The sequence below is a fragment of the Anopheles funestus genome, chromosome 3RL (genome assembly GCF_943734845.2).
Source record: "Anopheles funestus chromosome 3RL, idAnoFuneDA-416_04, whole genome shotgun sequence".
Taxonomy (NCBI): Eukaryota; Metazoa; Arthropoda; class Insecta; order Diptera; family Culicidae; genus Anopheles; species Anopheles funestus.
The window spans coordinates 2,891,102-4,032,067 of NC_064599.1; the positions used below are offsets into that span (position 1 = coordinate 2,891,102).

The following is a 1,140,966-nucleotide window of genomic DNA, read 5'->3' on the forward strand; positions in this document are numbered from 1 at the left end:
AAAAATCTTTAAAAACATCCTCTCTCCCTCATCGGTGAATTTGAGCAACAAAATCAGGTAAAACGTACAACCATTGAATCCAGATTTATGTCATACCCGATGAAGTCAAATATTTTACGATGATTTGCTTATGCATTTATGCTTCACATGCTTCAGTTGCTCCACCTGCACTGTTTATGTGTGTATTGGTGTGATTATGTGACTGAATGCGCCAGTTTGGGGCCTACGGATTTCTTCCCAGTTGGGAAAGTCATATTTTCTTGCTCTTAAATCCGATTCAATGTTTTCCTATATTTTTTCCCCTAACAGCCAAAATCCCTTCCTGTTGATACAATTTCCACACACAAATACATGCGCAATGTTGCTAGTTTATAAAATATTTTAAACGAACCAAACAGGGACGGAAGTCGAAGACGTTAAATCATTGGACATATACACACCATGAAGGCCGCCAGTTGCAGTTTGTTTTGCTGTACACAGACAATCGAAAGGACGAGGGTAACATCAACCGGCCACACTACCAAATCTTTTAAAACCTTAAGAAATCGCTCTATAAAATGGTGACGCCAATTTTTGCAAAACCAATGCAACCAACTTCTATCGACTACGTAGTTTTTAGTCGGCGGACTTACTTGACATTCAATTCCCTTTTTTCCCCCTTCTAGCAAACGGTGACCCCGCTTTCCCACACACACACACGCGCGCGTGTGTTCAAACACGCGAGCCGCACACATACTTATTCCGCGTGCCACCGAACCGTACCCGTACCGGTTGGCATAAATCAACTTTATTAGATTCGCCCCATGAATAACGAGCGAAAAAATCGAATTTAGAACCTGAGATTTTTAAAACAAACTTTTTCACTGCCATCATCGTTACGAGTTTTGTACACCGTGGTCCTTTCCTGCACTCCCTTGGACCCGAGCATTCGTTGTTGAATTATGATAAATCGAATTTGGGCAGGGAAATGGCACGTTGTAGATATTGTGTGAGCACCAAACAAAACACCAAACGGATGATACTATTTCGATCGTTCAACCGTTTCGCTTAAGCGATTTACACGCATTGATAAATCGGTAAACATGGGAGGAAGATCGTTTTTTTCTTTGTTGGTTGATTTTATTTGGAAAACTGTAGCTTAAGCATCATTTTTAAAATGGTAGCATAAAAGGGGAAGGGAAATGATGCAGGAAGGAAACTAAACAATGAAATTGAATAACACAATTAACACAGTCGATTCGCTTGTAATTCGTTTTGGGAACCATTACCATATATGCTAAAGGTAACACAATTTAAAACATTACTCAGCAACACTCATTCTTACCAACAGATTGTAGTACAAATTCCTTTAAAAGCTCTTTTTTTCAAACAATTTAAAAGAAAAAAATATATACCGACGGAAAACCGTCCATATACTAATAAAACACCGGGCGCCTCCTTTATAAAATACTACAAAGGAGGCGCCCGGTGTTTTACTAATATCGATCACGATCTCCATCCAGAAAGATGATAAATAAAATTACCATTTGAGAATTAGGTATCGGATGCACTTAACCACTAATGTGTCTCTATGCCGCATATTCTGCCTCGCACCTGTCACAGGAAATAAATAACCATTTATTTACTTGACACATGCAATAGTAAACCAAGCACGTCCCTAGACGTAAATGAGCGTTCGTTTCAATTTTCTGCTAAATTTGACAAAACCACCAAAAAAAAGGGATAAAAGTAGTACCGAAAAAAGAAAAAGAGAAACCGGATGCAACCGGTAGGAAAACACCATTCCCACCGAACCATCCAACCCAGGGCTGTCATCTTTTTATCGTCCACTCGCTTCATACAACACACGCTCGCTCATCAGTTCAGCCTCGGTTGGCCGGCAACAGTAGCGCGTCGAACGAATTTATTTACGAAACCATCCTGACTAGTTAGTTTGTCGACTTAAGCTACTGTCAACAGTAGTGCCGGCCACTACTTTCTGCTGCTGCTGGTGCTCCAGTCCCTTGGTGCGAGATGTAAACCGCCCTTTTAGTCCCTTCGCATAATACTATCGATGGTGAAATTGCTCGACTTTAAGCCACCAACTTTCGTGCCTAGTACGAACCGTTCCGTCACTGCAACCGGCGATTCAACTTTCGGACTTTCGCGCTGATGGACGGACGGTTGGCGTAGATTGTTTGCACTGGGACCCTTCGTAACACCCGGCATGCTGGGACCGGTTCTTGCTGCGGATGATGTGTATGCCGACGGTGCGAAGGTACAGATCGCACCGGTCGCTGCTGCCGGTAACGGAAGTGTCGGTTTCGTTGCGCTTTCAGGTGTACACAAACCATCACAGAAGGCAGTAAATCCCGTTTGATCCGGAGTGACCGTTCGGAACATTTCGCCCGAGTTGGAACTTTGCCCATCGGGGCTGGTGGCGTTGGTAGCGGTGGTCGTGATGGGGCTATTGGTGTACGCAAATGGTGACGTTAGCTCACAGCCCCTCACACGCAAACTGCTCAATTCGCCGAGCAGAAAAGCATCGAGCGAGTGAGCCGTAAAGCGTACCGACTCGGGGAACGGTTGTTGGTTCAAGCAATTATCACTTTTCCTGCTTCGTGTGCGTTGCACTGAAGGATGACGGTTGCCGGCAGGATTTAATGCGTTAAGTTCATTTTCGTACTCCCCTTCGGAAAGTGTCCCGTTCGATGGGTGTTCGGAGAATTCTTCGTTAGCCTCATCGGTGTCACCGGAGGGAGTCTTTTCGTCATCGTAGCGCTTGATGGGACATCCTGAAGGAGTCCAACTGCCGCTCGGTTTGCCACCGTCCGGAGCATTCTTATCGGCTAATGAAGTTGCGTCGAGGGAAGATGTAGCATCCTGCCCTACCAGCCCGGACAGTAGCCCGGACGATGATGATGCCCCGTGGCCATAGGCCGGATGGTGATGGTAGCAACCGGAACCAAGCAAAAGTACACTCGGATCCGCCAGTTCGGACGGTGGTTGTATCAAATCATTTCGCACTATCAGATGATGAAGATCAGCGCTGCCCTCGGTTCGTCTAGTACCGGCGACGGTTCCGTGTGGCAGGTGCGGAACCGTTGACGTACTCATAAAATCTCCCGCCGACGGTCCGCTCGGTGGAAAGGCCAAAGCAAATGGAGAACCCTGTGTGAATGAAAAAGAAAAGGAATGGGCGAATTGTAAATAGAAAACCGCGGGAATGCATACGATAAGCATCGGCATTTTGTTGGAAAGGACGTTTTTACCAGCATCAATGAATGTCTCCATCTTAGTCACGGATTTGTTTTTTTTTTTTGCTTCTAGTTGTTAGAACGTCTACTTTTTTTTTGGTTTGTTCTTTGTGTTATCTACCACATCCTGCTGTCCCACCAGCTGCCTTACCTGAAAGTGGCCGTTCAGGATCAATTTGGCGTTGCGCTGTCGGCGTGTACGTCGGCGCCGGTAATTGCCCTGCTCAAACATATCGTTTGCCGATGGGTCTAGCATCCAGTAGCTGCCTTTCCCACCAGCACCTGTACTACCTCCTGCTCCACTAACATCACCGCTAGACGATGTATCGTCCATCGGCTGATTCTTACCACCGGTACCAGTCTTATCCCGCGGCACCTTGATAAAACAGTCGTTCAGTGAGAGATTGTGCCGGATGGAGTTTTGCCAGCCCTGTCGATTTTCGCGATAGTACGGAAAGCTGAAATAATGCGTGGAAATGAAAATGTACCAACCACAACATGTGAGTGAAAGGTTGTCTCATTTACGTGGGTTTAATTGGTTGTTTAACTAATGCGAAGAAAATTACCTCAAGCTTCATTCTACATCTTCATATGCATACAGTTGTATGTCATCAAATTATCAAGCAAAAATTTAATTATTTTTAAGAAGTATTAATAATTGATTTAAATACATCAATGGACAAAATGCTATATCAATTTAAATGCATTTTAATTGCTTCATTTGCTCCTTCTTAGTGTGGAAAACAATCTTTTAACGATCGATTTTTTGTTCAACAACAAATTGTTTAAAAACCAAGTAAGACTTGATATGGAAGGCAAATAAAAATATGAATATTTTTAATTTTGTCTTTTGTGTTAATTTTCAAAAAAGAATAACTTCAATCAAGCATGGATTTTTTTTACTTTACTAAAATTTTTATGATGACAGTTTTTCACCGTCTTGTTACTATTTTCTTTTATTGTAATTAAAAGTATATAACTGTATTTCACATTGTTTTTACCATTTTTGCTTTATTTATTTATTATTTATTTATTATTTTTAAATTAAAAAAAAACATAATAACAACAAATAGGAGATTAAATAAAAAAAATCACAGCAATAAATATTCACTTACTTGTCCATAATGTACTTGTAGATACCACTGAGCGTTAATCGCTGATTAGGAGCACTGCTGATCGCCATAGCAATAAGTGCGATATAGGAAAAGGGTGGCTTTTCCGGACGATGAACGGATTTTAGAAACGAAAACGGTAATGACCAATTGTTCAGTCCAAAGTACGAATTACCGAGCGAAACCGCACTATGCTCAGGATGCTGCAGGTACCGTGCACCATGCTGACTGAACAGTGCCAAATCGTGATTTAAACTTTGTATCTGCTGTATAGCAGCCGCATACGAGCTGTATGGAAGCATCACGCCGGTTTGTTATTATATTTTGTATCCGAAAATTAATAGGGGCTTTTTCGAAATTTGTGAGCACAATGTTTTTGCAATTTCCACACACTTCGTACAAACACTACAATAAACAGTACGCACTAACACTATCAGAAAAGGATTCACACAACTGGGCAAACACTCCAGTACACTTCCGAAAACGATCTTCACACACAATGGCACCACTTTACACGATCGCTGTACGAAGCGTCTTTCTCAAGATCACACAAGCGACTAAAATCCTTCCGCTCTGTAACCGCACAACGAGAGTTTCCTCAACACCATTGAACGTCTGGTCGGTTCGCGCATCGTTAACAGTGACTTACGCCCCTTGTGAAGACGAATGACGACGATTCCAAACAACGCCGCACAGCATGGCGCAAAATTCCCACCCGCCCCAGCCGACAACGAGCGGCACACGATCTATTTATTTTATGCAAAACAGAAACAACTACTTTCATCTTTCATAAACACACCAGCGAGCGGTTTTTCGCTTGAGAAAGGATCTACCTTCCTCGCCGGGGGAGAGGGAAAGCCAACCCTCAGTTCCACGGCTTCCCTAACGAAACGCCACCTTTACCCCATTATTTATGCTTTACACTACATCGAAAGTCGTAAAAGCATGCAGCAGTGCAGTGGTGCGCGTAGAAGAGGAATGAAAATTTTGTACCGTTTTTATTGCCACCGTTTTGTTTGCATGCTCGATCTTCACTGTAGATCGGCGATGCCTCTCTTTCTGATCTTCTGCGTTTGTTCCATCCTTCCTCGGAACATCATCCTATACGATCGTCATTTGCGCAAACGGAACAGCGTAGGGCGCTTGCGCACGTTCTGCGCAACTGACGTTTATTACGGAGGCGGACGCGACCCGCGGTTTATGACTTCCCTTTTTGGCCCGATTGCCGCCACGGATCACGGATCATCACGTATTGGCTCCGCCCATCTATTTATTTAGAATGCACGGCTACAAAACGGTGATGCTGCGTCTTGCGGACGATTCTTTGCTCCAGAATGTGTGTGTGTGTTTGATTCTGTTTTTTTTCTTCCCTATATTCCCAAGGTAGGAGGGCAACTGTTTGCCTTTAACCGATCTATGATTTGTGACCAATTGGAAGGGATTAAAAATGGTGCCACTTTTGGAACGGAAGCCAAAATTTGGTTTCGATATGTTTTTATAAGAATTAGTAGATTAATTTATCATCTCGAACGTAGTGCGTGTTTGCTTTAAAAATTGTACCTACAAGGGGAAGCAAATCTGTTTCACATTAGCTTGTAAAAAAATATGTTCCAGATTTTTTATTTCTATTTTTTTCATGTTGAAGAAATCCAAGAAAACATGGGTATAGAATACATACTTCGTTTTAACACTTTTCAGCCCCAGTATTATTGGAAATCTACTCAATATTTTCATGAAACAAAGAATTTTCAAAACCAAACTTTTCCAATTACATACCACCCCTAAAAGGCATATTTACCGACATTATTATGTTCGTTATAAAAATAATTTATGAAAGTTTAATTTGGAAATCACAACATGAAAGTTAAGGAATTATTAGAAATTTTATAAGAAAACTAATTAAATAATATAAATAATCCATATGAAGTAATTAGATTTAAGTTTAAACTCATAAATTTAAAACAATTTTCCACAATTTTCTTTTTTTTTTCTTTTTTCTTCAAGATTTTGTTTTCAACTTTTTCAAAGAACTGATTCAAACTTGTTTTATTATAGAAAATTTACAAGATTTACCATGATTTTGCTTTATAACTTAAGTATTCCTTCAAGGAAAAGTCCTTCTTGTTTGAATCGATTCCTGCTTTCTATTTTCTATTTTCACGTTTGAAGTTACCAGTTGCAAATTTTCACCTTGCAAACATCCGCAGCAAAGCATCGGTATTGACCGTGTTTGGCACCGTTGTTTACTCAACAATGGCAGCACCACCGTAGACGCAGCGCCGCCAATAATCTTTCATCCTCCCGGTCAGCCTTGAAGTCAATCGATCAGCCGGAACATCCGGCCATCATTCGGTCATCTACATTCTTTAACACCTTTCCGAACAGCCGAAAGCATCAATACAAACTGGCAAAACCCGCACTCATTAGCAATCGCTCGGGAGGGGAAAAAAACATACAGTACCGGGCGTAAAGGGAAAACCAAAGTTTTCCTTTTTAGTGCCGTACCGCAAGGCAGTCTTTTAATCTTTGAAGCCACTTTAAAACCGAAACTGTACTGGAAATAAACAAAACATCCATCATAATAAACACCTGTACACACCAGAGTTTTGCTTCAATCGGTTAGGCGTTTGTGTGCGTTGTACTGATTGGTTGTTTGAAAGAGAGAGAGAAAGAAAAAGTACATTAAAACATTATTTTCCTCGAATTATGTCTTTTCCAAAAGTTCTAAAGGAATCACTCACAAACACTCTGAAATGGTGATAAAGTACTCCCATACTCCCCAGTCAAGATCAATAGCCATTCTGTTGCTGCCAAATTTTAACAACCAAACAAATGACGCCGCATTAACCCACGAAAATGTCTAATTTGTTGAAAAGCAAATTGAGGTTAAGAAGAAAATCCTTATTCCTTTGATCGTTGCGTTAAGTAACAAAGAGAAGCTACCGTTTGTAATACATGCGCCTCGTACTAATTGCTTATATGTTGGAAAATGCATCACAGTTCCGTTCCGTTTTTCCAACTCTGATTACTTTTTATGCACATCAAAATAGCCTTTTACGACATCCTTCGCTGTCAACGCCATGGCTAAAGATTTTAAAACCAACCTTACCCTTGTACTGAAGCGTACCGTATTTATTGCTGTTGTTCCAGGCGATGTCTTACAGTCGGGCTAATCTTTTCCGCCGCACCAACGGAAGAGTTCTGTCGCTTTTCCCTGCATTTTCATCCGGGGTTTTTTCTGTCTCCTTTCTCTCTTCTTGTTGCAGTATTTTATCTTCGCTACTTTATGGCTTTCTCCAGAAAAATGCTGGATGCTTGGTGTCGTGGTGCAACCGGGTCCCGTTTATGATATATTATTTGTTTATGAACTGTCCCCGTTACCGGGCTCGTTCGGCGCAGGGACACAATTTGTAACTTTGGCAACATGCGACACAACGACCCGTACGAGAGGTCCCTCACATTCATGGTTTATCTTGTGCTGTTTTACATTCTTTTTTTTTGTCTATTTTTTTTTTTCTTCAAGTTTCATTGTTGGTGGCTGCGGTTCGTTCCGGTGTCGTTGTGCTTTACGCTTTCGATGGTATTATGTTTTATGATTTTGCCAGGCTTAATGCTCTTGCACATGCATGTTGCATGATTCTTCCGTTGGCGGGGAGAAAGAAATTTTCATATTCTTTTTTTGTGTGAAGCGGTACAACAGTCTGAAGTATTACAACCGAGCAAGTCAAAGATGTAAAAAATATATGTAAATGTTCAAGAATTCAAAACAAATCACAAGTAGATTATATAAAGTGCTAGATAATAACAAAATGATGCTCTATAAAGGAATATAATACAAATTTTTAAATATAGCAAAATAATTATTAATCGATAGTGGTTGGAAGTTCCATATTTTTAATAAAAGTTTGATAAGTTTGTTTAGGAATTCAAAAGAATTATCCAACAATCATATAAAACTATTACAAAGTAATCAAAACTCAAACAAAAACACCTGTAACAGCCAGCTTGACAAAAAAACAACACGAATCTTTCAGTTAGAAAACAAAGTGAAAATCACTCCCATCAGCCATCGTTATGTTTGTCCACCCTTTAGCAAACGGTTAGAATAAATCGAAAACGCTCGTGCCTCGAACGAAGGTTTGCAACTTTGATTTCCAGTCAATTCGTTCCTTTGCCTTCACTTTCAACGTCACCATTTCCGGGAGAAAGCCGAAGGAAAAACAAAAAAAAAGGGAAAATCCCATCAGCCCTGTGCTGTGAACTGTGGAGCGGAATTTTATGATTGTTTTGCTAGCGGCTTTAAATTTTCCCATCCCATTCCGATGCACCGATGGTAAAGTTGCAACTGCACCCGCTCCGATCGCTCTCTCTCTCTCTCTCTCTCTCTCGATGATGCAGCCAAAAATTCAGTGCAATGTTATTTCAGCCCGACTTCGTTCGTTTGGCCGTTTCTTTCTTTCTTTCTCGCTTTTCTTCGACACTTTACAACGTTCTGCGCCACTCGCTAACAAACGCGGTTCTTTACCGGTTTACTGGACGGATTGTACCGTCGAGCACGTGACATTTATGGGTCTTTCTTTCCACCACTCCCCCCTGGTATCTCCGTGCCATTTTTGGGAAGGATTTCTGGGTGCAACTCTGCTACATTTTTGATGTCACACCACGGCAGACCGATCCTGGAAGTGGGGTTTTTGGTTTTGGTAGTGATGCGAAACAAACGAAAAAGGAAAATATTTTATATTTGAGCTACACAAACATTAGTCTCTTCCTTTCCGGACACCGGTCGATTTGGTTTATTCTTTCTGCTCCGCAAACTCCGCAGCCATGGTTGTGATGGAGTAACAAATTAGTGTCGCTATTTGTTTTCTTTATGTTTGCATAATTGACGTTAATACAGTGTTCGAAGGAAAGTCGTTGAGTGTGAGAGCAATTTGGATAAATACGGATCGGTGAAAATCTTCGGTAAGCGGTTTACTTTTTTTATTAGCAGATCAACGAGAAGAAAAGAGGATTGGTTGGACAAATATATCAAGAAATCTAAAATATCTTCCTTTTTAGTAAATATTTTCTAAAAATTAAAGAACATAATATGTATGTTCAATAACAAACCCGTGTTCAACTTTTGTTATCCATTCTCTTTCTTCTCTTAATACTGTGTTAATTTAAAAACGATGTTTTTATATTTTATTTAAACTTTTTTTTTAATGTTGAATATTAACTGTCTTCTGACGAATAATTGTAATTGGTTCTTTTGTTTTGTGTTTGTAATTATTTCGTTTATATTAATGTTTATATATTTGTTCTTGAAAAGAGTTTGTCTAAACTGGATCGTAGTGAAACATATGAACTAGTGTTGGGTAAATCTGATTTACAATCATGAATCTGAATAAATCGTTGAATTAATTGCATGACTCTGAATATCTATGCGAATCCTCATGGAATCATGAGCCCTAATGGTTTCAGGACAGACCGATGGTTTATGTAGCCCATCCGGATCGACAGAAAGCCAGAAATGACTCCCCTCCGTAAATCAATCCCCTCCCCAAGAACACAATCTATTGGCAATGAATCACTGGAGATTCATGAATCCTTGAGGATTCATTTGAAAACTTGAGAATTCTCTATTATTTTTGGAATTTGCTTATGATTTAAATGACTCTTCATTGAAAGTTCATAAGAATGACTCTTTTCGAAAGATTATATAAGCACAAGACTAATATGAAGCCCATAGAAATGTCACACAAGCGAAGAAATATGGTACCATTCGTTAATTTTATTAACAAATCAGTTTTTATTTTAAGAAAATAAATACTTCCATTAATCGGCTGCTGCTTCTCTACAGCATCCAACTCGTCTAAAGTATATCCAAACAAGGAATGTCTATTTATTTATTGACTCACCCATGTATCGCACGAACCGTAGTGAAAATATTTATCTGTCCACCCGTCCAAAATTGGACACGTACATCTGTGTGCCACACACACAAAACACGCACGGTTGAAAAACAATCCCGTACCATCAAATCCCCATAACAATTGCCCACTGGATTGCACTCGTTTGCGTTCAGTTTAGTGCTCTTTTCTCGATCCCGTCCAGGAAACAAAGGCGAGAACAGGAATGTATTTGGCTCGGCACGACACATTACTATTTGTTTTGATTTGTCCTCCTAAATGAGCGGAAAAAAGGCCCGTTTTCTGAATGACGACTCTCTCCCATCCCTTTTTAAAGCCACCCATTGACGTGTTTCCCTTTGAAAAATGCCTTTGCTTCAACCAGACATTGTGAACGGGTACGAATCAAACGTGCCCCTTTTTGACTGTGGTGATCTTGCATTTGCTGCTTCCAAACCTCAAACGTTCCACACACGCAAGTCAGAAGCCACCCGGGACGACATTCTTGAACGGACGATTTCGGTGACAAATGGAGTTCGTTCACATTCGGTACCGGTGTGGCCGGTCGTTTCCTACCAGAAAAATGCCTACCCATCAGTAGGGGTTTCGTAGTGCCGTCGTTGCAAACCATCTCGTGATCGTCATTCACTGCAATTTTTAGTACACTAGAATCGGTATTTTTTTTGTTCCTTCTGGGTGTGTATGAACGTTCGTCGGTTTTACGAAAATATGTAACAGGGGCTTTAGGAGCGCTTTTAATAGAATAAATACTCGAAAAATTATGCATCCGTAAGTTAAGACAAAAAGAAACTCAATAAACAACGAAAGTGGAGTTTTTGATTAAAAAAATAGTTCACATAGTAACACATATACCCTACTATTATCAGATCTTTTTCTTTATTATTCTGAAGCACTTTTTTTCATTTTTTCCATAACAATTTTATCTGCCTGAAACAAGAAAACTATTTCCACCACAAAAATAACATTCCATTCTCGTCACTCGTTTGTTTGTGCCAGTCACAGCCAACTCCCAGTTCGTGGTTCACGATGAAAGTGTTGATACATTATCGCTGGAGCGGTTCTTAGCGACATGCCGGAATTTGGCTCCAGCTAAAAGATTAATAGCGCTACTCTGCTGGCACGGGATGTTTGAAAAACAAAAACACACATACAAAAAACCAAAAAAATGTATTGCATGATCCCCCTCCATGGTATGTCCGTGGATTTTTAGCAATATTTAACACCTAAAACTCGTACTAGCTGGTATCGTGGTGTGGTCGGCCCTATTGCAAAAAAGCAAGTGACAGGTTTTGTCGTTGCGACTGTTCCGGTGGTTTGAATGTTATTCCGCATGGAAATGTACCGTACCGTCTAGGGGTCACAGTATTTCTGTCGCTCAATGCTGGCGGTGAGGTTAAGCGATGGTGAATAGCGATCGGTCTATGGCTCATTCATACAGTATTTTTAGAAATTAATATATTGCACTTATGTACAGTGGTATGAATCACGCACATTATGGCATTATAAAGTTTTACTGTTTTTAATTGCAATAAGAATCAGCAGCAGAGTTATTGACCTTGAACGCTTAAATGTTTATTGAATGGATAGTAATACAGTAATTATATACAACTTCAAATTGTATTTTGCCTTTGTGGATCATATAAAGCAATGTTCCTCAATCTATTTCCAGGAAACTTGATTTATGGTTGAATTCTTCTACCTACAGCTGCAACCGATCTTCAAAGAGTTCTATTTGCTCACCTTTATCTCACCCTTATCTCGTAACGTATTTTGATGGAGCCATTTGTGATCGTATGTGGAGCCTATAATACGTACGATTTCACCTTACAATGACCATTCTACATTTAATACATTTTACAAAGTTAAGATCATGCTATACTAAGAAAATTCTTCTAATCCTTGTACATCGTCACCGTCAACTTATACTCTGTTTTCCAGGTTTCATAGTCAGAGTCTGCAGCAGTAGTACTTCGTCTTCGTCTCAATAATCCTTGTTCAATGTTCAAGGCCTTGCGATTTAGCCGACTATTTCCCTTCACGATTTGGTGAGTATTCTGGGATAGATTTACCAAATTCCACAGTCTAAGGTCCTTCTTGTGCTGTGGGCAAATAACATCCTCGTTTCATTCATATCGAATCCTTATAATCTGACAATGCATGAAAGAGAAAAGCCTCACCGGATCTCATGTACCCAATTTTTTCCTCCAAGATTTCTTCTGTTTGTTTTCTTTTTCCTGTCGATCTTACGTGTCTACTACGTGTTTATTACGATCAACTTTTAGGTTATCTTCTTCCGTGACACATATTGAGAGTGAAAACTCTTCGTGCAAAAGATGATTTACTATGGAGAGTTAAAGGCACGTCGTAGAACATATTGAAGAAGCCAGTTTAGTAGATCAAGTGAAACAGAACCAGATAGCTTAATGAAAACCAATATAATGGCCTCATGTAAATTATGTGATTATCGGTCAATTTAATCCTCGATAAATTCAAACGGATTTTGAAACCCCTTTCGGACAAATGCCATACTTCCTCGTCCATCTCATTTAATTAACCAAACCGATTCTGATGACTACACGACCACACTGTATTGACACGTCATCAACGGTTCTTCCACGCTCCTAACCCCTTTTTGAAACGCATCTAATACACAAGCGCACAACTCATTCTACTCTATGTTTCAACTCCCCAATCTCCCTGTTGATCAGCCTTCCGGGGTCAGCACACAATGTGCGACTCCATATTGTTCGCACGTTTCAAACGAATGCATATTGTAGCAAACGTTTACTCGAATGGGGCGGCTTAATGAAACCGATTTTTCTCTTGCCGCAGCATCAAAATCATCATCAGCAACAACAACAACAACAACAACAACAACAGAAAAAAAAAACACACCACACACCCTTGCGGACATTTCGGGAACGGAAACGGACAGTTAAAATCGGTTAAATCGATTGTTTGTGTGTTTTCCAATTTCAACCATTTGGTTCAATTTTTTACCTCCAATTTTATTGACTTCGATTTGGGTGGTTTCGTGCCAGGCTTCGACAGCCTGTCGTCCACTGTTACATGGTTTACATGTTGATACATTTCGGTTTTCTTTTTCCCGAAGAGAAATAAAACATTTTCCCAACTGGGGCACAATGAGCTCCCATCGTTCCCTTTGGCGGGTGTGGGTATTGAACTATTATTTTCTGTTATTTTCATCGTCTGACAGTGCATCCAACGGCTTTATTAGCTGCGTTTCCTCACCAGAAACATCCAAACCTGCCATCGTTTGGAATAGTATGATGACGATCGATATCGATCCGATCGCCTCGTTACCACAGGCGTAAACGGTTCGGTACGAGTTAAAAGAACGTGCCGCAAAATTCCATGACGGAAGGCTGATTTTTCTCTCTATTTATTTGATCGATTGTTTGTTTGTTTTGAATTTTACACCATTTTGGTTGGTGGTGAAGATCGGTGGTCATCGGTTTCTGGTAAGCGATAAAACTAGGCCCCCCAGGGGTCGCCTAGCATCGCACCAAGCGAGATGGAGTCAGAAGACGATCCGTGAACTAATGGAAGGTGGGAAGAAGAAGGGACGTCGAGTCGAAACAGCTAAAAAAAAGGATCAAGGTAAGGATTTTATTCTGGAGGAAACAGCTCTGTGTGAAAACGGCCCACCGTTGCTTAACGTAATGACCGGGTTTTTGGTTGTTTCCGAATATTTCGCCGATGCTTAATACTCACACGTGCATTTTTATGGCACCCACAAACGATCGTAAAATGTGTACCACACACTTTGATCTTTTCGTAACGCACGTATTATATTTGTTCTCCATGTTATGGTTTACATTTCCAACCGATCTCGGTTCCGTCGATCTTTCTCGTGCTCTTGGTTTGGGAAAGGTTGTTCATCCGCAAGCGCTACGTGGTACGATCGTTAACCATCAAAGTGGAGTAACAATAAGCGAAACATGCATAGTTGTCATGCAAGCGTTTGTTAAATAAAATGTCATCTAAAAAAAATAAAACTCTTAAAATATATTATTTTAATAACGCAAAATATAATATAATATAATTAAAAATCTCATTATAATAAGTCTACCAGTCTCGAGATAAATTCGAGAAAAGGATTATTTTGCAATACTCCTAAAGGTATGCAATCCGTATTTAAAACTCTCCTCTTTTACATCGTTTTGTAACGCAGAGTTTAGCGCAGTTAGTTTCATTAATGTTGTTTTTTAAAAGGTTTTATTACAAATTAACTAGCTTAGAAATGTTTATCCCATTTTTAACATCGTATTTGTGGTTTAAAATTGTGCTCAAGCTTATTTTTCGGAACAAAAATAACAAAATATGTTTGTTGTGAAATTATGAACGTTAATCAAACCGATTACTAGCGATGCGTGTTACTTTCCAATCAGCTTTTTTTTTATTATCATTTAAACGAGCGTTATAAATATTTCAATTTCCAATAAATATCGATTGAGTACATTAAACCATACCGTCCGATCACGCTGTACCGGAAACCGGAACGAACGGTCTTAATGTGTAGTAAAAATTGCGCTACAACAGCTCCCACAACCGTTCATAAAAAACCATTAGCCAGTTTCATGGCTTCATCAAAGATCAATCATGTTTATGCTCGTACCATCATCACAGGCCTAAGTTGTCACCGTTTTGTCTCACGGCATCGGTACCAAATCGATTGCGCTTAAAATGTCCCTTCCCTTTGTCGCACCAAGACGCAAGATTAACACGCCCAAAAGTATGGGCGTCGACTTAAACGGTTAATTGACATATTTTGACGTCAGCATCTTAAGAAGTCGTAAACAGGGCTTCAAGTACGGGAAACACCCGTCGCCTAGATTTTTGGTTGCTGCGTTCCAGTGCATGTGCGAAGGGAAAGGCTGAGGAAAAACCCATCAAACAAGATGCCCTTTAGAGCTAGGCGTGCGTTCCGAACGATCCCAACGGCAGAGCCGGCCGTCGTCCCCCGGGGCCTACGATGCGATTTCTGAGAAGTGATTTGTAAACAGATCACATTTTTCCCATACCGCCAGAGATTTTGGTCAGCGTACTGGATTTAGTAGCGGCTAAAAAAGATGCCGACGGGATTTTTAAATGTTAACGTCTCCTTGCCGTCTGGCGGAGTTTTAGAAGAATGAGGAGATAAAGAATAAAGCACACACAAATATCTTCTGTACATAAATATTGCAAAAGAAAATTGGTGTGTTTGCATATAATTAGTTACCTTTTCTCATGTTAATCAATCACAAGATCTTGGAGGAATTCGTTTAAGTGCATTCATCTCCACCACAACACAACATGATCGCCGAATCTTTCTACAATCTTTGATGATCGTTCAACAACATAGAGTCTTCCAATTCTGATGTCCCACCAATTAACCGGTGATCTGGTGTCATGTACACTTGAAGTGAGTAAATTCTCAAGACATTTTCCTCGAAATCGTACACAATTCTGCTAGTCGCCTTCACAACTGTCTCCCAAAACCCAACGATTGAAATCGATCGTTAAGAGATCGTGTATGGTTTGTTACATTTTTATTGCCCTCATTTACATCCGATCCAATCGTTTCCTTCACGATCTTGATCGACATCTCAGCCTATCCAGAGCACTATGCGTCACACGAGAACCAGAAACAGGTTCAATCCGCATCGAACATTTTGTGCCCTGAACAACAGAAGGCAATGTGGCCCATTTTCCTTGCGGTACCGGGAACTCTATCCCGAGAAAATGGTTTGCCTCCGGGCTCGTAAAATCTCGTGTCGGCGAGTATCGCGTTAGGGAAATGATTTAACTACTTCTCGGGAAATTTTTGGTGTTTTTAAATACCACCCAAAAATCGGGGAACTCACAATTACTTAAATGGTACCGGTTCTCCAGAGATTCCTGGTTTTTCCGCTTTTCCCGAAACAAACCCGTCCTACTGGTGCCCTTGAATCGGTCCAAATAAACATACACACACACGGTATTCGGTCCAAGGCAAATGTGTAAAGGATCCCACTGCCAGCATCCAGCAAGCGCGTACCAGTCATCAACAATTTCCTTTTCCCGTTTTGATGACGGATGTCCCACCGGCAGCACCGCCGGAGACAGTTTTATAGGTGAAAGTAATGTCATTTTTCGGGATTTTATTACCGGCCGCCGAATACCTCAAATGCACGGTGCGCGCTGCCTAATGCGTTGCCTGTGCGGTAGTAAAATTACTCACGGGTAATTTGAGTGTGTGTCCCGCAAAGCGCACTTCAGCGACACATCCTCCTCCCGGCCCATCACGTTGGCAAGCAATGTCCAATGTTTTTAGGCGTGAGTGATTGAACCTTCCTCGAGCCTTTTGTAGTAGTATGTTTTGGTTTCGAGGCAATGATTCTCACTACAGTCCTTAAAACTGGGAAAACACACATAACAGCGCACCCTTCGCACGATCCTTTCGGAGTTCGTTTGAGTTTGAGGCACCACGGGCTAGAGGGTGGAGGATTGTAAGCAAACAAATCATAACTAATATTTATTATTATTTTTATCATTGCCGTAAACATAAAGACATACTGTACAGAATTAATAGTATCTGATACCATCTTTATGTCAGCGTGTACGAGAAGCTGTCCCCATTCAATTCTTTTAGTTACGTTAACATAATTTTATAGAAACAATTTTACCATAATACTACCCGACCTGATCCTGATTTATCTACTATAAAAAATAACTCTTTTGTAAGTAGTAATCATTTAAAAAATTAAATTCAGTATACGCTTTTTAAAACACCATAACTTTTAAGCTTCTTTCATCCGATCAATCCACCTGCTGTTAGACAGACATTTAGACAGATTAATCTACCCAAAATATCTCTCATACTGCGTCTCTGGCTCATACTTGCCACGGGCGCATCAAATAAAACGGTACCAAACAAAATATTCACACTCGGCGGCGCCGGTGATTATTTTTTCAACAAATCACAAAGCAATGAAAAATAAATAACTAGGTAGAATTTTGGGTAGCCTTAAAAACACGACACGACAAACCAGAAGATGTTTTGATAGCAAACGATCTTCTCGTTAGCGTTTGTCGTGCTGATGTGACACGATCGCAGATTGTTTTATTACTAGTGTGAGAGACGTTCTTCCGTTATTGTAACACCAATTCAATATTCGTCTGATTCTGTTATAATGTGAATAATTATAACAGACTTTATAACAGAATAATTATTAAACTTTTCCCTGCAAATTAAGTAATCTTTTGTATAAATTTGCATTTGCTTACAACTATTTGTGACTTAATCTAGGATACAAAATTACATTGTTCGGAGATTTTTCCTTCTCGGAAGACACCATATCACGGGTGTAATAGGATCAATAAAGCGAGTACTGTAACAAACTTACAAAACAATTCCTTATACTTCTTCCAGCTTAACGCTAGGTGAACGACGAGATACTAATTATATTGGCTGTCGTTCGAGAACTCAGGGAAAATGAAAAACTGTCCGCAAACTGTGCCACATGAGTTAGTGAAGTAGAAAAAAATGGTGGACGAGGAACACGTGGAGATCGGTAAAAACACCACAAACCGAATCGTACAGCTGAAGGATATGATATCGCAGAGATCAGTATCATAGCAATAGAGTTGATTTTCCCAGAGTAAATTTGTATGACTCTCGCCAAGACTGCAGGAAAGCATGATTTCCATTTCCATACCATATTGTTGGGAAACAGATTGCAGAGAGAATAGAGAGTGGCCAGGTTCGAGCGCCACACTCTGGCAGTAGCGATGGAATGAGGAATAAGAACAACGGATTAAACGAATAAACATGAATCCTACACTAATGTCGTTGGATGCAGATCATCAATATAAAATGATTGATTCATATTTTCTTTCGAATGTACTAACTTATTTGGTAAATTTCAAAATTAGTCGTTATTTCATAAAATTTTTCAAGTCTGCCTACAACCACTAGGCACTTCAGTTGCCGAGAGCGAAATTTGAGGCGAAAAGCTCTGTTTATATTTAATCTTGACGTTTCTCCGTTTCTACTTTTTCTTGTTGTTTTGAAACCTGCTGTCAAAGCACGAAATTTTACGTACTTTTGCACGTCGCAAATCGTGCAATGGCCCGCTGTAAAAAGTGAACCATTTTGCCAGTAAAAGCAACACAGTTACAAAATATACGGGGCAGCTGTAAATAGAGAAAGGAACACTTTTCTTACCACACACGATTGTGCAAGCGGACTATGGCCAGCTGTTTCCAGTACCCTGTTCGTGTACATTCGTTTTTTCACCAGAATTTTGTCCACATTATCAACCTGTCGCAATCATCAAGCTTCTCTACAGTTATTCGCTACAGTGACCGTGAACTAGCACGGGACCGAGACGTTCACCTTTCTATGCTAACAGTTTGAACGGTTTGTTTTACCTTAAACCCCGTAATTTGTGAAACAATCGGTAAAGTATTGAACAGTAAGCTTTCCCCGTCGGTTTGCCATCGTTCTGCCCCCGATGGATTCCACATCGAGTGATGCCGGTAAGGAAGATGACGATGAAAGTTCGTCCTCCTCAACGAGCGAATCGGAAACAACCTCACCGAAGCGTTCAGAGTTGGATGATTTCCGCGCTAAATGGCAGCAGGAACTGAAGAGGGAACAGCCCACAACCAATGCACCGGTTGCGGCCGTTGTCCCGAACGGGGAAAAAGATTTCGTAGAGCATCAGGCCCGTACGCTCTTCCAGGAAGGATCGGATCTCGAACGAAAGGGTAAAGTGTTCGAAGCCATGCGCCTCTATCGCCGTGCCACGCAGCTCGTGCCGGACATCGAGTTCCGGGTGTACGATAAAAAGCATATAAAACCGCAGGAAGATAATAGCGATACGAATGCAAGAATCGTCGATGGACTGATGGAACGCATGATGGAGGCGAACATAGACGAAGACGAGGAAAATCTGGAAAACGTTGATCTTGCTTTACGCTTCCAAACACTGATGGCCCGATCGGGGAAACTGTTCGAACGTGCCAGCGGCGACCGGAAGCTTATTGTGACGGCGGCTCACTTTTCGGACCTACCGATGGAACTTATCCTGTACATTCTGCGCTGGGTTGTGTCGAACGATTTGGACCTGAAGTCGCTCGAATGTTTTGCATCCGTTTGCCGGGGGTTCTATCTGCTTGCGAGAGATCCGGAAATTTGGCGCCATGCCTGCATGAGGTACTTTTTCTTTACCACATTTACTACGTATTTGTTTGTTGCTAATGTACGGTAAGGTTATTTTTAGAATTTGGGGCGTAAACTTGGGTGTGCTGAAGGGAACACCCTACAGTTCCTGGCGCGAGATGTACATTAACAGACCGCGAATACTTTTCCACGGATGCTACATCAGCCGGACCAGCTATCTGCGTTCGGGTGAGAACAGCTTCCAGGATCAGTTCTATCGTCCAATCCAGCTGGTGGAATACTATCGATACTTTCGTTTCTTCGCGGACGGTAAGGTCCTAATGCTAACAACGGCTGACGAACCACAACAATGTGTCGTTAAACTGAAGCCACGATGCCCCACACAGAATGAAATACTGCGTGGACACTATCGGTATGTTGAAGAAAAAATCCTTCCGAATCCGTTGAATGCTTTTCATGATAGTTTTCGATTTTTTTTTAAGATTGCATGACGACGTCGTAATCGTAGTCATTCAACGTAACCGTCCACCGGCGTCCGCACAAATGCAGCGTCCGGGTCGTAAAGTGCGTGATATTGAGCCGGAATATGGACAGCAAACGTTCCTAATGGAGCTGCAGATCGTAAGCACCGCCAAACGGCCATTCAGCCAGCTGCACTGGAAACAGTACACGATGGTGCAGCAGCGTAACAACCAGGAGAAAACGACCCAGTTCGATCTAACCACCACCAAGTATCCACCGTTGTACTTTTCGCGCGTCAAGAGCTACCATCAGGAATCGGAAGGACCATTGAAGTAAACATCCCATAGCGGACGCTCCTTGCGCATGGAGCATAAACAAATGCAGCAAACACACACCTTACACAAGCAGAGAGAGAGAGAGAGTAGTGGTTTATTTTTTGCATATTTTTTTACCTGTAGCTAGTAGTATGGAAACAATCGTTACTAATTTTAATCACTTCAAGCGAAATCAGTTAGTATCGCTAACTGCTGAAACTAAGATGAAAAAAGAACAACAACATAACAGAATTTAATCGGTGTCGGAGCAGTGAAGCTGTGAAATGCATCCTAAATGATGAATAAATCAGTGTTATAAAAGTTGTCTGCTGTGAAAAAAAACGATGTACCTATGTTTATAACAAAAGATCCTTCTGTCGTGCCGATCTTCTCTATGGAAAACCAGGTATGTTTTATTTAAGTTTTCTTTTTAATTTATTAGAAGCGTGTTATAAGTAGGAAAAAATATGTTTTAAAATTGCCATGGAATAATGCGCAAGTGTTTTGCGGTACGTTGTTCGAATTTAGCTCCCTTTCAAGCCGTTACATTTGATCGATTTTGTTCAATTTGGCTAATTTCTCATGTGCTACACATACACAGAAAGCCTTTTTTGTATAACTAAAACTTTTGTCAAACAGTGTGGTATTAGAATTCCAATTGCAAACACTTTGCTAACCAGCTTTCACCCGCAGCCCGCCCGATCCGTGAATCACGGACAAATACTGACCTTTCGTTCGTTCGTTACCGCCCTTACAAAATGGTATGGCTTGTTCGCTTCACCGTAGCACGTGTTAGGCGGATGGATTATTCTTCATCAGTTGTATATCCGCCGCCATCATGTCAGCGATCAGTTCAAGGAATGTTACTTTCGGCGACCAGCCCAGCTGTGTCTTTGCTTTAGAAGCATCGCCCAGCAGCAGATCAACTTCCGTTGGGCGGAAAAACTTTGGATTGATACGCACCCGTACCGTGTCGGTACCCTTTTCAACACCAACCTCATCTACACCCGTCCCTCGCCACTCTATGTCCCGACCGATGTACTGAAACGACTTTTCGACAAATTCTCGCACCGAGTGCGTTTCACCCGTCGCAATTACAAAGTCTTCCGGTTTGTCCTGCTGCATCATAAGCCACATCGCTTCGACGTAATCTTTCGCGTGGCCCCAGTCACGCTTCGAGTCGAGATTACCCAGCTCCAGATACTCTTGCTGGCCGAGCGAAATCTTTGCCACCGAGCGGGTAATTTTGCGCGTTACAAAATTTTCTCCCCGGCGCGGTGACTCGTGGTTAAAGAGAATCCCGTTGCAGGCGAACATATCGTACGCTTCCCGATAGTTTATCACAATCCAGTATCCGTACATCTTCGCACAGGCGTACGGTGAGCGTGGATAGAACGGAGTCTTTTCGTTCTGTGGTGTCTCGGCCACCTTTCCGTACAGCTCCGACGTGGATGCTTGGTAGAAGCGGACAGTCTTTTCCTGCCCGACGGTACGGATGGCATCTAGCAAACGTAGTGTCCCGACAGCATCTACCTCCGCCGTATATTCGCTCAAATCGAACGATATCTTGACGTGGCTTTGGGCGGCCAGATTGTAGATTTCAGACGGACGCACCTGTGCAATGATCTTCACTAGAGCGCTACTGTCGGTCATATCGCCGTAGTGTAGCTTCATTTTTCCCTCTCTGTGAGTGCGTGGATCCGCATACAGATGCTCGATGCGCGAAGTGTTGAATGTACTGGCCCGTCTGATAATGCCATGCACTTCATATCCCTTATCCAACAGAAACTCGGCTAAATACGATCCATCCTGTGGTGTGACAAAGAGTGCAGGAAAGTAAACCATAGTGTATTGCCACTAGCAATGCGATAGCATTGTGAAGACCTCATCATAATCACTCACTTGACCCGTAATGCCTGTTATCAGTGCCACTTTTCTATCGCCGGTGGGATTCGTCACCGCAGTTTCGCCCTCCATGCTTGTGTTCTAATATATCGTAATGCAACCACTTGCGTACTTTTGTATAAAATGCAATCGATACTTTCTGCTATGGATATTCAAACGTTACAAATTAATTTAATATTCGCAGTTACTTAAATGCGAACAAAAACCGGCTTTTGGGCACTTTTTTCGTCGGATCGCTGTGTGACGTGTATTTACATTTGTTTCGTTTGTTTTGATATCAGATACCACGGTGGGATTTCTATGCAACAGCAGCATTGACAGCACATACCCAAACAACAAACGTATAACGATATTTTAAACCGTTCCGATTGGCATGCAATGCAAATTAATGAGCTGATTCAACACGAAATTAAGCTTATTTCGATGCAAAATATACTTTCAATCGTTTTAAGTAAGTAACAATGTTGTTTGTGCTTTACTGGTGCTTTCATGCAGTAGTAACTATAGTAAAATACACTTAATCTTTACTCTGCCAACCGTTAGTTTTAATTCAAATGTGTCACATTTCATTTGCTTTCGGTCGTACCCAATTTATTGCTTGTTTGGCCAGCTGTTTGTTCTACTATTTTCTTTTAATTTAATTTCTATTTTCTATTTGTTTTTGTGACATTATCAAAAATAATCCCTTTCGCTTTCCACTGACTTCAAAATATTTCGAGTATAAAAACGACTACTATAAATGCCACCAACGTTCGTACGATTGAACATTCTCGGGAATGTTCGGGCTACTTCGGCTTACGCGTTTACACGTACGAGAGTTGTGAATTGTACGCTTCCGCGAAATCTTTTCATTCTCTTGATTTGTGCCCTCCGAACGGTTAAGGCCATCGATCGCGCGCTCCGCCGGTTTTCACAGTTGCTAGCGTCACCAGACCAGTTCATCGAAAATGTCGAAGAAGGCTGATCCCTACGCATTCGCCAAGGATTTCCTGGCTGGTGGTATTTCCGCCGCTGTCTCGAAAACGGCTGTGGCACCGATCGAACGTGTCAAGCTGCTGCTTCAGGTGCAGGCTGCTTCCAAGCAGATCAGCGCCGACAAGCAGTACAAGGGTGAGTATTCAAAGTCTGCCAGTTCCGGTGAAGAAAGAGCGAGCAAGTGTGTGTGTATGTGCCTACGTGCGTGCGTGTGTAGTTGTGCCAATTCTCACAGCCCATCACCCGGTCCCCGGCCGATGATGTGTTTGAACTAAAATGTGGTTTTATTGCTGGGAAAAAACGTGTATCCGGGGAACTTGGACGAAAGCGAAATTTGAATGACTGACGTTGAAGAAAATAAATTGCAGGTGGTTGATTGCAAATAGGCAAAAGATGAATGTATGCGAAAATATCAGACAGTAGAGCGATAGAAGAGCGCAATTATCGCTGTGTGCGCATTCTCCGTCGCCATATTGAATTTTTCCCCTAAACTCGTGCTCATCACTTATGGGCTGGGGCACCCGTGGTTCGCTACAAAAGTCCTCCGTATATGATAAGTAATGATGTGAATAAGATAAACCTTGAGCTATATTTCCCTACATGCCTAAAACCCTGCATCATTCTAATCATATTCACGGTCAAATTTGATGGTCCGTCATAGCACATTAGCACGCTTCACGTGATACAAATTTGTTGGTTATGTAACAGATCACAAGTTACCCTGGAAATATTCTAGAAGAATTACCGTGCCTAACCCGCGAGATTAGGACGTGAAGGCGCGTGGTTTTTTTTCCTTCATACACACACACACACTGTTGCTCAGCTGTTTGGTCGAAAAGATTGCATAACATATCAAAGGTGACATGATTAACGTTTTTGTCTGCTCTGTTCTATTTCCTTCCATTCCAAACATATCTCTTCCCACCCACAGGTATAGTCGATTGCTTCGTTCGTATCCCGAAGGAGCAGGGAATCGGTGCCTTCTGGCGCGGTAATTTGGCCAACGTTATCCGGTACTTCCCGACCCAGGCCCTAAATTTCGCGTTCAAGGATGTGTACAAACAGGTTTTCCTCGGTGGAGTGGACAAGAACACCCAGTTCTGGCGCTACTTCCTCGGTAACCTGGGTTCCGGTGGTGCGGCCGGTGCAACTTCGCTCTGCTTCGTCTACCCGCTAGATTTCGCCCGTACCCGTCTCGGTGCTGATGTCGGCCGTGGTGCCGGAGAGCGTGAATTCAACGGTCTGCTCGACTGCCTGAAGAAGACCGTCAAGTCCGATGGTATCATCGGCTTGTACCGTGGATTCAACGTTTCCGTACAGGGTATCATTATCTATCGTGCAGCCTACTTCGGTTGCTTCGATACTGCCAAGGGAATGCTGCCGGATCCGAAGAACACCTCGATCTTCGTCTCCTGGGCCATCGCACAGGTAAGTGGCGTTAAATCCTTTCGTACGGTGAAAGATGCCGTTCGGTTACATAACCATTTGTTCCATCGATCGAAATGACGACCTGTTCTGGGCTATGCTCGGAACGGACGAACAAATACTGGGGCTTCGCAGTTAGAGAACACATGGCACGTTTGTTTGTTCGTGACTTAGGATGCCGTTGTTTGGACAATTAACGCTTAGAGACTATGAGGTTTTTAAAATTCCCCCGGGGTATGTTAGAGTGTGAAGCAGGAAGTGTAGCCGGGGGGGTAAGCAAAATGTGCTCATTCCAGGGTTTTGTGTCCTCTACTCACTATCAGATTGTTTTGAGTTGTGGCCATTGGCTCGGATTTGATTGATAAGAGTGAGCATAGTAATAGTACAGCGTGGTGTGATTTGCTACTTCACAACACGCTGCTTTTCTTTGACAAATGTCGTACGCTATGAAAATTGTTGATTTGACATTGAAAATTCCCCCCGCAAGTAAGCTGTGTAGTTGCTTGTGTAGCAGAATTCGCAACAAAAGGTTTTGCTGATACCGTGGTAAATGGGACACTCTCCGCCAATGTGCCCCAATTACGTAAATGTAAAAGAAGATCTAATGAAAAACCTTCCTATTTTGTGAACGTTTTATGTTTCGGTTTGTTCTGATCGATGGTAGTTGTGTAACAGCGATTGTGGGGTGGACAAAGGTGGAAAAAAAGAAGTGTCACTGTCAAACGGTCAAGAGAAGAACCGATTATTGAGTGGCGCGCAGGTCATGACGCAAGTGTCAAAACTACCTCAAGCAAACCACCAAGAACATGTTATGAGTTCTTTTTTTGGAGAAGGAATTGTTTTAAAATTCGATGGTCTGTAGATGCACACAGCTACGGTAATGACACCAGCCGTAGGGTTGCCTAAACTGTTTTACAATACGTTCCATTTTACTTGCATAACAACAATGTCCTTCTGGCATAGAGAAGAGATGGATTGGGTTTGTTGGTTATACAATCCTGTCTCAAAACATACGCATATTTAGGCAACAGTAGCAACGTCACAGGGTCTCCTCGTGCTCGTCTCATATTGTCAGTTTATATTTAGAGTGAAATCCATTTTTCCTCTCCCAGCTTTTTCTACTTAACCTTTAGTGAAGGAAAATGCGCTTTTCTGTATTTCTGGCTTGTTTTCTTCAGACTGACGCGCGCTCCGTTCATTATAAGGTGGGAATGGATATGATTGTGAACTGACACACATTGGTGTGTACGGGTACACACCGATGGTTGAAACGGTATGTGCTACACACTTCTCGTTGCCCAAGGTCGGATCAATTGATGGAGAAAATCGACGTCAACTAGAGAGCAACTGATGTGCACTTCGCAAAGGTTTACTGATAGCCAGCTCTGCCGTTGTTTTAGTCTACTTTTAGACTTCTTTTGAGAATTCATTTTATCTTTACCACAGCAACATCGTCGTTTGCGTGCATTGCATACTGCGTTAGCGCCAACTATCTGCACCTATTGCTTCCCAAGATCAAGACCCTACAACCTCAAACAATGCTCTACAACCCAAAGGTGGTGTCCTCTGTGGCACATTTCTGACACGAACCGCGAACGCGCGACACATAGTACTCAGAGTTGAGTGAAAGATTTCGAAATATTTGCCCTTTCTTCGTTCACCACCACGGATTCAGCTTCAAGAGGATTTTTATTTTACTTTCTTTAAACCGTTGAAAGAGAAGTAAACTCTACGTCACTGCTGTAGAGCGGATATTTATAGGCTAGAGAGAAATCCCCCTTCTGCTTGAATGCATGAAGCAAATCAAGCAAAATCGATCCGCGTATTCACTACAAGGTTTTATACGATTGTTTTTGAAACGGTGATCCGTGAGAGAACCGTTCCTTAAAGGTGTAGTAATTTTGATAAAGTCACTTTACTGCCTACCTACCAGATAATTGTAATTTTATGAAGAAATTCGTTGATAACAGTGAATCAGCCTTTTCCGGTGTTGCTTTGCGTTAGTAATTATGTAACGCAGACCTTCCTTTTACAGTACGCCCCTAGTGACGTAACGTTCCGTTTTGTCCAGAGTATGAAGGCTATCCTTGAAAATGAATGGGAATCGATAATTCCCTTACATGTGTGTTTGGTAGCGCTTTATGTATAGCGTGAATCTGCCTGATAAAAGCAACGTTTCACTTGAATAGAGGAAATAAGATCGTTTTTGATCACTTAGGAAACGGCCATCATACTACAGCAATCACATGATACGTATGAATGATCATGCTCTGGTTTCTGTCGCAATTTCTTTTCTTCTTTTTTTTTGCTGTATCGCCGCGTTCCATCATCTCTAACTGGTTCCACAATTTGTTATCACTTATCAGCTGCAGACCCAGCTCTCAACCAGTGTGCGATAGCCTTGAAAAAGTAAGCGCAAAACGCGAAGATAGCAACGCGTGGCAATAATCACTACGGTAAACACAACGTGACAGAAAACTTACGGGGGAAGAACGAAAAACTGAAATCCACCGTAGACATGTGATTCGTGTGTACCGTAGAAATGTAGGAAGTGTGTGATAACATAAAATGCTACAATGAAAATCCCCTCAAAGCGTTACTGGAGGCCGAAATGGGTTTCTAATAGTGGTGCCTTGAAATCGATTCATGTTCAATGGCATCATTAAGGCTAATGTTTGCCACCAGTTACTAAAGGTCGTATGATGATCGTATGGAAATGATGTTGTTTTGTAACATAAATTTAACGAGTTTAAGCATAATTCATACAATTTCTCTTTCTTTTTCTTCTCCCTTTTCAACGCACAGGTGGTGACGACAGCTTCCGGTATTATTTCGTATCCATTCGACACCGTCAGACGACGCATGATGATGCAGTCTGGCCGTGCCAAGTCGGAGATCATGTACAAGAACACGCTCGACTGCTGGGTCAAGATCGGCAAACAGGAAGGTTCCGGTGCGTTCTTCAAGGGCGCCTTCTCGAACGTCCTGCGTGGTACTGGTGGCGCTCTGGTGCTCGTATTCTACGACGAGGTTAAGGCCCTGTTGGGTTAAGTAGGAAACGCCCTAGTGTATTTAGTTATGTCCAGCAGCAACAAAACAACAACAACAACAAAATCAACAACACTTACCCCGGAGCGTGTGTAGTTGAAGGATTTAACGCCTTTAATGAGCATGGTGCCGCGGAGGTGTGGGGTAGCGCATAGCAAGACAAATTCACCATCTGTCATCTCTCTCTTTTTCGATGTACGTCTGCTGTATTACCTTAATGTTCCGAACAACTGACAATTGGGTATCGTTTGCGCTTTTACGAAAAAAAACGAGTGGAGCATTAATGCTCCTACTCCAGAGGGAAGGAAGCAGGCAGTCCTATGCAATATGTTGCATTTTCTAGACTAGAGAAAACGTTGTATTATCACCACCACCAACCTGCTGCTGCCTCCAGCGGAGCGAGTACTTCTGGACGACGAGCGCACGTGAAATGAAATGCGCAAAAGGTACCAGAGAAAAAAAAGATCGCGATTGCTAAAAATAGATTCGAAATATGACATGGTTAAAACAAAAAATAAAACTAGGTATTTATTTTAAATTCGACGTACATGGGAAACCCATCAAATTGAGAACCTTTCCAGCAGCCGGTCGTCCATGATTTGCCAGCGTTTAAGGATCACATATGGGGAGTCACCCTTAAATAGATCATGTTGATCGGATGCTTTCCAAGTAAGAGTATCAACAATTTACCAGCTATCTTGCGGCAGGTCCGATGCCGGTGTCGCACGCCAGATCTGGTGAAAATCCTATCCGAATCAATACTAACAGTAAAGTAAGTAGTAATATTAATTCTAGATCTTACTTGAACATGTAAGATTTGTTTCTTTAAATATAATCTTGGAAAAAGCGGGTAAGTACTAACTCTTCATAACTTTGGCCTAGCAACCTACTTTTTGGCGTACGGTGAAAAATTGAGTGGCTAAGGTCTTCGATTCGTATCCCATTCCGTCAGGTCAAGGTTTTAAGGTACAGTACACTGATTTTCGACCTGGACTTCATGTATCTCTCTCTTCTTGGCTTTTAACGACCTTACAGGTCGCGCCGGCCATTTCTGGCTAAGTAGATTTATTTTTAGTCTGTAGCCGGTTAGTCAATCCTTGCTACGGAGGGACGGTCTGGATGGGATTTGAACCAGGTCCGGCACCGTTTATCACATACACTGCACCACCGGGCCGCCAAGACTTCATGTATAGGATGTTCAATTTAATGAAATGGATTAAAACAACAGGGACAAGGGTTACTCCGGAGGCACTGTACATCCGTACATACAGTTCAAATGATGACACGAACTCGTCTTAACGGCCTGGTACGCTGCAGAATATGATGAACGTGGACCGTACTGGCGCCGGAAAAATATCAACGCGAATTAGGTTTGTCATAGGGGTGCCATTCAACAATCCTCTATCATTTCGCATTCCGATACCTTTGCAACTGTGCAATTAGCACCGATGAGGTAACGGAGAACGTACTCCTTCAAAGACCATCTGGACCGAAAATGTTATGGCAAACGACAAAGCAGATCATGGAATTAGGTTACACTCTATGTGCATGATAATAAAACAATCAGTATTAAATGGAATCAACAGGAAGGATATCTGCATTATGTGTTTCGGATTGAAGAAGCGATCGTTGTAGAAGCAGGCTATAGGCATGTGAGAAAAGCTATCAATTGATTAACAATATGAAACGAGTAATCTTTCAAGATTCATCCAATTTTTCATCAATTAGGTGGTTGTTAACTATTTTGAACATTCACCTAAATACTATATTGGAATAAGGATGTTCTTTTCAGAAAACTTAAAACAGTGGAAATGTACTGAATTAATTTTAAATTTGAAATACAGGGTGATCCTTGTTTTAAACAACATCTTCTCTGAACAGTTCAGTTCTGTTTTTACTCGAACTGGTGAAAATCTGTAAAAAAAAGATTGAAAATAGATTGAATCTGACTCTACGATAGACAAATAGACAAAATAAATAAATAATTACCTATTGCAGCAAAAGAAACAGCGGAAATGAAAACAATACCAAAATTCGGTTGTACTAAATTTGTGTACTAAAATAATCATGGTTTCAAAACATTCGATCCAAGTAACCGTGTTTAGTACAAATCAAGTATTTTCTTGTCTTTTCGTTCATGCTCACGCGCCTGTAGGACGCGCTGGCTCATTTTCAAGACATTCGATTGTTGATTGCTGTTCAAGATGGAAGATGCTGCGCGACTGGAAGCGAAACAAATTATCTCCCAATACATGGTAAATAGCCGATTGAAAAAAAACCTCTAGAATCAAGAATATAACAGAGTTTTCTGGATTACTTTTAGTCAAGTGATTCGGCTTCTTTGCTGAGTGATGCATCGTTCAGTGAGCGCGAACATTTGGCGGATCTGCATAAACAGATTGAGCTGAGAAAAGCGTACCGCGATGGTTTGCGTAGTTTGAATTTGGGTAAGATTGTTTGCCACAGCGTAATGGCGTGAAGTATATTGAAACAGCTTTTTTCGCCTTGTATGGATAATTTTTAGGATTGTACGCACTCAAGCAAGGTATGTGTCGACATGGAAGCGACGCCTTCGAAGAGCAACTCGCCAAAGATTACCACTCCACCATTCGTGAGCTGGTAGAGAAGCAACGGGAAGCATCGCACGGATTGCAGCACCTTTGCAACGAATACACGTTGCTAGGCAATTCACGGCAGGCTCTGATTGAACAGGCAGAGTTGCAGAAGCTGCAAACGGTGGTGCGTCTTCAGGAACAGGTACGTGTGAAGCTCTCTAACACGCGCGTAGTGAAACAGTGGGATCGTGACAAAGCCACCTTAATGTCGGAACAGAAGGAGATGTTAAAGCTGGACGATATCGGCAAAGAAATTATGCAAAAGCGTCAACTAATGCTCGACCGAAAGCATGGCGAGATAGCAAGCATATTGATATGCATCGGTGAAGGTGTGGAAAAGGCAGAAGAGCTACGGATAAAGTTGGCCGAAGTCACTAAGCAGCAACGTGATGAGCTGCACGACGATCAGTCCAGTGATGCGGATCTGCGATCGGAAGATGCAAAAAAGGATGCCGGGGCTGGTGAAGCCGAAAGGGATACTAACACCGCGCCAATGTTTGATTCAATCGATTGGAACCTTGGTAGCGTTAGTATGGACCTGCGGTTGGATCTCAACTTCAAGAATCCGAACGATTTTCCGGACATCTTAACGCATCTCAGTACCATTAATACTAACAAGTATCACCTTAAAGATGGTAAACAACACAGCGCTGGAAAGGGTGACAAACAGAACATGCGAAAGGCTGATGAACGCAAAATTTTCTCTCAAAAGAGTAACAAGCAAACGTTTGGTAAAACTTCGTCTTCCGACTATGCACTTGATGACGCCACTGCCTCCAAGAAATCAAAAATGAATGATTCAACGGAAAAAGTGTACGTGCAGGTGGTTGCTAATGGAAATGAAAATGCAAAGGCTGACAATAATCGTGAAAAATATTCACAACGCATTATTGTGGGAACACCGAAACCATTGCAGAAGCAAAGTAACGAAAATATGACCAACATACAGCATAAAGTATCGCGCAAAAAAGCATCCATGTCGACTCAACAGGAAACATCGTCGAATCAAGGTCCGGCCTTAGAAAGGAAACCCGTTCCAGTTGCAGGAATTGGTCCACAAGATATGAAAAAGATACAAGAAGTGGACACCGGTTCAACTCAAACCCGTTGCCGTACTCCGGCAAACAAATCAACCGGAAACAGCGTCGGTGCTCCGTCGAGCAATCCATCGAAAAGTAAGCGAGAGCCGCAGTCTGTCACTCAACAGCAGCAACAACAACGTGTGCAGCAAGAAAAAAAGGTTGCAGCACAGCAGAAACAAGCGGAACCGCAAAAAAGGACTCGTTCCATAAAAATGCTTTCTCCCATATGCACGACAAATCAATCAAAGCCGGTACAGAAACCCTCCACTGACGTTAATGTTCCAACGCCTATGGATTTGGAATCGGCCGGTATCCAGGATGTCGAATCATCGACTTGCAACAACGATTCACTGGACTTTGGCATGCAAAGTGGTAGCAGTGAGTTTGATCTGAACTTTTCCGACGATCTCCGGCCGGATCCGGGAGCGAACGAGCCGGACGATCTGGACTTTCTCTCCGTGAATCCTGGACGGGTTACAAGAAGTAAGGGACAGAAGAAGAAAGCTAACAACAGTGCTAAAAGCATTGGTAGTGGAGACGATATGGACACGTTTGATTTCACCTTCGGGGGTTCGAACTCTAGCGAGAGTTTGGAGCAGCCAGAAGATTTGTTTTAATCATTTTATTCCATATAATTGCATTTCATTATTTAAATTTCATTGACTAATTTCACATTACATCTACATATACCTAGATGGTATAGCAGATAATCCTTATCGATACTTTCATTCATGTTTTTGTCCATTAAATTGCAAATAAATGTTTCGCGGTTCGTAGAAACAAAATGAAATGTTTTATTTTCAGACAACGTTTTTAAAAAACGTTTACGGAAGTTACTAATGCTAGTAAATGCACTTTAGCTTGGCTTGGAATTTTCTTTTTCGCTTCCCTCAACCATCGCATGGCAGCGTCCAGTTTTCTGTTCGTATGTACTTGGTACAGTCCTGTTCAGATCGCTTGTTCTCCTCTGTCACTGGTACTCCTTGTTCAGTGCACGCCCGATCACCATACGGCGAATTTCCGACGTTCCTGCCCCAATTTCGTACAGCTTACAGTCGCGCATGATGCGTCCGGTCGGATAGTCATTGATGTATCCATTACCGCCGAGTATTTGGATGGCGTCCAGCGCGACTTGGGTCGCTTTCTCAGCGCAATACAGAATCACTCCTGCACAGTCCTTCGGGTTAGCCTTGCCTTGATCGCAGGCACGAGCTACGGAGTATAGATACGCGCGGCACGCATTCATCGTCGTGTACATGTCGGCCATCTTGCCCTGTAGCAGCTGGAACTCGCCAATGCGTGTATTAAATTGCTTGCGCGTGTGCGCATACTCAAACGCTACATCGCATGCAGCCTGCATGAGTCCGACCGGGCCGGCAGCCAACACGAGACGCTCCAGATCCAACCCCGACATCAGCACGTACACACCCTTATTCAGGCCGCCTAGAATGTTAGCCGCCGGTACCTTCGCATCTTCGAAAATCAGCTCACCAGTTGGGCTACCGCGGATGCCAAGCTTGTCCAGTTTGGGACCTTGCGTAAAACCGGCTGTTGCACGCTCCACGATGAAGGCGGTAATACCATGCTGTGGTTTCGCATTCATATCCGTTTTTGCATAGATGATGTATGTGTCCGCGATAGGTCCGTTGGTGATCCAGAATTTGCTACCATTCAGCACGTAATAGTCACCCTGCTTATCGGCACGCAACTTCATCGACACGACGTCACTGCCCGCACCTGCCTCGGACATGGCCAACGCACCCATATGTTCACCGCTGCATAACTTGGGAAGGTACCGTGCCTTCTGCTCGTCCGTACCATTGCGATGGATTTGATTGACGCATAGGTTCGAGTGAGCACCGTACGATAACGATATCGAACCCGATGCGCGCGATATTTCTTCGTTAACGATACAGTGGTCAAGGTAGGACCCACCGAGTCCGCCGTATTCTGGTTTCACCGTCACACCGAGCACTCCGAGTTCTCCCAGTTTGCGCCAAAAGCTTCGAACTTCCCTAAAACGTGATAAAACTTAGTTAAGTAAGGTTCGTCAATAACATGAGATGAGATGAATCTAGTAGGCTGTTAACCAAAGTAGGAGAAGGATACATGTTCCTGCATGTTCAACAACTAATAACTAAGCAGGCGCACTTAGCATTATTTTAAATTAACTTAATTTAACGGTTCATCTCCGATCGAATAAGCAATTCTATTCATGTTACGCAATACTGTTCTTGCGTGCGTGCTACAGCTTCGAAACCGGCTTGCTGCTGGAATCTTACTTGAACTCATTCTGCTTGTCGATCTCCTGTGCAAAAGGGGCCAATTCTTTCTGCGCAAAGTTGAACACAGTCTGGCGCAGCTGTGGATAGATGATAAACAAAACATACGTTCAAATCTATTCATCCACACGGTACGATTGTGACACGCCGCACAATTACCTGCTGCTGATCTTCAGTCAATCCGAACAGATACTCATCGATCGGATAGTGTTGCATGGAGCGGGCAGGCTGGACGAAAGAACCACCCCAGAACTGTTGACTTGGTGTCCGGGTTCGGGACAGAAACTTGGCCACAGTTGTCAGGTTGCGTATTGCTGACATGTTGCCCTTTCTGATCTGTTCTTACGGTGGGCTAAGGGTTCGTATCAAACGGCGTAACACACTAATACACACACGCACGTTACACTGAAGGGGTGAGAACCGCGTGTTGTGTTCCGTGGAACCGTAGGAAGAAACAGATCAGATGAAATTGATAACGGGAGCAGGCAAAAGGTAGTTGGCACTGGTTTCAATGACGCAGCAAGGCCGATAATGGACCAACGGAGATACGCGCCCGCGACCAGATGATCCAATTCGCTTTCGTTCGTTCGAAACGCCTGCAACAAGTGTACTGAGCAGCCGTTTCTTCACGGTGGGGGCTTTTCGCAATTCGTCGATGTAGACACGCACACATCGCGATGTTTCTCGCGGGTCATTGCGTATTGATAGCGGGAAGTGCCTGCTCCCCAAATGCCTGGAGAGGCGTAAATACGCAAATTTAGAGCTTGGAAGGGGTAGTACAAAGAGCAATTCTTCACTCGTTTTGGAGGCTTGGCCTGGGCTAGACCATAAATTGAACAAAGTGCATAATACAAGGTCATATGATCAACATTTTTAAAATGCATTTATTTGTAATCGGTTTCCCATTTCCTTAAAAATCGTATGAAAAATTAAATTTTCAATGACCAACAGCGGATTTTGTGCAAAAGCAACGCAAATCCGTCTGTTTTCAAAACAAAGCATACAAACTGGCAACACTGGTTGTACTGTCAAATTCCACCATCAGCAATGTTTTGACAGAATTAAAACAAGCAACAACAAATGTTCTGTAGATGAATAGTTGTGCATTCCGGTTGTTGGCTGCATTTGGAGTAGAATATTGTCTTTAATTCGTACTTATCACCTACTAGTGCAATGAATGGTAACATAATGGTGAAATGTGAACCGATCACGGAAGAGTCGGAACTGTTCAGCAGTCTCGTTGCAGATGGGAACGATGATTTACAGCAGCAAAAAACGCAGCAACAGTACCATCAACAAGAACTACGTTTGCTGTGCATGTACAAGCTAAAGGTGGCCGAAGAAACAGTGGATCTACTGGAAGGTATGTAAGCAAATGGTACATTTCATGTAACAATATCCAGCCAGATTGTTGACTGTCTATCCGTCCATTACAGCGCAACAGATAAACATTGAATGTTTGCATAAAATGCGCATCGAAGATGTGGACGTCCTTTTCGATGGCAAGCCCCTCGGTTGGAAGATTCTATTTCGGGAAGCTTTTCTTGAGTGGCGTGAAGAGATAGGCCTCCCGTGTAAAAGTATCAAAACACTGTGTTATCGCAAACGTCCCAATGAATCGTATGATTCGCTGGTGGAAAACTCACTGAAGGACCACCAATCATCGGCCCAGCACTGGGATGATTGTTATACAACTTCGTCACAGCTGTTGAATGAAAAAGAAGTGCCGACGCAGCATGAAAACGGTACATTGGTCTATCGAGCGTACCGGTGGCCTATGACACCGAACACGTTAAAGGATGTGCTGCAAAGCACACCCATTGGACGGTCTATCCTCTCGATGGGATGCCTCGGTGCATTGGGGAAATCGTTACAATACCAGCTGACGGCTATCATTATTGACTATCATATGGCATATGAGACGAAGATTACTACTCCGCAGCTGGAAAACTATGCGTACTGTATAACCACTCTGTTACCTCACGAGAATGTGGTACATATTTTTTGCACAATATAACAAATCGTACAGTTTTAAAATGAAAATAACGCTTTTTTGTCTTTACAGCCAACCTACCACATTCCTCGAGGTCCCAGCAGACGTAATCCGGGTGGTTCGCTTTATTCTCGTTTTATCAATCAGAAAATTAGTAAAAAGGCGCTTGCGATCGGGAATTCAATTGCGGCATCATAAGACTTGACGCCACATCAACCGGAATTTCCTTAGCATTTACGCTTTTCGACGAGGATGTACAGAGCATTTGTGACTATTGCTGTTTTTTACCAAAGCATGATCGTTGTGTTATGAATAGGATTAATTACCACCTTTAGCTAAGCCTCTATATGTGTGCCTGTGATGCGGGCGATCTCAGTTAGGTTGAAGATTTAATGTTATGGCATAGCGAATAAGTATGTGTTTTGTTTCTTCAAAGGTACTTTCCAAACATTTTTAGCGAATAATGCCTTAATGTTAACTTCTAGATAATTGCTTCAACTGCTGCCAGTCTGCTCTAATAAGTGTCTTGAATGTACAGTCAAAAACAAGACATGGTGCAGTCGAATACAAGGTAGTAAGCTGTAGCGTACGCAATTAGGACACATAGGGACTTCCATGAGCATTACGTTCAATGTTTCTCTAACCCAAAATGACAAAAATATTTAACTGAAATATAGCAATCTGTAAAGTAACTTTGAGTTTTTCCCCTTGGACTCGCTAGATTCGTATCGACTGTTTTTCGAATCATTGTTTAATATCGCTAAATTCTCGCCACATTCCCTCGCACGTGTCGCAGGCGCTTAACATTAGCTCACCTGACGTTTGGTGTGGTAAACAAACAAAACACACACACATACACACACTGACAGCTGTTTCTACAAGAGTTTGTGTTCGGTTTGGGTCGCGAGAAGCGAATATCCGTAGACCAATTTGCGGCGCAACATTGTACAATAAAACTGACATTCGTCTCTAATTGCAGTAATAATTATGCCATCGTTTGATGGCCTATTTAAGCAATGGATAATGTTTGTTAGAAGATGCTGTGATACTTGAACGACGCCGACAAGTTGATCGTTGTGTGAAGAAAAGAAGGACATGTTCGGTGTGTTTACCTTCACGAAGAATCACGCTTAATGTTACTCGAAGGCTACTCGATAAGCTATACTGCACTCTGATAAGATAAGGTGCCCGATCGATTCCTACCAGACTACGGACTCTGGCGGGCCTCTCTGCAAGCGGCAAAGATTAGATACGTTCGTGCTGTAATCGGATTAGGACGGGAACAGGCTTGGGAGCGCCAGGCCCAAAGTTAGCCAGAGTGCCAATCAACGCTTTGGTGAAGATATAAGGAACATCATCGAGTGAACTTTGTACCCCAATCGTTATATTGCAGAAAGCAAACGTAATCGATCTCAGCAACTCGTTGGAATGGCTTCCGGTGGAATGAAGAAGTTCGGAGACCTGGTTGGCTCCATTGACGAGGGAACGAGTTCGGCACGATTTCTGCTCTTCCGTGCCGAAACGGCCGAAGTGGTTTGCTTCCATCAGAAAGAGCTGCGTCTAATCTGCCCGCAGGAGGGTTGGGTAGAGCAGGATCCGCACGAAATTCTATATGTTGTGTACGAGTGCATCGAGCGCACGTTGGAAAAGCTGATCGAACTCGGTGGAAACCCGCAGAACGATATTGTAGCCATCGGCGTAACGAACCAGCGCGAAACCACCATCGTTTGGGATCGGACGACCGGTGAACCGTTATATAATGCGATCGTTTGGCAGGATATGCGAACGTCCTCCACGGTCGATCAGTTGCTCGAGACGGTTCCGAATAAAACGAAAAACAAAAACTACCTCAAACCACTCTGCGGGTTGCCGCTGTCGCCGTATTTTTCTGCCGTCAAGCTACGCTGGTTGATCGACAACGTGCCGAAGGTAAAGGCCGCTATTCGTAGTGGCAACTGTTTGTTCGGTACAGTCGATACCTGGCTGATATGGAATTTAACCGGCGGTTCGGATGGGGGTGCACACGTTACGGATGTTTCGAACGCATCGCGCACAATGCTGATGAACATCGAGACGCTAAAGTACGATAAAACACTAATGAAGTTTTTCGACGTGCCGGCGGAAATTCTACCCGAAATACGATCAAGCTCCGAAGTGTACGGGCTGGTAAAGTTTAATCCGCTCAAAAACATCCCACTGGCAGGCTGTTTGGGCGATCAGCAATCGGCCCTAGTGGGGCAGGAATGTTTAACGCGTGGACGAGCAAAGGCAACGTACGGAACGGGTTGCTTTCTGCTGTACAACACCGGTACGGCTATGATCGATTCGAACCACGGGCTTATCTCAACTGTCGCCTATCAGATGGGCCCGGATGCGTTGCCAGTGTACGCACTCGAGGGTTCGGTTGCTGTTGCCGGTGCTGCCCTTGGTTGGTTGCGTGACAATCTGAACCTGATCGGGGGTGCTTCGGAATCGGAATCAGCCGCACTGGAAGTGGAAAACAATGGGGACGTTTACTTTGTCCCGGCGTTCAGTGGATTATACGCGCCGTACTGGGATCCGGAAGCACGGGGTGTCATCTGTGGTATCACCGAAGATACACAGCGCGGACACATTGTCCGTGCGGCGCTGGAAGCTGTCTGTTTTCAGGTACGGGACATTCTCGACGCGATGAATAATGATAGTGGAACGCCACTGCAAAAGCTAAAGGTGGACGGTGGCATGACAGCAAATGCTACCATGATGCAATGGCAAGCGGATTTGATCGGGCTGGATGTACTAAAGCCAAAGTTTGTCGAGACAACTGCACTGGTACGAAAGTGTGTGTGGAACATAACTGTGGACGGTGTGTATTGATGTTTTCTTTTCTCTAGGGTGCTGCAATGGTTGCGGGTCGTGCTGTGGGCAAATGGGATATCGAAAACGTGAGTGTGGAAAGCGACAGTACCGTCTTCAAGCCGGAGATCAGCGAGAACGAACGGGATGTACGTTATAAACGGTGGAAGATGGCCATCGAACGAGCAGTTGGATGGGATAAGTGTCCATAAAGCAATGGGCGGGCACAGGTTGTTGTTTGAAACATTGAAATGTTAGTTCGAAGTAAAGAATGATAACAAGGTAAATGGTAGATTTTTGTTACACATTACGATACTTTACGGGACGATTATAAAAGCCGCGATAAGGTAGAGGGTAGTTATGTGATAGCGTTTAATGTTCTTTTCCTACGTATATAAGATCAATCGCGATATAAAAAAATAAAGCAATATAACAAAAATGCTCAAGTGCCAACAACAACCCACAGCTGTGTAGTGTCGTATAATCGGATGCGGAGTATACACATAGGCTAGATGCTTGTTTCTTTTTAAAGGCTTATTATCTTATTTATTCTCGCTTGGTATAAAAAAGGTAAAACTGTATATATGCGTTGAAATTAGGATAATGCTCGCACAACTGTACGCACGAACCGGAGGGAAAGGGGAACTTTATTTTGGTAGTGATTAAGCGCATAAAATTTATATATAATAACGTAACGTAATAATCGATATTCAGGATATTAGTTCAATGAGTAGGAGTATAAGAAAACAGGACCGTAAACAATTCGCATAAATAAGAGGAGTCGTGAATAATAAAGCGCTTCGTGTGTTAATCGGTAACGAAATCAAAACCACTGGAACGCGCACGATTCGCCAAATGGAGATACTGTGTTAGTTCAATTTATATACATTCCTAAAGCGCCAACGGTACTATGAGTAACATGGTGATCACACATCGAGAGGAGAACAGTTCCGCGTAAGGGTATACATGAACGTTGTTGTAAAGTTAAACAAATTAAATCAAAAGTCGAGGTAAACTGTCGTTCCTTTAAAGAGCACCACCACAAAACGGGTTAACGGCAACATAGACACACATGCAGGGACAAGACTTGGGAAAAAACGCAAGCACAAAACAGCAGATTCCGATTCGGGTGACTAAATCGATTTCCTATTCATGAGAAGTATTCGTGTGAAAAGCCGAAGTTCTTTTTTTGTTGTTACGAACTTGTAGTATTACGGATCTACTTTCCGTGCTCTACGTCGTGAAGCCGTAATCGGAGATGAGACAAGGAACAAACTGATGGTAGACGAAGGGGAAAGGGGGCGCAGGAATGGAACTGGGCGCCCAAATTTACCTCTACCTATTCTACTGCGGTTCCTCCGGTCCCAGTAGGCCGATATCGTCCCCATTGGGCAGGCCTCCGATGGCACCTTCCTCGCCGTCAAGCAGTGCGTCGGGTCGCAGAAACGGTTCTGCGTCTGGTTCGTGCGATATTTCAAAGTGCCGCTGAGGAAGCGGATTCCCGGCTGCGGAAGATTGTTTCACAAGAAAGGACGTCAGTATGGGGGTTTTGTGTCAAATGGCTTGTGCCAAAAGTAACTCACCCGAATCGAGTTCCAGCGCTGGATCAGCGGTCGCTTCCGCTAGATTCGTGACCGATTTAGACTTAACACACTGGAAGTCTACGTGACGACTCTTGGCTTCCTCTTTCTCCCATGACATATGGATAAAGGGCCGCTGCAAGTAATTGTAGATCACTTCCATACGACCGCTAGGGCGGCGTTTGATTTTTTCCTTGTACGTCGGGTAGCCCTCGATGCCGAGCCGAATCTTTTTGAGCCCCCGATCTTTCAGCACCTGTTTGGCGACGTCACGGTTTTCGATGTACTTAAAGAACCGATACATGGCCGTATTTGCGACCGTTTGGCAGTCTTCCTCGCCCATCTGCGGTGGGTACTCGGCGTCCCAATCGATAATGTCATCTGGAAAGCAGTGAATTTACATGAATTTCCACTATTCGATTGCATAAAATAATGTCCCCGTCTACCTACCCTCGGACAGGACCACAATGTGACATTCGCGATGACCTTGTCGTGCGGCATCCACCATCAACGGTAGGATTAGCTGCTCCAGGAACGCCTCGAACTGGATGCTGGCACCCTCATTGGACAGCTCGTGCAACAGACCGCGCAGATTCTGGCAGCGGATTGTGTTGGCGTTAAACGGGATGAGCAGGTAGTCGCATGCTTCCCGCAGCTCCTGTACAGAGACAGTCGGCGGACAGCGGACCACCCCAGACAGATAGTACTCAAGGATGGCCCGGAACACGGTGCGCGATATACCTTCGGCCACCTCGTACTCGCCTCGCTCGTTCGGATGGGTAAATTCAAATCCTGTGCTAAACATTCGTCCCAGCATGGTTTCTGGTTGGGCCGTTAGCATCGAGACATTCACTGAAAACGTCGTGTTGTCCACGATCAGTGTGATGCGTTCGTTTTCTGCCAGTTTCTTTCCTGCAGCAACCTTCGCACTGTCCGTTGTGTTCTGCTGAGCTTGATGCTGCTGCTGTTGCTGCTGCATGAGTCTATTGTTTCTGCAAAGCACGGTACACAAATTTTCATGAACGAATGAAATCCCACTGTATAGTTAGATACGCTAATAAGTAACATCAACACCCTGCAGTTAAAGCCTACTGACCACCAGAAAAGGTACTCACTTCATCGTGAAGCACACGAGAAACAACGTTTTCATTATCCGAGACGCGTGCTGACTAAGAAAAGTAGCCACAGGAGCAAGACGATTGGAGCAAATGCAACCGCCAGTATGGGTAACCATGGCTGCGGCGGAGACGAGACGTGCAACGAGTGTCTGTGCAGTTAGCAGACAGAAATTTGCAACAACAACAAAAAAAGAAAAAGATATAAACCAGACCAAACCCTGACCTAGCACACAAAGAAACCCAGTCTCCCAGTAAACTACTACCGCGACTGCGATGCTGGGCGCGCACAGTGATGATGCCTGACGACTACATCTTCACGGGATGGCGAGGGAAGCTGATCGTTCCCGGATAGAGGTGGGAGAGTGGGAAAAAGCCACAAGGGTAGAACAGTCGTCGTCTGGACGGTCTGCGTCTGTGTCAACTCAGCGGATAACATACCTATCGAAACCCTATCTCGTTGCTCTTTTCGCGCAATGCCAGCATCGAACACCAATCGCAACACATGCATCCCATAATGCAACACGAACGATGGTGTGCATAGATGGGTCACTCACACACAGACATACCGCTGTGTGGCAAGGAGAGCCACACGCTTGCTTTTGTCCTTTGTAATGCGTTTTTTTGTGTGTTCTAGTTAATTCAGTTGCTCCATCTCGCCCTAGGACGTTGGCGGTCTCTTTCAGTTGGCCAAGGACTACTTGGTGTTTCATTTGTAATAACCCCAGTCAAGCAGATTCGCGATGCTGGGTGTTGTCCTAGGGTATGGGCACAAACGCCACCCGGATACCATATGAACATGTCGCTTACCTGGCACGGTTCTTCATCATCTTCCTTCGACGATCGTCTGTTTCGGTGGTGTCCTCCGTGTTGCTGCTGCTGTGTGAGCTGTCGTAGCTGTCGTTCTTGCTGATTGCACCACCGGAGGCACTACTTCCGCTACCAGATCCGGCCCCAGCCGCACCGTCCCGCTGCTGTGCGTGTGCGCCAGCTGCTGCCGTACCTTGTTTGCGTTGCAGTTGCAGCTCCATCGCGAAGCGCTTCAACAGTTCACACGCCCGTCCAAAGTATCGATGACAAATTATATGTAACCTATCCACGACGGCGTTGGTGGGGAGGCCCCCTGAATTGTGCCTTATTTTGCCCACGCCAACACCGAGCGTATCGTACTGTCGCTAGCACCAAGCAACCTTTGGAATGTTGGGTGTGCTGGTTTTGCTCTTCTGCTTCTTTAGCTTCTGCTGATCTTTGCGTTCGTCCTGCGTCGCTTGCTGACTAGCTAACGAATTCTGCCACCTCCCTGCTACCACCTACGAGGAACAAACATCTACCGGAAGGGGATCGTAGCAACGTAGCTCGGCAAGGAATCCACTGATTATCCGCTTACGAAATTAGTACACGCTCACCCAAAGATCGAATTGAACCCCTAACGTCCCTAAATTAGAGCTAATTACTGGACAGAATAGGCAGGATACTTAAAAAAAACCCACAATTTTCTTCTTCCACCACCATCAGGAGACTTTTGCTTCTTTTGTTTGACTGAATGTTTTCTCAACCCTTTCCTAGAGAACGTAGGGTGTTTGACGTTTCGAACAAAACGAACACGGAGAAGGGAGGGGGTATCAGTGTCGAAAAACAATGAATTTCACTTTTTGAAAATTCGTTCGATAAATTGTTTTATTACCTAGGTAGTACTAATAATGTAAACAGTACATGAAATGCACTTTTGAATATTGAATCCACACAACTAGGTATGGTAGAAAATCGTTTATCCTTTTCAAATAAACGGCTAGAAACTTCGTTGAATGTCCTTGAAAAATGTTTAGATAAACCCAGTCAACTGATATCAAATAATTTGATACATTTTCTAACAAAATTTCCCAAAAAAAATTAAAATATCCACATACAATTGTTGGCGATGCATTTTTGCATCAAAAAGGGATGCAGAAAAAGGGCTTGTTCGGCGCACACGTGTCAAAACCAGACTGACATTAGTGACAAGTTTCCCTCTCTCGCTCGTGAGCCGTTTCTCTCGTTTCTGCCAAAGTGAATGTTTCGATTGGAAAAGAAAAACTCCGCGAGAGTAAACGGGGAATGAAAATTTCAGCCCGTGTACGCTGGAAACTGTGCAATAAATGGTGAAAAATCACCGTTCCACATGCAAACGTGCGTGCATTCGCTTCGATAGAGCGCTTCGTGTGTCTGTGACAATTGAACGAAGCATTCGGCAAACGGCGGTACCGTGCAGCGATTGTCTACGACCGTGAAAAGGGGCTCGAAATCCGAAGCACTGCGACGCAAGGAAAAGTAACATCACACAACAGCAGAACGGCGGAAGCTCGAGGAAGCTGGTGGCGTTCAGGGTTGTTTTGAAATGCAACAACAGCATTGCAAGCGACACTTACCAGCGTTATCCAACACACAGTAGTTATCAGCAACAACACCATGCACACAGCAAAGCGATGGAGATATTTCACACATGAAAACTCTGCGCCTTTCGAACTGCACCTGGAAGGATACGAAAACAACCAAATCCCACTCGCTCTCACGGAGGAGGTCTTCTGTAGATCTTAAATATGGTTGGCGTGGCAGTCCGAGGTTAAGGCAGCACACTAATGTCGTATGCGATGAGAACGGTGCATTTATCAAAAATGAGTTTTTTCAGCTCTGGAGTCGGGTAGACGGGCGAAAAAGATGCATGACCAGCCTATAAGCACAGTGCCGTTCTTATTTCTTATATTGTGCGTTACGATACGATGATCATCATTTAATATCCACAAACTGTGCACACCAGGATTCCCTGCTGTATGGGAATTAAGAAAACTATCGCGCGAAGGGGTAACCGATTTAGAGATCAAAACCGTTGCGAACCACGAACGCTTATAGACCAGCTCAACTAAATAACAGAGTAACAGTTAAAACATCCTCAATGGCACCGAACTACTGACATGTCCGCTCGGCGGTAATACATGTGACGAAATACGTTCATTACTTTTGGGTAATCTAAAACAAAGTGTTTGTGTTAGTTTTGGGCGGATTCCTGCAGGCCTGCAGTAAGCGTAGGAATAACTTATTTTTTATCTCTGCATCTGCGGACCTTAGTGAAAATTACCTCGCGAATACGTAAATGGTTGCTGATGTGATTCCGTGAACTATATACAGTAGCAAACTATTGATCGTACGATCACAACAGTAGCAGGATAACGGCTAGTGGCTGTACGGACAAAACATTGCACAAAGACTCGATTAACTGAGAGCAATACATGAACTGCAATACACACTATTCATGCGAATGGTTTATCTACATAGGTACGTATAAAAGCTGGAAATAGGGTAACATAATATTCGCTATTTAACATCACATTTTTAAAACCTATCTTTTCAACAGTTCCTTCAAATTGATTGTTTCGTACATTCATTTCCGAATCATGCAACGGACAATGTTCAATTTGCTCATGTTAACGGCCTTCCAGTGTTGCTTTTTATATCTTCTTATGTTCTAATGCTATTTTAAGTATGAAATTAACTACCTAACATTACAATAGCTATTAATCGTTAGAACAGTGTTTCGCGTTTATTTTGCATCCGTCTTCAAGCATCTTTTGCGGTGCGCATGTTTCTCAGCTTATTTCCACCTTGCTTGCATTGTTATGGAAATATCGATTAGAATTCTTCTATACCGTAAACATATTTATTAAACTACCAATCTAAATATCTTCCTACAACAACAAGCGATTAAAGGGGTATCAGTTTCAGTTACTTTACTTGTTTGTTCGCTGTATTTAATACTGTAATGAGTTAGTACTGTACTATGAGTATTGTGAGTTTAATACTGTAATGAATCACCCTTATCATATGCCTGTAAGCATAAGCGAGATAAACTTCCTACAATCAATAGTGAAAATATATATTAAAATGAGAATTATTGAAATATCCTGCGAGGTAAACAAACCAAAGTTTATCAGAAGTGAACTGTCAATGCGTTTGGCAGCAGGCAAACGCAGAGTTTGAAGTTTTTTCACGCGAAGGTTGCCATACCTGGCAACACTGATTTTCCTTGACAGTTGGCGCTTTGAAGAAAAAAAAAGAATGGAAAATTATAATGGCGGCTGTGTCTGTGCCGTGTAAATTTTTCGGATTAAAACGCGTTTAAATCGCACCGAATCGAAAATGGTAGGTACGAAAAGGTGTGCCAGTGCGTTGGTTATTGATGGGTGTTGGATGCAAAAGCGCATCTAATGTGTGTGGAGTGCATTTTAGTGAAAACAATGGCGGTCCAGTCACAATTTGTTGTTTACTCTTTTACGACGGAGCCACACCACAGTATTGGAGGACAGATGATGATGTTGATGATCATGATGATGATTGGTGGTGTATAGTGCAAACTCTTTCTTCGCGAAGAGATGTAATGTAAATTTTTAAAAGCATTCGATGCATTTGGTTGCGGAATTGCAAATTGTAAGCGTATTCGTACAGTCTTCAAAAAACCCCTTTCATGATCATCGCCTCGTCAACATAGCCATAGCCTGGCCTTCCTCTGTACACACCAACAACAATACCATCATCAGCAACAGCAGCACCAGCAACAGAGAGCATTCGATGGGTCAGGTGAAGTTTACATGGTAGCGCGGTGCATTCCGAAATGGCCGACAGGTTTAATGTTGGTGTGAATGCAACATCAAGGAAGAAATAATGGTTTAAAGATCCGTGCAAGGATTTTTCTGTACATCGTTGGGATTTTTCTACTGCTACAGTCATGAGCCAGGAGGAAAGAGTAGTAGTACCATCGTCCCTAGTGAATTCTCTCAACATCGTTCACGTTCTCTCTTTCTCGCACTCCCATGCTTCCTGCGTTTGTCATTAAGCCTTAGCGAGTGGTGTACGTTTGTGTATATGTGTGTGTGTGATCAATTTCTGCGGAGTTAAAAGCGATTGGTAAAGAGATTTCTGAGTGCGCCTAGAGTGAAGAGAAATAAGGGAAAATAGCAAATATTTTGCCCGATATTTTGTTGTTGCGTGAAATATAGAGCAGATAAAAACCGAATCACGGTGCAGGCATCTTTGACGGGAGTCATGTAAGAAAAGTTGTAGGGGAAAAAAGGCATTAATAGTAAACATCTCTAATGACGACATGATGATGACGGTCGTGTGCGCGAGTGTACATTTGTGTGCGTGTGTGGTTGCACGATTGTTGAATGGTTGAAAAAAGGAAGGAAAAGGAAGGAAGGAGAGAGGATGGTTTGTCAATGATATTTGCGGGTGTGTGCGCGGGTGTTGAGCCATCTTCCTTTCGTCCGATGATCAACCAACAAATAATAGCAGCAACACAAACCTAAGGCAAAGGGGGGGTGGGGAAAAGCGAAACAATGAACGATGGCAAAAAAGTGCGTCAACCAAAATATTTAACGGGCACGGCTATTTCTCTTTCCATTTGCATTTGTCAAAATAAAATTAAAACATCACTTGCCGTACACCCCCCCCCCCCCCCAAAATGGGAAAGTAGAGAGAATCTTCAATGGAATGGGAGAAGGGTGGCAGAAAAAAATGCATCCCTGCATCGATGGGGATGCACAAATGGTGAAGATGGCTGCTACTACGTCTTCTTTTCAATCAGTGGCAGTCAAAAAATGTACGTCCACTCTATTCCTGTCGCATAAGAACGGGAGACAGAAAAGAAAATTGTGTGTGAGATGAGGAAAAGCAGCAAACAAGAAAAAAAGGCTAACCATCCTCATCGGTGTCTTGTTGGTTGTGCTGAGATGTTTTTTTAAAAAAAAGGGCGGTAGATGAAGAAAGTGCACGGTGGTGTGTCTAGTGTCGTGGAAAAGTCGGGCAAATGATGTGGGAATTGGTATTCGATGAAGACGAATAGTCTTGCGGGGGGGTGGAGGGATGGTTGGGTGGTATTGGAAGTGCGCGATAGAGAGGGAGCGCGTAAGCGAGAGAACAAAAGGGAAAGAGTGAAGTATCCGATTTGATTGTGATTAATGCGTCGCTCTGGATAAGCGAGAGAGCGCGAACGAATAATAGCAGCGCCTTCTGTGAGAAGATGCAGGAAGCAGGGCAGCGTGAATGTGTGCGTGTGCATGTGCTCCTCCTGCACGGGCGCTTGTGTTGGTGTAAAGGGAAGCGTGTGTACACAGTATCAGGCGCGCGCGCGCGCGTGCACACACCTGAGCGTGAATGTGTGAAAGAGAGTGACTCGTTTGAATAGGAAAAGGATGCGATATGCGTGCCCGTAGAAGAAGAGTGAGCAAAAGAAATGGAAGTTATAAGCCACTGTGTGACAGAAAGAGGCAGAGCAGCAAATGAAGAAAAAAAACATAACACAGTAAACGGTGGCGTACATGTGTGTGTGTGTGTGCGTTCGTGTAAAATTTCAGTGAAAAGTATTCATTTACAAGAAATCATTCAATCAATGAAAAATATGCAATCATCGATTGATGTAAATTGTGTTGTTTTCATGATGTGTCGGATGTGGCGGAAACAAAATAAGCGCTGGGTGTTTTGTCACAGATGAAAGTATGCAAAAGTGTGTGATGCTGTGCGGTACGCAGCGCTTGGCATGTGTCGGTGTGCGTTGATATCGGTAGAAGAGTTTGATGATAATATGCTATAGTAATATGAAAGGCAAGAAGGTTCCGAGAAGGTGCGTGAATATTATAAAACGGAATCATTCTTGCCGAGGGCAACACTATTCGCATCTTCCTGTGCGGGAGAATCATGGAGAGAGAGAGAGAGCGCGCGCGCGAGATTGTTCATTTCTCTCTCTTTAGTGAGTGTGTGAATGCTGTTGCTACGCGGGATGTGGGAATATGCGGAGTGTACCGTGGATAAATTGTGACGATGACGATGATGCTGACTGTCTCCGCTTGATGCTGCTTGCTGTTGCTGTTGATGGTCATCCTTCGTTGGTGTCTTCTCTATCCTGTTGTTTTCTGCAGCTTCTTGTGTGTTCTTCTTTGTTGTTTTACCACAAATGACAACTGTGTGTGCTATACCAAACAATAAACCATTCAAGCCCAACTCTTCAGTGTTGTAGCAATATGTTGCAGAGTGTTGCCAAATGTATGGCACATTTCTCTGGGCAGCATTTTCATGTTTTGCAAACCAATCTTTCATTCTAAAATATGTAAGATTCTTTATGCATCTTAGGCATACAAGTACAGTACTCGCATCAAACAGATTTCCCGCGAGTTAGAAGAGAGCCCTTACTGCATCTACAAATAAAAATCACATGTGCTAGAGAAAAAGCGATACATCAAGTAGGCGAGAGTGAGAGAATACGCCGCGGTTGATTTTCATTTACGATTTCTCTTCCTTTACACCCGTTCTCGATCATCCGGTTGAAATTCGGAATGGGTTTTACGCGCGAGAGGGTGTGCGCGAGGTAACGGCGCGGCGGTGAATAGCAAGACGACACGCGAGGTCGGTTCTTCACACAGAGTCGTCATTCGCGGGCCACCCCATCAACACACTCACACGTGCACGCGCATCCATCCGCAAGCATCCGTGCACATAAGCGCGAGGTGGTGCGACGCGTGTGCATGCTAACGAAGCACACAACACATCGCACAATCTACAATCCACAGACCGCATCGTTCGGATGAAGAAGAGAAAAAAACGTAGCGAATGTGGTCCACAAACTCTTTCCTGCACAAGGTGCATAAAGATGCGCGTGCACTGTTCAAAGCGTCCCGATTACTCGGCTCAATCAAAGCGATCAATCGTATGCAAAACATCGTCCCAGTTTAGACAGCTGCTGAGCAGCAACACGCAACCCATCGGCGGTATCGGTGCTATAACTTGCAGGACAAATGTTGGAAATGCTGTGACCATCTGTGCCGAACCGTTGCTGATACTGTGGACACTTTCGTTGAGGAATTCCGTATGGTTCGAAATTCTTCAGCTCAATGTTGAAGCATTCATACGAAGGCGTAGAAATGGTAATACCATCTAGAGGCTCTGAAATGAATCTTGGGACATATGGCCTAAGTCGCCGGTCTCGGAAATCTTTGAGGCTTGGGAACGTAAGCCCAATACGGTGGAGTATTAGTATTAGGGGAAGGCCCAGGAAGCTGAATTCCTCTGTAGTATCACTCAAGCGCCTCGCAGAGTGAAGAAGAAGAAGACGAAGACGAAATGAATCTTCTCTTCATAGCAGTTTTGACCTTCCAGTAAAGGAATTCACACCCTACAACCATTACAGTCAGTCGTCTAATCCCTTTTTGCTTAAGGATAAACTTGAAACCACGACATGCAGAGTTGATTTAACACGTTGATCGCCACGGTACATGTTCAGTGAATTGCCCGTCAGGCCACCGAATCACTCTTTGAACCGATTGCATTTCCTTTTGCATTTTTTCCCCCTTTAGCGCCTTTAGATATGACCGTTGGTCGCCTTTAGATATGACTCCTTATAATGTGTTCCGGAAGAAATGTAAAAAGTTCTTGGGTTATTGTTATGGATAGGATTGGTAAAAGTAATTACAGTTACAAATGATCAAGAAAATAATTAAAAATGCCGCTTAACAGATAAGAGATATTATTCAGCAATCTCCATTTCGTCGATAATATGTCCATGAGGCTTAAGAAGTGCATCAATATACCGTTTTATTGTGGCACTTTTCAAACGCAAATATGTCTGAAATTGCTTGGATGCGCTGACAATCTTGAAGATGCAGACCCCATGGAATCTGCATGCAGTATGTCTTATAAAATTCATGCAAGGATTTGTCTTCTTATTTGGCACTATCGGGGTTTCCTGATTTAAATATCTGCCCATATTGTAATACTGTAAATCGCCGATTATCCGGGTACCTTTAATCCGGCTGTCCCATTATCCGTGCAGCTCGGAAATGACAGTTCCGAAGGCGAATTGACATATTAAATGCAAAATTCGAAAAAAAAACACAGATTTACGTTGCAACTTATAAATAAGAAAATAATCATACTGCCTTTTTTAAAAAAAGTCCAATTATTACACACTAAACACTAATAGTTATCAATAAAAAGAGTTGTGCCTATTATCCGTGGTATTCGCTTATCCGGCTAGGGTTGAGTCCCCGTAAGCACGGATAATCGGCGTTCCACTGTAGTTAACTAATTCTAGACTAAGCCAGCTCTTTTTTTCATAACACTTTGATTAGGATGAGTGTGCCTATGTTCACTTTCATTCAAGCACAGAGACTGAAGTTACTATTGGCTGTGTTTTCTTTATTACTAATTCAGCAGATGCATCACGAATTAGTACAGCGCCACCTAACAAACGACGAGATAAATTCCGTCATAGGGACCGAGCTGTGAGCACAAGTCGAACAAGTGCTTGTTGCAGCATGTTAGAAAACGGTCAGAAACGGCAAAGGGTAAACCGGAACGCCACACCACACACACTTCTCGCCCGGATCTATCGTCCTTCAAGCCGAATACGATCAAAGCAGATCGTTTGGCGGTTGGCGCGTAGAACGCAGATCGATCCGACAAAACAAAGCAACACTCAACAATCGTGTGTGGGTTGATGCGTATATGCTCAGACACGCACAACACACGCACACACCGATCTTGCGCACCGCTAATCATTCACTACAACACTGATTTTGATGCTGTCGTCGTCGTCGTCGTCTGCACAGTGCATCGAAGGGGTTTTCTGACGTACTTAAGCGCCGCGGCGAACGAGATGGCATGTGTGTGTGTGTAATGGTAGTGACACAGCGTCACACGTCGGGCAAGAGGGTATAAGTTGTTGTTGCGTTTTGTTGTTGTTGCCGGAAAGAGGGAGCGAAAAATGCGCTGATCCAATATGATCAACCCGTTGCCGCTCAATCGGATCCGTTCAAGTCGCTCTTTGCGATCGTGCGATCGTGACGAAGATCGCTCGCTATGGTAAAGACAAAAGCGCAACCCCTAGCATATATGTAGGGTGGTGGTGGGAGAACACCCAAGGCTAAGGCGATGTCACGGACGGAGTGGACAAATGTAGAATTAGGAAGGTGAATGAACAACCCTAGCAGAAGAATGGAGGATAATGCTTCTTCTTCTTCTTCTTGGCTTAAAGACCTTACAGGTCACGCCGGCCATTTCTGGCTTACTAGACTTATTTTACCACGTAGCCGGATAGTCAGTCCTTGCTACGGGGGAACGGTCCGGATGGGATTTAAACCCGGTCCGGCCGTGTGGACTGGCGCCGTTTATCACTTGCACCACCGGACCGCCCCCGAACCTGTTACTCGTTCGGTATCCAACGGATCGCCAATCTTTAACCTGTGGTCGATAGATGGCACCAATGGCTACATTTTCTTCTTGGACGGCCATGCCCTCAGATGTCTGTGCCAGAAGTTATTCGAGGAACCAAGTTCCATACCCTGTTTGAGAAAACGTAAAATTTTCCTCATTTTTGAGCAATTTAGCAAAATTTTTAAATGTGATATATTTTAATGGGAATTTGTTGCAATAAGATTCTTTTCACTTAAATAGGGCTTTAAAATAAAAAATCAGAAAAAAATAAAAAAAATATTTTCAAGTCGAAAATTTCATAAGGCTTACCCCTTACGTTTTTTTTGGGAAATTTTGCAAAAAAAATGAAATTGATTTATTTTAATGCCAATTGGTTGCAATGAGTTTCTTTTCACTCAAATAACGCTTTAAATAAAAAAAAGAGTGAAAAATAATAAAAAATTCAAAAAATTCAAAAAAATAAAAATTTCCTAAGGCTCATTTTTGAACCAAGTTTTGCCTATAACTCTGTCGGTATCCAACGGATCGCCAATCTTTGCTTGTGGTCGATAGATGGCACCAATGGCTACATTTTCTTCTTGGACGGCCATGCCCTCAGATGTCTGTGCCAGAAGTTATTCGAGGAACCAAATTCCATACCCTGTTGGAGAAAACGTAAAATGTTCCTCATTTTTGCACCAAGTTTTGCCTATATCTCGGTTGGTATCCAACGGATCGCCAATCTTTAACCTGTGGTTGATAGGATAATGGATAGACACATGGATAGATAATGGATAAGAGGATAATGCTGCTGGACACATTTTTTCAACGTTAACAATGTTTATGGTTAATTGAAACAGAAAAACAATTCTTCATATTTCACAAGATGAATGATTGGAGGTATTCGGTTAAAAAAAAAATAAACAAATTGTTAAATGTGTAGTTGAAAAAAGACACACTTTGAAACAGCAAAAGATTTTAACGAACTGAACCAATCAGCAATTTTATGTTAAACCGCTAAAAAAGGGATCCTTGTTTTGTCATGGCATTACCACCCAAGAAGTTCACCCCGGGTATGGAAGAAAGAAAATTGCCATAAATTTAAAAATGGCTTATTTTCCCACAGGTTGAAACAGCTCTCGCTAGGGTCTATCAGTCCAAGAATCGAACGGGACTTTGCTACGGTTGGTCTGTGATCGATCCGTGCGCATATGGCGTATTTTATGTTTGATTATTTTTTAACAGTTAGAGTTGCTTACATTCGCTTGTAACGCACCCAATCGCTTTCCCATCCTTCCCTCTCTGTCTCTCTCTCTTTCTCTTGGTGGTCACTTTTCGACAACTGTCCAGGTTGGGAAGCAATGATGCCCATTGTGCAGGGAAAAGGCCCTACTAAAACACGATAGCATAAAAGCGTTGTGCTGTAAAGGGGTTGGTGGGTGATGGGAGCAGCGGATTCTCGCCGTTAGCAACTGGGAAGCAGAAAGGCCTACAAGAACGTATTCCCTCGTCCCCAAAAAAAAACCGGACGCAGCCTATGTTTTGGTAGAATAGTAGCTCCATTGCCTTAAAAATGTGCGTAGAGCATTATTGGAGAAGAATCATTCGTCTTGGGAGGTTGTTGTTTTTTACCCTATATCATGAGAGCCACGAGAAGAGCAAGAATGCATGGCCAGCATAGAAGCGAAAGAGAAAAGGGAACGCAAAAAAGGAGAGAGTGAGAAATGGAGAATATTGTTAAGTAAAGGGCTAAAGTAGTAAACGGAAGCAAGAGCGAGATAAAGCACCACAAATGGGCGATTGCATGTTGCGTTTGTTGCTCTCCCGTTTAGAATGATCGATAGATGGGAGAAAGCAGGAACGCGTAATGACAACAGAGCGAATGACAGAAAGAGCGAGAGCGTAGTAAAACAAATCCTACATATTTGCTTTCCCTGTTCTTTTGCTGTGTGTGTGCGTGCGTCCATCTCTTTTCGTTCGCATATGCTTGTGTTGAAATTCCTTCATCACGTTTGTTTCGCACAAATTCTACTAAAGCAGCATGTACGCTAGGGGTGGAGGGGAAATGGAAGGGATGAAGTGTGAAGAGAAACCGCACGAATGATGCTAATGATGATATTGATGATCGGTGCTTGTTGGTGGTAGTAGTCGTGTCGCAAGGTGCCGCACACGAGAGCACAAAGTTGTCAATTATCAACACATGTGAGAGAGAGAGACAAGTGAGCAGACATTCGGATGGCTTTTCGGTAAAAGGATACCTCCTGTGCCACAGGAAAGATATGCTGAATGTGTGTGTGTGTGTGTGTGTGTGGGGGCCACAGTGAGAGGTGTCGATAGGTATTCGCTTGCGTGCGTGGAGGCGCGGATCGACCAATGTGGGGTCGAAACAGGGAGCAAAAATTCCCTTTCGTTTCCGGTTTCCGCTCTGAGAAAAGACTCTGCGAAACACCTTTTTCCCTTCTGGTGTTGGTGCTACTAGTGGTACTTATGTTCGATGCTACACTTGGGGGGAGGAGATATTGTGTGGTCTACGGATGTTGGACGGATGAGAACGTTTTTTCACCCCCCCAACGGATGGTGGAGGAACGTTACCGGATAGCTTGCGGATAGTACTCGAAATATGCGGAAACGTGAAGAATGAGAGAAAGTGTCGAGTTCTACGAAGGAAGTAAATGTCGTCATCTTGGGGGTACTATCAAACCACGGCGACCACATTGATGTATGTTTCCTCAAATGAACGCAAAAAAATACACAAATAAAGCACCCTAGGAAGGAACAACACTTGGGCCCTGATCTCGAACCACCCCAGGAAGGGAACACCTGAGCAGTGACCTGGTTTTTCTTCAGCATCTATAACCCCTAATTCTGAAAGGAAATGAGAACGGAAGCCAATCACTAAATGGGCAACATCCGACACTCAGCCGTTTTTGCTGCATTATGGGGCAGTGGTTGAAATATTTCTTTGATTCCGTTGTCTAGACAACGTTCTTGCACCGAATAATAGCAGCTCAGTTGTTTTGTGATGATCATTAGTAAACGATCATCGCTGGCAAGCACACACACACGATATTTGTGCGTTTAGTGTTGTGCTGTAGCATTTTGCAAGTAATTTACAACCCCCGAAGCTGTGGACTCTCAGGGATCAGGTATAGCAATTCCGTTACACTACCGTCATATTGCTGGTTCGAGTCGTTTGTCGAGGCAGATAATGCTGGTAGAAGGTGGAGCGATTTGTGTGGCGGCGCTGCGCATGTGTGCGGCCAGTGAGGAATGGGGTGAATGCGCAAGGAAGAAAATTCAATGATAAAACGAGCGAAAACTGGTTTACTAGAGCCGATTTTCCCTCCTAAAAATCAGTTAGAAGAAAAACCTGTTTACAGCAGAGAAAAGGTTTAATCGTAAAGATAATCATTGCAAGGCACGAAAATCATCTGTCTTTGGCTTACGAGGAATTTTCATGATGCGATTATGCGTAATTTTATCTTTAACATGTGATAAAACATTTATACCTGCACACATACATACATTTGCACATGAATCATCTCTCCTATTGATTGTACAGGAATGCGACAGTGAAATGCGTTAAAATATTCCAATAATAACCTTTTTTCGGGATGACAGTCAATTGCAGTTATTAATTTGTTATCATATTCAATCATCCAATTTCAATCATCGGATCAAACTATAGTGTATTAATGAAGGACGTTTTTCTTTCTCATTTTAGGTCGTGTTTTCGTCATACAACTAATATTGAGCAACTGTTTTGTGTGTGTGTGTACATGAAGCCACCGAGAAACGTGAACACAGCAGCCTGTGCTAAAACGATGCGTTCCTTCCGAGAAAGCGAGAGAGAAAGGAGAACAATGTGCATAAACATAAACAGAAAAGCGGCAACCGAGTCAAACAATCATACACCTGTGTCGGTGTAAACGCTAAAACCTGTAGTGTATCTAACCTGAAGGAAGATAATCGAAGTTGTCGAGAACGGCAAAGGATAACAGTTGCGATATCCACTTAGGCCGTTTGCAAAATTAGCGAACGCTCTAAAAAAAACAAAACAGAGGACATATCGTGCAAAAAAAAAGCGAAACATTGAACAATACAGATATAGCGATCATACTAAAAGTTTACTTCAAGACACTTTCAACGCAACGCTTCACAACACTCGGTCCCGCACACGGGTTCCCTGTCACAATCACTGCAAGCTTTCCATCGCTTTGGACTAACCGCAGCTGTTGGACAGTGGATGCGTGTGGTGTGTGTCCGCGGACCTAGTGGTACCTAAGTGAGTGTGTGCCGTGCGGTTTCGTATATATTCCGTTTCGTCCTTTGCTTGGGTCCTTTTGACCTTACTATATGTGCGAGTGGCGCAGTGCAAGTGGTCGCGGTGGTGATGGTCATGTTGACGTTAGTGCACCCATACGATACCATTGTTTGCACTTGTATGTAAGCGCAACGGGACACCGCAAAACCGATCGCGCAAGTTTGCGCTAATCGTGGGCAAAACACTGGCAAATCAACTTCCCCCACCCCCAGGCGAAAAATGTCTCAAAAGAGTCAGAAGCGCACCAACCGGGGCGAGAACGATGGGCCGCCACCGATCAAGAAGCGCAAAGGGCGGCCCCCGGTCTCGTCATCCGGCATGGAGGACGAAAAGGATTCACCCGCATCGAACGGTGGGCCCGCAAGTTCGAGCGTTGGCTCGAGCGTAGGAGGAGGCCCGACGACACCGACGAAAAATTGGCAACCCCGTTCCGTAATCGACTGTAAAATGTCCAGTATTTACAACCGCACCGCGCCCGAGGCACCAGCAGAACTGTTCAGGTAAGACACGAACGTGAGATGTCGGGGGGTTTTTTTTATGTTTGTTTGAATCGACCGTTTGTAAACCGAGCTTTCTAATCACTTTTGCAGGAAAGACCTTATCAGTGCCATGAAGCTGCCCGACTCGGAACCGCTAGCGGCGGACGAGTACTGGGTTATAGCCGACCAATGGAAGCAGGAATGGGAACGAGGTGTGCAGGTGCCCGTGAATCCCGATTCGCTGCCCGAACCGTCCGTTGCGACGCTGCAAGAAAGTTATTTCAAGAAGCGGCATGATTTCAAGCTGTAAGAATCGATGTCCACATCTTAGACTGTCCCTCGTAACAGTGACACTCACCATCACGCTGTAAACCTTTTTACCTTTCTAGACCGAAAAACAAATACATTCGGATAACGAAGGATGAAAACTTTACCCATGACCAGCACTATCTCTCCAATACGCCCGCAATCGCGGAGAACGTGTGCTACTACGATCTGGACCAGTTCGATGCGGCCTGGCTGAAGGTGCTGAATGGGGAACGTAACCTGGCCGGTTTGGTGCCGGTTACCGACGAGCAGTTCGAGCGCGTTGTAGAAGAGCTAGAGGTACAGCTGGATTTGATGGTTCGCGTTTGCTAGTGGCCACCCTTGTGCTAACGAACGAATATTTTTCTTGCGTTTTTCTTTTGCACACTTGCCTTCGCGCATCGCTTTAGGGACGCTGTTTGGATAAGATCCAGGCAATCATGAAAACAGAGGAAGGGCTCGGAATTGAGTACGACGAGAACGTCATTTGCGATGTATGCCGCTCGCCAGACTCAGAGGAAGCGAATGAAATGGTGTTCTGTGATAACTGCAATATTTGCGTACACCAAGCGTGTTATGGAATAACGAATATACCATCTGGTAAGTGAAAGGAAAGAGAACACGTATTTATATAATTTCCTGTGCTCGCGTTAAATAACGTAATACCTAAATAAGTCATTGAAAACATTCCCAAGTAACTGAAAAATGACTTTCTTTTGCTCGTTTTTGCTTAGGTCAATGGTTATGTAGGACATGCTCGATGGGTCAGAAGCCGAAATGCGTACTGTGTCCAAACATGGGCGGTGCGATGAAGTCGACACGTTCGGGACAAAAGTGGGCACACGTATCGTGCGCCCTCTGGATACCGGAAGTGAGCATCGGTTCGGTTGATCGTATGGAACCGATCACAAAGATCTCCAACATCCCCTCCAGTCGCTGGGCGCTCGTGTGCGCCCTGTGTCGGGAGCGCGTTGGCGCCTGCATTCAGTGTTCGGTTAAGACGTGTAAAACAGCGTACCACGTGACATGTGCGTTTCAGCACGGGCTTGAAATGCGCGCCATAATCGAAGATGAGAATGCGGAGGATGGCGTGAAGTTGCGATCGTATTGTCAGAAGCATGGAGAGAACAAGGGCAAACGTGATAATAGCAGAAACAACACGAAGAACAATGCCGGTGGTGCCGGTGCAACGGCATCGGGCGCGAGCGATGATGAGGCGGGCAATACAGCGCCGGGAACAAACACCACAACCAGCACCACGGCGGGGGGCGATATGAAGCGGCGGAAGCGGAAAGATATGACGTCGGAGGAAAGGAATCTGGCGCGTGCGGCTAGACAGCAGGAGATTGAAGCCGAGTTCGATAAGCATGTGAGCGTGAAGGACATCAGCTGCCACCTGCTGGATGTGGACCAGGAAGGTATCTACCATATCTACAACTATTGGATACTGAAGCGGAAGGCGGGCCACAACCGACCGTTGCTGCCGCCCAAAACGGATGAGGTCGATCCGAACGCACAAAATCAGGAGCAGGCGGAGATCGAGAAGATGAAAACATTCGTTCACTTGCGGCAAGATTTGGAGCGAGTGCGTAATCTCTGTTACATGGTGAGCAGGCGGGAGAAGCTGAGCCGTTCGTTCTTTCGGATGCGCGAACAAACGTTCAACAAGCAGGTGGCCGCCCTTACCGCGTTCCGGAACGGTGGTGCTGGTGACGTTACGAACCATCAGCGAAATAGCGGGGGTTCCGCCATGTCCCAGATTGACCCAGCGATGCTCGATGCGATTCTGCATGCGAACCATGGCCCTACGATATATGATAGACTTTACTCGTGTAATTCCGTTAGTAGTACAATGCCGAGTCTGGACGAAATGGTGGAGTGCATCATTTCTGGTGTAAATAGTAGCAATAGCGGTATTAGCAGCGGCAGCAAGGATGCTGCCAGTGCCAGTGGGAAGAAACCGACAGTGGCGTCGTCGGTTGCCGGTGCTAGTGCAACCGTTGGTCATAACGGCAGTGCGGGTAGCGGTAGCAGTAGCAGTAGTAGTAGTGGCAGCTATAGCAGTGGTAGCAGCAGTGGTAGCAGCAGCGGTAGCAGCAGCAGTAGCAGCAGCAGTAGTAGCAGCAGCAGCAGTAGTGTTGCAGCGGCAACCAACAAGCAAACATCAAAGGTGGTCAGCAAGAAGGAACAGTTGAGCCATGACATGCCCGGCAAAAAGCTGTCCGGCGATGTGAACGGTGTGCGACAACAGCAGCCAGCAGGAGCCGGTAGCAACCAGCGAACCAAAAACCAGCTGACGGCCAAGCGACAACAACAGCCCCCGTACATCAATGGAACAGCTGGGCGTCGAAGTACGAGCAACAGCTCGGCTTCTGACATGGAGCACGACGATGACGACACGTTGGGAGTGGACAAAACGAACATCAAGAAGAAACCCCGTCAAACGAAAGTCGTGGAACGCAAGCGACGGAAAGCAGCGAGCTCGGTCATTGGAACCGCCGGTACGATTACGTCTTCGGCTGAAAAATCGAGCATCAGAAGTATCGATGACAGTTCAAGCGACGAGGAGATGCCAGAATCACGATTACGACCGTCTGGTTCTAGTGAACGAACCGCCTCATCGAAAGCTGCAAGAAGTGGTAGTGCTGTGGAAAAAATGTCCGCTGCCACTCTCGGGAGTGGTCGCACAACAGCGGCGGGTCAACCGAAGAAGGACTTCCGCAATCAATCGCTGCGGCAAATGGAGCGCGAGCTGGCCGACGATCGGCGTGCGAGGCATTCGACCGACGATGACGATTCGAATGACAGCGATGAGCTAATGCACATACGACCCGGAAGCGGTGGCACCGTCGGTCGTGCTGGTACTACGACAGGTACGAGCAATGCGATCGGTGGCAACGGGACAAGCGCTCGGGGGAAGAAAATTCCCGACATCTATTCCGATAGCGATAGCACGGACAGGGATAAGACGGATCACACTGCTAGTGACTCGCAGCAGCATCCATTCCGCACGAAGGCGGCTATGAAGGAATTTAATCTGCAGCAGGAAGCGGACCGATTGAAACAGAAATCTCCTACGAAAGCGGGCCGATCGAGCGCTGCTACAACGGCTAGTTCCACCGCAACATTGCCAGGTGTTACACCGATAACATTGCCTGTGGCTACACCAACTTCTGCACTTCCCGGGGCAAAGGTGTCGTCAACGAAGTTGGCAGCATCCGCACAAAACGCTGGATCCATTCAACCCGACGTGCATCAAACTTCCAGTTCCAAACGAACGGGTATGAGCGCAGCAGAACAATCACTGTTGGCCCCATCCAGCAAGGTTGTGGGGACGAATCGAACGGGCAGCAGTAGTACCAAAGAGGGCCATACCGCTAGCACGAAGAAGAAGCAAGCTCAACAACTAGCGGATAAACATACGGATGTTAGTAATGTCAATGCTACCAGTGCGACGAGCAATTCTAGCAGATCGGTTACGTCAGCTAACAGCAGTACGGTCAGTACGGTGACATCCTCGAAAAAGATGGAATTTTTGGCCGACTTCATGGTTGTACCGCAGCGCGAAGCAGCTAAGAAGGCGGCAGAGAACATGATGAAAACTAGCAGCGGAACTGTAGGTGGTGCTGCGGTCGTCAATTCTGGGTCTGTTGGCCTGTCTACGTCGACTTCCATCGTAGGTGTTGGTAGCTCAAACACCCCGACATCTGCTAGTGGGGCTCTCATAAGCGCCGGAGTTGCTGCGAGCCGAAAACAGCAACCACAGCTGGATCGTGAAGCTGGTAACAGTAGCAGTAGTAGTAGTAGTACCAGCAACAGCAGTAGTGAAGGCAATAGCATTGGCAGTGTATTGGCAGGCAGCACAAGCAGTGGCATCAGTACGGGCAGCAGTACCAAGCTGGATATTGAAGCTGACCTTGCGCCACCGGATCTCGGCACGAACAGCAGTAACGGAAACAATCAGCAAAAATCTTCCATCGCAAGCAATACTAGTAGTAGCGTTGTTGTCGGTAGCAATCGCAATCGAAAGGAGACGGAACCGAAAATTCCCGCTGCAAGTGCTAGTGGGAAAACGACAAAGCGTTCCGCCGGTTCAAATGTTACAAACAGCAAGGGCGGCAAGCAGAAAGATTCGGTCGAGACTGTGTCATCGAAAGTGGATGCAAAATTGTCGTCCACTGCAGCGCGTAACAAATCCAAAGAACGGCCTACGGTGGCCGATAAGCCGCCTAGCGGAACTACGGGCTCGGCAGTTCGGACTACGACGTCAAACAAAGAACAGCAACGGGCGAAAGATCGCCTTAACGATGATGCGTCTCCTGTAACTGTATCGGCGGACAAAACGGTAGTGGAGAAGACAAAGCTGTCGAAAGAACAGAAGCAGAAGCGAGAAACGCAACCCGAGATCTTTGCATATGTACCACAGCGCCAAGCTGCTAAGAAGGCTGCAGAACACATCAAAAGCGGTCTCGGAAAGCCGTCTGGGGCAGACCAAACAGCTGTTGTTCCGGATGAGAAGGCATCCATGGTTGCGAGTGCTCCAGTGCCGCCATCTAAAGCAAGTGCTGGTGCGAAAGTGGCGAATAAAGGAAAAGAAGATCGTAAATCGCATGCTACCGCTGGCTCCAGCTCATCCAACAGTTCCAGCTCATCCGGTGGCAGTAGTTCATCCTCCAGCTCTAGCTCGAGTAGTTCTGGGTCGGAAAGCGAAGAAGAAGATGAGGTTCAGGCAGCGAATGCGGCGGGCAAGAAATCGGCGTCCACTAGCGGAGGCAATCGTACCAAGGCTGCTAATAATTCCGCCACGCCCCCAGCCAAAGCAAAGCAACAGCAAGCACAACGCACGGCCAGGCAGGATGTGTTGCCCTTTCTTGACAAGGGTCCAGCACGATCCGTGTCCGAGTCGTCGAGTTCGTCTTCCTCGTCATCCTCATCGGGTTCCTCCTCGGACAGCGATAGCGAATCGAGCAGCAGTAACCAGAGCAGTCACGATGAAGCGAACGATACTCAGGTCGTTCCAACGCCAGAAGCGAGTGCCATGGCGGCACCGGGTCGTAATCGAAGAAAGTCTGTATCAACCGCTACGGTTAAGCAGCAGGACTCCGTCAGTCCCAAGAAGCCACCGGTTCCGCAAGGCGCTAGCAACAGCCGAAAGGGCACGGCAGTTGGTGGAAGAAAACCATCGATTACCGCAACCGACGATGTCGATGTTGAAGACACGCAGGATTCACATTCCACTTCCACCTCGAAATCAACATCAGCAAATAACGCAAAAGGCAAAGACACTGCGGCAAGAGGTGGTAAAGATAAGCAGCAGTTACCCGTCAAAAGCAATGATGATGAGTCTTCCGTTCCTGCTAGTAATGTTTCTGGTGGTGGTGGTGCTGCGACTGAGAAGTCGATCAGTAACCGTCGTAATTCCTACCAACCGCCAACGGTTGTGGCCAACGAAACTCCCCTTAAACGTGGTGGTCGTCGGCAATCGGTATTTGTTGGTGCTACTGACATAGAGGAGAAACAGAGGAAATCGTCCCTTGTGCCACCTGATGTTCCAAGCAATCGTACCACTGGTCGTCGAAAGGCTAGCGAAGCGATAGAGATCGACAAAGACAAGGAATCGCGTAACGATGCGAAGAAACCAGCCGCCACTGAAGCCGGTGATGGAGCTAAGGAAAATGATACACCTTTAGAGGTTGCAGTAACACCGAAGCGTCCCATTGTCGATGAACAGCAGTCACCGGTGACACGCAAGCGTCGTAGTCCAAAGACGACGGCTGAAACAGATGTTCCCACCAGTCCTGCCAGTAGTGGTTTAGAGGCAAAGGAAGTGATCGAAACAGAGATCAAATCAGCACAAACGGCGGTTGATGGCAAAGGTCTTGCAGCTTCTGGGAGTGATGCAATATCGCTGCTTACCGATGAAGATTCTACCGACCACCGGAAGGCAAAGGAAAAGCAACACACAGCAACCACAAAGGATGCCAGTCAAACTGCTTCGTCTTCTGTGGGTAGTGCGGTGTCGAAAGAAGAAGACGGTAAGGTTGGTCAGGCGAAGAACGTGGAAATTATTTCACTGGTAGAAGATTCGCGTTCCAATGACGATGTGGTCGTTATCGAGGACGGTAGTAACGAAGCGAAGGTGCAACAAAAACCACCAGAAATAACTGCTGCTAAGGAACACAAACCCGAACCCGAAGCAAAGACCGTCGGTACACAGAATCTGCTTGATGCGAAACCATTCATCGATAGTGTTGGCTTATTGCAAGATTCTTTGTCAACGGGTGATGTGAAGCAAGATGACCTGAGTAAGAAAATCGCTTCGATCGATCAGCCAACATCACTTCCATCTGCTATTGTACCTTCGTTTGATGGAACTGCTTCGCTGCAGATAAACAGTAGCATTAGTACACCATTCGTCGGAGAGACACCGTCTAATGTGTGCGACGCAAGTGGATTTGGAGCTTCGAATCAAGCGAGTGGCAATAATAACGCTTCTAAGGATGATGTCTCTAGCACCGGTACAGCTGGACTAATAGGCACTAGCGATGGTGGTACGCCTTCGATATTCGATCTGCTGTTGCCGCAGGATAGCTCTGTGACGGACGACACGTTCGAGTTGAATCAATCGCTTAATTTCCCGTTCATGGAGGATTGCAAGGAAGATACGCAGCGTGAGACGCTCAATCTGGTTGAAAAGCTGCGACAAAAGTACAAAAAGTCACACGGTACGGCACACACTAACGCATCAAACGTTGCCCCTCTCATGTCCGGCAGTGAACCGATGAAGAACATGAATGACGTCGGAGCTCTGGCTGGTGAAAAGAAAGAAAACGATATGCTAATGCTGGACGGTGTGGTTACGGCACAGGTAACACCATCAACAACGCAATCACCATTGCTGGTGGCGGACTTTGTTACGGAGCGTACGAAACAGGACGGAACGGGTCTTCCGTTGGGATCGGCTCTCGCTGATAGCCTTCTTAGCGGCAAGGACAAGATGCAACCCGAGCTAGAGTATGGTGCATTTAGCAAATTCCACAGCGCATCGGCCACTGGTGCGGTACGAAGTCCGCTGGATCAATTACCGGCACCAATGCCTGGTAGCATGCAACCAGCCGTTCAACAACCAACGCAACAACAACCGCAAACCAATCAACTGCAAGCTATCGGCCAGCAATCACAATCCCAGATCGGCAAGAGCGCGAAGGAGGATCATTTAGATCATCTTGCCTCGAGACCATCGGATGAGCGTTGGGTGCCTCCATCATCGGTAGCGCCAACTGTTTCGACGGCTCCGTCCATGCTGCATCATACACCGCTTCCCACATCGGTTGGATCGATGGCAGCTGCAGCTACATCGAGCGTGCTCGGTGGCAATACCGTATCAACGGCACAGCTCGCCCAAAATTGCATGGAAGCGGCCCGCCTATTGAACAGCCACCAGACGAACAACAACAACAACGTCAGTGCACTGGACAGCGAGAAGACGCACGGAACGGCGGGACCGGCAACCGGTGGCGGATTGTTCGATGGCGGTGCTATGACGAATCATCTACATCCAACGATGCAGCAGCAGCTTGGAGGCAGTAACGATTTAAACCACCACCATCATCATCAGCAGCAGCAACAACAACAGCAGCAGCAGCAGCACCATCATATGCACAATCCACTAACCGGGTTGGACTTTATGCAGAGCATGAAGGTTCCTAACCAGAATGAAGCTACCTCATTGATGCTGTTTGATAATATGCAGCAGCAGCGACAACATCCCTCTCCGCAGCAACCAGTTGGCCGACGTGCCTGGAACCAACCCAATGACGGACTGAGTACGATTGATCAGCAACAGAAGAAGCAACATGAGTGTGCCGTGATGCAAGAGAAGGAAAATTTGTTATTGCAGAAGCAGCAGCAGCAGCAACAGCAGCTGGCCAATAACAGCCATCGTAAGCTGAACGATCTGAACAGCTTCATGGATATACAGAACACTCCATCGATGGTGAATCAGCAGCAACCGAGCGGTGGTCAATCGATTAACAACAGCAATACTGGAACAACGAACAGTGTTAACGCCATGCAGCAACAGCAGCAACAATCGTATGGATTTTCTTCCACCGATGCCCATCCCGCGCATCATCAGCAGCAGCAACAACAGCAGCACTATCCGGGTGCAGTATCCTTATTCCCACCAGCGAGTGTACCGGTACCGTTTCCTTCTCCTGGAGCCGGTCTATATCCGCCAAACTTTGGCAATGCAGGCTATCAACAACCGACTCCACCGCAGACCACCGTTCCCAATGCTGGCAAGCCGCATCAACATCAACACCATGCACCAGGCGCAGGCCTTGGTACTGGTGTTCCCCCAATGACACACCATGGTATGGGCTTGGGTGATGCAATGGTTTCACCACACCGCAGTCAGGCCACGGGAGCGCAACAGCAACAGCAGCAGCAACAACAAAAGCAGATGGACCAAATGTCTTCACCTTTGTCGGGAATGGCAGCTTCGCCCAATAAACAACAACAGCAGAGTCGGCAACCAACTCCAACCGAGCAGCAGAATAGCTATCTGCTCAATAGTGGAGGTAATGGTGGTACGAGTAGTGGTGGCAGCACGCCAAGAACTCCGCAACATCGACGCACCCCACAACGACATAATCATCAAATGCCAGGGCACCAGCCCGATGTCGTCGGGATGGACCTGTTGGTTGGTGTGGGACATTCCGCATCCAAGAAGAGTCCTACGAAATCGTCACGTTCGTCCTCACGCATCCAAAACCAGCAGCAGCAACAACAACCACCGCCCCATCTTCAGCAGCATCATCCGGCACAGCATCACCATCACCATCCGTTGCTAATGAATGATAGCAACGGTGCGAGCGCGCTTGCCGGAATGGTTCATCCGTTGGGCCATCAGCTGAAATCTCCACCATCACTAATGGCAGGCACGAAGTCACTAAGTCCTGGCAAAAGTCCGAAGACGGCAGCGGCAGCCGTGTCAGCCGCGGTGTACGAGATGCAGAAAGCCATCGGCGGCGGTAGTTTGGTTCCTCCGCTTTCGTCCAGCGCGAGTGGAAAGGGTCCGAAGGGCAGTGAAACCACAGCGGGTAAATCTGGCCGTGGTCGTGGTCGAGGTCGCGGCAGACCACCAGGATCGGGACGACTAGCGCAAGCTGCTAGGGAAGCGGCTGCCGCAGCTGCTCTTGCAAGTGGCATAGCTACAAGCGGTTCGGGCGGTATTGGAGGACGCGGTGGTGCCAACAGTAGACAGCAGCAGTCGCACGGTACGAGCTATCATCTCGGTCAGCTTGGACCTGGGTCCGAATTCGGATGCTTTGGAAGTGGTACGATACATAGCAAGATCATTGGTACGGTGTACGATCTCGACTTTGATGAGGAGATCGTCTGTGGCAAGCTGCGCGATATGCGAGACCGTCGGCGTTCGATCGACGGCCGATCGGCGGATACTGCTGGTTCGAATGTTGGCTCGGGCGTGACCGGCCAAGGCGGAGCTGGCGGACAATCGGGTGGTCCAGATGCAAAATCGAGTCGTGGCGCTAGTGGTAGCGGATCCGCAGCCGGTACTGGATCTGGAGCAGGAGACGGCACAAACAGTGGGTACGGATCGACGGCAACCAGCGTTGCTGCAAGTTCGTTGCCCGATATGGCCGTCCTGCCTGGTCCGGTTGATATGCGCACGTACAACAGCGGATTTGATTCATCAAGCAATACAGATGCGTACAATAATCAGCTGCTGGGAGTGTTTGCCAGCGGAACGGCTGATCAAACGTTGGCTGACATCGATGAGGATATGGAGAATGAGCTACAGTCCGCTCTAAAGGCTGACTCGGTTAGCAACCGGTCGGCAGCCGCAGCAGCTGCATCGCTTGCACAAACGACCGTTCAAACGAACACAAGCACCGGTTCATCGTCGCTACTGGCCGCTGTTACGGCTACCGCAAACAGCAACAGCAATAGCAGTAGTAGCATCACTTCCGAATCGACCGCAGCTAGTCACGCACAAAAGACCGGATCAATGTCAACAGGCGTACCGTTTGTACCTTCGATTACGCCACCTTGTACAGCGACTGCCCTACAGACAACTATGCTGAATGAAGATCCGATGCTTGAGCAGCCACATGAGGAGACGAACGATTCAGACAGTTTGTTGCCAATTGTGTCTAATCAGCAGCAACAGCACAAGATGTCCTCTCTGGCAGATTCGCGCAACATCATGAAGCTGAAGATCAAGGGTCCGTTGGCACAGCTGGATAGCAGTGGTGCTTACATTGGAGGAGCGGGAGTTGCGGGATCATCCGCTGCATCTGCAGTTGTGTCACATCTACAACAATCCATGGGCGGTATGGCTTCTTCGATGGGCGTTCAAATGGGTGGTAGCGGTAGCGTTGGAATTGGTGCCGTTGGCGTTGGTGGTGTGGGAGGAGTAGGCGCGAACGTTGCTGGTGGTGCGGCTGGATCGTCCAACTTACGGCGTATGCGTAAGAAGGAGCTGTTGCGCCAGTACTGGAATCAGGACATGAATCAGGATGATCCGCAGGCAGTGCTGCAATCGGCGGACCATCATCATTTGCACCATCATCACCATCACCATGCGCAAGGCATGGCACTTAGTGGTGCTGGACGCACTACCGTTGGTTTCCCCAAGGCTGTAGAATCGCTGGGCACGATGCCGACGAAGGACGACTATAAAGAGTACGGTGGAATCCATCGGAAGAAACTTTCGTCGAACATGTCGCGAGAGTTGCGTCAGCTGGCATCGGTACCACAGGCCGCAGACCATCATGAGCTAATGTTGGCCGAACGAAGGCGCAGCGTGGGAGGTTCCGTGGGCGCTGTTGTGGGAGGAGCACCGAGCGGTGCTGGAGCCAACGGATCGGCTATGAATTTGTCGATGGACGATGTCAGTGGCGTCGGTATGGTTGGTGGCATGGGTGTAGTTGGTGCTGGCGGTGTCAGTGGTGGTGTTGGCGGAAAACGGCGGTCGCGAAATAATCGATCGAATGTAAATGCTACGGCTACGGTAACGGCTGTCAGTCAGCAAACACCACAGCAAGCTCCGAAGCTCAAGATCAAACTGGGCACGGGTATCGTGGATGGTGGCCCGTACGGTATGGCATCGATGAATGCAGGTCCAAGCACTAGCAGTAGTCTTCGGCCACCGAAGAAACGGTTAGCATGCAGTGTGCCACCACCGAGTCTGGAGGATCTGAAGCGTGAGTACATGATGTACGCGGAAAACATTAGCTTCGAGGACGACGGGCCGGGTGGGGCTGCAGATGAGGATACGCTGGGAGCCGGAGCGGACAGTGGCGAGGAAGAACCGAAGGCGAAGAAACACAAGCACAAGGATAAGGATCGGGACCGTGATCGCAGCGGCAGTGAGCACAAGAAGCGCAAAAAGGAGAAAAAGCATAAGCGCGACAAGGGCGAAAAGAAAAAGGTTGAGATCATCTGTAATGCGGCAGTGACGGTGGGTGGTGACGAACAGACGCAACAACAGCCGCCAAGGATCGTGATACGTCTGGGTGTCAAGAAGCCAGTGCAGTCGGAAGAATCGCACGTACCGTCGCCTCAGTCGCTGATGGGCAATACCGGTGCCAGTGGTGGCCCGCTTGCATCTCCTCAGAAAACGCCAGTTAATGAGGAACGAGCGGCAACCCGAAGCAGTGGCTGCAGCTCATCTCCAGAGACGGATCCGCTCGTGATCGATCTAGCGGCGATACACAACACCAACAGCCAGGGACAATCGTTGCAACCTTCGCCCGAGATGGATCATCGAACGGCCGCGGCACAAGCAGCGCCTGCGGAGAAACCGCTCATAACGCCAATTCGTCTGAAGTTAGCTCGCAGTTCTGCCGGCGGTGGGTACGTGATGTCGTCGAAGCATAGTGCCGCCCAAGGTGGTACGGATTTGGGTGAAAAAGCACCCAACCCTGCAGCCGGGCATACGTTAACCAGCACGCCTCCATCTGCCATGGACACTAGCGCAGATAAGCCGCCCACTATGCAGCAGCAAAGTGGGGACTGGCGTGCTTCTGGCAATGCAGCAGGATCGATGGACCTTTCAACCTCCTCAGCGGAAGTAGCGGCAGCAACATCGAGCAAGAATATGATCGAACGGTTGCTTACAGCCGCCAACCTGGCAGCCAGTTCTCCGAACGCGTTCGAAAGGGCTATGGGCGCTGCAGCAGCGGCGGCAGCTTCGTCAAACGGAGGTATGACTTCGCAGCCGCAGAGCAACCAGAGTGGTGGCGTCTTTGCATCTATGTACGGTATGTCTTCGATGGGGAGCACTGCGAGTAATATGACCAGCAGCAACACCTCGATGTCGTTCAAAAACCTGCTCGACTTTGCAGCGAGTAATAACACTACCTTCAGTACATCGTCGGCAGCAACTCTCTTCAGTTCCACGTCTTCACATCACCACCACCAGCAGCAGCAGCAACAACAACAGGTATCGTTGTCCTTGAATCAATCTTCAATGCTACCATTAGGCATGGTACCACCATCCCAGCAGCAGCAGCAATTGCAACAGCAGCAGCAACAGCTGCAATCACAACACCAACACAACCATCAGCAACAGTTAGGGCTACCATCGTCAATACCAACGTCCAATAGCACTAGCAGCACTAGTAATAGTAACAATAATAACAGTGTCAGCAACGTGCAGCAAACAAACGCAGCAACCAACAACGCTACGAAAAAGGACTGTGAGGTGCGATGACAGTACATGCTTTAGAAGGTAGCTTAATCGTAGTTGTGACCTGGCTGTTCTATACACACTCAGACAGTGCACTGGTTTCTACTACGCGCCTGGTTGCCTTTCATTTTGTTGTTTGCGGAACGGTATATTGTAGTAGCGTTCCGGTCGGTCGGTCGAGAGGTGTGATAAAGTTCTGTTGTTAATCTTCAATGATTTCTTTGTTTACGTGCAATCGCAAACCCCATATTTTTTAAAAGCAGTACATGTTTTTTTTCTTTCCTAAATTAATTTCCCTTTTTAAAGTCAAATCACGCAATAACCATGATTATTTTTAAAAATGTTGTATAGTATTTTTTTTTTCATTAATAATTGTACACCGTGATCAGCTAAATGAGTATTATCTTTTACACCTCATCCTTGTGATCATTCAAATTTTATTACGATCATGTTCCTTATGAGCATACGATCATGCAAAAGTCATTATAGATTAAGGGGGTTTAGTTTAATAAATGTTTTCTTTTCCTTACTAGCTTCAGCTACAGAGACTGCAATGATAGGAATGATTTTGAAACGGAGATTTTTACTCTTTTTTTGTTATCGATACGCTCACGCTTCCAGTTGTGTTTCGGCGTTACGTTGTTATGTGTGTATAGTGCAAGCGTTCGTTGAGTTGTTTGCTGTCGTTTGCTGTACATAAAATGTCCTTAACGAAGTGCAAAATGGTGTGGACGCAAAATCTCGATGATGGTGTACGGTAACAGAAACTGGACAAAGGAAAGGGAAACGATACAAGATATTTAATAATTACGAAAACTCAATTGTACAGTATAAAATTGTAAACACATTTGTAGCGCATACTAGTTTAAATTAATTTAATCGCTTTAACTTATCCGTTTGTGGGAGGAAAAAAAACGCAGAAATAGCGAACGAGACATGAATGGAATATGCTAGTAACAGTAGCCAGTCAGGGAAGAGATAGTGAATGTGTTGTATGTTCGCGTGTGTGTGTTTGTGTATGTATGGTGTAGTAGCATGCAAATGAAGGGTGGGAGGTCGGGTGGATGGCTGTGTGTCGCGTTACTATTTCTTTTACACAAAAACCCGCTTAAATGGTTTGGAGGATGTAAATGTGCAAAGGCCGAAAAAAAGATCCCTCATCCCAAAATGTACCGAACAAAGTATAAACCATTCAGAGTAACTAATTACGAGCATCATTTTGTCCAAGGCACGCGTTTGTTTTGTTCTCTGGGATGACATACCTAAACCCTCCTACACTTGTTAACCTGTTCGAAGTGCATTGAAATTTATTTTGGCTCAATGTTACGCTCACATTTCCTTACAACACCGCGCGATACAATCGTAATTCACGGACGAACCGCTAGGATCGCATTGTGAAAAAAGAAACACAAAACAGATAGTTGTGTGCGCCTGTTGGTTGGAGGACTAAACTGTTGCCATCGAAATAGTCATAAACCCACCAGCAAATGCACAAAGCAAATCTTCAAACCACCTCACCAGGTCTCGTAGAGATACATGAAGGAATGTAAACAAATGTGTGGTATCGTTTAGTGCGAGAAACATTCAAATGGTATTAAAAAGGGCTGTAGAACGTATAAAGAAAGACAACAGCAATGAGCAAAAACAAAAGGATGTGCGCGCATGTGTGCATTATGTGCGGATTGTCCTTAAATCAATTTGTCATCCAGAAGGGAGATAATATTCGTATTTGATTGTACATATTTTATTGACAAGAAATAAAATCGAAACATAAACCGATGTTAAACAACACCATTTGCAAAAACAAAAATATTAAACCATACAGCAACAACGCGCAAAAGATCTCGACATGGCCAATCAAAATTGTCCTGTTTCTGTACTGCTTTGCATGAAATCAAGACATCTGGTACATTTTAAACCCCTTTTAACGGTTTGTTGATGCAAATTGTCCCCTCTGAACGGTATGTATGCCGGAACAAAGACACTAAAATCATTTATAAATCTTGAGTATTATTTTTCGTTTCTTTTTGATGAGAATTTAACCGTGCAATGTTTATCGTGAACCAAAATTTTGCTTTCAATTCGATTTCTTAAGCATTTGACACAACAGCCACCCGCCAAAAACAGCTTGTTATGTTGAGCAGATTAATTTTTGACTTAGTTTGATTATTTGTGGGATTAAATATACATCACATCATGCTGTACGTTTCGTAGAGGATCTTTTTAGTCCCGATAAGCCTTGCTCAGCAAGGGCAAATAGACACAGGTACAACATTGGATAAAGTTAATTAAGAAAAAACAAACATTATTGCAACCTTTTACCAGCCAAAATCATACCAAGCACGAACGTAATGGGATTAATTGTAAAAAAATACACACACACACTTATTGTACAGATTGCTAAAAAAAAACAACCACACAATATAACGCAACATGGTAACCACATTCTATCGAGCAAAGCAAGAACTTTAACAGACAAAAAAGGAAACGCAACCAAGCTCTTGTGTTACAGAACATGTAAATGGTACGTTTGCAAGTCCACAAAGCAACTACAAAACTAAGCGTAAGGACACAGTCGGTCGAAACAGTAGCTAGTTTTTATATTTGCAAAAGAGCATAACAACTATGCAAAACATACACCACACAATTGAACAGTATAAATTAGATTGAAAATGAGTTATGCAAGGCATCACCGAACACACGGTGTAGTACGGCACAATTTACATTGTTTTTTTTTTGTTTTGTTTTATTTTGTTTTCTGTTCTCTATTTAGAACCGTTAGTTATATGTAGAAGAAAGGCAATCAGGGATGAAACATATGCTCTGCATCTGCAAGAAGACATAAACAAATTTAAAGTGGAAAATGAATGAAAGAGAGGGACTGTTGTGTGTACGCAAGGATGTGTGAGGAATGTTTTCCACTGCGGGCACCACCTTTTGCGGGGTGTGTTGTGTGACCGTCGTCGTGATACACGGCGTTGTCCGTGCGCGTAAAACCGAGCGATGCCTCAGATTGGTTTTTATTGTGTCAAAAAAAAAAACAAAATAAACGTTATTTAATTTATTTATATAAAGCAAATCGTAGGATTAGAACAAAAGTAAAAGGTGTAGCGTATATACATAGATATATCTATATATTCCTAGACATACCTACATATATTCGGGGCAATCTCTCTTGATCAGAGTTCAGGAAGGTGGTGTTTGACGAACAACAACAACAACAACAACAAAAAGAAAGATAAAAAAAACACATAAACTGCAAAAAGCTTATCCTGCAATTGTAAGTATAAGCGGAAAGCGGGAGACAAATGTGTGGACGAAAAAAAAAACAAATGATATAACAACATTAAAACCTTCATTACGGCCAAAGTTGCTGCCCGGCTGGTTGAACGATTTGTATTTGAAATTGTAAAAAGTGTCTAGTATAACCTAATTCAAGCAGTCGCTTCAGTTTTCTAAAAAAAAGCAAAAGAATGTAAACGGAAATGTAAAAGAAAAACAACGTGCAAAAAATATGGAAACAACACCCATCTCCTAAAAGTAAAGAAAAAAACAAACAAACACTCAAATAGTCATAAGTCGATTAGAAAAATGGAACATTCCCGTTCAATGATGGTAGTAAACTGTGCGCAACAAGATGGACAATGAAGCGGAAGCAACTAAAACAACACATTAAACAAACAAACTAGCGAAGAACAGGTAATCTACAAATACGATACACGACAAAACCCAACACACCGTTATTTATTTCCCACTAGTGAATTGACACCAGACACCACCCCGTTTTATAATGTTTTTCTGTGAAAGGCGCCTTATCCTGCATTTTCCTGCAACGATCCGATGATGATGTTGGGTGTGTTGGGATAGCGCAACAAGCAAATTGTAAATGTTTTGACCGAAAAGAGCGCTACCTGGTAGAAAGAGAGAAGAAAGAGAGAGAGAGGAGCTAGGAGGGAAAGCTTAGGGAAATGTTAGCAAAACCACAACTGAAATGTGGCACGATGCCATTTTGGGTATGTTGTAGAGATGTGCAAAGTGAGTAAGAGTGAGATAGTGAGTTGAAACGTTGTAGTGAACGAGTTTCGTTCACTCATCACGATGAGTTTTAGCGACTCTTTTTTCACTTACTCACTCATGAGTGTAAGCATGTAGGCGTGGTGAGTCGAGTTGCTAAAAGAGTAAATACGTGAGTTGAAACGAAAATGAGTTGAAACAAAAATGAGTTGAAACGAAAATGAGTTGAAACAAAATTGAGTTGAAACAAAAATGAGTTGAAACGAAAATGAGTTGAAACAAAAACGAGTTGAAATGAAACGTTTGATATACATGAGTTGAAACGCAATACATGTGTACCATACCCAAACTAGCCAAATGAATATACATCTTGCTCTGCCTAACTATCAAACATGCATAAGCGAACAAGCGGGCTAGACTGATCGGCATTGACATGAAACGGGATACTTATTCGGATATTTATTATCCTACTCACTAATGAGTATATTCATTTGGCTAGTTTGGGTATGGTACACATGTTTTCCGTTTCAACTCATGTATATCAAGCGATTGGTTTCAACTCATTTTCGTTTCAACTCATTTTCGTTTCAACTCATTTTTGTTTCAATTCATTTTTGTTTCAACTCATTTTCGTTTCAACTCATTTTTGTTTCAACTCATTTTCGTTTCAACTCACGTATTTACTCTTTTAGCAACTCGACTCACGACGGCTACATGCTTACACTCATGATTGAGTAAAATGACCGAACCGGGTTTTTTATGACTCCGAAATGAGTCGATAAACGAGCTGACTCCTTATACCGACTCATTCACTCTGAGTTGACTCACTGAAAAGAGTCGTTATTCTCATCTCTAGTATGTTGGGTAAGCAGGTAGGTGTATGTCCATATAGGCAGTAAATAACAATACGTGGTGTAAAATGAAACTAGTAAGAGCAAACGGAAGGAAGGGAGGACGTGTGCTCTTAGTAAATAAACAAAAAAACAAACAAACAAACAATGAGAAAAGTTGTGTAGTTACAGTAGAAACAGTGGAAGCAACCGTACGAAGGTGGATGATTGTATGCTTAAGGTAAACAAATAATTAAAGAAAAAACAAACAAACAAACAAAACGAATAAGAAAATACAACAGCACGTAGGGCAGCGTGTAAAAAAGAGGAAAACAAAAGATTAGGGAAGACAGATGAGAAGAGAGAGAGAGAGAGAGAGAGAGGAGACACACGCGGAAAAGGAAAATGCAATATTTTTATTTTTTATATTTAATTTCATTTAAAAATCTCTGTAAATTATAGAATTTACAAAACAAGAAAATCAATCTAAATAAATTATTACACTTAAAATACAGAATTAAAGAAAAATCAGAAGAAAATGATAATTAAAAAACAAACAAAACCATTTGTTGCTTTGCGTGCTTCTCGCCACGCATGTTGCTTTTGGAAAGAAAAGCAGAAAAATCTGGTACGTATGATAAGGGGGGGAACGTTTGATAAAGTGACACAGGTTTTAGCTGATTACACCGGTAGATAATGACTGTTCGTTACTGGGGCTTGATTCCAATTTTAGAATCCCGAAACGTTTGTTGCCAACGGGCTGATTAGCTGGTCGCGTTTTAGACATTGATTGATGTAAGAACAAGGTGAAACATTATTAAACAAATTTTGTGCTTTATTACTTCTTTGGATGCTTGCTTTGCGAATTATTAAACTTTATGATCGCTTTTGTTTTTCCGACTTGGAAGTAGCTGCTTTTCTGCGGCGACAAAACAGACGACGAACGATGAAGAACAGCCCATGCAGCACGAGTGCGATCGAGGCGAATAGTGGAATCAGCACGTCGTAGGAATATTTCACGAACCAGTGCAATCGGGAACCGTGCGTCAGCATTTCCGTTGCGTCTGGGTGGCGCAGGACCCACTCGACCCACCAGGCAGCCCGATCGAGCGGATGCTCCGGTTGGTCACGGAACAGCGATGACATGCGTTTCATGTTGGTGCGATAACTGTCACGGTAGTGAAGCGATGGGGTTTTGTAAGATTACGATGGTGTTGAAACGATATCGAATTGTAATTTAATACCCTGCTACTAACTACTTACCTTTCCGTGGTCATGATTTCCCGTATCGTACGAACGAGCTCATCCTTGTTAACGTGCTCAATGCTAAGCCGTTTGCCGACGCCCTTTGCCATGCAGTAGTTGATGTTTTTAAACTGATCAGCAAACACCGGAAAGCCGATGACCGGTACACCGTGCCAGATCGCTTCCTGTGTGCTCAGCAGCCCGCTGTGTGTGATGAACAGTCGTACGGCCGGTTGCGCTAGCAGATCGTTTTGTGGCAGCCATTTCTTCACGTGCACATTGCTGGGCAGTGCGCGCGGCATCGTGTCCGATTCAAACTTCCACAGGAATGTGTACTCTGGCAGGGCTTCCATTGCACCGATGATGGCAAGGATGCGGGCCTCACCCAACTGGTCGCTGCGTACATTAGTACCCAGGGAGAACAGTATCACACCCCCTGGGCCGGCTTTTTCGAGCAGACTGGCCAAATCTTCCGGCAGTGGTTTCGGTTTGATGATCTGCATTCCGCCGACGGGGATCACGTTGGGCATAAACGGTTCGGTGTACTGGATGATGGGGTTCGAATTCAACAGCACCAGCTTCGTTTGGCTGTAAAACTCGGCCACATCCGGTACGGTTGGATCGTACTGACGGATCATCCGGTTCGAGCTTGGGAGCAAATCGTAAACCTGCAACAGTTCCTCCTCCATGTTCACCAGCAGGTTAATGAAGCGCTCCTTGTAGCTCATGTCTTCGGTCGCATCGTAAACATGGTTCGGCAGTAGCGCTGAGTAGTGATACGATCCGGTCATCGAAAGCGTGGTCGAAATGCCGTGATACGCCGTGACAGCTATAACCGGTGGCTTCCCGAACCGATGATGCGCCAGTGCTGCCAAACACGGTCCGGATAGGTAGTCGTGTATGATAAGATCGAACCCAAAATCGGGCGGATAGTCTTGCAACCGTTTGGCCCCTTCCGTGCGCAGTACAATCTCACACACACCGAGGACATACTGGTTAAATATGAGATGCATGCTAAACGGTCCAATCTTGCTCATTTCGAAGAAATCCGTGTCCATATTTGGATCGCTGTAGAGCGCGTCGTACACATTTTCGAGCAAAATAAAAGTTACGTTCGGTGGTGGATTTGGTTCACTGTTCACTCCAAACACGGTCAGGTTGTGGCCTCGGGAGGCTAGCTCGTATATTAGCGCTCGGTTCCTGTTTGGTTGGGATGAGGTAAATAAAGTACCACACGTATCGCTTCTTTTGGCAATCGGAAGTCATTGCATTCCTCAACAAAACACTTACCATCCGAAATGGCTGGGAGATGCAACGGAGTTAATGTATAGAATGTTGGCGGCAAATGTGCCTGACCCGAGCCAAGCAACTAACACGACAAACAGCGCCACCGATGATGCCATCTCGTCTCAACGAATCGTGATCGTGTACTGTGAGCCGAATGTTAGCGAATTGAATGAATACCCTGGAACTAGACGCGCTACAGTACGGATGCTCTGATAAGATACGAATCTAGGTAGAGGGGAGGAAATGAGCCAGCAAATGGATGGGTCAGGGGGCATTATGGCCAAACGTTATAGCAGGAGGCATCTCCAAGAAGTTCATACGATTGAAAACAACCTGAAGTTGAGGAAAGAATAGTACTGAGTTCTCAAGTTCAAGGCGTACCAGTAGAAGTTTTCGGACAGTCATCGCGTGATTAAATTGATGCACTCAATTTATGGACCAGCCAGAATGATTGGACACAACTTTACTCTGCTTGATCGTGAACGGTAGGTATTGAATTCTTATGTTCGTATTTCCGAAATAGGATTGTATCATAAAATTGATCTTGTGGTTATTGCAAAATGGTGATAAAGACAAATAATCCTTTGGGAAATAAGGTAATTATGCTACGGAATAAATCTAATAAACTAGTTTTCTTTTAAAAAGCTTACAATTAAGGTTTTTTATATTATCGTAAAATTACATAAAAACAAGGATATGTATTTTAATTAAAAAGAAACTCATTTTAAAAAATACCCAAACTTTTGAATTTCCTAACTTTACACTGTGGCTATTACTCAACAGATGGCGCTTTCCAACCAAACTTGCGGAAAATTTCAAACAAGGTGAAGCATGTGATGTTTTTTAACAATTTAGAATTAAACAAACGTTTTTGAACAAGAAACAATTTATTTTTTAGAACAATACTTAATTTTTAATATCAGTTAAAAAAATAGGTAAACAACTTTGAAACAATAGCCTGGACCATTGTTTAGCTAATGTCCCTGAAAAATATGTACAAGCGGTTTGATCAATGTGACATGTTGATTTTTTTCTCATCATCTTATCTCGAATCGAAAACTAAAAATTTCACCAAGCTATTGTGGAGTGTACTACAAGTGGAAGGCGCTTTTGACAAGCGTTTCTGATAAGCGAGTAGAAGGACATCATTGGTTTGGTCACCGAGTTTCGCATTCGACTAACGGCCACCGCCATTACATGCGGAAACCAAACTAATTGTTTTCTACCTTATCAATATAACTGACCGCGCGTATGATAACGATGGTTTCACAAACCGGCTTTCCTTATCTGGTTCGGTTGGGCGCCGATAAACGCGTGTGAAGCATGCAACAGCACGTCACGGATTGGGGCCAGTTTGCAAACATCTCTAACGGACGGTACCTGTTCGATCAGTGTGTTTGCAGGGCAAGAAGCAAAGAACGTCTAGTTACAAGTGTTTCATTTTCCCCAAAAACCCATTGCTGTGGGAATGGGGAAAGCATTACAGATGTCGGGCTCGTTGCCTAATTTACCGGCACCTCCAGAACGGACCGGAAGGCGTCGGAAGTTGATGAATCGATACTACCATCGGGAGGTAAGAGAGCGTTTTTATAGCATTAAAATATAGTGTGCTTGTTTTAAAAAAAGAAAACAAATTTGACCACCTTTGAACCCTCGGAAGTGTCAGATGTATTTTGCATGCGATAAAAAAGTAGTAAACACGCACACTTGGTGCTCGTTGACAGTTGGTAGCTTTTAAACCCTTGGATGTACTAGAAAGAGAAAAGGAAAGAGAGCGCGAAACTTCACATTCCATCATTCGCTCTCTCACGAAGCACTCCCGGAGTGAGAAGCGGGAAAGCTTTCCCACTCAACCGTCATGCGCACGCGGAAGAAAAGCGTCAAGGAAAACGGGCGAATGAAAAAGCGAGAGCGCACGAACCGTTTGTGAGCGAGAGCGTTCGCTGTAGTAAAAAAGTAGCTAGAGAATGTGCTTCAAAGGACGACACACAGTTGTCACAGTATAGTGACGCAATCGTTCCCTATCCTGCACGATGCAGTGTGGGTGGTCCAAGTGCGTGAGGGAAAGAGAGCGTGTGCAAATGGAAAATTAGGCTACCCCGCGTGAGTCTGAGTTTGGCTGTCAGACGTAGGAAAATTTGCACCGTTCATTCACAACGAGCATTTTCGCGGTGTGTTAAGCAGGTGTGTGTGTGTGTGGGTGCGTGTATTTAGCGCGTGACGTTTCGTTACGCTGCTGTATGTGTGTTTGTGTAGGCGATGGGAGAATCAATAGACTGAATTGGCTCTCCGTGTGTGTTAGGCTTTGCTAGGATCGGAAAGTAAACGGTTTGGACAGAAATTAGGGGAGCGAAATTTTCACGCTACCACGATAGATATTTGGGTGCGTTTCAGTCCGATTGTGGCGCTGTCGTACGTATTCCAGTGTCCGTACAAGAAATGCAGAGCATGCAATGCGTGTAGCCCGCCCTGCGGATCGTGAGTGATATTACAAAAAATAATAAACGCAGCCAAACGAGCAGGGTGCGTACGACGGTTCGTCGCTTTTCCTGTACCGAATGGGCACCATTTCCATTGTGTGGGAAAGGCAAAAGTTTGTTCCTTGCCTTGTGGAACATCCGATGGTGGATTTGATAGCAGTGTGAACTGTGAACGGGGAACACCCGCAAGAAAAGAAACGAATTTTGGTCTAGAATGAAAGTTTCGTGTCCGTGTGTATAAGTGTATGCGTACGTGCGTGTAGCTGTGTTTGTATATTGTTTCAGGAAATTTGTTACTTACTACCTAGTATCGCCAGAATATTCTACGATGTTGGAAAAGGAAGTGTGTGGGAATAGCAGGAAACTTGAAAACCAAAAATGACAGTTTGGTGAATTGAATTATTGATTGAAGCAAGAAAATGTCCCTCTAGAATGTGTCGGTTGTGTCTGCACTATACCTAGTAGAGTGTCTGTTTAATAGAGCAAGAAAAAAAAAAGATTTTTCTTCTGGATGAGAAAATTTGACCAAAAGTATTCTGTTACTTTACCACCGCTCATATCTATCAAATCGTGACCTGCTTAGATGCGCGATGCACCAAGCAAAACTGGATCGTTCGGCTGTGAATGTCAAAAGTTCACAGGAACGTGAAGCTTTTTTTTGTTGTTGCTTCTTTCCCACCTACGAACCGATCCATCACGTGAAGTTTTGGTGCCGTAAGTGAGTTTAGCAAAATTTTGTTCTCCATTTCCATGACCCTAGTAGCCTAGGAGCGGTAGCTGGTGAGCCGGAAGCGGAGACCATTCCAACTGTTCTAAACGCAACGGCGCCTCGGTTCTGGCGTACCACCGCGTACGCCTATGTGTGTGAGCAGTGTGAAAACGCAGAGCTGGTGACCGTGTCCGCCCGGTGGAGCGGGAGCAATTTTGTGTCGTGAAACAGTGTGAATTGAATAGCAAAAAAGAAAAAAAAGAAAAAGTACAAAAGCAGAAGAAACCGCCTGAAGAAAGTGAACGTTTTTTGGGGGAAATCATAGGAATTTGTGGGCGAATTCGAACGGCAAACCACCACCAAAATGCAGCCCCCACCACGAAAAGTAAGAAGCGACGGTGAAGAATCAATGTTATTTTTCATGTTTTCGGTGTGACCGTAATGGTCATTAAAAGTTAATTAAGCTGAAAGGCGTACCGACCGGAAGGTTGTTATGTTTATTTTATAATTTCCTGGTGTATGCTTTCTAACTTCTTTAGCTCGTAATTTATGTTTAATAGTATTTCTTTCACCAGTTTTCTTTTCATTAAGACTCTTATTCTTGAAGATTCTACAAAAAAGCTAAGCTATTCCCGTTCCCTTCTGTACATTCCAGGGCAATTACACAAAGTTTCTGAAGAATCTCCACACGGAGCAGTTGGCAAAGCTAGCGCTCAAGAATCAGAACGAGTGCGAGCTGCTCGAGGACATCCGACAGTTTACGCTGAAGCGGTCCGCCATCGAGAAATCGTACAGTGAGGCACTGCTGAAGATATCGTCGGCATACTTGAACAAGAAGCAAGCATGCATTCCCGAGATCAAAATGGATGGTGCGGACGAGAAATGGTACGGTGCCAGAAGTACACCAGTAGTAATCCTATATCCTTTAAATCCCCAGCCATATCCGTATCTATCTTCCTGCAATCTCCGTGGCAAATAGCAAGAAAAGCAAAACACCACTCAAATCCTATTTTTGTTGTTGTTGCTGTAACAGTGTGAGAAAACATCAACATTATCGAGCGCTTAGTGGTGGTCCGGGTGCTACAAAATATGCCAGGGGATATCCTTCGGCTAATTGTCTCCACGGGAACTTCAAGCGAATGTGTGTGAGCGCGCTGCTGTACGGCGAATTTCTCGTTTGTCCCGCTTCGTTTAGCTTCAAACCGAAACGTGTGATGTTTGTGACATGTGTGTCGGTTGTTCCTTGCCGTACAAACCACTGCTCTGCCGCGTGGTGAAGGTGTCTGGGCATAGGATGGGGGGAAAAACACATGATAAATATCCTTTCGCTGGTGGTATCGTCTATCGTTACGAGTTGACATGCCGTCGTATACATCAGAGTGCTGTGGCATTATTGTCATTCATTATGCATCGGCACCTTGGCCGCTTTGTTCGGCAATGTCAAAAAAGGTTTTTGGTTTAATTTTAGACACCCATTATATGTGTGTGGGATGGGTGGGAAAACACATACCTACCAGGTAAGCTGGCCGTTATTCGTTACTTGGTAAGAAGGTTCTGAAAAGCCGATGAAATGTGCGTTTTTTTTTTCAAGTGTGTATATTGTCGTATGATTAACGTATCTTGGGGAATTCCTTGACCCTAACACGTGTTACTTTGCGCTAGGAAGCGTGTCTAGGGTGTATCAAGGCCAGTTCAAAGTTTAGGTACAATGCATGAGTTGAATATTATTATGGGGATTTTGAACTAAGCTGTGATATTTTTTTTTCCATTCCATTATATATAAGAAACAGACGTCGAAGTTATAATTTATTTGAGGAATTGTTAGGAATAGTAATGATTAAAAATTCTGACATAATTTTACACACCACCAGGCGCCTCCATCATCATGTTGATTTTCCCTGAAATTTGTCCTTATTAATAATTATTCATTAGCAGATGGTTTTAATCGATTAAAAAAACAATTTAATTATTTTTTTTTGGCAGGAATATGTGGAGCGTATGGCAGACGGTATTGGAGGAGAACGAAAAGTTGGCCCGAGCCCGTCTGGCTGCGGTGGAGGTGTTCCAGCAGCAGATCGCTGACGAAGCCAAAGTCCTGCGCAGCACCAAGCTTAACAGTAGCAAACGCTGCATCGAGAACCTGGGCGTTGTGCAGAAGGAGCTACAAAATTCGGTCACCGACGTCGATAAGACGAAGAAGATATACTTCGACGAGGAGCACAGCGCCCATGATGTGCGCGACAAGGCGCGAGACATTGAGGAGAAGCTCAAGAAGAAGAAGGGCTCATTCTTCCAGTCCATCACATCGCTGCAGAAGAACAGTGCCCGTGTGACGTCGCGCAAGGAACAGCTGGAGGAGAAATCAACGGGAGCCCGGAACGATTATATTCTAAGTCTGGCGGCAGCGAACGCACACCAGAACCGTTACTTCACCATCGACCTGCAGACGACGATGGCAACGATGGAGAATTATGTGTATGAGCGGGTAGCCGACTATTTGGCACTGATTGGCCGTACCGAACTGTTGACCTGTTCGGCCACGCAGAACTCATTCGGTAAGATACGCGACCAGGCGCAGCAGCTTACGCGTGAGTACAATCTGCAGTGCTGCTATCTGTACTATCCGGTACTGAAGCAACACATCCAGTACGAGTTCGAACCGTGCGATCAGGATCCGGTGCGTAAGATTACGGCGGATCATGAATCGGCCGCAGATACGCTGAGTCGCGAAGGTAAACGATGGGCGGGTCGGGTCGCTCGTGAGAGTAATGTTATTCGGGAGTGTGCCCGTAAGTTGGCGGTGTGTACAGCGCTACGGGAAGCTGGCCATCGTACCGATCCGAACGATCAGAACGGACCGGATCTGGAGACGAAGATTGAGGAGTTCCGTGAAAACATTCGCAAGTCGGAGATTGCAAAGGCGAAGGCGGAAGCACGGTTGGAATGCTTGCGTATCGGAGGTATTAATGTGGACGAATGGATACAGGAGGCGGAAACGCTCAGTGTGCAGGAGATGCCACGTTCAGCCAGTTCGCTATCGATGCGCACGGATGCGTCTGGACAAGGGGTAAGAAATGAGAGTGTACTGAGCAATTGAATTGATTCCACTACAAGTGTTGGTATTGTGACGTCTACTTACAGGAAAATCCCAGCTCGGATTCGTTCTACGACAGCGACAACGCCGAACAAGATCAACCAGTGTCGGAGTCATCGCCTGCACCGAAACAACCGGAGCCACCATCGGACGAGTTTACGGCTGACAGTGATGAGGATGAGGGTGAGAATGCTTTGTCTATTTTAATTTACTTAAAATCCCTATTACTGATGATAAACACGGGTCTCTTTTCTTCAAGCAGAGTTCGGCGTGGAACAGGAAAGACAGAAAATCGAGCAGATTTCTCACGGTTGGGACGACCCTACACAGGTCGACTGGGGTGCAGAGGAGGCAGCTGCAGCAGCGGCCAGTAGCCAAGCAGCCGTTGAGACTGCTGCAGCCGCAGTGCAACCAAGGGAACCAGCGGGACAGACGTTTAAGTGTACCGCACTGTACTCGTACACCGCTCAGAATCCGGACGAGTTGACCATCGTGGAAAGCGAGCAGCTCGAGGTGGTAGGTGAAGGTGACGGTGATGGATGGCTGCGGGCACGTAACTATCGCGGTGAGGAAGGCTTTGTGCCACACAACTATCTCGATGTGGAGCGAGACACACCGGTCGATACGCACACGCCTGCACAGCTTTCGTCGCAGATTTCCTTCTCGTCGGTTGACTACACCGTGGACAACGAGGATCAAGATCAGCTACAGGATTCCGGTCAATCGCCAGATCAGATTTCGGTCATTTCAGCACCGCGCAAGGTCAACAATCAGCTGTACTGTGTGGCGTTGTACGATTACGACGCCACCGCCGAGGATGAGCTGACATTCGAGGAAGGACAAGTAGGAAAAGCTATCAAACTAAAATGTTTCCGGCAAACAAGACTAATCGTCGTTTATGATTTTTTTAGATTATCAAACTCATCACTAAAAGCCCGCATGGTGTGGACGATGGATGGTGGGAAGGCGAGTTGATGGGAAAGATCGGCAATTTCCCTTCGCTGGTGGTGGAAGAATGCGATGAGAACGGTGAACCACTTACCGATGCTGAGGATGAATCTCCTCCACCATCGGCACCGCCTACGTTTGCTGCACCGGCTCCACCACCGCCGATGATTCTACAGGAAGCAACACCTCCTGAAGGTCAAAGTCCAAGTATGTTGGTTAAGGAGCTTAAACGTATAGATTATGAATTTTGAGTTAATTTTGTTTATTACTAGGCAGATCAGATTATTGTTTGTGTGCTTTTCAAAATGTCTAATTCCACCACCTTTATATCAACAGATTTGTCCAATGCTGGGCCTGCAATCGACAAGTTTGAGTTTGAGTTAAACAACGACCAACATGAACAGTATGGAACTCAATTTTCGGCACCGCCATCACAACCACCGCCGGGTATGTATTAGCTTTTTTGTTTTTTGATCCACAAATTCCCAAGTGCGGAGAGCTAAAGGAAGAATATAATTAAAATACTTACTATCGTTACTGCATACGCACACAGTTGTAATCTGTGAGGATCCTGAGGTAAAGTGACTCTTGAGATTCGTTTTCATATAATTTTGTTTTGTACTATTTTTAGTATCCTTATACTTGTAATCGAGCATAATGAGTTGAAGGTGCACTAAGAAAAATATATCTCATTTTATTCTTGTAGGCCGAAGAGGCCGCTACTATGGAAGAGGAATCTCGACAAGGAGCAACCGCAGCAGCTACTGCTAGCAGTGATGATAGCAACCAACTCAACTTTGCACAGATCATTGTAACCTGCGCAACACCGATGCACGAAGAGCCGGACAAAAAGTTCCCGCCGGCAGAGGATGGCCCACCAGCCGGAGATGACGAGCAGGCAGAGATCGTGGAAAAGCAGGAGCAGGAAAAGCAGGAGATCAGTAGCAAGCAGAAATCTCAGGATGCCGAGGTGCCAAAGCCACCCACGCCACCGTCACAGGAACCCACGACCAAACCGAAAACCGCTCCGCCAAAGCCGGCCAAACCACCGTCACCACCAAAGCCGGAAAAGCCGGCAACCGCCCCGAAACCCACCAATGTGGCGGCAAAAAGTGCCACCGCCAAGAAGCCGGAACGGGCCCGACCGGGTACGGTGCCGGAACCCGAACCCGAGCCGGAACCGGATGCGACCCCGATAGAGGATCCGGTTGCACCGTTCGAGGCGAACTTTGAAGCCAACTTTGAGGCCGGGTTTGCGGCCAACTTTGACGATGCGTTCGGGCAGAGCAGTCAGCCGGAGGTGCCGAAGCAGGTGGTTGGAGGGCGGGCCAGCATACCGGAAGAGCTGGAACCGCATCAGCTGGCTCGGCTGCAGAATCTGAAGGAATCGAACGCATAATGCACCGGTTAGTTTGGGCACGTGACGGGTGAATCGGCATAGTATTACGGGGACGGAGTGTTGCGAAAATATCGATTAGGGGGAGCGTACATAAAAGCAAACCGCGCAGTGTGTCGAACGTTACGTGGACGTCAGTAGAGGGCCGTCATGCAAATCAAAACAATCTGCTGCAACAATCATATAAGGTAGGGTATTGCAAAAGGAACGGTTTATAATTGAGGTAAAACACAGCTTTTTCCGTTGCTTGTCGGTCATGTTCCGACCTCCAAACTTCCTTCAATTCAAGGTGTATTATTCGGTCATCCATTGTATTTTTCGTTCTTGTCGTAAACCATTATCATCATCGTCGTCGTCGTCGTTGTTTATCGTATCATGTATACAAATGTAAGCGGAATGTCCACGGGATGAAAGTGAGGAATTAAGAAAGATAACATAAAACACTTAACGCATTCAAGCTCCTGCGTTTGCGAATAACGAACAAACTAGAAGCATGTCCGGGATACAACTCTGGCTTCCCTACGGCAAGCAGATGGGTTTTGTGCATTTGTGATAATAATGCATTTTAATGTGTGTCCATCGTGCCATTTCCTTTCCAGCGGACCAATGCGACCAAATTTGACCAATCTAGTTGAAAACAGAAGAAAAAAAACTTAGAATTGTTTCTGCCCACCACTGTCTATTTCCGGACACTGTGACTGTCCCAGTTGGACCCGGTAAAGCTCAATGCCAATTGCTCATGAAGTTTTGGTAATAGCTGCTCTGAAGCTTTTAGTTACAAGAAAACCAAAAAAGGACATTTCTTTCCGAACTGTTTAACTCAAGTAGTGGGTTCAGTTTTTGAACATATCACAGTGGAGGCCGTTTTGTTTTGTTTTTAACTTGATTTAAACCATCTACCTATATCATGATTCCCCCCTTATCACTGCTCTCTACTGCACTGTACCAACCAAGATACTAGGTCGTGAAGAGCGATTTCTTTCGACCCTGGTTCGATCTTTCTGCCGTGTCCCGTACACCTCCATCTACCAGCATCGGTCTATAATCTTCAGGAAAATAAAAAAAGAAAAGATTTCCTTACGCTGTTCCACGACGAAAGCAACAAAAAGAAGAAAAAACTCAAGCCTATTGCCTAGTATATCGCGTTACCTTTACCTATTATTGAGTAGGAGTTTTGTTGAACTAAACACTAATAGGGGATTGCCTGGTTGACTTATGTTTTCAGTTCGCTCTGCAGCGTGGTTGTAAAGGAAGGAAAAGTAGCAATAAGTGAAAGGAAACTGAGCAAACGATACGGAAGTTAAATACCAGTAAAAGAAAGATCCAAATCAAACCCCAAGAGCGGTTGCAGCTGAGAACAAAAAAAAAGGAAAAAAACGATGTAAGATTTTAGCATCTAGATTCCCCCCCCCAACTCGGTTCTGACACTACGAGCAGACTATACTCATTAGTAAATTTTCGATGGTAACCTTAAGGGTGCCAACGTTGCCATTATTACATATAACTAAACGCGATCGTAACGCGTGCAAAAACGATCCGCTAAGCACTATATTTGCCGAACGTACAATAATTACTCAATCTACAACATCTACAACACGGGTAGATAAATACTACATTACACCATACATGCGATGGTTTCGTTTCGCTTAGATAATCCGAATGTTGTTCTGCTTCGATCGATTAGTTTTTTGTGTTCCGTTTCGAATACTACTTAAGCCCTCCGTTCGATACGCGCGTTATGCAAATCAAAGTGAAATAATCTAGCCAAGCACGGATGAGTTAAATGCAAACGGATCTACAAAGATAGATGCACTTGGGGCATAGGGTGGGAACGATATGGGTAGGATAGCTTGTACGAGTGCTATTTACGAGACACATTCTATTCGCTAAAACCAAAAAAAAAACCTTCGCATACAATGTTCTAGTGCACACTGTATAACACAATAATTATCAAACTGGTAGGATTCGTTGCGGAGAGAAGAAAAACCCCAACAAACTCACACACAATCACGTAACCTAATGTAACTGCGTTGAAATGTTTAGAAGGATCGATTACACTTAGCACTAGGTGGAAAGCATAAAACAACGCAGCGCCGTAGAAGGGGGAAAAACACACACATCCTGTGCAGGGATGGAAAAGGCCTTTCAGAGTAATATTCTAACTGCAATGCACCAAAAACGCAACCCCTTTATGATTTCCACCAAATGCGTTAGAACCGGGCCATTTCTCTAAAACCTTTTACTCAGCCTCGAATTCTGATAGGAGTTTAAAACGATTCGATAGCTTCGTTGTGGTAGCGATCACTGGTTCCTGGTTCTTGGTCTTGATGCTGAAGTGAAATAAAAAAATGTAAGTTGTAAAAAAAACAAATCATATAAACCCCAAAAAACACTTTAGCTCTTAGTGCATTTAGTCATGTTAGTGAAGCGTGTGTGTATGTGTTTTTGCGCAGACGATGTTGGAACAATATCCTTAAAGTGGTGTCCATATCTTGCCGGTATTGCTTGGTTTGCCTTCGTAAATCAATTGCATTTTGGGGTTTTTAGAGCCGGTTTGATGTTTTGTTCGCGTGCAGATGAATTAGCAAAGGTTAGGAGATTTATTCCGTTTTGCTAGAGAACCGTTCATTTGATACCTGATATTAACTTTGGTTAGCAGAATAATGTTAAAGTGTATGCGCGTAAAGTGAACAGCTTGAATATATGCAACAAAAAAGACGAGAATAAGCTGAATGAGCAACTGAACCGTATCGACACTAGGCGCTCTGTACATTTGCGATGGAAAAAGGGGAGAAGAAAAAAAAGGGGAATACACAGCTTACAGGGCCGGACATTTGTGCAATTTCTCGCAACCTCAAACGCTCCTTATAACCCTATCGAATTAAAAGAAGAAATGTACGCATTACACAAAATCTCAAAACAATTATACATAAATATAGGCATACATAAAGCTATATATAAATACATTACCTACAAAAAAAAAACTCGTATTCGCAATTACACCTTGTGACCTGTTGAACGCGCAACAACAAACAAACAAACAAACAAAAACCAGAAATCACACAGATGCAAACATACACACACACACACTTATCCGTTCTTTTGTTCTTCTTCGTGGTAGCAGATCCTTGCTATGTTTAGTACAGTTAGTTCAAATATTGCGCGATGTGCGATCGTAGAAAGAGTGCACACAGAACCGAAGAAAGTAAAGGAAAATGCAACGCAAAACCAACCAAAAAAAAAAAACAAACAGATTGTGTCATTGTGCCCCCCATTATGTACATCCATGTAGCAATAATAATAAGTAGATAATGTGTTTTTTGCGAAATACTCCAAACGGTTAATCGCGCCTTGTTCATCCGTAAGTCCCGTTTCTCTAAACGTTTGGGAAAGTGAAGTAAGGTAATGGAAAATATTGAACCAAACAACAACAAAAAAAAGAAGAAAGCAAACAAAAAAAAAACACAACCATTTTTGCATATGTTTCGGTTTTTGTTTTACGCGATTGTAAGCAATTATGTAGAAGCTAAACATATAGAAAAAGAAAAACACATCATACCCCCCTCCCCCCCCCCGTACCCGTTAATTAATGCCCATGGTGTATAAGCATGATTACAAAAGCAATTGGCAATGGAGCAAAACAAAAACTCAAGAAATAAGGCCAACTGTAACTGTTACAGGATTGCATTTGTCGTATGTTACGTGCATACAGGTTGCACGCACCATTTCTAACGGAGTTTTAGTCAAAAGAAATCAGTTAAGTTTAATGTCCTGTGTTGACTATTCCTCATAATTGCGATTATGGTTGTACTTAATTCTATCAGTCAAATAAATCTATGAAGAATGCTAAACGGACGGCCATGTTTTAATGTTTGTCGGTTCCTCCATTTCGTTCATGTCGTCAGGCTCTGGAGAGCAGTTGTGATTTTAATTAAATGACACCGAACGAATCAGCTCGTAGTGTGTGTTTAATGGACATTGATTTGGGGACATTGATGACAGAGAAACATCCAACAGTAATAAACGATAGCCAGACGACTGTGAACAACCGTAAGTGATTCAAAGGACTTCCAAGACCATTAGGCGACTAAATTGCATGAGAAGTAAGTAAGTCTTTTTTGTATTTCTCTCGTTTGATAAAGACTTTCCCATGAATTTTACATCACATTCAGAACGTACCTTCAATTTATAATCTTTGAATGTACAACATTCGATCAATTAGTTTTAAAACAATTTGAGATTTCAATGAGAGTGTTGTCGGGAGCCAGTTTTGTTTTTTGGTGCCTTACCTTAACCCCGTCACTAAACGCTTAGCAATTGTCGCGTTTGCGAACGCGATTCAGATAAAAAATTCTGTAAATTTGAAAATCTCCTTTAAATATAGCCTTATCAATTTTTTGGAAAATTTAGCAAAATTTTCAAAATTGATTTAATTTCATGCGAATTTGTTGCAATAAGTTTCTTTTCACATAAATAATGGTTTAAGTTAAATAAAGAATAAAAAATCAGAAAAAAATTTACAAAACATTTTCAACTCGAAAATTTCATAAGGCTTACCCCTTACGTTTTTTTGAGAAATTTTGAAAAAAAAATTAAATTGATTTATTTTAATGCCAATTGGTTCAAATAAGTTTCTTTTCATTCAAATAATGCTTTAAATTAAAAAAAGCATAAAAAATCAGAAAAAAATAAAAAAATTATAAAAATTTAATAATTTCAAAAGGCTTATTTTTGCATCAAGTTTTGCCTATAACTCGGTCGGTATCCAACGGATCGCCAATCTTTAAACTGTGGTCGATAGATGGCATTAATGGCTACATTTTCTTCTTGGACGGCCATGCCCTCAGATGTCTGTGCCAGAAGTTATTCGAGGAACCAAGTTCCATACCCTGTTTGAGAAAATGTAAAATTTTCCTCATTTTTGCACCAAGTTTTGTCTATAACTCGGTCGGTATCCAACGGATCGCCAATCTTTGCCTGTGGTTGCTAGATGGCATCAATGGCTACATTTTCTCCTTGGACGGCCATGCCCTCAGCTGTCTCTGGCAGGAGTTATTCAAGGAACCAAATTCCATACCCTGTTTGTGAAAATGTAAAATTTTCCTCATTTTTGCACCAAGTTTTGTCTATAACTCGGTCGGTATCCAACGGATCGCCAATCTTTGCTTGTGGTTGATAGATGGCATCAATGGCTACATTTTCTTCTTGGACGGCCATGCCCTCAGATGTCTGTGCCAGAAGTTATTCGAGGAACCAAGTTCCATACCCTGTTTGAGATAATGTAAAATTTTCCTCATTTTTGCACCAATTTTTGCCTATAACTCGGTCGGTATCCAACGGATCGCCAATCTTTAAACTGTGGTCGATAGATGGCATCAATGGCTACATTTTCTTCTTGGACGGCCATGCCCTCAGATGTCTGTGCCAGAAGTTATTCGAGGAACCAAGTTCCATACCATTTTTTGAGTAATTTAGCAAAATGTAAAAAATTGATATATTTTAATGCGAATTAGTTGCAATAAGTTTCTTTTCACTCAAATAATGTTTTAAAAGAATAAAAGAATAGAAAATAACAAAAAAATAAAAAAAATATTTTCAACTCGAAATTTTCATAAGGGGTACCCCTTGCCATTTTTTTGAGCAAATTAGCAAAATTTAAAAAATTGTTTTATTTTCATGTGAAATTTTTACAATAAGTTTCTTTTCACTCAAATAATGCTTTAAATTAAAAAAATCGTAAAAAAAATCAAAAAAATCTATAAATTTACCAATCTCCAAGGCTCATTTTTGCACCAATTTTTGTCTATAACTCGGTCCCTATCCAACGGATCGCTAATCTTTAACTTGTGGTCGATAGATGGCATCAATGGCTACATTTTCTTCTTGGACGGCCATGCCCTCAGATGTCTGTGCCAGAAGTTATTCGAGGAACCAAGTTCCATACCATTTTTTGAGTAATTTAGCAAAATGTAAAAAATTGATATATTTTAATGCGAATTAGTTGCAATAAGTTTCTTTTCACTCAAATAATGTTTTAAAAGAAGAAAAGAATAAAAAATAACAAAAAAATAAAAAAAATATTTTCAACTCGAAAATTTCATAAGGGGTACCCCTTGCCATTTTTTTGAGCAAATTAGCAAAATTTAAAAAATTGTTTTATTTTCATGCGAAATTGTTACAATAAGTTTCTTTTCACTCAAATAATGCTGTAAATTAAAAAAATCGTAAAAAAAATTAAAAAAATCAAAAAAATCTATAAATTTACCAATCTCCAAGGCTCATTTTTGCACCAATTTTTTTCTATAACTCGGTCCCTATCCAACGGATCGCTAATCTTTAACTTGTGGTCGATAGATGGCATCAATGGCTACATTTTCTTCTTGGACGGCCATGCCCTCACATGTCTGTGCCAGAAGTTATTCGAGGAACCAAGTTCCATACCCTGTTTGAGAAAATGTAAAATTTTCCTCATTTTTGCACCAAGTTTTGTCTATAACTCGGTCGGTATCCAACGGATCGCCAATCTTTGCCTGTGGTTGCTAGATGGCATCAATGGCTACATTTTCTCCTTGGACGGCCATGCCCTCAGCTGTCTCTGGCAGGAGTTATTCGAGTAACCAAGTTCCATACCCTGTTTGAGAAAATGTAAAATTTTCCTCATTTTTGCACCAAGTTTTGTCTATAACTCGGTCGGTATCCAACGGATCGCCAATCTTTGCTTGTGGTTGATAGATGGCATCAATGGCTACATTTTCTTCTTGGACGGCCATGCCCTCAGATGTCTGTGCCAGAAGTTATTCGAGGAACCAAGTTCCATACCCTGTTTGAGATAATGTAAAATTTTCCTCATTTTTGCACCAATTTTTGTCTATAACTCGGTCGGTATCCAACGGATCGGCAATCTTTAAACTGTGGTCGATAGATGGCATCAATGGCTACATTTTCTTCTTGGACGGCCATCCCCTCAGATGTCTGTGCCAGAAGTTATTCGAAGAACCAAGTTCCATACCATTTTTTGAGTAATTTAGCAAAATGTAAAAAATTGATATATTTTAATGCGAATTAGTTGCAATAAGTTTCTTTTCACTCAAATAATGTTTTAAAAGAAGAAAAGAATAAAAAATAACAAAAAAATAAAAAAAATATTTTCAACTCGAAAATTTCATAAGGGGTACCCCTTGCCATTTTTTTGAGCAAATTAGCAAAATTTAAAAAATTGTTTTATTTTCATGCGAAATTGTTACAATAAGTTTCTTTTCACTCAAATAATGCTTTAAATTAAAAAAATCGTAAAAAAAAATTAAAAAAATCAAAAAAATCTATAAATTTACCAATCTCCAAGGCTCATTTTTGCACCAAGTTTTGTCTATAACTCGGTCCCTATCCAACGGATCGCTAATCTTTAACTTGTGGTCGATAGATGGCATCAATGGCTACATTTTCTTCTTGGACGGCCATGCCCTCACATGTCTGTGCCAGAAGTTATTCGAGGAACCAAGTTCCATACCCTGTTTGAGAAAATGTAAAATTTTCCTCATTTTTGCACCAAGTTTTGTCTATAACTCGGTCGGTATCCAACGGATCGCCAATCTTTGCCTGTGGTTGCTAGATGGCATCAATGGCTACATTTTCTCCTTGGACGGCCATGCCCTCAGCTGTCTCTGGCAGGAGTTATTCGAGTAACCAAGTTCCATACCCTGTTTGAGAAAATGTAAAATTTTCCTCATTTTTGCACCAAGTTTTGTCTATAACTCGGTCGGTATCCAACGGATCGCCAATCTTTGCTTGTGGTTGATAGATGGCATCAATGGCTACATTTTCTTCTTGGACGGCTATGCCCTCACATGTCTGTGCCAGAAGTTATTCGAGGAACCAAGTTCCATACCCTGTTTGAGATAATGTAAAATTTTCCTCATTTTTGCACCAATTTTTGTCTATAACTCGGTCGGTATCCAACGGATCGGCAATCTTTAAACTGTGGTCGATAGATGGCATCAATGGCTACATTTTCTTCTTGGACGGCCATCCCCTCAGATGTCTGTGCCAGAAGTTATTCGAAGAACCAAGTTCCATACCATTTTTTGAGTAATTTAGCAAAATGTAAAAAATTGATATATTTTAATGCGAATTAGTTGCAATAAGTTTCTTTTCACTCAAATAATGTTTTAAAAGAAGAAAAGAATAAAAAATAACAAAAAAATAAAAAAAATATTTTCAACTCGAAAATTTCATAAGGGGTACCCCTTGCCATTTTTTTGAGCAAATTAGCAAAATTTAAAAAATTGTTTTATTTTCATGCGAAATTGTTACAATAAGTTTCTTTTCACTCAAATAATGCTTTAAATTAAAAAAATCGTAAAAAAAAATTAAAAAAATCAAAAAAATCTATAAATTTACCAATCTCCAAGGCTCATTTTTGCACCAAGTTTTGTCTATAACTCGGTCCCTATCCAACGGATCGCTAATCTTTAACTTGTGGTCGATAGATGGCATCAATGGCTACATTTTCTTCTTGGACGGCCATGCCCTCACATGTCTGTGCCAGAAGTTATTCGAGGAACCAAGTTCCATACCCTGTTTGAGAAAATGTAAAATTTTCAGCATTTTTGCACCAAGTTTTGTCTATAACTCGGTCGGTATCCAACGGATCGCCAATCTTTGCCTGTGGTCGATAGATGGCATCAATGGCTACATTTTCTTCTTGGACGGCCATGCCCTCAGATGTCTGTGCCAGAAGTTATTCGAGGAACCAAGTTCCATACCATTTTTTGAGTAATTTAGCAAAATGTAAAAAATTGATATATTTTAATGCGAATTAGTTGCAATAAGTTTCTTTTCACTCAAATAATGTTTTAAAAGAAGAAAAGAATAAAAAATAACAAAAAAATAAAAAAAATATTTTCAACTCGAAAATTTCATAAGGGGTACCCCTTGCCATTTTTTTGAGCAAATTAGCAAAATTTAAAAAATTGTTTTATTTTCATGCGAAATTGTTACAATAAGTTTCTTTTCACTCAAATAATGCTGTAAATTAAAAAAATCGTAAAAAAATTAAAAAAATCAAAAAAATCTATAAATTTACCAATCTCCAAGGCTCATTTTTGCACCAATTTTTGTCTATAACTAGGTCCCTATCCAACGGATCGCTAATCTTTAACTTGTGGTCGATAGATGGCATCAATGGCTACATTTTCTTCTTGGACGGCCATGCCCTCACATGTCTGTGCCAGAAGTTATTCGAGGAACCAAGTTCCATACCCTGTTTGAGAAAATGTAAAATTTTCCTCATTTTTGCACCAAGTTTTGTCTATAACTTGGTCGCTATCCAACGGATCGCCAATCTTTGCCTGTGGTCGATAGATGGCATCAATGGCTACATTTTCTTCTTGGACGGCCATGCCCTCAGATGTCTGTGCCAGAAGTTATTCGAGGAACCAAGTTCCGTACCCTGTTTGAGAAAATGTAAAATTTTCCTCATTTTTGCACCAAGTTTTGTCTATAACTCGGTCGCTATCCAACGGATCGCCAATCTTTGCCTGTGGTCGATAGATGGCATCAATGGCTACATTTTCTTCTTGGACGGCCATGCCCTCAGATGTCTGTGCCAGAAGTTATTCGAGGAACCAAATTCCATACCATTTTTTGAGTAATTTAGCAAAATGTAAAAAATTGATATATTTTAATGCGAATTAGTTGCAATAAGTTTCTTTTCACTCAAATAATGTTTTAAAAGAAGAAAAGAATAAAAAATAACAAAAAAATAAAAAAAATATTTTCACCTCGAAAATTTCATAAGGGGTACCCCTTGCCATTTTTTTGAGCAAATTAGCAAAATTTCAAAAATTGTTTTATTTTCATGCGAAATTGTTACAATAAGTTTCTTTTCACTCAAATAATGCTTTAAATTAAAAAAATCGTAAAAAAAAATTAAAAAAATCAAAAAAATCTATAAATTTACCAATCTCCAAGGCTCATTTTTGCACCAATTTTTGTCTATAACTCGGTCCCTATCCAACGGATCGCTAATCTTTAACTTGTTTTAAACTACATTTTCTTCTTGGACGACCATGCTCTCAGTTGTCCGTGAAACCGTATGTGTGTGAAAAAAAAAAAACAAAAAACTGTTCCGTATTGGTACCATGTTTTTTATATTTTTATTGCTTGTCAAACCAACGAAATTAAGTATACCGGTTAATCTTAAGTAAATTCATAATTCACCATTCTTAACAACAGTTTGATTGAAAGTATAAATATTCCTAAGTAAAAAAAGAAGTATAATTAAAGCAATGCCATAATTTAACCTCAATAAATGGTGCTTACCAACATAAAAGCTGCCGCAATGAAGAGCGACTTAAACTTGACGTCCATCGTCGGATCGGAATAGTAGATGTTGTTTGTGTAGCTCGCCGTATTAACATTCCACGAGCGGGTGATCGTCCCTTTCTGCGTCATACGGTCACGATCCAGCACCCGGAAGTGTGTCTCCTTCGGCATCCGTATCGCATTGAGGAAGGATATCGGTATGCGAAACATCGTGTTGATATCACTATTCATGAGAATGATCTCCTGCGACAGTATGCCATAGTCCTGCTGTATGCAGCCGATCAGCTCACCCGGGCTGGCCCACACCTCCAGGAACTGGTTCTTGCAGAAGCAACAAAACACACCGCAGCCGAGATTTTTCTTAAACAGCAGCACCTCCTGATGGCTGCGATCGACTAGGGTTAGACTGAACGGTCGTAGTGAGCCCCAGAAACGATCCTTTGGGTCGGATGTTTCCGATGCACCGTAAAGCGCTTCGTTTGAAGGTCCTCTGATGGTAAACCGATTGTCGGATGAAACGCCCGATAGTACTACAAAGGGAAAGGAGATTAGTATGGGCTTAACAAGGGTGTTTTCAAGCGGTTTCACTCCTTACATTCGTTGAGTTCGTAGCTCTGTTGAATAAACACAGACGGCAGTCCGTAGAGAAAATCTAACCCGGCTCGGGGTGAAAAGGGCGTCAGGAAGGGACTGTTGACGGATTGTATATTATCACTCGATTGGGGTGGTGCTATTCGTAGGCTGACTGTAAACAGGGTCCAAAGCTAACGTTAATGCTGTGTGTGATCGTGAACATTGACACCATTCGTCATCCACTTACCACCATTACGGTCACTCTGAGACTGTGGTTGTGCCGTGATGATTCGATTTTCGCCACTGTGCACTGTGTATGGGAACGCATCGAAGAGAGTCATAAAATCGTTGGGATCGTGCTAAAAGCTAATCACCTTCTTACCGACGGGTGGTACATTGTTCGGTGGCGCTGCTAGTGTACTGTCGTAGTTATAGTCCCAGCTCAGATCGAACGTTGGTGTATCCGGACCGTAGAACTCCTGCTGCTGGGATGGAGGAACTCTAGCAGACGACATACTTCGGGCTACTTTTGTGCCCAGAAGAATCCGAAGTGCCTGTTAAACAACTGAATTTACACTAACGCGTACGGTGCGAGTGGTCGTGCAGTTGGCCCACGGTCGTTGGCAAGTTTATCTTATCGCGTTTCCAGCTATCATCAGTCATTGCTTCATTGATAGCACTCAAGTATCCGCTCGTTCTCGTTTTTGGGTCCGTGGTGGTGTGACCCTCGGGGGTCCACCGGCAAGCTCACTTTCCTGGAAGACTCATCAGTGAACAGCTGACAAAGAGGGAAACAGGAAAATGCCCGAATTTGTCAGGGAAAAATAGTAATCAAGTCATCAAAATACAAAATTTAAAAAACACAATTGTGGGGAGGGTTTCATAAAGTTTATTTAGATTTTAACCAATACTGACCGTTTTGTTTCATCTGATTGTTTTTAGTGTATGTATTTCTTCAACGTTTGCCTCTGTAGTGTAGTTTTAGGTCGATCGGTTTGTTTGCTGTGTCAATAATCTATTGGGGATTGTTGTTTAGTAACTGCCGTTAAGTGTACAGCAAGTGTCAATAATATAGCTTTTGTTTGTTTGTGTGTGTGTAAGTGTTAGTAAATCTCAACACAAAATACATTTACTGCTTGTTTTAAGTACCTCAGCCATTAGACGTTCCGTAAATCGATTTCGATTTTTAGTACTAACGTTGCCAACTTGTATGTCCGCCGTTAGGTGTAGTGAATTCCACATTTATGTTCCATCGTAAACTTGTCCGCTTCGTTACATTGAACGCTTATCAGCTCCTATCGCCACTATCATGCCTAACCGATCGACTGTGTGGAAGGGGTTTGTTGAAGTTACAGGAAAACTTGTAGTAGAATATTTTTATGTATGTTCGTTTATGCATGATTTTGTTTTTTTTTTTTATTATTTCCATTCATATTAATAATATCCACTGTTACTTCTTCCTCAGTATGTAAAACTAGTAGCTGCACTCAATTCAGTTTCGTAATAGCTTATATCGGAATTTTGTTTGCCAAATGTGTTTTGTCATTTCGTGGTTCATCTGTCCCCATCCCCTCCCCAAAAGTTCCGCAAGAGCTTCAGACTGTTTGGAATCGGTTGTTTTTATGCTTATGCTCAAACACTTACACTGAAGGATCCCCCCGCCCCGTCCCCAGCCATACAGCCAATCCGCCGTGTGGGCCAACAAGTTTCGGTATGGGTTTGTTTTATTGTTTTGTTTCGTCGTCTTTTTTCTTATTGTCGGGATTGTAGGTTCGTTTCTCTTTTTTGTTTCGTTTTGGTATGCTTCGGTTTTCTTACCTTCGCTCGTTAGGGGAATGTTTCTAAGTGTTTCTTTTCCTTCGATTTGCTTCTTGCCGTTTTTGCGCATTGTTAGGCTGGGGTTGTTTAGATTTCGTTTGTGTAAGTTCTCATGTTTTTTGTAAATTATTACTTTATTTGTTTCAGAAACTTATCCCGTACACATTCAGTATAATATAGTTGTATATGTATATTTAGCTTCTGTGTGTTTTTTTCTTTATTATTCCTCTGTTTTTTCTCACAACTAGAGATAAGGTCGTTTCGACCTAGTCGATTTCGGTTGTTCAATATCCTTTTGTCAGTTTTCTTCTCTTTTTTCTTCTCTATAAGTTTGTAAATAATGGTTTGACAAAAATCTTACTTATACAGCGACACATGCATATACTTTCAAAATGACGATTAAACAAGATGAAGTGTGGAACGGCTCGAGCATAAAATGCGCTAGCGGCATTAAACCATCATTGCACTGGGTACATCTAGAGCATGTAGTCGGGACATACCGGCTGGTGAGTAAGTGTGTCTTGCATTATTGCATTTATCATAACAAAATCACAAGATAAATCGTTGATAACGTTACGCCGATTGTTCACATCAAAGAGGTGGTTTCCGTCTCTGTGTACGTGTGCGTTTGTGTTTGAACAAACATACATTTGTTATCGATATGCGATTAAAAATGAGCTCCAATGTTACGATAAGATGAGCCGTTCTTTTACACACACACGCGCGCGCGCATAAATGCGTGAATCTGAGAAAAAGCGACTAGGAAAGGTAAGGGAATATTTCGCTCGTTTCTTCACTCCAGAACCTTTTCTCGGTATACTGATCATCGTTGTTCTTTTGGTAGCCTTAGTGTGTTACATTTTCGCCTCCAGCGTAAGTAGATCGTTTACTGTACAACCGTCCACGTTCAGAGTTCTTAAAGTGAATGTAAACTTACAGTATAACAACTTTCACAAACTTCACATCAAGAGACACATCATCATCATCGGAAAGGTGTGTTGCGGTAAATGTGGTGGTGACGCTTCGAATTTCGGATTTAATCTACGACACCAAGTTCAACCATGGCCCGATACAGGCAGGGATTCTTGGCGCATTCGCGCGTACCTAGATGAGGTCCGGGAAAGCCTCGCAGTATCATCAGCACGGATCGGGCGGTCGTCTGGCAGTCCGGTTGATTTTCGCATATGTTGTCCGACACTGAGAGATACTGCAGATCGCACACTTTCGGTGAAACACCCTGCAGCAAAAGGGGAAATGTATGTTTTAGGGGGGCGATGCAAAACTTCAGGATCTGGAGGATGATCAGTTTGGCTACTTACGCATAGATAGCATAGTTGATGGGCACCACAGGCCGGTAGCAGCTCCTGATAGATATCACCGCTAAGCACGTCTACTCCACGACATCGCCTCTCAAACGCATCTAGCAGTGGACATTCAGTGGACTCTGGAAGGAAACGGTGCCTAAGTACGAGCTCACAAAGACGAACTTAAAGAACTCTTTTGGACAGATTCTGATCTCATCCCAAAACTTCATTCAGCGCCTTTTCATCAAAAAAACCCTTTTCCACTTACCAACAACCAACCCTCGGCTAAACTCATCGTCTAGCTCGGGTTCTTCGGGATCCCGGAATATTTCCTGGTACCGTTTTTGAGTACGCTTCTTCTTCTTTTTGTCTTCCTCCACATCATCGAGATTGTTTTCAACTTCTTCGTGCGCTACTTTATCGTTACCTTCCATGCTGTGTCTGGTAAATTAGGAAACAAGTTCATCAATGCCCGGGTAAATCTCCTCACAACTTCACAATACCACTACTTACTGGCTGTGATCGTACTCAGCGCGTTCCTTCTTCACAGCAACACGTTTGGCTTTTTCCTTTTCTTCGCGAGGCTGCTCCGGTTCCACTTCGTTCAGCTTCAGCTGATCATCGTTTACTGAATCCTTCAACCGTTCCAATGTGTGGCGCATCTTCTCGATGCTGTACGCAGTGGCCAACCGTGCCACAAGCTTGTCTTTTAACTTTTCCATCTCATCCGGTTCGGTAATAAGTCCTAAGACGTTAAAAACCAACGGAGAAACGGTGTACTGTTGCACTTTTGAAATAGATTACCGGTAGACTTACCTTCATGATCTCCCGTGTACTTAACCGTCTGGTCCAGAATTAGATCTTCGATACTTTTCAGCTTCTTTGCCATGCTTTCCAGCTTGTCTTGATTTATGTTCTTCTTCTTGCGATCCTCATCGTACGTCTTGTAAAAGCTCAGCGGGTACGGGACAGGTCCGTTGCCAGCACCATTTCGGCCATCCTTTTTCCTGCGATCCATACCAAAGTATTTGTTCCACTGGATCGATTTCTTCGACTTAAATTCCCCAATATCTCCGGGAAGGATTTGATCCTCCTTCACTACTTCCAGATTAGATCGTTTTCGCACGGATCGTTTCTTCTTTTTGTCATCATCTTCACCCTCAAACTCTTCACTCGAATCCTCATGATCGTGTTCGTGTTCGTGATCGTGCTCATGTTCGTCCTCTTCCGGTCCTTCCTCCGAGCTGTGTTCGTGATGTTCGTCGCTTGACTCTCGCTTAGCTTTGTTCGCTTCCAATGCGCGTTCGGTTGTGGTAGAGACCGTCGTGGTTACGCCAGAGCTTACCGTGGAACTTGGTGCGCTAGACGGTTCACTGGAACGTTTGCGCTTTTGCTCGATCGGAGCACCGAACAGGGCTTGCAAATCCTTGGCCACCTTCTCATCGGTACCGGATGGGGGAACTTCGGGTTTGGGCGATCGTTTAGCCACAGGGAATCGCTTCTTGCGCGTGGCTGGAAGCCACGGCAGAATCGGAAGTGTTCGTTTGCGTTCTTGCATCGGAGGACCATAGTGTGCGGGAGATGGTTCCGATTCGGACATGGGGAATCCTTGCCGCTTTTCGTATCCAACCGGGACTAATGGTTCCTCGTCGAAAAGTCGCTGTTCGATTTCGTTCTCCTCCTGCTGATATTTGTCCCACAGCTGCTGCAAACGATCCTGGAACTCTTCCTCTCGCTCGGCGATCGCTTGACGATCTACAGCACGCAAGAAGTCAGCGGACAGATCTGGATGTGGGTAAGATTTCTCAAGTTCCCGCTCACGGAACACGGTCGGATAGGACGATTGTTCTATGAACAATGGTTAGCATTAGTGAATTTAATTGAAATCTACCAGGCCAACGCAACTCACCATCTCTCTCCCTAAACACGGAACGCTTGCGTGTGTCCAAATCGTATGGATCGTATCCATCTTCTGGGTCCTCATCACGTCGCAAATAGTTTGCCAGAATGCGGTTTAACCTTTGTCGATTCGGACGGAACTGCTGTTGCTGCTCTTCAGTGGCTATACAAAAGAACGACAAAACACAGGTCACACGGCGCTTGGAGCTTTTGCTTAAAACTACTTACGTTCCATCCAGTAACCATCATCATCCATTTGTTCAGCCGCGGCCTCATCTCGCAAAGCTAGCTGAGCTTCACGGCGATGCAGAGCATCAATGGCAGCCTGGAAAAAAGTGTTTTTAAATAAACTTGTTGATAGGCAATCATGCTCTCCAGGGGTTTTAGAGACATGACAATTGAAATTAAATCTAAAGCTACCTGTAGGGAGTACGGGGAATGCTGTGAGCCCAACACCACCAGGCTGGTTCCGAGAATCAGCAGCGAATAGATGGGAAAACCCGCCATGCTGTGGGCTTTAGAAAGAATTTTTCTGCGAATGGATAAGATTGGGAATGGGAGATTGTTCTGATAATTGATTTTATATGATAGCCAAAGCGAGAATGTAGTATTATGTGAAGAATTTCAATTATATATCACGGAATTGGGTATTGGCTTACATCACCCATGAAGCCTGTTCGGTGATATTGCTGCTTTCCTTCACAACAACGCTTTTACAGCGGTGTATGGTTGAAGGCATAAAAATATAAACACGGAAATATGGCCATATATCTCCTTTACGAGCCTCTATCACCGACGAAATGAGAACGGAAGAATACACAATTTGTAATCGGCTTCTAGGGCTTCAACGATTTATTTTTGCTTCCTCTCGGTTGCTACGGTCACTGATCCGGCTTTTTTTCCGCTTTGTACTCCCAGGCGGCATTAGTCACGTTCCGCACGATATTACAAAATTGCACCATACCGTACAAGAACCATACCCCGTTGCGGAGAAAATCATCGTCACTGTCACTGGAGGAAGAAATGGTTCCGCTTGTGGTTTGCCTTACTAGTTGCAAATGACACTTTTCCGTAGATTCCAAACACCGGCAACAAAGTGGGGAGTAAGCTCGGTTGGATGGGATAGAAGTCAGACACACACACACCAACCAAAGGGTGGTAAACCTTGTTATAAGCTCGTGGTTTATGCTGCCAGTTTGAAACATTGTGTGCAGTCGGTTGCACCAACCGATTGTGGTCAGTGTGAAAATAGTGAGAATAGTGAGAAGAAGGACAAACGTGCAACAACGATGCCGTACGATTCAAAGTCAGCTGGAACTAGAAGGAAAGGATAAACATCACATCAAATGCCGGACACCGTCAGAATGTTAAGACGAATGCGAGAAATGGTATTTTTCTGAATCCATTTGCGATGCAATAGAATGCACCGTTGTCGTGCTGCGTTGGCTGGACCGGTTACAAGTTTGCAAATGATCGGCCTTATTGTGGTGCTGTTGGTGAAGGCTTAAATCATTCGAATGGCATGTGACTCATTTCTATGACAAGCGTGAGATGGAAATAAAAAGGGAAAAGAACCGCAATGGAGGACGAGGAAAACGAACGACACCACAGACAGGATGCTTGACCGGGAACCGAGTCCGGAGACTTATCAATGGGAGGAGAAACGGATTCGAATGATTATGACAAATAAGGGAGGATTAAGGGAACCATTTTCCACTTGAAAGTGAAGTAACGAACCATCATCATCGTTGAAGAAACAGGATCGTCACTTAATGCAAGATCTTACTGAAGGAGCTAGAAATTCGTTGAAACAATTTATGGCGAAAAGCTGCTACCCCAAATGTCAGCTTAGAAAGCAGCAAACCGGCCAAGAACGTCCCGCATGCATAAACCCATAAACAATGGGTTTAGCGTGAGAGGAAAAAACTTTTTCACAACCAAAAATAGCTTCGTCTAGTGTCTAATGCGCGATGGAGCTTTTGGGACAAGCACAGTATCTCCGGTGAGGAGTTCTTGATGCAAATCAAGAAAACTACTTAACTCCTGCTCCTTGCTGACTTGATGCAACAATCCCTCTGTTTATCAAAAAGCATTCCATTCCGATCTGATATCTATGGACGAAAGTTTGATTTGAAACCTCCGGGCGCTTCCAGGATTTAACCTTCGTCTCCAAGAAACTCGATGGGCGATGATTCGATACTTTCGTTGCTTTCTTCCCTCAAGCTCACTTCAAAGCTCGTTAGACGTCGTTGGCAAATAAGAGGGAACCGATAGCAATGTCGACAGGTTGCCGGTGGCATCGGTTTCGCTTATTTCCCAACAATATGGTGCGTCATCTTGTTGGAGGACAACCTTATCACATCAGCATCGATAAAGGTCGTGATAGCATGATGAGCCGTAAGGGGTTAACCATTACCGACTAATTAATTTTATTTAAATAATGTCCCAATACACTTCTTCACCCCCTTTCGTCTTTTGCCGTTGACGGATTAGACCGTTGGGACCACAAAATGATTCGATGGTTGTTGAATCTGTCAACCCGACTACGGCCACTAACGCATCCAATGATTTTCGGTGTAATCTAAATGGGATCTACGATGGCAATCGGATTACCTGGCAGATGGGTTTTGTCGGGGGTTGTTTCTGGCAGCATCTACCAAATTGGGTTGCGGTGATTGTGATGAGAAAATTCCTACGTAAATACGTGACCGTGAGCTTGGCGTTTCGCAGCAGATTTCGGTTGGTTTTTATTGAGATTGAATAACAGCGAAGATGTAAAGTTGGCGGACGTATTATGTGCGTTGTTTATCAATTGAATAACAAGAGAATTGTTTGCGATGCTATCAGTGTGTGTGAAGATTTGAGTTTTTTTATCTCATTAAAACATTTTTTTCTGATAAATAGTTTATTAGAATTAGATCAGTTAACTAAGAATTTTCCAAGCTTTCCAATATTCCTTTTATCTAGAGAAAATAGTGAAAACAAATCGGCAACCATTAAAGCTGCCTGTTTGGTAGTAAATAAAACCGCAAAATAGCCATATAAAAACACATAACAGCAAACCACCGTGTCCTGCATTAGCACATTTAACTCAAAATGGACCGTCGATTTGTATTTCCATTCAAGAGACAAAACAAAAAGCCTTCACCAAACGCCATTAGCTCTCTTTCTTGCTAGTTGTATAAATTTATTCCTTGTACCATAACCATTGCATTATGGCGCCATTGAGTGTACGGATCGTTGACCACTGTGACGGGTCGGTATATGCGGCTGTGTTCATGGCGAAAGCTTCCGGAGCCAAAGCGGAATAGTGCTGGTCACGGTTCCCGACGAGACATGGATGCCTGTGGTATCGCCGTACGCTTAAATGACCCGTTGACATTCAGCCTACGGGACACAAGATTCGATATCTCGATTTGAAATTGTTCGACCCAGTGGGGGGGTGGATAATGTGTCCACCGATGTGTTGTGCGGCCATTGCTGGACGGTAAATCGTTCGTGCATGTTGCTGACAGCTACGACCGGTCGGTCGATTTCAATTGAATTTCAAATTTTGTACTTCACCTGTCTGACGACGGGTAGCGCACGTTCGCATTCGTCAAGCTTTCTATTTTATTCAAGTGATTTTTAGCCTGTTCTGTGTCTCTAGTGGAAAATTAAGCGCACGTCCGTAAAAGCCGATATGATTGAGTGACTTTCATGAGAGTCAGGCGTGGGAGGAGGGGGGGGGGGGGGAAATGTAAAGACACTTGGCAAAGTTTTTGAAGCTAGAAGATGGATATTCTGGAAATAGAAATGAAGCGTCGGGCAAATCATGGCGTGGTGTTGTTCGTTCTTGATAATTAACGAGGTTTAAATTTAATTTTTCCTTTAGTTTTAATGAGAATGACGTATGTTTCGGGAAATTTTGGTGTTTAATTATGGTTCAAGAATAAAAATAACGCTTGAGAAGATTGAGAAGAGACAACTAATTTTCCATAATATCTTCAACAAGTGACGACTTGCCAAGCGATTTCCATCACTTTGAATTTTTTTAAAGTAATCAAAACTTATTCAAACTATTTTTAAACATATTTCCCACTCGCTTAAAAGTTAACTTTTCCATCAAAAAAGATTCGTCTGACCATCAGTGCGAAAGTTCGATTTGTTCGATCAATAGCTAATCAATCGTTTGTACTTTGCTCCATACCTTTACCATGATCAATTTCGCTACAGCAAGGGGGAGGGGGAAGCTGAGGATAGATGAAAGCAGCCCGGTGGGGGAATGAAAATGTATGTCCATTTTTTATTGCCTTTCTGTGTTTCACCAACGCGCACATCCGGGATAGATGTTAGATTCGTTTGTTTCGATCGTTCGTCTCGATTGGAAAGTTTTATATCGTCCCTTTTTTCGTTGCTACGATCACTTTCAATGATGGAGGGAGGAAGGGGAGAGAAGGAAAGAGAGAGAGAGAGCTGACTGCCTGGGAAAGTTTATGTGCCATTCCGGTTGGTGGGCGTTTTTTTTGGAAAGGGAAAACACATAGATTTCCAGGATATTGTTTCGGTTGTGTTTGAATGGTGGTTTTGTGGTCTGCGGTATGGTATCCGGTGTACAATTTGCTAATCCAACCGAACAGCAGTATTGGTACGATACTGTAATTTATTCCATCCTTTCCACATGTTTCTTCCGCGCCACAAGCGACCCTTTCAATGGACCGTTATTTTCCGGGATTTGCAAATGAATCACTACATCCGCGGGCACGCAACGATCTCGGCATCGGTTTATGTGCACGTACCGATTGCGCAAAGTGCCGTAATCTGGCTAATTAATAAAATTCACTCAACCCCAAACCAAACCAACCGACGCCCGTTTTGTTCGATTTCGCAACAGAATCAATAATTTGGATGGATTGGAACTTCTTGGCGCGACAAACAACAACGGACACCAGAGCACGTGCGCCCATTTGTTGGTTGGTTGATTATGGGAAATTAAAGGAAAACCGACAACCGACAGAAGGTTGGGGACAAATTCAACAAGTCCGGGAAATGGGACACCCTGCGGCAAGCTGACAAATGAAGTTTCGCATACCACAGCCCCAAAACCGGTGTTGGGTTGTTTTCACGAATGACCGTTTGGTGTGATGACCGGACGGAGTTGATAAATTACTGGGAAAAAGGGTGAGCGAAAGAGTGTTTGTGGGTGTCCCTTATCGCTCTCGATAGTGTCGATGGATTGTTGGGGATGGGGGGATGATGTTTTTCCTTCTTTTTGCTTTTGTTTCCTGATGTATGATAATTTGTACGCACTTGAGCGAGCGTTAATAAATAACCAGTAGGGAGCCTCGTCTTCCTCTAATCCTCGTCCCCTAGAATGTTTGTTTGAAAATGTCCAATTACGTTTCTATTCGTTTCTGTCCGTGGTCTGCAAGCTTGACATAAATCAAACAAATATTTTGATAAAAATGCTGCAAAAAAAACTGGACGACACATTCTGCCAGCAGGTGCCAGGAAGCGTACCGAGTTGGAGGCAGATTGCCACTGGCTGCTACAACCAGCAGCCAAAAGCACCGACCCTGACCGGTGCAACTCGGCGTAGGAGTACCCGGATGGAGCTTTATTGAATAAGCGCAAGAAAATCCTTCGGGAGAACATTGTGTAGTGTGCAGACTAATGATGGTAATGACGACGATGGTGATGGTGATACTGAGTATGCTTTCGGAACATTATTTTCAACCTTAACCTTCACCAAGAAGGCAGAAACCGACGGCTTGTGAATGGCGAAAAGGTTAACAGTTGAACACTGCTGGCACTGTTTCCGAATGGCGAATGAAAGTGACCGATCGTACCGACACGTGGGACCAAAAAGTTTGCTCATTTGGGATCACTTCGGAAGACATTTTCCAATGCAAACAAACCGGTCGATTTAAAGAGAGCTTAAGCAAACTTTGCTAGTCAACTCGTTTTGCTACAACTTTTTGGGCTTTTTTTTCTCCGTTCCACAATCAGCATCATAGCGAAACTTTGCACGTAAAACAAATATCCTTTCATCTTTCTGGTTCTGCTCAATAGAGATGGATTTCATTGGAAAAAAAGGCAGGACGGAAAAACAAGAAAAAAAATATTCTATTGAACTTGCCCAACCAAACTCAACCCACGTGACTCATTACTGCACGTTGAAAAGTGATGCACGTTCGAGCGTATTTGGCCGATGTTCAATCAATAAGTAATTTCGACGCTTTCCGATTTTCTCCGGGGAAGACAGGCATGTTATTAAAATACTTTCAGCAGAATTTCTCATCTCGCAAAGAGGAATTTTCCTTCTCCTAAGTTCTAACCTACCTTTATCGACAAATGCACATATCAGAAGGAGCGAAGCGATGGATGGGAAGCGGGTGTATTTAAATGAGATTATTTTTCAATTCTCCAATCAGAGTGATTCGGAGTTCTCGGAAGGTAACGAGCATCCCAAGAAAACAAAAACACCAACAGCTTCAGTATGAATACCATCTTGAGGTGAACGTTTAAAGAGCAAAAGGCCATCATGTATTATGTTCGGCCATAAAATGGAAAATGAAACTCCTCAAGTGAATTTAAGTTAACTCACGACCTTTCGTTCTTTTGAATATTATTCTTTGTATAGTAACGAGCACAAAACAAATTAACAAAACACATCCTTTGTGGTTAATGGGGGAAAAAACGTAAAAAGGTGAAAGAAAAATGGCTTCTACCATGGTGTTCTTGTCTAGGATAAACATAAACCCCTTTTCTCCCTCGTTTGCTTATCGTCGTAACCTGATAAGCTCCCCTGTAACGGGGTAAACGAAGCGTACAGGGAACACCGAACCCATAATGCTGTACATATAACTTGTTGCTCATGTTTAGAAGAAAAACAGTGGAAAAGTTTAACCATACCCTTCTTCCAATCATACTCCCGGTTCATGGAAGGCCATTCGAAAAAAGGTGTGTAGAGGTAAGGTTTTCCTTAGAAGACGGTCTGTATGATTGGGTAGGATTTTTTGTTGTTGCTTCCAAACACATGATAACTGATGGAAGTTGACGGGAAAATTTTTTTCTTCGTGATAGCAACGTTCTTTAGCACACGGGTGGAAATATTGTGAAGGAAAAACGCCTTCCGTGGATAGAGACAGGAAAGCATGTTCATCGTTTGGCAATTAGTTTTACCACCTACTTGTGCAGCCTACTTCAGTGGAGAGCTGTCAACATGTAACACACTGTCATACACCATCACCACCATCACTGCAATCATCCGTCACCGTACCATGGTTACTGTGTAGCTCGGTGCTACTGAGAATCTCCAAAACGTGAAGTATAATTATGTCTACTAATCCCAATTCGTGCATAACACGAAGGTGAGTTATTTCCATCCCAGCAGAGATGGGGCGAGCTTGTTTAGCGTGTAACATCCTTAACATAATATCCTGTTTGTTTTTCCAAACTCATCCCAGCTTCGGCAGTCTGCTGGCGCACTGTGGGGACTGGCAAATGGCTACCTAGAAGGTACCTTCATACACATCAAGCGTATCTAATTACCGTCCGAAAATGAGGAGAGAAAACCCGGTATGACTTCATGGACCACAAACACACACACACACACACATACACACACGGGTCGCAACCTGGAAACGCTGGCTCTGGTAAGGCTGAACCTACACGCCACATCCCACACACGCATTCCTTATCGTCTTAATATTCACTTCCGCCAACTTTTCATCCCCATGCTTCACCATAAATCCCCAAAGCAGAACAAACACACCTTCACTCACCCGCTGTGTGTGTTTGGTTCCCTTATGCGCTGCTATTTGTTCACCGTTGGTGTTTTCCTAATGGTATTGTCCTTGACGGTTGTTCGATGCGTTACACCTTGCACTCACTCTAGCTTTGCTGTTTTTTTCTCTTTTGTTTCTGCACTGCCCAAAGGACACGGTACGGACGCACGCACGTACGCACGCACGATAAGGGGTTTTTTTTAGTGTACGGTCACCATCTAGAATGTCAACCTGTGTAGGGTAAGGTCGTACGGAAAAGACGTTTCGGGGTTTTGCCCGAGTTTTGCGTCTAAAGTGCGATCGGCTTGAAAATCCGACCGAAGCGCCCCTATTTATATAGTTGGTCGGAAGCGACCTCAACCTTTAGTGGTGTTAGTATTTGATTGGGAGAGAGAGAACCAAAGAGCGAGAGAGTGAGTGTGTGTATGTTAGAGCTTTTCAGTCTCATCGTTCCAAGGGGTTTTCATATCAGGACTCGATTGTCATTGAGTTCTTGAACAGTGGGCAAGTAAAACAATCGTTTTGGTAAATAGGAGTAAGTTTTTTTTAATTCTTTTTTATTTTTCAACGGTTGATTCAACTTTGTATTATGAAATAAATTTAACGGTTGAGTTTTTTTTATTAAATTTCAGTTTATAAACAATATTATTTTTGTTACAAACTTAACGGGCAATAATCAAAATGTTCCTCGTAGCTGTTTGTTTATGTAAAAAATAATACAAACTGTTAATGTTAATATAAGCTGGAAAGCTGGAACAAATTCTTATGATAACTTACGTTATAATAGTTAATTTCAATTTAAACAAAATTGTCCTGATTTAAGCCCAAATGTGAAAGAAAGGAACATAAATCGATAGTCACTGCGCCTGCGATTACAACGAAAGCTCATTGGTAAACACTGAGAGAACTTCCATCCGAGCGTATCGTTAAACATTTTCCTCTCATCGTAGCAACATTGACTCTCTGTAGAATATTTTGTTTTGCAATCCTTTCGTGTTTGGTTCGAAATATTTTACCACCCACTCAGGTCTCAGGTCTTATGATCAGACAACATAAAATGCTTTCCGTTCTCTTTCTTTCACATATACGCTTCATCATAAACGCGCACACAGCTCAAACCAACGGCAACCAGCCATTCATTCATGGTTTGAGACGGTTGCGTATGCGAGCAGCAAATGGAGCAAAAACAAAAAAAGAAGCTTTTACCGAAGATGAAAAAAAGCTTTCGCGTTCAAGTAGGCTCGGTCGTGCTTGAAGCAAAGCAACAGGAGCCGTTGCCTCAAGTCTGTTCCGGTAGGAACCGAGCCGGAAGAGAATGGTATGAAATAATTGAATTAATTTCACAGCACCGTGTGCCATACAGTGTGCCCGATGTGCCTGTTTACCGACGGCCAGTATGTCTTTTTCCTTTTATTTCGTTGCTGTTGATTTCGCTTCCTTCGCCCAATGACAATTGAAAATGTACGAAGCACCTGGCGTCTCCATTGAGCGTGTACCGAGCGTCAAACAACGGAGACATTCATGGAAAAGAATGTCTTCTTTTTTATTTTCATCGAACATAGCGAAAACTATGTGCGGGAATGTTTGCGTCCCCTGCATTGTGTCGCTTGCGAACAAACCCTCGTTTTCTGATCCGTCCCAACGCGTACCGAAGTGGGACCTGCGAGCTCGGGTGGGATATTAATTTAAAAGGTAAGGTAAGATTATGCTGATGAACGATGACGCTAGACGCCGTGTTGGGCTTCTCCGCATGTCTATTGTTTTGCTGGATGAGGTGTGCATTGCTTTCGATTGAAGTACCAATATACCATGGCGAGAATGTTCGTGGGAACGCACTCGAATGATCAATTAGCTTGATTGATCGCTCTTTGAAAGATTGCTAAAGATGATGAGAGATAGAGAGATGGTGTAATGCTTTTAATTACACATTTACTGCTGATGCTCTCGGAAATTAATTTCGTATTTTGCTATGCGTATGAAATGTTGGGAATGTATAAATACATTAAATGGATTTACTGATGGCAAAAACATGAAATGGAAAAAATCTCTTCCCAAAAGAGAACATCATATAAATGAGAATTAGTTACTCAAATAAAGATAAATAAAATATAAATAGCATAACTTAGTTAAAGAAAAATTCTACAAATTACTCAGAGCAGTAAGTAAATGTTAAATGTTAATTGAAAATTTAAATATGCTTCTATCTTTCGGTTGTTTTACTAGTTGCCTATCATCCTCTAGTCTGGTAAATATTAAATTTTGAAGCAAGCAAAAAACAAAACAACATTCCTATCATTTTCGAACGAATGGAACGTGTTTTTAGAGAATTTCCCATCAAATAATGTTGGGTGGTTCGTAGAAATTCTGAGCAAGCCTAAAACAGAGATACGAAAATGGAGTATAAAAAACCTCATAGCAAAGATAAAATTATTTCCTTTGCCAAGCAATCAAACAGATGGGCTGGAGAACGGTCTCGAATGTTAAATAAAGTGATAGTAATGCGTAATTCTTACGTCTAGATGTCACGTTGCGGAGAAATGTTTTTCATTAGGTTAGACAACGGCATGTCGTTTCGGAGATAAATCGCCTAAAGAAATGTGAAAATAAGAAACACGAACAAAAATTATTGGAATTATACAAACCAAAAAAGAAATCCCATTGGTTATCTATTTCCGGACAAATGATTACACAAATGCTATTTTTAACCGTTCGTTAATTAGCAGAAAGTTGTCTCCTGCTTTTAGTAAGCTTGTATGAAGGTAACCGAAAGATCGAACTTTATGTTTACTATCGATTTTGAATCCCAATTTCATGATGTGTCTCAACGCTTCGAAGTGGCACTTTCATTCACAGCTCATCCATATTTATCCACTCCGCATCTTATTGTGCCGCCGGATGGAGTCTGCATGGTCGAAGTGCGAAAGAACCGCTTGGTTTACGGCCTTTGAAGGTACGGATATTATGCCAAGCAAACGAGCGTAACGGTCACTCCCGGCGGTCGGTTTGTCCTGTGAAGTGAAATCAATAATGAACACACTTGAGCACATTTGGTGGAGGCGCCCGGTGTTTCTTCTGCGAAGACCATTAATCTTCGACCTCGGACACTGGGCACGAGTGTGTGTGTGTGTGTGTGCTTGTACGGATGCTGCTATTGCTGTTCCAGTTGGCACACTATTGTGGTACGTTAATGCTGCCCGACTGAGCAATGGTTGAAAAATTGCCATCAGTAGATCAACGACGGTTGACCAAATAGCTTTTGACACTGGTGGTTACGTTAAGTGTTACGCTTTGCTTATTCTTTGAGCCAGTTAAAAGCATCCGTTTTGTCGATAAAAGTAAGAACAATAATTGAACCGGAAGAGGCAAAGGAAAAATCATTTTTGTAATAGGTATGTGTTCCGATAATGTTCGTCCTTATTTTTTCCTTTTATATAACTCCAAAAAAGAAAAAAAAAACTCCCTTTCGAGTTTAATTTCTTAATAGTTTGCATTTTGATATTTTTGAATGCTTATATCGCTTTTTAAAGCTTTAGTTTCCTACTTAAAGTTATCGAAAAAAAGGATCTACTCGGCTTTGGAAACCATGGCAACTGTATTTTACTACCGGAGAGCAAAAAAAGCTCTTTCCGAAAGAGGAAAAAGTCTGATGCATAAAAAATACAATTGGGTTGTTTATTATATGCTTTTTTTGTTTTTAATATAATTGCGAAAATGGGTTCTGTTATGAGAACAGAAAAAAATCTGTAAAACCTGAAAAAATTAAGAAAACACAACCCTTTTCGAGAGTTCAGGTATATTTTAGGGATTGAAATTAATATTGCAAAACGATTCGTAGTAATTGAAATTTGTTAAACTTTTCTTTGCACAACAATTCGTTATATATTTATTACAAAAATAAAGCATCTCAAGCAGATAAAACAGGAGCTGTGGTTAAGGTGCATGTTTTCTGCTTTATATCTTTATAATTTGCAACAACGTGTTCCGCTTGTTGCTTGTATTGTTCAAAGCCTCGCAAAGCTTTCGCACTGATGGATATTGGACAATTCTCACATACACATACCGAAAACTGTAGCGAAGCAATATCCGTATAATCCTTCGTCCGGGGGTTTTTTTCTTCCCCCCAAAAAAAACGTACAATTCAAAGCATTCGTTTCAATCCGTCCGGCTTACGGTGGGCGGTGGGAAAACCTTCAACCATTCTTCCTTTTAGTTTTATTTCAAACCCTCACAACCGACTCACGGTGCCCGGGATGCCCTTCCAGTCTGAAATATTACCACCGATCCATCAAGCAAACCGAGCTTACCCGCGTGAAAAGCTCTTAGCTTCTCGAATTCACAAGCCAGCTTTTACTTCGTACGGGTAACGTTCAACCTAATGCGTACCCTGACCGTGCCGTTGACGGTTATGAGCGAACATCACGGAGGGTTTTTTTTTATTATTGTTGCTATATCTTTAGAGCTTCATTTTCCCGCTTTATCTACGACACCATTCGCACATACACAGACGAGAAGAAGAAAAAAAAATCCCCGCCTTAATATCACCGAAAACAAAAGCAAATTGCAAAGAACATGCAAGACATTGTCGTGCCCCATCATGGTGCACCATGGCCCCGGTTCTGCTTTTTGCCGCGGGTCTTGTCGTGAACCGCGCGCTTTTCATCGTACTTTGTGCCATTTTTTATTATTTCAGCCAACGTCAGCATGGGTACGTGGGAGGATATGATAATCATTCCAAGCTAGATGCCGGTAGGGTGGAAAATACGATGTGATAAAATATGCCACTTCGGACACGCCTCGTACCCGTGTCCGGGTGAAATCGTGAAGGAGTTTGCATCAGAAGGAAGGGAATAGAAAGAATATTTCATGTCGCCCTTTTTTAGTGTGAGAACTATTACATTCGCCAGCTCACTTTCCCGCATATAGAATGGCGTTAGGCTGGAGTGTTGTGGCTTAGTCGAAGCTTTTCCGGAACGAAGCGATAATAGAATTTAAATTTTCGATCGCTTTTCCTTTCATTAGCGACACTTCCTTGATGAGATAAATTCGTCACGAACATAGCACACATTTTCGCGGTTGATTATTAACGTGTTGAACGAGTATTGGAGGTGGGCTGGAACAAGAGGAACTGCATCAGCACGCTTTGACGCTAACGAGAAGCGAGAAGGCAAGCTTTTGTGGCTGCCGGATTCCGGATCGAGTCGTTGACACCTTTGTAAATGATCCAAATTTTTGTCCTTCACAGCTCGTCAGCAGCATTATACTCGCTGGATCTTACTGGATGTACTGGCGTTACGCGCTTCATGCCACCATCATTTTATTTTTTTTGCTGGGTATGTATGAGTTTAATATGTGTGCCACAGCAGTAAAGCTGCCATTCTCGATCGTTGCGCTGTACGGTGATGCTTTTCGCATCACCCCGTGCCACAAACAGAGCCCGATTCACCAGTTCAGTCACATTCCAAATGGTCGACCCCGGTTCCTCATTCATGTCATCACGTCCTACGGGTTTCCTCTCTCACTTTCCTACATTTTCCAGCTTTCGTTGACGTGGTGGAATGTGAAAAACTTTCTAACAGTGGGGAATAGGAAGAGTTAAATAGGGGAGAGGTGGGAAAGGAACAGAGAAATCTTCAACGAGCCGGAATCAAACGACAAATTTGTCACCAACCGCCTGGATCGTTATCAACCCTCGTTATCAAACCATTCGAACGCATTCTTCTTTCATTTCTTTTCTCTCTTTCTCTGGCAGCACCTCCATTTCAAAATGGGCGATTGATGTGCCATTTTGCCATGAAGTGCACACACATTCTTTCAGCTTCCAATGGGTACATCTTTATTTAGAAAAGTTTTCCCACACTAAGTTTTTTTTCTTTTTCTTTTTTTTTGTTATTACTGCTCTTCGTAGACCATTCCGGCTTACTGCTATATGTATTGGCACTCACATTTCCTATCGTTTGCCGTTTTGCAATCCGTGACAGCTAGACCGATCCGTCCTCTCAGCACGGGCGCACGTGCTAAAAACATTATCACAAACCATTTTCCGAGCGACAATTCGGTATCGGGTTGCAGTTGCAGAACATGGCCACACACACAAACGCTCAGATGGGGATGGTCTTTTACTCCCGATCTTTTACTCCTCGATGGAGGACGACTGCGCGGGACAACTTAGTTATGCAAACACGATAATACAATGTTACAATCCACTAACTGCTTAACGATAACGGATTTTAGTATTTTAAAAACCACGCACACACAGACATACTACACACGCAGGAAAATGGGGGAAGAAACGGGAAATAAATACATTTATGGAACATGCTACGTTGTGCGTATTGGGTTTTTTTTGTTTGTTGTTTTTCGCTGACCATTTACGGCCAACAGCGGATACAATAAAGTATAATAATTGACCATCTGCTTCTCCATCGCTTCTTTTTGCGCTACAACTTTGCGCCATCTCACAGGTACTCATGCCGACAGTACAGTTTTAATTCAAACCTTCCGTTGCGGCCATTACAGGTTTAAGCCAGCTTCCGGGCCCTACGGTGCGAGTTGCCACCAGGAAGAAGTAGCTGGCCAATTTTATACACGCCAAAGAACGTTTTCTCCGGATACATGACGTGCTGCCGGCCGTGATCAACGTCCTCGATGGCGATGGTTGTGTCATAGTTGTAAATTTCGGTCAGTCCCCCCGTGTAACAGGTGTTGGTATTTTCGCCCTGGGATTGTACGGTGCAGGAAAGATGCTTTTGGCCACCCACCAACACCTTGAAACCGTTCGTGTCGTGTTCGTTGTTGTAAGTCACCTATGGTAGAGAGAAAAGGAAAATTAAAAAAAAAAGATATAATTAAGAAAACATTTGTTAATATTAAGACATTTGTAGGGAGACTCCGAGCTGGAATTTGATAAGGGTGATCAGCTAGACATTTTTGGAGATCCTTTAACTGTTACAAGACAAGGTAAATTCCAAGTAATTTATCCATTTGACCCCTTAAACATTCAAAACACAGAAGAAAACAAAAACTCATTTAATGATGATTGATGGTATGAAATGGAGAGTTGCCTTCATCATATCATGTCTGACACTCTGTCACATCGATCGAGGAAAATGTAACATCAGAATACAATTTGCATCTTCTTGGAACAAACTGTCTCTGTGGTTTTGTTCCCGCTTTTGTTGCAAACAATATTTTACCCATTTTCTACACACACACACACATTCCAGCGAATGTTCCTTCCCCAAAACGCAGTGGAGCTGAGGTTGTTGTTATTTTTGGCACAAAAAAATACCACGAACACTCTTTATCTTGCACCGTTGCTCTTGATCAGGTTGAATGTCCTGACTTCTGGGAATCTTTCCCCGGGGGTTCAGCTGCATCATATTTCAACACTCACCTGCGCATAAACGTAGTACAGGCCGCGCTCCTTAATGGTAAGCTGCTCACCATCGAATGCGAACGTTAGCGATTGTTGTATGGCCTGCTTGCTTGCCTCATCCTTCGCGACCCAATCCCGGTGGCGAGAGTTCCGGTGGAAAGCACCATTGCCGCTTTGCTTTACCAGATGCACCCCTTTGGCCAACGGTTCCCCTGTCTGGGCGGCAGCAGTTTTGCGCTGACGCAAACGAACGCGTGATTCCGGTGCCATTACGATTTCCTGTATGTGGTGAAATGGGGAAACGGTTAGCCCATAAAGTGCCCGCACAACATTGTAACTGATCCGCTAACCTTCTGCGTTCCAGGATTGCCCACCACCTTGGGGAATCGTTGCGTTTGCTGGAGCTGTTTTCGCATGCTATCGCCAGTTGCCTGGACGCGGCTCATTCGGTTCAGTATTTGTGCCGGCGGTTTGGTAGGAGTTCCGGCATGCAACTGTTTTGGGAGTTACGGGGAGTTTTGTAGATAAAAAGCAGAGCATTAGAAGTTGTGTAACTCATCGGAGGAATTAACACAACATCAGTAAAACATCAAAAAAGGTTTGAATATAACTTCTCAGTACATGAATGTACACAATTTTGCCTCGTTACCTCGTTGCGTGAGTGATGTCTTACGTCTGCACGTGAACCATACGCCACGGGCATCGGTGTGGTGTTGGGACGATCGAAATGGTGAGGCACCTCATGCTGGTACGGTCTGATACTGATAGAACCGTACGACGGCTGGTGGCGGGAGCCGGTGTGAGTTTTGCTGCAAATTAAATCACAAACACAAAGACATCATCGTAAGCATCCGTTGGACCCTTTCTCCCTCCCTCGAGTGCGTACCGATTTTCCACATCCCAGCGGAACATGTCGTCCGATGGTGGTGGTGTGACTAGCTCTTCCGGCCGTTGACGCAGTTGCTCAAAGATCCGGTGCGGATGCCGGGTACGGTTCCGCCTCGGTACGTACGGTTCATCGACAATCGGCACACCCTGCCGTGTAACGCCGGAAATGGATCGTGCCCGACGGTTGCTACCGGGCACACCGATGTCCACACTATCGTCAATGACAATGTCGTCGTCTTCGTTCGTTTCCCTTAGATCCTCGATGCCAAGGTTTTCCTTCTCTTCGCTATCCTCCATATCTTCGTCTTGCATACCACTGCTCGTTAGACCACTTTCGTTCGCTTCCTGCCCGTGATGGCCATCGTCGGACACATCCGGATCGAGGTCTTCCTCCGGTTCGTACGCATACTCATCCGCACTGTCGAACAGCTCATTGTCGAACTGGAAGTTAAGGAATAAAAAAATGTAAAACAGATTAATATGAAGCGAGTTGAGCATATTTATTAGCACACGGCAATGCTAAAAGAAAGCTAGATGACCTTTTCGATCTTATTCAATGGAAACACCCCCACAACAAAAAAAAACCTCCCACCATTGAAAGGTTGAGTTCATTAAAAGTTTCCCTGAGAATTCTTGACCGTCCGTGACATCGGAAACCCTTTTTTTTGGGGAGGGTGGGAATCATGCCACAAAATGGAAACTGTTACACGGAAGTGTAGGCTTTCAGATTCGCCCCTTTTATTTTACCTTAAATAAAGCGAACGGGAAGAATTTTTGCTGTTCCTTCAGCTTTAAAGCAGAAATAGGAAATTAAATACATTTCATTTACCGGTAGCGAAACATTATGATAATTATTTATCTATGATACAGCCGGGAGGAAAAGCTCGGAAGATCTATTTAAAATATCAAATTTATGGAAATTAAGACATGCTGCGCGTGTTGGAAATTGTTTTGTGGGTAAAACGCATCAGCAGAAAAAGGTGAAATTACATGCAAATGATGAACAGCTGATGTTTGTTCGAGCTTGACATTTATTCCGATTGGCGTATAATTGAATTTCAAAAGAAATTTACAAATAAAGTATAAACATGATAAATTACTTATAAAATGGAAAATATGTACATTTTGATTTGCTTAATGAAACAAAAACAAGAAAGATTTATTACAAAAGAATAAAAATGCTTCGAATTTGTTTACTTCGTTTTAAAGATGAGATTGATTAATAGCTTTGTGATTTTAAAATATGTTCATGATAGTTCGATAAATTATCTCCCCTCCCCCCCAGGCTTATCAGGCACACATTTTGCCACTACCATTTTGGCTGCGTATATATTTTTACGCGGTAACTCGATCATGCTACTTTTACAATAAATAACTGGCCCTGCCCATTAAAAATGGGTATGGGAACAATTTTAAAATTTTAACACTACCATCAATCTTCCAACGCATTAGTGATGTGGTTGAAGGGAGGAAAAACCAAAAAAAAATTGGTAGAAAATTTACAAAATGTACGTCAGCACAACCGTAATTCAAGGTAGACAGCCCAGAAGCAATATGTGACCTTTCTGCGTTAACATATGCTTCTCGTTCCCTGTGCACGATAACCTTGTGGACATGGTCATTTCATTGGTCAGCAATTTTCTTTCTACCGAGTGGGAGGGAGAAAGGGAGAGAGAGAGGGGAAAAATAGACTAAACGTCCCTTATTTCTTCTTCATTTGCATATCAACAGTATACATCATTCGACAACGGTAGATCATTCTTTGGCGGGAAAATATGCGCAACGTGTATTAGCGTCGTGATAAATGACACACGCGACATTAATTCACTCACTCAGTAGGTTTAATTTTTCAAGCTTTTCATAAACATTTCCCTTCGCTTTCTGTCGTACTTGTGTATGTGTGTGAGTTTTTTTAATTCGATTAAACATTTCCCCCCGAAAAAAAACTCATTTCAACCAGTGCAGCAACCGGCCTGGGTCGTTCGGTGGTCGCCCACCAGGCAACATTAATCATGTGCAAATGATCATGGTGCAAATTATAAACGTTTTCGAAACGGTAAGCCACTGTTTTGCCTAGTGTCTGTCCCCATCGCTACACCTGCGTCATTCGACGAAGAAATGGACAACAGTTCACGGTAATCAATTCACGAATGGACCAGGTTTCATCCTTCGATTTCGATCGAAACTACAAAGACCTCCTCTCCCTAATTAATGAAGGTTTTTTGGGATGTGGAGCAAATGGTGCTTTTTGCCGTCTAAAAATACTGCCAACTTCACCGACCACCGACAAGCACAGTATTTTCAGCGTTCCAGGCATATCGACCACCTGCCCCGTTTAATGAACCGCCGGGAAGGCCTGACGGGATCTCAGTCTGATTCACACTGTTCGCTAACTATGCTGACCCAAAATTCTCTATTTGCACGATGCCGGTTAAGTTTTTTGCCTCGCTAGAACAGAACCAACTCGACCGGGGATAGGGTTGGCATATGGCAGTGAGTCGTGGAACGTCTGTCCCGGATTTTGGCCCGGAAGCCATGAAGCTCAAGTTCGAGCATAAGATGAAATTAGACGTCGTATGGTTTTCTTTTTTCTCCCCCCCTTTTTTGCTGATGTACTGTGCTGGATCGTAAATTAGGAATTCCATGCTCTGAGGTAGCTGGAGGATTGGAAGTTTATTTGGAGCACTGTTTATGGTGGTTTTGGTTGCCGATCGAATGAACTGGCGCCAATGTTTGGATGGAAACTATTTGAAACACTTGAAAGTGATTCGCTTCTGGGGGGTGGAGTTGTTTTTGATGTTGCTTTTAGATGACCAGCGGATATGTTACGGTCGACAGCAGATGGCACTTTGGATCATGAAGGAATTTTAATTGAGAACGTCCTGGTTGAATTTAATGTATGGCACAAAGATGGAATTTTTGTTTTGCTTATTAAGACTACAAAAAAGGTTTTAGACATTGGATATGAATTTATATACTAATTTATATTTGTATCAGTTATTAATCAATTATCATTTGAAGAAACACCTTTTGACTCACTTATTTACGATGTCTTATAACACATTTAACTCGCTCATAGGACCAATAAATTTATACACATCATACAACGATCATGTTTTGCTGTATCGCGATATCAAGATCCATGTTTACCGGTGTCCATCATCCACACAAAATAGTGTTATTTGTTCCTGTCAACCATCAGCAAGGATAGTGTACCACATCTGCGTTGGATCGACCTACCGATCGACCACCCCATTAAAAGAATGATCCGCCAGCAGTAATAATTTTACCGAAACGAGTCAGTCCTCGGCTCATCCTGACACTGATGGACATGACCCTCTTGCGGGTTAGGATCTCCTCGCAACAGAAAACTGATGCGTATAAAAATTAACATAAAAATTAAAAACCTACAAACAAAGGCGTCTATGATCATCAATTTTACCACCGTTTTTTTTTTCGCCCCTTTTTCTCAGTTCTATCACACTATTCCACCCTGGGTGGAATTGATGGGAGTAATAGAAACGAGAAACACATACAGACTCATGTTGAACCAGTGTCAACAACTTCTTTGCCGGTTGCTCATGTTCAAGCTAATCCGCAACACTGCAACACGTGCCCTCTGCCGGCTCTAAACAGTTGCGTCCGGACAAGCGTTTTAAAAATAAGACATCAAAGTTTGAAGTACTTCATGACCATTTTCTTCATCCCGCTTTTCGTTTTCTCTTATAAATACACACAAAAGAAAAAAAAGAAAGACGCGAATTCGAATAACGGCGGCATCCGAAAAAGTGGCAAAGGAACGATAAATCTCCACGCTTAATGTTTCCCATCGCTGTCGCCGTTCATTTAACCGAGCAAGAGTTTGAAGTTTCGGGAATGCGGGTGGTGGAGGTCAGTTTTCCGTATGGTCAGTTTTGCGTGGGTGAAGCAAAATTTAGATAAAGTGATGGTTCTGGTTGAAAGAAAGCAAAAAAACAAAAAAGATCTTATTTTGCAAGGCATTCGATCACATGCAGGCGTTGATAACTAGATCATTCCTTGATGTAGCTACGTTGAAGGATTTCGTTGTCGAAGGAAATATTTAGTAATCGCCATGGTTACGGTTAACGTAAAGCAACACTAAGCTTTCTTATCTATCTTAATGCCACTTTGAGCCAGTTAGCTTATCTTTTTTTTTGTTAGTCACCAACTTTTCAATTTGTGGTCTAATATTGGACCTTTCTCTACGATCGAACTTGAGTGTCTTGAGTTTTTTTGCGAACGAATCTCAAATTTGTTTACGAATCGCAACTTGTCAGCCGAGTGGCGCCCGAGCGTTATTTATGTGTGAGCGGGTCAGGCAGCGTGTAACAGATCCAAACACCCCCCGAAACGATCGCCACCCTGTACGATGCAGCAGATGCAGATGTCGCCAGATGGGGTGAGTGTATTAATCATCATTTATCGCCAGTGCGCAGTGGTATTTGCGTTCTGCTTCGGGGTATGAGATGATGCCCCCCCGGGAAACAGTGTGATCAATGCGTGCAATGTGATCAATTAAATTAAATTGTTTGTATTAATTGAAAATTTGCATCGTAAAGTGTGTTTCTGTATTTTCCCCGCTTTCGCTGGTGTGTATAGTGACGATCAACCGATCACTGACTTATAGCAAAAAAAGGGGAATGATCTTGTTATTTCACATTTCATATGAGATAAAAATAACTACAAATCATTCATAATTTCTTCCCGGCTTAATCGTACGTAGTGAGGGGGATAAAAATAAATTTGAATAAAAAGCGCTCACTCATACAAGGCACCACGCAGTTACACTAACAAACCTCTCCCATCTTCCTCGAATTTATGGCATGCTTGTGGCAAGATACGATAAACAGTCCACTTGGTTATAGGCCTTTAGTTGGATGTCGGATTGAAAATAGATCCGTACACCTTTCAGTTCCAAGCCAATCTTGATGAGTTTGTTTACATCGGTTCTCTACACACTTTTCCCCATTGCCGATCGGGTAGCCGTGTGGAATGATCGTTTGAAGGGAAACCATTTTCACCTATCGGGATATCGGGATATCGTTAGTTGCATTCTCAAGAACTCAAGTTGTTTATTGTGAACCGGAACCATAAACGATTGAATGATGATTAACAGAGACAAGAAGGTGTAATATAGGAGATAGTTCTTGTATTTGTCAGCTACTCGTCGTTCAGCATATGGCCCGAAAGTTGGGGGGAGGAACAAGAGTGTCAATAATTTCACGCCTTGTGTCTCGCTATCTTGTCGGTGCGATCGAAACCATTCAAGAGCAAGGCCCGGTCTGTCACGTTCTGCCGTTTCCATCAACTATCTTTTGGCTGGCTCCGATGCTGGTACGAAGGGTCCCCTTTCGTGGTCACATTTGTATTGTGTTATGTTTGCATTTTTCTGTGTCTGATTCTCTGCCGAGATGGAGATTAGACGACGCACGGGAGTAGCGGACACGGGAAATGTTATAAATCAATGCCACTACCGCTGGTACCTGTTCACAGTGTTGGCCATCTTTTGTGTAGTTTGGTCCAACGGATGTTAGAATGGCCTTATTTGGCAGTATGCACTGCTTACCGGTGACCTAAAGTGTGTCATGCCTTCAATATCGATCTTTTGATGAATTATGATCGTTTTACCATAAGTCACTGCTCACGAGCAAATGTAGGATTGGCCATTGGATTATTGCTCAGTCGCGTCCTTCTAATGTAGAATGTTATTTTTTTTGGGGATATTAACGTAAGATTAAACATATAAGCGACCTATAAATAAGGTGAAATTTCTCATTCAAATAATGCAGTTGGTCGATATGATTAACCTTTTCAAATAAAAATAATAGCATTATGCAGTTTAAAAAATGCTCAAAGTTCATCTGCTACATGACAAAATAGTACGGAGGTAAATTAATCACAGCTGACGAGTTGCTGGACCAAGTTCCACACTCCACCCGTATGTTGAACGGCAGAACATTCTTGCGTACCACCTAGGTCTATGGGTTTGTGTATGACACTCGAACGAGTCCCACTGTTTGCGGTTCATTATTCGGATTTCTCCCTTTGGCCGTGTGGTTTACGTAGTTTGTCATGCTGTGCCGGACCGGACGGTATGCCTACCGTCACCGATAACCATTCTGGCGAGCCCCAAACGAATCACACAAACGAACTGTCAATAACGACAATCAACAAAACTACGGTACCGGCGCTAGCCGCTGGCCCATCATTGCACTCCGTTGTCCGGCTTGTTCCGTTTCGTCCATGTTGCTATAAAGGCCTGCCAGATCAAAGGCGGGTTTAATGCATTTCCATCGTTCACACACTTCACCTTGTACTGTGTCCGAGCCGTGTCGGTATTGACCAGCAGGGGCGCCCGGTAGAAAGACATGAGATTTGTTTCTAGGCAATCGACTACTTTCACGAATGACGTCATTTTGCAGTACACAGTGTCGCCCGGACAAGGGCAAACTTAGATTATCTGCACTCCAGCGATCGTTTTGTGATGCAAAACGGTTTCATATTTAAGTGGTAAATATTTTTATTTTTTTTTTGAGAATTGTTTCACAAACAGAAATAAAACTTTATCGAGGGAAATGTAGCATTTGGTCGTGTAATTTATGAGTATCGCACCTCGAAAGGAAAAATTTCCCAGTTGCACCGAAAGGTAATAAAAACCTTTCACACCAAAACGAACGATTTGATGGGGTACCCCCTTTAAAACCTAGCAAAATGGTCAAAGTCAAGGATAAGTGCGCATCAACGCGAAACAAAACGTCACACGGGTGACGCAAATCGGGTGCACCTTGGCACTCTTCCCTCCGTACAGTAGGTAATCGCCATGTGGGCGGTGTTTACTTGCCATTAAAATTTGGGGAAGAAAAATGTTTCTGTTTCGAGGACCTGACCATTACACGATGCGATCCTTGTTTGTTGCCACGCTTAGTTAGTGTTGATGGCTGATCGAACGGGTCGAACGGCCCTGCAAGTAACAAACGTGTGAAAGTAACCTTTTTTTTGGGGCTGGGTAGGGAAAATTTACACCATAAAAACGTTCGTTTACAATGCACACATATTTTTTACCGTATTTTGCCCATTTGGGCCCACCAGAAATAGACCTTCTTGCAGCGCACTGTTTGTGCAACCGGGGCGATGTGCAATTCGTGCAACGTTAGCATTCGAATGCAATTGGCATTTTCATTGGTTGGTTTAATAGTAATCAACAAAAAACCTGACGATAGGAGGAAACATGAGGTAAGAGAGGTGTGAGGTGTGTGGTACAGTTCCAAAGGGCATAAAGGGATTTTAATTAGCTGCTAGAGCGGAATGCAGTAGCGCGTGCAGGACGCAGTGTGACTCGCGCTGAAAGGCGCAGTGATGCAACTAAAATTGTGGCTTACAGAACGCAAATCGCAAACCGTATGAAATGAACTTTATCAAATCGGGTGTTTTTGTTTTCTTGTTCAATATTAGCTGGAAATAAATTAATATGATTAGACGCTAATAAGCTGTGGCGTTTAAACGATTACACGCTCTTTTCTTCACACTATTAAACCTTGACTGAAATGCGTGAAAGCGTATGATTAATCGTTACAAACTTTCAGAAGTTTCAAGGACAGCTTTTATGTTTAATTCACCTTCATATTCCAGAAATGAAAAACACCGTTTTTCGGGTTGTGTTTTACCTTGATCTACATTTCGTCCCGAGATATTTTTTAAAAATATTATTACGAAAATAACTTTTTCTTGCGTTTTGAAACCTTGCATTGATTTTAACATATTGACTAAAAATCCATTTAAGAAAAAACGATAATTCTTTTGAAGGTTTGAAAAATGATCGCGATGAAAACATTATGGCACCATTTCCGATGGTGACCCGACCGAGGTCACGATCACAAAATAAAGGTTTCCGCTCGTTAAAATGGACCACTGTCCCAGTTGTGGAGGATGGAATACTAGAGAGTCAACATTAGTTCTTAACCACCCATCGATAAAATGAGTGTTTTTCCCGGTCTTTGGCCGACGAAAACGCAAAAGCAAACTGTCATGTGCAGTTCATCAAAACCTTTTTTTCCCTTCTTTTATCTTATTTTAACCCAGCACTGGACCGACCACCTGACTGCAATGATGTGTTGGAATTCTGATGAATAGCACACATAATGAACGATTTGATGTTATCGTTTTGGGTAACCCGGCATGGGCTCTAGTTGTGACCCGCAGTTCTGTCCACAATTCGGTATATATCCCGCAGGAAATTTGATATCCCAGTCCCAGCCGTGGGATGAATCACCCAAAAAGCGTTTGATTTCATGTGCCACCGACCGGGATGTTGCTGATTGTATGTAGGAATGGGACGGAAATTCAATTTCATGCTAGCATGTTCCGAATTTTAGGAATGTTGGGGACACACACACCCAACAAAAAATGCGTGTACAGCATGTAAGCTGGTAGTAGATAAATGCGTGCGTATCGACGAAAAAAAGTTAGCACAAAACTTGTGCAAGTCATTACAAACGCTTTGGAAACTGTCTGGAACAGGCCGGGTCTGCAAAGCTGACGGCCGCTGAAACGCCGTTCACACTGTCCAGCAAGCGACTAAATCATCATAAATAGATCACGCTGCGATCCCCTTTCTGGCGACACATTACCATCCATTCCGGTTTTTTTTTGTTTTCGGCAACGAATCACAGTACCGGGTACCGTGTGCACCGTGTGGTATGACATTTTGGAGAGGCTTAATTTAATGGACAGTTAGTTCTGTTCGCGCCCACGCCGGCTGCCTGGAAGCCGGCGCCATATCTTCCCCGTATTCCGAAAAGACTCGTCCCCGCGGGTCGACGAATTCGAGCAAGAAACCAGACTAACGCGAACTGTGGAAGCAACAACAGTTTTGGAGTGCTTTCGTTTGAATTGATTAAAGCACCATTTAGAGACATGTCTGGCGGGGCAAGGATTCTATTATGGTTCCGATGTTTTGCCGTTTTTGGTAAGAAGGTATGTATAGGTAGATTTAGGTCTCTGGTGCACTTGCCTCGTATTCGGAGAATTCGCGGGCACGTAGGTACAGTTGCAGCTTCAGGTCATCGACTTCCTGTTGCAGTACGGCCGTCTTATTCAAATGCCAGATCTGTAGAAGAGGGAACGGTTTCCAAGGTCAGTGTGGAGTTTTAAGCAGTGTGATTACCGGAGTTGGAATAAATGGGCGCATCAAATTGAAGGGAAATGGGAATTAAACAAGACTCATCTTGTGGATGCATTTATTTCACCAAATGAAGTCGTATTTTCTTTACATAAAATAAAAGTATGTAAAATCCAAGATGTTGATGATATACTACAGACAGATTTACTTGAGGATGCACATGCTTTAGGTCGTATGTCTGCTACTGACATATTTGGTTCAGATAAATAGTATAGTCGATAATTCTCCTCTTAATGATACGCACATTGTGAGTTCAAATCTCAACAGAACCTCGTGATCCATATACAATATTTTTGGTTATTCAGCTAAGAGAAATTCGTGGTCACAATTTAGCCTGTCTTTAGGAGAAATAATAGGATAGAAAATGTTAATTTAATTGAGCAGATTTTGGAGATCTCCATTTATTTCTGGTAAATGTAGCTCAAAGGGAATAAGTCAGAATGAACATCTCGAAACTAATGGCTTTCTTCAAGAAAATCTCTTTTGAAGTAAATTAAACTGATCTTTATATTGCTTCGAAATCTTGTTACGTTTCAAGTTGTTGTTCTATTATTCTAGGTCACAAATGCTATATGCATTGCAAGCAACGGATGGTTTAAGTACACAGCTCCAGCATCTTTTCATCTTTTCTAATTATACCCGAACGCTAACAACACGTATGCTGGAACGATGGAGACGTAATTGGCCACTGTATAAACCCCTACCTGCACACCGATGAGTGCACAGCAAAGTGCCGCCGCCAGAATGCATCCCAGTGCAACTAATCCTCGCTTAACGGTGGACTTTTGCGCACAGTGCGCTTTCAGCTCACCGGCCGTGGCGTTCGGTAGATTGAGAAACGGTTTCAACGTTTCCGCCGTCATGACGGGGCTTACTATTTTTTTGTTGTCAATTTAATCCCTTTGCCACACTCAGCAAGCGATATGACACATCGACCAAGGGAATAGAAAAATAGCACAAAACAATGTAGGAAAAAATATGAAACACTTTACTACAAAAAGAAAAAAATCGCGCGCACTTTTCCCCTTTGTTCGGTCACGTTTTATTTTGTGTTCGAAGCTGCACTTTGCATACTGTGAACCCCGGCCACTTTGTGCGTCACTTTCTTTGAAACAGAAAACTTTCTTTTCTCGGACCTTGGGCGTCGACAAGATTGTAATGGCAGGAATGATAAGTGTATTGCGCAAAATGTTCGCGTACAAGGGAAGCAGTAATTAGCCGCACATTCCGACGCGCTCGATCGCTGTTAAGCAACTGAACGTTGCGGTCAGCCGGTTCGCGCTACAAAAATGATCTTAATTCTCATAGAAACGGGCGAGGACTAAGATTGTGCTCTCGTTTCTAGAACCCTCTCAACTCTCTCTCTCTCTCTGTCGGGGCAAGGGAAAGGCCATCGTGATATGCTGCATCCCCCAGCGGCCCGTTCTCCATCATTAAAGTGAATCAATATGGATGATCTTTAAGGTTACGATCGATCAAACATCAAATGCACGAGTTCGGTGTGATTTGTTTCTTTTTGGTAAACCTAATTCAATGACGTTTTTTGAGGCATTGTATCACGTGTACATGCTGTTGGAAGAATGCAAAGTGATCGAGTAACAGTACGACTTGGACGATCGGTCTGCTATATGAATTATCTAGCTGTTCGGTACATTCGTCCCGGATGAGTAATAAATTCATCACACAAGTGTTCTGCTATCTGATCTAATGATGTCCACAATGTAAATAATTTCCAACGGTGTAATCTTCTCGAGAGACCATATGTGATCTTATTGAAAAGAAACATTTTGCTCCGCTATCCCTTGATCGTAAACTTCGCGACCATAACCTTGGCCAACTCCCGCACACGTCCTTCTATCTAGTGTACTAGCTGCAACAATAAAGGGCACACAATTTTCATGGGCAAGATCAATCTAAGACCAATCCAAGAACCGTCGAAGCGCTTAATCACTTACACAGATGGCCGGTTGGCGCCTACTGACGAAAGTACGGTGAGTACCGACAGCGTTGCTCAATCAAAGTGTATCATTTTCGCGCGCAACTACTCAAGCAACGTGCCCGCAAGCCGTCAACGACTGTGGACGCATGTTCGGTAACACCCATGGATCGTAACAAATGGGATTATAATAATAAAAGTTAATGTTGTTTTTCGTTCGCTCGGGGCACGGTGAATCTGCTCAGCAGGAATGTTTATGAAATTTTACTTGACATTCTTGATGTCAATGAACGCAAACGTGCTCATCCGCTTCAGCGGATGTACGCAGTTGCAAATGCATTGCTCCTTAGTAATGCTTTTGTATCATTTGAACGCAAATACTCGCATGAAAGCATGGTGCTTAAAATAGCACAAATCAGTTGAATTATTAAGTAAAACAGAACTAATAACGTCCAAAAAGATAATAACGTCCAATAAAATGCCTTTATTTTATTACTTCATTTTTCTGTAAGGATTTTTCTTTTTTATAAAGTTCCGGTCAATTATTTCCATACCTTGCGAGATAGGGCAAAAATTTAAACAGAACTACTAAATAACGTTCCAATGTGCTACTACCAAATGTCTTGTCTATTCGCGGTGCGATCAAATCTATCCGTGGCCAAAACGTTGCCAGCAAACTTTCATAAACCATTCCCCCAGCAACATGTTATTGAACAACGTCGCCCGAAACAACGTAAGAGTTTTAATCTGATCGTGAGTTAATTAAAAAGCTGTAGCAGTTATTTAAAACAATGCAATCAAATCTCACAAGCTTTCGCAAGTCAATGCAAAGTATTGAGACGCATGTTGTAAACCGTTCCACGCTGTCTGACTGAAGCAGAGTTTACACGAGACGAAGATGAAACTATTTTGACAGCTGATAGGAAGAAAAAAGAAAACAAAACGTACCCAGCATTGTGCAAAATAGGAGTCCACAGTTTCTAGATAAATAAGCAATAAAAGTGAAACATATAGAATTAAAAACCAGATGTTTCCTTTTTACAGATAATGTACATAGTGAAGTACATCCTCGTTTTCGTACAGCTATAGTCGATGAAGGACATTTAAGCACTTTTGTCGTAGCAATTCCTCGCACAAGAAGAGGAAGAGCAAACTTAAACATCCAGTGTCGTGTAAAAATAATATTCTCTAGAGATGCAGTAAAAAGCGCCGATTAAAATCATGAGCATACCGAGAATAATGGTCTTTCGGCCAACCTGGGAAGAGTTCCAGGACTTCCCAGCCTATATTGACTACATGGAGTCGAAAGGAGCTCACAAGGCTGGTCTGGTGAAGGTAGGCTCTTCGCTTGTTTACACTGTTGCAGCATTTGTTTACGTTCTTCATCCGTTTGTTGCAGGTTGTACCGCCCCCGGAATGGGTTCCCCGGAAGCAAGGATACGATATAAAAGATATCAACGTCAATATTCGTACACCGATCTCGCAGGTAGTGTCGGGTAGGCAGGGCCTTTACCAGCAGCTAAACATTCAGAAGCGATCGATGACGGTGCAGGAGTTTTACGAGAAAACACAGGAAGAGCGTCATGCCACACCGAAACACTTTGACTACGCTGATATTGAGAAGAAATTTTGGAAAAACATAACGTATGTCGCTCCGATATATGGTGCCGACGTAGCGGGCAGTTTGACCGATACGGATGTGAAGGTGTGGAACATCAATTGCCTTGGAACCATACTGGATTACGTCAATGCGGACTATAATATATCGATCGCAGGAGTAAACACAGCCTACCTGTACTTTGGCATGTGGAAAACGACGTTTGCATGGCACACCGAAGATATGGATTTGTACTCGATAAATTATCTGCACTTTGGCGCTCCAAAGACGTGGTACGCGATTCCTCCGGAACATGGTCGCAAGCTGGAGAAGCTGGCGGAGCGCATGTTCCCGGCCAACTATCAGGAGTGTAAAGCGTTCATGCGGCACAAGATGACGCTCATTAGCACGCAGGTGTTGAAAGCGTACGGCATACCGTTTAACAAGATCACCCAGGAACCGGGTGAAATAATGATCACCTTTCCGTACGGTTACCATGCTGGGTTTAATCACGGCTTCAACTGCGCTGAATCGACAAATTTTGCCACCGAACGATGGATTGAGTATGGTAAACGGGCGTCCGTATGCAACTGCCGGCCAGATATGGTGAAAATTTCAATGGAAACGTTCGTGCGCCGCTTTCAGCCGGAAGTGTACGAGCTATGGTTGCGTGGAGAAGAGTATGGATATCATCCGGAGGATCCAAACACCTTATGTCTAGCACCGAAACCGATGCTACCGAAAAACTTCAAAAGGTAACTAAAATTGCGAAGTTGCTTGGCTTGCAGCGCACAAGAAAGAGTTCATTTTAAATTTGTTTTTCTTCTTCCATTACATAGCAAATGTACCGATGTGTCCGTACCACAGAAGCGAGGCTGCACACCGTTGAAAATGGAGAAAAAGAAGGTAGCGAAAAAGACGAGCGAAAAAGCAAAAGATAGACTGAAATCCGTCTGGAGTAAGTTGGAGGGTAGGGAGTGCGGTGTCGCAACCGATTTGCTTATCGATGGGCCAGTTAAAAGTAGCGCCAAATTGACTGATCGCTTCCACACACGTACGATCGATCTGATCAACGATAATGCCGTTTAGTGGTGTCGAACGGTAAGAATGTAGGATGCAAACGATTACGATGCGAGTAGTACAGTAGCAATACTTATCGTCGCTATTGTGCTAGTTAGAAAGTGAACACGACGTATCGTAATGTTAGTTTTGTACTAAACTACAGAGCACGTCTAAAGTAATGGTTGAAAACAGAAGCACCCGTGTAAGGAAGGCGGTTCTTCAGAAGCCGTACTTGCGCATGCCCTTATTGCTGTGCAATTAATCGATAGTTAGGTCAATTTTGCGTTACTAGTATTTGTATTTCATGGGCCGGTCAAATAGTTTATTCGAGTGTGCACGGTTGGACAAAACGGCACGCCTGGTCTGAAAACGTAGGACCAGCTATGAGTAATACAAGACACAGGTAGCCTGACAGATACGGCTTGTGAGGCCAATACCGGTAACGGTTGTAAAGTCAAATAACACGATAAAAGTGAAGTACATGTAGTTCTCGCGATACAGTATTATAGTGAACCACGGAAATTTCGCGGAGATCGGAGAAGCATTAGAGTGAATTTCCTTCTTTGTTTTTAATGTTGTTTAGGCCTCAGTTTAGACAAATTTTTGTAAGAAGACATTTGTAAAAATACATAACAAATTGATTGGATTGAATTAGAAAACAGTATCAATCAATTTGTAAGTTATTTGCTTATATTTTGTGTTGACCTGTTGTTACACGTATCTAGAGAACTACCTGTATTTCTAATTTGGCTTTGATCGACCGTCTAGATATACCAGATCTCACAACGGATATTGACCCACTGTGTCGGATCGTGTAGTACGACATTTCTCGGAGAGTGGTGTGTAATGCGTGTGTTTTGTCCCTGATTTTATTCACTACACCTAAACATCCTCAGCATCACGATCCGTTGCTCGGGAAATACGATCGTTAGCTAACTACAGGCAATACAACTAATTCTGCAACAGTACACCAAAGGGTAATGCTGTCTTCATTATGTCCTGAGATGAGGAGTAAAGAGCGGGATTGTTGCACTACACTAGAAATTATGTCCGCTCATCGCAGAATGCCCAGTTAAAGGCAAACCGTTCAAACAATTCGGCCATGATCGGCCACCACATCGTTGAGCTACCAAAGTGCATGGATGGTGGGCACCAACTCACCAGGGGCAGCCGGGTTCCGTTGATGCGGAAAGGAAACAATATTTAATGTACATTTAAAAACGATTTGAGTTTGAGCTTAAGTAGCAGGTATACTCACTCGGCGCCGACCGATCGGATTCACACGCATCAGCAATGAGGTGATGGCAAAATGAATCCTCGAACGCGACACGAAAAGCGCCTAGCAATAAATAATAATCTTTTATGTTCTACCCACAAAGAAGCTGGTGTTTCGTTTTCTCAACCAAGGGATTTTATTACCGCAGCGGTACAGCATAAGGAAATGAAACGATAATTTCAAACAGTCCGAAACAGTAGGTCCCGATCGATGCGCGTATAGCTCACGATATCGTTCGGGAAAATGATGATATTATTAGCGGCAATCACAATTACATACATACTACCATACATATATACACATGCACGCTTAAAACAAAGCATTATCTCACAGTTTCATTTAAGTTTTTGAGTGTTTTTTTTGTTCTTTTCTTTGCGATTAAATCATTACATTAGCCGATGTAGCATGGGTTTATAAATAGTAGTGACCGTTAATGTTATGCTTTCGTTTGTCTGTTACTGTATAACATGTTCCATCTTTCCATCGCATTATAGTCTCACATACATTGAAGCAGAATGGTGTACCATAAAATGGGAACTGGACATGGACGCAGGACATACGGACATACACAGGCTTCCCAGATGGAAGGAATAATGTTATATGTTTTGCAACACACCCCAACACCTTTTTGCGGTATGCTCGTTTTTTTTTCTTTACCGGACGCGTTCGGAACATGGTTAAAAGTAGCTTGTCAATCAATCAATCTGAGTTTCTTTTCATAAAGTCTTATTCCTGTTTTGCGATCGTTACATACGTTGTGTTTTTGTACCACTCTAGTGTGAACGAAGCAAACGAACGAAAGTACAGATTAATGCGAAAATTATATTAACAGATAAAATTAAAGCTAATAATACGAATCATTTGCTAACCGTTTTGGTTTCGTACTCGGTGCAGAGGCAATTATAAACAAATGTAAACCCTAACTTCTTCATCACGCAAGCGTGATACGGCTTTGTTTTGGAACGATTTGCGCCTACGCCTAAAGCTTAACATGAGTGAGACCGTTTTGTTTAAATGAAAATGAATGTTGATAGACAAAGGATTAAAATAAAAACAATAATTCTAAATACTTGTTCATGTTGCTGCAAACCGCACTAAAGCCGGTTTGGTTGTGGATGGTTTTGAATCTAATCTTTCCCTCACGCTTAACTCGTTCCCTAATTTCCAGTCACCCAGTCGCATATTGTACCGATAGATAAATTTAAGTAACATTTCAATAGTATTTTCAATTAATAATTTAAATTTTTTTCATAAATAAGTTTGTCTTTTTTCTCGTGTGTTTGTGTTTCTTCATTTGCTTTCAAGTATTTTAAATTTGTCTCTTTAAAAATGTGTTTTGTTTTTTGTTTTTTTTTTTGGTGAAGCGAGACACATTAGTATGTAGTAGTTTAGCTTGAAAGAGTACAGATTTTCCTACTTGTTTTCCCCTTATGATAACGATAAATGGTAAATACCGTTGCTAAAACTTCTGTTACTGCTGGTGCTGCTGCTGCTAGTGAAGCTGTTGGTTGTACTGGGCGAATAAATTTGCGTCATTGTCTTAATGCCTATCCTCGAACCCGGCATTTCCATCTGTCTTCTACCTGCTATCCTTCAATGTTGACACGGGATTATTATTATCCTTTAGTACTGGGGCGCTTTTTGTGTTTATGTTTTAGTTTCGTTGTACATCAGCTGTCCTTGTTCCAAACGGTGTTCAACTTTTTTAGTTCCAACTGGAGTAGGGGGGTGGGAAAGAGAACATGTTTTACAACCTTTATTTTTTTTAAATAAACGACTTCTGGCTTCCTTCCTATAAAGCGGATACTTACAATTGCGGAAATCGTTGGTTACGTTTACGTCCCATGTTGCAAAGCTTGAAATGGCATAACGACATATCTGTCCCGACAAAAAAAGGATAGAAAAGAAAATTAAATAGTTGACAAAAATTAACAAACAGATGATCAACTTACAGTGATTATTTTTCTTATCATTTTTGCTCTTCTGGTGTGGAATTTCCTTTTGTACCGCTTCCGTTTGGGTGGCAATTTCATGCCCGAAGCCGCTCAGATTGCGTCCGGAACCGTTCGCCAAGGTTCCATCCTCGGATCGGCCATACTCCTGCGGTACATCATCAAGCAGGGAACCGCCATCGTCCAGCAGTGAGTTGCGTGCTTCCAGGGAGAGCTGTTGTTGTTCGCGTTGCGCCTGCAGATATGCTTCTTCGCGCTGTTGCCTTTCGGCCTGCACGGACAGATACTGCAGGAAGCGGATCTCTTGATTGTGCAGCCGCTGGAACTCCTCCGCCAGCTCGTTGTAGATTTCGGCCGGTGCTTCCGGTTCCGCTGGTCGGGCCAGTGCACTGTACGGGCCCGTAATGGCCAACGCCACCAACACTACCAACGTCCAATGGGTAATCATGGTGCTGGTTTGCACGCTGTCGTTGCTTCCGGTCGATAACCGGTTACCAGTCTGTGGGAAGAAATGCAAAAAAATTTTTTATTAAAACATTGACCTTTTGAATGGGGAAAATAATACAAATTTGCTAACTTTAGCAGAATAGCAAAAAAGAAAAACTTCCATAGTCAAACTTCAACTAGACTGCGAGCTTTGTTAGCCTATTTCCGTCGTGTGCCTCCGGGGCACTTCAATTAACGATCGATGTTTGCCTATCTACCCGGTTTGTTTTTGAGGAATGGCTATTAAAATCAAAGTGTTGTTGCTTTTAGGGAAATATAATTTAAATAAATATAACATAAACGAAAGAACAACACGTACAAATCGCTTTCACCCCAATGGAAAAGTTTTTGCAACAGTTCCATTCATTTTTCCCATTCACTGCGCATTGTTCCGTTCTCAACAGTGTGGTTAACTTTTAAGTTTGTGTTGTTTGAGAAACTCACGTTGCATAACGGTGTGCGGCACTGCACTGAACAGGATGCACAATAATGCAGTGTTGATGCACTTGCGGGCACTTATATAAAGGCACGTTACAATAGCTGACCTTGCACATTCAAGGTCCGGCCAGCACACAGGTGACACAGGACTTCAATGGTGCAAAAACTTTTTCCCTTTTGTAGTGCAATCACGTTAATGAAAGGTGCAAAAGTTGAGTATGTTTTAAAGCATTTAATGGAAATTAAACACGAACCTTTAATACATTTGCAATAAAGTCAAGTAAGACGTTTTTTTTAAATAGTAATATTAAGTGATTGCTATAAAAAGAAGTATAAGAAACGAACTCGCATACAAGTCACACGCGTCACATCGTCAACCAATCAGTAGTCAACTCACCACCACTACGAAATGCTCCCCAAAGGCACGTGTCGGATCATTGGCGTAACCAACGCAATCGTGGTATTATTGCGTGCGTCCAAACACTTTTTTACTTTACACTTACTTTTTCCTATTGTTTTTTTCCCTCCTTTTCCACTAGCTTTTAATATTTCCTTCCCGCTCTTGTTACGATTGTTTTTTTTTTTGGTGAGCCACGCCTGCTTTTGCATTGGTTCATTTCGGGAACGATCATTTACAGCCGCCCATTGTAGAAATGTAAAAACTATATGCTCCATGACTGATTGCTAATTATGGTTTTGGAGGTGGGGGGCTGACTTTTATTTTATTTTTCTTCTCTTTACCAAGTTATTTCTTTTCTTGAAGCAATGCAAACGGAAAACTTTTCAAATTTACAATTAATCAAAGCGCCAAAGGATAAATTGTGAGTCATTACTAAAGAAAGCGATTAGCAACAAGAATAATGTTTTCCTTACACATTAATTATGTACATGGCTAGCATTTTATAAGTACGCTCCCGTATGATGATAAAGCATCCTAAAATTCGCGTCAAGTTAAGCTGCATTAATGCATAGAATACACGTAAATGTAAGCACATGTACCAACATCCTACGTGGGTTGGAATTTTTCGGAATGTAAACAACATTCGTGAGCAACGTCTGTTTTTTGTTCTATTTATTTTTATGCAATATTCCAATTTTCCTCTCATTTTTCTTGTAAATGAAAACAACGAAAGGTTCCGCTAAAACGTCTTGCACCTTTTAAAGGGCCCGCATCAAAAAGTTTAAAGCATTATGTTTCCGATCGTAGTATAATCCTACAGCTTTACGAACACCACGATTAGCGTGGATTGGGTAAAATGTTTCGTATGCATTAACCTTCACGTGCAGAGAATCTGTAAACAGTTAATTCTTGGAAGAAATTTTGTTTCATTTAACGTTCCGAGTTCGAGTTCTGGGTTTCGACCCTTTTAACATGACGTCTTTCAGCAGCGATAGCGATGAGTATCGAAAATACTCATCCTTCTTTGTGCGTATTTTTGTCCCCAAAGATCGGTGGATGTGGGCGCTCTTGGTGGTTGCTCGTTGGCGATTAGTTAGTCAAGCTTTAGAGAAGCCATACGCCAACTAGCGTATGACCGAATAGATAATACATCCTTTTCCAACTGTTTAACACCACAAAAGGATAACAATGCATCAGCCTACCCACTTCCACCCTCCGGATCGTAAGACAAACCGGAGCCATTGCAAAACCTTGTCTTCGTTTAAGATTTCAACCGAAGCGCGGGTATCATCGAACGTCAATACTAAAACCCTCGCACACAAAATATTCGTTCGAACGTAAGGAAGGAATATTACAAACATCGACCAACATGGTTGGCGCACAATGAAGGATAACGGAGGAAAATTATCCACATGACCTTCTTCAGTGTTGGAATGGTTTCAATACATTCGCCATGGACTAACCACCGTCGCCCGCAAAGAATGCCACGCGCGCGCTTCAATCATAACAAAAACCGTTACTAACTGCTCGAAAACTGCTCGAATCGATTGTAGACTGTGTGCACTGTTTTGCAGGAGTTTTCCACGAACACAAACATAGGTTTTGCTATTTTTCCGGCGAAATTGCATGGACATGTGTTTTGGGTAAATAATTTAGGATATCCTTTTCTCTTTACTCCTACACACCTAGTTTGATGCTAATTTTAATGTGCGTGTGTTTGTTTGTTCTATGCTGCTGATTATGCTGCGCTTGGTGAATGAAAATCGAAATGTTAGAAGTGGTTTTTCGTTTATCGTTTTGTTCCGTGCGTAATTTTTGGGCCACTTGACATCTTTATTCACCAGTGCAGGTGAAGTGGTTCACATGCCACTGTCTCAGACCAATGCGAAATAAAAAAAACCAGCCGCGCAAAAGGATAATCCAGTAGGAGGCAACATTGGCAATGGCCATGACGTCGTTATTGTAAAAAAAAAAATAAAAACACAAAACAACACAAATGAATTGTTCCGTTCTTCGGGCGTGTGGTCGCGTTGGCGTTAACGGAATTATGTGCTTTCCTGTTCTGTGTCGGTAGGCAAGTTTTTCGTTTCATGCTTCCCTTCTCGGTGAAATCTTTTTTGTTGATGGAAAAAAAGGAAACTATATATCGATTCCTGGTAAAAGCGTACATTTGCAAACACCGATGAACCGATGATCGGTCCAGTAAGCAACAGGTTGGGAAAGCTTTCGACTATTTCGACCACCAACCACTTTTGCCGCCGGATTTTACCACTCCAGTCCCGTTTCGTTGGAGGTGGCCATGTGCCGTGTTATTAAAACCCGTTGATCCGTGAAACCGTCGATGAATTTGCATTCATCCCGTGGCACCCTTGGCACGATTGGAAAAACAGGAAAAAGGGCACACCGCACCCTGAGCGTCCCTTTGCTGTGCTGGCCTTTTGGTTCGATGGTTTTTGTTACCAGTTTGTTGTTGTTGTTGATGCTGTGTTGTTGTTATTGTTTTCTAATATTTTTTTTTGATTCTATTTTAAATCATCAAAATCGTCAAATCACCACGGGCAAGAAAAGCGACAACCTTTAATTATGGATTTCCACGAAACAAAAACATATGACTCACCGCGACCAATTTAAGCACAATTCGAACCTCACAGGTAGCCGGATTGACACAACGAGTAGAGAAGTAGAGAAAAATAAATTCATAAGCAAAGTATTCACCTTTCGAGTGGAGGGGAGAATGTCCGTCAGTAATGGTGGTGTAGTAGAAAGTCGCCGACCACTACACACGTTTCGTAGTAACGTAGTTCGCTTCTTGAAGCTGATTTGAAACTCGTTTTAGCTGCTTAGCAACCGTAGTTTTATAGGTTTAGTAAATTACTATACTAGGTACACTTTACGCCGTGTTTCACGAAAGTCCGCATAAAATGCATTAATTGTTCATCACCATCAAATTTCTTTGTCACTTTTGGGAGTTCTTTTGGTTCAACCACAAAACAAAAAGTTTGCACAAAAAGCTATACTTTTCATCAAATTTCTTCTTGCTCTTTTCACTGAATACGACGGCTTTGGATGCTGCGTCTGCAGGGCACTAACGTTCTGTTCACTAAACGTTGCCAAAACGTTTAACTAATCTACCACTGAGCCCGGTTTTCTGCGTTGCTTATCGTTGCGTAGCAAAGAGCTAAACTGATGCTGACTGCAGCGCAGCCACCTCTTTATATAGAGTTATACACCGCCAGGCTTCCCGTTCCGAGCACGATCGCGCGCGTATTCGGTCCCCGGGCTCGTTCCCCATCGCACCAGCAGCCCACCGGTAACGCGTACGCTTTCCGTTCCCCGTTCGTCCGCTATCATCCGCTTTACCGTTCGTGGCTTCGTCGGAGCAATCGTGCCGGCATGTCGCGCTATCTCTGGCTCGATTTCCTTTGCTCGGTCGCTCCATCCCGTACTCGCTTTATCTCGTTGCTAAATGTTGACTCTTTCTTGCTGCTGTACTGTAACGCAATCGACGCTATCATTTGTGGCTGGTTGCGGCCCGCGACACGTTTCTTCTTGCTTCCTTCCTTTGTGCCTAAAGTTACTGCTACCTGTTGAACGTTCCACAGCCGGCGCGTCAAGCTTCAAATGGTTGTGAAATGTTGTTTCTCTTTTCCTCTTAAAAACTTTGACCACATCCAATAGTTATGGTAAGTAAGCATACCGTTGTTTGCAGGAAGTAAGGACGTTTTTAATCATTTTTCTTCACATAAATGTGTGTGTAAAATTACCAATTTCGATAGACATTTTGTGGCATGGGGTATATTTTACGTTAGCTTTTGTCTCATTTTTGCTATTTGTGGTTCGGTTTACGTATAAAAGAGTACTCCCAAAACTAATTGCTTAGTCAACAGTGTAAAACATGTTATTATGATTTAATTAATATGACTATTGCGAAATGGAGTTGAGTCACTGTTAAAAGAAGCGCAAAATATAATACTAACATTAACTCTTCAAGCGAATACTCTCGAAAAAATAAACAATTTTTGCTATAAAACAAAATCACAACTACGTCATTGTTGTAATGATTGTTTTGCTTATACCGAGTTCGTTGATAGTACGTCCGGTCCTAAGAAAAGATTTGTCATTCCTGCTTTAGCCATGTTGGTCTGTTTTTTAAGCTCGTCTATTAGTGGTTGGTCCCTGCCCCAGGCCAGCTGGCTAGTGGTTGGTTGCGTAAAACGTGAACCAAAGCAATGAAGGGGGGATGTCGCGCTTTATGTTGAATGTACTTTTAGAAAAAAAGCGAAACATTTTAAAGCTAATTTTAATGCTTTGCTTTGTGTATGATATGTGGTATGATTAGGGTAATTTTGATAAAAATGTTTTTCTCCTGTTTAAAACACCAGTGACTGGGCGCCTCCATGAGTATGGAGATACGCTTGTGCTTAGTAACACGTGGGCAAATTTTTGAAAATTAAAAGCAAAACTAATAACACATTTTTTCGCTTTTTCTCATTGTCTCGTTGATTATTGAATGAAGTTAATTAAAGTTAACAAAGAACGAAATGAAACGGACTATTCTAGAAACATTTATTTTACAGTTTCTTTAAGCACCATGTTATTTATATACGCTATCAGGCTACACTTCTGTTGTGATAACAGTTTTGATGATTCGGGCAATAAAAATAACACAAGCGCTTGTAAATGTAAGCACTGGTGCCATTCCCTTTCTTGATCGACGCCAGTGCGATCATCTGATTGCGTAGCAGTACACGAGCGGAGGCTCGTTTTAATGTCGACGCACGTGAGAGAACACGCGGGGACTACCGAAAGTATGCAATCCGCACGCGCATTTATTTATGCGTTCGATAACCTTCGTACAAGAGAGGTGGTGCGATGTGTTTCGCTCGAAAAAAAAAACCGGAAACGTACGATCCTGATTGTTTGTCCAGATCGTAATCGTACAAGGGATTATGTGGAATTTCTTTTAATTGTAACATCCCGTCGGCTAATATTAAAGAAACATGTTTAATGAAAACAATTTAATCATTTCATCAATTTCGTGCGTAATAATTGCACATTTCATGGAACGAAACGTTCTTATCAAGGGCGGAATTTTCTCTTCTTAGTCATGTTGGCACATATTTGGCAATGGTTCACCTTTTCCCCCCATGCGGCAATTTGTTGAACGCTTGCATCAGACAGCGAAACGAAATAGCTACGAAGCGCGTAAAAAACGCGTTTCGCGCCTGTGCACGTTACGGCGCTGGTGTGTGTGCGCGCGCGAGATCGCAAACACGCGATATGCTGTCGGCAAGATAACCGATACCTCGTGTTAGCATGCGTCCGATTGATGATTTTTTTATTGCATGCAGAAACCAATGAACCAAGCGCTGGCAACCGAATTCAAGTTCGGGACAGGTTTTTTTTTTAAAGTGATCGTTCCCATCTTTTTATGCTTGCCGCCAGGTGTCGTGAGGTCTGAAACGAGTGACGCATAGAAGGTGATCGATTGCATCATGTTGCTTTGTCCGTTGTCCGAATGAGACTCATCGGCTTTCCAAAACGGTTTAATTCTACGCTTGAATGACTACCTTTGAACCCATTCCAGCGAAGAAAGGCAACACAAAAAAGGAACCAAAAACCCAGAAACAGGGAGTCTATTTTTTGTCATAAATTTGACTATGACGCGTTTTCTGTGATGTCTTTCATCAGCCTTAAAACACAAAATGATTCCCGGGTTTTTGGCGGGAATTCCGACCGGTGGTACGCGCACGAGGTGATCTCGTCTCGAGTGATCCATTTTTGGCGCTTTAGTTATGGCCTTCTTTCGGTGTAATTAAGAAGGAAACAAATAAAAAAAACCAGGCCAAAGGCAATGACGGATGACGGAAGCGAATGACCTTTTTTGGTTGCTTTTTTTTCTTTTTTTTGTTATTGCAACCGGCATGGTAGTGGAATTGGGGCTCGGTTTCCTTTTTTTTGCTTGCGTCGTACGTGAATTCCGTTGTGGAAGTTTCAGTTTGTTTCGTTTTGCTTTCTCTACACTCGTCCAGTGTCGGTCGTCGGCGATGTGGTCGAGGATATCGGTGGGATACACGGACAACGGTCACATTCCGGACATTCCACGACGGTGTTACGATCGCACCGATTGGTCAAACCAACGATCGGATGATCAATGATCGGGCCCCTTTTTAATGCCATACCGCAACATGGAAGTTTTCATGTTCACGTTTTCCTTTTGCTGCTTCCAACAACCTTCCACAAAACAGGGAATCCTCTCACCCGATGAATGAATGAAACATCGGGATCGACCTTGAACGAAACCAGGCCCACAGCTTTCAAGGCGTACGTTACTTGCGTCTGTTCGTGTGTGAGAGAGTGTTTTTTTTACGTCAGCAACAACGCGTGTAACAGGTTCCGAAAACCATCGAAATTGGGCAGGTTCTATCGTGTCCAGGCAGGAATGATTGATGCCACGATAACGATTTGGTCCCCCCCGCTGAAGGGGGCCATGTGAGAGAATTCGCAAACGGACGGTTATTATTAGCTCAAAAGTGGCTTCTGCAAACGCGGCTGCCATTGACCCTGGTGATGCTGACCGATCGATTAGTTGTCGAAGCAAGTCTGGTTTTTTCGGCTGCTCTTCCCTGTTACAATCTAAAAAGCACAGTTCTGCATTAGGATGATGGATGTTTCTCGATCACGGTACGATCTTGAACGAATGAGTAAGGTTGAATGATTTACGGTTGGCTTATGTGCATCCTCTTTTAGCTTCTTTTCGTTGGTTTGTAGCGCGTGAAATGATCTTGGTTCATTCTTGATTGTACATAAATCAACAAGTCCTTACGTACCTGTTTTTCCAAGCACAAAAACACACAGGACGGAATGTGTTTTTTTTACAAGAAAGACGGTTTGCTTCTTTTAATTGATTCAAAGTTGTCGGTTGGGGGATTTGAATTGGAATTTGATGAAGCTTTTAATAGCTTTTAATGCCATTTTTCTGCGGTTCTCTTCTAATGCCGAAATGCTATTTAACCTCGTGATTGCATGCTTAGCAATTGTCGAGTTTGCAAACTGATGAAATTTTCAAAATGAAATATTTTTAATTTTTTTCTTTTGTTACTTTTTATTCTTTTTTCAATTTAAAGCATTATTTAAGTTAAAAGAAACTTATTGCAACATATTCCCAACATATGCCATCTATCGACCACAGGCAAAGATTGGCGATCCGTTGGATACCGACCGAGTTATAGACAAAACTTGGTGCAAAAATGAGGAAAATTTTACATTTTCTCAAACAGGGTATGGAACTTGGTTCCTCGAATAACTCCTGCCAGAGACAGCTGAGGGCATGGCCGTCCAAGAAGAAAATGTAGCCATTGATGCCATCTATCGACCACAGGCAAAGATTGGCGATCCGTTGGATACCGACCGAGTTATAGACAAAACTTGGTGCAAAAATGAGGAAAATTTTACATTTTCACAAACAGGGTATGGAATTTGGTTCCTCGAATAACTCCTGCCATAGACATCTGAGGGCATGGCCGTCCAAGAAGAAAATGTAGCCATTGATGCCATCTAGCGACCACAGGCAAAGATTGGCGATCCGTTGGATACCGACCGAGTTATAGACAAAACTTGGTGCAAAAATGAGCCTTGGAGATTGGTAAATTTATAGATTATTTTGATTTTTTTAATTTTTTGTATGCTTTTTTTAATTTAAAGCATTATTTGAGTGAAAAGAAACTTATTGTAACAATTTCGCATGAAAATAAAACAATTTTTGAAATTTTGCTTATTTGCTCAAAAAAATGGCAAGGGGTACCCCTTATGAAATTTTCGAGTTGAAAATATTTTTTTATTTTTTTGTTATTTTTTATTCTTTTATTCTTTTAAAACATTATTTGAGTGAAAAGAAACTTATTGCAACTAATTCGCATTAAAATATATCAATTTTTTACATTTTGCTAAATTACTCAAAAAATGGTATGGAATTTGGTTCCTTGAATAACTTCAGGCACAGACATCTGAGGGCATGGCCGTCCAAGAAGAAAATGTAGCCATTGATGCCATCTATCGACCACAGTTTAAAGATTGACGATCCGTTGGATAGGGACCGAGTTATAGACAAAACTTGGTGCAAAAATGAGGAAAATTTTACATTTTCACAAACAGGGTATGGAATTTGGTTCCTCGAATAACTCCTGCCAGAGACAGCTGAGGGTATGGCCGTCCAAGAAGAAAATGTAGCCATTGATGCCATCTAGCGACCACAGGCAAAGATTGGCGATCCGTTGGATACCAACCAAGTTATAGACAAAATTTGGTGCAAAAATGAGGAAAATTTTACATTTTCTCAAACAGGGTATGGAACTTGGTTCCTCGAATAACTTCTGGCACAGACATCTGAGAGCATGGCCGTCCAAGAAGAAAATGTAGCCATTGATGCCATCTATCGACCACAGTTTAAAGATTGGTGATCCGTTGGATACCGACCGAGTTATAGACAAAACTTGGTGCAAAAATGAGGAAAATTTTACATTTTCTCAAACAGGGTATGGAACTTGGTTCCTCGAATAACTCCTGCCAGAGACAGCTGAGGGCATGGCCGTCCAAGAAGAAAATGTAGTCATTGATGCCATCTAGCGACCACAGGCAAAGATTGGTGATCCGTTGGATACCAACCGAGTTATAGACAAAACTTGGTGCAAAAATGAGGAAAATTTTATGTTTTCACAAACAGGGTATGGAATTTGGTTCCTCGAATAACTTCTGCCAGAGACATCTGAGGGCATGGCCGTCCAAGAAGAAAATGTAGCCATTGATGCCATCTATCGACCACAGGCAAAGATTGGCGATCCGTTGGATACCGACCGAGTTATAGACAAAACTTGGTGCAAAAATGAGCCTTGGAGATTGGTAAATTTATAGATTTTTTTGATTTTTTTAATTTTTTGTATGCTTTTTTTAATTTAAAGCATTATTTGAGTGAAAAGAAACTTATTGTAACAATTTCGCATGAAAATAAAACAATTTTTTAAATTTTGCTAATTTGCTCAAAAAAATGGCAAGGGGTACCCCTTATGAAATTTTCGAGTTGAAAATATTTTTTTTATTTTTTTGTTATTTTTTATTCTTTTATTCTTTTAAAACATTATTTGAGTGAAAAGAAACTTATTGCAACTAATTTGCATTAAAATATATCAATTTTTACATTTTGCTAAATTACTCAAAAAATGGTATGGAATTTGGTTCCTCGAATAACTTCTGGCACAGACATCTGAGAGCATGACCGTCCAAGAAGAAAATGTAGCCATTGATGCCATTTATCGACCACAGTTTAAAGATTGACGATCCGTTGGATACCGACCGAGTTATAGACAAAACTTGGTGCAAAAATGAGGAAAATTTTACATTTTCTCAAACAGGGTATGGAACTTGGTTCCTCGAATAACTCCTGCCAGAGACAGCTGAGGGCATGGCCGTCCAAGAAGAAAATGTAGCCATTGATGCCATCTAGCGACCACAGGCAAAGATTGGCGATCCGTTGGATACCGACCGAGTTATAGACAAAAATTGGTACAAAAATGAGGAAAATTTTACATTTTCACAAACAGGGTATGGAACTTGGTTCCTCGAATAACTTCTGGCACAGACATCTGAGGGCATGGCCGTCCAAGAAGAAAATGTAGCCATTGATGCCATCTATCGACCACAGTTTAAAGATTGACGATCCGTTGGATACCGACCGAGTTATAGACAAAACTTGGTGCAAAAATGAGGAAAATTTTACATTTTCTCAAACAGGGCATGGAACTTGGTTCCTCGAATAACTTCTGACACAGACATGTGAGGGCATGGCCGTCCAAGAAGAAAATGTAGCCATTGATGCCATCTATCGACCACAGGCAAAGATTGGCGATCCGTTGGATAGGGACCGAGTTATAGACAAAACTTGGTGTAAAAATGAGCCTTGGAGGTTGATAAATTTATAGATTTTTTTGATTTTTTTAATTTTTTGTATGCTTTTTTTAATTTAAAGCATCATTTGAGTGAAAAGAAACTTATTGTAACAATTTCGCATGAAAATAAAACAATTTTTTAAATTTTGCTAATTTGCTCAAAAAAATGGCAAGGGGTACCCCTTATGAAATTTTCGAGTTGAAAATATTTTTTTAATTTTTTTGTTATTTTTTATTCTTTTCTTCTTTTAAAACATTATTTGAGTGAAAAGAAACTTATTGCAACTAATTCGCATTAAAATATATCATTTTTTACATTTTGCTAAATTACTCAAAAAATGGTATGGAACTTGGTTCCTCGAATAACTTCTGGCGCAGACATCTGAGGGCATGGCCGTCCAAGAAGAAAATGTAGCCATTGGTGCCATCTAAAAGTTGGTGCTAAAATGAGCCTTAGGAAATTTTCAAATTTTTAGAATTTTTTTTGGGAAATGTCCACGCGATGAAATTTTTTTTCGAATTAACAGCAAATTCTTCTGTTTTGAAAATAATCTTTACATTCACAATTATTATATACAACACGTACGTACAAGTACGTTTCCCCGTGGCAAGGACTGACTATCCGGCTACGCGATAGAAATATATCTAGTAAGCCAGAAATGGCCGGCGTGAACTTAGAGGTCGTTAAAGCCAACAAGATAAAGAAGAGATGTATGCTTGTATCATATACATATATTTAAAATAAATTTTAATAATTTGTCGAAAAAATATACACCACTAATACCCTTACGCTGGAGTTGCTCCAAGGTTCTTGTTGAGTAGATTGAAAACAGCATTTTAAGCTCATTTATGTTTAGATACGCTTTTTCGCACACCATCTGCCTGATCCCGGCATTCACAGGACGCTTTGTTTGTGCCTAAAGCTGATGCACTTATACAGCGCCACTGCATTTTCATCGTAGCAGGCGCGTGCACGTTGTAAAGCAGCATCAACTACGGGAAGGACGTCAGCCTTCCGGTGACACTTGCGTGACCTGCGTGCTTCGGTGAAGAAAAAAAACCCCGAATGCCGTCAGAGGTCCCATCCCCGACATAGCATACAATAGTAAACATCTAGACCGGGGTGTAATGATTACTCCTGGAACTCTTCGGGTGCAATCGAGCAAATGTTACCTCTTCAAAACATCGCCACCGCTCGCTCGCTTATCGAAATTGACGATCACGTCAGACCGAGATTTGCTTTCAAACGTCGGCAGTAAAAACGTCGATTTCTAGCATTGATAACCACCCAACAAGTGGCCCCCGCTGACCCCGACTAACAGGCGCGATGTGATTAAAGCGATCGTCGATCGGGTTCGGGACGTCAAATGTGGGCCGACGGCTTTCGTTTCGCGAGCGAGCAAATCTGTCAATCGCTGACGAATTGATTCTCGCGCGTCGGGACCCATATTGGGCAGTGGTGGCCACCGGCCCAACGGCGTCCAATCGGCGAACGGTTCGAGGTCAAACGGTTAGACAAACGCGAAAAAACGTCGGACGATGCACGATTGGTCTTGGGATTGTGGCATTGCTTATTGTTGATGCAACCTTATCCCACCGATGGGAGGCCCTTTTTTCCCTTTAGCACTGTTGGTAAACATTGCTTTTTTTTCCTGTTGCGATTTGCCTGGTGTGATTGCTTCTTGAAATGATTATCAAGATCGACGTCACGGTGGGTGTGAAATAATAGGGAGAGACACAAAATAAACGGAAAGGTGAAGGGAGAACTTAAAGAAGACGAGGAAAGCTAGTTGATTTCCGATGACAAACTTAGATTGGTGTTCTAGAAAAATCTATAACTTTCGTGGCTTGCATCAAACGCATATAAAAATGAAATCTTATTATCGATTAAGATTATTGTTATTGTATTGAAGTTATTGTATTAAAACAACAATTGTAACTTTCAATTATTCCAGCATGGATGTAGCTCAGTTTTTTTCCTTTAACTTCCAAGCTAATAGCAATTGAACATCTTTGTTCGATTTCCTAGAAACAATTAAGAATACCGCGAAACAATTGATACACATTATGGGCCCTACATTGATAAGTTGGTGTACATCAAATAAAAGATGTAAGTATTTTTTTTGCATCTGTTCTTATCGCTTGTCCCGGTGCATATCAGGGTACCGCCACCGGTCGTATCACTATCAATGCAGTCCAGCACCGTAACGCAAAGTCACAAAATGGTGTCGATGCATCGGCGACGCAACTCAGGGCTCGTTTGCTAAAAGTGTGGTGATCGGAAAAGATAGAACAGGAGTGTGAAAGTAGAAGCCGAGATGTACCAGGGAGGAAATAAAGAAATCAGCAGAACCGATAACCTTCGGCCACATTTATGATGACAGCGACGAAACACTTCCAATCTTGGCTGACCGGGGCTGCCGTTGGTTAAAAGTTGCAGTTGCAAAATCAAAGTTACCATTGCTGGTGATGAAACGAACCTGTCACATGACAAATGACAGTTAAGATGAAACGATTCTGCCGCACAAAATTCAACCGCCAAATGCTTATTGTCGCGCGGTAATCAAAAGTTTTCAAATCAAAACGGCACTAAAGAAGCACGTGGCATTTGCAGTCTGTGGCAGTAATAACATTAAAAGCGGACACTAAAACACGGCAGCATAAATTGTTCCCGACAACGGCAACAGACTTACGACGCAGTTTAAATGTTGTTCTATTTTTATTTGCTTACGATTTTAAAGTGCTTCTTATCACTAATCATAGCGATTGTCGCAGTCAATCAAAGTCCCCGGGTAGGTGACTAAAAGGGGGTGGAAAGTTTTAATGTTCTTAAAAATAATATGCGACGCACCTAGTGGAACCTTTGGTTTGTGTTTCGGTTAATTGTACATAAATCCATACACGCCCAACACAGTTCCCTTATCACAGGCTGCAACGTCTCTGGAAGATGGCTAGTGGCCAGACATATTGGTAGGAGTGATTAAAGCTGCCTCCACACGCTGCAAATCGCCATCGAAAATGATTTGTGGTGCAAAAGCGAGAATGAAGTACACGAAACCGATTAGACAAGCATTTTCCATTCTTCAATGAATGGTGGTGTTGAAGGCCATCATCCGCTTTACGGCGGTACGAACGTCACGAGCACCCATTAACAGATGTTTCGGCCGCATCGCAGCCAGAGCAAAGAGCGGGAGCAACGACTTCCGACTTTGGTTAGGCTTGGGCTTGGGTCTTATCAAGCACCGGGGCTCGGATGGGTTGAAGTTGAAGGACTTCAAGCGGGGCGCTCCTGTACGAAGGTGACCAAACCGATCGGCACCGGATCCGACCGGGTTTGACATCAACGCCGGAGCTGTTGCGAAATCGCTAGAAGAAAAAAATAAAATAGAAGAAACCGTATCTCACTGAGATCATTCGAGCTGTCGAAGATTTTTTTGTTGTGGTGAGATAATACAAAAACAAAAAAAAACGATTTTCAACTGTTGCTTCGATTGCGTAATGTTACTATGAATTTGTATCCTGCCTTGCGTATTGCATACCTTTCGGGCGTTTTTCATTTTTATTACGCACAACGCAACGGTTTATCTTTAACTCCGCGGTGTTAATCTCCAAAAAGAATTCGTTATTCGTTACAAGAATAGCTTTATTGTTTACAGCTAACTCGTTTCAAAGGAGAATTATCATTTGAGCTTCGCTCTATAAGCAGTTTAGTAAATGTTAAATATGAACCATTTTTTTAATAAAACAACAAAACCAGGCGATCCATTATTTATAAGCACGCCAAAACATTTGATACTGCCATGTGGATGCATCATCATCAGCCCACGTTTCTCATTTTTTTTTGTTTCATTTTAAAGAATAATATTATGAATTGGAGACACGAACACTGAGTACAGCTTGGAAATGTCTTTAGCGTCATTCGGGGCAAGCCTTAAGCTTTGAAAGTATAATTTGGTCTCCCCCTTCTTCCCTTTGGCGCAACAATGTTTGACGTGGGATTCTTGCGTATGAACATTGTCTTATGCTAATGAGCGTATAACTCCGCGCAACCACAGAGATATCTCTGTGCTTGCCGCGAACCAGCACTTCTGCATCGAAATAAAAGCCTTTTACAGCGGGGGGAGGTTTAAAATAGGTGAGCATTAACCATTTGTTCTCGTTACTTCATTTACGATTGCTTTCCTTCCACTTGGTCCCGAAAAACGTCGTACCTACTCCCTCTTCTATCGAAAACTTCCTTCACAATCGGTGTGTACTGGGGTGAGTCAAGGCTTCGTGTGCGTGGCACGTGAATCTTATCAAAGTGTGAAAGTGTGTATGGCCATCTCGGTTACCATGGGACGGGACGAGCCCATCCGAGGCCCCAGGCCATGTTACTGATTGTCGGGGCAATGGGTGTTGATACCGGTCAGCTAGAATGATACGCCGGCGAGTGACCGGTGGCGCCACATCAACCAACTGCCAGAGATTGCCCTTTCGAGTATGTTCGGCCGATAATCACGTTTCTGCCGACAGGTAGCCGAATCAAATGGCCGAAATTCGTTAGCCAGCTGTGTCAGATAAAGCAATAAAGTTTATGCCCTGTTTCAATGTTCGCCACCATTCAATGGGCACGTTTTCTCTGGCTCTTCGATCTTTCCGTATGCACGTGATCGTGTGGAGTGAACATTCGACAGCATGGTTAGTAGTTCTTGTAGCTGTAAAATCGCTGCTAGAATTCTAAAGAATCTTCTCTTGCAAAACCCAAGCCGGACCCCGAAACGTTACTGACGCAAGCACCACTTCCGGTGACCTCAATTCGGGCTCGACTTTCTTCCTCCGACCCAGAATAAAGCTCCGCAAAAGCCAAAAAGCCAAGGTTGCTTTGGTCACCATAGTTCACCGGAGGTCGCTTTGGACGTAACAAAAAATCCATACAGGCCGCCGTTGTGTGGTTTTAAATTGCAAAAATTAACATCGCGCCATCGGACCGGATCGGATTCGACCATTTATATCTTATCAGAGGGATGTCGACTGTCGAATTATGAGCCGCGGACACAACGTACGCTGTGTGTCAGTGCGCTCTTTTAAAAGATGAATTACGCATCCGCAATCGCTGGCTGCTGATGAGTGTTGGACAGCATAAAAGACAACGTTTTGCGGCTATCAGCGCTGTACACAGTGTCTTTCTTCGCGCCAAGCGTCACTTTGTACGGTTGAGTAGAAACGTGATTGTCTTTTTTTCGAGCTTTAGCCTGATTGATTACGTTAGCCTCTTGACCTGGGCTCAAATTGGGTGGTACCGACCGATCAACGCTTTGAATGTTAATGACCTCAATATTGATGATTTTTTGTTTCTTCTTCTTCTTGTTCAAATGCGACTAATGTTTTTGGTTTTTCAATGCTCATTCTGCGAATTAATAATGATAATGAGCCTGAACAGTACTACGAATGGTGGAGCACATCGGCTAAGGCAGTGTTTTCCACGTGAATTAGTGAACAGATATGAGATTATGCTGGGGTCATCATGCTTCGGGTCAGCGATCGGAAGCGCTAAAAGGCGTTCAAGCGAGCCCATAGCCTGATCGATGGAAGTTGGAAGAATCTTCATGAACCGATAGAGCTGGAGATGAATTTTTCTTAATACGTAGATGAGCCAAGGTGCATTGTCCGGTAAATAGAACCGATTTCTCTTCTTGGCTTAACTACCTGTAAGGTTATGCCCTTCCATTTCTGGTTTACTAGACTTTTTTAGCATGCAGTTAGATAGTCAGTCTTTACTACGGAGCAACGTTTAGGATGGGTTTTTGGTACACGGTCCTGTCGTGTGAAAGTTTCCTGTCCTCTGATTAAGAGCTGCTTAAGGGATCTGGAATACTTTGACGATGACACAGTGATAATACGTTGAACATTCGTTAACTTCAATATTATTATAAAGTTCTAAATTTGAAGTTTTTTTCTCATGATTTTATATGATTCTGAAAATTTTTAATAGTAAATCAGAATTCTATTAAATGTTCTATTTGGTTTTGTAAATGTGTACAAGGCGCTTAATGTTGAAACTGTTCTAAGCAGGGGTAGTCAACCCCCAACAGTTCTGATTTTTTTCATGTATAAAAAGACTCGTTATATAAAGTTTGTTATTAAACTACTTCTATTTATGCACAAATAATGTCAAATTTAAAATCATTAGTAAACTGATAAATAAGTATAATTTATTCTTCACTGTAAATAATGCGTAAATTATAAAATTTCATAAACATTCAAATAATGAAACGTCAGTGCGATGTCCATACGGACGTTCCATTGTGCACACCTGGTTTTGTTTACATACATCAACGGTTCGTTCCAGCACAAGCGAAAGCTGAACTGCATTTTCTACGCCGTTGCACTCACGCAGGCTAAGTGTGTCAGTATTAAAACATATAAAAAAGACTAAGTGTTTACTGTTCTATACGGGTTCGGTACGGTCGCTGGCGTCATTTTGTTGTTCGATGCTTATCATCCGCTTTTGGATCTGCAGCGCAGCTACCTTAGCTACTAGAGTTACTGCCACACAAAACCACCAGTCAAACGAAGAGGTGGTGCCAGCAGCATTTACGTATCGGTGAAAGTGACCAGAAGGTGTGCAGCAAACAGTACCCATCCATTCACATTCCAGTGAGATAGGTCGCAATAGTCATAGAATAGAAAGAATCGCAGTAACGATTCGGTCTCCTAGCATTCGGAAGAGGAGGGACGGTCTCACGGTCCAGGTGACCGCGAAACGTCCACTTGATGCGCTTTTCGTTTCGTCCTTTTTCGCATAATAGTGGCGTAATGCTCGATTTCAGCTTTACGCTGTTTGTGTCCGTACTGCTCGGGCTCGGTTTGATGTGGCTCGCTGGACGGTACTTCCTGAAGGAGGATGTCGTTTACATACCGGACAACTGTCGACGGCATGCGTGGAAATCGGTGAAACTTCTGTCGCGAAGCTGCGTGTGTTCCGTCTGTGATACATCGATGTCCTCGAATGGACACTTTTGTGAAAGTTGTGGCGTTTGCTCGGACAACGGGTGCGTCCGAAAGGCGGATGAAAAGTTCCCTTGCAAGCAGCTACGCATACGTACGCGGGCAGACGATGGTTCCACCAGCCGACATCTGTGGGTGCAGGGTAATTTGCCGCTCGGGTCGGAATGTTGCGTGTGTAAGGAGGACATCGACCAGACGAGCGAGCTCGGTCTGTTCGGACAGCGATGTGCCTGGTGTCAGCGGATGGCACATGACAAGTGTTTTAGCGAAGTTTCCTCTACGTTGTGTGACTTTGGACCGTTCAAGGAAATGATTTTCCCGCCGAAATGTATACTCGCCGCGCGTAGTAAGGTCGCTCAGAAGGTTCATCTGACGGGAATTATCCCACCCGAGTGGAAGGCTAATTGGCGTCCGCTGATCGTTGTCGGTAAGCGTTGCCATGGCATGACAAGCAAACGTGATTGTTACCTACTTGTGTTTCTTTCGTTTTCACTTTTAGCTAATTCGAAATCCGGCAGCAGTGGAGCCGACCAAGTGGTGGCACTGATGCGTGGCATCCTTCATCCGCTGCAGGTGTTCGAGCTGGGTCAGCATGGACCGCACGAGGCATTGCAGTGGGCTATTCATGCTGCACCGACCCGTTGTCGTATACTGGTTGCCGGTGGTGACGGTACAGTAGGCTGGGTGTTGAACACCATTTTGCAGATGAAGGTGGAACCACATCCAGAGGTGGCCATACTGCCGCTCGGTACCGGCAATGATTTGTCCCGTGTGCTTGGATGGGGTGCGGAAGGACCGGACGAGTTCGATCCGATCGACTACCTGACTCGTATCGCTCAAGCCGAAACGGTACAGCTGGATCGCTGGTTGGCGGAAATCAATACACATTCCAGCTTGGCCAGGTTTCATGTGCCCGGGTTTAGCCAGTCACGCCACTTCTACATGTACAACTATCTCAGTGTCGGGGTGGATGCACTGGTGACACTGAATTTTCACAAGGCTCGGGAAAGTTCGTTCTACGTTTTCAGCAGTCGGTTTGTGAACAAGGTAAGCGTGAAGGTGCGGTCAAGTTGTAAAAAAAGGATCTAATCAGATTGTTGTTTTTAGCTTCTGTATCTTTGCTTCGGAACGCAGCAAGTAGTGCAGCAGGATTGCGTGGAGCTGGAAAAGCATCTCGATCTGTATCTGGACGGTGTGCGTATCGATTTACCCTCGCTGCAATCCGTCGTCGTCCTTAACATCGATTCCTGGGGTGCCGGTGTGAAGCTGTGGGGTATGTTTGATATAAACAAAATGGATCCCTCATATCTGGCCATTAAAACGATCGTTCATTTTCAGAGATGAGCAAGAATTCACCCACCCACAGTATAATGAAGGAAATTCACAGTATTTCCGATGGCATTTTGGAGGTGTTCGGTGTGGTTTCATCCTTCCACATTGCCCAACTGCAGGTTGGCCTCAGCAAACCGGTTCGCCTGGGACAGGCAAAAAGTGTGCGAGTAAGTGTGCGGGAACGAAGCGATAGCGATGATTGATGGCATGAAATAAGACATTTTCTTTCCTATTTCCTCCTAGATTGTACTCAAACGAACGCTTCCGATGCAGGCGGATGGTGAGCCGTGGATGCAATCACCCTGTGATATTAATATTCAACATTACGGCCAAGCGACAATGCTGAAAGACGTAAAGAAATAAGCAGTTTACTGAAAACTGCCATCATTACTGGCTGTCGGTTGTGTTTGATCAACTGAACGCCATTGAACGGTGTGACGCCGTTTTGTTAGCAACAACACCACCTAAAGAATCTCTCGTAACTCGCTCCATGTTATTGCCGTTTGCAGTGGTTTCATATGGCAGAATGGGAATTGAAGTAAGTTTGTCCCGGGTTAATATCCATTGTTGAATCGTGCGTAAACAAGTATGTGTGTTTTGTGTGAGATATTATATATGTAATTTGCTTTTGCTTAAAAATCGAGTGCAAACCAGTTTTGCAGTTTGTGATCGAATACTCCACCAATACTTATAACTATACAAATAAGAACCGGTTAAGTTACAATGATTAACCCTCCATAATGTTTGAACCCGTTCCGAATGTTACAGCAGATCTATCTGTTAAGCTTAATCTAATAATTAAGAGTACTTCCTAGCACGCGCCAACTTACTCGTACCGTTGAACGAGTCTTAATTACGTATTGATCTCAAAAACACACACACACACACTTAACTACGGACGGAATTATCATGACCGTTTAATCTCGCTGCAGATCTATCGAAGGAGAAAGATTTTACATGCGATCAGGGTACGATCGTTCGTTCGGGTAGGTTAGAAAGAAAGGCATACCAGTTTTGCTGCTTCCAAAACAACCAAATATCAATAATATTTATAGTAATAGCCTGTTGGTCGAGGGTTCTAGGCACTGGTTCGATTGATGCGGAAGATGCACTGATACCGGGTGGTTAATGGAATTGAACAAGGGTGACACAAAATAACTATACAATCCATACTAACATTCGCACCATTCGGCGGGGAATGATGCGTACAAATAGGGAAATAGCAGTAAGGTGAACCCATTCGCAAAGGGGATTAACAGCCAAAAACGCGGAACTGTCTAATTGTGGGTGAGTGTCCAGAGCAGAGAGCCTTTCCAACGGACGTAAACGTTGGTCGAGGAAGAGAAAGACACACACAAAGATGACGTTATTTACATGTATAAAACAAAGAAAAAATGATACCAAATTTATTACAACTTTCTACTTACAGTAATACGTACGCTAACGTTGGAAAAGGGGATCGATAAATAAATGCACCGTCTGCACCAATCAGTAGAGTGCAGTAATTGCAATAACTTACACACAAAAATAAGGCTTTTTTCCAGACATTTTTGAGAAAAAGGTCGAGATGGCTTAATAAGCTCTTTCGTTTTTCCTTTCATCGCTGGCAATAGGAAGGCGGCGTAGGGCCACTTTTACAAGTGATCGGAAATGCTTCGAATAGTGAGTAAAGCATCGTACAAATAGGAAAAAACAGGTAAATAGATCGGATCGTATCCTCGTCGGTTTCGATATTTCACTCTCCTTCCTTCTCTCTCAGTCATCCATATCGATCGTCAGTAGTGAATCTTCCGGATACACTTCCAGCAAGGCACGGGCACCATCGTTAAAGTTGTAAGCAATACTACCATCTATCACGAGACCTGAACGAATGGGGCAGAAAAGAACAAACATTCAATGTCAGTCCGGGTGCGAAATAACTGAAACTCTCTCTTTGCATTAAAACGATCACTTACTTGCATCGACACAGCGCGATTTGACGAATATTTCTTTGGCAAACCCGCGCGATTCTAAACCTTTCGGGTTTGGCCACACACCGACACAGATTTGCTCACGTATCGAATAACACAGCCGTGGATCGTCGGACGCAAACACTAGATTATCGTTATACTCCTGAGACACGGACTCGGGATCGATGGTGTCCAGGGCGCCCGCCCCAGTCCGCCTCCGTACAATGTTCAGCAGATCTTTTACGTTGTTCGTCGACAGGCGGTTCATACTGGTGAGCCACGACGTTGAACCGGTCCCGGTACTTACGCACAGACCGGAACTTTTCGTTTTGGTTGTAACTTCCGAATTGTCGATGCGCAGATGCAGATGGGACACGCGTGCGGAAAGCATTTCTCCTATGAAAACCTACGGAAATGAAGGGGTTTGTACGTTAGCACGGTTGAATGGCTGAGGAAACACATGCGGCGGCTTTACCTCGTTAAGTGCAAGATAGGGCAGGATACGACTTTTGCCATTTGGTGCCGTAGACATCACCTCCTTATGTTCGACCGGTTGCGTGTGGAACTCGTGCAAATCCATCGGTGACGGGCGCTCGGTTGTGGCCGCTCCTACCAGTGTGGTACGGATCCGTGACCGATGCATCCACCGGAAGTCTTTCGCTATGATACGCCGGATCGCTTCATCAACCTGCACCGAGTACTGTTTCGGAAGCATTAACCGTCCTTCCGAACGGCGCGGATCCGAGTTAAACCCAACGACGGGCGTTTTCTTCCCGTTGGACAAGAAGAATGGGCTTGCCCGGCCGGCAGCGAGCAGAAACGTACCATCGCCACCGACCGGTACGATCAAATCGGCCCACTGCAGTGCGTCCTTGTGTATCGTGATGCGGTTCACTACCTGCACCTCGATGCCGCGCTGCTGAAACGAGCGCACCACCTTCTGCTCGACGTCTTTGTGCAGATGGTGGTAGTACTTGATGGCGTCGTAATCGGTGCCACGGTCACGAATCTTTTGCTCCAGACACTCATCGCTAAGCTGCTCCTCGCGAATCTTTTCGAACTCTAGGCGCGTCAATTTCGACACAATGAGCACGCGGCGCAATTTGTCCTGTGCGTTACAACCGAAATGGCGCTGCACTTTCAAGACATTCCGGAGATGCTGTGTGGGTTTGAATCCTGAAATGTAAAGCAGCGTGAAACAATCGGTTATTTAGACGAATGTTTTAAACGTTCTGCAACGTGATCGATACGCGCCGCGTGCTGTTGTGTGAGAAGGTTCGTCAACAGATAAAATAATACAAATTTATCTACTGTTTCTTCACAAATACACCCAAAAATAGAGAGCAAAACAAAGTTTTTTTCCACCTGCTCAAATACCGTCGCCGGCTACTTGGAGCGTATTACACCGTGAAAATTTATGTTCATCATTGGGCAGTCTGCTCCCTTCATATCTTATCTCGCTCATCTTTCCCGGTCTGGTGGAGATATTTGTGCAGAATTTAGTGCCACTTCGCAAAAGCCTACTGATCAGATTAAAACATTACACTAATGGGAATGCGTCGTAAAACCATTAGCTTTAGTTCAGTGCGATGAACTACTTATATCAGTGGCGCCATTAAATTTGAAACTGCCTGCTGCCCCCACCGATCGATAACTAGCCGATCACGCTCTCACGATGCTTTCCATTGATTGATTGGTTGACATTATGCGTATGTGTTTGCGGGTTTTTTTATAACATTCAATAAACAACTCCGTCCTATCTATCACCGGAAGAAGAAGCCAAACAAAAAAGGCACATGCTGCTGCTGCTGCTGCGTCAAAACATGACGCATCTTATAAATGATGTGCGATGTCTGATCGAAGGTTGCTAGATTGCCTTGGAAAGAAAGAACGGGATCAACGGGAGGGTTGAGCATGTGTACATCCCTGTATACTCGATGGGGGGTAAATATCTACCGTCCAATCTGTTGCAGCACAACAAAAAAGTCAGCTGCGGATCACACGGACTCTCTCTCTTTTCGCCGAGCTGTTCTTCTTCGGCAAATTGGGCATTGGGGTGTGTTCGATGTGATAGCGCACAGCCCCAGCAGCACACGCAATTCTCGACAATCGAAATTGATAAGATTGTGCCACAACGGTGGTGACGTTCTCGTCTCTCACCCAGATCGTGTGCTAAGATCCGCATACGTCAAGCGATGAAGGTTGGGTTTTGTTTTTTTCAAATGCAAATGCGTGCTTTTTTTTTGTTACATTCTTTTCTTCGAATGCTAATTGTGGTTTAGATTAATGTGAATAGTAGCTCGCGCACAGGAAAAAAAACGAAAACGAAACAGCCCGCTGCTTGGTAACATTCAATTTCGATTTGCAGCATGCCACGATGAAACTTCTTTACCTCACCTAAATAAAATACAGGACACTAAAGCACGAACCGGTTTTTAAGCAACTCACCTGAAACATTCCGCAAAAGTTGATTCAAGTGGAACATTTGGATTTGACCGTGTTTTCTTCGTTCCTATCGCTAGGGTCTCAGTAGACTTTTATTCGCTCCTAAAAACAAACAAATACGCATACACACTAAAACACGATCAAGCATACGCGGTGGGAAGTCCTTGGTTCCAGTGTTGATCGCATTCAACAATATCCGATGTAACGGACACACTTGGTGTCTTCCTTTAACCTTGAATTTGCACTGTGCAACAGATTACATTGCTCCGGCGAGCGACAATGTTCGAGAAGTGCATCCACACAGCAGGGCACAACAACGGCGGCAGTAGAACAGAAAGATACACACACGTCGCGGATACGGGTTTCTCTCAGCACGGCGACCGTTTGCTTGCACACGCGTCTCGCTACTGATAAGGATATTCGACGTAAGCACACAAGCCCTGAATGAAGCTGGCTTTCCCACCGGTTTTCTGAGGGCGATAAGAAGATGTTGTTGCTGGATTCCTTCGTTCGATTGCTCCCTCGGTCGGTCGGTTATCGTAGCGGCAATGGGACTGTACAATGCATTGATGAAACCCGAAGTGGAAGATTCCCACGTTTGCTTGTGCGCTGCAGATTTTCACAGCATGTTTTCCGGGTTTTCCGCGCTGGAACACGTGTTGCTTTATCGATAAACCGGCCAGGTGTGTGTAAACACTACGGTGCGAAGGACACTTATTGCTTCGTGTTCCATCCGAGGGAGGTAAATATTTATAGATGGCAAAAGAACCGGCACGGTTCGCGAATTATCAGCGCTTCGTTCCCTCCCGACCATGACAAATGGTTTGGTTTGAAATATTGCGCACAGTGGGATGGTGGCACATTCAGTTGACAGTTGCTGAATTTGTATTGCATTTTATTTAATATGAAAAATGCAGTAAAATAGTACATTTGTATAGAAATGTTAATCAAAGTGTATATGTACAAATAGTTCTCCTAGATTTATCAAACAAATCAAATGGTAGAATGTAGAAAATTGTTAAAAATGTCCGCACAGGATGTTGCTTTACCAGTGTGCAACATCGGAGCATGTTCACAGAGTACGCTGCGCTCCAAAATTCAAACACAGATCGGTTTCCGTTTCTGCTTGCACGCAAACCGAAATGTGATAGGAAATTGATTGTTTTAACTTCTTTTCCTTTTCATTAATCTATTCTTAATCTATGTTAGGTTTTATATCTTTCAGTGGAAAACATTAAACAAGCTTGACATTCGCTTATAGGCAATCTTTATTATCGAATCGAACTCAATTCTTTGATTAGCTCGGCTACCTATTTGGTTAGATTCCCTCTATTAAAAAGAAGCCCCTCACTCTATTCGATTCCGTTTCGAAATGCAGTTTCTAGATTAACTGGAGAAAACAGCGACCAAAATGAATACAACACTCGTCGCTACTCCCTGCGACTCTAGTTCCTTGCCTCAAAAGGATGGGGGGAAAAATTAGCATACCTATGCAATTCTTTTGTTGGTTTAGGTGTTTTATTACCGTTTACGATATAAACTTAGCATTTGTTTTCGGTTTAAATGTAATGTTAAAGGTTTGAAGGGGCAGCAAGCGCGCCAACACAGCTACGACCGAATGTGCGCACGCCACCACGAACTTTTACTCGCGCAAGTACGCACGCACAAGCATACATTGTACCGCGTAGGCAATCAGCAAACCGCCACATTCGTTCCCGGCACAAGTTCTGATCAAAAACATCCTTTCTACCGAAGAAACAATACGGTTAACCTCGGGGAGCAATCTGTTTGCTTCCCGTCTTTGAATAAAAGCGTGCTTCGCAGCATGGCCTTCGAAGGGTAAGAGGAGGATGTGAACACTAACAGAGACAATCTGATGGGGGGGAGGTTGCTTTTAATGATGTTGTGTTGTGTACAGTAAACGCAACCTGCAACAATTACATGGTCAGTTCCATGATCGCGTTTACGATATCATTGTCATTGTTTTTCAGTGCGCGGATCGCCTTAGCACGTTTCACATTGGCCTGGGACATCACCAGATCGATGTCCTTATCGTCAATGCCGGTGTCGTCCACTTCCTCCTCATCCTCTTCGGCGATCGGGGTGACAACGTTCGTTGAGCTGGACGCTTCGCCCGCGGCCGGAGTCGCTTCGGGAGCCTTGAACTTTTCGGCCGCAGCCACCTGGGCCTGCTGGGTGAGATCTTCGATCTTGGCCTCGCCGAAGATGATGTAGGTGTCACTGTGCGGGTTCTTGTACACGTCCGGGTTGTTTATCACGAACAGAATGTTCTTGGACTTCCGGATCGTTACTCGGTTGACGCCCTGGACCGGTTTCAAACCAAGCTTGGACATAATCTTGCGGGCTTTCTTTTCACCCCGGGACTGTTTTGCTTTCGAGATGTCTGGAATTTCACCGGCGGACAGTTGTGTCGTTGCAGCAGCGCCTGAAAAGGTAAAACAGGAAAAACATGATTCAATTCCACTCACACTGGAGACGATTGATTGATGCCAGTCTGCAGAGCACCACCACCATGCTTTAGACTTCGGACAAACGAATCTTACCTGCATCCTCCAGCTCCGGGATTGAATCCTCGGTCTCTGTGTCACTGAGCGCATCTTCCAGCTTGGCTTCTGTGGTTCCGGTCGCACTTGAGGCGGCGGCCGCACTTTCCGTGATTTCAGTCAGCTCCGGCATGTTCAAAGGTGAAGGTCAAGCTAAAGGAACGCAAAGGGGGACTTATTAATTGGGCCACTTCGCTTTGCTTGCAGCAAAAGGCTACTATGATGTTTCTTCGATCGATCCGAAGGGAAAAGAACACTTCCGGCATCCACCGCGCAATAACCCTTGTGTCAAATAAAAGAACCTAAAACATGACTGTCATGCACATGAGAACGCATTGGCAAAGCGCTGAAAACCGCACATGAGAAAACTACACACACGGACGCACGCACATACGCACAATCTCTGTGGCTGCGGTTTTTGCTATCGCTCGGTTAATGTCAACATTTCTTCGAAACAACCTCCAAATGGTGCTCTCCATCTCATTCATCGACATAAAGAGTTACATTTCTATGATCTAATCCAACACTTGCAATGCGATTGCCTTGTAAGCGCATAATATTGCCGGAGAAGCCGGCGCACTGACACAACCGGGTAGACCACAGCACGGCGGATCCGCATTCAATAATTCGACGATAGAAATGGAATATTAAGCCAGCCACGGGCATGTGATCCACTGTCCGAACGAACGCATCAAACGACCATGAACATCAAGGTGCATTTCGCTGTTAAAACTTTGTTTATTTTCGCTGAAAAACACTACTTACACCAGTTTTCTCGCACGGTACGAAACGCGGTAAGAGCTCGAGAATGAGATGCCGGAAGTTTAGTGATGTACCCGCGAGCTCGGAACGACATGTCCAAGCAGTTCCGGCAAAGGAGTGTTTTCGATCCGCTCCGTGAAAATACCGATTCTGACAGCTGAATTCAAACGCGCCGTTACAATATCTTATGAATTACAGGATTTATGTCTAGTTAACTATTTGAATTACAAATTTATCTTGTGGATCGCGGTTGGTTGTACGATTTACGTTCGGTGTGAACGACTTGATCTTTTCATTTGAAAATTCACTATTCATCGTTACATTTGAAAATTCAAAATTCAATTCAATTTTGGCAGGTGCATTTTACATAACAACACGTGGTATGCTCATTCATTGCCATATCTAGGTATTGTCTTTGAAATGCTGGAAAAACAGTTAAACATCCTTTTATTTATAAGACATGTGAAGACATATTTGTCATTTAGAATGAAATTTCCAAAAGTAAATCTAATCTCAACAATATGAAAAAAGTTACTAACACATTTATTTATGATAAGTCAACTAATTCAAATTAGCATTTATTAGCAATTAAATTAGCATTAGCATAGGGGGGGGGGGGGGGGGGGGGGGGGGTGCGCGTGAAATCTTCACAAATAAAGCTTGAAATGCGTTCGATTTTACAGTGGACATTAAAAGAATTCGCACAGGCCATTAGGATGTGACCATCCAGTGCGTGACCCATTGAGATGCTGCCTTCGAGACCACGGTACCATACGTTCGTCGCAACAGAAAGTGCATAAAAATTGCACCATAGTGGCCGCATTTATTTGCAACGCGGTGGTTTGTGGGAGGAAATATTAATCATAAAATGCTTGCATGACGTTACTGGGTATCGTCGTTTGCCCGTGACAATGAAACTCGTGGCCACGTTGCACTGCGGACCATGTGTCACCACTAATTTCAAATTAACGTGTCGACTTGTTGCCTGTCACGAAACTAGCGATAAGATACTGTGAAATACTGAAAAGAATGGATATGACCGGATATGGGAGCAGAGTATCTTTTTGGACAGGAAGGGACACAGGAGAAGCTGGTGGAAATGGGTGTTAATTGCGTACGATACGTAATTCCGCATACAAAATCTAGGGAAAGAGTCATTTTTCTTTCCTTAATGGTAGTGTCCTTTATAATGTTTAAAAGTGATCGTGAGCTTGATATTTTCTAAAAACGAATCACAATAACTATAAGACCATTTTATACAGTATAATTCGTAACAAAAAAAGGAACTAACAGTAAGGAAAAAAATCAGCATTAATGTTTCCATTGAGGCACACTCGCACCTAACAGGCGTACAGCCAGTGAACATAAGAGCGAACGAAAAAGGGGGGATACTACTGTTCGGGTGTACAACAGCCCGCACATCATGCTGATGAGGATGGTTCACACATCGACACGCGTCAGAGACTGTCGGCAAAGTGAGTGGACGTGAAGCGGTCGTTCTCGAGCCAGCAACGGATCCACCCGGGTAGAGAGGAGATGATGGAAGCCGAGAAGTGACGAGAAAGCTATGCTTATGTTGCGCTGTACTGCTGCCTCTAGTGATTGGTGGTGGTAGTACTTCTGGTCGGCCACTCATCGTCACTGCGAAGCATAGCGTGCGAAAGGCTGAGCATCGTATAAAAGCGTTTGCATTTCCGTGCGGTACTTCAGTGTCGAAGAAGCCCCAAGCCCGCACCGAACAGCGCTCAGAACAGTGTCGATTGAACAGGTGGTTGTTCAGTAAGATCCAACCAGTGTGTGTAGAGTGTGACTGTGTTTGGTTTTTGGAGTTGATTTGTTGGGAAGGCAGAGCAGAAATTTCCGTTTCCAACTGCTCCACAAAAAAGTGACGGCATAATAATAGTACGAAGAGTACAACTTTGTTTTAATTAGTATCCTTATTTTTGGCTAATTTTCAAAACGATACAAAGTTTGTGGTAAACTAAAACAAAGCAAACGAATCTCGAAACGATCGTTTGTCAGATCATTCGCAGAGCAGGTAAGTTGTTTGTTTTGTAAAATATTTTTCTTTTCAAAAGATAAAGAATCATAACTTGCCTGTGCACATAAAAAGGGCTACATTCTTATTGCAAAGTAACAGTTCCCTTAGTAAAAGAGGACAAGTCATTAGAGAAAACGTCAAGTGGAACAGTTTTCAGGTGAAACGGCAAATAGCTGTAATTAAAACTACGTTGCGTGCAGATATTGTTGTGTTTCCCGCGAGTCGAACGATGATGGTTATAAATATATGACAAAAAAGGGCTGCACAAAATGGTCTCTAGAACTTAAAAAGAAAGGGTGAGAAGAATGCAACAGCATGCTGCAACTAATGTGTGAACACACTGTACTTTGAAAAGGAAAGGGAAACCAATAAAAAATAGGAAACAAGTTCTAAATGACATTGTTACTTACCACCGCGGGAAAATTGTAGAAAAACAATGTCTAAATTATAAAACAATATAGACCAGTTACAGGTTTTGCTTTTTTACATTAAAAACAAAATTTACACTAATAATTTTTATCATCTAAAAATATTTATGCTTTAAAGAGTGTATTAAAAAAAATGACGAACGGGTTGTGTAGCATATTGATTATATGAAATGCTTTGAAGTGTAAAACCTTCGGGATGTGTGTGTGTGCGTGCGCGTGTATGTGTGTGTGTATATGCATCCATAGGACCTCACCTTAGAGCCTGATGTACCCCATTTGCCCACATTTTACCAGGGTTGGTGGAATTAATAGTATTAAAATTGTTACTGCAACCTCGGCCGCCCATCGATTATGGTGTGGCTGCCTCTGCAACCAAGTGGTGTGCCATTTTTAAAATGCCACAAAACGCTTTAAAAGCTTTCAACTACAGTCTACCCTTTCCCACTGATGCACATGTGGAAAGAAATTGAGCAACAATTAAAGGCTATCGAACGACTTTTGATCTGATGATCCCAAAAATTGGATCCTCAGCACTCCGGGGGTGTTTTTTTTATCCCGCCGCCATTGGAGTGCTTTTCGGTTGGGAATTTCCATTAAGGGTTGCATTTTAGTTGGCTTTAGCTTAATGTAAAACGTAACTTCTTTTTTTTTATTTTGCTTGACTATAAAAGCAGGTGACAACCTTCCTAACCTAGTCCTTAATTTTCTTGCTTTGTTTCACTGTGGCCCAACAATAACGACTAATCATCCGTGAGAAGCAGTCACTGACTCAACGCAGATAAACGAAAGTGTCGAAGGTGTTCGATGCGTACCATACGCTGAATCATATTTTAGACGATTTCACGCCCATTTACATTGCCAACGGGTGAGATTGGGTTAGAAAAGATGGTGAACACTACACCTGATGGGTAGTGTGTCTTACTGCCACCGAAACGGAAAAGAAATTTTAGTGTTTTAGTAAGCGTAAGCAGGGCAAGCAGGGATGATTTTTGGTGGTAGAAGAACACCAATAAAACGATTACCATAAATCGTACCAACGTGTGGGTACTGAGAAATGTGATAGGAGTTTTTCTAAAATTTAAATAAAGTGTCTTTTTTCTATTATTTCGGAATGATTATAATATTTTTAAAATATTCTCGCTTTCAAAAAGAAAAAAAAGAACGCCCCCAAACGCTTCGTCTGACGTGTGTTACACTCACGCCAACACACAGTGCCAAGACTTCTATCTTTCCTGTTTACGAGTCTCATAAGATTTCCATCGTAAATGGTACAACAAACAAAAGTAGCAAAAAAAAAAACACTCCCCACACATATCACTAAGCTTTGATTCTACCGCACTTTCTTCGAGTATGCATATGTCGTGGACGCTAACTGACTGATGCCATCGCTTCACGCTTCGGCCCTTGGTTTTACCCATTCGCGGCGAACAGAATATGTACGGAACGGATTGAAATTGTTTTGCTTTCGCTACTCCTCGGGCACGTATTTGAGTTTATTAGAGAAGAAAAAAACGAATGTGATTTATTTGTGAAAGTTAACGACAAACACATTTAAGCCTTGCCCTGCAGTGGTATGACCACGAAAATTAAATTTTTCCACTCGCTACAGTTAGGCAGTTTGTGTGAAGGTTTTGTTCGTGATTTTGTGGCTCAAAATTGTTTTGGTTTTTACACTTTTGAAAAAAAGACTATTTCTATTTATAAATTTCCCAAAAAAAAGCTAAGGCTATAGCCTTGGGAGATTTTCAAATTTTTATAATTTTTTTATTTTTTTCTGATTTTTCACTCTTTTTTTTATTTGAAGCATTATTTGAGTGAAAAGAAACTTATTTGAAATAATTGGCATTAAAATAAATCAATTTCATTTTTTTTGCAAAATTTCTCAAAAAAACGTAAGGGGTAAGCCTTATGAAATTTTCGAGTTGAAAATTTTTTGTAAATTTTTTTCTGATTTTTTATTCTTTATTTAACTTAAAGCATTATTTGAGTGAAAAGAAACTTATTGCAACAAATTCGCAATAAAATATATCACATTTATAAATTTTGCTGAATTGCAGATAAATGAGGAAAATTTTACATTTTCTCAAACAGGGTAAGGAACTTGGTTCCTCGAATAACTTCTGGCACAGACATCTGAGGACATGGCCGTCCAAGAAGAAAATGTAGCCATTGATGCCATCTATCGACCACAGTTTAAAGATTGACGATCCGTTGGATACCGACCGAGTTATAGGCAAAACTTGGTGCAAAAATAAGCCTTATGAAATTTTCAAATTTTTATAATTTTTCAATTTATTTATAATTTTTTATTCTCTTTTTTGTTTAAAACATTATTTGAGTGAAAAGAAACTTATTGCAACCAATTGGCATTAAAATAAACCAATTTAATTTTTTTTGCAAAATTTCTCAAAAAAAAACGTAAGGGGTAAGCATTATGAAATTTTCGAGTTGAAAATTTTTTGAAATTTTTTTCTAATTTTTTATTCTTTATTTAACTTAAAGCATTATTTGAGTGAAAAGAAACTTATTGCAACATATTCGCATTAAAATAAATCAATTTATAAAATTTTGCTAAAATTCTCAAAAAAAAACTAAGGCTATAGCCTTACGAAATTTTCAAATTTTTAGACTTTTTTAATTTTTTTATCATTTTTTATTCTTTTTTTTACTTAAAGCATTATTTGAGTGAAAAGAAACTTATTACAACCAATTCGCATTAAAATAAATCACTTTATAAAATTTTGCTTAAATTCTCAAAAAAAGCTAAGGCTATAGCCTTACGAAATTTTCAAATTTTTAGAATTAAGAAATTTAGAAGAATTGTTTTAGAAAAGTTTTTAGGTTCCGAAGAAATCATAGGCAATATTAATAAAATAACGATCAGTAGATTCATAGTATATTGCACCACGTGTCAAACACCAGGCGCCTCCATCGAGTGCAAGATGTTAAGAACTCAGTATGGAGAAATCGAAAAAATAAACATCCAGATGCATTCCGCAAGAAAAGCCGTTTTTATCAAAACAAAAACACATTTTTACAGTCAGTATTTCCTTCCATGAAGTAGTAGTAGTAGTCAGTATTCCATGAAGTACGAAGAAACCTCGAATTGCTAAACCAGCTGGTCACACCCGATGTCATATGCGTTACGGTAGGAGTGGCAGGAACATTGTAAATTATGTTAGCACCCGAGTCTGTAGCGTGCTGTAAGCATAACAATTTGAAATGAGTCAACCGAGAGTTGGTAATTTCCCACCTGTTGCTGGGATCGTGCAGCTGCTGTATTAAAAAAACGCTGCCATGACACCCGTGCGTGTGCAGGAGATTGCACGCAAGAAAAAAGAAATGTAAAAGGAAAACTGTAATGAAATAGTGAGATGCTTTTGGGTATTTCCAGTGCTGCTTTTATTCCACCTAATGCGCAACGGTCACAACCATAAGAGTAAAAGTATTTATTACAAGCCCCAAAGTGACTGTACGTCAAGATGGAAAAGTGCATCATCAGCAAAACGCTGACGAGTGCTTCGGACGTCGCAATAGGCACGAATGGAACATTAGAACCAATTTTTGGGACGAATGTTAAATCACGCATCATCGAACACCTGTCGCGTGAAGCACATTTATAAAGCAGTCCTGTCATCACCATAGAAACCCCCGATACCGCTATTGAAATGCTGTTTGTTCAGTTCACATTGCCATAACAGTAATTTTCACACGCCTTACGTTGGCGCCCTGCGGCTAACCTCAGGATGACACTATTTACTTACCTTTAAGACCTACCTACGGATAACATCACTGATCTTTGAGCTTGATGTAAGGATGATATGTACGTTTGCGTTTTCACATACACTTTCTCTCACACAGACACAGTTTACGCTAGCCTTCCGGAGACTTTGTTTGCACTCTTCAAACGCACCCGAACGTTAAGCAACGAACGCTCTCCAGTGTTGGCGAAGCAAAAGAGAAGAACAAAAAAAAATGGACATGGCATGCTGCCGTATCGTATTTGATTTATTGTTGAGTGGTGCGTTTGGGGCTTGAAGCGATTCCGATCGAACCGTGATGAGACCGTGGGTGGGCAGTCGTTTTGAGTGATTGATTTGAGTTTTTCCCCGAAGAAGATTTTGTGCCAGAGCAAAATGAATGAAGCCATGGCCGATGTTGGTGGTAGCCTACGGCATAGTATGACGACGGTAGAATAATGTGATAAAAAATTAATCACCTTGACCATGTTAGTGCCATAGTGTGGTGGTGTGTTGTAGGAAAAGTGCAAAATCAGTGTAAATTATAATGCAATAGGTGTCGTAGGAAAAATTCCTATTATTCACCTGTAGATATATACGTCATTTAAATAAATCTATGTGGAAAAGCTAAAACAAAATATCGTTTAATAACAAAAGAAAAATTTAAACAATTTTATTTTTTATTGATAAAATAATCTAAAAAAAATCTTTTATTACAAGTTGTTAATTACAACAATTTCAACCTAAAATTTGTGTTTTCTTTTTATAGTTCACATTCTAAATTTAATTAATTTAAAGTAGTAGAAAACCTTTAAATCTTTTTTCAGAATAAATTTTCTCATGAAAGATCAATGCTCTTGTCTCTCAAAGAAAGATCAATGCTCTTCAAACATTTAATCAAATTAATTTTCACCAATAGCTAAAGGTTAAAGCGTAGGCACAGCGACAAAGCACTTGTTTCACGTTAATCATCTTTTATTAGAAGCTTATCAAAAAATTTAAATAAAAAGAAATTTGATATCAGCCGCGAGTGTAAAACCGAATTCGATGATGATTTTTCCGTGTGAAATTCGATACGAATCCTTTCTAGAAACCATGGAGACGACTGTCGATCGCTCATCAAAGCAGGTTTCCATCGTTCAAAACACGATGAAAGTAAGGAAAGGTTTTTGTTTTGCTGCCGTTCTTTTTGCTGTGTGTGTTGTACTTTGTCTCCCCTTGTCTCGGATGCAAATAACGCACGATCGCTTCTTGGGTGGGTGGGTGAGCGAGTGAAAAATTATTACATCCGCCCATTTGACGTTTCCGTTTGGGTTGAGCGACCGGGCAGCATGCAACAGGTGACATGGCCGTTACACGGGTGGGATTTATGGTTTGGTTTATGGAAATTTTCATTTGCATCGAAGCATAAATCATGCCACGCTGGGTAGGTACGATGCGGTGAAGGATGAAGTTTTTGAAAGCCTTCCTTTGCACCGTATGAACATTATGAAGCACCCTAAATGCGTTGTCCAGTACCGAATAATAGCACCATAATGCTTGTGATCTAGTTTCAGATTTTTTTTTATTTCCACAAATGTAAAGGATCAATCTACTTTCGCGAACTAATTATTAGTTTAGCGAACAGCCCTACCCCGTTGTCTCGGTGGGCCAGCAGGCTGTTAAATAATGTCCAGTTAATAACAGACCTGAACGATGCTACTCCGGGGTGCTTTCCACTGTTGGAAGCAGGAAGCGAGGCTTCACACTGGTCTTGTTCGTGACCAAGCCACAAATTATATTATCCACCTAGGCAAGAGTGCATTAGCCACGCCAGAGGATGTAGGATGTCTCTTTCGCTGGCTACCTTTACCCGTTTTCCAGTCACCTTAGAATGTGTGTGTCCCCATGTACGGCTAGACACGTGGCCAACGTTCAAAGACAGCAAACTATTTATGACATTTATGGTATGGTTGAACCATAGCTAGAGAAAAATAAAACTAGTCTCCGATGAAAACAACTACACCCAAGGTCAATATTCATACGGCTAATTTCTTAACATCCTGTCAATTGCCATAAAGCAGCAGCAGAAGTGAATAAAAAAAACCCATTGAAAGGATAACATTTTTATAACATCCGGACAGACACCATTAGGACCACTTGGGAAAGAGGAACTTTTATTTTTTGCTCTTTTAGTTTAGCGCTTTGAGGAATTGGAGAAACGGGTTTTAAATACAATAATCTCTTCTATAAAAAGTTGAAAAATGATATACCTTACGAAGAATTGAGTCATCCACCAACAATCCCTGATTGATTAATTAAAGTGATGGAATCGTACGACAGATTTTTCGTTGTTTGTTTCGGAAGTATAATTAAGTCACTTCTACAAACGAATTCGGTCAGTCGGTCAGGAGTCAGAACTCGCGAAAGAAACCGTACCCATAATGCTGAACCATTTTCGATTGTTGCAGGCAAAGGTTTCTTCTAACGGTGCCATTGGGAACTATTACCAAGTAAATGGAAATTGGTCACCTTACTAGAGATCGGTGCTTTTTCTCCCCTCTTACCTAATCGGACATTATGTATCTCGGGAGTGAAATCTAGTTCCATCTTATAGTCAGACAGGAGTTTCTGTAGATGTTTTTCTTGAGCTTAAGTTGCTTGAACTTATTGACTATTGAACTCGATTTTTTAGTTAGATAGGTAAATATTAAATTTAATAGATTTAATAGTTAATAAAGTTAAATAGAAGCCCTTAAATTTGTGCGAATTAAAGCTAATGGACAGAATGCTAGTTCGTTAATGCTTTCTCTCAAGTGTTTATTATTTCTGCTGGATGAAAAACTAAACACCTCCAACGTCACACACGTTGGTTAAGTGTGATGGGAGTACATTTAAAGTTGATTTAGCAGCACTTGAAATGGACAAGTGTATCCACTGGTGTCGAATTGGTTCGTGGATCATTCATACCCGTGGAAATGTCACATGATTATCGCAATGTCCAATCGACGGGGTTCAAAAAGGAAGAGTTGAAACAAATGGAATGGCAAAAAGCAACAAACCGATAGTGGATGTACTCAACACAAAACAACGATTAAGATCGCTTAAAGGCATTTGTCACTTTGTGTCTTTTTCAACACTCTGAAATAGTGGTTTGTTTCACCAAACCGTGCTACCACAAGAACGTTTATAAAACCATTGATCAATACATTAAACGGCGGTTGAAAGGTTAATTAATTTATTGGATAAAAAAATCGTGGAAACCTGGAGAGCATTTTCCTTCCCTTCACTAGTGTGTAAAGTTTGTAAAATAATTTGAAACAATTAAAAATCCTTTTCGCGAATGGTTTTAAATTCTAAGATTTAACAGCACAATTCACAAGGTAGTGAGTGTGTGCTTACTCATTTGCTAACATTCCCGTGGCACGGAAGCACGACAACTGTTTCCCTTTTTACCCAGCCATCACACACACCCATACCTTCCACAACATATCAACCATAAATTGGTGGTTTTGCAAGATGCAAAACAGCAATACAATTCCCAGTCAACTCACGTCAGCTCGTGTTGTCGAAGCACAAATATCACTAATTAATGCTAACGGCGGTGTTAAAGGAAAACGGGAGTGTAGATGAATGTCTTTTTTCTGGTTGGATTTTTCAGCCAATTTTCCCACCCTTTTCCGTATGACGATACGACATAAGGAATTAGTTTAATTTGGTACAAAACCTAATTGTTGTCGGTGATGGAATTTTGGCGTAGGGAGGGCAACATACAACATAAAGAATTCCGCCCTCCTGTCGCACGATGAACGATGAGTCTGCTTAAGGTCGACTATGGGTGATAAAACTTTAAACTAATCCATTTCGGCAAACCGGGTGCCCAGAGTTTACGATTAGTGTGTAATTAGTTTAGCTAAAGCATGAACCCCGCTCCCCGGTGAGATTACCGGTGGTCCCAGCGGTGACCGGATGCAAATGGGGTGAGACATAAATTTTAAACCATTTCACCTCTATAGTAAGCTTGCCGAATTTTTTTCGGGTGATTTTTTTTTTCGGTAAACCCGGCATTTATACTCGTGACATTTCAGCACACGAATTCGACTGGGCTGAGGGTTTAAGGCTATCCCTTTGTAATTTTTTGTTGTTGCTATTTTCAAGCGGAGTAAATATATAAAAGCATGCGTGTTGCGGTTGTGGTGTATCATATTATTCCGCTTTGGTAACGAGTGTCACCAACTACCACAGCACGAACATTACCAAAATCCCACTATTTTACGTGCCTGCCTGTGTTCTACCTACCAGCAAGTTGGTCAGTGTGAGTTATTTTAACTCTTTGGTACTATTTTGATTATACGTGGTTTTATAATGCTAGCTATAATAAGATAATAATAATACTATAATACAAATACTAGCTTACCCAGCAAACCTAACTTTGCCCTAACTTAACCTTAGCTTTCTTTGAGAATTTTAGCAATTTTTTATAAATGTGATATATTTAAATGCGAATTTGTTGCAATAAGTTTCTTTTCACTCAAATAATGCTTTAAGTTAAATAAAGAATAAAAAATCCAAAAAATTTCAAAAAATTTTCAACTCGAAAATTTCATAAGGCTTACCCCTTACGTTTTTTTTGAGAAAATTTTCGAAAAAAATGAAATTGATTTATTTTAATGCCAATTGGTTGCAATGAGTTTCTTTTCACTCAAATAATGCTTTAAATGAAAAAAAGAGTAAAAAATAATAAAAAAATCAAAAAATTAAAAAAAAAATGAAAATTTTCCTCATTTTTGCACCAAGTTTTGTCTATAACTCGGTCGGTATCCAACGGATCGCCAAACTTTAACCTGTGGTCGATAGATGGCACCAATGGCTACATTTTCTTCTTGGACGGCCATACCCTCAGATGTCTGTGCCAGAAATTATTCGAGGAACCAAGTTCCTTACCCTGTTTGCGAAAACGTAAAATTTTCTTCATTTTTGCACCAAGTTTTGCCTATAACTCGGTCGGTATCCAACGGATCGCCAATCTTTAAACTGTGGTCGATAGATGGCATCAATGGCTACATTTTCTTCTTGGACAGCCATGCCCTAAGATGTCTGTGCCAGAAGTTATTCGAGGAACCAAGTTCCATACCCTGTTTGCGAAAATGTAAAATTTTCCTCATTTTTGAGCAATGTAGCAAAATTTATAAATGTGATATATTTGAATGCGAATTTGTTGCAATAAGTTTCTTTTCACTCGAATAATGCTTTAAGTTAAATAAAGAATAAAAAATCCAAAAAAATTTTTCAAAAAATTTTCAACTCGAAAATTTCATAAGGCTTACCCCTTACGTTTTTTTTGAGAAAATTTTCAAAAAAAATGAAATTGATTTATTTTAATGCCAATTGGTTGCAATGAGTTTCTTTTCACTCAAATAATGCTTTAAATGAAAAAAAGAGTAAAAACTAATAAAAAAATAAAAAAAAATTAAAAAAAAAATGAACATTTTCCTCATTTTTGCACCAAATTTTGCCTATAACTCAGTCGGTATCCAACGGATCGCCAATCTTTAAACTGTGGTCGATAGATGGCATCAATGGCTACATTTTCTTCTTGGACAGCCATGCCCTAAGATGTCTGTGCCAGAAGTTATTCGAGGAACCAAGTTCCATACCCAGTTTGCGAAAATGTAAAATTTTCCTCATTTTTGAGCAATGTAGCAAAATTTTATAAATTGATTTATTTTAATGCGAATATGTTGCAATAAGTTTCTTTTCACTCGAATAATGCTTTAAGTTAAATAAAGAATAAAAAATCCAAAAAAAATTTTCAAAAAATTTTCAACTCGAAAATTTCATAAGGCTTACCCCTTACGTTTTTTTTGAGAAAATTTTCGAAAAAAATGAAATTGATTTATTTTAATGCCAATTGGTTGCAATGAGTTTCTTTTCACTCAAATAATGCTTTAAATGAAAAAAAGAGTAAAAAATAATAAAAAAATAAAAAAATTAAAAAAAAAATGCAAATTTTCCTCATTTTTGCACCAAGTTTTGTCTATAACTCGGTCGGTATCCAACGGATCACCAATCTTTAACCTGTGGTCGATAGATGGCACCAATGGCTACATTTTCTTCTTGGACGGCCATACCCTCAGATGTCTGTGCCAGAAATTATTCGAGGAACAAAGTTCCATAACCTGTTTGAGAAAACGTAAAATTTTCTTCATTTTTGCACCAAGTTTTGCCTATAACTCGGTCGGTATCCAACGGATCGCCAATCTTTAAACTGTGGTCGATAGATGGCATCAATGGCTACATTTTCTTCTTGGACAGCCATGCCCTTAGATGTCTGTGCCAGAAGTTATTCGAGGAACCAAGTTCCTTACCCTGTTTGCGAAAATGTAAAATTTTCCTCATTTTTGAGCAATGTAGCAAAATTTATAAATGTGATATATTTTAATGCGAATTTGTTGCAATAAGTTTCTTTTCACTCGAATAATGCTTTAAGTTAAATAAAGAATAAAAAATCCAAAAAATTTTTTCAAAAAATTTTCAACTCGAAAATTTCATAAGGCTTACCCCTTACGTTTTTTTTGAGAAAATTTTCGAAAAAAATGAAATTGATTTATTTTAATGCCAATTGGTTGCAATGAGTTTCTTTTCACTCAAACAATGCTTTAAATGAAAAAAAGAGTAAAAAATAATAAAAAAATCAAAAAATAAAAAAAAAAATGAAAATTTTCCTCATTTTTGCACCAAATTTTGCCTATAACTCGGTCGGTATCCAACGGATCGCCAAACTTTAACCTGTGGTCGATAGATAACACCAATGGCTACATTTTCTTCTTGGACGGCCATACCCTCAGATGTCTGTGCCAGAAATTATTCGAGGAACAAAGTTCCATAACCTGTTTGAGAAAACGTAAAATTTTCTTCATTTTTGCACCAAGTTTTGCCTATAACTCGGTCGGTATCCAACGGATCGCCAATCTTTAAACTGTGGTCGATAGATGGCATCAATGGCTACATTTTCTTCTTGGACAGCCATGCCCTTAGATGTCTGTGCCAGAAGTTATTCGAGGAACCAAGTTCCTTACCCTGTTTGAGAAAATGTAAAATTTTCCTCATTTTTGAGCAATGTAGCAAAATTTATAAATGTGATATATTTTAATGCGAATTTGTTGCAATAAGTTTCTTTTCACTCGAATAATGCTTTAAGTTAAATAAAGAATAAAAAATCCAAAAAAAATTTTCAAAAAATTTTCAACTCGAAAATTTCATAAGGCTTACCCCTTACGTTTTTTTGAGAAAATTTTCAAAAAAAATGAAATTGATTTATTTTAATGCCAATTGGTTGCAATGAGTTTCTTTTCACTCAAATAATGCTTTAAATGAAAAAAAGAGTAAAAAATAATAAAAAAATCAAAAAATTCAAAAAATAATGCAAATTTTCCTCATTTTTGCACCAAGTTTTGTCTATAACTCGGTCGGTATCCAACGGATCACCAATCTTTAACCTGTGGTCGATAGATGGCACCAATGGCTACATTTTCTTCTTGGACGGCCATACCCTCAGATGTCTGTGCCAGAAATTATTCGAGGAACCAAGTTCCATAACCTGTTTGAGAAAACGTAAAATTTTCTTCATTTTTGCACCAAGTTTTGCCTATAACTCGGTCGGTATCCAACGGATCGCCAATCTTTAAACTGTGGTCGATAGATGGCATCAATGGCTACATTTTCTTCTTGGACAGCCATGCCCTTAGATGTCTGTGCCAGAAGTTATTCGAGGAACCAAGTTCCTTACCCTGTTTGCGAAAATGTAAAATTTTCCTCATTTTTGAGCAATGTAGCAAAATTTATAAATGTGATATATTTGAATGCGAATTTGTTGCAATAAGTTTCTTTTCACTCGAATAATGCTTTAAGTTAAATAAAGAATAAAAAATCCAAAAAAAATTTTCAAAAAATTTTCAACTCGAAAATTTCATAAGGCTTACCCCTTACGTTTTTTTTGAGAAAATTTTCAAAAAAAATGAAATTGATTTATTTTAATGCCAATTGGTTGCAATGAGTTTCTTTTCACTCAAATAATGCTTTAAATGAAAAAAAGAGTAAAAAATAATAAAAAAATCAAAAAATTCAAAAAAAAAATGCAAATTTTCCTCATTTTTGCACCAAATTTTGCCTATAACTCGGTCGGTATCCAACGGATCGCCAAACTTTAACCTGTGGTCGATAGATGGCACCAATGGCTACATTTTCTTCTTGGACGGCCATACCCTCAGATGTCTGTGCCAGAAATTATTCGAGGAACAAAGTTCCATAACCTGTTTTAGGAAACGTAAAATTTTATTCATTTTTGCACCAAGTTTTGCCTATAACTCGGTCGGTATCCAACGGATCGCCAATCTTTAAACTGTGGTCGATAGATGGCATCAATGGCTACATTTTCTTCTTGGACAGCCATGCCCTTAGATGTCTGTGCCAGAAGTTATTCGAGGAACCAAGTTCCTTACCCTGTTTGCGAAAATGTAAAATTTTCCTCATTTTTGAGCAATGAAGCAAAATTTATAAATGTGATATATTTGAATGCGAATTTGTTGCAATAAGTTTCTTTTCACTCGAATAATGCTTTAAGTTAAATAAAGAATAAAAAATCCAAAAAAAATTTTCAAAAAATTTTCAACTCGAAAATTTCATAAGGCTTACCCCTTACGTTTTTTTTGAGAAAATTTTCAAAAAAAATGAAATTGATTTATTTTAATGCCAATTGGTTGCAATGAGTTTCTTTTCACTCAAATAATGCTTTAAATGAAAAAAAGAGTAAAAAATAATAAAAAAATCAAAAAATTCAAAAAATAATGCAAATTTTCCTCATTTTTGCACCAAGTTTTGTCTATAACTCGGTCGGTATCCAACGGATCGCCAAACTTTAACCTGTGGTCGATAGATGGCACCAATGGCTACATTTTCTTCTTGGACGGCCATACCCTCAGATGTCTGTGCCAGAAATTATTCGAGGAACCAAGTTCCATAACCTGTTTGAGAAAACGTAAAATTTTATTCATTTTTGCACCAAGTTTTGCCTATAACTCGGTCGGTATCCAACGGATCGCCAATCTTTAAACTGTGGTCGATAGATGGCATCAATGGCTACATTTTCTTCTTGGACAGCCATGTCCTTAGATGTCTGTGCCAGAAGTTATTCGAGGAACCAAGTTCCTTACCCTGTTTGCGAAAATGTAAAATTTTCCTCATTTTTGAGCAATGAAGCAAAATTTATAAATGTGATATATTTGAATGCGAATTTGTTGCAATAAGTTTCTTTTCACTCGAATAATGCTTTAAGTTAAATAAAGAATAAAAAATCCAAAAAAAATTTTCAAAAAATTTTCAACTTGAAAATTTCATAAGGCTTACCCCTTACGTTTTTTTGAGAAAATTTTCAAAAAAAATGAAATTGATTTATTTTAATGCCAATTGGTTGCAATGAGTTTCTTTTCACTCAAATAATGCTTTAAATGAAAAAAAAGAGTAAAAAATAATAAAAAAATCAAAAAATTCAAAAAATAATGCAAATTTTCCTCATTTTTGCACCAAGTTTTGTCTATAACTCGGTCGGTATCCAACGGATCACCAATCTTTAACCTGTGGTCGATAGATGGCACCAATGGCTACATTTTCTTCTTGGACGGCCATACCCTCAGATGTCTGTGCCAGAAATTATTCGAGGAACAAAGTTCCATAACCTGTTTGAGAAAACGTAAAATTTTCTTCATTTTTGCACCAAGTTTTGCCTATAACTCGGTCGGTATCCAACGGATCGCCAATCTTTAACCTGTGGTCGATAGATGGCACCAATGGCTACATTTTCTTCTTGGACGGCCATACCCTCAGATGTCTGTGCCAGAAGTTATTCGAGGAACCAAGTTCCTTACCCTGTTTGCGAAAATGTAAAATTTTCCTCATTTTTGAGCAATGAAGCAAAATTTATAAATGTGATATATTTGAATGCGAATTTGTTGCAATAAGTTTCTTTTCACTCGAATAATGCTTTAAGTTAAATAAAGAATAAAAAATCCAAAAAAAATTTTCAAAAAATTTTCAACTTGAAAATTTCATAAGGCTTACCCCTTACGTTTTTTTGAGAAAATTTTCAAAAAAAATGAAATTGATTTATTTTAATGCCAATTGGTTGCAATGAGTTTCTTTTCACTCAAATAATGCTTTAAATGAAAAAAAAGAGTAAAAAATAATAAAAAAATCAAAAAATTCAAAAAATAATGCAAATTTTCCTCATTTTTGCACCAAGTTTTGTCTATAACTCGGTCGGTATCCAACGGATCACCAATCTTTAACCTGTGGTCGATAGATGGCACCAATGGCTACATTTTCTTCTTGGACGGCCATACCCTCAGATGTCTGTGCCAGAAATTATTCGAGGAACCAAGTTCCATAACCTGTTTGAGAAAACGTAAAATTTTCTTCATTTTTGCACCAAGTTTTGCCTATAACTCGGTCGGTATCCAACGGATCACCAATCTTTAACCTGTGGTCGATAGATGGCATCAATGGCTACATTTTCTTCTTGGACGGCCATACCCTCAGATGTCTGTGCCAGAAGTTATTCGAGGAACCAAGTTCCTTACCCTGTTTGCGAAAATGTAAAATTTTCCTCATTTTTGAGCAATGAAGCAAAATTTATAAATGTGATATATTTGAATGCGAATTTGTTGCAATAAGTTTCTTTTCACTCGAATAATGCTTTAAGTTAAATAAAGAATAAAAAATCCAAAAAAAATTTTCAAAAAATTTTCAACTTGAAAATTTCATAAGGCTTACCCCTTACGTTTTTTTTGAGAAAATTTTCAAAAAAAATGAAATTGATTTATTTTAATGTCAATTGGTTGCAATGAGTTTCTTTTCACTCAAATAATGCTTTAAATGAAAAAAAGAGTAAAAAATAATAAAAAAATCAAATGAAAATTTTCCTCATTTTTGCACCAAGTTTTGTCTATAACTCGGTCGGTATCCAACGGATCGCCAAACTTTAACCTGTGGTCGATAGATGGCACCAATGGCTACATTTTCTTCTTGGACGGCCATACCCTCAGATGTCTGTGCCAGAAATTATTCGAGGAACAAAGTTCCATAACCTGTTTGAGAAAACGTAAAATTTTCTTCATTTTTGCACCAAGTTTTGCCTATAACTTGGTCGGTATTCAACGGATCGCCAATCTTTAACCTGTGGTCGGTAGATGGCACTAATGGCTACATTTTCTTCTTGGACGGCCATACCCTCAGATTTCTGTGCCAGAAGTTATTCGAGGAACCAAGTTCCATACCCTGATACCCTGTTTGAGAAAATGTAAAATTTTCTTCATGTTTAAGCAATATAGCAAAATTTATAAATGTGATATATGTTAATGCGACTTGCTTGAAATAAGTTTTTTTTCACTCAAATAATTCTTTAAATTAAAAAGAATAAAAAATATTAAAAAAATAAGATAGGCTATGCATACTTGATAACTCCCGTAGGAAAAACAGAAAAGAACTCATAATATTCGCCAGAGGCCACCTAGCGAAACGAAAAGTAGGGGTAAACCTATTCTAATATGTAACGAACGTTCATCGAAAATTTCATACAAATCGGTTCAGCCGTTTCGGAGGAGTTTGCACACTAACACCGCGACACGAGAATTTTATAGATATAGATGAACCCTTTGGGGGGAGTACATTAATGTACTAAGAAAGTCTAGGGTATGTGGAAATAATAATTTCTTCAAAACTAACTTTAACTACATTTTCTTGTAAAAAAACCTTTATATGTTAACATGTTTAATAACTTCTACATTTTTAATAACATTTTCTGAAGAGATAACTCTTCAATCAATAAAATAAAACAAGACAGAAATAGTTTTTCTTTCCATTAAAAATACCACTAAACCGTTGGCAGGTTGTTAAATTTGTAAAATGACACGTGGCAAGTGCGTTAGTACTTCCATCTTTTCATCTCGTTGCTTTAGCCACTGGAGTAACAAACAATAATATTGGCAATGGCAGTAATTAATCCTACCGGGGAATGGGTCAATAGCAACAGGTGTCTTCGTCGTAGCTCGTTAAGACAATGCCGGGTTTGTGTTCCAGCGGAGTACGTGGAGAAGATGGTTTACGAAATGATCGAGTTGTTTGAAACAATAAGCTAAGGAGTATTTTTATTTCATTACCATTTAAAGTGCTAAGCGATTAGAGCCTTAAGAGGTTTAAATAATACACGCATTTTGCTGTTTAATATGCAATGAAGAAATGAAAGTAATAAAAGAAGTAACACAAAAAATTATTAGGTAACTGAAACTTCTACTTAAAGCTAGTTAAATATTCTAATAGTTCAACTTACTCTGCCTTGGTTTAAATCTCAATTAGCTCGTCAAGTATGTAGTGTCCTTCAGGGATGCGTTGGACAACCCTACAGAAGTGGTTGATATTTGAATTTTGTCAATTTGCTATAGAAAAATATAGATGAATGAATAACTAGGTATTTCAAGTTATTATACAAAACCAAAAACTTTATGACAAATTCATATTTTAAACATGAAACTTCTATGTTTTATTAAATGCTTTTTTCCATCAACAGTAGAAAATAATAAAGAAAAATCGTCACAATATTAAACAAACCCCAAGTTGAAATGATCATTAGATTAAAAAGTCTTCCAACATGACACCGATACGATTTTATTTAATACAACTAATTAGAGGGGAAAAACACTTCCAGTCCAAAAAAATAAATAAATGATTTAATAAAAGAATTCAACGAATGCTAATATTAGCATGGATCCATTTTCAAAGCTACATAAGCAGGGCCCATGTTGCCGGGTTGAGCTTGAATTCAATTGACACCGGGTACGAACAACACCCCGGTACCACTAAAGCCTAAAATCGATGCCGTAAAGTGCTACACACATATCAAGGTGATTATTGGTGCCGAGAGACCTGCTAAATGAGTCGGATAAATGACACCACATTTCCCGGTCCTACGAAACGTGTGTAGTACGGGAAGAATTCCAATTGTAATACGACCGCACATTTGTTCGGCACTTCGGGGGAACCCAAGGTATTCTGAGTGGCTGTGTGTGCGTATCTGTGTGTGGTGGCTAATTGTTAGGACTAAAGACTTCCCACACGATAATACACGGAGCAAAATCAATTCGTATCGGAAGTGTATTCCGACTTTTTAGTTGCCTTTTTATCGTAATTGGTCCTGCTCTGTGTGGACGATCTGTGCTGTAGGCTCTTGGTGTTCCAAGTGGCAAATGACACGGAACAAGTACATGGTGCCGTCGTCAACCAATTCTCAACCACCGGAAAATAGGCGAATTAGCGATGATTGTTTCAGCAGTTGCGATTTGTTTGTAAAGTGATGCATTTGTTAGGAATTATTTTTACACAATATTTAAAGTGTTTTTTTTTTGGAATGTTAGCTTGCTATCAGTTAGAATATTTCCTAGTTTTTCGCCATTACGGATAAGGAATGAAGGTTCAATTTTTTTTTTTAATTTCAATAAGGACGGCCAGGCCGTATGACTAAAGGTTCAATTTCATAAAGCAAACAATTTTTTTAAATTAATTTACCCAATCGTTTTGCGTTTGATTTCATTTTGTTTGTAAACGCGTTTCCTCCACAGCTACGGCACGGGAGTACCAGGCAAAGGAAGGGATTAGCATGACCTGGCGAACGATGAAACCGTTGGCCCGCGAGCAATCGTCAGCGTTCTGCATCAGCACCACCGGTCTCGGCCTGATCCTGTTCGGGGCGCTCGTCCTAGCGGTGGTAACCGATGCTGATCCGATGGTGGATAGTGCCAACAGCTTGTACGCCGATAACAAACGTAAGTGGACTCATTTGCGCTTATAAAACTGCAACAAAAGTACACGCGGAACGGGAACGTGTGTTGGAGGTGGCAAATTGAAACAGAATGCGTTTTTAATTCACTTAAGCGGTGAGATGGAAAATGAAGCATCTTTACGAAAAGAAAAACAACTCTTTTTTTCTAATCTTCTTGTTATGAACAACATTGATTGGTTTGGAGTTCGTAACAAAAACACAAGCTTAATCCAACTTCATCAATCTCTTCGTGGCTTTTCCACACAACCCCAATCACCTATTAACAGTTCGGTTTTTTTTTATTGATAGGATCATAAGCACTATCCATAAATCGTTTCTAATCGGTGATGTGCGTGACGAGTAACAAAAAAAAAACAACACTTGCCCAACTTGCCCAAAAGCACTGAGGATTTGATTTATTCGATCTGTCGATAACGATAAGCCGTGTTATCACGACAAAACCGCTAACGATACGGACAGATACGGTCCGACAATGTATTAGTAGTACGGTCGGATCAGTGCATAAGGGTGGACAATTAAAATCAATGCAATTTGAAAAACTCTTTTTTTTTATTCAGAGGAAAAATTCGTTGCGTTCTACTCGTCTTGCAGTACAGTTTGTGTACTTGGTTGTTTTATTTTTGATTTTTTGAAATTATTTTTTCTTTTAGCATTAAAATGCGAATTGATTATGTTAAAGTGACTCAATTGCAAATTCCGATGCTTTGTGAATGATTTTCATAGTTTGTACAAGTTCTATGTACAAATATAGAACATCTACACTGTAGTTCGTGATCAAAAATGTGAAAATATTCAAAAATATACAAAATTCAAATATAATGTTATTAATGTCGAATTTTATACTAGTTTTTTATGACGCACGTTCTTTTCCCCTCTTTTTGATGAATGTTCTTTAAAGCATAACATGAAAAACATAGAAGCCTTTATCGCACTATACTGAATGCCAGTTATGACCACACACAGCCCCATAGTTTTGAATAGTAAAAGGAAAAAATAAGATTTTATTTTTGCATTTTTGCCGTGGTGCAGAGAGATTGATTCAATGCAAACAAAAGGGGAAACATAAAACTCATAGCGCTGTATCTACTTGATACATCAAGTAGAGACAACGTAGCTTGTGAGCTCTGTGGATTATTATATTTCCTGCTTCATCAAAGAGAGAGAGAAAAATGTAAAACGGTTTTCATTCAATGCTCTATCAACACTGACCTGGCATTAGATTTCGCGCAAACATTTGCTATTTGTTTGATTGTTTCAAGTTTTTTTTTGTGTTGAAACTTACCACATTACTTTTCATCCAACAGATGCAAGCGATAAGCGTCCGTTCTTCGTTGGGAGCCGGTACGGACGATCGCACGTGTACGGTGCGAAGGATTTGCGGCAGGTGAACGTGGTACCGCGGAATGATCGTTTCTTCCTCGGCTCACGGTACGGCAAACGGTCCGACCTGACGAAGGAAATCGAATCCGACAGCAATAATGGTATCGCCGAGCTGACCTATCTTGCCTGTCTGCACACGGGCGTTTCGAACCTTTACCGATGCTACAGGTAAGGGTTTGTTGCCTACTGCATCACTTTGAAACATGATCCAGCTGAGCTTTTGTAGAGGTTTCGTGTTAAATACTTCTTCCATTATTTCCGCCATTTTAGTCGCGATTCGTCCTCCGGTGCTCTACACCAGCAGGAAACGGATCAATACGATCAGCAGCAGCAGCAGCAACAACACCAATTCAACGATAATGTCGACCTGTCGGAAAAGTAATCAAAGCAACCTGGGTGCGATCGATGCAACAAGCCTACTGTTGCTACAATCGGAAGCGGTACACATCGTTACAAACGTCATGCTATTCAATCTTTCCTTCCTCATTTATCGGGCAACAAAAAATGGCAAAAGATAAAACATGAAAAAAAACTAACGACAGAAAGAAACAATTCAATAATTTGCCAATGTAAAAACCTAACTACACATTAATAATGGTATCCTTAATCTGTACACTGCAGCAGCGGCAAATCAAGAAGGACGACGGGCAAACATCCAAAGGGTTTCAGTTTATGGCCGCGATTCCGTTGTGTTTCCGACTGGATGATGAAGGGTGGGTGTTTTGTTGGCGAAACAGTAAAAAAAAAAAACTACACGAGAAAACGGAAAGAACATTGAGCAAGAACTAATGGTAGCGTAACGGTTTGCAATCCGTACGCGATCAAAGGCTGGGTAGCTTTTGCTCGATGTCTTTCGTTTCGGACGACCATGTCCAATATGAAGTATTACCTAATCTAATAATTATACACTAGATAATGTACCGTTTAAGAAACCTGTACGCTAGAACGATGAATAATGGGACGCAGCGGATACGTACATACATAAATGCCTAACGAGTGTTTGTTTGATTGTTTTCGGCTACCTTATGGAACGTAGCTTATCTTATGTTCATTTATTTTACCACAAACCACGGGATGGGTTAACCAGTACATCGATTTGATTATGAGACGCGGGGTTTTGCAGAAGAATGACTTAGAAAGACACTAAAACAAACAAACACACAACCATTCAGAACCATGTTATCTCGTCGGCACTGTTCTTGTAAAATAGAATTATACTGTAAAAAATAAATATTAGTGCTCTGGAAACAAAATTGATAAAAACCGTCAAACGGTGTGTGACCGTTTTATTGTTCCTTCGAAGCATGAAATATAAAGCAACGTGGGGAAAGTCCATCGTCTCGGAGCCGTACTAGATTGCGACGTATTTTTAACCCAGACTGGCTGGCCACCCTCTCCATGTAGCACATTCGATCGAGCAATATCACATTCTCACAGACTGACTGTAAAGGACATTTTGGTTTAGATTTTATAACAAATTACAACCAATTCTTATCGTACCTGTAGGCAAGTTTGAAGGCACTCTAAATATTCCGCTAGCTTCGGTCCATCAGTTCCATACTTTTCTAACAAGGCGGACATTCTCTCCCTATGGCGATCCGTCCAACGACACTCCGGCGTACTGTGGTCCGATTCATCGGCCAGGCTAAACTGTTCTAACATGTTGTCTACGGTTATTTCTTCAGGTAAATCTTTACTTTTACCTATTCGCACCGATTCATTTCGTTCCAAAATGGCATCAATCAGTCCACGGCGAAACATTATCCGGCCGTGCTCGAGATGTTGCTCAACGGTACGAGCTTTCCAACGGGCAGCCGTTTGCTGACAGCCAAGCCGTAAGAAAGATCGACAAATTATCTCTCGTTTACCATCGAGTAGTATGGTTCGAAGTTCTTCGCTAAGGGGAAAATTTTGAAATTCATTTGGAGTCTTTTCGTCCACTGGTTTCATACGATGGTAGCAACAGGGCATTATGGTGAGATTGTTGGCCCATTTACAACGTAGAAAACAGTTAATGGCAGTAATGGACAGATCGGCACATGCGTGAAGACCAACTACAGCAGCTCGGTGTGGAGGATTGTTATCAAAACGGTCATTGCATTGCTGTTCGATAAAGCCGAAAGAATCATCCGTTATGTAGTGATGACAATATTGTACGGCTTTCGTTGTACAAGCAGGAGAACGGTTATTACATGTTTGCACAAGTGTGGCATTTCCTTCAATTCCAAGCACTTTTACACCACATCGTTTGTGGATAAGTTCGCTCAGATAGCCCTGTAAAAGATCGTTTGGTTAAGTGAAATACTTTAGGCAACTACCAGAGTCATCTCTACTTACTAAACCGCTTCCAAAATCTATGTAGATCGTAGCACCGCTTGAAGGTTGCCCTAACTGGATGAAACTACACAGGTTATCTATTTCGTACGACTTTTTGGCATTGATTCCTTTGCGTGTCTGCTTTCGGCTAATATCATTCTGCTCGATATTATCATGCATCTCATATTGAACTTGAAGCCTTTTCACTTGCAACAGAAAGTCTCGAAATGAATCACTCCATGTGTCCTGTGAGGATGATAAACAAACTGAAGTTGAACACAATTTCTTTGATAACATGTAAATTGTCTCACCTTAATGTAGCCCAAAGGTATCTGGTTGAACTCCTCGTTCGATGAGGCATTAAGATCTTCAATCCATTTTCGTGGTAGTTGTTCAAGTACACCACATCGTATAAACTTGGTGTTATTGTAACAAAAAATCCATTTATATTTGTACAAGAATTGAGCAGCTGTGGAAAAATAATCCGTATAATCGAAAGGATGCGTTTCGGTAAACTGAACCATTGCACATGAGTAAATAAAGACCTGTAGGTTTGTTTACTTTTTGGTCGCGTTTCGTTTTGACATACGGGGTAGAAGAAAGAACGCAGCCTAATTGACGCCACCTAGTGCTGAGGGAATTAAGCTTCCTCTGACAGCGGGTTGCGCCAATTTGACAATGTAACACAGAATGTAAACAAAGCTTCGATGCGGGAAAGTTGTTACTCCAAACAATAATAAATTTTGTGATGGATGATTTTATACTCAGCATATCGGATTCATCGGATGAAAACGATACTAACGAGCGGATGGACTTTACCAAAATGTCGCATACCGGTTCTAAAAAAAGTGCTGCTAGCCGAAGCGCAAAGGATGAAAGTGAATCGAGTGCCAAAGCGGAAACCAGCTGCGACCCTAGTAGCACGGTAAAGTACGACGATGCCGATAGCAAGGATAAAAATACCGAAAACAGCGATGAGACTAATGGGACTAAAAGAGGACGAACGAAGCGTATCCAACGGAACAGACTGTTTGATGAAAACTCCAAATTCTTGGCTGATTTTGATCCGGGCAAATCGCAACGCGAAAAGCGGAAGATGGAGCGTAGCATACGCGCAACGAAACAGATCGGGCTGTACAATGAGAAGGGCATCCTGCGGAGCAACGGTGTGGATTTGTGCGATTGTCTGGAACAGCGATGTCCCGGTTGCCACATGCCGTGTTCCGACTGTGGTGGTGGCAAATGTGGAAAGGTGTGTCGAAAGTATCGCAAATGGATGTACGACCGGATCGAGATGGATGCGAAAACGGCGATGAAGCAAAATCCATTCCCAAAATAACTATGTAACTGTCCTTTGTGGTGTAGAATTAATTTATTGTTTCCAAACTTCCATATGTCATATGTATAGTTTTACATTCAGTAATAAATTACACGAACGGCGATGTAGCCGATGAATGTACGAGGCCGATTGTTTTACCTCGCGCCTAGTTCCGTCTGGCTGTTTGTAATACTATTATAGTACATCTCGTTTAAATACTGAGTAGCAGAGAAGGAGCTTTTAAGTAGATAGTTTCGTTATCTCCATCACTTCCCGACACGATCACAAGTTTACACTGTTTCCAAATATGTACATTCATTAATAATCCAACGTCCCTTCTACAGTGGTCAGGCGATGAGTGGCTAGCGAATAGGGTTTAAGCTGCACAGTATATGCGATTCTTTGGTTTTTTTGGGATGCATTTAACATTACAACAGCGGTACGGTGGCAGCAATGTACATGCACGAAATGTGGCGACAAAATTGAACTATGACAAAGATAGCAGAACTGATGGGGCCAGTTCGAGGTCGAGGCGTACACAATGCTACACTTAATAAACGGTGGTCTAGCCGCGCGCACAGGACATAACAGCACAAGAATATTATGCAGTTGCGTTAAGCGATCGTACCTCAGCGGACGAAGGACGAAATGTAAGCTCTCCTATACTACTGGTACGCAACTCACTATACTTTCTATCTAGGTACGAATAACGGTCGGTGTGTTGTGTTGTGCATGACGCCCCTTAAAAACGTCCCAGTGATTGAGTAACGATTCGGTAGACTTTAGTCTGTAGAACTGAAGAAAGGGGAAAAATTCTCCCAAAATATGAATGCTCCCTTTCGTGTTTCCCTCTTCTTTACGCATTCGCTTACTAAACTTGCCTACACACAAGATACAAGAGCGGGACAGGTTTTTTTCGTGGACAGTGTTTGATCTTTGATTTTCTAGCTGTAACGGTGACGTGTATACGACACACAAACGACATTACAAATATCGGGTGTAATACACATAGGTACGACTAGTTTACGGGACCCTCAAAATAATTTGAACCCTTGGCGGGATTCTTTGCTGCACTAGGGGTGGGGTCGAGTCTGTATCTTCAAGTACATGCATAATAAAAATACAATTCATGGTAAAGATTTATCATTCTTGTGCTATTATAGGTTGTGTTGTATGTAACTGCAATCAATATGTGCATCCGAGATACATAACGTTTCGTTTCGCTTTGGTTTAAATTCTTACTAGTGCCCCGTTTGGTCCGAATGTTTGTGTGTTCTTTGCAGGCATAAGTACCATTAATTACAAGTCTTTTTTTATTAATTTAATTATTTCTATCGTACTTTTTCATCCGACACAAAACGGATTATGATTTAGAACGTGTATTCTTCTGTTTGATACGATGAGAAAACAGAAAAACAGAACAAAGATCAACAAACAGATGAGGAAATTATCTTCCTAAACGCATCATTTCTATGATGGGTTTGTGAGTTAATTTAACACATGTTGAAAGCACTGGTGTAAACGCTAACTAACCGGAGAGTAAAAATAAACGATTCATAAATAATTAATTCCAGCTCAGAGTATCACTATGTACAGCTTATGATTACTTACAATTCACTCGACAGTATGTATCTTATCTTATTAGGATGTACGAATAATTTGAAGTTGTTGTCTTATGTTTACTGTACACTACACTACACTAGCCCAATTCGCCAGCAATATTAGTCAGATCCGTTAATTAGAGTTACACAATTCGATAGTTTTAAAATATTCCTCCCCCCCTTCTCTATACAGCCGGCACGAGCACGGACATGGTTTCGTTATCTGCTAACCGTATTGTATAAAAACAGCTTTAGGCCTCAAACTACTGCTCACCCCGGACCATCGCATACTGGCCATCCCGTGGACGTGTGGCTTAATCCGTGCGCTTGTATTTGTATGTATGAATGAGTGTATACCGATCGCCAGGAGCCAGCCCACGGGATGGGCACAGAAGGCGTTACCGATGGGTCGATTGTTTTAAAAGTATGCGCACAGGAAACGGTTCGTCTTGAAGTGACACGGTTCATGAGTAAGAAATGGCTCTAATAAGCACACTCTTGGTAACATTTGCCCCCTTTTCACTTTATATTATTTCGTAGTTCGTCTCCTTTATGCATTGACTAGTAATGATATATATTCTTAGTTATTGTTTTGCTATCTAAACACTTGAAGTAAGTTCCTTTAGTACCGGTTGGTGTCTAGCTTGTGGCTTTCCTTCGTTCTATCTTTGTTTTTTACTATTAAATCTGTTTTTTACTACATCTTGTTCGATAGAACTTCTATATTATGTACCTAATAGTGTTCTCTTAAGCTACTTTAGAATTTCAGTTGTTTATTATCATTATATCATTAACCGTATCGTACACACCTTTTGCCACATTCCGGCGGTATCGATTTGAATTCCTCGTTCCCTACAAACCGTCGAATCGTCCTGCTGGTTTCGATTGGTCTTATCTCTTAAGTTAAGTCACCAAGTGCCTTCCGGATAAGTTTCTTCTTCCCGTGCCTACTCCCGCCCGTTACACAATCAAATTGGTCTCTGGGTATTAATGCTCTATCATGCCGAGAAACGTGTCTCCATTTTGATTAATATTTAATCGTAGTTTGTTAACTGCTACTGTGGTGTTTGTTTTGTTTTTTTCCTTTTTCGAAGTAAAAAACAAAAAACGTTTCTAACTAAATTGAAAAAAGTAGCGCAGTACGTAGTAGTGCTGATCTGCGATGCGAATTAAAAGTTGCTTAATTTTTTTTTTTGCTCTGTAAAGTTTTTTGCTAGTATACTATATTTTTACCTACACATGCAGACACGCACGTTGCATAGTATTCGATGCGGTAGAGATTCTCTATTACTGGCTTCTATTACCTAAATGTACGTACAATAACCGTTTTGCTTTGCAGATTGCAAATAAACAATATCTTTGATTCGAGATTTTTAGTTTACGATAGCGAACCATATATGTACAGACCTCGGGTAGGTCACATGGTCTCTAGCTTTGTTTGTAGTTTTTACGTGAGATTAAGCATGATCGTTCTCACTACGGTAGTCTATTTTTCGAGTAGTATGTGCACTTGATAGAATTATGACACGCATAATAACACATAGAAGTTATGCTTATTCATTCCAGCCCCTGGGTGGGTTGTAGAAACTATACACAATACTCAACATTTATTAGAAATACTTTTGTTCTGGATCTTGACTGTTGATGGTTTCGTGAAAATCAGCAACAAGCGTTTCAGTGAAGTAAATGCAGGATAATTTGTAAGGATATAAATCTTTTTGATTTTTTTTTTACACCGTGTGAAGAAGAGATCGAAAAATAACTCGAATAGATCAGCTCCCTCACACTTCTCTCTCTTTACAAGGATATGTATGTATATGGTTCCACAAAAAACAAAATGACAAAGAAAGCTGCAGATTGTAACGTATTTGTTGTTGATCTACCATTTAACCATCAACCGTCCAAGTAGAAGTGTAAAATATTCCATTTGTATTTAAAGCACATGAACCAGTCACATAGCAGCGATCAATTATTTCAATCGCATTTCTTGTAGTGTTTTGTGTGTGTGTGTTTTTTTTTGTACGATGTGCACACCACGATGTTATCGGGTGTGCGCACAGTTAGTGTATAATATGCATTAGGTAAATATAGTAATATAGTAAGGTGTTGTATATTCTCAACTAATACAGTATGGGAACGCTTAACGTCACAAACAGTACCACAGATTCACAGATTCCATCGATGAGAGTATGAGTACAGACATGCCCGCGTAGTAGTAGTAGTAGTAGTAGTAGTAGTAGTAGTAGTAGTAGTGCGTGCAATGTAGTAGCCAGATGTGTCCTACACACCGTAGACGAGGGAAACTATCTTTACACGATGTACGATGAACGGTGAACATATAACAGTTGGCTATCACACTATGAGTAACAACAGATTCGATGGTTCGTTTGACGAACAAGATTAAAACCATATTTGGACAGCGATACATGTACGGTACACATCATCATTCATGGGCGCTTAGATGCTAGGGTATATATACTTAGGTTGTAACAGATCGTAGTTCCATGATGTTTCCGCTAGAGGACTTGTGGAGTGGTGGCTCTGTTTGTAGCTTACTCCAAAAACTCGGACAGCTCATGGTTGAGGAAATGAATAGAGAGCTAATACGGTCCATCTCTCCATAGACGAGTAATACGCATTATTTTAATTATCGGAACGCTCCGATTAGATTAGTTCTCTACCGTTGGGTGTTTTGTGACTTCAGGATTTAGTGTTTTTTTGATTACTTTTTCACCATTTGTACTAGATATTGGTCGCGGACGTTAAGGGAAGTGGGTGTGTGTGTGTGTGTGTGAATTTTGTTGTAAGTTCATAAACCTGACCTAACCTGACAGACGTAAAACAGTGGTGGATGATGTGCTTTTGATGAAGTCATTACGAGACGAGATCTCGATTGTGTACGATTTACTATTTCGCTACACTATTACGATACGTACTGGTTTAACACGGGGGTTTTGGTTCATTGGATTAAAGCTATCAGTTTACGTTCACTGTCCACTGTTCCAGCTGACAGGGTATGCCAAGGTGGCGAAGACCTTCGTAAAAATGTGCAGGTGGTTAAACCGTCGCGTGTACTAATTAACCTTCATTAGGCCTCGATCGGGACGGTGTCGCTGCTCGACTTTCTCGTGAGTCATCTTTTTAGAAAGCTAAAGAATCCGCTACCTTTCTCTGACCGGGGTGCCATTAGCATTGGCACTTGGTTTTTGTGTGTTAGCTTTATCTGAAGAAAAAAGAAATGGTTCGTGAGAAAAAGCTGCTAAGAGAAGTTCTACGGTTACTTACCGTGCAAGGTCCCTGCATCCAGGGCTCACCGTCGATCTGCATGGGGAAGGTTTTTTTGGTAGTCATTATTACCTCGCTACACTGTGCCAGTCGGCGGCCGGATGCCCGGAGACCCGTTCGTACCTGTCCCATATGAAGACAGTTCTCTAGCCCGATCACTTCTATCTTACGATCTCCAATATCTGGAAAAATGGACGTAACAGTATGATATCTCGCACAGGAGGTAGTAACTCTCGGTCTCGGGCTTACCTTGTATGGCGATTGAAAGATCGACCGAGTTGAAACTGTTCGCCGAGAGTTCCTTGTCGGAGTTTTTAAGCTTCTTTCGAAACGGACCTTTGCGCATACGCTTCTGGGACAGATGTTCGCCCCATAGATTGGAGCCACCGTGTGTGTAGGGGATGTTCAGTAACGCTATACCCTGCAGCTGTGGACCGTTCGCCAGCTCCAGTGAAACACCATCACACTGGAAATCAGAAATTGGAATAAAAATTCCATTCGACGTAAAAGCAACATAAACAGAATCCAACTCATACCACAATCTCCAAATTTTCGTGCAAATTCTTGCAGGACGCAGCGAACGTTTCCGACGTAGCGTACTCAAAGTACCAAAGCTTGTTCTTCATGCGACTGTTGAATTTGTGCGGATTTTTCTCACGTTCCAGATGAAATTTAACACAGATGGCGGCATCCTGCAAATGGACAAAGAGGAGCGAAAAAAAGAAGAATGGAAACGTTTATCGAAACGATTGCGTGATTATGCGTCCGAAATATTGTGCCGGCACCAAAAAGCACTTGGTCTCTGTTAACCCTGTCATCAACCGTTTACTGGTAGGGAACGGCCAATAGTCACGCGATATAATTTTACCGCTCATTATTTTTAAGGATTGGCGAAAAGGGCTACGAAGCGAAACAGATCGGATTTATAATTCATTTGCCGTGCTTCGACATTTTACCCATTTCCATTTAAAATCTTCAATAATCGGACGTTCTTACAGACCCGTAATTAGCCTTCGCTAGTGATGGATTGTAACCCACCCACCCCCGGGGGGAAAGAGAGGATACTGATTTGTGTGCAGATAACGGTGAGATAATTAGCTGATAGCAATACATCCCATGTTATCCAATTCAGTCGTCCGGAAACCTTGGGAAATGTTGAGGGCCCCCTGCCCGATTGAAGGCCGGGTCGTATTCATTTAGCCACTTAATCCCACCCAGCACCAGTCGCTTTCGGTTTTGCGAAAGCGAACTGGTTTTTAATCGTTAAATTAATTAAATTACATTTCACGTCCCGGCAAGCGTGCTTTGTTGCACCGGAGAAGAACGCAAATGGATGAGATAGACGACACCATGCGACAAAGACACTAGGACCTGACTATAGGTAAGCATTCGTGTGCTGTAAGACGTTCGAAGCAATTTCTTACTTTTTTAATTTCTATCATGATCTAGAGATGTGCAAAGTGAGTAAGAGTGAGATAGTGAGTTGAAACGTTGTATTGAACGAGTTTCGTTCACTCACCATGAGGAGTTTTAGCGACTCTTTTTTCACTTACTCACTCAAATTTCTAAATTCAATTTTTTTATTCTTTTTTTAATTTAAAGCATTATTTGAGTGAAAAGAAACTTATTTCAACTAATGCGCATTAAAATAAATCAATTTATAAAATTTTGCTAAATTTCCCAAAAAAAATCTAAGGCTATAGCCTTAGAAAATTTTCAAGTTTATAGAATTTTTTTATTTTTTTATTATTTTTTATTCGTTTTTTTATTTAAAGCATTACTTAAGCGAAAAGAAACTTATTTCAACCAATTAGCATTAAAATAAATCAATTTATAAAATTTTGCTAAATTACTCAAAAAAAACTAAGGCTACAGCCTTAGAAAATTTCCAAATTTTTATTTTTTTTTATTTTTTTTATGACTCCGAAATGAGTCGTTAAACGAGCTGACTCCTAATAATGACTCATCCACTCTCTGAGTTGATTCACTAAAAAGAGTTGTTATTCTCATCTCTACCATGATCGTAGGGAATCGGAATCCTCAACACGGTTAGAATAAAAAAATACAAATAAAATTGGCTCCCTTGGGGTGTAATTGCGTTACGGGAAACGATTGCGTTGGAACTATAAATAGACAAGCTTTAGTTACCGCCCAGACCCGCGCCCGAACCGAACAAGTTGACCCGGATTTACCCGGTATTTTTAATAGGTGAAATGGTTTAGAATTGAGGGTGGGCAATTTTGAAATCACAAGCCCCAATCGACTTACAAATGAAGCAAAACGGAGGTAAGCTACGAGCGGGCAATAGCTTAAGACACTTAACAGATTTTTATCACACTCGAAAGCCACTTCGCTGTGTGGTTACGTTGTATGCGAGAAGCCAGTCAGCATTTCAAGCCGGAACATGTGGGGTGCGGAAGTAATTCCAAGCCAGCAAAGCATATTTTGTCCAGTGTCAGGAGCAGAATTTATTGAACGGTGTGCCACGATTTCACTGATTCGATTGTACGGAAAGGAGCTTGCGTGCCTTACTTGGGGATAGTTTTTCTTTTTGGTGCTCTTTTTACATAATCTTTCGGTTCCAAGAAGCATGAAGGAAAGTTTTTCTTATGAGGAGGTACGAAACGGGAAGATGCTTAAGCAAAGCAACTAATACTAGACGAAATGGAAAGCGCTCCTTCCGGTTTTTGGGGCGCTTGCTGATTGCAGTTCCGGTTTGGGGTAGCATTGTTTCTATGCTAATTTCTTGTGTATGTTGTTGCTCAAAACCACCGAACTCTGGACAAATGGGTAGATGATTTTGGTGGTAGATTACTAAAATTACACACACACACACAAAATACACACAGACACGCACGCGACCATACGTATGTCGTAATACGAATTTCTGTGTGAATGGAGCGGAACAGAAGTTATTTATGAGCGGAATGTTAAATGCGCGCACACGAATTTACTACCAATTCGAAGTTTCGGTCGCTTATGCAACTTTGATTGGGCTTTGGTGCTTTGTGCAAAGTAGACACAACGACACACACACACACCGGAGTGGGGCGGGAGACCTGTTTTGGGGTGAAAATTATGCTTTGATGTTCCGGATTTCGTTTTTTTTTCGGGGGGAAGGAAGAGATTGGAGTATCGTTGTTGGAATGAAATTGATGCCCGGTTGCTGGCATGCCAGCTCAGTGAGACCCCCAGTTATTTATGATCGCACGGTTCAACACTCTTTTTCGGCCATCGGGGGAGGTGGAATATATTTTAATAATCCCTTCTGCAGCGTGTGCAAAATTCCAAAAACCGTGGCAGTGGGTTTTGTTCTTCTTTTTTCCCCGGTACACAGCCCGGTACTGGCGAAATGTCGGAAGCAATAAATTTCTTCACGCCGCGCCTGGTTTTCCAAACCGCGGTCAAATAATAGAAGCATAATCGGACGGACAAATTGTTTTGTGGGGTGCAACAGTTTTTTTTTGGAAATGAGTGAAACTGTGCAACTGTTGTGGAGGTGGGAAAGTAAGGACGATGCTTGGAGTCGATGCCGTGGGTATCTAAAATCACAAAATATATTGCTTGCGCATGGTAGCGTTTGAGCTTTGCGTGACACTCCGCATGAAGGAAAGAAGTAAATCAAACGAAGAATAAATCTTCTTCAAAATAACTTTTGTACGACGGGTAGATTTTGAGACGACAGTTAAGAAGTCAATAAGCTCTTTTTATCCTTGTTATGAGCTTTCGTTGTGCTAAATAGCTTTCCACCAACGGGGATTCAAGGTTGAAGTTAAAACTTACTATACATTTGCTGCTAAATGAACTAAATGGAACTTGATACAAAATATTTTGATTTCTCACTAAAAAGAACACAAAGCGTGGAGCTTTAAATCAATATCATTCTACAGGCGCTTATTTTCGGAGTGTGCTGCTAATAAAACAAAGCTCTAAACAAATAAGCAGTTGGCTTTCCGCCTGTGTAAAATGCTTCCGATCACCTCGGGGCGAAAGCATGTCTTGCACAGTTTCCCATCATACAATATGCAACATAATTCTCACCATAAAGCATTCGAGTGTCGTTTCGCTTTTACCACCCAAGCAACACCCAAACAAACATACTTCAAACATGTAAAGTACCCTTCCCTAGTTTTGGAGCCAGCACCAACGCTGGCATCCTCTTAGTGGGATGAGTGGGGATTGGTAAGCTTATTGAATACTTCGTAACAAAACGATACACAATCGTACACCGATTCTCCCGGATTCCGACTGTGAAGAAGTGGTTACACTACGGCACGATCCCAACATCAGCTGCTGCAGCTGGTTGGTTGAATAATTAAACAGCAAACCGTCGTAAGATAGTACGAGGGCGAGTGTGTTAAAGTGTCGGCAAACGTTAACGAGATCAGTGTTTTAAAACATGGTCAAATTGTACACGACAAGTACATGTGCAAATGCTCTCGGTACTCGGGCACAAACAAACGGGCACACTAATTACTGTTTAATTTCTACAACATTTGCGATAAAAAAATACTTCCGTTGCTTTGCCATGTTGGTGGTGCTTTTACAGGGTTGTTCCCAATCCAGGTCATCCGGAAAACGGATGTGTAACACAACAAGAAGAGTGTAAAACCTGAGACCGTACAAAACACAAGCAAAATGCATAAAAAACCCTGTTCCAGTCATTCCAGTCTCAAAGTCCAGGAAGGCCTCGCCCTTCGATGTGGTAGGTTTAAGAACTCCTAGCACAAATTAGTCAACTAGATAAATGGAAAGCGTGGTTGAGTTTGCCTCCTTGGTCCGAAACGATGGTTCGAAACGTAAATAAAAAGTTCAACTAGAGAACCCCAATATCTTCTCGTTAGGTTAAATCTGTCCTCGTTATAGACTCTAGACTATAGAGGGCCTCTAGTTTTGCGCTGAAGGAACGAAAGAAACGTTCCATTCGAGGTGCGTAAATAGTGGTTTTTCCATTCGCTTTTCTTCCTCCAACATTCGGCGGTCGGTTGTGTGGTGGTCATCCGTAAATGATTTTCCGAAGAGCGAACTATCATTTCCTGGGCTCCGAAAACGCTTTTCATCGGCACGGCCGACTTCAAAAGGCAGTGACTTTGCCAAGTGCTTTGCACAGACGCTTCGTACGATATAGATAAAACCTCCCGACGCCCGCCCCATTGTGCATCAGTTTTATTTCTCATTCACTTCAGGCAAAACCTCGCCCCGTGATGCGAATTGCTACCGATCACCGTTTTTTGTCTACTTACCACACCCACGGAAAAGTAGTTATTGACAATGTTGTACGGCACGGTGAATTCCGATCCGACCTGCGGTTTTATCAACTTTGGTAGGTCGATAATTTTCTTCTCCGGTCTCGGTTTGTCCGTGGTGCCACCGTTGCTGTGCTGGTGCTGCTGCTGCTGCTGCTGTGGATAGGAACTATTCACGGTATCGTCCACTGTACGCTCTGCTGTATCGTTCGCACACACGGTGCCGTTATCGACATCGCTGCTATTAGTGTTGGTAACGGTGTTAGCCGCCATGTCGACACCGGACACTACCGTTGCACCACCGTTGGTCAGCGCTACCGTGCCGCTAGTGGCATGCTCGACTATGAAACCTTCCATTATGCGCTCGGTAGGTCCGAATGTGGCTGAGGTCGGTGTGGGCGGTGGCGTACCGGTGGAGACTCCACACCCATCGGCGTCCTGTTCACCCCCGGCACCATTATTGTCACTCACGTGGGCACGTTGCGCCGTGCCGTTGGTTGGTAGCTCGGTCGCGTTTGTACTATTTTCAACTTCATCGTTGGTTGGGATCACAGATTTTTCAGCAATTATGCGATGCGAGAGCTCTATTACCTTTTGTACGTTCTCGGACAGCGTCACCTGGTAGAGGGGGAGGATGTTGTAAAGATGCGGCAGTCGGTAAAATAAGGTAATAAATATGTAAGGAGAAGCAGGAGAAAGAAAGCCATTCCGGTATATCTCAATCCCATTCAAGCGTTACCTTGTGGCCGGGCATTACCGTGGGCGTCTCTTCGGCGGCCAATGGATTGTTTTTAACCTCGATGCTCCATCGATCCAACATCACGACCGAGGCACGATTGATCTTGTCCAAAATCTTGGGGATGCTTTCACCCTCGTACCCTCCGCCCCATCGCAGGCAGCGGGCCAAATCGTTACCGGTACCGAGCGGAATAACGCCAATCGATGGTTGCGTCTGTAACACGATGCTATCCATTGCTTCCAGTACCCAGCCGACTGTGCCATCGCCACCGCAGCATATTACCTTAAAGTTGGGCACGTCCTTGAACATCGTAAGGCCCTCGAGCGGACCACCTTTGGACAGGTCGTACACCTGGCGCGGGTTCAGCAAGTATTGAAACTTGCGCAAAATTCGATCACCCTGCCGGCCGCCACTTTTTGGATTAATAAATACGAGCAGTGGACACCATCCGGGATCGCTAGTGATTTGGAAGTGTATTGTCGATGGTACGCTCTGAAAATGAAGAGAAAACGAAGAAGAAGGCATAGGAAATGAAACGATTTCCTAGTTTAAACGGTTCAAAATGGATAAAATATTAAATCTCGCAACAAATCTTTACGGAAGAGAAATTCTTTACATTGAAGCTTATTTTTATTGCTGCCTACTGGAGCTTAAGAAAATACCTAATTGAATGTATAATGAAGAGAAAACAAAATCAATCGGAATAAGATTTTACCGATTTAATCAAAACGTCATTAACATTTAAAAAAAAATCACTCCGGTTTTACGGTAAATATTGATTTGAATTGATGCTTCTCCATACACATACACACACATTGAATAAATTAATGGTAAGCAATTTATCACCACCGGAAACAGACAAATGCCCAGGCATGAAGTGATTACCAATAACGTCAGTTTCGTATCGCGTAAACGCGTATTTTTTGTTGCTTCATTTAACGTTCCATTTTCCACTGGTTGTGCACGCGCTGGCAAAGGAAATAAATGAGTTTTGCAAACGGGACTTACCTTTCCCTTGTTGGTGGTGAAATTGATCGATTTCTGACGATCGAGCACCGCTGGACAGATGGAGGTCGGTGGTAGTACGAGGTTGGCAAACTCCCCAAGCGTACACTCAGCTTTTACGAGCGTGGCGCACTTGTTGTGAAGCTGCAAATGATACGGAAGAGTATTAACGATACGGTACGGAAGTGGGGAAGATGGTTAATGTAAACGAAAACTCATTTCTCCTTTACTGTAACGTAGGACTTTCCGTGCATTTAAATCGTTGAACACACACACACGCACCATATAGTGATTAGTTTTTGCGAAAAAGACATTTAAGGAATGCAGGTTTATATGAAAAAAAAATTAAAAAAAAAGTGAGCAAAAGCTTTAGTTCACCATAAGCTACCAGGCGTCTCCATTATGAATTGCGAAACTTGCGATACAACTGTATTTGTTTTTTATTTTATATGAAAACGCGAGGCCATATTGCTATTCCGCATACTACAATCCTTGCATAAATCAAAAGAAACAGCACACATAACTTAACTCATTTCAGCAATTCAATTAGTATTAATGGAACATTACTATGGAGATTATTTTATATCGACCAGCATTCGAATATCTCAACAATGGCGTCAAAAATACCACACAAAATACAATTGAATGTAAATTTTGATTATATTTAATTTATGTATTTATGCCCTTCAACATTTGATGGGCATAATAAGCTTTGGCCAGAATTATTTATCTCATTTCCCATGAACTACCAGGCGTCTCCATTGTTAAGCGCATTTGAAATCAAACGCTTCAACGGCAATATCTAACAGTGGGGAGTTAATTAAGCATTTTCGAACAACTGGTGAGTTTCTGGTTGAAAAACATGTGTAAATCAAAGGCCTGATGTGGGTAACGGAACATGAAAAGCGCATGTAAATCCGATATACGGCTCCATTCGGCTACATTCCAAAAATGGAGGCGCAACGGTAGAGAATGTGCTTACCATCATGCGACACCAACGGCAGGTCAGCCCAGTAATGCCATTGTATGCTTTGATCCGCTTGCGGCATTTCGAACATCGCCCGTAACAGTTCCCTTCGACCCAATGATGCTGGAACGTGGCAGTGGCCTTTGACTTTTTCGATTTCACGTAGGTAGCGATGCAGGACGCAGGAGCCCGCTGGACGCAACGTTCGTGCACCGTGTATTTGCAGACTGGGGAAAAAGAGGGGGATGAAAGAAGGATTTGAAACATGTCCAAAAACCGAATGCTTTATTTCAATTTCTATCCACCACACACATAAGCTTGGTAATTGTTGGAAAATAGAAAGATACTTACGCACACAGCAGAGGCCCTTCTTCCCAAGCCCGACAAGCATATTGAGGCACATGTTGCAGTAGGCAGGTTTGCTGAAATGTTTCAATCGCCACACATGGTATCCATCTTCCTTGAGCGTGTTGTCGACGCCTGGATACGTTTTGTAACAATCGTCCCAAATGGAAGGACAAAAAATGGAAAACAAACAAATAAAAAAATGGAAAAGGAATTTTAATGGATCCGTACATGGCAGAGCGCCAGTCGGGGAAAAAAACTAGAATTGGAAGGATTTATGTGCCCGTTGAGATTCCCCGTTCGTCGTACGGGGCGCCATCAATTACCAGGAATTAGCCATCGGAAAATCGTCCATTTCCTCGAGGGATTTCCAAGAACGCGACCGTACCATGATCGATAGTGATGGGTTTTCGGGATTGGACGGTGATGTTTCACATCGAAAAAGCGAACCTGGTGCAAAAATTGCACACCACGCTTTTGCATTAAGCTTCGGGCCAAGGTGAGTCGTGTCCGCACAAAAGTGTTCTAAAATTTTCTCACAGGCATAGAACATATCACCAAAGTGAGGCCATTACCCAACCGAAGCTTGACGCTCGTTTCCATACTGAGAGATTGATGCTAGCCGGGAACATGGCTAAGGCTTCGGGGCCAGGGCAGGAATACTAATGACCAGCTGGAACACTCCAGTTCGATATGTGTTTGAGATGGCAAACAATGCCACCGGGAAATACGAAATGAAGTGGATTCGCATTACGAAACTATCTTTACACAGCTGTTGTGCGAACGTTACAGAACATTCTGCAATGCTTTAACAGTACAGTACAGTACTGATAACACGTACCATTCAATGACGCATTCAGTAGAATTCTAATTTAGCTACATTTATTAAGTTTTTTGCCTTTTTATCATGCTTTGCATGGGAAGTGGGAAGTGTTTACCTATCAATGTCCTTTGATCTAACAATTAATATTCCTTCTGAGTTAAGAAAAAGTTAAATACTTGCCCTAAATCGTTAATCAATATGAAAAGTTAGGGAAAACATCAAATGTTCTGCAGCAACCCTTGTTTGCGGTGGAACACAATTTCTCGCTGGCTGAAAGATGTGCTTCGAGATAAATCTAATTTTCAATGGAAGGCACTCCATGAGGTAAAACCCTTTTAAAATTAAAATTTGAGGAACTGTTGCTTTTAAACTCGATAGATCACGGACATTCCTAATGAAAAATGCTGTACAGCCAGCCATTATTAATCTGTTGATATGAAGGCTTTCAAAATGAGGTAATTTATCAAACTATCCTATCCATTATTAAAGCCATCCAAACGAATAAATATCATCCATAACGACGGACGCAATTTAAATATGTCCATTTTGACGGAACGATTGAACTGTGTAAAAACCCGAAAAAACGCAAATACCATTTTGCTTACGTGATCAGCATAACGATGCTAAAAAGTAAACCGGTTTGAACCCCGAACAGACAACCCCAATAAAGGCCAGCAAACTAACGCATGAGTATAAAATTAATTTCGATAGTACTCATCATCCCCCGTGGCGTCGATAGCCGTACCAAACCAAAAAAAAAAGGCCACAAAAATAGATTCACATCAGTCTCTGTCACTGGCTCTATCGAGTGGTTTGCCTCGATGGGTGGCTTAGTAAGGCACTTCGTCGCATGATGGATGCGTTTCCCACCCCGCCCGGCCCTATTGTTTGGTGGTGTTCATTGACCCGATTTTTCAGTGGAACTGCTTTTCTTCCGTTTGTGCTGAGATGTTTACGGATGTTTCTCCGACGGTGGTGGTGGTGGTGGTTTTTTTTTGCAGTACTGACGGATGGCATTGGCAACCACTTCACTATCCTTTTATGCTTGATCGTATCGATTTACCCGAGCACCGAGCAAGTTGTAGCAAAGCCAGCTACTGCAAGCCACAATCGTATTAATCCGGGGTTCAAAAGCTCAGGAACAAAACAGTCACAAACGGATACGGACAAAGAGAGCAGCGGCCAAACAGTGGCAGTTTGGTTTCAGGTGACGAACGAATGCCCCTACGAAGTCCTTCTCTCCTTGCATTTGTGGCGTGCAGAGCGTGCGGATAAGATGACAGTGTTTGCTTTTTTGCGAGCTGATTGATGACGTTACGTGGTAAAGGCGAAGAAACTGTTAGCTTTGCGGTTGCCGATTGCATTATAGCATTAGGATGGGATCGTTTCCCCAGCGTCAGTGGGTTTTTCGGGGGGAAGGGGAAGGCATTAGCGGTTGACGGAATTGATCCCTTGGGAATGGGAACTAACCGAACACTTCGAGCACGAGCTTTTATCACACAAAAACGACTTTATCCCGATTGAGCGTAAATGGGGGAGGGGTTTCGTTCGGTGTAGATGCGTAGTGGATTACACTCCAGAGGTTTTCGCACCGACCCCGCAAAGCTGCCCCAAATGATACCCAGCAGTATCTTCGTGTACTTGGGCACGTACAGGAAGAAAAGCACCGTATGCTTCTTGCACCGATGTGCAACACTGCCACAAACGAGAATGGAGCAATTAAGTTAAGTGTAGATTAGTATCCGTACGGCTCGCACGTAGCCCAACACGGAGGTGTTTCGTTCGTCGCTCGGTGGTGACTGGATAATTGATTGAATTATCTTTGCCCGAGGTTACGATTTGCGCGCCCAAGGGGTCGGTCCCGATCGGCCATAAGTGGCGATCATTAACGTTGATGCCTTAACCATTTTACACACATTGTCCGGTTTTAGACTATTTGAAGACTTGTTGGTGGTGGTGAATTTATAGCTCAGTTCATAATAAAACATCTCTTGATAGGAAGTTCGAAAATGAGTTTCAATTAAAGTGGATTAAACAGGAGAAAACATGAGAAGATGAGGAATTATTCTTCAACAAAAGATTATCAATTTGTGCTGAGTAGAACACAAACTTGTAATAAACCTCTAGAAAAGAATTGCCGACAAATTCTTCCTAAACAACGCACAATTTCCCATAGTTTTCCACCACTAACGAAGCTTTTAAACGACTTAAGGTAAGATCTTAACGCTCCTTAATAGAACTTGCTGCGACAACAAACAAATCAAGACGCCATTTACCATCTTCAACTTCGCGAAATAAACAGCAAAACATCGTTGCACAGGAGCAAAACAAAAAATCTCCCCCACCCCCTGGTGTGCACCTTGTCAAGCTTTCCATCATTAAGTTCCTCGTTCTAATAATCTCCGGTGCGAAAGCATAACAATTTTAATTGGACTCCGGTTCCGGTAAAACGGTCGGTTAGAAGATTCGCAAGCCTCATTTGCAGCCCGATTTTGCCCCCCCCCTCCCCCCCCATTATCTTCTGCACGCCATTAGTAACGCCTCGTGTAACGGGCCCGTCCGGTGGAAAGTTACCGACTGGCGGTGAATGTCCCCGGACGGTTGTTTGCTTGGCAGGATATTTGATTACATACTGTTTTGCTTCCTGCATTGGTGGTTGTTTTTATTTTTGTTTTGTGTTTTGATGTTACTGTTTGTTTCGTGGCCTAGCTTTTTATGTCGCTACCATCGAGGGTTTTTGTGTTTTTCGTGGAAAGCAACAAAATGTCGCACACACTGTCTGTAGCTTTTGTGAAGTGTTCTAGGAAGTGCATAATATGGCCTACCGTACCCATGGGACTTGTGGCTTACCGAGAAGTACCAGCAGCGGGATCGTTGTCAGTCCACCACGTTGCCATTCTTCCAGCGAAACGCACCCATCACCATCGTAGTCAATCTCCGTCATCATGTCCTGTAGGATCTGTTTTTAGAATTTATACCGAATTGCGTGCCGAGAAGCAGCATCCGCGGCAAGCAAACAAAATTGAGAGAGAGAAAGGGAGAAAAAAGGAAAGATAAAAAGAAATTAATCAGTAAACTGTGTCGGTAACTGAACGGCAACGCTTTTCCTGGTGAAGACAAACAGAAAAACACGGTGGATTCTATTTATGATACACTTTTATGAACTAGCACCACACTGTGATACCGGCTAGATTCCGGAAAATGCCACGTGCACCACGAACGGTCAACATGGCGAATGCTTCCGGATCGGAAGCGCGTGCAGGTTGGGATTGATTGTAACGCTTACCGGCCGTAGTTCGGACACGTCCCAGCCGAGATATTCCGCTACCGACATCATCTGGTTGACGATTGCATCCGTTTCGGTCGTGTCGAGGACACCATTTCCGTCCGTGTCGTACAGCCGGAACATAACTGCGAGCAGAATACGGTAAACATTAGAATAATGCAAACAGTGGAAAATGTTTGTCAGGATAGCAAGTGTTCGGCTAGGCGTGAACGGCACTTGACAAAACTGATTTTCTAGGCTCCATTTTTAATTAACAAAAAATAATTCATTTTTATGTTTCCATTGCATTGCAAGATGAATGGGAATTTATTTCGATTTTACCATCGTTTATAATACAGATCAATCAACAGCGCATTAAACTTTGCTGCCCAAATGCATAACAATAAGGAACAATCAAACCAATCTTCCCTCTATCATTAGTATGATGGAATGCTGGGGCCGTTTTCTTTTTGTTTCCACAAGCGACACAGCAAAAACCTAGCCTTTGGAGGGTGTGTTTTGAAAAATTGAAACGATTTCGAAAATAGCTTATCTACCGTAATGTTGGTCATTTTTCTTAAAAGCACCCATCTCCCGTCGAGAATGCCATTTGTTATTTGTACCATATCCACACACACAATTTGCACGGCACACAGCAAAAGAGCACAGCAGGCAAGCTGTCGAACCCAAAGTCACGCGGGGGAAAAAAAACTGCGGAAAATCGTATCCCGAGTTGACCCTCCGGTGTGGTGTACCATTACTGCTCGACAATCTATTGCTCGGGCTAGTGGATCACCGAAGGATCTTGTGTAAAACCCTGCGATGAAAATACATTGCCTTTTGTTTCTTGCCGGCCTGGGGCTTTTGATTGAGAAGGTACCGTTGGCATGTTTCTTGGGAGGTGTTTTTCTTTCCTGCGGTCCCGGTTCGTATGTTTATCGTCTTAGGTACTGTGACGGTTTGCCATTTGATATGAATCGGAAATATATCTATAAATAAATATTATGAGAAAGGCTTTCGCCAGCAACCGGTTAGCGTCTTGACGAATGAACGTACCGGATGCGGGGACGGGGATTCCTTTCGTGGGAAGCGAAAGGAAGAAAAAGAGTTAGCAGAGACCGGATTCATCCTATGATTCAATGTTTCTCTGTGACCGCCTACCCGATACCTTTGCGGCTAACGTGAAACCGGTTACCGGTTTATCGTAAGTCAACGGCGTTTATCCATCAACGAATAGACGGTAGGCACTTATGCGCTCAAATGGAAAATTGATCGACCATGAGCAGATGGAGGTGATGGAGGTGAAAACCACTTGCCTTGGTCGGCAAATATTTCTTTTGCCTTCGTTAGATCGAAGCGCTGTTTTCACACATCCAAATACAGTTCCTTGGTCAATGGATGAGATAAAACAGAAAAGCGAACATAAAACCCATCGGCAAAAATTAGTGTTGCTATAGCATTCGCATCCAATGTTTCTGAGGAATTGATGGAGCTAGATGTGGATGGAGGAAACAGACGATAATGACGTCCTTACGTGGGATCTGGAAGAAAGGAAGATACTTTGACGTTTTGTTAGTGTATGAGAAAATCGACCCATGTCATCGTATTGAACATTGGATGCCTTATTTTACCAACAAAAAACTACCATTTCCATCCCATACTTGCTTCAAAATGGAAGGAAAAACATGTTCAAATTCTCCGGTCTTTGCACTAATGTGAACTGATATTTAGTAGAACCACAAGCTATGAAAAGGACGATTCAATACGAATGTTTAATCGTTATATCCTGACGGCAATGCTTTGAAAGTTTCCCTCCCAATATAAAAGACAGAAATGGAAGATGTAGACGATGGACTTTTCTCTTCTCCGAGACTTTATCATGTTCATTCCGATCAATAAGGCGTATATAATAACAAGCTATCTTCGCATTTTTGTGTTTCTCCCAGAGTCGATAGATGTTGATTGAAAATCGTACAACCATAAGTTATACATGCAATCCGGACTCATTACTCAGACATGATCAAAGGGAACTATATGAATACACAGAAACTGGTGCTTGTTTTTTCTACTGACTCGGACGTTAGGAAGTTATTCCTACATGAACTCTGGTTGAAATAAAAAAAAAAACCACAGAGAATATCAGGATGCAAGAAAATGCTAGTTGTCCAGCTTTGATTGTTTATCGTTGGTCAAGTTACCGCAACCCGTAGACACCATTCTTCTCGAGTCCACAAAAGTTCTCCCGAAGCAAAAGGATCACTGTAGTAATAGATTCTTTCGGAGAACAATGCCAATAAAGGTTGTACGAGGGATGGAAAACTTTTCCCCTAGACCGGACAAACTTATGTAGCGGTTGGTGTAAGCCTTGGAGGAATTTTTCCTATTCTACATGGACAATCCTCTAATCCACCTCTATTTCCTCACCCTAGTACTTACACATGCTTTCGGGTAGCTTCATTTACTGCTTAATCAAACGCCTCGTAGTTTTGGGCGAGTTTGAAGAGAAAATTCAAACCTAGTGACATAAAAAAAAACTTATCGAAAGTAAACCGAAGACGGGTGTCCTTTGTGAGTACAACATGCACTATAGTGCGACCAAGAGCATCGAAGTCATCCGACTGGATTGTATGCAGCAAAGTGTTGCGTGCCCATAAATAAAGCAATTCTCTTATGCATGTGCGACCGGGCCGGGTTGGATTATTGTTTCGGTCTTCCGAATGGGACAAAGTCTTTGCTTTCATACCACACCAAACGAAGTGGCTGGACGGACAGGACGTAAATGTTGATGATTGCCATTTGTATGGTAATGGGGACGCCTCACAGCCAACGGGCGCTCGCGAGCATTTCGTCGTATCAAAGGATTACTGAAGCACTCTGTTGTGTGCTATTTATTTTCTCATGATCCTCTGCCAGCGACGTCTGAGTGGATTGCAAAGCTAAAAGAACTTTTTCGACTCTGTATGTTTTTTTCTTCTTCTGTTTCTTTGTTTTAGTTTCAAACGGGAGCTTTCGGTGCTGCTTTTTATAGTTTGCAAAAAAGCCAGTTAAGGGAGTTTGCAAGTTTGCAGCTGCTATTTTTAAGGATGTCAAATGTAGAAAAATAAACGATATTTAAATTCTATTGTTTTTTTTTCGTTTGTCTTTGCAGAGTGGATTGCAGAGCTCAAGCTAACTTTGCAATTTTAGTGTCACTTAAGTACATATCAGCTAGTGAAATATGTCTAGATGGAAGAGGAGGATGTACAACTTTCAATTTATAATTATACTTCAGGGCAAAGTTTATTTTGTAATATTTTTGGTTATGATGAAGTTGGCTGCAAGTAGCGTTGGGTCAAGTAGCTCTTTTGCAAGAGCGGAGCGCAACGCTCTCGCTCTCTAAAGTGTGCTTGAGGTAGCTCCACATGGAGCGCTGCACACAGCGGCGATTCCTGCGATACTGCTACCTCTTTTTCCCGTGGGCTGTGCGGGATCACCCACAATAAGATGAGCGGAGCGATTAAAATACCTCCTTTGCTCTTGACCCACTAGCTATAGCCTTATAAAATTTTCAAATTTTTATAATTTTTTTTTCTGATTTTTTATTCCTTTTTTAATTTAAAACATTATTTGAGTGAAAAGAAAATTATTTGAACCAATTGGCATTAAAATAAATCAATTTAATTTTTTTGCAAAATTTCTCAAAAAAACATAAGGGGTAAGCCTTATGAAATTTTCGAGTTTAAAATTTTTTGTAAATTTTTTTCTGATTTTTTATTCTTTATTTAACTTAAAGCATTATTTGAGTGAAAAGAAACTTATTGCAACAAATTCGCATTAAAATATATCACATTTAACAAAAGTGGCTGTAAGTGAACTGTGGCAAATGAAAAGAACTGTTTTAAAAACAAACGTTTCACATAGATACTCAGGATAGACTTTGCTCACAAAGGAATATTCTCGAACCGTTGCGAATCATTGAAATACACCCCTTTTGTATACTTACACTCCAGCTTATCCTCCGGCCGTCCAGCCTCGAGCAGCGAAAGATAGCAGACAACGTCCTTGAGCGGTACCTTCAGCAGTAACGGATCCAAAAATGATTGCTTTCTAGGAATCAGCCGTACATCTGCAACGGAATGAACAGGGTTCTTGGTATTAGCAATACACTTTAGACGCAGATAGATGAAAACTCCGTTCTCGATGACCGTGCGCTGGCTATAGGTATCGCAAGGTCGAACGGCAGGAACGTGTAGAAAAAAGTGTAGAAGTTAAATCCCTGCCGTCACGTCATCAACTCCATCACGCTCGCCGGTCTTGTTGACCGATTCCAGGAAATTGAGAATTCACCAAAGCTCCCGGGCACGCTAAATTTGTTCGTGCGAACGTGCCTTCGGTTCGGCGAAGTTGATATAATACGCAATGAAGGTTGAATCACTAACAGGTAACGCATATGGGAGAACATCATCCCCTGTCGGCGGCTAAGCTGAGGCTTAACGTTCCAGCTCGGTTCCACTGTCCACGTCGCAAAAACCCCTTCTCGAATACTCTCCGCCCATCCGGTTAGCAAATCCGTATGAAACAGAATCGATATGTGAATTGACATGCAACAGGTAGCTTCTTTCGTTACAGTGGGTGAAATCAGAGATGAGTTTTTAAAAAGAAACAAAACCGTCCCAGCTTGAAGATTGACAGATGCTTTGTGCATTTTTCCTGTATGGCTGATTTTACAATCAAACCGGTGTTTGGACACCTGTCTTTGCTGGTAACCGATTCGGATTCGTATTGCTCCAACGTCCTTCGTGACGGTGGTCCGTTTGGTTTCGAAACGGTAGCGCAAAAGTAGGCCATCCGGGACGGGACGAAAAATATTTACCTTCTATGCGACAGTTGACGGAGTTGTTGCTTTTGCGCGACGAGTTCCGGGAAATCTGCGAGTGACTGTGCGAATGCGAATGGGAGGGACTGGAGTCGGCCGAGCGACGGAACGGTGGCTGCAGGATTGGTGGCGTACAGCCCATCGGGCTCGGCGTTACCGTCAGCATCGGATGGACCGTCCCTGCAAGGGGGTGCGAAGTAAGCAGAAGTGAAAAATGGCGCAAACCACAACCCATGGATCCTGTAGTGCGAAAGTTTTCCGGTACATACCACATTTGCCCTTGTTGCTACTGTCACCACCGCTATCGAGACCGAGATGGCCGAGCGACTGCAGCTTATCGGTCAGCCCGTGTATCCGCTCGACGAAGCTGTTCCGCTGCGATTCCTGCGATGGTTGCGGTGTCGGAATGTCCACGATGCTGTTCAGGTTCGGGATGGAACCTGGACGGAAGGTAAAGCACGAAATGTTCATCATTGTTTGCCGTTGCATATGAAAATCGAACCGAACCGAAAAGTATGTTGATGCGATCTTTGCACTTTACCTCGATTATGGGATGTTACTGGCGCACAGGCCGCATTGCTGCTAATTGCCGCCATTTGACTGAGGGCCTTCCCATGGCTGTGCTGTTGCTGCTGTGCCTGGTAGAGGGCCGGCTGCAGGAATGATATGAACAGGTGCTTTGACAAGTCCTCCGGTGTTTCGCAGTCCAGAAACGAGTCAAGAAACTTTCGAAACCCGTCATAGTCGATGTCCTGTTGGGAGAGGAAGCAAGTGTTGGTGAGGTGTCCGTTACAGATATCGGTACGATTTGGCACAAAGGTGAGGTGTGGTGATTTGGAAAAGTGTTTCTGGAAGGTTCTCGGAAAGGAATTGTCTGAAAACCCATGTAATGCTAGATCCAGGCGTTGAATATGAAAGTTCGTGAAATGATGCTGAAATTTTCGTGAATTGTCGACGGTATGTTATTTTGAAAATTTAAATTTTTCTCAAAAAAAAAGTCTGAAAAAAAATGGATTTGTTTATATAAAATATTGCCAATGGATGTACCTCTTTGAATGATTATAGCATTACAGAATAAACTAAATATTCTATCAAGTTTATAACCCATAGTTTTAAGAAAATTTCTCAAAAAAAAAATAACCAAATTACATTAAAAATTGAAATTGGTTTCTACAACTTTCTATGCCACTTTAAATAATCCCAACCATTCCAAGCATCTTCCTTAATGCCAGTAAAGAGTTTGCCAGTTTTCCATTTCTTTATTGCAACGTACCAAACCCAACCCCCCCAAAAAAACGCTTTCTTTTGTGTCTTTTTTGTCAACACGCTTAGGTTGTTTGTGACAAGAATTTTTATTCTCCTTCGCATCACTTTCACAGCTATTTCAATTAAGTGGTCGTTTTGTTTTTTGTTCGCTTCTGTTTTGAAGGACCTTTTTTTTGCTAGCTGCCAAGGGGTGTCATCATTGCAAAAACAAGATTAACGAGTTTGAGCCACGGTCGTACGGAACAGTACGAGCGCTGTCGTCCCGGTAGAAGAAGAGCATTGAAAAAGATAAATAGTCTTACGGGGCTTTTAATGATATTAGAAACAGTACAAGTTTTGTAACACTGCCCCAGTTAAGATGCTGGTCGCTGGATTTGTTAGTCACTGGAGGATGGAATAAGCAATTTGTTTAAGTTCAATTTTATGTACTGGTTCGATTAAAAATAAGTAGCAAAGAATTGACCGAAACATGCCTTAATAATGCCATAAAATATGTTTTTAAAGAAACAATATGCCTTTATTTTTAAAAGCCACTATGTAAATCATTATAAGAGGATTTCAATGTTGCATTATAGAACAGATTTCAATTTCCAATCGGTGGACCCATTTACTGCAAGCCACACTTATCAGCAAGCTCTCCCGACAGGCTTGACTTTCAATAATCGCACTACACTTCAATCTGGGAAGTTTGTGCGGTGCAGCATATTTCAGATTTTACCCCCCAAAAGGCATAATCGTGTACACGGATTGTGCCCGAATATGTGGTCTGGATACGTGTCGTCGTTGGGAGTGCCTTTCACGTATCCACAAAACGTACCATTCTCATTAGAACTGTGTGCACAACCCGTACCCCGTTGCTGTTTACCCTTTGTAGGTCATTTTTTTACCCCCCACCACCCACTTTATGCACAACGGGCTCTATCAATCAACAAAACCCACGTGTTGGGACGATGTTTTGGGATAGATTGCACTACAGGAGAGGGCCGAACGCAAAAAGACACCAGGGGAATCATTCCGTAGCTGAAAGATGCGGGGCTTTTAAGCCATAATCTCCGGACTACTCAACGTATGATTAGTATTCGTCGAACGTCGGCGCTACCGGCGTCGGTCGGTGGTTAGCGGCGGCAAACCGAAAGCCAAAACGGAACGAATAACCTTCCGGATGCGCGATCACGGAATTGGGACGGAAGGGAAGCGGAAAGCGCCTTTAGATATTGCTTCCGACAAAACCGACAAGATGAAGAAGCCGAATGTTTAAGCCTCCTTGTTAAGGCTATAATCAAAATTTATTACCATGCTGTCATACCAGTGATCGTGAGGCAAAAAGTGAGCCAACATTATGGCACACCATAAGGTTAGGCGCATATTGTGCCGGCACGGTTCACCAGGCGGGTGTCGGATTTTGGGGCGGTTGGAGGAGGGGAGGTGAAATTTTCTCCGGAAACCCGCGACAAGCGGAGGCTACAAAATTGGTTGCCATCATCATTTTTCGTACAATCCGCTACAGGCGCCACATGAAACCCGGGGCACCCCGAGCGACATTGACATTTGAGTGGATAGTGATTGGAAAAATGGCTGCCGATAGAGCGAAAGCTTCCGGTATCGTCTTACACTGCCGGCTGGCATTAGACAGTAGTCGGTTTCCATTAAGCTTACGTGGTTGCTGACAGTGCTCAACCGCTTCTTACAGTTCACTTTGGTGGAAAAGTTAATTAGTCTGAAGTTATAATTATCAAACAACCGGGTGAGGGTGTAGGGATTAAAGGCAAAACTGTACCACAAGAGGTACAACCGGAACAAACGGGAACGAACACATGCGTCGGATAGTGTGGAAATCATCGGTTTGCCATCGGTTGCCAGACACTTTAGCCGCGGAAGGTAGGAAGCGTATCTCCGGGGGATGATGTCAAAAAAAGTCGTGTGGAAGAAAATTATAAAGTAATGAAATGTATTTCTAGTTACAATTAACTTGGCAATGACGCAATCTGCTAGTGACGTTAATAGGCAATTTTTCTGACGGTAAGGAAGATTTGTATTTTTACTTCTGCCTCCTTATAAAAAGCTTTTTTGATCTTTTTTTCAATAAGATAACTTGCCATTTTCTTTCTTAAAGCAAATTTCGATTTTCCATTGTTATTCTTTTTATTAGTTTAAGGTTTAAAATAGGATAGGGTCGTTGTTAAGCCTAATGGCGGATATATGTAATAATAAATAAATAAATAAATAAATAAATAACTAAATATATAAATCAATAAAATATACTAAGTACTAACTCATACTACTGAGCTTGGGAGATATAAACAAAACCATGTTGGGACTAAAAATATGTCAATTAAATAATATTTAAATATAACTTTCACATTTAAAGATTAAAGGAAACTTTCTCCTATATGGAAGATAAATATCTTCCATCTGCCGAAATATTTTGATTTTATTACCATTTTATAAGACATTACTTCCCTCCACATTGATCGCAATTAATGCCCAAAACAAACAATGTGAAGTTTATTTGACGTCGTATAAAATATTGTTACCATACGGCTCTCCACAACGAACCGGTGATGACCCTTCGCTAATACCCTTTATCCTTCCGAATGGTCTTCCGTTTTCCGCAGCATCGGTTAGCACTTGACGAACGAATCATCGAGCAGGTTCACACAATTCATGCGTTCGTAACGTTGTTTTGTGCTTGACGCACAAAATTATTGGAAACGAACCGAATACATCGCCAGCATCCGTGCTCCATGCATCGGCCAATCGGCCCATGCCTTGCACAACACAATCGTCTATTTGATTGCGGGTAAATTGGTGGAAGAGATGAAGCAACTTTCCTGTTCACTTTTACGCCATTTGAGTGCGTCGTATTTTGTTCCCCCCACCTTCCCCCGTTTAGCTTTTGTCCTCACGATGAAAGCGATATCGAAACAAGACTTTTCGGTGAGGCAAAGGCCGAGACAAATCATCAAACGTGTGTTGCGGTGGCGGGATATTCGGTTCGGAGAGAAACATCAGAAATATCCGCCCATTTTCACAAAAACCGTGCACCGAGGGAGGTGCGAGTAAGGATGGTTACGGTCAGGAGGGTTTGAATGATCGCCGTGAAGGATTTCATCATTGTCAGCGTATTGGAAAAAGCTATGGTACGCCATACAAGGGCTATGTGTGTAGAAGCTCTCGCCGAGCAAAGCCTGGAATGCTGTAAATGGAAGGTCCTTTCCAATCGTCAGCTGTTTGTGTTATCGTTGTTTTTCGTTTTTTTCCCCTGCCATGGTTCTCATTCCTTCTCACAAATCTTTGCCTGACTTTCCGGCTATTGACCTTCGCCGATTTCACGATGTCACTTTGATAGGCAGGCGCTGTGACATGGGATGCGATCCGATGTGAGCATAAAAGCTAACGCGAAACCGTGGCAAAATGCTTCCCGTGTTGGCTCACACGCACGGTTGATTGTTTTGTGCTGTGCTGCCTGCGCTGGAATCGGTGTGAGGATGAATCTGGCGGAAGGTACACGGGGGAATCAACTGTCTTCCGCTAAGGATAAACCGATTTACGCACCATGCGAGAAAACGAACCTCGGAATACACCATGTGAATGGGGAAAAGTATCCTTCAATTTCTTTCGCTTGTTCCCTCGGGGGAAGGTTTGTGTTTGTGTTGTGCTGAACTTAGACAGGGCGGGGGGGAAACACTGCTAAAGCATGTTGGGAACTACCGGAAGGAAACGAGAAGCGAAGCGTAGTTACGTTTGAAGTCAACACGAAAACCTTTTTCCGTCTGCGTGCCGTGAGCGCTCGATGGATTGACGGGCCGATTCTGGGGATGGCACCAGAGGGTCTATTTATTTTCGCAACATTATGACAATTTGTACCATCGTCATAATGTATCAAGCGGTTTGAGAAAAAAAATATAATTTTCAGGACATGATCTATTAGAAGAAACTTCGCCATTCTGGTGGGGTTGTAACCCTTGTTTGTTCGAAGTTTTTTTTTAAACAAATGTTGATTGAATAATGCGCTGTTTGTTATGTTTGTCCTACCCTAACATCATTTTTTTAAAGTATGTAAGTGTCCAAAAATACACACATTGAAATCAATCATTTCGTGATGATATCGGCGATCAGTTAAGAAAGGATATAAAATTGGGATTTAAAAAATATCAAGCGAATTTCAAGAAAATGTATTTTACTTTAACATTTCACACTTTGATACATTTTAGCAACATTACTTTCTTTCAAGCCCAGCATCAACCAACGACAGTGTCCGGCATAAAACCAGAAAAGCAATAAATTGTTAATGGCCTCAAAAGCATAAAGCATGCTCCCAAGACATTGTCTTCCATTTTTCGACCGGAACAGCAGACGTGGTTTGTCGCGGCCATAGGTTAAGTTGTGAATAATCCTTGCTTGGTCCCTCACCTATACGCCGGAAAAACCCGGATCGAGTGGATAGAGCGAGAGAAACAAAGGACATCCAGCAATGATGACGTTTGTTTGCCGCTACTAACAGATGGTAGACAAGCTTTCATCCCCTCCATTTTCTATCGTCCATTTGCTGACGTCATACTAGCCAATTCCATGTTGCAGTTTCATCGGGATAAACTGCTACCACGTTGACGTCATCGTTTTTTGGCGACAGTCCAAAATGGGATGCACTTGTGGCATCGAACTGGTGGTCGTTTGCAAACCCCGAACGGCACGTCCACAATATGCCGTTCGCTTTTCAACGGTGCGATAGTGCTCCGATGGTGAAAGAATGCGAGCAAAAGTTTATGTTTTTATGGGGCTAATAAAGGACAGCAGTTGAAAATTGTTTTGCGCCTGAAAACACCAGTTCGGTTCAGCGAACATAGCCTCACCGCAACCGGGCCGGAGGTTTTTATTGCATTCATCAACGTAGATCTGTTCAGGGTTTTGGGGCACTCAGTGGATGTGGAAGTTTTGGAAAAATTTAATCCATTTTCAAGCAATCTTGTTAATGAAGCCATGGAGAGTTCCAGCTTTGAATGAGGAGTTATATGCACTGTGGAACCATTGAGAAGCGTTATCAGCGCTGAAGTTGAGTGACGTTTATGTGGAAATTTGAATATTTTTAATTTTCGTACATGTGTACCAGCTGGTCAGAAAATGTTACCTCAAACTATGCCAATGTATAAAGAGATAGGAAAACACAGAGCAAAAATAAAAAAAATACGCCAAAAATGTCACATCACATCCGTGTGGGAAACTGGCGAAACAGTGCCCGAATGCCGGATGGAAAAACTCCCAACTCCCCGAGCAATAATAATCCAATTCCCGAGAGTGGAATGTCATGACAATTTCGGAAATTTCTTTCCTCTTTGATGGTGCTCTTCGCAGTAAGTTGTGGCTCAGGTTGGGTTTGGTGAAATCGTTTTTTTTTCTTTTGCAGTGTGCAAAAAAATTGGGACAATCATACAAAAATAAAGTAAGGAAAAAAGCAGATACAACACGGATGTTGGCGCTTCAGGGTAAGCTATTTTGGAACCGCGCATAGCGCTGTTCCGTTTTTACGCAAAATGATTGACTAACGATATTATGGTAAAAGTGTACATTTTTCACGGCGATCATATTAGCTGACCGTATTCAGTGGAACATGATTTCAATTAAGGTAGGTATTTTACGAAAAATTCTCCTTAATTCATTTGAGTTTAACAAGAATACATTTTGTACATTTTCGAAACAAGTAAACAGATGAAATGATTAAATTTTTTCAAGCAATTTTTGATCAGAAATAATGTATCCGTAAGTCATAAATTATACTCAGCAAGCAAATATGCATAAACACAATTCAATTCTGTATCGAGTAACTCATAAATAGACTTCAATTTCAATAGCTAAATAATTGATCTTATCCATGGGTCTTATTGCCCCGGACCGTAATTTCCCTGAGATTATCCGGCACCAGCATTTACTCAATTATGCTCGTTCAAGCGACTGAACGCTCGGAAGGCTTTTTCGAGATAGTTCTGCGCGCTACGTAAGCTTTAGCATTTTCTGTTTCATACTACACCAAAACAAACAAACAGGCACCGATGCAAGTGAGGGTAGCACGATACGGCCTGGGCATGATGTTTGCAGCAACACGTTTATGTTTGCATTCCACCCGACCGCATCTGCTTCGTAAATTATTTGTTATTTATGAGCTGCTACAAGAACAACCAAACAATTCGATATTACCTTCACTAATGGGTGTGTGTGTAGAGAACAAGAAGGGGAAAAAGACACAAAACCAAACAGACCAGGTTGGGTGATCTGTTCTTTTGCAAATTTGAACCTTGACTTGTGAACCTTCCAACCTTTAAAACTGAATCTATTAATAAGCGATTTGATTGGAATGAGTAATCTAAAAGATGTAAATAGCAAGGAAATAATTATATTAGAAGTAATAAACATCAGGTTTTTAACTGATAAGTGACATAATTGCCATTGCTTTATGCTCTTTGTTTCCGGACTTCAATTTAAATGATTGATTTAGAAATGAAGAGATCCTAGAGAAATGTTTTTCCACCATCTTGTTAACTGCTTTGATACTCAAACTTGTTTGTTTAACCATTAGTTTATTTATGTTTCTAACCGATATGCCTTCAATCACTATCAATCTGAAACCGTTTTGCAACATGGTGATCTTTAGTCTAAAAAGGAATATTGGATGTTGTTAGTGTTAATGCGTGCTTGGAATATCCTTCCGAAAGGATAAACCCAAGCGAAACAGATTTTCCTTTACCCGGGAACCTTGTACACACGTACGACGCATGAATCGAATCACGTACGTGTTGCTTTTCACCGTTGTCGTCACCTTTTCTGTGGGTTTTTTTTTGCATACCAGCAGGGCGGTTGGACGATGTTGAAAAACAAAACGGGAGGGTAAAATCGAATCATTGGTGGTTGCCAAACCACCTCGGTGAAGTGTTTTTTTTGGTGCGGTTCTGTCTGGATATTGAACCACCAATTGGATCGGGTCCAAATTGAATCAAACCGTCGGATAATCCAATCTTATATGTGGCTGTAATTACAGATCCATGGGTAGAGGCTGAGATAAAGCAAGTATGTAATTTCTGAGTCGTGAAGAAATTACGTGTAATGGCGGATGTGATTATTTAAGTATTTTATATTTGCTACGCTTCATTGGAAAATAATAATACATTATTGTAATAATCATGTTTTTAAGGTTCCAGACTGAACAAAATTACTAACTATTATGTATTTGCCCAACATTTTATTTGATTCTTTATGTAAATTTGGTTCACAAGTTTATTAAAAATAATGAATTTAAAAAATGTAAGCAAAATAAATGATTTTTTAATGTACAAAAAGAGTGAAACACCTTTTAATATGCGGAAATGAAATGGCAAAAAATACCATCATGCCATGGCTTCGTTAACGATGGCTTCATTGTGGAATTCTAAGAAAGAACGAAAAATACTCAAACAAGCGTGTATCTGATGTAATTATGTATCGAGCGCTAACGAACTGACGACAACTTTATTCACAACACCTTTGGAAAATGATAGTCGCCCAATATCGAACGAACTCGCAAACTTTTCCACCGGAAAATGAACATCAGGAATGTTGCGGAAGCTCATTAGATTGTTTAGTAATTCGTTTGTTACCTCAGCATCAGCTGAAGTGGATGCTGTGATTCGTGGAAAACGTGGAAAATGTGGAAAAAGGCTCTTTAATGAACCCTTCCTCAAACTATGTGCTGAATCGAATTCAAATCTTTGCATAGATGAAGCTAAGGTAAGCCAAACAATTCAGTAAGAAGATAAATTCGCTAAACGTTTCTCGCATTATCCCAGCGAAAGGTTTGCTTTGAAGTGAAAGGGGATTAAAGCGATGTTACAACGAGACATTTCTCATTCTTCAAATGGGTCGCGCGAAAGATTGACGGAACAATATGTTGTGGTAAGAATTTTACCAAATGTTTCACCCTCTGCTCGTCGGTATGTTACAATGCTCGTGTGCAGAAAACTGGCACGGAATTAAGTGCGCTCTGTGAACCCAAGAGAACGCGGGTACTCGCATCGTTGCATCGTTGGCCCCAAAAACTTTCCAAGAGTAACTTTACCCTTGGGAGGGATTCACTTCGGAATTCAGTTGGGCATCCCAGTCCCGTTCTATGCAATGTAGGAAAAGTGGGAAAAATATGTTTGGAACATTCTTACCAAATCTTTAGCGAGGAGCTTCTGCGGCGGCATTGCGTCATAAGCAGAACGACTAAGTGTGAGCGCCATAAAGTGCTGTAAGCATGAAAGCACTTGCACTCAAACAGGCAAGAAATGGTGCACGGTATGGGATGTATGTACATATGGTGTACGGAACGGTTGAAATTTAAAGTCTTAATGCTCTGTGAAAACGTTAAATGATAAAAACCCATTTTTGGTTTATAAATTCTTCGTGATGTTTTATTCTTTTTATAGCACTATAATCTGGGACCTTTCCTGAACTAACTGGATAGTCAATCCCGCGTACCATAGTGAATCAATTTCCCCTTATTTACTATGCTGCAACATCAAAAACAAAAACTAACGAGAAAAGTTGCATTTAATTCGGAGCACGAGAGAGAAAAAAAAACTTCTGGACGCGGAACAACAAACTAAAGCTTTTTACTGTACTATAAACATTTCGAGAATGCTCCAGTGAAGTGAAGTTTTCTAATCCCCATGATTAAGCCACCGACTACGAAGAAGATCTGCCGGAAAAGCTTACAAAGCTACTCACCGTGACAGGTGGAAATAGTAACAGGGCAGATGGGAACATAATTAGGTGGTGAAACATCGCGAAGCAGCAGGCAAAGTTTTTGCTAAACGGCTCACTAATTTGAATAAAATATTCACGATGTTTAAATCATGTGCGAACGCACATCTTAATTTGTACCATCCCGATGGTAACTCTCTAAACGAGCTGCTGATTATCAATATATTAGACCGCAATGTCGTCCAACGAATCGAACCATTTAAGTCTGGTGGGATGGATAAACTTTTGTCCCAAAAAAAAAAATACCACACATTCACGCGAGTGAGAAGTGGTTGAAACTTTACCTTACGTGAACAATGGATCGCAATGATTCGGAGAGCTATTTATCGGCACCTGCAGGCAAGCAAAGCCGCTCATTACCCCACGTGGAATGTGGGTTTTTCAATTTGCAATATCATTTTCCGCATGCTACAGGGATGATTTTGAGTCAAAGCTTCTTCAAAAGTATTTGATGAAAGCAAAGTTTCCCCAAAAATCACAAAACTCCCGTGGGTTCTGACCGTGATACACGAAACGAAGTAGAAGTTTTTCACACCTTGGGTTTTTTTTGCCGTGGCTCATTTTGTTGGCGTGTAAATAATACCACCCAAAAAAAAAGACCTGGATGGTTCAGGTAGCATAAAGAAAACAATTCAACGCCACCGACACCGTTGGTTTGAGTTTTGATTTTGAGAATATTGTAAGAATGTTGCTTTGGTGCGGGGTTTCGGTAACACACGATCCTGCGGTTCCTTTGGGAATGCCGCAAGTTTATCAGAAAAGCTTGAGTGAGGCTTTTTTTCTCTATAACGGTGGTAAGCAGCAAAAGACTCTTTGTGTGTGTCTGTGTGGTAAAGAACAAGGTGTTCCGCGTTCCGCTCATCAATATTCATTGCCCGCGATATTCCAAAGTTCTCAAGAGAACTCAGCTTGTTTTGGAGTTGGAGTTGGAGTTTGGAGGACAAGATTATCCAAATTACCAACCATCGTCCATGGTGCGATTTTGAAACGGTTTTACGAGTGCTTCTTGAGCGTGGATTATGGGATTTTACCAAAATTATCCATTTAAGACACCTGCAAATATTCAATTTGTAATCGTTTACGCATATTAAATTTAAAAAAATGTTATGGAAATGATACATATTAACAGCTTTATGATTATTATGGTTCTTGTAAGTTAAAATTATATTTCGTAATTGAATGCGTTTCATTGTCCAAATCAATAGAACATTTTTCAAACAAACTTTCCTCAGTTTACTATAGACTACTCTCGAACATCAGGATCATTCGGTGAAAAGAACGATTTATGCGTCCCCAAATGATCGGGAGCAAAATGGCAAACGTTTCCCAAGTCAACTTTGTTTCTGTCATCTAGTTACAATTCAATTTAATCTTATTTAGCTTAAACGAAGACAAAAAAAATCAAACCATTTTCCTTCTGTGACATCAGTCTCACTCGGTGTTGCTCAGGAGCCAAGCTGCCGAACATTAAGCCAAAACTCCACACCCGTTCCACATTACATAGGGTGAGGGTGATTTTTTATGACTGGTTGGTAAGAAGATTGTTACGCATGGGTGAAAGTTGGGTAGGAGTGAAAAGTCTGTGAAATCTTTTGAAAGTACCGAAAAGAACATTTGCTTGCCCTTTTTGTCTGGAGAGTGTTTTTTGAGAGATTTTTTTTACTAAACTTCCATATTGAGTACGTAGAAACGTAACGGATATTGGATAACGGTAAAGATGAAAAAACGATAGGAAAATAGTACGTGATAGTGGTGTTATCAATTTGTACGAATTTGGATTTAATACAATTCCATCCAAGTTTTTGATACGAACGATTTTTTGACAACAATATTTAAAAAATATTTACATTTTATATGGTTGTAAAACATTAACGATTCATCTGTAAATCGGGCACGCTTTCATTCACTCATTTATAGTTTTTTTACACAACACGAACACAGGAATAAAATATGACTTAGAAATGTTTGGTAAATTGGAATAAATTATATCCATAACTGCTCATGAATGGGTCATTGTGAACATTAATTATACGACAATGAAATGTACAAACGCTTCATTCTTTAAAGAGCATGTTAGAGGAAAGTGTAAAAATAGCTTCAGTGGTGTGGCAGTTCCTTCCTGAAGGTTATGAGTCCGGCTTTTTGGGGATGATTTATCGTGCATCATAAATGTTCCTTTCGACCATTCACCCGAATGACCGACCGGAAATAAGTTCGGACAAAAACACACTCAACGTTACCAGTACCGTGTTACTGGTTGTTACAACAAGAAGCATTGTTGTGTGTTTCAACTTTTCTTGCTTTCGGCTTACGGTACGGAGCCTTATTTAGCACGCTAAAGGCCCCATTTTGAAGAAACACAAATTGAATTACGCTTGCCGACTGTAGGAGCTCCGAAAAGCAGCAGGAAGAAACAATATTACGACTCGGTTTGCCGACTTGCCGTCAAAAAAACTTCAGATAAATTGATAAGAAAACCACGCTTTGAAGGCGCCATTTGCCTTTGCCGGAGCTGGTAGGCATGGAGATTCCATGCGAGGTCGCTGCAACCGTTTCGCGATATGATCCGCGAAGTGAGTAGATGCCGAAAAACAATAAGGAATGAAATCTGTCGACAAATTGTTACTAGGATGGAGCGACACTTCCTCGGTGAAAGGGCGTTGGGTTGGGCGGGAAGGGTGTTTTGAGTGCTGACAGGCGGTTCTTAGGTGATATCGTTTTGCCAGGTGTTCCACTTTCACTGTTTCAACCCTTATGCTCTTCCCGCACACGCTGCCAAAGATTGGGGATCATTTTTCTTTTCCGATTGATGAAACGTTCTGCAGACGGTAGCGTTTGAATTTATACCGGTACGGTGTAGGTAAACAGGATTTCGCTATCTTTTTGCATACGGTCCTTTAGCTGGTGCCGGAAGGCTGCAAATAATGCTCTAGTTGCTATCCACTTTCGACACGTCGTTTATTTCGTTCAGCGGTGCACAAATTCATACCCTTTTGTGATGGTTGTCTAGTGTTGTTTGTGCTCCTTTCTCTTTAACCCCGTTCGTGAGGGAGTGTGGAAAACAGAGGTTCTGAGGTGTCTTAGAGTCAAGGGAAAAGAGTCTTGTCAGAGTGATACCTTTTAGGAGATATTGTCAGTTTAAAGGTTTCATATTTCTACACTACATGACAATTGAACTCGTAAATTCAACACAGTATGTTTTAAATTTGGTTTAAGAATTTATGCATTTGTATAGTAGTATTTTTAAGCTCAATATTCAGGTTTAAATATTTGTAAATAAAATAAATTAGATATTATTATAATTATTTTATTATTATTCTAATTATGTAGATATTAGATATAATTAGAAATTACATAAATAAAATAGAAAAAATGACGATCCAATTTAATAATAATATTTCTTGATTTTTTGTGAAATTCTTTAACAATGGAAATATCAGAGAAAAGGAACCCGAACACAAGACAAAAGACTTTAGACCATACCTCCTCAAATAAATTTCGACCGATTACCTATCCAGAGATTAATAGCGAGCTCATTCATTACTCTTCCACCAGTCCCCTATGGTCATCGTCACATCGTCGTTGCACAGCCGAGTGAGTGAACTAGATGATAGCGGATACTAATCGTTGGAAAGGTCAAACCAATTCCGTACCCATAATCCTACAACTAAATCCAACCGAAAAAGGGCAGGGACAACTGGCAGCGGCTTCCGTGTGGTAAACCACACGGAACAGCAAACGCAAACCGTAAACGAGTACGAGGATCGTCATCCTTTCCGGTGGACAGTTTTACCCGATATTGATATCCGGTGCCGAATTTCATCCAACCTAGCCCAAAAAAGCAGTCCTTCTTTTAATCCCTTCACCCATTTGACGCATTTTATAGTCGGGAGGGGTGATGATTGGCCATTATTATGCCGATTGCACCCGGGGCTTTAAATCGGGGTCGGACCCCGTTGGATATGGGCTCAAACTTTAAGCGGTAAGATTCATGGGAAAGCTACGGCAGTTGGCAGATTTACGAGCATCCTTCGGCATCGTGCTCGGAGTACGGAAAGCACACCGGTACACATCAAACGAGTTGTGTCTTGTGAAATGGAAGCTCATCCCGATCACCCGGTACGAGGGAGGATTTGCGTCACCGGGCGTAATCGAAAGCGATTTTCAGACCGCCTGAAAATCCCAATCAATATTAATACCAAATTTGCTGCCTTGACGATGAGATGGGGGGGGTGGGCAAAAACAGGGACCCCGTCCGCTGTTCCGAAACCGACTCCGGGAAGTGATTTTTCTTCCCTGTGCATCATGGTGCGAGCGACCGAACCCGATCGTACCATCTGCCAGGTGCTGGCCATAACTTCCATCTGATTTAGCCCAATTCAATTACGATTCGCACCCTGGTAAAGCTATCGTTAGCAGGCGATAAAAGTGTTTCGCACAAGGAAATAGGGCGGAAATAAAATTACCAACCGATAGAATTGGGCATAAAGAGAATTATGAGGAATGCGGGAGAGGACAGGAGAGACTGGAGAAGCATAAAATCTTGATAATATCTCTAGGTAGCGGAACAAACCGTCCGTACTTACCCCGTCTGGATGGAACCGTGAGGCGGACGGTGTGGCCGGTGAACAAAACTCTTGCAGTACATTCTGCAGCTTTTTCGTTGAATCTGCAATCGAGAGGAACAAAAGCGACAAAGCGGTAAGTCGAATGCGGGAAGTTGCAAGAAATTCACAAAAGTAAAAACTCACATGAGGCTAAGTCCTGCAGCTGCTGAAATTCGCTAGGTGAGAGCTTTTCCCATTTGTGTATGTTGGAAGCCATTATGCCGACGATCTGTCTTTTGATGCAATGTTTCTACGCTTTCTACGCTTTATTCACGCAGTTGCTTACGGTTGTGCTTTGATGTGCAAGACAGCTAAGTCATTAGTTGATATATCTGTAAGTGATAAGAAAAAAGTTTATATTGTAAATGCTTCTTCATTTGCACTTGAAAATAATTTTAAAATATTGTACCTCTCAAAGTAAAGAGCAGGAAAGAATGGAATAAAACTGCTTAAATTAATATTAAATTAATTTTATTTGACATTCAGTTCCACATCCAAACCAACATTCGTTCAAAGTCATTAACATAAGTGGCCATAAGATGCAAGCTGCATGCACCCGGTACTTTTCGTTTACATTAATTATAGCATGCACGGTTGCAATAAAAACGTTCGCTTCGTAACGATTCAATTTTACTATTCATCAAATCGTAACGCACAACCGAAGCGGTAGCTAAATATTTGCCAACTCATCTGATTTGCGCGCGTTTTCCTGAGCGAATGCATTGGTGCAATTCATGCGACCAAACATTATCTACTAAGTCATGGATGGAAAATGGAATGAAAATAAAATTCGTTTCCTTGTTCGCCACCTTGCGCGTCTCGCCCACGATCTTAAGAAAATCTAAATGCTTTGTGTCCCTACCGCAAGGATGCATACTCTTGAGTGAAATATCTCGCCGGAATATCATTCTTCTCTTTCTTCTCGGAAATGTAACATACAATCGAGGTCAAGCGTCAGTTCACACTCGAATCGATTTATCTTTCCATTGCATTGATTGCGCCTAGAGTTATGCCTTATTACTGCGACGCATTCCACATGCAAAATATTTGCATAAGTTCGGGGGAAGGGGGAAAACTTCAATGGCGGTGGACGGATGTAAGTTTCTGCTGAAATTCACAACCAACTTCAGCATACATCAGACTTTGATTGGGTAGCGGGAAATATCAACCCCCCGGCTTATACAGGCATGATTTTCCAGCGAACCGAACGATCCGATTCGGAAGCTGAAAAATGCCTCTAATGCAGCATCAGCATAAAAACGCAAACATGTAAAGCATCGCTACGCTTTGGAGAATTGGGCGTGCACCGAGCTGGAATGGAATGCGATTAGCAGTTGGTGTGCCAGTGGATGGATGGTGATAATTCCGGAAGAAACAAGCTAAGTGAAGTGCACTTCCGGGAGATAGAATATAAAATGTTGATAGCGTTATCGGAGGTACATGAGCGTACCCTTCAAAAAAAAGTGTATTGTAACTGATATTTCATAAAAACCTTGGGCTTTTCCAGTAATTGGAACCATACTAATGCTGTACACTAACTGGAAGAGGAAACTTAAATGATAAAACAAATTAAAAGCTTCATGGAAGATTCCTAAAGGTATTTTTAGAATGAATAATTGGAATATATTTAGCTATTCGAACAATTCTACCGAGAATTCTTGAAATCCTGGCAAGTAAGAATTCCAGGAACACAATTATCGCTATTCAAAAAGCGATGGAAATAAACAATGTATTTTTATTTATAACTGCTTCTAAACTGGACTAAACTATCTTAAGAAAACATGACCAAACATTGTTGGCAAAATATTTAACACTTTCATTTTGTTCGTAGCTCTAAAGGGTGCTTGTTAGGGACGCGTGTGGTTTCAATGATTGCTCTACTCGGACTGGTTTATTCTCTCTAAATTTTGTTCTTATTCTAGTTCTTCTTTGTTATTCGTTAATTCAAAGTTCATTATAGCATCTCCCATAACTTAGTATAAATGTAAACATCCAACATTCCGACCACCTAAAATCCGTTATTTTACTTAAGTGGTAATTTTACTTAATCTTGAGTTCAATTCATTATTTCGTAACGGCGTTATAACAACTAGTATTCCGAGTTGTAACTTAAAGTAAGTAATCAATTTCATATTTTACTGCAACCTAATTCCCTTTCCGATATTTTAAATTCACTCAGATTCCTCTTACGAGACGCTCTAGTTCCTGCTATCTGCCCTTTACCCCCTAATTTTCCGTTGGTAATATGCTTAATTTAACCACAGGACGCTTTACGTTCGACGCTTGTGCAGTGCGCAACGTGACCACTCTGACGACTCCATCCTTGCCTGGATGTACTTCAGTTATGCGTGCTAGCGGCCACTTCATCGGAGGCATGTTGTCTTCATGGAGTATTACAAGCATTCCAGGCTTGATCGGAACAGCGGGGTTGTGCCATTTTGTCCTTGCTCTTAGCTGTTGCAAGTACTCGCGCTGCCACCGCGACCAGAAGTGCTGAAGCCTTTGTTGCATCACACGCCAATGATTCAATCGATTTTCTGGTATGTCCTTCAAGTCAATTTCTGAAATATATTTCAAATGAGAACCGGTTAGAAAATGACCTGGAGTAAGGGCTTCTAAATCAGTCGAATCCGCAGATAACTCAGTGAGTGGGCGTGAATTGAGGCACGCCTCAATTTCCGTCAGCAGTGTTGTCAGGTCTTCGTAGCTTGCCGCAGCTGTACCCAGGACTCTGATTAGATGATATTTCATGGAACGTACAGCTGCTTCCCACAAGCCTCCAAAGTGCGGGGCTCGTGGAGGGATGAACTTCCATTTTATTCCTCTTTCCGCCGTCCAGTTGGTGATTGCCTCCTTATGGTTTGACGACTGGAGTAACTCATGCAGCCGCTGAAGTTCATTCGCGGCACCCTTGAAGTTTGTTCCGTTGTCAGAGTTGATCTCTGATACTGCTCCTCGCCGTGAAACAAATCTTCTAAGAGCCGCTAAAAACGCTGCAGTACTTAAGTCAGAAACTAACTCTAGATGCACGGCACGTGTAACAAAGCATACGAACACTGCTATGAACGCCTTGGTTGGTGCTGCTCGTCGGTGATGTGCCTTTATCATTACCGGTCCGCAATAATCAACTCCTGATATCGCGAAAGGTCGCGCCTTATTCACACGTGTAGTCGGAAGAGGAGCCATGGGTTGTATAATTAACTTCGGTTTGGACTTGAAGCACCTTATACATTGATGGTAAGCTCGCCTCACTACTGATCTTGCTCCCATGATCCAAAATCGCTGTCTGATGGTCGTTATCATTAATTGTGGTCCAGCGTGCAATAATTCGGCATGATAATGTTCGGCTAACAGTTTCGCTAACGCATGACGTTTGGCGATTACTATTGGATACTTAACGTCTTCTGAAAGCTTTGCATTTCCAATACGGGTCTGCACTCTCAGGATACCCTTGTCGTCTACTGTAACATTGCATCCTTTCAGCAACGATGTTGTAGCTATGTTCTTTCCCGTACCTAGTGTCTTCAGTTCTTCGGCGAAACTATCTCGTTGAGCGATACGACAAATTGCGTCTTCTGCATGCCTTAGCTCTTCAGACGTCAGCGCTGTTGATTCCCCTTGATGATTTTGTTTCCGCAAAGCAGCAATGTAACGCAAGCAATATGCAATCACTCTTCTCAATTTCGCGTATGTTGAATATCGCGAAAATATTCGATCTGAGAAACTCTCTTCTTTCTCGGACATTACTAACAGCGTGGTTGCACGCTGTTCCTCTACAATTGTCAGTTTACCCACAGGAGGTTCTGGCCACTGATCTTCAGATTGGGAAAGCCAACCAGGCCCCGACCACCATAGTGCACTCTGCTGCAAGAATTCTTCCGGATCACATCCTCTCGATGCCAAATCGCTTGGATTTTCCTTACCAGGAACATGTCTCCACTCTACCCCTCTGGTTAACGCCTGAATCTTTGCAGTCCTGTTGGCAACAAAAGTTTTCCAACGAGAGTGTGGCGATTGAATCCAATGCCATGTCGTGAGAGAATCAGTCCACATGTAGCAAGACACATCGGTTACCAACGCCTCCTTCACCACACTATACAATCTACTTCCAAGTAATGCTCCACACAATTCAAGTCTAGCAATGGTCATTCTCTGCGATAAAGGTGCTACTTTAGACTTCGAAATTAATAGATGAACCACAACTGTTCCTGTCGCTGCCAGACTACGAACATAACAGCACGCACCGTATCCCTTTTCGGATGCATCGCAGAATATGTGCAACTGATATTGCTCGGCGGAATTGGATACTGCTAATCGTGGTATTTTCACATCTTCTAACAGCTTCAGTTGGGTAACAAATGATGACCATTCTTGACTTATTGGTTTTGGCAGCTCCTTATCCCAACTCCAAGGTTTTCCTTCCGCATCTTTCAATGCCCATATCGTCTGCATAATGAGCTTCGCTCTCATCTTGACCGGGTCCAAGAATCCCAACGGATCATACAATCGAGCGATACATGATAAAACATGTGTTTTTGTTTTGACTTCTACTTCGCTTGGTACCCGTACCTGGACCTTTAAAGTATCTTTGCTTGGAGTCCAAACCAATCCTAGTGTTGAAATTGAGTCTTGTTCAGTGGCAAGTTCTAACTGACTGCCGGTTGCATGCTGCTCACTGGGAATACCGATTAACGCTCCATGATGATTTGATGCCCATTTCCGTAAGCAGAACTGACCTTCGTTCATTAACTTATTTAACTGATCCGCCATTTCTCGAGCCTCTTGAACGGAATCTGCACCTGACAACAAATCATCAACGTAAAAATCCCTTTTGCATGCTAACGCCTTTGGGTACTTGCTTCCGTGGTCTTCAAAAATACGCTGTAGCGTACGTACAGCTAGGAAAGGTGCACATGCTGTGCCATACGTCACGGTTTTAAGCTCGTACACTCTTAGCTGTTCTCCAGAATGATCTCTCCACAGGATTCTCTGCAATGCCTTATCGTTGTCATCTACTAGCACCTGCCGGTACATTTTCGCCACATCCGCCACCACAGCAATCTTCTTCATCCGGAACCTCAACTGTATGCATATGATGTTTTCTTGTATCTGAGGTCCGGTGATCAGGACATCGTTCAGCGATCGCCCTGAGCTCGTCTTGCAAGATGCATCGAAGACTACCCTGCATCTCGTCGTTGAACTTCCAGCCTTCCACACAGCGTGATGTGGAAGATAATATGCCACCTCCGAACTCTTCCCCTCGAACTCCGAGTATGTGCCTATACAGGACATATGGCCCAAGCTTATATATTCCTGCATGAACTCCTTATAAGCATCGTTAAGTTCCTTTTCTCTTCTCATTCTTCGCTCTATTGCCAAAAACCGTCTCAAGGCAATCTCCCGTGACTCACCAAGCAATGTTGAAAACTGTGGTAATTTAGGAAGAGTTACAATGTACCTGCCATCTCTACTACGCCGAGTTGTCTCCTCATAATGTTTCATACATGCGATGTCATCTTCTGACGGAATCCTTTCTTCTGGCAAATTTTCGAGCGATACGAGACGATCCATCGAGTTGTTAAAGCGTTCTTCCATCACGCTACAGCAGGCAAGATCATATTGGTTCGTGTCTTCGGGGTTCGTAATCATTTTTCCACTTACAATCCACCCAAGCTTGGTTTTCAATAACCTTGGAAGGTTCGGCGCTAAACTTAGTTGTCCCTGCTCCAACAGCTCAGCAAATATCTCTGCACCAAGGAGTAGATCAATCTTCTCACGTTTATTAAAACCTGGATCAGCCAATACAAACCCTGATGGTATGTTCCATTGCTGTACATCTATTGACCTTGGAGGAAAGTCTGCGGTGACACTTGTTAGCACGAGGAACTCTAATGTGGCCGCATGTGAGGAGTTTACTGATTTGACCGTAGTTGTAACTGTACTGCTTGAGGTCAAGGCCACCGTTCCTACTCCAAACAGAGGTTTCTGTACTCGCGTCTTCCGCAACTTTAACTGTTGAGCTAAACGTTCGGTTATGAAGTTAGATTGAGCGCCCATATCCAATAACGCTCGCGCCGGCACAGGTTCACCATTCCAGTTCGACACCAACACTTGTGCCGTAGATAACCAAATCATTTTCCTTTTCTGCTTACTGCCGTCCTGTAATGTTGCACTAATGGGGACGACTCGCGTTTCACTGACAGCAGATGCATTCTTATCACACAGTAACGAATGGTGTCTTCTTTTACAATGTTCACACCTCGAATGCGATCGACAAAACCTAATACTGTGACCACTCCTCAGACAGTTAAAACACAGCCTATGTTCCTTAACCTGTTCTTGTCGCTGCGAACGGTCCATAGTTGAAAAGGAACTACACTTTGATAACACATGATCAGCCTTGCACACCGGGCACACAATTACTGATGGGTTCGTCGTTTGAACGGAACACGCTAACGATGTTGCATTGTCTTTCTTCGACCGAGGAATTTGATTTCGCACACCACTGACTGTTTTTGCTGGTTTAGTATCAATTGACGTTTTGTTTCGCATAGTACAACTATTAAGGATCTTGATTTGCTTCTCACAAAAAATCATTAATTCCTTATACGAATCAGCTTCTTGGTCAGCCGAGTGTTGCTCCCATGCTAGAAGCGTTTTAGGATCAAACTTATAAATCACGAGCGACGTTAACGGTGTGTCCCAATGCTTTACCGGTTCACTTGTTCGTTCCATGCCTCTCACTAATCTCTTTGTCTCGTTCACTAAACGCGATAATTCTTCGACCGACGATCCATTCATTGGTTCCAACTGATATAATGCCTTAAAATGTTCCCTTTTTATACGCTTGGAATCATCATAGCGTTCGTGTAATGATTTCCACGTAATATCGTAATTCTCAGCTATGAGTTGAGTGTGATCGTATAAAGTAGCTGCGTCTCCCTTCAAGGCTGTTAACAAATATTGCAGCTTGGTTACGTCTGAAAGTTCAACCACCTCATGAACCATGGATGTGAAACGGTCCTTAAAGGTTAGCCATTTTGTGACGTCACCATCGAACGAAGGCAAATTTATTTCCGGTAGCCGTACTTTAGGGCGATACGTAGATGTTTGCAATATTGTGCTACTAGCTGCTGGCATCATTATAGCTTCCGGATGCAAGTTACTCTTAAGAAATCCCTTTACTTCGATAAAGGTTTTATTAAATTGTTTATATTCCTCCACTAAGGCATCTTCATCACAATCGTCTTCATGCAGTAATTGTCTTCGCGCACTAATGAACTCGCTTCTCACGTCCTCCAGCTGCTCCAATTGCACTTGTACTTGCACGCTGTGCCTTTCTGCATTGTAATCATCCACAAATTCTTTAAATTGATCGATACTACGCAAACAGTCACTGTAAATTCTCTTCAACCTGCGAAACTGTCGATCCGTTATGGGGGCAGGTTGAACCACTACCTTATCCCCAGTGGACGCTGTGGAACCAGTCGGCTGGTCCGTGGTAGGCATATTGGTGAATTAAATTATTCCGGTCCGACACTATCGTTCCTTTAATCACCAGAACTTATAATGAGCTTAAAGCCACTAGTTTGTCTCCGATAAACGATGGATTTAATTCGGGTATTGAAAGTACGCATAAACTTATTACCCACACTGTAACCATGTGACGCGCTTCTACGATACCGAAATGGCTGCACTGATATGGCAGTATCGTTTCTATACAGTCTCAACACGCACTACGCGTAAACGTTACACACACATTGCACCTGACGCGCACAGTCTGAGCCAATCAACCACGATGCCGTTGACCTCACAAATCGCCAAAAGTGTCTGCGAATCAATTCACTTCGCTTCACACTAATACGTCCAATCACTTATCAGTGATCATCGGGTTAGAGATCGCTCGCTCTCGTATTAATGTTTCACACGCAGCACAACCACTTTAAGAAATGAACCTTTTACACGTTCAAAGTTCCTTTGCTGCACACGAATGCGTATACCGACGCATCACTAGTACTCTTACAAGTGCGCAGAAAGTATGGTTAATAAGAATTCACTTATTATCCCACAGTGTAATCACTTCTAACTGTTGGCAATGATATATTTTCAACTGTAAGCCCTGTCCCTAATCCAGCGATCCGGTTCGAAGGACCAATGTTCGTAGCTCTAAAGGGTGCTTGTTAGGGACGCGTGTGGTTTCAATGATTGCTCTACTCGGACTGGTTTATTCTCTCTAAATTTTGTTCTTATTCTAGTTCTTCTTTGTTATTCGTTAATTCAAAGTTCATTATAGCATCTCCCATAACTTAGTATAAATGTAAACATCCAACACATTTAGACATGTCCACATTCTGGTCTCTCCAGCAATGAAACCACAAGAAATATTCAAACTCTTGTAGTAAAGAACAAAGTCATCGACCAACCCTTTTTCCATTAACTTTTACCCCATTTGCTGTAGAGTTTATTTTCTTGTGCGTCATGCCTGTTTCGTACCAGTCGTCAATCAGCTAGTGCTATGCCTTGCCTCACATTTGAACAAATAATACATACATCGTGCTAGTTGACTCCGTCTTCCAACTTCCAAGATGATTAGGTTTGAAGCTGCAACCAAACGTACCATTCTTAAGCTGACGTTCTTACGTTATCGCTTCGCTAGAAACGCTACCACACGGAATGGGAAAACGGAAAGTTTACTTATCTGCAGAAGCACTACGTCTATTTTTGGAAAACATTTGCCATTTGCCGCTCACACCGGTTTCCGGAAAAAGAGCGCATCCGTAACCAATGACTCACGATGATTTGCATTTTCTTCCTTTCCGGATGAAGATAATTCAATTTTGTAAAATGAGCCGAACCAATTCCTTCTTCCATTCCGCCAGCTGATGCGCAAAACCCTTGATTGGAACACATAGCCTTTTTTGCATCAGTGGCATGTCGTGTTAGCTGCTTATTGATGGTTGAAAAATCATTCTCTTTGCTCTTTTGCAGGGCGAAAAAAGAAGGTAATAGACGAATGGATCGAAAATTTGGGCTATCTGCCGCACCTCGTTACACACCGAGCTCTCTCGTTTTCTGTGGATTAGTAGCTTTTGGAAAAGGCAAAATCCGACAACAACAAAAAGGGGTTGCTGGTAGGTGATCAGGGGCAGAGGCGCACACACAGCATGCCCGATGCTTTCGGTTTCGATAATACGATTTTTCATTAATGTTACATAATCGTGCCGGATGACGTGCCGAAGATTGACGAAAGCATCGGTACCATGGTGCTGCTGTTGACATTTCCGATTCCTGCGGTTTCCGAAGGGACGGTCGGGATAGTGAAAAATGATCTTCAAAATGATTGAATTTCAATACGCTGATGACGACGGTACTGGATGTGTGTAATATCACTCGCTCAGAATGTGGTTCGCGGAAATTGCGACGTTGGGTTGTTTTTGAGAATGTAAACATTTACTTTAATTCGTAATGTATAAAGGTACTATCAATTTAAGTTGTTTGTCACCAAAAAAAATCTCTTTTGGATAATTTAAGTGATTTAATTTTTAATATTATTGATGAAAGTTTTGAGTATTTTTATCGAAAGAAAATTAAATAACAACAGTAATTCTAAACGTTATTTTATTCTGAATGGGTAGTTCTGTATTAATTATCATAAAAGGATAAAATAATTCCTTTGAGAATATTGCACATTTCAAGAAACAGCAAAACAAAACATCAAACGTGACCTGCATTCAGGCGGCAATCACGTGAAGTAGCAGCTTTGGGGAACACTTAAAAGTATGGTGTTTCTCATTATAGTACGAGATACGCTTTCCTGCATCGCTATCGATCGTTTATAATGTGATTGTTTTAATGAAATTTTCCAGCCGCTTTTGCTATGTTACGTATTGATCAAGGGAAATAAATCAAATAGTTCGTAAATGTACGCACGCCTTCACTAATAAAATACTGCCAAGGGTGGCATTCTTGTCCCCCAAAATTGGAACACGCCACTTTAGGTATGCAACGCAGGCAGTTCTCACACACACACGTGCTGCGGTACGCTCATTTGCTTGGTGGCAAATTGGTTGCCACACTGTGGTCGGAATGTAAATGAGCGACAAAACTTTTTTCTGCCAGCCGCTCGTATTCACCGTAACGACAACCGGGCGTCTCCATTTGGTGTTGCAAGAATAAACGATGGTTCCACACAACGTTGCTAGCGCTCTATAACTGAGCTAGATGCTCAGGACATAATTCACGATGCCGTAAATTGACAGTCTCCGTAAGTTTCTCTCATCCTTACGTACAATTGTTAGAATCCGCGAACCAATCATTTTGGTTTTCAGTTAGAGCTTTTTACATTTTATTATTTTTCCCTTTTTTTCTTAACGTAGTATAGAAAAGTCATTCTGCTTACAAACGGTACTCAGTAATAAATGCAACCAAAAAAATAAAACGTTGACCAAGTATTCGGTGGGATGGCGAGTGAATGGAACCTTAGTCACGCCACTGTCTGCGAAAGGTAATCGTCGTGGTTTTCTTTTTTTTGCCATGGAATAGGATGTGGCTGTTAAAACCGCGTTTGTTGGGAAAGATAGCCGTCGATGTCGTCAACATTGTTTCCATGGTTTTCGGTTTTATGGTACGTTCGATGGGCATGGTCGTTAAAAGTATTTATGGCCAGATCTGGTCTTTTACTAACGATTGGAGGTTAAAGGCAAGTTATCTCGTTTGCTTTGCATGATTTCACACGAACGCGATATGGTGCCAAATTGAAGCCTAATCGATCGTAACGTGTCGTATTTTTTTCAACAATTGTTACTACTAAATAAATACGACGATAAAGGTGAACTAAACTTTAAGACGATGAGAGTCATTTGATATACATCCATTTATTTGCTGTTGATCAATGGAATAATCCAATATAAATGTTAAACAAAATAAATTTACAAAAAAAAGGAAAAAACTCTATCTTTATCTCTCTTTCTATTGTTGGCTGAACGACCCTTAAGATTATGCCGACCATTTCTTGTGCACTAGACTTATTTTACCACGTAGCAGGATACTCAGTCCTTGCTACGGGGAAACGGTTCGGATGCGATTTGATCCCACATCCTGTCGTGTGGAACCGGCGTCTTTTACGTGGCCGCCCCTAAAAATACTCTGAAAAATATTCGGGTCTAGTGTCTATTCCATAGCCTTGCAAAACAGTCGAAATCATTTGTTAAGACCATCAAAAACTGTCACAGCAAAAGCTTTACTATCTTAACGATCGACCTTGCGCATATACTTCACCCCAAAAGCGATGAGCAGTTGAATAATGAATGATTGTCAAACCAACTACCCTCGGGGACGGAAACCCAAAGCCGGCAGCTCAATGCAATCGTATCAAGTAAATCATCTCAACGAACCGTGCGCGCGTAAATCAACGTGGCTACGTGGCTACGGGAGTAACCCGGTTTGCTGCAGAGTGCCGATTGTAGCGCAATTTGCATACGATGCAATGGCGGATGCTGAGAAGAACGGTCGTTTGTGTTATCGTAGATGGAGGATGTGTGATAAAAGTGTAGGTTTTAGCTTCGCCTGTTGCTGAATATTTATGAATAGCGCTTGACGACGGAACTGCTACGTTCCTACCATACTTTTATGTTGTGCAAAAGTTTTCCAAAGAGGTTATTTACCAGAAAAAAAACACTCAAAAAACCCATTGCAAGCGTGAAACTAACACTCTGTTGTATAAACAAAACAGAAGCCCATATACGAACTATTTTGGATAGAGAAAAAAATATATTCATTTAGCCAGACAGGATCAGCAGTAATTGTTAAACCTAGCTAGTTTATTAGTCATTTGAACAAAACAAATCAGGAAGACACGGACTTTTTAGTAAATAAAGTGCATTTATTTGGCTGTATTAAATTTTTCACATGATCCTGTCACTAAACGCTTAGCAATAAAAAAATTCTAAAAATTTGAAAATTTCCTAAGGCTATAGCGTTAGCTTTTTTTGAGAATTTTAGCAAAATTTTATAAACTGATTTATTTTAATGCGAATTGGTTGAAATACGTTTCTTTTCACTTGTTTTTTAGGGACGTTTGTCAAAGGAGTCAGTTCGCAAACGCGACAATTGCTAAGCATGTATTGACGGGGTGATGTATAAAAGGTTTTGAGTTCCGAAATTATTTTTTAATGGAAACACAACGTCATCAGGTACACATAATATTGTGTTCTTAGCACAGATGTTGCAACACAAAGCATATTGTAACATTGTAACGAGTGGCATGTTCGAAGCCTTGCTTTGCACCGTAGCTTCCTGTAACCTGTGTTGGGAGCATGCAGAAATTTCCCTCGTTTTGCCGGAATTGGTCGGAGAACAATTGTTAAGAAATTACCCATTGTTGTTTAATTGACGTCACAAACGAGAGAGAAACCCCCGATGAATGGATGAGCTTTCCGTTGCCGTAGGCGAACATCCCAGAAAGCGTGACGTATTCTTTCCTCGACGGCAAAGGTTCGGTGAAATGGATCAAGCTTGCTTTTACTGTGGTTGAAATGAACAAAGCGAGTGAGAAGGAAAGTTAACACAATCGAGTTTCCAGCCAAGATCGGCCATTATGCGCTTGGCAAACGTTGCACATCCACATGATATTTATCGATGTTGTGCGTCAAAGCATTTGCTAGCGAGTCTTGTGATTTTGTAAGCATAATAATGTTGGTTGCATAGGCAACAAAAAAAGCTATTGTTAGCTCTTTTTGTTAGTATGTTGTGTCGAATAGAGGTTTAAAGGGCTTTCGCTGTGTTTGTAGCTAATTTTGACAATTTTGAACAATGCTAAATATAATTGTTTGTGCATCCACATATATAATATCATGGTTATTTTTTCCTACCCAGAGAGCAGAATTCCATTAAAAGCTTCAAATAACTAGCAAACAATGTGTCAGGATACTAAAGAATTCTTGCTCCCAGCATTCAGACGTATATGTGTTAAAAGAAAAGCTGGATAATAGAACGTGCATAATAAAAAATAAAAATAAATTATGAACATAATTATGGATTAAGTGTAAGTCCTAAATTTTTACTTTATGATCAGCATTGATGTAAAATAAATTTATTAAAAGTAAAAATTTCCTTCAACATCAAATTTTTTTTCGTTATAACTTCCTAAATTATTTATAGGGCGTCTCAACGAATGGAGGCGCCCAGTGTTCGCATCAAATTTCTTGCGCTTGAAGCAACACCACATGCTAAAACGGGTTTACCCCGTACAAGCTCAACTATTATTGAGCTTCTGCCAAACCACATCCGAAAGTGTTGCCTGCTACGCGTCTCAGTAACAGAGCGTAACCGGACGTATGTGATACGGACAAGCAAATTTTCGGACCCAAACTACACGTGTACAGACGCGTATCACAAACGTCTGGTAATAATAATCACTGTGATGATTATAATGATAACAGCAATAATAATAATAATAGTATTACGCTTCAGTAATATGACGGTGCATGGCGGCCGCACCACCCAAAACGGGGCGTCCATCCATCGGAGGATGGAACATTAATTAACGGGAACATGAGTTATGTGACCAACAGACCAACCAAAACCGACCCAACCCGTGCCATAATTGCCAGCTGCGGTGTCATCCCCGGATCAGGATGGGTTTTGTTCAATTATACATGATAATTATCACGTAAGCCGTTGTGGGTTTGCATTCGACCCTGTGTCGTACAAAAGGGATTCGGCGAAAAGCGACACATGTATCCCGGTCATACCGGTGGGTTGCCGTTGGCGACATACATACATATTTTCCGACAGCATACATGGTTGCCAATGACCTATGCAGTGCCTCTAGCCGGTGTTAGGTATAGGTGATCCTTTGTCTTTAGCGGAAAGGGTTTGGCAAACATAGACACTGGAATAAATGTATCGCTTTTGGGAGGGCGAACCAATTAGTGGTGCGAGAGGTGCAATCAAAGATTGATAGGTTATTTGTGATAAGAGTACACTACCATTTCTATGAATTTGATGGTAATGATGCACAAAATCAGGTAATTTGGTCCTTTTTTCATAAACGTAAAAAGAAACATATTGCAATAAGCCTAAATAAAAGTCTGTAATATGTTTCAAATTACATATCGTATTTCATATAACAAAATTTTAATGTTTTTATTCATTACCTTCGCATTTTCACAGATCATATATAAAGTTCTTGTGACGAAACGATTGCTTTTTAGCATGAGTTATTTAAAAATAATAACATTAAACATTAAAACGGGTCGGGTCTTTTGTATCGAAAGGCATAAAGCTTAAAATAAATATCTTCCTTCTCAAATTTAGGATCATAATTTTCAACTAACTGTCTTCGCCCAAAATTCAATTTGCAACTGCCAGTAACAATGACTCCAAACTAACCTCAATACATTGGAGGAGAGACTTCTATATCAGGCTGGTTGAATTATTTTTTTCGTAATGCGAAGAAAGAAAGAATACTGAGCCGTTAATCCTAATCCTGCCACGGTCACTTTTAATTTGTCACCGCACATCGCAACACTTCCAATCGCCCCGAAATGTGCCCGAGATGAACGAGAAACCTTGCCCTCAATGAAGCTCATTTTTTATCACAACTTCTTAATGAATCGCACATTTCCTTCGCTCATTACCGTACGCTCAAACCGACCGCGTGCGAGAGTAAAAGTGAGTCTGTTTCAAACGGTTCATCTACGCTGGTGGTTCGGACAAAAACCCGGCGAAAGTGAAAATACGACCGGCACAAACGAGCTGTGGCGATGTTAGCCTGTTGGGCTGTTCTCGTTTCTGCTTTTGGTGTTCGTTAGATTAACTCCCATTCTTTCGGTCGATATATCTTCATCAGAGCGCGACGACAGTCGACGGTGTTTCATGTCTTGACCCGAGCGCATTCCGTTGCGTAAGGGCTAAGGGATCGGAATGATAACAGCAAAACCAAAAAAAAAATACGGTTGCCGGTAACGTGAAGTGGGTTTGCTTGATTGCAGCATTTGCTGGAGACTGCTTAACGATGCCCACAAACACGGCCGAGATGTTAAACCAATGGGCAAGATTAAAGGTCAAAATAGAGTATTTTTTTAAATAATTTAAGAATTTCATCCGTTAAACAAACAAAACAAATTCTTATATGAGACAAAATTAATTTTGAGAATTTTTTTTAATATCATCTTAACTTCAGACTTTCTGAGGGTTCTTGATGCAGACTAAATATACTCCAGATTCCAACAAGTATATGAGATTATTTATTTACTTGAATAAATAACAGCTGCTTCTTTTTCTTTCTATGGTATGATATGTACCTACTTACATAGTAATTGTCTATCATTGACTTGTTGAGGGAACCATTGCAGTCAAGACTTTACCTCAGGTAAAAAAAAATTGTTAATCCTTCCCATACCCAGTACAGTATTGTCCGATCGGGTTATTCAAAACAACACAAGAAACACAATAAAGCTAAGGGAACTGAAATCATTACGAATAGCTGCAGTTCATTTCACATGCAGTATTAAATTTGCATGTCATTTACTACGCATCGGTCGGACGACATTGGCAGAACAATGGAAGGACAGTATCCAAATGCGGTTCCGGAAGAGTAAAAGCAAAACAAAAAAAAAAAACAGAAAACTATTCCGTTTCCGAATGGTGTAATTTTCCTTTTTTCTTTACGCCAAACTAATGATCCGGCTCATCCTGTACCGAGTTTATTTACCACAGACTTAGTCGCTTTGAACCTTCAGGGAAAACCATTTGATGATAAGGGATCATTCAACTATTACGTAACGAAGAAATTGTTACATTTTGACCGCCTCCCTCGTTATTATGCGGATCATGGGGAAGTCTACTAAAGAAAAGAGTCAAACTATAGTTTACTTTTCGTCCTACTTACTCAAACTATCCAGCATTAAATTCCAGAATTTTAGAAGTATTTTATTTTATGTTACGTAACACAAGTTTTGACCCCCCCCCCCCCCCCTCCCTCCCCCTTCCAGTGTTACGTAATAGTTGAATGATCTCTAATATTATTCAACAAGTCATTAGCTACCGGAAATCATTCCATTCACTGCAACACCACCCGGAAGGTACGATGGTACGAATGCAAAGCCATACTATACTGCAAGGCACTGTGAAGGCATCCATCTTGGTTTGGAACGAAAATAAAACTGCTGCGGACGACGATGACCGAATGGTGAGCCATGCCGATAGAGTAACAATGCGGCAAACAGAGCTCCACGCATAGTCGGGTGCCTTCGTCATTTGCTGGGGGCATGGAACAGAAAAAAAACTTTACATCCATTGTCTAGCCAGGAAATGAAACCGGCCAATGCGAAAAACTAGTTCCAAACGGCCAACGGATGTAGCGCCGGGCGTAGGTCACGCGATTTACTGTTTCCGTAATCTACTGTACGTATTTATGAGTAACTTCCCTCACGCTGTTTGTCTTACTCATTATGCTGCTTTAAATCCTTCTACCGCGTGTTACCACGTACAGATGGGCGCAGCGTAACTAAGACAGGTGCGGTAAAACTTTATGCAAAGACTGCATTATGCTTTTAGCTCATAACGATAAGATAATTGCTACCTGCAAAACACGAAACGTTTGTAGCATTACAAGCAACTGGAAGCAAACTGCATTCGGGTGTTGTTTTTATTTGTGTTTATTTGTGTTTGCATGAACGACTTTTCCCATAATGTTTTGTAAAAGTCCTTTTTTATCTTTTTTTTTGGCGGGTTCTATCTTTTAAAATCCAATAGACAAAGTTGAACTAAATATTTGAAAACATGTCCACAATTAGCTTATCTTCAAAATGTACTTTTTTTGTTGCAGCTTTTAACAAATGCAATTACAGATAATGAACAGTCTTTTGCCGCTTATTCTTCATGCATTCAAAATATCAGCTTTAAAAGAAAGCGACAGCTTCAAAAGAAATATCTTTGCTTTGTATACACAACCTCCTGTTGTTGGATCGTTACGCGAAAAGGAAAATGTGCCACCTCTCCCCCAAGGGCAGTGGTAGGCGATTTATGGCACAATTTATCAACTTTAACGTCTCATCTGATGTCTATTTTGTGAATCAAGACAAAACTCACTGACAAAACACATTCGCGTTGTCCCGCACAAACTACGTGCCTCGAAGCAGTGTGGATGACAGAGCGCTTTCAGTTTTTTTTTTTTTCATTTTAGAATTTTACTGCTTCGCTTTTCGTGGACGAGTGCAGTTCACGTACAAAACAATACCCGTAATTCAGATACATTTTGATAATTTGGAAATCATGGAAATTTTTCAAGCCCCAGCATAATCGCAAATCGCCTTGCACGAAAGTCGTGAACTCGCGCGCGATAAAAGAACTCTCGCGCCCCAAAAAGTTCGAACATTAGGAGCAGTGAGTGAAGTTCCCAGCCCACGGGGGAAAAGCACTGACCGGGGGAGGTTGGGAAACGGTGAACAACAGCATAAAAGATTTTACGACTCTGAGGCGGCACAGTTGGCATCGTCATCGTGAGGCGGATCCCAGTTCCGATTGACGTCAGTCCAGTAGTGGAAGATCATTGGGCTCCCCAGTGATGGACAGCAACGACCCCGGTTGGGGAGTTGCGGTACCGGCACAAGGGAGGATAATGGTGGCGTCCCGTTTGATGGGGGCGGTAGCTTTGATTGACTCAAGCCGTCAATGACAGGCGCCTTTGCCTAAGGTCTGTAATCATTTCCAGACCACCAACAGCAGCAATGTGGTGCAGATTAGGCTGCCAACGCTGGACGATGGCGTTACTGCTGTCCGATGCAATAATGGCTGACCGGTAGGTAATTGTGCAAAAATTGAACGAAATAATCGATGCTGTATGTACCTCGGTAATAGGAAAAACAGGGAGCCAACTCACTTTTATCATCCGCACAGGTAGGACGGGAACAGCTAAAGGATCCTTTGCAACACAGAAGCAATATATTACGTGAGTGACGTACTTATATTTGATTACTTTAGTACCTAATGCAATTAAACAGATCTACAATAAACAGAACTCCCTTTGCGAATTGCTTGTAAACATTAAAATAAAACCAATTTCTGTTTAAAATGTATCTATCTTACCTAAGGATAAATATTTTCAAACATCAGTTACGAAAACTTTCCCAACATTTTCAAGAAAAGCAATAAACACCACAGGTAACCTTCAAAGTTGCATCGGTTTTTTTCCGGAAGACTGACTTTTGCATGCTCATACTCCGCAGAATGTGGGATTATGTGTGTCTTTTTTCTTCATTTATTACTGTTTCCTTCATCTAGCTGGACAATAACACCGACGCAATGGTGACGACAATTCGGTGTCAAATACAGAGCACGATGAGTTTAACATACCATTTTTTTGCTCCTCCTGTTTTATGTCCACTTTTTTTGCCACACCTTTTCCTGTGATATTTGTTTGTCTTCCTTTCGGATTCATGGAACCATTTTCAGGATTCACTTGAATGACAATGCTGGGATTATGCAAGGATGATCTAGATTAGAGACGGTAGAATGGCACAATTACTATACCGTGTACTTCACGGGAGGAAAACAACATGGGGAAAAACTGAATGGTTCAGTACTGAAGACTAACACCAACCAAAACAGCAGAATGGGGAAACACCTTTAGAAAAATCTTTTACACTAAAATACACACGGCCCATAACAGACAAAACATCAATAACACAATCTAAAGCATGAAATGAATGTTCATTTCCGGTGACAAAAGTGTTCAAAACTTCATGGTTTCACGTTTGGCTGAAATGGTCGAGAGGTGAATGTATTTGGCGGTATACTAAACAGAACAAGTTAGACGCATCTTTTTTATGTTCCATTTGTTACCGGGTAATAAGGACCGTTGGGACTATCAACTTTCCGTGTAATCCAATTACCAGCTTCTAAAATGGGTTTCATCTTGTTTTCTTTTTGTTTCTTGCTGGTTTCCCTTCAAAAAAAAACACCGAACAATACATTTGCGAGTACTTCGTAGGTTTATCACGATAGAAGACAAATTCATGGCCGGTTACTTTTTACTACCCAACTGGACGATCTATCCTCCATTAAGCTGTGTAAATTTTTCTATTCTTCCGTCCGCTTTTTTCTGCTTATGATTCTACCAGAGCTTATATGGAACAGTATGAGACTGTGTACATGGTGCTCCATTATCTTTCTTTACCGTGGTTTTTATTTTACTATGAGAAGAGCGTAATATAAGGAGAAGGTGTAACTCACATAGTAAAATTGCGTCCTATTATATTGGGGCTAATCTTTCGGAAATTCGTTTCGTCAACAATCGGAAAACGGAAAGGTTTTGAAGTGACTTGGTATGATTAGCTTTAATGCTTTCCAGTTTTTCGATAGCTTTGATCTGAAGGTGTGAAACTATTGCCGCTACACGGATTAAGATGAATAGAACAATGGAATAATGAAGAATAACATTAAAGAGATTTAAACGATAAGGCAATTCAAAACCCGGAAAAGGATTTTTTTTCTCTTTAGAATGACTCTTATTAAATAAAGTCTTATTTATCAAGCATCAGTAATTCTAAATTAAATGAAGTAAAAAACATGACGATTTTCTAAAGTTATCAAAAATTTTCACTTTTCACATCAACTTGAAGAAAATCTTCTATTAAGCGTACAAACAGTGATACATGTTTGACCCTTGTTGAAATCGCAGAGGAAATTATTTTCCGATTGATTTTAATTTCCCATTACCGTTTGCCATCATTTAAAGTATCGCTGATTCAGTTTTGATCACATTCATTTATCATGCCTTCGGATAAGCACTCCACTACTTCCAGTCCATCCAATCTAGCTTTCCACCCTGAAAGAACACTTCGAGGTTCGTTGCTACTGAACCCGTTTCGCCCATAACGATGGTCATCTCCTATTCCTTTTTATGTGTCCATTCCTTTCGGAGGTGGATTTTTCTTTGCCACCATCTGTATTTTGCGTGGTCGCGACACGTGATAAAACTGCTCGCTTCTCGCCTTCAAATGAATGAAATAAGTATAGTGATAGCAAGTCCAGCAGTAACTACAACTCATCACAGTCCGATCGGGAAGGGTGAAAAAGAAAAACACAGGAAAAATGCTTCACCAAATAACCGGTCACGTAGATTATCCTTCAATCGTGATGTTGTCCTGGAGAGTTTAACCGTTCGTTTGACGCGAGTACAGCACGTCTGGTCCTTTGAGCGTCATCTCGAGTGCCAACACCTCTTTTAACAGCCAACGCGCTTGCCCTCGCGGTCCCCGTTCCCCACTCGCACCGTTACAATGGCTCGTTGAGTGAGTTACGAGTGCCATTACGTGTCCACACGCCCGGAGCGATCCAGGCTGAGTGTCATCCGAAATCGTCCCGTCCTTGCATCTCCCCCGTGCCGGGGGACGAACGTTAAGCGATGAAACATAAACGTAGCCCAACCATCAAAAAGCTTCGTCGTAGTTGCAGCTACCGCTGGACCGGTGCCGAGGTGAAGGTCAGCCGTGGAAGGGAAGTGTAAATCCTTAAACAAAATCACGTCAAGTTGAAGCTTGAGTTGGCAAATGGCGCTGTCGTTATGAGATGGAATGAAAACGACATCCGCACGACGAAACCAAGACACCCCCGAGGGGCAATCATTGCGCAAGCACGGTGGACGCAAAGTTTTCCTTTTGTGGGTGCAACGGTGTAAATAAATAGACGCTAAGATGAACTGATGGAGATGAAGTGCTTTTACGCATCAGCTCCCCGGGCTGTGGACGGAAAGCACACTTTAGGGAGAAAAGAATTAAGTTAAATTATATTTTTGCTGCATAAATATGCTCCCGTGTCTTGTAATCTGCAATTGCGGGTGGTATTTAAGCGGAATACTGCGTTTCAGAACACCTTTTCATAAAGACAGAACGAAGAATAAGCTGCCATCGGTGGTGAAATGAATCGTAAAACAATGAAACATTAGATGCAATGAGTATGAAAATCGCTGCAAGCTCAGCTTTACGACGAAAATTGCTGGCAGTAGCGGTTGATTGCATTGTTGATGCTTTGTTTGTGAGGAAACTCATACTAAGGGAAATAACATTGTAATCAGATTATTACCGGTTTATTGTGGAGATTATTCGTACACACTTTATTAAAGCAATAAAATACATTAGCTTTTACAATCATCAGGATTTATAAGTAAATTGGATCGTTCATTAATTATTATTATACTATTAGACGAATTAGGCGAGTTATCTTCAATTTGTATCAAGGAACCAAGGTTTTCAGTGTCTAAATCTTGAATTCTACTCATCATGGAAATAAGTAAAAAGTCTTACAATAATGTTAAAAAAAAATTAATTTATAATAATCTTCTTAAAAAAGCTCTTTTTATTCGATACAGTATTTCTGAACTACAAACTCCACATTCTACGTAATAATGTTCTTCAAATATACTCCCCGAAACGCAACACAATGAGCTTTAATCAGATGGTGACAACATGAGACAAAAGCACAAATAAGAGCTGAAAGTTCTACGAATAAAACTCCGTAATTCCTTTCCATAACCTGGACTGTATGTTTATTTTTACTTTATGAATAAATAATACCGTTCAGTGTTCTACGGACTTCCACATTCAACCTGATGATAGTTAGGTAGCGGTAGAAATGCGGTTGATTCGCCTTGCTCACCTCCTGCATTTTGTTCTATTTGTATCGCACGCTGATCAACTGCAATGGAAAAATCGATTCACCAGCAGTTGACACACTCCAGCCGGTCTAGCGCGACAGAATGCAACAATAGCTGTCGAGACTGGTGGAAGTGGACCGATAGCATCACGGATGCACACGATATCGAGTCTCAGCGGTACACCAGGCTGTATTGTTTCTGAAACCGAGTGGCGTGTATAATTCTGTCCCGGTGACATCGGGATGGCGTATCGTCGATGTTTTGCCGTAGTAAGCATAAAATATTGAGTGTATCTTCATACCGATGTGCATGTGCATTTGGCACAGTTTCAAAATCTTTCCTTCCCCCCGGGGGTGGTTGGGCACAAACGGGCGGGCAGAAGAACGTGCTGTCAACATTATTACACTGACTGCATTACTAAGCGTGGATGAGTGGAAGAATCAATTTCGTCGTCATCATCATTGCTGCATAATGCATTACGATGTATGCGGTTCCGTAGCGTAGTGAGGAAGCTGCACCCAACAGTCTGCTTGACATTTGCTGCAACTCAATCAATTGATGGATGGCATCGTGAGTCCACGGCTTGGGGACTGTCTTGTTTATCAATTAACCTCTTTTTTTCATGATGCATGTTCGTATCAGTTTCAGTGCAGTACCCGAATGCATTTGTCAACAGACAATATTCGCACAAATATTCACGGAGCAAATAAACCGTTTAATTTCGTACTAGTGAGCCTTTGGGGAAAATGGAGTATGTTGTAAATTGAATTGCAAAAGCATTGGTGTATGCTAAATTTCAACTTCGCATCACTGAATTTGCTAGTAGTAATGCACAAGGTTCATAATTTTATTAACTCCGCAGTGCTATGTTGGCGTAATAATTGGTTAAGCATCACTGAGCGGAAGAAGTCTTATTAAAGGTGATAATTAAATTATTTTGGTATAAAATTCACATGCTTCTATCAAATCTCTGATCAAAAATACCTAAAAAAAAGAATCGATTTTTATCGTGTAACAAATTCCGAAACATGGTATGTTAATCAAAACTCTTATCACCCTTAAGTGTTACCCGAGTTGACAAAGTAATATCATAAAAATTTCAGCCATTTACACGCGCATACACCGAGGTATACCTGCTTTATAAGCATGCTACCCACGTAATGAATGCAATTAATTAGTTATCTAAATCGTGTAGCCCGGAGCTGTACAAATTTATTACCCGACACACACACACACACCGGTAACATATGTATACGCATTTTATTCATCACCCAAAAACTGTGGCATCCCATTTTCATCCCAAACAATCATTACACATGACCAGTGTAGGCCGAAGCTCATCTCGTTGCGCAAGCAAGCAGTATACCCATGGGATCCGGACTGGTGCAACAGCCGAAACCGGCCGATTATGAGATGATGGTAATAAACTTTATTACAACCATGAATCTTTGAGCATTTGTTCGGGTTTGTTTCAATGGGCCCAGAACCGGGAGAGGGTGGTTGGGAGGGGAAGTCATCGTTTCGCAGAAATAAAACCATCGTAAGGAAAATGTGATTATTTTTTGGGGCGAAAACTGTTTGTTGGCGAATGCGTGGATTCCATTTTGCTTCTCTTTTACGGACAAACAAACGAAAAAAAAAAAACAGAATTAGACGAAAGTCATGGAAGCTTACTGCGTCATTGAACGGATTCGAGAAGCGATTATCTTGAAAGCCTGTTAGGTACGGATCCTAAGTTGCAAAGGATAATTATCTACTTCTCCCCCCCAAATCACTCACGCCTTCGATGATGGGTATGGCTCCCGATGCCTGACCGGATGTGCCGGAAGTAGTAAATATTCGCGAGGGCGATTCAGTGCGTTTCGAAAAGCCGGTACCAAAATCCCGAAAACAGTTACCGATACCCTTTTCCTGCGGAAACGATCCGACTAGTAGCGTTGTTGAGCATGTTCGCTTGAAATATGCATTGCCCCCCGGTATCCCGCTTTTCCGGGCAACGGATGTCAGATGAATGCGGGATGACCAACATCCGCAAGAAAACACTTGACCCTTTGACGAACAACATGCGAACGAGGCGAAGGAAGTGGGAAACGATTTTCCGCTTACCCACACATTTTCTTGAACATTTTGCACGAAAAATAAAACAAAACGGAAAAAGGGGAATCGGCGAATGCGATAAGAAGTTTTGTTCCAAAGCTTGTCCGGCCGGCTTCCGCACACTTTTGACCGCTTGTACCGTTTTCTACCGGCGGGCAAAAAACCAAAAGCGCCCGAAATACAAAAGAATAAGAAATAATAGCACATAAAGGCACGTCGACAACTGAAGGCGACTCATTTTCATTGATAAGTGGTGCTGGCGCACGTGCTTGCCGTGCTTGTTCGTTGCATAATCGAGCAAGACAACAACCAGGAAGAGGAGAGGAAAAAACCCTCCGCCAGTAAAAGAAGAAATGTTTCTTTTCGTAAAAGAATCGATTATCTCGATAGTCCCGGGTACCGGCGGTATACGAGCTTTATCTAGCAAGCACAGCAACCGTGAAAGGGAAACTTTAGCTTGGCCTAGTGCCTTTTTATTCTTCCAAAATGGCGTCCCGCAACGTCTTGCTTCCTTGAAGGCAAACAACGCAGACAAAGATAACCTTTTGCGCGCGTTCCTATTGTTATCAAATTAGAGCAGCGTGGTTGTGAATGCATTTCCTTCTTTTCTCTGCTATTAAAAGAAAATGCTGAAAGTTTTCCCTCTTGAGGCGTGGCGAGGTTACAACCCGTTCAGAATGGAATGTGTAGACGTTGAAGAATACTGATTCAGCATGACATAATACAATGGAGCTTGCAAAAGGGCAAAATGCTTCTGCTGCGCTGAATGTAATTCTTCTCAATGTAATTAGCAATGTTTAAAAATGTATAAATGCATACGACGCACAGCTTTACTTCGGTACCGACGTAATGAGACTTAGTTAGAATCTTAGTTTTACATGAGGGCCATGCGCGCATACAATATTTACTGATCATTTCTATCGATTAGTGTTTGGTTCTTTTCGAAAAAGGATCCATTTTTGGACGCTGGTCGAACAATCGATCTTTTGGTTTAATTTATTATTTTTAATGAATGAAATTTCAGAAAATTCGTGAAAATATTTGAATACTTTAGACTGCCATTTTTATATAGAGCTTATTGAAAATGCAAACATGAAATTTCTATAAACGTGCTTGCTATATAGAACCCACTATTTGATATTCAATTACATAATTTATTTGATTTATTTTATTTTCTTTTTAAATCCAAAACAAAAATTAAATAAGATTTAATGCTTGCGTGTGATAGAGAATTAAAACAAACTAAAGCAACCATAAAAGTGTAGCCTTTTTCCTTCCCCAAAAAACATGACATGTGAAAATCTTTTACCGAAAATGGTTGTCAACCAAACGATCCTTCCACATTCCCATTTGTCCATCGCCTCATCGCCACTTCTCCATTTCAAAACCATCCATTTAACAACCCCCGCCCGGTGCGTACCGCGTGGACAGACAGACAGACACTGTGAAGGTAAACGGTGAATATAAAATTTAACTGCAAATCCATATCGTTACCACCCGGTTGGAAGCGAAATAGCGCCGCTACTGCTGACGATGAGACAAATAATAAATGGCGAAGGGATGCGGAGTGTGAAAATCTCCGATGATACATGAGCTGTGCTTTATAATGATGTGCTTTTTGCAAAATGCTCGGTGAACCTTATCGTGTATCATATACCCGTGGCATGATATGCTCGGTGAACTGAGCACACGGAGCCGTTTTATATCATCTTCAGCTTTTATGCTGTCATTTTTACGAGATGACTCGAGATACGGGACAGCTCCCTAGTGCTGTGGCAGGTAGGAAAATAAAAACTCACGCTTCTAGTGCAAAATCGCACAACGTTTAAAGACAAGCTAAATGAAGTACTAAGATTTATTATTTACGAGAAGAAGAGAAAGAAAAATGCGCTAGGTTAATTGAGTAGGGCAATGCTTTTGGGTAAAAGTTGTATCCTCAAATTTATGTCGTTGTATGAAATGTAATCTTGGCGCCAATTAAGTAACGTATGATTTATTTAAAATGCCACGGTAAGAAATTACACCGAGGAGGTGTTTAACAATGTGATTGAGGCAGGTAATTGTACAAAAGTTTGAAATTACAATCCGGTATTTGTAAAATAAAATGAGCTTTTTTGTATTCAAATTTAGCTGATCGACATCTAGGTATCTTCAAGCATTTAGGATTTTTATAAGGGGTTTTCTACGAAAGATTATATATTTGCTCCTAGAATAATCAGATTATTATGTTTATTTTTCAAGTTGATAAACTATCAGACTGTATATCCAAACAACTGGTAACATCATCCTCATCTACATCCACAAACATTGCCATTACCAGCAAGTGAACGTGTTATCATTCCATTGCTCTTCAATCAATGGATTATAAAATGGCTGTTGATGAAAAGCATTTACTTCCATCACAACCATTTGTTTATTTTTTTTGTGGTGTTTTGTTTTTTAGAGCTGCAGCGCTTCGAAGTTTTAACTCCCAGCGTTCCAGAGCCGGCAGCAGTTGAATGAAATTTTCAAAACAAAAAAAAACGCATAAAAATACATAACCTCACCGTACCCAGATGTGTGGCAGCGCTAGCAAAAACACACAACCTCCCCCCGGGCAGATGAAAGTGTACGCCCGGTTTGATGGAAGGAGAAACAGCAAAACGTACAAATTGGATGCACCACAACTGTTCACCGGAACAGAAGAACAACGTACCACTACCTCCAGTCCCGGTATCGATTTCCAGGCTGCTTCCAGCAGTGCAACGTATCATCAGCAAGGACCGCCACATTCGGCTGGTCGCGCAACGCCCGAAGGATATGCAATTCATTGCACTATGTATCATGGCTATTCATGCGTTTGCGTATTTGTTGCAATAAAGCAGAAACATCATCGTTGTTTTTTTGTTTTTGTTTGTTCCCGTTTTTATTATTCTTGCTTTTTGGAAGAAATTAAATTATGCTTGTGCACGAATACTGCTCTATCCTGTGGCTTCTGATTGACATGTACAGATATAGAGAAATGTGAGACTCGTTTTTCATTTATTCGATCTTGCTATTTACAATACAGGTTTTATGTGAGGGTGTCTAACATTATATTTAATTAATCTGTTTAAATTTGTCCTTTTTTATAAGGCTCTTGAAATTTATTAATTCATTCTTAGTCCAAATATATGAACTGAGATAATCTTTCCATACACGTAAGGACGTAAACTACATTATTATTTCTACCTGCCAATCATCCGAAATATATGTTAGTAAGTCACGATTCGTATGTATTCGTGATGTTTTTAGTTTCTGTTTTATTTCAAAAGCTCTTCCCGAACAACATAGTGCATAGTGGAAGGTATCAGCAATGCAATACAGAATTGACCCAAGCTCATGGAATATGAAAACAACTATGACCGTTCGTTCTACTTGTCGCACAGTTTTCAACTTGTACCATCCCTCACCAGTGTCCGTAAAAAGATTCTTCTCGTTCGATGCAGTTGCTGAACAGCCGGATCTGCTACCAAGCACAACCGTTGCACCATCAACCGTCTCGGCACAAACATCCCTCCCCCGAGAGAGCATGTTTTGTCGAAGTTTTTGACAAGTTAAAATTGTCCCTAACCCAGGGATAAATGATTCAGGTCAGGAGCCTTTTCCTGGGTACCAAAGGTACTACCGTGCCGGGGGACAGTCATGTTCGCAGCTGCATACATTATCGAAAAATATATGTTTTATGCCACCGACAGCGCGTCGTTCCGATGCTTTTGTCCGGGAGTTTTGTATCATTTCACCGACAGATGAACGGGATGATGAAAATAGTACGATCATGAGCACGGTCAGAGGACTATAAAGTGACTATCGATGGTCCCCAGGAAGCGTATGATAAATTTTTAGCCAATAGCCACGAAACTTTAACGTGATACGCCATAAGTTTTATTTCAGTGTATGTTTAAGTGAAATATATAATAAAATTGTTTGTCGTAGAATGTGCTGATCAAAATCTGATTTACGAGAAATATAATTCTTTATTTAATTTTTAAATTGTGAGTATTTATAAGGGACGAATATTAATTTATTATATTTTATTATTTCCGCGTAGTGATTTATTACTTTATGGAAATTTTAATTATTTTAAATTAACTTATATCTTGTTACCATAAAATATTTCAATAAATCGTAAACAACTATACAAACATGTTCTACAACTTCAATCTGCTTTAGCGATGACCACGTTTCCAAATATAACAACTTTTAAAAGTTAAAATTTATTTCGCTATTCCTAACCAATCATTAGAATACTTCGCCTTCGTTCACATCCCTCCCAAACGCATTTCCACCAATGTCGATTCGCGCACCCTTGCAACCAGTATTCCATGTTTATCACACAGTGCAAATTTATCGTACATCACTCATGTTTGTGGTGAGTGAAAAGAAAAGAAAAACTAAAGAAATCAAATCCAAGATCAAAGACTGGTCCACACTTTCCTCCTCCGCCGGAGTTTCCACTATTTAGGCCAAGGCTCAATTTATTGCGACTCGTTTATAATTCAACTTTTCTCCAAACCGCTCCAAACCATGGGTTGATGGGTACTCGCACGGTCGAAGAATGGTGGAAACAGCGGGTAATTATAAATTTTGTGTACGAGGAAATTATCGGTTACACCAAATGTGGCCCGCCCCGTGTGTTGTCCGAGGGAAAAACAAATTCCGCTGGAACAACTGTTCCGAGCCGTAGGCGCACCTACCAAAACCACACAGCTCAACACAGCTGCCCAGATGATCTGTGGCAGTGTAGTTAAATTGAATTTTCCCTACGCGAGCATTTCCGTCATGCGGCGCAGGACGCGCACGCAAGGAGTGGCGCAAAATGTGTGAATATTCTAAATGAAAACATCACACGGTCCCGGTGCGAAACAAGAAATGGTGAAGATTAATGAGTTAAGCATAAGAAGCGATTACACGCGTATGGGATGAGAGCTGAACAAACAAGGCAAACCCCAAAGAAAGCGGGTGGAGAAGCGGCGCCCAACCCCCCAAACCAATACACCTTCATCAACAGTAATAACAAGCAAAATTATTGCAAACATCAAACACACCACACCAAGCCATTCCGTTGCATCCGTTCGGTACCGGTTTTTTGGCTAAAGCAGTGAACCGCACGCCGGTTTTGAAAGCAGTACCGGCCCAAGGTGAGTAGAGACATGGCCAACCCGCGTCCCGATTGTGGTCTTTGACTGGTGGCAGGGAAAAAAGGTGAAAGAAAACACCATCACCCCGTACCCCGGGTAGGACACAATGATCGTAAAAGAAAACTCCTACACCTCCTCGCAGCATCAACGGTTGGAAGGAAAATTACAAAAAGAAAAACCCTACAGCCGGTTAATGACGTCAAACGGCTGTGTAATACGAACACATGCAAACGTTGTGCTGTAAACAACTCCATAACCTCTAGCCGGGATAAACACGGAAAAAAAACTTACCCACACTAAAGCATACATCTACAGTTTTGGTATGATCTTCAGAATAAGGTCTCCTCCGAGAGATGATTAATGTGATAAGCAACAAGTATAATATTTTAATTTCATGAAATAAAACATTTTAAATAATAATATATTTGTCTTGTAAGATGACAAGATCATAAAACAACTTCAATTTTTGTGGCTTCTTTGTAAACTTTGGTCTTATAATCACTTATCAATTCACTCCAAAGCTTCTTCTGCATTCACGAACATTGCGTCAGAAGACATCGGTCATAACGAAAAAAAAAAAACAAACAAGAAAATAGAAAATGTAGCACCCCGGTAAAGGAAAATTTATTTTACAGCAATACCCAAGCCATCGAAGCCCATGCGGGAACGCTACGATGCCCGGGTGGAATAATTTTCCCAGCGCCTTTTACTGGGACGCACTCCCGGAGTACCGTAGTTTCGCTCTCGCTATCTTCCCGGGATTTCAATCCAAACCACATAACCGCGGAACTGTGTATGATGTACTGTGCGCACACACACACTTACAGCTTACAGAAATGAAGGAAAAATAAACAAAGTATAAAATAATTAATTGGGTTAATTCGGAATGTTTGCCCTCAGAAGCCGTACCCGTGACGTTGATCGTGGCGTACTGCTGTTTTGTGCGACACAATGTACGACCAGAAGCGATTCCATTTTTTCCAAACTACGATGTAACTAATTTCTGTTCATCAAAACCCCGGTCGGAAGATGGCAATCCTGGCGGCAAAAGACTAAAGAAGGGAGAGAAGGGTGGAAAGTTGTTTTTTTTGTAAATTATGAATTATAATTTCTCTGCATATTTGACTACTTGTTGTGGCACTTGATTTGTTTTACTTACAAGACCTATTTTAAGGGGCAGTGAGTGAACTGTCGATCAGAGTGAATTTCTAATTTGAAGTTGTTGGAAAACATTAAAAATTGGACAGCCACTTGAATGGAACGGTAATGCATTTTCCTACAAGCGTTTCAAACCACCGTCGAAACCTAGAGAAAAGTCTAACCCACCCACCTCCCAAAAACCCAACCGGGTGCCGTTCCTCTCTGTCTGAGCCGTCGTTAAACGGATGATGGTAGTTCGGAGGCCGTAAAGATATTTTCGTAAATTTGACCCGTGGTGGTGTAGTTTATGCGTTTTCATATTTCATGAGGCGAGTTTACAGATTATGGCCAGACGAATGGAAATATGGGTTAAATGCACGGGCGGCCAGGGGAGGGGGGTTTCTACCTTGAGGTTGCGGTTATTTAATTCTAAAGTTTGAAAATGCAAGATTAATTTTCGTCTCGGGTATGATTTGCGGAACGTGAAACGACTTTACTGCACCATTAAGACAATTTGCACGGCGTGTGTTTATTTGGGAAACGTCTTCTAACTATTAAAAAGGACATTAAAAACAATTTTCCGAAACAAAATGGGGGAATTTTATCATCCGTTCTTTCACCATTTTTTTGTGCATCATTACAAGCATTATTGAAAAATTTAAAAGCTTTTTTTAATTCATAATCGACACATGTGTTCCTGGCTTACGGCAACTGAACCAGCCCCACAAATCAATGTGTTTCACTCGATTTCGAAAAATCACACATCCATTTGCATCACGCAGGGTCACAGTCCCATCGGGAGGGAACATCAGGGAAGGCAGCAATCAGGGGAAATAGTGAATCAGTAGCGATACAACCGCGAGATATCCACTCCGGTTTTTGGTGTTGCCACGTACGACAAGGATATTCACAGTTTCATCATCACTCTTACTGGCGACCTTCAAGCCACCAAATTCAAGTGTTTGTGCTGAATAATCTGAACGACAGAGAGAGAAAGAGAGAGAGAGAGTTCAAACCCGCCTGTGGCATTCATTGCGTGATGATGGTGGAACATCGGGCTAGCCGATGCTAATATCACAATAATCCTTTTTGCGTGGTTAAGAAACTCTCGAAAACCCCGAAACGGAAATCCAAGGACAAGCAACCGCTCGACTGGTTCAAGCTGTGGGTTCAAAGGGCTCCCCGGAGAAGCGGAATGGAAGAAACATAATTTATCATCCGTATGTCACGAGACACTGCGCCGGAAACGCAAACCAACGGAACGCCACGGAATTGCTGAGGATGACGATGACCAATATTTCTCGTTTGCAATCCAAAAGAGAGATACTTTCGTGGTGTTTTCTTACCTTCTAGGAATGTTTGCTTTTATTTTTGTTTTAACATTACGAATAAAGAATCGATAGGGATTTGGTGGCAACATTAGTGTTTGTGTCTGAAGTGAAGAAAATCATCCGATCCTAATGTTTGATCCTCATATCCTTGTGCTTATGACTATGCCGACGTGAGTAATTTGTCCCATGTGTCGTGTGTAATTTACCAGAACTTAATTCACACATTGAGTGTCCTTGAAGGATATGAACTCATTCGTAAGCTTTTAGTCCTCTGAATTATGAAAAAATAAACAATTGGAGTAACCTCTTTAATAACTTTCTAATATCTTAAATATTCCCAAATAACTGCATTAATTTTACGACGATTTTGTTTAAAAAACCAAATAAACAATCGTCCAAGAAAAAGAGGAAAAAACACACACGATCGCACGATCTTTATAGCGGCAGTAGCATACGGTTGTAATAATTATCATCCACACCGATATCGTCCTGCCGTGCAATCTTTCATCCGTAAACAAGCAAAACGCGCTAATGCAAATAAATGCTCACCTAAGCCACACTCCGCACACTCGTTCAACCGTTGGCAATGTGAATTTATTACCACGCGGAGGGACCCGCAGTGGGCGCCACATGCCGCAGCAGCGATGCTAATGTTACGCCAGGTGTTTCATGAGGCGGGGGTTTTGGGAAAAGCAAAATTTTACTGCTCATCACACTAAACGGCGGAACGCTTCGTGCCCATCACTCAATGATGATCCGCCCACAAATGATCGCACCTCACATCACCCAAATACCCGGGGTCCGATGTTTATTTGATTAGGTACGCACACATATGTAGTCGCCGACCCCCGCACACCCATCGGGCCAGCTGCAGACACGCAATCTTAAGATATCCAATTCCAATGAACATAAATGGATGCTGGTCCGGGTGATGCTCTCTCTCGCTCTGGTTTTAATTTATGTAATCTCATCTAGTCCGACTAATGACTACAGTAAACGGCACTCACGCAATGCGAATGTGTGGAAGTGTTGCATTCGGTTAATCAAAGTTATCAAGCCGTGCAAACTAAATGATAAATGATTTACTTGGTGAGAATAATGTGAAATTTATGTCATATCTCTTTATAAATAAAATTTTCTATTTCTGTATTATACCTCCTGACACTCCATACATATTTAGATTTGTTTTATATACCCCATTTCAGAAGATATATTTTCAAGAAACCACGAAAAAAGGGTTGCTATTTCCACATGTATGACTGTAATAAAAATTCCCACTAGAATCATCCACCATTTCCAGTGTGTGAATGCACTTTTACGCTGCAACATCTGACATCTGAGCTCCTGAACGACTCAGCGTCAGGAATAGAATAAATTTTAATAAGCAACCACTGTTTACGGGCGCAACATAAAATTGAGTGCAACATCAAACCAACAAAAAAAGAAACGCCTCAAGTCACATAAAAACCAACAAAGAAGCGAAAGTGTTAAAAGGCTACAAGGCATCCTTTACGGTTACGAAATCAGTGCCACAAATATAATGATACAATGGCACTCGCCTCACCCGATGGGCACACCATAATGGAATGCATTCACTTTCGCTCCAAATGGAGCCTGCGGTTCATGCAACCGTCTGCAATGATTTCTATTATTCTCGGTGCCTTGCATAGTTTTTTTTTGTGTGTTATTTTATTCTTCCTATCTCTCCATTCCTTTGTTATGCACACATGGCGCAAAGTTAGGTTCACCATGACCGTAGAAGCGCCAGAAATGAAGTCCAATGTCAGTGCGCTTCCAGGCAACGTCGGTAGCCATTTGCTAGCGAAACGCACACACACACAGAAACACACAGTTTCGTCCGGACTATTGCAAGCATTCGAGTTTTCTGGTGCGGCACTACGCGCGGCATTTCGATAGAATTTTATAGCCCACACTAACACCCCGTATAAGAAATGCTGGAAAGTTGGAAGAAGCCTTCCTTCTTTTGCTAAGGCACTTTTCTCATGAAAGCGAATGGCACCCGCGAATGGACATTCGCTGCGGCTTCCACAGACACATGGTCGTTCAAAGTCACACCAAGCAAGGAAAAACCTACTTCAAAAACCCAGTCAAAAGATGGAGGGCACCACCATCATCAATTCAGCAGCGATCTTCTTCAAAACGCTTCACCGGTCGATGACGTTTATGGGGGTTTTTTTTCTCTTGAGCAATCGAGAGATATGCGGCCGAATGAGTTTTCGAAACAACTCCCACCACGACACTTTTATCGTTCAGTCAGCCTGTGTTTGGTTCGAGTGCTTACAGGGAGGAAAAAAAGACCATTTGACGTAAATTGGCAACGACCCTCGACGAGAGGATGTGATAAGCAAACAAAAAAACTGGAGGAAGTGAAGATGCAACTCCACTCAACTTCCCAGTGGAAATGAAACCTGAACATTCCGAATAGAAGGAAAGGAGCAACTCCTTTCGCAAACTGCATTCAGCCTGGTTATGTCGAAGGTAACGGAATAGGACATGATCAGCTCAGATGGATGTGGAGAGTGCCAATAACGTGTTTGATACAGCAAGACCAATCCTAAAGGTCCTAAAGGAAGGTAGAACGTGCAGCAATACCGGCAATGCAGTCCGGCATTACATCTTGTTCACTGTCGGTTGGTTCCATTCTATGGTTACGATTGAAATGCGCTGTTTAACACAGATCTTAAGTATGTTTCCCCCTTATCGATAGCGTGCGATTAGCAGGTGCATAAAACACTCATCGACTGAAGTTTGAGTTGGAAAACGGAAACTCCATTTACTCTCCATTTTATTTTTCATTCTTCCATTTACTCATTTTATCCACTTTTATCAAACATGTATATATTGGAAACATTACACCCTTGTGTTAAAAAAAATAAAAAAGGGAATGTTTACACTAGAAATGAGAATAAAAACTCTTTTTAGTGAGTCAACTCATCGTTATTAGGAGTCAGCTCGTGTATCGACTCATTTCGGAGTCATAAAAAACCCCGGCATAAGCGTATAAGTTAAGGTTTGGTCATTTTATTCACTCATGAGTGTAAGCATTTAGTCGTGGTGAGTCAAGTTTCAAAAAGAGTAAATACGAGTTGAAACGAAATTGTGAATGAAACGGGTTCCGCCTCTACTTAGGAGATTGGCAAATTTATAGTATTTATTTTATTATTTTTTATTCGTTTTTTTATTTAAAGCATTATTTGAGTGAAAGGAAACTTATTTAAACCAATTCGCATTAAAATAAATCAATTTAAATTTTTTTGCAAAATTTATCAAAAAAAACCTAAGGGGTAAGCCTTAGGAAATTTTCAAAATTTTAGAATTTTTTAATTTTTTGTAATTTTTTATTCTTTTTTTTTATTTAAAGCATTATTTGAGTGAAAAGAAACTTATTTCAACCAATTCGCAAGAAAATAAATCAATTTATAAAATTTTGCAAAATTACTCAAAAAAAAACCTAAGACTATAGCCTTAGGAAATTTTCAAATTTTTAGAATTTTTTTCTATACAAAGCGAGCAGTATATTCATTTGGCTAGTTTGGGTATTGTACAGATGTATGCCGTTTCAACTCACGTATTTACTCTTTTTGCAACTCGACTCACCACGGCTACATGCTTACACTCATGAGTGAGTAATGGAAAAAAGAGTCACTAAAACTCCTCGTGGTGAGTGAACGAAACTCGTTCAATACAACGTTTCAACTCACTATCTCACTCTTACTCACTTTGTACATCTCTAGTTTACACCCCGGAGGTTGCCACTAATTAAAAACATTTATTACAACATCATGTGAGTAATGTTGCGGTCGTTTAGACGTAAAAAATTGCTCTCAGGAAAAACAAAAAAAAAACTAGGCCAAACGTCAAGCTCAATCCGCAAAGCAAGTTTTTCCACGAATCGGCAACTTTAGCACGAAACTTTTATTCAAGTTCATACACAACATCAATAAGAAGATCAACACGTCTGTCAAAGTGAATGCTTCCATGTTTGCTTAACAAGACCAGGACGAAGCTCATTTTTAATGAACGAAACTTTCCCGGAACATATGACTCCATATTCCGCGCGGGTCTCGTTGACTTTCTTGTCCATTTTCCTTACTTTTCGGCAAATGCAAATACACTTAATGGGAAACTTTTGCTCAACAAATCTGTAGACACCAACAAAAACCGGCAACATCACTTCGTACCGTTTGGATAAACTAATCACTCGTACCCGGGTGACAGCCTTTCAGCTCAACCTTCTTTCCGGGTTTTTTTGTTTTCGTGCATGACGATTTTTTTGCTGACGGTTAAGAAAAACACGCCAAACCGGAGAATTAAATCCAGCATCACCCAACGTTAATCATACTACCGCGGCTGCTTTTGCTGTAGGAATTTTATTTCTGATACGTGGCACAATTTTTGCAATCCCCGATAAAGCGCAGTGACTCCGGACGACAGGGAAGAAAAGGAAAGAAAACAAAAACCGAACAAATAATACGATGCAATCACACAAACTTGTGCAAACAGCTCTCGCCCAATCTACCGGGCGGATATGCATATGGTCTCTGTTTCTTTATTCATTGTTTCATTTACATTTTTCCCCGATACGGTGCATGCGGAAGGTAAGCCACATGTTGTGTCCGAGGAATGGTCTCCGGTACCGTACGCTTGTGAAATGCCTACTTCGCTGTCGGTATCGGTTGTTCCGTGGTACAAAAAAAAATGTGCATACATTCGACGTGCAACAACGATGATTGCAAATGAAGTTCAATCGCAAACACACACCCGATGCACTTCGGATAGCAAATCGAAAAAAGTAGACATTCCGGGAGGTAAAAATACATACAAACCCCCCCATGACTGGTCCCATATTGAAGTACATTGTTGCAAGGGAAGTGAAAAGGATAAAGAGTTCGATTCGAATGGAAAGATGCAGATTCGATTATCAATAATGCTCATTCACCTTTTTACACGAATTTTCATACGATCGTGAAATGAGATTCTTCGTGGAATTCTTCGTGGATTTAAGAAGCTTTATGTAAGTTTCTTAAATTTTTGTTTTTTATAATAAAGTTCTTTTTCGCTCATCTTGGCTTAACGACCTTAGAAGTCATGCCAGCAATTTCTGGCTAGAAAGCCTTATTTTTACCACGAAGCCGGAGTGTCTGTCCTTGCTACAGAGGTCGGTTCAGATAGGATTTGATCACCGGTCCTGTCGTGTGGAGCTGACACCGTTTATCACGTACACCACCGGGCCGCCCCAAAGTCTTGCCTTGAAGTCTTGAAGTGTTGAAGTGTTACTCAACTACTTTTATTGCCTCTTATTGTTAATAGTGTTCGATTTTTCGTACGATGACCCCCAAAAATTCACGCTTTTCTATGCCTATCGAAAATTTGTTTTGAAAAATAATCATTCCTCACTACCGTGACCGCTCGGGAAGCTCAATTAGTGCAGCAATTAATTGCAATCCTCAGTACCGGTCCAGCTAAATAAACGAAACGGCACGCCCTAATGCAATTATTTTGCGATTGAACTTTTCCACAGCACAAATGCGAATTTTATCCACTCTCATCCTCTTACACATCCGAATGGGAAGATTTTTACAAGATGAGCAAAAAGAAAAACACATTCGTTTACTTAGAATAGGAAAAAACCGTTTGTTCGTTTCGGAAAAAGAGCGCATCCATAAAAGGACGCAACCTCTCCTGGCGTCGTCGTGGCTTTTGAAGGACTTCCATTGCGCGCCCGCATTTGTACAGCAAAACGACGGTGTATTATATCGATTTCGATTCCGAATAAAGTACATTTCCATCGAACACAATAACGAGCATCAAATGATGCTTCTGTTTTGGTACATCGGTTTGAAAACATACTTCCACCCGCGGGGGGAAGTTCCAGTAGTTTATGCGAGTCGAAGATTATTTTTCCGACACGTGTCGTTAGTTTTTTTTTCTTGTTCGCGAGCTTTTTTTTGTTTTTACTGGAAGCTTCATAAAACAAAAGCTCTGCAAGCTGCGATCAAATTCCACTAATCAATTGTCATCGCCGTGAGAGGCAACTGGGACGTGAGCCGCCGTTGGATGAAAATGTAATAACATTGGAATGTGCAACATGAATTTTGTGATTTTTTTTTCTCTTGCCATTGGAGCGTGAATATAGCAATAAGTGTGAATATAGCAAAAAAAATGAATTCAGACTTCAAACTGAACTGGTTGACAAGACAAATCGACAGCATCAAGGGTACTCGAGCGCCATGGAAGATGGAAACGGAACGTGGCAACATCCGGTTGCGCGTACGCTTGCGATAAGCTTAAACTTTATCTTTTTCGCTTGTCCCCTTGGCTGTTGGCAAAACGAAAGACACAGATCTCAAGCGGCGGAACAGTGGAATTCGAGTTATCAGCTCGTTTTAAGTGACGGTAAACAATAAACACTGTCTGCAGTGTAGTAAAAAAACTCGGTCTTTTGCGGGTATTTTTTTTTATTTTATTTAGAACACGAATCTCTACTTTATCTTCACGTTCGTGCCATCAAGATGGTGAAAAAAAAATTTTTTTTAAACCCCTAAAAACGGGTGAATTTTATAACAAATTTTCATTTTAAGTTTAAGACAGTTTCGTAAGGCTCTTCAATCACCTACCTTTAGTTTGGTTGTCGCTTTATGCCGTGTCCACCACCGTGCGTTATCCTTTGCCAGAAACGGGAAGGGGAAAAGGCCAACTTTATAGCTGGTTACTTCCCGGCCCCCCGGGCAGGTAAAGCTTTCCGTCCGTCGGCAGCAACTACTAGCACGCGTTACTACACCGAACAATAACGTCGTCGTCGCAGCAACCAAAACGGCTCATGCTTTGCCACGGCAACACACGCACAGCACACTTTGCAGGAAACTTTTTCCAACCAGCAAACTGCACGAATCTTGCGCCGTACGGCATGAAATGGCTGCCGGAAACAATGACAGCGGATGGTACGCTGGTACACTTGGGGTGCCAATTCTGGCGACGTATGTCACAAACATCCATCCACCAATTTACACCACTGGTGGGGCGATTTTTTAAAGCTGCCAAAATACACTTTTTATTTGTGTTTTTTGGTTCCGTTTTGGAAATTATGCCTCCCCGAAATTGTTTACTTTAACTCGTGGTGTGACCGTCGAAGCGAAAAACTACACTGGTTTTTTTTTGTGGGGGGAAGAGACAGGCGAAGAATGGAATTGGAATTAAAGCGATAGACACGAACTAAAAACGAACGTCAACAACATCCAGCGGGAAAGATAATCAAACATCAAAGTGTAAACTGGATCATCTATCTGTTCGTTTTTTTATCTTCTTTTAATTTGCACGTTTTCGCGTTTTTTGTTATTTCGCCTTGCTGTTTTTAATATTCTTTAAGTAAAAAAAAAGTTAGCAAATTATCACTCATGCAGTAAACTGATAGGGATTTTTTTTATATTTCGCCCAGGAAAAAAAATTGTTTGTATTGAACTTCGGAAACTGGACACCGTGTATTTTATACGGGTCGGCCCGTAGCACTTAAATACCGCGAAGGATTCGAGTTTGCTTAGAGAGGATAAGAGGACAGCACGGATGAGTAAGTATGCGATCTGGTGCGGGTAAGAAAACACCCAAAAAAAAACGTATTTATGACGTCGCTGTTTCCGAGGTCAACCACTTGGAAGGTTTAAAGGTGATCGGGTTTTCTGCTTATTGGTAGAAGAGAAACACAATATTCGACCTGATGTAAACAATGTGTGTAACTCCAACCTTTGCTTTTCGTCCGCCCGAAAGAGGAGATGAAATATTTTTTACTCTCCTAACTGGCCGTCGTTTGATGTGTGTTCGTTGCGTCCGATTTACGTCGCTCTATGGCGGCAAACCATCATATTTCGAAGCGTTCGATTCGATCCTGTAAACTGCGGCCACTTTTGCTTTTGCTTGCTTTTTACCGGGGGGAGCACTTGGCCAACTCCAAGAACGGGTGCGCATTCGGTTTACGGTGAAACGGTATCACAGACAAACGAGATCATTCACGAAACCGCGTAAAAGAACTCTTGCCCAGGGAGAAAAAGGGGTGAAATGGAGCAATTGAAATGGAACACCTGACCCACGAGCTGAGAAACAGTGCTGAGAGTGCGGGGGGTAGTATACGGTTTTACCTAAGATGGATTGCACATTTTCATACCGACAGACACGGTAGCCGGTAGATATGTGATGCTGCTTGAAGAGCAGAACAGCAGAAGCGAGCAGAAACAAGATGGAAGAAATGAGAAAGGTTACCAAACAAACAAAAAAAGAAGTCGGACGCACTAGGCTTAAATCCGGCACGATCAATGCTTACAGCCGACACCAACACGCGTTCGGACGTACGTATCACGGTGGCGAACAAGCATCGTTCAGTCCATATGGTAACTGTCCAACACAGCGATACACTGGGACAGCGTGAAGCGTACGCGTTGGTGGCGTTTGATCTGAAATTCGAGCAGCAAATAGGTTGCAGATGTTCCGTTCTGTACCATCGTCACCACCGAACCAAACCTTTTGCCAGAATGAAATGGAATGAAAAAACCCATGTTAAACACGCGCGAACGTACACACAGATAGCAGAAAGTAGTAAAGCAAAACACTCGATACACGAGATGAGAAAAAAGGGCGATTTGATGTTTTTTTAAAAAAAAGAAAGAAACACAACCACCTTCGAACAATTAACAGTCGGAATTGTTTCGTAAAAAGGGCACCATTCGAACACATTTGCACGTTTGCAATCACACGATCGATTTGCTTGTAAACGGTTGCCAAGCAAAACACACGCACACACCACTTTTGTGCACAACACTACAAAAGACACCAAATGTCTTCGATCGTAACTACAGAAGAAGAAGAAAAAAACAGAAGCGACGAGAATGCCGTCCACCAGCGTTCTCCGTACGAATCAACCCTTGGTCCCTTGGTTGACTGATGACGTGCGATGGAACCGTGTTTTTGTCCTCTCGCCGAAAGGACCGTTCGTCCCTACGGTAACATCCGTACAATTCCGTTCCACCGTGTGAAGTGCAGCGTATGCTATCCAACAAATTTTGACCGAACACACAACGCACACGCACCGCCAAGAAGCGCAACCGATCGCGGCAACCATTCGTAGTAAACTGGAGCGACCTGAGAGCGACCGGAGCAATACTAGATTACTATTCGCAGAGCGTGTTTTCTGCGAACAACTGCTCGAATTTTAACTGCCCGAACCGAACCGAGATGTTCCCCTTTTTGCGAATGCTCGCTGTTTTAATGTAAAAGTGCGTGAGAAACCGAACGCCCTTGGCTCGCGTGTGCGCTCTCTCTCTCTCTCTCTTCCGTCCGAAATCTCGTATCGGCATGGTGCATGGTTATTCGTGTTACCCCCCAATCGGTTTACTGGTGATGTACGTGTGTGGATACAATGGGTAGGAAAACATACACTATACCCGGTGTGTGTGTGTGTGCATCGTGACTGATTTTCCTGTCCAAGGATTCGGCCACTATCGGCCAGAATGGCGTCTGGTTTGTTTGTCTATTCCTTCGCTTTGGCGTGAAACAAAACAATCTCCAACAAAAAAAGGAAACAGAAACGCAAGTATGCGTGCGCGCGCGCATACACACATATTCTCACCACGGGGAAACTTTCGTACCGCTTTCGGGAATTTCACGTGCTTCTGGCCGTCGCTGTTGTCGGTTTGATGTGTGCGCCACATTACTGTTTACACACGCTGATATGATGGTAACGAAACGTGACGCGTTTTACGGGGTAACTATCCACGCGGCCGGCATGCGGTAGGAAGGGATACAAACCCCCGGCACGAAAACCAATGGACGCGCAGTGTCGGTTGAAGCTTATCAGTGACATACTGTACGTTCGATATCAAAAACCAGTTCCCGCCGAAGGGGAAGATCTTGTCTTGTACGCAGTCATGGGAGTATTTTTGGTGGAAGTTGGAACAGGAAAGGGGCTGAAGAGTTAAACAAAAATATATGCAAAGTTTCAAATGCCCTTGCCGGTAGCCACTATCAACGGCAAACATTGAAATCGTTATCCATTCACTGCCACAAGTATGGCAATGCAAGGTAGAAAGCGAAGTGGATAAATTACTTGTATTGTAATTGCAATAAATTAATCTGATTTTGCAAAGCCGGCTTAATGAGGAGTAAGAATAAGAAAGTCTACTAACAACACTAGTATAATAGAATAGTAAAATTTATGTTAATTTAAAAAGGGCCATAAAATTAAGTTAATTATAACCATTTCTATCACACACCATTACAAGGCGAAAATGTAATGCAAATGCTAAAAAACCGGATTCCATATGGTACCGATTGTATCGACAATCAGCAGCAACTAAATACAGCAAATGGAGCAAAACAAAACCTCAACTTTAACACTATCGTTGGTAGAAATTTTACGAGAACAATTCCCTGTACAATATTTTATGGCATTTACACACCGATCCACTACCATTATCAAACCTCTGCACTTCTATTACAAACCACACATACACACAATCACACACCAGTGACGTCACGGACGTCCTAGAAGCGTTACACTCTATTTTCCGCGATGGCCTCCAACTCCAACGCTCCCCCATTCGTTCCACCGTTCGCAATAAAGTACAACGCACAGATACACCAAAAACTTACTGGTGTGAAGTTTGTACCATGTCGGAACTTCCGCGTCAGGACATACCCGAGTCCCGAGTTACCATTTCCGACCGAACTAAAACTGATGGCGTAATAAATTGTGCTTCCAAGCGCTTCTCGGTTTCTCCACCCGACCCGAAAGCAAACTTCTGTTTGGCGTTTGTTTCCAATCCAGCCAGGTTGTCCGTGGTGTGGCGCCTCCATCATCTGCCCACTGGATGGAATGGAAGCTTTGCTGGCGTCAATTCCGTTTGTATGCACGTGGACGACATAACGAAACCGACCCGAAGGTAAATCGAATAGTAAAGCTAGAAAGGGCATGATGGACAAAAGCAGTGTTCCCCCGGGTGGGGAGGGGGAGATAAGAGGGCCGGGGGATAATTTGGGCGATTTTTGTTTTGCACTTCAAACGTTGAATGTAGCTTTTGGTTCGTAAAAGTGATGTAACGAATAGGAAGTCTTTTAACATTTAGAAAGAGAAAGTTATTATATTAAAAATATTTTTTTTTAATTTACACTTCCAGAGTTCCCTCATCCAGTGAAGAAACGTAATACATCTTCAATAAAAGAAGTAAAAGAAATAATGTAATTAAGCCTTATTCAAATAAGATTATAAAAAAAAAACTCAATTTTTTAGTGTTTTCGTAGACTGTTTGTACAATTGAATACACAAAGCATTTACTTAAGTAAGATTTCAAAACAACTTCCATCCAACACGGTCCTTCAGCTGTCTGTGGAACAATTCCATTTAGTAACATCAATAGTTAAGCTGCTTTCGGGGTGAATAATTTACTGGAAGTAAGCAAACATAATTACCGCCACAAGTTGTTGAAAAGCACTCGGCCGTATTGTGTCTGGCGTACCCTCCCGTGTCACGCTAAGAGAGTGGAGAACGCGAGTCCCGCGCGTGCACGGGAATCACGGACATCATTTTTGACCCATGGACCCTGGGACAGCAACGATGACAGATCGGACACTGATGGGACGGGTTTCCGGTTTGATTGGTGGTTGAGTCATTAGCCGTAACGCACCCGTGTGCTCAGTATTTAGCAATCAGCCACTGTCAATGGGCCATCATATTGCTTAGCTGATTATAAAATATCTAACCTCCTTTCTTTTTGGAAGGGAACATCGGAACACCGTCTCACTTGTGCCAGTCGCTTAATAAAAGACACACTTCAATCACACCGGTTTGGAATTACGAACGGTTTTCATGGAGCGGACAGGCAAAACGGGGCGATAAGTTGTTTGAGATCGCGTTGAATGATCTCCGAGTACCGTGCCTAATGACTAGATTTCTTCATTATCCTTCCATCCATGGTCCGTTCCTCGTAAGGCTGGTGACATCCTCGAAAGTAAATCTACCACCAACTCCCTTCACTGCCATGCTCATCCCCCAACACAACACAACAGTATGACAACGATTGCCAGGACCCGTGCCTCCCATCCCGTGAGTGTGCTGGAGTTATCGATTTTTCCACAACCGCGTTCGCGCGTGAATCCGGCCGAGGCATTGATCGTTGGGCATTGGGGGGAGGGCGCTATATCCCTGGCGCTTTGTTTGCTTGTTGCTGGCCCCCGGGTTTCTTCTGCCCTGACCTGACCAACGCTTCTATGACGTCATTCGGTGATGGGCGCTGGTGATAGTGAAGTTTTGCTTTCAATGAAAGAAATTAGCATTTCTATGGAAGCTGCCTACAAGACGACAATGACGACAGCGAGGAGACGAGGATAGGCGTAGGGTTTGGCGCGAAGTGTCTAAATTGCCATCAGATCGGAGAGCGAAATGCCGGAAGCATTGTCCTTTGACCTTCGCCTCCGGCACTATCGGTAGGCGAACGGCGTTGGAACCAAAAGGGAGATGGGGCTTTTCCCTCAAGCGACAAGAGAATGGGTTGGAGTGATTGAAATCGACAACCGACAGCTGGGATGGTTTAAGCAAGGAGCGTGAGGAGCTCAGGGTGGGAGAGAATTATAACACGCCTCGACACTGTCTGATGATGGGGATGGGCGCGAAATCGATGGGTGTAGCATGTGGATAGACCGTAGATAACTAACGTGCTTCCCCAAAATATCGGCCATAATTTAGGGGTAAAAACGATACGGAGACAGTTTGTATAACAGGAAATGAAGGCGCGCTGGAGTTTGGAAAGTTCATATATACAAGGCCAGGGGTGGATTCTATAGGAATGTTAAACGAATATCCAGACAGTTACATTTCTTCGTAATTTTCTTCTGACATGGATTTGGAGAATTTATAGTACAAAATTAAGAATTCAATTATACGCTCAATTTGATGAGCCGTACATCGAATTGATTTCGTTTCCTAAGTGATATGATTTAGTCTATATATTTTTTTTACTTTAGATGTCCACTTTTTAACTTTTCTGAAGACTTTAAATAAATTATACGATACGACACAGTATATTGAACCAAATTTGTATAGTTCGATATTATAGCAGCTCCGCCATTGTCTTTCTACTCCCATATGAGGTCGAAAATCCCTCAGAGCAACTTCCTCATGATTTTTTTTCCAAGATGAATTTTTGTCAGCTTTGGACAACTTCCATGTCTCAGAGGCGCATGTAAGTACTGGAGTTGTACAGGTTCTACAGAAGTTAATTTTAGTATTCTAGTATTCTATCTCTGAGTATGTCCTGGGTCTGAGATCAAACTTAACAAATCACCCATGACACAGAGGTTTTTGATGCTATCTCGAGGTTTTTGGGAGGTCGTCGGATCATTTTTTGGTTATAGTTAAAAGAGTCTTTGGAGTCTCCCATCAATCCAAAGTTATCGTAACAAAAGTCTCAAAGTAAACCACACTTTCATGCCTTAAAAACGTTATCTACCTTCTCCTTCCCTTACCAAAATGAGAACCAAAAACAAAACAACAAAAAAGGGAACTCAACATCATAAACTTTTAACACACTGCTTCGTTACTTTGTCAAGAATTCCACGACCAGCTTTTCAGCTAACAAACGTTCACCGAATGGCACGCTACTCATTACCGGAAATTGGACCGTGTCGGAACCGGTCCCTACCCACCCAATAAACCACCGCACCACCGTCAGCGATAGGAACAGGCGGGTATCAGGCAAGGTGCCGGAAGTTTTGAGTTCGGGCCCGTCCAAAAACCTTTCGCCATTTCTCTCGACTAATTAACATCTTGTTTACTCAACGCAAACGTGGCCAGGCGTTACCCCAAAAACATTTCGACAGCAGTTAGCGTCAAGCTTTAAGCTTTATGCCAACAATCGGAAGATTGTTCCTGCAAAATTGACGTTGGGATGGTTGTATTTCTGGATTATTGCCGACGGCACCGGCTTCAACCATTTGACCATTTGTGTTTGCTTTGGTTTGTTGTTTAGAGCTCTGTGGCTGGCTGGGTGTGTGTGTGGTTTTTTTTCTTATCATCCTCACTTATTTCCATCTTCGTGCAACAGTACCTTCCCCTCCCCGCCGGTGGCTTCCGTTTCGTTTTAATGCTGCACGTGTGTCCTCGGGCGTTCTACCTCACAGTGAGAAGGTTTACTGTTCTGGTCATTCTGGTAGCGAACGCAGGTCGAATGGTGCAGAAAATGGCATGTACACAAATTGCGGTCAGACCACGACTCACTTTTCAGCCCCCAATGTTTGTCGACTACTGAGGCGGCCTGAAACGCGTTCGCGTTCGTTTCGTTTTGGGTAATGAATTTATGGCTTAATTCTTCGAGGATGGGATATGTACGGGCTGATAGTATTAATAAATTATATCATTGCCATACGGCTGCCTGGCAGCAATCGGCCCCTTTTTTTGCTAGTAAGCTCAGTGGCAAACGCAAGGCCACAGACTTACAGAGCCATGTTTGCAGACATGCCACACATTTTTGCTCTCTTGTTTGATGAAGTTTTCGTGTTTGTTCTTGTGTTTTTTCCGCTGTTTTGCGCTGTGCTTTGTTTTCGATTAACTTATCTAGACGCAATGAATGGCTTTGACGGATAATTGCGTTATGAAAGGTTGTTCCGCAATGTATTTTCTGATGAGGTTTTGCCGCAGCAAAACATTTGTTTTCATTAATGAAATGAATCGTTCAATTTGAACCACGAAAATGGCTGGTTAGAGAGAGTATTGGATCGTGAGCGACGCCTGCTTTTAAGTACGGATAATTAACGATAAACCTTTTTACCGCATAGTCCATAAGGATAAATGATACATTCATACTTTTAACGTGTAAAAAATATCGAAAAAATATTACGAAAGTAAACTAATGCATAAAATTAAGCCCACGAAAAGACATTACTTCGAGCAAATGTGAGATCGAACAAAACGGAACAAAAGGGCAGTGATAGATCGTCGATCTAGTCGATCTTGTGGGAGATCAGATGCTTCTGTTAATGCAGAACTGCAGCCATGTTCTCTTAGGACCATGTTTCCATTTACTATATCTACTTGTTTTGGAACTCTACTCGTTTTTTGGAAGATTTGAAACGTTTTGAGTTGTTTTTTTAAAGATCGGATTGTTCGGTTATATTCTTACGACGTGTCCAGTCCAATAAACAATCAGGTGTTTAATGTCCTATACATAAGTGAAGTAATTCTACAATATTTGTTCTCCCTTTGTAGTATTACAAATCGTACAATCTCAAGAATACATCACCCAGTTACCTTTATGTTTCTTTCTGTAGCGATAAGCATGCGCCACTGCGCATGGGGATCCCCTTCTAACAAGACAACCCCCCGGAACATTACCCCGTACTTTGCATGCGTGTAAGATGGAGAGAATCATCACTCGTATTACGGTCAATGTTAACGCACCCGATTCAAGAGCAATCTGATCTACAGCTGATCGTTGTGCCGATCAGAGAGAAAAGAGAGGAAGACACGATTTCACGAATGCATGCTAAAGAAACTCTGAGCCAAGAGATCGACCATTGAAGAACCAGTTTTTGAGAGCACATATCGCAACAGTCAGTTCATGACACTTGCTGGTTGTGGTAAAGATTGTCCAAGTTCTAGTCTGGTTGTCAAATTCTTCCTCTTTAGTTTTTGCGGTGATTCCCCGCGTGCGTTGGGAGCATTTTAATTCTTGCAATGAAGTGGACTTTAATGTTGGTGTTTCTTGGTCAAACGGTGGCCTACACAATTCCCACAGTACGCTTCGAATATCCGGGAACGCGAGGATTCCGTGCCAGCATTCCCGGTATGTACACGCGGGGGTTTCTCACTTCCGAATTCTAAACACAATTCGCCTAATCAAACACAACTCGCTTCCGTAGACACTCCCGGCTTAGAGATGTTTGCCTTTCATGCGCGCCTCAATAAACCGTTCGAAAGGTTCGAGGAGGGTGATTATGCGGAAGATGTTACCCGACCGGATGAGAATGGAATGTGGACGTACGACACAAACAAACCAGTCCTCCAGAATGGCACCATCATATACTACTGGGTGTACGTTCAGTTTGATAACCAAGGTTACTGGCTAACGGACAAGAAACACACCGTTCTCCGGACCAAGAGTACGGTGGCTCCGAAAACGGCCGCACCAAGGCCGGCGGCTACACCGAAACCTACCACTACAACGGTGGCACCGTGTCCTCCCACACTCACCACGTACAACGGTGGCCAATCGACCTGTGCCGGGAAGCTAATCTTTGAGGATACATTCGAGCAGGGTAGTTTCGCACCCAAGTGGCAGCACGAAATCCGAATTCCACTGGACACAGATGTAAGTGAAAAGAATGGATAGGACAGCAAGACAGAAAGTAATGTTTGTAATGTGTTATTTTCAGTCGGCAGAATTTGTGTCATACCAGAACTTGCCGGACAATAGCTACATTGCAGCGGGTCGTCTTGTCATTGTCCCAACGCTTGTTAACATGAATGCGGATTACACCGATGAACGCATCCGCACGGGAGACCTCATATTGCAGGGGTAAGTTAATACTTTTACTACGCGTTATCAATTCGTTTTTTTTTTGCTATTTGCGTACAACCGTAAAGCAGTGCCAAACCAACGGGAATACCACATTAGACACTGAAAAATAAGTAAATTAAAGATGGATTTTTTTACGCAAAACTCTCCAGTATTGGATTCCCTAAAGGCCATGGTTTGAAGCACACCATTTGTTATGCGACAGTAATTTATTTACGTTTTAATCTCCTTTCCTCTAATAGCTGTACCTCGCCTACCAACAATCCGTACGAATGTCAACGAAAAGCTGCCCGCTCGACGATTCTACCACCCGTGGTGTCGGCTAAATTGAACACCAAAAATTATTTCCGCTTCCGGTATGGGCGTGTCGAGATACGTGCCAAGCTACCGAAGGGAGATTGGATTTTTCCCCGTAAGCATATTGTTGTAACCACCCCGGCTCCTTTTCCTACTCACGTATTGTGAGATATTGCATTATTGATAGACATTTATACCAATTCCTTCATACTTCCTCCTTCTCACACACGAACACAACAGAACTGTTCCTTCAGCCGTACGAAAACTATTACGGATATGCCGACTACGCATCCGGACAAATGTGGATCGCCCACATCCTGGCAAACCGGATGCTGGTGGCACGTGACGGCAAACAAATTGATGGCCATCGATTGCGGGGTGGTGTACTGATCACCAACAGTGGCCCAGTTAGATCCGACTTTTTGCGCTCCAATCTTAATGACGATCATTTTGGCGATCAGTTCCATGTGTACGGGTTGGTATGGACGCCGGAACAAATATTGCTCACCATCGATGGGTTTCAGTATGGTGCGGTACGTACCAACTTCCGCCAGCACGCCCAACAGCACAACTTAACCCAGGCGAACCTATGGAATGCGGAGGCACCGCTTGCACCATTCGATCGTGAGGTAAAGTCGTACCGAGCAGGAAGCTTTCTTCACAACTGTTTTTCACTTGTTTTGCTAATGTTTTCATTACGTACCAGTTCTACGTCTCACTTGGTGTTGGTGTTGGTGGGGTAAAAGATTTCCCCGACCTTTCCCAAACTGGACCATCGAAAAGCGCTAAACCATGGAACAATACCAGCCCAAAGGCGGAATACTTTTTCTATCAGAATCGCAACACGTGGTATCGAACATGGACCGAACCGGAACTAACGATTGATTATGTGCGTGTTTACGCCCTATAACAACACTCGCTGCTTATTGAACGATGCAAAATAAAGCCCTTTTAAGTGGACGATTGTTCACTGATACGATATTAATGAGAATGAGTCGTTTTATTTTTTGTAAAGTCTTTATCCACAGTTACCCAAAATGCTACAGTACTGACAGTCGTTTGCAGACAGACAACATGGAACGTATTCGTAAAGTTGCCTTTTTAATTTCAATCACTTTACCACTAGGATTGCTACAAATAAATGTAAAGTACAGCGAAACTACTGCATCCGATTGAAGCTCCTAATAAATTAATTTCATTTTTTAACAGTACAACGAAAGCTACTGCAAACAACGATTGGAAGGGGTCAACTTACAAGAGTGTTGCAAGATGCCTCGTCTACTACCGGACGATGTACTCCAGCGTTGTCAAAATCGTCCTTTTCCTCCCAGTCTGCCAGGAGAGCCCGATCCACTACCAGCAAGAGTAAAAACGAGCAAAACTAAAAATTAACGATAATCAAACTAAACTTTCCTTTTTCAGTGTCAGGCAGAATGCGTACTAAATGAAACGGGCATTCTAGTGAACCATCAGTTCCTTATAGAGCAAGCGATCAAGGTGCTGCATCAACAGGTCCCGAACAGTACTCTCGTATGGAAGAATGTGTTCGAAGTGGCAGCAAGGAAGTGTTACAATTCACAAGTGGTAAAGAAGATAAAATCCTTGGAAAAATTATATATGCTACAATTTTTTACTTTTCGATACAGGAAGAACCCTTCTATCTGGGAGATGTGGCTAAAAATCAGATCTCATCGCAGTGTATTCCATCGTCGCTGCAATTTCTCGAGTGCATGTTTACGATCGTGTACAGGGTAAAAACGTATTACATTTCATGGACGTTACAACTTTGAAACAGATTTTCCCTTCTCTCGATCTACAGGATTGTCCCGACGCTTATTGGAACGTAACTAATGATCGATGCTCCGTAGTGTCCGTTTTGAACAACTGTCCATACCTGTTCCTGCATGTATGGAAGATTTAGAATCTTTTTTTCGTCATATTGAAGACACGCTACTTCTTTTCAACATAAATCTATCATTAAGTAATGTGGCTAATGATACAAAATGACAAATTATATATTGAATGATCAACAATAAAGCCTTGTAAGTGGACGATTATTCACTGATACGATATTAATGATAGTTTCGCTTTAAAAAGGAAGAAGTCTTCATGCACAGTTACCCAACGCTACTACTGACAGTCGTTTGCAGACAGATAACCGTAACGGATCACCAAAATGGAACGTATTTATAAAGTCGTGTTTCTAATTTCATGCACTTTACCACTTGTATTGCTACAAGTAATAATAATCTGCAGTGAAACTACTACAACTAATTAAAGCTCCTTAAAAAATTTCTTTACTCAACAGTACAACGAAAGCGAATGCAGACAGGTTCTGAGAGGATTCAACTTTCAAGAGTGTTGCAAGATGCCTCGTCTGCTACCACGGGATGTCTTCCAGCGCTGTCAAAATCTTTCTCTTCCTCCCAGCCTGCCAGGAGAGCCCGATCCACTACCTACACTAGTACAAACGAGAAGGAAAAAACAATGAAACGATAATTATAGTATTAACAAGTTATCTTTCCTTTCCTTCTGACATCAGTGCCAGGCAGAGTGCTTACTAAATGAAACGGGCATTCTAGTGAACCATCAGTTCCTTCTAGAGCAAGCGATCAAGGTGCTGCTTCAACAGGTCCCGAGCGGTATAATTTTATGGAAGCATGCGATCGAAAAGACAGCCAGGAAGTGTTACAAGTCACAAGTGGTAAGGCAGATAAAAAGCGTGTATAATTAATTATTCTGCAATTTTTACATACGATACAGATAGATAGGTTTTATCTGGCAGATGTGGCTAAAAATCGGATCTCTTCCCAATGTATTCCATCGTCGCTGAATTTTCTCGAATGCACGTTTAGGATCGCGTACAGGGTAAAGAGGATTCCATATTCTTTACAAAAATTATGCCACATGAAGGTGGATAAATGCAAAATCAATTTTTCCCTACCTCCGATCTACAGGATTGTCCCGACGTGCATTGGAACTTCAACAACGGTCGATGCTCTATTGCGTCGATTTTGACCAGATGTCGATATCTGTTCGTCCATGTCCATGAGATTTAGATTCCAGACGTTTTTTTCCCAACTTCGGTTGTAAGACACGCGACTTCCTTTCAACATAAAGCTGACGTTAAGTAATATGCATAACGATGAATAAAAATATAATAAAGAAGAGGAGTGAAACTAAATTCTAAAACATTTGGAACAAAAAATATAAAACTTAATTGGAAATAGCAAAAAAGCAAAACATGAAAACGGTTGTTTTACAATATTAAAAAGCCGTTAAAAATCGATTCTCTACCTTCGAGATTCAGATAAATAAGTTTAAGCTCATTCCTGTCCACTTCACTCAAAATGTTACTATCGGTGTGTATATGGTTAATTCATTCTTTGCAAAGCAACTGTGTACGTGGCCAGCTGCCTATAGAAATGCTAGAAATGTCCTCTAACCGACCGCCGGAACGGGTAAGTGGCCGTTTTATAGCAAACGTGTACCACAAAGTCAACATTCCATTCCTTCGCAGGTTACTCTGTCGTGTAGTGAAATGTTTCACCAAATCGATCCTCGTAACTGCTGCACCATACCCTATCTTCTCCAACCGGACATTGTGGAGCCGTGTCTACCAACCCCTAGGGCTTCGGTGTCATTGGCAAGTGAAAATGTAAGCCGTGAGTGAATAACCCGATATTTAACTTATTTTATGATGTTTTATAGGCGGTTAAGAGTGTATTGCAGAAAGTATTAATTCGTTACTACTTTTTACAACACAACTAATGGAGGATTAAAGGAAAAGATACATTTGTCAAATATAATTTTTCACAGCCACAAAACGCGACAAATCTGAATGCAATGATTACTAATAATTCTCTGCATAACATGCATTATTTATCAATTACAGTGTCGGGCTGAGTGTGTCCTAAATCGTACTAAAATTTTGATTGATGGACACTTTCAAATGGAGACTGCAATGAGTATATTCACCAATACCACCATGGAGGATAGCTGGTTAACTGAGGTCATTCAATACGCCATAACCAAATGTCACCGGAACCATTTTGTATGCTATCGTTTGCAAAGTATAATCCATACCGGAACGATTTAAACTTTTCGTTTTTGTCCACTATTTACAGAATAAAACAGTAACCTATTTGCCTGACACTTGTACACCGGATGGACGGCATCTTATGGATTGCATATTTGCCATAACTTATAGGGTAACGTTCTATACTTATAATACTGCAAGCTACCAATACTACTTACTACGTTTTTTTTTCTTAGAAGTGTCCAGATAATTATTGGATCGCAACAGATGAATGTAAAGAGCTGGTGCGTACGCTAAACGATTGTTCCTACTTTCTGGTGTTTTCTAACAAATTTTGACTTCCGCATCCGGACCATATTTTCGGACATACACTTATCAGGCCGTTATATCGTACCATAACCATAATGGTGCACATTTTAAATACATGTATTTGGTTTGACTTATAAGTAATAATTATAATTTTTTTAACGCACATCGTGTCCCGCCCAGCACGCAGCATCATACACTGGGGTAGCTGGGGTAAGGTGTAAAGTGAATGAGAAAATGATCACGAAACCATAGGTCGGAGATTCGTCACTAGGGCTTCCACGCGTTCGTTTCGCTGGCAATGAAACAGGCATTAATGCCGATTACAACTACAACATGTGTGACAATAAATTAATTCTACTACGTCAATTACTACCACTGCTCTTGCACCTTGTCGATCGCGATCGGTGATCGAGAAATGTTACAAAATATATGAGCAAAGATGTTTAATAAATTACGTACGTATTACATAAAGAGTGCTTGTACTGTACACGCATGGAGGAAAGGGAAACAAATATACACGGTAAAGAATGTAGGTAAAACTTAAAAGATAAATTATCATAAAACAGTTAAAACCAAATTCTAATGTGTACAATACGCATGAGCGTAAAGGAAAATCGATCATATGCCAGTGATTTGTCAATGTTCATACACAAATGCTCTAACTATATGATTCTATTCTTTCCGACATATATTAACATTCTAGTGCGATTCAAAGCAAACAGCACATGTTATGCTTAAGCTCTTACGCTCCGAAAGCATTTTCCAATCCTATTTCATATACACTCTTATACGTACACGCTTTACGTATATAAAACATACATTTAAATAATAGAAAGCCATAGCATTCAAATATCAAACAACGAAGCTTTCGCTTGTTACTTATGGCGCTTTCAAGACATTTCACTTAATGTCGCTTTTGTACACTAAGAATGGCAAAAAGGGGTTTCATCTTCTTGTGAATCGGTTTTTTCTGTTTCTCTTCTCTTTTCATAAGAAGCATAAGGTGAGATGCAACAGTCAGTTGTTTTAAAAAAACCACTCAAAACATGATGAAATCCGGGTATTTTAGGATACTGATTAATACCTGCTAAGCTGGTTATGTCATTTTATCTTACACTTTTCCTGCCTAAATGCTAATGTGAAATCTTTAAAAACTTTTGCAAACTACAGCAATCTTACAAATAGTTACAATAATTACAATTATTCTTCCTCGTATTACGAATCTCCAGCACTAGCCAAATATGCTTATACTTTTCATCCTTACAATGAAAAGAAATATGTATATAGAGAGAGAGAGGGAGGGAGAGATTGACCACACTCCCGGTCCATGTAGCAGCTATTTCACATTGGAACAATTTGCCAATTTGAGCACGGGTGGGGTTTGTGATACGAACTCACAAATTATGACTGACGGGTGGTGGTTATGATTTGCGACGGATCGAAGATAAAGTTCGACGGCAGGGTAAATACCGTATTTCCATCCACCGAATTGATAATCGTCGCCCGTCCCGCACCTAAGCTTGCCAGCGTGGCACCCTGTGCGTTTGTTATCGTCTGTACGGTTCCGCTGTTCGCTGCGGAAGAGGACGCCGTCAGCGTTTGTCCGCTCACGTTGTTAGGAAGCGCTATTTGAAGATGCTGAATGATCGGTTTCCCATTGGCGGTCGGTATTTGGGCCGGGATGGTGAAAATCTGCTGCTGTGTGGTTGTGCCATTCGGATGGTGTGGTTGCTGCTGCTGCTGCTGCTGAATGAGCTGATGAACCTGCTGCTGAATTGGTAACTGGATGGTGGTGGTGTTAGTCGGCACGTGGGTGATGGTTAGCGGTAGGGATTGTACAACCGTTGCCTGTTGTGATTGTTCTGAAGAGACCACGGTCGGGGCGGCTACTTGAGCCAATGGTGGAGGCTGCGAAGGTTTCGATACAACGGTCGACTCAAGAACGGTAATCGTATTTCCTGTTTGCTGTTTCGTTTCCATCTTTACCTGTTGGGGTTGTTTTTTCACCGTTGGCTGCAAGAAGAGCAAATACTGTTGTATATCTTCGAATATCTCATACCGACTACTGTTGGTCCTGGTTTGAATTGGGATTAAGTTGGGATCGCTTGTCACACAAGTGCTCATATTTACCTTTGGCGTCTCCGTCTCCTCTTCGTAACAACCGTGCGTGTCCTTATGTTTCAAAAATTGATTCTTTGACGAGAAATCCTTGTTGCAAATGTTGCAACTATACGGTGAAACATTCGCTTGATCCGTGTGTGTTCTTGAAACGAAAAAGACAAACCCAGTTAATGATCAGATGATAAATCAATTGCAATAGAATCCTAATCAGAATACAACACAAAAAACACGTACTTTCTGTGCTTGTTGAGATTGTCTTTGCGTGAGAATAGCTTTTGACATTTGTCGCAGTTAAACATCTTCTGTCCGGTATGTGAAACCGTGTGCCGCAACAGGTGCTCCTTACGGCTAAAACTCTTATTGCACTCTGGTTCATCACATTTAAACGGACGCAGCCCGATGTGTGACTTAAGATGCTGCACCAAATGTTCCTTCCGGCCGAACGTTTTCCGACACACATTGCACGTCGTAATGCTGACATCTCCTCCGCCGGTACGTCCAGCTGGATTCGCTCCTCTCTCGCCAGGACGACCGCTGGACGCTTTCGCTTGCTGATCGGACGCAACCGGATCCTGTTTGCTTGACATAGCGGAAATAGCACTCATCTGTTGCGATGCAACGAGAGATTGTGCGGTTCTGTGTGCTTCCGATTCCGCGTTCTCGTTCCCGCTACTATCATGATCGCTGAACGAACGGTTCTCGGACGTGCTGTTGTTGCTATGCGATGAAACGTTGCTTCCATTCGACGACGACATGACATGTCCAGCACGGCCGGCCGTCGGAGAGGATTTGCCAACGGTGGTACCGCCGGCACCCTTGCCCTGGTTGTTTCCACCCTGTCCATTAATTACGATCGTTTGTTTCGGGGCCGTGGCAGCATGTGCTAGCTTCGGTGGAGCGGCTGTCGGTTGACGTGCAGGAATAGCTTTGCGTGGAACGGTAACGACACGTTGATCTACCTTCTGTACTGCACCGCCGGTAGAAAGAGCCACAATGGCACGTTGTTGGCTTTGTTGTGTCGAAACAGTAGCCGTTTGTTGTGGCTTCTTGACGTTTTGTGTTTGTATTTGCTGTTGTTGTTGCTGTTGCTGATGCTGTTGCTGTTGCTGATGCTGTTGCTGTTGCTGATGCTGCTGCTGTTGCTGCTGCTGCTGTTGTTGTACCGGCTGCAGCGTCGCTTGTGGGACCTGTGCCGTCGTCATGACAACGCTCATTTGTTGCCCGTTGCTGTCTGCGATCGTTTGCGTCTGTGATGATGTTTTTCCCACCAACGTCACGTAGTTGCCAGCACTGACCTGAGCTTGCACCATCGATTGGTTTTGACCTAAAATGGTCATCGGTGGCATGGCGGTTACTGGCTGTGCGGTAGCGGCGATAGTCGCCATACCATACTGTGGCATTGCCGTTTGCTGCATCGCTAATGTTGGGTGTTGAACTAGACGCATCACACCATCGGGTCCAGTTTCTAGTTTAACAAGTAGCTGAACCTGCTGGTTTTGAGGTGCGTTACTCACTATCTGCTGACCTACTACCGATATGTTGGATGTACTGTTGTTATTAGCACTGTCGTCCGTTGAACTGTCGTTTTTCAACACGATCGGTACGAGACATCTGTTGTTACTGGGGATCACCTTCACCTCCGGCAAATTGTACGTTTTCTGCGGCGTGGAGGTGTACACGGTGCCTGTATTGGACACGATCATCCCAGACGATGAAACAGGCGCTACTGTAGCAGCGGAAACGGGCGATGTTATGGTGGGAGTTTCAATCGTAAAATTACCAACATTCATTGTCTTTGGCGGTGTTGTCTGTGGCGCTGCTGGATGTTTAACGATTTGATAGATCCGTTTCCGTTTCGCTTCCGTAGCATCAGTCTGTACAATGGAAGAAATAAATGGGGTTTTTTCAACTACTGTTCAACGACATTTAAACTAGTAACAATTTATCGTACCTTAACATTTTGCGCAGACTCTCGTTTGAGCGGTTTCGGTGGACTCGATTTTATCTTAATAAACTCATCAACTTGTGTAAAGGTTCTGCAAAAAAAAACAAACACAATCAATTGAATCCCCTCTAGTGCCTGGACTCCCTAATCAATCCGACAAGATCCGGACTTACGTCTGCGGCTGTGTTTCAGTAACCTTCGAAGTGACCGGAACGAGCGTACCATTCTCCTGCTTGTAGTGTAACACGTTTCCCTTTCGCGTCGTCGGTGCATCGAACGTGATCGTGTACTGCTGATTTGGTTGCTGCTGATTCTGTATGGTCAGTATTTGCGGTTGGTTCATTTGCTGCTGTCCCACTGTTTGGTTCGTGTCTCCGTCTGGTTTTATGCCAACCGCCTGTATGATGGAGCTGAGAAAGTCCCCAGCGGTGTTATTTGTTCTTAGGGTGGGCTGTACGGCTGTGAGCGAAACGGTCGGTGTAACATTAGCACCGGAACTGACCGTGCTTATCGTGCCACCGTTGACCGTGTGAACCACGCTTTTTGGAATCGTATTGATAAGTATCGGTGTGGTACTGATTTGCTGTTGTCGCTGTTGCTGTTGTTGCTGCTGTTGCTGCTGTTGCTGTTGTTGTTGCTGCTGCTGCTGTTGCTGCTGTTGTTGCTGTTGTTGCTGCTGTTGCTGCTGTTGCTGCTGTCGCTGCTGCTGCTGCGATTTCCCTTGCACAGTTCGATTAGAAACGACCGGTGCGGTGGGTGAAATATGTACCACGCTAGTCTGCGTACGGTTCACTATTTGTGGCGGTTCTTTTGCCTTTACATCGCGTATGTAAACTTTTCCATTGTTTTCTACGCTGCGGGAATTGAGGCAGCTTTCCAGCATGCCCTGTGCTTTTACGGCAGATTCACGAAATTCTTCGTGCGATTCCACCTGCTTCAAGCAAACCGTACATACTGATTTCGGTAAGCGATCCGATTCTTTCACCTAAAAATTCATAGCAATAAGAAAACAAAACAGTATTAAATGCGCATCGGTACTGGAAGCATTTCACCCGCCATCACTTACATTTATTCCGAGCGATTCTGTAATCTTGCGGTGTATTCTCTTCTTACGGCCCTCATCCGAGTAGATGCCAACCCGTGGCCCATTACTGCTCGCGCACAGGCGGCACAGTTCGGAAAAGTTCACGCACTTGTACTCCGTCATTGCTGTCTGGAATGGGCTCCCGAGCGGGGAAGAGTGGATGTGTGTCCTTTTTCTTGTACTACACGGTACCGCGTATTGCTGCTTCTGCGTTTGCACGGCGTTCGTCCCTCGTCACTAGGTGCAAGGTACTTATTCACCGTTTTCCCGCGCTAGTTCAACCCCTTTTCGCTTTGTTGTTTATCATCTTTTGCACAATTTGTACATCAACACATGCTTTTTGCGACAACCACCCCTCCGCATTCACACACTCTCGCACACGCATGCACACACACATTGAAAAGGTTCACTATGATCGAAACCTGCCGCCCGCCATCTATCTACACAGCATCGGCGATTTGCCCGTTTTCTGCATACACAACAATCACTGGCGAATATTGGACACTTTGCAAATTTGACACAGCACACAAAAGAATCTATCTGGCTCGGTTTCCGTCACTGCCATGCCCAGTTAAAAGCCTATCGTACGCAACAACAAACCACCCCCACCTTAAAAAACGGAAGCGTCTAATCAATTGCACTGCCACTGGCTATTGTCCATCGACCTATACGGACGGGAATCCAAATTTCTAGCAAAACTTTATCGTACACAGGTGCTACACAAAATACATTACACACCACACACGATAGCAACCATTTTTTTCATTTAAACTTCCAAACAGAACAGGAAAAACTCTCGTGCCGTGACGCTGGTTCGCATTTTATTTAATTTTTTTTGTTTTTAATTTTACCCCATTCTGACAAACAGCGAGCTTCCACACACACACACGCGCACGAGATACCGTTCGATATGGTTCTGTGGTGTCAAGGTAAATAGATACACAATTTGACAGTTGACGTTCGAGATGAATCTACACTTTTGGGATGTGAAATATTTCACAACATCTTCGGTAAAAACAAGAAATAGGAATAATTACATGAACTGTGCGTTAAATACGGAATTTTCAAAAAAAATTTACGCTTTAGATACTTATTGGGCCTCATCGACTGAATCAACATGGTGGACACAATACAAAAAAGGAAAATTCAAAAGGAATTTTCAAACTCAATCGATGATCTTTTTAAATTGAATTACGATGAAATGGTTGTATGATCGCGTGGATGACCTGTTGATTCAAACGAGGCGGCCAATGTAATGGAAGGACGAAATTAAGATATTTTATTACAAAAAACGTAATATGTAATGTTGGTTTATCTATCATCAGAAAATACTTTTAACTTGACGCAGAATGTAGTTGCCCCGTCACTACATGCTCAGCAATTGTCGCGTTTGCGAACGAACTTAAAGAAACTTTATGTTTAATCAAACGGTAATTCCGTTATGATCACAAATAACTTAAAGAAACTTATTTTAACAAATTCGTATTAAAATACATCAATTTATAAAATTTTGCTAAGATTCCCCAAAAAAAGCTAAGGCTATAGCCCTAAAAAATTTTCAAATTTTTATAATTTTTTTATTTTTTTCTGATTTTATATTCTTTTTTTAATTTAAAGCATTATTTGAGTGAAAAGAAACTTATTTGAACCAATTGGCATTAAAATAAATCAATTTAATTTTTTCTGCAAAATTTCTCAAAAAAAACGTAAGGGGTAAGCCTTATGAAATTTTCGAGTTAAAAATTTTTTTAATTTTTTTTTCTGTTTTTTTATTATTTTTCTAATTTAAAGCATTATTTGAGTGAAAAGAAACACATTGCAACAAATTCGCATTAATATAAATCATTTTTTAAAATTTTGCTGAACTGCTCAAAAATGAGGAAAATTTTATATTTTATGAAACAGGGTAAGGAACTTGGTTTCTCGAATACTTTCTGGCACAGACATCTGAGGGCATGAATGTCCAAGAAGAAAATGTAGCCATTGGTGCCATCTACCGACCACGGGTTAAAGATTGCCGATCCGTTGGATACCGACAGAGTTATAGGCAAAACTTGGTGCAAAAATGAAGAAAATTTTACATTTTCTCAAAGAGGGTATGGAACTTGGTTCCTCGAATAACTTCTGGCACAGACATGTGAGGGCATGGCCGTCCAAGAAGAAAATGTAGCCATTGATGCCATCTATCGACCACAGGTGAAATATTGGCGAATACCAACCGAGTTATAGGCAAAACTTGGTGCAAAAATGAGGAAAGTAAAAACACAAATCTCCTTTCTGCGTTGGATTATTGTTAAAAATATACTTTATTACACTGTTGAATATGTTCCACTTTTTTCTAATGCATCTACTACTGCTTACCGCTGCTAAGAACGACTTTCGCAGAGACTTACTGCGCACTTAGCTTACGGATATATGTAGCAGATTATGCTTACATTGACGATTACTATTATTCTTTGATACATCAAACATCCTTCCAAATTGGGTTTGTTGAACACTTATCATCTAGGATTAACACTAAACGTGTATTGCACAAGCGATTTTAATATTATTTTACCTTAAATACAACAAAACAGATACAAAGTGCTGTCTCACTAGAATGGATCTACAACAGTCTGTTGAGGAGAAGAGATTTTGTCCGGTAAAGGTAAAGCACCAAAAATGGGTCCATGATGAATAGAGAGCGCCTGTTCATTAACTGCCGGCCTGTTACTATGCTATCACTTAAACAATTTAACTGCCAATTCTCCCATTTTTTTGTAACTCTCCTGTACAAAGATTCGGCCAGTTTCGGCAATCCACAAAAGTAGCAGATTGATGTCCATTTAGTTCCGCACCTTTGCCCTGACTGGGGTAGGAGAGTGGGCCGGTGACGCATTCCGACTATCACCGGTACTTCCATCCACCGAATTACGACGCACGGGTTCCGCCGTTCCGTTCGATTCCATCGATGCTTCGTACTTTTTGATGAGCGCATTATTGTTCGCATAGGTCACCTCAAGTCTACGACGAATCAGAGAAGGTAATTCTTTGAAAAAAACGTTGGAAATTATTTAACCATTAACAGCATGCAGCAGCCCATGCGTCCATTTACTTCCGAGGGTGGAACCCACTTTTGTTGGATGAGTTTTTTGCGCGTGAGGAAAGCATAATTTTAAACATGCACGTTCCTTGGCCACATGGTCGACATGGGAGAAAGGAGCATAAGTCAATTAGGTTAGCTTGCTATTTGGATGGAGATGTACAGATTGGCTCTTGTGGTGTGTTTTGTTAGCACTTCGATTGACAATATCACACCGCGTTCTGCGCCTAACGAATTTCCCCCCATTCGCGAGCTTACTTTGGCACTTCCAACGGTCGAATCAAGCTCTGTATGATCTTTCGATTGGCCGACAGCGCTGGTCCACTCACGCACAGCGTGGCCGACTTTAGATAGTTGACCAGATCCTTTGTGTAGTTTTCCTCGCCCTCCTTGCTGACCGCTTTCGTGTCCTTCGAGGAGTTGAAGTTGAACGGAAATACTTTGCGGAACTTGGAGCGAAAACCTACGATCGGAGTGTTACGCAAGTGAGTGAAGAACCAAACATCAATTGGAAAACTTTTTACCCCATACCGTTTTGTGTTGGTTGTGGCGTAATGCTGCAGCTGCGTGCCTTGAGCGCATTCTTGTCCACCGGAAGATTAATGTCGTGCGACCATCTACCGCAGGGTGTCGATTTGTCCAGCAACCGTGCCCGGGCGCATTGTTCTATCGTTTCTGCACAGGTGTGTCTGGGAACAGATGGAACAAATTTCGTTTTATTTCGTTTCTTTGGAACACTATGACCAGAGTGTTGTTTTGCATACCTGCCACAAAAGCGTGCCCACTGTTCCGCCCTAAATCCTCGTCCGGTATCGGTTTCGACTGGCGATGCCCCTGTCCGAGGGAGGGGAAAACGAATGGCGAAGCACCGGCAAGACACCACGTGGCGAGAAATAGGTAAAATGGAAAATATCTACACCGAAAAAAAACACCGGCCCATCCGTGTGACACTTACCAGCAAAGAGCAGCAGCTTGGCACACCGTGTCCTGCCCTGCAGGGCGGCCTTCATGAGTGGCGTGAAGCCCAGATTGTTCTTCGGATCAATGGTCAAGCTGCGACATTTGGTGATGAGCATGTTTACCACATCCGAGAGACCTGCGTAATTTCGTCAGAAGGAAATAGAATTGATTAGAAAAATTAAAAAGTTAAATCTGATGAGAAATTCCAAAGTCTGAAGAATTAAGTGCTTCAAGTGTCCTTGTACTACACATCGCTCAAGTGTGAGTTATTGACCTGCAAGAAGATCGCACGCACTCGATGCATTATAAACTAATTCCACATAGACATACTACATATAAATAGCTGAACCACAGGGACATGTTGCATATCAATAGCAAACCCTCCCTACTCCTTGTGTAAAAACCCACCCAACAACCCTTACTTACCGGCCTGGGCCGCAAAATGCAACGGTGTGTTACCCTCGTTGTCCGGTTTGTTGACATCGATGCCGGGCAGTTGTAAAAACAGCTCCAAAAAGTTGGTTAAATTTGTCGAACAGATGTACGAGATGGCCGTCTGGAAGTGTAGAGTAAAGTAGAGACATTACCAGGTGTTGTAAGGGGAGACGCAACTCATCACGCACACGTTGTACTGCATGCGGTGAATTTATTATTTCTACGATTGCCAAACAAACTGGAAGTGGCCACGGGTTTTGACCATCGACCAGCGGTGAGGTATTCGCTACAGTTCAAAACCATCGCGAGTTTCGTCAATGCATACCGTGTGGAATGAACGGAACTACGGAAGATGGGATAGGAAGTTGGTGGCAATCACGTACTTTACGTGGAAGGTTAAGTAATTTCATATCGGAAACGTACTGCATATAAAGCATAATAAATTTGTATCCTGCATTGAACGATTTTGAAATTAATTTACCATCTTCAGATGGTAAATTTGTCGTTGTCAATATTCCTTTAGTTAAATTTTGCCTATTCGATATCGTTTGAAATTGATAAAATAGAACAAACATTACAATACAGTTTGATAAGAAGTACAAATTCAAATTATTCTCAATTATTTACAATTTATTTATCTTTATTTTAATTTAAACTAATCGGCCAATAACATTCTCTACTTTTCTCGAAAATTGCGTTCAAAAGGGCCAAACATGATGAACCATTTATTTTTATTCAAAATGTAAGGTCAAGTTGACTATTCAACTACTCCCAGGCAAAGTTCTCAAGGCATTGTTCTTCAATTTGAGTAATAAAAATAGCATCAAAAACCTGTCTTGATCAAACTATCACACACAACCTAATAAATCGTGTTGGGAAAAAAGAACCCCTCACACTTAATTGCTTTATTAATCAGGGTCATTCCTTCCTTTTTTGGTTTAGCAAGTCATAACATTTACAAAACATTTGTTACGAAAATTACGAGCACAAAATTGCATCATCAAAGCTTACATTAAATCGCCTGTTTAAACACGTACATGTTCGGTACATGCCGATCTAGCTAATGGTAAGCAAAACCGGGGGCAGATTTGTGTATTTGTTGCTAATAAATCGCCAACAGAAAGGCCATCCACTGCTAAAACCTTTCTTGCATCTGTCAGGCACGAAATCGAACACAATTATTGTCCCTTTGCCACAACCTCACCCACCCCGCCCCCGGGGGTGCGAAAAGGCCAACGAGAAGAAACGGCAGCTTGATGACAGCGTAAACAAATTGCGCCGTCCGCAAACGAGATGAACCATTTTCCGAACCCATTTTGTGATCGCACACGCTTTTGTTCTCTCTCTTTTTTTTTAAATTTACTTTTTTCTTGCCTTCTTACTGTATCTGGGTGAATTCTTCCTTCGCATTAGTTGTACAGTTTGACGTTTTACGTTTTAGGAATTTAATAATTACAACCTCTGCCCACCATAGTACCATCGGCTAAAATGCAACCGTGCTTATATCGAAGTAAATAGTATAGAAAAAAAAGGTAAAAAAAAGTTTACAAATCACTGCATGAGAGTGAACACAGGCGGAAAAACAACCTTACAAACCGGGAAATGTTCCGCCAGTGTAAACGGTATTGTTTTACGCATTGTTGTATTGACCATTTTCATTCAATTTCCTTCTGGTTTTCTGTTTGTGTACTGCAACTTTTAATGGGCAAACCGTTCCGGGAACACTGTAACCAAGCGTGGCCAGGGGTTTCCCACGAGTTTGTGAAACGTTCGATCAGTATCAACGTCGAGGGAAAATTATTTACTTCCAACGGAATTCTTTTGCGATGCATTCGCTCCACTGTTATGGGGTCCCCATCGTTTGTGGGTGGATGGTTTCTGTGTGTTTACATCGGGAAATGAATGCTTTCCGTAGGATTTTCGAAAAAAAAACAGGGAACAACCCTTTTCTGCAACCATCTCCTACAGATGGCAGAAAGGTAAGCGATCTTTCCCGGTAGACTGTCCTGTGAGCGGACATCTCCATGCTGGTGATTCAGCGTTGTGGTTGCTGCTCTGCAATAACACTGGTTGTGGCGTGTGTTTAAATTGAATTACGATCCCGAAACCTATCTCCAACCCCGAATCACAATGCGTCCGAAACGATTAAAACGAACCAATTGAGTCGAGAATTTTGCTTGGCTGATTCGATCACGTCAGTACTGTAAATAGATCAACCAGACTCGGCGGTGTCTTAAAGTATAATTAATGTTGAGCAAATCTTCCGGAAGATATTACTTATAAATAGCAGAAACAGTTGAAAACATCTTAAAACTATTTTTTTAAACCAAATATACCAACTTCCAACACTGTATTACATTGCATAAAGCCAAGCAATAACCTTCTACCCTTTAAAAAGGAAATTAAACATTCCAATCGACACGGACAAGCCTTTGCACAGACAATCAATCTACACAAAGCCTTGTCAGTCTGGTCCCAATGACACGCTCCAATTAATTTAATCTATTCTCATTTTATGTTTTCAATTATCCCGATTCGTACTCTACAGAACTATGACACTGGTCTGTGAGTATTCGAAGGACCTGTAGCTTTTATGCCGTGGGTGTATATAAATAATATCGTAATTATTTAACAGGAGCTTGTAGTTTATTCAACCAAACGTGTAGCTCGTCATATCAGCGTGAAATCTTTAGCAGAATTGCACTAAACGACACGGAGTTATGTGATTAAAATCTTTATTTTTGGTAATCTGAGATTGATGAATTGAAAGTTTACGAGATCGAATAAAAATATTAGTTTAATAAATATTAATCGTGCATTATTATAACACGCCCAGTAGATTAATATCGATAAGGAAATTAAAATAAAAAAAAAATATGTCAAGTGCAGTACGTACCCTTCCACTACGATCAGTAGAATTGAGATTCTCCTTCGAGATGCCATTCTCCAGAATGTCTCGGAACACTTCCTTCAGCAGATACTCGTTTGCATCGCGCGATGCACGCAGCAGTGTCGTCACCGTCGGTACCTGCTCAAGACTCATCCTGAGGGCACGTATTCGTGAGCTAAGTGTTGGACTGAAAATTAAAGCATATAAAAGAAGAAATTATATAATAACTAATTCTGATCTACAATCTTCACATTTAAATAGCTTTTGATGTTTTTAAAACTACATTTTTTACGTAAGATTGACGTCATTGGTTTCGGTTGATTTGCCAAAAAGGCCTATCGAATATTCAAGTAGTGTTTCCATTTCTCTCATCTCTAAATGATCGAAATGCTGCTCAGTTTATGTTGCACTAGGCAGCATATTTCATTGTCCAAATGTCTCGTGTCACTTAACGCTCGGGATTTGTAAAAACCTTCCCGATGATGCATGGCAGAATGAGCGTGAAGTTGCATCAGTTTTGAGCCAAACCTGAATGCTGTACGGTTTCATGCATTCTTCTGCCGCATTGCACAATTTGTTGTGTTAGGAAAATTCACGCACTACCATGGTGCCGTTGACCGAGGAATTGGTGGGTCCATCTCCAAGGAACGTCTCGAGGAACTATTGGGAAGCTGAGACGGAAGCGCAAGATGAAGCAAGACACACCCCGCGCACAGTGTTTATGCTGGTGAGAGTAGTAAAGTAGTACAACATTTCCCACATGGGGTCTAACCAGTGTTTCCCGCATTCCCGAACAAACCCAATCCCAACGGTGTGTATGCTTTCGCCAGTTTCTTGCCCTCGATCAATCGATATAAATAGAGTAGCGTCTTGAGTACCGTATGGCACCATGCAGTGTGCAGCACAGGGTGTCTCGTACGGTGTCCGTACGATGCTCCAACTAAATCACGGGCTTAATCACGGTTACATGTCACCTCCCGGGAGGGAGTATATTCATCTCGCCGTACTACGATTGCTGACGTAATGGTTAACAGGCTGATGCGGCTTTCTTTAACCTCATGATAGTACACTTCCGGAGCAGGAACGTTACGAACTACTAGCAAAGTTCTCCGAATCGCTCAATTACATCCTGCCATTCGCGGTACGGGCCGCTGATCCGCTGATGAGTGTGTTGCTTTTTAATAGGCTCATTAATCGAAACTGAACATTACGATAAGACGCACTGCGACGCATACAACAACAGTGAACAAACGCTACAAGAACAGAATAATAACAAATGCAAGACAGAAGCGATTGAGCGTAAGTCGCTGAGTGACTGAGGTCGTGTAGACAAATGCATACTAATGAGCGACAGGAAGGCTAAATGGCCGTCGGACGATTGAATGCTTGAAGACTTTAAAAAATTATGTCGTTAAAGAGGGAAACGATTCACCTCAGGGTGGAGTTTAAGAAGATGATAATATCAAGCCATCAACTTTTGATTGTAAACGCAATACTAGAGATCAGTGATCGACAATAGTTTTCTCTTCTTTACTAGCGTTTACTAGCTGTTATTTTGTGAAAATTCAAGAAAAAATACAGTTAAAAATTTGCCATCAATTTACACCGTTTTTAACCTTTTGCTCCTTTAGTACAATGTATATTTTTTTAGTAGCTATTAGTACGAAGCATATGGTGCATATATCAATCAGGAATTTGAAACAGATGTCTATTTCACATCTGAAACATTCCAAGTTCATTCCTTTGAAGTAGTAGCAAAGAAGAAGCACACAACAACAAAAGCATTCAAACTCACAGTGCGTAGATGCGTAGTGTCCTAGCAGAGGTACTGTTTGAATGTGCAAAAGGCTGAAGGAATTTTATTTTTAAACCCACAAAACCAACGAGTCGCTCACGCACGCCACATTTGCCACAGATGGTATTAAGCGACTCTCGTACAAGTGGTGCAGGACAAAGAAGTTACAAGAATTAGCCCGTAGAGGTTGAAATTTTACACAAACAAATTTGGTTTCTCTTTGATCGTATCTACTAAGACTGCGTGCGGCATTCACGAGCTGTAGCTCAGCTGCCGGAAGGTGTGAAAGGATATGGCTTACGTTAAATTTCAATTAGAACAATTCATCATACCTATCGTACGCGTTTGTTTGGATTATGGCGTGGATACATTTCCAAGGAGCTAGTTGCAAACTCGCAGACTCCGCACCAACTGCGGTGCGTCTCAATCGATCAATCGCGATCGCCCAGATGTCTGTTAGTAGACAACAATTTCTACTCGATGAAGGATACAGTTCATTTGATGCTCTTCATCGTCTAACGTTAGATTTGTATATTTTTCACCTCTCGAGGATGAAATTTCGACTTTGTTGATCATGCTCAAGTGTGGTTTGATGGTGCACTGTGAGTTTACTCACATGTGGCGCTTTTCCTCGAATAAAAGAACATTCATTCCGCTTTAGGCACGAAACGTGTCCGGCAGAGGTCACGATTCGGCACAGACGAATTTCCAAATCCACTTCTAGCTGTAACAACGTATTACGTCTTACTTCCTATCAGCTTACTACTATGTCCAAGAATAATACAAATAGAAGAACAGAAAAGAGGCACAAAAAACAAACGCATAAAATTAACTGGTTTCAGCGGAAATGTCATAACCTCTCGATGCTTTACCAAACTACACAAACAGTATACAATCACGGCTAATCTCCACCCGTGGCCAAGAGACTGATGTTTACGTTTTTGGCATTGGATGGTATTCTTTTTTATTTATTTTCATATCTATCTCTCTTTCTTGTCCTCTTTGAATGACGTCTTTTTTCCGTGAACAGTGAAAGTTATGCCGTATGACCCATGGCTTAGCAGGATTGATAAGGCCGGTGGTTAACGTTATCAAACTTTTGTGCATATTTAACATTTTTTTTCTTTGCAATGTCGCTAGCGAATTACGATTAGCTAATCGGACATGTACATGAGAGTACATGTGCCCCCAGGACCGGAATGATGGATGAGTGAATTTATGCAGAGATTGACGTTTAATTTGCATTCACTGGACAAGAACATATTAAACCGTGCTCCATCTTGTGTGTAAACTGTTTTGTATCTCGCGTGTAAATAAAAGTCGACAGTTTTCCCCTCCCCGCGGGGCGGCTTGTTAACTACGCTGTGATAAATGATCGCACATAAACCCTTTTTTCAGTACAGTTCTAGACGCCGTTCGTTTAAGGTGGTTAACAAAAATGAAAGTGGAGGATTTTACACTGTACTAACGCAAAAAAGGGAGCAAATTGGGAAGTTTGCCGAGCGCTGTAGCACCGTCCATTTTTCATCTTCATTTCCCGGCGTAAATGTATCTTCCAAAAATCCAAAGTCCTGTACAAATAGACCGATCCGTCCGACGGGGGGGGGGGGGGGGGGGAAAGCGTGAGAATAAAAACCCATGCAGCGAAAGTCTCACGCGAAAGAAACACGTCAGCAGTTGGAGATGGTTTGCTGATCGCTGGCTCCGATCTAGGATGGATGGATGGAGCAAGGTAGTGAAGGAAGCAGCGATACATTCATCTCTTTGGTGAATAAATATTTATCCTACAACTTTTCGGCCAGCTCAGCTAGGCTGGTGGATGCTTTTGGGTGATGGTGGGAAGTTGCATTTATTCTCCAACAATCTCTCGGAACACATCATATACATTCACTCGTGCGAAGGTGGACTAGAATGGGATGGAAGTGTTAACAGTTAGGAAGAAATAAAAAAATAATCATTGGAGATTTTGAGTATGACTAGACACAAGGTGCATAGACACATCACCAATGGAATGAGTAATGTCCACGAGCGTCCCACGAGTAGAGTTCCCTGTGAGTTTTCTGTGGGTCAATTGGTTGGATTTAATTTGTACGCCACATCTTGCACCCATGTGCACCATCAATTGATTGTACCTTGTGGACGAATTAGCTGCTCAATCTGATCAGTCTACAAAGACATTCACTGATCATTTACCTTCCATGTTTCCGGGGTACTATTAAAACGGTAGTACTCCTGGAAGCTATTAATAAACGAGTGCGAATGCATATATTGACATGGACCATAAATCACACCAAAACCTTTGCGTTCCTCCAAAGAGGGCCTTTGAAGATCACTTAGCAAAACTGCAGCTACTGATAAAATCTTCCTTTACCTCTGGTAGTCGCTGATCTTCGCGATAATGCCTCGTAAAGCTGTCGTACACTTACTAAAACGTTCGGTTGTTTATTTTTCGAACACGATCAGTTTGTTTCACTTTACTTTTTACCGTTCCAAGCTCTGTTTTTCTTTCCCCAAGCGTGTGCACTTGCTCAATAGTAGGTATTTATCTGTTCGAAGGTAAAAATCCTCCGAATGTATAAGACGAATTTGTTTAAAAGTGGCGCTCCGTATAAATACACTTTTGGGCTGAGAAATGATGTGCGATAAGAGCATGGGGAAGGTGTTTTTTTTGGGTGAATCGCACAATTGTTCAAACAAACTTTACCGGCCCAACGCTTGTTTGTTTGACCGGTGCGAAACGGAGATCCGTACGCTTTTGATTTACGAGCCACGCTCAACCCGAAATCTTCGTTCGCCGGCGTATTATCACCTGTCAATTACCGGTAAGGTGGAGGTGGTTTTGTGGCAAGTCAATTTAGATACCGATCAGCCCATTATTTATTGCCCCAAGTCAGAGCTAATTATTGTGTGTGTTTTTTCTGTGCGTTTACGACAATTTGTGGTTCTCTCAACCAAGAGTACTTGGGGAGTTTCAACGCGAATTGGAGTTGAGTTGAGATATCTTCATTCTACGATCGGGAGCTCGATCTTCAACGCTGCATGCATTAATTTTGCTCTGTTTGTCGGTGTATCTTCATTATTTCCCTTTTCTCATGTATTTGAATACTCAGTGTTCAGTGTTTGTGAAATATTGTTTCTCGCAGTGATAAACATTTTACTTCCGTCAATCTTGTTGACAATTCTTCCGGATTCCGTTCCAAACCCTTGGGTCTTCTCGTCGAAGCTAGCGACAACTATGTTTGTCACTTCTAAATTGCACTTTTGCCGTATTGCAACCCCATAGACTCCCCGTTTTCAATCGATCAGTTACGGGTTCGGAGAGGAAAAAGAAAACAAAACAAACAACACACACCGTACAATATCTGCATCCGCCAGCACAGTGTGTGTTTGATTTATACTAATTGTTGTTTAGCTGTCAATGGTTGCCAGCGCCATTTGCAAGGTTTTTTTGCGCTCGGCTTCGACAAACCGTGCCGGGGCCAACGCCGGATGATGCTATCGTTCGGCGTTTATTCCTTTGCCGCTTTTAATTGCACCAGGCCCGACTGGCATAAATAATATGGACCACACGAGGTGTGTAAGTTAGTGCCGATGTGTGTGCATCGGTTCATCATCACCACGTTCCACCGTTTGGAAATCGATCGAAATGCCAAACGGTGTCGGAGCTGTTAACATCACTTTTTCACGAGGGGTTTTTTGGTTGTTTCATACGTTTCGTGTATGCTTTTTTCTTTATTTTAAATTTGTGTGATGACAGTTTTCCACCCTCTCCTTGTCATGTACGGTGATCGTGTTCCCCGTTCAGGGGGAGGTTGTATTACGAAAATGGGGAAAAAGGTGTTGCGCAAAAGAAAAAAATAACACAACTCACACATCCACCCGAGAGCTACACATCCACCAAACAGAACAGTTTGCTCCAATTTTTCGATTCTCCAATTTTTCGAAGGACTATTTGCAAACCTGGGCAAGGGAAGAGTTGCATTGGGCGTTGGGTGAGGTTGCGTTTTTTCGTAGCCAATCGTTAATGTCAAACGCCATACTGTCTCAGGTCGGCTCAACAACATCCGTTACGGTGGAAAGGGGTTTCTTCCAATTCCCGCCCCCCCGTATTTCACGGTGCCACCCTCCAGGTTGTGGCGTATCGATGCTGGATTGATATTTTTAACGGACAGCGTGTAGCCGAATGTTTGTTTATCTATTCATTTCCGCGCCCAATAAGTGGCGTTTAATTATATTTATGTGATTTTTTTTTCGTTGGTTTCAACACTCCAAAGAACGTTTTACGCTTCGATTTACATTCGGCTTGGTGGCGAGAAGCTGAGGTGGGAGGAATTTAAAAACAACGCATAAAAGAACATTTGCACCCGGATTTAACATTTCCAAATTCGATCTCTATCTGCTTGCAGCGGTACGGTTGAATAATTAAGTAGGAATTCGGACAGAAAAATTCACTTTATTAACAGCACGCGAGTGCAACGATAAACGTGTCACCGATTGCATGGTTCGATGCAGGAAGTCATACGAATAATACGTGAGTGGTGTAATTACATCGGATTATGGATGGAAAATCAAACGATAACTTTGTTTAAGCTACCACGTACGGAATTGTGATTGGGTTGTAGACATACTGAAAGTATGCAATTTGTTTCCAACATGGCTAGGAGTATAATTTGATTTTTTAATTATTCGTGTAGTACTTATTTAAAAAAATTTAACAACCCTTTTATAACTTGCTCTATGTACAAATAACAGAAATCATTATAAAAGTGCACTGTACTACGTTCCCTCGTAGCGATTAAACAGCCAATGATCGATCGACGAGTACGCACTCGAACATTTCACTCAAAAATCACCATCAAATTAATGCAAAACCGGTACACCGGGTAGGGTGGCGCAGTATAGCTTTGCAGTTTTAAAATAAATATAACTCACGATTTATAGGGCCGCCGTGTTTTCTACTCCGCTTTCCTCGGCAAACCGTGACGCGCGTGTTTCACACAACTGGACCAAAACCCAGGAACCAGAAGCGCGGGCGGCAACCGTTCTGACGAACGTACTCACCACGGCGGGGGGTTGGATGGAGGAATTATTTATCGCTTTAGAACAATTCGTAAAAACAAACCACTCCACGATCAACTGCCAAACCCGTTGGCTTCACACCCCCGGGGTATTGATTATATTAGTTTGCACTGTATTTTTGTTCACACCGAAATCGTTCTGAATGCGTTGGAATAGTGTTCAAAGCACACACAATAATTAAACCGTCACTTGCTGACACACACCGGTGAAAAGTTGGGAAGCAAACGATTGGGAACTGCCGGACGACCGACCGTATACTACGAGCTGCTGAATGGTAAATGAACAGTTTCGTTCAGCTGCCTGTTTAAAAACACGCACGCGAAGCGAACGCAAAATGTTGGCGCGCGTTTACACTGTTGGATTGAGAGCGCTAGTACGAGTGTGAAATATTTCACGCTGACTTGCGAGCTTTGAAATGTGTGAAATATTTCCCAAGCTCTGAGGTATCGTTGTGTGTGATTACTTTTACTTGTTTTTTTTAAATTAAGTAAATTTACCCATTCTTGACCCGATAGATTTGTACTCCAAAAAAAATGAGAAATATTGATCAATATATCAATCTCTTCAAACAAGACGTTATTTTGTATATAACTCAAAATTTAATTTGCATTTTTTCTCCTGCCAATATTCGAAATAAAAACATTACTTTATTCACATTTAAAGCAATATTCTTACCTTTTTGTTTCTGCCTTGCCTCGATCCGAACCGATCAGTACCGTCGTGCTGACAGGGGCGCTTGGTTCATGGTTGGCACTTTCTAGCTTTTTGAGCGCTCGATTCGTGCGCCATCTTTCAACAAAGTCCCAAAACTGGGCAGTGTTACGATCCCGTCCAAGGTTCGTATCCCTCGCACAGCGAAACTTTCCATCATCCCCTACGATGCCCTTGAGCGGATCGTTACCATTCCCCGCCGGTTCGTGGGATGTTCCATTCCGTTCGTCAGCAGTTCCTGTTCCATTACTACCGTTTCCATCCTGTTCACTGTCATCGAACTCATCCTCCTCCTCGTCGTTAAGCGTTGCTGATACGGCCGTCTCCATACCTTCGTACCGGTCGGTATACTCTGGCACGGCAAGATACTGTCCACTTTTCCCGTACATCGACCGATGGTTACTACCGTTCGATGTACCTGTCTGCCGGATAATACTAGATACGTTGATTTCATCCACACGCCGATCTTTCAGCTCGTTTGTTCCGGTCATTTCACCCGATTTGTTAGCAGCTTCCTGCACCCTTAACATCATTCCATCCATCGGTGCTAGGTGTGGTGAGATAAGTGACTTCGTGTGTCGTCCACCGGGTCCTACATTTCCCTGCAATTTCCCAACCGATTTCGTTCGCGTTCGAGCCACTATTGGTGCTTTCGATGGATGCGTCTGAGAACCGCTGCTGGAGATTGTACGCAGCATAATGGTTGGTTTCTTTGTGGGATGGTTCCACAGACCGCCAGCAATCGTGCCGAGATCTTCACTCGGTCGTGATCGATTTGCTCCACCAACGTTATTGTTGACGTCCTCTGTGCTGGGAAATTTTTGATTTATTTGTGGCAAGCTTTTAAGCGATCGTCCCGAACCACCGGTTCCACCACCATTGGAGGTACATCCATTGCCGGAACTTGATTTCTGTTGGTAAGCCTTCTGACGTGCGGATTTACTCTCGGTGGAGGCGCCTGGTGATCCTTTCGGTGAGGATAGTTCACTTCCACTATCGATCGAATTAACGGAGGGACGCAGGTGTAGGACGATCTTATTGTTCAGTTCCTTTGGTTTGTAAGCTGTCGAGCTACCAATCGACGTCGAGGTGGCCGATGTCGGGGTAGGTGTTATCTGCAACGATTGATGGGCACGCGCTTGTGCTGAAGATGTCGTCTGCTGCGACTGACTGATGAGCGTTCCATTGACGTACTGCATTGTTCCGTGAGCCATACGTTGCTTCTGGACGGGCGTGGTCGACGGTACGGCTGGTACCGCCGGTTCGGGAAGGGAGAAACGTACCTTCCGGTTGGTTTTCGGTGGCGACCCATCCATCATGCGCTGAAACACATCATAAACGGAATGCTAAATTAAAATGTTGATATTTATTTCTCTTCCGTCCACATACATAATGATTAAACGATAGAGAAGCACGGAGTGTGAAGGTAAGAGACAGGAAGAGAGGGAGAGATAAAAAAGAGTGTAAGACATTTTTATTACTATAGAATGTTTTCGTTCCTCACGATCGTCCTAATAACATCTGTCACGTACTTTGTTTACGGCGTGTTTTGGTTTGCTGCTGGTTGTTTGTATGAATTCTTTTACACCACACGTGCATCAACCAGCACGAAGCTCGTAAATCAAACCTAACCAGCAAAGTGTGGCAACGAGAAAACACAATAACCAGATGGGCACTGATTAAGCATCATTGCAGTGGGGATCTGCATCGAGAAGGTATGCTTTTTTTCCCCTGTCTCGTTGGAACCATGTGAAGAGCAGAAGCAGTACGAAGCAAAACAACCACGATCGGTTTCGGTTTTCGGTGGTCCAGTTGTTTAACATCAATGTCTATACCACAAAATGGTAAAATTTTATTAGTGAAAGAGCACATGTTTTTCATTATTTTCAACAAACAGAACACAATATTTGGTTGATGTTTTATTAAAAATAACACGATTTGAAATTTAAAATTTAATCATATAATTTTCCATTTACAATTAAGCTATATTGACCCAAAACAAAATGACATAAAAGAGAAGGGGATAAAAATAACACCAACCGAAACAAAACACCTCACACATGTGTTTTATTTTCTCTTTTAATTGGCATCTCATCGAATGAATTATAATTGTGTATTGCATCTGTAACAAGCACCTTTCAGCAGTGCGATTCATTAGTATCTATTTAGTATCAATAGTCATAATTTCTCCCTCTAAAACGTCGTAAATTGGAGGTTTTTATTTGGATTTCTCCTTGTTTTTTTTTGTGAGGAAAATTACGTTCAATGAAAGGTAATAACAATAAATAAAATGTTTTTAAAAAAAATATTTACAACAAAACTTTTTTTAAACCTTTTTATATCAGCCATTCGTATACTGTATGGGACATTTAACAAAAAATTGGAACAATAAACTTTCACTCAGCTTGTCATCGGGCTGGGCTCACAAAACAATCCGGGACATACGGTATACAAAAGTAGGTTAGATAGACTCGTGTGTCAAATTTGAGGGGGAAAATCACGTATTGATAATCTCACGAATGTCTTCTACCGTCTCAATTTCATACATTTCCCTTAAAATGAAACCAAACAGTACCGATAGCACTCATGCAACGTTAGTACGGCCACATCAGAGCGTTTCCTCCTACTCTTCCTTCCCTTAACTACTTCTATTCCCAATAAAGAGGAAAAGTGGATCGAGCAGCAGTAGCATTCGCTTGATCGAGATTGTGTTTTTGTGCACATTCCTGAAAACGACGAATGACGTACGCCAAAAAGCACGGTGGAATGACGCATGTATGCCGCCCGGGTGCGATACATGCGATCGAAACGATGAAACACTCGCGCACCCAAAAATGCCGAGGAGGATCCGGTTTAATCCCCCGATGGGTTTTTGTGTGAGTTTTCTTGCTTTTGCACTCCAGCTACAACGAGTTGTTTTTCCATCGTCGCCGTTTTGGTATGCGAGATCCGCCTCGCGTTGTTATTTATTCCGCCAGTCCGTCCAGCGGGCGTGAATTGCCAAAAAATCGTGTGGAAAAATGGAAAAAAAACCCGAAAGTATATGGAAAGGGTAATTTTCCACTAAGGAAGTGTTGGTTACCTTTGCTTTTTGCCTGCCAACGGTGTTCATTTTCTCGTGTGCATTCCCGGCACACTGGATCGCACTGGAAACGATGATTATTGATTGCCGTTGTTGTCTGTTGTGCGAACAGAACGGGGGGAGAAAAAAAAAACACATTTTTTCCCCGTCCCAATTTAACCGTTTCCGTGTTCCGTTTCCTTCTGTCTCCTAATGTTGCAGGTGCGATATTCCACTGCAATGGCTAGTGAACACGCTACCATAGGCATAATTATTGGTGAAGTCATTGAACTGAAGTAGATCTATCAAGTGAAGTAGAGAAAGCGTGATTTTTTAAAATAATACAGAAAACATGATTTACACACGTACACATAGAGCCGCATGCAACGTGCTATTATTGAGCACAACCAGGCGTCTCCATCAAAAACGTGTTCACAACCAGGCGTCTCCATCAAAAATGTGTTAATTTTATTAAATTTTTCAAAATCATTTCTGTCCACAATAAATCATATTTTTTGGAGAAAATATCTTAAATAAAAATAATTAACTATTTAAATTTACTTTTTAGTTTTTAATTTTATTTTTTTGTGTAGTCATTATTTTCAAAATATTTTCTTATCGATCTTTATGGACAGCACGCAATTATTCACGGTTGTATAAAGTAGTCCAAAATATGTTTTAAAGAAATTGGACATTTGAGGCACCAAAACTATGGTTAATTTTTTTTTCGGTGTTTTGGGCAAAATATTCTGGAATAATAATTACTCGAATTGAAATTGTTTTTTGTATAACACTACTTTGTAAAACACCTCAAGGTTAAATATTATTTTCCCGCCATATAATTATAGTATCGTAAACCTCGCTAGTACTGCACCACGGCTGTTTACAATAATTTGTACCTAAATTGTAGCCATTCAGGTTCAGTTATCTTTTATTTCGTTGTAATATTTCTCCACATAGCCAATCAATCAACGGCTCCTTTTTTGCCACTGCTTACAAACACACACACTGCTGATTGCATGATTGGTAACGTTCAAGGTGAAATCAGCCAAACTAATAGTAGTAACAGTTTGCAAGGTTCCTCTCTTCAATCTGATGTCGACCCGGAATGCCGTAAAGCTTTAGCCATAGCGTGACTGAGCGTAAGTCGTAATCGAATTCGCAACACTTTGCTCACATTACACTGCTGCCAAGGAAGTGTGCTTTTGCTTCTCACTGCAAAGGCTAACGATCGGGAAGGATTTGCTGGTTCGGCACGCTTTCCCATCGGTACCATTAAGCGATCGAAAAAAAACCCCTCCGTTTCTGAAAGTTATCTCTTTTCACGCTACAAAACCGACAAGCGACAACAAAAGTGGCTTCATTATTCGCGCTGTGTAGGAGGGGTTTTTTATGATGGCGGCAATATTTACACCATAGCGAAAGGGTCGCAACTAAGGGTCGATTAATAGTTCATTTAATAGGTTTTCTTGAGTGTCTTTTCGTTGCGTTTATCGTTTCGGGTTTCGGTTTTGTCGCAGCGACAATGAACGTCTCGCTCGGTGTGAGACGTTGTGCGAAATGTGGCCTAGTCTCGTTCTAAACAGACAGACATTTGTCGTTTTTCATTACCCCTGTAAAGAAAGGACGCTGACACGAAGGAATTAATACGAGGGTGTAATTTATGTATCGTGTCAGTGAGAACCTAGAATCGCGTGATCGTTTAACTCATTCCGTACCGTGGCGCTGGAAGTTATGTTGGAGTAGGTAATGGTTTGGATACCCTTTGCTACCGTAAAGGCGCCCCGTAAATGGGAAAGGAAAACTTGATTTGAAATCCACATACGTGACCACATAAATCAGGTCACACTTCGCACTGCCAGGTGGTGGTTTGCTAACGCTTTATTATTCTAATGCTCCTCGAGGAATCAAGGTGTTTCGTATCACACGTTAAGAACTCATGTTGAAGTAGTTTCCCCACCCGGAGGTCACGTGTAATGCTTCCTCTTGGAAACCGTGCAGAAAGCCCGTCCTTATGGAACTACCTAACTTTCTCTACACGTTAAACCACGTGACCTTCGCAATGCAACACCGAGTGCAAATTGTGTTTACGCTCGTAAGGATGACCCGAAAGTGGTCGACTACACTTCCCGATTCCATGCACAATTTAAGCCATTTGCTATTTACCGTGAAATCGATTTTTCGCTACAGTTTTACCGCACGTTCGATACGGTCGTTTTCATCGAAGTTAAACTAAAAAAACGGTTGCGAAGGGTGTTCACAATAAGAAGCAATGCTAAGAAATGCTTTTCAACACTTGCAGAAAAAAAATCGCCCATGAAGAAACCGCGAACGGACATTAAAACGGATAAGGAAACGGTGATGGCGAAAAAAAAATTAGCAAAATTCAATCTATTTTCGCAACCGTGGTTTAATGGTCACTTGTTAACGCACCCGAAGGAGAGATTGGCAGAAATGTTTTGCACACATGACCTATTAAAAGACCGAAACAAATCAACCGTTTGTCACAAGACTACACCTAGGTTTTTGCTTATTTTTGAACTTGCAAGCGATGATTGTTTTAATGTGTGTTTTTTTGTTGTTTTGGTGGTTTTTTGGGGTTCATTTGTGGACAAACGATGACAAAGTAGACAACGCCGTTGTGCGAAAATTTTTGTTGTCTTAGGTTATTTGTTGATTGCTAAACAAAAACAATATTTAAATTCATTTTTTGATAGTATCCAAACATTTGAAACAAATCTGGGTTCTGATTTGTAAAGCGTTGCGTTTACTCATTTGAAAGCGTATGTAACTTTTTTATTTCTTCGAAACCTACTAGAAAGAGAAAATGCAAATAAAAAAATGCTGAATTTGTATATCTAATCAAACCATTTAAATTCAAATATATCTCTTGTGCTTCTAGCGTCCTAGTGCGAACAAAAAAAATCAACTTTAAACACTACCAATCGATAGCATTGCAAAAAAAAGCAAAACAAAACAGACCAACTTCAAAACTACCATCAGCTGGTAGTAGTGACTGATTGCACGCATTTTGTGGATGGTGAATTTCCCACCGTTCATCCTTGTTTACTTTTGAACGAGGTCAAATAGCACGCTAAACACGCACCTTGCTCACTACCACCGATCCATTCACACCTCAAACCCGCGCCAACACTCGCCGCAAGAAGATTGATCTATTTTCGTACCAATATCGCAAAGTCCATCCCACGCTTTGGTCGCATCGTCGGCCCCGATCCAGGAAGGGTAAACCATGGCCCAATGGGAGCGAAACGAATCGTGTGGGATTCCATCCTGTGCTCGCCGATTAGTTTTGCTGGTCCGAAATTGTTTCTCTGCCATTTGCATTACTTTGTACAGGCGATCGACAGTGCGCTGGTCGTACGAGCCTAATGAGCTATGAATTAACCTTTTTCCCTCATTTCCTCCGTAGCTTAATGTGTGCGACGGGATGGAAGCGTTTTATTTTTATGCCAAAAACGGTCGCCTTCGCTGGTGAAGGTTGTCCGGCTAATAATAACCTTGACACTAAGTTGTGAGCATAACGCTAGAGGAAAATGTTATGAAAAAACATAACATAAAAAGGGATGACTGCTGAGCGGCTTAGCATTGAAAAAAAAAATGATTCAACCTTAGTTTTTTCTTTAGCTTGATTGGAGTGAATTATTGTTGTAAGTAAAACTGATTTTAGAAAGAACAGAAACGAACAATATTTAAATTTGTATAACCCTTACCAGATTCTTTTCCAGAAAGATGTCCTTTTTCTTTGAACTTGTTGAAGCAACACTGATTTATTCCATAACGAATACTCAATTCATTTCAACAGCTTAAGATCGTCACTTTGTACAAAAACACAAAATAAATCACGGTTAGCATTGAGGATCGTTATTTGCAGAAAAACTTCCAACTGTCATAATTGTTTAATGTTTAAATCCTCAAAGTATAACACCATGTCACCACACTGCTATCATTCACTACAATTATCGAAGAAGATGGTATCACACAGGCAGAAGTGAGATAGAGCAAGCAACAGACTCGAACACCAATAAAATGGCTTCTGTTTTCTGTTCCCACCTCACAGTTCAACTACCTTTTTTCCTGTGCATTTGCTCCGGTTTCTTAATTCCCTTAAAAAAAGGGAGATTCCTCTTCACTTCCGTGACGACTGACGGGTGTCAAACTGAGGGCTCTAAAACATTCACTTCTCAAAAAAAAAAACACAATCAGACACTTGCTGTGTGAGAAGAGGCCACCGAAAAACACCGATACCGACGTTGATGACGTTTTTTGAGGGGTTGCGCGAAAAATGCTTTTTCCACTCACTGGCTTGCATGGATCAGTCGGCCGAACATGCCGTTTTGATAGACGTTGTTTTTGGACGATGAGCGTCTTTTTTTTATTTCACTTCTTCATTTTTGACACACTTCGCAACTTGTCAGGACACCACCGGGAATGGAGCGGCCGAGAAAAAAAAACCGACAGTTGGAAAATTTTTAACCCCCCGTTTTTGAAGAACAGGAAAAAATTGGAAAACGAAACAACAAAAAACTCACAAACCAACTAAATCACACGCTCGAAATGTGCCGCAAATGCCGGCTCAAACACAACACGCTTCGACTTGCGCTCCCGTCAACGGTTGGACGGAAAATGAGGGAAAATTGAAAAGCGTTGCAACGTTTTTATACGCAAGCGAAAAGGCGCACACCGTGCGGACGCTAGACAAAACGGACCGTCGTTGGGAGACGCAGCGTCCAAAAAAGGATGGAAAAGTGTGTTGAATGGGGGGGTGGTACACGGGGCAGGTTGAATGTGTTTGTGTTGATCATATCGAAGCGGGTCACCTTTGGTTGCGGCTGACTGTGTATTGTGGAGTTTGGGGTGGGTTTCTTTTTTTGCATTGAGCGGGAAAAGGTTAGTAGGCGTCCAATGGACAACGTTGTTACGTTTGGAAAAACAGCTGTTTTTGAGGATATTTTCAAGTGCTTTGAGGTAGGTCTATCGAAACAAAACTATAATTAGATGCTAAGCAATAGTTTGTATTATTTGTAATCAAATGATTGACTATTATTATGTTTTTTATATAAATTTCCCAGTAGTATGAGTTTGAGTTTGGACATTTGAATTTTCGCAATTTGAAACCAAACCAATAAACTAAAACAAAAGTATCAGAACCAAACATTTACTCTTATATAGCTTTTTTACATGACTTTAATAATTAATTAATTCTTCTGACTATGGTTTATAAATTATTTGTTGTTTTTATTTTTTTTTGTTTATTTATTTATTTATATTACAAGATTACGGCTTTTCACAAGGCATTTCCTCCCTGTACTTTGCCTTATCCCGGGCATACTCGGTTGTGATACTGGGGTTTCTAGTTATTGCTGTTTTTGGTGTTATTGTTGTTGTTGTGGGTTGCTTTGTCCTATATTCTATTGGTTTGTGTGCGTTAATGCGTCCAGGATTATTGTTGATATTTTTTTTAATATCATTTATCATGGAATTATTTATCATGGAATTTCAATAATACTCACACTGTTATTGATTAATGAAACAAAATAAGAAAATGTTAATTTTCTGTAATGGATGTAATGAAATTTTATAATATCAGTTCTAGTAATAGTTTTGTACAAGAAATGTTCAAAATTAAAATAAGGCTGAATTCTTGAAAAAAAAATAAATCTTGAATTAACCAAGGTTAACATTTTTAAACTCTTTGTATTCCATACCTTCAACAGGTCATTGTAATACGAGCTGTTCTTGTTTCATTTTAAAACAACATGCATGAAACAATCGAGAAGGGTTAATGACACATAAAGCTGTACAAGCAACGAAAACTATTGCCCGTGTGCCTCCCTTTCTATAAATCTCACAGCTAATCTTTAGAAAGAAAGAAAAAAAAACGCAATAAAGATGTAATAAAACCCCCCCAAAAAACCATGCAAAATATCATGGCAACGATCACGAACGGTTCAGAGCATCGAATTACCGTGACCATCGCATACCCGTTTACCATTGCCAGAGCGTGTGATGTGTGCATGTACACGAAATCATAATCCTAGCTGCCAGCTGACAAAACTGACGAATTCTCCCTTACTGGCCATGAATTGACCTGGCACGAATGATGGTTTAGTGTAAATGATTTAAAATAAAATAAAAAAAACCTATCATTCACTACTGCAAAGCCTTCATCAATCGGACAATGATCCGTCCGGCTTGCAGTTGGAAGAGACCAAGGCGACTTCCTGGGTGTTTACCTGAGGGTAGAGTATAAATAATTTGATATCGCTACACGTTTGCTGATGAGCTCAGCTATCTCGGTTGACTCATAAAATATGACATGTGGACGTCCTCGTCCCCATCCTGGAATCGATCGATCGACGGAGCGTCGTGGGTCATCTTCAACTTTGACCCACTGATGACCGGTGTTAGTAAACAGAGTGTCACTCTCCCCCTAGCAGTGACATTCAAACGATAATCCACCGATCGAAAGCGAAGCATATATGTGTGTGAACACGGGTACAACCATCCCCTATATTGTCACGTGGGTAACTAATGGAGCACAAAGGCTACACAGGTGTGAGGGAACCAGCGGGAACAGATATCCAATGTTTACCTTTCCATTCGCAGAGGGTGCAATAGAGGCGAAAGCAAATTAGCTACAGTCGTTTGCCACGTTCTTACCAATCACTTTAAGGGTTTTTGAAAGTACACAATATAGTGCTCGATCCCATCCAGGGGTGTGTGCGTAAGTACCACCACATCGTGACGTCACTTGGGCCGTTGATTCAACTGAAAAAAACCGGTTGCAAAGCACACCACTAGGGACAAGGGAAACATCTACCATTTCATACCAAAAAACACACAAAAAAAGAATGTTTACGATTAACCGATTGCAAAAACAAACGGAACTAGGGAATTATTACCGAAACGAACGCGAAACGTACGTGAGCGTAAGATCGCTTTTTGTGAATGTGTGGAGAATAAATACATACAAAAAATAAATGAGAGAAACAAGATGAAGTTTCAGCTGAATGCTTTATCCAGCTTCCCCTTTAGCGAGCGCGCAACTCTCCGATGCAAGGGTGGGGGATATAATGCACCCCCCACCCGCCCCCTACCCCCCCTCCCCCCGTAAAGTGTGTTTGCACAAACAATAGAACGCGCTCCATTCGTTCGCGCGATACACCGCTTTTGCTCGTGATCGTGATCACTACATCGTGGATCCACGATGCGAACACGATAAAACTCCAAACGGCTGGTGTTAGTCGTTTCCCGGTACCGAGCGCGATCACATCGTACGGCCGAGAAAAGAAAAAAAGCACGGAGGATCAAAAGCTTAGCTCCAGCCAGAATTCTGTGGTTCAGTAATCGCTAGTATTCAACGAGTTACCGGTCGGTAATAGTAGACGGGTCAGTGTACAACGAAACTCACACACCGACGTCAGGGGTTTTTTACACGTTGGCACCGTTGGCAAGGCAGAAAAGGTGAGCTGCAGGGCGTCGGTTACAAGGTGAAGTCTACGGCTAAACTCGTTCCGTTTCGGTTAAAGCGTAGTGGCAACGTGACGGCTGACAGTGGAGATAAGGCAGTTCGATTTAGCCCAAATTAGAATATGGAGACGGGGTTTTGTTTTCGAAACCGACAGGTTTCTAAGCTTTTCGGTCGGACGCGACTGTTATCTTAACCAAAACAAATTGTTAAAACCTTGACTAGCGCCACCGCGGAAGGTTAAATGGATAGGAAACCGAGAGTTTGTTCTATGACAGTGAGTGTTTTGCTGGTTGTGATGACGTTTTTTTTTGTTTTTAATTTGCTAAGGTGCTGTGTTTGATTATTATTAAATACGATCATTAAACACGATCACGACATCACGTCTTGTTAGTGGAAAGTTAAGTAGAGGGTGAATCGCGTGCAGTTTCGAAAGCAGGGTTCTAAAGCATCTACTCAACGTCACCGACGCAGTCAATCGGATTGCTCATCACGATCTCGTCGCCCTTTTTCGAAGGGAGATGTCGCGCGCAATTAGCTATGTGATTTTCTTTTCTCTTCCTTTGCCTGTAAAGATCAGCACAAGACGCGCGTGATGAGCGAGACCGGAACGTTAAGATGACATCATGTTTTGAATGCAAAACGCGATTGTGTTTTTTTTTTGGTGTTGGTTGGCTGATGCTCTCTATGTGTGGGCTTATAACACCCTGTCCCCCCCAAACAGTGTGTGCCGTGTGTGTATGTGTGTGGTGCGTTTAAATGACCTCCAGCGGTGCAGTCATTTCTGGAATGGCGCCTCAGGTGTGTGACGGATACTGCAGCGATCATGTCATCGAACGCGCGCGCGGTTGGTATCTCTCGCGGAATGCAACACACGCCGGAGGGACCCTGGGGGGCAAATGTAAACAAAACCAACCAGACACACAGAACACATTGAGCGAAGAGTGAACCCAACTGTACAGAACAGAGTCACCTGGCTCCGGCGATGCTATAGTTTCCCGTTCGGTGCGCGAAAAACTATTCCCGTGTGGCTATAGCGTCGTGTCATGTGACCCGATCACGTAATCACGTTTCACGCCTCGAAGATCGGCTTAATGGTTTTTGGGGGATGAAGTTGGTGCACCATTTTGGAACATTGTGCAAAGCGAGTGGATAAAGCTAGCATTTTGGTAGCAAAAAAACTGTCAAAACAGTTCAAGAAGGTACTCCTGGATCATATTGGACTTGGACGTAGTAATGTTGGGGTTTTGTGCTCTTTTAGTCAAACGTTCTCAAAAGCTAGAAGCAATCCAGTGGATGATAGTATAAAAGTTTATCAAGGTTTTACAGCTGTCATCACTAGCATTATGATTGGAAGCTTCCTCTTCTGCTCAACCAACAATCTCCCTTCACCCATTTACGGTATGATATCACAACCGATTGTTGTCGGTTGTACAAGCGTGTAAAATTTTGTCGGCCCGTCCCGGCCCCCTTACAATCCCGCCGGCAATGTTATGTACGTGACGTGAAGGAAACAAAAAACGAAAATACGAGTGTGTCCGCTCATTATAACCGTTTATAGTCATTTATCAGCGTCGTTGGATGAGTGGGCTGGTGATCTACCTTGACAATTTTCTCGTTACATCACGATAAAGGGCGACGCAGCTATAGAAGATGCACCTTTTGTCATCTAGATATACTTCAAAGAGAAGAAGAGATTATTGTGTACATCATAAATAAGTTATTTTGATCGTCAGTTCATAATATCTTTCAATATTAATGTCGACGATCAAGAGATCTCTGGATATTTGCATTTTAAAAAGCACAAAACAACATAGAACGTTTAGAATGTTTACCAAAAATAAAATTCCACTTCCCACATCCCGATGGATATATACATTCAATTATCGTCAATGTGCAAATTTCATCTCAGAATTGATCTCGGATAATATTTGGCATTGCAGTACAACAAAAATCGTTTGGATATCCATCAAAACGTGTGGAGTGGACATCACTACCAAATACCGAACGAACGTATCGAGCACGCCAAAGTCCATGATCGGTCACATTTTCTGATCGGGGGGCTAATTGGTTCGAGGCAACCGTCGTGGTCATTGCTGCCCGGTGACGCTTGCTAGACGGGGACAATTAGCACAGTTTCAATCGTTTTTACATCCAACCGGATGGCACCGAAGGCGCAAATGGAAGATGTAAACAGACCGTATTGGTAGGGGAGCGATGTCACTAAACGCTCATCATTAACGACGTTCGGTTCTCGACAAGATTTTGCTTTGCTCTTAGCTTCGTGATAGGAAAAAGTTGGGGGGAATCGTACGAAAAAAGAGAAGAGTAAACCATTTGTTTTAAATTTACTAAAAATCCTTGTGAGATCATCAATAGGCTATTCATTTGTTCTGCACTTTGCAGGATATATTCCTCACTACTACTGTTGCTCACTACTGTTTTATAAATTTAAATATGAACAACACTTCCCAAACGGTGGTAACCAGTTTCGGATTCCATTTTCTAAGGGGCTAATAATATGTTAAAAAGACGGCTGTACTCATAGTTTGAAAAGATTGTTGACTCCTACCTTTTTTTCGTTGCTTGTCATCATCATACACGGAGTACCATTATTCGACTATGACTAATAACAAGTTTCCGTAAATGGGCAGTCCGAGTTGCGGAGTACACCCAATCACACACTAGCCGCTGAATCTCTTCCCAGTCGTCGAAGCCGTATTGCTTGATTAAACTTGAACTTCTGACTGCTGTGAAATGAAACTACCTCCACCCATTCTTTACGCGGGACCAATATTAAAAGAGTGCGTTAGGTCAACTTCATCATTTCGTTACATGTCGATCATTTAAATCGCGTCAGATCGTCGATATGTGTGTGTTTGATTGGAGCTCCATCTCAAAACACGTTCTGCTTCTACTCCACCAGATGGGTAACGCGCTGTGCAAAGAGCCTCGGACAGGCTCGTCACCCAGCACCGGGAACGCATTCAGTAACTTTAGCAGCGTAATCTGCCCGAACGGACTTGGCAAAGGGAAAACACAGCCGATGCGCAAGACGTACTTTTCCCGCAGCGCGTAAGTAGAAGCGAACATTAACTCACCTTGGATCAGATGTTTTCTCACCTCCGTCACCATTTTTTTCCAATTGTAGAGTTGATGCGTCCAAGAAAACTACCACGACTACGGGATGGCAGAGTGTCGGATTGTACGTACCGGATGGTAGTGGTCGTCAGCAAAAAGTTATCGATACACCCCCAGTTGCACCTCCGCGCAAAAAGCGTGGAGCCACCCTTGATGGACGCTATCGCTCCGATGAAGCGCTGAAGGTGAAGAACGGATTTCAGGATGTTTTCGGACGTGAAAGCCGTCGTCACTCGTGTGACGTTCCATCCGTTACACGACCCGCCAGTGTGCCACCGCCTCGCCCAGATGTAGCAGCACTTCCAGCACGCCAAACGTCCTGTTTCGAGATCGATGCCAGCAATGATGCGTTCAGCGATTTCTCCAAAGTTCCCACTACGGCTGAGCTGGAAAAAACACCATCCACCTCACAGATACCGCGTGTGGGTAATCGAAAATCGGACAAATTCTTTGGTGAACGATTGGCCGATTCACTTTCCCCGGATCAAGAGATGTCCTCCCGGGAGGAGCAAAAGAAGACGAAAAAGGATAAATCAAACCCGAGCCTGGTACGGGATGATGTTGATAAGATAGAAAAATTCGTCGAGAGTCAGGACACGGTGTCGGTCGAAGTGCGTCCGAAGATGGAGAAACAGTTGGAGACACGCGAGTCCAGCGTTTCACCAAGCCCGAATAAGACGGAAGGGGAAGACTTGATGAAATACATTGATCGTACGGTTTCGCGGGACAATCAGATCGGTCGGCGGGCCGAATTTCTAATGGCGATGTTGGAAGACTACAACGACAGCGTACGATACGAAGGGATGCAACCGGTGGAGGAACCACTTATCGTACCGAAACGCCGTAAAAGCAAACACATCTGTGACGATCACGATCATATGCACGAAAAGCTGCAAGCACACGAACGGGACGCTTCGGTGGGAAATGTAATACGTACGGAAGCCTCCATAGAACATGCGCCACGTAAACCTAGCCGAGATTTCTCTCGCTACAAACCGATCGATGTGGATCCTTCGTCGGGAGGATCGGATGGTGAGCAGAACAGTGCCGTGCGACCGGTACGAACCAAACAAAAAACGAAGCCACGCGAAACGGCATCCCTCTTACCGCCACCACCAGAACCACCCCGGTTCCAGAAGAGTCTATCTGAGACACAGTTTACCGCCAACTCGACATCACTTCAACCGTCAAAAGATGACGAAGAGCCCAAGGCGCATACGCCACGCATGCTCAAACGCATCATATCTATGCCGACTACCGAAAATCTTGCCAAAGAGCCGTCACCCCGTCCGGACACTCCGCAGCGTCCGGTGCTGACGAAAAGTTCCAGCTCTGGATCATTCTCGGCCGTGGACTTGCAGCGCACCCGTATCAGTGTCGAACGTTTCACACCGGAGGATTATGCACATCGTTCTTCGGGTGCGGATGAGCTGGTCAAACCAAAGTCCAAGCTGACAACGCGCAAGATTTCATGGAAATCAAACGAACCCCCTGTATGTCAGTCTTCAACACCTACCACAGACGGTCCTAGCGGTCCGAGCTTTACGATCGGTGATAGGACGGTAGTAACATCTGACTCTGCTTCACAACTCGCACCCCCAGAGGTACCGACACGCAAGCACTCGGAAGCCTCGACAGACCCAGAATCAGTTGAACCAGAAAAGGATGTGCTCAGTAATTCTGTACCAACCTTATCGGCGGCCTCATTCCTGGTAGACGATGTGGAAGATAGCAGCTTACGACAGTTCTGTTTGGGGTCGTTCATCGAATCCAGCAAAGTACTACCTCACCACGACGTAGTGAATGTGCTAGATTGCGTTTATAGCGCTTCCGACAATAAGGAAAATATCATCGAACAATTCCAAACGTTCTTGGAAGATGCACTCAGCGCAGAGTTGAACGAACCAAACCCTACCAACCCGAACGTGTCCAAGCTGTTGGAGAAGCTGTCCCAGACGAGTTCCGACGGTGACAAGCAGCTGGAAAATGTCACGATACAACTAGTCGGCTCAAGTCGCTCCTCGTCCGACATGGACGATTGTTTCGATCCGGAGTTTGAAAAGATCGAGAAATCGGAAGTCGTCGGTGAGCTGCCAAAGATTGAGCATGGCCTCAAGCACGGAGGTGGACGTCGTCGGGATAGCATTGAATATATGAGCGATTGGTTTGGTACAGAGTCCGACGGTTCTACCACAATGCTGTCCTCCGTTGGAACTGACGAGGTCACCGCAGGCGATCGGATAGCTGTAAAGCCACCGACACACAGTGCGTCGTATGGAATGCGCAAGGAAAGCATCGAAGACGTTGGCAGCTGGTTTTCCAAACACAACATACTGCGACCATCGTTTGGGGAAGAATTTCAGGAACCAAACCGCCGATTACGTCGCGGTTCTGATGGTTTTCTTGGATACGATCTTCAGCGCCAGTATCCGTTTGGACAGGGTCGCGAACGATCCGACTCACAGTCGGCGGAAATGTTTGAAGACATCACGAAACTGCACGAGCAACGAACCGACCAGCAGGAGGAACGTTCCATTCCGCAGCATCCACAGCGCAAGAAGGTGCTGGAGCACCGGAACAGTTCCGATGCACTGCTGATGAAAGTACTAACGCGGACGAATCGCCCAACACAGCACCACAACACTGAGGAGGATAGGCAACAAGAAAAAACAGAACCGATCGGGAATGTGCATGAAAGTAAGCCTTTGTTGAAGGTAGATCCGGCAAAAGATGCTTCCAAAACTACGGAAGACGCAACTACCATATCACGACCGGTAAACAATGAGCACGGGCATAGTGAACATTCCACGTTGCTGAAGTTCCTTTCCCAGGAGAAACTCATCGAGTGAACTGTCGAATGATGGATAGTTCTTGGGGCGTAAAAAAAAAACAGTTCTACATTAGTCAGTATTATAATTGTTACCGCACCGAAAACGGTCGCTTTAGCATGCGTAACGTTCGTGTTCGCTTTACGCACCTGCAGATATGCTTTAACATCTTCTTGCCTTGTTTTAGTGATAGAATAAATGATGTTGAAACGAATCAAGCGATCGTGTTCTGCGTTTTGAATTGATTTTACATTTGAAAAGTGATTTTACTTACCTTTAGGTTTTCAGTTCCTTTCTTTTCAAGTATTTTGTTTTCTTCCTATTCACCCAGCGTAGCCATTTGTAAGATGCTGTATTAACTGCTAGCTTTATTTACCTATGAAAACACAGTGCTACTGAAAACTCGGTCGTGAAGTTTCATTCCACAGATGCATAATGGAAAGTATTCGCTGAGTCGTTGAATAGATATTTTGGAGAATAATTGTATAGTGTTCACCTTGTATGACTCCCAAGTTACTGTACCGACGCAGTGAACCAGTATGTCAGTATTACCGTGTCCTCTCTATGTGAGCATGCACATGTTACCTTACCATTTAAAAGCTAATTCACATTCGTACGAAGCCCACTTACACGCAAAATTTTTGTTAGGAAATTATCTCTTCCAAACGGTGTCCGAATAATCGGCGAAAGCGTGTTCTTACCTCGAATATGCAATAGCATAGCGCATGGAATTTCAAAATGCGCTTTGAACAAGCGATTATTTGACCACAAACGATCGTGCCCATGTGTATCGTACGTTGCAAGGATGCATATTAGGTTGTTGCATTAATTTTGATCAGTTGATTTTAAATTTTGTTTTGGAATAATACAACGATTTATTAAAACAATCGTCTGGTTTTAGCACGGAACCAAACAAAGGGTTAAAAGATAGATGATTTCTCGCATGCTCGAAATCAGAAAGAACCGTTTTCAAGTCAAATAAAAAATGATACCAAATCAAAATTAATGCAAAAACCTAACAGTGCACTATGTGTACCCTTTTTACATCGTACTCATTATTGGCGATCGGATAGAGGAAAAAATTAAGATCTAAGAATCTTATACAAAAAAAAACAACTGCGAAACAATTCATCTAGCAAACGAATGATGCATTCGCAGGGCATTTTTTTGTTTTGTTTCGAAGACCGGCTATTACCAGTGTTATGTTTGTCTACCGTTTGTTCTATTTTCTTCGGCAGGGAAACCGCTGGCCTCGTCTCCATTACGCTCGTCTAGTAGCCCTGCCCATCATCGTAGTCCGCGTCATCATCGTCACCATTAGCAGTAACGTAGCCGCGTCCGTTGTCCGCTCTAAGGTGTGGAGGTTCGTGCTCGTGCGGACGATATTTCTCTTCCTCCCCATCTTCATACTTAACCTGCGACTGGTACTGAGAGTACTGGGCACTGTAGTCGGGATAATCTGCAACAACAACGAACAATAACGATAAATAAATGACAAATAAAAAATCAAACGTCATACAAGTAAACGTTTGAAAGATATTTAGGTAAAGTTTTTACAAAAGGCTTGTAAAACATGTACGAAATTTTGATACTACCAAACAGTTAAAACTTTACAACTGATAGCCCTGGAATTTCGCGTAAGTGTGAACACTACTCTAGCAACATAACTCGAGATCAACGCACTAGCATCTTTAAGCTTTTAAAAAGAACTGCTGATCCAAATGTTGCAAAAGGTTTTCTTCCTTTCTACGTTTTCCCTTCCACACTGCGATACTTACCATCGATTGGTTCCTCCTTGATTTTGATTTCTCCCTCGCGGAATTCTGGTTTTCGCTCCTTACGTTCAGCGCCACCGTTTCCGGAGCCACCGGCACGATCCATTCGATCCCGATCGCCCCGATCGCGGTCACTACGCTTATGGCGACTTTTCTCTGCCCGGTCGCGATCACGAGAGCGACTACGTTTGCGCTTACGATCCTTGTCCCGATCCCGGCTGCGCTCACGTTCACGTTCCCGATCCTTATCCCACCGCTCACCGCGATCATCCATTTCCCGCTCGCGACTGCGCCTTCGCCTGCTGCGATCCTTTGATCGGCTACGGTGGCGACGGTCACGATCACGAGAACGAGATCGCCGGCGATCGAATCCTGCAAAACAAAAATTGACATCAAATTAATTGATTCGTTCCGTAATGGTTTGTTTTATGCCACACTTACGATTATCTGGTCGATCTCGTTCCCGACGATCGCGATCCTCTCGTTCGCGTTCGAGCCGATAACGTTCCCGCTCACGTTCGTTGTCCTCACGGCCAGAATGTTTGATGTTAACGTCCGGTCCACCACGTCGTGTGCCACCCAATCCACCACCTAACCGTCTCGGAAGCCATCCCTTCACCGTACGGGCCCGTTCCACGTCCACCAGGACGCGCTTACCGTCTATTTTCTTACCATCCGCATGCTTGTAGGCCGCTGTAAAGTTTACCGTCCCCGTCAGGCGATGAGAATGAGAGCCATTGTTGAAGTTGTTGCAGACCGAAGGCAGTCATACATATCATACACATTCAGTTCATTTGTACACGCACAGCAGAGGGATACATAGTGACAATGCGCGACAGGGCGGGAAAAAGAGAGTCAAAAGAAAACAGAAAATAGTACAAAAAGCGGGTCGAGAGCTCGTGGCTCGGGTCGCGCCATACATTCGCCGGCTGGGACCCACCGGTGGCACGACACACGATGCGAAATGTGTAAAGGAAAATGGCAATGAGAGTTCCACAAAATGCACTTATGTCTCGGGAGTTTTTTTTACATTCTACAACACAACGTACCGGAACGTATATGGCAATCTGATTATTTTTTTTTTGCTCCTTGAACCCGCAGAACCAACACGTGGGAGAAGAAGTTTAGATATAGCTAAGGGTACAAATATTAGTAGTAATGGAAGGAATTTTGTTTATTGGCTCCGCTGATACGATACTCCTGACTAAACGATTGAAAGCGATTGCACTGTTGCTGTTTGCGGATAAGAGATCGATTGGATGATACCTACCCGGGGAAAGGGATCTGTCCGGAATAGTAAATTATGAGCAAAGTAAAAATGCACTAACGACACAGAACGCTATTAGCAGCCTCGTCAGTCAATACTTTAGTGTTCGTTTGTCACACCTCTCCTCAGTATGTCTGAGGTCCCACATTTCTGCACAGATTCGTACCTTAACCACATCGTTTTGTCGTTACGTTACCGTTTACCTGCGATGCGCACACCATACTTACGTAAGGGAAAAAGGTTGCAAATGCGCAGAGAACAAAAAAAACGTTAGCTATTGTATCCCTTCCTACGTCCACGCGTGTACATTTGTGATGCGTTGGAACAATTGTTGGGACAACGACGACAAGGACGATACTGTACCGCCGAGTTCTGATACTTGAGAAAAAAAACAAGGAACCGCGTGGTGTACCTACTAACCACCGGGAGGGGGAGTGCGCGGTCTAAAACGTGGCGGTATGATGTACCTAGCAGCATAACCGTTGCCTTTCGGTTATGTGTATGTATGTGTGTTTTTATGTGTATTTCGTACATCAAATTTTTGCTATTTTACCTATTTGCTATCATCACCACTGATCGTAACACCTCCGGTATCGGCAACATACTAACCATCATATTGTCATTAACCATAACAGCAGCAGCAACCGTAACCTCGGCCGGCACCCGTACCTCCAAATGACACAATCAATGAATTTACAGAATTCAATTAAGGACTTACGATTCGTTTGCGTGTAACTTACAACAGGCAGTTTACCGTCATTATTACCACATCACAATCAGCTTACCCATGAAGTACGCGTTTGCGAATACTTACATACGGCTGGCAAATGAAGCGTTTCCGTTCCGGGTTCAGTTTATGCGATAGAAAGTGTGTATTCACGGACCTACTATTGAGCACATTTACGATGTAATATCGACAATTTATTCGAACACGTCCCATCATTCCCGTCAATTCTCCTCTGCTTACGGTTTGTGCCGTTCACAGAACATTCATTGACGGGAGTCACAAGTATGTGCCCTAGGGCCAAGTTGCCATTAAACAAACAGGCGTTACGCTGAGTTGGGGCACATCAGCGTTACATGCTACAATCACCCACCCTGGGGTTAAGCCCGAAGAGTTCGCTACACTCCGTGATTGAAGATACTACTTTCGTTTTCTGCTGCTGTATGGATGGAAATGTTCAGGAAACAATAAAGCGACCGACCGGGTATAAGTTTTGATCTTCTCTTACCAATTTGCAACTACGATTGCCTACACATACAAACCTACCCAAAACGTGTACCTTCTTTAACAGAGTACGTGTGTGATTGTGTGTTGCTGGGTTGTAAGTTCCGCAGAGCGAAATCTACAATATAAAACGGTTACTCAAGCTTATCATTTTTGGAGTTAAATGAGCACTGGATTAAACCTCTTACGTTGCTTTTTATCGTTACATCCTGGACGCACCAGAGACAACCTAAAACCGTGCATTATGCACCATACGATGTAAAAAGCTTTGCGATCACTTTTTGGAAGAGTCTTGTTATCTGTGTCACTACATCATACACTTAGTCTAGACAAGCATACTAACCAACGCGTAGAATAGAAACAGTCGAGAGCTGTTTCTAAGGGCAAAGCAGACGACTTGGGTCGTTCAACTGCATGTAAAACTCATACAAACTTGCGGTTGACAACCGATCCATCGATTCTTTACAACACACCGAGCGTGTGTACGCTAAAACGGGGGAGGTCGTTTGGATGGATGGAACCAAACTGGAGCGATTCCAGCAGGAGTCGTAGCTTCAAAGGAAACCACTACGAAACCGTTCTTCCCGGTACTTACCATGCATGTCTCGTTCATGTTCATACTCAATAAATGCGTATCCACGCGGTTTGCCCGTTTCCTTGTCGTTGTTCATAATAATCTTCTTTATATTACCGTAAATTTCAAACTCTCGTCGAAGTTTTGATTCCGAGGTGTCATAGTTCTGCAAAGGGAAAGGCACAATAAATGATATAGCGAAAACGTAAGGTTGCTTGTGGTTTGTTGCACTTACAATCCGAGCCACGAACAATGTTTTGAACGGATCCTCTGTCGCTTCCAGTAGCTGGTTCGGATCCCAAGTAGCTATCTCTCTTTCGAGCTTGTAGGCTACCTGTTCCGCACGTTCCCTTCGACGCCTTTCTAATCGCTCCTCTCGCGTTTCCACTCGCGTCGGCGGTGGCGTATCCTTTGGATCCTGTGGGTAACAATGGGGTCGCGAAACAGGAGCATTAGCGGGTTGTATTTAGCTAAAAACTAGCACTTTATACTACACGAAGAGCCTTAAAACGTACCTCAAAACATTCCAAAAAACTTCCCACCCCTAAGTAGCCCTGTGATTTCTTTTCATGGGGCAGCTTGTCCGGAGGCGGTAGGTACGGAATAGGGTCGCGGGGTGCGAACAGAGCAAGCAAGTTCGGAGGTAAATACTGCGTCATTTCGGTTCGATTTTTGACTGAACTGTATCACCCGGCAATGCACAATGGTTTTCACTTGAAAGTTAGGTGTGTTTTAAACATTGGAAATGCACTCCAAGCTTGTAAATTATCTTTTTCCCATCAGCACCAGCACAAACTGCATTGTTTGAGAACGCGTGAAGCAGAAGAAAACTACCTCCGGATGACAGTTGGAACGTCAACAATAGAGAAACGCTTCAGCGCTGTAGAAACGCTTCAACATTAAAATGTACGGTTGATGCGAGTTTAAAAAACTTACGCAAAATCAATTAAACTGAAAAATGATAAAGGAAGGTTAAAACGCGTTTTGAAGTAATGGAGAACAATACACAATATGTTGCAAGCCTTAAAGAGGGTAATTATTTTCTGCAGCACTTTATATGCATTCAAGAAGTGTTGATTGCTAGAATAGGAACGATTTTATTTGTATAATTAACACGTTGTGTGCCACACTTATTTTGGTGATGTTTCCTAGCACGCCACGGCGTTTTTGTTTACAAATTGACTGATTTTTGATAGACATGGCCCCCCAGGAAATGTAAATTTCAAACTGTTATTTCTCCGCGGAGATACCACATTTTTACAAAAAACCTTCGGCAAATATGCAGATTAGACTTTAATGAACCTAATTATATAGTTGGTTTTCGGAAATCCTTAGTAAATTAATTTATAAAAGTATATTTTTAGGATGCCTTTTTTCGAAAAATCTGACGTTTTGTTCATATTGCTATCTCTTGTGAGGCGCCGTTCCATCGTCTGTTGTTCAAGCATATATTTGTCTCACTCGCACTGCAGACAATCAAACGGCGCGACATAAGAGATAGCAATATGAACAAAACGTTAAGATTTTTCGCAAAAAGGCATCCAAAAAATATACTTTTATAAATTGATGGACTGAAGATTTGCGAAAACCAACTATGTAATTAGTTTCATAAAAGTCTTATCTTATTATTTGCCGAAGGTTGTAAGTAGAAAAGCGCAGCCACCGCGTAAAAATAACAGTTTGAAAATGACGACTACTGTCTATCAAAAATGATAGACATGGCCCCCCAGGAAACTTCACTGTATATCAAAATTGATAGACATGACACACAACGTGTTAAAACAGAATATAGAGCAAAATGATGAATTGATTGGCTACCTTGTCATCCAGAACAATTCTAAATAACAGGAGGAAAAGCTGCTCATAAATCGGAAAAGTGAGAAAACCACTCTACCGCCCTGTGGAACAGCGTGAAACTTCCGCCCGGTGAAAGATCTGGTACTTAGGTGGTGTGTCGCTTCACAGCTGTCAAAAAAATTCCCGAGCGTGTGTTTGTGTACCAGTGTTTGTGTGTGCCCTTTAAAACGAGAAGAAAAGATACGCATCTCGTTTTTTGGATGTGAGGTAAAATTACGCGCTTTTGCTGTGCATTTGCACTTCCGTGTACAATTTGTGCGTGTTCCCCGTTGCCGCAACGGTGCAGTGACCTGTGCAGTAGAAGGGGTGACAAATAAACAAAACAGTACGCGGTGCACGTAATCGTGTGTCGCCACCACAGAGCCAGTGGATCTGGAGCCCTTAAGAAGTGCGTGTGGAGGATGGAATGCGTAGTAGGAGCGGGTGTTTTGGTGTGCCGTGTTATTTCCCCTACTTTTCCACTGTTATTTTTTTGTTGTTTGTTGTAGCGCGCTATGGACGCACGCACGCACGAAAGACTCGTACCTGCATTGTGAAATCAATGCGTAGCGCTTCGAACGACGAGCACCCGAAGAAAGGAGCGGTGTGTGTGTGTGTGCGCGCGGCGGAACGCGAATGCACACACAATTCTCTACCGTTTTCTGATAGCCATTTTGCTTTGGCAGTGCGTGCAGACGGTAAAGAAACAAAGAAACATTAAAACACGACGTACGAAAAGCAGCGAACGAGTTATTCTTTCTAGCAGCAGCAGCAGCAGTATCGCGACCGTGCGTGTGACGCCGTTGTTACGATCTTATCTGCTGGGCGAGTGAGCTTAAATTTGTCGCGTTATCAGAGATATTGCATCCCATCTACTTCCCAGGCCTCTGCCTGCCACCCAACCAATGCTTCTTCTCCCCTTTCGAGGGCCTATGTGTCTTTCGTGGCCGTTTGATGAAGGCATCCCGAAGAGTAATGACAGGTCTCCATAGTTGTTTGTTCGTCCGAACCGGCGTAAACGAATCTAATCCAAGGAAACCATGCAAACAATGAACAAATCTTGCGCTTGCAGCAATCATCATCTGGCATTTGACATTTCTCTGTCGGAATATCGCAGATCGCTTCTCCGCCGGCACCCCTCTACCATCCAATAATCAATGCATTTCTTTTCGATTTTAGGTATTTTGTGTTAGCCGAACTCCGTAGCGTTTTTTGGGGGAGTAACAAAAGTACGTCACAATCGATGCATCCCGTACGCGTTCGATCGAAAAGTTCCCGAATCCTTTTGATCCTTCCGCGTTTGCAACGTTCGTAAAGTGTGTGTGCGCGCGTGTGTGTGTCTTTGTATGCACATCTTTGGTGTTGTACCAAACCCGATTCCCTCCCCGGTAGTAGCCGTTTCGTATGTACAGTGGCATTAAATTCCGATCGTAATTTTAGTGGCTAAACAAAACAGAAACGAAACAAACAGTTGTGTTTATCATCTTGTGTGGCCTTGCCTAGAAGCGTTCGGCGTTCATCTGTGCGAAAACATCGCGAATAGTTTGCCCCTTGGCGTGTTCTGCTCTGGATGCCCCAACGGTGTGGCCAACGATCGTCGTGTCCTGCAACTTCGTGCACCGTTAAAATTCTATCAAATATCGCCGGCAAGCAGAACGTTTACGTGACGAGGCAGGGAAAATGTTTTTCGGTAAGTTGGATTGCATTCGATACCCACCATCAAATCACTCCGGTTGCTGTGATAAACGTTTGTGAGAATATGGTGTGTGGCACAAGATTCCAAAATAAAGGCACACGAGAGTGCTTTCGTTCTTTAAATGAACGTAACAAAGACTAGCACCTACGCTTGGCGCGCAAATCATTGCCTGTATGAACTTCGGCACGAAGGGTTTTTTACATCGAGTCACCAAATGGAACACAATCATAATATCGATATGATTTTAGCTACCGAACAAACGACGAATAGTAATCATGGCCGAAGCTAGGCAGAGGAGAAATCAAATGCCCACGGTAACTGATTAGTTTGCAACCTGTGCACGGAAACAGTCGAAATCAGAGGGCCGCAAGCGTACGCAAAAACCCAGTGGTGCTGGTACGATGGCACGCCGCACAACAAGAAGAAACAGGCAGCGGAAGGCTGCTTCCACCGTGAGCCACCGGTTGTGGAATGATAAGAGAGATAGGAGTGGTTTTAAAATCATACCGAATGTACACAGTGCACGTAATGCTAGGGAAACACTCGTCACTGCAATGGGTACAACCATTCAAGAAACGGCCGATGGTAGGTGCAGTTTAGTACCGATAGGTTGTTGTACGCATCATCGAGCTGCGACCATTGGCAGCTGGTGTTCGATGTTGCATAGCCGAAGTTTTCTTCTAAAGAACCGTTAGAACCTTTGCGTACGAACGGTTTATGTTACTAGGCTTTCGAACCAGCTAAAACCTTTTTTTTAGCGTGCTGTACGCCTTCTACGCGTTGTGTAAGTGTGTGGAGAAATTACGTTTGTCAATTATTTTGCATTAAACGCTTGTCGATTGTTGATTTCGAACGTGTTTGATGTTTATTTGGTGCCAGAAATGTGCCGGTTGTAGTTTGTTTTGATACCATCGTTATGTTGACCTCTTTAAAGGATACAAATTAAAAGTGAATAGGCTTTAATTTGATTTAATTAAAATCAAGACGATGCGGACAGCTAGGATAAAGCTGAGGAATTTGTTTTACAATTATCAGTTAATAACACAAAGCGACATCTGTTGGAATTGCGCGACGTTACAGTAAGCTTCCGCAAAAAGCCGCTCGAATGCACGATAGCGCTACTGTGCATGGTGAAGCAAAAGGCAATTCGCTCCAAATTTCGCTCGGCAATGTAAATGGTGAATATAGTCAGGGCACAGGATCGTTTTGTAATGTCACCATCACCACTCACGATGTTTTTTCACCTATTTTTAGTTAATAAAATGTTTCGTATTTCAAAATTATTTTTCAGCTCCCAATTTCGGCGACTTGGTCGACGAAAGAGATCCGGTTAGTTCTCTGAAGAAGATCGCCACTGCAAAGGAAAAACATGCAAGGTACGTTCAATTCTTTTGTACATCTGTTTTATCTTTTACCACTGATTACAGAATTTATTTACATCACAATGCATTTTTCAATATAAATAATGTATAATTCCCTTTTTTTGTATAATGTGTACTTTACCCGTAGCATGTGTGTTTGAATAACCCGTAGTTGGTAAATCATAATTGAACCCAGACTGCACGTCTTAAGTATAATTCAGCTTACAAACGATGGTACTGTTCGGCAACAAAAACGAGCCTAGTAAAAAATCTTGTCACTGTCTCATGTCATCACATAAACAAGCAAGCACCACACCAAGCGCAAAAAGTGCATAATGTAGCACCGCTACAATGTTGCCGCCAGTGGTCTGCGGCGTACATTATCCGCGAACCAGAAACGCGACATCGGCCGTTTTGGCAAACGGTACTGACTACCTCAACACGAAAGCATTTAAAGACGCTGGTACGTCAATAAGACGCGCACTAGACGGCATCGTGTGCACAGACCGGGTATCCCATCCGACGACACTAGGCGAGCAATTAAGGAGAATCGCAATTGCATTTGCCATACAGATCCAAACCGTTATGGATAAAAGAGACATATTCTTAGCCCATAGAACGACGGGTGCTCCGGATCAGTAGGCAACGAGGAACGGGATAAGGTTTGAATTTCTTACCCCATCCAACCGCAGGATGGTCGCAGCGACCGGCAGAGCCACTCGCGCGTACTGGTGGAGCACGTCATCGAAGGGAAATGAAGGGAAAAACGGTCTCGAGCACATTGTGGTGGAGTGTGGCAACGCAGACCTTCGGCACAGACCGGAAGCGATTCTCAATTTGCCGCGACCGAAGAATACGAGCGTGTCTAGACGTGCGATGTGCATATGTGTACTTCACACGTGTCCAGCTGTATGTGTACGGGCATGTTTGGCTGTGTGTGCTGCATATGTGCCGTCAAGATGCACTCTGCGCCAGCAATGCGCCACTAGCGAGACGGACGGCAATATATGTATACATATATAATTATAATTCGACCGTACGACGGATTGAATTTTTGCACTTCACTTTGTCGTATCTCTTCTTGTTGCCATCTCGTCGTACAGTGGGGCACGCTTTTCGTCGCGACGAGATATCAACTGAAATACGATTGTGATCTTTTGTAGAAGCGCCACCTGGCGGTGGGTAGCACGATTGTCTTTTATAGGTTTTAGCGTATGTTCAATCAGAAGAAGAAATGCATAATCCTTTAAATAAATGTTGAAAATTCAAACTGAAGGACATTAATTTGCCATTACCAATGGGTTCTCTTTCACTGTAAGATGCACAATAAAATAAAACAAAACCTCTCGCGTTGTTCACAGTCTCACAGCTTGGACATTGCATTTATTACGATAACGTGCAGATTCGTACGCTGTGTCTCAATAGCTGCATTTCGATCGTTCGCTAATTTTCCTCTCGTTTCGCTCTGTGGTGGCACATTTCTTGTTGCGTTTGGTTCGCGCCTTTTCCCTCGCAACGTGGGCAAATTAAGCCAGTTGCGCTTCGGGCTGGGGGTGTTGATGTTAGTCTGTGGTTTGCCGTTTGAAGGCTTAGTTGGTCGTGTGTGTTGTTTTTTTTTCGTTGTTTGCTTTTAGTTTTTTTTTTGTTCCTTTTTTTTTCGCGAAGTGTTGATCTTGTTGTTATATTTGATATTTTTAGCATTAACACTTTTTGTTACCGGTCGAGACGGATTTTCTTCTCCGTAGGTATTGCTTTTTGCCCCTTTTTTTGCTGCCGTCTGTCGTCTGTGCAGTGGTTTGCACCCTGTGTGCGTGTGTGTGTGTGCATATACACGCACAAATTCGAACATAATTTTAGCACACCGCGATCGTCTAGACACACGAGAAGCGCGCTTAAAACGTTAATTTTTTCGCATTTGTTTTGCAATCTATTTTCGGTATATTGTGCGTGTGTGTGTGTGTGTTCGTGCATTTCTCATCCGTCTTCTTGGCATTCATGGCGCGGAAGGATAGCTTTACGAGAGCCGGTTCGGAAATGCGTGTGTGGCAAAAGAAGAAAAAAGAAGGAAATGTGCGATGATCAAACAGCAGGAGCAAAATGTGTTTTCTGTTTAGGGTTGATAAATGGTTGTGCTTCATTTATAATTTTTTTATTTGTACTAAATGCAACAATGAATAAAACATGAAATAGCTTTATTAAATTATAAAACTTTTTGCATGCCGGAAAAAAACAATTATGGAAAAAAACACACACGAAACTAAAAAATTGTTTATTATCCAATTGCTTTCCTTCACATTCTACAACTTCATCATGCACGGAGAACTGTCGCTGCAGCGTGTATGTATGCACTTTCTACGCACGTTTCTGTAATTGCAACAATGTAACGGTGGCGAATTGTTTGTGCATATGTGCTGGCGAGGTAAAAGAATGGCAAACCGTGTGAAGGAACAGATAAGGAAAAGTGCACCATGAGTCGCTTTCTAGTCGGTTCGAAGGAAACTTCTCACCGTTCCAGTAAGAGATGTGGATGGCTGGATCTGGAAAGGGGACGAAATTGGCACTGCATCTGGAATGGGGGACTTGGGGAGAGAAGGAGGAAAGGTAAGGTGTTGCAAAGGACGGTGGACATACTGCACGGGAGACACCAATATGCGGCACCGATACCGACCGAAAGTGTGAGCGAGTGAATGAAGAAGAAAGATAGAGAGAGAGCGAGAAAAAGGCGAAACTGCGAAACCAGACGAGGTCGACGGACGATGGTCGCTTTCGACGAGTTCCCGACCTACTTCAATGTGTCTGGCGTTTCATTTCATGTTGTTGTTGTAGCCGTTGTGTATGCGCCAGGTTACTCAAAATGTGGTTCCCTTCTTGTCCGACGCGCACATTCCCATCAAACCCGAACTCCCCCCTTGTACACACATACGCACAGCCGACGGGGATGTCACAGTGACACCCCGGGTTCTTTTTCCCTTTTGGGGTACTAATGAACGTAACCGGCAGCAGACTCTGGTGGAAGGGTATAAGCAGACAGACAGGCCTACCAGACACGGGAGGGCCGAGGGGTGGGAGAGGGAGGACAGGGGGAAGGAGGGAAGCCGACGACACTGAGATAGATGCAAAATAGCACCACCATTTCGCAAAACTCATTTCCCCTCGTGCGGAGAATGTGTCCCGAGTATTTTTTTTTTTTGTTAGGACCGACTTCTCTCAGATGCAGCGAAAAGTGCATGCGAAAAAGGGGTGAACACGTTTTTCACCTCCATCCGTTATTCTTCCCATTCTTCCCCGCAGCCAAAGCTAACCAAAGCGACAGGATGTGTTTTTGTCGCACGAAACACACATATACGATGTATCCTTTTTAGTTTAGTGGCCGTGGAAAATAGGGAAAAGTGGATAGAGTGAAATTTGGGTATGATTTCACTGTTGTGCTGCGTTGCTCCTGAATCACGGAACACTGGGGGCTTCCACACTGGTTCGAACTGTGCAAAACGTGTATTAACATGTGTATGTGAAAAAAAAGAATGGAAAAACGATGCGTGTGTATGCGCTGCTTCTTAGGATGAGCGGCCCTTCGGAACTGGTTTCAGCTCTCCCGGTTTCCGGTGGTCTGCAACGTAGAGAGTCCTCCTGTGCTGCCGTCAATTGCCTGCACCAGACTGCCCTCGGTCGATGAGTTTTGTGATTTCTTCTTCTTCCTTCTTCAATTGGTCCTTGAGAAGTATCTGTCGAGACTGGCGGAAAGAACCAGCTGACAAAAGTCCTATGCAATTGAAATCATCCGGTGCGCACGTTCGGTACGATTCGGGGCTGGGGTTTTTTTTGTTGTTGCTTCATCCACTTCTCTAGCGCAAAGAATGGGAACAATTATAATCGAATTTATCTGGAGTTAGATTTCCCGCACCAATGTCCATGGATCCATGCCGGGCAGACGGTCCTCAGGTACTAGAGCTGAGTTTCCCTCCGCCGAGGAGAACCCTTTTGCGCACGGGTGCTTAATTGCGATTGGCCCTAGGAGTGCGGCTACGAAATCCTGTTCCTGGTGTCCCCCTTTAACCCGTAAACCCGTCCCCGGGATCTAGCAAACACATACTGTGTGATAATGTGCTAACTTGCATGTGTGTGAAAGGTAGGGTTAATAGCCTGTTCTTTTTTTTTCTTTCTCTCGTTTGCCGGAACGTACTTTGCGCGCTATTACACAATTGAACTGTGCCCGCCCGGTCACTGTAAATCAGAACTTCATTATGTTACGATTATTTTAATGATAATTACAGTATGAATTGAGATTTTACCCGGTTTATCGCAGGATTGCTGTCAATCTATCGCAAAACTTTTGTTGGATCGTCTGATGTGACTCTTCAAACATGGCGGACGAAGTGCCTTATGTTTGCCCAAGTTTTTGAAGAAAAATGTTGGCTGACAGCAACTTCAACAGTATCTCAGTAACTTTTCCAATTGATAACCTTTACAGATATTCAAGACCTTCGCAAGGTCCTCGTTACCTCCGAAGAAGAGGTGATTACTTGCTGCAATCAATTACTAGAATTCATATTCCACAATTCCTTGAAGATCGTACTCCTTGTATTTCTTGAAGATAGACTTGATTCCAGCCAGAGTCTGCTTCTTGGGCTCGCCGAAAGACGTCGCATGGCGCAATAAATGTTTTTGGGTGGCCACGTACTGGAAGTATTGATTGCTCAACTTTACTACAATGTCATTATCTAAAAGCTCGCTCAATTCCCTTACGATCGTATCCAATACTGGGAACTTCCAGCAATTGTACTGGCTATGGATCTAGAGACCATCTAACATGAATGTCTTAGACATGATGTTAACGGATATTACGGCTTTAGTTTGTTTAGAAACAAACTAAAGCCGTAATATGCAAACTAAAAAAAATGCAACATTTCAGACATATTAACCATCTGGCAATAGTATTTTTGTTCAATTTTTGGGGATTTTAGAACCACCACGTTAGGCTGCTGTTTTATATGGAACCACCTTTCACCAGTCCCGCGTATCGTTCGCCCAACCATTCCGTCTACACAACCGATCGGGTATCCAATTATTGGCTTTAATTTATTTTGAATAATAAAATTAAAAAATGCTGTTTTCCTCCTTCTGGCCGGTGTGTCATTAATGCAATACAGGGTGGATCTGTAAAATGCATTCCGTCACATGCATGCATGGCTTAACGTGTAACCCGCGGTGGAGGGGCTACACTCTACATATAGTGCCAGGAGGGGAAAATGGAAAATGCGCACAACGAAAGGCACAAGGCATACGATCCAGCCAAAAAGGCAAATGGAACAAAGCGCAAGCACAGAAACAGTAATTTTGAATTGTAAAAAAAAAAACACACACACACGAAATTCCAGCCACGATGCTGATGGGACTAAGGGTTGGATGCGGTAAAATTGTCCGAAAATTATGTGTGTATAATGGTGGAATTACAAACATAAAAACGGCATCGTAAAAGATGGGAATTTTATTCCATCCTGGCCGGTTCTGGCTTCCAGGGACAGCTTCAGGAGAGGGAATGGGTGCTGGGGGTCTTGAGGTTTCTAATGAAGGGCGAAGTGAATGTGCATTCCGTCGCGTGCATTTTTCGGACCTGCGGTTCCCGGCTGCTTAGTCATGTGGTAAAGAAGTTATTTGGTTGGATATATGGCGGGTGTGGTTGATCATTTCCATTTTTATGTGTTGTTTATTTGCTCCTTACGGGGTCGAGCGCGTTGTCGAAAGCTTTCGCTACCGTAAGGAAAGTGCTGCAACTCGGAGTTTAAGTAGCGCAACGTGTTTGAAACATGGGAAAGTTTCAAAGAAAGGAACTTTTCTTCTATTGTCATATTCACGTTTTTTTAAAAAAAGGAAACTATTGTAATAATGTCTTCTTCAGCACCGTTCGAAGCCAATAATAGTTTTTCTATAACGTAAAAAAAATCCCTAAAAAACATAATTCTTACAACTACCTTCATTTAGTGTTGACACTTACCATTGGTGCCGTATCTAATTTATCGCTCATTAATGTACTTTATTAGTGAAAGTTAATGATCGGAACAGCTCCCTTACTAATGTGCAGTTCGGCCGTAAATTTGATCAATTTAAAAAATGAAACTTATTGCTTCGATAAGCATGACATTTTGTGGATGAAATTTGTCCACCGTATTGATTAGCCCACCGGGAGCTAGAAGTCCTGAGGTGATCTTCCTGCTGGAAGTGTTCTGCATTAGGTTGTTACTCATACTTTTTTTGAGGGGCTTTCAATTTTTATTCATTTTGACTGTGTTTCCCTTGTTTTAGGTAGCGTCACTATCGACGATCTCGGACCGTCAGACGTTCCTTGCAACGTGTAACACAACGTAACGATGAAGAAGTGTTTGGGGTACCTTGCTACTGAGCAAGCAGACACTACACAGATGGCGATCGCGATTGAAGGAACATGTTAGAAAAGTGTGTCTGATAAAAAAGGGACCGAATGATGGGTTAAGGACCAGCAAATGTTATCCAGCTTGATCTGGTGCCTGGATAATGAGGAGCCGCGTGTAGCGGTTTTCGAAAGGGCTAAGGAACTCCATCGCCTTGTCTTTTTTTTCGTCTTGGATACATTTGTTCAGCACACTTGTGCCGCATGTTGCGCTTCTCTTAATCCTTTGCATTAAACATGTTCATCGTAAGGGCACCTGTCGGTGTTACGCACCTTTTGCGCACGTGGACATTAACGTTTAAAGACATCCGTGTGTGTGAGTGTTTGTGTCCACAAGTTGTGGCATGTGTTAGGTTAGTTAGATTTTAGGAACTTTGAAGGTAATAAGGGTGGAATCAAGGCATAAGGCTCGTGTTTGGAAATTAACACTTCCATTTCCTATTCTTATGTACCTCTTGTTAGACGGCGATCGTGGATAGGATCGAACTTCCGGATATAGTACCAGATTGGAAATATGAAACTTTTGCCGTGGAGGTTCAAGTTACCTTCAAGAATAGGACATAGAACTTTAACTATGTGTTTATAATGCAAAATGTTGAATATTAAAACTAAATTCATTGAAAGAATACAAGGTATTACGTAAAACTATTCCTAGAATTATTGCCCTTGAATTCTGGTTAAATTGTTTTTGGATTCCTTGTTGCACCAAATTTAACGATCCAATCATCGTTGCACTGATTTCTGGTTAGCCCATTCACGTTTTGCCATTTTTCTCCCTGACCATCGATTGGTTGTTTGTTGGAACCATTTAACGGGAAAATAAGCGATGATGCCAATTAATGGTTTGAACTGAAAATTAATGATCGCACCACATATCACGGACCCCTCTGTGTACGACTGGGCCATCATATCCTTAAGTCCATTATAGGGCTTTGGTGCGAAGTGATGTGTAGTTTTTGGTAGGAAAAATGTTGCGGAAAACTTTAGCAAAACCCGTGTGGCACCCAGGGCAAGGTAGACTCATCCATCATTTGCGGGACGTACTTTGCAAACGTTCGCCATAAAGCAATTCCTCACGCTGTGCGAATGTGGTTGATGACAATTGGGCGGTGGTGGTGGTGATGCTGGTGTCACGGATAAAACGGAGCGGAACTATACCAGCACATGCTTCACTGCACACACATGCACTGTTGCACCATTGTATCCTTTGCACCCTTGCACGCCCACATCGGACATGATGGGTTTTCTCCCCCCCGCCCTCCCCCCCTTCGATGGTGTCGTCCTTGCCGCACTAGTTTCGCACTGAAACATGCTGGACAAGCTACGAGACGCTCTCGTCCAATCAGCCGGCAAAAATGAGAAATTGATCATCTTTTCATGGGTAACAGATGTGCGTGCATTGGTACGGGGATGCATCTGCAAACCGCTTGGTTGGCAAGGATATTGGAAAGGATCACAGAAAAGGGAATCACAACTTACCTTACCAAAACGGGGGTTTTGTGGTGAACCGTGCTTCGGTACGACACAAGGGTTCTGGAAAACTGTTCCGTTCCGACAGTGCAGCATCGAATTCATGTATCTGTCGCTGGGTACACGCTTTTCTAGTACAGCTCAGGGTATGATGCTGAGGAAAAACAAACATTACGTTCCCGCTTGATTGGCTGAACATAAAATGACAATCTATCTTTAATCAGCGTACCAAAGTATCTCATTTAATGCAAGCACACCTCTATCGCCCGCTCGATCCCATCGATGGGGCAAGGCCGTACAGTGTAGTCTCGTGGGTGTAGTACGTGACATTTTAATTTCAATTAACTTTTATTCAATCTCGCATCGACGTAGTAAGGTGAAATGATTGATTTTTAAATGTTGCCACTTGATGCAGTGCATTTTGTGCAGTGAAAACCCATGACATGAAGCAGTTGTTTGAATCTTTTATATAGTTTGTAATTTTAATTTACAATAGTTTTCAACACTTCAAGGACTAATGCAAGACTTTAATTTTTCAGGAAGTTGTTTTCCAATATTAAGAAAATAAATTCGTTTTCAATATTATGTCCAATATTGAGGAAATAATAAAGCCGAAAACGTAACGAATTTTGAAAAACAATTGATATACTTTTTTGGAGAATTATCGTGTTACTAGAATGGAAATATAAGGTCAATATCTGCTTATATTATTTAGCCAAAATCTCTCTTTTAATCGTACTTAAAGTACTTCATTTCTTCCAAAACTATTGGAGTTCTTCTGTTCGGCTTAATCTTTTACATAATATTGGATAGGAAATTGATTTAACTCTCGCAATATTGAAAAACCCCAGAAATCAAGTTGATGCTATAATTTTATTCTTTGTAAATTATCGTCTATTCTTCTTGAAGATTCTTATTACTTTATTTGAAGGATCACTAGAAGCTAATATTTTAAACATGGTAAAATGGGTACAGTTCAACTTATAATTTCTATAATTTTCTGATGTTAAGTAACCTGCATTTAGCAATTTTGAAGTAACGTTACCATACATTAATATGTCGTAAGAGCACACAGCTTCCACCGTACAGCGTGATCAGTTTCTGTTTGTCATCGTTTTCCCGGTTTGTCGTTTGTTGCTGTAAATGTCATTTCGATCCAACATCTGTCCCATTTTTTTTGTTGCCCGGACTGAAGAGGTAAGGATGGAAAAGCATACTGGCAGGATGTTAAAGAGAATTGCCAAGCTAACATTTTAACACTCAGAGAGGGAGAGAGAGAGAACGCTCGTTCAACGAACGGGGAAGCACTCACCCGGCGTGTCCTTTTTCCTGGAAAAGCAAACCTGTGAGTTCCTGGTTCGTCCGGTGCGGTTTTAATGCTGCCTACGTTGAGCGCACCCAGCATGCAGTAGCGTTTGGGTCTCTGGTGTGAGAGACCTCCGAAAAAAGGGATGGTACCACCAGGGAACAAGGAACAAAGGGATCTGGATCTGGAGGGAAACGCGGTAAACCAAGCCAAGCCGACCCGAAACGGATGCGGTTGCCTCAGAATCACGAATCTGTGGCCTGTCCTACGGAGCCCTTACACACATACAACCCAATGTATAGATTAGCTCAACACACACAGGCACACAGGCACACATAACTTTGGTGTATGTTAAAACATTGTTTGAAATTGTTGTATGATGATATTCCGTTTGAAGTTGTATTTAAAAGTTAAACACAAACGGGAAAGAAGCACCAGGATAAAGCGAGACAGAGGGATGATCGTCGGAAAAAAAGTGTGGAAGGGAACGGATCACGGATGGGGTGTTGTAAAATGGATTGGCTTTGAGTTTAGAAGGTGAGAAGCCCACGAAAAGGGAGAGAAAAAAAAGGACCCCGAAACAGCCCAAAACAACGAAACCTCGAGCAGGCCAAGGGACGTATTCGGACGGTGGAAGACCCAGCAGAACCCAAGCCCACGGCACGCAGATGTTGTCGATGGACGGATGGATTACAACACATCGTTTCGTGTTTTTATCGAGCGTTCCTCGCGCACACTCCTCAGAGCTCGAGACTGCCCTGCGATACTTCAGCTGTCGCTTGGCACATTCGGGCCACATTTCGTACACCAATCTTCAGCAATAACAGCGTTTTTTTTTCCCTTTTTTTTGGACTTTGGGATCAACATTTTGGACAGCACTGCCCAATCCCGCGCCCGCGTGTGTGTGTGTAGGTCGCAAATAATTGCAACCAGAGACCTAATGATGGCTCATTTGTTGTTCCAATGCAAATGAGTTTTCGCTGCACACATGGAGTCGGGATTTTGAAACGATGTTTATTTGCTTTTTTGTTGGGTTCAGGTTTTTGGGACACCATCCTAATGGAACGGTAGACACAAGGCACTTACTAACTGTGGTAATGAGTGTAGCTCATTTTCGTATCCTTAACCATCACTAGTTGAGCCACGTTAAGGATGATCGTACACTTGCGCTAACTGCAGTGCGATTAAAGTAATGGGCCTCTCGTGTATATTGTGGGGCTTATTAGGAAGCTTCATTAAGGTTTACTATAATTTGTTTTGTCGCATTTCCCACCTTCAAATGACAATCATATCATTCGTCAATAGTTTTTTTTGTGAAATATGATTTATTTATAAATCCCTTTACTGTAATGGTCAATGGATCTTGTCCACAAAATGGCGTAACATGATACTGAATAATATTTGTACTTTATTCAATTGTAAAATATAAAATGGTAGAAAATTTTCTTAGTGATCTTTTCCTTCTGTTGTGTTTAATTTAATTACACAATCCAGCAACAGAAATTAAAATTATTTTAAAATAGAAAACAGACATAAATCAGAGAATTAAATCGATTTTTGATACAATAAGTTTGTGAGACAAATTTGATTTGACCTTTCCCTTCCCTCTCACTCTCGCTCTCTCTCTCTTTCTCTCTCGCTGTTGTTACCATCGATGTACAATTAATTTGATATTTAAACGAAGGGCAAGCATTTATTCGAAACCGTATTGCATAAATTAGCAGAATAGATCGATAATAATCGCATTAATAAGGAACCGTTTAGTGCAGGACGCTCGGAATTGTGTCGCTAAAAGGGGTAGGCGGTTTACCCTTTTTTTCCGAATGATTTCGAAACACAAATAGAGTGGGGTGATCGAAATGATATATAAGTTCAATCATGCGGGATTGAAACTTAGGCGCGAATACTTTGTCGCAAAACAGAAAAAAAATAAAGGCATATGGGATACACACCCAAGTCCCTTCCGCCGAGTTTTGGGCGTGCGTGTGTGTGTGTTGCATAAATTAGAAATTAATTTTTCGTCCTCCCACCTTCCATCGATTGTCGATATAAATTTTGTGCTCTATTTCGCTTCTCATACCCTGTAAGCCCCTTTGTGAATAGGGAAGAATTTCCAATACGTTTTCTTCGTACAAAAAAGCAAGGCTCTTAGAGCCTCTCAACCTTACATCATCTACGGAAGCGACCTTTCTTCGAGCTGTTGGTAGAAAACGTTGTGAATAGCATTTCGTCATCACCCCTCACCCTACACCCAAAACCAAAGTAAGCGTATTCGCGAATATGTGTGTCCCATCTCGTTTGCCGGAAGTAGCACCGGCATTATTGCACGTTGCTTCCGCCGTCGGATCCGCGTTCCACTGCTTGGGTGTTGGAGACAAATTTGCATACATTATGAAATGATTAAATAAAATTTATTTACCACCAGGGTGCCGTTCGAAACGCGGAAGCATAATTTATGACAACAGCGGGCGAGTGTGTGTGTGCACCGGTGGTCATGGTATTGGCGTCCTGTGGAGGGTTTTTGGGCCCGACCCCGCACGGGGTGAAAACATGCCATTGCAGGTTAACGAGAAGACAAATCAACCGTGGGGGGGTGGATGCATGATAAACAGTGCAAAAAGAAATGATTATTTGCCGCTTAGTTTTGCATATTTTCGATCTGAAGATATGTGTGGATATTATGCTACGAATGGGAAGATTAGGGTAAGGTGTGTAAAATGTTGAATAAAATAAATTGAACGAGTAATATTACTTTTTTATTGTGAAATACTTATGCTGTCTTATACTTAACTGCGGTTTGGTGAAATTCGAATTTTGAGTAAATAAGGGTAACGTAAAAAGTTATTAAAATATGTTCTAAAACACTTAAAAACCTTTCTAAAACATTCAAATAAACAAAGAAATGTTAAAGCCAATATTTTTGTTGGAAACTCTAATAGCGCAAGAATATCTTTTGCTGTCGTTTCAGTACAGAATAAGAATAATTTCTTCCCCAAAAAAATGTTTATTGCTTTTCCTGGTTGCTTGTTTAAGGTCTGTGCGCGACACAATTCGTTTACTTTCTATTGTTTTCATTACAATAGAACCGGGGCCCCATCATCTAGCCAAAACAATAAAATGCATTTCGTTGCAAAACATCAGTACAAACCGTCCGTCCAGAAGGGTCCTCGGCGATTGCAGCTTTTGGTCACTAGCGCATAATTGCATTTTAATCATCCGTCCGGGGGCTCTGGATGCTGAGAATTCTAGACATTGGGCAGAAGCGCCGTAGCTCAGTAAAATCGCATATCCTCTGAACAAGAAAATTATTTCGAAAAGGTGTGGGTTGGTGTTTTTTGTGTCCGAAAACACATTAAATTGTTTCCTTGAGCGGGGAAGGGTTAGGATCTCGGGTCCGCTTCTCGCAGCTTCGAAACGCTGCCCAACAATAATGAATTTCTCCTCAAAGCGGGACCAGCGAAGGGCAACGAGCTTCAGGCTCGTGGTTGTGTTTTAATTTTTCGGCTCCGGTTTGCGTGGTGCGGGGCCATTGGATAAGGGGCACTCGAGAAGTTTGAATATTGAACCGCCGAAATAAGGAGAGGCCTCTCCGTACGGAGTTGCACATCGTTTGCAGCATTCTGGCAGGAACGTGTGGCAGGCAACGGTATGCCGACCAACGATGCATTTCATTCGCAGCTGCCACTGCGCAGCTCGTGCCACTTCTCGTAGCTGAAAACAAAAATTGAAAGAGAAAATGAATTCGTAGCGTCCCAGCGACGGGTGCCGTGGAAGTATGGACCGGGGCGGGTGGATTGGGGGTGTAGCCGGTGGAAAAGGGACCGAAATGCAGAACACAGCCTGTGAGACGGGATAGAATTTCGGGGATTTATAATCCATTGCCACGTGCCACCGGCTTGTCTCGAGGTTTAAGCCAAAATAGATGATTTATTCCAAAATTTCTAACTTGCTGTTATAAAAAGGTTTTATTTTCTAAAACTTTACTCAACCAAAATTTAAGAAGCGAAAGTACTGCCAGTCGCTGGATGCTTTTCCCAATCATAACCATAATTCTGTTACGAATTTTAAATAGTAAAATAAAATAATAAATTTTTGGTTATAAATTTCAACACCATATCTTCCGGTCCCGCCAGCAAAAGGTTCGATGTTCTGTCACTTTTCTTGTGGTTTCGTTCGTTTCGTCTTATTCTCTGCAGGATGGCAGCTGCAACTCACAACGACCCAAAATGGCAGGAGTAGCAAAATACAGCCACATACACGGTCGGGCTTTCTTAAGTTTCCTTACTGTTGGAGCAAGGAACGTGGTAAGCCTCTGGCTAACAGGCGGCAGGATGTGTCGTCCCTAGCGCGATCGATGATTGCAACTAAACCGTCAGCGCACTCAGGCTCTAAAATGGGGAAATAAATTATAATCTTTGTAGAATCTTGCTGAAATTATTCATTTATTGCATTTTGACCGTCCGTTCGGTTCGTCGCTTCGTCTCTTCTTTTTCTTGCAAGTCTTCGAGTTCGGGTCGCGCAATCGGGCAGAGAGTTTTATGTTGTTTGAGTTTAATAGGTTGACTTTTGCTAATATTTAACGTTCTTTTCATGTTCAACTTTTTGTTTTAGTTCCGATATACTTTATTTTGTTTTCTTATTTTACGAACAAAGCTATGTTTTTGTTTAACGGAAAAAGAAAACCTTCCATTTTGAGCCATTCTTACGTCGAAAGGTCGAATTTATTATAACGTTTTTTATCTTTTAAGGAACGAAATATAAAACAATTACAAAAGATTTGATTGACAAATGTACTTATTAGGAGGTTCCTCTCTTTTAATCATAATAATTCGACACAAACTCATATTAAAGTGCATTTTCTGTCAACATTCTAATAAGGGTTGTCATCATTAATTGATGTCGTATGCAAATTTATTGCCAAAGTCTTAAGAAATTTATGCACAACACAATCGAGTCAAGTGCCAAGGATTTTTTTTTTTTTTTTTGGTCTTTTACTCTGCAATGTTTCATACTGCAAGAATGGTACCGCGATCGAGCATACATCGTTCCGGTTGTCAGCAGATGTTTACGGAAATCTTTTAGAAAGAGGAAGATAATTCCACGTTTCAACGTGCGTGTCGTCCCTCTTCGTACGTTGGCTTCACCATCACGCTGTGGAGCATCTCCAATGTCCGGCTGTGTCGCGCCCCGTACACACAATTGATATCGGCTCGTGCCATCGATCGAACGGAAATGGGACGGTATTGCCGGTTGAAAGTGTGCCACCGCACGTGCGGGATGGCTTCTATTTCTTGCTGCTTGCTGCGTGCTTTCATACCGAGATCTTCGTTTATCGCGTGCCGCCAGTTTCAAAAGCACAACGAGAAATAAATAAGAATTATGTCCACGGACCATCTGCGCGAAACGAACCCCAAAAAGGTAAAGGAGTAAAATCGTTTGGACAGGGGAAAAATCGCAAAATAGTTGGTTTGTGCAGGTGGTGGAGAACGCAACCAGAATCAGCGGTTGAAAGGGGGTAACGAAATCGAAGGACAGGTGGTTTTGTTACGATGGCCTTCTGGCCATCGTTTTAGTCAAATGTTCCACCGGTTACGATGGGTCAGTTTGATATTTTTTTTTCTTCAGGGTATTCCGAGCTTTTAGCAGTCACTGTGATGTGCCCTTTCAGGGGATCTTCATTTAAACGATTTTATTTTTTATAAGATACTAGCTATATACTTATAAGAATACTTTGGAAATTGTTCTCTTTAAAGTACATAAATGTTTCATGTATTAGACTAAAATTGGGAAACTCGAAAAACATTGAGTTCTGAGGACTCCATCTTAAACCCGTAACTAGAGACAGTAATGATGACTGATGGAGACATTAACGTCATTTATGTAAATTACAAATTTGTACTTGCCTAAAACTTGTTGGTAAAGATATTGTTACTCAATTATATTTCTTGATATCTAAGACCTAAAGATATTACGATCGCTTTTTTTTGCATTTCTGTAACTCCTACTTTAGTCCTTTAGACGACATCCTCAAGAAACTCAATATGGCCATTAAGTCCTACAAAACCCAATAACTGCTATAAAATAAAAGATCCTAAATTAATGTATGCAACAGCCGGGAACTATGTTTCTTATACACTGTACTATCGTGTTCGTGTGTATGAGATGCATTGTTCAACTTTTCCTCCCTCAAACGGCAGGACTAAGATGCGTGAGCAAAGGAGGATGAAGAAGGGTGCAATTTTTCAAGCGACAGTTTTCTATGCAGCTGCTTCTTGTGCATTATTCAAACCAAGCGCGTGCCTAACGAACACGACGAAACTCGACAAATCGGTTTGATTTGTATGACGATGTCGTCGAGTTGACAGAAGAAAAATCACTTCCGTCTTTAAGGATAGCAGGTTCGGATGGTGGAACTGGAGGCGGTTGCAGAGGTATATATTTTTGAATGTTCCACAAAAAGTACGCAATTTTAATGAAAAGCGAATTAAATTTGATGGACAGAAATACCACACCCTCTTGTCCCTTCGGTGTCGTCCGTTTCGTGAAGGAAGATGATGTGGAACAAATGCAACTTAACCTTCCAGTGTGACTACCAAGATTGAGCCCGGATTGTGTGTGTTTTCTTCAGTCGGGAGAAGGTGTCCTGAAGATTGAAAAAAAAGAACAGAAGATTCCCGAAATAAAGCAAACACCAGGTGATACTGAAACCGGGCGCATCCTGTGCGCTCGTTGTTGGTGCACTGTACGGGCAAGGACAAAAAAACGCAAGCGCTAAGGAGTGTTAAAAATAAAGTAAGGAGAATGAAAAAAAACGCACTCACACACAATATCCCTTCTTTGCGCACGTGGCACAACTTGGTTTCATCGCGAGAGTCCGCCCTCCGGCGCGGGTTGTGCATCCCAAACAAGGCGGCGAACAAGATTTTCGAATTCTCGACAAACAAGCGAAGGCTTTCTTGACGGGGACGGCTGCGACTGCATCCGCCTTGACATTGAATTCAATAAAAGTTGAGCGCCAGGTGGCTGCAGCCGTCGTCGTTCGCATCAAGGAGACGCTACGGATCGGTCTGTGGGTGATGCTAGGCGGTCGTCGTGTTCTATTCCCTTCCTCATATGCTGGTCGACACATGGCTCTACGATCTGTCGTCACTGTCTCTCAATGTCAATGTCATTGCAGGATTTTTTTTCTTTCTTTTTATCAAGGAAAAATGTGGTTTGTAAGAACAGAAAGAAACGCTTCAAATTGCAATACATTTCAAATTAAAGTAAGTTAAATATGATTTAAAAATATTCTTATGAAAATGTAAAGTAAAAATGAGATAAATTTTAATTAGTTTTGTCAAATTCGCGTCTAATTTGTTGACTTTTTTGTGAACATTCTTAAGAGCTTATTAAACCATTTACGTCAAACTAAATAGTCAGGTTTCTTAAGATTCGTTGTCAGTGAATAATTGTAATCCAAACATTTAATATTTCATCTATAATCAAATTAAACTTAAAGCAGAAATCATTGAAATTCACGCTTCTAAGGCAACCAAGCAGTAAATGAATACCTCTTTATATGCCTCCATCTTGAATCGTGTTTAATTCGTCTTTGATTGGCATTGTTTGTTTCTTATCTGCCGTCGAACAGACGACTGCTTACAAATCGGCACCGGTACAACAATCGTTTGACGCTTTCTTTACAAAATGTGGGTTTCAAACGCATAAATTCCGCTCCACTTCTTATGGTTCACCATTTTGGCAAACTGTTCAAAGTGAAATCTTTTGCCTCAAACCTTTTTCGCAATTTTCTGCACCCATCGTTCAAACGAAACACCCCGAAGGATTGTGTGTGCTTGTGTGCGATCAATTCGTTGCATCTCATCGATCTCTCTCACCTGCAGCTGTCCGCATTTGTTCGCAAAAATCGCATATTGTCCGCCAGCCGTGCAAGGGCTGAAGCGATCCTTTTAGCGTTTCTTCCCGTCCGCTGGCTTGGTGGTGGGCACTGTTCTTTTGTGAAATTTCTTCAGGATCTACTTTCTTCCAGCTTCGAAAACCCCGTACACGTTCTGCTTCTGCAAACGCGTCTAATGATGTGCGATGGTGCATGCAAGGATGGGCCGAAAATCCCTTTCGACGAGCTTTAAATAGTTCGCCTTTCCTTTTCCCAGATGTGCTTCTGAGCGTGTCACGGTGATTCGATTATATGAAGATAAATTTTCCATGATGCACACACACGGGAAATGGTTACAAGCGAGAGCAAATGTGATTTACGAGGGGAGTGAATCAACCCGACAAAAAGGGAAAAAAGTGGTGCAACGCGCGATGCACAATGGTTCCCGGTGGCAGCGAGAACGGGCTTTCGGAAATGTGCAAGCAATTTACGGCGAAACGTTTTGACGACGTCCAGCAATTGGAAAGTGGAAACCGGAGCGGTGCCAAAGCATAATGGTCCGCACCAGGGTTTAAGATATATTATTGTAACATTAATTGTGTTGGAATTGTGGAAAATACGATTAGTTGTTTTTTTTTCTTGTGTTCCTATTTATTTTCGTTCGGTAACGTAACATTAATGTCGAATAGGTCCAAAATTGGATCATGGGAACTTGTATCGATTGGTTCATATTCGCCTCGCAGGATGTGGTTGCTATTTGGGAGAACTATAAACCTCGACGGATTATTTTAAATTTTGGTTACTTTGTGTTTCCAAACTAAAACCTTGAAGAAAAAAAAACGATCATTGTTCATAATAAGGCAAAAAAATCCGAATAGTCAACCTATCTTGAGCTCCAGGAAGTGTCTCGCCTCATGAAGGAAGTGATATGAGCAAAAACATTTGTCTGCGTGCGTTCGGGTCCACTCCACAACACGGAAACGGAAGAAGCTGCTTGTCCTGTTTAGTTTGTGACAACCCGCAGAAATCATTGGTACAGTGACAGACAGTGCACTGTCAAAATCGCACACACCAGTGAGTGATGGCCTAAGCAACACAGCAGCAAGTACAGGAAAAGGTTCTCGCATTGTCGGGGAAATATGCATGTGCATATGCATGTTCTCCTTCTCCTATTATATCCACCTCATCAAAAAAGGGAGCGTACAAACCCCCGTTGCTATCGATATCCGATTACATACTCTGGTGTCAATGTGCGTGAGTTTCCGCTGGCACGAAATTTTGGGTTCCTCCGGGTTCCTCCGGTTTTGTTAGGCGCTTCTCAAATAACACACCCCCAACAATATGGGAGAAAGGTGTGCAAAAATCAGCTATTGTCGAACGCAAACGCATTAACGAAAGAGATTGATTGATAGCCGAATGTTAAATACGATGATTGAAGGAGGTATGAAACGTCGAACAATGTTTAAAAATGACCCGATCGAAGGACGTGACAGTTTGGAAAGTAGTGTCATTTTCCCGGGTGTCAAATCATTACAGTGTGAGAAGGGGGGTGTCTAAATGGACGCGTCCTGTTTAGAATTTGGATATGCGCATGTTTGATGTGCTTTTGATCTAAATGTGGCAATTTGGTGTTATGAATTCCGGAATCAATGACTTCACTCTGGGGCAGATCACAAAACTGAAACAGATGTCAATTTTATTTTTTCCGTTTGTGATCTTTCTGCATCTGCATATTTATTATTTAATGTCCAAAACTGGTAGAATTACATTTATGTAGTATGGATCATGTCTATATCATGGAGAATATTTATGACAATTAGTTTATGTATAACGTCTCAATGTTTTTGACTATCCTCAAAGTACCTTTAAATAGTATTCTAATCACATTTTTTTATTGAATATTTACAGGTATGTCTTGTCCATATAATATCGTTTTGATAAACCTACTTGTTTGATCGTTGTCTGGTAAGAAATACTACGTATTTAAATGTATATCATAATTTGACACTAAAACTACCGAACCAGTAATTTTGACTAGATGACAAACACCTTTTTCTGGTTAAACAATATTGCTCAATTTAATCCTGGATTGTTATATCCAATCAATTGTACAAACTCCAAAAATACCTTAGAACATATTCCAGTTCTTCATTGAACGCATCACAGTCTTGGTAGTTCTGGTGCCAATATCTTTGATCAATAGCGTGTTCATTGTTGGAGTCTTAAAAGCTCAAAATCTTTCTAAGTAATCCAACAATGAGTACTAGACACAAAAATGTCTACGAACCTTCCTACTCGATCCGCTCCGGTGTAGTGATGGTCGGAGCTTACAGAGTTCCAACAAAAGGCTTTTTTCTTTGTTGGAGAATCTCTACTTTCTACTACTTTCTACTTTCGACGAACTAAAAGAACCAAACAGTATAAATAAGGAACTTTGCCAAAACTTTGTTAATAAGAAGGAATTATAAACTGAGTTTTGATTTCATCTTATTTGTTTTGATCCTCAATATGCAGGCTTGATCTCCTATAGCCTGCATATTGAGGATGTCACATTTCTTATCTTCAGCTTTTCATTTTGCGCTTTGGCGAATAAATTTAATCAAGAACATCAATTACGGGAGTTTTATCATTAAATTTATGTTAGTTTGCATACCCTGATTCAGCTGGTAGAATTTTGCATCTATCAAGCCCAACCAATCAGTTTTATGTTTTTGCACTTTTTATCGTAAAAAAAACCCCCACACTCATTCTCAACGAGATATGGATCGTAAGCATCACCGTGGGAACGTTCATTATTTTAAATGCGCACAACACAGTGCGGTAACATTAGATTTTGAACGGCAATGAGTGTACCTTTCCGGTATGAGTGTTTGCCTTAGGTTTTTGCTAAGATGAATATGGTTGTAGATTGTTTTCTTGAATCCTTTTTTTTCTCTTCTTCTCGACAATTCCCCGACGAGTCGTATATTTTGGCAAATCTTGTAAAGAGCGAAGAGAAAAAAAAGGTGTAATACTTTATGTGACCCTCTCAAGGAGGGATTGTTTCGGTCCGTGTAAAATCTATCATGTCAATACACAAAAGCCGTCTAATTGAAGGACACTGCCACACAGAAGAATGGCCTTATCGTACACGGTGCGCCGCCAAAAACCTCCCGAGGATGAGGAAGAGGAAGTGAAAATGGAAAATAAACTCGCTTTTTTCCTTCTTCTTTTTGTTGGTGTTTCGTTCTGTATTTCGTGCACCGTTTCTTTTTATTATACTTCCGCATTACGAATCCTTTTCAGACGACGGATATAGATACCCCTAGTTGGGCTGTCTCGTTGGTAAACGGAGGCCACTGAGGGGCGTGACTGAGAAGTGAGGTGTTTAATTTTACAGGGATTAGAGACATGTCTGGAGGTCCTACCGGGATCGATACAGCATGGCGTTGCAGACGGAAGACAGCAGGCAGGGTGTGCACCGTAATCTGCAACTAAAGGAAATTAATTGCGAAAAAGACTGCGGGTACCAACCACCGGCCAAGGATACTCGTTTTTGGGAAAAATTTATTAACTGACACTTCACAAAACCCCGATGCAGAACCGTTTCGATTTTATGTTTTCATTCACACATTATTGATCCCAAGGAGAAGGATGTTTCGATGAAGTTATGCTCCTGGGCCCAAAAATTATGAAATAATGAAGGTTTAGAGATGTTAATTGAAATTCCGAAATGATATATTCGGCACTTTTAAATGAAAAATATTCGTGTTCATCGTTTGCAATCTAAAATTACTTTCGATACTATAAATAATACATATATTAAAAATTTCAATAAGCTTATTAAGTTTGAAACAAAAAGTTTTTTTTTAAATTCGTCCAAATATTCTTAACATGACCTCAGCGTAGCAGCAGCTCGTCATAATCGGGATGAAAAATCTGATCACTAAACAAACGACGGGTAAGAGAATGTTTTTTCATTCTCTAAAGCATAAAAAAAGGTCTTTAAGATTTCTTGCTTCGTCATTTGTTAAACAAAAAGGATTGACATCAAACGCAGCATAAAATCTCCGCGATCGCGGTCGATTCAGTTCGGCTCGGGTTTTTGGGGTTCGTTTGTCACGCTGTTTCATTGCTACAGGCCCGTTCAATTTCTTGTTCACTGTCTCTCTCTCTCTGTCTCTCTTCCTCTCTCTAACATTCTCTCGTGCGCAACGTTATGTGTTTCAACACCTCCATTAAGCTAAAAATATTGCCTTGTTCCTTCTGCACCGATTCCACCCCCCCGGGTGGCTGGCGTAGGGGATGACGAGTTCTCGTTAAAGACCGGCATTTGTCTTGTTTCCTGCGAAATTCAAATCAGCTCCACGTTGCTCTCTCACACGCTGCCGGTACTAATTTTCTTGCCGCGTGCGTGCTCGTGTGTGTGTGTGTGTGTATTTTTTTTATGTCTGCACACGTTTCCGCAATGGACGGGGAGGACATTTTCGGGAAAGGGGCTCTCCCTGCCTCCCCCGGTTAGCCCGTTTGGTCAGCGTTTCTCTGATCTTATGGTCGTTTTGTTTCGTTCCGATCTCTCCTCCCTTCATCGTTTGTGGCAGCGTGTTAATGGTGGCGCCACCAAAAGTGTTGCATTCCAGTTCAGAGATCTTCCCACCGGGGCGGGATTTTGGGATCCTTCGCTGTTGGAAGATTTGGTTTTTCCCAAGCCCGCCACAGCACACTCGTTAACTCGGCGGCATCTTCTTAACCAGGTATATGAACACACAGGATACGTTCAAACTGCTGGAGGGGACGTGATAGCGTTCAGCATCAACGCACGGTTCTGATCAGCGCACAGTTCTCACTCGTTCGCGTTACCGTGGAATGGAGTTGCCTGGCTCCTCAACAAGATTGAAATTGGGATCGCCGTTTCGCCTTTTGTGGATGTGTTTGTCGCCCGATCGCTCTCGGAAGTCTTCCATGCGGGGTATTCCCTCTCATCGTCGTATTGGCGGCTTTTTCGTGCAGTTTTCTGTTTTTTTTTTACACGAACGCCACATCAGAACATCTCGGTTGTTTGCCGCTTACTGCATCTGCACTGTGCAAGCCCCCCAGCATGATGCTCATGATAGGGCATTTTTTGTTGGTATATTTGTGACTGATGCAAACGGTTCCCCGAGTGAGCATCGCCTTTTGCCACAAGTAATCGATCCGTCGGTTCCCGCCAAGGGGAAAATACAGTGTGATTCATATTTCGTCAGTGGATGCAATAATGATTGGACTTGATCAGAATAAAAAAAAATTAAATTTGCATCTGCAACTATGTTTGCTATTGTTGAGAAGGTGCTGTTTTGGATACTGTAATGCATTCATAGAATAGAAAATTTGAACATTACTTAGTGCGCTCACTCAATAGTAGTGGTGGGAACTCTGGAGTGGATTCATGAATCCACTTCGACTCCGATGTCCAAAAACCGTATTGAACTCCGGGAAAAATCCAGAGTTTACTCCAAAATGTCTCGGAGTGGGATTAATCCGACTTCGCGAAAATTGAGGATGTACCCATCACCAGTCGGATCTTCAATTGAAAGGATGTCTTTTTAGTTTCTGTGGTACATGAAATAAATAAAAACTTAGTACATGCCCATGCCCACACAAAAGTATGTTCAAACGAGATTTTCGAAAAGGTTAGGGTGCGCTGTACATTAATTTCAGTACGCACTGTACCCATGCGATAGTTTATCTGTTGCTCTCGCTGTATACCCCATCGCTTGCCACCGAAGTTTTTGGTTATTATTGTGCAGAATGGCCGTGGGCAAAAGTGCTTGATCCATCCAACGTTCCGATGCATTTCGCTTCCTTGCTGGAGCTTGTTTGTTGTGAGCCTTTTTTTTCTCGTAACCCCCCCCACCATACAATGCTTTCAACCTTCTTGTTTGGCTGCGAAGGGGTTTCCTTTCGGCATGCTTGGCCCGCGGACCACAAACACCCCGAGAGTGAGAACATTAATAATGGCGATGAGATGATAACAAGGGCGCGCGCGCTTTCTGTGTGTGTCTGTGTGTGCATCCCGGAGACGAGACGAGGCGCACTCGGACCGCCATCGGAAAGAAGTCCGCGAGTCCCGGACCTGGCGGTGGTTAGGGTCGATGGCACCTTCTCAAAATCTGATACGTCTGTAGCGTTTTATTTGTTTCACAATCCTTTTTGGTGGTTTCCCGCGGCTCTGGTAATGCGTTTTTGGTGGTGATCGTGGTGGTGGGGTAGCCAATCTTTTTGGAAATGTTGTAGCCGCCGTTTTTCGACGAATTTCAAACGAAGAAGCAACACATTCTTCTTTAGCATACGTACGATTTTTGTTACGAGCTGGACGCTTCCACATTTTCAAGAGACGCTCGTGGCTGGTTATACGTTGCGCGCGTAGGAATTTTAATTAAATCGCGTTCAATTCGGTCACAACTGGTAGACGGAGCTAGTGAGATCTGGTTAGCGATTGGTTCTGCAATTGTCCGCCGGTTACTGCTCATTCATTATCCCTAGAAATGGTTCAGCTCATCATTCCGGTCATCAGTTTTTCGCGATGACTCATGCGAAAACGGTACAGTAAGGGTGTTTCAACACCATTCAAGCTGCATGCCATAGAGAGCGTGTCATAGTTTTCGTGCTTACTGCAAAAAAAAACAACCTTTTTTCTGTTGGAGTGGGCCAAGAGATTGAGGAAATCCCTCATGGATTAGTCAGATGGCGCACTTGCCCAGGCGCCCCGGAAACAGAGCCCCGAGGTGACGCAACCGTGGTGTTCGAGAGCTGTATGACGTCTTTTGTGCCGTTTGTATGCATGCATCCGGTGTATGCATGAATCGATGTGTAGTCTTCTTGGAACGACTTTTACGACAAAAACGGGCTTCGCCCCAAAGGTTTGTAGGAGGGTAGTCTAACTTGGAATTGGCAATGCACTGCTCGTAGTAGAGCAGTTTAGGCGTTACCAAGTGATGACGTGGGTTTTGACTAGATGGTTGGTGTGGTGTGATGACGCATATGCCTGTAATCTCGCCCGGGCAATTGGAACCCAGGCTCATGATCTACCGAGAGCAATTGACGCACGGCGGAAGAACGAACATTCCTTGCGTTCGGCGCAGTATCAGCTACATATTGGGTAGTGTAGTAAAAAAAATCAGTACTTTCCAGCTGGTCGACTAAGAGTGCTTAATGGGTGTGCTGAGATGACCCGCCACTTCCTAGGTTAGGGCGAATGCATGATAGCCAAAGGCTATCATCAGGTTCCTATCAGCTCCGGATGGCTTCTAGAGCATCGCGCAGCGGTGTGTCGGTTGGCTGAGTCGTAGTTACAAACTCGGTCCAAAGTACAATTCTTCATCCAAAGTGTGTGTCTGTGTGTGTGTATGAGCTTGTAAAAAAAAGTTCTTGGTGCTCTGCTCTTGAAACGTTTTAAAACTGTCGAAGATTGCAAGACAAGTTTGTTTTTTTTCTTCCTTCTTCAAGCCCACGTTCTACAGTTCACATTTCATTCACAATATTCCACTTCTACTAGAGCATCACAGAATATCTCTTGGGTGGACAAACGAAACTGCTTGCGCGCGTGTGTGTGTGTGTGTATTTATGTACCGCTGTGTGTTGCAACAGCATCTTTCGCTCTTTATTCCCTTCACAATCTTCTAGCTTCGAAGCGCCGAGCAGCGATGATTTGTGAATGGAATAGCCACAACAGTGCACGACGACGGGCGCCTATTAAAAAAACGTGAAGGAGCGTGAAAAGGCGCAAAAGGTGAAAGCTAGCAGGCGCTGCTGAAATCCCATTTGCAGTCGTCGTCACCGCGCCTAGTTCCGTGAGGCCTCTTGCGTTCGTTCACACCAACACGAGAACCGGAGGGCCCTGGGGTTTGTGGGTTTCTGCTTGCCTCATTTCAGGTGCCAGAATCAGGGCACCATGCACGCGTGTGCTCAGGTTACATATACGGCTGGAGAGGATTTTTGAAACGAATCTCTCCACTCCTCTCCTTCCTCCTCCTGCGCCCTTCTACGCCAACTTACCGTTTAATTTCTTAACAGCCAGAACTTGTCTTGTGCCTGGACCACCTTCACGGAGGTTTTTGTTGAAGTAAATAGATAGAGAGGAAGGAAAATAGAAAAGCAGTAAGGGGGAAAAAAAGAAGACAAGAAAACAAGTAAACAAAAACTAGAAAAAAAGGCGCCCCATTTTCTCCCGTATGTTGGTTCGCGTACACCACAGCCACATCTTCACCACATGCAAGACACGTGAGGGCGATTGGGGTCAGGGAGGTTCCAAAGGGGTGGGTTTGGTCGGGGGGGAGAAAAGGGTGGAAAGTGTTTTCTTACGCCTTTCTCATCTTCCAACTCCTAACAGGAAATACTCGACGCATTCCACACATTCCGATGGTGATCGTAAGCGTCATATAGTCGTCAGACGCACTCCAAGCGTCGTCACAAAAGGAGAAGCGTTCCATTTGATTCCAACCGTTGTTTTTTTTTCTTTAATTTCTTCTCTCTCTCTCGTTGCTTTCAAATATTTGGCTGCGTACGTACGCCACGTACGGATGCAGCCGCATTGTTTTTATTGATGTTTACCTTTGCGCTGGAATTGTATGGACATTTAAAATGTTTAGCTAAGATATGATCATTCATCACATAAGAAAAAAGGGGCTGGAGAAGTTATACTATACTACAATTTAAAAAAAAATAAATAGAAACTAAATTAGAAAAGGGGAGACATTTGTCTGCTAGGTGTATCGCTTAGGTATTTCGTTGGTAGAAACATCTAATTATGCAGAAAAGAAAAAAATTGTCGAAAATTTTCTTAGCCGCGTACACAAAGTATTCCTGTAGTTCGCTTTGATGGCCATCTTCCTGGTGTGCATACCTGCACGTCCGTAGCCGAGCGGCGTATACACAATCGGTGTCCGGTGGGGTGTAACCTAGTTTTGCTGCACTTTGTCGTTGTTACTTTTCCTCGTTGCTCATCCTTTCCTAAGCACCGTTCGCTAGTATGTGACGCTTGTGGCAGCCAAGCAGCATGCCGACATATTGCTACATTGCATTACGAATGGAGTACATGATCATTCCTTTCTCTCCGCTTTTTGACTCCCTTCGGTTTCGGCCGCAGAAGGAAGCTGAATACGATCCACTGGGAAGGGTGAGGAGATCTTCGGAGGATGAGGAGCCTGGTCAGCTTGCGCTGGAATTTTTGTTTCGTACTTCATCTTCTTCATGCCCGAGAGACGCCCTGCTGCGTTGGTCGGGCGGCTTTCGTTTGGGTGGCCATCACCCCGTCAGCATGCCAATCGTGACCGGTGGTTGTTCATTATCATCCGATATGTTTACAGACATTTGCGCCACTGTTTTTGGCCCCGGACGGTTCCACCGGTCCGAAGATGAGAGTGGAGTGTTGAACGTGCTGTTGAAAGAAAGTCGGTGAAAGAGCCACCAACAAAAAAAAAACGAACCGCGCAAGACACAGATCAGGGTGTGTGCCGTGGGGTAGCCTTTCCCGGAAGTCTGGTTCACGAGTTAATGGAGAAATTTTGAGAGGAGAGCAAGGCTGGTAAAAAGGAGTCTGTGTGCGGTAACCTAACACGTTATGCAGAGAGCAAGAAGCTTTTCTTGCAGTGGGGCGCCAATGCGTATGCTAAACATCATCCCTCCTCGCGAGCGTCCATCGTACGCAACTCCCCGTTTCAATCGGAATGCAAACCCTACGGTTCTGAGCCGCTCTCGGCAGACTTAGTGCTGGCGGGCAGCCGAGCTGCATAATAAAAAGTGCAACCACCAACCCACTCGGGACTCGGGGGCATTAAAACGTCCGGCAATGAATTGGACTTTTATTGGAATTAATTTGTGAAATTTACATGTGATCCCGGATGGTGTGGCATACGTACGCATATTTGCAGAAATCGTCTACATAAACAATGATTTAGCTAGCGAGCATAACAATCGTGTGTTGGTTTGAATCGATTATTAGGTTTTTTGTTTACATTTTTGTTGTGAGTTGTTGTATATAGCTGTAAATATCTTCCAAGAAGAAGTGTAACAGAGTTAAATTGATGGATTAACCCAATCAATGTCCAAGGAATTCTGACTTCTGAGCATGACAAACTATGGTGTAAATGAGTCTTTTGACAGGAGTCACTCATATGAATCTTCAATGTATTCGAATACGACTCAGAAGAAATTATGGAGGCCACTAAGCTTCATAAACAAGAGAATACCTCAAGTATTGATACTCCAATACATCAATTCAGTTTGGATTTTGGTCATCTCTATATCTGATCTGGTTTATAAGTCGTAGATATTGGAGAAATCATAGACCAACTTGAGAATTGCTTTATTTAGTATAATCTAACGTATCTTTGAAAATTCAGAAATCTGGAGAGATTCAAGAATTTTTGGACATTCTTTAGAGATTGAAACTTCGAAGAGTCATAAATCTTCATATAGAGATTCAGAGTCACTCATTAGACATCAAGAATAGCCTATCCCGTCGAAGATCTACTTAATTACCTGTAAATCCCATGTATCTCCTGGTTGTTTATCAAATCATTGAAACATTCTACAAACGACACAAAAAAAACTGTGTCAACATCAAGAAGGCAACAGCCTTTCGTTGCCTTTAGCATGTTACGAAATAGTTATTTTGGGTGGCTTATCAAACTTCCGTCGAATTTAATGTTCGATTCCAAAGTAAGGAAGGAAGCGATTATTTACCAAAACGCTTCACACTATTGACCGGGCGGTATGGTGTTAGTCGAAGGTGATAAAGGTGCTGCTGCTTCGACCGTGCCGTGCCGGTTGACGCTGTTTTCACACTGTTTGCTGTGGTAGGGTCGCGTCGCGTCAAATTTATGGAGTGAAATTCGTGGTAAAAAAAGTGTATATACATAACAGAACCCTATGCTATCGGAGCCAAATAAGATAGCCGAGTTTTTTTTTTAGTTGGTGGCAACTTGGCAGCACCTTTTTATCACGTCGTGTAAGGCGCAGGTTTGCTTTCGACATGATCCCATTTCTTTCAACCGATTTAGATGTGTGTTGAAGGGAGGGAGAGAGAGAGAGAGAGATGTATCTAAACCAGCAAAATGCTGGTCGGCAGATTCCTAAATGAGAAAGTTGGAAGAACAAATTCTATGCCTATTTGCGTTGAGGGCTTGTTTACTTTACGTCGTACTCCGTCCCGGAACGCGCTCCGGTCACATACCTTTTATTTTTCTTTCCCCGTAATTGTGTCCGAGACATACGGTGAGGATCTTGTCCGGTTCGTACAGCATGATTTGATGTTGAAGAAAGGCCTATCCTATTCACCTCCCCCCGGGTGCAGCGCGCGCGCACCCACAGCGGCCTACTACCCTACGGTTCGTGCAATATATATGTATATATATTGTTGTTAGTCAAACTGCTGCACTACTCCCGCCGATGTGTGTGTGTGTGTGTTTGTATGGGTAACGGACGCCCCCTTGGTTACCGTTATTGAGGTCAACCGATCGGATGGTGCCGAGGGCAGCAGAACATGTGCGCGTTGGCCGGCTGCAGAGGCGCAGCAAGGAGAAACCCTTTTTTGTTGAATGGAACAAACCGACGACTGAGGTAAACCACACACTATGAATGAAGCAATTTCATTCATACTTTCTCGCGAGACACACTATACACAACGTGCACGGTTTCCGTCCCTTCCGCATGGCTGTACCGCGACTCCCCTCCCCCCGGCACACCCATCCATCACATTCGGTGCATTACGATGCGACTCTATATCCGCTATAAGTGCTGCTGCTTTTGCTACTACTACCCGTTAGCAGCAGCTGTAGGCGGCGGCGGCAGCATTTGGTGGTGGATTGGATTTTGCATGCACGCACATACCAGCAGCGGAATAGGTGACCGAGGCAACAGGAAGGGTGCCAAAAAAGGGGGAGAGCATAAAAGGGATGGAGAGGGAGAGGGGAGAGGGTGGCGGAACTTAGTTGAGAGATCGTGATGGTAACATTTAGTGTATACGGAGGCGACCCAACATGCTATGCCGATTGCGATCTCGCCGTTGGACCGTTGCGATGGTTGCCCCTTTTTGTTGTTGTTTTGGGTGGCGCAACAGAAGGGAGCTCCAATAGGGAGCAATTTGTATCGTTACGAAAATCTGTGCGCCACTTCCTGTCTGCTGCGCTTCATGTTGCGCGCAGAAGTCTTAGAATGTGGAACGGTCGGAACCTGGGCAGAATTAGTTTACGCAATTGTGCCTAATTTTTGCTCGGTTTGCAGGATGGTAAATGTGTTGATATTTTGGATGGTAATTTTATTTAACTTATAATCGAGCATATCCGCACTCGGGTGACAACAAAAGTAACTACAGAAGCGTGTGGAAGAAATTCATTTAATTAGGTACAAATTCTTAGATTGAGTTAATTATAATTCTTAAATTGAGTTAATAAACAGATTATTTTTGGAACAATTTAACATTTTAAGATAAAGTGGAAGCTTCATCATTTACTACTGAACACATTATTTAAAAATATATTTTTAATTCATTAGTTGTCGTACATTTTATTCTGTTTCTCAACCAGTTTCCATCAAAAAAAAAAAAAACTAACAAGAATTTATTATTATTTTTTAAACATTCTTCACCAGCACAGGTTGTTCGCATCGTTTCTTATCATGAAATATTCGTAAGCGATATTTTCACCCCAAAACATGGTTCACCCGTGTCCGCGTGCAAACAAAGAAAATTCGCATGCACATGTGCAGCGGTTTATTGCACTCTGCCCATTCGTATCTGCACTTTTTGGGCGATTGCATATCAAGCCGCTGTAGGATTGATTGTTTGTTACTGTTTGCTGACTGCTTTTTGGTAAGAGTTTCCCAGTTTCGTTCCGCACTTTGCTACGCTCGTTTAGCATGAATTGTGGATATTGGAATGTTTCTCGTTTTTTTTTTTGTTCGGGAGGGAAAATTATCACCATCATCACTTTTTAGACGTTCGCACGATTCCATTATCAAACGATAAATGTGGCTGCTATCTGTAAAACCACTTTGCCCCTTCCTTTGCGCATCGGAAGGGTTTTCATATGCAGCATTTGTTTGATCCCGAACCATCATTGCCCATCATCAAATCCGTCGGTCAATCACATCGATCCGCGTGCAGCACCGTGCAATGTGCAGACACCCCGTGCAAGGGTGTCCTACCACTACCCTCAGAAGTGCACCGGAAATACCACACCGCCGGTGTTGCTCTCCCGCTTTGGACCGAAGGGAAGGCAAACGAAAACGAGCTGCAGATCGAGTATGAATCGTACCGAAATGCAATGCGCTCGCGTGAGTGCATTCGCCAACGGACTTCGAATGCGACCCCGGGTGAGGGGTCTGTAAGGTGCAGGACGAGTGTACAGTACGGTAGTAAACATCATCATCATCGTCGTCGCCGTCGCCATACGCTCATAACAGATTAGTTCAAATATGACGTGGATTTTCATTCATAAATCTCATCCGAGCGCCCGGTGCATCCGACTGCAGTGGCAGACGTTATTGCACTTTTTTTCTATTTTGTTTTGTTCTGCGTTCAAGATAGCTACATTCGCGGCATATGTTTGCGCATCTACATCGTGCACTGCATGTATAAATGTGCAGTTTTGCTTCTATTGCCCTGTATGTGTGTGGATGAAGGTACACCCATCATTGCATGTGTGCGACGTATGAATGTGCTGTGGACAAATATGCACCGCGCTTTGTGAATTGCTTTCCAGGTTTCTTGAGTTCTCGAGCTCCACAGACGATACAGATCGTTGACGCTTTGTCGGTTTGGGGATTATGCGGTGGAATAAAGTTACCGTTTCCGACCGTGTGCTTAAGTTTGCAAAATTATACCACGATGGATCTGGTTTGGTTTGGATGATGAATTCTGGCAAATATTTTTTTACCATTAGACGTAAGCAATCGACAGTGGCATGAGATTGGAGTATGAATTTGTTAATATTTTTTAAGCTTTTGTTTTCCTCCCATTTTGAATGCATTTTAAGCCTCATTTATTGTTATTCAGGTAGATAGAAATATTTACCAAAGTTTGTAAAAATACATTAGAATTCTCGATCAAACAAACCAGGTACTGACCATGATAGCTCAGTGAAGAAATTAAAACTCAAGAATATGTAGATCTTGACAACCATACATTCTTCGCCTTTTGTCGCGCAAGATGCAACAATCTTGCAAAGAGTTTTGTTCTTTAGAATATCATTTCTCGCGTGTTTGTATGTGAACGTTTTGTGGCTCCTTCGTTTGCCGTACGGTCCTTCGTGCCAAACGATCCTATCAATGCATAGCGATCGTACGCTTTTCTTTATTGGTATGCAGGAATACGTGAAGAAGACGGAAGGTCAGTAATCACGCCGAGGCGAATTGCGAAAAAAACAACAAAGCGCAGACGGGAACATCAAAAAACAGGCGCAAAATCCACCAACAAAGGCGTCCACCCCATCCGGGAAGTGCAGGGTGAGGGACATGGCGAGAATCCTGTTGCTGGATATGTACTCTTGTTTGCTTTTATTAAACCCGTGTGCAGGAAGCGGGAATGCTCGGTGGTGCTGGGTGTACAGAAGAGGTAAAGAGACAAGAAAGGGATAGCAAGGGTATGGAACGAGGAGACCACATTTCAACTTGAGACAGTGTCCACGATCGTACCAAAGTTTGGCTACCAAAATGGTCTTTCCAGACCGGACCAAACAAAGTGCAATTCGCAATTCGCGGGTCGGCCATACTTGCCACGCCGTGCAAGAAGAAAGGGCATGCGAGGCCCGCAGACGTAAGGAAGGAAATTGGAAACCTCGAGTGTACCGATTGTCCCGGACCCAGGAGGGAAGGTCCTCTCCTTCGTTGTGCACATTCCACGGGAAACTTGTTTGTTGTTGCTTTCGGGGAAGCGTATTCTGGAGCCACTGTTGCATTCTGTCTTTGATGCGTTTTCGCGTAGTAGAGTGCAGTTCATTGAACAGAAAATTAAATGCATATGGTGTTATACACAGATACACACAAATACCCATGGGTTTTGGCATTTGTTTCGAGATCTGGAACTTGAAATCTTGAAATCTTGCTCGCATGTGCTTACTGATCTAAATCCAATGTTTGCTATCACACATTAGCTCTTTGCTTTATGGAAGAATGTTTTGTGGATATAGGATCGCCAACAGACAAAAGAATAAGAAGACTTTAACTTTATTCACATCTTATGATTTTGATAACTTCAACTTAGTCCCCCAAGCAATATGACCTGGCCGTTTGTCCAAAAACTGCAATCTTTCTGGAGATCAACTCATCCTTTTGACTTCTCGTAAATTTCAATGTATTTGGACTATGAAAGCCAACATTCTTTATTTATGTTCTTTATTGTTGGTTTTTTTTTAATTTAATTATTATTTAAAAGTTTTGTAACTATCACTCTCAAAATGTTCGTGATGCGCCTTGCAATAAATGATGGCATTCTCGTCCCCATATTCCTGTTACTCACTATCCCCAACACTATCCGTCCCGTACGATCTCATGCTCCTCATTGTTGTTATCTGTTTTGCACCGGCCTTCCAAATTATTATGTCGCTTTCTCTTCATTTCCCGTCCGAGTGCAACCCCAACACCTCAATGCAGATGAACCGTCCCTCGTATCCTGGAACGGTCCTGTTGTTGTTTTGCCGGTACCTTTTTTGCGATTTTTATTATGTTTCTACTCCTTTATTTGTGCGCACCGTAAGTCGGCAATGTTGCTGACATTGGCCCGGAGGCGCATCGACGGCGGTATCGATTGCAGAGAGTCGTAAAAGAATGCAACTCTCATAAACACACACACACACACACACACTTATGCACGAAGCAACTCCTCAAGTTGATTAACGCTCCATCAGTTCTGTTGCATTTAATTCTACTCTTTGGTTTGTTGTTCGTTTTTTATTATATTCCCTCATTCTCGTTACGCGCATACAAACGATGGCTGGTGGTCAAAGCAGGACATTGAATGCATTTTTGGACGCTTCTTTTCGCCGTTCGAAAGAAAGAGCTGCACTTTATCTCCATTCACCGTTCCGCGGCGAATGGCCGAACGTGCTACACTTTGTTTTCCCGCCAAATAACTTTCCGGCCACCGTCGTCCGGACGATGCGGTCCGGCGAGACTTTGACTTTTGGGGAAGGTGTCTTTTTCCTGGAACGCGGGTTCCTCAAAATGGCCAGGAAAAAGAGAACGAGGAAAATAAAACAACATCATCATCACACAATCTTTACACACAAAAGGGTATGGTAAATCTTGCGTACACTGCAGGCATGTCTGCGCCACTACAACGGTTGCAACGCTCTATTCCATTTCCACTGCACTGTTCCGTACCCATCCCTGGAGCGAGTGCATTCCTTGCAGTCTGGGATTTTTTGGCAGTCTGGTTTTGTTTTGGTTTTGTTTTGCTGATGATGTAGAGATAGCCGTCCGGTTCGGTTTTGCGCTTGGTTTGACTGACAGAAGGAAGATGCGGCTTTCCATCCGCCATTGAGGATCACCGCTTTATTCTGCGATGCTTTCGGAAATGAAAACTCCAAAGTGTACGTCAGGTTTTATTTAATTCTCTGGTTCTAGTGTTCAACTATTGATTTTTTCTTTCTTTAATATCCAGAAGTTTTTAAATGTTTGTATGCCATTATAAGCTTTTTGCAGATATTTGGACATTTTCCTGACAAAGAATTCCTGATATCATTAAATTTTTAACAATTTCTAAATTATTCATCCATTTTTTCACGAATCTAAACATCAGTAATAGAACAATCAAAATCATTCATTTACTTACAATATTAAAACTACGGTTCGAAGAAAAATTAAAAAAAAAAGTTGGATAAAACAATGCTACGAATCCAACAAAACGCTTTTACTATTACTCATAGGTGTTTACTTGTTTACTTAGCATTATTTACACTTGTTCTAATCTTCTTACGTATACGACTAAAATATGCATCACTGATTGCTGTTTGTTTGAGTCATGTGTCGAATAGTGTTGTTAAATAAAATGTGCTTTTTTCACTTTACTTTATTACTCTTTGGAAGTGTAGCGAACGGTACTACCTTCAATGTCCGTGAGTCACATTCGTTTAAAAAAAAATAAAAGTGGTTTTAAGTATGAGTCATGTGACGCAAAACTACTTCTAGGTTTCTACTAGTCATAGAGAATTCCAGCTCTTATCGATTTTAAACTCGTCACGGTCAATAATAATTATTTTTTATAAGACTCTTCCCATCTGCCCATGAAAATCAAATCGTTCTAGTGGTATGTTTGTGTGGAACTAAAAATCAATACACAAATTACGCAATATATCTGTAACAGAAGAAAACTCTAATCAAAGCTTACACGGTTTATGGTGCATGTGATTACTCACAATTATTACCAAGTACCTTGTACACGAGTGCTTCTAAGAGTCCAGCAGGTCCAGCCTGAGAGTGATTAGTTGACTAGAAATGAAAGTGAAATTTCTTCCCCAAAAGGCGGAAGAGAACGTCCCGCGTAGGAAAGGTGCAAGGAAAAACCGTTTTCCAATTTCGAATATCCGCTCTCGTATCCTCTCGCTCTCCGCCATTTTTGTTTTGCAGGAAAAGCTCGTTCATCGGTTTGTGCCTGGGTTGTGGGCTACTCCTGGCACTTGTCGACAACCGCCTTTTGATGTCAATAACATTGTGTATATCATGCGTTGCGTGTTCTCCATGAAATTCTACTCTAGCTCCGGTTTTGTGAAACGGTGCCCGTTTGAAGTCGATTGCACTGGAAAGCCTACGCTTAGGAAGGGTATTGTAGCGCCAATGTCAGAAACAGAAAGTAGGTACCGGAGGGCTTCCAGGCCATGAAGCGCATGTGCGTAAGGTGGTAGGAAATATGATAGGGGAAAGGTAGACTGCGTAAAAGAGGGCTTCCTGGAGGAAGTGGGGAGTTTTGCCTCTGGGAGGGAGCTGGGGACGGGAGGGTCACTTTCGATTTCATTTCACGTTAAACAACCCTCGGTTGGAGCTTTATGTGTGCGTGTAATATGAATCGTTGTTCCGGTTTGTAGTTTGTATGCGTTTCATTCTTCGTTTTGCATTTACAAGCTTTTAGCTACAGTGACGTTCGCGAGTGAGTGTACGTTACTGAGATTGGCGCCAATTTTGGTTCCTGTTCCGTAAAACCTTACCCTACCTGTGATTGATTTCCTGAATCTCAAATGTATTCGGTTTATTGAACAAAAAAATGTCTTAAGTTGGAACATTTGATTGTGTAGATATTAGAGCATATCGTCATGAGAATAGTCTATAGAATGTCTGAACATAAATTTGTAACTCGTAGTGTTAGTAAGTAGTTGAGGCTACAATTTGAGTAGCCCAGAAAAAGCTTTTTCAATCGTAAAATTTGGAAATGATTTGCTCAGCAGCACAACTTCGATGCCCAACATTATGGAGCAAGGTCAAAGCTGTGAAGGCATTCCATTACCAGGTGGGGTAGAACGGTGCACGAATGGTTCGGGTGTTGCCTGTGGCAACGTTAAAAAGAGGTCGGAAAATTAGAAGCTGCGTAGTAAACCGGTAACCTTGTATCAACTCATTTAACCGTTTCGTTCTACCCGCTCTTCTTCGATGCTGCTCATTTCGTGTGGATGCGTATGGCTGTATGAGTATTTCCTCCTCACGCCCTTCCCCAATTTCCACCAACATCTTGCCGAACCCTTCTTAAGGGTGTACTTAACGGAGTGCGAGCGCTAGTAGCGTTGATTGTGTGGTGCCTTGTCGTGTCTCAGACCAACTCACCGTTTTACACGTCGCGCGTAGCTTGTGTGGCCGTCGTCACTCACGAGTCTACTCTTGGTTTACGGACAGGCTCTTGAGAAGCCTCCAACAATACCTGATATTCTTCACGTTCCTCTGAACTTTAGAACAGTGTCTTTTTCGTTCTTAATATTATGAGTGAAAAAAGCTTTTTTTAAATGTAAATTCTTAATGCTGAAGAATAACCCGCCAAAGGAATCCAGAGTTCTATGTTGTATAATATTTTTACATGCTTAATTGTGTTTAAAGAGGCATTTTAAATCAGGGTTAGTCTAACTAATGATAAATCTTAAGTGTATGGTAAAGAACACATTTTAGTACATTTATTACTGTTGTCTAGAACCTTCATGCTACACACTTTTGGCCCTCCTGCAATACTGATAGTATCTCCTCTGATAGAGGGTGTCTCAACCGGGTTTGATATATAACCACCCCTCTTGTTAGCAGGGTTGTTGTCACTCACTCTCACATAGCGACAGCGCGATTGTTGGAGAGCGTCCCCACATCAGCACTCTAATCGCTGTCGCCAGCATCATCGATGATGCATCATCGTCATCATCATCATTTCATCACGCACTGCGGTAACTCACGAGAGACGCACTTTCTTCTTTTTGTTGTCCTTCCACTTTTTCCTTTCGTTTGCCTTATCGGGCGTGGAGCGCACTCACGGCGATAGTGCTCTCTTCTCTCTTGCGCGCTGCTCCATCGCGTGAAGGCGCGCGTGATGCGACGTCGCGTCCAAAGATGGAGCACGCTTGAATGCGGATGGATGGATCGTGCGAAATTTGCCGCCGCCAAGCGTGCGTCGTAGACTAAATGCGCAATTTGCTCGACCGATTGTCGCTGACCCGACCGAAAGGGATGTTGTTCGCCAAGGTTGATCATGGATTAAATTGAATTCGGCCATCTTGTCGCTTTGTGGTCAGGAAATGAAGACGGCGATCAGGTAGATTATTATGGGTGCGATTTCACTTGCATGATGTTGTTCTTGATGCGAAATAATAGTTGGTAGTTTAGTTTGATTATAATTTTTAAATGAATTATATTCTTTTAAGTACTTTTTTTTAATTTGGACTGTGCAATACATTTCTCAAATATATTATCAACAGCATTGCCTTTTGAACAATTTAACAATTGAAGAATAAAATCCCAACCGAAAATTGAGTAAAGTTATCCCGTTTTTATTAAAAGATTGAATTCTTTCAAGTTCACTAGAGTTGCTTTAGGAATCACACGGATTCTGTGTGTAGTTAGCTATTTATAAGTTATTTATTATAGTTCTGCTGGGACAATAAAAATCCATCAATGGTGACACTTGCCATGGTAAAAACATATTCTGTATATTTAAGTTCAATAGATTCAATACAACAATTTGCTTGCTTCATCTGATTAATGTTTCTTCAGAAACTTTGAATCCTCCATAAATTTGTTATTTCTTTCTTACCTAAATTTATTCCGTATTCCAGATTATTCTATCCAGAATCAAGACAAGAACAAAATATATATTTAAAAAAAATAAAAGTACTACAAATTTTTATGTATCTTCTCTCTCTCTCTTCTTGGCTTTAACGACCTTACAGGTCACGCCGGCCATTTCTGGCTTACTAGACTTATTTTTACCACGTAGCCGGATAGTCAGTCCTTGCTACGGGGTCCGGATGGGATTTGAACCCGGTCCGGCCGTGTGGACTGGCGCCGTTTATCACATGCACCATCGGGCCGCCCCGATGTATGTATCTTATGTATCTTAAAATTTTTATTTACTCTTGAAGGTTCACAATTATCTTAAAAATATCTAGTTTTATATTTTAAATTCTTTTAAAAGCTGAATAAAGATTTGATTTTGTAATATTATTTTCACTAAAACTACCAGATCAGTCATTTCGACTGATCCAGATTCTTAGAATCATATGTTTTGGGTTACGCAATGCTCTCCCATTATCCTTGCAAAACTTTTCTATGTTATCCACCCAAAAATACATTTTTTCGAAATCTTACAAAAGCTTTTTATCTCTATTCATATTATCAATAACCTCTTTATGTAAAGTGCTTAATGACAAAACAATAACTAGACATTTTTAAACCAAGTTCCGGTAGAAAATCATCGAAGAAAATCCAATTTCTTACCACCGATGCGCTAACAAGATAGTGAGCGTAACGATCAAGAATTCAATATTACATTTCCGATCATTTCTAGCGGCTGGTGAATTGAAAAGATGAAACACCGAAGCAACAATAAGCCAAAGCGCATTTAACGATGCAGTTGCAGCTGTTGTTTGCCGGGCCCTGGTCCCTCTGGTACAAGCATGCCCGCCCGGGGGTCCTATTTTAAGCTTCGCACACAAAATTCAAGACACAATGCGTTTGATCTCGCATACACACTGCCGGCGCGCGCGCCTGGAAGGGAAATTGCGTTATCCACTGTGTCCGGAAAAGTCTTTCACGATAAACAGCGGGAAAAAATGTTTTTTTTTCCCCCCCGAATGTTTCGTAGCAGCCGTAGCGGATGACGGGAAGGTTGTTTCACCAGTGCCGTTGTCATCTAACGCAACTGAGTCTTGCCAACCGCAACTTCTTGTTGTGTTCATCCCGAAAAGACGGATGCACGAGTGTTTTTCCCCCATTTTTCCCCGGGACTCATTTGTCTTCACGTCTGGCTTCAACTCATCGTCACCCTCTACCCCACCCCCCCCCCTTTTTCTCCCTTTTGTTCCGTGCTCTATCGGCGTGCTGTGGCAGTCTTTTCCGTTTCCCACCCCCCCGTACGTCTGGTTTCGCTTCCTTCGCCTCCCGCTTCAATAGCACGCATTTTTCCTCCGGCAATGGAATCTCGTCCCCGGTGTTGCGCCCGACCAAAAGAAAATCTTTCGTAAATGTTGTGCTTGATCTCGCGCACGAGCACCCCCATGGACTGCAACGGAACTGTGTGTGCATTCCGATGCATGCAACTGCAGTGTCATCGCAGTGTACGCACTTTCCACAAAAAAAAGGGGAACGGAAACGTTCACGTCCGTTTGCGATCGTTAATAGAGGTGGCGGGATGTGTTGGGTTCTTGTGTTGCGGGAAGTTAAAAATAGGAAAAACCACGCGACAGCCGAAGATGCAGTGGATGAGACACAAAAAAAAGGATCCCCCTCGAATTTTCGAATTTCCTTCGCGCGGGTTCCGTTGTAGTAGCAATAACCCCCCAGACACACACTGGGCGTTTATCGTTGGACAATTTTTCCGTCCGTCAGGGGCATTCTCTGGGGTCGTTCGCCCTGTGTTCGCCCGTGTGTTAATATCGGGTAGGGGCGGCAAAGACCGGGAATACGAAACCATTTTTGGCTGTTCCATCTCGCACGGTAATGATCGCGTTAGGTAAATGCAACTATTGCACAGAAGGGGCAGAAAGAGCATATTGATTGCATTAGTTTGGAAACGATTTTGGGGGAAAACACACACACACGGGGCGCGTCGTCCCGTTCTGTCGTCTGTGACAGGTCGCATTTTCTATTCTTAAACGTGTACCCAGCCCAAAAACCGTTTCAACTACGGTTTCAGCATTATTGAACGTTGCGTCTAATAGGTTGCAATTCGTGCGTAATAAGATTTGGGGGAACGGAATGATCCTGTTCCGGGGCGATGATTATTTTAAATCTTTTTGTCACCAGAATTGCGACCAGGCGAGGGAGACATGGTTTGTGTTTAAACCCACCCCATGTTTGGTGCTGCTGAAAAATAATCGCCGTAAAGCATTTCAAACGTGTTGATTCCAAGACGGGATGGATTCTGCCCATACATGCGACACACGGGGGGACGTGTGTGTCCAAAACTGTTGAAATACCAATTTCTTAACGGCGAGAGACAAATGGTAATTGAGAGTTGGAGAATCTTCCAAAACAAAACAAGAAAAAAAACGGTTTTAAAATTTACAACTTTAAAGCCTTTGTTAAATGGTACCTAAACTATCGCCCCCCTTTATTGTTGGTTGATTGCACGCTTTAATGGTGATAGTTTTCGATCTAATTCAAACATTAAAGCTATTTAAAGCTCGTGATGCATTCTATGTAATGACTCTCCAAATCGTATAAAGCTGTTTGAATGATTTTTCTCGGGATCATTGATAAACCTTTTAATTTTTGGTGCAATTGTATGTACCTACTCTGTTCATACGCTTATCTACATGTTTTTTGGGTTTAATTTACTTTTTTGTTGGTGGATATTGCTTTTGTTTCAGCACTGTTTTGATTTATTTTATTTATATAATGTTTTCGTAGTGTTACATATAGTTTGTATCGTATTTTGCGTCTTACAAGTCGATTTAACTGATATTTTATTGTATGGGTTGTACATCCTTACAATTCCTCTTATTATTTGATCATAAGTTTCATTAGGAAATAACATTATTCTAACGATATTTATAATCTTTCTCTAGCTGTAAATATCCAAACAATGTTTGAACTCGTAGACATTCTCCAGGTTACAGTCTGACTTGTCAAATTGAACTTCGAAGAATTCCAAGCAATATACGAAACTTTTCTGTTTGTCCATACGTCAAACGTCTTTTCTCGCCCTTTTTTTTACAATACATCCTTTCTCCCCGGCCCTTATCCTTAGTAAAAAATTCACATACAAACCGCGATGCTTGGCAAAAGCATCCGTAATCGTTTTCCTGATTACGTCAGATGTCATCCTGTTGCTAAACTAGCTGAAGCTGGCGGCCAGTCAGGTTCGCTTCGGTTGGTCACATTTCTGTTTTATCCGCCACGGGCTTTTGCCTTTCTGACATGGCTAAACTTTTTTGTGTTAAAGTTGATTGGAATTCACGACTTCTTTTGCATCGTTTTACCGATGCCGGGTAAAACGATATGCCACAATGTGATAGGATCGTTGGTTTTTCGTTTTATATTACCGGCAACAAGTTTGCAATGGTGGTTCTCGTGAAGGTTCATTTTCTTTTGTTTCCCTTAAATTTTCCCTTAAATTTTATCATTAATACATCTTATTGAAGCAAAACGATTAGGTTTAATAATTCCTTACATTTTAAGTCGAATATCGATCAATAAACAAATGTTACAATATCTACTCCGATCAATTGAATGTATATTTAAAAGCAAATCGATTCTTCAATATATTTTTCACGATCTATTTCAACAAATTTTCTCTCTACCTTAGCTTCTAATCAATTTTCTTCCAATTTCGGAACTTCGTGTGTTTATCCTTACATTTTTCTCCGTCTACCTTTTTTCCGACACCTCTCAAACTCATAATTAGTAAATTATATTCAACAGTTGAGCCTGCTCGTATAAAAAAAAGCCCCTAATTTAACGATCCTTTGCCGAAATAGCCTTGAAAAGTGTGGCGTAAAACGTAGAAAAAGCTCCACCAGCAGCAAGCTCTCCGTTCCACGATGGCGACCCGCGGCTCCCATTTTGTTTTTTCGCCGTCAACGCTTGCGCCATTTGCCGCGTCCCTTCCCAGGGGGCAGTGTGTGCGGGTGCGTCTCGCACGGTTGCGGTACGTTCGTTGTCCGCTCTCCGCCGAAGGAAGCGTACGTTTTGCGAAATCTCAACATGGGGAGAAAAAAAAATCCACTCACATACGAACATTTTCGTACGGTGAGTTCGTGTGCTCCACCGAATATCATCATCCCCCCAAAAAGGTACTCTAAGGTTTTCGCTATCTTGCTCATTTAAATGGCAACATTAGCAACAACTGAGAGCGAACGAATGAAATGGAACATTTCATGCAAGCAAAGCCACCCTCTCTGCCTACGCACGCACACACATTTAATGAATGTGTATTATTTGCGAACACCGCCCCATTGAGTGCCCGATTGTGGATGCAAAGGGGGGTTGGGGGGGGGGGGGGGGGGGGTGTTGCGTGGAAGGGTGTGAAAGGGGTGTTTTGGGGCGATAACGTACCCCACTCAAGGCAAACGTAAATGAGTAGCGCTCATTCGTACGCGTAACTTTCATTTTGTTTTTGCGTATTTTGCGTATCTGCTCGCGGGATGTCCCATATCTCGCGTGTTGCGTCTGATAGTAAGAGAGAGAGAGAGCGACAGATTGCAAGAGAATGAGAGATGGGTTTTTGTTGTCGCGAAATTGTGTGTGTGCGTATTTTTTTTATATTTCTTAATTTTTTTTTTTTGGTGCCATTCGAACTGTGGATGCGTACCTGAGTTACAGCAAAGAGAGCAGCCATCGCGAAAAGGGAAGGCTCTCGCGAAATCTAACAAAAAAAATAGAGGAGCCAAACAACCTCTCGCGAAATTTCGCACACAAGCTACTCGTACTGGCACGAATGGAGAATACTATCGATGACAGCACTTTTTCCACGACCGATAGAAGGAACAACAACAACAACAGCAACAAAAACAACATAATTCTCAACCACCCCTTAACGATAAAACCAACTGTGTGACTTTGTAAGAAAGCCGGGTATGTGCGAGAGCGAAGACGCATTCATCATCATGTGATGGAATTTTCGATGCTTTACCAAGACGAAGGAAGAAATCATCTCACCGATGTCGTTGTATTTTGATAAAAATTGATCAATTATGTCACAAGAGATCAAAAATCGGTAAAAATGAATCATTTTCATTCTAATTAGTTTCTGTATTTGTGAAAAAAAATTGCAACTTCTTCAATTTTTCTTGCTTCTTTTGTTAGTTAATTTTTATTCTATTATCAATAGTGTGTAACAAGGCAAAAAATTACAATTTCTTTAAGTTTTACAAACTTTCTACAGGAAACACTTTCAGTTAAGGCAGCAATTGGACTGGAATTTGTGTTTTTTTGTTGCGTTACTGTACGCTAAACAAGACGGGCCACACGCGCGGCCTTATCGCATCATCCAAGCACATTACAACTGTACCATGCTTCTTGCACGTCCACCGTTTACCTTGCCGGCAAGCTGTACTACGCTCCCGTAGTATCGATCTGTTTTAGTCATAATGTCGTTGTATAGCTCTGTCCCAAAACCCGCGGCTACTTTGGGTGTAGCTGTGTAGTGGTGGCAGCAGTATACGAGTGTCAGATGTGGGTGCAAGGAACTCACAAGTAGCGCGTAACAGTGACATTGATAAAAAGTTGTTTGGATTCGCTGGGCGCGACGACGACAATTCGCAAGGTGGTGAAGCATCTCCCACGAATATGAGGAGAGTAAGTAAAAAAAAAGGTGCGAGCGACATCTCGCGGTTTTTACGCAAGATGCTTGTCTTCGGTCGCCTTTCGGCCTGACTCTCTCTTCTCTCTGTTCTTCTCTCTGCAATTGATGAGAATATAGTGCGTAGCTGAGGTTGATTTTGCGAACCGGTGTTGCGGATTTTCTTCTCTATTTCAGCAACCTTTTTTTTTGCTTGCTATGGATTCCCCTCGTGTGGCCTCCGCTGGTTAATCTCTGTCGCGGATAGGATTTTAACGACGCCATTTCGAACGTCTATGGTGGCCCGCATGGGTTACGCTTGATAAGCTGCTTCGGCAAATTAAAGTTCAGTTTCTATTGAACCAGCCTGGTATGGTACGCATTGATCCAAAATGGGGCCGAAAATGGGGCGAAAAAAGAAGCACAAGACATAATGTTTTACGATTGAAACCATCGCACAAACACTGAGGAAATCACTACGGCCATTGTTGTACTTTCGTGCATGACGCAAGGATCTCGAACATCCTTAAAGGTTAGAAAATGGTTCTTCCCACAGTCTTCATCAAAAGCGATCCTTCCGCCGTACTGCAAGTGACCAAGATATTGCGCGCATGTCTTTCTGCTACTCCACCTGCTGGATCTTACCTACATTCGGGGGTGTTTGGAAGAATTTTCCTTTGCAATGAAGCTTCCCATGCAAGAGAAAAAAAAAGAAATGAAGCAACATTTCAGACCTTCGCAACAACCTTCTCCAACCGAGGACCGGTACCGGGCGTTGGCTTGGCAATACTTGCAGCACGAAACGTATCATCATCATTGAAAAGCATATGGTTCGTAGACAGAAATTGCTCAGATTTCTATCCTGATATTTTTGTGTCCTATTCATTATCATCTTGCAGATAAAAATATGGATTAGAGCTTTAATATTCCGCATTTTTAACTTGAAAAATATCTTGTCATTTGAACTTTACGACATTGCCACAACTCAAAGTTGTCACATCTTTATAATTAATAATTAAAAACTTTAAAAATCTCTAAATTCTGAATGTAATTAGAACTGATATTCGAGCTATTAGCGAAATATGTCAAGTAAAGACAAACAATTTCAACGGTAAAGATACCAAGATGACCTAAAAAGAGTAGATAATCAACCTTTTAACCAAGGTCGTCTATTATCACATGAAAGTTGAAAAAAAAAACAATTTGTCGAATTGTCATTTTATTATAACACCAATCTTAATTAAGAAACACTGAAATATTAATAACGAAAATTTTATCAACGTATCAGACACAATCATAGAAGAAATTAAATCAAACGCTCATCACTCTTGGTCACTTTGTACAGGTTCATTGAATTGTGTACCATTTTCATTATTTTTTTTTCAACTAGTTCACTTTTTTGCACTATCCATTTACGGCAATCTGATGCAGATCCGGCACACCAAATTCCAAACTTAAATCACTCCGTCGCTGCCGATCGTGGTCCAGCAGTAGACCACCTTCCTGGAAGTGATCATCGGATCGTACCGGCACCGACCGTACCAACAACACAGGCGATGCACCACTTCTCCTCTGACTGAGGAATGCATTCCTATTTCGATTCTTTTCGACCTCGGCTATAGGTTGTGTGTGTGTGTTTGTGGCTTGGTGATCACGGTGCAGTGTGCCGCAGGGGTATGTGTGTTGAGCAGGGGAATGCAACGGAAAACAACTTGCCGTCCTCCGACACATGGATGATGTTGGTGTCTCTGTGACAAACCCTTCAACCTGTTCCATCTTTTTCAACGCGCAAATGGTAGTTGGTGTGCGAGAGAGAATGGGAATGAGAAATGAAAAACATCCACGAAAGGACCTATCTTTTCACTGATGCACTATCTGCTGATGGTGACGGTTTTACGCAATCTTAGAACAAAAACCTACTCCTCTTCTCAGTTACATTCTCGGCAGTGGATTGCGGGAAAGGTGACTAAATGTAGCAAAGGAAAAATCGAACTACTTTATTCATTCATGTAGAAAGGGAACCACACGCGAACAAAAACATTGCAACATCACCACCAGCCAGCAAAAGGAAGCTCTCCGAGAAGGAAATGCATAGTTTGGAATGCGGCCGGTGTATGTGTGGTTTTCCTTCTCTCACCGCAGCTATGTTCCCCGTGCATGCCGTCAGATGCAGTCCCGTCCTGTTGGTTCTCCAATCTACCTACTCTAGGAATTGGACAATTGTGTGATAGGGAAGCATATCACAAAAAAAGAAACGAACTTAAATGAAACGGAAAAAATAGAAAGATGCAACAGCATCTCTATTCTTCTGCCGACTGGAAGAACGCAACGCAACCTGACTTGTACTCCGTTTTTTTTTCTTCGATTTCCTAGCAACTTCGTCCCCGTGCGTCCCATCCGTCCCAAAACGCTGGAATGCGGTGTTCCCTTTCGGGTTCCGGAATTTCTCGGCAAGAGCGGGAAAGAATAAATATAAATAAAAAAATATAAACGAAAAGAAAAGAGGTTTCCAGTTTCTATTCTTCTGTTATTTGGTGGCAATGCAGTTTGCCGCATTTGCTGCACCACTTCGTCATTATTGCTGCCGCTGCTGCCGCTGCTGCTGTTGCTGGAGCGCACTTTTATTTACTCTTTATGTTGTTGTTTTTTATCTCCCTTTTACCATTCTTTACTGTTGATATAATATGTGTTTTTTTTTTCGGTGGAACGACCCCAATGTCTCGGGTCCTCTGGCGGCCCTCCGGTACTACGGTGAAATTCACGCAAGAGAGGGAGTACATCGAGAGACTTACATGGTGATGCTTAAGAATGCAGAAGCGCATTCGTCGATAAAGTGCATTCGGAAACGTCAGCGGCTTACGTCAATTAGACAACTATAAGTCAAAAGAATTCTTTGTTTGGCTTCTATGCTCCTTTACTTCTATGCGATTGTTTTGTTTGAGGGGGTATTTTTCTTTGGGTTTTTTGTTTTTTCCAGAACCATAATAAGTTACCAACATTCCACTATAAAATATTATATCTGTCGTCAAAAAGTTCTATAGAGAATTGTACGTTAAAATGAATGTAGGAGAAATATGAGAGGAAAAACCTTACTTTGAGTTCACTATTCTGGATGATCTCTTGATGATGATCTCTGATGAAATCTTATCTTAATAAATCTCATCTGCTATAAAATTAACTGTCATTGAGTTTTGTAAAATTAACAAAATCTTTTTTCTTTTATTTTCAGGTTTGTTGTTATTTTAAATACACTTCAAAAGAACGTTAACTCAACTAAGTTATGTGTAGTAAGTAACAAATACTTGATATTGAATTATTTTGGACATTCATTGTTTCAATTTCTAATACCTGTTTGAGCTATTTGTAATCCTAAAATGAGTAGAAGAACATCTTTGTAAAATTGATGTTAAACTTTCATTTTCCAAACCTTTTCATGTGAATCCATAGTGTCCGTTGATTTCATACGACGATGATTCAGTGGTTGTTTCCGCTCTGTATTGAACACTACTAACACTAGTAACGGGCAAAGCGCGCGCGCTCTGTTGCTATAAACATCCGTTTCATGAGGAAAGAAAAAAAACCTTTTCACATGTTAGAACGAAGGGTGGTTTTGTGGTTCCAGCAAAGGAAAATGCTCTCACATTTTCCGACCAATACACTCTCGCAGACTGAACTTCTCTCCATCTCCCGATCTAGTTCCTCTTCTCTCAGTATCAGGCGCACTTTGGGTGGAAAAATATCCTTTTTCGCATATAGAGAGAGAGAGAGAGAGCGCGCGCGTGAGAGGCGAGTTTGTTCGCCACAACCCCCGGTGGCTCCCCAATAGCAAAACTTGCCGGTAAAACATTGCGTTTAAGGAAAATAAAACCACACACACACATCGAGCCAAAAACGACATATTGTCGACGGATGGCGGGTGACGGATGGCAGGACTCGCCCCGGGGAAATGTGATGCAGCGCGCGGATTCTCGGTACCGCTCACAGTGTTTTCCTGATTCTTCTCGTGCGGTTGCAAAACTTGTTTATAGATAGTTTTCAAAATGCAAATAATCATTACAGTGAATTTTTTGCCGTTGTAAACACTCTTTCTAAACAATTGCTAATGGGGAGTTTTTTTTTGGGCAAACGAGTTTAAGGTGGTGTTGGTACTAAATGGTGGCTGCTTCTAAAATCAATAACTATAGTTTATGCTGTGAAAAGAAGAGTTCACATCGCAAAACTGCATCTATATGTGCGTTTAGTTTGTATATAGCGGAAGAATATTTACCGTCAAGATCGTGTCTCGTAACAGGATGCAGCGGAGATGCTGTCAAACTCGTCTAAGTGTTTGTGCGTCTTTATAAGTGTATGCGTGTTTACATAGACCGAATATGTTGTAAAGTACTTTAAAATGTCAAAAGCAAAGTGTAACTAAACTAACGCGAAACATGAAAATCATAAAATCTTTTTATATAATACGGCATGAAGATGGTGATGTGCATAATCTTCTAAACTACAAATTTGTTGTGGAAATTTAATTAGTCCATTATTTCAATCTGTTTACATGTATCTTGCTATTTGAACATTTATGTTACGTTGATTAAATATCTTTTTAAAATTAGGCCTTTGGTTTATCTTTCTTATTTATATAATTTATCTAAAAACCCGATTTGTAATGCCTGTTTTGGATAAATATTCCTCACAAACCAGTAGACGCTAGTTGGTGTTTGATTCCATCCACCTTACACTAGATAGGAAAGCAAAAGAAAAAAACAAATCGCCAAAAAATGTGAGCGAGAGAAACATTTCGGCACGGCTGGAGAGCGCACACGGCATTAACTTTCTCCAAAATGTGATAAATCAAAAAAGGAAAAATGAAAAGTGACTCACGGGGACGAAGGAAAAGAGCAGTCGCGCGACACGGTCCTCCTGCGAAAGGAGGCGACGACTTTCGGAGTATAATCGATAATTTTCCGACTGTTCAACCCATGGTCGTGCTCGCTCGTATGATGGAATGGAAAGCGGTGTATCGAGAGTTTTTCTCGTCCCAGCTCACCAGAATGCTTTTTTAGGTGTGGTTGTGATGGAAGTTAAAAGCAGGCGGGGGGTGGGATGAGGCAAATACTGGAAAGGAGAAGTAATTCCTGGAAAAGGAGCAGCAATTCCAGCAAAGGCTGTTGACGAAAAAAAGGATTCCACTATCTGTCAGAAAGGGAGCATCGAAATGCATAGCAAAAATGTTGAGTTTGATTTTATTTTGTAAAAGAGACTCTTATTTTGCGATAAAAATAAAATAGAGTGATTGACCATTAGTTCGAAAAAAATAGACCGAATAAAACGTATCTGTATCGAACAAATGTGTTTAAATCTATTTGGTTAGGTTGTAGCACAGCTGAAGCAAAAAATTTAGACTTCAATCAGTCGGGATTTTTTATCTAAAAATGTTACAATTACCGATGGTTGTTTTTTGTACGTTAAGGAAAGTATAGGTGAATGTTAGGAAAAAAATATCTCTCTCTGTTTTCGCAGTATTCTCAGTAGTAACGGAGAGCAAAACTCTCCAAACACAAATGCCCCTTTTTCTGTCGTACGAACGCCCCTAAATTCGCGAAGAAATCCTCTCGCAAGGATATCAGCTAGTGTTAGTGCCAAGCCCTTTCAGTACACAAAACCTTTTGGTATTAAGACCGGCGCATAACACATTCCCTTAAGATGCCAACCTAGACGCTATGCTCTTGGCAGAGGTGTACCGTGCGAGAGCCCAATTGTTTTACTCACCTCAAATGATGTACCACACTTCTCAGCGGAGCGGTTTTTGTTTGGTTGGTGGTTTATGCCACCAGCCGAAGCTAAATGTGATTTGGTTGCTGTAGGTGGTTAGGGCGAAAGGAGTGCACGGTTGCCCTTGTATTGAGTTACATGGAATTAGCCCGCAAGCTTCTCCAAAAAACAACCCCCCGCCGAATACACTATCAGGTGATGATGGAGAGCAAATGTTAGCTATTTTTGTGCCAACCAGAGCCAGTTGTTGAAAGGCTACATTTTTAGACGACAAATCTTTCCCTCTTCACATATCCTCGTTACCCCCTCGTCCGTATGAAGTGTATCGAGGGTTTGGAGTATATATTTACTACCACTTGCAACATGATCTTCATTTCTTTTCAATTTGAAACCTTATCATTTTGTTGTTGAGAAATTGTTTGTAAATTTTGTTGCATACTGAGGATATTTTGGAATTATTTGTTTTGAATGATGATTTTTAGAATTTCAGCGATTTTACTAAGCAGTTTTGATTTGAATTTATTTTTTTTTGTAACTTTTGTGTTCAAATAAACTCTGTAAGAAAATATTTAAAATTCAAAGAGATATAAGATAATGATGTATTACCATCTTTTCGGTTAGTTTCAAGGATATTGGTAGAATCTTCGAAGTACTTCTTTTCTAAAATGAACAGTCGTTGCGTGTATATGTGAGAAATCAGTGTCAAATGTGTAATTAATACTAAAAGGAAGCTTAAAGCATGTCCTTCAATTCTAAACGAAGTACTTCCTCCCGAAGTTTCCCCTATGAACAGCCAAACAAAATTGAAAACACAATCAATGAGGACGATCCTCACAACAAGGGCTCAGTTTTTCTCAACTTAAACATTGGTGACAAACACGAAGATGACAGATATGTCGAAATAATGTCCGCAATCGCCGTGACCGAGAAAAAAGAACTCGAACGATGCAATGAGCGTAACCGATGCCTTGCACTTGCGGACGAAAGCATGCTCGATCATAAATTCGATCGGCTGCTATCGGAGGTGCACGGACTACGGGATCAAATTGGGGATCGCATCGAAACGCTGAACCGTCGCCTTACGCAAACGAATCGACTGTTTCTGGCACACCAGGACTACGGGCATCGTTCAAACCGGGCCGGTGATCTGTTGCTAATCGGCGTCCCGGCAACTCTCCAAGGTGATGGACTACGCGAGTGTTATGTGCGTATTGCCCGCCGTCTGGGATACACGGAGAGTGAAATCCCCATCGTCCATATACGAAGGCTTGATCTCGGATCATCGTCACCGGATGTCCAACCATCCCGGTACAGTGTTGCCGTGCTGGACAATCTCGCAAGGACACGCGTTGGGAAGTTACGTGCCGGTGTAACCGATCCCACCGTACAGCCACCAGCCGTACACGTCCAGTTTGTGTTTCGAAATGCTCGAAATGAGTTTTATCGCCGGTACCAGGAAGGTGGCAAAGCGGGAACTGGACTGGCGCTGCAGGATTTGGGTTACAGCGGATCGGAGGGGCGAGTGTTTGTGAGTGAAAATTTAACCCGCGGTAACGTCAGCCTTAAGGCGGAGGCAATGCGTCTGAAACGCGATGGCAAAATCAAGAGCGTGTTCACGGTGAATGGGCAAATTTACGTGAAGCGAACGATTGATCATCGACCGGAGTTGGTCACCAGTAGCGTCGATCTGCTACTGCTGGATGAAACTAAAATGAAAGCAAACAAGTAAGCTTTTATGACCTTTTTTAACGTCTTTTAATTGATGTTTTGTTTTCTTGTGTGATTTGTTAGTTGTTGATAGAAACACGATTTTCAAGACTTTTTTTTAGTGTTGTCAGACTATAGTCGTTATGTATTTATTTTATAAGTATTTATTATCACATCAATTTGTCATTTACGACTTCTATCTGTGGCGAATGATTGAATAATGTCCTAATAGCTGTGCCTTTCGGCAGTTAATGACCAATTTCCTAAAATTAAAATTACTTCTTCCACTTATCCCATTACGGAGTTCTAGAGCTATTTTTCACTCTTTTCATAAATGTTACTCCTATTTTTCTCGTTATGTCAATTGTATTGCTTTGATTTTATTTGTGCTCTTACCCAGTTGCTACAGGCTTCAGCAATAACTTCGGTATTTTTATGCCATTCACTCAATTACCACACCAACCTACAAAGGTGTATGCTTTTTATAGTACCTACTGCTGCTGCTTTGCTATGCGTCTTCCAGACGAAAATCGTAAGTAGTGAGCAAGAAGAGAACTAGTTTCTGCGTGCGCTCGCGCTGTAGCGACACCATTATAATAATTTCCCAGTATCCTTCAAGCATCGGACTCACTCAAACCCAATATTGGTGCCTTTCGTCGTCTTACCTAGTGGGGGCTTCACAAGACGTTTCGTGCGATCGAACCCATAATGGGGTTTTTGGGGTGGCACCGCAACGACAATCATTCCACCCACAGGTGTGTATGTGTGTGTGTGTGTGCGCCTTGTGTCCTCGCAAGGAAGATGGGCAGAATCAAACCGCAATCGATCGGAACCCTCCACAAATAGCTAAGCACCGAGCGGGGCAAAGGGTTGTCTTCGCGTCTCGCGAGGAGCTTTTCATCGGAACAGAGCAAGATCAATAATAACTCATTTTATCGCCTTCCTACCGCAACCAGGATAGATACGATGCCGGTCGCCTTCTCGGTCCACTGGATGCAGATGCTGGATGGTATGCAATGCAGTTTTCCATTAGGTTCCCACGAATATAAAATTGATAATATATTAAAGTATCTCCGCAAACCAACTGCTCTCTCGCTCTCTCGGCCACCATCACTATGGTGGGTTTTTGTATATTGTCTTTGGAGACATCTTCCTCTAACCGCAACCCTGGACACTGGTTTGCTGTTGGAAGTGGTGAGGTAAACCAAGACCATGGGCGAACATAAAGCTGCTCCAGAAAAGGCAGATCGAAATAGTCTCACTTTCCATTGCTTCCCGTGGGTAAATCTTTGACCCTGCTATGAAGATTCGGTGCGGTTTCTCGCTTGGTTGATGGTGGCTAGTACAAATCACTTTAGCGCGTCTGGGATCAACGAATTCCGCTGAAGTGTTCAATAACTGTGCGGGCAATAAACATTTTTATATATCTTTTTCTTAGTGTGAAATTAGGTTATTGTTACTATTATATTAATAGGCATAAACATTATAATTCTATATTGTTTGTCATAATAAATAATGAATTCTTTCTCTTATTGATAATGAGATTTTTTTTGTCTTTTTTTTCATTTATTCCTGACATTATTTTTGTTGTGAATTTGTTGTTTCTGAATTGAATTGACACCTGTCGATCGAATGATAAGGGATTCTGAAACATTTTCTTTATTAAATTTATCTTCCATAAAAAAATTCCTAAATATTTTTTTATGTTTGAGAATGACCTCTTTTGCCGTTTTTTTATAAATAGTCAGAACGAAATTTATCAACAAAATGTTGCAAATTCCTTGAGGATATTTTCAAAGTTTTTTTTTCTCTTCCATCTCCATCCATCTCACACACAGCACCAAATCTTCCCCCGTCAACGGGTATAGAATTTTCATTGCCGGTAAAAAAACCCCCATCCGAACCCGTTTTAACGTGTACTATGTGTTTGCTGTTGGGAACCGTTCCACCCGCGGCATAAATATGCAACCACCCCTTTAGCTTGTGCCGCGGACACTCGCATCCTTTCCTCTTGTGTCGCTCTGTTATCATCGGCAGAACATTATTGCTACTCATAATGATGGGCGTGGCAAATAGCAAAGATGCTAAAACAACCCGTTTACCGATAGGTGAGATGTCTGAGATGTCCATTCCTGAACGATTGGTTTAAATTTTTCATTTTTATTACTCTAGTAATTAGTTTGAAAATGCTTTTATAAAACAATATATTTATTTATGAAATGTTACATTTTTTTATTGAAGAAATTATATTCGCATAACTTTTAAAACTTTACTTATTATTAAGTTATGGAAAATTGGTACATTCTTGCACGAGAAAGAAGTTTAATTCTTACCTTTTAGCAGATGAAAATACATTGAATTTTGAAAAATATAATGAATCCAATTTGTTGAAAATTTCATGATCAATATCTATAACGCTCTTAGTAGCATCCCTTAGTAGCCTAGAGGTCTTTACAGGAGTATTAGCCATTTTAAGTATACATTGTAGTCGACGTAACTCAAAAGCTTCAGCTCTTAGTTCGCTCGATATGAAGAAACCGCGTGAGGCTTATACCATTTCAAACGCACTCGCGAGATCTTCCCCAACCCTAACGGCTTCCGAGAGAGGAGAGCTTCCGTTCTGTATCGTAGTGTGGAAATATATGTGAGAAAAAAATGAATTAGAAAAAAACCATCCACCAATATCATATTTGGCCCCCCATTTTTTTTTTTTTTTTTTGAAGCTCATCCCCTAAATGTTCACTCAGCTCCCGACACTCGCTATATGAGTGAGAAGTGCTCACGCCCAAGCGCTTCTGTGTTGTGTTGCTCTTGAGGGTACTCTTGAATGCCCCAAATCCCCGCGCCCTTCCCCCCCCCCCCCCCTTGTAAGGTTTTTTATGTTTATATGTGTGTGTGTGTGTCGTATTTTTTTTTTGTTTTCTTTCTTACGAGGTACGCAATACACGCGGTGCTCTGCGCGCGGCGGCGATGACCTTGTGGCGGTTCGAGCAGTTCGTTGAACCTATGAGTGAAACGCGCGCGCCAAAAAAAAAATACGAAGCTAGAAAAGAACAAAATAATACAAACACACAAACACACGCGGTCAAAATGTGTAACCCAACATTCGCCGTCGCCGAAATCAAATTGGGAATCTGTCGCGCGCGTTTAGCTACAGAAACTCACCCTCCCCACCCCCCCTGGGGAGGTAACCCTCCACGCCCTTTGATGTGTGTCTTCTGCTCCAATCCAGAAGATGCGGTGGACTTTTGCGAGGTGTGTGCGTGCATATAGGCTTGTTGGAGCATCGGGAAGCAACGGGGGTTGGAGCACTGTGCCACAGCGTTGTGTGTGCGTCTTGATAAGTATTTCAAGTAAACCACAGCGTGGACAATGGATTGATAAGTTGGCAGAAGGAGAATAAAATAATAACATCAAATCTTTAAATACTGCATTATGGGGATGATGCCTTCCGTCTAGCTCGTTAAGTATCCTTGCGATCCTTGACATTTGCAATGGAAAGATGTCCCTAACCGTCCAGCGGGACGGGAGCAGTTGCTCCAGTTTATTAGCTTCTTAAGCCGATTTTTAATACCCATCATTCGACGATTAACCCCGGATCGTACCCAACCTACCAGAACGTGTTCGAAACACTTTGCAACACACTTCTGGTTCATCCGTGCGTGCCGCATGCTGATCAGTGTGGCGCCGCAACGATTAAATACATGATTGGTGATGGTGGTGGTGTTGTGGGCCCCTTCTTGCGCATTCTTGCGAGCCTGTGATGTATTTGTGTCGCTGCTGCGGTCAGCACCGAGCTCGGTCACACGTGCTCCATTTTATCTCAGCCTGCCCTGGGGCGTGTTACAATGCGACTTGATAAAACAGATTTTTTCCGGGTTGTTTTTCTTTACTTTTCTTTAGTTTTCAATCAAATTTACCTATTATGGTATTTAAATTTTTGTTCATTATGAGAAAATGTGAGGAAAATTTCAAAGTTTAATAAAATGTGATAAAACATCGAATCATAACCAAAAACAAAACAAATAATGATAATGGTCATCATAACAACTCTTAATTTGGTTCATTTATTGATAAATGGTATTTTAATGTGTAATATAAATTCATATTGACATTGCACTTCATTATATTAAGCTTTTAGATGGGTTGAAATGAGATATGGAGACGCTTGGTACTTCACTTAACATTGTCAGTGAAGTTTGTAGAGGGAAGAGGTTTCAAAACACCACGAAATCAGGAAACTGAATATTAGAGTTATATTATCACAAGTTGTTGTTATGTTTTTGCTCTTACTATTAACATTTTTTAAATAATAAAAATGGAAAAAATTGAGCTAAATTTAATATTTTCTTTAACAATATTTGTCTGTATTAAATTTGTATTTCCTCAGTTCTTAAGGTAAAATCGACTTAGATTTTAAAGTTAATTCCTTTATGCATAACATGCATAACTTTAAATAGCAGTTTAATATTTGGATAGATTTTGCGATCAGTTCCTATCACAAGCATAAGCTAAATCGATTAAAAAAAAAGAAATTGTGCCTTACAATTGTGCGATCTGTTTGGTGTTCGTTTGCGAGCGTCGTCGTGCACGCGTATATGCATCGAAATAAAGATATTCAAATTGGCCATAGAGTTCTGTTTAGCATACAGCCGTCTGGTAGTGTTAACGTGTCCGGACGGTCTGGTCGTTTTCGATAGCGTCACCAGGACCAGCGCTCTCTCGCTCTCGTGCTCTTCACTGGCTGGCTCAACTTGAAACAAGGCATTCGCGCACGTAGGAACGAATAAGAAATATCTAACGAAATGGCACAGGACAACGTGATAATGGCGTCGTGGAAGCGGCGAATAGTTTGTAAGCGCCATCAAACCACCAAATGTAACTAACCCGAAAAAGGCACGCGTCTGTTTGGTATGAATTTTATGCGTGTCATTACCATCCTCAGCGCTCAAGTATATTAAAATAATCCAATCGACACTCATTGTTTGTGGAACGCTTTCGAGTGAACTTTTTCTATTAATTAATGTGTATTTGCACAGCACATAAAAGCTTAATTATCGATTCTTGTAGAATTTAACTTCTTTGTTGTCTAAGATGACGCTGAGTTGAACCTCATTATCGTCCTTGGTGATATCTCAGTATTTGAGACCGATGGACAGTATGTATTATACTTTTAGTGGCTATTTACGTAAATTGTTTTTAACTGACTTATGATAAAAAAAAACATTTTTTTTCGTGTCTTAAATAACGTTGAGCTCATTGAATCCATGTACTGTTCTCCGATTGGATGTTAATAAAATGGATATTTTAACTGGTCGAATCAATCCTTTTTTTGTGTCCTTATGTTTCTATCTCTCTCTCTCGCTCCCTTCCTTGAGATAAAATTTAAATCCAGAACGAGACAATCGGGAGCTCTACCATATTGGGAACGGGCTAGTCGATCTAGCTACAACGAAACCGTTCCCACGGCTTTAGATTTTCCTCCTGCTGCCGGCACAATTCAGGCCCAAAATGTAATTATCACACTTTGCTGTCAATTCCACCAATCATCGCACACCCTGTTGCATATCGATGCGTTCCTATTTCACGGTACATGGCTTATCTCCCGGGGGTCCCCGGCTGCCATGGGCGAATCCTTTCGGGCGTCCGGCAGGATGCACAATCATCAGCTGGGAAAATGAACTGTTAATGGAAAACAACGCCCCCAAGGCAAATGGCACTGATTTCCTTACTGGTGCTACGAGCGCAGGAGTTGGCAATAAGATAAGGAACCGTTGAACGTGTAAAGCAATGTCATGGGATATAAAGTTAAAATATTGGGAAAATGTTGTTGTATTAATTATTTGTCAAATTTATAATACGTTACATTTGAAGCGTTTAAAAAGTATTAATTTTTTAATTGAAAAGCAAATTGAATAATAAATTCGTAAGGAGATTTCATGTTGATGAGAATCATTCTTCCTTAGAAACTCCCTTCTCTAGGATCACCTCAGAAACATCATTGAACGCCTGTAACCGGCGTTTATGACATTGAAAACTTATTCATTACTACACTCTATACTATTATTTGCAATTGTAAAGAACCTTGCGTCTCCATCGTTGTCTTCATCATTCCAATAAGTAAATGGTTGAAGTAAGTTTCTGTAATCTAATTTTTATTTTTTTCTCTTCTCTACAGGTAAGTGTCTATGACGAAAATTCTGAAGCCTCTAATGCACCTTTTGAATCGTAAGTGATATGTTTCATTAAAACCATTATCTCAAAATTGTAATGCTACATTTTGTCTACTGATTAACCGGAATCGAAGTGTCAAAACATTCTTTTGAATCAATTCTTAAAAGTTTGGGAAAACTTCATACTCGCTACAAAAATCACGCTTTTGTAAACCCAACACACAATCCAAGGCTACAGGAGTTGTTCCATCGACCCTTTAGAAATGAGTCTAATGAGGACATTAGATATAGTAACTGTCATTTGGTGGGACTGGAAAGGAATCATTTATTGTGAGTTGCTTTCGTTCAAACACTAATTTTTGGATCTTTCTTGTCAACAAATGGAGCGTTTTTGCCAGGAAACAGCAAGAATTGAACCACAGGAGAGGTGTCGAGGACAACACCATGCCAGACATATCTGTAGTGACTCGCTCAGGGATGTAGTGATTCCTTCAGAAGCTCAAGGATTTTTGATGCGAAGCTTTAGTGCATCCTTGATATAGTCTGGAACTGCTAAGCATCGATTACTTCCTTTTTCTTGCATTGCACAATTTTTTGAGCGATAAGATATTGGGATCCAGAGAGGATTGTGGAGATTGGTTGATTTAGTTTTTCGACAATAAAGACCAAGACTTCTTGGATATTGTCGTTTTATCGTTAAGATTACATTAAACTCTACAAGATCGAACTATCCGAAGTAGATTTGGTTGTTTCACGCAAACATAATTAAAATATCATCATCATCATTTATTCATCCTCAGTTTTTACACTTCAGATCTTTTAGGTTCGTCTAATTCCCCAAATAAATTCTAACTGTATTCTCATAAAATTTGAAATAAAGCACCCTTTGATTCATGCCGTTTATATGTTGTTCATCACGTTGCCTCACAGAACTCGCTTTGCAGCCTTAAAACATCCTAACAGTGCGTCTTCTATGTGGCTTATTTGTTGGACCCTTTCCCGCTCAACACGGTTTTCTCGCGATCAAACTACAATGAAACACACCAACACACATGCTCATACTATACGCACACCCACACATTACGATGAAGGCCGTCTTTACCTTACTATCGGGGTTTTTTTTTCTTTTCTTTATTATTCCCTTTACTATATTCTCCTCCTCCGATTCTGTCGCTGTCGGCCTTTGCATGCGTGTACCATCCGTCGTCCGGATCAGGTAATTTCTCAGCCCAAAAAACCCGGAGACCGCTCTCTGATCCTTCCAGGAATTTCATCCGAAGCGAAACGAAGCGCAGCATAAATGCCATTGCGACGCCGTTACCTCTCCGCCACGATTGCACCACCCTTTTTCCCGTCCGATTGCGGCACTTGCATTGAGCGTCTAACGCGTTCTCGACGGCTAGAGTGGCATTCTGTTTTGGTATGCTCGAACCAATGCACCCCTGGAGGAGGAGATCCCGGATCACGCGCGTATATGCGTGTGTGCATGCACACTTCCGCGTCTGGTTTTTGGGGATGTTTTTTCCCTTTTTCTTCTTTTCCCTCTTCTTCTTTTATATGTGAACGCTTTCGGGTTGTTGTTTTCGTTTGTCGATCGCATCTCGGCGATGCGATCGACACTGGCATGTTTGGTGGTCGTCGTCACCAGTTCGCTTTGGTGGTCAAAAGCACCGTGGGCAGAGGACGGGCGGACAGTGGTAGCAACGGGCAACGGGTTTTCTTTCTGTTTTCTTTGGTCCTTCTTGCTTCACCTCTCGTTCGCACCTCACCTCTTTCACCTTTCTCCCTGTACGCCCTGCTGCTCGGTTGGCTTTGAGGCCGATTCCCGTTATTTACAGCGCCATCAGCCTGAGACCTTAAGGATACGGAGACATTCGGTGTTCGCTGTTATTCCCTGCTCTCATTTACTGCCAGCTTGTTGGTGTTGATGCGATCGCACCCGTTTTTTAAAAGAATGTGCGTCTCGGAGGCGGAAACCGTGCAGAGAATGCTTCTCGGTTGCGTTACGCGCGCTTTTTCTTGCGTTCAAAACAACAAACTTTAGTTCGAGCTCAGAAGCACGAAGCAGAAGTAATAAAAAAAACACATCACTGTTGATCCATGAACTGCGGCTTTTTCGGCTTTCGGTGTGGCGGTGTTGCGCTGTTGCGAGCTTTCAAGAAGAACGCAGTTGAAGCTTTCATTTCTTGGCGGGAATCGAAGTGCTCGAAGTCGTTTTTGTTTTGATGTGGTTTTAGAACTATGTTCCTCAATTTTTTTTTGAGAAGGGTAAAAAATGGCATACAAATAGGTTAATATTGGTAGCATTTTAACAATTTACGTAAACCAAAAAAAATACCTTCATTATTTCCCTTATAATACGTCTGCTAGTGTTGTCTGTTGTCGGAAGCTTTACGCATTCATTTTATCTGCAAACTTGCAGACAAGGAATTTGCTTTACGGTCGAAATGCTACAGCAATATCAAAGGCAGACTTTACGTAGTTTGAAATGTAAAAAAAAGAAGAAAAAAACAAGAAAAAAAATGCCGGAAGTGAAAAGTCATCGTCCTCTCATATATGGAGAGTTTCCATTAATTAATGTTTAAAGCACGAATAACGAACGGCCGAAATCCATTCGCGGGTGCGCCTTCACATGCTTTTATCGCTAACTGCTAAACGCTGCTAATTGGGATATGATTTAGAGTAGAATTAAAAGTATATTCGATGCGTTGAAAAGCCCGCCTAAGATATCACCGTTTCATTATTTTCTTGCCCCGTTCGGTTGGTTGGTTTTTGGACGTGATTGTGTATGTGTGTGTGGAAGTGTGTATGTATTTGTGAGTGTTTTTTCCTGCTGGCCCTTATGTCGTGCGATTTAATTTATCCTTTTCCTTGTTGTAGGGTTAATATTCAATAGTGTGAAATTGAAAACAAAAGTTACTCAGGGAGAAAAATTTATTACAAAAAAAAGCGTAGAAGACCATTTTGGTTTTTCTGTAAATTTAATTTGAATTTTTATAATCTTTAAAACGCCATCAATTTTTACATGTTTACAAAGAATAATGCGACTACTCGTTGAAGGGTTTAAATAATTAAAAACACTCGCCATTCTCATACAATTAAGCACCGCACAAGGGTGTTTGTAACGTTCTTATCCCTAGACGATCTGATTTGGCCTTAAATTTTCGTGGTTTATGAAGCTGAAGGTAATCTCTTACGGTAGCTTCTAATGTACGAAAGCCTACCGTTGCTTTATGAAGCGAGGCGGCCAAAAAGAGGCCTCCTTTCATGAAACAGACCCGGTAATGGTTGGCAAATTTGTGATTCGAATTAAATCTTGACCGCCCAAAAACCGCACCGCCCGCTCATGCAAACAGTGGAAGGGCTTGAATAACAAAACACCGAAGAACACAGGCCCAAAAAAAAACCCAACAGCACGTGACTGAGATGATTATGACATTAGAAGACGAGCCACCTGATGAACACACGAACGCCGGTAATCGTTTGACGCTCTGCCTTTGCCCAGAGCTCTGTCCAGTCCAGGGCGTTTTGTGGTGTTTAAGACGGTGTTTCTTTACATTTTTTGAGACTTTTACCTTGTCTCTCTGCTTGCACTAGCTGGGACGGACGGCGGTGTGTCATCTAGTTCCGGTTGAATTCTTGCCCAGCGCTGCCCGTATTCAATTTTTTAAACCTTGCCCGGTAGGTGGCTGTTTGTTACTACAGTTTAGGGTTGTTTTCACTTAGGAATGTTTTATACACAACGTGGGTGATTAGATTTGTATGCGGTCTGATTAGGTGTTTGTTTTTTTTGGTTTGGTTTTTCTTTTACGAGTTAACGCTTTTAAAGTTTTGGTGACTTGCTGGACCAGAGAGCATTAGCGCATGTTTCAAAGCTTTATCATGGGAAAGCTTCAATGGCGATCATAATGATGGTTTGGTTGTTGACTAGATTGCTAATGAGCACCTTATTCTTGTCAAAGATTTGTTGGAAAACTATCCTTAAGGTTTAGAGGTCTCCACATTCGTTCTGGATCGTTTATTTGCAAGCGCATAACCATTACACCGGCTTAGCAGTGACAGCGACAAGATCGAACGATTAGGTTTAGTATCATTAAACACACGAAACACATTTCGCGGTGATTTGTCTCCTGTATGCAGTCTATTAATCGAATTCTTTTTTCCTTTTTTTCCTAAAAACAAAGGGTTTTTAATGGTTTAAAAAATAATTTCATTCATTAAGATCATCATATGACAATATGCAGGGTAACTCGCCAATTAATTATGTTATTTCAATTATTGGAAAATTTGTTTTTCATATTTTAGGTTCTGTAAAATTATTTTTGTTTCTAATGCCGAATCTAATATTCCTTTATATTCTTCATAAAAAAAAGAAAAGAGACGATATTAGAGTCCCTTAGAGAGGTCAATGAACCCTTCACGTAAGAGCCATATTTGCATACAGATAAATGTTCAAATATCAATCGATTGTGTGAGCTTATTTATAGCAGCCCTGCTAGAATAACTTTGTTACATTGCAGATAAACAGTTCAGCAAACATCAATCGCTAGCAATGGAACCGTTTCCGGATAGGGAAAGAAAACTTCCGAACCATCAACCCCCGAAAGATACAAGTGGCGAGCGGCAAAACCTCCTTTCACCGTACGAAACGTAACCTGCTAATTTGCACCGACTGGCTCAGTGCAACCCGCCTCTCTGTCCCAGTTAGGATCTTTCTTACCGGTGCCCCGTCGTAACCACCGTGTAAATCCTATGTGTGAGATTAAGGGGTTGTTTTTTTTTGTTTTTATGTTTTGTTTAACATCTTAAACTCCGCTGCACGATTCGCTCATTAGCGAAATGCGGCGAGATATATCCAACCACCAGGAAAGCTTCTGCCGAATCTGACCCGCCCGGCTTCATTTTTCCCCCGATTTGCTTTGACGGGGAGTTGCGGTCTTTCTGGATGGAAGGGCTTTTCCATGAGCGACACACCGTCATCTTCCTCGTCATCATCATCATCATCATCAACGCCGTCATCATCTCCTCCAGACCATTTGGTGCCACACTTGCAACAACAAACAACAAAAAAAGCCGATAGAGTATTGCCGAAACGATGCGCGGAGATGAATTATTTATATTAGCACATCGCTGTCATTTTGCGTAGTGTGTTTTGTTTTTAATTTTCTGTTTGCCATTTTCTTATCTGGCTCCTCGTGGCTTCATTTTCTATTTTGCGGTGACTGCTTTGCGAATGTTTTCAGTTTTTTTTTTTTGGTCTGTGTTATTTAATGTAAGCGATATAATCAATGGTATGGGGATTGATTAATTGCGGCAGTAGACTTTTAGGCACTATTCATGCTGTTTGCATTGAGTGTGCTTTTGCGCAGCTAGCGATGGAAAAGATGGAAATACATTTTCAACTATAACTCGTATGAAGAAGATTCATGGTTTCTATATGGTGATCCAAGTTCTATTGTTTTAAATGTAGGAGAATTGTAACAATTTTGTTGAGTTTTTATATGATAGAAATAAAATTCGTTTACATCCATTTCTATTAAGGGGTTTCATACTTATTTCTAAAAATAAAAATTCAAATGTAAGCAGAAAATTCACATGTACGCAATAAGCGTTCATAAATCGACAAATACAGTGAAGTGCCGATTATCCGGGTACCTTTTATCCGTGCAGCTCAGAAATGACAGTTCCAAAGGTGAATTGACATATTAACTTCAAACCGCTGATGGCAAGAAATAAAAAACCTCAAAAGGAAATGATGCAATTGGCTCAAGTTCGACCAAATAGAACAGATTTATTTTGCGAAATGCATCTAAGAATTATTAACATTTAGCTTTAGAAAAAACACACTAAAAAGAGTTGTTCCTATTATCCGTGATATTCGCTTATCCGGGTAGTGCGGGTAGAGCACGGATAATCGGCGTTCCAACTGCAATTTAAACGTGGAAACAATTATTTTTAATGTATCTGTTATTTCCTTCTTTACGATCAATTGTTGTAGATAAACGAATGATTACTTATAAAACAATTTAATGAACCATTTGAACTAAATGCTATCAAATGGCGTACAATGATCCAACCTGTGATACATCTCGTTTGGTAATTATCGCTGCTCGCGCTCGTTCGTTACACAGTTACACCTTCGCCGTTGAACGGAACCACGCAAAAGGCGCCCACAACACCGCCGTTATGAACGTTGTCGGTCGGAAAAGAGCTTTGGTGTATGGCGCTAAAGCAGGAGATTACACTAGCAGACCGGTAGCAGACTGCCTGGCTCCTTGAGATGCTGTAAGCGTCAGATTATAAATCGAAATATGAACTAGTTAAGTGTGCGAATGATTCCAAGCAATATCCTTCCATTGATGGCTTGAAGGGCCGAACTATAATTTGCAATTAAACATTTGAAATTTCAACTTGTTTAAATGAAAAATAATTCCTAAATAATCAATAATTATTAATGCACTTTAGTCAAAGTTCTTTGAAACATATGACAGATGAATTGGTGATTTATTTTGTGTAATATTTTTTGCATAATAATTCAACGATTTTTGTGTAGCGCATCACAGGCACTCACTTTTGTGTTTGTTGATTAGCTTCACAAAACATGTTAAATATTAGAATAGATTTGTTTGCTATTTGCGAAGAGTATATACAGCAATATTACAACAAAATAAAGTTGAATGAATAATTGTTTTAATAAATCAAATCTTTTCGTGAAATTACGTTCAATACAAAGTTTTTGTTATTGCTCCGCTACTATTTAGGAAATTATACAAGAGTAAAAGGTTTCAAGAAGCTTCTGTAAACCTCTCACAAGACTTTTCCTAATGTTTAATTTCTTCATCATTTAATATGTTATTATTCGCATCAATAAAGCGAACCTCGGCATGCTGTAAAGAAGGTTTTATTTTGACTGGGATAGCACATTTGCTACACCCCATTAAAAAAGGATCCGTTTTCCTAAAAGGGCGGGATGATGGAGTTGAGCGTAGTTAATTTGTGTGTGCGTGTGCGGTGTGTGTGTGTGGGAAACCATTTTTCCGCCAACGAGCGGTACCCATGTACCGTTTGAGTGCATGTTGCGTGCGTAGTTTTTCCTCCCTTTCGCCATGCTCGGGACGTTACGTTTGTACGCAATTTGATGTGCTGGTATGTAGTGCGACACCGAGTGGATCGCATCTTAAGAAATTGAGCGTGAAAATGTGAAACCCGCAGCCTCTCACGCGCTCGCAAAGTGAGCGCACTCAAAACTCGCTCACCATGCGCTCACCGGCGCGTTGTTTTGAGAGTGAGCGCACGGTGAGTGGTATAATGGCGGATGGGAAAAAGCGAGACGGCACGGCGCACGTTCGTCTCGCTCGTGCGTACGCTAGCGCAACCGGGCACAGTAAATACCCCATGTGGTAAAACGGCAGAGCATTTGAATGCGCTCTTTCAGCGAAATTCCTCGGGCAACCGTCGGCTCCGGGTTGAACGATCCATGATGTCGATGGGCCCGCAGAGCGCAGAACACTCCGCACAACACTCAGCCTTCGCATTTAGTCTGAGTGCGTTAGTGGCGACGGTGGCATAACGTCGATCCCGTGCGGGTTGCGTTGTTTTTTTTCTGCCTGCTTCACTGTGTGGTGTGTTGTGCCGTCCCTCTCTCCTGTCTGGCTGGCGCGCGGGACACAATGTTATTTTTGTAATTAATAATTGCGCATGCAAATTTTTTTGTGTGTGTGGTCTTTCCTGCTACACCACCGACCGGTATATCTGCAAAAGAAAGTGACAGCAAACACGGGTGATACCTTCCTGTGGCTAGTGGTGAAAGGCAGGGGTCTACCTCGGTGTCTCTGAGTGAAGGAAGTGAAGAAGGTAGAGGTGTGATAAAGCGAAAGGTGATAAAAAAAGAGGTGCGTTGTAAAATTTGTGGGAATTAACTGTGCCCGAAGAAACTAAACTGTGTGACGGCAATCCATTTGCCACCGACTAAGTGTTGATCGCTGATCGGAGCAAAGCAAAGCAGCAAAGCGGATTTTCCGTTTTTGATTAAAGTGAAGAACAAACTTAAACGTATGTAAAGTAACAAAAGCGAAGAGCATTAAGACGAAATGGAAAGCCAACTAGTGCGAGCCACAAGCATCCGTGCGGTGGTGCAAAAGAAAATGGTGGCCACCGTTACCGTTGCCGCCACCGACAACGATGAGCTGCGTCGCCGTCACGGCGCTCGACGTCGCCGTACGGAAGAAACGCAATATTTTCGGGTTCACCGTAACGACCGCACCACCGCCATCGGTCACTTGGCGGCCACCGCTGCCGATGATGATAATGATTACGTCGATGACGGTGATGATGCTGATGATGATGAAGTGCTAATGAATTGTCGTCGTTGGCTTCGCACGCCGGATTAAAACCAACGACAAACGAGAGGGCAACATCGAGAGAAAGCGCGCGCGCGCGCGCGCACGCCATACACATTCGTTCCGTGCTCTCGTTCGTGTTCCTCCTCTCTCTGGAAATGATGGCTAAAATGCTACGACGAAAACAGATGCAGAAGGAAGAAACCGTCCGCTCCGGGTATCATCGAGCAATGTTTGTGTTTCGAAGTTTTTCGGTTTCCCCATGAACAGCAGCAGCAGGGTGGTGGGGTCGGCAGCAGAGCAGACGGCGGTTTTTGGGAAAGGGAAAAACAACCGCCAGAAGGCGGAAGAATTCACTTTGAACGTGCCTCGGCCCTTCCGCGTCTGTGGGCGCGCGCTTGGTATCCGCGCTCGATTGCCGCCGTCCCATTGCCCGTTTGGGCTCTCTGCGCCTTGCGTACGTGTATGCGTGTGCGTGTTTGTGTACATGTGTGTGTGTGTGTGTGTGCGCACAACGGTAGTGTGGATTTATAGCGGTAATGTCCAACACGGAGAGCTGATCGTGCCCCTGAGGTGAAGTGTGTGTGTGTGTGCGCGTTTCTGTGGCTGTTGGTGTGTGCGTGTGTGAGCGCATTGGTGTGCGTTTCCAATCGTGTGTGATACTGTGTCACGTAAAACGGCGTGCACTTCCCGTTGCCGCGTTCCGCCTGCCCGCTGGAGCCCGAAGAAGAAGCGAAGCGGAGCGTTGGTAGTTGTGTATCGCACAGCACCACCACAAACAAACCGAACGACAGCCATCAGCGTTTTTGGTGTGTGGTGCAGACGCGCAGCATCATCTTCATCAACCTGATGGAATTTTTCGCCCAACTTCCGGATTCAGCCGCCGCCGTCGCCGCCGTCGCTGCCGCTGCCGCCGGGTCGGTTATTGTGTTGGCCGAGCAGCGGTGTATTCACGCGTGCGTTTGTGAGACGGCCAAGGATAGAGATGGACGTATATGCTGTATTTCGTGCCCTGTTTTCGCTTGTTCCGATTTGTGTGCGGCCTCTCTGTCTCGCCGCCCTGTGGCTGATGATGATGATGATGGCCTTGGGGAGCTTGAGCGCGCGTCGCAGAACGAATGATCGCGAGTGTGTGCGTGTGTGTGAAAAAGAAGGCGAATGACAGAAGGGGGGAAAAAAACGACAACAAACGAGTGAGAGTGAGAGCGCGCTCTCTCGCCCAGAGAAAAGGAGGTGAGAAAGCGAAGAGCGTAAGGGCGTTTTACACCGGACCTCTCCTTCGTTTTCCCGGTCGGTTCCACCCAGCGCTTATCATCGTCCCCTCCCATGTGTGTTGTGCTCTCCCCGGTTTCTGGTTCCAAAGGATACCGTAACAATTTCGCGTTGACCAACCCTCATGCCTGTGTGTGTGTTTATGTCCAGAGGATCCTTCCTGCTCGTCGCGGAACATCGCGTTTCCCCATCCAAGACACACAGTTCTTAATGGTGAAAAATCGTTTACTTTGCGACTGGTTGGTGCATTGCATTGGAGAAAACCAAATTATGTGACTTCTACGAAAAGTGCGTGTTTACGTGGGTGCGCGTGCGCTTTTTACAAACACACACACTTCAACAAACACACACACACACACATCGTGTCACTTGCCAAGAGTTTATTGGCGATTGTGGAAGGTTTTAAACTGCTCCGTTGAACATGTGAAAAATCCTGATCATCTTGAGGATTGCGAACCCGGTTCTGGTCACCTTAGCCAGATTTTGTATGTGTTGCGGTTTTTGAGAACAAATTAATAAAGGTGAGTTTCCGATGATGCGTGGACGAATGTCCTTAAAACTACTTTGCTATAAATGCAAGAAATTCTGTTTTTTACACATAACAAAACGTCGTAGAATTACGCTAGAAATGGAAATTCAAAATGAAGGAACGTTTTCCCGCCTGTTTGGTTTCTTTCGTTCTCTTGTTTGTTTGTACGACACCCGTATGTGTAGTAGAAAGAGAACGTGAGATAACGAGAGAGCGTGAGAAATGGTTTTGAATTTCGGAAGAGCTGCGCAGACAAAACGCATTCGAGAACTGTTCGCCCATGGAGCGAGCGAGAGCACATGCGACGAAATGATGGTGTTACCGTCCTGTTTCATTTTTGGTAGTAAATTTAAACGAAGATCTCTTGTGTATGTGTGCTTGATTGTAACGGATTGGGGGGAGACTGCTGTGGTGCATATTTTAGTGGGGAAGCATGATAAGCCCCAAGTTTCTGCTACACACACACACAGACTGCTCCCTTGTTATTGTTTCGTTTGGTCAACCCAAAAAAAAACACATTTGTATACAGACGAGCCAAGTCCAAAGCAGCATATGCGCAAGTGAGATAGCAAGAGAGGAGACGTGTGTTGGTACGTCGTGCGTATGGTTGATATAAACGAAATGCCCGATCAAGTGAATGTATTCTCTCCTGCTCTTTTCGTTTTCTTTGAGAAATCTTTCTTTTTCGCACCGACTTGCTCTTGTTTGCATGCTTGGAACGTACATGGCGAAAGAGAGAGGGAGAGAGGTAACATTCCAGCGACTATGTTGGTTCACCCGTCTCGCTCTTGTGGTTATGTTGATTTTATAAAAAGTATGATTTAAAAAAGTATGTAATGATTTTGTGTCCAAAAAGTAGCATGAAAAAAGGATAAGCGTTTATGACTGAATTTTAGTTTTCTCGAGAAATTTATAAATGAAAAAAAATGCAGTTATAGCAGTAGCGCCCGGGATTCTTCTTAAGTAGCAAAACAATCGGTTTTCTAAGTATGAATTAGGTTCTTCAGCATATCAAACATTCTTGTTAGCTTACGTTCAAGAATAATATTGTGAACGGAAAATGAGTTATAAATTCATATGAAATACTTAAATAATTATACTGAAATAAAAATTGCACAAAATGAAGAATGGTGTCACTGTGAAGCAAATCTGTCTGGGGAATATCACTCAACCTTGGACAAACAATAATAATTCCAAACGAAATAAAAACCGCGCGTCTCGTTTTTCTAACCATCCTCGGAAGCCGACCGGAAGTCTTCACGACAGCTCTATATTTTATTTGGTACATTTCCTTCTGCTTGGTCTAGTCGATTTTTCATCCGTGAGTGTGAGTCGATTTTTTAAAAAATCGTTGCTCTATCTTCAAAGTTAGAAAAATTTTGAAAACAAAAAAATTCTTACCGTAATTCGTGCGAACGGTAGAAGAGCACGCATGCCTTTTCACTCTACACATGATTTAGTAAGGGAAAGGAGAAAAATACATGAAAGTGGAAGAAAAAGAGCGTGAGCAGAGATCGCAAGAAAGAACAAGACGTTCCGAAGCGAGTAAAATGGTGGCAAAAGAGGGATTGCGTTCTCTTTTCCACCTCACGCGCTGTAATATTCTTTTACACACACGCGTACCCGTGTACGCCAGAAAATGATGTTTTCGGGTGCTGTGAGACTATTTCCCTTTACTCCAAAGAGCGCGCATCCTCACCGATCCGCGAGCTTTCTTCATCCTTTTTCTCGTAAGAATTCGCAATAGTCGCCGTGTGAGAACGAAGATTTGTTCGCCGTCTCTCTTTCCTTGAAGTCTCTCGCTTACACCCGCGGCTGAATGCGTATGTAGTCGTCTAAACGGCCGCCATTTTGTGTTGTCTCGTGTGACAGAGAGCAGTAAACCGTTGTCATGCTCACTTCATCTCACTGCTGCTTCGTGAGCGATGCGTGAGTGACCGGAGAATATTGGATCTCTCTTTCACTCATTTCTCCGTTTTATGTTTTATGCTACTTTTTTTTTACAGATTTTTTCTCTAGTGAGTTTGATTTTATTTGACTGTAAAACTTAAAGAAATTTTTATAAATATTTTTTTTTAAACGGCTAAATTAAAATTATTCATCGCATTCAACCCTTGTTCGAAATAAAAATGCCTTAAAATATCAACATATTTATGTATCTGAATTCTTAACCACATTTGGAAAGAATTAAGAAATAAAAAGGGAAGAAATGTTGGGAGACATTTTTACTTAAATAACATTCCACTATTTTGCCATTAGCATGAGCCAAATCAGTAAAAAAAATATATGAAAAAATTATCACAGAGCGTAATAAAAAAACACACACACACACATTCACGACGTTAACGACACAATACAGGCTTACGAAAAGGCGATGGCGAAGGTACCGTTGATGACGCTGATGACGATGACGATGGAGAAAGTAGCGTGGGAAAGAAACGCCCCAGCTCAAGACATTTTTCTTGTGCGTATTTTATCTTGTTCTTCTTTTCATACTTTCTACCGTGTCCTTCCCTTTTTTCTTCTCCACCTTTTGCTCTCGGATGCTTCACGTCGTTGGTTTCGTTACCATTCACGAATCGTTCACTCGGCGACGATCGTCCTGAAAGTGTTTTTTTTTTGTTTTTTAATATAATTTTTTTGCCGATCATTGTCAACATTGATAAGGGAAAATGTTGAGAGACTTAATAATCGTATAAAAATAAATAACACGAATAAAATGTCTCATTAGCCGGTGGCATTAAATTTTAATGTTTTATAACTTTTTGGAATTTTATCTAAGTAATGTCCAAATTTATTCTAATCTTTACCGACACTTAACTGCAAATCACACAAAATAAAACTAAAAAATATCACTACAAAAAATGTTCACATAGCTGTTGTGGTTAGAAAAAGAAAGCGAAACACAAACAAGCACACATGAAAAGTCAGGGCCCATGACATCTAACAAACAAACAAAAAAAAAACGAATCGGTTACTATGATGCTAACGGAAACCGCTCTGATGGAAAAAGATGTAGGAGAAAAGAACACTCTAAATATTCATTCATGACGCGCGCGCTAGGTTTGAAGGATGAAAGAACCAACAAACACAACAGAAAAAAAAACATTGCTCTCATCCACCCGATTGGTCATCTTGGCAATAACCTTTTTTTTGCCGCCTATGTTCTTTCTGAGTTTGAGGATGATGAACAGTGACCTAGTTTTTGGTTCGCATTAATCGCCATTTCGACTATGAACCGCACATACATAGACAGGGTTGACAACGAAGCTAAGAAGCAGTTGATTTCTTCTTCAATTGCATGGGAACAACATTTGAAACTTGAGTTTTGCACTGTTTTTTCATTTTTCGATTCCTATACATATCCGGTTTGCTGGAATTCCCCAGTAGTAATAATAAATTCCCCACGATCGCTAAGCTTGCCTGTTTTCTTATGAATTGTGTTGTTTGCTTTCAGTTGTTCAAAGCCTTTTCATTCTCTACTCTTTTGTTCACTTCATTAGTTCATTCTTTTTTATGTTTTTTTTAGTTAAATTATAACATGTTAAGTTTATAGCAAACAAGTAACGGATTAAACTTCATTTTTAGATTTAGATTATCATTGTTACCATTTCCGCTTGTTTTGTTTTGTTTGTTCGTAGTGTTGAGTACTGCTGCCCCAAGTCTCGAATGTGGCGCTAGCACTTGCTTGCATATGCAGTATTGAAGTTTTATGTAAATTTATGCACCTTGAAACCCGAGCCAAAGGCACAATCCAGAATTGGCACAGACGGAAAAATGTGATGGAACAGTTTTTCGTGTTTTTCTTTTTTTTTCACTGCAACCTGGGCCTGTGTGTTCCGGGTAGTTTTTAGTTTGTTCATTCTCTCTCTCACACACCAATTCCGTCTTGTTGTCTGATGCGCGTTTGAACATATTAGGCAGTTTCGTATGCAGACAGAGAGATATCGAGAGGGTAACATACAACCCCCACCCTTGCTTCCACGGTGTGTGTGTCTGTCTCCCCCTCGGAGGGTGAGCTTTACACTGGGAATGTGTAATCTGCTTCTCCGCCAAAAGAAAGGGTTTTTTGCTTGTTGATGTTATGCCCTTTTTTTGCAATGAAGAAGTGAAGAAGGGAGAATAAAACGATAAAGTGGCAAATAACAGAATCATGCCGGGTTTTCTTATATGTGTGTGTGTGTGTGTGTTGGAAAAGATTTCGATGAATAGTGTGTGGAAGAAATTAAAAGGCGTCGTGTTGTGCGGTCATGTTTTTTGGCTGCGGCAACCGCGGCATTTCTTGAAGCAAAGCGCAGAAGAAGTGAAAGAAGCGAAAAGACCTCCAACCATCCCGGGCGTTTATTGTTTGGTGGAGATGAAGCAGATGAAGTGCAGCAACATAAGAAAAGAGAGAGGGAACGATCATTCCAATCTACGAGCAGTAGTAGTAGTAGTAGTAGTAGTAGCAGTTGTAGTAGTAGCAGAGGCTGTAGTACTATTAGTGTTCTTCCCGTGAGCGAGAGAAAGAGGGAGCTATTCGGTTTCGCATACCAAATGTTGCATGACATGAAAGAGAACGGTACGCTTATGCTACGTGTATATGTGTGTTTGGGGGGTTGATGGATTGAAGGGGGGTTGTGGGTTATGGAGGGTGCAGTAAGGCAGCGAGATTGTGATGGTAAAGCTGTGGGGGTCTTTTTTTATCAATGGATTTAAAGTTTCATTCATTAATGATTCCACGCCGCGCGATCATCACGAACGGCGGCCGGACGGTTCTGTGTGAATGTTGTTTTTCGTTTCTCCCGCTTCTTCACTCTGCTTTTCGGTTTTCATGAACGCGAACCGACTGTTTTTTTTTTATTCCTTTCTTGTTTGTTAATTTTGTTTTTAAATTTTGTTCCTCTCCGCATCTCTCTTCGCTTTCAAACTGTGTTTTTTGTTGTTGTTGTTGTGTTGTTGTTCTCTTTTTGATTATGTTATTGCGTCGTTCTTGTATTGAACCTCCCTATCTCGCTGATGTGGAATTGTGTGTGATTTTACTTCACTGCTGGATTGTGAATTGAATTTGTTTGATTTTGAACGGGATATTTAAGAGAAACGGTAAAATTAAGCTTTAAAAGCAATTAACGTTTAAGTTATTTAATTTATTACTTTTCGTTATACTCTTCTTGTAACTAAACTCATGTTTTGTTTTCTCTTCTAATTCCAGGTATGTGTTTCAGTAACTCATGATGAAGAGTTAAATAAAAACATATGTACATAAAACGGCAATCAATAATGGTCAACACATATGTATATTAGATAAGTAATATAAAAGAAATATATTTAGAACATTTAAACATTCCTCCTTGCTTTGCAGTTTACCACCCGTTCTTAACGGTCCCATCCCATCCTCCCCCCTCCCGAAATGTTGGCATGTTGGCGCAAAGCGCCAAAGGAGGTCAACCGAATTCCACCCCATTTTGGTTTGGTGTGGATCACGCGCCAGGGTGGTGAGAGATCGTGTAGGGTTGAAGTATGCTCTTCCTTCATCCACTTCGATTCGCCGAGTACAGACCACTTGCTCTCGCTCGCGCTCTCTCTCTCTCTCTCTCTCTCTTTCGCACTCCATACTGGTATGATTCGATTGGTATGCAACCACGATGATGATGATGATGATGATTTTGTCGATGATGTGTCCAGGTATATCCGTGGGAAAAGTCAACAAAAGTGCAGCGTGGTGTTGTTGTAGTCGTCGGCAAATTGACTGAGTCTCCCCACCAACCACGGCTTTGGAGGAAGAGAAAAGAAAGAATGATAGCCCACAACCGCCGCTGTGGAGTGAGAGAATAGCTACCCCCTCCCCACGGGCCGAAGCTTCCCAGAAGGGGTAGCTAGTGTGTGAAGCTCCCAGAACGGTATTTTAGGTTGTTTTTTTTTTAGTTCAATGTTGTTTATTTTGCTTTTTTTTAGGTTGCATTTTTTGTCCCCATAATCTATGAAGAAGGGTATGCAACCAGTGCAACGCTTTATTGACGTGATCAGGTGTAACAAATGCACCAAGGATTTTTTTTTCCTGATTTGAGTTCAATAATAATTGATAGTTTTATAATTATTTTCCATTTTTCTTTTAGGTTGACAATATGCTAGAAGAACATTCATCTCCTAAATAATGATTCCTAACAATCGATGCTGCAATGAAAAGAACTGTATCTCACAGATATTCATACCGAACTACCACGTCAACGGCATTCTTTCTGGGGGCATCGTACTCCCCACTAAGGGAAGAGACTGTATTGCCGCTCCATGCAAACCCACTTGTCGGTTCGCGTTCATACTAACCCGGGGCCAGAATTTATCGAAACAGTCGGAATAAGAAGCAAACTCCCTCTGCACTGGACCCCCCAACATCATCCCTCTGCATGGCGTGGAGTCACCTCCTCACGCCTCCTCACCTGCATTGGAATGTGTGGCTTTAAAAGTGTTTCAGGCGCTTAGCCTTTTTTGCCGCGGTGGCTGCAACTTGTGCTGTCTCGCTTACCTTCCATTCACCATTCACTTCAAGCAGTGCGGTTCCAATGTTCCTATCCTCGCGGTTCTAGGTCGCATACTGAAGCAACTTTTTTTTCCCGCGCATTGTGCTGAGGGCACCTACCCGGAGACAAAAGGGTTCGGCTAGCGTCTAGTGTTTTAAAACCTTAGATAAACGAAAAGGATACCGGAATTATTCAAAATATTACTCAAAGAAAGAGTTAAAAGAACGAAAACGTTTCGTTTTCCAATATTTAGCGTAAGTGTTTCGCATCTTGTTGCACTTTCTTGACTTCATAAGTGGTTCGCAAACTTTAAATAACGCACAAAGGGGAACGAAGTTCATAAGTACTTGGCTGGCTACTCCGTGTATGTGAATAACCGCGCATACTGGAATGGCGATAACCTAACCCCGTTCAGCGAAAGCCACATTCCAGCACACGCGCGGTTAGATTGGGATCTGAGCAAAGCAAAGATGCCAAAGAGTATACGAGAGAAATGCTAGCCGAGGCAGAGATCACTTCTTGCGAAAGGGGGGGGGCACATTCCAAGGAAAATGGACCCTAGTGGCGCTGATGTGTGTAGCGGTGGGGATAGTTTTGCATGCCTGAAATGCTTCTACCGAACAGGAATACCGAAACAAAACCATTGTCATATCACACACCAATTCGGGGTGGTATTTCAAGTTCGAGTCAACGGAGTTTTGATGTGGAGTTTTGTTGTCTTCCCAAAAAAAAAAAAAATAAACTGCTCCTCAAGGTGTGTTTGCAAAAGCTCAAGTGTCTTAAGCTTTCGATATTGAATCAATCATGGCGTTACACTATACACGCGCGTGCTACATAGTTGCAACGCCGCGTGGTGCGTCGTCTCGGAAGACTTCAGGAAATAAGGGGGGAAGTGATCCGGGTTGGCATCTCAAGCAACACAATACACAAAGTTCCCGACGCCTTGGGGAGGTCTCCGGAGCAAACAAATCGATCGATGAAGGTACGGAGCAGACAGAAACTGGCTTCCCTGGATGTCAATGACCGACAAGTGAACCAGTCTGTTGATCGATAGCGAACAGAAAGCGCAAAGCAGAGAATGCGCGTTGTGTGGGGCATTACTACTACACCAGAACCGGCGTCGGACCGGCCGGCGTACGATACGCGCGCGATGTGCGTGTTCGTATGGAGCTTGGGTCGGGCAGACAAACAAAAACCGGACACCCCGGAATGGGACGACGACGAACAATTCCACCAGCGTGTGCGGGCACGAGAACACTGGAAGAAAGTAGTAATACATATATATTTTTTTTCTCCCGCTCCAGGTCCATGGCAAGTGCGGTCCGAATCTTGTTGTCACATTTCTCCCTTTCGGGACCCCCGGCGTCTTGTCGGCGGACGGGCTTCTCGCGTTATTTTCCGATCGTGTGTCCTTTGCGGCGCGAAACGATGATCGTACGGCGTGCGGCATCTGATCCAACCGGAGCTAACCAACTTGCCAACTTTTACCCAACAAAACAAGACGGTTCAAAAGCGTATAGGCCAGAATGCGGAATATTGGAGATAGCACGATCAACAAACAACAACAGACCAATTTACGCCGCCTTTTGGGGTGGGTTTTTTTGTTGTTGTTGTTGTTGCGGGATGTTAGGGGGGAGTCGATAGGGAGCGGATGATGAGAGAGATGGAGCAAAAAACCAGAAACTTCAAGATGATGGGTGGTTGTGTGGGATTTACATCCATAAGGAAAAGGCTTCTTATTTTCTTCCTGCGCGCGTACGGAAAAGGCAAGCAAAGCAAGAAGGCCAAGAATTGATCGGCAAAAATCGATTGATGGGAGAAAGAGGAGGGAATTGGAGAGAAAGACAGAAATAAAGAAAAAAACTCGTAACACCGCGTTCCATTCTGTCTGCTATATAGCCCCACAACGCGCAACCAACCCGCCTCCCCCATTTCCCCACAACCCTTTTTGCTTTTATGCCTCTTATGGGCATAAATAAAGAAAGGAAAAAAAAAGGAGTTCGGTATCAACATAAAAGAGAGGGAGAGGAAAAATCTGTTAGTTCGTTCATATTTTCGTCTTGTGTTTCCATTTCTTGAATCTTTTGAATTTCCCTTCTCTTATTGCTTTCGGGTTTTGCGCTCTCTTCCCCGTTACATTGGAATGTGTCTCCTGTCTCGTTCCCCGCGTGTGTCCGCAGCATATTTTCATTTATCTTTTATACACTCTTTAGTTTCTTTTCTTTTCTGTTTTTTTTATATTTCTTTTCTTTTTTCGTTTTTATGCATAATTCTTTTCAACCATTTGTTGTGTTTTGTGTTTCTTTCTTTTGCTGTGGTTTGTTGAATGTGTTTTTTTACATGTTTCTTTTCTTTATTTCATTCCAATGTATAAATGTTTTTCAAATTGGTTGTTGAACAAAATGTCTTTTTTGATGTTAATATTAGAATTTTTGTAAAGAAAAATCAACCTCCATTCTTTTTCAAAAGATGTTTGTGTGTGTTTGTGAATTGATTCGGAAACCCTGTTGCAAATCGCGGTTGTATTTGGCTGTGAGACCAGTAACTCCACTAGAAAAAAGGTATTTATGTCACCTAACGGCCACTAGCCAATCTGTGATGGAATTTGCTTCTTCAGGCTAACTCTTTTTGCGCCTATTGGTTACAGACGGAAGCAGGCGCAGAAAAGGCAACATTGGAATAGATAAAACCGGGTAGAAATCAACATCTTTTCGAAGAACGAAAAAACTAGCCCCCAAACCCCTGTCTCCCTTTGCGTTTTAGTTGAAGCTACTCGTGAAGAAAGTCAACCAACGACTTCGTGTCGTGAGAAGGGAAAGAAGTGTGTGAAAGATGCGAATGCCAAATTGTCATATATTGCTGTAAAGCTGGCAAGGAGTAGAAGAAGGCTATATAGGGAATAGAAGAGCGGGCGGGGGCATATGGAAAAAAGAAAAGTTGGTAAGTGATGGTATGCCAATAAAACACTTGCCACATTCCACAGCACTTCGATGGCGGCGGTTTACAGTTAGATTTGTGTATGCATATTTAACAACAATCCAATGGTGAGGAGAGAGAACCCATTTTCGTTGGCGAAGTACGAGACACGAGGCGTGTGTCAAGAAGAACCGGCTTTTGGGTTTGGTGGACAGCATCGCCATCACGCGGCTACATACCTCCCTGATCGTTCCATTCCGATTCAGGCTGTTGTACGCTGGTTTGTTGGTTTTGTTTTCGTTAAAGCCACGATCGGCGGTGTGGTCTCCACACTTATCACATTGTTTCCTCGCGTGTGTGTTCATCTACTCCCGTGGGAAGCCCTATGTAGCGTCCTATTTCGCATAATCCATTCGAAGGAGGGATTCCATTCTTGTTGGGTAGGGACATTTTTTCGCAAGTAAGGTCTTTTTGTTACAAAATGAGTTCATTTTATAATTCTAAATTATAACAAAATATTTAATACCAATTCCCCAATTAATTCTTGAAAAATATTTCTAAACCTTGGTTTCATTTTAACTCGTTTTCTTTTGCAGGGATTGCTACCCGCGGGTACTGGAGCACATCATCAACACACAGTCTCCGCAAGTACTGTGCCGAGATTACAAGGAGATTCTGGGCACGCTTGACATCATCTCCACCGATCCAGGTAAGGGCCAATAAAGCAACTTTACATCATTTTCCAATATTATTTTTGAACAATTACGGCAATTTCCCCCGGTAAAGGGGTAAAGAAATGAGTCCATTTAGCGCTTTGAAAGTCTCCATTTTCGTCATTACGCCATTGGTTCCCGAATTCGCATTTGTCTTGTTCCGATGATTGACAATTTGGCGTGTTCTTCCCTTGCAAGCCTTACCACGCACACCATTCACGATGTGTTTTGCACAATTGCATCACTCTTCGCCTTATCACACTCCTTCGTACATTTTGTTCCAAATCTTTATTTTATGCTGCTGCATGCATTTTACGATCGAGAGGTCCAAAATTAGCTTTGCGAACGCGCGAACGAAATCGGCTTTGTTTTGATTTGATAACACACTGTTCGGCCCGAAGAAAAGGCCATTTATGTTCTGCCCCTTGTTGTACTGTAGATTATTCTTGGGTGAACCCATTTTCTCCTTCTTTCGCCTTATGCTACACTTTACCCATCCATGTGTACGGTTTGTGGTAAGGGCGTAAAATTGAACGTAAAACAAAATTGTAAAGAACCAACACCGACCCAGAGGATTGGGGCCCGCTCGAAGGCGTAATGGGCACTAACAAAATTGCATTTGTTTTCTTACTGCAGTTGCTTCGTCTCGAACTTTGTTTGTGCGTGCCTTGTGTTTTTGTTTTTTGGTTTTGCTCTTTAAAAAGACTCGTGACGATTGTTTACGCTCTCTTCCTTCTTGGTGGTTGCTTCGAACATGTTTCTTATCCTTCGCGTAATGCGTGTTTTCTGCGGAATCGTTGCGCCATGTTTTGGGTCATTGAACGGACAAAAAAACTGGCGCCGAAATGTAGGCAGAATGGAAAACAAATGGCATCTTCGGGGGAAGTTGCATCATGTGCAACTTGGTTGTTGTTTTGTTGTAGACATCTTTGGATACTCCCCTTAGAATTTGTTCAATTTTAAAATAATTAATTACGTATTTATAATTTTATCTTTGTTTTAAAGAAGTATAATAAATAATTTTGCTAAATATTTGTTTACTAATTTTACTAATTATTTATTTACTAAGTGTTTTAATTATTTAAAATTTTTATAATACAAGTCTGCTACCAAGCAAAACCCAAAGGTGGATATTTTAATTTTCCACCCCAAAATAGTTCTTAATCGACCACCAGAGGGACGGTTCCAAGAAATTGCAATAAGATTGCATCTTTGTGGCAAATTCCAAAAAAAAAGTACGCATCAGCAAACTGCATCAAGCAAAAGTGAGAAGATGCTACCTTTCCATCTATGAATCGTTGTTTTTTTTATTTTTTTACTGTTCTACTACAGTCCTTGTCTCTTCCCTGTCTTGGGGTGCCGTACTCTTGTGGTGTTTTAAATAAAAAAAAAATATTGTCTCCAAAATAGACTACAGTTGAAATCCATGGCCTTAGTGGAAAGAACGACCCTCTCATGTTACGCTATTCAGCTTTTCTCTGAAGACATGCACTCCCATCCCCCTCCCGAGAGGGTGGGTTGGATAGGAGGAGGGGAAATAGACTGTGAGGATGCGCCAATGCGCGACCCCCAGCAGGGATGGGGCCGAGACACAGACATTCGAAGTCGTCCCCAATCATCTAGCGTGTGACAGACACACGAGACACGGGACGAATTAGTAGGCAAAGGGAGCGAGATGTTGTTGTTGTTCGGGTGAAGAAAAAACCCCCTCTTGGTGTGCGGTTCGTGCGCTATGCGCCATGCCCCCGTGTATTTAGGAGGGTTCTATTTTCGGTGCAATGTATTTTCCTTTTCCGAAGCCGACTCCCCGTTTTCCCCCTCCCAACTCTCCATATTATCCCCTTCCAACCCTTCGGAACTTCATCCGGTGAGAGGGAAGCGAATTGCATTGAATGTGATGTGTGGCCGGCTCCTTTACCGGAGAAGTTATTCCCTCGATCTCGTGCATGCCATGATGATGCCACGATCGTGTATTTGATCAAGAACGCGCGCGCGCGCGCGCTCACACACGCCTCTCCCTTTGGGTATGTCGAAGGGTAATTTGAGACTCCCCAGGCCGTAACTTCCTGTCTGGGCAAACGACGACAGACCTAGAGGCCTTTTCGGAGTGTCTTACGGGCCGCATCGATCGAATAAGGAAAATGGGGAAGGAAAAAGGAAGGACCAAGCCAGAGGCAAAGAGCAGTCGCGCCTCGACGTGAGTGAAGAGCACACATGCAGCGCACGCAACGCATATGTTTTTAGTTTCATTCCACCGTTGCTGTTGATGTTCTTCTTCCATTCCCTGCACGAGAACGATGGTGTGTGGTGTCTTCAACATCCGGTCCCCTGATATGATGTGTGCTGCCCCGTTTCCTTTCCTTCCGTTGCGTTTCCCGCCTATGGGCGTACCGATGCTTCTTCCGTAAGATAGGGGACTCTTCTATCTTGTCCCTATTCACCACACTTATCCCATACGCCGGGTAAGATTCCGGGTGTGCTGTCTGTGAGAGTTGTGTTTCTTTATGCGTTATACATATTTTCCAGCTTTTTCCCCAATATGCATCACTCACACAGAGAGAGATCTAGCGTCTATCATAGGGAAATGATTCGATTTTCAAAGAGCTAGAATCTTCAAAAATTCGACTAATCTGATCTGATGCTTTCTTTTTTCTACTTTCTTCCTATGTCACCGTTTGGAAGATATTGATTGTAAAGTTTACTAAGCTCTTGCACCTCGTCTAGAACTTTCAATTCTTCTATCCCTTCACCCAACTCTCTTGTTTTGTTATTTACGGCGACAACCGGCAAGAAGAGGTGTAGCAACGAGTGAGCGAAAGAGGAAGAGTTTGATGGGTTGGTGGTTGGTTGTAATTACTGCCGCGCTTCGTAAAGAAAAAGATCACGACAAGGAAGCACGGTGCGACCAAACACACAAGGAGCGGAAGGAAGCAATCCATCTTTTCCTGGCTAAAAACAGAATGATGGCACAACACCGCTGCTGCTGCTCTACATTGGGGTGCATAAGAAATGCTGCAGCATATTTCTATCATCGGAACAGAAACAGGGGAAGTGACGCAGCAGTCGTCGTCTTGCTGGTTCTCCCTTCTGACAAATCTTCTTCAGACACCACTTTCCCGCGTTTAACACAGTTGGCATAAACTCTCGACCCTCCCCGACTCATATATCCGCGCCTCTACCTACGATAAATCTTCTGCTGTGCCATGTTTTTACTGTCGGATGTGATCTGATTTGTAACGAAGAAGAAAAAGAATGATTTTTGTGTGAGTGTGAGGGAAATGTAACAATGTTCTCTATATGTCCCCGTGGAACTCCGTTTTCTTTTCACGTTGCTTTACGCCTAAATGTATGCAATATTGGAGATTTTCTGCCTATAGGGCAATATACATCTCTCTCTTATTCCAATGAAAGTTGATTGGTTTACCATCCGTCCTAAATTGGGAATTCAAATGTATCACATATGTACATTTAAAAAAAAAGGCAATAAAATATCAATTCCTAATTAACAACCAATAGTAAGGTAGAAAATAGCAGCACGTACTAATGCTGGTTAACATCCATCACTTAATTAACTTCAGCTCCAACAGCCACACACCGCGTACGTTGTGTTCTATTTTGGAACCAATCGAAAATTAGGCATCTAAAGTGAGCGGTTATTCTGTCCTTTATTTATCAATGCTCCAATGCTGTTGTAACCGTCCCAAAAACCTTCCAACAGGAAGCAACAACATGGATAACATGGAGATTCTATCAAATGAGGATATCCTATTTTTGGTTCCCTTCTTGCCGACGATAACGATGAACGCTGTGTGACAAGTGTAAGGACGAAAAGCCTTTCTTCAGAAGCGTATTCTTCTGCTGAGGGGTGTGGAACACAGAGAGAAGGGTTGATGGGATTTCATCCTTTTACGTCGCTTCTCCACGAAAAGAGCTTCTCGTTCTGGAGATCTATAAATTAAATTTATGTATCTCGTTTAGCATGGTAGCGAAAGGGCCAAGAATTGTAAGGTATGAACGGTGGGGTGTGTGCTTAAAAATAGATCTTTCTCCATTCGAATGCCTCAATGTTGTAGGTTACTCCTTACAAGAAGTTTCGTCCTAGAACTAACATTCACTCATTCGAGTAGAACAAACATTCGGTAGTACAAATTTCTTGTATGTTATGATGTTATATTGTTGGTATGTATGTTTTCTATTTTATTTTATTTTATTATTTCACTTTTTACAAAATAAAAAAAATCAGATTTTGGTTTGATCCATAAACACACACAAATTTTCAACGGAACTCATCGTTGCAACTCCTGTTGCGGTTCTGTTTTCTGCACGCGCAACTTCACTGTCACGATCGCGTTGGTGACGCACCGTGGTGCGATGATAAATTGAAACTTCCTTCCTTCCGTTTGCAATCATTTGTTTGGATAGCACATGTGCAAGAGAGACGGGAAATGGAGAGGGACCTTTTGTTGGGAAATTCCGTAATTATTGAAATGTTTTTTTTTTTATTTTAAGCTAATTTGATCGAGAATTATACAAATATTCTTTCACTCAATTTTACTGATGCAATTTTTCCTCTTTTCACTATCTTCCACAGGTCAGTAACAAAAGCATCGATCGCAACACAAAAAAGGAAATTCTTCTACACCCCCCCCTCCCCACGTCAGGGTTGGGTAACGTATTGATGAGATGTTCATGATGTGTAATCCTTTTTTTTTTCGGGGCCATGCTCTTATTGTCTGCGTCACTCAACAGAAGAGGTTTTCCCCCGCAGCTTGAAAATGAAACACACATGTGTCTCTTTTTTTTTGCTTTTTGTTTCGCTCTCCATCTTCTTAGTTTCAAACCCAACTGTCAATCATCTAACTTCCGGTGAGTTTACCACAAACTCAGTCGATACGTCTCTCCACCGCCATGGTATTATGCCACCGTTATGCGAACGGCAAGTGAACACGAGCGAAAAGAGATAGGCGATCCGATGTATTCTATCCCATTTCTATCGCATTTCCGTCTCCGCGTATGAAATGTGTGTCGCATGAATGGCTGAACCAGAGGGCGAAAGTGTAGTCGACGACGGGGCAATGTGTGTTTGTGCGCAATTTAGGCGGAAGTACCATGTCCGGTGGATCTTGTTTTTGTTTTTTATATTAAACCTTTTATGCTTTCTGGCCAGCACCACCAGTACAGACAAGGCACCACCACCACCACCACCATCATCATCATCACATTTCGGGTTCGATGTCCGGCGGCGGCGAATGTTTGCAGCGTATAGGGTCCCGGTTTGTCATTAGGGATTTTTTTTTGTTATTTATTGTTGTTGCAGAAAGTTTCCTCTATGTGGTTCGTTAAGTGAAATTATTTGTCAGTGAACGACAGGAACAGGAACACAACAAACCGAAGAAGTGTGGGTAGTGCAAAAAATAAAAAAACGAATCTAAACGCTATCATCTCCACTATTTTACTCCACTCTTGCTCAACCCCGTTGTGTAGATGCCGGTGAACCATTACTGCGATTAGATTTGCTTCTTCACTTTACACTGAAACCCACACGTCTCGGTCCCCCCTCCAGCCCTCTCCTTCCCAACGGTCCACTTCCGGGCACTTCCGTTTTAAGCCAACGCGAGAGACACTTACTCGCGACACGAGTGGTAGCATCCGGTGTCTCACGATGAACGCATCGTTTGGCGGTGTGCACCATCACCACCTCCTGTTGTGGCCGGTTTCGCCATGATCTAATTGATTGTGACACCTACCGCACGCGACATTTTAAAGCGGGTTTCTTGCGCTGTGTGTCGCTTCTTCGTTCTTACCGGAAGGCGAGTCCAAACCTGATTGCAAATACCACCTTGGCTTTGCTAATGCAGAAGACAAAATGACAACAAAACCCTTTCCTCTTGGAGTCTTCTAAAACAAAACAAAAAAACAACTTCATATATGGTGCAACTGCGTCTAGGATGGAGCAGTTGGGGGAAAGGGCGTTCCTACCCGGGGAGGAGGAGGACGGAAGTAGTGCAGACCTGCCGGAAAGTGAGTTCCTCTTTTCCCTGATAGATTCACCAGTGGGAATTTGAACAAATAGAAATTGGTCATTAGTCGTTTGCTACTCCACCTTCTGTGGACTCTGGTACGACGTGTGCCCAGTTTGGCTTCCTTCCGTTCTTTTCTTCCCATGTGGATGTGTGTTTGGCGTTGCCTTCCAACATCAGCGCGATGGGATGGGTATAATCAATTATAAATTAACCAATGGGTTTTTGGACGTGCGGAGCACAAATAGAACGTTAATTTTTGGACTTACTTTTTATTGAATTTTAAACTAAAATTACAAACGACCTAAAGGGGAAACATTAGTTTCAATTGAAGTTCATAAATTGTTAGTATTGGATTACTTTAAAATTGTATTTAATTTAAAATAATTTATTTTCTACACTTTACACATTTAAACGGTCGTTTTATTTCATTGGTATGATTCGAAAACAATGCATGTCTCTTTTGTTATGTTTACCATCAATCATCAATGACCGATGGAGAAGGAAGTCTTTTAGCACATTCGATCGATACGAGCATATGGAATGTTTGTATTGTCTTTATAGGACACAGTGGTCAGTACGACGGTAAAACAAATGAGCACAACGATGCAAGGGATGGTGGAAGGGGGAAGGATGATATACTGCTGATGGGGGTGGGGGGCACCAAACCATTTTCCTCCATTTTCTCCTACACCCCCACACACAAATCAATAGACGGACAAATGAATGAATGCAGAGGATGAATGAACGAACGTTGTGTCCGTCCCACCCTCAACACATTGACTCCCGTCGCAATGACACCGGACACCCCCCCCCCCCGGGCGGTGGTGTATGTCAATGTGTTTCCTATGGGTTTTTGCGTCCATCCATATAACGGAGGTACACACAGAGAGCCGTAACTAATACACATAACCCCCGCGTAATGTCGTCCCCCAAAACACATAAGAACATGCAAAACCGGATCCAGATCGATACGGCATCCTTTTCCACCACGTTCCCGTACGCGCGGCTCCGTACATTCGGTACGGTACAAGCGTAATGTGAGACGATAGTAGAAATATGAGCACATATTCGCATGCTGTCGATACGAGGTACGGTTTTAATTCATACCCCCCAACGCCACAGATGGAACCATTTGCCTGCAGGAGTAACGTTACCGTTGAAGGTTTTGCCTGATTGAAACCTTAAGATAGATCGGTTGAAGCCATGGGTGTAATAAATTTACCTTAAGCATTACTGTATTTCATTTACAATATATGAATTTGCTTTTAAAAAGTCTTTACTTTATAGAAGCTTCAAGGCTAAAACGGTAAAAACGAAATTAAATATCTTCTAATCGTTTATTATTGAAGCAAGCAGTTGACTTTTTTTCTTAAACATTTCCGGTGTTTAGCTTATGGTATTATTTCAAAACAATACGCTTTTCTTATGTTACACCTGTTTCCAGCTACGTTCAAATATCGTGCCATCTGCCTCAAACCGCATGCCGTCTGCTTCAAATCCCGTGCCATCACCTTCAAAAGCGTGCCGCTACGGTCAAATCGTGTGCCACTACGTTCAAAATTGACAGCTCGAGCTGAAGGCATTGCCGTACCAAAACAAAACAAACACTTTTGCTAAATGATTCACAAATATTGCATTGTTTTTAATCGGTTTTCGATAGCTAAACGAATAAACTAAGGATTAATTGCATTTTGACTCCATTTTTCATCAAACGGGTAAAAAATTGGTAAATTGTCAACAAACAACAAACATGCATCCAAGCAGCTGTCAATTTTGAACGTAGTGGCACACGATTTGACCGTAGTGGCACGCTTTTGAAGGTGATGGCACGGGATTTGAAGCAGACGGCATGCGGTTTGAGGCAGATGGCACGATATTTGAACGTAGCTGGAAACAGGTGTATGTTGATACGTCAAACAATGCACCGCATTCGCAGGAAGGATTTATTCCTCTCCAGTTCATTCGTTGCCGCAGCACAATTACATCCTACAATTTACAGTTTCGTCCTTACAGTGGAAAAGAAAGCATTTAAATGTATGTTTTTCGCGAAACGAGCGAGAAAAAGGAAAAATTTCTAGTACATAGTACGCAGCGATGGAGACGCCTGGTCCGGTGATAAAAAATATTCTTTTTTTTTCTTACTACATGTTCTGAGCGTGGTTTCTGACCATAAGGTTTAATTTTTTTTAATCTATTGCCATTTTTTTATATTTCTCGCAGAAATTTCCTGCGCGTTTTAAAACATATTTTTCAAATTAAGAAAAAAAAATCTTCCCACAGCAGCTCCACCCAAGAGCTTTTCCAGGTGGTGTGCAGTGTACGGTACTACTTTGTGCTGGTATTTGTATGCGCTTTTTGGTGTCTGTATGTTCATGCGTTTGTGTGCGTATTTGTACAAAAAAGGGAAGCAAAAGCAATCCCCAATGTAATGCTATCATACGAAAAAGAGCGAAGGAAAAAACTTGTTCCAATAATTATTACGCTGATGATGTGTAAATGGACTGTACCGGTCTTCTCCTATATCCTCCTCGTGAGGTCGTTGATTTATCAAATTGAAATACTTTCACCGTAAGCTGTGTGTGTCCACTGGCTAGGCCAAAATCAGGCGCGCCCTTTTCGTCCTGCCTATTGCATGCGTGTGTATGTATGTACTTTGCCGTGGCGAGGAACGAGAGAGAGAGAGAGAGAGAGAGAAAGAGAGAAAGAAAGGCAGCATTTCCCACTACGCTACTACTCAAGGGCAGAAACGATGGTTTGTAAGCAGAGGGAATGAATGTTTGGGAGAAGCTCGGTTCGCTGCAGCATCCTTGTTACTGCTAGTTTGTGATGCTTTCCTTTCCTGTGGTTAAAAGGGGAAGCAAGAGAAATACACTCTTGAAATGTCTGAGCTCTTAAGTTGCACAAAAATTGACGATTGCGAAGGATGGTATAGAATCAAATATTGGACTGTATTTAAATTTTTATTTAGTTTTATTCTTTTTATTACATTTTAATTATCAATTCTACTTTTTACTATCATAAAAAACGCACAAATCAACTTCAATTATTTTTTTTCATCAAATTTTTCAAGATTTTGATGCCACATCTGCCACACCAGGTCTTGCCGTTTACGTAACAATTCATCAAAAGTGTTGCTCGCAAGATACGCGCTAGTTCTTAGCGTTATATTCACTTCCTTTGGCACAGGAGGCTCTCTTCACAAGTACATGGACAGCATACTGATGTGGTTGTGCGTGTATTTGTGAATGAAGTACGAGAAATAGCAAAAAACGACATATCTTGGAGATGGAAGAAAAAAGCTTCGTTCTCATTTTATTTTTTGCTCTTCAATCGCTTAAAAGAGAGAGAGAGAGGGAGAGAAATTGTGATCTGCGCTTTTCCTTTTTGGGAAAATTGTCGTCGCCATGGTTAAAATGTCAATCTCTCCAATAGTCCCCATTCGCAAATCCTTCAGGCGGTGGGAGAAAACAAAAACAGAGAAACATTCCATGTTGCGTAGCTTCACGGAATCATGAGAGAAATTCTTAAAAACGACCGAGTAAAAGCTCCCGAACGGATGGAAATTGGTGGAAATCTGTTCGCCCTGGGATACGTGCTGTGTGCGAGGGTTTTCCTTACGCTTCATCTTAGAGTCTTGAAGAGACTTAATTTAGTTTGTTTGTCATTATATTAGTAGGTAGCATTATATGCTTCATTTAAATTATATTCAGCACACATTTTTAATATTAATTTACTCTATTTTGCTATCTGTTTGATAATGATTGTTCCATTTTTCTATGCGTCTTCAAATGGTGGTGTACGTGCCTATCTTCATGTTCATTTTTTACTCTCACTTAATAAAAGAGAAGACTTTTCTATTTAAAAGTGTACGAGCGAATAGATGATGAATTAGACGAGGCAGCTGTTGAACTTTTCAGCCTTCAGGGAAATATGTTTTTTCTTTAAGTAAACATTTTATATGTATGCTCTTGCTTGAATAAAATTTGAATTTGTATGGAAGGAATTCCATGCCTTCCAGTTTGACGTACATGTCAAAATTTGATTGAGAGTTCAAATTTTTGGTAAAATAATAAGAAATGAGAGTAAAACATTAAAAAAAAGGCATGTTTCATCCTGACGTATCCACTGTATATAAGCTCCACTCTTTCTGGAGTTTCCACGCTCACACACATCCCAACCACCGATCTGTTACTCTCACTTCATTCAGAACAAGATTCAATGATAATGGCAGGAACGTCCTTAAGATGAGCAATTACTCTTATCGTACGACTTTTCCCACCCGTGTGTGCACAGCCCACCCCACGCACGCAACCTTTTCCAGTGTCAGGTACGCGCAGGATCGTCCCCTTCCAGCGGGCAGGTGGTGTTTGTAGTACTAGTAGTAATGGGTAGTAGTACTGGTAGTAGTACTACACTATACAATCCGTTCCGTTCCGTACTGTGTTATCTCTGTTATCAGCGAATGGCAATGCCGAATGGGCGCGCGATGATGGGGTTTGTGTGTTAGTGTGCGAGAGTTGAGTCGAATGTTTGAGAGCGAAAGGATATATACAATAATGGTGTATTTTAATGGTTGTGTTGCATGCTAATCGTTCAACTCCCCCGCGATGGTTGGTGTGTGTTAGTTACCAACAATTGCTCTTTCCTTGCATGCAATCTCTCTCACGTCTCTCTGCCAGCATCGGATGGTAAGAAAAAGGATGCTGAGCATATTTTCCGACCCGTTTCCACTATGAAAACGCGATCATCGATATACAAACCGTGTGTGCGTGTCCATGTGTTAGTGGTGAATTGTGGGGGCGCTTGTGCGTGTGCACGTTGGCCAGTTGGTGTGGCAGTTCCCCACTACCGAAGTCATCCCGTAATGGGCTCTCAACACCGCACACGATGATACCGCCTGATGCTCCTGGGACATCATAATCATCACCCACATGCTCACAGGAAGGTTACAATCTCGCTAGAGCTGTTGCTATATAAAAGTGTGCCCTGCACACCAACAGCAAGCATGCACACTTTGGAATGTACCCAATGCTGCCAGCTCTACACCCTCTCACGTAAAGCACGCACACGTGTGTGAATGTACCGTGGTGGTGCTGTTATGAGCTACTCTCTCTCTGGCCCCCTCGAAAAAGCCAGTCGACGGTGCAGCATCGGCATGTCCAGTTCTTCGGTTGGAAATGTGCGACTTGCTCCGCGCTGTACCATACAGCAGAAGAAGAAACCGTGCCGAGGAAAAGTGATGTATTACGGCAGTGATAAGATGAGCCAGCGCCCAGTATGTGTGCCCGCCCTAGTATACTGGTTGATATGATGCAGCACGGAGTACACATTTTATCAAACGCAGATCATCGTTATCATGTTGGAGATTTGGAGAGTTCCTTGTGAAAATACTGCTAGACTCGAAAAGCTGCCATTTCATAGCGCGGACGTAACAATATTCTAAAGTTGTGATTAGTGACAGAAGGATTCTAGAGCCTTACATATGCTGTGGCAAACAGACTCGTTCAAAAAGGTAATCAGTTTCTTGGTATATTATACCCAGAAAGGATACGTAAAATTGTATCAAGTGACTCCCCCGCAATCGTGTATTTCAAAAGTTGCATACTGGACACTAGTGATTCTCATAACTGTCAGGACATTTCGGTGCTGCTACTGTCAAAAGGTACATGACATAACCTCAATTTAGGGTGTAGTGTCCAGCTACGTCTTCTTTCTCTTTTTTTGTATTCGTGCTCTCCGTCTATCTGTCGGTGGAATGCAACAAAAAAAAAACCTGGAGAAAGAGAGCGCAGTGTTTTTGCAAACGGAAAATCGGATTTCTCTGCATGGTAAAGTACGAACGGAAAGGAGTTAGCATCATCATCAACGTCTTGAAGTGTCTGCATTTTGTTGTTGAATTATTGCTACCAACGCCCCTATCAAATGTGGATTTTTATGTTTTAAAAAATGATAAGATCTGTTAGTGAATTTAAAGTTTATTACAAGATCATCGTCCTCAACAATAGTTCAGTTAGTGTTGTATAAGCAGATAGTGTTGAGGACGCTACCCAACTGTTCTCCTGATTCTGGTGATATTATGTAGAAACAACATTGAACTACTGCTGTTAACCCCTTCGTTTAGGCGCATAACATAAGTGTAACTTGTTATGGTTATTATTTGTGACCTAACCCCTTCATATTCAACCTTTACACCAGCGATTGATCAATTCCAACTCTAACCGTCCCTCCAACCACTTTAAAGGAATAGTTTCGGATCAATAAATAGTTTTTATTTTTATTCCTTTCATCCTTCGTTTCCTTTGAGTTTAAAACCATCCCAAAAGTCCTCCTCACGACTCTTGTTAAGAGTTTTTATAGATGTTTTGGTCAAACATTAGCCAAACGCCTCAAACTTTACTCGCTCCATACATTTGCTTGAAACTCATAGGACGTATTGGTTTGTACTTTTCCTGTTTCATCAATTGTGGGTATTAAGTGGGATACTATAGTTATGAAGACCGTTGAATGTATGTGCGGATCGTACAAAAGGTACAAACTCCTGAGCCAGGAGGAAGTTTAGCATATCGTCCCTTACATGTTTCGTATCGTTTTTCTTGTTTATCATGTCAGAACCGCACCCTTCGTAACTTTAAAGGTATGTGGTTTAAAATGTGATCCTTAACCCCCTTGTGTGATCTAATCCCTATCGGCACATGATGTTGGGTAAATAAATTGTCCACGTTGTAAATTAAATAGCAACGGCTGGAATGGCTACCACAAACAGTTAACAACAGTGTGAACCAAAGTGTTCGGTTTTTACAAGACGGATCCAGCTTGGGAAAAAGTTTCTCATATTATTTCTAGCGGATGCGATTCGTCCTTGTTTCTTTCCGTGTAACGATTAAAAGGTAAATTAATTAGTTTCGCATCCTAGTACTGCGTGCGAGGACAAGCACCATGATGTGGATGTAAACCCACGCGGAAGGCAACCAAATTAATTTGAAATGAAACGCAAACAGTTAACTCTAGCACCACATTAACAGCGTACTCTCTTTACTCCATGATTGTACTCCATGATTGTACTCCATGATTTAATGTTTGGTGGTTAGTAAAGTAAGAAAAGAATCGAAAAACGGATATATTTACGGTCAAGTTTACTGCTCACTCTTAAATGCTTTGAAGTCTTTTTTTAATTAAACAAGAAATTCAATAAGGCGTCGCACATTTCGATCATCTGCAAGATCGCTTTTGAAAATGGTTTACTAACAGTTAAACGTTTGTCTCTTTTTTTCTTCTTACAGATGAGTCCGTACGACTATACTTGGCCTGCTGGCTGCAGAAGTACTGTGCGAGCTGGTTCGATCGAGACCAAGACCTGCAAAGCATATTCAGCAAAGCGTTCCTGGAGAAGATACTGCAGATCATCGTCCGTTACCTAACAGACGAGCCAAATGTAAGTAAATTTGAAGTAGAAAAAAATCAAACGAAAGTACTCCAAACCACGTATGTCAATGAAGAAGTTCTTTGGTTTAGTGACTCCCTCTCCACTGAAATCCTCTTTTCCCCAATCATCCGCAAAAAGCTCCATCATAAGGCCAATAGTAATCAACACATATTTTCACGCTCAATAACAACAAAACAAACAAATGTAACCACAGGAAGAAAAATCAAACTATCGCGAACATCATTTCATTTCCGTGTGGCTTCTTCGGGTAGCTCATTCACGCCCCATTTACTTCCCAGCCCAAAAAGGAGCCCAAGAGTTGAGTCCTGTTGGCGGCACTACCTTATCTCCTACAGTATGGGCATATGGTTCCTTCCAACACATACACACTTCGAAACCAACCCACACATTTGGACCACCTTCTACTCAATGGGCGAGTGAAAGATAGCGAAACAAGAAGGGCAGAACAGACAGGATCTCGCTCTCACAGTTATCATCCGCCCTTGTGCATAAGCTTTTGCCGGGCGCACGTTCACATTTGCGTTACATAATGTTAACAATTTTGGGCCGTGTTTGGAACGTTGGATGGTTGGGCAGCTCCCGGTAATTTTTTTATGGATTTCCCTGCACAGAGAAAACTTCAGCTGGTAGCGACTTGTCGTCTTGGCTGTGACTTTACTACTTGTTGCTGTGGGCCCGGCTTCCACCTAAGCTGGGTGTGTAACTTTTGCACGGAGTGGCATAAAAGTCATCTTCAACTGTTGCCCACTTGTACGTTGTTAACATGTTCTAATGATTGTTACAACCGTGCTGACACAAACTGACTTTGCTTCTTGTGTTTAGAATGTGTGAAGTACTTGCTGGAAGGGGGCGGGTAATAGGCTGCTTCAGGTGATGAATGATGGAATCTATTTAAGATGATTTAGATTGCTCAAACGTGTCTTTTGGCTGGTTAGCAGAAGTAGAGAAAGCAATAGTTGATTTAATTTAAAGTTTTGTTTTTTTTTATTGTATATTTTGCTACATTTCATCAGATATTAATTAAGATCCATTTTGTTGTAGGTTCGTGCTTCGTCATTCGAATCACTGACGTATCTGATTGAGAAAGGCTACCTAGACCGGGCGACCACGCTTAAGCTGAACATCGTCGAAGAGCTGGTCAGCAAACCGATCAACGAGCAGTTCATGGACATGTGCACCAACTACATCCATGTAAGTATATGCGCTTCTCTAACTTTCTTTCTTACCCTGATCTATCCTGCCAACGACGATGGCGTGTTGTTGTATACCTGCTGCTGCTTGAGATTTTCTTACCATATACACACTATTGTGCGAAGTGATAAAAAAGTGTTTAAAATAAAAGTGTCGTCAAGTGAATATTTTGCGTCGTTTCGATAGGTTAGTGTTAGTGGATTATTTTATGCGGCATTCTTTTGTCAGGAGGATAGATACCATAGGTACATTACTATTTCTTTTTATATGCAACATCGTTCGACAGCTTTTGCATTATGCTCACACTTCAAGTACTAGGGTGGTGTAAATCATTTCCAAAACACAGGCGGGTAAGAGTGGGAGGGTGCACAATCTGTGTCTCCAGAAGATATGCTGTAATAGTTCACTGACTTTCTTAGAAAAAGGATTACTGCTTAGCAATAGTATTATGAACACGTGACTGAAGACACATTGAGAAAGCCGGGTTTTGCAATGCTCATCTATCGTACAACAGTCAGCAGGAGGACGCCTATTTCTGGAGCTTTTGCTTCATATGTGTTAATATTCGTTATCTGCAGTCACAGCACCAAACACTTCGCTGCTAAGGAGAAAATATTAACACGCCTTTTTTGGGTGATTGGGAGGTGCTGCATAATGCTTTTAGGGGTGCCTTATTCAAAACTAGAATACGCATTACATAGATGAATGCTTGTATTTTCTTTGTTGATAACATTTCAAAGGAGTTCTTGTCGTGTTTCCGATTAATGTCCCAAAAATTACTCGTGTGTATAAAAAAAGAATCAATAAAATCAACAAATTAGCAGGATAATTATAATAAATTTCATTTCAACTGAGGGTTAATTCGTAGTTAGAAATGTAAAGTACATATTACAAAGGTAGTTACAATATTAAGCGCTAAAAATAAGGAGCTATTGATATGCATTGTATGATGTGTGGTGTTGGACAAAGTAGTTAAACAACAGTGTGTAAAAAAGTACATGGAAAGTAATTGTCGGACCAAGCCCGCAACGCGGGGTTTGTGGACTGCTTTCCATTGTCTAATTATGAAGCATTAAAACGTGTGACTACCGTATACTACTAGTGGTGTTGGTTTGTGTTGGTTTTGCTTATTAATTTGTGTGTGCGTGTGTGTGTGTGTCTGTGTATTTATTACTACTTATTACTGCTGGTGGTGGAATGGATATTTTCTTTTGGCTGTATTTTGTCTGCAAGAAAGACATGGGTAGTGAGATAGTGGCTTTAGTACTGGTAGATCTCACTACCTTGTCTTTCATGTTGATAGATACAATAGAGTATAATAATGAGTGATTAACGGCAGTATCTTCATCGTACGCACCTTTACCGAGGGATATGCATCCTCTTGACAATGTAAGGACTTTACGGAATAAGTCCACTTTTGGGTCTGGTGTGCTGTGGTGTGCTGGTTTTGTGTTATTTAGTTTTGTGCTTTTGTCCTTTTGTTTTTACTTCAAACATGAGATACTCAAGTTAATAATCAATGGTGGTGGTGATTATGTATTAATGCTGCTTATGTTTGTTTCTTTTAACTTATAACTTATTGTTGTGTCTTATTTACATTCCATGATTTTTGCAGTTTATTTTATTATAAGTCTTTTATATTTGATAGAAAAATCTTAATTATAGTTTTAAATTCTTAATTTTAAGTTAGAGGAAGTTTTGTTTTTGCTTTTTCCATATATTACACTTAAGTTTTTCTTTTGTTTGTGGTTGGTATCGGTTGATATTGTATAATGATTTACTTTTTTTACCACCACAAATTTAAATACCACCGTTTACTGTAAACAAACTAAACTCTGCTTCAGGTGCAATGCGTTGTCATCAAACCTGGTTGTTGTAGCTTGCTCTGATAGTTGCTATCACAGCCAGCTTTGATGAGCAACGCGTCACCTGCCGATCTTCATCGAGCCCTGCGGTGGGTTATTACACTCTCAATACGATCTTAGTTGATCTTGCTACGATCATGCTATTGTTATTTTATTTAATTTTTAGTTTTACGAATTTCTTCCGATAAGTCATCCGTTTTGGTACATTTTCGACCACGATTGTAGGACTTGAAATAAAAAGATTCTCCGCTATAGTACTACCACTTAAAAATTTGATTTTATCCGTTAAAACACTCGTTTCAATATTGAGTTTAGGTAGGTTATAGGATAAATTTTCATTTAATTTTTTTACGAGGAAGGAAGAAAGATGGATCATAATTTAGCAGTCAAAGTTGTAAAGTGTTAAAAAAATATTAATATCATACCGGAATATTTTGTTAAATGCGAAATAGAATAGCGGAGCGATAGTGAAAGGTGTATAGCAAGGAAGCGAAATGTATAGACTCTACATTAGTGATAGGAAAAAAAACCAATACATATAGTCGAATCGCAAAAATGAAGTCGTATCGAAAAAACCACACACAACGGACTGGGCTCATCAATTGGTTGTGGCTATGTGTTTATCACCAAATAAACCGGACTTGTTTTCCGCTATTCACTATCATATCACAGCCATTTTGATGAGCTCGGTCGGGTGCTGAAACACATCTGGTCCTCGGGTCGTCTCACCCCATGCATAAATAGTACTCGTGGTTCGGTGTTTTTTGGAGTATAGATGTTTTAATTTCCCACTAACGGAAGAAAGGTTCACATTTTGTTCTATTCATTTTTCGATTTAAATTTGTTTTCAAATATGTGTTTCCTTAGTTTCCTTTCGCACACTGCGCACTATATATATAAATATATGAACAAATTCCATTTAAATAGGTACAATTTATCTGGTGGTACAGGCGGACGAAAGAAGAAATGAATTTAGTGGCAGAAATGATAAATTAAAACACGACAAAAATTGATTCTTGTTTCCTTATAATAAGTCACGATATGATTTTATTAAATTAAAAGCTCACCAGTACGGTTATTTTAAACAAAACAGTGTAATCTTATTAACAATGTTAAGGTATGGTCGTCCGTATCAACTGAAGCGGATGATGAGCGTCATGATAAGTGTTTGTTTGATTGTGTTCCTCCAAACAGCTGGAAGAAAGATTCTGCTCGTGGTCAGGTCGTAAAAATGGTTGTGCTGTGTTGATTTGAGCAATGTTCATATCACAGCCATTTTGACGAGTTTGACTGCTCGTGAGCGATAATCATCGTGGCCATAATCAAGATTATGCCGGATCTTCGTCAGCGGCTGCCTCACAACACAACTGTGCATTTGTTTCTGTGCCGCTCTCAAAGTGGTTGTGAAATGCGTCCTTTGTGGGGTATCCAATTCGCATATCACAGCCAGCTTTGAAGAGCGCCACGGGATCGAATATTCATCTCGGAGAAGCATAAGTGCGTTGTAAAGTGTTTGATCTTAGTGACGAATAAGAATGATGACCTTTGGAAATATAAACGTACGCATGTCCTGTCTCTCAAAGTGGCTGTGAAATGGTGCACTTTCGATATGATATCTCATATCACAGCCAGCTTTGATGAGCTAGGCCGTGTGACGATACGACCGCATCACTCCGGTGATCTTCTGGGCAGGAAGAGTAGTGCAAAACTGAATGTGAGTTAGTGTTCGATCTACAGTGTATAAATATGCTTTAAATCTCTCAAAAGTAAGGTTACAACAACACAGTTCCGTCGTCTATTTTCATATTAATTCAATGCGCTCAAATGTTCATGTTTATTTTGTTCATTTTCTAATTTTTTCTTTAATTTGTTTCTCTCTTTTCATAACGTTTCATTGCATTCGCAACTCACACCTACTCAACTACTCGATCAACAACAAACTCGTCCGCCGCATGTCTGCAATGGCGATCGTCTGCATACAGCTGATGGTAAAGATTGCCCCGCTGGTGGGTTGCTCCAAGACGCACGAGCTACTGTACAGTCGCTTCGTGAAAATGTGTACCTGTAAGATCAACTTCGTCCGCAAGGAATGTGCCACCGCCTTTCCCGTGATGTGCGAAGTCTTAGGCAACGAAGTGTTCGAAAAAAATCTGGTAAGTGAAAGATGCTGGCTTGTAGTCCATCCCGCTTGTTCGGTGAAAGTGTGTGAAGTTGGGGAGAAATCAACTCTATCCGGTATTTTTGCAGCTGCCAATATTCATGAAATTGTGCGAGGATGAAATTTGGACTGTGCGCAAGGCCTGTGCGGAGGTGATGCCATTCATTGCACTGCTTTGCACGCTTGAAAAACGTCGCAAGGTGCTGGTACCGGCATACAAGAAGTTCATGTTCGACACAAGTCTTTGGGTGATCAAGGCGGCACTAAAGGTAATGGAACATCATCCCAGCCCATTGGTTAGAACAGTCTTTTGAAATCTTTTTTTGGTACATTTCTATCTCGCTAGAATTTGGGTCGGTTTTTGGCGACGTTTGCGCAGCTGCAGATACTAGGGCTTGCGTACAATGGCAGCCTGGAGCTGTCGATAACGAATGCGGCCGATGAAGCGTTCTCCGAGCTGATGGGCAATGCGCGACAACTTGCCCACGGCAGTCAGCAACCGGCTGCGAGTGTGCTGTTAAAGAACTTCGAGTCTTACGAGCAGCGGTTCAAAGAATCGATCCAGCGACATGCGCTGCTGTCGCTGGTGAAATCTTCCGATGATGATGGTCCATCGTGGAAGTCGGCTTCACCGCGGTCCGAGGATCGAATCAACGTGGAGGCGTATCTCGCGTCGCTAGTGTTCGTCGAGGAGCATCTGTCCCAGCGTCAGTCGACCGGTTCAACATCGGACGATGGTGGTGGTGGTATATCTAAGATAGCGGACTTTTACTACGTGCGCCACAAGTCACTGTCGTCTAGCTCGTCGATCGCATCAACATCGCCGACACCGTCACCACTGTATCGCGCCAACCAGAGTTACGATGAGAAGAATCCGCTGAATCGCTTCATGCGTTACTGTTCGCCGCTCAAGAACAACTTCGAGCACGCGTTCGCCAACCCATCGGGAAGCGATGGTGGAGATCAGGGTGGTGGTAGCGATGCCTTCGACAACCATGGCCACTGGGACTCGGAGGACGATAACTACGGTTCCAACCATCTGCACCATCTGCCGGATCTTAGTTTGGCCGGAGCGGACGTGGAGGGTGGCGGCGGCAGTGGAGTCATCTATGACAGCGATAATCCAAAGCATCAGCAGGCGGACGGTGGAGGAGGCGAAGCAGGAGGGCTGGACTTTATCCTGGAGGCGGGCGAAGAGGACGAAAATGCGATCGACGAATGTTTCAATTCGCATCAGTTCTGGTACATTAGTCCGGGTCTTGCGTTGGATTTGGAGTTCATCGACAAAGAGGAAACGGCGACGGGCGAAGAGGAAAAGGAGGAATCCGATGCGAGCAATAATAACATTCAGGAGGTTCACGAGCGTGCTAATGTGGAAGGAAAACTTGGAACGCCAGCAGCACCAGCCGCAGTAACACCAGCAGTTGGGTTGGCGGCAGAAGATAGCAGAAATAATAATCTGCTGCAGCAGGGCACTGGTGGCAACAGCAGCAGCAGCACCAGCAGTGAGTCGCCTACTGTTGGCGAAACGGACTCTTCTTCAGCCGCCATGGTGGTGGAAGACAACGAGAACCAAAATGATAGCGACTCAAGCTACGGCAGTATCAATAACAACGAGACCGAGAACAACAAACTGATCTACCTGTACGAGGATCTGCTACCGTCCCAATCACAATCGCAATCCGGTTCCGCAGGACAGACGGCGGGCAATACAACGGCAAGCAACAATAATGCCGGTGCGGGCAGTGGTAATGCTCCCGGCGGGACATCGGGTGGTGCCGGCAGTAGCAGCAGCACAGTAACACCAACAATGACCACGGTGGAACGAATCCGTGCTGCGGAACAGCTGAAAACTCTCATCCGCTGGGAGAACGAAGAGGTCGAGTGGAATCTGCTCGAGGACTTCCTGCACATGAAGAACGTCAACAAGGAGCTGTGCCAGGACTGTGCGTACAATTTTCCCGCCGTGGTGCTTACGTTCGGTGACAAATTTTGGCCAATTTTGAACCGCTACTTCTTTGACTTGTGCGCCGACATTCAGGACTCGGTTCGGCGCACGATGGCCGCGTCGATCAGCAAGATCGCGCTTATCATCGGGCGGGAACAGGCAACGCGCGATCTGGTACCATCGTACACGGAGTTTCTGCTCGATGCGGACGACATCAAGTTCGAGGTGGTGCGCACACTGGCCGAGTTCCTGCGAGTGATCGATGCGTGCGAACACGAAACACTGATGAACCATCTCGGCATGTGTTTGCAACCGCCGCTCAATATGATGAACTGGCGCTTCCGGGAGCTGGCTGGTCAACAGATTGTCGAACTGGCCCGCATGCACACCGCGATTCGCAAGGAGAACTGTCTGCTCTTCCTGACTGGGCTAGCAATGCGGCTCATGCTAGACAAGTATGACAGTGTCCGAAAGGCTGGCATCGATGCGGTACGTTTAGATGCTTAATGTTACCTTCGAGGATAGACTTTAATGTTTTTTTTCTACTTTTTTTATACAGTTCGTCGAATGCAGCCACGAGTTCCAGCAAAATGACAAGGTGTTTGAGTTCTTCAATAAGCACTTTGCCTTCTATAGCAACTGGCGTCGCCGTCAGACGTATGTGATAGCGGCTGGAAAAATGGTAAATTCAAACGAATTGGCACACAAAACAACAAAAAATCCTTATACTCAAAACGAAAATTATCTCCTTTCTTTCATTCAGCTCGAGACTGATCGTGTCGAGGTAAAAATCTTCCGCAAACATGTGTTCAACAATGTACTCAAATTGGCCGACGACGCGGTGCCGAATGTTAGAATACAAGTCGCCAAGTGCCTCAAGGAAATCATTGCTCCCCATCGTACGTATTGCTGTTATCCGCAAACATGTCGATTCCTTGCTTTATAGCGCATCTGTGTAAAAACCGTTTGTGTTCCATCCTTTTTTTTCTCCTGCAGCCAAATTTGCAAACGATCCCCTGGTCGAACCGACGCTACAGAAGCTACGCACCGATAAGGATTGTGATGTGCGGGGTCACGTGGACGGTTACCAGAGCCTTGAGGAGGAGATGGCAGCTGGTGGTAGTGGTGGTGGATCGGGCGCATCCAGTGCTAGCACAATGATGATGACGTCGGGCGAAAGTGAATCGCATCAGGATGCATCGTCCCCATCGACCGGTTCGCTGGCCGAATCATCCGTTTCATCGCATCTTTCCTATGCGGAGGTTACGAGTGGATACTTCGGTTCGGCCATGTCCTCCCTTACGTTGGATGATCATCAGTTTTCCGGCGATATGCGCCAACAGCAGCAACAAGACGAGGAGCACGAGCTGAAGGATGAGGAGGAGGTACAGCTCATTGCCGGATCGTCCGAACGTGGTGTTGATGTATCGAACGAGCAAATACCCGGCATCGTGGAAAGGCCAAACGAGGAAGAGGACGATGATTGTGGTGAGGAAGCGATCGAACAACCGACGTCGTCCATGTCGACCGATGACGATGCGGCATACTGTTCCGAGATGGAAACTTCCTCTGCCGTCTCGACGCCATCGGTGGCAACGGCGGCTGTTCTGGCTACCATTCCATTGCAGAATGTTACGATGACTAGCACCACCAGCAGTAGCAACAGCAGCGTCAGCAGCAGCAGCCAAGTCGTGCCATCGTCCGACAGTACGGACGACTTGTCGGATATTGTAAATGGTGAAACCGTACCGACGTCGCTTCCCACGCCACCTACCACCACAGCTAGCGATAGTGCTGTGCCGAAGAAAGCATCCGACACAAGTGCAACAGGGGCCGGAGGCAACAGCACCACCAACACGCCCAAGATGAGGGATAACTTCTTCCGGAGACGTTCCAAAGGCAAGAAGTAACTGTTGATGATCATGTAACCGGGAGCACGCACTAACCACACCTCCTCGTCCTGCTCGTAATCCTCCCGACCAACAGCTATTAACATTTAGTTGTCACGCGTAATGCAAGTCGAGAGCGCGCGGGAAAAGCGAGAATTTTAGGCGATTGTTAATACTACTACCCAACTATTACTATCATTACTTCCGCTACGAAAAGCGTCTGGTGGTTGTAAAAGCGATGCTTGAGTTTATTTTTTTTTAATGAATATAGAGAACAATTCTTCCTCGCGTCCCGAATGACCACCGATAGAAAAAAGAAGAAGCAAAACTACACAATTTGCCGAAAAAAACACGCACACACACAGAAACGCGGTCGCGCCCTTTCAATTTTGATTAATTAGTTTTGGTAGGATTGCACGCGCGTCGCACAGAGAGGTTAGGTTTTGTTAATTTGCTGTGCTTCTGTCCTCTTGCTATTTACTATTTCTTTGCACCCAGCTCACCGTACGCGGCTGTGTGTGTGTTTGTATGTGTGGTCGCCTGTTTAATTTAGCATAATCCAATCTAATTCAAGAACTGCTAGATAAATTAGTGTGGAGACGTTCCGTTTTGTTTACAAGCCACCGTTTGTTGTCCTTTTTGTTTTAGTTTGCAGCAAGACAAATAAAAGTGGTGGTCGCAAGATATAAGCAAAGAAACACATTACATGATCATCATGGAACGGCTGCCAGCAGTCGAGAGAGAAAGAGAGAGAAAAGAGAGGAAGGTTAGAATTGTTAAATAATATCTTACCACATAGAAACCGGCGTTTCTGTTATATCTTTCCAACAAATAAAATTCTAGTAGCTCCAGACTCAGGCGATAAAAGCGAAGCGTGCGAAAGGACGAAAGTTTATGGTAAGTGGAAGAGAAAGAATTACAAGCATATTATAATTACATTAGAGAAGCGAAATGATGGACTGCTGTGTAAACACGATGTGAAGCGCGATGTGATTAAAACAAAAAACAAAAACCGGATAATGAAAGAGATGTAAAACAACCAACAATTTCGATCGAGTTTATTGTGTCCGAAATATCGAACCCCGAAACGTGATGAAAGAAGTCGTGTGTTTGAAACGTGGCATAAACACTAATGTGAAAAACAGGTATGTAACAAATGAAAACGAAGGATTTATCTAACCATTTATTTGGCTTCCCTTCGTTTTATTTTCGTTGATTTATTTCCATTCCATAGATTCAGAAATATTTTGCTATTTGAAATTGATCCACATAAAATAAGCAATTTCATCGTTTTTTTGCCGTGGTTCGCTAGAGAGATGTGCAAAGTGAGTAAGAGTGAGATAGTGAGTTGAAACGTTGTATTGAACGAGTTTCGTTCACTCACCATGAGGAGTTTTAGCGACTCTTTGTTCACTCACTCACTCATGAGTGTAAGCATGTAGCCGTGGTGAGTCGAGTCGCAAAAAGAGTAAAAAACGTGAGTTGAAAGGAAAATTTCATTTCATTAGACTATAGCCTTACCATTTTTTTGAGTAATTTAATAAAATATTATAAATGGATTTATTTTAATGAGATTTGGTTGAAATATTTTTTTTCCACTCAAATAATGCTTTAAAAGAAGAAAAGTATAAAAAATAACAAAAAAAATTAAAAAAAAAATTTCAACTTGAAATTTTTGGTTAAGGCTTAAAAACACCCCCCCCCCCCACTCACGGTCACTCATCTGCGTGTCAATTTTTCGTACAGGGTGGTTCGGAGACTATGCAATGTGGCCTGAATTTGATTTTTTTTACAATTACTATTAAATTGTAAGGAGGTTTTCGCATAGTGAAAAGTGATTTATTCATCGAGGAACCAAGTTCCATACGCTGTTTGTGAAACCGTAAAATTTTCCTCATTTTTGGCCCAACTTTGCCCCATAGCTCCGCCGGTATCCAAGATATCGCCAAACTTTCCTCTGGCCATGGCTAGATGGCACTTGTGGCTAGATTTCGTCCATGCACCACTAATCGCTATCATGTCTGTGGCCGGAGCTATTCGCGAAAGCTCCAACGGATCGCCAATCTTTGACCTGTGGTCGATAGATGGTACCAATTGCTACATTTTCTTCTTCGACGGCCATGCCCTCAGGTGTCTGTGTCTCGAAACATAATTAAAAAACACGCAACCGATTTCGAACCACCCTGCACGAAAAAAAGTCACTCAAATGAGTGCCCGTGAGTGGGGGGGGTCGTGTTTCAGACTTTAGCCAAATTTTTATAAGGCTTACTACCCCTTGCCATTTTTTTGAGAAATTTAGCAAAATTTAAAAATTTGTTTAATTTTAATGCGAATTCGTGCAATAAGTTTCTGTTCACTCAAATAATGCTTTAAATTAAAAAAAGAATAAAAAATCAGAAAAAAAATTTAAAAAATTTTTCAACTCGAAAATTTCATAAGGGGTACCCCTTGCCATTTTTTTGAGAAATTTAGCAAAATTTAAAAATTTGTTTTATTTTAATGCGAAATTGTTGCAATGGGTTCCTTTTCACTCAAACAATGCTTTAAATTAAAAAAAGGTAAAAAATAATGAAAAAATTGAAAAAATCTATAAATTTGTCAATCCAGTAAGGCCCATTTTCGCACCAAGTTTTGCCTATAACTCGGTCGGTATCCAACGGATCGCCAATCTTTAACCTGTGGTCGATAGATGGCATCAATGGCTACATTTTCTTCTTGGACGGCCATGCCCTCAGATAACTGTGCCAGAAGTTATGCTAGGAACCAAGTTCCTTACCCTGTTTGAGAAAATGTAAAATTTTCCTCATTTTTGCACCAAGTTTTGCCTATAACTCGGTCGATATCTAACGGATCTCCAATCTTTGCCTGTGGTCGATAGATGGCATCAATGGCTACATTTTCTTCTTGGACGGCCATGCCCTCAGATGACTGTGCCAGAAGTTATGCGAGGAACCAAGTTCCTTACCCTGTTTGAGAAAATGTAAAATTTTCCTCATTTTTGCACCAAATTTTGCCTATAACTCGGTCGGTATGTAACGGATCTCCAATCTTTGCCTGTGGTCGATAGATGGCATCAATGGCTACATTTTCTTCTTGGACGGCCATGCCCTTAGATGTCTGTGCCAGAAGTTATGCGAGGAACCAAGTTCCTTACCCTGTTTGAGAAAATGTAAAATGTTCCTCATTTTTCTGCAATTCAGCAAAATTTTTAAAATGTGATATATTTTATTGCGAATTTGTTGCAATAAGTTTCTTTTCACTCAAATATTGCTTTAAATTGAAAAAAGAATAAAAAATCAGAAAAAAAATTCAAAAAAATTTTCCACTCGAAAATTTCATAAGGGGTACCCCTTGCCATTTTTTTGAGAAATTTAGCAAAATTTAAAAATTTGTTTTATTTTAATGCGAAATTGTTGCAATGGGTTCCTTTTCACTCAAACAATGCTTTAAATTAAAAAAAGGTAAAAAATAATGAAAAAAATTGAAAAAATCTATAAATTTGTCAATCCAGTAAGGCCCATTTTCGCACCAAGTTTTGCCTATAACTCGGTCGGTATCCAACGGATCGCCAATCTTTAACCTGTGGTCGATAGATGGCATCAATGGCTACATTTTCTTCGTGGACGGCCATGCCCTCAGATGACTGTGCCAGAAGTTATGCGAGGAACCAAGTTCCTTACCCTGTTTGAGAAAATGTAAAATTTTCCTCATTTTTGCACCAAATTTTGCCTATAACTCGGTCGGTATGTAACGGATCTCCAATCTTTGCCTGTGGTCGATAGATGGCATCAATGGCTACATTTTCTTCTTGGACGGCCATGCCCTTAGATGTCTGTGCCAGAAGTTATGCGAGGAACCAAGTTCCTTACCCTGTTTGAGAAAATGTAAAATGTTCCTCATTTTTCTGCAATTCAGCAAAATTTTTAAATGTGATATATTTTATTGCGAATTTGTTGTAATAAGTTTCTTTTCACTCAAATATTGCTTTAAATTAAAAAAAGAATAAAAAATCAGAAAAAAAATTCAAAAAAATTTTCCACTCGAAAATTTCATAAGGGGTACCCCTTGCCATTTTTTTGAGAAATTTAGCAAAATTTAAAAATTTGTTTTATTTTAACGCGAAATTGTTGCAATGGGTTCCTTTTCACTCAAACAATGCTTTAAATTAAAAAAAGGTAAAAAATAATGAAAAAAATTGAAAAAATCTATAAATTTGTCAATCCAGTAAGGCCCATTTTCGCACCAAGTTTTGCCTATAACTCGGTCGGTATCCAACGGATCGCCAATCTTTAACCTGTGGTCGATAGATGGCATCAATGGCTACATTTTCTTCTTGGACGGCCATGCCCTCAGATGACTGTGCCAGAAGTTATGCGACGAACCAAGTTCCTTACCCTGTTTGAGAAAATGTAAAATTTTCCTCATTTTTGCACCAAATTTTGCCTATAACTCGGTCGGTATCTAACGGATCTCTAATCTTTGCCTGTGGTCGATAGATGGCATCAATGGCTACATTTTCTTCTTGGACGACCATGCCCTCAGATGTCTGTGCCAGAAGTTATGCGAGGAACCAAGTTCCTTACCCTGTTTGAGAAAATGTAAAATGTTCCTCATTTTTGCACCAAATTTTGCCTATAACTCGGTCGGTATGTAACGGATCTCCAATCTTTGCCTGTGGTCGATAGATGGCATCAATGGCTACATTTTCTTCTTGGACGGCCATGCCCTTAGATGTCTGTGCCAGAAGTTATGCGAGGAACCAAGTTCCTTACCCTGTTTGAGAAAATGTAAAATGTTCCTCATTTTTCTGCAATTCAGCAAAATTTTTAAATGTGATATATTTTATTGCGAATTTGTTGTAATAAGTTTCTTTTCACTCAAATATTGCTTTAAATTAAAAAAAGAATAAAAAATCAGAAAAAAAATTCAAAAAAATTTTCCACTCGAAAATTTCATAAGGGGTACCCCTTGCCATTTTTTTGAGAAATTTAGCAAAATTTAAAAATTTGTTTTATTTTAATGCGAAATTGTTGCAATGGGTTCCTTTTCACTCAAACAATGCTTTAAATTAAAAAAAGGTAAAAAATAATGAAAAAATTGAAAAAATCTATAAATTTGTCAATCCAGTAAGGCCCATTTTCGCACCAAGTTTTGCCTATAACTCGGTCGGTATCCAACGAATCGCCAATCTTTAACCTGTGGTCGATAGATGGCATCAATGGCTACATTTTCTTCTTGGACGGCCATGCCCTCAGATAACTGTGCCAGAAGTTATGCTAGGAACCAAGTTCCTTACCCTGTTTGAGAAAATGTAAAATTTTCCTCATTTTTGCACCAAGTTTTGCCTATAACTCGGTCGATATCTAACGGATCTCCAATCTTTGCCTGTGGTCGATAGATGGCATCAATGGCTACATTTTCTTCTTGGACGGCCATGCCCTCAGATGACTGTGCCAGAAGTTATGCGAGGAACCAAGTTCCTTACCCTGTTTGAGAAAATGTAAAATTTTCCTCATTTTTGCACCAAATTTTGCCTATAACTCGGTCGGTATGTAACGGATCTCCAATCTTTGCCTGTGGTCGATAGATGGCATCAATGGCTACATTTTCTTCTTGGACGGCCATGCCCTTAGATGTCTGTGCCAGAAGTTATGCGAGGAACCAAGTTCCTTACCCTGTTTGAGAAAATGTAAAATGTTCCTCATTTTTCTGCAATTCAGCAAAATTTTTAAAATGTGATATATTTTATTGCGAATTTGTTGCAATAAGTTTCTTTTCACTCAAATATTGCTTTAAATTGAAAAAAGAATAAAAAATCAGAAAAAAAATTCAAAAAAATTTTCCACTCGAAAATTTCATAAGGGGTACCCCTTGCCATTTTTTTGAGAAATTTAGCAAAATTTAAAAATTTGTTTTATTTTAATGCGAAATTGTTGCAATGGGTTCCTTTTCACTCAAACAATGCTTTAAATTAAAAAAAGGTAAAAAATAATGAAAAAAATTGAAAAAATCTATAAATTTGTCAATCCAGTAAGGCCCATTTTCGCACCAAGTTTTGCCTATAACTCGGTCGGTATCCAACGGATCGCCAATCTTTAACCTGTGGTCGATAGATGGCATCAATGGCTACATTTTCTTCGTGGACGGCCATGCCCTCAGATGACTGTGCCAGAAGTTATGCGAGGAACCAAGTTCCTTACCCTGTTTGAGAAAATGTAAAATTTTCCTCATTTTTGCACCAAATTTTGCCTATAACTCGGTCGGTATGTAACGGATCTCCAATCTTTGCCTGTGGTCGATAGATGGCATCAATGGCTACATTTTCTTCTTGGACGGCCATGCCCTTAGATGTCTGTGCCAGAAGTTATGCGAGGAACCAAGTTCCTTACCCTGTTTGAGAAAATGTAAAATGTTCCTCATTTTTCTGCAATTCAGCAAAATTTTTAAATGTGATATATTTTATTGCGAATTTGTTGTAATAAGTTTCTTTTCACTCAAATATTGCTTTAAATTAAAAAAAGAATAAAAAATCAGAAAAAAAATTCAAAAAAATTTTCCACTCGAAAATTTCATAAGGGGTACCCCTTGCCATTTTTTTGAGAAATTTAGCAAAATTTAAAAATTTGTTTTATTTTAATGCGAAATTGTTGCAATGGGTTCCTTTTCACTCAAACAATGCTTTAAATTAAAAAAAGGTAAAAAATAATGAAAAAAATTGAAAAAATCTATAAATTTGTCAATCCAGTAAGGCCCATTTTCGCACCAAGTTTTGCCTATAACTCGGTCGGTATCCAACGGATCGCCAATCTTTAACCTGTGGTCGATAGATGGCATCAATGGCTACATTTTCTTCTTGGACGGCCATGCCCTCAGATGACTGTGCCAGAAGTTATGCGACGAACCAAGTTCCTTACCCTGTTTGAGAAAATGTAAAATTTTCCTCATTTTTGCACCAAATTTTGCCTATAACTCGGTCGGTATCTAACGGATCTCTAATCTTTGCCTGTGGTCGATAGATGGCATCAATGGCTACATTTTCTTCTTGGACGACCATGCCCTCAGATGTCTGTGCCAGAAGTTATGCGAGGAACCAAGTTCCTTACCCTGTTTGAGAAAATGTAAAATGTTCCTCATTTTTCTGCAATTCAGCAAAATTTTTAAATGTGATATATTTTATTGCGAAATTGTTGCAATAAGTTTCTTTTCACTCAAACAATGCTTTAAATTAAAAAAAGGTAAAAAATAATGAAAAAAATTGAAAAAATCTATAAATTTGTCAATCCAGTAAGGCCCATTTTCGCACCAAGTTTTGCCTATAACTCGGTCGGTATCCAACGGATCGCCAATCTTTAACCTGTGGTCGATAGATGGCACCAATGGCTACATTTTCTTCTTGGACAGCCATGCCCTTAGATGTCTGTGCCAGAAGTTATTCGAGGAACCAAGTTCCATACCCTGTTTGAGAAAATGTAAAATTTTCCTCATTTTTAAGCAATATAGCTATATTGCAATATATTTTAAATGTGATATATTTGAATGCGAATTTGTTGCAATAAGTTTCTTTTCACTCAAATAATGCTTTAAATTAAAAACAGAATATAAAATCAGAAAAAAATTTACAAAAAATTTTCAACTCGAAAATTTCATAAGGCTTACCCCTTACGTTTTTTTTTGGGAAATTTTGCAAAAAAAATTAAATTGATTTAATTTAATGCCAATTGATTGAAATAAGTTTGTTTTCACTCAAATAATGCTTTAAATAAAAGAAAGAATAAAAAATAATCAAAAATCGCACATTTTCGTTCAACTCACTCGCACATTTTCCTTTCTACTCACGTATTCACTCTTTTTGCCATTCGACTCACCACAGCTACATGCTTACACTCATGAAGTAAAACTCATGAGTAAAATGACCGAACCTTAACTTATACGTGTATGTTGGGTTTTTTTATGACTCCGAAATGAGTCGTTAAACGAGCTGACTCATAATAACGACTCATTCACTCTGAGTTAGCTCACTAAAAAGAGTTGTCATTCTCATCTCTAGTTCGTTACATTATATAATTATTTTATTTGTGTGTTCGGTCGGTTTCTCGTAGCGGATTTAACTTATAGGTCATTATTCGTATTGGGAGATGTAGACGAAAAATGTAGCGAGAGTTACAGGGATAGAAAAGAGATTTTGTAATAAGTCCATATGGTGTAGACCATGCTGCTGAACAACATATTACAACAAAAAGATGCAAAGCCGCTTATTATTGTAATAAAGAAAAGGAATGTTTAAGACTATATACAAAATACGAACATGCAACAATCCCGCACTTGTGTAAGAACCTTTGCTTTCAATGCCGTGGTTTGTTGTAGGACAAAATGTGATCGTGCCGATAAGACACAGACCCCGCATTATATCTTGCTGGCGTTGACGGAGTCTGATGATGCTGTCGTTGGATGGCGGCTATTCGAGAATTATCACCAAAACCAAAGCTAGATGAAGGTGTCTGCATGCCGGAAATGCCCGAATCATTCGCAAACACGGACATGCTGGTTCCACCGATTTTACCGTCCGCTTCCATAAAGGGGCCGGTGTTGCTGCGTTGTGAGTGCATCTACAGAGTCGGTTCAGAAAAGAAGGAAATAATATGATAGTTTACAGTTTGTGATCATTCTACTACAACTCACCATTGTTACATGTTGTCGTGTAAAACTGCTATCCATCACCGATGGTGGTCTGTTGGTGAGCGAAGGTGTATTAAAGCTATCAACGGGCGATGGTGATGGTATCGTTGAACTTGGCCACCTTTGATCGTATCGGCGACTGGCCGAATCGCTATCGCGATTGGACAGTGCTGACGGATGGTTCGTTAGCTGTCGGACAGCAGCATTCCTTCTGGTAGGACCCATCAATGGACTATTCCCGTACCGGGGTGACCTTTCACGCAACGTTTCCTGAAGATTCCGACGGTAGGTACGAAACTTTTCGTACCGTCGTTGCGTTTCCACTATTTTCTGTCGCAGTGCGTCTTCCACGTCCTTCATCTGCATTATTGCTGTACGCTGTGAGGTCGAGAGCAACACAAAAGGCAGATGTATTACGTAATTAAACAGTTTTTTGTTATTGGTGCAACTATACATACACAGCGCAGTATTCCTTTTATCATATTCTCCCGTTGTTTGTGCTGAAAGACCACGTTTTGATAGGCAACGCTCAGCACTTTCAGCGAACCGGGATCATAAAACATCTTTTCTTTGCGGTCCATCTGAAAGAGGTGTAAAGGTGTTAATTAGAACAATTTCCGCTCATCCTTAAATGTAGTGTTACCTTCCTACCTGATTGTTGAGTTCGGTGAAGCGTTCCAACGGTTTTTCGCACACCGGACATATCGTCCCTCGATCTGAAATAACAAACACACAGGAATCAGGCAAATATACGTAAAGTGAGTCCCCATTCTCGTGCGCTACCTACTCGTTTTGGCCATGCATTGCTTACAAAGCACATGACGGCAGGAAAGATGGTAAAACTTTCGCTCCTTTCTCGACAACAGATGAAAGCAAATGTTGCAGTGTATCCAGCGCGTTGCGGACATTTTGATAGCGTGTATGATTATTTCGGCTTCACTACTAAACAACAACAGCTTCCCAGTTTACTAGCTTCCGCACGTATTATTTCGTTTGACATATTTTCCTTCCAAAGAGCGATGAGCTACTTTTCCAAAGCATGACCTACTAGGATGAAATTGTTAGAGATTTCGCTTGTCTAAAAATATTTGTACAATATCACGGAAAAACATGAAAAAGAAAACACTTTGTGTATGGAACTGTGTATTTTATAGTGTCATTTGACAATTTTCCGAAATGAATACGAGTGCCTCCTTCTAATTAGTTGTCTGTGTAAATGGAATTTATTTTACTACACTATAAACGTTTTTATCATTTTGCAGGATAAATAAACGGTTGAAATGTTGTTTAACGTTTCTCGACTGTCCAACGATCGTTTCGTATTGTAACGCTGTGCACCAGGTCCCTTTTCATTTCACTGACAGTAACGTGCGTTACACGGAGGATAGAAAATACAGCTAGTGCGCATTATTTTCAAACAAATCACAGCTGACTGGTGTGAAGTAATTCAATCTATTTTTTAAAAAAGCAAACAGTGATAATCGCTTAGAACTTTTCGTCTGTGTTAAAAAAGGAATCAAGTAATGCCGATCTACAATTAAAATAGTATAAAGGTTTTTATTGCGGTGTATAGAGTGCATATTACGCTAGGTACATTATTGTTAACATCCCTCAAACCCGTGGCGTCCTCCATCGCATCTTGAATGTCAAAACGTTTGTTTACAAGCGCTGCAACACAGCGATTCGCATTTCATTTTATCAAAGTTTTAAGATGGCCATTTACTCGCTTACGTTCTGAGTTTCTTGAGTAAACACTGTGAACATTTCGATAACAATTTAGCGCTTATCTTCTCGACAGGGGTGATCTCGACGCAAATCGGTTTAAGCGCTCAGGATGGTGCAATCGGATTATCTATGCCGCGTTTGCATGGGTAAAGGTGTGTGGAACATTTTTAGTATCAACGCAATCAACGATGAATTATGCACCGCAGCATCCATCAACTACATCCGTGACAAATTACAGTACGTCACGGAGCTACAAGTAAATTGATTCCCTTCAATCTTGAATGTAAACTCGTTCAACGCCATTAACAAGTTGCCTTTTGCCTTCTAGCTGCACGAAGACGATGGTTTACCATTGAGGATCTGTGAACTGTGTATCATACAGCTGAACGTAGCATACCGTTTTAAACAACTCGCTATTGAATCGGACTGTAAACTGCGGCAAAGCCTTGAGGCGAGAGCGCGCACACCAGCGTTAACCAATGATGAGCATCTTCCGGAGGTTCAAGCAGAACCCGAAATAGTAATGATCAAAGATGAAACACTGGATGAAATTACCATAGAGCCTACAACAATCACCGAAGAACGATTTGCTTCCCCCTCGCTGCCTAATAATGCAATCGTGCCGAACGAATTTCCAGCCGAAGGGATGGTTTACTTACACAAAGATGTTATCGATCCCGCTGAAGATGAAATCTACCTAAAGGATATTGTGAAAAAGGAAGTGATTACGATGCCATGGCCAATAACTAACGAAGAAACAACCGATACCTCCGCTTTACCATCCATTCCACCGGAGCAATGCGAACAGTGGCAAAAACCAGCGAAATCTTCTCACAAGCGTAAACGATCCAAAACATCACTGGATGAATTAGAAAATGAGTTACAAAATGATAAAAAAGAAGTACAAAAGGAAACAACATCGCAGCAGACATATTCACACAACGGCACAAGCAGCAGTGCTGAATCAGCAAAGAACAGGACGAAACCGACAAAAGCTGAGTTGCGCAAAAAGCGATTGAAGAAAGTTTTGGATAGTTTGCGCATCGATATGGTGTACAACCCGATGGAGCGGTACAGTTTGAAGGAGCTCGAAACAGCTCCGAATGCTGAAACTCCAAGCCCAAAGATGATTATGAAGCGCCGTAATTCCGTTTGTGTTTCATCCTTTAAACCATGGATATAGGATGCTTATGGTATTGTAGCGTAACTTGACCATGCCAACGCGTAGAATGAATTTTGTAAATGAATATTGTTGTCGTGACGAATTTTCCAAACGCTATACTATTAGTTGGAAAAAGTTTAATTGATTATTAATTAGTTTTTATTGATTGAAACAGAACCAGTATTGAGATACGCCGGTCCTATTCCAGATTGTAATTAGCATAATTATCGGTATAAAGTAGCTCTCTGATGAAAAAGACAAATTAGGTACAGAATGCTATTGAAAATCTGTTGAAATTTCGTAGTACTCGTGTTATAACAGAAATAAATCGAAACAAATCAACAGAAATAATTTACCAAAAACTGAAAATATGCTTGAACTATTGTTTTTTTTTATTGGGAAACATTTAGGCACTTCAAATGCATCAACCATCGGAATGCCGGATAGGGCAGGCTTGTTGAAGTGTGTACGACACACTATCTGGCCCTTCCAGTACCCCGGCTGGCATGGACTTTGCCACCGTGCACCGTATGGCGGTGCGTTGATAAGCGCTACCTTGTAACCGATCGAGCCTCATGATGATGACACGCACTGTGCCATTACCGCTTGCAAACGGTTGTCCATCAGCAAGATTTGATACCGGCGAAAAGATAGGCGCTTGATATCGTGATGTGGCAGATGAAGAAAACTGGTTCGCGGGAAGAAAATTGCGCATTACATCGTTCCTGGATGCGATTTGTATTTACTTACATAACGATTAGAACGATACCTCACGTGCCGGCGACGTTAAATCGTGAGGTTTTGTGACCCTTTTATTTATTGCTTTTGAGTGTCGCGGGGAAACAAAAAGGATAAGAGGAGCAAACCGGGAGGAATCACGAACTTAATGACACGTGCTAGCTGCCTACTTAGATCCAACTGGTTTTTGCATTTGATGGGCATTGCCAACCATTTGTGTTTATTCTCCAGTATGCAAAGAGATGCATTTTTGTCTGTTGCATTTTACATACCCACGTACCGTCGGTATGTTGCTTTTTTGTGGGTGTGTTTGTGGGGTGAGTTGAAGGGAGGGAAAAAAAGAACAATATGACGCATCGAGTGAGTGAGTTGTTGTTGTTGCGTGTTGATTAGAATATCGCTGTGATATCACACAAACACACACACACACCCATCGTACGCTCACCTGTTGCTTCGCTCGCTCTCTCTGTGTCTATGTCCGAGCAACAGCCGGGGAATCACACGGAGGAAACAACAGTGACCGCCTGTCAGTCAGTGCCCGCGATATCTTGGACAGAGAATTGAGAAAGGGCGGTTAGAGAAAAATAAAATATTGGAAGCACCAATCACACCCCAGAACATTACACCCGTTGCAGGGTTGAAACATGACTTCCTTTGTTTCCATGCGATTGTTGCTGTGGTAACGCACATTAGGAATCGTTCCTTCAACCGGGTAGGTTGCTTGTCCGTACAATCCGTACTTCCGTACCGAACATCCAAAATGTGTCCGATAATGTTGCGAACCGCACCACAAACGGATGCTGGCCCAGTTGTAAACCGGTGGTGGTGGTGCTTTTGTCTCACTGCACTCACACGCACACACACCGCCGCACCATATGGTGGAGCAACATGGTGTTTTTCGTTTTTTTTATTACACAGCTCACTGTGTGCGATCCCAGTGTGAACCTCTCTCCAGTGTGAACAGTTTACTAATGTGAGCCTCGCGAAGCGGATGCGTGGTTGCTATTGCGTTTCTTCGAACAAAACGGCGGACAAGACCGGAGACAGTGTGTTGTTGTCGCCCTTTTTGGCGAGCTTTTAACAAAACAGAAGAATAAAAAGGTTAGAGCACGAGGGCATCAAGTGTGCGCGGCTTTATATATTGTTTTTTTTTTTATGTTGGCAAACATTGTGTGCTGTACGATGTCCGATTGCCGGTCCGATTTGTGGTCGAAGTGTTGTATGTACGTTTGTTTGATTGGTGTGTTCCGGAGATATAACCCTCTCGGGGTTGTACACCCCGATAAGGGTTGTTGTACCACCCCCACCCCCTTCCCGTCAAAGTGACAGTTTGATGTGTTTAACCGAATTCTGTTGCAAATGCAGTTGCAGTATATGAGCAAACAGTGCCGCTTGAAACCCCGTACAGTTGGAACACGGGGAAAGAAGTTCCTGTGTTTTAGTGCCAGTCTGCCCTTGAAGTGAAATAATGTACCAGCAGAGTGTATCAGTTGCGATGCAGTTTCGTTGTTTTATTTGCATTTGCTGCAAACAAGGACCACACCTGTTTGCAGCCCGTGTAGAGAGTTGTTTATCAGCTAATAAAAGCACGCAAAAAGGCAAAGAAACAATGTAAAGCGTTCAATTCCACAACTAAAGTGTGTTTTTTTTTTGTTATTCTCTGTGTATTTCTCTTTAGTGGTTCGTTCTAATCCTAGGCTTCTGATAAGCGCGAGACCCCATCTTGAAACAGTGATTTGTACGAGTGCATCAATACGTGTGCATGTGCGTGTGATTAGTTGTTGAAGTTCGTGCGCTGTTCGTGCGAAATCTTTTGTTTATTTGTTCCCTCTTCCCGTGCGTGGAGCGGATTAAACAAGCGCGGAACCGAAAATGTCGACGCTGCTGAATTTGGACAGCTATCGGCATGAGATGTATGGTAAGTATATGTTGGTAGTAGTAATCATAGTAACCATAGCGCTTGGTTTTATTTTCTTTTTTTGCTTCTGGCTCTGTGACTGTCGGTGTGTGCGTGTGTGTGACGATCGAACGTGATAGGGGTTGAAAAGAGAAACATCAAAAGTTTGTTCCGGTAATGACCTTGTTGAAGATGTCGTACCATTCTTCTGGTGTGTTTTTTTTTGTTGTGTGTCCAGCGTTCCGGGGAGGTATGAATCACAACACCAATAGAAGGAATGCCGTGTTAGCCGCACTGTGAACACCACGATCAACCACGGATCAGTGTGTTGCTTTGTTTCCATTTTTATTATCACCCCCCAACCCTCAATCACCCCCTCTTCGCCTCCTCATCCCACTCCGTACTGAAGGCGGTGGGGTGGTTAGATTGTCATTATGTATGCGAAACTCGCAACCAATGCAGGCGCGCGGTTTCGCGGTTTCGTGCTTTCGTGTGTAAGCATGTATGCAATTGCCGCCGGGTGGGGAATAAACCGGTACGCGCGATCACTGCTGGGAAAGCCCCAACTCAAAGTAGTGGTAGACGCAACACCGACACACACAACGTTAAACACGTTTCCGAACGTCACGGGAAGAAGGGATGGATGGGGAATTCCCAATCTCTTAAACTCCCGCATTTTGTCCAGCCTCCGCGATCGTGGCACGGCTTAGCAATTTGCTACGATTGACGAGTGAGTGATGCATCTTCAAACGATCGTCGACACAGTGGGTTTTTTCGTGTAGCTTTGGTCAAAACTTTGTAGTTGTAAGTGACAAGCTACTATTTTGAAGAGCATTTGACACTAACAAAAAGAAAATAATACCAACTAACTTAAGCAAAAGATAAAAGAGAACAGATCGTGAAATTACGGAGTTGAATCACACTTTTGGATAATTAATTACATCAACAAGCTCTTAAATGCGGCTAATTCCTTGAAGAACTGATTAATCAGTAAGCTATTAGAGAGAGAGTCAAGCAGTGATGATTAGTCAGAACAAGATCACCAACGAGTATAGAGATGAAAGGGACCCAAGAGACATAAAGTCTCTCCAATTCTGCAAACAACTACAAAAACCAAGGAGTATGAAGTCGTTTAGAAGGATCGTTTTTAAGAGAAATACTTTCGGATAATAGAAATTGATATTTTTGCTTTCCGGCTTTGCTTTTGATACTTACTGAAGAAACGAGTAGAAGACGAAATCTCCTTAGGCGAAGTCGGAAGAAATTTCTTTACTGAAAACCTAGGACAAATTGGATAAAGTTTAGAATCCTCAGATCTCTGCGAGTCTCTGCTCAAATCTGGAATTCGAGAGAGGAATCAGTCGAAGATACCTAGATAGAGTTTTGGTTTAGTATTTCAAGAAGCTGTAGGAGGTGTACAATAATCCCAATACTGTTCAGCTGATCAGATTCGCTAAGTTCCGGTGGAATGACCATGTCATCGAAAATTGAAACCCATTAAAGTCTTTTTTAATCCCTCCACATCGACAAAGGAGGTCGTAATACCACCAGAGAGGGATGGAATCATATTGGGCAAGAGTAGTAAAGTAGCAAAGCTTCCTTTTCATATTGGGTCCCATATGACTTGGTCGCTGATATTTTACTAGTCTCGCTCTTAAAAAGATCAAAAGAAAATACTCCTTATTCTTGATAACCGTTCTCTGAAGAACGAAGTAATTCGAATGCTTCCGACGAAGAGATAAATGAATCCTCTTGAACTATTCCAGGAATGTGCTTTATTCGTCCAAGTCTCAATGATGTTGAGCGTGTGTAGATTGTCTATCATTTGCACCTGAACAACGACAACATACACCAAAGCAGCTTTCCACTCAATTGTCCACTTTTCCAGCAACTCATTCCATAGTGGAACCGGTACGCATGTACTCTTGAGATCTTATTTGTGAGCACGCTTATCGTAACGCTCGAGAGACTATTTGCAGAATGGGACAATTTTTGGTGACGATCGGGATGTGAAGGCTAGAAGAGAATGTCGTCATCGTTGCCCGGTGTCCAACCGGTTATTCATTTGTTTTTTGCCTTCCAAGCCTCCGGTGGAAGAGCCCGGTGGACACCTTCACGACAATACGAAGAATGCGATGCTGTTGTGTGTCGTGTGCCGATTGTCATACGGAGCGGTTGTAGTAATCTACACCATTTGTTTACGTGGTTTACTGTAGGAGTGTCATTAATCAACGAAGTAGTGACTTTTTAGGCGCGAAAGGTAATAACAAAGTTTTGATTCATGTTGGAAATATTCAACTCAATTAATGTGATAAACTATGTTCAGTTTAATGCGTATGCTTAGTGTGAAAAAGTAGTAGCAAAACCATTGCTAATAATTTTACAGTTTGTTTACCTTTTTGTTGAACTTCTCCAAAGCACGTGCGCATTCTCTGGCTTGGTAATGGCGGCGGAAAATACGCGCCACACGCTTGAGTCATGCGCGTTCGTTGGAGGCGCGTAAAGTGAATGATCAGGAGCAGAACTTAATTTCAATTCATTCTCACTGTTCTTGTCTTGTTTGTTTGTGGAAAGTAATTAATTTTATTGTAGCAGTGAGATGTTTGTTGAAGTATTATCAATATTATTTTTATTTATTTAAACAAACTTTCTTTCAACATACAGCACATGTTTGTGACTAATATATTATTCAATTTTGTTTATTTTGCTAGAAACCAAAACATTCCATTTAATTTGCATAAATAAAATCGATGGGCTCGATTAACTGGCGAGTCTGAAGTTTTAATTTACGTCACTGAACATGTTTTGTGGAAGAAAGTATCGAGAATGACGCGAATTGATAACTATCGATGTACTCTTTAGTAACTCGGTAGGACACGGGCATCATCTACGTCAAACCGAAACCAATTGGGGGAAAAATCCACCCACCTCCTTGTTGAGTGGTGATGATCACCTAAAGACTTCAGGAATGATTTTGAAAGTCCAAAATAGGTCGGATGTCGATTGAAAACAAATGATGTAAATAAATCCAAATGGTGCTGAGAAGTTCGCTAATTTTGTTATTATTTGAACGATTATACGCCCGGGTCAAGGTCACTAGAGGCTATCGCATTTCGGTGAGCTACTCAAATCGTTTTACTGATTACTGGCAATAAAAAAATGCTTTCGAAAGACCTTTCGTGGAGCGATTTGGATTTGAGGGTTCTGTCCCAACACCACGTGCCTGTTGGTGTGATGCACACTGGAAACCCACAAAGCCTGAGCACACGACGTCATTCCCCCATTTCGATCACGAGCGGTTGTGAGCGGTTTTGTATTGTTTCTGTCGTAGTCTTTCACGGCCATTCCAAAAAACAAGATCCAATGTGTTTAAAACGCTTTAAAGCCATTCTATACCGGCATGGGTATGAATGTAACCGGTTCTGCTTCCGATGTTGGAAGGATCTTTGGTGAATGACGTTAATTTTGTGTACGGATTCTTTTGGTTTTCAAAGTTCACGAAAAAGAAGATGGGAACTAACGTTTGTGTGTGATATTGGACCGGTTAATCAAATTATTCTTCCACCAAAAATTATTCCGTTTCTTTGACGTCATACGAGGAATGCAAGGATCTTATGTTGTTCGTTCTGTGTTGGCATGTTTTCTCCCAATTTGCCAATGAAACTCATCTATCAAATGACATACTTCCATTTAGATTGGTTCGCTTTCTCGCTTGTCATCCATCCAGTTGCGTGAAGTACCTTACAAGTTACCTGGGAAAAAGCTGTGACTCATCGTCATCCCTATTCACCCTACTAAATATAGAATGTCCTCTTGAAGGCTATTTCTATGTCACGGCGCAAGGCTATTTTGGCCGCGGCACTATTTATGGAATCCCGGTTACGTCAAAAAATCAGCCAACAAAACGCGCCTGCTGTGGATAAAAAAGGCTGACCGGCAAAGATCTATGACGTCGAGCGTAATCCCAGGCTCTTGCGGTGTACACCCGGTATCGATGACGTTGATCGACTTGCCGCTCGGCAAGGGGTGCGCTTAATAAAAAAAAAAAACGCACAGCAGCGGAGGCACGTATCAAACAAGAAGCAATTCTTATCGTCGAATTTATTGACTGAAATACTTGTTCACACCTCGCACTGATATCGATTGGCATGAATGAATGGATGGAAGCAAGATCCGGCTAGACGGAAAGGTTTCAATGGCAGAAACCCTTTGGGGAGGGGAGGGGGGGGGGAACAAATTGAGCCAAGAAAAAGGGATGGATGGGTCCCGTATCAGTGAGCTATCAGGTCACAAATCGATAGCGTTCTTATCTGCTTCCTTTTCTGTTGACTTAAGCCTCTTTTCGCCGGACAGTTAGCAGTTAGTATTGGGTCAAATCGGGAACCTATCTCTATCTCTGTCTTTCGGATTCGCTTCCATGTACATCTTACATGCCCCCACCACCGAGTACTCCCCTTTCTCGCTAGCTTCGTCTTTCAACGGAGCAACAAACTTGATCGCGTGCCCGCGCGAGAGCTACGAGTGACTTGTCCGGTACCGGCGATCATTCAGTTGCGTGCCGGCGCCGATACGGTTAGGATGCAGCAGCAGCAGCAGCAGTAACACGACTGTCAACCGGAGAGTTCGTAATATGTCGCTAGATCACTGTTCTAACGCGTTGGATGTACTGTTACTTCAACTCCAACAGCCGGACGTCCCATATCCATTGCAAACAGGTAGTGCTATACGTACAAGCCCTCTTCTCTCATAATGGTGGAGGGGGTCCGTCCGTCCTATCATATGGCAAGCATCGGAACGGAGAAGGGAGTTGTTGTGTTGCAAGGGTATTTTGCGGGTTTTCCAAGACAAGACCCACTGCCAAGAGGAGTGGGAGCAAAGAGGTCTCAGTTGTTGTCGCTGTCATCGGCGTGGTTGTCTAGTCTCTTGTCTTCAAGAGAGCCGGATTGTGATTCATTGGTTTTCGTACCGTTTGATGTGTTTCCAATTTTTCGCGTATATTTCCAGAGCAACAGCAGCTGCTGGGCGCTTCAGCCAACCAGTATACCATCCTGTCGATGGACACACCAACGCCGGCAGCAGGAACAGTGGTCAGTGTTGGAGATTCGCACCATTATACGCTTGGTTCGGGCCGATCTTATGCCAGTGCGCTTTCGCCTTCGTCATCGTCTGCATCGCCATCATCACCGTCGTCGGTTGCATCGCCCAATAGCCGTGCCAGCAACATGTCCCCGCAGTCTAGTGCGAGTGAGCATAGTGCATCGTATACGCTGCAAAACCTCAACATTTCCAACAGCACTGGCTCGATGAATTATCCTGGCATGGGTTATCAACAGCAGCATCATCAGCCCCAACATCAGCATCAGCAGCAACACCAGCAGCAGCAGCAGCAGCATCAAATTCAACAGCAACATTATTATGCTCCCCAGCTGCTGAATCTTGATCAGGAACATCTACCAGCAAACATTACCTACACGACCTCATCCAAAGGTAAGGCGGATATAGTGTTTCTTTGAAGTGTTTTGAACGATCGGTGATCTACGAATGGTTTGTTACGTTTGTTACAGCTTTCGGAGCACCGGATGCGGAATACAGTGAACCGCATCTAGTGATATTGGAGCAGCCGGTGGATAAGTTTCGCTTCCGCTACCAATCGGAGATGCACGGGACGCACGGTTCCCTCATGGGTAGTCGCACGGAGAAGGCGAAAAAAACGTTCCCGACGGTTGAGCTGCGTGGTTATACGGGGGAGGCAAAAGTGCGTTGCTCACTGTACCAGGTAGATCCGCAAAGACGTGCGCCCCATTCGCACCATCTCGTGATTAAGTCCGGTGAGTTGGATCTGATTGATCCACACGAGCTAGACATTGGTGGACCGTCGGGAGAATCCAATGATGGGAGTGGTAATGGTGGCAGCTATGTCGCCACCTTCCAAGGAATGGGCATTATTCATACGGCGAAGAAATTTATTGTCGAAGAGTTGTACAAGAAGCTGCGCAAGCATCGACTCTGCGAGTTGAACCGTGAACCGACCGAGCGCGAAGAACAGCAGATGCAGAAGGATGCAACCTCAATGGCGCGCACGATGAATCTAAACCAGGTGTGCCTCTGTTTCCAGGCGTATCGTGTTGAACCCGGTACTGGGCAATGGGTACCCATTTGTGAGCCAGTTTACTCCAATCCTATCAACAATATGAGTAAGTTTAGGAAGGCTGTGGAGTGGTTTGGATGCGAAAAGATCTGATTGAGTTTAACCTGGTGGATGTTGTTTTGTTCTTGTGTTTTCTTCAGAAAGTGCTCTTACAGGAGAATTGAAGATTTGCCGTCTAAGCACTTCTGTAAGTGGCGTAGATGGAGGCGAAGAAGTGTTTATGTTTGTTGAGAAAGTTTGCAAAAGTAAGTGAAATTTCTTAAGCTTTTCCATGCGCTTAAGTTCTAAACGATTTATTCCACCTCTCGTGTAGATAATATAAAGATTCGCTTTTACGAGCTGGACGAATACGATCGGGAGGTATGGCAGGAGATGGCCATTTTTTCCGAAGCGGACGTACACCATCAGTATGCAATTGCTTTCAAAACGCCGCCATACCGCAACAAGGACATAACGGAACCGGTCGAGGTGCACATGCAGCTCTATCGGCCGCGCGATCAATGCCAGAGCGAACCGGTACTATTTAAGTATAAACCACGACCCGGCATGATGGTGCCCGGTAGCAGTGGTACCGGATCTCGTAAGCGACTTCGCATTAGCTCTGGGAACATTTCCTCCGAAATTCCTACCGTTATCCCGAATGATCCGAATGGATCGGTTGGTTTGGCTGGAGGCGGTGGTGCTGGTGCTGGAGGTGGAGGAGGTACCTGTGGACCCGTAAGTGTAGGTTCTGGTTCAACTACCCGTTTACCACCCTTACATCAACCCTTCCCTATGTTGGCCAACCATGACGGTACCATACCAGAAGGTCACGAACCATCCTCGACAACAGCGATCAGCACGACGAACACGGGCCATCCGACTACACATCATCAGGACATAATGAGTGGGATCGGCTCAACAACCACCATCAGCAAGGAGCTGTCCAAGGCAAGCATCATACAAGAGATACTGAACATTCCAACAACGATTGCGTCGGACGTAGCATTTGATTCAAGCGACTTCCCATGTAACTCCGAAGGTAAGCACAGCTCGATGAGAAATTCGCACCGTTCGGACATCTCTAAAGTTGGTTGTTCTTTACTGCTCCAGAATTCAACAAGCTTATCCAAGAGATTGGCAACCAGCAGGATTTGGTAAAGCTGGAGACAGACTCGGAAACGGTCGGTGAAACGGAGAACGTTCTGAGCCGGGCAATTGCTGATCTGGTCGCATCTGGAGACGATGCCCGGCAGGGTGAGATGCTGCGTAAGCTGTTGGCGTTGATTAAACTGTTTGCTGGCGACGCTAACCGGTCTCGGCAGCTGCTTGCTTCCCACTGGACCGCCGCTAATCAGCAGCAGCTCAAGTAAGTTGTGCATCCATCTCACATTCCGTATCCTTGCCATCGCGAACGTCACCGAGGGCGTCCCTTTGCCGGTCGGTAGTTAAATCCGCGGCCTAATCGGGACATTTCCTTTCTCTCTATATCTCTCTCTCCCCTCCACATTCTCTCTCACTGTCTATTTGTGTGTATGTGTGTGGTGTGGTTTAGGTTCGAACCTCAGCCGTGGAGTAGCCATTATGAGGAGCATGGATGGTGACTAAACAGTTACTAAGCTATGTCACCTGTTACCGTTCACAATATGCAGATTTTATTATTGTAAATAAATTATTTGTTTTTAAATGGTTTTTAGTGTGTACATATGTGTGTGTCCCTAACTGTTGAAGAGTACGAAGCTTAATTGCAATTCTAAATGAGAAAATTGATTAATAGTCTTGAGTACGATAGTATGTCCGTATTGGCTTTATTGGAATCTTATTGGAACCCGTGCATAATGAAGCATATCTTTGGGTATTTTCAATTTATTCAGACTTCCCAATATGTTTGGGTTTTCCGATTAGCTGCCTTCGCGTAGTATGCCCTCGTATGTTTCGACAAGACAGTTGAGGTGTGTTGGACTGGAATTTCTAGATTCCCAGAATTTCTGGTAATGATTATCAGTACCGCGTTAGGAAAGTTGTCCGAGCCTCCGGAACTGGATCGCATGAAGTGTTTCGCTTTGAAGTTAATGATATGCTGTATAATTACTGACGATGAGATTTATGCCTTCCGTTAGACATGTCTTAGAATTCAATTCCTCCGGCTACTTCCGCGTTTGCATCCCCTCCTCCCCTCCACCGAAGCAAGTTACAACATCGTGCAATTGTTAGAATTCCTGTTCAATCCCTTGATGTAAATAGACAAGTAGCATCAATTAAACATTGATTTGTTCTCTGTATATTGTCTTACAGCTCTTTGCACGCGGCCATACGGCGCAATGATACGACGGTGGCGTGTAAGTTAATCGAACTGTTGGATGAGTTTCGGTTAACGGACGAACTATTAGATCTGCCGAACGATCGCAATGAAACGGCGCTGCATCTCGCGGTTTCTAGCAACAACGAACCGATCGTGGAAGCGTTGCTGAAAGCAGGCGCCAAACTTAACTTTTGTGATTATCGGGGAAATACGGCGCTACACCGAGCAGTGGTTGAAAACGTACCGGGTATGGTACGGTTGCTGTTGCGCCACGGACAAAAAGGAGGATCTCGGCTGGATTGTACAAATGACGACGGTCTTACCGCTTTGCAGGCGGCCGTATATGCTCGAAATCTGAAAATTACCCGTATTTTGATCGATGCCGGTGCTTCGGTTCGTGAGAAGGACCTCAAACATGGCAATAACATTTTACACATCGCAGTGGACAATGTACGTAATGATGGAAGGAAGGGGGTTTTTTTATCCTCTTACATACCTAAAATATGATTTATTTTACTCTCTATTCGGTAGGACGCGCTCGATATCGTAAACTACATACTGGACAATGTAGATCACGAGCTGGGCTGCGAGCAGAACAATGCCGGCTATACCCCGTTACAGCTGGCGGATGCTAAAAGCCACACCGGACAAGGAAACAACAAGCTGATCGTGCGTGAGTTGCTGTGCCACTATCCGGATGGTTTGCAAAAGGATGCAAAGGATGCATCCCGAAATCGTACAGAAGATGATCCCCAAGATCCGAACGAAGATGTTGATGAAGACGAAGAAGAGGAGGAAGATGAAGACGAAGAAAGGGAAGAGGAGGAAGAAATTGATCCGAAAGAGGCGACGATTATCAAGAAGGAAGGAAACGCGAATGTGCTTGAATCGATCAACCTTAGCTGCGATCGGGTAAACATTGCACGCCTGCTAGAGGAGCACGAACCGGAAGCGGAACCGCAGCGTAAAGCGACTAAACGATCTGATGTCGTCGCGGATCAAAAGGAATCATCCGGCACGGGCACACTGTTCGATGATCAGTGCATGGACGAGCTGTGTAAACATTTGAACGAGGACGACAGTTGGCGTGCGTTGGGTTCGTTGCTTGATTTCCATGCGTTTTTCACCGTTTGGGAGCAGGTGCCATGTCCAGCCCGGATGTTGCTGGGTTATTACGAGGTAAGATCCCACCTTGCGTGGTATTGTAGACACGGCATGAAGGAATTAAAACAATATTCAATTTTTGTTGCAGATGGAACAACTTAATATGGATCGGCTGATCGATATGCTTCGAGTGTTGGAGCTGCGTGAATGCATTCGTAGCATCGACGAAATGATCTGCCGACGGATGAAGTAGTGACGTAGTAGAGATGTGATTTCGTTGGACGCGTGCCAGCAATGTACAGGTTTTTTGTACCGAGGTGCCAATGGCCTGCAAAAGAATCCGCCCCAATTACCCATATGTGTGTTTGTACCAGGTCAATCTGTAACGATTGTTCTAGCCATAAGTAATTGATAAGCACAATATTTTATACCGTTTCCGTACCTTTTTGCTACATTCTATACAAAAGCACACGTTATATTATATCGTTAGATAGTTTGTAATCAAGAAATAAGGCTTTTGTTGTTCTTTTCGACTTCCATCCGTGAGGTAGTGATATCACGCATTTGCCCTGTGGCTCCTTTCTAACGGGTTTCCCCGCCTTTTGGGATGAGGAAGTAGAAAAGGGTTTCGCATGGGATGGAAACGTGACTTTGAAGAATTGCACCCAATGTGCGACGGAGGCGTAACGACACGTGTCGGGCAACTCTCGATCACCTGCCGGTTTCCAGCTTTAAACAGAAAAAAAACCCGATACGTTGTTCGGTGTTTGGTATCCGGTAATCTTAGTTTTATTGCTAGTATATAACAAGTAAATTACAACCTATCCGATTCCTTCTCGGTGGAAAGGAAATAGAATTCAAGCTTCCTCTCTCTCGCGCGCGCCCTTACTTAATCTTTCCCTCCGTGCTGTTGCGGTTGCGGGCAGGGGGCGCCAAGAGCGCCATTGAATTATGCAACATTCTAGCACGAACGGAAACATCGGAACCGGTTTTAATGGGAAAAGGGGGAAGCAAGTGTGTGAGGTGTCGAGGGTGGTCGAGGGCGATAAGTAGGTGGGTTATAATATTCTCACCACTAATCTGGAGAACCGAAACGAAAAGGGGATGCGTTTGGGTGTGTGTGTGTATGGGTTGGAAAATAGTAACATTCCTTCTCTTTGCTTCTTCCGGTTTACCTACTCGTCGGGATGTCTTCCCGCTATTCGCGATACGCCAGTATACGGTGGTCCCTGTTTTGGTTTGTTTGTATTCGCTTCCGAGATTTTCCGGTCGTATCTGTGTGTGTGTGGTTCGTACCATCGCAACCGTCTGCTCGCTGTAACAAGGCTGAAAAGAGGAAGCCATCGTCTACCCGCCCTAGACCAGATCGTAATCGATCCGCGCACCCATTCGCCGCAGTGCAATAATCGTATTGACCGCCTTGATCCAGCGCTTCTTGATAACATAGCGTTTCAACTTTGTTTTTGTCACGGATAGCTCGGTGGTGCTCTGAGCTGTCGTTTCTGCGAGCCACGGATGCCGCAGGGCTTTCCGCGCCGTTAGCCGCTGTTCGCCGTCCCGCACCAGCAGCTTCCGGACGAAATCCTTCGCACTTTCCGACACCGCGTCGAACGATTTGTAGTCGAACGTGTACGTACCCTGGAGGACATTGTTCATCGTTGCCTGATCGTCGCCGCCAACGAACGGTGACAGCCCGGACAGTCTGTCCCGGTTTTTGGTGTGGTGATGCGGGTTGTGGATGTTTGAGCATGGAAGGAGCATGTTTGATGGCATGATGAGCACAGCGCGAGGCGTAAATATACGTGATAGATGGAACAACGGAAAGATAACCGAGAGTTCATGGAAAAGAAAAATAAAGAGAGTATAAAGAAGAGAAGAAAAAAAAAGAAAAAAAAATGCATAACAAAAGCGAATGGTAGAGAGAGAGAGAGAGATAAATCGTTTGATCGTGTGCATTATATGGAGGATTTTAATTAATTTTTTTTTTCAATGATATATGACATAATACACTTTTGTTTCGCTAGGTGAAAATTTGCATGATTTATGTACAAGCAAGATAAAGTTGATTTATCTCACATTGATTTACTATTAGTAAAACGGAAATTGTTTCACAAATGAGTGACTCATTGATACGTTTAATTCCACAATTATAAAAATTATTGGCTTGCAATTAATCAACACTGTGCTGTGGAAATCCTCCATATAATGCAACGCAATGATAAGTAACATAAACCTACTCGTGTTAATCGGTTAGTGTAGTTGCATAGCAAGCTGTCTTAACGTTAGATCGAGTACGATAAACGATTAGCATTAGCACGCCCGCAGGTGTAATAAATGCGCCTGTGGCATCTGTTGGCATTCCGGATGGATTTTCCCGTTCGGATGCCGATTAGATGTCGGTTTGAGGTGTATATGAATTTTAATTGCCATTCCCAGCCCCGATAAAAGGGAATTTCCTGCACGTGGTGATCGTGTGTTTGGCGGGTGATTTTATGTTGCGTCCCCAACCCACTGCTCAACGTGCCACCGGGAGAGACGGTGCCATTTTTCCTGCACGAGACCAGAACGATAAAACATTCCAACTCGTCACGGGATTTTGGAAAAATCATTCCAACAACCATGGGGATGTTTCTTTTTTATGCTAATTTTCACCCCATTGCAGGTGAGTTATGTCATGATGCACAATAGTGAATGAAACTGCAATGAAGGGGGCATGAGGATTGATTTGTATGCAACGGGGCATGTTAATGAGATCGTTGCCACAGAACAGTGGGTTGAAGAAACTCGACAGGTAGTCGGGGAATCACACTGCGTAATAAGTGTAGTAATGTATAAATAATGTATGGAATTAACCGCCTGGATTTGTACAGTGATGAGTGGTTAAATCTTTATTTGCTCTTATTGATTTGCAAGATGAAGGGGTCTCTTCATTATTTTTCTATTTTTTTTTCACTGGGATTTTTTTTGGATACTGAAAATGTTAATTCAAAATTACTAGTTTCTTTACAATTAATCCTTTTTGTTTGAAAACGACTCAAAAATTGAATAAATGAAGATGCAGTTGTGGATTAGCGTTGTCAGCTTATAATAATAAGACATTATAGTAACATAAATCCATCTTATATCCATGTTTGATGAGTGTTTCAAAGTGAGTTGAAAATATGGATAAGTAAACCATAAACGATGCATGATCAGCTTAGGGAGAAAATTATTCTAAATTCCAAAAACCATCTCAACATTTCTCCCAACAGCCCAACCTTATGCACCCCGTTGATGGTTCACCAAAAGGCAAATTGCAAAACCCCGACTTAACACTACCGACGGGCTCCGTCCATCGATTACCAGTAATAAAAACCAAATCAAAACAGTATGTTACCAAGAACACTTCTAGTTCAGTTCTAGTAGAAATTGAAAAAATTAAAAAAAAACAGCCTCTTTGCACGCAATCGAACGGCAAATTTAATCCAGTGCTGGTCAATACGTATTCAATTAGACGAGAGTAAAAGGAGTGCATTTACAAAGGTAAAGTTGTACTTTTTGTTTTTCTACATAATTACAACTACAGAAGAAAAGGGAAGAAAAACCGATTAAATGGGCTCCAATTGTTTGCATAAATTGTTTAGAATAATGTGGGTAAAAAAGGTTTATAAAACGTAATAAACAATTAAACAAACAACTTAAAATGATAACAAAACCAAGTAATCAAGAACATGAGCGAATACAATGTAGAACAAAAAGATAACAAAACAAAGGACTACTTGAAATTGAAAAGATTAAATTAATTTTAACAAACTAAAAAAACGAAGTAAAACAGAAGAGAAACAAAAATGGAAGAAACAATCAAACCGATTGATGAGCTAAATATGAACACCGCCTACTAATAGCGAACATGAGTAGTACGAAGTAAAGTCGGAAGAACTTCGTTTCAAGTTCGAAGCAGAATGGTAAACCCTGTCGTGTGAGGGTAATCGATGTCGATGGCCAGACAGAGATGGGATACGATAGGAAATGGAATGGAAAATTTGTGAATGAATCAAGCAATTTCCGGTGTGAAGAAACAAAAAAAAAACAACCAAACGCTCAAACCTGCATCGTTCGCACAGCGTGTAAGAGGCAAAGCGTATGATCGTGTGATCGGTGAACAGTGCCGCACCTCTCTTTACTGGTCTGGAGTACGGTGCCGCGTCATGCTTGTTCGTGCGGTTCTAATTAGTAGCTCAATTACACCGTTCGTGTGCAGAAGTGTTGCGACCGTAATGATTTGCGGTCGGTCCTTCCGAATCGGGGGAAAGCAGTTAGGGCGGTTAGGGCGCAGTATGGATGCATCCAAATTCAACAGCGCAGCGCGATGGACGCGGAAGCGACTAAGGCGTAAACGCAACGGAGCAGCAAACGGATCCTGGCGCGTGTCGAAAGGTAGTACTCACAGTACGTAGCAGATCACACCCAGGCTCCACATGTCGGTGTAGAAGTAAATTTCATCGAAATTGAGCACCTCCGGTGCAGCGAACTCAGCCGTGCCGAACATCACCTGCAGCTTTTTGCCCGGATCGTAGCGTCGCGCAAACCCGAAGTCGATGATCTTGATCCGGTTGCCCGTCTTTGTGAGGCAGAGAATGTTTTCTGGCTATCGGGGGGACGAGAGGACCGGTAGCAGCGCGATGCAAAAATGTGGAAGGAAAGTGAATGTTCTGCCGTGGGGTGGATTGGATTGTGGGGTGCGCTGTTTGACTCACCTTCATGTCTAGGTGGATGATGCTCCGGCTGTGAATGTACTCCATGCCCTCGCAGATCTGCCGCATGAAGACGGCGCACGCTTTCTCCGTCAGCACGAAATCGTCGTCAATGACGCGCTCGAACAACTCGCCACCTTGAATGCTGCAAAAGAGAAAAAAAGGGAACCCCGCCCCCGGTTTCGGGGGAAGAATACAGCTAGAGACCGAGATCGCGTCACGTTAAGTGCGAAGGTCATCATCGGAATGGGTGAGTCGTAATAGCGCATAGCACAGGCGTTCATAGTGTTAACAACGTTGGTTGGCTCTTTTTTCATCTCACAATTCCTGTTTGTAGGACTCATCACACACACGAAGGACGAAACAGGGCGAAGCATACTTACAGCTCGAGGATGACGTAGAATTTGTTCTCGTAGTCGAACGCATCGTACAGCTGGATCAGTCGCGGATGGTGCAGGCAGCTCATGATGTCGATCTCGCGCACCATGTCACCGCGATCCTTCTTCTTCTTGTACGGTACAATTTTGGCTGCCAGCTCCAGTCCGCTCACCTTTTCCCGGCAGTGAAATACGGTGCCGAAGGTACCCCGGCCCAGTTCGGGTAATATCTCGAACTGCTGTTTCGGGTCGACGTCCAGCTTGAGCTGTACCTCCCGAAACGCGAACGCCGGTGCAAGGTCTGGAGGGGGATAAAAACGGGAGAAGAGAATGTGCGATTTGTTTAGCGTTTTTCGTTTTCATCATTCATCCAATGGCGCATGGCGACGATGCAACCTTGGGCCTGGACAAGCTGACTGAACATCATCTGAAGGGTTTTGCGTGTTCGGATTGGTTTGTTTACTTAGAAAACACGCCGTTAAATGTCTGCTTTCTTCTGCGGACTCTTTGTCTAGGTGAGTCTAACCCAAGAGAGACGGTTCTCTAGATGTTGGAGTTTAATCCGTATGAATTTTCTTGGTTTTTTTAGAGGATGTCTATACGAAAGAACTATACGAAAGCTGATATTCAAATATTGGTAAAGTAGAATATGTTCACCAGGATATCTGACACAATTTATCAAACTAAATTAGACAAAACATTCATAAATGAAAATTCAAGAGTTCCTTGTTCAAGTTGGTCACACCTTTTTAACAAGATCAACTTCTTTATTTCTTGAACTTGGTTACACCTCTTTAACAAAATCCAATTCTTGAATATATCAGGTCGAAAAATACACTCTTAAAAGTACATCTCAGCAGTTGGAGTAGCACTAGAGAATAAGTTGAGTAACTTTACCGTATAACGTGGCACACATGGCTCCTCAAAAAGTTTGGCTCAATGTTAGTACACGAAATGACACTTTATACAACTGCAATTAAGTGGAACATCTGGAACTTTTCTGATTTATTTTCGTAACTTTGCAACTGATCACTTATTGATTTGTGTTCAATACAATTTTCACTTAAATAAACTTTGCACAAAAGTTATTAATCTTTCACATAAACTCACACTCCAAAATGAACTTAATATTTTGAGCGCAAATAGGGATTTTCCTTCCACTTTATTCACAACGCAATTTTGCCCAAGATCACTATACCAACGTCCAATGCTAGAAAGTGTTCCATGCTGTTCCTTTGGCGTTCCACAACCGACTGAAATCCCGAAGCACTGCAGTTCGGATCGTACCGTACATCGAATCGCTTAATTGGACGTATTCGGATTAAGATCCAACGGCGGACACGACCACGATCGCGTTGAATATTTCGTCCTTTGGCCTCCGCCATTGACCGTGGCCACAGCTCGTTGTTCGCGGTTTGGCGTACACGTTCCGATGATGGTGATGCGTAGTGACATGAGGTTTTGCCTCCAAACGTGAAACAGTGACAGCAGTAGGAAGCACGCACCAACCTTTACTTGATCGTCCGGCGGGTGAAACGTTTGTGAAAATGGTTCAGACATTTATGTCGCTTTCCCACCCAGCTCTGGTTGACCATGACGTGAAGGAACATCCTCCACCGACACCACACGGAATGGCTCAAACAATACGGAGCTACAGGTAACAACCGAAACAACCTGCGACGAGGGACACGCTTTTCATTCGAGCGTGATGCCGGGCGTTTTCTTTTTTTCTACCGCAACTGTCTCCAAAAACATAAAAGAACGCGCAGTCGCCCAACATTGTGTCACCTTCCTCGCGAGGGATTCAATAAATCAAATCAATTAGGGAATTAAATGGAGGTGGCCACAGCGTGACGGTTGCTGTTCTCTGAGGGTGTTTTTAAATCTACCGTGACCGTTCTCGACTGACTAATTGCCGGTTTTTTGTAGAATGAAAAGCATAATGCTGGGACGCTGTTTATTGCTTGAGATGCACGTTTTTGCAAAATCGCATTGCATATGCGCGCCAGCTGTCTGGCTCTGAGATGCAAATGTACTTCCATCAGAAGTAAAATGTTTTATTTTTGTTACTACAGATGGTTGTGCTGTTTTGAGTATGGCAAAATTATTTGATCTTCATGCGGAGCAACGGTTTTAATACTTTTGGGGTAATTAAATTTCCCCAAATCACTTTCATTGCCACATTTTTCAACATATTGAAACACTTTTTTATTATTTGTTGTTTAATCTACTTAACACCTACCGTCTATTTAGTTATTTTCATGAGAATTATAAATTATAATTTTATTTATATTAATTTTATATTTAACAGAGACGAACATTTTGAATACAATTTAATGTGCCTAGCTCGTCTTAACATTATTATGTATATTTTTTTATAAGTAAACGTACTTTTGAAGTGGATGTAGTTATAATTTTACTTTCATCATCATCACAATCAATTAAATGTGAATTTTATGTCCAAAACAAACAATCTCAATTTCACAACAAATCCCACAGTAAACCCATTGAACGAGAGTGTTCAGGAGGTGTGGTTGTAAGTAATAATATTGTTTTACTTCAACAATACTACACAAACAAGTAACGATCGTGCATCCGGTCAATTTGATGGAAGCCGTTCATTCCATTTGGTCGCTCGTGTTTTTGGTTGATTTTGTCTCAGCTGTTCCGCACACTTTACGGCACCACGAGAAGACGCGCCATTTGCGAATAAGCCAAAAACCGCCCACATAGAAAACACCAAACTTTGGTGCCGTATTTTGCACTGTGCCAGATGTAAATAAACGTTAAATTATTGTTCTAAAGCAGCGACGCACAACGGCTGTCCTGTTCCTGTTTTTACAGCCACAAATGTGTGTAACAGTGTGATTGTTGACGATTTTCGGGTCGGCATGTGTTACCCCCTCACTAAACGCTTAGCAATTGTCGCATTTGCGAACGCGATTCAGAAAATTTTTGCGAAACTTCATATAAAAAATTATAGCCTTACCATTTTTTTGAGCAATTTTGCAAAATTTATAAATTTGCTATATTTTAATGCAAACATGTTGCAATAAGTTTCTTTTCACTCAAATAATGCTTTAAATTAAATAAAGAATAAAAAATCAGAAAAAAATGTACAAAAAATTTTCAACTCGAAAATTTCATAAGGCTTACCCCTTACGATTTTTTTGAGAAAATTTGCAAAAAAAATTAAATTGATTTATTTTAATGACAATTGGTTCAAATAAGTTTCTTTTCACTCAAATAATGCTTTAAGTTAAAAAAAGAATAAAAAATACCAAAAAAAATTAAAAAAATTGAAATTGAAAATTTCATAAGGCTTTAAATAAGAAAAGAATAAAAATTAATAAAAAAAAATTATAATCGACGCGGTGGGCACAAAAGTCTTCGTTCACCTATTTATCTTGTTAAAAATTTATTCTGGCTACCGGAATAATTATGACAAGCGTTCGCAAACGCGACAATTGCTAAGCATGTAGTGACGGGATGTAGTTATCGGTGCACGAATATGGTGTGAGTAGTGAACGTACATACAACATGTATAACCACATAAAAATAGACCCAACGGGACGGTGACACGCGTGGATTTGAATTCGGGTGAATTTTATCCAATCGCGCACAGAATTCCCATTGAACGCAAATTTGTTGTGTCGGTTTTGCTAAACAATCTTTGCCAAACGGGATGTGGATTGTGATTGTGAAGGAAATCGGTTGGGTAAATAAAGCAAACAAGGAAGTGTGAATGTTTGGAACGAAACTTAAGACAACGCCACCGAACGGTTTCGCGATCGAGAGTTTCAAGAGCAACAAGAGTTTTAACATTGTTCGGTGGAGTTTCTTATGAGAAGGAAATATGGTTCGATTTTTAAAGATCAAATTACAACCAAATTTACTTCCATTCGTACTTCAGTTGTACGCCACATCTACAACAGTTCCTACAAGAAACGAAACAAACCTACATTGTCTTGTCACGAGCACATGTAGAGAGAACTCTTCCCGCTTATGCGCTTAACGATCACAGCTAAAACAGTGAAGCGTACGCTGCAGAGTGGTTGGTAGAATCTATTTTCAGCATTGACCACCACCGAGCAGCGATTGTCCGTTTTTTCAACGATATGGTCTACGTACCACGCACCACCGAACAGCTGTGCTGAGGTTTGGTGATAAAAATCCCGGATCACAAATCTCAATGGCTCTATATTTCTTAGTGTTGTTCAACACCAAATTGAAGAGAGAGAGAGAGAGGGAAAAAAGAAGGTTTTGGAATGTGCCTCCAGAGTTCGAAACTTTAATGGCACGTCACATAAAAATTAGTATCTGTTTTCGGGTGTACATTTTAATTTTGTACCGTTTGCTATTTTTTTTGCGCCAAGCTGCTCCCCCAAAAACCGTGAAAGGAAGTATCAATTTTAAGCGTTCAACCATGGTGGACAGTCGGCAGCACACATCTGGTCGGGTTGGCATTCCAACACATCTGGAAGATATAGTCGAAACCGGTGACAAAAATCATCGCTCGTTCACGACTGTAATGGTGTGTTTTATGTTTTCGCTTTACTACCCCGAATTGCGATCGTTTCGGGTGATCATTTCGGTGGGAGAATGGTGTGTAAAAGGGGGGGTGAAAAAAGCCCCTAAAAAAACCCCACAGCCAAACAGGAAATGTTCTTGTCAAATGCTCGATCGGTTGGCAGCAGCAATAATAAAAAAGGGTAGTTACGTGCAAGCGTCTTGGAATGAAAACGTGCCGTTTGGCACTAATTCACGGTCTGCAAGATGCACCGTACGGTACATGTGATGTCAGTCAAAGCCAAGAAAATGTATTTAGGAAAAAAATTAAAACACTTTTTGGGTCATTATTTAAGCAAAAAGGGACGATGCACTTTTATTTCTTATTTTTTCTGCAGAGGGACAAAAAATCAAGTGCAAGGCAAATGTTCATTGTTCGAGTGAAGGGAGGGAAGAACGAGCAAGAAAGCGAGCAACATCTTTGTATGTATGTGTGTGTGTATGTGTACCAGTCAGGCAAGTCATTGGTGCTGTTTCTGACGAACGATTGTTCAGGAACAATTGTTCGTTGTGTAAAATCGTTCATGAATGAACTGGTTACCCCTCGTTTCAATTCATTTTAATTCATTATAAGTTCATTTCAGTAGTCATTAGTTCATTTTAGTCATTCACAAAAGCCAACCCAAACCACCCACATTCATTTTTCCCGTGTTTCGTTTTCAGCAATGGTAACCTGATGGTTTTCAAAATACAAACTGTTCTACTAGAACAAAAACGATGGCATTATTTAAAGTGTACTTTTCGATAGATTTCATTTACCGTGTAACATCTACAGTTACTCGTTGAGCAACTGCAACGAATCGAACGATCGTTCGTAGGTGTAGTTTTCTTTGTGGAAATGCGGTTCGTAGCTCGTGTTCCTTTTAAATTGAAGCCTTTAAGTACCAGAATGTTATTCTATGGTTTTTATGTATATTTCTTTTTGTTTTTCAAATATCATTTTAAAATACATTTTTATATGTACATGAAAAGTTTTGTGAATAATATAAAACCGTAAGGATTTATTCTAATCATTCGGACCAGACGGTGAAAAAAATTGAGATAAACCAAACCTGTTTAACATCTCAAGCATCTTCTTAGTTTGCGTACCGCTAAATCCGCGCCTGACCAGTACCAATTCGTTTGGGAGCACGCGGCCGCTTAGTCCGCCTTTAGGAAAATCCGCCTCTGCGAAGTTGGCATTTTTTCGAAGAAAGTAAAACAAAACATTGGTCTTGGGTCCAAGGTCACCAGGATGTTTTGCACCTTATGTGTGGAAGGTCAATGGAAAAGAAGCACAATGATGAGAATGCTCCAACCGAGATGGAGCTATGGCGTTGATACGTCCACCTACAAAGTTTGGGATAATGGTTTGGAAGACGACGACAGATTGGCCAGAGTTTAGAAGGTTTTGGCAAGCCTACAAATAAGGCAACATTTCATTGACGACCCTTACGTAGGACTTGCGATCCTGCTACGGGTAAATAAAGTCAAGGAAAGACAGTAATGGCAGGACAAGAACTTTTGAGGTTTTAGTACGTAGTACGTAGTACTCTGGAAATAAATACTAGTATTTTCAATGATTTCCTTTCATATCAGATTTTACCTTTACTTATAGATGATTACGCCACAATTGAAGCAGTTTACATCCCAAATCTATCTATTTTATCCCTCGGTTAATTATCTTTGTACACGTTGTGGGGACTATACAAGGTTATTTTTCAGCTTTATGGAAAAATACGGAAAGTACACGTGCTATTAAAAAAATATCAGAACCCAAGATTAGTAAGAATTTGTATCCAGCGAAAAACTACGATAGCGTAAGGTTAAAAATTTGAAAAAATCATTCAAAAATTATTTTTTTTATTCTCTCCAATTTTGTTGAACATCACTTTTATCTACCTCTTCAACTTTTTCGGCTACTCTCAAAAAACTAGGTGTTGCAGACTGTACGAATAACATAAACCGTCACATTGAGGAAAATTTGAAAATGTGATATACATATCACAGTCGTCGATGATACGATGATAGATTCACTACAAACTATCGTTTCTGAACAATCGTTCGTCAGAAACAGCACCATTTACTCTTTATGATGTGACTCTTACCCCCTTCTGGGATGGGAGACGATAATTAGTCGTAAAATTTGACTCCATCTGTGCGCATCTCGCCACACGGTCACGGACGGAGTGAAACATTATTTTCCAACACACGGCAAGGCAGTGTTTGGCTGTTGCCAATTTTTGTTGACGTACTGTTTATTCATAACATAAACAAAATGGTGTAACGGGGCGGGAGTAAAGGAATGGAAATAAAATGTATTTATTTTGTGTATTAAAAATATGTAAAAAATAACTTAACCGATCAAGAAGGTTTATTAATGTTGAAACAATTTTTTTTCAACAATTAGTTAAACTTTAAGATATACACAAAACATTTTCTTATATATAAATCTTAGACAAGAAATCAGACAAATACAATTCATTCACACCTGCCTTCTGCTAAAGGGAAATGCATGCCTGTCTTCCCATTGAAAAGTGTCGCATTATTCCCTTTTCGGCGGAATGTAAACGCTGCAAAATCGCAAAATGGCGCAATCGAAATAATTCCACCCCCCCGTGTGTGTCTCCCAAGCATCCCCCCTTCCCGGAGGGTGAAGAAACAAACCCCCGACTCTGTATTACCCATACCAGACAAACGCTCGAGTGTTTGATTTATGTCTCGATGACCTTCACGATTTATAACGCTGCTGTCGCGATCTGTCGCGTCGCGAGGCCATCCATTAGCGAACGTTTTTGCCGGGGGCAGGTGTCGTAGTGGATGTGGTATGTGGAGATCGCAGATCTCAGGAAACAATATGATGATCATATAAAATAACAAAAGGGTTTATAATCGACTCCAAAAGGATTGTTTTGAGCTGAATTGAAAAACCATGCTGTTGGCACATAATTTTTGTAACATTCCTCGGTAAATGTTTAGCCCTTCGTGTCGTTTGGCAAGGACCGATGTTCACCTTTGGTACGGTCGTTGGCTGACGGTGGGTTCGTCCGCTGATCGGTCCCATCTGGCATGATCTGCTTGCGAAAGTGAGGATGAAAAGAGACACCAACACACAATTTACTTCTGCCTCTGTGTATGTGTGTGTTGTCATTTTTCCCCTCACGAATGTGTAATGGTGTGCTGCACCGTACCAAACACCGGGCGTCTCCATCAGAATGTGTTCTGCGGTGTGGCAGGTTGATTTTCCGCTCTGAACCACCTTGACATCCGGTTAGTGTTATACCATGACCTTGTCGTACGCCATAAAGCGTGTCTTCCTCGGGGCACGTTTATGTTGTTTATGTTGAACAACGCTACGGGTCGATGTTTCACCGTGGGACAATCAGGTCTGGGTCCCCCAATGGGAGGGGGGGAGCAAAACACTTTCGCTTTCGTGCCAAAAATCTCGAAACAAGAGTTATTAGCAAATATTTGCTATCTGGCATGATGGGATGCTGGTACCCGATACTGCCTGAATATGCGTCCAACTGCGCCTTGAGCTTTTTTGCGGTGGTTTAAATTGGTTTTTCTTTCCGTTGGTACGCGCGTTATGCAATCAGTTCCGCCCCGACGTCTGTAAACAACGGCATGTGTTTTCAACGCAAAAGCAGTGAAAGGATGCGAGAGTACAGGAGTACGGTTCTTCCATCATTCATTCACACGCCGGTCAAGCGCAGGACGGGGCAGGACCTCGAGCAGCATTAGTGCGCCGCGTGTTGTTGAACTCTCTAGGGCAGCGTTTTAATGGCAAGTGCCTGCCATTGACGCTTAATTGAAGATTTATTCGCATTCTGTGGTTTAATGTGTTCATTTTGATTTTGGCATTTTACACTCATACGTGAATCATTTAGGTAAAGAATATTTTACGGTTGTTTGACATGATGTAAAAAAAGAAGTTTTCAATTCTCATTCTGTAGCATCTTTATTAAATTTTTATTGTAAAAAGACCTTTATCAATAGTTAAAAAAAGTAATAAAAAAAATCAAAAAATATATAAATGATCTTAAAGAACAGAATGATAACAAAAGATTGAAAATTACATCATCACAATAATTTCACGAAACAAAATTAAAAAAGCTTCTCATAAAGCAATTTAAAATAGAAATCACACTGCAACGAGCAAATTGCTTTGTACATCAGCACCATTAGACATTAGCGGAACCTATTTTCGTGTTTCGGTGATTGCAGTTTGCATCTTTATGGTCACTTAATCCCATCTGACGTCTTTGTACTGAGATATAAAATGCATAGCAGATGGGAAAACAAAGAATTTTCTTTTGTCATAAATTTGGGTAAACAATCGTTTAAAGAAAGTGTTATTGTTCGGTCGTGGAGACTCGTAATCACAAAATAAACATTGAGAATAATTTCTAGAAAAAATAGTTTTCTAAAAATAAAATTAATTAAATTAAAATTTGGCATTAAAAGTAATTCTGATTATTTTCTAAAATAATTAAACCCCTTTTCGCGGTGACATTATATCATCCGTGGCGATGTTGGAGATGCGATCCATGCCGTCATACATGACACGATGACGCATATGTATTGGCAGGGCGTCACACACTAACCAGATGTTATCGTCCAACTGTCGGATTTTTGGGAAAATGCGAAAAAAGTGGGCGAATAATTTAGCCCAAAAAAAAAAAAAAACAAACATCCCAAACGCGAACAAAATGGTAGAATCAAGATCAGCACACAACAATGCAGCAACAGCTGTGTGATGGGATGCCAAACGTCTGCCAGCTTCCACTGCCAGACGAAGATTTGCGATTGGAGTTTCGGAGTTCGACGGGTAGGGTTATGAAGAGAGGCACGCAGAGATGCCGTCGAGATGTTTTGCATTCGGCCGAATTTATTTGGTGCGTATCGATGGACCGATCGTCGGGACGGATTGTTTTACCACGAGCCGTTACCACGGATCTGTCTGATCGGATTGGATAGGGTTTTTCGGTATTTTCGTTACCGGCTAATTAGAGCGGGGTGCTGTTTCATTGCGTATTAAAAGACGTTAGTGTTTATCTAATACGTGCAAAAACCTGATGGTTAGTAATTCTAATGATGAAGTTAATCTGGCTAAATACGATTTGCTTTATAAATAAAGCGAAAATTTTGCATTATTTTGAGGGGAAACAAAGTTTAACACAAAGAAAGATTGTAAAACAAACATTTGTTTGTAATGTTTGTCAATTTCAGACAGATCGTTTCCCCCACGTGTCTTTACAGATGACGATGGGAAGATTTTGTTTAGATTTCTTCTTCAATGTTTTTCATCATTGCTGATGGCCTCGATTCTACATACCACCTCGAACATGTAAAACAAATCTCTTCTAATCCCGAAAATCAATTATCAAAGTCCAACGCGACACATTACACCGTCAGCACGCGGCACAGACACATTAAAAGGATCAATCCAACGACCCAACCAAAGGGAAATGCAAGAAACTCCCTTATCTTCAGCCGCATCTTCAGAAACGCTTTATTGTCGCGTTTGAATAGTGGAGTGTCAGTGGCCACTCTCTTCCTGGCGGTTATGCAACATCGCTTACATCGGAACGTGTCCGTATAAGAAAACCAAGTGGAGTAAAGCGTAATACTACCACCAGCAGCATACCCGATACGGGGAAAGGAAACAAACCATCACCAAAAAGCATCGAAGTGTGAGACATTTCAATTCTAATTTTAGTTGACACTATGCCAAAGTACCAGCAGATCCTGGGATGGATGCGACGTGAAGTTGGGTGGAGGAATCAAGCGGAAGTGTGGAATCGTTTTTGGCTCGTAATCGGCCCGATCGAACCGAGCTTGGGACCTCCGCAAAAAAAAAACCGTCGTTTCCGTGTGTTTTTCGTCCGGGAAGGAAACAATTTTCCACCGTAAGCGATCATCCGAATTCGTTCATTATGATGTGTTTGCTAGCGGCCCTAACTATGCACACGATCGTTACGGTGGATTGATTTATTGCTGGCAAACATTTTCATTGACAAATATGCCAAATTATGGGTGAACTAGCAAAAAAAAGAAGGAAAAAGCAAACATCTTCCCCTTCGAGCGCAACAGTCGTCTTGTGTCGGTATCATGATGATCATTTTCATTAGCGTTTGGAGGGAAGGAAATTATTTTTATTCGCCTTGACAGCTTGTAAAATTTGCTGCTGCTGCTGCTGTTGGTTGCATTCTCGTTTCATTATTGGTCAACAACAGAACATGAGTGGACACTTCCTTCTTTGCTGCTGGAAGTAAACAGTTGTTTGCGACAGATCTATGAACTGTGAAAATTTTGATGACACTAGCCGCATGCAAAATGCAAATGTTGCACAAATAAATAACAGCCGGTTATAGCTTTTGCAGAATGTCGGGAATGTGTACCGTTGTGTAAGCAAAAATTGAAATATTTGCAAAAATTTAATGTAATTTTGCCCCTTATTTGTGAAGAAATGAATGAGGGAGTTGCCAGATTAAAGAGGAAAAAAGAAAAAAAACTAATCAGACGGAAGTCCTTTGAGTCCTACAAACATTAAAAACAATATTTAAAAAAATCTTTCAATCTTCTAACTCTATTTTCAATCACTTAGAAGACGTTTTCCAACCGGATTTCTAAGCACTGAAGCTCTTCGCGATCGTACGATTGAAGTGAAGTCTCCGAACATTTTTAAAACCAACGTTCCACAGTTCAAAAGGCGAAGAGCAGAGCAGTAATTTTCACCATAAATTGTAAAAAGATTAAACCGACTGATTTTAACATTCTTCACGCTGAAACGTGCTCCTTTCACTGTAAGCCAGTGAAATTGCAAGTATTCATAATTCAATTTATAATTATCAACACATCTCACACGCGCTTCAGACAGCTCGCAAACGGTCGCACTGTTACCGTCCTAAGATCGTGGTAGTAATTTTTTTCTTCTCTCAAATGAATGAATGACCACCCATTCACAAACCGACTATTACGTGGCGCACGTAAAGCGAAACCAGACGGGGACCGCATCCTTTTACCACCGGTACACGTTTTGGCTTTCATCTGCTGGTGTTGTGATGGAGAGTGAGTGAAGCAAAAAAAAAAAAAAACAAAAAATCCATCATCATTTCTGGACGATTTGTGAGCTTGCGGTTAGTTGTTCCATCACTTCACTCGACTTCGGTCGGACAGTGTGCGCAATTAATCAACTCGCGAACAGCTTCCAACACACGTGAACTCATATCAAATCGCTCAGGCGCAGCGAACCGAGCGGTATGGTTGAATTGAATAATTGCACCACCAGCTGGACATGGAGAGGTTGTTCTTTTTCTCTCTCTTCTTCCCGAGGTTACCATAGTAACAGCGGTTGAAGTCTTTGTGGACCAATAATTCAACATAAAATTACGGCCGTACAGTATGGAGACGCATGGTCGTTTGTAGAATGGCGCGAACGTGAAGCACCTGGAGCGTGTAATGTAAACGCACCTTTTTTGGGGGGGGTGGGTGTAAAAAATGGTAAACTGAGGGGCGTTTTTTATGTGTACGTGAAACGGAATTGTTGGAGCGCGTAAACATTCCACTACGCCACCGTTCACCGTCATCCACTTTCCCCTTCAATTTTCCCAGCAGCGTGATGTGTTGTGATGAATGTTTACGTGCCGCCAAATCTGTCCGTGCGAATATTGCTGCTATTATTCTTGTAGTGGACGATTCCATTTTTTTTTTGGTTTCATTTGTGCCGCTGCGCCTCCATTCACTAACCGGCCATTGGGGCTACGACTCATTGTCGTAGAAAGCAATGGCGTAAAGTCGCACGCCATACTACAGCCGGTATTTGACGTCAAACGGTCACCCTAATTGCGTTTGCTACCATTTCTACCGCGTTTTTTTTAACGAAAGTCAACCTCCGCTCGTACAGGATGGGAAAAACAGGAGATGGAAAAATGGAATGATAAAAAGGACACGAAACGTGCTGGGGTGGCGTGTTTTTGCTTTCACCCCTCGGGTCTGTTTGGCACTGCACGGTTCAAACTCCCCGGTGGCAGGAAAATAAACGAGCTACATTGTTTACCGATCGAGACTGTGGTAACGGCGTCGTAAAGTAAGGTACAGGGCTAAAGATCGGTCTAGGGGTTAGCACCTAGGGGGTTGGTCCAGGGCGGGTGAGCTTTGTGATCGCCGAATCGCACGACTCGGTAATCACGGTAACGCGGAAATGGCCCATTTTGCGAATGGTAATTCGGAGTGAAAATATATATCGACGATCGACGATCGTATAAGGTTGAGTGAGGAAAATGTAGTTTAACGAGAAAGTATTGCCCGAATGCAAATGGTATAATTAAAGTAAAACGCTTTACAATTTGGGTAAGGAAAGAATTGCTTAATTGATGTTTCTCTCTGCAACAAAATAGTTTAGGACTTCGAATAGTTTTTGGATGAGAAAATTTGCATTAAAATACTTTTTTAAAGATTCATTGCCATTGATAAAAATGAACACAGATTTTTTCTTTTCCATTAACAATTCTTTTAGATAATTTGTAAAATTCTGCTTTATGTTGTTTATTTTCTTCATTATATATACAATTTTCCACAAGCTTACCTTTTATTGGATAGTTTTCATCAACTTTATACATGATGTAGCCTTTCGTTGGTAGTCTTAGAGTGTGGACGTTGTCTTTTGTAGAGGAAAAATCACCGGAACACGCCTTAAATTACAGCTTATGTAAGCTGCGGTAATCTTAACAAAGGGTACGATAATCGTTAACACTGTGCGGTACTTTAACACTTAACACCATTGAACTAGAACATAACAGCATCACTAATTTCTTGCTTTCTTTATCTATCACTGCATTAATCGCTCGTTTAAAGCTATTCCCTGTTTACAATGTAGCTTATTTTAAACTATTTCATTCCCATTCGATCACATTACACTTCAATGGAACTTTTCACTCTTATGTCACAATTATTCACGTTGCTTCAATATTTTGATCCTTCTATGCAGCTTTCCTATACGATCGTACTACACTTGACCGCAACGTCCATTTTGTGATTGATCTACTTGAACGGTTTCTGCACTACCCTGCACACATCTGTCCCGTTCAGCGCTGTGACCGAATGCTGCACGATAGTGAGCAGGAAGCGATGGAAAAGCCGCATACGGATCGGTCCAACAGGCCAGATCCAACTCACGGCTTCCTCGAAAAATCGGACGAGTTTCAGCATTAATTTCAGCAAAAGATCGCAACATTACTCTCCGTTACTCACGCTCTCCATACTAGCAAGAGAAAGCATCGTGCTCGTTCTTTTTAAATGTTTCCTTCGACTGTTTCTCTTGTGTGTTTAGGCAAATGTTTTTGAGCAGTTTTGCTTGTTTCGCTGAACCCTACGGCTTGGCAGGTGAAGCGCGTTGGATCGGTATCTCTTGTGTTAATTCAAGAGTTGAATGATTAACCCAGACTTACTGACCTCCAAACATGCAGACGCCGGCCAAGAACAGTAGAGTGTGTTCAACTAATGTGGCCACACAACCCGAATGCCTTGATTGAATGGATCGATAAGTAGTCGAGTTTGATTGTTTAATTAAAATAGAGAAAGTGATTTATAATTAAAATCTTTAGTACAATAAGGGTTTTTTTTAAATAAATAAAATATATGAAATATAACATTTTCATATGGACTTTAGCACGGGAAAAAATTGATAAGCAACCAATTAAATATCTTATTAATAATTTAATTTGGAATTAAGTTTAACAACTAATTTGTATTCAATCACCAAGCAAATAATAAAAGAAAACTAACAAATATCAGAGCAACAAAACATAAAAAAAGGGTTCGCCATCTCTGGCATAGCTAAATGTTTTCTTGTATGCAAGTATTTAGAGCATGTACAACATTTTTAGGCAGGGTTACTTGCTTCACTCTGCTATTGATATTTCTGATTGAAATAGTTTAATAAAACAACTTTTTTTATTTTTATGACACAATGAAAAAATATTCTTGTTAAATTTATTCAAGTATTCACATTAAATATAATTCATACAAAAATGAACTGTTTGTTGCATACCAACCCTGTAATGCAACATTTTTCATGCATTGTCCATGAAATGAGTTGTGAAATTTAGTAAAGCACAACATGTTTTAAAATAAATATGTTTTATATTAAAATAAAGACAATTGTTTGTTAAAATTATTTATTGCAAAATTTGGACATTGTACAAACAACTTGAATAATAACAAATATTCCACACTTTGCCTGGTCTAAGTGGTCTAAGAGTTACTTGCGTTAGTGCAATCTCCTAAACTGTTAGAAAGATGATGAAGAAATCATGTTTTTGGAAGATTTTCATCGCTTCCTGCCTGACGAAATCTTACTTTATTGTGACATTATGGAGACGACTATTTCTCCAAATTAAGAATGTTTTATTGGATGAAATAAATTCTTGCTTAATACGACCGACTAGCTATTTTGCTGTTGTCGGTAAGGCAGCATTGGTTTCTTAAATATATAATACATTAGTTTAATGGTTCGTATTTCGAGTTCATTGCTGACGGCAATGTTTAAATGCATAATCTATGCATCATCTATTCTATCTATACTCGTAACATTATCGACATAAGTGTTTCACATAAAAATCCAAAAGACTACGATCACGCAACCGGTTGTGGTTCTGCAACACCGAATGCCGATATCAGCACATTAACGAGCGTTATGATGAAAATACCGATCGTGATGAGATTGTTGATTCGATCTGCCTTGCAAAAGTCATTCTCGTTCTTGATGTTATACCGACTCTTCCAGATCAACCCAATACCGACCGCTACTTGTGCGATAATGCTGGTCGAGATGAAGATGAGATTGACGTAGAAGTACGGATGACGTTTGTACGACTCGAGCACATAACGGAGCTGGTTAGCGTTGGCGGACAGAAGGGCCAAATCCATCATACCTTGCGCCAAGTTCTTCTTCTGCTGGTACACATTCACGTCCGGAATGACCTGTCCACTGTCGGTGGTTTCAATCTATTGTGATGAGGAAAGAAAGTCATTAATATATTCATATTGTACAAAAGAGTGCGATTGATCACTTACATTACGTGTTCCATCTGGATTAAAACCCGGTGCAAAACCCGGTCGATAGACGGGGACGGATGGTGTTTGATTGCGACGACCTCCTCGACGTCCGGGACGTGTTACACCCGTTGTGTCGACCGATCCATTATCGATCGGATCCAAAAATCCACTGTCAATGCCATGATTGTTTTTGGGATCATTCAAATCGATACCGTTGTCCAGCGAATCTTCATCATCGAACTCTGGTCCGGCGATCGGCGGTTCCTGGGGTGGCAGATTCGATTCGTTCGGAACGGGCAGCAATGGAATCGCATCAGTGCGAGCTTTCTCTGTATCACGCTTTGCCCTACGAGATGGTGATCGCTGCTTAAATTTGCAATGAAAAGAAAAGAAAAGAAAAACACAAGCTCATTAAATCTGTTTTGCAGTTACACAGATTGTTTTCTTCACCGAACCGATGGTAGTTTGTCGACCTGCTTCCAAAGCTGTTAAAGATCAACGAACGGTCTCGAAAAGTTGCCCAAAATTGCAGGGTGAAAGTTTTATTTCTTTTCGCGCGTACCACATCTTTCGGAGTGCAGCGAAAGATGATTAAAAAGAAATAACGGTAGAAGGGTGTACTGAAACATGAGCAAATCGCAAGTCGGAAACAAACAAACAAACAAACGGGGTGCATCAATCGCAGAAGCATTATTCAGTGATGGAACTGAACCGCAAGTGGTGGAGTCGACGTTGCGGTTTTAAGTTATGTCACGTACAACTGCCCTTACGCATGGCAATTATCAAACGCTTCAAGGGTGTCCAACATCGGTTAGAATAGAATGAAGTGTTCTGCGAAGCTAACTATAATATTTATTAACAAACAAATAAGTTATATTATAACTGTTCGTTAAATGAACAACTGATTAACTATAGGTTGAAGCATACTGAAAAAAATCAGTTTAATTTAAAAGTTTTCGTATGGAAGATTGTGCTTCATTCCCTCGACAAACCGTGCATTTAAAACCCAATATGGCCAGTCGTTAACCTGCGCTTTAAGCACGCTCGAACATCAAGGGTTTTATCGTAATTTCGTATTTACTCAAGAGTCATTAAAATCAAGAAACACTCTCTGAAATGACCCACTAATGGCACAAAATAGGTAAAATAAGAAATAAAAGATCAGTTTCAATGGATTAACTGTTGATCGTTCAAGAACGATCATAAAAAGTAAAGCAAAAAAACAAATAAAATTAATCTACCGCATTGATACATAAAAGAAAACAGTTGAACTGCACTTAACCAGAATGGCCAGAATACACTCTTTATTTAAATAGCAATATCATTAAATAAATAAAAACCATGTTCGACACTCTTGGTTTGCGAAATTCATAACGACAAAGAACGTTATCGCCTTTAGAACGGCTTATCAATTCGCAATTTACGTTGTTAGTGTTTTAATTATACTTATCATGCTTCTCTTAAGTCAAACAAACCACTGCCTGTGTAATGCTACTCTACTGTTAGTTTACTTTTTAATTGTTTTCATTCCATTCACACGCATTGGTGCTTGGAATAAGGTTCTTGTTTTAGCAAGATGATAAATGACTAACAGCGGACGTTAAACGTACCTTTTTGGCAGTGAGAATTTTATGTGCTAATTTAAATACAATTGAAATAGTAAATCAATCGTACCGCTCTGGATATATTCATTCAACATTATTGGATGCTATTCACTACACAAACCACGTCAACAACGTATGGGAAATTTATCCACTGCTAGAAGTTAAGCTAGAAGCAATCTAAACAAAACGATACGCTACGTCGACAAACGTTTTTTCCCTCCATTTTTTTCTTCAAATGTGCCCTTTTGAAAGGAAGGAAACATACCGATATGAATGCGCTGTCGCGATTGGATTGTTCGCGCGGAATCTGTAATGTCATCAAACCGGTTAGCAATGGATAAGAATGTTGCTGGCGCATTTATTTTGTGTTTGCTGCTAGTAACATTCATTCGTGGCCGTGAACATGTTGGGGGATTTCATCTCATGTTGCAGGTCGGAAATTCCCCCATTCTCCCCATATCTTTACTCATCACTGATATGCTAAAAGGTTTCCGTGTATTCCCAAAATCGAACGAATGCGTCATCATTTAGACGAACATCTTTTTTTCTCTCGCGCGCGCATTGCCGTGACCGTGATTTAGGGTTGGGTCGCGATCATGATCACGCGTAGAAGGGAAGCACAAAATAAAATAACAAACCAAAAAAAAAACTCACGCTATTCGACCGGCTCCGATTGTTGCCGCCGTTACGTCCGTTAGCGGGTGAACCAACGGATAGCGTCTGTCTTGGAGTGGCTCGTCCGGCATCTGGCACATCAATAGCTTCCATGTTAATTTCTACTGCTGCTGCATCTTTCTCTGCCGTTGATGTCATGTTGAAGGGTGAAACGTTTTTTTTTATTCGTTTCAGAAGATCACTTGATGAAGAAATGTTTGTCTCAGCTTTTCCACCAAAAACACACCACCAAACGAACACTGCTTCGCGTAACACGACACAACGAAATTGGCAAAATGGTCGGAAAAAAAGAAATTAAATTTCACAATTATTCCACTTTGTCAAGGGTCACTGGTAGGGTTAAGGCATAGAATGCCGTTTGAGCCGGTGGAAATAATTGCGACAGTAGCGATACACTTGACCGGCTCTGATGAATCAACCGACACACAATAATACTACCGACCGGTTTGTAGCTCGATCGTCACTCACCGAAAGAACAACGTGGTTTACGAACGGAGCAAAAGTGAATAGTGGACTGTACCACGACGCAACCCGGCACGAACTGAGCTGCCGTCTGGTGCCGTTGCTGTACGCTCGGGGGGTAAATTTGCGGAAAACCAAGCCAAACATATCCTTGCGTAGGTTTGTGTGCGATCGCACGCAATGGAGCGGTGTTTGTGCGAGGGTTGATAGAATGATGATTGGCTCCAGTTTAATCAAAGTTATTTTTTTTTATTGAATTTATGAATTTAAAGTAACCTAAATGATTGTTTTCGATTTGTAAAAGAGTAATATTTGATTAGTTTTTAAACATATTTTAAATTAAGTGTCAATAATTAAGTGTTTTATAAGTTTTTATGGGCCTTACACTCAGCGAATTTAGTATCATTTTTTATTCACATAAAAATACTTCGTCGTAATACTTCAAATTTGGTGTTTTTATCTCTAACTTTAATATATTTTTTCTTTATAATTTTCTCTCCAGCTTCACATCCCTTTTTGGTTGCGAATTAATTTATTTTGTGTGTGATATTTGTATCACTTTTTTAGTTTAATTTTATTTTGCTTGTTTATAATAATTTCCTTAATACTTTTTTTTTATTAATCATTTCTTAAAAAAATGTTATAATTTGCAAATCCGAATTTTAATTCACAATTGATCAATTGATCGATCGCTTGCTGGGGTAAAAAACTTTTCTACCAACCGACGATTGCATGCTAACCGGTTTCATTACTTTCCATCCAACGGCTGGATTTTTCGCGGGGAATCCATACGAACGTCATGTGACGTTCACTGTCTTTGTAACCGCCGGCCATGATTCCGGAGGGATGAAACCCTCCGGGCGATCGGGAAACGGACCGGCGGAACTTAATAGCACCAATTTAAATTTCGTTATTTTAGCATTTTTGTCTTTCCACTTCTGAGTTGATGTTGTTATGTGACGCAATGTTCTAAGACCGAAAGGTAAAACACCGATTGAACGATAGCGGGAACATTGTTCTTCTTTGTGTTCTCCTCAAATCAACCATTTTAATTGATAACGTCAACATGACCAATTCCGTAGAACTGACTATGCTAACTTACCTTTTTCGTTGATTTTATTCCGATCTCGACTTTCAAGCGAAGTGGTTAGCACCTGCGTGATATGGTAGCGTAACATGGAAGATAAATTTTTAGCGTTTGTTTCTTTTCTTTTTCGGGAGTCATTTAATTTAATTAATAGCCTCCATTCGCTCAACATGTGTACAGAGAAGAGACAGTTTTAAGCAATTTTTTCTCTTTTATTTATACAAATCTACAAAATGCTGTACAAAGTCATATCTCTCCGTGTGATGGAGTTGATAAGCTGCAAACTTTTTGCATAAAATATCATCTATTGCTGCATTAGAAGTTTCGCCGAGAGAACCATCTTTATCTCCTTTATCTTTGTTAGCTCCTATTTGGCATATTTTCGTCTTTTTGCAAAGTGCTTATCGGGTTATAAACGCGTTAGGAGAAGGAAAACAAATCCTCCCATTCTGCAGACACTGCCGGGAGACCGGTTTATGGGGTAGAATTAAATTTACATAACATTATTTGAACATACACTTGCGTGTGTTTTTTTATATATAAAAAGAACTTAAAAGCAATTATGTTTAATTGCGGTTCACAATTTTTTCAAGCAGGGTGCGGTTTGTGTTGCAACCCTCTCGACTATCGGTAACGATTTTTTTAAAATATTCTTCCAAAATCGAACTCTCTAAAATTGGAGGAGGGAGAGTTGCATGTTTTCCACGTTGTGGGTGACTAATTTTATCGGAAACAGCTGTAAAATAAACTGCACCCAACAACATACAAAACGATGAAGAATTACTTTAGAACATTCGCACACAAACACTCTCTCTCTTTGTGTCTTTCTCTCTCGCTTCACCGTTTCTCATCATACCGCACATACGCTGATGCACTTTGCACCGATACAAACTTGTGCTGCAACTGCATTCAATCCGGGGTTTTTCGAGTATTGTATAAAAAAATGGCACTTCCTTCGCGACGTTATTATGGTCCACGTGGGGCAACCCCAAATGCGGAGATCAACACATTCACGAGCGTAATGAGAAAGATGCCGATCGTGATGAGGTCGTTGATCTTGTTTGCCTTGCATATCTCCTTCCGATCGTTCACATCGTACCGACTGTTCATGATCAGTCCGACACCGACCGCTACCTGGACGAGCAAACTCACGGAGATAAAGATTAGGCTGAAGATGTAGTATGGATGACGTTCGTACGTTTCCAGCACGTAACGTAGCTGGTTAGCGTTGGCGGACAGAAGCGCGAGATCCATCATACCCTGGGCCAACGTTTTCTTCTGCTGGTACACATTCACGTTCGGGATCACCTCGGGTAAACCGGCACCCTGCTCAACCTGCCGTAGCAAACGTAAGCGAATTGATTTTTAAACCTTTCGAAAGGGATCGACCGATGGCGGTGTTACTTACGGTCGGTGGTAGCGAACCATCGTTTGCGCTTAATGCCATTGCTTTTCACCCGAAAACTGGTTCCACACCGAAACTCGGGGTTCCGGTTGTCAGCGGCTGCGTGTAGACGGACAGATTTCTCACCAACAACTAAGCGTCAAGGCGGGATGAATACGAAATCGTGCACCGCATCGTGCGCTGCCAACACGAAAATAAACTACGCACCCGGTTCAGGGGCGCATAACGGCGGGGTACAGGGTTCGTGTGCTTGGTTTTGTGTTGTACGATGAATGACTTTCTTGTAAAATTTTCCTCATTTTTGAGCAATGTAGTAAAATTTAAAAATGTGATATATTTTAAAGCGAATTTGTTGCAATAAGTTTCTTTTCACTCGAATAATGCTTTAAGTTAAATAAAGAATAAAAAATCAGAAAAAAATTTCAAAAAAATTTTCTACTCTAAAATTTTATAAGGCTTACCCCTTACGATTTTTTTGGGAAATTTTGCAAAAAAAATTAAATTGTTTTATTTTAATGCCAATGGGTTGCAATGAGTTTCTTTTCTCTTTAATAATGCTTTAAATGAATAAAAGAGTGAAAAATAATAAAAAAATCAAAAAATTCAAAAAAAAAAAAAGAAAATTTTCTTCATTTTTGCACCAAATTTTGCCTATAACTCGGTCGGTATCCAACGGATCGCCAATCTTTAACCTGTGGTCGATAGATGGCACCAATGGCTACATTTTCTTCTTGGACAGCCATGCCCTCAGATGTCTGTGCCAGAAGTTATTCGAGGAACCAAGTTCCATACCCTGTTTGAGAAAATGTAAAATTTTCTTCATTTTTGCACCAAATTTTGCCTATAACTCGGTCGGTATCCAACGGATCGCCAATCTTTAACCTGTGGTCGATAGATGGCACCAATGGCTACATTTTTTTCTTGGACAGCCATGCCCTCAGATGTCTGTGCCAGAAGTTATTCGAGGAACCAAGTTCCATACCCTGTTTGAGAAAATGTAAAATTTTCTTCATTTTTGCACCAAATTTTGCCTATAACTCGGTCGGTATCCAACGAATCGCCAATCTTTAACCTGTGGTGGATAGATGGCAGCAATGGCTACATTTTCTTCTTGGACAGCCATGTCCTCAGATGTCTGTGCCAGAAGTTATTCGAGGAACCAAGTTCCATACCCTGTTTGAGAAAATGTAAATGTTTCCTCATTTTTGAGCAATGTAGTAAAATTTAAAAATGTGATATATTTTAAAGCGAATTTGTTGCAATAAGTTTCTTTTCACTCGAATAATGCTTTAAGTTAAATAAAGAATAAAAAATCAGAAAAAAATTTCAAAAAAATTTTCCACTCTAAAATTTCATAAGGCTTACCCCTTGCCATTTTTTTGGGAAATTTTGCAAAAAAAATTCAATTGTTTTATTTTAATGCCAATTGGTTGCAATGTGTTTCTTTTCACTCAAGTAATGCTTTAAATAAAAAAAAGAGTGAAAAATAATAAAAAAATCAAAAAATTCAAAAAAATTAAAATTTACTAAGGCTCATTTTTGCAGCAAGTTTTGCCTATAACTCGGTCGGTATCCAACGGATCGCCAATCTTTAACCTGTGGTCGATAGATGGCACCAATGGCTACATTTTTTTCTTGGACAGCCATGCCCTCAGATGTCTGTGCCAGAAGTTATTCGAGGAACCAAGTTCCATACCCTGTTTGAGAAAATGTAAAATTTTCTTCATTTTTGCACCAAGTTTTGCCTATAACTCGGTCGGTATCCAACGGATCGCCAATCTTTAACCTGTGGTGGATAGATGGCACCAATGGCTACATTTTCTTCTTGGACGGCCATGCCCTCAGATGTCTGTGCGAGAAGTTATGCGAGGAACCAAGTTCCTTACCCTGTTTGAGAAAATGTAAAATTTTCCTCATTTTTGAGCAATGTAGCAAAAATTTTAAATGTGATATATTTTGCTGGGAATTTGTTGCAATAAGTTTCTTTTCACTTGAATAGTGCTTTAAATTAAAAAAATATTAAAAAATCAGAAAAAAATTTTCAAAAAATTTTCCACTCGAAAATTTCATAAGGCTTACCCCTTACGTTTTTTTTGAGAAAATTTTCAAAAAAAAATAAATTGATTTATTTTAATGCCAATTTGTTGCAATGAGTTTCTTTTCACTCAAATAATGCTTTAAATTAAAAAAAGAATAAAAAATCAGAAAAAAAAAAAATATAAAAAATTCAAAATTCCAAAAGGCTCATTTTTGCACCAAATTTTGCCTATAACTCGGTCGGTATCCAACGAATCGCCAATCTTTAACCTGTGGTGGATAGATGGCACCAATGGCTACATTTTCTTCTTGGACAGCCATGTCCTTAGATGTCTGTGCCAGAAGTTATTCGAGGAACCAAGTTCCTTACCCTGTTTGAGAAAATGTAAAATTTTCCTCATTTTTGCACCAAATTTTGCCTATAACTCGGTCGGTATCCAACGAATCGCCAATCTTTAACCTGTGGTGGATAGATGGCACCAATGGCTACATTTTCTTCTTGGACGGCCATGCCCTCAGATGTCTGTGCGAGAAGTTATGCGAGGAACCAAGTTCCTTACCCTGTTTGAGAAAATGTAAAATTTTCCTCATTTTTGAGCAATGTAGCAAAAATTTTAAATGTGATATATTTTGCTGGGAATTTGTTGCAATAAGTTTCTTTTCACTTAAATAGTGCTTTAAATTAAAAAAAGAATAAAAAATCAGAAAAAAATTTTCAAAAAATTTTCCACTCGAAAATTTCATAAGGCTTACCCCTTACGTTTTTTTTGAGAAAATTTTCAAAAAAAATTAAATTGATTTATTTTAATGCCAATTTGTTGCAATGAGTTTCTTTTCACTCAAATAATGCTTTAAATTAAAAAAAGAATAAAAAATCAGAAAAAAATAAAATAAATATAAAAATTTAAAAATTTCAAAAGGTTTATTTTTGCACCAAGTTTTGCCTATAACTCGGTCGGTATCCAACGGATCGCCAATCTTTAACCTGTGTCGGGGGGGGGGTTCTTATTTCAGACTTTAGCTGTACTATTTTGTTACGGGTTTATTATTAAATTTTATTTTACAAAGGAAAGTCACAAACGTTTTTCGAATTATTCCGAAAGAAACTAGTTCTTGAGGAGAAACTCATTTACGAACCCTGCATTTACAAAGTCGTTAAAATTTCGCATTTTAAACCATGCATACCATCTCTTCTTTTAATTAACACAATTCGAAGATCAAAAGTGACAGCTTTGTTTTACATTTTTGGTCTTATCATCATTTTCGAAGATTTCAGTGAGTAGTGATATCCTCGAAACGATTTCCACACCATACTCGTGGCAAATTCCTTAGTTTCCCCGCGTAGATATTTACCATTCAGATTGCTGCAAGTAAACGACAGTTTTTGTGTGAAATTATTTGAAAAAAAAAACTTTGTTTGACATACCTCGCATGACAGGCGGCATACCACCAAGCTCCAGCATACGTTACGGCACAGTTTTCACCCGCCGTATCATTATCTTTGTCTTGTGTGGTAAATGGCCTTCCCTTCAAATCACTTAAAGAGTCTCCAGCCGTACCGGTGTATCCGTCTATTCTTGTGAGCGCATAATTGTGGAGCTCGCTACCAATCTGAAAGCGATCGTACTTGGCAACCGTCCTGTTACCGTCGAAATCTTCCAACAAGATCACCAACTCGTGCGGTGTCGAAGCGGTTAGCTGATGGATGCGTTCCAACCCCAGCCAGAACTCACCATCCAGATTGCCAAACCCATCCTTATACTCAGCCCACTCGCGGTAGAAATTGATCGAACCATCGAAACGATGTTGAATCACAACCCAACCGCCCGATTCGTACTCTTGATCGCACAGTACCGTGAACGGTTGTTTGAAAGGTTTTTCCGGTCTTATGCTGTACACTCCGGACTGTGAAAACGGTACCTTGTTGCATGATCTGTACGTGGTGTAGTGTTTGTCACTGAGAAACGAAATGTGCGATGTGTTGCATCCTTTCTGTCGAAGATATTCACCAAACTGATGCGCCGTTACCAACAGCTTCTGACCGGCTAGAAGCTGCACAAGATCACGCTGTATTACGGTAACATTGTGCTGCATGTGTTTCCGATTCAAACCAAGATGGTTTACAGTTTCAGCCGTGTTTTGCACAATCCAGGATAAGTTTTCAACGGTTTTCACAAGATGATCAATTCTAGCGCTTAGAACTGTCATTTGTTCTTCATTTTTTAGTTGCTTTTCGACAAAGTGATGCTCCAGACTGTTAAGTTTTGCCATAAGCATCTCAAATGCAAATCCTGTTTGTGAATTTGGAGCATTCTGCAGATTTGATACACTTTCCTCACCTTTCACAACGGCACAGTAAACCAGAACCAAAAGGACAATTAACGCTCGCATCTTTACGTACGTGAGAAGCACTCGGCGTTTAAAATGAAACATACTTTAAAGTTTTGCGCATCTTGCTCTTTTATACTAGAGAGAGAGTGACCAGTCCACGAAACCGCATCCTTGCGTTGTGGTTTATTATGATAAAAAATGTGTGAAATACGTATTACGGTCGCGGGGATTTTTTCATTATTTCTCATGGTTTGTCAGAATACTTCACCCTTACTGGATGTATGTGTTGTTAGCACATTCTGTTGCATTTTGTTGTTCTCTTATTACATACACAAACACACTCTGTTTTCGTTCTCTGATTCTATCTTCATTCTCATTTCTGGTTCTTTGAAAAAACCGAGAGTAAATGATCCCAGAGTAAAGCCATCAATAAAACTCTTTTCTTTTCTTTTGGTGTCGAAGAATCATTTCTGGAGATTTTTACCGGACGATCATGGGGAAATCGTCCTACGTAACACAACAACCAGTTACCACCCCACCTCCCTTTCAACGTAACTACTATATGTAACTATGTAACTACTATATAACTTTAAGAAAAACCTGTAAAATTCACTCTCGAAATATAATCTGTTAAACGAAAATGTTTTAAATCATCTGCTCCCGCAGCGGTTTGAAATATTTCTGAAATATTTCATTTAGTTTTTTTTTTTTCAAAATTCACATTGTTTATGGACATTTATGTTGAAATTTTAAATTTATTTGAATGACTAATTCAAAATTAATTCAACTTCCTAATAATCTAAGGCTAATACAGATATTTTTCTTTAGAATATGTGGTTGCAGATTATCGTTTAAAAAAACAAAAACAAATGGTAAATTCTGCTCAAACGGCCTTGCCGTATGTCGTCTTTATTATAAAATCAATTTTATTCTATCCGTCTAGGCGTAACCAACATTTATTGTAACAATATATAACTATTTTTCCGCCAAGATAAGAACATCTTAACGATGAAAAAAATCTTGTTATATTTGACCCATTAAGAGATTTCCTGTTGTCAGTAAGGCAGTATTGGTATCCAAAATATCTAAAACATTAGCCGAGAAGACGACGAAATGCCTTATTTTCATCATACTTTTTGTTCTAAGATAAATTCTTATCGCTATCGAATAAATGCACACTCTTCATCATTCATTGTATACTAACAATTCTTTAAGCAAATAGACTACTTTTTTTCGCTGATTTCTGCAATACTGAACGCCGATAGCATCACGTTAACGAGCGTTATGATGAAGATACCGATCGAGACGAGATTGTTGATCCGTGTTGCCGCACGATAATCATCCGGGTTGTTCATGTTATACTGGCTTTTCCAGATTAACCCAAAACCGACCACTACCTGAACGAAAATGCTGGTTGAGACGAAGACGAGATTGACGTAGAAGAAGGGATGATTTTGGCACGATTCGAGCACGTAACGTAGCTGATTAGCGTTGGCCGATAGAAGTGCCAAATCCATCATACCCTGTGCGAGGCTTTTTTTCTGTTGGTACACATTAATGTTCGGAATGATATGTCCATCGTCGCTGATGTGAATCTATAGAGAGAGCATAATTAATATCAGTCAAATATCCATGTTGTATGAAAGTTGTCTTTTTTTCACTTACAACATGTGTCCCATCTGGATTAACACCGGGTCGATATACAGGTATTGATGAAGGTTGATTGTGAGTTACACCTGCTGCATTTACTGAGCCGTAGTTGGTTGTTGACTGTCGAGTAGAACGAACGAGTTGTTATCAGCAGAAGTAGTTATCATAGTGTTAATTCAAGAATGTGCCTTGAAGGCAACAATATCGATGTCGATAAGGGACAAAACATTCTGTACGACGAGATTTCAAATAGCGAGTAGAGACGGAGAAGACGGATATACCCCTGTTCTCGGTACATTAACATTTTAAAACACACCTCTTTTAAAGTTAATAAAATTAAACCTAAGAAAAGCCATCGATGTCATATTTATTCTTGTGTGCTTGGAGTGACCAGGCTTACACTTGATTGTACTGCTATTTGACACAACCGAAGCAACGCCATCAGATGCCTCGACTTGTTGGTCGTACCCGCAGAAGCTTTGGAAAGGAGGAAATGGATGTTCTGAGGAGGCTACTGTAGCATAGACTGAGAGACGCTTACTGATTCTTGCGTCCGTATCGAGCTATCACTTTCCTTTTCTCTTTGTACTCTGTACTCTGTGTGGTTTTACAAGCATGTTTTAACTAAGGGAATCCCCTTCAATTCTTTCAAGATATCTGATGATTATTCTGCAGTTTTAAGTACGCTTTGCAAAGTGTGCATGAACGACTTTGTCGGTTGCCTTGCCAAGTTATGATTAGATTAATTTAAGACGCCTCATTTTGGGAAGGCTTCTGCACGACCAATCTTGCTGTAGCAACAGAAGTAAAAACGCAACGACAAAGACTTTTGATCGCTATATTTTAAGCAAGATCAGGAACGTTGCCCTCTATCGAATGGTCTTATCAAATTCGCAATTTATTTGTTTCAGTTCTCATGTTTTTGTTATCACAATGTTTGCTTTCTGGTGCTTTAGTTAATAAGTTTTGCTCTACTCTTTTCTTAATTTATATTTCTCTTTCTTTATTTTGCCTATGCTATTTTTTCTTTAGCACTGAATCGATAATCCAATCTAAGAAATGAGTCATCCTTAAGACCTGCATTTTTTAATCGCACGTTGCCGTATGCCGATCAACGCGGTGAATCCCAATCATGATCGTGCGTAGAACAGAAACGCAAAAAGAAATGAAAGACATACTCACACCACGTCCGTTAGGGGGTGATCCGCTGGACAGTAACTGACTTGGATTGACCTGTCTTGCATTTGGCACATCGCTACCATTGGTTTCGATGTTGTTTATTAATGCTGTAGAATCCTCCGTCGATGGCATGTTGAAAGGCACCGTTTCTTTGCAGAAATTTGGTTTCACTTTATTAATAAATGTTTCTCTCTATCTTCACTAACACAATCACATCACTAACAGAATATTATTTCACTGCACCCGGCACGAGATGACAGAATTGAAATAAGCAATTAACATTCTGTATTATTGCACTTGCCAAATATTGCCGGTAAGGTTTGGGAACGCACCTTGTCTAGAATGGCAGTAAGAACTTACAGAATGTTTACATTTCACGACAACACCGGTTGCGATTCACTTGACCGGCTCCAATGAATCAACCGACACACAATAATACTACGTCTGTTATTGCTCGATCGTCGCTCACCCTTCCATGGCGTGGGTTTCGATGGAGATCAAGGGGATAGTAAACTACCCCTTAACAGAACATGGCACGAACTGAGCAGCCGTCTGTCTGATCCCATTGCGAATGCTGGGCGAATGTTTGGGGAAAACCAAACCAAACATATTTTTGCGCTGGTTTGTGTGCCATCGCATTTATATGAGCGGTATTAATGCGAGGGTTCACTGAACGATGCTTGAGTTATGAAATAGTTTTTTTGTGTGACGAAAGAATTACAATATTTCTTTTTCTTTACTTTTACTTTTATTGCAAAATAAAGTAAAGAAATTCTTCAATTAAATTTAATGTTCAATAATTTATTTTCTTATAATAATCGATCGCTCGCTTCGGTCAGATACTTGTCGAACAACCCTCGAGTGCATTCTAACCGGTTTGTTTGCAAAAGTTAAGCAAAAACCCATTTGAAAATAATTTTCAATACCATGAAGTAGGGTTGTGTATGAAGCAATTTGAACAAAAAACTTAATAATACCAATCGATTGAAGTGAATTGATCTTTGTGTGTATTAAAGAAGCGCCCATTTATCCGAAATTGAGTCCGTTAAGACTTTGCAAATAAAATGTATTAAAATATAAAATAAAATTACAAAAGAAATACACAAATTTATGGTCGTTATGATTCATGTACCAGTTATGTAATTCTAGTGTTGATAAAGAGCATTTATGCGAAATCACTTTTCCCGCTGCGACTTGAAATATTTCAGAAATGTTTCATTCCGTATGGTTATTATTTGAAAAAGTCACAGTGTGCGCGGTTTTAAGTTATTTTTTTAGATTAATTGATGGAAATTTTCTCATATTTTTTGTCTACAATCAGCAAACATACTGTTTGTTATTTTATAGTAGATTAAAAATAGTATTTACATAGTTTTGTTCAAAACACACCTTTTTGGGCGTTCTTTAAAAAAACTTCAAATAAATAAAACTCAAACTTAATAAATTTGTTTTTCAATTGTGAAGCACGTTTTCACAATTTTTGCAAAGGCATTCATACTTGAATGTTAAAGAAAAAAAAACATTACTTTAACATTTGTTCTCTAGTTCTGCAAGGATAAAAATAATGCTCAAAAACGAATTAAACATTCACATAAAAAATATAAAAAACATCAACGACAAATCAAGCAACTAAACTGCTTATTAAAATTTACCTAATTCATGATAAGTTCTTTAGTTAAATGTCATTTAAAATGGTACGCCAAAAACATGTCAAATGATTCGTATGCGTGTACGCAATAACGATGGTAGTGGCGTGCCTAGTGAGCGGGAGAGAAAGTTTTAGCCTCCAACACCGCTCTCTCTCTCTCTCTCGCGGGCAATTTCAAACAGCAGTGGAAAATCCTTTCTACCACCGAAAGGCACGGTGTTTTCCAACATCGTTGTCATTCGTTTCGGTTCGGTCGGTGCTGCTACTGCTGCTGTCTTGCGTGCTCGTTCTGTACGCATGTGGAAAAGTGCAGTTCTTGGGTGGGAGAAGAGTGAAAAAGAAAATATAGAAACAACCATTTTTCCGTACATTCGTAATCACATCCGTGGTGTGTGTGTCTGTAAATGTAATCGAAAGTTTAGTAACAACTGAAAGTAAAGAAAAAAACACAATCCAACAATTAATGCAACCAATTCAATAATACGTCCAATTGCGCAAAACATTGCGAAGTTACGGAAGATTATCTTCCGTCGGCCATCGTCGGCTGCCTAAGGTGTGCTGTTTCTAGGTGTGTGTGTGTATGTAAAAGCGCGTGTGTATGTTTATTTTACCCTCCCGTTTTACCGGAGCGGTAACAGTAGAAAATATTTGCAATTTGGTCCAAACACCCGAGACGGCGATGCAAATACAGTGCTTTGCTGATAGTGCTTTGCAGTAATATCCACAATACTCCCTCACACCCACCCAACCAGCAGGGCAGTGGCGTTTCACAAGTGAATGCTACAAAATGTCGTCCAACAGTGAGCAGGTATGAATGACGGAACATCCTGAAGGTGATACGACCGAAGGAAGTGAAAAACTAGGGAAAAGGAAAAATCCCTCCCTACCTTCGGCTTCATCGTGTAACTTCCCCGCTCCCGCGTGTGGTGGCCCTTTCTGTTTCCGCGTGTCCTTTTTCGTGACTTCCCTGTTTGGATGATTTTCCGATTCTCGACGAGGTTAATCAAGAGAGGGCGCTCGTGTACGATGTGTGAAAAAGAGCATGTGCGTGTGTGAAAAGCGACTGTGTGTCTCTGTGTGTGTGTGTGTGGTAGTGTTTGTTAAAAGGCTCTGCAGTAATAAAACGGGAATTTTGACCTTTCCACCCTGTGGTCCCTTCTTCATTGCGAAACAAATACCCACAACAAACCATAAAAAAAATTCCAGTCTCTTGTGGCAAGGATAAAATTGTGCTCTCGTCGCACTTGGGATTGAATTTTAAATGTTTATATTCCCCAGACGGTGATGGGGGTTTTTCTTCTAATCCACACCGCAGAACGTAAGCATTTCCCGTCTGTGTGAGAAATGACGAACGAACCTTTCTCGAGCGACTTGCGACGGTGGTTGGAAAGACAATGACGACCACAGGGAACCACAAGTCAAACAACAACAATAAAAAACAAAACGGCCGTCTACCGTAGGACGAGTAGAGGTGTAAATGGAAGGAGTTTAATTGTGGCCATTTTACTTGGGCCAATGTGAACAAACCTCCTCGCCGTCGTACTGTGTTTGTGTTGTTATGTGCAACAGTGTGCGAGTGGTTGCTTCCTGTTTCTTGTTGAAGTACGATGAGGGTGCTGCAAGTGTCCTGAAGCAGTCCTGACTTCTTCGTTCATAAATTTTCCTTTTTCCCCTCCCAAAGTCAAATGAAGTTTTCCATCCAATAGCTTTCTTTGTTATAGGAAGGAATCCAATTGCCCAGATATCGAGAATGTTTCCATATAAAATAGGGGAAGAAAATGTGTATAAATATTGGAAATTTTCCAAGAAATTTGAAAACATTTGAAACAAAGCAAAACAAATGTCCCACAAGCCTTCGGGAAGATGAAGCACGAATACGAATGTGCATTTCCTCATGACGTAAACCCCGGATATCGGTGGAAAACTCATGAGAAAACTCGATTTGCAAAGCTTTTCCCTTTGCCCACCCGCACACCTGAGTTCCATCTTCACCTCCCCTCCCAGCTTCTTGTATAATGGAACGTGATTACGTTGATGCATCTAATGGTGCTCTTCGCAATGCAATTTCTGCATCCGCTGTCCCTTCAATCCGCTTGCTCAGGATTCGATACGCAGCCCGCTGAAGGTGGCAGCACCAATACAAACACACGGCAAAAGGAATGACGTCGTTTTCCGAGGATACTGTCGGATGGTATCCGGTGTGCTATACGGAACACTCGCCCCCTTTAGACAGACGTTAATTTTATTTTTTTAATTAATTTCACCTAGCTGGAAAGCGTAATTGGTTGTCAGCGGGTATAGAGCTTCGGTGACGGTCGACACACCGGTTTGCAGAGCGGGTGACTTCACCGTTAAAGCCCTGCACCTTGCGAGATGATGTGCGTCTTCGATGTGGTGGAATGGAGATTTTAATTTGCAACAGGTCGTCCGTCATTTCCTGCTCGTTCGATTTATGAGTCCCGACAAGGGCGAGGACTTCGGCAAACCGATTGCAAGGGATGCGGAAAAGGATCTCCCGGGTTGGAGTCGTCCTTAGCGGGAGTTCCTGCCCCTAGGTGGATGAGGTAAATTCAATTACCTTACGTGCGCGCAGCTCCATACGAATGTGTGCGCTCGGGCACACGGTAATGATTTTCTCCACCGCAACACGTAAACTATGGTGAAGGATTTTATCATCATTCATTTACGGTTTAAATTGGGAAGCGGGTGTGTAGCGTAACATGGTTTCCACTGTTCCCTAAGCCCCCTTAAGAATGGTTGATTATTGAGCCTGACACTTGCTGAGCGTGTGCTGGATCTCGTTAAGGTATTAAAATGACATTGGAATGGCGGTGATTAACGGCGATTGTGAGGTATTTTCTACAATGCGCACTAGTGCACTGACACTATGTTTTAAATGGAAAAGATTTTAATTTTTTTAAAATTTTGGTCAATTTTATGTAAATAATAACATATTGAGGATCTAAAGAATTTTGCTTATATAACTCGAAAAAATAAAAAGTTTAGTTTTATTCATTAAATTTATTTTACATTCGACATTTAAAAACAATTATTTAAAATAAAATAAAAAATAAATTCCTTGTTGATTAAATTGATATAAAAATCAATAAATTATTTGTGTTACCTTGCTAAGTGCCTTTACTTCGTTCCATTGAGATGATTTCTAGTTGGCAATCTGTTTGAAAACAATTTGCGTATTCCTTCTCAACGGATGATTACGTCCTAGTGCCTTGAGCAGCGAGATAACTTCATGACCCACGATCCACCGATCACGACCGTGGCTTTTCGGTTATTTGTGCGTTTGTGTTCTAAAACACTAAAACCAACCACACATTCCAGCACCGTTCGGCATGGCGTCGTAGTTTGAGGTCTTAAACTAACATTCTATCAACGCCCTCCACGGCGCATAACCTCCAAGGCAGATCCCGAACCCGACCGATCTCTTCCGGATCATCTCCCATGCTTATCAGTCGAAACAAGCGCCAACGTTCGATTGTAAAGTAACGAAGCGGTACTTTGTGAACCACTGGTATAATGCCATCATCTAGCAGCAGATAAGACAAAGCGGCAAAAGGCAGCTGAAAACCGCACAAAAACCTCGAGCTCAAACCCTATTGCGCCCCAGGCGGCGGGGGAGATTGAGAAGAATTCTTCACCGTACCGATGGATCGCTCCGTTTTGTTGCATGTAGTGAAGTTTTGCTGGTATTTGTTTTACACCAGCATCACACCACCAGCGGCACAACCCGTCGACAATTACGTTGAAATGAAACGTTCGTTTGTGGAGCATGAGGAACACACGACGGCAAAGGAAAGCGTTTTGACGCTAGATTAAATGGTAATAAATAAAATTCAAGCGACGTTTGGAGATGATTACAGTTGCGGTTCCGTCGCATTGTGGCTTTATTTAACATCAGATATCAAGTGCAGTACTGCAGCGAGCAGCTGTTTTCTGTGGACTTTGGGTGAATGGTTAAACTGCGTGTTCAACACTCTTGTAAGATGAATTTAAGGTGGAGAAATTGGATAGAAAAATGACATCTAAACATCTGTTGAATTTTTATTGCTTGAAGTGTCTTTTTTCGGGTTTATATTATGAGCCAGCTTGACTAAAATGTCTTGTATTTTTGTAACATTTAACAAGAAAAGAGCTTTGATTAACATTCTTTGCATACAAAGCGTATATTTACGACTGTAATGATTCGTTCTGTAACTCCCCTTAAACTCAGCCTAAAAATAGGCTTATTTTTCTCTAAGCCACAACGAACAATTCGAAAATGTCGAAAGTGCAATGGAGGGAATACCTTTCGCTCGTGCTTTGTGTAAAGATGGTTCCAACCTTTCCTTTGTTGTTCGGTAGCGCGGAACCACCATCGTATGTGGTTACTCCCTTTCCTTTGGGGAGACTTATTTTTGCCAAAGACTCCCCTCACACACACGCACATGTGTTTGAGGATGTTTCGAGTCGAGGTGAAAATATAATTCACAGCCTGACTTTGGTGAAGATTAGATGACAGACAGAGAGTAGTTGGCGTAAATGCTCACAGGAAGCATTTTGCGAGGGGGCGAGCATTTGTGTATTATCCTTTTCCGTTTTTTCCCACATTTTCCCCGTCTATACTTCGGTGCGGTCCCTTTACGGATGCACATTATATTGTTCGGTAGACTTTGTGATGTACCCACGGGTATGGGAAAAGCTCATTTTCAACCGAACAATCTCGCAGTGGGAGCTTCGTAGAATCAACCATCAGTACGGAGGGAGGGAGAGAAAAAAAACCACACAATGTTTTGTGTATGCTTTTGTTTCATTTGTTCCGAGAAACGACCAAATGGTAGGCGTTTTGGGTGGATGGGAATCAAAATGGGATGACGTTTGAATGTCGTACCATTCCGAGTACTTATTTGGCCCTTGTCCTGACTTTTTACTTAGCGATGAGCTTCTGTTTTATTTTTTCGTTGTTTCTATTCGACATACCCATTACCCGGGTATATGTTTTTGTTTGTTTCTTTGCCGCCCTTAACGAGAAGCCTTCCCATTTTTTGCGGGTTTGGGGGAAAAAAATCTACTTGTCATAAAACGTCATTACGTAGCTCGGTGGAAAACATTCTCCCACTTACGCGTTCCTCCCACATTTTCGCAATTCCATCTCGTACAGAACTGCGAGGTGCAGCTGGCCGCCGAAATCGAGGTGTTGAAGAGTGCGCTGGCCGACAAGCACTCGCAGCTGCTGGCAATGGAAAGTGCCTGTCTGCAGGAGAGTGACCGGCAGGTCGAGCTGGAGGATAGCATCATCGCCTGGCAGGACAAGTACGAGCGGCTGTACGAGTCGCACAAGCGCGTCCAAAAGCTGAACCAAAACCTGGAGGACAAGCTGCTGAAGCTGGTCGATCGTAACTCGGGCGAACGTGCGCAGCTGACGAGCGATGTGGCGACGCTGAGCGTTCGGTTGGCCCAGGCCAACTACAACATCCAGAGCTTGAAGCGGGAAATTGTAAGTATGAGTATGAGTGTAAAATTTATAAAAATTTATTGAATAATTGAAATATAGTATTTAATGACTTTTAATAATTTTAGTAAATATTTTTAATTTATATTTTTTAAAAGCAACAAAAAACAAATTTTTATGTATTTTTAAGACCATAAATATTATTTAATGATTGCGAAATTGAATTGTTTTTTTTTCTCATACTAATATTAATGTTTCAAAAATTGCTAATGCGCCGATGGAGGCGCCCATTACTTTGTATCACGAGCCACGTTCACACCTAATCATGTCATCTAAAGCATCCGTGATCGTGGCATGATAATGCGCGACACATTTTTACACTCTATCAACACAATCTCAGTTGGTTGCATGGATGGTTTTTAATATGTGATAAATTTATTAACAGTTTCATCAAGATCTAGAACTCAGATAAATAGCATTTTCGTGCCTTTTCTCCTTCGAACAGGCAATGATTCCATTGTGGATGCTATCCAGCAAAGAAACATCCTCCTCGAAACTGCTCCACTGCAAACGCTTTTCCGCAACAGAATTGTACTTAACTCATGCCATGGTACTCACCGTGTTCGGTCTGACCTCAATCTGCAGCTCCGGACGAAATGAACATGATTCGATTAGTAACACTGTTCATGCTCTTGATTTTTCCCTCCACGTTCGTACATTATTTTTCTGTACTGATTCCGTACGGCTACCGGAGCCTTCTGGTCGCCAGCAAGCGATGGAAATCGAATTGGCTCGGCCCTGCAAGAACGAGCCATTTTATCGAGGTTTGTTGCCGAGATTCACTGGCGATGCTCCAGGCCTGTCCGAAAAACGGGGGTTTCCGCTGAACTTGAACCGGAAAGTTTTGTTGCTGGAATTGGATGAAATACGTCCGATGAGTCAGTTTTCGGGGGCGCCAACGACAATGAAACCGAATTTGGACCGTGTCCGATAGATGTGTTACTCTTGTGCTAGGGTCAGATGGTTGAGAATCAGGGGAAAGGAATGGGGAGTGGTACCGTTTTTCGTAGAATATTGAAGGACATTGTGGTGACGATGATGATGTGGATGGCGCTGATGTCACCGAGCAGTAGATGCAAATGGGATGGCGAAAAGGAGAGCAAAAAAAACTTCAATTGAAGCATGTTAATAAGAATTGTCACGTGATTGGATTTGCCGCAAATCGGATATACGCTGTATGTGACATCTTAAGCTCATGTCATGTTCAAGAATAGTCTCTCGTCTGTGTTGTTCGAGGCAAATGAGCTTTTTAGATAATTGTGAAACACAGGGTAATAATATCTTAGCGATTTGGAACAAAACAGTTTATTTCTATTTAGGATTTATATTTAAAAAAATAAGAAAATCTTTTATTATATATTTCGGTATTTTTCAAATGAGTGATAGCTTAATATTGAATGATTTCTTTCGGTTAATATAATTTCTTTAACCTCGAATACCTTTACAATACAATAAAGTGAATAGAAAAAAGAACACGCTTTACATGTCGCCTTATCCTGCCCTTGTCTCATCGGTTTCATGGTCCATTGAAGATGCAAAATCAAAATGTCTTCATCCTGTCAGAAAAGTACAACCTTCAATTCAACATCCCTGTTCGATTCCAGTTCCGTCACCTCCGGAGCACAGTTCAGTTTTATGCCGTTGTATTGATTTTTATTGATTATAAAACCAACACACAACCTGTTGGTTTGGATGAAGTATTGATCCAGTTTTTGCACCCCTTGAAAGCAAAAAAAACCCACCCCTATCGGTATTGAGGAGGGAAATGTATCTCATACAAAGTCGGTCTGCCATTTTATTCCATCGCACACGGTGTATTCACAGCCTCCGTTTCTCAGCGTTGTCGAATGGTTGTTGTTTGATCAGAGGGTTTTCCATATTTTCCACTTGCACGACCGTTGGGTTGGGGAATTTGGCCAGAAATAGGGCACCGCGGTTGAGTTCATCTCTGTGTTCGCTCGGTTTTGCAATAACGAAAAAACGGGTCGTTTGTCTTGTAAGGGGGTGCTGATGCTGTGGTGAATAGCACGTTGAGATTGATTTATTGAACAGAGCACAGAGAGGGATATGAAGACCGTGTACGTGTCCGTACCATTTTCACCATGGCTAGATACTAGAAATATTTTCTATTCGTATAATTATATTAGAGTAATTCTATATAATTTTCCTACTATTAGTTCTTAATTTAAAAAAAAAATTGTAGAAAATATAGATTTGTTTCATAAAGGTCTTTTCAGTATGTCTCAACTTGTCCTCTAGCCAATACCTGTAGAGGTGTTTGTATTTCACTGTCCCCCTGCCAATAAATGGGGCTTAAGGGGATCTCATCAAAACATCGAAATATCGAATAAAACTCAAGCTCAACCATACGAACGTAACACGCGAATAAGCGCCTGTTATCGCCCAATGCCACAGTAATTGTCTTCGGGATGGTAAGGAAATCGTTGCCCCCCAAAAAACGACAATCCGTTGGTCCACTGAAGCAGAATAAGTGTCGCCGACCTTTCGTCCCTATGCTTCAGTGAGCCGAGAAATTGGACTCGTTCCCGGGAAAGCCCGGGAAGAAAAACAACACCCGATACAGTGCACGGGAAGCGGCTGCCGGATGGCGTTGTCGTACCGGTTGCACCGCGCTAGCGCAGGGTGCCGGCAATCAAAGTTTGTTGGATATGCTATTTGCACGAAGGCATCCGTTTTCCGTAAATCCACGGTAACATACACCAGACGGTTTCGATCGGACGCATGGGTAACGAGCAAAGTTGTCATCCGTATTGAAAGGTGCAAAAATATAATGCCATATATGCGCCTTTTCACCACCGTGTATCGATGATTTGCTCAAGAAGGTGGAACCGCCCTGCTTTGGGTTGTCTTTTGACAAAGGGAAACCGACCGATACGGGGATGGACCGTTCGCCATTTTCCATCCACTTCTAGCCAAGGAGTGTACGATTTTTCCGAGTGCAAATCTTACGAACCGATCAGTGTAAGATTTTGGTTTTGTAGGAACAGGACTTAAAAGAGTCCACTTAAAAATGGTCACACCATTTACGGTTGTGCCACATCAATCGGTTATCGGTTTGTGCCCTTCGCCTTCTTCCAAAAGCGGTTTATAAAGAAAATTCCGTACACTCAGCGGTTTTACGCGTATGAAAATGCAGCTGTTCCGGATATATACCCGACGTCAGTTACAATTACTTTGCCTCTTTTTTTTTTGAAAGGTTCTACTACAGGGCGCAACTTTCGAGAGGAAACAAAATATGCTGATGTTGAAAAGTGAAGGACGAAAAATAAAAGGAGGATAACTATACGAGCTGGAAAGTAGCAAATCATTACAACAAAATGATCACTTTGCAAACTCGGCAGTGAATAAAGAATGGGGTTTGGTTAAAAGGCAAAAAAAGCCGGAAACTCCCGATTCATGTTTTAAATCCTCTTGACCTGAAAAATAAAGTTTCGGGACGGGTAGCAGACCGTAGCGGTAATGGTTGGGCTGGGAAAACTTGAACCATGAAGCAGTATATACACGATGGCCGATTAAAATAGCAACTTAGAATGATTAATGAAATAAGTACTTTTTATACGTAGACATTGATTTTTTGAGTGTGACACGATATTATTCTTTATTTTTGTAATGAGTAATTCGGATACCAAGATAAGGAGTTGATTAAAGAACTAAAAGACGATATTCAACCCTGGCAAAGTTTTATTTTTTACTTTTATTTAAACTTTAATTTTCATAACCTTGTTTATAAGCAAGAAATTGAAATACTCACTTTAAGTCCTAAGTATTATTTTTTCCCATGAATAATCTTGAGAAATTGAGATTCTCATTTTAAGTCCTAAGTATTATTTTTTCCCATGAATAATCTTCAATTTTCACGCAATTTACGCAATCATCTTGAAATCTCAATACAACAGAAGAAAACTTCCCATCCGACCTTGTAAGACCATCTTTTAACCGGTCCCAAAAGATGTTGTTTATGAAATTTCGGTGTTAAAAATGCAACTCTTTCTAACAGCTCCAATCCATTGACTTCAATTTCGGCAAAGAACCCGAGGAAAAACAAAAACCCCACGCGTGCCTGGCTGAATATTGCCCGCGAGTGAGTGACTCAGTAGAAATACATCGCTTCAAACCGCTCACATCAAGTTATGTTTTCCCTTTGGTGAGGTGATAATCCGTTTCGGTTCCAAGCTGAGATGTGAAATTGTTTTCTTCGGTCTGTGTTTTTTGCTTTTTTCTTACCGTCTCGGACATGGGAAAGTTGGACGACACGATGATCCGTTTCCGTGTTTTACGAACGGTTGCCGGTTACGCGTTATCCGTTTTTGCCGAGCGGGTGGTGATAATACCATATCCCTGGCATCGTTTACATTACGCCGGTAATACCATCTGATTGCGTCGGATAGAGAATAAAGCGAATGTTGCCATTCGGATACCGTGCGCCCTGACGAGCGGCCACTCGATGGATTACGTCTATTTTGCTTATTACTTTGTTCGGGTGCTTCAAAGGATTACGCGCCCCAAAGTCCCTTTGGAATGATGGTAACCGTGCGTGGATAAACCTCTCCGTGGCTGTGTCGGAGCTGGTGAACGGGTTTCCGGCGAAAGAAGTGTTTAACCTTTGTACCGTAGCTGGATGCAATGGAAGGCACACTGGTATCACCGCATTTGCCGTACCAATTGTTGGAACAGATCGTTATGATCCTTGGAAAATGTAAGATGGAACGATTAGAGATGACAGGTGGCGGTGGACTTTATAAGAGCTACGGCAAAGTACGGTGTTAACTTGCCGTGACGATATCTAACCAAATCTTCTCCATTCCGTTGTTTGAATAACCTGTGTAGAACTCAAGTGTAGAGTAGAGATGAGAATAACGACTCTTTTCAGTGAGTCAACTCAGAGTGAATGAGTCGGTATAAGGAGTCAGCTCGTTTATCGACTCATTTCGGAGTCATAAAAAACCCCGGTTCGGTCATTTTACTCACTCATGAGTGTAAGCATGTAGCCGTGGTGAGTCGAGTTGCTAAAAGAGTAAATACGTGAGTTGAAACGAAAATGAGTTGAAACAAAAATGAGTTGAAACGAAAATTAGTTGAAACAAAAATGAGTTGAAACCAATCGTTTGATATACATGAGTTGAAACAGAAAACATGTGTACCATACCCAAACTAGCAAAATGAATATACTCATGAGTGAGTAGGATAATAAATATCCGAATAAGTATCCCGTTTCATGTCAATGTCGATCAGTCTAGCCCGCTTGTTCGCTTATGCATGTTTGATAGTTAGGCAGAGCGAGAAGTATATTCATTTGGCTAGTTTGGGTATTGTACACATGTATTGCGTTTCAACTCATGTGTATCAAACATTTCATTTCAACTCGTTTTTGTTTCAACTCATTTTCGTTTCAACTCATTTTTGTTTCAACTCATTTTTGTTTCAACTCATTTTCGTTTCAATTCATTTTTGTTTCAACTCATTTTCGTTTCAACTCACGTATTTACTCTTTTAGCAACTCGACTCACCACGGCTACATGTTTACACTCATGAGTGAGTAAGTGAAAAAAGAGTCGCTAAAACTCATCGTGATGAGTGAACGAAACTCGTTCACTACAACGTTTCAAATCACTATCTCACTCTTACTCACTTTGCACATCTCTAGTGTAGAGATTAGCTGGGCTAATACTTATTTGTTTTTTTTTGTGGGTCATTTATTTTATACTTTTTATTTCCTTCATCATTCGTTTACAGTCCATTACTGGATGTAATTCAGCTGTTGTGCAGTTGGACAGATTTTCATTACTTGTGTAATTAACCGTCAGCCGTCCGGAACAATCTGTTGGTAGGGAAAGAAGCAATTGATTTTTTTCGTCTAAAGAAATAGCATAATTTCAGTAACAATCGTTGCTTTAAAGTTTGTCGTAAAGTGCGAACCCCAAGAAATTAAATTAAAAAATTTAATTTAAACCAATCTCTGTATCTCTGTTTTCCATATAATTCCATTGGCACTATCAGTTTTGTAAAAGTCTTTTATAAATATTTAGAGTATTCGTTTGTATACATTTAACTGAATATATGCGCAAACAGTTAGAAAAAGATTTAAAGCTCTTCTCACCTCAATGACTTTACGATGGATTGAATCATGGGTAAACCCGCCTGAAGGTATGCAATATGAGTTATTTATTACATCGTTTCTCACGCAATGAAGATTAGGAGATTGGCAAATTTATAATTATTTTAATATTATTTATTCTTTTTTTTTCAATTTAAAGCATTATTTGAGTGAAAAGAAATTTATTGCAACATATTCGCATTAAAATATAGCAAATTTATAAATTTTGCTAAATTGCCCAAAAAAATGGTAAGGGGTAAGCCTTATGAAATTTTCAAGTTGAAATTTTTTTTAAATTTTTTTTCTTATTTTTTACTCTTTTTTCAACTCAAAGCATTATTTGTGTGAAACTTATTGCAATATACTCGCATTAAAATATAAAAATTTATAAATTTTGCTAAATTGCTCAAAAAATGCTAAGGCTATTTGGCAAATTTATAAAAAAATTTTTGGGAAATGTCCACGAGATGAGATTTTTTTGACACCCAAGCGATCTCATTTTTGAATTTGTATTTGTTTACCTTGTTGCTTGCCAGCAAAATCGAGCTATCCAGGCCGCCATTACAGAAAATTGTCGTGGCGTCAAGTCGCGCTTCGAATGCACATATAGCGACTTTTTGCAATTTTTAATATGGAGTTTCCCAAATTTTTTCTAAATCGCAAACGTGACAATTGCTCGTCAAATAGCTTATGAGTTAAAAAAATGCTTATGGAAAAAAGTGCTTTAAACATTTTTTGCCATTACCATCATTGTATGTATTTAATGTTTTTATTCAAAAAAATAATAACCTCAGAACCATTTCGCAACTGCAACGATATGATTGCCATAGATACCACTCACGAAGCCCATCATTTATGCTACCAGAAGTCGTAATGTACTGTAATGCTATACTTCTACACTAGTGCCCTTCTCAGTTCGAATTCCGGCGTCGCGCTTGGGCCACTGTTGGGCCACCAACATCAGCACTGTGTACTGATGTACATAATTAAATTTTTCCATTCCTTGTGCGCCATTGGCAAGCAACACACACAAAAAAAGGGATTCCTTCGTCGTCCAAAGAGCAGCTTCCTTTCGAGTTTGTTTGTCGCTGCTGCTTATAGTGGGGCGAAATATTTTTCCATTAATCTTCTTCCATCATTGTGATGGCAGAAGTGTAAGTTTCCCGTAAATCGCGAGGAGTGGCAAACATTACTTCACGATGGCGCACTGCCGGGATGTGGTGCCTGTGTTGCTGAGTGTTGCTGAGTGAAGATGTATGGATTTGCTGGATGCATGATAGGATTTTTTTCCATCTTCCTTACATTGCTCGAAGGGTTTCCAGTTATTCTTGAGGCTCATTCCCTTGCTCATTCGCTCAATGTGTGGCATTAGGGTGGAAAATATAAAAAAAATTATATAAATACATTCCTCTCAAGAGGGAGTGTACGTGTGCGGATAACATTGTGCATTGTGCAGTGTAGCAGATATTCAATCGGTATGGAACGCTTGTTGCCCCATGTACTAGGGTACACCGCTTGACGTTGTTTAGCACACATCATGTGAAGCAATTGAGTTGATTGATTACAAAATTTAATTGAAATTATTTATTAATAACTACTACAGCTACTTGTCATGATGATACCCCATGTCCAGTGGGTCAAATTATTTCCAAATTTTATTAAATAATTAATCTTAGCAATAGCAAATATTTTCTTTTGTAAAAAGAAAACTGTGAGTAACTTTTAAACAAAATATTTTATGTAAAAACAATATTATCAAAGAGACAGGAAAAAATGAAGAAAAGATAAAAGAACAAAGGAAGAAAGAAAATCTGATGTTTCAAATAAAAAGTTGATTTTCGTGAAATAAAGGGCCTGTTAGTAATTGATTTTTCCCCCCCGTTCAAGAATGAATCGGAAAAACGATGCATAATTAAAATGTAAAAAAATCTGCTTCCCACCATCCACACCCGCCGTTCAGATTTTTTTTAATCTTTTAACTGTCAAAACTTCGTTCTATCAGTTCATCGCCTCATTGCAGCATGCAATCGATCGAACTCAGCGAGGTGTCTGTATACTATAGAGAAGAAAAAATCATACTAGAGATAATGGAATTCCCTTTAGATGATGGTTGAAAGGAATGAAAAAAGGCCAAAGGACTCGCATTAACGATCGCCAGCGAGGTCATGAACGCGAAACGTCGAAGAAGATGAACCACGAAACGAACGACCGCACGGAACGAATCAATCTTTTCCCACTTTGTACTTTGTTCCTCCGTAACACTGCGTTGGCACGAAATGAAATGTTACCCGTCACGTGGTGCCACAGAGCGCTTAGGTACAGATGGCTTCGACAAAACAGCTACTACACCAAGGGCTTCCGGAAATGGTTCCATTGCGGTTGATTGAGCCGGAGAGTGTCTGGCTGGCTCGTGCACTTACCGGAATCATACCCGTTGTGAGAGATTTTTTACTGTTCCCATCATCCGTCTAACGCCTTTTCTGTGTCTCGGGGTTTTTTTTATTGTAGGACCGCTACAAGACCGACATCAGTGTTGCGATACAATTGCTACAGTGTAAGCCGGACAGCTTCGTATCGCCTAAACTTTCCTCGGTAAGTTCGTTTGAGATATTTGTGAGAAAATGTTACAGCTTTACTATGCAATTTTGTTGTATGCGTGAGGTGTCAGAAAAAAGTACAAAGTATGTATAAGACAAATTAAAATACTTTGTACACTATGACAAGAGTAACATTCTTGCATTTTAAAAAATTATCCTATTTTTTTGTTGCAGCTTCCAATCGAAATTCAATCGAAAGTGGCGACGTACATGCGGCTCGACACGAACTCACACTCGGACTCGGAGGGTAGCACGAGCGGCGTTGGTATGGCCACCACCAACGCTTACCACGTGCTGCCAGCCTCCGACAGTCCACCACCCATCTGTCCCTTCCCTCCGACCGCCATGGTCTATTCCATGCGAGGACTTGGTAAGTGTTAGTAGCCGAGAAGTGTGTAGCGGTTGCATAGTTTTTGCCTTCCTCCAGATCCTGCTAAAGGGAACGCTTGCCCACCCAGAAACGTTATCCAAAAAAAAAAAACGCGAATTCGTTGGGATCCGTAGCTCTTCTGTTCTGCTGTGTGTTTGTGCATGTGCTTATTATCGATATTGTTTGCTTGGCACTTGCATGTCTGTTGTACATAAACCTGGCTTAGCCCAAACGGCGAACGCTCGGAAGCACTTTATTTTGCTTTTGTTTTGTAAATATACTTAATTTTTATATTTTTGCATTGCAGAAATTAGCTTCTTTTCTTTTCCTCTACCCAAATGCAAACCAATTTTGAAAAAAAAAATCATTAATGAATTAGATTTCTTTGCACATTTTGCTTTGCTTCCTTCGAGGCTTCAACGCCATCATTTAAAAAGTTCGTTTTCCGCGGCACTGACTTTAATTTTCCTCTCCTTACATATTTGCACTCGTGAACCTGATGCAAGTGGCGGCCCGCTTATTTATGCAGCAGCATTCAAACTACATTAATTTCCATTATCATCCGCTGGCATTTCTTTCGTATCCTTCGGCAATCTATGGGCGCTTTCAGCGCACCGTTCGTTGTATTTCTTCACCCCTGCTGCAGGGGTTTTCGACTTTATTTTTTGGGTTCTGAAAGCTTCAAAAATATGCGAAAAAGAGAAATTTGAGAAACTTTAAAAAAAAGCATGCATCTTGAGTACATCTTGAAAAGAATCGACAATTTATCCCAACTTTATCACTCATACTGAAAAACCCTGTAATCTGCGGGAAACAAAATTCCAACCCCCTTCTTTTTGATTTGCATTGAACGGGATACTTTTTTCTCCATTATGATGAAGTACACTACCATTCATTACAATGACCGGTTAGTGAGCTTTCCTTTGCGGTAATTAGTACTTCGAACTTTTAGCTTGAGTTTAAAGCGCCACTGTTTACCACCTCCCCCGGGCGCCAAATTCTCCAAAAAACATCTTTTGAAGTTTTGCACTATTCGCTATAAGTAGTAAAATACCCTGGTTTTTTGTTTTCACACTTTACAAAAAAAATGTGCAAGTGGCTGCCAACTCCACCCCAAAGTGTTAGGGTGGAACGGTTTTCGTAAAAGTTTTTCCCTTTTACTACATCAGCGTCATTGCAGCTTGCACAGCAGATGGTGACGAGCGCAGCACATGCATACATGCAGTAGAATACATTTGTTAGTCGAAACTATGTTTGCACTGCAGGTTGGAAATTATGCACAAAGTACACCACTTCCTTTTTCCCACTCAAACACACATAAAAAAACCCTTTTGTGTGTGCTTTTTTTTTGCTTTAGTTCCTAACGCTCGTAGTAGTAGTAGTTGCAGTTAAGTTTAAGCAGTAGTTAGTTAGTGGTGCATGTCTCCTAGCACGTAAAATTCACAGCAAAGGTGTTTGGTGATTCAGATTTGTTTTGCCGTGTGACTGCTGTAAGTGTCTTTTAGACACCGTAATGTGCTTCCATGTAAGTAAAAACACAACACTATCGTTAATTAGTGACGGCGCGTGGATGACAGCCAGTCCTCAAGGACCACTTGTACCGGAAGGAATGAACGTAACGTCACCGTGTTATTACCTTTCCCCTGTGTTCATTTTATTATTCAAAAGGAAGGGGAAAAAGGAAAAACTTACTTACATACTCTTATATCGTAAACAGTACAATGTTATCTCTTCTAATATTTCCACTAATTTCCACTAATTTCCACTAACTTGGTTCATCTGCATTCACCTCTACATACATTAAAAAGAAAACGGCAACGGGAACTGTTCTTAATTGCATTGCAATTTCTTTCTCCCATTTTGGAACGCGCTCGTCTACATCACTTAACCTAAAGTTCTAAAAGGTGCGTCTAATGGTGTGATTTTTTTTTCCTCATTCTGCCACACTAACGACATCAACGGGCGCGCGCGCGGTCTAAATAATCATAACCTCACTCACGTGCGTTCTCTTGAGATGAAATGAAAAATGTAAATAGCGGAACCCTTTTTTTCGCTTTTAGCTTATGCGACCGCATCGGATCATCTCGTCTCGGCCTGGGCGGTTTTTCTAATGATCCTTACGGCCGTTTGAAAGTGTGTGTGTGCTTGTGACTGTGTGGAAAAAAACGGCAATAAAGCAAACCACGGCCTTACTACACTAATGGCTTTCTCCCCCCGGTTCGGTGTAATGGGCGAAACAAGATGAAACTCCATGGTCGTTTATTGAATGGGATAAGCAACCGAAAAAAACACGATTTTCCCAGATTGTGGGAAATCAAATGGCTGGACGAACGGACGAATATCGTTTACCCATTATCATAATTTCGTTTTAATCAAATCAAACCGATGGGACCGGTGTATAATGGCTCCGAGTGGTGAGTGAGCCATTTTAAGTGAAAATGAATCCAAAAAGTGTTTGTCGAGTTGGGTTCGGGAGTGTGTTTGCGAAGGTTCGCAAAAACCCCCCGTTCGACATCTGATGCTCTCTGTGTGAGTTTAAACTATTTGCACAAAGTTTGAATTTGAAACCTTCCCCATCTTGGGGTCGTCCATATTCAACTCTCCCTTTCCCGGGAGTTTACCCTTCATCCAATGCGAGAGTTATAGTTTTGACGCAAAGACAAACAAAGCTGTGAACTGTTGCCAAAAGTTGCGCTCGAAGTTTAAAGGTAATCAGCGTTGATTATGCAAAACCTCAACCAACCTTAAGAGGCCCCGGAAACCTGGGTCTGGCTTAACATAATCACACCGGTGCACTCACTGCATGATAGGCTCCAATTTCCAAACCCGGAGTTATGGAGACGTCGTTCGAAACAAAATTTGCCGGCAAAGCGTGTAAACACTGCGTGAAGAGAAAAGCTCTCGCTTACTCACTTTTCCGATGCTGATCGCGATCATTGTGGTGTTAGTAAGGGGGGCGGGGAGGATTAGGATGGGAAAGGAGGGGAAGAGGACAAAACAAAAGCTTCCACACTGTCAGGCGCAGATGGTAGGGATAAATTATTAGCTAGACTGTCATCAACAATCACTCCGGATTTATATCCCATCGGTGCTAAGGCGCACGGTTATCACACGGGAAGGCAAAACCGACTGCGATGAAGTTGGTTTCGTTGGCTTGCGTGAAAATGGTACTACTAAATTGACATTATTTATTTAAGATCCCGAAGCATTCCGGCACCAAGGCACGCGAAAGATAAGAACGGGAGTGTGAGTGAGAGTAAGAATGAGCCTTTTGTTGCTAAATTTCGTGTGCAGAGTCCTTGTCTGTGCTTAATTTATGCTGGCCGGAGAAATGCTACCAAACATTACCATAAACACCCCGAGTGGTGCCCGCTAGCGCCCTCCATCGTCGCCGCTCTGGAGCATTCGGTGGCAAGGAATTCTAGGACCTTCTCCTCCGCCCCAGGAAAAGGTACAACCGCTTGGGTGTAATGTACGGTGTGCGCCAATTTATCGGTTCCTGTCTAGTGGTGTGTTTCACTTTCCTTCCTGTTGAATTCGGATTAGGAGGTGGAAAATACAGAACAGGTCAGACAACTCCGCGAGGGGAACTGAATGTCGGGTTTCCTGTTCTAAAACCGTTTACAGAGCTGGAACTTGCGTGCTTTTTCTGTTTTGCTGTCGTATAGGGGCTCGTGCGGCTTTAAGCTTTGTTTGTGTGTTAGTTTTTCGTTCTCTTCCATCACCTATAAAATCGCTTCGTGGTGTGTTTTCGCGTGCCAAAGCCAAACACGGCGCTGAAACACACGGACTCCGCTCGCACAGTACGCTCAACGTTAACCGATCGAATAAACCGAATGGGGTTTTTTGTGTGTATTTATAGAAGGATATATTTCCTTAACTTAGAACGTCAAATACCTTTCCCCCCCCTCAAACGCTGGGGGAGGTGCCCCAATCCCACTCCCTTCCTTTCCCTTCCTTGCAAAGGCTTTTAAGCGCCGGATCCATCATCCATGCTGGGGTTAGTTTGGCTTTCGTTCGTTTAGGCAAGCATAAATCCACCCCTCGAACGCTCCGTTCTACTGGTGGAAACGTGCATTGCATGCAATATATAGCAAGCACCAGCAGTTGCAAAAAAGAAAGAAAGAAAAGCAAAAACAAAAAAACAGGTACAACTAAACAAAAAAAAGAGCGAATAGCTCCCATTGCCGAGGGGTTTTCGAGCTTGGATAAATCAATACTTTCCCCTCCGGTAGGGCGGACCCTCGTAGCTGTCGCGTATCGCTTTGGGTTTGTATCAATTTTTGCCCCATGCTTTTGCTGCTAAGCGAAGTGGAGTAAAATGTTTCATTAGTTTCCATCCGAATGCACACGGGTGCGGTAGGACTTTTTTTTTGGGGGAATATGGACGAAGTTCTCGGTCAAAGGTTGTGGAGCGAAAACGTGGGTTAAATGTTTTCGTTTTATCCATCGAGCGGTCAGTGTAGCAGTTTTTGTTGTTATTTCCGGTCCTTTTAGCAAATGTACGTTACGTAGGCAAGCATCAGCCACACACACACACACACGAACGGTAAGCGGTAGTTGTTCGAATCCCTGTAATCCCTATAGCATTTCCCTTATTGCACGGCTTGACTGCACGTTAATCTAAGCGTTTTCGTGGTGTATCAGTTTTATTGTAATAAAACGCAATATTGTAGCAATAGTGAGAGGCATTTTGCCTTTTTTGGGAGTGATGATAATATTAGTTTAGTTTTTCACTTCCATTTCGATCGATTAAACTTGATAAAATGGGGAGAGGAACCGATTATTTCAACCATTTTGCACACAAAACTAGCTTTATTTCTTGCCGATACTAACAACTTCAATCCTTGGCTGTGATTATATAGTATAAACTAATTTATTTTTCTCTCTTTCTACTGTCTTCTCCAAACGATAAATTACGTCCAATCTAGACGGTAATCAGGACATACAGACGAACGGTAAGCAGAGCGCAGGCAGGGAATCAACCGCACAACAGGAAGCCACACTAGTCGTACCGCTGGGTGGTAGCGCGACAGCCAACTCGACCGACAATCTGCTCGGGGACAGCCGTTCGATGGCGCCACCGAACGGCCAGAACGTTGTGTCACCGTCCGTGATGGCCAAGTTCCTGGAGGATGAGCTAAAGTCGAGCGACGCACTGCTCGGCACACCGATCAAACACTGTGATACGTGCGTGTGCACACACGGCCACGGTATGGCCGGTACGGCCGAAACCCGCCTGCACGAGTCCGGCACGCTGCTGCTGGCCGATCTGCTCGGCAGCGAGCAAAAGTACTACAGTGTCGCCACGCAAACGCTCATCAAGGGTGAAGCGAACAATACGCTCTGCCTGCGGTGCAGCAGCAACCTGAACTCACCGTCCCACAACAACAGCCCGTACATGATGAAGCTGATCAAGTCGAGTGACAGCGTCATCTCGGAGACGAAAAGCAGCGTGTCCGACTACCTAACCACACCGGACAAGGTGTCACCGACCGGGGGTGGTGTTCCGAATGGAGACGGTCCGGGTGGTACGAATGGTGGGACCGCCCTATCAAACTGTGATATCGGTCCCGGCGGTGATGGCGATACGTCCGAACCGCTCGCACTGTTGGTGTCCACAAAGAAGGACGACCTGATGGTTAATCCCATACTCGGGCACCATCGAATTGCGGCCGATCGAACCGCTTCACTCACATCGAACGCAGCGGATCAACATCACAACCATCAGCCACAGCAACAGCAACACAATAAGCTTGTGGCAAAGCTACCAACTTCCCAGCAGCCTGCGAAAAAGCTGGGCCTTCCCGGGGACAACACCTTCAAGCCGGCTAAACCACCGGTTTGTGGTGGTGTCGGTGCCGGACAGATGACTCCCCAGCTTAACCGTTCCGAACCGTCGTCGGCTGGACAGCAGCTAAAGTTTTCGCACGATTCACCATCGTACATCATCAAGGATACGGATCAGATGAGCGGAAGCCATGCCACTCCGATCTCGTCCACCGGGAATGGAGCGTTGGGACAGACGGGAAAGTATGGAACATCGGCAAACGGTAGTGTGGGTAGCGGGTTGTACCATACGGTCGGTAGCACTAACAGCTTGTGGAGCAGAACGAGCAGCAAGGATCCGGAGAAGGACGGTGCGAAGATGTTTGAAATCTTTAATCGAAATCTCATCAAAACCATCAAGGTGAGGAAGTCGTGCGCTGTTGAGGAGTCACTACTACGCAATTATTGTTTCGCGCCAAAATGTATGCAATCTGCAGAACATTTACAATTATGGTTACTTTATGATCGTTTCTGAAGATCATCAGATCGCCTACAACTTGTGGCGCATTTTACGAAATTTTTCCAGTTTTTATACCTTCATTTCCTATTAAACTAAAAGTTAATGAACAAATTAAGAAAATAAATTAATTTTACTCCTTCTCATTTTAGGCTGAAAATCCCAAAATGTCTGGTCCGCGTATCTGTGCGTTGCGGATACAGAACGGTTCGAGCAACATTCTGCTGGACAACCTGGTGGATGACAGTCTGGAAGGGCTTGACTCTAAACCGCCTACACCGGTGATGTACACGCGCCGTGCCAAGTTCCTGGACGAGGAGCTGCTGCTGGACGATGATCCTTCGATTGGATTGAACGGTGCCATCAAAACGACAAATCTGCCGACGGCTACGTCTTCCGCCGATTCCATACCGCCGGCAGGATTCAACAAAACGATGGTCACACCAAACAAAACGGCCATGACGGGAGGAGCTGCCCAGGGGGCAGGTACTACTGGAGAGGTTGGAACAGATGGCCACGGAAATCTTATCAGTGGAACTATAAATCGGGTTGATGAAGGTGGTGGTGGTGGTGGTGTGGATGAGGATGGTGTAGGTCCTGGTGGTAACAAGCAGGTGTGTAATATGAGTACCACCACCTCACCACATTCGTCCGATCGGTTGTGTACGATCGGAGAGGAGGTTAGCAATCTGCTGATTAACACCAAGCTCGGTTCCGCGGCTTTGCCGAAACCACGGCTCGACATCAACGTTAACAAGCTGGACGGCATTGACGTGACGTCGAAGAAATCCTGCACCCAGTCCAGTTCGATCTCGAGCGAAATAGACATCCAGGAGAGTGCTATACTCCGCCGCCAGCAGTTGTCGCGGGTCGCCGAATGGGTGCAGAACAACTCCAAGCTCGGAAATGCCGAACCGCTGAGTAACACCGAATCGGACAATGAACCTACGGCAGGCCTTGCGATAACGGACAGCTTGAACAATAATGCCACCACGACCGGTGCTGCAAAGGCTTCCCTCAGAACATCCGTCCTCGGTGGCATCAGTACCAGCGGCGAAGGCAAACAGCAGCCACCCACGGCTAGTGATATGAAAGTGGCCCGCCATTTGCATTCCTACGGCTCAACGGTCGGTAGCAATCTGCTCAACAACAATGGCATCGGTACGGCCGGGTACGCCAGCACTTCCTTTGCTCAACACATCGGCACGAGCGCGTCCAAACTGGGCGGTGGCGTTAAGCATGGTTACAACAATAATCTCAGCAGTACGTTGTCCAGTACGGCCGGTCCATCCGTGCTCGATTACAACAGCAATTCAACTACCGTCTCCACTGGTGCTGGGCTCGGTGCAATCCGGAAGGGTGGTAGCACCATGCATCGGGACAGTGCGCTTACCGAGTGCCTCATGGACGAAGAGAGCCGACTGTCGGTGGAAGCCGACCCGGTCGATCCGGACGACGACAGTAGCAGTGTCGATCTGGCACAGATGGAGTACAACGTGAAGCAGTTTCTGCTAAAGCAGAACGAATGGTCAACGATGCACACACGCCGACAGTCACTGATTTCGTCGTCCGCTTCAAGTGTGAAGGGTCGCGGGGAGGACGCGGTGCGACCGGTGCGTGATCCTTGCAAGGGTCTATTTCCCGGCATGGCCGTTGCACAGCAGACGGCACCATACTCCACGTCCGGTGGTAACACGTACGGCAACAGTCACAAGTACCCGATCAATCCGCACCGAACGGAAACGAATCTGTAAGAAAAGACGGAGAGAAAAAAAAAACGAAGACAAAGCAAAACATAACCAACTCAATATGGGAGGAACACGCTCGCACAAAGATGCTGCTCCACCGCCGTGTGGGGATCAGAGCTTCGGATAGTTAATGGATACATATACCGAACGTTGCTTACAATTGTTGATCGCGTAGTCGCTAGGTAATGTAAACTGTAGAAAATGATAAAACCATACACACAGCGCTTCGTCCAGATCGGGCCCATTTCCCAATCCTTTCCCCCACGGACAGGGTGGGAATGGCTCGTTCTTGGTTCCGCGGCACAACATCGCGGTATTGAATTACCGCACACAAACACACGCTCTAGGGCTTAGTCGATAAAACGTAGTTTAGTGAGAAGGGGGATATGTGAAGGGAATCAAAGTGCTCATTTATGTTTAGGACTTTAATCGCCAAATTTCGCTGTAGTAAAATGTTCATACACGTTGCGTGTGCAGGCTTTGTCAGCAGGCAATCGCTACGAGAGCGTTGAGGGAAAAATGCTGATGAGCTGAGAAAAGTCCGAGCAACAAAAACAAAGAAAAAAATCCACAATTTTATTTTTATTTTAATATTTTTTTTCTTTTCTTAATCATAGATAAAAAAGGCTTATTTGATAACGTAAAGCACAAGCACATTTAGCATTTTATATTATGCTTTGTACAATTCAATTAACCAAAAAAAAAGATATCGATAGGGAAATGCGCCTCGTATATTTTTATAGTAACACTGTAACAACGGGACACGAAAGTCGCGTATTGTCTGCGTGTGCATCCTGGATAAGTTAATCAAAAAGGGAGAAGAAGAAGAGGAAGAAGAAACCCACGACAGAACTGCTAGTGATAGTGAAACATTAAAGAGGGAAAAGTTCGCCATAGAATAATTAATCAATTTATGATGCTTTCCTTAACCCACCATCGGTTTTTCTTTTTGTAAATCAAACTAAGTTCCTTCGGTAAAGTGTAGCGTTAGAAGTGACGAAAAGGATGTATTATCTGTTGGCTTAAAGTTAAGGGACACTCTGGGGACGGGTCCGTAGAAGAAAGGGGGAGTAGCCACGAGCTACAATGACACTAACCATGTAACCATGCCTTTTTTCCGGTAGATGAGAAAGCAGGAAAGTGAAGGATAGATAGAGGAAGGAAGGATATTTATTCGTACGCACACCTCTATATATATGCGGCAGGGGACATCGGACAGTTCGTTATATTCCCTAATAAAAGGAACAAATCACACCCCCTCCTTAAAACCAAAACAAAACACATATTTATACACAACACACCGTTACTAATAACCGTATACCCCATTTAGTGCAAATCAAGTACGGATGCGTCGTGGCTTGAGGAGTTCCTAGCTGATGTAAGCGATCAGTACTAAGCGCATAAAATTTTTACATTCTAACTCATTAAAAATGCAAGCAAAACCCCATCAATCCGTCTAGTGATGCTTTAGGAATCCAGTCCTGACATTTGTCCATATGTATGTATCAGAACCAGTGTGTTTGTGTGTGTGTGTAAATGAATGTTGGGAGAGAAAAAAAAACGGACGGGGGAAAGCAAAAAAGGCGCAGAACACTTACAACAAAACGAGGGGTTTTATCAGAACAATTCGCTTGCGTACGTTAACATTCATATCTAATCGCATTTATCAAACAGTTCGCTAGATGGACCGAATCGGATAAATGAACTCTCCCCAGTACCCCCCAGTAAATGCCGATACCGTGATAGTTGAGTTTTTACCTCCTGTTTTCATCAATTATAAAGGAAGCATTAATGCCTAAACAAGATTTATCCAACAAAAAAATGATGAAAAAGTAAAATGTCCCGATGAGAAAGTCGTGTCCATAGGAACCAATACGAACGGTACGGTACAAAAAACCAATCCACCAAACCCCTAGGCGCGGAATGAATATATTCGTTTTGATGGCTTCATGTGATATACAACCCGTAAATATTAGTAACAGAAAAACAAAAGAAAAAAAACTCGCTCCCTCCTTATGGCACACTATCCGATCTGATCAAAAACCCTTCAGCTTTGTTTCCCTGGCTCAAAGTATTCCCATTAATATATATAAATATGCTTCTGCGGTTTAGCTTTCGATTTTCCGTTCGCATTTAGTCACCGTTGGCTCCCGGTGACGGTGACTTACTTTAGATGTCTTTATTCTACAAACGTTACCTGCTTTCAGACCTCTAGTCTGCACTGGCGCGCATGCACTCTATGCTCAACACCTACCCTCGAAAAAAAAGGCACCAAGGGCTGTATATGGAGACAGAGAAAAATTCCCTCGCACGGAGGGCATGAGTGCTAACCATCCTACCATAAGAAGAAGAAAAAAATACTTAAACAAAACGCTTTAATTTAAGACGATCAACTTACTAATCGTATCGTATCTATTTACATGTAACGCCGTATAACGTATACCATCCGTCATCGATCGAAATACCCTTTCCGAATGAAATCAAAGCAATCCATCCCATTTTCTTCCCAGTGAAATCCTAATCGGGAGAAAAATGTCTCACTTCCCTCTCACTCATTACTCATCACTCACGCACCATGTATGCATGTCTTATCGTGTTCTTGTTGCGTTCGTTTTCGTGTTACATTCCTTTTCGGTTTTTGTTCCCATGCGCACTTTATCAGTTAAAATTCCGCACTGTACATCCGGTGGTGCAAAAGGGAAACCATAAAACATAAAAATTATTCCCAATTACGGCATCCCGCTGGTAGGCCTTCGGATCATGAGCTGTACGATACGCACTGCTATCATATTGTCCTTTCCATTGCGATGGATAACAAAGGATTCCAACGACCGATAAGAGAGGAACGGGAATGCTATCGTTTTATCTTTTTCTCTAGATTAGATGCATTATTCATCACTGATTTCGAACGTTCTCTACTTGTATATTCTTATGTTTTTTTAAAGACTATCTATATTATGTTCTTTATGCTTTACAATACCAATTCTAAACAAAATACCGATCCATTTCTTCCACTTGCAACTCATTTTCTAAATACTTTAAACAGTATAATGTATTAAGATTAGTTTTTTGTGGTATTTTCTATTAATGTTAATTGTTTCGATATAGTTACTGCAAAATCTAGCTCAACTTCCCTCTAATACTCAATGGGGACGTGCACAAACAACAACAGCAAGGAAAGTAAAAGCACAAACAAAAATAAAACTTAAAAAAAAACAATAGACAGCATGATGCTAGCCAAAATTTGACCTTTCTCCTTCTTATCATCCGGTTTCCATATTTTTTTTCTTTCCCTAAAAACATTCCTCTGCCCCTGTTTATCTTCCTTAAATACTTGCTATCAAATAAACAAAACGGAAAGAAGTGAAAAATGGAATGAAGAAAAAAAACATAACAGCAAACCAAAGCAAAAAATAATTATTAACTGACGTACCGATGATATTTTGTCCGTAAGGAAATGAATATGCTATTATTGCAAAACAAAAACCAGAAAATAAATGTGTTTCCAAAACTGATGTAATGCGGTGGTATTGATTTTTGGAGATAATTATTCGAAAATGGTTCCAACCAGTACATGGGAATAATGATTTAAAAAAATAAATATTATTGTCCCGAAAGTGAGTCACGATGGCAGTAAAGATATACTTTGGTTCTGGTGGGACCGTTGTCTGGTTGTCTATTTTGAACCGTTTAGTGTTGATCGGATATTTATTGATATAGATTCTGTATTGTATTAACTTAAGGTATCGAAGGATTCTTTTACCTTTTTATTTGTCGAATGAAGACTTAGAAGTAACTTAGAAAATTGACTTTTTACAACGATGACTTGCTCTACAGTTCCAGCTATTGAATGGTCCGTTTGAGTATGAACATGAAGATGTTGGCTGTTAATCCCGACTTTAAAAAACTTTTCTCAATTATATGGGAATTGTTTCCGTTTACACAACTGCCATAAAGGTATATATTGCTTCATAAAACATAAACAGCAATGAATTCTTTTTCATCATCAAATTCTATTTTCCCTTCCTACCATCTGACCTAATATGCCCCATTAGAAATGATGGAATGGTGTCATGTAATCGGTTAAATTATGTGCACTAACCTAAGCGTCTGGATCATTCTTTAGATAGTTAACATACTTCCTATCCATGCTGGTCCACGGGTCTCAGGTCTCAGTGAGTACAAAAATAAACACTACTGTCTATCAAACCCATCTAACCGTCCATCCAGGTACGGTGCAGAAAACTTGTTTGTCCAAGAATAAAAGTGCATCGACGACCTCATTTTGGGGCATCAGTCTATTACCTTCTGCTTCCTGACGTCTTCTTAGACGTGTCCCAGTTTGTTACCCCGTGAAGTGCATTCATGCCACGGAAACCTCTACGATGTTCCCGTTTTTTTTTCTTGCAAACCACCTCCTCAGCTAATGGACGACAGTTTGTGGCGATTAAAAATATAAGTTGCATAATTATAATCATCCAAGAGTGGTTACCAACCGGTCTGAGACCTAAGTCTGCCAAGATCACATACCAATTAGATCGAGCGAATTGCAGGGGGAATCATCTTTCTACCGGTCATTTATGATGCACTTTCTTGCTGTGTTGTGCAGTTTCCTTGCCTTCCCATGTGGTCGATTAATGAATATTTCATGTGGCCGAAACAATTTATTATGTGGCGCCATCAACGCGCCTGGTCGAGCCTCATTTGCCTCGTAACGTGACGCTGGGCAACGGATGAAGGGGTGAGAAGTAATGCTAATGGAAAAGGGGAGGTAAAACCATTGCAAGGTAAAGGCCAATAGGCACCAGGAGGGAGTGAGGGGAGGGCAAGTTGCATGTGTTTTGTTTTTCTTCACCGAAGCACGATTCAATCGCACTTTCTTTCGTTCACTCGGTCAAAGTCAAAATCGTGTCTTTCTCTCCTGCAAAGCCGCTCTGTGCGTGTTGATCGTACTTAATCATACTTGTATCATCTGTTGAAGCTTAATGTTTCAGAGCAAATCAAACTTAACCATTGTAGATTTTTTTTGACAGATATTTTTGACAGAAAAATAAAATTTAGATACATTTTCTTTTGAATTTTCACCATAAATTGGAATTTGAACAAAAACTTAGTAAACAATAGTTAAGAGCATAAAACGAGAAGCGTTTTATGCATCGTGCTTCACTTTTAACACGATGTTGACCGTGATTTTCGTGCAATTTGAAAGCCTCTTTCGTACGAAAGTGGGTTATCGTTCGTTCGTATCGATGGAACGTGGTTCGGTCGTTTCCGCCATTTGTCTGAGATGGAGTTTATGTTTTAGGTGAATCGTGATCGGAACTATACTGTACTACACAATCAAGTCCATCGAGCACCATTTTTATCTGTAACGTAGTGCAAGGAAGAAGACTTTCACGCTGTTCTTTTTTATTAAGTAAACAATCAACGATTTATTCTCGGTAAATAAAATAAAGAAAATTGAATATTTTCCACATCCATCTTTGAATGATTTGCGTGGTTAATTTGTTGACTGTCTCTAGAATAAACAAGCCCAATGGATTGAATCTCTCACTTACCTCTCTGGTCGGAATCTACGATCTTAACCTCAGCTTGTACATTTTTCTTCGGCCAGCATATTTCGCAAATGTATTATGACTTCTGGTTCCATGTTTTGCACACTTCTTAGATTCCTTACCAGAACCACACGCCCGTGGGTCATTCGCACCCTTGGAGTACGGCTGTTCGAGAACATCCAGCCCAGATTGGACGCATCGCACTGGTCGTATTTTACCACGGACTTGGGGGGATTAATTTATGCAAACGATTCGTGTAAATTATAATACGAACATGCGAACAGGGTTGCGCCCTACAAACCCCCCCGACCAGAGCGGAAAAGGGCATCGGCGAACACGGTGGCACGATATCATTTCACACGATGATTCGTCTACGAATTCTGCACCACCATCGCTTTGTAGGTTTTTCTGCCGATTGGGTGCTGGAATCGCCGGAAGGCATCGCACCAGCATTTGGGGCTGTTGACCCCAAACGGTACGGGTGCGAGTGAAGGAACGAATCCTTTTTTCCCGTGGTAGAATCGAATATGCTGGTTTTGCATGTGTCGCTGGTACACGCCCTCTCCCTCTGGTACAATATCTGATCTGGTCATATATATATTGGTTTGGTCGGTTTTGTGTGTGCCCTTTTCTTTCGATTTTCCTTCCATACGCTTTTTGCACCGAAGCAATACAATCCAAAGGCCACCGGAGACAATTTCGCTTACCGAGCAGAGTTGTAGCGATTTGTGTGAAGGGGGGTATATGTTTGGTTAATTCTTCGCCATCTTTTCGCGCATTAATTACGCGACCACAAGCTGCGTGATTAAGCGGCGGACGCACTAAAGTACCGCTCGTACCTTCATCCGAAAATGCGTCCGTTTTTTTTTTTGGGGGGGTATTCTTGGTGCGGCGAATCGCACGTTCGCAAATTCGTTCTTAATCACGTTCACCATTCAAACGCTAGTGCGCCGGATCCGGTGCAGCTTTCCATCATAAATAAACTTAATTAAGCAAACCGATGGGTCGTACCGCGGGACGATGTTCTTAACCGTGCTGATTGGTGACGCTTGGGCTTTAGCGTTCGATCGTTTGCTATATATAAATGTTTGGACGGAACAGGAAGATTTTGTGCGTTAGAATGAAAGGGTAAGTATTAGATTGATTTGCTTTATTGTTATTTACGAAGCTACAGAGCTACACAGGAAAAGCTAATTAAAGAGCGATGAGCCATTTTTAATCATTTACGACATCTTAAGTTTTAGCTTCTGATGCTGTTTAGTTTGGGGTTTGCATTGATTTATGACGATGAGGTAATAGGAGTCGATTATTTGCTTAACTTATTTATAAAAAAAAATATAAGTAAAGAAACAGATAGATAAGTAAACATAAATTACTTAAAAATTTTTTTTGTTAGACAGTATATTTTAATATTTTTATTATATATTTTCCTATATATTAAACATATTTTTAAGTTCTTTTAATGATAGCAATATTCTTAATTAATCAAAAATATATTTTTCTGGTATTTCTTAAATAAAGGAAAAAAAATGAAAAATGAGAAAAACCATTTGTCACCAAAGGAAATAATGATAAAACTTTTTTTAATGCAATAAATGTCAATTAAGGGTCCACTGCAAGATCCATAACAGCCGTACCACCGCAAAGAACAATTAAAAAAAATCTTTAATAATAGCACAAATTCTTCTGCTGCTTCGTTCGCTTTCCGCATTTTTTTCTAGACTGGATCGAATTGAATCGTTAAGCAGATGGCAAACAAATAGTAAACAATGAATAAATAATTGCATTCTGATTTATAACCCACGCGCACTGGGCTGCCGTACCGAATGTTTCCTGGTTCGGGCAGCACGGACTTGTACGGTACAGTGCAAACTGGTCCACATCCACCGATGGACCGATTTCAATTTCACCCTACAAAGCACACCTCATTTATCAGCCTGTCCCTACCGGCTGGCTGTGATTCTTACGCTCTGTTCTGTTCTGCAATCAAAAACGCCTTGATTGGAAGCCATGCCATGCAGTGTACCGGATTCATGATTGATCATGACCTTTAACCGCAGTACCCAACCGCGGGGTCGGGATCCGGTCGGACCATTTCGAGCGGTGCGAAGAAATGAGCAGCTAAACGAGTGGAAGCAAAACATCATTTCTTGTACAAATGGAATGACACCTGTAGCATGGCACCGGACAACAATTGCCAATCGATCGCTACAAATTCCTCTTCACCTTCAGCCCGAGGTTTTTTTCGTTTTCCTCTCCCTCGTCTGCTGATGGTGCGCAGATGGTACGATGGACATGATTCTTGAACCTTCGGGTCCGTGGCGCGCACGTTCGATAGTCTGCACAAGATTATCGCTCGGCTAAATTGCGATGCATTAAAGAATGTCTTTCGCTTTTCACTCGCGGCCCGTTTCGAACAGGCGGTCACGTTGAATTCTCAATCAGTCCGCTGGGCCTCGTTGGTATGGGTTCCACGTTCCATCGCGGGTACCACGATCCGGGAACACTAGAGCTGTGCTGATCGGTGGCTCGTCATACTCTTTCTTCATATACTGGCTGTGTGCAGACTTACCATTCCAGCCCAAGCTTGTTCGACGTCAAAATCATGCCTTGCTGCAGGAAAGCGTGAATCAAGCAAAGGAGAAGATAAAAAAATGAAGAACAACATCAAATTGGATGCAATTTCAATGCGATCGACCCGTGCCTGGACATGATGTGTTTTGTGTGTGAGTTTGTGTGTGTCTGTGACGCGATGTGTACAATGACGCATTATGCTGCGACTACGGTTACGGAGCTACAGGAAGATCCCTCCATTTGCTTTCCTTTGTCGACTGGTGGCGAAAATAGACTTTACGGAAGAGAAGCTCAGACACATTCCTTTCGGTCGGAATACGATTGACCGAGTTCAATTAATCAAGTGCTGCAAATCATGGATCCACGCTGCAGAAGATGTTAACACTTGTAATTAAGCAAGAAATTATAGATAACAGATTTTCTGATAACATTGGCATCGCAGTAAAGAATTGGGTGCAAACGATCAAGGGATATAAGAGGATATTCAAGGTTGATCTAGAATTAGACGAAGGATATAACATAACCTCACCTCTTGAGATCTTCAGTTCTGAAATTGTAGTTGACAGAACGAGTGATTTCTGATGGCAGATTGTAGATATCTTATCTAATATATATTCGAGACCAAAAAATTGCAATCTGTAGCTTAAAGCCTAAGCCAGATATTCAGTCGCTCAGTTGCTCAATGTTAGATTTGTGTTCGAGAACTCAATTCCTTGACATATAGCAAGCGCCGCCTAAAAAGGAAGACTCTAAAGTCCTTCATGGCACTGTCAAGACTGTCCAATGGCAGGCTAAGACTGCCAACAACGAGATAGGAATTATAGTAACTCATAATAAGTCAATCGCCCCTAATCTTGACCCACACTCACTGAAGAGTTCTCGAACTTGCCGGCCCAATCTGCAATATTTCTACCGTCAATGCCAAGGTCATAAGAGATGCATACAAATTTCTTGCTGCACTTTTGATTACAATATCGCTATCGCGCACGATCGCCTCTCTACCTACCAACAGTTAACATCCAAGGAGAACAAAGTATTGACTCCACTTCATACTCCTTCAATCTCCCCACCAGAGAGTGGTGTTAATGCGTCGGGTAAACAACATCACCCGATACGAAGTTGTGGAGTAAAAGTTACATCCGGTGTGTGCTGAGTTCGAACCCAGCACCCTTTGTCGTGTGGGTGCGAATAAGGTGAACGTTACGCGGTGACGAGATACATAGATACATGGTCGAAATATTTATTTTATATATCGAGTTTCCAAAAAAAAAATTTGCTTTCGCTCTGAATGTTGAATTTCGCGTTACACACAATCACACTTTCCTTTTATGGTTTTACGGTGGTATGGCCGGTTGTTCGGTCGACGATTTTGGCCGCAATTTGACCTACATCCCCCGTGCTATCCACCAAAAAACAACACCACAACAACAGCATCTGAATCCGGAGTGGGAAAACCAAAAAAACAAATGAAAAAAGAAACAAGAATTTTACGAAACCCACGTTAGGCTCCGGTAGTAAAACCTCCCCAGCAAGGGTTGGGCTTTTCACTCTCTCCGTCCCCATGCTGCACCAACGCACCATCACCACCACCACCAATTCCGAGAACTGACAGCTATCAGTTGAAGCGAACGAAAGCCATCCGTCAACTTTTTCCTCACACGTGCGAACGGTCCTGGGCTGTGTTCTCCGTTCCTGTGGGGGGAACGTTTAGAAATTGGTTGTTTACGCCATAGCACCGGGATTTCGAGGAAGGAGCGTTTCGGAATTAGCCACACACAGATGACCCTGTTTGCTGTTTATGATCGATCGTATATGAATTGTGACGCAAAAAAAAACTAAACCAACCCAGGAAACTTGAATCAAAACACCTCCATGTCTGCCTGTCTTTGGTACGGCCCATTGAAGCTAATTTCACCCGTCACATGCATTTCATCATGTCAATCGAAGTTGGGCACGAGGAATTTTGTTTGTTGCGCCAAATGGATTTCGCCTTCGGAACTGTTGGACGTTGGTTCTTGTTTTGCTAACTGTGTTCGTGTGTGCGTGTGTGTGTGTAATGTTGTTTCCTTCCTGACCGTTCACCAATTGCCTTCACGCGTCCCGGAGTTCGTCGCGTACGGTGGCGTTGAAGTCTTTCCATACGAAATTCCACACGCCGCTCCGAATGAGGTGATTTATTTTTAACGTTATGATTTTCTTAGCCCATTCCCGTACCCAGTAACTCCTTCGGTACGCGATGCAAACGACAAAGCACGGTGTGCGAAAAAAAGGGAACGACCTGCAGGGTATTAAACTGCCTGCAGCCGTCGCTATTAATTCCCGCAGGACGTCGAACGATGATGGACGTTCGAACCTTTCACGCCTTATCATCAAGCGCCATCAGCATGCCATAAGTGGCACCATTCAAACGTTGGAATTATTTTTAGCATTTGCAGTGCAGCCCCATCCCGGCAAAGCCGCAAAACCTGGACCCTTTCGCTGCCACCGCCGCCCGCGTTCACCCGATCACAACCTGTCACACGGAGTAAAAGCTTGGCGGGAGTGTTTCCTCCTGCTTTTGCCAAGAATCACTCGGTAGCAGGGAATAAGAAAAAAAAAAGTTGCAGTTGAAGAAAGAAAAACATACACACAAAATGCACCCAACAGGCACCTAACAATTGCAATGAAAATAGCAATAAAACCGACCGATAATAACCGCTGCTGCTGAGTTTGCAAAAAAAAAAACAAGAGGGGAAATAAGCAAGAACGATGGGAAAGCAATGAAAGGAGTACAAGAAGAAAAAAAAACCTGCCGCATCATCGTCAACAATCTTCGCGGACTCTTTGCAGATGCACACAAAAATTGCATAATAACATGCACGGTCCGATGGTCCACCCGGACCCGGTTTAAAGCGTCTCCGGTAGCCAGCGCGGAGTGAGTGTGGAAAAAAACGCAACAACACAAAATACGATGCATTGAATCACGATGCACTCACCGCACCAGGGGCCAGCAAGAAAAACAATATTCTCGATAGGGCAACGAAAAGGGCCTCACGGGCCTAGCATGAACCTGTTTCGCCTTTCTTTCTGCTGGCCATCCGAACGCAGCATAAATTAACCTCCCTCAACCGCCACCCCGCCAACCGTACAGCTTCACCGTTTTGGGGGGGCTTCAGCGGAAGAAAGCAGCGGCCCGAGTCACACCGATAAAAATAAAAACATTTTATCGTACGTCCCTCCCCGAGTGCACATGCTAAACCTTCCCCGCGTGCGGGACGGTCAACGGGCTTGGAGCTACAATCGTGTTAGCACCGCCGGCCGGCCGGCCGGCCATTCCCCAACATTATTTATGCCCACCCGTTTGCATCGTTAACCGCAGCCGACGCCAACCGCGAACCGACCAAAGGTCCGATTCTAATGTTGATGAACCATGCAAACAGCGACACGGGCGTGTATAAACGAGACGACCGCCCCAAAGCCAAATGGAATGTCACCGGGGCCGATCAGTCAAATCGGTTCGGTAAATGGCTCCATTACATTTTATCGCCCACACCGCGATCGTTGGGTGCGTTTGCTCTTTAACTGCTGTAACAGTTCTTTTTCGGACCTAGAAACCGACGTGTGTGTGCGTGAGTTTGGGTATGTGTTTTGGGATGTCATTCTTTCTAATCGCCTTTTCTCTAATGACGACCAAGAAGTGCATTGATAGTGTCGGAACTCGGGACAAAATGGTCAAGAAATAGTCAGGGAAATTCCATACCGATACCGATGATGCTCTGGTGGATCGGAGCCACACTATTAAGGGCTTAATAGGCCACTGACCCAACCCTGGCGAAGGAGAAGGGGGGTGGGGGGGGGGGGGTTTCGGAAGGAAGGAGACCCGTATGGTGATATATGCTTCTATCGAGAAAAGCCATCTAAAAATAGCATCACCAGATCCGGGCCGGACAGCAAGAAAAGGTACAGGCGCCCATCGAACCATCGCCATAATTGCGTGTGTTATGTTTCTCTGTTTGTCTTCCAGCGCGGTGCAGCAGGCCCAGGCCAGGAGAGATTGGGAGAGAAATTTTATTGATCATGAAGTCCCGTTAGCTGTCCGCAGACTTGAAGTCCAACAACGATCCGAAAAGTGTAGCACAGCGGCCGGCGAAAGGTGGAAGGTGTGGAGTAATTTATTCCTCCAGCCAATACCACAGGGCCACGGTGTCACAGGGCGCCCGGTTTTGTCCTTTCCTACCCCCTTCCGCTTATCTCTGTTTCCCTTTTTCCAGGCTTCCAGGAGTTTGGAGTTGAACTAATTTGGCTGCGAACCGGGGCTGCCGCGTACAGGCAGGCTGTCCGATCTTCGCTGCCAAGGCAAAAGTGGCAGATATAACGGCAGATCAACGGACCCGATCTGGTGCTTTTGCTCACTTAAGCGAGCGTTCGTTCTATGTTTGTGTCCCAAAACATTTCATCGAGTTTCTTCAACCGCTCACCCCAATTCCGAACCCGATCATATACAGACACGCGCGTGCGATCACGCTCGGAGCAACACTGTTCTTGCCCCTTTTGCTAGCTACTTACCACCTACCCTGCCGTGTAGCAGGAAGTGAGAGATTTCTCCCGATCCTCGCCAGCAGCAACGGTGACTTTACAAACGCCACCGTTATAGTGCCAACCCGGTTTTGGAGCAGAAAATCCCGAAATAACAAAAATCTGCGTAGTATGAAACAACTAACAAACGTACGAAAAACAACCTGCGGTGTGTGCCCTCGTAAATGTTGATTGATATGACTAGTTAGGGATGCTGTGCGGAAATGTAAAGAAGATGAAAAAAAGTGGTAACTAAACCCGACAGGGAAGAGGTAGAGATTTTTGGGCACTTGACATTAGCATCTATGCGATTGTATAATGGAGAGTTGGATGTTGAGTGTCTTTTATTGCTTTATTTCCTCTTTCTAATTCCTGACCCGACATAATTGCTGCGGGATTGCTCGAAAGTGGTGCTTCTCTCTCTCTCTCTTTTTGCAAATAAGCCCAGTGTCTTAGTTGGTTGGTCGTACTGATCGTTTTATACGCCTTTATAAACAACAACAAAAAAGGGGTTTGGAAAAGCAAATTGTGTCTAGAAGGATTATAAGATGAATCTAATGAGTTTGGGAAAACGTTTCTTAACTGTTTTTTTTTCCACGCCAAAAAGGTAAAAAATAACACAAACCCAAGCAGAACAGGGAGTTCCTCTTTAGCAGGTTAATGTGATGCTCTATTGTTTCGTCGTTATGTGCTATGGTATGATATATATCATATAAATTAATAAAACCTTTGTGATGCTTAAATAAGCAACTAAAGCAGACATAAAGGTATGTTTTTTTGTTTGGGGTTTCTTTTTAAATCTTACAGAAATACGACTGGAAATCAAAAGCTTACTTTGGACTCCTAATTCAAGCCAAGATATTTCAACGCAAAGAGTAGCCTGCCTGAACGCCTTCCCTACATTCAGATGATAGAACTGATGCATTCACAACTCACGGCATGCAGCAGAGCAGCTCCTCCCGGCCCAATCTGTCGACGTTCGCTTGTAACGAGATGCATCGAACAAGATTTTCCACGCGCAGTAAGCATTTCCAATTGCTAATTTATGATTGTGACGTTCTGCGCCAGGGCACATACAAGCGTACGCACACCGTCCAGGGCAGCCACGGTGAAGGAAAACGCAAGACAGCGACCGACAACCAAATCGTTTGAACAAGATCGAATCGGGCCGGCTTCTCGATCCTGCCACACGGACAAGAAAAAACCAGCATTCTCCAGTGCAAAAGCGCGTTCTTTCTCGAATCCTGCAGATTCTTACCCGGGACGGACGGTCGGTCGTTTTTTTTTTGCCCCCTTTTCCGTTTCCCTACAGCACTTACTTTCTCGTGCCGTTCTTTCACCCGTCAGCGCATAATGCGTTTGCTAAGCACCTTTCCGTTCCTAACCTGCCCTTCCTCCCTTCATCCTCCTTCCACCCACATTCCCATTTCGAAGGGATGCACGATAAGGAAAGCTCAAGACGGAACACGAAACGTACGAGCGGAAGCTCTCGCCCAGCCTGAAAGCAAAAAAAAAAAAGAAGCAAACCCATGCCCGGGTGATCTTGTTGAAGATCACGGGCGCACGAACAGGACGGAACGATCGAAACGGCGACAGCGGCGATAATATGGTCGCAGGAAAGTGACCGAACCGGGTGGGACGAAGAGCGGCACAAAACGGACGACACGGACAGGGAAGCAAAGAAGAGTCGGGAAAAAACGACAGCTAACGGGTCATCGGCTGCGTGCGGGCGCCTATAGATGCGTGCTTGCCACCATCCCAACCACCACCAACAACCCCCCCCCCCGGCCCGAGTTCCGACGAGCCGGCCATATAAAACCGAGCTTCTTTCTCATTTTACATTCAGTCGGATACATTAATTGGCCCGGTGCAGATCGGCCGTCGTTCCAGTAGCAGCAGCAGCAGCAGCAGCAGTAGCATCAGCATCCCGTACTTCCAGAAACACGGGAACACGAGCCTATTTTTGGGGCTAGTACGAACTGAAACGAAACTTTTGTGACTCGCGATATTTGAGATACTTGCTCCCGTCCCGTGTTGGGCCTGCGTTCGGTGTTACGGTGCGTTTTGTGCGTAATAAGTCGTGGTTAGTACTTATCGCTGCTTCGATCAAGATCACCGCGACAGAGACAAAATGCGACAGCTTTTGCTGATCTGTGCGCTCGCCTGTGCCGTCGGCGGTGTGCTAAGTGCTTCGTTGACGCGCGTCGGCCGCGAAGAGGAGGCGGCCGGCGAACAGGTCGCACCGTTGGTGGTGGCCGGCGAGGAGGTAGCGGTGGTGGAGCCAGCAGAGCTAAAGCGCGCCGAGATCCCGGTGGCGGTCGAGGAGGCTGTCCCGGTTGCGTTTGAGAAAACGGTCGAACCGGTGGAAAGTCAGAGCATTGCGGAACCGGTGGCGGAGGTTGCGGAACCGGTGGCACTGGTAGCCGAAGCTGTTGCCGATGCCGTCGTACCGGAGAGCGAAGTTGGGCAGGCGGTCGAGGAAGCGGTCGTCGCCGAAAAGCAACTGAATCCGGCCGAGGAGACCGTTGCCGCCTTCGTTGAGCAGGAACCGGCCGCCGTCGAGTCGCTGCGCAGTGTGGAACCCGTGGCGGAAGTGGCCGAGCCGGTCGTTGCCGTGGTAGAGAACGTTGTTGCCCCGGTGGAAGAGTCCGTGCAGGTGGTAGAACCTGTCGAGTCGCTGCGCAGTGTGGCGCCGGTGGCGGAGATTGTTGAACCAGTGGCCGTCGTTGTTGCCGAGGAGGCGGAGAAGAAGACGGAACAGCAGCCGGAAACCGTTGTACCAGCCGTTAAAACCGTTGCCGAAGTGATCCTGGACAAGGCCGAGGAGAAGGTCGCAGAAGAGGTTGCGGCGGTGAAGGAAACTGAGGTTGCACCGGTAGAATCGTTGAAGTCGGTTGAGCCCGTTGTTGAGGTGTCCGAGCCGGTTGCCGTCATCGTTGAGGAAGCGGTCGCTGAGAAGACGGAGGAACAGGTTGTGCCGCAGGTCAAATCCGTACTGCCGGTCGTTGCCGTGGCCGAACCAAGCGAAGTCGTCCCGGAGGTTGTGGCCGTTGCCGAAGAGAAGCCAGCCGTCGTTGTGCAGGAAGTTGCCGCCGTAGAGTCGCTGCGTTCGGTTGCCGTGCCTGAAGTGGCCGCTGTCGAGCCGGTCGAGAAGGTGGCTGAAGTTGTAGCGGCCGAGCCAGTGGAGGAGAAGGTTGTCGCTCCGGTTGAATCGCTCCGTTCCGTTGCTCCGGTTGTTCCTGTGGAAGAGCCCGTCGTCCCCGCCGTCGCCGTAGCCACCGAGGAGAAGGTCGTGGAAGCTGTCGAGGAAAAGATTGTTGCTCCGGTCGAATCGCTGCGTCAAGCTGCCCCCGTGGAAGCCATCAACGAACCAGCCGTCGTGGTGGTGGAGGCGGAGAAGAAGGATGAAGTTGCGGTCGTCGAAAAGGAATCCGTTGTCGCCCCGGCTGTAAAGAGCGTCGTCGTACCGGAAGTGGTTGAGAACGTGGAAAAGCAGGAAGCTCCGGTTGCGGTCGATGAGCCAGTGGGCGTCGTTAAGTCGGTTCCGATCGCGGAGGATCTCGTCCCGGTGAAGGAGGTAGAAGCTGAACCACACCAGGCACTGCGCGGTAACGAGGTACGTCAGGAGGCGGGCAGCACCACCACTCGGCCCAATCTGCTCCAGCAGATCATTCAGCCGGTGAACAACTTCATCCAGGCGACTCCGCTCGGACAGGTGTTGAACCGCCCATCGAACACGCCGGCTGTTGCCGGTGCTGTTCCTGCCGCCGAAAATGCCGAAGTCGCACAGGATGAAGCGGCCGGCACTACCAGCGCTCCCAACATAGTCCAGCAGCTCGCCCAGAACGTGCAGAACTTCTTCAACCCGAATGCGGTGAACGCGAACGCGGAAGCCGAATCGACTACCCGCCCGAACATCATCCAGCAGGTCCAGAATGCTGTCGGATCCGTATTCAACCGGCCGGCTACCAACTCGGAACAGCAGCAGCAGCAGCAACAGCCCAACCCCATCCAGAACATCGTGCAGGGTGTGCAGAACTTCTTCCGACCAAGCACGGCAGCACCGGCCAGCCAGTCCGAGGGTACGGCCAATGCTCCCGCCGACACGCCCCAGGAAACACCGGCGGCCTAAGGTTGCCGACGGGTCACACCGCCATATCAGTAGGAGTAGACGCTCGAGGGTGAATTCCTTTCTTTTTCTAAGGAATGTCACCAGCGGGACTCGTCCTTTGGAGTCTTTCCTTTCCATTTTACAAAACAACATCAACGAGACATCAAACGACATACAAAAAACACGAGCACACAAACACAAAAAGAAACGCGAAGAAACACATGCTCCTGCGTTCGGCTTGCCGGACAAGCGCGGACACCGTTGGACGATGCCCTTTTTTGCCTAAACTTATTTATTTGAACGCATGCAAAACCAACCGGATTGTTACCGGGCACAATTGGTGCGGCAAAGCAGGGCTGCACGGGAAGACGCGAACCAGGCACACGAACCAGGCGACAGTTTTCTTTCTTTTTATTTGTATTTTTCTTAATTTATTGCATTGTGATTCTCAGCGGTAGGAAGATAAAAAAGCAACGATAAAAAAACGATCAACGATCAGGAATGCGTGCGCGGAGCGAATGGGACACACGATCAGAGTCGTTGTGCGGGATGGCGAAGGAATGGAGGTTAGACGAAGAATGTGGACGATTGTTCAGGGCATGCTATATTGCATAACAGGAGCAGGAGGCCGATGGCAGTACGCAACAATGTACGGAAAGCCACGGTTTTTATATGAATGGAAAAATGTACGAAAAAAAATCAATAAAATGTATAAAAATTTGTAAAAAAAACCACACTCACTCACAGCTTGACAAGCTTCGCTATTTCTTCCTATCCGGTAGAACCGGGAATTGGACACATTGCGCACGATTCTAATTTATCCACCGCACGATCTTAGAAATTGCGGCACTAAAACGGAACGGCAAATAATTGCACTTCCACATTGCTGCAACACGATCCGAGCGCGATCGTCCGGATGCGCCCCGCTCGGAGCTGTCCGGTGTCGTCTTCGGCGGGCGAATGCCCTCACGCCCCTGTCGGGCAACGGAACGGCCAATTTTCTTTCCTTCCTTCTCGTTCGTCTGTTTTCCATCTACGGTCACACCAAACTGCCCATTAATCGGTGGAGCAGTGAGGAAGAAGATGGAGAATCACATCCCGGGACATGGCGATGGTTGGACCAATAAATTGATTCCTCTCCATTTCCAACAACCCCTTTCTGGATGCTCTTGAGGTGAGATTCTTCGCACAGAAGCCAAAGGGAAGCTTCCAGATGCGCAACAATGCGCGATGCGCGATTGTCTTGCGCTGCAACTCTTTTCGGAGTGTAATGGCTAGCAGGCTGGTTGTTGGTCGATGCTTGCGCATGTACCATTGGCATGGGATCGGCTATGGGCGAGTCAAGGTCAAGTTCAAGTTCAACGAAAGTGCCCTAAGCGAAGAAGCGGCAGCGGCAGTTATGTTCTGCTTATGTTCGTTTGCTTCTGCGAGCTTTTTCAACATGGTGACGTTGGAAAGCTTTAGAACAGTAATCGTTTTGTTTGCTTCAGTTTTCTGAAGATAGGTAGTTTAAAAAAAATATCCATTTTAGATCAATTAATTGTTGGGCCTAATGAACCTTCTCTCTACAGACTTATTAGAATTTATATCCGAACTAAGAAACTGGAATGTCCGGAGTTCTAAGCTAGCTTGGAATTCCGTGGTCCAGAGATTCGATCCACACTCTTAGCTATGTTAGGCCCTCGGAGTCCCAGATATTGTTGTACTTCAATTTAATATTAGAAAACATTCGAAGAATCCAAGAGGATATTGAATAAGAATTCAGTAGATCACTCTGAATGCAATATGTCTATATGTTTATGAGCAGTTTTCTAACCCATACCTAAGATCTTGGACACTTTGAGATTCTACGGCACGATCGTCCTCTAGCTAGTCGTCCTGTCATAGTTAAATCTTGTACATGTTACACTCAATGGACGTCTCTAAGAATGATTTCCTGATGCACACTCCACTGTCTAGAACTCCATTTCACTGTCTCTCGGGGGAGGCCTCGGCCACAAGAAAATTGACCGAACTCCACAGACAAGAGGAAAAACACGAACACGAACAGGCCGGCATAAATAATCATCCGTATCCTTTTTGCACGGTCCGCTTTCCAATCCGCAAATTGCTATCGTCTGTCTATTGCCCCGACGCGAAACAATTCTCCAACGGCGGACAGGTTTTCTCCCTTTGGTGTGCCATCTTTTTTTTCTCTCCCTCCGAACCACATCCGTCGGTTGTAAATTATATCTTCAATATCTCTGCCACATCCTCTCGACCAGCTCGACAATGACCCGGTACGACCCGTACCTACTCGTCTTGCTTTTCGTACCATCTCGATTCATCGCAGGGAGAGAGAGAGAGAGAGAAAGAGAGAGACCACGGACCACGGGGACTTAAGTTCTTTGGCTGTAAGAACACAGACACATAGATATATGCAATCACACGTTAGGGTTAAGTGGTTGCGAAAACCGACACAGAATATGCCTTAGATGGACACCGGCCCAACCCAACCGGTGTTTAGACATCGATCGGTCCCGGGTTGATTGTGCCCCACCTGTACCACCCGCCCGCAAGCATCCGATTTTCCGCCTGATGCAACTCCGATGGGTCTTTAGAACGGCGAGCGAGCTGGCAGTGGTGGCCAGGCATGCTGGCGATCACATAATAATATAATTGGCTGTGAACGTGCGACGCCCAGCCAGCGAAGGAGCGCGCGGACGAAGGGTTTGGAGCGGGTGGGATTTTTGCAAAGATTTATAGGAGTAAGTTAATGAACCTGGGGCCATTTGTGTGAGCGCGTTCTCGAGCAAGGTACAAGGCGGATGTATGGTGAAGATCCTCCGCTCCCTTTCCAACGAGTTCTTTCCACCTACTCCCCACAGAAGGGCAAAAGGATCGTTAACTCTGCACAAGATGATGAACAGCAGATTATGAGCTGGATGGACCGCAATGGTCTTACGGTTAGTGTGGTAAAAGAAGACGGGTACGACGAGAAGGTGTTACCGGGACACGTGTCATCTGCCCGGATACATACATACACATTACAAACACAACGCTCCGGTAACTGAGATTTATGTGGGCAGATTTATGCTGTTGAAACGCACGAGCAGCAACACTGTGATGCAGCATCGGTCTAGACCCCATGGGGCGAGCGCCCAAAGCCACAACCACACCTTGGTGATGCTAGATAAACGAGCATTTTATTAAGCCTTGTCAATCAACCTTCCTTCACCCGTGCTTATGTGTTCTTTTTGCAAATGGGAGGTTTACTATCGGGAACTCTATTTTAATTGCATCGCGATTGCAGAACGACGAAGCAAACCAGCAAACGAGTTAAAGAAGCAATAATTAATTTAAAGCACATTTACATTGTGGATCTTGTAGCCGAACCTTTGGATGGGGCACAGTCAAATGCGAATGATTCCCGGCCCCCGGGAGGGGTTGAGCTGTTTCGATTTCGCCCAACCGAAAGTTTCGCCGAGGTTAATGCACTTTACCCTTCGGGCGGTTTTGCGAAAGTTCCGTTTTGGATGGATTGTATCCTGTGAAATTTGTATCACAAAAAAAGCATAAAATCCCCATCCACTGATCGCATTTCGCATTGAGCTACCAGATCAGCGCAACGATTCGATCCGGCGCAGAGCACCGTTTATACCTCCACCCAGATTTCCTGTTTGATTCCTGATGTTTGGGCTGGGTTGGCTTTACGCATGAATTAAACATTTCGCGGATTCCCCCGAACATCCCGGGCAGTAGTAGTTTCGGCGATAGCAAAACGCGTTGGCTTTCGATTTCGTTTGACTACTTTCTTCCAAACAAACGACACACAGTTGGTGGACGATCGTGATCGATTATGCTACTCATGGTGCTGAAGAGAGAACATTATGTTTTCGCTTGTCGTATCGCATCTTTTAGTTGGAACTAACATAAAGATTAACGCATCACACACAAATGAAAGTATTTTAACGTAATAGTTGATAAAATATTCTAAAACTTACGCACGAAGATATATTGTTCCGCATGATCGTATGATGTAGAGCCAAAATCCCACCGAAAAACCGGTTCTACCAACAACAAAACGGATCATCTCGATGAGACCGGATACTGGAATACATATAACAAACAAAATAACGAAAGAAAAAAAAAGGTTTGGTGAAAACGATTGGGGCACATAAAAAAGATCGCAAAAAGCAAGACAACGCACGCGCAGGAAGGCCCAAATCATGCAAAAATCAACAAAAGAGCAAAAATGAAATCAATCGGCGCCTGGTTTGAATGTCGGGTTTCTTCTTGTTCGTGTTGGCTCTCTGTATGGCACGCTAACCGTACGGTAAATGAGAAAGAAAGTTATTTGCATATCTTATTCGTAAAGTTGTTCACCTTCCCACAGTACTGTTGGAATCGAACAGTTGATGCCAATCTGCCGAACAAATGGTGATCGCGTTGGTATCGGCGTTCGGATGTGTCGTGAAAGGCGCAATATGTTAACACTGTCTGTACAAACAAACGACGGCGTGTATGTTATTGTGTACTGTACTGATTGATGAGCTTGATCGGCTCTGGATTTTATGTATAGTGGAACGGTGTATAGCTTACCATTAAAAATCTAACCCTAAATTAGCCGGCTTACATGTTTAAGGAACTCGTCAAAAAAACCCGTTACTGGAATCGTTCACAATTGATCTTGTACTTGCTTAGCTTAATCCTATCGGCTGCACGCTGTAAGCTACCTACAGTAAGTCTTTAATGCAGTTTAACACGTAGTTGAAGATACTTTCTTGTGGTATTTCTCCATTCAGCACGTAAATGTCCTTCCGACCCTTGAACTCGCGATAGTGCTTCTCGTACATTGGCCACACGCACATCTCAAAGTACCCGACCACGTCCGGTGGATCGTACACCCGCTGCAAGCGCCGTGCGTAACATCGCTCGTACGGCAGATGGATGTGAAACTTCATGTTGCACAAATCTCGCGTGAACGAGTGATTAAAGATAAGGAATCCTTCCAGCAGCAAAATGTTTATCTTAATGCTCATGTTTTGGTACGATTCGTTCTTTGATTTCTTGATTATGTTCGTCGTCCTGCTGCCGGTACCGTTTTCATCGTATTTGGTAAGAAAGTTGCTCAGAAAGTGATCGGCAAACAGATTGAACTCGTCCATCGACTCAACCTGCTCGCCCATTTCGCTGTCGTCTTCAGTCTGCCGCAGCTGGGTGCAGTTGTACAGAATAAACTTTTGCCCCAGCACCTTCATAATGTCCTGACACATGCGATCCATATCGAGCGAGGAAAGTATTTCCCAGTTGATGTGGTTAAGCTTCTTGATCACCTCATGCCGTGGGCTGTCCACCGGAAGGAAGTAATCATCCTGGCACAGTGCAACCACCTTGTTGAGGATAAGATTTTCCTTGAAGAAAACCTTGTTTTGGTGGGCCAGAAAGTATGATTCCAGCGATTTGGCAAGCGTCGTTTTGCCACCGTTCGTAACACCGGATATTCCAATGACGAGCCACGTTTCCATTGTGCTGTGCCGCTGAGGAAAGTAAACAGAACACTCGGTTGATGCTGTTGACTGTACACGATCGGATGTGAAACTAATGACTAAATAACACCGTTCGGTGTGGGTTGTGCAAAGCGTGTACCTTTGCCGCGGGTAAATCGTTAGAAACAGTGCGATAAGAACGATCGCTCGGTATGGACTGGAAACGCGTGATCAGCACAAAATCTCGCACGAGAATATGATAACGATTTATAATCATTTTCTCACATGTGGTACCACACTCGGTGAACAAACCTTTGCGCGATGATGTATGGTCGTAAACACTAAGTGAATGGCTTATCTTGTCTTGTGATGTTTCGCTCTATTGCTTGTTATGACATTCTACATGCCTTTAGTTAGCTTTTTGCACAGCCTACAGATCTAAGCCGCAGATTAACGTTCACTTTCAGAATATTGCTTCTTTATACGGAGACGCTTTTATCGTTGTGAGCTATCGTCAAGCACTACTGCCCACAGTTCCTCGGAGACACTTACCAGAATTAATGTTGTCGGATAAATAGAACGCGGAGCTCGTCTCGCAAATGGTACAGAGAAAAGGCAGACAGTCCACCGACCAGTACCACACCGAACAATGCCGGTACGAGGAATGCAAACTTCATCGGTGGAAACAGCGAGTAGATCCAACTTTCTGCAAAAGAAACAAATTGAAACAGATCAGAACACACGAGCAATGAGACACGCAAAAGATCAATTCCGTCCCGTAGCAATAGAACCAATTAGACCTTCATTGCTATCGCCATCAATCCGTTCATTTGTAGCAGCTACACGTATGAAGCACTTGTGGCTTCCACGCTAAGGGTCAACATGTAAAACGTAAGCAAACCCGTCAAGGTTATTCGTGAGCATTTTTTTTTCTCTCGCCACGGTTGAAGTGCGGCGATTGCTGTGCTCGCGTAATTCATTAGATTGATTTTTGTACAACGACAATCACGCAGCACTATTGTCCATCAATTGCGTGAAGCTGCGCGACTCGCACACAGAGGCACAACCGTATAGACCGTGGTTGGTTCGTGTTGTTTCGATTTTTTGTTTGCATAAGAACGTATCTCATCCGTATCTGGTAAGCGCCTTACCATCTCTCGCATCGATCACCATGAACGGTAGAACAGCAACCCAGAACACGTAGTAGAAGAACAGGCTAAATGTAGCCGCCAAAATCAGCTTTCCGAGCGCCGCATTCGATGCCATTCACTGCAATAGTACGAAAATACCACGTTATTCGATGCTATTTTGGACCGCTTAGCCGTGATTGGATTGGTGCCACGAACGTACTTGATCTTATCGCGTTTGCAATGGAACGCACTCGTAATTGCCCTGGAATTGGCTTCTGCGTTTGAAACAGGAAGACAAAAAAAACGATGCCATGCCGCAAGTGACGTTTTGTTTGTTTGTTTACTTCTTTCCCCGATGTAAACAAAACGGATTGGGATCTGGAATCCCTAACTAAATGTTGAATATTAAAACTTCTCACCAAAACTATCGACAAAACTGTGTTCATACACAAATTGAACTGAAATTTCATAATTTCTACGAAAAATCTTCATATTCTGGCAAGTAGCGAAGGAAATTTTATAGCACAACATGTCATTCAAATGACAGCAAAGCACAGTGGGCGATGTGGATATTTTTAGAACAATTTCAAATGAGTACTAAAACGACGCGTGCGTGTGCTAACATATTTTTGAATGTTTAATTTCAGATCCGAAATGGTAGTTTAGAGAAACGTAATATTATGCCCATTGGAAAACAAAATTATCTTTGTAATTTTAACGTAATGCGAATCGAAGTATAGAACATTTTATGTTCTTACTAGACTTTTGTGCTAAAGAATGAGATGCGAGAAAAAAGCGCGGGTGGCGGCCGCTATAATTGGCCAATTATAGTTGTGTAGGTGTGTCATGATAACGAAGCAGAAGAGATAATGATCATGAGATTAGATTCAGAAGTGACATCAGAAGTGATCGGACAACAATACATTAGAGTTAAGCAAGCTTTCGGTATGTAACAAATTTGGCAAAAGTTGTGCCAAAAAGTGATCCTCGAGGATCTTATTCCATACAAAGGATAGTTAGTGCAACAATTAATGTGTTGATGTGCTTTTAAACAGTGAAGATAAGAAATCTTAAGCACGTGTTCAAATTGTTCCCAGCGTCGGCTTGGCTTGTGTCAGCGCGTCCTCGCGTGATGCTTGTTAGTAAGTGTAAGTGAAAGAAGAATACGACTGTGTAGAAGTGGAGCGGCCTGAGATAGTGCGTTTGCCTCCTGATGAACTTTTTAGGGATTGAATAAATCACCAATACAATTTCGGATCCAACAGTATCGTGCTGATCGTGGTTAGAAGATAAGATTTTTTCCATCTTGTGCTTATCTGTGCAGGCAATGTACGTTCTTGCGGTCTTACTGCAATGTTAAAGTTATCATTGTGGTCAGCTTCCTTTACACAAACGCCGGAAGTAAGTGTGTGAGAAAAAATAAAATCAGTGCGTGTACTAAGCTTGCAAAATATTCACATTTGTGTTGTTCAGTGTATTTTGACAACGAGTTTTGTCATAAAACGTGTGGTGTACGTTTAGTTAATAAAATTTGAAATTAATCAAATAAAAAAAAACTTTCGGCATTTGCTGTGGAAAGTGCGCATAAAAAAATGCAAGTGTGAATCTGTGTTATGAAAAATGTGAAAGTGTTGTGTTTTAAATTAGCCAAAGTGCATTGAAGTGTGTTTGTTGGTTATTTTTGGTGAAAAAAAAGCTTGAAAAATGTTGCTAAAATTGATGTATTTTAATGCAAATTTGTTGAAGTAAGTTTCTTTTCATTCAAATAATGCTCTAAATTAAAAAAAGAATAAAAAATAACAAAAAAATAATAATAAAAAAAATTCAACTACAAAATTTCATAAGGCTATAGCCTTAGCTTTTTTTTGGAAAATTTAGAACAAAAATTATAAATTCATGTATCTAGGCGAGTTTTGTGTTTTACAAGTACCAAAGCCAAATTGAAGTGCGTATGTGAAAAAAACCCAGTGTTTGAAAGCAAAAGGGTTGTTCGCGGCAGTTTTGTCTTCCTTAGTAAATGTTTTGTTGTGAACCTGTGTTATCGAAGTAAAGTGTCCTACGTTCAAACTATCGTTTACCCGGGTAAGTAAACCACATGCAATCAGCAATATCAAAATTATATTTTTACTATAAGCAATAGATTTGACTGTTTCTAATAGCCTTGCGGTTTTTTATCATCTAACATCACCTAACATTCAGCAATAAAAGAAACAATTTGTAACAAAAAAAAAAATCATTTCTTTCTTACATTGTTTCTTTCTCTTTACTCCGTTCATTTTGATAATCATCACCATTTTATTTATATGTATAATTTCTGCTTTCGTTGCCCCTTGCTACAAACGCGAATTGGTTTGCCGAGCCTCATTGCATTGGTAATTAAAATAATCTTACAGCCTACATGTGTGGATGGGTCGATTCGACGTAGATGAATTGATTGTAAAAACCAAAATTTGAACCAAAACGAAGAAAAAAACAGCTAAAGTAACAAAACAGCGGCTCAACGAGCCAATAAATAAATAAATCACTAACACGTTTTCTTCTTCTACGATCGCAAAATTGGATCAAAAAGCTGCTCCAGCTGCAGCACAGCTAGATCGTAACATTCCCGTAAGCTCCATCGATCGATAGTCGATCGCTGAGCGGTTTAAAAGAAACAAAAACCAAAGGCTACAAATGCGAGGAAAGCGCCCATTTCAACCAAGGTAACCATGGTAACCGATATTGTTTTTCCATTTCTCCACGCGTGTGCGAGCGTTTATCGTGCAAAAGAGCGATTTCGGATGATAGCAGTTTGGCAGCATCATTTCCGATCAGACGATCGGTGTACAGCCCCCCGGCGAAATTGAGTCTGAGTGAAAGCGGAAATGATCGCTAATCGGTTGTTCCGCTTTACGAGAAACCGCCCGGTGCATTATGCGTTCCGTGCGTTCGTGGAACATTCGCCGTACGATCGGATCTCGAGATCTGAAATGATGTATGCAAAAAAACGGGTATGAGAGCGTCGGTTAGGACAGATCCGAACGGGTATGACCTTCCTTACCATCGTTACCACAAGTTCGGGCACAACGTAGTTTACCCCGGTTGGAGTAGGTCACTCCGTCGGTTCCACATACGGGTTCGTAGGCCTGTGCGACGGTATTGCGAATGCAGCGTCGTTCACATCCGTGTTGGATTTGTTTCGGTGTCCGTGTCGGTGCACTGGTACTGGCAGTTCCGTTGGAAGATTGTGACGTTTGATCAATACGATCCTGTGCCGTCTGTCCATCTTTTGTGTCCTTATTGCCGCTAGCAGCCGGTGTCTCGGTTGAGCTTGAGCTACTTATCGACACTGTTGTGTGCTTTACCTGACGCAACACCGACCCGGAAGCGGCATGCTGGCTATCATGGTGATCTGGTTCGTTGGTATGCTCCACGACCGGTTTAACCGCGGCATCCTGAGTGCGGCGTCCAAACTTCCAGTAACTTTGGGCAGGACCTCCAGGATGATGCATCGGATGATGCACCGGGTGATGTACGGGATGGTGCAGTTGCAGGTGTAACGTTTGTGCACCAGGGCCTGTGATAGCGGGAGCATGCTGAGGTTGATGCAAGGCTTGTGGTTGCGGCAATGGCAAATACTGTGGGGCAGCATAGGCCTGCGGTTCGGGGAGATGCTGATGTTCCGAAGTTTCATTGCCATGTGAACCGTGGAATTCGTTGACAACATTCTTCTGGTGCGCCCCGCTCTTGGACGGGAATTCAAAGTACTTCTGGATGAAAACGTGTGGCTGCTGGTGATGTTGCTTCTGATACTTCTGCTTAATGTGTGAGCTGTACGTCTTGTGGATGGGCTTTTCGGCCGGTGTGTCGGCAAGATGTTCTCCGGTCGATCCGCTTGCACTTGCCTGAACATTGCTGTAAGACGTTGCCGACTGATGACTGTGCTGATGGTGTGCTGACGGTTGCGGTGCGGACTCTTCCTTGGGGAAGTAATAACTCAAATGTGTCTGCACGGTAGGTTGCTGAGGAGCGACAGATTGTTGAGCCTGAGCGTAAGATTTCGTATGCTGAGGCTGTTCCGGTTCGGCCACGATCGTTTTCGGGTGGTAGAAGTTCGTCGACACGGATACCTGCGGTTTCTTGGGGATCTCCTGCCACTTGCTGGAGGAGTGATCAGTCGATGGCGATGGAGCGGCATGGATGTAGAGTGGCTGCGACTGATGTTTTCCCTGGCTTCCCACGTAGCTGGTAGCCCCACCGGACGTCGGATAGTGATGATGCGGTGCCGAATGGTGTACCTCGGATGGCTTCGACAGCGGGATCGCGTTCACCTTGTAGTGGCCGACCTCTTCCTGGACCTTGAAGTTGAAGCTTGCGGGCAGCTGCTCGGGCTTGACGAACGCCGGCTTTTCCTGTACCAGGGGTGAAAAGGAAGGCTGTGGTTGACCAAGTTTCAGTAGTTGATCTTCAGAATTTACGGCCGGTACGTAGTTCGGTGGTGGTGGCGATGGTAGCGTCTGCGCCGGCACGGCCTCCGCCGGTTTGTGCGAGATGGACAACAGCTGGCTCGGTTTCAGTGGTGCTAGCTGATGATGGTACTCTTCCTTCGTCTTCTGCGGTGCCACCAGATGATGGATGTCGGATGGCTTGAACTGTGGCGACGGCACAAAGTGGTTGGGTCCGTGCTTGGTGAAACCCTTCAGCATTCCCTCCAGACTCAGGATGGGCAGCATGTGCTCGAGCGTAAACATTTCACCGTCGCTCGTATGTAGCTCTGAAACAAAATGTGCAACAAAGGTGACCAAATCGTTAGCAAGAACTTTGCTTGCTTGAGTGAACCCAACATCCTACCAGGATAGGTTCCATACGTGGCCACACCGCCGGACGCAATTTTCACCGTCGGTTCCTTAAAGTAGATCTTACGACGCTTTTCCACCGGTCGAATGATCAACAGTGGAATTTCACCATTCGATCGCTTCGGCTTACGGATAAGAGTCTTTTTGTACTCGGTCACACTGGGGCTAGCAATACTGTCCGCGATCTTTGATGATGATGCCACAGACGCTACTGGTGTCGGTTTCTTTAGCTTATCGTCGGCCAGCACTAGTGGCGCTGAAAGTGTGGAAAAATCACATTATTTGGTTGCTTCCAACAAAAAAAATGGTTCTTGTGTAGAGATGATGATCGATTAGATGGAAGATATTCACACCTATCCTCTATCAAATTAAATTGGTATTCTTTTATGCCAGAGGTAGCTTACGCATAATTAGGAGGATCACATCAGGAGGATCAGATTTATCACATTCAAACAAGGTAGTGAGTCTTGGTTTATAGCTTAAGTTTTTCATTTTCCCCAATATTTAGATCGACTTACGAAAAGCTTACGACAAACAATAGTACTGATTCTACCTTACAGTTAAAATCACTTAACAGTGCGAAAAAAGAACAGGTAGAAAAAATCAACGAAAGATGGGAAGATCATCATAACATTAATGATCGCATGGGTAAGAAAAGTGATTAAAATGGACGAATAGAATATTCTTAAGCCAATACAACAGAAAACTACATCATAAACATTTTTACAGATTTTTCTTTAACTTCACTCTTAACTATTTTTAATCTCAAATGTAGAATAGTTCGGAAAATATCCGTATCAAGAGTCGAGAGTAAGGTTTATTGTACGAACTGTTTGGAAGAAGGGCAATTTTCTTATTAATTGTAGATAGAATAGAAGACCAAACTTAAACCACGAAAAAAAATAATAGCATTGCAATGACTCAAAAAATTAATTGCAAATGCCATCTTAAACACTCCAAAGAAATCCCCGCCAAAATTTCGCCAAGCTGATGGTGATGACAAAGGAAATGAAGGAAAAAAAAATCTGGCAAAAACCAGCCACGAACTAAACGAAGTAATTTGAAATAATGAGACTCTTTTGCCTTACCTGCCACCAGCAGAAACACCCACAAGGATCGCATGGTTTTTTTGCACGACGCACAACGCTGTCTAGATTGTGGCGAGCGTTTAATATCCAGAAACACAGGTGGGAAGTTCTTTTTTTCTCCTGTGTGTATGTCCTTTCGCCACAAAATCGCACCAAAGGTTCACAAACGCTCACGTTCCGATCGGTGTAACACACGTGAAAATTAATTTCCACTTCACCCTTTTTGGTGGACGTCTTTTGCACACTGTCGCCGAGCGGCACGTACAAGTCACTGACAAATCTGTCGTTTTTGCTTCCTGGTATGCGGATTGGTACGTATTTCACCAAACTTTTCACCAGTCCGGGGGACGTGTTAATAGTTTTCTAATGTTACTCCTTACTAATGGGTTACACGTTCGATTTAATTTAAACCTCCTTTTCAGACGGTTAATGTACTTCTTCGAATTTACACTTTTTTTGCTTTTCGAAACAAAATAAACCACACACTGTCACTTTTAAGTTCTTAATTTTTCACCAATCTTTCTTTCTGTAAAGAAAAATCCACCCTTAGTCACCAAACACTAGGAACCGTTCGAAACAAGTTTCCGGCACGGGTACCGTCCCGGGCAAGCGTTGGCCAATGAATAAACCTTCCACGGGAAGGTGAACAAAATTTTGAAACATTTTCGCGCTTCCCCTCCCGACCGAGCGGTTTTCCTCCGTACGAACGGGCGCCACCCCAAAAAGCGTGTGTGTATGTGCGTACACGTTACGACCCCAAGACTCTTCACTTCGTACTGCAGGGCAACAGATGAATCTGGTTGGATTTTCGATCTTCGCTTTGATCTCCACTTTCTTGACACCGTTCGGTCGAAGATCGCGGTTCAAGCGTTTGCTTTCGCGTACCCTGGCATCGGACACCGGTAGCTTTTCCTTCGAGCTCATTCCACCGATTTTGGGTACGCACGATGGAAAAGTGGGGAAATTCCTTCCCAGTACCGCACCGCTACGCGTGTGTGTTACTTGCGTTAAGCGTACCAATCGAAGCGATACGGAAGCGCGCATTAAAAACGCATACCCACAAGCGGACAATATTTCTCACCCAAAACGTGTATAACTAGCACTATTTACGGGTCTATTTGTTCAAGAGGATGGAGATATGGTTTTGATTTATTGCCCGTCGGATTTGGGAACAAAATGTTTTGATTTTCAATTCCAATTCCGATCAATGGGAACCATCGGCATCGGATGCCGAACATGATTCGGCGAGGGGGGAATGAAAGTAAAATGAACTATTGTTCACAATCATCATGAAAAATGAAAAGAAAACTTGCTTGTTGACAGAAAATTAATTACAAGATTAGTGTGGACTCCACCCCAAAAAGATGTTGTGGAACAATTTATTAAGAGGACCCAATAATGATTACAGCAAACACGATGTAGATCATTATTTGGAGTATTGTTTTTAATGCTTTTTTATGTAATGACACGTTTATTCTTATATATTTTATCAACTGTCACTTGTTGAATATTTATATTTGTGGAATATTTGTGGTCATAATAGCCAAATTTCATAGTTTTAGGAAAAATGCCTTACAAAAAAGGGAAAATACTATTTATTTTAAAGGACAAATATTTTAACAATTGTATTGGTAATCATTTTTGGAGGAAAAATACACTTTTAAAAGAGAGGAGAGAATAAAATATAGGAAAAGAACTAATATTGAAGTATGTAAAGACCCCGGAACTCGCGAGTTACGAAAAATTCAAGATTCTTGTACTTATCTGACATATCCCTTAGTAACAAAATGGCGACCGTTTAAAGCTCAAATACTCATAAGCTATAAAAACAAATACATAAGCTATAAATAAGCTCAAAAGTTACATGTCCCTTAGTAACAAAATGGCGATCGTTTAAAGCTCAAATACTCACAAGCTATAAATACAAATAATGGACTCCAATTTTGTACTGAATTTTTATCAAAATTTTGTCAACAAAACAAAAAAGAAACCAATTTAAAAGGAAAAGTACATAACAAAGTAATAAAGTAATTCTTTTATTACAATTTTGCACTAATAAAATGGCTCTCCTCTAAATGTATTCGTCCAATAAAGCTTTATACGTCACAGTGACCCCAAAAACGATACAACCAACATGTGAAATGTGAAACGATAAAACGATTGAGCATGTTATAAATTGGAAGAAAGTAAACTGAATATCTCAACCAATCAACGCTACACGCTGCTGTACTATTTCTTCCCTGAGTTACTACATTCAACACCGGCTCGGTTATGTTTTAGTGCTTCAATCGTAACAAAACACATGGATTTAATTGAAACAATTCAGTTGCTTTTACTTGGGTGACACACGCGGTGTACGGTTGGCGGGTAGTTATGAAACGTTTCATTTTTACGCATCTTACCGATTGTGTACAGACACACTTGGGTTCCGTTTCCGTACAAATCCGTTCCTATCCGAAAGGGAAGAGTTCGTTTTGTGTGGAATTTTTCATTTCTGCACCCATTTTCTTTTCGCCCCCTTTTTCCACATAGATTCGGAAATTTTCGTTACTCCGCAACCAATCTGCTTTGATATATAAAGTCTTTCCTGATTTCATTTAACCCTTTTTTTCATTTCACTAGTTTTTTTATTATTCCTTTTTACTATTTCCACCCCACTAAGGGTGGCGCTAGCGGGGCGACGGGTCGATGCTTTTTAAACGCGCATTAATTGTTTTGATTTTCCTGCCATCTGGAGTCCAACAGAAAGATAAAAAAAAACCTACGGAACAGGACAGACGGAACCGTTTTAATAGGCTTGAGTCATGTGCAAAGGGAGGAAAAATTAATTGAAATTGTACCAAACAACATCAGCAAAAAAAAACCGCGTACTATCCCGCGGCCAATACACTGCAGCATCTTTGAATTTCATTGGCGAAATAAAAAAAAAAAACAAAATGAGTCTGTCTGTGGGCTTTTGCAAAGCTTTTTGAGGCGCTTCGCGAGGGAAGATCGTGCAGGTGCATTATCGAAATTAAATTTGAGGTCAGACACGATCACTTTCTCTGCCGCACACTTCCGCGACGGTGCCGTTATGGGTTTCTCTAGGCCTCCTCAAAAAAAAAAAAACGGTACGCTGATCCACTGTAAATGCTGGGTGCATATGTGGAGTGAAGCGGGATTTGTTTTTGTTTTTCTTTCGTTTGTTTGTATGTTTGGGGTGGTCCGGTAAAGAGAGTGTTCCGAACACCCTTTCCCCCTTCCCTTATCCCCCTTCCAACTGCCAACTAGGGAAGTTAATTATGAGAAAAACAGCTAATGGTAAAACTATTGCCACGTGTGATCTTGCAAGTGGAATCATACGGAAAAAAAGAACAAAAACACTCAACAAATCTATAAAGCATAGGCGAGCTTTCCTTTAACCGTTTATTGGGGAGTAAAATTTTTCGGTAAAATGGAAATTCATTCACATGGACGCTTTTGAACGAGTACTAAAGCCAACATTTATGAGAGAAAAACTTGCACCAGCTTTAGTGAAGCATTAATTAAAATGTTTTGCAAACACATCTGCTTGGTGATCGTGAGCGATCTTGAAGTACGAATCACCATCGTTCGCTCTCTGTGAAAAACTGATGTTGGGAAGTAAATTATACATCATTAAAGATTACATGGAGAGCTGATAGACATTAAGGAGATGAAAGAGTCTAACCCTAAAAAAGCTAGACAGCTCCAATGGATGAATATTACTGTCTTCTGGTTATTGTTGTTATAATTTATGATCATCCAAAAAAGGGTTGATACATTTTCGTACACTAACGCTACTGCATATGCTTATTCACAAATTATAATTAAAATTAACTTTCGGTATGTGTGTTAATTGATTAATACATGCACAAGGTCTTCAAGAGGAATTGCCCTTGACTATGCATTAAGTTCGGAAATTTCGGTTTAATTATTAGTGTGACATCCCAATCGCAAATTACAATCAAAGCCACACCATATTAACTGTTAGCTTTCACTTGAGCAAACTATAATGTCCTGACGGCAATCAATTACTTCAATCATAGTAATTATCCTTACCATCGGATGTGCGGATGTTTCACCTTTCATCACTTCACGCAAATGTAGCTTCTTCGAAACATTAAAGAAAAACAAATCTTACTCCTACCTTCTAGCGAACTTTGCAGGGCGTTTTTTTTTTTACTTCACATGTTCCGTCGTGAATCCGTTGGATTCAATAATTTGGAGCAAGGAAATAATGTTTGCCAAGGCACGAGTTAATGATGTGTGTGATCTTTGGTGCGCTTTCATTTTCACCAGGTGTAATGTACGGAAGATGCACGACCGTTCCGATCGCGAATGGTTTCGTTTTGGGGGTTAGAAATTCAACACCCATGCCCATCACTTTCTACCACCCATCTCTCTGTGTGTATATAAAAGAGAGTGATTTGATTGTTGCATCTTTTTATTACTATTTTGCTATTTTTGTCTTGAAGTTAAATCAAAATCAAAAGCAGGAAATTCCCAATCATCAAACACAAACAGTCACGCGCTCCTTACAAGTTCGAAGTCAAAACACTTAGTCCCCAAAGAGTCATGCCAAACGGTGAAGAACCATTAGGTAGGGAACGCATAAACGCTTCGATACTCAACTGCAGTGTTCAAGCCATTTCGCCGTCAACGTCCTCCCCCCTGTGACGAAGATGTCGATCGACATCGGATAAACGTCTCCGGGGGATGTTTATGGTGTGCGTGTGTATGTGTTCTTTTCTTCCGAAGAGTGCTCCACAGAAGGCCGTACCAGAGTTTTACCCCGCAAAAGATGCTCACGAGAGTTCTTGGTGAATGAGGTTAGGGAATGCCGGAGGCGATCACATCTCATTAGAGGCTTCTGATCGATGCCAATCAAAACAGTGCTTGTTAAGGGTGCAATCTAGGGATGGCTGTGAAGGGATTAGCACTAACCAACCCAAACGAGTGCATTGTTTCATGTTGGTAAGCTTTCGATACTGTTTTTTCTGAGGTTAAAAGGATTTAAAAGAAAATCATGTTTTTTTTTTATTTAAAAAAGTTATAGTTACCAAAAGTTCTTGGGAGTAAGATGAATACTTGGTAAAAATGTTTACAAAATTTATAAATCTGAAACACCATTCAGATTTCTTCACAGATAAGGGCACTAGTTGGGTCATTTAAGTACAAGCAATAAATAAAATAAATACTACGTCTAAGGAAATAATTTCTCATTTTCTTCAAACTTTCAAGACTTATTTCTTCTCTTCAATATTATGCTATTTTCTATCTTTATTTTATCTTTTTCATTAAATATTCATCTCTGACCCACATATGTTGTCACTAAACTGATAGTTTATGCATTAATTTAACGAATTTAATTACTTTCAGAGGCACTAACACCTGCATAAATAATACTGCAAAGAAGGAAGTAAATAAGGAAAGAAATGCATTTGTTTTTCATCATTAGGGACCACAGTGTAAAGGCCCTGTTGACTGAAGGTGATAAAAAGAAATAAATGATAAAATAAATAAATCATTAAAAATCCGTTAAACAATACATCAGGAAATTAAATCTTCCAACCTCAGTCGGTTTAGTGTTGGGGGGGCCACAAAACGCATCCCCAACCATGCGATGTTTTATCTTGATCGCGATGTTAAACTATCTTCCCGTGTGCGTATGTGAATATTTTTGCGAATCGCGTTTTCTTCAATGTACGCTGACCACGTGTCTGTTTTTATGCAAAAAAGATCGTCAAAGAGGTTGCACACGTTATTTTTTTGCTGTTTCTTTAGTGAAGAAAGAAACTCATGACTTCCTGAGCAGAAGCATATAGAGAAGAGATGTTCATTTGTCTTCCTTTAATGTTTCTTTGCTCTTCTTTATCAGCAGCTGGCTTTGCAGCATGAATAAGTACGATCAGAAGCAAAAAAAAAAAAAAAACGTGAAAGAAAACCGATTTGGCCCAATTACATTGACATGATTTTTGGCATGCCTCTTGCATCTCGATTCCCGGCCAGCCATTAAACGTGGCCTACACGCCAAAGTTCAACCGATTGAGGCTTCCAGTCATTTTTAGCCGTACCGCAACTTCATTTCAATTGCTGGCCCAGCTGTCGTAGGAAAGCTCGGGTGCGAGGGCGTCTTGGTTCGCGATGGTTCTTTCTTTTTTCCTTTTACTCATTGGTTTTTCTTTTACTTTCGAGGCTAATGAAATGTTTCCGTTTTGACCGTCATCGGCAGTGGCAGTGGCAGGCCCCACGGTCAGTTAGTGGGGAGGAGTTTAACGGCATCATTTCGGTGGTCACTTCCTGCTGTGGGATGAATTGAAGTGTTAAAATATGCGCACTCAACCACCGTGGAGGGTTGACCGAGGTTTAGGGCATGTAAGAACGAACTCGCCGGACTCTGTGGTCGTTAGGAAAGGGTACAATTTTCGGGCATACCTTTTACGGATGGCCCAATTTCGAGCGAATCATCCATTGGGGAATGTACTGCCGTATGGCTCAAAATGATAGAGCACAAAAGCACAAATAATGTTCTCGGGTGTATTCGGGGCTTTTGGTGCTTTTCGTCTCACTGATATGAAATTTGAGATAAAGAGAATTTAGATTTAGAAATCTAACTTTATAATCATATAATTGACCTAAAGGAGATTAACGATTAAACCTCGAAAAAAGACATCCAAAGATCCAAGATTTCAAGACAAATTATATTGAAGCTAGCTTTGAAATACATTCAAAAAGCTGAACGATCGATTTTATCATAATTATGAGAAACAAAGCGAATATTTCTGATAATTATGCACCAAAGATACCCAGCATGTACATAATTATTTTCCGCGCATCTGTCTCATGGCTTAACAGAGGCACCGAAAAAACCCCAAAACCGTGACATATTGCGCAACGTGATGTCTTTCACTTTAAACATTTCCCTTCGCCTCCCGCAACATTAAACGGTTCCGGGACGGGGGGTTAAAAACGAACCAATGCTAAACGATTTGCCCCTACCGAACGGCTTAAATACTCCCAATTAATCACAACATCAACGATAAAAGCCCACCACGTTGTACGGCACGTGGTTCCTGCCGTGCGCACCTGGTTGCGCAAGTGATGGGTTTTCTTGCTCGTGTGGAAAACTCATACCTTCCCCCCTTAAGGGTTGACACCACAGGAGCTTATGCTTTTCTTTCCAGCTTACTGCTGAGTGAGTTTGTTTGCTACGGTAACGATCAATGATTTCTTGTTGGTGAGCCACACACACGTGCCATGCACGGGGGGAAAATAAATTTTCTCCTCATTAAGACGGACGCTGCAAAACGCCGACGCATGAACGAAAATGATACGCGATTGCTTGGTAAAAGGTTTAAGATTTTGTTTATTATGCTTTTTTCCGCCGTATTTTTTGCTACTACGCCCCGTGCTACAACCTAGAAATAAATTAGAAATCTTGCGCTTCCGCTCAGTTCACTTTCCATTTCCCTGTACCATTCCGGAACGACTCCTTACGACTCCCTGTGCCTTGTTGCCTTGCTTGGTGTGATGGATCAGGTGGATGCAAATGACTCGCGCAATCTTTATGCGTCAACGGTGGTTAGTGTCTTCAGCAGATGCCCGACTTTTTCACGGCAACTCCTGCGAACGATTGAAGAAAGCACGTTGGTAATGGATTATTAGGCAAGGCCTTTTCTGTTTGCCACCACGGCTCATTAGGCAAAACGTGTAGGCAGTTTGTTGTTTGAAGTTTGGGTTTAAATTATGTGTGAAACTATGTGCGTATTTTCATTTTACTTTCATGATTGATAATATCGGTGGAATGGATCGTTAAAAAAAAAACTTGATGCTTTTGTAACAGACATTGAGCAAATTACTTGCTTGTTAATTATGGATGCTCACATTAAACATTAATGCTTGATTTTTTGCAGTGATATTGGAGTATTCGGTTCGACTAAAGTTATGTTGGTATTAAGAATTTAGTGGAGTTTAGTGGAGCAATTTTGGAGTCAACCGTAGAGTCCAAGAAAGTCCTAAAAACCTCCCGAAAGAAGCAAAACTCTACTTACGTGGCTTTGCTCCACACCGATTGGCGCACTCAAGTTTGTACTGATTGTGATAGGTGGTGTTATCCGTTCCACACACCGGATTGTACTGTGACAGTGTAAGACAGTTGGACATACAACCGTAGAAGGCTCTCGATCTTGGCGCTGGCTTACTGTCAATTTCCGCCGAAAGTTCCAACGGACGGGTCTGTACGGGTCGGGCCCGTTCCACCGAATTCTCCGCCCAGTCCGTGTTGGTTTCCAAGGCGCCCGTTGTCCCCGTCGACAGTGGTCGATTCCGCGCTATTGTAAGAGGATCGGAAGCAGTAGATTAAAAGTGGCCGCTTTCACGACGTGATTATGTGGTATGGAAGGTTTAAGGGTTTCTCCGGCAGCTTACCGAATTTCTTGCCAAGCGCAAATGTGTTCGGTGACCGATGAAGCCACGGACTTTGACGGCGAACGCGCCCTGCAATGACATCGGCACGGCTTGACTCGGCAAGGGCTAGCAGAACTGTTGGGGAAGGAAATTGAAACAAGAGCAGAAATGAATAAAACGGTTGAAACGGTGCGATTAGCCATGATTTTCAAATGACGAGATGTGATGGCCAAGGGAGGATGGGGGACTTGGTGATTGGTGGCATTTGAATTAGCGTGAGCTGTAATTCGCCGGCACCGTTAGCTTCCCGTGGTTCGCTTTAGAGCATTATTGCATCGGATTATTGCACCGCGCGGATCCAGCCACAGTCCGACCAGTCTAATAATGATGGGCCTCTGTCGGCCTTCCATCACTAGGTCATCATTAGCAATTGGTGGCCGGAGCGGAGTGTTCCCGCTGAAGGAAGGAACAATCGCGCCGTACACGAAACCCGTCGGAAGCCGCAAGGAAAAACCTCCGGCCACAAACTAATGATAGCAGTGACGGAATCAAACACTGCCCAAAATCAATCGCGACCGCACAACCATTTCGTTGCCTTCTGTGACCTCCACCGAGTAACACAGAAAGAAGCACAGCAAACGCCGTTTATGACCGGTCAGTTGTGGGCTTGGAGGGTTGAGGCGTGCGCACGCGGGACATTGACTCAGCACCGTGGTGGTGCCGTGACGTCGGTTCCTTGAACTTGGCCGCCGTTTTTATGGAGCTTGGCGCTTTGGAGGTTTGGGGAATTTTTTTTTGTTCCGCTTGAAAGCTCTTTTAATTGGAACCGTTCGCGATTTTGTGGTCAGTCACATTCGTTGAGCTTGACCGAGAGTCGTGTTGAAGTTGGTTCATTTTGGGAAGGATTCCGAGCTAAAGATGCGAAATTGTTGCGAAAAAGGAAGTATCGTTTTGTGTGGATCCGCTTATTGAGTAACGGCACGGTGCAAGCTCTCGGAAAAGGTCAGCCGGCGAAGAAAGGGTGGGTATGGGGTTTGTAGAGCGAGGTGCGAAATAGTTACGAAATGACTATAAATTCTGTAGCAAATTAACGGTGGATGACCGACAAAACAGAAAGCCTTTGATTGCGTAATAAAGCCGAACGTTTTTGTTGTTGTTTGTGTTAAGAGATAGTGATCAAGGTGAATAGTTTGATAGGGTAAAATGAAGGCTAGAATAAATACTTGCAATAGACGAAATAATAGACTTTGATTGGGTCTCTTTCTATTTCTCAAAAATTCGATTTGGCGAATTTCACGGTTTGAGAAAATTTTAAACTAGCGTTCGAGCTCAGTTTTTGTAGCTTTCCTGTACAAAATTGGCATCTGTGTAATATTCGCACACCTAAATCCATCCACCGAAGCGTGAAATATGGTTCGGATAGGGTAACATTGAAATTGGAAGCGTCGATGTTCAGTTTTTTTCACGGTAGCTCTCTTGCTTCTATACCTCAGCCTTAGAAGAGCGCCATATCGGCTACGCATGGAAACTCGTTTGATGCTTTTCGGACGATGAAAAATTTTCAACGCGATCCGATAATAGCAAGAAGAAAAAAAAAACACACACACACGTCCACCAACAAACTCAACATCTCCGAAAAGAGAAAACCTCATGGAAATGATGAGCTTTGGAGCTTTTGAAAGAAAGGAGAAGCAATGGGCAAGAAGATTCGTGCCGGTTGTTGTAAGGTTTTTACTACTTCTACATTCAATCAAACTTCCGACTATGCCACACAAATGCACACAGTCTGACCACACAAGTCTGGCACGCGGTTGTTGGCGTGGTTTGTTTCTCCTTCTAGCCCGTGGGAGTGGGGCAAAGTGGGCGACGAATTCAATTAGCCTCAAATCAAAAGCAGATCACGTTCGGTAATTATTTGCTAGCGATTATCGACGGTTGTCCATTTGATGGAAATGTGCAAATTGTAGTGAAAACATGCAAATACAAAGAAAAAAACATCATACACACACACACGTCTACTGTTGGAAGCATTAGCTTAATGTTTGCCGGTGGAAGATCAAGCTAGACCAAGATTGAGTTGATTGAAATAGGTGGGAATGAAAGGTTGGCATAAGGAAGTGGAGGTGTTCTAAATGGCCTTGTGTAAATAATGTTTTAAAATGATACAGGACAAATTTCTGTGTTAACATAAAACAAGAAATTTGAACATTCAAATACTTCTCCTGAAGATAACTCATGATTTAAGAGGTGTATTGGAACCAAAACGCCTGAAAGTATGCAATTAATGGTTAAAATAGTAATAAGACAGTTTAATAAACTTTGTCAGCTCAGCTGTCTTTGGAAGTTTCCAAGTTCTGTATCTTTTGTATATCTATATGTATTAATATCTTAAACTTTGACAAAAGATCTTGGCTCTTAAGATCTTGCACATTCATCAATAATTTGTGAAAATTGTAACTAAATTTTTTTATGATTTTTAAGATGTTTGCAACAAAGATCTAAAATATTCATAACAAAAACCAATCACAGCCAATGCCGAATAAGGCATTTCTTAACGCACTTCCGATGATGTTTACATCAGTGAAGGAAACAACATGCACATATATTGCACATTACGCATGCAAATTTGACGCGCAATACTCGCCTCATTGTGTGCTTTAATGTAGTCAGCATGCAGAAGGAGAAAAAAAAACCTCTTCCGATCGTGTATGATGAAGAAGGTTTTCCATTTACATTTCCATACAGCCTTCCACTGGCTGATGAAAACCTTCACAGCATGGTTGTTTGTGTGAATCTTCAGCAAAGCTACGAATCAAGGAAAATGACTCATCAAAGGAGGGTATACAATTCGTATCCTTCAGGTCGAGTTGTATACCCCAACTGCGTCACGATGTAATTTGTTGCTCTCGATCCGATTCGCGCACTACAGAACGTACAAAAAGCGCGCGAGGAACGTTTTCGAACGCGTTGATACGCGTGAGTGAACGCACGTGTGAGGGAAAGTGTGGTTAGGTCGTGACTGTGAGAAACATGGTGGAAATGTTTCAAGTAACAAAAAAACTAGTTCATAGTTTCAAGTGCATTGGAAAGTTAAAGAACTAATTTTTTAAACAAAAATACCAACCTTTTCTGCTAAATTTATTTTGACATGAGAAGAACAAATTTTCTAAGATATTTTGAGAAAGTTGATTATTATCCAATTATTATACATGTTCTAAGCAAATTTATATTTTGTGTTGTTTGTGGTAAAACCATAATCAATTTTTAGTTTTTCTATAAGCTTTTACTAGAACAATGTATTTTAGGGTTAGCTTAAAAAAGAGAGGAACGTGCTCTGGATTGAATTCATTAGCAAAATTTGCATCTAAATTCATTTAAAAAACGAATACAGCACGGATTTTAGGTATTATTTAAAAAAAATTGCCTAATAGATACAATCGAAAATATTAACGAACCCTTTTAAAAGCCGAATTAAATTGTTTTAAACCACAAACTCATTGTTTTATCACCGGCGTAAAGTCTTAATTTTGTTCTCCTCCACTGCTTTTCTGTCATTATTTTCCATCACAAAGCTACCTAAAACTCCCACTGAACCATTTACAAATTATATTATCTCCACTCGGCGTACTACTGCGGCTGTGTAACTTTTCACAGCTTGGCTCAACAGCAAAAGCTTTCCGCACGTAGCGCTTAAGTTCGATCAGCACAAAGCATGAAACGGCATTTAGCGCGATGCATACCGAACACGATACACTTCCGCGGTTTTACGACTCATTACTGGGGCCTGGGTTGTTGGTGGTCAATGTCTTACAACAGGGTTATTACTCACCGACCAGTACCACACCGACCAGTACCATCCGTCCATTCCGTTCCATCTCGTGGCCGTTTTGTTGTGGTTTAGGGGCCGATCTTGGAAAACTGTCTGATCGGACGCTGCGTTGGACAGCCTCAAACGCTCGACAGATCGCCGTGTCGAATCACAATTTATCACCACACTTGCGTCAACTCACGCTCAACCTTTGCTGGGCCAAAGCGAGACGCGCTAGTTCCGGTTTCGATGCTGGCTAATGTCTCCTGCCCTGCCACAAAGCAACGCAAAACGGTCTCCGCGACTCGTCCGGTGCTAACGAAGAATCGACACTAACTGACCGCTTGGTTGAGTCCTGCCGAGCCTCTAGAAGGCTTGCTCGAAGGTGCTGTGTGCGTGTACGGAGTGTTCAAGGTGCCGGAGGATGGAACCGCGGTGGCGGAGTGGGAAAATGTTCTTGATGCCATACTGGTACATTAAGAGATGGAAGGAAAAAAAAACTTTGGCAAAAAGTGTTTGTTGGGGAAGGGGTGGTCGATTTAGTGGGAGGGAGATTCGAAAATCGGAAGTTGAATGTTTATTAGATTGAGGCAAAACATACCACACAAGTCGTATGGAATTTGCTGGTGGGGATAGCTTAAGTGGATTTCAAAAGAAAGAAAGATTTGCGTTTTTTTCCTTTGGTTTTGGGTTAATTTTATTTTGTTATCCCTAAAAGACTAAAAACTATCCCTCGAATGCGTATTAAACTCATGTTAATAAATCGCATGCGGTTAGGTGGTGATTTTGTAATTTTATGTAATTTTATTTGCAAAATTTCTTCAAGTTTCACCCAAGAATTAAGAAAAATAAATCATCTAAAAATAAACCATACAATCGTCTATAAAGTTCCGCCATTGAAGGGTTAGCTAATAAATAAACTTTATTCCCATCGAATAATCAGATAGCGGAGGCCTGTTTTTAGTTTTCAGTTAGCAACTGATTAACATTTCCGTAACTGACCATCCCCTAAAAAGTGGTACGTCTAAAAGGGGTTCTTTTTTTGGGGACACTCAAATCCGGTTTCAAAGTGAGGTCCATTGGTGACAAAACCTGTAAATCAGATGATCAAACAGGATCCCAGGTATCCCGTTTTTTTTCTTCGCTTATTAATTGTTGTAGCTTTGCTGTGCTCTTTCCAGAACAATTCTAAGCTTTTACCTGTCCCTGCGCTGGGTCAACAGAAATTCTGTTACCATGCGCGCTCGTGTGTGACCGCGCGAAAGATAAATGATGATTGGCCATTTTCGACAGTTTGATCGTTCTGTACATTGGACCCAGTTTTTGGGGTTGGTGGAATGGTGAAGTTGCTTTGAATTGCTAGCATTTGTCTTGAGGATTGAGTTTGAAGTGTTTTTTGTGTTTCTCATTCCATACCCGCAAAAAGGGTTGTTTAGGGCTCGTAAGGGTGGCATTGCCGAATTAACATTGACAGAGCAACTTGTTTTCGTTGTTTTTCAAAGGTGATTGTCACTCAACAGTGAGTGGTATAAACCGGATTGAATGTCCGAGTACACCCTGGACAAGGTGCCCTATAACGGTTTAATGTCTCCCTAACAATGTGAATTACTTATTGATTAAATAACCCTGTATTGTAGGCTGTAAGTCGTTCTTCAAGAAATAAAAAAAAACATCTATCAAGTTTTGGAAAATAGAAAGCCGGAATTTCGGTTAAAATAACAATGAATTATTTTCGATTTTAGTTCCCAGTAGTTCTAGATATTCAAAAGAGATACTATTAGACCAAAAATGTATTTCAAGTGAAATACTTTTAAAATTTATAATCAATTTCTTTAGTATCCCTTACAATCCTATGTCATAGTATTTGACGCTCATCTTTCTACAATTTAAACCCATTTTATGTTTATCGTCGATATTTTATCCCTCGTTGAGGATCGATTCTCACCAGTTTAGAGACTGAACTTTACCAAGATCTTTACATTTTATAGCAAATGGTTTTGAATCGTAACACAAATATTTGTTAATATCCTTCCTATACTCCATAATCTACATAATTGAATACAATATTATTGTATAATGTCCCTAGTTAGAAACATTTACTGTAACGTATTTACAGCACATTTCGAAGTAGCTAAACAAATAAGATTTTTTTATTTGTTTAGCTCATCCTTCAAAGCATTCGTTGTACCATTCCTGTGCACGAATCGATTTCACCTATCATCCATTGCCGGCAGAGAGATGAGAGCAAAAGGAAACCCGATCGAAGAAAAGTGCTGTTCGCGTAAGTTATGGAGCCTTAGTGTGTGTGGCAGAAATGTTCGCAACGGTTCATCTTTCGCTCGCCAACGGTTCGACAACTGCGACGAAGCGTGAACGATGATTTGATGAGAAAACTGGCCACGCGCGGGAGGGAAAATGTTGCCATCTTCGGCTATCGCTGTTGATCCTTGCGGTTCTGGTGCACAGTACCGAAGTGTATAATGTTGCAATTTATATTCGCTCTACGGCGTAATGATGTAAATGTCCTGCCTTGCCTTTGACAGCTGGCGGTACATGGTGCGTTGGTTCGGGGGGGTAAAAAAGCGCAACCATGGACGGTAACGTACACGGATCCATTCCGATGCTACACGCCCGGACGACACTGCCAAGGTCGTCCTGCTATACACATCGAAAGTATGCTCCACACCAGGCAGAAGGTAAATAAATAATGCTGCTCATTCTAGTTGAAAAAATGAGAAATAAATAAAGCCGGTGGGTAAGAAAGCATCGCGCAAGTGGAAACGAACACAAAACAGAAAAACCGAACCGAACATCACCAAACAGCTGGGAGGAAAGTTTGCCGCCGACGATGATGATGATGATGATGCTGCGTACGGTTGATGCCTCGGCAAAAGGGGTTAGTGAACGTCTCCTATGGGAGGTTAGTAGAATGGAGGTTGAGCTTCTTAATTGCATATTTAGCAGACAGTTCAAGGTCGTGTCTGGTCTAAGAAGCTTCTAGCGAAACGATGTCGGTGACCCAAAACGGCATGTCGGTAAGTCTATTAAGACGACCGAATGATTACGATAGAACTCGATGCTCTAAATCATTGATTAATTTATTGTTCTGGTTGCTTAAGTAAATGTTATTTAATATTAACACATTTTAAGTCTACCAGGGAGGGTTCAATTCCTAACCTTCAATTAATTAAAAACGTCTATCTTGTTTACGTTGCTAAACTTACTTTTTAACCTCCAGGGAGTGCTAACGATAGCAAATGAAATGAGATGAAAACTGCATTTTAATTTTCCCAAGCCAATGTATCCTATCAAAACATCAATCCACTGTGCCTAATTTGGTTGAACTTTTATTCTACACACACACACACAAAAGGATCCAAAGCAAACAAATCCTTACACCCTTTTCTTGGCCTGTCGGGAGTTCGGCCGGATCGAAAAGAACGGAGATTTTATTTATCCACAAATGCTGTACTTTACTCAAGCCGCTTGTTCCCCCATTAGCTTGATTGAAGAAACGAGCACCAACTTTACCCTAAAACTCAGCGACCCGTATCGTTCCGGTGTGTGTTTCGTTTCGATATGTTCTTTTGTTATTTGTTGTATATTTGCTTTGTTTTACGCCCTTTATTATGGCACTCAATCCATCTCCAATGGTGAAGAAACATTGTCAATCATTGCAAATTAGGAACAACAATTCGTTCGTATTTAGGATGAGCCACCGTGCCCCAGTGGGAGGTTTTTAATATGCAAAAATCATTTTCTTCATCCCCGATTGTGGAGCTCGGGGTGGGATGGAAAATGGGGCGGGAAGGCAATGCAATGAAGTTTTGTCGGAGAATATATATTCGTGTGCGTGTTTTCCAGGCGCACTCTAACCGACGGCTCGTCTGCACACGTGATTTTCAATTACTGAAGCGAACCGAAGGGCATGATCCAATAATCAAACAAAACATCTGTTGAATAGGAAAATTGGAAAAGCTCCCCCTGGAACGGTTCGGTATGACGGTTTGTTTATCTCGAAATGTTTGATTGTCTTCGGCGGGTTTGGCGGAACAGAAGGGCACGGAGGAGAGGATCGTCGAGCTGGGGATGGAAATTTATCGTGACTAGACTTCTCAGCAGTCTGGCAGGTAGTAGTGAATGCTGGGATGAGCGGCATGAGTGATGGAATGAAGAAATTTCCACCATTGAAGACAATTGGAAAACAACGGCACAGCGGTGGTGTGTGTACGTTGTGCTAGATAATCACGACCAGCATTGGATACGATGCCCGAATCTGAGCGATTGTCGGCAGGACTCCTACCGAGCTTAGCGCTGGAATCCGTCTGCAGCGGCTTACCTCAGCGGACCTTTGGGAGGAGGTGTCAGCCGGTTTCGAACCGAATGCACCTGATAGTCGAGTACAGATGGCAAGGTAAGGATCGGACCGGAATGATGATTGAGGCAACACGTAACACGTCTGGCAAAACGGTGCAAACATGCCGGGAATTTTAAGCGAGTAACGGCAGCTAATGGATTGTTTTAATCAAATTCTCCTGCCATGGAATGGACGAGATGCAGGTGTGTGTATGTGTGTGTGTGTATGTGGAGGATGCGATTATGTGTCCGTGATGGTATTGAAGCGAAGGAAATTAACTTTCGACCCGACGAAGCCCTGAACTGTTTTGCGTTAGCCGACATCGTTAGTCGGCAGCCAGCCTGCCGGGATTACAACGAGCGATTATTGTGATTATGTAAATTCGAGTTGATTGTGGAGGTTTTGCCGGTCTAGGTACTGGTCGTCTTTTTTGCAGACCGGTGAAAATGACGTACGGGTCCGAGCGACACGTGGGAGACGTTTTCAATTTGCAGCCTAAATTCGGTTAGCTTCGGTACTCGGACGTTAGTTAGCGTTACCGTTCCACCGTTCAGGTGGTGCTCAAACAGTATCATTAAATTCAATTTCTGAATAATAAATAGTGATCTGCTGTGCAAAGCTTTAACGCGCTGGTTAGTGAGGTGCTGATAATACGCTAAACTTTGTTGGCGAAAATTGAATGCTTGCCAAATAGGTTCATTTTATGATCAAATATTTAAAGTAGGTAATTGTGCTTAGCTAAATTTGGTTAAAATATTTTTAATAAATAGCAATTAGCATCTTAGGAAAAACAAGTAATATAAAAATAACTCGTAAAAACCATCAACAACTCAGAAATAGCATATCAAGAGCATAATTCATAAACTCACCACAAATGGGCAGTTGCGCCCGATGGTATGCAATGGAAACACAAACAGAACGTTTGTGGTGAGGTATGCAATCATCAGCACATATTCACCGACGGATATGCAATCCGCAATACAGCGATGAAATTATTGGAAATATGCAAGAAACAAATTTTCTCTTAATTTTCCTTTTCATTTAATAATCATTTATAATTTACTCTACTGCACACTTACAACTAAACTATTAAGTTTTACAATTTTGTAATAAAATTTATTAAGTCTTATCTCGCAACTCAATTCGATAGGTCTTGTGGAAGTGGAACACCAAATATTTATTAGATATTTTTATAAATAATAAAAATTAATTGACGGTAAGCATATTTTCTAATTGTTCTCTGAATGTACCTCCTGAAAAGATGCCGTAGGGGTATAAATCATTAACCTGCATCAATCTTTGTAATGGTGGTCATATACAACTTTAAAAAAATGCACTTTTAGCACAACCTGAAGAATGAATTCCTTGCTTCATAAACCATTATTGGGGACTTGGGGACCATTATTGGAGTGAAAATTAAATGCTCCAAACAGTACGACACGCACTCGTTCTCAATCATCTTTTAATGCATTACCTAGGTGTAAAACCATCGTCCATAAAAATATTTCACGAATCGTTCGCACGATGAATTGCTCCATTAGACGCCCATGTAAAAAGTGATGTGGATTGGGAGGAGGAAAAAACAAGCACACAAAACAAGGCAGTTCCTTCCAACGCAATACGCGCCGTGTACGACGAATGGGTTGAACTTTGTGTCGTGAAAATATTTTACCGCGCCCTTTGAGTCCTCTGGGCGCGCAACCTTCACGTTACCTTCAGTTTCGTTGTAACACGTCGAAAGGTTTCAGCGAAATGGCTTCATTCTCTGAAAAGGGAGGACGATGTCCCAGTGCCGGCATTGGGCATGGGTGTGCGTGACGTGAGTACGCGTGTTGCATAAGCGTGGGCCAACGGTACGATGCCGATACTACGCACCAGACGAAGACAATAACAAAACAATAATGGAAGGTCGAAGAGAAGCCCAAATTTCGGTTCGGAGACGGCGTCAAGCCGTCTACCGTGTGCCTGTGAAACCGGTAAAACCTACGCAATTTGTCAGTTCGCATCGGGTTCGTACCGGGCGGTACGGTAGTATGTGTGCTGTGTGAGCAATTTTCCTGATAGCTTTCCACGACAAAGGCCATATTTTATGTGTCTCGTCTGGCCAGTGCTTCGGTGGTTTTTGGAAAGACTCCAAAAGCTTCGACTCTGGTGGCATGGTAAATGGCACACGTGCATGGGTTTGAAGTTGCGACTGTCTGGGACTCGCATTGAAACCCGTGGGCTTAGCGAGTGGACCTAGAGCAGTGGTTGGCAGATGTGTCTGCAAGCTCCTAGGTTGACTGGGTCTCAAAACGACCGTGGAGCTTAGGTCTTGAACCTCCGAAATTACTAAACATGACTTCATTCAACGGTTACGCTCGAGCGCTTTCCGTACACATCATGTAAACAAGCACTGAGCAACGAGCACCAATCTGCATGCACACGCGATGCAGAGATACCGTTGGGAATCGAGGAATGTCGGAATCTCCACCGGGACATGACAGGAGACGACGCCTTCCCGTGTAGGCTTCGCAAAACCCGCAACCGGCCCGGCCCGGCAGACGGATAGACGCAATGTCAAGCTGCAGTCGAGCCGGTTTTCTCTTTCCACGCTGACAAACGAGACAGCACGACAGCACGAGGCGGAATGGTGTAGGCAGCGAGTAGTGCGCACCAGTGTAGAGTATCTCGACGTCTAGACATCGACTAGACATGCCTCGAACGTCAACCGCCTCCCAGGCCGGCGTGGTTGTCTACCATTTGCCCGGACCCGGTTCCAGCCACCATCGCTCGTGCCAGCTCTCATCGGTGCCTGTCACGAGCTGGCAATAATCAATTTCACCCCCGCCATCGCCATCCGGTGAAGACAGCCCGCAGTTCTTTCGGTAGACACAATCGAAAAATCGGATCTGCAGACCGAGACAGCCTGCTGCGGTTTCGGTTCCGGCGGGCATTTTGCGGTTTTAGCTCGAGCATCAATGACTAGTTCGGTCGAGTCGTCTTTTGCAACGTGGTTTTGCATTTATGCGCCTGGCTTTGCCGAGGATGGAAGGGACGGTGGTCTCCCTCTTCCCCTGGCCATGTTTTTCCGGTGGGAAATGTTTGCTGGATGTAATTATTCCACATCAAACATTCGGGCTAGATGTTTGCCAGAACTTTGGTTGTGCGATTGTGAACGCAGACTATCATGATGATGGTTTCGAGAGATTCAATTTACTGATCAGCACTATCAACTGCAGTAAGTTGTTATGTTCGAATAGTTCTGTATATTTGCTTGATACTCGTTTTGTACGGCAAGTTGTTTTAGTTCTTGATCATATCTAACCAATTATTATTATTTTTGTTTATTTAACTTTACTTAACGGTTCGGTTTGTTTCAAGTTTTGTAAGAATTTAATTCTTCTTGGACGTTATACATATAACTTATCATAAACTAAAGTTGTATATTCAAACTTCTTTACTTTCAATATTTTCATTATGTGATATGATTTTATTGCTTAATTTGCTTAACGAAACTTAACAATTTAACTTGGCTTAATGTATAAAAAATCATTTTTATGATTAAACGCACGGTAGCGATTACTTGAACAAAAGCTTTTCTTTGGGTAAATAAAATTGTACTCTCAAGAGATTACGACTGTGTTGGACACCTAAAAGTATGCAAAAGAATTCAATTTTTGACAATTAACTGACCATTTTCTTTGGTAGTCAGTTTTTAAGAGACTTCAATCCTCAGGATTCTAGTCACTTTTGTCAATTCTATTATCTATATCAGGTATTTATATTGTTACCTGTTTCTGCTAAATTTACACTTTAGTATTACGCATGAAAATTCAACAAGATCATTCGGATGAGCATCATTTAAGCTGGCAACCAGTAAATATAAGTATTTAAATAGATTACTACCAATCCGATCACGCTTGTCATCTCGTTATCGTGTGTAGTGAATCACATATTTGCTCCAGATGTGATTAGATCCCAACTACGATAGGATTAAATGTTGAAAAATAAATAGCAAACCCAAACATCATGAAGAATTTATAGTTAGACGCCCGTTCTATTGTGAGCACTAAAACATAATTGTCAACAATATTCGTTAATATTTCGCTATTAATATTTCTATCCGTTATTTACTTTTTCGTAACTGCGTTGGTTAACTATTTTAAACAAAAACGCACAAATATACACAAACAAAAACCACGTGAACCGATGTGAAAGCGGTAAAGTGAAGGATTATTTAAAGAGAGAGCACACCATCGGAATCCCACCGTGAGAGCAAGCCAAGAGACCAAGTGAGACAATTATTGGAAGACATATCTACGGGTACAGGGTGTAAAGCCTTTTTTTTTACTCTATTCCTGTACACCGATAGTAAAATGTTGCCCAAACGATTCCACAGCAGGAAAAGATTGAGCAACTCATACACACACCGCTGACGGCGGATGCTGATTTAAAACCGCAGCCTACGAGCGACCAGGAGTCTCCTCCGTGTTCGCACTTAGTGTCGAACGGACGGTGAGTAGCAGCGGCCAACAGCGGTCTTGCACACCGCATCTGCCATCCGCGAGGTGAAATATTAATGAGCCAAATAAATAAAAATAAACATCAACACACGGCGCGTAATAAAATTGGCGCTACCAACGCGACGGTTCCGCGAGAGCGCTCGCCGACTAGAAGATGTCAGTAGTGCGAAGCTAACGGTAGCGCGAGGACACACACAACATTCGGCCGTTCCTGCCAACACGTTCCTAGTAGACAAGGGGCGTTTAAGCGGGAGAAATAGTGCGTGTGTGCGTGAGAAAGAGAGAGAGAGAACGGTTAGAAGAAAGTGAAAAGGAAAATAGAAAGAGATGCTGTGCCCCAAACATCTCGAGCCAAACGCTCGCGCCAGTGAGACGTGAGATGAGCGAACGAGCGTGTGAGCGGGTTTTGCCGCGTGTTTTGGTGAGATTTCGTGAGCTGTCAAACGCATTTTTCGCTGTCGTTCGTTTCACCCGTGCAGCTCTCGCTCCTTTTTCGCGTGTGCTTTAGCGTGTTCTGTCTATCGCCCAAATGCAAAGGAGGCAGCCACATTTTGCGGATGGGACGTTGTGCTTTTCGCGCGTGTGAAAGGTGCGTACGGGCGTGATTGATTTTGCCGTGCGTGTGCGTGATAGTGTGATATAGTCGGATTAAGGCGTGTTAAGGCAGCTGGTTTCCCATCACGGTTTGTCTGGAAAGCTGGTTTCCGATATTCCGCTTTTGGTGACGGTTTTTTTTCCCCCCCGTGTGCGCCAAGCGGGGGCCATTTTGGTGCTGGTCCGCCCGTCGCCATCGTCGTAATTTGTCGTGAGTCGCGCACACCCGCACGCGCGGTTTCCCCTTTTTGCTCCCGCCAACCGAAACCCGTGTATCCGTGTGCGGTTTATTATTAGACCTCGTGAGTCTCGTGAAAGCCGGCCGAAAAGTGCGCACCATGCGGGCGGTAGTGTGAGTGTACGCGCTTCGCGCAAAGGTTCCGATGCATGCTAATACCCTTGTTCCGCCCAACAGAGAACGACCGTCCCCTGTAAGCGAACGGCCGTTGTAAACGTCAAGTGCGTACGGTATAAACTCCACACGCGGCTCCCTCGTCACCTCGCGTACCGAATTCGTGGTACAATAATTCGCAATTTCATATGCAAAATAGTGAATTGCACTTGCACCAGTTGCGCTCGGCCGCGTGTACGTTTCGGCTGTGTTTGTGTGCGTGCGTGTATGTGTGTGTGTTTGTGTGTGTGTCTGTATTTTCATATCCGTGCTAACGGGTCATGATTTGCATTTGCATCGAGTTCGTGCCCCATAACGCGTGTGCAGTGGCGTGAGCAAAAAGAGAGTATCGCCATTTAGTCCCATTACTTCATTTCGGCGTGGCCTTCGCGGGTGAATGTGGTGTTCCAGCTCACCGTTTCCAGCTGGAAAGGTGGGGAAGTGATCGGGTTTTTTTTCGTATTCTCCTTTTTTATCAGTGAAACTGAACCCTCCCTCGCGGTTGACGCGGTTCCGATACACATCCGGTCGTTTGCTCCCCGGAAGCCGAAAGAATGTGAGACAAAACTCTTCGGTGCTTCGGACGGTTGTGCGTGGCTTTATACCGACAAGGCAACAATGGTAGGTGAAGTTATCAAAAAACCCATACTAAACAGCTTTGTGCTGGAAGCGTGTAGATCTTCGGTACGAGGGAAAATAAAAAAAAAAGGACAAACCGTGGACAGTTGTTCAGTTCCTTCCACAACTGTTGTTCCGCCATGCTGCGGGAGTGCGCCACAACGTTCGGGACCAGCCGAAAAACCGTCCGTTCTATTTAAAGAACCCAACTTTTCCTCAAGGAGGATTTGCTGAAAATTCTCTCCGATATTATTTTCACCCAGAAACCGGCGGCGACAGCGCGAAAATACCGACGGATCACGCGGACGAAAGGCGGCTGCAAATGGAACGCGAAGCGGATGCTCACGGACGTGAGGTGGAGCCGCTCATCTCGCTCTCATCGGCCCGCCAAACAACTCACGCTCACTGTGACAGCTTCACCATGTGAGACAGTGAGACGAATTTTGTACAAGATCAGCGCGTCGCGGAGAATTTGTTTTTTCATGCTTGCATATCTTCGTAGTTTAGTGTTTTTTTTTGTTTCTTTCTTCATCACTCTCCCTTGCTTGTTGTTTTTACCGTCTCCGGTACACCCTTCATGGCCGGTCGGTTCATTTGCTTCCCGGTGGGCGCACATGCGCCGTACGGTTTGTTTTGACGGGATTCACCAGTCAGTGATAGTGGCGAACACACCTCTTCCCACCTTGCTTCATTCTTTACTCACGTCCTCACCGATCGAGGGGGGGTAACACGAAATCATCTGTCAGACGTCTGCCCCAATCCCCCACCCCCATTTGCCCTCCTTCAACACCCTTTGGCACATTTATTTGGTCGATCTGGATGGGGTTCTTGCTTCGCATGAAAAGTTTCTACACGAAGCGAAGACGATTACTAAGAGCGTTGTTAGGCTAAAGAGGAAAAACAAAAAAATATATACAAATTGATGATGAAAATTCCTACGCCTCAAGGAAAGCGGACGCGGGATCTCAATCAATTTCGACATTTTACCGGTGAAAAGTTGTGTTTTTTTTTCTTCTTTCGCCGTGCTTCTCGGGCGTCTACATGGACGTAAAGTAAAGTCATAAATATGTATCCGGTTCGGAATTGCTTCACCTTCCCATTCCCAAAACGATCGTTCTTTTTCATCTCACCTACATCTAGTCCTAGATTCGGGTCGGTCCATTGCGGTGCTTAAGTCACGTTACTTCACTAAACTTACCGGGAGGATCACCATGTGGGACAGCATGTGAAAAAAAACGGGGGCAAAGAAGGATTTTGCTAAAGGCAAAAGCAAAACGAACGCAAATCCTGCAAATGTCATCACTCAGAGAAAAATGAGAGCTAAATATAAATATATTTTCTTGTCGGTTGCCCATTTCCCTACACCCTCCGCCCTACTCCCTCCCCCCGAAAACGCCCTGTGTGAACGTTTTTTTTTCCACCAAGTGAAGAAAACCCATACCATGCGATGATTATGATGTAGAGCGACAGACACGGTCGGCACATGGCAGTAGTAAAAGGATAGTTGATACGCGACAGTACCGTGCGGCTTCTGAGCGCTGACGGTAGGAAGCATATTTTTCGCGATGACCACTAAGTTGGTAGTAAATCAAACGTACATGTGTGGTATTTTAACTGCTTGAGAACTGCGTCCGAAACATATACTGTGGCCGGTGCCCGACACCGAGCGAGGTAACGCGACGTTTCCAAATGTGCGACGCCGACGGTGCTATAATTGAAACTGATCGAACGTGGTGAATCTGTCCGAGCAGTAGCTGCGTGGTAGACAGGCACGGTACACACCGCCACACGCTCGGTGGTTGAATGGTTTTGAAGGATGGGTCGCTATGAAGCCGCACTTGGAAGGTGTTTGGAATCCATCTCCCCGACAGACTGGCGGTTGGCCGAGGATAAACTGCTGGCCGAAACCATTACATAATCGAGCAGGTGGATCGGAAACGGTTCTCAGAATCATTTGGAGGCCTGTCGGATGAGGGTTTCTTTCTTTTTTTGGGTTTGGTTTTATTTGCACTTGTTGATGTATGTTGCGTACATCTTAAAACAAGATCGAAGAATTAGTGGATCGATGTTGTTGATACAAATTATTTTATTTTAAAATAAATAATAAATGAGTCTTTCTTCAGGTCCAACATTAAAGGTTACAACTTTTGATAAGAGCCGAATGTCTGGACAATACCCGAATAGCTTGATCATCGCTTGATCTTGTTGATTTTCATTGAAGAAGTCATGATCACTTCTTCAATATATATCAAGACAACTGTAGAAATTATACCGGTTGTGATCGGAGGAAACTTGTGATATCTCGAGATTGCTTGTATGCAAAGTACGTGTACGCGGTTTGGCTTAGGCTTTTACAATGTTTGCTCAATCGTTAAAAATTCCTAACCCATTACCACAGTTCATGTTCTAAAATTCCGTTCTGTTTATACTATTAGCTTCTAGTGTTGTCAAGTATCGATGGAGTGCAAATAATATTCATGCAAATTAAATTTAAAGGGTTTTCCTGGAACTTCTCAACTAAGTAATTCATACTAAATTAAACAACAACTCTGTGTCCAGACTCTAACAAAGATCTATGTCTTGTAGTAACTCAGAGGAAGAATTGAACGATATATTCATCGTGAAGAGTAAAAGTCATAGAATGCTGGAAATGCTGTAGAAGAATTCGCATTAGTTCTGAAGATGTTGAACCAATTTCATTCATCATTTAGCTTAGTATATTCTTGAGAAGCTCTGTTTGTTGACTCTTATCTTTTAAAACATCTTCTCAATAATCGTGTTTTGTTTTCAATTACTTATATTGAAAGAATTAAGGACGAAATCTTGCATTACTGGAGTTAAATTAATCGTTTGACTTAAGATAAGTTTAAGATAAATTATCGATTCAACGACATTAAATAATCATCAACTAATGGTGTTCTTTTCTTTTATTTTCAGATATAAAGTGCGTCAGTAGTGTGACTAATCAAACTTATAAAAGTGGTACAAAGTGGCAGAAAAAAAGAATCCAAAGTGTTGATTTTAAAGTGTGTAAAAAAATCCTTTCGAAAAAAAAGCTTAAAACAAACCTCAATTAGTTGAAAAATTTATTACTACCCCGCTTGACAAGCAAGTGACAAGCGATAAGTGCATTGGAAAACGGCTAACAATAAGGGTGCTATCGGCGGCTAACGAGCAAGTGCCACGGGCGCGTGTTGTGCTGTCGTGTGTCGTGCGACATGGTGAGGTGCATCGTGGCTGCAGCGGGTAGCTGTGGTGGCAGTGGGTCACCCCAACGGTGAACACCGGTCGTCGCAGTGGCCCCCCAGAATGTGTCCAGTGGTGCCGCGGGGGCCAGCCGAGCGTACGGGCTCATACTAATGCTGCTGACTTCACTGCTCTCGTCGGCGTGTTCCCTAGCGGTGCCATCGGCGGCACAGAAACACTTCGCATCCGGCGGCGATCAACACGGCACACTGCCGGCCTCGACATCGTCAACCACACTCGCATCCCCGTCAACCGCCACGGTTCCGATCGTACGTCCGGCGCATCCAGCGGTGGCGGCCTCCCTAACGCTGCTCCACCAACATCATCACGACCGGAAGCAACATGGCCACCGGCGACCAGTTGACCCGGCTCACGGCACCACGGAGAATGGCGGTGAGGGAGCGCATCCCGATCTGTACAATCTGACACTGACGGCGATGCGCCAGTATCTGCGCAACCAGCTGAATGCGTCCCGATTGGGGAAGGCACCACGCAAACGGTCGCACGTGCACGTGGACGCGGTGGATGTGGAGTTCTACCGACGGTTCAAGGAGTTCAACACCAGCCAGGCCGTGCTAGATGGAGTCGCGAACCATTTGGCGACGATCGTCACAAACAGCTCCCAGTTTGGTCAGGAAGCTTCGCTAGTACCGACTGTGAAGGAGGTGACCGATACGATGGATCCGGATGAACCGTTGGCAATTGTCACGAATGTCACGCCAGAACCGTCACCGGTAACGTCATCGTCAACGGCTCCGTCAGCCGGCACCGGTCAGCGTGATTACAGCGTACTCATGGATGATCCGCGTGGCTACATCACCGTATCCTCCTCGTTTCCGCTCCGGCCGGGTAAATCGTCCACCACATGGAATACCACCTTCGCCCAGCACAGAGGTAAGTGCGCCTGTGGAGTGGAGTGGGAAGAATAAGACGTCCCAATGTCTCTTTAGACAGCGGTAATTTATAGCCCGAAAGAGGAACAACACAACAGCCACACACTGGCTAGCAGAAGAAGTCCCTACCGGACCGGCTGCTCGTTAAATCGCTCATTTTATGGTCATCCCGTCGACGTGTGACACTTCTCAACGGACGGATCTTAGCGCGCCACACCTCCTATTCCTCCTCCTCCTCGAGCTGATGCGTCCGGATTGAGTGTCAAGTTGTTGGCCCTCTGCTTGATGACTTGCCCGGACATTCGTCGCAATGGGGTTACGTTCCCCTCATTGGCACGAATTGCATTTCGCTCTGCTGTCTCTGTTAATCTTCGACGGGCATGGGATGACATTGCCAAAAAACGAATTGGCCCCCGAAACGGAAGAGAGAATCGAGCTCCGTATCGTAACCATTTCTTATAGGGTTAAGATTTCATTTTATCCCGTGTTTTTTTTTGTTGTTATTCATTAACGGCACAAAACGAGCCCGATGGACGCAACAAGGGGGATGAATAATGATTGGCTGCGTTTTGCGTTGCACACGTTAAAGAAGGGAGGCCTCTTCTTATTGCCTGGACGGTTAAATGTTTCAGATAAACATTTTTTGTTTCATTTGCTTTGCTTAACCGGCGAAGATTGATTCCGACGCTATGAAATGGACACCCGGAACCCATCGAAGTGCAGGCTCCAGCTGCGACGGCCTACGATGCACAGGATTAATAGACTGCAGATAGGTAGAGACGAATCGTTTGGGGTGGGTATTTGTGGTTGTTGTTTTAGTTCTTTTTTTCGATGTCTCCCTCTTTTAAGGACGGTCCGAAGGTGTGACACCGAGACATTCGTTTGGGGCTTTTGGTAACCGGATTCTACTCCGGTGCATCACCAGTAGGTCCGTCTGACAAAGCATACAACTGCCTGCATTATTGCATATTCATCTACACCGATTCCGTTGGCGTTTGAAACCGAGCGTCGCTCGGCTTTTTTGCGAAAGGTTCATGGTTAAATGGTAATGAGCCTCTAGACCTCCGGCATTTTTTTGCAGGGAAATGAACGAGATTTGAATGGTAAATTGATGCTCGGATCGGTCCCCAATGTCGTACTCGGGTGCCGGCGTTGCAGCATCGCATTTTTCTCTGACGACACACACATTAGGCTTTGGTGTGCGGGTAGTTATTCGCATAGGATATAGTAATTCATTCTAAATTTTGTAAGAGAGAGAGAAAGGAACTTGAAAGAGAACTTTTCAAAAATTGAATTAAAGTTAACGAAATACGTACATAAATAGATTCCTCAATAAAGATATTGAAGATTCTTGAAGTTGAAAGACGCTTGAAGGTTGTGGATGAAACATTGAAGTTTTAACCCTGAATGGGCAACCTTGGATACAAGTTGCATTTGTTGTGGTAAAGATCATATCACAACAAGCTTAATCTGGATTCCAACTGCAATCGTTCCCCGCCGGGGGCCCAACCCATTATCGAACTCAACCATCTAAACATAGTCTGCTTGAAGGTTTGAAATGTCCCGACGAACGGATTATCAGGTCGAAGGAATCGGTGAGCTTTGTCCATCCAACCAACCATTGCCATCCTTGCCTTTTGCTGGTCACCATTTTTCGGGGTATGACCGATTCTGTCGCCGATGCTGCCATTTTGCCATCTGTTGCAGTGTTTGCGCTTTCATTTATTTGTCCAAAGCGCATACAGCGTCCAAAAAACGTCCAAAATGTTCGACGGTCACGAAATAAACAAATTTGTATCTAGTTTATTTATTTATGCGCTGACGGGGCGCAAGGGTCGTTTCGTATTGCAAAAGGAGCGATTTCTCTGTGTGTAGATGCTGCTGCTAGATTGAAGTTTTGCTTTGCTGCATCAGCATGATAACAACGCACTGATTGGGCCCGATGCCTGATGGAGTCGCGCGCGTAATAGAAGCTTTCTTCGTTGGCGCACGACCTAGATTTTGAGTGGAAATTTGTTTGATGGCCAAGTAACTTGCCATTGCGAGGGAACATTTCACTGTCACCAACGCGTTTGGTGGTTGCCGTTGGACATCGACCGTTTGTCAGGCGTGAGGTTATCAATGCCCATCTTGGCAACGCATTTTACCGTCCATTTGGAAGCTTAGAACCCCTCACACCCGGCAACGAAGTTTTGTTCTAAAATAACTGACCTACGGCGAGCAAGAATCGCCCGCACTTTGATGTTTCCTCTTCGCTCGGGGTAGCGCTCATCGCGATTCCACGTAGCACATACCAACATAACATTTCATTTGCATAACAGATAGAAGTCAATTGATAGCCTCACCAACGGGGCGAAGATCCGGCAATGAATGAATGGACATCAGTGTTTCGATTGCGGAGCACTGATAGCGCATGGAGTTTCCTTCCCCATAGCACACCCAGCGGCCAATGAAAGGAAGAGAAAATAGTACGAAAAGAATTGGTCTTCATTCGCTTGCCCCCCACCGCCCGATGGCATCATTGGAGCTGAGATACTTCATAGCTCCAGTTTAAACAAACCCGAATAGCACTGAGGGTGTGTCTGCGTGGTTGAATTGGCTCTGAAGAAGGATCAACCGAAGAAGGGGGGAAACAAAAATAAACGCAAAACATAAAAAAAGGCAAGAAAGGTGGCTCATCATTTTCGTTTCGTTGACTTGCAAATTTATGCACGAACTATCTCTCTGGCACGGTACGATGAGGTTGCCCTGCCTTGGTTGGAGATGATATTCCGAATGCGACTTGATTAAGTTTATTTGCAAGGGGGTCCGATTTGAAAGCCATCAGTAGCTTATTGTATCTTCCATGTTTTTTTGTTGCTGTGCACACTGGTGGTGAGTTCGTTTAGCATCATCTATTGTATCCATCCCATAGAAGGCAACGAAGATTAGATCGTTTTAGTGTTGTGTAGTTAAATTTAATTGTAATTTGTAATTTTCCTGGTTTTGTTGCCGGAAAAGAGCCACTAGGAAGATACTTAAGTGGCGATGAATGATTGGTGACCTGAGTTAAATGTTTGATTTATTCATTCTTCTTTTACACCAGAACAAGAATGTGTCATAAACCAGTATATTAAATTTTTTTTAAATTATTTACTAATATATTTTAATCATTGGAATGGTGATTTAAACGGCATTTTCAAGCAAAGAATAGTAAAAAATAAATGAAAGCAATTTGAGGCTTGGATGGCCTGCTGGTGTATGTGGTAACGACGCAGTTCTTTACACAGCACGACCGTGTTTCAAATCTAATTCGGACTAGAGATGTGCACACTGAGTATGAGTGAGTGTGTGAGTCTAATCCTGCAAAGGAGTTTATGGTTTCAACTCAGCATAAGAAGTTTTTATGACTCTTTTACTCACACCTTGACGTTTTACTCATTCACTCTCTCTGCCGGCTAATGACTCACTCTTTTGCGTTTCTACTCACACAATAAGAGTGAGTCGATATTCTTTTTGGATTTAAATCACTCTACTGCAGTGATTAAAATGCAATTTCGCGTGAAGCTAATTTATTTGAATATCATTATTCGAAATTTTAAATTTAATTTTTAATTTCGAAAAAAGTAAACAAAACTTATGTTCGAATTTATGAAATATAATTTATTTTTGGTTTTCTTGGTATCTTAACAGTATCATAATACAGTTCCACAGACATTTTTATTTTCTTTTTTTATCGCGGGTATACTCGGCCTCACTAAAACAATTCTACATTTTGAATTAATTTGAAGGAGTAATCAACACATTAGTTTAGAATAATATTTTTATGACTCTCAAACGAGTGAATACATGTTTCAAATCCTTATAACCACTCTTTCACTCTGTTTCAACTCTTTGAAAAGAGTGAGTATTCTCATCTCTAATTCGGACGCAGGACTCATTATCCTCCTTCGAGTAAATAGAGTCAAGGAAAGCCTTTTATTGGTAACTTCGTGTACTATTCGGTGTTATCTGTTTTATTATTATGTTGAATTATGACAGCTTCCCATTACATTACATTTATAAGCCAGCAAAGTTCAGATAGGAACGCGAAATAAGACCTTTTACTAAGGACTTTACTCAGCCACAAACCATCCATAACGACTCCACTTGCCTCTCTCTCTCCTTCTTGATAGTATACTATTACAGTTCTTATGCAATAACAGAACGAATGTCTCCGATTAGCTTACACTGTCCAATGTACGTAAAGATCCCACGTTGCTCCTACATCCTATCAGACCGTCGGTAATTACAGCACAACCCAAAACTTCCATCTTGGCACCAGCGTGTACTATTCTCAGCCACATCAGGTGGGTGCGCAAACGACTACAATTTTAATTTAACCCACTCCCCCCCCCCCCCCCCCCCCCCCCCCCCCCCACTTGGGTGCCTCCATTACTGGTCCAACATTCCTGTTTGCTTACGGGTAGAGTTTCAGACTTAAATTAATGCTCACTGTCGAACGATTTATCCTGGCACCGACCGACCGGCCGGTAATTATCGTGTGCACCGGATGGTGCAATCGTTTGTGCATATTACCGGCCCCGTAAGCCCGCAACCGGGCTGCGAACGATGATGTACCGCGGTACAATATGAAACCGTGTAAACCGTTGCATCCCCGCAACGAGTGTCCTTTTGTGGGAGAGTTTATCGTAAGATTTACGCTTAGACAGACGCAAGCACCAGCAGAGGATTTTGCATCGGCATTCCATTAGTGGCGCCGATAAGCCCTTGCAACTGGGAGCAGAATGATGCTGAGCACATCGTTGCAACATCGTTTGCTGCAGCAGTACAGCTGTTGGGGCAGCGTTATGCATTCCCTGGTCCACACAGTGGACAACAACAGCAAAAAAAAAATATCGCCAGTCTATAATTCATATTTAAACGTCCACCTAACGGCAGTAAAGCGAAGGTACCGGACAGACGGTTGGTGTGTAAAAATCGTAAAATGTCTGACCGGAAAGTAATAGGCTGCTGGTAAGTGTCGCCGTCTTCGAAACCGATCGTTAAAGGTTCGTAAAAAAATGCTTTGGAAAAATAAAAAAAAAAAACACAAAACACAAAGATACACGTACGATGTCATCCGTTGTGTGGGGATAGTAACGGAATTAACATGTATACACGTACGCAATGGTTACGGCTTGAAGCGAAAAGGAAAAGTAGCAAAAACTCCAAGAAAAACGACAAAAAAAACCCTCCTCAAAGTATACAGTCTCAAAAAATGAATATAACATTGCATGATGACGTTATGTGCTGCAAATGAGTTTAAACGGCGTAAAGTGTGAAACTGCAACGGACGGTTAGTGACCGAGCATTTTTATATGGGTGTACGTGTATTAACGGCCATAAAATGACGTTGAAATTTGGCATGAAAAAATAATTACGACCTTTTGCCATCTGTCTGTCTCCGGGATGGGACGCTGCCGCAAACCCCCCACCTCCCCACTCTTTCACTGGATACCGATGCATACCTTTGCCAGCTTCAGATTGACAGTCGCGCGAAAGTGACAGTAGCGTTGACGTGTCCAGGCAGTAGAAGGTACGCTCGCCACACCCGTCGACGATCCTCAAACATGACGCCATGGAATATTGCGCCCGCGTCTGGAAAATGGCAATAAAGCTTTCAAAGCGATTGATAGCACTGCATCGGCTGGGTGTGCGCGAGTTCATGGCGTCCAAGCGACAGAGATACTGTAACGATTTGCAGCTGACAGCGCGTACGCGCGACTTCCAGTGTGTGTGCGGGAGTGAGCAACATTCGCCTGACTAACGGTTATGGCTGCATTGGCAGCAACAATTAGCCGCCGTTTAATGGCAACCGACGAGATACGGAAGGCAGACATCTGCATTCGGTTAAATTATGACACAACAATGAAATGGCGAATACAAAAAAGAGTAACGCACGCCGATAACGTTGAAGCACATTTAATGTGTCGTGATGATGTTTTTACTAGCGTCAAATACTTAACCGAAGATTTTGAGGACGTTTTCTTCATTATAGACCGAAAGTTGAATTTAGTATTTTATACCTGTCAACTTCAAGTTTCACGTCTTTTACTTATCAAAAAACAAGTAATGGGCAGAAATATTTCTCCAATAAATTAGACGACTTTTGAGACATGACGAATTCAAGTCCCTGATAGCTCTAGTCTACAATATATACATATAAAATGGAAAAGGAAAGACTCCACGTGATAAATTCGGAGACTACTTTCATTTCTTCAATACTTGGTAGTTCTACTCAATAAATAATTTAAGAAAAAAATACTTCAACAGTTCTCATTTGCTCGTACTTGAAGGTTCTAAAGCTACCATCGTTTTGTAGTCCACAATATTATCAACACAACAATGTCCATCCCTTCAAACTGTCATGCTCGGTACCGAAACGTAAGCGATAATGAACTGACTGGGCATCTTATTTCTTTTATCTGCACTCCATTGAGGCAGTGAAGTAAATCCCTCAATGCAATCCGTCCATACCAGCTGCAGATATACTTTGTTGCTGTGCCATGCTGAATGCTGATAAATCCGTCGCTGAATGAAATCATATTTTATATTCTGATAGAGTGGCCGTGACGTTGCGGATGGTAGTAGCATTTTCTCGCCAAAACCCGAATCGCCTACGGACGATTCTGTGCAACATTGTGCGCTCGTGTGCTCACCGTGCAAGGTGGGTATTATCTCGCCCAACAGTTGCCAGGATTTGTGCATCATACCAAAGGGACAGCAAACAAGCAAAAAAAACACCAGGAAGGTCCATTATTTTTTACTTCGTTTCACTGCCGGACCCGCTGAGTCTCATCCAAGATTCGTTCCCTATTTCTGGCATTGCACTTTTGATTGGTTGTGTTTGCTCCCGGGAGCACATCCGCGAGCACATCCGTTGCAGTTGCAGTGTGATTTAATCCGGTATAAAGCTGATTTATTTGCATGCCAATGCATACGTAGCGTTCCGGAAGTGTTGAAGAATCCAGGAAAGTGATTAAAGACCGGGAAATGGAGGATTATAGCTCGGCTGCGTGCGTATCTATGAAGTACCGGTGCTTTAAAAGGTACTGGAAGAGATTTTTTTCCACTCATAAAGGATGACACGCTTGGTTTAGATAAGGCCAGAGACATTGTTTATTGAAGTTTACTATCGAAACAAAGTTACTGCTTTTCTACTCAATCCAATTTTGTTTGTTCATAAAAAATGACGCCAAACCACTTGGAATATGCAAAGGATCAAATCGAATAATAAATTTCTTTGGGGGTTTATTGATGTTCTCCAAGAATTGGAACAAATATAGAACTGTAACTGGGAAGGAAAATATTCATCTTAATAAATCCCTATTCCAGGGATTTTGGTGATAAAGAAAGATGTAACAACCATTAGAGGAACGTTTATTCTTGGCGAAATTTAGTACTTTGTAGCTTAACTGGTAGGCGTTACGAGTATTTCTATGGAAAAGAGCTCTTCAAAATCATTGCCCTTCTTTCTATCTGTATAAATTGGTGTACACTTCATCACAAACATTAATCAACTTCTTTGTTATATATGTTATTTATATTGATCTGAGCTAAAAAAGTATTAAATTACTTCATAAACAGCAGACTTCACGACTTTCAGTGTTCCACCACCTAAGCACAGAAGGGAAAACAAAAAGAAAACTATTCACCAATCCAACTAACTCAGTCGATTACGGTGCCAGGAAATATTACTCAACACCCACCAACACCAAGAACATCTGCGAAATGTGAGAAAGTCCAAAAAGTTTCGCTCCAATTCGTTACTGATTCATCCAGTGCCAGTGTGATACAGAACTGCACTCGTGGCAGAATTTTCCCGCAAAAACCCCGCCTCCCTGGTTTTGGTCTGGATCATCAAACAAACCGACCAGCACCAGTGTCAAATAAAAAGCGTCAGTTTATATTAGAAGTCACATATCGTTTGTGGTTTTTTATTTGTGACCGGCCGCCCAGTGGAATGAGGCACGTGTCTCGCAGATCGGAGATCGAGAGGAACAAAAAAAGCGAGGATGAAATGGAAGATAAGACGAGCCGGCGTTCACTGACAGATACCGGATAGGGCCAGATGAGACCACCACGACTGGTGCTGGTCGTTTGCAGACGGGTTTTTACAATTCAACTCTCACTGCTCCCCGAAACTCCATCCCTCCCCCCCCCCCCCCCCCCCCCCGCTTTTCAGCGTGGGAGGGAAAATTGTCCTTACGCTACAAACCAGAACGAGTGAGACAGTCTCGAAAGTTTTCGCAACAAGGTTTTCGGTGGGTAAAGTTCTTGTGCCTGACTGTGGTCGCGAACTTTCGGCGGTGCTTATGCACAACCGTCCATCCCCCTTGCATTGCGGACCGACCGAAAAACCGATCTCATTTGCTGAACGAGGTATGTTTCGGATTATTGTGGTGCAAAAGCGGAGCAGGCAGATTTTGGGCGGGGTGGGTTGAGCTTTAGCTAAAAAGTTTGCCCAACAAGCGCCACCCGAAAACATAAGCAAAATGGGATTAAATTTGGCAACAGTTTGTGCTTCATAATTTATGCAAAATTATGAGTTTATAAATCAAGCGTTTCTTGTTCGGGGCGGGTGTTCTTCGCTTCCACAGCCATCCGTCCCATGTCTTCGGTGCCAAGCACTACCAGCTGATTGGCCCATTGGAATCGATTCTTTCTCATTACTTTTTTGTTTCCCACATCCAAATCCAACTGTTCTCGGTTATCATTGTGCTGCCCCCGATGTCGGGCGGACGTGTAAATATCTCACATTTCCAATTTCTTAACCTCAACTGTCGATTCCTCTTCGATTCCTATCGCGATCGAATGCTGTCCGCCTGCCAATTCATCCGTCCGTGAGACGGTGAATCGAACCTGACGACCAGCGCCTGATTTCCAGCGCATTTGGATGTGAACTGATATCTTACTACGGTGCGAAACTGCTCGATCGAAATATGAACTCGCACACTGGTTGAACGTGGTTCGTGGAATAAAATTTTATGTGCCTTTCGAAACGTGTGCGTCTGGGGCTGTGTATGGATTCCCTCCCGAAAATGATCCTCAAAAGCTGCGAAATGGATAAACGCGAATGTGTCGTATTTTATACGATTTGATGATCGTTGCTTGTTGTGGTTGCATTTCGGGAGGAATGTTTTTCTTTTCGCCTTTTCGCCTTCTCTTTTGCATCCTTCCCATACATACGATGAGCGGTATAGTTTTTGGAAGGCAAATGAAATTGCAATTTTATTAGCGATGGTATGGTACGGTTCGCGATAAAATTACCCACGGGATTTCGGTTCGGCCGAAATTCGGAGTTCAGTACACCCGGGTGGAAAACGGGTGAATAAACACTTGTTTAGCTGCGCTGGGATACTGGCAGCGCGCAGTAAAGCACGTGCACGATCTTTTTATTGGCAATTGCCGGTGGCAAATGGTGATCTGGGAAGGAATGTGAATAAAATCAAGTATGAGTTGTGCGAGTTGATGTTGGAATGTTTGTTTCCAATTGAAAAAAGTAAAATAAAATCAATCGGGAAAAAGGTTAAAATTCCACCATCTTTTTTTCCAGAGAACAGGTCATAAAATACAAATTTGAATTTTATTAACAAACGTTCGCATGCGGGCGTTGCAACCACCTTTATGTGAGCGACAATTTTATTCTCATAAACATCATTTTCCTTAAAATGATTATTTAAATTAAATTTTATTGAAGACATTTGCACTGGAAATTAAATTTAAATAAAATTGAATAAAATTAAATATATTCTCTCAAAAATTCTTCGAGACCTAAGAGTTTAAATGATATAGAATTTAAAAGAAATTGAATAAAATTCAATATATTCTCTCAAAAATTCTTCGAGACCTGATCAAGTTTGTTCTAACGACAAAGTGCTTTGTTCCTTAAAATAACGATCATATAAAATTGGAAGAAATAGAAAGCAAATGCTTTTTGAATGACATCTTCTTCTCGTGGGTAGACGTAATAAACTTGTTACGAAATGCTACGAATGACTTATCCACCTTACCATTGATTGTTTTGGCAATTTCTACGAAAACAATTCCCTCCAGATTACAGCAAATCCCTTCCGGTTAGTCTGATTACGATCGGTGATCCCCGGCGCAACCGTGGCCACTAAAGGCAGCTCAAGAAATCCCGGAGTGGGACCAACGGAAGGTTAATCCGTTTCCTTTCCCTAGCATCGACAATGGGTGGCAGAGTTGCCAGTGCCAGCGCCTAGTATCCGTGACCCGTGTCGCTTGTACCTTTTGTACAAGGGGCATCTCGGTGTAGTGTTATCCTCTTACAGGTCACTCGCGCCTGGGACAGCTCAGACAGTCAATCACGGTAATCCCTACTCGTGCCGGTTGCGAATTTGCACCCCAAAAAGCTCTCCCACGGGACTTTTTTCTCGCTTCGTCGTTCGTACACGGCCCACGACTCTTTATCGGGCAACGAAATTGGATTTATTGAAGCCGACCCCGAAGGAAGCTAATTTTGCTGGTACAGAGCAGTAAAAGGTGCCCCTGCAGGGAGCTTAGTAGCTGCTTAGCAGGTGCATAACGTACCGGTCGTCGTGCGATAAGACGCTACCTTTACCCTTTTTTCCTGGCAAACGGTTCGATGTTATGTTGCTTTTTGAGGACATCGAACGGTTCCATGCTGTGTTGCATGGTTTTTTTGGGAGGCTGGGTTAAGCTGGTGTACCATTATCACCATTTGTACCATGCTCCATACTGGTGGTCTTGGTCTTACTCGATTCGTTTGCATGCCCTCCGTACCGTCTTCGTGGGATAGATGGGTGGGTAAGGTTTGAGATCGGTCACCTCACTGCAGCCACGTGTCGTTTGAGGGGCGGCGAAACGTCGGAATGGCGTTCGACACACGGCACAAGTGGTCGCATCGGTCGCGTCACTGTATTGTGTGCTGATGCAAGTCGCCTGTTCGAGTACTGTGGGGGTTTTTTTCTGGAGTGGAGTCGGGACCAGTCTAGACAGGGACTAGACTTCATAAAAAGCGACCGAAAGCATGCATTTTCACGCTTCCGAGCGCACCACCGGTCCACGTGGATGTGGACAAAAGGCGGCTTGGTTGGTGCACCACCGCCCACCAACCCACACATCCCCATCTTTCCACCTACCGAACATCCTCCCCCTCGGGGGGAGGGGATGAGTTCGTCTTTGCCAGTGTTCGATGATGCATACAACCAGGCGCTTACCTTTGATCATGTGCCACACGGTGCACACCACGGTCATGCAACAATTTGGGAATTTTACGTTACATTCGTACGAGAGAGATCGGAATGGTCGGCGGTGGCACGGGGAACCAAAAACGGTTTCGTTTGCTTTGATCCGTGCTAAAGAGCGTTTGACAGTTTTTTTGGAGTTCGATTTGTTTCCAACCCGAAAATGAAAAAGGGAAAATGGAAAAACCAATTCGTCGTATTTTGTTATTGTTTTTCCTTGTTTTATTGGTGCTGCTTCAGGTGTCCTTTTGAAAGAGGCTAAAGTGAGAGCAAACGTACCATTGTTATTTTATGAACACCATTCTTACAAAATACTTCAGATTAAAGAAAATAGAAAGTTGTTTTCAATAGAGTTTTTTTTATTTTTTTTTATGAACTTTGCATTTAATCAACTGTGCCTTTCCTTGCAAGGGTTGGGTTTTATTGTTTTATGAGGATTTTAATTTAACATCTCCTTGCAGGCAACTCATTACCGAAGCGAAACTTCGTGTGCATGACTAGACTTTAATTTTTTTCTGCTTTTGTATACATTGAATCTTCGAAATGACAATCCTAGAAATGCACTTTTTTAGATTAATAATATCAGAGAAAAAAAAACAAATTACTTTTAAAAAAATACACAAATAAGTGAGCAAAAAACAAAATAAGAAAAATGTACAATACATCGATTCTCACAACTCTCTGTAGCAAATGCATTAATAAACCTTACAGCCAAATTGAATCAATTCGCAAAGAAATAAAAAAAAACACAAAAAAGACACCTCCACATTGCGCGTCACTTGGTGCGCGTTTCCCAAATATTCGGCCTCCTCCATTTCAACGGTCGCTCAAAATAGCACCCGCACGAAAAGAATATATTTTGATTAACATCCCGCTGTCAGTGATGGATGATGCATGCGGTTTTAATATGCAGATCCGCAAAGCGCACCCGTACCCGCAGCATAAAGGCAGCGCCTCCGGCTCTCCAATAGGTCAATTAAATGACTGATGATCATCCAAATGCGACAGGCGAACGTTTTGAATTGGAGCTTGGACCAGTCGGTACCAGGTTTGCTCATTTGTTTGAATATGTCCAAAAAAAGTCGCAAGATGGTCCGTTGGAAAATGAAGAAACAGACACACACACACACGCACGGTCTGGAGGTGCCAAAAAACCAGACATCCGTCATTGTTGCGTCGATTGGCAGACAGGCGAAAGGAGTAAATGAAATAATGTTCAAAACGGAAAAAAAATCTGCACCGAAACAGCAGCGAATAATAGCGTGAATCGTTAACGTGGAAGCGTGACAGCATTTGCAATAAGCATTTCCGTAGCAAATCGTGTTTTTTATGATCATTTTTGTCTTCGTTTTTTTATATCTCTTTTCGTAATGTTTTACTCAAAATTTTATTCTTATCAAACTCCCAATATTATTTAACACATTTCATTTAATGTATTTTTTTGCAAGTTAACAACTCGTGGACTTTAAGGTTTTTTCACCTCTTTTTAAAATTTGCGCCAAGGGTTATTGTACTTGGCGATACACACACATACAAAAAAACCCACCGAAAGACAAGTGTCAAACTGCAAGACAAAAGAAAGAAAAACAAACACAATAAAAAAACGTAAAGCTTATGCGAACCACCGAAAGTGAGCAAAATAAATGTCGTCTGGAAATTTATGCTGCTTCTAGGGTTGCATCTCGGACTGCTCGGGGTGTTTTTGTCCCGCCAATTCATACGTGGCACACGCAAAAAAACAAAACAACAACCGAGTCCTCATAGTCGTGTCGGGTATGGTTGGTATGGCTTGTGGTTCATAAATTTCAGCTCTAAATGATCGATTAATTATGGAAACCGTTTCGATCCTTTTTGCACGACGGTTTGCTCGGTGCATTTTATTCGCCGTTCGCTTTCGTACGGACAAAATACATGATACCGTCCCTCCTTTTTTTTGCTGATTTTTTGCTTGCTCAATTATTCTCCGGACACCCGACTGATACGGTTTTCGGTTCGATAAAAATATTAAAAACAGACAGCGTGATGAATCGCAAATATGGATTAATAGATGGTTTTCTAAAGCATTCTAAAGGCGTCGGTATCAGCATTCCTTTCGAATGCGACCTTTTTTCCATCCTTCGTTTTGGGGAGGGAACAGAGACTGGAGATAAAAACAGAAATATTTGTCTTTAGCTATAATAAAATGAAGCTCAAATGCTTGAAAGCATTCATTTGTTTCTTACAAAATGGGTTAAATTATTACTTGTTTATAAAAATATATATTTTTATTAATTATTAAACCTTAAAATAAAATTTAGACTAATGCTGGATTTTGTAAAGGTTACTTACACAAGGGTTACATATTCAAGTTCAACTTGAAAAGAATCTAGAAGAGGTTGTAACTTTGAACTTTTTAATTGAAGTAATTTAAGACAGCAATTTAGAAGGTACGATTATAAAAAAATAAATAAAACAAAACGTACTCTCCAATAAATTATACAAATAAAAGTTAACTTTAATCAGTCAATCCAAATATTTCGTACATGGTCGACTCCTCGGTCCAATCAATAAAACCGCCCAAGAAAGGTTCTAAATTAATTAAACAAAATAAAAAGAAACATCACAAACTGTCATCCGGAGTGGCTTCTCGTTTCAATTTAATGCCACGGTTAAACTGACCAAACGGGGTCACGGAATGGAAATTGTCTTGTCCACCGTAAGCGTCTTCGCTGACACTGGCAGCTGTCTGGTCCTTGGCCTTTTCTGTAGCACATTTTCGCTCGCTTCGTGCCGTCCACCCGACATCCACATGCCAGCAAACGGTGGTTGCCTAATGACCTCGATGAAAACCATTTAATAAGGTTGACTCGGTTTATGTGATTTTTATTACTGCTCGTTCATCCCGGGCGATAAATAAACACATTTCACCGGTGCACTATGCGTCAGGCTGCATCCGTCGGGATGGCAAGATCCCGGCCAACAACTGGCGTCGGAATGGTAAAGGTACGCTGCTGACGACAAAACTGACGAGTAGCAATATAGGCACTTAACAGCACGACCACTGGAGAAAGAGAAATTGTGATTTAAACAAACTAAAAAGAAAAAAAAAATCAGAAGACGCGAAAGATGAAAAAAGTCAGGGCCATTTATAATTGTCATTATCATTAAAGGATAACGTTTTCTTTTTTGCTCTTCGTTCTCTGTTCAAGGGAAACAGAAAAGGGCTTTCAAAAATTACATTTGACGAGCGAGTGTACATGCCGTAGGCTTTCGGTGGTTTTACGAGCCGATTTTCTTTGTAGGAGCCGACATAAAAGGCACAATTTACTTGTCTTCCTACGGGTTAGGACACGTTTATCGTAGACGGTCGGTCAAAAAAAAAGGAAGAGGAAGCAAATTAAAACATCTTCGCGTTCAGACGTGCTGCTTATTATCCCTCGCACGGATGTGTCCACGCCACGACGCAGACAAATGTTGTGCAATTCTGTTCTGTTACATTATTCCAAAACCGTCCCCATGGACGTCGGTTAACGGAATGGGCCAACAGCAATAAAGGGAGCACAGGGAGCTCTACAGAACAACAGCAACGACATCCACGAAACAACAAAATTGCAAAACAATCCTTGTTTTCCAGCGTTTCCTAATTTGCTTAAACCCACCGAAAGACAGCAAAAAAAAAATCGATGGCTTCTCGGTGGTACTCTTACTCGGCGATGCACCATCAATCTCTGTCGCGAAATTAATTTCTCTCTCAACTGCACATGACATACGATGCCAAATATCTGCAACGCAACCGTAAGATACATCGAAACCATGCACATGCAAAGTAAGGGCAGAGGAAAGCGCATATGTACCAACAAACAACAACGGGGGGGGAAAAAAAGACAAGCAAAACACAAAAAAAAACCCACCACCCGAAAACAACACCCCAACACCGGGGCGGTCGAGTCGCTGTGCGTACGCTGTCAGATTGCTTGGGCGAAATATTAATTATTCTCGAAAATAATAAACAATTACCGAAAAAAGGAGGCCTTTTACGCTGATTTATGGCTACAACAACGGTGGCCAACATTCTTCCAGACGGTTACAAGACGGTTGGCAGCACAGGACAACGGGTCCGTCCGGGTTCGATGGCCACCGTGTTGTAACGCAGTCGAAAGTATAAGTGGCACATCGATTGTGCCTGGAACGACCGAGTGCAATTAAACGCACCACCGGTTGGTGGTCGTGTGATGCACGGGTTTTTTGTTCACCGTCCGGACAGTTCGAGTGCAATTGCACACAGTGCTGCTTATCGGTATGCACTTTTCGGGTGAGCGATGGTGATGATTATCTTGCCATATTCTTGTGGCGTTTGGCTAATCTTACCATCCGTATCCAACAGGACAGGAGTTTGTTTTAGAACAAAGAGGTGGAACGATAAGCTGCTCCGTTGATTGCATTTTGATGGGACGAAGCAATTGTGTAGTGGCAACAAGCAAAAGGTTCTTAATCAAGACATGATTTTGATCTTATAGCTTGCTGGTACTTTGAGACCTTGGGAAAAATGAAAGAAAGTAGATTAGTTTTGCAATTAACTTATTTCTGCATTATTTTTTTTTCAACGAAACCCATGATGATGATGATGATGATGATGATGATGATAAGTCCCAGCTCATACCTCAGTATAGGTTTGAGAAAGACGAAATTAAGTTGAAGATGTTTAAACTCTAATACATGTTTTTAATATCTATAAGTGATGGCGTCAAGGGACACTTTTCCATAACCTTCTTCTACAGCCTAGTTCCGTAGTGTCCGTTAAAGTGATCTTCTTACATATCTCTTCGTGGTACTACCTTCCGGAACAGGAGCAACTGATTGGGAGAGAAGATTGGGCGCTCACAGCATCCATGGATGAATATCGTAGTGATCTTGTTAGAATTCATGGAAAACTATAGAATCCTATCTTCCTATTCCTTGAATTCCTTGATTACTTGGTATTCCTTGAATGTCCATTTCGTCTCTCAAACTATGTTGTCTCAAACTATGTCTCATTCTTATATTTCTTAAAGTAATATTGATGGAAAACTTGGAAACTCGAAACATAAAGAATCTCAATATTTTTGAAATCTCTCCTTTTGGATCCAATTTTTTTAATGTAATAGTAGACCGAAAGACAGCGATTAAATCATCAGTATTATTTTTGCTGTTGTGGTCAAATCCTGAAAACAAGATTGTTGCAAGTTTGTAGAGATGATTACTGAAATTTATTCTTGTAATCCTCATAACTCCATTTAAGGGTTAGTCGAAGTTCATCTTCATAATTGGTCCAGATTCAAATATTGACCCTTCCGCCATAAATAGAACTGATTATTTAGCTCTAGTTTCTTCAAGGCACTGGCATGAGAAAAAGGAGACCAAGACCAACCGAATATAAAGAAATTCCTAGCTTGAAACTGTGAGTAAGATTTCCCAGTCTTACCAAAGCACACATCAGTCAGCCAAGCGACAAACTAGAGGAATGATGTACTGCCCGAACGAAAAAATCTACATTGTTCCACAATGTTTTCCCCCAAAAACAAGGACCTCCGAAAGGGATCCATGAACAATACGAGAAAGAGGTGTAATTTGAGCTGTCTAGTGAAGTATAATTTCGCCATTGGTGGTTTCCGCCGTGTTGCATCGCTGGCAAACGGATACTGACCAATAATTCATCCACCGCTACAAAGTAACAGCGGTTCACCTTGTGCGTCCTTGATGTTCTGTAGAGTTTTCGGTGAAGTATAAAAACTGAAAAACAAAAACCTCCTACTTGCCGCAAACACTGTCTGCGCTTAACAATGTCTTGCAAGTTTTGGCTCCAGAATTCCTGGTCGGTTTGGATCGTACGCAGGCAGGCACTGTCGCACCGGGGATGGACTTTAATTGCACCGAGCATGTATCGGCCGACGAGACAAGCGTAAACTATGGCCTCCGGCTGCTTGGTTCAAGCCGGGATACAGCCGGGATACAAAGTGATGTAAAGTGTCTCGAAAGTTTTGCCCAAAGTTTTGCTCACTTAGTGTGTAGTAAGGGGCAAAAGCATAACAGCGGGGAAAAAATACGTTTGGCTACCATGCTCACCACAGACAGGATGGATACTGGCTGTCTTTCGAAGCGTCTAACTGGATCCTTAAACAAATGTTACTTCCGATCAAGCCACACCGGACCATGTTCGTGTTCGTGTCGGACCGATAGCATCGGTACGATCTGGAATATCTTAAATCAACTGTTACCGAAAGTTTATCGTTACGCTTCAATGCACCAGCAGTAGCAGCAGCCGGTTGCTTCCGGCTTTGCGCATCATATTGAAGCGTAAAAGTTTTTTTTTCTCTCTAAAGGACGTTGTCACCGGTGAGGGGGAGGGTAGTTTGGCAGCGTAGGACTGTTACCAATTTCGGTGTGAAATATTTCATTTTGGAAAAGCCAAACGTACGCGCCCGCGTCGTTCGTCGAAGTCACTTCCGGCGCGATTCCGGATATAATGATGGTGGAACGGTTGGAACTGTTTTTCTTTGTTTTTTTTAGGATAGTCGAGGGATAAAAGTTTAGATGGAAACACCATTTGCACTTATGAATTTTGCTTGTGAATCGGAATTAGTGTAAATTACAACGAACCAATGGACATGTTCTTGGTAAGAAGCAAAAGTTTTTGAGCCGTAAAATAAATGAAAATCCATCGACCGTTTCGATGGTATTTGAGACTTGTTTTATGCTTGGGGTTTTCTACGTTATGAATAGTAATGGATGTAGCAACTAAAATTAAATTGTCCTCAAATTCTTATCCGATCCTTTGAGTAAATTCGAATAGCAAAAAGATGAATAAATGCTCGTTTCTATTTTTGTTTATAAATTTGAAATAATAGACGACTTATTTTTAAGTTCATTGGACAACGGAAGAATTTGAAACAAGTCCAAAGCATACGAAATGCTCTCGTTAATCCAGTCGCATGTTGTACATGGCCGTAAATACATTTTTAACTTCCAAAAACATAAATACCGGTCATAAATCGTTTCGGTGTTAAATAACAGCAGGATAGAATTTGGAAAAGCAAAGAAGAACACCGATCGACACCGGTTTGCATATGCCGAGAATACACCGAAAATATGAACCCATAAAGTGTGGATGCTGCTTTTTTTTCTTTTCAACTCCACATAATACAGAAATATTTCACAAAAACCATCGCGAAAGGAAGTCGCAACATTTAAACAAAACCATGAATCTATTTATTGGTGCTATTCGTGACGAAATTCCCAAAAAGCAAACAGCGCTGTGAAGTATAACAACAGAAAATAGAAAACACAAAATGTTACAAAATCACATCGAAACGTCCGAACAGGATTTACGCATTGCATTCCGGCTTGTTATTTTCCCTTGAACTCAAAATGGAGAGGAAGAAGACAGCGGGAAAAAATGGCCTCACCCGTGTGAGCAAAAAATATGGCCCCCGGCTGGAATACATATAATCCTTTTCCGTCACGACGAGTGATATATGAGCTGGATGATCGTAAAAATGGGTTAAATTAGAGAATTTAATATACACACGCATTGTGTTTTATTTACAACTGCCAGATATAAGCGTTTGCTTTTCATCATAAGTAAAAGTGGCGTTGTTCTGACAAAATTGGACATGATTTAAACTAGCTAATATCTTCATGAAAGAATCCAAAAGTAAATATTTATTTCCCTTTTGCATCTTCATTCTAGGGGCTTGATAATTTGCAATGAAGTTATTGCAAAATTAATTAAAATTTATAAAACACACAAATAAAATTACCTTTTTGTAATATATATCCTCGGCCAATGGCTTTAAATAACGACGTTTGCTACACGAAAAAGAGCTGAAACTTGATTTATGGTCAATGTTTTTTTTTCTTGTGCTCCTTCTCAAATAATGTAAATTTAACATTTAAAATTTACTCTCCCAAATGCGGCAGACTGCTTCGCATCGCAACAGCCTACCGCCTTTAAGAATTAAACCTTTAGAAACAGGATCGCCTGTCAGTTACACAAGCGATCAGTCCGATCTCGTCCACGGCGCTTCCACTCCAACCTTTCGAATATCCGTGGGATTGCAACAATGTTGTTACGGCCTGTACCTACAGCACCGGGAGTCCCTGTCACGTTCGGCTATCGGTCAAAGTGATCGAAATTATGTGCGACACACATTGGCACGTCAATGCAGCGAGGCGTGAAACGAATCTCTCGCGGTTTTCGTTTTCCGTTCCCAATTCGAACGATGCGGTTACACTTTCACGATGCAACATGGGTGCAGGCAAAGCTTGAGCGTATCTGGCATGATCAAACCTGCTTACCGGTGATACGACTGAAGGCGACATCCGGTCGCTGTAGGGCGGTTTTTGCACATGAGAACGGAGGTGATATGTTGCCATGTTTAAATGGAAAATGTGACATGTTCGAAATTAATTTCTCATTGCTTATAAATTGAAAAGCTTCCTGTGAAACCGTTTTTTTTTGGGTTTGGAAGCCAGTGTGGTTTTATGGATATTTTTATTTTAATGATTTTAGCATCAGATACCTACCTGTAATACTCGGAGAGTTATGTTCCTGTTCCAATTCATTAATTAAATTGTCTGAGAGTAAATTCTTTCAGTTTTCTAATTTTTGACATTTGGATCTTTTTATCTTTTTCCCCTTTTATCTTCTTTTCTAGTAAAAGCTCTCATCAAATTTATAAATTTTGCTAAATTGCTCAAAAAAATGGCAAGGGGTAAGCCTTATGAAATTTTCAAGTTGAATTTTTTTAAAATTTTTTTTGGTATTTTTTATTCTTTTTTCAATTTAAAACATTATTTGAGTGAAAAGAAACTTATTGCAACAAATTCGCATTAAAACATAATAAATTTATAAATTTTTGCTAAAATGCTCAAAAAAATGGCAAGGCTAAAATGCTCAAAAAAATTCGTAAGCCTTATGAAATTTTCAAATCGAATTTTTTTTATATTTTTTTAATTCTTTTTTTAATTTAAAGCCAGTAAAAGCAGGTTTTTGGCCGTCCTTGTAATTTTATTCCTATTCTCTGTGGTGCTTAAAAACAAATAATTTTCTTCAATATTTTAATATTTTATATTGTAATTTATTCGTCTTACTCTTAAGCTTCAATCACAAATGAATAAACATGAGAATTTTAGCGCAACCTTACTCATCCTTCTTTTTTCTCTTATTTATTTTCAGGTAAGTCATTCATCAGTACACTTCAAAGCCAATCATCAAATCTAGAGAAAGGTATAAAAATTAGCTGTTAATTACAATTATACATTCTCATCTGATCTTACTATACATATGAACAAAGCAAACTTTTCTACTCTCGCAAGCATTACGTATATGATGGAAAAATTGTTGAAGATTTTCACCTCATTAACCTTCGTTCAACCCTTTCATTCGACTTCATTACGGTTCAAATCAGTGTTAAAATATTTTAAGAAAAATCATGCCAACTGAAGCAGAGCACCCGAAAGGTCACCGGCGGACGTCGTGTAGTTTCGGGGTTTGAAAAAAAAGGCATGAAGGGGAGGTACTCTGTCGGACAGTGTTCCAGATTGCTTCACCCTCGGTGACCTCGTGCAAACGAACGGTGGTGCATCAGTGCTCCGGTGCTAGTTTTCACCGTCGCGATGCATTGCACTCGAACTCTAACCCGGACAATAGCCTCCGGTGCACTATCGGCTGAGTGCACTCGCTAACACTGGTTGCCCGCCGGACTGGAAAATGTGACCGGAAAATGAAAGGAAAAAAAACTGACACAAAGAGAAATCAAATGAATGAGAGAGAGTGAGAGCAAAGGGGAGAAAAATGTTTTTTTTCTAGAAAAACATCCCCAACCCGCTTTTAGAACAGGATAATGACATCGTGCAGCGCAATGGCAGCGTGTTGATGGCGTCACCATTGCTCACTGCTTTAACAGAAAAGAAAATAGAAGACCCGAGTAAGCGATGGGTAGGGAAAGTGGACAGAAACTGTATGCCCGCAGCAGCAACGAACCCGAGGTCATCGGTGGAAGGAAAAACATCGATTGCATGCGCCCGCGTACATAATATAGTGCAATCCGAATTTCCGTCTAGACTGGAGACAAACAGAAAAGTGCATTGGCCAACATGGACGAAGACCATGCACCAGTTTCTTCTGTGCGTTTTTTCTCTCTTTCTCCTGTATTGACTCTCTCGCTCACTTCACTTGAATGCATTCTGATTGTTGTTGCTCAAACAATCTCTACAGGTTGCCGATTGCTGCACTCTGCAGCTTCTCGCACTGTGCATCATCTCGTCTCCTTTTTTCATTCTCTCTCACTCTTGGTTCCCTCTCTCTCTCTCTTACACATTTCTTTTTGCATAAAACGAACCAGTGCACAAATAATCGGTATTTTGCTTGATGGTTGTACCGCGTGATTTGAGGCCAGGAAAGGTGGGAATAGAACCGGAGCAAAAGCCCAGACCGAAACCAGACGGGTCACGTCTCGTGCCTGGGAACGGGCACATCGCGGCAACGACCGCCGTTCGGGGGGTTTTTGCATCAGCGACAGTGTGAAGTGCAGTTGCATCGTCAAGCGATTGCGCTACAGTCGCCACCGACGCCACCGATTGCAACTGCATCACGAGCGAGTTAATGCACCCCGAACACTCTCTCTCTCTCTCTCTGGGTCGAGCACGAGCATTTTTGAACATTGCTTGCCGGATTCGGCAATTCATGTTTGATGGTTTGTGAGCAATCAGGGATCATACATTTGAACGTAACCTGTGAGTTCATTGGTGCTTTTCTAAGGTTATTAGCGTTCCTGAAGCTTTTACACGCAGATCTGAGACTAATTTCTATCCCAACCTTTTTTGTCGATTTAATTTTATTGACACATCTTTAGGTAAAGTTGTAAAATTATGCGATAACTTCTTATTTGATATCGATACAGCTTAAGACACCAATGAAGGTTGAATATTTTTAAACTGCAGTTCAACAACCTCATACTCGTTTGCTTAAATGAGGGACCGTGCCGTCTGGAGAATGTTGCACAACACTTAATCCCACTTTATGGCCAATTATTGACCCCAGGTCTTATCTTTACGATGAGCATTGGAAAGATCTTATCCGAAAGTATAAAGCACAGGTCTCTGTACTAGTAAGAAGGATGACTATGAAAATAGTAATGATAATTAGAAAATATTTCTCCTGATAAAATTGCGAAGCTGTAAAATCAAGTTGGAAATGCAATAAAAACAAATTATCTCTAATTTTTTTTAAACCCAAAAAGTGTTGAAAAATGAAAAGCTGGACATAAAACATAAGTTGGGACGAAAAAAAAAACTTTCATTAGTTTAAATGTTTTTTTATCATACATTTAACATTCGTTTCTGCTTCCGGAAGAGAGTTCTGACTGAAAAAACCCCTTTCTGCTTTTCCATACACATTTGTTTGGAAAATGGCCAAAAACCCTATTACCCTAGCGCCTGTAATTAGGAGTGCGAGTTCGCACCCGAACCAATCTGACGACTGGAAAATTTGCGAATTTTAAAAACCCAGATGCCAATTTCAGGCAAAACGTGTTGAAAGAGCGCCAAATGGATATAAAAAACAAACAAAAAAAAAACCCGGCTGTCGGGTGTGTAATCCATTTGCTGCTTAGTTTTATGTGTCGCCTTTGCCACTAATTTATGCACCGGCTGTCGTTTGTGGTGCACTTACGGCAAAAGGGAAAAGAGAAACAATTCTCCATCTTCAAAACCAGCCGCCGGGTTTAATAGTTTCAAGTTGCAACTGGAACATGTTGGCGTGGCATTTGATACACTGCACGTTGCCAGACCTGCAACCAGGGCCCAGGGTTGTCTACTCCGACAACGGAGCACTGCCGTCAAATATAGGGACAGTTTACAATTGGTGCTCATCAATAATTGGCATGAATAATTCCTGCATTACTGGGTAGTCGGTAGTCAGGGCAACAAGCAAAAAAAAGGCAAGCAACAAAACTAGTCGATCGAGGCCAAATGTCTGAGAAGAAATGCAAACCGGCGACGAAAACAGAACTGAAGAAGGAAATGAGTGAATGTTAAGCCGCATGAAAAAAGTGGTACTGCGAGTGTAAGTGCATCGCAGATGCACACACACACACACACACACACTTGGGCACAAGAGAAACAAAACAATTGTGCAACGAAACAGACGCTCTGTCGGAAGGCGAGTCGCTCAAAATCCACCTCTGTCTGGTCCGTCCGTCTGCATTCGATGTTGCGTTTGACCTCTTCCCTTAATTTCTCTTCCCTTCTCTTACCACGCACCTACTTCCGGGAGCGAACGTTAAAGGAAACCTCAGGGTCGGAACTGCACCCGCCAGACAGATAGAAATCAATGCACTTGGGCCTCTTTTTTTTTGCACGACCGAAGCGTGGTGCTTGGTGCCCTTCTTGCACCAAGCAAATGCCTACAAAACAAATGATGCATCTTTGTTGCCGATCGAAAAGGCGGCCTGTGGTGATGCCGGGGGGATGCAAGCTATCGCCCAACATGGGACAACATCGGGTGGATAAGAATGATCCGGACGGGTGGTCGCGGTGGTAAACAACGTGAAACATAATTGCATTAAAACAACGAAACGGCGGCCAGCCAACGTCAGTGGTTGAACCGGTCCAGCAATGAAGTGTACAGGCGCAAGACAAAACAAAAGTAAAAGCCACACCAAAACAAGCAGGAACAAAAATTGCAAGTAGAAGGCAAAGCGAAAAGAAAAAAGGCAACACACGGAATCAAGTCAAATGGGATAGGGAGAGTTAGTGGTTCTATCGCGATAAGTTTTTGGTATAAGAAAATAAATAGTGAACGATGGGAAAGGGAGCAGGAACAACGCTCGCAATGCTTTTCGCAACTGTCCGGGTGAAGAATTGTCTGCGGTGCTCGTTCGAAAGTATGTCCTAGAACAGTGGCGTGCTAGGAACAAGGGGCATTAAAAACTCTTTGTTAATTTTTATTTAAATGTTTGTTCTTGATAATATGTTCACATATTTTTATTGTTGAGCAAAATATCATTAAAAATTAATTTTAAATTATTTTGTTCTTTAGTACGAAATTGTAGTGCTCTTAAAACACCTAAATTTTTGAGACTTTTATGACAAATGTTATTCAGTTTAAATATTATTTATGAAAATGGCCATAAGTATAATAATAGATTTAAACGAAAAAAAATTACAATTTAATTTTTACTGTGAGAAAGGAACCGTTAGTGGAACTTTTTTAGCACGACCTGTACAGCTGCCAGACAGGCCAGCTTCCTGCATGCTCGAGCATAAACAACTGGCAAAGACAATGGGTAAAAGGAATGCAGCAGAGGTGTGCAGCAACGCAATGGAGCAACATGTGCACTCGGAAATAGTGTTACAATGTAAAAATCCGAGTCCCTACTGCATAAAAAAGGGCTCAAACTCCGAAGGGCGATTGCTTTGCATGGGTGCATTTTTCTCCCCCGATTTACCAACGAAATCGCCCTCACTTTATCGCACTCTCCCTCTCTCTTCTCTCTCTCTCTCTCTCTCTCTCTCTCTCTCTGTTTGTCTGGGTGGTGCATTCTCCTTTGCCCCAAATCTAAAAAACCTCATCCAACAACACCGGAAGGACGAATGATTGGGGCCGAGTAAGGATTCAAGCGGAAAAAAGGCTCTAGGGTGCAATTGCAAACAGCAATTGGCCGGCACAATTTATGCACCAGACTAATGAAGAGCAATAACAATACGAACAGAATGCAATGAGTATGCTTTTACAAGGACAGTTTAAAACCCGTTGTTGTAAAAGCTTTATGGTGGTGCTTATAATTTACATATTCCTACCATTGGTACGTTGTATCAATAAAATGAGATAATTTAAATAAAGCTATAATAGCACTGATTAAGTAAATGGTATGTGGTAGACAGATCAGATAAATTTGAAGTTCTCAAAATTTATAATGTTTTTTTTTAATAATATCAAATAAAATTTATAATCAGATTCTAAGAATAAAAAATGGATAAAAAGAGACTGGATAAAAGGATTTATAAAAAAAATTCAATGTGATTTTTAGATAAAAGACATGATAAAAGAATAATAAATTGTGTTTAATGTATCAATAGCATAATGAAATTGTGATTTTTCTCAAAATTCTTTCCAAATTTAAAAGGAAACAAGAATGAGTTTGGACATTCGCAAGGGATTAGAAACCATTTTCGTCTTGTCCATGATGCAACGTTTCGGTTTGTACAAGACAATGCGAACCATCATACAAGTATGGACCCATTTCTTCGCCGTATTTCGATACCGGTGTCTAGACGCAAATCAGCATTTTCGCACCGATGTCTAATTCTTCTTTTTGCATTTCGTTTCGTACCGAGCGCTTGAGTCACCGCCAAGTGCTGCCCGACGCGGGTGGCCTTACGCTTCGTTTGCAGTTCGACACGAACAAATCCACCAACCACCCTCGGGAGTGGATCATGTTCACTACGGCGTACGGTGTTTCACGGGACACCCGACATGCCAACGGGAAGGCCAAGTCCATTTGGCCAACGAACCTTCAGCTCGCTACCCAAGGATTGCGACAAGTTTCTTCAGAATTCAGAGATTTTATTTTTTCGTTCGTTCAAGCACAACACAAGCTCACCTTTCTCGTGCGAATCTCCCGGTTCACGGTCGGCCTTGTCTCGGGGCTACCTCCATCGCTTCGTCGAGCAAGGATGGCATGGAGCAGTGTTTCCATCGAACATTTGCTACACCATGCTCGTCATCGATGAACTTTTCCTCGAAACTGACTTCATAAAACCGATAAACCGAGTCGCGGGAAAATTGTCCCCTATCCGTGGGCCACCTTCGTTAACCAACCTTCGGGCCTTCCATTGTTGGTGTGCATTTTGGCGCGAAGTGTGCTGCAATGCTGCACTGCACGGTGCATTGTTGCGGTGCACTGGCAGGCGAACAGCAGACATTGCCATTTTTTTTCTCTGTTTGTTGTTTTTTTTTGCTCTGCCCTTATGGAAAATATATAAACCGCGCTACAGCAAGCGAGACGATGTGTTAATATTTCATGAGGTTTTGCTCGGGGCAATTCTTGTGCCGGTTGTGTCTGGCCGACCACCGATACATACCCGAGCAGGGTGCGATAACGATACAAAAGATAGTTTTTGAAGTATAAGGGTTGGAAAATTTTAAAACTTTTTAGAACTAATTTTTAGTACATTCTATGGACTGAATCAAGTGATTGGGAAATGTAGTTTTTTAATGCAGATTTAAATAGTTTTAAATTAAAAAATGAATGAATGTTGAAATTAACATTCTTCTTATATTACTAAACACAAAATTATGTTATGATTCTTCTACCATCAAGATGGTGTACTAAAACCTAAAAAGAAGTAACCAACATTTTCAAAGCTATTTTCAATTCCTGATGAGGTGATCATTGATTAGATTATTTAAAAAATACTTTAATACCGAATTCTAAAGGGATGCAGAAACAATTTATCTTTGAAATATATTGCATACTGCCAGGCGCGCGAACCAAAGAAACTGTCTTGTTAAGCTTCAAATTTTATTTTAAATTTTATGAAACTGAAACACGAAATCCATTGAGACACTCTTCAACAAAGAAACTTTATTCTCAATCAGTTATACGATTTCGCTTCCTTTGTACCACGAGTACAGCATACTGTTCGGGAACCGTTCATCGCAGTTTTGCAGCAAGCCGCATGACCTCACAAGCCCTTCGGCGAGGTCAGATAATCGACACGGCCGAGAACGCCACTCGCCTTTCCACCAAAAGCCAGACACCATCCTAAACCTCACTCACCTTTCCCCCAACCCCCACCCCGCTTCCCTCTTCATTCCTTCCTACAGAAATACAATTTTGAAGCCACCGACCATGCAGCGGCGCGTCTTCCAGCCAAGCTGAAATGCTATTCTTCGCGACTAATTGCATTAAATATCAATTTTCTATCTGTCTGCACCTTGAGCCTCGATGGTGTGTTTCGGGGTGTGTGTTATTTTTTTTTTGTTTTGCTCGAGAATCCGGGATTTTGGTCTGGAAACCGTGATTGGATACCCGTCGCCAAAAAGGCACTCAATCCCTGGATGCACGTTACAGATGCAGGAAGAACATCCTTCGAAACATTCCCTCAAGCATTCGTGCACCTTCGGTACGGTCGGTCATTCGTTTCCTGTTTTTGTTTTTTGCATTTCGCATGGCGCACTCGTAGAAGTGCAACCGAGTGGTGTTGGTGATAAAAGTAAATGTCAGAATTATAATGTAATCACATAAAAATTAACGACTGGAAATACGACCGAAGCGCATCCTTTTGCCATCTTCCACCACTGTCCCGAACTATTAACAAGCGAATGTTTAGCGTCTCTAATGGACAGATCCTTGTAATGCGATGCAGATGAGTGCAGTGAAGTGTATTTCTGTGTGCCCTGCTGAAGTAAGCACAACAAGATGAATATCCATCGAGGATGGGTGATTTGTTTTTTGTCAAATCAAGCCAGTGACGCGTGCGGAACAATAAATTAATCATGTACAGTAATGTTAGTTTTTTAGTAGCATCATCATTCCGCCCATTAGCGCTTATTAGCAAGAACACAACCTGAATCAAAGGGTGCCACAATGATTGAAAATAACTTTAAAGTGAAATGTTACGCACACCGTTAGTTCTGCCAGCTTATTGGCAGAACTCCATCGGTAACATTGTTGAAGCATCGCATCATCACGACCAGTGTGATGCATCATTTGACATAATGTACTCCCATTATTGTGCCGTTCTAAAACCGAACCACTCGTACATGTTTTGCAAAAAAAAACACACACAAAAAGGGCAAACATTTGCTCCATTCAGCAAGGAACGTTTGTTATGACTAGCCGACCGCTAGTTCGCCAAAATAAAATAAAATAAAACCCCTGCACAAGAAGAGCGATTTATTCATTCGTGGAACGTGAATTGTCGATGGTCGGTTTACTTCACCGCCTTTTGCTTGCTGGTGGCGTCTGAGACATAACAAATGGACGCGCGCTCCAGGAGAACTACCGGAGAAAAATTCCATCATTCGATGATCATTATGCTACCTAATGGGCGTTGAGTGTATTGGATATGTTGTTATTTTTACCACACCTCCCTTTAGCATACTTCAGGTGCTTGGGCGGATGGCGAATGCTATTCCGTTACGGAGTTTCCTTTCTCCGTTTGCAATTTCATACCCCACCCCGGTTAAGGGGTTGTTTTGTCTACAGACTGGCAAAAGACGACTCTACTTTGTCGAACAGTCATGAATGAATCAACTGCTTGTGAATGTTTGAATGAATGGTGACCGTTTCAGAATGATAATTGCTTGTTTCGTTTGTCGAACTTTTGGTACAAAAATATATTCCTAATGAAACAATATCATTGCAATATTTTTCTTCTCAAAAATAAGGACAAAAAAAGCCACAGAAGATTACAAACTGCCCACACGGTTGTAATGTTCCCCTTCCCAAGAGCGGAACAAAGATGTGTGAAGCGAATCGATTTGTACCGAGTGGCACTTGAGACGATCAAACGATTGCATTATCTTAATCCTCTTGTCGAATGTAAGCCGATGGCCGGTTAATAGTTTGGATACTAAAAGCCGGTGGTACTAAAAACAAAAAAAAAGGCGCAAACCCTTAACATTCCTTCCGATGGGCTGCCAGAGACGACATGCATCAGAAATTTTTGACACGTTTCGCTGCCACACAACCCCACAACGCCAAACATTTGCGAAGATGCGAACCCCGGGACCGAAGCGTCGAAATCGTTCACTCGTGACAGCTTGGCGTGCTCATGTAATCGTGTTACATTTCAATAATTGACAGCATTTGACAGGGTTTGGAGAGCCCGTACATTTGTGGGAATGGTAGTATCTTTAGCATAATCAAATGCGAGTGTGTAAAGAATATGGAAAATGTTAAGAATATTTCTAGAGAATATATTTTTATTTATCAATTTCAATATTGTGCTGTAATAACTTTAAATAAAATTTAATATTATTTCAATACGAGATGCAAAAGTAATTTAATCAATAATTATTGAGAGAGTATTAATAACGGTCAAACACTTTAGCAAAATTATGAAAATAAACATAAAATAAATAAAAATATTGAACAAAGTTCATAAGAGAGAACAAATACAACAAAACTTATACGGAAAGCAGAAGAAGATGCACAATTAAAACAAACAACTCAGGGTGGATATAATCAAAATAATTTTTTCCCAAAACACGAAATAACATCCCGTCGTACCATTTCGGCAACTGGCAGACGGATTTTTTTTTGTTCGTTTGCTTTACCACATCAGTTGAAGAACTGATGACTGGAAAGTTGAAACAATCATCACGAGAACTGCTCGAGTTTCATTACTCTCCAGACATCCCGTCGTCGTCGTTGGCTGCATCTTCACTTCTCCAAGGTTTCCCCCCTCCCGCCAATAAGACCCGTCAATATTGGTCGCAATCAATTCGGCTCCGTCTAGAGTTTCACTGCACATTAAAAAGAACCACGAAGCAAACAATGCACATCGTCTCATCGTGTACCCATTTGTGCGTCGTGCATCGCACAACTGTCTGGCGTGTGTCCGTTTCCTGTCAGTGGCACTGGATGCTGATGCATTTGCCGCACGGCTTCCTCCCTATCGACCCGGTGCAATGTCTACGCCTTTGTTGAATGTCCAAGCAGCAGAGGAAACCGAAAATATATGTATCTTCGATTTTATTTGTCTGCCCCGTAGCAGCAGGAGGAACTGAAAGAATGGCAAACGAGAGAAAAAAAACACGAGGAACAAAACCATCCTGATAACGAGCGCGTCCTCCTATTTGGGCGTTGTTTTGGTTTTGTGCCGCAATTGGCATCTCCCTCCATTTGCCGGGAGTCGACCTCGATTCAGCGCGACAGCAAGGCGTCTCGTACAAGGTATATGGGTGCAGCAGCGCTACGACGAAAAGTGCATCACAAAGCACATTGCACAAAGTGCATCACGCTGGTCGCCGTCACAGTCGCAGTCGCCATTGCGCTATCTTATCCGTTCACTGACCTATTGCAATCGGATGCTCCCCTCCGGTCGCAAAAAAGAAGGTTGCCGGGTGGACACAGCAGCGAATGGGACGATACGATTTGGGTCAACCATGACGGTGCATCCGAATGCACAGTTCCGCCAGTTCACCATTATGCGATGGACAGCCAGGCTTTATGCTGCCCTCTCCCCGTTGAACGCACCCCGATAATCCGACACTGCCCTTGAGCGGTGTGTGCGCGAGTCCGCTAACGATGGTCGCGGTTTCCGTGGTTTATGTGCGCAACCGGACGCGATAGAATGTGTCTGCGCACTTGAAACGCGTACCGGCCAGGCTCATCCGATTGAACGGGGTCAGCCGTTTTGGCTCGATGCACTTACTCCCCTGCAGACGAACCGCACTTGGTTGACGGATAGCTTGACCGCACATGCTGGTTTTATGTTTCCGGCATTATTTTTTTGACGAAGCCCATGAATCATGGACACATTATCGGAGTGTTAGATCGGTCTACTGCTCTGGTTACACACCGGATAGGTGGATTCAGTTACAGAGAAATAACTCTAGCTACTAGGAAAATTGACCAACTGGAGCGGGTCGGTTGACATTTCTGGTTAAAACATGTATGCAACGTGAAAGAATGTGCATTATTCTAGCTTGGTTATGATAGCTTTATTAGTTGGAAGAAGGTTTTTGAGAACTATTTGCTAAATCATCAACCAAGATTAAAGATATTAATTAAATGAACTTCAAAGTAATTCATCTTTAGAGGAAAAGTATTTCAATATGCGTTTATTTATCACACAATCTCTACTACAAAATTGGAAAAATTGGAAGTTTTTCAGTATTATTTATTATCAATTTAAAAGCATCGAAAGAGCAGAAATAGAAGTAGATATAAAACATAGAAATTCTTAAATTATCATCGGTGTTTATTTGCATTTCAACATATTTTAGCTTATAAACGAAAATATTTGTTAATCGAAAGAAATTTTAGTAACTTGTACTGCTGGCGCCATCTGTGAGAAAACGATCTTGCTTCTTTCGATAACATATTATGACTTAAAAACCTCAAAATTGGAAGTTACTTTTGAGTACAGGAAAAGTTATTAGAAATTATTGAAGTATATTTTGAGTTGCTGCTAATAGCACATACAAAATTTATCTAAAATATAAAAAATTCACCACATTTTCCTTAGATGGAGTCAGTACTGTTACTTCATCTTTTTTTCTGTAACTTACTTGCTCATTTCTCCTTGGTGGTACGAGTCTTAATAACCATAATTCCTACTAGTTCTCTATTAATGTACCAATTATTAATGCAACATCCACATCTCGGTAGTGTTCCATTTGTATCTGCCAATCTACCAAAGCAGGATCGGATTTATTTAATGCAATCATTTCCCATTCCCCATTTGGACGATTGGAGCGAGACGTTAGGTTCTAGCCACACCCTAGTGAAAGAACAGATAGTTGCTTCTGGGAAATAAGTTTCCCTTAAAACAACGCTCAAATTTACTTACTTCCTTCCTATCGAAGTAAGAGACTGGGCTTGATTCGCTTTTTTTTGTTGCATTGCACTGTATCTCCGGCAAAGGTACGAAGACAGTGCAACCAAGTATTTCCACTCTCGTCGAAGGAAAATTTAATAAAAAGCACACAGAAAATGCAAGACCCCGGACAGAAGGCTAGAGAAGGTAATAGAATAATAAATTGTTCATCTTTCTATTGCTGCGCGACGGGAATGAATTGTTCTGCCAGTGCCTTGTCTCGGTATCCCTTGGGTCGCCGTTGCCGAGTTTACAGAGCAACGCTGAATACTGCATACCTTCGCCCGATTGCTTTGCCACGAGAAAAACGGTTCCACCTTGGGTGAAGGGACGCTAACGCTAACAAAAGCTACAGATACTACAGCTACTGCAACTACCCAGCCCAGTGACGGGCGTATGCTTTGAACAAACCTGAAGACATATGTCAGCCGTGTCCCGGCTGCTGGCTTTCGGAAGCAGGAAAGCTAAACAATCGCACATCGTGTGCACCAGAGCCAACGCCAGAGGACAGAGTGGTGTGGGTGTGCCGGTAAGTCCGGACAGACAGAAAGTCTCGCGACTCGCATAGACATCACTTTTTTTTCACCCATTCACTATTTATGCGCCCGGGCGATGTGGAGATGTGTAGAACGGCCAGAGAGAGATGGAGACGCATTCGCATTCGGGCTCGTCGCTCTTTGAAGCGAGTTTTTCCATCGTCCGTAGTTCGGAGACACTGTTGAAATGAAAGGTGCTCCTGAAGCGCCTGATGCGACGGAATGATGGGTTTGGGTAAAATCTCTTACTCAACAATACCGACCACACCCGGTGCTATTCGGTGCTTCGGTGTGAATTCTTTTCGCCGGCGTTGATTTGGTTCCTCCAAAAACCCTTTCCGTCCTTCCCCGACTTGGCTAGGCCACGCTGACTAGACGGCCGCTGTCTGGTGAATGGTGAAGATTCCTGTGAATTGCAGAGACACTTAGGGCTTCCGTTTGGGCTTCCGCTTTTCCGGAGCGCGCGCGTAGTCCTTGAGACGTGTTCGGGTGTGTAGTGTTGTTTTTTTTTCTCTTCTTCTCTCTCTCTTATGTCTTCACTCAACTCTTATAGGTTCTGGGAAATGTTTATTTCTTTTTTTTCTCATTCTTCGCAACATACCATGGAAGCTCGTGTGAAAAACGTTTCTATCGCGTCGCATGACTTCAGGGGTTAGGACCTAGGACCTTACCCGACAACGACCCATCGCTCATCGGTGTATGAAAAGCAAGTGGTTTGTGGGGCTGTTTCGAATCCTTTCATTTGTACCAACCAGGACCGGGAATGTTTTCGGAAGCGGGAAGGAAGGGTTTTAGAACTTGAAAGAATTTGTAGCTGTCTGGTTGAAGCGATCCGTTCCGTTAGGTGTGGTGTAATTTACAAAGTATCACTGGTGTCATTACTTAAAAAGTGCTTTCCTTGCAAGACAATATAGTTTTTCGCTTCTCGTAAAATTGTCTCATGCATGAGATGAACAGCCGTATTACATCTTGCTATTGGACATGTTTATAATTATGAAACATATTTTAGCATAGAAATATCTTAAATTCACAGTTGTGGGACTTAAAGATTGCTAAATAAAACTAACATTAACAATGCGGGGTATGATTGCCTCCTCGCCATGGCGTGATGCAACTAAATATCAATTAATTTAATTTAACTACAACATAATGCCCATCTTTATTATACCCATTTCCGGCACCAGCAGGGTGTGCAGCTGAGCTTTTTTCATATCAAACACAGTGGGGGAACAATTGCCAATTTTATGACACCAGTTTCGGTCGAACTAGAAATCATAAACGAAACAAAATATCACAAAACTTTAACCCGAAACTCCGTTCTGGAATCGAAGTTACGCGAACAAATTATGTACCGATATCCCGGGTACTACCCGGCCATCATTGTTTTTGCGATACTTCCTTGCATCGTGGCATGTGGTGCGTGGAAAGGTAATAAAATATCAGAAACATTGAATTTATAATGCAATACCAATAAAAAGTAATATCATACCGGTGCGTCTATAAAATCTCCATTCGTACGAAACTTTTCGGGCACTGCACCGTGTGCGCCGAAAGCCTGGCGAAAGGATGATAGAAGACGACCACCCACCGATCCTGCGAAGAAGTCCCAAAAAGCGGGGGGGGGGGGGGGGGGGCTGAAACGTTTGTCCATTTCAAAATCGCAGCAGGAAGAATTAAGGAAAAAAAATACAACCGTGCACTCAGTCATGATTTTGCACCGGGTTAATCCGAACCGGTGGCTTTGCTTTGGTGGCGGAAACCAGTCGGATCGGACCGCATGAACAATGAGCGTACTGTTTTTGAGGCCACCGCAGGGAAAGATCGAGTTAAATAATCCCATTCGATTTTACGACAGGCGACATGTCGTTAGATGAAGCGAACGAATGAAAGATCGAACATAATGCTAGGAACGAGGAAAAAGTTTTACGTCCCCAAAGTACATTTCAAGTTATTCAATAGTTAACTTGAAATATTCATAAAACTTACTTCTTGCCCAGTAGATTTTGTTCAAGTTGAAGTAGAATGTTTCCTGATAGGTCTGGAAATATTGGCAGTTTATTTGGATCTTGTTCGAAAAGAGGACGATTCTGACACGATTCTGTTCAAAACTGCTAAAAATCCAGAAAGTCCGTAGGATTTCAGATCTACCTCAGTAGACTTAAACGATATCCAGTATTCAAATTATTAATTTCGTATTCCACGCTTTCCAGACTTTTTTTAAAATTAGTCACAGTAACAATTTTTTATTCCCAAAATTTCCATCACTATTTATCAACAAACTACCTATTAATTCAAATTTAATGTAAAAATTAAAATTTTAATTGTTCGTTTAAATCTTTCGTTCCTTGATGATTTAACGAACCGTAAGAGCATTATGATGAGCGTCTTAGCTATGTAAATGATTTCCACGGTTCATGGTTCTCTCAGCGAAAGAGAAAAAAAAGCTTTGACTTGCATATCATCATTTGTATGCAGATGCAGTATTAAGACACATCATGAAAAAAGATCACCAAAATCACTGTATACGGCCATACAGTCGTTAGACAATCTGCCATTTTGAATGTGTGAATATAACTCGCGAAATTCAACAAAAAAACAGCCAAGTAACATTCAAAAACGGAAAATGAGTTGAAAGAAAAGTGCACCGAATGTGGCATGCGAAAGGATCAGGAAGAAACACACACAAAAAAAAAGCAACAGTTCTTGCTCCGAGACGATCTGAATCGCGAATCGTGAAACCCATTAAGGCATCGCCTTTCGTGCCTAACGTTTTTGCGAGAACGTCTGGGGAATTACCGACGGTAATCTATAAGAATCGTAAATGTGCGCGCTCCGTCTACAGCCGTCGGGTGAAAAAAAGGAGGAAAATTTTGCGGGACCAGAAAAGTAAAAAAAAAGCAAGTCGCTTAGCTCCATTTGCAAATTCAAATCCCAGCGCGTCCTTGCGAAACTGTGCTGGCGGAAATAATATGCCATGTAAAATCATCTCCCGTTCCCAGACGGACAGTTTTATCTTTTGTCGCGATACGGGGCTTTTGCGAAATCTTAATCCGGCCAAGCGGCCAAGATTCTCAAGATGCCAAGACACTGTCTAGCGTGCCTCACGTTCATTACCGCACGGATCTCGTTCCCCACCGTTCGCCGAACTCTTTGTGACGGTATCGAAATTAAAAGTAAATATTGAAATGTGAGCGGCAATAATATTAATACCGCGCCGTACGACGATGCAGTCGGCTGACTCCGAGCCTGGCACGGAACCGGGGAACGGGGGAAAGAAATCAAAAATGAGTATTTCTTCAACCCCGAACGCGATGGGGAGTTAAAAGATTTTTTTTTTGGGAGGCAATAAAAACTGAAAATTATATTTCCTTCCATTCGCTTGCAGCTAGGCAGGCGCTTCGTATTGATCTTCCCTCGCCGTCGTATGCCACGGGTCGGATCCGTTGCAAAGTTGATTGGTTGACGCAAAACTTTCTCGGTCTGCATGGATAAGTGCATTTTAATATTTGATACGAGACACTAAACTCTGACAGTAATCGGAATTTATCGTACATTGTCGGATTTCGTGTGCATTTACGAGTTGCACCGATTCCTCTGCTCTGTTGTTGCTGCATTTGCCGTTGAAATCCTTCCCTGCTGCTTCCATCCATTTCGATGTCTGGCGGGTAATTCGTTCGTATACAATCGAAGAGGGAAAAAATTGCATGTTTTTACACAAGCATTCACTTGGAACGGGTCAGAACCGTGCGATAATCCATGCGATCGGGAGTGTTGTTTTGGAGGGAGTTGGAATTTTTGTTGCTTTGTTGGTTGTTTTCCCGAACTGTGTATTCTCGATTGATCGGACTATGCGACACGCAAAAGTGCAGTTTCGATGCGCGAATGCTTTTTGGTCAGACGCTGCAAATGGGGAACCATCACGAACGACTGATACACGGGGTATCGATGGGACCAGTGCCGTCAAGCGGTGGATATTAAATTCGTATCTCGGGAATCATAATGTTTGGCGACGTTCTTCAAACCGACCCAAGGTCAAACGATTGGTTTAATGCAATTTCTTTCCATTCGTCGTGCCATGGTCTACCACATTTGGGATACATTAAGTCAATTCCAAAAGTTCAATACCTCTTGTGATGCCTTTTTTAATTCACCAAAAAATACTTGAATGATACTCTGGATAACTTATGATTCCTATTTCAAAATGATATTTTTGTAAGAATAATTTAAATTTTCCAATAATTACAATTACTCCTTTTCTTAAATGAATTAATATATTCTCATTTCTCACAAAACAATCCTCAAGTAAAATGATAATGTCTAACCAAAAATAGTTGATTAACCTAAAAAAAAATCTTCATACCGCTTCGCTTATCTGTGTCCGTCCTTCGAATGGCCAAAAAGATCCAATACGACCCTATCGAATACTCATTAAACCCGTTTTATGTCTGTATCCAGCACATTCCTCGCGATCACTTGCAGCGAAAGTGCATCGAATAAAACTTTATCACCTGATGTCTGCTCATCAAAAACAACCAGACAAAAGCCTGGCAACTTTCACGGCGCGGCAATGGCATCAAACCGAAATGGGCACGCTCAATGCTAAAGATAGCTGGTTTACGTTCAAGTGGTAAAGCGAATAAAATTTGTCTCGAATCGACCACCGTAAATGCGACCCATTTTTGCACAGCATATGCAACGGACATCCTTCGCCATCCGTCGGCTGTCAATTACCATCGATTTCGTTGGTAGCAGAGCTACCAGTCAGTCTGACGGGTTTTCGGTTCATAACTCTTATGTTTTATCTGCAGCACGCGTCGTAAGTCGAGAAGTACCCTTTGTGCTAGGGAGAAAAAAAAAAAACGATTTTTTTCCCGTAGCCACAGAACCGTAATGTCAACAAGAAGAAGCTCCAATCCGACGGGACCGGAAAATCACGCTGGAAAATTACGCTCGAGCGTTTGACGTTAACGAGGTTCAAATTTTCCACCCACCGACGTTCGCACCCGATCCGACTCCGGACGGATGCAGAAAGATGTCATCCTTTGATGACGGGGATCTGTACCTTCGTCAGTGGTATTATCATTGGCACTATCATCATCATCAGTAGCAGCAACTCCATCGAAAGAAGGTGGCATGTACGTATCGGTCCGGGTGTCATTATCGGGAAAACGTCTCGTTTGACAATCTCGTTGAAGGTTATGTCGCTGGGATAAAAATGTAACGTATCAGCTCGTTTTCGAAACCGTGCGGCATATTTCGTTCACGGAACAACCATGCAATACCCTTACTTGTCCTTACGCGAGAGCTTTTTGGCTAGGACAAATTTTTACCTCGTTCTCTTATCATTCAGTGGTCGCGTACGTCAAAGTACATTTTGATTTGCAAAAAGAATAACCCATGCTAGTAACTACCCAATCCTTACGCCCATTCCCGCAAGCTTTGGCACACGTTTTGTGATGTGTTTTCGTACGGTGAAGATGTTTCTTTTCCTCCCCCAAAACGTACAGATAATACTTCAAATAAAGAGTTCGTACACCGTATTCTTTACGGGTACGGGTTTCCATCGTCAGCGACACACGAAAAGTGCATGACACGATATCTCGGCAGGTAAATCCCTACCCGGGCTACGTCAATATTGGCTTGAATGGTACGGCAATCCTGGCTGCTTCGGAAAAGCGATCGTTTGCTAGTGCGTGCTTACCATCCGCATCGTAATAAGCAGCAACAACGAAAACGGATGCAAAAACGAGAAACCGAACCTACATTATTTGATTTTCTAACCACTTTTCTTCGAACTTTTCCCATCCGAAAATGGGAAGAAGTGGTGAAAGAAGCGGGAGACATACAAAAAGAAACAACACACAGCTAGACAAAATTCCTTGGAGAAATCCTCCATCAATGCGCGTGCTTTTTCATCCTTCAGCTAAATCCCTCGCCACTTATTTTTTTTTTGTTCAATCAGAGCAAACAACATGTCGGTTCGAATGTGTGGACGCATGTATACGAACCATGAACGGTTTCGTACAAGTTTTTCCCCAAGTTTTTCCCCCGTCGTCCTGATGCGCCAACCCTGGGCGAATGTTGGGAATAGAATGGGATGTGTTCTGTGCTGAAGAAATCAACCATTGATCTATGTGGAAGGACCAACGGAGCATTATCATCAACACCCACTCCCGGTGCTGGTGAAGTGAAGCAAAACTAGATGCCATGAGATGAGTTGCCCAATGTGTACGTTAAGCTTTGGTGTGGGAATTTCGGCTGGAAAGCGTTACGTTCGAGGTTCTTCAATTCGGAGCCAAAAAAAAAAGATTCACACGTAATAGGCACTGTCCGGAAATTCAATACAACGAGCTCAAGATTAGATATCTTTGCTAGACGACGATGGTGGGTGGTGCTGTTTTGTAATCAAAAAACCTTATCACCTCATTTAAGGCTAGATAGTCCCGCAGCGGGCAAAATCACTTTCTAATTTAATCAGTAGCTATTGCAACCTTTTGATTCTTCGCAAGACGAAGGTAAACTACATTCAATGAGACAACAAACAACTGTGGAAAAGTTGTTGGGAAACAGATCTGAAGTAATGCCATCTTTTGGAGCTTTCCGAAGAAGTACGAGACTCATTTGTCTGCCTTTGATATCCAGTGACCAAAGTATTTCTTCTTCATTAATATATTTGGAACCAACGAGTTTATTATTAATACCTTATCAAGTTACTATATTGGATTGTCTCTTGTATTTATTTCTATTCAGTAGAAATGTGTGACTTACAATACATTTTATGTACATAATGTAAATTGTAGGAGTTCCACTCAAGAATTTCTTTCACTAGCAATTCTCAGTATTTCTCCAAATTCCCCTGTTCTTGACAGGGAAATAGACTATCGCTCATGTGTGACAAGGTACATATGCACTATCAGAAAACAACTGATAAATTATGTTACGTGGCTAATCGTTTTGTTCCACACGAGCGGCCACCAACGTCAGACGTGTCGTTGGTTGGACCGGCCGACCGGTGACGGTACTGAGGAGTCGGAGAAATCGCCCAACCGAAAGGCAGTAGATGTTGGGTGGAGAAATTCCGTTTAATCTGGTTACGCTTGGAGAATTTATGCTCCATCGCAATGGCATCGTGCCTGGTGTAGCAAATCTGCCCCGAATCGGGCCCGCTAAGTGGCAGATCGGTGGCTAAGGTTTTCATGCTATTTCTTGTCTTTCCCAATTTGCCCTGTTAGTTGGCTGGCTCAGCGATTTTCATCAATCACCTTTCGAGCAGCGAAGCGTACCAGTTTCCAGGGTTTTTCGGGGAGATTCCGCTGGGGGTTTTTTTACCCTCCCTCTGTTATTGTGTTCCTTCATGTGATGCTTTCCCGGGTGCTTTAGTTTTTGCATTTTTGCTTTCGCTTTTCCCGGCTAAGGACCTTCGGGATGTAAAAGGCTCCTCCTAGGGCGGTGCGGGAGAATCGGATCGAACCCCGAAAGAGGAGAGGAGTTATGCCGTTGTGTTCTTCCATTAATGAAGTGAAGTGAAAAGCGTCTGTCTCGCGATAGAATTACTTTCCAATTTTCAGCTTCACTGCAAACACCGAAGTCGAACACGGTACCTAGGTGAAGCTTTTTTTTCTCCTTTTCGGTGACGGCAAAAGCACTCGGGCGTACGAAACCTTCAACTTTCGGTGACAAAGAAACCACGAAAAGCAAAACGCTCATTTCGGCGGTGAGGTGTGTTGAGACAAATGAGAATGGTTTGTTTTTAGAAAGGTCATCGGTGTTCAAGTATTTTTTTTTTGTTGTTGCTTCTTTCGTGTTTTTGGCCAAACTGCACTCGTGGTTGCTAATATTTCTGTGATCATTCACAACTTGGATCCGCTTTATTGCGCTGGACAGCAAGCAAAGTGATGAAAATGTAATGAAAAACCTTTACATCTGTACAGTGGCGAAGAAATCAAGTGCACCCAACTTCGTTCGCCTGATCGGTTTTCTTTTTCCACGCAGACGGACGGATTGATCGGTTTTGACATGAGTAGCTACTTCATTGCCTTCAATTGACCGATTTCTTCCCGACTCCGTCGTCCGGTTGAGCGTTATGTGCCTGGTTTAATCAAAAGTTTATCAACTCCAATCAGCGGTAGCCGCCCATTTCATGCCCGTCACATGGGAGCAATAAAATATTGAATTCTTAACGAGAGAACTTACGCCACAATTATTATGAACGGCGCTCCCGCCGAGCTCTCCGAAAAAAGGATGAACTTTTGGATTGAAATCCTTTTTTGCTTTCGCCATGTGCGGGCTCCATTCCTGACGCTCCTGACGCTCCCCCATCAACGTGAGCTCGTAAATCACAATCGCCATCGCTCGTCACGCTCCGAAGGCAACTGACTTCTAGTGGTGTGGCGGCTCGTGTCAGCTTCACGTGACGTTGATCCTGCTCGTTACGTTATCCTTGCGTGCGTACAATGCTGCTCTGTATCCGCTTACGATGTAATTCAATTTATTTCTACCATTCGGGTTGTGTATGGTACAAGGGCAAATGAATGAAAAGAACGACCGAATGTGCAATGCGTCTGGCTGGCGTGTCGAATCGACTTGCGAGTGAAGAGGTCCTGTTAGATGTGTGTAATGAAAGCAGAAAGCATTTGCTAAGATGATGCAGAGGAGATGTGCTGGCATTCGCCTAGAAACATCGGACAGGTTAGATTGGGGACAAGGGGTTCAAAATAAGTTATGAAAGCATTTCAGACAAATGGAACCATTTTTAGACGACCAGTTTCGTTTGGTTTCGTGTAGTTGTGAGGTTTAATGTTCCGTCATACGTGAAAATGACGACTCAAAAAAAATTACCAACACTCCTAAGAGCTACAATTTCTTTTTGAAGGATTTATATTAAATATCACTATGATTCCTTATTTGAACAATGTCTTAAACTCTACCAGAGATCACTTTACATGAGTTTATTATTATGCTCATTTATTCTTTAACTAATATTGAAAAATCCCAAAACAATATGGCATCCGAATATGACTTCTCTTTACCCCAGCATACGCCATTACACTTCTGGGTGGTTTTTGATGTACTCCATTTTGTTCGCCACACTGCACAGTGTCTGCTGCGTACATTGTCTCTAACAAACGTCATCCACACGGCCATCATCCATACGGATCATTCGTTCTGACCACTTGCATTCAGTGTCTGTGTCCCAAAAGTCATCATCGAAGAAAAATAGATCTGTCCCAGTCACTGCACAACTCTCGCCCATCTTAAAGTTCGAACCCCCGTTTTTGCCATTGCACAGTGTCTTGCAAAAGGTTTGATTCCAACAGTTGCTCTCGGGCAAAAGTGCCCAGTAGCTGCACATGAATGCAATCGAAAGGCACAGACAAAAGAAAACCATATCATTAAACGTACACACTAACACAGGGCCAGACCCTGAAACTCCCCACGGGTGAAACGTGCGAGAGGATGTAAATGCATTCGTCCGCATCATTTTTGGACGCTACCAGACGGACTGAAAACGCCACTAATGGTTGCTCGGTAAGGAGCGCTCTGTAATGGGATTACGACGTCTGGCTCCGGTCTACGCGAACTTGCGCGACACTCACGAACCGTGCTGAGCGGTAACTCGAGTGGACGGATTCCCGACCAGGCGCTTACATCAATCCTGCTTCAATGCGCGTTTATCGTTATCGTGCACCGAACAGAATGTGGACTGAAACTGGAATGGATGGATGGGAAGTTTGATAGTTGCGGGAGGTGGGAAGGGCAAATACTACGTTTGGATTTGACCATGTCCTGGTTGATATTCCCGAGGCGAACATTCGCTGATGGTTGCTTGGCCCGTTTTTGCTGAGTGTTGACCATTCGACCAATCGCGCAACCGAGCGCTGGTAGTGCATCGAGTACGTGCAGTGCATCCAGACACAGAAGGATAATGCACTCGATCGAACCCCGGGACGATTCTCTGCATCCTTTGGGGGAAAACTCCCACCGAGGATCTGTAATTACATTTCAAAGAAGCTTTTTGCAATCTTTAAAACGCTCTTACTTACGCATCCATTCGTCTGGCTGTGGGAGTAGTAATGCTTCCGGAGTATATACATTAGGATGAAGTTGATGATGAGAATGCATTCAGATGGAATAAGTGATTGATTTATATTAATGGCCACCGTTGGTGTAACAGTAAAAGCTTCAACTGAAATTGCAGAAAAGGAAGAAATAGTACGTTTTGTGAAAAAAGTTTCACAACTCTCCATTGCACTCCAATAAAAAAGCATTTGTTGGTGATCAAAAATTGGAGCTGTGTTTCTAATATCACGGGGTTTTACAAAATACGTTGAATGAGGACTTAAACCGAATTCCTTGAAGCAGTCAAACTTAACCACACTATTTTGGACATTTTTTTAGAATTTTTAATAAAACTTTAAAGTTCTCCAGAAAATCTCCCTGTACGACTTGTCCCTGGGTTGTCCAATCAAGCATCGACGAAAACCCATTTAACAATACTGGTCTGAGAGAATAGTAGCAAAAACTGAGCATCATTCTCTTAAACGATACTGTCCACACTTCTGCAAAACAATGATATGGACGTTGTCCAGTTGTACACTGCTTCTAAGCGCTTCACAGCATCTCTTTGGTTTCCGTTTTTTTTTTTATTAAACCCTTACCACCAAGAAGCAGTTAAAATTGCAACAGTAAAGCCTGTACTGTCCATAGGCTGCAACTTCCAAATGCACTCCGGTGCGTCCTGTTAGACTTAGCTACTCTGTCTGGGACTGATTAAAAGGGCATGAAGTTGTACTGCTTGTACCAAACTGCCCCAAGCCCTGAGCACTGAGGTGAGCGCTTCATCATACACAATCGTACAAGCGAGATAGCTAACGGTGTAGGATGGCTTTTTCATTCTGTATCTGCCGTCTGCAGATTATTTCGACTGGTTCCAACCAGTGCTCGTTGAAAGTATCTCTGAGGCAAGGATGGGTTTTTTTTTGTTATTTTCATACACATCTTCAACTCGTGTACGTTTCCAGTTGTTTTAAGTCTGGTAGTCTGGATGTCTGGCAACGTGCCTACCGGCAACCGATCTCCCAGATTCTACCCATCATCGACACCACCCAAACACCTGCAGTTTCCGCGTCCGGTTATGTGTGAGGGTTGCATATTCCCGTTTTCATTCTCTCAGCCACAGCGGACATTCGCCATGCTGCCCTAGGGGTATGTTGCGTCCAGCCTTCGCAACATCAGAGAAATCATTATGAAAAAAAAGGGATAGAACAGGCCTCCGCAACAGTGGCGAGTTGAGATTCCGCCCTGCAACTTCTTATGCTTCCGAAGGGTGCCCGACAAGGGTTTGGTTTGCGTTAAAAGCATCCATTAATTAAGTCCTAAGGTTCCCCTTGGGGCGTATGAGCAGAAGGAAAATCTGGTCGGCCAGAGACACACACACACACACACGTACAATTGAACATAAATAAAGTTCAGCAAAAGGATCCCTTTCGAAGTCGGGATTGTCGCTGTACAGCGTCGTATTTAGCTGAGAATTGAGGATAGCTGTTTCCTCCTGGGAGTAGCCTTCCAAAGATACTCCACACGAAAGGTTCCCCACCCCAACAGCAGTAGAATCAAGAGTTAATGAAACCAAAATGTGGTGATTGATGATGTTTCAATCACGGTCGAGTCCCCCCAAAAACTTCCTTCCTTTGCTGCACTTCCTTTGCCATACGCTTTTCGGTTCTTTTATTTTTTTATTGACCACTTTCCATCGCAAAGAACGGACGGACAAACGAAAACGCAGAACTCGCCTTTCGGGTGCGGACAATCATTTTTATTCCTTCGCGAGCAGAGGTTTTTGAGTGTTCAGGGTTTTGCTTTTGGTGGCCGATCGCCTGCCACCGCTATTGTGACTGGTTCACGGCGCGTCGGAACAATTTTTCAATTTATTAACTCGTCCTGTGTCCTCCCGAACGCTCCTTTCTTCCGTCCGATCAACCATTTTTGAAGGCTCATTCGTCCCCATTGCAAACCAACCCATTAAAGCTGGAAAGAATGCATCTCCGATTTTTTTTTTGCAGTCCCAACCGGCGAACGATAAAACGTCTGTTGTGCGAATGTGACCAAAGGGTTGTATACCGCCGTAGGGTATATGACGTGGACAGAGAGCCGCCTCAGAGTTGATTGCTGAAAAATAAAGTGCGAAAAATGACCCCGTCAGTTTTGTGGCGGGGCTGGGTTTTTTTTGTTGGCAGAATGCTGCATCTCCGAGCATCTCCGAGTGTTAGTTCCACCAATAACTCTTTTTTAATTTTCAGAACTTCTTTACAGTCATACAATAGGGGAAGCATGCATCTCGAGCATGAGATTCTGTGTGAGTGAGGGAAATAAAAAAAAAACTCCAACACGCCAACCAACTGCAGTTCAATAATTTAAATGGAAATACAGAAACGATTCTGGTTTTACTGCAGCAGATAACCACAACGAAAAGGTTCTTTCAAAGGGTCATAGTGGAGAACAATAAACGCACAAACGTACACGAACACTTACAAAAAACAGCATCACGAAGAACTCGTCCAGAATGGAAGTTCCCAAAGGGGGAAGATCGCAAAAGCCCCGAAAAATCACTTTACCCGTGTGTGCGCGCGCGCGGGAAGCACTTGCGAAAAGTTAAGTCTGTCGTGTTGGCTTCTTAGGGCCAAAAACCGCTTCCCCTTTTCTGGCGAGTACGTTTGCGGTGAAACGGGCGGTGAAAAATGAAAGGAAATCAGGTCGGCAACACGCCGGCAAACATACGATAACCCGCGCCAGGATTCCCAGTGCAGATCGTTGCTGCGCATCGTTTGATGTTCGCCGCGATCGCTGGCCGGACCGGAGGGTTTATTTTTCTGGGACCGGAATTTTGAACCTGCCACAGCGCGGTTTCCCGTGCACTTTGCGTTCGTCCGTTTGTTTTACGAGCCGCGATGCGATCGGTTTATTGTTGCCGTGCTGAAGACGGATCCGCAATGCCTTTTTGCTGTTTGCTGAAGTACGGTCGGAATCAGAAAACCTGGTACGGGATAAGCAATGGGTTGGATGTGTTCGATTATAAGGAGGTCATATTTATGTCGCTCGTTTTTTAAGAAAGATTCTGTTGTCTTTATTCACCGAGATAGTGAGTGAAATGCAGAGAAAAACGAAACATAAAAGGAAGGCAATGGTTTATGTTGATTCGAACGTTTGATTTGCACTGCGCTACATTGCAGCATGGCTTTTAGACGTGACTCCATTCCGTTTCATCCTTAAAGTATTGTTGGTAAGGATCATAAACGTTCCAATAGTGACCTGTAAGTTCACCTGTAATCCCTGCAAGTCAACCAAATTTATTGAAGAGCGTGAATTAAGCTCATTTCAAGCTTCTTTTTGCCACCCTTTACAAAGATAATGAACACAACGTGGTGTTGAAATTTAGCCCAACACCCGCACACCAAACTATCGCCAATAATGGGGGGAACAATGCGACAGAACGGGTTGTCGAGTCTCGCCATTTGCAACGGAATCTATAAAATTTCTTCTAATTACACAAACTACGTTCGTTGTAAGCATGTTTCCTCCCCCTTTTTTTTTAGATGCACAGTACTGCTCTGAGGTGTATGGAAAATGAGCAAAGTAAATGAAACGAATCCAAGGCAGGATATTTAGTGGGTGGTAAGCGTACGGTGATTTCCATTTCATGCTGCAACGTGTTACAACGTGACGTCGCAGTGTCGCAGTAATCCACGTGCCTTTTCGATTAACTTCTCTGGAAGGTCATTTTCGATTGATGTCATTGACTTTTCTGGAAGCGATCGGGAGATTGGCATGCCGTACAATGAACGAAACAATTAATACGCTAAACAAGAAAAAATATATCTGGATATAACGTGAGAGGAAAAAGTACTTAAATCTGTACTTTCGGTCAAAAAAATTTCCTTTGTGCGATTGTCTGTGAAATCTGTTCAAAGGGTTTTATTCTGTAAAATGAAGTTTTTTCCTTCTTTTTCCACAATGTGCATGTACTTTACCATTTACTGAGACAACACTTTAGCTGCAATGGCGTATGTAATTGAAACTATTTTCCAAAAAACCCTCTGCCGACACTTTCTCATTTCCATACGCCGAGTAATGAGCTCGATAAAAACAAATTATCGTTCATTACCCAGCGTTGTCGCTGGGTTTTGTTTGATTTTTCCCCATCGCCGGGGCTGGTGCGCTCATGACGGTTTCGTGACCATGGGACGTTTTGGGACGAGTGTGCAACAATAAAAGACGGTACTGCATTTATCAGGACTCAACGAGGATCGACGCAAAGCGAAGACGATGAGTTAGACAGCTCCATCCCCAACGATCCCGGGAACGCAGCGCTGCTGAACTGCTGGAAAATGGTGGAAAGTGTCTACCACCACCAGGACGTGGCACCCGCAAGCCGGGGGCAGGGTTACGTTGTCGCTAGTGATGATGGCTTTTCGTTAAACACCGTCAAATACGAAACAAACGAACTAAACAGAAAATTAAATTAACTTCAAACACGTAACCGTCGCGCGGTTTTATTTCGCAACCACCGACCTTAAAGCTTCTTCCCACCCCGTTCAACCGTTCTGTGTCGCTTGTCCCGGTGGTTTAATCACGTGTGGTGGGACGAATGGTTTGCGACAGGTGTTTAAGCGCGAGAGGATGGCAAACACAAGCAGCTATTAAATCCCGCAAAACCAACTATACCGCACGAAATCGCACAGGTTAAATTGTTTCCTTGTGCCTTGTGCGGTACGGTTGCCACCGATGCGAAAGGTGATGAAAGGTTGTATGATTTAAGCTTAGCTGCACGTGCCTCAGCTAAGATACGCTGGTGGAACATAATTCCTTGTGACAATATCGTTTGCCGTTGATTGTGCCTTAAGGTCGTAAACTATAATTTAATAGATTTCTACAGAATCAAACACTTGTACTACCAAGCGTTTTAAGCGTTTTAAGCGTTTTTTAGTTGGCTGTTTTACAAGTCACCAGTTAAAATGACTTGTTCAGTAGCTGTAGTGTAATATTAAATTATTTATGCTTTAACAGTCGCTCACAACATTCGCTGTATGATTATCTAAACACACATTATTTAATATATGTAGACAATATGTTCCATTCCCACCAGTCAAATGAACCGCTTGAGCCACGACTATCATGTAGATAAAGAAAGAAAAAGCGAAACACTTTGAATGCGTTTTTATGTGTTTTTTCTTCTTTCACCCAAAAAAAAACCCACGATAAACATTTGTTCCGCCGCATGTCAAGACGGTGTTAACCAGTGTCTGTTGTGACGGCTCCCAAAACGAAACGCTTAGCAAACAAGATAGCTGAATTCGCCGCCGGTTTTGTCAGCATTCGGTAAACACTATTGTTATCGAAAGCATTCCGATAGCGATGCGGCAAGACAAAAAAAAAGATCCGGCGGTGCTAATTTGCACCACTTGGGACGAGGTGTCTCTTAAGGGGCCCGGAGGGTGGAGTGGGTTTTTTGGATTAAATTCACGAGACAGGCTTGTTTCGCTTACAGCACACCGTCACACCGTAGTGTCTTCTGCCTTTAGTGGGGTGGCCGACGTCTAATTCGCACCTCCTAAACGCGCCCGCGAATATAATCCTACCTCGCGAGATCTCTTTGGTCGGGTGGCGTCATACTGCCTAGGTGACGGTTATTCACCTTCCGAGCTGTCTGGCTGGTGTTTTGATATTCTTTCCTTTTCTTCAACTTTTTTCCGCAACACTGTCTTGCCCTTTCACTTGTCTCCTGCTACTTTCTAGCGATGTTCAGCGCTTTATCGCATTTTCAGAACTATTTACACGTCAAGACGAAATTAAATCGCCTCGTAGATGGGTAACAAATTTACAATGAGAAGTGTTGGGAAGCGATTTGCTTAGTGTGATGATTACTCCCTCCCGACAGGTGTCATGTTGCCTGTGAATTCCTAAACTGGATTCCTGAGCAAATGATACGTCAGCCGATCGGATATCAACTTGCGCTTGGAAAGTGATTGCATTTGCTGTCCGTAATCGGGAAACTACAAGTGTCTGATTACCGCAACTAAACTCACACAACATTGGACACCGTTTGAGGGAAACGGTGTTAGTAGCTCACTCACTCAAATCACTCTCATCATCATGGCGGCGTTTGTGATTTAGCTCCATTTACTACGCTATGTTTCATCATATTTTTAACGCTTCGTCGCGCTAACGTCTCACGTGAGCTTTTGCTATCCATAAATCTGCCCCACGTTTTTGGAGAGGTAGAGTTGCAGAGGGCTTTGGGGGTTTGATGCTAGGTGCATCAGGACGCTGCTGTCCTGTGGTTGAAATTTATTACCCTACCTAGACAAGCGACTCTAGATCATCCTGGATTCCGGCGCGGAGAATTATAGGTGCTTTTTAAGGTAATAGCCACAAGGCATGGACACTTTGTAGAATAGAGCTTTAAAGAGCTTTAAGGCTTAATGAGTTACTTTGAATGATGAGAATAAGGATAGATTAAGCCTTTGTTAAACAACAAAAGTAGCTTAAGTTGTTATAATACTACGCTAAAAGCATTTCTTCTCTTTCAATTAAAATTGACTTTGGAATGAATTTTACATGAAAACTTGAAATTAGTTTATTGCACAATTTTGAAATATAAAAATAAATGTCCATTAACAAACTTATGATACTAATGAATTTAAATCGCTTTCCAGCGGCCAAACCAATTAAAACGCCAAATATCGTTCTGTAAAGTGGAAACAAAAAAAACTTAACCCATTAAAACGTTACACCGTTTTCCTGTACTAGTTTAACCACAGATGTGAAGCGTCGTTACAGGAACGCAATAACGACTTTATGTTTCCAATTTTGTGCCTAATTGTCACTACTGTCGCGTACTGCTGCAAAGCAAGAAGAACTTGCCGCAGAGCAAATAGCAAACTTATATGCATTTACTATCTGTCGGATGAGCTGCCACTATTGGTTTCCTTTTTCGTCACTGCACAGCAGATAAGCCACAGGCGATGGCCCGACCAAGGTTTATAGGGTCCCATGCGCCGGGGATCGCGACGCAAGGCGTTGCAAACCAATTTCAGAAACATGTCTTTTTAAAATAAATGGTTTTAAGCTACCGGTTTTTTAACCCCCCACCACCATGGTCATGTCAGTTTTTAGTGCCACTCCCAGGCTTCGAGGTTCACGGGGTTCACGGAACGACGACACGTGCGTGCGGATGGGATGGATTTGTTTTTCTTCACCAAAAACAGCTCCTGTCGTTACCCGGTTGAACGATGTTACACCACTTGTAGGTTTGGTTGTTTTTTTAGCTTCGTTTTGTTTCTTTTACGATGACCAACCATGTTCACATCCGCAACACAACTATCCGTTTGGGTTCTGTGCATGTTGCCTGCCTTGCATTGTCAGACAATTGGCTGGCCGCGGTTGGGCAAAAGCGAACTGTTTTTTTTTATTAACCGACCCTGGTAAGCACGGTAGCCATTCGTGCATCTGGCGATGTGACCCTGGCTTACCTTAATTTGATGTATTGTTTTTCGTGCGTATTTTTTTTTTTTTGTTATGTGTCTAGTGACTTGAGCGGCATAAATTGAGGTTTTGTGGCCAGCATGGATAACGACCGGGTACGGATGCCTTTCATGCGCTGCCATTATCGGTTGCTATTTTACTGCTATTTCTTTTGTGGTAGTATGTTTTTTTTTGTTTTGTTTTGTAATTACTCTTATTGGCTCTATGCAACAGTAATTGTACGCAATTCGTTAACTTCAAAACTAGGATCGTTTCATTCGATGAGTGGTTAAAGTTATTTTATGTATTTCTTGTTTTAAGTTTGAATTTCTTTAATTTTGTTTCACTTTTAATTAACAACTTTATTTCATCGTCTTTCATTGTTTTCTTCGAGTGAGTTTTCCACCAATATCATTTGTCTTCATTTCGCAGAATTTCTACAAATAAATACTCAATAATTGAAACGCCTTTCTCTTTCCAGGTATGAACTGATTTTTCATCCCCTTTATCGTTGAAAATCTTCAAAAGGTCATTGTAATCTTCACAAAAACCGGTGAGTTCAACGATCTTACCCGTGTGTACGTGTACGTACAACAATACAACCATTTTTTTCGTGATTGATGAAACCCCGAGCGATGTATCCTTTCGAAAGCGTATAAAAAAATTCAAGAAAATCTCCCTGATTTCTGCTTATGGCAGCAAAATCACTTAAAAATTACTTTTCACACAGACGCACTTTTGCACCACGACCTAACGTCGTAAAAAAAAAAGAAAAAAAATGAACGATCCAACACATAAAAAGTGTGCAACCGAAGCAATCAAACATTAAACAAATGAACGGTAGAACGTTAGATAAAACAAATAAGGCAAAAACAGAACGGAGCAGCAAAAGGCAGAATCCGAACCCCCGAAAACAAAACCCGCCCGGTGCCATTAGTCGTGGAAAGATCAAAGCCGACTCGACTGAACCTTACCGCGTTGACACTTTTCTTTCGAGTTCACAGTGCGGTACGGTTCGGTACAAAGTTCTACTTTACCCCCTTTTTTGTCTGGTGGTTTGACGTTTGCCGAGATCCCGAAATCGTAAGGGACAAATCATAACGAAACAACAACTAAATGTGATCGAGAGCGGGAAAACCCTTTTTTCCCCCTTCTTGTCCCTTATTGCGACGCTCGACATCCTGTGGTGGAAACTCGTAAGGATCTCTCGAGCAGCACTTCAGTACGATGGATTTCCCATTGCCACTGTTCATCGTCAAACCCACGGGGTGACGATTGAATAGCGATAAACAACCGCCAGCCATTCGGTGGCGGTCCCTAGCAACACTGCCGACACTGTTAACGACTTAGCGATGGCCCGCTGGCAAATCGACAACCAAGAGGAACCATCCAAGGGGAGTGGATTAAAACTAGCGAAAACCTTTGATTTTCACTTTGTGTCACTGCTCGGCGATCCTTACGGTGAGGGACATTCGCGAGTATTTCACCCGTTCTGTCAGCTGGTCGTTTTGTAATCGGATTGTCAACCATTTGCTGCTGATCCCTGGCAAAGTGAAACGCAGCCCGAGCGCTCAATTAGAAGTAATTAAAAGATTTGTCACAAGAATCTTGCCGGTTTTCGCTACCGGAGCTGAAGAAATGTCCGCCTGGTTTGTAGTTTTGCCATTCCAGTAATGCTCGTTAAAACTCGCTCTTTGATGGTTGTTGTGGAAGCGAAGGATAATTGGTATCCCGTAAATCAACGGCTCTATTCATCATCATTTATTAATGCTGATTTCTTAGAAGTGATATGCCGAGTCGCCGACCGATTCGTGGCTGTTGTTGTCAGTTTGACAGAAAGGATTAAATTACTGCTGAAGCAGCAAAGTACATGTCAAGAATAATACTTACACATTTAAATTACTATAATGTACTATAAAGCATTTGTTCACTGATTGAAGAAATGCGCCTTAAAATATGCAATCATTTGTACATTAACTATTATTAATGTTTAAAAATGCTTTTGAGTGAAGTTTTAAGGATTGGTTAACAATTTTGTCTTTATTTTTCTTTGTTTATAAAAGAACGAACCAATAGAGCGATAAATTTAATTTATGTATTGAAATTAAATGCACTGTTACGATGATTACATCTTGCCAAACCGTTGTTTTGCTTTTCTGGTCTTCTGGAAAACAAAATAAAAAAAGAAGCTCCAAACTTAATCACGCCAACCTGTTTGTTGGGTGCTTTTTTTTGCAAAGCTCCCGAGCGCTGGCCCGACAGTCCTGACAGCCCGTCAACGATGATATTGAATTTTCGGAATCGTTAAAAATTAACCACTTGCTGCAGGGTGGGAAACTGGCCAAAAAAGGGGAAGGGGGTATTTGAGCGGATTTTCCACCCCTTGTGCGTGCGCTTCTCGATTGTGTGTATGTGTGCGTCCAACCGTCGGTACGTATTTTTCGTAGCTAAATTTTTCGCGTAATCACCCGATCGTGTACTTTGGGGCAATGTTATGCCTGTCTGCTCCAATCACAATTGCCTCGTCGTTCCATACGAACAAAGCAACAACAAAAAAGCGCTGGATGCTTGTCAATCGGGCCCACGGACCGGGTATCGGGTGTTTCTGCGTTTTGGTCCCCTTTTTCCAGTTGCGACATGGCATCCTTGCCGGTTGAGTGTAGGGCACGGGAAGCGGTGGGGAGCGAAAAATTGCATCCTTGATTGACGTGTACTTTTCGCAAAATAATTTTTACATCGTTTCCCAATCATTTCGCGCATCGGGTCAAATGACGGTAACATTTTGCTGGCTGAAGTGAAGCTTTTTTTTCTTCTCTTGCTTGATGTTGTTTTGTTTTTTATCTGTTTGGTCATGTAGCGTTGTTGTGGTTGCTTATGTTGTTCCTATCGTGCGATGTAAAAAGGGAGCCACAAAGGGATGGGATCTCGGGGGGTTTTTTCGATCCTTACCATCACGGTGCGTGGAGATGTTTTTTTTTTTGGGACCAAAAAGTTCAGGCGGTTCAGACTGGTTTTGGGGAACCGCTGATGGGTCATTACATGTTTGCTGTTCGTTTCAAGAAAGAAGTCACATGAAAGATCGCGCCAAACCCCTTTGTAAAACTATGAAAAGATAAGAATATAAATATGATTTCATTTCTCGAGTTTTTTCGTTCTTTCTAGTGAATGTATTAAGGGTTCAAAGAGATAAAACAAAATTAAGAAATAAAATTTAATACAGAACTATAATAACAATTCAACAATAGGCGAATATAATGAAACAATTGAGGAAACAATCTTAAGGAATGGAAAAATATAAAATTTTTAGGTCTTTAAAAAAAAATCCAAACAAATATTAATTGTTAACCGCACGCTCAACTCTTTTCAAATTTAAGCAAAAATGTTCTATCAAATGTATTATTTTTAGTAGCAAAAAATGTCAAAACAATCCCATGGATTACCAACATAGTTGTCCATTACTTAATGAAGCACTCTACAACTTTGATGAAATGGTTAGTATGAAACTCAGTCATTTGTTTCTAAGAATAATTTTCCGAAGTTTAAAAAGCTTGCCACTCTCTAGCGAACCGTTAACATCTTTTCAACAAGCAGTTGTGCCGCTTTCGGTCACCGGATTCACTCCTTTCATCTGCCTGGTGCGCTTTGTAGTGCGTCTTATTTATCCTTTTTCATTTCATTTCTTTACTGCTGCACACTCTCCCAACGCACGAGATCCACGCCATTGATGACATTTGACATTTTGGCTAGCCTTTCCTTTCATAACCATCGCTGGAAACTTCTCCAGCGTCACTACCCCAAAACTTCACCTACAAACGTGTCCGCAAAAGGCTTGCCCTTTGCCGTTGATCGTCATTTTGATATGTGGCTTGGAGGGAAAGTTAGTCGTCAAAAACGTCCTTTTTTCCTACAGCCAACCAAACCGAGATGAATCGATGTGTCCGCTTGAAGCACTTTCGGTAATTTCTTAGGAGATGCCCTTCGATATTTCAGGCGTTAACTTTTACCGCTTCACAAGTTACGAGTTTAAGCTCTCGTCAGATGGAAGGCGTTCAAAGGGAGGCCTGAGCGGCCATGCCCTACGGAGAGCATCAGTTTAAAGGTTCAACTTTCTAAGATCTTTTGACACATTCACCAAAAAACCCATCTCGTCAAAACGGCGAATTGTTGCTCCATGATGGGGCAAAAATGTCAAACCATACAAAAGCACCAGCTATATGGCGAGAGAGAGACGTCGAGGTAATCGTAACCATTCGCACCACAGGATCCTGTCAAAAATTTTTCAACCTAACAAGATTAATAACAGGCACTCCATCAGATTTTTAATGAATTTTTGTGTGTCTGATGCGTCTGCAGACGAATTTGCATTTTTATTTTTCGGACGCTTTTTGGTCCTTTCTTTTTCTCGTGTTTTTTTTTTTGTTGGTGCCGTTTATTATCATAAAGCCGAAGGGGTAGAATTTATGACGTGACAAGAAGACACCATGCACAATGCATTCAGGTGCATTTTCGCGGCGTTCCATACGCGCGACATGTGCAAGGCGTCACTCGGACGCCGTCTCTCTTTCTCTCTGTGTGTTTCTGTTCGTCCGCGGAGTGACGATGATAAATGACAGTTCCGTTTTTGGGGTGCGTGTGTAGAAGAAAAGTGTCTTACTTTGAGTCGGTCTTTCGGACAAGGAACGAGTGGACTTCGCAAAAGCCAACAGAACCAAGTGAAATTGAAACAAAAGTTGTCAGTCTTCGGTCTGATCGATCGTCAGAGGTCATGTGTTATGAGCTGGCAAAAGATGTGTTTCGGTCCGGTGTGGTCATTTACTGGTGCTGGTTAACCGTCTGTAGCGAAATGAATGCTTTGTGTTGAACGTTCATTAGTGCAGCTTTCGGTGGGATTAATGGAGCTTGAAAGTGGCAAGATTTCTTCACGGGATTGATCGTTCTTATAAAAGAAATATGTTTTTTCCAACAATACAAAGAGTGCAGAGCAGAAAATAAAGTTTGTTAGTTTATTGTATTTATCAAATAAATTTATTAGACCTTTTGATATTTCAAAATAATTTTGATATCTCAAAATTTTGATATTTATCGTTTAAATTATCTCTAAATTGCCTTCTTTTGTAATTTCTTCTAAAAAGCGAAAGAATAAATTTAACCAACTAATTATAAGAAACAAAAGACATTTGCAATTCATTCAATTCTACAACATTCCCAACACAGCTGCAAACCACAAAAATGAATATCAATTTATTACCGAGCCTGGATTAAATTCGTACTCGCGACACAACCTCGCGAAAACTGTCCCGCAAATGCCCTGAAGGAAAGCATAATCCGTTAACTTAAATGCTTTTTTGTCTGACGCAATACAACCGTTTCTTTCTTTTTTTCCCCCATCTCTTCAGAGCACAGCAGCTTCTTCGATAAGACACCAATCAGACAATTTTGTGTTTAGTCTGTCGTTTGGAGAGCTCTTTTATTATTATTCTGTCCACCTCCTCCACAATCGAACCGAGAGCCCCCACACGCACACACAAACACATACTGAGCCTTGCTTCTTCATAAGGCTGACGAAGAGGCAAGGCTTAAGTAGATTGTGATTTATACTCATTCGCCGTAATCTTCTAATTAATTTCAATAAAAATCTTATTTCCATTCCGAACCCGACAACTCCGCGGGCACAGTTTTTCGTCCCAAAGTCAGAGCCAAAATTGTTGGCATCAGATTTTTTGGCTTTACTTCTTGCCTCCATTCTAGCTTCCTACCCTGGGGTGCTTCTACCAAGTACACGCTGTAAGCTTTGAATTGAAGTTTACACGGACGCCGCATTTCGTGACTCATGAATCGCCGTGCGGCGGTTGTCGTGTCCGGAATTTATGCTGCAAAACATCCCTACTGCTCGGGCACGAATCATTCACCGACGAGGACGACGGCAGGCATTAATTCACCATCAGCACAAGGAACGCGCACTTGTAACCGACCGCAGATGGACGCAAGTCGTGTCGGTTACTTTCTTGCTACAAGATTACTTGCAATTACTAGCGACAGAAAGTCAAATTTGTTCGAACACAGACGGAAAAACAAAGACGAGCAGTCGCGTGACGCTAATCTAAGACGCGATACGTTTGTACTATTATGAGCTTCGTTTTTTTCTCGATATATTTTGTTTTGCTTCCTGACCGGAGGTCATTAATCACAAACGTTGCCATATGGGCAGGAAAAGTTTTCGGTACACTAAAACTACCCCCCTCCTCCGGGTATGGATGTTTGGGGTTTTTTGGCGTGTCGTTTTGCTGTGATTAGTACACTATCAGATTGGACGACTCATTTACCACTCGGGAGGGTTTTATTTTTAATGACGATGGTGGTGGCAGTTTAATGGACCTGTTTTGTATTTTATGAAATTTATTTATCATCAACATCATACATTCTGCTTACTTCCCAGGGTCAGTTTGTTTACGACATGCCATTTTGGGCAATGTTTGGAGAATTAAATTTTGTGCTGCGCAACACATCGTTACTTTAATTTGCATTGCATAAAGATTAGAAACCGTCTTGTTTTGGCTTTTAAATGAGGATTAACAAAACCAATAATATTATGCGTTAGTTGAATTCTGAAGAGATTTATTTGTTTATTTAATTAATTCCTGAGAATTCCTTGGAGCAAATTAACGTTCTCCATGTACTACGAATATACAATGTCCAAAGCCAGTTTGGAGAGAGACCTCAACAATCTCTTATAAATTAGAGTCCTTGACTGTAGCCAAGTGCTCTAGGTTTTATACTTCGACTATTGGATGTCTTATAAACAGTTCTCAATACAGAATGTATTCCCCAGTCTAAGTCCCTGGAGTTCCTAGACCACAAGAGACGTAACTCTCAAGTTTCTTTTTAAAAACCAAATTGTCAAAAAAGACGTAATAGACTATCAAGAATGATTCTAACATCCTCAACAACTGATTGTGATGGAATGTCTCAAGATCTCAACGACCGACTGTTAACTAAAGATAACTTCTAATATGCGGCTATTCTGATGAGATTTAGTAGTAGACAATGTAGAATCTTTATTCAATTGACGCAACCCGAACGCGCAGAATTACGCAGAATGAATTATAATATTATTTCTTCACGGAATGTTCAACATTAGCAACACGCAAGACAACACATGGGCTTCCGGGTGCCTCATGGATTCCTGTCGATGGACACCGAGCCATGATACGTGTGGCACGTTTGTCTCTGGCCATCTGGCCGAGAGCCGTCGATATCGGTGTTCGATGGCGGTAACGCATTCCTATCAATTACCACCGACCGCAAATAGCCGTCACCCGGGAAGTAATTATCCCATTCACCGGTGTGCAAATTGCACCGAAGGTCAGGCCACGGTCTGGTCCATTCGCGCCCCGTAATGAGACAAATGATGCAGCTTATGTCCCGCACCGGCCGACGCGTAAAACACCGCTAGTGAACGCACTATCAACGAGCACAGCCCGACCGGTGCCGATGGTTATGATTTAGTTTGCATATTTTATGGCTACATTTCATCGAAACTGTTTATTATGGAGCTAGTGGTGGTCCGTTCGGCATCCGAGACTCGAGGTGCGTCTGGCACTAGCTGCGACTTCTACGACGGCTGTCTGGTTCCGTAGAACGGAACGGGGGTTTTTGCCACCTTCGCGCCTCATGCATCATCATCGCCGTTGTCAGCTAGATGCACCATCACCAGGGACGGGTAATTGTGCCCACTCGACACCATCTCGTCACAGTCACGGAGTGTATCGAAGGGGTGAAGAAAGTGTCTGTAGCAGCATCCAAAACTGCATCGAAATGTGCTCCCGCTGTCCCGGGGCGGCTTCGGTTCGGTCGGTTGATTAATTTAATGCAATTATTGTCGATATAAAGTTGATTAATATTTAAATAAATAACGCTTCCATTCGAACCGGGCGGTTTATTAGGATGTCCTTTAGTGTCGGGGCGCTGTCGGCACTGTCATTAGCAGGTTTTTGCTTGGATACATCGGACAAATCGGACACCACCACCGCATCTGAAGACACGGGTTTTGCATTAGACACTACAGCAACAGTTTGCAACAACGTTAGCTAACGTTCTTCAACCAGGAGCACAAGTTTCGAAAGGAACTTTGCTTCGGTCGGGGTGACTTTGAAGCATCCAGACAGATGATTGGTAAGGTTTTATGCGCCAAGCCTTAGAACGTAGCTAATAAGCAATAAAACCATAAATCATACGAATCTGACCATGGTTGGATGGGAACTTAAAAAATCAGAAAATGACTCTCTAAAATTTGCAAATTGGGGAAAAAAATTATAAGATTTTTTTCTTCTGTTAGAACCATGAGTTTTGAGTTGAAAAATCTTAATATATCTTCAAAAGAGATATCTTGTACTTGTACAGTACTTATCTTGTCTGGTTTTCAGTAGATAACCTTAGACTGCTTCAAGTATTTCATTCAAGAAGAAAAGTGTATTTACTTATAAGTTTATTATTTGTGTTTTACTTAAAAATGGTAAGATTTTATACTTAATGTAAAATTAAAATCATTAAAACAACAAAACTATAGCCAAACTTAATTTGATAAAATGCACGACCAATGTTTTAATCAAATCTTCAATAATTTCCAAGTACTTTCGAAAACCCATTCCATCTTGAAAAATGTTGACATACAGGTCCCGGATTGATCGTTTCATTTTCGGATTGATCGAACGTAATTTTTCCCACGGAATGGTGAGAATCAATTTTAAAATTCCCTTTCATGCAACTGTCACATCGTACCACATCACCTGACTCCATTGCTGCATGCATTTCCGTGCTATTGCCAGCGGTAATACGTCTGGGACGGTAAACGAGCAGTCCGTGACATGTTTATGATGCTCCCGTGTCATACGAACGGGACGTCCACAAAACCCCTTCCCCAGAATCAAACCGCGCGATGGACACGATACAATGTGGAAACGTTACCATTGCCAAGAGACGGAAACCGGACGATGTGGAACACGCGGTACAATCATAGGTCAAATAACGTGCAGCAACCAAACAAAAAAAATCACGCTGAAATTGCGAAGACAACAAAGCCAAAAAAACACAACAAACTCAAAAACCGGCCGCAGGAGAAACAAATGGAATGGCGACAGCATGTGATTCCCAGACACCGCTAATTAATCGCCGTTAATTTTTCGCACTAATTGCATATATAGACAGATTGAAATTGCATCAGACGGGCAAACAACGAGGCGGTTGGGATGTGTACCGAGGGGGGCGATGGGATCGGTACGATATGAAGCCGATCAGACTGAGTCAGAGATACTGTGCTCCCCAGGGTTGTGCGTTTTGAACACAACTCCTGTTTTCCGCCTGGGTGCTAACTGATATCCATCGGCAAATAAACAGTCGTTTCAGCTGGTTGATGTTTTGCAATGATGCTCACTGATCTGTTCTGTGCAGACTTTTTATTTAGATCTTTATTTTTATCTCTTTGTCATGTTGTTTGATTGTAGTGATAACCTTTATTTAATTGTCTTATTTATTACAATTTTTGTTTTATTTATTGACTTTGTATGATTTTATTTTCATCTATCGTTTGCTTATTGCTTTTATTTCTTCTTTACAGTTTTCTTTATTTTGATTATGCTTAACTTTTCCTCAATGGATAAAATTTTTTTTGTTTAATTCTTTTTTAAATAAGTAAGTACCCATTTTTTGAGTTTTTTTTTTGGTCTTGTTTCAATAATGTTGGCAAAACCATTTTTGAACTATTTCCAATGGCAAAACATTCCAAAACATCTCTCACCATGGAAATGCTAAACCAAACAACAAGCACAACTAACTTTTCTATTTCGCTATACATTCCACCATTGACGCATGCAAACGCACAACTTCTCGCACGATAAAAACAGAAGGGTTTGCTTTGACAATTTGGCAAAACAACCCCTAAAATCTTCAAAAGCGACTACAACCCTTAAATGGCGCACCCTCCCCGATGGCGGGGGGAGGTTATCGGTGGAGCGTTAAATGCTGCTGTTCACCGTAACTCATCTCGTCGCTCATCTGCTTACGAGCTATGAGCCTAAACCTTCGAGCTCTGGTTGTGCGAGATAAACATCAGACGTCCCTCCCTCCCGGCCAATCCTCCCCCCCAAAAACCCCTTGTTTGTCACCGCTCACCCGCGTATTTGTGTGTGCTGTGCCGTGTCGTGAGCGTTACTCAGACTACGACCACTTGTTCTAACGGACTCTCTGTCTGCTCGAAAAGAGGGTCACCCATTCGAGTCTAGGTCTGCGTCTGGCGTGTTCTTGTCTGGGCCACCGGCATCTCACCTTCCCAGCTCGCCCTCGTTTGCATTTTTCGGTCGGTGCAGTCTGGCCGCTCGCCACACAGCTCGGGCACGGTTCGGGTTGGTTGCGTTTAACTGTTTTTCGTTGAAACCTTTCATTCGCTTTTTTTCGGTTTTGCTTCTTCTTCTTCCTCTGGTCTCTATCGTTTGCATTTAACGAAAGGGGTTACTTTGCAGAAAACCCTGCGGCCTGCAGTAGGTGATGAACGGTGACAGTGCACCCGGGCCGGGTGGGGGGAGGGAGCATTAAGACGGGGTGTATAACGACCAAAGACACGGAGAGAGAGACACAAACTAATTCACCCAATTATTATACGTCTACTAGAGGTTCTACGTTCATAGTGAGTAGTAGTCGACATGGCTACTACGCCAACTCACCCCTTTCGTGGAACAGAGAAGAAAAAAAACCGTTGGCAACGTGTGCACAACGGGTGGCGGGTGGGGTTGAATGGGATTTGGGACTGTGGCGCAGTATGAGGTGTCTGCTTCAATATTTGCTCTGTCTTCATCATTTCTCATTTCGTCACCCATTTAGTGGAAAATGGGCGCAAACCTCCCTTTTGGGTTTTCCCTGCCAAATCGTTCACAGAACTTCGGTGTTCTATGTCGCTAAACAGGGAAGGCCAAACTGAACTGGTATAAGAAGTGTGTATGTACGTTTGTTAGTGCGGCTGTGTGTACATTGGACCGGATGATGCGTCTCGGCTTCCTCTCAATTTTCGGTTTTCGTGTGGCTTAGTTTTGGGCACTGTATAGGGTTTGCTGCTCTACTTGCAAATCGTGTGGTTTGTGTTTAGGATTAAAATGTCCCTAGCTAGAATGAGTGAAGTGATATGTTTAGCTGTCCTGTTCGGGGTAAGTTTTTACGCTTCGCAAGGAGTGTGGTGAATTAAAAAGTTTCTAGGGAAATAAAATTATTCGCCAAACTTAAATGCAATTAGAAGTTATGAGAAAAAAGAATAAGAAAAAATTGAATAATGGAAGGGGATACTATATTTTCTATTTAGTCGAAGGAATCTCATATTGACTCAATTTTTTCACTTTTTTTTAAATAAATCTTGTATTTTGGGGGGAAAAACTATGGAAACTTCCTCATAGATGTTCTAGTGTAGATACTTCAAGAGATATCAATAAAAATAATTAAAAATTCTGTTTCTAACGTTAACAAACTTGTAATTATAATCTTTAAACCTTCAATGCATCTAACAAGTGTATTGTATTCCACAATCTTCCATGTGGAATTTCCCAGTTGAGTTGCGTCCATTCGAAGCATGTACCATGAAAAGATATCTTATCAATGTGCACACAAATTCTTCTCGTTGGTCGTACCAAAAACCTTAAATTCTCTTATCACAATCAGCCATCTTCCAACACACCAAGTACGCATGGTTTTGGGCACGCATTCGAACAACGCACGCGACGAGGCCGTCTACCGTCATACGCGAAACGTTATCTCACCCACGTGTGTGTTTGTCTCTTGATACGCGCAAAGAAAGGCTTTAGAGGTTCGTCACCAGTGTGATGCATTCTTCCCAATTTTTTGGGAGGGGTGGGTTGCAACATCCCCCTCCAAATCAAACATTCTCAATAGTGCGGGTGGCCCTGGTAAAGAAAGTCAAACAACCAAACTAAATAAAGCAAAAAAATATAAAACATTGAGATACCTTCATCCATGACGTCTAAGCACTTCTTTTTTCCCCCATTTAGTTAGTGCATGTGTGTGTGTGTGTTTATACACCTCCTGCTTCCAAACCCCAACACACAAAAAAACACCCAACCGTTACCACAGTTCGTGACTACGCAAAAGCAACTCAACGGTGTCTAGTGCAGCCACGGGAGACGTGAAAAAGCGAGGGCCAAGAGAGAAAAAAGTGTGTTGCAAATAAAGCACACGAAAGAATCCCAAACCCAACACAATCCGTTTGTCTGCGGTGAAGAACGTTAAGGTTGCATTTTTATTTTTCGCCTTTTTGGCTTTTACCGTGGCCATTCGTCTATCCGATTTTGGCCATGCCCGCTCGTTGAGCACTTGTTGTTTTTTTTGCATTCTTGTTCATACCTTTGCCTTTCTTTTTTTCTTTGCTTTTTCGTCTTGTGTCCCATTTTGTGTTCCTCGCCGTTTTTTTTCTCTCTCTCTCTCTTCTTGCCCGCACATTTGTGTCCTCAAATACCACACCTACACCCGCCTGGTGCCGTCCCCATCCACCCTCACCCCAAATTCCCACCCCCGGGGACCTGTCTCTGGCTGCAGCACAGACGTTTTAGGCAGATCCCGGGTGCAAAGCCATGTTCCGCACGCTCTTCCGCCAGCATAAATATAACGAAGCACACCGAACGTCTCGCACCGTCCCATGGATAGGGCTCGGTTTTCGGCTGTGACACAAAAATATGCCATCACTCCAAGCGTGCTTCCCGTGCAGCAGGGAAGACGAAGCAAAGGGTGGAAGCGTAAAACCAACCTCGGAACGATAAATATACGAGCAAATATTTTTCAATGTCACACCGCGCCACTACCACGCCGACGGGACAAACGTTCCGTTCTTCCGTTTCCGTTCGCTCCAAAGTATATGCCCATTGTTGTCACCGAGTCCTCCGAGGTGCCTTCTTAGAGCCATAGGGGATTAGTCCTCGAATGAAAAAAAGAACGCACACACTGGGAAGGCTCCAAAAAGGCTTGCTCGAGTGGATGGAGTCGGGTCTTTTTTTTCTTAGTGTGCAGACGGTTTCAAGTTAATGTTCAACGTCCTCGCAGGGCATGTCCACTTGCTTGAAGGTCGTGGAGACACACTTTTTTGAAGCATATAAGTAATTGATTCTGGTTAATATAATAGTTTCACCTCTGAAGCATAAGAGCCTTGCGAATGGATCCCTCACGTGGTTTCACCCTGTTCCGTCTAGGCACGGTTTAATGCTACTTCCGAGAAGGACTTTCCGTCTGTTCCTGTTCCGATCAATATCGATACAGAAAGGGTGGAAAGGAAAGCAACATAAGATCTTATTCACCATAGGCTTCCAATTCGAGGTTAGAATTGCATTCACACGCCATTGAAATGACATCCCCTTTGCACCCTTTGCGGTCAAGGACAGGGCGTCCAACCATTCAGGGTGAAATCGATTTTTGGCGATCCTTGGATTATATTGTGTTTACGTTTCGTATGCGTTACACTCATTTGACAGTTGAAATTTATTATTCCAATTAATGCATGATTGTTTTCACCGGGGTAGCGTTACGAACGCAGAGGTTAGTTGTGTTAGTGTAAGGACCGTTAGGGCTAAGAACCATTGCGAAAAATCACTGCACTTGTAATAAAATACGTACGCCGAACGGTCAAGCGAGAAACCGCGCTCCAGATTAATTTTTCACCGTTCCGAAAGAAAACTAAAATTCACAACGTAGGGATCGATCGCGAACATTTGGTGCCGTGACCAGGATATATTCTTTCGGAGTGAAATTAATTTCGGTTTCTCAGAGTGATCATTGCTGCGTGTTGCAAGATTGCACTATTGCACTGAGTGTGAACACTTGTATTTTTTGTTGAAAGTTGTCAGCTATCTGTAACGTACTGTACGTGTACCGTGATTGTTGATCGTGATTATTGACTGTTGGCTGCTTGTGGAAATTTGTGGTGTTCAGTTTTTTGGTTGTGAACTCGTCCTCGCGAATTTTGTGTTTTTTGTCGTTGACCGGCCATCACTGTGAGCATTGGCGTCGGTTCAATGGCATCACCAGCCGACTTGCGTTCCAGAAGAGTGACGTTGGAGGAGAAGATTCATCGTGCTGCTGCATTTGCTGCAAATTTCGTTCCGGCGCGCGACGAGCTTAAAGTGCCTTTTTATGCCGCGGAAGTTGAACGAGTTTCAGTCGAATTCGACGGTGTGCAGCAGATGATTGAAAATGGTGCTGCACCGGAGGAACGCGCGCTTGAAAGCCATTTACGCGCCACGATGGAGGATGCTATAATGGCTGTGAGAGCAAGCCTCCAAGCACTAATGCAACCGACGCCGCGCGTAGCCATCGCGTCATCATCGAATCGCGTTGCAGCGTCGGAGCTAAGATTGCCAAGAATTTCGTTGCCTGAATTCGACGGTAATGAAATGCAATGGGCAACGTTTCGTGACACTTTTGAAGCACTTATTCACAACAACACCGAAGTGCTGGATATCCAAAAGTTTCACTATCTGCGAGCAGCACTGAAAGGAGAAGCTGCTAGGCTGCTAGATTCCATCCCGTTGTGTTCCTCAAATTACTCCATTGCATGGAAATCATTGGTCGATCGCTATGCCAATGAGTATTTACAAAAAAAGAGGCATTTGCAAGCCATGTTCAACATGTCGAGAGTGCAAAAGGAATCCAATGCAGCACTGCATAGGCTGGTCGATGATTTCGACAGACATGTGAAAATGCTCCACCAGTTGGGTGAGCCAACTGAACAGTGGAGCACTATTCTGGAGTATGTGTTGTGCACAAAACTGCCTGAGGAAACGTTGAAGAATTGGGAGGATCATGCTTCCACGCTCGATACACCTGACTACGCAACGCTAATAGATTTCCTACAAAGAAAAATGCGGATATTAGAGTCCATATCGATGAATCATCAGTCTACGAAGGAAAGTACTCACCCGAATCCCGTGCGGCGCGCCCCGCAGCAGCTTTCTTCCTGCTCTTCCACTACGAGCAATTCTAAAGAGTGCCCATATTGCCAACACGAGCATGCCCTGAGCAGTTGTTACAAGTATTGCCGCCTTCCACTGTCTGAGCGTATTCAGATTGCAAATGAGAAGAAGGTTTGCAATAACTGCTTACGGAAGGGCCATTGGGCAAGAAATTGTCTTTCGTCTTCCCGATGCAAACATTGCCGTGACAGACATCACACTCTTTTGCACCGCTCCAATGAACCAGCAGGATCGAAAGAAGGGTCACCGGAACGTCCCGATTCACCGAAGCCGAAGGATCGCGCATACGCTCAGTCGCTCAACGTTACTGAGACGACGGAGCGTTCAGAGGAGGTGTTTCTGCTAACTGCGCGAGTGAACATCGTAGATGCTGACGGCAAGGAGCATTCGGTGCGTGCTCTTCTAGACAGTGCGTCGCAAGCGAACCTGATGACCGAAAGGCTTGCCAGATTGCTGCAGATAAAACGGTCTCCAGCTAACGTCAAAGTATTGGGAGCTGGTAAGGTATCTCGCAATGTTCGTGAATGTGTGTTTGCTGAGATTCGGTCGAAAAGACAGCATTTCAGTTGTGGCGTACAATTTATGTTGATGGACCAAATAACCTCTCATATTCCTTCAGAGAACATAGCTATTAGCCACTGGTGTATCCCGAAAGGAATTGAGCTAGCTGATCCGGAATTTAATAAATCACAGCCAATCGATTTATTAATAGGCGCGAAGCACTATTATTCGTTTTTCCCTAGTGCTGCACGAGTGCACTTGGGTCCTGACCTTCCATCATTGATTGACAGCGTGTTTGGCTGGATTGTAGCGGGTTCGGCAATGTTGCATTACCCTGCTAATTCGCAGACAATTATTTCCAACGCTGTTTGCATGATGTCACTGGAAGAAAGCATGGAACGGTTTTGGAAAATCGAATCTTTGGTAATGAAAGATGGATACTCGCCCGAAGAACGAAGATGTGAACAGCTATTTCAGACAACCACGACGAGAGATAAGGATGGTCGGTACATCGTCCGTTTGCCGCGTCATCCTGACTTTGGGGTACGATTAGGTGCATCTAAAACAAGTGCAAAACGTCGATTCGAGCTGTTGGAGAAACGTTTCGTTAGAAATGCCAAACTGAAGGAAGAGTATCACGCATTTATGAAGGAGTACTACGAGTTGGGGCATATGCGTTTGGTCCGCGATGAGCTGCCGGAGCCAGTTGAGTCGTACTATCTGCCCCACCATCCCGTGTTCAAAGAGTCGAGCACTACAACGAAAATCAGAGTCGTGTTTGACGGCTCTTCGAAAACTACAAGCGGTTATTCCCTTAATGAGGCTCTCTGTGTGGGACCAGTGGTGCAGGACGAGCTGCTTGATCAACTTTTGCGTTTTCGCACCTACAGAGTGGCTTTGGTAGGCGACATAGCAAAGATGTACCGGCAGATATTGCTTCATCCTGATGATCGTCCATTAGTGCGAATCTTCTTTCGATTTTCGACGCAGCAACCAGTCCAGATTTATGAGCTGAATACGGTTACCTATGGACTGGCACCATCATCGTTCCTTGCTACGCGTGCTCTGATTCAGCTGGCGGATGATGAGGGTGACGCATACCCACGAGCGGGTCCGGCTTTGCGAAAGAACTTCTACGTAGACGATTTCATCGGAGGAGCGAACTCGGTAGAAGAGGCTACGTTGCTACGAGATGAGTTAGCTGAGTTGCTACTTAAAGGCGGATTTGAGCTACGCAAATGGACCTCTAATTGTCCTGATGTTCTGCGCGGACTCGATGAGTCGCAAATTGGAACAACTTCCAAGATGAGCTTCGCTTCCCATGAAGCCGTGAAGACACTTGGGATCAGTTGGGTTCCACAAGAAGATTGGTTGCTATTTGAAGGATTGTGTCAACCAGATACCGATATCATCACAAAGCGATCTGTACTTTCCACCATCGCTAAAATGTATGATCCGCTGGGAATGATAGCTCCGATAGTCATTCGGGCAAAGATGATAATGCAGGAAATATGGACGTACTCGTGTGATTGGGATGATGCCCTGCCAGCAGGCATCGTTAGTAAGTGGAAGCAGCTTCAACAGGAGATCCAATCCCTTTCACAGTACCGTATGGAAAGATACGTATTGGTTCCCGGCGCACGTAAGATTGAGCTGCACACCTTTTCCGATGCTTCAACAGTAGCTTATGGTGCATGCACGTATGTACGGTGTGAAGAGCCGGGACGAGTTCGGGTGATGCTTCTAGCATCTAAGAGTAAGGTAGCACCCTTAAAGCAACTAACGGTTGCCAGACTAGAGTTATGTGCCTGCGTCCTTGCAGCACATTTGCACCATCGAATAAAAAAGGCGATCGCTACGAAAATTGATGCGTCATGGTTTTGGACCGATTCAGCTATCTGCACGGCGTGGATTAGGGCGCCTCCAACCACGTGGAAAACGTTTGTCGCCAACCGTGTGGCTGAGATACAGCATTTTACGAGTGACGCAAAGTGGCGACACATAGCTGGAGTCGAAAATCCCGCTGATCTGGTGTCGCGCGGGATGGAAGTGTTGGAATTCAACAACAGCATGGCATGGAGACATGGGCCAGCATGGTTGACGAAATCAGAGGATGTTTGGCCTATGTCTGATCCAACGGAGCCTCCTGAGGCAATTCAGGAGAGGAAGGTGTTAACAGCAGCCGTTGCGACGTGCACCAACGAGCTGTTCCTGCGTTGGTCATCATTTACTCGCCTGGTAAATGTCGTAGGTTATTGTCGACGTTTCATTGCCATGGTGCCACATCGGCGGCGCATAAGACGTGAAGGAGCCATGCATTCCAACGAAGGCAATGCGCATTCCAGTACTTCCGCATCTCCGAAGGTGCTGAGCGTTCTTGAGCGAGCAGCAGCGGAAGACGCGTTATTAAGGCTTGCTCAGCGTGAGTCTTTCGCGGAAGAGTTGAGTGATCTGCAAACGGGGAAACAAATTAGAAGGCAGTCACAGTTACGTCGACTTACCCCATTTTTGGACAAAAAGGGTATCATCAGAGTTGGTGGCCGATTGAACTTGGCGCAGCTACCCTTTCAGTCGAAGCATCCCGCGTTGCTGCCTAAGGGCCACCCACTGGCTCGATTAATTGCAGAGAGCTACCACAAGTTGCTGCTACATGGTGGAGAACGTTTGTTGCTGTCATCCATAAGGGAAAGATTTTGGCCCTTGAACGGAAGAATGTTGGTGAAAGCCGTGGTGAGGAATTGCATCCGATGTATTCGTCATCATCCTACGGCAGCAGAGCAGCATACTGGTCAACTGCCCTCTGGTAGATTAGTCCCGAGTCGTCCGTTTGCGGTCACAGGAGTGGATTACGCAGGCCCATTGTATTTAAAGCCTGCGCATCGGCGGGCTGCATCGCTGAAGGCATATTTGTGTGTCTTTGTGTGTTTTACAACCAAGGCGGTTCATCTAGAGCTAGTGGGTGATCTTTCAACCGAAGGGTTTCTCGCTGCTCTACGGAGATTTACGGCGAGGAGAGGTGTTCCGGAGCACATCCATTCGGACAACGGTAAAAACTTCGAAGGTGCCAGGAACGAGCTGCAGGAACTTTTTGCGAGATTGGGAAGTGAGACTGCACAGAGTGTCATCGCAGCGTCGTGCGCGGAACATGGAATCACTTGGCATATGATTCCACCGAGAGCTCCCCATTTTGGCGGCCTTTGGGAAGCTGCGGTAAAAACTGCCAAGCGTCACCTGTTTCGTCAACTGGGCAGTACACGATTATCGTTTGAAGGCTACTACACCGTTCTGCATCAAATCGAGGCAGCAATGAACTCTCGTCCGCTGCTGCCACTTTCCGACGATCCTAATGATTTGGCCGCACTAACGCCTTCTCATTTTTTAGTAGGTTCATCGATGACGGCGATACCAGATCCGGAACAAACGCACGCACACATAAACACCGAACAGCACTTGACCAAACTTCAACTACTGGTTCAGAAGTTTTGGAAACACTGGCAGAAGGAATACTTACAAGAACTGCAGAAGGACCCACGCATCGCTAAGAACACGGATAACATTCAACCGGGGCGAATGGTTATCGTAGTGGACGAGCTGCTGCCAACTACTCGCTGGCCGCTTGCACGAGTCGTAGAGGTTCACCCCGGCGCGGATGGACTAGTACGCGTAGTCACGTTGCGAACACCTAAGGGAATTATAAAACGTCCGATCACGAAGATCTGTCCCTTACCAATATCCAGTGAAAATGTAGGAGCATAAGGAAGTCAGGAAATATCACTTGCACAAAGATCACGAATCACTTGATACTTAACACTTTTATCCGTTTGCGATACCACGCGGTGTTTTGACATAGGCGAGCAAGGATAAGTTTGTTTGTTGATGGTACATCAAGGCGAGGAGTATGTTTACGTTTCGTATGCGTTACACTCATTTGACAGTTGAAATTTATTATTCCAATTAATGCATGATTGTTTTCACCGGGGTAGCGTTACGAACGCAGAGGTTAGTTGTGTTAGTGTAAGGACCGTTAGGGCTAAGAACCATTGCGAAAAATCACTGCACTTGTAATAAAATACGTACGCCGAACGGTCAAGCGAGAAACCGCGCTCCAGATTAATTTTTCACCGTTCCGAAAGAAAACTAAAATTCACAACGTAGGGATCGATCGCGAACATATTGAAAAGCGTTTAAATAATATAAAAACATACATACTTTTCTTTCATGAAATGTTTAGCATTTTTTAAAAAAATTTTAATATGAATAACTTAAATTTAAGTCAGCTTTTTCACTAACCCTAAGGTCCTTAAGACACGCAGTAGTCGAAAGACAAAATTTTTATAACTTATCTTCTGAATATGAATATATTAATTTGTGGTTTTTATAATGATTTTTTTTCATTTTTACTAAAGCACAACTTTTTTGTGTGAACGAGCATAATATTTGATTTAAACCACTTCTTACCTATTATTATACCATCGTCAGCCAAATTGGTACAACAAAGTTAGCCGTCATTGAGGCACTTGACTATTAATTCAAACCATTCAGTAGCTTATCCGCTTCGTATTACTACTTAACTTCTACTAGCTTGTCGAGAGAGAACTCCCCTCCACACGCGTGAAAACTTTTGCAGTTTTATAGCAACTCCCAGCAAACCCCAGACAGGTGACCGCGACTTGACCGCATTTGGGCAAAGTTTTATCGTTAGTGTCGTCTCGCACATTTTCAGTGACAGTTTCATTCGAGGCAAGTTCTCACTTTTGCTCGTCATTTTACCCATCATCATGCACTTACACAAACGCATATTAGCACGTGGAGCTGCTGGTAGGTTGAGGAGGACCTCCTCATGGGGGTCCTACGGTAATGACACAAGGCTAACAGCGCGGATCGTAACAGGTGTGCCGGGGGTTGGTTTTTTTGTCAATGTGGGTATAAATGTTCTAGAGTCGGCAATGATGTGAAACACGAACACGTAAACCGTTCCATTTGTAAGTCTGGACAAAACGGTTTCGAAGGTGTTTATGCTTTGGAAGAGATAGCGAGATAAGGGCGCCAATGTCTAATGTTTGCAGATAAAGCTATGAGCAGTAAAGTGTGATAAAAAAGCTTTTATGTTGTTTTTTTTTGAGGTAAAGTCTTCTGTCACATTTTTACGATAACTTGATAACAATATTGACTAAGGGCAAATAGAACGCATTGCTCAGGTTTCATTCTTCTGAGTTGCTTCATATTGAGAGTGAGTTATTAAGCAACATTCAACATTACAAAGCGATTAGTGAAGGGATAAATTTCATTTAAAAGCGAAAAAACGATCATTTTATTAAATACATTTTACAATCGTATGAAATCCCATTTCGATCCCTATAACCATTGCATAATTGAATCTTCTCACTGCCACCCAAAAAATATGAAGCGTAAAATCCTGTACAGACTACACCTTAACTAAACAACCGAGTCACGACGGTTCTTTTCACTGCCCTCAAAAACCGGACCCGACAAACTGTTGGATCGTATGTCAACGTGAAGAAAATCCCTTTTGCGAAGCTCCGTGATACGTGACAATCCATTAGGAAGGAAAAACTGGCCACACACGTGTGTAAGCGGGGATTTTTTTTTGGGTAAAACCAAAAAAACCTGTTTTCCGGTAGGAATGAAAAAAATTGTTTGTGACCAACATAAAATCCTAATCAACTGTGTAGGATCCTGTTTTAGTGGAGTGTCGGAACAGGTTTCCATGTTTCTGTTGGGCCTTTTTCCCCTTTTTTTGAAGTTTGTTTGTTTTTAATGCGTTTTGAAAACTTGCATAATTTTGATTAATTTTAAAAATAGATTTATAGTTTTTTGAATATTTTATTTTGTAATGTAATTTCCACGCCAAAACCCTGCAAACGTCGACAATCTCATTTATCAATCGAATTTATTAGTGCACGGTTGTAATCATCAAAAATCACTGCTCTCGCCACGTATCAGTGCATACAAAACCGATTCATTACCTAATTGAAGGTTCATTTACAAACGGCGGGAACGCACCGTCAAACCGAGGGTTTTCCACATCGTGCCAAGCTGTGCTGTGCTGTGCCGGTATCAACCACAATACCCCTGTCCGTGTCAACCTGGAAGAAAAGGGGGAAAAAACAGCCATATATGCTAGCCCCGTCTATCCTTGATGTCATCAAATTTTATGACGAACCAACGTTTTTGCCCAGCCGAGAGGAAACAAACAAACCGTGCGTGCAGGGAAACATGGGAGACGAAACAACGAAGAATAAAAAAAAAACTCACGCATACGACAAGCCATCAAAATGCTTCACCACCAGCTCGGTCCACGTGTGCTAACGCGGTCCTGTTCCACGTGTTTCTAACGTTTTGAAATCGTGCAACCCCTTTTGCTGGTTCCGGATCATCCTCGGCTGTATTATTGGGCTTTGTCTGCGGCTGTAAAGCCGCCAGACAGTGAGAGAGCGGGAGCCAACACACATGCCGTGTCCTTACCGACGGTGTCCTTCCAGTGTGCGTTACGTTGACAGACACGTGACGGGCCGCCGAGTGATGGAAGCAAACAGATTTTGCAGGAGGCAGGACATTTCCGTGCGGTATGGCGATCGTGCGAGTCCGATAGAGGCCTTGAATAGACAGACCTGTCTGGTAAATGTCGCATGAGACACTTCGTCGATGCCTGGGGTGCCTGGGGTGCATATTCGGATGTGGATTCTGGTTCTTGTATGTTGTTGGAGTAATAAAATAATATTCATAACACCCAGTCAACTCAGGCACTCGGCGTACGTGCGTGTATGTGAGTTAGGTTTCATTCGGTTTTATTTTCCAACTGCGTCCAACAGGGTGGCCGTTTATATTTTACGCCACACATTCGTCACACACTGCACAACTGGAAGGGTGAGTGTGAGTGTAAGTGTGTTTGATTGCTTTATTATTGACAGTAAAGCGGACCAAATTGATGGATAGAGTTGTGTTGCTTCGGAGCTTTAAAAGTAACTTCCTTTCCATCTTTAGTGTGATGAAGCTATAAGACGTTAGAGATAAGTTTTTATATATTTTTATTTTGAACGATCAATTTATTACCGTATTTTTGATTTTGTTTTTTTTTTATTGGAAGCTTTGATTTTATTTTCGAAACGCTTTTTGCTTAAAAAAATCATATACAGGCGTCCTCCGAATTACGACGTAGAGAATCGAAAGCTTTATTCAAATATTCTAGAGAAAAAAGTCATCTAGAAATTGTTTTGAATAGTATATTAATTAATCTTTCCAATATCTGTTCAATATTTTCTTAAAATACTTATCGATAATGTATAAGTTTATTCCAGTAATTTAATTTTTATATTCAGTAAAGACCATGTTTTTTAACAATTGCCGTTGAAAGTAAAAAAAACTGACAATTTGAGCAAAATAACAACTGTCAACTGTCAAGATCAAAATCGTCGTATTTGCAAATCGTCGTATCTCGAGGGGGTCGAAACTCGGGGTACGCCTGTATTAATTTTTTTTTTTTGGTTTCCTTATTGGATTTAAAAAAATACATTTACAATAGTTATACAAAGCATGAAAAAGTATTTAAATTGCAAGGATAAATTTTGATGATTTATTGCCCCAAAGCATTGCTTAACACGAACAATATAATTACATTTGTTTATTCAATATCAATTTTACTTGTCACGCAACTTGTCAGTTGATTTGACACTTGGAGCTTTCGGGGACAAAGCACTACTAAGCAGATAGCTACTAACCACCCCGCCACCCGGCAATGTGTATGCCCACCCAACTGTAACTGAGATTGATTGCACTAAAAGCTCCCCTGGTACGATTGACGTTACTTGTGTGGCTCGTCGATTACCTTTACGTGTATTGGACCGGTGCCGGTGAAACATACATTTCACGAATGTCACGATTTACGATTACGATGTGGGACGTGAAATCACCCCGCAAAAATTGCGCACTTCATACTTCACGAATCACCCTCGTGATGCATGGTGACTGTCGATTGGGCAGTAAAATTCGGGAGGGCTGCCCAATTCCTTCTACGCCCAACCTTACGGAAGCTGTGTAAAGCTTCAGCACTGTAACAGTGCCCGTGAGGGATTTGGCGTCTTTGTTTGTTCTGTTTTCCCGCGCGGGGTTAAAACCGCTCGTTTGCTTCACGTTTGTCAGTGCCATCGAAACCTCTCAACGTCTCAGATTGATTGCCACCATAAAAATGTGAAATTGGAAACGCTCATCCCCGTGCCGGGGATGTACTTTGCGGGTTTTTTTTTCTACAACCCTTTTCTTCCGAGGTGAAAACTCATCGTCGTTCGTGTCTACAGTCTTTTGACACGAAGCAAACGAATATAAATCTTCCATCATTGTGGTGACGGTTTCGATCGTTCGAGTGCTGAGTGCTGGAGTGCAGAACTGGATCACTTTTTTGCTTTCCAAATGCTTTCGACTTCCGTTGGAGGTTGTGGTGCGATATTATTGTTTCGTCTATTTTGTACATTCCATAACGAAACAATCGTTTTCTTGGCGAGGAAAATTCACATCGTAAATAAAAAATATTATTGCCAGCACGATAAAACAGTAGTTTGTGGCTCGATGCTGCATCAAATGCACTTGCTGTTGGTTACTGTTCAACCCAAAAGTGTTTTCGTTTATATTGGCCACTGAACAAACATCGCGTGCTTACAAAATAAAATAATAATCACAGCTTCATCAAGTTGGGCAAATAGTCAATATTTTGTACAAGGAGTAAATGCAAAAGTCAATATAATCTATTTGCAATCAAATATGTACTGAAAATGAGGACTTCAATAAATAATTTTCTTAAATTTCCATACCTTTTATAAAGGTTTTTTTTTGTAACCTAACTATAGTATGTTGAAGCTTTTTGCGTATTCCAATACAACATCAATCGCCCTCCTCACACACCCAACCCCACGTTCCATTATCCTTGCAGCGTGTCGTGGCAATAGAAGGTAATGGCGGGAAGAATATTGCGCCAGACATTCACGTCCACGAATTCCGTGCGCCGGTACGCTTAAGCCTTTTAGGCACCAAAAATATATTAGCCCTTGCGTCCCGGGACACGCAGCTACGGCATTTGCTTTGGTGAACGTGCCCGGCACACAGTCGTCGGCTGATGCTTTCGAAAACCATGGCAAATAAATAACATCATTACGTCTCTGGCCGGCACAGCATCACCGTTCTAGGTATGAATGTGCCGGAAAGCATGCAAACCTGGCTAGTGGCAGAAGAAGACGAAAAAAAAATGCCCTCTCCCCAACATTCAAGTGCGTTTAATATTCCTCCCGGTGGAAAAAGAAAGCCACGCACTCAACGCTTGTCCTACAATGGGGGAGGGTGTGGGGGTGTTGGGGGGGAGATGAAGAACAACTACAAAAAAAAATCCCTAAGGCTTTCCCGCGTACACGTTCGTTCGCTACTAAAGTACCTGCAAAAACCGTATCCACCGTGTACTCCTTTTAAGGGCGAATGGGTGAGGCTGAAAGATAAGGATGAACCTGCGCAAGACGATACAGTAATAACCGCCGCTGAACCGTAATCCGGTACGGCAAGTGAAGGTAAAAAATGCGATGCAAGTAAACGATCCACCTTGGCCGGTATGGTATGGCATTCGGTTAAGCCCTGCCCTGAAATGAAAGTAAGATATATGGTGGAGTTTCTTGAGGTTTGTTTTATCCTTTTGTGGCGGTTGGTAAAATTCTAAAACACGTTTTCTCTCCCCGAAAGCTTTGCTCTTCCGGAGCTTATTTTATTCCGGAGCAGAAACATTTTATTGTATGTACTTATGAATAAGAATGAACAAATATTCAAGCATTGCAGGGTTTGTCTAGTATCTATACTCTCTTTCGAGTTAAAAGTGTTGAATGGATCGTTTGATAATTTTATTTTTTTTATTTAATTTCTTTAATGTATAATTTAAATAATTGGCCAATTTACATAAAACTATAACAATATCTAAATTAAAAAAAGACTATAAAAACATCAATAATTCCATTTTTTTTATTTTGTGATTGAAGTTTAGTGATTCCCCTAACTCATTTTCTAAAACATTTCTTCAAAAAAAAAAACAGATTAGCTTCCTATTCGCAACACTCGCTACCTTAGCACCGGAATCCGGCAAGTTAATCTTTCCAGCGCTGAACACTAGCCGGTGGTTAGCGTGCAAAAATGCAACTTGCGGTCGCCGGCAATTGCCGTTGCAAAACACGAGAGATGCGTCGCAACAAAAACACCAGAAGCCCAGCACAAGAGCATGCAGATCGGAATCGTTGAAACGTGGCAAATTCCCATTTGCCTGCAACGTTCGCGTTTCGGGGTGTAATCGACGAGCCCTCGATTTCGCTAATCGTCTGCCTCGACGAAATCGTTGGGTTTTTTTTTGTTATGTCTAGCCGGCAAGACTAGCGCAAACGAAGCTGGGTGCTTTAATGGTGGGCCCGTTTTTGCTGGGTCGAGTTTTTCATGGCTGGGAAGTAAAGCCCAGTAGCTTTCGACCAACCAACCACGACAGTGTGATACGAACCGATGGACGGTTTTTTGCATTAATCATAAACGTTTCACTAAAACGATTTAAAGATTTTCTATAATATTTTATTTGTCATTTCGAATTACAAAATAAAACAATAAAATTATCTAAAATAAGTTTATATTATTCATTTTTACACTTCAAATTCATCAAGTTAAAGAAGATGAGCTAACTTTGTTACGCACTGTACCATGCCACGGCTTTCCATAAAGGCTATTTGTTTTACTTAGCTTAGCTAATCATTACTCCATCGTCTTTTTCACCCCCTCTTTTCCATCATCAGCCGGTCCCCGGACTGGGCTTTGCAGAAGAACCATCGATCCACGCAGGCAGACTGCATCGGTGCACGCTGTGCACTGCAATCGAACGTTTGCATTCGCGCCAAGACAAATGAACTGTCCGTGAAACACGACCAATGTCGTGACGAGACACTCTCAACGGCTTTAACAACGTCCCATCTTGTTTTTGGTTTGTTTGCAAGCCAAAAACCTACCAATTCCCGTTTTCCTTTCCACTCGCAGCGAATTCTTCGATCGATCAATCAACCGGTTTGACCCTCGGAAGGGTTCCATCGCGATGGAACGCTTTTTGCCCTGTGTACTTGTTGCAGTGAAGACCATTTTTTGTAGTAAAAAATTCCCTTCGACCAGTTTCGGCCTGACCCTGGCGAATGCCGGCGGACGGCAATTGCAATTTGCGCTTCGTTATCGGTGCATCGGTGTTCCGGCACTATGCCTTGCACCCTGATCGGCTAGGCCAGACTAGTGTGATAGCGATCTGGATTCGATTGTGATGAATACGATTCAGTGCTGTTGGGTTCTGTTAATTGGCTTCGTACGAGATGTGATGGACCTGGTTGATATATTAAGGCCAGACGAAAACTGCATATGAAGGTTATTTTGCTATTTTAGTTTATCGATGATATATAAATTTATGAAGGAATTTTACTAGTTGAAATGTTTTATACAATTTTTTGGATGAAATTTGCAACTTGATTTCGCGTTCATCAGTTTATGCATACAACACGTTAACTAAAACACATTTATCGAATCTCGTGACGACACTGGCAGTGTAACGAAAAAAACAAAAAAAAAACCAGAACCAAAAAACCAATCAAACGAACGATGAAGAAGCACGAGATGCGTCCAAGACGCCGCGACACGATACGCGAGCGAGCAATCGCGTAAAATCCGTACCGCACCAAATCACCGACCGTTTATGCCGGTTTATGCCGCTGAAACGGCTTCCCCCTAGTGCGCCCATTTCCCTTACCCCCCTCTCCCCCAGAGTTCCGGGTGTTCCATCGAATGGCTCGAACACCATGTCTGGCTTCCGAATGCCAGACGGTAATAAAATAAAATTGAAGGTCATGCGAGAGCGAAACGGGGCGCACCTTTCGCTCGATGCCGGTCCAATGATTATGCTGCGCCGGGACAGGGATGGGGGTTCACGGCGGGCCCGACGATAATGATGTTCGCCATCGCCCGGTAAAACGCTGCAAACCGCTTCTGCAAGTGGAAAGCGAAAACCTGGGGGTTGGTGGGTTGGGAACCAAAAGAGAACAGACCGTGAATTGTTGGACGGAAATGACACTCGTCGATCGATCGGATTCTTCCGCTTGATGACTGACTGCAGCTAAATGCCACATATGGCCGAGTGGGTTGATGTTTGCAAGGGTAAAAGGAGTGCAAACACAGGGCTCGAAATGGTCATGTGAGGCGTATTATCGTTAGATAGTTATCTAACCAACTTTACCGAAAAGCTCTCGAAACTTGAGAAATAATTAAATCAATGCTATAAAAGCTTTTCTTGAACCGTTCGCGAACGGATAATCTCCAAAAGAACAGTCAAGGGCGATTCTTATGGTACTGTCCTTAATGCAGCAGATTTCCACCGAAAGCCATTAATGGTCGGAAGCGGTCCCATGTCTTATCCGGGAGCGCATTTTTACGATCATCCTCTCGTCAGCCCGGCATGGCCAACCACAAAAGGGTATGGATCTGAGGCCGTTTGAAAAGTCATTTGAGGCATTATTGAGGCTCACCCTTTGACAGGTTCCAGCCGGCCATTGGAGGAGATATAAATTGACTCCCAAAACTCCAAGGAGCAGAGTTTCCTACAGTTACAATCGCAACGTAGAACTTTGGAACTGGTTGATCGGGACAGGCATTCCGAAGATCCGACTTACGAGCGAAATGATTTACGTTTACAGAAATTGGAACGTTTAGAGGATTATGAGTACTTCTGGTTCGTTCGGGCTTTTTTTTATTATTGCTACAATAACCAAACACCGTCTGAAGCATAAAGCACGGAAGCATTCGAACCGTTCCCGACCGTTTATGGAATGTGAGGTTAAATTTTATTGGTTTATGGAATATATTCTTGCTTAAATACAAATCGAAACAAGACACTTTAGTATAGTTTTTTGAGAAGAGAATTAGGGCTTTACTAAACCCATATTAATTTCTATAGGATTTATACGAGAGCCAATTTAGCTGAAACATTACTCAATTTTTATTTAAAATTTATTTGAAGTCTAAACTCCTACCTGATAATAATTTGGATGAATAAATTAGACTTTGATTGAACAAAAAGGTTTTCTCCAATTTTTATATTTTGCTATAAAAACTACTTCATTCATTCATAACGAAAATCAATATTTCGAATATTGTTTCCCATTCCCACTTATTATTTACAAAATAATTTAATTATGTATCCAACAGCTAATGTTACACAGTTCCGACCAAAGTTACACAATAGTTGTTCTAGAAATAAGCAAAAAAAATCCCCAAAATAACCATTCGGGAATTTTTGGTGAGTTTGGTCGAACGGGGGGAAAGTTGAAATAGAAAGGAAGCACCGAAGGGGAGATCGTTTCAATTTACAGTAAATAAAAGCTTCCCACCGAAAACACCCTCTCACCCTTTCGCATGCTGATGGTGACGGTTCGCATCTGTTCGCACGTTTTTGCTTCACGCGCTCCTGTTGATCAATCATGGCCCTGCTCCGTAGGACCTATCGACGCCAAAAAGGAACAAACCACATTCTGGTGGAGAAGATGCGTATTAGATCGCATGACTGTGTGTGTGTGTGCCTGTGTATGTATGAGTGAAGAGCGCACGTAAAATACGCACGTACTCTATCGGGTTCCACCGACCGGAGACGGCGTCGAGACGGACCAAAAATAGCATCACGACCGCCCTTTTAACGCCTCTAAGCGCCCTCCCTCCCATACCACCCTCTCTCGAGCGGAAAGGGTGTGGGTGGTACAGGGGGGGGGGGGGGGGGATTTTTTGTATGAGAGAGAGAGTGCGGTCAAACGGTTGTTGGTCGGCTCGCTCACTCTAACGCCCAGACACGCAACCAGACAAGGATGGATTTCTAATCCGAACGACCTTGTGCGTAGAATAACGGATCGAGCACAAACGGAATGAACGAAGCTACAACAACAACGACGGCGACGACATCGAGAGAAGCAACAACAACAACAAAAGTGCGTAGCGCCCATCACAACCCACACCCGGATCCACCCGATTGAGTGCCGGTTGTCCATTCACCACACAACCATTCGGGCCCCGCCGTTGTGCGTCTGTCTGTTCCTTTCTCGCTTCTTTAAAGAGGGGGGTCGGAGAGGGGCTGGTGGAGGCAAAACAATACCCGAGCGTCTGGCACGCAACCAACACACATACACACTAACAACTCACATACACCTTAACCTGTCCGTCCTGTCTGTCTGGTTGTCTGGTCCGTCTGGTATGGCCTGTCTGGTCTGGCCTGGCTGCCTTCATCTCCTGAGCCACGCATCGTTGGAAGCCTTTCGGCTTTTGCTCACGCTTATGGCGCATGTCTGGGACTGCTTGGTTGTCAATCGATGAAGCTGGGCGTCCAGAGAGACTGAGCATAGAAGAGAATTTTGAGCGACAAACCCCCCGTCGGGGGGCGGGTGTGGATGTGGAATAAAGCATAGCGGAAGCAAGGTCGAGCAGATGAGACAGACGTGCGAGAAAGGGAACGAGTCCCTATCTCATATACGCGTGCGATAAAATAGCTGATGCGTACGATCATTACCGTACGCACGGCATGGGTACATCCCCAAAATTGGAGACCCCCCGATGTTGTTGAACGATTAGAACGAGAAAGTGCCATTAAACGGAGAGAGCCAGAGCGTAAATCATTCAAACTGACGTTTGCGTCGTTGTCAGATGATGGCGAATCTGGCCGAGAAAAGGATTCCAATTTCCCGTGCATGAGTGTCTCATGAGCCTACCTCACATACTCGCCGAGTGACCAGAAACGTCGAGTTACTCTATCGCCACTTGCCAGGAGCACGGAATTCTGGGTGAATTCTAGCGCCACGTCACGGTTCCACACTTACTTCATAGAAAAACAACATTTTTTCCTTGTAAACAATTTCATTCTCAAGATTCACTTTCACTTTACATCACCAATCGAATCGTTCCTACATCGAGCCATGTCTGGCTAAACTGTATCATACCTTAGCTCTTTCCAATTTAGACCTGCCTCAGGCAAACAAGACCGTTTATATGTTTTACATTATTTTAATGCCAAAAGCCTCAGGCCGTCCATTAAAAAAAGGGACAAAGTCATCTTCAGACGACAAAAAAGCTCCTCAGACATCCTTAGACGGGCTAAAGACGGGCTTGTATACTTCGTTTACTTGACACAACCAACTGCAATTAAAATGTCAAACCTGTTATACGGTGACAGTCTAGTAGCCATAGACTTATTTTCACTCCCCAAAGTGCTCCAGTGGATGGGATATGGGGAAGATCCTGAAGAAACCTCAGGTCTTCTACCGTATGATCTGTGATGTACTTATACTAACATACTTAAAAACTTGTTAATATAAAAAATTTGATTTTTATTTTGTTCAGAGTTTCCTAATTTAATTGTACAGTATAAGAACAATCGTTAGTTTAATAATTACTCCATTCATTGAATGAATACATCCGGTTCGAAAGCCGGCATTAAAGATGGTTTAAACTGGCCAAAGAATGTTCCCACCTTGGTAACAATTGAGTACACTTTCCATCCCCCGATTGGAGCTGAAACAACCTGTACAAACTGCTTTGCAATTGAATGGTTTTCGTTTTGTTCGTCGATGTACTGAACTGTACATGAATGAAACGATGACACGCAAGATCTGTATTTTTGCGCTGACGGTGAAAAACAAAACCAAAACAACCGCACAACTATATAAACATGTCTACTTACAAGTGATGGTTGTTTACCGATTAATATTAAGTTTGTTTGCTGCTTCGTCTGACTGCCCCCGTCTCTATTGTGTGTCGCAATCATCATGTGATAATAGAAACATAATAGGCAGATAAGTCATAAGAAATTAACTTCATTCATCAAAGTCGCAATCGTTGTGCTTATCAATGGAACGTTTGTGGTTGCTATTTTTTTTTTCTCTTGCTAACGTTTGCTACCGAACGCTGCTTATTAGCATAAATGAGGAAGCGAGCTGAGTACGCGGGAAGATTTGAAAATAGAATTTGAAAAACATATCGTACGAACCGGTATCGAAATGTGTCTCGCCCAGTGTATACGAAAAATCGAAATCAAAGGTGTCTACTATATACGGTGGTAGTGGCTGCTGCTGATCGAAATAGGTAACACCAGTAGTTTATGCTCCCATGGAAACGACACAGACACACGCACGCACACACACATGCGCATGTTAAAGAGGGTGGTGTGGTAGCCGGCCTGCCTGCTTGGATGCTTCAATGACAGCCACACCGCTCTGACGTACATGTTTAGTCTCGTCGCGTTAGTAAGGGTGGGTGAAAGGGTGGCGGGGGGTGGAGTTGGGGCGAGGGGGTGGTTTTGTCTGCGAATTTGCATGGGCGTAGGCAATGAAGAAGCCGGGTCTGTTGTTTGAAAATTTCCTGTCTGGCGAATTACTCTTCGCTCTCGTTTATGCGCATACATTTGCTTTCCTGCTCTCTGGGTCGGTTCTGATTCATCTCGCCAGACGGAGCAGCAGCAGCAGCGCGCACTAGCGCCATGTGTCAAGTTGGGGTGTGAAGTCATAGCGCAAGAATGAAAAGACACGTGTTCGATGAACTGGTCTAGTAGACAATTGAATAGAATGAACAAAAACAAATTAAAAACGAATAAAGCAAAAACAAAATATCACGCAATCGTTGGTTGCGTCAACAAAAGCTTGCGCAACGCTTTTCCCAAATGTTTTATATTTTTCCTTTCAAAAATCCTTATTGCAAGCCATTTTCCCATGTCTGTACAAGAAACGTAAAGAAGGACAGACACCACAAGAACAGTTGTTGTTGGTTCTGAGCATCACAGACGCCCGACATTCGCCTTCCCCCTAGTTATGCTGGTGTGAGTAGTGAGCAAGGCTCCCGTTAATGAAACGGGTATGGCGGAAGGAACAGTGGGAAGGGGTGCAGACAACAGGGAGCATTATTTGTGAACGCCGACGGAACAAGCAACAACAAAAAAACAGCTATGCTCTTCTTCAGTCTGCTCTCGAGAGTTTAAAACTGGCTGGAGCACTCACACCAACATACGCGCCTCAGAAATCCAATACGATCTCGTGTCGGACAGTGCCGGGCGTTATGTGGGGTGTCTAGCCAAGAGGGGAAGCGGCGCAGCAAATGCACAAGGCACATACACACGCTCGAAAATACACATGCTTGATCATTACACATCACACGAGTCCAGGGAAGGGAAGACCTGACGAATGTTTCGTTTCCACACGGCCATGTGCCACCCTCCGGAAGAAAATGCCTGTTTCCCTGTTTTCCAGCAAGCAGTGTCACAACAGCGGAAACGATGGTGGTGGGATTTCGTTTTCTTTTTTTGCGGTTTCAGTAGGCTGGAAAACGTTGGCACCGGCATCGGGTCGAGTCCCGCAAACGTGCTCGTGGCGTGTCTGCTTGCAATTTTTGTTTCTCCCTTCCTGCTCGCACGCACACCAGGCTGCGTGTAAGGATATTCTTCAGCCGACGCTGCCTTTCCTTTTCGCTCGTTTGCTCTCATCGGCTCTCATCGTTGCTCTCTTTTTCTGTGCCATTTTGCATAACGCTGTATATCCAGAGCATAAGGGGTTGTTCAATGGATGCGATGGAGCAGCCTGGTCGGTGGTGAATATCGTGACGCACTACTACCGATGCAATAGCTGTCTGCTGCCGGTGTGCCTCTCACTCGCACACAAAAGCCTACATTTTGGTGCGTGTTTTTTTGTGTGTGTCAGCTGAGAGAGCGAATCGGGTGATAGAGATGGAAGCGAGGCTGAGCATGAGAGATTTGTTAGTTGGTTTTTCTACTCTCCGATTGTAGCACATGGCTGATGTGTAAATGGTTTAAGGAAAAATCGAATACAATGTTTATTAAATTTACAACATAAACAAGGAAAATGTAAAAACAATTTACAGTAAAGCGTTGGGGAAATTTTCAAATACTTTATATTGTAGGTTGAAACTTAATTCATTCAATTATTAACAGAAAAATGAATCGTACTAGCTTAGTTCCACCCTATTGCCAAGATACATCGTTGAAGAACAAATAACTGTAATTTAGGTTTAATAATTTATTCTAATGTTTTACAAAATATCTCTTCAATTCAAAATGAAACAGTTTTCTAAAATACGAAAAATTCAATAATGCTGTCAAAGGCAAGATAATGTACAGTTTTGGAATTAATGTAATTCGAGCGCTGTTGGAAGGTTGCAGTTTTTATTTTGCACTGCAGTTTAACGGACAGTTTAAACAGGAGAGGAGAAAAATGATGTCGATATTTTGGATTGTCTAGACATGGTTTGCGGGATAGGTTTTACCGGTTTCCAGTAATGGGGAAAGGTGCGAATCGGAACGTACAACAGGATGGCAGAGGGTTTCCCGGGATCAAGCAGAAAATTTTGGACAAATATCCCTGCTGGGCAGGAATTTCATGGCACTGGGGTTTCTTCGCTTTTTCGGTCTAGTGTCTCTGCGTGTAAGGTTGTTTTGTTTTTTTTTTTTTTTTGTAAAGACTAGCAAACATATTGTTCCTGTTTGGTGTCTCAGGATCTTGCTTAACATTGCTCTTAATTGAGGGTGTTTTTAATTACTTTCTACATCGACAGATTTTCGAATGAAATCATTCTTCGGTTTTCTTGCGCATCCTGTTCGATCCTGGGACAGAGAGATGAATACCGATGGATAATTATAACCCGTCTGCGGTTTGCGGTCATGACGTACCGTGTCCTTTCGTTTCAAATTTACAGTATACAAAAAAAAACAACCCTTGGAAGCCTAACGTCCGGTGTACATTTGGCAGGATTTGGCAAAACCCACTTTAGCTATCTCTACTGTATATGGCGCTATCTCTTTCATTTGCTACTTTTCGCAATCTCCCATTTTGCTCTGCATGCTATCTTTCTCTTTCTTATTCGAGCTGTTGCTCCTCGTTGCTCTCACCCCATAAGTGGCGTTAAACGGTGCGTTCTTCTTTGGCTTATTTGTTTTTGGCGCCTTGGAAAACGTCAATGTTGCGTTGTTCTCGTACATTTTATTGCCCGAGCGTATTCTAAAGCGAGAGAAAACATTCAGCGGCTGAGCGAAAAATGCGAAACAACGGTGGTTGTGAGCATTGTAGGGAACGGAATGCGTGTCTGGCACGCGCGTTTGATGATGTGCGTGAGATAGTTTCATCTCGATTCGAAATTGCGTATTTCTGTTGCTCACGCTCTCTTCCGCACACGGCAGTGAACCGTTTTTTGGGGGTTGAAAGGTATCACCACACTAGTGCGTGACTCCCCCTTTCGTTCGAGCAAAGAGTACGAATGCAAATTGCGATTGCCGCTCTCCGAATGACAATTGTTCGGCCTCTCGCTCTAACGCAACGAACCGAACGATCGCTTCCTCTCGTTTGTTTATTGAATGGGAGCAATTTTTGCACGCGTACGAGAGACTGCGGTTCGTTTCTCGGTTTTGCTCTCTTTCTCTCCCTCTCTCTCGCTCGCTCGTACCAGCAAAGCTGGGAGTTTCGAAGGGTGAATCGAACGCATCCAACTGCATTAGCATTTCGTGGCCGGACCGATGCGGATCCAACATTCAGCCGGAAGCAAACACTGGTGGCTGCTGTAGCGAAGCCAGCATCTCCGACGCGACGTTTCAGACGTCAGACGCGGTCCGCGGGTAGTCTTAGCGCAATAAAAAAACTTGCTACACATATACTCGCTCACGTTTGCTCCGTCAAACCGCACGAGCGGGCTTGTGACAGTGTACGCGCAACACAATACGGTTCCGTGGCCGTTGGGTGAGTAAAAAAGCAAACTTCACCAGTCAGTAGTGACACAACTATGCTCGTTAAAAACAGCAATCCAAGAGCCCCATGAGTGTGTGTTTTGACAGCGGAACAAGTGCACGGGTCGGCCGGTTATCGCAAAACGCGCTACAGTAACGCCATTTTTCGATCTGTGTTTTTATGGCAGGAAAGAACTAGTGTGCACAGTGAACCATTTTGTTCCCCCCCACCCCAGGGGGTTGTGAAGGGAAATGCATGCCGCGAAAAAAGTGCAATGAATGCTGCAGTGCTAGTGCGAACAGTGCGCGCGTCATCATAATTTCACGGAACGCGCTCGCGCGCGTTCCTCTTCTTGCAACCCTCTGCGTGTGCGTGCGTGTGTTTGTGTGCGTTCAAATGATCGAGAAGCACCGAAACAACCTCCCGCAGCCGACGACGTGTAGTGCCGTCCGTTGTTAGTTTTTATTTTTTGCTTCCTTCTACTTGGTTTCGGCCCGTGTACGCCACACACAAAACGCTTTCTGTTGTTCAGAGCAGTAAAGGAACAAAAAAGACACTACAAATTGTCCACGAGCGAGATGATGGTAGCTGCCAGCGGAGCCAAAGATAAAACAATTCCACACGTTACCGGGCGACCGGAGCATTGGTATTGGTAGGCCTGGTTTGCTTAGCCGTGCGGTTTTAATTTGCTCTGTCGCGTCGTGCCTTGCATATTGCCTCATCCCATTTGCTTCTTTTGCCGGCCTCCGGTTCGAAGCAATCATCCCGCACACAAGGCACAGTCGGGAGGGAAAAAATGCGTACCAGCAACAGTGTGTTTCTCGCCTAAACTCTTCCACGACGCAACTTGAAACAGGCAAAGTGCGAAGTTTAATGTTCACTAAACGGAGGACCCGCTTCGATACTGTTGCAGTCACCGCACACACGCCACGATCACAACGGCAGGGCGGGCGCGCAGCATAGTGACAACCCCTCCCCCCAAGCAAGCAAGCAAACGTCAGCACACGATTGTGGCGCTGTGTGACACTTGCGTCAGTTTGCTATTTGCTTTCCGTCTCGTCCGCGTAAAAGTTGACCCTTTTTGGGGACTCCCTCGCACGCGCGTGTGTGTGTTTGTGTGCGTTTTATGGGAACCGATCAAATGGTCAAACTGCTGGCCAGTTTTCCGAACCTGAACGATCCCAACCGATAGAAGCGACCAACAACGGCGACACCTTCCGCACGGAAACCGCGCAAGTTTTCTGGTGCATACATTCACATGTCTCAAGTGCATGGCCGCTTTGTAGGGCCACAGGCTGCTTTTTAGTGAAGCCGTTGCGAATGCAATTTTTGCGGAAGTTGTTGCAACACGCACAGGGGCGTTGTGTGAACGTACGTGCAGTGCATTCTACCCTCACCAAGAAAAAAAGGGGACCGATTCAAGTACCGGACCAAGAGAGAGAGAGAGAAACCTACCAAAAGCCCTATCGAATCCGGGTTGCATTATTCGTGCGCGCGTGTATGTGTGTGTGTGCTGGTGCATAAAGAATATGCAGCAGCTTAAGGTTGTGAGAAGGAAAATGCAATGTTAAGCGAAGGTTTTCGGTACATCCGCTGTTCAATCCCGCTTTTTTTTGCATTATGCTGTGATTTGATCCGAACACACCCGGGGACACGGACGGGATGCATTTTGCAGCTTAACCATTGAGAGGGTCGTGTAGTTGAAACCAATAATAATGCTGAACGATTCCTTTGATCGAAGCAGGCGAAAGACATACTTCATCCAGAAAGGAACACCTTTTTTGTAAAAGGGAATAGAAAGAACAACACAACCGGTGTAGTGTGTGTGTGTTAATGTAAGTGGTATGTGTGTTTGAGCAAAAGTAATAAAACAAAAATATATTAAATTTCCCTCCCGCAGCCCGAACGTGTGTCGCTTTTGATAGGGTCTTATCGATAATTTTCACGGTGGCTGTGCGTAAACGTAAATGAAATTAAAAGGCAAAAATGCACCGGTGTCCTTACAACGTTTCGTCTGCGTGTGTGTGTGTGTTTGACACGCATGTATGTGTGTTGATGGTGTGATCAGTGTTGAGTGTAAATGTTTTCCTCCTAGTGGGCTGTGTATGTGTGCGTATCGTGTGCATCATCATTTGTGCCCTCGCCCCAAAACGCATGTTGTGCAAATTGTCGTGTCGTGTTATGTGTGCGATCTATTAAAGCTTTAATATAAGCAAAAGCAACGGAAAAGATGTGCATTACAAAATATCAAGCAAGCGATTGAAGAAAAGAAAAAAAGAATAGGAAGGAAATAAGCATCAAGAAAGCTTTCCCACAAGTGTGATAGAAATAGATGAAAAAAAAACGTGTGTGTGGAGGATATCGCAGTGAGTTGTGTATTTACTGCTGGCATTGCCCCTAAAGAGGAAGAAAAATAGAATATATCGGGTAAGCAAGAAAATTCTTTCCAACCTCGCGCTCCGTTCGCTAATCAGCAGTGTTGCTGACACGTGTCCTTGCCAACGCAATCATATTTAGGGCAAAAGGAAAGCCTTCCTTCGCCACCCAGTGTGTTATGTTTGCAGATTGATGTTTGCAACTGCCAATCAATCAAAGCAGTCGGTGGAAAAAGTGTGGCTTCCTACAGTAAGGCGGTACGCGCGATTCGCGTTATTTGACGAGGTACGGCATTTGATGAAGGGATTTTTTTTTGGGAGGAATGGGTTGTGTTGTTCGTTAAAGATAACAGGTGGTTTTACGCTCTAATGGTGTTTCTTGCATTGTAGCATTTTCCCGTTTTTCGTTTATTCTTCTGGAAAGTTTACCAAAATTTGTCGGTGTTTCAGTTTCTTTTCTTTCGGGTTTCTAACAAATGATAATAAATGTTTACAATTTCCAGAATTGAGGTTTAAGTTTATACATTTGATACACTTGAACTTTTTTTCATAAACCCTTCATTAATTCCCAGAAATAATAACACAACATCTATTCTAGATATTCTGCTTAGTAGCTCTACAAGATTTATTAATTTTTGAATATTCCAAACGAAACTATATTAGAATGAAACTATTAATGAAGAACTATATTAATGAAACTATTTGCTGACATTACAGTGATTGATGTGGAGATCATTGGTTGTTTAATTGTTGTATCTAATTACATTTAAAATATTTCATGTATTTTAAAGCCATAAATCTGGAATACGAAGTTCTTTGAAATAGAGATAGAAGTTCGAAATAAAATTAAAGATCTCCAATTATTTCACTGAACTTTTTCCAAGTTGGTGAAAATAAGAAAAATACTTTCGCTAAATCGTTTAAGGTTTGACGTAAGATAGCAAGAAAAGTTTAATCTTTCTTCCCCCGTATATTCGGTTACTGATTATAGGATGAATTGTGTTTATGAGTCCCTGTCTGGCTGATAATGCGTCTTGACGTTGTAGCCACTTTTTCCAGACGTCTCAAATGTCTCAGACGATTCAGTTATCAAAGTTCATTCAATGTCGAGAAGTGCAAGAAAGTGGGCCAGTTTGTTTTTCGCAACCAACAACGAAAGCAATTTATTTATAAATATTTTATTTAAAACAATATCGCCACTACGCCTAATATGATACACATTCCGTATGTCACGTGTGTTTGAGTTGGCGACATCGGATGATGTGCTATCAGGTCGGACCACTACCAACTGTTAGCCGTGTTAGCATCATTAATGAAAAATTTGTTCTTTAATATAGTAAACATTTCGGTATATTCCAACGCACATCCCGAAGACGTCTGTATCTACATTGACATTATACCATATGGAAAAACAACCGTCTGATGGTCCTCTCGGCCCTCCCTCCTCCCACCGATGCTCCTCGCATCGCTCGTCCGCTGCTGCGAACGTTAAAAAAATACAAAACTGTCTGTCATTGGGCACACGATCAGCAGTGTGTACAGCCTGCGAAAGAAGATGACGATGGCATGGAGTGTGGCACCCAACCCCCTCCAAGTAATGCGCGTCTGGCATCTATCTTCTCCCCGGTCGGTTGGCGATAAAAGCAATAAACGTTCCACAGCCTATCTGGTCCCGGGTTCCGGGGTGCGGTATTTTTCCTTCACGCAAACACCTCCTTGAGAGAGAAAAAAAAGAAACCCACCACCACACTCGAGATGCGGTTGGTAGCGAGCCAGACATAACAACAATGTTCTCACAATCGGCGCGACGACGCGCAAACCCCCTCTCCTCCCCCTTTCCCCTCCCCCTCCCCTTCCTTCCCGTGGTGGTTCTGTCTGCTGATAAGGGCGTCTGTGTCTGGATCCGTTTGCGCAATGGACTCTGGACGTGTGATCGGCGATTTCACAGTAAAAAGTGCCTCCATGAAAGGCAGGGCACGATGTGGTTGATCGATCGTTTGGGAAGTGTGGAGAGGCGAGCGGGGGTGGTGGAGGAACGCAGAGGGGCCATAGACAGAGTTAGCGACGTAGTGATAAGGTGGTTGCCGCGGTCTACGACAAGTGCTAATTGCTACTACCATTACGGGCATTTTTTTCTTTTTTGGCGATGCCCCCCCCTAAAAATCAGTCGCTAAAAAAATGAACTCTGTGATTAACGCACCAGAAAACATCGGAAATATTTTCGAACTGTCAGTAGACTTTAGTTACCAAAAGCAACATTATTTGACGATAAGAAAGTTATTTATAGCATGTAGCTGGATAGAAAATCTTTGCTATAAAAGGGGGCCGGTCAAGATAAGAATTGATCCATTGCCGTCGGTGTTTAAAACCGGATGTCGCGAATGAAGTCTATGGGATATGGGGTTTAATGAAACAATTCGAACAAATTTTCTATTATTAAGTCTATTATTTACATGTGTTTAGTTGATGTATTAACTACAAATAATTGATTTGTTTATTTTGTTTTATTGACAGAGTTTTTACTCATTTTATTATCCACTTTTGAAGAAATGGCTATTTTTGATTGAAATGTATAAAAATAAAAAGAAATCACTACGTATAAGAACTCTTTTTATTAGTGTACATGGAGTTCCTATTGAGATGATCTGATAGTACAAGATCTCATACGAAACATTACCAAAAGACAGTTTTTTTTCTTTTACAAAGGAATTTTTGCAATTTTTAAATTTGCTTCCCCTATCAATAGACTCTGCGAATTAGAACAGTTGAAACATATGTTGATTGAACTAAAAAACAAAACCATGATAATAACCATTTGCTCATTTAGGGCCAACTGTTTTTGTCCTGTGAGGAATGCATAATTACTTTATAGCACTCTTGCCGTAGCGTACAATTTTATGCGGGTGTCCTTGGCAAATTGCAATGTGAGACCTAGTTCTGCGAACTTGTCTTGTCACGACTGTTCGTTTATCTTTTTTTTTGTGTGTGTAAAATTGTACCCATCATTGCAGCGATAAGAGGCGTACACGAGGACTTCGGTCGGTACATGATAGTGCAGAGTTGTTTTTACGTAATTAAGCGGGTAATTAGTGACTGGCATTGGAGCTTCGTTAGCATTTTAGTAAGCGGGAGAAATGGTTTGGTGTTTTGCTCTAAAAAAATTAATATTTTTGGAACCAGAATTGTACTAGAAGAAACTTATTCTTATCAGATCTTAGACCGATTTTCAATCAAATTCCATCTAAACCATTCCATCATACTATGGGCTGACTATCCAGCGAGAAAACCAGAATTGACTGGACCAAAACTACCCCTTCATATTGTAGTGTCAACGTAAAGCATACGAAGGAGCTTAAGCATATCCATTCTTTTGGGATTTAGTACCGAAGATAAAGAAATTGTTTTATTTATGAAAAAAAAAACAAAAAGATATTGGAGAATATTATAGCATCCGTTGAGGAATGTTTGGGCTCAAAACCTCTTAATATTGGGCAAAAAATATCATTTTCTATTGCGTTTACCAGCACCCGCAAGAGGAATTCTAAAAGGGTTTGCAATTTCTGTGCTGGTTTATGACCGTAATAATATAACATATTGAAAAATAATTAGCTTCTCCTCAACACGATCAATGTGGATATTCTTAGCGATATGAAGATGAAATGAGTTTGTAGACCAACTTTAAGTATGACTTAACTATCTTAACTCAACTTACTGACATTCATTCTACGTTCACTATTTGCTCCGAGTAGTTATGCTCTCAGTTTTCACTCAAGCATTTCGGTGAAAAGGTTTATGTGTTTGACCACTGTTGGCATCCTTTCCATCAGGAACAGACAGCCCTAAGGTCAAGTTGTGGAAATAAATTTAAAACAAACACACACATTTGGCTTCCTTTAATCGAATGCCAGCGTTTGAAGAAGGTCTGCCGTCACTGCCCTGATCAGATTCCAGCATGTTCTCCTTGCTCTGTTTCGAATTCTTAAATGTCGTTAAATTTTACGATCTTATTCTTCTCTTTCATTCGGCCAATTTTCGAAAAGCATGCCGAGGCTGAGCACCGAAGTCGTTATAAATTCCCATCGAGGAGGAACTTTTTATTTAGAAATTGCAGGCTCTCCGATATGTGCAATACAACCTTTTTGGTAGGTTTTTGGGCTGATAAAAGGTCCGTTTACAACCTTTAAAGCATGCGTTTTATTTTTCTTCTCTCTCTCTCTCTCTCTCTCTCTCTCTCATTCTCATAGTCCTTAATTTTTTTGGGCTCGATGAGCAAATTAAGCAAAAAGGAAGCAAAATCCATTATGTTGTTCTGCAGGTCTGGTGTTGTCCTTGCAAGCAACGATGGCGTCGTCGTCGTCGGCGGCCGTGTAAGAGATGTCAACGACCTTTCCCATGCTTCAGTTTCACTAATAAATGCCACCCACAATTCACCCGCACCGGTTCGCACGAATACTGAGACATTAGCGTCTAACACCAATACACGCAGATTGTCTAGTCAGTTTTCCTAGACCAGATTGGATGGAAAAACAACTTTTATTCTTATGTAAAAGAAAACTTTATTTAACTCCAGAGAGGATCCTGTTAATGAAGAAGGTGTCTTTATTTATTATTAATGTAACGTTATTTTAATGTAAAATAATTCAAACAAAACGTCTTATGTTTTGTTTATTAGGCTGGTGTGAAAATCCCAAGCAGCTTTTATGCTGCCTACCAAACACTTATCAATCCTTTCTTCATCTCCTTGCGAAACAACACGCATCCACGGGTTGGTGTTGGTGTGTTCTTGTCAGTAAATACATAATTTTTTTCTAGGCCTTTTCCAGTTGGTTGAACCCGCTGGGTGGACGCCACATGCGATATGAAGAAGAACAAACAATGGGGACATAAAAAGCCCTCCGTCTCTTGTTGAGCACAGTACACAGTGTGTTGGTATGCTGGCATGCTCGTTTTATTTTCTTCTATGTTTTATTACCTTCTTAGCCCTGTATGTATGTGTTCCCCGTGGTCGTTGGTTCCGTGCGCCGGTTTAGATTGAGCCTACATTCGCGCCATTTATAATGTCGCTCTCTTCGTCACCAATCGTCCTTCCGGTTGTTGGTTTTCCTCCCGTTCGTACGTGCTTTTTTTTGCTAAGGGGAAAAAGAAAAAAGAAAACCCATCCAAGTCAAAGTCCTTTTGATGATGTTTCGTGCTCGCGGAAGAAAACATACATTGGGCAGAATGTTTCGGTCAAAGTTGAAGGAACTTTGTTGAATGCCCTGACAGTGTTGAACGAGTGGGAAGGGTTTTTTGGAGTTGTTTGTTCACTCCATAAATCGGTGTAAGAAATTTTGAAATATACAACGAGTCGAGAAGAGAACAAATCACAGTTTCTTGGAAATCAATTATTAGAGAGAATGCTTCACTACAGATGTGACAGTGGCATTAAAAGACATGAAATATTCTTCTTTCGATAGCGATTTGATGCATCGCAGTTTACTTAATTTTTTATAGTACCATAATAGTACAATTTTCACCTTTTCTACCCTCTTTTGAGTTTTGTACACACCCCAAAGCGTTATATCGCCCAGGAAACGGTAAAAATTGGGGGTTGTTTTCCCTCCCACAAGTTTGGTTGTAAAGGTGAAAGAAAACAAATGAAAAGGACTTCTGAGAAAGAATTACGGAGATTTTAACTGGCTCTAGTCTGATTTATCTTTCACTAACTTCTACGCTTCGTCCATGCAATTGGATTAAAATACTAGACAAAAAAATGTTTTGAAAGCTTTCCATACGAATTACCCCATGCTACGGACTTTTAGTGGTTTGCAAAGAAAAACGATTCGAAACGAGAATGCTGTATTAAACCAGACTCTTTTAACTAAAGGAGAAATACCTAGTATCTCTACCGTATGAAGGTGCATTTCAGAAAAATATTTCTCACTGTTCTTAAAATGCTTGTACTCAGAATGTTTGAGATTGTGCATTCGTTCATACCTTGTTTCTTTCTCTTCATCCAAGCAAAAAGGCTCTAAAATTGTCACCTGCTGCTTAAATAATATGCTGTTAACAACCAGCCAAACGAACCATCGATCGTAGCTTGTTAAACTTCAATTCTTCCATAAACCAGCTCGTTAGGAAATTATCATCCAGGATGCAGCTAATTAAGTATGCTTGTGCGAACTCAAAACCAGTTTCAGTGTCTCGAGTCTTTAAATATGGGTTTGCGATTTAGATGCATGATTTACTACTGTTCCGCGATGCAGCTAAGCGGGTGGGTTGCATAAAGTAAAATTGGCAAGGTGATCTTTAAATGAATGATTTTAAAGTTTAATTTTTGGTTAAGTACATCGTAAATTATGCTTTCATTAGCATAAGCCGCAACTTAATATTTAAGAGAGACAGAGACAGATAGACAGATCTTCATACGACAGACACGGTACCAATTCTCATATCAGATTGTAAATAAAATGAATAAAACTCAGAAATCCCAGAGATCTCAGACGATCTCCTGGGGATCTTACTTACTCAGAAACTCAAAAATCCTAGAAATCTCAGAAGATCTCCTGGTGAGGTTTGTTTCCCAACAAAAGAGGGAAAAGTAATACGTATAATCTGATGATTGAGAAATGATTTGAAATGTTTCATTGAATCATTTTCATCTAATTAACTAAATTTAGCCTCAAACTCCTTCACCGCATCACTTAAAGCACTTAATCAAGTTGCATAATGCACTGATCAATTGGGGCTCCCTAAATACTACGTAAATTTCGGTTTGTTCGCCTCACTAGACGCAAACATTGAACTTCACCGAGTAGGGGACAGTCGAGACACACAGCAGGTTATTGCATAAGTGAATAATGAACGAAACAGCCGAAGCTCCTCCAAAGCTCCAGCCGAAAAACTGCATTTATCCAATTAAACTCGTTACCACAGCCTCGAAAACCATGGCAATTGTACGTAGACGACCGGTGTGTTGAGGCGGTTTTTTTCGGCTCCAATTTCTTTTGGTTTGTGGAGTTCACGGTCGGCCAAGTGAAGAGGGGAATCACCTCGCAGACAACATTTCTTCACCGATCTACTGCCAAAATGCACGCCACAATCTTCAAACCGGGCGTCGCACTTGCATGTCCGGTCGCAGTTGCATTTAGTGTCCAATTTTGCTGGCACCTTCAAGCGAATTATCATCATTTTTTAATCCCCAATCTCGATTGTACGGTGTAGGGACCTCAACCTCACAAAAGTATGCTGCTGCTGGTGTCGCTTTTTTTTTACTTCGTTTCAGACCTCCAAATGTAAAGCTGATTGACGAAAGCGAACCGACAATGAGACGAATGAAATCACACACGAACCGCACAAATTCGCGAATCTCGGCCCAACGTTGCACTTAGTTTGGGCGAAATTGGGCAACTGCAAAGTGGGGAAGAAAAGGAAAACAAAACGCACTCACTTCTCCAGGGCATCCGCGATTATCCAATAAAACGGTCACTGACTGATTTCTCGTGTCATTTTCTCTCATTTGGGTTTCGCGAGTTGTTGTTTTTTTTTTTGAGGAACGACTCTTTCAGACCCCAGAGTTGGAGGCTGGTTGTTGCAATCATTTTGATTTCTTTTTTTTCCTTCTCCGAGACCTTTTTTCACATCCTACTTTTGGTGGGGCGGCTGTCGGACGGAGGTTTACCCCATTCTGCGACGACATTGTTGCGAAGGGTTTTTGGCCGTTGTCATTTCTACAACATCTGCGCATGCGGCATCACGTGTTTGATTGCGTGTTGGGCTGTTTCGTTGTTTCGCTTTTCGTGCGCACACAAACAGCATCTTAAGCGGGCATACCCTTTGGCAATTTTTAGGGTTCCAAAACCAGACGAAGGTGTATTTTGGTAGATTGTTTTAGGTTTGTTGAAATGATGGAGTTTTCGTTTTTTCTTTCATTCAGCATAAACTCCGCGGGGAGTACTACGCTTTATGCTCGGTTAGTCACTTTTTTGGATCTACTAATGATTTCAGTTGTTTCTGAAGCGGTATTAATCATTAACCAGATTTATAGCATAAATATATCAATGTTTTATCTTATGCTTTAGAGTTCTAATTTTTGGAATGTTTCGGGACCAGTTCGATCCTGTCTGGCTCTTCCAAATATTGAGTAATTTATATCAAACAAAAGAGAGTCGTTTCTCAACTCTAACGATAGGAATTTCCTTCCGAATCTGCAGGGTTCGTTCCGTTTGAACACAACTTTCTGATAGAATACCTTCCCATATTGTCTTTCAATATGAAGTTTGACTATCTATTTCAAACATAGAGTTTCAAGTCTTTTATTTTAATACTTGAATTTCGTTTTTCTTCAGTTTTTTTTAGTTTAGCATGATCTCAGTCTGATATGTAAAAGCTATGCACACACCAACGTTCCCAATGTGTGTATTCTTTCTAAATCTAAAGTGCTGGGGCATGTGATGGTAAAGTCATTTCTTCTTGCTTTTTGTTTTGCTTACGTTTGCGGCTTTTATTTTATGCGATAGCCAAAATCGCAATCAGCGAAACACCAAAAAGAGTAACATAAGCCTCTTTTCTTTTATGCGCCGCAAAACGAGACACAGACACAGGGGCTCACGCTCACGGTAACGACGCCACTCTCGAACGAAACGTGTCGTCGATCGTTGCCAGTGTGCCGTATCTACTAGAGGGAGGCCTAGGCTCTAGTGTGGTGTTTCCCCGCCGTGATGAAACGCGCCTCCTAGAAATACGGGGCAGAGAAGGCCACGGGGTTTCGGTCACGGTTCTTGACTTCTATCTTTTTTTTTATCTTTCGTGCTTTTACTGCAATACTCCACCAGTTTTGCTATTCCCATTCAATTCGCTAGTCGGGAGTATTGTTGCTATTATTCTTTTTGTTTGTGCCGTTGATGCTCATTTGTAATGCTATGCTGCAAAAAAAGGTGGCCACCGCTTCCCTATCTATCACCCGTTTTTTTGCACCGCGTCGTCTACCTCGTCCACGTGTTCCTGTTCAGTGGAGAGAATAATGTGTGATGTGAGATCCGCGAAGATTCGCCCCCGGAGCCAGCGTCCCCCCCTCTCCCGGCAGATCGTCCGATGAGCGCAGGGCAAGTTGATTTCGAGTCCGTTTTGGTCGAACCGGATAGTAAATGGCCAACACTATCAACCATAGTTCTGCACGTGTGTTAGTGTTGACTATGATGGTTTCGTTCGCAAATTCTGTTTTTTTTTGCGCATAAAAATTTGCCACCCCGAATCGTGGTGTGGTTCGTTGCTTTGCAAATGGATGGAATAGAAACGATGCCGAACATCGACGAGTCATTCACCCTTCACGGTTGGAGTTCGGAAGTTGATGAAGCAACGATCGATGTTGCGATCGTGTTGGCGTATGTGCCATACGAAGCTACGATCAGCGATTATACAACGGCTAGAGGGTAGCGGATTAATCGGAGTTCACCATCGCTTCCAAACTATCCAAACGCACCTTCGTTGTTTTTTCGGGAAACATTTTATTGGGACATTATTTTCTGTGTGTGTTTACGCAAAACTCTAAACTTCCACTCACTCACTCCATAAATCAGGAGTGATCGATTCGAATGATTCGATCGCCAAACGGCTGGAAAGCTTATGAGCGTCTAATGTATGGCATAATTTAAAATTCATTCATCGAACTCGATTTTGGGAAGCGCAACACTTCCCCATACGCTATGGATACGCAAAGTGGTTTTTCCAAACAGCCGTTACGCGACTTCGTCTGTGATTTATTTGCTCATGATCTAACAGATCTGACGCATTTAGAGGGAGTTTTGAGACTTTTTTCTAATGGAAAAACTTGTTTGAAAAATATGGGGAATTCATATTTTTATATTGCACTTCTATTTTATTTGGTTTTTTATGCAACCTCCTTAAACTTTTTCTTGCTCGTATTTTAATAAAAATTTATTTTTTGTATTCAAATGCACAAATGTTTATTACAGCTAGAAACCTTTTTCTATTTGCTTTACTTTATTTAAAATTTATTTGAAAATTTGTTCTTCCATAATCTGTTTGTATATTTTATTTTTCTCGATAAACTCAGGACTTTGTGTATATGGGTGACACGGTTGTACTGCTGCCGGAAATCAGCGGTCCCTACTCAAAGTACGCCCTACATGTCGTCGTTCGCAAAATAACAAACGACAGTTTTTGCTCCTGTCCGTTCCGGCCAGCCATCTTTCCGGTCGACTTGCGACAGTTCGTCAGATTTATTCCGCGGCACCATTCCGGTACTCCCCATTTCAACCTCGAGAGAGAGAGAGAGAAAAAGAGGGAGTGAATCTTTCGTTTTTTTTGTTGCCTCTGGACATCCGGGACAATAGCAAAAATCGGTGCCGGAAAGGATAGACAGTGAGCCGAGGATACGACGTAGCCGGGTGCTAGAGATTTGTGTGTTGGAGAATTTGTTATTTTTTATTAGATTTCATTTCCTTCGCTTTTGGCAAATTCTCAATCTCTCGCCACACCCGATGCTTGGGCAATGATGCTGATCGTCGTGATTGTTATGTGACCGGTTGGTCGAGATCTGTAGCCGGTGGCCATGAACCAATAATAATAAAAGCACATTCACAACCGAAAGGAGAGAAACGTTTACAGACACACACGTAATCGCGGCGTGCATTTCTATTTTTCTGTTGTTGGTTCGATTTTTTTTTCAAGCTGTACGAGAATGGTGTTTTCCCACTTGTTCCATCCCATCAGTTGCTCATCATTTTGTAGTACAAATGGCAATGGTACATGCAAAAAAGCTAGCAAAAAGTGTGCGAAGGGGTTCGTGTCTAACGCTTTTTTTTTGTATGAAGCATTCCCTTTTTTAGAGGCTTTTTTTCTTCGCTTTATGCCCCCTAAGCGGCATCGTTGGCCCCCCAACGGCCCGACATAAATCCGTGTGTTCGTGTGTGCTTCAGATAATGGTGTGTGAGAGTATGCAATGGTGTGCTATTTGGCAATGGGTTGATTCGCTCAGTTTCGACCGAGACCAGATGAGGAACTGCTTAAATGCATGCAACCCGGACCCCGGGCGTTTGTGTGTTTGGCCACGAATAGACGGAAGTGTCGAAAATGTCCTCGGTTTGTCCGTCTGTCTGGCTGTCTGGCCGCGGCTCGATTGGCTGGCTGGCTGGGCTGACTGACTGGCTGTCTGTCTGCCCTTCAAAATGTGACCGACCAACAGATTCGTCCAATCGTGTGTGTGTGTGGTGGGCGGCATTTGGAAGTTCGGGGGTGGTGTGTGTGTTAGGTAATAAAAAACGAATGAATGAGACACGTCGTTTCGGTTTCCTTCCTCCCTCTGTTCGCCTAGTTCCGTTGCGTCGAGACCGGACTGCTGGTGTACATTGCGGTCTCAGTGGAGAGCAATTGCATTAGTGCGGAATAATGAGTGCGATGATGGATTGGGTAGCGTAAAATAATTGTCAAATATTGATGACTGATGATCAAAATCCTCACGATGAAGGTCAATAGCAAAATCTACATAATCCAATCAAGATAATGGTATTTTTTCTTCTCCTAACGAAAAAGATTATGAAATTAGTGAACTGAAAAGTGAAGCAGTTTGCATAATTTTGGGCGCCAAAACAGCTTTATTGAACCAACGCGGAAAGTAGAACTTAAAAATTTGATTTAGAAAAAATGGATTAATTTTTGTTTGTTTCAACAAGAACGTTCATCAATAAATGGTGTTTCTATCTAATAAAAAAATAATACCTTCCATTACATATATTAATACATTAAGTCCATTTTCGCTTTCAATAAAACGTTGAATTAACAAAACTAATGTATAGTAAATAATTGTTGGCCAACTTTTTATTCAATCACATATTGTTGACTTTTTGTAAAACAGTTTTTAAAGTGATTATTAAATATTTTTAGTAATCAAAAATATTTTTAAAAAATATTTTAAGATCAATTTTTCAAATTATACTCTTTGTAATTGTTATACAATATTTATTTTTAAGTATATCATATCTCAATGTTAGAGATTTATCTCAATGTTAGAGATAAAAAATCATCACTTCAGATGGTTATATAAAACCTGTCGCTTTGAATTGAGCATTTTTTGACAGAAAAAAAAGATGACGCCTAAATCGTTGCGTTCGATTGTCGTCTATGCTGGAGATTTTTTTCACAGCCAAAACACTCGTTTGCTCCGTCACTGTCGCTATCGTGGCGCGTCTGCCAGGGAAGAAAAGTTTCGCGACCTAAATATCGATTTTTTTACCCGCCGCATAATCCACCCCCACCCCCAAATACCACCCATTCCCACCCTTGGAGCATCCATAGGTCTAGCCACCGTTTTCTATCGCCGGTATCGTTTTGAGGTTGGCATTCGTTTTGCTTTACGCGTCTCTCTCTAGCAGTGTGTGTGTGTTTGGGGCGCTCATCTGCGCTTTTCACCATCAATGTTCCCGGGGATGGTTTGTGTAGGGTTGCGTTTGTGATGAGAAGAAGGACAAAATGATGGTGCAAATGGATTTTGCACTCGTCGTTCCTAAAGGGGGACCTCGGCATCGACCGGGGGGCGAGATGGGGAAATGGCAATAAAGATGCAAAGATAGGACGGATGATCAGGGAGCCACCACGTGACGGGGGATTGTGTCCCACAAGGACGCACAGCTCGATGCGCTTCGAAGGTTTTATGTGTACATCGTCGGGACCAGCAGTAGCAGCAGTAGAACGCGCGCATTTCTTCGCCAACCGCCTCAAGCAGTTTTTTGCGGGAGGTCAGGGTTTTTTTTCTTGCCGTGGTGTGTTTCATTTTTCTCCAGCCATACGAGTGAAGGAAAGAAGGAAGTCGATAAAAAAGCGGTCTAAATGCGAGGCGAATTTTATTCATAGGCCGTTCTGCTGTGGGATTCGGAAGCGCATGCGCATCATTGCATCCTCCAAGGATTTTGTTCGTTGTTGTTAGTTTTCTTTCCAACCCAAGCAAATCAATTGTCAGGCCGTACACAAAAAAGGCCGGAATGGTTGAGCAGAAGCTTGACACAAGGAAGAATACCATCGCTTTAATATCTGCCATCTATCGACTTTCGAAACGATCGTTCGCAAAGATTCAGCAGTGAGAGTGTCCGTGTCCGGTTAGAAACGATGAAAAAGAATGACAGTTTAAAATTGCGCTATAAAGTGCACCTTCTGACGGTTGAACTGCTTCGGCTTGGGTTGGCATTTTATGTTCCATTTTCCACCTACTCCACTGCTCAATCGGCTAAGTCTTACGAGTGTCACAGCTTCTCGGGGGCAATTTGTATCAGTTCGACTTTAACGACGGACAATTAATTTAATCCTTCTCGACGATCCGCTCACCAATAGTCCGATAAACGTTAGAAATTTGAATATTTGGTTTAACAAGCACGGCCCGTGAGATGGGTTCAAAAATCGGCCCCGAACGTGTTTGGTAGACACCCACACAAAACCGTCGCCGGATGTTGCACCAAATGCCAAACATCAACTCGCCAACTCGCGGTAAGATTGATACATCCTGCACCGGTTTTATTGTGCGCTCGTCGATTTTCGATGTGTCTTTGGTGTGCATTCTTTCTGCTTTGGCTGGATGCAACGAACAGGCGAAGTTCACCATTGTCGTGTTGAACAGCCGTCGCATGGTGCGTCCTTGTCGCTTGTCGGATAATTCGAAAATAAATTGAATCCTCTCCAGCGGCTGACAGTGACAGTGAACTTTTGGCAAAACGAGTGTGTACCAGCTCTTTCGAGAAGATAACCCGGCAGACGAGCGATACCATGGCGACCTAAAAATTAATGAAGAAAACCTCAAAACGAAAATGAGGTTTTTTTAACTTTGGAAAAAGCGTCTGTTTGGTGTATGTCTGGAGTGTACGTTAGCAAAGTGATATGGTTAAAGGGGGTGAGTTTGGTTTTGGATTATCGACGAGGCGCTGGTGGGAATGCTGAAGGGGGCAGAAAAGGTGAGGCATTAATATCATTCAAATATTTCGCTCGATTTTTTTTCGGAAAGGGATGAGTGGTCTGTTTTTTTGTTGGCGTAAAATGTGATTGGATTCTATTGAAATGTGTGCGCATTGTCGATTACTTAATATGTTTTTCAAAGGATGTGTTTTTTTGTGATAAAAAAAAATTTCCTCGTGGTTGAATTGCCCTTAACCGTTTTACTTATGGAAAATAATTTAGAAGGGAATAAGTTGAGGGAGATATGATGGATTATTGTCAATAATACTTTTCTTATTATAATAATACTTTTCTTTTTAAATTAACATTTAGCTTTAAGTAATAACGTACACGTGTTTAACATTTCTCTACTTACCGATAAACACCGATGATAACCGATTGTTCAGTATGAACCGGCTACAAACGTCATCAGACAGTCGATAATAGAAGTGGATGATAAGCACCGCAGTAATGTGTACGTAAACCATTACGTTGCCAAAGTAAACTTTCGTCTGCTGATGTGGAGTTCCCAGTAAAGTATTTCCGCAACCCGTTCAGTCCGACGTGGCCTCGGGCGTTTAGTCACTATTTATCCACGATTTACGTCACGTGTACGTCATCTGACTCATTGCTTAGTAACGCTTTAGTTTTGAGCGAATATGCACAAGGTTGTTTAAATGTTAAACTTACTGTAAATAAATTCATCTTTATTTATGATCAACAAAAACTGAAGGGTAAACCAAAAATTGTTTAAAAGAATTCATAAAGAGACTTCGTCTACCTTTTTCATCTCCCTGTTCGGTGTGCGTGTGAGCTTTAAAATACAAAAAAGGCAGCATGCGCACACCTTATCTTATCAACCTTTGCCACCTTCTCCAATTGCTTGAACCGCAACTTGATACGATCGTTTAAATGCGGCAGACGTACAAAACGGGGCTTATAATGTGCTTCCACAGCCTGCAGTGAACGATTTGTCGTTGGTTTTATGTCTCTTCTTATGGTAAGGATATATGAGATAAAAGGCCGGTGGTGGTGTGGGCGTGTGCCTCTGCACTCCCTTTGCTCCCGATTACCTTCAAGCCGGGGTCGATTTTCGATCGTTTACATCGCAATATAAAACATCCGTTTAAATGCAGTTTCTGTTGACGAGTTGCGTTTTGGTAGGCCGTTGTAATCGGAATCCGCGCGTACCACTGTGAGCTGGTGGGTGATCCTAGAGGACAGACATGGGCAGAGCCGAGTGGAAGCAATTCCAGTACGGGCAGTAGTAGCCCAGTAGCTGCAACCAGACACCAACAAGACAGAGCAAAAAAAAAGCACGAAAAGCAAAATCAACACTTCACGTCGGAATGATAATTACGGTCGTGTGCATCATGGACGAGTTCCCGACTTAAAGCGAATGGGAAGGGGAAGGAACGGCACACGGTGGACGTGGATGGCAAATGATGCACATTCATTCGATTGCAACTACCATTCGAATGGACGAATGACGAGACGATCCTCAATACTTTTTGTTTTGTTTCGTTTTTTTTGATGATGTCTGGTTGATGTGCGGTGCGCTGTTGTCTCGGCTCACTATCGCTTCCAACCTACGCCATGTGTGAAGGCATCCGATGCACGGTAGCTAGATATAGGGGTGGCAAATAAAAAAAAGCTGACGAAGAAGAAGGTGGGAACGGAAGAGAAATCCTCCCCCGAAACACACTTATACACGAATAAATAACCGAAAGGCAACAGACGGGCGGCCATTAGAAATCGTAGCACGCCACAGACAAAACCGATTAGTACCGGCCCTGATGATAATGATGGTGTGGCTCATGTTGGCGATCGGTTGCGTATCGATGCTGGGACGAGGGTGGAATGTTGTTGGGAGCCGGCGACGGCGATGGTGTGTTAATTTTGGGTTCGCTTGACCGCACGGTGTGATCGCTGGATGATGTCGCACTTGTAAGACCGACGGGCTATTACTAGCGCAGCCAACAATTCTAAGGTCGCCGTTAGTTGGTTGCTATTAGTTGATCATTTTGCCGCCCGTAACGTGGTGCGTGAGATAGGTATCAATTTGTTTCACGCTGGCTACACAGCCACGATAGTCGTCAACGCAGCAGCCGACAAAGTTGTATCTGTTTCATCGATGGGGTCACCATTATCGGGCTCTCCTTTATCGGACATCGAACATGAAGCTTTAAATGGTCTTGTCTACCGTTTAGTATCGCCCCCGGGGACGCTGTGAAGGTCGTTAAGGGCGATATGTGAGATGAAGTAGGAATAAATCAGTACTGAATGTACTAAAATCAATAGTATCTTCTAATATTGAGACCATATTACTGTATATACTTTATAATAACAGTATATAAAACTGAAATTTTACGTTTTATATTAAAACTGTGGTATGATGCTCAAATTGACCCATTTTTCTGAATTATAGCAACTTTTTAGTACATTTTTAGTACAAGTTAATAATTGACTTAAAATCACTACAAAATCATTACCTTTACACTTAGAATAGTTTCGCATTCGCAAATATATTAATTTTCAATTCAAATTTTCTCCCGTTTCAGGTTATATCTACGGCTTGGTGTCATTCTCAGTGATTTGCGCCTTGGTGCTCGGTTTGTTCGGAGTGTTTCGCTGTCTGCGCGCGACGACCACCACGCGAGTAACCACCGAAGCGCTGACGCTGCCGATCCAGTTCATCGCCGACGATCTTGCTCCTCTAAACGCCAACTTGAACCACCTGCCGGTACCCGTAAGTATGATGCACTAGATGCTTAGCCCGCCATCCACCGTTCGCCACAGACAGAGTAGCATTAACGGAAGCATTGCCAGGCTCGACGACTTCCAACGCACTCCAGCGTCCATCTCGAACGTACACAGTCCATCGAAGATTTTACTACGCAGTGGAAATGTTCGTGGGCATCGGGTTGCCGGTGGGCCAAGCTCCGCGCTCGATTCGGCGAGCGAGTAGAAGGGAAAGTAGTTGCACACCAGCTGGAATCCATCGCAGTACTTGGCCGCGGCACATCCCACCCGCTCGAGACTGGCCCAGGTTAACAGGGTGAAATTGTTCAGCGCAACTTGCTGCAGCTGATGGTCGCCCGTCACCTTTGGGGACGGTGTCTCAGCCTTCTGCAGGTACCAGCTGCGTAGGACATCGATAGCGTAGTACTTGGGGAGGTAACGCTCGATGACGAACGCCTTGCTTTGACGCACATTTCGATAATCCCGGCTGTAAATGTTGGGGTTGTCGAGCAGTGTACAGGGATCGAGCTGGTACCGTTGACAGGAGGCAAGATGTAACCGTGCCATGTGGGCCAGTTCATTATCCCACACAAGCTTCTTCATGTTGGTTATTGAGCGTCGCAACGCATACCTGTTGCGGACACCATTGTGTGCGTTCAGCAGGTTCGCCAACAGCTCAGAACTTTCGAGTAGTTGCTGGAAGTTTTCACACTGTTCCAAAGATCTGTTAGGCTCGGAAGGCTAGAAGGAAATATTTAGAAATGAGCTCAGCAACTCGGACATTAGAAAAACACCAGTCGGACTTACTGTTTCACAAAGTGTGTGTTTCGGTGTGCCGGGACATTGCAGCTGACAGTAATTGGTATACTCACCCGAAAGAAATATTGAGCTCAGGTGATGTTCTGTCTCACCGGCGATTAGTTGGAGGGTTATTAAAACCGTCCAGATATAATGAAAAAGATTCATTCTCTGGGTGAATAAATCGCGACAAATACGATAGACTTGATGATATTGAAAAGATCAACACTCAAGTTCTAATGGACTGATGTGTGCAAGGAAAGTTGGGCAAACATCCATAAATCAACCGTTGTCAAGGAGCAGACTCCTTTGTTGTGAACAAAATTCATTCAATATTGAAATAGAGATTTTTGATTAGACATTGAAATTGTATGACTTGCTTCAACAACATGGAGAAATGTATGTGCTTGAGACTAAATTCAATAACTTACACGATTATAATGGACACAAGTCTGGCAAGTGAAAACTTTCATTAGTTAATCAACTGGTGAATGTAGAAATGCATCACAATGCACTTTGTTTTTCTTTCACTCGCTTCTGGGAAAGTTATTGCGCTTTAGTTGTTCAGACGCTGGACAGCACAAACCGACACCACGACCCATTTGGCGTCATATTTCCCTTCGGTCGCTTTCCCAATGGTTGTGTGGTTTATCGAGCAAATTTCATAGTCAACAATTTCACCAAAACAAACCCTGCCCCAACAAAATGCCATCCCACGGAACTAGCCCATCACACGTGGGTACGCCACAAACTGTGGACACTGGCGTGGACATGCTTCTGGGAACTTCGATGATAGTTGTCTAACTTATGAACAACTCGACGATTTCAAATAAAAAAAATATAAATATACACAACGTTGGACAGTTTTCTCACAGCAACGTTCCGTTTATCGAATAACACCATTCCCTTCTTCGTTGGGGATGGGTGTGACAGTACAAAAAAGTAGAACAAAAAAACATAAATAAATAAACATATTAAAGCAGGTCACTAGTGGTGTGTTTATTTCCAAGCGAAAGCGAAAGTCTCAAGCACAGAATAACAAGCAAAAAAATGCATTTCCACCATCACCATCACCCTTCATTCTGTCCTTCGCTTTGACCGCGATGGTGTGGTGCGTGCGTTGTGGATGCAATATTCGAGTGACAAACCATTGGTCGAGCGTGCAACGATGGCAAAAGGCTAATTTTAATTGCTCGCATTAAAAACGATGGCAGTATTTTGATGGGTGGTTGAATAATAAATAAATCGCTTTACGGTGCAACCCGGATGGGTGCGTTCTCTTCTTGTTCCCATCACAAATATCGGCTTGAAACTCATCGGCACGCAAAACGGAGGGAAGTAATGGGAAGCGAGACTGAAGAAGACAACTTTCCACTTTTTGCTTTCCTTGTTGGTGGGTTTATTTTCTCACTTCATTTCTTGGGCCCGGTTGGGTGTGATTGAACGCTGATGCAACGTATGTGGGTTGTATCGTTTAGTGGCGACAAACTGAATGACATGGTGCATGGTGGTGGTGATGCTTTTCATCAACCAGGCGTCTCCATGATCAGCGCCGGGTGAAAAGGGACGATTGTTTGTCGACTTGGTTGATGGACGTTACTGGGTCAAGGATAGGGATTGCAGTTAGCTTTTCGCTAAAAGGGTAAAGCACGGTGGCTTTACTTTATTTGATTGTTTTTTTATTTTTATTTTGGGATATTAATAACAAGTTCATTATTGATTACAAGAAACGATTAAATATTTTTTAGTATTAGATATTTAATCTATTTTAAATTTTAAGTTTTTATAGTAATCATTTAAAAGCTTTTCAGAGAAAATAATGTGAAACAAGAAATCTGTTTCTGAGTTGATATTTTCTTTAGTAAGAAAAATCAATTTATTTATTTGGAAACATAAATCAACTTACAGTCGATGTAATTCATTGATGCAATATATAATAATGTATATTATATTTTTTTCTTTTCGAATTCCCGAATTGATCTGTTCCCAATTTACACAACACCAACAAGGAAGTACTTTTCAGCAATGTAAATGTGAGCCATTTATTCTGAATAAAATCATCGCTCACTGTCAACCTGTGTTGCGCTTTACCTGCGCCCGTTATATATGACCTTCCCCTGACCGGTTTGTGAAGCTCATCTCACACCAAAAAAAAACTGCTATAAAATCTGTCCACGAAATAGAGACGTTATTGTGATCGCGATGCTGCAACACCCACTGCCGGTGTTCACCGGGATGATCCTCGTTTTTGGGCCGGCAGGTGGGCGCCTTCTTGGTATCATGTTCCTATACCCACCCGTCTGCTTTCCGGAACATGTTTATTTGTGCATGTTGCACATCCTCCGTCCCCCACGCTTTCCTACCCCTTCACCAGGGGCGGGAGTTATAGAGACACGATCATCGATCACACCAGCGCACACGAGCGCAATCGCAAACGTGGAAAAACGTGCAAAAACCGACAGGTTCGCTGGAACACGATACATCACACTTGTGACCGAACACGATGCCACGGTCGAGCCTGCATCGCATTCAATCGCTAAAGATCGAGTTGGGTGAATCGTTTCAGATCCATTTTTTTTGCTTCTCCAGTCTCGTTAAGAGCCGCTTGTTTAACTGGCTGTATGATTTGCCATTTATTTTTATCAAGTTCGTTTTCCGTTGCGTTCCGGTTTGTGGTGGTTTGTTTGTGCAATTCCGTTTGTCGTATCTGCCAATAGTGTGTGGTCGTCGATAAATCTTCGTGCCAGTTTAATGTACGTCAGCTCTGGGGTTGATCTTCTTCACTGGCCTGCCTTTTATCTAATCGTACAACTTAAGGAGAATAATTGTTGAAGAATTTATTATTGCAACTTAATTAATCACTGATCTGCATTGTGTTTTTAGCTTATTGTTTTTAAACTATATTTTATGAATTATTGCACCTTCATTGAGACGAATTGTTTTCGTCTCGCGTGCATGAACCTTTGAATGGTCTGATCGGCTATTGAAACAACGAAAATGTCATGTTTTGTGGTTTTTGTGGTGTCTCGTTGTAGTTTTTTTTTTCCTCTCTCGTCTGTGGTGTAGTTCTCAAGCATAGCAACCATCTCGCAGAAGAACGTGAGGAAGAGTCAGACAAGCGGCAAAAAAAATGTATATCGAACGAATAGCAACAATAAAAGTTGCATGTTTATTGACTCAAAAACTCTGTCTGGCACTGTGTGAAATGGCCGCGCACCACCCGCTTTTTCGGCAGGAGGCAAATCGTTGAATGGAGAATTTTGTGGTAGGAGAGCCTAGTGTCTGGGGTTTAAATTTGCGCTTTGTCAGTCGAAAAGCAAGCAACTTCCCTGCATTCGCGTCCAAACCTATCCGAGAACACATCCCCAAATATGTGCGCAAAGCCAATACACACCAACGGGTCCGGGCCTGAGGGACGTAGCGCTTCTTGGGAGAACCGCAAAAGTCACTGCGAAACGAAAGGGGTTGATGACCAGTGCGAAAGTGCGCATGCAGGACAGGCGAACGGTGTACAGACACCTCGTGCTGCGACGTTGTTGGCCATCTGCATGTGCAATTCAGCACGATTCGGTCATTTTAGCACGTTCCGTTGGCAGACATGACCGCCAAATGGGGGAGGGGGGCGGCTGTTGCTGCTTCGCTTGCCACAAACTTCCCGAAAACCCGTCGTGCGGTTCGACCACGTTGCACCGTGTGGTGTACTGCCTGCTGCAACACTTCCATCAAGTGGCTGTCCAGACGATGACGACGATGACGACGACGACGACGACGAAGTCGTTGTAGCCGGACACACTCGTCGAAACATTTCGTCTGTTTCGGGTCGAATTGTATGTTTGCTTTTCGTGTCTCCTTTTATTTATCTTTTTTTTGTGTTCGATTCCGACGATCGTACCGGGGGCTGGCAGGATTTTGGGTATTCTTCCTTCCTGACACTGAGAAGAAGAAAAATCATTGCAAATAACGATTGCATCTTTTTGGGGTGAGAGCTCTGTGCGTTTCGTTCTGCTTTCGAACAAGAACGCCTTGTTGTGCTCTGTGTCGTGTCGTGTCCGGTTTGGGGGATGACTGATTTGTCTGAAAGATAAACTGACAGCACTAACTAGAATCAGTACGATAGTGGCCCAGCCGAACGATGTACACGAAAATGCATCATTGTGCCGTTTGTCAAACTGTGGGACGACGCTGGTCACCGTTTTGTGTCCCTTTGCTTTTTTCCACTTTTTTGGGACAACGTTGCGTGAAAAATCTCAATAACAAAAGAAAAAAACAAAACGATGAAGGTCACCGACAAACCTTGCATACTAATAGGGGCGATACCATGCAAACTACAATGTCAGTATAATTTTGAAATGTTTCTTTTTCGATAACGAATTTTATAGCGACTCTGCAATAGATCAAATCGAAGTCGTAACTTAAAAGCAGAAAACTGTGGGCTATATTGATAGAATATTGTTGATTTTGGTGTTCTATGCGAATTTTTAAGATATTTTCGTAAGACAAATTGTCGAGTGATTTGGAATAAATAAATTAATTTCCACCCGCAGCTGTATGTCATAAACGGCGCCGGTTTAAATTTTTTTTTTATTTTTTTCCAATTTAAAGCATTATTTGAGTGAAAAGAAACTTATTGCAACATGTTCGCATTAAAATATATCAGATTTATAAATTTTGCTATATTGCTTAAAAATGAGGAAAATTTTACACTTGGTTCCTCGAATAACTTCTGGCACAGACATCTGAGGACATGGCTGTCTAAGAAGAAAATGTAGCCATTGGTGCCATCTATCGACCACAGGTTAAAGATTGGCGATCCGTTGGATACCGACCGAGTTATAGGCAAAACTTGGTGCAAAAATGAAGAAAATTTTACATTTTCTCAAACAGGGTAAGGAACTTGGTTCCTCGAATAACTTCTGGCACAGACATCTGAGGGCATGGCCGTCCAAGAAGAAAATGTAGCCATTGGTGCCATCTATCGACCACAGGTTAAAGATTGGCGATCCGTTGGATACCGACCGAGTAATAGGCAAAATTTGGTGCAAAAATGAGGAAAATTTTACATTTTTTTTGAATTTTTTGATTTTTTTATTATTTTTCACTCTTTTTTTTATTTCAAGCATTATTAGAGTGAAAAGAAACTCATTGCAACCCATTGGCATTAAAATAAAACAATTTAATTTTTTTTGCAAAATTTCCCAAAAAAATCGTAAGGGGTAAGCCTTATGAAATTTTCGAGTGGAAAATTTTTTTGATTTTTTTTTGTGATTTTTTATTCTTTTTTTAATTTAAAGCACTATTTAAGTGAAAAGAAACTTATTGCAACAAGTTCGCATTAAAATATAGCAAATTTATAAATTTTGCAAAATTGCTCAAAAAATGGTAAGGGGTAAGCCTTATGAAATTTTCGAGTTGAAAATTTTTTGTAAATTTTTTTCTTATTTTTTACTCTTTTTTCAACTCAAAGCATTATTTGAGTGAAAAGAAACTTATTGCAACAAATTCCCATCAAAATATATCACATTTAAAATTTTTGCTACATTGCTCAAAAATGCGGAAAATTTTACATTTTCTCAAACAGGGTAACGAACTTGGTTCCTCGAATAACTTCTGGCACAGACATCTAAGGGTATGGCTGTCCAAGAAGAAAATGTAGCCATTGGTGCCATCTATCGACCACAGGTTAAAGATTGGCGATCCGTTGGATACCGACCGAGTTATAGGCAAAACTTGGTGCAAAAATGAAGAAAATTTTACATTTTCTCAAACAGGGTAAGGAACTTGGTTCCTCGAATAACTTCTGGCACAGACATCTGAGGGCATGGCCGTCCAAGAAGAAAATGTAGCCATTGGTGCCATCTATCGACCACAGGTTAAAGATTGGCGATCCGTTGGATACCGACCGAGTTATTGGCAAAATTTGGTGCAAAAATGAAGAATATTTTACTTTTTTTATTGAATTTTTGGATTTTTTTATTATTTTTCACTCTTTTTTTTATTTCAAGCATTATTAGAGTGAAAAGAAACTCATTGCAACCCATTGGCATTTAAATAAAACAATTTATTTTTTTTTGCAAAATTTCCCAAAAAAATCGTAAGGGGTAAGCCTTATGAAATTTTCGAGTGGAAAATTTTTTTGAAATTTTTTTGTGATTATTTATTCTTTTTTTAATTTAAAGCACTATTTAAGTGAAAAGAAACTTATTACAACAAATTCCCATCCAAATGTATCACATTTAAAATTTTTGCTACATTGCTCAAAAATGAGGAAAATTTTACATTTTCTCAAACAGGGTAAGGAACTTGGTTCCTCGAATAACTTCTGGCACAGACATCTAAGGGTATGGCTGTCCAAGAAGAAAATGTAGCCATTGGTGCCATCTATCGACCACAGGTTAAAGATTGGCGATCCGTTGGATACCGACCGAGTTATAGGCAAAATTTGGTGCAAAAATGAAGAATATTTTACATTTTCTCAAACAGGGTATGGAACTTGGTTCCTCGAATAACTTCTGGCACAGACATCTGAGGGCGTGGCCGTCCAAGAAGAAAATGTAGCCATTGGTGCCATCTATCGACCACAGGTTAAAGATTGGCGATCCGTTGGATACCGACCGAGTTATTGGCAAAATTTGGTGCAAAAATGAAGAATATTTTACATTTTTTTTTGAATTTTTGGATTTTTTTATTATTTTTCACTCTTTTTTTATTTCAAGCATTATTAGAGTGAAAAGAAACTCATTGCAACCCATTGGCATTAAAATAAAACAATTTAATTTTTTTTGCAAAATTTCCCAAAAAAATCGTAAGGGGTAAGCCTTATGAAATTTTCGAGTGGAAAATTTTTTTGAAATTTTTTTTGTGATTTTTTATTCTTTTTTTAATTTAAAGCACTATTTAAGTGAAAAGAAACTTATTGCAACAAATTCCCATCAAAATATATCACATTTAAAATTTTTGCTACATTGCTCAAAAATGCGGAAAATTTTACATTTTCTCAAACAGGGTAAGGAACTTGGTTCCTCGAATAACTTCTGGCACAGACATCTAAGGGTATGGCTGTCCAAGAAGAAAATGTAGCCATTGGTGCCATCTATCGACCACAGGTTAAAGATTGGCGATCCGTTGGATACCGACCGAGTTATAGGCAAAACTTGGTGCAAAAATGAAGAAAATTTTACATTTTCTCAAACAGGGTAAGGAACTTGGTTCCTCGAATAACTTCTGGCACAGACATCTGAGGGCATGGCCGTCCAAGAAGAAAATGTAGCCATTGGTGCCATCTATCGACCACAGGTTAAAGATTGGCGATCCGTTGGATACCGACCGAGTTATAGGCAAAATTTGGTGCAAAAATGAAGAATATTTTACTTTTTTTTTTGAATTTTTGGATTTTTTTATTATTTTTCTCTTTTTTTTTTATTTCAAGCATTATTAGAGTGAAAAGAAACTCATTGCAACCCATTGGCATTAAAATAAAACAATTTAATTTTTTTTGCAAAATTTCCCAAAAAAATCGTAAGGGGTAAGCCTTATGAAATTTTCGAGTGGAAAATTTTTTTGAATTTCTTTTGTGATTTTTTATTCTTTTTTTAATTTAAAGCACTATTTAAGAGAAAAGAAACTTATTGCAAAAAATTCCCATCAAAATATATCACATTTAAAATTTTTGCTACATTGCTCAAAAATGAGGAAAATTTTACATTTTCTCAAACAGGGTAAGGAACTTGGTTCCTCGAATAACTTCTGGCACAGACATCTAAGGGTATGGCTGTCCAAGAAGAAAATGTAGCCATTGGTGCCATCTATCGACCACAGGTTAAAGATTGGCGATTCGTTGGATACCGACCGAGTTATAGACAAAAATTGGTGCAAAAATGAGGAAAACTTTACATTTTCTCAAACAGGGTATGGAACTTGGTTCCTCGAATAACTTCTGGCACAGACATCTGAGGGCATGGCTGTCCAAGAATAAAATGTAGCCATTGGTGCCATCTATCGACCACAGGTTAAAGATTGGCGATTCGTTGGATACCGACCGAGTTATAGGCAAAATTTGGTGCAAAAATGAGGAAAATTTTCATTTTTTTTGAATTTTTTGATTTTTTTATTATTTTTCACTCTTTTTTTTATTTCAAGCATTATTAGAGTGAAAAGAAACTCATTGCAACCCATTGGCATTAAAATAAAACAATTTAATTTTTTTTGCAAAATTTCCCAAAAAAATCGTAAGGGGTAAGCCTTATGAAATTTTCGAGTGGAAAATTTTTTTGAAATTTTTTTCTGACTTTTTATTCTTTTTTTAATTTAAAGCACTATTTAAGTGAAAAGAAACTTATTGCAACAAATTCCCATCAAAATATATCACATTTAAAATTTTTGCTACATTGCTCAAAAATGAGGAAAATTTTACATTTTCTCAAACAGGGTAAGGAACTTGGTTCCTGGAATAACTTCTGGCACAGACATTTAAGGGCATGGCTGTCCAAGAAGAAAATGTAGCCATTGGTGCCATCTATCGACCACAGGTTAAAGATTGGCGATCCGTTGGATACCGACCGAGTTATAGGCAAAATTTGGTGCAAAAATGAAGAATATTTTACTTTTTTTTTTGAATTTTTGGATTTTTTTATTATTTTTCTCTTTTTTTTTTATTTCAAGCATTATTAGAGTGAAAAGAAACTCATTGCAACCCATTGGCATTAAAATAAAACAATTTAATTTTTTTTGCAAAATTTCCCAAAAAAATCGTAAGGGGTAAGCCTTATGAAATTTTCGAGTGGAAAATTTTTTTGAATTTCTTTTGTGATTTTTTATTCTTTTTTTAATTTAAAGCACTATTTAAGAGAAAAGAAACTTATTGCAAAAAATTCCCATCAAAATATATCACATTTAAAATTTTTGCTACATTGCTCAAAAATGAGGAAAATTTTACATTTTCTCAAACAGGGTAAGGAACTTGGTTCCTCGAATAACTTCTGGCACAGACATCTAAGGGTATGGCTGTCCAAGAAGAAAATGTAGCCATTGGTGCCATCTATCGACCACAGGTTAAAGATTGGCGATTCGTTGGATACCGACCGAGTTATAGACAAAAATTGGTGCAAAAATGAGGAAAACTTTACATTTTCTCAAACAGGGTATGGAACTTGGTTCCTCGAATAACTTCTGGCACAGACATCTGAGGGCATGGCTGTCCAAGAATAAAATGTAGCCATTGGTGCCATCTATCGACCACAGGTTAAAGATTGGCGATTCGTTGGATACCGACCGAGTTATAGGCAAAATTTGGTGCAAAAATGAGGAAAATTTTACATTTTTTTTGAATTTTTTGATTTTTTTATTATTTTTCACTCTTTTTTTTATTTCAAGCATTATTAGAGTGAAAAGAAACTCATTGCAACCCATTGGCATTAAAATAAAACAATTTAATTTTTTTTGCAAAATTTCCCAAAAAAATCGTAAGGGGTGTAAGCCTTATGAAATTTTCGAGTGGAAAATTTTTTTGAAATTTTTTTCTGATTTTTTATTCTTTTTTTAATTTAAAGCACTATTTAAGTGAAAAAAAACTTATTGCAACAAATTCCCATCAAAATATATCACATTTAAAATTTTTGCTACATTGCTCAAAAATGAGGAAAATTTTACATTTTCTCAAACAGGGTATGGAACTTGGTTCCTCGAATAACTTCTGGCACAGACATCTAAGGGCATGGCTGTCCAAGAAGAAAATGTAGCCATTGGTGTCATCTATGCACCACAGGTTAATGTTTGGCGATCCGTTGGATACCGACCGAGTTATAGGCAAAACTTGGTGCAAAAATGAGGAAAATTTTACATTTTCTCAAACAGGGTAAGGAACTTGGTTCCTCGAATAACTTCTGGCACAGACATCTCAGGGCATGGCCGTCCAAGAAGAAAATGTAGCCATTGGTGTCATCTACCGACCACAGGCAAAGATTGGCGATCCGTTGGATACCGACCGAGTTATAGACAAAAATTGGTGCAAAAATGAGGAAAACTTTACATTTTCTCAAACAGGGTATGGAACTTGGTTCCTCGAATAACTTCTGGCACAGACATTTGAGGGCATGGCTGTCCAAGAAGAGAATGTAGCCATTGGTGCCATCTATCGACCACAGGTTAAAGATTGGCGATTCGTTGGATACCGACCGAGTTATAGGCAAAATTTGGTGCAAAATGATAAAATTTTTTTTTTTTTTTTGAATTTTTTGATTTTTTTATTATTTTTCACTCTTTTTTTTATTTCAAGCATTATTAGAGTGAAAAGAAACTCATTGCAACCCATTGGCATTAAAATAAAACAATTTAATTTTTTTTGCAAAATTTTCCAAAAAAATCGTAAGGGGTAAGCCTTATGAAATTTTCGAGTGAAAAATTTTTTTGAAATTTTTTTCTGATTTTTTATTCTTTTTTTAATTTAAAGCACTTTTTAAGTGAAAAGAAACTTATTGCAACAAATTCCCATCAAAATATATCACATTTAAAATTTTTGCTACATTGCTCAAAAATGAGGAAAATTTTACATTTTCTCAAACAGGGTAAGGAACTTGGTTCCTGGAATAACTTCTGGCACAGACATTTAAGGGCATGGCTGTCCAAGAAGAAAATGTAGCCATTGGTGCCATCTATCGACCACAGGTTAAAGATTGGTGATTCTTTGGATACCGACCGAGTTATAGGCAAAATTTGGTGCAAAAATGATAAAATTTTTTATTTTTTTTTTGAATTTTTTGATTTTTTTATTATTTTTCACTCTTTTTTTTATTTCAAGCATTATTAGAGTGAAAAGAAACTCATTGCAACCCATTGGCATTAAAATAAAACAATTTAATTTTTTTTGCAAAATTTCCCAAAAAAATCGTAAGGGGTAAGCCTTATGAAATTTTCGAGTGGAAAATTTTTTTGAAATTTTTTTCTGATTTTTTATTCTTTTTTTAATTTAAAGCACTATTTAAGTGAAAAAAAACTTATTGCAACAAATTCCCATCAAAATATATCACATTTAAAATTTTTGCTACATTGCTCAAAAATGAGGAAAATTTTACATTTTCTCAAACAGGGTATGGAACTTGGTTCCTCGAATAACTTCTGGCACAGACATCTAAGGGCATGGCTGTCCAAGAAGAAAATGTAGCCATTGGTGTCATCTATCCACCACAGGTTAATGTTTGGCGATCCGTTGGATACCGACCGAGTTATAGGCAAAACTTGGTGCAAAAATGAGGAAAATTTTACATTTTCTCAAACAGGGTAAGGAACTTGGTTCCTCGAATAACTTCTGGCACAGACATCTGAGGGCATGGCCGTCCAAGAAGAAAATGTAGCCATTGGTGTCATCTACCGACCACAGGCAAAGATTGGCGATCCGTTGGATACCGACCGAGTTATAGACAAAAATTGGTGCAAAAATGATAAAATTTTTTATTTTTTTTTTGAATTTTTTGATTTTTTTATTATTTTTCACTCTTTTTTTTATTTCAAGCATTATTAGAGTGAAAAGAAACTCATTGCAACCCATTGGCATTAAAATAAAACAATTTAATTGTTTTTGCAAAATTTTCCAAAAAAATCGTAAGGGGTAAGCCTTATGAAATTTTCGAGTGAAAAATTTTTTTGAAATTTTTTTAAGATTTTTTATTCTTTTTATAATTTAAAGCACTTTTTAAGTGAAAAGAAACTTATTGCAACAAATTCCCATCAAAATATATCACATTTAAAATTTTTGCTACATTGCTCAAAAATGAGGAAAATTTTACATTTTCTCAAACAGGGTAAGGAACTTGGTTCCTCGAATAACTTCTGGCACAGACATTTAAGGGCATGGCTGTCCAAGAAGAAAATGTAGCCATTGGTGCCATCTATCGACCACAGGTTAAAGTTTGGCGATCCGTTGGATACCGACCGAGTTATAGACAAAAATTGGTGCAAAAATGAGGAAAACTTTACATTTTCTCAAACAGGGTATGGAACTTGGTTCCTCGCATAACTTCTGGCACAGACATCTGAGGGCATGGCCGTCCAAGAAGAAAATGTAGCCATTGGTGCCATCTATCGACCACAGGTTAAAGATTGGCGATTCGTTGGATACCGACCGAGTTATAGGCAAAATTTGGTGCAAAAATGATAAAATGTTTTATTTTTTTTTTGAATTTTTTGATTTTTTTATTATTTTTCACTCTTTTTTTTATTTCAAGCATTATTAGAGTGAAAAGAAACTCATTGCAACCCATTGGCATTAAAATAAAACAATTTAATTTTTTTTGCAAAATTTTCCAAAAAAATCGTAAGGGGTAAGCCTTATGAAATTTTCGAGTTGAAATTTTTTTTGAAATTTTTTTCTGATTTTTTATTCTTTATTTAACTTAAAGCATTATTTGAGTGAAAAGACACTTATTGCAACATACTGGCATTAAAATATAGCAATTTTATATTTTTTTTTTGCTCAAATTGCTCAAAAAAATGGTAAGGCTATAATAGCCTTATGAAATGTTGTAGTTGAATTTTTTTTTTGTTATTGTTTATTCTTTTTTCATTTTAAAGCATTATTACAAATTATTACATTAGTGACAGGGTTAAAAACAATTTGTTTAAAAAAATTATAGTGTCGTCTGCTAAATTGATTAGTCATATTTGCTCAACTGGTGTTCTCCTGACTTACACTTGCCTGTGCCAAGTGCAGTTGAAAAAATGGTTGTGTCGCGATATAACACCTGAGTTGGTTGAACCGGGTCTAGGTAAAATTTTCCCCTCCACTGAACCTTCTCAAACCACCGTAAACCGGTAGCCATAAGCTGTCGACGAGCAAGTAATACGCACTTGCAGCAACCGCGGGTGCATGTGGCTCATACCCACCCTCCACCAGCCGCGCACACCCACCCCTTTGTCTGACGATCAAAACGGAGCATCGAATTTCATAGATCACCTTCACCGTTTTCGTCGCGGTGTTTGCTTCTTTCTCCTTCGGTTGCTTGCTCGGTTACGATTGTACCGTTTGTTACGGATCCTCGACCCCTCTGTTAGCACTCCTTCTCCATCGACAACATCAACCGAATGCAATGCGATCATATTGGATTCTTGTTTCACCACCCCCTTCTTCCCTTGCAATTGGAGGGGGGAAGGAAGTTGGTGTGTTTGTAGGAGAAAGGTGGGTCTGGCGTTGCTGCCATGAAATTCAATTTTATCTGCGCGAATGTGTGGCTTCTTCCTGAGAAATGGCAACATTGAACCAATTCCACTATCAAACCCAATTGAGAGTAATCAGCATAATCAGCGGTATGATGAAGGACAGTCACGAACGGGGGGAAGGAAAAGGGGACGAGCAACATCAGGCACTAATGGTGTGTTTTGCCTTGAATTGTCCATCTGCTTTTTGCTGTTCCGGATGAATCCAAAATGAAACCGAGAAGCGCGCCTTCACGGACAATTTCAATGCACATTTGCAGCACCAATTTGAGACGATGTGCGTGGTGTGCATCACAGTAACATTAGCTGTGAACGATCGTACAAGAGGATGGAGAAGGGCTTTTATTTTTTTCGCTCCCCAAACCCGGTACGTTGTAATTAGTGATTTCTTCGGAAGCGAACATAGGCTTCCTCCAATGCGTGTCATTGTGCACCGACCGAGTGGCGAATCGTACGGGGATGATGGTACATTACATGCACGAAATAGACTGCACAAAACCCTAGGAAAAAATGCGATCGTCAAAGCTCACCATCATCATTATCAGCGTCGATGAGTTGTGACTGGTGTGTTACCCGCCAATGTTCAACAAAACGTTCAACAAGTGATTATGTTACCATGGCAAACCAGCGTGGGTTCCTTTCCCCCACATGCGTGTGATGAAAGCTCGAGTCGAGTTTTAATTGATTTCGTCGCCTTTCCAATTGCATGCGTCGAGTGTTGTGTTGCATGTTGCATTTCGTAGCCATCGAGACATCGACATATTGGTTCAATTAGAGAAGCTTTTTTTGATTGCGCGCGAGCGAGAATTGTTTTACATGCATACCGGTTATTAATAACAGGTTGTTTCGAATGCAATTTAATTGAAGCCAATATAGCACGATGATACGATAACGGCACGCACATTTTGATGTTGAAATGTTTTAAAGATATGTTTAAAAACACGGATTCTACGAATTTCTTATTGCTCGCGAAATATTACCATTCGGAGCGATGTGTTCAGTAACAATCGGCTCACGAAAATTCATCTGATTCTCCTTGCCGTCATTTGACACAATTTCTCGGGTTAACCAATTTTCACTTTTGCTTTCATCTTGTGCGCCATCTTGCTTGTTGTAGCACATTATTCAAAGGATTAAATGCCTCCGTATAATGGTTTTCACCAAACACCGTGTCGTGATGCGCGTCAGTAAACTGATTCGGTTCTTCTTTTCTTTATGTGTTTAAATTCCTTTTTTTCCTGTTGTGTATTGTCTCGCAATGCTATTTTTCGCTTTGCTGCTGTTTTGAATTCCACCAGATGATTTAAATGACACCAAGCTACAAAGGCAACATTTCTGCAATGAATTATGGCTGTAATATAATGCTGCAGGGCCGTTGTTTTAAACATTATTGCCTTTTTAATAATATAAAGGTATTTTTTTTAGAATTTTACCAATGATCGCAAATGAAAGGAACCTCTGATAGAACTTTCGCTTTACCAAACCGGCTTAAGGGTAAAATTAAACCATCTTTCCCCCTCCATGCTTTGTTCAGCATTGATTTTCAATTCCAATAGGATTCATAAAATAAAATGTCACCCGCAATTGGATACATAAATCGTCATTACTTTATCGCTTGCCCTATCTGATTGTTCACAGTGCAACTACTACCACCGATCCTCCAGACACGCCAGTCCAAACAAAACGGTGGACGGAATAAAATTTTGGCCATCGGGCAAAATCGGTTGCAAAGCCGCTGACGGGCCACGAACCTTCATGCCATCAATTAGCATTCCATTAGCTTGGGCAATTAATTAATTAATTTGTTTATTACCGCGTTACACATTTGCCCTCGTACCACCCCAAAAAACACTCCGAGGGTTTGTTGGTTGATAGTACGGGAGGTGCGAAGAAAACAGAACGAAAAACTGCCCACCCCACCTCATACACCTATTCGATCGATTTACGTTTGGTTTTGAAACTGTTTGAATAGGGGGGTGTGTGTGCGTGTGGAGGTGTCAGTGGGCATTTGCATTTTGCAACTTCAGCAATGCAACTTCACATTCCGCAGACGATCGTGACGGCGGGACAACGAACAATTCGCATGGTGATGTGCACGCAAACGAAGAACAAATCCTGTTTTGGGTTGTCTGTCTATAGCTGTTTGGGGGCGCGTCGAGACTTTCCAGCTCCTGTTTTGGCACGAATCGTGACAACTAAATTGTTTTCTTTGCTTCTGGCTGTGTGCTCTGTCTGTAAATGAATCGTTTCACACCTAAAGGAGTGAAGGAACTGATGTGTCGTTTGCTTTCTTTCGTTTCACAGATGCTATCGGTACAGTCACCGGGCTGCGCGGGGATGGAGCGGCTCGGCGTTCCTGCCCGCGGTTCCATCGGATCACCACCAATAAGGAATGAACGGGCGGGCTTCCATCACCAACAGCAGACACAGCAGCAGCAATCACAGCAACATCAGCAGCAGCAACAGCAACAGCATCCGCAGCAACATCAACCATCCAACCAGCAAAACCACCACCGCCATCACCATCACCAGTATCATCAGCAAACGTCACCGACGGATCAGCACCTAAGGTTTAGCAGCGATCTGATACTGAGCAGCAGCACCAGTAGCAACTTTCGGAGTAGCAACCACAATCAATCCTATCTTCTCATTCCGCATCAAACGAACGCACTAGGTGGTAGTGGCGGTGGTGGTGGTAGCAGTGGCAGTAATAGCATCAACTACAAAACTCACTACAGCAATAGTTCGTACGGTGGCAGTAGCATCGGTAGCACCGGTACCACTAATCCCATCACCACCAACTTCCCGCACTGCACCTACCATGTGCCACTGCCGGACGGAGAATATGGACCGGATCGAGATCTGCAAATAAGAACACCGTGCCAGGTAAGGGTCCTTTTTGGTTTTATATGTAGTAGCATTCTGCTTCATCTCTTTATAATCAGTTAATCATTCGACATCACAAAATAATTATTCAGGGATTCAGGTTCAGGCAATGAAAACTAAAAACAGTTGATCAGATTCTATTGATTCTAATTTCTAATAACTGATCAAATATTTCTTTGATTTTAAACGCCTAAATGTATGCAACTTTCAATCACTTAAGTATTATTATGCTATAGACCAGACATGTCAAAACAACGAGAACATCGATTATTATCTGGCTTGGGTGAGGTCTAGCTTGGAAAATTGAGGATTAATTTTTATATATTGTGTGTGTACTTGTTTACACTTAAGTAGCACGCTCTTGAATCCCTGTTGAAGTCCAAACAACCGTTGAATTTTATTTCCTTCCCCTTCCGACTTATCTTGGCCCGCAGGATAATTTTTGTTTGCAAACCGGCCCGTAAGCCAGAATGAGTTTGACATCACTGCTATAGACTGTAGTACACTAGGATCTTTTGAGAGGATGGATAGGTTTAGGACCCTGATGATAAATAGGCAATTTAAAAACTATATTGCATACCTTCAGGCTGACGAATAAGTTACAAAAACCCACTGAGCATGGAAAATAAAGCATTTCAATGATTTTGTTGTTGAGCAATGTCTCTATACACATGAGTTAGGTGTACTACATAATAATTGCACCCTTCGTGTACAACCAATGACTCAATCGTCTGTCAATAATACACCCAATATGACATCCGGTCGCACGCAAGTAATCGATTCGACGTACAGTCCGGGAGGCAGTAATGTAAGCTGTTGAGCGATCGGGGCGATCGTAAACCATTAGTCAGATCACTTCAAACCACTTTATGATTTAATCATCCTTCACGCGTTGGTCGGGTGTGTATGTGTTTGCTAAGATGTTTGCATTCAACGCCATCCGTACCAGCGCACGGTACCATCACGTATCACGCCGAACGGAGATGCATTACCCGTGGTGAGTGTGTGTGCGCGCGCTTTCATGTCCGCATGACGTCGTAGCAAAGCAATGCACGTGCTCGACAAAGCAGGACGAAGCCACCAGCAAACGTTAACTGTGTAGTAGCGATTGTAAGTATCTCACCGTAACATACCGTGTGCTGCAACGAAGGAAATGACGTGCATAGAAAGTGGGAAAGGAACTTTTCCACTCGAACGTGTGGCCATCGTGCAGTGGTGGGATATAGCAAATTCTGAACAACTTCTTCAATGCCACCCGACTCCCTGGTTCACATGGTTCTTACCACGAGTCCGTCCTTTCGATGAAAGCTGTAATAAGGTTCTCTAAAAAGGAGGGAGAAACCCAATATCTGACCCAGTAAATGTGGTGTCCGGGTCGTAGAGCAGCCAGGTCCTTAAGCTCTGCCCTGCAAAAGTCGGGCGGAAAAACCATACATATTCTGGTGTGCTTTTGACCTGGTTTTGCGATTGTTTCACTTGAAGTGCATTCCTTCAGCCACGGGGGAACCATAAATTGCTAGCAAAGGCGACAGAAAAGCGGGACTCTCGCATGGGAAAAAGCACACTCGAACCTAACGTCCCTGAGCTCTTTTTGCTACGCGAATAGTCTGATACTGTGGGGTCGGTATCGCCACAGGACACAGAGGGACACAGGATTGGGTTGAGGATTTTCATTTATGTAACCCACGGGACACTATTGTTTTTTTCCGTTGGAGGAATCGTGAAGCGTACGGGAAAGTGGGGGTATGAAAGCTAAAACTAGGCCAAACAACATTGTTACCAACGGGTTCGTACTTTTCCACCAGGAGTTGGGGAAGAACGTACGTTCTTTCATCGCCATTATTGGATTTGATCGGAATGCACACGGTCGATGCAATGGATTGCTGATGACAAGGGTTATGGAAGGAAAATGCTAGCATATTATCGATCGAAGTTCTTTTGTTTTGAACGTTGTACTGCAGACAAGACATTGGAATTTGGAAAATTGATACAGAGCAAAATAACAAAAGATACAGGAAGATATTTGTTCAACAACGATAAAGTTCTAGAATCCTCAACATTCTAACTAAAACCTCATTTCTTGTACAACCGTGTGATCACTTTTATTAACCACCGATATTTTGGGGCCTCTACTTTCTTCTTCCGTTTCATTCCAGCAATCGGAAATACCTCGAACGTACGTAAAAGCCCCACCGAATAAGACCGTTCGCGATGTTCCCGTACAGTATCAGTCCACGGGTGGGATCACGACGCACGGTACCACCATGACCGCCGGTATCGGTACCGGTCACGTCAACTCAATGGTCGATCTAGCCAGCTACTACGGTGGCCCAAAGACAATCGGAAGACCGGCCGACGGTGGTCGGCTGGCAGCGACTGCTCCCGGTCCGAGCTTAGGTGGGAGCGGTACCTGTCAGCAGAAATCGGTGGACAAACTTCAGAAGATTTTCCGGTTTTTGCCAGGTAAAGCGACTAAATCTTCTACTCCATCATCATCTTCGTCCTCGTCGGCGTCATCCGCGTCGTCGTCCTCTTCTTCTTCCTCCACCTCCTCATCCAGTAGCAGTGGTATTAAAAGTACTAGTAACATTAACAACAATAATAATCATCAAGGGGCGTGCGCTAGTTACGGTGGTTTGCAACCACCGGCCCCCCATCCGGGTGTACTGCCGGGTAGCCACAGCAGCAGCACCGGCAGTCTCAACAACAACAACGGTGGCAGCAATGGCGGCCCGATCGTCGGTGGCGGTGGAGCCATTGCCAGTGGTAGCGTCATAAGTAGTATAAGCGGATCCTATGGACCTAATAGCGTTAGTAACAGCATTGGTTGTAGCAATCACGTCAACAACAATCGCGTCGGATGTGGTAGTAGTGCTGGCGGCAACATTCGAGTTGATGGTCGCGGTGGCTTAAGTTTAGCAACGGCCGGTGCCGGTATACACAATCACAACCAACACTATCGATCTCCACCGGTGGCCGTAAGTTCCTTAGGATCTCCGTCAGCAGCCACACTCTCATCACCGACGGCCTCTTCCTCTTCGTCTGCATCCTCCTCCACCTCCTCCTCTTCCTCCTCCGCTTCCTCACCGTCACCGTTGGCGTCTACTGTCGCGCGACAATCCGGTGTCGATGCGATCGTGCCGGGCTCATCAGCTACCGGTTCGGTCGTTTCGGGATCGAGTTCCGATCCTGGACATGCACCCTTCACGATGTGACCGACCGTAAGTGGTGGTGGTGGACGTCGGACTGGCGGCAGTGCGGTCAGTAGTCTTTGAACCGACCTGATCTCACTGCCCCATAACACCTTCCTTCCGCCCTTCCGTCGGTCAACAGCTTAGTAGTCATACCAGTTATTTAGCTAATCGATGTCGTGATACTATTTGTGATGAAGAGTTAAAAGTCCTGCGGTGGTGTTGCAATGTAGGCTGGTCACCTTTGGTGTGCGATAGGATGATTGCTGTTGTGCTGTGTGGTTGTGTCACGGTAGGCCTATTGGGCAATTAGTGTGAAGGTGCATGGTGAGCATGCGAGGTGTTTATGAGCATTGGAAAGGAACGTTTTGAATATGTTGGTAGATAGATATTATGCAGGTCACATCGATCGAAAAGGCCAAGTACAAATCTTTACTCTACTGTGCCGAATGTTAATAGGTATGATCGTTTTCTGGAGCTTATCACAAGCTTAAAGCATCGTTTCGTGTGCAAAGTCTTCACGGATAACAACTGTTACTGGGTCGATGTTGGCCGACGAATTGTAAAAACAAAAATGTATTGTGTGCGTGTAATTAATTAATTAATTGACCGATACTAGTCATTTGTAGCTTCAATCTGAGGCCCGTCTTTGGTCTCTCCGCGTTCTATTTGGCAATTGTTGGCAATTGACGTACTGATCTAATATAGATGAATAAATGTGTCCGAGGATGAGTTGTCTCCGTGTTCGTCTGCGATAATTTTCCTTTCATCATACTTCTTCGTGGCTTAACGACCTACCAGTTCATGCCCGGCCATATAATGGCTTATTGGACTTTTTTTTACCACAATCAATCCTTACTAGAGGAATCGGTCGGTTTAGATAAGATTCGTTTCCCCGTCTTGGGTGTGTTAGACTCAACGACGAGACACGAGATCTTGCGACTTTTTCTTTCCTGCATGTGGCCATGTTGTTGAAACATTTTTGTCTTTTTGAACTTTTGTCCAGATCTCGTGTACACGAGGAGTTTAGTGTGACTGCTGGTAATGAAAGTATTCTTGAATGCATCTTTCATCCAGCGAATGGTGTTCAATGTCTGAATGAGTCTTTATGATTTTTCGGTCAAATCTACCTGATGCTCCTTTCCATGCAATCTTCGCAATTGTCACGTGCAGTCAAATGTTGAACTCCCTGCAATGCTTAAGTAAGTAATAGAAGATATTAACAATAAACAAACACGCATTGGATGAAATTTACTCCGCCGACCATGAACTTGTATGAACCCAGTGAAATCAATTTAATAGGAAGGTTAAGAAGAGAATAGCAGAAAGCCGGGCGGGAGAAGAAACGAAATAAAAGAAACATTTAAAATGGAAGGGAAAACCTGACAAAAAAAAGTAAAAACAAAGAATCGAGCTGTACATTTTATGCGCGTATCTTAAGATTTCTAAGCATAACTAAACTATAACTAGATTTTTAAAACAAACACCATAGGTAAAAGGGGGAAGCGAAAAGCGAAAGGATAAAAGAAACGTAACTATGGAAAATGGGGGACAGATGGGTGGGCGGAAAAGGGCGTTGGATCCTGCGAAAAAGGGAAAACATATTGTAAAAAACAAACCTATATTATAATATCATAAGCAAAAACAAAGTGTGCAACACTAATACGTTAGGCAAGCGCGAATAGAAGCGTAAAGGACACGGAAGCAAAACAAGAAAGCCTATGTTTATAATTGATCGTGCAAGTGAGATAATGGAATATACACACTAGGAAAGTGAAGTGCGCTAAAAACAAACCACTACCAGGTGCAACAAACCAATGAATAAATGAACGGACGAGCGAAACATGAATGGCGCGTTTGGAGGTTCGAAAGAAACCAGCTCTCTCTGCCGCAACGATCGCTGAAGGATGCTATGCTATGAGCAGGTGTGTACGTGTGCCCGTTGTTTGTGTGTGTGTGTGTTCTTGTGTGTTTGTGGCGTGTGTGTGTGAAGATTCGAATGATCTAGCAAAAATGTTCTATCTGTTATAAGTTGTATTATTTAAGTAAATCAAATTTTCTCTGGATGCGGTGACGAGACGACGACTGGTTAGGTAGCTAGAGAACGGGATGATGTGCTTTGCATGCGTGTATGTGTTTTTTGAAACAAATTGATAGCAAAGAGAGAAAGGAAATATAGGAATTTCGAAGGAAGTGGAATGAATGTGACAGCTTAAACTAAATTTAACAACAACAAACAAACAAAAAACTGGCAATCCAATCAAAGCTAGATATTGATAAATCATAAACAAAAATAAGTTCACACAGCTAAAAATAGAAACAAAGCATAGCAACACTAAGAAGGATAGTAAAAAAAAAACACATTTACACAAAAACTACGCATTGTAATAACTCTATCGCGCCAATCACACAACAGAAAATGAGCTCGATGAGAGTTGTAAACGATCGAATCAATAGCCACATTTTCTGCAATAATCACGAAAAAGAGATAATAACAAAAAGAACATACCTAAATACCGCAACTACTGCTACTACTAACACTACTACTATCATTACTGTTACTATCAATATATTGCGAAATATTACCAGAACTGCAGCGGAACGGCCACGTAACGGTACTGCGCTGTGCTTATAAAAAAAAACAATAGCCGCTACCATTACCACTAACAGATAACAATACTACCGCTTCAACTATACACAATCGCAAACTGCAACTACATTTTGTCACAAATATTCACACCAAGCAAAAGAAAGCTACAGAACAAAAAAAACTACAGTAAACTAATGTCCTGAAACACGGGTTCATGAACACGCAAATTTTCCTCACCGTAAAAAAACAATAAATGAAAATAGGAACAGTTTTAAAGAGTATTATAAGAGCAGCAGAAAACGAAAGCAAAAAGGATGAGAAATCCATTACCACGCGCAACCACTTTCCACACGCTGCGCAAATGCACAGCACCACCCGTCTATATAATGAAAAGGATACGATTAGTTTGCTCATTATCTCAACTACACCGAATAACTACTACTACTACTACTGTTAATAGTACGATCTAGCTAAGTAATGTGTACTATTAAAGCAAACTACCGATACTGTATAATTGTGTAACTACTTTTTACGGATTAAACAACGCAAAGTAAACTATTGAACCGCACCAGGAATCCACTACTACTACTACTACTACTACTTGGCTGGGAATGTGTAATCTTTCTAATAGTATGGATGCGTAACGAAAAGGAAGAAAAAGGAAAACCCCGATTTTAAAGCTATTTTTATGTTTATTCGTAACATTATTAGTACTATAATTATGATTATTATTTTAAAAGCATTAAAAAGAAATCGTGAAACAGGCTAAAGGATGGCAAAAAAGGAACAGAGTGCGACTTTATAGAAGTTGATAGAAGAAAACAAAATTGTAAAAGGAAAGCAAACAAGCTGTTCGTCCATAGAACGCGCCTAAAGGTAGGCAAGCGCATTACTTCCTTTAACGTAACGGTGAAGCCTTCATAATGTTTCGCTCGTCGGTAGGTGATTTATACAGCGGAAAGGAACTGAACTTCTAACCCAGATTGAGTGTGTGATTGGGCGGGGTGGGAAGGGAGAAATATATTTATTTTAGCTTTTGTTTCTTATTTTAACGACAAAAAACATAATGGAAATGTTTTTTTTTTAGACAAAAGCGGTAGACCATTGCCCGAAAGCGAGTGAGAGCGTGGTGTGTGGCATGAGTGGCTTGAAGTTGGCTGAGAAAACGGTTCCAAACGGTTAGCAAGATAAATAATGTGGAATGGAGTGTAATAATTCGGGAAAAGGCTTTCCAACGCGATATATAGTGAATTGGAGACACGTGGATCGCATGTGACTGTCAGCAAGGTTGGAAAATTAAGCGCACACACCAACACGTTCTAGCCTAACGTTAGTTCGTGTTGAAAGGTCTCGGGAGTGGCGTCAACTAGGTAAAATGAACTCGTAACAAAGAGAAGAAGCGAAGAGGGGCGGGAAAACAGATAGTGTAAGGTTGAGCGTGCGTAGTGAAAACGGAAATGTATGACAAATTTGTGATAAATATTTATTTAACGAATGATTAGTATCGACATTTGATGATTCGATGGTGGTCAGAAGCATGTGCCAGGTTGTAGCAGCAGCAGGTCGTCAAACAAACAAAAAACACACCCCCAAACAAACAAATAACAACACAACACAAGTTAGTAAAGCCAGAAAGCCAGACCATGCCGAGCAATTATAGGAGGAAGATATATATTTTTTTAATTTTGATCAGAAAACTGTTTTACCTTTTGGGTCAATATTTGGAACGAAAGCTTTTCTGTGAATGAAACAAAAAAAAATGCATTTCATAATCGGTGAACACACACTTAAAATAGGTCCAATCGCGTTTTATTGTTTTCGTACCAACAGATACTCGAAACAGAACGTAGATACAAGCATCAATCTAAACCGTCATTGCACATCGTGCTGCAATTGCATGTAAGTGCATAGCATCAACATATTTAATCGGCATTCAACTTGCAACTAGGAAGGGACAACGGACTGGACTGGGTGGCGGTGATGGTTGGTACAGTGTAAAAAAAACATGAAATCGAAATGTGATAAAGGAAGAGGGGAATGGAAACGAAAAGTGTGTGCGTGTGTGTGTTGCTCACAGTGTGCTCTAAACAAATGGTTATTCAAGCATTGTTGGGTGGCCGTTTGAAAGCTGGTGTTCATTAATTTATTAAGAGATACAGAACGATACGTGGTCGGCACTCGGGTTCGATGCAGGCTCTAGTTGTGTGCTTTGTGATGAAGTGTCCATTTTCAGCGATAGCAGTGTCGAAAGATCGAATGGATCTAGAAGAAGCAAACGAAAAGGGAAAGAGAAATGCAACTTTATGTCTGTCTGTCTGTCTGTCTGTTTCACTGTCTGTCTGTATATGTGCAAGTGCGAGAGCGGAAGGAACCGTAGTTGGCCTGTTTCGCTAAGGCGATGTTTAAATTTATCCTAATCGAATATGTTGTTTTTTTGATAGAGTAGACTAAATAATGAATTAAATGCGTGTTTACGTGACGGGCTAATCAACACAACACAAGAGAACAATTTAGAACCGCAGTGGGGAGATGCATCCTATGCGAACAATTGGCAGACGAGAAGAGGAAAAAACAAAAAAGCAAAGGAGAATGTAAAGATGAACCAAAAATTTGAAGTAATTTAAAAAGGAAGCACGAACCGTGTAGCTGGTGAGTAAGCAAAAGTAAGTTCTTATAAATATGAATATGAAATGAAAACAAAACCATACATATTAAGATCGAACATAAACTAAAGGAGAGAAAATAGACAGCAAAAACAGTAACCATGTAACGGACGCTACGTTACGCAAAACGTGAGCAGCAGAAGCACACCTCTTCACAACCCCACCGTAGGTGGCTTGGCTTGGTGTTTCATTTTTTCCTTTTCTCTTACCTACTCCCTTGGCAAAAACCCTTGCCCCTTTACAATCTGATTTCAAACGTTCCTGATTGTGTGTGTGTGCCCTCTCGCCACGGAATGAACAGACGAGTGGCATGTCCCCCCTGGCAAAGTGTGTTACGACCATGTCGGTCAGTCAAACGCAATAAGTGTCCAATAGCTTTATCCAGAAGTGAACCCCCCAACAAAAAAGAAGGAGAAAAAAAACAATTGGGAATTGAGAACTTGTCGCGTGTAGATGTATTTTGATGTTAGTCGACAAAAACAAAACAAAATAAAAACAACACGAAAGAATAGCCCTACCTAATGCTGACTTATTATTAGTCATGAAAGCAACGATCAGATAATGTTTCACTAGGGGTGGAAATAGAAAACCGAGCGGCCGACAGAAAATAATAACGATGCAAAAAAAAACACAACAAAATAGATATACAGAAGTGACAACAGTTATAGCACAATTATGTAGTGTAACATAAGAATGAAACAAATTAATGTAAACGACACAACTAAAATAGTAACAGACAGAAGAAATAACGAGGAACAGCAAAAAGAGAAGAAAATAGAAGATAAACCCAATAAATGAACGATTTAGGATCATGCAAATTGTACTGAGGCAACAAAATTAATTAAACGGTTCCATTCCTATTGCTACAATCACAAAAATCTGTCCTTCTGTTTCGCTCGTTATTGTGTATCAGGATATTGAATTCGTTGCAGAAATATCATATCTTCCGTATGTTTGTTTGTTGTTTTTTTATTCCATCGGCCCGAATACTTCTGCTTCTCTGTATAGGAAGAGAGGAAACGAAACAAACCCAAGAACAAACAAAACAAAAATCTGCATGCGCATACACCCGCATATACAGCATATATACATACATATATATCATGCAGTGTGGTTCATAGTAAACGTAGCGATTTCCGCTCTTCCACTGCTAGAGTTACGCTGGCAATCATTGCAGAAAAAAATGGCATGTAAATAGTGTAAAAAGTACCCACAACAAAAACACAACTACAATAAGCGACGAACGTTGAGATATGGCGAAGAAATCCTGTTTTTAAAATCCGCAACAAAAACAAAGAACTACTCCTAATATGGGCCGGACGGACGGATTTCGGGTCGGCTAAACTGCTTTTGCGAGAGACGGTGAAACTGGCATGTGATGGAGAGTGGTTTACTTTGTGCATTGCATCTAATCTACCAGTCTGGTACGGAGGTGTTTCATTTTGTTTCCCCCATTTCACAAAATTCCTCTTTGCGATCGGTTTCCTTTGTACTGTAAAAGCACGACACGTCTGTCTGTGTGTGTAAGGATCATGCCCATGATCATCTTGGAGAGAATCCTGCTCTCCTGCTCCTGATGCATTATATAGTTAGGGAATGTGCAGGTACGTTTTATCCGAAGTCCGAAGTCGAAGCAAGAAAAGGGCACAGGGCACACTAAGGCACCGACCCACGGCATGTCTTGTAGTAGTGGGTGTGGGCGCCCAGAAAGTAGACTTTTGGGGGTGTGTAGTCCAAGCGAGAAGCGAAATGTGCGCGCAAAAAAATCAAACAAATCATATTTATTACGTACGAGAGAGAGAGAGAGAGAGAGAGAGAGAGAGAGAGAGCGAGAGAGAGAGCGTGAGTGAGGTGAGGCCACCCCCCAAAAAAACCAAGTGCATCCATGAATGCTGCATATATGCACTTGTGCAACGGATAGCATATATATATATATATTGAATATATTACTATTATTCATATGAGTAATAATAATGAATATAATAATAGTACTATTGATAATAATAAAAAAGTAATATTAATAATAATTATAATAATAACAATATTGATAATGGTAATGATAATAATGGAAAAGAAGTAACTAAATAATTTAAAGAGAAAATAATAAATAATGAAATTAACATTCCCCAATGTTGTATCGTTTACTTTGTGTTATTGAAATGATGAAAATCTGGACGGTGAGAGGTCAAAATATCACTCAAGCTTTTACTTGTTTACTTACGATGTTGGATGTCTTAATCTTCGGGGTAGGTCTCTTCTCTTATGAAACTGTTTTCCAATTGATATCACTTCTTCTTTGAATTAAAAGACTTCTTCTTTTGTGGCACTACAACCTCAAGAGATCTTAGCTGTCTGCCTTACCTTGACTTTATTTACCCGTAGCAGGAAAATGTTCTTTGTAGCACGCAAAAGGACAATTCAATAACTTAGACAAAAAAAATGTGTCGAAAAATTTATAATCTATACTTATCTTCATAAATTTAAACAATTGATTTCAACGTACTGCTAAGATGCTTCGATCAATGTTTTCCAAATTCCTACCGGCGGGCTTTTGATTACGTAGCTGTGAAATTGTTTCGAGAACTGGTGTAAAATCGGGCCCTTGGCCTTTCCAGATCATTTGGCTGATAATTACTGCGGGACGAGCAGTAAAACGAACCCTACTCTTTCAGCTTTCAAACGACTGTCGAATGCGGAATCCAAAGCTAGATAATCCTTAAATTTGCACTACAAATCTCAATGTTTATGATCTCATCGTCCTAAAGCCGTACCAAACACGGAGAAGCGGGCAGGAGCGTCCTTTCAGAACCGTCACCATCGAACGTAAGCATCCCTTTTATCACTTGTGACTTGTGAATTAGCTCACGAACTTTACTCAGCTTAACACTCCGGAGGTCCGGGGAGTCACAGTTCGCAGTGCGTGGTAGAAATCTTAATTAAACGAGCAACTTTTTCATTTAAAAGTTTAACTTTATGATGCCAACCGCACGCGACAGGATGCTTCAAGTGATGAGGTTTCTTGTGCGGCGAAAGTTAACTCTTACACTTACACAGAGAGAGAGAAAGAGTGAAGAAATGTTTAATGAATAGTGTTTTTCTTTATTTGCATTACAAGAGCGTGTATATAGAAAAAACGGGGCATACAACCTTGTTTCGTTCATCAACCAACCAACCAAACTAAAGCGCACTGATCAAACTTCGCTGTTTTTTGTCTGATATAAATGCTCATTCCGAGTAGCAAACGGAATACTTTCCGTTGGAAAGACTCTAACCAAATGGGAAGCAAATTTGCGTTCCGCACACCCGTTAGAATCGACTAAAACTTCATCGGTTTTTACTACACAACTCATGCAAACATCATTTTTTAAGTAAATCTTTTTTTAATTTAAAGCATTATTTGAGTGAAAAGAAACTCATTTGAACCACTTGGCATTAAAATAAATCAATTTAATTTTTTTTGCAAATTTTCTCAAAAAAAACGTAAGGGGTAAGCCTTATGAAATTTTCGAGTGGAAAATTTTTTTTGAAATTTTTTTCTGATTTTTTATTCTTTTTTTAATTTAAAGCACTATTTAAGTGAAAAGAAACTTATTGCAACAAATTCCCATCAACATATATCACATTTAAAGTTTTTGCTACATTGCTCAAAAATGAGGAAAATTTTACATTTTCTCAAACAGGGTAAGGAACTTGGTTCCTCGAATAACTTCTGGCACAGACATTTGAGGGCATGGCTGTCCAAGAAGAAAATGTAGCCATTGGTGCCATCTATCGACCACAGTTTAAAGATTGGCGATCCGTTGGATACCGACCGAGTTATAGGCAAAATTTGGTGCAAAAATGAGGAAAATTTTCATTTTTTTATTGAATTTTTTGATTTTTTTATTATTTTTCACTCTTTTTTCATTTCAAGCATTATTAGACTGAAAAGAAACTCATTGCAACCCATTGGCATTAAAATAAATCAATTCAATTTTTCTTGCAAAATTTCCCAAAAAAATCGTAAGGGGTAAGCCTTATGAAATTTTCGAGTGAAAAATTTTTGTAAATTTTTTTCCGATTTTTTATTCTTTATTTAACTTAAAGCAATATTTGAGTGAAAAGAAACTTATTGCAACAAATTCCCATCAAAATATATCACATTTAAAATTTTTGCTACATTGCTCAAAAATGCGGAAAATTTTACATTTTCTCAAACAGGGTAAGGAACTTGGTTCCTCGAATAACTTCTGGCACAGACATCTGAGGGCATGGCTGTCCAAGAAGAAAATGTAGCCATTGGTGTCATCTATCCACCACAGTTTAAAGATTGGCGATCCGTTGGATACCGACCGAGTTATAGGCAAAACTTGGTGCAAAAATGAAGAAAATTTTACATTTTCTCAAACAGGGTATGGAACTTGGTTCCTCGAATAACTTCTGGCACAGACATCTGAGGGCATGGCCGTCCAAGAAGAAAATGTAGCCATTGGTGCCATCTATCGACCACAGTTTAAAGATTGGCGATCCGTTGGATTCCGACCGAGTTATAGGCAAAATTTGGTGCAAAAATGAGGAAAATTTTCATTTTTTTATTGAATTTTTTGATTTTTTTATTATTTTTCACTCTTTTTTTTATTTCAAGCATTATTAGAGTGAAAAGAAACTCATTGCAACCCATTGGCATTAAAATAAAACAATTTAATTTTTTTTGCAAAATTTCCCAAAAAAATCGTAAGGGGTAAGCCTTATGAAATTTTCGAGTGGAAAATTTTTTTGAAATTTTTTTCTGATTTTTTATTCTTTTTTTAATTTAAAGCACTATTTAAGTGAAAAGAAACATATTGCAACAAATTCCCATCAAAATATATCACATTTAAAATTTTTGCTACATTGCTCAAAAATGCGGAAAATTTTACATTTTCTCAAACAGGGTATGGAACTTGGTTCCTCGAATAACTTCTGGCACAGACATCTGAGGGCATGGCTGTCCAAGAAGAAAATGTAGCCATTGGTGCCATCTATCGACCACAGTTTAAAGATTGGCGATCCGTTGGATACCGACCGAGTTATAGGCAAAATTTGGTGCAAAAATGAGGAAAATTTTCATTTTTTTATTGAATTTTTTGATTTTTTTATTATTTTTCACTCTTTTTTTTATTTCAAGCATTATTAGAGTGAAAAGAAACTCATTGCAACCCATTGGCATTAAAATAAAACAATTTAATTTTTTTTGCAAAATTTCCCATAAAAATCGTAAGGGGTAAGCCTTATGAAATTTTCGAGTGGAAAATTTTTTTGAAATTTTTTTCTGATTTTTTATTCTTTTTTTAATTTAAAGCACTATTTAAGTGAAAAGAAACATATTGCAACAAATTCCCATCAAAATATATCACATTTAAAATTTTTGCTACATTGCTCAAAAATGCGGAAAATTTTACATTTTCTCAAACAGGGTAAGGAACTTGGTTCCTCGAATAACTTCTGGCACAGACATCTGAGGGCATGGCTGTCCAAGAAGAAAATGTAGCCATTGGTGTCATCTATCCACCACAGTTTAAAGATTGGCGATCCGTTGGATACCGACCGAGTTATAGGCAAAACTTGGTGCAAAAATGAAGAAAATTTTACATTTTCTCAAACAGGGTAAGGAACTTGGTTCCTCGAATAACTTCTGGCACAGACATCTGAGGGCATGGCTGTCCAAGAAGAAAATGTAGCCATTGGTGCCATCTATCGACCACAGGTTAAAGATTGGCGATCCGTTGTATACCGACCGAGTTATAGGCAAAACTTGGTGCAAAAATGAAGAAAATTTTACATTTTCTCAAACAGGGTATGGAACTTGGTTCCTCGAATAACTTCTGGCACAGACATCTGAGGGCATGGCCGTCCAAAAAGAAAATGTAGCCATTGGTGCCATCTATCGATCACAGTTTAAAGATTGGCGATCCGTTGGATACCGACCGAGTTATAGGCAAAACTTGGTGCAAAAATGAAGAAAATTTTACATTTTCTCAAACAGGGTAAGGAACTTGGTTCCTCGAATAACTTCTGGCACAGACATCTGAGGGCATGGCTGTCCAAGAAGAAAATGTAGCCATTGGTGCCATCTATCGACCACAGTTTAAAGATTGGCGATCCGTTGGATACCGACTGAGTTATAGGCAAAATTTGGTGCAAAAATGAGGAAAATTTTACATTTTTTTTTTAATTTTTTGATTTTTTTATTATTTTTCACTCTTTTTTTTATTTCAAGCATTATTAGAGTGAAAAAAAACTCATTGCAACCCATTGGCATTAAAATAAAACAATTTAATTTTTTTTGCAAAATTTCTCAAAAAAATCGTAAGGGGTAAGCCTTATGAAATTTTCGAGTGGAAAATTTTTTTGAAATTTTTTTCTGATTTTTTATTCTTTTTTTAATTTAAAGCACTATTTAAGTGAAAAGAAACTTATTGCAACAAATTCCCATCAAAATATATCACATTTAAAATTTTTGCTACATTGCTCAAAAATGCGGAAAATTTTACATTTTCTCAAACAGGGTAAGGAACTTGGTTCCTCGAATAACTTCTGGCACAGACATCTGAGGGCATGGCTGTCCAAGAAGAAAATGTAGCCATTGGTGCCATCTATCGACCACAGTTTAAAGATTGGCGATCCGTTGGATACCGACCGAGTTATAGGCAAAATTTGGTGCAAAAATGAAGAAAATTTTACATTTTCTCAAACAGGGTATGGAACTTGGTTCCTCGAATAACTTCTGGCACAGACATCTGAGGGCATGGCTGTCCAAGAAGAAAATGTAGCCATTGGTGCCATCTATCGATCACAGTTTAAAGATTGGCGATCCGTTGGATACCGACCGAGTTATAGGCAAAACTTGGTGCAAAAATGAAGAAAATTTTACATTTTCTCAAACAGGGTATGGAACTTGGTTCCTCGAATAACTTCTGGCACAGACATCTGAGGGCATGGCTGTCCAAGAAGAAAATGTAGCCATTGGTGCCATCTATCGACCACAGGTTAAAGATCGGCGATCCGTTGGATACCGACCGAGTTATAGGCAAAATTTGGTGCAAAAATGAGGAAAATTTTACTTTTTTTTTAATTTTTTGATTTTTTTATTTTTTTTCACTCTTTTTTTTATTTCAAGCATTATTAGAGTGAAAAGAAACTCATTGCAACCCATTGGCATTAAAATAAAACAATTTAATTTTTTTTGCAAAATTTCCCAAAAAAATCGTAAGGGGTAAGCCTTATGAAATTTTCGAGTGGAAAATTTTTTTGAAATTTTTTTCTGATTTTTTATTCTTTTTTTAATTTAAAGCACTATTTAAGTGAAAAGAAACTTATTGCAACAAATTCCCATCAAAATATATCACATTTAAAATTTTTGCTACATTGCTCAAAAATGCGGAAAATTTTACATTTTCTCAAACAGGGTAAGGAACTTGGTTCCTCGAATAACTTCTGGCACAGACATCTGAGGGCATGGCTGTCCAAGAAGAAAATGTAGCCATTGGTGCCATCTATCGACCACAGTTTAAAGATTGGCGATCCGTTGGATACCGACCGAGTTATAGGCAAAATTTGGTGCAAAAGTGAAGAAAATTTTACATTTTCTCAAACAGGGTATGGAACTTGGTTCCTCGAATAACTTCTGGCACAGACATCTGAGGGCATGGCTGTCCAAGAAGAAAATGTAGCCATTGGTGCCATCTATCGACCACAGTTTAAAGATTGGCGATCCGTTGGATACCGACCGAGTTATAGGCAAAATTTGGTACAAAAATGAGGAAAATTTTCATTTTTTTATTGAATTTTTTGATTTTTTTATTATTTTTCACTCTTTTTTTTATTTCAAGCATTATTAGAGTGAAAAGAAACTCATTGCAACCCATTGGCATTAAAATAAAACAATTTAATTTTTTTTGCAAATTTTCCCAAAAAATCGTAAGGGGTAAGCCTTATGAAATTTTCGAGTGGAAAATTTTTTTGAAATTTTTTTCTGATTTTTTATTCTTTTTTTAATTTAAAGCACTATTTAAGTGAAAAGAAACATATTGCAACAAATTCCCATCAAAATATATCACATTTAAAATTTTTGCTACATTGCTCAAAAATGCGGAAAATTTTACATTTTCTCAAACAGGGTAAGGAACTTGGTTCCTCGAATAACTTCTGGCACAGACATCTGAGGGCATGGCTGTCCAAGAAGAAAATGTAGCCATTGGTGCCATCTATCGACCACAGTTTAAAGATTGGCGATCCGTTGGATACCGACCGAGTTATAGGCAAAATTTGGTGCAAAAATGAAGAAAATTTTACATTTTCTCAAACAGGGTATGGAACTTGGTTCCTCGAATAACTTCTGGCACAGACATCTGAGGGCATGGCTGTCCAAGAAGAAAATGTAGCCATTGGTGCCATCTATCGACCACAGTTTAAAGATTGGCGATCCGTTGGATACCGACCGAGTTATAGGCAAAATTTGGTACAAAAATGAGGAAAATTTTCATTTTTTTATTGAATTTTTTGATTTTTTTATTATTTTTCACTCTTTTTTTTATTTCAAGCATTATTAGAGTGAAAAGAAACTCATTGCAACCCATTGGCATTAAAATAAAACAATTTAATTTTTTTTGCAAATTTTCCCAAAAAATCGTAAGGGGTAAGCCTTATGAAATTTTCGAGTGGAAAATTTTTTTGAAATTTTTTTCTGATTTTTTATTCTTTTTTTAATTTAAAGCACTATTTAAGTGAAAAGAAACATATTGCAACAAATTCCCATCAAAATATATCACATTTAAAATTTTTGCTACATTGCTCAAAAATGCGGAAAATTTTACATTTTCTCAAACAGGGTAAGGAACTTGGTTCCTCGGATAACTTCTGGCACAGACATCTAAGGGTATGGCTGTTCAAGAAGAAAATGTAGCCATTGGTGCCATCTATCGACCACAGGTTAAAGTTTGGCGATCCGTTGGATACCGACCGAGTTATAGGCAAAACTTGGTGCAAAAATGAGGAAAATTTTCATTTTTTTATTGAAAGTTTTGATTTTTTTATTATTTTTCACTCTTTTTTTTATTTCAAGCATTATTAGAGTGAAAAGAAACTCATTGCAACCCATTGGCATTAAAATAAAACAATTTAATTTTTTTTGCAAAATTTCCCAAAAAAATCGTAAGGGGTAAGCCTTATGAAATTTTCGAGTGAAAAATTTTTGTAAAATTTTTTCCGATTTTTTATTCTTTATTTAACTTAAAGCAATATTTGAGTGAAAAGAAACTTATTGCAACAAATTCCCATCAAAATATATCACATTTAAAATTTTTGCTACATTGCTCAAAAATGAGAAAAATATTACATTTTCTCAAACAGGGTAAGGAACTTGGTTCCTCGAATAACTTCTGGCGCAGACATCTAAGGACATGGCTGTCCAAGAAGAAAATGTAGCCATTGGTGCCATCTATCCACCACAGGTTGAAGTTTGGCGATCCGTTGGATACCGACCGAGTTATAGGCAAAACTTGGTGCAAAAATGAAGAAAATTTTACATTTTCTCAAACAGGGTAAGGAACTTGGTTCCTCGAATAACTTCTGGCACAGACATCTGAGGGCATGGCTGTCCAAGAAGAAAATGTAGCCATTGGTGCCATCTATCGACCACAGTTTAAAGATTGGCGATCCGTTGGATACCGACCGAGTTATAGGCAAAATTTGGTGCAAAAATGAGGAAAATTTTACATTTTTTTTTTAATTTTTTGATTTTTTTATTATTTTTCACTCTTTTTTTTTTATTTCAAACATTATTAGAGTGAAAAGAAACTCATTGCAACCCATTGGCATTAAAATAACACAATTTAATTTTTTTTGCTAAATTTCCCAAAAAAATCGTAAGGGGTAAGCCTTATGAAATTTTCGAGTGAAAAATTTTTGTAAAATTTTTTCCGATTTTTTATTCTTTATTTAACTTAAAGCAATATTTGAGTGAAAAGAAACTTATTGCAACAAATTCCCATCAAAATATATCACATTTAAAATTTTTGCTACATTGCTCAAAAATGAGGAAAATATTACATTTTCTCAAACAGGGTAAGGAACTTGGTTCCTCGAATAACTTCTGGCACAGACATCTGAGGGCATGGCTGTCCAAGAAGAAAATGTAGCCATTGGTGTCATCTATCGACCACAGTTTAAAGATTGGCGATCCGTTGGATACCGACCGAGTTATAGGCAAAACTTGGTGCAAAAATGAAGATAATTTTACATTTTCTCAAACAGGGTATGGAACTTGGTTCCTCGAATAACTTCTGGCACAGACATCTGAGGGCATGGCCGTCCAAGAAGAAAATGTAGCCATTGGTGCCATCTATCGACCACAGTTTAAAGATTGGCGATCCGTTGGATACCGACCGAGTTATAGGCAAAATTTGGTGCAAAAATGAGGAAAATTTTCATTTTTTTATTGAATTTTTTGATTTTTTTATTATTTTTCACTCTTATTTTAATTTCAAGCATTATTAGAGTGAAAAGAAACTCATTGCAACCCATTGGCATTAAAATAAAACAATTTAATTTTTTTTGCAAAATTTCCCAAAAAAATCGTAAGGGGTAAGCCTTATGAAATTTTCGAGTGGAAAATTTTTTGGAAATTTTTTTCTGATTTTTTATTCTTTTTTTAATTTAAAGCACTATTTAAGTGAAAAGAAACTTATTGCAACAAATTCCCATCAAAATATATCACATTTAAAATTTTTGCTACATTGCTCAAAAATGAGGAAAATATTACATTTTCTCAAACAGGGTAAGGAACTTGGTTCCTCGAATAACTTCTGGCACAGACATCTGAGGGCATGGCTGTCCAAGAAGAAAATGTAGCCATTGGTGCCATCTATCGACCACAGTTTAAAGATTGGCGATCCGTTGGATTCCGACCGAGTTATAGGCAAAACTTGGTGCAAAAATGAAGAAAATTTTACATTTTCTCAAACAGGGTAAGGAACTTGGTTCCTCGGATAACTTCTGGCACAGACATCTGAGGGCATGGCCGTCCAAGAAGAAAATGTAGCCATTGGTGCCATCTATCGACCACAGGTTAAAGTTTGGCGATCCGTTGGATACCGACCGAGTTATAGGCAAAACTTGGAGCAAAAATGAAGAAAATTTTACATTTTCTCAAACAGGGTATGGAACTTGGTTCCTCGAATAACTTCTGGCACAGACATCTGAGGGCATGGCCGTCCAAGAAGAAAATGTAGCCATTGGTGCCATCTATCGACCACAGTTTAAAGATTGGCGATCCGTTGGATACCGACCGAGTTATAGGCAAAATTTGGTGCAAAAATGAGGAAAATTTTACATTTTTTTTTAATTTTTTGATTTTTTTATTATTTTTCACTCTTTTTTTTATTTCAAGCATTATTAGAGTGAAAAGAAACTCATTGCAACCCATTGGCATTAAAATAAAACAATTTAATTTTTTTTGCAAAATTTCTCAAAAAAATCGTAAGGGGTAAGCCTTATGAAATTTTCGAGTGGAAAATTTTTTTGAAATTTTTTTCTGATTTTTTATTCTTTTTTTAATTTAAAGCACTATTTAAGTGAAAAGAAACTTATTGCAACAAATTCCCATCAAAATATATCACATTTAAAATTTTTGCTACATTGCTCAAAAATGCGGAAAATTTTACATTTTCTCAAACAGGGTAAGGAACTTGGTTCCTCGAATAACTTCTGGCACAGACATCTGAGGGCATGGCTGTCCAAGAAGAAAATGTAGCCATTGGTGCCATCTATCGACCACAGGTTAAAGATTGGCGATCCGTTGGATACCGACCGAGTTATAGGCAAAATTTGGTGCAATAATGAAGAAAATTTTACATTTTCTCAAACAGGGTATGGAACTTGGTTCCTCGAATAACTTCTGGCACAGACATCTGAGGGCATGGCCGTCCAAGAAGAAAATGTAGCCATTGGTGCCATCTATCGATCACAGTTTAAAGATTGGCGATCCGTTGGATACCGACCGAGTTATAGGCAAAACTTGGTGCAAAAATGAAGAAAATTTTACATTTTCTCAAACAGGGTATGGAACTTGGTTCCTCGAATAACTTCTGGCACAGACATCTGAGGGCATGGCTGTCCAAGAAGAAAATGTAGCCATTGGTGCCATCTATCGACCACAGGTTAAAGATTGGCGATCCGTTGGATACCGACCGAGTTATAGGCAAAATTTGGTGCAAAAATGAGGAAAATTTTACATTTTTTTTTTAATTTTTTGATTTTTTTATTTTTTTTCACTCTTTTTTTTTATTTCAAGCATTATTAGAGTGAAAAGAAACTCATTGCAACCCATTGGCATTAAAATAAAACAATTTAATTTTTTTTGCTAAATTTCCCAAAAAATCGTAAGGGGTAAGCCTTATGAAATTTTCGAGTGGAAAATTTTTTTGAAATTTTTTTCTGATTTTTTATTCTTTTTTTAATTTAAAGCACTATTTAAGTGAAAAGAAACATATTGCAACAAATTCCCATCAAAATATATCACATTTAAAATTTTTGCTACATTGCTCAAAAATGCGGAAAATTTTACATTTTCTCAAACAGGGTAAGAAACTTGGTTCCTCGGATAACTTCTGGCACAGACATCTAAGGGTATGGCTGTTCAAGAAGAAAATGTAGCCATTGGTGCCATCTATCGACCACAGTTTAAAGATTGGCGATCCGTTGGATACCGACCGAGTTATAGGCAATACTTGGTGCAAAAATGAAGAAAATTTTCATTTTTTTATTGAAATTTTTGATTTTTTTATTATTTTTCACTCTTTTTTTTATTTCAAGCATTATTAGAGTGAAAAGAAACTCATTGCAACCCATTGGCATTAAAATAAAACAATTTAATTTTTTTTGCAAATTTTCCCAAAAAATCGTAAGGGGTAAGCCTTATGAAATTTTCGAGTGGAAAATTTTTTTGAAATTTTTTTCTGATTTTTTATTCTTTTTTTAATTTAAAGCACTATTTAAGTGAAAAGAAACATATTGCAACAAATTCCCATCAAAATATATCACATTTAAAATGTTTGCTACATTGCTCAAAAATGCGGAAAATTTTACATTTTCTCAAACAGGGTAAGGAACTTGGTTCCTCGGATAACTTCTGGCACAGACATCTAAGGGTATGGCTGTTCAAGAAGAAAATGTAGCCATTGGTGCCATCTATCGACCACAGGTTAAAGTTTGGCGATCCGTTGGATACCGACCGAGTTATAGGCAAAACTTGGTGCAAAAATGAGGAAAATATTACATTTTCTCAAACAGGGTAAGGAACTTGGTTCCTCGAATAACTTCTGGCACAGACATCTGAGGGCATGGCTGTCCAAGAAGAAAATGTAGCCATTGGTGTCATCTATCGACCACAGTTTAAAGATTGGCGATCCGTTGGATACCGACCGAGTTATAGGCAAAACTTGGTGCAAAAATGAAGAAAATTTTACATTTTCTCAAACAGGGTATGGAACTTGGTTCCTCGAATAACTTCTGGCACAGACATCTGAGGGCATGGCCGTCCAAGAAGAAAATGTAGCCATTGGTGCCATCTATCGACCACAGTTTAAAGATTGGCGATCCGTTGGATACCGACCGAGTTATAGGCAATACTTGGTGCAAAAATGAAGAAAATTTTCATTTTTTTATTGAATTTTTTGATTTTTTTATTATTTTTCACTCTTTTTTTTATTTCAAGCATTATTAGAGTGAAAAGAAACTCATTGCAACCCATTGGCATTAAAATAAAACAATTTAATTTTTTTTGCAAATTTTCCCAAAAAATCGTAAGGGGTAAGCCTTATGAAATTTTCGAGTGGAAAATTTTTTTGAAATTTTTTTCTGATTTTTTATTCTTTTTTTAATTTAAAGCACTATTTAAGTGAAAAGAAACATATTGCAACAAATTCCCATCAAAATATATCACATTTAAAATGTTTGCTACATTGCTCAAAAATGCGGAAAATTTTACATTTTCTCAAACAGGGTAAGGAACTTGGTTCCTCGGATAACTTCTGGCACAGACATCTAAGGGTATGGCTGTTCAAGAAGAAAATGTAGCCATTGGTGCCATCTATCGACCACAGGTTAAAGATTGGCGATCCGTTGGATACCGACCGAGTTATAGGCAAAACTTGGTGCAAAAATGAAGAAAATTTTACATTTTCTCAAACAGGGTAAGGAACTTGGTTCCTCGAATAACTTCTGGCACAGACATCTGAGGGTATGGCTGTCCAAGAAGAAAATGTAGCCATTGGTGCCATCTATCGACCACAGTTTAAAGATTGGCGATCCGTTGGATACCGACCGAGTTATAGGCAAAATTTGGTGCAAAAATGAGGAAAATTTTACATTTTTTTTTTAATTTTTTGATTTTTTTATTATTTTTCACTCTTTTTTTTTTTATTTCAAACATTATTAGAGTGAAAAGAAACTCATTGCAACCCATTGGCATTAAAATAAAACAATTTAATTTTTTTTGCAAAATTTCCCAAAAAAATCGTAAGGGGTAAGCCTTATGAAATTTTCGAGTGAAAAATTTTTGTAAAATTTTTTCCGTTTTTTTATTCTTTATTTAACTTAAAGCAATATTTGAGTGAAAAGAAACTTATTGCAACAAATTCCCATCAAAATATATCACATTTAAAATTTTTGCTACATTGCTCAAAAATGAGGAAAATATTACATTTTCTCAAACAGGGTAAGGAACTTGGTTCCTCGAATAACTTCTGGCACAGACATCTGAGGGCATGGCTGTCCAAGAAGAAAATGTAGCCATTGGTGTCATCTATCGACCACAGTTTAAAGATTGGCGATCCGTTGGATACCGACCGAGTTATAGGCAAAACTTGGTGCAAAAATGAAGAAAATTTTACATTTTCTCAAACAGGGTATGGAACTTGGTTCCTCGAATAACTTCTGGCACAGACATCTGAGGGCATGGCCGTCCAAGAAGAAAATGTAGCCATTGGTGCCATCTATCGACCACAGTTTAAAGATTGGCGATCCGTTGGATACCGACCGAGTTATAGGCAAAATTTGGTGCAAAAATGAGGAAAATTTTCATTTTTTTATTGAATTTTTTGATTTTTTTATTATTTTTCACTCTTTTTTTTATTTCAAGCATTATTAGAGTGAAAAGAAACTCATTGCAACCCATTGGCATTAAAATAAAACAATTTAATTTTTTTTGCAAAATTTCCCAAAAAAATCGTAAGGGGTAAGCCTTATGAAATTTTCGAGTGGAAAATTTTTTGGAAATTTTTTTCTGATTTTTTATTCTTTTTTTAATTTAAAGCACTATTTAAGTGAAAAGAAACTTATTGCAACAAATTCCCATCAAAATATATCACATTTAAAATTTTTGCTACATTGCTCAAAAATGAGGAAAATATTACATTTTCTCAAACAGGGTAAGGAACTTGGTTCCTCGAATAACTTCTGGCACAGACATCTGAGGGCATGGCTGTCCAAGAAGAAAATGTAGCCATTGGTGTCATCTATCGACCACAGTTTAAAGATTGGCGATCCGTTGGATTCCGACCGAGTTATAGGCAAAACTTGGTGCAAAAATGAAGAAAATTTTACATTTTCTCAAACAGGGTAAGGAACTTGGTTCCTCGGATAACTTCTGGCACAGACATCTAAGGGTATGGCTGTTCAAGAAGAAAATGTAGCCATTGGTGCCATCTATCGACCACAGGTTAAAGTTTGGCGATCCGTTGGATACCGACCGAGTTATAGGCAAAACTTGGTGCAAAAATGAAGAAAATTTTACATTTTCTCAAACAGGGTAAGGAACTTGGTTCCTCGGATAACTTCTGGCACAGACATCTGAGGGCATGGCCGTCCAAGAAGAAAATGTAGCCATTGGTGCCATCTATCGACCACAGTTTAAAGATTGGCGATCCGTTGGATACCGACCGAGTTATAGGCAAAACTTGGTGCAAAAATGAAGAAAATTTTACATTTTCTCAAACAGGGTATGGAACTTGGTTCCTCGAATAACTTCTGGCACAGACATCTGAGGGCATGGCCGTCCAAGAAGAAAATGTAGCCATTGGTGCCATCTATCGACCACAGTTTAAAGATTGGCGATCCGTTGGATACCGACCGAGTTATAGGCAAAATTTGGTGCAAAAATGAGGAAAATTTTCATTTTTTTATTGAATTTTTTGATTTTTTTATTATTTTTCACTCTTTTTTTTATTTCAAGCATTATTAGAGTGAAAAGAAACTCATTGCAACCCATTGGCATTAAAATAAAACAATTTAATTTTTTTTGCAAAATTTCCCAAAAAAATCGTAAGGGGTAAGCCTTATGAAATTTTCGAGTGGAAAATTTTTTGGAAATTTTTTTCTGATTTTTTATTCTTTTTTTAATTTAAAGCACTATTTAAGTGAAAAGAAACTTATTGCAACAAATTCCCATCAAAATATATCACATTTAAAATTTTTGCTACATTGCTCAAAAATGAGGAAAATATTACATTTTCTCAAACAGGGTAAGGAACTTGGTTCCTCGAATAACTTCTGGCACAGACATCTGAGGGCATGGCTGTCCAAGAAGAAAATGTAGCCATTGGTGCCATCTATCGACCACAGTTTAAAGATTGGCGATCCGTTGGATTCCGACCGAGTTATAGGCAAAACTTGGTGCAAAAATGAAGAAAATTTTACATTTTCTCAAACAGGGTAAGGAACTTGGTTCCTCGGATAACTTCTGGCACAGACATCTAAGGGTATGGCTGTTCAAGAAGAAAATGTAGCCATTGGTGCCATCTATCGACCACAGGTTAAAGTTTGGCGATCCGTTGGATACCGACCGAGTTATAGGCAAAACTTGGTGCAAAAATGAAGAAAATTTTACATTTTCTCAAACAGGGTATGGAACTTGGTTCCTCGAATAACTTCTGGCACAGACATCTGAGGGCATGGCTGTCCAAGAAGAAAATGTAGCCATTGGTGCCATCTATCGACCACAGTTTAAAGATTGGCGATCCGTTGGATACCGACCGAGTTATAGGCAAAACTTGGTGCAAAAATGAGGAAAATTTTCATTTTTTTATTGAATTTTTTGATTTTTTTATTATTTTTCACTCTTTTTTTTATTTCAAGCATTATTAGAGTGAAAAGAAACTCATTGCAACCCATTGGCATTAAAATAAAACAATTTAATTTTTTTTGCAAAATTTCCCAAAAAAATCGTAAGGGGTAAGCCTTATGAAATTTTCGAGTGGAAAATTTTTTTGACATTTTTTTCTGATTTTTTATTCTTTTTTTAATTTAAAGCACTATTTAAGTGAAAAGAAACTTATTGCAACAAATTCCCATCAAAATATATCACATTTAAAATTTTTGCTACATTGCTCAAAAATGAGGAAAATATTACATTTTCTCAAACAGGGTAAGGAACTTGGTTCCTCGAATAACTTCTGGCGCAGACATCTAAGGACATGGCTGTCCAAGAAGAAAATGTAGCCATTGGTGCCATCTATCCACCACAGGTTGAAGTTTGGCGATCCGTTGGATACCGACCGAGTTATAGGCAAAACTTGGTGCAAAAATGAAGAAAATTTTACATTTTCTCAAACAGGGTAAGGAACTTGGTTCCTCGAATAACTTCTGGCACAGACATCTGAGGGCATGGCTGTCCAAGAAGAAAATGTAGCCATTGGTGCCATCTATCGACCCCAGTTTAAAGATTGGCGATCCGTTGGATACCGACCGAGTTATAGGCAAAACTTGGTGCAAAAATGAAGAAAATTTTACATTTTCTCAAACAGGGTAAGGAACTTGGTTCCTCGAATAACTTCTGGCACAGACATCTGAGGGCATGGCCGTCCAAGAAGAAAATGTAGCCATTGGTGCCATCTATCGACCACAGTTTAAAGATTGGCGATCCGTTGGATACCGACCGAGTTATAGGCAAAACTTGGTGCAAAAATGAAGAAAATTTTCATTTTTTTATTGAATTTTTTGATTTTTTTATTATTTTTCACTCTTTTTTTTATTTCAAGCATTATTAGAGTGAAAAGAAACTCATTGCAACCCATTGGCATTAAAATAAAACAATTTAATTTTTTTTGCAAAATTTCCCAAAAAAATCGTAAGAGGTAAGCCTTATGAAATTTTCGAGTGGAAAATTTTTTTGAAATTTTTTTCTGATTTTTTATTCTTTTTTTAATTTAAAGCACTATTTAAGTGAAAAGAAACATATTGCAACAAATTCCCATCAAAATATATCACATTTAAAATTTTTGCTACATTGCTCAAAAATGCGGAAAATTTTACATTTTCTCAAACAGGGTAAGGAACTTGGTTCCTCGGATAACTTCTGGCACAGACATCTAAGGGTATGGCTGTTCAAGAAGAAAATGTAGCCATTGGTGCCATCTATCGACCACAGGTTAAAGTTTGGCGATCCGTTGGATACCGACCGAGTTATAGGCAAAACTTGGTGCAAAAATGAAGAAAATTTTACATTTTCTCAAACAGGGTATGGAACTTGGTTCCTCGAATAACTTCTGGCACAGACATCTGAGGGCATGGCCGTCCAAGAAGAAAATGTAGCCATTGGTGCCATCTATCGACCACAGTTTAAAGATTGGCGATCCGTTGGATACCGACCGAGTTATAGGCAAAACTTGGTGCAAAAATGAGGAAAATTTTCATTTTTTTATTGAAATTTTTGATTTTTTTATTATTTTTCACTCTTTTTTTTATTTCAAGCATTATTAGAGTGAAAAGAAACTCATTGCAACCCATTGGCATTAAAATAAAACAATTTAATTTTTTTTGCTAAATTTCCCAAAAAAATCGTAAGGGGTAAGCCTTATGAAATTTTCGAGTGGAAAATTTTTTTGACATTTTTTTCTGATTTTTTATTCTTTTTTTAATTTAAAGCACTATTTAAGTGAAAAGAAACTTATTGCAACAAATTCCCATCAAAATATATCACATTTAAAATTTTTGCTACATTGCTCAAAAATGAGGAAAATATTACATTTTCTCAAACAGGGTAAGGAACTTGGTTCCTCGAATAACTTCTGGCGCAGACATCTAAGGACATGGCTGTCCAAGAAGAAAATGTAGCCATTGGTGCCATCTATCCACCACAGGTTAAAGATTGGCGATCCGTTGTATACCGACCGAGTTATAGGCAAAATTTGGTGCAAAAATGAAGAAAATTTTACATTTTCTCAAACAGGGTAAGGAACTTGGTTCCTCGAATAACTTCTGGCACAGACATCTGAGGGCATGGCCGTCCAAGAAGAAAATGTAGCCATTGGTGCCATCTATCGACCACAGTTTAAAGATTGGCGATCCGTTGGATACCGACCGAGTTATAGGCAAAATTTGGTGTAAAAATGAGGAAAATTTTCATTTTTTTATTGAATTTTTTGATTTTTTTATTATTTTTCACTCTTTTTTTTATTTCAAGCATTATTAGAGTGAAAAGAAACTCATTGCAACCCATTGGCATTAAATTAAAACAATTTAATTTTTTTTGCAAAATTTCCCAAAAAAATCGTAAGGGGTAAGCCTTATGAAATTTTCGAGTGGAAAATTTTTTGGAAATTTTTTTCTGATTTTTTATTCTTTTTTTAATTTAAAGCACTATTTAAGTGAAAAGAAACATATTGCAACAAATTCCCATCAAAATATATCACATTTAAAATTTTTGCTACATTGCTCAAAAATGCGGAAAATTTTACATTTTCTCAAACAGGGTAAGGAACTTGGTTCCTCGGATAACTTCTGGCACAGACATCTAAGGGTATGGCTGTTCAAGAAGAAAATGTAGCCATTGGCGCCATCTATCGACCACAGGTTAAAGTTTGGCGATCCGTTGGATACCGACCGAGTTATAGGCAAAACTTGGTGCAAAAATGAAGAAAATTTTACATTTTCTCAAACAGGGTATGGAACTTGGTTCCTCGAATAACTTCTGGCACAGACATCTGAGGGCATGGCTGTCCAAGAAGAAAATGTAGCCATTGGTGCCATCTATCGACCACAGTTTAAAGATTGGCGATCCGTTGGATACCGACCGAGTTATAGGCAAAACTTGGTGCAAAAATGAGGAAAATTTTCATTTTTTTATTGAAATTTTTGATTTTTTTATTATTTTTCACTCTTTTTTTTATTTCAAGCATTATTAGAGTGAAAAGAAACTCATTGCAACCCATTGGCATTAAAATAAAACAATTTAATTTTTTTTGCAAAATTTCCCAAAAAAATCGTAAGGGGTAAGCCTTATGAAATTTTCGAGTGGAAAATTTTTTTGAAATTTTTTTCTGATTTTTTATTCTTTTTTTAATTTAAAGCACTATTTAAGTGAAAAGAAACTTATTGCAACAAATTCCCATCAAAATATATCACATTTAAAATTTTTGCTACATTGCTCAAAAATGCGGAAAATTTTACATTTTCTCAAACAGGGTAAGAAACTTGGTTCCTCGGATAACTTCTGGCACAGACATCTAAGGGTATGGCTGTTCAAGAAGAAAATGTAGCCATTGGTGCCATCTATCGACCACAGGTTAAAGATTGGCGATCCGTTGTATACCGACCGAGTTATAGGCAAAACTTGGTGCAAAAATGAAGAAAATTTTACATTTTCTCAAACAGGGTAAGGAACTTGGTTTCTCGAATAACTTCTGGCACAGACATCTGAGGGCATGGCCGTCCAAGAAGAAAATGTAGCCATTGGTGCCATCTATCGACCACAGTTTAAAGATTGGCGATCCGTTGGATACCGACTGAGTTATAGGCAAAACTTGGTGCAAAAATGAGGAAAATTTTACATTTTTTTTTTAATTTTTTGATTTTTTTATTATTTTTCACTCTTTTTTTTATTTCAAGCATTATTAGAGTGAAAAGAAACTCATTGCAACCCATTGGCATTAAAATAAAACAATTTAATTTTTTTTGCTAAATTTCCCAAAAAAATCGTAAGGGGTAAGCCTTATGAAATTTTCGAGTGGAAAATTTTTTTGACATTTTTTTCTGATTTTTTATTCTTTTTTTAATTTAAAGCACTATTTAAGTGAAAAGAAACTTATTGCAACAAATTCCCATCAAAATATATCACATTTAAAATTTTTGCTACATTGCTCAAAAATGCGGAAAATTTTACATTTTCTCAAACAGGGTAAGGAACTTGGTTCCTCGAATAACTTCTGGCACAGACATCTGAGGGCATGGCTGTCCAAGAAGAAAATGTAGCCATTGGTGCCATCTATCGACCACAGGTTAAAGATTGGCGATCCGTTGTATACCGACCGAGTTATAGGCAAAATTTGGTGCAAAAATGAAGAAAATTTTACATTTTCTCAAACAGGGTATGGAACTTGGTTCCTCGAATAACTTCTGGTACAGACATCTGAGGGCATGGCTGTCCAAGAAGAAAATGTAGCCATTGGTGCCATCTATCGACCACAGTTTAAAGATTGGCGATCCGTTGGATACCGACCGAGTTATAGGCAAAATTTGGTGCAAAAATGAGGAAAATTTTCATTTTTTTATTGAATTTTTTGATTTTTTTATTATTTTTCACTCTTTTTTTTATTTCAAGCATTATTAGAGTGAAAAGAAACTCATTGCAACCCATTGGCATTAAAATAAAACAATTTAATTTTTTTTGCAAAATTTCCCAAAAAAATCGTAAGGGGTAAGCCTTATGAAATTTTCGAGTGGAAAATTTTTTTGAAATTTTTTTCTGATTTTTTATTCTTTTTTTAATTTAAAGCACTATTTAAGTGAAAAGAAACTTATTGCAACAAATTCCCATCAAAATATATCACATTTAAAATTTTTGCTACATTGCTCAAAAATGCGGAAAATTTTACATTTTCTCAAACAGGGTAACGAACATGGTTCCTCGAATAACTTCTGGCGCAGACATCTAAGGACATGGCTGTCCAAGAAGAAAATGTAGCCATTGGTGCCATCTATCGACCACAGGTTAAAGATTGGCGATCCGTTGGATACCGACCGAGTTATAGGCAAAACTTGGTGCAAAAATGAAGAAAATTTTACATTTTCTCAAACAGGGTAAGGAACTTGGTTCCTCGAATAACTTCTGGCACAGACATCTGAGGGCATGGCTGTCCAAGAAGAAAATGTAGCCATTGGTGCCATCTATCGACCACAGTTTAAAGATTGGCGATCCGTTGGATACCGACCGAGTTATAGGCAAAATTTGGTGCAAAAATGAAGATAATTTTACATTTTCTCAAACAGGGTATGGAACTTGGTTCCTCGAATAACTTCTGGCACAGACATCTGAGGGCATGGCTGTCCAAGAAGAAAATGTAGCCATTGGTGCCATCTATCGACCACAGTTTAAAGATTGGCGATCCGTTGGATACCGACCGAGTTATAGGCAAAATTTGGTGCAAAAATGAGGAAAATTTTCATTTTTTTATTGAATTTTTTGATTTTTTTATTATTTTTCACTCTTTTTTTTATTTCAAGCATTATTAGAGTGAAAAGAAACTCATTGCAACCCATTGGCATTAAAATAAAACAATTTAAATTTTTTTGCAAAATTTCCCAAAAAAATCGTAAGGGGTAAGCCTTATGAAATTTTCGAGTGGAAAATTTTTTTGAAATTTTTTTCTGATTTTTTATTCTTTTTTTAATTTAAAGCACTATTTAAGTGAAAAGAAACTTATTGCAACATGTTCGCATGAAAATATAGCAAATTTATAAATTTTACTAAATTTCTCAAAAAAATGTTAAGTCTATAGCCTTAGCTACACTCAAATGATACACAAATCATTTGAACATTGTGTTTGTCTTTCTCTTCAGGATTTCAAGTTATTTGCTACGTTATTACGGATACTGGAGTGCATCCGTTTATTTAGAGTCTTTCCAACGGAAAGTTTTCCGTTTGTAACTCGGAATGAGCGCTATATAATTACAGTTATTACCCGTCATCATACACCCACCTGGTGGCTTGTTAATATTTAATTTGCATGAAATTTACACATTGTGATAATGTACTTTATTGTTTTTTTAGCTGTTTGTTACTAAAATCTCCATTGGGGTGGAGATGGGATGCATTGCTTTTCAATTACCCTTCCCGGTGCTGCGTTTGGAACATTGTTTAATTGCAGCAATAAGCTGCGCTCGCTGTGAAAAATTTATAAATCGTGGAAATCGGAAGCATTGATTAAGGTGTGATGATGGGTATTTGTGAAAATGTAACTTGGTATGGTCGAGTTGTTTTTTGTTCCCAGTTCGCATCCTGCGTAATAGCCCATTATACAACAATGTGTGTGTGCAGAAAACATTTAAAAACACTAGAAAAAGTAATTGCCATTATGCATTTTTAAACAATGCAAATAACGCGTTTGTTGCTTTATTACAAAAGCTTTACTTGTAGTTTTTAAGTTACAAAATAATTTGAACATGCGGCCACCTCGGTCACCAGACCATCGCTGCCAGCTGACTTGTTGCATTTCAGCTGTTTGATGGCACTGATGACTTCGTCCAAGGATGGCGGGGACACTTCGTCCTACTGCTGGCTGACGAAATACTGCTTTCCTCTGCTTCCTGCGCCTGGTTCAGTCTCTCCTGCTTGTAAACTTTCGAAATAATTGACTAATTTATAACCAAAAAAAATGAAGTAAACGATTGCATACTTTCTGGCGTTAAGTATTCACGACACAACCTGTGTAGTGGAATAATTTCATCTGATGATAATGAATGATGAAAAACCTATACATATTATACTGTTGTCCGACGAAAATTCAACTCCCTTTCGTACTGTCACACTTATGATCGGTTATCCATCCCTACCAAGTCATTGACCAGGACCGAAGGAAGGATACCATTAATTTCATATTGACAGATGAAAGTCGAATTTCACACTTTCGTTACTCCTTTCCTGTCCCTGTCCTCCATTTCATTCCCGGCCAGACGGCGGCCAGACGCCAGACATTGAATCCTACCGTTCCAACCCTTAACCTCGGTTGTCTCCTTCCCCATACGGCGAACATCCCGGAAACCCGATTCGGTTGATAATTCAATTTGAAAATCACTGAAATACTATCATCATAATAATTGCATTTTGCTGCACATGTTGAGTTTCTGATTCTGATTTAGATTTTAAATTGAATTGGTAATTGCATTGATCGTTCCGGGACCGGGCCATGACGATGGCCCCTTACAGAGCCGCTCATGATGCTTGTTTCGTCCTGCGTGTGATGCAAATCCGTGACACTTCGCACACTATTGATGGCTCTCGACAGGGCGATGATGCTCGTGTCGTCCCTCGTGTCGGCAGTGAACGCAAAAAAGGGTGACATTTCGGGCTCGAGGGAACACAACAACGTGGCATGATACGGGAACTGGAGCTTGTCAACCGGAAGCCTAAATGCATCATTATAGTCACAGAGTTATGTCTCTTGCTCGAGTTGCATGTGAATATGCATTGCTGGTATCGAAATGTGATCTTGCTTGCTATTACCGACATGAAGAATTATCTTTCTTCTTTAGTTTGGACTATTTATGTTAAATTTATAGAAGTTAAGTTATTGTGTTTACAATTGTACTCAAAATACGAAGGAATAAAATAAAAGTACTTAGCACTTGGGTTTGCCACTACTGGTGTGATGCGCATTGCATAGCTTCGGGCTGTTTCGAGTGTTTGTTTAAAAGTAAAAATTATGAATTGTTTTAATTAGAGATTTAGATAAAACATATTGATAACGCTTCTATGTGTAATACAAATCAGTTAAATCCAAATTTGAATTACAATTTTTTTCATCATCATCACGAAAACCAGCAAAACTCATCTAAAAATCGCAAAAACAAAATCGCTTACCCATGAATGTAACTTTTGCAAACCATATAATATCTATGTTTTAACGAGCTTCACTTCGAAACAGTAACGTTCCATCCGTGTTACGATACATTGAAGCAATAAGAACAAAGCAAATGCAAGCTAACAAAGCATTTGCGCAAAAAGTAAAAGGAAGGAAGAGCAAAACAAAAAAAGATAAACCTGCCAAAGTGCCGTAGCGAATCTGCTAAAATATGTCTTTAACGAAGCAAAAAAAGATAAAACGAACGACAATGTGAGAAATAAAGTAGTGTCCATCCCAGCGAATGGGGCGAACGTTTGGAACTTTTGGACACTCACAAACGTGTGGAGACACGTGCGCGATGTTGTCGGTGAAGTGATATGGAAGCGACTGCTAAATGATGTCCTCAAATTTACAGCTAATGGGGTGGTACAGGTTGAACTTTCGTTGGTCGTTGGCAAAATGTTTCCCCCCAAACCGGGAGAAGGATCGGGCAAGCTGCGTTCAGTGATGGGTGTGTTTATAGTGCCGAGTTAAAGGTTTGCGCCATCAAAACCTGTGAGTTAGCTTGCGTTTAATGATTCCAGTTTTTGTTCTGAAACAAAAATTTTCAACCCAAAACCGTCCTAGAGACAAGAACACAGCCGGCAGCGGTGGTCCACACTGCCGGTTTCTTTTGTCTGCAAAATCTACCGGGCTACCATTAATGCGAGCTGCGCCAACGTTCAAGGTTTTGCCGGTTTGCCATAAAGATAAAGCTATCCGGTCGCTATCTGGCCGGCCAGATTGCACATTCCGATGCTGCTGCGTGTTGTCGTGCCCGTTAAAGGAATTTTATGCTTCGCAGATGAAAGTGCAAATTAACCGCACTTTGGCAATGTTGGCGTCTATTAGCCAGGATTGGGACGATAGCGAGAGTATGTGCCGTGGCAGTTGTCCGGCTTGCAGGGACAATTTCGGGACGGCACACTGGGAGATTTTGTTGTTGTTGTTGTACGGATAGTATTTAGATGGAAAAAAATTTAACTTCTTTCAATGAGTTTTCAGCCAATTAAATAAAAAAATAAAACATTAATTAATTTACTTGGTGTAAAATAAATGTTCCAATGGAGGCGCCTGGTGTTTCTTTACAAAATATTGTTTCTATTAAAACGAATACTTTTCTTTTAACAACAAACTTATATATTTGTTACAAAATATTCAACTAGTATACAAACTCCTTCTTATATCACAACGTAAGTGCACTCACATCGAATTATCCTACGTAATGTAATTACCCACAAATCCGACCAGCTGCTTCTACTAACGTTTTCTACCGCTTACGCCATAGTAGTAAATGGACCGGATATCTTGGTTCCCGATTTTTCTCATTTCATTATCTCCCTGAATGACCATCATTCACCGTATCGCCGGGTAGACGAATCTTGCTTAAAAGGTTCAACGTCTGTTTTTGGTTGTTTTGTATCTCTCTCTCTCTCTCGTTCTCCACTTGTTCACTGTTTGCGACTGTCAGTTAAAACACAAATAAAATGAGCTGTAAGTGCACACCGGACAGCAAAACAAAAAAACAAAGCACACACACACACACAGTCTCTCACATACACTGACGGTTCAAGTGAAGGCAGACGGTGAAAAAATAAAATCTAAAGTTTTCCACTTTCCCGCCACTCGGCAAGTTAATCAAAACTTTTTCAATTGCACTAAACGATATCATGTCCGGCTTGAGTTGAACGAAATTGTAAACAACGGTGGACGGATCGCACCGTCTCGCGGAAGCAGGACAAAAGTATACGTATATAGCCGTCCGAACTCGGGGTACAAAAATAATTCGCTGTTGAGGATGTTGAGAAGAAAAAAAAACGGACCAAACAACAAATCCTTCTAACGACTTGAAAAAATTTCCACCCCAACCTCGGTAGGTGCTAAGGCCGAGGCCAGTGGGTCCGAGTAAGCTAGGACGAAAACATGGTCCGATAAAAACAACAAACAGTGCTCTTCGGAAGTTTGTAACCGGAGGTGGTCTGCTCGGTGGGTCTGATGGTCGGGGTGGAAAAAGGTGAAACGTCCCAAGATGACCGGGCGAAAATGATCACCTGTCTGACCCTGGGCGGTGGCTATCTTCTGCCTCTGCTCGATGTACAACCGAAACTTCTAAGTGACACGTGTGAATCGTCCATTCCACTCGCTAACATTTGGCTGGGGAATTGACGACGAGGACCGTACACAGCAGAGTGGTTTTGTATTTTCTTAGACGTTATTCTAGTTTAAGGACGTGTGTCCTATTCTCCAACTCCCCAATGGCTATCATCGTCGAGACAACGGTAAGAAATTCGGCCCACGTGCATACTAACACACACACAGTCATACCGATAGAGACGCCAGCATAAGGACAAACAAATACATCAAATGTGAGAATACGGAACATGGTACATGGTCCGTGGAGAATACAACGGTAGCCGTTAGTCGTAACCGCACCTGAACCAAAATAAGCGAAAGCAAAAATGTCCAACAATGATGAAAATTTATTTCCTGCTGTTGGTTCATTTTCGTGCGATGAACTACAGCCTTTTGCGGACAGTAGTGGCCAAACAATTTGCTTGGAAATTTCAAATAGTTTTGAAACATTTCTCTTTTTGGTATATAATGTTGTTGAAATTAACATTTTTACATTTTTATTTAAAAAAAGACCTTTTTCTTCATGTTTTATGTCTTTCAATAACATTTTTTATAACATGTTGACGTTTATTTTCAATTACAAAACCATCAATACATAAAAGTAGATCCTAAACCTAAAGCTTGTTAATAATAAAAAAAATTGAATTTTATTGATAAATTATTTTTTAAGCTTGCTTTAAGTTAGTATGTCACTGGATCTTCACAGAAAGAGTAATAATAACAATCATTGTTATTGAATAAAAATACTTATTTGTGTACAAAGATCAAACATTTGTGGAACAATGTTAGTTGACAAAATATGAAACATTTACGTGTTTTTTTACGTATTTTATTGCTTTAAGAATTTTATTATTTTAAGAATTTTATCATCAAATTTATAAACTTCTATTCGAATTATAAATATAAAAATAATCATCTTCTTTTATTATACAAAAAAAAAACAACACTGTTTTGTCTAACACTGTACGGTGTACAGTGTGGTACATACCGCCAACGCACGATACAAACAACAAAATGTTGTTTCTATAGTTGTGATCTGAGTTTCTTTTTTGTTCTTTCCACATTTTCCTTACCAGCATGATTCCATACCTTGCCTGCCGTACCAGGACGGATTCTTGTTCGGTTTAATCGAACATGGTCGCCCCGCTCAAGGGCAAGGGCACAACGAGCACAACGAAACAAACGACCGGCGTTCGTACGAAAGCAACCAGGCGTCTCCATCGTACGCCGGTATGCTTTTCTTGGTTGAGAATGGCTCCCATCCCGATTCCCAGCAGTGGGTGGTGTATAGCGTCTTGGCAATAACAACAAAAACAACAGCAAAAAACGGTAAGATAATACGAGTGTAAGCGGAATATAGAGTGAAGAAGGTTAGGAACCGTGCGAACAGCAAGTGAAATGGAAAGTTTTTTATTCGACCGTCGTTTGTCCTTAAAACAAGCAACCTCTTTACTCTCTTTCCCTCTCTCTCTCTCTCTCATCTTTTTTTCCTTCTCATGTATTTCCCAATTTCCAGACCTGCATTTCTATCTAATCGCTTATTGTGTCTGTCTTCGTAGTTTGCGTGTGGTGGTGCAACAAGCAAACTGGCAAGAAGCAAATGAGCAAAAAAAAAAGATCATCTAAACCACAACCAGAATGGAAGAATGGAAGGTAAGAATTGTTATTTTGACTTGAGGTGGCTTCCTTTGTCGACCAACCGACACGATGCTACCGTGACGTATCCTGGTCGCTCGATCTTCCGGTTCAATGCTTCGTTCGCGCTGCTTAAATGCCATGGAAAATAGCATTTTAGATGAAGATCTCTTCCTAACCGTTGCTTCTAATGCATAAACCACAGCTTTTCGACCAAAAACACCATTTCCCAACCATCTCGTGCTTCGGCTTTTGCTTGCCTTTGGACAGGATTTACGGAGAGCTTTTGTTCGTTGTTTTATTTTTCTTTTCATTCCCTCTCGCTTCCTTCGCAAGACGCAACGCAATGGCGTTCTGGGTGCAACCGTTTGCAATTTTGGTTCACATCCGCCATTACGCTGGTTTTGCTTCATTGCGAAATTAGATTGATAATGTTGGCGGGACAAAAAGTTGAAGCAATTATTTACCCTCAACCGTATCAGACAGGCAAGGGATGGCAAGGGTTGAAGGTGTGCTGTAGTGGTGCGGAGGATGTTTTCCTTTAATTCCTATTGGATGCTTTTGTTTGTTTATGTGCACGTGAGCACATTAATGGCTTCCGGCAAAGGAGGAAAATTTATGAATTTAAGATAAAAGTGTTTGAAAAGAAAATATTTCAACTTTAAGCGAACTCTAGATATTTTCCAAATGAAGTTTTCCAAGTAAAATGCATTTCACAAAACGCAGATTTCTTTCAAATCACATTTAAGTAATATAATTATAATATAATATTTTTTTATAATTTATTTTGCTACAGTGATTTAAAATTGTCACTAAACAACCAGTTGAACTCTAGCCTTCCCATATATCAACAGTTGTATTGTTTACGTTCCTATCGCAAAATCGCTATTTTCTCATAAATTTACACTTTCTCCTAGCACCAAAAAAAAAAAGAAAGCAAAAACACTTACCACCCCGATAGATAATGGTTCCCAAAAAAACTAATCTAACGTACCCTAAAACGTGCATGAAATCGTTTGCAAATGAGAAGTTATTTCATTGCAACCTTTCGGTCTCGGTCTGGGTCGCTGTCTAGTGCTGCATCCAGCAAAGCAAACGATCATAAATTATGCAAATTTCGTCTCGTTTTGCTACCTTTGTGGAAATGGAAGATGTTTTTTGTTTTCTCTCTCTCACTTCTTCTGCTCACCTTTCTTCCGACACGATTACACGATGTGTAGCGTGTCCTTTGAAGAAGGACCGTTTTTGGGTTGTTTCGGGTGGTTTCGCACTTCGGTACGCAAGGTAAAGGAATCGAAGACACCCCGTTATCCGTTCGGCAGGTGTACGAGCCGAAGGTGTGGGTTATTAATTTTCGCCCAGCTAAGCGCAACGAAATTAACGTTTAGCCGAACCCTATTTTTATTCACTTTCCGAATCACCTTGCCGGTCAAAGTCCTCGAGGTTGATTAGCACATTGCAATCTCGTCGAATTTTAGTCACCCCTGTTACGCTCATGTCTAAGCAAAAAGATGTAATCACGCTGATAAAGTCCACCAGAAACAGAAACTGTCAAACAGAATTTCGGTTGTGAAAGTGCCTCTAACCGGTACGCAAAAAAGAAAGATTATAATCGTTTCATTTTCTTGTTGTTGCCTCCATTCCGAAAACATGGACAATTTCACAGGGGGGCTAGGGTGGGGTCCGGTTTCAGATGGAGCAACAGGAGGGTACCATCGCCATTTCACGGTCATTTGCGTAATGTCTTAACCGCGTCAGGTTGATGGACGGCTGTGGGCGACGTGGGTTTTACGCCGCCCCAAAAATCGTAGGTGTTGCCCGGTGTGACCTTGTGGGACGTGGGTTTCGTGTGGAACCAAAACTAAATGACGGCCCGAATGCAGCAAACCCTTACCGCTTACATGATGGATTGCTGCAACCGGCGACCGGCATCCATGTTTCCAGCCGGTCAGACGGCTTCGTGTTAAGCGCTAGCCGCAATTAGGTGTGCAAGAATCCGTCTTCATTAGGATGGGTTCGTCATGCAGGTAATCGAATGTCGTCTCCATTAGCTGCCATACAGATGAGGAAGAAGCAAATTGGTGGAAATATATCAGGGATCATTTAAATGAGCCTTTACGGTTGTACCAAGCATTTCAATATGAAACTGAAACCTTTTTTTGTCAACCAAAAAATGATTAAAGATAAGGTTGCTAATTGTGAATTTGTTTCAAATACAAGTAATTTTTATTATTTGTATAATTCTTTCATTAAAATTTTAATACATGTTTTCAATTTGAAGAAATATTTAACGACCTTTATTTTATGTTTAAATATTTGTATTTTCCTGATTTTTTCATTTTTCTCTCCTTTTTTTAATTTGAGTTATACTAAGCAAAGTCATTAACATCAGCAATCCCAACAACTAAACCATGACAAAACATATCGCTAACATGGAACTACTGCTGCTCGATGTTCTGTCACGATCGATTGATTTATTTTTAAATGATCACCTTTTCGGTCCTCTAAATAAATCCCCACATCGTCCCAATATTCCCAACCCGTATCGGGCTTTGACGCAGCAGACGAACAGTTGGAGGTCATTATCTGTTCCCGCTATATAACCTTCCCGTGCACACGTAAGGACAGCATATCTTGCCGTCAAAATCGTCGACCAAACCCGGCAATAACGAAACGATACCTTCCACCGATGCGTTCGGTGCGCGCCAACCAACGCTTCTATATACACGGCGTGTTCCCCGTTTTCCCGGTCTGCGTCTGCTCGGAACTGTTCGTTAAAATGTCTCAAGGTCACGGGGTTGCCCGTTGTACGCACGGTTCGTACGGGAAATCTTCACACACATATACACAACGGTTGGCATCGATTCCCATGCTCGAATACATAAGCATTGCAGCTGGTAGGACGGTTCGAGCGGTTAGGGACGGCATCCTTAAAATTTCCTTTCCGTCCTTGCGTCCTTTGTGCTCATTAGTCGCTTATCTGAGGCTTACCGTAGCCTCGTAGTGTGTGTCGAGCGTCATCATGGTGGGTAGTCCATGTGGCTCAATGTTCGCTAGGTTTTTTTGAGAAGCATTTCAAGCTCAACCTGTACCAGGTGAGCCTTTTTTGTAATTGGAATTGAATGATTTTCCTCCTCAATGAACGCACTGATGAGACTGCTAATATTTATTTACATTTGTCTAATATAAACTTCAAAATTCATTTTGAAAAAAAGGTTAATGAAACACTCCTTAGAGTAAATTATTTTTTACCTCTCCAAAGCACACAAATTGTTCGTTAATCGAACCCAAAATACTTGGTGCCCTTTCACCCTTTTTGCTCTCTCTCTCTCTCGACCATCCAGTTATGAACGCAAAAGGCGTGATAATTGTAAGTATCAGTCAAGCCCTTTTCAAAACACATCTGAACTGATTCTTTCGACGAGGCAACAAGAAAAAAAGAAGCGAAACGCAAAAGGATTGAAAAGCCCATTTTGAGTGGTTGAACAAAACTTTCAGCAAAAAGATAGACGGACGTGACAGGTTTCGAAACGTTGCTGGGAAGCGTAACCAAACGGGGGGAGCGCACACCGGTAAGTGGACTTTCCGGCAGACGGCAGACATACTAGCGGGCCCTTGAGGGAATAAAATCCTGCCTGGTGAGTAGACGATTAGGTAATGGAAAATCGTAACTGGTACGACGAGAGGCTGCAGATGGGTGAGCGTTATGAAAAATGGTTAGGACGACCTTGAAAGTGAAGTGGAAATGTTCAAATCACAGGTAGCGAAAGGATACGAAAATTGCTCCCCGAAAAAAGAAGAGCCAAGTAACCGTCTGGGAGTCCCGGGTTTGGGGTGCACTGACAGAAAAGGGAAAAAGGGAACTGTATTTTTTTTTGTTTGGCTTGTTCGAGACACTTCCCAGACGGAAATGACAGCCAAGTGGACGCCAAGTGGAAGAAAATAGAATTTTCGTTAGCCATAATGCTTAAAAAGAGCAAAACAACGTTTTGGGGGCGAGCTACCTTTCACTAATGGCGGTGATGTTTAGCATCGACATTAGCGTATCCGATGGATGATTTGTTCGTGGTAGGTGAACCATAAAAAATATTGACCTTTAATACGGAGGAGAAATGAGCCATGCGAAAAATAAGATATTAAAGTCGTGTAAATAAATTTTTTTAATTCCTTTTTTGTTACGCTTTGCCCCTGGCAGTATGCAATCGGGTGTAGTTTTGTCGTTTTTAAAAGTCTAAGAAGTTTTACCAAATCAAAGACACTTTTTAAAACATTTTTTAATCTTTCTCTATCATATATGTAGCTAAATGAGCTTTAAAGTAAATGCCCTCCATTCATAATTCATTCGCTAAAGGTTGGAATCCTTCATAGTGGGAATGTATTATTATTTTACGTTAATATATCGTATAAGTCTAACATCTCTTTAGTACTCTTTGAGTACACCCGTACGCGTCCAGCTACGCCCTTGATGACAAAGTTACTCTTTGATCTACATTGAACATCTCCTGGGACATCATGAAGCATCCCCCGGTAAGATAGGGTTGTTCTCTTTCATGTTCTTCACATTATTAAACATTTGCTCTGTTCGTAATGGTGATAAACGTCCTACGATCCTGTTCGTGTAGCATGATACTCTGAATGGGTTCCTGACTGACATTGAATGTCCTCAAAGAACAGCAGCACATTTTATGACTATACCACTTAGCTTAGTAATTCTTCAATTTTTGTTATTTAATCGAGTTGAAGGATGGATAAATTACATACATTCCGAAGTACGAAAATATCAATGCAATTTTGTCTCATTAGCTACTTTATCTTGAAACTTCCCTAAAGCATTAAGAACTTGTCATATTATTCAGGCATCTAGCAATAATGATTAATGTTTTTTTTATAGTTCCTTCAATAGTAATTAGGTTGATAAGTAACTCATAAAAATAATAATCTACTATGCGGAATGTAAACTAAAAAGCCTATTGATTTTATTACTTTTTCCTGATCCCCGACACCCACGAATGTGGTGATTAGAGCCGATAACCATGTAAAGAAAAGCTACATAAAACGTCTTCTCGTTTTGCCACATAGTTGTGCACAATTTACTCCCCAAAAACGTGGAATTTATGTTTTGCCCCACCAGGAGAAATGCTCCACCTACTGCTACACATTGTTCGTGCCTCGTTCGTGAACATATTTTAATCTACCGTCTGCGTAATAAAACACACCGGTCACATCTGTGGCATTGATGTGAAAATCGGCCGTAAAGTTGATATTTACTGACGTACCGAAAACGTTAAAAAGCGGGACTCACAGTGTGCAGTGTTTGTTGCAGAGCACCCCATCGGCCGGTTAAAATTACGATTTTAATTATCGAAAACCGTTCCTCAACCGTTTGTGCCTTAGAATGTGTGCTCGAGACGACGGGGAGGGGGACACATTTTATGGGAGATGGTTTATGAAACTTAGGAAAGCAAATTTATGCAGAAAAAGTTTCCCTTTTTAATTGCTAACCAAACATGGAATTGTATTCAATTAATGCGATAACGTTTTACGTCTCATTGTGGAGATTATGCTAGAGCAGAATAAAATGGAGTTAATACGATTAATAAAATAGTGAACAATTTATGTAAAATTTATTTTGATTTATACAATTTATTTATTGTGTTTGCCTTCTTTTAAAAAAGGCGACCACAAATTACCGCATAATCATCTTTAATCCGTTGTAAAAACATACTTTTTAAAACTATATGTCTCTCTCCATCTCTATACAACCAATGCTATATTTTTTTTTCGCAAAAGCAAATCCTACATCAAACACATTCAACCCCCAATGCAGGACAATCGGTCGTTCCTGCTGAACGACGTTCGAAAACCATTCGACTCATTGCTGAAGCTCATCAAAACAGTTAATTGTATTTCGTCTGATGTCTGGGAGCCAATCAATCGAAAACTTTATCCTTCTACCGAATGGTTTCAATGGGACCATCGGACCAACAGAAGCACGATCGAACCAGTGCAGCGAAAGTGCGATATTTGCTTCGGTTTGCACCGTATCCTGTTGACCACGGTGACAAAGTTTTGCTCCCCCTTGTTACGTTCGTCCTGCGGGCGAATGTCTTTGCGAAAATGTCACACCTTTCCGTACAGCGGGTGGTACAATTGTGGAGCGGAAGACACTCTCTCTCTGCGGGAAGGGAAAAAGAGAGAAAGTGAGGGAGAGATAGAGGAGGATCTGTCCCGAGGTTATCCGCTTTTCGATTGACTGGACTGATTTAATTACGGCGCCCGTTAATAAGTGATGGGCTAATGAAATAGTTTTTCATTAAATTTGCATCGATCTTAGTTTGTGCGGGTAGGTAGGCGACTGGGGTACGGTGCGCGGTGGCCCCATGCTGGGATTGCCGTCATCGGTGATGGTGCTTTATTTATTTATTTATTCTTTGCCTTTTACCACCACCGGGTTGAGAGCTTTGCACGAACGTGGTTGCTGGCCAACCAGTACGATGTACTGCACTGTGTGGGCTTCTGTGCTGCGGTTTTGCTGCAAAACCAGAATTATTGTCCATGTTCGATAACGCTGTACTGTCAGGAATAGCAGAATAGACAGTAAGTGATCGGTTTTCTGATTGCGTAGCTAGAAAAAATAAGCAAAGGGATTACTTTTTCCCATCATTTTCCTAAACAATTGTTGAGGAATTAAGTTAATTTTAGTTACACAAAAAAAATTATATCCTATGTAAAGCAATTTTAAATTGTTAGCATGAAAAAAGGAAAGAAAACTAATAAAAAATATCTTTTGTGAAGCGAATTGCATAACTTTAGGCGCGTAAATCCATTTTAACTTTCTCATAACGTTATTTAGTGGTAAAATAACTTTGTGCTGAGCACAATAGTGTTATCGAAAACAATCCAACACTGTAACACGTTTGCAATTGGCCTACAGCAAGAAGCAGAATAAAGATGACTACGATATATGGATCCGATTTCAACTAGGGTTTGCACGCGGGGCCAGGGGAAATGCGTAGGAAACACAGAGCGGAACACAGGATTAGAATTGCATTTCCCAGCAACATAACTGCTGCAAATCCCGCTGACGCTCGACCGAACGGACGTTACAATGTGGTGGGGAGAAAATCGATAACACAGTCGGTGGTAGTCCTTCTGTGTTGCAGGACACGCCATACCGAGCGCCATCGACGCCAACTGCAGCTGTCGACTGAAATCAGATTAAATTCAGTCACCCAGCTCAGACAACGGGCCTCGGGGCGGTCGGGGAGATCGGGGAAAGGATGGCAAGGGACAGTAAATAGTACTTTACATTCCAATTTCCGTCGATCGGAGGGTGCATTGCTGGTGGGTGCAATGTGCACCGGTGTCCTTGGGTTGGTTGGGTCCGGTTCATTCACCGACCAATCGTTGAAGCGTTGCACTTCGCAACCGAACCGAAAACAGGCCATCATGATGAAGCCCTGGTTAGATCGTGTGTGTGTGTTTGATTACAATCCATCCTCCTCCCTTTCTGCTTTCCTCTCGCTTTTCCCGCTGTTTACTCCTCCGTTTCGAGAGCTTCTGGTTCGAGTGCATCAATCGGTCTGTCTGCTCGCCAAAGTGCATGTTTTCCCGACCCAAAATGCAACCATTTTTACTCGCAATGCGACAACGCCCATCCCCACTGCAAGAAAGCTTTCCTTTTTTGTACGATCGAAAAAGTCTTGCCGTCTTGCCACTTCGCTAAAGAAACGTACAAAATGCTCCCGTACATTGCAGCGGGAAATCCACCCTTCAGCCCCCTCGGGGGGGGGGGGGGGGGGGGCTGTCAATCGATGTCGAATGTCCATAAATCTACGTACGGCGCAAACGGACACGTAAATCACGGCGCAAACTGTTGTAAAGCGGGAAATATAAATTTTCAATTGTACTTTTATCAGTTTGCCCATCGTAGCACGGGGATCGTTTGCCAAGCTTTTTACGTGCGCGCAACGCAAATCACACCAATTGGGCATATCATCGCCAGCGTTTGCATTTTCCCGTTTGGAGTTCATCGAATGCATGGTTGGTCTTGTGGTGAAAAGCCTTTTAATCCACTCCACACATTTAACACATTTATCTTTTAAAAAAGTTTATTTTTTTAAAAAAAGTTTAGTAAAAGAAGAGTGTTTCAGATGAAAATGATATATTTTCTTTAAATTATTTTAAGACATCAGTTAATCACTATAGAATAAATATGGTCATTTTGACTCATCAAAATCTGTACTTCATTTCTATGTTTTCTTCTGTCCAGTTTCAATGCAATCTCTCCATAGGTTTGTCTAACGTTACAACCAACAACAAGCGCAATTACTTCAAATTCCAGCAACCCTCCCCTTTTTCCGCTAAATAAGCTTTAACGCATAAATTAAGAAAGAACGAAAACATTCTCGTGGCATTCCAAAAACCATCACACATTCCTGACAATTTCGTAACCATTACCATCACCGAATGGTGTCTTCTCGAAGACACCGACATGCGCCACACTCAGACACACCTGTCTCTGTGCAACACTATAACCCCGTGCACGACGTGTTTTCACTCTTCGGGACATTATACCGGTGTCTTTTCCATCGCCTGATGCTACACCAGACCTGGTGTGATAAAAATATCGCACCCTTCGTCCGTTTTGGGCAAACTGTCGGCAAAATCACCGCACCTTCCAGCTGTTCGTGCAGCATCCTTTTTGAGACAAAACAAGAGCAATCAAAATTTCCATTTTCGCTCATTTGCATTTTATTATGATCCTCGTCAGCAAACTACCGCAGCTCAACAGAGCTGGGGTGCGACATGTATAGGAAACGAACGAGGGACGCGTTTGCATGACTGATGGATGCTTGCTAATGAATAACCTTGACGAAATGTGTGCAGACATTGGCCCATCCAGCGAAGGAGGGTCGCTGCGAGATCCTTCGCAGACACAAACGGTCTCGTGCCGCGCGTCCTGTCTGTGGCGAGTGCTACCACTCCATGCATGGTACCATATTACGAACGTACAAAAGTTCCACCCGGCAGGAGGGAGAGATATCGATGCATTTGACACGTCACTTACAAGAGGGTTTTATTGCGCTAACCTTCCACCGTGACGTCACTTTTTGCGGGCGGAGATTGAGAACCGCTGTGGACGTTCGCTTTGCATAATGAGCGAACACAGCGATAAACAAACAGCAGGTGGAAAAGCAAATCGTTGGATCATTAACTAGATTGAACTTTCAGCATGGTCTACACGGAGTGGAGTGGTCATCGGATTGTAAGGTTTAATTATTTCTAATACATCCAATGAATATGTACATCTTGGTGGTGTCATGCACAGGCAGTGTTAATAACAATTTCATATATTACAATCACAACTGACAGTGATCTTCGTCTTGGCCTGCTCATGGTCGAGTATGTCGCGAAAAACATGACCAGGTCTATAATCCGTTTCCAGGAAACTTGGTCTAGGACGGCAGTCCTCCATCTACGGCTGCATCTCCGATAGGTTCGACTCTACCTGATCCTCCCAACGAACTCGCTGTGCTCTTCTCTCGTCTCGTCTCGTACCGACCGAGTTGCTGAGGAGTACCTTCTTGGTGGACCATGAGTCCGGCATCCTCATCACGTCCCCGAGCCATCGTATTGACAACTTCAGACTTTGACAACTCGTGGTTCATTCTCCTTCTCCACACGTCCTACTCGCAGGCCTTAGTCCTCAGCGCCTGCCGTTCGAAAATGGCGAGTGCCTTGGCGTCCTCCGTCAGCATAGTCCAGGACTCGTACCCATAGAGGACTATCGGACGTATCAGTGAGCAATATATCGTGCATTTCCTGTGTTGCTGAAGTCTTCTGGATCGCAGGAGTTTGTGGAGTCCATGGTAGGCACGATTTCCCTGAACAATCCCTGAAGCTGCTCATGTTGTTGTCCGAAGTTACGATCGTACCAAGGTAGCAGAACTCCTCTACCACCTCGAGATCGTCGCCGTCAACTGATACTCTGCTTCCGAGTCGGGCTCTTTCACGGTCAGACACTCCGTCAAGCAGGTACTTTGTCTTCGTCCCATTAATCCTCAATCCAATTCCTTGAAGGCCTTACAAGCCACCCCCAATACAGACGTAACGACTAGTAACTAAACACTGTCAGTGATATAGACATCGATTGCTCATACTCCCAAATGTATCACTGCTGGTTACCAAAACAATTTAAAACTAACATCATTTCCAGCACACAACACCAACGTTTGAGTAATAGCTTTATGTGGCTTTTCCACAAACAAATCCTTCCATCAACTCATAAAGGACAATTTCTGGGCGAAATAAAAAAAAATATTGTCGCCAAGGATTGATTACGTCCAACAACGCAATTCATACAAAGCTTCATCATTTTTCATTCCCAAATGTTTGGTCCCAAACATCTCACAGCACCTCCACCACAGTTAAATGCATTGCCCTGGCCAAACGTTTCTCTAGCTGCTGCTTCTATGGTCACCGGCATTTGACAGCAGTTGCGCCGTGAGTGGCAACATTCATTTAAACTTTTCCCACCCTCAAATCAGTCATCTGGCTGGATGGGTTTTTGAACTCCGCACCTAAAACCAATCCGCAAACGGCTCGACGGCTCCCTGTCAAAACGGATAATTCGTGAAAAGGGATGAAAAGTGAACGCACCAAGCCAGCGGTGCACCGACGGCTACATTCGATGGCCCATTTGTGGTGCGACATCGTTGGTGCATCCGTTTGCAGCTGCGATCCTGCCCCGTTTCGGGTTTGGAAAAGTTTCATCCACAACGGCATCCTTTGCAGCTCACTGTTCGCCTGACGGTGGGTACTTGCTTGCCTGCACTTACTGCTACCGGTGAAAGGTTTCACTGCCATTGGACCAAGGACCATTTGGAACGCACAACACTTGGCTAACTTTATCGTCGTTGGTTTGATGGTACGATGGAAGATTCTTTTCGGGGGGTAAAGTTCGGTAAAATGCTGCCAGTTTCGTCGATGCCATTTGCTTCTTATCCACCACATCGGAAGTGATGCTGGGTCGAACTTTTGGCGGGATTATCGAGCTAAGAGATACATATTTTTTATTACTTTATGCTGGCCAACCGACACTGCACATGGGTTTGCAACAGTGATGTGTTAAATATTCGCTTAAATGTGTAGTTTGTCTAACTTTAACGTCTTTATAAATCGCATTATTTATTGTAATATTCAATTAGAAGAGTTTCTCTTCATTTTATTAATAACTTATTAAGCAAACTATCAGTGAAAACTTGTGCATAAACCATCTTTCCTTGCCATTTGAATCATAAAAAAAATATTATTTGCTTATAATGATAATTCTTTCCACTTTTGCTAAACATATCAACATTAGTGTATAGAAAAAACTCCTTCTAACGATGGCAACTCACCAAACCTCCCATTATTCTGCACACTCGATGGTCATCCTTTAGCGTTAGGATCAACTCGTACAGACAGACACACACGTGGACACCGTATCGGCCATCACCACCACCACCACCATTAGCAGACGTCATCAATTTGGTACACCCATCGCCGACCGAACGATGCAGACAGTCTGGGAAAGTTTTGGTTTTTCCGCCAGCCCATTTTCATTTCCTGTTTCTCATCGACAGTCCCGCAGATACTCCCGTGTCCCGGTGTTTCGTGTTTTCCGGTTACCGATGATGCTCTCCCCGTAGTGGTAAACGGCAAATCCCTTCGCGTGGTAGCGAGTGAGGTGAGAGTGTGAGTATATTAAACGAGAGCGAGCGTGTGCGAGAGAGAGAGCTTTATCAAAAGGAAATGTGACACGTGCAGTTTGAACACAAATTTTTGTCTTTTGTTTTAAACGGTTTTCGAACGGTTTTTATTTTGCTTTATTTTTTATTCTTTTTTCAATTAAAAACATTAGTTGAATGAACAGAAACTCATTGCAACATGTTCGCATTAAAATATAGCAAATTTATAAATTTTGCAAAATTGCTCAAAAAATGGTAAGGGGTAAGCCTTATGAAATTTTCGAGTTGAAAATTTTTTGTAAATTTTTTTCTTATTTTTTACTCTTTTTTCAACTCAAAGCATTATTTGAGTGAAAAGAAACTAATTGAAACAAATTCCCATCAAAATATATCACATTTAAAATTTTTGCTACATTGCTCAAAAATGAGGAAAATTTTACATTTTCTCAAACAGGGTAAGGAACTTGGTTCCTCGAATAACTTCTGGCACAGACATCCAAGGGCATGGCTGTCCAAGAAGAAAATGTAGCCATTGGTGTCATCTATCGACCACAGGTTAAAGATTGGCGATCCGTTGGATACCGACCGAGTTATAGGCAAAACTTGGTGCAAAAATGAAGAAAATTTTACATTTTCTCAAACAGGGTATGGAACTTGGTTCCTCGAATAACTTCCGGCACAGACATCTGAGGGCATGGCTGTCCAAGAAGAAAATGTAGCCATTGGTGCCATCTATCGACCACAGGTTAAAGTTTGGCGATCCATTGGATACCGACCGAGTTATAGGCAAAATTTGGTGCAAAAATGAGGAAAGTTTTCATTTTTTTTTTGAATTTTTTGATTTTTTTATCATTTTTCACTCTTTTTTTATTTCAAACATTATTAGAGTGAAAAGAAACTCATTGCAACCCATTGGCATTAAAATAAAACAATTTAATTTTTTTTGCAAATTTTCTCAAAAAAAACGTAAGGGGTAAGCCTTATGAAATTTTCGAGTGAAAAATTGTTTTGAAATTTTTTTCTGATTTTTTATTCTTTTTTTAATTTAAAGCACTATTTACGTGAAAAGAAACTTATTGCAACAAATTCCCATCAAAATATATCACATTTAAAATTTTTGCTACATTGCTCAAAAATGAGGAAAATTTTACATTTTCTCAAACAGGGTAAGGAACTTGGTTCCTCGAATAACTTCTGGCACAGACATCTGAGGGCATGGCTGTCCAAGAAGAAAATGTAGCCATTGGTGCCATCTATCGACCACAGGTTAAAGATTGGCGATTCGTTGGATACCGACCGAGTTATAGGCAAAATTTGGTGCAAAAATGAGGAAAATTTTCATTTTTTTTGAATTTTTTGATTTTTTTATTATTTTTCACTCTTTATTTTATTTCAAGCATTATTAGAGTGAAAAGAAACTCATTGCAACCCATTGGCATTAAAATAAAACAATTTAATTTTTTTTGCAAAATTTCCCAAAAAAATCGTAAGGGGTAAGCCTTATGAAATTTTCGAGTGGAAAATTTTTTTGAAATTTTTTTCTGATTTTTTATTCTTTTTTTAATTTAAAGCACTATTTAAGTGAAAAGAAACTTATTGCAACATGTTCGCATTAAAATACTTACTTATCACAATTTGCTTCCCATTGGTCCCATAGTGTACACTGATGAGAAGAATTGCTCACTGCTCACGCCTTTACCGTTCTCACTTCAGTATGCTTTTCTGTTTTGCAGCATTGTCTACTGGCGCTTTATTACTGCTCAAAAACGATCAGCATAAAACCAAAGCTGATCAAGACGCGGTTGGATAAGGAAACAGAGTCCCAGAAGCTTTCCCAGAGAACCATATAAACCAACCACACACAGTCACACATGATAAATGAGTCGCTTTGGTTCCCATTTCGCTATTATTCTGTCCAGCGTAACATCCTTGTAGTGTATCGTACTACAAAGAGTGTCTCTTGATTTGTTTTTTGCACAAAAAAGTAAACGAATTTCCCTACCCGGGTTTTTCCTCAAGTTTGCAATTTTACTCACCTTCTCGTCGTAGAGTTTTATCCGTTGCCACCGTCTGGATTGGATGTGTATGAGGCTGTATGTAACGAGGAAACCCCGGGCTGGAAGGTATAGTGCACCGAAGTGTCTGTAAAAAGAGATCCTTTCCCGCTTCGGCAACAAAACCATCCTCCAGTTTTAAAATTCGTTTATTTCACCTTCTCCGAGCATGAAGCGTCTGTGCATTGGACGCTGGCCGGAAACGGTAAGACAGTCGTCTGCTCGGTCGGTAACACCGGGAGATCGGGCACGTGAACGATAATGAAAACTCTCTGTCTCTCTCTTACTGATTTGCATCCGTACCGTTTTGCATTTGCCCGGTCGGAGTTAATCGTTGCGGTAGTTGGCATTGGCATGGGACTGTCTGGCTGGCTGCAAATGAAAGCGCCCAGCCACTGTGCTGCCATTTCCGTTCGTTGCGAACTTGCCGTGCCGTGCCCGGTGACAGTAAGCTTTGGCAAAAATGGAAAGCTTTATTATTACTCCGTCCGATTTTTGCCAAACACGCCGGTCAGTGGAAATTAGCCCCGGGGATATCGTCCCCTGATGTACCCAGACATGGGGAAAGCAGGAAACGTTTTGTCCGTTTTTGTCGCGTACTTTTCCACCGATGGCCAATATTTTCCCACTTCTCTCTTTTGCATTCTCTTCATCATTTTTTTCTCGGTTGCACAATGTTTCGTTACGTTAAACAAACCAAGTGAAGTATGGCGTGAGCGCAATATCAACACACCAGGCACCATTGACTGGGAATGCAAATATTGGATCGGGTGCAGCACAAAATGTTAAATCAAACTTTGCTTCTCGCTCATCCGAATCCTTTCGCCCACCGCCATTGTGGACGTTTGTCTGTGTGCGTCCTATATCGTTGGCTCGATTTCCCCTTGGTAACATGTATTCCTTTCACGGGGGTTTTATTTTCAAAATTGGTCCTGAATTTGGATGTTTGCTTTGGTAACGTTTTTTTTTATTGATGCTTTTATTTCACTCCAATCACGAAGCAGACGGACGCAGACATACCCCTTAAATCCTTCAATAGAACGCATCTAGCTATAGGCCATCATGCATTTGGGGGTGCGATACAGATGTGTTTGGCTTTTTTTTGGTTTTATTTCATGCGAACCAACACTGGCCATAAAGGCAATTAAAAACCTGTTGAAGTTTAATCAAGCGCCCAACGGTCGCTTACGGGTTGGTCGTTGGTCGGACGTTGATTTAATTTTTATTTCATAAACATGACTTCATCAGAACGCAATATTTAATGGTCCGCTCCGGGGTTGATCGGAGACTTTTGATCAAGACAAATCGATTCAATCGAAACTTCTCTCCGTATCAACCACCATTCGTGCATGGATTTATGAGAAATAAATAGAGTGTTTGTAGGAAAAAGGCAGTGAAACGATGGACAGTGATAACTTGGAAAACTTCATTCATTCATCTATTCAAAATAGAATATTATTTATGATTTTAAATGAAAAGATAAATAAAATGATGGATTTGTGTGCATAATTCCTCCATTTTTTTTCGTAAAAGTAATTTTCAATTCAAAACTAAATTTTAATGTGAAAGAAACAAAACTCAAAAAGGTTTCTCGTCCCTGTAACACGCTTAAAGCAATCTTTCTAACGGATGAACTAAACATTGCCTAACTTTAGGCGCCTTTCGTTATTGGAGCTTTGAAAAGGTTCCATGGTCTTATGGCTAGGTTTTCGTTCTTACTATATTTTTTTGTTGATCAAATCATTATTTAGTATCGTGACTGATTGACTTTTTGGTAATAAAGCTTAATACTTAATGACTTAAAAATAAATTACTCAAGGAAACCCCAAATAAACTTTTGTTGAAAATTTTGCAAAATAATACCTTTTTTGCTGATCATTCCAATCTTACAAATGAATAAAAACATTTCAAAAAAACGAACCATTTCGTATCGTATTACATGTGCATAAATTCCAAAGAACATTCGTATGTACGTTTCTAACCGATTTGCATTAAATAACGCCACTAGTAACACACATCGTTCAAATTAACGATTTCCGCTGGTTGGACAAACACTAGCACAACAACACGAAACAGCAGGTGTTGCAGCGAGAGTTGATAGCCGTATCAACGACTGCTCATAACTTTCCGAACTATCACTTCCGCGCACAAGAAGGTTTTTGCTTTCGGGCCAGCATAACGCATGTTAATTGAATAATACTAACGAAGCGGCCAGCTTTATCACACCGCCGGTATTTAATTATTTCAGCGACATGAGAAGTGGTCCCGCTGTGGGAACCTCGTGCATGGATGCACGCTCAGGCAAGTTGCATTTAAACAGTCTTTCTTTGGTGCCCGTTGTCACCAAGTCATACAAACCGGTGCGAGACAGTTTGCAAACAAACTTTGAGAAAATACTTAAACCACGGTTAAACATGAACCATCCGAAAGTGTTCTCGACGATTGTGCTTTCCGTGTTGTTTCTGTGGCAACATACTGTTCATGGTGCGCCGGAAGAAACAGAGCAATTGGCAGCGAATGATAGTGAGCTGGATGCACGTGCAGGACCGTTTGATATTCGACCTACGCTTCCAACGACAACTAGCAGTGCAAAGCCAACATCCTCGGAACCTCAGCCACTTGGTGGAGCAGCCGGTCTACTGGGTGGAGGTGGTCTACCGGAGCTGGGATCCGGTGCGCAACAATCTGGCGGATCAGCAACGCCTCAAGCCTCACTGATTTTGGGTGCTTTTCAAGCCATCATTACACCCTTCAATCCTGGCATGCTTGGTACAGTCGTAGGAGCACTGGGTGGTGGTGGTGGCGGTGGAAATGGTGACCCTCCCAGTCTACCTTCCTTTCCCATTGGATCGAAACCTCAACCATAGTCAGCTAAACATGTCAATAAAGATGTTTTAACAAATGCTTGTTGCGTTTATTAGGTTTATCACTCGCGTCTAGCGTGTGTTTGCAAAAAAAAAAAGAAAAACACTCTCCTCGAGACTGATGCATGCGAAAAACAATATTTTGGGAACATGTTTGTTTACCGTGCTCGGGATCAATTTAACCCTGGTTGTCTAATTATATTTAGCCTGTTTTTAAAATACAACATCAGGCTGTTTGTGCCTTACGGGAACTTATCTGATGGCAGATGGAGGCGCATGAACATGCATAGGGGCTTACCCTCAGGTCAAAAGTGAAACCAATGAGGAGCGTTTGATTAAACCGTGGTTTGAACTGTTGGGAGCTGTTTGTTTATTTGTTTACCTTTTTATGTTGTCTTTTTTTAAACCTCAGCCGATGCAGCAGAAAGTGGCAAAATTTAAAACTCCACTTAAACTTGTTTGTTTAATTTTAATGCAAATAAAAATCATGAGATTAATGGTTTGTTTACGGAAGGTTAATGAAATCAATAAAAGAAAACAAAAACTAACAAAATACATAAAACAAAAAATAGAAATTAAAATAAATAATTGCTTTATAAATTAGTAAATAACAATGTATAACTTAAAGAAGCAATCCGGAGTTATATGCAAACACATAAAACACATAATATTCATAAAATTGTCATCAATTTTTGTTGGTGTTATAAAAAAAAGAATTAACAAAACCAACCACTAATGCTTCGCAATAATGCAATAAAACGGTACAAATATTTTCTCACTCAAACAATGATTTCGACACGAACGCTTTACACCAGTACCATTTCCTTTACACGTTCGTGTATTTCTTTATTACCATTACGCCACATATTTGCAAAACATGATTTGTAACAAGTAAGTGTTGGTTTGTTTTTCTGTTTTAGTTAATAGAAAATTGAGTTTCAATACACACCACAGAGTTTTGTTTTGTTCTATAATTGTACTTCCACTTGCCGTTCTCATTCGCACGCTCATGCCTACCCCTTTCTACTGCACTTTCGTTTTCCATTTGTCATACACACCATTTGTAGTTTCTTTTCTTCTCAATTCGACACATTTTCTGTTCGCTTTTCCACATTCTAATGTGGGCTTCCGCTCTTCCACTAGTGTAGCACACCTTCTTAGATCTTAAGCTAACTCTATTATTCGCTTCCATTTGTTCATTTCCTTATCATTTTCTTCTTCTCTGTGACACTTAACAAACCTTGAAGGTCTTCCATTCCCTTCCATTTCTAGCTATTTCTTGGCTTGCATTTTACCCAAAACAAGATGACTATCTTGCGATACGGGAGAAACGATTAATTCCATTCCCTAGCTCACATCAAAATCACAACACCTCTTTCCCTCTTTCTACCTTTTGCTATACTTTGCACCATATTTTGTTTGTTGGTAGCTGCGCATAAAGTTTAAAACATTAGCAGCATAATAGTAGTTCGATCGTATCGTTAAGTTAAAGATATGTTGCGCTTGCAAGCGCATCGTAACGCACCGTAATAAAGATAATCTTGCGTTATAGATATATTGCATGTGTATGTGTAAAATATTAAAGTAATAATAATAAAAAAAAGTTGTTTCACTTACAGACTACAAAATCCATCAGTTGCGTTGCAGAACACAGTTTAAAACGTTTGTTTCAAGGAAACAGGAAAATCAAAAAGGAAGGTAGGAAGGGAAGTTGGATACGGGGGGGTAGGGAAAAGGGATGGGAATATACGCTGGTTTGCTTGTTTGGTTTGGTTTTTTGGGGGGGGGGTAATTGTGATTAGCGAAATAAACACACACAAAAAAAAACCTTCGTGCATACTTTCATCGGTGATGTATAGTGAGATCGAGCGGACCGTCCACGTCCATCTTGAGCATACGGGGCACCTTCAGATGCCCGGTTTGCTCATCCACGGTTCTGTACAATTCGTCATCTTCAACCGGGACCGTTCCCTTGCCATCCCACGGTTCTGGGTCGGGTTCCAACATGGCACCGCCGGTTCGTGGCTCCTCCGTCGCATCCAGCACGTGTCGATCGTTCGGTTGTGTCACGTGCCAATAGTTTGCACCGTGCGGACTATTTAGCGACTCATGGCATCCGGGATGTTCACAGGATCCCACCCGATGATACGAATACTCCGGATAGAGCCGTGCCTCCTCATCGCAACGGACCACATCGATTAGCGTTCCGTTGTCCTCGGAATCGTAGTCCGGATACGAACCAGCCGCATCCGAATGGGTACTATCCTGCGAAAAGCTTTCGTACTCCATGCAGTACACATCCGGCAACAGCGGTGAATGGTTCGAGCCGCTGGTGTGCTTGAACGTTTTCACGTGCTTGCGTAACGAGGAGGGATCGGTGTAACGCTTGTTACAACCCACCACCTTACACACGTACGGTTTGTCGTTCGAGTGTGTTCGCGTATGCTTAAACCGATCCGACGAGTTCGAGTAAGCTTTGTTGCATCCCTAGAATAGTTGGGGGAAAAATGGAGTTGCCATTAGTCACCAAAAAACCAAATGCCAAGCCAACAAATGGACAGTTTCATCCAACTTACCTCCACCGGGCAAACGTACGGCTTTTCACCGGAGTGCGAGCGCAGATGGATCTTTAGATTTTCCGCACGTGAAAAACATTTGCCACATTTGCCGCACTGGTGCGGTTTCTCCTTGGTGTGTGTGCGCACGTGTACCAGCATCTTGTAGCGCGCGTTAAAACCACGGTCCTGGCGCAGGCAGCGCTCCCAGCGGCAGTAATACAAACCATCCAGCCCAATGACGGCGTGCTTCTGTGTAACGTGACTTGCTAAATCCTCCAGCTTGAAGAACACACTGGAAGGGAAGGGAAATGGGTGGAAGGGTCAGTCAGTGGCACGATCAACACCCGAAGGGCGGTAAAATAGGGAAAAAACACGTCACGTAGACCGTGGTACGGACCGATAAGATATCGACCATCTATCGGCATTTGTTCGGTGAGGCTCTCCTCGTACGACCGATGCGTCCCACTTTTCCGTGATGCGATCATTATCTTCCCGACTAAGGGTGCGAGGGCTTGGTTGGTTAGTAATCTAGCAAAAAAGGGCTTTGCCTATACCCGGGGGACCCCCTCGCGTATCGGTCTTCTTGATCATCACCAATACCGGAAATAGACTCTCTCTCTCCCACGTGTTTGCCCAAAATGAAATGATTGTCCTCAAACAAAAAAAAAACATACGATGGTGGAAATTATTTCAATGTTGCGAAACCATTCTTATCACCCAGTATTTGTGTGTGTGACGGTAGCCCTCTTCGCATGCTTCTGAAGCAATCACAGAATCACTCAAAATAGCCACCACCATACGTCACGAGTTAGACACAGCTAGTGAGGTTGGGATTCCGGGATTGGTGAAATGGTTGTATTAACACATTTATCAGTTACGGCCACGGCTGATGGCATTCGCATCCAAAGTGCTTCTTTGGGATGTAATCCCACACGCACACACGTATTAGGTGGCTTGTTGATAAGCCCTTTTCGAAGATTTTCAAAAGAAGCATCCATTTTCGTTCGGACTAATTTGAATGAATTGTAAATGATTTTAAGTTGAAGAAATTGTTCAATAACCACCTTCAAATTTCTGTTAAACAACACAATTTAATTGTAAAACTGTCTTAAATCGATATCTGGAAGATCACTACTACTGGCAAGTAAGCGATCTGTTGTCTACTTCTGCTAGAAGAGAAACCTTCATAATGTCCGTAAAGTGTTCGCTAGTGCTAACTGACATGTGCACACGGTACACCAGAAAACGTGCGACCGATGGGCCACAGAACGACCGGAGTCTGCAAAGGGAAGGTAGTCTGTTTGCTTTGCATGGTGGATAAGCGACGGCTGCTTCCACGGATCCATCTCGCAAGTTATATCTCGAGACAATCATATGATCCACGATGGGCAAGGGAAAGATAACGAACCAGCTAGTTTTGTTCTCCTCTTTTTGTTATATCACAAAACAAAATAAAATGCTTAAATTACAGGGTGTTTACTCGCCATGTAGCAATATTAATATTTATTTCCAACAAAGAGAAATTTCGCTTAAACTTTGAATGTTGTTAAAAAAATCATTAACTCAATTTCAAAACTCGTTAAGGTCCATCAAACCTTTTGTAAAATATTATTAACATCTTGTTTTAGTGTCATCTGAAGTCCTGGTTGGACATCTCTACATCAGTACATCTTTTCGTCTTAAAATTACTAAAAGATATTCAAGCGCCCTCTATCTGTCAGTTGCAGTTACTATTCCAACCACTACAGAGACACGGCTAAACATTTTTTTCTTTTTATCCCCCTTTCTTCTTACACAACGAAACGATTCAACTTGAAATAAAAGCAAAATGTCCGCTTACCAGTAACAGTTTTCCCAGCGGCAGATAAACTCCTCGACCGTTTCCGGTTCGGACGGTGAACTGGTATCGGTTTCCCGCTGCATCGGAACCACCTGCTGATTTTGCACCTTCATGATGACGGAATTGCGCTGTGTGGTGTTGGTGCCGGTGTTGGAACCGAGTGCCAAATCACCCAACGTCGAGAGTCCGTATCGTCCGGTACCGGTGGGACTCGGTGTACGATCGCGCAGTGGTGGTGTGTGCGGTGGTGACAGTGGTCCAGCCGACAGTTGATCCTTTCCGGGCATGGACGTAGTGGCGGTACCGTTCTGGACGCTGCCAGATGTGCGCCCATTCATGTAAAAGTATAGTGGGGAAGCCGACGATGAGGAGGGTGATGAGGCGGCCGAAGATGCCGGTGATCGGAGTCGGATCGGATCGGTGGGTACCGGGACACCGGCGGCGGCAGCAACTGCTGCCACTGTGGCGGCGGCCATCGAACTTGGTGGCGATTGCATCGGAAGGATGAAGTCGTACGGGTGATGGTACGGTGGCGTAATCGGATGGTAACCACTGCCTAGCCGCTCATTCTGCACCGGTGGCGACGATTGGTAGTAGTAGAAGGGCTGCAGACCCATCCTGTACGGAATGGTTTCTTTGTTGATCAGCATACTTCTCGCGATATGAGTTTTTTTTTCTTCTTCGTAGTTGTTACTTATGTGCCTTTATGTCATTTAAGGGGTTTAGTTCTTTGGTTAAGTGAGCACAGTCGGCACTGTCGCACTGTCACTTGTAGCTTATCTTAACGTGTTAATTACTACTCATTCCGCTCAGCAAAAGTTGTAGCTTATTTGCATACATGCACACACAGACACACGAATACCTCACTGGCGTGTTATTATAGGGCCACTGCGTTTCATAAGGACTCACGCATACACGCTTAGCACGCTTCAAGAATAATCCGTACTTCTTCGCTAAGATCACACACTAGCAAGATCGCATCTTTGTTAAAATCTTTTCTCTCTCTCCTCACAAACACGTTTGCTATCTTTCTCTCTCTCACACACACACACTCTCGTTCTTACGGTTTGCTGTAACTTTCCTTCGACTTAATGCTAACAAAGCTCACACACATAAACATGGACGGATGAGCAGGAACTGAGCCGTCGGATGGCGCAATCCGATCCTGGAACCCTGGCGCGGATCGTCACTTATTATCAACCTGCACTTCAACCACGCGCGACCTTTTTTGCGAACCTGCGCGCGGCCGTGGTCCGAGCGGTGCGAGTTCGAGATGCTGACTAAATGCCCCCCACCTAACCGGAACACATTTTAACGCGACTCAAAAACGAACGTACGGCCGAGCCAACACGGTGGAACACGATGGTACTTTCGGTCAGCGACTTACAGCACGGTACGCCGCTGTCTTATCAGTTCGCTCGGGTGGATTGGCAGGCGAGTGCCACCACCACCACCCACCACCATCACCAACCCATTGGGGCCACCCTCTTTGGGGTGACAGAGATTTTGGACTCCAAAGGGGAATATGGGAATGGGAATGGAAAGATTGTTCCCTATCTGTCGGCCTGACTGACGGCCGTCAGTGTGTGTGTGTGTGTGCGTGCATGTTCGAAGGCCGTTTCTGAGTCTCATAATACGGGAGCGTCATTCGTAGAACGTTGAAGTAGGTCTGGAACACGAAAAACGCCCTTTCACGATGTGTCTGATAAAGTACCTGCGGGGTAGCATTATCACAACCGGGAAAATGGTAAGAAAGCGGCAAGACAGTACCCAACCCCGGTGGTGGTGGTGGTATTGGTTGTCCCAGTAGGTGGCAAACCGCACTTGAGACGCTTGACAAATCCGGACGCGTCGATAAAGCGACGATGACATCTTCGAGGGCATCGGTTCGCTATATCGTACCTAGGTCGGATGTAAGCAGCTGATAAGCAAACGGATAATTAGGGGAAATTTTCGTTTCGTCACATCTTCTCACTTGCTCGTTGGAAAGGAGAGAAGAAAGTAGAGATGAGAGTAACAAGTCTTTTTAGCGAATCAACTCAGAGTGAATGAATCGTTATTACGAGTCAGTTCGTTTAACGACTCATTTCGGAGCCATAAAAAATCCCGGCATAAACATTAAAGTTCCTTCTCCTAAGGAGACAGTCTTACCTTTTTTAGAGTAACTTAGAAAAAATTTTAAAAATTGGTTTATTTTACTGCCAATTGGTTGAAATAAGTTTCTTTTCACTCAAATAATGCTTTAAAAGAAGAAAAGAATAAAAAATAACAAAAAAATAAAATATAAAATTTCAACTACAAAATTTCATAAGGCTTACCCCTTACGTTTTTTTTTAGAAAATTTGCAAAAAAAATAAAATTGATTTATTTCAATACCAATTGGTTCAAATAAGTTTCTTTTCACTCAAATAATGCTTTGAGTTGAAAAAAGAGTAAAAAATCAGAAAAAAATTTTCAACTCGAAAATTTCATAAGGCTTACCCCTTACGTTTTTTTTTGAGAAAATTTGCAAAAAAAATTAAATTGATTTATTTTAATGCCAATTGGTTCAAATAAGTTTCTTTTCACTCAAATAATGCTTTAAGTTAAATAAAGAATAAAAAATCAGAAAAAAATTTACAAAAAATTTTCAACTCGAAAATTTCATAAGGCTTACCCCTTACGTTTTTTTTGTGAAATTTTGCAAAAAAAATTAAATTGATTTATTTTAATGCCAATTCGTTCAAATAAGTTTCTTTACACTCAAACAATACTTTAAATCAAAAAAAGAATAAAAAATAACAAAAAAATAAAAAAATCGCACATTTTCGTTTCAACTCACGTATTTACTCTTTTTGCGACTCGACTCACCACAGCTACATGCTTATACTCATGAGTGAGTGAGTAAAAAAAGAGTCACTGAAACTCCTCGTGGTGAGTGAACGAAATTCGTTCAATACAACGTTTCAACTCACTATCTCACTCTTACTCCCTTTGCGCATCTCTAGAAGAAAGTTGCAGTGAAAGGATCTGAGGCTAATCCGATGGAGACGCATGGTGTTTCAATGTTTTTTTTGTTAAAAATAGCTCATGAACGATGAATGTACAACAAATTCGATTCTATTTTTGGAATCTTTGTAACAGTTAAGTAGAATGAACTTATTGAAGTCTCTCTAACTTGAAGACTAATTCTTGATGAAAAATTCGGCTTTCATATTCGGCTATGATATCTAAAACGAATTTCATACAAAAGTAAAACAAGAATTACAAAAATGATCACGATATCATAGCATAACACATCTCATCAATGTAAACGATCGATATACATAATGTTGTTGTATCAGCATCGCATCGTCTAGACATTCATGTGCTGTTGTCTTCACATCTGTTTGCTGTGTTCCCGTATTACGTATAATTTTTAAATAGGCCTACGTCCGGACCACTAGTGAAGAAAGGCCAAGATAATGGTAGCCCTCAAGTCGAGTGGTTTGAATTCTTCTTTTTAATCCAGCAATCCGACAATCGCGTAATGGCGGGATTCCCACCAATAGTCGATGGATTGGAATTATGGATTCAATCCCCTGTCACGGTAGGGCGGTTTGGACCAGTTCACAAACACTACACACTAGACTATACTCACTGGAACGTAAAAGCCTGTATGAACCGGTTCACGGAAGCATCTCCCGGCCCGGACAGTTCAGTACAGTACATCGATCTTGTTTAGTCACCGGATCGTCACATGCGCTACAACGCCATTAAGCAGCTCAGGGTCGTACCACGAAGAAAACGGAACCCCGCAAAGGGCTTCTTCGGTTCAAACACACCAACGCCGCATGTGTACTACGCATCAATTCGGACAGGAACGTATAGCCCGGGCCTGTCCACCGGGTGCGGTGTTCAGAGATTTTCCGATCGGACGTCTGCTCCCGGAGCCCCTAACCTCACATTTTGTTTTGTCCGACAATAAATTCTTAGCATTGCAAATATTGACTTTCATCGGGGCATCGGGGCGCTTGATAACGTGCGCCACCCAGACGTGTGCACGGTAGTGCACTTGATAAGATCGGAACAAGCTACCCGGGGAGCATCTTCCGCCGGGAGAACCTCTACAACACACTGTCTATGACGTAGAGTGTGTGTGTATGTTTGTATTTTAAAGGTACGAATCGGTCAAGTATGACACTTAGTGGTCATTGTTAGTAACGACACTAGAAAGTGGTTTATGTCACAGTTCTACTTCCAATGCGATATGTTTCGGGGTTTCAACAAATCTTAGATATCTTGATTTGTATAAACGCGTACCTTAATTCCCAACTTCCTTTTTCGATTAATCTGCTTCCCACTTCAAAGCTCCCCGTTTTAGACGGCATTCACGGCCCAACTGAAGTTGTCCAATCGGTTCCGTCATCGGCCCCTTCGGGAATTGCAGCGCTGTGGTCGTTTTGTGTCATCTCACCCCTTGAAGCGCTGGCTCTGTGCGCTTATCATGTCTGGAGCACACCGCAGCTGATAAAGCCATAGACCGTACCGGATTGCCAGAGCATTCGACCCACGGATGTAACCGGTTCGGGGCGGTTACGCTGCATGATTAGCATGCTTTTCCTCCCACCGTGAATCTTGGCACCCATTCTTATCGCGCGCAATATTCCGTCAATTACGGAAACAAACCATCCAGTCCTGCGGGGTGCCGTGATTCCTGCACGGCCAAGGTGTTGAATCTCCCTCCGCCCCCGGAGATGGGAAGGGGAGTACTTTTTTTGTTCTTCATTAAAAATTAATGCTTCTTGATCACGCTGGTAATGGAACAGGCAGTCAAGGTTTGTTGGGACTTTGGAATGGGGGTTTTTTGGGAGTAGGATTTTCGCTTGTGGCAATATGTAACGCACATTACATCATTTCCCGAGCGATCATGCGGATGGCACACCAGAACCAGAAGGGAGACGTTGCCATTCGATTGCTTGTGCCGATAACCTAAGCACCAGTACCTTCTAGTGTACATGTTCTGGTCGGCCATAAATAAACGTTTCCCCACCCGTTTTGGGGGGGCTGTATCTCGAGTGGTTCCTGTTGGATGTAATACACACATCAAACCTGTCATCAACTCATTGACGCGAACGCTCAATCCACTCGGTAAGGGGGGGGAAAATTAACCCTCGGGGTTATCAAAAAAACTGCCCCAAACCGGATCGTTCACTAGCGGCTGGGCCGCTGACATAGGCGTTGGGCGGTCCGCTTATGCGCAGCCCGCTCTTATCACTAACACGCCGTCCAAGGGCCGCAACCAGTTTGTCCTACTTAGAGAGAATGCATCAAAGTGCAGCCCGTGGATAGATTTGCGGCCGAATTCATAACAGGGACCTTGCGCACTTTACCCTCGGTGAGCTTTAAACGACCGTTGATCGCCTATCACAACTACATTTTACCTGCCTCGTCTACGGTCAGGTCGTCGCTGATGATTAATTATCACACCCTACTTCGTTCCCTTTGCTGACGCTCCTTGGGAAGCCCCAAAAACAGCTGCTAATAGCCCTCCCAAATCCCAATCACTTGCTGAGCACGAATCCGGTTCGTGTCGGTTGATTTGGGCTTGGGAGTAGGGCAACTGATATGGACTCTGTGCCCTCCAGGAGGATAATTTACGAAACTGATCAAGGTTTGTCCCTTGCCACAGGACCCGATGGAACCCCCTTTTTTTTTTGGTTAGTGTGACGACGCTTCTAGCACCTTGGACCTCGGCCGAACGAAACGGGAAAAACAGCTGTGTCTTATCTGGTGAAACTGGCGCGTGATGTTTCATCAGCCCTTGCCACAGGCATGGTGGTATGAGGGAATTTATCGATCGGACGGTCAATGAACCGAGGTGTCGAGAGGGGGAGGGGGGAACATTTTTTGTTGTTTTGATACAGTTGCGAAATGCGAGACCATTGTCAGGTGCATCGATTACCCTCAGATAGGTGGTAGACGGATTGCACCAAAACTGCGCTTAGGGTAAACTCGGAAGGATATAAGAGAAAGAAGAGCGATAAGTGAGTACAAGAAAATGATGAAAAGTAAGATTTAATAACAGAGAAAAACAAAAATAATGTTAATTCATATCATAGTACCGTATTTCATAGGAGAAAATAAAATTGGAAAAGTGCCAAATACAATTTAATATAAAAAATATAATATTATAGTAACATTTGGTATAACTTTAGCCCGTACTGATATTGCCTTGTTTTGACCTTGCTAGCACCTAGGGGATCGATGTCCACAAAATTATATTAACCTTCACTTTCTACCTTGGTTGCTATGTACATATAACCATGGTTACCGCTTGCCCGGCATTCTGCATTAAACACTAAACTGTTGTTTCCCATAAGGAATGGTGATTCTTGGTAACCTTCGTCGAATTGCAAACATCAGTTTAAAACAACCTATGGCAGGCAATGGACCAACAGCGTGCAACATCATCATCCGATCATTCCGCAAGCAATACAGGCCGTTACGATGGTAAATCGCTCATATCCAAGCCGATCCGTAATTCATCCTGTACGATTCCAAACGAACTCCTAGAATTTGAGTAAGTAACTTCAAGCTAATTATCCAATCGCATCAACATGCCGGAATAATGTTTCACCCATTACATTAGCTACTCGTACGGATACGACTGCAAACGTTACTTTAATCTGTGCAAAATTGCTGAAAATGTGCTGGTGTTTGCGTCGGGAAATTTGATTCACTTCTTCGACGTGACAACACGCACCGTCACGACACGTCGCAGCTCTACCGGTGGAGGAATCGGTTGCATTACGGTAACTATGGTAGCAAACGCGGTTGTTTACTTACGCTAACAGTTCGCATTTGACACCTTCTTGGTAGACAAACCCGAGTGAAGAATTCGTACATCTCACTGTCGGTGAGAATGGAACCGATCCACCCATCATCATCTACCAGTATCCTGAGATGACCGTTGTTAATCTGCTGACTGGTGGTACGACCAGTGGCTATTCGCGCATTGACTACACCGTAGACGGTAAGCTGCTCATTTCCCAAGGCATCGAACCGGACTATATGCTCACGGTTTGGAATTGGAGCGAAGGGGAAATCATTCTGCGCTGCAAGTCCTTCTCTAACGATGTGCTTAATGTGATGTTTTCACCAAGTGTTCCGGGACACATTACAACATGCGGTGAGTACTCATGCTTGCCACTGTTTACGTCCATTTATTTCATAGTTGCATCTATTTCGTACCATGTCGTACCAGGTCTTGGACATATCAAATTCTGGAAAATGTCCAGCACGTTTACCGGATTGAAGCTACAGGGAGAACTCGGTCGCTTCGGTAAAACGGAGATATCGGACATTGTGGGTATTTTACCGCTGCCCGATGAGAAAGTCCTTTCCGGCTGTCAGTGGGGCAATGTGCTGGTGTGGGAAGCAGGTTTGATCAAGTTGGAGGTATGCCGAAAGGCTCGCAAACCCTGCCATGATGGTCCGATCACGCAAATTCTTATGCGCGAAGGTGAAGTCATGACTGCCGGGTTGGATGGTCGCATAAGGATTTGGTTCTGGGAAACGGTGGAGCTTGCCGATCCGCCCGACGACGATCGGTTTGTAGAGATTGAACCGATCATGGAGTTTCGCATCGGAGCGGAGCTTATGTGTTTGGTCCGTCGGCAGGGGGACTTTCAGTGGTATGCACAGGATGGCAGTGGAGGGATTTGGTTGTGTGATCTAACTCCTGCCCACCATACGGAACCACCGCAGCAGCTGTTTAAGTGTCACGCCGGCACAATCGTATCCGTACAAACCAGCCCTGTCTCTAGCCATGTAGCGACGCTCGGTATGGACGGGATGCTATGTGTGTACGATTACGGAAAGCGGGAACTCCTGCTTAGCCATCGATTTCAGTGTCCAGGCCAAACGATGATCTGGCTACCGCCAACACTCGATCCAACCGGTGCCATTCTGGTGCTCGGCTTTGCTGATGGGTTTCTTCGCACGGTCGCCGTTAATCTGCACGAGGGACATCTTTCGTACCCGGAGAATCGAGTTAATCTGATACAGCTACTGAAACCACACTCGCAATCGGTCACCGCCCTTGGACTGAACATTCGTGAAACTATTCTCGTATCCGGCTCGGAGGACAAAACGATCTTTGTGCATCGGTGTGTGCAGGGGAATCCTCACGTGACATTAGAACCGATCGGGTTGGTTTACACACCGTCCGCCGTTACCTCGTTAAGCTGGAAGCCTGATACATCCGCTACCGCTCTCGTTGGCTGTAGACATGGTCAACTGCTCGAGGTGGAACTTCCGGAGACACCGGTTGATTATACGACCATTTCCTACCATTTACGGCACGTCGAGATCAGACAACTTACGTTCCAGTCGGTAAAGTCGGAGATTAAGCGTAATCTGCGCGTTGCCGAGATTGAGAAACGCAAGCAAGAGAAACGGGCCAAAAAGCAGCAAACATTGGAGCGTCTTCGGATCGAGAATCCTAAAGCAGAGATCAACGAAGAAGCCTTCCTGGCTGACTCGGATGAAGAGGAAGAATTGGAGCCGCTGTACATTCCTAAAGTGCCCAATCCCATACTGTGGGCACGGTATACAGAAGAAGATACTCTGTGGCTGTCAATGGGAGGTTATGATGCAGGTTACGTCTATGAGTACGGCTTTGATGATGAGGATCCCTTATCGTGCACGCTTATACCTGATCTGGAAGATGTCGAGATGACGTGCTACCTGAGAGAGTAAGTGTTCTAATCTTGGAAGCAATTTATTCCATTTCTAGGGTGTGCAAATTTATTGGACTTCTATCAAATTAGGAAGCCACAAATTACTCTTTATTTGGCTAACGTTTGCATAGAGAGGGCTCGATAGCCATTTCGACTCGTGCCGCAGTGTTTCGTCTTAGGCTCATGAATGCCGCGCCTTATCCTGACTTGCTATAAAGTTCTACTTTCTATTAATCTGTCATGCTGACCAACCCAACGCACTCTAGTTGTTCATCACAGTATCACTTTATATTTTTATTTTCCCTGAATGTAGCACTAACTACACCATTTTCGGTACCGGAGACGGAGCCATAAGAGTTAATCGAACGAAGCGTGATTTCCGGGATCTTAGCGATTATTGGACGCTGCCGATGCACGACAATCGAACGGGACGAATTACAGGGCTTGCATTTAGTCACGATTTTTCACACATCTTCAGCGTCGGTACGGATGGGAATCTGTTCGCGTATCGCTGGTACGGTGAAGGTGAACCGTTTCAAACCGTGCCACCAAAGCCGCTAGAAAAATCCGTCAAGCGTGTGTTCGACATAGACGAACGGAATTATCCATCGCTCGAAGAACAGAAGGCAAAACAGGAACGTGATCGGTTGGCGAAAATTGTGTCCGATCGTAAGGAGGGCGTTTTGCAAACTGTGGCAGGTCAGCGCAAACGATTTGCGGCACTGCTGGAGCGTAATCGTGCTCTACCGGAAGCCTTCCGCATTCCGGTGACGGATTTTGTGCTAGACGAACGTATAATGGACGATTTGCGCGAACAGCTGGAGGCCGAACTAGGTCTTGTCCATCGTAAAATGGCGTTCGATGTGGAAAAGGTGCGTATTGCGGCTGGTAAGCTGCAACGTTTCTTTCTGGAGCCACTTGAAAGCTATCCAATCGAGGTACTTGCAGTAAGGTATGTGAACAGATTAATCAATTATGAAGTGTGTAGTGTATTGAAGTGCACGTAAACGGGGTACGTTTCTCATTCTACAGGAGCGGACAGTCGGTGAAAAGTTTTCGTATCGAAAAGCTTGACGATGATTATTTTCAAACCGTTGAGCAGGTGGAGAAATTGGTTGCAGAAGAAGCAGAACGTAGACGGTAAGTTATACAGTTCTATGAAGGGAACGATTTATCAATTGATTAATCATAATTTTGTTTACAAAAAAAATTACACGCCGTAAAGCCGATTCATCGAGCTGTGCAAAACTCCAGAGGATAGGTTCGTTAAAAGCAATGCGCTTTATGCACTGTTTGATTGCACTGAATGAAATGTTATGCACATAAAATATGCTTTATAATGTTTGTTTTATCGATGAGAAATCATTACGCTTCACTTGTCACATTTCTATGCATTGAGAGTTATTGTGTTGCTTCACCTAAGTTGTTAAGGTTGTAAAATATAATGCAATTTATATTTCCTTTCCCTTACGTCTTAAGAATTCCCGAAGCATCTTCCACCAAACGGAAAGATCGCCGAAAAGACTCCCAGCTGCAGCGTAAGGAATCATTCCTCGAAGGGTTATCCCAATCAACGATCGATTTTAAGCTTGAGAGCAAAATGCGTCGGCTACTGTGCAAGTATCGGGAGCGGAAGAACCAAGAAACGATTCGCCAGCAAGAGGTAAGCATGCGTTACACCAAGTATTGCCACCGAAGATTAACAATCGATTCATAATGCAGTGGGAAGAACATAAAGCCTCCAAACCTGACCCGAATGCAAACGATCCGGCAGATGATCAAGCCATCAAAGAAGCGGCTGGATCGATCGGTGATTATAATCTGAAAAGTGATCCCGATTATGAGCCTTCCGAGGAACAGGTGGAAACCGCCACAGGGAAATACCACGAACTATTACGTGTACGGAAAGAGATGTTCACTTTGCGCAAGGAGTATAACGCGAGAGTGTTTGCCCTGCGTGAGAAGAAAGTCGAGTTGATGCGATACGTGGCTAAACAGAAAGCAAAACTGAAACAAATTCATGAGGAAATTCCGGAGGAAAAATGGAAACAATTTCCTCAAGACGTAACGCTAAACCTGGCAATAGAATACGCGGATGATCAATACAAATTTGAGGAGGATCGTCAAAATTTCGATGCTGAGAATGAAATGTCCTATCAGCTTCTGCAAAGAACCGCACAAAGCCAAGACATGATACTGAAGGAAGTTCTTGGATTAATGCTTCCCAAAGAAGAGCAAGCCAAGCTGACATTAAGCAAGCACGAACGAGAGCTGCGAGAATTACGACTCATCAGAAAACTGTTCAAACAGGACAAAATCATCGACAAGGCAACGAAACGTATCGAACAGTTCGATCGTGAGCTGGAAAACTTGGCCCAGGAGCGTTTGCAGGTAGAAACGGATGCGAAATTGTTGGAAAATTTTCAGTTGACGCTTTACCAGGAACTGTGGATATTGAAAGACTTCAGCAAGATCGAAACCGACGTGCTGAAGAGTGTGGAGCTGGTTACAATCGAGCGGAACGAGTTACTGCAGGCAGTTCACGATGCACGTATCGCGATCGAACAAATAGAGCTGGAGATGGAACAAATACAGCGCGAACAGCGCTCCAATCTGCAGCGCTTTAACTCTACCTGTCTGGACAATGAGTTTTCCAAGGTGATGAAACGCATCTACAAGAAGAAGTTTAAGCCGTGCAAAATTAACGACAATGATTCGGACTCATCCTCCGAGTACTCGTCGGAAGATATAGACGGCTTGGAGAATGCAAACGAGGGTGAGGTTAGTAAGGTATTTCTCGATCTAGGCCAATGTCCAGCCGGATGTGATCCGGAAATCTACAACCTTGCCATCCAGCTGCGCAATGAGAAGCTTGAGCTGCAACGCCGTCACTATGCCGAAGATCGCTCGCTGAAGGAGGTGCATCGGCAGTTGGAAAACTTGAAGCCAAATCTTGCCGATGCAGAAACCCGGCTAAAGCAACGGAACGGTGAACTGCTGGAGCTTCGGCGCGAAAAGCAACGGCGTCTGAACGACATCGATACGCTAATCATTGTCAAAATGGATCAAATGCAGTACTTTCGCATCGAGACGGAGTTCCACGATGTGGAGCACAGTCTGCTGTTCAATCGGGAAACCTTACTGAAGCTTTACGCACGTGTCGAGCAACTGGCGGCGGAAACACTCGAAACCAAGCGTAAGCATCGAGTGAATGTGGTTCATCTGGCACGCATGAAGACGGACATTAAGTTTATGCGACAGCAGTTGGTGTCCCTGAAGGAGGAGATCAACGAGACGATGATAAAGAAGTTTGGCCGTGTGATCGATTTGGACGAGCTGGAGGAAACGATACTGCGTCAGTACACGTTCGAGATGAGAGCCAATCTGGACGATGTGAAGAAAACCTACGAGGAACGTTCCCGTGAACTGAAGGTAATGCTGATCACACGACACCATTCGTGCTTGGGATGAACTTTTCGATTTCGATTTCCTTACAGAAACTGTACGCCAGCAAGCAAGACGAGTTGAAGAAAGTCATACAGGAAGGTACCGAAAAGCTGCACATTCTTACCGTGCTGCAGGAGGAGTACAACAATCTGGTCAAATCTCTCGCACATCAGAAGATTCTGTTGGAGCGCCGTAACCAGCCGCCACCAACGTACTCGGAAGATTTGAGCAAATTGCGTGAAATTGCAAAGATCCAGAAGGAACAGATTAACATGCTGCAGCGCGAGATCCGCACGCTCAGCATGAAGTGCAAACCACTGTCAGCGGAGAGTCCGGACGTGGAGATCACTATACCGCCGCCGGTATGCGGGAAACCTGCGCCGGTTGCAGACGAATCGGTCTACAACGCCGTCATGGATTCGGCACCACCCAGCACCCGGGCTAGTTCGCCAGATAACTTCCTCTACAACGAGATCTCTAGCCTGATCGACGATTTTCTGGTGGAGCAGCTGGGTTCGCGTGTGCTGCAGTCTGACATCAAGCGCGTGGTTAACCATCTTGCCCACTATCTGTCCAACATCATACACAACTTTGCACCGGAGCATGCTTCCGATCTGCTGCCGCACATAATCGAAAACTTCAAATCATTCATCCCGGAGGAGCTGCTGATAACCATTCCACCGCAGGCTATTGCCGAGTTGATCGAGAGCATCTTTCGCACATTCAAGGAGGGTTACGATATCGACACGAAGGAAATCTTGGGCGAGATTGTTAGCAACAGTCTCGAGATGATCTTCCCAGCGTCCCAGAACTACTCGCACAACATTCTGGTCGATATTATGAAGCAGGTGTTGGCCACCTTGCACATCGCGGACGTGAACCATCCGGACACGATCGCGTTCATTGCGAACGGCATACGCCACAAGCCCGGGATTGATCCAGACGGCGTCAACGTGGAGTTGATGTGCGAGGAGATCCTGCTGTACGCACAGGAGAACACGGTTGATGAGATCGGTCTGGATTTGGTGCGGGGTGTTATCGATGGCATTCTGCAGTGCGTTCGAGAGCAATAAGCACTATTGGGAAGAGGTGCGGGGGAGGTCGGAGGAACTAAAGCGAGATGTAAAGATTGTAGATCGATCAGCTGTACGCAACGTGTGCGATGGTACGCAAAATGTCAAGACACGTTTATCGGTACCCATTTACAAGGAATTCAATATATATCGTGTGCGTGTTGATGGGTGTGTTGACTGTGTGCGCTAGTTTTCGGCACGTCATCACGACAAAAACAAGACCCCACAACAGGTAACGGGCCCTTAGCGACAGCTACATAACGGGGGCCTGCACATGAATGTCATGCGTCCGTGGCGTGCGCCCACGAGAATGACGGCAACGACGACGAGCTCGGTGGTGGTGATGTTATCTATCTGTTTTCCACCGACAATGGAACCAGCTGCAACAGATGCGTACGCCGTTATCATGGTGGTGGAAGTAAACAACACTTTTGCTAAATCCGTTGCGCCTTTTCCCATTGCCGGAATCCGAAGCCGTTTGGGGTGTGCGAAATGTTACAGGCTTTTGTTATTTTTTTTCCATCGATTGCTCGACCGAACCGGGGTATTGCTTCCTGACCGTTTCCCGTAAACCTTTGGACACGCAGCACCCGGCTAGCGGAATGGTAAATCTTTCCGCTCGGCTTATCTGGACGGTGTGTATATGTTGTCCAATAATCCATCCACCGAAATTAAAACTCATTTACCAGACCCCCGTATTCGGGCTCGAAACATTATCTTCCCTCGGTCACCAAAAATAGTACACCAATCGCCGTTAGTCATCGGAAGTTTTGGAAGGGTTTTTCATGTGAGAACTTGTCCTTCTTGCCTGTTGATAAGGTGCCGGTAAGCACGGGAATGGTCAGCTCAGCGAAAACGTGATTTATTTTTGGGGAAATTTTACCGAACAGATTGCGAGCACAACATTATTGCCTTTATCGTAGATAAAAAGACTAAAAAATGTGATGCAATATGCTAGGGCAAGTCAATCATTCGTGTTTACAACAATGCTATCGAAACATTAACAGAAGCGTTACGATGGTGTGTTGCTGCTTTCAACAATGATGCAAACACAGTGCTTCTTATCAGCCCAGTATGGGATGAGCTTGGTCGGAAGTAATCGGTGGATTAATTGCGCCTAACAGTATGCAATGGTTGTTGCAAAACGCTTGTTAGATCTTTTTTCGACATTCTGGGTAATTTAACTTTAGTATACCGTTTAATGCATTGGCCTAACTATGTTAAGAATGCTACTAAATGGGTTGGTCCTTATCAATTACAGATTAGAGCAAATACCAAAAAAAAGCCTATGCACAACAATTTGGTTTGCAATTTATCACTATTCAGATGAAACCTCTTCACCTTGAGCGCGAAAACAACCGAACAGCAGAAAAACAACCCTGACTGGTCACTTTTTTTCCCCCGCGATAAAGATGTACACGCACCGGGCACATGATTTCCGGGCGCACAGACTGAAGTGTGTGCGCGCGCCCGTACACACGTCGGCATGTTTGCGTCGGTTCGATTATCAGTTGGGTGTTCTTTTTCCTTTTCGATGTTCTATTGTGTAAACAATTTTGCGTCCATCCATCCTTATCATCGGTGCGACCGTGTGCATTTTCCGATGTTTGCGTCCGTTCGCTTGATTGGTGAGCGTGTGCAAAAACTATGTGCCGCCCTTTGTTGCCGATCCATCCTAATCTGACCGTGGTAGCATGTACTCAAACCGACACGGGACGGTTTCCTTTTTTGGGATGATAAAGTGTGCGCCCGGCAAGCGTTCCGTGCGCACACTTTCTAATCGTGCGCTGATAGCGGCAGATCAACGAATGTCAGTTTTTGTTCATTAATTAAGTTGATTTTTTTTTATTGTTGTTGGGTCTTCAGGGTGACAACGTTTCTTCTTTCTTTCGTTGTGGAATAGTAGAAAAATATCAATCGATTTCGATTTGGCCAACGATTAGGAAAACTGTTTGTTTTTTTTTTGGCTTATTTTGAACGCTTGCCCACTTAAAAGGGTATGATTTGATTTTGTTTTGTGTGTTAATTGTTATTCTTATTCCGCACCGATATGTCAAAATTCTTATCTTAAACACAATTGCAAACGCTTTCAATCACGCCTTACCTTATTGGACTTGTGAATAGCAATGGTTAGGAAGCAAGAAAAACACCAACCTTCTAATCGAATGCATTCCAAACAGACACACACACATGCACACATGCACCGCTGTTAGTAACACAGTTTCACAACAATGGCCACTCACCATTTTATTGTGCAAAACAATGGTTCGATTTTTACCCCAGTGCATGTAGTTTTTCACACTATTTTTCTTACACAGTGACAAACTGTTTTGCACACCACGAAACGAAATCAACTCACAAACAACAATTGCAACGGTTCGAAACGTTTTCCACCATCCGTTACAGAACGAACACGTGCGCACCGTGCGCCACGAGTTGAGTCGCGTGAATCACAACAATCGTGTGCCGAACGGTGCACGGTAAAAGACATCGCACCGCAAGCGATCCCAAATAAACCCGGGCGCATGAAAATTGACCCCCCGGATAGGACGGTGCATGGTGTATGGCAACGCCATATGACCACCAAAGGGCACATGAAAATAGAAGCCTTCTTATTAAACCGTATTGGGTTTGCTTCTTACTTTGCTTACGCTCGGTTTGATCTGACCGTGGGTTGTGGAGCGGTAACTTCGGTGCACGGATGCTCGTCACCTCGATTTACCTGACGATCGTCTGCTCTCACATGGGTCGTCGGTTGGCTTTGCAGGAGATCAACCGATTTATAATTATCGAACCGTTCCGTTTTAGATGAGATGAGGGAATAAGCGTTTTAATGATTTACATCTTTGCTTCGAATCATTGTTTTCTCTTAATTGTTAATCACTTTCTTTGGGAGCTTCTGGTTTTGTTTGATTCTTAGGAAAATTAAGCAACATTGAGTCAAATTCATTTCTATCGAACATATCAAGAAATATGGTACATTTATAAAAATTATCTGTTGGATTTTTTTATCTTTACTCTTAAGCTAACACGCGATAGACAGTAGTCGTCATTTTCAAACTGTTATTTCTCCTCGGTGAATGCACTTTTTTACTTACAACCTTCGGCAAATGTGCAGATTAGACTTTTATGTAACTAATTATATAGTTAGTTTTTGCAAATCCTTAGTCATCAATTTAAAAAGTATATTTTTGGGCTGTCTTTTTTCGAAAAATCTTACGTTTTGTTCCTATTGCTATCTCTTATGTCGCATCGCTCGATCGTCTGTTGTGCATACATATATTTGTCTCACTCGCACAACAGCCGTGGCCTGCTGCGAAACATCATCAAAATAAGCATAGCACACAACGAGTTAAATAAACAAAAGAAAAAAAATGATCAAAAAAAAAATAAAACAAAAATTTTCAACAATTTCATAAGGCCTTATTATTTTTTGAGCAGTTTAGCAAAATTAAAAAATTTGCTAAATTTTAATGCGAACATGTTGCAATGAGTTTCTTTTCACTCCAATAATGCTATAAATTGAAAAAACGAATAAAAAATAACAAAAAAAATTAAAAAATCATCTTGAAAATTTCATAAGGCTTACCCCTTACCTTTTTTTGAGCAATTTAGAAAAATTTATAAATGTGTTGTTGTTGCAATCAGTTTCTTTTCACTCAAATAATGCTTTAAGTTAAATAAAGGATAAAAAATCAGAAAAAAATTTACAAAAGATTTTCAACTCGAAAATTTCGTAAGGTTTACCCCTTAGGTTTTTTTTGAGAAAATTTTCAAAAAAAATTAATTTGATTTATTTTAATGCCAATCGGTTCAAACGTGTTTCTTTTCACTCAAATAATGCTTTAAATTAAAAAAAGAATAAAAAATCAGAAAAAATGAAAAATTATAAAAATTTGAAATTTTAAAAAGGTTCATTTTTGCACCAAGTTTTGCCTATAACTCTGTCAGTATCCAACGGATCGCCAATTAACCTGTGGTCGGTACATGCCAAAAATGGCTACATTTTCTTCTTGGACGGCCATGTCCTCAGATGTCTGTGCCAGAAGTTATGCGAGGAACCAAGTTCCTTACCCTGTTTGAGAAAATGTAAAATTTTCCTCATTTTTGCACCAAGTTTTGCCTATAACTCTGTCGGTATCTAACGGATCGCCAATCTTTGCCTGGGGTCGATAGATGGCATCAATGGCTACATTTTCTTCTTGGACGGCCATGCCCTCAGATGTCTGTGCCAGAAGTTATGCGAGGAACCAAGTTTCTTACCCTGTTTGAGAAAATGTAAAATGTTCCTCATTTTTCTGCAATTCAGCAAAATTTTTAAATGTGATATATTTTATTGCGAGTTTGTTGCAATAAGTTTCTTTTCACTCAAATAATGCTTTAAATTAAAAAAAGAATAAAAAATCAGAAAAAAATTTCAAAAAAATTTTCCACTCGAAAATTTCATAAGGGGTACCCCTTGCCATTTTTTTGAGAAATTTAGCAAAATTTAAAAATTTGTTTTATTTTAATGCGAAATTGTTGCAATTAGTTCCTTTTCACTCAAACAATGTTTTAAATTAAAAAAAGGTAAAAAATAATGAAAAAAATTGAAAAAATCTATAAATTTGTCAATCCACTAAGGCCCATTTTCGCACCAAGTTTTGCCTATAACACGGTCGGTATCTAACGGATCGCCAATCTTTGCCTATGGTCGATAGATGGCATCAATGGCTACATTTTCTTTTTGGACGGTCTTGCCCTCAGATGTCTGTGCCAGAAGTTATGCGAGGAACCAAGTTCCTTACCCTGTTTGAAAAAATGTAAAATGTTCCTCATTTTTGCACCAAATTTTGCCTATAACTCGGTCGGTATCTAACGGATCTCCAATCTTTGCCTGGGGTCGATAGATGGCATCAATGGCTACATTTTCTTCTTGGACGGCCGTGCCCTCAGATGTCTGTGCCAGAAGTTATGCGAGGAACCAAGTTCCTTACCCTGTTTGAGAAAATGTAAAATTTTCCTCATTTTTGCACCAAATTTTGCCTATAACTCGGTCGGTATCTAACGGATCTCCAATCTTTGCCTGGGGTCGATAGATGGCATCAATGGCTACATTTTCTTCTTGGACGGCCGTGCCCTCAGATGTCTGTGCCAGAAGTTATGCGAGGAACCAAGTTCCTTACCCTGTTTGAGAAAATGTAAAATGTTCCTCATTTTTCTGCAATTCAACAAAATTTTTAAATGTGATATATTTTATTGCGAGTTTGTTGCAATAAGTTTCTTTTCACTCAAATAATGCTTTAAATTAAAAAAAGAATAAAAAATCAGAAAAAAATTTCAAAAAAAATTTCCACTCGAAAATTTCATAAGGGGTACCCCTTGCCATTTTTTTGAGAAATTTAGCAAAATTTAAAAATTTGTTTTATTTTAATGCGAAATTGTTGCAATTAGTTCCTTTTCACTCAAACAATGTTTTAAATTAAAAAAAGGTTAAAAATAATGAAAAAAATTGAAAAAATCTATAAATTTGTCAATCCACTAAGGCCCATTTTCGCACCAAGTTTTGCCTATAACTCGGTCGGTATGGCTCATCAATGGCTACATTTTCTTCTTGGACGGCCATGCCCTCAGATGTCTGTGCCAGAAGTTATGCGAGGAACCAAGTTCCTTACCCTGTTTGAGAAAATGTAAAATGTTCCTCATTTTTCTGCAATTCAGCAAAATTTTTAAATGTGATATATTTTATTGCGAGTTTGTTGCAATAAGTTTCTTTTCACTCAAATAATGCTTTAAATTAAAAAAAGAATAAAAAATCAGAAAAAAATTTCAAAAAAATTTTCCACTCGAAAATTTCATAAGGGGTACCCCTTGCCATTTTTTTGAGAAATTTAGCAAAATTTAAAAATTTGTTTTATTTTAATGCGAAATTGTTGCAATTAGTTCCTTTTCACTCAAACAATGCTTTAAATTAAAAAAAGGTAAAAAATAATGAAAAAATTTGAAAAAATCTATAAATTTGTCAATCCACTAAGGCTCATTTTCGCACCAAGTTTTGCCTATAACTCGGTCGGTATCTAACGGATCGCCAATCTTTGCCTGTGGTCGATAGATGGCATCAATGGCTACATTTTCTTCTTGGACGGCCATGCCCTCAGATGTCTGTGCCAGAAGTTATGCGAGGAACCAAGTTCCTTACCCTGTTTGAAAAAATGTAAAATGTTCCTCATTTTTGCACCAAATTTTGCCTATAACTCGGTCGGTATCTAACGGATCTCCAATCTTTGCCTGGGGTCGATAGATGGCATCAATGGCTACATTTTCTTCTTGGACGGCCATGCCCTCAGATGTCTGTGCCAGAAGTTATGCGAGGAACCAAGTTCTTTACCCTGTTTGAGAAAATGTAAAATTTTCCTCATTTTTGCACCAAATTTTGCCTATAACTCGGTCGGTATCTAACGGATCTCCAATCTTTAACCTATGGTCGATAGATGGCATCAATGGCTACATTTTCTTCTTGGACGGCCATGCCCTCAGATGTCTGTGCCAGAAGTTATGCGAGGAACCAAGTTCCTTACCCTGTTTGAGAAAATATAAACTGTTCCTCATTTTTCTGCAATTCAGCAAAATTTTTAAATGTGATATATTTTATTGCGAGTTTGTTGCAATAAGTTTCTTTTCACTCAAATAATGCTTTAAATTAAAAAAAGAATAAAAAATCAGAAAAAAATTTCAAAAAAATTTTCCACTCGAAAATTTCATAAGGGGTACCCCTTGCCATTTTTTTGAGAAATTTAGCAAAATTTAAAAATTTGTTTTATTTTAATGCGAAATTGTTGCAATTAGTTCCTTTTCACTCAAACAATGCTTTAAATTAAAAAAAGGTAAAAAATAATGAAAAAAATTGAAAAATCTATAAATTTGTCAATACACTAAGGCTCATTTTCGCCCCAAGTTTTGCCTATAACTCGGTCGGTATCTAACGGATCTCCAATCTTTGCCTATGGTCGATAGATGGCATCAATGGCTACATTTTCTTCTTGGACGGCCATGCCCTCAGATGTCTGTGCCAGAAGTTATGCGAGGAACCAAGTTCCTTACCCTGTTTGAGAAAATGTAAAATTTTCCTCATTTTTGCACCAAATTTTGCCTATAACTCGGTCGGTATCTAACGGATCTCCAATCTTTGCCTATGGTCGATAGATGGCATCAATGGCTACATTTTCTTCTTGGACGGCCATGCCCTCAGATGTCTATGCCAGAAGTTATGCGAGGAACCAAGTTCCTTACCCTGTTTGAGAAAATGTAAACTGTTCCTCATTTTTCTGCAATTCAGCAAAATTTTTAAATGTGATATATTTTATTGCGAGTTTGTTGCAATAAGTTTCTTTTCACTCAAATAATGCATTAAATTAAAAAAAGAATAAAAAATCAGAAAAAAATTTCAAAAAAATTTTCCACTCGAAAATTTCATAAGGGGTACCCCTTGCCATTTTTTTGAGAAATTTAGCAAAATTTAAAAATTTGTTTTATTTTAATGCGAAATTGTTGCAATTAGTTCCTTTTCACTCAAACAATGCTTTAAATTAAAAAAAGGTTAAAAATAATGAAAAAATTTGAAAAAATCTATAAATTTGTCAATACACTAAGGCTCATTTTCGCACCAAGTTTTGCCTATAACTCGGTCGGTATCTAACGGATCGCCAATCTTTGCCTGTGGTCGATAGATGGCATCAATGGCTACATTTTCTTCTTGGACGGCCATGCCCTCAGATGTCTGTGCCAGAAGTTATGCGAGGAACCAAGTTCCTTACGCTGTTTGAGAAAATGTAAAATTTTCCTCATTTTTGCACCAAATTTTGCCTATAACTCGGTCGGTATCTAACGGATCTCCAATCTTTGCCTGGGGTCGATAGATGGCATCAATGGCTACATTTTCTTCTTGGACGGCCATGCCCTCAGATGTCTGTGCCAGAAGTTATGCGAGGAACCAAGTTCCTTACCCTGTTTGAGAAAATGTAAAATGTTCCTCATTTTTCTGCAATTCAGTAAAATTTTTAAATGTGATATATTTTATTGCGAGTTTGTTGCAATAAGTTTCTTTTCACTCAAATAATGCTTTAAATTAAAAAAACAATAAAAAATCAGAAAAAAATTTCAAAAAAATTTTCCACTCGAAAATTTCATAAGGGGTACCCCTTGCCATTTTTTTGAGAAATTTAGCAAAATTTAAAAATTTGTTTTATTTTAATGCGAAATTGTTGCAATTAGTTCCTTTTCACTCAAACAATGCTTTAAATTAAAAAAAGGTAAAAAATAATGAAAAAAATTGAAAAAATCTATAAATTTGTCAATCCACTAAGGCTCATTTTCGCCCCAAGTTTTGCCTATAACTCGGTCGGTATCCAACAGATCGCCAATCTTTAACCTATGGTCGATAGATGGCATCAATGGCTACATTTTCTTCTTGGAAGGCCATGCCCTCAGATGTCTGTGCCAGAAGTTATGCGAGGAACCAAGTTCCTTACCCTGTTTGAGAAAATGTAAAATTTTCCTCATTTTTGCACCAAATTTTGCATATAACTCGGTCGGTATCTAACGGATCTCCAATCTTTGCCTGGGGTCGATAGATGGCATCAATGGCTACATTTTCTTCTTGGACGGCCATGCCCTCAGATGTCTGTGCCAGAAGTTATGCGAGGAACCAAGTTCCTTACCCTGTTTGAGAAAATGTAAAATGTTCCTCATTTTTCTGCAATTCAGTAAAATTTTTAAATGTGATATATTTTATTGCGAGTTTGTTGCAATAAGTTTCTTTTCACTCAAATAATGCTTTAAATTAAAAAAAGAATAAAAAATCAGAAAAAAATTTCAAAAAAATTTTCCACTCGAAAATTTCATAAGGGGTACCCCTTGCCATTTTTTTGAGAAATTTAGCAAAATTTAAAAATTTGTTTTATTTTAATGCGAAATTGTTGCAATTAGTTCCTTTTCACTCAAACAATGCTTTAAATTAAAAAAAGGTAAAAAATAATGAAAAAAATTGAAAAAATCTATAAATTTGTCAATCCACTAAGGCTCATTTTCGCCCCAAGTTTTGCCTATAACTCGGTCGGTATCTAACGGATCTCCAATCTTTGCCTGGGGTCGATAGATGGCATCAATGGCTACATTTTCTTCTTGGACGGCCATGCCCTCAGATGTCTGTGCCAGAAGTTATGCGAGGAACCAAGTTCCTTACCCTGTTTGAGAAAATGTAAAATTTTCCTCATTTTTGCACCAAATTTTGCCTATAACTCGGTCGGTATCTAACGGATCTCCAATCTTTGCCTGGGGTCGATAGATGGCATCAATGGCTACATTTTCTTCTTGGACGGCCATGCCCTCAGATGTCTGTGCCAGAAGTTATGCGAGGAACCAAGTTCCTTACCCTGTTTGAGAAAATGTAAAATGTTCCTCATTTTTCTGCAATTCAGCAAAATTTTTAAATGTGATATATTTTATTGCGAGTTTGTTGCAATAAGTTTCTTTTCACTCAAATAATGCTTTAAATTAAAAAAACAATAAAAAATCAGAAAAAAATTTCAAAAAAATTTTCCACTCGAAAATTTCATAAGGGGTACCCCTTGCCATTTTTTTGAGAAATTTAGCAAAATTTAAAAATTTGTTTTATTTTAATGCGAAATTGTTGCAATTAGTTTCTTTTCACTCAAACAATGCTTTAAATTAAAAAAAGGTAAAAAATAATGAAAAAAATTGAAAAAATCTATAAATTTGTCAATCCACTAAGGCTCATTTTCGCACCAAGTTTTGCCTATAACTCGGTCGGTATCTAACGGATCGCCAATCTTTGCCTGTGGTCGATAGATGGCATCAATGGCTACATTTTCTTCTTGGACGGCCATGCCCTCAGATGTCTGTGCCAGAAGTTATGCGAGGAACCAAGTTCCTTACCCTGTTTGAAAAAATGTAAAATGTTCCTCATTTTTGCACCAAATTTTGCCTATAACTCGGTCGGTATCTAACGGATCTCCAATCCTTGCCTATGGTCGATAGACGGCATCAATGGCTACATTTTCTTCTTGGACGGCCATGCCCTCAGATGTCTGTGCCAGAAGTTATGCGAGGAACCAAGTTCCTTACCCTGTTTGAGAAAATGTAAAATGTTCCTCATTTTTCTGCAATTCAGCAAAATTTTTAAATGTGATATATTTTATTGCGAGTTTGTTGCAATAAGTTTCTTTTCACTCAAATAATGCTTTAAATTAAAAAAAGAATAAAAAATCAGAAAAAAATTTCAAAAAAATTTTCCACTCGAAAATTTCATAAGGGTACCCCTTGCCATTTTTTTGAGAAATTTAGCAAAATTTAAAAATTTGTTTTATTTTAATGCGAAATTGTTGCAATTAGTTTCTTTTCACTCAAACAATGCTTTAAATTAAAAAAAGGTAAAAAATAATGAAAAAAATTGAAAAAATCTATAAATTTGTCAATCCACTAAGGCTCATTTTCGCCCCAAGTTTTGCCTATAACTCGGTCGGTATCTAACGGATCTCCAATCTTTGCCTATGGTCGATAGATGGCATCAATGGCTACATTTTCTTCTTGGACGGCCATGCCCTCAGATGTCTGTGCCAGAAGTTATGCGAGGAACCAAGTTCCTTACCCTGTTTGAGAAAATGTAAAATGTTCCTCATTTTTGCACCAAATTTTGCCTATAACTCGGTCGGTATCTAACGGATCTCCAATCTTTGCCTATGGTCGATAGATGGCATCAATGGCTACATTTTCTTCTTGGACGGCCATGCCCTCAGATGTCTGTGCCAGAAGTTATGCGAGGAACCAAGTTCCTTACCCTGTTTGAGAAAATGTAAACTGTTCCTCATTTTTCTGCAATTCAGCAAAATTTTTAAATGTGATATATTTTATTGCGAGTTTGTTGCAATAAGTTTCTTTTCACTCAAATAATGCTTTAAATTAAAAAAAGAATAAAAAATCAGAAAAAAATTTCAAAAAAATTTTCCACTCGAAAATTTCATAAGGGGTACCCCTTGCCATTTTTTTGAGAAATTTAGCAAAATTTAAAAATTTGTTTTATTTTAATGCGAAATTGTTGCAATTAGTTCCTTTTCACTCAAACAATGCTTTAAATTAAAAAAAGGTTAAAAATAATGAAAAAATTTGAAAAAATCTATAAATTTGTCAATACACTAAGGCTCATTTTCGCACCAAGTTTTGCCTATAACTCGGTCGGTTCTAACGGATCTCCAATCTTTAACCTATGGTCGATAGATGGCATCAATGGCTACATTTTCTTCTTGGACGGCCATGCCCTCAGATGTCTGTGCCAGAAGTTATGCGAGGAACCAAGTTCCTTACCCTGTTTGAGAAAATGTAAACTGTTCCTCATTTTTCTGCAATTCAGCAAAATTTTTAAATGTGATATATTTTATTGCGAGTTTGTTGCAATAAGTTTCTTTTCACTCAAATAATGCTTTAAATTAAAAAAAGAATAAAAAATCAGAAAAAAATTTCAAAAAAATTTTCCACTCGAAAATTTCATAAGGGGTACCCCTTGCCATTTTTTTGAGAAATTTAGCAAAATTTAAAAAATTGTTTTATTTTAATGCGAAATTGTTGCAATTAGTTTCTTTTCACTCAAACAATGCTTTAAATTAAAAAAAGGTAAAAAATAATGAAAAAAATTGAAAAAATCTATAAATTTGTCAATCCACTAAGGCTCATTTTCGCACCAAGTTTTGCCTATAACTCGGTCGGTATCTAACGGATCGCCAATCTTTGCCTGTGGTCGATAGATGGCATCAATGGCTACATTTTCTTCTTGGACGGCCATGCCCTCAGATGTCTGTGCCAGAAGTTATGCGAGGAACCAAGTTCCTTACCCTGTTTGAGAAAATGTAAAATGTTCCTCATTTTTGCACCAAATTTTGCCTATAACTCGGTCGGTATCTAACGGATCTCCAATCTTTGCCTATGGTCGATAGATGGCATCAATGGCTACATTTTCTTCTTGGACGGCCATGCCCTCAGATGTCTATGCCAGAAGTTATGCGAGGAACCAAGTTCCTTACCCTGTTTGAGAAAATGTAAACTGTTCCTCATTTTTCTGCAATTCAGCAAAATTTTTAAATGTGATATATTTTATTGCGAGTTTGTTGCAATAAGTTTCTTTTCACTCAAATAATGCATTAAATTAAAAAAAGAATAAAAAATCAGAAAAAAATTTCAAAAAAATTTTCCACTCGAAAATTTCATAAGGGGTACCCCTTGCCATTTTTTTGAGAAATTTAGCAAAATTTAAAAATTTGTTTTATTTTAATGCGAAATTGTTGCAATTAGTTCCTTTTCACTCAAACAATGCTTTAAATTAAAAAAAGGTTAAAAATAATGAAAAAATTTGAAAAAATCTATAAATTTGTCAATACACTAAGGCTCATTTTCGCACCAAGTTTTGCCTATAACTCGGTCGGTATCTAACGGATCTCCAATCTTTAACCTATGGTCGATAGATGGCATCAATGGCTACATTTTCTTCTTGGACGGCCATGCCCTCAGATGTCTGTGCCAGAAGTTATGCGAGGAACCAAGTTCCTTACCCTGTTTGAGAAAATGTAAACTGTTCCTCATTTTTCTGCAATTCAGCAAAATTTTTAAATGTGATATATTTTATTGCGAGTTTGTTGCAATAAGTTTCTTTTCACTCAAATAATGCTTTAAATTAAAAAAAGAATAAAAAATCAGAAAAAAATTTCAAAAAAATTTTCCACTCGAAAATTTCATAAGGGGTACCCCTTGCCATTTTTTTGAGAAATTTAGCAAAATTTAAAAAATTGTTTTATTTTAATGCGAAATTGTTGCAATTAGTTTCTTTTCACTCAAACAATGCTTTAAATTAAAAAAAGGTAAAAAATAATGAAAAAAATTGAAAAAATCTATAAATTTGTCAATCCACTAAGGCTCATTTTCGCACCAAGTTTTGCCTATAACTCGGTCGGTATCTAACGGATCGCCAATCTTTGCCTGTGGTCGATAGATGGCATCAATGGCTACATTTTCTTCTTGGACGGCCATGCCCTCAGATGTCTGTGCCAGAAGTTATGCGAGGAACCAAGTTCCTTACCCTGTTTGAGAAAATGTAAAATTTTCCTCATTTTTGCACCAAATTTTGCCTATAACTCGGTCGGTATCTAACGGATCTCCAATCTTTGCCTGGGGTCGATAGATGGCATCAATGGCTACATTTTCTTCTTGGACGGCCATGCCCTCAGATGTCTGTGCCAGAAGTTATGCGAGGAACCAAGTTCCTTACCCTGTTTGAGAAAATGTAAAATGTTCCTCATTTTTCTGCAATTCAGTAAAATTTTTAAATGTGATATATTTTATTGCGAGTTTGTTGCAATAAGTTTCTTTTCACTCAAATAATGCTTTAAATTAAAAAAAGAATAAAAAATCAGAAAAAAATTTCAAAAAAATTTTCCACTCGAAAATTTCATAAGGGGTACCCCTTGCCATTTTTTTGAGAAATTTAGCAAAATTTAAAAATTTGTTTTATTTTAATGCGAAATTGTTGCAATTAGTTTCTTTTCACTCAAACAATGCTTTAAATTAAAAAAAGGTAAAAAATAATGAAAAAAATTGAAAAAATCTATAAATTTGTCAATCCACTAAGGCTCATTTTCGCACCAAGTTTTGCCTATAACTCGGTCGGTATCTAACGGATCGCCAATCTTTGCCTGTGGTCGATAGATGGCATCAATGGCTACATTTTCTTCTTGGACGGCCATGCCCTCAGATGTCTGTGCCAGAAGTTATGCGAGGAACCAAGTTCCTTACCCTGTTTGAGAAAATGTAAAATTTTCCTCATTTTTGCACCAAATTTTGCCTATAACTCGGTCGGTATCTAACGGATCTCCAATCTTTGCCTGGGGTCGATAGATGGCATCAATGGCTACATTTTCTTCTTGGACGGCCATGCCCTCAGATGTCTGTGCCAGAAGTTATGCGAGGAACCAAGTTCCTTACCCTGTTTGAGAAAATGTAAAATGTTCCTCATTTTTCTGCAATTCAGCAAAATTTTTAAATGTGATATATTTTATTGCGAGTTTGTTGCAATAAGTTTCTTTTCACTCAAATAATGCTTTAAATTAAAAAAAGAATAAAAAATCAGAAAAAAATTTCAAAAAAATTTTCCACTCGAAAATTTCATAAGGGGTACCCCTTGCCATTTTTTTGAGAAATTTAGCAAAATTTAAAAATTTGTTTTATTTTAATGCGAAATTGTTGCAATTAGTTCCTTTTCACTCAAACAATGCTTTAAATTAAAAAAAGGTAAAAAATAATGAAAAAAATTGAAAAAATCTATAAATTTGTCAATCCACTAAGGCTCATTTTCGCCCCAAGTTTTGCCTATAACTCGGTCGGTATCCAACAGATCGCCAATCTTTAACCTATGGTCGATAGATGGCATCAATGGCTACATTTTCTTCTTGGACGGCCATGCCCTCAGATGTCTGTGCCAGAAGTTATGCGAGGAACCAAGTTCCTTACCCTGTTTGAGAAAATGTAAAATGTTCCTCATTTTTCTGCAATTCAGCAAAATTTTTAAATGTGATATATTTTATTGCGAGTTTGTTGCAATAAGTTTCTTTTCACTCAAATAATGCTTTAAATTAAAAAAAGAATAAAAAATCAGAAAAAAATTTCAAAAAAATTTTCCACTCGAAAATTTCATAAGGGGTACCCCTTGCCATTTTTTTGAGAAATTTAGCAAAATTTAAAAATTTGTTTTATTTTAATGCGAAATTGTTGCAATTAGTTCCTTTTCACTCAAACAATGCTTTAAATTAAAAAAAGGTAAAAAATAATGAAAAAAATTGAAAAAATCTATAAATTTGTCAATACACTAAGGCTCATTTTCGCCCCAAATTTTGCCTATAACTCGGTCGGTATCTAACGGATCTCCAATCTTTGCCTGGGGTCGATAGATGGCATCAATGGCTACATTTTCTTCTTGGACGGCCATGTCCTCAGATGTCTATGCCAGAAGTTATTCGAGGAACCAAGTTCCTTACCCTGTTTGAGAAAATGTAAAATTTTCCTAATTTTTAGCAATTTAGCAAAATTTATAAATGTGATAAATTTTAATGCGAATTTGTTGCAATAAGTTTCTTTTCACTCAAATAATGTTTTAAATTAATAACAGAATAACCTCTTACCTCTTTCGTAGTATGTTCGCTTGGTAGCAAAATACAGAAAGTCGTTCGTTTTCGTGCAATGATCGTTTGCGACATTCGACGTGGAGGAATATTATGAAGTTGGAGCAAGAAATGCACTGTTGTTGAATAACAAAGTTTGTAAAATGATTTAAAATTATGAAAACTTTTAACACAGGTTTAAACTGCGTATTTATTGGGGAATTTCGGTTGTATTTATTGTTCTTTCGAATGAAATGTCAACGTTTGAGGTTGCTTGTAAACACGATTTTGACAACAGCTTTAAACAACATCGAAAACGCGTCAACATCGAAACCGGTCAGGTAAAGAACAATTTCGTTTTAAATGCTTCGACAGTGAACGTATCGGCTTAATCTTTCGTTTGAAGAGATGAAAGAATGCTATAAGAAATCAAAACAACAAAACAACAACCTTTCGTTTGGTGCATGAATACTCATCCTTCACAATGTGCGACGCGATTGAGTCTGCCTTCGTAGCAATCAGCCGATTAGCGTCCGGTACGGAAATCACGTACAATCTGGATTCCACTCTCTTTCCCACTGATGGTTTGCGTCCCGGTGAATTGGTGGAAATCAGTGGCGAATCAAACAGTGGAAAGTCTTTGCTGTGTCACGAGTTGATCGCCCGTATCGTACTACCCGCGAACTGCGGTGGTCTGGAGCTCGGTGCCGTGCTGATTGACTGTGAGAACAGCTACAGTGAAGTGATGCTATTGAGCATCATGGAAAAACATATCCAGAACCAAGCGGAACCGGCACTGGCCCGCACGCTTGCCGATCCTCAACAGATGGAGCGCATTCAGCAAACTGCATTAAAACGGCTCCATCTGGTCGTGTGCTACTCATTGGAACAGTTTGAATTTTCGCTGCTTGCCCTACCGTCCCTGTTCGTGAAGCATCCCGAGGTAACGTTCGTACTGATCGATTCGATAGCGACATTCTACTGGACGAAGTGTACGGCCAAGAATCTCATCCGCCAGGACACGTACCAGCGGGCACATTGCAAAACGCTGAGAAGGCTTGCCTCCAAGTGGAAAAAAGTGATCCTTCTCACGAGACCGACTCACTTCGGAAGTAGGCAAGGGTTGTGGCGCGATTTCGAAACAACCGGTTCGATGGTGGACGTTTCAGCATCATCACAGTTAACAGTTTCCTTCCCGGACCATCCGCCAGTGTCCGTGAGCACACCGCCGATCGTTAGAAGCTTGATTGATCATCGAATTGAACTGTGCGAAACAGATAATCCGAGCCCTGCCGCCAGCAGAGCAAGTGATGGAGACGATCAGCGATTCAATGCGTTCGTCACGATGGGAGACAAGCGACAGTACGTGCGGTTCTACTTGATAGATGAGTTCGGATTTAACTGGTTGGAAGCTTGAAGCGGAAGGGAAGATTCTCATCCGGCCTTACAAACTAAAATATAGGGAACAATAAAACTAACCGAAACATCATTTATAATTTCATTTTTCATCCTTTTTTCAAATGTTTTATTACACGTTTTTTGTTCTTTCGCAACCATTCGCTGGTTGAGTTTGTATTTCATGAGTACCCACACAGCGCCTATAATTAATAATAATTCGTCCTTACTAAAACTGAAACACCCGAAAGAGTTGAGGGCGAATGCAAGATTCCTTCTTTTCTATTTAGCTGGTGTTCATTACGCCCTTTCCATAAAAAGCGAAATAGTGAAGACAGGAAACGTAATAAGAATTTTGAAAAGGACAAAACCTATGACCAAACTCATTAGCAAACGTTAAAGCACGCAATGAAATGAGAAAAGAATTTGGTAGTCCTTTAAAAAAAACGGAAGCAAATAGAAGGATATTACAGCCTTCCTTATTGCCATGCCTAACTCATTCGCAACGTAAAGCACCTTTCTCTTTGGAAAGTTGTTGTTCCTCTTCTGAATTTAATTGAAGAAATAACAAACTATCGTTAATGATGTGACAAAAAAAGAGGATAGAAAAAGAATATTGTTACAGATGTACTAATATCTGACGTTCGCTTTCTCTCCGGTACTAGATCAGTGTGTGGTGCTGCTCCCTGCCATGATGATAATGGTGTTGTGTGACTAATCTTTTCTAAGTGTATCACCTCCTTTTCACTCTCATCTAAACTCACACAACGCTCCCTCTCTCTTTCTCTCTCTTTTTAGGGAGGTGTGCTTTAATTTAACTATCTTAGTAAAACTAAAGATTATCTGCTGACGCTAACGTGTTTTAAATGTGAGGTGAACGACGAACAAACGTACGTGTCTTAGCTAGCATATTTCCGATTAGTAACTATGAATCCATTTCCATGCAGCGCCATGAAACGGTTAATTGCATGCCCTTCCGAATGGCAACCCTAAGTGTAAGACATTCTACCCACACAAACACGCCGTTTGTGTGTATTGTCGTAATAGATCGGAACCAGATTTAACTGAACTCTGTGTGTTGCTGCCAATCAATCTCTAGGGCGAGGGATAGCGGCTTGATTTTTCCACCCCAAAATCCACTCCATGAACACCGAATGCCTTCCTTTTGTTTGTATAATTTGGGCTCGACAGAGATCGACAGCGAGAAGGCGCACGCTGCTGGCGGTTTTTATAATGCAGTTGAGTTGCATTTTGGGGGCGGGTGGGAAGATGCCGTCTTCTTTAATTGCCCCCGATCGGTGCTCAAACTAATCGATGTAGTTAGAAGTTTACTATGTGCTATGTACAAGTCATGTTAGACGTTAAGAATGAAGTTAAAATAAAGTCAAATTAAACGTATCCCCGGCGGCGCACACGGTACCGTTTCCGTAAAGGTATCGCGTGGGATTCTGCTGCGACACGGAATACGTCGTCCAAAACGTTTCCTCTCTCGCAGCAGCAGCCGGACGAATGAACCATTTTACTTCATGTCTTTGGTGTAGGCATCCAGCTCGGCGTCCAGCTCTTCGGCCGTTTTCGTTTCGCGTGGTTGACGTCTGCCACCACCGCTACCGCCACCGCCGCGACCACCACGACCACCTCCCTGGGATTTACCTAAAATAGTGAAAATGAGTTAAAGGCCATCGTCTTTATCCTGCAAACCCCCCTTAAGGAGGGGATAAGCTTTTTTTTCTCCAACAATAACTCACCTGCACCTCCACCTCGACCACCGGCCGGTTTACGTGGGGAACGGGCAGTTGATGCCGCAAGTGCAGCTGGACGGGGCAGGCGTGGAGCGGGAATTTCTGACGTTGCCATCTGAATGCTCATCGGGCGCCCGTCCAGTGGTACTCCGTTATACTGTTTCATTGCCTTTATTGCATCGGAACGCCTTTCGAACACCACATCGGCCGTTCCTGAAGTAACAAACAAAACGCAAACCATTGAATTTTAAGGATCAGAAATGCTTTCGCTTCCAGCGTCGTAACTTACCAAGCGATCTTCCCGAACGATCGTAATGTACTGAGGCACTTCGCAGCGGCCCAAACTCCGCAAACAGCTCGTTGATGTCCGTCTCCGATACGCCAAAGTCCAGGTTGGAAACCAACAGCTTCGATGCACCACCGGGTCCTCCGCCTCCGCCGAGGCTACCGATGCCGGCCGTCGTTAACAGACGGTTCTTACGCGGTCCTTCATACATATCATGTTTCCATGCGCTGTTCACGTCGCCCTGTGGAATGATGTGACGAGGAGGGGTAGGGGTTTTGTTTGTGGGATAGTCATCACTCATTTGGTCGGGTTTTAATAGGTACTCCTGCTCCTTCCACTCTCAACCTCTCCTTCATACGCAACGCTCTTCACGCGTATATCACGTTCTTCATCCTCTGCAGCGACGGCGTTCCATCGAACAAAGCCAGGCAAATCCACTAAACCCCACATGACGCCAGCATCGGGTCAACTAGTACCGTCCATTCTCCATCCCTAGGGAAATGCGCCTTGAGCTCTACTTCCCCTCTGTTTTTTTTTGTGTTTTATCATCTATTTTCTTTTCTATTTCACGGTTTTTTTTTCATTCGCATCTTTCTGCTGCAGGACAAGCCGGTTTTGGCATCCCTTTGGCACACACATACACGCGCCAGATGTGCTGCAACCAGCTGGTATTATCCTTTTTGCTGAGCCAGTTGAAGAATTTGTGACTGATTTGTTTTGAGCATTTTTCAAAAAATCTGTTCGCCTTTCCCACACACAAGAACGACCGCAACTAAGAACGGAGCATGTTGAGGAAGTAGCTTTTTGCCAGGCAACGTCTCCACACATTCTGCATTGCTACACGCATCGAGTTAGCATTCTTTTGGGTGGTTGTGCCACAAGAAAAGGAAGCGACAAATCAGCCGCTTACTTCGATCGTTTACGGGGATGACGGGGTGACTGATACTCCAGCTCTACGGAAATGCCTACAGCGGTACTTCACGCAAACCGTACGCGAATATTCGACCAGACAAGAGCGTGTATGTATGTATGTGAGTGTGTGTGTATGTATGCCCCATGTGCGATTTAGTAAATCCAGCAAGTTGAGAAAATAACGAAGAATTTCCGTCAAATTTTCATCTCTGGCAGTGTATAGCTCGGAAGTGTCGTTGCGAAACTTGAGATGCAGTGCTGCAAAATGAATATTATCGTTCCTAAGAGGAATTACAGATTGTTGTTTGGGGTTAAGGTAGCATCGTATGCCAAAGTGGGACTGTTCACGGGTGTTTGCGTTTTGCGGTAAGTCGTCGTGACGAATAGTGGATGTGAGAAGAAGATTTGCACGATATCACGGTGATTGTTCGCGAACATCGAATCAGTATCACAGGACTCCAAAGGATACTTGGTGGCATTTTTATATTTGTGCGCTGTTAAATTTGATATTTTTCATTTGCTGTCACGATTGGAATTCTACAACGCACACTTTTCCCGGGAAAAACGAATAATATTGCACGCATTTTCTTTTTTCTACACAACACAACACGATACGCACACAGAGGAAATTAGCGAAACACCAGGAAGAAAGAGGGTTCATTTTTGGTGAAAGATTGCATTAGAAAAAAAAACAAGCAGAACAACATGATGTGTGTTTTGCAAACTAAATAACAACGCACTCGCACTGCAGTGCCGGTTGGTAAATTAAAGATTTTCAATGATAAATGAGCTGCAGAAGATACGCACTTCGAAAACACAATAATATGGGCTATACGCATTTACAGAACAGAACGACCTTCGGAGCGATTCTTGCACACCCCCGCAGCAAATTTGCGACGAAAAAAAAAAGATTTCCAAAATATATCAAACACGCGACGCACGCACACACACACGCACATAAAAAACACTGCTGTACGTATACACTGTAGTGTATCTTTTTTTCACACTTCTTGCTTTAGCCGTTTTACCTCACACGCGTGTAGGGCGACGACCCACACTATGCACGGATTAAAACCCAACGCAACACGCGCGCTCCCACACACACACATACACACGCACTGCTACGGACAGATTCTGTCACTACTACACACGCATCGCCGTTTTCGCGCCGTACCAAATCTACTGCTCTCTTCAACCGAGCTGACATTTTCATCATCACCGATCGCCGCCATCTTGATTTGCAATGGCGTCATTTTTCGACGAAGGGCACAATAATTTTGTGGCGCAACAAAAGAACGCCTATCGAATTCACAGTAGTTTCCGCTTTCTAACTGCAAATGGCTTGCTAGATGCCCGTAATACGGACGCACCTTTGTAACGCGAAAATGTCTTTAGAAATTTTGGTTTCTTTCGGAATTGATCAACTTTTTCCACGGTCGATTCCATTAAACTTGCGGCTAGGAAGCTTGGTGATTCGTAGACGTGCAAATTCCTTTTAAAACGAGGTACAAGCCGTTTGGGCCAAAAACAACGCTAACAAAGGACAATGATTGTAATACGCCAGCGGAAGTAGTGATACGTCCCTTGGAGTAGCTTCTACGCAGGAGAAGGCGTTAGTTTGGACTTTAGTGTCCGCATATGGTCATTCGACGCGCCGCATTTACCCAGAGGTTGAAGTCGCCGCATTAAGGAGTTGCTAAGTTATCTTTCTCATCCATCGCTTACCCGCCCATAGCGTGCCCGGGTGATTCCACCGCGATTACGTCCCTTGAGGACTCCGCCACCACCGCTAGCACCACCATTGCGTTGACCACCGGATCGGAAGCCGTTTCGCGAATTTCCACCACTGCTTGCTCCTGGGCGACGGTTTACACGGCCAGCACCACCGGAACGGCCACCTCCACGCGGGCGGCTGGATTTCTGGGACTTGATGATTTCATCAAGACTCATTTCAATTTTGTCAACCATTTTGTTCTTGATGCGAGCCGTCGTGACGTCGAAAGGTAGGTGCTGTAGAAGTATGATTTATTCCGCTTTTCCAGTGAAGATACCCGTACCACTCGTGCGGTACAGAACGCGGTTTAGCTTTAATTCGATATGTAATAACTTTTTCACACCGAAATGAGTGAAATTCAGACAAATAGCAGTAGTAAGACGGAGCTCTTCTGTTTCGTGCCCAGAACACACACACCGACTTCACGAATGATAGTGATGGGCATTTCAAGTAGTGCATCTGAGCATAAACGCTGCCAACTGCTGTCAAAAAATGTGGTACCCAACTAACAAATTTGACTTTTCGTTTGCCGGGTCAAACTACACCCAGTGCGCATGACAATTCCCGGCGTGCAAAAAGCGAGACGAATGGACCATTTTGGTCCGTTGACATGTAGTTTCGGTAAAAGTTGATCGCAACGGTTTTTCTTTCCGAAACGTGGCTGTTTTGAGAGCCGATCCGTGTAAAAAGAAGGGTTCTTTGATTGTATGTGTAAACCGACAGAGTTTGCTAAAGGTAGAATTATTTGCATCTCGTCCTGTTCATCCTGCCTCTTTCCTCTAGCGTAAAACCCACATAGTGAAAGGCTCAGTTTGCTGTGCGCTAAGTCCAGGGCGGACGTGTTGTGGTACTTAGAAAATTTTGAATCTGTGCGTGTATGCTGCGCGGAGGATTGGAAATGTGCGCGTTTGCTTTGTGCAGTGCAATATTCAATTAAGTCTTACGATTTATGTAGAATTGATGTGCCTTTTCAAGCCATTAACGTGTGGTGTTAGTTTTTTCCCTTCACTCCGTGCTTGCTTCGGCAAGCGCATTGAATTGAAGTGAGGAAAAAAACTTTCGGTACATGTTGTGGAAACTTCTTAGCTTTTTTACACGCCGATGAATACAGTTGGTGTTGTGTGTTGTGTGTGAAATAGTGATTATTGTTCTGGTTGATCTTGTGCCGTACGATCAACAAGCCGCAAATTAGTTTTCGCATTTGATTTGGTGATAAATGATGTCAAATATCCTGTACGCGCAGGCACTGCGATTCTATGCAGTACATGCTCGTGTTTTTGTCTTCCTTTTGTGCTTCTTGCTGGCGTCGTTCGCCGTTCGCTCACCCTTTCGTACATGCAGTGAAGGATTGTGTCTTCTTCTTCTTGTGGGTTTTGCCCGTATCGTATGCACTGTATTCCTATGTGCAGCGAAGGATCGTGTTTTCGTCATCCTCTTCGGCATCATTCCTACGTGGAACCGAAGATCACTGCTTGAACCTACACGCACACAACGACAGAAATACGGAGAGCGCGCTCTGCAATGGAATGCTAGGAATGGTCCGTTTCTCTTTTTTGCCCTATGCTAGCACATAGGAGATGGTCCGACCATGTCTTCCTTCGGACCATTTCTCCCACCATTTTTTGGTCCGTTTCTCTCGCTCTCTGCACACCGGGGGTTCATTCGTGGCCAAGGTGTATCTACATGTGAGATTTCAAATTCGAATTTTAAATTATTTAATTTTAATAATTATTATTTATTTTAATAAAACATTTTTTTTTTAATTTCACTTATTACAAATTTAATCCTACAACTAAACGCTTGTATAATTAGAACAGTTAGTAAATTTGTTAACAATAACTTTTAGTAAGCCTTATTTATATGTTAATTTACAAAATGCTTTTCGTACTTTTGAAAATTAATTATAATTATTATAATTATAATAATAATTATAGTAATTATGATCATATTTATAATTAATTATTATAATTATTATAAAATAGTTATCATTAAAATAGTTAATTATTAATTAATATAAAAAAATATTCATAGCGCTAGCAAAGCTCGTATTACATTTTGTACATAATTTAATTTTAGTTCATTTAAAGCCATTGAACTAACAAAAAATAAAAAAATTAAACATAACTTAATCGCAGTCTGAACTGAAGTCTAATTAGTCTGAGCTAACATTTAAACCAGAGAACACCAGAGAAGCTGGTACGGATGTTGAAGGCCACAATGGACGGGGTGCAGTGCAAGGTGAGAGTATCGAACATGCTGTCGGAATCGTCCGAATCTCACCGGGGTCTGAGGCAAGGGGACGGAATCTCCTGTTTACTGTTTAACATCGCTCATCGGCGCGTACACCCGATTGAAACGCGAGGCAGATAGGATTGGATCGAGGATCAATGCGACGAAGACAAAATACTTGCTTTCCGGAAGCTCTGAACGTGATAGAACCCGACTCGGAAGCAGAGTATCCGTTGACGGCGACGATCTCGAGGTGGTAGAGGAGTTCTGCTATCTTTGTACGATCGTAACTTCGGACAACAACATGAGCAACGAAATCCGAAGGCGCACATTTTAGGGAAATCGTGCCTACTACGGACTCCACAACCTCCTGCGATCCAGACGACTCCAGCAACACACGAAATGCACGTTATATCGCACACTAATACGTCCTGATACATTGAAGCAGTCCTCTACGGCAGTGCTCCCCAACCTTTTTAGTACTGCGGACCACTTTTTGTTCGACATAAGTATATCGCGGCCCACATGAGACATCTAAGAACGGATTTTTTTTAAATAAAACATTAGCAAAAAATGTAATTGTCCGCAATCTGACACATCGAGGGGTGTAGAACGATTTCGTCACGTAAAAACGCTTGAAATGGTAAACAATACGTATTAAAATGATCGGTCCAACAACCGAAAATTTCTTCCGCGGACCACTTCTACTTAAGCCACGGACCACAAGTGGTCCGCGGACCATAGGTTGGGGACCACTGCTCTACGGGTAAGAGTCGTGGACTATGCTAACGGAGTAAGGACTAAGGACTATCTTTGGCGGTGTGTGGGAGCAGGGCTGAGCTCGAGCTAGCTGAGCTGTTTGGCGGTGCAGATATTCTGACGGTTGACAAAGCCGGAAGGATAAGATGGCTGGGGCACGTGATGAGGATGCCGGACTCATGCCCCACCAGGAAGGTGCTCGTCAGCGATCCGTTCGGTACGATGCGGTGAGGAGCATAGCGAGCTCGTTGGCTTTGCTTCATTGTCTTCCAACTGGTTTCAACGCTGCAATTGAAATTAATGTTAAATACCATTGATGCTCAAATTGGATTGTGAAATTAAGTTGTATGTTACCTTTAAATTGTCACGTGTTCAATGTATGTATGTGTTCAATCTGCCAAACGATTACCTTCAAACACCACCCTCACCATGAGAGGGTATGCTTTTCGCTTTGGCAGGTTTGATTGATCATAAGACAGAACGAGAAGGTATGTTGATATGGCCAGTTGGGATATGGTTAGTTGGGTAGAAACAGCCATCGTGAGGTTAGTTGGATGTGTGCAAATTGCATGTGCAGCTTGGAGAATCCCATCTCAGGGAGGTTTTCCATCTTAGAGACACATGAAATGTATGGAAAATGTGTTCAGCTTAGTGAGACTTTCCATCTCAGGGAGGTGCCAGCTATATATATATATGTATATGTATATGTTTACACCCACGATTAATGATGAAGTGGTGGTGGGAACTCCGGAATGGATTCACGAATCCATTCAGACTCCGACGTATAAAAACCGAAGTATACTCAGAAGCAATTACTCCGGAGTCGACTCCGAATTACTCCGGGGTTGGTACCGGAATACTACGCAGTTAACTCCGGTGCTGCATCCAATGTAAACTCCGGACTTTTCCCCGATTTAAACTAAGGATTCAAGTTCGGTTAGTGGTAGGGCGCAGTTCCATCCTTCACGGTTTTCACAGTGTTCTGTGGTAGGAAGTCGGTGTTGGATGGACGACCCATCCGTTTTCCATCCAAATTGACTTTGGTTTCGTCCGACCACAGTACATTGCGCACTTGTCGAGGTTGCCCCTAGCCCAATCTATTTGATATAGGAATCAAATTTGATTCGGGCTTGCCAGTGCGCCGTTTCGGCAACGAAACTTTGCGTGGTTTCTTCATGTAGATTAAAGGTTTGTAATTTCCAATTAAAACTTTCAGCTTGGACCTTAACGAAAAACATATAATTGAAATACCAGTCAAAAGAATTGTTGCTGCAGTAACAACCATAAGAATGCTCCATAACTTTGCCTCACTGGCAATGGCCCATGGACAACTAAGATCCATGTTCTTTTTCAAAATCGTCTGTTGAAAGTCTACCGTGCGCCCATTTATTGTGAGATTACGCAAACAACCACTGTAACCTCTTGTTTGTGGCAGTCCAGTTGTACAGTGACCCAAGCTTATTCAAATCGATTGCTGTCTTTCCTAACTGTACATGCCCATTAGTATTTAGAACTCCTTTGAAATCTTTATATTCGTATCGACTCCTATTAATAATCAACTTATTTATGACTAGACTCATCTCAATAGACTGAAGCTTAAACACAATATCCAATGCCAATGCATCGTTTTGGGAGATAACCTGTTGATTCTCGATTTGGATCGCTTCAGTTCCATCGTCTAACAGCAATACAAATCTGCCGTCAACGATCTCCAATGCAACAAATGGTTGTGTTGTAACACGCGTATTGTAGCTCATGGGTCCAATGTACAACACCAAACCGTCTGTCTGTTGAGGTAACATCTCAACGCTAATGTTTGTAATATTGTCACTGATGATCGTTGGAAAAAGGGCGTAACCGTTGCCATTAAAACTGATGTCTATCATTTCACAATGTGGACCATCGAAACCATTTGGACATATGCACCTATTACCAATATGCGTGCCTCCATTAAAACATGCGAGCTGTGATGGCGATGTATCCGAAATGCATTCCAGCTGTACGAATGCAGTTATTCCTATAAACGAATTTGCATTGGCGTTGATGACGATTGGTTTGGACGATCCATACACCTTATTCCTGCATGACTGCTCACAAGTGCCAGCTTTCAACTCGCATTCGTCGATGCCTATCATCTCAATCGGAAATCCGACGTCTTCCTCCAATCGGTGGAGATGAAAGCTTAGTACGCTATTGAGGAGCTCGGAGGTTGAGTAAACACTACCGCTGACGGCAAAGAACACGTCCAGGAAAGTACCTTGGGCGAGCTTTCGATTGTTGATCGTGAATATGTCCACATCGTTTGGGCTGGCTTTTAGAATGGTTGCAATGCTCTTCTGAAGTCGATTAAGAGGTGTGCCGAGATGACCCGGTGTTTGAGATACGAAAACATCTGCCGTAACATTGTAGAATCGGATTGACCCGCTCTGGTCTACGGATTTTTTGGAGATCTCCTTCACCAACACTGTTGCTCCAGCTGATACATGGTGCTGAGAAAAGTGGTCCGATTTTTCAGTCACGTGGAACCGAAGATCATACTGACCGCACGATATATCTTTCAACATTGTTATCATACCGGTGTTATTGTTCAGTTTGAAAAACTTCAAAGTTTCTGCACTTGTCGCCTTGTCCCAAAGAAATGTTTTGTCAGACAAATCCCAATCATCTGAATCGATGATATGTACACGGCCTATATTCATATCAGATAACATTCCTTTGTATTTGTTGACAACTATATGGCTCTCAGCTTGTTTCATCTTGTTATCATTCTCGTCATCAATCACTGCTGAATCGATGTTCTTGATGGGAACTTCATACTCTTTTTGGTCCTCGTGGTCAAACTGAGTTGATGCATGCAATTCGTCTTCTACTTGAAATCGTTGCTTGATTTCTGAACGGGCTTCTGGATCGATCCTGTTAAGAAATGTTGAGTCGTTTTGGTCTTCGTCATCCATTGCACCCGGAGGACGATCCTCAACTTCTTCTGCGTTATCTTTTACGTTTCCAATCCTGATCCATACGATCACAGTATTATAGTAGAGTCCGTCATCCGCCTTTACGATTAACTTATATTCCGGAATTGTTTCGTAGTCTAACAAGTGATTGTTTACCGAAATCAATCCTGTATTCTCGTCGATTTTAAACACGTCTGCCACGTTATTCTTGATAATGCTATACTTTATACGCGAATTTAGTTGTTGGCTATTGGCTGTGACTTTAATCACTCTCGTGTTAATGCTGGCGTTTTCTGGTAGATAGTCCAGGGCATATATTTTTCGCTTAAACTGTGGTTTGTAGTCGTTCCTTCGTTCGTTTGGCACAATTCGAATCAATAAGCGTTGTGTCACTTTATTGGGTTCCCCGTTGTTAAATAACGCAGATGGTGAGCTATCCTCAGCAATCACTGTCACCATGTAAGCATCATTTGTCTGACGATCGAATTCCTTCCGCGTCGTGATAATGCCTTTTTGATTATCGATTTGGAAAAACTCTTCATCGCTACTCCTTAGTCGATAGGATACAACGTTGTTGGGCGCCGTGCCATCACGATCCCGAGCATGCACTTGCATTACAAATGTTCCAAGCAGCTGGTGTTCTAGAACTGTTCCTTTTGTTTCTCCTATAAATTCCGGGGTGTTGTCGTTTTCATCTATGATCGTAATCCTCAAAAATGTTTCTGCATTTAGTCCAAGAGAGTTCGTCGCTTGTACTGTGAGCATATATTGTGCTGCCATTTCATAATCAAGTCTTCTGCCAAGTTTGATGTATGCCGTATTGTTGATTTGCTCCAATAGAAATGTCTGCTTATAATTTCCATTAGGTATCTCAAATATTACTATATTTTCATCATTAACGTTGGAAACTGCTTCAAATTCCGCCAGAATCTTGTTGAAATCCTGAAACGTTTCATTTAATATCACGGGTGCCAATGGCATCTTGATGAAGTACGGCTCACTATTTGTAGAGTCAACTATGTGAACTATTACTTTAACTTCTGTTTGTCGCTTGTTGTTTTCCTCTAAGCGTTCGTTATACGCCCGGACATGGAACGCATAAAACTGTCCTGGGTCGCGATCGATAGACTTAGCTAACATGAGCAAGCCGTTATTCTCATCAATCTCGAAGTAGCTGCTATCGTCGTCTTCCTGTACAATCTCATAATGAATGCCGTTGTTATCACCTTCATCGATGTCTGTAGCTGTGATGGAAGTCACGGACTGATTCTGCTTCATATCTTTCGTCACGATCACTTCATATATGTCTTTATCGAATATCGGTAGATTATCGTTGATATCCAAAATAGTTACCTTGATTATGCAAACATCATATAGACTAGGGAACATAATGTTAGTCGCTCGTACCGTAATATACATTTCCTGGTCTAGGATAGGGGCATCCCGATCGAAAATAAACGTCGAAACGATCTGACCAGTCGTTTGGTCAATGCTAAAAAACTCCTGGTCACCTGGCGTGGTTACAATGCTGTATTGTATAGTTTGCGATTGTTCGGCAGAGGCGTTCACACGTAGAACAGGTGTACCCGGCAGCTGTTCCTCTTTCAACGTTGGTTTATAATTTCCACAATCTTGGAACGTTGGTTTTTGGATTACACTTACAGTATTATTTACTGTTTTAGTAGATGATACACTGCTACAGATGGAGAAACCCAACAACACCGTGATGACCAAAATGAAGCAGTGCAATTGATTCGCCATAGCGAAATCTGCTATATTGTTTTTCTTTTCCTTTTCTTTTCAGGTAGAACGGCCTGTCCGTGTTCATAAATCTCCTGTATGGCGGGAATAAATAGACAACGTGTCCCGCTTTTTATGAATGAGCATTTGTGGTGGCCGAATTCTTCAAACTGTAGTATTGTAGCACGAGCTCAATTCTGCAATGAAATTAAAATAACTATACAGCGTTTCTCAAATGATATTGTACACATTCACCGAAAACACTACAATGTCAGCTAGATGTGTTTACCTTTTCATATAATGCCATTGGAACAAATGCCGATGACATTACAATATCATCTGAGAAACGCTGTAAGTCATATTAGTAAGCTTCAATTAAAAATAATCAATTAATTTGAAGTTAATCAAATTAATTAAAAAAATAAAAAATCAATTTTTTATACTGAAGTTTATTCAGTATAAAATATTCATTTCTCAAAAATAGCCTACATCGCAGGACGACGGAACCCCCTAACATTGTCTTACGTGAATATTACTTCTATGAAACCTAAACTGCATTACCAAAATTCAATGATGATTTGACACGCCTTAGCATTGAAGTTTCCCTCTTCTTCTTCTTCTTCTTCTTCTTCTTCTTCTTCTTCTTCTTCTTCTTCTTCTTCTTCTTCTTCTTCTTCTTCTTCTTCTTCTTCTTCTTCTTCTTCTTCTTCTTTTTCTTCTTTTTCTTCTTCTTGTTCTTCTTTTTCTTCTTTTTCTTCTTCTTGTTCTTCTTCTTCTTCTTCTTGTTCTTCTTCTTCTTCTATTTTACGAGAAAGGCTATATCCTCCTATGTTCGTTCAAACTCTTGTTCAAACTCGCACATTCAGAGGCTTACTTTCTCTGTAAAGACTTCGACTATCTGGAGTCATATGTCTTTTAATCTCTGCTTTTGTTCAACAAAAAGGTTGCTTCCTAGAAGTCTTGGTTGTTCACGGTTTCACCTTTACGATACACCACAATGGTTTGTATGGTCGCACTATGCGCGATTAGCCAGCCGGCTAAACCACTTATTATACCACTTTGTTAGATTTTCTTCTCCACTTCTTTCGAACATCACTAAATGTTACAAAGTAAGTTTCAACCACACAATAATCATCGTGTCGTGTCGATCACGCGACTCTCCCTCACAATAATCATGTTTCTTTTGAATACACTTACAGTTTGTGATAGCTCCTAAATGACTTTCAATATCCTTCAAGTCTTCAACGGCGTATTAAATATTACACTATTTCCACTACATTTAGTGACAACTAAGTAAATATTTTCTCTTCATTCTTTTCTCTGTCAGAATCGATTGAACAACGGCACAGACATGTTAGAGTAACTCTGCTCAACTGTGAATGACTTGAAACGTATGAATGATGAAATCGTATATATGTATATATATCAGTTTTGCAATAATTTTGAAGGGAGATAATACTGTTTCGCAGAATTGATAATAGTGCTTCGTCATTGATAAAAAGACTGATAGAACTGAATAATCTTATCAGTTTTTTCTTGTAGCGGGAACAAGTTGGCTGGTGTACATAATTTGACTTTTTTGGCAAAAAACTGTAGCGAATAACGATAAAATACTCACTTGGCAGAAATCGCATGACGGGGGAAATTTTTTCATTCTCGCTACCCCTGACCCTCACTTTCGAGCGATCGTGCGACAAACTCTCACTCCACCACCCTACCTCACTCACACACGCTCCCATATTTTATGTAAACCCTCACCGCAACCTGCGTCACCAACCCACCCCACACCTGAACGGTCCTATACTCGAAGTGTTAGACAATTTTGGTTCCACACTTTGAAGCCTGTCGAGGAGTGTGGCACTATATTGTTTTTCGCTGTCTCCTTTCTTTCACTGCAAAATTGCTTTTGCCCTGTCTTTGGTGTATTCATATGAGTTTGGCCTTTGCTGGAGGCGGAGGTGTGTGCGCAAGCGTTATCGTGTTTTGTGAAGTGATACTTTGCTCCGATAAGTAATGTGAAAACTGGTGATTGTGATAAGTGAATTAATTCTATTCCTTGTGTTTTGTGCGTAGTGAATCCCATCGAGTCGATCAGCTGATGGAAAGAGTTTGCCCGTGAAGCGGAAAGGGTGAAGCCGGAGTTAAAGCGCAGGATGGCAGGACAAACCATATCGGAGAGAGTGCTGAATATTCGACGTCTTGAGAGGTACGCATTTTAACACTCGAAAAGAGTTAAAGAAAAAAAACAAAGTGTAAAGATTTCTCATGTCTCTCCGTTTTTTTTTCTTCTATATATTTACAGAAACCTCTGCCGAACATAGGAACCCCATCCCTCCGTCCGCTTCGCAGAACGCCGGCAGTTTTTTTTACCTGTTCGTCCAGCGACCGCTTGCGCATGATGAGCTTATGTGCAATAAAAAAAAGGGATCGTATGGTCGCGTACACATGAGGGCTCATGAGACGTCCACAAAAGCCGAAGTCATACAAAATTTCAAAAAAATTGGGTCCTGTCCTGGACGCGTCCACAAATCGCGAAGCGAAAGAGGGTTCGGGAATTATACCTGCGATCTTCTCGAAGTGAAAAAGGATTCTGAAATTATACCTGCGATCCGCATTAGAATACCACGTACGCTGCATTCGGGGTAGCACTCGGTAAAGCGTTGTTTTGCTTAAGCGTGCAGTAAGCATAGAGGGTTTGTTTCGGCTTTCTACGAAGTTACTTGTGGACGTGGGCAGGGCGTGGGCGTCACGTGTGAGTTGGGCCTATGTATTTCCTGGTAATTATTTCGTTTACGGTCGTGGTGTGTGTAGAGTATTGGATTATAGGAGGTAAACTCTAGTAACATTAAGCCGACTCTTTGAGAGCGGGTTGTAAACGACGGACTTGGGGGAATGTAGGATTAGCGGCAGTTGGATGCCAACAGTCGCCACGAGAGGATCCATTACCGTGATATACGAATACAAATAAAGAGAACTCTACAATTGGCGCAGCCGGTAGGATCGACGGGGAGTGTGAAAAGAAACCGTTTAATTTAGCGAGTTATATGTGTTTGCAAGCGAAGAATTGCAGTGACTTCCAAACGATTTTCTTGTCGCATTTCTTGGAAACCGTGTTTAGTAAATAGGACGAAATCTGAGACCAGAGTAGATAAATGTAATGAACTCATCTATATGTGGCGTGGGGTAAGGCACACACACAGAAAAAAGAATAAAGAGAAGGAAAGAAAGAACAAACGCGAGTCCGGTAGCAATACCGCAGCGCACATTAAAAAAAGAGAAGGAAAGAGAAAAGAAAAAAAGCGAGTCCGGTAGCAACACCGTAGCGCACACTAAGAAACAAAATAGAAGATAGGAGACCGGTAAAACACCGTAGCGCACAACCAAAAAGAAAGAACTAATGCGAGACCGGTAGCAACACCGTAGCGCACACTAAGAAACAAAATGGAAAATGCGAGTCCGGTAGCAACACCGTAGCGCACATTAAAAAAAAAAAAGAAAAGAGAAAGAAAAAGCGAGTCCGGTAGCAACACCGTAGCGCACACTAAGAAACAAAAAAAAAATGCGAGACCGGTAATACTCCGCAGCGCACACTAAAAGGAAAGAACAAATACGAGTCCAGTTGAGCACCGCAGTGCACATTAAGAAAAAAACTGATCCATGGCTATATAAATTGGCCGATTAAAAAGAAAATTAAAGGTGGACAGTGGTTTAGATAACTTGCAAAGACATAACGGAAAAACTCGCAAAATAGTGGTTCATAAAATTCCTTCATGGTGGTTAGATCAAGTAGCATATTTTAAGTAAGAAGCATACATTAATAATTGTGCTTTCACTAACAGATGGACAATAAGCAGAACTTTCCGTTGGAACCGTTCAACGACGCTGTTGACACATCAGGACTACGTATCGAATGGGAGGAATGGCACCGGGCATGCGAGATCGTAATAGAGTTGAAGCGGTTGGAATCACAGCACGAGAAGCTTCTTTTCATGCTTGCAAGTTGGAGATTTTCCGATCGCTATCCCAAAAACACGGGGAAACCTTCAATCGTTATATGTTGAGATTACGTACGCAGGCTGCTTGTTGCGACTTTAAAGATCGTGAAGAAAAAGAAATCTTACATCAAATAACGGTAGGGGCAAGCGATGAAAGGGTACGCGACAAAGGTATCGAAGGCACAATGGACCTTGACAGTCTGATCAACTATGCCATGAATCGAGAGGTGATACTAAAGCAAAAAGAGAAAGCACACCCAATGCGACAAGAAGATGCAGTAGTGGCATGGATCAATCGGAACACGAACAAGAAGACGACATCGCAAAGAAATTATTCCTCGCAAAAGGTTAACCGTACATCTCAAGAATGCAGCCGTTGTGGTTCAGAAAGACACCAGAGCGATTTTAAAAACTGTGTCGCACGGAATTCGACATGTAACAGATGCGGAAAACTGGGACATTTCGCAAGGAAGTGTGCAGGCAATCGATACACACCAAGAACGACCCACTTGGCAGAAATCGCATGAGAGGGGGGAAATTTCTTCATTCTCGCTACCCCTGACCCTCACTTTCGAGCGATCGTACGACAAACTCTCACTCCACCACCCTACCTCACTCACACACGCTCCTATATTCTATGTAAACCCTCACCGCAACCTGCATCACCAACCCACCCCACACCTGAACGGTCCCATACTCGAAGTGTTAGACAATTTTGGTTCCACACTTTGAAGCCTGTCGAGGAGTGTGGCACTATATTGTTTTTCGCTGTCTCCTTTCTTTCACTACAAAATTGCTTTTGCCCTGTCTTTGGCGTATTCATATGAGTTTGGCCTTTGCTGGAGGCGGAGGTGTGTGCGCAAGCGTTATCGTGTTTTGTGAAGTGATTCTTTGCTCCGGTAAGTAATGTGAAAACTAGTGATTGTGATCAGTGAATTAATTCTATTCCATGTGTTTTGTGCGTAGTGAATCCCATCGAATCGATCAGCTGATGGAAAGAGTTTGCCCGTGAAGCGGAAAGAGTGAAGCCGGAGTTAAACCGCAGGATGGCAGGACAAATCACATCGGAGAGAGTGCTGAATATTCGACGTCTTGAGAGGTACGCATTTTAACACTCGAAATGAGTCAAAGAAAAAAAACAAAGTGTAAAGATTTATCATGTCTCTCCGTTTTTTTCTTCTTCTATATATTTACAGAAACCTCTGCCGAACATAGGCACCCCATCCCACCGTCCGCTTCGCAGAACGCCGGCAGTTTTTTTTACCTGTTCGTCCAGCGACCGCTTGCGCATGATGAGCGTAGGTGCAATAAAAAAAGGGATCGTATGTATTTCCTGGTAATTATTTCGTTCACGGTCGTGGTGTGTTTGGGACGAGGGTGTCCCGAATGCAGCAATAGGAAAGAAAGGGAAAGCGAGAAAGAAAAAAAGCGAAGGAAAGAACGGGACAAAATAAAGCTAATTTTTTGGCTTCCAGGCTTATTATAAATAAGCTTGGGAGCTTCCATGCTTGCAAGCTTGCATGCTCGTATGCAAGCGTACATACGCCCCGCCTCCTATACCCGATTCCCCCACCCCCGCGAACGATCCACGAACGAGGCTTACTAAGTTGCTAGTAAGCCTTTAATAAGCCGGCTAATAAGCCTCAATGTCGTACGACTTTTGCCAAGTGGGGAGTCGGTTTTCTTGGAAAAGATCGGAAGTTGCCAACGCCTTGCTCGATGACGGGGATGTTGCAGAGCAAGGAAGGCTTTGTGGATATCGTAAGGACTGCGCATCACCCAAGGTAGAATGATGTTGTTTTTTTATTGTTTCCTCTTGTTATTTTTCTATATCTACATAGTACATTTCTTATACTAAAATAATAATGAACACTAATAGAAGTTGGAAGGAATATGGTATCAATGAAATAATTATAAAAAAAATGAACAGCCACTCGCCTAACATTTTATTCTTTTTTTTTAGCAGGGAGACACAAATTATAATAACGGAATGATTATGGGGTTTATTGATCAACTTGCAGTGGAATTTTTAATCGATTCGGGGGCTATGATCAATACAATCACGGAACAAGTGTGGACTAATTTGGTAAATACTAATGCTAGAATATTCAAGAGAAAATTTCATTGTGACCGTCAGATCACAGCACACGCGACTCAAGTACCACTGCAAGTTTTGACCATTTTTGATGCTTTTATATCCATCAACGAGAGCAAACCCAAAACATATGCGGAATTCTTCGTCATAAAGGGAGCGCAGAGAAGTCTGCTTAGCAAAAGAACGGCAGAAGAGCTTAAAGTGTTAAAAGTCGGGTTGGAAGTCAATAATATCGGACAGAAAAAAGAACCATTTCCGAAGTTCCCGAACATACTGCTAAAGCTATGCATTGACCACAAAGTAACCCCAAAGAAGCTTGCATACCTTCGTATTCCGTTCGCGATGGAGGAGAAGGTTGAGCGGAAACTTCAAGAAATGCTGGATAAGGATATTATTGAACCGGTTATCGGTCCAGCAAGTTGGATATCTCCAATGGTAGTGGTTCCTAAAGGGACTGACGATATCCGGATATGTATCAACATGCGTTATCCAAATACAGCTATCCAACGTGAGCACTATCCACTCCCTATAATTGATACGTTGCTTAACAAACTTAAAGGAGCAGTAATATTTTCTAAATTGGATATAACATCAGCTTACTATCATGTCGAACTACATCCAGACTCAAGGAAGATTACCACGTTCATGACTGGGAAAGGTCTGATGCAATTTAAAAGACTTATGTTTGGTATTAATTGCGCCCCAGAGATATTTCAAAGGATTATGTGTGAAATGCTTGCCGATGTAGATGGGGTGTTAATTTATATTGATGACATCGTGGTGTGGGAAACGACGCATTTGGAGCATAACACACGACTACGCAAGGTACTTGCTATACTAAAAGAAAATAACGCATTGCTTAACAATGACAAATGCGTATTCAACGTTCCGGAGCTTCAAATATTGGGCTTTAAGATCAATGCACAGGGCATAAGTGTTGTGATATATGCATAAAGAAAGGCGACCCGTACCAGTCGATGGTTCTAACACAACTGACAACTTTATTTCATATGATCTATAAGTTCAATACATTGTCAAGGTTTCCATAAGTAAGGTGATACTTTGATATATATTTCAACACCCCTGCTCAAAGAATCGTCCTTTACTTCAATCCTATTTTAAGCGCTAATCTTTGAAATTCAGATGCTGACAATCCCTTCGTCATAATGTCTGCCAATTGCGATTTTGAAGGCACATATACTGCCCTTATCTTGCCTTGATGGATTTGCTCTTGAATGTAATTGTATTTAATGTCTATATGTTTCATGCGTTTGCTTTCTATCTTTCCTTCTGTTAGATGTAAGCAAGATTGATTGTCTTCGTATATGGTTACTGTGGAAACATTTATACCAATATCGTTCAATAATCTTCTCATCCATACTGCTTGAGTTGTTGCCGTACAAAATGCTATTAATTCAGCTTCTGTTGATGATAAAGCTACTGTTGACTGTTTTCTAGTCATCCAACAAACAGTTGCCCCATAAACACGCACTATGTATCCACTAATTGATTTCCTATCATTAATGTTGTTTCCCCAATCTGCATCACAAAATATTTCTAATGCATTATTATTATCAGTTGCAGTGAATTCTAATGCTTTATTTACGGATCCTTTTAAATATCTTAAAATTCTTTTTAAATATTTCCAATGCTCTTCTGTTGGACAACTTTGTAACTGACTAAAGAAATTAATCGCAGCGCATAAATCTGGTCGCGATGTATGAGCCAAATATGCAATACATCCCACTAATTCTCTATACGGCTTGTCCGTTCGTTCTTTCTCTGTACCCTTATATAATTTCAAATTACACTCAATTGGAGTTTGAACCGGTTTGCAGTCTTCCATTCCAAACCTGCATAGTAATTTATGTATATAATCCTTCTGTGTAATTCTCATTGTTCGCTGTTCAATATCTCTTTCCACAAACATTCCTAGAAAGCTCTTTATCTCTCCCATATCTGAAACGGAAAATTCCTTTTTAAGACAATTCTTTAATATTTCAATTTTATCTAATCTGCTTCCAATTATCAATATGTCGTCGACGTAAAGGAGCAAATGAAATAAGTCTCCTTGATCTGTTTTGCTATATAAACAGTGATCGTTCTCGCTTCTTTTGAAATTCAGTTTTGTTATAAATTCATCAAATCTTTTGTTCCAAGCTCTTGATGCCTGCTTTAAACCATATAGCGATTTTTTTAAAATACAGACTTGATTTGTTTCGGATAAATTAAGTCCTTCTGGAGGGTACATATAAATTTCTTCTTCTAAATTTCCATTCAGAAATGCAGTCTTTACGTCTAATTGATGAATTAATAAACCTTCCTTGTTAGCTATGGCTAATAAAGTTCGTATTGTATCCAGTTTTGCAACTGGTGCATAAGTCTCCTCATAATCATAGCCATATTTTTGAGAACAGCCTCTGGCAACCAATCTCGCTTTATATCTATCTGGTTCGTTATCAATGCCTTTCTTGATCTTAAATACCCATTTACAAGTAATAATTCTTTTATTCAAAGGTTTTTTACATAGTTCCCAAGTATGATTATCTTCATGCGATTTAAGTTCACTCTTTATAGCTTCATTCCACATCTTCCAATCTTCACGCAATTTCATTGATTCTAATGAAATTGGATAGTTGTCCACATAATTCATAGCTGATAAAGCCCATGCATTGTAGCTTCCTTCGTAGTCTTTCATCCATACCGGTGGCCGTCGTTCTCTGACGTTCCTCATCTCGTTCTCATCAGTTGTTAGATCTTCATCCCCTGCTGAATTAAATGAATCGTTACCCGAGAAATATTCTGATTCACTAGTGCAAATATCATAGTTCGCTTGCAAAATTTCCTCATCATTTTCTCTCATTGCTGGTGTATGAATTTCTTCAATCTTTTGATTTTCGTCACTTATAAAGTCATGTTTATAATCACTAGGTATATGTTCTAATAAGTCACTTTGTGATGGATTTTCTTCATTGAATTTCACTACACGAGCTATTTGAATTTTATTATTTTTCCAAACCCGATAGCCATTTGGGGCATATCCTACGAAAATCGCACGTTCGTTTTTTTCATCTAACTTCTTTCTTAATTGTTTTGGTTTTTCTATGAAACATTCACTTCCAAATATACGCATATTCGACACGTCAGGTTTTTTACCATGCCATTTTTCATATGGAGTTACATTCTTGTTCAATGCGCGAGTAGGACTTCGATTTATTTGATAAATGGCCGTGTAAACTGCCTCACCCCACATAACTTTAGAAATGTTTTTGTAAATGAGCATTGCACGCACCTTCTCGATGATCTTTCGATTGAGTCGCTCACTAACACCGTTTTGCTCTGGCGTATAAGGTACTGATGGTTGTAAAATTATTCCTTTGTCTTTACAAAACGATTTGAAGTCCCTATTTATATATTCTGTACCATTGTCACAAATAAATTTTTCGATTTTGGTACTGAAATGTGCTGTGCACATTGCTTCATATTCTTTGAAACAGTTTAACACTTCACTTTTTGATTTTATTAGATACGCAGCAGATAGGTGGGTATAATCATCCGTAAAGGTCACAAAATAATTATTTCCATCCCATGTTGAGGGTGTAATAGGACCACAAACATCACTATGAATTACTTCGATGGGTCTATTTGCACGTTTTTCTTCTCGAGACTTAATCGTTTTTCGCGGTTCTTTTCCAAGTATACAGGATTCGCATAATTTGTTTGCACTATCACTATTTGGTTTTGCACTTTTGATGTTTATTCCATTGACCATTTGTTTTGCAATTAATAATTCTAAGTTTTTCTGACCAATGTGCCCATATCTACAGTGCCATAACTCATAGTCTTTTATAACCGTTGTTGCTCGTGCACAATTTGATGGTACATTTAAGTTTACTTTGTACAATTTGTCGATTTTATTACCGGTCATCACTATGTCACCTTTTTTGTTACGCACTTTCAGTTCACCATTTCTAAAAATCACTTCGAGTCCTGATAAGTCCAATTTTTGCAATGACATCAAATTGATAGAAAGTTCTGGAACGTATAGCACATCGTTAATTTCAAACTTCGTGTTTTCACTGTATCCTATTATCGTTCCTTTTTGTCTGGCCATTAAATTAGAACCGAACTTTGCTGTTCCAATAATTATCGGATTGTTCAAATCATAAAGTGCAACAAAAAGGTTTTTGTTCCTTACCATGTGATCCGTAGCCCCACTGTCCATATACCAATCGTCATTGTTATAGCCACTAACAAGCGCTACATTGTTTGCATTTGCTTTGTTTTCCGGTTCCTTAGAACTTTTCTCCTGTAGCAAGCGACAATTTCGCTTTATATGTCCGGGCTTCTTGCAATAGTTGCAATTTATTGGTCTTCTGTTGAATTGAGCTTGTAGTGCTCTGTCCATGTTGCTGTATGTGTCGTCCCGTTCTTTTAGCCTGTTGTGCTCATCCATTATTCTTGTTTTGACCGATTCCAGAGAAATTGAATTTTCTGGAGCACTATCCAGGGCTGTAACCAATCCGTCAAATGATTGAGGTAGGCTTCGCAGAATCATGCAGATTTTAAGCTCCTCATCAAGCTTGGTACCAGAAGCGTCTAGTTTCTCAAAGTATTCTTCGAATTGCTTGATGTGTTCAGCAATGTCGCCGTTAGAAAAATTAGTAGCACATACTTTTTTTAGATATGATACTCGCATCGATCGTGTTGTTTTCTCGTGATGGGCTTTGAGTGTATCATATACCTCTTTGGCATAATGACAATTTTTTATTATAGGTAATTGGTCATCATCCACCAAAAGTATTAGCGTGGCCTTCGCTTTGCTATCGGCCTTAACCCACGCCTCTGTTTTCTTCTCTTTTTCCGGAACAGCATTTTCCACTGCACTCCACAAATCCTCCTTTAGGAGCACCATTTGGGCACGAATTTTCCATGCTAACCAATTATTGTTGTTTAGTTTCTTTACACCATATTTTTCTTCCATTTTTTTATGGTATTAACTGCACACGTTTGAAAACGAATTATTGCGAATTGATCTGTTCACTTTCTGTGTTGGGTAACTGGGCCCATAACCTGTTGTGATATATGCATAAAGAAAGGCGACCCGTACCAGTCGATGGTTCTAACACAACTGACAACTTTATTTCATATGATCTATAAGTTCAATACATTGTCAAGGTTTCCATAAGTAAGGTGATACTTTGATATATATTTCAACAATAAGTCCTACGGAAGATAAAATCCTGGCCATACAGAACTTTAGACTACCTGAAACGAAGGAAGAAGTTCGGAGTTTCCTAGGATTAGTCAACTTTGTTGGCCAGTTTATCCCCAATCTGTCATCGAAAACGGAAGCTTTGCGATGCTTTATAAGAGGAGAAGCGGAATCGTTTGGGATGGATCAACAGAAGGCGTTCAACGACCTCCGTAAAGAATTAGCAAGCACGGTCCACCGGCTGGGGTTCTTTGATCCGAATGATGTAACGGAACTATACGTAGACGCATCAGCCGTGGGCCTTGGGGCGGTATTGACCCAGAGGAATAGTCGACATCAATCAAGGATCATCACCTTTGCCTCAAAGGGGCTTACGAAAACGGAAAGAGTGTATCCACAAACCCAGCGAGAAGCTCTGGCAGTCGTGTGGGCCGTTGAAAAACTCCACTACTATCTTTTCGGGAAAAGCTTTACGGTGTTTACGGATCACAAGACTCTAGAGTATATCTTTGGTGGCAAACATCAAGAAGGGAAACGGGCTTGCTCCAGAGCGGAAGGATGGGCATTGCGACTACAGCCCTATGACTTTAAAGTGGTGCATATCCCAGGGTCCGACAACATCTCGGACATCCTTTCCAGATTGTGTCCACCTGGCAGTACGCCTTTTGACGAGGCTACCGAACACTACGTATGTGAAATCACTACGGAACAGCTAGCCATTACATTAGAGGAAATCAAACAACAAACAGGTATGGACGAGACATTAAAAGCGGTAACCAAGGCTATTGAGACTAAAACATGGCCAGCAACTCTGTTGAGATACCAAGCATTCGCCAGCGAGTTAGGGATAATCAATGGTATAATTGTAAGGAATGATCGCATCATTCTGCCAGAAACTTTACGCCAGCGAGCACTAGAAATTGCACATCGTGGTCATCCTGGAGTGGTGGCGATGAAGAGAAATTTACGAGATAAAATCTGGTGGCCGTATATGGATCGAGACGTGCAAGAGTGGATACAAGAATGCGCTGGCTGTGCTATGGTGAGCCAACAAAATCCTCCGGAACCCATGCAGCGGAAAGAGATGCCCGATAGGGCATGGCAAGAACTGGCAATAGACTTCTTTTCGGCAAAAGAATGTGCCACATTTCTGGTCGTTGTTGACTATTACAGCCGATTCCTTTCTGTCATCGAGATGAAAACCACTAATGCAAACAAAACAATAGAAGCCCTTGAAAGCGTTTTTCGCCATCATACTTACCCGGAAACAATAAGAGCTGACAACGGGCCACCTTTTTCGGGTGAAGAATTTACTAAGTATTGCCAGGGTAAAAATATCCGTCTAGTGCGTACAATCCCGTATTGGCCGCAGATGAACGGATTAGTAGAACGACAAAACCAAGGAATCCTACGAACTCTAAGAATAGCCAAGGCAATGAAAGAAGATTGGAGGAAGGCTATTGACGAATATGTATACACCTATAACACCACGCCACACTCGTTTACCGGTAAGTCTCCAATGGAACTGCTGACTGGAAGACCTGTAAAAGATTTGCTCCCGTCACTAAGAACAGACCCATATTGGTATCGTGATGAAGAAACCAGGGACAGAGATCGCATTAAAAAAATGCAAGGAAAGCTTTACGCGGACGCAAGGCGACATGCTACGGAGTCTCAAATAGCGGTAGGAGACCCAGTATTAATTCGCAATCACGAAATGGGGAAACTAGAACCCACTTTTCGGCCAGAACGATACACAGTGGTTCAAAGGAGAGGAACGGACGTAGTAGTCGAAAGTGCAGATGGAGTAAAATACCGCCGGCCTATAGCCCATCTGAAAAGATGGCCGGTGTCACAACATGGGGAGAACATCCCAGAAGTAGTAGACCATGAAGAAAAGACCCAACCACATCACTGCGTAACACCTCCCTTAAAACGCCCTAAGCGGAGTACCAAAGTTCCTGTGAGATATAAGGAATCCGGCATATAAAACATTGGACATTGCACATACAAACAAGAAATCGAGTAAAAAAAAAAAAAAAAAAAAAAAAAAAAAAAAAAAGGTAGGGCTAGGTGAGGGATGTAGAGTATTGGATTATAGGAGGTAAACTCTAGTAACATTAAGCCGACTCTTTGAGAGCGGGTTGTAAACGACGGACTTGGGGGAATGTACCCACTTGGCAAAAGTCGTACGACATTGAGGCTTATTAGCCGGCTTATTAAAGGCTTACTAGCAACTTAGTAAGCCTCGTTCGTGGATCGTTCGCGGGGGTGGGGGAATCGGGTATAGGAGGCGGGGCGTATGTACGCTTGCATACGAGCATGCAAGCTTGCAAGCATGGAAGCTCCCAAGCTTATTTATAATAAGCCTGGAAGCCAAAAAATTAGCTTTATTTTGTCCCGTTCTTTCCTTCGCTTTTTTTCTTTCTCGCTTTCCCTTTCTTTCCTATTGCTGCATTCGGGACACCCTCGTCCCAAACACACCACGACCGTGAACGAAATAATTACCAGGAAATACATACGATCCCTTTTTTTATTGCACCTACGCTCATCATGCGCAAGCGGTCGCTGGACGAACAGGTAAAAAAAACTGCCGGCGTTCTGCGAAGCGGACGGTGGGATGGGGTGCCTATGTTCGGCAGAGGTTTCTGTAAATATATAGAAGAAGAAAAAAACGGAGAGACATGATAAATCTTTACACTTTGTTTTTTTTCTTTGACTCATTTCGAGTGTTAAAATGCGTACCTCTCAAGACGTCGAATATTCAGCACTCTCTCCGATGTGATTTGTCCTGCCATCCTGCGGTTTAACTCCGGCTTCACTCTTTCCGCTTCACGGGCAAACTCTTTCCATCAGCTGATCGATTCGATGGGATTCACTACGCACAAAACACAAGGAATAGAATTAATTCACTGATCACAATCACTAGTTTTCACATTACTTACCGGAGCAAAGAATCACTTCACAAAACACGATAACGCTTGCGCACACACCTCCGCCTCCAGCAAAGGCCAAACTCATATGAATACGCCAAAGACAGGGCAAAAGCAATTTTGTAGTGAAAGAAAGGAGACAGCGAAAAACAATATAGTGCCACACTCCTCGGCAGGCTTCAAAGCGTGGAACCAAAATTGTCTAACACTTCGAGTATGGGACCGTTCAGGTGCGGGGTGGGTTGGTGACGCAGGTTGCGGTGAGGGTTTACATAGAATATAGGAGCGTGTGTGAGTGAGGTAGGGTGGTGGAGTGAGAGTTTGTCGTACGATCGCTCGAAAGTGAGGGTCAGGGGTAGCGAGAATGAAGAAATTTCCCCCCTCTCATGCGATTTCTGCCAAGTGGGAAGCGTACATACGGCATACGCCCCGTCCCCTGTACCCGATTCCCCCACCCCCGCGAACGATCCACGAACGAGGCTATCTAAGTTGCTAGATAGCCTTTAATAAGCCGCGGCTAATAAGCCTCGATGTCGTACGACTTTTTGTTGATTTTACATACCTATGCATTCAATTTCTAAATATAATTAAATTAATTATATTGACCAACCAACAGCCCATTGTGACGAAATGTCAAATTTCCTTTCGAAAACAAAACCACTACAAACACAAATTGACCTTATCTGCAGAACTGTCAACAAAACAAAATCTAGCAAAAACTAGAGTGACCTGTTAAAGTCTCACGACTACGTATGGCATTGTGAAATATTAAGATCTGTCTGCCAAACTTTGCATAATATCGACAAGATCCTCCATGCTCCGTGCTACTTCGTGCTGAGAAGTTCTTCCTTCTAGAGATATATCCGCATGAATCATCGCGTTCCGTCGGAATAGTATCCACATTGCCTGTAGCAACGTGCCAAAGCAAGAGGAAACATTCATAATTCCCCGTCCGTTGTTTGTCAATGTTTGCGTTCGTTTCGGTTTCGTTTTGTTGCCGCATCTGCAGCCGTTTGCTGCCGTTTGAACGAAGAAAAAATAGCGACGACTGCTGGTAACAGTGTTCCCAGCATAGCGAACATATACCCAGGATGCCCTGCGAAAAGTGTAATGTGAAGTTCGGTATTATAACGCGTAAAAAATCCTGCTATGAATGCCATCGACTGTTCTGCCGGAACTGTCTCACGAAGCGACAGGAGCGGTTCTTATGCCCGAACTGCACCATCTTCACCAAAAGGCCACTATCGCGCATCGATCTGGCCCAGCTAAAAGTGAAGGATCTCATCTTTTACTTGCAGTCGAAACACATTTCCACATCCGGTTGCGTTGGTAAGTAAGCAGATCACGGTTTACGGTGGTCTGACAAAAGTATGACGATACCGTTCGGATGGATTACGTTGTTGTTTTTGTCTATTGCAGAAAAAGACGATCTAATTAACTTGGTCATTGCTCATGTAAATTCCGGTGGTAGCTCGCCGCGCACGCCGGGCAGTTTTAGTGGCACATCTTCCAATGCCGAATCGGCTTCTGGCGGTTCATCGCGGTATGGAAGCTTCTATCGGAACGGAACAAAAAATTGTACAAACACCTTCGATCAGATCAAAAATACCTGCCAGAATTTATTTTCCACTTTTTCAGACAAACTAAACGGAGGTAAGTGAAGATGAATGAAGATGACCAAATCGTCCACTTCATCGGTGTTCTCTCTATTTAAAGATCTTCCGGAGACTGGTCGAGCTAGTACCGGTTTCGCGACGCAAGAAGAACAGCCTCACATATTCACACAGCCTCGCTTTGGTAGCAACAATGTTTACCATTCTGTCGATCCTAGCGTTCGTCCAAATGCCGGTGCCAGTAACTTCCCTCTTCATCCCGAGGGTGACAATAACCAAAGAACGGATGCACAATACAATGCAGAACAGGAAGAGCGACCAGTACATTTCAGTAGCGGTAGCAGTGGAACGACCAGTGGAGCAGATTCCAGTGCTGCATCTTCTTCCTTTTCATCGCCCAGCCGAGACGCTTGTTCGCCTCTATTAGGTGATCGGCAACAGTTGACAGCTAATGGTCAAACGCAAGCCATGCTAGACGATCGTATCGAAAGCATACTGGCGCGAGAAACAGGCGGAACTGGCTGTGAGTGCTGTACGGATGATGAAGATGAGGAAAGAACCGGGATAGCAATTCGTATGGAAAACACTCTCGCTGCTAAAAGCGAGGAAGATATGCCGCCGCGGTCGAAGCAATCCAGGCGTAGCCTTTCGCAATCCAATCTGTTATCACCTCAGATGGCTGGTCCGAGCGCAGACACATCGGCCGCAACGACGAAGGTGGCATCACGGAGTCAAACTCCTTCGTCGTCCTTCGACGATCTGCTGGCGGATGCGGAAGGAAGCAGTAGCAACGCGGATCATGCGATCGCCCAGGACACGCTAGCTGTGACAACCGATACTGAAGCGCTGGCTACGACTGTGGCTTCTATCGACGACACAGAACAGTGGCAGATCGTCAATACTTCGGACACGAACGGTGGTGGTACGCTCGAAGCGGCCACAAACAGCGAGCTTCCGATGACTGACGCAACGAATGAAGCGTCCACGACCAACGAGGACGAAGCAAGTAGCGACAGCATCAGCAATTCTGTAGAACTTAAATCAAAACCACCCTCAATGGTGCCGGTGCTTGGGCACAGCCCTTCTGTAGGTTCGGCAACAACAATTATAACGCGCCGCAGGTCCGACAGTTACCTGCTGGCGGAATGTTACGCCACATTGCGTCAGTGTTCGGTTGGGACGGGACGAATGGATGTACCACAGTCACCTTTAATACATCGTGCCAGTACGACAAGGTTATTGCAAACGGTGGACGCGCAATCACCAGCAATAGCGTCGGGTGGGATACTTAGCAGCGATGCAATGCCAACCACTAGCCATCCTATTAATCATGGCACTGCTGCACACGGTATGTGCTTCCGCTGTGGAAAACGGCGAAACGGCATTCGTCGCCAGTTGAAAAAATTCCGCAAACAACTTGATGCGGCTACCGTCACGGAAGGGGAAAAACGGCGCCAGCTCGAAGCGTTCCTTAATTATCTCGAAAGACGAAGCAAAGGTTCGTTCGAACTGACCGATTCCGAATCGATCACCGAAGAAGCGAGCATTAGTATGGGGGACGAAGCTTGTGGTGTAGCGGCATCTGCTCTGGATGGACGTGGTACGATCACTGCTGGGGTTGATGAACAACATGCCCTTTCCTACCCGAACTCATCGGAAGAGGCGCCCATCTGTACCAATCTTTACTCTTCCGGTAATCAGGATTTGGTCAATATGAAACAGATCAAGCTAAGTGACATTAAGGAAAGGTAGGTAATCGAGTCGATGTGTAGCAACTGGGAAACTGCATCTAAATAACGCTATATCCTTCATCACTTTTCCAGTGCGGATCTGGATGTGCTGTCGGTGAAGCAGTTGAAGGGCATTCTAATGGTGAACCGGGTCGATTTCAAAGGATGCTGTGAAAAGGCCGAACTACGCGAAAGGGTGCTACGGTTGTGGCGTGATTACAAATCTATCCCCTGTAAGTACGATCTGGGCTTTAATGTGTTTTAATTTTTACATGCCGTTTCACTCACATTAATCCCCCGTACTGTATTTTAGCAATCGAAAAACTTCCATCGGACGATTTGTGCAAGATATGCATGGATGCGCCCATTGAGTGTGTGATACTGGAGTGCGGCCACATGACTACTTGTACCGCGTGCGGTAAGGTGCTAAGCGAATGTCCGATATGCCGCCAATATATAGTGCGGGTAGTGCGATTCTTCCGAGCCTAATATCCCTTCGTCCTCGTTCCCCTTCCAAATCGTCTCAGGGTATTGGTTTAGCAATGGCGAACAAAAAAAAAAGGGACGCATACTTGATTTAGGGGTGGTTCCGGGTTTTATTTCTGCGCACCTTCCCTAGTCAAAATCAATTTAATGGCAGAATGTGAAGCGTTTTGAACGACCCATGTACTGCCCGCAGCGTTGTTTTAATTTAAACATATTTATGCTCATCTATAATATAAGTTTCGGCGGTTTGGTATATCACGAATGGAATGTACCTGCCCGGTACTCTGTATCCATTTGGTGATTGACCACCGTTGCGCCGGGTGAAGGTGTGTACACGCTATCGACAAATAATATGTAACACAAAGACACAATTTAAATAACGTCCCACAACAGCCTACAAACAAACACGCGTGCTCGAGACAAACGATAAAAACGAAAAAACAATGTGATCTAGTTAATCTAGGATAAAATGCGGAAGTTATACGCCAGCTGATGAAGCCCTTCCATTAGGGTTTGCATCAGTTTGCATGGTAAAAAAAATGGACACAACACAATGATGCACGAATGGTTTATTAATCCGCGATACCGAGATGCTCGGTAGTAAGCAAAATCGAAACGAACCTACAATGCACACTGCTAGTCCGGTGTTTCGTTACTGGTGCATTGCGATCGAAGGAAGAACTCTAACAGTGGAGATAGAGATAAAAGAAAAAAGAAAGAAGTTAAACGCATGTGCCGAGTACAGGATGCAATAACATACATAACATGGAACTCGGTGTGCGTTTGTGTGTCATCAAAGATGTATTATGTTTCGTTTCGATAAACGATCTTTACTTCCCTAAACATGCAGTGCATAACATAAGATGTTCCAACACGCAACACTCTCTGTGCAGTTTCCACCGACTGCATTGCGTCAACCATTTGTTAATACTGTTTCGATAACCATACCACGTACGCGTCGCTAACGCAATCAACCTATTTACCTACTCGTTCGATCCAATTCTTTCCATTAGACTTTCAATTGTTGACAAACGTAACATGTGCAAGCAAAAGCAAAAACAAAATAAAAAGGTTAATGAATTCCAATTGCATCTAGCGTAAATACTGTAACAATAAACATAAAATGGTAAAACTTAACTTCTTTTAATGTCATTGGTGGCCACTTAATTGGTGGCATTGTAATTGTATCGGTTGAAGTGTTTTTATGACTTCATCTATCCATAGCTCTTGTTCGTTCGGGGTCGGGGAATGTTCCATTATAGCGAAAGAACTGTTTTGATACCCTGTAATCACTCCAGCGCCCGGGTTTGGCTCTATAACACACAACTTCTTTAAACATTATTGTCGGTAGACGTAGTAGATCTTCGAAAGATCTTAACTCAATAATAATTCGCAGCAGTTCCATAGCGGGAGATCCTTAAACTTGATTTTATTTCACTTGCCATTCTGTGTGAGTATTTCTATTTCATGCTAATGCACATGGGTTGGTTGAGCAATATTTCCATGATTATGACCAGACAAACCAGACAAAAATTGAATCGATAGTTGGATTGGATCCAAAACTAAGTTGACTTTCCTTCTGGCAATATATCAAGTTTTTGCGTGATTCGGAAAGCGGTGGAAAAAAAGATTAATTATTTAAAAACTAAACATAAAGCAATACTTTTATTGTTTAATCAAAATTTAAATGGCATGCTATTGTGAAATTTGGTTGATTTTTCCAATCATTCAATTTAAATTTTCCAAAAAAAAATAAGAGTCCGATCACATCCAATCCTTTTTACTTTCGAAAGAGGGTCGGAGACCAGACCACCACGTTCATATGTATGTCTTTCATTATTCTATTTAAAAAAAAACAATACTTCACGTAATAGTATTGGTGTACGCAACGTGTGCACCCGGGCTTCATTCATCGTTTCGCGCCATCATTCGCACCTGCGCTTATTGTGCGTACGGACACAGCAAAAGAGACGCACAAAAAACATCTGATCGAACCGCAATGATTCTTTCACGGAAGTTGCTTGATTTTGCAAGCAGATAGTGTGTGTGTGTGTTTGCGCGTGCAATTGATGTAATAGTGAAAAATCCAGAAAAAAGCTTTTGTAAAAACAGTTAAAACCCTTTAAATGACATAGCCATTTATCTCGGAAGGTTCTTTTATCGGATCAATATTTGCGGTATGTGATAAGACCCTTCATACTGAGGCTTTTATCTGGTAGCGACAGAAACGGTGTAGTGTTGCGATTGTTTACACACAGATACAGCAATGCACTTGGAACTTGGGCTGCTACCGCAAGCGTGCGGCAATGTCGTCGTCCGGTCATACGGTCGATGAATGTGGATGCAACGAATGAAGAAGAAAATGAAAACTCGTGATCGTTCGCGGTTCCCGTTTCCCGCAGCACAGCTTAAACTGCTCGAACCGGACCGCGGAGTGGGTCATTTAATGACGATCGGTCGTTCAACACAGTCGCACCACGTATCGTAACATCCGCGGGAATTCTGCGATGGAGAGTCTTGATACTGCCAATCTGTTATTCGAGGAGAAACCTCTGCACACACCGTCCGTGGTGGAACTGCGTGATGGTAAGTGTTGTGATGTTTGGGAAATTATGTGACAAGCTAACAAATAATACTCATTTCAGTGCTTGCGGTTGGTCTAAAATCCTGTTTTGCTACGGTGAATGTGGAGGTGGTCGAGTGTCCGGATTTGAGTAAAGCTCCATTCCACCTAGCTGGATGTGGTAAGATCGTGTAGTGATGATTGTTTTATTCGTGTTCCTTTTTTTAATTGAGCTTCGTTTTTCTAATTTCAGGATTGAACGGTAGTCCGACGTTAATTGAAATAGGGGGACCCCCGTATCTGCTGCCTACTGTAGACCGTACCAAACTCTACGATGTCGTATCCATCGCCAAACGTGCGCTGCACGATGACCAGAAGTCTTTCATTGCAATCGGAGCCGGTGCGGGTCCCTTTCCATTGGTCAATTCCAACTGTGAGGGAATGTTCAATCTGCGCTACAGTCCCCCCGGGAATGTCGTAAGTGAAAGTCACCTTGCAATGGTAACACCCGAGCGGGAAGTGATAGTTCGAAAGATTCCAAACACTGAGACACGCTGTGCGCTACTCGGTAATCTACTCGTTGCCGAGGGAAACGCAGGACCGGTGCTAAAAGTCAGCTGTAAACGGCGCACCGGCAACAAAGACTTCATTGCCAGCATTCGGACCTGTCTGGAGGATCGGTACGGTGAGCAAACCGTTGGCATGGGAGGTGTCTTTCTGCTGCAAGCGGGCAAAGCGAAACAGCACGTCATGTCACCCTTCTCGACATCACCCATCCACACCGAAGAACAGTTAAATGAGTGGCTCAACTTCTATGATATGCCGGCACCACTCATCAACGTTGGCACGCTCGTCACGAACGAGTGCGATTTGGACCTGCGACTGCAACACTTCCACAGCTTTTCCACCCACGGTCACGGCGGTCATTATCACATCGACACGACACCGGAGGTGGTCGAGTATGAAGGATACTTTGTCGCCGGTGAACGGATCGTGCGTGTCGATAAGCCGGTCAATACGCATAAATTTGGACGCGACTAGTGAGGATGCATAGTCTTTGGTGCGAAAAAATGCATTCCACCACGAATGGTGGAAAGGGGGACGTATGGGTTTAAATAAACCTTGATAAAGGGCATCACGGTAAACATATCAATTGTGTGTTTGTGTATTTGCGTTTACTTTTGCACTCCGCACAAATATAGGCCAACGGTTAGTGTAGAGGGCTCGTACTGATAAGCGTCAGAATGTCCCAGTTGACCGCGAACCGAAGTGTGTTCGGTCGATGAGTGCGGTCAGCAGCGATAGGAGATGGAACCGTGACGGTCGATTTGCGTTTGTTTGACATACCCAAATTTGTTTTTGAGTAGTTAATTGATTTCGAAGCGAAAGTGGTGACAAATTGCTGATAAGCGGGTTTTTGGGTGGACGAATCGATTAGAGCATAAGAGCAACGTGTGAGATGTAAATTTCTAACGTATAAATGTAGGATTCCGGAAACCCCCATTATGCTCGTCGTAGATGCTTTGCCAAAACGCTATCCTTTCCCTGTCCGGATCGATCGCCATCTGCGGTTGGGAGTTGATGCGTAAGTAAGGCAGATGGAAAGGAGCATTAGGATCCGTTTCCATCACCGGTGGCACAGGTGCCCAGCGAAAGGGAAGCGATTCATCATGCGATGGTGTCGGATTGCCGTACCGAGCGAAGTTGGTCCATAGGCGACACATGTATCGTCGGACACGTGCTTCGATCGATTGCGGAAGTACCTCCTTTGGGAACATACGCATACTACCGAGAAAAGGGTCTACATTAGAAAAAGACATAATGAAAAACGCAAACCCCGTCTACTTACCGAAACAGATAACCCAGCTCGTCGGCGTGATATGCACCGGCAATTGGGAAAGGGAGCAACTTCTTGTAAAGGTTCAGCTCGCCTTCATACTCAAACCGATAGAAGTATAGTGGCGATCGGTGCTGATAACGAGCGTGCATTTCTGCCGTAATTCTCATAACGATCGCGAAACTACCATCAGACAGTAGATTCGCCGATTCGTCGATTTTTCTTGGACTGTAGCCTTCCGGGCCGTAGTAAAATGTTTCAATCTTGCGTGCAAGTGCCTTCGCTTCCGGCGAACCATGGCTAACATTGACGGTACGCGGTATAAACCGTTCCATATCGTTCCGGTAACGTTCGGGATATTTCGTGATGTGTGTCAGAAAGCTGCCGCCCTCTCGATTGTTATATCCGAGCAGTAGCGGTATTGATGGAATAAGACCAGGTGTACGCATCGCTGTGATGGGATGTAGCGGCATCATTGGATCTTTCCCAGCTCCATCCACTACTGGTCGGAAGGGCATCAAGACAGTGCCACGCTTTTCCTCTTCCGTCGTCGTACGGTCACACAGCTCGGCCAGCTGTTTTGCTGGTGCTGTACGTAACGTTTCGAGAATCTCTGGATCTGTGGTGGCGGATGGATCGATCAGCTTGGCAAGACGTCGCGTGTTACCGAGAGTATCGTTCGGTACAGCATAATCCGCTATTGATACGCTGCTTTGACAAATCGCTTTATGGAAGAATTGTGTAGACAGTGGCGATAGCAGATGAAGATGGACAGATATTGCTCCGGCACTCTCACCGAACAGTGTCACATTGTTAGGATCGCCGTTGAAGTGAGCGATATTTTCCGCTACCCAGCGTAGTACCAGCAGCTGATCCTTCTGTGCCATATTGCCCTCGATACCCTGCGATGGGAGATGAAGAAATCCGAGCGGACCCAATCGATAGTTGAACGTTACGACGACAACATTCTGTTCCAGCAGATCCTCCGGTGAGTAGCTGTGTGAAACAATTCTAGTAATTAAAGTGGACTACATACAATCTTCACTACCTTCCGCATACCAATCGCTATTTCCGCTGCCATACTTAAATGCACCACCGTGTATAAACACCATGACCGGTAAGGGGGCATCGGGCCGGTGTATTTGTGGTGTGTACACGTTCAGGTGCAAACAGTTTTCCGAACCTTGCCAGCGCTGATTGAAGGGATTTTTCGCTACACAAGTATCTCTTTCCACGCTGCAGTCCAGCACGGGAGATGAAAACTTTGTTAACGGTTGTGGAGGTTGAAATCGATTTTCATTATTCGGTGCCGTAGCGTACGGTATGCCACGAAACGCATAAAAATCGTTTCCATCTGCAAGCTTTTCCACAACACCACACACGGTACCACACTTGAGGTTTACACTCTTACGGTTTATGTTACTGATCTGTGAGTTTAAGATGAACACTGCTGATATTACTACGAAGGATATCTGTTAAATATGACTTACGTTTCGCACAAACCTAGACAGGAAATAATCGACCTGCGGTAAACAAGGAGTAAGCTTGAAAATGGACCACATTACGACTAGCAGGATATGTAGCAACTGTTTTAAAAATGGCTTGCTATGTTAAGCTTATATGAATTCTGTTTCGTTTTCGTTGTAACTTACCATTGACCAGTCGGCACGCAAATGGTTCCGAATGGCGATTGATGAAATGAAATGATTTTATGCAACATGCGTTAGAGTGTTCATTAGTAACCGTTTGTATCTTGTGAAGAATCTAAATAAAGTTCAATAAGCGTGATTTACACCTAGCACGGTGCTGTTTTTGAAATCTTTATGGCTAATAAAAAACACGTTTTTGCATACCTTCAGGGGTATGTGCCATAAACCACAATTTCGCGATGCGAAAGAGGAAAGCGCATATGTATCACGCATATTATTTTATTGTGTTGTGTTATGATGATCATTCATGCTGAGACTTATCATTCTAAAGCCAATTTGCGATCATTTATTCATCACACGAGTAAAATTAGATTTTACCGCCAAAACAAAACATAACCGTCATTTCTCATTCGATTTGAATAATAGCTTGAGAGCCCCTGCTTTATAAATACCGCTGACATCCATTATCACTTTGACAGTTCCCGTTTGTTTACAATTTGTTCGTTCACGCAGTGTGTTTATTTTCTGCTTATTTACAACCGTATTTAAAATAGATTATTACAATTGAAGCGGTGATTGCCGGGTTCCCAGGGACGGAAAAAAACAATAAGCGGAACGTACAGCAAAAAGTGTGAGCTTAAAATTAAGTTACGATTTATTAATTTTAATCATGCTCCGATGTGCACAACAGTTGGGTTCAAAATTTATGTGTTCGGCACGGGTTCCACTCGCAACCAGCGTCCGATGGGCAAGTATTGTGTGTGTGTGTGTGGTTCGATAAGGGTTTGCCGCCCTTCCCTTCTTAATAGTCTGTAGACCATACTACACTAATAACCTTTGCACTTGTTTCCTTCTCACATGGGTCTTTGAATGTTTCTTAAGTGGTGGGAACGTCTGGTTAAGGGTTACCTTGTTGATTAGGAATTGTGTGCAATTGCGTACGATGCATGAGTTGGCATTTCATCTATCATACTTCTTTATCTCAGTGTCGGTTTTACGGTTTCGTTTTTGCGATATAACGTACTGTTCATAAGTTCAGTTGTATGTACAACCATTGCGACAGTGTGTGATATTTTCTGGTGCTTTTTGGGACACAAACAAAACAGTTAGGAATACGTTTACCCATCCCTCATGCTGGCGGTCTAATTTGCATCATTTGCTTCCACTTACTTTACAGATGAGAAACGTCGATCGTGTGAATGTGAAGGTTCACCAAGGTACGGTGAGTGGCGTGAAGGAAAAGCTTCCGAACGGAAACACTTTTTGTGCCTTTCGGGGCATTCCGTACGCAAAGCCTCCGGTAGGTGAATTGCGTTTCCGAGCGCCACAACCGCTAGAACGATTCCCTTACCCGGTGTTGGACTGTAGCGTTGAGCGCGATGTTTGCTTTAGTAGAAACATGTTCACCCAGGAGCTGGAAGGATCGGAAAATTGTCTTCATTTGAATGTGTACACGCCAGCCATGGACAAGCGAGACAAACCATTGCCTGTGATGGTGTTCATCCATGGTGGAGCGTTCCTGTTCGGCAGTGGGAATGGTGATTGGTAGGAATAAGTTTCTTGTCCACACCCCCCCAATTCCAACCGTTCCTCGTTCATTGGTTTCGATATAATTTTAGCTATTCGCCCGAATATTTGCTGCAAGAGGATGTGATTGTGGTGACGCTAAATTATCGTCTCGGGTCGCTTGGTTTCCTGCATCTGCCAAGCCAAGGAATCGAAGGGAACGCCGGCCTGAAGGATCAGCTGCTGGTACTACGCTGGGTGCAACAGAACATAGCACACTTCCGCGGTGATCCGAACAATGTGACACTGTTTGGTGAAAGTGCCGGCGCTGCATCCGTCCATCTGCATATGCTATCGCCCGTATCACAAAAGTACTTCCACAAAGCGATCTGTCAGAGTGGTATTTCGACCATGGAATGGGTTATGCAGCATGATTCAGTGAATCGCACAAGATCGCTTGCCCGACATATCAATGCCGATGCAAAAACGGATGAGGAGGTGTACCAAACGCTGCTGCAAGCGGACAAAGCCGAACTGATGGGACTGATGATTCATACGCTTTCTGCTGATGAGAAACGGCGCGGTCTGCCCATGCCATTCAAACCCGTGGTGGAAGAAGGACAGCACGATGCTAACACGGTCGTGCCGGTACACCCGTTTGTTGCAATGCAACAGCAAGACCGTGCGTCTTCCATTCCGATCATTTTTGGCAATAACGATCGCGAAGGTACCATCATGATGATGGACGCAATTAAAAAGCTGGACCTGTACGATAACGACATGGCACGAATGATTCCGCGCACGGTTAACGTCGCACCGGGTAGTGCCGCTTGCGAAGAACTGGCCAAAGAGGTGAAACAATTTTACTGCGGTGCGCAAGGTGTCACGAAGGAAACCGTTAATCAGCTGGCCGATTTAATGACGGATTATCACTTTGGCATACTGGCGAACACGTGCGCGGAACTACACGCACGCTATCAGCCGAACTCTCCTATGTTTTACTACCAGTTCAGCTACGACGGTGAGCTGAACATGTACAAAAAGTTGCTTCAACTAACCATTCCCGGCGCTTGCCATGCGGACGAGCTGTCGTATCTGTTCTTGTAAGTGACGATCCCTGGCCGCAGTGCAGCACGCAGTCAATACATTGTGTGCGCTTGTTTTGCTTACAGGATGAGACTGGCCAACTATGACGTGAAGCCGGACACGGAAGCGGGACGCGTGCGTCAGCTGATGTGTCGGCTGTGGACCAACTTTGCAAAGTGTGGACATCCGACACCGGCTGACGATCGGAGCGTTCCGTGCCGATGGGAACCGGTTGATAAGGTTGCCCCGAGTACGGCCAACACACCGTTTCAGCTGAAGTGTTTAGATATTGCTGCTGAACCGAAGATGATGATGAACCCGGCCAAGGAACGTATCGACTTCTGGCGAAGTGTCTATAAGCGATGGAATGAAGATTTTCTCAAAGTAAAGCTGTAGGGCAGGCACCTTAAGGAAGCATACTTCCGCGAATAAGCGATTCACAAACGGAAGCGGGATTATATATTTGTTTGTTTTTTGTTTTTAATAAACTGACCGAAGTTTTCCATTCAAGTATTCGCAGAAAATCAACGGAATGATTAAATCTTGAGGAGTTACTCTACTTTCGGCAACAGATGTGATCCATTAAATTTGTGATAAAGATCCTTCCAAAATTGGAAACGTTCGCTGAAAAAATCATTCGTCATTTTACAGTCGCCAATGTCGGTCAGGTTCATTGCCGAAGGATAAAAGCTAACCGATTCATCCACCACACGTTCTACCGGTGGCCAGTTGACGATCGTTGCATGCGGATTTCCGAACCTTGCAAAGTTTACCCATAAGTTGCAGAAATTCTCCCGGAATCGTCCCGTCTCGGTATGATCTTGTACCGCATCCGTGTTGTACAGGGAAGAGCTAATATAAGAAGATCATTTAAACCACACATACACACACAGAGATGCACTTAACCACTAAGTAAACACACCTGAACAGATAGTATAAGTCGTCAGCATGGCAGGCTCCGATCTGATCGGATGGGACTTTCATTTCTTCACGGAATTTGTTAAGATCTCCCATATGTGAAAAGATGTACATATACAGAGGAGCACTACGGAGATCAGAGATACGAATAAATGTAAAGCGATTTCAAAGCATACATTCGCCTTACCGCTGGAAGCGAGCGTGCAGCTCCGTTGCGACATATCCTGCGAAGGTATTAAAATTATCACCCAACACCGTAGTAATTTTTCGCATCGTTTCCACCGAAATCGGGTGATCACCAAAGAAAAACTTCTCAATTGCCTCACTGGCAGATCGGGTATCTTCCTCGCTGCGTACATCCAGCGTGGCTGGTATCAATCTGGTTGGATCGCTTGCCAACAGGGGCAGCCTTTCGGTAAGCATTGTCCACAGTACCAAACCTTCATCGTTGGTACCTCCCAACATGAGAGGAATATCTTTGCGAAACCGTTTTTCGATAGCCCGCGACGGATGTTCCGTAATAATAGCATCCACACTCTCCACCCGTTCGATGACGGGCGTAAACGGAAACCGTATCAGCATGGTCTGGTCCCGATCGTTCATACTTTGGTTTTGTATTGCCGTCATCGTTTCCGCGGATGCGCTCATAAGCGTATCCAATACTGCTTCATCCGTATCATCCCGCGCACCGAGCAGACGGGCAAGTTTCCGCGCCCGCTCGTCAGAATCACGCTGCCATACCCACTCATTAAACGCCGTACCACTCTGGGCGATTGCTTTGTGGAAATATTGTCTCGATGCTTCGCTTAGATAGTGCAGATGTACCGAAGCGCCACCGGCACTCTCGCCGAATATCGTCACATTGTTCGGATCGCCACCGAAGCGTGCAATGTTTTCCTGCACCCACCGAAGACTCATCCGTTGATCTTTCAGGCCCATGTTTCCTTCGATGCCGCCCGATGGGAGCGAAAGAAACCCGAGCGGTCCAAGGCGATAGTTGATGCACACAACGACGGCACCCTGCTGTACCAGGTACGGCGGTTCATAGAACGAGGAATCACCGGTTCCGGTATAGAAGCCACCACCGTGTATCCACACCATGACCGGGAGTGGCGTTTTTGGCTGTAGCTGAGGGCTGTACACGTTTAAATAGAGGCAATCTTCGGACATACGCTTGATGCGCACATCTTCCGAATAGCAACTGGGTCCGTCGGTGAAACATTCGAGCGGATCAGCCGGGAGTGTTGTAAGCGGCACCGGTGGTTTAAAGCGAAGCTGTCCCACTGGTGGTTCGGCGTACGGGATACCTTTGAACACGTACCAATCCGTCCCGTTCGGTAGAGCGCTCTTGAGGCCGACGATGTTGCCGGGTAGAATCGACACAGTTACCTTGCTCTCAGCCATCCTACTTGTTACACTTGCCAGCTGTGTTGTTATGTTGATCGTACAATAACCCACTGCACACTGAAGCACGGTATGATCAGCTTATCATAAAGTAAATGCTGCTGATGATGCTGGCGGTTATGCTCACTAACACTCGAACACAGGGAGTCATGATAATCGGACCCGCGCATACGATCGTGGTGCGTGTGTTGCATCTTGTGCAGTGATTTTTTGGTGTATCACTAACGAACTGAGATTGGCGGTAATTGTTTGACGAGCCTTCATCCTTAACCTTGTGTCTGACCTCCAAATTTGTTAACCCGCCCAGTGCGATGTACATTCGTAAAGAGTTGCTTCTCGTTCTACCATGTTTTATGTTTCCTTTCTGATATGAGTATTATTTCTCTTGCTCTTTCAGTTACGCAATTCACCCGTAATGAAATGGCCGAAAATTGCATCGTTGAGGTATCTTCCGGTTTGATAAAGGGTTTGATAGCCCCGCTGCCCGACAGCGATGATGTGTGCTACTGCTTCAAAGGCATACCGTATGCTATCCCACCCGTCGGATCGTTACGTTTTCGTCCCCCACAACGCTTAACGCGACACACGGAAGGTACAATAGACTGCACCACAGAACGGGCCGTCAGTTTAGCCGGCAGCTATCTCCCACCGGAACCGCAGCTCGCGTCGGAAGACTGTTTGTTCTTGAATGTTTACACACCGATAAACCCAAACGAGCTGGGGAAGGCTGACCGGCCGGAGAACATACGCCCACTACCGGTAATGGTGTGGCTACACGGTGGTGCATTCTGTACCGGAAGTGGCGGCTCGTCTATTTACCATCCCGAGTGGTTGATCGCCCACGGTGTAATTGTCGTCACAGTGAACTATCGGCTTGGACCTGCCGGTTTCCTCTGCTTACCATCGGTGGGCATTTACGGCAATATGGGACTGAAAGATCAACGTTTGGCACTGGAATGGGTGCAAACCAATATCGGCAAGTTTGGAGGTGATGCTGGCAATGTGACCCTGTTTGGGGAAAGTGCTGGAGCAGTTTCGGCCCATCTGCACTATCTGTCCAAGGGCTCGCAGCATCTGTTCCACAAGATCATATGCCAGTCCGGTGTAGCGTGCAGTTCGATCACGTTTCAAAAACATCCGGAAACCAAAACCCGACAGCTAGCGGCATACTTTGGCTGCTCATCGGAAGCATCCGATACTGAAGTATTGGGTAGGTTGAATTAAATGGCAGAAATTACTAGAACTGTATAATGATATCTTTTAACTGCTTACAGATACTCTCCTCAATATTGAGCCGGACTTGTTAGCCAAATCGCAAAAAGAAGCACTAACACCGTATGAGAAAACACTTGATTCCGTTTATCCATTCCGACCGGTACTTGAGCGACCAGATTCGATTGATCCAATAATAACGGAAGATGTATTTGCGTTGCTGCGACAGTCGAATGAACCATCCAAACCAATGATACTCGGTGTGACCAATGAGGAAGCATTGTACAAGATAAATACCTTCCGGCAACATCTGCACCGATACGAGGAAGATAAATGTCGCTTTATTCCCGACTTGTTGAATGTTCCGCTAGACGAGCGGCCACAGGTAGCTCAACGTATTGTAGATTTCTACTGCGGTCCGGCTGGAGTATGCTTAGAGCGAGAGTTAGAGCTAAGCCGCATATTTACGGACACCTTATATCTGATTCCCGCTGTACAAGCTGCTGAACTGCAGCTAATCCACATGCAAGGGTAAGGCGTTATTTTACGTATTTCATTTTAGGGAATAAACTTATTCATAAAACTTATCTTTTTTTCTAGGGAAATATTTTTTTACCACTTTAGTGCGGAAACGGAACTGAACAAATTCCGTCAACTATGGAAGGTACCATCGGAATATCGTGGAGCAAGCCATGCAGATGATGTTTGCTATCTGTTTAGCTCGCGTTACTTCGCTACGGATGCGTTAGCACACGGTTCGGAAGCATGGAAATTGAGAAACGCGATGTGCAGTCTGTGGACCAGTTTTGCCAAAACGGGTGTCCCACAGCTGGAAGACACCGGTGTGAAGTGGACTTCCCTAAAGAGGTCAGAAATGGAATCGTCTAATTTATCGGCGCTGGAAATAGGTGTCGAATTGAAAATGGTACAAAATCATCTCAATGATCGTGTAACGTTTTGGAGGGAACTGTTTAAAAAGTACAATAATTAGTTGAATGTATTTATTATACTAGTCTCGATCACTTAAACTCATTTTATGGTGTCTGATAAACAGAACTGTGTTTGTCGGATATTGTTATCAATTTTTCGTCTGATGTTTGATTTAAGGTCATACTGAGAAATGTAAAATCATTATCTATAATGGCATATCTTCGATCCATTTAATCGGTTTTTATTGGTTGATCCGATAGTACGCGTGTCAAATTGTTCGATAAGATAGCATTTATCTTGCATAAGCTTACTTCTTTTATAAATAGTGCGTAAGTATTGAAGAATTTAATTGAAACATTAGAAAATAAAGAATATACTTAAGATTTCCGTTCGTGATAAAATCACGAGAAGATGAATTATTTAAATTAAATATACCGAAAATTGTATTTTTAGACATCCCATTTATCAATGCACAAACCAAATGTTTGCCGTTCTCGTACGCATTATTTTACGCCTTTTTGCGTATGAACATTGTCGTAAATGCCGTTAACAAGCTCTAGGGACACCTGTATGCATCTTCTTTCCTCGGCGGACATCTTCAAAGCGGTGTGGGGAAGCGTTGTGTTTGCTTTGTTTAACTAGAAATAGCTGCACCACCAATCTTATCTCTTGCCTTGGTGATAGCAAACCGTTAAACTTTAATCATCTAAACCGTGGTGCGTTTTTCGGGTTGGTGCGTTGGTTTGTTCAGTGCCCAGCAAACTTCCACACACGATGGTTATCCGCAAGCTGTACGTTCCACCGACGGTTGTGCAGAAGAATCCACTACCACCGGTAGTGGATCCGAACCATTTGCCACCGGCAACGGCTTATCAGGTAAGCTGCCGCTATATACTGGTGCAAATTGTTGGGACAGAAAACAACGAGGTAACAAAATTATGTAATAAAGTGATCGTTTGCATTTTACAGCCTCCAGCGGAAGATCTTCCGATCGTGGTTGAGCCGGAAAGTGTAGGCAATGGAGATCCGCTAGTGTTTGCTGACGAGGTTGAGATTGAGCTAGTGCCGGGGAAAATTGTTGGCCGACGAAAGGCACTTCCGAATGGGTCGGAGTACTTCTCCTACCAGGGTATTCCGTACGCGCAACCTCCTGTAGGGGAGTTACGTTTCAAGTCACCAGTTCCGTTGGAAAAGTTTGCCGAACAACCGCTCCAGTGTGGCGTTGAGCGTGGAACATGTCTGACCGTTATGCCTCTGCCACCGGGAACGGTCGGAGTTGAAGATTGTCTGTATCTGAATGTGTACACGACGAGTTCGCCGAGCGAAACGCTTGGCATGCTGAAACCGGTCATGGTTTGGATTCACGGTGGCGGCTATTATACGGGCAGTGGCAATAGCGACTTTTTCGGTCCGGAATTTTTGCTCCAGCACGGTGTTATCTTGGTGACGATGAATTATCGGCTTGGTGCGCTTGGGTTTCTCGCCCTACCGTCGATGGGGATTCATGGTAATCAGGGCTTAAAGGATCAGCAGCTAGCATTGCGCTGGGTGCACGACAACATTGCGCAGTTCGGCGGTGATCCATCGAACGTGACACTGTTTGGTGAAAGTGCTGGTGGTGCATCGGTTAATTGGCATTACTTGAACACGAAGTCTCGGCAGTACTTCCACAAAGCCATCTGTCAGTCGGGATCGGTCCTTTGTCCGTGGGGTATTCAGTATTCGCCGGAGGATAAGGCGCGCAAGTTGGCAGCTGTGTTGGGTTATGAAGGAGACGATGATGCCGGCGTTTTGGGTTAGTATAAATTGGGGAAAACACCTCTCCAAGTAATAATTAATGCAGATTACCAATAAGTTGTTTGTTTATCCCTTAGAAACACTGGTGAACGCTTCGGTCGAAGATTTAGTATCGAATTCCCCGAAAGCCTTCAACGAGACGGCGAAATGCGTCTATTTCTTTTCTCCCTTTATTCCCACGATCGAAGATGCTAGCTCGGAAGATGCATTTATTCTGCAGCGTGGTGAGGAACTGCTGAAGCAACCGAACATTACCTCCATACCGTTGATACACGGTGTGAACAGTGCGGAGGGTTTGGTGTTTTATGGATTACTGCAACACCTGTTTGATGAGGTGGCGGGCAACTTAGCGATGACGTTACCGCTGGATCTCGGTATACCGCAAGACTTTAAGACCGCCGTGGTGGAGGAGGTTCGTCAGTTTTATTTCCAGGACAAACCGATCGAGCGGGATGAGTTTCCCCGGCTTTTGGATCTTGTAGCGGATGTTGGATTTTACTTCCCGGTGTTTGTAACCGCTGAGTTGCATTCGAGATATCAGCAGGAGTATGTTGGGTTTACAGAGTTACGAAGATCATCTTGATTAATGTTTCGTTTTTTTCTCCTTGTAGAGCTCCGTTATACTTCTATCGCTTTTCTTACGAAAATGAGCTGAATCAACTGCGCAAGCATATGAATGTACCGGATGGAACACCGGGTGCTGCCCATGGAGATGAGTTGTCGTATCTGTTTAGTGGAAGCGAATTTACTGCCCACGTGGAACCTGGTTCGGGTCCCGATCTTGCCCGGACGCTACTGTGCCGCTTGTGGACAAACTTTGCCAAGTTCGGATGTCCCACACCGGACGGTGATGATGTTGGATTCCGGTGGGAACCATTACCGCCGACTGCTGCCGGTGAACCATTTGTGCTGCGTGCCGTGGATCTGAACGATCAGATAGACGTGGTGGAGAATCCTCTGCAGGATAGGATACAGTTTTGGAAATCGCTTGCCGAACGTTTTAATCCCAACTTACTACAGTGAGCCCGTAACAGGTCGTGATCGGTTGGGTGTGGTTTTGTTGTTTTTTTGTGTGTGTGGATTAGCACCATATCGCCATTCTTTAAGCTTAGAAATGCATAACTCCTCACGTAGCTAACACATGTACATGGCGTGCGTGTGCGTGTGTGCGTGTGTTGGGGGATGTAAGATAACATTCCGACCGGATTGTGTATGGTGCGAACAATATCCGAAATAGCAGACATTGCAGGTGGCGAAACAAAACCAGAGATAAGAGTTAATGATGTTTTCATCTTTTTTTTTTCGTTTTCGTTACGTTCCCTATGGACATCTTACCTAGTGCGCCTTGATTAGCCTTCACGCCCGCAAATGGTTATTCTTGAAGGGTAGAAGAGGTATTAAATCGATTCATGAAGCGTTGAAGCCCTGCGTCATCGGGTGTTTCAAAAGCGGGTTAAGTTAGGCAATCGATGTAGTCATCGGCGGCTTCGTAAAATCACCTTCGCCACAATCGCCACAGAGGGTGATGACATTGGCCAGTTCTTCAATGTTCGACAGACGCAATCAAGTCGCTAACTTGGAGCGCCTATAGCGTAAAATAATCGTATGCTAATGATATATGCAGTTGCATCGCAAACTAATCACTTGCTGCCATCGACACCGCTAATCGTGGTCTCGTCCACGACGGGTCTGAGTTAGTTTGTTTTAATTGATTTTTGGATTAGCTATTTATAAAACCTATTCACACGTCGCTCGATCGCTCCAGTTTAGAGTGATCGCTTAAACATGGTGATGCGAAATGTGCGCAAATCGTACTCGGCAATGTCCGATGGTGGTACAGGGCGAGGATCGACCGTACAAGCATACGATGTAAGTGCGTGTTTGTAGCAATGTTTAATGTACAATGCTTAATGTTATTGTAACGCGCACATTACAGCCATCCGCTCGCATAATGGTGAAGGTGATGCAAGGGTCGATCTACGGCACCAAGGATCGTCTACCGAATGGGAAACCCTACTATTGCTTTAAGGGCATTCCATACGCAAAACCTCCAGTGGGGAAGCTACGCTTTGCCTCTCCGGTGCCGATCGAGCGATATTCGGTTTCCTATCTGGACTGTAGCCGGGAACGCAGCAGCTGTTTGGGTCGGGATGTGATCACGCGTGAGATCACCGGTTCCGAGGATGGACTGTTTCTGAACGTGTATACACCGGCTATTGGAAGAGAGGGAAATGGTACGGCGCCGCTGTTACCGGTGATGGTGTTCTTGCACGGTGGTGGAATGACCGGTGGCAATGGAGATAGTGGTCTGTACTTGCCGGACTATCTCGTACAGGAGGGTACCGTGGTGGCCACAGTAAACTATCGACTCGGTGTGCTTGGGTTTCTTTGTCTACCTCAGGCAGGTATTGAGGGAAATGCTGGCCTCAAGGATCAGGTATGATGTATGTAACATTGCTCCAACTTTTATTAAATTGATTACTTTTTGTCTCATACCCGGCAGCGGCTGGCTCTTCAGTGGATTCAACAGAACGTAAAAACGTTCGGTGGTGATCCGAACAACGTAACGATCTTCGGCGCCAGCTCGGGTGGTAGTAACGTCCTGATGCATTGTTTTTCCGACCGTTCGCGGCAGTACTTCCACAAGGCCATCGCACAAAGTGCTACCATATTTGCGGATTTAATCTATCAAACGGAACCGGAAGAGCGGGCCCGTTCGTTGGCACGCGTGTTCGGCTACGAAGGCACATCGGATGATGGTGTGCTCAGTACGTTACGGGATGTTCCTGCGCGGCGACTGTACGAGGCACAGTTTCTCGTACTATCTGCCCGGGAGCGAGAACATGAACCGATCTTTCAGTTTCCTTTTACGGCCGTTATCGAGCGTGAACAGTCGATTGATCCGGTGCTGCTGAAAACACCGATGGAGTATCTGCGGGAAGTGGATCGGTTGCAAGTGCCGGTACTGTGTGGATATAATGACAAGGAAGGTATGATGGAGCTGGTGGATATGATCAAAAATCTACCGGTCTACAACAAACGGCCGGAGAAGTTTATCTGTCGATCGTTCGATGTCGATTACTTTAGTCCGGCCGCACGCGCTCTTGGTGAGGAGTTGAAAAAGCATTACTTTGGCGAGATGGCAATTAGTCGGACGAATCTGAACCAGCTAGTGGAGCTGCTAAGCGATCGGTTTGTGGTAGGTTACTATGTGCTGTGTAAGCTGTGGTGCGAACATCAACCGAAGACTCCACTCTATTCGTACCGTTTCGCGTACGAAGGTTCGCTGAACAAAGGCAAGGAGTTGCTAAAGTTCCAACACCTGCCGGGAGCATGCCATATCGATGAGGTGTACTATCTGTTCAGTTCGCCCTTGTTGCGCACGGAGATTTCACCATCCGATCCGGCTTATCAAATGCGCCAGCTTATGGTACGTATGTGGACCAACTTTGCGAAACATTCCAACCCGACGCCATCGTGCGATGGGACGAATGTTCCCTGCCGTTGGGAACCGATGCGATCGGTACCGGGTAGTGATGGGAAGCCAACGAACTACACGGTACTATCGATAGGAAAGGAACTGAAAATGACCACCCTTCCGGAGTTGGAGCGTATGGGCAAATTTTTGGAGGTGACAAAACGATGCAACGGTACGATCGATAACTTTGTCATACCGCGGATCGGTTCGCGGCCCGAGCGTGGTAGTAGTTGAGGTGATTAATGTTTGGTTAATTTATGCTCTTGTTGTGCACTTTGGGTGTTGAGACTCACATACCTTGATGAAACCGTAATTAATTTGTAATTGATTGGTGTGCGATTGGGTCAGTTATTAGAATGCAAACTGCGTATTCAAAACTGGCGAGTAGAATGTATTAAAGACTCTTAAAAATATTGTGGTTTTGATAAATAACAATAGATAATTTTAAGGTACTGTATAATTGGAATTACATAGAGTTATTTACTTATATAAACATGTATATAATGGAGCTACAGATTTTGCTAAATACAAGCGACCTTTAGCCAATATTTATTTCGGTTTATCGTTCCGTGAGCTAACATCATTGTTTACTGTACAAAATTCATATCAAACTCCACTCGATGTGTTGTAATTTGATGAAACTGTTTTGAGCCCACTTCCGCTACGGATCTAATTACGGATTCATTCATTCAAGAGAGCGAGCGGCCGGCTTTTGAAGCCCGACTTATCCGGTGCTCAATAATGCACAAAGTTTCGAGGAATAATTGATTTGCTTTGCTGCTTCAATAACTTCCAGACAACTCGTTAGACAGTGGTGGTGATGTGGTTTTGTGAGCGAATATTGTTTGTTTTGCGAATCGTCTTAAAGTAAATCTTTTACGCATGATTTGATGCTGCTAACGTAGTCAGCAAAAAAACCCGGGTGGCGTGGTATTAAACCTTATTTGTTTAAAGTTCTTTTCCCGATGGTAAACCACTAAACACCAAGAAGTTGTGGTTGGTTGAGCAATTAGAAGAAAAATGTCGCTTTCAGTGAAGCATGTGTTTCGCTTCGGTCAATTAGTTGGTCCATAATTTATCTAACCGTCCACCGTCGTCATCGTCCCTCATCGCATCATGTCACTGAACCGCGGCAACTTTTAGCTGATGTGTAATATTTACATGCGAGCAAATTTACGCGCGCCCCTGTGTGTGTTGGGCTGTGTCTTAAAAGTATGACAAATGATCTGATATTCGGCAACAAAACGAAATTAACAACAAAAAGCAAACTGCGAACAACTGTTCCTTTACCAAGTGGTGAGGTATTATGCTGTGAATCGGTAAAATGAACATTCAGTAACGAACCGGTTCACCGGTTTACAGTGCGAATGCTGGAAATGGAGAGCAATCGTTCGATGGTAAAGAGAGTTGCAACACCATACACACAAGCAGAGTGTTGCGAAATGATAAATATTTAATAACATAATCAAAAGTTCGGAGAGAGAGTTGTGCCGTTTCGACAGCTGTTAGATATTCTCACGTGAGCGTGAGATTCGAGTGCGTGAGAAGCGAGTAAGATGGTGGTGAGAATGATGGTTGTGTGCTTTTTGGGGGAACAGATCATACATTGTGCATGTATTTGCATCGAATGTAAGTAGTTTCAGTGTTGATACAATGGTAAAATTGAAATTGTTACAGCGTTATTACACATATTAAACAAGTTATGTAATGGAGCAGCTACTATACTAATTATTTTGTGACTATTGAAAAGAATTTTATAAAAGACCAGGCGCCTCCATCGTCCCAGTTGAAGGATAATAGAAAGGTAAACTAGTAAAAATATAAATTATTTATTTGTCCATAATTGAAGTTTTGTACCTTACTAATATTTTTTTCTTGCTTATAAAATGTTAGTAAATTCATAATACATTAATTCTTTCAAATGTATGTTCTAAAAGCATAAACACCGACCTATTAAACACACTATGTTTATGCTTTTCAACATGTTGATTAAACCAATTCAAAGAGGTAATTAAATAATAAAAATAAGATGAAAGTGTCAATTAATACAATGTAAAATAAGTGTTTTCAATTAAGCAAGAAATCAATTGAACTATTAAAGTTTTAAAAATACAAAAGAAAAAAAATATTTACTTCAAATAACGTTATGTACTGTTTCATCATTAAAGTAAAAACTAAAATAATTTGTATTAACAATAAAACTATCTTTCCTACATGTCTCCCCCTCCAAAATAAAAAAGCGTTCAGCATGGTTGTGTGCAAAATTCATCGCCAAAAACTGCGAGCAACGAGAGCTGCTTCACTGGTTCACTATAGTTTAATGTTGTTTTTATGTAGGCTTTAACGCTTCCTCACCCGCATTTCCACGGTCTTGCGTTAATCCTCCTCCAACATCATCATCATCATCATTGTTCGGGACCCGCTCGATCGTTCGTTCGTTCGGTCGCATCGGTCGGTCGTTCGTTCGGTATGCTCGCGATGGATAAAACACACATTTCGCAGCATCGAACGGTTCAGTTCAGGTTTGGTCGCGCTTCCTATCTGAAGGGTGTTCCGCTTTTTCACCGTGCGCATGAACTCCGTGTGTTCGTGTTGCAGTGTTGTATTTTGCTTTCGCTTAAGGGCCAACGTATCGTCGATAGCAAGGCTGGTGCGTATAGCTGGTTAAGTTTTTTTGGTGAGATTTTTTTTACGACCAACGGTTCGGAGGGATTTGTGGGTCCGCGGGTGTGTTTGTGTGTGATTGTTGGGTGCGGGAACTTACACCAGCACGTCCCATCAGTGTCAGGTTCAATAAAAAAAAAATACACAAAGTTCCAAACCGGAGCTGGTTTATATTTTTGCTGTGGAAATGAATTCAATGCTTCACGCACTCGAGCCTTCAACAGGCGTTTCCGATGTGGTTCGCGTAAGGTGAAACGTGTGCGAACGAGCGAGTGTGTACAAATGTATGCAAATACGTTGTGGAGCCTTTCTAGACGCGAGCGACCATTTGAAGTGATTTGAAGAGTACGGGGGTGTGTGGGTGTATGTGGGTGTAACCATACGTCAGTATAAAGGCCCGTACTTGTTGGAGTGAAACTGTGAAACGAGTGTTGTGCTTGGAAGTGAAAATGAAAACATACCAAGCAACCATGAGCCACAGGAAGCCGTATGCCGCTGGTCCGTTTTTCTCACCATTATTCGGAAAGCTTTAGAATGTAGTGTGGACGAAAGTGTGGAAAACTTATCACCACTATTCTACTTGCCCGTACCGGAACGGAACCAACGCCGGATGAAGAGAAGCAGCGAGCTGAAGCAGGTTTCCGGGAAGATCAATTGCTTCCCAAACCAGTGGGCAACAAAGTGAAGAATTCTTGCAACACTTCCGTACAAGTTAATTAATTAAAAAAAGTACTTTCATGCCTCTTGCCACACCCCATGCATGCATGGGTCAGTTTGTTCCATCCAGTTCCAGAACTGCAGGAAGAAAAATTGACACCCAAACCGGGCAGTATGGAATCCGCTGTATGTAAGTGTTGTTTTGTCCTGTTTCTTATATTGATGTCCGTTGTTATTTATTATTGGTTCCCTTCCCAGCTCAGTCCCCTTTTTTCTCACCCTTTTTCATCGTGTTTATAACCACTCGAACAACTCGACTACTGGCTACCGATAGCCACCCGATAAGACTTATTGATTGCATATTGAACTGGGAATGGGAAACGTTTGAAAAAAAGGAAAGAAAAACTACACCACAAAAAAAAAATAGAAAAAAGGTCACCCCCAAAATACCTTCATTAGTGGGAACGCTGTTCAGATCGGAGTACCCTTCAAGCAGCAAAGGTGGCAAAGGGTGAAGCGGAGAGATGACACCTGCCGTTCCTGGGATATGATGAAAATTCACTCAAAAGGAGACAGAACTGGGACAACAATGAAAAAAAAGAGGAAAAAATGGATCGAACCTTACTAGAAGGATGGACAGTGAAGCAGTTTTTTAATTAAACTGTATCGCCAAACAATCGATTCAGGTTTGCTGAAGGGTTGTTGGGCATTAAATTTAGCTTCAACCACAATTCCTTGGGTCCGTGTGATGGGGTCACTGTAGGATAATGGATGCTTTAGGAGGAGTTTCAGTAGAAGATTCACTTTTTTTCTATCGTTACTTCCATCTATATAACTTCTTGGGTATTTGTGCAACTGTCCCTTACCAGTATACATCAACGGGAAATGTAAACAGGTTTGAGAAAATGGAAAATTGCAACTGGGAAGGGAAACTGCTTTGTTCTGGTGAACGATTGTAAGAAACAATACAGTTCAAATACTGCCAAGGACTTGGGCTGTGGTTTCTGCATCTTACTGCAGGGACATTTTCTTCTCCTTTTAGCTACTTTCTCGTGTAATGACCTCCCGCTGGATGGGGACTGCACGGTGTTCAGAGCGGCTAATAAAGTGTACGTAGTGTTAATTAATTACAACCGTCGTTCTTTGACTCGTTGTCATAGACGGCTATTTTTCGCCGTACAATCCACTCACGCTGAAGGGAATTTTTAGTGCGCTTCTTCAGCTTTCCTGTTGATGCGCCAAAAGGCTCCAAACAGACACAACGGCAAAGACTGTTTCGCTTCTCCGACAACAACACCGAACAAAAGCCACTAGGCCACGTTGACTAGCTAGTTCGCTTGTACTGAATCGGTTTTGCCGGTTCGAGTATTGTAGCGAATGAAAGGACATTCTTTAATAAAGCCAACAAATGTCCGTAAAGCTCGGGCTGTGTAGGATTACTATGTGTACCCTCCAAGCCATACCGGGGGGAGGTTTGAGTTCTTTTGTGCAACGATATTGCGAAAGTTCTCATAAAAGGTTTACCTTTCCTGCTGGTACAGATGGATGGATGGAGCATTGGGCAGTAGAAAATGGACATTTTGTGTTGTAGAAATAATAATTGAACTGTAGCATAAAGGAGACAGGGTGAAATTAAAATTAAATGTAAAGTTTTTTGTTTGTAAACATGAGCATAACAAGACTAAACACAGGTGCTTTTAAGCTAAATATTGTAGCTTCGTAATACACCGATCTCATAGATAGTTAAAATGGAACTAAGAAGTAGTAGAATATCAAATAGTGTGTAGTAGATCGAATAATTGAGGTTTGTGATAGAAGGAATAATTAAAATTACAAAAAAAATATAAATTTGTTGATTCATTTTCTTCCATTAATTAGTTATCCACCGTGTTTTATTATTTTATTTTCAAATCAATATTTTTCTTATTTTATTTTTACGGTAATCAAAATGTAATTGAATGTGCATAAGTTTAACCCATAATTGTGAATTTATTTTATCAGTTTAAAAAAGAACAACAATTGTTTTGTACTTTTGCTTCGTTTTCTTTATTTTTCATTTTCTTGTAAAAGTTATAGATCTTACTCATACAGATTGCTATAAAATATATACGCCGTCTACTTTAAGAATACATTATTTATAGCAATCTTCCATGAACCTTGATATCTCTTTAAAGAATATCTTTCCTTTCTTATGAAGGATGAAAGTTGGTTTAAAATGAAAGCATTTACTTAGGACAAAATAATTAAAACAGCATTCCTGTGAATAATAATCCTTCAGTCGCTTGAAAAGTATCACACAAATCGCTTCATAGACACAAATGGGAAAGGGCTTACACACTCTGTGCGATTTAAAGCAGATCAAAAGAAGACATCACTGGTATCTTCATCCCCGTCCGCAGCGTAGTAGCATCAAGAGTAGAAATTGATAATCAGATGTTTTGTAAATAAAATGCTTCACGGTGGAAAACAGTCGTCCCACCCAGGAGGTAATCTGTATGCGATATTTACTTTATTTACGCTCTTGTTTCTCGTACTCGTTAAAATCCGTTCCATCTTTTGCTTTCGTTCAGCATCGAACCGTTGAAACATGATCGCTTTGTATTGTACGTATCTTACGCTTTCCTTTTCGTTCCTTTCCCCATTAGGCCTCTTCCTATTTTTGCTCCATTTGCCAACGTTTGGAGTACAACTTCGAAGAAACTCCATCACGCACAACGGTGACTTTAAATTTACACACAGTTTCTTCGCCTCCCTCGTCTATATGCGGGTGAAATGGAAAGTCGCAGTGACTTTCGTCCATAAATTGTGGCACACAATCACACCTGCACGAGATACACGATCCACACGATCGGTTTTTTTTGGTACGCGTACGGATGCTCTATTAATAAACGCACGCATGCAGGCAGTCGTTTTGCGGTGACTGGATGCAATCAGCGGCATTAAGATATTAACCACGTACCCGGGGGACTTACCCTCACTGGCACATTGATGGTGGTGGTGGTGGTGGTGGGTACCACTTTCCATCTAAATGAATCATAAAATCAAGATTGCGCCCATTACTGCAACACTTGAAGAAAGCGTAGCGCAGTGTAATTAAAATTAAAAAAAGTATTTTAAGCCTTTCGAACAGGCCGGTAAGCGTACGGTGCAATTAAAAAGTATGCCTTTTAGAGAGCAAAGAAAGAACAAGAAAGCAAACCGGTATCGTTGTCGATAAAAGAATCGAAGTTTTTAATCGAATATCTTTGTTATTTTGGAAGTTATTTACCTATTTATTACTGCTTATTTTAATTGTTGTTATATGGCCGTGGAAATTATTATCTTTAATGCTCTAAATTTTTATTAATGCAAAATTATAGCAAAATTATAGCAATAGTAGTATTCAAACATAACACATTTTGAGAGCTAAATTGAGTTTCTAATAGTGTTGGGTGAATCTGATTCGGATTCTGATTCAGATTCAATGAATCTGAACGAATCTTTGAACTGAACTGACTGACTCTAAATCTCTATTCTGAAGATTCATGAATTCCCATTGATTATGAAAATTGATGAATTTTTTTTGAGTCGACTCATGATTTGAATGACTCTTCACTGAAGATTCATATGAATGACTCTTTTCAAAAGATTCACATGAATGACTCTTTTCAAAAGATTCAATAAACTCGACACTAGTTTTTAAAGAAACTCTAACCTTTCCTATTAAATCGCCATTTTCATGATATCGGCGTTGTTTAACTTGTTAAAAACGTTAACTTTATTAAAAACGCAAAAAACGTTATCTTTGAGCAATTTCGTCCACTAGTTGTCGAACAGCCCTTCGATCTATCCTCAACAAACTCGCTACAGTTAATCATCACTTCAAAACCAACAGCCGAGTAAACTTTACCCATTAGTACATCATTCCAATACAGTCGGTCGGTGGACAATGATTTGTCAGAGTGGAACTTTTGAACCGCAAAACCTTCCTTCCGGGTTTGGTTTCAATTTAGCATGTCCGGATATTGTTTCGTCCAGTTCGAAAAGGCCGACAGAACTGGTGTAGAACAATTCTCAAAGTTTGACTCGAGTGGCAGTGTGATAAATGCAGGCCGAACGCCAAGTATTCGCAATCGTTCATAAACTCTTAGCCGGAATTGGATACCATTTCAAGCACAATATACTAGTAATCTTACAATAGCTTAGCACGCTTTCGGACGCATTTCCACTTGATCTTTGGATCGCTTTTGGTCGGGCACCAACGCGAAAGAGAAAGTGTAATCATTGACCAGTTGTTTGGCAGCGATCCCACCGGGTACCGGGTGGTCTTTATGGATTTTTTTGATCTTGGATATTTATTTCGGCATACGCCCTTTGGCTTCGGTACTGTTTGTTGTACCATGAATATGCTTGTTTTGTGTACGGTGTAGTGTTGGCAGAAGAAAAACGAAGGAAGGAAAAATTGTATCGACATGAAGCGCTCGACCAGTGTCAGAGAGAACTGTACCAGCAGCACATCAAAACTCCTCATCCCATGCGTAAGGTTGTTACATGTTTTCCCTTCACTTCGTACGAAGCTATATTTACTCGCATATAGTGAGCCTTCCATCATCAGCATCATTTTTATCGTGTGCACAGAGTCGGGGGAAAAAAACACGCCCCGGACGAACTTGATACAAAAACAAGATAATCCTTCACTTCGATGCTGTGTGTGCATTTACCCGAAAAAGCAGGGAGGACTCAAATTCGATGGTGTTTTAGTGTATTTTTTTCTTTTCAGTGAAACACCCAACCCACCCATGGACACGAGATTTGTGGTGTGGATGGTGGCAAAAATATGAAACCAAACGGACAGTTTGATCCTGCAAGTTTGCTCGTGCCAATGCCACCGCATCATGTATCGTCCCGAGGAGTGTAACCATCCGCTACCAGCGAACGGTAACAGGGGCTACCGTTGTTTGGCCACCGTCAGTTCAATTTTATTATGGTAATAAAAATGTATTTTCGCACATTTACCGTTCCCGGTTTGCGAGCGATTGTTTCTACCGCCCGTGTCTCCCTCTTCATCACCATGATGGTTCATGCCCTATTGCCCGTGTGGTGAATTGTGCTGCTGAAGCGTTTTATACGCGAGAAACAACGCGTGGAAACAAGTGAATCAAAGTGTAAGGTGGTTAAATGATGCTTTTCATAACGATCGAGAGGCAAAAATCGGGTCGTTTGTCCGATTTCATCACGATGAAGGGATGAACGGGCAGTATAACATGATGCACATTATGTGTGTTAGATGCAACCCAAAATAAATCCAAACCCATTTGTTGTTTTGTGCACGCTGCTTGATATATAAGCGGGGAAAATGCACAGCAACCACAGTACGGTGCACACATAATGTTACGAGAATTAATGTTACAAACAATGAAATAATAATGAAATAAAATCATAAGTGCAATTCAGGTCAAACTATTTGCGATTTTTCCAATCAACTAAAGATTTTATGAAAATGAATGAGTCACGAAAAAGGTTAGAAAATTAGGAAAAGTTTGGGTAACTTTTTAAAGCAAAAAAAATCTAAAATTCATTGTGTATTAAAAGTGTTTGACACTAGAACTACCCGACCAGTCATTTTGACTGGAACGCTTCATTTTCATCACAATATTTTTTGTGGTTAAGCAATTCTATGGTAGTTCAACCATGAATTTTACATCTGCAAAAAACAATAAAATTAAACTCCAACTTTCCGAAATTGTTAAAAAAATTCCCACGAACGAAAAGCGCTTAAAACGCTTGGTAGTTCTAGTGTCAAATGAATTAAAGTGAATTATTTTATTCGACAATTTTTTTTAGTTTTTTATAAACAAACCATTGGGTAAGCTGTCTAGAATATTGTTCTCTAACCAACTCTCCTGCGAAAAACTTGTTAAAAATATATCATCAAATACGCATCGTAAATTAATCGATTCGTAAATCATTTTCCTGTAGATCACTGTAAATTGATATCATCAAATCTTTCTCATCAGACGTAAAATACGATTCTGCATCTAGGTCGTGATGCATTTTTCTACGCCTCGATCGCTTAGAAGGGACGTGCGGGAGTAAGGGTCTAAGAGAGCAGGCAGATAAAAGGGGGGAAACGGTGTAACGAGATGTCGAAGAGCGAAGCAAGCAAATGTGCCGATCGTTCGACAACATAACAGTGCCATTAAGTAGTTGTGCCTGGCTGTCAATAGAATAAATTTTACATTTAACCCACTTTGTGCAACTTCATCCGGAAGGTTGTCCATTTGCAGGGGGAAGGGAAAGTGTGTGTGTGTGTGTGTGTGTGTCGAAAAGTGGAAGAGTGAAAAGAAAACATAGTTTCGCTACCATCAGACACTGTATTTACACAACTGATAGGACGTGAATCGTGAATCGTATCGTACGCTATCGGGGATGGATTTAAACCGACGTGCCTCCGTACGGTGCACGGTGCATTTAGAGATTTGGAAACGAGGAAATGGACAAAATGCGCAACATCGTCACACGTACCGATGCGTTCCGATCCGACCCCGCTCGGTTGTAAGTGGCCCCAAAAAAGTGAGCTTCAGTTGACGGTGATGATGCAAAATGGCGCCGGGTTTTAAGGGCAGATTTTTCACACAACGATTTTTCCTCCTGAATTGAGAAGGATTTCTTCCATCCTGTACCCAATACGATCTGCTTCCGAACCGTTTGCTTTTGGGATATTGGTGTTTTGTTTTTTTTATTTGTACACATACATGCAAACACACATACACACACGCAATCATGGTTGATATCTCGTCGTTATCCGTGTGTACGATCGAACCCCCAAAAACAGTGGGAGCGAACAGTTGTGAGAATTTATTGGAGCGCTAAATTGTGCCACTAAACCGTGCCCGTATTTCGTGTCCGACGTTGTATTGCACTACAGCCGCAAGGAGTTGTGGCAGTTTTCTATTGGCGTACGACAGAAGAAAAAAAAAAGAAGAACGGAAAAAAAATATTTGCCGCTTATCTGCTGCCTGTGTCCGGGGGGAAAAATGGTAGGAAGTACTAAGAAAAACGAACAACTTTATACACAACCGTACACTTTGTTAGAAATACAAAGAATCAATGAACAAACGGGAACAAAAAAAGGCACACAAAAAATGGTAAAAAGGCTTTTTAAAAACTGCTCCAAAAGCAAAAGTTTCTCTCTATTGACGATTAGGGAAGCTGATGCCCGGAAACGAAACGTTAAGAGCACAAAGCAAATACTCCATGAGATGAGCGTATCATAAAGCGAAGATGATAAGTTTTATTGGTAGCTCTAATTGAGTGGAAAGTTTCCCGTTTTGTATGCCGGCCAAAGGCCAGTTTCGTTGTGCGGTTCTGCTTCACTTTGCCCTCCGGGCAAATGTGTAAAGCAGATGCCAACGCAAGAAATCCATCGTCCGGATGGTTTGGGGTTTGGCGGCGGTACTGACGGCTGATGCTAAGTGTAGCCGTCCGGTACTGCTGACACTTAGCGCAATAAATGCACACTCTATTGTGATGTGTTGGCGGCTAAACGGACCGTGTGGGTTTGGGGGTACTAATGGGTTATGAATTTGATACTGTTGCAATGCCATTTTTTTTGTCGTCATTTGTTCGGAAGCGGTGCGAGATGTGTTAGTGCGGAAAGAAACCAATAAATTTATCGCTTTGCACGAGCCACTGCTGGTGTGAAGGTTACGGAAATGGTGCATTGGATTGGTGCTTTAAAATTTCGTTTAAAATCTACTACGATCGATAGAGACCGGGCGTCTCCATTCTGTGGCTGAGACGCGATGGAGACGCCCAGTAGTTTGTAGCAAATATGGGATTTTTTAGTATTTCTTTTTAAATCCTTTTTTCATTTTAAACGCAGCAACACTCTCACTGTTCAGAAAAATATATCTCTACAAAAGAGTAGAAAAAAATCTAATTAAAGTAACTGTTACAAGATGTGCTTCGAATCAGCCCCCAAGGCGATTTCAGACGGTTACTCACGAAAGCCTGCACACACGGATGCCCAAGATGGATGAGATACCTGGTATTCGCGTGTTGGGTGGAACCAGCTCACGGTGGAGAGCTGTCAGCTGAAAATTTATGAAGAGCAACGGCAGTAAGACCAACCAACGATGACTAGAGCGCGACCATTAAATCCATAACCCGGCATGAAGTTTAATGCGATAGCGTGAGTGTACCTACTACCCTCCAAGTAGCAAGTAGCTCTCTGCTCATAATGTGAAAGTGTAGCTACCAGCTGGTCGTAAAACTGTTCGAAGAGGGTCGACACAGCAATAGATTTTAGGGGGGGAACTGGGAAACACACTTGTCTGTGTAGTTTTTCCCCGTGCTGCCGGGACAAACTTAAGATGGCTATAATATCAACGAGATCTTTTACGACAGGTTGCGAGCACATTTCGTCAAGAATGTTTCACCTTTCGCTTGCTTTGTTTTGCGTTGGTTGGTGCGTTGATATGACACGACACGGTAGTGCGCGAAAGTTTAAATTAATGCCAGCATAGGGAATGAATTAAATAAATTACAAACACGCTTCAGTGGGCTAATGCATTTTAAAGTTAAATGTTTCATTTGCAACAATTAAATTACAAATGAAACGGGAACAGGAACTAGCAAAAGCTCATAAATCAACTCATCCCACAACTCATCAACAAGCTCAAGTCCCACTTATGATGGTGTGCTACTCCCCGGTAGTGATTTGTACTAATGCCAGATAAATTTATCACTCCCACCAGGCATAAAGCTTACCGACCCGATACCCGGTTAACCGGGTTGATTGGGGTTAACTTCCATGGGTCCCAAAAATCACTTCCCTCACGCGCGGAAGGTTCACAGCGTCATAAATCGTTTAATTTAACGACAGCTTTCGGAAAAGTTTTACTACTTTGGCAGGGAAACCACTGGCTCGATTGAACTTAAAACCAAAAGCCCATCCAGCATGAGTAACAGTATTGTCGTTTCGACAGTAAACTGGGACAGTGTGGCAAAGGATTATCGATGACATTGATGACTTTCATTGTATGGGAGGGTTATAAAGTGAGTGTGTGTTTGTGTGATATCAATCATAAGTGAAGTATAGAAACCTCTCGAATGATTTGAAGGGTGAATCAGCGTCTTCTCATGCTTCACAGGATTCAAGATGACGCGGCGAGTTTGGCATCTTTAAGATGGCCACCAAACACACCACCACCATTGACACTATCATCCCGTTTCATGCGTTGTTCATGATGTGAAATGGTGATTGGCAGATGTTACTGTTTCGATATGCCACACACGCAAGTAGCATCTTTGTCTGACTCGACTTTGGTTTTTGATTAGATATTCAGCGATGATTTGAGCTATGTTTCGTTACGTGTTTGTGAAACAAACCGAAACCGATCACTTACGTCTTCTGCCAGATGATCAGAAAGACTGAGAGACGAAAGTTCATTAGGAAGATTTTCGCCTAAAATATTCCTTCACCACCACCAGCAGCAGCAGCCAATCGCTAGCACCTTTGTTCGATGAAAGGTAAAACAGAGAATTGAAATCGATTGGCACCGATGCTTTCAGTCACCATGCGGCAACCACCAAAGGTATCGTTTGGGACGTTTTTTTTTTGGGTTGTTGGGGGCTTGTGATGATTGTGCGGAGAAGTATCAGCAGCTTCCCGTTCCACCACTCAAAATGGCACCGTCTGAGAAATGATGAGACATCAAAAATTCATCGCAAATATTAAAACAACGCAAACCCAAACGCTCAGCGTGAAAACAGCCGAGCTTTGGAGTGCTTTGCAGGCAACCATGAATACCCTTAACCTTGCAGAGTAGAAACTCTTGATTGTGTACGGGCCGCATGCATGATGCTTTCATTTCATCACACAAGTATACATACCCACACACACACACATACACACGGCTTCTCGTACAATCTCTTCCCGTTGGAGTCACTGAATTCGAAGTACCGGTTCCGCACAATGTGTATTGTGATTGTAGTAAATTGTGATTTTCCCTTTTGCTACACGGTGAAGCGTTTTTTCTTGCTTCATCTTTCGTTTTTTTCTTTTTGGCTTTGCTTTATATTACAATAATTTCCCCTACACACAATCACATCCATCGCATATTTCGCTTTTGTTGACAAGGAGAATTTTCGCCATCGCTGGATCGTTGGATGATGCAGGAACGTAATAGCGTTGGATGGTTGAATACCGTGACCGAGGAGGGTTTGCTTGCTTGAGATTTTGGTGGAAGAAATTATGAATTTTTATGTAGCGTGTCCTTTTCGGATGGAGCAGCGAGCGTTTGTGCAGAATGAAGTGATGAAGCAGATACGCAATTTGTCACGATTGCGGCAGTATGTTTAGGTGTGGCCCACTGGGGCGTAAGTTGATTGGATGTGTACATATGAGAGTTATTGGTTTGATTAAAATAAATCAAAGTCAATATGTATTTTAATTTTTTTTGTTCGTTTAGGAAAAGCTAAAAAAACCTGTTTCTGTAGTAATATTGAATAATTTTCAAAGCTAAATCTACTCCAAACAGATCTATTAATTGTAAGCATGAAAAAAAGATTATATCCCTTCTTAGTTCCGCTCAATTTGCGAAAAGTTCTTCCCCATTCTGGAATGGTTCTGCTTTGTGAGGAAGCATTCCAGTAAAGTCCATCGCACACCGATCGATCGACAGAACTCAAATACAACAACAGACAAATCAATTTCCGGTAATGCCGTCCAACCCAGGCCCAAGTGGTCCGTATAAATGGACACACCGCAATCTAAGTTCGTTCAGCTTTTTCCCTTTGTCTCTCCGTTCTCAATCGAGAGACGAGAGTTCAGTTTTAAACGACACTGTATACTATAAATGGTTTGAAACCACTTGTGGGCAGGAAGGATGTTCATTATTAATACGTACGAAGAGCCGCGAACTTGTGGAAAATCCATTGCAAAAAAAAACAAAACGCACAGTTAAATGTGGTTTGTAATATTGATTTTCCATTTCGTGGAACGTATGGTAGTGTGCGTGTATGTAAAGCTGCTTGCGAAAAAGGTAACATTTTTGTAGCCATCGTGCTAATCCTTCCCCGTTACAAAGAAATCAAGCAGGAGGTGGACAGGAGTTAAATTTTTCGTAACGAAGTAAGGCCAAGAGTTATTCACAACGATAGCCGAGAGAGATAGTGTTTTGGGCTGTCAGGAAAGGTCTTGTGGTTTATCCAACGTTAGGTAATGCATTTTGATTGAGAAGGTCCGCGGTTGTAGATAATTTTTATAGTGCCATTAGAGCAGTTTAATGTTGATATTTTTATGCTTTTAACAAGCTGAAGATTATTCATTTCTAATGAATGGAGTTGTGACGTAAAAAAGTCCTTCAACTTGATTAAAAGTATCGCGAATCGTTAGTAATAATTCTCTTTCTAAAGATCTCTTGCCTTCTATGTATATCGATTTTACTAAATCTTTTTCTTCTTGGCTTAACGACCTAACAGGTCACGCCGGCCATTTATGGCTTACTAGACTTATTTTACCACGTAGCCGGATAGTCAGCCCTTGCTACGGGGGAACAATCCGGATGGGATTTGAACCCGGTCCTGCCGTGTGGGCCGGTGCCGTTTATCACATGCACCACATGAAGATTCATGAATTCTCACAGATTCGGATCAGCCCGTGGGTGGAAATGATAGAGGCGCTGGACTAAGTTTTCAGATCCCATCCAATAACATCAAGAGACGTCAGAAATGGCTGGGAATCGTTCTTTACAATCGAATGTTTCTAGTACTTGGGTTCAGATCATAAATGTATTAAGATTCGTGAATCCTTGAGGATTCCTTGAGGATTTCTTGAGGATTCCTTGAAGATTCCTGAATTTCTTGGGAATCGACTCATGAAATGAATGACTCTGAAGATTCTGAAGATCTACGGATTATTGTCTGCTGCGAGTCAAAGACTGATACATTTTACTACAAACTAATATAAATAATTATATTCTCATGTGGTTTGTCCCTCAACAGGAGCAATACTATTTTCTACCGAAATAAGTACAAGAACACTCTAGAATTTCTGGTACCTTCCATTAGAGAGCATCAGACAAAAGTGTAACAACAGAAATTTCGTTTTTGCAGGGGGGCGGAAAAACATTTCCGCTTACATAATGTTCGGTGAATTCGGTTTTGTTTGGTGGCGTCCCGAAACCACCCGATGGACGATCCCAGTGCCGTGGTTTTCATTCTCTAATTTAGCTTCAAAAAGGCAAACCAAGCATCGGTTTCGGCGGTTGAAGCACAAGGTCTTCAAAAAACGGAACCGAAAACATCAACCCCCCCCCCCCCCCCGGAATGTGAAGCTTTACCGTTCTATTGGGGGACCGGAGTGGGAAATTGAAAAATGAAAGGCAACAGTTCATCGTCGTTTTTGGGTTTTCAGTAATGGGACGAGGGTTGGTATAGTGTACTATAGTTTGTGGCCAACTTCATGGCTAGACAAAGTGGATCGCACAGGTGAGAGGTGGCCTGGGGAAAAAGGGACACTGGACGGGAGTTAGTTTTCTTTTTATCAATTAGTCACGCACAATGGTTAGGTTTCAGCTGTACGATGCCGATTGGTTCGAATGGTTTCGGTCACCACAGCCGGAGCCAACACACAATCGATATTGTTTTCAGTATATAAAGCCGGCGATGCCATTTGCGATTTTTCGGGCGTGTGGCCGTAAGGGCAAAACTACAAAATACCCACAGTAGTGGATGGTGGTGGAGAATTTGGGTGTTTGTAACGTGGAAATGAAATATAATCGAATGTTACTGGCCCCCGTACGGTTCTTTGTGGAAAACGGAGTTCTTATTTCTGTTGGCCAAGGGTTTCGGTTGATGGGATTGTAAATCGGTACATTGATTGGTTTTTGATGCCTTGGCCTTGATTGGATCGGCGTGATAAAATTGCATTTTTTCGACAGTGATAAAAATCGTACATTAATAGTAAAGCATTTCGCTTCCGTTGTGTGGAAGGATGGTTTGCAGGTTGGTGTTTGGAAGTAACGTTTTTTATTGCAAATCAATAAACCTTGGTCAATCTGTAAAATCGAGCCTTGTTTATGTGTAATCAAACTGTACTGTAAATGTATAAATAATCCGACATTTTGTCAGAACTTTTTTTAGGTGTAAATTGGTTTGATGAAATAAAATGACTGACAATAAATTTACATTAATTTGCATATCCGCCAACATGCTGGATGGATGGAGTGTTTTTTTCTCTCCTTTTCTTTTATCAAATTCTATTCCATATTGTAGTCCACACAAAATTTAAAAAAAAAATACAATTTTGCTAGAAGACAGTTGCTCAACGACTCGAGCGCCAGCATTAGTGACACAATCGTTTTCTCGCTTGATCACCGAAGCAATTCTACGGAACTGGATTAAGATAAACGATACATGTGCCATATCCTGCCGGTTTTGGTATGCATTTCCGAGTAGGTACTTTATCATCGTGAGCGTATTTCTTTTTTTTTCGGGTAGAGTTGATTTATGTGTTCGGTCACATTCACTCACCCCTTTTTTTTCTTAGTCGCCGAACCGCCGAACCGAAGCGTCAGGAGTAGATTATGCCACTCCTGAAAACAATATGATAGACATGGATGGTTTGATATAGGATATATTGTTTTTCTTGCTGCCAGTGTTTTGCAAGATTCTTACAAAGGACAAGGACATTTCTTATTCCGATTCGCATTCGCAGTAAGCTCGTTTCGCCGGAGGGCTGAAACACTGCTGTGGTCATCGTGTGGTAAAAAGATCACCAGTTATGTCTTTTTCCCTGTTTTTTTGGTGTCCTACCCCAAGGATGCAGTAAAAACGGACCAGTAGTTTCTTGTCCGGCAAAAGGATTGAAATATGAAAATTTGATTCGTGCCGCAGGACAACGTTACGGTATGGTTCATTCCCAGACGCGAGCCTGCGATTCTCATCGCTTGTAAGTTATGATTTATGGAATGGAATCTGTGATGGGTAAAGAAGGTCCACGAAAGAAGGTGAGACGAAACGCAGCCAGTGGGTCGGTAGTTTAACAGTAACGGATATAGTTGACCATCAATCACCGACCAAAGCACCAGTTGTGGATGAAGCAGATGAAGCAGATGAAGGATGAGTGACTTGTGGTGGATGCTGCCGAGTTTAAGGGATGTGAAAGGGTTAGTGTTTGGTTGGTTGTTTGCGTTGGGACAAAACAGCATGCGTTGGAAAGGAAACATTTTCATTTTAAACCATAAGGAGAATTTTTGCATATCCTAAAATTTAAATTGATGAAGCTCAATATTAAGAATTCATAGCAAAAATTTGTAATAAAAATGTAATAAAAGGAAACGCTATAATTTATGTAAATTAGAACCATTAAATAATTTCCCTCCATGAAGAGAAATTTGCCTTTTTTTCCTGCAAATTTATTACGTTTCATTTTATCTTCTCTCAAATTTATTCAAAGATTTGTTTTACTCCTGTAACATAAAATTTATATTGTTTTTTTTTTTGTATGTTATCCGATTCCAATCTCAACTTTATAACTGTTAGCAAACCGCACAATAACAAACGATTTTCGATCGAGAAAACTGCTGCCGATATTCTTCATAACCGATCAGCATGTCAGTACGGATAATTCTTCAGCATTATATTGCACATTCTACGCGCCACGAATATCTATATGAAACTGCACATTCAATGTACGAATGGGTATTCGCTATTTTTATCATAACCAGACAAGAAAACGTCGGCTTCCTTCTAAGTAATCGATTGTCGGTCATATAAATATCCAACCGTGCCGTTCCTTTTTTTGTTGTTGTTTGTTGCTTCTGTTGTTAGACGAGACGACATGCGAAGAAGTATAATCGAACCAGCTGAAAGAAGTAATAAAAATAGCAGCATCTTTTTCCGTGCCGCGAAGAATGGAAACGCTTCCACGCCGACGCCGGCACGACTCTATCCACCATTTCAGCCCCTTTTTAGCGTGAAAGACCATGCGCCTCCATCCATTCTGACGGAGTCGTAGGAAATTGATGGGATTTTTTTTTGTTCGTTCGTCCCCATGGGCGCTTCAATCCGGGTGCATTTGGCATTCTTTCTTCTTTGACCCTTCTCAATATGTAAAAAGTGGAATGGATGGGTGGGAGAAGAGGTTATGTGTTTTTAAATGAAATAGTGAAGTATTCTAAGCCCGCACATACATGACGAACATGATTGACAGTGCTGTGTGTAAGAAGGTGATGGGTTAGTTTTAGAAGAAGAGGAAAAAAAACGAAAAAGAACTAGTGAGACATTTTGACATGGAAGGTTTTACTCCCTAGAGGGGACACCCCATATCACGGACAGCCTGCACCGGAACAAAAACGGTGGTGGACAAAAATGAAAATCAAATTATTCCATACATAATATAGTGGTCGGTATGAAAAATGAATTACCAATTATTTAGAACCACTGAACCGTAACCATAAACTTGCATCATAAAGGGGCCTACATGAAGAATTTATAACACTGGTTTGGAGACCGTGACACAGAATCGGGCCCATCATTAGTGGTTGTAATTGAAAGTGAAGTACGGGAGAAAAACAAAAAAAGAACCAAACAAACGAAAACAACCACGTCGTATTGTTGTTGAATTATTAAACACACAAGTAGCTGTACGTCAACTCTCGCCTCGAAAACAAAAAAATAACTGTCCTCCTGACAGGGACATTCGAACAAAACGAAATCTCGACCAGGGTGAAAAATTACTTAATCTCGGTCAACGTAACGTAGCATACAAGGCGTCAACCAACGGTGCAACGATCATTGCTAGCAGACCATTTGCAAGCGGACATAATTTATATCGCTAATGCTCGAGCACCCATGTGCATGTGTTTCCGTGCACGGTCGATTTAAATTAAATTCAACAAAATTTTTTAACATTTATCTTCCTCACTTTGTGTGCTCCCTCGGTCTCTTTATGTCTCAATTTCAAGTGAGACATTAAATATCCACGTTTGTGTGTGTGTGAGTTGAATGTGTTTGGAGTTTATAGTACGTGACATAACTTTAAGGTCGCGTGGTTGAAATTAATTCAAAAAGAAAAAATAGAAATTAGAAAATTGCTAAATTCTAATCATTGCTTGCATAACGTTCAAAAAGAGCACTTAAATAAAAATAAAATAAAATATTGGTCTAGATAAAAATTTGGTCTAAACGCCATGAAAAGAGCTCTAAATATGTTGTGAACTTCTTTCACCGAATAAACCAAAATTATGACACAAAAATGTAATGTGCAAAAATTATTAAAAATATTTTGACCGAAAAAGCAGTCTTATAATTGTGGTACACACTGTATAGTGCTATAGGATATGCAGTGAAGAGATTACCATTTCGAGATGAGCTGCTGGGAACGTGTCATCAAGTTGTAGGTACAAGATTCTCGTATTCTTTGTTCCTATTCTCGTTCCTTTCGACAAGCACATACACACACATACATATATACACGCATACAGCTCCACAGCTTACATGAACACGTACGTGTGTTAGAAGTTGTGCTCGGATAACAACGGGATTTATTCAACCTTTTTTTTGCTATGACATTCCGTGCGGTTCGGTGTGCTTTAAGCATGTTCCATACACTCCACATTGGATTAGCTTCAATGCAAACAGGTTCCACAGCAGAGTTGGTTGCCCCGTTTTTTTTGTTGGTGTACATCCGCTTTTCCGTTCCGGATGGTAAACGATGTACCGGAACCGGAAGGGCTATTCTTTACCAACGAAAGCAAATTACTTTTTTCTGCGAACTATTGCTATCGTTTAGAGAGGAAAATTCCTTTAATGCCGTACAATTATTTCGCCATTTTGAAGAAAAGAAAGAGAACAAACGGCGAGAGAATGAAAAGATCAATTAAAAAACGGAAATTAATAATTTTACATTCTTCTTCACATCCGTCAGTATAGTAAAGTTTCGGGAAAAATTATTTCGTAAAGGAAATATGTCAATTAAAGTTTTGCCTTTTTTTGAAGAAAACTATTTTAAATATTTCCACATGCTGCATAATTATGATCTTCTCTTTGATGAATGTTTAAATTATCGCCTTCTCACGATCTGAGATGGAAAACAACCAGGAAAGTTACTGTTTCCTGTCCAATTTCTAAACTAATCTTCAATTGATTAATATTTCTTTGACAAATCGCTTGTTTCCTGAGTGAGTTTTCAAAGGTGAAAAAGTTTTTCTCTCTTTTTCTCGTTCGTTTTTCCATGACGTGTTATTTTACTGTCCAGTATTTTTTTTTTATTCCAGTAATATATTACATTACACCGTGCTTCATTCATCATGTGACCGTCTCGAGGGGATTTGTATCCTTTTGCATATTTTACGCTTTCCATAGTTTGCACATGGATCGTAGCTGAGCTACACTAAAGGGCGAATGGTCCCAGTGAGTGAAGTTACCGCATCAAACGTCATAATTACCGTGATGAAGTTTTGTTGTTTTATTATTTTTTTTTGTTTGGCGATCATTTTAACTGCCCAATTTGTGAAGGGAAATGTGAAATAAAAATAACATACCTTTCGAATAATGGCTACCGAAAAGGCACCTACTATTTCACCGTACAAATAGGGAGCACTTTCGTTGTGTTTGTTAATTGGCCTTTACGGTGGTTCTCTCTCTCTCTCTCTCTCATGGGATATTATTGTCCTTCAACAGCTTTTTTTTTGTTTCTTTCCTACATATATTTTACACGAAACACAAAAAGGCGACTTTAGGACACACCTTTTGGACACAGGTTGAAACTAATACAAAGATATACAGGAGAAAAAAACCAATTCAAACTTAAAGCACGTTACAGATACACAATTCACAAGAAATGGTGGAAAATTTCCGAGCTTAATGTGCCATCATTTACAGCTGGTAAAGTTTGGAAGTTGCGTTTAACTTGATAGCCTGGTGCTGGTATAAGGTTGTGTGAGTTACGGACTTTATTTCCCATCCGATAACCTTAACCTTGAACCTTTTTGTTTCTGTTCGAAGCATTTGGAATATTTCGAAACAACTTTTTCATTTTCCTACTTTCTCACCTTCTGTGAAAACCATGTGTAACAAATTGTCACACGAAATCCCCTTACATGGTTCTCCCCGTTCCCTACCTTAGCCACTTTTGCCCTCCGATCAATCCAATGGTGGTTCGCGCTCTTGTATGACAAACAATGTAACAATGTGTTTCTGTAAGTTTGGGTTTTGTCGTGTTTTCTGTTATTTGCTTTTGACCGAGAAAAACTTCTTTCTTTTCCACGGTCACGGCCCTCTGGCGGTGGCAATTCGGAAGGTAATAAATATAAAGAAAGAAAATAACAAAAAACCTCCGTTCCGTTAAACTCAAACAAAGTACGATCGAACTGTGAATCGAAAGTTTTCGAAATCGAGTTGAACTTTTGAGCGTGTTATTGTGGCGCGTATTGATTTGTTTGTCGCAGTTTGATTGGTTTGTGTGCGAGGTAAACTGGGGGAAAAAATTGATTCATGTTTCCATCCAGTATGAAAACTTTGATTCTTCCGTTCGTGGTGTAGTGTTCCACAAAAGGTAGTGTGACCAAAAGTATGAAATATGTTTGAATGTTTTGTTTTTCCGATTGGAATGTTTAACCCGTGGCGAATGTTTTGGATCAATTTTTGAGTAGTTGTTTTTTTTAAAGCTTTGAGTTGCTTTAATTTAGGAGTTAAAAATAATGTAACGCAGAATCATTGAGATAAATCTTCAGTTAAAAGTCATTCAACTCATGAGTTGACTCCCGAAAGAAACATGAATCCTCAAAGATTCATTCATACACGTAAAGCAATGTCATAAATAATTCTTAAAAGAAAAATAATCATCCAAAAGTATAATCAATCCATACTTATTGGGTTACTTTTTAAACGATAATCAATTCAGAGCTACAAAAAAACATCTCTCTGGCGAACGTTTGCTCTTTAGCCTTTGTGTTACAACTAACGATGATTAGATGAACGATGAACTTTCCCAATTTGTTCGCCTTCTTCTCGATAATTCACGATACAGGTAAACAAGAACGATCTCGTAAAACGTTTGCTTACCGTCACGGCACAAATATTGATCGTCTAATAGGATTAGTTTTATGCGCAATCGAAGTAACTGTGGGAAATGGTCACAAAAAAAAACATTGAAGTTGCTCGTTGCCCTTAAAGTGGATTGGGCTTTTCCTATCGCTGGACCTTTAAACACTTTCCCAAGAGCACACAGTGTGGATTATATCCGATGCGTTTCACCATTTGTCAAGGCGCGATGCTACCATTGTTGGACCGCATTCGCCATGGCATAGCTCAACGACATAGTGTGCTGTCATAAAACCTTACGCGTATGATCGCGAGCACGATGGGTTGCCGCCACCTACGCCACGTCGTACGAGTACGGCGGCTTAGCTCGTTGTCATAAGCGATTATGACCACGGGCGATTTACGGTGCTGCAAAAATTGAGGAAAAACACAACAAAACTCCCTTCGCCGGGTTTTGTGGTTGTGGTCCCGCAACGGATTCAAGGCTAGGGAACGTGTCAAACGGTTTGCAGCAAATAGGATCATATGGTAATTGTGTCGCAAGGGAGCAAAAATTACACTCAAACTGTAAGCCAACTCGGCGGGGGGTGAGCATTTACGGTGCAAAGGATTTATGGTGTATTCTTTTTGTTCATTGACTGTTTGTTTTGTTTGGAACGCATAACAACGGATTAGGGATGATGGTTTAAACCTGAAGGATTATCCCGTTTGGAAGTGCTTTGGCTTAGTTTGTGTTTTTTAATTGTCGCATTTAGAGGAACAGATTTAACTTGACTGAAATTATTGATGTTTTTATTCTAGTAATATTATGATTCAAACTAATTTTTCTTTTACTCATTCGAGTTTCGTTCTTTAGCTATCCTTCAATACTTTTTTAAGGCATGGACAGCTGTAACTGCTTTAAACAAGCAACAAAAATCAGTTTAAAATTACAAATATTCATAAAATTACAAATATCATACCAAGAGTTAAGTCAATCATAACTTAGACATAAATCTCGATGCAAAAGATGGAAATAATAAAAGAAACGGTCTGACTGATGTTCGCATTGTTAAACAATGAAAATAAATAAAGCCTTCTCCCACGTGGGAAAAGGAGATCCAGAATAACAAAAGGTTGATTAAACAATTACACTTCATCCATAGTACAACAAAGTAACCAAGTTCCGTGGTAATATCTTTTATTTTCGGAATACATAATGGAGTAAGCTTCATCTGAGAGGGAGAAAGAGAAAGAAAAAGAAAGATATTTTTAAGTAAACATTGATAGCATCAGGATGCACACTCCACCAAACCACAGGCAAGGAAAGGCTCATTAAAATCGCACTGAAAACTCATTCCGTATGTAAACAGGACTCGTACCCAAAACGGAACCTTCGCGCTTGGTAGTGATTTTTGGGCCACACCGAAAAACCAACAGGCATTGGTGGGATGAACATTTTAATGAAATCATCCACCGAACCGTGGCAAAGGTGACCGTGAGCGGAAAGTGAAGAATCGGAAGTTATGTTAATTGAAACCGTATCGGACTGGCTCAAAGCACTTTTTCGTTGGGGAGGTGGACAGTGGGATTATTCACCTGCGGCTCTAACCAACTGCGGAACCAGTGGAAACTAGTGATGGGTAAGTCCTCAATTTTCCCGGAGTCAGATTATTCTGGCTCCGAGACTTTCTGGAGTGTACTCCGGTGTAACTCGTCTCCTGCATCCTAATAAACTCTGGATGCAGCACCGGAGTCAGCTTCGGAGTAATCCGGTATCAACTCTGGAGTAAATCGAAGTCAACTCCGGAGTAATTCGGAATCAACTCCGGAGTAATTCGTAGTCAACTGTGGAGTAATTCGTAGTCAACTCCGGAGTAATTCAGAGTCAACTTCGGAGTAATTCGAAGTAATTCGTAGTCGACTCCGGGGTAATTCGGAGTCAACTTCGGAGTAATTCGGAGTAAACTCCGGAGTAATTCGTAGTCAACTCTGGAGTAATTTGGAGTAAACTTCTGAGTAATTCGGAGTCAACTCCGGAGTAATTCGGAGTCAACTCCGGAGTAATTCATACTGAACTTAGTTTCTATGAATCCATTCCAGAGTTCCCACCACTACTGGGAAACCTTCCACACCCAGGAAGGGAAGTGTCTTCGGGCTTTTTGAGAAACCAGAGCACCAGGTTCACTTTCGTACGGTTGACCGCTCGCGGGGGAGCTAATTGGTTGCACAAATTTATTCCACCGATATACCGAGTGCTTTTGGAACAGTTTTTCTCTCGCTCCACTGCGGTACTGTAAGTTGTTAAGTTAGTTTCTTACGTGTCTGACATTTTTTCACTGCCTCAACTTGTGTCTCCTTTTGTATGCTGATGGAAAAGTTAAAGTTTTTCCGCGTTCTTTTCCGTGGGTCTGTTTGTTTGATGGCGCGTATGTATCGCAGAACTTAAGCACATACATACACCTCTATCGCTAAGTTGCTCAGGTCAAGCAAAAACGAAAGTTCCAGATTTCTTTTTCCTTTGAGTACGGTCAGTTCGGGTCCAAATCCTTGCATAAATTTTCTCGATTTACTTCGAAGCGTCGCACAAGCAAACAAAACACCTAACCGAAGGTTAGGTTTTGTATGTTCTCTGTACCGGATTTCGGAAGGGTTACCACGGAACCAGAGATTTGTCGTTAGTCGTATTTTTGAGGTTGTTTGGCCAGCGCAATAGTTACGACCGGGGAATGTAAGATAATATAGCTGCAGTTGGTGTTTTTTATGTTTCTAACGAGCTTTTTGCTGCGGACAAGTTGTTACCCGCAGTCGAACGAGATTTCTTTCTGGATTTCTTTTTACTTTGATTGAAATTTCTTTTTCTCTCTTTACCTTCACATAATTTCACGACCAAAGAAAAAGAAATCGGCAAATAAAATCTATTATATTCACTTGTTGTCTTGGGGATCAACTAGAGAGCAGCCATCGACTCGATCGAATCGAATAAGAGTCGGATCGTCAGTCGTTTAGACCAATAAAAGTGTCAAACGGTGACGATTTATGGTCAGCATGCTGAGCCTTCCGGGTTTGGTTCATTGGTTCACTTTCGTAAGCGACACCTTCGCTTCCAAAACAACAATCGTGGCCGTCCATGCGTGGGCCCATTATGAAGGGACTGAGTGTGTCCATTGCTGAAGTGAAAGCAATCACCGGTGGGATTATGGATAATTTATTTGATTTTCTACCCATTCACCGGTTGACCCAGGGCCGGTACCGGGTGTTAACCTTGACAAAGTGTCAACAATAGAGCCGCAAAAATAATCTTTTTCGAAATAAACATAAATAAACACAAAACGGAACGATTATAATGCACGAAATTCAACGATTTCTTATCGATGTTGAGGAGAAGATAGATACCTTCATTAAAATGTAATTATCTGATTAGTTTTGAAGAACAATCAAACAAAAATAATTATTTTGTTAAAATAAAAACGAAAGACTTATCCTTTGTAAACGTTATCCCATTCATCAATGATAGAGATTTTTTTTCCAAAAAAAAAAGTACTTAATTTCGAATTTAGTTTTTGTCTCATTACTTCGTCAAAAGCTAAAACCTTTCATCAATAAATGATCAAAAAAAATGAAAAAAATCTGATAATTATAAAGTTGAGCCAGCATATCGAAAAGTTTGCCTTTTCGTTTGATGTGTTTTTTTTACGACAAAAACTAAAATGTTTGAATTTTTCTTTACTTTCCAAAAAAAGCAACATTATGTCTGTGATTTTACGAAAAAACTTTTATTTTTTCCAATGTTGGATACTTTTCAAACCTAATGGAACGATGATGATGATGAACACATCTAGAGAGTAATGCGGCAGTGTAAGGATTTCTCAGCGAAACTTAACGTTCGGTAGGACTTTTGTCGCTTTCACTCTGACATTTCGAATCGAAAGCTTCTCTACCGTCGATCCACATACATACGGCCATGTCGCTTCATATTTGATCTTCTGCAAGCGCTTCTTATTCATCAGTGAATTCCTATTTGCTACACCGGGACCGGGGGTGGAAACTGAGTGTGTCGCTAAAGTTTGTCCTCCCTGTTGGCAGAATGTAAAGCAGCTGTGTCCGCAGTGGAATCCGCTTTGCACCATGAGCAGCAATACATAAGTCCAACTGCAACCACTTTTGCAATGGACGGAATGGTAAACTTTTGCACAGGCGAAGTAAGAAGCGAAATTCGATCGACATTTTGCACAAGATCGGATAGTTGGCTTGCGGCGGCATGAGCTGTATGTAGTTTCCAACATTCGCATCAGGCGGTACAGAGTGGTGCGGGCGCCTTGGAGCTTAAAACTTTCCCAGTTGTACAACTTTTTGTCATGTTGTTAGTTGATAGTGCTTACTAGGTTGTCTTGTTGCCTTTGAGAAAGTGTGTGTGTTTTTTTTTCTTTAAGATTCATGACACGATCAGCAATATCTACTTCGATAAAGAATGCTTGCGGGTGAACTGTGGCACGAACTGTTGCAGCAAGTTTCGTAAGAAGCGTAATTTATCTTGCTACTATTAACATTTGCCATGCAGGGCAGTGGTTTTTTGATACTGAGATGCTTTTTGCCCTTCATTTCGATGTATGTAAAACGGAAGCAAGCGAAATTCCTACAAACCCCTTGGTGACAGCCTTTTGTTGGTAAAGGTTCCTCTGGTTGGGCATTATTATTTGTGCAATATGCTTTAGCAAAAAAAGCTCTATCAACAAGCATTCCCTTAACATATGTCTAAAAGAGTGCGCTTTTACGGTTGATGCACCAAAAGAACTTTCACCTTTACGAGGAACTCATTCGGTACCTACTTAGAAAGGAAGGAAAAACTCATCCCTGGAAGTTGCTTACAGTAGGGAAAATTTTCCCAAAGATCCTCCCTTTCACTTTTCTGAGTGCTAAAATTGCTAACACCTTGCGTAAGGAAGGTAAGTTGCAATGTGCTACGCATTGCTTTCCTGCTTGACAGGTGAAAAATGGTTCTGTCACTTGTGGAAAAGCGCGAAAAAAAGAACGAGGAAAAGTGACACGCGTGACATTTACGGTGGGAAAAAGGTGCTTCTTGGAAAATGAAAAATTGCTTGCTTAAAGTTGTCAATCGTAAGGAAAGTTTAATGTGTTTTGGAAAACATTTTTTAAAATTTTTATTATAAAACTTATCAAATGGATATGATTTCATTTGAAAATATATTTAATTAATAAGAAATGGTAAGCAGAAAAATATTTTCATTTGCGTTGAAATTAATTAAACCAAACTTTTAAAAATAAATTGCTCGGGTCAGTGTGTTCTGTATGACTGTATGACCCTCACACAATCACGTGCGGTTTCGATGCAACTGGGATTTTTTTCCCCCTCAATTAATCTCTCGGTCTGACCTTGGCCTTTTCGCTGGGAATGGAGCTCTACCGACCGTCGACGGGGGCACAATATTGATAGTGGGCAATTAATTTCTCACCCATCACACAACCCCCTTAACGAAGGCAATTCACCACCGCAGGCAACAGATGCTTTAGGTGAATCTATAAATTTTCACCCCCAAAAATTCCATCATTGTAATCAAGCACTGTAAGCGGTAATATTGAGTTTTATTTATTTCTTCGTTAGACCCATTTTTTTCGATCGTTTTCTCAAACTCCAATTCTTCCGCGGGGTGGTGGGGGGAAGTAAGGAAAAAAAAAACAAAACCAGTTGTAGTGTACGATGGTTGCACGTGGATTCACGATCGTTCGTAGAAAGAAGCATTGCAAAAGAAAATTGACCCATTTTTCATGCGGCCAAAAAAAGTGGAAGGCCAAATTAAACTGCCATTTATCATCATCTGTCGCTCGAGCTGCGTTCTTCCGTTTGGAATTGAGGACGGAAACAACAATCGGTGCTGCAAAAATTAGCAGCTGCATTCTTACGGAAGAGTAAACGTTTACAGCGAGCGAAAGTCCGTAGAAGCTTATAGTGGAAAAACAAGACGAAGGCAAAAAAGTGTATCTATCGAATCGCATCGTTTTTTTTCTTCTCTCCTTCATTGTCTCCGGCTAAGACCTGTGCGAGGGTGTTAATGTTGATTTTTGGTACCATTTTTCATTCTTCCCTTTTTTTCTCCTGACATTGTATAAAGACCGGTGAACGACGAATTGTTTACGATGCGAATTTTTTTGTGTGTGTTTCTGTGTGTTGTTTGGTTTTAAAACAATTCGGTCAAACATAGCACCGTTTGATGTTTGCTGTGTGTTTTATCCGTATCTTAAATCCCCCACAAAAGCATCAAGTAAGTTTTGCACCATTTTCTCGCCTGTTAACCGTTGTCATATATTTTTGTTGTTGTAAGTTTTCCTTTTTTCCAACCATCTCCACAACAATGCATTTTTCATTCGTGTAAATTAGCCCAGGGTTAGTATTTTCTCCTGCATTTGTGTTTCTTCGTCGCTTCTGTGTACACACGACAGACGATAAAATTTCCATTGTGTACGATGAATTGTTGCAGGGTACGGTCAAGGATACCCGCCCGAGCAAACCGAAGAACCGAAATTAAAACTTCATGGTTTACGCCGGGCATTGCATTGTTTGAGCGGGAGCAACGCCGTGCTGTTTGCGGTGTACCAATTGGAATGCATGTGGGTTATATAGGAGGTTTGAGGTGGAGATTTGACCTTCCCCGTGCGAACAGTAGGGAAAACATTACCACCCGACACACGTGGGAGTTTCCGGTGAAAGCAAATGTATAAACAGTTGAAATCCGACCCGATCCCGAACCCGTATCTGAAGTGAAGCAGGTTTGAGGATGGGTAATTTCGGGGTTTTGAGCAGATTTTGTCCGGTGGCCGATTGTTTTGGGGTGTTTGTTCGCACAAACACCGTTTGCCTGATGGAGTGTTTTTGGTTTAGATTTGCATATCACGAATTGTTTTGGCAATTGGTTTGTTGCCGCTGTTTTGGGATGATCCGACGTAAAAGGATGGTCATCATACGTGGGGTTGAAGTAGATAGTTAGTTTGGCGTGTTATTTAAGCTGTATTAAGATTATTGCTAGAGGGGGTGGCTTTTTAGGGGATGAAAATTGATTGACTAAATGATGGTTGAGTTCGAAAAACGGATCATCGTATTAACCTTTTCTTTTTTTAAAGTCTTTAGTATTATAAAATGTATTAGTGTGTGATAAACGGTGCAGGCTCCACCACAACAGGACCGAAGTTCAAATCCTATCCGGACCGTCTCTATGTAGCAAAGGCAGACTATCTGGCTACGTGGTAAAAATAAGTTTAATAAGCCAGAAATAGCCGGCGTGACCTCTAAGGTCTTTAAGCCAAGAAGAAAGAGAGAGAGAAGGGAAGAGGGAAAAGAGAGAGAGAGGGAAAAGAGGGAGAGAGAGAGAAGATAAAGTGAAAGAAAAAAAGATAGTGAAAAAAGAGCAAGGGAGAGAGAGAGAGAGAGAGAGAAGGAGAGTATTATAAAATGGCAACTTCTTTTTACATGTTTTATATTTCATATTAGAAAAATAATTGAAAAGATAGATAAAATATGTAATGAGAATAGATTTTTTAAGATTTTAACATGATTAATGTATAATACAGGATATATAAGTAATATTTAAAAAAAAATTATAAAATTTAAGAAAAAGGCTTTCTAGAACGAGAAAAGTGTTAAAATAAACCAATGAAAAACCGTTGTCCTCATAGGTACGGTACGGAGAAGGTAACACCGAAACCCAGAAACGCATTATCCATTTGTTTATTTCGTGGTTTTTTACACCATGTTTACACACACACACACACCGGTTACCGGTCGTCTGTGTCAAATGTTCCTTTTTTAGCATCAGCACCGACATCGGAACAAAAACGCCGGTACAACGAACGGGATAGCATCATCATCATCATCATCAATCGGTCATGCTTCGGTGTATGATGGATTGTTTGTGATGTGATGTTATTGCTTTTCCAAACCGGGGGTTGGAAGCATTTTCTCCCATGGGGCCCCGTTTGCCGGGGGAGCTCTGGTGGGCCAGACAACAGTAAACTTGGTTAAAAAAACAAAACAAACCCTTTCGCCCGGTCAAGGGCTGACGTGTGGGAACGGGATGAACACGGCACAACATGCCGTTGATTGTAAACGAGAGAGATTGTATAATTATCCTCAACAGCAACCTGTCATGTTTTAACAACATTGGGCGTTGGTGAAATGTGTTTTTTTTGGGAACGTGTATACATCAATCTCACATGAGTTGCATGAGGGATGTTGTTAACTTTGTGTTGGAAAAGGTTTCCTTTTTCCTTCCGTTGAACGTTTTTAATTCCTCCCTCTTTATAAAACCACAAAAAGATTTCTAAAACAAGATTTGATTTATTATTTTTTAGCGCTTTTAACAACGGTTTCTTCATACAAATCCCACGCAAAAAAAAAGATAATTTGCTAATAGCTGCTTTTTTTCTCTCTTTACCTTTCCAGACGCCGGCTTGAAGAACCGTAACGTTGTTTTGCAAATCTGATCTGAACAATTTCGCTCAAACATCGCTCCCAGGGGTGTACAGCTCAATTGACGCTGGCAAGTGGTCAACAAACTTCCCCCCGTGCGGTAGCTTACCAACGCAAAAGGTTATGCCGGGGTGACAGACAGTGTTGCGAAGCTAAAAACAAACTCTCTACGTGCATCAGGCAGGTAAAGTGCAAGGCGGGAAAAGCGACACGGTATGGCGAAAAGCTTTCCCTTCCCAATGTGTCAAGTGTCAACTGTGCGAAGACGACCTGGACGATACGAACCTCGGGCGGATTCCTGTACGAAGCTTGAGCTGTAGGAAAATTAATAGCATTACCCGTCCCGATAGCAGAAGAAAAACCGTTTGCAAAAAGTTATGAAATTGTTAAGTAACGGCTAGCGTCCTGATTGTGTGCGCATCAGGGAAAACCTGTAACTGAAAGTCGGAACAAAAAAAAGGTAAATTTTCCACAGCTTAAAGTAAAAATGAAAAGCTACAAAAAGGAAAACAAAAGAAAACAACACTTCCACACAAATGGCACTCGTGGCTAATCGATCGATCGACAGGACGCTAGACGGTGCGAAAATGTTATGAAGAAACGAACCGAAGTAAATAGCAAAAAAAAACGGTTGGAAAGATTTTTCATGTTCCCGACCCAATCAATACGCAAGAGGTGTAAATCTTTTCCTTACTTGCTACCCGTCGGTGTTGGTGTTAAGAAGTGTGTTGAGCATTGGGTGTAGTAGAAGTGTTCCGAAGTGTATGATTATTTAAATTTTTCCCTTTTTATTTTATTTTTTGCTTTTTCATCCCGGATTTCAAAGTAATCGAACGATCCCGAGCAGAGTGAGCGAACTGTGCAGTGTGTGTGAGCAGTGAGAAGTGAGCAGTGAGTACGAGAAGGATGTCGTAGGAAAAGGAATATAAATGCGATCGCTTTAGCGAACGGTCACGGTTGGCCGTACAAAATCCCTCGAGTCTGTGTGTGTGTTAGTGTGTGTGAAACAGTGCGTGAAGTTGCTGCAAAAAGCAGGAAGTTTGTTTTTTACCGGCAAAGTAAAGAATTTTTTACAACGAAAACAAAACAACAAACCATATTGGTGTGGTTGTGTGATTTTTTTTTTTGTGTTTTATTTTGCAAGAGTTAACGGTGCGTAACGCACAACGGTAACGGACGGTTTCCTTTGCCACGCGCGAAAGTCCGACGGTGCGGAGTTTTGCGCGCCAGTATTTTCCCCCTGGGGGGTGGGAAATTTTGCAACGCCCCCTCCTCACCCACACCCCTTCGTAGGACCATCCACCGGCCCGATCTTTGTCCGATTTGGCCGCGCCAGGACATTACCAATGCTGCGCCAGCAACGGACGCCATCGTACAGAGGAGAAACCTGATAGGGCGTCGTCGGACACTAAGATGCTCGCGCTTGCCGCTTTGCTAGCCGTACACGCAGGACTCGCTGGTAAGTGACAAACGGTGGGAATGGGTCGTTTTCCCAAACAGAAACAGAGCTGTTCTGACCGTTTTTTTTGGGGCAGATGGAGAATATGGGAAATAAAGGCCTTACGTCGTAAAGACGATGCTTTGCGTCTCGATACGTCTGTGGCGTGTGCAATCACACTGATAGATGGTAACGTATGGACATTATATGTACCGCAATGTGTAGATGGATGGGGCAAAAAGGGGGGAAAAAACAAAACGAATCACTCTAGGGAAGGTTATAAAGCTTACTGTTGTAGTAAATGTGTAAATCGAGGCAAAACCATGTTCATACGCATGGTAAAACAAAACACATCACATCGTTGTAAAAGCTTTTGCTTGTCCCCATGTTGCCTTTTTGCTGCATCCGAGCGACTGCGGGACTGTCCAGCATTTGTGTGCGAGTTGTGTGAGGACAACCGTGTTTTGGGTTTGGGTTTCCCATCAATCTTCAGCAGACCATTAATTAGACACAGCACAGGGTGACAGCACCACAGTCGGAGGCAAGAATGTCCCCACAGTTTGTCCAGTGTCCAGCGGGAACTGAAGAGGCTGGAGGTAATTTTAACTCTTGGGAGTCAATCCAGACAGGGTGGTGTGTGTTTGTATGTGATTGAAAACAACATTCCATAAAAGGAAGAGACCGGAAGACACAGCCATTTACCCAGCATCCTCAACAAAACTCGCAATAGAGCGCAAACGGACCAGTTTGATGGCTTTATATCACCGCAAACGCCTAACCAAGAGGACAGTGAACTGTAGTACCCTTATCAAAATCAGCCCTTTCTTTTTGATAAACTAACCAAAGAAGAAAAAAAAAGAAAACCCCAAAAAAAAACCATCTAACCAAGCACTTGTCCGTTCTCATGCAGCGCTAGATTTAAGGTTAGGCATGGCTTCAAATGTCACAATAATGACGGGTTTGTCAATGTCACGGTGTATAAATTGTGTATTGTGGTAATATTACTAAGTGCTGCCGAAAGTAGACCACAACCCACAAGACCCCCCCTCCCCCCTCGCCCGGGGTTGTTGCTTTTGTTTGTCTAATCATCGGTCCACTCTCGCACAAAAGAGTGAGTTGGGGATTATCGTTCGGGATAACAATGCTTTTCTGTGCGGTTTTTCGGAACGGGACCGAAACGGATTTAGGTCATGAAAATGTTCTCCCCTTTGATAGTATATCGGTATTGTTAAATCTTTGAGCAGTGTTGTGAGTGAAAAAAATTATTTATTCAAAATAACATTTTACATCATTGTTGACAAGAGACTTAATAGAAAAAAGGCACTGATAAAAGAGTAATGTTATCATCACAAAACAATTAGCATTAATTATACAATACATCACTATCACACTGATGTTTGTTGATGGTTTTTGGAGTAAGGTATAATCATGATAAGAAATTACAAAACTACATTCATATTATACTAACCTTTGGCAAGGGTGTCGAACAATGACTTCAAATTACACACCTGAATATCTGATGTCCACAGAATGCGACTAAATTAATAATAATTTGTTCTTGAGTATGTAATTATTTTATCAAACAAAATTATGTGTTTCTTTAGCTTATCACAAGCGATAAGCTTTGAGTACTTGGAGGACTTGGAGTACTACTCGAGTAATGGAGTTCTGAATTTCGGTTCTCATGAGAGTCCTTTAGATATTCAACGAATTTTCGAATATTCGGTCAAATATTCTACTAAAACTGTTTCTGAAATGTAGAAAACAATCTTTTGTGTTATAGTTACACAACTATAAATATTGTGCAGAGTTCAAGTATAAGGACTCTGAGACTTGAGTAAAACAGTTTGCTTAAATTTGTGATCTCAAAATGTATATTTTTCTCAGAAGTAATTTTATGTAAACACAAATAGTATAAGTATTCTGTGTATCTTTTCAGAAAACTTTTCCCTGTTAAGTAACAACAGATCAAAGCCCTTTTGACATTGAGCAGATTTTGTTCCAATAACTTCCCGGCGCTAAGATTTATATTTCCCCTTCTACTGCATACTGAGTTTAAGGCCTTATTCATAAGCTTCCCAGATTCCGTGCTTTATCGATGTAAAAGAGAACGAGAGAGAGAGACAGAGACTTGACATCATACTTTGGCTTGTGTCATTCTGCTTCACGTTGAATATGTTCTGTTGCAATTAATTATGCATTCCTGCAATGTTGCTTTCACCGAACCGTTCAGCGTGCTACCGAGCCGGGGGAAAGGAAATTTTAAGCATTCCCAACCGATAGATGTCCTGTCCCGCCTATCGTACCGTATCATCATACTGAGTACCTGAAGAATGGATCGGAAGGGGGAAAAAAACTCGATGCCGTTCAAAGGGGAGGCCGCAAGCATAATTTCCAGCACATTCGGCTTACTTCGAGTACGTGAAGACAACAGCGTGAACATGAGTAGCGCCAGGCCATGGCGATGTGACCGTGTACGGTGCAAAGGACATCAAGGTCGAACGCGTGCTTAAATTGCAAACTGCAAATGCATACACTAACGGTATGTAAAATGAGCCTCCGAGTTGAGGGTTCGGAGGCCCGATCATCATGCTTTCCTTGTTTGCGTTGTGTGTTTTTTATTCCACCCTCTCTCTACACGAGTGTATGAGTGTTAGTACGGTGCTACAAACTGTGGACAAAAGTTTTCCCATTATGCATTAATTTCTAAGCACAACGTCTCGGGACCATTTTGTCGCTGTCTGGCCAACCTTGGTCGCCGGGATGCATAAAGCGAGGGGTTTTTTTTGTCTTCTTTTTGTCGGTTTTGTTTGTTTGAGTGGATGATGGCAGAGTGGCGGTACACGAGAGCCACAACCTCAGCGCTTACCAGCACGGTTTGTCTCGTTCGTTAATCGTCGAGTGGATGATCGTGGAGCGCTCTTTATTTGCTCGGTTGAAGGTCGTACCGTACCGTCTCCCCGGGGCGAACCTCGATTCGACAGCAGAGAAAAGAACCCAACGCGAACGGTACGCCATGAGAAATGGTAGACGAACGTCACTGTCGCTGCAGGACGACATCGCCCATATTCAATTAATTACTGCCCCGGTACAGCATGGGCCCCTGTACGATGCAACATGATACGTCGAGGCAGCATACAGCACTCGCTGCACACACTGCAACCGTGTGCAACGTGCACTTATGAATTACGATGTGGTCGTGCCAGCGTTAGTGGGGTAATATTTATTTGCAAAATTTATGAACACATCATCTGCAGTTTATCTTGACGGTGGTGGCGGGCAGGAAGAAATTACAACATCTGCCAAATGGGAATGGAAAGCCCGATGGAAGCATGATAAGATGTGCTTTGTGGTGTGTATTGCTGGCGTTATTTGTGCGTCCAACATTCGGCGTGAATCATGTTGACTTAGTTCTACATCTTACATCGTCGTCCTACAGTTGCTTGGAGTTTGAATCGTGCCGAAAGACGGTGTAATGAATGTAAAATTTTCGGAACAGGGCACCAAGTTTTCGAGCTGATAGAAATGAATCTCTTTTCTAGGCGTTTGAATGCGAATGAAGGGGAGCAAGTTTGGTAAATTAATTACAAGTTGTTTAGATTCATGTAAATGTACAGCGCGTACTTTGGAAAACAGAGTAGAATGGATACAGATTGGAGTGGTTTTCCTGTTTTTTTTTTCTAAAGTTGTATGTTTATGTTATAAATTTGATCATTATGTATATTTATCTAGTTAAGATATGTGAAAATGCTAAATAAATTATCTCAAACTAGCATTCTTTTCATGTAGTTTTAATTTTGATGATTAATTATACTGAAACATGAACAGAGTGTAAATAAAACAATTAAAATAAAAAAAGTTAAAATAATTAAAAATTAAATTATCAAAATGAATGTTTATTACCATTTCAAACATTCAGGATTTAGAAAAAATATTTGAACAAATAGTGAGGAAAAGAAATTTTTGAATAAAACTTCTTGAAAAAGAGTATTTTTCCCATTCCAAGATAATGGGATTTTCATTGTAAAATCCACTGCGCAAAAGAAAAACACAAACGATAAAACAATCCACCATTTCAAGCATAAAACGGACCATCAATACCCCGTCGGAGGTGACAGTTCAATTCCCTGCACAATTAAGGACTAATCATCACCGTCCCCGTTGAACCTCCCGGAGGGCTATAGTGCTCCACTAGGTTCGTTAGTGTCAGCCTTCGTCAGCTAGGAAAATTCAATTCATTCCTATTGAGTTTGGCGTTTTGTCGATGCCGAACCGCTGGAACCATTTGTGAGTCATAAACGGACGGTGGAACGCTATTTTCAGCATCAATTATGTTGCAAATAGCAGCAGAGGAGAGCAGCATTGCGACAGCCAGCAGGATGACGAAGTGCCCCCGCCATCCTTGGACGAAGTCATCAGTGCCATCAAACAGCTGAAACGTAACAAGTCAGCTGGCAGCGATGGGCTGGTGGCAGAGTTGTTCAAGATGGGCCCGGAGAGGCTTGCCGCGCTTATGCATCGGCTGATCGTAAGGATTTGGGACCAGGAAAAACTACCGGACGAGTGGAAGCTGGGTGTCATACACCCAGTGTACAAAAAGGGCGACAGACTGGACTGTGCTAACTTCCGAGCCATCACAGTCCTGAATGCTGCCTACAAGATCCTGTCCCGAATACTCTTCTGCAGACTTGCGCCCCTTGCCACAGATTTCGTCGGAAGCTACCAAGCTGGATTTGTTGGAGGCAAATCGACCACCGACCAAATCTTTACTCTACGGCAGATCCTCCAGAAGTGCCGAGAGCATCAGATCCCCACGCACCACCTGTTCATTGACTTTAAGGCGGCCTACGATACCATAGATCGGACCGAACTATGGAACACCATGCAGCAGTACGGATTCCCTGGGAAGCTGGTACGGCTGTTGAAGGCCACGATGGATGGGGTGCAGTGCAAGGTGAGAGTATCGAACATGCTGTCGGAATCGTTCGAATCTCACCGGGGTCTGAGGCAAGGGGACGGACTCTCCTGTTTGCTGTTTAACATCGCTCTGGAAGGTGTCATGCGAAGCGCGGGCTTCGACATCCGGGGCACGATTTTCACCCGTTCTCTCCAATTTCTCGGCTTCGCGGATGACATCGATATCATCGGACGGACATCTGCGGCGGTGTGCGACGCGTACACCCGACTGAAACGCGAGGCCGACAGAATTGGATTGAGGATCAATGCGACGAAGACAAAGTACCTGCTTGCCGGAGGCTCTGACCGTGATAGAGCCCGACTCGGGAGCAGAGTATCAGTTGACGGCGACGATCTCGAGGTGGTAGAGGAGTTCTGCTACCTTGGTACGATCGTAACTTCGGACAACAACATGAGCAGCGAAATCCGAAGGCGCATTGTTCAGGGAAATCGTGCCTACTACGGGCTCCACAAACTCCTGCGATCCAGAAGGCTCCAGCAACACACGAAATGCACGATATATCGCACACTGATACGTCCGGTAGTCCTCTACGGGTACGAGTCCTGGACTCTGCTAACGGAGGATGCCAATGCACTCGCTATTTTCGAACGGCGGGTGCTAAGGACTATCTTTGGCGGTGTGTGCGAGCAGGGCGTGTGGAGAAGGAGAATGAACCACGAGCTAGCTGAGCTGTTTGGCGGTGCAGACATCCTGACGGTGGTCAAAGCCGGAAGGATACGATGGCTGGGGCACGTGATGAGGATGCCGGACTCATGCCCCACCAGGAAGGTGCTCGTCAACGATCCGTTCGGCACGAGGCGGAGAGGAGCACAGCGAGCTCGTTGGCTGGATCAGGTGGAGTCAAACCTGTCGGAGATCGGATGCAGCCGTGGATGGAGGACTGCAGCACTGGACCGAGTTTCCTGGAAACGGATTGGCGACCAGGCCATGTCTACACGACGTGCTCGACCGTGAGCAGGCCAGACAAAAAAAAAAAAAAAAAAAAAAAATATGTTGCAAATAATTGGTGGAAAATACCCACCAGTAGAGAGCGCAATGCTCAACGGCCCCCAGTGGGCCTGTTTCCCGACCGTACTCCCACTTTTCTTACCCCCACCCGACCCAGGGTGGAATGCGAAATGAGTATGCAAATCATGCTTTTTGCGTGAAAGGAAAAAGCAGACACATGTGCGTGTGTGTGTGTGTGTGTGCTGGATGCGACAGCTTAGTAATGGCGTAGTCCTGGCGAAGGACATACTACGAAATGTTCCGCTCTCTCGAGGGATGCCTCGGATGGTGACAGAATTCACAACATTTTCACAAGCCATTCGGGGTATCAGCGAGATTTCTGCGACCATTTCTACTCTTTCCATTTGTAGTACAGCTACAAGTCAGCCTACAAGGACAGTGCATGGTAAAGTTGTGAAAGAAGGAAAATGTAAAGTAAGGTTGGAAAAAGGTTCGCCAACCCTAAAGGCACGATCTTGAAGTGCGAAGCATTTTCTTTTGGTAATGTTACTGTTTTGTTAAACGAAAAGAAGAACGCTTCAAACATCTACTGGCTAAAGATCGATGGAAAAGCCTCAGAAAGTTACTTGCCGTACTCACACCAGGCAACACTTACTCAACGTAAGCGGAGTTTTCACTTTTTGCGACAAGAAGTTTCCATGGAAGCCACGAGTGTGCGACAATCTACATGTAATATCCATTTTCATTACACACATCGGCACAGGGGAAGAACAAAAAACTAACTACTAGCAGGCTCGGTTGTGTCACTAAAAGAAAGGAAAACTTTCCAGGCATTCATTGATTGGTTGCTTCACTACTGTTGAAGGAAAAACAATATTCGAAAGAAAGATAAATAAAGAACAAGAAAAAAAGTACAGTACACATTTTCTTTCTTTATAAAGGGAAATTACGCAATAAGCTTAACGGTTTAATTTATACAAAAAAAAATCAATCTCACAAAGTTTTTCTATTTTATTGCTAATTTTAATCGTTTATTTAAACAAAGTACTCTTGAAAATTAGCTTTGTAATGCAAAATTAAAGAAAGTTTTTCTATAACACTAAACAAACCAATATTTGTTTGGAAGGACCTAACACAGTTACAAATCTCTTAATCTTATTTCTAAACCCGTCTGAGCCACGAGTGTAATTGAACAAGATTAATGGTAATTCGATTCCAACTCAATAATCGAATCTTTCTTTGTGCCTGATTGTTCACCTTATTTCCTATTGTTCATATGTGTTCCAACAGTACATACACACACTCAAACCAGTTCAATCAATGAAAATAAACACGTTAACCAAAACGCAACCATTCTTTCATTGTCACTTCTTCCTATCGTTTCATGGTGTTTTACTATCACCGCTCTAGAGATGGTTCCATCGACCGCAACGGAAGCTTTATATGGGAAACTGTGTCGTTCATGAAAATTTAATTAGCAACCGGTTGAGTTATCTCCAGCCAGGCGCTGGGAGCAAAATGGAGGTATCATCTACAACAAAATGGAGGAATCAGTACAACAATAAGGCACCGATTAGGCTATTTGGTTCCATTAGCACTATTAGCCCATTTGTCAACGAAGGGTAAAAACCAAATGAACGAAAAATTGGATTGTTAAAGTGTCTAATCGTTCAATCGAAAACGATCATTACAGTAATAGGGACGCTTAAAGAAACCCCAAAACTTTGATGCAAAGGTTAGTGGAAAAAGAAATAAAGATAATTGTTGTTTTGTGATCTTGTCGAAGATACTTTGAGAGCGATTTTTCTTTATGTTAAGGATATCTCGGGAAGAGGAGGAAGAAGTGGTCAAAAATCGATTACAAAAATAAAATTCGGATAAAAGTTATTAGTAACTTTAAGTAAACCTCTTACCAACTTTGTCAATTACATGTCAATTTTGAAATACTTTTCACTATCAAAAAATAGCATGTCAATATTACGTTTCCCTTTCTTAAATAATTACAATAGAAGGAAAGAAAATAAAAAATAATATTGTACTAACAATGGAAAACATCTTCACCGTTTACAGACAGGAAGGAAGGACGGAAGGAAAATACTTTCATTGCTTTGTATACAGTGGTGGGAAATTGTAAATTGTTTGTCATCTCGACCAAACTTCTAACAAATCCCCATTCCCATTGCGCAAGAAAAGCAAACCAGAGCAGTTTTGAAAGCTTTCGGCATAAAATGCTCAACAAATCAGAACCTTCGCCGAACGAAATAAAACAAGTCGTTAATGACAGCTCAAGTGACAGTGGTGCTCATTTTCAACTTCGTTTTACATTCACGGCGTACCCCTTTTCCAATAGCCGAAGAAAGAAAACGGCTAAATTGGGTCAGCCAGCAGTAAGAATCTGACGACAGAAGACCAAAACGCGAGCGGGGACAACGACGATGCTTTTTGGGAAAGTTTCTACAAAAAAACAGGGAGCCTGACACCGGCACAGGGTGGGCGAATGTTTTCTTCAAGAAATTAATCTGACAACTTAGACATCTTACTCCCCCTTGCATCTTACCGTCCCCACCCCGTGGGGGGAGGGCGTGATAAGCTGGGAGGGAAAAAGAAGCGAAAACAAACACACCAAAAGGTCCCAAAAATAATAAACTGGGAAAAGCTGAGAAAGCTGACACTGTCGTAATGCTGAATTTAGTGCTAAATCCGCTCCAGCTGCAATCCGATCAAAGACGGTGGAATGGAACGGAAATCGTTCGTCTTGGAAATGCCTGGCGGGGAAAAATGCGTCCTTTCGGTGGAAAGATCTCGCTTTCCAGGAAGTAGACAAAATTAAGACAATGCGAGGCGGTCGTGTGCCAGGGTATCGATGAGCAGCACTCGAACGTTTCACCAATTAGACATTCCGGGTGCGTTCCGGAAGTAGCTCAGCGTAGTACGTGGGATCTCGTGCATTGTTGGAAATCTGTTCCTTTCTGCTGCCAAAAAGCCTTTGGGGGAGACTTGTTGGTGGAGGTCGATTAATTATTTTATTTTATCACTCCACTAAACATATCACACCATCGTAGTACCCCATCGATTATGGTATAATTAGGATAATTGATGAGATTTTGATGCTTCACGCTTGTTCTTTGCTGGTGGATTGTTCCTTTTTCTATCTCTCGTTTATTGATGATGTCGATGCTCGAAGATAAACGGTTGAGCGAAACAGGCTGGTAGTGGCGTTCGTTGTGCTTTCCAGGCACGTATCATCTCCGTGGGAAGTTGTGCGTATCCACATCACTAGCACTATCCATATTGATTGGATAGATAGGTGGCGAAAGTTTCATTTCCGGGATGTTGTAGCTTATAAGCAGATGGAGCGATAAAGTTGGAAGTTCGAAGATACGATGTAGCTGGATTCACATCTTTATAGAAAACTGGAGAATGAACATAATCTACACAATATAATTAAAATTTACGTGCTAGAAATAAATTTATACAACTTGTAGCAAAAACTCCCTTAATGCCTCTCATGCAAACGAAATCCTCATCATGTATACAGTCGAAAGAGCACGATTGCCAACATTCTAATCATTTCCGTCTTTGTAGAATGGATTGCACTGTACGATATGCGAAAACGATGATCAAGCGAAGCATGTCCATGAAAGTTTTTGGCACAGCTCCAGCTTGTCCATCGTTCGGTGGGTATGGAAATGAGAAGGATTCGAGCGCTTGTACGATGTGGAAGGAATGTACCTTTGCCTGACGACGTTTGAGTAGGAACTTTACTACTGAACCATAGCTTGATGCCGGAAAACCCCCCCTCCTGGCCGGAAAATTCTCGCTCGTGCGCACGGGTGGAAGATTAATTTTTGATCCAAAGCATCAAAATACGTTCATTAATCTTTTATTATGCTGTCAAAATTAATACTTCCCGGAAACGCTTTTTCGTGTGCCGTACGTAGTTTCGTTCGAGAGTACAGTATCTCGCTTAAAATACATTTTGCATTTTGCTTAGCAAGTTAATGGTGCAGCTTTTTTTCCTAAGACACTTATCTCGTTGGGTACTTATTGAAGCTATTTAACAATACATTAACATTGCATTGAAAGTCATCCATCATGGATAAGGCTTTGTTATTGTTAGCTTCCCGACTGATATGTTTAGTCGCTCAAAATTATTAAATAGGCTTTTTTTGTTTGTCTCCTCCGCAAGCAGAACTTCGAGTGCTGATCTGTTTGAGTTGTACTTTTAACTTTCCAGCAAACCAACGGTGTCAGTTTCGGGAAATTTCCACCTCAAAATTAATAAACCTCAAATCCATCAATCCCAAATAGCAAACGGTCAATGGAGTGGTAGTGGTGAAGCAAGAAATTTCCCGGAAAAAATGCAAACCCAGTCGAAATGGTGGACAAAAACGTTCTACCACGCAAAACAAACTGGTTTGGCACAAATGTAAAATGATTGATGTAAAGCACACAGTTCCACCTCCCCCCATTCCGTGCCACTAAGCTCCTTATTTCTTGCGAGCAAGTGTTAGACGAGTTTGCCCCAAAAACCTTACCAACAAAACCGCACTTTAACACCAATCGTACGTCCATCATCATCAACATCAATCGCAGCCATGATTTGCGTAATAAGGGCAACGGAAGCAAAGCGGCGCGAATTTCATTGATGATGATCGGTTAGATTTGATTTCGCTTTCTCCGTGTTGTACTGCTGCCAGAAGTGGTTAGCGTACAATGATTTCCGATTTGCAAACCAAACAATCGTTTTAGCATACAGCCAACACAAGAAGTTTGCTTCGCTATTTTAAACAGTGAAGTAAATGGCTATCATTTTGGGTGGAAAAAAGCGTTTCCATAAAGCTAGCATAAAAGGAGCTTTCTTTAAGGGAAGATATGTAAATTGTCATTTTTAAAGCCATTTCTACTAGCAAAACGATTGTTCTCAAAAATGTGTCCTTCTCTTGGAAGGCTTTTACCGATCTGATAAGGCGAATGTGTTTTATGATTACCAGAACAACTTCGACCCAACTTCGCCTTCTTGCGAATCTTCGTCCTGCGTTTTCCAGGAATTGGGAGTCATGAGGTTTTGAGACAGTTTCCCCGAAAAGCTAGATTACCATAACAAGATAGCTATTGCGGCTTACCGTACAACGTCACCCACTGAGACATCCCCGTGCGAGGTTCTGTAAAAGCGACCCAACGGCACTTTGAGGCCCCTTGTTGCAGGTTAAGGAGCTGTTCTTTCCAACAAATTTATTGTCCTATCACCGTGCTTGTTTTTTTGTTAGTCCCCCGAAGATAGGACCTCTATCTCTTCTTAAAGCATCAGATTTATGCGTTTCGATTACAGACCCCAGACAGAGAGAGGGAGAGAGAGAAAGAGTCCAAATTAGCCCATAGTCGAGGCATATTTACTGGTAGTTTAATTGCTCTCCGACGGCAACTTGGAGCAGCAACGCCCACAATAAACGAGCTTTAATTAAAGCTTTACACCCACGAATCCTGGAGGCTTGAACGATGGTACGGTTCCTAAATGCACGGCTTTGCACGGCTGATTTCGGAATCGCACCAAACCGTCCGATACCATGTCATTAGGTCATTAGTTTTAACGTTTACGTGCGTGCGATGGCGTGGGTTTTAGCTGCGAGAGCAACCAAAGATTCGTCCCGCAGCACTAAGATCCCAGTCCAATGTAAGCGCCTCGTTCGCACCGTGATCACATTTTGGGGCGCGGTTGTAAAGTTTGATGGTGTGAAGCCGACGGTAGAAATGGTTCGCCATGGTTGTAAAACCAGCCGTAGCCCCAAAATCTTACGATAGTGGTCCAATGCTTCTGGCAAAGTGTGGGCATAAATATGATGAACTTATTGGCTGGCTGCCCATATTTCGGAGGCTTTCAGTTTGGTGTAACACATTTCTTGGAAAAACGATCATGGTTGGTGTGTTGAAGAGCAAGTTTGTATTAACTTTTTTTCGCGGAGAAATGCTTAGTTATAAAAGCGGCTGGTAATTGTTCTACCGAGAATAAAACAAAAAGCGTGTCTTGTAATATTTTTGTTACAGTATGTGTTTATGTGTCATTCGGCAAACATTTCATCATTCGTTGTTTTATAACGTTAATGCCATGTGATGGTAAAAACGCTCCGATCTTTACAGAAGACGCAAAATTACTAGTAAATCTTGAAATATTTCTTCAAACGAAATAATGTCAATATTTCTGGATAAGATTGTTATTTAATAAAACAGAATTAGTCTGGAATAAAATTTTTATTGATAAAATATAATGACAGATAGATGATGGGATTTCTGTTTAAGTGTATGTTAGCTGTTATCTGAGCAATATATTTAACACTAGATGGACCGTACTAGTCATTTTGACTGAAACGCTTCATTTTCGTCACATAATTTTTTGGGCTTAAAGAATCCTAAGGTAGTTGAGATATGAATTTTACATATATATTCTAAAGTACGATCTCCAATAAAGAATCACAAAACTCCAACTCTTTGAAAATGTTTAAAAATTAACCACGAACGAAAAACGCTTAAAACGCTTGGTAGTTCTAGTGTTGACAATGAGAGCTTCTTCCTCTAAACCACTCACGGTTGAATGCCGATGTCTGCCAATCCATTATCCCGGACTTTCTGACGGATGCGTCTACGCCATCGTTCCGTCTCAGTTTTGGTCAACTACGCCTCTTCAATGTGAACGACCTAGAAGGACTTTACGGGTCGTCCGGTGACATTCGAATGACATGACCAGCGCACCGGAGACTGGAGAGTCTATTTCGATATACGATAATGGGTTTATCGATCAGCTCATAGAACTCGTCATTGTAGCGGCCTTCCTTCCACCCTTTTTAGACCAAAAATCCTTGAGAGTATCTTCCTCTTGAAGAGGGTTTCGAAAGTATTTAACAGAGTCCATGTATCAGAGGTGTATGTGAGTCCTGGAACTATATAATCTCTGCTTCGATCGTCACGACAGGTGAAGTGGAGATGCTTCCTCAGACTCCTTTAGTAAATGAACTTTAAATGGGATAAACTTTTTCATGTTGAAGTGTGCTCAAAAAGCTTTTCAGACATTCTGATACATTTAAAAGCCTGTCGTATATGATAACAATTATTCACCCACACTTGATATTTACCATCCGAATATGCTTCATGGTAAACTAATTAATAGGTCGAAGGTTAGGACATGCTATAAATGTTACTCTACTGTCGTTATTCGTAATTAGATGAAGCAAGTACAACCAACGACGACGCCATACATGCGCTCTGCGTTTGATTAACGTTGCATTTTTAATTAACGCTTACCAACGACCTGGCATACCAACAGTTCTGTTTAGTACTTGTCAACGTGTCTCACTATCCCTTTGCTTACTCTATTTTCACAGGTTCAATACCTACCGCACCGGAAAACATTACCGTCACCTTCCTAACGCCCACATCGGTACGAGTCTCATGGCAAACCTCGATGGATCCACACACGATGCCGGTGGACAAATACGATGTCACGTACAAGCCGACCGACGCCAGGTAATCAGCAGATGAGTTGTCGCGTGTTGCTGAATGTTTCGTTCCGTATACTGTAGACTGTTAGATGGTTCTCGTTTGTTATTCTCGCCGCTTGTCAGAGTTTTGCGATGCTTTCCCAGGTTTGCTTGCGGCTGTCGTGAAGTTTAGTCCGCCTGCACGGGACACTATTGTGTCTGTGTGTGTGTGTGGGATGCACAATTCCCATGCAATGGGCCACGTGGTGCGTAGAAGCGTTTGCGAGGCATTTCCGGCGAAAATTCCAATGTTTCGCACTTTCCGGTACATCCTACATCCGGTTGTACGCCATTTTTTTTTGTTTTTTATTTTATGTTTGGAATTACGGAAACATGCATCGGATTTTGGAATTTTAAGTTTAGTTCCTGTTCATGGCTTGTAAAGTTCGCTTTGTTGTAGCTTGTTGTTTGCATTGATTTCTACATGCTAAACCATTCGATCATAAATTTGTTGTAGTACCTTGAATGTGTGTGTGTGTGTGTGTTTTTTGTGTGAAATTAAATATAAAATTTGACCAACTGATACCCACATTCGAGGTCAGTTGTATCATGAATTCGAACTAAATTACCCACGAAAAGTGCTTTTAGTTTTGTATGATTACTTCTTACTAACATTTCTTTCAGGAGGAAAAGAAAAAAAACTAAATGTAAATATTTTATGTAATGTTTTTTTTACCTAATCTTTTCCTTTTTATTCAAAACGATTCCTACCGTCTCTTACGTGAAGTGATGAAACGGTGTCAACAATTTCATTTTTTACTTTTAAGATGCTTTTTTTGACAGGATGTTTAATACAGTTTCTTTTCATTTTGAGCGAATGATTAAATCCCAACTCGAAATATTGTTTCCGTGCAATCTTCATCTACCGGTGCGTGTGCTTTGATGTTTGTGACGGTTGGAAAGCTCAAAAACACTCCTTTCCTGCGGTTCCACTGCTGCGGATTGCTGGAGGCCACACTGGAGTCCATTTTTAGCCTTTCTGCTCTTCGTGTAAATCGTGTACACCCATCAGAACGGGCACCACCTTCTCTGCTGCGTGGAGTACTTTTTTACCGATCTTTTCCTAAAATCGAGTCCAAAACAAGAAAAGGGAAACGAGGCTTAGTATCGCGGTAGTGAAAACAAATATAAAATGGCCGATTCGTTGGCCAGGAAACTGGACAACGCGGCCGCTTACCAGTTTTTTGCCAAACTTCTTCAAATGACCCGCCTCGGTTTGTCCACCGAACAGTAGCAGCATGCCCAGCAGGACGATGATAAACAACTTCGATAGATTCATGCTGAAGCTATTTCAAACGATACTTGTTGTTTTGCGTTACCGGTTCAGTGCTTGCACAATGAGCAAAGTTGTCACTCTTTCCACTTCGAGATGAAATCACTGCGTTCGTACACTTTGGTCCGTTGCGACTGATGTCGTTCCGTTGGAAACCGGAGCGATTTTATACGTTTTTTCGTAGAAGGTTGCTTTCTCCTTTGATACTGCTTGTCAGTTCATTTTGCCGGATGTCCGGAAGGGATCTGCCATTGACTTGACCAGCTTAACCGATAACCGTTCCGATGAATCGATTCACGGACGCAATAGCGGTCTTATTGGGACGATGAACAGCGCAATCAGATCACGGACCGATAAGCGTAGGTAAGAGAAAGGGCGGCTCTAATCAATTTATGATACTCCATGACCTGGGTAGCTTTTTGTTCCAATCGTTTGTGATTGTAATGGGCCTTATCATAGGTGGAATGCGATGTGATGGGTTATTTGTTCTTTATCGTTTTGTACGGTTACTTTACAAAGAAAGAATTAAGATCTGTGCAATGCAATAGAATGATTTATTAAAAGAAGTCTCACTAATAATTTGTATCAATTGGATCAAATTCATACAATGGGAAACGATTTTTTCTATCCGTTGTTTCCTTTACTATTGTTATTAAAATTGTATTGCTTTGTTTAATTATTACTTAATGTTCCACATTAAAAATACAGGGAAAATAAGATCTAAACATGTAATTTTTTTTGGATTGAAATTTACTCCAAACATTGACATGAAAATAATTTTTATGAGGAAGCAGACACCCGATGCTACTTGCTATAAAAATTCACACCTAATTTAATTCGTTCGTGTAAAATTTATGTAAACAAAAAATCTGAGATATTATCATATAAAGGAAGATCTCCTTATTTAGTACTTGGCTTGACAAACCCTAATTTTGATAAACATCAGATGGGAAACATTTTAAATTTCTAAAGAAACATTCTATGTCAGTTATTCGCTTGTACAACAAACAAGAAATCATGTTTGATCTAGAAATAATATTTCATAGATTAAAGAGTTTGCATAGAGTAAAGTAGAATTATTTTGTAAAATGTTAAATATGGAACATATGAGTAACGAAACAATAAATAACACAACCAAAGCGCAATAAAGCTCATAATCGAACGTATGTTTACATGAGCTTCAAAGTATGATAAACAGTGGAATTTACTTTTCCTCCTTCAAACATCGAACGGATACAAACACATCGAACAGATTGTTGTGCAGCATTACACACAGCCACATCACACCGGATTAGTCAAGGGGTTTAACTGAAACCCGGGTGCAAACATTCCATTCGTTCCTAGGGAGGTTGTGCAAATGACAACTTAACATCGATAGCACAAACCCATCAAAAGGATTCATTCCCCAAACCGTGCATGATGTTTACAAAACCGGCAGCGGTTTGTTCGTGGTTTTCAATGTTCAATGTCATAACAGATCCTTCACGAGTGTGTGATAGAGATGTTGCATGTCGACGGTGTTGTTTGTTTGTATGGTAATGCCATGGGTAAAATTATGCTGGATGTGATATATGTATATTTTCACCCCACCCCGTTTATCGTCGTGTTGTGTATGGTTGTGGGTATGACAGCTGAGCCATCGAGACAGTTTTCCTGTCAGGAGGGAAAAAGAAATTCACTCACCAACAATCAATGTTGATTAAAAATCATTCCTTCTATTTATATCTCACGACTTTAATCATGAAAATATTTCTCTCGTATGAAGTAAATATTGATTAAGTTCAGGACTTTTGTTTGGTTGTTTTTTCGCTGAAATTTGTGCGCTAAACAACTTCAAGAACGTCATCCATTGTGTACTTTTGTGCTCGTCTTTAAGCTGAGAACATTTGAATTATCTCACGATGGAATGAACTTCATTTTTGTCCGATTCAGTTTGATAATTATTGAAGTGAAAAGCATCACCGAAGCTAATTTAGTCATTCAGCTATACTCATAAATGCTAATTATTATTGTTCACAGCTCACACAGCAACAACGGCCACCGGGCACAAAGAAGTGCAACGTTTAAATAAAAAGGCCAATGTAACGATAAAAGAAGACTATCACTAGTGATAAAGACTTTTTCTATTCAAATCAACAGCAAAGTGCAAGAGCTTAGCACTTTCATCCCTTCTTGCCCGGCGGGGGGTTCTTTCCCCCCTTTCCCCTTGCTGTTTATCCAAAAGTGCGCCCCGAAGCACCGTCAGTAGGATGGTAACCTTCAGGGGGTGGATGGCAAAGTGTTCTTAATTATAAAATCTCATTTCCATTCACTTTTTTTTCGCGCACTCTGGACTCGAGTGACCTATTTGCAGCAGAGGGTTAATATTTTCCTCCATTACTGTTTGGTGCATTATCTTATTCATGTTTTACGCTTCGGAGGGTTTTTCTTTTTGTAACACATTCAAAGAGCAACATTCTTTAAACTAGTGTGTTACTTTACCCTTCGTTTGGTATTCTCTTTTTTCAAAAAAAAAAAAAAAAAACGTTAATGTTGCAGTTCAAGTTGACGTTAAATGTAAGAAGATCAGACAGTAATCCGTTTGATACGGACATTTGCTTTTCGTATGCACTTTTTCCTAACGTATGGTTGTAATTTCAAGGGTGATTTTCTTCGTCTTTCTGCTTTCATTTTATTCCCAGCATGAGTAAATGCGTGGTAAGGGATACATAAAAATGCAAAAACCACCTTCCATCCACATTTACATATTTTGCTCCACTAGCTATGAGTTAACTGCGTGGAGTTTACGTACAAACCGAATCGAAACCACCATTGGTTTGCGTAAAAAACGGGGATCCAAATGTTGAATCAATTTGGTGTTTTGGATGAATTTTACATCGTGGAACAAATCGTTCGTATGCTACCGATGGTTTTTTTTTGCTTTGCTTTTAGAAGCGTAAAATGCCTCGTAAACAGGTTTCAAATAAAGATTCGTTCAAGCACTTTTCCACCCCAAAAACGTTTACGAGCGTTTCGCCATGAAACTGGAATAACGAGAAAAGCTCCCACGATGGTAGTAAATATGTGGTATATACTCCCCATACGAGTGACGAACGGAACGTATGGTTTAACATACTTTAAAACATTAAATAAAGTCGTTTTTATTAGTCATAAGGTTGTTTTGTTTTTTAAGTTTTTCCATATTCAAAATATGGAGTTGAAACATTTGCCATATTTCTCAAACATAAAATTATGCTGTTTATAAAAAAATTTAATGTACATGGAGAGATTTTAATATCTTTGATGTGTTAAAAAAGTAATTTTCAAAAACAGTATAAAAAATTATCTTTTAAGCTTCTTTGAAAGAATTCCAGAATTCACTCGAGTTTTTTATATCAAATTGTTTTTAGAAACCTTTTCAAGTACAGTTGAACGCCGATTATCCGTGCTTATCGGGACTCAGCCTTGGCCGGATAAGCGAATATCACGGATATAGACACAACACTTTTTATTGATAAATATTAGTGTTTAATGTGTCTTTTTTCTCTAAAACTAGATATTAAATAGCTTAGTTGTACTTTGCAAAGTAAATCTGTTCAATTGAGTCAATTGTATCATTTCCTATTGAGGTTTTTATTTCTTGCCATCACCGGTTTGCGGATCACGGATAATGCGGCAGCCGGATGAAAGGTATCCGGATAATCGGCGCTCCACAGTAATTTACGAAACACGAAACGAAACACGAATAATACGAAACATTCCAACTAATTTATGACCAACATGAAATATTTCAAGTAATTTATGACTAACATGAAATATTTCAAAACCATCTTACTATCCTTTTCTTCGTACACCAGCAGCATTTCCTCAAAACAGACCGGAGTGCATGTTCATACACATTCATACTTTACCAAACCATTATGCAAATAGACGTCAAGCATTACATTGCACAATTCTCGCCCTACTGTGGCAATCCCGTGGGTGGAAACTAGCCAGAACTTGACCAGAACATGACCCTAATTGTACTTTGTGTAAAACAGGTTGATTTGTGAACAGCTGGTAAAACACGCTCGATTTGGGTGGTGAATGGTAGCACCCCCCAGGTCCTAGCAAATAGTGTCATTAAAAATCAATTAACATCCTGATTAAGTTTTCACATTTCCCCCGCGCGTTCTGGGCAGTATGACCCAGGCAGGACTATACAAAAACTTTACGATCTACGGTATGAAGTGACAGTGGGCGAGAGGAGCTTGAGCTTTCGAGGAGAGCAATGAACTGAACCAAATGGCGCCAAAGTGAGTTTCCATGCAGAACATGGCCCGTGCATGGACGGTGTGTGAACATATGTGACAGCATGGCAAAGACATGCCAAAGTGCAAATATTGAACAAACGTTTGTCAGACATTTGAATTATTGAAATAGATGTGGACTTACCAAACAGAGCACTACAGCTGTGGGTGTAAGTAGTGCTTTCGCATGCCTCCTGTTACCTGTGGAATTATGGAAAGAATATTATTATTGTGATTAAATAATATTTTAAGTTAAAGTAATAATTTTTAAGTAAAAATTTTCATTTTTCTTAGAAAATATATTCACAAAATCATTTGAAAAAAAAAAAAATTAGAAGCTTGTTTGAAAGAAAAAAAAATCTCTTACACACGAACGCTGAAATTGATTCAATCAGTCCAATCCTAACAAAAAAAAACATGCCGGCAGCTTGTGGTCACAGGATCGCCGCATATTCGCACGGGTTGCAAATCTAATAATCATAAATTGATAGCAAAAAAGAGGTACCACCTTTCGCCAACGCCAACAGTGGAATGTGTTATCCGACTGCATTTGCCCGAAATGGCACGTTCCCGGTGTGATGTCTTCACCGTGGCTCGAAATATGTGTACGTGTTGTTGTGATGTGGGAATTTTTTTTTCTTACGATTTTTCTTCTCGAATTCTCTTCACCACCACAAACAACAACGCTGCAATTGCCCACTGCGGGGACATCGGATTGGTGGTAATTGAATTTTGTTCTACCGTTGGGATTGTAGGCGAACAATCTCCAATGCACATCGGTGCATTTCAGCCGTATGTGCTGAGTTGATGCAAAAGTGCAAACATTATTTTTCGTTTTCTAAAGTGTGAGAAGAGAGAAAAAAACCCGGGGACATTCCATTCGGTCGAACATGCACCAGTATTGAGCACCATGTGTTTGATTCGATCGATTTTGAGTGGAAATGGAATGGAATGTTTCAGAGTGTGGTTGTGTAAAAATGGAACCGTATGAATAAATGTTTGCTATCAATAATTTGTTTTCAAAGTGCGTTGTCAAATTCGAAGAATTGACCGGAAAGGGCTTGATTCGTTTGAGCGATACGATTTTGTGAAAATTGAAAGAATTTATATTCGACATTTGCATGCTTATCATGTATTATTTACAAGAAATTCAACCCAAATAATTTGACTTCATAACCTCACAACTTTGTAACATAAAGTATCATGATAAAACATAAAATAGAATACAATATTTTGCGTATTTTTATACAAAACTACGAAGAACAATTTGTATTAAATATGTTTGCAATTGGAAGCTGATTTTTCTACATCACACTAGCAGAACCCTGATTCTTCGTAGAATAGACAAAGTCTACAAATAGACACAGTTATCAAATAACGAATTCTTCCCAACTGTTACACCATGCCTGGTTTCAACCATTTGCAATACGCAACTGCAACGATCGAAACTATTTTCCAACCAATGCGAAAAACAGACATTGCCAGGCCGTTTGATTAGATTCCTCTCGAGCACACGCCTATTTCAAGATGGCTGCCTGCAATGAAGAAATTTAGCATCACCGGTCACAGAGCAATTCGTGGAATTTCTAGCAACATGCTAATGAAAATACTGAGAATTGTTTCGCTCCACCTTCCTCTTTGTGGGTTGCACGAGAAGCATCAGCCTTATTTCAGGTAATCAGCGACATTCAAGTGTTCAACATTGTTTGGGAAGTGAGACCCCGCCGCCGTCTTGTGTGGCATCCACAAAGAGCAAAGGATTGCTCCAATGATCCGGTGAGGGTGAAATTAAATTACGGTTATTTGTGTGCTGCTTCTCAGTACAGATGATTTCATCCTTGGTCTGGTGCTGGTGACGTGGTTTTCAACGGGTAAAAACGGAGCGAAATGAGGCGCATGTTTTGCGTTTGATTTGGTTGGTTTTGTGGGCTTTTGCTGGGTTAAAGGAAGGAATGTGTGGTACGAAAGTATGTAAATATATTCAGTAGGAAGCAACGGTACACACACATACATATTAAGCTGAGTTCTAGTTACTGCAATTGATGGTCATTTTTTTGTTGTGCGGATGTTCAAGCTTTAAATATGGGTTATTCAGTTGTCATTATTGAATTTTTTTAATTTACTAGTCGATTTCTTTTTGATCCCTTTCCTCTAGGCATTTCTAGTGATGTGCACAATATTTTCATTTTGCTTTTATGCACCTCGTCAATTTTACTACGAAAGTCCTTCTACCAGAAACCTTGCAAAGCAGAGTAATCTTACCAATTAATTTCTTCAACTAGTGCTTCCTGAACTACAACGATCCGTTTTTCTCATTAGACAGGGCTTCGTTTGCCATTGCTCATTTGTCGTCTACATCGCAAACGCGAAACTTTCTCCGTCGAATGACCAAACCATCTTCGATCTATCTTGTCCCCGGGGCAGCGTCCACAATGTGTGTACTCACGGACATTGGACACGGACCTTCGTTACGCAAGGCATGGCCAACGGGCACAAATCTACGTCTTCGTTATGCTAATGAAGCTACTACAGCTCATTCGAAATGGCCCGTGGCACGCTTGGTCGTTCGTCTTTGCCATTCTTGTGAGTTGCAGTGCACTGAGGTGCCAGGCCTACTGATGAATCTCCGGCCAACCCCGCGGTGGGCGTAATGTACTGCCGGGAAGGATTTGTTTTACGGTAAGGAAAATGTTCCACTTCTAAACAATCTCACTTTCAACCATGGTTTGATTAAGTGGTACCATTTTCGGGTCGTCCTTTACTAACAGAGGAAACCCACACGAAACGACACTTTGGCAAACAAAGATTCAACCTACCCAAAAACGAAACACATCTCACTTTTGTTGTGTGCAGATTGTACCGCACCGAACATTTTGAAGAACTGGTTTGAACTAGTGATGGGTAAAATTCCATTTTTTCGGTGAAAATATATTTTAAAAAACTTTGGGAAAACTTTGGAAGGTGGAAGGGCGTGTGGAAGAATATCACAAAATATGGGGAAAATTACATTCAACGATATCGCATTCAACTCCAATTTTGACTTCGAAGCAATACAGCACTTGGCTCCGTTGTTGACTCCGAAGTTGACTCCCGGGACTCTGGGAACTCCGGAGAGGAATCATGAATCCACTTCGACTTCGATGTATAAAACCCGTAGTATACTCCAAAGTTCCTAATTACGCCGGATTTATCCGGATTTAACTCCGGAGTAACTCCGTTATTGAATCCGAATTATTTCGGAGTTGGTACCAGAAGTAATCTCCGATTTTTTCTCCGGATTCAAGTTCGGTTAGTGGCCGGGCCCAGTCAGTTGAACTGATTCCCGCCCCCGGTCGTTCATAATGCCGGAGTTAAATCATTCTCCTCCGTCGGATTACTGCAACTCCGGAAAAATTGAAGATTTGCCCATCACTACACCGGAGTAATTCGGAGTCGAATCCGGTTTTCCAATTCCGGAGTAGGAGTGCATACATAATTTCACTCCGGAATTCCCATCACTAGTTTGAACGGTCACTTTTCAAGGTCGATACGGGCTAGCCAGTTGGTGACAAAAAGACAAATTTAAACGATTCTCTATCGCGATAAGAAATTTTGCCTATCACTGCACAAGGACCCAATGAATGTGTTAACGTTTATCTACTACCTTTTTCTTCTTGATTGGAAGATTATGTTTGGAACTATAGCAAAAGCATAATTTAAGTTAATTTGCCGCCATATTCTTATCTGGATAAGAGCATCGGATCGCTAACCATTAATCTCAATTACGTCGCGTAAGGCAAAACAAAGCCGTTGGACTTGGAAAGCGCGTATCAAGCGTGTGCCTTTATTTATTGATCAACGATCCGGGCCGGTCGGAGACGACGAACATTGGCACTGAGTTACGGTCCCTTTCCCGCCCAAGTACGTACGTGGACTTGTGCATACGTTTATAGCGTGGAAAAGTTCGTGGTAAAAAAGGTCGAAAGTTACGCAATCGTACGTACTGTTGCGGTATGCTAAATCGTAATACCAGTTGACGGGGCCTTAGTGTTATGGTCAATGAAAGAATGACATAAACGGTTCAAGGTCATATTCTTTGCTATAATAAGTGTCATCGCGAATGGAGTGCATTGAGCGGGGAACAATCGAATTGTGTGCTTAACTGTTACGTTAAGATGTTTAAATTCTTTCTCACCCCTCATTATTATGCATATGGATGTAAACATGTAAATCTTTTTAATAAAGTGCCAATCATTCGACGTTTCGTCAAAAACCGGTCTCGTTTTTATGCTTATCGCCTGCTCATGAGCATGAATCGCTTCGTTATCATTCTTTGGCTTTAATCTTTCCTTGTCAACTTTCGTAAGCCATCGATAATATAAGCGATAAATTTATTGCCACATCCGACCTGCAGGCAATAAATAGGAAATCCTACATCATCCTTCAATAGAGCCTGGTGACATTAGGCAGCTTTTGGTATATAGATATATTTTCTCCTTGTCTCTTCTTTATTGCTTTTTCCCTTCTTTTTTTTATTGCAAAAGCTTCTCTTCAAAATCTGCTATCTGGGGGTAAGGGAGCTCCCTTTTTATCCGCATCGCCATTGACGCTAATCTATTCTGCCCAGAAAAAAATGATGGACATGATTCTGACACAATGGCCATCATCTTGTGTTATTCTAGTATCATCTCCCTCGTGTACACGAGCGTAAAAATCTGTGAAAAATACACACAAAGATATACGGCGGTTGAAAAACGCTTTCGCAACTAGAAAGGGAAAGAAATGGTTCACAACAATTTCCAAGGTTTTTCACAAAAGAATGCTTTAAAAGAAAATTATTGGTGCTGGGTTTGACAGAGAAATTACAGATGGAATTTTAGATAATGATAGCAATTTTATGCCGCAAAACTCAACTGTCTCGCCGGGGCGGGGTCGGTTTGACTTCTTGGAAAATCATCTCAATCGAAGGCAACATGTCACTGCATAATGATGCCCGGCAAACATGTTATGAACGAAAAAAAACACGAAAAAACCTAACAGGGTACTTTACAACGTGCTTCCCCCCTTTTTCAGTCGGACTCGTAACTTTACTTAAAGTATTTGAATTCAACTCACTTTTACAACTTCCAGTACTGTGTGCGTTGGGCCCGGTAAAGATACCCGATCGATAGACTGCCGGAAAATTCACACCCAAATCCATTCGAGTGGAACACTTTTTCGGAATCCAATTAGCCCGAAAATTGACACCGACAGCAAAGTGTAACCCTTCGTTCAAGACGCATCCCCAAAGATGGAGGTGTGCTAAGGAAAAAAACACACACACACACACCAATAACAGCAGGAAAAATAAAGAGAAAGCAATCGATTTCGTTGACTTTAACATTTCTACGAGATCGTCGCTAGCGGCTCGGTCGCTCGGTGAAGTGAAAGTTTTGATTGGATTAAATTTTGTCGCAACGGAAACGCATCTAAAACGTGGAACCTATCGAAGTGTGTAACGCAGTTACAATGGAGTCTTTCCGAGTGGGAGATAATGTTTAAGGGTGATGTTTGAGGTTTGTTGTCTTAAATTATTTTTTAAAGTCGTCTGGTTGAACAATTTATGGTTCATCAAAATATTGTAAGATTTTTTAATACTTTAATATACCATAAAAAATTATTCTAACACCAAAGTTTATCTCAAGGTAAAAGGAAATTTTTATAAAATATCTACTAATCAAACCAGAAATCGAGGACAACACAGACAGATAACTATCAACCAACCAAGCAACAGTCCTAACAAGATCAGGAATCCTTTTTCACTTAGCCAAGTCCAAGTCTCTTTCCCCACTCGTAACTCTATAGCCGAACAAGTTCAGGGCCCTTTTATCCACTTTTTTTTACTTCACTTTGTACATCTTTCTCGTCTCTTCCATTCTTCTTTTTGACCACACTAAATTGTTTTGCACGGTTGTGTGCTTAATTTTGGTCTGCACGCTGACATTGGTCTTCCGGGTGCACGGTGTTTTATGTGGGATTTTCCCTTGGCCCACATTTTCCAAACCATATTGGATCGATTCAGTAAGAGCGTAAGAGAGCTTGGCAAAAATCGACGAATCGACTGACTAGACCGTCCCGTACCCAAAACTGGAACAACAGAAGACGCAGTAAAAGTACACCACAAACCCCTCCCCCCCCCCCCCCACCAACCGATGAAGCGACATCGTTTGGAGAGGAAACTTAATATGCTTTCATAAAAACTGTTGCCATCATGGTTTTTTGTACCCATGCAGCTGAATGCCATGTTGTTTCGTCCCCTTGCTCTTGTTGTTTGGGCCTATTAATGCCACTGAAAAAGGAAGCAAAAAAAAGTAAATATATACAACAATCCACAACAGAACCCATCCCCTCATCGCTGCTGGTGGGAAATGGTCGTGTCATATCCATCGGTGGGTTTGTCTAGTCTCGGTGAAAAAAGAAAAAAAAACGAAATCCACCACCATTTGCTGTGTATTTCCCAGCGGGTGGTTTCGACCGTCCGGGAAACCATCTACCCTCGAACCGCACACACGCTCGAGTGAAAACGAGTCCAGCGTTCCGCCACAAAACGGAAGTGACATGCAAACGCAATAATGACAGTAAAGTGACAGGACAAAGACAAAGAAGCTTATCAACATTGCTAAGCACCACGTGGTGGACACGTGGCCGAAAAGAGAGAAATTTGTTGCGTATGTTAAGTTGCTGCGCTTTCTCTCGTCCCAACCAAGATTTCTGTTTTACGCAGTAACGATTCGTTGTCCAGTTGCTCGGGGAAAAAACGGTAGATGCAGCGTGTCAAATCAGTCCGGAAATTGGACTATCGTGCGTAAGTTTTTGCTTTTTTTTCACCCCAGTTTGGGTGGAAAACATAGTCACGTCGGCTTGTGTCATATTAAGCCAAAACGTTTTGATAGCCAGTCCCCACCCTCCGGGGCTCATTCCCCGCCAAAGGAACAGTGGCACAGTGGAGGGTGTAATTATAAACGCAACGGATCAGCTTACACAAACCTGTGCTATGATACATGCTGGAAAGGCAAATGTTGCAAAAACAGCGATACAATCAGGGCTGGAAGCCGTTTGTCATTTGATTGTTTAGCGATCGGATTTCTTACTCCACCTCCCGTACCGGCACATTTCAATGTTGGCCATATTTTTAGAGAAAAGTATCATTTTCCGTAGCTGAAGTATGACAAATTGTAAACCATTTACTTTGACGTTAATGTACCACACGTGGATTATGTAAATCGTACAATGTCTACGTTCAATATCGGGGTTTTTGAAATATTGCACGCTGACTTGAAAAGGGTATATGAGCCTGATATTGATCTTTCCGTTTTCGTAGCTATTATATTGTCGTAAATGTCATGGTCATGTTTAATGCAAACACATGTCAAAATATAGGGGCAAGACATATTACCTTTCCCTAACGATAAACTAAGTTTATGCAAAGTGATATCATTTTTCAATTTTGATGTAATGATACATTAACGATTATTGCTTTTCTAGCGTCCTATGGTGTCATGCCGTGATTAATACATTTAACAGATAATATCGTTGATCCAAACGAGGCGTGTTTTGAATATTTTTGCTTCCTTCAATTAATAAAACATTTATGTTATCCTTAAGTAAGGTAATTCAGTGCAGGGTATACCACAATTTTTTGATATGTCCCCAAGCTTTTTGAATGTGTCTCAGATATTTTTAAATTCGTTTGAAAAAAAAGTTGGAAAGCCGTTAAAAAACTACGGAAAAAAATCAAAAATATCTGGTAGATTGTTAGAAAAATATTGAACGGATTCAAAAATACCTGGGACGCATTCAAAATACTGTAGGGCGAATTCAAGAATATCTGGGACGCATTCAAAAGATTGTGGAACGAATTCAAAATATCTCAGATCGTGTCAAAAAATGATGGGATTCCCTGTATGAACAATTCTGAGATTGTAAAGTGTTTTTTATCATAATTGGAGAATAATTACAAGCCCAAACTCTTTTTATGAGCTTTATTATGTGGCTTTTAACGGATAATTTTTGCTCTGGAATGTCTAGTTAAATTTTCAACCACGTCAACAGAAGCATTGGAGACTTGAAAGATGTTGTGCTTTTAATTATTAAATAATTTAAGCTGTTTGATGAAACAACATTAGTTGGAAGGTCCATTAACTCCATTTTAATTACATTCATTTGTTCAAACTGCTTCTTGCTTTGCTTTGTACAAAAGATAAAATAATTTTCATAACTTTCATGCTTTTCCAATTGCTGGAAAATACTTTAATACTTTAATTATTTCATTATATGCTCTTGCATGAAAATACTTCATCAAATATGCTGCCATAAAAAATAATCAACCACAGCACACAGCACCGTAACGTATCGACCGCGTACCATTAATGCGAATGCACATCAATCGATCGCTCCACGAAGCAAGGGACAGTGAAATCAAAAATTGGCGATCGTAATCTACCAACCGGCACTGTTTCACCGTTGTACGTGATAAATTGGACGTAACTTTTAATCCACCGGTGTGCAACGGAAGGGACGGAATGTCTGATGGCACTGTGGCAGGGTTCATGTAATTTCTACCTCCCACACACACACACACCCACTTACCACAAGTGAGAGAACGGACGGATATATGTTCTGATCGGAACAAGATCCGCTTAGGAGTTAGTTCTGTTACTGAGGAAAAACGTAGGACAATGGACAATGAAATGAACGTAGGACGCGACGATTCATATTTTCCTGCCTTCCATTATTTCTACCCCAAATGCCCAGCTCTGGTCGCGTGGTCAGTTAGCAATCGTCCTACTATTGTTCCTGGCGGGAACAGGGAAAACCAACTGTAAAACGCCGAACCCGATGAGCCGACCTCAAGTGGTCAAACGTCGCGCCCGGTTCCCGATGTTGCGTCGCAACCCGCTTGAGCTATTTTTGTCCCTTCCCCCAACAGCCATCGATCCACCCACGCATCGTTTCTGGCGTAACCACAAACCCCGTAACCAAAACCCCGATGCAATTCCAACACAAATGCGCTCTCACTTCACTGTCTGCTTTTGTCCGTCCAATTGCGCTGTGCGCTTCTGCTCCTTCTGGCTGTCGGGGACGGTGGGAAGTGAGGGTTCCGGCTCAGGGCTGGACACCCTGTGTTCGCATAGACCCAGCGTAAGGTCGATACACACATACATACGCGCGTGCTCGCGGCCAGTGACGCGAGTGTGGTCGAGCGTTAGAATTTATGTAAGCGCGCGCTAGACGAACACCGGACTACTTCTTCTTGGGGACGGAAATCAGTTCTCGTCCTATCGCTAACCGTTCCGGGCGCGCACTGCTACTGGTGCTGCTACTGACTGCATACTGACAACGGTCTGCTGTACTAGTGAAGCCGTGTGATGTGTTGTTTTAAATCAAATTAATTGCAACTGCAACGCTGGGTTACCTACTGGAAATTTGCGCCCAATTTGTAGATCGCCGGGTGATGAAGTGGTTCCTGTAGCTCTGTGGGTGGATCCTTCGTGAAGCCAGTTTTTCGTACAACAGTGAAGTGAGTGGTCAATAAATTGTGGCTAAATTCTCGTACCGCTCGATGCTGAGCAGCATGTTTCGTCGAATTTTTAATGTCCAAAACGGAAGTGAATTTTAAGTTCTCCAAGCTCCTGTAGTACTCATTAGAACAGAATGCTAGTTAACCCGCTGGACCCCCCGGTTGTGTTACGTAACGTTACAAATCATTCGTGCCACGAAGCAGTTTCCACAGCAGTTTATTAAGTTTGCGTGCATTTTTCGATGAAGAAAGGTCAACTTTTTTGTTTCTGTTTGGTGAATATTTAAGCTCATCGGCGTGGAGGGGTGTTTTTCGGTGTTATTTCATGCACAACATCGTTGGCAAGAAAAGTACCCGCCGTAGTGGACGGTGCGATAAAAGACCTTAAAGTATAACGGACGTCAGTTAAAATGGGACACCAAACAATATACAATCCTTTTTCCCTCCTCCCGGGAGCCGGTAGATAAAACGAGACCAACGAAATGATATGACAGTGAGGGGTGGACAAAAAAAAAGAAACTTTCTCCCTGCGAATGTCGGCATGTAGCAATGTTGCCCGGCGGGATGTTTGAGGCATCGTATAGAGCGGCAGCGGCACAAAACCAGTCACGAAACAGTGCTTTTGAACACGAGCGCACGAGCACGAGTTTAATTATTCAAACGCCAAGCCCCATGGCCAAGTGATTCGAGCTCGTTTTGTCGCTCGTGATCTTCCGTCGGGGGTTTTGCACTTCCCTCTTGGGGTTTTCCATCAACATATCTTCCCCATTGCGGAGAACTCACATCGTTGCTGTTACAGGAATTTTACAAATATTTTTTTCCACAAGCTCATGTACGGCAAAGTTTTATTAATTCTTGACCTACCGTTACGCGGCGTTACGTTATGGTTATGGCCATTGTCTGCGGAAAACCATAATGCATGTGTGGTTGCATCCTTTTTTTCCTTCAATTAATGGTTTGTTTGATGAGCTTTTTGCTGCTTTAATTTCGTGTTTCGTGTCGTTCGTGATCTTCACAGCGATGGAATTTAATGCTTGGAGAAGGGTTTAAATAAGTGGAAGTTGGAGTGTCTTGTCCGGTGGATATCGGAACGGTTGAAGCTTGCTCTTCAAAAAAAATCCTAATATTAGGACATCAAATACCAACATCGTGTTTTTTCTACAGATATTCTTCACAAATCTCTTTCTACACTATATGTGTCTTGGCAAATGCCACAAACGTGCCGTGCATCTTCAAACCAAGCACCAAACGGAGTTGATTGAGTGACTAAAATATTTGATTTAATCAACCATTAATCAACCGCCAAAGCAAAATCCTTTCGCACTTTCCTACCGCAAACAATTTCACCAAATGAAGCAAGCAGATGATCTCACGTTAGTACCAAACATTACGCTAACGCTAAGATTTATCATCACTTTTGTTTACGTGTTTTTGGACAATTTCGTTGGCCCCACTTCGGTGTCGGTTCGTACCAAATGCTGCTTTTCGTGTTGCTATGGACATTTTGTGCGGAAAATTACCATCCAAACATTTGCATAATTTGCACATAAATCTTGTGTCATTCCACCTGAAGGTATCTTTTCAATTATAGTCCATGTTAGCAGGTAGCCTTGTTGAAGCGAATGCAAAAGGATAATTTAATATTCATCGCACTCGTTGGATTCCGATTCCGAGATATAATCGGCTGTAAGTCAAAGTTCTGTGAGAAGGTGCTGTAGGAATTGCATTCTGCTGTATTCAACAAATACACACTCGTCCCTAGACCTTTTTCTCTTTGTTGTATGACATCTGGTCGGTCGATAAGCATCTCAAACTCTAGTGAAAATTTATACGTTGCAGGTATTTGCTGCACAAGAATAATGAAGTTTAATTACCAGCTGCAATGTAGCATGCAGGTTATGTTTGAAATTTGATGGCAAGTTCAAAGGGAGCAGAAGTAAGTGAAAACACTATCATCAACCCATTAGGAAGTTAGTTTTAATATTCATAGAATATGATACTTATGAAGAAAATTCTAACGATTTTATGGACATTAAAGTATATAAGATGAAATTTTCAATCACACTACTACTCTGCTGGAAAAGCTGCATTTATCGAAACAAACCCCAATTATAAAGGCAGAAATTACAGAAATAAGCTCCTTTACACTATCGTCACCCACCTTCAAATGCAAATGTTTTTTGTTTGACAGCTCGAAATTGAATTCCAAATCAAATTTTCAACCACCGATCGATCGAAAAATTGCACTTGCAAATAGCGATTGTTACTGGCCGGAACGAAACCCAACCCCCATCCCAAATCGATAGCGTGTGGTGGTGGTGGTGGTGATTGTGGTGAATGGTGGCCAATTTGGGCATTTGTTGCTATTATCGGGTGGATTGTTGTTTCAGGATGCAATTGATCGGGCTGTATTGTGGTACGCCTACAATCGCTGTCAATCAGAGTTAATACCGTGAAGTGCATTGTTGCATTTGAAATGAGTGCAGTTTTGCAATCGAACTATCACGCACTTGATCCGACTGTAGTGGAAAATCCATAACAGGCGTACTTTACGTATGACAGCTTGGGGGAAAATGTAATCTATGACAGTTATGCTATCAATCATAGTCTATTATAAAGAGCTTATTTTAGTTCGTCGGAATAGTTGCATAAGTGTACTTATGTAGTGCATAAAGGTGAATGTAGGCGAGTGTGAGGGTATGCAACTGTGCAGAGTTTAATTAGGAAAAAGAGATTTAGTAGAAAAAAGTTCTGTTTAATTTTAATACTTCAATACCTAGACGTGTATTACATTCTGCTAGTCTCCAACAATCCTTCCAATACCTTAGTAATTGCTGCACTTGGGCATATCTCCATACCAGAATTCAGGAGTTCTGCAATAATTTGACCAATTTTGTGTTCTAAAATTGTTTCGGATCTTCGTGCTTTGTTGTAATGGAATTGTTCTTGTTGGGCAGGCTGTTGGTGTATTGCGGGAAAGGAAGAACCTGGTATCAAATCCCATCTGGATTCTGGACCTGTATCTCTGGACCGAGGACTGGCAATCCTTAAAGAATGTTAGAATGTGCAGGTCACGAAATCTTGAAGTTGTATGAAGAAATTGGCTGTAGTTTGGTATCATCTAGTAGTGGAGTCTCCTCACGAATTTATCAAAATATTGATCCCATTGCAAGAGGAACTCTGGTTCCTCCCAGAGCTGACCAGATCTTAGAAGCTCCTCAGTTTCCTTCAGATCTTCAGATCTTTTAGAATATATTTTTGTGGGTAAAAGTTTGGGTGTTCCAATGTCCTGACTTCTTTATGTTCGTTATAGTTTAGGTATTTAAAAACACAATCGCCTTTATGTATATTCAACCATCTGCAATCAAATCTGTGCAAACGCATCGAACCGCATCAGTGTATATCCCTCTATTTTGCATTTATTAACATATTTCGTTTAATAGTTATAGAACGCAATGGAAGTGTGTATCATTCATCTGTTCCAGCAATGCTGGAATGTGTGCTCCGAAAAGTCTTCAAGCAACTGTCATCCAACCAACAAAAAACGGGGGACCCAAAACCAAAAAAATATGCATGCATCGTGTTACGTCCCACATTGCGCGCTAGTTTGTTTTTACTTTTCCATTTTCTACTTTCTTTTTCGAAGTTGTGCTGTGCAGTTATCGCTGTTTTAACATACGCTCCATCATTACACATCGTGTGTGCGTGTGTGTTTTTTTTCTTCTTGTATTTTTCTTTCATTTCTTTTTTCGTATGGTATGAAGCTTGTGCTTGTGGCAGCATCCCGCAGCTATACTGGTTTTGCTGCCGGGCTAGTGCTGCTCCGTTTTGCCAGTACATATGCCTGCGTACATCGTATACCCGTAGCCTTGGTTGACAAAACAAGATAATTGATGCATTTCAAGTTACAGGGTTGTGGTAGTGGTGGCCGGTAACCGGGACGCGGTAACGCTCGGAGGACTGACACCGGACACACAGTACCAGCTGACGGTCGCTGCCGTCTGGAACGGGAAGAAATATCGCAGCCGGCCGATCGTATTCAGAACGCTGGGTGAGTAGCGCTTCTCGGGTTTCTTGGGAAAGAAATGTTTTCAGATCGGCTATCTTAATTGAAGCTTTCCGTTTTCGATGTGCTTTTGATACAGAGCCACCAAGGACTTCGTACCAGCAGGACTCCGGTTCGCTGGTAGGTAGCAGTGGTCCACCGAACTCACCGCATGCCGATACAGCGCCCTCGCTAAGCGGCATCGGGATCTTCAACGACGAGTTCGGCAATATATCAGTTAACTCAACGTCCCGCGAACTTCCAACGGTAAGAATGCTGGCTTTGCTGCAATCCACATCGACATCCTTGGATCTAATCGGACATTATCCTATTTAATCCGTTTTCCACAGATCCGTGGTGTAGAAATCGGTATTGTAGTGTTAGTGTTAATAGTCTGGGCTGGTGCTATAGCTTTATTTTTTAATCGATGGGGTAAGATACGAATGTTGCTTCCATATCAACCGGACTACAAGCAGGAACAGCTGAAAGTTCCTGGTACTGGTGTCTGTGCCAATGGTACCTGCAACGGACAACATTCCCATCAGGTAGGACAGTCCATCTCTTTTCTATCTGAGTGTGTGTGTGTGTTTGTTTTTGTTTTTGGTTCTTCTCTTTTCTACTTCTCGTCACCGATAACCAATGTTGGCCATATTATCACCAGTATCGAGCGTAGCGTTTGACAGCGGATGTGTTTTGTTTGAATTCTTCCGACTATTTTCCACCATGATTTTTTTTTGCGTTTACCATGGTCGATGACCTGTTCCTATTGTCTCTGTAGAGAGATTGACACCATTTCCGATATCGTTTATCTCTTTTGTTATCATTCTCTCTCTCTCTCTCTCTCTCTCGCTCTATGTCTCTCTTCGACTGTCTATTTTGATTGAATCCTTTCCATTAGTATCTCTTTCGATCCCTGTTCAACTGTTAGTTTCCTTTTAGTCATACCTCTTCAAACATACTGATTAGAAAAGAAACAAACACTACCAAAAATGTGTCCTTCTGCCTTCTATACACTGCAAACACATTTCGGTCTGATACTATTCTACTCAACACTACTGCATCGGTGTGAATTAACCTTTCGTCTCTTCGTCTCTCTGCCTGCTACTTAAACTATTCTCCATCTCTCTCCCTCTCTCACTCTCACTCTCGCTCTCTTAGTCTGTCTCAAGTTAAGGATCTCCTTCACACAATGTGTGCTTCTCTTTCTCTCTCTCTCTCTCTCTCTCGCTCGGTTGCTGTCAACCTTCTTTCACTGTCGTGTGTTGGTTCTGTTTTGCACTAGTGATTTTTTTTACTACATCTTAACACTTGGTTTCTAGTCTCTTCTGCTGCTGTACCTCCTCCTGAGCATCTTTAGAGTGAGCGTTTATTGGTTTTTTGTTATCTTGGTGTGTTACTTTTTTCCTCTCCTATTCTAGTGTTTACTAGAGCACACCACAAGCTGATGGTTTGTAATTTTTTGTTTGATTTTATCTTCCTTGTTTTTCATTGTGATAAGCATTAATTTGAGTTTTTTTTTGCAATCGACTTACAAAAAAGTGCTGGTTGCTCAATAGATTTCGGCTTTAAAGCTATTGTGTCTTTCGCTTGAGCCTTGTCTCAGAGTATTTTAAATGCATTTTGTGAACTCTTTCAACAAGCGCTTATAGTTTTTCTATGCTTTAAAATATTTGTCTAATATAGAAAATAGTAACAACATAATGTTACTACCTGTCAATTCAATTGTTTTCAAAAAGAGCAAAACCTAGTTTAAAAAAAATCTTGTAATGTTATATTTATCAATTATTTAATGTTTTTACTGGACCAAGCATAGCTATCTTCAAACTGTTTTGGATTTTGATATGAGATGTTTATACATTAATATCAACACAATTTTCTCAAAACTAAACTAAACCCAAACTAAAGTGACTTATTTAGACAATGATTATTCTTTCCCTTCTGTATAAGTTTATAAATCTCTCGACTGCTTTGTAGTGGACACTAGAAAGTAAAAGTACATACATACTTTTAAATCGAAAACATAAACCGGGATCGAGAAGAGTTATTTGCTTATATTTTTAATTCTTCATGCATATTCTTCAGACAAAGTATTTTGTAGCCTGTCTATTCTTCATTGCATTTTTGTGGCATAAAAACTAAACTCATCGTAACAAAAATTTATGAAAAAGCATAAAGTTGATTGGTAGAGAAATTTATCAATTCTTTATCGACAATCAGATATAAGAAAAAACTTTCCTCAGATACCAGAAGCGAATGGAGCAAACTTATCGTATGCAAAGTATTCAAACCCTCCTATCAGATTTACCCTTTCCTTTCTCTTTCTTCTTTCTTCCAATCACCCTCAACCATCGCTGCAACTTCAACTCGAAACGAAACAACCAAAATAAACCGCAGGATTCCGAACCTGGACTGGAACGTTTCACCATGTTGCACTTTCAAGTAAAGCGATTGCTTTATTTTCTTTTTGCTACCAATACTACTAGTACTACCTCCACCACCACCTAATACTTGCCTTTACTTGCCTCTGTTTGCCGTCTTTGTTTTATGATTGGCTTTGTACCACCATTGCCTCACGGCTAAGTTGACCCTTTGTTAATCCACTCTCTGGCAAAAATTTGAATCTAATCGCCAACTGTCCACACTGAACACTCCCTACCTTCATTACAAGCTCACAAACGTATGGTTGTGTTTTGTTTCGTTTACGGTTCACCCTGTACGCTGCCCTATTTTTATATTTTATTTCATGTTATTCACCTCGCTGAAGGTGGTGAAGATTACGTTTACGTTTTCTGCACATTGGCCTCCATGCAAAAAGGCTTCGTTTCGTAAGCATTTGTTTTGTTTCGGGTTTTCCTTCCGAGGCAGAGATTAAGTTTACTGTTTCGAATATTCAATATATTTCTCTTTTTTGTACCATCTTTCAGTACACATGAATCTTCTTGGTTCGTAGGTTGATGGTTACTGTTAAATTCGATATTCATTTGCATTTCTACACGAACTTTTATATTTTCTTCACTTTCCTTTTACTTTCTCACGATTAGAATGCAAATTTTTCACAAATAATACTGTGCTTAATAAAAGTACAGTAAATTTATTAACTGATTAAAAAATACAAAAATTTTGTTAATCTGTTCGGTGCGGCTCCATGACCAAAATCTGGCTAATAAATATGGAATGTACAATTTTATGCAAACATTCATGATTATATAGCATTATTTAAAAATATTTGACAAAGAAAAGTCAAGAACAAACAAGTCAATGGAGGCGCCTGGTTATTCACATTTCATATGAATGCATCGCTTTATTTTGCGTACATTTTGCTCAAATTTTTACCTTAAGTTTCATTTTCCATACTTCACATCTCGCTTGTAGGTAGCTGTTTTGAAGTGAATACCATAACCAAAACGTTTTATTCCTTTCGTGCCAGCTATTTGGAAGCAATAACCGTGTCTATGCTTTACTTTATAGACCCTGCGGCGTTGGATGTACATTGGTTGTGTTGGGAAACTTAAAGAACACACGAGTGTATGTAATATTTCTTAAAATATTTTTCCACATATTTTACTAATAGTAGCTTAACGATTGACTTATTGATCTTATGCATTCTTCTTTTGTTGGGATGTAAAAATTTGGTACGGTGTATAACCTGCTGTTAAAAATTGTATTTTATTATCCTATTTTTCTGTTGTAAATATTATGTAAAAACAAAACATATTCTAAACTGAGCACAGTGCGTATCTTAAATTTAATAAAACACTTCTTTAGTTGAGAGAAAAATCCTTCAAGCATAAATATACGAAGAAATTGTATCATCAACTGTAACTCTCTTAAAGCTCTTATGGACATAATCTGCTTATCGACCAACAAGCTCTGTGTGTGTTGGTTGCAAGAGTTTCCCCGACTAGCAGTAATGCCACAGAAAACTCTTGCTTCTCAACTTCCAACCACAACACACTTCTTCTTTTCCTTCAATATAAAAACAACAAACATAACGGAATCGCGCATCATGCACTTTGGCAAAAGTTCGATTGGGCTAAAAATGAATAAACTTCCATCGAAGTTTGGTTCGGATGTTCCGCTGGCATTAGATTGCTTTCCGTCCGGTGACAAAGTTTGCAACCAAAGGACTTTAACCGATAAATGTGCTTCGCGAAAAGTATTCCTCCTGCTTTCCGCAAATTTCCCTGTCCCATCCACGGTTTTCTGTGTTCGGTGTGTGAAAAGCAAAAGCTACCGAAAATCCCAAACGCGTGTACTTTTGCATCGGTTTGCGATTCCTTTGTAAGCTTGACGTAGTTCGTTCTGCATGAAGCGGTTTACCCGCAGAGGAGGAAAGCTAAAGAAAACACCTTTTTTTCTACTGCCCTCGCTTGGTATCATAACTTAGCATAAGCAGTCGCCCTACGGTTCAATGTCAGACCACACACCACATCTCGCCTTTTCCGAACTTTGCATCGGAAAACGGTGCACAGATACCGTTGGGTTACCGGTTCGGCTTGACTCGCTCCGAAGGCACACCTCGAGCCTTTTCGGGTCGTCTGAAACATAAATCGATTTCTCATATTCGACGTATTGGATAAATCTAAGGCTAGCGCGCATACCAATAATAGCGTCGCATTAGTGAAGCTTGAAGGCGAGAAAATCCGATCGGATTGTATGGAACCGATAGCATAAACATCCACACTGAAGGTAGTACATAAGAACAGCGCAAACACAACAAAAAAAAAACCGAAATATATCCTAACCTTCAAAACATGATTCCCGTCCCCGTACAAGACTTTTGCCTGTAGCGATTTATCACGTGATTAAGCGATCCTTAAATGCTTTATCATTGCTCCCCAGCAATGATGCAGTGTGAATATTTGGCTTCGGGCGTTTGGAGGCGCCTTATCGAGGCTAGGAAAATAAATGATTCCACTTTTATCCCCATGAAATGTCAATTTTATTGAACTTGATACTTTTGGGTTGTTCGTCTCCTTGCACCGTGTTGTCCTATGCCAGAGTTCGTATGAATTATATCTCACAACGTATAGTTACAATCATATACACACAAACACAAAGAGATGGAGCGAGAACATACAGAAAAACCCCATTCGAGAAGAGCAAGTTTTTGTAGTTCACAAAGAAAACTCTGTTTATCGGTCATAATTGAGGTGATTTGTCTTTGGTCGTTACGGTTCTGGTTCGATTGGTCGGAAATACGTACGAAAGAAGCGTTTGATATATAGATGTCAGACGCGTGGTTAGCCGATTGTGATCCTTTTTGTGTGTTTTTAACGTTTATGAAAACGCCATAGATGAATGATAAAGCTGATCCAATTATTTTGATTATTTTCTAGATAAAATGAAGTGAGATATTGGTTTTTTATTTCTTCAAAAGCGCTTTCGTTTGGGAGAATTTTTTTATCCCAAATGGCTTCATAAGCAAAAATTTGCTACAAAATGTTGTATGCAAACATTTATGATTATACAGCATTATTAAAAACTACTTGACAAAGAAAATTCAAGAATATGCAAATCAATGGAGGCGCCTAGTTGTTCACCTTAAAAACGTACAAGTCGATGGAGGCGCCTGGTTATTCACGTCAAAAACGTACAAGTCAATGGAGGCGCCTGGTTATTTACGTATCACATTCATGAATCGCTTTATTTCGTACTTCACATCTCGATAAAGTGAAGTGAGTTTTTGGTTTTTGATTTCTTGCAATGCAATGAAATAAAATACCCTTTAGGATTTTTAAATTAAGAGAACAGAATTTTAACATAACATTTTTTTAAAGAATACTTGAAAGAAGAATACAAATGATTTGATATCAGGTACTTCAATACTCATTTGCATAAATCTTGTTCGTTCTTTCCAAAACCGATCATTATTATAAATCTCATTTTGTATGCCATAATTATGATAAAAAAAATCTAAACTTGTTGCAAGAAGCTACTCTTATATCCGTATAAATGAAAAAAGGATCATAGCATCGGCTTTGCTAGAGTTTCGTGATTGATGATGACCATTCGTCAGAAAATCACAACATTCAACCTTATGTTTTAGACGATCGACAATGGAATTTGACCGGTACGGGAACGGCATCAACTGACGGGGGCCGTTTTATGCTTCGGCAAAACACCACATCACATGCAACGAACCTTTACCGGCAAAAGGTGAAACCATTTCGTATGAATGCTGACGATCGGCATAATCGAATTCAAATTCGAGCAAAATTATTTAAATTGCTCACTGACGAAGCGCGGCCTTTCGATAAATTTGGCTTCAGCTTACGGAAAAGTGTTTGTCGCATCTAATCACCATGCACGGGCCGAGCCTCCCATTGTGTGCCGGTAGTTATTTTCTCTTTTGGTCTTATCACCCTCACACGCACACGAAAGGGAGGACACACAAAAATCAATGTTCCAATTGCTTATTTTATTGCGGTGACCACCACCACAATGCAGTGTGCGTTGGAAGAAGAAAACAAAACCAACCTCAAATTCTGCTCCGTACACCAACGAAGGGTCCACGTCATTGCGACAAGCGTCCAGCAAAGCACTAAATTATTCAGGGCCTCATCGGCCTGATCCAACTACGATTCTACAGAACCCACAGCCACTTCCTGGTTCCTTCTTGTTTACGCTTCCACACCTGCTGTCTGGTTACCTGGAAGTAGAAAGAAGAGGAAAAAATGAACTTGATGTCCTTGGCGGTGATCCTTTCCATAAGGACTTCACTCTCTCTGTCTCTCTTTCTCTCTCTTCGTTTCTTGTCTGCCATGCCTAAGGTTGATGTTTGATGGCTTGAGAGAAAATGCTTCCTTCGAGCGGAAATGAAGTGCAAACGGACCATATCGGAATCGATTTTGTTCGGCCCTCTGGTAGCCAAACATTCGAAAGGTGAAACCGAAACCCATTTGGAAGGATGTGGGCAATATGTTCTTTGTGCCGACACGAACCCAAAACAACCCCAAACTCCACGTGATTTTTGATTGTTTTCAAGCGATTTTTTCTTCTCTCCGTATGGATTGCATTTAAACGAGATGAATTCGATGACTTTGATGCTCATGATCGTATTTCTCATCAGTCTCAATAGGTGTAATCATGCTGATAACGATGATGATGAAGCTCCACGGGTTGCTGGAAAATGATGCACATTCATTCGAGGCATCCCGCTGATTTGTTTGAGCCATTCCTTTGGATCCGATGGATTTTATCGTAATCCGCAACATTTATCGTTGAACCGTACAACTGTCGCCAGTCGTCCTCGGTGGGAGGAATGGACTTGTGTCGACTTGGATTTGGGTCGAATATTTTGTTTGATTTCATTCCGAAAAGATCCCTTTTGACCTGTCACACTGAAAACTTTTAGGATGTAGAAATTTCCCGACTTTTTATCTGAACTTCATTTTGATAAGAAATATTATCGATATATTATAATGATTTCTCTTTATTTAAAAAGAAACACATAAATTACTGTTCTTTCTTTTCCTTTCTACGAAGTGAAGAAAGCATGCGATTCGAAGATTGACAAGATGAATTTATTTCCAGCTGCAAATGTGTTTTCATTTTTAATTTCGCTGAAAGCAAACAGATGCACATTGGCACTTGGCAATAAAATGCAGTACTCTGTATGCATTGAACAAAATGCTTTTAAATTTCCCGCGTCAATCAGCGGTACAGATTTCATCCATTTCAAAGCTTTTTCTCATGATTTCTTCCTACTTCCTACCACAAAGGACAAAGCGATACACAATCCAACCGAAAAGACAAAACAGACGGGTCTTCTCACTTCCGTTTTGCGCATTTAACACCACAAAACCCAAGAAAATCCGTGGCACAAATTTATGACCTCAATAAGGAGATGAAAGCAAAGCGGAAATGGAAACACTTCACGTGGACCAATTTTTCGGTTTCGAGTTTTTTCCTTCTTATTTTTTTTTAGAACCTTTCCACACACACACACAAACAATCGTACACGGCAGGATACCGATACTGGTCTGGAATATCGCGTTAGAAACTCGTGAAAGTGTGTGCTTTTGATAGTCCTGGCAGAAGCGGAAAACTCACTTTCCGAATGAGTTTGCACGACATTGTCTCCATAGCGAAAGGGACGATGAGGGTTGATGATGTCGTTTATTTCTTTTGGCACGTTTCAATTGGTGGAAACGGAAACCTTCTGCTCTAGTGTTTGGTGCCTGCTTTTGTCTCACAAACTATTGGTGAATGGGGTGAAGCGAAGAAAGCCTTTGGTTCCGTAAATCTTTTCCTCGTTAGTAGCACTTCAAACGCCAGCACGGTATATCGGAAGGATATACACTTCCCCGAAGGACGACTACCGGAATATGTTGGGTATCTCATTGATTTTCGGGCGATCCAGTACGGGTAGCAAACGGGGAATAAATTAAAAATAAACAAAATCACTCCAGCTGTTAGTCAGCCTCGGGTAGTGGCGCAGGACACAGCTGTCTTCAAGCGAATGGGAATCTCATCGACGGGAGATCGGATGGACAAAGCGGACCGCATATTTCTTCCGGTCGGTGCTATGAATCTCTGGTGCTAAGATTGAATTAATAGTAATCAGTTTTATTGCTCCATGAATAGTGAATACCCCTGCTAGGAGCAGGCAATCGTTTCGATCGCAATGTAAAGAATGAGGTTAACACAGTAGTTCGCCATCTTAACGAGCGTTTACTGATTATTGTCTTAGTGAGGCGTTGAACGATTGTACAACGACATCATTGATGATGCAGTTTTCTGTGACTCTTCTGGGAACGAGATTTGATTGCCCGTACTGATGTTCAACATAAAATGCATTTGCTCTCCAGTAAAATACCTCACACAAGAGCTCGACTTAAATTCAGATAAAATCCCCTCTTTTCGAAATAATAGTAGAGAAGATGCTTTCCACAATGGTATCAGTTTCTTCTAAGATGCAACTGCAGCTCTAACGTTGAAAATCTAACGATAAAAATTACCATTTTTCTACCAATTTCCTCTGGCTACGAATACAATTTCAAGCGAAATTCCCTCGTCAGCAGAACTCGCTTCAAAGCATCGGATCTGAGACCTTCCTTAAGCGTTCGTTTTTTCCTTTCCCTCTTTTTCTATCAGAATATCAAGGTTAGTCTATATCCCGGCAAAACGGCATCAGCTTTCAACCTTCAAAACCCCCCGAGGGAAGTCGAATTGTAGCGCGAACAGAATACCTTGACTCTAGACCTTGCGCTTTTGGGGTTCGTGTGCATTCGTGTTTTGTTTCCGTTGCACTTTTCATGTGCAGTTTGCAGAATAAAACAGCTTGTTAAAGAATGCCGTTGCCCCGAAGGGAGTTAGCGTTAGCTCTCGCACAAGCTCGCAACGTTGAGAACCGCCACACTTTACTGCGGGCGGGGTTTACTGCATTGTGCGCAGGAAAGAAAGGATATGTGCCACTATTCGTGCTATTCGATGCTGCATCGGATGCCGCCTCTACCCAGCAAAAGAAACATGACATTATCCGTGTTGCAAATTATCAGCAAAACTAAAGCGAAACAGGAATTTGCCTTATTTCTCAACATTTTTCCCAACGTGTGCTGTGTTCCTTTTTTTTCTCATTTTGAACTCCCTATTTAAACCCCGCATAAGAAAAAGAATTGTGAAACACATAAACTGCAGCCGTGCGATAAGTATCGCCAAATTACCGGTGGCCATAAATTTACGGTACAATTTTCACACTCATTTAAATAACTGTTCAAGCAGAAAAAAAGAGGGTGGGAAAACAACAACATCCCCCCAGGAACCAAAGGCCAACGTACAAGAGCTGGAGCTGGTTAAAAGGAAAGAAAATTGGATATGAAACAAACAAAGAGCAAAAAACAAAAAGGGAAAATCTATTTTCTCCGCATGCACCACCACATCTTTGAAGAAACTTTGGTGCAGCAAAAAGGTACAAGGTCGGATACGACCATCGGAAGTGGAACGATATTTTTCCGACCCCGTTCCGGCATATGTTCGGTCGTGTGAAACATACGGGCGAAGCGACACAACCGAGGTGCAACACATTCAGTGACACTTTGGCCGAATGCATATCGTTTTCACTTTGCCTAGCGGCTAGGCAAGGTGTGGCCTTTTAGAATTCCATTTGATTTGTCCTGTAGCAGCATAGCAACTCTTGTGCAAGGGCACACTTGTCCCGTTTCAAAAGTCACCATGTCCTTTGGCACGAGTACAAAAATCCAACAAATATGGGTGCAAATGGGTGAAAAAAAAAATAAAAAAAAAAAAAACATTTGTTATTTTAAGCACAAACACAAACGACACAAACAGTAACGTACGCCCGGGAATGGCAGTACTGCGGGTGTTTATGATTTGTTAGTTTATCTCTATTTGCTTAACAGCATGAACACACGGTACAAAAGCCAGTGGTGATTTGCGATTGAAAATTGCTAATGTGGTGTGAAAAGCGCTCGTTTATTTATTGTTTTTAATGGTGGAGAAAATAAAACAATGCAAAGTGATGTATGTGCAGCAAAAAGGGAAGGGCGGCCACGTGCCAATAATGCAAAGGACTTTTTCACGTGCATTCTTACAATTACCGTTCACGATCGGTTAATCCGTTGGATAGCTTTGCACAATTAGGTGACTTTTTGGTGATTTTATTTGCAACCATGAATGCCACATAAAATTACATTTTATTAGCAACTATAAAAATATGTTTAAAAAGTGTTAGAAACGTTTAGATCGAAGCCAATTTACGTTAAGAGTATAAAAGAATTATTTTTATTACAATTTTTATTTACTTTCTTTGGATACCTTTCATAGTAATAAACCTGATAACAATCAATCTGAAGACGTATTTATAAAAAAATAAACCCATTTAAAGGGCCCATCCTTGGTACCACCCTAATGGTGTTGCGTTTAAGAGGACCATTCCGATGAAGCATTTGGTCAAATAAATTGGCTTTTGTTAAATACGAAACAATTGCATCGGATGGTACGGGAACGTGTCGCCCTTCTGGTTTTGGGGGCGTAAAAATCAATAAACATGAAACATTTCTTTACGTGCTGTTGGCTACTTGTACAACCTAAGACGCGGAAGCTGTGCCGATCCAGGGTTTTATAGCCAATCGTAAAATGTTTTTTGCAACTTTATGATCCTATTTATTGTTTTATTTTATTCCAGCGATATAAACAACTTCGATCAGAAGACAAGTTGTTCAATTTCCGTTTGAACAGACAGAAACATCGATCGAAAAAGTCTTGTTAGATTCGTGCAATATTGTACAACATATTGGGGATTTTTTTCATGTAAAACTCAATTGATTAAAAAAATAATATGGAAATAATTTTTCCTTATTCTTTTATTGGTAACTAGAGGAAAAGATTCGGTATCGGAAATAAATATTTATTTAAGAAGTATATAAAAATGGATGAGCTTGAAATTCATCTTTAGAACCGGACTTAGTTCTGTGAACTGAAATGACATGTTTAAACATACCCTTCATAAGACAAAAGGACTGAACTGTTGTCACATGTCCAGTTCTTAGAAGGATCACAAACACAATGCTCACATGTTCATTTCGTTCTGTTAGTAAATATACAACCTTCTTCGTAGAACAACGAAACAGCAAAACCTTTGGGCAATTTGTTTCGATGTTCTCTTGTAGCTCTTGTAAAAAAAAACTCAAAATGTACAATCCATCGATATTCTGGACCATTAAATGTTAAATTATAGCTATCGATGTCTTAATCTTACCTTCACATTTTAAACCGCAGATAATCGAAGAAAACCCAAACAACAAGTTGTGGCTGATTTGATAACACCGCAAACAGAAAAGGATTAAACGTTTAATCTGTGTTTTCCCATGTCTAAGAACAGATGTTTCATTAAGCTCCTTGCTATAAAAAGAATTGTCACACTGCAAGGTTTAAAGTTATGCCTCATTGACTCAATACCTTTTGCGAGAAAACATCGAAGGGATGAAGAACCAAAACTCAATATTTTTGGTTTTTTTTCAAAATTTTAAAGTTGTCTGAACAATGCGACTTCTAAATCATTTTCAATTTCCACATCAGCCTCCAAAGGGAGTTTCAGTACTGCAATAGTCAACCAAGAAGAAAACTATTTCACTTAACTCTCTCTTAATATGTTACTGTTATTGGAATTCAACTATTTTGAAGATATTTAATACATAATTGGCTAGTCTGTTGACTTTCTAAATTGCACCAGTTGAATTACCAAAGTTTCTCGTAACACATATGAACAGAAATATTTCTCAAAGTCATTTTCGCAAATCTTGACGCAGATGTAGTCCTCCACACTTGATTGGTCAAACAATATTAGCCCACTTCTTCCATTGTGTCTGAACAGAACTTTAGCTTCTACAAAATTTATAACACACAAAGCTGTCTGCTTCCGACACGTCCACGTGTAAATGTAAATTCCACCGATGTAAAGTTACTCTCGTGGCGGATTCTCTCTACACCATCTCACGGTTGATACCCACACAAAACTAGTCCACCGTTACACTTTTACCACACACAGAAAGTACATTTGAAAACCACGTGCCGACCCACACAGGACATTTTGCACCTCCACCTACCATTATCATCCCCGGGGGCGGGGGCATCACGGGGGACAAAGAGAGAGAGAGCGAGAGAGTGAGGAAGGGAGGGAGAGAAGAATTGAGAGAGCTATTTATGATGAGTAATTACGATTTTAAATGGGAGCAATGTGTATGTGTGCGTATGGGGGAAAGAGAGAGAGAGAGTGAGAGAGAGAGAAAGAGAGAGAAAGGATCGAAAAATACAAATGGCCTGTTTTGTGTTACCGTGCGTTGTTACAGTGCATACCACGCTGCGATAGCTGCAGTCTGCTGGACCGTTGCTTCCAGTGTCCACTGTCCCGGCACTCGGAGTCGCGCGAGTGCGGCTGTCAGTTCGCGCTGCTGCACCGGGCGGACACGGACAGCTAGCATCCGGGTGCGGATGCGGCCGCACCGGTACCGACGGCGTCGCACATGACGGCGGCGGACGCAGCTGCATCCGAACCCCTGAACGCCCAGCCGCACCATTCGCATCCCCATCTGGCGGTGGTGCGCCATGCCGAGCCGTCACATTCGCCGGCACATGAGCGCCGCCATTCGATGGTACCGCACGGTACGCTGCATCACGCCCACGCCGGCACCCGGCAGCCACTGCTCGGGTCCGGACCGCCGCCGCCGCCTGCCACCATGGCCAACCACAGGCACGTGCATCCGCTGCTGCAGCGCCATCGCTCCGAGGATCGGCCCCTGCTGCGTCACTCCCATCCACACCGGCAGGGGGCGGCATCCGGGTGCCAGCGTCACCTGGCCAAACCGATGCTGCAGCGCCCCATGCTTGCCCACGCGCACTCCGTACAGCAGCCGACGGTGTCGACGCCGCACCGCCACACGCCCCACCACCATCATTCGCATCCGCGCCTAAGCCAAAAGCATCGCCAGAAGCTGTTTTCGCGCAGCAAACAGTACACCTCGGTGTGTAGCGGCGGCAGCAACAGTACGAACTGTGCCGGGGACAGCGGAACGCGCAGCCGTTCCTCCCGCGAGCACGCCGACGACGATGTTGAAGCCTGCGTAAGTGTTCCACAACCACAACACACCGACCACAGACATCCCTTGTAGGTTCCGTAACGGAATGGCGCACTGACGCCGTTCCCCGGCCATATTACTTCCTCCCCGTCCAAACCCACCAAAAAAATCGCTCACATTTAAGCGACATTTTTTCCTTAGTAATAAACACACATACGCACACACACGCACGAGAAAAACACGCGCGGATTTTGTGCCGCAATGGAAACTGCACTGTATCTGTCAAAGTGACAGCAGCCAAGCGTACACATCGGTGTACGTCAAACCCAAACGTCACCATAGCAACGCATAACATGTACAGGATATGCACTAGCAGAAGCGCTGCACTAATCGAGCTGTCAATCCGTTCCGTTTGTTTACGTGTGCTTTGACGTAACGCCATGTTCGCTTCTGTCTGACATTCGTCTTGCTTCGTGTGACGTACATAAACGTGACGGGTTAGTGTTAGTGTGCGCGTATGTGTGTTTTAAATCCTTTTCCCAAAAGTGACACAACAACAGTAAGCAGTACACATACAAGACAGGGACTCACCCCATGTCACTCACACTAAAAAAAAAACACACACACTAAGTAGACCACCGACTAGACAGTCCCTAGTAGCCCGTGCCCGTTTGTAGTGAACTTGTGATGTGATGCTGCCGAACCTTATCCACCTTTAGCTCCAAACCCCAACATGGCGGATGGATTCAACATGGCGTCGAATGCTGGACATGCTGAACATATCCAGTTTTTTTTGTCTCTCAAAAATAGCGTCCACCTAGCTAGATCGTGGTGAAACTGTTCCTTTCATCCAGTAGATTTGTGTATTTGTCTCTGTGTGTGTATAAGCTCTGTTTACTGATCCTGAAGGTGATAAGCGAACATTAGTATACTGCTTCCATACATGCTATTCCTGAAACGTACGTTAAGCTCTCTCTCTCTCTCTCGCTCTCTCTCTTTCTCTCTCTCTCTCTCACACGTAATCTCTAAATACCTCACCTTCTCTACTTAATGCGCTATCTTTGTTTCACTGTCACACCTTTGACTCATTTCGTGTTTGTGTGTGTTGTCTCATCTGTTACTTACTGTAAATACAACCGTACAGAAACTCCACGATAGTTTTTAAAATATGTATATTGTCGCTAGACATCTCCTCATTCCCTATTTTGCTGAGCCATTGTACAGCGCGGAACGAATATATATATTTGGTAGTGTAGATAAATATGGCTCCAACATCATTTTAGTAGCAAATGTTGAATTATACTAATTTAATGGATTATACTAAGGTACTAGCTAATATTTGCAAATGATGAATTTCCTACTTAATGCACATTACTATATATTTTCAGCAAAATGGAGCACAACTATCTGAAACCTAGTGGTGTTGTTGCTCAATGGAATAGCATAAAAGCACTTGGTAGTATAAGACACATTTAGCTATTCTTGTCTAATACCTTGTAGAGGATAATGCTTTGAAGACTGACTGGATGCATTTTACCAGCCAGATCTTCTGTCTGCCTGGTGGATAAGGTTCATACAAGGCACCACACAGGGTTCACTACCTTCAGAGCAGCCGCTTTTTGGGTGTCAGCTTCCACTACTTTTCATTTCTGACCAATAATTCTTTGCCGGGAAATTGCTTGTTTTCTTTTCTCTCTACAGTAACTCTCAAAGCCACAACGTGCTCTCGTCATCGCGCTAGGTGCGATATCCATTACGTAGAGTAGAGTTCCTCTAGTTTCTCTTCAGCAAAACCGAAATTCTTTTCCACTTCGAAGTGCGTCGAACAATGCGCTTTCCCTGGTGTGGCACCTGCCAAGCAAATTGCAATCAATTTAATTGCTCCGAATCAATAGGATCGTGTACTGTTTACAAATAAACTTTGGTCGTTCCTAAACAAGAAGGCTTGATCACATTATTTACATCATGATGGAAACTTTGCCGAAGGGGATGAAGTATGTGGGGGATATGTTAGATTAAAGAGACTCCCCCTATTTTGGCCTAACCCAACCAGTCAATGTCATGTGCTGCTACACAGTGCTCTAGAACAAATAAAAGATTCATTATGGCCTTTTTTTTCTGGCCCGCTTATCATGCGTTTTTTCGGATAGTTTATGATTGTTTAGCTTGGAAATGTCACGCGTCCATTTCACCGCTGACGCGTTCCCAGAACATTCAACGCAAGGAACCTTTCCCGCATCGTAACCTTGGTCGTCGGTGGCACAACATTAATGACTTCCAGAAGCAGTGACCTCTCCGAAACGTTGAGCGCGGCACGGGCGAGCTTCCCATTACGAATTGGCCTAATGGAAGGACGGCTCGTTTAACCTTAACCTTTCACCGATGTTACATTTGCCTTCGCTAGGGCCGCTCAATACCTCGAGTGACCGTGTGGTAATAGTGAGAACTCGCACGCTCGCTACTCGTCACTCGGAACAGCGGTTCCAACAAAGTTTCTTGCAAGACTTTAACCTATAAGGAATAACCAAAACTTAACCACACTAATCGGTACTTCGGTACAGTGAGTTAAGATCTCGCTCGTCCACTGACCGTTCGGTGAGTGATTTCGATCAACATTTTTTTGTTATTTTTTTGCCAAAATCAAAGTGTGTTTGCACGCAATTTTGCCATTTTGCTCATTTGCTTTATGGCCGTTTAAGGTGCGGCTGATGAATTGTTTCCGATCCGATCCGTTTGGAGCGGAGGAAGATAAATAGGCCGATGATGGAATGTTTTTATGGTATTCAGTGCAGTTCCCATTATTGGCCCCAGATTGGCCTTAATAGCGAAAGTCAAGCATGTGACAGCTCACTTAGGGGATGGTTATCATTGCTAACGAGGATAAAGGTAGAAGGATGGTATGACCTAAATTAGTCAATTAAGATTTTTTCGTTAGCGCTCGTTGAATTATAATAAACGGCACTAGCTTAATAATGTCTAAGGATAATTTTTTTTTATTTTTCCAGTTTCTCAAACGACCTAAAAATAATTGACATTAATTTAAATTGCATGAACAATATTATGAAGATTAAAAGGAATAAATGTATTAGTGAAATTTATTTTCATCTGTAATGGATTTTCTGTTCAGAAATTAACAGAAATGATGCTCATTTATCGCTGAATGTAACGAAAACTTTCCTTCAATAGAACACTTTCAAGATCTAATCAAAACAAACATCACTACCCGACTGCCTGGATGTAGCAAAAAAAAAAGAACCATCCACCTGCACATCCATAATCCAAACGAAGGAAGAAATTATTTACAATCAACCTTTATTTGACCGTTCCGTTTTCGGCCCATTTCCCGTAAACAATCCGCCAAAGCGAGAACGTATGGACACCGACACAGTCGAAACTTGGCCGCGCGTGATTCAGCTGCTCATCGTGGCCGTGTGTGAATGTGTGGCCGATGGGGTGGGTTTTCTTTTTTATCACCCTTCCACCAATCAGTTCATCGTCCTTGAATCGCAACTGGACTAATAGATGGAACGGAGGGAAAGTATAGTTTCGTTATCGTAAATGTCTACCATTGTGGCCAACAACGGCTGTGGTCATGGAGGCTCATCAACACTGCGGTCGGTTGGGTGTCCATTTTGGAGCATCAACCGGTGCCAGGAACATCATAATCAGCACAAGCACACAAGTTGGCACGAGTTTGGTGCAAATCGTTCAATCGACGCCTGTTGGTTTTGTTTGTTCAGCGAGCGGTCCGTTGACCACACATTGGCTCATCTGGCAAGGTGTTGCTTTTCGTGCCGTTTGCAAAACCCATAAACACACACACATAGACCTGAATGAACAAGTAAGACAAGCTAATTATTTGCACGCTTCCATTTTGGTTTCGTACTGCGTGAGCTTTGGTGCAATGTAGCACGCGCGGTTAGGACGCGGGACCGATTAATGGGAAAACTTTTGTTCTGGTATTTTACCCCTCGCAATGGGTTTGATAATTAGTGGCCAACCAGCATTTGGTGCAATGCTGGTTGTGGAAAGTGAAGTTGAGAATAGAATTAAATCTTCATTTACACTCAGACTGGGAGCAAATAAAGTAAAGTTTCCCCCAAAACGGTTTTTTTTTGTAAAACATGTTCACAAAAGTATTTTATTACATTTTTTACACGGTTTCTAACCCCTTTTTTGATAAAATAATCCACTATTTTCTAAACCAAAACTTCATAAACAGGTAAAGGAAAGGCTTGAATTATTCCGGGCGGAAAACGGAAGGGATATTACAACATATCCAGATGCCCCAATTAGCCACAGTGCTAGAGCTAGAGTTTATTGCTATCATTATTGAATGGATGGTGCTAATTGCACCTCCGTTTTTTAGCCCTCAGCTGCTGTGTGCACGTGTGTGATATGTGCAAAATATTGCACATTGCAATCAAAACCCATCCTTCTCAACTCAACCTCAACCTCCGCAAAAGGATTAGCACCCGATTGGGTAAGCATGCATCAAATTGCAATAACACATCTCTGACTCGTTGTTTGGTTTGGTTGATGCTGCACTGGTGCTGCCTGTTCATTGTTATATTTTTATAACACCCATAATTACCAGCCCCCATCATCGTCCATTGTTGGCCGCCATTTGATCCTAATTAACTACCATAATGAACGTCTTGTGATAGACAGCAGAAGCCAATCATACGTATGTTGGACGTCGAATTACGACCCGCTCGTAGTGTGGGGGTTTTTCACAGCACGTTTGTGTGTGTGTGGAAACAAAACACGACTGTTACGCGCTGCCCAGTTGAGTGGGTGTCGGAACAGAAACACAAACCATCGACAGTAGCTGGTTTACATCAAAACTAGTCAAACAATTCTGGATCTGGAAAGGTAGTGGAAAAAAAAAACGCAACAGACCGAACTACCGGAACACATCGATTTTTCCAGCCCTCCCCCCACCCCACCATTCGGAAAATGGGAATGGTTGCAAATGGAAAATTACGGGTAAAACCAATCGGATATCCTTCGATCGGTATGACATCAGAATTTGTCATTACGAGCACAAAAACCCCACGCACAGCCCCGTTGTCTTCATGCAATGTATGTCCGAACGGTTTGGAAATAAAGGGGGAGAGAGGGAGGAAAAAACAAGAGTGGTAAGGAAGCAGAAATAAAACTGATCGATTTTCCATAACTTCTCACTATTGTTCGACATTAAGCGAAGCGGAAGTAAGACCAAGAGACCAAGCAAAAGTACATCGTCGAACGAATATCCTTTGCTGCCGAATGGAACAAAAAAAACATTGTTTTTATATGCTGGACGGGTTGGAAATATTGATCTCGTCACAGAAGCATTAACTCCCGCTACGCCCCGTTGGGATGTGTGTGTCCCTGCATGTGGTACTCATTCGAGACTGTTACTTGAAAACTTCCTCCATCGACCGAGTCGTAAGAAGGCGAGCATATTCAAGGACAGTCATTGCTGGAACACACAGAACAGTGTGACAGCATTAACGTAGTCGATATTATCTTTCGTTTTTTTTTCAATTGTGTTTGTATATTGTGGCATGATTGTCTATTTTTAGAACTGAATTATATAAAATGTGTTCTAGGAATAGATCAAAATAATGCATCCGTTATTTGCAGCGAATCGTTAGACTTTGTTTCAAGTCAATCCTCATGTAAGCCGAACGGTATTGAAATTTAACGTAGGTGTTTTCAACGTTTCGTGTGCTTCTGCATCAATCTAGACCATTTTATGCATCAAGGAAGATGGTTAATTTGTTTACTTCATAAATCATACACCAAACGGTGGTATTATACACATCACGGAACGGAACGGAACGATTGAGCTGTCTTTAAATTTAACGATCCATTCTAGATGGAGACGCCTGGTGCTTTAAGACACCGTTCAATGGAGACGCCTGGTGTTTCCTGTGCTCCATGTGTTTGATGGAGACGCCTGGTATGCCGTACACGAGTGTGCGCATATTTAGTAGTAGTATCCATACTACTAGTGCTTCTAAAGTCAATCCATGCATACCTTGCTATCGTTGAAATAGTGAACTTAAAACCACGCAAAGTATGCGTAAAATCATGCCAGAAACACTTCACGTGGAAGCAATTATCGTTCGAAACAAAGCGGCTCTTGCGAGTATATACATTCTACTAGCAAAACAAACACACCCACACATGAAGAAGCATTGCAAACCACGTATGAAACGTAACGAGATTCTGCGAGAAGTATGATATAAAATTGACGAACTATCGAGTGTTAATTCAGCTCAACCACATGGCGCATGAATATGCTTCTTGCATCAGTGGATCCATTGTTCGTGTTTTTTTTTTGTTTTCGCCAGCATGTCGATATCTTGAACGAACCAGTGTGCCCGGGTAATGGATGCACTCAAACGGAACCGTAATGTGCACTCACGCCGAAGACGATGCGCCGTCTGTAAGGCTGAACAAAGCGAGTAAGCCGGCTTACCTTGTATCATGAATCATCGCCCAGCACTGACTGACTAACTGACTGCAGGAAAAGAACCTTACCCTTTGCGTCATTACCAGCACACACAAAAAAACTTCCTTCCAACCGACAAACAGTGTGCTGTTACGTTACACTGCACCACCAGTGTGCCAGGTGAGCGTCGTAAAAATAAATAATGAAGTGTTTAGAAATAGCTCGGTTTAAAATTATTAACGGGCCATGGAATGGGGTGGGGGAAGGCCCGCTGGAAATCAACTCGTTTGAACGCGCACTAAAGTACGAAGTGTTTAGTGTGGTGCAAAACCTCTTGCCATCGTTTTTGATTGCAGGTTTTGCTTGCTTGCAGCTTATCTGAATATTGCCGCAAAATGGGCGAAAAACGAAACTACCACACAGACAAATTATTTCACTGTTTTATTCCTTTTTTGTTGTGATATTGTACAGTTCAGTTGTACATACTTTTGAACACAATAAAATGTAAGCTCTATTGATGGAATAACTCAAACGAAAGGATCGTTCCAAAAAAAAAAACAAACAAAATGGCTTGCTTCCTTTGCACCAACTCTAGACGGAAAGAATTAATTTAAATTATTCACCAAAAATTGCCTTTTGCAGCGTGATGAAACGGGTATTTCATCCATTTATTGCTGCCGAAAAGATGACGTATTCAAAAAGGGTATCAAAAAAGACAGTATAATAATAGAAATAGTCGTTGTAAAATATTTCACCGAAACGTTTTTTTTTTTTTTTGTAAATAATACGATTCACTGCAAAACTGAACATAAAAGAGTTTGGATGCGTGGAAATGGTTTTGCAAGTATACTTTAAATTAAATTTTGCTGAACTACACTCTGATGTATGGTTCCATATGCGTGCTTAATAAAGCGTTGGGCCATTTGATTTTTTTTTATCATCGCTTTCCTTTCCAACGCATCAGTGAACAAATATAATTTATTTTCCATCATGATGCCAACTAACGATTTCATCTATCAAACCACCACCCTTCTCGTTAATAATTTGTCTCTCAGCAAGGTGATGAATAGTGAAATTGCATTTGTTTTTTATTTCGAATTTCCTTTTTTTTAACATTAATAATCATTTACGGACGGTTCGTGATTTAGTTAAGTAATTGTATCATTTTGTCCATTTCGTGTCCGCTACATCTGCTCACGCAAAAACACCCATTCTCACGTGTGGTGTAACTGGCCTAACGTGTTTCTTCACTAACCTTCCGAGTCGCTTCTGCTTAAGCGTGAAAACACTCACACAAGAAAAAAAACAAATCATACGTCCTCTCCCCTTTCTCAAAACATCGTCGACGAGATACATGGCTAATGCAATGGGGCAGCTTTTTGCTCAACGAAACCCACACCGGACCAAAAGCTGGATGTTCCGTGTGCAAGTAAGCAAACATGAACAACTTTATCGCAATAGAACTTGAGTTTTTTTGTCGTTTTTGCTGCAATCATTTTGATGTTTTCTTTACCGTTAAGTTCGTGTCAAAATTTTACTCTATTTAATATTTAAACTCACCGTTTTTTAAGCAGCTTAAAACGCAAACACACCCTGCTTTTCTGGTGGCTTTTGTCACCAGGTGATGATGATGTGTTTTCTTTTTGATTCTTTTTGTTTTGGCACAACGAACGAAATGAATTACAAACATACGGACACGCTGCTACTGCCGCACATGCAATGTTTTCTTACACGATTTACGGATAGATTCGTTCCACTGGCTGGAATGGAAACTATTTTATGGTTTCGCTTGAAAAAACAAAAATCAACCGAAAGAGTTTTATCGCACGCAAAACGAAATACACACTTAACACAAGCAAATATATGAAGCACGTAATCGTGTGTAGTACGCTGCACCACTACACTACACGTTGGGCATTCGAAACGTTTCGTGGAGGAAAATAAATTTTAACCAAGTTTGGGGAATAATTTGCCATAAAACAAAACAAAACAAAAAACTATTCAACTTAAGGCACCAAATCAAACACGTGCACATGAAAAGTTTACTATTCTTTCAATTACTTCTGTACAGACTTTACTACAGTTCGCCCTTTCAAATAGTAATAAAGACATCGAACGGTTAGTTGTGCCACAAATTGGCACCGTTCGAAAGGCATCACGAGTTCAGCTAGACCAAGAGAGAGTAATAAATCTAATCGTTTATTGATTGTTCCCTTCCATCGGTCAAAACTTTCAGCATCATGTCAAAAAAGTTAACGCCATCACTTCGTTCTCGACTGCAACAAAAAAACAGCAACTCGAACTCGAGTTTCGATCAACAGAATGAATTCATTTTACTGCACTGATGTGCTGTCGTACCGGTTTTTTGGGGACGGGTATCTTTTCATCTGGTTATATACGACCCCGGTCAGTTTGATGGTTGTGTCGAGTTTCCCCCCCCCCCCAAAAAGCCATCATCATAACGAGAACGGGCACTTACGCTAGATGAAGAAACGTGCCAATTGCATCACTGACCGCATACTCTTGCTCCGTACGGAAACCAGTGATGCACCCCTTTCAAACTCGTAGTGAATTGGGGGGCAAGGAATAACATTGATGCGAGAAAAGTAAATCGAAACATTCCATCATGAAGAGAGCTATTCGGTCGCTTTTCGAATGGATGATCGGGAGTGTCTGTAACTTTTCACAACTTACCATCCAATTTTTGGGAGCATGCTTTTATGCTGCTGATGGATGCTGTGTACCCATGTGTACAATAATTAAATTGCTTAGTGCTACACACAAACTGAATTGTTAGTTAGTGACTATAATAGAATGTAGCAAATTGTAGATAAGAAAAAAAATATTACTTTAATGCTAAAAATTTACTTCATTCTTGAATACAAATGTTTTAAATTTAGATAAAAAAATTTATATTAAAATATTAGTGAATTGATAAAAAAAAATGTTGTAGAAAGTTATGTAAATTATGTACAAATTGTAAACATATTTTAAAACACCCCTGATAGCTCAGTAATATTATTTAACAATTTTAGACACTTTTCTTTCAAAATTAGTTTTTCATTTGTCTCTATTAGTAACTCCATTTTTATGTTTTATTATTTAACCTAAAACGCATGAAATCTTCTACTGAAATAAATAAAAACCGCTTTGTACAAAGCTTAATTGAACGATAATACCATATCCCGGGTGGGGCAAGAGGAAGCTTTCGCTTTTTGGGCTCTAGTTGGGAAAGATCGATAGCCTTCCTATTACCGTCAATTGTTAGCATTGCCGTCTCTCTTCACTTTGCTGCGGCTTTGCTGCCACATACTAGCTACAAAAGAAATTTCGAAAAAGGGAAAACTTTTCGTCCCATTTCCTGCTCAATTCAAAATGGTTTCCAATTGCAGCTCGTTCTTCCATTTTTGGTTTTCTTTTGTTTTTTTTAGCTCCCACCATTCTCAATGTAAGAACAAAATCAGTGCGAGATAATAATTTTCACCGAACGCTGGGATCTATGTGCTATCGTTAGTGCACACACTCTGCTTTTTCACAACACGTGTGGTAGGCATTCTATTTATATATAGCAGCACAAAAAGGCTTGTAAAGAACTATAATAATTAAGCTCATTCAGACGTATGCACGAACGAACGGCAAACTTTTCGACTCGTTTGTGTGCTCTATTGTGACTGCTGCTGCTGTCGGCAGAAAAGACAAGCGCTTTTCACTCGATGCCCTTGAACATTGTCTTACGTTCAGACGCGATGCGGCTTGAGAATGACTACATTCTTGCTTGACGGTCTAGCCGTAGTTTTTGAACCTATTCTTTCCACCTTCCAATCATGTAGCAGCTTGAACCAAGCTTTCTTTAAGAAAATATAAAAAAAAATCACAACCTTTGCTTTCTTCCTCGTCCACCAATATGATGATGATCGTGTATGGCTTGTTTCCTCCTTGATCGTCTACTATCGATTCCTTTTTATAGTTGCTTCATTATGATTGAACACGTACAACCTGAACCTGAAGTTGTAGCAGCCTAATTGTTTCCTTTTTCTTTTGTTTTGTTTTTTTTTTACCTCACAGTCCATAATTTTCCGCCACCTTTGAAAATAAGTAAAATGTCTCACTTTCGTTCTTCAGTTTCAATGCGGATCACTTTTTGGCTTATTCGGTTTTTTTGTTTTTGCTTTGCCACATGTTTGTTGACCCCTATAGAAACAGCTTTCCTGGTGATGACTTACTGGTCGTGTCACTTAGTGACAAGATATCCTGACTGTAATGGCTTTATCCTTACCAATTACAATTTGACACATTCGCTCAATTGTTTTGGCTCATCTCACCCTTTAATGCTTTGCTGTGATTCACTCTTTCGCTCTCACTCTGTTTTTTCTCTACCTCTCTCTCTCTCTTTCTCTCTCTTTTTCCCTATGTCTCTGGCTTTTCTTCCTCTTCTGCTCTGTTTGTCTGTTTTTGTCCGTCTCTCTATCTCTCTTACTCACTATTTAGTTACACTAAACCACACACAAATACTCACAGAGAATTATTCTGCTGTAATATCTATCCAGCTGTATACTTCTTACCTTCTATCATCCGGAAAACAAAAAACCAAAAAATAGAAAATCTCATTCATTCCGTTAGTGTTAAGTCACCACAAAAAAAAAACTAATTCCGTTTCTGATCGATTCTCTCCCTTCAAAATGGTCTCCATACAACGTTCGATCTTAAACCACCACACACAATTGCATTGGGATTGGGATGATTGGCCGACCGTGTGGGTCATCATCGAATCTGGGTGCCCCCCACCTTCTCTCGTGTTTTTTGCTCACCATTATCACCAATTACCACCAATGACCCACCAACCACTGTCATCACCTTTACCACCACCACCACCATCTGTCATCCCGTTCACGTTCTTTTTTGGGGGGCACGCGCTCGGCAGCCTTACCATCCGTGGCCGGAGGAGCCTTCCTCGGTGATCTCGGAACGTTGCACACGGGCCCGTATCAACTCGGCCATCTTCGTATCGTCCGAGGGCAAAGGGTTCGATTCGATCGAGTTCATCCGACGGTACGGCTCCCAGAGTGTCCTCTGTCGAAAGGCCAAGAGTGCCGAGAACGTGTCGGCCTCCGAGCGACAGGTGAGTTGCTAAGTGTTGTTACCACCCTGGTTGTTGTTATCCATTCACCCGCCAACCCCCCCAATTCTTCAACTACCGATGTTCCGATGTGTGTGTGTGCGTTGATTTGTTTGTTTTGTGTTTTCTGTGTGTGCGTGTGTGTGCGTGTGTTTTTGACGTTTATTTTCGAGCAGTTGTTTTTACTACTAAACGTTGTAAATGGCGGATACTAAATGTCACGCAACGGATCACACGTGTTTATGCACATGTGTTCATGCTTTCACGTTTGTTGTTTTAATGTTTTATATTTTTTTCACAATTCTATATTGTGTGCTTTCGCGTCTCAGTAAGTGTTCATTAAATTGTGGGTTGTTTTCACTGTACACTCTATTAAGTCACTTGATGTCCCAAGCGCACCCATGTGCACAAATTGAACATCCAAAGCCATTTTCCACTCACATAAAAACACACACACTACAGTAACACGTTGCACTCATTCCTTCCTTGTTCAACGTTTAATTCGTTTAATTGCACGAATGTGTTAAAATTACTTTTCCCATTCGAAATGTTAAATGTCAAACTTTAAGTGTAATTTTTCTAAATTTATTGTATTTAAGTAAATTGTTAAAAATGTATTATTTGAATTATACTCATTGTAAAAACTGTTAATGCTTTCATTCATCTCCATAAGCGTTTGTCATGAGACATGAAAATCTTATGATAAATGGTCAATAAAAACATTTTTATTTTAAATTTATTGAATCAAAAGCTGAGATATAATTCAGAAAAACAATTACTGACAAATACGGCTTTAGTATAAGAAATAAATTAGAGAGAGATCATTTACATTATTCGAAAATGGCCAACCTTTAGGCCTTTGAGCGAACAAGTCATACGGCCTTGCCGTACTAATTGAAAAAAAATAAAAATAAAAAATAAAAAAGGCCTTTAGGCGATATGCAATAGGATTATATGCAAATATTGTGCAATATTTGTGCAATATATTGTGCAAATCAGTTAATTTGCCGCTATGTACATTCATATTAGCTTATGGTTACATTTGGTTTGTATTTTAAATTTACTTTAGTTTTGCATTATTACTGTAAGAATGATTTTCAACCAAATTTTCTTTTGGTTCCCTCTCAACGGAAAACGATGCTAATGTATGATACAGCTCTCTGTGGTTAAAGTTCCCAAAAGTCTCATCACATGCTGAACAATGAAGCCTCCCATTAGTAGAGAACTCGCTCGGGTAAATATATGAAGCACTTCTCTAGTTCCCACAGCATCGCTTCGCAACCATTACCAACAAAAAAACGGGAGTCCATTTAGAGCGTTACCACAGGCGGGGAAAAACTATTTGCACGGGTTTTACCAACCGCTTCCAATATGTGCCAGCGATTTCCACTAGTGTGGAAAAGTGCGATTCGTCACCCTCCCGAAACGATAAGAGATCCATCACAAAAGGTTCACAGTCGTAGTGTTATTTCACGGAAATTCTTCCACACCCCCATTTGTCGCTATGTTTCACCCCGCAGTAGAATTGATCCTCTGAGTGTTTTCCCTTTTCATGTGTGTGTGTGTGTGTGTTTCTGTGTTTTTGAGTGTTACTAGATGTTTCTCCTGTTTCCCGCAAAATAAAATAAAACCCCAATCACAATCGACACTATCTCGGGGTGTACAAAAGTGTATGGCACACTCACACACTCTCTCCCGTTTCGCAGCATACAGTGTTCGAGTGGAGCCCGGTACCGTCAACGCCACTATCGGTGGTTTTCACATAAATAAATACCCCCCTTTTTCCCTTTGTTAACATACCATTGTTTGCTCCCCTTGTTCGAGTTCTCTCCCCCCACCCGCCGAGGTTGACTTTTCAATCCCACTAACGGCGTGTCTGTTTGCATCTTCACAGCGACGCTTCTCCGAGTATCCGGAGTGGGAAACGGAGGACAGTACGACGGGCAACGGGACGTCCGCACATTCGGCCAGTAATACGAGGCGGAAAAAATCGCTGCGGCAGGATTCCATCGAGCTGGTAGAATGCCACAAGGAACCGGCGGCGGTAACGGTACCAGTCCCCGTACCGTTACCCACCGTTACGCCCGGTGCCGTACCGGTGGTAGCCGGTACCACGGCAACACTCGTCACGGTTGGTGTACCGATCGCGATCGGCAGCAAAACGGTAGCGTCCGCTACTGCAGTCACCGCTGCCAGCGTCGCTACAGCAGGGATCGTCAAGCCGACACCGAAGCTGTCCAACCTGCCGACACTCTCGGTGTCCGGACCGTCGCCACCGCACGAGGAAGAATTCCTGTAATGTATTGCCGTTTCACATTTGTTTATATGCGAGATCCCATTGCTTTTCGCTCCCTCGTTAACATCCAAACACATTGTACATGTGCTCATATCCCTGTATAGAACGGCTAACCCGTGATCCTTGCCGTAGCAGTACGCAGCCCTGTGTAGCGTTACAACCAAAAAAAACACCAATCAAATGTCTAAACACTACAAGACCATTCACGCTACAGTGTCCTTTAACCTTCAACCTGCGTTTGATTGCTGCTGCTTGCTTTGTTTTTACTTGCTATTGCCGCTGTACATTTGGGCCGATAGAGGCTCTTGACAAAACTGTAGAAATGTTTCAATACTTGTGGTAAAGCAGCTTTCAAGACGATTGAAGTGATCAACTTTGCCGGAGAGAATGTAGAAAGAATTTTTTGGGGGAAACGATAGACTAGATACAGATCCCCTCGTAACCCCAGCGGGTCACTTCAAGTAGCGTCTGTAAATAGTAGTGAACGTGCTATTGTCATACCGTAGCTCCTTAACCAGCTCCATCAATGTTGCATCTCCTGTTAATGCTTAGCAGTCGATTTGTAGGAAACATTCAACCATACATAGAAAGTATTATTGCGATAGTGGGAAGCGTCATATTGCTAAGTAAATCTTTGTAAGAAGTCGGTAATACTTAGTACACTGATCAACAGCCTGTCAAATCTTAAATTGCAGCAGTTTCTGAGTGGATTGCATACCTTTAGGCGTTTAATATAAAATCTCTAAAAAAACGCCCGAAAGTATGCAATTTGAAAGTCAATTTACTCATATTTACAAATAGTGTACTAATAACTTAATTTTCCCCTGGTCTTATTGTACATAATGAGCGATCATACTCAAATTCTTCAAGCAAAAGTTTAATTAGTAATATGACGTTTCGATATTCTTACAAGCGTCTCATATTATAGCAAATGAAGCAAAACCCAAAAATACTGTGACATCGAAAACTAGAAAACGCCTAGCTAGTTTGTTGACTTGAAGCGTCTGGTATTTAGTTTGTTATGCGTTTATTTATAAACTGTTATATTTGAGCGAACACTTTGTCAAAACGAATGCATGCATATATTAGGAATGAGGATGAAGTTCTGCCGAATGGAACAAAAAAACAAAATGTATGCTTTTTTATATTCATATACACAGAGAACTGTAATAGTTCCAGCTACTATTCTAAATCATAACTTTATGGTAGATAAATATCTCCACTAGAACAACCTTTAAAATGCATACAACGCTGTTTCATCATGAAACAAACATCATCAGTGAACAATTTTGCATGCCATAAGAGAAGAGGGTTTTAAACGACCCAGAGGGGAAAACGGAACAAAAACTCAAAAAGCCCCCAGATTGTGGTGCAAAAAATAGACTAAAGAGAGAACAATTGTTTGAATGTTGTAGACTACCAAAAATCAGATTAAGCTTTTACTACCCGCCACGATAAATATCCGCAATTCTCAGCTAGTTTGATCTTCAATGCAAACTTCAATACCCACTTTCACTAAGTGTGTGACCTTTAACACCATTTTTGGCTGGGCGTGACAGGCAGAAAAAAGATAATAGACCTATCATTTTCCAAATGCCGGCAATAGACGAGGGAGCTATTACTTTCGGCATTTTTTTTTTCTTCTATAACTTCGTACAAATTCATCACCCATCGAAATAGCGCCAAGAAGATATTTGCTGGAATTTGATACAATCGGATCCTTCCTTTATGATATTTCGTTGTCGTTCCGAGCGAGAAGTGGTAAACAATACAGAAAACGAAATGTATCGACTACGTGAGGATGATTCGATTGGTCGGATCCAACATCCGGATGAGGACACACTTCCTTCGCCTGTTCCTTTTCTTCCAACGGTAACCAAAAAGTCAATGACATCTGAGGAAGAAAACACTACAAAAACCAACCGCCACGCCAAAATGGTCCACTTCGAATTGACCATCCGTATGATGAGATGAGGTTTGTTTTTTCGGCTTGGTTGATTCGTTTCGTTGTTTCTTTATTTGCTTTATGGCCGTCGACTTATATTTGCGGCCGAGGCCGTACGGCCGTACTGTTGATGGCGTTGTTCCAAGCGTTCCACTTCAAGCGGACGGTCCCTTGGTGGTCTTGAACTTGGATTTTACGCTACGGTTTTCCCTGGAGGAGATTTCATTTCTCCGTTTCTTTATAGTCGTAATCATCTATTGGCCATCAAAGCTCCAACCAAACCAACCACCGGAACACGGCTCCAGATTTTTTGTCCGCATTCGTTTTATGTTGTGCCGGGAACTGTCATTTCTATTCCCTCACTGTCAATGTGTTTGAGGTTTCGATTAATGTACTTCCGGAGTGGAAGCGGTACACCAAAGTTGAGATGTGCGAGGTTTGCCGGGTCCACTTGGCCGGGAGTGCCTGCAAAGCAAATACACACTTGACCTGTGCGACTCGAACAAGTATAATCAAAAGCGCCCGAAAAGGTTTTCCGCTTTTTTGGGGACGAATTCGATCTGCTCGTCGTAAAAATAACAGTGACGAATTCGTCCACCATCGATCGGACGGTTCCATTTTGTGGTTCGCTTTTCTTTTTTCCCCTTTGGCCGCACGTGGCTCAATGGCTCGGCTTATCGTCGTTATTTTTCGATATCCACATCCAAATCATCAAATTGTCAAACCGTACCACCCGCCTGCGAAAGGTTAAACAACCTGTTTTCCCCCTACTGGCCACGTCCGGCAACCCAATTCCCAAGATACTAGGGGCTTGATCTTTTGCTTTAAACCTTCAGAAATTCAATTATGCAAATCACGAAACGAAAATATGTAAACTATCCTTAGTTTCGGGACACGAACGAACACCCGGCCATCTGTCCGTTTGTGTTCGGTAGGTTGGCTTTTCTTGGGTGTGTTTTCATTTTCTTTTTTTTCTTTTTAAGCAAACGGATTTCACTTCTCCATTTTGCCAGGATTACATGGTGCTTTGCTCGATGAAGTGGCACGATTGTGGATTACCGTGTGCCCTTTCGGTTCCCTAGCTTTCAGGAAGGCTTTAAACTTCTAAGCTATGGGAGTCATTTTAAGGTTAAACTAAAATTCCCTTTTGGCGTGTTTAGTTTCAAGCTAACGCCAGCTTTCCTGTGAATGGTGCTCTCCATGGGATGTTAAGAGGCAATGTTTAAGTTGAAAAAAAAAGATTGCTTTAGAATGGAAAAATAACAACTTTAAACTGTTTTTTTTTTCTCAGCTTAAAGTATTCTCTTTCGGTGTTAAGTGCAACTTGAATTCAGGATATAAAATAATGGTTCAATATGCTGGAATTGCCAGGACAATTATCAGGAGATTTCTATTTATGTGCTTGATTCCAGCGATGCGTATAAAATAATTAAATGCTCTTCATTAGCATTCCATCAGTAATATGATTAGCGTTTAACCTCAAATACATGGCACGTGTCGAGTGCTCTCCTTCAATTAAATGGACCATCAGCACTGAAAGGTGCATAAATGTTATTTTTAATCCATTTTGTTGTTAATGTGTTCTTGATACTATGGGGAATTCGATTCTGTAAGATATAAGAACAGAAATACAAAATGCTTTGTTTAAAGTGACAATGCTCTTGGGATGTCAGACTCGACGGATCCTCGTTTTAATCCCGTTTTGTGTGCTTCATCAGTTGGAAGAATAGCGACCATGTGAACAAGCGTGTACATATTTGTTGCCGACATGCCAACGAGCTTAATGCAATAAATCCTTCCTCATTTCCTGGGACTTCTGCCATCCAACCAGTACCGGACGAAAAGGCTAAAACGCTGCTCTCTAGTGCACTTACCAAGAACTCTGCACATCCTGTCTAAGACTAAAAGCAAATTCTACATTCCGGTAGATCCGTATGGGAAACATGTCACGCGACGGAAATTACTGCATCCGTTCCCGGGCAAAACACGGAAAAGGTAAAGCAATTTTCTTCAGTGCACATCGTGCAAGATTCTTTTTTTGTTGTTGTCCTCTCTCACCCCGAGTGACACCCGATAAGAATGGCAAACCGATGAGTACCCGGAACCAGTATCGATGCAGCTCGCACTAGAGTCGTGGGAAGTCAAAATCGAATATAAAGAAACTTCCATTCGACGGTTGAATGTAAATCTAGAACCAGCCCCGTACGATGATACACTCGCATGCTCAAGTGGCACTTGGGCGAAAGGCAATTGCTTAGCGCTCGAAGGCATCCGTGTACTTGACCGGATTTCGATTACAGCATTATTATCCGGTCGCGCACAAGTCTGCAAGTTTGCCGTGAAATGCTTCACAAATAATTCCCATTTCCTGAGCGAAACAGAAAATCAGGCCACACACACACACACACGCTGAGTGCATCCGGTCGTGTACCGTTTGCTGTTTTGTTCGTGTGGTGACTTGTGCTGTATGCTCCATATAATCCTGGTAGACAATTTTTGCTTTTAGAAAATAAAGATACAGGAAGTTATTTTTACAAAAACGAGAGGAAAAAAAAGAGAGAAAAACAAATAAGAAAACACAAACAAAAACCCCCCAAAAGACATTGTGCTAATGCATGATGTTGATCGAGTCGGATAATGGGACGAGGTAAATTTGCCAACAATCGAGACCAAAGCCGGCACCCCAAAAAGGAACTGCAAAACAGGGGGCGTATATTAGGGTACTTTTTTTTGCACCGAAAAACAAACCACTTACCCTTGGCGTGCAGAACCACGAGATGGTAACCGGGTTCGCATAAGAAGTACCATTTGCCACCGCCATTTGCCACCGCCATTTGCACCATTAGTGTGCCCAATTGTGATAAGCTTTTGGGGGTAACGGTAAAGGGGGGGTTTTGTTTTGCTTCTTACTGAAAGCACTCACACACATAAACACCACAACCAGAAAAAGTGGGCAAAAGTGGTGGCGTTGTTCCTGGGTAAGAACGTTTAAGAAATTAGAATCGGATACACTCCCTTCCCTCCTTTTTTGACCCATTTGCTGACGTGATTGTCGATCGTTGTCGCGGCTTTTTACCACAAATGTTCCACATCGGTGTTCGGTTCGGGTTGGCAAATGTGGGGCGGCTTAATGATGGTGAAAATTACTGGTAAATAAACATTAGAAAAGATGAGAATGGAAAATGGCAAAAACCGGACGTGTCCCTTTCTTTTATCCGCTGTGATACACTTTCAAATATTGGTATTTAATTTTTTTTTAATTGTTGAATGTTATTAGCAAGTTAAGTTTTAAGGATGTTGTACGATGTGTTAAATTGAATTATACATAATAAATTATTTCATTGTAAATAGATCGCATTTCCGTATGTTGACGCCTAAAGGTATGCAACGATGTAAGATCAAAGATTGCAGATTAACTGTCAAGTCGCTTAAGTCAGCAAAGCTGTCAAGTAAATAAACCAATATCCCTTGCGGGGTTTAATGTCAATCAAGCTTCAAGAACAACCCCTTACTGGACGACTATTTGCACGACCGGTTAAAAAGAAGCTTCTATTTAAACAGCTCTTTACGGTGTATTCCTTCAAATACGGCTAACATGACCGTACTACCTACGGGCTATTAGCTTGTCTTATCCTACAAGATAATCCTTTTCCGCACGGAACCGATTGCGAACAATGTCCTTTCCGATGAACCAAACCATATCGGAAAGCATGACCATGTTTAGAGACGGTCCCCCACTATCGATCTGAATGATTTCACAATCGAACGTTCGTCTCTCAGTAATGTGGTTTGGGGCCTAATTAGCACAACCGCCACAACCATCACGACACGACGTTGTGTAAAGCCCCCACTTGAAGCGCCGGGTCGCTTTTTCTCACCTTAACCACTGTGTCGTACCGTTGGTGACACCGTGACCGAGAGTTTCCATCCCCAACGGGATTAAACGCCGGCTTTGACCAGTGATGCAGGACAATGTAATGCATCGGAAGCGTTGGCACATCTCGCCACCTGCGTTCCCCGTCCAACCCCAAAGCCAATTACACGTAATCCTCTTACGTGGATGAAGGTCGGCATCAACTATCAACTATGCTGGAACAGTCGCCATTCCTCTGTGTGTGCTGGTTTTGATGCTGTCCGTTTTATAGCAAAAAGCATGCACCTGATTGCATACCTGCCAGGGGCTCCAGCCAGGGCAAATAAACCGCTTCACGATAGACTAGATATCTCTGATAGCTGCTGGTAGTGTACAAAGGGTAGAAGTAGCGAGCGTGCTAGTAAATACTAACTACATTTGCAGGATACAAAATCGTTTACTTCAGCGCATCCTTGTTAAACATTCCCAAGGCAATCGACTCAACCATTTTCCGTCGCCATTTTTGTTGTAGGCCGTGTTGATTTTAATTTCATTCGTTGTACAGTACATACATTTAATTCGTTATTTTTTTGTTGATCATTTCATTAATGTTCATGTCCTTGTAATGTACAAAAGTTATTAAGCTTTATTACCTCCAAACAAACAAAAAAGCTCATGCTTGCAATTAAGAAGCTTCCAGTGCACAAAAGCGAACCAAAAACTAATCATAACTTTTTTCTTCTTACTTTCTTTCTCTTTTCTTTCCCTTTCTCTCTCTTTTTCTCTCTCTTTTTCTCTTTCTCTTCTTTACATTGCATTGTTTTTCCAACACATTTGGCACACAAAATACACATGCACACACTTGCGACACGTTTTATGCCAACACGCAATTGGTGAATATTGGATCGGATGAACAGATTATAAAAAAGAAAAAAAAACATTAGTGTAAACGAATTAGTAGACATTTTTTGTTTTTGTTGTTTTTTTGAGCAGATAAGATTTCACAGGTGTGATAGCAAAAAAAAAAGAATGCGAGAGTTTAACAAAACACGATGTTGTAAGGGACCGTTTAGTAATATCTATAGATACTTAGCCTACATAACGAAAGGGTTTATACACTATGATTAGAGTGTAGAACGATTTGATAGATTAGTTTTTCTTTATTTTTAAAGCAGCGTAGGAAAGGAAAACGTGGAAAATGTACGACCAATATCGGAATGGAAATATCTCTTATGTAGTAAACTATTTATAACCGGCTGAATCAAAAAACCAAGATGGCCACTTTGGCTAGTAAATATCGCACCAGCGGGTGCGATTAGTTACCAGCATGATGCTTTTGAAACCTCGAACCGATGTGTGTGTGATGAGTTTTCCATTGGTTTCCTAGACAACCTCACAACCGAATGAGCTTTAATGTGATCGTTACGTACCAAAACTTACTAAAACTTGCTAGCGCATGCCACTAGGAGTGCTGCATCGTCATCCTCATCAATACAGCCTGTGGCTGTGACCATAATCACAACGACCAAATGTACCAAAAACCCATTTTTACTAGATGACATGTGTGTGTCACCTTATCAAATGGAAATGGAAAAATTACTTTTTAACATTAGTAAACCTCTCGGTTCTGGTAGCGATAAATCGTGTGCCATTCGTTTAGTGTTCGCACATGGCACGCCAAAAAATGTGAAACAATTTTAAAATTCCGAACAATAGTATACTTTTACTTTGTACATGTTTATACTCTTTATTCGGAGAGTGCAAACGATTTTCATACGATTCGAATTTAATGTAAAATGTTCACCCAATCGAACTGATTACAGCGAAGTAGAGAAACAGTTAGGGAAGCGAACGGACTCCGTTTTCGCTTCGAAAAGACCAAAGCACGAGCGTAAAAAAAGAAAGTGTGTTTGTGATGTGTGAATATAGCTTAAGTAATGAGCAATTTTATAAGTATATGAATGTTTTGGTGCAAATTTTCCACGTTCCAAAATGATTGTGCATACCAGCAGCTATTCTTAAGGAGTGTTCTTCGTACATTCACTTCAGTTCACGCGAACAATTGAAGTGTAGATCGCAGAAACATCTTCAACTAGGGAAAACTATCTAGAATAAGAAAAAAAATCCGTTTTTATTTTCCTACAAAACCGATTGTGTCGATTTCGAGTTGCAGAACTAATGTTACAACAACAAAAACAAAACGAATCCTTTCTTTAAATAATAAAAGTTTGCCAACATACATGGAAATAAAAGCTTTCACTGAACTGCTGCGAATACAAGCTTAAAAGGTGGAAAAGTGTATTGTGTTAAACGATTTTTTTTTCTCACTAAACCATCCCGTATATGTAATAAATAGGGAACAAGCAATTTTCACACCCTACCCCACCCCCCAAAAAAAAGGGAAACATTCGTAAACCCTTTTTCAAGTGTTATTTCACAAAAAGATAAATTACACTTTAAAGGATGGTGCACTCGTACAGAAGCTCATAAAAGCGTAGAAACTCCACTAGAAATCTCCACTAGGAAATGGGGGTCATAGTGATAAATCACGTCAAGTGCCCACCTAGTGCGTCCCCCCGACACGGGCAATCATCGATTCTAATGTACAATATATTGCCCCAAAGTGTATCGTTACGGTATAAATTGTCTCCGTACTGCGTTGATATGGTTTTTTATTTGAATTCGTTATGTCGGGGAGAAAAAAAAGGTGCTTGTCCACCTTTGTGGAATGTAGAAGGTTAGTTTTTACTACGACGAAAGCTTGGAAATGAACTGCCAGAAAGAAAATCTCATTTTTGCCATCAAAGTCATGTAGTGGCATTTATTCATACCACAGCTCAGCTCGCTAAGCTGATGCTAGAGACCATGGCGCGGAAGTGTCATAAACTGTTCAGCTGTTAACGTGTCGGAGATGCTAGACAACCATCTCCATTCCAGTGAAATGAGCGATTTTGCAACAATCTAACTAAACTGGTATGGTCAAGAGAACCAAAAAAAAAGGAACTCTTTCCGTTACACACAAACATGCACCAAATTTTTACAACCCATTTACATGCTTCATGAACTTTCTCGCAATCATCCGACGAGCGCGCATCCTTGCCGTAACGACACAAAATGGTGCCTCATTTGCCATCGCGAACGAACATCCGTTGGAACTACCATTGGAAAATGGATGGATTATCTTCTACACCCTTCATTCGGCCACTCGTACACCACACTGGCACGGTACTGCACTTAATCATGTGCTCCGTGCGAACGGTTTTTATGATGAAAAGTAAACACTGTAGAACGGGAGAGAGAGAGAGAGAGAGAGAGAGAGAGAAAAAAAACTGTTCCAAAAGTGATAAGAAAAGTTTTTACCCATCCTGGTGCTGGTGGACGAATTGACCGTGATTTGCATAGCATTCGCACGCGGCCACTTCAGATTGATGATGGTCGAGATGGGAGACACACACACCCACACACAAAAGCGCAAAATTGTAGCTCAAAACATCGCCCATGGGAATGTGGGGGAAAACAAACTCGTCGAAAAGCGATAACGATTGGAGTTTTGTCGTGGAATTTTTGGTTTTTTTTTTTGCCCAGCCAACCAACTTGTGATCGTCCCTTGATGATGGAATGGTTTTAGATGGACCACTTTTAACAACCGACCGTTTTAATTCGAGGGACGAGCGACGTGTCTGATGGGATTGATTGTGATTGTGTGGAAAGAAGAGTGATTGGCCGTTAAGTATATTATTAATTTTAATGTTTACAAATACCGATAAGAGATCCCTTTTTGGAGGGGAAAATTAGTTTGCAAACAAAATTCAACTAAATAAAAAATATTAATTAAGGCTGAGTTTACAAAATGTTTACTGATAGTAGTTAAACTTATTGAGCTACTAAAGATTTATCTCTTATTGCATTAGTTTAGTATTAGTTTTCTCATTAAATTTCCTACCAATAGTGTAGACAATAGTTTCCTTATTTTATACAAAACTTTATACAAGCCTTATGTAAGCCTACGTTATATCAAACCATATCATTACAGTAAACCGCCTAAAGGTATGCAATGTTCATTACAAAACTCAAGTTTTATGACTGTTTTAATTCCTATTGATCCGTTTTAAAATATATCTCCTCTTAGAAGGTTATTAATTTTTGAATTAGACTTTCTAAACTGTTGCTTACCAATATAATAACAATAACACCAACCACCACCCATAATAAGACCATGGCCTACTTTCAGCCGAGTAGCTCACTTTTCTTTAGTCACTTTTCCCATTGGCCTTTTCACCATCCTTACCGGGGTCCTCCCTTGTCTAGCTTATTGTTTTGCTTGTATCTGTGTATCACCATATCTTTAACAAAAACATCCCATTTCAGACTTTGGTGTTTGGCAAAGCGTCAAACATTCAGCATGTCATCGTGTACCTTTTTTTTGTACCACCCCCGTCAATCATGAAATACCCTCGACGGTAGACAAACAAAAAAGGCCAAAGTGATGACGTTTCGCCTAACACCAGCGGTCTCCGGTCCAAGCTTAACACCTGCCTGGTTTCATTTCCATTTCATGCTACCGTTTGTGCTGCTAAAATAGCGCCTGTAGCCGTTTGCTTTTAGTTTAGTGAAGAAGAAAAAAATACATCCCCGCTCCTTCCCCCAAAATCCAACTGTAGAGCTTTATGACATACAAACGCCAAAAAAAAAGGCTCTACAGGCAACCAACCATTTCGTTTCATTTCCTCCTGCCTTGTCATCGCAATGCTGACTGATTTGGAGAATGCTAGTGTAATTGAATTAATTTTCCATTTCTCCCCATTCGCGCAATGGTGGTTCGCTACCGTTTTGTGGACGTTTACCGAAATAAAAAAAACTGTCATCATTAGTAGACACCGGGAGAAGGACTCGCCTGTTACAGATGGCGCTAGTATCGGCAGTGAACAGACAGTGGAGAAGGAGCGCTATTAAAAGCCACCGCACAAGCAACAGACACACACGGGGCACTAGTGAAGGTTAAAAGTAGTGCCAAGTCAAAAAAAAAAATACAAAAAAGTGGAAAGAAAATTATTTCAATTAAACTGATTTAAAAGAAAACCTAACAACCCAAAATGGCAGAAAGGATTGAAAGTAACGTACACTTTCCTGCAAAAAAAAGTAAAAACTAAACGAATCAACAAATGAAACATAAAAAAGGGGAAAAAAGCTCACCACACACCGAACGCAACAGTGAATGAAACACGCCAGAACCGATGACGATGGTTTAATTTCTAGTGTAAATATTTAGCTAGACACAGACGCCTACGGGGGTACGGGATGATTTCCATCCGGGCGCTTTTCCATCGATCTGGACCGGGTGTGTCCATCGCAAGCCTTCTGGGAGTTGAATTAATACCGTTTGCCGCCGGCAGAAGGAAGAAACGCCAACGGGCTGATGATAATAATTAGTGAAACGAAGCGGCCAAAAACGATCACTTCTGACGAATGACGGGGCCCCCCATCCGTTGGGATCAGTTTTTTTTTATTTATGCTAATCTTTCTCCTTTTTCACGCCTGTAACTGTAATTGGGAAAGGTACACTAGTGGATTAAGTGGTACGGGAAGCGGCTGATGAATCGGAACGAAACGGAAAAACCCAAAGCGCCATTCGTTCGTGCAAATAGTAGACGCGCCAATTAGTGGTGTAATTGTTTAACTGATTGCAGGCGGAAATTAGACACAAAAAAATCGAAATAAATTATGTGCTAATTGAAGAGCAGGAACGAAATTTAGGTAAATTAAACACTAAACCAATGGACATGATAAATTAAAGATAAATAATTATGCTATCAAGTGTGGTGAAAATAGGATCCGTTTTGCTTTAAATTATAATTTAAGAGACAATAAAACGTTTCCCGGCTCCGTGACGTTTCTCACAGACACCCATTCGTAGCCTTTTACCGTGGCAGGTAGTATTTAAAATCCAATTAAAGCAAGCCTTGGGCACGTCCCGCTGTCACCAGCACCACTGACAGCTACTACCATCAGCGGCTATTTGATTGTCAATTTACAACGAGCACCAATAAAATTACCTTCCAAAAATGTTCCTTCGTTTCCCGTTGGCAAACGGGTTCCTAAACCAGTCCTAACCGTTCTCGTGTGTAAGTAACACATAAGCAGGTCGACTCAAGAGCAAAAATAGTTACCGAAATAGCAGAAAAAGGGTAGTGTTTTACTACTAAAGCAGCAATGTTTTTCCCCCCCCAAAAAAAAGCGACTCAATACCTAAAGATACCTAGCCTAAGATACAACCATTGATACATTTGTATATGACACGGGACCACTTTGTGTCTTGTTTCGGTAAATCCCTCCATTAACCTTCGGCGGAATGTTGCCCAAAGTGAAGGACACGTACATGCATAGAGTGTACTTCGTACGCCAACATTAAATGTTGATTTTATTTGAAAACTTTGACCGCTCACGACAAGCAGGAGAAAAATAATCGCTAGCTACAAAGAAGAAAACACTAGAAACGATTCATATTCAATAGTATTTAGTCCCCAAATGTATGTAACCGATGTCTTGTCTTGGACAGATTTTGGGAAAGCGAGTAAAACTGATAGAAGTTTTAAAAGTAAATTAAAATGGACTTCACTTTCGAATGACTTTTACGAAAAGCTAACATTTAACCGAACCGAAAAACCATGTACTAGCAAACTGTATATAAAAAAACATGTAAACTGTTCATTGAATGTCCATAAGATATACTTAGTGTTATCGGGGAGGGAATGGGTTAAAGAAAAAAGGAACATTTATTACTAACGTTGGGCATTATACCTACGAGACTAGGGTCGTTAAAAAAACCATGGAGAGCCCTAAATAGCCCTGATTCGGACGATATTCTAAGCATGAACTAAGCAACTAAGCCTTAACACTACTCTCCTGCGAGTATCCTTGTTAGATCGTGTAATGAAAAGAGTTTATTCGATGGCCACGATGCTCAGACTCAGAAGATTTAAAAAAGAAAGAGAAGAAAAAAAACCAAACACCAGTTACATCAGCAAATTCGTACAAAAAAAATTATCCAAATGTTACTTCTATGCACAGACTTGGAAAGCAAAACTGCGTATAACTCTCTTCAAACCCTGTAAAACATATCTCTCTAGTTGAACGTATTCTTTGTATACTCTTTTAACATCCTATCGTTGTCTAGTGCTATCGCATCTATCATGCATTTACGCTATTACTCTTCGACTGCTGTCTAGTTATCCTTCTATTCCAATCCACAACTGTCAAACTTCAACTACAATGCTGTGTGTGCTCCCGGCACAGACTCTCTCTCGTCTATCGTTGTTGTTTCCTGTGTCCTGTGTACAATCTATTGGCTTTCACGCACTACGCACTACACTATACGCTATCCTCGCACACACACTAAGTGGCAAACCGTTTTGCCGAAAGTAACTCATTGTGAAAACTATCAAAAACATCGAGGACCATTACTGTGAAACAATTTCGTACTGTAGAAACAAACAAACAGAAAAAACATTACAAAACAAAGAAAAAAATACCAAACTGTTCATGACTTTACTTCATTGTGATTCACGTTTTATGATACACATTAGGGAAACCCCAAAAGGAAAGGATAAAAGTAAAACAAAAAAAGTGGAAAAGATAAAGTATGTTACAAACAGTATGTAACGTTTAGCAGTAGAGTTTAAAATGACAACCATGGCCCCTCCCGTCAGCCGGCTGGGATTTGTATGCGTACTTCTACGGATCCGATCCGATCCGGATCCGAAGTAACTGTAGAGAACGATCCGGGTTCGACACCACTTTTCATGGCACACTTTTATGTAAAACCAACTACTCAAACTACTCAGCACTATCCACCACTTCAGATTGGTGGAACGCGTTACGGAAGAAAATGGAATGCAACATTAAGAAATAAATAAACAGAACAAACCAGATAGTATTTTAACAATCGTTTGTACTTCGGAATGTTATTTAACGGGGTTATTGTATTTTGAGAAAAATAATGTGACGAAAAGTAAGTGAATTTTTCAAAGAAGAAGGTAAGTACCTTTAATATCTTGTGTCAGTTAGGTATTTGATGAGAACTTGTTCTTGTTGAGAAAAAAATCGCCTAAATGTATGCCTTTTTTATATTATGGCTATCATGTGAAATGAGCTTAATTTGTAACACACATTGCATACATTTAGGCGTACGTTGTAATATTGACAGATTTGTGTTGTTTTGGCGTGTTATATTATAATTAAAGCTATGCAAATACATTTAAGAGAGTCTTGGAAATTATCCCATGTGTCAAGAAGTTCCATTTTACATTCATTCAAATTTTGCCCCACTTTAAGTGCCTCCAAGGAGAAAAGAAAATTTACTTACAACAAAAAAAGGTCAGCCCAAGATGGTCACATTCTTTTAATGTTCAGCATGATAAAGTTTGTTTTGGCTGTAGACCACAAAACGTGTCACGTCTGCAGTACGTGTCCATTTTACGAACCACAAAAAGTAATCGACACTTTCCAACTTTCGAGACGGAAAAAGCTTCACGTTCTTGGTCCAGATACTTGGTCCAGACCCTTAAATCGTTGTAAGATATTGTTTTATTATTTTGGGAGTTGATTCTTTTTTTTGCTGTGTTGTATCTATCCTTTAAAAGTAAGCTCATGTGTGTTTAATAGAACACAAAAAAAGAGAACTCAATGGAATTAGTGGATGTTTCATTACTCATCCCTTTGGGGATAAAGAAAGCGTCCCAAAACAACTGAGCACCTAATGTGATAGCGATGTGGATTAATTACACCCATTCGTCCAAAAATATTCATCGATCGCCATTATTCCCCGTCCCTCGGCTGTATCGACAAGATAATAAGGAATGAAATGGTTAAGGTTACTATCAGCGTTTTCCCTGGTCCCACATCCTTTCAATGGGAACAATCGGGGTCGGCAATAAAAAAAGACGCCATATCTAGAGATCTGGTGCGGGGGGTCGCGCTTTAACATCCTTCATTCCCATCGGATCGGATGGATGCGTTCGTTCCTAATTAATTTCTAATAATCCCCACATGGTGCCATATCATAACGAAAAAAAAGGGGCTAAAACCAACCCATTTCGGACGCCTTTTATCTGTGTGCGGTATGATATATCAACCCTAATTTAGGGATCTGATCGCGATCCTATCCCATGCTGTGATCTATATTGACATTATGACGTTATGCGAAGGAGAATATACAATCAGTACAACGGTGACCAACCATAGTAAAGGACCAGCTAACCAGACGCTGGCAGACACACAACAAGTTGGAACTTTTGTTAAGAAAATAATCCCAAACCTCATCTACCTACCGTTGGTTAGTGGGGATCAAGTTTCTTTTGTGAGCAAATTTAGTTACTAATACGCTTTTCCTTCACGTAAAGAGATGGTCAAGAAAGTGGAAAAAGCCTCCAGTACGAAGGAAGCGAGCTTTAATCAAAAGTTATTCGCCGTACTAAATGTTCCCGGCCTCCAGTATGTGTTTGATCATCGGAAACATCCACTTGAAAGGTAACCGGCGGTGGATTACAGCCACCATTTTAAACTACCCTTCAGCACTGGCTTTCCCTCCCCCTTAACACGGGTTGACGAATGAAAAGGATTAAGGTTCGAGGGGACTTTTTTCTTGTCTCCCGCTTTCGCGCTCGGCATCCTTACCTTATTTTGCAGGATATTCTGGGTGCTCGTTATCCTGGCGGCGCTTCGTGGCATGCTGTTTCTCGGCCAGTATCAGTATGCCCGGTACCGGGCCAACCCGACCGCCATTCAGATGGACAAAAACTACCGCGACTGGATCGGCATAATGCCGGGCTTAACGTTCTGCTTTCACGACCGGATCGACTGGAAACGGGCCGAGGAGTATCTGGAACGGTAAGATAATAATTAAGATTACCACCGCTGGGCGAAAAGTAACCGCGAGTGCAAAAGGTTATGGTGCCATGCAGCACCAAGGGAGTTCCGCAGTAAAGTTATTTTTAGACCATTTTTTCTTGTTTGCCTAACGTTGGCGAAAATATTAACAGACTAACCGATGGTGGGTGTGTTGTTTTCTTTTATTTCTTTTTTATCTTTCTGTTTCAAATTCTTTTCTTTTCCTGTTCGAGAGTTTGGGTGATGGGGGACACGAGAAAAAAAAATGTTTCACGCAACATTGACCACTTTGCAAAATGTGCAATTACAGCATACTTAGGGGCAGTTTGCTCGTCTGCTTTTGGTGAAAAAACGTGATCGTTTCCGCTCATTTCGCCCACGAAGCTGAAGGGAAATTGTTTTCAAAAAATGGTACTAGGTACTTGGTTGGCAAAAGTATGTCCATAATCATTTTCTAATCAAAGCATTTCGTTTGATTGTTTCCAATTAATGTTAAATGATAACATAATATGTAAATATTTTTATTTCATTACGTAAACGTATTTTACTACTTTTTTCGAAGGAAGTTGAAATAATTAGTCCGGTAGTTTTAGTGTTAAAATTGTTTTGTGAAGTACTTAAAGTGTTTTATGATTTTTGTTTAAGTTGAATGCGAATTGCATACTTCGCAGGCGGAACTAACTTTTTATAGCATTAGTAATGTTCAAATATTTAAAAAAAAATTAAAAGCAAGATTATTTTGATACGTATTACCCAATACAATACAAACTGTTATTAAAAACACCAAAAAAATTACTAAAATAAAAATTGCATACATTCGGGCTTGATGTATTCAGGGCAATACAGGCCCTTCTTTAGTAATTTCGACTCGTTTTATATTTTATACCTATTTTATTCTGTTTATTCTCTTTTTGTAAGCTAGTTCTAAAAAAAGACTAATAACTCGCTTTACAGTAATAACTACCCAACAACGATAGCGACAGAAACATTAATTGTAACGGAATCAACAACCCAGAACAGATTAAACCACCGCACTAAGGGAAATAATCATAAATCATTCCATTATAAAGGGACCTACACCTTCGTCCCCGTAGTCCAAAAGTCCCGCCTATTTGCCTTTCGATGCCCACGACACCCCACGATGGTGGTTTGTTGTTGCAGTTTTCTTCTCTCAGTTCACTCAGTGTACCGTAGAAGAAGAAAAAAAAGCTCTCTTCTGGAACGATGCCAAATCTCGGCTGCAAACTCCATTAACAATGCTGCTCGACATCAAACGCAGACGGTTTCATCTTTGGCTTGTCTAATTATGACTTTCCACCTGCCCCATCCCAGTGTCGGTTTTTGAATGGAATGGGCGATATGGGCGAGAAGAAGCCAACAGAATGTTTAACCATTATCTAAAGCAGCTTCCATTTTAGCATCGGTCTTGCCGGCTACGAAACCACCCGGGAGGGCTTAAGCTCGAATGAGACCACCGGGACGACCCGCTACCTAGCCGACTTTGTCCAAACGCTTGTCGGTGCGATCGCTACCGACTTGGGCAATCTGTCGCGCTTTCTCAACGACAGCCGGCTGGCCATCGACGTTAATGTGCTGGAGCTAATCAGCATGGTAGGGGTGGCAAACTTCATCTCACCAAAGTAAGAAAACTCATCTCACCAACGAGTCACTTCTTCCCCAACCCTTGGCAACAGGTACACCCGAACCATGATATAGCCATCAACAGCTTCGAGCCCGCCCACGGAACCTTGCTGCAGGTGCACCAGATTGTCACCGAACGGGGTATCTGTTACGCGCTGAATGCACCTCTGGCCTTGCTGCTGCACGTCAACGGGACGGGGTGAGTACGGGGACAGCTTAGAATTAGAAGCTGCCGAGCTGCTTAATAATTTAATAACTGCTCATAAAGATTGCCGCTATCTTGGGTTTTGATGTGCTTTTTTTTGGGGGATGAGTTTTAGCACCCGTTGCGACGTGTTGAATGGGCCATTTCAATTATGTTATGCCGAACAGTCACAAACTCCTCATCATTGTGATTTTAATGGTTTAATTAAAACACTGTTGAGCTAGGAGGTGTGAGTACATTTAGCCAAAAGGTTTATGGCATCTTGTGGGACATTAAATAAAGCGTACAATTTACAGAATGTTTTACAATTCAAAGTTATATTTTTGATAACTTATATCTCTTAAATAAAAACGGCCTTATTATTTATTATTATTACATTCTTGAATAATATACGGATCTAAATCCAATATTTTAAAATATAATTTAATTGAAATAAGTCCCAATTTCTAAAAGAAACTTTGCTATAAAAATATTATAACACAGACAATTAATAACCTACTTAATTTTTTTATATTTCACGAATTATGATTTTAGCCGTATTGTCAGCCTTAAAGATCTGAATCTCCATAATTTTATTTTTATTTCCTCCTTATTCTTAGGCTTTTCTACTTATATGATATTGGCGTCAAAATCTCGAGAACAGCCACTTATAGTAAGCAAGGATTCCTAGTATATTAAAATTATATTTTATGCCAGTTATTTATTTTACTAAATGTACTAAAATCACTTAATTTATAGCAAGTTTGACCATTCATGTGTCGCATAAAAAGGAAAACCTTTTCCAATCCCCTTTTTCTCCAAACCCCGAAAACTCCAATCGAAAGCTTTCTAGACGAAAGCTCTTTCCCAACACCCCAAAAGAGCGTTATTTTGCGATACATATAATTCCTTGCAAAAACACACAACGTCCTGCTTTTTTGCGTTAGTGCGTGTAAATGGGTCTGATTTGGATATGTTTGCTGCAAAAGACCCACAACTGTGGATGCTTCCATTGTCCATGGAAACCTGCTCTAAAGGGGTTTTGATAAACAATGTCTATTCCATTCCCCTTTCACTCCGTTTCACTGTAATCTCCGTGCACCGGGGTAATAGGATATATTTTACATTTTGTCTCTTCCTGACCTAAGGCAACGGGCTTCCGAGAAGGACGTTCCCGGGTGGAGTCCCATATCGTGCGAATTCAGCAAACATCAGTGCTACATGAAGCTGGACATGTATCGGTCAACGGTATCGGTAAGTTTGCCGTAACCCCTTTTGCATCCCTTTTGGTCCGGGTCGAAGGGTTACATTGTTTATCACGTCCCCCTGCAGTACGCCATACACTCACCGTACGAGGTAGCGACCAGCGATCAGCTGTTCACCCACGTGGAGGAGTCCGATGAGCTAGTCGCCGTATACAGTGTGCTCGAGACGGTGTAAGTGGCCTGTGCGGTTCCGACAAAGGGCAACACAGCGCAACCTTCACCCACTCTCATATAACTTATCGTCTAATCAGATTTAAAATCCATTTCCTTTGTTTTAAGTGCCAACGAGCGTCTCAAGGATCTGACGGTGCGGCAGCGTAATTGTTACTTTTACGATGAAGTCTACGAACACTTGCCGGTAGGTTTGCCGACCAGTAAAACGGTGCGAGCCCAATTCATACTTGCTTGGTCGAATTGTTTCAGCTCTACAGCCACAACCTGTGCATCATGAGCTGTCGGGCAAGGCGAGCACTGGCAGCATGTCGGTGCCGACCACACTTTTATCCGTTCGCCGGTCAGTAGTGGGATTCCCCCATCCCCTTGTGGGAAGTTTTTAATCAAACCACATTTAACGAACATGCCATTTGCAGAGGGACCACCGTGCAACGTACAGGGATTGCATTGCCTGCAGCAGCATCCCGAGTGGTACAACGATGGAGACTGCAAATGTTTGAAATCGTGTACCGACGTCGGCTATTACGTAGCTTCACTTAGCAAAACGCAATGGTAGGTCGTCGCGCAGTGAGTCTATGGTGGGCTTTTGTAACTGCAGCATGCCGTAGGTACGTGTGTAATCACTTCATTCTCCTTCAAACAGGACGGCTGAGGGTGGTATTCCGTTCACGCACAAAGCGTCCTTACGGTGGGAAATTCTGCAACCCAAGACGAGACTCCGGAGAGTGCTTATTTTCAGTTACGAAGATTTACTCGGTAAACTATTACCCTCTCAAATAGCGAATAGTGGAAACCTATTACCAATAGTCGTATGATTTACGTGCCCAACTAATGGAGAATTCTTTCACGTTTTTTCGGTTCTCTTTCAGTATCGTTTGGTGGAGCCGTGGCATTGTTTTTAGGAAAGAATGGATTTTACCTATCTAAAATTGTGGAATTTTTAGTTCTCGAAACTTTTGGTTGGGTTCGACGCAAATTTTGTATGCGCAACGATCGGAAGAAAAACCGCACAAAGCCTGCGGTAACTGTGTCTAAGTAGAATCTACTATAAAGACTAAGAGAAACATTGATAAATACTAAAAATATTAAACAAATCACATATTTTGCAAAAATAATTATACCATGGTATACATTTTACCGTAAAATAAACTGTGGTAATTATGATTTTGAATTGACATTAGCCACAGTCTATTCACACAGTACATACATCTACGCAATATGGTCTGAATATGTTTTTTTGCGTGATAATTGCGTGTTTAAAAGACAAATTAAATTCTTGTTTCGTTTTATTTCAAGTATATGTATGAGTTATATTTTTTAAGAATAAAATCATACTTGTTTTTCTTTTCAACGAACTGACAGCTTCATGTCCGGCAGATGACACATGGTGTCAAAACCCGATGTAAACAAACTTGTAAACATCGTAGTTAAATAACACTATTCTACATCGTAATTCTTATAATGAACCGCGGTAAAAAAGTGTCCTTTTTCCTCACCGAAACTGGTCGGCAGGTTGTATTTTACGGTGCAACAACTGTTGCCATTGGACTGTTCGCTGGCCACTACTTTCCACACTCGATATGCATTTCTTACTACAAGGAGTTTGTACAAGCGTACAAGTAAGTGTCCGGTGCGCCGGTGTTTTATTACGCGCATTTTTTCACCTATTTTGTCTTGTTTTTTCGCCCTTTTAGAAATGGAGAAGAAAAGAAACTTTCAGAAAAGCTAGAACAGCGCTACAAGCGAGCCTTGAATCTGTTGGATTTGACGGATTTTGAAAAGAAGTTTGCCCAACCGTTCGTCGTGTACGGATTCGATGTGTTCAATGCGGGTTCGTTTAAAACACGGTACGGAGCGTACGTTGGCATACCGTCGAACTTTGAGTACGATAGTGCGGCGGCAATCGATCGTACTGATATTAAGATACGTAATCAACCGATTGACTGGAACACGGAACCGGGCAAACTGCTCGAGGATGCTCTCGTGCTGAGTGAGGACGAGCAGGTGTTTGGTATTGCGCGCGAGCTGCTTACAATGAAGACGCACAAAACGCTGATACAATCGATTATTCCTACCGTTTCGTGGATGTTTACGTACAGCTTAGCTTCGCAGGTGAACGAGCGGTGTAATTTCTACGTCCGACCTCGGTCGCTACGAATGATGTTGTACACGATCTGCGGTCTGTTTGGATTTGGCATTTATTCGTTCTCGACCGATATGACTGAAATTTACTACGAAACCAAAGTTGACAAACAAATGGCAACGCTCGGACCGGATGTGGTTGATGCTGGGGCAAGATTTTACGATAAGGTGCTGAAGAAAAATGTAGCCATTCGCAAGCTGACGGGGGAGGATTACTACACGGCAAAGGGTAACGTGAATTACCTAATCCGACAGAAGGCCGCTCCATTGACGTTGCGAAAAGAATTTTTCCAAACCGGTTACAAGGATTTCGTGGGCACAGAGGAAACGACGAGCTAGATCTCGAAAAAGGGTGCATCAAATACTGTTACTTAGCATGAAATAAATGGAGTAGTACAGCTGTACGTAGCTTGTTGTATTTAGGAAGAGAAACGTAAGCAACGTCTTGTTTCCCGGGTGCTTATCTTGCTGGCCATAAGGTACGTATGTGCAATTACTCGTTGAAATGGCACAAAACAAAAAAACGTGTGTATTCTGTTCCGTTGTAAAAGTGACGATATGCAAACATTGTCGTCCAATGTTCGCCCACTTGTATATGTAGTGAAGAGTTACCCTTGAGCGGAATAAGAACAAAACGACACTAATATCCTCTAGTCTTTCGTCATTATTAAATCATCATTTGAATGATAAAAATTCCCCGTGTTTAATGAGGGAGTTTCATGGAATTTTGCAAAACGAGGTTATTTATCGTATAATAGGCAAATTTCAAGTAACAATAAATACTTCACATAGTAAGTTATTTAACAAAACTTAAAACAAAAAATATTTTATTCGATGAAACGATCATAGAACGATCTTAGGTGTTCAAATCAAAGCAATTGATTTAGACCCCTTTACAGAATTTACAATCAATTTCCGTGATTGAAATGACTAATCCACTAATTCGCAAAACACGTGTAGACCATTTGCATACACTATTTCTGCATTTAAAATCATCTACCAACTGAACCACTTATATGCAGTGAGCATCAAAACCGGAATAGATTCCGCACTCCCGCAACCGGTTTACCAGTTTCCGCTAGAAACGTGCACGTGGAACCACCAGCCCACACCAGCAGCACGATTTTTGAATGAATGCAACCCGAGCCACGTGGTTCGCGGGCCGTTCCAATAATAACAATCGCCTATGGAATGTCTCGCGGGTATTCGCTGTGTCATGTCACCTTGTCTTGCAACGGTCGGGCATCGGGCGTAGAAGAAGCGGAAGAAAAGGAAAGAAAAATCCCCCACCCATACACCGCTGATGATGCGGACCAGCCGGTAAAATCCCGCTGCCGCGGTACCGTCGACCAAACAACACAAATAACCAGACGCATTATCTTGCAAACGGTTCTCTCGCTCTCTCTATCTCTTTTTCCCTTCCCGCCAGGGGGGGAACTGATGTGGTTGGGCCAGCGATCGAGTTTTGTGGTCCGCCAGTTTAGAATGAGCCACCGTGTCGGACGGATCGCTAAATAGTCCGCGTCCGGAGGATAGGATAGAACGAAAACAAAAAAGCATCCGGATAATTACCGAGTGCATCCAGTGAAGGCGAACGACACGATCGTGGAAACGAACTCGTTTAGCTTTTTTTTTTTGGCACAAAAAGAAAATCACCACACGGTCCCAAAAGGTCAATCTAGTGAGTATCGGTTTTGACGCGAAGGTTAACAAACGGTTTGTGCGTGAAATGTGGACAACGACACCTTCACGCCCGCGTGCGCGTACGGTGACCCGGGAAGTGACACACGAATCGGCTTGTGATACGTTCTCCAAAAGAAGAATCCAAACCCGATACCGATCGGTTGAGTGAATCTTCCAAAACGCGGGGAGGAGAGTATTGGCTTAGCAGCAAGGAAAGCAAGGGGCTTGGTGCGGTGCTATAAACTGCTGCATCCAGAGCACAAACCAAAAGCGCCGGAAAATGGAAAGTTGTTTCAAAACAATTGACTACAACCTGGTGTTGCACAACTGGATAAAGGTGGAAGGAGTGAACGAGAAGCTTTTTATATGATCACGCTCCCTTCCTTTTATCTGTTGCTTGCCACCCTGCCACCTTTGGCCAATCACAGATCTAAGGGGCGATACTAATTGCCCATACCGTGCGCTTCATCATTGATGAGCTAAACGGCTTCACGCTATCTGATCATGTGCATCGATCACACAAAACCCTCCGAGAACTCGCTCAGAACTCAGCGACATCCGACGTAACAATGCCTGGTCTACGCCCACGCCACTGCGCCTACCCGAAACCATGGTCTCGGTGAGCAACAGTTATCTGTGTTTGTTTAAGATCACCTTGATATCTGGATGCTGTTGGGATACGAGCGCCGTTACTAGCCGCTGTACTCTCAACACGGGGGAAACATTAGACGACCCGAACCCAATGTACCCGGGAACTCTAGTACTGTAGCAATCGCGGAGCAAATCAGAATAAATAATTAGTCACGACTAGTTTTCCCCACTTCGGATCAATAAGACACCATATTGGTGCGATCGTGCACGAGAATTCCGGATGCCAGACACTGTACACTAGGCTCCGCTTCTAAATGCATTCCGTGCAAACTTCAATTCACGATGCACAACGGGTGACGATTTGATCGGAATGTACTGAGTCATGTTCAATTTCTTGCGAATTAAGCCATTTTTTCTTAACCAAATCGTGATCTGCTCTACACGGAAGCGGAGTGATCCATTCTTTATGGTTTTGTGCGTTATCGTTACCGTTGATATGGTACACAATGACACGCACGACGATTAATTAGTGTCATTAAAAAGGCGACAAGACGCTAGATAAGGGCAGATTGTCGATGTAGATGATCGATCAATTCATTGCAATCAAACCCGTCGTTGGAATCGGAGTCGTTGCTTGATGTTTATAGGTTCGATTTTTTTTTTGTAGAAGCGTTAAACTAAGGTTAATTTTTTTTTCTCCATTGAGCGATAAGATGCGGCATGCCATAAAGCATTCGGCCCATATCTGATTCTGCCCGAGATGTACAGACGTCCATCGACAGGTGTAATCGGTGATGAAAGTACGCTACCCTTTGGCGCATTAACCTACCAAGATATCGCTGATGTCCGTGACCGTGACTCAAAAAGGACAAAACTACCTTTTCAATTATTAATAGCATGCGCAATTTCAAAGATGCGTCATTGTTGATTTGCTAGAACGTTGTCCGTTCCGTTCTAAGAGGAATTTCACAACCTTGACTTGAGGTGTTATGTTACGGCTCTGTTGAAGGGTTATGCTTCAAAAATAATGCCCACGAAACCTCAACAATTCCATCAAAACATACGGGTTGAACAAATTATTTTTGGGAGAATACAATACACCAAAGTGACCAAACAAATACACGCTACGCTTTTGTTGGGTAAAACCCACCTCTCCACCATCCCCACTTAAGTGTATACCTGCTCCACCACCATCTCGTCTAAGCTTTCATTCTCTTTAACATGCACGAAACAAGTCGCTCAGCTTGATTCGATCTGCAGCAACATTGGATCATTAATGGAGGGTTCCCCGTAACAACAAAAAAAAAGACTCCGAATAAAAGGAAAATGTAAGAAAAGGAAAAACCAACCCCCAAACTTCATGTCTATCATAACCCCCCGGTTTGCGGTTAAACATCCCCCCTTTGGATCAAACAACAAAAAATGGATGAGAGAACTTGATGAGACCACTTTTACCCTCAATCGACCCTCAAGATCATTAGACGAACGGAGGATCGAAGCTTTTGAGGTTCAAAGTTTTGGAACTCCCACTGTACATACGTGTGTGTGTGTGTGTGTGGGTTATTGTTGCCCAGGAATGTGGGCCCCAGGAGAAGGGGTGATAAATTTGTGAATTCCCGCTAAAGTATAGGTTCCAAGCAGGTGCTTGAAGATTTTTATGCTAGCTGCTCTCGAGCACAAGCGATTTAAAACCTGTTTCGGGCAGGCATATGTTCACTTTTGGAGCACACGAAGATTGATGCATTGATTGGTGGATTGAGTTCTTGGACCTATGGGTGAAGATACAACAAAAAAAAAAGCCAAACTCTGCCAGGAGAACGCCCTTTTGCTTGGGAGGGACATATTTCAGCATTCTCTCACATTCAAGGACAAGTTCCAAGCAAGGGGAAATAAAGTGCAAAAATGCAATTGGTCTGTATTGAATGCTTATCTGTCCCAGTACCATATAGACGGTTTCCTTTTATCTAAATAAGCCACTAAAGGTTAATATACCTGGGACATTCTTTCGTGCCCAGTGTAGAGCATGACCGGGCAGACCTAATTCTGCATCGCAACGAGTGGATACAGTGACCAACCTTGATCCCAATATGGTCCGAGCAAGGGGGCGGACTTACCATGCTCACTACTGTGTTATTAGGCATCGTGGCTAGGTGTACATAATGAAGGTTTCCTTCCCGATTCCATTGCAGTTACAACACAACCAACCACCATGAAGATGCAGTTGAGGTCCGTGTGGGGCTTCGTGCGCCGCAACCTACTGACAACCCTAACGATCCTCGGTGTGATCGTGGGTATAGCGCTTGGCTTGGGATTGCGGGCAGTTCCGGACGAAGGCGACACCTGGTCACAGCGTGATGTCTCCTACATCAACTACGTTGGTGATCTATTCCTGCGAACTCTCAAAGCCCTAATCCTACCGCTGATCGTATCATCACTGATCGCCGCCGTTGGATCACTCGATCTGTCCCTATCGAAGAAGATTGGTGGTCGAGCGGTACTGTACTATCTCGCGACAACTGTGCTCGCCGTAATTCTGGGCATTGTGCTCGTCGTCACGATAAAGCCCGGATCGGACCGTGAAAGTGATGATGTGGATTCGGACGCCGTTCAGTCGCGCAATGTCACCACCGTGGATACACTGCTCGATCTCGTGCGCAACATGTTCCCGCCAAATCTTGTACAAGCCTGTACGCAGCAGTACCAAACTGTGCTGAAACCACCGGCTGCCAATCCAGCCGAAAGCGACATCTACCGGTGGACGATCACGGGCATGTACGCGGACGGTATGAACATTCTCGGGCTGGTCGTCGCGTCGATCGTGTTCGGTGTGGCGCTCGGTGCAACCAAGCGCGAGAATGCCTTGGTACTTCAGTTTTTCCAACAGCTGTCCCACATCGTCATGAAGGTCACCGGCTGGGTGATTTGGTACGGTTGAACTTCATCAATGTGCACCAAAAACCTTCGATCTTCGCTGGATTAATCGTGATCTCTTCTTTCCCTCTCTTCCTTGCGCAGGCTCTCACCAGTTGGTGTGACGTTTTTGATTGCATCGAAAATTTTGGAAATCGAAGACCTTGGCGATATGTTCGGTAAGCTCGGGCTGTACTTTGCGGTCGTTGCTGGTGGCATTTTGTTCCACGGGTTCGTCGTGCTGTCGCTGCTATTCTTTCTGTTCACACGCAAAAATCCGTTCCGGTTTATTGCCAACATGGGTCAGGCACTTGCTACCGCATTCGGGACCTCGTCCAGTTCGGCCTCACTGCCCGTTACCATGCAGTGTTTGGAGGAGAAGAATCACATCGATCCACGCGTTTCGCGGTTTGTGCTTCCGATCGGTGCTACGATCAATATGGACGGTACGGCACTGTACGAAGCGGTCGCTGCCATCTTCATCGCTCAGTTGCGTGGTAAGTGTTCGAAGATCTCCCAAAAAATGGACGAGTATAATTGAACCGGTTATTGCTTTGCAGGACTCTCCCTATCTTTTGGCAATGTTCTGGCAATCAGTATAACGGCAACGGCGGCCAGTATTGGAGCTGCTGGAATTCCTCAGGCAGGTCTCGTAACGCTCGTCATGGTACTGGACACGGTCGGACTACCCGCCGAGGATGTATCCCTCATCATTGCCGTCGATTGGCTACTGTAAGCATGATGTTCGCGTAGCAGTTTCTTGAATGCGATTTCCTAACCAAAAATTCCCTACTTCGCTAGCGATCGCTTCCGGACACTGGTGAATGTGCTCGGCGACAGCTTCGGTGCAGCCATCGTGTACCACTATAGCAAGGCAGAGCTGGAAAGCACGAAAAACGCTGATGGTGCAATGACAGCAACGACGCAAATACCACAGGAAGCGGATCCGGAGCTAGTGTTTCATACGGATTCGATACTAGCCAACGGTGATGAGCGCATCATCGATAAGAACAGTCGGTTGTAGTAAAAACAAAAAAAAAACAAAAGGAAAAGAAACTCCTCCGCCCATGGCGGGGGATTTTTCTTTTCTTAGCTTGCTAGCAGAAAGAAAAAAACAATGGTGCTATTTTGCTGTATATTTACGCTGCTTACTTTATGAAGCGGACATATGTATTGCGGATGTACTGCAAATGTTCAATCGATTATATAGGTGTGGGATGAGTGGCGGCAGTGTCGGAAATTGAACACCCGGCCCCGTAACACTTATCTGATCGTATCCGTACGAATTTATTACCGGTTGACTGAGGTGACACGCTTGTTTATTTTGTTTTTAAACTCAATTTTTTTTTATACAAACTGCTCTAGCTGATAAGATAGACGAATAAGCCAATTAGTAACGTTTATCGTTTATACCTAGTTTGCGACCGATATCGTTACCTTACGCCGCATTAGAAGACAAAACAAAACTGTTATAAAAAGTGTGTGTTTTTTTCCTATTTTTTTTTTTTCATTGGAAAAGAAGCAAATTTCTATTAGTGGTAATTAACGTGCAGGGATGATTAAGGTTTGCGCCACAAATATTCCACACAATTGACGATAAGATAGATAACACCCCCTACCCCCGCGGGGGGTGGTGGGAGAGTATCGTAGCTATCGTTGTGGATCTTCTATTAAGTGCTACATCCATAAAACGATAGCTTAAATACACTTACATTTTAAGTGAGTATCCACTTTCTTTTCCACACTCAGAGCGATCAGATGACAGCCCGGATATAGCATAAGAGTGTCCACTTTAAATTTTAATACAATAATGTATGCTTGTTGCTTTAAAATTGCACCCATGCCGTTACAAATTATCATGTTTTATAGCAAAGTAAGTACCAGAGCGTACAAGCACGCAATATTGCGACTGATGAAAAACTAATGAGATGAGTGAAGGTGGAAAAATCGCCACCGCTAGGCTGATAGTGAACCGTTACCACGGCCATTCGCTGTACCGAAGTGCGCCGCTGAACTGTTGCCAGCCTGACCTTGACTAACGGCCGTTTCGAACTGTATCAGTATCACGAGATACGTCGTAAGGGCGCCAACCATCTACAAAACAAAAAAAGGACATGAATAATTGTTATATCTCTAGCTAAACAAGATCTCTAATTAAACAAGATATTTGTGTAAGGAATGGAATTCATGTCTACATTGGGAATTCACCTGCAAACCAATTCGGAAAACCAAACGATCATCACCTGTGGGGTTCACACTTCACTTACCGTGCTAATGAGCGTCATTTCTAGATTGATAACACCGCATGCCGTTAGTGGTCCCTGCACGTGAAGCAACTGACTGGAAAATTTCGTCAACTGCACCGAATCCAAAACGGTCCAATATTAAAAATAACCAACCCGACATATGATATCACGTCGGCTCCTTCCCGGCCCCCAAACTCACCGCATTATTCAACGCACCATCTTTCATGGTCGGATCAAAGCGATACAAAATCGGCCCGGTACGGTCCCGTTCGCGTTGTACAAGATGGCACGGGTACAGGATCATCAGTATCTTGGCGACATGCAGTACGATCCACAGGACGGTGTATATCAGCAGATACGTATCGCTCACCGTCCAGATCCGTACCGTCGTTACTAGGTAGATGGCAAAAAACTGTAAACTGAGCACAACGAACGAGGCGGTTGTGGTGGACACGATCAGCACACCGAAGCAACCGTTCACCTGCTCGGTCAGCTTGCTTAGCTGCAGATGCGTTCGGCGCAAGATGTCGATGAGCTGTGCATAATCGTAAAGCGCTCCGGACGGCAGGACGATCTCACTGGCAAGCCGCCGAGCATACCGTTTGTCCTGGGTGTGGAGATGGCGTGTGTACGATTTCAGCAATCGGTTCATATCGTAGTAGAAGTAAAACACAACGTACAGCACGTACGCGTACTGTACTATCCCCAGCACATTGATCATGTTCGATAGCGTGTAGATCGCCGAACTGCGCACAAAGCTCCAAAACACCTGATCGTTGTACAGGAAGTCCACCATTAGTACGCCGGCGAAGAAAAGCATCACACTCCCCATCAACCGATTGAAGATCGTTTCGATGCGCGAAAAATCGACCGTACCACCGCACAGCGACACATCGATCGCGACCGCAAGCAACCGTTCCGAGAAGCGGCCATAGCAGCGACGCTGATAGTGGCACCCGAGCAGGATCAGCATCACTACCCCATTCTCCATCAGGTACTCCATGATGTAGAGCATGCGCGTCATAAACGGCATGTGGTTGTCGAATTCGATGTGCTGTAGAACGGTGGCCACCAGTACGACCGTCATTAAGCAGACCGAGTATAGCCCGTTCGATGCACGGATAAGCCACACCGCCCATCCATTAAGCGGTTTGCCATTGCTCTCGAATAGCGTAACTTCCCACGGAACGGTACCGAAGACTTTGCAGGCACGTACCAGCTTGTGCGTCGTTTGGTGAAATTCTTTCCGAAACAATTGCTTGTTGGAAAGCAGCTCCAGCACCATGCTGGCTGGAAACACTTCTTCGTGTAGCTGATGCAACGATGCAACTACTCGAATTTTCAAACCCATTTCCAACGCCCCCCGGATTCGGTATGAGATATGTATCGCGTGACTAGCTCGGGTGGAAGCGCGTGAAGCATCACGTTTTAATCATGTAATTTCTAAGTGGTTCTGACTAAAGCTGGTAACATAATTTACCACCCGCAATGTCCTGTGGGTGCAATAAATGGTTATAATGATGGTTTCAGAGCTGATGACAATCAGTAGCGCACTATTTACATTCCAAAGGGAAATTCCTGTCGGAGTACAACACTGCAAATAGTGAACACTATCTTAATTCGAACTATGAGTAAACGTTGAATCAAACTGAATCAAAATCACCAAATAGGTCGTAAGTGAGGCAAAGATCTGTGAAGAAGGGAAAACATTGATTTTACACGGTGGTTAGCACTTCAAGAAATTCCTCCCATACCTTGCTAATGAGTGTTAAGTCGAGCGTTATCACCCCGCACGCCTTATAGGGTCCCGTACCGTGCAACAGTTGACCAACGAACTTCATCAACTGCAATGGAAGATGGTTGTGGCATTGTAACGCAACTACGCACTGTGAGTAACCTTCCCGAATTCTTACTGCATGCTCAGTGGAGTCGTTAGTATCGTAGTGAATAGCGAACTGATAGAGTACTGGTCCGGTACGGTCTCGCTCGCGTCGCCCAAGGTGTATAGGGTAAAGGATGAGGAGGACCTTGGCAGCGTGCAATCCTATCCACATCAAGGTTTTTGCTAGCTGAAAGCTATCGTTGGAACTCCAGAACCGTTTCCTCGTTATTGCTGTAACCTTGTACAAGTTGAATAGCTGAAGATTAAGCACCACGAACGAAGATAGCACGGTACAGACAATAAGAACTCCAAAGTTCTCATTTAGCTCCACGATGAGATTACTAAGTCTGAGATGAGCTTTTCTCAGAGTTTCCAAGAAAGTCGTACAATCAAACATTTTCTTACTAGAACGATCATCGCATCTCATCAACGCTTTGTTAATTGATCGAAAGTAGTAACAGACAAGTAATTGCATCGCTACGTACTGATGTAGGGCAAACACGTGGATCGCATTTGGAAGTGTATAGACCAAGGTACGGCAAATGAATTTACACGATGTGTCAACGTTAAACAGTACATCTAACAACACTAAGGAGGAAAAGTACAGCAAGCTACTAACCACCAGCCTGTTAATGATGGATTGCACCAACCGAAAGTCGATCGATACCTGACAAATGTACAAACTGTGTCCGATGGAAACGATCTCATTACCGAAGGTAATGTAAAATGTCCGCAGAAAGCGACATCCGCCCATTATCAGCAGGACGGTAATGTTGGCGATTATATACTCTGCCAGGTACAATGTTCGGATAGCAAAAAAATCTGAGGCTATCGTTCCGGTATGATTGAACAGCGTGGCTGTACATATGGCAACAATAATCACAATGGAGTACACTAGATTTGCAGCGCGAATAAACGTCCGCAACCAACGTAATGCTGGCACCGGTACAGGTTCAAACGGTTCTAGATCCCATGGTACTACTGCAAAGATGTGTCCTACTGCAAGCAAATTGTGGAGCGTTCGTTTGAGATTTTGCTCCAGAAATGGTTGATTGGCGGGTGGTTTGAATGCCATATAGAACCGAACGTATTTGAGCCTCAGAAATAACTGAGACAAATTTCCCTCAGTGACAAAAGGTGAATCCCAATTGCGTGATTAACCCTGATTTTCATTTATGCAATATTGATGAAGATAATGCTTTGTCATACGTCATATTGCTTTAAAAACAGGGAAGAGTCCTTCCACAATTTTCATATAGTTGGGAGATCTTTGTTGTGTGATAACTTGCCCGTCCACCACCCTCTAACGCTCGAGATTTGAACCAATGCCGGACGTGTTACTGCAATCGTGCATTACCAACTCTCCCACTTGGCTCCTTCTACGTAGAGTGTGCAGTAGAGCAATATGAACTATTGGTGTACTCTGTGTGACCACGCGGAGCCAGTTCCGGCTACAATTAGCATATCGCGTTTCCTTTTCCATACTATTAACGGTTTAGAAATCATATCATATTTACATGCGAGATTAGCATCACTTTACGACCAATTCTTACGGTCAAGTTCAAATATTATAGTCTTGTTTCCATGTCTTTATCCGTCAGTTCTCGCCAGCAACAACCCAAAACCCACTCTTCAATTCTTCTTTGTTCACTATTTTATTAACGCGCGGGTTCTGCACAGTAAAATCTAACCATCAAAAGCGCATAAAAAAGCACTTGCTCCGTTCCAAGCGCCATTCATCTTATTGGCGTTTGATTGTGGTTCCTTTGAAACATAAAGAAAAAAACACATCATCAAAAAGAATACGCGCAGTTACCACTTCGATCTTCGCACAGATCCCACGTACCGGGCGTTCGGGTGAGAGATGAGATATTATTATTATTTTGCCAACGTTGACGCACGATGTTTTATCAGCCTTTGCATTAGCATATCCACTTTGCATTTGTACCGAAAACAGCTGCGCCCGAGATGACGCCGTACAAGCAAACGTCCAGTGAGGAACTAGTGAAGGATGGAATTCTCGTACCAAGATGTAGGTAAACGTTAGGATAGGTGTTTTTTTCTTCATATAATGAAACATAACACCTCATAACGCCAATCGTGTTTTTAGATGATCGTTTGTTGGTTTTTTTTAGGTTCTTAACAACCATTCCTTCGTTTCGGAAACGATACTCTGCACGCTTGATTGAATGGCAGCATTGTTCAATAAATAAAACTATTATAATATCATTAAACATACAAAAGGTTTTACGATCCCACCATCGGATCATCAGTATGTCCAGAATGTATTGTGATTTTACGATCAAAACCATTTGCTCGATCGATTTACTTACTTGCTTTGCTACTTTCTCATCGTACCGGCTTGCTCGTGGCAAAAAGAAAAAAACTAAAATCCCATTCATTTGTGGTGCAGCAATATACTTTATTTTACTTAGTTTTGTTGCTTTTTTGTTTCTTTTCTTCTGTTCTGATCTGCTGCATACGGCATCAAGTAACTTGCAAAAATTCATAAACGCTACTGCTCAAACACTATTTGTCAGTCAAAACTAAACACGTGTTTCACGCAACCCAAAACGCGGTACAAACATTCTGGCAAATTTTCCCTTCATAACATTCCCGGCTCATTTGTTTTCCCCTTCTGGCAACCCCGATCCTTTGATGATTTAACAAGTAATGCTTTTTTAAAGCTCAATTCCACTAAAAAAAAAAACGAAAAAAGAAATACATCGCACGTGTGTACACGAGCAACTAATATAGCTTCCTTTATACCGGGGGGGGAGCGTAAGATGTGTGTAATATGTTTCTGTTGCTGTTTGTTCGATTCATACGATGGTGGATTCAAATTAGGTTTGTTAATGTAGGCGGATATTCTTTCCACGCCACGTCACTTCTGCAGTGTGTTACAAAGTCTTTCTTGTATTGTGATTCACATTCTATTCGTACTTTCATACCAAATCTGGTGTTGATTCTTCTGCAAACTTTTTCCACCTCCACCGTTTCATATCCGCCTCATCCAGCGCCTCTCTATCGTCCCACTCGTACTTCTGCCCAGTGTGTTAAATATTTGACCATGTGATAAACAAACGATTAACAAATGAAAGACATTCAACCTTTACAGAAAAGGTACACACGCAGGTCGCACACGCAAACTCACACACACAAAACAACATTATTATCATTCGGTGACCCTTAAAGGTAAGGTTTTCCGGGTTCTCCCATTACGGATGTGTTGATCTTCGTTTCCGTGCATACACCTGCCCGTTTGTGTTTTTTTTTGTTTTCCTTCTTCTACCCCGGACGGTGATGACTTTTCGTGAATGACTTTCCCTTTTATCCTTAGCGGTGAAGGCGGGAGTGGTACGATTTTTTTATAGTTTTCTTTTACTACCTTTAAACGGATTTCGTTTTTCGTTTCGTTTTTTTCTTCTTCTATGGGTTTATTAACGATTCGGAAATGGATAACGTATCCAGCACACGGCCCGTAAAAAGCTGATCACTGCCGATCTCTTTAAAGGCGAGGTTTCGTAAAGGTCCCTTCGGAAATGGGGCGTACAAAACTAAGCGCCTTAATGTTCGCTTTTGCATTTTGCAACTCTCTTCCTCTCCTTCCCTTTTTCCTTGTGTGTGTGTCTCTCACTCGCAATCCCGTGTTGATGCTAAAAACTAATGCTTCTGCTGCTGCTACTACTACTACTGCTACTATTTACGTCTACTAGTACTAGTGGTCGTTTTTTTTCTTGTTTACCCCTTCCTTTTCCTATCCCACCCAGTGGAAGTCTAAAAGCTGAATCCCTTAACGCGTAACCATTTTTGTTTTTGTTTTTTTCTTCTGTTCTCATCTAGCCTAGCCGGCGGAGGGCGGCGGAACAACCACCCGCTCACGTTGGTTTTCAAACTTTAAGTTTAACAACACTTTCCCTACCACTTCTAGATGGGCGACGAAATCTACGTATTTTGCGAATAGAAACGACAGTAGGGGAAAGAACGAGAGTGTGTGTGTGGGTTTTTTTCGGGTGGGGTAAGGAAGGAGGGAAGTGCGGAAAAACGTGCCGCAAGCCGCGTTAATTGGAGACATGATCGTCGGCCCATCATTTGATCGAAATCTGCGCATAGCCGACGAGCGATTTCTCGTCGAGCTGTTCGCCCGGCGCACAGCCGGACCGCAGCTGAAACGTGACCGTCTTGAGCGCGCCCCGGTTTTCGATCAGCTTCTGCAGATTCGCCGACATGATCGCGACGTCCAGCTCGTCCAGTAAGCCGGCGCCGACCAGTTCGGCCGCGATGTCCTCCGCCGAATCCTTGCCGACGACGAACTCGAACTGGATGTCGTTCAGTTCGCGGTTCGCGTTCCGCATCCGCAGCACCAGATTGACCGGTACCATCGTGTCGGAACCGATCGACATGGCGCCCAGGGCGGCAGATGCTTCGATCGTTTTCGGATCGGTTGACTGCGTTGAGCCGGTCACGGTGACGCCCGACCGTTCGGATGTGTCTTCCGTTTCGGAGGATGAAGAATCCATACGCTCCAGCCGGTTCATCGGTCGCTCCTCCGTTTCCGAGTCGTCCGATTCGTTCTTGGCGTTGTCCTCCTCCTCCGATGACCACACCCATTCGCCGGTCATCGAACGGTGCAATCGGCCCGATGCGCCGGCCTGCCGCTTGGCCGCCTTATGTACACGCGTCTCCATCGATGGACCGGTCGCGAGCAGTGTCTGCGTCAGGTACTTCCGATCTTTCGCCTTCTTAAAGAACGGATGCTTCAACAGCTCGCTCGCGGTCGGACGCTTCGACGGTTCCTTCTGCAAACATTCGCCGATCAGCTTGCGAAACGTCTTGCCGTACGCTTTGTACTGGTCCTTCTCGTCCGCCCCGGTATCGATCGTGGGCGGATCGTTCTGTAGCGTCAGCATCAACACCTTCATCGGCGGGTACTTGTGGTACGGCGCCGTCCCCGTTGCCATCTCGATTGCCGTAATACCGAACGACCAGATGTCGGCCTTGAAATCGTACCCGTGGTCCTGCTCCATCACCTCCGGTGCCATCCAGCACGGTGTACCGACGAACGTGTGCCGGACCTTCTGTCGCGAAAGATCGCCACCGGTCGCGAGCCAGGCGCTCACACCGAAATCGGCAATCTGTACCGTACCGTCGTCGCCGAGCAGTATGTTACCCGCCTTAATGTCCCGATGGATTTGACCATTGCTGTGGAAATACTCCAGCCCCTTCAGCACCTCCTTCAGTACGGTCGCGATCGTCGACTCGTCGAACACGCCGTGCCGGCAGTTAACCGTGCGCATCCGATGCTTGATGATGTCCAGCAGGCTGCCGCCTTCGAGCAGCCGCAGTATCAACCACAGCTCCTCCTTCACCACGAAGCTCGTGTGGTACGTGACGACGTTCTCGTGATTGCAGCTGCTCATCGCCTGTATCTCCTTCAGCAGCTCGTCCATCGACGTGTTCCACTTCTCCAGGTTGATGCGCTTGATGGCGCACTTTTCCTTGCGCGGCAGGCAGTAGGCATTGTGTACGACGGCCGTCGCACCGACACCGATCACGTCGTTCAGCTCGTAATCGTCACGACTGTTCGGCCACGGTGTGACCGGCTGTGGTGGCGGTGCCAGGTTCGCCGAGGACGCGGACGTCGATGGACTCGCTGCGGTGGCGACGGACGTGACCGCGGCCGCCATCGCACCGAGCGCACTGCTGCTGCCACCTGTTCCGCCACCGACTCCACCTCCCGCACCGGTTGTTGTCGTCGTCGTCGCCATCTAGTGCAGGCGGGACACGAATCAGTGCAACGAGATATTAATGTGAAATGTCACCGTACGGAACGTTCTCGTGCGGTTGGCAGACGGCACCTTTGGAGACGGCGAACCCGATACGGTGAAGGACGTACGATGGCCGAACGGATGGATGGATGTGGATAGGTGGTGCAGCACACTCACTCACTCACTCACACACGCCGTGGCGGAAAAAATGCAATGCCTTCCGTTGGTGCCTTGGTGCGGTCTGGTACGAGGTGCAAACACAGCACACACACACACACGCACACGAGATTTATTTAGATATATCGGCCCTTCGTTTCTTCCGCGCGGGCGCCAACGTCTGGCTGCCGTCTGGCAGCTTTTTATGACTTGCCGTTGACGACACGGCCAAATATCACCAGGCGTACGCGCGCGTGTCGGGCGGGGAGAGGGGGGCGGGGCGTCCGTGTGCGTGTTGGTGCTTGATTTTTGATGGTGTTGCCGCAGCTGCCACCGGAACGACAAAATACCGTCACTGTTACGTGTGGTGTGTAAATTTTCCAGCCAAAATGCCGCAGCCGTCCACTACGGTGCGCGCGCGCCCGTTCGTCTGTGTGTGTGCGCGCGTGTATGTATGTTTAGATGTTGTGTGAACGCACAAGGTAACAACCGAACGGCCTTCTCACTGCATTCGGTACCCGACTCTAACCCCTCTCTTTGTGGGCTACTGCGTACGACTCGGTTGCGATATGATAAGAAACGTAGGAACGAATTTCTCGCGATACGGCCCCCCTATCTGCAGCCAACCTTTTCCACCAAAAACGGGAAACACACACAGACACACACGTAAACACCGACCGAACGTCGACTTGCAAATCAACGAAATCAGCCTTGATGAGTCATGATATTTTTCGGCGACTCCTGCTTTTCCACCGTATATCCCGAAAAACACCGTATTTTTTCACCGTATCGTACTTTTCGGGGTACCGTTTTCCTCCGACCTTTCTCTATTGACACTGGGTGCACCGAAACCAAAAGGCACGATACAACGTCAACAAGAACCACACACAAATGCACACGCACGCACACACGCGAACTGTGATCTGAGTGCTGAGACGGTGTCAGCAGACCGTATGGGTTCGGAAAAACGGACCGCAGGGACAAACGATACGCGAAACGAAACTACCGACACAAGGTATTGCGAAACGGATTGAACGGATTCGCCTGGAAAAGTACGGTTTCGGGGACACCCGCGGTCCCGGTACGTGGTTCGACTCTCGATACTTTTGAAGTGTGCTGTGATGTAGTGGTGGACATGCTCGTACCGTCACGGAATCATTTGCACCCGGTACGTGAATAATCCGTTCCGAGCAGGGATTCCAAAACAATCCGACAGATGTTTTGATGTGTGAGTAGAAATTTTCGTTTGAAGCATAATTACAGAACAAAATGTTAGAAAGTGTATTATTTTTTTCGATAACAAATTTATGTGCTTTAATTTCACCGACCAAATTTATAGAACAACCCATTTTCAAATGAAGTGATCTAGTGGACAGGTGAAATATTCGCCCCAAATTTTGCAATATTATTTCGAATTATTTGTTTCTAAATTATGAGTAAATAATAAATTTCACAAAAATAATAAATTTACATAATTATAAAATTTCCAGTTTCGACTGTTCTTTTGGAACAACCCAAATTGAATCGATCCGGCATATGCATAGAGTTTATACTATCGTATCGTATACTTCAGTTTCCTCCAACAGCTGATCAGCTGTGATGGTGATAATCAGTGCTGCTGTTAGTACACAATATTTCTTTGCGAAAGATATATCGCCATAATTTCTATTAACCAGAAAATCAAATGGTTTGTAATTTGAACGCAAAAGCTGCTTAATTAATGTACACATGCGATTTCCTACGCACAATCTCCTCTATTGCAATCCTCAAACCCGACGCCTTAACCGTGTGGACTTTGGATTGAAGTTTGATTTCGCGCAGTGTTTTGTTTTGAGTTGTTTTGATCAGCATACAATTTATCTCATCGCCACTGAAGGAGCCGCAAAAAAAGGTAAACTTTGTGTATTATCGGATTTTGATTTTATATTTGCAGTGCTGCATCCTTGCAATTGCTTGAAAAAGCTTCAATTAAACATACTGCAAGCACGCCTATAGAGTGTATGATGGCTGGAGATGTGGGATTGTTTCAATGATTGAATAGTGCTGTGCTTTATTCCCATCAAACTAATCATTGCCATCTTATGTACGCAATTGAAGGCATGTGTTTTTCGTGCTTTTGGAACTTGGGCCTAGATAGGCGGCCCACAGATCACAGGACAGAAGATGGCAATACGACCTTGAAACAGCCTACTAATTGTGAAAAGTTGTCTAGGGCTGGTAGAAATCGTACCGGATAAAGGACACCACTCACAAGAGTTTTATGGAAAACTGACCAGCAAAATAAAAAGAATACTCTTTTCTTTCGTTTTAGGTCCACGACTACTGTCGCTTTAACTTGCCGTTCTACGGTAATCTGAATGGAAATCGCGATTTTAATCCAGGCTTGAAATGAGCAGTCAAAACGGCGGTATGGCTGTCAATCAGTATTCCAATGGCGGCATGGCGCGTCCACAGGAGATAGAACTTACGGCACGCTTTTCGAAACAGATGGCACAGCTTTGCATGTCCCCGGATTACTCCGATGTGACGTTCATCGTAGAGGGCCAACGTATCCCGGCGCATCGTGTTATACTTGCGGCCAGAAGCGAATACTTTCGTGCGCTACTGTACGGCGGTATGCAGGAAACCAAGCAGAACGAAATCACCCTTCACATCCCGCTGATGGCGTTCAAATCGTTGCTAAAGTACATTTACTCCGGCAGCATGTCACTGGTCCATATGAAGGAGGAACATCTGCTGGATACGCTCGGGCTTGCCAACCAGTACGGGTTTGCCGATTTGGAGATGGCCATTTCGGACTATTTGCGTCAAGTGCTTTCCCTCAGCAATGTGTGCGCCGTTTTGGACGCTGCGCGGCTTTTTGCACTGGACGGTTTGACCACCGTTTGTCATTCGTTTATGGATCGGAATGCGTCGGACATTTTGCAGCACGAGTCATTTCGCAACCTGTCGCACGACTCGCTGAGTAGCCTACTGTTGCGGGATTCTTTTTTTGCACGCGAAGTGGAAATATTCCAGGCCGTGCACGATTGGTGTCGATCGAACGCGGACAGCGGACAAAATGTGGATGTCATCGTGGAAAAGGTCCGTTTTGCACTGATGTCTCTGGAGGAACTGTTGACTGTGGTTCGTCCGTCGGGTATTCTTGATCCGGAACGTCTGTTGGATGCAATAGCGGAAAAGATTTCCTCCAAGCAGCTTCCCTATCGTGGTGCACTGTGTAAGTTGTTAATTCCTACCCTTCTTTCGGTGAAGTATGATTGACTAACCTTGTGCATTCAACAGGGCCGGAAGAAAACGTTGCTACACCGAAGTTCAATTCGCGAACGATTCATGGTGAGATTCGGTCCGCACTGCTGGACGGTGACACCGTGTCGTACGATATGGAGAAAGGCTACACACGACACTCGATCGGTGAAACGGGCGATGGCAATGGGATCATTGTCGAACTGGGCAAACTGTTTATCATTAACCATATCAAGGTGTTGCTTTGGGACCGAGACACCCGCTCGTACAGCTACTACATCGAGGTTTCGGTCAACCAACGTAGCTGGGAGCGGATCGTGGACCACACGAAGTATCCATGCCGTTCCTGGCAGTTCCTATACTTTCCCGCCCATGCCGTCCGGTACATTCGGCTCGTCGGTACGCACAACACGATGAACAACGTTTTCCACGTTGTCGCACTGGAGGCTATGTACACCGAAACGACGACACCGGTCGTGGACGGGATTCTCCAACCGACGTACAATGTGGCTACGGTCGAACGGAGTGCCACCGTCGTGGAAGGTGTCAGCCGGACGCGGAATGTGCTACTGAACGGGGAGGTGAAAAATTACGACTGGGATTCGGGCTACACTTGCCATCAGATCGGCGAGGGTGTAATACTGATACAGCTCGGTCAGCCATACTGGATCGATTCGATGCGTTTGCTGCTGTGGGACTGCGACAGTCGATCGTACAGCTTCTACATCGAGGTGTCCATCGACATGAAGGACTGGGAGGTGGTGGTGGACAAGCAAACGGAGCATCTGAAATCCTGGCAGCACTTTACCTTCCTCCCGAAGGTGGTCGTCTACATACGTATCGTTGGTACGCACAACACCGCGAACGAAATGTTTCACTGCGTACACTTCGAGTGTCCGTCGCAAGATCCGGACTTTTTAAAATGCGAACGAAATGTTTCCACGCCAAGTATTGAACTGTCAGCGGCCAGCACGAATGAGCCCGATCCACAGGACAACACAAATGATTAATGGACAAGGCTATTTTGTACTTAGCTGACTCATGTCGCCAACCTGTTTGAATCTCTTCCACCCACAAAGGAAAGCAATGATCGCAACAAACAAACCTCCGTACTGATTATGCTTACCAGCAACTAAATTTTAATTAAGAAAACCTAAATGCAGTGTAAATCTGTGATCTATCCTGACGCTCACAGTCTAATACTCGTGGTGGGGATCGTGTGCGTGTTTATTTTACTATGACATTGGATATTAAACTTTTTATTGAATAGAGAAGAAAATCGTGAACAAACTCTTGTGTTAGGCGCTAGATATTCTGCGGGATCCGAACTTGAGGCGTTGAGTCACCACAGATGTTGGGTGGGTTTAAATCGCTGCAAAACAAATAGAATGTTTTATCTTATCAGGCAATTCCCCATACACCATTGGCAATCATTTGCTTGCTCTGGTTGTCACACGCGAAGAGAAGCGACATTTTAAAATGAAGGTTCTCGGATGGTTGGTCGTTGTTTGTGCTACATTTGCCGTAAGTTTTGCCTCACAAAATTGATTTTTAATTTTCACTATTTATCCTTTAACCGACGTTTGAAATAGTTCGCACTAGGTAGCTTCGTTGAATGTGATCTTGATCTGGAGGATGCTAAAATAATCAGCCAGCTGCCCGAGGAGTGTCAGCACGTAGATGACGCTACCAAAGCGCTAATGCTGGAGGAAGCGACAAGTTTCAAACTGTTCCATGAGAAGCTGTTAAACTACGAAGCCTCCAAAGCACCAAACAGTGACGAAGAAATCCACATGGATATGGACTTTCGCAATGCACTGTACGGAACAGTCGAGCTGCACACGTGCCTAAGTGTGAACGAAACGGTTCATCTGTACTTACGGTGCCTGATAGATAAGCGTAGCGAAATGATGGATTTAATTGAACAAGCCACTTAATCGTTGCTCACATTAGGAGTTCGAGTTGTACACACTGTCTATCGCCGTTACCGCACCGTTATGCTTGGATAGTTTGGCCGAATCGAACTGTATCAGAATGATCATGAACGAGAGCAGTGCGACAAAGATCTACAAAATTGATGTATAGTTTATAGTTCGAGGAATGTTCAGTATTTTGATAAACTGCTGCCTACCGAAGATAGTGACGATAGCTCCAGCTTAAGCACGCCACAGGCCGTTGTTACGATCTTCTTCCTGTCGAGTGTTAGCAGCTCAATACGAGTCATCTCATATGAGAAGGGAAAAAAACAATAAAGATATTGTCAGTACATTTTACAACATCAATATTTTAGCCTTACCTGAACCTCCACCATCTCAGCTTCGTTTTGGTGAGAAAGTTCGAACATAATCGTACCGAAGCGTGTTTGCTAGTAATAAAAACAAATGTATTGATTTGTAGCATTTTCCATCATTTCTTTCCCTACCTCCCGTTTGAACTTTTCGTTCGGATAAAGTACCATCAGCAGCATGCATAGTTGTAACAAAATCCATAACATGTTGTAAGCGATGTAGATTGATTTCGATGCGCCGGCTTGCAAGTACTGGTAGATCTCGAGCACTTGCAAGCTAGTTACATTAATACCGGCAAACACGTTTGTTACAATTAGAATTTCGAATGATCGTGTGAGAAGTTTGAGACAGCTATCAAGCTGCAGATAAAAATGTTTAGCTTGTTGCAGGTTAATAGCGCCACTTCCCGTACTGAGAAGCTGATTAATTTTCTGCTGCATCTTGTAAATTAGTATAGTGCCGAGATAGTACTGTGCAAGAGACATACTCGCGAATATATTGGGCAACAAATAGGCACCCAATGAGAACAGGGTCGCATAAATGCTGCCATAATGTAAGAAGTCGCAACACAAGGACAACCCGTAAATGGTTAGTAGCATCGCACAGAGCCATAGCAATTTTAGTCGGACAAAGGCTAAAATTTCAGTCCACTCGGTGCACGGTATTGCAGAAGCTACGGTTAGTATTTTATGTAGAAATTGATTGCAACGTTGCGTTTCACTGTACCCAATGCTCATCGTCTGGATGCTGATCAAAATGCACAGAACCACTTCATTCACGTATAAAATCCCGGTGAAGAATGGCATTGGCACTTCAATAAGCTTGGCAATCGCTTGGTATCCACATGTTGCTATCCAGGCAAGAGCGCACGAAGTCACCAGGAATCGAGCTTGTTTGAAATACGTTACCGAAGAACGTTCTTGTTCGATGTTACATGGTGCAATAAACAGCAGTTGGGCACACCGAAGGTATATTTTAAATGATTGATACAGCTGCAGATACATGCAACGCTTCACGTTACGGAAGTCACTGGTCATAGTGGCACGAGCGATAAAACCTTTCTGAAGAACTCCAGACACATCCAGAGTTCATTCGGAATGCGCAAACAATGACCAGTGCTAAATAACTCTGGTTAAATATTTTAAGGACTCTATGTTATTAGGTACTCTAATTGATCTTTGTCACGCAACTTACCAGAGTGAGCAGAAAAAAAGCTTACGTGCATGTTTAAAAATTTATTTAAATGATATGATCATTTCCATCACACTCGAGTATTTAATTTTTGAAAAGATTCTAAACAAGTTTGGACATCACACTATCAGCAGTTATTAGCTATTTTGCTTGTAAAAAACGTTGTATTAACAAACAACAGAACATCTTTGCAATCGGGTTTTGCTTTGACTCTAACGGCCATTTCAAATATCTTAAGTAGCATTGAGACGAAAGCCCGAAGCTACTATGAACGTGGCGCATCTTTTTTAGCTCAAGTCTCGCTAAATTTGAGTGAACGAAAAAGAAATACCAGAACAACATCCTGGAACATGTGTTGGAGGTGGCGAATTAAAATTATTTTTGGTAAACAACAGTTTTTTAGCAAATTTTATTACTAATGAAAACAACTCACATCACCTTTATTCCTTCTGCAAACAATGCTCCACTTCACAATCGTTGTCGTTCTCTGGATTGGATTTGAAGTGTACTATATACCCCAGACGAGACCTAATCACTAGCGATCACTGCTATCAGTAGCGTCTGGAATTATGTGACGTTAATCGAATAAGAACAAATGGAACACTTTTGTTCTTGTACGTTTTCGTCACAGATTTCAGCGAAGCAAAAGCGAATGTGTCCAGTCACTGGCAATTGATTGAGTACGATCGGTACCTTGATTAGTTTGAAGTGCATCTCTAATCTTTTTGTCACAAGGATGATGCGTTCGTTTAGATTAGATGTAGTGAAGGTTTCTTTTGATACCTGAAAAGGTGACCATAAACTTGATCCATTCAATAGACTTCCAAGCGGTATCTTTCTGTACAGCACATTTCCTGTAACTTTTGTTCCGAATAATCCAGTGCCTAGCATAACCTAGTGCAACTACTCGAGAATGGTGGAGACGAGATTCGAATATAAAAGCACAAGTTACCGACGAGGTATCAAACAGAACTCATAGTTCGATCCAAAAGAACAGAAGTTAACTGCAAGTTATTTCGTCTTCTTCTGGATAATTTCAACTAGCATCATGCTACCAACGACCGCTTTTGTTGCGTCCATTCTACTGGTGGTTGGGGCAGCTAATGTGCCACGCTTAGTACTAGACGATTCGTACGTCAATCGTGTAGTTGGTGGTGAAGAAGCGAAGAATGGATCTGCACCATATCAGGTGTCGCTGCAAGTGTCTGGCTGGGGTCACAACTGTGGTGGATCACTACTGAACGATCGATGGGTTCTAACCGCAGCTCACTGTCTTGTCGGGTAAGTGTTTTCTAATTGCGTTGAAAATCTTCAAGAATTCTTCACTAATGAGTTGTATTACTTCTGTAGGACTGATCCCAGCGAACTTTTAGTGCTTGTCGGTACAAACAGTCTGAAGGAGGGAGGTGAGCTACTGAAGGCAGACAAGCTGCTGTACCACAGTCGCTATAACCGTCCTCAGTTCCACAACGACATTGGCCTGGTGCGTCTGGAGAAGCCGGTGAAGTTTTCCGAGCTCGTGCAAAGCGTCGAATATTCGGAAAAGGCTGTTCCCGTCAATGCTACGGTACGATTGACTGGTTGGGGTCGCACTAGCACCAATGGCCCAGTACCTACGATGCTACAAAGTCTGAATGTCGTCACACTGTCGAACGCAGACTGCAAGGCTAAGACGGGTAATCCTTCAAATGTTGATGTTGGACACGTCTGCACCTTGACCAAGGCTGGCGAAGGAGCATGCAATGTAAGTGAACTATCTTTTACTATTTTTGAGGACATTATTAATATGTACAATTTGTTACAGGGAGACTCTGGCGGTCCACTGGTGTATGAGGGAAAGCTTGTGGGAGTTGTAAACTTTGGCGTTCCTTGCGGTCGAGGATATCCGGATGGGTTCGCACGGGTATCGTATTACCACGAATGGGTTCGTACAACTATGGCCAACAACTCCTAATCTGAAGCTGTCGACAACTTGAAACCTCAACTGAATGATGAATAAAACCATTGCTAATTAATATTACTGAATGAAGAAAAACAAATTTTGGTTTTGTTAGTAACAGATATGAGTAATTGAACATTAGCTTTTCTGCAGAATATTTATCACAATCAAAAAAATTTTTACATGACTCTATAAGACTATGGCCCAGAAAAAGGAGCACTCCACTGTGGGAAATCCAACATCTTTAACCTGATCCAATAACTTGAACCTATGAAAACAAAAGCTTAGTGAAAATGGAGTGGTTCTCTAACTTTCAAACCTTACATTGGAATTAAATCACATAACGACACTTGAACAGGCTTCAGGAAATGTGAGATGTTTTCACTAGTTACGTTACTACTACATGAAGTACTCTTGATTCAGGACGTTTTCAGCAATTTCCATTCTCCCACATGTGATGGGATCAATGGGATGTCGATGAAAAGGCCAAACTCAAACTGAAAGAGCTTAATGGCGACTTAAGGTAGCTCTTGCCAGGAAAGCCAGAATAACTCTTATCCAGACGTCTGGACTCCTTCACTTTGATAGGTCAGTAAGTCAGTCAGCCCTCGTCAAGAACAGTGAGATAATTGCAATGATTAATTTAGAGTGCATCCAACGTAGTCCGACGTATGAGGTGATCGCACTGATTAAATATACCTACTTATGATTTATTTTGTTATTTCAACAACTCTCCATACGCTTGACTCTTTTAACAACATTCCTAGTGGTGTCTTACAGGGCATCACTATTTCTGTTGTTTTCTGGTCAGTATAATCTAATCGCCAGCATATCTTAGTGCAGCTACTCGACACTGATAGTGGTTGTTATGTGGTATATAAGCGTATCTCATTGTCAGCTGAGTACCAATCAGGTCTCGTACAAGGACTGGAGTAGTTCATCTTTCTCCTGGTTACATTTAACAAGCATCATGCTACAAACAGCCGTTGTTGTTGTGTCCATTCTACTGGCAGTTGGTGCAGCTAATGTGCCACGCTTAGTACTAGACGAATCGTACGTCAACCGTGTAGTCGGAGGTGAAGAAGCGAAGAATGGATCTGCTCCATATCAGGTGTCGCTGCAAGTCTCTGGCTGGGGTCACAACTGTGGTGGATCGCTACTGAACGATCGATGGGTTCTAACTGCAGCTCACTGTCTTGTCGGGTAAGTATTCCCAATATGTATGGTGCGTTGTTCTTAAAGCCGTAATTAATAGTTATTCCAAATTGGAACTATTTGTGCAGAAAAGAACCCGGCAACATGATGGTACTTGTCGGTACAAACAGTCTGAAGGAGGGAGGTGAGCTACTGAAGGTAGATAAGCTGATGTACCACAGTCGCTACAACCAACCTCTGTTCGCTAATGACATTGGACTGGTACGTCTGGAGAAACAGGTAAAGTTTTCCGAGGTGGTGAAAAGCATTGAATACTCGGAAAAGGCAGTTCCCGTCAATGCTACGGTACGATTGACTGGCTGGGGTCGTACTAGTGCCGACGAAGTACCTACGATGCTACAAAGTCTGAATGTCGTCACCCTTTCGAATGAGGACTGCAAGTTGAAGGGTGGCGATCCTGGTTATGCTGATGTAGGACATTTGTGCACCTTGACTAAAACTGGTGAAGGAGCATGCAATGTAAGTCTAAAGATCGATCGATTTAGATCAAATATTACAATCATGCACTTGTTCTTTCACAGGGTGACTCCGGAGGTCCACTGGTGTACGAAGGAAAGTTGGTGGGAGTTGTGAACTTTGGTATTCCATGCGGTCGAGGATATCCGGATGGGTTCGCACGTGTATCGTACTATCATGAATGGGTGCGCACAACTATGGCCAACAATTCCTAATCTTCATTGTTTACATGATGCCGAAGAAATAAACAAAAAACGATCGTGACATATTTTAATAATATAAACCTAAAAACCCACGAAAATTATGTTTTCTAATTTGCTTTTTTATTAGTGATGGTCCTCAGCAAGTGTTATGTCGTGTATCTATCACATATTGGGGAATTTCAGTTTCCTAAACTAATTATCTTACTTACGTACACGCGTCAGCTTTAGGTGTAATGTAAGATTGCTTTAGACAAGAGCTCATTTCTTGGAAGAAACTAGATAAATAATATTCGATGGACACCTGATGCAGTGAAACGGATTAAAATTCTTCGTCTCAATGACAATAAGAATTGTAAAACGATCAGCGTTTCGATAACGAACATGTATCAGTATATCCTTTCTTATCGGTATTATTTTATTGATCTTCACAAAAAACTGGGCTTGCTGCTGCTCCAGTCGCTTCTTACTCTCCGTGTAGTGAACACGTAAACATGTCCGAATTGGTGAATTTTCGTGGAGGAGCCTATACAGGAAAGACAGTGGATCCTATAGGGGAGGATAGCAATGGAGATGATAATGATTTCAGTAGTGTAATGGAGTCAGAACTCGGCGATAATAGCTATCCATGTACGAGAACGAATGCCGGCTACACCAGCTTGATGGTGTACCAAGAAAGTGTAATTTACGTTTGCCAGTATGAAATGTTTGTGAATGTATAATTAGGTATAATTAAACTTGTTCTTACTTAGAAACCATATCCTGCCACGGAGATGCATCAAGAAAAAATACCAATGCAAAGGCAAATTAGTGGTAAGCATGCAAATCTTGTCGAACATTTCAGTGTCCCAAGTGTGTTGGCTTAAATTACATTTGATGCATTTTTAGATACCGGAGATCAAAAAGATCCAACAAACAAGCAAGTAAAGATCTTAAGACCATTTTGATGTGTAAGAAAATATAACAGTAAAGCTCTCTTGTGTTTTTTATTTAGCTTAATGCGGAACTGAGCAGCTTTGTGCAGAAGAAATCGTTCGCCCAAAACATGATGGACATTGCTCTACTATCAGCAAACACAAACCAGCTCCGATATGTGATAGATTTGGGAGACAAACATCCGTACTACATGACCAGCTTGATGCTTATTATTGTGAGCCTGGTGATGCAGGTCGTTGTTGGATTGTCCATGGTGTATGTAAACAGGTTGGTACAAGTCTCACGTGCTCTGAAGGCATTTTATGATGGCTTTGTTTGATGATGCATCCAATATAGGTACAACATGAAGGATAAGACGGAAATGAAAGCGGCCTCACACATGAACAACCTCTCAGTAGCGGGTGTGTTCGTAGTGACGTTAGTCAATGTGTTTATTTCTACCTTTAATGGAGCTGGAATGGAATCAATGCCGAACTCTACTAATGTGATAAATAATGTAGCTAATACAACTTTACAACCAGTCATCCCATGAGAAATATCGTAGTGAAAAAATTCGTCGAGAACTACAATTAATTGTAACATTTTAGGTATTTATGATTCAACTATTCTTGGATAAAGCCCCCATTGCAGTATTGGAAGTTGTAATAGCTTATTTGTAGATCGCTTGTAAAAATATTAATTGATTGTTTTCTCGAATTATACATGATTTATGGTTTGAGAAATGTAAAGTATGTCTCAATAAAAAAAATCAAATCTAACATTCAAAATTCGGTCACTCGAGAGTTTATCTTCGCCATATGGATTAAGATAATAGAAAGGAATGGAACTTGACTTAGTGGTGATAAGAAGTTTGTCTCCTAAAGGGCAACCCCCTAATAAAGATAAGTGTACACGCATACCCGCATAATCAATGGTAATCTGGGAACTTTATCCTTAGTCTTTCTTTATCTTTATCCAAAGTTATCTCTGGTTCGAGCGTGATAATGAAATCAAAGCTACACAATATGGATTATGTATGATAGGTTAACGGCTCTTTTATGTAACGGACGCTTATCGAAAGATCGAGCATGTGGCTGAAAACTTCGGGTCGCCGACGAGGGACGTACAGATAGGTGAATGTACATTAGGCCATGTCATTCAAATTGCATTAGACGACTCAGCCCATAAAATCCTTTTAGGTCGTCCACATGGCCAGAGGAGGCTTGATAGGCTCAAACAGAGATGGAACGATGGTGTTTATGTGTCCGCCAGAAAGACCGGTGTAATCATTTGGATAATTGAATGTAATAATTGAATAAATAATTATATTGCAAACAGACCTTACTGACAAATACTATCACAATATCAGAATAAAATCTGGATGGAGGATTTCCCGTCGGCAAAACGTGTTGTTGAATATTTTGTTTTTATTGACTTTGTGTCCCCGTTACGGCTTCTTCACCGAAAATTCTTGAGATAAGGTTCCCTGTGCTACTTGAGCCGCAAATACATATATTGCTCTATTCCTTCTTATTTCTGCTACGATGTCTTAGCTTGTAAATTACTCCATCTCAATGGGTAAACCGGATAATCCTTGATAGTGGCTCAAACAATTCACATACAATTGGCTTGCTTATCAAAAAATGAGTGTGAATTGTAGCTATTAACATGAACTTTACAATCCGTAGTATTTAGTGTGATGCTTTCGTGGGATGTAGTGTCGTTGAAGTTATTTTGAGAGAGTGTTAAACCTACTTGAGAACGATAGTGGATGTCGTTGTGTATATAATCGATTTTTCTTACCTACGGAAAATCAAACAGAAATCGTAGTTCCACCTACTAGGGTAGTTGCCTTTCGTGATTAATATAAGCATAATGTTAAAAACGGGTGTTGTTATTGCGTCCATTCTACTAGTGGTTGGTGCAGCTAATGTGCCACGCTTAGTACTTGACGATTCGTACGTCAACCGTGTAGTCGGTGGTGAAGAAGCGAAGAATGGATCTGCACCATATCAGGTGTCGCTGCAAGTGTCTGGCTGGGGTCACAACTGTGGTGGATCACTACTGAACGATCGATGGGTTCTAACCGCAGCTCACTGTCTTGTCGGGTAGGTGCATACAACATGCAAATCGTAACAATTTTTAATGAGCATCTTATGTATTTAGTTACGATCCAACCAACCTGGAAGTCCTTGCCGGCACAAACAGTCTCAAGGAAGGTGGAAAGCTTCTTAAGGCAAACAAGTTTTTTCTTCATAACTACGCCAGCCCTGAATTCATCAATGATATAGCACTGATACGCTTGGAGGAACCGGTACAATTTACGGAACTTATACAAAGCATCGAATACTCGGAAAAGGCACTTCCCGCCAACGTTACGGTGCTATTGACGGGATGGGGTCACACGGCCGTGAATGGACCAGTGCCCACGATGCTGCAAAGTCTCAACGTAGTCACATTGTCGAATGAGGACTGTAAGGCGAAGAGCCTTTTCCCAGAGCATCTCGATATTGGACATGTCTGTACCTTGACCAAAGCTGGCGAAGGAGCATGCAATGTAGGTCGAAAGATCGATGCCAGATTTGGAATAATATTAAAAAGTTTGCATTTCTTCTTTCACAGGGTGACTCCGGAGGTCCTCTGGTTTATGAGGGAAGCCTGGTGGGAGTTGTAAACTTTGGCGTCCCTTGTGGACTCGGATATCCGGATGGATTCGCACGGGTATCGTACTATCATGACTGGATTCGCACAACTATGGCCAATAATTCCTAATTGAAAGTTTCCAACTGAAGGTTGGTTGAACTTAGGGAAAATAAGTTTTATTTACTGTACCTTCATGTCAGAGGATAAAAACGTACGGTTTTTATTGACTCTTCGTTTAAAGGTGGTTTGGTAATTGGTAAATAACTCACCAAATATGTAATGCGCATTGCATACTTATGGGCTGGTTCGTTCATACACCACATTATATGTTGCGTTTAATGCGCACATCGGTGTTGTAGATAGTGAAGTAAAAAGAATAATAAATAATATACCTATGTCCATGTGAAAAAGTTTTTCAAAGTTATTTAATAAGTGTAGTTATGTTATTATATTCAAATAAAATAAAAATTCTAACTTCTAAGATCATGCTGACCATTTCTGGCTTGCCACGGGGGGACGGTCCGGATGGGATTTGAAACGAAGTCCTGTCTTGTAGAAATGGGGCCATTTGTCACATATATATGACATAACATGTGTTCCTAATTAAGGACTAATTACTAACGTTTTTAGTTCATTTCCAATGAAGCATTTTTAAGCTGCTAGATGATGAACCAATGTTAGACATAGATTATTGATAAGAATGCAATAGATTAGCACAATTTACCAGCCATAAAGATACCAGCAAAAACATATGAGATATGACTTTAGTGTCAAGCGAATACGTCACAGTCGTGGAAACGAAACTCCTATGGATTGACTTTGTCCGCTGCCTTGCTATCTCGATTAGTGTTGATCCAATATCTGCAGCTAGTAACACCAGAGAAGAAGAATACAAGAAACAGTTATCTTTGTCTCACTACTTTGCAAATGTTCCAAAGCAGGTAAACGAAGTAACTCGTATCAATTACTTCATTTATCATAACGCACATCGACACAAACATATAACTTCCTTGTAGTCTGTAAGGTGGACTAGTTCGTGTGTGGCTCAGTATCTTTCCAGGGTTCTTTGGGTGATAGTGTGAAGCCCATACTTTGAATATGTCCGAACTCGTTGGTCTGCAGACAGGTGTCCAAAAGGAAAAAGCAAGGCCTCATATCGGGTTCGTGTATACCAAGGATAATGAGGACGATTTTCAAAGTGTAACAGAACAGGATGAGCCTCCTAGCAGGCATCCAGGTACCAAAAATGAAGTGGGATATACCAGTGTACAATTTTACGAAGAAACTGTAATGTCAAGCAGTAGTTGTTGAAACGTGCAAACGCTTTGCTGATGGTGGACATTTTTCTTCCAGAAACCGTACTACGCTCCAACGTACAATCCACTTGAATTGCAACGACAAAGCAGTAGTAAGTAGTTAAAGATCTGGTTTCCGTTTAATAGAAAGGATATGGGTCTCATTGATTTGTTTTCCCACATGATATAGCGTTCAGTAACAGTCTGGATCCAAACAACAGACAAGTAAGCACGTTATCCTCAGATTCATAGGTGATTGGATATTGCTTCTAATAGTGCGCATTCATTTTTACACAGCTTCACGCGGAGCTGAGCAGCTTTGTGCAGAAGAAATCGTTCGCCCAAAACATGATGGACATTGCTCTACTATCAGCAAACACAAACCAGCTCCGATATGTGATAGATTTGGGAGCCAAACATCCGTACTACATGACAAGCTTGCTCCTCATATCCGTAAGCCTGGTCATGCAGATCGTTGTTGGACTATCCATGGTATATTTAAATAGGTTTGTACACAATCAAAGACCTTTTCGTGGAGAAATTATTTCTGAATCAATTGTATGTACGATTTAGGTATAACATGAAGGATAAGACGGAAATGAAAGCGGCCTCACACATGAACAATCTCTCAGTGGCCGGTGTGTTCTTAGTGACGTTAGTCAACGTCTTCATATCCACGTTTAACGGTGCAGGTGTGGACGTAATTCCAACGGAAACTGACGGATTGATAAATAGTAGTAACCTGACACAGAATATAACACCACCAGCAGCATACTTTACATAAAAACAAAGTGAATTAAAATGAAGGCGATAACCATTTCCCGAACATGTTCATCTTCATTTGCGTGTGTTGCGTGTGGATATCTCCAACTGGGTCTAAACTTCCCCAAACTGGCAAGGAGAACGATTGTATGCTAAGTAAGCAATAAGGAAACGTTCTCCAAGAGTATGTGGTTGCTATGCAACTCTTTAGAAATAGTGATCATACATTTGAGGATAAGGTGAGGTCTTAGTAACCTTGGTATGAATGAATAGTGCAGAATCCAACACAGGAATAAACAGATTCTTACGCCTTTCGAGCCCAAATTACAAGTGTTTTGTTTATAGTTATTGTTATTGGAAATTATCAAAGATAAAAAGAACGATGAATTGCTCCTGTGCTGCGGAACGCTGCCCACATCTTCAATATCTTAGGACACTGCTCGAAAACAGCTGCAAGGAGCAGATCCCGTACGCTACCAGACATACTTCAACATCCGAAAATGTCGGCATCTGGCAGCAATGGAAACCATTCGTAATGCGTACGATCAAACTATCCGGATGTGTGCTCGAGACGGTGATGCTACTTTGGGTGACCATCACGCGCTTTTGCCTTCAGCTGTGGCTTCGGTTGCTAAATGCAAATCCGTAAGTTAGGTTACCCGATACACCAAAAAACCTTCCCTGCCTGCCTTACTCACAGTTTCCCTTGAAACAGTTCCGCTCTGGTGTTGTTCCTGTTCTTCACCGTTTCGTTGATCTGTTCGATACTGGGTGGCGTACATGATGCAGTGTCAAGGTAAGCAAAACACGGAACCTCCAAACGTCAGCAAAAGATGGTTCCAGTGTTGGATCGTACCAGCAAGAATTCGCCCAAAAATTACAACCGACCGATGACCCTCGCCTGGGTGAAGATAGCCCGCACCGGTGCGGAAGTGAAGGTTTCATCGTTGAAGAATACATCGTTTGGATTTAAATGGCCAGATTGAAGCCACTTAATTGGTCCGCGGTGCTGTATGCCGATCCCCGCTTACAATGGACGAGATGAAACAATGTGCGTGATCATCTGCCGATGTTTCGTGTCACGTTTGTTTACAGACGACAGCACAAACTAACTCTGTGTTGTCCTCAATTTTCCACCTCGATACGAATCCTAGTGCTACCAGTAGTGTATTCCCATGAAAAATCGTTTACTTATGTTCATCGTTCAATTAAATAGAAATCAATGTTGGAAGCAAAACAAAAAAATCCTGATAAATCAACCGACGGCGCGTTGAAATTGAAAATAAAAAAGATTTCATTTCGTTCCAACATAAGTCGTTGCTACTATGCCGACGTCAGGGACGTGATAATTAATATTTTCCGGCTCACATCATGTTCACCACCTCCGCATGGGGTGGTCGGTAATAAGCGGAACCCTAATTCCAACTCATCGGGTGTTCTTGACTAGAATCTTCCGGGCAGCTTGAGTTGAACTTGTTCCATTTCAAGGTTCCCGTTTACCTTTCTCTGGTCGGCGAAGAGAATCATTTGCACGTTGGTTGTGTGGAAAAGTACCAACTTAAAATACCATTGTTATCGAACATGAACTAAAATAGCGTGGCAGTTACGCCTGATACCTGGCATCGCTATCGGCGACGAGTTCCCAATAATATCCTTATCATCTTGTGAACCAAAATTCGGGGAAATTGAATTACCTGGTAAACTGGAATGTGTAACTGTATCTTATCACTGCATCATAGTGAGATAGTTACTAAATACAGCGGTAATCTAATCACATTAAATTTATGTTTGGAAAGTTCTCGTCCATTGTGAGTCTAAAGGTCTATTTTAGTTAAATAGCAACAAAACAACACAAAAATCTCGATCTTTTGTAAAGTTAGGTAACTAAGAATGAGAATAAATATTTAACATAACCATGTTAGACACTTATCGTCTATAAACCTCAGGAAAAATCATGAACAAAGTAATGACATTCTGAACTAGGTGGATTTAACAAACCGTACATCCTGGCTTCCAACTACGTCAGCGACCTTATCGGATATAGTTTCCAGCTGCATTTATCACAACATTGTACTACGCTGTGTCTGGTGCAATATAATAAGAAGTCACATCTCTGCTAAAAACCCTCTTCAATCGATTCGCCGGATCGTCATTAAAGCCTTTAAGCTTTACTACCAAACGATTTCGATTCGTTTTTTGGTCGAGAGGAGTGAAACGTACCGAGTGGAAAGATGGTAAGCTACAGATTAGAAATTTTCTCACCATACCTGTAGCTGGATCAGATGATTCGCGTTAAATTGCATCCAGCAGGGTAGATAGAATGATTTCTTGGTTTAGAATTATTTTTTGTTGTTGCGCGGCGCGTTATTATTAGTCCCCATCGGGCAAACTGTGGCGCCTTGGAAGTTAAAGGCACCCAACGAAATAAAGCCAATACCCCATCGGGTAAAGGTTCTAGCTTTTGCGTTCTTATGTTCGGCCGCGTTATGCTATGACTATCGGTGATCATGCCCAAGCCAAGAAGTGCCTGAGAACGACCTCGAACGTCCACTGTGGGGATGGACGGATGGATCTTTATTTTTTGTTGTACCCAATCCACCCAACCATTCTCCAATCTGCGAACACATCTTAAAATCATCTCAGCCGCTAATTGATTCATCAACGAGCTGATAAACTTCGAGTCTTTCCAGCAAGCAAGAAAACAATTTCTTAACGCAAAAAACCAACAAGGGAGGAAAGATTTATTTGAAAGCTTGCACCATATCACGTTCGCGTGGGGGTCAGCCGCTGGTTTGTGATGCGTATTGGGTGATGGATGTGACTATCGATTTGTCAACGTACGGTCGAAGGCGGTCACCAGCAGTGACACAGCCGTAGGTCACACACCTTCACACCAGACACACTAGTGATCGGTGCGTACATTTCAATGTCATGTTCGGAACGGTAGCACAGCTTTTTTTTTATTTTTTTTATCAACACGAGAAGAAAATGGAATCGCGCAACGTGTTTTGTAATGTCGTTGTGTGCGCGATCGTTGGAAAATTTATACACTGCATCGAAGGAAAACTGGTCGGAAGGATGAATTTTGTGTCGCTCTCCCCCCAAAATGCAATCGTCAGAAGATCGAACCGTCAGGAAGCGAAACGATGGGTGGTGGGAGAAAATTGCACAAAAAAGGACGCCACGATCGACGGTTCTCCGGTTGTGAAGTGCGCCCAGAGATAGTGAGGAGGTGAAATGATTGATAAACATTAACAAAAAAGTGATTGTGACGATGGCAATGAAGTTTTTCTCTCTCTTGTGTTGCTCCCTAGGTCGCTCGGTGCCCGCCCACTTTCATGTGAGCGTGAAAATGTAGATCAACACTGTTTATTTCTTTTTTTTTGGTCTATCCTTTTATTCGCTACTGATGACACCCCGTGCGCCAGTGTTTAGTTATTATCATAAATTATAATGCAGTTTCATCAGAAGAAGAGGAAAAAAAATGCTGTTAGCTAATGATATCATCAGCATTTGTTGCGTTTTTTTTTGTCACATGTGAAGGAACTTTTGCTTTAAGAAGCTGCGGAGAGTGGTCTTCATACCGTGAGGTAAGCGTTGCTGTTTGTTTGGATGTGATAAATTACGTCAAAATATTTTAAAAGTGCTGAAATCATTCATGCAATATAAGATATGAAATCTCATGAGATCCTTCGTTCTTTGTTAGGACATTTTGAATTAGTAGAAGCAAATCTCGTGCTTTTGTGTTTAATTTGAATAACTTTAATCAAATCCTCCAGTTGTTTTGAGATAGTTAAGGACAAAAGTGTAAATGATAGGACTAATTTTTATTGTTTTAAATTGTCCTCTCTAACTAAGTTAAGTTAACTAAGTTAACTAAGTTTTATTAATGTGTAAACAATTCAAAATATTTAAAATGCTTTTTTTATAGCCAAATTATTTTCCTTAGACACGTTTTAATTTGTTCAACAGTGTTTAAAGCTTGTTGTTACATTCCTCAACATAAGCATTCCTGGCCGCTACAACACACACCTTTGGCTCCACTGGCTCATTCATCGTTTCATCCAACCGTCATTTCCGCCCTTCATTTTCCAATAGCAACAGCAAAAAAAAATAGAGAGAGAAAAAAACCGCACTACGAATGAATCCCACCAACAGCTACCGATTAGCACTCGCGTGCTACAGGACGGCCCAAAACCACCCGCTTCATCATCTACGGCCCCCAGTGAGGTTTTCTTGGCACGAAGCCACCACCTAGCGTACCAGTTGTATGCCGGCGATGAGCGAGTGAAGATCGTGCCTTAAAAATTTTCCCGCAAACAACGAGAAAACCGTCCCAGCGCCCGGCGCCAAACACAGTGGCAAACAACGAACGAATAACTTGTGCGCTAGCAGCGGCGACGAACCTTCGACGGTTCGCGACTCACCACAGTTTCGGTGGAAATTTCGCCTACCCTTACTAGCCCAGTTTCGAACTGCGGTCCAGCAGTGGTGATCCGTGTGGTGTTGTTGTGCAACAGTGTACCAGCACTTGACCAGCTGTGCAGTGAAATAAAACGTGAACGGGTGTGAATAAATTACGTCCTCCAGCTGGAAGCCCATCTCGCGGGGGTCCGGTATCATTCGGGTGTATCGCTATGGTGAAGGACGTCAATGAAAAGTGAAAACAAAATTCCTTACGAACGTATGATCGATTTATTGGTTCGAGGTTTGGGTGGAAATCGCAATGCAAATGCTTTATAGAACTAGAGATAGAGTGTAGCACTTGTGTTGGAGTATAAGGATTAGAGAAAACTCTTTCTGTCACTCAAGTGTTTGTGTGTGTAAATTTAAAAATTGTGGTTAGCCCGGAAAAAAATCCAATCTAGAACAAATTAATGCCCGTTAAGCAAAGAACAGCCAGTGAGTTTTAGTTGTGGCGGGAATAAAAAAACACACTCCCAACACGTGGCAAAACGGTGAAAAATGTTCTAGCGGTGCAGGCAATCAGAAGTCGGGGCCCAGCATTTTCGTCACGCTTTCGGAAGCAACAGCTCCCGTATTCTTTATTCTAAACCGTGCCCCCAAGCCCGTGCCTTTACTACAAGCCCGGCGGGCGTTTGTTGAGCGGCTTTGATTCGGTGAGGTGCGATGCCGTTGCTGATGAGCATTTCCCACACGACGACGACAGCTCACCGACGGTTGCTGATGACGATTTAAAAGACAATCATTTCCATCCCGGCTCAACCGCGAAGACACACCTCTTGGTGCCCCCCGGGGAGGCAATTTGTAGAACGGTTTGGCGTGCCTTTTTTTTTTGGTTTGGTTTGGATCGTAGGGAAGTGAATCGTTTAGTGATCGTACGAGAGTGTTGAGGAGTTGAGGAGTTTCGAATATTTGCAGTTTGAATATTGCGGTTGGATAAATCGAATTAACAAAATGACTCAATCCAGCAGGTAAGCATCAATGGAGGTGGGATCTTTCCTAATGATCTTCTAAAGCGTTTAATTTGATTTGATTTTTTTTCCAAATTTTATAACTCCAAATTTCATGTCAAAACATTTTCACTATTCTTCATAAAGTTTGAATATTGTCCAAGGGAAATCCCTTTTCCACTCTAGCTAAGGAATCCAACAGAACAGAACGTCGCGGATACAGTTTTAATTGCTCCGTCGGTATAAACAGAGTTGTAATAGCACCTGTGTCGTCACCGTTCGTTCTAAGGTGGATCATTACCCATCCGATGTCTCGCCTTTTTGGTACGCATTAGAACCCAAACATTCGAATTATGCTAACAGTACTTTACCGCCGAGCACTTCAGCACCGTATGCGAGGCATCAAAACGTGTGCCATAATCTGTCAGAACAGCTGCTCTGTGGAGGAGCACGAAAGAAGAGCCAGAGGAGTCAAGATATTCGTATTAACCATTCGCTGGTAGTAGGTTTGATTTTCACTAGTACCAATTAATTGGTAAAATACTGCGGCCGATCAAGTATTTGTGGATGAGCAGAACGAATTTTCACTCCCGTTGCATGGAGGGTGAGAGAGAACTTGCGAGATTATTTCGGTGCCTTGCTTTCTTGGCAAGTAATGCAACCGATCAGTCAAGAATTTAAGTTGGAACGAAGAGTTTAAGCTTAAGGCTATGGCTGTCTGTGTGAATATGTTTCCGTTGGAATTTTGTAACATTTGGTATGCTGCGCAACATTAAGAGAAAAAGATGAATTATAACATAACAATTAAGTTCGATACCGCTACACTTTAGAACTATTTAGAACAATAACCTATGATATTGATATTTTTTTTGGGGTAGGAAAAATCGTTCTTAGCGGAAAAAGATTTAATGCTAAAAGCATTTTTGAGATCAGTTTCCCATGCGAGATGCACAATATCAAATAACTTACATGTTTTAAATTGTTTTGGACAAATACTATAAATAATATATTTTATCTGAATATTCTAGTAAGACATTTTGCAGGAACACAAGAACTGGGACATGACATTCAATTAATTAAAAAAATATTTTTTTTTAATTAAAAAAGTCAAAAATATTTCAATAAATAAAAATTGGAATTTTGATACAACTTGGCCGTTCATAAGAAGTAAAATATTGGAATAATTTAAAGTTCATAACATAAATTTTTTAAAATCTTAAAATAAAGTTTTCAATTAAATAATTTGGGGTTGATGTTAGATTGCTAAATATAATCTTGTTAAATCGTTGCCAAAAAAAACCCCAACAAGATTGATTGAAAGGTTCCCTCACTGGCCGATGGCCTTAGGGTTTCCTCCCTCCTTTCTCTCTCTTTCTCTCTCTCTCTCACTCTCTCTCTTTCCCTTCACTTTCTACCTTCTATTTCCCCAACCCTTCACACATTTAACACCAAACATATGGTTTTTTGTTTCCCCCCCCCCATCAGCGGAAGAATGCGCCTGCAAACAAGTCGCCAATCGAAACCGCAGAGCGGTTGCAAACGGAAATGAATTGAAAACAGCGGTAATTGAAAAAAGGCACCAACATCCAAGAACTTCTGCACTTCTGCCGCCAACCGGGGAACAAGCGTTTGATGTTGTTTTTATGTGCGAATAGTTCTTTGCACGATTAAGACACACGGGGATGAGAGCGAATTAGATTAAGCCGTTTTTCCCGAGGATGACTAATAAGCTTAATAAGGGGATCGTACTGGGAGGTCCTCAAACAGCCGTGCGGATGTCTTCCGAACAAAACCAGATGCCGTGGGTCACTAATAAACATCGTCTACCCCGTTGTAATCATGACGCAGGAAACAATTACTAAGAGAATGATTGGCAACAAAATGCATATTGAGGATTTGCTGGAGAGTTTTTTTATTTATTTAATACATTTTCCTTCCCTTACTAAAGCCTTAAACTCTCGTAGAGTTAAAGTGACGCAAAAGTTGTTACGAAAAAAAATGAATAGAACAGTGCATATCCGGCTTCACATGCAAATGTTGAATATTTATCCGATTCGAATGGGGGTTGGTGTGCGCTCAGCCTCCCAAACCAAGATGGATATCTTTTTCGTGCGAAATTTTTTTTCTCACCACCACCTTTTTAACACGCGGTTTGCTTCACCTTTAACACTCTATCAATCAACACCTTTAGTTCGAGCAAAATTGTAAATACATTTTAAAAGCAATTTTCTACCCTTTTCTACCCCTTTGAAAGAAGGCAAAACACTGAGAAAATCACTTGCCTGGAGGGGAATGATTTTTTTTTTTAATGTGCGATACGAAAACATTTGCTGATAAGAAAGAGTTTGACCTACATATTGGAGTTGCAGCAAGGAGATTATTTTTTTTGCCATTTCTTTTCACAAACCGATAGAAGAAAGATGTGAGACTTTACCCTTATTTTAGCTTTATTTTTTCAAACAGCCCCCGCCAAAACGTTACGGAGATCTGGAAATACTTCTGTAAAACAAAATTTAGATAAAGAAAGCTTTAAAAGAACTGGGAGATACAATTCGCTGTTGGCAACAGCACAAAAAGCTCGTTCTCGGTTACAACCAGCGCGTCGGCGGTTACGGCATGCCATGTTCTGTTGGAAGTGTGCGGCATGCCGGAACTGTTTCGTGTCGTAATTTGTTCTGTTTTACGATTACGGATGCGGTGGTGTAACGAAACGGTATGTCGTTGCTATGTCGCTTCCGACACCTTCGTCACCTTGCCGTTCGTTTGTGAATTATGGCTTTGATGCTAGGGGGTGGTGTTAGGGGGTTGAAAAAAAAAAACAAGACATCCCGGTGCGGCAGAAGCAGGTCAAACCGACTAACCGCGCCCGATTGGAAAATTGTCATGAAAAGTGGGTAATCAACGCGGTGTGCAACCATCAATTTGTGCAATATCGTGAAAGGAGAAAAAGGGGGAAGGATTTTGTTCGTGGCGATACAGACGGATCATGGCATTCGGATGCAACCCAACGCCCTAGGATGGGCATCACTGTTTTGTAGCTGTACCGTGCCAAGCTGAAGTTCTATGATTGATAGCACATTTCGTGGTAGTCGATCGAATTCGATGACTTCTGGCTTCTCGAGCCCTAGGAAGGGCATATCGAACAACTGCAGCATCCGTGCTTTTCTCCCTTTTCGCCAATGAATAATTACCCTTCCGGTGCCATTTCGCATTGCTCCAGTTTGCTGACGCGGTTTAGAGGAAAGATTGCACAAATGGCAAAACAGCATCTTCACTTCAACTGGCGGAAACCTCAGGGAAGGTACGGTAGGGATCAAAGGGATCATAAAAATCTTGGATAATATCCGCCCAATAAACCCGTCCCCCGTGCCACATCATCCATCCGTCGGTTTTGCTGTTGGGTCACGGGTGAAACACCGTAAAGCTTCAGATGTGCAGCCCAAAAACGGAGAACTCAATGGATTAATGCAATTCTGTCGTACCAGACGGCGAGGGGAGGGAGCAGGCTTACGAATCTGGTGCAGTAGACGCGATGGAAAGGGTTGACCGATGCGCTCGGTTACCTGATCTTGTTCACACAAATCCGTGCGTATACCGGCTTATCGCGGTATGATCGAAGCAGTAAGCTTACTGTCGTAAAAAAAAGCGAAGTCTCGCCTGGAATGGCAAGCCTTTCTTCTACCGGAGATCATCTTCAATGGATGAAATGAATGGCACAAAAAAAAAACACATACATCAGTAGCAGCTAAGGGGGGAAAAAAGCAGCCGAGTTCAATGCGATCTAATATGCCAAATATTTCTCATTGTTTCAGGTTACATCATCTTGGCTGGGGTGCTTTCATCATTGTGGCGGCCCAGGTGAGTTATTAGTTCATGTCGAACCGGCTTCGACCGGACCAAAGGAATGGGGTGGTTTTGCTACCATGCCGTGCATCCAGCCGTAGCGATCGTGTGTGTGTATGTCTTTTATACGTGATCGTTAGGTTGGGATGAATTAGTAGGAAAGCGAAAACCCCCCCGAATACTTCACTGGAAGCTGCATCTTAATGATAATGTTGGTCGAAGAATGGTTGGAAGTAATGGCAAAATTCCTGGTATAAAAATGGAAAGTTTTTTTTGTTCCAATTTTTGGGAATTGTTGAGGAAATGTATTCAAAAAAAATTTTTATTGGAAAACAGTAATTTCCATCCAAAAAAGTCTATGTCCATGAAAGTTGAATCAATAACTTCAAGGTATTTTGCATTATTTTCTCTCAGCTTTACTTATTCGTTCACATCAGTAACATAAGAATTTTATGCATTGAAGCGTGTAACGTGAAGAATTGACTCCAGTCTATTTGTCCATACTTACAAGTGAACCCAATGTCCTGATCTCCTGTCCTTATGTAGAAAATCCCCGGAAATTCAAGGTTTCTAGAGAACTGGTTTTATGTTTACAAATAAACCCAATATCCCGATCTTCTGTCCTTATATAGAAAATTCTCGAAGAGAACTGGTTTATTGTTTACAAGTAAACCCAATGTCCTGATCTCCTGTCCTTATGTAGAAGATCCCCAAAAATTCAAGGTTTCTAGAGAACTGGTTTTATGCAGATCTTGGGACTCAAGTGCTATTGCATCAGAAAACAATAAACAATTTAAATAGATCAATTTTAACCAGATTTCATACTTCTTCCAGACATTCTGCATACTGCAGCTAACGCAAGGTGTTACCGGCATTACGACCATCTCTCCGGTTAGCTTTCAACCCAACAGCAACAGTACAAATGCTGCCAGTACCCACGGTTTACCATCGACGGCAGCCACAGGAACGTTGACCACAGGCCCAAACCAGGGCCGGGACTCTTCAACACTCCATCCCTCGTCTACCGCTGCACCGAAAGTGCAACGCAAACGAGGCAGCATTACCGGCGGCAAGGTAAGTACTCCCGTACCGGTGCGGTTTTCCGTCTCCACCTAGATCCCAAGATGACTAATGAAAGGGCGACAAATTTGGTTTCCGTTTTCGGGAACGTTGCATTTGCAGAAGAATGTCGTCGTGCAGCAACCGACATCGCTGGACAATGCGAACAACAATTCGCGCGAGGCACTCTCCCACGAGGGCAGCGAACCGGTAAGTCCCCGCAATCGGTATTGCAAACCGGTACATTTTCTTGCCCGAGTCACACGAGCATCGTGGCAGATGGCAATAATCTGTGTCACTGCGTCACGGCCAAGGTGCCAGCTGGTGGCGATTATCGGATTAAACCACGACGTCACCACGAATTGTTTTTGTGTGATTGCCATCTTCATCCCTTTCTTCAACGGTGTCTTGTATTATTACTTTCTGGGCCAAACGGCCAAAGAGAGAAGGAAGAGGGTTGGACGGAGAGAGGTTCAACTGCATGTAACCGTACAACGGCTTCGAATGGTTCCGAAAGCGAGAGTATCTAATTGATACACTTCCCCGACCGGGTCATTCCCGTCCATTAATCAGGGCAAATCATCGGCCCACCCACCCACTCCCCCCAAAAAAACAAAAAAAACCCTCAGCCTCAGGACGATGGAGTCGGTGAGCTAACCGACCGATGGGTGGCCAAGACCGCTTACATAATACTAGCGCCACAGCCATCGTGCAGCAATGCAATAAAAGTCGGCTGAGTGCATAAGACGTATACAAAAAAGAGGTACCAAAACAACAACAAAAAAAAACTTAAAGAAACACACACACACACAACCACCCACTATACTATACTATCGGCGCATAATTTAGTTCCGGTCGGGTGGTTTAGTGTGTTTTACTAAACGCAGACGCGCGTCTTCGTGTGCTGCGTGTTGTGCTGCGGCACAAACATGGCCAGAATGGGCTTTTTTCAAAGAGAGCTTTTGCTCGTTAAACGGGATGCAGCGGTTTTTGGGGCGGCTTGAGGTTTTATGTTCTGTTTTGCGTAAAATAAAATGCTTTTCTTCTGTTACGACTTGTACACCGACCGATCAATGGACATCGAAAATCATGCTCTGAAGTGTTTTTTCGGGTGTTTTATATTTTTTTAATTACCTTTAGCATTATTTACTATTTAAAGAAATTTTTATGTTTTAGTGCAAATTGTTTTTAAATTGAATAATATTAAATTTAAGAATATTCATTAAAACAACATGATCTTTTCAATAAAAGCTGAATGCTTTTCCATGTTTCTAAATGTTCTATTGCCATTTATAAATTCAGATTACTGGTGCATTACCAGATACTCATCTGTAGTGCACTTGCATTGTACGATTCCGATAGATTCCGTACAGCTGTCCCGTGTGAACGTGCGAAAGCTCTAACGGGAACTATGCAACGGTAACCTCCGAATGGCGTCATTTTATATTGTCACCCCTTGCGAACAATCTTTGTTACGGCAAAAGGGTTGACACACAAATCCATCATCAGTGTCGAACGAAAGACTGAGCTAAGGTGTAGGAGTAATTTTTAATGCAATCGCTCGAAGAGTCCATTCCTGTGTTCTGTGTCACATAACAGGAATAAAGAGATTATGCGGGGTTTTGTAAATAATTTCCATGCAAATGTTAAGGAAGTAGGGATGGTTAAATTTGAAATTAGCCGTTTACTAGTCACCAGAGAATTGGTTAAATAAAAGATTGCAATAAATCTTTCCGAAGAACGCCACCTTGAATACATGGTCAGCGTGTACTAATGAGCGTACCAAGCACCGAAAAAAATATCTTACAGAGCTAACCATCCACATTTCCGTACCGGAAGTTTATCGTTCTCCGAGGGTGTGCTGAGAACGCGCGTCCACATTGGCAGAAAAGAAACAGAACGATGTAAGAACATTTCCCACCTTGCCACGCGTCTCCATGTTACGATCGGATCGCACACGAGAAATCGGAGGTGTTAAACCGAGGTCCGGTGTGATCTTCAACGACGTGCCCAATACAACGGCAAACATTCCCGCGCTTATGTTTGATTGGGCCAAACACCGAGAATGAAGCGCTGAGGTGAACTATTAGCGAAAAGAAACAAAAGAGCCCTCAACGCGGGCTGGGTTACATTCCAATCCGGCCTCCCCTCCTCCATCCCACCGTCTTAATTAACCACTGTTCGACTTGCGGGTGGTGTCGTGAACGCATGCTCAAGATGCCGGTGACCTCGTACCGTTCGCATCCGAAATGAAGGTTTCGGTGCTATTCTGATTGGAAAGATAAATTTTGTGGCCAAGAAAATTGGCCAACGGCAGGCACGGGGCAGTACCGTGCGCGTTGTGGCGCAAAAGGAAAACTCGTAGGGAAAAGCGTCCGCGTTACGAAGGGGAGGAGGTTTACTTTCGGTTTCGAAGTTCCTCATGCGTGTAGGCTTCTTCGTAGGTTTGTTGGGGGGGCCCCCATTTCGTTCGCATGTGTTTGGTTGTGTGAATATTCCGTTTTTTTGTTCATTCCGACTGACACAAGGTATGACACAAGATTTGCGAATTTTAAGCGACAACTGTCTGTGTTCAATGTTCACCCAAAAAGGGAAAGAAAATATTTATCCGGTGTAGAGATGTCAGAGATTGGATGTAGAAAAATCCATTTCGCACTCTTGAAATATCGATTCCATCCTTTTTTGTTGCGCCTCCCCAACACCGGCACTCCACCTTAGGTTTTGTCGGAAAAGTGCCATCAATTTCACGCCCTACCGAGCGAACCATTGCGCATCTTCTGTAGGTTCCTTCAGCTCAAGGTCCGGTACCATTTAAAAAACCTGCACCCAATGCTCGGTTTGGTTCGGTGGATGGATTGGAAAACTGTTCCATTCCATGATGCAATTTCCTTCCCCCCAGCAAGGAGCTTTCGACAGGGTATTTTGCTATTTCCGAACGGTACGACCCCGTCAAATGGCGTGTCCGTGGGCACCGAAAGTTAGTCACCGGTGCACATCAAACAAAAAAACCCACCGCCACCGCAGCACAAACGCACAATTAATTGAACGTTGTTAGGCGGTAGGAAGGTTACCGCTGATAGTGATCTCGATTGCCACGCGACTTGTCGTTTAGCTAAATGACAGGTTGATGGCACACATTTTGATGCCGCTCTAGAGGGGTTTTCTAACTATTGCCGTTCCGTCTACCTTTCGCTGCAGGTCGTCTACGTTTCGGATACGTCCGGTTACATTCCACTCACCGCCCTCCAGTCGTCCCATCCACGGTTACCGCCACCACCGGTGTATGGTTCGGACATTGATGCAGCTTGGCGTCCGGATCCCTGGGATCGGGACTACAATCGGCGCTATCGCTTCAATAATACCCGTGTCCAGCGTGAGTATTGATCCGCGGACGTCTAAAGCAAGAACTCTTTACTGGGGGGAATTGTATTTTAATGTTTCTCAATTTAATTTCTGAAGATATCGAAGCTGAATGTCAGGACGATTACATGAAAATACGTATCGGATTTAATGGATCCTTCAATGGGCTTCTTTACTCCTCTGGTAAGTGATATAGAGGGGATTCTTTTTGGGAAAATTTGGGCAAATCTGGGACACACAAAGACTATTGAAATTAATGTCCTCAAACATCAAAAATCAAATATTAGTGTCGTCAGTTTATTGGTTTGGGTATTCACAGACAGTGGATAAGATTGCTTAGTACCCAATCCAAGTGAATTCATTTGCAATCCATTGAAGATCGTTAATATCTCTTCAAAGTAATGTCCACACATTAACGAACTCTTCCCGTGTAGGTTACGCATACGATCCAGACTGCATGTACATCAATGGTTCCGGCCGTGACTATTACGAGTTCTTCATCCAGCTGAACCGTTGTGGAACGCTTGGAAAGAATGCAATCGGTGAGGATAGTCGCAAGAATCCAACGGTACGTGTGAAAACCCCGTGTCATATCAACTCCATATCTTACTTACTCTACCCTACTATACGACAAATTCTTGCTACATGTTTCCTCATCGGTGTAGAAAAACTTCATGTGGAACACAGTGACGGTGCAGTACAATCCACTGATCGAGGAAGAGTTCGACGAGCACTTTAAGGTGACTTGCGAGTATGGGTACGATTTCTGGAAAACGGTGACATTTCCCTTTCTTGACGTCGAGTAAGTTGTTCATCCGGATATTGATGCCGGGACTAGCGAAATGATGCAGATGTGCAGTGATGTACCATTTTATTCTCTATCCCACTGTTCTATCCGCTTCGTTCGTTCGTAGAGTCGCAACGGGAAACCCGGTAGTGTTCACGCTCAGTCCCCCGGAATGTTACATGGAGATCCGGAACGGTTACGGCACGAATGGGGCACGGGTAACGGGTCCGGTACGTGTCGGCGATCCACTTACGCTCATCATTTACATGCGCAGCAAGTACGACGGATTCGACATCGTGGTGAATGACTGTTTCGCACACAACGGGGCCAACAAAAGGATTCAGCTGATCGACGAGTATGGGTAGGTGACGGCAACACGGGACACACATCTTACATTTCTATCAATTCCATATGTTTTTCCCCGTCCTTCTCTGCGCAGATGTCCAGTTGACGATAAGCTGATTTCGCGATTCCGTGGCAGTTGGTCCGATACGGGCGTGTTCGAAACGCAGGTGTACGCCTACATGAAAACGTTCCGCTTCACGGGATCGCCCGCACTGTACATCGAGTGCGATGTTCGCATGTGTCACGGACGATGTCCGGTAGGTCGCAAAACGCACCCAACGGGTTGGCAATCCAGGGCTGGTTTATTAACGCTCAATGTTATCTTCCCTCACCAGAGTCAACCTTGCCACTGGAGAAATCTGAAAGGCGTCACGAAACGTGAGGCCGTTCAACCGCAGGTCAACACGACACTCTCGGACAACATTAGTCTCTTCCAAGCGCTCCGAGTACTTCAGGAGGAAGATGAAGAGGCACGCGCGAAAAAAGAATCGATCACCTCTGCTAGTGCGTATCTGGGCAGATTTTAGTGAAGCCATTTTCCAATAACAAGAAACAAATCTTTTTTTTGCTTCATTTCTACCTACCAGAACCCCAAGACATGTCGGAGACATGTATGAAGACTTCCGTCCTATCCGCACTGCTTGCCACGTGCTGTGTGCTGCTATGCGTGCTCGGCGGCTCGCTGTTAGCGGCCTGCGCAAAGCTACGATACCGCAAGAAAGATGCTGCCTTCTTCGATAACTACGTGGGCCATAAGGCACAGCTGGACTGAGCTGTCACCAGCTACCGGCACAACATTCGAGCTCTAGAGCTTAAGCTATTAAGTGATCAATCGTTCAAACACATCGCATAATCATAGCAAAACGCAACAATTAGTCGTAATCAATTTTGATAAGGACAGCTGTGCCGTTAAGGGCTCTACTTCAGTAAGGTTCATAGTCTGATATAAGCACGTAGCGGAACGAACCAATCCACACGGAGGTTCGATACGATACTCGTAACAATACTCTCCATAAAGGTATTAACTCACAGCGTCTTTACAGGCCGCCCCAGGGTCTTCCGCGATAAACATTAATCCCTTTCCGTCATTTGATCATTAATTCATCGAGTGTAAATAAGCATTATATACGCCCTCCCCATCGTGTTTCCATTTCATCGCCATTCCTTTAGCTATCTCCGTATCTTATCTTACGTGCCCTCTTCCCAGCAGCTGATATTGATACGATCGCGTTGATTAAACTTCTTTATAAGACATTGCTAATTTTAGCTGATAAGCCGCTATTGAACTGCTGAATTTATCCGTGTTTATGCGAATAATGGTATTTTGTAAATAAAAATTAAAACCACAATATAAGCACATGCATTCGACAAGCGAAGAAGTAGCGGAAGTTTAGTAAATGAAAGAAATAACGTCCGTTTGTGGATCGTGACCCAGAGTTGCTTCCTTCACAGGGACACAAGGTTTGGTGAGCTTCTTCCCAGCACTTCGTTCTCTTGCGAGTACATTTCGACGAGAAAAGTAACCCACCGGATATTGAGATACACCATCGTACCGTGATACGTAGGGTCGTACGACAATCTTCCGATTGGGCGTAATTCGTTTCCGTTTCTTTCCCGTCTGGTAGATGGTAAATGGTTTTATGGTGAAGTAGTAAATCAGCTCCACAATACTGAGCACCGAACCGCCCATACACAGTCCGAAAATTCCTCCAAACGTTGCTACCAGCGAGTCCCACGTCATGTACGCATCGCGCTTGTACTTAACGCAATAAATGTCCTTAAAGTGCACATTGAGTGTCGCATACATCGATACGTTTCGTCCTCCACTGTTGGAAGAAAATTGGGAAGACCACAAATGACAACGTGACATCCTGACCAGTGATATTACTTACAAATTTGCTGATGTGAAACGGTGCGACTTCCGCTGACTGACGATCGTTTGTACGTTATAATTCTGTGACAGAGAGGATCGAGTTAGTGGTTTGTGATTGAGTTTTTTTTTTGGTCTGTTTGTAATATTTTACCAACACAGAACAAGGTGGTTTGCAATCACAATCCATTCCAAATTCTACATCCTGCAATTCCGAGTCCAAACTGTCATCGGTACGCAGACTATAGAAGTATCCTTGAGGAAAGAAAAACTCACAGATTATTGTAATATTATGAATTATCAAGTCACATTCCACAATTACTTCCACTTACTTCTAAAATAATGTAAACATGCGACATGCTTCAGGGCACACATTTTCACATCCTTTGATTCTGTAATATCTGCAAGCGAAAAGTGAAATATTTCAACAAACTCGCTTCGCGTTGAAATGTTTCGACGAAACCTACTTAAATCCGAATAGTAGAAAGGGATACAATTGCACAGCTTCAGTATCGTACGGAGGCGACATTCGGCCATACAAACGTTTAGATTGAAGTTTTCCTTCGACTGTGCGTTACTCTCCTCCGGCAGGAAACATTTGCGCATATTTTCCGGCACCTGACTCATGGTGTTGCTGCTCTCGATGGGTAGTGGTATGACGGACATTACTACATCCCAGCCGGGCTGGGCCACATGCTCAAAGTCTGCATCCGATGGGAAATCGCTCGAGTCGTGTATGTAAACCTCAGCCCCGTAGTATGATTTGGTCGGTGCCATGTACGTGTCCGGCTGGACGTCGATTAGAATGGATAGGCCTACGTGTCGTCCGGCGCCTGACAATCGTTTAGGATGGTAAGGAGTCCGCGGGTGGGTTTGGTTTTCCGGCAGCGGAACCGACTGCATCGTACTGTCCACGTTGTACGAACAGCAGAAACCATTGTCTGTTCTTGTACGGTGAATAACTTTCGGACAGGGTATCTCCGAACCAAGCCAGTAACAAACCTTGATGAGCTCCTCGCAGGGTTGACTTAGCTCGAGCAGCAATTTGTTCGGATTCCATCCCAAACGTCCTAGAAACATTTCTAGCTCAAGATAGGTTGAGTTCACAGCTTCAAAGTTAACCAGACTTGCTTGGGCAATTAGTAAACCCGTGGCGTTTGCTTCACTCAAGCCATACTCCTGTACTCTGCAACGAATCAATTGTGGAGCCCCTTCATAGTCAGAACTTTGAAGATCTCGTGGAGAAATAAATCCTTACAACCGATCGATGATTGGAGCAGCCTTCCGGGTGTCTATCTTGTTGATATTGCACACCGTGACCGCAGGAAAAGGTATATTCCAGATCGGATACGTCATCGTTTCGATCGTTGTGATCGTCGGTGTAGTGCGGAAACGCATCCAAGCAATCATGCCCATGATCATCGTAAAGCCGATACAAACCATACACGCCAGCAACCAAATCATTCTCAACATTCCACCATTACGTGAGGCATCCGTTCGATCACCACCGTAAACGTATCTCAAACCATGCAGAGTAGTATTTTCACAAAAACTCTGAACAGCAGAACGGAACGTTTCACACACGGTTCGGTACACTTGTTTAAGGTTCATTTTCTCGTTCACAATGCTCCTCGACACCAATTGGGAATGTTTTAATGCAACGTTTGATTAGGTGTAATCAAGCAACAAACCATATTTATAGGATTCTCCCCTTTTGCATATGTGTACAGCGGGAGGCGATATTTCTTTGATGAGCGCTGCATTAGTAATGCAATTTAGTACCATTAACGATGACGTGTCGATGTGCATTTCCGGAATGCCAATCCAAACGGCAGTGCATGTCAGTGGATGGTGTAATAAATGATGAAGAACAAAAACATCCTGCCAATGATGGGACGTGTTCTAGTGACGAAAGACACGCTCGTTCTGCTCTTGAAGTTTGGCTGACACAAAAAGATAGTATATTAGCTTAATAAGACCGGTCTGAAGTGTGGTTAGGGTTATAATTGAATTAACTATTGCTATACAAAAAGCTTGACTGAAAGCCTTTCACAAGTTACAACTCGTCTGACATCTGAACAACACACATTGCGGCTATAAGTAGCAGCACAATGGAGGGTGAATATTTTATCATCACAAACATGTCCGTATAAAAGCATGAGCTCGTCCAGCAGCAGAGTCTTCATCGTGTTGAGACTGGAAAAATGGTTCAATCTTTACCAATCCTTAGTGCGCTGAAGCTAGCGTCGCTGACGATCGTACAGACATTTTGGATATTTTGTGAGAACTCTTCACTCCACGGACTTCGGTATATTGGGCGCAACAAGGCTATTAAGGGTAATATCCTGATGCGATTCGTGTGGAGTGTGATAGCTATGGTGAGTTTGGGGTTTACGCTTCTGCTGGCCAACTCTGCTTGGGATCAGTTCCGGAGTAATCCAACGCTGACCACCATTGAGACGACATCCTATCCGGTGTCGTTGATTGCATTCCCCTCGGTAACGCTATGCAATATTAATAAAATACATTCTTCTAAAGCTGTGGAGCTTAGTAAACTTCTGTAAGTAGTCACGATCAATGACCAATAGTGCTATGTCTGATGTGTCTCCATTTAATAATTCTTCACAGAATGGAGTTGGGAGTACATACAAATGATACGATGGATGTGCTTTACTCGTTACCCCGGTTGAACGACTATAGGGCCATTGACAAGCGTATCGTTTCACTAGCACAGGTCCTAACATCCAAAGGATACGATACGGAACGTTTAGCATTTGAAGTGGCTCCACCGTGCGAAACGATGATGATCCACTGCTTCTGGTTAATGAAACCCGTCCAGTGCGGTACCATGTTTCGGCGTACGAAAATATTTACCGGCTACTGCTGTTCCTTCAATGCGGATCGGTTTTTGGAGCCGATCTTTACACGATCGGAAGATGTGCCTCAACAACAGGAGAGCATACATGTCACCGGGATTGGGAAGGGTGAAGGACTTTCCGTACTGATGGACATTGGCGAGAATTACTACATGGCGTCCAATCGGTTTTCACACGGTATTGAGGTATTTGTGCATCGGTCGTACGATTTTCCAGATGATTCTGATTACACCGCAATCGTACAGCGTGGGATGGAGACGGACGTATCTATTTCGCCTACGCTTGTCACGGCAAGTCCTTCGTTGCGCAGTATTCCGCTTGAGAGGCGAGGCTGTGCGTTTGAGGATGAGGGTAACATCACGACAAGTGTCCCGTACACGTACAGTAATTGTATGAATGAGTGTGAAATGCGTTACATTGCGAGTGTGTGTCGATGTATTCCGTTGTATAAGCAAACGTTTGAGCTTCAGGCAATGCTGCTTGTTCCCATCTGTGGATTTCAGGATCTTGAATGTTTGCTGGACTTGAAAGGTTGGGTTGGAGTTATGTTGAGTTTTGAGGACGATTTTGAAGGTGAAAACTGTGTTTTATTTGCAGATCGAATTAGCTTTACTTCCGAACAGGTAGCTAATACATTCGAGACTAAATCCAAACGATCAAGCATTAAGTGTCACTGCTATCCCAGTTGCAGCATTGAGGTAATTGGGGTTTTATGCTTTTCGAACTCCCTTTTATCTTTTCTTATAATTGCAGAAAAATGAAGTACAAGCCATAACAAATACAATTTCTAACCCTAAAAATGAATACTACTCGTAAGTATCTACAGAGAAAGGGGAATTTCTTGCAAGGTATAAAGAAGACATATTCCTCTCTTTAGTCCCGAGTTTAACTTTTCCGCGTACGGTGTGCTGCACGTGCATTTCCGTTCGACCAACTGTCTCAAATATAGACGCGAACCATTCGTTACCTGGCAAACGTTGGTGGCCACCTTTGGCGGAATCCTTGGACTCTGTTTTGGAGGTTCCATCCTGAGCTTAATTGAGGTTGCGTTTCTCTTCGGCGTCGTTCCTTTCACCGTGTATAAAGCAATGAAAAATAAGACCAAGGCACATCCTTCGCCTACAGTTAATGCCATCTCGTACGTGAACTATCCGAGACATCAGCCGTTGGGATATTTTAGACGCAAGGAAGTTATGGCACGAACCATCAACAATGGATTGTGGAAAGCGGAAAAAAGGATGCACGCGGATAGTCCACGCTGGAAGCAACACTACATCGATGAGATCAGAATAATACCATGAGAGGGAGTTATTTGCAAAAGTGGTAATACTGCCGAGATGATTTAAGGTACAAACTTAAAGTACAAACACTGCGAAACTAATCTGCTTAATAAATCCAATGAGTGCAGTGAAGCAGTTTTGATGTTCTTGAACGTAACTGAATAATTAGTATTCACTTTGGTTTTAGTTATGCTTTACTATTCCTTTATGCATCAAATGAAAATAGAAAATTTTAGAGAAATAAATCTTAAATTATGTATAATAAATAAATTATGTTAGAATATGCAAAGAGTTAGATGAATATTTACTGTATTTCAACACCCGTTGAATAATTTCAAATAAAGTGTAAAACGCCTCAAAGTATGCAATACGCATCTCAGCTTGCGTACAGTTGGTTCATTTGTCGCAGCACTGTTGGGCGAATGTTCGAATCAATTCCGTCAAAATATTACCCGCACAAGTGTGACAGCTTCCAACTGACAGACGCCAGGTGGAACTGTCAATAAATAACTTTACCGTCAATACATAGTTCATAACTTTAATTGTACATCCACATTTTTTTATCAGCTGTGATTGTTGTGGAGCACGAACATCCCATCCACGCGGTAGTTGCAAACCTTCCCGCAAACCTTTCCGGCAGTGGAGAAACGCCGTCGGGTTGTGGTGCGTGTCTCTTGTTGTTTTGTGTAAAGTGTGTACCCCGTTGTGGCCCCGTGCGCGTGTGATGTGAAAATTAGGCTTGCCCCTAGAAAGTCACCCAGGTAGGGCCCCATCCTCCGCCGTGTGCGCTGTGCGACGCATCGAAATGTGTGCGACCTATTAAATGTTCGTCCAAATCGTAAGCCAAAAGTCGTTCGCCCGCACAGGTGAAAAGCAAGTTGCCCCTAGCCGAATGTACATCGAAGTGCAGCAGCAGCAGCAGCAGCAGAGTTGCACACTAAACACTAAAAGTAAGTGTGGTGTCGTGCGGTGAAACATCGGGGGAAAATTCGTTCTAACATACACACACACACACGCGCGCACACACAAACACACAGGCAGGCGCGCGCGTCCCGTCGGAATTGTGCAAATTTTGTGCAGCGGCACCGGAAAACAGCATCCAATGGAATGTGTGTCGAGTGTAAAGACAGCAAACAGAAAAAAAACAACGTTCCAGCACCGGAACCGTGTTTTTGGGAGTTTTTCAGGACGAATGTTCGTTTCTGTCGCCTTTGGAAGGCAAAAGGCGTTTTGCAAAAAGGAAAAAGCTAACCACACTTCTCACCACACTGTTGTCACAAAGCGCGGAGGGTCACGGCTGTTCCACGCATGTGCTTCCTGCGGCGAGATTGTCGAGAAGTGGGTTTTATGATGCCGCTGCTGCCGCATAACACATATTGCAGGGGGAGGAAAGTAACGCCTGTGGAAAGTTTTTTCACCGTAAGAAAAGCGAAGAAAAGTGAAGAAAACACCCGGCAAACTAGATGCGCTTCTGGTCGTCAATGGCGCGCTTCTCCGCTCGTGTACACGAAAATGGGAGCGGAAAGCATTGAACCTTTGCGATGGCAACCAAAGCACCCTGCGATATGTGTATAGAAGGATTTCATTTTGGATAATGATCGTTCTCCGCTGGTTGCTTGCTGGAAAATGGCGCGTTGAAAATGTCGACGAAGAAAGTGATGTATCTTCGAGAAAAAAAACTAACCGAGCTTCTTACTGCCTGCCGATGTAGTTCTAAGGGAAAGCAGAGCAATAAAGCATCCAATTCATACTCCTATGTCCTCCAAGTATTTTCCCTAATCTCACGATCACTCTCGATACGATCATGGATGAGGTGATTGATCGAGATTCAAAAAAAAAAAATGGCGAAATGTGTTATCGATTTACAAATGGCCGTACGCTAATCGTAGCTGTGAAATTTAACACATCAAACAGAGGAGAAGGAAGCGACAAAAAAAAACGCATCCTCTTTCGCCATTCGCGTCCGTTTTTCCCACCGTTCGTAGTACAGATGCAATTTGGTATACTTTCTAACCAGCGTGAAAGTTCTACTAAATAATATTTTCGTATTCGGTTAGCGTTTTGTTATCGGTGACGTATTTCACGCGCCACCAGCCCGTGTTGACGTGAAAGGAAAATTTTCACAATACTGTACGAACCGGGTCGTTGAAGGGCACTAGAAAAAGGGTAGTCGTGTAGGGGAGGGAAGTGAAAAAGGGAGGACAGGGTGGGGGGAAAGGTTTGTTGCGACCTTTCTGCCATCAATCGCATCATCGCATCAATGTGTTACACACATTCAGGGATGTGGCAAATAACAACGGGCTAATCGTGCATCTTCCGAGCGTTGCTGCTGGCACACGAAGAAGAAGGGTTGGTCTGCTGTCTAAAAGCAGCAGCAGCAGGCAGCAGCATCCACAACGAACGCAAGCGACGCTGTAGCGCAAAAGCAAGAAGAAACCCCCCAAACGCTTACAAACAACGGGTGAGCGATAAGAAAAGATCCCGAGTGGCGATAAGAATGCGCTTAGGTTAGCAAAAAAGCGCGCCAATGGAAGGCAGAACTCTCTCACGCTTCCCTGTGGACGTGGACCCCCATATCCCGGCAAAGGGATGGAGCAGGGTGGTCTCCCTTTTTTTTGTTGCTTCCTTTTCATCTTTCATTTCTTTTCAAACCTGAACGATCGCGCACCCCAAGGAGCAGCAGCAGCAGCAGCACAGGTGGAAAGATGATGCCTCCTACTTGACCGTCAAACACGGTTGTCATCCTTTTGCGCATGGTAGCGGCAAAGGTTGATCGTGCAGTTTTTAGGCGACGCATCTCAAGGGGTTGTAACCCTCCGTACGGATTTGCGAGATCAAGAGAGCGAGAGAGAGAGCATTCATTCGCACAAACCTCCGCGCCGAAAAGGATCGTCTCTTTGTTTCACAATACCACCAACGACGCGTTTAGCGTGTTTTGAAGATGTGTCCTCTTGACGCTCGTCGGCTAGTACTCATGTGGGGCTGGTTATGAAACGAACCCGGGGGGGATGTTCAGTATGGTTTTGTGTGTCTTTTCTTTCTCTATGACGCGTACGGGTGTCGGTCGCTGGCGGTGTGACCCGGTTTATGTCTAATTTCGGAATTTTACGCAAAACAAACGCACCCTTACAAAACAACACCATATTTTGTGTGATATGGAAAGTGGACGCTTTGTTTGGAATGGATTTTGCTTAGTGCGATTTGCGCGTTACTAAAGCGAAAAACGATCGGTGACCGTTGGATGAGTTTCATGTGATAAACAATACTAATGTTTGATATGTTTTTTTTTCTTTCAGAAACCAAATGCTTCTAGTACACGTTTGTTAAGTAAGGACGTAACTGTCTCCCCGGGAGGGCAGTTGAACAGGCAAGAAAAAAGAAACACGATCTCATTGAAGTTGTCCCCTATCACCTGGAAACGGTTTTTTCAAACCGACGCGCGTGTTGAATAAAGCGCAGTAAAAATACGCCACCCCGCTAAAGGCTGCGATCGATCAGGCGCACGACCAGCATCAGCAATGAAATATCCCGGCGGCAACCCATCCACAATGTTTTGCGAACAGGTCGGCACCGTGACGTCACTGTTCGAGCAGTGGAATGATTGCGAGCGAACGGTCGTACTGTACGCGCTGCTGAAGCGTGTCCCGTTCGCCAATCTAAAGTTCCTGCAGGTTTCGATCGATTACAATCTAGCGCAAAACTACAGCACGCAGGCAAAGCTGCAGCAGCTCGAAACGAAGGCAAACAGCACGATTCTGCTCGGTATGCTGGTGCAGCGATACTATCAGCTAAGCGGACACAGCAGTGCTGCTGCCACACTCCTAATCGGTAGCACACCGTTGAACAACAACAACAATAACAGCAATAGTGTGAATAATAATCTCAAAAACACCACCACCGATGCGTCCACGCTGTACGAGCTGCTAAAGAAATCGTCCAACCCGACTGGTGTGGATGGTGGCGTTCCTGCCATCCTGAAAGAATCTCCTGTCATTAGCGGTACGATAAATTCCTCCACGACCGCGGCAATACCGCCGGCACACAACCCGCTCGCACCGAAGGGTGGCCATGAGCAGCAGCAGCAGCAACAGCATCTTCAGCGGGAACCGGAAACGAAGGAAGATATTCTGAAGGATATCCTCATGTACCTGCCACTGCTGGCGCCGGGAAATGATGAAGCCAAGAGCCTGTACATGTCACTAATACCGGCAGCAGTGGATGATGCATGCCGACAGCTCGTACCGACGGAAATTGTTCAGCAGACGCTGTCCTACCTACTTATACATCCCGCTATTACGAACGACGATCGACGGTGAGTTGTGTATTTTTTCGTTTAAGGAAACCCCAATATTTAATAAAATACGCTTTATCTGTTTTTATAGCGTTCTAAGTCACTGGTTGCGGTACTTGGAAGACTTCATTTCCACATCGTACCTTCCACCCGCTAGCACGGCATCTGTCGTGAAAAGTAGGAACTTTTTCAACATTCAGCAAGTCGCTGGTGTAGGCAACGGTACAAGCAGCACTAGCAGCATTAGCAGCAATGGTACAGCAACGGTACCGAGTACCAACCCACATGTACAGTATCTATCAACATCGACAAACTCTTCCAGTGGAGGAGGCTTGGGTGCAAACTCATGGACAAACGGAGGATCCGCTCCGGGCTCGCAGATCGTACCAGGTACGGTGACGGTTCAGCTTCCATCGGCCGTACACCAGCTTCACCAGCAGCAGCACCAGACGTCCGCGTCCGTGCTGTCGAAATCGCAACAAAGCCTAAATCACACGACAACGACCGGCAGCGTGTCCGGCGGCAACAGCAATAATAGCAATAGTCATATCAACAATAGCAGTAGCTCCAGTACGAGCTCTTCCAGCTCGACCACCAGTTCCAGCTCGTGTCTGGATAGTGCTGCATCGCAGCTGTTAAAAACGGCGGCCTCTCCTAGATTACCATCGCAGCAACAATCACCCGACTGGGTGCCGGAGCATGTGGAAGACCCTAAATCGGTGAACGAGTTTAGCAAGACGATTGGACAGAGTTTGCTTGCATCTAGTCAATCAATGATGTGCAGCACTAACAGTAGCAACGGTACAGGTAGTTCCCTAGTGCCGAGCAACGGTGCTGGTGGAGGTGGAGGCTGCATTAACGTGACCCTGCCCCTACACAACACCCAGCAACAGCAGCAGCAGCAGCAGCAACAACAACAACGGCCTACAGTGACGGGTGGTGGACCCACGGCCGAAACTGCATCCTGCGATACGCATCACGATCTCATGGCCGCCACAGAATCGCTACTGTACGATTCCACCGACGAGGATCACATTTCGTTCAGCAAGAACGGTACGGAAATATTCGACTACGATTGTGATTTCGATAACGAGGACGAGTTTAACTACCTAACGCGCAGTGCGGCAGCAATCCGGGCAGCGGAAGCGGCCGCTCCAAACGCGATACCATCCGCTGCAACCACTCCGGCTGGTTCCGGAGCTGGACCGGGAACGGCGGGGCTAATGCACGCGACCGGTAAAAAGCTAGTCTCGTTCAATAGTAACGTAAACGATTTCTTGCGTGTGCCACTGCTCAGTAGCTTCGGGCAGCACAGTTTACTGTCGTCGGCCGGCACTAGCTGCGGTGGTGCGCTGCTTGATTTAGATCTGGACGGCACGCTGTTGAAAACGCGCCGTTCCAACAGTCTTACCACGCCTACAACCCTTTCCGCGCTCGGCGTTGGAGAGCTAAATGCGCAGCAGAAGCAAAACAACGAATGTTTGTCGGCGGAGAACCTTTCCAATCTGCAGCTGTTGCAGAACAAACCACGCAGCTTCTCGTTGACGATGGAAAGCCCCCGGTCGTCGTTGGCATCGAGTGGTTCGGACACGCAGCTGGACGACTACAAGCAGGGCAGTGGGTTGATGAAGCTTTACGGAGGGCAGCCAAACATCGGTATGTCCAGCATCGCGCACTGGCTGAAGAGCTTGCGGCTGCACAAGTATGTGTGGTTGTTCTCGAACCTGACGTACGACAAAATGCTCGGCATCACGGAAGAGTACCTGCAGAATTTGGGTGTAACGAAGGGTGCCCGGCACAAGCTGGCCATCTGCATACAGAAGCTAAGGGAGCGTTACGGTACGTTGTTGCAGCTTGAGAAGGATTTGATCGCGGGACAGAAGGCTCAACTAGGCACGGTACTGGAGGAGCTGACCAACATCGTGCTAACACCGATGAAACCGATCGGCATGGATCAGACGGAGGATATTGCTGGACAGTTTGCAAAAGTATTGGATCTAGGTAAGATGGCTTTTGAGCGAGAGAGAGAGTTTTGATGAAGAATTACGTCTAAAAATCTGTATTTTCCCCGATTTTTTTTTGTTTAGTTGGTTCCATCATAGTAATGCGACCGATCTGTAACCAGCAGGACGAAGAGTACCTGAACATTTTCCTGTGGATTGTCGAGCGCGCACTGCACAACGACGCCTTCATTGCACACTCTGCCCAGCTGAAGGATCACAAGTACAAAGTGTCAAAGATAAAGATGCAAATTGCGCCCAAGAGTGGACATTTTGCGAAAAGTACGAACGTGGCTGGACCTGGTATGAACAAGCCAAGGTAAAACCTGACAGACAGTTCCGGCTACCGTAGAGAGCTGGGTTGAACTGGTCCTCTACCTATATGAGATTGTGCTATTACCCACTAGATGGCGCCCTCAATCGTATGATCGACAAAATGTCGAATGTCGACTTTTTAGATTTGTTGTTAATTGCTCGTTAATTTTGCATTCTCTTTTCAAGTTTTTCAATGTTTAAAGTGTGTGTTTTCAACTTCTTTTTCAGATGGTCCGCAAACAACAAGCATAAACCAGTAAACGTCAACGAATCGCAAGCGAAATCACATCGCAAAAGTTCTGTCCCGTACTTTGTACCACCGAGTCATGTCAGTGCGGGTCAGCAAACATCCGTCTGTTCGTCGCAACAAACTCACTCCCATCTACAGGGTGCATCATCGTCACAGGTCATGACGGCCCATCAGTATTTCCACCATGCTAATGCCAGCAACACTGGCACCGGCAGTACGGCCAATTACAACAAAAGCTCCTCCTATCCGAGCTTCGCCTCTACCCTGCACAATGGTATCGGTGGTGTAGGTAATGGTGGTGGTGGTGGCGTCATGAAACCGATGATAAGCAACAACCCGTCCATCCCACAAACCAACCATCACCAGCAACAGCAGCTTCCGCATAAGCAATCCGCACAGGCGGCTCCGTCGCTGCAACCGCCAGCCATGCAACATCCAAACTTTATGTTTCATCGACATTCGTTGAGCAACATTACGCATCACCATCACAATGCTAACCCGCTGGTACCACCGCCGGCCATCTTCCTGAACAATCTCTGCTCCGTGACGGGTGAAAATCGATCCACCGGGCCGAAAATCATTGACAAAGGAAATCCGGCTATGAAACAGCTTGCCGGTGGTGGTTTAATGAGTGCTGGGGAACAGTCGCTACTGGCAAAGGATTGTAGCCCGAATGAGCTGCGTGTGTGCGGTCAGAACGATAGCAGTAACAGCCAGAATAACCACAACAGCAGTATCGTTGATATCAACTCGCGACTCGAATTTCTCTGTCGGCAGATGACGGAACAAGCGATAAATTAATAAGCTGACTCCTGGGAGGGCTTATAGGTGATATGAGCAGAGAGCTAGAGCTGTTAAACGCTGCGATAAGGGTTTTTAGCATGTAGCAGTTAGCAGTTAGCACCGAAACAAACTAATCGAACGACAAGCTAGAGAAGCATCGAAAGAAAAACAAAATCTGGATAGAATGAGTTTAGGGTGGGGGGAATGTTTTGGCCCCTTTTTGTGAGGCGATAGATGTGTTTATGTTTAAATGTGTGTCCGTGTACCTCTTCTTTAAGAAGAAACCAGTGTACAGTTGTGTTTTTTTTGTGTAGCTGTTTAAACCATGTCGTACGTACGTAATGACGCAAGGGACAAGAAAAAATACGTAGCGCAAGTTTTCGCTAAATGCAACAATGTTAGCTCCTTACCGTACACATACTATATAAACACCACGTGTAACAAAACGCTCACAGTGAGACAGATTTGCAAAAAACACACTTGCAACAATTAGTGCAGGTTCTTATTAAGTTTTGTTTGAGTGGAATGTACACCGCTTTGATAAAAAAAAGAAAAGCAAAAAAATAACGTTAGGTTTACAACAGTTGTCTCGTAGGTTAGCGCCAGTTTTGATGTTGAACGTTTTTGTGTTAAGCTTTTGTGTTAGCACAACCTTTTTATCTTGACGATACACACAGAGTTTGTAGTGAAGAATTGTAAGCATATTTTAAGACGTTTATATTAGTGCATGCGCGCGCGCGCGCCCTTCTATCGTGGACGTGGGCGAATCTCGGGAAAACCTACCGACCAGTCACGCGGGTATTCTGCAAAAAGTATTTATCTTGTTACGTTTTAGTTGAATCGTACCATTTATTTTGTTTAATTTTTAAGCGTACACCAGCTGCTAGCGGACTAATGTTGTGTGTAGAGGTTTGTTCATTTCTGACAATGTAAAAAAAACGATGTAATACATGCGACCGGAAGGGAAATTGTTTCCCTTTGTTTTATCCCTTTTTCTAAACATGCAAGAGAACGCTGGTAATATTAGTTTTGTGTGCAGTAGAACGAAACACGGAGGGACAAACACGTTCCGTCGGAACGGTGTGCATTGGAAAGATGCGTGTAAATTGTAAGCATAATGTGATCAAGTGTTTATTTACCAATGTTTACTAGTTTTTGTTTGTGTTACGATTGCGATCATTAGAAGAGAGAGAGAGAGAGCGGATGAATTTGTGCATCATAGTGCGTTCGCTACTTAGTACATGCATTTTAGACGTAGAACCGAAGGGTATCAGATGCACGATATCTTAGAACTTAAATAAAGGCGCAACCAACATTGCCGCTGACGGCCGTTTAAACTTGACGAAGCGAAGGTTCGACCAACTACTAGCTGAGAACGGATTAGGAATTTAATGCGAACGGCTTTGTGTCCAATGTGTCTTTTAGACCGTTTAGACATTGCTCAGTCTACATTTCTCCTCTTTTGCTAAGTAGTGAATGTAAGCGATCGTATAGCGTTTTGCAGGAAAGTAGTCTTATATGTTTGATTCGAAGCAAAAAATTTCTAATGTTACTATTTTACGATACAAAGGGGTACAATTTTGAAACAAATTGAATGGGTATTTATTACACTTGTTCTTCTTCGGTTAAAAAATAATTATTTAATTGATCCTTAAGTTACATCCAAGATGTTTTCTAAGCTCGCTTTTGTTTCATGCTAGTAGTGAGTAGAGTTATAGTGTTTCCACATGATCGGATGATTTTTTCATTCAAAATTTCTCGATATATGACGTGAACAAGTACTTCGAGTAGCACTGTTGCCAAACATGGAGACAGAAGAGACATCGACACGTGTCCCACAGCACACAAACTTAACCACACATTCAAGGTGTAGTAAAACACAGCGTATGATTTATGCTAGATCAAATTCGATGTAAACTTATCGTTCGAGTGTCATTACTTTATCGCCGTTGCATGTATCTATGTAGGACAATGTTTGGAAGGATGGGGGGAGAAAATGATTTCAAATATCCAATAATCTCATAAGGTACACAATTTTCAAATCATCAGAGAGTAGGAAAAACTGAAAGCTAGAAGATCAGCAACTGAATTTCATTCGTTCTTATTTTGTCGCGCTAAAGCACCGTTCTCCTTAGCGAAGTAGTAGAGGTTTTATGTTAATATGCTGCCAAACGATGGGGTTAAAAACGCGTGAAATAATGTCCCCGCCAATGTGCATTTCCGTGGCACAAAGGTACGCGTCGAAAATGTAAGCCCAAACGATGCTTTAACGAGAAGAAAAGCGTATTGACATTTTGTGAAATGATAGGTAAAGGTTTCCATGCGATAAGTTAAAGGGAGAGAGAGAGAGAGGTCGGTAAATGGTTGTGATGTGTATTGGGCAGCAGAGTGATCTTGTGTGGGATTCGCTCATTAAAAAGAAATGCTAGAAAAGGGAATGTTAATTGGGCATGCAGTCGCGAAGCGAACACTCCTTAAAATATGTTAAAAACCCCTTCTAGTGTTACTGTTTGTAATAATTCTCTTTCCTATAGAAAAAAACAAACATTCACACGCACAGTACACAAACACACACACACACGTATATATAGACTTTGTTTTGCAAGTGTAATGTGTAGCATATTTAAGCGTTTTTACCAATTGTACCATGACACACAATCTAGCTGTTTTTTGGGTGTGATTTAATCCAACTATAAAATCGTCCTCCTACAAAAAAAGGAAAGGCACTGGGATCATATACTTTCCCCTAAACAGAACAAAAAAAAATGTGTACACAACCAGCTCAAACTTGAAACAACAACAAAAAAAAGAGTTCAATTGTAGATCAATTAAACAAGCAAAATATGTCGTGCTGTCAAGTATGATCGTTGTGCAAATGAAGAAGATAATTTGTGTACCAAAAAGAAAAAAAGAAATCCGTTAAATGTCGTTTCGATTGTTTATGTTTCTGTTGTACGGTCACAAACACTACTATCTTCTTCTCACCACTATTACACGTCTAGGTTTTATTGAAACAAAAGAAGAAAATAAGAAAATGTGACGATCTCGCGGTTCAACAAACAAAAGGAAAACAGTGATCGTTCGTAGAGAAGTTATGCAAAATGTACTAACAAATCGAAAGTTTTGTTAAAGAACGCATAAGAAAAACGTCCCCAATCTGTACGATTAGGAAGCCACACATACACACATTACACATTTAGAAAAGTTTCAAATGAATCCTGTTATTACAAACGGAACAATTAGTGTAGCTGTTTCCTCCCAGGCATTTTGTAGTACAGTTTGTGTGAACGATCACATCATAGTCGATCAAAATTTGAATGCGATCCTAAAATCGTTAAACGGTTTGTAACGTGTAACGCCATCAACAAACCGCCGTGCAAAAACAGAGGATCATGTGGCAGATGAAGTTATGATGAAGCTTACTTATGTAGAAGCCCGATTAACCACATGCAACGGAGGCTAAACGATTGTGCAAATATTCGCAAACAGAAAACAAAAAGGAAAGAGAAAACAAACACACACATGAGGCAACACGAAAAGAAAGCAAAAGAAAAACGAGGGTAAAAAATGATCCGATTTTATGTAGTGAAGTTTTTAAAAACCATTAATGAACGAAAAATACATGAAACAAGTATTTGAGAATATTTATTTTTCCAGCTGAAAGCAAATGCATTCTGTGTGCCAGGGTGTTGATTAATCGTACGTTTGGCCAATGTCCGAAATGAGGGTAATTTTGGTTGTTTGAGCTGTACTAATGTAAGTATGATCAGTCGAACGTCGATTATCCGGGGTGCTCGGGACCGGATAATCGACTGATGCCGGATAATCGATTTCCACGGATAATAGTCCCTTAAATGTCAATGTCACATTTATATCCTATATACTACAGTGGAGCTCCGATTATCCGGATACCTTTTATCCGGCAGTCCCATTATCCGTGCAGCTCGGAAATGACAGTTCCAAAGGCGAATTGACATGTTAGTTGCAAAACCGATCATGGTAAAAAATAAAAACCTCAATAGGAAATGATACAATTGGCTCAAGTGCGACCGAATAGAACAGATTTATTTTGCATAGTGCAACTAAGAAAATTAACATCTAGCTTTAGAAAAAAAAGTCCACCCAATTACACATTAAACACTAACATAAATCACTAAAAAGAGTTGTGCCTATTATCCGTGATATTCGCTTATCCGGCAAGGGCTCAGTCCCGATGAGCACGGATAATCGGCCTTGTACTATATACTATATCACTGTATATAGCAATTCTTAATTTTTTTAAATCATCCAACACACAGGTCGTCCTGTTCCAGAAACATATTTAAAATACGGACGTGACGGAGCATTATCCAAAAATAAAATGGCTCTCTGAGGTAGTCCTTTTGATGCCACAAAAAAGATTCCGAACCAAAAATATTATTATCAAATGGCAGAAAAAAATTGGTTTTAAAACGTAAAATAAAAACATTTTCACCAACCTGACATCAGTCTCAATCAGTACACCACGCTTGAACAGCTGTCAATTTTCGGTACACGATTAATCCGGCCACCGGTTAATCCGCGCCCGGATAATCGACGTTCTGCTACATTTTGAAAGTATTCTGGAATGGTGCACCTACACTTAAGATGGTAGCATATTGATAAGAACCTTTTGAAGAAATCCCTTGTTCAAAGAAATGTTGTCACCTTACCCAGAACAATACATAAAAAAACAATTGTTTTTGTTGAAGAATTCTTAGTTGGTTTACCAAAAAACGAGGCAGCAAACAATAACGTCCCTACTATTGGTCACACTTCAACGAAAAATGTTATTTCCTCATTTTCATTCATCTTCTCCAAAAAGGATCAAATATGGCACACGAAAAGGAAATGGACACGGTTCTTCCTGTGTACGTTCTTCCTGTGTTGCTTGCTTTAAAGCGGTCAAGCCGGCGAACAATTGCTAGAGCACGAAGAAAGCACACAGCATTATTATCGCCTGTCCATAATCGCTTTATGATCGTTTCCTGTTCGGTTCGGTTTCGGTGTCCTTGCCCATTGCGTGGTCAATTCGCACCGGCAGTGCAAAAAAAAAGAGAAAGGAAAAAAGGACATGCGACCATTATTGATGCGTTTGCTTAGCAGGTTTGAAATCGAATCTACGACATTCTTGGTCCCACGATGGGCGAAAAAGGACACTGTTCAGATTTCAACTACGGCATTGCCCGCTCTTTTCCCTCTTTGTCCCTCTATAGAACCGCCATGAAGCGTGGACACGAGTAGAGATTGTGTGAAAGTGTCTTGCCGACCGTGGCTTATCCTGTTCATTAATTATGGTTTCCGGGTTTCCGGGGTTGAGTCTCAGAGGTCCGGTCGAAAAGGACTTGAAAGGACCCTTCATCGTTGAGCTCCATTGAATGGTTGGCGATTTGGTATTTATTTATCTTCTTCTACCACTCGTGCTCGGGAGTCGGTGGAAAGATGCTAATCCTTGATAATGAAATTTAAGGACTCTTTGCGTTCGAAGACTTTGAACTCATGCTTTCCTTGTTAAGCCAGATCCGAGTGCTCTGCGAAAAGAGGAAACAATCGTTGACTTCGAACGATCCTTCTCCTGTGCTCGAGTGATAGAAAGTGTTAGTTTAAGAAGTTTCGAATTGTTATCGATCTTTTGTATTGCTGTAAGCTGAGGTTTGGTTTTGTCTTAAACTTACCACATTTGAAGAAAACGCTAATGGTGGACTCAACTCAACAGCACTTTACAAATAGAACATATGTTGGTTACTCCATTGTACATGTGTGGTTAAGCCTAATTGTGCGAATGCTTACCGATACCGATCGTCTCATTAGCATATGAAAGTGAAGTTTGATCAGAGTTTGGTTTATTTGCCTAAAATTCTACGTGTCAGAGGAAATTGGCGACATAAAAGATTTGTTATTCTCAATTTTTTAAAACTTATTGCAGTAAAATTCTACTGGATTCTTAAATCAAAAGTGAGAATTCAGCTGTAAGTTAATGAGCTTTTCCTCGATGTGGGAACTCCGGATTGGACTCATGAATCGACTCCGACTCCGACGTATAAAAACCGGATTCAACTCCGGGAAAAATCTGGAGTTTACTCCGGAGTAATCCAGAGTTGACTCAGAATTACTCCGGAGTTGATCCCGGATTACTTCAGAGCTAACTCTGGTGCTGGATCCAGACTCCGAATTCAACTTCGGTCAGTGGACGGGCTAAGTTAGTTGAACTGTTTTTACAACTATTTAAATTACCTTTCCAACCACCTCCCGGATTACTCTGACTCCTGGAAAATTGAGGATGTACCCATCAATAGGTAGAAGATCGCTGTTTTGTGAGTTTAAAAAGAAACATTGAAAATTCTTAAAAAATATTAACAAGACATATTTAGACATCTTTGAAAGGGTGAAATAAAAACTCTAACAAATATCTCGCTAAAACCAAGATTTAATAAAATTCTCCAATTTTTCGAATTTAGACTTGGCAAAATTGATCGATAGGTGATCAAGAATTTAATAAGACAGTTTGTTTTATTAGATTCTTTCTAAAAGGTATTTTGTGAATTTATAAAATGTTTACGAACAACGATTTTTTGTTTATCAAATTTTCACCATTTAGTGATGTTTCCGTAATGAACACGATCGCACTATAATTGATACCTTTACGTTAGGCCATCCAGCCGCCAAAGTTCATTGCATCTTTATAACACGTTTCATAGCGACTTGCTCAGTACAGTCAGGCGCATCTCGTGTACTTCGGGTGAGCAAATGTCGATTTGTTGCTTGTTTAATATCATATCCCGATCGCACACACCCAACCATCCATCTGGCCACGCCGTTTTCCTTCGTTACCGGTCACTTTAATGGTCAACGATGCCAATTTGTCGTGTGCATTAATGTGTACGAAAAACGGCAAAACATCAGCACTTTCGACGAGCGTCGGGTCCCCGGAGTAATGGGTTGCCCGTGTGTTGTTTGCTGACGAAGTACGTCGTAAAAATTATACGCCATTCCGTGCACAAAATATACAAATCACGTTAACACCTCGAGCATTCACTCGGCTTCCATCGGGTACGTGCAACCCGCGGGCAAGAAGATGCACCCAAGATGCATCCCAAGGATTGCATGGGCGCAACATAATGATGTGTGAATTGCGTTTGTGAGTTTGCGATACCGTGCGAACGGGCACACTCGTTCGAGGGTCGGGGAATACAATCGTTAAGGGCCCGACCGTCTGTGTCCGTGTGCCAGACGCGACAAATAAATATTTGAACAGGCTTGTTAGAAAGTTGTTCGATGAAACTGATGCAGTTAGCCAACGAAACCGGAGCACAGGTAACGCCCCGGAGCACAAACCTGTCGCCGGTTTTTGGTGCTGTTAAATTTCAGGATGCTGCAAGAAGCGCCAGCACCTTAGAAGTCCATGTCCATCACTCCAGCATGTCGAGTGCGATCTACATTTTACGTATGGAAAAAAACCCCGAGAAATATAATTACCAAGCTCGTGTTCAGTAACGATTACAACAAGCTTTGACGTTGAAGCGCTTGAATAATGAAAGATACGCGTGTTTTTCGGGAGGGTAGTTCGTCCGCACTTGGGCACGCAACGTTGATAACCAAATTTAACCATGATTGACGCATGTACAAATATTTGCAATAAGAAGATGATCGTCAGAAAATGGCAAACCACTGGTACGGTGAATAATTTAACGGCGTGCCAGTTGGCTCGTTAGAGGAACACCTTACCACTTGATCCGTGCATCTGATCATGACCGTGATGATTAATGAGCGTACTTTCGAAAAACTTTACTTGCCACGAGGAATTACTTGCCGATGACTCGTTAGAATATTAAACGCCATACCCAAAACGCAACCCAAAACGGCTTTCACTCTGTTCGCATAAATTCACCGATCCTGTTCCCATCCTGTCCGGGAGTGATGTCTTGTTTGCACGTGTATATTTATCGGTTTTGTGCGACACACCAATTGGTTAGGCATGTTTCGCAACCTGATCTTCATAGCTGTTTGTTTATCAAAACAGATAGTTAGTGTATACGTTGGTCGAGGATTTCGTTTTAAGTGATGTTTCAAATAAACATATCGTGCCATGGCATGATCATATGTTGGGTCTTTATTTAAAATTTCATTAATATTTGAACATTTCGAGGCAGGAGTTGTGGATACAGTGGCATACGATCATCATTGACGAGCCGCCTTAAGCAAACAAACGTAATCGTGATCGTTAGTTTTTTTGTTGATGAGAAAAGCAATAATTTTGATGGATTCTGAGAGAGAAGCTTACAGCTTAATTCAATCGACGTTATATTATTTTCAAGAAAAAAGACATTCCAAACTTGGTTACTGATGAGATCACTTCAAAGATTGACACAGAAATAGAATGTTATATTAAGGTCGTCTAAAAGGAACTTTTTATTGAAGATGTTGTCCAGACTTAAAAACAGGTAAGGTTTCAATAACTCATCGGAATCCTTGAATATCTCCGGGTATTCTGAGGAATTCTTCAACTTCTAGGCTCCATATCTACTTGATCCTCGTCTGGTAACAATTTAATGACATGATCAGTGTACTGGAGCCTATGTTGATCCAGCTCGTTGTACGATTGTGAAGATCTGGAAATAGCTCTTAGAGATCTTAAGCAAATGTCTATCAAAAAAATCTTCTGCATAAGAACTTAAAGTCCTTTGGAATCATTGACAGTCCTTGATGGAATTACCTCGTAATATCTGTAGCTTTTAAAAGTATAACATTTCGTGGACATAATCTCGACTGGACTCTACTACTGCTACTGCACAACTGTTACTGAGCTAAGTAGAAAGGAGTTGAAGGTCTATTATTTTTTTACTTGAAATAATTACTGCTTTGAAGTATTCTTAATTCAATACCAGCACTTAATATACCCGTTCTTAACACACAACTTTCGTGCTTCGACGTTTGTTTATCCCGATCATCCCAACACTTATCCTCCGCGCACACAAACATCATCCCAGAACCTGCTCGTTAAACGTGGTTACATTTTTCCATGAATCGGTTCATTCGATACGAAGAAACCAAAAACAAAAATTGTTCAAAATTCAAATCATATCTAATGAGCTTTCCCGACAGCCGGTTCTGTGCGTGCGTACGAGACATTTTGTTGAGCCTGCCGATTAGCACTTCACGCCAAGGGCCTGTGATCCTTAGACGTGCGCGCGCGCACAAACACATGCTGCTCGGCTGCAGAAGAAATCCTTGGCAGCAGCAACAACCTGCAACCCGTCATTACAATGGCTGGTTTTGTTGGTGGAGTTTGAAGATCATACAGATTTCTCAAAGTTCTTCTCGCGTGAGCGATAGGAGCGTTCCCGCTTGTAAACGTATCTCGAGCTGTCGAGCGCCATTTATTGAAGGTAAGAAATGGTAGAGCAAACAAAAAAAAAGCACCTAGCGCACAGTCGATCATCGTTCGTTGGGTATGATTGTTTATTCAAATCATTATCAAAATTATTGGGTTTAGGGAGCGAGTGAGTGTGTGTGTGTGTGTGTTGGGGTTGGTGCAAGGTGCGACTAGGGTTTGATGAGGTGTTTGCTTTCGCACGCCACATCCTTTCGGGAAGATAACAGCGGTGGTAATTTTGTTGGCAGGTCTGAATTCTGCGGCATATCTTTTTGATGGAGGGCAAACCAAAAAGGTTCGTGAGAAGATCACAAAATAATAAGCTTTTTGTGCTTCTTAGAAAGAAAGGATTAATTGTATTGTAAAAAACATAATTTAAGTATTTTTCGTAAATTTACTTTTCATTTTTATAATTTATTTTGATTATTCTTATTTACTTTTATTATTGTTATTATTACTTATTTATTTATATTATTTATTTTTTATTATAATATTGTTATTATTTATTATTTTCTAATTTAGTTTTGTTATTTCTATATGATTTCTAAACTCACCTATTTGTGGATATCTGTCTTTATTAACAATTATTCAACTTACTCTTCATTTCCTGCTTTATTTCTTCCTTTTTTCTTCCATTACCCATTTAACTTCCATTTAACTTTTTTATTGATACTTTTCGATTCACCTTCCTACCACCTTTGTCGAGTAAGATTTCAAAATTAGAAACAACACTCAAACCATCATCTTAAGCCACTTCGCTTCGCTTCCTCCACAATCCTTCCCATCCTTCGCTGACTGCTGAAGTGTAAAAATTGTTGCTTATTACGTGTTTATTTGAAACCATCCGAAATCTACACCGACCTCATCATATTCTGGATCTCCTGGAAAGCTGTGATCGAACGCCACATGGAAGACGGCCCTGTGTGTTGAGGGCCCGTTGGCGATAGCTCCATTCGTTAACGATATGACGCTTATAAAGGCATCTGTCCGTAGCGGTGAGAAGAGTCTGTATAGCCATCCTAACCACAACATTAACTATTCCGTAATTTGATTAAAAAGCAAAAGTGAGAATCTTCGCACGTCTTCACGTTTTCCCCCCGGGGGGGTTTCTGTGTGCTTCCCTAGTACTGTGTGCCATGATTACATAGAATCGATTTGATCCGGCATCACGCTACAAACATAATTCCTTGCTGGGCTACACACAAAACCTGGTACGAAGAAAATGATTTTCCAAATTCACCACCGGGTAGGGTTGTCATTTTTGCTAATCATAAAGTATCTGGTGGCAAAATTCTCATTACGAATGCCTCGGGACATTCGGGCAGAATCTTTAGCAAATGGGCAATGCTCCACACACGGTTCGATCGATCGGCATAAATAACTTGGCAATATCTGTTAGACGATACGACCGTATCATTTAAGTTTGAAACGGTCCAGAGACGAAGGCGTCTCAATCGGTCGTCTCAAGACAGTACAGGGAGTTGCTGGGTATTTCTTTTTTTTATCCGAATATTCTTAGTGCCGGTGACTGATAAATTTAAATGCACTTCCAAACGTGCCATTTTGTCTTCACACAAACACTTTCCGGAGTTTTTTTTCCAGTTTTGTTTGGCGTTTGTGAAATCGTTCTCAAGGCAGGTGCAAGTATTTTGAGCGTTTCCCATACAAAATCCTAGTATATCAATCCTTTTTTTTTGTTGGCCATTCCAACCACAACGGACGCACATTAAAAAAAGCGTTTGGCGGACAATAAAATCTTACGATCGGGTGTAAATCACTGCCAAGGGTTTTTAAGCCGGTTCCCCAAAAAACCATCTGCATTCCACACCAATTCGATGTAATTGTTATCGATTTTTCTCACTCTGCTTACTGTCGACCTACCAAGGGGGACCGGGGTGGATAATTTGTTAGATTATGTGTTTGTGATGCGTTCCGGCACACTGAATCGCCGGGAATGGATCGATCGATGAATTTTAATTAGACCTTTCCGATGGTTCACCGTATGCACTTACGGCCGCGTTCGATGCGTGTGCAAAGTTTTTGCGGCAATAAAAAACAATATCTGGTTCTCCACCTCCCCCCACAACCCCCACCAAAAACCCAATCAAACACCTTCCCAAAAGTGAGACTTTTAACCTTTAACAAACATTCGGCTGGCTGTCGGGTGTGGAGATCTGTTTTAAATAATCGATGAGGGCCTGATTCGCCTTTCGTGTGCATCATGAGCAGAATTGCATTCAGACACATTAAAGCTTTTGCAAGCGGGAAGCGGTGCAAAACAAAGAAAAAAAAGCGTTTGCAGCAACTGCTGACATGCATCGTCAGCATTAGAAACAACATCATCGTAATCATTCCCCCGTGCAAAGTTGATGGGGAAGTTCGGGAAGTCACATTCCCGGTTCTGACACCGTGTTCGTGTCGGGGTGTCGGGCAAAGATGAATGAATGTTGGCAGGTTTGTTTTTACAACCTGTCTGCTGATGATCTGTTTGTTTCGCACTGGCTGTTTGGTAAAATTTGAGGGTGAAAAAGAATGAAAGTGAACAGCTTTTTGGGAATGATTGCATGATCGGATTCGTTTGGAAGGATTTTTGGAAGGGGAATGGTTTTTTTTGAAGAGATTTTTCCCTTATGATCAAATACAAACTAATAAGTACAGGGTTTTGGAAACATTTTGTATCTTTCACCTTACAAATGTATGTTATCGTGAATGAACTTGGCGTTCAGATGGACACGTTGAACAAGAGACTGGCACCAAAGTTGGGTGAGATAAATGTCTATTTGATTTTGACTTTTCTCTTATTGAAAAAGGTCTTGTAAGAACTGATAAGAACTCCGTTGGGCTATTGAATAGTTTTGAGAGCACTAGTGATCATCGAATAAATATTAAAATTAGTCCAAATCTCACTTTATCCACAGTTTATTTTAGAATGAAAATTTTTACTTTACTTCAGTGTTTCTTATACACCAAATTTTTTTTTTTAATATATAATTAACCACTCTAAAGTTTCAGATTTAATAGTTTGATTTTCTTCAAAAACTTCGTAGCTTTTAATTTGTTGAAGTTCCAACAAAATACCATTAATTATTATTTTCCATTAACTTCCTCAAAAAAAAGATGGCATTTCTTGATCCTTCCCTTGGTTCATCGTAAAAGCTGCACGTTTCTCTTCTAAACGTATGATTATAGTTTTACTGCACTGAGGAAATGTTTAAAACCCATTAAACACTCCAAGGCAGGTGAAGTATGTTGCATAAACATGTATTTGTTTTTGTGTTGTACCTTGCCAGCACATTGATCAGCTGAATTGCTAAAAACGCAATTGTACCACAGAAAGGAACCCTCGTCATGGCGGAATCTTTTGGTTTGTGTGCAAGAAAGGCAAAAAAACCTACAAAGTCATTAATCAATAGCTGAGAAAATAAACAAAACTTTCGTACCTCCTAAATCACAGGCTGTGGCGTCCCGTGCCTCTTACGGCCGGTGCGCGGGCCAGACTTCCTTTAATGGGCTGTCCACATACCGACAGGAAGCGGGAGGTACGATTAGCTGCAAAATGAACCATTCGATGCTATCGGAACGGAAGAAAAATTAGGAAGTGTGGCAGCGAGCGAGGGTGTGCAACTTGCGTCGCCAGCTTGTTTGCAGGATGCAGCTTTAACAGCATTTTATTTGGCCAGACCTTATTTATGATCCTGGCACTTTCTTGTGCAAACACGCGCAGGAGGAAGTAAGATAGTGAGAATTTTAAAAAAGAAACAACACCCAAACCTCAAAGCAAACAGCTCTAAGCGAGGCGCCCGATTGTTTGGTTTAGAAACAGCCACGAAATCTTCTAAACAGGTAAACGATTTGGTCAGCGCTTCATTGTTGGTTTTTAGCTTCATCAAGAGCGGGATTTTAAATTAAAAAAGGCAATTTAAAATAGATGATAAATTAGCACGCGTACTTGAAAATGAATTGATCTTTGTGTAGAGCTGCATTCCTGAGGAACATCTGCAGGGGATATGAGATCGATGCAATAACTTTGGGATTTATTTGTGTAGATCCAAAATACATTTAGACATTTAGTTAAAATATTTAACTGATTATTCTGGAAATTATATATTTTTATGTAAATATTTAAACTCGCTTTCGGGGTTTGGGCTTTTGTCTGAAATTGAGACATGGTTGGGTTATTTGCATGGTTCGTAGGTACTAAAGGATCGGTTGTCAAGAATTACTTGCTCGAGAAACTTACTCTCGATCATTTCCAATTTTCGAGTATTTTACTCGAAGTACTCTAAGTACTGGTATTTAGACTATTAAATTTAGTTTACATATAATTTGTTCGATATGAGAAGTTTTGGAAGAATGTAACGATCCTGTACAGATAATTATTTCATATTATCTTTAGACCAGACCAAGAGAAAATCAAGTTATCTTGTCCATATTTGCGAAACAATTATGCATATGATGTGAGCAACTTCGTAAAATATCTTGAAAATTAAGGAAAGGAATAGAAAGATGATATTTCCTGATAAAGAATAGAAAGAGGACTCCTGCCAGAAGCTGTTCTATCAATTTCTTCTAGTAAAATGCGAATGTGGTTTACTTACCCGTGTGATTGATAGCTTGTATGCAGGAAACTTTACTTGCATAAACCACAGGCATTTACTTCGCGACATTACACACACACGGTTACACAATGGCATTTTCTCTCTCTCACCGACACACTTTAATGCGCTTTCGCAAATTTAAAACGCCTTAGGCACATTTGAAACACCTTTCGCAATTTTAAAACAGCGCATTTAAAACACATTTGACACATTTAAAACTACATTTTTATATACACGATTTTACGCGATAAGCTTCAAGCTCATTCACAAATGAACATATATGGGACTTTTTTTCACTTAAAAACAACCAACACTTGCATTTTTTATGAATAAAAGCGCATAAACACTTCGCAGCGCTTTGGCACATTTAAAACACCAAACTAACTTACAATTGCCACATTTTTTAATAAACGATTACAAGCATTAAGCCATCAGCTCAATAAGAAATAGGCTTATTTTTTCACCACAAAGAACCCACACTTTTTTTCTATGCCCAATGGCTCATATGCACTCTATTGGGCTTTGGCACATTTAAAACATAAAACTCGCCAACAATGGCCACATTTTTTACAACGCGATATCACCTAATAAGCTCATGGAGAAAAGGATCACAAAGGATCACTCCAACCAACACTTACTTAAAACTTAAAACCATAAAACATACACCATTTAATACACTTTGGCATATTTAAAACATAACACTCGCCTTAAACGGCCACATTTTCGATACACAATTTCACGCATTAAGCCATCAGCTCAAGAAGAAAAGGACAGGAAAAGAAAAGGACTTTTTTCACAAAAAATTGATCAAAACTTACATTTTTTTTAATCAAAAGGCACATACGAACTTCAATATGCTTAAGCACATTTAAGACACAACACTAGCCTACAACGGCTATATTTTGCGATACACAATTTCAAGCAATAGGCAAGAAATTGATTAACAAATTAACATATTTTTTTTCATTAAACACTTTTTGAAACACATAAACCGCACAAATGCAAATAATTTGCAAGCTTAAAACACGCACTGATTTTAAATTTCCTGATTCACACACACTTTGATAACTTAAGCGTTGGAATGATTGAACGTACATGCATTGCCTGTGCAGGTAAGAGAGTTGAGGGATGCCACACACACTATTCCTCTATCGAATTTCTACAATGGCGTCTTTCAGGCGTCACTTTTAGCTTTCTCGCTTTTTGCATAATCTTGAACGATTTATTCAATTAATTAGCGATGAAACTTGAGATTATTGAAATAATTAGCTTTGGAAGACAACACTTATTGTGTTTTTTTGGGGTTCGTCCACTTTTACACCGCGAAAGTCTATCATTTACACTCACTCACTGACACAACCCAAGCCGACGCCGGCTTTGAACAATTTGAACATGTGCTTTTGAAATCTTCACTGTTTTACAGCACATTAACAGACGAATTGTTATACTAAACTTTCTTTTTGTAACATCAAAGAAAGGACATCACTTTTTCGTACCCAAAAAGAACAACTTTTGACAAATTTTCTATGTACAAAGGAAGCCGCTTCCCGCACAATACCGAATTACACTCATTACTCATACGCACCGCTGCCCGATCGCTACTGATCACACTTTCACTTTATCTCATGATAATTAGCTCTTCCGCTTCGTTATCACGACACACCTACACAACTGTAATTAGCGAAGCGGCTCGCTCTCTCATACGGCGCTCCTTCGGCACACATTTCGGCCCTCATAGACAGACGAACGAAAAAGCGTCGCTCCTCTCGATCAAATAATTCTTACTTTTATGGCTTGCAAAATATTACATGCTATAAAATATAAACTGTTTTTGATAACTTAAAAAATATTGTTGTGAATAGTAGGAAAATGCTTTAAAAGGGCGCTGGTTCGATTATGTGACAATTAATTAGTTAGAAAACGGGGTTTCCCATATTACCCTATTGGGGAATGTGTCTTGACTTTCTTCTACTACCAACATCCATATAAAATAAATTTCCATTCTTCGAGGCCCCCACTGCACGGTGGAGCGGTTCCTAGGCGGCCGCTTACTTCGCCTGTCATAGCATAAGGATATTTCGTGCCGTCGAAAGTAACCATAATAATGCTATAAAATTACTACCTTCAGTAGCAGTGACCGAAATTCACACCTAATTCATTTATGAACGCAACTTTACACACTTCCACACGATCTCCAGACGATAACGATAATCGATCGATTCGAAAAATTGAATAAAAAAAAGGAAAATGAAAAGTGGTAATCCACGATCATGTGAGAAACCTTTTTTTCTTTTTGGTTCTTTGTTTAAACGTGATCGAGCGCTTTCACTGCCCTACAATTCGTGTATCGGTAGGGGGATGTTTTACAAGTCTTATCCCAACAACCGACCACTGTCATCAAGATGCGTGCCGCAGGCCAAGGATAAGAGTGGCACAGGATGTAGCCGGCGTGTAATACAAGCTTCCTAATTGCTGGTCACGAGTCAAGTGCAGAATTTCGTAATCCACCACGCCACGCCACATGTTTGCGCGAAGTTTTTGTTTTCATTTGGGGATGTTTTCCCCCCTTCGCAAAGACGTATCATTACCGTGAGCTTCATCGAAAGCGTAAGCTAATTTTGTGCTTCGTATCTTAACAACTGCTGCCTGTGTTTCTGTTTTTGCTTTAGTTTAGTTATTTTCGTTGGGGAGGTCCGATCGGTTGTTTGGGGCTTTCAAATAAGACAACAAATGCATTTGTGGTACCGGTTTTGTGTGGATAAGCAGTGTATCCCTTTTTCCGTGTTTTTTTTCGGGCGGTTGATGGGAAAATTGCGCACTATGCGTCTGGCACAGATGTGGGGTTCACGTTTTCTTCTGGGACGGCGAGTTTCGCGGCATAATTAGCAGAAGCAGTTCGGTGGATGGTTTCGCGCACCAATTTGCAGTCGGTAGTCAGCATTTCGTGGGAAATGCGTGAGTGACGGCTGAAAGGATCATCCCCCGGCGGGGTTTCGGACTCGATCGTGTACATTCGCGACTACCAATGCTTCCGCGTTACTCCAGACAATAAAAAAAGGAACAATTTTCTGCCTGTTTTTTTCTTCTTTCCTTTTTATGTTTAAACCTTATTTTTCAACCCTAACTCGAATATAACGCGCGATACAAGCTGCCCTTTTGTTACTGTCGATCTGTTGATCATTGGTTGGTCGCTTGTCGTGTTGTAATTACGGTAGCGCAGAAGAGCATTCATTTTTTTTCTTCCATCACATCCTGCCCTGGGTCCTGCTTGCAGTTTGGTACAAGTTTGTGTTATTTATTTTCCGCGCATCAATTTAAATTACCCCTGAGAATTGAAATTCCTTTAACGGGGTGACTGCATACGTTAGATGTGACAGGGAACCCAAGGTACACCGAAAGGCAGAAAGAAAGCAAAAAATCAAACGCAAATTAACACGAATATGAGTATCAATTTGCGGTGTATTTGAGATGCACTTGAGAAGCTGCTGTTAGTAACACAAAAAAACCAATAAACGGAGGGAAAAGTTCCACAATTACAAGCAACGTCAAAGGCGTTCGGTACCGCTCTAGCAATCGGGAAAGTTGCTCCAAACCATTTAAGGGATGTTTATAAATTCAAATATTAAAATTATATGCCTCGGGCGCGTAAACGCGACCAAGTGACCGCGTGCATGAAAGCTCACTTTCACTAACCATCCACATCCACCTTGGTCAAGGGGGGTTGCTATCGTTGGGGAATAATTTTAACCACGAAGTCTAATGGCCTCCAACCGAACTGACTTTGTTCGGTGACTTTGTTTGTTTTGGGGCCGATGCAATTTTGCATCGAAATTACACGGATACCCTCGTTGGGATGACACGGACGCGAACGAGCGAGACCAGTGCCGTTTCCGGACATACGAAACCTGACAAAATTCGCGCTTGGTGAAGTGATTTAATGTGTTTCAATGTTGGCACGCAGATTTTGGGTAGCCCTCGGTCACTGGATGTTTGGGGCTTCGTGTCCGTAGCGACACCAAACCATGGACCTAAGGTTTTGATGTTGGACCGAGAGGTAATTTTTATTTTTTTTATTTGGTGATTTAATTTCGGCACCCAAAAAGGTCGTGTCGCTACATGAGTGTCGCCGTGGTTCGATGGTTCCTGATAAGTGGGTCGTGCAAAAAAAAAAGAATTACAGCTCGCGGTCCAGTTTTAAGTGGCAGCAGGTTGTTCAAGGATGTGCAAATATACGCATGGTTTGCTGAAACTGACCGGACTCGCTTAATGGTTATTTATTTTTGTGCAATAATTACATTCCCGCGGCAAAGCGGGAGCGTATAATTATTGCCTGCATACGGTAAGGTAAGTGTGGTTAGTCGTTTGATGGTTTTGTGTCGTTAGAAACAAAAGCATGCTTCCCTTTGCTGTCTTATTGCTGTATTAATATTTGCTTTGAAATTGATATAATTTGAACATTGAGGTAAATTTAGTTATAACATAAATTGATGAAATTTATGATATTCTGTTAGTAAAGAGGATAAGAAATTTAATTTAATTTTATATAAATTAATTATCGTATTGTTTAATGATAAACTAAAGAAAAATGAAGTAAAGAATTTTAAAAAATTTAAAAAAATAATTATTTCTTTAATTGTCTAACGACTAACTAAATTTGTTTAAGAGAACAATTTATTAAACAAGAAAACAGGAAAATAAGAAAAATATTTTGTACAAATTTTGTATAAATATTAAATTAAAAAAATGCTTACCTTCATGTCGATAGCTTCATATTCCATTTAATTTTCAAAAGACAAATATAACAAAAATATTATAAATTTGAAGCAATTCAGTTTGAAAATATTAGAGCATTACATGTATTAAAAATTCCTATGTTGCACGAACAGCTCAAATCTTCGTCAGGTGCTGGCACGCTTAATTTTTCATAAAATAAATGTTTTGTTTGTAGAAATTATTTTCACCCCCGAACCATCATTAAAAGGCGGTGTTAGGCCGTTGATTAATGTGCGGAACCGGTCGTTGCTGATGGGCCACAAATGACCCTACGGAACGGCTCATGTGGGTGTACGCCTACCGACAACGCGTATGAGCACAGCAGCCCAGGACCAGCAGCAACAGCAGCATCATCATCATCGCCCAAAGGCTGCTCAAGCGTACCTTGGTTATATATACCTTTTTTTGCTTGACCGATCGATACTTTTCGATAAGGATGCCGATGTTTAAGTAACTAATTAGCACCATCGGTACGATTTGCTAGAATGGTAAAGATGGCGTTTCGTTTGACCTCTGCGTTCTAGGCGGCACATGTATGTGATCCCTTCCCGGAGAACCTGACCATGCGACGACCGTTGTCAAACATGTCGAACCGGGCAAATGATCAAACACGGCAATGTGTTAAATTACAGGTCTAGGGAGCGAACCTTACAAACCCGGCCGGGAGGTCAAATCTTGTATCCAACGTGGTTCCGTCGAGGAAAGCTACGGATTCTAACGCTGGTTAAAATTTTGACACCTGCTTACGGTTAATGATACGGATATGTGGATGCATGGTGGAATAAGCCTGATGATCTTCGCCCGATGTTTGGATGATCTTTTCACGCGCGATGCAACAGCAAAAAAAAAGTGGACGGTTCGCCAAAGAAAAATCCAAACTGAGAGAGTTCCGAACAAAAGCCTGTTTGCCTGAACTGATCACCTGAGGGGCTATTTGCGAAATGTTTGATGCTGACCGGCCGGGGCGTTATATGGCACTTTTTCCATCGACTCGCATCCATAAATCGTACCGATGGGTGAGTTCATTTCGTTGCCAACGCTTACAATGTTGCAGAATGGACCGTTGCAAATGGGCCAGTCAGTCAGTGGACGGAAAAAAGGTAAAAAGAAGGAAGCGGTTTTAGTGTGTTAATTCTCGGTAGGGATACGGTTGATACGTATCGAGCTGTTGCACTTTAGGAAGCCGGTTTCGTTTCCAAACATCGATAGGCTCCCATCGATGGGATCAACGCTTAACGGCTTGATGAAGAACTTAACGCTTCTGGTAAGAGTGGAAAGCTTTGCTGACAGTAATGGGAGTTAGCGTTTTTTAAAACTTATCATTTGCATTTTGATGGTCTAATGAACGAATTTTAAAAAGTGAACATCAAAGTTTCGTTAAGAAATTCAAATCTATGAGTGATTCAATTAAGAGGTCTTTTTCAAGACTTCAAGACTTATTTTACCACGTAGCAGGATAGTCAGTCCATGCTACGGGGAGACGGTCCGGATGGGATTTGAACCCGGTCCCTGCCGTGTGGACGGGCGCCGTTTTTCACATGCACCACCGGGCTGCCCCATTGAAGAATGGTTGGAGAATGGTTTGAAGATTACATATTTTATTTAAAATGCTTCAATTTCTTTGTAGATTTGTACAAGTTATCCGATCGTTGGAGAACTTATATAATGTACTAAACAATGTACAATGTACTAGACCAGGGGTCTCCAAACTACGGTCCACCCGAGTGATACCGAAATTGGTCCTCAGCTGTAGCTATTCCACTCAAAGCGGTCCGCCATCTAAAAAGTTTGGAGGCCCCTGTACTGGACCATTAAAGATCTTGTAGATTACAGGATAGAGCAATGAGTATACTCAAATATGTATGGTTTAGGCGGAGATGTTTTACCCTCACATGGAGTGCCTTGAAGATGACTGGAACTTTGTTCAGATTTTCAAATATGTAAGTACTAAAAAAATTCACCATTTTTTTAACTAAATTTCTGCTTAGCTAGAAGCACTAGTAGAACAGAATAGATGTTCTGAGACTTGTCAACTTGATTGCGGTGAAGATCGTCTATTCGATAGCGTGGCTACAGAGCGAACTCTTAAACTAAACATTTGTACAAAGCAAGATCATTTACTTAAAAAAAATAAAAACCCTAACATGAAACAGAAATCTAATATTTTAACAATTATTACATATTTCAATCATCTATCAGTTTAAGAAAATAAATTTCTACATGCATAGATGAACGATTGCACTCAAAATAAATAACATATGACGTCATATTAAGTTTAGAATCTTTATGGAATTATTAAAAAAAAAGCTTTTCTCAGTCTATTCGTATGTAAATTGAATCAAAAACCGATCCAAAAACACCTGCTGCAATTATTTTTATTTGATCTCTATCCCGCCTCGAATGCTGAGTGTTTTGTTCGTATGATCAATCGCAAATGATGATGCTTTCCCAAAAGAACCTTAAACAAACACTGTCCCCTGAAGCTATTTCTGCGATATCATCTCGCTCGTCATAAATCCATCAGGGAACGCTTGTGCCCAAAAACCAAACAGAAACTATCAACTAACCATTAGCGAAATGGTCGTGTTTGCAAAAATTATCGTTTTTCGAAAGGTAAACAAAAATCGGAGCGAAATAAATGCAAAAAAAACCCTGACGGCGGACCGGGAATGTGCGATGCAAATTTCTAACACCCAGCCGGGCACGGTGTTTTTCAACCGCCGGAAGCGATTCACTGTAGCCGGTCGGTGTGTCATGCCAAACGACAATTTGCTCCGGTGGAAGATGCTGCCCAAGGCCGGAGGACATAAATAGGAAGAGCATCAAAAACAAGTACTAAACCCTTCCTCCGCCTTTAATATGCTGCTGTGTAAAGATGGGAGGAAAGGAGAAAAAAAATTAAAACACAAACACATATGATAAAAACAAACAAACATGTCCCGCTCTCTACACGGCCCGTTGTCAGTCGGCGGAGACAAATCATGCATGCCGGCGATGCAAAACACTCTGGCATTGGGGGCAGCACTTGTGCCGGGATTTTACACCGAAACGCCGCGGGTGAATGCGTCCACATCTTGTCCACATTCTTCATGGCAAACGTTCTCGGAAGGTAGAGCTGCGGGAGCCATCAGACACCATAGTAGTATCAGGCATGAAATATCGCGCCATCCGCCGACAATGATCGCCGCATGATGACAAAATCTGTTGTGCAAATACAAGGGGCAAGGAAGCGGGTGGCCAAAGGGGGAAAAATAAATAAAATAAAACATAAGCAAACAGGGAGGCAACATAAAATTGGCAACAGAAGAAAAAAATAATCAAACTTGTGGAGGGAAACCAAAATTAAGGTCCTCTAAACCCTTGCCTTGGTCGGTGATCAACGACGATCAAACATTTGTCGCCCAGGAAAATGGTGCGATGCTTCGCAAAAAAACCCTATTTGCCTGCGGGGTTCGTCCCTTTTGCGGGGACGAAAAGAAAAAAACAACCTCCATCGACACAATCTACAATCAGATCGAACCGACCCGGGCCAAGTGATACAAAACGTGTCGCTTTTGCTGCCTGCTGATGTCGCGCCACCGACACCGTCCATTGTGGTGTGGCGCGTTCGCACTCGATCGACTCGCGCCTCGGATGCGCCGCACGATGCGCGTCAATGCTAATGGCGTTTCCTTCATCGCATTTTCGGGATTTTTTTTTGCGGGGCCTCACATGTGTGTACGACTTTTTTTTTGTGGCTTTTCGCCCGTTGCTTTGCTGGTGGCGTTCTTTTATAAATTTGATTTCAAGCAAATTCCATGCACCCAACTGGGCGTCCCCGTGCAGGCGAGCAGCAGCAGCAAAAAAAGTCACCCGATTGCCACATCATCATGTTTTGGGGTGGAATGTTGAACCAAAAAAAAAAACCACCACGAGGAAATGGTAGAACGAATGGTGCAAGTGGAACCATCGTCGCTATCACAAAAGGCGTTCAAATAAACGCGAGGTAAAATGCAACGAATAATGAAAAGTTATGTAGATGCATAATTGGGCGTTCGTCTTCTGGCGTGTCTGAGACACCTGAGAATAATATAAGCAAGGATTTGATTCTTGAACGGTGTGTTTGCGCTTTTTTGTTGTTCTTTTAAAGTTTGATGATTGCTTCCTTTTGCTTCTTGCGTAGAAGCCTTCTATGTCCTTCGGTTAATTTTTATGTGCGCTTGTGTCGCTTTACGCAGTCTCACGATCGCGATGCACTTTGGATGATTTTATTTTGTGTGCCCATTGTTGGTCAACGTCCAGAGTGGGGGTTTTTTGGGGGGTTGGACACCTTCCTGTCACTCCCGTTACGGGGGGGTTGACTCATATGTGGAGGTTTTTCTTTACCTCGCACGATCTTCGAATCAACGCAGCATTGAAGCGCCCAAATATTTGATTAATATCAAAGCTTCTCCACACTTTTTTTTTGTACACAGGACAATCATGAAGACCAGCATGATATGTTCCCATTTTTGTTCTGTTTTTTTTCTTAGTATGAAAAGCTCCACTGGAAAGAGCGTTTCCAATTTTGCTGCTAAATCAAGACGAACGCATCTAGCGGTTTGATGCGGTGCGATTAGATTCCCATTATTGCATTTGGCAAAGAATATTTAAATTGCACGGCACTTGCGCGGTGTAGCTTTTGCGCATCGGTTCGATGTAATTTCGCGTGCAGCTAAATCATTTCCTTCGCGTAGATGATTGATTGGGGCCAGTGATGCAGCTGTCCGAAAGGGGATCATTTTGGGGGAATGTTTGCCAAAGATGCTTAGATTGCACAGTAGAGTGGAGTTCTTCTTTACTGTGCTGCTTGCTGATTAGTTTTTGCTTAGAAAATTCAGTATCAATTTAATTCAGGTGATATTAACCCTCTCAACAATTTGACAAATTGACAACGCTGGAAGCTTCAATCCATTCAAATGATTTATATGAAAATAATTTCTTCTTAATTATAGGACAGAATGTAGAATATGAGAGAAATAATTATTACACAAAATTCAACAATTGGCGATTTTCAATATCTCCCTTGGGAGTGTTGGAAAAAAATGAATTTTCGGTATCCACTGGAACTTTGACGAAAATGATCGGAACTCTAAAATTGAACAATATTTCGAGAAACAATACTTAAATCTAGTAATAGAGCTGAATTTTGGATCAGATACAGAATCTCTATCCTCTCATTAGCTTCTCTTCTTATGATCAGGACTACATATCCAACATATCTTAAGTCCTTCTATTGCTGACACTTTGAACTGTAACACTAAACTCCACCGTGATCTCAGCAATTAAATAAACAAAATATTTTTACTTTACTTCCCCTGGTTGGATTGGATTTCAACCGTAATCCTCTCGATTTTAGAGTAAAAAAAATAATAAATTAAATTTTATTTATTTTTCTATAATTCATGATTACGCCTTTGGCCGTATTGTCAGCCTCAAAATGTTGAAGTGTACAAATTTCACAAGGCATTTCCTCCTTGTACTTTACCTTATCCCGGCCATACTCGGTTGAGAATAAAATTTAAGTAAATATTTAAAACGAACTTCGCAAAACCACACCCCCCGTTTGGTGCCCGGCCCAGCAGACTAAGAAATTAAAATTATTTACTCAACTAACTCAATTCCGGGCCGATGCCCTGCCGGCCATTGCGGCGAACGGTACGGTGGATGCAATTGCAGTAGCAACACTGCTAGCCCGCGGTTCAGCCACATGATAGACGGGTGCAACCATTTGCATAATAATACGATGGCATCAACGCTTCACCGTGGCCACTTTTTCGGTAACGCTTTAATCGTTGGCATGGTTTGCACACCAAACGGATGGCTTCCGTTTCGGGCTTCTGCTGCTTACTTCCTTCAGGGTTTTTGGGCGGCGTGTAATGTTTCAAAGCAGAAAAATAAACAACTGAAGCAAACCGCTACCAAATGGGCAAATGTTGGTGCCGTTTCGCTGGGTAAAAATATTTTTTATTACATTCCAAATGCACATTTTGCGTTGCGTTTTAACTGGGATTAATTGGGTATTTGCCAGAATTGTTACGATGTTTATTACAGTGTACGGAAGTACGCGCAGAAACTGCCACGTCCTGTCACGTTCTGTCCCGTGCGCCGAACAGAAGCTGTGGGACAAATATCCTGCGGCTCGTCCCGTTTGGCCACTGGGCAAAAATTCACGATTCTGGCACGTTAAGGGGTATATTATTATGTAAACGGACTCAATGTCACCTTGGCTTTTTTTTTGACGGTGTATCGTTCATGACAATGGCATCGATCAACGATGTGACGATCGGCGAAGGGAGAAAAACGCGTGGACAGAATAGGTGTTGGAAATGATCGACGCAACAACAGCCACGGTAGGTGCGATTGATCGTAGCCACGTTCTGCCGATAGGAACGCAACCAAAAAAACAATGAAAAAAAGGACAAAGTATCCTGCCAGGCATCGTTTGTGGCAACCTGCCATTATGGTGTGATTCGTTAGCGGATCGAGAAAAAGAAAAAAAGATTTATAATCAATCGAATGAGTGTTCAGTTTTGGAAGGTTTTCGTTCTGTTTGCTGTTGTGCACTGTTGAGGTCCGATTTCGATTGTGCTTACCTAGCGGACCCGTTTTGTCTTTAGCGTGATCATAATTCATCAACTTGTTACACCGACGGCAGCACCTGATCGCAAGGGGTGCGATCCCATTTAACGAGAACTCCCATTGTATTCCGAGATGCAAAGGACCAGCTGTCTTGCCCAGCCAGGCCGAGGTTTGTGTGTGTGTGTGTGGTTTTGTTTATGCTGTTTCATTGATCGTCCTGCAACAGATTGTGTAGAAATTCTTGTGAACACTATCTGCAATCGAGCATCTCTTTACTTTAGATGATAGAGAATCAATAAATTCTATATTGGGAAGCTTCTTCACCTTAAGGGGTGTTGTATGGAAAGTTAATGCACATGTCTAACATTGGGTTGCAATTTTTTTTTTTTGGAGAGTGATTTTTGAACTTAAGAATGTACAAGAAAAAATGTATTTTCTTGTATTTGCATTTTTTAAAATGTATTTTTTTATGAAAATGTATAAAAAACATTCTGTGAAAGAATGTACATTGTATGTTGGTTGTATTTAATAAAAAAAGTCATTTGAAAACAACTAATTGGATTGTTACTTTAAAAAGATTCATATTGAAGATAAATGACTTCAATGCTGGTAAAAGCAGGATTAGGCAACAAAAGAAATAATATAAAAATTTAAAAAAAAATTGAAAAAAACTGTAAAAACAAAACAAAACGAACAATATAAACTTTTAAATTTATTTTTTGTCAAAACCCGATTGGTTGATCATTAAATTTAAATCAAACTTGCTCCTTACCAGCGAACTGAATGTAAGTAGCGCCCAAGAACAAAGCACGTGCTGCCATTGCACTTCGTTAATCACAATATAGCATTACTTAAGCTCGATTGTTTTCGCTTCATAAAAAGTCGATTATTTCACAAATTGTCAAATAATTACATCTGATAAGAGGTATGCTCGTGCCTTGCAACGAAGGAAAACGAAATACGCAAGGTCGCCATCGGAGATCTAGCGGTGAGTTGCAACCTTTTACCCTCAAAGGCACCCCAGGCTAACTGTAAAAAGTGAATAACCTTTCGATTTTTATAGTACGCCATCCACTCGCATATATGTACGTGATTGCACTCGATTAAGGGAAAAAATTACCCTTTTTTTTGGAGTGACGAAGGGCAAGAGAAAAGAGAGCTGCTCCAGTAAAGATTGCATCTGGCGTGTGCATCCTCCCATTTCGGCGAGTACAACGGGACCCCGTTGGGCGATTAAACAATTACTCTGTCCAAAAACTGATGGTACACATCGGGCTGTAAAGGGGACGACCGACGTAAAATACAACATAAACCGCGGCCGGGAGCGGTTGTGGAATCATAATTACGTAAGTTGTTTCGTTCGCAGCCAGCATGATGCTGCTGCTGTTGGGGTTGCTCCCTGCAAAGGAGGAGTCGCACAATCGAGCATCAATCTGTATGACTGGGTGAAAGTGCCTAAAGTATTGTTCTTCCTTCCCGTCCATCGTCGACCGTGGCAGCAGCTCATCCTACCCCAGGATGGCTGCAAGTGGACAACGAACCCGACAGTAAGTGTACAAAGTGCCCGGAAGGGAGTGCGCATTGAAGTCGTGATAAAGATGGATCCATTCTCTCTCCTTCGCTCACTCCCATGGACACACAGAGATCCTTTCTTTCTTGTGGTAAATTGCAAAAGCTTTTCAATTTCACTGCCAAATTCGTAGATTCGGGCGAATTCCTCCGTTTTGCAGGTGTGCGCCTCGTTTTGTTGGCAGCTCGATCGAGAACTTGCATTGCGCGGAGGTTAAGCGAGAAGCAGAAAATTTATTTTCAACACAGGCTAACTTGCACTTTAGCTTTAAGGGCAATCGGGTTACGTCCAAGGGTAGTCGTTTGTTCTTCTGTTTGTCTTTTTATTGTATGCATTTCATCGTTAAACTGACTTTCATTGAGTTCCCAAAATCACGATATGATCTCTTCGCAGCATTCTTGTCACGGTGGCAGGTAGTGAAGGCTCCTAACGTCGCAAAAAGCTTTCCCACGGATATGATGAACTTTGTGCTGCCGGCTTCTTACGGGGCATCCAATTTCAAATGGGTAGCTTCATCGGCATCACCAGGATGTCCAAACGCACCAGGATGTCCCTCGCAGTTTGTTGATCTTGATCATCCGGTGGAGGCAAAACCCCTTGCGAGATCATTTGGGATTGGATGGATAACGTAAGGAATCGCCGAGAAGGGGGATTTTACCAGAGCAAGGAACTTTGAAAAATGAAAGTCTCATTCGGTGGTTGAGGACGGGGTTAGGTTGTGCTCACAAATAAAGGAACATACAGACGAGTTGGTTTTTGGGATAAGTTCTGGTTCGTGAAACATGTCAATTGTAATGCTTACGAGGCGTGACCTTAATGAGTGTGGTGATGTTTCTCCAGTTTCATTAATGTTATCTTCGCCAGCGATTGCATTGTGTAGACATTGGACAACACAAAGTGTATAATTTTCACCCAAATACGTTATTCTTATTGTGTTTTTTGTGTTCATACTACAACGTTTTCTGAACAATAAATACTATGAAAGGCAATTGTTCTTAGTTTTTCGTACTGGGAAATAATTGTTTAACATAATTTTCTTGATTAGATGTAATATTTTACAATAAATTGAGTATCTAAAATTTAAATTTCTTATAATGGATTACGTTTTAATTTTGAAATTAATTGATTTATAATCGTGACTTTAGTAATAACCCATTTAAATAATTTTGGCAATATACTTTTTGTTGTATATGCAGAAAAAGAAATAAAAATTTAAACTATTATTTAAATAACTTTTTTAATGTTTGTAACGAACTATTTGACCATAAATTATGGCTTTATTTGAAAAGCCCACTGTGCAGTACTCTAGTACTTTTCTTTCCTGAAAGCAGTATTAGCAATAAATAAGCAGATTTTCATAATATTCAGCAAGGAAATTGATTCTCACATTATTTTACCTTGTTTCTAATTTATTCGTCACTCAAATCGTTGCAAATTTATTCCATATTTGTATTAAAATGAAAATCTTTCTTTCCAAAAATGGCTTTCCATCGCTCTAGTACTGCACCCGGCTGAAATGGGAACGAATTCACGCACACCACCAAACGCTCAACTGTCAAATCGTGGAAGGTATTGCGAACGCTAGCGTGGGATATAGACGTGCGTTTTCCATTTTTTATGTATGAAGTTTCCTTTTCGATTGACAACGAAACGAACGATTTGACACAAAATGACAGCAGTTGCAATAGCACCCTTGAGTTGATGTAAAAACCTGGATCGGAAAAACGGGGTCGGAGTGTGTTGTTTTTTCGCGTGTTCCGGACTCGTGGTCGGTTTCTGTTTGACCGGAAGTGGACGACGGTATTGTAAACATTCGCAAACATGGACAGTGAGGAAGATGTGCTAAAATAAATGTACTGCAGCAAATAGCGTGTGGCGAAGAATCTTGTGCAAACTATGCATGTGGTTCGGTGGATGTTGTTGACTCGTTTCAGCCGTGTGCATTTGAGGGGTTTTCTGGTGTAAATCCTGGTGTGTAACTTCCTGGGATGCCATCGTGCACCTCACCAAGACTGTTCTGCAACAAGATATACTAGGTACGATGGTTGATTTCCATTCGCCAAAGGCTCGGGAAAAGCTGCAGCAAAGAGAGCATGTTGGGTGTTTTCTGAAGGGGTGGGTGAAGCAGCCGAAGGGGTGGGTTTGTTTTCGAAACCAATACTCGCGCAAACCGAATCTCGGAGGAGGGTGTGTGCTGTGCATAATGCCAAACGATGGTCATCGTGTTTATGTTTCGCTTTGAAATACATAAAATTATACATAACTTTATCACGTAATTACGTATTCTTCCCTTTCCTAACTAGCATGACGACGTTAAACTGATAGTCCCTCGAAACATCCCCATGGCTGTGATAGTACATTAAAACGCACTTTCGAAACAACAAGAGAAAACCGAACGACAACAATAGCAGGGCTACTTCCTTCCGGTACAGCTGAGTAGTTCCCGCTTGCATACGATCTGTGGCCACTTGCCCAGCATCCAACAGGGTGGAATTTGACAACAAAACAAAAAAAGAAACAAAATTTTCCATCGTTCATCGTAGCAGCTCAATCGACAGTCGTCCCGATGTCACAGCAGGCGCTGGAAAGTACGGGTGTGAAAATTTCCAACTGCTCGAAACCGTTCGCCTGCACCGAATGCAACAAATTGTTTCGCCAACTGAGCACACTAACCAACCACATGAAAATACACACCGGCGAAAAACCGTACAAGTGCACGATCTGTCTGAAGGAGTTTCGCCAAACGACTACACTATCGAATCATATGAAAATTCATACAGGTATGTATCATTTGTTTGATTCTGCATGCGTAAAGAAAACCCTGTTTGAACGTATTTTTTATATTCTTCTCTTTGTAGGTGAAAAACCCTTTAGTTGTAACTTTTGTGACAAACAGTTCCGGCAGCTAAGTACCCTGTCCAACCACAAGAAAATACACACCGGCGAAAAACCGTTCGAATGTTCGGTTTGCGGCAAACAGTTCCGTCAATCCAGCACGCTCAACAGTCACATCCGGATTCATTCGGATGATAAATTTTGTAAGTAACTGTGGCCTATCGCTTGAGGGTGAGGGTTGCAAAGCAAGGAATAGACATATACGTAGCACTTGCAGCAGAGAGATCTGTTGCCTGATTGCTTGATCTATATAGCTTGAGACAAGTCCATTTATCAATGAATGAAGCCATAATTTTAACTTGTTACCTCGTTTTCAAAGCATATGTAAAAAAGAAGTACACAAAACGTATAAAAGATCATTGCTGATAAAAAAAAACGAAAGTTTAACGCAAAACACGAATGCGAATGAATGAAATGTTTGTTTAAATGAATGATCAATAACATTCCGTGTCTTATGTGATCACAGCTTCTCTCTACCCTCCTTCCCATCTAGACAATATTGACCTGATAACAGGTTCCTAACCCTCTGTCTTTAAGGCATAAAACCCTTCAAATGCAGCATCTGTCCGAAGGAGTTCCGCCAGACGACGACCCTAGCGAATCATATAAAAATTCACACTGGTAAGCTATTCCGGTTGTCGCGCCGGCTACAATCTGCGCGCGGTCTGCAAATTAATAATCTTCGGTTCGCAGGTGAAAAACCGTACGCATGCACGTACTGCAGCAAAACGTTTCGCCAAACGGGAACGCTTTCGAACCATCTGAAGATTCACACCGGCGAAAAGCCGTTCGAGTGTTCGGTTTGCGGTAAACAGTTCCGGCAGTCCAGTACCTTGAACAGCCACATTCGCATCCATGCGGACGATAAGTATTGTAAGTAAGGGTTGTAAATTACGAATATGAACTTTCAATCTGAGAATGATGACAATTTGTGTGTTTGTTTTGTAAAAGTAGAAAAAGTAGTTTTTTAATATGTTTTGAGTTTCCAATTTTTCATATGTTTCTTTCCCGCCCCAACTAAAAATGCTTTTTCCAACAGGCAAACCTTCACAAACGGAACAGCAGCGGTCCATTGTGACGATAAACGGTGGGCTTAATTTAAAAGATGAGGACGTCAAACCGTTCTTTGCCATGATGTAACATAATAGCGCGGATAACTTGTTTCTTGTTCCAACTGACTCTACTACAAGCCAAGAGAACTGCAGGAGATAGCAAACGACATAAAATAGCGAGAAAGCAGTAAAGAGAGGGAGATAGAGAGAGAGAGAGAGAGCACATTCAAATATTGAATTTGTGCAGGATAACCCGCACGCCGGATTGTACGCTGATTGCTTTAAATTATTTTTCTCCAACATGCACCGATTGTCGCCGGATGATAGACGACGACACCGGTGCTGCAGCAGAAGCACAGGAGCTTACCGTTAATAAATTGTTGCAATTTAAGTTATAATAACTTTATCGGTTTCGTACCGAAATGGCAGAAGCGCGGTAAAACGGTCAGCACGATCAGGGCTTTTGAATGCGTGTTAGTGGCTGCCGCTCCAATTTCCGGGGCGTACCTTTTGCGTTCGTTTCGTTTATTTGTTTTAATGGTAGAAGAAAAGCAATTTCATAATTTATTACCGTTAATAGCCGCATCGATAGTAATCTTCGCCGGTATCATCCCTGTCCTTTCGTATTCGGTTTTTATTAATGTTATTTATTTCTGCACATCCTATTCCGGCAGCATATTTGCGCTGCCCGAAAAAAGGGGTTTTTGCATTGTAGAAGCCAGCGAAACCGAGGCTTAGCATACAAAGAGGGAGTGCGCGTCGATCCGTGGCACTATAAATAAGTGTAAAAGCAACAGGCAAAAGCGGTGGACGAAACAAAGGCAAAAAAAAACAAAAAACAAAATCACGTTCACTTTACCAGGTTTTGTAGCGTAGGGTGTAAAACGGGTGAGGGAGAGAGGGTGCTTCTGGTTGATGGCATAAAAATTGCAATTATTGTATGTTGCAGCCAACAACAAGCCGTACGCGTATTCTTTCACCTGTAATCTTTTTTTTTCGTGTGTGTTCGAACGACTGTTAGATTGTAAAAGTACTCCAAACGAGAGTAGAATTGATTGAGGCGTCATTCGCTTGGAGAATTTTCGATAACTGGTAGACAAATACGGAACTAGTGTTGAATGTAAATTTAAAAAACCAGATAAAAATTCATGAACGATTGGGCAAAACATTCAGTAACCGTAAACAAGCAGAATTTACTAAATGTATCCGTTTTTTCTTGGAATGTCATAATTTTACTAAGATATGTACAGACTGTCCGCACAATCGGCCGAGCGGTGTGAATAAATGGGAAAGGAAGGAAAGGAAAGGAAAAAAAGGGTAATGCAAAATATCATTACTGCGATGGTGAAATATCATTACAGGGCCATAGTGAACATAGTATCAGACAAATTGCAGGATCGAAAGCAAAACCCCGTTGGCGAGTGGTAGGTTCTGAGCGAAACGATGATGATGGGTGTAGCAACTAATGTGATGGAACGAATCATTGTGTAATAAAACGTAACAGAAGACCTACATCTGTTGTGAACAGAACGTAATCAGATCAAGCTAATTGTTCTAGCATTGTTTTCTTTTTGTTGGTTAATTTAAAGTGCGTTAGAAAATGAGAAACATAATGTGTCCAATTGTTGAGAAAACCTGAAAACTCTAGCTTGAGTTGTTTTCCTTTTGTTCTAAAATCTCGCCCTGCTCCAGTAATGTCCTTTTCTTGTTTTCCTTCTAAGTAGCAATTGACCTTAAGAGACAAATAGTCTAATGAATCTGTTCAACAAATAAAGGGATTCATTATGCAGATGTTAATCGAAGTGTATGTGCAGTAAATCCATCTATCTCGTGTGTTAAATTCTTCGCCCTGAAGAATGGAAGTGAGATCATAACAGCCTTTTGCTCTAGGATATGTGGTATTCTCACCTTGAGCTCTGATCTGCAGGATGTGATAGGGCCACATGTGAAAAGCTCCTAATGTGGAGAAAACTCTTATCGAAGCGCCATCGTATCACGATCAAGATGTACCATTATGAAGTATGTGAAAGATTTTAATTTTGAGGATCTTCAAAATAGAGATACTTGATTACAAGAGGAGATCGCTCCGGGACCAGGATGTAGACATCTCTTTAGGATCGGCACCAATAGATATGTTCCGTAGAAACATTCATGCGAAAGAATTGAAGAGAAATCCACATTAGCGTCCCAATGTCTATTGTTCTTTTACCGTGCTCCGAGAACTGTACTAATCGCCCACCGGCGTGGACATTACCAGATGACCCCGGCAGCTGTTATCGGTTTATAGCATACACTAGCCGACCCATAGGCTGTGTCGTGTGGGCACACAACAATCGTGTAAAGAGTGTGTCCTCGTATGCATTAGCACCGCACGGTACTGATCATAAAACAAAGGCAACAAGCATATCCTTTTGCGCCTGCCCGCAGCGTGATCCGTTGAGGACAAAAGTAAACATTAGATGAAACAAAACACCTGAACCCAGGGAAAAACCTTACTGCCAAACAATGCCAAACGCATTTCGTCGCTTATCTTAATCCTTCATCAAACTCTCGCTGGACACGCAAACACGTCATGTTGAAGGTTGAGGAGTTGCTTTTTTATTCTTTCGCAAGAAGCGTGTGAGCTCGGGCTATTGGGCTCGGTGTACAGATTTGGGTGAAGAACAAAAAACAAAACATACTGTACACGAGCGATCTGATGACTCTGATAAGAGTGCATTTCGTTGAAAATTGGTGCAATGAGAGAGAGAGATAGGGGTTTTTGGATGGATATTCCTTGTTATGGATCTTGCAACTTGATGCTTCGATACGACTGTTGGCTTCTGAATGCTTTCTTAGGTCCTGTGCTGTTGTTGTTTGTATTGATTCCCTATTTGCTATGTCTGGAAGGAAGTGGAAAACATATCCAAATATTTAATAAATATCTTCATTACAATAGCACTCCCAACCGAGCGGGACACCAGGTGACAGACAGATTCTGATCCTTTCCCTTCGGACTCGGACACACCCAAAAACCCATCTTCGTTCTTTGCGTCTTCTTGGCATTGTCCTCGGCAAGAGACATCTTTGCAGTTTGAGTCCTGCTATTGAACAATCACCATTTCTTGGGAATTGTCTCGTTCTCGAATGCGTAGCTATAGCATAAACGAGGACAGGCACGTTTGATGACTCCTTTACACCTTGTTTGCGATGGTAATGGATTGCGGAGTTGTTGGACACTGGACTGGCGTACGTACGTACGATTGATTGTTCGCACGACTCGGACGTAACTCGGGCAGACATATAGAGAGTAAGCAATGCTAACATATGTAATTGTATTGATTAGATGTGTCCCTTTTCCGATGTCGTCTGTGCCAAACGAAGCTAAAGGACACAGTTCTCGGCCCTTTTTTTTGGGTAGGGATTATCCATCCTTCGACAGACCTCCGTACGTGTGAGAGACACAAGGGCGCAAAGGACACCTCGAGCCTCCTGGCGTGCGACGTCACGTTCGCTGTGGGCGCTGGTTTTGTGGTACGACACAAATCGACCCAGACAAAGGGACGAATTCTGCCAGGCTGGTGGGCGACTTGTCTTGCTATGCGAAATTCCCCGAACGTCTAGCTGAGAAGTCATGCGAGAAATAGCAAAATTGGCTTGCTCGTGTTTAAAACACGAGAAATCTCCCGGTGCCTTTTGGTGAGTCAAAAACGTACAATTATGCGCTGGGCCAAGGTACGATCGCTATGGTTAACCGAATGTACCAGCGCATTGTTACTTCGCACAGTGATGCGTTTTGTTGCTTGGGTTTTCTTTAGAACCAGTGTCTTAAGATTGCACCCGTCCAACACCCGTGGGCGATTGTTTGATTTTGTTCAAGCGTACTACCATTGCCACCGGGAAAGCGCCTCCAAGCGAATTGGTGTGGTAAAGTATTGGAAAGAATATAATTGAATTCATTGCAGACTGTGTATATCTCGGTAGGGTGTAATGCATATCGGTGTCTTGTTGGTTAACGATAATGCTTCTTTTGTACAGCTGCTTGCTAATTTATCCATTTTTACTGAGCATATTGTCCCCTTTTGATTTGTGCTCACAATACCCAGCAGAAAGTGACGATTTTTCTATCGAATGGTATAAGTAGAGCAACACTAAAATGGTAGAACCAGAAGATTTATAAAATCTTCAAAATTGACTGACTGATATATCATGATCGAAATATCTATTGGAAATAGATTGGAAATATTGTATTGGAAATGAGTATTGGAAATGGGAATTAAGTGTAGTACAGCACTAACCTTGTTCGTCCTCTCGTTGCTCCAAGTTTTGATGGAATTCATGTGTTTCAATTTGTATCTGGAATAGATAATAATAATGACATATTTTAAGTCCATTTTATTTAATTGTATTGCAGTTTCAAGTAAAATAAATCAATTTAAAATGTATGATGATGCGTAGCCCATGAAACATCTGCTCCAAAAATAGTCAATGTAGTAAAACTTTCCTTCGCTTAATGAATCGTATAGAGCGCAATGATTGAAACTACGTGCCCTGTTAAGCACCCGGGGTCAACGTGATCGTGTACGGCTAAAAGGATTAATCGGCCAAGGAACGAATGTGCGTATCATGATTTCATTTTATTCCCCTTTTCCACCCAAAAACTGACCAATTGTGGTACAAATCGTTACCTATTTGTTGCATCCCGGGATCCGAGTTCGGTGTAACGTAATAATCGGGATGCTACTTTCACCATGAAACGGGATATTTTGTAAACAGCTCCCCAGCGCAATTGGTTTCGCAAAAAGGTAGAACAGGCGGGTACTTGGACCTGTTGGGCATTTAAAATTAGGTCAAATTTGTTGCACCATCAGCCCATATCGTTTACGTTAAATGCGTCCGAGCTTGGTACAGTAAGCCTCCGAGTGTCGTTTTTTTCTTCGCAGTCTTGAATTACGCTGCAGTAGAACTAATGGAGAAAGCAAACGATTTTTGGGCTGCCGGAGTCGTAGCCTCCGTTCTGTACGTTATCCGCTCACTTGGCTTATGATTTCGAGGCTTGATGGATTTGTTTCTCGCCATGTTTCCAACAAAAAAACGAGGAAGACTGGTAAAAATTGCCCAATCTTTCCAAAAAACTTCAACTTAAACCCGCTTGCCAGGAGCACCAAAATCAAGGATCAACGGATTGAACGATGAAACTACCTCGAACTGCACGGTTCTGTTCGATTTTAATGAGCGGTCGTGCCGGTAGGACGGCGCAGATGGGCAAATTCGTGTGCTGATGAACCGAAATTAGCCTCCCCAGATCCATTGAAAGAAGCAGCCATCGGGAGGTAAAAATTGGGGTAAACCGTCTGCGTGCGCGTCCGCCTACGGATTAAGTGTGCATCCCGGAAGAACGGCGGATCTCGACCAGAGGTGCGATCACCCTGCTTGACCTCGTCGACGGTAAAGTTTTGGGGCTTTTGAACGTTTAATGGGTAGGTTGCGTAATACGGACATGGTCCCGTTAGTTCGCAAGCCGCGACTGGATGCGCTCATCCCAAAATTGCCATGCAGTGTGCGTGATTTGCGAATTTTGCCTGCAAAACATAATGCACTTCCCGATCTTCGCTTCTGCACCGTGATCGAAGGCTACCCATGGGGCACACAACTTGCCCAACTTGATCGATCTCGAACGGTGAATGCAATCGATTGGTCGTGACGATCACAGTGACGGACATTATTACGCTTAATCATAAACGCAAACACCGGTACGGTATCATCCGGCCCATCCTAGCCGGAGAGAGGATCCGTCTTCCGTAACATCCTTTCGTAATGGTGTCCTGTCTGTTTCGTTTCTGGGCTTGCGCGCGCGGGATCATTAAATCGAGCATCAAAATGTTCAGTGCTGATCCTCTTGACTCTTTCGAAAGGAACCTTTCGCTGTGCAGTGCGTCACATCGAAATCGTTCGTTCTCGCGTACCATCTGGCTCGTGGTGGGTCTGCTTGTGTAATCGCGTGTACATCGTGGAACACCACGATAATTGGCTTAACGGGCGTAACAGGCTTATGGGGTATGGTATGGAATTGTATTAAGAATATATTGAATTGAAATTGTTCGTTTTTTTCTCTCTCGATCTGATAGGTGGAGTGTATTACGTTGAATAATTTGAAATGAGTGACTGGTTGTAAAAGTTAATTTAATCCTTGAGAGCGCATGTGAAAGGAATTTCCCCTCAAGAAGTTGTTAGAAGAGGTGTCGGAAATATTTTAGGAAATATTTTTTTTTATACCGAGATGACGTTTTCCAGAGACGATTTTTCACAAAATGTATTTACTAATTAATCTTTAAATTTTATAAGAAAACAACTTTTAACAAAAAAACAAATTATCTAAAAAAGAACATAATTGTATCCCTTCTAATGACATTTTGTAAAAAAAGGAGGAAATGCTCTTCCCTAGGTTTCGATCGTTTTGTTGGCAAAATTCGCATAAACATTGATTTATGTCCGGCAAAGAAAGTCATCCAAGCCCTTCGAATCCCTCACCATGAAGAATACACCTATTGTGTGCTGGACTGTGCATTCGCCTTGACAAGGGAAGCTGAAATCGGGTTTTTGTCATCGAATGAAAAGAAAAGCTTCCTTCCTCCCGGTATCGTACCCGGCCTTCGTAAAGAAGGTTTGGAATTGTTATGTTTCAATTTAAAGCGAAAATAAACATAGCCAAAAACCTTCTTCGGTATTTCGCTACCCTTCCGAGTACGTGACTTGTCAACAGATAGGTGCTAGTTGGAACTTTTGTATGATGCTGCCACATCATCAATACATTTCCGGTGCTTCCGGGGGGAAGGAGATCGTGAACTGATCATTTTGACAAGGATTGGCCAATTTCGTCCAATTTCCTGGTTTTTCTTGAATCTTTCGATGTCGTAGACCTAAGCTTATTAGGGTCTTAGGCAGGTCTTGTGGCAGGATGTTTCAAACTCTAAAATGTATCATGAGACATGATTTGCTGCAGGAGGCGAATGTTTGTTTAGTATAAGGGTCATGCCTTCGGGGAGGTCTTCAATTTCCGGTTTGCAGACTCAGGATTAGATGAATTGAATTTGTAAACAATCCAGAAAGCAAGCTGAAGAGCTATGCCAAAGCTTAGTGGTTGATTCTTTATTCAAAAGAATTAAAGTTCCGATTGGAAAGTCTACAGATTCAAAAAGAAATTGGTGCTTTATTGGCTTGTTATTGACCAACATTTTGAAGAGGAATTAAGTGATTTTAAACATAATTAGTTTTTATTTATACTTTCTAGATTTATTAAAATAAATAAATATTAAATGTTATTAAATGTTAAAAAAAATGCATCCATAAAAATAAATCCACCAGAGCAACAGAATCCTTGCCGAAGAGAAAGTTACAACCACCAACAACAAATGATTCGAAACAGTTCCGTTCTATTTAACTTCAATGAAACCCGATACAATCCTTTCGCCCGCTTACTGTTTATGGCATTTAGCGAACCATTTTGTTCTCTTCATTGCTCTACACACGCTACTGCGGTGTTTCGCCACCCGGGTCTTTGGGGTTGTTTTGTTTTTCGCAAACGAATGAGGATCTTTTGTTTCTCCGATCGTCTGCCCAAACAGTCGAAACCGATTAGCCGACCAGTTGCCTACTGAAGTAGCTGCAAAACCCATCCGCCAGTTGGCCACTTACAAATTGATGAGGCTGAAAAACACTTGTTGAGCTTTTGCAAACGCGTTTTGTCTTACGAACAACGCGGTACAATTCAGCTGCTCCGGGTGCTGGGTTGAGCTTTTGCTGAAAACGAAAATACACATGCCACCGCGTTCGGAAGTTTCACTTTGATATCTTACCCGGCTGGGAAAAAAGGGTCCCAGCGTAAATAATGGCAAGGACGCGAGTTTCGTTCCGGTTGAAAATCCTTTTAACGTGCCTCTTCAGAAGCATCTCCGAAGGCAGTGGACGGAGTTAGATCAACACGGATTTTGTCTAATGTGTTTCTTTTCTGTCGGTCGGACAGAAAGAAGTTGCCGTGGCATTCCCCCGCGGGGACTAAAATCAACAAATCGCAACAACAAACGGCGGTGGCTGCTCACTGAAGAAATCCTTTCGCCGACGGTCAGAAAGTAAACATATTTTTCGATGCTGTAAAAAGGAAGAAGAGGTTTTGTTTTGCTGCTTTTTCACGTATTTTTACCGCCATAGCAAATATTTATTTATTCAATTTGAAAATCTTGGCATTTTCTTAACTATAAACTCAACGTGTGTGTGTTATTCTTTTCTAACTTTGACCCGTTTTAGAATTTTTTTTAAAGGATTTAGAATGGTGCAAGGCGTCTTGGCTTGGGTGCTTTTAGTGAGTTTTATTTATGAACCATAAAACTAAATTTGATACAGTTAGGTTTTTATTTCTGCCATCACTTTTTTCTAATGTGACAAAAAAATTAGGAACAGAAAAGAAAAATACAATATACCAATTTATTATAATTAGGTGCAACTTTTTGTTGTCACCAAAAAAGCTTAGATGGGGAATTTTTATTGAGCTTTCATAAATTCCCAATTTTGTTATTTATGTCTCTTTGCTTTTGACAAAAAAAACAGTCCATATCTTATAGGTCCATCTTGTAGAATCAATAATTCAAAAACTATTTCTTTTTTTTACGTTCGGAAAAGATTCCGCATCGATTTTCACCTGCTCGCAGCATTCAGCTTCATAATTCATAATCCGCATAATTCATAATGCGGCAAGGATGCGGCAACAAAGGCATTTTGAGGGTTTTTTTTTAAATATTTTATCTCGTTTCAGTTTGTGTGGAAGAACTGCAGAGAAGATATTTTATTTATTCATTCCCACTCGATCACTCCTCGAGTTTGTATTCGGCATTCGCTTTAGCCAGATACGGATTGAAACAGCTCGTGCAACCCCTTTGCTGCGCACAGTGCAGTGCATAAATCGTGTAGAAGTTGACTCTCCCGGGAGTGACACTCGTGACCAAGTTTGGTGGATATTTCATTGGTTGGTTCGAATGTTTGGTTTCAGAAACATAACCATAACCATTTCTTTTTTTCATCGCAGCTGACTGTTTCACTTTTGAAGGGAAGTGAATAAAAAAAGCTTATAATTCTCGCGATTGGGACAAAATCGAAGAAAGGATAACATAAATATGTTGCACCATCCGTCCAGGGGGTGAGTTCTTTGTAGCGGATCTCATAAATGAGATCGACACAATCATATTTACGACCGCTTAAGGTTCGATTTACCTCTATAAATTTCCAATTATGTCGGTTGATTTACAAGATGAGATATCCTTCCCCAGGGGCGTAAGGATTCACCCGCTGACGCGGTCTCTTATAAGCCTTTGTCGGCTTTAATTGTTCCTCTCGTTCATGCAACCATCGTCTCACCGGTTAAACTAGATCCATTCGTGCGTGCTAGGCAAGTGCCGAAAACAACAGTTTACCTGTAACCCATTACCGAGAAAGAAAAAAAAATCAATCGCCCAAGCGTGCTAGTTTCGATCGTGAAATGGAGATATCCTTGCTGCAGCAGTGCAGTTAAGGATTGGTGCAACGATGATCACACTTTGCGCCCTGCCATCCGCCAAGAAAGGGTTTCAATTTCACGCTGTAATCGATCCCATTCCAATCGGTTGGTGAAATGAGACCCTAATCGAGATGATGACTGTGTCTCGATCGTTACCGCTTGAGTGATATGCTTTTAAAAAGCGTGAAGTTGTGGGAAATGCTTGAGAGATCTTCGACGTCGGGTTTCCGTTTATGAGGGAAGCATGTTTATAAAATATTTTGAGCATCATAAGCAGGTGTGTTCCGTGCGAGAAAGTTAGCTTGGAAATCGATCCTCGGAGATGTAATTTTGAGACGAAGAATGGATGCTAGAAATATTCTTATGTTTTAATCATCTTCAACTCCAGATCAGGTTTTTGGTACATCAGAAATGTAAATTAAGACTCATTTGACATAGATAAAGGTCTTAATTTGAAATAAACAATGATTCATTGTGAGAATTTAAGCAAAATACCTGTCGTTCTCGAAATAGACTACTAATACGAAAAGCGGAGTTACGAGTAATTCGAATTTCCGCGTCGACTACAGATTAAATATCGTTTATACTTAGAAGTTATAGAGTCGACGTCACTAATTAGCTCTTTAAGGATGTATTATTTCAAATTTCATTATGTTTTTTTAAAATTGACGTATGCTAGCCCCGTTGTATTTTAGATATCTCCTTTATATTGAACTTCCCATATTTCAAAACTTTTCTATTTTCTTGAGGTTTGTTGACTACTATTAAATCATGGAGTAAGTAGAACCGTTACACCAAGGAAATGAATCCAACCATTCGCAGTTTGGGAAGGCTGATTTCCCGTTTCCTATCCTATAAACAAAAAAACCGCTTAGATATGCCCTTAAGATGCTGATTACGATCAGGATCGATTGTTAGCATCAAGCCAAACAAACGAGAGAGAGAGAGCAAAAAAAACAAGCATCAACAAAAAAATCCCACATTCAGAGGCCGCAAAGGACACAGATTCTGCGTGTGCGCTTTCGCCAGCGCTGTTGCTTCTTGTCTTCCTAGGTCTTTCACGTCTTCAAATTCCGGTCGCCTCCAAAAGCCAACCGCGCTAACCGCCATTGGCATTGCGGCGGGTGCGCTAGCGGTTAAGCATTGTTCTTACGTGGAAAGGTTTTCTCTTTCGGGCAGGACATTGACAGGGTAGGTTCAGGATGGGAAGGAAGAAAAAAAAACAGATCTATCCGTCATCGGAACGCTGGGTGGAAGGATCGGTGGATGAGTTTTTTTTTTTGTTAAAGGTGTATTCTTTTCTTACTCTTCCAGCGAACAATGGTCCGGTTCGGAGTTAGGCCAATCGGTTTTTTTTCTTCACCTTGAGTTTTTTTTCTCTCTCCTCTACTCTTTCCCAAAGAAAACTTCACTTTATGTTTTTTTTGGTTGGTTTGCTGGTGTTTTTTTCTCCCTTCCATCACCTTCTTTGATGTTTACTGATGGACAGAAACCTCCGCAAGGATGATGGCTCGCCTGCGGCCTCCGGGACTCCTTATCCAAACTTGAATCTTGATCCAAGAACGCCGTGCGGATACGCTTAGCTCTCTATTGCTCTTCTGTTGGCAGTTGCACTGGCTTTTGTTTTCCTTTCACAGGATTCCCTCGCTCAGCTTCTTGGTGTGCTTCTACTACTGTTGTACCAGTAGGCGAACGGCATTGCTTCGAGGGCAACGAGAGATTCCGTTCGCAACGAAAGAGGGATCACAAGGTGCAAAAAGGTACCGAAACACCGGGGCCTAGGGTTCCTTCAAAGGGTCCATTTATACTCAACCCTCGCTTTATTCTGTACACTGGCTATTCAACCCGATACGGTTATTGTGTAAATATTTCGATGTTGTTTTCGATCTGCTTTAATTGAGAGATGAAATTGTTAATAAAACCAGATAAAAGTAAGGCAAAATGGTTACTAGGTTTTTTCCCTTTGTTGGGGTGCTAGAGCGAGAGAGAGAGAGAGAGTAAAGGACAATGGTGTACTTTTTTTGCAGGTAGAAGAGATTTACCGTCGTGAGCCACAGAATTTAAAGGCCTAATTGTGTAAGATGCGACGAGGAAAAAAAAGCAAAACTTGCGCTGCGTAAGATGCGCAATGCGAAATGAAGGAGGAGCTGCATGAAATATGAAACGATTCTTATTTGAAAAGATGCAGGGGGCAACATTGAAACAATCTGTCCCAAAAAACCAAAAAAAACCGAAAGGAACCGAAACGTGTGGCCAGTTGGTGCCGCCGGACAGGTATTCAATTCGTGGCTTTCAAAACTAAAAAAAAACCGATGGATGCGTTTTGGTGCGATTCAGTTACAGTTTTACCTTCTTTCGTTCCTTCCACTAACCACTAACGTCCCCAGTACGAGCACCGTTATGGTTTTGATTGAAGTAAGAAATAATTTATCTTTACCACCCCGGCTACCGATCCGCCGGTTCGGTTTCGAACCCGTCCCGGAAAATAAGGTTTGTGTAGAACGAAATAAAAAAACATACACAAATAAAACAAAACAAAACTCCCGGCGGCATACTGCAAATTCAGGATGTCCCTAGAAGGATTTGGGTTTGCGCCAACGAAGCGCACTGTTGACGACTTAAAAGGCGTACCGAAGGTGCATTGTACACAAACCTCGGGCTAGTAGATTGTTTTTTTTTTGAGAATTGTTTTCCAGATTGTCAAGGCATCATCTGCTGGTTAGAGCGCACGGCAGAGGCCCGTCAGAAATGTATTATTGGTGGATTGATCTGCCGATTGGCTTATATTCTCGGTACCTTTGTTTGTTGTGCGAAAAAGAAACGAGCTTGAAACGTATCGCCCGATTACAGTTCAAGGTGGCCCAGATTTTCCAGTATCAAAGCGGCATGGCTTCAGTTGTATCTTTTTCTGACCCTTTTTTTAAATTAAATAACTGAACAAGACACAACTGAAGGAAGAAATATCATCCGAACAGTAACGTCTATGGTGGTTTGCACGCGCAATCGTCACACTTGAGTTCCTTCGGGTCTTGTTGATTGGTAGATAAACAACTACAAACGATATGGTTGGAATCGTCACGGTATATTGGCTATGGATATTACTTATGTACGGTTTGAATAACGATGTAATGGGCTTTGGCATCTATCTGTGTAACTTTTATCGCTTACACGAAGGAACAAGTTAATCAGCAAGGTCTGATTAATCTTAGATCTCTATTTTGGTTCATTCGTTCGATCGTCGATAAATATTTAAAACCACCATCATGTGCTAGTGGTTATACACGATGGATAATCCTGCTATCAGACATAGGAGATCTTAATCTTTGTTTGTGGAAGATTATCTTTATCCTATGTTATTTTTCTCCTTTTGTTTTTTCCACATATGTCGTACAACATTTGGAGAGATTAGTTGTTTTTTTCCTCTTATGTATCATGCGTGAAGATGCTATCATTAAAGTATGATTTATTTTTCAGAATTCTTTCAATGTTATTGTGGTTAGTAGCGTAATCTGGGAGCTTAAAGTTGTATATTTTGTATAAGAATTTTCTCTTTTGGATTCTTTTCATTTGAACTGATGCTACGATGGGTTCGTCGCTTTTTTCACATATGTCAAGCATTGAAGTCTTTTGTTCAGAATTCATACAATTGTTTCAACACTTTTGATAAACTGAAAGATTATGTCTAGTTATCGGCAAGTAACATTTTTTTGAGTAAGTTTTCATAAACTTTTCGGCTTAAAATAATGTTAATTGTTATTAAGTTAATATGGAATCAAATATTTATGATGATGTACTGTGTTTACAATGTTTGTAATCGACAGTGGAAGCAAATTACAATGTTATTTCTTAACACTAAAACCAATGTTTTTTGCAACACACTTTCATGTGAAGTTGAAAAAAATCATACCCCGCGGGATGTAACTTCACTCGGTTGCAATGAGGGAAACAATACGGCAGCCAACCATCCGATATGGTTCGCGTCGGAAAGGAAACGGCGTCATGCCAGTCGATTATAACGAAGCGATAACAGGGACGCGATCGCGTCCTCCATTTTCACACCCATAAAAATGCACCACGCAACGTCGACGCAACTGGACAACTTCATTCGAAGCCAATCTTGATCTGTCGAGGACACACCGTAGACCATGGAACGGGTTTTATGGGCCGGATTGGTACCTAGGCTTTATCCGCGTTCCTTTTACGGCACGCTGACCGTCCCTTCGATGCGATACTTCGCGTGGCGCGGTGATTTCGTCTAAGCTCTGTCTTAAGCTTTTTACGAGCAAGCCGGGAGGGCATGTCAGGTTCGTTTTTTATTTTGGGAGTGGTTAATGCACCCTCGAAGGCGACCTCCGGCCCGATGTCCATCACTGTCACCGTCCGTCATGTTTCGCTTTAATATGTAAATTTTTAATTACAACCCCGCCATAAATTTATGCCATGGTTTTGCTGACGAACCCATCAGGCCGTGGTAAGTTCGTGCCCCGTGTTTCAAGTGACCACGGGTGTTGCTGTGAAACCGCGCTCAGAACTTCCTCGATGCTCCACGTGCCGGGCAGCACGCTCATCGTGCGCCAGCATCGAGACACGTTTTACGCCGACGCGATGAAGCAGTCGTTTGCTTAAGATGGCTCGTAAATTAAGCCATTGTTAGTGCCATTTCGTACCATCCGTTTTGAGTAGCGTCGAACCAACGGCAGCAATGGCGCACGCCTTCGTACACCCAAAGACCGGTTACTTATCGGGTGCCTTTTTTTTCTTCCTCGCCGGTTGTTTCGATCACTTTCTCACGTTGATGGTGCGCTGGTTAGCACGAAACTCGTTCCCATCGATCTTCGTTTTATTTATAGTAACCCTTTGACCAGCATAACTCCGTCCGGCATCTTCACCTGGGTCACCTTGTGCCAGGTTCTGGACAAGCGAGGGAGCTCTTCGATCGCTTCGATCGTATGATTTATTCGTGCACCAACATTTACCATCTCTTAGGCGTAGAGCTACGAAGCGGGAGAAGATCTTTATTGGGTTTATCTTACCGCCTGCTCAATAGGCTAAGCCGTTAAGGACCTCAAGGAAACGTAAATTTACTTCTAACGTGTCACGTTGTTGATTTTGGTGCTATTGAAACGAGTTAATCCTAGGAACGGGTCGTCCATCGGATCGTTTTTATTGTTCGGGGATTAATCTCATCAAGATTTAAGCTTCATTTCTGCTAAGCGTTTGATGGTTTTTCAGTTTTATGTAGAAGGAGTAGGTCTGTAAGTCAGGAAGGTAAGGTTTTTAATTTGCATGATTGAATTGATAGAGGTTTTAGCTGTTTGTGCAGTTTAGTTCAGAGGAATGTTGTTCAAAATCTTCCAGTTTAGTGGTATATTTAAAAAAAACTGTATAATTATTCGTCACAAGTTAAAAATTCTGTTAGATCTACAGCCACTGTCGTACTAACAAGGAACGTTTCGATTCTCCACATTTTTTTTCATCATATTTACGATAATGGAGTAAAGAGGTAAAGCTCCCAAGTGCAGGTGGTCGTCAATTTGGAGGTCGTTCTTTTTGCATGCATCGAACTGGACATTTACAGCATGTCGAATAAAGCCGTCCAGCAAAGTGGTCACATCCGCTTGCTCCACCGTCTCGTGGGCCACCGATATCCGGGGGATCCATAAAAAAGACACCTTCCTAAACGAGACTGCCCCGGGTAGCAGCCGAGGAACGCGCTTGGCGCGACACATTAAAGACCTGTTTTTATTTCGATTACATCCACGGTACCAATTTCCTCGAACAGCGGGAGGTCCAGCGTCTGCGGCCGTGCGGTCGTACACTTTTGGACTTTTCGTTGTCGCCCATCCACGAATCCTTGTGCGGTGGATTGTGGTGTATGTTTACAAATCCTCACCCAAAATGTTGACGGCACGGTTTGCTTCTTCGACTCGCCGCCTGCTGCAGCTCCTTCGGCTGAACGCAAACACGGGAGTGGGAAAGCTGCCTCGCACGACATAAATCCTACGGTAAGCGTCCGTACGGCAGACGGCACGGGTTGGTTGGCATTCAGCTCATCGCACCGGACACGTAACGCACCCCCGTCGAGAGCGCTTTGAGAACCCTTCACATGGGCCACGGGCTTTTATATGTTGGAAAGGGGGTAGCAAGAAGCGGTTGAAGATCGATTGAAATACGGTAAGGGATTCGGGATTAATCTGCGATCAATCGTCGTACGGTCCCAGGAACGCTCGTTGGTGGAAGGATTATTGTTATGGTTATTATCATTTTTATTGCTATTACTACGAGCAGCAACCGATCGAGCTTGGCTTGTTGCTTTGGATATGGGAACCGATCGGTCGATGGGAAGGGTTTGTTCATCTCAAGTGGCAGTTGGCAGTTTCGAGAAGAGCTGGCTAAAATGTTATAAACTGCTTCTTGTTGTCAATTGGGTGAATATAACGCGTGTAACGTGGGTGTATTAATTTTTTTCTCGACTTAATTTAAATGATCTTGATGAGGAGATTGATTTTCAAGTGTAAAATCTTGGTAAACTTGACTACGTAGAAGTTTGATTAAAATTTTAATAATTTCTGTAACTAATGTTTTGAAGGGTTTTTTTTAAATAATGACTAAAGAATATAAAATCATTTTAAAGATTTAAGGAAAATTGTTTAACAAATCCCAACTTTAATATCTTCTGAAGCAGTGAAACAATTCTAATAAGAAATATGTCTTTTCACTCCAATATGATTTTTCCTTCTACAGCACACAATCTTGACCTTTTATTCTGTTCCGCTTCATGTGTACCATCGTGTCAAAGGTATCACCTTAGCCTTCCAAAGTTTGCCGTCAGAAGGATTTATGAGAAAAAAACGGATACATGGCAGTACAAAGTTCATTTCCGGATTTGCTAGGACTCTGAAAGCCACAAATCAAAAAAGAAGAGAGAACGGCATCAAGGAAACATAACATGAAAATAATCCTGCCAATTATTAACACTCATTGCAAGGTATTGTAAGCTCTGCATCACAGCTGCGGCATGCGTTTTTTGAAGTGTTCAGCTGAGTTCAATGCACGCGGCAAGTGTGAGAAAGTGGTAAATTCTGTCTCCGACTGTTCCACACGAAACCACACGAAAACGAAAGGAAATTTCTTCATGTGCTACAGGGCAGAAGAAGAAATTGCCAAACTTTCTATCATAAATCTGTTCCGGCAAATAAGGGTGGACTTCCACAAACCACAAAGACAGCCAGAGTGGTACGTGGGTAAGGTTTTGAAGAAGCCGGACGATCCTGGTACAAAGTTTGATAGTTTAATCTCACGTGATGTGAAAAATGTTGAACGACAGATTGCGTGCTGCTGCATCTGTACAGTCAAAGAATTGTGGGTTAAAAACAGAAAATCAATAAAACAGCTTCATGTGAAGGGATTTTCCTCATTACATGCGTTTAAATTTCTAAATGGCATTTTTGGTAATTGACGAATGAATGTCGAATGTTCTTTTGCATTTTTTTTTGTTATTCTGTTTGCCCTTCCGGTACGGCTCATTTGCACCCAATGTTACACCATGGAAGGATATGTTCCAGATGCTGGAACAACAGCAAATAACAGCAGATGACATCCGATTTGAAAATCGTTCCAGTGGCAGTGAAATATAATTACAGCGTAAAATTCAAAACAACATCTTTGATTCAGAACGAAAACATGCTCTTTTGCGCGTTGTCGATTCGCTGCCTTGCAACGCATTTTTGACGGGTCGACAACCGGGAACCCGAAACGTGCATCAATGCATCATTCTCGATGAAAAAAAACTAATGTTCGGTAGCTGATTTTAATGCCTGTGCCTGTCCGCTGAACAATGCTGAATACACACGTGAATACATTTGGATCTGATTCGGCAATTCCGATTGTTTGGCTTTGAATGGTTGAGCTAAAATGCCCGACAGCACAAGCGGCAAACAATGTTGATAATTAGCGAAGGTATGTTTGTATTTGCGGAAATTGGCCTGGAAAGCCATCCAAAGGAACGCCGGAACGTGATGCTTTGCAAAGGATTTTGTAAAGGGAAAGGTTCACAAATGTTTGGCATTGAATGTTTGTAAAGTACAAACATAATTCGATGTTATTAAAAGTGGAAAATACGTAGATTATACCTGGTGCCCTACGTTACCGTGCTGTGAAATGTTTAGTTCATAGGGTTAAACATGTGTTAAAAACGTGAATGTAGAGCACGATGGGTAAAATTGATGTCGGAACACGATTTACAATATTTTAATGAAGCAATCCATTAAATCGACTTAATCTTTTAGGCAGAATTATTTACAGAGAAATTAAATACACGTTCAAAATACACAATGTCTTCTTCAATTGTGATGAAATTGTTTATTTATCTAGAAAAGCGATCAATTATAAGTTAAAATCAGTTTGCGTTAGCTTAGCAATGATTCAATTATTACGTAAAACTGGATAGGGGATGGGGAATTTACTAAGGAAATTTTATAACATTTACTCTTCGAACGAAAACGATCCAAGGCATGATCAATTAAGGCTACAATTTTAGAGGAAAAAATAATTTCAACAAGAAAACACTAGAACTACCGGACCAGTCATTTAGGCTGGAACGCTTCATTTTCATCACATTATTTTTTGGGGTTAAACAATCCTATTGTAGTTGAACCATGAATTTTACATTTCTATATTCAATAGTATGATCTCTTATAAGCAATAAAATATTATTTAATTCTTCGAAATTGTTTAAAAATTAACCACGAACGAAAAACGCTTAAAACGCTTGGTAGTTTTAGTGTTAAATTAACGTTTCCTTTGAGTTTTATTGAAAAAAATCAAAATTTACCAAGTAACCAAAAGTATTAAAATTAATCCTTTCTGAATAAAAAAAGCTTTTCCATTGTCTGACACGTATTAAGAACCGATTAAATCACCTACACAAAAAAACAAATCGATTTTGTGTCAATTATCGCTTGATCACGCTTGATACGCTAAGCCGAAAATGATCGTTTATCTCGTGCTTTATCACATTAACTCTACAACTCACTTTCCAAAAGGTGAAGACGAAACGGATTGCACAAAACATATTCTAGTTGAGATTTTGTTGGTGGGGCTTTCATCAGCCTTGTCTGGTTACGATTATGATGCCGAACGTTCATCCACAAGATATAAAGGATAAAGACGAAACCCCTTTAATCACATTGCAGCATATTAAGTCGCGCACGCTTATGTATCGTTCTTTTTTGCTGTTGTTGCAATGTTGTATCCTTAACCTTCTTTCCCCTTTGTAATGCGTTTTGTTCAGCTTGCAGTTTTTCACCGCGCACCGCCGAAAAAGGGAGTAATAATCGTTCCGATCGGCGAAAATGCAAGTGTGAACGGATAATTTGGGGGTCCTATCGATAATTAGAAGATCACACGATCTGGTTGCGGCCAGTGTTGCAAGCACCACCGGCATTCAAAAGAGTTTCGCTTTCGATTTCATTGCGATCGAATGCGATATTGAGGGTAATAAATTTACTTCCCTTTAAGCGAAATGAGTTCCGCTGATGGGTTCCATCAAGAGTGGATGGATGTGTTTAGTTACTTCTTTTCTTTTTATTTTGTTTTTACCCACAAAAAAAACTTCCCTTTTTTTGGTGTGCAGTTTTGTTTGGTAGAATCATATTTTTTTACAACCCCATCCGTTTAAGCGTTGATGAATGCAACATACTTGTTTTTGGGTGGGGGGAAGCGGTTTGGATCGGTTGTGGAAGAAGAACCCAAGCATAAGAATACGCACGCTAAATGCTCGCTCTCTCTGTCCATGGCAGGTGATGGCTGTTGAATGGGGCAATGTATTACCGAAAATAAGCGAATGCCGTAATGCCCTCCGGGAGTTGTGGCTAAATCACCGGCAAAGCGACGCTGACACGTTGACTAGATGCTGACGGGTTGTGGTCAAACCTACCTTCCCTATTGACGGACGCTGCGAAGGTGCGAAAAAAACAGCCGAGCAGTAATCAGCCCGGCGGGACAGAGTTCAGAGCCGCTGCTCGTTAGTTTGCGTCCGTTCCTATTTTTCATCAGCCGGCGGTTTCCATTGGCGTAAATTAGTTTTTCGCCCCAGTTGCTTGGCCCCGGAGGTTGATGGTTCGGACTTAGGACGCTGGGCGAGATACGCTGTCAAGCGATGCTTGGTTTGGTGATTCGTTTTGCCTACATTATTAGAGTATCGTCTAAGGCGCAAACACCTTCGTCCGTGCTGATCATGTCCGGAAGGGGAATGGTCCGTACCGTGCTGGCAAGCGATGGTTGTTTTAATATTAATTTCCTCCTGGTTGATGTATTCCACCTGAAGGGTGTCCGTTGACGAGCCGGTCAGGATCGATGTTTTGGTCGATCGGTAAGCACAATACTCGTCGGCAGCAAGCTTCAAAATCGGCGTTACGGCGTTGAATATAGCTCGTCACTGGCGCGAGATGATTTGTCGTAATGATTACGATTTCAGATGGCGGCGTCTTTATGTATGTTTTGGGCGTGGAATTATGCAGACGGAGGTGCTCTCATCGTTAGCGAGAATTGCTGATGGATTGATAGTTGGATGTGTGGAGGCTTTTACGAAGAGATTCTCAGTAAAATGAAGATCCCGTTGGTTGACGTTTACGTACAGAGTTTTGACCATTACTGGATTCGTTTCAAGTTGAACTGGACTATGAGGAAGTTTCTGCATGACAAGTGTCTCAGTTGGGAAAGTTTTGTATACAATCAATTTTTATTGGTATTTCTACATATTCCACTTCAACATGAAAATTTTCCAGATATGGTTATTCATCTCTTGATCTTGAATCTCTTACTTGATCGTATATATTTATTAGATTTATTTTGTGGTTTAGTTCAGTTCTAATAAGTTCGAAATTTTGAATTTTAAGTCTTATTTTTATTTATTTATAATTTATTATTACGGGTTTGGAAGTATTATCAGCCTTAATGCTGAAGTTACAGTACAATTTTCACAAGGCATTTCCTCCTTGTCCTTTGGCTTATCCCGGGCATACTCGGTTAGTATTTTGAGGATTGGTAGATATTTTTTTGTAATTGTAAATTATCATTCTGTTTGGAAAATTGCCCAACCATGTCGAATGGGAATGTCGTGCTTTTTTATAGCGGAACCATTGTTTACGAACGATACAAAAATTCAATTTTCTCTAGGAACCATTCTTCCAACATCCAAAAGCAGCTGATCAAACAGTGAGCAAACATTAATGACTAGACGGACGTTTAGCAAAATTCAACTCAAAAATCATCATCTGCCATATGATTCCCACAGTTGCTCGGTGAAAATCGGGGTCACAATTGTGTGCCATTGTGCCACGCCGCAGTCACGTCGCTCGGCCCAAAAACGCGCCGAGCACACATGCACCTTGTGCCCGTGATTGACATCCGATTTTCACGGCGAATTAGTTCCACCCGGAACGGGCTGTTCGGTTCGGTGTGGTAGGCTAAGTGACGCACAAAAAAATAACCGGACAAAAGGTGCAGTGGTGGTAATGGGAAGAAAAAGGATCACGATCGAGTAAGAAAAAAAATGGGAACGAGCACGATCACCAGTCAGCGGACAACGTCCAAAAAGGCTTCATACGCATCGTGTGAGCATCCCTGAGGCGGGAAGCCATTCCATCCCGAAAAGACGCAAGCGATGGTCTCGAATTTCGTACGTTTCCTTCATATTATCACCAGACCGTAGATAATCGGCCCAACCAAGCTAGAGGCAACGTTGCTGCTAAAGAAGGAGAATTTAGGACATAAGAAAAAAAATGGAAAAGGACTAGCCGATGACTGTCCCTAGACATTGGTAACAAGGATCTGACCGGGAACCGTACAGGGAATGCAAGAGCAACGATGAAAAGACAAAGTGAGAAGCGAGAATGAAAAGGACACCTACGAATAAGTGTAACGAATTGCTGTAGGGAACCATCTTTTGGGTTTTCATTTTTTAAGGTTTCTTCCGACCGATCGTCTTTTGAAAGCGGGACCAAACGAATGGAAAGAAATTTTTGTCACCAAATTTGCACATGGCCTCACGCTTATTAGTGTTCCCTTTCGCCAGCGTATTAAACTGTTATCCTGCTGCCCGTTGATATGGGTGAAGTCACGGTTCATTATCCTTTCATGGGACGAGCGCTTCCAGGAGAGTCAATGGTTAAGTACCAAATCTTTGGGATTCGGTTTGCATTCAATAATCCTGCTGAATTCAACTATTGACAGCCTGCAGCAGTTCCACCACGCACCGGCATATTGTTCCTGCCGACGTGACAATTAAAAGAAGATGTCCTCAAAGGTAGCCGAGCAAATCGATTTTGGGACGTGTGATTTTCCACGGATTTTTAACGGGCTGCTCGCAAGCTGATCGTTCCAACCAAGGCTACCAAGTTTGTTGGTGTCGATGTTTCGATTTTTTGCGCTCATTTCACGCATCCTTGTGAGCGAGTAAATTTGAAGCCAAAAATTTCCATGGCAAATCGATTCCAACTGGAGTGTCTACCTTTTATTATTGGCTAGTAAAATTTTGATACACTCCAAATTGGAATTTAATGGCTAATCGCTGCCCTGAGACGAATTTTTGGGATGGTAAATCGAATCGAAATATTGTTGAAAAAATATAGCATTTAAACCGATCGATTGCCAGCCCGCCGGTGGGCAGTAAATAAATGGAAACAAAATGAATAATCAATCGTTAAACGCTTCGAAGGTGTTTTGGTACCGTTTTTATTGCATTAAACAGTCGCGCTCTGCGTAACTGTTTCCTGAATAATGTACTTCACCTCGAACGGTGCCAGTGTCCTTAATGCGTCTGGTAACCAAATCGAACACCGTTTGAGGCGTCCGTTTAATTTATCCTTCGTCGATGCGCGGGAAGGTACGAGTCGGACATGTGGTGCCCGATGTGGTTCGGCCCGAAGCATCCCCCCCCAAAGCTTTGGGGGGTTTTCCGTTTCGGTTTGGCACGGTACATGGTCGGGTGTGCCGCGTGCTTTTCCTCGAACGCAACGCAAGCATGGTGCATGTGGGCTGAGCCGCATGGTGAATAAAATCTTCATAACTCCCCTGGTGCTGGATGTTTATTCAGCGCTAATGTCGTGTCTGTGATGGTGATTTTCAAGTGCATAATCATGCAGCCGCGTAACCATGTGCGGTGCAGCGTGAGGTTCGCTCAAATTGCATAATATTAGCAGTTGGTTGTTTGGGATGTGCGTCCGATGCTTTTTGGGTTGAAATATTATACATGTTCACTGGTAACAGTTTAATTGATATGTGCATCACTTGCTTATGATGGTTAGGCTTTATGCGAAGAGATTCTTATCTAATTCTGAATCGGAATTTCGCAGTGCCGTGCGTAATAAATCTTTTGTGATGCATGATTCATACGAATCTGCATTAAAAAGTCATTCAATTCATTCATTACTTTATTTGCCAATGTTAAGATGAAAACAAAATATGAATAGACTATTGCAATTGAAAGAATCTTCTGATATGAATCTTTTGGGGAATCCATCTTCAAAGATTCATAAATCGTTTTTAAAAGGGCTTCAGAGTCATTCTCTCTTGCAGTTGAAGGAATCTTCCGATATGACTCTTTTGAGGAATCAAAGGTTAATAAATCGTTTTTAAAAAGGATTCAAAGTCATTCACTCATGCAATTGAAGGAATCTTCCGATATGAATCTTTTGAGGAATCAAAGATTCATAAATAATTTTTAAAAAGGATTCAAAGTCATTCACTCTTGTAATTGAAAGAATTTTTTGATATGAATCTTTTGAGAAATCCATTTTCATATGTTCATAAATCGTTTTTAAAAGGGATTCAGAGTCATTCACTCGGTTTGAATCATTCATCAACCTGGATAAAAATAAAGCCAAACCAAACAAAATAGAGATATTGAACTAATTTCAAATACCATTAAAATGTTTTCAATTAAATAAACAAGTTACTCTTCAGCCTCAGGCCTTCGCAGCCGTCAATTTGACAATACGGCTAAATACCGTAATAATTAAATATAAATAAAATAAACATAAATAAACAAGTTTATTAAAACAATTCGCACAAACGAAAGTGAAAGAGTTGCACAAAAGTCTCCTTCATTAACCTTTTTGGTGAACTTTATTTGCAAGACTTTGTCCAAAAAGCTCTGAGGACAATTAGTTGATAGAATATCTTAACTCTACCCAAAGATCAATACTTTTTGTACACAATTTTTAAAAATTATCTCCTTAATGCTTGATGTGACCTTTTAGCTCATGAGATTATTTGTCGAGTAAAGCGTAATTATTTGTCTGCAAGTGTACCTTCCCGTGTAGCGTATTGGTGCTATACCACCAACGGCATATATTACATTTAATCGCTCAATTAAAATACCTCTCTCACCCACCCCATTTGATCCACGGTTATGGTGCGAAATAAACAAACAGAACTCCCGATCTGGCCGGGGAATAAAATCCCGAAAAGCCTGTTGATACTTCCGAAACACGATATTCGCACCTTTAGAGGTAAAAAGCTCCATTTTTATGACGGTATCAGGCAAGTTATGACTTCATTTCGGCAGCCGGCAATCAACGCAATCAAACCCGGCAAACAAAAACCGATCTGGCTAAATGCATCGCGCACCAATCTGGCGTGAAGTGAAGTCGCGGTCGTTTTTTTAAATGGTGTATCCCCCTTTAACGATTATATCAATGTTTGAGATTCAATAATTTTTAAATCCGACCGTCAAACACATTGTCACGATCGTCTTCAAGTACGGTGCGGCTGGCCAGCGTCTTTAAGCCGTGTACGATGCTTTTGCGTAGGACAATTCATTTCTTTCCCGAACGAGGTTATATTTTTTCGTCTTATTTTCTTCGAACCCCGCCCCGAAAAAGGACTTCCCTTTAACCATCCAGGCTTTCGTGCGACGATCCGAAACGATCGTAACGATTATACCAATCCGTTCGTGTGACATCGCTTTGTCCCCCCGGCCCCGTGAAATGGTTCATAAATTATGACATTCCGTCGTCAAGCGGGATGAGATCACGCACCGCTGCTCCATCGTCTAGTTTAAATTGGGCAGAAAATCTGATAAATTATGAACGCCAATCGACCAGATGGCTGATTTCCCTCCATCTCTTCTCTTCTCTCTCTCTTCGGCACGGTGTGATTGATGACAAATGATGGGCGCGATGAAACCGCAACGTTCGAAAGGCATAATTTTTCAATAATCGTAAAATAAAGGCTCGATGATAAATGCGTTATTGATTGGGGACGATCCACTGGTTTCGATCGTTCGAAGCCGGCGTGCGCGTGCGTGTGTGGTCCGCCGCTTGCGTTGGTGTGTCTTCGTTGGTTGGCTGTGCAACACAACACACGATCGTGTCGCGACATTTAGCATAATCCGCATAAGAGGACGCGTCCTCTTGGGGTCTTGTTTTTTTTTTATTTGCTGCCGTCCACGGTAGAGCATTAAATTTATACGATCGAATGCGCTCAATTGCGTTGTTGTTTCAGTTGGTGAATATTTGTCACAGACCAAAACCGTTTGCCGGTGCGCCGTACGCGTCGCGGTGTACGACTGCAGTGTCGCATGCTCTCCGACCGACACCGAATTACATCACTGACAGCGTGCAAATTTGACTGTGAAAATAAATTCCAGCACCCACTCCGACTCCTCGAAGCAAAGCGGACCGACTCGTTGACCTGGTACAACAGCCTGCCAGTGGCGCATTACGACTCGATAAAGGAATCTTTAGGCGGGCAGCATCGGTAGAGTGCACGGATCGATTTGCCATTCCAATGATTTGTTTGTTTTTCCTGCCCGAGCGGCCAGGAGAGGATCTTGTTGGAGGAGTGTTTAATAATTCATTTCAAAAAAGAAGAGAGAAAAAAACGGCTTCATTCGTATGCAGCATGCGAACGCGTTTCAATCATGCAATGCAGACGCCATTAGGGAAGCAAATCGTTTTCGGGCCATGGTTTTGCCCGTTTTTGCCTATACCAATGAAGCAAAGGTAGGTTTTATGCACGTTAAACGATTCCATCGTAACACCCGGGCAAAACACCCGGGGGAAAAGCATCTGATAGTAAGATTTTCGGCAGCAGACGACGAATAAAAACAAAACCGCAAAAAAGGAGAATGAAAAATCTAGACAATGCAGCAACTATCGTGAAACGGTAGCAAACATTATCTAGCTAGCGGTACTTTTATCCCAGCCACCAGTACCGTTAGTTGTCCTTTTTTTGCTGGTGATCCTTGCGTGAAAATGTGCCCCCCGCAACCGAGCGTGGAGATTTCCTTTTTCTTCCTGGCACAGCACGCACATCCGCACACCTTGCGCCGCTGATAAACGATTAAATTACCTCACAGCCGGTGCTGCCGCAAAAGAACAATCCAGCAACGGTCTAGAATGGAATGAGTATGTTATTTCTGCTTTTTTCTTTTGCTTCGCGTGTCACTTTAACGCTTGAACAAATGAATGAAGGTGATGCTTTTCTTTTTCGTTCGCGGATCTTTGAGGCTTTTGTTTTGTCACAAGTGGATGTGTTTTGGGGTTTTTTTTGCACGCATCTAAATTGTGGTTTTCCGGTGGAGATTACAATTCCACACCGACATAACGGTGAAAGATTTCAACCTGCGTGCGAATCCGTACAATTGCTTGATAAGCAGCTGTTTCAGGATTTTTTTTTCTTTGATATCCATTGTACAGATTGAAGATTATTCTTTTTTCTAACAGAATCTTGTTTTTTTTCGTTGATGTTTTTGAAAATTTCTGTAATTTTATTAGCATTACATCATATTTTGAAAGTTAATGTGAAAAGCCTTAAGTTGCTGGTTATTTTTAGAACAATTCTCAGTTTCTATGCCTACGTCTAAAATGATAGACTCATTTATGATCAATTTCAATGAGGAGCTCTATGAGTTGTGCAATAGTGATGGGAAAAACGGCTACACAGCCGGAGCGGGCTCCGAACCAACGGTTCCGGAAACCGCTCCGGAACTGGAAACAACTCCGAAACTGGAAACAACTCAGGAACTGTAACCGCTCCGGAACTGGAACCGGCTCCGGATCTGGAACCTGATCTGGAACCGGTTCGGGTTCTGAACCAAAGGCTCCGAAGCAACTAGCCAAAACAACATGCTTTCTCGCGTTGCCTAACTAACAATCAAACCTGCCAAAGCGAGAAAGCAATTCGGATTCGGAAACGGTTCCGGAGCCGTGGGTTCGGAACAGATTCCGGGCTGAAATCGCAGCCAGTTCCGCAGCCGACTCCGGAGCCGTTGGAACGCCCATCACTAGTAAGTATACTTGCTAAGAGTAAGTAAGTACTAAAAGTATTAATTTTATCAGCAGGCCAATAATAACTGATTAATTAATTAATACATTAAAATTATATAATATTATTCAAGTAAAATATAAAAAAGTTTCTTCAACTGCATCAGCTACATCTATAGTTTGAAGTTTCAATGCTAACTTCGCTTGCGGTTTTATAATGTATAAATGCTCTATATATTATGCATATGCAACAAGGATATTAAGATTCTCTTTCTTTAGTCCCCTCTTTACCATTTAGCACATTTAAAATTTATCCTTTAATAATCGCTCAAAGCGTTTAGTTCATCATATTACGCGTCCTGTCTTCGCCATGTCTGACAAACTTAAATCAACGAGAGACATATTAAGATAATACACTAAATAGCCCGTTCTCGATGTCTACCATTCCCGTTAATACTGTGATATCGGGAGGGAAAAATGTTTGGGAAAATAAATTTGCAAAACGATTGATACATGCGTCCGTCTCGCGCAGCCCGTGACAGGATTGTGACTAGGACGTTGGTTATGCCATTTTATGCGATTCTGTGTGTCTTAACTCGGTGGTCATCATTAATCTTCAATGCGGTAGGTGAATCGATACGAAAGCAAAGATGTATAAAAACGAGCGTATTGTTAAAGCGCGTGTCTTTCCGTTTTTTTGGGGGGGGAGAAGTTTACTGTCGAAAGAAAAGCTTTTGGTGTGGATGGGTGAAGAAAGAAAGAAGTAGCCAAACAAAAAACTACCCACCGATTGTGGCGAAGTATCCCGATCGGATTCGGGATGCCGGTCTTTCGGACAGGCTGTTTCCTTGTCAGCCGATATCAATCATTCCGGCCAATGCTCGGACTGCTTGGCGCAGTATCGTTCGACCCCAAACCGTCGACCACCGGAGAAGCGAACAAACTCACTGAGTGGTTGTGGTGTGTCGAAATGCGAAACAATCGGGTTGAGGTAAAGAGTGGTTCGCGTCCAGGCACGATCCAATGATTCAAAAGTCGTTTAATTTTATTAACGTTCATAAAAGAAATAATTCAAGCCACACGACGGCGAAACGTTTGGTCCGGCACACACGGCATCGTTTCCTTCCGCACCGGAGAAGACCGTGACGCGGTGTCACGGTAGGGATCCACGGATGCTACGGAGGCTGATCGAACTGTCCGCTGTCTTTTACTACTACTGACGATGGCTCTATGATGGCTGTATTCTTTCGATGCATGATTAATGGTTCGCTGATGGACCTCCGCGCTCAAAGGTTATGAAGTTGTTTGATAGCGTTTGCATCGTAAACGTAGTTTTTTGGTTAACCATTAACAGGTAGAGTGATGGCGAATGTTTTTGAATTCTTTCCTCGTTCGTAAACAAAGGTCATTTAAGATAAGAGTAAACTGATTTTTAATGGGAGTTTCTATGGCTGTTAATCTGTGTAAATCTTTCCCAAATATCATGTTGCTAAAGTTAAAGGAATCGTCAGCGAAAAGAGTTGCCCAAACAGTGTTTGAGCTCCAAAATTTCCAAAAGTATTTTTCCAAAACACCTTAAACAAAATAAACTAACAACCTTGGTCGAAATCACTTACAGTGAAATTTATTTCAATTGTTCATAATTGTTTAGTACCAAAATGAATGAAGATTGATTTTCGTTACATCCTTTCACCAATTTGTAGCCAATTGGCAAATCGTTTTGCTTGATTAATTTTCCCCCCATAACAGTACGAATGCAATCAGAATCAAATAATAAAATTAATAACATGATGTATCATCAAGCCGCCACTCCACGGGCCTTTAAGTTACCTTTAAGCTTTCGTTATAGTGCCGGATCGTCGATTGCGAATTGAGCAGTTAACGTCTGGGATGATGTTAAAAAAATACAAATGGCATTCTAAGAGGTTCGCTTTCGAATATATTTTAATTACTTTTAGCTTCATCTGACCTCCCAGATGAAGTGCACGGAATGGTAATAAAATGGAAACAAGATTTCATTTCTTTGTGCAACGGACGATAAACGATGATCGGGGATGTAGTGTTTTTTGAGACCTGTTTTTTTTGTTGCATGTATTTTTGACAATTAATTTCGAAACAATTATAACGCAGTGCTTCGATGCAGTACCCAGATGCACCTGCTATATGTCTGTACAACATAATCGAAAATCCATTTAAGTTCAGCTCACGATTCTGTCAAAAAGCTAGGCGTAAGAAATATGATAACAAAACCAATAATACGCTCCACACACACGCGGAATCATGTTTGGTTTAGTTGAGTTAACCTTTTGTGTTTACCATCACCAGAAGCATACCGAGACAAGGAACGAGAGTGAGACAGAAAAAATGGAAAAATAATTAATCCATAAATAATACCGTTTCCTAAATACCACCTCTCGCGCATTGGAGCATTAATTTTCGACCATTCTGGCGCACGTTTGCGTGCGTTAACGTTTTTGTACCCTTCCGTGCATTCAAGGACTTCCGAATGACTTCTCGAGCAGGACTCAATAGACTGTAGCCGATTAAGTGTGCAATATTATGGTCAAAACTTGCTTGGGTCTTACCCCTGGTGCTCCGACACCTCCAATGGGTTGCAAATAATTTTCGGTCAATATCTCTTTTTCTCAGCCTTTTCTTGCAGACGCAAGTCTTTTAGCTCGGTACCCTCGGTCTGTCCATAATTTGTTGAATTAATGTCGATCCGCACATTATGGTGCTGCGCAGTGTGCACGCACTGGCTTCTTGACCCGAAATCTCGCACCCTGGTGCCCTGGAACCTTATGTGGCTGATCCTTTCAGGCGAACCTTTCTGCCCGTGTACGGAGGCTGGATAAATTATGACGGTTTAATTGGAAATCGGTTGGCACGAACTCGTGCGTGACTGCACATTACCGTGAATGAATGGTCCTTGGCGGGCTCGGAGGCTTTCGTGATTCGGTGTCGAGATGCAGTTGTATTGTGAGTAATGTTTAATCTTTCGCTCAAAAAAACACGAGTGCCGTTTGTAGGTGTGTTGAGGATTTTTTCGAAGTGCAAGGAGGATTATCGTAATTTTGAGCAGACATTGGTTTTTATTGTTTGTAGAGGTTTCTTCCTCGTTGAAAATAGTACACAATATTATATTATATTTTTTTTATTATTCTTAATACTATTTTAAATATAAATTAACTCTAATGAAAGTATCGAATTCTATCCCGTTTAAGGCTTAACCAGCTTATGGCTTATTATTTGAAGGAAACTAAAATAAACAAAACCAATATTGAACTACCTCCTGTACAGTTTTATAATCTTTAATTGATCTTTTGTCAGATCTTAATTTTCCCGCTAAAGCACCCTATAATATCCAGGCTTTTAGTGAAGGCTGAAATTGGTTGGCTCACAAAACGGAGGCTAATAAAATCCGCTCTATTGCCTGTATTTTGCCACAACACGGTAATCCTTTCCTCGATAAACGCACGCCCCAAAAAAAAAACTCGTGGCTGCACCGGATGAATCGAAACCTGGGTGTGATAAAAATCAGCGGCAGGTGAGAACACTTTTCTCGGAAAGCTCGGATCACTCTTGCCGAGAGCTCGTTTTTGAGGGATAAAGAAAACAAATTCCCAAATAAAAAACGAGCTTCACCATAAGAGTGGCGTGTGGAAGCTGGAAAACCGGGGGCCCGGAACAAACGTACGTGTGTACCGTTTTATGAGTTAATTTTATCTTCCAACTCAGATTTTTGGGCTCGTAACTCAGAAAAGGCTCAAATTACAAACCAAACACGTATTCGCGCCATCCCAAAAGACCGTCATACACCACCATGCTGTAAGGATAAGGTATTGTGCAGCAGCAGAAAGGGATGGCAGACGTTGTGGAGAGACAAAGAAAGCCGTTGCTCTCAGTACAAGTGGATCACAGGGTTTGGGTTTATGCATATGGAAACGCAGCCCCTGTCGTGAACGATGATCCATGCAAGTGGCGGCTCATTTTCCAGCGTGTTGCACCGATTGAAGGAAACGTTTTCGGGTTTTTTCCTTGTTTTTTTTTGTCAAAATATCATCTAACAAGTTGTCGCCGGTTACGCTTGCGCCGACCGTACCGGCAGCGGTCCGATGTCAATGTCGTAAATTGTTCCCGTTCCCGATCCGGGAGATTTGTGTTGGCCGCTGGTGCGTTTGGTGTGGATGGGCTGTTTAAAAATAAATAAATAATCTTTGCTGCGTGTTGTGCTTGTGCGTATGTGCACGCGTGATCCCGAGCTGGGAACTTTCTCTATAATTTTGTGAGGGTTAGAGACACTGTCGTAGATGTTTTCCGCGCACGTTCTGTTGTTTTTTGGTGTCACTTTGCTATTGCCGTAGTCATCCACACGAGTTAAAGTTCGATATTGTCGTTGATAATACCATGCATTATGTTTTGTCTATAGTTATTTTGTACAGCACAAGTCATTTGGGATCACTGGAGATGGAGTTATGAGTTATTTTCATCTGCATGTTGAAATTGAAGGAAGTTGAAACTGACTCAGGAAAAGGTTTTTTCATTACTTCCTTGCTTAAGTCTGTAGTACTTACTATCCGCCGTATCCCAATACTATTTCCAAGGGCGCTTTTATTCCAGATCTGTCCAGTTAGATTGGACTTCAATATCTGAGATTAAGAGCCTAATCTACTTCGGAACGATCACTTCTCTTCACGATCACAGATCTGTCCTGCTCCATTGGGCCTCAATATTGGAGATTAAGAGCCTAATCTATTTGAAAAAGATCACTTCTCTTCACGATCACAGATCTGTTCAGTTCCATTGAGCCTCAATATCTGAGATGAAGAGCCTAATCTATTTGACAACGATCACTTTTAAATATCAGGAGATGAGTATCATAATGACCTTCAAGTTTTTGAAAATTCCCATGTGAAAAGCGCTCCTGAGCTCTTTTGAGTACTCTTGAAGAACATGAATAATCTTTCGTTACTGGAAAAAAGATGTCTAGTTATTAACTTTTACTGAAACTCAATTTATTTTTTATCGCTCTTATGTGAATGATCCAAGAATTTATTTTCCTAGTTCGGTAATAATTCTTCAACAAGTACAACAATCGATGACTCAAGAAAAATAAATTTTTAAAAAACATACGCCTCAGTCGTAACATTGAAACAACTTGTTCCTAACGGAAGAATCAGTTGACTTTTGGAATGCAAACAGAGCAAAGAATAACATTTGATTCCTGCCCTGTTGCTAGACATACTGTCGTCACAACACTTGTCCCCGGCAATGGGAAACCCCTAGCCGAACAGAGCTGGAAGTGCGTGTCGAAAAGATTTATGCTTTCCTTCCTGTTGCAACCGGGGTATTCAGTTCCGCATTTTCGGTATCAAGTTGCTCGTTCCGAAGCTAAATCATGTGCTTGTGATCTTGTTAGAAGATCGGGTTCGTTTCGTTGTATCCCCGCGGGGGATTTTTACCAATGTTATGCATGCCGTCACGTCCTGCTACGCACTTGTTAACTGATCGAACCATCAAATCGATGATGTCATGTGGTGGATGCTAAAGGCCTAGAACCATACCAAATCAGTGCACCAAAATATATTCGGTCCACTGTCAAAACGGCAGCTGCTGCTGTTCATCTATCCGCGGTAAGTCCTTTCTGGTGCTAATGCGTTTGTATGCCTCTTCTTCTCGAGAGGCAAATCTGCATTTCACTGCATTTTTTGCTGCTTCTATTGTGCACAGGCAGTCGAGCGTCAAATCGACTATTCATCGTGCTATTGTGTTGGCTATTCTCTTCCCGAGATTGTATCCGCATTCGGACGAGCAATGTGGCCTAGAGACCATGGAGCAGTGGCCTAAACAGCAATCACAAACGATCCCAGCTCGAAAAAGCCGCCGGACACAATGGACCGATTAGCTACGGTCTTTTGGAGCTACCCAATGTTAGGTGATCGGGGTTTTTTTCTTAAATTATTCGCATCAGAGCATCAATCGGTGGCTGTGGCTTTGTTTTCCGCAGCCGGCTCGCGCCTGAACGATCGAAATGGTTCCTCTCACGTCAAGATGCATTTCTGGAAGATTTCATTTACGGTCAGGCTTTTGTTTTGTTTCGCCTTTTAGCTGATATCAGCTAGGTTTGATCGAGCCACATGTTGCTGTGCAGAAGCCCGCCTGTTGCCGCGTGGCGAATCGATTTCTAATTGGATTTTGTTTGCAAAACAAAACGCATCGTTAGCTCGAGCGCGTGAGAGCAGAGTGTAAGAGCTACGGGTGACCACCACCGGAGGGCGCCACCGCGCATCGGGGAAACAAACAAAGCGCATTGTTGATGGAATGTGTTGGATTTTTCAACAGAATTTTCGTTGTTTCGAAAGAGCTAAGAAAACAAAACAAACAAATCATGAACAATTATGTATGGAATTTATTGTTGGAACACAAGATTATTATATTTAAAAGATTAGTTCCACATTATTTTTTATTTAGTACGGATATTTACTTTATGCAGCTTGTAAAGTTAAAACAATCAATAAATAAAAAATTACCTGAAGTACTTAAGTAAATAAATTTTGTTTTGCCTTTTCGTTTTATTTTAAACTAAAAAATAATTTGAATGTTTGTAGCATTTAAATCAAATAAATTTGAATAAATACCAAAACAATAACAAAGCCACACTTTAACCAAAACAACAACCAATGTCTAATGTTACACATAGTTTAATATTCACCGAACTGTGCACGGAAGCATTAACACGTTTTCTCCTAAGCAAGTTTCTATCTCACGTGGCCGAACAGGGTGTGCCGGCTGCCGTACATAACACGTGTGGGTTTCTAATTGAGCTCCATGTCACCACCGGTCCGGGAGCTTATCGAACGGCACAGATAATAACAAGGTTGCCAGATTTTATATCGTCCACATGTCCAGCTGGACATCGCCTCTAATAACGTGGCTAAGCGAAGTGGCCAGAAACGTTCGCCACGGATAGCGTCACCACCGCTGCATCGAATCAAGTTTAGGAGAGTTTTATTCAAATGAGCCACACCATCAAACGGGCGCTCGAGATATCGTGAAATAATTTGTTATCTGAAAACATAAACATTAAGTTGGATGGTAAGGAAACGACAGTGCGGGACCGATGCCAGTCGTGCGACTTTCGGTGGCATTTTTATTTATTTATTTGGAAGCGCAAAGCAGCAACCCGAAAAGGCACCTGAAACTTGTGTAGTTATAGTTCCCCTCCGAGCGGGGACATCTTCAAGGTTGTGGATAGGAGGTTTGGTGGATTGACTCGCGCAGCATGCTCGCATGTCGTGGAAGTCCGGTCGTAAACTTTTCTCATATCGGCGCACGGTTGGGGATCATAATCGATCGTGGCTTTAAACGGGGCCGGGATCGAACACAAAAAAAAAAAACGAAACAAACTAAAAACCCTCGATCGGCCATCCGCAATTCATAAAACGGTTCGTAAAGCGAGATATTTTAATGTGTAGCAAGGTGTTTGGAATGACACCCATTTTACGAGCTCCCAGGACCGCCGACCGTAGCAAAACAACCCGCGAAAGACGTGTGACGCTTCGTAAACGATGTTTAAAACAACATTGTGTACGTGATGGGGAAACTGGGGAAGCTGGGGATCGGTGTGTTGCTGTATATTGTATATTTTGTGCATCGATAGCAGAACACAACAAAAAAAAAACAAATCTCCCCACCTATTGGAACGAATCTGGTTGGCAGCTGGAACTGGTCCCATAGGGTCCCGGAATGGGGCATTTATGTTTATTGTCATTGCCGGATTGGAATTATTCTCTTGTTGGGGGAAAAGAAATCGATGAATTTTTATTTATAAGGTTGTTGGCTTGTTTTTAAGAGCACGTTGTTAAATCAAATATTTCACGAGGAGTTGTTTCAAGCAAAAATGGAATATTGTCTTTGTTATAATGTTTGCGTATGTATTTATTTAATTAACAGTAGAACTACCGGATCAGTCATTTTGACTGAAACGCTTCATTTTTATTACACTTTTTTTTTTAATTAAACAATCCTAACGTTGTTGAAATATGAGTTTTAAATATACTACGATCTACGATCGATATAATAAACAATAAAATATACTAAAAAATTCTTCGAATTTGTTTAAAAATTAACCACGAACGAAAAACGCTTAAAACGCTTCGTAGTTCTAGTCTTAAAATCCATTATTTAATGGTTTCCCACCGTTAAATTTAAAAAAAATAAATTAATTTTGAAACTTTATGTTTTGTTATAATAAATAAAAAGGATTTCTCTTCATTTCTCTTCAAATTACAATGGCTTTACATAGAACAACTCCTTTCCTAAAGCACATTACAATCGAATCGGATTACTTTAAATCGCTCTACGAAGCTGAATAATACACTTTACCAATGGTCAGTATGTCCATTTGAGAATGAACCATTTAGCTCTAATCGTATAATCTTGCATGAAATAATTGAAAGCACATAAAAAGCATTCAGTGCCTCGCCCTTTGCAACCAAAAAAATAGATCGAAAAACGCACCGAAAAACCATAAACGCACACGCCCTCCTGTCATGGTTGCCATTCTTCTTCGAAACCGTTTCGCGCTGCCCTACCTTTTTTCCCAATCCTTTCAGTAAAGGATGCGCATTCCACCGGTCACGATCACGTGCAATCCCGCTCTTGGTTTTTAGTGAACCCCGTTGCTTCAAGAGTTGTTATATTTTTTTGTACAATTCCTTGTTTTTTTTTGCTTCTTTTGGGGGCGTAATGGAAACGAAAGGGTACGGAATGGGAAAAGAATAGACTGGACACACAGAACGAGACCTTGCTCCGGTTTTTGCTTTGTGTCGGGTTAAGTGTTTCGCTATGCCGATGTCCGAAAATTGGACCGGAAATGCATTGTCTGAAGGTCGAAAAGTGCACAACAGTTCAGCAGGGAGTGCCAGAAAAAAGGGTAAGCGCAAGGATTACCACATGATTGGTTTATCGGTCAGATCAAGGTTATGTTTTTCTTCGGTTGCACATTTCGAACCCCTTTGCTGCTCTTTATATAAGTCCAGTTTTTTTGTTTTACCCCTTTCAATGCTTGCATTTCTTGTTTTGTTTACGTGTGTTTCTACGCGAACCCTGTTTTTTTCTAAGTGCTTGGCCGGATTTCACATATGAAAACAGCAAAAAGTTAATCCTTTTTTTTTCTCTCGACAGTATGTAGCTTCTGGCCAGTGAAATGACCACAGTGCTGAGCAGATTTAACACCGATAAGAAGCATCACGTTGAAGTGCGTTTTAATGGAGTTTTATCCTGTTTTCTTGAGGATTTGAGTGAAGCGAACAAACGATTCTTTCTTTTAAAATAATTTCTTTCTACGGTTAAAAATATGAATTTCTATGAAAAATCATTCAAGAATAGGTATGTCATCGTGGTTGAAATAAATTATTCTGAAACTTTTTTTTGTCGATTACGGAGAACCTTGAGGAAGGCCTAATCAGGTTTTTGCTCCTTCATTTCGGAGAGGCCACATCGATCTTTTTGAGCTTTGGTTTGGTGCTTCTTAGTTCGATGCGTAGGCAAATTTTTGTACCTAAAATGGTTTTTTGTACCCTGGAACCCTGGAACTGGATCCGGAATTTATGCTCATGCAGAAGCACGAAGCGACAACAAAAAAATGCGAGCTGCTTTACTGACTCAGTTTTTTGTCCACAAGGTCGCTCGAGTTTTTTGTAAGGAGATCTCGTCCTTAATTACTCCCAATGCAAGCCCTGGTTGGGATGGAAATCATAAAAAAAGGAAGGAAAGAAAGCAAACTCCCAAAAAAAAAGCACTCTGTTCATGGTCGACTTTAAAAAATAACGTCCAAAAAATATGCTCTCTATATTTTGTCGCTTGCGCTTGTACGTTGCAGGTCAGTTTGCTTTAGTTTTTTAGTGACTTTTCGTGTTTATGGAACGCAAAGTTCCGTGTTTTATGGCGTGTGTGTCACACCGGGAAGGAAATGTTTTTGTGTCTTTTTTTACAGTTATTGTCTGCCCTGATATTCTCAATATTGTGCCTAATTTTTACAAACATACAGACGAAGTGCAATGAGCGTAAAAAAATGGCCCTGCCAGAGGATCACACGACACACATGTGTGATAAAAAATTGATCTGTTTTTTTTTTCTTCACTTTTTATTTGCTACGGTTCCTGCTCGTGAAGATGAGACCTGAACGATCTTCACTTTCACGATATGGTTGTGAAATTCTTCCGGAATAGTTTTTTTTTAATTCCTCTTGATTTTTACCTATTTTTGGGAAACCTTCGAACGGTGATTTATTGCATATTCAAGGAAGACTCCGTGCTGTATCGTTTTCTCGAACTTATTTAGGTGATCGTTTTTTGTTGTTCATCAAGCTTTTTAGATCGTTTTTTTATGTTTATTGTTTTTTTGTATTAATATTCCACATCCCTCGGTAGGCATACTGTTCTTTTTTGCATTTGCATGCTCTTCGCTCGACTGCTCGAAGCCAGTATAGCAAATGAGCGACTTTTTTATTTGACTGTAAGAGAATTCAGATTACAAATTCAGTGCAGTTTTTTGACTTTTTTAACGATCTCCCTTCGGAGGTTCCCTTCGCTTGGGCGTCAAGGTTTGCGAGAGGTGAAAATCTGTTTCTGTCTCGCACAATGGATGCGTTTGTTTGGTATTATTTTGCACTCATGTGGTTCCAAGTCTCCAAGGGAAACTTTATCGATATATTGCGGTTTAGAAGCTGCTAAACAGCGCACACGAAGCGAACGCATGCTGTGCGTTGTTGCGAAGGATATGACGAATGGTCGACGATACCTTTTTGGACATGGGATTTTGGCTGGGTTGGGAAAATTCTCCAAAATTTGCCGTCTACCGTCGGCTGAACGCTTTGCGAGTTTGGTACTCGAGGATGAAGCGACGACCTCTCACCTTAAAAGACTCGGACACCGAAAAAAGCCGACATTGGCGATAGTGATATTAAGCGTTTGACTGATGCTAAAACCGAAGATTCAGGAGTGTCCTCATATTTCAAAGATTTACTGGATAGCCCGCGTGGCCAGCTTGCGCTCATCGCTTCTTTTTAAAATTTCGTTTTCGGAGGTTTTTTGTAAAAATATTTTTTTTTATCTCTGTTCAACATAGAAATGAGGTGCTCGACAATTTTGCGCTCATTTCATTCCCCCCGACCGAGTGTCTGGTGCCGATCACACAATGGGATCAAAGAATACCGCCAAGCGTATGAAAGCAGGAGGATCAGCCTAAATCCTTCGGCACGCTTAGCATGCGTGTGGAGAAAGAGAGGGCAGAAGTAGGTGCGAAGGATCAACCTGTACGACCGTCATCATTGCGAAAAACCTATCCGGCGTTCGGCCTCCGTGACCCACCGTTTAGCGCTCGAGCTAAACACACCTTGCCATTGGGAGGCTTTTCGGCACCCTTTGGTCTTTTGAGGTTTTCGTGTGCGATTTCGTCCTCCGAATGCCGGCTGTGTCGGTCGGCATTCCTGGTAGAGCCGGCCATGTGCACTGTCTACGGTCATTACCATTAGGCTACCAAATTCAACAATCGTTTAAACTAATTTAGCACTGCCAGCAATGGGGTTTGCGACCGTGTGAAAATGTTCTCCCAAGGCTAGGGAATGGTTTTGTGTGTTGAGCTAGGAAAGTTATGCGTGTTTACGTAGAGAAGCAGAACAGCATACATACAAAAAAAAAAACAAAATCTGCTTTTGTCAGAAGCAACAGGAAGCATGGCTTCTGGAATGGGAAATTTCACACCAACTTGTCAAAAAGTGCAGTTTGCGCATCGATGCATAGGAATTTAGACCAACAACACCGGAAAGGACGTTTTCGCACCACGCACGCATCCGGTGCTACTTTAAAGCGGTCAAGGGAGATGGATTTTTTTTGTTCTCTTCGGAAGATAGGGTCCGTTTGCAAACATTTCGGGTTTTGTTTTTTTCGGACTTTGAGAAATGCTTTGGGAAGAAATATTCCTTCTAAATGCGTTGTGAAGCAGAAGGATTCGTTTTAAATTCTGGTTGGAATTGTCGAATATTTTAAAACGTTATGAAGTTAAACCAACATTCTTTCCACATGGCAGCGGTTTGTTTGGTTTAGTATTTTACTGGAAAAAAATTTTTGTATGTTGTAAAATATTTCGATTTAAAAATCCTTTTTATAGGACATTTTGAAGAAATGATTTCATTTAAACGTTTACACTAAAAAATCATGATAAAAAAACGGGAGAACGAATATTCAACCAATACTTGTATTTCTTTCTGGCTTCTTCCAGGTGAATTTTGCTTAGGCGTTTAAAATATAACTCTCCGTTCATATAATTCATCCTTTCTGCTCATGAAAAATCAGTTCAAAATCTTAATCACCACACCAATAATTCATTCCGATGCTCACACATTATCCGCCCCGTAGTACAATTCTCCCCTCATTTTTTTCAAAAAAGCTCCTCTTAACAGCAGCCAAATGCACAATTCCTTGGGCAGCATTGGAAAAGATTACGCGCTTGATACAATTCCCGATGACCGCTAAAAGTGCGTCATCATCAGTGGCACTGGCGGCAGCGGCTACGCATCTATTGTACATCAGCCGATCACCACTCCCGGACCTTTTTTTTTGCCAGAAGCTGATTTTGCGTGTACACGAGTTTGGTTGCGCACGAAGTAAAAGCATCTCCTCACCCCCGGAAGGCTTTTGCTGGTAATCCTTCGCCAAGAATCTTTTCTTTTAGAAGACCCAACGATGAAACGATGCGCGCCGCGTATTGGCGCAGTCACATAATAAGCCGAAGGGCCAGACAAAAGGGCCCGGTTTACTTTACTGGTGCCCTCAGCCTCTCGGTTGGTTGCTCCAGTAATTGACAGCCTAAAGTGCGAAAAGCGCTTAATTTTTCCGGACATTGTGAGCGCAAACGGTCGAACGAGGAAACGGGGAGCCGTGTGTAAGCAGGGAAGCTGCAACTGCGGCGCGCGCTTTGCTGGTTTTATGATTATTTATTGCACTCATTCCCACCGCTCGTTTGCATTCCGCAAGCCGGGTTATATTATGAATAATATCGAGCCATTTGTTCGTTTTCCCCTTGGCAAATGGACGTGGGATGGTGCGGCACCACGGAATGCGCTAACGAGAACCTCACGCAACCGGGCAGGGCACCAATCTAAAGGACCCGAGTACTTCGGCAGCGCGCATTATCGATGGCGTGGAAATTTAGCCAGCGTTCTTTGGCACCGGTGTGAGATGGCGTGTGCGATGGCGCAACTGTCCAGCTGTCGAGGTGCGATTTTGATGGATGTACACCAGGAACGAGATGAAGGAGATTAATCATTGTTTAACACTTCCAATTCCGGGACTAATGATAAATATCTCGGGTGCACTTCGGTCGGCCGGTCGGCCGGTCAGCACGCTACTGCAGTGTGAGTGTCCTAAGGATGGATCTGTTTTGTTTTGGTTCGCCACGTTCGATGCGTATCCAACGGACGTGGCCCACATTCGTTACCCTCTCATTATGCGGCAGGGGATAAGGATAATGATTGTCATTTCGGAGTTTAAATTTGTGTTCTCTTGGTTGGTGTAGATATTTGGAGAAACTGTAAGCAAATTCCTTTTCGAGCAAGCAAAAAGAATCGTACAAGAACATCGTTAATTACAGAAACTATTGTTTAAACTGAGAAGGAAATAATAATGGCGCTGTAAACGCATGCAACGTAAAACAGTGCAGATTTTCGTTTGACGGAAGATGGCAAACTTTCCGTAAATTAATTTTCACCCTAGAGTTCCACCGTTACAGATTTAAAGTAGGTCATGCTGAGTTTGGTGAATCTTAGTAGAAAGATTTCACCGTCCGGCAACACACGAACCCGCCTGAAGGTGGCAAAACGATGCAAAATTACATCGAAAATCACCTTCGGGCCATCGATGTCACCGAGGAGTGTGGAATTACGACAAATTATCCTCAACAGTGGACAAGCGTATGACTGTAAGCGGTACGGCTGTTTCGTATCCCGAGTGCCGTCTTGTTCTGATTGCCATGATTGATGTCCTTTGACGGGAACATTTGCGGGGTGGATGTGTGTACATAAGGGTTTTTTGGGGTGCTATTTCGTCGTGCTGCAGTAATTAAATATGACCGCGCGACAAAACGGCGTACACGTGAAAGTACGCGACTCCTTTCCCTGTTGGTCGTACGACACTGTTTTCGTTAATATATTTAATGAACGATCGTGCAAGACGCCCGCAAGCGGGCGTGTAAATAAGATTTGTAAAATTATTTATTATTTGCATCGGGCAGCAGAAAGCAAACGACATTGGAGGGCTAATTGGTACGCCAGTTTTCGGTACGATGGCTAAAGAGCACATTCGATCTTTATATAGGATCGATACGTTTCGAAGGAAGTGTTCAAACTGAAGCTTCACATTCCGCTTTTCACACAAACATTCATTGTTTGCCATACTGTTGCGTTGGCTTTCACTGAAAATATCTACCCACCCAGCAAAATTCGATCGAGAATGGAAGCAACAAGCCAAAAAAAACCGCCACTTCATGCTGCTGGATGCCAAGGATGCATCGGTTTAATGATTTCGTTTACCGGAAAAGAGCGGGCGCAATTATCCGTGCGCAAGTTCGTGATTTATTGGCCGCACGATACCGATACGACAGCGACAGCGGCTTCGGGTGGTGTTGCGTCGGGCACAACGAATCGCGCATACACCGCGGTGCGTGATTCATGGCGCATACATCAGCCCGTGATTGCATTAAAGTGCAGCGCGAAAACGGCAACACGATACCGGCTGCACCTGCGCGCATTTTGCGCTGTTGCCGCACGTTTATCCGTTCGGATGGAAAGGAAGGATAGCCCCGTTCGGTTCGTTCCTTCGTTTTCACCGGCCAACCAACATGCGGAAACCATTGCTTCCTTTGGATGATAATCCTTTAGTTGCTCAATCGTTCACTTAGTCCAGAAATGCATCGGTGCAACGCTGTTCCTGTACAATGTTCTATGGTTTGCTGTTGGGTGAATGCAAAAAAAATCACGATAACCCAAATCTGGTCGCGGGATGCCACATTCGCATGGAAGAAGTAGGTTCGCTTTTTTTTGGCGGAATCGTGTTTTTACATTCCTACTAATTATAGCCCTAGAGGTGCATGTTGAAAATTTTACTTTCTGTTTATTTAATTGCTTTAATTTATTTTGAAAATTACTTATCTTAACTTATTTGTTTATTGACTTCAATTTGTTCAAATTAATACTTTTTTTATTGAAGTAGAACGGCCTGGCCGTATTGATATAATAAATACTTAAAAAAAAATTAGCTGACTCGATTGCCTAAATTAATTTATATTTTGAGCATGTTTATTGTTTAATGTTGATGATTGTTGATGGCTTCCGTGTTTACGTGTACATTCAATTATTAATTATTAATTATTTTTCAATTTACACGTAAGATTGATTTGTTTTCAATATTTAAATTAATATTTATAATAAATCGTTCTTTAGTGTTAGTTCTTATTTATTTTGTTGTTTTTTTTTATTTATCAGATAGTTAGTTTTTTAAATTAATTTTATTGTTTCTACATTATCGTCAAAGTATCTTAGACATTTCACGAAAGCAAGTGACACTTAGGAACTGATTTTTGTTTAGTTTTCAATTTATTTACAACTGTCTACTACAACTTCTGTCATATTTACATTCGTAAAGCTGATTTCCATCGTATCATTCGCAGGCATAAGAAACGTAACTCCGGTCACGTTTGTCAGCTACACGGATAAGCAACACACCCATGCCGAGAGAAAGCCGTAAATCCTGCCAGGATAAATAACCACAACCCATTCCCCGGCCAGTTGCTTCTTCGTGCCGATTTCGTGTCCGGCCCTACAACCATGTCAAGTTACCAGCTGTCTCGGTCGTCGGCATCATCATCAACCAAAAACCGGGCGCAATCAGCGCAAATCGTGTGCGCAGCTACGACTGATTTGTGGCGCTGACCGGCTCTACCGAATGTTTCGCCGTTGTTCATATACATTTTTTCGGTGCTTTCGGACATTACCTTTCCTTGTGACCCTTTTGGGCAATGGAAAGATTTTCTTTCTTTTGAAGTTTTTTTGTTTTGTTCGGGGGAGAATTTTTGGTGGTCTTTCGGCAGAGAAAGGTTGAAAAAATTGTAGCCAAACTTCACCTGGACAGCCCAAGACATCCCGTTCCGTGTGTCTGGGCATGGTGAATAGTTTTCGGGAAGCAAAACAGGAGAAAAAAAACTCTAAAAATGGTAAGTGAGAGCGATACAGGTTGGAGGAGCTCAAAGTCATCGCCTTGTGTGGTCGATTCCAATAGAAACAACAACAAAAAGACAATATCTCGGTCATCCACAGAGATCAGAGTGCGCAAAAATCTTCCCGCATTGGCCATTGCGAACGATGAAGCAATCACGGAGGCAGTTTTAAAATTCAAATCCGGAACGTATACGTGCGGCGAAATGGGATGAATTAAATCGTTGGGATGCTTTCGTCCTAATTATGGTGGACCCACCGCCGCCAGTCATAGAAGTTGGCCGGGACGTGCCGACGATTAATTTTCATCCCTTCTCAAAACGGGGCTGGTTTGATGCTAGCGCGTGGTACGATCTAATGGACGCATGGAATGGGTTTTTATTAATTAATATAATACTAATTAAGTCTCTTTCCCCTTGATTTCCATCCACCCGGAGAACTTTATGTCTGGTGGATCGGATTTCATCGAATCCGATCGACGTGCGTCGATACGATCGTGTAGAAAGATCGGTACGGCACACCGATACCGTTCGATAAATCGATAAATCATCGCACGGAACGCTATCACACTTAATGTGCCGCATCGGTGGAGGTCTTCATTTTTATACGGTAACGAAAAGCTTTATCCCTCTTCGGAGTTTTGCCGAACCTGGCCAATAAAACAACTTTCGTGTGGGGCAGGTGTTTGTTGTGTTTTGTTTTATTATTTGTGAGGGAACAAACCTTATACGATGGTGGTAAGCACTTAGTTTAGCAAATTTATTCGAACCCATTCGAACCCGTTTACGACGCAAATCGAGATTCCCTCGGTTCGTGATCGAAATTAGGCGAATAAAATTTCCATCTCGAGGCAATCCTCTCGAGAACCCGGCACATTGCTGGCTGCAATAGTCCCACCAAAAAAAACCAACAGGTTGTGTGATGTGTTTTTCTTTGTCTTTCTTACATTGAAGGGGTTCCAGCAAACCATAGAACATGCTTTGAGTTTTTTCTTTGCATTTGTTTTGTGGGGCGTATTTCATGCGCGTTTCTCTCACCGAAAGCTTGAAAGGCACACTCAACGCCTTACGGGACACGGGCACTTAAAATGATTGAAGCTGATTTAAATTGGGATAACGACGCAGGTCCGGCTTAAAGGATTTTAAGGAGATTTTTTCGGGGTTTTTTCCTACTTCGCTCTCGCCACGAATGCCATTAGCCCCCGAGCCACACGAAACGAGAGTGTAATTTCGACCCAAAACGCTTGGGTACTTTTTTATTATTCCACCCTCTCCCGTGTGGCTCCCGGCCCTGTGTCCCGCTTGTTTCGTAAATTGGATTAAAAAACGCGTCACGCAGCAACGATCGAAGCGGTACTTCCCTTACGGACCAGTCACCGGATCGAATCGATCAAAACCTTTGCTTTTCTTTTTCGTTGGCGTGGCTTGCTGCCGGCGAGGGTGGACGCATTTTGCCATCGATCAACCCGCGATTTTCCCGCGGGACGCTTTGATTCGTCCGAAAACGGGCAGATGCAACCGCAATGCGTACGTTTTTGGGGTACGAAAATAAAAACGCTTTATTGCAAGCGTTTATTAACGATCTTGCGAATGGGGATCGAGTTGCGTAAAGCTTCGGTAGACTCCAAGCACGGATGTATCGTTTTTGCTTCGTGATCGACGTCGCCTTTCGCCTGGCCGGAGTGGAAGTAAATTGCGATAAAAGCGTCCATTTGGTACGAGACAAAGGCGCGCGCAACAAGGATAATGCATTGGAATTTTGTTTTTTTGTTTTCTCCCATTTTGGGTTTGTAAGAAGGTGGAAAATGTACGAAAAACAAGGTGCTTTGCTGAAGGGGTTAAATGTGCAGGAAGGTTCGTTGCTTGTTGCGCCACGAAATCTTTCTTTTGTGAATTTTTTTGTAGAAAACAAAAAAGAGAAACAGTGCGTAGAGACAGCTGTATGCATTGCTTGCAGGCGTTTAAAGGAGACGAATAATTGTTCAACCACAGTAACCAGCCACCCAATGACTTCCAATAGTGGAATGCACCTCAATGTACGCGCACCGTCCGGTATGAAGGATTCCTTAAATTTTACGACGGCACGAGCGTTGTCACGGGGGCTTTTTGGCTCTGTGTATCAATGCGAAATCTTTTCCCTCCGGCCAACGATCGTCTTCAATCTTCCCCATTGCCTATTGTTTCCAATACGGGGCCACGATTATTCCGAACGGTCATATCATGCCCGACCAGCACGAAATGTTTTTTTCTCTTCCCTGTCTCACTCTTTCGAAGTCTATCCACTTTTCCATCCCAACGAACCGTCAACATATCGACCTGCGTACGTGTCGTTTAGAGATTTCTGTGACATAAAAATTAAGCCATAAAGTGTCGTCGTTTGTCGTTTCGTACTGTAGACGACGTTTTATGCGAGGTCTCACCCATGGCACGGAATAACCGACCTGCAATTGATCCGGCAATGGTACTATAATGGTGCCCGCTTTTTCTCGCCATCGGTCCTTCCCGTACCAGGTTGGTAAAAGCAGTTTTTAAGCGAGCAAGCGACAATAATCATCAACTAATTTATCGCTGCGCACACGCTCCGGGAACTGTACGTCAAGGAGATATTCATCCCCATGGAAATGGCGCGGGTAAAGCAATCGAAACCGGCCGACGAACAATAATGTGATAGAATGTATAAAAAAGGGAATATTGTACAGGGGACTCGTTGCATTCGAGAAGGAATTTGTTAGTCATTGTACCTGTAAGAATGGTGCCACGTGAACGCGTTTGAAGGAATTTTGTTCTATGTTACTCATTTAAAAAAATATTCAATGTTGTATTTAAAATATTTTCTAATACCGGTACGTTCTATACTATCATTGAAATTACTTGATTCTTGTTGCAATTATCGCTTTTTAGCGCAATACACCATATTACAACAGTTTGATACAAAGAGCTTTGAAATAAATATGGGAGAAGTATATTAGCTAAAGCAATTTGATTCTTATACGAGCATTTAACATTTTTGTTGAGGAAATGGTTGCTAGAAACTCTTGAGTCAAGGTGCATTCCATATAAAATGAGTTTTGCATCTGTTTCTCATATCTTCTCAATCTAAACATGGTTCATTCGATGATGAAATTCGATAAAAAATATTTCGCATAAATATGTGAAAATCAAACCATAGCAAAAAGTAGGAGCTTTCGCTCTAAATGTATTCTCATTACTCTATTTTCTTGTCCCTTTGTACAATGATACCTTCTGTTCCTGTTGGTCGCATGCTGTGCAGCGTTTTGAAAACATATTTGCAAGTTTGCAAACAAACCGATAGAAATGCGAATTGAACCAATTTAACTGTAGCTACACTGGTACCTGAAACACCGACAGATGATACTGGCCAGTACTCGTCCAATGCTCCAGATTTGTCAACCTGAAGGCAGTATGTAGAGCAGTGCCATAAAAATGCATGACCTCGTCCTGGGAATGATGATGAAATATTGTCCCCGTTGTAAACAAACTTCGAAGCATTGATTGACCGATACAATTTCGTCAGCAATAGATCGCTTTGGTATGCAAAAATCTTGCTCCAGAAAAAGTGACCTGTACGGTCGAAGGCTAGCCCAGTTCCATTACATTTCCGACACCCGACAGACCAAACCTGATGGTAGTAAAAAGTCATTAAAAAACTGCTCCAGTTTTGGGAATATGTTTTTGTTTATTCCTTTTTTTTGGGATTGACTTTTTGTCCTGGCATGTGGTGTTTTAGGATGTGGTTGGCACGCGTTTTGTCGTCTGTTACCTAAACGGTGGCCTGTTTTAAGAGGCAATTATTATTTTTTTGTCGGCCACGTGCATTCATTGAGACAATTATTAAAAATGGGACCAAATGAACTCATAAAAGGTCGGATGTGTTTTTAGAGCATTTTTTCCTGGGATTGTTTTTTTTACTACTGGATTTTTGTTTATATGTGACACGTGCCGAAGTTTAGGATATGGAATATATTCAATAAAGAATGATGGAAAAATTATTTTTAAAGCTAAAACGCTAAACTAAAAATCAAACGATGTGTAACGTTAAAAATCTTTTTTGAAAAATGTGTGTAAAAGGTTTTATAGAATTGTTTGTCGCGTATGAAAAAAAAATATTTAAAATAAATTTGATAACATTTGCAGCAGAAAAAAGTATAACCCAAGCAACGATTAGTTTAGATCTTTTTTTATAAGAATCCGTTAAAAAAACTTAAATTTGCTCATACTTAAAAAAATGGTGGAAATTGATATTTTTTTAGGAACTTTTTTAGGTTTCAAAGTAGGGAAATTTCTTGAAAAACTCACTCTTTTTATCTTTCAATTTTATTGAAATTTCTATTCTGTTGTTGATCGACAAAAGGCGCTAGATCTCGGAAAAAACGGACATACCCAGAGTATATCCGATCGAACACCAATTTCTTCCAAAGCAACGACCTGCATGAGCGGTCAAGGTCCCTCGATTGCTGTTGTTTAAAGCGACCCTTTCGATGACCAGTGGTCAGTGAAGGAGTTCAACACGTTGACTGACCAATACGTTCCAAACAGATTGGTCCAATAAGTTCGCACCATAAAATGATCGCCATCAGCTGGGTTGAAACCCTGTCGGTGAGTATGCGCACCTACATTAGGCCCACCATAACCGGTGAAGCTCACCTCCTGCCAGAACCGTGCTGTCCGAGTTGGGAAAGGATAAGACTGAGCTTTGAAGAATAGTAAATGATACCCACCGTAAAACCTCCTCACCGCCACCCGATTCCATCTTCCTCACCAATGTTCATCTTCTTGCTGCATCCTTATTGCCCCTTTCGGCAACGTGCCTCCTGCCGAGCGCTCGGAGAAATGGGGTTGGAATGTTTTCAAAATAAAAGGATTAGCATTAGGCTTAGCTTTGCAAGATGGCCATACACAACCTAAACAAGTAGTAAAACAATTTCGAAACACACATGAAATACCCCCACCCATCTTTACCATTCTTTCCCATCCGTTCATCCCAGCAATAGAGCCATGGCAAATGGCACTGAAAGGATAGCCAAAAGGGGAACGGGTAAGCAAGTGATCTAATTTCGGTCTCGTAAATTTTTAACAGCCCTATCGTTCAAGGATGTTGCCGCACCTTGTTGTTCGTGCAGGTCAGAACCGTCGCCCTTTGCTTGCGAGTTCTCTTTCCTTACTCCTTTTTTATTAGCGAAAAGAATGGGCAGTCTGGTTTTTCGCCAGCATATTTGCAAAGCGTATGGTACGAATAATGAGCCGAAGGATGATGCTTCGGTCGTAAAAAAGAGTTTAAACACATCTCTCCAGCACTGGTTGGGAAAAGTGAAAGGACACATCGGGGGTGTAAAAAAGGGTTTCTTTTTTGTTGCCTTTCACTTGAAGCAAACATGTTAGCCTTTTGCCAGCAGAAAGTGTTTACAATTCAGTATTATTGGTTTGCCAAAATTTGTTCATACAGTGACAGACTCTAATTTCCCTTTGGAGGTGTTTCGACAATGAGATGTGATGGTAGACAGGCATGCAAAACCGGGTGGAAAGTGTGCGAAAGTGTTCGTTTATGAGCTGGTTTTTGGTGCAAATATGTATTTTCCCCCAAAGTGCCGGACGGATTGGCCCGGTATTCGAATGGTAGGTTTACGATTGGCAAACTGACGATTGCTGGATGGCCTTCGGTAATTTGCCAGCTCGACCTGGCCATTCTTCTGCTCGACCTAAGGGTTAGAAACGAGTTAAAGGAAGGGGTTTTTGGGAAGACCGAGTTCCGAGGACGGAGTCAGGAATCTGGTTTGTGCAAGCACAGGAATTTGGCAGACAGGATTCGCTCGGTTTATTGGCCTTTAAGCAGCGAGGATGCGTTTATTTCTTTATGTTTGACCCTGGAGATTAGTCCTGTGGAATGTTGATATATTTTACACTAGCAAATAGAAACGTTGCAGATAATACGATCGTGCTTTTTGGGTATATCCAAAAGGGTAATGTTGTTCAGTTGGTTATGCTTAGATGTAAAAACATTACCTCTTTAGGCGAATTTGCTCTCTGAAGGGAAAATGGTGAATTATTGCTTATCAAGGTTAGAATTGCTAAAAAAGAGTTTTTTTATGTTGCAGAAAGAGTTATGAAACATCCCTCGGTAATAAAGTTATTTCACTGGCCATTTGAAGGACATGGGGAAAAGGGTAAATTTTGCTTGTTAATGATGAATTATACAACTTATCCTTCACATTTCAGAAATATTTATTGTAAGTAATATAAAGTTGTTTGGTGCGATTTTCTGTCGAGGAATCTTTTTTTGTTTTTTTTTTTGATATTTTAAATATTTAAAATTTAATTTCTATCACATATTGCGGCGAATTTCATATAGACCAGTATATGAAAAAACTTTTTAAAAAATTATTGCTAAAAAAACATATAAAATTTAATTGTTTAATTGAGTTGAGCGGACGACGGGAATAAAAAGGATAAATAAACATTAAATTTAGTTAAATTCGACGTCGCCACTGTTCGCATGAGAAAGTAGAAATGCACTTCTTTACACCCAACCTACACCTTGCTGTGTTTCATAAAAGATTCTTCTGTCTTTTTATCGCTCTCATTAGAACCTAATTAGGGCAGAGCTTACAAAAACATGCATCATAAAAAAACCAACCACAACCAAACTGTCATCTACGATGGCGTTCATCATCACGGGAAGCATGAAAGCGCATGTGGTGCTAATTTTATTGCGGAAAAAAGCACATCACTGAAGTGAGGTGGCCATAAAAAAGATACCGAAAGAAGATCAATTTTTTAACAACTTTTTACGTGTGCCAAAAATTAAAGCAGATCAATTTTACAGTACTGTAATGCTGCTTTCGCTGCATTTTGCTTCTCGAGGTCCTTCGATGCATTCTTCCTTAGGTTTGGGTTGGTCATTATGGGTGGAAATTTCGACACATTTTGCTCGAGTTATTGCAGGAATTGCAATATCTCCAACTGCGTTTGCTCTACTTTTCGTTCTAGGTTAATATTTCTATTGATCGTGTAGAAAAAAGAAGGTCACGGAAACCATTTGCAAACCTAAATTTGGCTTCAGATCCTTAAGTTCGTATCTGTACGTTGCTATTAAGCCATTAAAAAACTGGATCAATTTGTTTATTACGTAAGCAGGCATCCTGCCGGGGTCAGGATGGGATGCGAAAAAAACGAGGAAAAACAAAAACAAGGATGAACAAAATGAAAAAAGTAGATCATCTCCAGGTGAGTGCAAACAGTGTTGAAATGTAGAGCAAACAACACTTACCAAGCCCGTAAGGAGGAGGACGTCTTGGTTTTTACAACTACTCGTCAGGTCGTTGAAGCTTGGTCGGCAGTGACCGTTTTCTCAGTGCCTTTGAACTTCTCGCCATAAAAATCGTACCATTCTAATGACTTCTAGACGCAACTAGAGCACGACCTTCGGCCGCTGGAAGCCCGTTGTAAAAATGTGTTACGTCAAAATGTGTATCCTGCCGAAAGTCATCCCAAAAATGAGAGCAATTCTCGAAAAAACCGAATTTCCTGACACGATGACCCAGAAGCTAAGGGTCAGTTTTTTTATGATGGCCGACGAACGGTGCTCCCATTTCTCTGTAGCCCAGCAGCCTACCTTGAACACTTCCGTGTTACGATGCCGATCGAGAGGACCTAGGAGATATGAATATTCTTGATGGCCTAAGTCCTTGGGAATGATCTAGTTTTTTTTCCTCTCTCCCTAAGCTCTTTCTTTATTGTGACCAAGAAAAAGTAGAGCATTAAAACACATTCGGTCCAGGGGCAGAGTAATAAAGTTTTACTACAGGATGGACCAAACAGTCGGCCAGTGAGGCACGTTTTGATGTTTGATCAGGATTGTCGGTGTTATTTAAGTTTTCGAAGCAATGCTGCATATTTTTATACTGTTTGGTCAGTTTTTTCCCTCCTTATTTCACCCCGAGCCAAGGAGGATCATGCCTGAAACGGTCCAGGAAAACGGTTTAATTGGTTGCAAAAATGAACAGCTAACAAAACACCGTCCGAAGGGCTTTTTACGGCGTCCAATATTGGGAGTAAAAATTAATGCAAAAATCATTTAAAATCCGTTTCGGTCTGTTCAGCACAGAACAGGTCAACGTGAGGCTGAATAAGCGGGTAGAAATGGTCAGCAGTTGTTAAGTATTGTTGCGTATGCAACATATAAAACAACATATTGACCGACAAAAATGGAACAAAAATGATGGGAATACTGAGTTGCAATGTACAAAAATGTTGACCTTTAAAAAGAATGGTAAAATGAAACTTTTATTGAGCTAAAGTCCTATAAAAACTGACCATTTGTTACGCTCACGACGTGTAAGAATTTGAAAACGTTGTTTGAAGCGAACGATAATGTGACCAATGATTCTTGAGAGACCCAAAAATGACAGTATTATATAACTATTTTCTTTAGTTGTTCTTCAAGATATAAGCAGTAATATTTCTTGTTTAAATTTAAAATATATAAGAATCGACGAAGAGACGAATCTGGGGAAGTTTTTGTTTTGTGGACATTGAGAGTTTGAAGTATTGAAGATATTTTAATTTCTTGGAGGAAATTGTGTGGACTAGTTGATATTTTTTTCAGCTATTCATATGAATTAGGATCTCAATCATCTTAAGCTATTATTAATACACTTATGTTCCTCATTTCTGAGTAATTTTTATCACTTCACGCTGTATGCAAAGGGATGTTTTGATGCTTTTACACAAACATTCGTTATCCTCTGATGAGCATCTATATTTACACGAAAAAAAGGCAAAACAGCTTCTTGTGTCACGTCATGCTCTTTTCCATCCAAACACTTTACTGCTTAATCGGCAGCTAAAATCAAAGCACCATATGATTCCACTTTAGCCGCAAAACAGCCGCAGCAGCTACTTGACGCGTAATTTTTCACCTCCCCGACTCGCGCAACTAACCCGAATTAGTACGGACAGATTTTGGTTAAGCAAATGCCGTCTAAGAAACGAACCGGAACGTCACAGAAGAACGGGCCATTCGAGTTTCGCCTTTTTGCCGGGAAGCGTGGCGGGTGTGTTCTGGTTTTTTTTTTGTTTTTCTTCTCTCCACCAACAACTAGCACAATCCTTCGGCTCGTGTTGTTTGAAGGTCGTACTATCGTGCTCGTTATGTCGATCTGTTCCCATTTATTTTTTTATTTGTTTCACATCGCATCACCAGCGCTACAAACGATGCCGACAAAGGATGCCTGGCTGCCTTTGGCCTAGTTTGTTATTAACCAATTTTTGAAGGATATATCTTAACGGGTAGCCCGAACCATGTCCCATGTACATCGGAGCCCTTTCTCTGGTTTGCTGAGGGCGCTTGCATGTGCGCAAGCCCTTTGCCATATGCGTACGGGCGGCATGGGATGGACATGTTGAGCGATCCGATTTGTCGGATGGAACACGCAAGCGGCGGAAAGGCTGCAAACAGGCCCGAAAGTAAATGTTCGTTAATTATGTTTATCCTTTCAAACGCTTATCCTTTTTTTTGTCTCTTTTTGAAGTTTTTTTTTGTGTGTATGCTGTTTAGACACTGTTTCTCGTTATTGGTCGTCCATAACTAATTTACGGTCGATGCTTTTCGGCGTGTGATGTGGATTTTATGTGAAGCTGTGATAAGTTTTAAACGAAAAGGGAATATTAATACCAAGCTCTGGCATTCTTTCTGGGTAGAAGATCATGATTATCTAATCATGCCATAAAAAGTTACCCTCGGATGTTTATAATAGATAAGGGTTTAAGTTTTGTTTTTAAACAATTTTCAGGAAATCATCCAAAAAAGTGTACGGAAAAATCATGAAAAATATTAGTCAACAAATTGAGTTCTATTTGTACACTTCTTTATAGCTTCTTTTGTAGTTTTCATTTATATCGGAAAAATGGGTGGATGCTACTGATCAGACAGTTGAATATTTGCCCATAAAATGAGCGTTCGTTTGCTGGGAATTCTTGCAAAGAACTCTCCCACAATTTCCCGGAACGCTTTGTTAAACACATCATTTGTCAGCGGCACTACTGAAAGAGGACGCCCAACATAACGTCAGGCAGCGCACATTTGTCGGATGTTTTGTGGAGTTATTTTTTTTTGCATTCGGTACTTCAATGTGTTTGCAACCGATCGACATAAATTTGTCAAGTAATGTTACCAATCCTGGCCAAAAAAACAAAAGGAAAAAAACCTCCAGACGATCAGACTAGGCCCGGCCAACGATCGAGGGAAGTGTGCCACTGATGTTTTTGGTGCTACTGCCCTACGTTGAGGCGTGCGGAAAAAGAACAAAGTGCAGCCAGTGCATCCATAAACAACACCCCAAGTGCCAAAAGGCAGATAAATGCAGCGGCATATCTGGGCATCGGCGTTGCAAACACAGCGGGCATATCGAACACAAACGATCGGCCGCCTTTAAAAAGTGGTCCGAAAGCGAAGATGCAACGAAAAAAAAAATGCAAGAACCATTCCGGTCAATTGTTCCGATAACCAGCATTCGATCTTTCAAAGATGACAATGTTTTAAGCAACTGTAAGACGGCCTGTTGCGCTTTGATGGATCTGGTGCGAAAAGGGCCAACTGCGAGAAAAGATAAAGGCAACAGAGAAATTGTTTCTATCGGATCCGGAACAGATTGCTAGGCCGTGTGAGTGGTCAGGCACAGATACGGTTGGATTGTTTATTTGTTTTCCTACGATGCAAGAAGCTGCAAATGGTAGTTTGCAATGAAATGTTGTCGATCGTACCGATATGAACTACGAAAGGCACCAATGCATGAAAGCTATTCAGGATGCAACGGAAATGGGATTTTCCATGGCCTATTTAAAGTAAATATTTTGGAAAAAGGGACATGTGACAAAATAATCTTTCCATATTTATGTAGTTCTTAGTTTCATGACCTGTAGGTTCTTAGTTTAATGACGAATTGCACATTTTTGTCAAAAATATGGAACTTAGTAGATCTTTCGATATTTAGATGTTTCTAATCTTATTTTTTTCTGCATAATGTTAAACAGAGCTAGCCTTTGGTACTAAAAGTATAAGTTTTATTCATCAAAAATTAATATTAAATTATTCTTAAAGCAATTGAGGGCAATAATATTTCCATCCAATAGATATACTCAATATCTAGGACGAAGATCTAGGATTTCTTACTAAGCTCAAATATTTAATTAGAACGGTTTGAAAAGTGAATTATACGAAAGTATTCCTAATATTGAGGTTCTTCCCGCATGTGGATATTACTGATAATACTGCGAGAAATTTCCAACAAAGCTATCGAGTCTGCACAGTCAAGTTGTTACTTATGAAATACAATACTTCGCACCCAAATTTACACTAAAATATGATGCAATAGGGTAACTTTAACAAAACGATCTATATACAAAAGTTACCTGTAAATAATAAATATATACGAAGCGGTAACAAATGTCACAATATCTTGTGTATCACCTTTTCAACCCTTTTTTCTTACTATTTTTTTTGCCTAAAACACTGCATCATGTGACAAATTATAATTGTTTTACGACCAAGAGGACATATTGCATTCACTTTCTTTCTTTCTTTTTTTCAAATTCAACTGCATTCCCTTTAACCCGTTCGAGCACCTCGTCGGGAAAGTGTCATCGACACAAACGTGCCCCCGTGATGTTTTGCGTAAAGATTTCCAAAGTTAACCCCGTTAGGCCAAAACATTGTAAAACCATAAAAGTAACAAACTAACTGTAACCCCGAAATGAAAACAGACCATTCACAACTAATGAGCACCAGAAAGGGTTGACACTTTTACCCCTTTTTGCTCCGGGGATGATGAACCGGGAACGTAGGAAGGGGTAGATTTTTCTTACTCCCTTTTTCGTGAAGAACTCTGGTGCGAAAGGTGCGTTTTTGGGCATGAACTGAAATAGTCACCTAATATTCTAATTGGTCTGTTATGTCACTGGTCGGTTGAGGCACCATGGTTTTATTACGCCTTCATGAATGGTTGTAGAAAACCCTTTTCCTTTCAAAAAAAAAAAAAGATCATAGTTTTGTGTGACAATTTCAAACGGTTTCAGTTTCACTATAAGAAGTGTTTTCCATTTCTGGAACTTGTCCTTGGAAAATAAATAAAACATTATATTATTGATGATATTTGGTGCAGAGCAAGTAAATTGTGTTTGTACTTTAAGTAAAGCACACAATAATTTTTAACAGTTATTGATGACCTTTTTTCTAAATTGTTTGTGTCACTTTCACTGAAAGGAGACTCAAGCACAATAAAAAAAGAAAATTATTTTACAAAACAGAAAATAACATACAATGGGATTTATTTAGAAGATTTTGTATGAATTCTTTGCTTGGCAGTCAAAAGGAAATTTCCTCAAAAATGTTATCAAATTTGTTATTTTCAAAGCATGTTTTAATTTGAATAACAACAATTCCATCCGGTCTAATCCATAATTTACTCAAAAGAAAAGATTTGTTGCTTCAAAGAGCCTTTTTCACATAGAAAATTTGAAGATCTTCTGTTAGACATCAAACTCTCAAACATTCTAAACATTACTTCTCCTTAACAAAAAAACACCTACAATCTTAGGAATAACCGTTCAGGAACTTGTAACATATTTTTTATTTCTAGCGTAAATTTTTTTACCACGTTATTTTTTGCAACCTCTTTTTTATGGCACTAGTTAAAAAAAAGCAAGCGCTCACAAACCTTTTTTTTACCCGATCGTATCCTTCCATTGTGGAATGTGCAAATATCAGCATATTGCAAACATGAAACTGCCAAAGTACCGCTACCCTTCCGGCAGGTTTGCATCTTTTTTCGGCAGGTTGTAAAATTTGCCCAAAAGGGGGGAAAATAAAAAAAGAAACAGTTATATTGTCGCATGCGAAATAACTGGATATGGGATGCAGTTGGCCGGGCTGCTGATTACTTCGATGCTGTATATGGCGAAAAATTTGCCGGATCTCTCCAGGATTCCGTTATGACCATCCAGGAGGAAGTGTTGTGTTTGCGAAAAACGGAGACAAGCAAATCTAACGGGCTGTAACGGGTTTATGATGGGTGGATGTATGGTTGGTGTGCAATTTTCACTCGCAGCCGACGACGAAGCAATCGGTTTCTGTTGCCTAGCTGGTGGTTTAGCTGCCTGGCCTAATGGGCTGTGCGATGGCGATGCCAAACCCCGTTACTTTACGAGCAAATCCTTACGGATGGGGCACGTCCTTCGAGAGTTGATTGATAGGTGACATATTTTAAGTTTCGTGCCCAAGGCTACAAGCGTTTGAGTGGGTCGGAATGGAAGGATATGATTCAGGGACGATTTTAGAATTGTTGAAGGATGCCGTTTGGATGGCGAAATTTCATGTGACAAAATCAGCTTTCCAGGGAAGTGTTCTATCTTTGTTTCTTGTTTGTTGTCTTGCTTTGATCATTGAACGGGTACAAAGTTTCTTCCCTACAGAGCTGCATACGAGTTCACTTCTTGATGTAGAAACAAAATCAAAAATTCTTAACTTTGAAAATTTAAGATTTGAAGAGATTCATTGGAAGTCTTCTAAAAAAGGGTTAGCCATGTAAAGGGTTATGCAGCAATTGCATCAGTAAAGTTGTACCATATCAGTGCGTCAACATATTTCCTCCTTTACGTGATCGTTTTACAAGGTGTTATTAAAGAATTATGCTCAACACGCTCACTTTCACCTTCACCCTTTCCATGCGATTGCTGACTGATGACTGCACGGAAAGGGTTACCTTTTATTGAACAGAAAGTGAATCTGTCAACCCTTTCGGTATGGATCTAGATTTGTGATACGATCCCTTTTTTCCTTTCTTTGTGCGCTCCAGAAGACGAGACACAGTTCAGAACACTCGATCGTTCGATCTAGTCTTTTATGGTGCGGCATGTTCTGCCTCCCCGTAACACCATTAAACACACTAACGGGTTAACTGATGTCCCACCGAAAATAAACAAACACATTTTGTGTAGCTGCTTATTGCATGGAAACAAACACTTTCCCTTTTTACGCATTTTATTTTTTTGGTACAATTAAACAATTCCAGAGCGACCTCCAAACGAGCGTGACAAACTTAGGAATCGAAAAGTAAGTGAAGAAAATATGTCAAAATAACTCAATTACCATCCAATTACAGTGTGTGTGTCGAAGGTTTTCCTTCGGGAAAATGGGGAAGAAACCTGAAAGCGTCTTTTGCTTGTCATTAGTTCACCTTTAAGGTTCACTTTGTCAACTTTGGTGTTTTCTTTACATTTCAAACCATTTATACCCATATAAGCCGTTAGGCATTTTTTATTGGTAACAATTCTGGAAGAAAAGATAAACTTATTCTTCAGTTGACATTCCGACGGTTTTCGAGAGTGAAAATGTGATCCCGTGTTGTCGCCAGCAGTATGATGATGCCTTGTGTCGCTAATCCTTCTTACTGGCGACCCTACCCATATGTGTGACAATATCGGCTGACTGCGTTAATTGAAGGAAGTAAAATATTTGTAAATGATGTTGGCCATGTGCGCCCGGTAGTGCCGGGAAATGTCCACCTATCATCCCCCGCATGCATTATACCATGTGTCCCCGAATGGGATTGAATATGTAAAAAAGGCATAAGTTAAGTCTTTTTGTTAAGGCTTGTGAGGATTTAGCTGCAAGGGATACATGTACAACGAAAAACAACGAAAAGATTCGGACACATACCAAGCTTGTCAAGCGTTCCGGTAGGGACAATGAAAGGATCGAAACAAAGCGTTTGCTCCTAACCATCACATGTGGACCGTGTGCTGCGGCTGCCACAAAAGAGGAGACAATTAAATCGTCTCAAAAGATCAGCAAAAGACACACGGCAAATTATTGTTAATTGATTTTCCTTTCCGCCCGGCTGCGGTTTTTTCGGGACCGTTCCATCGCTTCAATGGACAAACGGGGATCGTTTCGGATTGTTTTCGTTTCGTTTCGTACAATTATCAACTGGCAGCTTGCCCATTTCGGGTTCCATTATGGGACAAATCGCAGTGAAGCGAAGCAGAGAATGCTTGAGCCGGCTCGGTGAAAGTAGAAAATTAATAAATAAGTTGAACAAATAGAAAAGAAAATAATTATGAAAATTGATTGTTCTGGCATTTTAGGTGCTTTTTTAGCTGCGCTGTGAACGGTCAGGTTTTGCTTTGGTAAAGGAATTCCTTTTTTTATGTCCATCTTCGGGTGCGTTTTTGCGTGACGGGAATGATCCTTTTAGCGACAAATTGAGCTCACGTATTAGTGGGAATACTCTCGTTCGATGTATTGATGCAGTTAAGTGCTTCTGAAGCCTTGTATCGGTTACAAGTAAGGTTGGTCCCGAAGGCAAGATGAAATTAATTATTAAGACAAGATGAACATGACAAACTTTACAAAAGTGCATTATTAATAAAATTTTATTATTTATTTTTCGATTAAAAAGGAAACATTAACACTCCGCTAAAGTAATAAATTAAATTTTAAACCATTGATTACGAACATTAGCGCCCACACCACGTGATCATCATTATACTCTTCCCATAGTGCTGCAATCCACACGTGCCAAATTTATTGTATATAAACCATTGCCAATTTTTTGTTTGCTTTATTTGTTTCTCACCCACTCATCATTGCAAAAGCAATTGCAGTTGATTACCAAACACCCTTTCCAACTGCAGCAAACAACCCGTCACACACCGAACGAAAGATCATCTTCTTCCACGCGTCAAAATAACTGCACTTTACCCTTTTTTGCAATTCAAAAAAGGTTTCATCGAAAAAAAATTGCACTGGTACCGTAAAAATTCTTCCGCAAAAGCCTTTTCCTTCTGATGGAACCCTTGCAAAATAACATTTCGCATTTGCCATGCGTCAAACTAACGGGTTTCACATCCTTTACTTTATTGAATCCTTTTTTTGCTGGCAAGTAAAGAGGTACTTTCAATTGGCACGGGTACCTTTCACCTAAGCGATGGCATCTTGTAAAACAAACATTACTCAAAGCGCATCTTCGGTCTGCTCAGACGTCGGGAGCGCTTGCAAGACTACAACTCCATCATGCGACAAACTAACTGTTTTTTACCCTTTGTTTTATTGAATCCTTTCATTGGCAAAAATTTGCAGCCTTTCTTTTTTGCGCATCAAAAGGTCCGCGGGGTAAGGGTTTTCCGGCGGGTCATGTCTGCGCGGTGTGATAAAATAACTGTTCCCATGCAAAAATTCTGTACGGTATTGTACCGAGGTGCCACAGGGTAAAGCGGAGGTTTGGGTCAAAAATTTTGGCAAGGGTTCAATAAAGCAATGCTAACCCTACGCTTGCACGTTTGGCAATGCAAATAAATGTTTGCCCTCTCGTTCTGCCGAGTACAACACAGTGCAGTAAGGTTAGGTAGGATTTGCATACCTGCGCTTCGCTGCCGGCTTTTGGTGAGTGTCAAGCAAAATGCCCAAAAAATTTTCGGTTGGGGGCAAACTACGAGGTTGCCTGTCTTGAGGAGTTTTTGAAAGACTTTTTGATAAATTTGGTTGTGATTAAAAATTCAAAATTTAATTCACATGGAAGCGGCAAACAATTGATAAATGGCCCCGTAAGAAGCGCGTTCGCGATCAGTATTGTGTGAACCGCCTGTGAGGCAGAGTTGTCGGGTTTTGTAACGAAGGTATTTGGAGCTATTTTTCTGGAACGATTGACAGTAGCAGACCATCATGGTTATGCGTAGTGCACCTTTGACGGGATGGAAGAATGTGAGCACTGGCTCTGATGCTGAGAAGCATATGGTTAGTTACAGAAGAAATTATCTAAATAGCTGAATACAGTATAGTGGAGTACTCAATTGAAGTGCCTTTTATGTCGTTTCTTAGCCAATCGCAAGGATATGCGTCCAGGTGCAGCAAGGTTCAATCTACGGAGTTCGCGATAGACTTCCAAATGGTCAGAATTACTACTACTTCAAGGGAGTACCGTACGCGAAGGCACCCGTTGGACAACTCCGCTTCAAGTCGCCATTGCCTTTGGAGAAGTTTTCCGTCTCCTATCTGGATTGTACACGCGAGCGCAGCAACTGTCTCGGATTGGATGTACTGACGAAGGAGATCAGTGGCTCAGAAGATGGGTTGTTCCTAAACATCTACACACCGAAACTTGGCAAACGAGATGATCCGGAACCGCTGCCGGTAATGGTCTTCATTCACGGTGGTGGACTTATTGGAGGTCACGGTGACAGTTCGCTCTACCTTCCGAATTACCTAGTGCAGGAAGGTGTGATCGTTGTGACACTCAATTATCGGCTGGGTGTACTCGGTTTCCTCTGTTTGCCAGATGCTGGCGTTGAGGGTAATGCAGGTCTGAAGGATCAGCGTGCGGCACTGCGCTGGATATCGGAGAACATCGCCGTGTTTGGTGGTGATCCAAACAATGTGACACTTTTCGGCGCAAGCTCAGGAGCGATTGCGGTCAACTTCCACTGCCTGTCGGCTGACTCCAAGCGCTACTTTCACAAGGCAATTCTGCAGAGTGGTTCCATCTACACGGAGTTTGCGTTCCAGGAGCAGCCAGAAGAGAAGGCTCGCCGATTGGCGAAGTTGCTGGGTCATACACCTGCCACGGATGTGGAGGTGTACGAGATACTGCGTAGTGCACCCGCTCGTAAGCTGTTTGAGTTGCAACCGTTAGTGCTGACCGATCGTGAAAAGGCGGTAGAACGTTTATTTCAGATCCCTTTTCTACCGGTGATCGAGAGATCTGACTCTGTCGATGCATTGATCACTCGCCATCCGACGGAGATTCTTAGTGAGCCTAACTCGATGGACATTCCGATCATACTCGGGTACAACGAGCGTGACGGTATGATGGTGTTGATCGACGCCATCAAAACTCTGGCCACGTACAACGCTGAACCGGAGCGTTTCATTCCAAGAACGGTCGCGTTGGATTACTTCTCACCTGAGGCTCGAGCTCTCGGCGAAGAGATCCGAGCATTCTATTTCGGCGGACGCCCGGTCAGCCGGGACACGCTGAACCAACTGACGGACGTATTCACTGACAAGTATCTGCTCGCCTACCGGATGACAGTGGAACTGTGGGCACGTCATCAACGTCGTTCAAAGTTCTTTGGCTACCGGTTCGCGTTCGACGGACTGCTGAACAAAGGTAAAGCGATCATGTCCCTCGGCACTATGAAAGGGGCGGCACACATCGACGAGGTGTACTACCTTTTCAGCTCGCCACTGCTCCGTACGGAAGTGCCGGAAACGGATCGTGCCTACGGGCTGCGGAAAACGATGGTTCGTCTGTGGACTAACTTTGCCCGGTACAGTGATCCAACACCATCACAATGCACTCCCGATTCGTGTGTACCTTTCCGATGGGAACCACAGCCAAACGTTGCGGAAACTCAAGACGTACCGCTAATGTGTCTGAACATCACCAACAACGGTATCGCGATGGCAGAAATGCCCGAAAAGCGGCGGATGAACTTTTGGGCAGGCATTTTTCAGCGCTTCAACGGCAAACTGGCCGACGTCAAGCTGCCGTTGGTAAGTTCTTCCCTCAACAGTGCACCCGATCTCAACAACAACACCCTGTAATGATGACGCATATGGCCCGCATTCAACATAGCCCGGAGGATGGATGGGATTGGAAACAACGCATCCGTTTTTGAATGGTGTGCGGAGTGAATGAATTGTGTAGCATTAATAGCGTTACAAAGCGCTTCTAAAAGCGCTTCAATGAGACTTCAAAACCCCGTACGGAAAGCGGATCGAACTGCCGTGCATTCTTGTGCACATTGTACCGAAAGCGGGAACTCCAGCAGAATAAAGAAAACAATCAGACGACCCTCTACCAAGACCTGCCGTTCAAATGGGCCCGATTGGATGAGTGCGTGTTTCTCCTTTTTTTTCTTATTTAAGACACGCGCAAAAAAGCAAAGTTACACACTGCGGGACCAATTTGGGACGCATTTGCGATGGGCATTGTTGGGAGGGTTTTCACTACAATTCGAGCCGGGTGAAGGTGCGTGTCATCCCCTTTGAAGGAGAGGGTCCTTTTTTTTGTAGGACAATCGCGAAAGGACATTCGAAGAATGGATCGATATCCTTACGTGAGATCGATTGTATTGTGCGTCCTTTGATAAAGCGTGTAAAGGATCTAGAAGGATGCAATTCCTTCTTGGTGAAACTCCTTCTATCACCCGTTCTATTTTCCCTTGTGTCGTGTTAGGTTAAGAGGAGTTATGCTAAAGAAAAAAAAGAATAAACGCATAGTCTTGAGGGTCGTGAGATGGGAAAATTAAACACAATTACCTATACACCCGCTTGCCTTTTGAGACGGTTATTGAATGAAAGTATGCTGCGTGTTTGGATTGGAATTCAACAATGTTGCTTTGTTGTTCGCTCTCCCAGTATACACGTTTTTGGTGTTGTTGAACATGGATCCTTCTAGCAATTTTTTGGCTTTCCCGTATCGTGTGAGCGAAACACAAAAGGACACTTTTCGGGCTATGGTCGCAACCGTTTACCGGTAATTGATTAAGAATCGCTGGACAGATGTTTTTTTCTTCTTTTGCCGAAGCGCGATTGCTTTTAAATTTATGACCAGACATTCAATTCAACGTTTTTAAATGTGTTCTGGATTGATCTTTGCTTTGTTAAGTCGTTGTACACGAGAGTCGTTTTGTTTCACATTGTGTACTCTGTGTGTTGCATTTGTAACGCTTGAAACGATCCTTTACACATCATTCCAGCAGCCGTCAATGCATGCATACGATAGAAGTTACAGATATTGGGCGCAACTCATGTGGAAAACATGTTGCTACATGAGATCATTATGGAATGTTTGACGAGCTGTACGGCATTCGTACGGCCGTCCAAAATACGGCGACATTTGTTTATGTCTGAAGGCACCCGCAACACATGTGGTCGATTCTTACGTACGTGGTAGCTCGCTGCATACCGCGGCCGGATGACATCAGGTTCGTTCGTTTTGATGTCATTTTTTGGACGCCCGTTTAAAACACAAATGCGTTCGAAATTGTGTTGAAAAACATGACTTCATTAGTCGATGAATATTTCGCGATGAGTGGCGTTGTGAGAAACAAAACGAAGTAATGGGATTTGAGGTTTATTTTTTTATATTCTACGATAAAGCTGAAATGAGAACATAATTTTTTTTTGGTGAATATATTAACCTAAATTGAGAATTTCAGTACCACACAAATAATGGGAGCGATCGTTTGAATACAAAAAAAAACGAATTGTTTTTCTCATCAAAAATAAGTCACATTTACCCCTTTTTTAATCCGCAATAATTATTGTACGCTTCACTGTATTTTTTATAAATGTTCCTTTCATTCTGCTACAATCCTTTACTTCCAAAAAGCTGTTAAAAAATTGAGTTCACGATAAAGGAAATATTTCTATTTGAGTTCAAACCAATCAAACCTGTTGGTATCTCCCGATTGTCCTGACCATAAACCTCCGCAGTGTATGGTTTGGAAATGTCGCACTGCATCCTTTAGTTTTGTCTCGCCTGATCTGAATATCCCGGGACGCGGTTTCGGTGGCAACCCCGGCCCATAAAGAGATAATCCTTTTAACGACGTGTTCGGCTACCGTAGAAAAGGGTTATCGTACAGCTCCGTCCAAGACCGGCCTGTTCGGTGGCAATCGATAGTTGGCAGAGTTCTTTTAATTTTAATGAGATTTGGCCGGGCAGAAGAATGCAAAAACGGTAGGGTAATAAAGGTGACACCGGCACTAGCTCATCGGTAACATTTCATGGACACTGGGCAACATGAGGAGGCTGGGGTGTGGGTGTGGGGTATGGAAGGAAGCAAAAGGATTAACGCTCAGCGTTCGTGGGGTCATAATAATAGGATTAACCCGTTCATCCACAAATGCTGCCGCATAAAGCCATCATAAACAGGTTCCTCCCGTTCGGTACATCCCACAGGAATTTGGCACAGAACATTTGCCGTTTTTGCTTTGTTTTTCGCCTGCAAAACCAAGTTGTTGGGCCGGTTTACGTTTATGGCCAGTGTGTCAATAATTAGATTCGCATCCCGAAAGCGGCAGTGATCTTCCCGCTCGAACAGCAATCCTTTCAGCAAACCCATTCCTGTACCTCGCCGATCGACGAAGGATCGTTTTTCGGCTGCAACCAACACCTAACTGATCGGTACGGTAAGGGGTGAAACACGGCGTGCGATCGTATCGGCAATCCTTTGACTTAATCCTGCCGCCTGGTGCACCGCCTCCCCGGGTTTTGTCTGCCCGTTTGCAACCAGGACATTTTGGTTAGTTGACGACGTACGCACGCAACGTCTGCGTTGGCCCGTACCGCCGCCGTGTCTTTATTGCCCTAAACGGTGCTAATCCTGTTAACCCTTTTCTTTTCTAATTTAAATATCTGCCAACGGGCAACGGCTAATCCGAGATCGTGGCCGGTGCTGCACACCGTTTTTATGATCGTTCCATTAGAGAAGTGATGCCTCCAGTGAGGCGGTAGCAACCGTACGCTCCACGGAACGAAAGGGTTGTGGTGAAAAGGATCGGCCAGTTTCTTCTTGCCTTGTCAAAAAGGGTTGACAAACGCGCGTTGGCTTGCCGCTCGTGGTGTTCCATAAATGTACTGTCCCATACACGACGCTGCAATCAAACTATCAGCAAGCCGATCAGTACCAACATTTGGCTACCGGTTTTTGTAATGGTTTGGTAAGGTCCTTTTTGCTTAACCCTTTCAGGTGAAATTTGTTATTTAAATGACTGTGTGGAAGGAAAAGGTTGAAAGGTTTGCAAATTTTTTCTTATGTCTTCGGTATTTCCAAAACAAAAATTGAATTTGAAACTTACAAATTTATTGTCAAAGTAAGATGTTGGAAATGTTTAAAATGAAGATGAAATTATGTGAAAATAAAGTTTATATATTGTAAAATAAAATATTAAACAAATATTACTCCTAAACTTTACTTACAGCTGAGATAATCATTTAACTGAAAAGGCAAACGATATCCATACTTTGTCAGGATATATTTGATAATATATCATAAACAGAGAACCGTCCCTGGTGGTGTATGTGACAAACGCGGCAGGTTCTAAACGACAGGACCGGCGATCAAATCCCATCCGGATCGTCCCCCATTGCAAGGATTGACTATCCGGCTACGTAATAAAATAAGTCTAGTAAACCAGAAATGGCCAACATCAAGAGAAAAATGTTCGGAACAAGAGAGAGAGTAGGTAATGAAATAGGTAAACTTCGATTAATGAACGAGTCAAGTTAATTGAAATCTTTTATATTTTTCAAAAAAAAAATACAGTGTAAGTCATAATTATAACATTTTTAATTCAATATTTAATATTAATTAAGTATTTTTGCAGTATCTGTACAATCCCTCTGTATTAGAATAATATTCAATTTGCGCCTTTTTAATTCTATTTGCGAAGTAATTCGCTAAAACTCCATATCCATGCATTGTCCTCATGATTGGTTTATCCACTGTCAATCCTTGCTACTCAGTTCACACCACACTCTGGTGCAGTCTAACCGGAATGGAATGTCCTGCACACATACACACTCTGTAAAAGTGTAAAGACGCTACAACACAATTACACTCAACCGAAGAATGTTTGCACCGAGCAAACGTGTGCCGAAAGTCACAATGGGTGAATCATAAATTTGCAAATGAATTCATTAAGCCCTTTTCTTTTCCCTTACATATCTCTCTCTTTCTTTCTCCTTTGTCCCTCTTCACTCAACCCATCGTTACCCGGTGCAGTAAAAGCGAAAGGATAGCCAAGGACCTTTCCTTCCCCGAGCCGATGCACTCCTTCCCGACACGCATGTGACAATTCGCAAAGGATTCCTTTTCCCTTTTTTATGCATCTTCCTTGCATGCCAAATTTGCAGCCACTTTATGGAATGGAAGAGATGCTCATAAAATCCTTCTCCTTCCTTTTTTGGCACATTTTTGTCGGCTTCGTTCTCACTCGCACAGTTGCACATGCAAATTTCCTTTACCGAAGACTGAAGCATGCCTTTCTTTCCCCTTTCACCGGGATGGGTATCCCTCGTCGAGGCTTTTCCCATATTTCCCGAGTCCCTTTCCTTCCTTTGGCAAAACTTTTATTTGCGAATGTCTCATTAAATCGTAAACTTCTCCGGCTAAGGGGATTCACCTTTACCGAGTGAGTGGCCATAGAATCCTTTAAGCCGGTGGCTGACGGTCGCATCCTTTCTGCTTTAAGGCTCGAGCACTAGCAGATACACGAGCAGAAATTTGGCAATAGAAAGCAATGGAAGGAAGAAATGGTGAGACTGAAATTTGCCACTAAATGCTGGCCATAAATGAGTTACTCTTTTCCTAACCATTTCCTGGTGGAGGGCAACAGAAGGTAACCATTTCTCGGTGTGAATCGTCCCGGTACGGGAAAGGATTCTGACTTTATGGCGAATATTATGATTGGCAAGGATTAGATGCTATCCTTGTCCTTTCGGTGTCTCTCATACCTATTCGTTGGAGATGATTTTTATGGTTTCCTTTTTATAGCATCACCTCTTTATGACCTCTAACCCGTCGGTGGTGCTGAGGAAAGGGATATGCGGAAGGATTGCTGATGCTGGAGGGGTAAATGGCATGGCATGGAAGGGGTTGGGAAAGGAGGGTGAGGGAATGAGTATGTTAAAATGGTTAAAGTGCTGCCTTATTCCCTGATACCTAGTCGAAAACAGTGGAGATTGTTTCGTTTGGCATGATGATAGTTTGTAAATAAATGAATTCTGGCGAATGTTGACAAAATTCGCAACTTCAAAAAGAAATTTAAAAGACATTGCAGGGGATGCAAGGAAAAAAAACAGTAAACTTTATGGGAAATAAGGGTTCCGTTAGGATGGCGAACGCCTAACGGTTTTGGAAGATGTTATTTTGTTTTTAAAGGATTTTTTTTTGCAAAAAAAACTAAATAAGCAGTAAACATTTTGCCAAGGTACCGTTGCAATGCGTTCAATGTCAACTGGAATAGGTTGTGCTGTGCAAATTTGTCAGACCCATCGCGTTGGACAGGTAGATATTGTGAGACTTTGATTAACGTTTTTGTTTGAGGTAATTCAAAAAAATATATTTAATTCCAATAAAACCACTAGCTTGTTTGAATATTTTAAAAGAGATTTTCTATTATGAGTTATGCTTCAAAAATGTTTTTAAAAATTTATTTTATTTTAGAGGACTTAATCGAATTCTTGGTTAAAATTTTGTATATATACAGTCGAACGTTCCTACCTTCAATTCAACCAGGAAGACATACTAAATGTCTTCATCGTTTAAAAGTGCACTTCATCAAAACTTCCCCAAAAAAGTCCACAAAACCACCTGTTGCACTGTCGTCTGCAACTCGTGGGAACCAAATTTGAAATGTAAACAAAACGGTGACAGCACGCCTGCAATTGTAAGCCTTCCCTGTAAGTTGCATATACGTATAACTTTCACCATCTTCCACCCGCCGTTAAATGGTCTGACAGGTTCAAATAATTCCCTAAAACTTTCGCAAAAAAACACAAACCACTCCCATCGTTAATGACTGGCTCCGTTTCACGTTGGCGCGATGGCACGCAGCGAAACAGCGTAAAGGGCAAAAATCCGTGTAGGTAAAATTATTAATTTCAACCATAAATAACAATCAAAATATAGTTATAAATTATTCCGCACACCGTATGGTGGCCGGCAGATGAGCCGATCGCACACAAATGCGAAACGCTTCAGCCAAGATCGGGTGGAGATAAGTTTCCAGGTTGAACTTTTGCAATGAGAATGACCCAATCGGGAAGGCAGGAAGACTATCGGTTGCGTTTTCATCCCTTCCGAAAATGTGGAATGCTCGGAGCCCGTTCCCCTTGGAGTGCTGCTCGAAGCCAGGAATGGTGTGCCGCGTGTATGTGGCCGCTTTTGGGTTGCAGCCGGTGTGTTTTTGGTCCGATTTTACCCGAACGCATGATTTATGAACGCATTTCGCGGCTTTTGAACTTCGATTTTGATGCATTTCGCTGGCAAGGTTGGCTCGTTCCGTCGGGGTCGATATGGTGTGAAGATGGAAAGCAGCACGAAAGACATTACCAGCGGATCAGGAGGGAAGTCGAGAGAAACTTCATTACGAACCGCCCCGAAAACAAACGTGACGAATGATGTGCAAATGGGTGAAATGACATCTTGCGACGGTTGCAATTACAATTCGAAGGAACTGCGATGAGCTTGGCCAAAAAAAAAGGAGGAAATAATGAACCGTTCCTGATGGATCGATCGTTTTCGTGTGTGCAACAAACACTGCTACAATGTAGTATACTTTACGCAAATCGCGTTTTCTGTGATCCCTTGACTGTTGGTTCATTTATCAATAAGTTTGCGTGAACGACATAAGCATTGCAGGAATAGCCACTGAATCCAATTCGACAAAGAAAAGAGTTTCATTCCAACGGGCTCAAGGTTAAGTTGAGTTGCATTTCGTTGACCATCTTTAGAAATGGCCTTCGATAAAGCTTCTCCAGACGAATCCATGATAGCTGCATGATTGCTCGATACTGTTGGATTGCTTTGAAAACAGCGGTGGAAGGTCTTTCCAATTTCCTTCCAGTATGCAGTTTTCTATACTACGATAATCGTTTTTTTGTTTCCCTTCAATCACCGATTGAAGGGCTGTGTTTGTGCAGAAAATGTGTAAACATTAAACTCAAGGTTCTCAATCCCCGGGGAAGCCATTCTTTACTCCTGCGGAATGACCCTCACAACACTGGAGAACACCCATTAGCCGATGGGCCGTAAAGTCATCCGACAGAAGAAACGATATTTCCCAAGTTTTCGTTACACGAAACCAATACGAAAATGGCATCACCGAAAGCATTTGCAAAAGCAACTTCAGGATAAAAACCATATCGTAAAATTATCATTTCTGGCTAAACACAACAAAAACGGTCCATTACGGATGTTGTGATCCTGCTCGATCGTAGAGGTGTGGAAGAGCTGCGTGAAAAGAACGGCGATAAGGTAGGCTTCATGAATCCGGCATGACCTCCTGCCGCGCGAGCCAGGCCAATTTGCATCGGGGAAGATCTTTTTTTTTTGCCTTGACACCTTCGCCTTCGCTCCGTTTCAGTCTACCCGCACGACAGGACCTTGCAGGAAACTATGGGACGTCTACATGGAAAATGTTTCTATCCGGTAGACAACATTGGGCGGGTTGTGTTTGGGAGATATCCTTTTGCCACCCGGCACCCCCCTAGCGTTGGTGCCAGTTTCCGTTGTTTTAGGTGAATTGAGCGGTTTCTGACCGATTGTTTGTTCGCCTTTAAGCTCAACCAAGACGCACAATGAAAGCCCTTCTTTTGAAACGCACTAGGAGCTCCTAACTCCTGGGAGGCCCTGGTGTGAACAGCATTGTAGGGCTCCACGTCACGGTAGGCATGTAGATCTGTACGGGCGAAGGTGACCGATACCTTCACAAAACCGGAACGAATCGAGCTCTTGGGGTTTGATTGTCTAAGCCCCTTCCGAAAACCCGCTGATTTGAGGTTATGTTTTGGAACTGACGTTCCGGTAGATCGATTTTCGGTTTGAACGCCTGCATTTGACACGGTGATGTGATGCTGTCATCGTCTTTGTGATGACTTGGTTTGTTTTGTTACCCGCAGGGATTTCTGACGATCGTCGCTTCAATGCTCGCTCAACTGAATGAAGATGACGGAAAACATGTGCGAGTAGTTGTCGGAAATTTCCATTTCCAATGGATACAATTATCAAGAGAAATAAGATACGAAACATTCCGTAACAGGAAATACAGAAATGGATATTGAATGTATTATAAATAAAGACGCAGGAACTCTCAAAATCTGTTTCATTTTCGACACATCAAGGTATTCAAGTTCACTCCACCCGTTTGGAATTCTAAGGACTAATTCAGCAGAAGCTGTCAAAACTATATAATTGAGCAATATGTAGATCATGGTCCAACTCATACACTCCTTTCATACAAAGAACCAAAGAACCAATACCTTGAGATCTAAGAATTTTTCATCAACTTTGGACAGAGTCCGTGCCGCAGGGTAACTGTCTTATTAACCTATATTAAATAATAAAAAATAGCCCAAATTTCAGTTTTAGGTTGCAGATACACTTATAGAATGATCATTATCACTATTAGTCGTCTATTTTCAAACTAAGCCATTCCTTTTATTGACTCATCAGACTATCTAGCAGCGAAACATTACAATAGGATTGACTTAATGTTATCATTAAAGTAATACCCTAATCCACGCTTTCGTTGTTACTAATAAGCATTGCGCAGTTTCGAATACTACAGCACCAAATCCTCACTCACCAAATGAACTTCTCTGTACAGTTAGTGTCTCCCCAGCATCATTCCGCGATCAGACACAACCATTTGTTGGCGCCTCGTAAAATCGGTTTTGTGTCACCAGTATTAGGTCATCACAGATAAGACCCGGCGCACAACACCATCAGAAGATGGTGCTATTCCTCGGGGATACCGCGAAACCACACTGTCGATAAATTCTTCAATCCATTCGCGTCCCGGTTGACGGATTAGTACAGCTGCTTGTTGTTCTGTCTGCCAGCTTTGGCCAGCTGGCAACAGCGATTGCGTGAATCTAGCGTTGATATAAAGCACCTAGTCTGAACAGCTAGAACGGTCCAACGAACCAATCCATCACCGTTACCGTTTCGGGTAACATTTGAGAAGCACTTTCCGGTGCCACACGGGTTCCGTTTCGCTGGTGACCGTGTGGTAATGAAGCAGGACAAACAAGTGCGTAGATTGTCTTAGCTGGGTGCCTGAGATTTTCCCTCTTTTTTTGTTCCTCTCTTCTCACTGCTGTTTCACACATCGTCACGCTGTCAGGCGTAATGCGTGCTGAAATCCGCACCCATCGGTCACACGTAAATGTACGATCGGTCTCCACCACGCGTCAAGCTGAACGTGTCGTGCCGATCTGTGGGGGGGTTGGTGTGGTATAGCAAACCCCCCAAAAAAAATCTAACAACCAGACCCAAAAGAAGGAACGCGTGCGCGCGCCCGCACACAATGCGCACGAGGCGTGAAACAAACAAATCGCGATAGCAAAACAAAATTCGTGAAATATTTTCGCCGACCGTAAAATATGATGAAAAATGGTGGCAGGAAAACAGGGAGACAGGAGGATTATTGCAGGTGGGGTTTGGGGGGAGGTATTCAGGGAGACGGTTGACATAAAATCTAGCAGGTCGTCCGGCCACACACCAAAGCCAGCCAGTCATTTGTTCCGAGTCGGTGTACGCGACAGCCGACGTCGTTCAAGAACGCGTGTACGACGATACGCTCAACAAAGCAAACAACAGCATGGCGCGACGAATTTTCCCAGCTCCTTTAAAAAAAAACCCCTCCCAACCTGGGTCTCCCGGTCACCATTGTTGATCGGTTTCAGTAGCGAAAGACGCCAAGTCTGGTCAGCGCCCAGTGGTTGGGGTTTTTGGGAAAATTGAGAATTTGTGAAGAATCCCGCCCCATTGGAACGTGCTGACGGATCGGCCGGAAAATTCAACACCGCATCGCTCTAATGAACTGGCGAGCTAATTGAGAAAAATGTAAAAATAAAATTCCACCTTCTCGTCTTGTCGCTTGTTTTTCCAACTGGGAAAGCGCGCGGGGAATGGATTGCCCATTTCGCCCCGTTTCCCGAGGGTCCGGAGGTTATTCTAAGCGTCTCGTTAGCTGTCAAATTATCGCGCCTTCGTCGTTATGTTGATCGTACGTATGCGAAAGGGAATTGGAACGACTCGGATTCGGTTTTGACGTTATATTGCGTCTTTTGATGTGCATCCCAGTACCGCTAAGTGTTCAATCTTTATTTAATACCAATTAATTTCCCAACCATAATTACGCAAATTAATGCACTAATGTACAAACAAGTGTTCTATGTAAAAACAAATCCATATAATTTAATGTTAGACTAAAAATAATTCTTATTTAGTTGGAAAAATTATTCACATTTAAAATAGGGAGAAAGAAAATATTAATTTCATTATTTTTTATTTTTATAAAATAATTGCCAGCAATTTATTTCGATCCCTCGGGGCGGTCTTTGGCGCAAAAAACAAATGACAATTTTCGGCTCATGATTACATGCCATCAATACCTGTATCCAATTTAAAATCAGACCCTGCAAACACGAAAACAAATACAATTACGTACCCCGTCAGCACGCGCATTGCTGCCCAACTGAACGGAAAGGGGGGAAATATAGTTTTCACCCAAAAATGCAAAAGCTACCCACTAATGAGCGGTACCGAATGGCGATCCTGTCGCACCGATCGGGGCCACACCAAATTGACGGTAGCACCAACACGCCCGGTGGAAAATTGATTCATTTTGGACCACAGCCAGAGCGTGGTGCGATCCAGACACAAGGCAACACGACCGGCCGCGGTTGCATAATGCAGGATTATTTCGTCGTCTTGCTGTCTGGTGCAGCAACGCGCAAAGTTTCCCGTTCCGACTACGCATGCAGCACTGGGTTGGCTCTTCGTACGCATCGAAAGAAAATTGGTTTTGCCCGTTCTGCCGTGGCGATCATTAAACATGACGTCTAAATGTCATAAGGTGAAGGGTGTTGCTTTTTTTTCTCTCTTCTTCTTCGCCGCTTCTAGCCGAATCATCAGAGGCGCAAGACGATCAGCGACGAACGCGTCGGATCTGGCGGTTGGTACATATTTGAAAATAGCTTAACGTCCCATCGGTTCATGTGGTGTGTACTGCCCGGACGAATTCATCATGTTGACATGATTTTAAAAATGCCAGGACACAGGGGCAACGTGTCCCCAGGGTTAAATTTGGCGCATGTCAGTCCCGTGCGGCGCAGTGTACGCCGGTCGATTGATTTGTTGCTTTTCGGGTAAAATGGTACCACTTCCGGTGGGGCCACCTTTTAACATTTTGCCTCGTGACGCATCTTTGGTTGCGATGTAAAAATTCGTTAAAATTCACTCACCTCAAGTTGTTAGACACGAGGTGCCCTTTGGGAGTTTAATTGATGGTTTTGTGTTTGCATTTGGGGTTGTCTGTCAATTGGAGGTTTTCGTCAATGTTACTCTGTAAAGAAATAATTTTTGAAAAATTATGTTAGTTTACTGTATGAAATGTTTTAGTTGTGGCATGTTTTATGTAACTTCTATAAATGGCAAAAAATTTTAACAATTATAAATTATATAAAGAAATTTTAGTTGTTGATACATTTGTACAAAGCATTTATTAAAAATGTATTAAAAATGTATATTCTCTTAGGAGAGAAAACATATTCCATCCAGCAATCATCACAAGTTGTATTTAAATAATAAAATTGCCTAATTCATCACAAAGCAGGCAATAAACAGCAGAACTTACATCTTACTGCACACAACCCTCGCCGGTGGTCATCCGCGGTTGGCCAACCGCAAATGCAAAATCCACGAATCCCCACGGACAAACTAATTAACATTCGATAATTAACGAACACGGTTCATAAAAAAAACCCACCCGGTTTGTCGAAGCACAACCTTAACTCCCGAAGGGAAACTGGCCTGATGTCACGCGAAACGATGCGTCTCAACCGTACGCAACCGTGGACTGCGTGACTGGGACAATCAACCTCGGACCATCTGTGGAGGTTGGCTGCTTTCGCTGGGGAAGCCCAGAACGAACGGCTACGGCACGGTCTCGAAAGGCCGTGGAGAGAAGATTTATCTTTAAAATAAAATATCGATTAATCAATAATGTGCTTCGTTCGCTTCTTTGCAAACACCATCGGGGTTGGATGTCTTGTGGGCTTGTGGGTTTGCTGGATGAGAGTAAAGGATTTCTTGGAAATCGTTCTGATTTCGCACATGGCCCACCGTCATTGATCGTGAAACCTGGGCCACCGGAATTCTGGTGGATTTGTGTTTGAAAGGTCGACTGATGCCTTTTAGCCTTGGGATAACCGGGAAGTAAAACATGAATTTGAATTTTCTTTATTACGAACCATGTAAATGAAGATTTGTAGGTTTCCCCAAAAATAAATTGAACTCTCTTTCTGTATGCTGCAAAATCTATTACATTTTCTTCAATGTATCCATACAGTTTTTTTTTTGAATTCATGAAATATGATAATAAATTATCCTCGTAGTTATGATCACCGACCGAAAATAATGTTGGTGAAAGAATTTTTTCTCTCTCGCTTCTCGAGAACTCAAGCTCCATTTGTTTTTTGTTACACCTAAAAACTCTTTTTTGATGGATTCCAGCAAAAGATCCTTTATGCAATGTTTTACCGTGCAAAGGACCACACCAGCAACATTACTCCCAAGGCGACCGAATAGTTTGCGCAACCGAAAGCTTACAAACCGCACACTTGTTGGGTGTTCTGCTAATTTAAAAACTGTTTTCTCATTTCCAACTCATTACAGCCGTTGCATGATGCAAAACCAATGTAAGACGTGGTCGGTTGGTTGGTTTTTTGCTCAGCTTCAAAATGATGTTCGAACATGTTGTTTGACTGTTTCGCATACGCTTGATTTTTGGTTTTGTTTCCCACGTTGCAAGGGAGTTTTTCTTCTGTTGCTTTTGTCTGCGCCACCCATCTCCAAAGTCACGTGAGACGCGCAGGGAAATCAGCATTAGTGTCATATTTGTGTGGCAAGCGGTTGAATGATTTATCGACGGCCGGCCACATTTGTGGTGGTGCATCCTTTTGCACCGGGTTTGCATGATCGTGCGAAAAAGAAGGAAACTGAATAATTTGCTCCAAATGGAAATAACACCTTTTCTGGAAATTCTTGAAAGAATTCCCCACGAAGGTTTGAAGATGCAATTTCCGGTGCAGGAAGTTATCAAATTATGTTGATTTAGAAAGATTTGCAACCTAAACGCAGCTAAAAGATTTCTCACGGAAAAGACACAACCAAATATGCTGCCTATGGTAGATTTTTTAAAGAGCCTAAAGAGTACGTGTGCCTTTAAAATGATAATTAATTTCCCAAATTATCAGCTATCATAATGTGCATGATCGGTTCGATAACGCAATTCGGTTCCCGGTTTTGCGATAAGATCGGAATCTCACAATCGTTTCTTCTGTTTTTGAACAAAGCAAAATTGAAAATTGAAAAATTGCATTTTACAAAACATGTTGGTAATAAACAAAAAAAAAATCAAAAGAATCTTAAAGGTGGTACCGATCTTAATTAAAAGTTTTCGAGCGATAATCGAGCCTGATCGTGAACCAAAGATCGATCGTTTGATCGGTTTTAATTTATCGATCGGCACAGCTCCGTTCTTACATTCGCCTGCACCGGCAATCACGTATGCATTCTGCATCAACAAACAATTGTTAGTAGACCGGGTGCTTTCGAACGCGCAACAGATTTTGCGGTTTTTCTTCTTCTGATTCAGGTCAGCTCGTTCAAACTTTTGATGAATCATTTCGGTACTTTTTAATTAAAATTTATTTGCACCAAACGCGGCAACCTTTTTGCTGGAGTTTTTGGGCAAACCATTTGTGTTCCTGAAACGCTCTAGTACGTGCAACGTTCGTTGCCATTGCTCGCGAGTGCATCGTGGCATTTCTTTCGCTTTCCGTACGTTCGATCGTTCGGCTTGTCACCTGTACCCCGCGAACGGTTTTTAAAAATGGGGGCACGCTTCATCAAGTCACGGTCTGTTCACGGCATCCGCAAACAAACGCAATCACGCGCCGTTCGACCACACGGACGGGGTGGAGTTTGGCTTTTAATTTATTGCTTTATCACGAGATGAAGCCGATCGCCGACCGTTTGCTGTTTGCAATTGCACCACCAATAAAACGACTCGGTCTCGGATATCAATCTGTCATCACGAACTCTTCGTGGAACGCGCACGTCAATATCGGAACCGGTAGATCGTGATCGAGAACTGTGAAGAGTGTGGCGAACGTGGCTTACTTCAGGTGTTTATAGGGGGTTTTTTGCTTTAAATTTTATTAGCTACGCAAGGGTGAGGTATGCAGTTTGTGGGGTGGAAATTCCACATCTGTCTAATGGATTAATTTTTCATATTCACAGCCGCATGGGTTGCGCTTTTGCCTCGTGTACAAATCACTGTCACGAGCGCCATCACGCGGGTGTAAAATTCTGGGAAAAATGACCTTCAAAGTTGTAACGTACAATTAAGAGAACAGGTTGATTTTTTTACCCAGAAAAATAAATCCCCTTCAATGCAAATCGAACGTTACCATGTAGGTTTTGAATGCGCATGATTGTTATGGAGGTTACCAATCAGTCGAACAAGGCGTCGATCGTAATAGATCAGTTGTTTTGGACACAGCAAGGACGCGTCATTGTTTCAACATTTACGTCAAAGTGCGTTAACATTTAGAAAAGAAATGGATTCTAAAATTATGCTTCCAATAGCTGTAGTCTTTTAACGCTAGAATTACCAAGCGTTTTAAGCGTTTTTCGTCCGTGGTTAATTTTTATACAATTTCGAAGAGTTGAAGTATATTTGATAGTTTGTTGGAGATCCTACTATAGAATACATATTTAAAATTCATGTTTCAAATACCTTAGGATTGTTTAACCCCATAAAATAATGGGATGAAAATGAAGCGTTATAAGGACAGTCATAAGGACAGGTCCGGTAGTCCTGTCCTGGTAGTGTTAATATATGAAACTTGTTAATATAATAACTTATATCTTTAGAGTCTTGAAGAGATTCTTGAAGCTTTAGAATCTTGAGAATCTTTAGAGATCCAACAGATCTCTTGAGAGGCGACTTTGGGTTCGAATGACTCTTCTTAAAAGGTTCATTTAGCACAGCGCTATTGCTTAGAATATTTATGGACTACATTTCACATGATCGTTTGCTGTTTATCTGTCAACTCGCTGGAGCAATTTATTTTCCATACATTTTGTAATGTACCTCTGGCTGCTCGAAAGAGATGTTCTCGCCCCAAAAGCAAGCCAATTAGTCATAATACGCGGGGCAATAAAATTCAAAACCATTTTGCAACCCCCCCACATAGGGGAATGGGAATGAGATGGGGACGATTTAATCTAGCTCAAGCGGCAACAACCAGCCAGGGAATAAAACAAGCAAACATACACATTTTAACCCCGTTCACATCGCTGATAAATAAGTGTTCACATTTGCGGGGGCAGTTTAGCACCGTTGTCACATCAAACACATCACTATAAATATAATCTGCTCGGGAAGGCAAAAGGGCATCTGCTGCTAGATGGAATTAAAAACCGACGAATGCCCATACAACCGACCAGCTTCTCCGTCAATCAACGGAACGTGTGCCGGCCGGGAGCCGGCGTTTAATGGTGAAAAGAAAGCAAAGTAAGATCAGCTGCAATATTCACATTTATTTATTGCATCACCTGTACATGGTGTTTTCGCTCGATACGTCTTCGGCCGGGCGCCAGTTTTGTTTGTGCGTGTAGCTGTGTATGATGGGGTGTGCTCTTGTTTTCATGTCATTTCCGTTGAGACAGAGCAATTTCGGTTCGTCGGGAGTTGGGGGACGATTTGTTGGATCAACTGGTGCTTCCTCGATCCGCTCCGGCGGTGTGTAGGTGAAAGTCCTGCAAACGTATTCCTTCTTTGTGTCGACACGATCGCTCTATTTCACCTTCCCTCCCAACACCCCGAACGTCCGTCCGCAACGACGGACGTGCGGCGTGGAAATTCGAAACCCCCCTGCCGAAACAGCAGTCGCGTCCTCGTCACCGGAGCTAATTTATGAAACCATTTCGTCAAATTTAGATTTTATAGACTATTTATAGGCGATCGTCCGAGACGCGGGCACGTTTAATGTTTGCCGCTACCACCACCGCCACTAAACCCGCGAACATTCAAGACCGGCCGGCACGACCGGTGGTGAGCCAATATTTAAATAAACCATCGTTCGATGGTACTGCTCCCGCACCGGTTTCAACCGTTTTCCGTTCAAGCCCCAGCAAATGCGATCGATGGGATCGACATGTGCCCAAGCCAAATATCGACCAAGAGTACCGAAAAACAAATCAACAGATTTTAAGCTAGTCCCGCACATCCAGACCCACCAGTTGGTCGGCAAACCGTCGCAATCGGGAACGAAAGCACACAGGTCGTAATGAAACTGGCCAACCTGAAAAAAGGCCGCGGCACAAATACGACGAGCGTGAGTGTGCGCGCGCGCGCACGCTCTCGGTCGCGAGTGGGAGCCTGAGTTAATTTATTTTCGGCAGGAACAGAAGTGCCGAAAATTTATTACTTTTAAACGATATTTGAAATTCAATCCAAACGTACGGGCGCGACTAGAGTGCGGGAATTGTTGCTCTGCTTTTGGGTCTCCTCCTGCTTTGGGCAGAGGAGCGGAAATTATCGGGAGCTTTGGCAAAACGAACAACCCAAATGACCAAGTGTGTACATTTATTGGGAACACGCCGAAAACGTTTTGTTGTGGCCCACACTTGCTGCAGGTGACACACACACACCCGGCCGTTCAATAGGTGGCCAATTTTGGGGTGACGTGATGTCGCTCATCCCATTTTGCAGCGGATGAATGTTCCTGTCACGTCTGAGGAGTATGTGTCGCTTTGTGAGGATTGTTTAAGATGAAAGTTTTGTCGTCTAAGATGGTGGTTTAAAGTCCCACAAGACATAAGTTTAGAGCATTTAAAAGTTCTAACATTGATATTCCAAATAACTCTCATATTTATTGATGGTGTACTACCAAACATTCTGCATGGCAAATACCCAAGATTTCTCACCACATCGTGAGACTCTCTGAAACTGGAAGTTTAATGGCTATTTCCCGATTTTTGAATAAAATTTTCCCAAAGTACATCTTAAAATTTTCGAAACATGCTTTTATCAATGAAGTACTAAGACATTGCGAATATCTGATGCTAATTTTCTGTCACTCAAATCCTTGAGGAATTTCGATGTACTTGATCTTTGGACATGTGTGTTTTATAGGGAGATTAGATAACTATACCTAATACGTGCTTATGATAATCTTTGTTGAAACGGACGCATGGTAAAATAATATTCTTCCAAGAATCAATGATGTCCACCCTACCCGATAATAGCTGCTCCAGATTTAAATGCTCAATTTTTAAACACCCGGCCGGCATCCGGTGTATCATCTAACCACTGGATGTTACGTACTGGTTTTGAAATGCATCTTAATTTAATAACAATTCTAAGCACCTTTCGCTTCCTGCACTTTGCTCAAGTACCGATCACAGAATGTGTTCGTAGAATTTTTGCTCATGCAATTCTCCATTACTCTACGATTTGTCTTGAATTCATGATTCACCAACCGGCTTCATCAACTGGTCCCCGGCACTTCATTGCGTACCTTGCACTGACCGGCTGTAAAGTGTATGTGTGTTGTTTTCGCCGGTGACATCAAGCAAACACGATCATTTACCGCGTTAAGAGACGCGTTCTGAATGAAATTAGCAATAAATTAACATAACCGGGAGCACCGGAGCACCGGGACGGGTGTTCCCCCGTCCGAAGTCCAGCCAAATCCGGTCTCGTCACCGGGGGCCGACGAGACGCCAGCAGCATCTGACAGATGGGCGCTGTGCGCTGATCTAATTCCGTGTGTATCACAGCGACACTGTGCTAAACGGAGTGATTATTAATCTCGTCTCGAAGAAGTAAAAAAAATTAACATGAACATGGCACTGGATTTTTTTTCAATCACTCGTGTAGCAGACGTGGCGTGCGTACGATACGCCAACGCACACCGGCCCGAAAACTTTGATGGCATGCTAGTTTCAGGGCACACGTCGTCTAGTACGGGAGACTGTTTCATCGTCCAACCGACACGGGAAAACAAACAAATCATCCTTGGCTCACTATTCAAGCGTGGTAGCAGGTAACGGACAGAGCAGAATGATTTTATGTATAGACGCGTTTCGTTATTAAAAACATTACTCATCTTTTATCGGTGAAGATTGAGGCGGTATACCATGGAGTAAGAGAGAAAGGAAGAAGGCGGAGTTGGAACTAATTTTAAACCTACTGCTTTAGATCTTTCCGTTGGTCCTCTGGAACTCTCCCGGTCATGGAATCCACCAGCAGTTGGAGCCGCAATCGCACGAAGCAGAAAAAAATATATCCACACCGGAGCCAGACCCGGTTCCAAAATTAGACCACTTTACCGTCAACCACCCACTCGTGCCGCGACAAGGTCGTTTTAATTTTAGCAACAACGCACGATTATGATGGGCGCGTTCCGACCACGCACAAGGGGAAGGAATAATCTATTTTTCGTCCTATTCTTTACTGGGGGCCAGGCCGGAACAGATCGCGGCAACAGTTTTTGAAGGAATGGGTGGCCTTCGGTTTTTTGAGGTTTTAAGTGGTGCGAAATTTTCTACCAAGACGGCAAACTGTAAGCATGATCTTGCGGATGATCGATGACAGATAGCGAAGGTGCCGTACGATCGAGTGATGAAAAGATTGTTGCCACAGTTGTGACGACCGACAGAGGATGGTGTTAAGATTAAGTGCTGAACGCATTACTTATACATATTTCTAGATATTTAGATATGTGAAAGAGAAAATAGGATAATTACTTTCTAGAAATAAACTGTCTACTATAAACGCTTGTTACATTTAAAAGCTGTTCTAATTTGTGTTTATGTTTTTCTCCATTTTTTTACTTCAAATTGTGATCAATAAATCTTGCGTTATTTTAAGGAATATTTAAACGATATTTTATAAATAAACATCGACACATTTGTCTTCAGATATCATTCACCAAAACGTTCTATTGATTACATAAAGAAAAAACTATGACAAAACCGAATGTTTTACACTTGTCGTACAACAAGCGTTCTGACATAACAAACAAATGATTGTTTTACTTTTGTGCGTTGTTCGGTCAAGAATTTACCATTATTAATAAAACTCGCTAAGCACGGCGCTTAGCACACCGTCACGGCATCGCGTTGCACGCGTAAAATGTCTGTCAACCCGAAAAAAAGCCTGTCAACATGACGAATATATGGAATGTTTCAAGTTTAAGCACAAACGGTCACATAGCAGCGTTTGTTGGGGGATTTTTTTACCATTCTTCGAAAAATGTTTGTTTGAATTTAAACCTTCTTCACCCTTCTTTCCTGGGTTACCCCTTCTACAAAACCGTACAAAGAAAAGTGTGTTTTGTTTCCCTAGTGTCCCGGGCCTTTCGGGGGAGAAACCGAAAACCCGTCCGTTGCATTCCAATGAACACGATTCCAACATCGCCTACGTCTTGCAAGTGCGCACGTGCGCAATCTGTTCCCGTTTCATTCCCACCCGGTCAGATATTTCTTTCCTTCTCCCGACAGTTCGACAGCACTTACGATTTTGCACCAACAGCAGCAGCAGCAGCAGGACACCGTGCTGTTGTTTCCCCGAGTACAGCTTGCCAAAAATCGCGATCTGTCACTCAGCAGCTGATCGTCATTCTTCAATTTTTGAGGAGAGTGAAAAAATACATGTCACTTGTGACCCGGGAACAAAATCAATCGTTCACCTGCAAAGACACCCCCCGGGGCAATTGTTTTCCTTACCACCATGGGTCGTGCTTCGTAATGAGGGTCATTTAAAAAATGTGTTACCGCCCGCACAGCAATCGGGGAGGGAGTACCGCCCTGGACCGCTTACGAATCAACCTGTCCGTCCGTGTTGACGATTCTGTTTTCTTACCATTGCCGTGCTGTGCGTTGAGCTCTCCATTTTAAGGAATGTGCTTGTTATGATCCCCCCGGGGGACTGAACTAAATACGTCCTGCGGTTTGAAACGATTTGCGCTGTTCGATGAGCTGTTGGCAGCTTTCATGACGGCATCGGTGACGTTCGTAGATCATTTTTTGTGCACTAAAAATGTGTAGCAAATTGCGCAAAACACACCTCCCGAAATGAGAAGCAGAATGTTTTGATTTCCTTTACTGGCTCAACGTAATTTGTCAACTTTCATCAATTGCTTGAAAGGAAATATTTTTAAATATAAAAGTTATTCAAAGAGTTAGCATGACTTGTTACGTTTAGACAATAAAAGAATCGAATTATTTCTGTTCCAATCTTTCATGAAGTCCCTTATTTCCTCGTTAAACATTGAATTTTGTAAACAATTTATCATCTTGGATTTAAACTCCTCCGACACAAAACTTTATACGTGGCAAGGAATCGTTCTTGATTGTTTGACATTCAGTTTTGCACTCCGCCCAACGAATCGAATCTCGTTAAATGCTCATTAAAGCATGTAGAACGGTAACGAGCTTTTGTGCTCTTTTCAAGCACCCCAGATGTGTCATTTATTGATCGTCAAACTTGGAAAAGTGATTAAGATTTAACCGCCAATCGAAATGGGTTTAAAGGAATTTCTTGCGTCGATGGCACACACTTTAAAAAAACACACCACTACGGCACATTCTGCACCATCATCTCAATCATCCTCGTCAAGTCAAATACCAAAATCAACATTAATCTTCAGGTGTCCAGACTTCTGCCCATGGGACGGGAAATACGAAACGTACACAATGGCCCACAATGGCACACATCCATCCGGTGCAAAAGGGCGGATTGATCCATGGTGAGAAGCCATCAAACTACATTTAAACTTGCGGCTTGAAGTTTGGTGAATTGTTCTTCCCGCAAACTCGATCGATCGATTCGTTTGGAGGTATTCTTCTCCCATCGACTCCCCGCGGGGGCTGATCGGGACTTTTCTTATGAGGATTGGTGTTGTTATTTTTTTATGTGAAGCCACTCCAATTTGGGTCGTAATTTACCCGGCACACGATCCACACAATGCACGCGTACTGTGCCACAATCAAGCAAAAAGTGGAAAGTGCAACGGGTTGCAATGCATCGCGATCGCCTGTGGATCGATTGCAAATATTGTGAATGTGTTTCGCGCATGGCAATCGTACCTCTTACCGGTCAAACCAAAAAAAAAAACCCATTCGCACGGCAAACCTATTAAAGGTATTTATTTCGATTTATTATTTATCCGCGGCCCGAATTCGAATGCCCGGTGACCCTTGGGGCGTTACTTTATTTCCTTTTTTTTCGCTTTTCAACGAAACAAATCTCCATGAGAAACGACCTGAGAGTTGAGATGCAGCGAGCCCAGCACGGTATGGGGGCTTTTACAATAATAAAAGGAGAAAAACGGATAAGAAAACAACATACGAAGGTGTTGCCCACCGACGCAAACGCTTTCCCAGGGCGGTGTAAATATTTTCATCAACCTTGCTACGGGCTTCGATAGCGTGCCGGGAGTGTCGAAGGTGTTTGCCGTTTTGCAACTGCATGCAAAAAGACCCTTTCTCCGTGCGACGGCACCCGCTGAGTACGGCTTTGCCGACGATAGTCGAAACATCCCGGTTCCGTTTTTGTGCCTCTGTATCTCTCCCGTTTGGCCTTGCGGTTCAAATTCGCTACGGTTGTGTGGCGTCCACCGAGAGTCAAAGAAAAAGGGATTGGACGAAGGCGGTTAGCAAATGGGGTGCGGAAAAATGCTTCCACAGAAGGCACCCTTTCGTGCGCGGCAAACCATCTCGCAACCAATCTGGCACGAAAATCTTGCGACCCATCGCAGCCACAACAAGTCATACCGAGACCGCAAAAACACCACTGCAACCGGTGAACGATGTCGGTAGACTGTGGTTTAGTTTTGTCCAGGTTATACGGGTACGGTGGGATAGGATCAGCACGAAAAGTACGTTCCCTGTTTTGCTGAAATCTCACGAACCTCGAAATGTTGCTTGTTCGTTGTGTCTCAGAATCGGTGCATCTTTCTTCATTCCGAGCGTTTGAAGGATGGGTTTTGGGGTTTTTATTTTGCTACCTATCCCTTGCACAGCGGGCGCAGAAATATTCAGAGTTTCAGAACTTCAAAAGTCCTAACTTTCTTGGAAATTTTATTTCTATTCTTAACAAAGCCTTCCTCTTTATGGATCATCGCTAAATAGACAAAAAAAAATTCAAACTCAACTTAACATGGAGTCGAATTATTAACTTTTGTCCCGTATCATTTTTGCCCACCGTGCAGATCCTATCGCGCTCACCATAATCGTGGCCTCCGTGGCTCGAGCGCAACCCATTTGCCAGCGGTGCGGATTAATATTTTAACACGAAAGCTGCGAAATCGATTTTCCCATTTTATCTGTTTACACTGTAATTACGTACTGGGTCCGCCTTCTGTTGCTCCGGTCCAATGACGGTGGATGAAAATTCCCCGATCCCGAACCGTGCGCAATATGGAAGCGAGAAAATTGTACTCAATAGGATAGTGAAAGAAGTGAAGCAAAATCGGGCTTTACATGGCACGGGTAGCGGGAAAGTATGCACAGAAAAGAAGCTATTTTGCCCTTTGGACAAACTCTTCCAAAAACCCCCCTCCGGCGGAGATCTCAACTGACCGATGATTGGCTTTGCTGCGGGGCGATCACTGTCTGCACGCAAGATGGACTCAGGCACTGATCATCGTTCGTATCCTGGCACGAACGTTTGTGCAAAACAAAAAAAAAAACACTAAAGAACGATGGGAATCGTGGGAAGCTGCTCCCTAAACTAACTGATGTCTAGATCCTTGATTAAGAACGCATCGTTTGCGAACGGACAAGGATACTCTAACGGGACATACGAGGAGATTTTAGTTTGACGTTTAGCTTAATACTCTTTCCCGTTGGTGAGGTTTTAAGCGGAAAACGTTTGCTACCATATAATCAGACTAGGTTGATCGAAAGACCACCAGGTAATTAGAGATGCCACGATGCCCGAAGGGATGGCGTTTGCATTTCAAGGAACTTTAGACGTAGAAGGGTTTTGAGCTGTTAGAAAAATTCTTTGAAGAATATTAGGTTGTCCTTCCTCTTAAGAAAATGAGATGTTCATTGAGTTTGATTAGTATTTTGGAATGGCCTGTAGGCATCTTTCAAAGTCTGCTCATTCCAAAGAGTTGTTCATGAACGACGAGATTTTTCGTTGATACAAAAAAAATCTAAACGAACTTTATTATCAATTTCTTAGTCGAAATTAATGGAAAAACTGCAGAAAAAGTATTGAATTTCCGCCGAGATGTATACACCAACAAGAGTCACGATTCTCAATATATTGTAAAGGGACTTAAAAAATGGTTCAAATATCATCAAAAAATGCATTCAAATATTCATCTCATGGAGGAATTTCCCATCTTGTCTCTGTTGGCCTTGCATTCAAACCACCTAGAAACATCTTTTAACCCATGTTCTACTTCCTGCTCTCTACTCTTCATCGGTTCGGAATCTCACACCTTCTGCCACCCGATCATTGATTGGCCAAAATTACGGCCCCGACATACCCGGAATATGGCACACACGTTATTGGATCCCGAACGATCCCGGCTAAATGTCACGCTAAAAATAAACTCATCTTACCACTGCCTTGGGAAGGTGAAGGAAAGCATACCACCGACACACCGGTCGGTCCACAGTCTGGAACAAACTCTTGGCAGTCCACTGCTCAACGGTGGTGCGGGAAATTAAGTGACCAGACACCTATCCACGCTTTTACCCGCTTCTCGTTCGCTGGATTCGAACCGTGTTGGCAGGATGGTAGAATTATGCAATCACTTAGCATTTAGCAGATGGATTAATTACGGCATTAATTAGCGGCACTACGGTTCTCGCGGGTTGGTACCGCTGAAAGCTGAAAAACCCCCATCCCGATTCGGCATCGCAGGTACCCGATCGTGTACGGTGTCTTGTATCGTGCGGGTTCAGAAGCCGAGACAGCGGACGTGCCTAACGGTCGGTTTGGCCGGTACACGAGTTTGCCGCAGACGAGTCGGAAAGAAATGGAGTCAATTTTGCTTGACATGATTGGCTCGCACGACGACGACGACGACATGCTTTGCATGACGCTCCGCTTGTTTAGAGCCGTAACGAAAACGGCCACTGAATACCTCGCGGGTAATACGTCCAAGTTGCTCGTCCATTTCTGTCCGCCCTTTTGGCTTTCTTCCCACGAGCAGTAAGGTTCCCGGTGGGGTGGCAAAGGAAGTTTTAGGAGGGGGAGGAGGGACGCAGGGGTGCAGAAGCAGGAACCGCATTTGATCTAATTACACTCCACTGCCTGGGAACGTGTGTGCTGCCTGGTCCAGCACGAACCCTACACCCTCGCACACTTATTTCTCGTCGTCTCCCTTTTGCGCCGTCTTCTGCAGCGAGAAGAGTCCAATCCGGGAGTCCAATCCATTCGCCACGCTTGTGGTTCTGATGGCGTCGGTAAGTTCCGGTTTTCCGGCAGAACGTGTTGCCGGCAGCAGAAGCAAACGGCACAAACAACCTGCACAAGCCGTACGTTTTCTTTCCACGCGGTCAGCTAATGATAGCACAACGCCCCGGTACCTACTTTTGCACGCTCGCTCCCGGTTCTGTGTGCTTCACCGCACCTTGTTCGCGCTGTTTGCAAAGCGTGTGAAAATCTTTCGCCTGCTCGAACGGATTGGATTACCAGGGCGTGAGAAGGGGAAGACGGTGGAGCGATGGTTCCGCTTTCATGAATGGAACCGGCCGTGCTGGAGTTGGTCATTCAAGGCAGGCTGTTACATTCCATGATCGTGCAATAGCTCAAGTTTGGAGTAATGTCCGTGATTGAGTGAAGCAATTGAGAGAAGAAAATTTGAAAGGAATAAAGTGCTCCAGAGGAACTCTGAGAAGTCTATCAAGAAATGTGGAGAGAGACTTGAGAAATTGAAATATTTTAAATTCAATTCTCAATAAGTCCTAACTCAATTCAAATATGTATTAATAAAATATACACAAGACCACAAACCGCATGTAGTTCCGGCAGTACTGTTGAATGCTTTCTCACGAAAAGTAAATAAAAAAGAGTTAATAAAAAAAATGCTTTATTATGTGTTTCAACCGTCAACCAGTAATAAACATATTTTTCAACGTATCTCACTTTGAACGTCGCACGGATCGGGTAACAAAAATTGACGTCAACCTTAGACCCCGGGGTTGGCTGCATACTTATCGCTATGGTTCTGTGCATTGCCTCGTTTAGCACAGTTTACGCGTCATATTACGTACATGCTTAAGTTCACTTCCTATCCTCCAATTTCCATTTTCCAGCATTAGCGCTTTGTCACACGTCTTCATTTACGCCCCGCAAAGCAACATGAAAGCCATCGCAAAGTGTACGAGTTTTGTAAACAACTCCACCAAATTCCGTCCCCCCACTCGCCTTGCTGCTGCCGCCACCACGCCACTCTGGCAGAAGTTGCGCGGAGGTTCTTTATTATTAGCATAAACATCCGCTAGAAACTCGTTGCACGGTTCTTGATTCGTCGTTTTGATGCAAAACGATCTCCGGTAGTGGCTGCCGGAATGAAGACCACCAACAGGCCGCTGATGCGAATCAACCACTACACCGACGGAGGTGAACGGTCGTTGGAAGTAACATTTTCAAACGCTCGTTTGCAATTCGCCACATGTACAATAAGAAAGCAAAATGGGATAAAAAAAACAAAGCGGAACACATCACATCACAACTTGCTGGGACAGGCAATTTCTTGTGGAAGCTGTGTCGTGCCCTTCAAACTTTACTCTTTTTTTTTGAAGATGAAGAATTGAAGTAACAAGAAATGTGAGGAAACATGGGAGAAGAGCACACAAAAAAAACATCAAAAAAAGTTGCCAAATTCGCGCGTGCAGCTCGTGCATAACGGGAATCGCATAATTGGTCATAATTTGCCGACGGCCATTATCGAATCCTGACCATGGTCGAAGGTTTACCAGCTGCTGCACATCGAGATTGGTTTTGAATTGTTCCAGGGCGAATGGTGGGCTTTTTTTTGTGTATGTGTTTCGTTCAACGGCAAACTCCCAAAAATGCGTTTCCAAAAAAAAGAATTGGCTCCCACCCAATCCCATCCCAACAGTCGATTTTTGGGCAAAGGCCGATTTTCCCTGAGGATTTTTCATGAGATTATTATCGATAAGTACCGTCGCGTTTCGACGCCAACTTGCAAACTCCTTCCACGTAAAGCGTAATAAGCAACCACCACCACCGTTCAGTCTAAAGCGCTTGATCCTCGATGCCCGGCCGGAGTGTCGAGAACACGATTTCAACACCAACCACTTCCGGAGGCTGTCGAAAGGATCACGACATTTTCCTTTCCGTACCATCGAATTCCCAAAAAAAACTTCATCACGATCGTTTGTCTTTTCGATCAGGGACGTTATCTTATCTGCCGTGTCTTAACCTTCTCGAACAAGCGCTCGGAAACACAACCTGGGGCCGGAAAACATTGAAAATACCTTGATTTACGCACCGTTGTCTTTTTTTCCCCCGATCGATACGATCACTACGCAGCCCTGGCACAGGCCCCGACATGGCCCAACCCGTGTCCGGTTGTGTGTTTTGTTTTCTTTTTTTGGGTCCCGAGATCGGAAAGATCGGTATCTAATCTGTGGCGTAATATTTTCCACTTCGATCACAGTTGCATCCTTTCTCTTCGATTTCATGCATCGTACAGTGCAGTGGATTCTTACGATTCTCAACCCCCAACAACAACAAAACCAGGCACAAGCATTCCAAGTGGGATTTAAATTATTTATGTTTAAGCGTGTTTACACATACGACCGGGGTGTTTCCCCCAAAACCTATCCAGTGACAGTTTTATCGCTCGCTGTGGAATAAATTTTAAAGCGATATAAGAAGGAGAAAGAGAGATCGGGAACCCTAGAGAGGTCCGTTCGAGGTTTCAATTTCTTACGGCGAAGGGGAAAATAATTCTAATGAAGTTATCAATCGTAACCGTTCGAACTGGCCCTCGCACGCCTAGACTTCCGGCGTCTTATTTCGTCTGTTAATAACTTGTGCATTTTTGCAATCATTTCTACTCGGCCATCATGTGGTATTTCTCTAAGAAGTACAGCCAGAGACAAACACATTTGACTAGATTCGTCATTTACTCCTTGTAGCAAGGAAGACATTTCCGTAATAAGTGAAGACATCTGAACCTTAAAAAAAGTATTTTTTTTTTAAATTAGTATAATTGTTACTTTATACAAGTTTTTAGGACTAAAATTTATTCATTAATACTAACGTTGTTTCCATTTCGAATATTTTGGTTCCGACTTGTTCTGGTATTTGTTCTTGTCTGGTATGATGTTGAAGCTAATGATGTAGATGATGATGTTGATCCAGCAGTTAATGGTATTGAAGACGAGGTATCTGAAGCTGTGTTGTTTGAGGGCCCGTTGTTTGGTTCTATTGAAACTACTATGTTGTTGGTGTTACGTGATGCGGTTGTTGCGGAACTATCTTTTAAAAAACTGAGAAGTCCAAAATACCACAGCCGGGGTTGACGAACTTCACTTACAGCGGCACCAGATCGCACCGAACTTTTGCACAGTCTATTCTCACGATTGAAATTTTTTCTTAAACGTTCCATTTTTTGCTTCACGTTCATAATTGTAGCCTCGGGATCGTCTCTTTTTAACACTAACAAAAGTGCATTAAGCGCTCGCACTTTCACATATTTATTAGTGTACTGTGGATGTTTTAGGTTCCACAATTCCGGATACGATCGCCAAACTTCTATAAACTCCACAGTCAGTTCCTGGTTCAGATCCATGGTTGTTGTAATTATGTCAATGTCTCAAGTGGTAATGCGGTAATGAATGAATGTGCATCATCCCACACAAGATACACGCATGTACCAACACAGATTTGTCTGTTTATCTGTCACCTGTATGGATACGTTGGATTTGCTAGTTTCCATTTGTTCCTCCTTCCTTTATGCTTAGTCCTTACTATCGGTAACATTATTCTGGTACATCTAACTACGTTAGTTAGAATAAGATGCGCTTAAAAACGGGTAAAATTAAATTTGGTAGACATGTGCCACGTTCCTTTTGGCCCTTCTTCGTTCGCACCAATTATTTACCGGGAACTTTACCCCGATACATCTAACTATGTTTGTTAGCATACGATGCGCTTACGGGTAAAAACAATGGTGAATATATTCCTGCTCCCTTTAACTCCTTCTACCTTTACGCCCACTATCTAAAGAGAACTTTGCACGGATACATTTAGCTATTGTAGATAGCATATGATGCACTTTCGTATAGAAAAGCATCCTCACCTAGCCATGCATGCAAGAGATGATCTACAAGATCAGCCGTAAGCCGTGATGTCTTTTTTCTTAAAGGCCAACGATCCTACAGCAATGTTCAGCGCTCAACAATTGAAAACAGCTAGCTGAGTTCTGGCTAAATGTGATGTTTACCTGCGATCAGAACGACAATAAGAAAGCAACATCATGCGTTGCCGGCAGCAGCATGAATACATTTTTGAAAATATTACATCTTCCAATTGTATATATTTCTGCCCTTGTCTTTCATAAGCATTAATACACATATCTTCATAACAACACAAAAAAATGTGTATAAAAGGATCTACGGGGAACGATCCCATATCCTTTCTCCGCGCTGCGCATTTTTCTATCAGTATGCAGCGTACGAGCATTCGGCTCAGCGTGGTCTCACTTGTGTGCACGGGATCGGATAGAGGATTTATTTCGGCTTTTTACGAAGTTGCTTGTGGACGTGGGCAGGGCGTGGGCGTCACGTGTGAGTTGCGCCAATGAACGGCCATCCTTTCGGCCCTTGCGCATCGCTTAAGAAACGATCGTGTGGTGTCGTTTAGTATGCAACGCGAAGGGTTTTGAGCATTGAGATGGTAAGCACACATTAAAGGATACACACATCAGGATTGGTTGGTGTGGTGAAGAAAGAGTAACCGGGGTTTATGATAATTTTTACCGATTCATCGCTCAATCGAGGGATGTTGAAGGCTTCTTAAGGGGTTTTTTTTTACATTACTGGTTTTGAAAAAAAAACCCCGCGAAGGGCCGATTAAGTTGCCTGAGTGGAAATGTTAATCGTGCCGAGGCATAAATGCATGCCGGAATGTGGAAAATGTCATGACACGAGCTTTATGACTCTGAGGTTTATGTGCGTTGTTGGTGGTGCATTCTTTTTCATTTGCATTTACGTTTGAAGGGTGGTGCGCGAACATACGCACAAGAGGATAGTAATAAGAGATCTTACACCCTTCCCACAGGACATATTATTTTACACGTTTTTTGTGCAATTTTTTCTATTAAAGAGAAGATATGAAAAATAAAATATCTCAACAAAATGAAGTTGTTTCGGTTCGATCAGCTCTAACGATCTATTTCCTACAATCAGTTTAAATTGAAATCAGCGCCAACCTCCGTTAGATCACGATCAAACGAAGTCTGTGTCGGCAGACAAATCCATACGGATTGGTTTTCCGGTTGCTAATTGACGATAATTTTCCCCTGACGCGTTTAATCGATCTTTTCCTCGATGCGTGGTGGCGATGATTGAAAACCCTTTTCCCTAATCCATTTTCTCATCTGTCTGACAGTAGATGAGATCTTACTTTTTATGCTTAATAATCAGATAATTAAGACGTGTGCAAAAGTTGATCCCCCTCTCCAAAAAAAGCCTCTTTAGAAATCACTACCGGGCGGTGACCCATTAACGATGCATTTTTTTCCGGGATTTTATTCAATTCAAAAAACCGAAAGAAAATGGCCCGCTGACGCAAGCTTCCTGTTATAACGGATTGCGAACATTTTTGCGCCCGACCGATCAACCGAGCTGGACGGAATGGTTTTCGAGGAAGTTGGGCGCGTAGTTGCAATTAACTGGAATGGGCCATGACGAAAGCAAGTGCATGCAGATGTGCAGTCGGATGCATTAGTCTCGTGCATTCGTTCGACACCGCACCCTAACACCTGATGGCAATCGACGGGTTTTTTGCTGATCTTTTTTTGCTCTCCCATATGTATATTCTTACATGCACCCGTTTTTATTGTGGCCATGAGTCTGTCTGAATTTATATCGCCATAAATTGCTTCCGGCGCGCGGTATTACGACTAACTCCACGTACCGCGATACGTACGATGTGGCCCGCTGCCACCGTGCCGCAAGGATGCTGCGAAGCGAAGCGTCGTAAAGATCACTCAATTGACCGTGGAAACCGATATGGAACCGAAGGAATGTGCACCGAGCGTGAGTGTAGGTTTTAGTGTGAGCACATTAAATTTGGGGTACCGATTGACGAACACCTTAGCTAGCAGCGAGTAGAAATGCATAAAAAAGCCAAAGTTTTTCTTTTTTCTCCATGAACACAGTTTTGCTGCATTTGTTGCCCAATTATAAATAGAACGTGATCAATGCATCCTGTTCCGCAGGTTGCGTTCGTGTGCAATTTGTTTCCAAATTAAATATGTGAAAATAAACTATGTTTTATGTCTAATGCGACAATCGTACGATGTCGCGATTCAGCATTTGTTGCGGTTTGATCATTAATTATATTCAACACTGAACGGTCTCATCACAAACTGCCATTAACAATGAAGACAACAGTTTTTCATGCCATATTATTATTAACTTTTCTTCATCCCACAACAGTTTACAAAACAATCCACAATTGACGATCCGAGCACCATCTCTCGGGAGGTAAGAAAGATGTATTCTAAATTCCACTCGCATTATTCACCAACAACCGCATACCCGGCGCCGTTAATCTCCTAGTCGTGGCGCTTGGGCGAAAGAATACGAACGGCTTCCTTCCAACAACCTTCCCAACAGCAACTGGATTAGAACTCCCACCGAGAGCGTTCTTTCATCCGGTGGATCGCACCACACGGTAAGCGTGGGAGAACTATGTGTCTTTTTTTTGTTCTTGATTTTGTTCATGGTTTAATTTGAACCATGTTCGTCGGGTCGATTCATCCCGGGCCATCCTTCGCGGGAGGTTTCCCCCCTCTTGCGGTGGTTGAAGCCAATACACTTGGCGGACTTGGTTCAGACCATTCCCGTGCCAGGGGTGTGGTAATTAATCGGTTATTTTGTACTGTTTTGAAATGTTGTTCCCCCCCCCCCCCCCCCCGTAAAACGGCGGGACGTGCCGCTAGTAATTATCGTCGCCGACCGTGGATGTGATTGTTGGCAGGTCGTCGACGTTGCCTGGTTTTGAGTCGTCCGCCGAACAAATCACACATTTGGTAATGGTGGCGTTGAAACGTTCGAATTCTTTTTGGATGGCGGGGCGCGATGGGTAAATGAAATGAGTTTTGTTTGTGTGATGATCTTGAAACGTGTTCCTGGCTGGACGTGCCGTTTTGACACGTTTTTGTTCTAAAATAGCGATGTGGAGGAGTGAACTGTTTTACGATTCTGTATAAAAATAAGCTTTAAAATTGAAGGATTTATTTTTTTTTTGCAAAAGTATGATCATTCGTTTCAAATATGGCATGAGAAGGAGATATTAGAACTCAATTGATGGTAATATATATGAATATTAAAATGGTAGATATTCCTGCTCATGTCTTTCTAATCCCAAGTTGAGAAAATGTGATTCAACTAGTGATGGGAAAATCCTAAATTTTCCTGGAGTTGGAGAAATCAGACTCCGGGATATTCCAAAGTAACTCCAGCATTATAAACGACCGGGAGGGTGATGATTTGAAAAAGAAGAGATAAAAAAGGTGTAGTATTCCGATAACAATTCTCGAGTAATTCGGAGTCAACTCCTTAGTAATTCGGAATCAACTCCGGAGTAATTCGGAGTCAACTCCGGAGTAATTCGGAGTCAACTCCTTAGTAATTCGGAATCAACTCCGGAGTAATTCGAAGTCAACTCCGGAGTAATTCGCAGTCAACTCCGGAGTAATTCGGAGTCAACTCCGGAGTAATTCGGAGTCAACTCCGGAGTAATTTGGAGTCAACTTCGCAGTTATTCGGAGTCAACTCCAGATTTCTCTCGGAGTTGAGTCCTGTTTTATACGTCGGAGTCGGAGTGGATTCATGATTCCACTCCAGAGTTCCCATCACTAGATTCAACGAGTATTTCAGACGCCTGCCGAGCTAGCAATGTGTGATATTTTTTATAACATATTTTATTAAATTTCTTCCCAAAACAACTCGTTTTAAGTAAATAACGTTAAGTATAAAAAACATCAATATTATTCTTGCTTAAACATACTTCAGTTTTGTGATATGTTTTCTCACCTCCTCCATGTTACACAATGTTTATGCTTTTCATGTAAAAAAATTACAAAACGCCAAACCTTCACCAGACGAATACCACATGCAAATAGTTATCACAAAACTAAATACCCTATACACACCCATTTAATGTTCGATTACCTTCGATCGTATCGATAAGATGAAATGCAAACAGAAGACCTTCGCAATGGTTTTGCACAGACACATTACAGCCACAACAACAAAAAAACGCGACAACATACCCTTAAGCGACATGAAATGGAAGCATTAAAAATGAGCTGGAACAAGTGCCACAAATGGGCGAAGCAATTCATCAACCGTGCCGAATTGTCAATAGTGCCACTACAAACCACCTGAAACCTCGTACGGTCGGGTTTAGATGACTAGCCTTCAACTACATTATCGGGTGTTTGCAATGGAGTGAAAAGAACAGCGAAAAACCACACGCTAATCATGATGTGGAATTTCGCGCTTCCGTGCGCACATACGCTCCCCATGCCGGCTCCATGCCGTTGGGTGGTGGGTGTGCACATGTTAGCGCACATGAACCCCCGGGAGAAACCTCCCCCCTCCCCGCGTTGGTGTAAAAACCTCGTGCTGCCTACAACGTGTCCGCGAAAACCGGTCGTTCTTTGGTCTTTAGACGGCGCTCAAGTGAGAGGTGGAGAGACGCGGCTAATCGTGTCTGTGCACGTGTCCATCATCACCTTCCGCAGGTTCTACGAACTCATCCGTACCCGTGCCGGCCGGCATCGTGTTCGGCTTATCAGCTTCCCTATTACCGATGGTGGAGGAGAGAAAGAGCGCAGTGTGGTCCGCTGTCCGTTGCTGCCCGGTGATTCAAAGCCCGGAATACCATCCCGCTTTTTTGCTTCCCTTCAGCGTAAGGGAACGAGATAAGCCGGGCGCACTTTGTTGCTGGTTCATTCCGCGAATGGTGAAGGTGCCTATACACCGACCCTCACACAAACACACACCCCAGCGACCTTCTGCGCTGCCCTTTTTTTGTGTTCCTTATCGTTCCGGTGCGATACGTGACGAACGGCAAGTCGCATCGGGCCGCCAAAAGACCAAGCCCTTTCGGCATCGAGGCGGGCCGGCACGATCGTGAGTCAGGCCGTGCTCGAGTGTGCTTGGCGCAAATTAAAATAGCAAATAGAAACAGCAGCACCGATGATGATGATGATGATGATGGGCCAACCTTCCCACCCACTGTGACGGCCACTTCAATCGCGTAAAAAAACGTTTTGCTCCATTTTCACCGCTTGACACCCTCCCATATCGCACAGGGGTGTGGGGGTTTTGTTTTCGCCTTTGTTTTGTTTCCGAATTCTTCTCCATCCCACGCTCGGGTTTTATTTTCACAAGGGATGATTTCGCGGAAGGGACCGACTCACGACTTTTGGGGTGCATTTCGTCGTCTTATTTCCCAATTTTGGCATGCCGCATCGATTCGTTTGATCAGTGATCTTTGTTTTTTTTTGTTGCTTTCGGCACAGCAACTTCCAGCAGAACAATAAATCTGCCACCCTTTTTGGTGCGCCCCTTCTGACAACCCCATCCTTCCCCTCGGTAAATGGTAGACAAAAGCATCAACCCTTCACGCGCGCACTGGCAATGGCGCACCAACAAAAAAAAAATCGGCAGTCAAAAGAATTCAAACGACTTTTTGCCTTTTGGTAGCGCCGAAAAAGCGCCTTTTTGAACTGTGTGTGAATGCTCCGTATTATTTTTTGGATTTTTTCTTCTTGCTTCATTTTACCCGACAGCAAAGTCGTGCCCCGAACGCCCGAATAAAAAAACATCAACCACAACGGTCACTGGAACCATTTTCATTTCCTTTAGCAGTCAGTGATTCTTCTTTTCTGCCCGTTCAAGCACTGGAGAAGCGCGCCGAAGAAGTCATTATCGCGGTGCTAGCGATCTGCTAGCGGCGCACGACCAACAACGCCAGCCAACCCATCGGTCGCAGCAAGATCATCCGTGAGATCCGTCGCGAATTGTGGCGCGCGGAAGTCGTTGAAATGTGTCTTGTTGGTGGTGTGGTTTTTTTTGTGGGTCTTGCTGCCTCATCTTCGCTTCTGCCGCGTTCACGTCTGTCGCTTACAGTTTGTAGCGTTCGTTGCGGTGCCACATTGTGGAGCGGATGTGATTGAATTTTGCGCTGAAAAGAAGGGTGTAATGATGAACCAAAAAGTGTGGAGGTACCCCACAAAAATGTTGAAAACCAGCTTCGAGTTCCCACCAGACACGGGTCGGGGATGATGCAGATCTATCGAACCGTCTCGAGTGAAATAAGGTGTATTGGTTTGAATCGAATCTGGAAGCGTCTTAAGCTTGCTTGCATAATCATTGACAAATTTCAATAAGATGCGCGATCATCAAGTTTGAAAAGCATCCCATTTTAATCTCCTTAATCCCTTGCATATATTCTGATATAAAAATTCCCAATAATATAGACTTCTTAGCAAGAAAGGACGCAAAACTCACACTTTTCAAGAACAAGTTGTGTAATGAAAAAATATAAAATTGTTTTTCACTGCATTTGTTTTGTACATAGCAAAACGAATCGATCATTAGGACATTTCGCACGTGATCTAACATTAGATGGACGCTTTTCACGCCCGAAGAACCACAAGTTAGCTGTCTGCCAACGGATCATTCGCCGAAGGCAATCCTAAGCTGTGCCTTCCTTTGCTTCTTATCCTTACTGTAACCTAAGCTCGGCTCAGTCGTAGAAAGTCCCGAAAACCATTCTTAAATAAACAAACTTGCTCATTCGTAGGTGTGTGCCAAGTTGCGCCGTTAGTACGAAGGTCAAACCCCGGAACGGCTTCCATGCGCTCGAAACACTGTTTTGCTAACAGCTCCTAACTACAGCCTGGTCAGATTAACTCGGGACTTCAGAAACAAGGATTCGATTCAAGCCAAAGAAAAAACATACTACAAATCTCCAATCCTTTGGGCAAAACCCCAAAAGACGAAAGCAAAACATTACCCTCTGTAGGGAAAACGGCTGGCCCTCGCAGCGGCTTGTTGTTTTTATTCCTTCCCACATTTTTTTCCCTGCCGAGCGTGCTTCTGTTGCAGTTATCCTGGATCGTGGTACGGCGTGCTACTTCCGCTACCCCGAGGCAAAGCACACCCGTAGGTAAAAGGTGAAACATAGTGCCACGGGTCGAAAAACTCGACCACATGCATTCATTCACAAAATCCTTTCGATGGTGATTTTGTTGCCACAGGATGTTATTCTAACTCGATTTAAGACGTACACAGTCTTGCCCTGGCCGGGGACTATGTCGACGCACTAATGAGTGGCAAATGGTCAAATATTTGCCCTACAGCATCGAACGATCGACGGTGAAGTTGAACTGACCGCAGACGAACACCATTGGCCTGAACCCGGTTCTGGTGTTGGTGGTGGTGGTGGTCCTTGGGAAGGATTAGCTAGCGGACCATGGGTCTGATGATGGATGATTTGTTTTCGTTGGCGATTAGAATGGTGGAAACTGTTTTTCTTCGTTCCGGCTGTTTTGTGCTTCGGACGTGCTCCGATTGTGACCGGTTTGTGTGCACGTTTCACGAAATTCATTGAGAATGTCCAGTTCAACCGATCCAGTTGATCTCCTCTACGACGACGGAGGTCCTGATCCGGACCCCGGTGCTTGTTTGCGGAGGCGATTAGGGTTAGGCGCGACAGTCGGTTTCCGGTTTTGTGATTTTTGTTGTTGTTTGGTGTTGGCCTCGTGCTACCAAGGTGGCGGTCAGTTTGGATAAGGGATTTTAAAGTAGCGTGATTTTTTTTCTCTCGAAAGGATAGCCATTGACACCTACCTTCGAATGGGTAAAAATCAAACTTAACAAAATATTATGCAGTGGGTTTTTTCGAAAGATGCAAGGAAAGAAAAATCAATAAATAAATATTTAACTTTAAACTAAAACGAATACTTATTGAATATTTTATTCATATGATCATTCATAGCGATATGTTCACATGAAAATTTGTTGCCATTTTATGTTGTATGGTTATTTAAAATTGTACAACAAAATATTATAATAATGGATGCAAAATATTTTTTTATATTTCCAGAATCAATTCACCAAATTATTCAATTTTTATTTGCTGTTTGATATGACTTTTTAATTTATTAAATTGTGACCCAAAAATGACTCTCCAAATTTATTCTAAATTAGATCATCACTCGAACAAATTAAAACCAAACTAGTCAACGACGTCCACATTGCACCTTACCCGGCGACATATCTCACCACCAAATACCTTCCGCATCTAGTGTCGTAGTGTGGGAAGCGAAGACAATTTTCTTCCTTTTCCACTCGACGCGGTGCATTTCCATCCCACCGCACACTCAGCCGATGATCACGTCATCCGTGGCGGGTACATTTTGAGCCAATGCACCTATACAACGTGTTGAGACACCGCGCCGAAGACGATCGAAGGCGAGAGAAAAATAAATCGCTTGAAAACACACTCACAAAAAAACCAGTGCCACCCCAGTGCCTTCTATCCGATCGCCCTCTAAACACAACGAATGGTTGTGGAACCATTGAAGCAGGAAAGCAACGAAGAAAAAAAATAACAGAAAAAACGTTAAAGAAATGAGGAAAACAAAACCGACGCACTCACAGCTCAACACGAATGCCGCGAGCCCACGACCGCCAGCCACGGTGCGGAAGAATGCAATCTGATCTGGATGCTGATGCAGCGGCACGTCTGTGTGTATGTTTTTTTTCCCTTAGACGGGTTAGGCTGAAAAAGGGCAGAAGAAGAGGCACAGAGCACAGAAGGGACAAACAAAGAGCAGCATCGAAAAACACGGTCCGTGATCGTGAGCCGTGCTTTTTGGAGCTCTCGAGCGCGCGCTTTCCGACATCGTCGAATTCTTTTCTCACGCTCGTTCCGCTGTGGTCGCAAGCGTGCTCAACCACACACGCACACATTCATGCACACAGCCCAATGCGCAACCCCACCAAATCATCCCCCTTTCCCGGGGCATCATTGCTTCCATTAAAAGGGGCACACGAACAAGTGGCTGCCGGGTTCGCTACCTGTTTCTCGCCGCTCGCGCGAACTGAGCGCGTGTGTGCGACGAGTGAGATATTCTCCATTCTCTTTAGCTACTCGAATTTTGTGCCGACGATCCGGCGAAGATTGCCGGATCGAGCTGCTGAGCGTGCAACCCCCGGCATTGGAGCACGCTCCCCCAAAAAACTGACACAGGCCGAACATGGCGCGTGGATGGTTTCTTCCCTCAGCCTCCCCGCCATTTTTGATGCTTTTGTTTTGAATGGCCGAGCGCCACAAACGCACCCGCTAGCTGTCTCGCTCGCCGTGTCGTGTGTGAGAGCGCGTGCTCCACTCGGGGAGGAGAAAAAAAGCTCCCCACGATTCGCTTCGATTGTTGAGATACTACCGAAAAGCTCTCCGTCACGATCGCGCCTCAATGATGATGATGCTGCTGCTGCCCGGCTGATGATGACGATCGTGGCTACTGCGGCGCACTTCTTCGACGGCGCATTCAAGTTCATGGAGGCAACACCACCGATGGAAGGGGTAGTTAATTCTTGTTGTGGTTGTTGCTTCTCTCGCGCCAGAAGGATTGTAAAGCGAGCGCGCGCGCGCCCACCCTGCACAGTGTCGAGGGCGGTTTTTCGCTTTCATTGCACGAGTTGTTGCCGGGGCTCGTGTACGAAGCGGGTGGCTCGTGTGGAGAATAAAGGGCAGTAAGGAATAAACAAAAAAGGAATGTGCTCTTTTCCACACGGAACCGTATCAAAACGGTACGATCGGAAAGCTAATTCATATTTACTTTCGGTCTCTTTCGAGCGATGATTTTTTTTAATTCATCCCTATTTTTCCTGGTTGTATTTTTTGTTTTCAACGATGGTTTATCGTTTTCTTTAATTAAAAGGATTTTTAATTTTAAAACTCACGCTCAATGTGTAATATTTACTAAAGAACAAAATGTGTGATTTCCGTTAAAAGCCCACAAATACTTCACGCGTGACAGGCACACGATATCGGTCACACACTTCAGAGCAGATCGTTCTCTAGCCGTCATTTATTACATTTTGCTAGAATCCCAGGTCAAAGTTGCTCTTTCTTTACCTTCTTTTTTAATGGCCCCGTTCAACAAAAATAGGGCCTTCCCGAACGATGCGGTGGGTACGGCGAAACGGCTCTATACCCGCAATCAAACGCTCTGATCTTCATTCGAGGACCATGTCAGAAAGAACAACAATTTCTTTTTTTAAGAACGTTAACAAACGGAAAAAATTAAGAAACAGACACATCGCATGGTGATGAAATGATTAGGTGCGATTGAATACATCTAGAGGCAGATTTGAGATTATTTCTGATGAATATATCCATTTAAACGCATCATCAGGAAGGTTAATCGTTGAAGATCGCGTAATAAAGCGTTCTAATTATAACCACTCATGTTATTTTCGATGCTTAACGAATGGAATGAATAGGAATAGTTTACGTATTTAAACTCATTCTAATATTCCATATACTCATCAAATACGAATCACTTAGCCATATGCAAAAGTCTTTAAGAATTTCAAAAATATGTACCATAACACAAAATTTAAAGACCCATTTTCTGCCAGTCCTCGCTTTAAGAAAGGAAGTAAAATATTCAGTACTGGTGCTGCCATCTATTGAGCGCCCTCAGAACCATACCCAGAAGATCCTCGCAAAAGCAACGCGAAGGCCGTAAAAACATTAGTGTTTGAGGCGGTAAAAGAAAGACGCATCCATTAATTCGTCCCGTCTTGGCAAATGGTCATAGGAGCGAACGGTAAGAAAAACGTGATCCTGACCAAGTATCTCCTTCCCTTTTCACAGCATCATCGCTACCTGCCCCGGTTTGTCGGGGCTTCCTTCTTCGCCCGTACCCTCTAGGAAATGATCCTCGATTACGGCAGTGGTGCATTGATTTGTTTTGGGGTGGGCAAAGCGAGATAAAACGATACGATCATTTCGCTTCAGCACGTTTCGTGCACAATTCCCTCTGGAATGGTCATCCCCTCCAACGGTGAAAAATTCTAAAATTCCCGAAGGATTCTTTCGTCCTTCGCTTTCGATCTGTCTCGGGCGGGTTGCGCCATCGCAGTTACACGTTAGCTCTGCTGCATGCGGTATTTCTCGCTCACGCACGCTACATCTCACTACCTGCGAGAGCGCCCGATGCGGAGAGAAAGAGAGCGCAGCGTGAGCGAAGAGCGCAGCGAACTCTCTGCGGTGCGACCGTACGAAGGGATCTAGCGAACAGCGGACCGTTGGACGGAATCAAAACCATCCGAGCTTTCAGCCAAGCAAGTCGTGGCCAACTCTGCCCTGTCTGCCAGCTGACGCACGGAACGCACCGAGCAAGCGCCGGTTCAGTAACGCAGAGTGAGATTCGAATAAGATAAGAGTGTCGCAAACAGAGTGTGGACGGTGAAGTGAACACAACACGCAGCTTCCTTCGACTGTTCTCGCGTTCGTGGTTTGTGCCGCGGTCTGACCAACAAGTGTGTCCTTTAAAGGAAAGTGCCTTTTTTGGTCGAAATATTCGAAAGCAAAACGCCAAGTGTCTTAATAATGGAGAAGCTGTTATAAGCGAATCTGTAACACCGCAAAACATATTGAAGTATTACGAACAAAGAAAGAGAGGAAGAAAGAATCTGTGTGTGATTCTGTGTGTGAAGCATGCGAATAATCGCAATTGGAAAACAGTGACATATAACGCAAAAAATACAGTGTTGTATCACGGTTAGAAAAATAAAAACGTTTCAACTACGTGCCTTTTTGCGTGGCGAAGCAGTGTGTGCGATAGTGAAGTGTTAAAAATTCGGATTAGAAAAAAAAGAGAGATACCCCACACATCAAAATGGTGACCGGAATTGGAGCCACCGCGCAACAGGTCGCCGGAACGCCGGCCACCACCCAGATACCACCGGCCGAGCCGGTCAAACGCTCCAGCGATAATCGTCGGGTAAGTTTATGTTTCTTTTTTTCTCATTCGAAAACAACGTGTGAAGGTGCAAAAGCCAAAAAACCCCCCAAGTTCAACTTCAAAGAGACACGACACGGCTCCATACAAAGTAAAAAATGTTACACGCTTATCGTTGCCATTGAAATTACGAGTAGCACAACAGGAGCTTAGTTAATGAGGGACAATCAGTGCAGTACAGCAAATGATAGTGTAAAGTTTTTGGTACGTGAAGTAATGTTTTTGCCTTTTACATCCTGCGTCTAATTTGTGTGTTTTTTTTGTTAATGTTACTTTTGACACTCACAACCTTTACAAAGTGTCTGTTTCTTTGTTGAACCGTTCGGAACTCTGAGCTTATCGTATCGAGTTTTTGGGTAGAAGTAGCAAGAAAAAGGTTAAATCTTCCCGAAACAATGAATTAATCATCGTTTTTCTTTTCTTTCTTTTCCAATAACAGAGCAACAAACCGATCATGGAAAAAAGGCGCCGTGCTCGTATCAACAACTGTTTGAACGAGCTCAAAACGTTGATCCTCGACGCAATGAAAAAAGACGTAAGTATCTTATCCTTGATCATTTTCACAAATTTGTTTAATCGAAAAAAAAGACTTTGTCGAAGAAAAACAAATTTTTCTTTTGAACATTATTAACGTTTTTCGCTTGTTTTCGCCTGCTTCTCAACTCTTCCAGCCCGCACGTCACTCAAAGTTGGAAAAGGCCGACATCCTGGAGATGACGGTGAAGCATCTGGAGAACCTGCAACGGCAACAGAGCGCCATGTCGCAGGCAACGGATCCGAGCGTGATGAACAAGTTCAAGGCCGGTTTCAACGAGTGCGCCCAGGAGGTCGGTCGCTTTCCGGAGATCGATCCGCACGTTAAGCGCCGCCTGCTGCAACATCTCAGCAACTGCATCAATGGCGTTAACAAGTCCGATCTTCCGAAGCGCCACCACCAGCAGCAGCAGCAGCAACAGCAACACATTCTACCCTCCCCGCCAAGTTCGCCCGAACAGCACGGACACCCTCACCCGTACGGATTGGCCGGTCATCCATCGCCGCTGAGCGCCATCCAGGCCGGTAATGGTAGTGTGTATATGGCCGGTTCGAGCGTTCAGCTTATCCCGACCAAACTGCCGAATGGTAGTATTGCCTTCGTGCTGCCCCCTACCGCCGCCCAAACCCTCACCACCCAGGTGCCGCAACCACCCGTGCCGATGTTGGTACCGATCCCGAGCCGTACCGCTTCAACCGGATCGGCCTCTTCCAGCCATTCGGGTGCATCCTCACTGTACGATCGTGTCCCACGGGAACATGCTACCTCGTCGCCGTACCATGCACCACCCAGCCCGGCCAACTCGCACTACGAGCCGATGGAGTGCCACTCGTCCGCCAGCGCGTACCACCTTCACCAGCACCAACAGTCCTCCTCCTCGTCGACGTCCTCGTCCTTCAGCAGTCCGGACAGTCCGCTGTCGCTCGTGATGAAGAAACCCTACCACGATGATGACGATGATCACGAGATGAAGCAGGAGGACGATGGCAAACCGTGGCGCCCGTGGTAATTCAACGTGCGAACGTGGAGCATAATTTTCCGGAGTCATATACACAACAGTACCTAAGGATGAGCTTCAGAAGTGGTGGAAACGGTGGAAGATGCTGTGCAGACTTCCAGTGCCTCTTCATCGATCCCAGCCGTAACAGCAAAAGGGGACGGACATTAACACCCGGTCCGGTTCACACCCACGAACAGTCTTGTGCAAAGTGTCACTAGTCATACGATTTCCTTACCAGTTGGGAAATTCATGCATCTTAGTGTGTGCTGCACGGACATTAGTGACATACCGGAACAAAAGTGCTCATATCAGTGTACCGACTCGTGTGTGTCCTTGTTTGTTTGTGTGTGTGTGTGAATGGACCGGAAGTTGGTGATGGTGGAACGGTGGATGCATATTGTGTGATGCTGTGAATAACTATTAAGAAGAGAACACTTTGCAGGGCATTAGAGTTTATAGCGAACAAGGAAATGGAAAGTGAGCAAGTGTGAGGATGTGATGGAGTACGGTGTAGTGCCACCAGAAAGATGCAAACAAGGGTTCAAAAGCTTTATCGAAATTCTGTCTGTTTACTAGTGGTGGTGAATGTGTACGTTTGATAGGACCTCCGCGCCATAGCTCCTTTTTGCTTTAATGAACAATTTCCTCCGTTCATCATTTCGAATGTGTGATTTTGTAGAGCTTCGTGCACCGTTTTTAGTTTAGGAGTTTTATTTTATACACCTTTTTTTTTAAATGCGAAACAATTACCTCCCCGCTTTTCCGTGAGATGCGACAATTAATCAGAAACGTCTTCCAAAAACGTGATGGCCACAAGCACCACCCAACCGCAGCAAAAGGGCGATAGTCTTCCAAAAAAAAAAAATGCGACGTGTTTTTATAAACCCTTAGCAATCTGAGCGTTTTTGTGTACGTTTTGTGGTGCGTGTGCCTGAATCAGTGGGATCGTGCTAAAGATGTCCGAATTTTTCTCGGACGAATACGATCCCGAACAGTTAGTTGCACTTAAAATTTTTAGTTAAAACTTTAAATTATTGCTTTTCAGAGGTTCTTAAGTTGGAGTTAAAAGTTCGTTTAGGAGTTTTCATTTTCAAAAAAAAACAGGAGTGATCATCAGGCTAGGGAAACGCTGGCGTATTAGCTTCTGGAATTTTAACTAATTTTTTTTTTGGCTTGAGCTTGAAATGGTCAGAAGAGAATGAGAGCAAATCATTAGAGATAGAAACAGTAACCAAGCAATTATTGTGGCAATGAGTGAAAAAGCAAGCAATAAATTAGAAGCAACAGAACGAAACAGATCTAAGAAACGGTAACGTTTCATGTAAATTACGCGGCGAAGTAGAACTCTAGAGTAAGTTTATTTTTGTACATTAATATAAACCATACACACCTAGCCATTAGCTAGCTTAGCTTAAGTGTTAAGAAACAATCCTATGTAAAAATAGTTTTTTTTATATATACTATAAAACCGTGAGAAAATCCTAGCAAATCGGGCCTGCTCCGAGATGCGCAAATGAGATATGAAAATATAAAACCGAAAATCATACAATATGATATGATTTAACAAAACCTAACCTTTCACCTGTGTTCCGTATTTTTCTTTTTTTTTTTTGGGTTAATTGTTTGTGAGACGTGAGAAAGCAATCTGGGAGGGTTTTCGGGTGAAATTGAAAAAAAAAGAAAACAAACGATTATTTGCTCCCCCCCCCCCCCAAGGGCAGTTCGGGGTCGTTAAAAGTTCGCCTCATCGTCGATCGTTTCCGCTGTTCCGGTGTGTCGAATGGTGGAAGGGTGTCGTAAAATGAGTTCCTCATCACAACGTGTCACCATTAAATGGCAAATTATGAACGGAATGGGGTGCGTTTTTTGTGGTTGTACCCCTCACCCTCCCATTCCTTCAATCCCCCCCTTCCCTTCACATATAGGAGGGAGGATGTGATTTTTTTTTAGTTGTCATTTTTCTGCACGAGGCCATCAGCAATCGATGCGTGACAACACCGTCCTCACGATGGCGTTTCTGGCTGACGTCAATACGTGATTTGTTGGTTTAATTTTCCGACAGTTTTTTGTTGTTGTTGTTGTTTAATATACACCCCCTTTACCTCGACGGGGCGAGCTTCTATATGGCTCGTGCCTGATGTACGATTCATCGCTTGGGTGCGAAGCGATGATCGGTCATCATTTAGCGATAGATTGTATGAAAGGATCCAAAAAAAAACCCCCCGGACAAGTGCGTCCGTGTGCGACAGGTGTGAAAATTTAAGAGTTAAATAGTACAAGGGATGGGTTTTTTTTATGTTTGTGCTGCTTTTTTTACTTTCAATAGGTCGTACGTGATTCACACGTGTGCTGGTTGATTAGACATGAGTAACGTTGATCGTGAGACAGCGCAATTGCGGTTCGGAAACTTTACTGACCTCACAAATGCGTGATTTGTTGTGAAGTGCGTGAAGTGGGAGAGAAAAAGGTTCAAAGTTTCAAGCTTAATTTTCATAAAGATAATAATCATAATTATAAAATATCAAATCACAAACCTTGTTCCCTAACAGCAAATAAAAAAATGAAATAGGAAATATAATTTTTTTTTCTCCAATTCTCAATGCCAGAAGGAACTATCCAGAACCAGAAGGGATGAGTAATATACGGATTCATCCACAGATGGCGCTAGTGTTATCATTTTCAAAAATATTCTGGAGGCACATATTGGTTCTCGCCATAACAAATAAAGATACATAAATTTGAGGTTTAATTCATTAGAAATATAGAAATAGGAGTTAGTAAATATATCCGCAAAATTGAATGTTTGTATATAAAGTAGAATTAAATTGAAGATTCGTGGGGAAAAATCCAATAAGAATAAAAATCTTATAAGATGCTTTCCAACAAATCGTGAGGATATCCTCACGTTTTTCGTTGAACCCAAATACATACATATTCGACACATTTCGTTATTCTTCTCGAAGCGCACATAAATAAGGTACGATCGTAAGCACCAAATTATATGCAGAAACGTTCTATCATTTGTAATTCTGCAATATCTCGTGACTCGCTGGATAGCATAGCAACGGCCCAGTGTCAAGTAACCTCCGGCGGACGATTGCAACAGAGACATCTTCAAAGTGCATTAATTTTGTGTTGTTTGTCCCACAGTTGAAACACCCTCGCTGCGTTTGTGACCCTTAGTTCCAATGGTCGTATGTACGGGAACCTAATGCTGAACATTTGCCAAATGCCAAACAAACATACTAGCATACATTAAACTGGGACGAAGGATTGGGGTAGGATGGTGGTATACGTTGGTCACGTGATGCAACCAGAAGTGCATGGTAGCGATCGGCCATGTCCTACAGCCTCGGTCAGGTCGGTATCGCGTGCACAAAATCGGCTAGACTGGGCTGCAATTTCAAAACAAACACCGGCGACTGTCTGCATGCGGGATTAGGCGATGGATGACAAACGAAAAAATACAGACGCAAGTCATAAGGAAAAGCTTGTCTCTTGCACAACAATCTAATTTTGCAAATCGTAGTGAAGTTAATAAAGAAAGACATTTTGTATATTATGAATATTGGGTTTTTTACAGTATTCTCTGCATAATATTGGGAATAAATTCCATGTCTTTTCGTTTCGTCTCTTTTGCTACTTTTATGGTGCTTTTATCACATTTTAAAACAATCTGTTTATTTTAATGAAAAGTGGATAAACACTTCCACGAGAAACACAACATTATCGTAAACATTATTCGGTATTGTACACACCATGTCAACATGGAAACCTTCCACGAACGATTCAGCATGAACGAATCGTAATTCAAATTCCAGCAACCGTCACGTGATGGCAAATCATTCTAGATCGATTCGCGCTTTACGAAAGCACGAGACCGTATGCAAGCAAGATCAAGCGAGTCGTTGGAGATGAAAAATCATCTCTCAAGCAGCAGACGACCCACTTAACAATGCGCACGAGACGTACCAGATACACCAAAAAGGGGCCTTTGCCTTGCCACTGCTTGCCACGGCACGCCACGCACATGCTTCCCAATTCAAATTGTTTCACGCAACACGTGACCGGTAGTCCTTCGGTGCCGATGTCTCGTGATTTGTGCTTGCTAATATTTGCTCTCGATCATTGAGAACCCATGCCCGTTATTCGAGGGAAAGTATGGAAAGCCCCCGATGACTCTAGGAATCACCGCAAGCCATGTAGATCATCGAACTTTCTGGCGATGGAATTGATTCAAGAAATTCCTCTGCAATTCATTCTCAGGGAAAAGTGTGTTCCGTTAGCTTGCTGCCTATTTTGCAACTCTAATTCCCGGATGTCAGTGTGGACGATTTTGGAATAAATCACTCAAGTATCAACACACACGCGCCCTCGCGCCCGTACACCGTGTCTTTTGTCACGTGTGAACGCTCAGCTTCAAGATCTCCGAAATGGAGTCCTTGGCATCGTGCTCAAGTGACAATAGGCAGACATCAAAGGATCCCTGAAATCCTTGGAAACCTTGGACGGTTTTCAATCTTTAGCTTTCGAATGTTAAATCAACCAATCGAGGCCAATGGAAATTTAAATATATACAGTTTCAGTTCCAGAACTGCCCAATGTTTCGGTTCGTTCGAGCTGCAAAATACTCCCTAAAATCTCGCTTGTGAAACATGCAACAGGAAAGCACTCGATCGGTCACTTCACAATCAATCGCCCGCCGCTAGAACCGTACGCTTATCAGCGCCGTTGAGACAAAGCCGTTTAATAAGGATGTATCGACGTACACAGCCCCCAAAGGCAGTTCTTCTTAACGAGCGAATTTCAGCAAGCTTGTTATCGTGTTGTCCATTTTATTGCCTAGCCATTCACGCGGCTAGTAGCAGCAAACGGCACCAGCACTTCAAACCCGCTCAAGACGATCAGGGCGGCAAGCACGGGGTTAAGTCCGCTAAAAGCCGCATGAGTAAAAACGATTTACGATGGGATCATAGAGCGCCTCCCCGCGGGTTTAGGCCACAGCATGCTGCCAGTCGCGGTGTAGATAATTTCGCTATTAAACCAATGCTTCCTTTCGTTGGCAGTCTGATTGGATGTTTTGGGGGGGTTTTTGTTTTCCCTCGCTAAACCTTTTTCCCGTGGTGTATTTTTACGAACTTTACGAGACCACTCGCAGGAAACGGTAGCCGGCGGTTTCGAGTTTTCGGCGAGCGAGGTTAAATTTAACGATCACGCATGAACTGTTCGCACGTTCTGAATTTGCTCCCAGTAACTGACCAGGAGCATGAAATGACTTAGTGAAATATTGATGCTGCAGTCGCGGGATTAGCCGTGTTTCCGTCACGGTTGTCGTCGAGCGTTGGGACATGGGCAACATTGTTAGCATACCGTTAACGTTTGACTATTTGTCAAGATGGAGTTCGATGTGTGACAAAATGGGAATGAGTGGCAATAATGCAAGAGACTAATCAGTAAATTATTTTCCAAATAGTTTTCCTTAACGACTTCGGAACTCCGAACTTCCGAAGAGTCTTCCTAGTCAGAAAGAGAGTTGTCAGTAGAGCCGGACAATAGTTCTGGGAAGGTGTTTCTTCAAATATTGGTAAATCACATCACATCACATGAAGTCATGCCATCATTGATATTTCTTCAGTCGGTGTACTTGCTTTCGTGAGTTGATCATTCTCCTGTCTAATCTGGAATTACTTGGGTATGTCGATCTATGTTCCTCACTTATGTATGATCCTATACATACTTGAATATCCGCAATTAGTATTCTGTAGATCTTATGTCCTCAAGCTACAATTGATTTAGTTTAATATTGAGGAGATCTTTAAAAATCATTATATGGCAAGGTTGATCAAGTAATTCTAGACAAAGGTAAAGTCTGTTGTTACCTTCTCAACGTGGACCAATCAGCACTTTTAGTGAGTAAAACTGTCAAGAAAATCGCTGCCATTTAATTAACCATGCGTACACGTGGGGCAGAATAATCAAGGTCATCATCAACATCAAGATGTCCATCGTCTCCATCCGCACATCGAACCTATCCCCCCTCGGTAGAGGAAACAAATGATTGTAAATATTTTCTTACACTAAAAGCTTCTCAACAACTTCCCCACCCCGCCAGAGTGTCCAGAACTGCACTTTCAAAGAGCTTGCACAGTTAGTTGCGGTTGTGGTTTTGACTTCCCTTACAGCTGTGCCACATTGGATTAGAATAAACGAAAAAAAAAATAAAATTGAAACACATATGCGCACATGTTTGGTCCCGCGTTGCCCTTCGTTGTGCTGACCCATTACCATCTTCTGCGTATTATCTCGCGTGCGCCCTGTCGTTCGTCAAAATGTGTCGAAAGTATCCCATCGATTGCTTTGACGTCCGTACACCACTCGACAGTATTTGCTGGGGCGGGAAGGAAGGTTGGGACGTTTCAGTGAGACGCAAAAACACTGGCGGAACGTTTCTTGGTTCCATTCCCCCAAGTTCTCCTTTTCGCGTGAATGTCGACACGAGCGGGCAGTAAATCTCGGGTGCCTCCTGCCGTACGTCCTCACTTCGCTCCACTTTAGCCGTCACCACCAAGATCGCCCAAAAATCTACTCCTAGGACGGGTTTTTCGAACTCCACGAGTTCGCCACCGCCAGTCGGTGGAGATTATCGTTTCACGCTTCGATTTGACTTTGACAGGGGCTCGCGAAGCTGATCGTACCCCATACCGGCCGGGGTTGCGGCACGGAACCGTGGTTGAATGCGGGCTTTCTGGCCAGCGAAAGCGAGTGTACATTCTCACCAAGAGAGAGCGAAAAAAAAACAGTTTGAAAAGAACAACGTTGCTGGGAAGAAGCAATCCGTACTCGTGTTCCTCTTGCGCGACGGAACTTACTACTGCGGTTGGTAACTGTGCACGAGCAGAAGAAGGGTGACAAAAGGGCACTCCCTGTAGAAGAAGAAGATGAAGGAAGGGAGCAATAGGGAGGGAAGAAGTAGAGAGGAGGTACCAGTGGAATGACGAGAAGGTGGTTTCGGTCAAAAACGTGGGAACGGTTCGAAAACGGTCGGCAATTCCCTCATGGCTAGTGGTTGCGCGTGCGCGCGTGCTCACTAAGGCATCATTAGGCATTAAAGGGTACACGGTAGGGTTGAGGAAGGGTGGTAAGGAATGTAATGCTTGGGAGGACCCGGGCCGGGAGACGAAGTGTCGGTGTCGGACCGTTTGCGCTACGACTCGTTACGTCGCGAGAGGCTCATACTTTGTAGCACTTTGTGTCGCACCACGCGGAACCGCGCTTCTTGCCTGTGGCTTTGTACATGCGCACGCGTGTGTGTGTGTGTGTGTGTGTTTGCATGCGATTGCGCTCCACCACCAACCCACATGTTGCTGCATCCTGCTGCAGCATCTTCTCACGGTCGGCTCGTGGGGCAATAGTTTTTCCTTCTACCCTCTTTACCCCGGGCACTACACGCTGCCGCCACCGATCGCTTCTATCGCTCGATCGTTTCCGTTTCGATGATCGCTTGAGCTTCTATTTAGGGGATTGGTAATTTTCTCGCGCATAGGAAACGGGGTGGGAAAAAGTTAAATTCTGTTTTTTTTTGTATTTGTGTTTGCCTTTTTTTTAATGCTACTTCACAAACCTTTGCCATCGTGTGCCAGTGTTCCAGGGAAGCGCGATCAGTAGGGAGTTGGGCTGGATTAATGTGGAGCCGGAGTGTTGCGTCATGTGATTACGGTTGCTCGATCGATCGATTGCATTAAGCATCTTAATTAAATATTTATCTTCATTTGGCGCCTTACAGTGGACTCAGTTTTCAGATTCAGATTGACGCTAGTAGTTTGTGAGATACATTAATAAATTTGAACTGCATTTAGATATACGATCCAGCAGTTCTTCCTAGAATACTGAGCTTAAAGAACCAATAAAAAAAATATTCAAGAATAGGCTAATAATTATTTTTATAGTTACTAATATTAATTTTTGGTTAACTGCTAATACTAAGAACCCGACATCTGTGAAACGATACAAAACAGTGTAAAATGACGCATAAAAAATTTATCAATAATAGCTGATGAAGATTTCAAACCACAAGGTTTACAGGTCTTTGTTTATCTACCCTCTTAATTTATCTTAATTTATTTACCCTTTTCCTTGTTTAAATTAGTCAAAGCTCTTACTAATCTTTTTAAGATATTTTAACTTTAATATAAAAGAAAACCTGCTCGTGTCATGTGAATATTTTGCATCTAATTGACAAATGAGAAGCTGAGTAATACGACGCAAAAGCAACTCTCCTTCCCTTTAGTGAACAGTATCACTTTGCAACTGGCCATATCATAAACTAAATTGAATTTACCATCAGATAGCACGGCTGACTCACCTTGCATCCATTCGACCCGAACCCGGCACAGGAATGGGATAAAACAACATTTTTCCATCCCATTTCCATGGTGTCTCAGGACGGCTTCCGTAGCGTCAAGTCCTCTCTTCCTCCCTTCCCCCTGCCTTCCACAATCCACCATAATGTTGACAGTCCGTTTCGCTGTGTACAATGTTTGCTCTGGCCACCTTAAACCTCCGGTGCCACCTACCCAGCTCACTCCTAAACTCTTCTAAACGATCGTGAAACGCAGTGAGTAATGTGTGGCCCTGCACTCACTTACCGCATTGTTTCGCCGCCCGACAAGAGTGCGCACGCTTATTTGTGTCGCACGTCTTCGCATGCACGGTGGCGGCGCTTTTCAACCCCCTTCCCTCCCTCCATCATCTGCCCATTCCTTCCCCTATCAACCACCCTTCCGGCTGGTGCTAGACGCTTGATCACGTCTGTTCATCCACACAAATGACCACCGGCGAAGCAAAACGATGCGTTGTGTTTGTGTGTGGATGGAATCGCACTGTTTGCTGCACAGGCCAGTGGTACGAGTCGTCGGGGTTGACGGGAAAACCCTACCCCCTCCGATGAACACACTCACACGCACAAATATCACCCTTCTGCACGCTAAACAACACCAACAACCCCCACCCGCCACTCGCTTCTCCATGATCGCGCGGTGGTGTTGTTCGGGGCGGCTCGGTCGCTCGACAAAAGAACGCGACGGACAAGTACACGGCAACTTTGTCGTAATTATGGCAGGTCCGGCAAGGCGCGTGGAAACGTGCGATGGTGCGATTTTGAGATAATTTTTCATTCGCGACGATTCGCGCGGGTCGGGCACACGCGCACACGCGGTGGCGTGTTTTCTGCAACCCTCCATCAGCACCCGCCCGTTGGTGTGGTTCCTTCGCTTTGTATTATTTATTTTATTTGCCCGACGCAGGTGACCGTTTGATTGAGGTCTGCTGCACGAGCATGATTGAGCCTACGGTGGCATGGGGGAGCGGACGGGTGATCTAATGCAATTAGTGGCTCTTGTAGGTGGGGGGCCACTGTTGGGGGGAAAGGGTATGAAATGGGTATGCTGATAGTGCTAGAAGTTACGGCAGTTAGGAACCGTGATTGATGGCCGATACTTGCACGGGTAATTTTTCACGTTTCAAACGGTCCGCTGACGACTGCGTGCGAATACAATTTGGGACCCTTGGGCGGAATAGAACCCAAAATCGTTTTGCACGCGTTTGTTTGAAAGTTTTGTGGTTAATTTTAAGCACAATCGAACACAAAAAAAAGATTTGAAAGTACTATCAAAACATTGAAGAAAATATAACATATGTTTAACCATAATTCATTTCATGAAGAAAAGAAATTTAATAATAAATTTAAATCTACAAATTAAAATAAATCTTCCAGTGCAATGTTTGTAAGATTAACATTAAAATAAATAAAATATAAACTTTTATTAGGTTTGTCAAAATTATATAAATTATTCCTATTTTTTTCAATTGCTTCACTTTAATATTAATTCATTTAGTACTATTTTTTCTGTCAACGAAAAGAATAATAATCAACGATAAGAGACACGTCAATTATCAACGATTTAATATGGCGCATGTTGTATTGAAACACATATCGGAATACCGGAAACAAATCTAACCACTGAACTGCATTACAATATCATGTCCGATCCCCATCTTATCCAGATCATGTTCTTAAGCCATGTTTCGAGACGATCAACAGCAAAACATGGCTGACGCTTGTTAAATGAATCGAGATAGTAAAAACAACAAGTAAATCACCATATGTACTTCATCGATTAGCCGCATTGCAACACGAAATATGTTAGGAGCTATAAATATTCGCACAACCTGACCGATGGCGATACTAGGGACGTGTGCAGAAGATGGCAACGTTAGCTAGTTTCGTTGGACCGGTACTTTCCAGCATTGTGTTGTTACTGTGGCTCAACTTAGCTAAGGTTAATATTTTTTTCTCAAGTGTCTCATAAAAGCGAAGAATACACTCTGTTTTGCGTTTTGATTGTTGTGAAAATAATGCAATAATTTATTCCTCTGTGGTGTAGGGCGAGTTTGCAGTGCAGTTTGGAGAATCGCTCAAACCATGTCCGGATGCGCTAGATGATTCACTATTGCTGGACCTATCAGATCTTCAGGTCATACCGGATGAAAATGATAGTATGCTACTAAATGGAAAAGTGCGCCTGAATACTGCACTGGAGAGCCCAATGGAGGTAAGAGATTTTAATTCGATCGTTTGATGTTTAGATTCTAAGTGCCAATTTAACCATGATCTCTTCGCTTTTGAATCCTCGTACAATTTCCTCGTGCAAGGTAAACATTTACACCAAAAGATTGGAGCAGGGCGAATGGAATGATGCGGTGGTGGGACGCAAAGTGCTTGATCTATGTCCATTGCTCCAGATTAGCACGGAACCCTGGTTCGTCATCACCAGTATGATGGGCAAAAAAGATTGTCCCTTCCCGGAAGGGGTAAGTCTTCAGCTAGGTAGAGAGGTTAGGTGTCAGTATAATAATTCTACAAAACGACACATTTTAGCATGAGGAGACGTTTGAGATGCTTCCGGTCGGTGACTTTGGAGTGGAGATACCTCCCGATTTTGTGGGCGATTGGAAGGCATTCTTCGAGGTAACATCCAAGGGCAAAGTGTCTTGTTTGATGGCGGAGTTTAGCATCGTGGAGGTGTAATGTGCGAGCTGTAAGCTCCACAATTCGAAGAGACTTAAGCGAGTTCCAATAAAAGCAAAGAAAGCTATTTCTAACGAACTTTTCGCATATATAAAAGAATCCTTCTAAGCAACTCTGGAAATCCCCGAAATTGCCGATATCAAACTGTCAAGAATTGGTTCAGAATTGCAAAATATAGCGTCGCGTCTTTTCACAGCACAGTGACTCAAACAGAAATTTATTTTATTTTTTTGATAAACCCATCCAATGCTATCACAAAAGTGCGTCTTTATACAGTGTCTACTCCCCCATTCAGGAAGAAAAAGTCGTCAGGAAATTGCGAGAACTCGCGCTCGTGGCATTTGCGTTTCAAATGTTGAATACCGTCGGACGGTATCCCAAGAAGCTAAGAAGCGGTATATACCCGTTAGGCGCGATCAATAAAGCATTAAGCGCTTTGTACTTTCTCTATGGTGAGGGCAGATTTGTGCGTGTTTTTGCACAAGAAAAAAAAGTATCAGCGACATTTACGTAAGCGTTTAATGTCCCTGCCCTGGCCTGATGAATGTAGATGAGTCCGTAGCGGTTCACATTCAGCCGTAAGTTGGCTGACTGGGTAACGAGCTCCCCAATGGAAAAATGTATTTGATGGACAACGACCGCATTCTCCGTGTGAAAGAACTTACTTGCGTACTGGACAGAGTGGTCGCTTAGGTGGTACATTCCGATCGGACGGAGTTTTTTTTCTCTCACACTCGTTAAATATTTATGTCCACCGGGTGGACCCTTTCGACTTCGGCAGCGGCCGTTCGTCGATCGAGGCCAAGGTCCAGACGAGTTCCGACCGTCTCTCAGGATCGATGAGTAGCGGTGAAATTCGAATATTTTTCCTGCTGACAAAACGTAATCCTAGTACTACCCTCCTTATACAACGTGAAACATTGAAGCAACACGCAGAATACAGTAACAATTCTCGTAGCTAGTGAAAGAAAAATGGATGGCCACGAAAAGGCAGTGTGCGAAGAGGTTAATACGCTTTCCGGTTTACGTATGTTTCCATGGCGTTATGTTTGGTTCGCGGTCCACCGTACGGCTAACCTCCGATGACCTCCTGTGTGCTGTCGGCAACCGCTAACCACCTCACACCTCACATTGCCATGCAGAAAGTTCTCAAGTTTTGCGATTAGCTGACGAAGACAACGACCGTTCCGTACGGAGCAATCTATGCGACGTGCGACCCGCACGGAAACCAAAGTCCGATTACGGGCGCTGTATATATGTGTCGGTGACCATGGTTTGTGTGATCATTAGAATAACAAACGTGCGGCCAACGTAGCGCGTGTGCCGATCGGTTTACCGTCGTGCAAAGACTGTATGCGTTTTGGGGTGGTTCACCCCCTTCCACAATCTTTCGTCCACCCCTTCAACAACCAAACCGACAAACCGTTTCGACTGATCCGTGAAGCACTTCTGGCCGATACAGTGTGGACATTGTCAGGGCCGGCTTCAACCGGCAAAACGGTAGCACGATTACGTGGGGTGTGCGGACTAAGGCGCGCGAAAATTATAACAATGTAAATGAGTTTATAAATAATTTGCTTTAATTGAACCGAGAGGGCCGCGCGCGCGCTCGTGTGCACGGATTCGCAAGTGCGCCACGAGCGGCATCGCGCAAACATCCGTTTGTCGCATTCCTTATACACCCCTCTCGCGTTTGCTTTCCTTCTTCGGACCGTTCTTACCCGGTGTCATTTCACGTGGGGCCAACCGCCAACATGGGGCCGCCGTCAACAGCTCGAACTGTTGAATGGAGGAAGGGGTCTTCGCGGGTTGATGAGAATTACGCTACCGCCAGCACTATTATGTTTTCGATCAGGGCGTATGATACGGTGCGACTTAATCGGTACCATTCGCTAGCGCAAGAAAAAAATGCAAGACGAGGTGATGGGGATGATCGGCACGCGTGTGAAAAGTAGATTTTAATGCTTTTATTGTGCAAAGGAAAGAATGCTCTGGGAAAGCATGCGTTTGAAAATAAATTTATTTGTAAAGGGGAAATGCTTTCTAGAAAAGATATTCAGGTGAACATTTTGAATATTTGATCTACACATGATGCCCTTCATATCTCACCTCCTGACGATTGATGTCCTCATCTCCCATGAAGTAGATTTGTAAATAAAATTATCAGCCTTAGTTATTACAATGCTGCTGACCATTCACCTCGATACATTACATTAATTGAGCTGTCTCAAATGAAGTCTTTCGGAAGCATTGAATTTCTGAAAGGATTTCTGGAGAATATTTCAATCAATATCCGAGGCCTTTCGGTCTTTCAAGGAAAAAGGAAATATTGTTGTTTAATCTGCAAAGAAACAATATCATTAACATAGTTAGTACCAGCATACCAATTATTGGTAAACTTAACTAATTATAAATTTGTCTAACTTTCAAACACATTCTCTAATTCCGGCAGAAAAATGCTTCGCACGGTGAAAGACGGCTCCCTACACAAACATGACGATACGTAGTCTAAACAGTGCCAATCGGTCACCGGTTGAACGGCACGGACGGCAGTATTCAGCTTGGCAGAAACGGACAAGAATGCAGCTAAAGTTTGTTATACAAAGTAAGGTTCCCCCCACCTGCATCAGACGACACGAATGGCGTGTGTGGCGTGTGTCAACGGATGCACTGTTTCGACCTACCACGAACCGTTTGTCGCGAACCATTACCGTTGTCAGGGACCGACAGTGTCAGTCAGGGACGTCCTCGGTTGCTTCCACCGCCCAACGGGTGGTTTGTTGTTGATTACTTTCCACTGGCTTCTATTTTGCGACTATAGCTAGAGCGACTCAGAAGCTAGTTTAAAAAAAAAATCATGAAGAAGACTGAAGCTGAAGAAAACTGGTTAAAATATTTGTAAGTTTTGTACAAAGAAAACTGAAAATAGAAGGAAAAAAATTCAAATATTGAATGGCTTATATAATGTCCTGGTCAATTCCCTCAAAAGGACACAAAATGCAAACAATTATGCAGATGAACGGAAACATTTCACTTTCCAGTGTCATTGCAAAAACATTCACTCATTCTTTATTCAATTCGTATGCGTTTGTTTGTAATCGACAGGAATCAAACTACCCACTCCGGCGTTAATAAAGAACCAAAGTGTGATGGGTCACGTTTTAGACAACGATTTTATCTGCAAAAGTTTTGGGCGATCGCGACACAAAGCCGGTTAGAAATGTATGCATCAAGCGGTTCGTGAACGACAATTCGATGCTAATTGGCGTGTGTGTCTGCGGTATTTGGCTTGCTTCCATTTCACAAAACCCATTAACCCGTGACCATTGGGCCGATGTCAACGAAGCAAACCTGGACAGACACGGGGGCGTTTCCTGATGAATTATTCTTCAAGTGTTAATCGGGACAGACAACACTCTCTTCGTGTGCTGTTTTACACTCTTTCACATCCTGTGTTTGTCCTCCCACGGTCATGTTTCGGAGGAAGAAACTGAAGGCGATCGGCGGTCATTTACATTCCCAAACCCGCCGGTAAGTTATCAATAGAAATGAACACAAACTTCGAGAAGTTTCGTCCGGCTGTCGGTAAGATAGTCCAGCTGCTGTTCGGGAATAACAAGCCCAACACCGGACTGGTGTACCGCGGCCGCGTCTTGAGGGCTGTGTACGGGGACAATTTCCCCACTGAAGGCTACCGCGTACGGGAGCAGCCTGTTTGGATCGTTACGTCCTGCCTCCATGGTGTAACGTTGCCGTAAACTTCCACCCGCATCTGGTCCGGTAATCCACAGTACTAATCGCATCGAGCCTTGTAGTGAAAATTTTGATGACATTAGCGCAAAGGGTAGCTTATCACGATGCTTCCCATCGCCAAGACCTCTGGAAAGGGAATCGAATTGAAGAAGGCAACAGTTCAATAAAATGATCGCCAATGAGGCAAACACACATACCTGATTTTGCCACTTAAAAGATGTAGCTTATGGCAACGAGATTGATCGACATCCGCGGTGTACGGATCGATCAATACCGTGGTTGGTTCACTGGGCCATATTGTATCCACCAGCACATCCTTATGGTCGAAGGTGATGTGGGTGGCAAACATAAACAGACAGCAAGGCTGTCGGCAATGTCCAACCGGACATGGGAACGGTTGTCGCGAGATGGTGGTTTCTTCCAGATGCGGAATATCCGTAATGCTTTCCTCAAGCACTTCGAAAGGAAAAGGGCGCAACCTTTTACCTTGATGATTTATCTTGTACAAGTTATCCCGCATGAGAGATTTGGTACAATCAAACAGTTCGGTGGGAGGTTCCGTGCTTTCAATCTTGTCCCCATCGGCATCCATCGTTGGTAGATGTTTGTGGTGAAATTTGACTTAAATTTTTCGTTTAAAGAAGTTGATTTGGAAATGCGTTCTTGCTGTACGCCACCGTGTACTGAGATGATATTTGTTTACCTTTTTAGCTATAGTAGCTGTTGGAGATATAACGATGCTACTAAGATTGAAAACAATATAAATATTAGACTCTTAATTGGCGATTCATCGAAAGATCCTTCTCTTTATTTTCCTGACGTCAAACATTGGGCAAACGCTAATGTTTTCCGTCTTGGGGCAGGCTTGCACATTAATTCTGACCTTTCCTGCTGAGTTCATTTGTGTCCAGGGTCTCAAGGGTATCGGACGACATGTGTGCTATCTCGTGATACATTTTTTTGGTCCAAAATCAAAGGAAGCGATTATGCGGCCCCAAAAACAAACTCATCGTTGCTCATTAGTGGTGAAATGAGGTTAAGTTCTTGCTGTTTTGTTGCACCCGAATAAGATAAGAACTCCAATGCTTGTTATTATTGGGAAACAAAACAGTAATCAAATGAGTTAAAAACCAGCTGAACCGTTTGAAAGATTTATACGGTCGTAGGTGTTTGTAAAAAAAAAGGTGAACCAAAAATTAATTCAACATGCGCGCGCATGTTCAACTGACACGGTTCTAGTGCCCTTGAGCTATTCGATCGAACGGTGCAACTTTTGCCGAGTGCATGTCTGCCAGCTCATTAGATACGAAGGATAACTTCACGTCGGATGCTTTTTTATTTATGCTCCTGCTGCGGCTCCGAGATCTCCGTGCGAACCAGCTGGAAGGCGTACCAGGCGTACCTAGACCAGCATTTGGCGCATTATTTGCATGGTAATCTAATGAATACGTCAAGTGTCAAACC

The 1,140,966-nt window shown here is 42.0% G+C and overlaps 83 protein-coding genes and 5 long non-coding RNA genes across 147 annotated transcripts; 50 read left to right on the top strand and 38 right to left on the bottom strand.

Annotated features, from left to right (window-relative positions):
• Positions 1–1,328: 1,328 nt before the first annotated feature.
• On the bottom strand, positions 1,329–5,912 carry LOC125771149 (forkhead box protein O1-like). Its single transcript, XM_049441528.1, has 3 exons — positions 4,352–5,912; positions 3,388–3,694; positions 1,329–3,150 (listed from the first exon to the last, which is right to left on the bottom strand). Exons 1-3 carry the CDS (start codon positions 4,648–4,650, stop codon positions 2,029–2,031), a joined length of 1,728 nt encoding a protein of 575 aa, XP_049297485.1. The 5' UTR covers positions 4,651–5,912; the 3' UTR covers positions 1,329–2,028.
• A 12,400-nt stretch (positions 5,913–18,312) lies between these two features.
• Positions 18,313–20,527, top strand: LOC125771160 (F-box only protein 9). The gene is made up of 3 exons (XM_049441549.1): positions 18,313–19,462; positions 19,530–19,841; positions 19,912–20,527. Exons 1-3 carry the CDS (start codon positions 18,759–18,761, stop codon positions 20,225–20,227), a joined length of 1,332 nt encoding a protein of 443 aa, XP_049297506.1. The 5' UTR covers positions 18,313–18,758; the 3' UTR covers positions 20,228–20,527.
• An 85-nt stretch (positions 20,528–20,612) lies between these two features.
• On the bottom strand, positions 20,613–22,403 carry LOC125771171 (GDP-mannose 4,6 dehydratase). Its single transcript, XM_049441561.1, has 2 exons — positions 22,108–22,403; positions 20,613–22,014 (listed from the first exon to the last, which is right to left on the bottom strand). The coding sequence occupies exons 1-2, from the start codon at positions 22,180–22,182 to the stop codon at positions 20,998–21,000; spliced, it is 1,092 nt and encodes a 363-aa protein (XP_049297518.1). The 5' UTR covers positions 22,183–22,403; the 3' UTR covers positions 20,613–20,997.
• A 542-nt stretch (positions 22,404–22,945) lies between these two features.
• LOC125771178 (ADP,ATP carrier protein 1) lies at positions 22,946–28,096 on the top strand. The gene is made up of 3 exons (XM_049441568.1): positions 22,946–23,220; positions 24,017–24,513; positions 27,316–28,096. The coding sequence occupies exons 1-3, from the start codon at positions 23,058–23,060 to the stop codon at positions 27,559–27,561; spliced, it is 906 nt and encodes a 301-aa protein (XP_049297525.1). The 5' UTR covers positions 22,946–23,057; the 3' UTR covers positions 27,562–28,096.
• Positions 28,097–29,463: 1,367 nt separating this feature from the next.
• LOC125771146 (uncharacterized) lies at positions 29,464–32,020 on the top strand. The gene is made up of 3 exons (XM_049441520.1): positions 29,464–29,813; positions 29,882–30,005; positions 30,083–32,020. The coding sequence occupies exons 1-3, from the start codon at positions 29,763–29,765 to the stop codon at positions 31,870–31,872; spliced, it is 1,965 nt and encodes a 654-aa protein (XP_049297477.1). The 5' UTR covers positions 29,464–29,762; the 3' UTR covers positions 31,873–32,020.
• A 9-nt stretch (positions 32,021–32,029) lies between these two features.
• LOC125771166 (isovaleryl-CoA dehydrogenase, mitochondrial) lies at positions 32,030–34,149 on the bottom strand. Its single transcript, XM_049441555.1, has 3 exons — positions 33,697–34,149; positions 33,538–33,617; positions 32,030–33,270 (listed from the first exon to the last, which is right to left on the bottom strand). Exons 1-3 carry the CDS (start codon positions 33,856–33,858, stop codon positions 32,226–32,228), a joined length of 1,287 nt encoding a protein of 428 aa, XP_049297512.1. The 5' UTR covers positions 33,859–34,149; the 3' UTR covers positions 32,030–32,225.
• Positions 34,150–34,291: 142 nt separating this feature from the next.
• LOC125771180 (uncharacterized) lies at positions 34,292–36,232 on the top strand. The gene is made up of 3 exons (XM_049441570.1): positions 34,292–34,900; positions 34,974–35,530; positions 35,603–36,232. The coding sequence occupies exons 1-3, from the start codon at positions 34,711–34,713 to the stop codon at positions 35,726–35,728; spliced, it is 873 nt and encodes a 290-aa protein (XP_049297527.1). The 5' UTR covers positions 34,292–34,710; the 3' UTR covers positions 35,729–36,232.
• A 201-nt stretch (positions 36,233–36,433) lies between these two features.
• LOC125771155 (glycerol kinase) lies at positions 36,434–39,225 on the top strand. The gene is made up of 2 exons (XM_049441535.1): positions 36,434–38,341; positions 38,404–39,225. Exons 1-2 carry the CDS (start codon positions 36,959–36,961, stop codon positions 38,575–38,577), a joined length of 1,557 nt encoding a protein of 518 aa, XP_049297492.1. The 5' UTR covers positions 36,434–36,958; the 3' UTR covers positions 38,578–39,225.
• Positions 38,882–42,785, bottom strand: LOC125771163 (BTB/POZ domain-containing protein 10). Of its 2 annotated transcripts, none has more exons than XM_049441552.1 (4): positions 41,871–42,785; positions 40,396–40,937; positions 39,949–40,326; positions 38,882–39,870 (listed from the first exon to the last, which is right to left on the bottom strand). In XM_049441552.1, exons 1-4 carry the CDS (start codon positions 42,089–42,091, stop codon positions 39,710–39,712), a joined length of 1,302 nt encoding a protein of 433 aa, XP_049297509.1. In that variant the 5' UTR covers positions 42,092–42,785; the 3' UTR covers positions 38,882–39,709. The 2 variants fall into 2 exon arrangements, with proteins under 2 accessions (XP_049297509.1, XP_049297510.1); XM_049441553.1 differs by lacking the exon at positions 41,871–42,785 and adding an exon at positions 41,061–41,329.
• A 292-nt stretch (positions 42,786–43,077) lies between these two features.
• Positions 43,078–72,574, top strand: LOC125771123 (PHD finger protein rhinoceros). Of its 2 annotated transcripts, none has more exons than XM_049441450.1 (6): positions 43,078–44,369; positions 54,997–56,096; positions 56,187–56,381; positions 56,465–56,681; positions 56,792–56,981; positions 57,116–72,574. In XM_049441450.1, exons 2-6 carry the CDS (start codon positions 55,816–55,818, stop codon positions 69,121–69,123), a joined length of 12,891 nt encoding a protein of 4,296 aa, XP_049297407.1. In that variant the 5' UTR covers positions 43,078–44,369; positions 54,997–55,815; the 3' UTR covers positions 69,124–72,574. The 2 variants fall into 2 exon arrangements, with proteins under 2 accessions (XP_049297407.1, XP_049297406.1); XM_049441449.1 differs by lacking the exon at positions 43,078–44,369 and adding an exon at positions 44,449–45,233.
• Positions 72,575–73,973: 1,399 nt separating this feature from the next.
• Positions 73,974–77,025, bottom strand: LOC125771154 (UDP-glucosyltransferase 2-like). The gene is made up of 3 exons (XM_049441534.1): positions 76,479–77,025; positions 75,207–76,388; positions 73,974–75,111 (listed from the first exon to the last, which is right to left on the bottom strand). The coding sequence occupies exons 1-3, from the start codon at positions 76,589–76,591 to the stop codon at positions 74,820–74,822; spliced, it is 1,587 nt and encodes a 528-aa protein (XP_049297491.1). The 5' UTR covers positions 76,592–77,025; the 3' UTR covers positions 73,974–74,819.
• Positions 77,026–77,724: 699 nt separating this feature from the next.
• On the top strand, positions 77,725–88,957 carry LOC125771137 (protein nervous wreck). Of its 13 annotated transcripts, none has more exons than XM_049441493.1 (10): positions 78,090–78,659; positions 79,716–80,049; positions 80,320–80,549; positions 81,648–82,731; positions 82,806–82,941; positions 83,021–83,601; positions 83,670–83,913; positions 84,043–84,153; positions 84,260–84,282; positions 84,413–88,957. In XM_049441493.1, the coding sequence occupies exons 2-10, from the start codon at positions 80,029–80,031 to the stop codon at positions 85,103–85,105; spliced, it is 3,123 nt and encodes a 1,040-aa protein (XP_049297450.1). In that variant the 5' UTR covers positions 78,090–78,659; positions 79,716–80,028; the 3' UTR covers positions 85,106–88,957. The 13 variants fall into 13 exon arrangements, with proteins under 13 accessions (XP_049297446.1, XP_049297445.1, XP_049297450.1 ...); XM_049441495.1 differs by having other exon boundaries at positions 79,719–80,049; XM_049441498.1 differs by having other exon boundaries at positions 78,090–78,646; positions 79,719–80,049.
• A 999-nt stretch (positions 88,958–89,956) lies between these two features.
• LOC125771225 (uncharacterized) lies at positions 89,957–95,134 on the bottom strand. Of its 3 annotated transcripts, XR_007419280.1 has the most exons (5): positions 94,882–95,134; positions 93,576–94,007; positions 92,510–92,698; positions 90,947–91,632; positions 89,957–90,079 (listed from the first exon to the last, which is right to left on the bottom strand). It is a non-coding gene; the product is annotated as an uncharacterized LOC125771225 (long non-coding RNA). The 3 variants fall into 3 exon arrangements; XR_007419279.1 differs by lacking the exon at positions 94,882–95,134 and having other exon boundaries at positions 93,576–94,234; XR_007419281.1 differs by lacking the exons at positions 92,510–92,698; positions 94,882–95,134 and having other exon boundaries at positions 93,576–94,234.
• A 92-nt stretch (positions 95,135–95,226) lies between these two features.
• Positions 95,227–109,107, bottom strand: LOC125772094 (uncharacterized). Its single transcript, XM_049443452.1, has 14 exons — positions 108,786–109,107; positions 101,440–101,551; positions 101,248–101,344; positions 101,030–101,182; positions 99,937–100,968; positions 99,634–99,865; positions 99,389–99,561; positions 99,136–99,260; positions 98,856–99,053; positions 96,381–96,555; positions 96,246–96,308; positions 96,021–96,170; positions 95,423–95,955; positions 95,227–95,358 (listed from the first exon to the last, which is right to left on the bottom strand). The coding sequence occupies exons 2-14, from the start codon at positions 101,524–101,526 to the stop codon at positions 95,326–95,328; spliced, it is 3,051 nt and encodes a 1,016-aa protein (XP_049299409.1). The 5' UTR covers positions 101,527–101,551; positions 108,786–109,107; the 3' UTR covers positions 95,227–95,325.
• A 5,982-nt stretch (positions 109,108–115,089) lies between these two features.
• Positions 115,090–127,535, bottom strand: LOC125771156 (uncharacterized). The gene is made up of 7 exons (XM_049441536.1): positions 126,955–127,535; positions 126,083–126,178; positions 117,050–117,492; positions 116,813–116,972; positions 116,514–116,657; positions 116,182–116,442; positions 115,090–115,591 (listed from the first exon to the last, which is right to left on the bottom strand). Exons 1-7 carry the CDS (start codon positions 127,111–127,113, stop codon positions 115,307–115,309), a joined length of 1,548 nt encoding a protein of 515 aa, XP_049297493.1. The 5' UTR covers positions 127,114–127,535; the 3' UTR covers positions 115,090–115,306.
• A 1,548-nt stretch (positions 127,536–129,083) lies between these two features.
• LOC125771162 (probable lysine-specific demethylase 4B) lies at positions 129,084–132,226 on the top strand. The gene is made up of 3 exons (XM_049441551.1): positions 129,084–129,521; positions 129,586–130,538; positions 130,623–132,226. Exons 1-3 carry the CDS (start codon positions 129,408–129,410, stop codon positions 130,870–130,872), a joined length of 1,317 nt encoding a protein of 438 aa, XP_049297508.1. The 5' UTR covers positions 129,084–129,407; the 3' UTR covers positions 130,873–132,226.
• A 72-nt stretch (positions 132,227–132,298) lies between these two features.
• LOC125771206 (uncharacterized) lies at positions 132,299–138,244 on the bottom strand. 2 transcript variants are annotated; one of them, XM_049441603.1, is made up of 4 exons: positions 138,113–138,244; positions 134,074–134,572; positions 133,933–133,999; positions 132,299–133,836 (listed from the first exon to the last, which is right to left on the bottom strand). In XM_049441603.1, exons 2-4 carry the CDS (start codon positions 134,519–134,521, stop codon positions 133,827–133,829), a joined length of 525 nt encoding a protein of 174 aa, XP_049297560.1. In that variant the 5' UTR covers positions 134,522–134,572; positions 138,113–138,244; the 3' UTR covers positions 132,299–133,826. The 2 variants fall into 2 exon arrangements, with proteins under 2 accessions (XP_049297560.1, XP_049297561.1); XM_049441604.1 differs by lacking the exon at positions 138,113–138,244 and adding an exon at positions 135,501–138,098.
• A 13,304-nt stretch (positions 138,245–151,548) lies between these two features.
• LOC125771152 (diacylglycerol kinase epsilon) lies at positions 151,549–154,533 on the top strand. The gene is made up of 5 exons (XM_049441530.1): positions 151,549–152,755; positions 152,828–153,375; positions 153,436–153,601; positions 153,667–153,827; positions 153,904–154,533. Exons 1-5 carry the CDS (start codon positions 152,095–152,097, stop codon positions 154,021–154,023), a joined length of 1,656 nt encoding a protein of 551 aa, XP_049297487.1. The 5' UTR covers positions 151,549–152,094; the 3' UTR covers positions 154,024–154,533.
• A 493-nt stretch (positions 154,534–155,026) lies between these two features.
• LOC125771169 (NAD kinase 2, mitochondrial) lies at positions 155,027–158,880 on the bottom strand. Its single transcript, XM_049441559.1, has 4 exons — positions 158,058–158,880; positions 156,085–156,785; positions 155,616–156,015; positions 155,027–155,522 (listed from the first exon to the last, which is right to left on the bottom strand). The coding sequence occupies exons 1-4, from the start codon at positions 158,092–158,094 to the stop codon at positions 155,416–155,418; spliced, it is 1,245 nt and encodes a 414-aa protein (XP_049297516.1). The 5' UTR covers positions 158,095–158,880; the 3' UTR covers positions 155,027–155,415.
• A 670-nt stretch (positions 158,881–159,550) lies between these two features.
• Positions 159,551–161,462, bottom strand: LOC125771196 (nascent polypeptide-associated complex subunit alpha). Its single transcript, XM_049441588.1, has 3 exons — positions 161,384–161,462; positions 160,619–160,771; positions 159,551–160,500 (listed from the first exon to the last, which is right to left on the bottom strand). The coding sequence occupies exons 2-3, from the start codon at positions 160,749–160,751 to the stop codon at positions 159,992–159,994; spliced, it is 642 nt and encodes a 213-aa protein (XP_049297545.1). The 5' UTR covers positions 160,752–160,771; positions 161,384–161,462; the 3' UTR covers positions 159,551–159,991.
• A 1,606-nt stretch (positions 161,463–163,068) lies between these two features.
• On the top strand, positions 163,069–184,107 carry LOC125771207 (RYamide neuropeptides). The gene is made up of 4 exons (XM_049441605.1): positions 163,069–163,418; positions 181,236–181,439; positions 182,761–183,004; positions 183,107–184,107. Exons 2-4 carry the CDS (start codon positions 181,274–181,276, stop codon positions 183,216–183,218), a joined length of 522 nt encoding a protein of 173 aa, XP_049297562.1. The 5' UTR covers positions 163,069–163,418; positions 181,236–181,273; the 3' UTR covers positions 183,219–184,107.
• On the bottom strand, positions 173,314–179,948 carry LOC125771224 (uncharacterized). The gene is made up of 5 exons (XR_007419278.1): positions 178,609–179,948; positions 178,014–178,102; positions 177,303–177,492; positions 174,459–175,358; positions 173,314–173,937 (listed from the first exon to the last, which is right to left on the bottom strand). It is a non-coding gene; the product is annotated as an uncharacterized LOC125771224 (long non-coding RNA).
• On the bottom strand, positions 184,090–185,696 carry LOC125771159 (uncharacterized). The gene is made up of 4 exons (XM_049441548.1): positions 185,464–185,696; positions 185,174–185,398; positions 184,337–185,110; positions 184,090–184,278 (listed from the first exon to the last, which is right to left on the bottom strand). Exons 1-4 carry the CDS (start codon positions 185,674–185,676, stop codon positions 184,123–184,125), a joined length of 1,368 nt encoding a protein of 455 aa, XP_049297505.1. The 5' UTR covers positions 185,677–185,696; the 3' UTR covers positions 184,090–184,122.
• Positions 185,697–185,820: 124 nt separating this feature from the next.
• On the top strand, positions 185,821–187,613 carry LOC125771203 (ARL14 effector protein). Its single transcript, XM_049441600.1, has one exon. The coding sequence runs from the start codon at positions 185,901–185,903 to the stop codon at positions 186,489–186,491; it is 591 nt and encodes a 196-aa protein (XP_049297557.1). The 5' UTR covers positions 185,821–185,900; the 3' UTR covers positions 186,492–187,613.
• Positions 187,614–190,292: 2,679 nt separating this feature from the next.
• LOC125771134 (diacylglycerol kinase 1) lies at positions 190,293–263,964 on the bottom strand. 5 transcript variants are annotated; one of them, XM_049441480.1, is made up of 19 exons: positions 263,653–263,964; positions 261,270–261,796; positions 223,391–223,578; positions 223,226–223,308; positions 209,143–209,353; positions 208,871–209,041; positions 208,599–208,781; positions 207,729–207,851; positions 203,768–203,892; positions 203,332–203,440; positions 199,665–199,793; positions 199,329–199,540; positions 198,350–198,490; positions 197,342–197,833; positions 196,600–197,220; positions 191,893–192,048; positions 191,606–191,822; positions 191,357–191,538; positions 190,293–191,294 (listed from the first exon to the last, which is right to left on the bottom strand). In XM_049441480.1, the coding sequence occupies exons 3-19, from the start codon at positions 223,461–223,463 to the stop codon at positions 191,205–191,207; spliced, it is 3,318 nt and encodes a 1,105-aa protein (XP_049297437.1). In that variant the 5' UTR covers positions 223,464–223,578; positions 261,270–261,796; positions 263,653–263,964; the 3' UTR covers positions 190,293–191,204. The 5 variants fall into 5 exon arrangements, with proteins under 5 accessions (XP_049297437.1, XP_049297440.1, XP_049297438.1 ...); XM_049441483.1 differs by having other exon boundaries at positions 261,270–262,011; XM_049441481.1 differs by having other exon boundaries at positions 263,318–263,964.
• Positions 263,965–270,030: 6,066 nt separating this feature from the next.
• On the top strand, positions 270,031–272,480 carry LOC125771158 (gram-negative bacteria-binding protein 1-like). Its single transcript, XM_049441547.1, has 6 exons — positions 270,031–270,470; positions 270,547–270,995; positions 271,060–271,202; positions 271,445–271,614; positions 271,740–272,128; positions 272,206–272,480. The coding sequence occupies exons 1-6, from the start codon at positions 270,362–270,364 to the stop codon at positions 272,407–272,409; spliced, it is 1,464 nt and encodes a 487-aa protein (XP_049297504.1). The 5' UTR covers positions 270,031–270,361; the 3' UTR covers positions 272,410–272,480.
• A 426-nt stretch (positions 272,481–272,906) lies between these two features.
• On the top strand, positions 272,907–273,765 carry LOC125771217 (uncharacterized; the record flags this gene model as incomplete). Its single annotated transcript, XM_049441616.1, has 3 exons — positions 272,907–273,083; positions 273,146–273,250; positions 273,319–273,765. Coding segments are annotated over 3 exons (384 nt in total), but the record flags the coding sequence as incomplete, so codon positions are not given.
• A 2,183-nt stretch (positions 273,766–275,948) lies between these two features.
• On the bottom strand, positions 275,949–281,957 carry LOC125771133 (transcription factor Sp4). The gene is made up of 6 exons (XM_049441479.1): positions 280,980–281,957; positions 280,087–280,898; positions 279,920–280,004; positions 278,203–279,842; positions 277,978–278,110; positions 275,949–277,860 (listed from the first exon to the last, which is right to left on the bottom strand). The coding sequence occupies exons 1-6, from the start codon at positions 281,118–281,120 to the stop codon at positions 277,249–277,251; spliced, it is 3,423 nt and encodes a 1,140-aa protein (XP_049297436.1). The 5' UTR covers positions 281,121–281,957; the 3' UTR covers positions 275,949–277,248.
• Positions 281,958–283,271: 1,314 nt separating this feature from the next.
• Positions 283,272–303,518, bottom strand: LOC125771219 (uncharacterized). Its single transcript, XM_049441619.1, has 9 exons — positions 302,742–303,518; positions 295,914–297,271; positions 288,371–288,551; positions 285,466–285,595; positions 285,035–285,175; positions 284,844–284,913; positions 284,611–284,768; positions 284,338–284,542; positions 283,272–284,000 (listed from the first exon to the last, which is right to left on the bottom strand). The coding sequence occupies exons 2-9, from the start codon at positions 297,266–297,268 to the stop codon at positions 283,823–283,825; spliced, it is 2,418 nt and encodes an 805-aa protein (XP_049297576.1). The 5' UTR covers positions 297,269–297,271; positions 302,742–303,518; the 3' UTR covers positions 283,272–283,822.
• Positions 303,519–306,227: 2,709 nt separating this feature from the next.
• On the top strand, positions 306,228–312,682 carry LOC125771139 (uncharacterized). Of its 5 annotated transcripts, none has more exons than XM_049441509.1 (3): positions 306,228–306,521; positions 309,426–309,574; positions 309,651–312,682. In XM_049441509.1, the coding sequence occupies exons 2-3, from the start codon at positions 309,426–309,428 to the stop codon at positions 312,487–312,489; spliced, it is 2,988 nt and encodes a 995-aa protein (XP_049297466.1). In that variant the 5' UTR covers positions 306,228–306,521; the 3' UTR covers positions 312,490–312,682. The 5 variants fall into 5 exon arrangements, with proteins under 5 accessions (XP_049297466.1, XP_049297465.1, XP_049297463.1 ...); XM_049441508.1 differs by having other exon boundaries at positions 306,228–306,495; XM_049441506.1 differs by lacking the exon at positions 306,228–306,521 and adding an exon at positions 306,548–306,776.
• A 125-nt stretch (positions 312,683–312,807) lies between these two features.
• LOC125771167 (U1 small nuclear ribonucleoprotein 70 kDa) lies at positions 312,808–318,163 on the bottom strand. The gene is made up of 6 exons (XM_049441557.1): positions 317,828–318,163; positions 317,548–317,730; positions 317,334–317,478; positions 314,685–314,936; positions 314,247–314,615; positions 312,808–313,927 (listed from the first exon to the last, which is right to left on the bottom strand). The coding sequence occupies exons 1-6, from the start codon at positions 317,969–317,971 to the stop codon at positions 313,740–313,742; spliced, it is 1,281 nt and encodes a 426-aa protein (XP_049297514.1). The 5' UTR covers positions 317,972–318,163; the 3' UTR covers positions 312,808–313,739.
• A 1,063-nt stretch (positions 318,164–319,226) lies between these two features.
• Positions 319,227–422,669, top strand: LOC125771128 (serine/threonine-protein phosphatase 4 regulatory subunit 1-like). 2 transcript variants are annotated; one of them, XM_049441459.1, is made up of 12 exons: positions 319,227–319,376; positions 320,328–320,838; positions 322,136–322,220; positions 398,989–399,101; positions 412,409–412,560; positions 413,614–413,763; positions 417,611–417,781; positions 417,876–418,055; positions 418,133–420,223; positions 420,294–420,416; positions 420,498–420,633; positions 420,731–422,669. In XM_049441459.1, exons 2-12 carry the CDS (start codon positions 320,829–320,831, stop codon positions 421,642–421,644), a joined length of 4,125 nt encoding a protein of 1,374 aa, XP_049297416.1. In that variant the 5' UTR covers positions 319,227–319,376; positions 320,328–320,828; the 3' UTR covers positions 421,645–422,669. The 2 variants fall into 2 exon arrangements, with proteins under 2 accessions (XP_049297416.1, XP_049297415.1); XM_049441458.1 differs by lacking the exons at positions 319,227–319,376; positions 320,328–320,838; positions 322,136–322,220 and adding exons at positions 368,708–369,430; positions 371,581–372,684.
• A 4,026-nt stretch (positions 422,670–426,695) lies between these two features.
• On the bottom strand, positions 426,696–476,196 carry LOC125771051 (ficolin-2-like). 2 transcript variants are annotated; one of them, XM_049441241.1, is made up of 5 exons: positions 474,770–476,196; positions 473,614–474,707; positions 472,903–473,092; positions 471,999–472,378; positions 426,696–426,819 (listed from the first exon to the last, which is right to left on the bottom strand). In XM_049441241.1, the coding sequence occupies exons 1-2, from the start codon at positions 475,774–475,776 to the stop codon at positions 474,581–474,583; spliced, it is 1,134 nt and encodes a 377-aa protein (XP_049297198.1). In that variant the 5' UTR covers positions 475,777–476,196; the 3' UTR covers positions 426,696–426,819; positions 471,999–472,378; positions 472,903–473,092; positions 473,614–474,580. The 2 variants fall into 2 exon arrangements, with proteins under 2 accessions (XP_049297198.1, XP_049297199.1); XM_049441242.1 differs by lacking the exon at positions 472,903–473,092 and having other exon boundaries at positions 471,999–472,188; positions 473,804–474,707.
• Positions 429,537–431,680, bottom strand: LOC125771055 (RING finger protein narya-like). Of its 2 annotated transcripts, none has more exons than XM_049441247.1 (5): positions 431,087–431,680; positions 430,951–431,015; positions 430,758–430,880; positions 430,303–430,677; positions 429,537–430,229 (listed from the first exon to the last, which is right to left on the bottom strand). In XM_049441247.1, exons 1-5 carry the CDS (start codon positions 431,205–431,207, stop codon positions 429,966–429,968), a joined length of 948 nt encoding a protein of 315 aa, XP_049297204.1. In that variant the 5' UTR covers positions 431,208–431,680; the 3' UTR covers positions 429,537–429,965. The 2 variants fall into 2 exon arrangements, with proteins under 2 accessions (XP_049297204.1, XP_049297206.1); XM_049441249.1 differs by having other exon boundaries at positions 431,083–431,680.
• LOC125771054 (uncharacterized) lies at positions 431,779–433,555 on the top strand. Of its 2 annotated transcripts, XM_049441246.1 has the most exons (3): positions 431,779–431,889; positions 432,098–432,280; positions 432,353–433,555. In XM_049441246.1, the coding sequence occupies exons 2-3, from the start codon at positions 432,134–432,136 to the stop codon at positions 433,205–433,207; spliced, it is 1,002 nt and encodes a 333-aa protein (XP_049297203.1). In that variant the 5' UTR covers positions 431,779–431,889; positions 432,098–432,133; the 3' UTR covers positions 433,208–433,555. The 2 variants fall into 2 exon arrangements, with proteins under 2 accessions (XP_049297203.1, XP_049297202.1); XM_049441245.1 differs by having other exon boundaries at positions 431,859–432,280.
• LOC125771059 (nuclear factor NF-kappa-B p110 subunit) lies at positions 434,755–445,866 on the top strand. Its single transcript, XM_049441254.1, has 10 exons — positions 434,755–435,025; positions 435,603–435,842; positions 440,826–441,308; positions 441,386–442,015; positions 442,110–442,214; positions 442,283–442,990; positions 443,062–443,317; positions 444,244–444,700; positions 444,782–445,429; positions 445,503–445,866. The coding sequence occupies exons 2-10, from the start codon at positions 435,797–435,799 to the stop codon at positions 445,605–445,607; spliced, it is 3,438 nt and encodes a 1,145-aa protein (XP_049297211.1). The 5' UTR covers positions 434,755–435,025; positions 435,603–435,796; the 3' UTR covers positions 445,608–445,866.
• On the top strand, positions 435,854–438,866 carry LOC125771060 (uncharacterized). The gene is made up of 2 exons (XR_007419268.1): positions 435,854–435,995; positions 438,533–438,866. It is a non-coding gene; the product is annotated as an uncharacterized LOC125771060 (long non-coding RNA).
• Positions 446,107–464,571, bottom strand: LOC125771052 (myosin light chain kinase 2, skeletal/cardiac muscle-like). Of its 2 annotated transcripts, none has more exons than XM_049441243.1 (5): positions 463,603–464,571; positions 450,471–450,765; positions 450,091–450,232; positions 449,782–449,981; positions 446,107–447,056 (listed from the first exon to the last, which is right to left on the bottom strand). In XM_049441243.1, the coding sequence occupies exons 1-5, from the start codon at positions 463,634–463,636 to the stop codon at positions 446,711–446,713; spliced, it is 1,017 nt and encodes a 338-aa protein (XP_049297200.1). In that variant the 5' UTR covers positions 463,637–464,571; the 3' UTR covers positions 446,107–446,710. The 2 variants fall into 2 exon arrangements, with proteins under 2 accessions (XP_049297200.1, XP_049297201.1); XM_049441244.1 differs by lacking the exon at positions 463,603–464,571 and adding an exon at positions 451,362–452,559.
• On the bottom strand, positions 465,177–468,905 carry LOC125771056 (ninjurin-A-like). Of its 2 annotated transcripts, none has more exons than XM_049441251.1 (3): positions 468,332–468,905; positions 466,092–466,436; positions 465,177–466,022 (listed from the first exon to the last, which is right to left on the bottom strand). In XM_049441251.1, the coding sequence occupies exons 1-3, from the start codon at positions 468,488–468,490 to the stop codon at positions 465,651–465,653; spliced, it is 876 nt and encodes a 291-aa protein (XP_049297208.1). In that variant the 5' UTR covers positions 468,491–468,905; the 3' UTR covers positions 465,177–465,650. The 2 variants fall into 2 exon arrangements, with proteins under 2 accessions (XP_049297208.1, XP_049297207.1); XM_049441250.1 differs by having other exon boundaries at positions 466,092–466,439.
• Positions 469,523–471,567, bottom strand: LOC125771058 (ninjurin-A-like). Its single transcript, XM_049441253.1, has 2 exons — positions 471,310–471,567; positions 469,523–471,236 (listed from the first exon to the last, which is right to left on the bottom strand). The coding sequence occupies exons 1-2, from the start codon at positions 471,346–471,348 to the stop codon at positions 470,868–470,870; spliced, it is 408 nt and encodes a 135-aa protein (XP_049297210.1). The 5' UTR covers positions 471,349–471,567; the 3' UTR covers positions 469,523–470,867.
• A 122-nt stretch (positions 476,197–476,318) lies between the features above and the next one.
• Positions 476,319–479,069, bottom strand: LOC125771057 (ninjurin-A-like). Its single transcript, XM_049441252.1, has 3 exons — positions 478,507–479,069; positions 477,340–477,444; positions 476,319–477,269 (listed from the first exon to the last, which is right to left on the bottom strand). Exons 1-3 carry the CDS (start codon positions 478,633–478,635, stop codon positions 476,898–476,900), a joined length of 606 nt encoding a protein of 201 aa, XP_049297209.1. The 5' UTR covers positions 478,636–479,069; the 3' UTR covers positions 476,319–476,897.
• Positions 479,070–480,022: 953 nt separating this feature from the next.
• Positions 480,023–496,495, top strand: LOC125771551 (tight junction-associated protein 1-like). Of its 2 annotated transcripts, XM_049442269.1 has the most exons (5): positions 480,023–480,959; positions 485,307–485,642; positions 494,281–494,364; positions 494,544–494,739; positions 496,097–496,495. In XM_049442269.1, the coding sequence occupies exons 1-5, from the start codon at positions 480,939–480,941 to the stop codon at positions 496,129–496,131; spliced, it is 672 nt and encodes a 223-aa protein (XP_049298226.1). In that variant the 5' UTR covers positions 480,023–480,938; the 3' UTR covers positions 496,132–496,495. The 2 variants fall into 2 exon arrangements, with proteins under 2 accessions (XP_049298226.1, XP_049298228.1); XM_049442271.1 differs by lacking the exon at positions 496,097–496,495 and having other exon boundaries at positions 480,026–480,959; positions 494,544–495,463.
• Positions 496,494–506,288, top strand: LOC125771550 (uncharacterized). The gene is made up of 2 exons (XM_049442268.1): positions 496,494–500,929; positions 501,178–506,288. The coding sequence occupies exons 1-2, from the start codon at positions 499,814–499,816 to the stop codon at positions 502,777–502,779; spliced, it is 2,718 nt and encodes a 905-aa protein (XP_049298225.1). The 5' UTR covers positions 496,494–499,813; the 3' UTR covers positions 502,780–506,288.
• Positions 506,289–517,538: 11,250 nt separating this feature from the next.
• On the top strand, positions 517,539–520,323 carry LOC125770373 (probable serine/threonine-protein kinase kinX). The gene has a single exon (XM_049439871.1). The coding sequence runs from the start codon at positions 517,588–517,590 to the stop codon at positions 519,586–519,588; it is 2,001 nt and encodes a 666-aa protein (XP_049295828.1). The 5' UTR covers positions 517,539–517,587; the 3' UTR covers positions 519,589–520,323.
• A 3,726-nt stretch (positions 520,324–524,049) lies between these two features.
• LOC125770376 (nicotinamide riboside kinase 1) lies at positions 524,050–526,155 on the bottom strand. 2 transcript variants are annotated; one of them, XM_049439876.1, is made up of 3 exons: positions 525,836–526,155; positions 525,588–525,741; positions 524,050–525,086 (listed from the first exon to the last, which is right to left on the bottom strand). In XM_049439876.1, the coding sequence occupies exon 3, from the start codon at positions 525,072–525,074 to the stop codon at positions 524,283–524,285; it is 792 nt and encodes a 263-aa protein (XP_049295833.1). In that variant the 5' UTR covers positions 525,075–525,086; positions 525,588–525,741; positions 525,836–526,155; the 3' UTR covers positions 524,050–524,282. The 2 variants fall into 2 exon arrangements, with proteins under 2 accessions (XP_049295833.1, XP_049295832.1); XM_049439875.1 differs by lacking the exon at positions 525,836–526,155 and having other exon boundaries at positions 525,588–525,821.
• A 1,908-nt stretch (positions 526,156–528,063) lies between these two features.
• On the top strand, positions 528,064–689,112 carry LOC125770371 (homeotic protein female sterile). Of its 4 annotated transcripts, none has more exons than XM_049439866.1 (5): positions 528,064–528,247; positions 557,705–558,907; positions 662,962–663,149; positions 679,448–680,029; positions 682,186–689,112. In XM_049439866.1, the coding sequence occupies exons 2-5, from the start codon at positions 558,127–558,129 to the stop codon at positions 683,242–683,244; spliced, it is 2,610 nt and encodes an 869-aa protein (XP_049295823.1). In that variant the 5' UTR covers positions 528,064–528,247; positions 557,705–558,126; the 3' UTR covers positions 683,245–689,112. The 4 variants fall into 4 exon arrangements, with proteins under 4 accessions (XP_049295823.1, XP_049295825.1, XP_049295824.1 ...); XM_049439868.1 differs by lacking the exon at positions 528,064–528,247 and adding an exon at positions 553,205–553,585; XM_049439867.1 differs by lacking the exon at positions 528,064–528,247 and adding an exon at positions 553,617–553,753.
• LOC125770372 (uncharacterized) lies at positions 528,418–532,825 on the bottom strand. Of its 2 annotated transcripts, XM_049439870.1 has the most exons (5): positions 532,089–532,825; positions 530,996–531,256; positions 530,623–530,918; positions 529,206–530,556; positions 528,418–529,129 (listed from the first exon to the last, which is right to left on the bottom strand). In XM_049439870.1, the coding sequence occupies exons 1-5, from the start codon at positions 532,120–532,122 to the stop codon at positions 529,077–529,079; spliced, it is 1,995 nt and encodes a 664-aa protein (XP_049295827.1). In that variant the 5' UTR covers positions 532,123–532,825; the 3' UTR covers positions 528,418–529,076. The 2 variants fall into 2 exon arrangements, with proteins under 2 accessions (XP_049295827.1, XP_049295826.1); XM_049439869.1 differs by having other exon boundaries at positions 529,206–530,918.
• Positions 539,431–545,114, bottom strand: LOC125770377 (uncharacterized). The gene is made up of 4 exons (XM_049439877.1): positions 544,324–545,114; positions 540,516–540,629; positions 540,140–540,418; positions 539,431–539,711 (listed from the first exon to the last, which is right to left on the bottom strand). The coding sequence occupies exons 1-4, from the start codon at positions 544,367–544,369 to the stop codon at positions 539,680–539,682; spliced, it is 471 nt and encodes a 156-aa protein (XP_049295834.1). The 5' UTR covers positions 544,370–545,114; the 3' UTR covers positions 539,431–539,679.
• LOC125770374 (uncharacterized) lies at positions 626,142–628,475 on the top strand. The gene is made up of 2 exons (XM_049439872.1): positions 626,142–627,343; positions 627,680–628,475. The coding sequence occupies exons 1-2, from the start codon at positions 626,341–626,343 to the stop codon at positions 628,051–628,053; spliced, it is 1,377 nt and encodes a 458-aa protein (XP_049295829.1). The 5' UTR covers positions 626,142–626,340; the 3' UTR covers positions 628,054–628,475.
• Positions 663,146–664,256, bottom strand: LOC125770375 (venom allergen 5-like). The gene is made up of 2 exons (XM_049439873.1): positions 663,950–664,256; positions 663,146–663,883 (listed from the first exon to the last, which is right to left on the bottom strand). The coding sequence occupies exons 1-2, from the start codon at positions 664,106–664,108 to the stop codon at positions 663,164–663,166; spliced, it is 879 nt and encodes a 292-aa protein (XP_049295830.1). The 5' UTR covers positions 664,109–664,256; the 3' UTR covers positions 663,146–663,163.
• Positions 669,465–672,437, top strand: LOC125770378 (uncharacterized). The gene is made up of 4 exons (XR_007419194.1): positions 669,465–669,809; positions 670,332–670,521; positions 671,044–671,233; positions 671,756–672,437. It is a non-coding gene; the product is annotated as an uncharacterized LOC125770378 (long non-coding RNA).
• A 45,477-nt stretch (positions 689,113–734,589) lies between the features above and the next one.
• LOC125772224 (zinc finger protein GLI2) lies at positions 734,590–739,508 on the bottom strand. The gene is made up of 3 exons (XM_049443690.1): positions 738,183–739,508; positions 736,361–736,634; positions 734,590–736,271 (listed from the first exon to the last, which is right to left on the bottom strand). The coding sequence occupies exons 1-3, from the start codon at positions 738,830–738,832 to the stop codon at positions 735,627–735,629; spliced, it is 1,569 nt and encodes a 522-aa protein (XP_049299647.1). The 5' UTR covers positions 738,833–739,508; the 3' UTR covers positions 734,590–735,626.
• Positions 739,509–744,436: 4,928 nt separating this feature from the next.
• Positions 744,437–751,843, top strand: LOC125767129 (cilia- and flagella-associated protein 44). Its single transcript, XM_049433390.1, has 9 exons — positions 744,437–744,723; positions 744,793–744,955; positions 745,023–745,332; positions 745,408–746,899; positions 747,198–747,836; positions 747,917–748,024; positions 748,364–748,547; positions 748,607–750,316; positions 750,382–751,843. The coding sequence occupies exons 1-9, from the start codon at positions 744,590–744,592 to the stop codon at positions 751,402–751,404; spliced, it is 5,763 nt and encodes a 1,920-aa protein (XP_049289347.1). The 5' UTR covers positions 744,437–744,589; the 3' UTR covers positions 751,405–751,843.
• Positions 751,844–755,384: 3,541 nt separating this feature from the next.
• Positions 755,385–768,091, top strand: LOC125771572 (DNA repair protein XRCC2). 8 transcript variants are annotated; one of them, XM_049442313.1, is made up of 2 exons: positions 755,385–755,973; positions 765,020–768,091. In XM_049442313.1, exon 2 carries the CDS (start codon positions 767,083–767,085, stop codon positions 768,013–768,015), a length of 933 nt encoding a protein of 310 aa, XP_049298270.1. In that variant the 5' UTR covers positions 755,385–755,973; positions 765,020–767,082; the 3' UTR covers positions 768,016–768,091. The 8 variants fall into 8 exon arrangements, with proteins under 8 accessions (XP_049298270.1, XP_049298267.1, XP_049298268.1 ...); XM_049442310.1 differs by having other exon boundaries at positions 755,388–755,973; positions 764,307–768,091; XM_049442311.1 differs by lacking the exon at positions 755,385–755,973 and adding an exon at positions 756,142–756,875 and having other exon boundaries at positions 764,307–768,091.
• LOC125771573 (THO complex subunit 4) lies at positions 768,088–773,152 on the bottom strand. Its single transcript, XM_049442316.1, has 4 exons — positions 772,659–773,152; positions 770,025–770,262; positions 769,742–769,948; positions 768,088–769,646 (listed from the first exon to the last, which is right to left on the bottom strand). The coding sequence occupies exons 1-4, from the start codon at positions 772,899–772,901 to the stop codon at positions 769,513–769,515; spliced, it is 822 nt and encodes a 273-aa protein (XP_049298273.1). The 5' UTR covers positions 772,902–773,152; the 3' UTR covers positions 768,088–769,512.
• Positions 773,153–777,092: 3,940 nt separating this feature from the next.
• Positions 777,093–781,778, bottom strand: LOC125772099 (DE-cadherin-like). The gene is made up of 3 exons (XM_049443460.1): positions 781,587–781,778; positions 780,679–780,738; positions 777,093–780,606 (listed from the first exon to the last, which is right to left on the bottom strand). The coding sequence occupies exon 3, from the start codon at positions 780,408–780,410 to the stop codon at positions 777,093–777,095; it is 3,318 nt and encodes a 1,105-aa protein (XP_049299417.1). The 5' UTR covers positions 780,411–780,606; positions 780,679–780,738; positions 781,587–781,778.
• A 12,087-nt stretch (positions 781,779–793,865) lies between these two features.
• Positions 793,866–795,046, bottom strand: LOC125772203 (uncharacterized). Its single transcript, XR_007419450.1, has 3 exons — positions 794,640–795,046; positions 794,440–794,572; positions 793,866–794,342 (listed from the first exon to the last, which is right to left on the bottom strand). It is a non-coding gene; the product is annotated as an uncharacterized LOC125772203 (long non-coding RNA).
• A 128-nt stretch (positions 795,047–795,174) lies between these two features.
• Positions 795,175–800,755, top strand: LOC125772122 (uncharacterized). Its single transcript, XM_049443532.1, has 5 exons — positions 795,175–795,956; positions 796,047–796,280; positions 796,344–797,988; positions 798,064–798,203; positions 798,284–800,755. Exons 1-5 carry the CDS (start codon positions 795,719–795,721, stop codon positions 798,457–798,459), a joined length of 2,433 nt encoding a protein of 810 aa, XP_049299489.1. The 5' UTR covers positions 795,175–795,718; the 3' UTR covers positions 798,460–800,755.
• Positions 800,756–800,863: 108 nt separating this feature from the next.
• LOC125772159 (ester hydrolase C11orf54 homolog) lies at positions 800,864–802,172 on the top strand. Its single transcript, XM_049443602.1, has 3 exons — positions 800,864–801,042; positions 801,102–801,200; positions 801,273–802,172. The coding sequence occupies exons 1-3, from the start codon at positions 800,964–800,966 to the stop codon at positions 802,058–802,060; spliced, it is 966 nt and encodes a 321-aa protein (XP_049299559.1). The 5' UTR covers positions 800,864–800,963; the 3' UTR covers positions 802,061–802,172.
• On the bottom strand, positions 802,169–809,441 carry LOC125772103 (uncharacterized). Its single transcript, XM_049443464.1, has 6 exons — positions 808,203–809,441; positions 808,020–808,142; positions 807,653–807,949; positions 803,916–804,332; positions 802,869–803,852; positions 802,169–802,804 (listed from the first exon to the last, which is right to left on the bottom strand). The coding sequence occupies exons 1-6, from the start codon at positions 809,417–809,419 to the stop codon at positions 802,489–802,491; spliced, it is 3,354 nt and encodes a 1,117-aa protein (XP_049299421.1). The 5' UTR covers positions 809,420–809,441; the 3' UTR covers positions 802,169–802,488.
• Positions 804,961–807,638, top strand: LOC125772132 (juvenile hormone esterase). Of its 4 annotated transcripts, none has more exons than XM_049443549.1 (4): positions 804,961–805,253; positions 805,683–806,050; positions 806,125–807,114; positions 807,184–807,638. In XM_049443549.1, exons 1-4 carry the CDS (start codon positions 805,176–805,178, stop codon positions 807,491–807,493), a joined length of 1,746 nt encoding a protein of 581 aa, XP_049299506.1. In that variant the 5' UTR covers positions 804,961–805,175; the 3' UTR covers positions 807,494–807,638. The 4 variants fall into 4 exon arrangements, with proteins under 4 accessions (XP_049299506.1, XP_049299508.1, XP_049299507.1 ...); XM_049443551.1 differs by having other exon boundaries at positions 804,962–805,136; XM_049443550.1 differs by lacking the exon at positions 804,961–805,253 and adding an exon at positions 805,268–805,610.
• A 135-nt stretch (positions 809,442–809,576) lies between the features above and the next one.
• LOC125772133 (venom carboxylesterase-6-like) lies at positions 809,577–811,964 on the top strand. Of its 2 annotated transcripts, XM_049443554.1 has the most exons (4): positions 809,577–809,660; positions 809,817–810,629; positions 810,694–811,162; positions 811,232–811,964. In XM_049443554.1, the coding sequence occupies exons 2-4, from the start codon at positions 809,840–809,842 to the stop codon at positions 811,620–811,622; spliced, it is 1,650 nt and encodes a 549-aa protein (XP_049299511.1). In that variant the 5' UTR covers positions 809,577–809,660; positions 809,817–809,839; the 3' UTR covers positions 811,623–811,964. The 2 variants fall into 2 exon arrangements, with proteins under 2 accessions (XP_049299511.1, XP_049299510.1); XM_049443553.1 differs by lacking the exon at positions 809,577–809,660 and having other exon boundaries at positions 809,677–810,629.
• A 71-nt stretch (positions 811,965–812,035) lies between these two features.
• Positions 812,036–818,570, top strand: LOC125772105 (uncharacterized). The gene is made up of 7 exons (XM_049443465.1): positions 812,036–812,437; positions 812,531–813,356; positions 813,436–813,904; positions 813,970–814,378; positions 815,129–815,227; positions 815,295–815,795; positions 815,862–818,570. Exons 1-7 carry the CDS (start codon positions 812,336–812,338, stop codon positions 817,068–817,070), a joined length of 3,615 nt encoding a protein of 1,204 aa, XP_049299422.1. The 5' UTR covers positions 812,036–812,335; the 3' UTR covers positions 817,071–818,570.
• Positions 818,571–819,049: 479 nt separating this feature from the next.
• LOC125772142 (uncharacterized) lies at positions 819,050–922,805 on the top strand. Of its 8 annotated transcripts, none has more exons than XM_049443571.1 (9): positions 819,050–819,486; positions 848,477–849,109; positions 862,391–862,532; positions 881,531–881,676; positions 881,771–881,937; positions 882,021–882,215; positions 906,575–906,772; positions 908,664–909,064; positions 915,781–922,805. In XM_049443571.1, the coding sequence occupies exons 2-9, from the start codon at positions 849,064–849,066 to the stop codon at positions 915,785–915,787; spliced, it is 1,302 nt and encodes a 433-aa protein (XP_049299528.1). In that variant the 5' UTR covers positions 819,050–819,486; positions 848,477–849,063; the 3' UTR covers positions 915,788–922,805. The 8 variants fall into 8 exon arrangements, with proteins under 8 accessions (XP_049299528.1, XP_049299530.1, XP_049299524.1 ...); XM_049443567.1 differs by having other exon boundaries at positions 819,051–819,513; positions 919,735–922,805; XM_049443566.1 differs by having other exon boundaries at positions 819,051–819,486; positions 919,735–922,805.
• LOC125772193 (uncharacterized) lies at positions 882,224–894,611 on the top strand. Its single transcript, XM_049443654.1, has 3 exons — positions 882,224–884,109; positions 885,139–885,195; positions 894,483–894,611. The coding sequence occupies exons 1-3, from the start codon at positions 883,924–883,926 to the stop codon at positions 894,609–894,611; spliced, it is 372 nt and encodes a 123-aa protein (XP_049299611.1). The 5' UTR covers positions 882,224–883,923.
• Positions 922,806–925,156: 2,351 nt separating the features above from the next.
• LOC125772106 (uncharacterized) lies at positions 925,157–929,051 on the top strand. Its single transcript, XM_049443466.1, has 9 exons — positions 925,157–925,173; positions 926,167–926,359; positions 926,443–926,588; positions 927,845–928,009; positions 928,118–928,196; positions 928,262–928,352; positions 928,429–928,564; positions 928,656–928,768; positions 928,882–929,051. Exons 1-9 carry the CDS (start codon positions 925,157–925,159, stop codon positions 929,049–929,051), a joined length of 1,110 nt encoding a protein of 369 aa, XP_049299423.1.
• A 346-nt stretch (positions 929,052–929,397) lies between these two features.
• Positions 929,398–930,558, top strand: LOC125772161 (transmembrane protein 177). The gene is made up of 2 exons (XM_049443605.1): positions 929,398–929,631; positions 929,707–930,558. Exons 1-2 carry the CDS (start codon positions 929,474–929,476, stop codon positions 930,491–930,493), a joined length of 945 nt encoding a protein of 314 aa, XP_049299562.1. The 5' UTR covers positions 929,398–929,473; the 3' UTR covers positions 930,494–930,558.
• Positions 930,559–931,577: 1,019 nt separating this feature from the next.
• On the top strand, positions 931,578–937,064 carry LOC125772138 (excitatory amino acid transporter 3-like). The gene is made up of 5 exons (XM_049443561.1): positions 931,578–931,835; positions 934,618–935,353; positions 935,444–935,835; positions 935,899–936,070; positions 936,140–937,064. The coding sequence occupies exons 2-5, from the start codon at positions 934,638–934,640 to the stop codon at positions 936,360–936,362; spliced, it is 1,503 nt and encodes a 500-aa protein (XP_049299518.1). The 5' UTR covers positions 931,578–931,835; positions 934,618–934,637; the 3' UTR covers positions 936,363–937,064.
• A 206-nt stretch (positions 937,065–937,270) lies between these two features.
• LOC125772108 (putative gustatory receptor 59e) lies at positions 937,271–938,869 on the bottom strand. Its single transcript, XM_049443470.1, has 3 exons — positions 937,784–938,869; positions 937,606–937,695; positions 937,271–937,432 (listed from the first exon to the last, which is right to left on the bottom strand). Exons 1-3 carry the CDS (start codon positions 938,867–938,869, stop codon positions 937,295–937,297), a joined length of 1,314 nt encoding a protein of 437 aa, XP_049299427.1. The 3' UTR covers positions 937,271–937,294.
• LOC125772150 (uncharacterized) lies at positions 938,667–941,757 on the bottom strand. The gene has a single exon (XM_049443587.1). It carries the CDS (start codon positions 940,539–940,541, stop codon positions 939,300–939,302), a length of 1,242 nt encoding a protein of 413 aa, XP_049299544.1. The 5' UTR covers positions 940,542–941,757; the 3' UTR covers positions 938,667–939,299.
• Positions 941,758–941,867: 110 nt separating this feature from the next.
• LOC125772135 (serine/threonine-protein kinase OSR1) lies at positions 941,868–946,524 on the bottom strand. The gene has a single exon (XM_049443558.1). The coding sequence runs from the start codon at positions 945,232–945,234 to the stop codon at positions 943,555–943,557; it is 1,680 nt and encodes a 559-aa protein (XP_049299515.1). The 5' UTR covers positions 945,235–946,524; the 3' UTR covers positions 941,868–943,554.
• Positions 946,525–947,123: 599 nt separating this feature from the next.
• Positions 947,124–949,926, top strand: LOC125772129 (BTB/POZ domain-containing protein 9). Its single transcript, XM_049443545.1, has 3 exons — positions 947,124–947,281; positions 947,702–948,610; positions 948,676–949,926. Exons 2-3 carry the CDS (start codon positions 947,779–947,781, stop codon positions 949,644–949,646), a joined length of 1,803 nt encoding a protein of 600 aa, XP_049299502.1. The 5' UTR covers positions 947,124–947,281; positions 947,702–947,778; the 3' UTR covers positions 949,647–949,926.
• Positions 949,927–949,999: 73 nt separating this feature from the next.
• On the top strand, positions 950,000–950,867 carry LOC125772189 (uncharacterized). Of its 2 annotated transcripts, XM_049443648.1 has the most exons (3): positions 950,000–950,160; positions 950,229–950,518; positions 950,590–950,867. In XM_049443648.1, the coding sequence occupies exons 1-3, from the start codon at positions 950,116–950,118 to the stop codon at positions 950,672–950,674; spliced, it is 420 nt and encodes a 139-aa protein (XP_049299605.1). In that variant the 5' UTR covers positions 950,000–950,115; the 3' UTR covers positions 950,675–950,867. The 2 variants fall into 2 exon arrangements, with proteins under 2 accessions (XP_049299605.1, XP_049299606.1); XM_049443649.1 differs by having other exon boundaries at positions 950,229–950,867.
• Positions 950,868–950,914: 47 nt separating this feature from the next.
• LOC125772158 (putative gustatory receptor 59f) lies at positions 950,915–952,000 on the bottom strand. The gene is made up of 2 exons (XM_049443601.1): positions 951,059–952,000; positions 950,915–951,001 (listed from the first exon to the last, which is right to left on the bottom strand). The coding sequence occupies exons 1-2, from the start codon at positions 951,959–951,961 to the stop codon at positions 950,915–950,917; spliced, it is 990 nt and encodes a 329-aa protein (XP_049299558.1). The 5' UTR covers positions 951,962–952,000.
• Positions 952,001–953,058: 1,058 nt separating this feature from the next.
• On the top strand, positions 953,059–954,135 carry LOC125772174 (chymotrypsin-2). Its single transcript, XM_049443625.1, has 3 exons — positions 953,059–953,396; positions 953,466–953,859; positions 953,920–954,135. The coding sequence occupies exons 1-3, from the start codon at positions 953,164–953,166 to the stop codon at positions 954,067–954,069; spliced, it is 777 nt and encodes a 258-aa protein (XP_049299582.1). The 5' UTR covers positions 953,059–953,163; the 3' UTR covers positions 954,070–954,135.
• Positions 954,136–954,946: 811 nt separating this feature from the next.
• LOC125772171 (chymotrypsin-1-like) lies at positions 954,947–956,040 on the top strand. Its single transcript, XM_049443622.1, has 3 exons — positions 954,947–955,257; positions 955,338–955,728; positions 955,791–956,040. The coding sequence occupies exons 1-3, from the start codon at positions 955,025–955,027 to the stop codon at positions 955,938–955,940; spliced, it is 774 nt and encodes a 257-aa protein (XP_049299579.1). The 5' UTR covers positions 954,947–955,024; the 3' UTR covers positions 955,941–956,040.
• Positions 956,041–958,555: 2,515 nt separating this feature from the next.
• On the top strand, positions 958,556–959,695 carry LOC125772175 (chymotrypsin-2-like). The gene is made up of 3 exons (XM_049443626.1): positions 958,556–958,948; positions 959,007–959,397; positions 959,463–959,695. The coding sequence occupies exons 1-3, from the start codon at positions 958,716–958,718 to the stop codon at positions 959,610–959,612; spliced, it is 774 nt and encodes a 257-aa protein (XP_049299583.1). The 5' UTR covers positions 958,556–958,715; the 3' UTR covers positions 959,613–959,695.
• An 886-nt stretch (positions 959,696–960,581) lies between these two features.
• LOC125772109 (ninjurin-B-like) lies at positions 960,582–961,604 on the top strand. Its single transcript, XM_049443471.1, has 5 exons — positions 960,582–960,720; positions 960,817–960,891; positions 960,969–961,003; positions 961,076–961,284; positions 961,352–961,604. Exons 1-5 carry the CDS (start codon positions 960,582–960,584, stop codon positions 961,560–961,562), a joined length of 669 nt encoding a protein of 222 aa, XP_049299428.1. The 3' UTR covers positions 961,563–961,604.
• Positions 961,605–966,896: 5,292 nt separating this feature from the next.
• Positions 966,897–977,720, top strand: LOC125772134 (uncharacterized). 2 transcript variants are annotated; one of them, XM_049443557.1, is made up of 12 exons: positions 966,897–966,975; positions 970,767–970,812; positions 971,632–971,871; positions 971,980–972,066; positions 975,055–975,229; positions 975,316–975,399; positions 975,651–975,784; positions 975,882–976,018; positions 976,131–976,364; positions 976,443–976,605; positions 976,684–976,852; positions 976,936–977,720. In XM_049443557.1, exons 1-12 carry the CDS (start codon positions 966,959–966,961, stop codon positions 977,118–977,120), a joined length of 1,671 nt encoding a protein of 556 aa, XP_049299514.1. In that variant the 5' UTR covers positions 966,897–966,958; the 3' UTR covers positions 977,121–977,720. The 2 variants fall into 2 exon arrangements, with proteins under 2 accessions (XP_049299514.1, XP_049299512.1); XM_049443555.1 differs by lacking the exon at positions 966,897–966,975 and having other exon boundaries at positions 970,005–970,812.
• LOC125772110 (sodium channel protein Nach-like) lies at positions 977,651–980,424 on the bottom strand. The gene is made up of 3 exons (XM_049443472.1): positions 979,477–980,424; positions 978,541–979,443; positions 977,651–978,219 (listed from the first exon to the last, which is right to left on the bottom strand). The coding sequence occupies exons 1-3, from the start codon at positions 979,827–979,829 to the stop codon at positions 977,739–977,741; spliced, it is 1,737 nt and encodes a 578-aa protein (XP_049299429.1). The 5' UTR covers positions 979,830–980,424; the 3' UTR covers positions 977,651–977,738.
• A 365-nt stretch (positions 980,425–980,789) lies between these two features.
• LOC125772156 (pickpocket protein 28-like) lies at positions 980,790–982,030 on the top strand. Its single transcript, XM_049443595.1, has one exon. The coding sequence runs from the start codon at positions 980,818–980,820 to the stop codon at positions 981,853–981,855; it is 1,038 nt and encodes a 345-aa protein (XP_049299552.1). The 5' UTR covers positions 980,790–980,817; the 3' UTR covers positions 981,856–982,030.
• Positions 981,894–982,617, top strand: LOC125772205 (uncharacterized). The gene is made up of 2 exons (XM_049443663.1): positions 981,894–981,910; positions 981,972–982,617. The coding sequence occupies exons 1-2, from the start codon at positions 981,894–981,896 to the stop codon at positions 982,393–982,395; spliced, it is 441 nt and encodes a 146-aa protein (XP_049299620.1). The 3' UTR covers positions 982,396–982,617.
• A 265-nt stretch (positions 982,618–982,882) lies between these two features.
• On the top strand, positions 982,883–990,993 carry LOC125772115 (protein Smaug). 3 transcript variants are annotated; one of them, XM_049443491.1, is made up of 5 exons: positions 982,883–983,037; positions 985,671–986,686; positions 986,757–988,666; positions 988,753–988,984; positions 989,209–990,993. In XM_049443491.1, exons 2-5 carry the CDS (start codon positions 985,893–985,895, stop codon positions 990,029–990,031), a joined length of 3,759 nt encoding a protein of 1,252 aa, XP_049299448.1. In that variant the 5' UTR covers positions 982,883–983,037; positions 985,671–985,892; the 3' UTR covers positions 990,032–990,993. The 3 variants fall into 3 exon arrangements, with proteins under 3 accessions (XP_049299448.1, XP_049299446.1, XP_049299447.1); XM_049443489.1 differs by having other exon boundaries at positions 982,986–983,324; XM_049443490.1 differs by having other exon boundaries at positions 982,986–983,135.
• A 27,612-nt stretch (positions 990,994–1,018,605) lies between these two features.
• Positions 1,018,606–1,022,441, top strand: LOC125772178 (gastrula zinc finger protein XlCGF49.1-like). The gene is made up of 6 exons (XM_049443632.1): positions 1,018,606–1,018,981; positions 1,019,249–1,019,725; positions 1,019,804–1,019,983; positions 1,020,378–1,020,461; positions 1,020,534–1,020,713; positions 1,020,880–1,022,441. Exons 2-6 carry the CDS (start codon positions 1,019,512–1,019,514, stop codon positions 1,020,978–1,020,980), a joined length of 759 nt encoding a protein of 252 aa, XP_049299589.1. The 5' UTR covers positions 1,018,606–1,018,981; positions 1,019,249–1,019,511; the 3' UTR covers positions 1,020,981–1,022,441.
• Positions 1,022,442–1,080,254: 57,813 nt separating this feature from the next.
• On the top strand, positions 1,080,255–1,083,505 carry LOC125772130 (esterase B1-like). Its single transcript, XM_049443546.1, has 2 exons — positions 1,080,255–1,080,764; positions 1,080,849–1,083,505. The coding sequence occupies exons 1-2, from the start codon at positions 1,080,693–1,080,695 to the stop codon at positions 1,082,571–1,082,573; spliced, it is 1,797 nt and encodes a 598-aa protein (XP_049299503.1). The 5' UTR covers positions 1,080,255–1,080,692; the 3' UTR covers positions 1,082,574–1,083,505.
• A 38,898-nt stretch (positions 1,083,506–1,122,403) lies between these two features.
• On the top strand, positions 1,122,404–1,126,237 carry LOC125772154 (protein hairy). Its single transcript, XM_049443592.1, has 3 exons — positions 1,122,404–1,123,110; positions 1,123,568–1,123,663; positions 1,123,800–1,126,237. Exons 1-3 carry the CDS (start codon positions 1,123,006–1,123,008, stop codon positions 1,124,670–1,124,672), a joined length of 1,074 nt encoding a protein of 357 aa, XP_049299549.1. The 5' UTR covers positions 1,122,404–1,123,005; the 3' UTR covers positions 1,124,673–1,126,237.
• An 8,474-nt stretch (positions 1,126,238–1,134,711) lies between these two features.
• Positions 1,134,712–1,135,827, top strand: LOC125772184 (uncharacterized). The gene is made up of 4 exons (XM_049443639.1): positions 1,134,712–1,135,000; positions 1,135,106–1,135,273; positions 1,135,374–1,135,532; positions 1,135,600–1,135,827. Exons 1-4 carry the CDS (start codon positions 1,134,926–1,134,928, stop codon positions 1,135,747–1,135,749), a joined length of 552 nt encoding a protein of 183 aa, XP_049299596.1. The 5' UTR covers positions 1,134,712–1,134,925; the 3' UTR covers positions 1,135,750–1,135,827.
• A 2,963-nt stretch (positions 1,135,828–1,138,790) lies between these two features.
• On the bottom strand, positions 1,138,791–1,140,557 carry LOC125772181 (uncharacterized). Its single transcript, XM_049443635.1, has 2 exons — positions 1,139,700–1,140,557; positions 1,138,791–1,139,628 (listed from the first exon to the last, which is right to left on the bottom strand). The coding sequence occupies exons 1-2, from the start codon at positions 1,140,092–1,140,094 to the stop codon at positions 1,139,289–1,139,291; spliced, it is 735 nt and encodes a 244-aa protein (XP_049299592.1). The 5' UTR covers positions 1,140,095–1,140,557; the 3' UTR covers positions 1,138,791–1,139,288.
• Between the last annotated feature and the right edge of the window lie 409 nt (positions 1,140,558–1,140,966).

Bases quoted from the DNA above. Each gene is read 5' to 3' on its own strand.
- LOC125772134 (XM_049443555.1), top strand. From the start codon at position 970,729: ATGCGATCTAATATGCCAAATATTTCTCATTGTTTCAGGTTACATCAT. The intron at 975,230-975,315 runs GTGAGTATTGAT...TAATTTCTGAAG, and splicing joins CAATAATACCCGTGTCCAGC to ATATCGAAGCTGAATGTCAG. The intron at 976,365-976,442 runs GTAGGTGACGGC...TTCTCTGCGCAG, and splicing joins CAGCTGATCGACGAGTATGG to ATGTCCAGTTGACGATAAGC.
- LOC125771166 (XM_049441555.1), bottom strand. From the start codon at position 33,858: ATGTCAGCAATACGCAACCTGACAACTGTGGCCAAGTTTCTGTCCCGA. The intron at 33,618-33,696 runs GTAATTGTGCGG...ATCTATCCACAG, and splicing joins TGACTGAAGATCAGCAGCAG to CTGCGCCAGACTGTGTTCAA. The intron at 33,271-33,537 runs GTAAGATTCCAG...ATCACGTTTTAG, and splicing joins GACAAGCAGAATGAGTTCAA to GGAAGTTCGAAGCTTTTGGC.
- LOC125771123 (XM_049441450.1), top strand. From the start codon at position 55,816: ATGTCTCAAAAGAGTCAGAAGCGCACCAACCGGGGCGAGAACGATGGG. The intron at 56,097-56,186 runs GTAAGACACGAA...TCACTTTTGCAG, and splicing joins GCACCAGCAGAACTGTTCAG to GAAAGACCTTATCAGTGCCA. The intron at 56,982-57,115 runs GTAAGTGAAAGG...GTTTTTGCTTAG, and splicing joins AATAACGAATATACCATCTG to GTCAATGGTTATGTAGGACA.
- LOC125771154 (XM_049441534.1), bottom strand. From the start codon at position 76,591: ATGGCATCATCGGTGGCGCTGTTTGTCGTGTTAGTTGCTTGGCTCGGG. The intron at 76,389-76,478 runs GTAAGTGTTTTG...CCAACCAAACAG, and splicing joins TCTCCCAGCCATTTCGGATG to GAACCGAGCGCTAATATACG. The intron at 75,112-75,206 runs GTAAGTAGTTAG...CTACCGTGACAG, and splicing joins GAAATCATGACCACGGAAAG to TTATCGCACCAACATGAAAC.
- LOC125772110 (XM_049443472.1), bottom strand. From the start codon at position 979,829: ATGAACCTTAAACAAGTGTACCGAACCGTGTGTGAAACGTTCCGTTCT. The intron at 979,444-979,476 runs GTAAGGATTTAT...AGATCTTCAAAG, and splicing joins GCTCCAATCATCGATCGGTT to TTCTGACTATGAAGGGGCTC. The intron at 978,220-978,540 runs GTAATTGTGGAA...ATCACTGGTCAG, and splicing joins TATTTTAGAAGTAAGTGGAA to GATGTCACGTTGTCATTTGT.
- LOC125771573 (XM_049442316.1), bottom strand. From the start codon at position 772,901: ATGGTTGACAAAATTGAAATGAGTCTTGATGAAATCATCAAGTCCCAG. The intron at 770,263-772,658 runs GTAAGCGATGGA...ATCATTCCACAG, and splicing joins CCCGGGCACGCTATGGGCGG to GGCGACGTGAACAGCGCATG. The intron at 769,647-769,741 runs GTGAGTTATTGT...TCACTATTTTAG, and splicing joins TGGTCGAGGTGGAGGTGCAG to GTAAATCCCAGGGAGGTGGT.
- LOC125770376 (XM_049439876.1), bottom strand. From the start codon at position 525,074: ATGGAAACGTGGCTCGTCATTGGAATATCCGGTGTTACGAACGGTGGC.
- LOC125772103 (XM_049443464.1), bottom strand. From the start codon at position 809,419: ATGGCTGAGAGCAAGGTAACTGTGTCGATTCTACCCGGCAACATCGTC. The intron at 807,950-808,019 runs GTGTGTTTACTT...TTCTTATATTAG, and splicing joins GACTTATACTATCTGTTCAG to CTCTTCCCTGTACAACACGG. The intron at 802,805-802,868 runs GTAAGTAGACGG...TTTTCTCGGTAG, and splicing joins GAGCTGGGTTATCTGTTTCG to TATGCGTATGTTCCCAAAGG.
- LOC125772154 (XM_049443592.1), top strand. From the start codon at position 1,123,006: ATGGTGACCGGAATTGGAGCCACCGCGCAACAGGTCGCCGGAACGCCG. The intron at 1,123,111-1,123,567 runs GTAAGTTTATGT...TTCCAATAACAG, and splicing joins GCTCCAGCGATAATCGTCGG to AGCAACAAACCGATCATGGA. The intron at 1,123,664-1,123,799 runs GTAAGTATCTTA...CAACTCTTCCAG, and splicing joins TCGACGCAATGAAAAAAGAC to CCCGCACGTCACTCAAAGTT.
- LOC125771134 (XM_049441480.1), bottom strand. From the start codon at position 223,463: ATGGCTTCCAACATACACAAATGGGAAAAGCTCTCACCTAGCGAATTT. The intron at 203,893-207,728 runs GTAAGTATACAA...TTCTGCTCGCAG, and splicing joins GCCGGAGGATAAGCTGGAGT to TTATGTTCCGGCTGTACGAC. The intron at 197,221-197,341 runs GTAACGCTTGAA...CCCCTCTACCAG, and splicing joins CGGTAATGCCCGGCCACAAG to GTGACGCTGTCCGAGAACGT.
- LOC125771055 (XM_049441247.1), bottom strand. From the start codon at position 431,207: ATGTCCGCAACGCGCTGGATACACTGCAACATTTGCTTTCATCTGTTG. The intron at 431,016-431,086 runs GTAGGTAGCGCA...TTGTTATTTCAG, and splicing joins GCAATGCATGGCCAAAACGA to ATCGAGGGACGATATGTCCG. The intron at 430,230-430,302 runs GTGAGTTGTAGT...CCGACTCTGTAG, and splicing joins CACGACAACATGTAACAATG to ATGCACTCACAACGCAGCAA.
- LOC125772159 (XM_049443602.1), top strand. From the start codon at position 800,964: ATGGAGAGTCTTGATACTGCCAATCTGTTATTCGAGGAGAAACCTCTG. The intron at 801,043-801,101 runs GTAAGTGTTGTG...TACTCATTTCAG, and splicing joins CGTGGTGGAACTGCGTGATG to TGCTTGCGGTTGGTCTAAAA. The intron at 801,201-801,272 runs GTAAGATCGTGT...TTCTAATTTCAG, and splicing joins ATTCCACCTAGCTGGATGTG to GATTGAACGGTAGTCCGACG.
- LOC125772156 (XM_049443595.1), top strand. From the start codon at position 980,818: ATGTGTCTCCATTTAATAATTCTTCACAGAATGGAGTTGGGAGTACAT.
- LOC125771160 (XM_049441549.1), top strand. From the start codon at position 18,759: ATGGATTCCACATCGAGTGATGCCGGTAAGGAAGATGACGATGAAAGT. The intron at 19,463-19,529 runs GTACTTTTTCTT...GGTTATTTTTAG, and splicing joins TGGCGCCATGCCTGCATGAG to AATTTGGGGCGTAAACTTGG. The intron at 19,842-19,911 runs GTATGTTGAAGA...TTTTTTTTTAAG, and splicing joins ATACTGCGTGGACACTATCG to ATTGCATGACGACGTCGTAA.
- LOC125771163 (XM_049441552.1), bottom strand. From the start codon at position 42,091: ATGGAGCTGCAACTGCAACGCAAACAAGGTACGGCAGCAGCTGGCGCA. The intron at 40,938-41,870 runs GTAAGCGACATG...CGTGCTTTGCAG, and splicing joins ATGATGAAGAACCGTGCCAG to AAACAATAGACTCATGCAGC. The intron at 40,327-40,395 runs GTAGGTAGACGG...ACTGCTTTCCAG, and splicing joins CATTGTGGTCCTGTCCGAGG to ATGACATTATCGATTGGGAC.
- LOC125772181 (XM_049443635.1), bottom strand. From the start codon at position 1,140,094: ATGGATGCCGATGGGGACAAGATTGAAAGCACGGAACCTCCCACCGAA. The intron at 1,139,629-1,139,699 runs GTATGTGTGTTT...TTCCCTTTCCAG, and splicing joins CTTTTAAGTGGCAAAATCAG to AGGTCTTGGCGATGGGAAGC.
- LOC125771551 (XM_049442269.1), top strand. From the start codon at position 480,939: ATGTCGTCCAACAGTGAGCAG. The intron at 480,960-485,306 runs GTATGAATGACG...CATCTCGTACAG, and splicing joins TGTCGTCCAACAGTGAGCAG to AACTGCGAGGTGCAGCTGGC. The intron at 494,365-494,543 runs GTAAGTTCGTTT...TTTTTGTTGCAG, and splicing joins TATCGCCTAAACTTTCCTCG to CTTCCAATCGAAATTCAATC.
- LOC125771219 (XM_049441619.1), bottom strand. From the start codon at position 297,268: ATGATGGATGGGTCGCCACCGAAAACCAACCGGAAGGTACGTTTCTCC. The intron at 284,769-284,843 runs GTATGCAAAACA...ATCTGTTCCCAG, and splicing joins TGGGCACGCTTTTGTGGCAG to ACACACCTGTGCAGAAACGA. The intron at 284,001-284,337 runs GTAAGCTCGCGA...GATTCGTCGTAG, and splicing joins CGACCGTTGGAAGTGCCAAA to ACTTGAGGTGACCTATGCGA.
- LOC125771178 (XM_049441568.1), top strand. From the start codon at position 23,058: ATGTCGAAGAAGGCTGATCCCTACGCATTCGCCAAGGATTTCCTGGCT. The intron at 23,221-24,016 runs GTGAGTATTCAA...TCCCACCCACAG, and splicing joins CGCCGACAAGCAGTACAAGG to GTATAGTCGATTGCTTCGTT. The intron at 24,514-27,315 runs GTAAGTGGCGTT...TTCAACGCACAG, and splicing joins TCTCCTGGGCCATCGCACAG to GTGGTGACGACAGCTTCCGG.
- LOC125771057 (XM_049441252.1), bottom strand. From the start codon at position 478,635: ATGCCATCGACGGAGGATTCTACAGCATTAATAAACAACATCGAAACC. The intron at 477,445-478,506 runs GTGAGTATGTCT...TCTACTCGACAG, and splicing joins CACCCCCTAACGGACGTGGT to TCAACAACCAACTACGGCTC. The intron at 477,270-477,339 runs GTAAGTGAAAAA...CTCTCTCTATAG, and splicing joins ATCCAGATGGGACACATGTT to ATTCACATCAGCGACGATGG.
- LOC125771572 (XM_049442313.1), top strand. From the start codon at position 767,083: ATGTGCGACGCGATTGAGTCTGCCTTCGTAGCAATCAGCCGATTAGCG.
- LOC125771152 (XM_049441530.1), top strand. From the start codon at position 152,095: ATGCGCTTTTCGTTTCGTCCTTTTTCGCATAATAGTGGCGTAATGCTC. The intron at 152,756-152,827 runs GTAAGCGTTGCC...TTTCACTTTTAG, and splicing joins GCGTCCGCTGATCGTTGTCG to CTAATTCGAAATCCGGCAGC. The intron at 153,602-153,666 runs GTATGTTTGATA...GTTCATTTTCAG, and splicing joins TGCCGGTGTGAAGCTGTGGG to AGATGAGCAAGAATTCACCC.
- LOC125771156 (XM_049441536.1), bottom strand. From the start codon at position 127,113: ATGACGGCGGAAACGTTGAAACCGTTTCTCAATCTACCGAACGCCACG. The intron at 117,493-126,082 runs GCAAGTGCACCA...CTTAACTTCCAG, and splicing joins GCGAATTCTCCGAATACGAG to TTCGACAATGAGCTGTTCGA. The intron at 116,973-117,049 runs GTACGCACTCGA...TTTAATTTGCAG, and splicing joins CGCTGGGATGTGGAAAATCG to CAAAACTCACACCGGCTCCC.
- LOC125771056 (XM_049441250.1), bottom strand. From the start codon at position 468,490: ATGACATCAACGGCAGAGAAAGATGCAGCAGCAGTAGAAATTAACATG. The intron at 466,440-468,331 runs GTGAGTTTTTTT...TGCAAATTTAAG, and splicing joins ATCGGAGCCGGTCGAATAGC to CAGCGATCACCATCTCGTAG. The intron at 466,023-466,091 runs GTAAGTGATCAA...TCATCACAATAG, and splicing joins ATCCAGATGGAACACGTAAT to ATTGAAACCACCGACAGTGG.
- LOC125772129 (XM_049443545.1), top strand. From the start codon at position 947,779: ATGAGCAGTCAAAACGGCGGTATGGCTGTCAATCAGTATTCCAATGGC. The intron at 948,611-948,675 runs GTAAGTTGTTAA...TGCATTCAACAG, and splicing joins TCCCTATCGTGGTGCACTGT to GGCCGGAAGAAAACGTTGCT.
- LOC125771159 (XM_049441548.1), bottom strand. From the start codon at position 185,676: ATGGTTCAGTTTACCGAAACGCATCCTTTCGATTATACGGATTATTTT. The intron at 185,111-185,173 runs GTAAGTAGAGAT...GATCTTTTACAG, and splicing joins TAGATTTTGGAAGCGGTTTA to GGCTATCTGAGCGAACTTAT. The intron at 184,279-184,336 runs GTACGATAAGAA...TGTCCTTTACAG, and splicing joins GCCTTCAAACTTGCCTACAG to TCAGTCTGTGAGAATGTGAT.
- LOC125770371 (XM_049439866.1), top strand. From the start codon at position 558,127: ATGCTGCTGACTTCACTGCTCTCGTCGGCGTGTTCCCTAGCGGTGCCA. The intron at 558,908-662,961 runs GTAAGTGCGCCT...CTCCCGTTTCAG, and splicing joins CACCTTCGCCCAGCACAGAG to GTTATATCTACGGCTTGGTG. The intron at 663,150-679,447 runs GTAAGTATGATG...TTCGTTTCACAG, and splicing joins TGAACCACCTGCCGGTACCC to ATGCTATCGGTACAGTCACC.
- LOC125771137 (XM_049441488.1), top strand. From the start codon at position 77,944: ATGGGGAAAGCATTACAGATGTCGGGCTCGTTGCCTAATTTACCGGCA. The intron at 82,942-83,020 runs GTGAGAATGCTT...TTCTTCAAGCAG, and splicing joins TGACAGTGATGAGGATGAGG to AGTTCGGCGTGGAACAGGAA. The intron at 84,283-84,412 runs GTAAAGTGACTC...TTATTCTTGTAG, and splicing joins TAATCTGTGAGGATCCTGAG to GCCGAAGAGGCCGCTACTAT.
- LOC125772193 (XM_049443654.1), top strand. From the start codon at position 883,924: ATGGAGCAAACTTATCGTATGCAAAGTATTCAAACCCTCCTATCAGAT. The intron at 884,110-885,138 runs GTAAAGCGATTG...TTTACTTTATAG, and splicing joins TCACCATGTTGCACTTTCAA to ACCCTGCGGCGTTGGATGTA. The intron at 885,196-894,482 runs GTATGTAATATT...GCGTTGTTACAG, and splicing joins AACTTAAAGAACACACGAGT to TGCATACCACGCTGCGATAG.
- LOC125771169 (XM_049441559.1), bottom strand. From the start codon at position 158,094: ATGTTCCACTTGAATCAACTTTTGCGGAATGTTTCAG. The intron at 156,786-158,057 runs GTGAGTTGCTTA...TTTACATTTCAG, and splicing joins ACTTTTGCGGAATGTTTCAG to GATTCAAACCCACACAGCAT. The intron at 156,016-156,084 runs GTAAAGCCGCCG...TCATTTCCGTAG, and splicing joins CCTATCTTGCACTTAACGAG to GTTTTCATAGGAGAAATGCT.
- LOC125772135 (XM_049443558.1), bottom strand. From the start codon at position 945,234: ATGGCGACGACGACGACAACAACCGGTGCGGGAGGTGGAGTCGGTGGC.
- LOC125772174 (XM_049443625.1), top strand. From the start codon at position 953,164: ATGCTACCAACGACCGCTTTTGTTGCGTCCATTCTACTGGTGGTTGGG. The intron at 953,397-953,465 runs GTAAGTGTTTTC...TTACTTCTGTAG, and splicing joins GCAGCTCACTGTCTTGTCGG to GACTGATCCCAGCGAACTTT. The intron at 953,860-953,919 runs GTAAGTGAACTA...AATTTGTTACAG, and splicing joins CTGGCGAAGGAGCATGCAAT to GGAGACTCTGGCGGTCCACT.
- LOC125771149 (XM_049441528.1), bottom strand. From the start codon at position 4,650: ATGCTTCCATACAGCTCGTATGCGGCTGCTATACAGCAGATACAAAGT. The intron at 3,695-4,351 runs GTAAGTGAATAT...GCATTATTTCAG, and splicing joins TACAAGTACATTATGGACAA to CTTTCCGTACTATCGCGAAA. The intron at 3,151-3,387 runs GTAAGGCAGCTG...TCATTCACACAG, and splicing joins TCCTGAACGGCCACTTTCAG to GGTTCTCCATTTGCTTTGGC.
- LOC125772189 (XM_049443648.1), top strand. From the start codon at position 950,116: ATGAAGGTTCTCGGATGGTTGGTCGTTGTTTGTGCTACATTTGCC. The intron at 950,161-950,228 runs GTAAGTTTTGCC...CGTTTGAAATAG, and splicing joins TTGTTTGTGCTACATTTGCC to TTCGCACTAGGTAGCTTCGT. The intron at 950,519-950,589 runs GTGCCTGATAGA...TGCTCACATTAG, and splicing joins ACGGTTCATCTGTACTTACG to GAGTTCGAGTTGTACACACT.
- LOC125771052 (XM_049441243.1), bottom strand. From the start codon at position 463,636: ATGTATAAAGTTGATGAAAACTATCCAATAAAAG. The intron at 450,766-463,602 runs GTAAGCTTGTGG...ATCCCCCTCCAG, and splicing joins TGAAAACTATCCAATAAAAG to ACCTTGCACCGGCGTTCGCG. The intron at 447,057-449,781 runs GTGAGTACTACC...AAACCGGGACAG, and splicing joins GGTGTGATCTGCTACGTACT to ACTGTCCGGGCTGTCACCGT.
- LOC125772115 (XM_049443491.1), top strand. From the start codon at position 985,893: ATGAAATATCCCGGCGGCAACCCATCCACAATGTTTTGCGAACAGGTC. The intron at 986,687-986,756 runs GTGAGTTGTGTA...CTGTTTTTATAG, and splicing joins ATTACGAACGACGATCGACG to CGTTCTAAGTCACTGGTTGC. The intron at 988,667-988,752 runs GTAAGATGGCTT...TTTTTTGTTTAG, and splicing joins TGCAAAAGTATTGGATCTAG to TTGGTTCCATCATAGTAATG.
- LOC125771051 (XM_049441242.1), bottom strand. From the start codon at position 475,776: ATGTTTCATTTTAAACGCCGAGTGCTTCTCACGTACGTAAAGATGCGA. The intron at 474,708-474,769 runs GTATGTCAAACA...GTTTACTTGCAG, and splicing joins TATGCCGCCTGTCATGCGAG to CAATCTGAATGGTAAATATC.
- LOC125771155 (XM_049441535.1), top strand. From the start codon at position 36,959: ATGGCTTCCGGTGGAATGAAGAAGTTCGGAGACCTGGTTGGCTCCATT. The intron at 38,342-38,403 runs GTACGAAAGTGT...TCTTTTCTCTAG, and splicing joins TTGTCGAGACAACTGCACTG to GGTGCTGCAATGGTTGCGGG.
- LOC125772158 (XM_049443601.1), bottom strand. From the start codon at position 951,961: ATGACCAGTGACTTCCGTAACGTGAAGCGTTGCATGTATCTGCAGCTG. The intron at 951,002-951,058 runs GTAGGGAAAGAA...TTTTATTACTAG, and splicing joins ACGAAAAGTTCAAACGGGAG to CAAACACGCTTCGGTACGAT.
- LOC125771206 (XM_049441603.1), bottom strand. From the start codon at position 134,521: ATGATTACCCATTGGACGTTGGTAGTGTTGGTGGCGTTGGCCATTACG. The intron at 134,000-134,073 runs GTAAGTTGATCA...TTGTCGGGACAG, and splicing joins TGATAAGAAAAATAATCACT to ATATGTCGTTATGCCATTTC.
- LOC125771196 (XM_049441588.1), bottom strand. From the start codon at position 160,751: ATGCCGGAGCTGACTGAAATCACGGAAAGTGCGGCCGCCGCCTCAAGT. The intron at 160,501-160,618 runs GTAAGATTCGTT...TTACCTTTTCAG, and splicing joins CCCGGAGCTGGAGGATGCAG to GCGCTGCTGCAACGACACAA.
- LOC125772178 (XM_049443632.1), top strand. From the start codon at position 1,019,512: ATGTCACAGCAGGCGCTGGAAAGTACGGGTGTGAAAATTTCCAACTGC. The intron at 1,019,984-1,020,377 runs GTAAGTAACTGT...TCTGTCTTTAAG, and splicing joins TCATTCGGATGATAAATTTT to GCATAAAACCCTTCAAATGC. The intron at 1,020,714-1,020,879 runs GTAAGTAAGGGT...TTTTTCCAACAG, and splicing joins CCATGCGGACGATAAGTATT to GCAAACCTTCACAAACGGAA.
- LOC125772171 (XM_049443622.1), top strand. From the start codon at position 955,025: ATGCTACAAACAGCCGTTGTTGTTGTGTCCATTCTACTGGCAGTTGGT. The intron at 955,258-955,337 runs GTAAGTATTCCC...CTATTTGTGCAG, and splicing joins GCAGCTCACTGTCTTGTCGG to AAAAGAACCCGGCAACATGA. The intron at 955,729-955,790 runs GTAAGTCTAAAG...GTTCTTTCACAG, and splicing joins CTGGTGAAGGAGCATGCAAT to GGTGACTCCGGAGGTCCACT.
- LOC125772108 (XM_049443470.1), bottom strand. From the start codon at position 938,869: ATGGTGCTGGAGCTGCTTTCCAACAAGCAATTGTTTCGGAAAGAATTT. The intron at 937,696-937,783 runs GTGAGTTTGGGG...GATTCGGTGCAG, and splicing joins ATGGTGCGTTGAATAATGCG to TTGACGAAATTTTCCAGTCA. The intron at 937,433-937,605 runs GTAAGTGAAGTG...TTTGTTTTGTAG, and splicing joins AAATGACGCTCATTAGCACG to ATGGTTGGCGCCCTTACGAC.
- LOC125771146 (XM_049441520.1), top strand. From the start codon at position 29,763: ATGGAAGATGCTGCGCGACTGGAAGCGAAACAAATTATCTCCCAATAC. The intron at 29,814-29,881 runs GTAAATAGCCGA...GATTACTTTTAG, and splicing joins AAATTATCTCCCAATACATG to TCAAGTGATTCGGCTTCTTT. The intron at 30,006-30,082 runs GTAAGATTGTTT...GATAATTTTTAG, and splicing joins TTTGCGTAGTTTGAATTTGG to GATTGTACGCACTCAAGCAA.
- LOC125772175 (XM_049443626.1), top strand. From the start codon at position 958,716: ATGTTAAAAACGGGTGTTGTTATTGCGTCCATTCTACTAGTGGTTGGT. The intron at 958,949-959,006 runs GTAGGTGCATAC...TTATGTATTTAG, and splicing joins GCAGCTCACTGTCTTGTCGG to TTACGATCCAACCAACCTGG. The intron at 959,398-959,462 runs GTAGGTCGAAAG...CTTCTTTCACAG, and splicing joins CTGGCGAAGGAGCATGCAAT to GGTGACTCCGGAGGTCCTCT.
- LOC125770377 (XM_049439877.1), bottom strand. From the start codon at position 544,369: ATGGAACGGAATGGACGGATGGTACTGGTCGGTGTGGTACTGGTCG. The intron at 540,630-544,323 runs GTGAGTAATAAC...CTTCCCCAACAG, and splicing joins GGTCGGTGTGGTACTGGTCG to TTCTGCTAGCCCTTGCCGAG. The intron at 540,419-540,515 runs GTAAGCTGCCGG...CTCTTACAATAG, and splicing joins TGCGCTTGGCAAGAAATTCG to CGCGGAATCGACCACTGTCG.
- LOC125771550 (XM_049442268.1), top strand. From the start codon at position 499,814: ATGGCGCCACCGAACGGCCAGAACGTTGTGTCACCGTCCGTGATGGCC. The intron at 500,930-501,177 runs GTGAGGAAGTCG...TTCTCATTTTAG, and splicing joins ATCTCATCAAAACCATCAAG to GCTGAAAATCCCAAAATGTC.
- LOC125771162 (XM_049441551.1), top strand. From the start codon at position 129,408: ATGAGCATACCGAGAATAATGGTCTTTCGGCCAACCTGGGAAGAGTTC. The intron at 129,522-129,585 runs GTAGGCTCTTCG...CGTTTGTTGCAG, and splicing joins ACAAGGCTGGTCTGGTGAAG to GTTGTACCGCCCCCGGAATG. The intron at 130,539-130,622 runs GTAACTAAAATT...TCCATTACATAG, and splicing joins CTACCGAAAAACTTCAAAAG to CAAATGTACCGATGTGTCCG.
- LOC125770375 (XM_049439873.1), bottom strand. From the start codon at position 664,108: ATGAATCTTTTTCATTATATCTGGACGGTTTTAATAACCCTCCAACTA. The intron at 663,884-663,949 runs GTAAGTCCGACT...ATTTCCTTCTAG, and splicing joins AACACACACTTTGTGAAACA to CCTTCCGAGCCTAACAGATC.
- LOC125771059 (XM_049441254.1), top strand. From the start codon at position 435,797: ATGTCGACGCTGCTGAATTTGGACAGCTATCGGCATGAGATGTATG. The intron at 442,991-443,061 runs GTAAGCACAGCT...TTACTGCTCCAG, and splicing joins CTTCCCATGTAACTCCGAAG to AATTCAACAAGCTTATCCAA. The intron at 445,430-445,502 runs GTAAGATCCCAC...TTTTTGTTGCAG, and splicing joins TGTTGCTGGGTTATTACGAG to ATGGAACAACTTAATATGGA.
- LOC125771139 (XM_049441505.1), top strand. From the start codon at position 307,259: ATGACCTCCAGCGGTGCAGTCATTTCTGGAATGGCGCCTCAG. The intron at 307,301-309,425 runs GTGTGTGACGGA...CTACTCCACCAG, and splicing joins TTTCTGGAATGGCGCCTCAG to ATGGGTAACGCGCTGTGCAA. The intron at 309,575-309,650 runs GTAAGTAGAAGC...TTCCAATTGTAG, and splicing joins ACGTACTTTTCCCGCAGCGC to AGTTGATGCGTCCAAGAAAA.
- LOC125771207 (XM_049441605.1), top strand. From the start codon at position 181,274: ATGACCTGGCGAACGATGAAACCGTTGGCCCGCGAGCAATCGTCAGCG. The intron at 181,440-182,760 runs GTAAGTGGACTC...TTCATCCAACAG, and splicing joins CTTGTACGCCGATAACAAAC to ATGCAAGCGATAAGCGTCCG. The intron at 183,005-183,106 runs GTAAGGGTTTGT...CCGCCATTTTAG, and splicing joins AACCTTTACCGATGCTACAG to TCGCGATTCGTCCTCCGGTG.
- LOC125771180 (XM_049441570.1), top strand. From the start codon at position 34,711: ATGAATGGTAACATAATGGTGAAATGTGAACCGATCACGGAAGAGTCG. The intron at 34,901-34,973 runs GTATGTAAGCAA...CGTCCATTACAG, and splicing joins AACAGTGGATCTACTGGAAG to CGCAACAGATAAACATTGAA. The intron at 35,531-35,602 runs GTACATATTTTT...TTGTCTTTACAG, and splicing joins TGTTACCTCACGAGAATGTG to CCAACCTACCACATTCCTCG.
- LOC125771203 (XM_049441600.1), top strand. From the start codon at position 185,901: ATGGATGATTTTATACTCAGCATATCGGATTCATCGGATGAAAACGAT.
- LOC125771128 (XM_049441458.1), top strand. From the start codon at position 371,699: ATGTCCTTCAATTCTAAACGAAGTACTTCCTCCCGAAGTTTCCCCTAT. The intron at 372,685-398,988 runs GTAAGCTTTTAT...TTTCTTTTGCAG, and splicing joins ACTAAAATGAAAGCAAACAA to GGATTGCTACCCGCGGGTAC. The intron at 418,056-418,132 runs GTAATGGAACAT...CTATCTCGCTAG, and splicing joins TGATCAAGGCGGCACTAAAG to AATTTGGGTCGGTTTTTGGC.
- LOC125772106 (XM_049443466.1), top strand. The intron at 926,360-926,442 runs GTAGGGGTGGCA...CCTTGGCAACAG, and splicing joins TGCTGGAGCTAATCAGCATG to GTACACCCGAACCATGATAT. The intron at 928,565-928,655 runs GTAGGTCGTCGC...TCCTTCAAACAG, and splicing joins TCACTTAGCAAAACGCAATG to GACGGCTGAGGGTGGTATTC.
- LOC125770373 (XM_049439871.1), top strand. From the start codon at position 517,588: ATGCGACAGCTTTTGCTGATCTGTGCGCTCGCCTGTGCCGTCGGCGGT.
- LOC125772138 (XM_049443561.1), top strand. From the start codon at position 934,638: ATGAAGATGCAGTTGAGGTCCGTGTGGGGCTTCGTGCGCCGCAACCTA. The intron at 935,836-935,898 runs GTAAGTGTTCGA...ATTGCTTTGCAG, and splicing joins CTTCATCGCTCAGTTGCGTG to GACTCTCCCTATCTTTTGGC. The intron at 936,071-936,139 runs GTAAGCATGATG...CTACTTCGCTAG, and splicing joins ATTGCCGTCGATTGGCTACT to CGATCGCTTCCGGACACTGG.
- LOC125772094 (XM_049443452.1), bottom strand. From the start codon at position 101,526: ATGGCGGGTTTTCCCATCTATTCGCTGCTGATTCTCGGAACCAGCCTG. The intron at 99,261-99,388 runs GTAAGTGGAAAA...GTTTCCTTCCAG, and splicing joins TAGCCGAGGGTTGGTTGTTG to AGTCCACTGAATGTCCACTG. The intron at 96,171-96,245 runs GTAAGTGGATGA...CCCTGTTTACAG, and splicing joins TCAGAGTGACCGTAATGGTG to TCAGCCTACGAATAGCACCA.
- LOC125771133 (XM_049441479.1), bottom strand. From the start codon at position 281,120: ATGACGGAGTACAAGTGCGTGAACTTTTCCGAACTGTGCCGCCTGTGC. The intron at 280,899-280,979 runs GTAAGTGATGGC...ATGAATTTTTAG, and splicing joins CAGAATCGCTCGGAATAAAT to GTGAAAGAATCGGATCGCTT. The intron at 278,111-278,202 runs GTACGTGTTTTT...TTTCGTTTCAAG, and splicing joins AATCTCAACAAGCACAGAAA to AACACACACGGATCAAGCGA.
- LOC125771054 (XM_049441246.1), top strand. From the start codon at position 432,134: ATGGTGCAATCGGATTATCTATGCCGCGTTTGCATGGGTAAAGGTGTG. The intron at 432,281-432,352 runs GTAAATTGATTC...TTTGCCTTCTAG, and splicing joins AGTACGTCACGGAGCTACAA to CTGCACGAAGACGATGGTTT.
- LOC125770374 (XM_049439872.1), top strand. From the start codon at position 626,341: ATGGAAGTGTTGGAATTCAACAACAGCATGGCATGGAGACATGGGCCA. The intron at 627,344-627,679 runs GTAAAAACTTCG...CTCATTTTTTAG, and splicing joins GCACATCCATTCGGACAACG to TAGGTTCATCGATGACGGCG.
- LOC125772224 (XM_049443690.1), bottom strand. From the start codon at position 738,832: ATGCTGATCAACAAAGAAACCATTCCGTACAGGATGGGTCTGCAGCCC. The intron at 736,635-738,182 runs GTAAGCGGACAT...CTTCCCTTCCAG, and splicing joins CGCTGGGAAAACTGTTACTG to TGTGTTCTTCAAGCTGGAGG. The intron at 736,272-736,360 runs GTAAGTTGGATG...CAACTATTCTAG, and splicing joins CGTACGTTTGCCCGGTGGAG to GGATGCAACAAAGCTTACTC.
- LOC125772122 (XM_049443532.1), top strand. From the start codon at position 795,719: ATGCCCTGCGAAAAGTGTAATGTGAAGTTCGGTATTATAACGCGTAAA. The intron at 795,957-796,046 runs GTAAGTAAGCAG...TGTCTATTGCAG, and splicing joins TTCCACATCCGGTTGCGTTG to AAAAAGACGATCTAATTAAC. The intron at 797,989-798,063 runs GTAGGTAATCGA...TCACTTTTCCAG, and splicing joins CTAAGTGACATTAAGGAAAG to TGCGGATCTGGATGTGCTGT.
- LOC125772184 (XM_049443639.1), top strand. From the start codon at position 1,134,926: ATGGCAACGTTAGCTAGTTTCGTTGGACCGGTACTTTCCAGCATTGTG. The intron at 1,135,001-1,135,105 runs GTTAATATTTTT...TCTGTGGTGTAG, and splicing joins TGTGGCTCAACTTAGCTAAG to GGCGAGTTTGCAGTGCAGTT. The intron at 1,135,533-1,135,599 runs GTAAGTCTTCAG...GACACATTTTAG, and splicing joins ATTGTCCCTTCCCGGAAGGG to CATGAGGAGACGTTTGAGAT.
- LOC125771167 (XM_049441557.1), bottom strand. From the start codon at position 317,971: ATGACGCAGTATTTACCTCCGAACTTGCTTGCTCTGTTCGCACCCCGC. The intron at 317,479-317,547 runs GTAAGTGCAACA...TTCCCTTTGCAG, and splicing joins CATTGTTCGTGGCTCGGATT to AACTATGACACCTCGGAATC. The intron at 313,928-314,246 runs GTAAGTATCGCA...TTGTTGTTGCAG, and splicing joins CAAGGAGGAACCAATCGATG to ATTATCCCGACTACAGTGCC.
- LOC125771058 (XM_049441253.1), bottom strand. From the start codon at position 471,348: ATGGCATTAAGCGCAAACGATGGTTCGCTACCACCGACC. The intron at 471,237-471,309 runs GTAAGTAACACC...TTGCTACGGCAG, and splicing joins ATGGTTCGCTACCACCGACC to GTTGAGCAGGGTGCCGGTTT.
- LOC125772109 (XM_049443471.1), top strand. From the start codon at position 960,582: ATGTCCGAACTCGTTGGTCTGCAGACAGGTGTCCAAAAGGAAAAAGCA. The intron at 960,721-960,816 runs GTACCAAAAATG...CGCTTTGCTGAT, and splicing joins GCCTCCTAGCAGGCATCCAG to GGTGGACATTTTTCTTCCAG. The intron at 961,285-961,351 runs GTTTGTACACAA...TGTACGATTTAG, and splicing joins TCCATGGTATATTTAAATAG to GTATAACATGAAGGATAAGA.
- LOC125772161 (XM_049443605.1), top strand. From the start codon at position 929,474: ATGAACCGCGGTAAAAAAGTGTCCTTTTTCCTCACCGAAACTGGTCGG. The intron at 929,632-929,706 runs GTAAGTGTCCGG...TCGCCCTTTTAG, and splicing joins GAGTTTGTACAAGCGTACAA to AAATGGAGAAGAAAAGAAAC.
- LOC125772105 (XM_049443465.1), top strand. From the start codon at position 812,336: ATGGTTATCCGCAAGCTGTACGTTCCACCGACGGTTGTGCAGAAGAAT. The intron at 812,438-812,530 runs GTAAGCTGCCGC...TGCATTTTACAG, and splicing joins CACCGGCAACGGCTTATCAG to CCTCCAGCGGAAGATCTTCC. The intron at 815,796-815,861 runs GTATGATGTATG...CATACCCGGCAG, and splicing joins ATGCTGGCCTCAAGGATCAG to CGGCTGGCTCTTCAGTGGAT.
- LOC125772133 (XM_049443553.1), top strand. From the start codon at position 809,789: ATGAGTATTATTTCTCTTGCTCTTTCAGTTACGCAATTCACCCGTAAT. The intron at 810,630-810,693 runs GTAGGTTGAATT...AACTGCTTACAG, and splicing joins ATCCGATACTGAAGTATTGG to ATACTCTCCTCAATATTGAG. The intron at 811,163-811,231 runs GTAAGGCGTTAT...CTTTTTTTCTAG, and splicing joins CAGCTAATCCACATGCAAGG to GGAAATATTTTTTTACCACT.
- LOC125772099 (XM_049443460.1), bottom strand. From the start codon at position 780,410: ATGGCGAATCAATTGCACTGCTTCATTTTGGTCATCACGGTGTTGTTG.
- LOC125771171 (XM_049441561.1), bottom strand. From the start codon at position 22,182: ATGGAGGGCGAAACTGCGGTGACGAATCCCACCGGCGATAGAAAAGTG. The intron at 22,015-22,107 runs GTGAGTGATTAT...GTCACACCACAG, and splicing joins TAACAGGCATTACGGGTCAA to GATGGATCGTATTTAGCCGA.
- LOC125772132 (XM_049443549.1), top strand. From the start codon at position 805,176: ATGCTCCGATGTGCACAACAGTTGGGTTCAAAATTTATGTGTTCGGCA. The intron at 805,254-805,682 runs GCAAGTATTGTG...CTTACTTTACAG, and splicing joins TCGCAACCAGCGTCCGATGG to ATGAGAAACGTCGATCGTGT. The intron at 806,051-806,124 runs GTAGGAATAAGT...ATATAATTTTAG, and splicing joins GGCAGTGGGAATGGTGATTG to CTATTCGCCCGAATATTTGC.
- LOC125767129 (XM_049433390.1), top strand. From the start codon at position 744,590: ATGGACCAACAGCGTGCAACATCATCATCCGATCATTCCGCAAGCAAT. The intron at 746,900-747,197 runs GTAAGTGTTCTA...CCCTGAATGTAG, and splicing joins ATGACGTGCTACCTGAGAGA to CACTAACTACACCATTTTCG. The intron at 750,317-750,381 runs GTAATGCTGATC...ATTTCCTTACAG, and splicing joins AACGTTCCCGTGAACTGAAG to AAACTGTACGCCAGCAAGCA.
- LOC125771158 (XM_049441547.1), top strand. From the start codon at position 270,362: ATGAAGTGGACTTTAATGTTGGTGTTTCTTGGTCAAACGGTGGCCTAC. The intron at 270,471-270,546 runs GTATGTACACGC...TCGCTTCCGTAG, and splicing joins ATTCCGTGCCAGCATTCCCG to ACACTCCCGGCTTAGAGATG. The intron at 271,615-271,739 runs GTAAGCATATTG...CGAACACAACAG, and splicing joins GGGAGATTGGATTTTTCCCC to AACTGTTCCTTCAGCCGTAC.
- LOC125772142 (XM_049443567.1), top strand. From the start codon at position 849,064: ATGCTCGCGCTTGCCGCTTTGCTAGCCGTACACGCAGGACTCGCTG. The intron at 881,938-882,020 runs GTAAGAATGCTG...CGTTTTCCACAG, and splicing joins CGTCCCGCGAACTTCCAACG to ATCCGTGGTGTAGAAATCGG. The intron at 882,216-906,574 runs GTAGGACAGTCC...CGCGCTCGGCAG, and splicing joins ACGGACAACATTCCCATCAG to CCTTACCATCCGTGGCCGGA.
- LOC125770372 (XM_049439869.1), bottom strand. From the start codon at position 532,122: ATGCGATCCTTGTGGGTGTTTCTGCTGGTGGCAG. The intron at 531,257-532,088 runs GTAAGGCAAAAG...CCACACTTTCAG, and splicing joins GGTGTTTCTGCTGGTGGCAG to CGCCACTAGTGCTGGCCGAC. The intron at 530,919-530,995 runs GTAGGATGTTGG...ATTTTGTTTCAG, and splicing joins CACGTATGGAACCTATCCTG to AGCTACATACGAGCGACGGT.
- LOC125772150 (XM_049443587.1), bottom strand. From the start codon at position 940,541: ATGGCATTCAAACCACCCGCCAATCAACCATTTCTGGAGCAAAATCTC.
- LOC125772130 (XM_049443546.1), top strand. From the start codon at position 1,080,693: ATGGTTATGCGTAGTGCACCTTTGACGGGATGGAAGAATGTGAGCACT. The intron at 1,080,765-1,080,848 runs GTTAGTTACAGA...GTCGTTTCTTAG, and splicing joins CTGATGCTGAGAAGCATATG to CCAATCGCAAGGATATGCGT.